The sequence below is a fragment of the Thermobia domestica genome, chromosome 9 (genome assembly GCF_964235325.1).
Source record: "Thermobia domestica chromosome 9, izTheDome1.hap1.1, whole genome shotgun sequence".
NCBI lineage: Eukaryota > Metazoa > Arthropoda > Insecta > Zygentoma > Lepismatidae > Thermobia > Thermobia domestica.
The window spans coordinates 203,255,217-204,408,649 of NC_137462.1; the positions used below are offsets into that span (position 1 = coordinate 203,255,217).

Here is a 1,153,433-nt window from a genome sequence, read left to right on the forward strand (position 1 = left end):
GTAGGGACATTTTAAAGTCACGACACAACCAGGTCTCGTCAGGATGTACATTTTCTCGGAAATCGGGTTTTGTGCCGGCAAAATTGCCAGGGGTTATAATTCTACCGAACAAAGTACTCGTATGCGGGATAATAAATGTGAAATCATTTGAAATGAAATGAAATTTTTGAGTTTTTCGTCCCATGGTTATGCTGGTTAGGCTAAAGGAGACTGTGATGATGAGAGATGAATGAAATGGTGGAATGAAAAAAGTGGGAGGAAACGGGAGGACCCCGAGAAAACCCACGCACACGGTGTTTGTCCACCACAAAGTTTACTTGGCGGGAGCAGGGTTTGAACCCGCGACCCCAAGGACGAGAGGTGAACGCTCGACCACTGAGCCACCGCGGCTCCCGTGATAACATTTGAACATTAAGGAACTATAAGAACTGTAAAAATAAAACATCTGTGGAAAATAAGCCAAAAACTAAGGGAAAAGAACAAAATAAAGATTAAGCCATAAAAAAAGATAATGTTTAATCCATAAAACTATTCAAAAAAGTGCAAAATCATGTGGATTTTCTTTCCTTTGAACTTACGAAAACATAACCTTGACTGAGCAGCCAATTCTTTTCCCGTCTTATTTTTCTTCTTCAAAGATATGAAAATAAATGAACACCTTACACTTATAAACTCAATATTATCTTTATTGATTATTTGGAATCATTATTTCGATATTTCCGTATTGGAATTTGGTCTGGTTTTATATTTGTATGAGAAAGGCAGTGACTACAAATTTCCGAGTAAACACTGTTACGTCACAACATTTTGCTCTTTTTTTTCTTTCTTCTTATACTGCTCTTCGTTTCCTCCTTCAGAACTGACGAAGAGAAAGACTACTTTAAGTCTTCAGTGGTAGTGCTCGCTGGTAGTTTAAATGTGTTTTGTTTTAGAACTCGCTGCCAAGCCGGTGGGAATATTGAAATCTCTTCTCTAAATTCTCAATCAGATCTTTTATTAAGTCCTGGAACAATGACTCTAGCTTTCAGTTTTATTCGGTTACCCTTGACTTCATGTATAAATCAAAATGTTGCTAGTATTACTGGTCGATGTAGGTATCAACTGTTGTGTGCATCGAGTTCTGTTTACGCATCTTCGAGGAGAGAGTATTCTGTGCCAAATAGAGAAGGAATTATCACTTCACCGTACCCCCCTCCAAACATTCCAAAGGAGACATTGACGCAGTACGTTTGGAAAGATTTTAACAAATACCCGGATAGACCAGCTTTGGTAAGTACTTACATTATTATAAATACCTTCTTAATTAGTTTAGTCCTTTCGCGTATACTTCAAACACATACACATAGGTCTATATATACAGGATGTCTCAAAAGTCCCCTGGCATAGGATAACTTTTATTATCAGAGTTACAACAAAATGTAAGAGAGGAGATACGATGTTTTCAATCGAAAGTGAACAAGTTTTGGTAATAGTATACAAGAGAACCCCCTGATCTGCGTTTCTTCTGTGTTCTATTACCACTTCTACATGAAATACCATAAATTTTCTACGTAGTGCAATAGTAAGAAGTATCCATGTGCACAAGACATGCGATATGCGTTAAATCTCCCCCCCCACACACACACAGTCATAGATAAAGTACAAGGGCACTATACATGCAGATATAAAGTACAGGTACGTTCTTTTTTATTTTCGTATCAGTCGATAAGTACATAAAAGTCTCTTTGTTACCCCCTTTGTAAGTTCGTACATATTCAGTGAATAATCCCTAAAAGTATGAGTGTCCTGCTCCTTCGGGAACTGATGCAGCTTTTTTTTTTTTTTTTTTTTTTTTCATTCGCTCAGACGCGTTACTGTCAGCCGGTGCCTTGAGCATTCAAAACCGGCGAAGTATCATCATTGCGAATGATTTCTCTTTTGGGTTTATTTATTTCATAATTTTGAAGAAGGAAAGGGAAGGGGAAAAGGACGTGAAACCAAAACAAAGGATTGGACAAAAAATAAAGATAAAACGAACAAAAAAAAAAAAAAAATAACTAAACTTAATGTTTGCTTAACTCTACTCTCATTTCTAGCCTTGTGAGATTTTGTGTGTTTTTTGTTTTATTGAGTTCGAGTTTGTTACGTGTGTGTTGTTTTGTATGTCGTATGTTTTGTGTTTTCGTGTTTACCTATTGGTCATCTTCTTATTTCTTCTTTTCTTCAGGTTTTCACTCTGTATGTTTGGTTTCTCTGGTTTCTGCCTGCATTTCTCTCCTGTGTGTTCTATTTCACATTTGCACTATTTACACTGGCTTTTCACCTTTATATTTTACCTCTTTTCACTATCCTGCATCAACACTACACTACACTCACTACAGATATTGACACTGACTGCTTTTGATGAAATCACTGACCTTCACTAACTAGTACTTACACTATGAAACACACACGCTACACTTACTTTTATCTAAATTTTCACATTTTCAAAACTTTTAATTTTCTGATACTTCTATATAAGCGTTTCCTGTTACTTTTGCTTTGATGCTTTAGTGTTCTCAGTTGCGTATCAATGCCAGTTTCCACCCATTTGTGCTGGCTTGAGGTCCAGGGCCCACTCAGAGCACTTAGTGCAGGCCATGGTCCGTTTTATCCCTCGGCCGGCACGCCCGGGATGGGCCGTCCTATTGGCAAGAGTTGCTGTATGTTTTATCTCTGAGACACTATCCTCGCTTCACCTCTACTCATGCACTCACGCAACATTCACTCTTGCACCGGAGTTCCTTTCCAAACCGAGAGGCTGGAGGTGCAGCACGCATTCTGGTCCTCGGCGAAAGCACGGTAATCCAGTGCTTGGATTCCAGGAGTCTTTTCTCCGGTCCGAGGACTTCTTCACACATTCTTCCACTTGCACTCATCCTTCTATTCTTCTTCTGTAAGTTTTTCGTCTTAGTTCGGAGTATTCATTTGTCAAATTTTCCAATTTTTTGCAGTCTTCCTCTACTTCTATTATTTCTTTCAGCGGTTTTTCTCTTATTTGAGTTCTTAGTTCTAAAATTTCTTCTAATAATGGACACCACATGACATGGTGCTCAGGAGTTCCTTCTTCTCCGCATTCACGTTGGGCTGGGTCTTAACTTGATTCTGTGGAGGTGTTGTTCGTATGGTCCATGGCCTGATAGATAATGAACCAATCCATATGTTGGGTTTAAGTGGTTTATTTTTAGTCTATCGACGATGCTAGGGAAAATTCTATGTAATCGTTGCGCTCCACTGTATTTCTGCCATTCTTTATCCCATAGTTGTATTATGTTGTCGTTAATTTCTTTCTCATCTTTTAGTTCCCTGTTAAAAATTTCTCTAATTTTCCTTTTCTCTTCTTTCCTTAGCCAGTAATTTGTTGCCCTTTGCAATAACACATAGTTCATTGGTTGGATACCAAGGATTATACAGAGTGCGCTATGCGAAGTAGTGTTAAAAGCTCCAGACATTCTGATTAATAGGTTTCTTTGTGGTCTATTGACTTGATTTCTGTAGGTCTTATTTCTTAATAGTCTACAATCCAAACGCTGGATGCGTACGCCATGGTAGCTGACAGAATAGTTTCTTGGTATAGTCTTAGTATTTTTAATGGTAGCCTGTATCTGTTTCTTGCAATAGTGGTCAATTTATTCGCTACACTATTTCCCCTTTTTACTATATATTTCAAATGTTCATCAAATTTTAGTCTATCATCTAGCGTTATGCCAAGGTATTTTATGCTTTGCACTCGTTCTACTCCTACTCCATTTAATTTTATAGTCGGACTTCTTTCTAGTTTTGTGCCGAAAATTAGATATTTGGTTTTCTTTGATGATATCCTTAATTTACTCTCCATACTCCATTCTTCAAGTGTTTCTGTTATCTTTTTAACTTTTTCTTCTAATTCCCTTCGGCTTTATGTATACTATATCCCAAGTTTTTTATATCGTATGAGACGTTTGTGCTGTACACTCTTTATGTGCCCCATGTTAAATGAAAATGCGTCGTTGCCATTTACCGGGATCCACAACATAAGTGAGTGAAGTTACTGTCTTTCAGTGAGAACATCATATTGAAAACATCACTTCAAATCACTTTAGATTGAAAACATCATATTTGGAGACGGTTACCCCTCTTACATTTTGTTGTAACTCTGATAATAACAGAGTTACTATATGACAGGAGACTTTTGAGACTGAGCAGGTCGTGTGAGTATAATGTTGAGCGCCACTTCCGCTGAAATTGAGTTAATAGGTTGAATGGGTTGGGATTCAACCATGGAACAGTATGTAGGTAGTTTAATTTTGGAAATAGACCTGCAGATGGCTGACTTGAAAGCATGTTTGGTATGTGTCATTGCATTGAATTGCATGAGAATGTTGAACCTTCTTTCTCAATTTACTTGAAAGAAAATGTGACATATCATTATGTTTCCCTATGCCGCTCCGCTCAGAGTTATTATGTAAGTTTTGTTTATTTACCATATGTTTAAAAGATAGAGGGAATACGTAAGTTTATCTTTCTAAAGTTTCTTGATAATCCTGATTGTCTAATATACACTATCTTTATTATAACATCCTGTAATCAAATACAAAAGTTTAAAAGAAATTAGAAACATTGTATTTTGAAGACTTTCGTGTAAGACATATTGTAAAAAAAAAAAAAAAAAAAAAAAAAAGGAAATAAAACTGAATATAAAATATAATTGATACTCATAATATACTTCTCATTTGTAAACAGCGGCGTCATTTGTAGAGAGCAGGGGAAATTGCCCCCTGAGTTAAGTATACATAAATCTTATATATTTCTTTTTTAAATTTTAGTATACATATGTTTCTTTTTTAAAATTGATCGTATGGAAGAAAGGGAGGCTTGAATATTTTTTTTTACCGATATCTAGATCTCCGAAACTATTAGACGTAGAACCTAGAAATTTTGTATATGGATATTTCCTGACGAAACTGAGGAACTCAATAAGATTTACAGGTCAAAAAGGGACTTTAAAATTTTTCCTCCACTTTTAGCAAATCTTCGGAAAGCTTGGACATGAAAAATTGTAACTTTGTACAAATATTCTCCTTGAACTTTAGACCGAGAGTAATGCAAAGTCACTCCTGCTGGGAAGACAGGGACCTTAAACTTTTCTTTCAAATTTTACCAGTTTCTTGGTACTCTTGACTATAGAACTTAATATTTTGTACAAATTTGCTCATTGAGTTTTAGGCTGAGAATAGGACAGTTTCACGAAAAGTGAACTTAAGGTAAAAAGTGAGTTTGGACTATTTTTCACTGTTTACTAGATCTCCCAAACAGTTAGATGTAGGTAATTAAAATTTGCTGAAGATGTTTACCTCACACTCTAGGCTATGGATAAGATAAAAATTTCTGAAATTCGAGATCTAAAAGGGCGGAAATGGAGATTAAGCCTATTCTTGACCAAGGAAGTTGAAATCCCCTATGACGGAGCTTTGAGTACGTAATTCTGCCTCGAAACGTACATAGGTTTATTGAAAAGTTTTACAATATTATTATTACAAATTTATTGTGAAACGTTAAGTATACAGCCATGAAATTTGTATACGGTATGTTTTGATATAAAAATATGAATGTCTCATATAAGAAGACTGGCTAATTATCAAGACTGGGAAAAGACTTTTAGAAATTTCAAGTTGAAGGATATGTACTTTGAATAACAATTTCCAGAAAACGGAGAAAATTTTCCGATTTTGTGCGTAAGAAAGTGATTTTCAACTTAACTTTGACAAAATAGGCGCCTTTAAAAATGTATAGTTCGGGATTATAGAAATTAACTAAAAATCTGCCTAATGATTTCTATGGATTTGAGTAAATTCCCTACTTCTGGTTGCGAGAAAATCACTTGATTCTGTCTTGACGTAGTGAAAAGTTATTTAGAAACAATTTAGATATATTTGTTTGCATAGTTCTAGTGAAATCAAACTTACATTGACAAGTATTTGAAACTACAAAAATGTACAGTATATAGCTTTCAAATATTTCTCGTATTTTTTTTTTTTTCCTTCTATGCGAGGAACGAGTATACTAATACAAAACATATGTCGGGAAGAGTCTTGCCTCCTTTTCTCCAAGCAAAATCTGAAATGACACTGTTGTTTAAAAATTTAAAAAGTAATAAAGAATTAAATATTAAAATTTACTAATATACGCAATTTGGGCATTCATGTTTAAACATCGAAAATTGAAGTACGTGTGAAAGGAAGTATCCTCAATCAATATACCAGAGATCGAACTAAGAATCTTATGAATATAGTTAGTTAAATTTACTAATTTGAGTCATCTATTTGTATATTAATTCTAATGTTTCATTACTGTCACTCTGTTAACAGTTGGAAGTGGAGAGCGTAGTTTATCAAAAATAAAACTTATTTAAGTCCTCCTACTGGCAGGATTCGCCATGATTTAAATTGAACATGAAACATATTTAAAAAAAAAAAAAATACTGTATTCTGGTCTTAGTTTTCATTTTGCTAGTATAAACGGAAGAAAAGTTGGCTGATACCGAATTGATTCCGAAACGGACGAATTGATTCCCGTTAGCTGACAGCGGATTTACCCCTAGCGTACAAGTTGATTCCCATACCGTGCGATTCCGATTTCGCGTACCGTACCGATTCACGTGTGCCAACCACATCTTGGCTGCTTGTGAAGTTGTAGTTAAGCAAACTATCCTAAATAATCCCAACTTTCAAGTTTTGAATAACTCACTTGATAGATGCAAGTTGCAATATAAATTTGAGAAATTGTATACAGTGAACAAACTACAGAAAAAGAAGAAAATTACTTTTGACTCACCATTTCCGCTACTTGGAAGATGCTGGAGTAAATATGTCAACTTCATTTGCATCACTAAGCACACCACTAAAATATTTTCAATCACTGAACTCAGTCATTCACTAAACACAGTCAGGAAACACAATTACTAGCAAAGATGCCGCGGACCACCTATTAAGAAACACTAGTTCACATGCATTACACATTTTTATTATTACTCTCATAACTTACGTGCTAAGTTGCAACTGTCAAGTATAAGTAATAGAATTATGTACATGGGAGAAACTTGTAGCAGATTTGCCGAAGATATTCATAACGGGTAATGGTAGACTAATCATTTGTTCTTCTATATAGTTTTGTTTGTCCCGCATTTTTTGGGAGTGGTCTTCTTCTCGCTTCTCATTTTAACATAAGTTTCAGACTGAACGTCCCTTCAATGTTTCTATCAGGTGGAAAATGTTTGGATGGGGAGAGTAAAATTGAGTGTTCAGTTTAGAGTGGAATGCTTCGCAACAATTAGTAGTACGTTCAGAACTACTATTAAAGTGGCCCACATTTTGGGTGGGAAGTCGCTGTTTGCGAGAATATAGGTGTCAAGTAAATCATAAAAAAATCATCTAGTTTTTCATGTGTAGGTTTGCGGGATATTAGATCTTCTACGAAGCAGTCTTCAATTTGATCTAGTGGGAGAAGAGGCAGTCCAAACAAGGTTTCGAGAAGTGCTCCTAGTTCAGAGTCTTTTGATTTAAAATCATTTGACAGTCCCAAGGGTTGAATTTTTCTCCACCATGACTGACCGAGATGGAATCTGCAGCCCTTTATAGTCGTTTGGGGCCAAACGTAAGCAATTGCTTGGTGGATTGCGTTGAGTTGAGTTGATTTTGGGTTTAACGTCCCGTTCAGCAGCGAGGCTATATGAGACGTGGACCTACTGATTAACGTGAAATCCGAACCACATGATTGGTGGATTGCGGTCTCAAAGTCAACGTATATAATGTTTCGATTGGTGATATTTTTAATTAAGCACAAAGTTTCCTAGTATGTCTCAGAGGTTTTGTTTTGGGAGCAAAAAAATGCCAACGGGAAATAGTTTTTCTGATTTACACCGTGAATTATAAATATTTGGTGGAACAGCTTAGGGCAGCTCTTAAAAGTCCCATTTACATATAAAGTTTTCGAATTCTTAAGAAAATTCCAAATTACTTTCACACGAGAAACCAATAATATTCTTTTCAGAGTCGTTCAGAAACAAAAAGTTTTCGCCCCTATTGTGTTGAAAACATTTTTCTCTAGGGCTTCGTGCAGTTCTTTTAAGTTATTAGGTAACTTCGGAAACTTGTGTGAGCGAGCAGCATTAATATTTTTCCTAATTCGAACTAAATCACGTGTTGTAAGTTGTCGATATCACTATTAGCTAACTCGATACGTATGAGTATGACTGGGCGCTCACACAAATTTTCTACAAAACACTTACATTTTCTTCTCGTACATTTATATCTTTCAACCCCACCCACGAGACACTTATGGAAACAAAATTTGTAACCATCTATCATCAACAGTTGCTTGCCCTTTTCACTTGGCATCACTTCAAACTCCATCGCTGGCACACAATGAACTGGTTTCTCGCAAGTGAGTAGCGACACCTGCAGGAACTGTGTGAAAGCAGCCCGGGAATCAACACCGACATGAGGGTTCGTAGTGTTGGGAATCAACTCGGCTCGTATCGTTAGACAAACTTGTCGAATATGGGAACCAATTCGTACACTACCAAAACCCCAAGGGACGCAAAACGGCAGCAGCGGAAAAGTTCCTTCTCACAAACAATATAGTAACGATCTATATCTAAAAGTAACAGTGTAGTTAATAATATGTGTTTTATAGTTCTGCATTCTCCAAGATGATGTCAACATGAGGATAAAATAGTGGTGATCTAGAAGGTGAAAAATGACGGGCCCAGCCAGAACCCAGACTATTCATAGGTTCATGAGTTTACTATAAACTTTGAAAAGTATATAAATAATACCTTAAATTATTTTTGTCATTAGCCCCCCCCCCCCGGATTTGGGCTAGATCCGCCACTAGGATGAACTAACTTTATATCTTTTTGTTTTTAATTATCAGCGTCGGTGAGAACTTGATGCACTTGGCATAGCATAATTCTTGTAAGCTTTCTGCTATTTTACTCTGTATCGAATGAATAGACTAATATGCTTAGAAAAAGGTCCATATACTTACAGTACATAATTAATAATAATAATAATGAACTGACAAAGTAACCTTTTCGCTTCACTTAATATCACTTCGTCACAAAACATAATATCAATGAGAGTGAGAATTAATCATTTCAACTAGAAGTTTTTCGGATGAATATAACACTTTCTAAATTCCCTATTTGAAACTAATATTAAGGTAAGTAAACTTGTACTGGACATGACTTACACTTGGGCTTACAGAATAAAATAATATCAATTAAGCTACAACCATCAATTGTTTAAATTTAGCTTTGAAAATTTGTGCATTACCTTTGAATTGAACCTAGAACCATGAACTGAAAGCAAGCATGTACAGCAGCACCGCCATTACTTTCTCTCTTTAATTTACCAGTTTGGTGTATGTCTACAAGCTGAAAAAAATATTTAAAATGATAAAATTAGTAGGCAAATAATGATGTTTTCTAAATGAAACTTAAACCAACGCACTATATTTTTAGTATTAGGCTGCATTTATGACTCACCATTACATTTTACATTTTCTTCAAAAAAGTAAGATGACTAAAAATGAGCATCCTTGTCATTTAATGATGAAAAGCCTCTCTGTCAATAAAATGAGGGGAAGGGGTAAAGAAAGAAAGAAGAAGAACTTCTAAAAATGGGAAAACAAGCATTTGACATTACTCTTAGATGAAATGCAAATAAATTCTTAACAGTTCTAGGTTGACGAAATCAGGAAATCTAACACTGAAAATAATATACCGTATTTACTCGCGTAATTTTCGCACTTTTTTAGACGAAAAAATTGTTTTGAAACAAGGGTGCGTAAATTATGCGGGGGAAAAATTAGCCACATCAGTGAACATCATCTAAATTTTTCCCGTCAAAATAACACGAAAATACCGGTACACATTTTCTTTGTCGCAAGAATTGACAACAAACAACTAATACTAAATTTGTAGAAAAATAACATTAAAAAATTGATTAAGTAGTGTAGTTTCTTACCTTACAACAATGGCTTTGCTGCGTTGCCAATTGTTCATTAGCTACCGTAATTGATTCCTGGAAAAATGCTGTTTCACAAAAAGTTTCCGCGTGCGCAAATTACGCGAGGAAAATAAAATATACAGAAAATGCCCTTCAAAATTGGGATGCGAAAATTACGCACGTATTTACGGTAACATCGACTTTTAAAAAGAACAGCGAAAAGAAAGGACGTTCTTTTATAAGTTTGTAATGAATAGTAGTAAATATTTTTTAAACAACTTACATACAATACCAATGCATTAACGACATTTGGTACCTATACCATCTTGATCATTTAGTCCATTAACTGTGATTTCTTTGAAATGAATTAAAATTTTAATTCTGAGATTTTGCTATCTCTTTTTTTTTTCAAATCTAATTAAGTACTTTACGCAAGGATTTTGTATTACTTTAATTACATTTAATATTACTTAAATTATTAAATATGAAAATTATATATATAACGGTATTAATTTTCAGGTGCTAACGGACATTTAAATAGATTTGAAGAAATAAATCAGTAAAGTTAAATAATTAAAATTCGAGTTCATTTTAAAGGAAACAAAAAATAATTAGATCAAAAGATCCAATATATTTCAATCAAAAATTTTATTGTAGGCCTTATATCTGGAGAACTACATATAGTGTAGCCAAATCTAAACTATCAGTTAACTCAGTATGATGTGCTTATTCCGTAGAAAATACGAAAACTCGATTTAGGGGCTGTTCAAAAATTTTGTAGCCCCTGATCCAAAAACTAATTATTGGCCAAGATCGCAATCTTTTGATCCATTTTTCATTATTCCTAAAATTCTTGTTCTTAATATAAATCAATGGGTTAAAAATCAAAGATAGTGCAAACCGTCAATAAAGTTTTGATAAATAGGCCTAATATTACTGTAACATGACATGTTGATCGTAATATTCTAGTGAAAGAAAGCCTCAGCTTTGAGAATACTTTCTAGATAAATAATTATATTTCGGGGATGTTTCTCCATCACCAGCCTCTGGAATATGAATGGACTTGTCATTCAATATTATCAACTGTCAAATACACGTCTGTATAAAAAGTGGGAAATGTAGCTCAAAGGTAAATTAGTAAATAAAACACAAATTCATTTACTATAAAGTGAAGCAGATGAGGATAAGTCATAAGGGTTTACAAGTCTGGAGTTGTCACTTAACTGTCTCGGAGATATTACTGTACCTTCGTGTTGTAGATCCAAGGACTCGTTACCAGGGCCTTATTTAGCATTTTGGCGCCCCTAGGCCCAATAATTTTTTCCGTCCCCTAGTCTGGTTAAAGTTACTTTCCTAGAAACCTTTATTAAAAAATTACAGCCAGTTCTCCCGTGTTTAAGATCAATGTTGTAACGAAGTCGATGCATAATGTTGAAAAATAGTTTAACTTTACCAACAATTATTTGTTCCAATGAACTTCAAAATCAGAATGCTTTATTAGCCTGATTTTTTAAAATCAATTAAAAAAATATGTTAAGTTATGGCTATTTATTTTTATTTCTAGATATTTTTTATTTTTTTTTTCTCTCGGCCGTGCGCCCCCTGGGAGCTTGCGCCCATAGGCCCGGGCCTACCGGGCCTATTGGGAAATCCGGCCCTGCTCGTTACATTATGAATTTCGCCACAAAACCTAGTTTCTCTTTTACAAATAGTTACCCTTCAACTTTAGTCACTAGCATTACCAAAGAAGTCATTAATCGGTAATGATAATTCAAGTATTTCTTCTAAAGTGCAAGACCATACTCTTCTTTCTGTGCTTCTTGGAGCTCGAAACTCTAGACCGGCAGAAGAATCCTCGGCTATTCTTCTAATTATCCTCTTACTATAGACAGAAAATTGAATACATCAAATTGAATACGTTTTTAGTACATTAGTTGAAAATGTAGTGAAATCTTTGAGTTTTACGTCCCACAGTTATGACGTGTCGGCTAAAGGAGACAGTGATGATGAGAGGTGAAAGAAATTGTGGAATGAAGAAAGTGGGAGGAAACGGGAGAACCCCGAGGAAACCCACGCACACAGTGTTTGTCCTCCACAAAGTTCACTTAGCGCGAGCTGGAATCGAACCAGGGACCCCAAGCACCAGAGGTGAATGCTCTACCACCGAGCCACAGCGGACCCTAGTCCATCAGTTGAGTCCGCAAGTAGGGGAAGGTCGTCTGGTATCGGACAGCGGGTGGTATCGAACAAAAGCAGTTTTAGTTATTTCCCGCTTAGGACTGCACCTAATAAGCTTACAGTGAGTTGATCGGAATGAATTAACCAAGCCCACGCCATAGTGGATTTGTCCCATGAACGGTGTGTCTCGTGCTTCAAGGTTTTTGTATTTTTGCGAGTGATCAGGTGCATGGAGATAGATTTATGTGGCTATAACTTATTACAAAATAAGTGTTTTGATATATTATTGTTATCACAACATTTATTAGGATGTATACATTATAATTTAGGAGTATAGTTGCATTCGTGTTGTTACAATCCGGTAGATAGCCATTCATACATTGCAAGTCGTTCGGCTGGTATCGGACAAAGTGGAATCGGGTGGTATCGGACATTACATTGGTAAATAAACATGACGTTTCTGGCTTTTTCAGGAAACCATTGGGAAAGTACATGGCAATTGGGATGAAGAAAATATAAGGTTGGCCATGGATAAAGTTATTTCCAAATAAATGGCACTACGTGTAGCCGGTTTTAGATCTAGTGTTCCTAAGAGTACATTAGGAGATTGTGTCAAAAAAAAAGAAAAAAACTGTTGAAAGGAAAAGAAGCCTTGCTTCTCGGATAACAAAGGCACGTTTAGTAGAACGTTTGATCGCGACCAAGAGGAAACACTATACAATCATGTAAAGGCTTTGGATAGTCAACTAATGCCACTAAGCAAACCAGAATTATTAAAACTAACTTACAAACTTGCTGAAAAACTAAACATCATAATATGTGGGAAGTCTTTTGATGAAGGTTGGATATAGTGTAACGTATATAAAGACTGGGTCCATGAACAATAATGCCAATGTTGATGACAAACTGTTTTATCATTGTGATTTGTGTTACAATAAAAAATAAGTGGAGATGAGACTCAGAAGTTTGAAATTTGTGTTTTACTTTTATTTTAGGCTGTTTCAAAGCCTAATAAAACTGTATTTTGTGTATAAGAACTCCTGTAAGTAAACAGCTAGCAATTGTAAGTTATTCTGTAAGTAATTGGTTTATTAAATTACCTAAAAAGAGCGATTATCTATAGTTTTATGTTTGTCCGATACCACCCTCCACTTTTTAAGGACGCTAATTTCTATTATCTTTGATTTTTTACAAAAATAAATATTATTAGTTTCTACCTGTCAAATCACCTTTAGCATGTTGTGTATAAGATACCAAGGTATCGTTTTGTGCATTAAGTAATTGGATATAGGTATTTTTCAGCCTGACAGACTAAAAAAAGCTAAGGTGTCCGATACCAGACGACCTTCCCCTATATTGGGTTTCAATTATTTTCAAGCCATTGCACCTAAAAGTACAAATCTTATGCCAAATCTTGTACTCATTCTAAATTTGGAAATATAGAACTTAAATAGAAATAAAATTTGAGCAAAGAAAGCACACATTGTTACTAATCTGATTACAGTTTCGGTAATATCACTGCGTTCATCAGGCACAGAATGCATTACCATATACGTATAAGAAAACTATCAGAGTGGAACACGAAAATTCTATTCGCTTCAATACAAATTTACTTAAAATTATATCAAGTTTAATACAGTACGAATTTATTAAACAATACATTTAATTATTTTATATGAAAGGCATGGTTTGCGCATATATTAATTCTAATAAAAACTGATTTAACACAATTGTTTAGTAAACTGCATAAATTGTATTGAACATGTCCCACAAACGAATAGTTTCTTTCATTATATCTGTATAGGATATTTTAAACATTGCGCAACATGTTTTCCCATTCTGGTTGTAATTTTTGGCAGTGTGATGCAACAAAATGTACATTTCAGTTGGGTATTTTTTCAATAGATTTAAAGGCTTTAAACAAGATTAAAAATGTATTTTCTTCCTGGTGAATCGATCTATTCTTGACATTTGGTTAACCACAAACTCATACGAAGATAACACAGATTTATTTCCTGAACAAGCTTGACGTTTATATACTGTAGCTATGGGAATGTTCCATAAACACGGAAATACAGTGATTATGCATGCAAGAACAAGCAGTTCTTTCCGTCTTGAACGACATTCAAAATGAGTAGATATATGCGGGATTATTCTGTCCTTTGCAACACTAAAATTCACGTTACGTGAAACTTATTTTATAAATGATTTATGCGTGTACACAATATTGAGTACCCAAATGACTAATGCGAGAAATATGCTGACTATACATAATCGATCTACAAGCTGTCTGACCGCAAAGACTCTCCTTGAGTTGTAACTTATTATACCAATGTACTTAGTATACCTGGAAACTTCAAATAATAGCTTATTATAACCACTACTCGCTACTAATTAAAAATCAATTACTTTTTCTATTTCAAAATGATTTAATCACATACTTATTCTTGTAATCACATCTCACTTATCAAAATTATCATATAAAATCTTATCAATACCTCGTGGCTATATGGTTAATTTGCGCGCCTTTGGAGCGGGAGATCGTGGTTTAATCTCCAGCGGGAGTTCATAGTTCGGATCCCACGTTAAACTGTAGTTCCACGTCTCATATAGCATCGCTGCTGAAAGAGACGCTAAATTCCAATCGAATTAATCGTTATCTTACTTCGAAAGTTGAATCTATCGAGAAATCAAAGATCCACTTTCATCCTCTTCTGAGTGTTTCATTACATTACACTACACAATTAATAGCTTTATGACAAACTTAGGTAACAATTAAGTGTCCGAACAACATTATTCATGCTGTGGATTTAGGATTAATTTCACATTCGAAAGGATATAGTTTTAATATGTTTATTGAAGTAAGCATAGCAAGTTTCTACCACTAGACTCAGCCGACATTTCTGTGTTTCCTTGTCCCTTCATCTGTCTGCCTTTTCCGCGACAACTATCATAAAATGCATTCCTTTCTCATAAAATTTGGTATCAGTGACGTCGTTATCTGTTTAGGGCACTCAGGTTGCAAAATATCGTCTAACAAGACATCAATGACGATTTCAACACACATACAGAGGCATAAGAAATTTCAGGGGACTCGGCTCCCCAAGGATTGATATTAGTGCTTGATGTATACCTTCCTTCAACCATCGTAAATAATCCTATTGGTTGGAGTTTAAATCCGTCAACATAAGGAGTAAAAGGGAATAACGTCCTACTCATATTGCAAGTTTGTTAATAATAATTTAAAAAATAGCTTTTCTATCGCTTTTACAATGAGAAGCATCACTACAGGGATGCAAATAAGCACTCGCCCGGGGCGAGTGGTTCATCGGTGCGGGCGAGTATTTAATATCATAGCGAAGGTAAGTAAATGATTTCTATTGTGAGATGTGGGCTAGTAGCTTTTTTCTTGGGCGAGTAAAATTTTGTTGCTTATTTGCATCCCTGCATCACTAGTTAATAGAACTTTCTTTAAATGAAAAAAAAAGGTTATCAAATTGTTTTATTTACTGTTATATAACAGAAAACAAACATGTTTACAATTAAAAGTGAGTATTCACTTTTAAAACAAATTGAAAGGTGTTAATCTCTATTTCACTTTTGTTATCTCTGCCCTTCGACTATGTGTAACCTAAAAAGATGGAATAGATAATATCAAAGGAGATCCTTTTATCTTAGCAAACACAGCTAAGTCATTGGAATTTTTCCCAATTAATCTGATTCAACCACAATCTTGTTGCTTAATAAATAATGACCTTTGATCCTCCGCTCCGGTAAGAAGAAAAAGATGTCAAAAGTTGATCTAGCCGACTTTTGATCCCGAACAATTAATTACCACTTGTCAAATGAGCATAAATAAGATGTGTGGGAGGGCCAACAAGTGATTGTTCCATAAATATGAAGATGAAAACGCATTCGTAGAACGTATCAGTAGCTTTATTATCAGAAGAAAATATAAATCAGGTAGCAGCGAAAAGAAATTGCTATCTTTAACACATGAACCGCTCCTATCGATATACAGTCACCTACGTAAGCATATGGATCCCCTATTGCGTAAATTGAATTAGTTGAGATAAGGGGTGGTTCACTTTTCAGAGCTCAAACGCTTGAACAGATATGCAACCAAACACACAAATAAAAGATGGTATTAGTAGTTGTTGGCACCAGAGCCCTGCAAACCCAGGCCCGAAGACGGCCCGGCCCGACCTTAATGGATCTGAATTCTGTGCCCGGCTCGACCCGACCCGGCCCGGCCCGGCCCGGCCCGAATCTCGAGCCGGGCTCTAACCGGGCCGGGCACATTTCGGGCCGAGCCGGGCCGGGCACATTTCGGGCCGAGCCGGGCCGGCCCGACTCGGCCCAAACACTGTGAAAGACGGATCGGAAACTAATGTTGGCAGCCTGTGTTAATCGTAATGTGTTTGGCATGGGCGGCGATTGGGGGGGGCAAAGGGGGGCAGTTGCCCCCGCACTTTTTTTAAGTAACCAATTAATGTATATAGTTTCATTTGGAAATGTAACGATTTTGTATGTGTTACTGATTAATAGGAAAAAATGCTGCCATATAATATTTGCTGTTGCGTGAATACGTATTGGTTGTCTTCCCGTGGAGTAAAGAAAGCTACAGTAATTGCGTTTTAATCGCCACAGAAAATAACCCCAAAAAAATAACCTATTGGAGCACAATTTCAGCATACTTTCATTTCTTCTTACAAGGGCTCGATATGTTAGTGAGCCGCTTTGAAGCTAATCGAAAGAACATTATGCAAAAAAGTAGGGCCTATTTCACAAGTTATTCTTTAATTGCACAAAAATTGACAGTTCCTAAAATGTCTTTTCTTCTTTCTAAAGTAAGGAATATCGATTAAAAAGAGCGTGATAAGAAACAACTTCTACCTTTTCCATTGTTTTGTAGTGTAATATACGAGTGAAGTGTTGTGTTTAAGGATGTACGAGTGTATATACAATAAAATTTAGTAAATTGAACATAATTCTAGGTTTTAAGTTTATTTTGTATAACTGAAGTGTGGATTGTAAGTATTGTTGTGTTTTGATGTGTTCCAAGAAAGTGAAATCTGCACCTAATGGCAACGAACATATTTCAAGAAGTTGCAAAAGCAAATATTTCTTTAAATGTCGTAGCATATGCTTGTAGTATTTACTGTCTTTCATTTTCTAAGAGTAATAACATACATTTAATAGCATGTGTGGAATTAAATATTAAGTTTTTCATTAATCCTCAGTTTCAATATAACTTTTGCAAAACAAGCATCATTATTCATTACTATGATTAATATTATCCTTTCTATTTATTTGTTTTGCAAATTTATTAAATAGTCTGACCACACAATTTTCCAGACAGAATTTTAAGATGTTCATGAGCAAGGAATCAAATCTCTTCTTACACTTTCGTTGTTTAAGAGTACAAAGGGCTAGTATCTACTTGCGTTGTTCTTCTCAATTTACTTAATAAACTATTATATACGATATACGGTATTTTAACTGAAAACATAGTATCCTATTAGTTATACAACCTTTCGTCAAACAAAATGTTAGAAACAACCAGGAAAACTAACATTTATATACAAATATTCAGATCATATCTTGCCCCCTCACTTTTAACGTCCAACCGCCGCCACTGGTGTTTGGGAAATCAACTCTTTATTCAAGACTGTAAAGTACTGTACTTCTACTACTCTTATTACTACTACTACTGCTACTGCTATTATTATTATTATTATTATTATTATTATTATTATTATTATTATTATTATTATTATTATTATTATTATTATTATTATTATTATTATTATTATTACTTCTACTACTACAACTGCTACGAGCGTCAGAGTTGACATGTCTGGTGGTACATACTTTACAATCTGAGTACAGAAAAAATCGAAGAAATACTAGTTATTATGGCCAGTCTGCGTAGTCTGGCCAGTAGAATGCATTCACATCTGGTGCTAGAGGTCGTCGGATCGATCCCTCCTCGTGTTATGTGAGCTTTGTTGTGGACAAAAATCGTGAGCGTGGGAGTTTTTGGATTAGACCGTTTTCGTCCACTGTCTTCATTCCACCAATTCATCCATCATCATTCATACGTCTTGAGCCGTAATTGCCTAAAGAACATATGAGAAAGTCAAGTCCTTGACCTACTAATTAGAATTTGTTCCGCTACATTAGACCACGGAGGCCGAAACCATGAACTGGCGTGTTCATAAGATTAGCGCAATTTGTAGTAATGTTCAATTAGCACGGCAGATTCCAAATCATATTACATGTTCCTGTATTCTTTATAATTCGATGCTACAATAATAATAACAAAAAACAATGATCAAATAAATCACCCAGACCCCAGGATCGATGAAGTGTTCCTGGAACGGTGCGTAACAAGTAAATAACAGAGCTATATGACGGAATGCGAGGCAGTAAATCAAAACAAAATCCACACATATCATTGTTGATCAAAAAATACCTCAAAAGTCCCCTGAATGAAAAATGTATAGATATCAGCTATCAAAAATGCCTCTTAACATCACATATAATAGAAGGGATAGTTGATATTAAGAAAATGAAAATATAAGGTTTCCTAAGAAACCAATAGTGCAAAATGAACATCGCTTTACTGTATGTCCTTGTACGCATCGAATAGCACGGAAACAGATTCAACAGTTTCAGGCTTTAGAGCATTTCTCCGTTCCTGAGTACTAAAATCTCTTTCAGTAGACGCACTAGAAGCAGGGATGACGAGATACTGACGCGTTAATTTACACAATTTTGGTAATGTTTGTTCTTGTTGCTTCCACCACTGCAGTATATATAGTTCTCTTACACATGATGACATGTTGAGGTAGATGTCTACTTCATCATCAAATTCACCAGAGACTGAATGTCTATCTTCCCAATCCATTAGTTTATTCTTCTTGGTAGGTGGTTCCAAGTTATGCCAACTAGCCTAAAGGAGACGATGGTGAGAAATAAATGAAATAGTGGAGTAAATAAAGTGGAAGGAAACAGGAGAACGCCGCGAACCCCCCACACGGTATTTGTCCACCACAAAGTTCACTTGGCGAGAGCTCGGATCAAACCAGAGACCCCATACACCAGAGGTGAACGCTCACCCGCTGAGCCACCGTTCCAGGAACACCTAATCGACCCTGGCGATTTGGTGATTTATTTGATCATTATATTTTGTTATATTTGTAGCATCATACTATAAACAATACATGAACATGTAACACCATTCGATATTTGCCTTGCTAATTGAACATTACTACAAATTGCACTGATCTTATGAGCACGCCAGTTTATGGTTTTGCCCTCCGTGGTCCAATGGTAGCGTACCAAATTCTACTTACTAGGTCAAGTACTTGACTTTACCATACGTTCTTTAGGTAACTACGGCTCAGGCTGAATGGATGATGATGGGATGAATTGGTGGAAAGAAAACAGTGGGAGGAAGCGGGACCACCCCAGAAACTCCCATGCACACGATGTTTGTCCACAACAAAGCTCACATAGCATGAGCAGGGATTGATCCGACGACCTCTAGTACCAGATGTGTGTGTTTTTTCTATTGAGCCACTATTCTCCCTCGTAGATCAAGCATCGGTTCACATTCTAAGTAGACCGGCCATAATAACTAGCATTTCTCAATTTTATTCTGTACTTAGAAGGTAAATTCGGTACCATCAGACATGTCAACTCTGACGCGAAGTCATAGCACTTGTAGTAGTATTAGCAGTGGTCGTAGTAGTAATAGTAGAAGTAGTAATAGTAGTAGTAGAAGTAGTAATAGTAATAGTATTACCAGTACATCACAGTCTTGAATAAAGAGTCAGTTTCCCAAACACATTACGATTAACATAGGCTGACAGTAAGACCGTACAAACACGGCAAAAATAGAGGTAGTGGAGGACATTAAAAAAACAAATAGGCTGACAACATTAGTTTCCGAACCGTCTTTCAGACTATCGGGCCGATTCGGCCTGAAATGTGCCCGGTCCAGTTTGATATTACTTGAAACGGGTCGGGCCGGGCCGGGCCGGGCACCGGGCCGAATCGGGCGCGCCCGGCCCGTGCAGGGCTCTGGTTGGCACCCTGAAATAGCTTTTGCTATAGAAGGGCAATGTATGAAACATTTCTCCATTCTAAGATGAATTCTCTATTGTTTTGAGCATGTTCTCTAATGAACACCACATATCAATTACATTATAGTTCGTTATGTGTGTATGTGTATGTATAGGGTATTATTTTATTACATACTGTACGTGAGAAGAAAGTAAAACACTGATCATACATGAGTTAGAAATTGAAAATATGAATTCTAGAACAATTGAAGAAATTTATAAATTTTGAGTCCATTCACTGACCTACCATACTTCAATTCCCCTTAATTCCCGTTATTCTAATATCTCTTTTCTTCTCTACAGCAGATGATCTTGCTTAGCACACTGCGTAAGCACTGAAATTGAAATTAAAATTGAAACCATACAGAAAATTCCAAGCAGACAAAATCCGAACGTAGTGAAACTTTAGTGCAACAAACACTTATCTACGCCAATTAGTCATTTAATTTTGCACCAAAATAATGTTAGATTAGATTACATACTAAGGCCCGTATGAAGAGACTTTCCTTAGTTTTGTTACTCATCATTTCCTTCTTTAGCTCAGAAACAAGTTACATATACAGTTGACTCACGGGTTAATCCTTTCCGTTACGCCGTTCGTAAACCGGAATGTTCGTAAATATGAAGAAGAAATTTTTGAATTCCTTGAATTGTTCCAAGACAAGCAGGCATACCTATAGGGTAAGTTACGACATATTTTAAGGTAAACTAAAAACGAAATCGTATAGCTGCTGTAACTAGCAGTTTAATTTATCTTCTTTACTTGAAGAAATTGAGGTGTAATGGTAGTGCAAGAGACTACCAAATAGTTGAGTTGAGTTGTTTTTGAGATTAACGTCCCGTTCAGCAGCGAGGCTATTTGAGACATGGACCTAATGATTAACGTGGAATCCGAACCACATGAGCTCCCACCGGGAATCGAAGGACTACCAAATAGGAGACCGGGTTCGAATCCCTTCGTGTCAATTATTCTTTTGTCAAATTTTATTGTTAAAGTGATTGTTACTGTAATTTCATAATTGCTATTATTATTATTATTATTATTATTATTATTATTATTATTATTATTATTATTATTATTATTATTATTATTATTATTATTATCGATCATTACAACCCCAATCATTTCATAGATTCAACTTGCTTCACGTAACTTAATGTAACGTAAAATACTATCATATATGACTTGTGCGAAAACTACACAGTTTCAATCACTCAAATCTCCAGGTTCAGCAGGTTTTCATATCCGGTCTCCTAACCAGCGCCATAAGTTAGATTTCTTTCTGGGGGAAGGGGGCAAGCATTAATACTTTTAGACCCCTAGAAAAGTTGTTTTTCTAGTTTTTGGGCCCTCTCATTCAATCTTTCTCTTACTCTTTAAGGACCCCCCGGAGCCTATGAGCTCTCCTGCACGGCAAGGTCTGCGGGGCCGTTAGTTACGTCCCTGGCCCGTTCCATACATGACAAATTAATTAAGGGGACAATACTGACAAATCTCAAAGCCATACGAATAAATATTATTCCTAGGGCCCCTGATAGTAGACATTTTTCACTTAAATGGGCCCACGACTTATTTTTATTTTATTGACCTTTTATGTGCTGTTTTGTTTATGTAATATAGTGAACTTGTTTGATTCTTCATTTATAATTTCATGTTCGTATTATATATGGAGTAAGAAAATTTTGTCTTAAAATGGCCCCCCCCCTCGAACGGTTGGGAGCTTCCCTGGGAGGGAGGCAGTTGCCTCTCAGAACTTACGGCCCTGCTCCTAAGAAAATATTTGCAATCGTTTGCAATCATTTGATGGACTTTACCTGTATTACGTAAGTTATTACGCCATAAGATAAATTGTGACTTACGCGAAAAATACTTTTACGCCTTGCAAGAGCAGAAACTTTCAAATATTCGCCGGAAACTCAGTTGTGTCTGATTGCAAACTTCTCCTTACTTAGTCCGGAAACGGCATTTTTAAATATTCCATTGGTAACTTTTTTCTTTTCAAATTCGAATTATAATGCTATACTTAAAAACTAACATATTAAGTATGTTCAGTGTTGTATTATTATCATCTAACAACAGATTTCTTAACGTATGGGGCAGAACCCCTAATGGGATCATAAGAGTAGTTCATGGAATGAACGCATGTGAAAATGATAAATTAATTAGGATCTAGTGCTGGAAAAGTATGTTTTTAAAGATTACTTTTAATTTCCTCCTTTGATAGACATATTTTTATGTCGATAATTATTGTCATATTCAGCAAAGATTATTAAACGAAACTTTCAACTATTAAAGAATCGTTTAAAAAGAAACTGAACTAAAAGAAGGGAAGAAAATAGAGGAAAGCTACATATTGAAATACAACAAAATACACATATCAAACTACATTTCAAAATGAAGGCTACACCCGTATACAACTGTAAGCGATTAAGAGCAAAAATCAAAAAGTTTATTACAAGCCGAAAACCACTTGTGGGGGTTGCTGACAGAAAGTTGTGATAAAAAGGGGGTCGTCATACAAAATAGCTTGAGAAAGCTTGATCTAATGTAACATAAAATCAAGCCGTAAAGTTTTCTTTATAAATAGATTATTTTTATTTGTAATTTATTATACATTTTGAAAAGGCAAAGTCATAATTTCTATGTAAAGAAATGTTAAAAATATAATTAGAAATAAAGTAAATATTACCTGTATCATGTTGATTCCCAGTGAGGGATGTTTAAAACTCTAGTACTGTTTTGGACTGAATGTTCCCTCTGTATAAGCATGATGCTGGAGAGGGACCTTAAACTTCAATAAATAATTAAAGCAATATCGTGTATATGTAGTTGGAATTAGGTAATATTTTTACTATTCAATATAGTACATACCAGATTTCTGTGGCTGCAGTGACCATTGGCATCTATGATCAGTGATGTATGCGTCCTATGACTTCTATGACTGATTTTCTTATGTCAAGATGCGCAAGGGATCTGAAATTTATCTCATTGTTGCTCAGTCCATTGGCATACTCATCAACTGAGCTAATAATTGCATGTCAAGGTATCTCTTTCTCTTTCTCTCTCTCTCTCTCTCACACACACATATATATGAAAGAATCACGTGGAATGAAACCATAAAGGTTGTCAATGGAAACAAGTGGAATATTGCAACATTCCTCACTATACATCATTTAGTTCCGTGAAACGGGATGAAGGTGGAAATCTGCACTGGATTCGTGTCTCCAAAACGGATCATAGATGTTTAATTATGTTCAGATCTGGGGATTGGACAGGCCAGGGAAATGTTCATCCCGTTGATTCTCAAATCACATTGCAAGAGTTCCCGCTGTGTGAATGGGTGCATTATCATCTTCGAATATGGCGTCATTGCTCGAAAATAACATATGGTCTACATGGTAGGCCCTACAGATGGTCCAGTAAAATAGTGATGTAATCACGGGCAATGATGTAACTGATAAGTGTCAGCACAGGACCCACTGAAAACCAGGCTATTGGGGTCCCCAGCAACACAGAGCCGTCGTATTTCTCAGTTGGGTGAAGAGACTGCGGATCATATGTTTGTGTTAAAATCCACATATAAGCATGGGCCATATTTAAAAGGTGAATTATGACTCATCACATGTTTCCACTTTCACAAGATAGTATGGTTTAGAAGTCAAAAAGGTAGCCGTTGATTTCCATTTTACCTCTCATATTAAAGCAGATATTCAAATATTCATTTGTAGCCCCACCTCCCATTTAATTGTCAAATCGCTTCTGGCAATTCTGTTAGCTGATCTCCTTTGAAGATACCATATTTAGTAAGACAAAATTAAAATGGACGGACCCTTTCCAAGGACATCTTTTGCTTACGAATCAACATAAAGTGTTTGCTGTCAGTTGAAAGGATACTTAATAGCCAGAGTAAATTGAATACGTATGTAACATGAAACATGATGTTTCACTTAGATTTAATACTCTAGCAGCATTCATTCATTCTATTATTGCAAAATGTTTCCTCTATTGTCTTTTCTCACCTCGTATCTCTCTTTAACTGCAAGTATTCAACTAGAGATGGGCATTGTTGCGCCTGAAACACTTGTTGGACGTAAAGAGCAAGATAAGGATATGATGACATGATCATCATCATGACATGATCAAGTTCATTATCTTTCATACATCATGAATAAAGCAAGTAGGTGATAATAAAGCAATACAATAATATTTTAATAAGTTTGCATAAATATTGAATTTGGCGAGAAGATTAAGTAGATAAGATTTGAAGTTCAAACCCTTGTACACATATTTGGAGTCTTATGGAAAATGTAGTCATGAATTTGGAAATACAGGATAGGAATGGCAGGAAGACATGGAGCAACAATATTTTAGCATTAGCATTTCAAATTAGCCCAGAAAATTTAGAGATACTGACAAAAAGCCCAGACAATTTAGAGATACTGACAAACACCGGGAACTCCGTTATTCTAGTAATAATTACTACTTCTCTAAGAACGACGAGTTCGAGCAACTTAAAGGTATGTTTAAGTTACCTGATTATGATAAAATTAATTATTTCCGGGTTACTTGAGATATCTAAACAAATTCTCAAGTTATGCTTGGTACATTTTTGTGTTTTAATGTACATATTAGGTTGACGTGAATGAAATGTCCGTCCAAACTGCATGATTTTCAAAGTAAAAAAAGATGAAAATTAATAATAAATCAAAATATTCACCGTCTCCAACCACACATTTTTGCCATCGCTTAGCCCATTTCCGTGGTGAAAGAAATCTGAATTCCTCCGATTTGAAAAAGTTCTGAAGTTGCGTCTACAGATCATGTTCCCTAACAGAATCTTTGTGAGTTGCTAGAAGACATGATAGTCGGTGGAAGGGACGATGGACGAGGGATTACATACTGCAACTCACGAATAATCTACAGCGTCGTTTGAGCGACGTTTTCAAGTGCATTGTCATACACCTGAGGACACTATGTCTGTTGATCATTTCTACATGCTTACGGACAAGTTTTGGGTGCATTTCATGGAACTCAGCTCTGTAACGATCTGTATTGATGGTTTCATCCCGCTTGAGAAAGGGATGATGGATCAATTCCAGTATAGGCAACAATACCAGTAACTGCACTTTCTGTGGGTGCCAGAAATCGAATTGGGCACACTTAGGCTGCCCAATCCTACGGTGTAATGCCAGGCCCTTATATTGCCGAGAAATTCCTTCCTTCCACTGGAATCGGAAATCTTTTCCCAGAAACCTGGGATCTTCACCTTTTCCCAATCACCGTCTGGTTCCCCTCAAGGCAATAAACCGACATTCTCCTCGAGGTAAGATCGTCCAAGCAATGCGGGACATCCTCTAATTATGGTAGAGATACACTACACATTACCAGAGCCAATGACTGATGTAGATCGTCTGCGAAGAAACATGCTCATTTGGGAGTGGCAATCTTCCTTGGTAATCTCTTCCAAGCAATATATAACTGTCTATCTTTTACGTATTTTGGTACTACGTACACATTGTTGCTAAGCTGCTTTCCGAACCTAATGGTACTTGTAGGGACCTCCACACCCTCCCTCAGTAGGGCCTTTCAAGCAATACAAAACGTCTTCCATTTACAGAAGAGGTACACCGTACATTATCAGACCCAATCTCCTTTTGAAAATAATTGGCATTTGGTAGCGGCGGCTAACATGGTAGCGACGTGGATCCTGCACCCTGTAAAAAATACCAAAAAGCTGTAACGAAAGATTGGTTCCATTACCTCTCTTACTCTTGAGATAAGATTGTGTGTTAGAACACAAATATCCCATTCTGGACTCAAGAGCACGCACGAAAAGCTCTTTGGGGGCTAAGCTACATCATCCTCCCGTTAGGGTGTAGATCCGCCCCCTGGGACCCAAGAGCACGACCTAGTTGCCTATTTCGGAGATTGCCAAAACCTCACCTCCACCGGTAGATTGTTGCCATTTTACTCACCACTATCTATATTGGGGCAGAAGCTACGAGTAGTGGCACAAGATAAACGTGTTTTGATGCACTTCTCGACTTCCTAATCCCCCTCTTGGTGTAACGCCAGAATGTATGTGATCCAATGAAGGAATAGAAGGGTCTCTTTCCCTTTTTGAGCACGGCTTGATATCATAGATACAATATAGTGAGTCTAAATTGGTGGCTAATTGTAGTAAACGGGTTGGAACGAAACATATAGATTTAGGAAAGGCCGGTGTCAGGAATAATGCAAATCAAGTGCCAAAATACGCGAATTCCGGCTGAAGTTAGGACGTTCTTTGTGTCTCAGGGTAAAGGTCTAGGACAGTGGTTTCCAACATAAAAGTGCTTCCCTCGGAGCGTGAGGAGCTATGACAGAAATAAAGTAACACAATTTCTAATAAGCATTTACACTTTAACTTTGGCAAAATACAAAACGCTATAATATTTGGTATTTTGTCTTCCCTAGTCCTACTCAAGATTTCTACCTTATTAGAAACTAAATAATTATCCTAATTAAATTTTCTTTACAAAATTATCAAAAATGAGTACACAATGCTATTTCACTGTATAAGATGGAGTTCAGAAACGTATCAAGTAAGAGTAAAGGAAAGTCTGAGTGTGATGGTTGACATTGATTTTCTTTCACATTTCTTGATATTTAGTGATAATTTCAACAAATCACACCTGCGATTACTTTTCACTTCCAAACGGTTGCGATACTTTGATTTTATTGTGGTTGACAACGGAAATCCTGACTCATAGAGGTGAGATGTCGAGATCTGAACAATAACTTTTTAAGGCTTCTTCTGCTACTCTTAGGTCATCAGACAGGAAACAAACCCAACATTCTTCCGAACATGTTAAATGAAACAGTTCTTTGTCACTTGAATCGCACTTCAATTAAATTGCTTCCTCCTGAATTTCATGTCTAAGTAAATCCACATGAATGGTGAAAAGTGGCCTTGCTAATTTGCACTGCAGTCTTCGTCACACAAATCAGGAAAATATTGCTTGAATTCATCATAGACTGAGTGTAGATGTGAGTTGATATTGTCTCTCCACATGGTTAAATCACACACTTTATTGTGAAGAAGTTCATTTAATCGACGAAAATATGAAAAGTTGGGTGTAGAAGCATTCAGACGGTGTTTCCATAGTAGAATCTTTTCCAAGAAAGATCTTTTCGCATCAAAAAAAGTTAGTATGTTCGTGTTTCTACCTTGGTGTTTGAGCTTGTGTTTATTTAATATTTCAAAAAAGTCAGCAAGATATGAAAGAAAAGATACACACATTTTATCAGTAAAAGAAGTGTCAAGTTCATCTTCTACACTTAGGAGAAATATTTCCAAAACTGACTTAAGCTTGTACAACCTACTTAACATATTACCTTTCGACAACCAACGAACTTCGCTATGGAAAAATAAAGTTCTATGTTCAGCACTGACGTCGGCAGATAAAGCCTCAAACAGACGAGTAATCAAAAGCACTTGACTGGAAAAAATTAGCAACTTTAATAACCAATGATAATGCCTGCTTCAAATTTAGCGCTGTCGAATTTTTGTGACATCTGCGGTTTTGAGGAAACCGGTTTTCTGAAAACCGGAAACCGCAAATGCGGTTTTCAAAACCGAAACCGTAAATACGGTTTTCAAAACGGAAACCGCAAAAGCTCTTTTCGAAAGCGTTAGCTGCCTGAAACCGTGTTTGCGTTTCAATATTAACAGACGATTTCAATATCAATATTAACAGACGAAAATAATATTCACGAAGAAATTAAATGTCGATTAAAAGCAGGTAATTCGTGTTATTATTCAATTCAAAATCTCTTGTCGTCGTGAATTCTGTCGAGGAATTTGAAGCTTAAAATATATAAAATGATAATCATGCCTGTTGTTCTGTATGGTTGCGAAACATGGTCGCTTACTCTGAGGGAAGATCATAGACTGAAAGTATTTGAGAATAAGATCCTGAGACGAATATTCGGACCCACGAGAAACGAGAATAGGGAATGGCGGAAACTTCATAACGAGGAACTACATAATTTATACGGTTTAACCAACATTGTTAAGGTCGTCAGGAGGCTTAGGTGGGCAGGTCATGTAGCTGGAATGGAAGAAAGTAGAAACGCTTTCAAAATCTTGACTGGAAGAACAATCGGAAAACGACCATTAGGTAGACCTAAGCGCAAATGGGAGGACAACATTAAGAGGGATCTCGCAGAGATTAGAATACAAAGTAGAAACTAGATCCAATTGGCTAAAGATAGAAGTCAGTGGAGAGCTTTTGTGAACGCGGCATTGAACCTCTGGGTTCCATAAGCCATAGAGTTGGTTAGTTAGTAGGGCGGAGCGAAAAATCATTTTTTTATATATCGAAAATGCAATAGTGCGGAAAAGTTGTCAATTGATATTGATAAAATACTGTAAAAATTTCGTTTCTGAAATCAAATATCTTCCGGTGGCGAATCGCCAAAAAAGATTTTGTGTCTTTGTAGAGTATGCAAACCCGCCGTACACATAACTTTTTTTGTCTTTGTACAATAAATGAACAAATTATTACCTATATTTCTTAACGTAAGCAGTCTATAAAGTTGAAGAAATAATTTCTAGATGATTTAGTCAGATTTGGAACCATAAAATAGCCCATTTTAGCAAAACAAAATATTGCATATCATATACTGTACTTGTAGTTTCTTATAAGTAGAGACCGGATGTTTAGGCACTAAAAACCTAGAAAATAGGCAGGCAAATAGGCACTAAAAATTTTAAAAATAGGCAATAAAATAGGCACTAAAATGTAGCTCGAAATAATGAAGATAAATACTCAGTACCATTAAAACATAGATTCAAGTCATAAATAATGCTCAAAGAATATAGAAACATACTTCTTTGTCAATATCTTCTTTTATTGTATATATAAAAACGAAGCTTGTTATGCATTCCATATATACTGGGTGAACCTGGAAGATGTGCACATACTTCGGGAGGTGATTCGTGACATCAAAAGAATACAAAAAGTCTTCTTGCATGTTGTGGAATTTCGCGTCGTATACGAGTGATAGAGGGGCCAACTTGGAATCGAAAATCGAACCCTGACAATTGGAGCGAGACATAAAATTGTGCACACACTTTGGGAGATGATTCGTGACATTCAAGAGGACTTTTTGTGTTCTTTTCATGTCACAAATCACCTCCCAAAGTATGTGCACATCTATCTGTTCCGTTCCAATTGTCCCCACGACACGGAATGCGACAAACTACAAGAGAACTTTTTGTCTTCTTTTGATATTAATCACCTCAGAAGTATGTGCACATCTTTGAAGCTCACCCTGTGTATATATTGTAACGTACCACGTGCTTGTGTTTACAAACACCTAATATACATATATACGTATGTATTATTTATGTTATATAAATAATATATTTTCCCAATGAAGGCTTGTTTTGAAGAAAATGCATAAAATAGGCAACATTAGGCACTAAAGCAATTATTTAGGCAGTAACGGTCGAAATAGGCAAAATAGGCAAAATAAAATTGGCTTAAATCGAAACTATAACCCCCTATATAAACTTTTAAACGTTATTTTTGATCGTATCTTTAATATTAAAGAATAGGCATTTTGCCTAACATCCGGTCTCTACTTATAAGGTTCTAGCATTAAATTAATATGCCGATAAATGTGTTCATTGTTGATTATAATTTTTCCTTCAACACTCTTTTTCCTTTTAAAAATTCTCGTACTGTTCTATAGAGTTTAACTTCCTCCCCTGAATAAGAATTCAATTTGGGCTACTCCAATTGATAGTAGCAGTATTTTAAAAAAGAAAACAACGTTGGTATTCGATAACTTTTTTCGAGTGTGGAAGAGATCTTTTCAAGGTAATTTTGGGGTGTTAACATTACTTTTTAGTGTTTACTTCGTTGTGCGTAGTTGGTACGTATATAAACAGTTTGTTTTTGTACTGTAAATTAAACTTTATGTAATGCGTGTGAGATCTGTATTTTATATCAATATTGAAACTCTAACCATGCCGAAGATAAGAACAAGATTAAGAACGTCTCACCCCGTGTTTGGACATTCAGCTGAACTTTCAGATATGTAGTTGCCCACAAAATTAGATGTAATGAAGCATTATTTTCAATTGGTAGAGCTGGAAAAGTGTGAGAAAGAGTAGAATCGATCTGTAAAGAAGTTGGCGAGAGCAATGTGTGAAATCTGTTTAGGGCAAAGCTTCCATCCCTACTTTGTCGTTAGAACGTGTAGTTCAGTTTCTGCTTGCTTTGCACGGAAAGTATACAAGAAGTTTGTTAAATCTGAGAAGGAAACGAAAGCTTCTGCTAGTTTCCAGAAAAAAAATGATATTTTAAACAAGATTACACGAAGTCTTTTGATATATGTTCCTGTAAATGTCATGAACTTTCCATGTGCTCATGTGGATTAAGAAAGAAAATACCTAGGAAGGAGTCGACATTTCTGCAAGAACAGAGAACAACACGAGTAGCCAGAAAGAGTGAGTTGACTACGAGGAGACTTTAAAACTAATCATTCGCACTAAAAGTAAATCACAAAAGACCACCCGCCAACAGTCTTCTTACACATCACAAACGAGTACTTGTAATGAACTCCAGACATCATCTTATGATAGCGATGAGTCAGGTGTTGATGATTACTTTGCAAAACAACAGAATATTAGAGAAAAAAGAAGCAAGCAGCAACGACATGTCCTTAGTTTTCTCGGTATGCTGGCAGACCGATTTCGAACATCTGATAGCAACAGCTACATTGCAATCTTTTGGAATAATTGATCCACAAAATGCTGGCTAGATGATAGACTTTCCAAAAGTCCGGCGAGAAAGGGAAAATATGGGACAAAAAGAAGTGCTAATGGCCAAAGGAAAGGATCTTAGAGGCTTGTGCTTTGATGGTCTTAAAGATCAAACTCTATGCAGGAAAGAGACTGGAGGTCGCTGGTTTTCAGCAAAGAGATACGCTACTTGTAAAGATGGAGCTAAACACTTATGGTTAATGAGAACTTCTTCAAGGTACATAACACAAAAGGAGCGGCAATTGGTTCAAGAAGTGCGTAATCCAAAATAACTGTTATTTCGCACACCCGAAAAATATATTGCTTTCTATGGTTGACGATGAAAGACTTTACGTCAGAAAAGAGGCATAGAGAAAGATAGTCAACGTAATGGGAAAAGCTAGGAATGAGAAGAGCAGATATTATGACAGTAGTATCAGTAGGAAGACGAAACGAGGAAGACCAGCTAAAGAAGACAATGAGTCACATGTAAAAAATGTATGCTACCAAAGCTCAATTTCAATGCAAACGATTACACAGACCTTATTAATTGGGAATCAATTGAAGTGAGGCATCCTCCAGCGTTGTCTTATTTTCCAACAAAGAAGTTGAAATCTACAATAATAACCGTGAACATCCAGTCATATAAAAAGCTTTAAAATATTCCTGTCACATTACGAGTACAGAACGCTGCGTGAAACTTGTAACAGAAGCATCTGCAGCAGTTTGTGACAGAGATGGTTTTATCAGACTTAAACTAAAAATACCGATTTGTAAACACAAAAGTAGAAACAAAGGCAAACTATGCTCTGCAAATAACCAAAGATCTAATTTTGAACATATGTGTATGGATGGTAGGGTGGGCATGGGAGGGACCTGCCCAACACCCACGTCCTCGTCGTGGGTCCTAGGTCGTTTCGCTGAAACAAGCAGAGAGGTGCAGAAAAAAAATGTATTTTGTATTAAGGAGATTGTTATTTTGATCAAATTGACTAGTGTGTGATCCAAAATGTGCCTAAATCATGCAGAAAACATTTCTTAAATTTTATATATTACTTAACTTAAGAATTGTAGGTTATACTTTTGTTCATTTACCGTAGAAACGCAAAAGAGTGATGTGTACGGCGGGTTTGCATATCCTATAAAGAGACAAAATCTTTTTTGTCGATTCGCCACCCGAAGATATTCGATTTCAGCGTCGAAATTTTTACAGTATTTTATCAACATCAATTGACAACTTTTCCGCACTATTGCGTTTTCGATATATAAAAAAGTGATTTTTCGCTCCGCCCTATAAATAGTTAGTTATATATGTGTTTTAACTTTTTTTATTTGCTCCAAGACTATTATGGTAATATGTGCAGCACTGTGCGAAAGGGATAGGATCAGGAAAGTGGAAGTTTCTAAACCGTAAATACTGATGTGAACTTGTGTGTTACAAATACTGACCTGGGATCCTTCTCTCCCCCTTTTTTTGTTATTTCTTTGATGACACTTCCAATGTACTTTTCGGCTGCAGAGAAGCAATCTGGATCCCACCTGATTTTCATATATTTTGTAAATTAGACCACGAGGAACACGAATCTGAAGGAATTTTGACATTTCGAATGTCGGAACTCGAGATCTTCAAACATAAAGTGACTATGGAAGCAAACTGAACCCCAACTGATTTTTACATATTTTGTAAACTAAACCACGAGGAGCACGAATCTGAAGGAATTTTGACATTCCGAATTTCGGAACTCCAGATATTCGAACATGAAGAGACTGCGGAAGCAAAAAGGATCCCATTTGATTTTTATATATTTTGTAAACTAGACCAAAATGAGCAATAGTCTGAAGGAATTTTGACATTCCGACTCCCCGAACTCGAGATATCAGAACTTATACAGTAGTTTTATATAGTATGTATAAAAGTAACGAAGAAAGTTCTGTCGCTTTTTGAACTATCATCTTAGATCATCGATATGTCACCTAAGACGTACCTGGAAGATCAAAAATAGTACCCATCACTATCAATGACCTTCTGCCAACGTTCGGGATAGGCATGGATTCCTTTGCGGTAGAACTTGGTTTGCCGTGAAGCGAAGAAGGTATCAAGTGCATATCGCACCTGTACTACAGAGTTGAACTGGAGTCCTCTAAGGTGAGTGTCCAAGGAATGGAACAAGAGATAAGCGGACGGTGCAATGTCCGGGAATGCAATAATGTTTTCCATCCAAGGCGTAGGATGATATCCCGGGTCATTCTAGCCATGTGGGGCTTAGCGTTGTCTCGTAACGGGAGAACCCTTAGCGATTGAGAAGTGCTGGCTCCAGGGTTTTGGGTTTTTCTTGAACACGCCTCAACTGCTAACAGTAGATAGTTGCATTGATGTTCTGCTCTGACCAGCCGGTAGCAGTTCCCGATGCACGATGTCGCGAGCAGTCCACCAAACACACAGGAGGACTTTCTGCTGCACTATCGGTTTCAGCTGTTTTGGAACTGGTTCATGGGATTTTAACCAATGATAACGACGCCGCGGAGCTTCTTACAGGAGCCACTTCTCATCACATGTCAACATCCTGTCCAGAAATGGCTCCTTCCTCAGACGAGACAGCAAAGAAACAAAGGTGCCTGTTCGCGTAGACTTCTGGCCCGGAGTCAAATCACGTGGGACCCATAGAACCAACTTGCAGTGCTTCCCAAGTTGATGGAGGTGCTGCTGAATGGTTTCTCCACTCACATTGAATGTTAGCCCCAGTTCCTCACATAGCAAAGATAGTATAATGCTTACCTAATCTAATCTAATGTTTCTCCATTTTAATTAAATTAATAAGGGTAGTATTAAGAGCCCCCTTACTTATTTTATCCAGTTTGAGGAAAAGGCAATTTCATGATATTTGGTGTGAAAGAAATTGTGGAAAAAGAAAAAGTCGCAAATAGAGCTCGGGAATCTATATTCACAGAGAAGTCCGAGGTAGAAATGACTTTTTATTGTCACTGAACACTTCTTTCATCCGTCTCACCATTGCAGTAACTTCCAACACCGCAAACAATGAGTAATTGCAATTTGTAATCGTGAAAAAGGAAATGCTGCAACGTTTCCCACAATCAGTTGTTTAGTGTTCGTGCTTCCACATGGAATCCACTGTTGGTTTGATTGCACTGGCGGTTAATGCAACTCAAATGAGCCTTCTGACCAGGTGTATCACATGGGCAATATGAAGAGCTACTTTGGACATACACTAGATAAAAAGTTGGGATAAATGTTAATTTCTACAAGGATAGAGATGACAATAGCTAAAACTAAATTTTATAGGTAAACATACAGCATTTTGCTTTATATTTCTATAGGAAATGTGGAGATTTTTGTATGTGCCAATCATAGCATTAAAAAAATCTTTTCAAATCGTTTGGGGATAGAAATGGATCACTTTTGCTTGAATTGTGTACAATATATACGTATTTTTAATTTATGACTGTCTTGTTAAATATGAATATCTTAACTTTTCAGACTTGTGGACTGTCAGGACGATCATATACATTTGTAGAAGCCAGGACTGTTTGTCGTAAGTTTGCCAATGCTTTAAGAAACGAAGGTCTTCAAGAAGGACAGAAATTAGGACTTGTACTTCCAAATATACCTGAGTTTCCTTTAGCAGCACACGGAGCCATAGAAGCGGGACTTATAATCACTACAGCAAATCCTATATATACATCACGTAAGTATTACCATAGTCTCTACACTAAGACTAAACAGGGTGGTACTCAATGTAATATCTTGTTCGTAAACCTGGCCAATCAGCTATCTGTAAAGAGCTGTATATTCATAATTGTACGAGCACATTGTTCTGCTTGGGCTCAAACTAAAAATTCTACTTGGGTAAAAAGATTGAAATTTATATTATTTAATTCTGTCTATGAATAAAAGCATCAGGCTTTCTAAAAGTTGGTGAATGGCCAGTGGATTTTGGACAAGATCATATTTTATATACACTATGTATATACATGTAAAGAAGGTCTACAGGTTTTATGCACCAATTTCGGTATTAATCGAGCATGAAAAGACAATAAGGGAGTTACTTGAAATTTCAACTGCTGCTAAAACAAATGGATAGAAATGTAGAATTGACCAAAATATTCGTAAATGCTGAATCATATTGTTGATAAGCTTGTACCCCGGACAAATTTCCATATTTTACTACAGCTGTCGGTTGAACCTCGTCAGAACCAGTCAGACTTGAACATATTACTCCGCTAAAAGCCTCAAGTGAAGTGAAAATGTTTCCAATATTGGTTTCCAACGGAGAAACAAAACAGTATAAAAAGTATTACCTAAATGCAATCTGATATATTTCAATCTAGCTTGTCTATTATCAAAGACTTGTTCAAGTCCAATCAAATGTGAAAAATATGAAATTAACAGTTTATCACTTTCTTAACCAACTTCTGATAGAATGACTGTCTGGAACAAACTTGAGAATTGATAATGAACATTATGTTACTCTTATGTAAAACACTGACGATATCAATCGCTAATTCATTTCCTTAAAAATTCAACTATTTTTTAAAAAACACCTTCAACAAATAATTTATTACATCTATCGGAGGCATTACTTCCTCCCGAAAATCATCCCAATTCCTAATTTTTCACCTTGATTTCAAATTTTTGCACATGGTTAAAGTCCATTACATTGAAATCACCGTAATGCTCATTCTGTAGGCTCTCCCATTTCCAAGTTCAATATCCTGAATAATAGCCATCAATTAGCGTACAATTTCTGCATACTGCCACCTGATCCAAACTTTGTAGCCATCTTATAGACATCAAATCGCATGCAGTGTCATCAAATGACGCATCTAAAATATTCTTCTTAAGGACAGACAAGATTAATTCCAAATTCTGTTTTGTTTTCTTCCTTTACCAACAGACGAGATTGGACGGCAGTTCTCCAACGCAAGTGTTGATGCAATTGTCACCATCCCCCAGTTTGTACCAACAGTTCAAGAAGCTGCAAAGAATTTGGGAGAAAATGTGAAGATAGTAGTTGTCGGTGATGCACCCAAAGGTTGTCTCAATTTTGAGCAAATGGTTAAAGAAGCACCTGACAATGAAATTAAGATCAGTGCAGACACGAACAGTATTGTATTTATTCCTTACTCCAGTGGAACTACAGGACTCCCGAAAGGTGTACTACTGACTCATAGAAATATAGTTGCCAATATGTGTCAGCAACAGCATCCAGATTTCTATGTTTTCGATGAACAAACAGGTATATTTTCTCTTAATAATTATAAATAACACTTTTACCTCTTTATAAATGCTAAAAGTTAAAAAAAAATCTAGTAAACAAACGTCTTATGGTACCTGGTAATTATATATGCTATCTAGAATAGTTTTATTTCGAGAAATATTATACTTCCTTACAATTTAAATACACTAAAATATTCTCTAATTATCATGAAAAATGTAAAATTATATTTTTTAAAAAAAGATTTTCATTCTCAAAAGAAAGTCAAGCCTTAGGAAGTTATTTCTCTATAACCAAGGTATTATGAGATGTCGTAGGAAGGTCAGCTGGACAGGGTAAACTTATGAATAACTTTGGGCACCTGTCTAAGTGTACCTTTTAGTTTATGGATGTATTTTTATGTGGAAACGTAGAGTTCATCTGAGATGTTCATTTTCAAATTAAATGTCTGTATGTAACAGACCACTTTTATAAATGTTAATATTCATACTTTGAAAAACTAATTACATGCTATTAGTTTTAAATGTCCTTTATTCAATGACATATATATTGATGTAAATCAGGTTTTGACAAAATACAGGAACAAAAGTTTATACCATATTAAATATTAATGTACTTAGAAAACTATGTCAACTATTTGTAAAAAAAAAAAAAAAAAAAAAAAAGGTTTCAAGCCCATTTAATTAACAGTTTTTTTTATTTGTTGCTTCTTTATTTCCTGCAGAAAACTATCAGGATGTAGTAATAGGCGTTTTGCCGTTCTATCATATTTATGGCTTTACGTGCGTGATGAACCAATGCCTTTGGGTTGGTGCTAATCTAGTGACACTTCCAAAATTTGAGCCTGCTTCGTTTACCAAGGCAATTAAGCAATATAAGGCAAGTTGATAGTTCAATATTATGTCTGTACGTAAAATGGTAACACCAATATATTTCTTTCTTAGCATATTTGTAGAAAGCAATTAATTGAACATTTTGTAAATTATTGTAAAATTGGACAAATTTCAATGAACTCAGATGCCAAAACTTCCAATTTGATAATATAAATCTCATAAGCGGTTAATTCTAATTGTTTTTGTAATAGTATAGAGTGTTTCAAAAGTACCACCACTGTTACAGTCAGTCATAATTGTCAAACCAGACGACTGCGGGGATCACGGTCATTTGCAAAATTTTCGTAACGCACGAAGTTCTGCTTGTCATTACTAAGTCTCAACTTGTGCTTCTTTTCTTCCATGGTAGATGACATGCAATCATGGCTATTGAAGCGGAGGGCAAGGAATTTTCAAAGGGCATTCAGTTTTTGAAAATACATGTCAAAACGTAATAACCTGCTCACTCACATACGATAGTACTTAATATGTTTTATTAAATACATAGTATTATATAGTTTATTTATTGTAATTAAAAAGGATATTTGATTTTGTTGTTTTGTATGATGTGTTATGCGTACGCGTGCATTAAAGTGAGTGTGTATTTGCAACCGTCTTGTGTGTCAATCTTTCGACCCCCTTGGAAAAATCCTGCAGGCGTCCCTACTTGCAATATTTATTTATTTATTTATTTATTTATTTATTTTTTCATGCATAAGCCAGTGCTGTTAGTGTGTACAATATCTATGATTTACCTGTCAAAGATAGCAACATTTTCGACATATTGAGTAAATGTGAATAATCGTTAACGTAGTCCTCAAAAGAAACAAAACAATAGAATGATATAAGGAAATGGAGATGGCCAGGATATGGGTAGCTATGGCCTATTCATCTTTCCAGGTATGCGAAATATCATGAGACTAAAGAAAGGTCGTCCCGTCGTAGTGAAAGATGATGACTAGCTGTAACTTCATCTATGGCATAATATACTGTTCCCTATAATGTTATCGTCCTTAAAGAAAAATGGGCTGGACACTTATTGTACTTTAGTCCACATTATATTTTCAATTTAAGGGTAATGCGAATGTGTATACAAGTGGCGTTCGGATTTTCAGAGCTCCACTTTTGCAGGTTATGACTGTTAACATGAGACACGTCCTGACACGAGAAAGTGTTTTAATTAGGAATCATATCTGTTTGTAGGCATTTACTGTCTTCAGTGACTTTGTCCAAGTGAATTCGAAACACAAATATCAATTTTCTCGACTCCAATGCTTGAATGATTTGCATTTTTTTAAAGCATAAACGTATACCTAACTACTTACACAACATTTTCGGCACCCGTAATTTCCACGAGGTATAATAAATTAATTTTTGAAGGCTACGTTGAAATGCAACTTACAAAAATCTGGATTTGGGGGAAGGGTTACATCCTCATTCGTGTTACTTTTTTTTGTGATGCCGTCACTTCTTGTTTATTAAGGTTTTAAGAAAATAAACTAAACAGTATTGGAAATTCCGGTAAGTAACATACGGATAAAACGCAAGAGTTGTCGTGTATTTTCCAACAGAATACCACGCTGTATGTCATTTGGTTCGGGAGGTGTTATTGATTATAATGGTAACGGGGCTTTTGAGTTACAGAGTATTTGCATAGAAATACCAATTCAAGGAAAAATAACGTTTTGTCAGTTAAGGCTACGTTGAAATGCAACTTACAAAAATCTGGATTTGGGGGAAGGGTTACATCCTCATTCGTGTTACTTTTTTTTGTGATGCCGTCACTTCTTGTTTATTAAGGTTTTAAGAAAATAAACTAAACAGTATTGGAAATTCCGGTAAGTAACATACGGATAAAACGCAAGAGTTGTCGTGTATTTTCCAACAGAATACCACGCTGTATGTCATTTGGTTCGGGAGGTGTTATTGATTATAATGGTAACGGGGCTTTTGAGTTACAGAGTATTTGCATAGAAATACCAATTCAAGGAAAAATAACGTTTTGTCAGTTAGTGTATAGTGCTTTTCTCACCTTCAAATTACAAGATATAATGTATTAGATAGAATAGTATGATATCACATGTTTATCTTATACATGTTTCGATTTTTCAGTCTACAGCTCTATATGTGGTACCTCCTCTACTTTCCTTCATAGCAGACAATCCCGAGATTACGAAAGAAGATCTCTCCGAAGTGAAAACTATCGTAACAGGAGCTGCCCCTGCAACGAAACCACTCATTGAAAAGTTCATGAAAAAGATCGGACGCGATAACGTTAATTTCAGGGAAGGTAAGTACTCAAGAATTTACAGGTCATAGAAAATATTAATTCAACACAAAATATGTAATTGACTTTGTGTTGAAGGAAGTAATTAGAAATACATGTCAATGACAATAAAACACAAGTAACATCACGTTTGACCCTAACAAAGTCTAGATAGCTCGATCAAAGTTCAAACAGTGAACGTATAATGAAGAACCAAGAGCTTTAGCCATGCTTTACAATCATACTACATTAGACGGAAAGCTGATGAAACTTGAATCAAAGTGAATCAACGAAAGCAATGCATCTTAATTCACTCATAATACTTAGGTAATAATGAATTGTTCAAAAAATGTCAAACACGGTGCACAATATGGAAATATACCTTCTAAGAATGTTAAACATGTTTTGTCGTAGCGTTGTAACATACGGTAATAGCAGGTACTATATACAAATGCATTATTTCATCTGAATGTGATCAATATTAACACATCTTTGTCCAAAGACAAGTTTTTGCTCACTTACTCTAACGTGACTAGGTTGGGCACTAAACCGGAAGATCAGAAGTATAGTGTCTAGTTTCTTTCCCTCTTTGTTCAAAATGGTGTAATGAAAACAGAAATACGGATTTTGAGTGAAAGGTAGCTTGAGATGTATAGGTATACGAGCTGAGTAGAAATGGCTTATTAAATAGACATTCACTTGCACTTCTGTAATATTTTTCAACTTAAGGTTCTCAGATTTCCTAAGCGTGCAGAAACAAGAACCTAGACAGAGGGAATAATTAATATACTGTAGCTACTCAACAATATGCAAAATTGTTTGAAGGAACTTTAATATTTCATAGACGTCACTGGAAACTTTAAAACCCTCGAACATCATAAAATAATTGCAGCAGATATACTTTCCTTTAACGTAAGGTCGACATTTCTGATGATCCGATCTTATCTTGTTAGATCCCATTGCACAAGTTCTGTTAATCTCTCTCTCTCTCTCTCTTTTTCAAACTCATATTCACAATATAACCAATTTCATTTTGGTCACTCTCTCTCTTTTTCTCTTGTGATTTCCACTGCCATTTTTCAGTACTTAATTGCTTGTATAATCCTCGGTTTTCTCATATTGTGACCATACCACTATAGTTTTCTCTAATGTACGAGGCGCATCCAGAAAGTAAGTTTCTCGCGCGTCAAATAGCTAGGAAACCGTATGTTGCACGAAACGACTGCGTGTACGTGAGAGAGTAAGGTCCTAACATGGAGCATGCGCCAGCAGAACTACCCTAATTCTCTCAGTAGTGTCGTGGCAGTGATTGAAGATTGGCGTTCCTATTCCAGCTCAAGCCGTGTGTGAAGTGCGAGCAGTGATAAAGTTTTTGAATGTACAGGGCATAGCACCGATTGAAATCCATTCTTTCTATTTATAGCAACTCTGCACGGGTTTGATTCATTACACAGTATTATCCTCGGACAATTACTTTCGTCATTATTATATCTACTATAATGTACGTAGTTTATACTCATTTCCTAGAGTATTCATTCCCCCCTCTATTTTGTTTCCAATACACACAACACTGATTATTACTCTTTCTAATAATCAGCTCTTGGCGAAGTAGCTAACGCGTGTGTTTTCAGAGCGCGTAGTCGGAGATTTTATTCCCAGTGGAGTATTTGCTTTGGATTCAAACCAGCGTAGTTGAAATAATCATATTTTACACAGTAGGTACCATCTTATATGGTTTCGGTCCTGAAAAGGGACTTTAAACTGAAATCAAACTTAACCAAATCTTCAGTTTTTTTCCTTTTCTGTCACATTTGCTGTTCATTTAAAGTTTCAGTTTTTGTCTGGACCAACTTTTTAGTCGAATTCGTGCGACACTCGATAACCCTAATCCATTTCTTACAAAGGTAGGCAAAGCTTTGGGCATCGCTTCCGGGGGATTCCCTAGCACAGTAATGTCCAATTGAACATAAGGTCCATAAAGTGTTCCCTAATAAAGTGGAGGGGCACGGCTTAAAGAAAATTTACAAAATGAAAGTAATAATGAATGTATTTGAAAAGTATACCTATTCCATGTGATAAATGAGATGGCCTGCAGTACTTACAAGAGCTGGGATATCCAAAACTATTTATGTTGTAAACCGCAAAAAAATAAATAAATAAATAAAAAAATAAAAAAAAATAAAAAATAAAAACAAATAAAAGTAAAAAATAAAAAAATAAAAAATAAAAAGAAGAATGTAAGAGGGGGCTACTACAGCGATTGTCATCGATCTTCGTGATGGAAACTTCACTTTCACGCAAATAAGCACTACGAAATATTGACTTAAAATTCACTATAAAATGGAGACAGCGACTCAGATACAAAGCTTAGTGATTATACTAGTTGTACCTTGTTTAATTCCAAGCAATATGAGTTTGTGATGGGTGCATCGCGTCCGTGGATTCTAGGGTTTCTGAACTTTCCTCCTTCCACGCTCTCATTACAGAAATTATTCCATAAATATTGACAACCCTTTATTATCCGCCTGTTTTAACCTAACCAAAGAAGGTTAACTTAAACGTCATTTCAAAGAATCATTTCGATCAAATTTCTCTTCTCTTCTTTTTATAGGCTATGGGTTGTCTGAGTTTTCACCTGTCGTATGTTATACGCCTCGCATTCCAGCACCTAACAAAATAGGTTCTTGTGGACAGCTTGTTCCATCAACTGAAGCAAAGATTGTTGATACGTCGACAAATCAAGTAGTGTCTGGACCACATCAAACTGGAGAACTTTGGATTCGAGGTCCTCAGGTAATATTTTTGTTACTAGTATAAAAAAGTTACTGATTAAATTTATTGCAGACGTGTGATAATTAAAGTGTGAAATATATTTGTTCATATATAACTACATAAATTTATTGGGGATTATAATTACGTAATTATTTTTTATGATGTAGGTTTCGTTAACATATTTCTTGTTTTGTTTGCATTTTTCTTCAATTTATTCTTTTTTAAGTGTTACTGTTAAGTTCTAACATGGTTGACTTTTATATTCTATTTAGTTAATCAAAAAGTATCAGGGGCGTGATTTGGGGAGGGCAGTAGACAGTGCCCCCCTAAGTTTGAGATGTGAATATACATTTACATCAATATACTAATATCACAATATAATAATATACTAATGAAAAACGTGAAACTCCTTATATCTGATAGCCTTGTTCCCTTCCCCCAATACTCCAAAGCAAAGCACGAAATGACAATAGGGACGCTGAACTGCAATTCAACCAACACAAGTTTAATCATGCTGAGACGTGGTCCAAAATTTGTTTCTGCTCTAAGTTTGAGGGCAATTGTTACAAAGAATTCAGGTAGAGTTCATTACCGTTATTAAAGATTTGATTTTAGAATTAATCTAGTATTGCTTCCTTATCTGAAAGTTAAATTAATTATTATTATGGGATATGATAAATAATCGTTTTGGCACTTATAACCGGCATTCTTTTGTACATGGTGTTGTGTTATCTAGTTTAGTCTGACTTTTGTGTTAACTAGGTTTTGTCTACCAACCTTTTAAGAGTGTAATATTTGAAATTTTTAGGTAGGTTAATTTGGAATTGCAGCTAGAACGAATGGGAATGGGCTCCGACATTACTTTATTTCAGAAGTGGATTTAGAGGATTACTCGGTTTAGCAGCAGACGCAAGGAAATGCTAGATCTTGAATTACATACATACTTGAGCCTTTTTTTCTGCTGTACATAACAATTAATGACAGTATATAAACACATTAACTAACTTCTTTAGTAATTTTCTACACATAAAAATATTTTTCATCGGTCTTACTGACCTCCCTCGAATATCGGAAACAACGACCAAAATCTGGATCACTGGTTTCTTCGTACAACATTCATCTCAGGATCATGGGGTCTCTGGTTCAATTCCAGTTCCCGCCAAACTGCCTTTCTGGTGGATAAACACCATATGCTTGGGTTTACTCGGGGTTCTCCTTTTCCTCCCACTTTCTCCATTCCCGCTACCACTTTCATTATAATCCATATCATCCTCACCGTCTCCCTTAACCTTGGTGCATAATCTTAGAACGTTAACTTAAAAAAAAAAAAAATCTGGATCAGCCAACTCGGTTTGAAAGTATTGATTTTAAACTAAAATTTACTGTATTATAGTGCATGTTTAGTCTAAATGTACACACTGTATTTTACACTGTTACACTGGATAGTGTGCTTCATTAAAATACAGTGCTGTATTATTCTTTTTTCTTTCGTAATGTAATTGTGGTTATTAGCCGTTACGAATACAAGATGTTAGTCACTTAGTATCGGAACTTGAGGACAATCGGCAACATCGAACTGATGTTCCTCCCTCGTTAAAACTAGGGATGAGTGTAATTATTAAATGAGAATAATGAGATTCCATATCATTATGGTAACATTCACCATATTTTAAATAGGAAGTCCCTCCAGTGAGAAGCCTAGACTTACCTTTTAAACTCAAAACACATCTAAAGACACTACGTTCGATTCTCGGTGTTGTTCGGATTCCATGTTAAGCCCTAGATTCATATCTCATACAGCCTTGCTGCTGAAAGGGACTCTAAACTCTAAATCAGTCATTTCTAATTCCCGAAAGTATGGCATAGGAGTATGACGCAATTACTGTTACGATCAGAGCCAGCAGAAATAGAACTGGCTGAAGTTAAAAAATAAATAAATAAATAAATAAATAAAAGAAAGGACGGGGGCCGCGGTGGCTCAGTGGTAGAGCGTTCACCTCTGGTGCTAGGGGTCTCGGGTTCAAACCCTGCTCCCGCCAAGTGAACTTTGTGGTGGACAAACACCGTGTGCGTGGGTTTTCTCGGGGTTCTCCCGTTTCCTCCCACTTTCTTCATTCCACCATTTCATTCATTACTCATTATCACCGTCTCCTTTAGCCTAACCGGCATAACCGTGGGACGTAAAACTCAAAATTTCATTTCATTTTTCATTTCAAAAGAAAGGACTTGCGGATAAAGTTGCAATGGTATAGAACATGGTTGGCAGCGTTCGGTTAGTCATGAATGCACGAGTAGTGTATTTGTGAAACCATTGCCAATACCATGTTCACCTGTCAGCACTGTCTTCTATCACCGATAGATTTGCTACCTTCTTTAGTAATCGCAAGGAGTCGTGAAGCTTGACCTAGAACTATCAATTTCAGAACCCAATAGAATGCAAGGGTATGTCCCAGTCGTCAAATCCCCGCCAGTATTGTCCCCGCTATACGGATAAAATTTCATATGAGGGTACAATGTTGTCGGATTGCCGTTATTTTCGTTTCGTTTATTGTTGTTGTCGTTGTTTTATATTTTTGCTATTATTATTGTTAGCATTTAATTCCAATAATTGTTAGTGTTCTTTAAGTGCTTTTTTCCCGCTCGTTCACCATGTCTTATCTGTCAACATTATTGATGCATTTATGCTATTTTACGTTTTCTTAAGTGCGCGTTCGGAAAGCAGTAGATCCACGAATCATACCAAATTCTTCCGATGCATCAGGCGTGTAGCAAAGCAGAGCTATGATTGCTGTAGAGCCCAAGTGTTTACGAGTCTTCGCGCTCACTATAGCTCTGTGTGAAGGGCTTACGAAAAACGTAAGTAGCCAAGTGTGACGACACGAAGTATCCAACGTCCGCTCAAATCCAATAATCCATCATCAACACTTATAAATACGGATTTTCTCTCTTTTACAATGACTATTCTCTGTTTTCTGTCACAATGTATGTATGTGTGCTCATCCAGACATACAAATTCTTCCTAGCTTAGTTTGTAATGGCCTTGAGTAATCTAATCATAAGTTGATAGTAATGTTGTATTATTATGCTTCCTTACCAAAGACATTATGTCACCATTCTTTAATTGCTAAATCGTTGCCAACTTTTTAAACAAACATTCTTTGTATAAAACTGAACATATTTCTCACAGAATATTCACTTTTCCAGTAAGTGGCGGGTTTTGAAAATCGGTGGGGGTTCTCTACTTCACAATCAATAACCAGGGTCCTCCCCTGAAAATTTCTTTCCTAAAAATGCAGTTTTATTTTCTTTTTCTTTCTTTCTTTCTTTTTTTGAATAAAAATGAATTTCTTTTTCACAGTAGAAAATATTATTGAATGAAATATGGCAGCGTAACCAGGAAGGATTCGTCATTCCATCTTCTCATCCCTGGTAATATCTTTGCTCAAACTTTATGTTCTCCCCCTCTCCACTCTATGAAAAGATCGGGCCCAACTGCCATTTAAGAAATACAGTGAAATACTAGAATTTCCTCACTATTTTCATTTTCCTTTCTTCTTTTCTTTTCTTTGTTTTCTCTTTTTCTTCCCTCTTTTTAGTGTGAGTGCTGAGCACCCTACAAAAATTTTGAGCAGCCTGGAGTAAGTGCTTCTGCACTATGTATATGTATAGGAAAAATATTGTTAAGCTATAAACACACTGACACTTATAATCACTAGATTATATTTAATCTGTTTATTTGTTCAACTGTTTTTTCTTCTCCAACGTTGATTTATTCTCGTGTTACTAAATAAAAGATTTTATGAGAGTATACATAAAATATTTTGGCCGCTATGAAGGTGAATCTTTCGACTTCCTTTTTATCTTCCTCATTGTTGATTTGAACTCCTGTCTCCTAGATATATTGTATCTGTATGTAGGTTCCTATTGTCCGTAACGAATGTGGTTGTGGTTCTGGGATCTTGAGCTTTGAAGTTTTCTTTCTTCCTTTGTAATGAGAACCACTCAGTCTATCAAAATCCAAGAACTGTTGCAATTTATTGCCATTGAATCAACACTGGATTCTCAATGTATTGGATAAATAGCAGCCCCTTTTGTTGCAAGTGAAATGAAGCCACAAGTCGACCTCCTCCTAATGCCTGCCTCAACAATACGTATATTAGTAGTTGGTTCAAGATTTGAATCTTGGACACTCTGTGCTATTGATGTTTGTTTTCACTTTATTGATTTCTAATAACTTTAAGGGAACTGAGTAGAAGTTATTTCGATGTTAGTGGAAAGAAAGGAAACACACAAAGTAGTATTAGAAAGATATGTCTCCTGGATTTTAACCAATGATCAGTAATGTGTGAATTTATTTGATCAGCGAATTATCGTTTGCATTGGAATAACACAACAAGCAGTGTGATATATATATGTATAGTCCTTTTTAGTACTGTTCCTTATAGCTACTCAAATTACTTCACTAAACTGAAATTCGGTACACAATCTCGATATTAAAAATGACCAAACATGTGCTTCAGCATTTTTGAAAATTCCGCTTCTGAAGAGGGCAAAGGGGAAATTTCTACAATTCTCACATTTCCGGTTTTATATGTATTACGTATTATTTTTTCTGCTTGAAGAAAAGATACTACCGCTAGTACATTTATATTGATTTGTATAATGCATTAGGTCTTCAAATTCATCTTAAGAAGTTGTGGATGCATACTTAATAATTTCAATACAGTCCTACTTAATTTGTTGACGAAACAAAATATTCACACTATAAATTATTTAATTTGGTAACTGTATAGCAATGATTGTAAACGTTAGTAGTAAATAAATTACATACATACATACATACATACACACACACACACACACACACATATATATATATATATATATATATATATATATATATATATATATATATATATATATATATATATATATATATATATATTCAAATTTGATTGTATCATCAAATACTAATATTATCGGTAAATACAATTTTTTGTCATTTAGTGTATAATGATCTCTGTGATACTACTCATTTGGATATAAAAGCTGAATAAATACAGTTTGCGATTTGTTTGATCTAAAACTATAATCACTAATATATATACAATTATACTAATATATACTACTATATACTATACTAATATATAGTAATATATATTAATATATATATTTTATACTATATACTATTATACTAATATATATACCATATTTTTTACAGTAAGATAAGCATGATTATAATTACTTGTCCCAAGAAAAAACATTATTTTTCTTCCTACTTTCTAATATTCAAAACCGTACTTATAAGGAAAATAATACTAAAATAAATTTTCATAAATTTTTCCAAAAAAGTTTGATAACACACATATCTGAAATATTTAATTAATAGTAAGTCTTCAACAAATTAAATATCAAATACTTGTCCAACACAATTCATAACACTTAATTCCATAAGTTCTTCGAAATTTTCATTTGACACAATATTAACGAACAGAACTGTGTGCTGTATGTAAAATATTACCTATTATTTATCGTCTACATCAGAAGTAACTGAATATCACTGAAGGTATATAATGTCATCATTTAAAGATGAATCAGTATTTGGTGTGTTCAGAGTACAAGGGAATCAAATCCAATTACCAAGGTTGGGAGAAAAAGAGGCACAAACTTGGGAAAAGTTAACTCTCTCTTACATTACAAGAAAGGCGTTCGATAAGTTTTGCGCAGATGGGTATAATACTTTTATTAGTTGCAATATGATTATGAAATTTTAGGTGAACATATTTTGATCCTTTGGCTTCAAAATGGTAGTAACGGTTGTTTTCTATTGCTCACAGATATATACCACAATGGACACTGAAGTAGACATCAGGAACCGAGAGCAGTTGGTAATGGAACTCCTGTTGAAAACCGGTGATGAACCAATCACATGAATTCATAGGAAGTTGTTTCCGATTTATGGGGATCACACATTGGACCTTACCAGTATCCAACGTTGGTTGCAGTGGCTTAAACAACCTAGATTTTCCAGATCAGATCAGAAAATTATGGCTTCCTTTTTCTGGGATCAGTGCAGTTTCATTTTGATAGACTTCTTAGAACATGGCTCCACAATTTACAAGGAGCGCTATTGTTTGTCACTTGATAAGGTACGAGGTGCTCTCCAGATGAAGAGACCGGAGCTGCAAGCTAAGGTCACCGAACTTCATCGTTACAATGCCAAGCTCCACACAGCTTTGATGACACAGCAGAAAATCATGAAAATGGGATAGGGAGTCGTCTCTCAGCCTCCCTATAGTCCAGACTTGGCTCCTCCAGATTTCATCCTGTTTGGTCATCTGAAGGCCCACCTGCATGGAAAAATATTCGACAATGACAAGGTCCTCATTTCTTGCGTGAAACAATGGTGTTAAATTAAACCACCTGAATTTTGTCAGAGGGCATTCAAGTCATGGAAAGAACGTTAGACGAGATGCATCACAGTAGGTGGAGGCTACATTTAGTGATATGGACTGGACTCGTAGTCAAAGGATCAAAGTATGTTCACCTAAAATTTCATCATGATATTGCAACTAATAATATTATCGAACGCCCCTTGTACTTACAATATCTGGACACAAATCTTTTGAGCTCTGAAAGGACCTTCATATAAAGATACTTAAGATGAAATATGTCCAAAATGACCAAAAAGAGGACTTAATTTCCTTATGCACTTGAATGTGCCGTTTGTTAAAACAACATCTGTCACTATATTACAGATTTCCATTTTTTCTACTTTCTGAAGTCTATATAAATACAGATATTACTTAGAGTTGAGCCAACATTGAAAGAACATTTACGAAAAATAAAAGCACATTGTTTTATTATTAAGTGATAATATTTGGTCTAGGAATTAATTCGTGCGGTTGGTACGCACACATTGAAGCTGTAGTACAAACACAAAATACATAAATACCTTAAGAAAAATATTGTCCATCGCTAGCCACCACTTTCGCCCATCTGCAGTGGCGAAGGGTCGTAAGAGGCCCTGAGGCCCGGCCTACCCATTTACTTTCAAAAATTATAAATCATAATTAATTTATTTTCCTTGCCCCGAATGTATGATAGTTTTCTAAGTTAAAAAAAAATGTTTGATAAAGAAATCGTGGTTAGCACCACTGCTGGGAGGCTCACCGAGCAGTGTCTCAGGCGGCAGTAGAACTACCGCCAAGCTACTCAGAAAATCCCGCGAGAGAACGTGTTGGTAATAACCTGCGAAAGAGACCGGCCTCAGCGCTTATCGACTTTCGTTTCTACATAAAGCGTTTCTCTCGAAACCTTCGATTTCGATTCGATATGTCAAACAAGTAAACAGCAAGAGACCGTAGGGCCTCATTCCGTGCCAACTTTGGTTAATTTGGAAGACTCTAACGCAACGCAAAAGCTGGATCAAACAATTTGAAAGGTGCTTCGACTATTATCGCAAACTAATTCCCCTTTATTCCCTTACGGTGGCGCAAACCCGTACGAAATCAGACTCGTTGAGCTCATTAGAATTGAGTAGAGTGTGTGTTTCTGAGATATTGTGGGTGACATTTTTTTCTTACATTTGCAAAAGTGCATGAAAGAAAATATAACTAAGTGGAGAATATGAACATGATATAATTCCTATTAAAGAATCTTCTATGTCAGTGATCTTTTGAAAATTATTGTGTTATTAAGAAACGAAGTCCAATGCCAGTGTTGAAAATAGAACAGACAGAGGGCAAGAGAGTTTTGCATGCATTGGTACAAAAAATTATTTGGGGTTGTTGACATATAAAGAGCAGCGTATGAAAAAAATATTTAAGTATGATTCTGTTTTTAAAGGGGAATTAAGTGACACACAAAATGACTTGATTGAATTCTTGTCATGTGTTTTGAACAATATTATTAAAGACGAAATTTTACAAGCAGAATTTGTTTCAGTACAAGTAGACTAAACCACATATGTTCCTTGTAAAGCGCAGATAATGTGATAATTCATTTTTCTCATCCCATAAACAATTAAATTGCATTACGACGAATTAAGATCAGCTATGAGTCTCATACGTGAATTTCATTATGAAAATTCAGATCCAGTCGAATAAGTGCTGTCGATGGACTACAATTACGTTAAATTTATGTGAATTTGTCTTCTTGTGTTTCTGTAGTAAAATATTTATATCTAATCTGTTTCATTATTATTATTATTATTATTAGTAGTAGTAGTAGTATAGTAGTAGTAGTAGTAGTAGTAGTAGTAATAGTAGTAGTATTAGTAGTAGTAGTAGTAGAACATTGGGCCTACCCTCTTCAAACTATCACCCTTCGCCACTGCCCATCTGTCAGGCAATGTACGGATTCCGTGGCGAAAGAAGTCCTCATCCTTGGAAGTGATCCAGTCAGAGACCCATGTTTCGATATCTTCTGAAGAAGTAAACCGCTGTCCAATCAAATCGTTGTTCATGCAATCGAACAAGTAGTAGTCCGAAGCAGTGTTGGGTAAGTTACTTGTAAAAATGTAACGCGTTACAAGTTACTTTACTTTCTCTTAAAATGTAACGCGTTAGTAACGCGTTACTTGCCTCCAAAAAGTAACTGTTACTTTACTTCGAAAGTAACGCGTTACTAACGCGTTACTTTTAGGTCCGAAACTTTAAAAATGTGTAAAAAATTATGACTTCAATTTTCCGTACTACTAATACTACCGCTATTCTTCTTCTTCTTCTTCTTCTTCTTCTTCTTATTATTATTATTATTATTATTATTATTATTATTATTATTATTATTATTATTATTATTATTATTATTATTGCACGTTCTGAATCGCTTTATATAAATGCAAGGACAAATTTTTACTTGATATATGAACATTTTCATATAATATAACATTGATGAAATGCCATACTGCGTTACTCATAGGGAGGACACGAGTGAGTTTTCTTTGACACTCGATTCGACTAGAAACAGACATATTTGAGCTCGACCCGAGAACTCGACTCGAATTGGGGTCAAATTTCGAGTCGACTCGAGCCAAATCCGGTGTGTAGTTTCGAGTACATTTTTCAAGTATATTACATAGACAATATAATTATTATACATGAAACTACTACTACTACTACAACTTATATTATTATTATTATTATTAATTATAACAACGTAGGCCGTTTGTATTTGAATACTAAAAAACTAGTTGATTGCCAATCTCGCTAGTCGTGAAGTCTACGAGTCAAGGACATTGTTCACGAGCTTCTGAATTTAGATTAAGGGTCTAGGTTGAGTATTCTGGGTCGAGCCAAACACTGTTAAAAGTTATAGGGCACTGGCCAAATATCTTCAAAACTGCTCGGCCCGGGTTTAGAATTGTCAACTACTCGAGAAGCTCGGCTTACAGCTCATTCACTATCGACCAGAACCGAGAAGTGAGCCGAGCCAACAGCTCACCCAACCGACTCTACTAGAGCCTCGGCTCAGTTGAGCCGAACGGAGCAAATGGCTCATCCCTACCAAGCCAGCTCGAGCCGATGGTTCACCCCAAGTGAGCCGGCTCGAGCCATCTTCTCAGTTGAGCCGAGCCAAGCCGAGCTTGTTATAAAAAATCTCTTGTGGTCTCATTATCGAGACGAGACGAGATGCAAGCAGTGTCCCCTCTCGTGAGCAACACTAAAAGTATTCTATGGCTTTCGTTTTCCAGTGTAATCAGGCCATGATTTGAAGATGATTTAAAACGAACGAGCCATTTATCAAACTCGACTGGACTCGAAATTCGACGCGAAAAACTGAATCGGCTCGGAACTCGACTCGAGGATATTACCCTTGACTTGACTAGAAACTCGACTTGAATTCGAGTCGAGTCGAGTTTTAGCTTGACTCGTATTTATCCCTATGCGTTAGAAAAAATGGTTGCTTATTATTATTCTGCTAAACTAATTATATAATAATAACAATGTTGTTATGTAAAATTAAAAATAAAGAATATAGAGAAAATTATACTACTCTATAATCAACGGGACTCTAGGATAAGCAAACTGATCTGAAAGAATTTCAATATTACATACCATCAGCAAACGATTTTCTAGTAATAAAGTAGGCCTGCTCATCAAAACACAGTTTATTCATATTAACCTCATACTGTAAATCGTTAATTATGGCACCCTAGTTGTTGATAAATATTTTCCGCCAGAGCACTTCAGACACTTTACTTCTAAATTCTGTCCACCATCACCCTGAGCTCTTAAGAAAAAAAAGTATTCTTTCAAATGATCGAACGGTAACATATTTTCGTTTCCATCTTTATAAAAACAACACCAATCAAAGTAAAATACACTACCGGTATCATTGCACTCCTAGTTCACTCACTGAATGTATTGATTTGATGCTGTCAAAATCTACGACAAAATCTTCCAGGTGCTTGCAATCAATACACGTGATTTCCCTAAGGTTGTCCTCATCTTCAAAAATCAGCAAGTGACACTACGAACTTATCTGTTTCTCTGTGTGTCTGTGACTGTCGGTCACTGACATACATAGTTCATGCTCGATTGTTTCATTCTGAGAAATTCACTTACAGGAAAGAAACATTTGTTTCCGAAAAAAAAATACATATATTGTAGTTACTCATCCGAAATGTAACGCGAAAAAAGTAACGCAAACTAGGTACGTTACTTAAAAATTTGTAACGCGTTACCGTTACAGTTACTTTGGAAAAAATGTAACGCGTTACTAGGAAACGTTACTTAAAAAGTAACGCGTTACAAGTAACGCGTTACTTGCGTTACGTTACTTCCCAACACTGGTCCGAAGGAGCAACGTCTGGTGAATACGGCGGGTGGGGTAAAACTTCCCATCCGACATTTTCTAAATAGGTTTTGACCGGTTTTGCGACATGTGGGCGAGCGTTATCATGTTGAACAATAAGTTTATCATGTCTGTTCTCCCATTCTGGTCGTGTTCTGGCCAGAGCTTGCTTCAAACGCATTAATTGTCGTCGATAACGTTCTCCATTCATAGTTTCACCCGGTTGCAGCAGCTCATAGTACACCACACCTTTCATATCCCACCATATGCACAGCATAACCTTTGCACAGTGAATATCTCGTTTTGGTTGTGATGGACCTGGTTCACCTGGTTTCACCCAGGCCTTTTTTCGTTTAGGGTTCTCGTAATGGATCCACTTCTCATCACCCGTAATAATTCGATGCAGAAACCCCTTTCTGCTCTGTCGTTGAAGCAGCAATTCGCAAATGGTTTTTCGTCTTTCAACGTCTCTGTCTTTCAATTCATGTGGAACCCAATGTGACATCTTTTGAATCATTCCCATGGCTTTCAAGCGTTTGGAGACTGTTGTTTGATCAACGCCTAATGCTGCTGCAAGTTGTTCCTGCGTTTGACACGAATCCTGCTCGAGCAATGCTGTCAATTCTTCGTCTTGAAATTTTTTTGGCTGTCCAGCTCGCTCTTGGTCTGCCAAGCCGAAATCACCACTTCTAAACCGTGCAAACCACTTCTGACACGTTCGCTCAGCTAGAGCATGGTCACCATACACTTCCACCAAAATACGATGACTTTCAGTCGCACTTTTCTGCATGTTAAAGTAATGCAGCAGGACACCCCGCAAAAACACTTTATCAGGCACAAATTGCGCCATGTTCACTTAACTACAAACTGGTGTTGTTGACGCTTTAATCCACTGCCCTATACTACGAACGATACGCGATGACAGGGGTTTGCAACACATGTGTGGATACACGGAACTGTGGGACGCTCCGTTCGTTGCGCCATCTCTTGTCCACCCGCACGAATTAATTCCTAGACCAAATAGTATTCATGCATATTCCTTAAAAACAAGGAAACATTATAATATATAAAATAGTAATTGACGTTTTAACAAATACCGATTTAAATACCGATTTATATTATCCCTTTACCCTATCTAGCTAAAATGCATTTTGGGAATCAGCCCACCTAAATTGTGTATTCGACCCTAAACCTCATATTGGTTTTGCCTGAACTTCGGCGTTCAACTAAGTAGTTCTAAATCCATCAAATGAATGAATTTATGACACTATATTTGCAATTGTATTAATTATACAGATACTTTTTTTTCTGTGATCAAAATCTAAAACGAATTGTGCTAATGATTATTGTTAACATTATAATCTTGCAGATCATGAAGGGATACTTGAACAACGAACAAGCAACGAGAGAAACGATTGACGAGGAAGGTTGGCTCCATACTGGAGATGTTGTTTACTACGATGAAGACGAGTATTTGTATGTGGTAGACAGGATCAAAGAGCTAATTAAAGTTAAAGGGAATCAGGTATTAAATGAATAGGTTTATTAAAAGTATATCTTTATAGTAAAACAACAAAATGTATTAATAATTACAGTAGATATTTATAGAACTACAAACTTACAAAGAAAAAAATATGCTGATAAAAGTCAGTTGTAATGTGAGCTACTGGTCCCTGCATGACTATCACTTTCGCGTGTTATTTCAACAACAGGAGTCCGGTATTGCAGGTAACAGAAGACTAGTGTTACCGATTTGACACAGAAATGATGTTGATCGGTGTGAAAATAACAACGTGGTTGTTACAATTAGGGGAATAAATGAAGGAACGCGGAAATAGAAACAGTGATCTTGTATGTCATACGTTACCAAATCCGCCAGTAAGCATGAGAAACGCAGACCACTAATATATTAATAACTGTATCATTGATCAGTAGTCAGCGAAAGCTGAGAGCAAAGGTATTACAGCCGCCTCCAAATCTGGAGCCTCAAGATAGATACACCTATACTGTGATTATAAGCATGCTGATTGCTTTTAATATCTTAAATACCTGGTAACTGACTTTATATTATATAATCTTACTAGCTGTACTAGCTTTTCCTTATAGCTAATAATAATAATAATAATAATAATACTAATAATAATAATAATAATAATAATAATAATACAAATGTTTAACGCTTTATGAACTATATTTGACATTAATACTAAGTAAGGAACATCGTACTGTACTTCTTGTAATCTTTCACTAAAATAATTTTGTGAGCGTATGAATTTTCTGACAGTTTTACATGACTAAAAGTGCTGTCGTCTGTTATCCCTATGTTCCTCTTCATCACTCGACTATATTTCGTTCATCGTAACCATTCATAAGTAATTTTTACCAATCCTCCAAAATATTTTGTCTGATGTACTACATATGGAAAGCTGTCTGAAGTTATCTGGACACTCGTACTCGAGATACTATACATTAGCTATAGCATTTGTTCCGTTTTTGGCTACGCAGTTATAAAAGTCGTAATGTTAGTTACAGAACAAATACTGGCCATTCATTTTATCTGTCAGTAGTGCAGCATATGAGACGAGAAAACGAGACGAGGTTCAAGACCTTTTTGAATTTGAAACGAGACGAGAAATTTCTCGAGACTCGTAGGGAACAATAGTTCATTCAAGTCTCACGTCTCAAACATTGTTCTAGTGTTCCACGATTCATAGTATAAAAACTATAAATGGATAAAGTGATTGTACGAATACAATGAAGAGCATTTAACAAATTTAAAGATACCTAAGTCATTACACAATATATATACACCAATTGTAAATATGGTTTCTATGTTGTTATTTCTCATCCTTCGTGAACCTCTCGTGACGCAGAACGATTCTGATAACTTTTAGATGTAATTAAAAATGAAATCAGGTCATAAATTTTGTACATAAATTTACAAAATGAGACGAGACAAGAAGAGGTTTTCGAGAATCGAGAAGAGACGAGACTTCTAGAAAATTTACGAGACTTTTTTTCTCGTCTCGTGTCGTCTCGGCTGCAACACTGTCTGTCGGTACGAATAATAATATTAACGTTATAACGAGAAGAAGAAAGAGGCGCCCCGAAAATAAACTGAAGAACTCCAGTATGTATTTATTCGAGAGCTAAGGATACTGCAGACCTGGACATTAAACAATTAAAGAGAATAAAATGATGTGGCAGATCTTTTATATTAAGAATGAATTCACCGTTGTCCATTTAATTGCAATAATATGAAAGAGAAAGTAATTGACCGTCGAATTTGATATACAAATATACATACGTTATCATTAGGGTAAATTTATTACACTTTCAGTTATTTAGGATGTGCAAAGGCACCACGCTTATTGAACCTAACAGTATAGAGGGCATTACCTCTTGAAGCCGAACCACCACGGGTGTAAGTACTGTACATCCTATCATGCAAATGTTTGGCAACAATAATTCAGCCTTCCAAGATGACAATGCACCAATACACACAATCAGACGTGTCCCAGCATGGCCTAATAGACATCAGAATTAACTTCAACACCTCCCTTGGCCCTCTCAATCATCCGACTTGAACGTTATTGAACATCTATTGTTGGCAACAATAATTCAGCTTCCTAAGATGACAATGCAACAACATACAGAATCAGACGTGTTCCGGCATGGTCTGATAGACACCAGAATTAACTTCAACACCTCCCTTGGCCCTCTCAATCTTCCGACTTGAACGTTATTGAACATCTATTGTTGGCAACAATAATTCAGCCTCCTAAGATGACAATGCAACAATATACACAATCAGACGTGTTCCGGCATGGTCTGATGGACATCAGAATTAACTTCAACACCTCCCTTGGCTCTCTCAATCTCCCGACTTGAACGTTATTGTACATCTATTGTCAATTTCAGAGCAGCGATTCGCATACGGGACAGAATGCTACATTGTATGAAGAAGGGTACAGTTTACTATTTCTCTATGAACGATTCATAACTCATACGAATACAATCTGTTTACAGAGTAGGATAGGTCAAACGCCTTATTAATTTATAAGTTGCATTGTATTAAGTGTTTCCATTATTTTGATAACTATGTATAGATTTGTAAGGCATAAATACTAAATGTCTCTAAAATTTATAAAGCTAGCGTAAACGTTTACACTCTAAAGAGAAAAAGACGTCTGGAAAATACATTTTTATATTGGACATACTATAGGTACTGGATATAATGCTCCCTGTAATTATCAAATGACATAAACTGAACGAACAACACAAACAGAACTGTTGCGTTTGTTGTTGGTTAGTGTTTAGCGTCCTATACAGCAGCGAGGCTGTATGAGGCGCAGACTCTACAGTTTAATCCAGGACCTAAACTACCGGGAATTGAGGCTAATCTCCCATTCTGCCAAGGCTTTGTAAAGTTTTATACAATGTGTGCTCCCGAACATGAAAAAATATTTCTTTATGAGTGTACATATGAATATCTAATCTTCTTGAGAGTCATTGGCGTTCCCTTATTCATTTATTTAGCGTTATACCCTATAGTTTCATTCTTTATGTTAAACAGAGATTGAAGCCTTGCACATTCGAAAATAGGGATATTGTTTTTGACTGCTCGTCAACTCGCAAGTATATTTATTTTATTTGAGGAATTTAGTAATCTAAATATCATGTACAGTACTTATTACAAAGTTGCTAACTAGGCTTACAATTTTTTTAATGTAAAAAAAAAAACATTTTGAATATTTTATGTAAGACTGAGATGATGTTCCTTAATTTCAGGTCGGTATACTTTGTTGTCGATTACTTTCATTCCATTTTTCTCTTTGAAACTATCCTTACGTATAATATGGCTTTTAACCTATGTTAGTTGCATTCTTTATGAAAGGAAACTTCATACCCCTCAAAATAGCATAGTTTTAAAGATAAACTGTTGCAAAATGTTAAATATTCCGTAAATTTCGTTGTTAATGTTGCTATCACTAGTATTGAAGTATAACATTAATGTATATCTATAGTTTTTTCAAGTTGTGCAGTTAACTTTCTAGTTGCGTTAAGGAAATACCTCTGTTTCGTTAAGTGTAATTATAATTAATACCTTGCAGGTGTCACCGACTGAGCTAGAAATGCTAATTAGAGAAATTCCGGATGTCGCTGATGTAGCGGTAGTAGGAATTCCTGATCAACGTAGTGGAGAAATACCGAGAGCTTATGTAGTGCGACACAAAAACTCTCAGTTACAAGAGAATGATGTAACAGAGTTCGTTAAGACTAGAGCAGCGGCTTTCAAACAACTGAAAGGGGGTGTAAAATTTTTGGACGCTATTCCAAGATCACATGCTGGAAAAGTTCTACGTAGTGAACTTAAGAAACTATGATATTTTATCTTCAGTGAAAACATAATGTTCAACTCAAGTTCGAATCTGTATAACCTGAGAGCTAATTTATAATATGCCTTTTTGCTGTACTGATGATTTAAACCATTTATGGTCAATTTATAACACACACCAAACAAAGCATACTTGCTGGACAGAGTATTATAATCATACTTGGACAATTTTCCATCCCCTGTCCTTCACTGAGGTTACAGTCCGCTGAATGTCCATAAGTCGTACTTTCCTTGTTGTATTCTGTGTACTTTGCTTCTTATTTCAGGTGTCTAAGCTAACTAGGGCCTGAGCTACGAACATTTGAACGTAACTATTCGAAATCCTCTTTTTATATTATATTTTTTAAATGGGCCCCGGTACCAATACCTACCATGTAAAATGAACTTGGTAACCAAAAGATTAAACAAGATATTTTCATACCTAAAAATCAAGACTCAATTCAGGTATATTTTGGTGGTAAACTACACTGTTCCTGTTATACATAGAGCTAAAGAAAACAGAACAAACTCGTAATTTTTTTACTTTATTATTCACAGACTGGGTAGAAAAGAAACAATGATTTTTTCATATGAATATTTTTTTTATGCAGTATACATGTATTTTTATGAAAGTTATTTGCCAATACTATCTCTTTATTATGTGAAGACAGCAATGTCAAAACATTGTAAGTTCCAATTTCAGAATTTTTCAATAAAAATATAACCATTTTTTTTATTAAAATATTCACAAAGATTATTTGGGTCAGATTTATATTATATTTTTCTTTATTCCAGCTGCTGCATCATTATCTACTCTATACTGTATAACATTAAGCATTGAAAAATTAGAAGTGTTGAAAAAAATTAGAAGTGACACAACAAAATATCCTTATCATATTATGACATTTACAATATTATAACATGTCATCTTCCTATTGTCAAATAGTATGCGTTGTTATAAATCTACTATTGTAAATATTTTAATGTAACATGTATGTACATGTATGTAACGTGTATGTAGACATTTCCCAACACATCCTCAAGTAAATTTTCATTTTCTCTCTCTCTCTCTCTATAATCGTGTGTGTGCTAACTATAATGTAATATATGTAAATAAAATTGCTTTTAAAAAGGCGCTGAACATAGTAAGCATTAATGTGTTTCTATACTATGTAATGTATTAATACATATATTCAATTTGAGAAACAATCAAACTTCCAAACTACGCTACACATAAGCGTTGGAAGTCTGGAATAAATATACCGATCTGCCTGTAGACAAGTATCAAGGAAAAAACATGGAGTCATCGAGAAGCGCTTTTTTTTTTTATCTATTCAGCGTTCGAAAAATGAGCTTCATCTCCTCAATTAACCCTGTATTCAAAGAGCAAAAAAGAAAGGTAAATTATAATTAGCCAACTAGTATTCTCTGATTCGCAAGATTTTCTTAATGAATAGAATATTTCATTTGTTTCATGTTACAAATTCTTGAAACGGCAAAATCATAACTTTTGTGGAAATGAATGAAGAAATATTTACGTTGTTACTATTATAATTACTGTGTATGATACTGATTCCTGTTGGGGGAAGATATTTGACTCGAATTTGTAACATGCTTGGCTTCTAGTAATTTCGTAAAATTGACGGAAGCCAGCACAGGTTATATAGTTAATATCGTGTGAAGTATATACGATTTGAAAATTAACAAATTTATTAACAAAAAAAATTTTGCTTTTTTTTTACACGTTGAGTAACAAATAGTGAATTCGTAACGAGTAACAACAAGTAATATATATTTTTTTGTGCAATACCAAAATAATAATTTAAATATAGGTTTCTTCAAATATTCCTTTACCATAAGGTCCTTAAATACTCAATACTAGTAACAACTTTGTAAAAAGGATAGAAGTGAGCACAAACGATTCGTATGCAAATGGCCTCGTTGCAGGTTCACAATTTAGAAGTTTTAAATCTCCAAAAATATATTTATATGAAGCCTTTTTATGCCGGGATGATACCATAAGACTTCCTTTCCCATTTACATCGATTTTAAAAGGATATGAGTTCTTACATTATATAAATTATAACCTATTATAGACGCGAGCTAAATTCCATCTCTACGTCTTACCTGCTAGATCCAAAGTGAGTCAAATTCGTAACGGCCCGGCTTAGTTCTCGACCTGGTACCGAAATTGCCCACCAGATGGTATCTCACTTCAGACATAGGCCTATCAATGCTAGACTATCTCTCCCTCTATGTCATTTTTATCTTTTGCGCTCTTACAAATGTTCTTATACAAAATGCATACAAAAATACATTTATTGGGACTATTACGTTACATAATATATCCTACCCCTCTCTCTATATATGATACTAACCTTATTACAAAAGGAATAGTCCACAATAAATGGAATATGAATTGTTGACCAAGAAATAAATTCTTTACTTACAGTTTTCCAGAATCTTATATTAAACTACTCTCTTACATATTACATCTTATTGCCACGCCTGCTTTACAAAGTATTAGGAAGATATGGTATACTTCTCTCTGGAAAGAAAAAAATAATAAACCCACAGAAAATATCTAACAATGATTACAAGGTAACATATACATATTAAGATTCATTATTGTTATCAACATAAGGTTTAATGTGATTTATGTGTCTCTTAATGATAACACTAGGTTGATCACATTTTCTTAACCATAGAGTGTTTAACGTAGGTTTATTAATGACCTCAAATGGCCCATAAAATAAGGGGGATAATTTAGGTGTATAATGTTTAAGTAATGAAGCCTTTTGAAACTTCCTAACCAATACCTTCTGACCTTCCAAATAATTACTAGGTTCTCTATTCTTATTATAACATTTCTCCTTTCTACGCCAGGCTTTATCAATGTTGATGATGACTCTCCTCAACCTTTCTTCTTTATCCGGCGCCTTAGTTAACTCGTCGAAGTCTATTTCCCACAACACGTCCAAAGGTGTATAAAGTCTTCTGCCAAGAAACAATTCAGATGGCTCGTATCCCGTACTCTCACTCTTACTGCAGTTTAAGGTGAATTGGATTCTGTCCAACAGTTCAGCCCAATTATTTTGGTGTTCGTTACAATAAACACGGAGCATGTTCTTAAGCACTCTGTTCACTCTTTCACAAAGGTTACTGCTAGGATTGTACGGAGCTGTACTCACATCCTGGATACCTAAACTAAAGAGAAATTGTTTCATGTGATGACTACAGAACACTTGAGCACGATCATGAATGATTTTCTGAGGCTGTCCAACTAACATGAACAACTTCATTAAATGTTTGCATATAACCTTGGAATTCAAGGAACGCAAAGGTTGAAGCATGACGAATCGTGATGCTGCGTCCGTAATGACGAGAATATGACGATAAGGTCCAGAATTTGGAAGCTGGCCAACAGTGTCTAAATACCAACTGTTGTTTGGCGTAGTAACTTTCCTACTGTAGTAAATTCCTTGTTTTTTTCTGTTGGTGTCCTTGCAGAGTTGACATCGCTGACATCCTTTCACGTATTCTCTGACGTCACGGTATAAGGTCTTCCAGGTACATCTTGAGGCTATTTTCGCTATCGTCTTGGAATATCCAGCGTGAAATCCGCCCATCTCATCACAGTGAAAATATTTCATGATAGGATACACCATTTCCTTAGGAATGACTATCCTCCAACCATGGTCTCTTCTGCCTCGGGTCTTCTTCATTAAGATTCCGTCCTTAAGACAGAATTCATCCGCCCTTTCACCTCGCCGCACTTCTTGGATAATATTCCGTACTTCAGGATCTTCCATTTGATGTTCTTTTAACGGTTTGCTAAACAAGGGTGAACTCCAAAAATTGGCGAAACTAAGGTTAACTGGTTTCCCTTCGAATTCTTCAATTTCATTAACTGAAGGATCATTAGTATAGAATTCCACACCATTGTTCGTGCGCGAAATAAAATCAGATAAAAGGTTCTGCTTACTGCGGAGATAAATAACCTTGAAGGAATATTTAGATAGTTTTTCAATTAGTGTACCATACTTACGTTGACGCTTATGATTCCGTAACAACCACGTGACTGATGAATTATCACAAAAAACAGTAAAGGGTTTTATAAGATACATTTCAAATTTTTCGATAGCTAAAAGAAGAGAACGTAATTCAAGTTCGTATATGCTTTTTGACCAATCTACTGATGAAATATTCTTAGAGAAAAATGATACGGGTCTAAGAAGGCCATCATCATCATATTGAGAAAGTATAGCGGAATGTTTCTTGTAAGTACTATCTACATGAATGACAAAGGATTTATTCATGTCTGGTAATTGTAATACAGCATGTTCAACAAATGCTTGCTTAATATTATTATAGGTTTCATCTTCCCTCTCACCCCAGTGAAATTTAATTTTATTGGATCTTAAACGGTGAAGAGGTTCCATGATTTCCGCATAATCTTTCACATATTTTCGGAAATAATTAAAAAACCCACAAATACGATTTACTCCTTTTTTGTTTTTAGGTTTAGGTAATTTAAGAATAGTGTCAATCCTTTCCGGATCAATTCTAGTTTCTCCTGCTTCAAATTCATAACCTAGGAATTTGATTTTAGTTTGGAAAAGTTGTGTTTTCCTTTTTGAAACTGTAATTCCCCATTTTCGAAAACGTTCAAGAATTTCCTCTAATACCCTTTTGTATGTTTCAATATCTGAAGCATGAATAAGGAAATCATCTTGAAAAATTTCAAGATTTTTACCTACTAAGTCCCCAAAGATTTTATACATGAAACTAGTAAGAACATATGGGCTCAAACGAAATCCCATTGGAAGAACTAAATGTTCTAGTAAACGGTTAGGTGTACAAAACGTAGTATATTTTCTACTACTCTCAGAGATAGAGAATTGATAGAAACTTTGCTTTATATCTAATCTTCCGAAGATGGTATCCTTTCCTAAATTCGCTATAGTAGCTTCTACATGCGGGGATGGATAACTATTAACCCTTACTTTCTTGTTGATTTCTGAATATGCTATCACAAGTCTAGGAGTACCGTCCTTATTGTGAACTAAAAAGCACGGAGACGAATAAGGAGAGAAATCGACCTCACGAACCACTCCCTTGTCAATAAGCTGATTTATATAATTATCAAGAGCTTTAAGTTTAGGGCCGGTAATTTGATATGGGGGGAGACGTACTGGAGTTTCATCCTCCATTTCTATTTCATAAGTGAACCCCTTTATTGTCCCTAGTTGTTCAGTGATGACGTCACTGAATCTCTCACAATGATTTTCAACATAACATGGTAAATCTGGGTATTGTTCTACAAGTTTAACTGAAAGAGAGGAAGTATTATCAAAATTACAATTGTCAGAATCACATTCATCATATATGTCATTAATGCTATTCGTTTTATTATGATAATAAACAAGGTATTCACTACCTGGTTTCTTTGTTGTGGCCTGGTCCTCCGGTCCACCGGAATCTGCTGCCAGAAAGGTACAGTGCTGTTTCTGCTGGGCACCTTGTTTATTTGTTTTTGGTTTCCAGTGTCCTTCCCGAACTATCCTTTGTCCATTGCGCCTCTCTCTAGAGTGACTCCGGACCGCATCGGAGACGCTGGAATGAGATATAGGACGAGTAGTTTCCATTGGAGACAAATAATCCCTCCAAAATAGAGGAACAGTAAGATTCTTCTGTTCAATTATAAATTGTTTTGCACTCAATTTGATATCAGCTTTCCATTTTAAAAGAAAGTTATTTCCTAACAACAAATCAAAATGTGGAGAGTTTATGATGTAAAATGTTTCACTGAATTCACAACCTTGAATTGAAAATTTAATTTCTGTGTTTTTATGTAGTTCAACCAAATGACCATCAACAGTGGTAGTCACTAATTCTGCTGAAGTAGGTTTTATAGGAACACGACACATAATTTGTCGTAAATATTTTCTGCTTATCAAATTGATACTAGAAGCTGTGTCCAATAAACAAGAGTTTGTGATGCCCGCAATTAGCACAATAATGAATAATATTTGTTTATCACGCTGCATATTAATTAGTGTTTTTGAAGGTGGCACTGATGTACGCATAGTTTTTCCACTAACACAGAACCGCTGAGTATGTCCATAACCAGCACATTTATAGCATCTAATAAGGTTACGTTTTTCCGTTTGTAAGCCAGAAACTTGTTTTTGAAATTTAGAATGATTTTGTGATTCTTCAAAAATGTTCGGTATATTTATAGCAGGTGGCATTGTTTTAAGTGACACATAATCTCTTTGATATTTAACAAAATGATCGTAAGTTTGCGCTATGGTCAACAATTCAGAAACTGAAGATGGTATGGCTTCCCCAAAACAATTTTGATATATTTCTGGTAAAACCAGACTGGTTACAATATTACAAAATATTTGTTCAGTGTATGTCATACCAAGAACATTGGCAACACTGATTTTCTCTTGGAAAAATGTTCCAAGTTCTTCCCCATCATTCATTAATCGGTAGAAGAATTTTCGTACATATTGTGTGCGACCTACTGTGGATATATATTTACATAACAAATTAGTACAAATTTCCTCCCAATCATTACAACGTGTAAGGAAAGAATGAAAGGTTCTGTTAAATTCACCCCTAGTTTGGGTTAAACTTGCTACCAAAATAGCTTCTAATTCTAAGTCATACCTCCTTATAAGCTCATCTAACCTAACCAGAAAGATGAAGCAAGAATGGCTATCTGTGCCATCAACTATCGGTAATGACTTAATTTGCTGTTCCAATGAACGGAAAACACTTTGTCCTAGCAATTTATCAAAATTGCATTGAATAGCAGGACGTGCCATATTTGGCTGCATTAAATTCATCTGTGCCAATGAAGACGGCATTCTACTTTCATTATTAATGTACTGTTTACACTGCTTTTCATTTTCATTCCTATAAGACACAGTTCGTTCATTTTTCATGAACTGATCCTGCCTACCCTGTACATTGGGAGTACCTTTAGTATTGTGTTTTGAAAAATAAATGTTACGCTGATGTATACCTGTGCCTTGTCCAAGATTATTTTGGCCTACAGACTGTACATTCACACCGCGTCGCATCGGAACCTTAGTCCAAGATACCTTTGATTGGTTTACATAAGGTTTACCTGCACCACTCATATTGCCACAACGTGGACATGGGTACCTAATTGTCTGTGAAAAATGTTCACTATTAAATGACTCACACGGAGCTTGTACATTTTGTTCAGAACAGTATTGTTCTCTAAATGAGTGTGCATTGAATTCTGCACCATATAACCCACTCGCTCTGTGTGCAGTTTGTTCAGTACGAAATGGCTCCCGTGAACCTCGTGCATTCAACTCAACATTAAGTGGCTCTCTAAAAACCTGGACGTTTGGGTAACCCACACCAACTTCACTTTCAGTTTCAATAGTTTGATTAAATTCACCTTTATCACTTTCATTACTCTCAATTAAATCTTCATTATCAGAGAAAGAAATTAGGTTATGTTCACTCATGTTTTACACTTAATATAATCTCTAAGGTGCTCACAACTTTCAATGATTTTTTTTTTTTCCACACGATATCTCATCAAGAAGACAGCGGTAAATTTTATGCTTGCCCACTTGATGGACTTTGGATCTAGCAGCTTTATATATTATGTAACATGCTTGGCTTCTAGTAATTTCGTAAAATTGACGGAAGCCAGCACAGGTTATATAGTTAATATCGTGTGAAGTATATACGATTTGAAAATTAACAAATTTATTAACAAAAAAAATTTTGCTTTTTTTTTTTACACGTTGAGTAACAAATAGTGAATTCGTAACGAGTAACAACAAGTAATATATATTTTTTTGTGCAATACCAAAATAATAATTTAAATATAGGTTTCTTCAAATATTCCTTTACCATAAGGTCCTTAAATACTCAATACTAGTAACAACTTTGTAAAAAGGATAGAAGTGAGCACAAACGATTCGTATGCAAATGGCCTCGTTGCAGGTTCACAATTTAGAAGTTTTAAATCTCCAAAAATATATTTATATGAAGCCTTTTTATGCCGGGATGATACCATAAGACTTCCTTTCCCATTTACATCGATTTTAAAAGGATATGAGTTCTTACATTATATAAATTATAACCTATTATAGACGCGAGCTAAATTCCATCTCTACGTCTTACCTGCTAGATCCAAAGTGAGTCAAATTCGTAACGGCCCGGCTTAGTTCTCGACCTGGTACCGAAATTGCCCACCAGATGGTAGCTCACTTCAGACATAGGCCTATCAATGCTAGACTATCTCTCCCTCTATGTCATTTTTATCTTTTGCGCTCTTACAAATGTTCTTATACAAAATGCATACAAAAATACATTTATTGGGACTATTACGTTACAAATTAAAGCTCGAATACTGTTTGACGCTGCACTTTAAAGTTAGTCCCCTCTAATATGAAAATGAAGTTGGACAGAGACAAAATTGCAATCAATCAATCAAACCAGTGACACATATGACACAGCATGTCGTAGAATAATAAGAGTATTATCGAGTAGACATAAGATAAGATTTAATAGTATCAGGTTGTCTAAAACGCATTGAGTCTCTGAAGGTCAAAATTTTGAAGACATTTATTGTTATTTGAAAACAACATTATATAAAAGCGCATGTACACCATCTTGTTTGATGACTTTCTGTAATTTTTCCGGTAAAGCCATGATCCCGTTGCTATAGACCTTCTGTTGTTTCTGGTCAAACAATTGTGACTCGTGGTTTCTCACAGTCCTCTTTTAAAATTAACTTAACTCCCCCCTTAGGGAGTTCTGGAGAGACCGAAACAAATTATATTCTGACGGTGCCATGTCCGGATTATACGGTAGCTGCATAAAAATCTCCCAGTCAAGTTCTCGCAAGATCTAATGGATCCTTAAAGATGTATGGATGTCAGCGTGGTATCCGACACTCTTTCTGTTGAACAGTTCCGGTTATATCTTTTAAATTCCTAGGCACAGGTTCGAGTTTATTGTTCTGTCTGGCAGCAGAAGTCCGTGATGGACGACATGTTTCCAATCCCACCAAACACATAGTATAGCCTTCTTGGGGATCAGTGTGGGCTTTGCTACAAGCTATGCAGTTTCTTCTTTTTCATATTTTTCATGACTCGTGAGCAATTATTTGAGAAATGGCTCAGGTTTGTTACGTGTCACCAGACATTCGCGAATAGAAAGTAAATATAGTAAATGCTTTTGAGTCAGATCATGTAGTATCCAAAAGTAGAGATCTCTTTTTCTTTTGCCAGCTTGAGCTCCTTTGTGGTTAAGCAGTTAGTGTACCCCCCTTTGGCGTGGGAGACCCAGGTTCGATTCCCGGTGGGAGCTCATGTGGTTCGTTCCACGTTAATCAGTAGGTCCCGTCTCATATAGCCTCTCTGCTAAAGGGACGTTAAATTCAAAATCAACTCTTTTGCCAGCTTTCTCCAAATGGTTTAAATTGTTCGGTGATGGATGTTTAGTCATTGGCACTATTAGGACTGGTTGCATGCCGATTTTGCTTGACTTTTTCCAGAATATCATCCGCTCTTTCTGGAATCGCCCATAGAACATTTTGGACATCTAGAACGTTAGCGACTGAACTGTTTTGACTATTCCGTTTGATAACGAATCTTACCGATAAACGGTACAAATTACAAACCGTGTCTTTATCGAAATGAAATGAAATTGTGTCTTTATCGAAATGAAATTGTAATAATGAAATGTACCGCAAAATGAAATGATATTGAGCGACTTTTGAGAAACTTCACTCATATTCTTGGCACAATACCTTGCGTATGGTACTAAGAATTGCAATAATTTTCTCATTTGTACTAGCTTCAACTGTCAGCTACCAAATAACGTTGAGCTGATCCTTTGCGACTTATATATCCGCAGATTTGGAACACTAAATCTTTCTCGTACGCAAAAGTCTCAATACTTTAAGACTACCTGAGATTTATACTACTGTATTCATTGTCGTAGACATTTGATTTGCAAATTAAAATGTCACAAATTTCAATTTCGTACTTATATCTCTAAATAGTTATTTCGTCTTGGTGGACAGATTCTGCTAGAATGTCTCCATAGTTTAACAAATACAGTTTATATTGAATAGTATTGTAAAAAAAAGGGACGCGAGTCACATTGCAGTCCTGATATCCGTAACGTCTTTGAAGTGCAAGTTCAGCCCAATTGCTGGGGCGGGAAGAGTGTAATGTAAAAATAATAGAAAACTTTCGAAAAAATGAAATGAAATCTTTAAGATTTACGTCCCACGTTTATGCTGGCTAGGCTAAAGGAGACGGAGAAAACGTTTGATATTTGTGTCTAACCCATAAGATGAATATTGAAATTGCCGATGTTGTTAAAGTCCAAATTCATCCCCCATGCGGATTCTAAAGGCAAAAAGGTGTTCAATACTTTACAGAAACATATTCTTCCCTGCCAAGAATGGGCATTACAGCAAGTAGGCTATATACGTATAATAATTCATTTTACACTGAAAAAATCTCATGCTAACATCGGAGAAACTGCTCAGTAAAGTTATTGATGATAATACGTCCCCTTGCAAACTACTTTAGAATGTAGAGTGTCTATAGTTTTTACCAGGGTTAAATTGGCTTATGTAATTAAAGATTTCGTACAAAATATAGAAACAAACAGAACAAATCATTTTCTTGAGACTCGAAGTGACGCGCTGTGGCCAGTGATGCCAACCTGAAACAATATGAAATCCCATGTCGAGAGGCAAAAATCCCATTTTACGTGTGAATTTCCCACGTTATACTAATTAAAACTATGCTATAATGTTAAAAATTAAATTTTCCTGTGTTAGTCACTTTTTACAATATCTAAATGAATAAGCCGTAAATTTCGATTTTCTCGAAAAATCGCATATATGCTGCTTATTATCCCTTTCAGAGAAAATAAGGTAAAAAAAAAAAAAACTCCCACGATATAGGATTTTTGCCACAGGTTGGCATCACTGGCTGTGGCTGGAAATGTGAATGTATGGTAGAAAGTAGGATTTGAATTCAAGGGAGTTAGCGTGGGATAGTCGGTAGTGTTACAAGCCAAATTCAAACAACGTTTCTTTACCTGGAATTAAATCCCATTCTCCTTTCTTCCTTTATTTGTTTATAAAGTAGTAGAATATCTGTAACATTTTAAAATAAATAACAACTTAAACAACATAATAAATATGAGTATTATGAATAATGAAGGCATTTGACAGTAGATTTGATAACAGATGCCATAACACAATAGACTTAATAAATCTCCCAATTAATAAACTATAACTCATTGTTGAGATTATATTAGGATTTCAAACTTCTTACCTTGTGTTTTTATATTGGAGAGAAGTGTTTTTATATTAGGAAGACTTCTGGAATAGATATCTCCTTTAACAGCTTCAAAATTCACATATCTTAAAATACCTGGCTTCAAAGAGGTAGTTAAATGATAAAGCACTGACCCTAATATACTGGTTTTAAAAATAGGCATACTCTCCTAGTGGCGGAAGTGCAAACCTGGTTAAAGTCAATCAAGAAAAATAGGAGGAGCAATTGAATATGGGGCTCAGAGCGACTAAGAATGAACAGTGATGTGAAAGAAGAGATTGAAGAAAAATGATGTGTTTAGGGCGATATAGTAGGCAATGTAGAAACTTGGGAAAAATTAAAGAGACACACTCGAAAACAACATTGGCAGGATAGAAAGAGCACAGAGAAATCAATGGATAACTGAAGTGGTGCTTAAAAAGACGGAGAAACGCAGAAGAGTTAAAACAGGGACATCAAAGAATACAGAAGGCTGAGTAATGAATTGAGAAGAAAGACAGACAAAGGCAAAGAAAAGTACATAGGGCAGATGTGTGAAGAAATAATGAAACTTCAACTATATGAGGGACGAAATAGGAAAAAGCAATTTTTGAAGTACAGTGAAATGCTTGGGAGTTTTAGATGCCTGCCTTTTTTCACGAACAAAATCGCATATAGGTTGTTCTGATGGTTTACAACAGTTGTATGATTTCTATAATCAAGATCCTTTGATCGGAGACTAGACAACAATACGGGTAGAATTAAAACTCCTTCACCAACGGTTGAGTCGACAGGACCAGTTACCAAGTAATGTGATGGAAAGTTTGTCGATTTGTGAACGTACCATCTTTCCTAATGTATTTCGTTTGCTACCACTTTTCCAGTGTTCACTGTAACGAACGAGCATTTTTTCTCTGCTATAAAGAGAATCGAAACATCTGAAAAGTACGACAACGAACATTTGCTTCTGTACAATTTGAAATGTACCTGGTGGTGACATATTCAAATTCTCGATAATATCTGAATGTACACTGCAGAAGATGACGTAAGTATTCTAATATTGTAACTTGAATTTTTGTAGGTCCTTTCGAATAAACATATCCTTTTGTGAGGAAAGAAATTTAAAAGAAAATAAGAATTAATGTTAAATATTTATAGTACTTATTTCATTATGAATTTACATTTTTACATATTTCAGACATTTTTATTACGGAATATATTTGTGTACATGTTTCAGGGGTTGATATTACATAAAAATTCGTGCTCTAGTAATAAGTATTCTTTATCATGTCTTATTATTATAAACAATAAAGCACACAATAAACAATATAATATTATTTTATTTACAAATTGATTGATAACTAATTAGATCTACTTAAAAATTGAAGCAAGAAATTACATCTTCTTCAATTCATGACGTAATACTTTTCCGGAGGCTGATTTGGGTATAGATTCCACAAATTGTACACCACCTTCCAGTCGTTTGAAGTGTGCCACGCGTGGAGCTACGTAATCACTGATGTCCTTTTCCTTGAGTGTACTGTCTTTGGCAGGAATAACAAATGCTTTGGGCACTTCACCTGATCGTTGATCGGGGATTCCCACGACAGCCACGTCATCAACTCCTTTGATTTCACGGATCAGAATCTCCAGTTCTGTTGGGGACACCTGAAGCATAGAAAACAATTATTTATTGAAATCCATATACACACTTCCATTACAAGAACCTATTATAAAATTCTTTAAAGAGTTGATTGATAATAGAGATAACTGCAACGTCTTTTCTGACTTGACTTGATTTGGAGTTTAACGTCCCGTTCAGCAGCGAGGCTATATGAGACGTGGACATACTGATTAACGTGGAATCCGAACCACATGAGCTCCCGCCGGGAAACGAACAACGTCTTTTCTGATAGAAATGTATTGTCATTAACAGTAGTAATAGAATAAAGAAAATCTTTTTCCATTTCTGAGAAATTAGTAGATTTCAAAATTATGTTCGCTATCACATTCTGTTTTGGTTTTGTATAATTTTGATAGAGGAGTGAATTCCGATTTCTTGCTTTCCTGTCATGAGCCTACTACTAAGCTACTACCAGAAGATTAGTTTTCTGTGCATGTTACAACTCTCTAGCTTGCTCAGTGCATCGGCTGTTCCTGCATCGGATTGTAACTACAGATGAAAAATGGATCTGGTATGATAATCGTAAAAGTTTGGATCGTGATCGATGTCCAAGATGGTTTACTAAACCATCTGTCAATTCACAAAAGTTGTTATTGCTGGTGTGGTGGAAGTGATTCATCGTGGCCTTCTCAGGCAAGGTGAAACTACAATGCAGATCGTTAATAATGCTAAACTCTATGTAACTTGCAAAGCAAGCATTCTGGAATAGTCAGGAGGTATTATGTCCTCGTGTTGAATGTTACTGTTCGCCCACATATTCCGCAAAAGAGGGCATAGGATCTCCATGAGTTGTAGTATGAAACTCTTGCACATCCCAATGTGTCTTTTACTTACTACCATGTTTTCCCGCATCACAGTCACTTCTTAGGAGAGATGTTCTCTGATGATCGGGAGGTGGAAGGTGCAATTGGGTATTTTTTTTTTTCGTATCATAGACTCCAGATTTCTTTTACCATGGAATCAAACGTTGGTTGAGTAATGGCAAAAGTGTGTGGTTACATACGATGACTATTTTGGTCTTTGGAAATGACGCACCTAAGGAAAAATTCCATTCGCACGAATTTAATATATAAAAACGTTGACACGATTCTTTAATGACTTTAAATGAAAAGTTTAAATACCAAATTTTATGCCTCTAAAAGTTTCGAGAGATGGACATTTTTATAATGATAATTGAAATTCCCATTGCATCTCCTTCCAGATCGAATTTGCAACAATATGTAAGTAAATCAATGAGAATGTGCACTTTTATTCTAATCGTTTATAGTATAGGTATATGGCTTTCTGCGCTCGCAAGCCGATAGATATTAATCTTTAGTTGATAAAATTTCTAACTTCAGACAAACTACATCTTGCCATATTGTTTATTTAACACATTGGGTTTGTATGTTTGTATTGTACTAATACATGCCATTTAATTTTGTGATGTCATATCAGTGTTGGAATATGTGTAAGGCTTCCAAATTTTCAGAACAAAAAACAGGACGTCCATGCAAATTTACAGCATGGTCATAGCTATAATTTTTTCCCCTCAAATATCACAAATAATTAAATAGTAGATCAACACTCACCAAAAGTTAGTGACAAAGAATACATTACAAGTACAATTTGCTCATTGTAAGAAGAAATCAAAGAACAATAGATATAACCTGCTACTAAATGGTTAATATTTTTATTATACACTACATAAATAAAGAACTATCCCAGCATAATGGAAAATATCAACATCATCAGATTAGCAACGAGTGGCATACCTTTTAACGTCATATAAAAACTGTTTATTAAATATGAATCAACTCCAAGAAAAGATCAAAAAATAATACAAGCGCTAAAAAACAGACAATACTAATATAAAAGCGTTGAAAAGCAGAAAATATTTTTTATTACTATTATTTGTAAAAAAATTGAAGTAGTGCCAAGCGGAACAAATTAATGTCTAATGTAAAATTATTTTGAAGGTAGTTTTTATAAGGAGAGATCAACAAGATGTACCTCACTCGCCTAAACCGAGCCACCAACCACAGCTTCTCCTCTATGAAACATTTTCTTCATCATTTCATGATATAGTTTCCACTCCACAAAGAGTTCGAAAGAAAAACACTCACAAATAGCATGCAGAGGTAATTACATCACCGGAATTAATCGATCGAGTACGGACGATACTTTTTAAGACCATGCTTTGCCGGAGGTCCTGGATCTTCTACTGAAAAAACCGAAAGGAGTTCAAAAAACGAAAGGAGGAAACAAAGAACATAAAGTTTATGACAATACTTGTGGATTTTTTGGTATTTTATATTACCACCCCAATTCTTCATGCTACGGTGATTGGATATTATGTATGAAATGTAAATCGTAGTTCCATCCTAGGTGCGTCGAGGTAGAGAAGAAGATGATGTGACCATTGTGTACGTCGTGGTTCGGATCAATCTTTTAGTCTCGTACCTTGCCCTTTTCTCCTTTTTATTTCCCAGCTATCTCACAACGACTATGGTCAATGCCCATGCCTACAGCTTCGTCGTGCTGGGCTGGGAGCACAGCATGCGTAGATGCAGGCAACGTAGATATATTTACTAAGCTACGAGTATGGTGAAATTAAACATTAACTTTTCAACAAATAATGAACTCGAACTTAGATAGTAAACGTATAATGTTACTCGACAAACATAAACATTACATGCACATTGATTTAAAAATATAACTGTGTTTAACAACCTTTTACTAATTATCGACGTTAAGGTGGCGTGGCTTATAGATAAAAACAACTCACATCATTCTTCGGCTAGCCCATAAAGTAGTTCCATCGATGTCCTGGGTTTAATCGCAGATGCTGCTCCTGGAGCTAATGTCCTGAGGTGGTTTTCAAAATACAATCCTTATGTATGTAGCAGCAGATTAAATGTCACTCTAATAATCCACTCGTTGTAACGTTTGTAATAATGAAACGAGCTAACTGGTTCGAATCTTCAAACTGATAGTATTCCAAAATACACTGTCGACATGAATCAACTAATAAGACATTTAAGTTGACTTCACCTTAGGACGTATTGTACGTTAGAAAAAAATAATAAGAGACACTCGCACTTTATAGTTTTAGGCAGCAATGAGTGCTGCTTTTCCGAAAGGCGCGCGATGCGCAAGCAAACGACGACACGAAGCTAGGTGTCCCGAGGGTGCAAAAGCACTGAGGCTTTGTCCAGTGGCCAGTGGGCTATTGTGTATGAGTTATTCGGGGCTGGAAGCCCCCGGTTATGACGTATAATAGTAAATTCAAGCTCTTTGGCTGAAGAGATGCGGATGCTTCAAATTAACCAACCAACAATAGACGATGACAAGACGGAGGTGTTATTGCAGCTTTTCCGTTTTTCCGGACTCGAGAAAGCGTTCACAAAGGGAGTCGTTGTTTCTGCATCGTATGTCCATATTTAGTCATGAAATCGGACTGAGGCTCACCAACACAAACGAAGAGAAATACCAAAGCGATAAGAGAAGAGTTTCTAGAATGTTTGGAAATATACGAGAGTTGGTTAATAAAGTTCAAATTAAGTCCATTTTTCCAATGTCCTTTTTAAATCCAAAAGAAATTAGCTTTAGGTCGGTGATAATGATGTTCACATGTGGGCATAGCTTGATTGCCTCTATTTCTTAAATGCAATTGTAACCTCAGACTCAATTGTAACTTCTGAGTTCCAAGTATTTTTTTAATTGTAAGCGAACAATATAACTTTATATATTATTTTGTAATGTACTGTATTCCGAGTATATCCTACTAATATTTTCGTGCTTACCGTAAATTCCGACAGGAAACTTATTCTGTTTGTTTTACAATATTGTTCTTTAATAACTCGTTATTTTATGCATACAATGTTATAATATGATATATTTTGTTTTATAATTATGTTTTTGTACTTACATAATTCATAAAAGAAAACTGTTTCCTTTTTCGAACTGTAACAGTTCAGCTTCCATCGGAACCGACCAACCTCCCTCGTCGGCCAGAACTGCCTCTCACTCCGTCAGCTTACGAAACAACTTAGGGAATCTACGTAATATAGCAAAATTGAAGTGAAACCTAGATTCTGGCCGGTATATTGTACTGGTTCACCGAAGTTTGCCCGATACTTCAAGCCAGCATAGGCAGCCATCAACACCGTTCAAACATAGATCACCTCTGTTGGCATGAATTATTCCAGTTTACCAAAAGTTGGTTGTATTTTAAATTCTTTTACAAATCGATATAATTATTCATCTTGCATTTTCTCCCAACCCATGTTTAAGTGGTTCGATTCCCGGCGGGAGCTCATGTGGTTCGGATTCCACGTTAATCAGTAGGTCCACGTCTCATATAGCCTCGCTGCTGAAAGGGACGCTAAACTAAAATCAACTCAACCCATGTTTAAGTGGATCTTCTGATTTACTTTTATTTCGGGCAACCTCTCTTGCAGTCTTAACAGTTTTTTAGCCTGAACCTAACGGCATCTCATGTGAAGTTTTATTCTACTTTTATGAAATTTCGTTTGTGTGTGTGTCTGTGTGTCGTCAATATTGATTCGTCTCACTTATCCAGTGAGAACATGTAGTTTGTTCCATTTTACATTTTACACAATTTTCGGTAATTAATAATGACTTAACTCTGATTAGTATACCGCCGCTCATCTTGTATGAATATTTGATTGAAATTACTGTTTGCAACTTGGTACATGAACGACATCGCCTTTGCTCTCATTTTCATTTTCCCTTTTATTTTTAATTCGTTTCTTTTAAATTAATTCCCCCTTTTTAGCACGCGCTAGATGGACAGGTCTTTTATTAACACTCCTCCGACACATGAATTATACTAATTGAAATATTTTGGACACAATATGAAGGTAGTTTTGAACTTTGATGTATATTCTCCCTACAATTACTTGGTTCTTGTTTATCTTTATACGTAATTATTGAATTTGTGTCCCTTATTTCAAATTAGTTGCAAATCTACATTTTTAGCCAATTTCTCATTATTTTAAATTATGCATTCCCCTAAACTTATTTATTATTGATAGTCTCCAGTATTGTATCCTGCGAACTCGGATATCAAGCACGCGATTATATAAAATTACATATGAGGTTTTCGTTACTGCGACTTATTAAAATAAGCTGAATATTGACGTGAGAATTTTAAGCATTGTAAGATTCTAATTACTAGACGAGCACTGTAGTTCGTAAAATCGTATAAGGGAAATTTGTATAGTCCATTGTGTATATATATTCCAAAAGTAGATCATAATAAAACATTCAAACGAATAATGTTGTTACTCTTTACAGAGACTTTGCCAAAACCTCGATGCCGAATAGTAGCAAATATCTGGTTTGAAACTGAGTCATACTCCAATCGGAGTAAACACTGTGAATGCTGCATACAGTTAGTTCCACTACTCTGCCTATCTCAGCTATGTAATTATCGCATTACCTAACAATTATTGCTCTACAACACAAAGCCTAGATGAATTATCTTCGGATGATATCTAGGACGTGTTTCAGGCTACGAATTACGATAGTTTCAGTCTGAGTGAAATTTCCGGCTGTATATTAATTAGGCTATCACCTTCGGGCCTATCAGGCTGGATATACTGTTTGTAGGTTTTGGCTCACCTGAGATCACTCTCTCTGCGCTCCCTGTTGGAAGACTAACCGGACAGCATCTTTAGCCTATTAGTAGAGATATCACTAGCCCATCTATTTCTAAAACACTGTCTGAATGAAGGATTACGTCTAAGGCTGTAGCCTGACATGAAGACTTAGCTGGTTATAGGAAAAGAAATTACAATCCCCAAAATCTGACCTGCAGCAATATAAATAGATGTATAGAGAGATAGATGTATAGAGAGATATACATATACATATACATAGAGATAGATATACAAACCTGATTCCCCTTCACTTTAATAAGTTCTTTATTTCTTCCTACAATATAGAAAAATTCATCTTCATCGTAATAGCCAATGTCTCCAGTGTGCAAGAATCCTTCGTCATCGATAATCTCTTTGGTTGCCTTTTCATTGTTTTTATAACCTTTCATAATCTGCAATCAAGAAAAAGTGATATACAAGCGTATTTCGTAGATATTTCCTTACAGTCCTTGCACATTTCAATCATCAGAATTAGAATGATATTTCATAATGAATAATGTTTCCGAATCAAAATATATGATACACTATGATTTAATCGTCGACTGGAAGCATAATAATTTCAAAGCGTTTTCAATGCTAAGCAAAGAGTTTCAACTTGTATTTAAATAAATATTATTAATCGACGGTACTCTGCAGCTACAACGTATCTCAAAAAACAAAACAGAAGAAAAAAGAACGTTTGAAAAAGTTGGGAGTTTAGTTGAAAGTCAGCGACTTATTTCAAACTTATTTTCTTCTCCTGTGAAGTTGTGTTTTTTTCAGATCGAGGTAGCTGCAAAGTACCGGCGATTACTTTATTGCAATTTACATTTTATTGTATTAATTGAATCAAAGTTGCTTCGTGGGGACGTAAGTTGTAAAGTTCTTATAGTGACTCAATCTTCTTTTCTGGCACAATATTATTCATTAATAATATTGTACCAAAGCAGGTTATGCTGTATCTTTGGTGTGCTTGGTAGGTCATAGTGCAACACAAGCTGCTGCTACCGGGCAAAACAATAGACTTGGATCTATACTGTCGACAATTAGTGCGAATGCACCTAGCAATTCAGAAGAAATAGCCAGAACTGGTGAACAAAAAGAATGTTGCATACTGCGTGGACAACACCAGAATGCATATATATTTAACAATACACCAAAAATTGAGAGAATTTGGCTTTAAAATTTTAACACATTTTAGAAAAGCCTGGACCTGACGCAGTCGGAAGAACTCCCCGTTTCGGTTAACTATTAAATTTAAGCATTCTCTAACATTTAAAGTAATAAATGTTGGTATTGGTTTCAAGAAATAGTTCTGTCTGAGTGAATATTTCTTTCGAAATAATTTTGAAAATCAGACTGATTTCCGACACATTCGAGACGAGACGAAGGAAAAATATCTCCAAGGGAAGAAATTCATCGAGAGGCACATAGATATATCCAGTTCGCTGGAAAAAGTTTTTTTGTGTGTTTTGTTTACAATTTCTGAAAGTTATTGAATATTGGTTCTGCGTTAACAATTCAATCACGAACAAATGCATTAATTGTTTTATAATAAGCCTCCGTTATACTCCTTGATATTTGCCATTTATTTTAAAAAATGTCTTTATTTTACAAAAGTCAAAATGTGACAATGCACCATCTGATGTTTTGCGCTATTGGATTGTTCAGTATTTTCTTTCTTCAGTGATAAATGCTCTGTTGCAATCGCAGTGGTCAATATTACAGACAGATCCTCTGAACGACCAAATAACAATTATGTTAGACTGTTTTCTATCTACTAAAATGTGATCAACTTGATTAAGTCCTTTCATCTAGTGAGGTCCAAGTATATTTATGAATGTTACGGTGTGGGATTTTTTTTCTCTTTATGATAAGCATTTTGGATGTTCCAAAGTTTACGAGTCTAACACCGTTATAATTACTTTCCTTATGCAGACTTTCGTTCCCTGTGATTAGTTTGAAAATGTTTTCTCATCCTACTTTCGCATTGAAATCTCCCAATAGAATTTTCGTATCGTATCGCAAGAGTTCGTCAAATATATTTGGTCTAGGAATTAATTCGTGCGGGTGTACAAGAGATGTCGCAACGAACGGAGCGTCCCACAGTTCCGTGTATCCACACATGTGTTGCAAACCCCTGTCATCGCGTATCGTTCGTAGTATAAAGCAGTGGATTAAAGCGTCAACAACACCAGTTTGTAGTTAAATGAACATGGCGCAATTTGTGCCTGATAAAGTGTTTTTGCGGGGTGTCCTGCTGCATTACTTTAACATGCAGAAAAGTGCGACTGAAAGTCATCGTATTTTGGTGGAAGTGTATGGTGACCATGCTCTAGCTGAGCGAACGTGTCAGAAGTGGTTTGCACGGTTTAGAAGTGGTGATTTCGGCTTGGCAGACCAAGAGCGAGCTGGACAGCCAAAAAAATTTCAAGACGAAGAATTGACAGCATTGCTCGAGCAGGATTCGTGTCAAACGCAGGAACAACTTGCAGCAGCATTAGGCGTTGATCAAATAACAGTCTCCAAACGCTTGAAAGCCATGGGAATGATTCAAAAGATGTCACATTGGGTTCCACATGAATTGAAAGACAGAGACGTTGAAAGACGAAAAACCATTTGCGAATTGCTGCTTCAACGACAGAGCAGAAAGGGGTTTCTGCATCGAATTATTACGGGTGATGAGAAGTGGATCCATTACGAGAACCCTAAATGAAAAAAGGCCTGGGTGAAACCAGGTGAACCAGGTCCATCACAACCAAAACGAGATATTCACTGTGCAAAGGTTATGCTGTGCATATGGTGGGATATGAAAGGTGTGGTGTACTATGAGCTGCTGCAACCGGGTGAAACTATGAATGGAGAACGTTATCGACGACAATTAATGCGTTTGAAGCAAGCTCTGGCCAGAACACGACCAGAATGGGAGAACAGACATGATAAACTTATTGTTCAACATGATAACGCTCGCCCACATGTCTCAAAACCGGTCAAAACCTATTTAATGTCGGATGGGAAGTTTTACCCCACCCGCCGTATTCACCAGACGTTGCTCCTTCGGACTACTACTTGTTCAATTGCATGAACAACGATTTGATTGGACAGCGGTTTACTTCTTCAGAAGATATCGAAACATGGGTCTCTGACTGGATCGCTTCCAAGGATGAGGACTTCTTTCGCCACGGAATCCGTACATTGCCTGACAGATGGGCGAAAGTGGTGGCTAGCGATGGACAATATTTTTCTTAAGGTATTTATGTATTTTGTATTTTGTGTTTGTACTACAGCTTCAATGTGTGCGTACAGACCGCACGAATTAATTCCTAGACCAAATACGTTCAATTTCTTTGTGAAAAATGTCCATTATATCGTTATTTCTGTTGAGGCATGCACGTTTAGAACAATAACATCGCACCGCAAACCCTTAAGAGTAAAAAAGAAAGTCTATTATTAGTAAATTCAACATGTATAATTGCTGATCTTGTTCTTTTGTGAACACAAAACATTGATTCTAGGTGATTTTTATGTCCCTTCCCATAATAAATAATAAAAAAAGAATAACGTAAAATTTGCTATCCTTCCCATCTAACTTCCTGAATCTCTTCCAGATCCATCCTATATTTCTGTAACTCACTCATTTCAGATTTTCTCGAGGATTCTGATAACGTTTCTGAACAAGTGTTGTTGTTTTAACAGAATGAGATTGTAATTTCACGCCAAATCTTCAAGTTGGAGAACCACACAAACTTTCAGAGCTGCATACAATGGCTCTATTGAATCTGACCAATGTTTTATTTTTGGCAATTTTTGGCAATATTATGGGGATTCACCAACGCATCTGAAAGAAAACGGATGTCCGTTGCCATAGAAACCGCCGTTTCCAGGGCAACAGATCCTACAATCTTCGGATAGCCAATTGAAAGAAAACGTTAAAAAAAAGTCGTAAACGAAGATGAGCAATGTAGAGGAGTCGCTAAAATTAATTCTCTTTGAACGAGGGCGATTACGAAACATCACCTACTAATTGAAATCCTGATTATTTTCCAATAAAGTAAATTTCAATAAACTTTCTTATTATTGTTCGTCCCTTAATGCATACTCCTCTCATGGTTAATTATCCCATATCGGACTCCCGAAGAAAACTCATCGAAACAACTTATTGACCGTGCCAATAGCGACTACTCTCAGTCATGACTCCGTTTTCTTTCATTCAGAAATAGAAAAGAAAGAGAAGAAAGTAGAAGGGTAAAAGAAGAAGGTAGGAAAAGGGGAGGAAAAGAAAGAAAAAGAAACAAATAGAGTATTTTATTAAGAAATAGATTACTGGATAATTCTGGGAATATAGCGAGAAGTCGAGAAAGTTGTTGAAAGATGAATCATTTTAAATGTTATTAACGGTTAATCAATTTTATAATGCTTCGGAATAGACACATGTTCCCTCATACCATCCAGACCTAGCTCCAGGCACTACGTTCGTGGGGTTGCCCAGATCTAGACCAGGAAACGAGAAAATGGAAATCATTTTTTTGTAATGTTATTCCAACTGGTAATTGATAACCATCCAGCATCTGAACTCTGTTCTCTAGGATCGACCACACATATGAATTAGCCAAGAAAGAAGAGAAAAAAAATCAAACTTATAAACTCAATATAAATTTATGTATCGTATCAATAAGAGTTTCAACTTCCTGGAAGAAAGATGTCGTATTTAGGCTCATCCTGCTATTTTCGTTTCACTCCTAGAGCCGATTTAAACTATTAGTAGCGGTCCTTCATGACCTAGGTTATTTACCTTAACACATATATTAAAACATGACACATATATTATAGATGTTAATACGACAAATGATATCACTAAAGTTACTTAAATTAAATCTATCATGCATTCACACGCTCACTCACTCAGGACAATGTATATATGTTCAAAGGAAACCAACTAACTACAGGGATACAAATAGTTTATTACATTCATAGTGAAAAAAAAAGAAATAATTATAAAAGAAAAATATTAAAAGCACAAGTTCTTGGTTATATATCAATAGAATACATAGGGTTATACTTTAGTAAGTCTTTATACATTTGATCATATTGACAAATGGAAAAAAAAATAATTACATGTATCATATCTTAGGCATGCTAAAGCAAAATTATGATTTGCGACATACGCAAAGGAGACACTTATTTCACTTAAAAAAAATATGGACAAAGAGGAAAGAAAAGAAAAAACTTTTAGGTGTACTAGAACTTATGAGTCTCTACCTCACATTGAGCAATAAAATATTAATAATTCTGAGCGTTCAAATCACAAATCACGCACTACTCGTAGTGTCCAAAAACATTTCGCTCTATTTAACTTAGTTTGTGTTTATATATATATATCTATATATATATATATATATATATATATATATATATATATATATGACTATTGGTTTATAAAACCATTCATCAACTATATTTAGTTTGTAACTCTTAGCAGTTTATATCTGCACTCGCACACTGCGACGTTTATACCCATCTAGGGATTTTGAAAAATCACTTTCCGCCAGAGGATGCTTCTCCTCTTAGTCAGTCCATTCACAAATTTATTAATTGGATAATTTCAAGTTACTTGTTTAACACTGGGACACGTCATGAAACCTTTCCTTAGGATCACTTTTGTATATATGTATATATGGTTCGGATTTAAAACGATCTTCCACAGGAGTAAGGAGTATGATGGTTTAAATTGAGGATTAAAAAAAACTGGTCAAGTCACAGGATACATATGCAGGTGAGAGGGATTAAAGGTACACTTTCCACAATGGTTTTAGATTGGTAGTTCAGGGATAATATTCATTATGATGTGGGTTACGTTTAGACCTGCCGTTACTTCTTAATACATGCCATTAAATAATTACATAGGTTATCATTTACATCTATTCAGAAGAAAAGGAAAATTATTTGAGTGCACGGCGGTATTCTTGACAAAAATCTATATTCTTATATTCGTCGGAAAACTTACTGGTAAACTATAGCAACCAATACACGTTTGGGGGGACAGACACGAGCGCTCTTACATATATCCATATAATACATTTAATATCATACTTTTACTTTAAAATCATATTCACATACTAAGTACATGTACATTTCGACGTATTCATTTATCTCTCTATATATATATTTATATTTAATAATCGCGCACACATTTTAAGTAATAACCCCAACAATAATTTTAGAAAAGGTTGCAAACATTGTACAAGAAAACAAATGACTTCCGACATTACATATAGAAAAGAATTGAATTTTTTATCTGATACCGCGCGTCTATAAATTTTAACTTTCATATATTCAATTAGTGCTTAAATAATTTAAAAAAAACTCTGTGAGGCAGGCACGTAACACAGAACATTCCTAAAGATATAACTAGATAACCTAAAATACAATTTCTGGGCCCAGGTTAACTACAAGATAAACGAAAACCAAAACAGAAAGGAAAGTGACCAATGGATTAAAAAAAAACTTAAAGGGACGACGGTGAAAGAACGTAATTGAAGTGTCGTCAAATATGAAGTCGTTATTCATTTTGGCAATAGGTCAAAATGTGATGGAGGACCCAATCATTATCTACTTTATCCATGAATCGTGTCTTGCAACGTCTCAGCTGGTAATTTCAGATCAGAGTTGTACGTTAAATAAATCGTAAGCGACAAGTTCAAAACCGGGGGGGAGGTTGAAATTAAAAAAAACTCTAGAGAAGAAGTAGAAGAAGTATAGGTAAAAAGAGAGGAGACAGAACACTACAACTACGAAAGATAAGTGGTCAAATTTACGTATACAACATACTATAACCAAATATTCTCTTTTATGCCAAAAAGGGTTCGGCTTACCAAATAAATAGCCGATAAAAGATCTCTGCGAAGATGAGACAAGTCTGTGTCCCCGATGGGATTTTCGGAAAGACAAAGGCTTTAGGGAAATCCCACCACTCACCGTATCCGGTCAACACCCTTGCAGATCCCGGAATCCTCCGGAAGGTTAGAGACGGCGCTAATTTAGAATTTCACAAAAGAAATTCATCCAACCTCTCGGAAAGTAAAAGAATCCAGAATAGTAATGAAACTAGAGTAATAGCTAAGATATCCCTAATTAGTGATTTGCCAAAATAATAAAAAAAATTAAATAAACTGGATTTTGGATCGGTGATTTCTATTGCCAAACTTCACCGATAGCTCCCCTTCGCAGAATGCGCTAAATTCTGAGGCATCGATTAATTTCCATCACTATCTAGTTTGAAAACTAAGAAAAGAAAACGAAAATATTCAAGGGGGGAGGGGTCGATGCCCGGGTACGGTATAATAAATTTTTAATAACTAATTATTTTGATTCTGTAACCCTGTCAGAGCTGTCGCCTTCATGAATATTGTAAGCTAGCCCGAGTAGGTAACGTGAAGAAAAAAAAATCTCACGGAGCAGGATATTCTATTTTAAAACCGACCAGAAAATATAATTCACTACAGCCCCGTTCTACAGCTACTATTGTCTTTCCATAATTTATTATTCAATATGTCTAGTCAGCGATTGTACGATGCTACCCATGCTATTAGATGATATTACTATGGTTGATCATTACTATAACACATCAAACTACAAAGTATTACCATAGTCCGACTATATATCGCCCTCCGGTCCGCGTGATATTCCGGTGCAGGGGTCAGAACCTGAGATGCTTGTAGCTATACGTATCTATTCAATATATATATATATATATCAACACGTGGCGAAGTATTCACTGGGCTACTATATATTTAACTCTATGGGTGTCCTATTATCTATATTCATCTACTACAATATTCATATACTTCATATTCATATTCATATTAATATTCATATAATATTCATATCATCATCTTTTTCATTTACTACGACGCTATATTTTACAAACACCCTGTCTCCTCTATCTACGCCCAGCCTACACACACATTTCATCATAATACTTTAAAATCTATAGTCACTACAAACATTTCCCATTCCGATCACTGCACGACAACCTCACTCGAACTCAAGACTCTTTCACCACACACACAATACTATGTAATACCTGGTAGCTTTATTAAGAACGAAAAAAAATCCTACGTATGTTCACTGAAAAATAGAATTATCTGCGATAATATTTAATGTTTATGAAATTCTGACAACAATGAAATTATTCTGCAGCCACAAAAAAAGAAATGAACATTTAATATAATTTCAAAGCGAAGAACTAGCATCATATCGCCCGACTTCTGTTAAGAAATTACGTATTGTTTATTTACTTAAATATTTCGATTTCTAGACTAAGTAGAATGTAGTAATTTTCAGAATATATTAATTTTGGGTCACTTAACCTAACTGTACATCCATATGGGCTGGGAATTATACCTTCTAGGTTTTATTTCGAAAAGAAAGGTCAATTCCATGGAAACTAAATCACTAAGAACATCGACATAAGAATGACGGTTAGTACTGACTTTTGACACTAGGGGGCTAGCGACGATATGATCAACCCTTGAACCACTGAATGTGACCTTGTACACGGAATTATTGTACTATATTACGTTCACTTTCAAATATTGTTTATAAGTTCATTTAATGACGGAATAATAATAAAAATTATCGCATAGTAAATACTACACTGTCCATATTTAATTATCTCACACACTCTTTCATCACTTAACTACCATCACTCCTACTGATACTACATTACGAACACATACATGCCACATCCATACTACACACTACATTAATACATGTTATACTAATAAATATACACAGACAACATTCAGATTTTACCATTTTAAATCGGCTCTATCGGTTTACGAAAGGAAAGGGAAAGAAAGGAACAGGGCCAATTGGCCCTTGTATTCACTAAATCACATTCTTAACTCAACCTGTTTAATCAATGCCCCGAGGGGACATATCAAAGTGTTGACTAACAATAGGACCCCTGCCCTGAAGGGGCAGGAACCCGGAACAAACTACATGTTCAACTCATCCCGCTGGAAGCCGTACCCCCAATTTGGGAGTAGACAGGAGCCCTCTTGAAACTTTACACGTGCATTATGATTACTATCCTAACTACAAAGAAATTAAATACCGCCATGTTACTAATAAATAAATACAAAAAGAAATCACATCCGCTACATACACGAACACAAACGGTAGTGGGGCAGGCCTTACGTAACTCGAAAAGGAATAGTTTTTAGGATAAGAATATTTTAAGGGAGAAAACACTACTCCTCCGAAACTGTTTGTGGATCCCTAAGAACAACTCGCAAACTGATGCACTTCACAGAACCTGTCCATCACTAACTATATCTGCACAACATGGCGTCACCGAGTTATGCTTCCTATTTTAGTTCTTCAGTCCGGTTTTTTACTATGAAAATCTAGCAAATTATGGCTCCTTAGCTTCCTGGATGGTAGTTATTCAACTATTATATTAGTTTTACCTTTTACTGCAGCTTTTCTAGCTCCTTTCTACCTTTCTGAGCTGGAAGATCCGAGTCTGGCTGTTGTCAGCAAAATTTTCAGGCATGGAATGGGAATAATCGCGCTCTAATATCATAGCGTGGGTGAATCCTCCAATCAAAACAAAGCATTTTTGGCGGTGGGGCTTTGAAACGAATAAAATTTGGTAAAATCTGGATTAAACTAGATTTCAGAAGGACCTAGGTATCTAAAAGAGAGGTGAAGGGTGGTCCTGAAAATTCTGTCAAATTTTAGATTGGTTATTTGATCTGAAAAGTTCCGTCCAATGGTGGACCTATATTTTCAGATAGCAATGACACCGTAAGAATTGTAATAATCCATTTACATATCCATATACAAGACTTATAACTAATTTAATATATAAATAAAGATATTGATTCCCAAAACTATAATTCCTAATAAATTTTACAGTTTTCCATGTTAATTTGAAATAGAATAACAAACAATATTACGAATTATATGAACAGCCAGAAATTTTTTGTTAAACGTCAAGTACAGTCGGTGCAAAAAATTTCGGGCACCCTCCTATTAAAAACATCATCACATTAGACTGTAATGGCATATTACACATCCATGCCAAAATCAAGATGATGTGCCAAGGTACCCTCTGAAAAATGATTCGTCTTCTCGCGACAAAAGGAGAGATTAACTTTTCCAGTAGACAGGTTTAAATCTTTTCCCATTATTTATTCTATCGTCTTCTTTTAAAATTTAGTTTGATCTCCTTCATTTGAGATATATAACTTACGAGATGAAGTTAAATTTCAACAGAACACGATAAAATAAATTATAATAAAATCCTTAAACTTGCCTCCTGGAAAAGTTGAAAAAAATGAGATACGCCCCTTTGTCTATAGAGGTATGGATTTTGGCAATTAGGTGCCCTTGGCTTGGACCAAAGCACGCCTGAATTTTTTGCTGACTAAGGTACTCGAAATAGGCAACGTACTACTCACTGATTGCAGAGTGCGGAACTGCTTCCTCTTTGATAATAAAGATAATTTGCAGAATTCTTCGTATTACTATATACAAACCTACTAATTTTCGACTTCGATTGAAATTGACATTCCAGAATGTTAATTACACGGAGAGTCCTTGCTCTTACGTGCATATAGCATATTAAACATGATAGCTAACCTTTAATACAGTCAGATACGACACACTTTTCTTTTAATATCTAACACTGTTTTACAAGTAACATATAAAAATAAAGCATATTTCTTACCTGTGGGCCTCTGAAGCAAAGCTCTCCTTGTTGATGTGGTGCAGTAATAAGTTCTCCTGTTTCCTTGTTTATTATTTTAGCTTCTGTGAGAGGAAGTAAACGTCCAACTGATCCATATTTGAAAGTTTTAAGGCAAGTACGACCATGACTTAACACCGTTGGTGATGTTTCCGTCAACCCATATCCTAAAAATACACGCTAAATACATACTGTAACTATTAGTTTCTCCAACACCGCAGTGAATGTTAAGAATTTTGGAAGAGTCACTTATTATTTCGATACCCTCAAATACACCATCAGGCGAGATTTTTTGGGGGGGTCAATTATGATCAATTCTTACCTAGAAATACTTACGGAAAACTGAAGATGATGCGGGAAGAACGATGAAAGCCCAAGTAAAACATGTATTCTATTCAAAATGCATGTATTCTATTCCCAATACAATGTTTGAAACTTTCAACTGCGGATATCAGACGTAAGAAAATGTGACTTTCTCAATATTCTACAATGCTTCGTTCATAAAGAACTGTATAATAATAATAAAAAAAAACTTCTGTCAGAAAAATAACATATGTGAAGGGAAAAAGCAATATCCATGAACCACAATTATGTACCAAAAAATTTTCGCCCAAGAAACAATACTTACAAAGGACAGAATACGACTAATATTATGTTCGATATCCTTTCGAAAAAATGAAGTCTTGCTACTATTCCAACGCTAATTATTTTTGTATTTTGAGTTGAAATTTAATGAAGAATCGGTAATGATATTATTTGTCTTCGATATGATATACCTACAATTTGGCCTTTTTGAAGCTCCGAGAGATCTCCTATATCCCATCACTACTGTCTGAGCGCTTTAACACATGTTTCTGTTCTACCCCACCTGAGGTGCTACGGACTGTCACCTAACACAATGCTAATAACGATCAGGCGATGCATACCCATCCTATGTGTTGAATTCGATAGCAGAAAGTGAAGTGCTCCGAAGGTTAAATGTCTTCAGAAGTGTCCTCATTCTGGGGGGAGTACATCACCGCTCTTTCCTAGATCGGATACAGCTACAGCGCAATTGTGAAACAGTGTTCATCCAAGGGTTTCATCATTTCCAAGAAGGGTATTGCCAATGTTCTCAAACGCAACAAAAATGCATATCCAGAGGAAGCGGATGTGCGCACAGTGACACGAAAACAACACCCCTGTCCCAAACGTTCAATGGATGCGGTTCGACAAGTGCAGAAGTTGGTGGCCCAGGAGATTCCACTGCCACAAAGAGACATTGCCAGGAATGTTAAAAGATCAAAATCAATTGTGCAGGGGATAATCAGCCAGGATTTACGTCTGCAAGTGAAGTATAAGCCATGTGTCCACACACTCATAGCCAAACACATCCGGGAACGCAGGGTCCATTGCAAACGGCTCTATGAACGGTGTTTAGCGAGTGACAAATGGAAATATGTGGTCACGTTAGACGAGGCCTGGATCTATTTGTCAAACTCCAAGCGGGTTCGAGCCATTTACTATCATCCAAAGGATGCCAAGGATCATACCAATTGGGTCCGCACGTGCCGCGTAAGTTTTCCCCGTGGCTTCATGGTGGTTACAGGTTATTGGCATAAAGGGAAACTTCCCCTGCATAGATTTGCACGAAATGTGAAAATTACCGCAGCATACTATCAACAATACGTTCTGGAGCCGGGCCGCGGTGGCTCAGTGGTAGAGCGTTCACCTCTGGTGCTAGGGGTCTCGGGTTCAAACCCTGCTCCCGCCCAGTGAACTTTGTGGTGGACAAACACCGTGTGCGTGGGTTTTCTCGGGGTTCTCCCGTTTCCTCCCACTTTCTTCATTCCACCATTTCATTCATTACTGATTATCACCATCTCCTTTAGCCTAACCGGCATAACCATGGGACGTAAAACTCAAAATTTCATTTCATTTCACGTTCTGGAGCCATTATACTGGCAGCATATTCCGTCGTTGTATGATGCTGAGGTGTCAAAAGTCTTCATTCATCAAGACAAAGCAGCCAGCCACACGGCTCGAACAACTGTGGCATACATGGCCCGCAAAGTGCGTGAAACTGGAATCCATGCTATCCCATATTCAAACATCCCTGTCAAATCTCCCGACGCTGCATCAATGGACTTTTGTGTTTTTGAGTGTTTGAAGCGAGCGATTTCCTTCCGTCGCCCACGCACATCGACTGGCTTGTGGAAAGTTTGCAAGGAGGAGTGGTCCAAACTTGATCAGATTTCTCTGAACAGAAGCCTACTCCAATGGAAACTTCGGAGTCCGGCTATAGTTTATAGTCAGGGAGGTCATATCGAACACAACAGCTGGTGGAAATACGGCTTTACGCCCTAGCGTAGGGGACACAAAATCGTTTCCATAAATGTGGACCAACCTTCTGTAATTTAGGCTGAATTAAACTTTAATCAAAAGACAATCGAACAAAATTGGCTTATACAATATTTTCTCAAGTCTTAATTCATTCCTTAACAGTACTAATCTCTCCGTCTTGAATTACTTGTAGTGGCCCCCATAGGGTACAAGCTAAAATGCTTTAAGATGTGATTATTCACTTTCTCAGCCTAAACCCTAAAAGAAGGCATTTTTCAACTCATGTTTATCAGAGCTGAACTAATTTTTTTCGTTTAATATAAGAATCATTTCCCAACGCTTTGTTTAGTATTGTTATATCTTATGATAAGTATCAAAAAAATTATCCTTACCTTCTTCAAAGATTGCATCAGGATGTGTGACCTTCTTCAGATACTCTTTAATGACTGGGGTTGTTGCTGGTGCACCTCCCGATCCTGTAAATCTTACACTGGACAAGTCTTCAGCCGTTAAGTCTGCACTTTTGGCAGCAAATTGTAACAAAGGCGGAACCAAAGTCAGCAACGAAGGCTATAAAAAAATGGATAACTAGATATAAGAGACAGCAAACTTGGACACTGAAAGAAGACATTCGTAAATTAATATTTTGCCAACTTAATTTTGAAACATATCGTTACCTTCTCTATAGTATACTAATACCGCTAGTAAAAGTAATAATAACAAGAATAAGGTACTTAATGAATTGATGAAGTTGATGGCTATTAATTATATTCTTTACTATTTATGTGGAAAAATTAACTAACGCGAAAAAAAATGGATGGAAAGTCTGGTTCACAAATATTTCACACATAATTCCAATCATAAATTAAGAAAGTAAAGTGATAAATTAAGATTTTAATCCCTCAATGTAAGAAAAACAAGAAGAAAAGGAAAAGAAGAATTACTATCATGCATGAGTGTTTCAGACCCTTGGTCTAGAGTACAACCGTCTTCAATGGAAATTCACATTATTTAAAATCAATTTTGACACTTCATAAGTAAGTACACGAACATTTTTTATAGTTAATATGTTTATTTACGAATAAAGGAAACATATATATTTATTTATGGTATAGTCTCTGTTACCAGCAAAAGTAATTCCTCCACGACTGGTATAACACTATTAGGTTGGCTCCAGTACTTTTGCTAGTATCAAAAATGCGTGAACAGATCCAACCTAATTTACACGTAACATTTCTGGTAGGTGACGACAGATGTTAACTTCGTGGAGCAATGAAATAGGTTTTTGCTGTGCAGTTGATCCACGAAAAATTCCTTCATTTTGAGATTTCTTTGAGCATGTTGTCCAATGAGTGCCATATATCAAAGACAGCATAAATTATTATGTGTATAATATATTATTTCATTACATTCCCACATGAGAAGAAAGAGAAACCACTAATCACGCACTAGTTAGAAAATGTTTTAAATTAATTGAAAATATCAAATCTGGAACATTTGAAGGAAATCAATTTGTAAATCTTTGTCTCCATTCATAGTCCTACTTCAATTCGCCGTCATTCTTGTCATCAAACATCTCCTTCCTTCTCCACACTGAGCATCGATTGAAATTGATGCATATTAGGAAATTCGGACCTGCTGGGATTCGAAATTGGGCCTTCTGTATGGAAATTAAAGGCAGTAACCGCTTACCAGTGCTAATCGGTTTTCAGAGGTTGCACAAAAATTATTAGCTAATAATAAAAAAAATCTTTCATTTAAGTCTTGACTACCCACTTGGGTCCTATGAAAAGATGATCATTAATTAATTCATTTTCTTAATCAAATATTACTGTTTACCTGATTGTTGTAGCAATTCTAATATTACTTTATTACTATCAACGATCATTCCAATCCCCATCATTTAACAGATTCAAGCTGTTTTAAATCATTATTGTGATGTAAAAGAAAAATGTGACTTGTCCAAAAAAAAAAAAAAAAAAAAAACTTTTATACATTGCAAGAGTGTAATTTCCAAAGATTTGCTGTAAACTCAGCCGTATCTCCTTGTAAACAAAACCAACTGCGAAACAGAAAATCACTTTACTTTAAACAGATTTGAGATGGTATAAGAAATAATCGAGCGATTTGGGTGAATAATTACTTAATAATGTGTTCAAATCCAGGAGTAGGTCAAGTTTTTCTAATGTAACTGCAGGTATATACGCCAGTGCACCTAAATACGCCAAGTGTTCAGTGTTGGGACGTTTCCAACGAAATCCGCTAGAATGCACCTCTAATATGTGTCATGGTCTTAGACAAGTCCGATTTGACGAATACTCAGGGAGACAAAGCTGAGACCGCCACGTCGTGCAGTATTGTTTGCTTCGAGAAGGTATCATGGAAGGGCGTTATTATTTCAATAGAGGTAAGAACCCGTTATTAGTAGCGTGCTAGCTCAGAACATTTCCGATTGTTTACAGCAATGCACGCCTTATTTCGTGTCCGTCTAGGAACACTTTGTTTTGAAAGTATAACTTTAGTATTTGTAATTCCATGGCTACTTAATCAATACCAAGCATGGTGCCGCGAAGTACGCCAGGGTTTGGCAGGACTAACTGCAGAAGACAAAGACGTATCATTTGTCCCACATCTTCCATGCAATATCAGTGTAGTTTTCTTTAAAGTCACAGTACAGTGACACTGTTTGTTTATCTTCTTATGAACTAAAACTTTACAGTTTGGAACTTCATTTCTAGTTTGGATATAATCGTTTTTATATTTTATCTTTTTATCTTCATCTTACACTTTGGTTATTCTATTTTTTGCTTCAGCCATGTTGTGTAGTAATATTTGAGTTCGTATAATACAGATGAAGAGAATACAATTGCAAGATTTATTACAGATTTCTGGTAGTATCCTAGATTTGGCATAATTACCTGTACGTGCTGGCAAATACGCCACTTTGTAACATTTTTCTTTTAGCTTGGGCGCAAAATAGAAGAGAGTCCCATCATTGCCACATTTTCTCACACGAGGAAAAGACTACTCTGCAACGCATATGAGTTGTTCTTTGTGTTTCATGAAAATTAAGGTCTTAAAAAATCCAACACCCTTAACATGGCGTATTTACCTACACCTACCTTAGTTTGTTTTTTTGGCGCGTGCTCACAACCTAACCAGGAGATTGACAATATTTCTTTGAATAACACTCTATCAACTTCTTTATTTTGAAATTCGATTAGGAAACAATATTATACGAATTGTGATTGTAAAATGCCATAGCCGAAAATATCGGGTATTAAGTATTTTCCCTATCAGAAGATTAAACTCGTTCTTATTACAAATGAAGGGACACATGCCCCAGGACTTTTAAAAGCTTCCGTCTTAAGGGAGGAGGGGGAGCATTTTCTGTATTCTCTTTGTTCGCATCAAAAGTGGCATTGTCTGCTTTTGTGATGGCATCACGACGGGAACAATTTAAGATGCATTTTGTAACATAGTCAGGGAACGACCTAAGTCTGAGTCACGTTACTCTGTTTAAAGGGAAGGAAAAGGGGTATAAAAATATTTTGCATACCCATTTTATTGTACAAAGAAGGGGCATTTCAACTAGTATTTCAATAAATAATTATTTTTTTACACGTAACTGCATATATTCAACTAAAAGTTAAGCATTCACACTCCTAGCAAGGGCGAATACTTCGTCTCTACAACTATATGTAGATGTCCATTTTAGTAATAAAAATACTTTATATTGAATTATTCTTTACCTTGTATTGTTTTATAATTCTTACAAAATCAGCTGTAGTGAATTTTGGCAGAGTCACGATATGTAGCCCATCTGATAGTCCTAGATTCATAACGTTAGTGAGTCCATATATGTGGAAGAATGGAATGACTCCAAGTATGATGTCTTGATGAGAATCTGTAAGGGAAAGAGGACTACATTTCTCGATTTTCAATCGTTACCATAAATTCAATTTTTGCATTTTTCAAGACTTACTATGCCTATCACCTAATTAGAACGTAATTAGTGTGACCAGAAGTTTCCTTCCTTTTTTAGAACGTTGTCTCGTGTGCAGAGAAAAATCCAAACCTGACTCAGGATGTCCATTGTTTTTCTAACAGCATTTTGTTCTGGCTCGTAGTTTCGTAGTGCCCGTAAATTACATTTTTTACCTTTTCTTAAACCTCATTGCAAAATACCTTCATATTTTTTGAAAAGGCAGCTCCGCAGTAAACTCCATGTTTCGATACTCGATAATCTTCAGTGGAAATATAATCAAACGTTACTTCTTCGTCAATGGTAGAATAACAGCATAACAATGACTTCACCTAGATAAATTGTCCAATTACGCCAGTTCTCCTTAATGTCCCTTTCTTTCCCATTTTCTATATCTGGTCACCCTAAATGTAATGAGAAAAGCCAAGCAATTTCATCATTATTTCTGTTGTTTAATGCTCTTTGAGCCAGAGAAAATAGTGTACTTTTGTGAACATGTTATACACGGTGATTTTTTTTTTTTTTTTTTTTTTAACTCACGGATTTCATTTGCGTCTAGGATTTTTAATTGAAGTCCGATTTTCATGCGGTTTATGGCAAGTGATCAAGGAAGGATGGGAGATTTATGGGACTATGTTTACTGGTTTTAATTCATCCAGTCGGTTTTAATATCGAGTGTTTGTGGTAAAATTAAGCGTTTGTGGTAACATCCATAAATCACATGTTGAATAACTATAGCCGCTTTCTTGCGACAAACGAGGGGGAGGTTTCTTGGGGACCTAAGGAATCGATAAGTGACATCCTCCACAACAGCTTCCTGCGGGATCCGATGCTTCCCTGTCTCACTCAAAAGCGATCCTGTTTCACCCAATTTATTCAATAGCGACCACATTATGTTCCTGTCTGGGCCAGAACGTGAGGCAAATTTATTTCTGAATGCCCTTTGCATATCCACAACAGATTCCATTCTCCAAAACTTTTAACGATAAACTCATGGAATAATAAATACTTCTGACCTGAGTATATACACTTATTTATTAAAAACTAAATTACAGTGTAACGGTTTCGACAACTTAACGTTGTCTTCATCAGACACTAACAGATAAACTCATGTTGTTCCAAAAAGTATACTATTCTCACTGTGCCCTGACCATACTCGCACAGTAGCACAGGACAGTACAACACTATTCCCTAGACAGCGGCCAGTTTTCTGCTTTTTTTTGACATTAGTTAGGTTCCCACCTAACGAAGAAAACATAATCTCCACATTGCACCGCACTTCATTTCAACTGTAAGGAACACTGGCGAAAATTTGCTGTTTTCCTTGACGGGTGATGATATTGCCCTGGATTAATTTAAAGCAATGAACATAGTCCCATAAATCTTCCATTCTTCGTTGATCATTTGTCAGAAACCGCATGAAAGTAGGAACTTTAGTTAGAAATTCTAGACCCAAATGAAAGTCGTGAGTTTTTAAAAAAAAAACACCCTGTATATATTACTGATATAGTGTACATACGTGAAAACAGTCTGCAAAATTTGCATTTTGAATGACACAACTTTCGAAATTACACAAAGTAAAATCTCCGTCATTCTTGTCATCGAACATCTTCCTTCTCCACACTAAGCATTTATTGAAATTGATGCATATTAGAAAATTCAGATCTGCTGGGATTCGAACCTGAGCCTTCTGTATAGAAATCAAATGCGGTAACCCGCAGAGATTAATTACTGTATATTAAGCAATATTGGAAAAATGGAGAATTAAGCATCATTCATTATTTGGTGACGTTATAAATATTGACGAAGTAATATTCTTTTTTGTCAAATGCAGGGGTAAAAGTAGATCTGAAAAGGTAGGGTGACGTATAACATCACACCGCACCCCTGTGCCTATCTTTGCCTATTTCAAGAAGTGGAGGAATGCCATAGGGATTGGTTGAAAGTAGGGAAACGGCGTCCTCTGCGTTCCCCTTCACTTTTACCCCTGGTCAAATGAATATACATGAATATATTATATACAGAAGACATTTAATTGTAAATGATAAAAAAGTTATCTCAATACAGCTGAATAAAGAGTATGTTCGTTCAAAGAAGAAACCAAATGAGTTTTCAAGGCAAAATTGCACACAAAATACAACTAGATTGTTTGTATTGAAATTTAGCGTCCCTTTTAGCAAGTGAAACTATATAAAACATGGGGTTCGAACTACATAAGTTCCCACAGAGAAAAAAATATAACTAGAGAATTATTAATTACGATTGCTGCAACATGGCATTTGAATTACATATCTCGCTACCTAATTATGAGGTTCTTAAAAATAAAGGACAGTGTTGATTATTTCAGAAGAAATTTAATAACAACTGGTAACTCCGTATGTCAAATGGAATGTTAAAAATGAGATTTTAGCAAATTCGAAATTCAATACTATAATCATACTCAATACTTCTAAAATCTTGATAAAATGCACTGACTGGTGTGCAAAATTTAACGGCAAAAGCAAGTTTCTCATGCTGTATCACTTCCAAGTGGCATAGAGTGTGAAAATTGAACCAAATACAGAAAGTAGTGCTATAATGCTTTCATATAATGATACAGAAAAAAAAAAACAGGAAGAATACATGATTAGAAGATTAAAAATTGCACTCTTACGCACAGAAAGTAAATTACACTGAAGTCATTGTGACTCATGATGGTCCTCTTAGCATTATAGAAGGAGTAAAATGGTCCTTTAAGGGGTGTCTAATCACAACAGATAACGATGCATTATATGCAACGTGCTCCTATGCTGATCACAAGGTTGATAATGAATTGTTCACTCTACTAGAGTGTTGACAACTCCTAGATGCTAATTAGTACATTTGGACGCGCTGTAAGATGTCTCCCTATAGCATCCCACACATCTTCGATGAAATTCAAGTCTAGGGAACGGACAGACAAGTCCATTCGTCAAATATTTCGTTCCAAGAGCTCCACCACCTCCTCTGTTCTATGTGCTTGCGCATTATAATTTATTAAAGTTAAGTTGGAGCCAACTGTACCTCTGAAAAGAAATACATATGGAAAGACTACATGTCACAGTAACGTTGACCGGTGAGCCAACTGGTGGCAACAATTTGGAGGTCGGTATAAACATGTAAAATTTGCCTCGCACACAAGAACAACTGGACACTAAAACTATCATGCTCAACAATGATCCTGGGTTCACTGAATGTTCCCACCTCTTGCCAGACGAGTGTACGTCGAGAATTACTACCCAGACTAAATCTGTTCTCATTCAAGAAGACCTCACTCCTCCTCGCTCCAGTCGTTGGCACCAGCCGTCAGGCAAAGAGATCACCCGCATGCAGTGGACGAGGTCTGTAAAGTGTGAGATTGGGCGATTAGTAGTTATGTTAGATGCATTTGCTATTTTACCCGCTCTTTTCTTGCTGTTTCACAATGCAGTGGCTGTCTTCTGCTGTAGTTGACGTGGTCGACTTCTACGTAAAACAGTTCTATGGGAAATTAAAAACTCTGGCCACACTTGTCACAGTTGATCCTTCTCCCAATTTCCCGCTGATTCTTTTCCGTGTGAACCCACACAATGTTGCAACAGCTCTCTGACTGACACACACGGTCTCATCTCTTTCATTCAACTGATTCGTGTTGGGGGAGCAGATCCATTTGGCGCTACCTCACGTTGACATCACGCCATTCAATGTCATGCTCCGTTTGTAAATGTTTCAAATATTTGCCAACATGCTGCCGGGATTTCATTCATTTCTATCGACAACGCAATATTTTATACTATTTTATCTCGTCCTTAAGTTTTGCACACTAATATACGTCTCCATCAGACCAATGGGCACTTTGAAAATTTGATTTTTTAAATTTCAGAATTGTAAGTTTTTCCTTTTTCTGAAAAAAAAATCAACTTGGTTTGTTTTCGTTAAATATACAATACGGAGCACATCTTTCGGTGCAAATTGATGGCGACGTGTTCATACTATTGTTTCTATTTTTGAAAACTACAGACTTTTCCAAGTTATTGTTTACACTATATTTAAGTACAAAGAGGACAATGTTAAACATTAAACTACGAGGGAAATCGATAACAGAACACATAAGAAAAGACTGCTGAATCTTATTGATAGTTTTTTGTGTGATATGAATTAAAAGTAGCAGAATAGAAAGTTACTACTATCTGTCAAATAATATGTAAAATAAATAAGCTCAGACTGATTATTTGCAGTGACTTATTTATATAATCAGTAGATATGTTGTTGTAGACAATATCAAGTAGATATGTTGTTCTTCTTTTCATGATTCGAATTCATTTAATGAAATGCTTAATAATATGATCTACTTTACCTTATCTTTTCTTTTTTCACCTTCTTACACGTTAATTGTTCTTACCCGTTGTCTCCAAACTAAATCTAACATCCGGATGACTAAGTTGGCTCATATTACTAACGAGATTCCTATGTGAAAGTTCCACTCCTTTCGGTAATCCTGTTGTTCCACTGGAATATGGAAGGACTACTGTATCTTCTACGTTTACTTTTTGTCGGACGAGTGTTCTTGGATCATGTTTAGAGTTAGAAATTATTTCTTGTAGACTAAGACAATTGTCTGAAGTTCCATCTACCACAATGATGTGCTCACAATTTGGAACAGTCTTGATGGCTTCTTTGATCTTTGGAAGGTTCTCAAGGTTCGTCACTAGCAGCTTTGCTCCAGCGTTTGTCATTTGTCTCGAAATTTCTTCTGCAAAAGAAAAACAAAAGATAACTTCTAATTATTCACAGAAGATCTTTAATGTTCTTTTGTATGCATCACACGACTGCTTTTAACTTTTTCGATAATTTAAGCACAGTAAAAATAAAGAATTTAGAATGAAAGCCAGCTAGAATCTACAATATGAAATAAAATGAGCTAAGAATTGCTTTTAGGTCTTTTGGCCAAAGATCCGGACACTTGGTTCATATCATGATATTTCTCGAATACCCAATCTCATACATTGTATGCAAGGATTTCAAAGCGTTTTGTTTCATTTAATATTATTTTTAAGCATTAAATAGTGTATTATAATGTCTTATATGAATGTGATGAAGCAAAACCAAGTAGTTCCCTCGATACAGGACGGAACATCTTAAAAACAAAAATTACCATATACATTATGGCAGGCTTTCTCAACTTATTTCATATTACGGTATCCTTTTATCACATCTTCTTTCCAGCGACTCCTTCAAATAATTTCCGGTTTGATTATTGCTGCACACCGCTTATGGGATGTCTTCACTGTGAATTGTATTTTGACATATAGTTTTTGTTGTTAGTATTTTTCTTGTACAGTATTTCAACATGCAGTTTGCACCAGTTTCGTTTCGTTTTGCTTTAGTGATATTACCTGATAATAGTTTCGGTATGAATAGGGCCAACCATTACTGCAACAAAAGGCTCTGAGGGAAGAGGGCCCCGAAGATCCAACCAGAGAACCATGTGAACCAGTGAAAATTAAAGTGTATAAGTCATTTTGCCAAAAAAAAAAAAAAAGGCAAAAAAACTGGATCTAGATAAGTCAATCTGTTATCAAAAAATGTGCAGTAAGAGCTGCATCCTGAAAGATGGCTGATTTCAACAGATAACTGAAACATGTTGATAAAAGAAACAGCTATTTGGTTTATCAGGAAAATGGTGTTGTTCAGATAAGAAAATATAACTTACACTACTTTAACTTTCACCCGTCCATACATACTGGCATAATTAATTCAATGGGGCCATTGCATGTGGTTTCTAGCAATGAGATCAAGCTACAACTATTACATCTACAATATAACTCGCTGAGTAAGGCCCCCAAATACCCTCTAGCACCGAAGCCTCAAAAAGGAAACCAGATGGGTGGAAGAAGGGTCTAATGAGTAAGCTGGACAACGTAGAGTTTCGTATTCAAGTTTGTTTAATTTTTTTCAGTCATTTGTAAGATGAATAGATTGACGTTGTCGTGAAGATGAATTGGTCCCTATCAATTGACCAATGCTGGCCATAAATTTTGGACTTTTGGGTGCATTTTGTCGATTTCCTGACAATACTTCTCTAATGTGATGGTTTCCCCAGTGTTCAAGAAGTTGTAGTGAATGATTCCACGTGCCGACAACTAAGCAGTAACCAAAGCCTTATTCTGATGTAGCCTTGATTGGAGAAGCGCATTGGAGCCTCATCGGTATCAAGCCACTGCGTGCAACGCCATTGGTTGTCATACACAATCCAAAAAAAAAAGGGTCATTTTTTATTAGCTTTTAGTTTTCGTTCAGATCGTGAGGCACCCATTTGTCTATCTTTTTTGATTTTCTCATTTGATGTAAATGTCGAAAAACTGTTGAATGATTAACATGAAATTCTGCAATATCCCAAGTTGTTTCGCGTGAATCTGTTTTCCATTAATGATCATAGATGTTATGTCCTGAATCACTAAAGGACGTTCTCCTCATTTTCAAGGTTCTCAACTTCTTGACGAAACTTTTGGAACCAACGGTCCCTCAGCGAAATGCTTGGTTGATATTGCGAACAGTCTCTACAGTTTTACATCCCAATTTGATCTCGTACAATAAAATTGCTAGAATTTGCTTTCTTCTTATAATTATTTAGACATCCTAAAATCAAATACAAAACGAAGAGTTAGAAGCAAATGAATTACAATAAATAAACCATACATTGGTGTTTAGAGTGCTATATGATTGTTGTTAAATAAAACTTTTCCCAAAATAAAGCATTAAAGTTTAAACTAATAAAAATCGAATTATTATTGCACAACTCGATGCAATTGAGATATATGTGAGGAGCCATGATTAAATCAATCAAAAAAGTCATGATAAGAGCAGTAAGTGCATTTGAAACGTCAATTAAAATCAATAAAACACAAATGAAATACCAAAAGTTTATTTTATATAATTAGAAACAAAAATAGGCTATAGTTATGTACGTTTGTTCATAAATGCGCACGAGGCTCAGCCTCACATACCTAACATGAGGATCTGCATGTACCTTGAAACACAATAATTCCCTATCACCTAATCCAATTTGGAACACTGTCTATATGTCACACTGCTTATAGATATAAATGGTCTAATTCTCAAAGTAGTCACTTGTTTAAATTTTCTAAGCTAATCTAATGGTTGTTGGAACAGTTTAGTTTGACAATAATTAGCGATTGAGAGATGTTCTTTGTTTAACTTAACGGTGTTGAATGCTTGTGTCATCTTAGTTTTATCCCAATGATTTAAATGAAAAATTACTTTCTGTTTTTTGTTTGTTTGTTTGTTTTTTTTTTTTTTTCAAAATAGAGACTTTAATGTTTTTGAAACCGATTTCTTGTTCGGATCTATTTCTTCTTCGTGAAAATTTAATTTTGTTTTACATAATTCTAACATCACATTTAATTTAAGTAATGTTAATTTTATATAAAATCAAATTCATTTTGAAAAGCCAAAGGACATTTAACAAGACTTGATGGAGAAATCAGTAATATAACATCAATAAAAGTCAAGTTCGTTTGTTTGAAAGTAACTTCCCATGTAAATGAATGAGTTGACAAATAAGGTTTTCTTATTCAACAAACTTAAGATTAAAAAAATAAATGCAGCATTTAAAAGATATAATACTAAACGATGAAAGGCGGCATAATTTTTTAATTTGAATTTAAATAAGGTTTAATCGAATGGTTAACTGGCGCAACACTCACATGGTCTCAGGTCTCGCATGATCTCAGTTTCGATTCCCGTTATACCCTACAATTTTGGGTGTCCGAGGAGAGTAGAAATAAACTTGAATATGGTCAAAATTATGGAAATTGCTGCTATGTGCTCTCAAGGCATGCCTTTATAAGAGTATGTTTATATTGGAGAATCCTGATCTCCTCACATGCTGTGATGTCCTTATGTACGTCCAGGAAAATCTGTATCTAGGCCATCACATCGTAAAAATAGTAATGAAATGTAGGTCACGTATAATTATTTTAAATTTTCGTTGCCATCATTGTGAACCGTCTGTAGTTCACGTGATCATGCTAATTTTATTTTTACAAGTATGAAAAGTTTTAAATTTTGTCTTGTCATCATTTGGAACGTTTATTCTTACACGTGTGAACATTTTTAAATTTTACCTTGCCATCATTTTCGAAGTTTACGTTAATTAAGTTTTAATTATAAAAAATATTTTCGTAAGTGTAAATATAAAAATAATATTATTTTTATATTTACACTTACGAACATGTTTTTATGGACATCTTTTGGCGTATATGGTGAGACTGTAGGTGGATAGACATCTGCTTCGTATGAGCTCTAAAATTGATAGAGAAAGAGTACCGTTAGAGGAAACGGAGTATCAAATGACGTAGTACACAGTTAGATGATGTAGTGAAAAGTTTGCAGATGATGAAAATACTTTGAAACACTCTCTTTATTTGTAGAATTGTCACCGTTAAATCACTTCGTATATATTAGTATTTTATTTGACACCGTTAATTCACCTCATGCACATGATTTTTTTCTGCACTTGGGACCGCTAAATCACCTCATGTACCTTTTTGTTTAAAATAAAACTCATTTACATAAACTTGACCTTTTTAACGGATTACTAAATATAATACACGTCATACATCAGTAAAAATGTTGTTTAAATATGAGTGTAAGGATAAGTTTGGTATACCCCTAACGTAAGATGGATTTTCTTTTGAAACTGAAATCTTAAATTTAAACAAATGCTTTGAATTTGAGGTACTTGCAAGTATAGAAGACTGGTTGAGAAATGATATATTTTATCATTCTCCCTTTAGTCTCCACATTTATTTATTTAAAACGAAATTATTGATCTGACGCAAGAAAAGACGAATTTTTCTGTGAGGATAGTATACTAAGCATATTATCTTGAGAATTAATTTAAGTAGTGCTATTCAGCCGGTTAAAATATCCAGTTCGCAGAACCGTTTGTTATACCCAGCCATAACAGTAAATTTTACCCAGTTATACCCAGGAACAGTAAATTTTAGTTCAACTATAGCTGTTTTTAGAAATTTTTTCAGCTACAGGGTTAAACATATGATCTCTCAGAACCAGGTATAAGCGTTTATTTCTTAATTTCAAATGCTCAGATATCAAGAATGAAATCTGAATCACATTAGTGTAGTGGTAAGGGTTATTTATATTTGAAATGCATACATACTATTATCAATAATTGTCGAGCCATTGCTGAATTAAGGTCTTTTCAATCCTTTTGACAACCATCTATCTTGGATAATTCATTTCCAGAATAGTAGTGCTACCTAATTTCGTCACACCACATTGTATTAGGACGCTGTGTTGGTCCCTACTTGTCACTTGGGGTATTCAGTAAAAAGATTCTTTTGTCTACCTGGTATGTTTGTTTCCTAAGAAAGACATATATATCCATCTACTCTCTCTCTCTCTCTCTCGAAAGAGAGAGAGAGAACCGGTTGTTAAAAAATTAGAATAACACCACTGATTAATTTCATTTGGTTTCACCGCCGCCCATAGTCTCCCCCTTGTTGTCGCCATCGCCTTTAATGGAGATGGAAATCCAAATTATGAGTGTAAAATTTATTATGTGTCTTTAAACTGTTTAAAAGTGTTATTGAAAACTGTATATTACAAAATATAATTTTGTGCAGATTTTCTTAAAGAAAAGCTCGAACTAGAAATAATACGATAATTATAAAATTAAAAATAACGTATAGATGTTCAAAGTTTAATTTTATTTGCCATTTCAATAATTTTATTTGCCGTTTAACATTACTAAAATGAACCTCTGAAATACATGTAATTGCTATTATTACATTCAAATATAATTGTATGAAGTGGAAATATACAAATATTATGAACCTTTCAATAATAATAATTTAAAGTTTGAAACAATGAATTGTTAAAAATAATTTAAGAATTAAATTCATTGAAGAATTATTGTTTATTGCAAGAAACAAATATTTGCAGAACGAATATCCTTGTGAAATGATCGGGTGTTCTAAAAATGGCGTCCACAGACCACAGAGCAATATTCTACACGTCAAAATAAAGCGAAAATGTTATATGGTGGTATATCCTTTGAGGCCTTCTCCAGCCGTTATGAAGAATCAAATTTTCCAATATGTGGCAACGTCACGTAGATTAACTCGGAACCAATAGCATTACTTAGCGAATAAATCAAACGGTTGCATTGATTGCTGCACTAACAAGTGATGCCAGCAGGCACGTAGCCAAGGGGTGGGTCCGGGGGGTCCGGACCCCCCCTTCGAAACCATAAATGAAAAAGATAAGGAAGGATGAAACAAAAAGAAACGAGAAAAAAAGAAGAATATAAGACTAAACCAAATGTTTGGTTACTCTTTCTTATGATGAGCTTTGTGTGGAGGAAACAGAATGATTCAAGTTAAAAATGGATATTATTGGAACGGAGCACTTCGAATTCCATCTATCTCCATTCTAATCCTAAGGACTATAAGTGGCAATCGATAAACTAGTTCGATCAGGCTGATTCTCAGGTAGAACTTAAGAAATGCCCGCAATCACCAATAATATGAGCCTAGCAACATAGATTCCAGTTACACTTGTTAAAGAAATTTTCAATTTCCCTTCAGCACTAATCCATTTTATAGGATGTCTTTACTGCCGAAAAAGATCTCGTTGCTATCCTTGACGGCCTTAAACGAAGATAAGAAAAGGCCTATGCCTTTTTCAATATTTTTTAAATATTCTTTTACTCCAGATTTCTTTATAGTTCATTATTAAAATACTTACTAACATATCTTCATTTTATTGTTCTAACAAACCAATATGGGTATGTTGCCAGTAAAATAGTTTACACTGATAAAGCCCCTGCTGTGTAACCACAATATTTCATGTCACGAGCCCCCCCCCCCTCCTTCTCTTCGCATTACGAAATCCTGGCTAAATGACCAATGTATGTTGCCAGTAAAATAGTTTAGAACGATCGAGCCCCCTGTGTGAGAACCAAAGTATTTCGTCCCAGACCCCCCCCTATTACGAAATCCTGGCTACGTGCCTGATGCTAGTATCAATCTATATCAACTTAACTTCCATCTGCAAAGAATTGATAAAATTATTTGATGGATTGGTAGATTTACTACATGTTTCTTTTATTTGCAACGTTGCCACATAGTGCAATTCGCGTCTCCAGACGAAGACTCGAAAGGGTCTTCAAGTAGTTTTTATTTTGACTTGTAGAATAGTGCTCTGTGGTCCGTTGTCGCCATTTTAGGACACCCTATATATATATATATATATATATATATATATATATATATATATATATATATATATATATATATATATATATATAATTTAGTAACCAGTTACCTTCAGTAAATAATTGTATTAATATAATCTTCATAAATAAATTTAAATGTGAAATAAGGATTGGTTAAAATAAAAATTGAATTAATAGTAAAGTTATAATGTAATTCCATATGTTGTCAAGACTATTTTCAAAAAGGAAAAATAAATAAAATTTCTCTTATTAATAATAATAATAATAGCAATTGAAATAAAAATCAGATATGTATTTGTATAATAATTTTATTAAAACGTAAAAATGTACAACAAAAATACATTTTTTCCATGACGCAGTAAAATAAAAATATAAAACTACTTGAAATAGTTTTAATTATAAAAAAAACTTAACGGTATGAAAACAATTTATGTATATTTGCATTGCTTTTAGTAATTCAAATACTTTTTAATATCTAGTAATAGTATACAGTATTATTATGATGCACAGAAAATTAAATAACGTAGGAAAAGAAAGTACCCTTGTAATTGTTTTTAATAAACATTTCCTTTACTAAATGCATGTGTACTATCCATAAGGTCAGCAGTGGTTACCAAAGTTCATATATTTGATCCAGAGATTAAATCTTAATTTTTAGAACATCCGTTAAGGAAATATTTTATTTCCTGCTACTAGCAAAAGCATCATTTTTCGCTAAGAAATTTCAATCATATATACATTATCGCTTCTTCAAGATAGGCATCAAGTTTATTTTCATATTCAATAAGATATCAATCTCCAGTTAAAGTCAATTAACTTATTTAATTTCATATTTAATAAGATCCCTATCTGCCGTTAGGCCCATTAAAACTATTTTATCTTTGTGAACAGTGCAATTTCCCTAGTTATACTACACTACACTTAACTCATTTTTAACAAATTCCCTAAGAGAAACTGTGACATTACGTTTATCAATATTTTTGTTCACTTCCGTTACAAAATACATATATCACTCAGAATATTTTTGTACTTCCGTAAAGCAAACAAGGAAATTGCATGATCTTTCTTAAAATAAACTATTACAATACTTTATTGAAGATCAAACCGTTATGACATACTTTCAGAAGTGCTCGGATCTCATTCGTCATTTGAGTCACGGGGTAAGAATTTCTTCCGTAGTATATATAAGAAATAAATATGATTAAAAGTATACACATTTCCTCCCATTTTAATAGAAAAAAAAAACACCTTCGTTAATGCATATTTTCATATATGTTCATTATAATATTTCATACGATAAATTGCCAAGAGGAAACAGGCTATTCTAATAAGTCTTTAAGTATGCAAAGAGGGATGTAAGAAGAAGGGGGATTGTTTCAATAAGTTATTGTGTCAATGACTAATATTAAATACAGGATGTGTCCAGAAGGGGTTATTGGGTGCAGTGCGTATATATACACGGCATATCCATATATATATGAGTTGATTTTGAGTTCCACGTCCCTTTCAGCAGCGAGGCTATATGAGACGGGGCCTACTGATTAACGTGGAATCCGAACCACATGAGCTCCTGCCGGAAATCGAACCCGGGTCTCCCACACCAAAGATATATATATATATATATATATATATATATATATATATATATATATATATATATATATATATCTTTGGTGTGGAATTGTTCAAAAATGGATGTATCAGAAAACATTTTTTTCGTGTGTCTAAGACTTCTATTATGTACTTACATATTCTATTTTCATCTATTGATGTGTTATATGCCTTCTACAACCTTCGAGGACATTATATAACGTTTTCCTTGACCTACATAAGGAGGTCAGATCTTCTCTAATATAGGCATACTCTTAAACAGACATACTCCGGGGACAGATAACAGTACTCTCCACCATTTTCACTATGTGCAAGTTTATTTCTAGTGAGGAGCTATACGAATTAAAAGGTCACTTACAAAGCAATACCAACAACGATCATGCCTGCATTAATTTCTAGGATGAGAAGGTTGGAACCCATTGCAGCATATTTCGCTTTCTCTCCATTCCCCATATCTTACAGAATAAATTCATTTTTTGTTATAGACTTTTTCCATACGTGTTTCTACATTGCAGAATAACTTATACTTTTTCTTTCTAAACAAAGTATAGCTCGTTCAGAATATAATGTTTTCTTCACGTATTGAAACAAAATGGAGAACAGGAACAACAGCATTTCCACATTTGGTTAGTATATATTTAATTCAAGTACTTTTTTGTGTGTAAAGAGTAGTTGTTCCAGAAGTACAGTATAGCCTAGGATGCTGGAGCGTGTTAATCCGACTGTGACTGTGATGGAGCCAATGTACTGATCATTTATCACCTAATTAACAGCCCATTGAATATACCAATTTATTGGCTATAATACCAGGGAGTGTATTACTTTTTATAATCTTTGTAACAACGTATGAATTACTTACCGGCGGTATAGACTGGGTTTGCAGTTGTTACTGTAAGCCCAGCTTCAATTGTTCCATGGAAGACAACAATAAATTCTGGCGTGTTTGGAACGATCATTCCTAGAACGTCTCCATGTTTAAAACCAATGGATTGCAGTGAAGCAGCAAATCTTCCACAAGCACGTCTTAATTCTGAATAAGTGTAACTTCTTCCAGTTACCCCACATGTCTACAAAAAATACATCTAGCTATATACATATGATACGAAAGTTTCCATTATATTAATAACAAAAGTAAAGAAATCATAAAAGAATGCAAGAAGCAATTTATTTTGGAAATTTCGCTATTCTATAATATCATTAAATTGAGAGGAACATTTAATAACCTATGAACTTATACAGGTGACACATATATATATTAAACACACACACATACTCACACAAATGAAATAATAATAAAATCAATGGATGTTTGAAGCAAAACATTGCTCTTGAATAAAATATACAAAATGCACATTTCACTAACAAATATGAAGATGGTTCTTGATCTGTATGACCAGATGGTGTGTACGTACACATGTACGAATTTCAGGGGACAATTATAGAATGTATATTTGTAACAACATAGTTGGTCTAAGAAATGAAATGTTATATATACGTATTCAATATGGTACACAATATACAAACTTCAGTGTCTTGAGAATAAAGTCCGCTAAAAATCGGCCTGCACGGATATAGGATTACTGTTGGAAATAGAGAAAGAAGACGTCCATGATACGTAGCACCTTGTCTTACTTGTATTCCACTACGTTGATGTTTTCAATCCCTCGATCATGTGAAAATGAAGAACAAAGCTCTCCTCTCAAATACTTCCAAAAGGAAATATTTCGGAGGAAGGGAAGTACAAGCCAATTTGTCAACACTAGAGATTAAACTATTGAGAAATAATTGTCGGAATAGAGCCGAGAGTATATACTGCTACGGCTTCTTGTTTGAATCAAATGGTGTTCACCAATTATTGGGCCTAAATGGCAGTATGGGGAAATTTTGCACTTGCTTTGAGTTTACACGTAGGAAAAGCGGAGTGTGAAATATGACAGGGTGGTGTCTGAACGCCAGCTGGGTTATGGGAAGAACTATTGTTCAACTATGCTACAATAGATATATAGCAAACGTGCGTTCAACTATGCTACAATAGATATATACCATACCCCAGAGCAGAAGCAAAAATAAACAGAAAAGAAACAAAATTAGAAAGTTGGAAAGTGTTTTTAAAGGAAAACATAAGTCTAGACATATGGGGCGAACCCTATAAAATAATTAGCAACAAAGTTAACAGGCCAACAACACTTTCTACCTTCAAAATGGACAATGGGGAATACACCAAGGGTTGAGAAAGTACAGTAAATTATTTAATGGCAAAGCTCTTGCCGACTGACGACCCAACAAAAGACAACGATGAACACAGACAGACAGTAAATCAGATGTAAATACCACCCAGAAATGATGAACAATTAGAAGAAACTGCGAACAAAGAGATAATAGCGTATTAAAAAATTGCTGAAAAACAAGAAAGTCGCAGGACCGGACAATGTAAAATCAGAAATATACAAGGACCAAATGAAAAAATAGGCACCATACTTATCGAGACGTGCAACTTGGTCTAAAACAGCAGAAGGTACCTAAAAACTGGAAGAAAGCCAATTTAGTCATAATCAAACCATTAGCCTCCTAAATACAATTGGCAAACTTTCCGAGAGAGTAATCGTACAAAGATTAAACAAATGCAGAATTATACAAAATGTTAGACTACAACATGGTTTTCGTAAAGGAAGAAATACTAAGACTACAATAACGGGACTATTGGAACTAATTGAAAATGATAAGATAGAAAAATATCAGGTACTAATATAGGCAGATATAAGTGTGGCCTTCGATAACCTATGGTGGCCATCACTATTCAAACAATTTAAAGAAATGGGGGTACCAATGTCCTTGTATGAATTGGTGATGGATTACCGATAGAAGCGTAATATAAACTATATAGCAAAATATAGCCTAACATATAGTAGGCACCAAATAAAAATATAACTACATACAGTACGAAAGGATGCCCACAAGGATCCATAACTGGTGCTACATTATGGGATATTTTAACAGATCCATGTCTGAAATGTTTCAATCGACTTGAAGAAACAGAAGGAGTAGTTGGATATGCTGCTGACATAGGCCTAGTGATAATGTTGTCGGCATCCTCAAGACACGAAGTAGAAAGAAATGGAAATATAATATTAGAAAAGCTATAAAAATGCTATTCAACAATAACTCTTTCTGGAACAAAAACGAAGTATACAATTTTTGGACAGGAAATTCAAAGAAGTCCTATTCTAAAGGTATCCAACAAAAGATAGACAGAGTTTAAGTACCTGGGATTAGGGATAGATGAAAAATTAAACTACGGAAAACATATAGACGAGATTACGAATAAAAGCAAAAAAAGGAACACACAAATTACTAACAATCGCAAGAAGGGACTACAAAATCCCTAAGAGTATATTGCAAACTTATAACAAAACAGTGATCATGTAGTACTTAGCTATTCTGCCAGTGTCTGGTGACAAAGACTTTTTATGAATATAAAACTAAAACAAACAATAAACCGGTCACAAAGAAGGGTACCCTGGATGTAATAAAAACCATGTCAGCAGAGGCTTTACAGGTACTGGCTCAGGAAGAACCAATACATTTAAGACTTGGACGAAAAACAAAGAAACGACCAAAATGTTAGAAATACTTCCAATTAACGATACAGAGTTAGATAAAATTATTGAAAGAAAATGCCAACAGGAATGGGAAAACTCAAGTAAAGGACAGAAACTAAAAGAATACATATCGTCGATACAAAATAAGGAAAGAAATGCCAAGCCTAAACAAGGAGACAATGGAGACACTTTCTGGCCATGGTCCTTTCAAGTCACATTTATATAGGATCACAATAGAAGAAGATGAGAAGTGTATCTGTGGAATGGCCCAGACACCCGAACATGTAACATGGACTTTGTGCACTTCATAACAAGGGAAGATCTAATAATTATAAGAAATGAACTCAAAAATGATACATGGGAAAACATCAGACAGGATAAACTAAAGTTACAAAATTCCAAGAACTGACAACGCATGTAATGGGAAATATGTGAAATAGAAGAATTGAAAAAAGAAGGACAGAACAGAACACAAACAAAGATTTTAAAAAAATATTAACGTACAGAATTTTGTTCACAAATAAAAAAAAATCCTGGAACGAAACCCGGTAGAAAGACGCTACTTTTTTGTGTTTAGTGTCAGTGCTAGTGTCATATTATTATTTGTGTGTCTTAAATGTGAATATATGGTGCGGCCTAAAGAAGTAAAAATAATAATAATATAAAATATAATAAAATACAAGAAAACTCAGAAGAAACTTGTACAAACCAATATTTGTTTCGCACTGTGTCTCTTGTCACTATTTTATTATTAATATATTCTTTTTAGTTTACTTTCAGGTGGCGGTAGAGGAAGCAGCCCAAAACAGTGCAACCGATGAAAATTTTAATGAGTGACAAATGGAAAAGAGAAATTTTATCTTATGTCTGAATTGTATTATTCCTTTACAGGGTTATCTGTTTTTGTAAATAATAATAATAATAATAATAATAATAATAATAATAATAATAATAATAATAATAATAATAATAATAATAATAATAATAATAATAATAATAATAATAATGTAATAAAATAAATAAAGAATGAAAAAAGTGTATATAAAAGGCATGGTTTAAAGTATTAGATGTCATGCTAGAAAAATATGCCTCACCTCAACCAGCTAAGGAAGAAAAGCCGAACAGAAGAGATAAATAAATTGGAATAAAAGTAAAAGAGGCAGAGGCAAAGTTTCGATTGCCTTATAAATCCAAAAGTAATTGGCAATGGCAGGGGGATGTGGAGGCCTTAAAGAACAGAGCAGCTATATGATCAACAACCTATCCGAACAGCTGTTTCTTTACCCTTTTGGGGTTATTACATAAACTATTAAGGTAAGTACTGCATGTTTCTTTCCCAACAGCCTGTACAACATAATTTAAAGTTTAACGTTCCACGTTTATGCTCTCGAGACATGTTGTTTTATAGTATTTCACAATTTCACATTTGCAGGATAACATTGAAGTGAACACTACCTTATACCAATTTCTCACTAGCTCTCTCGTGGCTATATGTTTAGCGTACGCAGCTTTGGCGCGGGAGACTCGAGTTTGATTCCCGATGTGAATGCATATGGTTCGGATCCCACGTTATGTTGTAGGTCCAAGTCTCATATAACCATGCCGCTGAAAGAGACGCTAAACTCAAATCAAACAAAACCAATTTCTCACCAAACCATGAATTACTACTGGATATTCTGGAATGCATTTCCACCTTCATATATGATGCAATGTTTTTCGGTAGAGTCTAATGAAACAGGCCGGAATTAATCCCTTCTCCTATTTATTATAGAAAATAAATCTCTACAATGATTTACAAAATTTCTTTGTAATATACAGAATGTTTTCAGAGTCCAGTGTATCCTCAGTTCACAATAGTGGCTTCGGAAATATCGGTTCAATTAGTGTTAGGTTATAATCAGTGGCGAAGCGTACTATGAAGCTCTGAGGTCGGGCCTACCCTGTTTTCTACCGTATATTTTTTTGTCTTTGATTTCTTATAAAATAAAGTCAAAGGTGAAAGGTGGTTGTAGGGTATCTCTTACGCTCACTGCACCATCCAGAGATAAGTTTTAGAGGGGATCTTCATAGTCCATTGCGGTGTTGGTAGGTCACTGTAGACTGTAAATGATTAGCTGTAAAATGATGCTCCTGTTCACTTGTAGTCCTCTTTTATGGGTGTCTTCTGATAGGGCGATACGTGAGGAGAGGGTCGTCCATCTTCGGTTACCTTCCGAACCAACTTCGTGGCTTCCTGATGTTCTACTTCCATCGTCTGGTGGTAACAATGTTTGTACACAATAGCACATGGTTGTGAATGAAGCACGTGTTTATAGAGGTTTCTTATACGCGAGGGTAGGGAACCTTATAATAAACATATATCTCTCCAAAGTTGAAATGTTATGTCAAAACCAAAAGAAGAAATAAAATGTTTAGCTCACATAGGATTTAATTGTTTGAAATATTTCCTTGCGAACACGAAGGTGATAAGAATAACAAATTTGCCACATTTAATTTCATTATGTCAAACGCAGTGGTATGTCAGTATTGGTATGTTGATTTACTGTAAACATTTCCTGTGAAGCTTTACTAAAAATTTTGGATGAAATAAGAAATTCCAGTGAAAGCACTATAAATTTTATGGTGAAATTATGTTATCCCCAACTGCCAGATGTAAGAGTAATGATGAAATGGTCTGATGGAAACAGAAAGCATAAGAGTCCGTAGGGTTCCCAAGTCAATCCAAAAGTTACTTGTTGAGCAGAAAGAGTATTACTAAAGCGTCACTGTCACAGGGGAACAGTGAAGCAACACCAATTGATTGATTGTTTGCAGTTTAACCTTTCTCAAAATTGAGACTGCATGAGACAATACCTACTGTTTAAACTAGAAACCGAACTTCTCTTCAGGTTTGTATTCAAGACAAATACCACTACCGAAAATCAAATCACACAAAGAGAAACAGCCATATACAGGAATTTATTTCGGACGAGTCCAAAGTTTTTCGGGGACCTCCAAATTAAATATAAGGATAAATTATATTTAAAACTGAAAAATCATTTCTAAAATTAGACTAAATTTACAAAAAAAAAAAAAAGTCGGGATTCTGGAAAATTCGGACCCCCAGGACCCACCCTCTGAGTACGTCCATGAAAGAAAAGCATTCGTGTTAGCACAGAGGAATTTTTTCTGTGGTGTTAGTCACTTTGGTACGAAGAGGCACAAGCGATATATTAAGTTCTAATTAGTAATTATTATTACCCAGAAACTGTTCATCGTATATATAATCTCTTTTTTCTCTTGTCTGAATATTCTACTCGAAGAGAAATTATAGCCTAACGAAAGAGCAATCAAACAAAAGCAGGATAGCCAGTTGCATTCAAGTTATTGCATCTGCATCGTAGAATCGTTTGTAAGATGAGAAAGTAGATCTTTTTGGATCTGGACGAATCCGTGAATGTCATTTATAATGTCTTCTTATCCTTGTTTCTTCTTATGTTCTTTTCTTCTACTTTTTCGTTGTAAATAGCATTTGTTCAGCCTTATCACATTTACATTAATTCATACGATAAACTAATCCAAATACTGTTGTAAAATAATTTACTCCTGTTAACCGTAAATATTTAAGTCTGTTTGCTTTAAGTTGCTAGTTTCATTGTATTAGCCTACTTAGTTTTCCTTCAGTTTTACTTAAAAATCTTAAGTGAGGGCACGGTGATTTAGTGGTAGCCAATGGCAAATGCCGAGTGGTTTCTCGTGTTTTGTTTCAGAGTGCGAGGGGGCCTTCAAGTTCCTCTGAAGAGCATAGGCGTTTCTCTCTGTCTTCGATGATTCAGTGTTAGTGCAGTGATTTCAACCTGGAAAATTATAAAATCTTATCTCTAGAGTCAAAATGTCCCATTCTGCTTTTGAGTTTCCCACTTTATAATAACTAACTAACCGTATGGCCTATGGGACCCAGAGGTTCACAAAAGCTCTCCACTGACTTCTGTCCTTAGCCAACTGGATACAGTTTCTACTTTGTATTCCTATTTCGGCGAGATCCATCTTAATATTATCTTCCCATCTGCGCCTAGGTGTTCCTAATGGTCGTTTCCCAATTGGTCTTCCATTTAAGACTTTGATTGAAAGAGTTCCTACTTTCTTGCATCCTGGCTACATGACCTGCCCACCTGAGCCTCTTAGACTTGATGACCCTAACAATGTTCGGTAAACCGTATAAATTATGTAATTCCTCGTTATGAAGTTTCCGCCGTCCCACATTCCCGTTTCTCTTGGGTCCAATATTCGCCTCAGGATCTTGTTCTCAAATACTTTCAGTCTATGTTCTTCCCTCACAGTAAGCGACCATGTTTCGCAACCATACAGAACAATAGGCATGATTATTGTTTGTATATTTTAAGATCAAAATTCCTCGACAGAATTCGCGACGACAAGAGATTTTGAACTGAATAATAACATGAATTATCTGCTTTTAGTCGACATTTAATTTCTTCGTGAATATGGTTTTGGTCTGTTAATATTGATCCTTGATATTTGAAAGTATCCACTTTATCAAAAGTATTATTTAATATTTTGACGCATCCACAATTTGCAGTGTTACGGTCCCGACGCACTTCCATGTATTTAGTTTTCTCTGCATTTACTTCTAAACCCATGTCCCTGCAAGCGTTTAATAAGGTCTCTGCATTTCTTTCGATTGTTCTCCTATCATCCCCTATTAAATTTACATCATCAGCATATGCCATAACCTGGTGAATGCCGTTCAACTCTAGGCCCTGGTTTCTATCTTTGATTTTGCTTATAGCGTATTCCAGGACAAAGTTGAATAATAATTGCGACAACGCATCTCCATGTTTCAGGCCATTCTCGACGTGAAAGCTCGTGGACAAAAATTTTCCCACGTGGACTTTACTTTTGAATTCATTTAAACATATCTTAATTAATCTAATTAGTTTTTTCGGTATTCCAAATTCTGTAAGAATGTTGTACAATGCTTCTCTCTTAACCGAGTAGTAAGCCTTTCTAAAAATCAGTAAATAGTTGATGTACCGCGGTATTGTATTCCCAAATCTTTTCGAGTATTTGTCGAATGGTAAATATTTGATCGATTTCGTCTAAATCCGCACTGATAATCTCCAAAATTTCATCTGCGTATGGGGTCAATGTTGCTAATAGAATGTTTGAGACGACTTTATAGGACGTTGACAAGAGAAATACCTCGATAATTATTACAGTCAGTTTTGTCACCTTTCTTATGAATTGGAACAATGATTGGTTCTTTCCGCTCTTGTGCCAATTCTTCGTTGTTCCAGATAAGGAGAATGAGTTTGTGTATCTTGTTCCACAATTTTTCGCCTCCAGCTAAAATTAACTCAGTTGGAATTTCGTCTACACCCGGAGATTTGTGTTTCTTTAATTTCTTTATACCGATTTGTATTTCTATTCGGTTAGGTTCTGGAATATACGGTTCTGCGCTCAGTGGTAGAGCGTTCACCTCTGGTGTTTGGGGTCCCGGGTTCGATCCCAGTCCCCGCCAAGTGAACTTTGTGGTGGACAAATACCGTGTGCGTGGGTTTTCTCGGGGTTCTCCCGTTTCCTCCCACTTTCTTCATTCCACCATTTCATTCACTTCTCATCTTCACCGTCTCCTTTAGCCTAACCGGCATAACCGTGGGACGTAAAACTCAAAGATTTCATTTCATTTTTATACGGTTCTGCGGTGTGTATTTCGCTTTCTCCATTAGTTTTTTGGCTTCGTGTTCAGCAAATCGTCAAAGAAATCTTTCTATGTATTTAAGATGCCATCTCTATCAGTGAGAACTGTTCCGTCAGCTTTCTTTAATATATAAGCACGAGGTTGATAGTCTTTCTTAAATTCATTGATCCCCTTATGTATGTCCCGAATGTTTTTATTTTTATTATTATGTTCAAGTTCCTTAATTTTAGCTTTCAAAAAAATCGCGTTTCTTTCTAAAAGTTTTGGAACTTTCCCGCCTGATGTCTACGAAATTTTGTGTAGTTATTTCATTAGGATTTTGTAACCAACGCAATTTTGCCTGTTTTCTCTTCTCTGCTAGTTTAATGCATTCCTAGTCGAACCATGGTTTGTTACTACATATTTAAGCGTATTTCATTTTTTTTTTTTTTTTTTGCTGAACTTTTAGTGCTATTTCTCATTTTAAACCAAGTATCAACACTAGTGCACTCCGATTTTTTTAAAACCGAGAATCTGTTCGAAACTTCAATCTGGTATTCCTATCTTATCTGGCTCTCTTCTAATTTCTTTAAATTAAATATATCCGCTTCCAGACATTCAATATTTGATTTATTCAACGATAATCTCTCTCTTATTATTGCTGGTACAAGATAGTGATGAGTGTCACAATCAGCCCCTCTAAACTACCGAACATCAATTGTGATAGATTGTCTTCTTCTATCTACTAATTACAAGATAATAATAATAGAACATGAAATAAAATTATTCAATCTTTTACGAATATAAAATAGCTTGTAGACAAGTATTCGTTAGTCGAAGACAAGTATTGTTTGTTGTCAGAAATTCAGTATGTCCATTATATCTTCGTGCCTTCACCTCATGCTGAGCCTAACAATACTAGAAAAATTTCGTTTTGCAAACATTTTGTGGTGAAAATTTTGGAAGTTGATTCTTTCTCCTTTGGTATGTTTCTTTCTTTCTTTAATTTGTTTCTCGTTTGATATTTTCCTTGCATTCATTCATTGATTAAATCGTTTGTTGATATTTTAGCTTAGAAGAGCACAATATTTGTTCCTTAGCGGTTGAGTTTTTACTATCTCACACTCCACAAACTATATTTCAGTAGCCTGAACTTTCAACATAAAAAAGTTCTGGTAAAATTTGAGAATTCACACTAATTCGCCTTTATAGAATTTTATTATCGTAGATTTTATATGAAAAATCAAATATATGTTGCCAATTTCGACGAAAATTCCCTTTCTCTTTCGGTAAAAAAATAATGTCAAAAAATCCCACAAAATGGGATTTATTCCACGAGTTGGCATCACTGTATTAATGTCCATTCCAAACTACTAGTAATAAAACGAGTCAGATAGTGAAAGGAAAACTAACTAAGAAATTGTTTATAAAATTAAGGGAAAAAGTAGCAAGCGATCTCTTGCTGTGATAATTGATAGTTCGGTGGAAAACATTGTAGGTGTGGGTCTTATGGAGGTTCTCCCGTTTTCTCCCAATTTTCATTACACCGACTCCTTCGTAATCACTCACTTTCATTAATCACCCACTTCCTTTAGTCTTCAAGATATAACAATACGGTAGACCTTTAAGAAAATCTGAAAGATTTCATTTTCATAACACTAGTTTCAAATTCCCTTAATGTAAAAATTTTGTAATGACTATTCTTGTTAGTATTTGCTAATAGAATAAAGTGCAACTTACCACTGCAGTCCTGTTAGACCATTTTTCAATATCTTCCCACACATACTCCGTAAGTGTTACTCTCGGAATCTCTACATCACTAAAGCGAGACTTAATAATTCCTTTACCGGTAGAAAATAATCGACGTTGTTTTGACACACTAAATAAAGGAAGTGTCACACATCTAGCGCTGTGTGAAAATCCATTTCTTTTTAACAAACTGAATAAGAATTCGTCCAATTTTACAGATTTCCTAAATAGTCGCACAGAGTTACTTCGAAACATGTTTCCGCTTATAAGCATTTTTATAGTTCTGGTGAGTTGAGAAGGGATTCGTGGTAATAGTTACGTGTAGTCTCGTTTATTATTAACGTAGAAGTAAAAAAAAAAATCTTTAACCTTCATGTAACTATGCACTTTGATCTGAGTTATGTCCCTGTAATATATCGTATAAGACAAGGTGTTAATTCTGTACAAGATAAGTTGCATAACAGCGAAAGAATACATTCATTCGCTGAATCAGATTTTCACCCAAGTTTTCTACTCCGTCTTTTCTGTTGATTATGGTTTACGGTGTGTGAGATAAACTAAGGTAAACTATTGGTAGTATGAAATCACATTGCGTTTTGTATTAAAGAGCGAATTGTTCAAAATATTCAAAATATAATGGGTTTCGGGCAGGGATGTAATTGGGCCTAACTGAGAGTATACAGTTGGTTTTCTGGTTTGTAGTTCAGCGTCCCTTTCATCAGCGATTCTGTGTGAAACGTGGAATTAAGAGCTTAACAAACTATCCGAACTTCAAGAGCTCCCACCGGGAATAGAATTCGGGTCTCCCGAGGCAGTATACGGCATATATCTACTTAAAATTTTATAACCCAGCGTATACTTACCTAAAATTTCATCAAAAAATATATATTAAAATTGTGTTCCGAAAGATTAATGTTGTATTGTACCTTATTTAAAGATTATTGATGCTTCCTCTTACAAGGTAACTATATTCCTTTTTCAAGAGCACTTTAGCATTGTAATTATGTAAATACATTCTTCTGCAGTGGCGTATTGGGCAATGTGCTATGAGTTGAGTTGAGTTGATTTTAGTTTAGCGTCCCTTTCAGCAGTGAGGATATATGAGACGTGGACCTACTGATTAACGTGGAATCCGAACCACATGAGCTCCCTCCGGGAATTGAACCCGGGTCTCCCACGCCAAAGGCGCGTACGCTAACCGCTTAGCCACGGAGGAGCTCAGGCAATGTGCTATGGTCAGTGAGGGGTGTGCTAGAAGTTAAAAGCAGTCATGGGTGGTACCCAGGGGTGGCTCAGAAGGAACATTTACCCTTTACTCACTTTCCTGTGTAGTATTACTCTGCTTTTCTCCTTGATTGTTTCCCTAACTTTTGGAATCAATTGTGGATAATCATTACCTGTAATTGTCTTTTGGCCCTGGAGTATCTCAAAAATCGTGAGTAGTACTCGCCCCACTTGATCTAACTTTGGACTTTGACCCCGACTTTTGTGACGTCATAGGTCAAAGGTCAATGACCTTGGCCCGGGGTCAATGACCTAGGGGTACATATGACCACCCCCTCTAAAATTTGGCAGGGGTACCTTGGCCCAACCCCTAAATTTTGGCAGGGGTACATAGGACCACCCCCTTAAATTTTGGAAATTGCCAAATCTAAAAATGTAATATGGTAGCCTGGGACCATAGTATGTACCTCTATCAGTATTAGGGGTCTATGTCGTTCCCTTTCATGGGTAAAAAAATTGCCAAAAATTCAAATTTCGGAGGTTTTTGACCTAATTTATCCCCTTTGATGAGATGTTATTACCTTATATAGTTATATGGGCGTATACAGGGGTCCATTACCTTTCATAAGATATGGGTATATTTGTGCACCCCTTTAAAAAATTGTGAGGGGTACCTTGGCCCACCCTTAAATTTTGGAAATTGCCAATTTAAACATTTGGTATTATAGTACTGGACCCTAATAGTATCATGATAAATTTGGCTGGTCCACCTCGTTCCCATTTAGGGGTACAAAATTGTCAAAAATATAAACGTAAGCAATACGTTGTACCACGTGTTTGGTTTGACCTAATTTATCTCCTTGGATGAGGTCCTATTATCTTATATAATTATATGGTCATGTATAGGGATCCATTCCCTATCATAAGACATAGGTACATTTGTGAACCCCTTTAAATTTTTGGGAGGGGTACCTTGACCCACCCCTTTAATTTTGGAAATTGCCCAATTTAAACATTTGGTATTATAGTATAGGACCCTAATATAGATCACTATAAATTTGGATGGTCCACCTTGTTTCCTTTTAGGGGTTCAAAATTGCCAAATTTTAGTACAACCACTTTTTTGGTTTTTGGCCCAATTTATCCCCGTTTGATGAGGTTCTATTACCTTATATGGTTATATGGCCGTATACAGGTGTCCATTCCCTTTCATAAGACATGGGTATATTGATGCACCCATTAACATTTTTGGGAAGGGTACCTTGGCCCACTCCTTAAATTGTAGAAATTGCCATATTTAAACATTTGGTATCATAGTACTGGACCCTAATATAGATCACTATAAATTTGGTTGGTCCATCTCGTTCCCTTTTAGGGGTACAAAATTGCCAAAATATAAACGTATGCAATACGTAGTACCACGTGTTTGGTTTTGACCTAAGTTATCCCCTTTGATGAGGTCCTATGATTACAGGGGGTCCATTTCCTATTTTAAGACATGGGTATATTGACACCCTTCTTAAAATTTGGGAGGGATACATTGAGCCACCCACCCTTCAATTTTGGAAATTGTTCAATTTAAGCATAGTACAGGACCTCAATATGTATCATGATAAATTTCGGTGGTCCTATTGCCAAATCTTTTAGTACAACCATGTGTTCGGTTATTGACTCATTTATCCTTTTTGATAAGGTTATAAGGTATGGACGGGTATCCCCTTTCAATTTGGTAGGACCCTTAGGGTGTCAAATGCTAATACGGTCACGTGATCGATGATTTGATTTGATGCGCGGCGGGTCCCTGGTCAATGTTCTCTAGGAATTAGGTGGAAACTTTGAAAGGAAAGACTCATGGCATTTAAAACTTTTTTCAACTTTCAAACTAAAAAAAATCAAACCAAAGTTTTCAAAACGAAAATTGAAACGAAAACTTTGAAACAAAACAAAGATCTTGAAACAAAAAAAAAATACAAACAAAAATTTGAAACGAAAAATTTTCAAACAAAAATTTGGAAACGAAAAATTTTCAAACGAAAATTTTGAAACGTAAAAAATTTTCAATCTAAAGAATTTTCAAAACAAAAAAAGTTTGAAGCAATATTTTGAAACGAAAAAAATTTTAACCTATAAATTTGAAACAAAAAAATTGTAACCAAATTTTTGAAACAAAAAATTTTCAAACAAAAATTTTAAAACAAAAATTTCAAACGAAAAATTTTCAAACAAAAATTTTAAAACAAAAATTTTCAAACTAAAAATATCAAACGAAAAAATGTCAAACTAAAGTTTCAAACAAAAATTTCAAAAACTTTTTAAATATTAAACAAAACTTAAAACTGAATGCAGCAAAGATTTGAAAATCATCAACCAATCAGAATGCACGAAAGATAGTGATCAGCCAATCAGATTGCACGAAAGATAGTGATCAACCAATCAAATTGCATCAACAATAACTTTACCAGTGTCAGATTACATCACCTTGTGACTAAATTTCAGTGTTGTAGCATATTCCCTTAAGACTATGAGTCATAAGATTCAATAAGGTTAGCTATCAGATTTCTAAAGTTCAAGGTCAAATCAATCACCACAAATGAACTTAGACTATGAGCTGTGGCTAAAGTTCAAAGTATTGTTTCAAATTTCGCGCCTTATGTTAAAGTTCTGTTTATAACAATTCCCAAATTTAAAGAATACTTCTCTCGATATATCTAAGTCTTAGAATTAATCATATCATTATATGTTCAATAAGGTCAATAATGTCCGTCAATTATTTACCTGAGTAGAACAAACTGTTTTCTACAAGTGTGTACTCAAACTTAAGAAGTACCACAACAAAGGAAATGAATCCCTGTACACTACCTCATCAAGGTCAATCACGTGGTACATCGTATTGCTTACGTTTATATTTGGTCCATAGGCTGGAATAATCAAAACCAATGACGCAATTTCATTTGACAATTCTCAAATTATCCTACAAAGTTTAAATGTACCAATGTCCTGGACTCCTAATACCATCATAAGTCAATAGCTGATCACGTGACCCCGGGCCAAGGTCATTGACCTTTGACCTATGACGTCATAAAGGTCGGGGTCAAAGTCCAAAGTTAGATCAGGTGGGGCCCTTACTATTTTGTGGCCATAAGTTTGTCAGCTGAATACGGTCCCATCACTGTATACTCTATTGCTTGCACTCTGGATGGTAATGATGTACCAAATTTCATCTATTGTCACACCCTACAAGTTACCCGGATGTTTCTTAAACAAGGGCAAATTTGTCTCTGAACAAGGGACTCGTCACGCTTTTGATCAACGGTTAACATTCGTGGTACCCATCGGGTTGATACCTTGTGATCTCAAAATGTTGGTGTAAATTTGCGTCTATTGAACAGAGTGACAAGCTAGTAACCTTAGCTAACCTCCGCACAGTAAGTAGTCCGTCAGTCATTATCAGTGTGTGAACATGGGTCAGGGCCAGCGCTAGCAGATTTGCCGCCCTGGGCGGTACTTTCACATGCCGCCCCTTTAATCCGCAAACCTTATTTTGACAGAAGACGTTCAAATGTCACGAAAAAGTAAGATGCCCATTTAAAAACATGTATGAAATGGAAAAGTAAACAAAAACTTGAACTACCTCTCTCGAATGCTAAGGAATCCATATATGACACAATATTCAGTATGCTCGATTTCGTTGTATATCTGTGATATACAGCAGCACATACAGAAAATAAAATTAAAAAGTATGCTTTAGTCACGACTAAGAATTTTCATTTTTAAGCTTATTTTGTAGCAAAAGGAGTTTCCCTAGAGTATGGAGCATGAAGATAATATAGTGAATCAGATATTACGGCAAAACTAAGTGATTATCCTAAGCCTTATAATGTACTAAAACACAGAGATTCATAAATTTAACATACCTTAATTGAAAGAAACTTTTCTTGATTTGATATGAGCAAATTCTTTTATCATATGCTCGTAGTCCAATGTTTCAGCCAATTCGTGTTCTATTGATATCATCACTAGTTCACACAAGCGTGTTTCAAACAGGAAGAACATAGATAGTTTTTAGTAAGTCTAAATTTCGAAAAACTTGTTTCTCCACTTGCCACTGTTACCGGTAAGGTTAACAAAATCCTAAGTGCAACACACATTGGGAGCAAAGTTATGTTCCTTAATTTTAAAGTCTCTTTTGGTGAACTTTTAGGCTTAATTATAGCGGATAACACTTTTAGTTTCTCATGCAGATCGCTGGGGTTAATATATTTCCATTCTTTGTGTGTTATAATGCTGGCAAGTTTAGTACACTTTTCAGACAAAAGTTCAGGTGGCATATCTTTAAGATTACTTATATCGTAAAGAAAATCGAAATACTCGCAGTGATGTTTAAGTTGCTCAGACCTTTCTCTTAGAGCTAACACAATCACGTCTAGAAATTTGTAATAAAAATCCATCTTGTATCTTGTTTGTGGATTTTCAATTGCTTTATCCTCTGTCTCGTACTGAAACTGTCTCTTCTTTCGACTTCCGAGCTTTCACTGAATTATCTATCCGTGGATCATCCATATCTAATGCTGATGACAACCCCGTTAAATCAACTAAGTAAGATTGAAATTTTGCATCATTTCTGCTCCTCTCAGATATATTTTCAAGAAACCCGACTGCATCCAACACATGAGAATCAATGCTTTGGAGACTTTTGCTTACTATGTTTATGTGGAATAATAAGTTATACCAGATAACGAGTGAGCAAAGGAAAGTAAAGTCACGCAGTTGGTTTGCTATACGCAGAGCATGGTGGGAGACCATTCTGTTTTATTGTCGTTACTTATTTGAAGTAAGGCATCATAAACCTTCCCTATTTGATATTTAAGTGGAATCTGAGCATCAATTCGGCTCTCCCACCTTGTGGTGCTTAATGGCTCTAAAGTGAGATTGCTAATATGTTCCTTTAGAATGACTCAACATTGAACTGATGCAGAGAAAATGTCAAACCTTTTTTTTAACTATACAAACAATGAAACGGTGTACTGAGATTCTGTGTCTGCATCGTTAACGACAAGGTTTAGTGGATGTCTACTGCAAGGAATATAGAAGGCTCGCTAAAACAGGAAAACCCGTAATGCACGCGCAATTGCGCAAATGATTCTAGCAGATATTTCTCAAGAAAAAATATGCTGTACAATTTCTTATATTTGAAATGAACAATTTGTAAATTGGTTAAAAACTTGCTGCTAGAACTTAAATGTCTCTAGATGCGTAGGCTAGAACGGCCTGTCTCAAGTGCATACTTGGAGTGGAGCGTTAGAACATTGCTGAATAGAAAAAAATATAAAAGACGCCTTGATAATCTTATCCGCCCTAGTTAAAAATCTTATCTACGCCGCTGCAAGGAAATATTGAACGAGATACCTGAGACTAGTAGTAGTTTACAATTGAAAATGAGAGGGAATGCTCTGAATTTCCTGAGTGAGTATTTTCCTGAATGTGAGTAAAGTTCAGTTACATTCTCGGGTGAACACAATTTTATTTTTCCATGTGGGCCTATTACGAATCATTATATTTTGATAGTATTATTTTCTTTCCAAATTTTGCCGCCTATTAGACTTGCCGCCCTGGGCGGTGGCACGGCTCGACCCCCCCCTCGCGCCGGCCCTGACATGGGTTAATGTGTTTGCTGTGCAACTGTTACGGGTAGTCTTGTACTTGATGCATATTCACAACTCTTCATGTGCACCGGAAGTCATGTGATCAGTTCTTGATGATTTGGTATGTAGGGACTAGGGATGGCCACAAAGTTCCGGATCCGGCGGAACCGGTTCCGCGAGGAACCGGTTCTCGGAAATCCGGTTTTCAGAACCGGTTCTGGAACCGGTTCCGGACCTGGATCCGAAAACCCGGTTCCAGAACCGGATCTTAGGAACCGGTTCCAGACCTGGATCCGAAAACCCGGTTCCAGAACCGGATCTTAAGAACCGGTTCCAGATCTGGATCTGAAAACCCGGTTCCAGAACCGGATCTTAGGAACCGGTTCCAGATCTGGATCTGAAAACCCGGTTCCAGAACCGGATCTTAGGGACCGGTTCCAGACCTGGATCCGAAAGCCTCCAAAGACCCGTAAAGGAGGCACAAAGTTCACCTTCAAAAATAATGCAAAGAGTACCATGCGCTTGTGCCTTCCCCGCCCAGACCCGCTTGTGCCCCCAGAAAAAAAAATTTGGTCCACCAGTGGGTGTTTAGCCAAATGAGTTGGCCAGTTTGCCTGTTTAGCCAATGAGTTTGCCAGTCACCCAGTTTATTTAGCCAAATGAAACAAGCTGCCGCCGTCTGGGAGCCTGCCTGTCGCTTCCACCATTTCATCTAGCATACTGTTCACAGCTTGCCAGCAGCTCGCGTTTAGGTAGGGATGGTAACAAAGTTTCGGTTCCAGCTGAACCGGTTCCGCGAGGAACCGGTTCTGTTTTCAGAACCGGTTCCAGACCTGGATCCGAAGAACCGGTTCCAGACCTGGATCCGAAGAACCGGTTCCAGACCTGGATCCGAAGAACCGGTTCAGACCTGGATCCGAAAAACCGGTTCCGGAACCGGATCTTCTAGAACCGGATCCGTTCAGACCCGAAAACCGGTTCCACCAAGAACCGGTTCTGGCCATCCCTAGTAGGGACACCATCACCTTTTACATTGCAATTTATGATCATAAAGAAATTGTCACTAGAAGACATTATTGTAAAAATTAAGTTTTATTTCTTCACCAATAGCAAACTCTTAGGAACTTCCTATACCTCGCCCCTCGAATATTGAAATCGAAAATTTATTATGTTGATATATCGATGTCGATATATTCGCGATATCGAATGATGATATATGTTAATATTAATATCAATGATATCGATATATCGCCATATCGCACACGGCTAGATCCAAGAAATAATACAATAATAATAATAATAATAATAATAATAATAATAATAATAATAATACGAATATATAGAGAATGCTAGAAACATTCATTAAGTCACTTTCAAAATGAATGCGAAACTTAGTGGTCAAATAAAATACTCAAATTCCAATAGAACTGTAGATCTCCGAGACACATCTACAGTACCATAATGTCAAACGTTTATCACATGCTTTGTTTCCGCGTGGTTCGGTTTCAAATTTGGCAGTGTTCATTGGACGTACTGATCCGGAATACATTCTAATAAACTGAAAAGGTAGCGTAGGTCATACCTTCAATTCCAGACTACTAATGCGAACTGAACAAAAAGAAAGAAGGAAAGGAACAAAAGAAATGAAAAAGAAAGAGAAAATGAATGAATGCTACTTTACTGCTAAATTTGTATCAGAAACACCCTATATTAAAATTCCAAACTGTATCATAATGAAAAGTTACAAATGTTCAAAAGGAAAATTGGATGTTCCTTATAGATGTAGCAGACCTTGCATGTTTCAAATTTGAAATGTGAATAAAACACATTGAATTATAGGATGGAAACAAATTTTGTGTCAAACTAATAGAAATAAAATGTTGTTTTCAAATAACCAAAGAGGGGAGCCATTTTGTAGTCATCTCCGAAGATTTATCTGTTCCGAACGATTTCATCTATTGCGGATATTCGTTATAATTCGCACAGTTTGAGCCATTATTTTATGCGAGAAAACTATATTACCTATCGGGGAATCGAACCGAAATTTTCCGCGTGGAAGTCTTGTACGATAACCACTACTCCAACGATTGCTGTACCAAAACTTTGCTTAACAAGTGGTGTGGCATTTCTTTCTGAGAACGATAACACGAAAAGTGCTGCAGATCAATGAAGTGTTCCGAACGTCCTGGTAATTTCCTTGCCCTTTCCGAACCAACATTAGTAAATCGTCTCTATCATGATATAGGTGTTTGCTTCCACATTCTTAAGGATTGCTAGTCCAGTATGAGAAAACAACTTGGGCGTGAACAGGACTCGAATCTAGGTTGAATAAGTGCACTGCTTGTAAGTCCGCTACGTTACCAATACACTATCATGCCATATGAAGCCAAAGTCCAAATATTACTAACTTCAGCTTTGGAACGAACCGGTTTCTCCCTGTAAGATTCTTTACACCAAAATGTATCGTGCCGGACGCATTTTTGCCGATCCCAAATGTTTCAGTATTCGCGCGCTGCACTGTATTATCTTCGCCCGCTACCCTAGCCAGCTGTTTTAAGCATGTAAAGTCTACAGAAAGAATATGTGCAAGTCTTTAATTTGCCTATTTGATGTCGAGAACAGAACCCAACCAACTATTACTATTACTATAGTTACTTTAAATACTATTACTACTACTTTTACTATGGATCCGTATAATAAAACTGCAAGCTTATTTTAATGAAAACAGTGTTATGAAAATTTAAAGATAATAGAAAAACAACTTTCCTTGGGCTGGGTTTGAACCCACGCCAAAAACAATTTTCATTACTATCACCTTGCGCTAGCATGAAATGCTACGAGGGCCGACAGAATTTATCGTTTATTTTTTGCTATTTTAGATCATGACTCTTGATATCCTATTTTTATCGGGCAATAAGATTAGATTATAAACGAAACGTATGGGATTCGCAAATATGCGTGCCGGACATAAGTCCTTGACCAGGTAATGGCGACTGCTTCGGAGCCAAATGCAGAGTATAAGAATTAAATCTGTCATATATGTAGATTGGTGTGGAGGAGAAACTAAATAGTGAATGAAAGGTTTAAGAACAAATGAAGTTATTAATATAAACTATGCCAAAGATTATTGACTTATAGCATTATAAAAGAAATACAAAAGTCGTTTTGAAACGAAGAAAAATAACATTGTAAGCGGAGGCAAGGATACCTCAAGTAAACTTAGTAAAGACAAATCGTTCATCGCGTAGTAATCGTGGGTTCAGTGGTCAAGGGGCCTTGCCAGTAATCTCGAGATTCGAGGTTCGGATTCATGTAAAGAAGAAGGTTTTCTTAAGTATTTTTGGTGGCGATTGAATGGCGATGCACGTTTTATTATCTTCAGATATTTGAATACTAGAATGTTTCAATACTTGAACTATCAAATCTTCGGGAATAATAATAAACTAATAATAATTATTATTATCTCGTAGAAGATTAAAAGTTAGAAGCTTATTATTACTCAGTTCACATCATTATAAACAGAAGCGTGACTTCTGACAAGAATATTTCGGTTTTGTTTAATGTTGCCAGCGAGAAGAGGAGTTGCGTTGATTTTAGTTTAGCGTCCCTTTCAGCAGCGAGGCTATATGAGACGTGAACCTACTGATTAACGTGGAATCCGAACCACATGAGCTCCCGCCGAGAATCGAACCCGGGTCTCCCACGCCAAAGGACTATGCGCCAGGGGCAGACTGGCAACCATAGGGCCCACCCTGCTAAACTGTAATGAGGGCCCACTGTATAAAAATGTAAAAAATGTACTTGGCATTCTTCATATGTATTACATATAAAAGTCCATCTTCGAACCCATAAATTGAGGCAATTTTTATTGCGTTTTCATGTAAAATAACATATTTGAAACTTTTTTTTTAAGTAACCAAATCTGCAACCACCCTACTTAACGAAGATCCGTATTTTGTCATAGCTGATCTGGGGCTCCCCTCCCTCTTGATACGTAAAAAATACCACTTACTTCAGTCGGGAGTCTGCTCGCGAATGTGCCGCAATCTCTCTGTGTACCTGTCTTTTTGGCGAGAAGAAAATGTTGTATCCCACATACACAAACTCGTCTAAATATTGCTGTATAATCTCGAGGAAGTACACTGAGAAAAATCCGTTTTCCGGACAGCGGTATATTGTACAAATATACAGAATCCTCTTGCTTACTACAGAAGTCAGTATGGAGCATACGTTATGCATATGGTACATACTCACTGTCCTTACATGTTACATCATGCCGTTGCAGGATGTCCTACATCTAACAGTCTTCCGTACATCACATGCAGATACTTATGTTACATTCCTCAGCTATATTTTATATAGGGTCTACGTCCATTTATATGTGAGATCCTGTCTGCCTATATTATTTCATACGGAAAGTACGTATAGATGGAACTCTTATGCGGAAAGTATTATAAAACATGCGTTTTCAGTTATACGTCTGTTGTACGTTAAGTCCAAAAACTACAGGAATTACGCATGTAACCTATCTTTTTAAGTATGCCACCTACAATTTTTTTTTCTCAGTGTACACCCCGCTCTTAGCAGACAACTCTTCCCCCTCAAGCGTGTCAGGTGAGACAACAGACATGTCGTCAGTGTTGGAAACTTGAAAAAGCTGTAACTTTGTGGCCTCAATGCAACACAAAGAATGCGATAGGAGGTAAATATGCGATAGATTTCGAAACGCAAGATTTTCCTTGACATAAGTAAGTCATAATATCATATCTTCATGTCGCAGAAAGATTAGATATCGTCTATCGTCTACTGTAGTCCGCCCATTCCTCGGCTGGCCCCAACTTCTCTTTTCATATGAATACCTACTTTGCATATCACAAATAATTTTTACATTTTACTACACTTTTATTTTAAATTAACTTTAAATAACTAAAGGGAAGTTAACATTTACACGATATACACACTGATTTGACTGACAGCATAAGTGTTCAGCACTTTTAGTAGTTACACCAACGCTTACTGAGCCCAGTGCCGGCAGCTAGTGCTCTCAAACGGGTCACGTCAGGCTTCATCGGGTCAGGGCTCGAGTCGAACCTCCTTGGGTCACAGGTCGGGTCAGGGCTGCTCTAGCCACGGGTCGGCTCAGGTCAACTTTCTTATGCGTCGTTTCGGCTAAAACCTATTCGGGTCATGAGTCGGGTCGGGTCGAGTTGAACGTCGACCCGACCCTCTTGACCCGAGAAGGATTTAGCCGAAACGGCGCATAAGAAAGTTGACCCGAGCCGACCCGTGACTAGAGCAGCCCTGACCCTAGCGTAGGTGATCTGACCCGACCCGTATCAAGGAGGCTTGACTCGACCCCTGACCCATGAAAGCCTGATCTGACCCGTTTGAAAGCACTACGCGGCAGCAAACAGTTCAGTTAATTTTGTGTTAAGTTGTGTAATTTCAAGTAAAAATAGCCATAAAAGATAAGCTACAATTGACTGAAATCATCCAAAGACGTGGTGTATATATTATAATTTATAAACACCTTAGACATAAAAACAAAAAAATACCTGGCAACTGTCCTGCAGTACTCGAATGAGTCACATCACGCTCATTTGTTTCTTGGGGCTTCACAGATTCAAATAGCCTACGTTGTTTTGGGTCAGATGCAGCTTTTTGTAAATCACATCTTCGTTTGTGTTCTCGCTTTTTAGCACCACTTTTATATTTTTTCTTTACAGTAATCTTACAATCACTCCTACCATCCATACTGACAGAATCACATCTGTCTTCCACGACAAACGACACGTAACTGGTGTTCCAATAATTGAATTGCTGCTATCGGATTTGCTCTTCGATGTAATATACAAATAAAACACGAGCCGAGGGCAGCAACTTCATAGTAATTGTTTGGGGTTTGTATAAAACAATCGTTGATAGTGGCGACTAATTTCTTTTCGCTTTACCGCACTGAAAAAAAAAAACAACGAAGCCTGATCCGATTTCTTTCTTCGAAACTTGGTCTGAGGAAAATGCAGTTCAAAAGCGTTCCGGCTCCACCTCTACTTTCTACAATAACAATATCTACGAAACTATTGTTTCTTTAAAACCGCCACTCGCCGGCTTGTAAAAGGACCGGAGTAGGCAATGGTATCCAAATCCAATAACAGCCTGAAATCTACTGTGTTTCTTATATTGAAAAAAAGTAGTAATTAACGTGCTCGTTTTTAACAGCTGCTGTATCACAACCTCCGCAATGTTTTAGGGCCTGATTGTCTCATAGACGGAACCTTTTCAAGTTGATAAACGTGAAGAAGAATAAGGTCTGTTCATGAAAGTTTAACTTTACATCTTTTTTATGCAAAACACAAGTTTGCAGGAGTTACCCTGCCATATTTTTGATGCTGGTAGGATTAATTGAGCACATCGTCTTAAAATTGGTCGAGGGGGCCCACCCTGCATTTGCAGGGTAGCAGGGTGACCAGTCCGCCCCTGCTATGCGCTAACCGCTTAGCCACGAAGGAGCTCAGCGAGAAGAGGAATTTCTCATCTTGTTTTTAAAGGAAAACAAGCAAAATCGGGACGAGAATTAACATTTTACATTCGAGACTGGACAAGGCTAACTCAAATTATCGTCTCGCTTTTAGATGAGAATCGAGACGAGACGAAAAGTATCGTAAACATTTCTCGTCTTATCTCGATTCTCGAAATAGTGTATGTCCATTCTTTAAGTAACAAATACTCTGTAAACAGAATCTTATACTCTATTTTGTTACTTCGTATTTCGGAGCTCATCGAATTATGGTCTGTGTAGTAATTTTTGTAGCAAAGCTTTTATAATTAATTCTGCATATTCTAAGAGTTATTTTATTATATCCCTTGCTGTTCAGTAATATTCAGTTATTTTTATTACAGTTATTTCCCTTAAAACGTACAGTAGAACACTTTCTGCATGAAACTAGTGAACGCTTTGGTTTAAAAGGTGGGTAGTTGCAGAGGTGTATCTTAGATGTACGGACCTCCCTCCCAAAAATTCCGAATTTTCTGTAAGTTTTGCCTAATTTTAGGTAAAACATTTTAACATTTTACATTATACTTTTTAATACCATTATTATTATTATTATTATTATTATTATTATTATTATTATTATTATTATTATTATTATTATTATTATTATTATTATTATTATTATTATTATCACTGACGTTTGTGAATTTAATGGTTCACCCTTTTCCAGTGGGCAATGTGTTAAACAAACGCCGTGTGAATAGGTTTTCTCGGGGTCCTGTTTCCTCCCACTTTTTTATTCCATTATTTCTTTCATTCTCATTATCGATGTTTCCTTTAGTTTAGCCGGCATAACCATGGAACGTAAAACTTAAAAACAATTTTTCTTACGGCTCTTGTGAGTTCAGTAGCCCTACTTTCTTCATGAAATTTGCCTAGAAACCTTTCGTTTAACATTTAGCTAGTTGTAGGGACGTATGCAGAGGGTATTTTCTGGTGGTCCGGACACTTCTTTGAAATTCCAACTATGTTGTAACTTTTGCCTAATGTTAGGGGTGATTTTACAGATTTTAATACAATCTGTCCTCATACGGAATTTATCTTCTGTATTATTATTATTATTATTATTATTATTATTATTATTATTATTATTATTATTATTATTATTATTATTATTATTATTATTATTATTATTATTATTAAAGATTTGAGACCTCAATATTACGTCCTATTCCGATTCCAATATTTTATTAACGATGAAAACCTCTGATTTCGACCATTTTTAAAATACTATCTTGTAGAGAATTCAAATTTAAATTAAAGAAAGACATACGAACACGTAAAGACATGAAGGAGAAGGTGGTCTTAAGAGTAATTCGAACTCTTAACTGGAACCTGGTGCCTCAAACTACTTTTTTTTCTGATTCACCGAAAGTATCTCAGTAACTTGTTTCTATTATGCTCAGTTATACTCGTTTTACATTTATTTCAACTTTGAACGACAGGGACACGAACACAGATACATGGAGGACATTTAAAATTTCAAAGGCTCTCCCACCGGGAATCGGCCCCGGAACCCCGACCACTGAAGTATCTGATGGATGGAGTACGTGGTTCGTTCCGAAGAAATAAACTTGAGATGAACAACTCGTGCTCGTGGGTTTCCTAGAGACACTCCCTTTCTCCACTTTCTCATTCCACCAATTCGTCCATCATAATTCGCTTGCTTTAATCATGGTTTTCCTCATCTAACAGCAATAATCGTGGGACATTAAACGAAAAGATTTCATTTTCAAACGGTTAACCGAAACCAAACCGAACCGAAAAAGTTGTATTTTCTCTTGCCCATTAAAGTGTTTTCACAAAAATATATGTAGAGAAAAATATGAAGTATCGTAATTCTATTTAAAAGTGAAACAGCAGATTCATAATACCTTAACTTAAAACAAAACCATTATATATCTTTCGGAACTTTTCCAAAATATGTATGGATATTCTGAAAAAAGGCAATAAAGTGTCAGTCCAAACAAAACTGAACCAAATTAGGGTTCGGTTTCTGAAATAAACCGACACATTCTTTTCAACTTTAAATCGAACCCAAATCGGTTAACCAGGTTTTAGAACACGACTAGTGACTAGACTGTAGTCGATGTTTCTATCAGCGTTGTTTTGTTTAAACCAAATTATTAAAACTTGTTTTAAACAATTGATTTTGTTTAAAGCACATTTTATATACGTTTTAAAGATTTTGTTTTAAATACGTGTATTTTTTAAGACTTGTTTTAAGCATATGTTTATTTTTGTTTTATTTTATTTTTTGTAAAAAAACAATCTGTCAGAGAAAGAAAATTGTCACAAAGTGCTTCCCATTCTGGAGACTATTTTCTTCCCATCTGAATGTTTTGCTTTCAAGTGGCCACAGCAGGTCAGTTTGGTGATCTACAATTTATGCTGTCTCTTCTTTCCCTTGTTTTTAGCATTTATTGTATTGTTTACGGTAAATGCTTCTCAGTTAACTTGGGAGAAAGTGTCGTGGTCGAAGGTTGGACTACTTGCAGAAACTGATATTAAAAAAATAAATAAAAGAACTATCATGGAAACAAGTTTATGTGTTGTACTCAGAAAACAAACAAAGGGTTCTTTGCTAAATTGCGGTTCTGAAACTAAAATATCGCAGGCATTCGTTGTTACAGTATAAGTTTTTTTTTTCTCAGTTACCGTATATACATACTTTAGAGAAAGAAAAAATCCGAAATGAAAGAAAAAAACTACGCGACAAGGTGCAATCTAGAGTTTTATATGATTGTCGCTAGAGAGGGACGTCCATTTAGAGGTCATCCGCCCTCTAGCCTGAATTTTAGATTTTCGGAGCAGTAATGCAGATTTAGAAATCTTTTGCTGAGCAAAGTCCACAGAAAAAAATATGAAGTCCTTATGGAGTTTGGTCAGTTATTCCCCATTTCTATTGCCCGTAAGGAGCTATAGACCTATTGTATATTTGCATATTTTTTGGCTCAAGGATTCCAAAGATAGCTCTACTTTCGAGTTTGCTATGGTCTGCTTAAAATTCTGATAATTGGGCCTAAGCAACTATCCAGTTTTGATCACTATTTGCTCCGTATTTATTCGGTGTAAGAACCTCAAACTTGTTCTATTGGATTTTCCTTATCAAAAGGTTTCTAAAACTGCATTGCCGCCCCCAGAATCTGAAATTCAGAATGGAGGTGGAGGCGGCTGCCCTTCTGCCTCACTGAGGTGGGGCTGTCTGTGAAACTATCCTACGCCCTTTCACGTGTTTTTATTTACATTTATGTCGGACCTTTGACTGCGGAGATATTACGTTTTGAGATAGAATCCATTTGCTGAGTAAAACTGAACCTTATTGAAAATGGACTTGGATCCATTGTGCTTTGAACGCCCCAAATATTATTTTTCATCAATAAATTATTGACTTTAAAAAACAACCAATTACATATATTACTTTTCGAAAATTTATTATTTTAAAACAACTTTATTAGCATCAGTGTTCTGAAATAGTAATCGACTTTTGCAACTAAAATCTCACCCGCCTTCATGAAACGCGAGTTTACCCTATAAGGGCATAATTAGCAAACTTTCAGAGGCAGTAACTCCGAAATGACTTGTTTTAGGACTAAAGTAACCGCACAAGCGTATTTCTGGTAAACTTCTAGCCTTACAACATGTAACATGACTCCCTTCGCGTTTAAAATTTCGAATACCAATCAAAAATAGCCGCCATGATGTTTGATAGTTCTATCTAATGTGTCAGAGCACTTCCAAATTTCATCATTCTCCCTCAACCCATTCTAAACACGCAAGAGTGGTGAGGACTTTGTTTCATCATGTATATGGATAGATTATGTGAAATTACCATAGATTTTAAAACCTAGCTAAAAAAAAGGAATATTCGAAAGAAGAAAGTACTTATGAGAGTCACGGGCACGAAGGTGTAATAAAAGGGGGTCGTGATATGAAATAAGCTGACAATTACTAATCTATATTGAAATATTCTGTACCCAACGCAATGTAGTCTTAACCAGCATAATGTAAATGAAAAGGTCGGTTGCAAGCAGTGATGCTATTCAGCCGGTTCGCTAGAACTGGTTGTTAAAATATTTCGAATTCACAGAACCTTTTTTCATACCCATACATAACAGTAAATTTTACTCAGATAAACCCAGGAACAGTAAATTTTAGTTTAACTGTCTTTGTTTTCAGAAATTCTTACAGCTAAAGGGTTAAACATATGGTTCCGCTGAACAAAGTATAAGCGGTTTATTTCTTAATCTCAAATGCTCAGATATTATGAATGAGAACTGAGATCACACCAGTGTAGCGGTGAAAGTTGAAACGCATACATATCATTATCAAAACTTATCCGTCTATTGCTGGATTAAGGTCTTTCCAATACTTTTTGACAACCATCTATCTTGAGTAATTTGTTTCCAAGATATTCACGGTAGTCACACCTGCTTGTATTAGGATTACAGTGTAGGTCTCTACTTGTCACTTGTGGTATCTAGTAAAAAATTTGCTTTTGTCTATTTGTATGGTTTGTTTCTTAAGAGAGTTATATCTATCTTTCTACCCACACATCTAGTATCCCTCCTCTCTCTCTCTCTCTCTCTCTCTCTCTCTCTATATATATATATATATATATATATATATATATATATATATATATATATTGTATACAATGATACGTATGTATATATACAGAACCGGTTCTCAAAAATTTAGAAGAACATCACTGGTTGCAACTAAAGCGCAAAAAATCTTAACAAATAAGTTATTACACGATTTTGAAATATATGTTTAAAATTATGTTTAAAACTGTTCAAAATGTTTAAAACTTTCTTTCGTGTGTGTTCCAAAACCTATTTAAAACATTTAATCATCCTTTTCATGTTTTAAATACATGTTCTGTTCTTTTTTTAAAATCTATTTTTCCAACCGGATTTCTATTGTCTAGTTGTCTAGTGAATTCAACTGCCATTATGTAGTGCAAATTTCGGATTAAAATCCCTATAGTCCCCTATTTCTGACCATATATATATATATATATATATATATATATATATATATATATATATATATATATATAATTCGTATACTTTTCGACAGCACTGGAAGAACATGAAGTTTTCACACTATTAATGTGAAATTTGGCATTCTTATTGAAAAATGTCAGAATGTTTTTAAATTTTAATAGTAAATGAGAGAAAGTCATTCTTTAGTCCCTCCTTTGGGGCGAAAGCACAAAAGGTAATTTTTCTTTGGGAGATTTAATGTTAAATTTTTGAGGCAGTCTTCCCCAATAATTATTGACAACGAATTTGGGGCACATGAGTATTATTGTTACAAATTACAATAACACTCATCCGCAATGTTACTATAGTCGTCTGGAACATTATTTTGGGTAACGCTCATCTTTTGGGGGAAAGAGGCGTAAATAGTGGTGGGCGGAGTGTTACCAAAGCCACAAATTGTAATTTGGGAACACAAGTTATACGTTATTTTTCTTCGTTTCAAAACGTCTTTCGTATTTCTTTTATGATGCTATAAGTCAACAATCATTAGGATAGTTTATATTAATAACATCAGTTGTTCTTAAATCTTTCGTTCACAATAAAGTTTCTCCTCCACACAAAACTACAGATATGACAAATTTAATTCTTATACTCTGCATTTTATTCACAAGTAGTCGTCATTACTTGATCAAGGACTTATGTCCGGCACGATACAACTAAATTTATTTATTCGACGAACTGGAGAAAAATTAGTACCACTAATAAATGAAATAACAGAATCCAAGAAAAATTACAGAAATAATAACATATTACGCAGAAATTTCGCCGTGCAAATTCAAAAGGACGAGAATAATAATAATAATAATAATAATAATAATAATAATAATAATAATAATAATAATAATAATAATAATAATTGTCCACCTTAACAGTATTGTTGTCTATTATTATTATTATTAATACGCGTATTTGAGCGCCTAGAAAAGTTTTTTTTTATAATTCTTGGGCCCCCTCTTTCTATTTTCTCTTACTCTTTATGAGCCCCCCCGGAATCTGTAAGCCCTCCCGCATGACAAAGTCAGCGGGGCCGTTTGTTATGCTTCTGGACCCGTTCCATACATAAAAAAAAAAATAATTAAGAGGACAATATTGACAAATTTCAAAGCCATACGAATAAATATTATTTCTAGGGCCAATAATAGTAGATATTTTTTTTACTGAAATGGGCTCACAACGCATTTTTGTTCTATGTATCTTTTTTGTGATGTTTTGTTTATGTAATGTAGTGAACCTGTTTGATGCTTCATTTATAATACATATGGAGTAAAAAAATGTTGTCTTAAAATGGGCTCCCCTCAAACGGCTATGAGCTTCGCTGGAGGGTAGTTGCCCCCTACCCCAACAAGTTACGCCCCTGGTTGGCAGTAGTTATCCATCTGGCATAGAATAATTTTCCAGAACTTCTTGATACAAAGTTCGGTGAAACTCACCAGTAGAGATTGCTCTGCAAATATCCCACATAGTGTAAGACTATTCATGGCTTTGGATTAATTGTTTTAACAAAAGAGACACTGACCAAAGCTTAAAACTTTACTTTATTTTAAATTATAATTTGTAACTGTTTCGGATATCTAGCATATCCTTCTTCAGACACGATCGAAATTAATGAAAATACAGACATATATATAAATGTTGTTATAACAGAGTTTAAATTCTTTAACCCACATAGTGCTAAGATTTTGTCTGTGCTAAGGTTTCTGACGTCTTTTTCCTTTAATCGCTTGAAAATTAACGAATGGTAAATCCTCACAATCACCGGCCCATATCTGTCTTCAACATTCGGGGGGACGAGTAATACCCTCCTTTTTTTAGCGATGTTCAAAATATTTATGAAGTTGAGAAACGATGCTCTGGAGGATCAGGGGAGCCGAGTTGCCTTCAACATTGGGAAGCGGGCATATTTGAGGCTTATTCTGGTGGACATCAATTTCGTGTCACTTTCTTTTGTGGCAATCGGACACCAATTATCCAATTTCTCCCCAAAAAACACATCTCAAATCATATTATTAGAGGGGACAGTCCCCCACAATTGGTTAAACGTTTTCCTATAGTTCTCTAGAATTTTTGAGGAGCCACTGTTGCGCCATCTAAATGCTCTTGAATATGCCTTAGAATATACCATAAAAATTGCAAAATTTCAGGCCCTTGCGGGGGATGAAGATGCAAATTATTTTAAAAATCATGAATGGTGTAGTCAACCTACTCATAATGCAACTTTTGTCACCTAGTTCGATTTTATTGGGAAGCTTTTAAAAAATCAGTATTTTCAAGAAAATTCAAATTTTCATCAAAATTACTAACATTTAACGCTCTTGCGGGGAATGAAGATGAAGTTCAAAAATTATGAAAAAATTCACGAATGTTACAGTAGTCAATACACAACTTTTGGCACCTAGTGCTATTTGAATACACAACTTTGATTTTTTCGCTCCACCCTACTCTAAATATTCGTATTATTATTATTATTATTATTATTATTATTATTATTATTATTATTATTATTATTAGTAGTAGTAGTAGTAGTAGTAGTAGTAGTAGTAGTAGTAGTAGTAGTATCCGCAAGTGTGGTACGCCACTGACGGAACTCATTTTGTGTTTGTCTCTCTTTCTGTTTCGTGTGGATGTTTGGTTTTGTGCTCATAGGCTTTTATATTAATTAAGCCTTTACATTATGTAAGTTTTTTTTCCGAGTTTTCTTTTGGGGGGGAAATGAAGAGAAACTGCTTTCCTCTGTTATCTTTTTCTTTCCATTCTTGTTGTTTGAACTACTTAAGCAAGATCACTTTGTAACTTTTCATGTCATCCGTTGCTCTCACGATAATAAAATCGTCATTCTTAACAATTAATTTTATTCTTATATTTGCAGTTTGCCACACTGCTATATTTGTAACAAAATTGAGGTTTGGTCCAACGCCTTTCTAATTCTCAACCACCCGTACGCCAATGTTTTTTGGGGTTGCCTACTATTGCAGGAAAGGGAGAATTGCAGGTGGTAATGCACTTTTGGAGTCGTGTATACAATTTTCTCTATTTCGCAAAATGCCTTCTATACTAAAGACAATAATTACTGAACACTCCTCGTATAACACAAATTCATTTTAAAATATCAAGGAGCGTTTAAATTAGATAGAAGAGAAATCGGTAAAATCACATTATCAAAATTCCAAATCATTTCAAAGAAAACAGAAATATTTCTCCTCTAAATCAACTGGACAAAAATTACAGAAATATGGCGTAGTTAACATCGTTAAAATGTTCAGTTAACTGCTAAAAATATGAAAAGTAGATCGTACAGTGTACAGAAAGATGTTTTCAATAATTATTTTTAAAAAAATCATTTAAATATTTATTGATAAGCATGATAAGAGAAAATGTTGGACTTGTTACGTCACCAATTCTTTGCAATGGTTTTATGCTGACTTAAGCTCACAACGAGGATACTACTTACCAGCGTTGCCAATGTGTGTGTAATTACACAAAATGTGTGCAATTTTGCCCTGTGTGTGCATTTTGTGTGTAATGCCAATCTGTGTGCATTTTGTGTGCACTTTGGTCAATTCAGAATTTTTATCATTGATGATTTGTGCGAAGTTCCATTCATTCAAATATTCATTATTTCTATTTTTTTCTGAAAATTGTTTTTCAAAAACTACGAGTGCCAACGCCTGACTCCAGGGCGGCGCAATAAAACCTATCTTGTTTCCTTGGTACCTCACTTCTCGTTTTTCAGAAGCGGGTGTCACGACCGTTAGCTCACATCCCTAAGCAAAGCTGCTTTGTTCAAGCCAAGCAATATGAATGAATGTTGAGCCTTGATGTTAACCAAATCATTAAGTGCAGGTTTTTTTTTTTTTTTTTTTTTGTATTCTCATCAATAATCAGGCAAATTCCATTTTGCAAACAGATGAACGACAGAGTGAACGAGAGGGATGGGAATCTTTGATTGAACGAAGGACAAAAATAGAAAAAAAAAAAGAGAAGTTAAATCAAAGATTCCACACTCTTTCTCTGACAATGGGCGGGAAGAATGTGACGGTTTTGCTATAATAATAATAATAATAATAATAATAATAATAATAATAATAATAATAATAATAATAATAATAATAATAATAATAATAATAATAATAATACATGGTAATCCAAAACTAGGTAGGGTACAGTAAGAACAAGTAATAAAGAAACTAAGTCTACCTGATGGATAACAATAGGAATGATATAAAAAGAAATGAGTAGATCAATACGGGGCTGTATACCTACTTTTGGACCGCCCTGTATAATAGTAAATCCAACGCTGAATCTTTCAACAATGGCTAGTTGATGTACGTATGGATATGTACATCATCAGACATAATGTGCATATACATAGGTAGTTATGTATTGTGCAATTTTGTGTGCAGCCTCTTCCAGTTTGTGTGCAAAATTGTGCAATTTGGACGGAATGTGTGTGTAATTTCGCATACCGTGTCTGGCAACACTGCTACTTACATAAGTAGTGGGAATGTCTCCTTTGTTAACAACTGATTATTTAATCAAATAATCTAATATTGAATGCTGTAGAGTTCATTAAACTGAACACAAACTGAAAAATAACTAATTTCTTTATATGTTTATGATGTATTACCTTAACGATTCTAAATAACCTAAAAGAGCAAAGTAATAATGACTAATTGAAAGCATGCTGAGAATGACTCGCAAAGTGTCAACAGTCCAAAGGTTTAAATAAGATAAAAGAAAAAAGCTTGTAAACAATGAGATCTGCAAAATTAATAAATCTCTATTCAAGGTCATAGTTTTAAAAATCCAATCAAATTATATATCTCGATATCAAGGAATGAATACTTTGAACCCTGTAATGTATGATATCAAACTCTGCTGAGTAATCACTTTCCCTAAATGATCCTTTATGATCCTTTTTGCACTAAAGAGTACGGGAATTTTCCTGTAAAGAGGTTAATGTAAGCATTCATAGTCCCTATGTTTTATCTTAAAAATAGATATAAAATGGAATTACCTTGTAAAATCTAAAAAAGCAAAAGAACTCCATGTACTAGAAGAACTCCATATACAATTTTAGAGTACTAGTACTCTCTTTAATATGCAACATTTCAAAAATCTCTGATGTATTTTACTCATCAACAACTCAAAAACGATTAACTACAGCTACTTGTAGTATTTACCTTTCATTTGTCAACTTAATGCTGCATAGATGTTTGATGTCTAGAAGAGTGGTTTTCAACCTTTCGACATTTGCGTAGTGGCAAAAGACATACAGAAGTGTTGGAGACTGGTAAAGTGGAAAGTACATACTCCATTTAGACGTTAAATTTTAATGTATATTATTATTATGAGCATCTATGTATTAAAATGCTACAATAGCAATTAAAAGTGATTTTTTTTTGTTAGGGAGGAAGAGATAATATGGGTTCACTAGGAGAGTTGAAGTCTATTATAAAACGATTTTCATCCTCCTGCCTCTCAGAGGGTTACGCCCTCTCTTTGGCATGCGATTTTTATACACAAAATAGGCGGAAGGAAAGGTAGGTGATGGGCTAGGAGATATTATTTATTAACTGCTGAAGTGGAACACCTATTAAAAGGGTTGTGAACTCATCATCATTTAATTTTATATTATCGTTTTACAGTTATTTTAATTTATGCTGAAATATATAATACATAGTGCAACAATAACTAAGATTAAATAATTATATAGTGCAAAAGGAGAAAGATGAAATAAATGCAAAGAAAGAAAAGAAAACAAACATGTTTAATCATCAGTGCAACAAAATCAAAAATATAGAGTAGGTGCAACATGTGGCCAATGAAATTATGAGAAGTGAAAATGATAAATGAGATGAAGTGCGAGCACGTCACAAACATAAATGTGTTAATCAGACAGATGAAGGGTTATATCTTCTGTCCCGGGGCGACTCGGGACTAATGAACACAGGGGGAATCCCTTGTTAATGGTGAGGATCTTCGTACAATAATGGAAAAAGATTAGGAATGTGATCGGCAATGAAATAAATGTCGTAGATTTCCCGTCCGGAATCAAGTGTGTGCTGTTGATATATAGAGATATAAATATGTTTAATGGTAAAAGTATGAACCGGTAGGTGGACTCTGTGAGAGCATCGGAGTGAAGAATGTCTAAAAAGAGCGGATGACCTGTGTGTATCCGAGAGTTGATATATTTAATACGGAGGTCTGCAAGATGTTCTGTAATTTTCGGAAACAAGGTATATTCATAGGTGAGCCATGTGGGATATGGTAGCTTAAGGCGATAAGCTAGACGAATAACATGTCTCTCCAGTATGTAGAGCTTTTCGTAATAAGATGCAGAAGCATTACACCAGGCAGTATGCCCATAAGTGAGGATAGGGCGGAGGAACGCCTTATAGGTGTGAAACAAGACATCCGCTTTTAAGCCCCAAGTTGTTCCAGTTAGTCGGCGTAGGAGATTCAATCGATTTTTAACCTTAGCTGTTAGCCTCTTCAGGTGGGCTTTCCAGGTGAGCTTAGAATCGAAGACCACACCTAAGTAGGTGACAGTGGGTGTAGGATGGATAAGATATCCATCAATAGTGACTCGTAGAAGAGTTGGGTTCCTGTGAACTCTGGAACGTCTTTTAGGTGGTAAAAACACTACTGCTTGTGTTTTTTTCTTCGTTGATAGTTAGATGCCACTTCTTGCACCAGGTGATGAAATTATTGAGTGTAGTTTGAATAGCAGTATTAAATTGATGTACAGTTTTGCCAAGAGCGAGGAAAGCCGTATCGTCTGCATATTGAAAAGTGAATACATTGTGCGGAGTTGAAGGTATGTCGGAAGCATAAAGTATATACAGTAAGGGGCTAAGTGCTGATCCCTGAGGAACTCCAGTAAACGGAAATAGAGGCCAAGAGAGCACATTACCAACAGTGACATAAGCAATACGATTTGTAAGAAGAGGGTGAATGAGCCTCAAATAGCACATGCGAAGGTTGAACGACTGAAGTTTTTGAATTAGTCCATAATGCCAAACCTTATCAAAAGCCTTTTCTAAATCCATGAGTATAAGACATGAGGGGAATGCTTTGTTATACTGGTTTGTGATGATAGTGCTAAGGCGAAGCAATTGGTCATTTATTGAGAAACGTGGTCTGAAGCCTGCTTGATGAATAGGTAGTATGTTACGTGCTTCCAGGTATGAATGAAGCCGGCACACGAGAATTTTCTCTAGTAGCTTACTGAACACTGATGTAAGTTGGATTGGTCTATAAGAGCTGACAGAATGTATAGGTTTATTTGGTTTATAAAACATGCAAACTTTTGATACTTTCCATTCCAATGGATATAGACCAGTTTGTAGGATGAAATTGTAGATTGCGACAAGGAGGACCAGCAGCGATTGTGGAGCTTCTTGAATATGACGGTAAGATACGTTATCAATTCCTGGTGCTGTATTCTTTTTTCGCTTTAGTGCGATTTGAAGTTCGGCAGTGGTGATAGGTGCTGTAAGAGGATGCTCCGGATTAATGACATGCTCTGTGGAAGGTTGCAGAGCAAGGATGTTAGATAGGTTTATCCGTTCCGAACGTGTGGAAGCGGCAGAAGGAGTAAATACCGTCTGTAACTGAGTAGCAAAGACGTTCGCTTTATCTTGATCCGAAAAGAGAGGTGTGCCATGGTCAATGAGAGGGTAGGTAGTTTTGGTGTTCTTCCCAGCAAGTTGATTGAAACGCTTCAAATATCTAGAAGGATGTGCGTCCTCAGATAAGTTATTACATGTTTTAATCCAGTTCCTACGTTTATATGCATCCAGATTTTAACTGTGCGTTGCCACTGACGGTGGCGCTGAAGAGACGCACGGTTTCCTGTTCGATAATAGTCGCGAAGATGTTGTCGTGCTTTCTGTGCAAGTGCAAGGTACGTAGGAGCTAATTTCGGTTTATAAGGATGTACTTGATCTTCCGGAATGTGATGCTGAGAGCTGCGTTGTATTGCAGTAGTGATAGTATTTATACAAGAAGCGAGGTCAGTGTCATTGGTAGGTGGTGTTACACTATGAAGTGTATCCTCAATTTCTTGTCGGAATTCAGGCCAATGAGCCTTATCATATCTCAGGAGAGAGCGAGGCGCAAGTACAGGACGAGTTGGAAGCCCATGTGTTAATGTTAGTTTTACTGGATGATGGTCACTACCAATAGAGTCGAGCACCTCAAGCTGGCATTTATTGATGAGATTCACAGATGTAATAACAACATCTGGTGTAGTTTGGCTTATAGGTCTAGTGTGCTTAGGAAGAACATGAATATAGAGCTGAAGATGGTCAGTTATATACTCTTGAAATTCATCTTTTTCTCTAGCACTCCTACTATGGATGTTAATATCTGCCATGATAACGATATTGGAAAAGGTATTCGCTATATATCGGAAATATTCTAACAGTAAAGGTTGGCGTGAGCTAATATAGATTGTACTGAAATTTATGGTTATTGATGGGAAGTATATGAAACAAAGGAGGTACTCCGGGATGTTATCGAAAGCGTGTGGGGTATTAAAAGCGCCTGAGCTCCAACCTATAACTTTAGCTTTCAAATCTTTCATTTACGGTTGTGTGATTTCACGTTTAACAGAGATAAATATTTTAAGTATTTGTACTTTAAATAGTCTAAATTAGTTAACTATATCTTTTTCATAAAGTTTATGATATAAAATTATTGTTCAAAACCTTTGTATTTTAATAACCCTTCTCTAAAATCAATGCATGTTAGTTGTGCTTCCATCTTCCGAGTTCTTTTAAACTATGGTTATATATTTGTGGCCTTCCTTTCAACAATGATATCTCGGAAACTACAGGCTCTAGAAAGATGACGTTTTCACTAATCGATTGGAAATTTTGCGTAGATTGTCCAGTTCTAATTGAATATTTAAAAATACATGGCCATTATTTCTTTATTACATTTTTTAAGGGTACGCTGGAAGCGTTGAAATTAAAAAAAAAAGCATCATATTCTGTGTGTTATATGTTCCAACACCACAATGCTGTATATTGGGGTTATATATGTCTCAGGCGTTTGTTCCATGGTCAAATAATAGTGAAAAAGAAAGGAAAACCATTTCTCGAGTCTTAAGATAATTCTTTATTTTTTGTGTGTTTTGCTCAATGAACACCATATATAACTGACATTATAATTAATTGTATATGTAATGTATTTGCTTATTACACACTGCATGCAAGAAGAAAGAAAACACTGGTCATACATGAATTAGAAATTCCAACCGGAAGTAGGCTCAAATCTTGCAAACGGTGCGAGATATTCGAAAAAATCTCCTCTTTATGATATCCCTTGCCGATTTTTTTTTATTTATCAAGACGTCTTTCACTTGTGTCTGTAAAGGGACATCTACATATGTTGTGAGAAATGAGAAGGAGATTTATGCTCATATGCGAATGATGCGCTGTGTAGAGAGCGCAGGTTCAGCTAGTGGTTTATTATTTTTTTTATTTAATATTGAAATAAGGAACATTAATATTACAACTTTTAGAACTTCATTTTACTTTTTGGGGTTTCAACTTTTACAGAATTAGTGAAATTAGCTAACTGAAAAGTTACTTTTATGGACTCAATGCGAGATTTCCTGCTGTTTGTTTGTCAAAACCCTGTTATTTCATGGATCCAATGTTAAAAGTGCATGACATAAAGCTACAGTAATGTTCAGTCAGTTCCTGCGTGTTGTCTTAATTGTAGAATAGAGAAAATTGTCTGATATAAAAACTCATAGTAGAAAGTTCGTTTCAGGTCAGGTAATGATATTCTTTACTCACAGATAATCAAAACTCATTTAGCGACTTATTTTTCAATCTGGAGATGAGAGTTACAAAAGATAATTTTCAGGAACCACTGAAGGAATCCAGATGGCCAATGAGTATGACGTAGGTGGTTTTGTGAGTATGTAGTGCAATAAGTGGCACCCTGGTGTACGGATGTGTGTGCAAGGGATGACCGAGTTTACATATTGGAAATGTAATAAAACAGCACAGTACCAGTATGTGTAATGCGTACTGTTAGAAACTGTTAACAGGATTATAGTGCAGCACAAACGGGATGGAAAGGCGTACATAAACTCAAGATCAGGTTAACTAGGTTAACTAGAGCCAACGCTACACAGATGCGAACTGCAGGGATCTAATCTAATCTACTCTAACCTAATCTAAACTATTCAGACAAGTAAATTACATTGCAGCTAACGTTGGCACATCATCACTAACTATCCACTTTTTTTTTTTTTTTTTTTTTTTTTTTTTTTTTGTACGGAGGGATATACTGTCACATCGAAAGAAACGCCTCTGAACACAGAAAGCACAAATAACAAGGAGACACAATTGAACCACTTTCATGAAGCACAAGACTTTAGGAATCATGTTGAATTATTCGATGAAAGTTGATTTGCCAGTTTTCGGTCAGTGGTCGGCGGTAGGAATGTAAGTGACTGATAGTTCACGGTTCACCACAGTTTCACCTTCATCCCTATATATTCTTCAGTAAGTTCATTCTTCTCTCTTTGATTGGAAATCTGTCTAATACATGCTGGTTGAACTCTGGTATTCTTATTGTCAGATCTTTTTTCTATGGAAAGCATAACCAATGGTGATAACCTTTCTTGGGACATTCAATTCCTTGAAAATGTCAATTCTTTTTGATGTGGAAAAAAACTTTTCGTCTTTTCCTGACGCCATAGGTACACAATTAATATTAATTTCAGAAGCTTTGTAGATTCACTAAATATTTTTTCTAGATTATTGCGAACGATTCATTCTAGCAAACTCAGTCCCTGACAGTGATCCGAATTCCCCTTCAGCGTTGACTGAAGAGAGTTCGTAGCAGAGATTAGTGTTATAAAAAATGTACATTGAACACACTTTATTCACAGTTTATTTAGAAAAATTTAAAATAAATCGAGAAAATGTATCTAGTGCAAACAACACTACTGCCATAAGATATTCTGTAAATTTAAACTGGATTTTTTTTCGAACACTCCTCTGAATTGCCCTTTGCTTGTTTTGTCTAAGCCTTAATTGCAAGTTTTTCCCCAATTGAAAGCTGGTCAATGTTTTTTGTAAGATATTTACAGAAACCATGGTATACAATTCATTCAGAATTTGTAGGTTATTTACAGAATTAAAGCACACACAATAAAATTAAATCTAATAATTAAAAACCAAAACACCTGACACAAAAGAGGTACTGGTATTTGAATTCCAAATGTCACATATTCATACATCAACACACACACATCTGCGTACAAGAAAAAAAAACTACATTCCAAATCATCCGTCTTGGTTGTTACGCAATGCTGGAAGACAATATACTTCCACATGAGGCGAAATGGTTGTTACCAATGCTGGAACACAATATACTTCCACATGAGGCGAAACAACGCTTTTCAATGTCATATGTTCTGGAGAGGAAACCTCGAAACCCGCCAGATGTAGGATCAGCATGTAACAGAAGCCAAAAATCAAAGAACATCAAAACAAACAGCATTGCCAGTGCTACACCCAGAAATGTTTGTCGTGAGGGGTCCAAAGTATTTGAGGGGGTCCAATACGTCTATGCAATATCAAACCTGTCTTATTCTGCACCCGAAAAAAACGGTAATTAATTAGTGTCACTATAATTTTAGGAAAAATGATAGAACGATTATTTTTATAAGAAAAGAAAGAGCACATGATGAGGCGTAAAATAAAATATTTAGCCTACATCAATCGTTTCTCTGTTAAACAAGTATAGTTCGTTAGGAAAGTCTGCAAATCTTAGTCAAGTTTCGAAATTTTGGGGAGATCCAGACACGGTGCCCCCCCTCGTGGCTACGCCCCTGATCATTGCTAACTAGTCCCAAATTCAATGTGGCGTTCCCCATCATACAGTTTTATGTGGAAATTATCAAGAGCATAAAATATACTTATTTTATAAAAGAAATATGTATATACTAAAATACTATCCACAGAGGGAGTCAGGATACTGACTTATTAATATTTGATTCACAAATTACTGTAGAAGAAGCCTTCATTATCAATATAAGCTAAGAATTAAGTTGTAAATGCGGGTCTACTTTCATTTGTTTTCTGCTCTACTAGATATTTTCTTTCTTATTTTCTAATTCTGCAATCACTTTTTAAAATTGTCGTTATATTGATTTGCTTCAGTATGGTCCCGTAATTTTAAAGTATGAATGCATAAAAACAAATTCCATTTGTTAATTGCTAATGAAATAAAATTCAGAAATATTATTTAGCGCGAAAAACCTTTTCGTTCACTGAAAACCGTGCTGTGTTGCAGAAGCACTGCAACGACCAGTCCCTTTAACTTCTGGGAAAGGGGAAAGGAGACTTAACATTAGCTCCAATTGCCGCGCTGAAGGAATCTGGTCGTCGTATGCTCGCTGCAACACAATATAAATTAGAGACTCTGTGACGGATTATTTTTCGCGTTTTAAAACGGATTAACGGAACGGACAGTTACAGAAGTAAAAAAAATATGTTATTTAAAGTGTATATATGCGAGTATTAGAAAGTATTTTTTTCTGTTCTTTACTACTATTGATAATTTTTTTTTTCTTGAAATACTTTGGTCGTTGCGCAACGCTACAACACTAACATTAGCCGCCACTGCTCCCACCACAATAAACAGAAAAGACGAACTGGGAAAGTTTGTTGAATGAGTGACTCAGCGAATGAATGAAGTCTTCTTCTTCTTTCTTTCGTTGTTATGCAACTTTTGCAGAATTAGCACTTTGTCTTATAGGATAAAATACCAGGAAATAATGAGACCAAAGTTCGTTATTACTCGAAGGTTATAGATCTTTCGCGTTAGTAATCAACAAGAATACCTTTAACTTAACACAATTGTAAATATGCTTGTCAGCGGAAACATGTTACGAAGTAGCTCTGTGCGATTATTTGGGAAATCTATGAAATTGGACGAATTTTTATTTCGCTTCTTAGTTAAAAATGGATTTTTACGCAGCAGTAGGAGTGTGGGACTTCCTTTATTTAGTGTATCAGAACAACGTCGATTATGTTCCACCTGTAAAGGAATTATTAAATCTCGATATAGTGATGTAGAAATTCCAAAAGTAACGCTTACGCAGTACGTGTGGCAAGATGTTGAGAAATGGTCTAACAAAACTGCAGTGGTAAGTTGTATTTAGTTCTATTAGCAAATACGGTATTAGTAAGATTAGTTATTATAGACTTTTAAATATTTTCTCTCTCTTAAATAATTTCAAGTTAGCGTTATCATTATCAAAATGAAGATGAAAATTCAATCTTTCAGCTTTACGTCGCACGTTGTGGCGCGCATGACGTTAGGGTCTGTAAGGCCTGCAATACTGGCGGGCCCGTCATAGCTTGGGGACCCGCAGACTTTCTCCTTTCCTGAATGAGGAAAGTCCTACTTTATAGGATAACCATAAGTGTTCAATAGACGAACAGAGAAATTATGTAAATATCAAATTATTCCATATTTTATTTTTGTGCAGAAGTCCATGTAGCACTTAAGAATGTTCAGTTTCATAAACAGCCCAATATCGCAGGTAGTGAATCGGTCTCTCTCGGACAGATACTGCTTTCCTTATTTTCAGTGTTGCTTGCTGTACGTACCTGACGTAAAATAAATAGAAATGAAATGAAATCTTTGAGTTTTACGTCCCACGGTTATGCCGGTTAGGCTAAAGGAGACGGTGATTATAGGGATGGTACCGAGACCGAGACTAGTCTCGGTCTCGTCTCGGTCTCGTCTCGAAATATCGAGACGAGACCGAGACCGAGACGAACTTTTACATACCGAGACGAGACCGAGACCGAGACGGACTTTTAAATACCGAGACGAGACCGAGACCGAGACAGACCTCTATAAATCGAGACGAGACCGAGACGAGACTTAGGTCAGTCTCGAAAGTCTCGGTCTCGTCTCGAATATTGATATTGATAAATACTAAAATTGCCTTCACTCAAAATTTGTTTCGTTGCTGTGTTAGATAATATGAGAACGGCTGACTGATGTACAGTGGCGTATTTAGGGGGTGGTTATCGGGCTCAAACCCCCCCGAAATAAATTTCTGATAATTTTTTTTGCATTGCATGTACAATGCAAATGTTTCTTACTCGTTCCTCAAGACTCTCCAGAAACAAAATCCACTGCTGGTGCAAATAGAATTCTCTCCCTCTCTCTCTCTCTCTCTCTCTCTCTCTATATATATATATATATATATATATATATATATATATATATATATATGGTCGCGGTGCCACCCAGGTCCGCCCTGCATGGATTCCCGGGCCCAACTTTAATTTTAAATGGAAGCAAGGGGTGAGTGGTACCTCGTTCGATAGGTCTTGAGAAACTAAAAAGCATTGTGGCAAAAGATCTTTCATATCGGGCACTGTATTCAAAATGGCCGCCAAGACATGTTGCCTCTATCAGATACAGTAAAACGTGCAGTACCACTAATATGAAAACGGTTGAACATAAATGAACCGAACAAAAACTCAAATAGAAAATGTCATGTGGCACATTGATCGATATTGTCGCGGAGACTCCCAGGGCCACCCTTCATGGGGGCCCAGGGCGCAACTTCAAAATTGTAAATGGAAACATGGGGTGAATGATACCTCGTTCGACATATCTTTAAAAACTAAAGAGTGCTGTTGCAAAAGATTGTTCATATGGGTCACCGTTTTCAAAATGAGCACCAAGACATGGTTCCTGCATCAGGTAAAACGTCCAGTATCACTAATATGGAAACACCAGAACAAATATTCGAATAGGAAACCACAGAGGGTATTTATCATTCTATAACTCGGGAATGTTGCAACAGTCGAAAAGGTGATTAGAGTGAAAGTGCCATAATGGAAAGAAAGAAATCTAACTCCTAGAAAATTATCGTTCCAACCTCACTTCGTAAGTGAATGAAGCGCGAAGGATCGGTGAAATTGCAAATGAGAGCCTTAGTTTTTGCAAATTGTATCTACGAAACAAAGTTATTTAAAATGTGTTTTTATAAGAGATAAATGTCTCTGTAATGGGTTAGAGTATGTAAAATTCTTGTTAAATGGTATCTTCCATTTTGATTGCAGGCAATGGTTTGATGCAAAAATGAATCAACTGAAATGCGAAACAAATTTGTCGAACAATGCAATTTTAGAACAATGTTTACAAACGTTGGTTTTGTTCAACAGTCGTCTGCATGATATTGGTTCGCTTCTTTTCCTTCTATGTCTTCTTGCATGTGATAGAATATGTGTTTCACTGAGATGTCCACATTTACATTCCGAATAACTTTCAACGGTAATTTCAGTTGTGATCCTTAGTAACGAAACGGTACATACTGATGCAGATATGTCCCAAAAATCTTGCACGCAATGCGTTAAATTATCAGGGCCGAAGAGGCGGGTAGAATGTTGTTAAACTTGAATTTCGCCTTATTTTTATTCACCTTATTTCACTTTGTTTTTATTCATTATAGTACCAGTCATTTGTACACACAAGTGTTTCAGACAAACCATATCTATTGCAAATAAAAAGTGAGGTTCTCATTTGAGATTTTACCATTCATTCCCGCTTCACCTACTTACGGACAGAGATCGGAAAGATCATTTTCTGTCATTTCCTCTTTTGCATCATGTCAATTATACTTTAATAATCTTTTTTTTCCGTTGCATTATATTCGAGCCGTGGAATGAGAAATACCCTCTGTGCTTTATTACACGAGTTCTATTCTGTTCATTTATCTCCAACTATTTTCATATTAGAGGGCTAGTGGTACTGGACGTTTTATCTGATACAGGCACCATGTCTTGGCGGCCATTTTGAAAACGGTGACCCATATGAAAAATCTTTTGCCACAACACTGTTTAGTGTTTCAAGATTTATCCAACGACGTATCACTTGACCCATATTTCCATTTAAAATTTTAAAGTTTGGCCCTGGTGCCCCATGAAAGGCGGCCCCGGGAGGCACCGCGACAACACCATTCGGTGTGCCGCATGGCATTTCCTATTGTGTTTTTGTTCGGTTCATTATGTTCAACCGTTTTCGAGATATCTCCGTGGAAAGATTAAAATGGACCATCCTGTATATATATATATAGCCGCGGACACAGCATATGATCAAGGGAGGGGCTAAATCATGGTTTGCCGCTTTATCCAGTGTAAAGAAAGTAGGATTGAAGCCCATTTTATCCAGTGCATACCTGAGCGTTAAGGGGGGCTATAGTCCCTATAACCCTCCCCTAGGATCTGGAACGAGGTATTACTCGCCCCATGTTTCCATTTAAAATTTTAAAGTTTGGCCCTGGTGCCCCATGAAAGGCGGCCCCGAGAGGCACCGCGACAACACCATTCGCTGTGCCGCATGGCATTTCCTATTTGTGTTTTTGTTCGGTTCATTATGTTCAACCGTTTTCGAGATATCTCCGTGGAAAGATTAAAATGGACCATCCTGTATATATATATATATATATATATATATATATATATATATATATATATATATATATAGCCGCGGACACAGCATATGATCAAGGGAGGGGCTAAATCATGGTTTGCCGCTTTATTCAGTGTAAAGGAAGTAGGATTGAAGCCCATTTTATCCAGTGCATACCTGAGCGTTAAGGGAGGCTATAGTCCCTATAACCCTCCCCTAGGATCTTGAACGAGCTATTACTCGCCCCATGTTTCCACTTAAAATTTTAAAGTTTGGTCCTGGTGCCCCATGAAAGGCGGCCCCGGGACTCACCGCGACAACACCATTCGGTGTGCCGCATGGCATTTCCTATTTGTGTTTTTGTTCGGTTCATTATGTTCAACCGTTTTCGAGATATCTCCGTGGAAAGATTAAAATGGATCATCCTGTATATATATATATATATATATATATATATATATATATATATAGCCGCGGACACAGCATATGATCAGGGGAGGGGCTAAACCATGGTTTGCCGCTTTATCCAGTGTAAAGAAAATAGGATTGAAGCCCATTTTATCCAGTGCATACCTGAGCGTTAAGGGCTCCCCTAGGATCTGCGATATATATATATATATATATATATATATATATATATATATATATATATATATATATATATATATATATATATATATATAAAATGCTGAAATTTTGTACCAAGTTGGGAAATTCTTCTTGATACTCTGCAATATCACTAGATAAACAAGCAATGTTGCTAAAGCAAAATAAAGTTGTATTTTCTCAAATTACGCTACGTAAAGTATTACATATTTCTAATTTAGTTATTTAACAAAACCACAATAGCCCGTACATTATTTATGTAGCTTGGAAATCTTTAATAACTCAAATGGCATGGACGGTGCAATACGCATCAACTGTACCTTAGCGTCAAATACTGTGATCATGGTATAATATATTTCGAATGAATGAAGGAACAAAGTTACAAGAAACGAAAAATTTAAATGTTTCTAAAGACTTTACTTCGAAAACGCGCTGACATATCACGTCTCATCATGCAGATGCTTCCAAAAGACTTAAATGCTTATAACGCCATCAGAGATGCCAAACACATTTGTAGTGATTGTTGTACTGCTTAAAATGACGCATTATCAGTTATTGGTGGTTTTAATTACAACAAGTCGCAGTTACATTATTTTAAGCAGTGTTGCCCACTTAAATAGATAGCTAAATATTATTCTAAATATGTGTAAATAACGTAGATGAACTGCAAAATATTTTAAAATTACTCGTAATTTGTTTTATGGTGCAAGAATGCTTTCAAGAGACGATGTTTTTCATAGTCTTTGGGCTACTTATAATGTTAATGTTTAAATCTTCGTTCCATCAATACATGTAAATGCAAATTGTAACTGAAATTAAATGTAACTGATACATTTTCAGTAACACTAGTTGTTCTCCCTAAGCCTTAGGCCTGGTGTACACTTTAGATTAAGACCTTGCTTAATTAAAAGTTCTAATTGCACCCTAATTACATTTCACTTGCTTTAGTTTGACCACCGACCACCGCAAACTCGATCCATACCATATAGCTATATGCAATTATTCAAGAACTTACAGTTAGTAATACACAGTGTTAACTTTTGTTTTGTTTTGTTTTAGTTTAACGTCCCACACTTATGCTAGGGCGGCTAAAGGAGACGTGCAGCTAATGATTATAGTGGAATCCGAACCACTTCGGTCGTTCAACTTTATCCCTACCGGAAATCGAACTCGGGACAACGCGAACCGAAATCAAGAGTTCTAGCCGCTAGACCAAATGGGGGTTCTTACATTGTGTTGATTTAAATCATTCAGTCAGTGTTGTCAGATTCGATGATTAAAAAGTAGCGTGTCTGTACTCCGAAAGTAGCGAATTCGAACTATTTGTAGCCCAAATATATAGAAATGAATACTGATGGTGCTAATGAAATAATTTAATATGAGCTGGAAAGTGTGCTGGACGCATTGCAAGAAGAAATTATGATCGACGGACGAAAACAATTCTAGACTTGATACCATGAGACAAAAACAGCCTAGGAAACCTCCGCATACAAGAAGGTGTGACGAAATCAAGAGCCACCGAGGAGTAACCTGGAAAAGAATTGCCCAAGTTAGATAGTTGTGGAGAAGAATTGGAAAGACCTTCATCCAGTAATGGATTGATAATGGTTGATTATGATAGTGGTGATGATTTTATTATATCTGGACCTCAGAGGTAAACTAAATCAAGTCATAATTTCGTAATTTTACAGAAGCGAAAAACCGGTTCCTCAACTAAGACTAAATATATAACTTTTACTAGGTAAAGTAGGGTAAAAATGGATCCAAAATTTAATGAAAATCATAGAGCGAAAAAAGTATTTTTGACTATTCTATCCATCATGTTACAGCAAAACTACGAAAATTAATACAAAAGAAAACTAGAAAGTTAAGAATCACTTGTTTTGGCGAGTGAGAAAAATAGATACAGATAACTCGAATTACCTATATACTTATATAATATGTATGTCCATGTTTCGCAACTAATTTTCAATCAATATAAAATTTCAACGTAATAAACGCAAAATTAGTTTTCTCGAATAAAGATTGCATGCACCGTTGAGAGCTCAAGAATAAAATTATATTACGGCACTGGATATGTGCTTATGTATTGCATTACGACTTTATGAACTTGTATAAGATACAAAATGCACTAAATATGAGACGCGAACTATGCGAAACATCGGACTTTGAATTTAACTTGTTTTGTGATCCAACTCGAGACCTCACATAGCAAAGATGAGTGTAGTATAGGGTGACCAAATCGTCAACTATAAAAAACGGGACACCTTTTATTTCTGGATAGGTTGCTCCCCTAAATATATCTCTCCGTTCTCTCTATCTCTCTCTCTCTCTCTCTTTTTTTTTTTTTTTTTTTTTTTTTTTTTTTTGTATTTCTCACAAAAAAGGGCAAATTTACACTTTTTCGTTTTAAAACCTATTGAAAAGGTTGTGGAATTAATTAGATAACAAGTAACTATCAGCAGCTAACAAAAATGAAATATTTGAAAACATTACTAAAAATATATGAACACTCAAATCTGTCACCCACATGATTTATAATTACTCTCAGCATCGGATTCCAACTCCTTTTATTTGCATTTTCTTACTTTTAAACATTATTTCACTTACAACTAGTTTTGTTTTTTACTTTCACTTTAATAGTTCTGTAGCTTTGTTCCCCTATCGTAGTGTGTTACATCTTAGTCAAATCACGAAAACACTGTACTGTACTGATGATAGCGCCTCAATCTTTCATCGCCCGAAATAGAGAGTAAAAACAGCTTAAATTTGTTCTCATAAGACTTTCACCCCTTTGCATTGTCGCCTGCGGAGTGGGGAGGACTAGGAGAGAAAACAGTGCAGCTACCACATCTAATATCGCAAACGTCGTAATGACGTTGCTCAGTAATTAAACACATTCCAATATAATCACATAGCTTAGAAAATAATCATATAAATTAGGAAATGTTAGCAATTCGAAAGGTTTTTTGTACCCAGTGTAAGTAAATACGGGACATTTTGGCGTCCCGGGAGAATTTTTCGGGACACCGGGAATGATAGTGAAAAAACGGGACAATCCCGTTTTTACGGGACGGTTGGTCACCCTAGTGTAGTAGCTCCCACCACAAGGTTCAGGACGTTCGTGTTATAAAGTGTCAATTAAACACGGAAATGTGAAACGCTAATAAAGCATTCATCAATTTCAAACAAAATACGTATATTGTAGTAATAATTTACCCTATTTGTTAAGATAAGGAACGTTATATTCTGTTTTTAAAATGACAGTCAAAGCAGAATGTATTGAATAATGAGAAATTGTAAAGTTTCAATTTTGGTACGATTAAATACATTCGTGCTGCTATGTGTTGCGTTATCCGTTAGGAGGTATTGAACAATTCTGATTCAAAGGAAGGAAATAAACTACTGTATAGTACTGGAGTTAATTTAATAGAGTTTAATTGTATAGGCAGTTCTGAGGCTATATGAGACAAAGTCTATTGCTGAAAGTGAAATATGGGTTTTATTAGGGTTTTAGGGTGATATACCCATTGAACCTAGGATACGCGCATGGAAAGCATTAGCACTAGCAAATTAGCTATGAAGAGGTACACCATACCATAATTCTAAGTCAAAATGAAAGGAAAAAATAACCGGAAACGACAGACTGTACGAGAATAATACTTTCACTATTTTAATTTCACACTATTTATTTCGAGACTTTCGAGACGAGACCGAGATTTGGTACTCGAGACCGAGACCGAGACCGAGATAAGCATCTGTTGACCGAGACGAGACCGAGACCGAGACGGTGATATTTTACTCGAGACGAGACCGAGACCGAGACCGTTATTTATCAACCGAGACGAGACCGAGACTGTACAAAGTCTCGTCTCGTCTCGTCTCGATACCATCCCTAGGTGATTATGAGAAATGAATGAAATGGTGGAATGAAGAAAGTGGGAGGAAACGGGAGAACCCCGAGAAAACCCACGCACACGGTGTTTGTCCACCACAAAGTTCACTTGGCGGGAGCAGGGTTTGAACCCGGGACCCCATGCACCAGAGGTGAACGCTCTACCACTGAGCCACCGCGGCCCCGTAAAATAAATAGAGACCAGCATGGAAAAGCAGAAGATATCTCTATTATGAGATACTGAAATGTAAATGCAGTTAAGAGTTAAACATTTACAAAAGTATAATTGACTTAGTATGAATTCGATCCCATCAAGTTAAGAAATTTAAAATTTCTCTCTGCTCAGTCTTTTCCACTGCCGTACAAATAACTTAATTTTATGACAGTGAAGGAATTACACTAGGATTTTAATAACAATCTTTCCGTGTCCAGACGTCTGCATATTAAAGCTTAATCGCTGCCTTTATTTTGTTTCCATCAAATTTCCTGTTTTAAAAAATTGTTACACGGTAACACTGAAATATAGAAGACTCAAGAAGCACCAAATGAACATTGATAATAGCAGAAATATCTAATACTTGGAATCACTGGACATGTTTTACTTCTTACCTGGAAATATGGTTTTATCAAGCATGAAAGAAAAAAATTCTCTATTCAGTCATTTCAGCATCAAATTCAGTAATTTCCCAGTTCACGGCAATTTTTATTGATTGAAAACCGACGAATCACTCTAAATATTAATATTTATTGTTTCTAAATGAGTTATTTTGAAGGGAGGAAGGCTCTTTAGACTTCATACTGTTTTTATAGTGGAATAGGAGATAAAAAATACATGTGACTTAAGATTGAATATCTGTCCTCTATATTAATACAAAAATATTAATAATTTATTTGCTAAATTATTCCCACAGATAATGATAAATAGTGTATTAACTTGAATTTTCTATGTTTCAATTATAACATAATTAATTGAAACTAACTGAATTTCTGTTGTTTTTTTAATTATTTTTTGAGAGAGCCCGAAAAATATTTTTGCAGGAGGGCCCCATAGTCAAAGTTACCCCATTGGTCTCATTGTTAGAGGAGACGAATTGCTAATGAAAGTGAATGATTTTGGTGCGATGAGGATGTGAAAAACTTTGTGAAAACCTTTGTCATGTATACTATGTGATCAAAAGTATCCGGACACCTGGCTGAAAATGATTTACAAGTTCGTAGCGAACTCCATCGGTACTGCTGGAATTCAATATGTTGGCCCACCCTTAGCCTTCATGACAGCTTCCACTCTCGCAGCCATACTTTCAATCAAATGCTGGAAGGTTTCTTGGGGAATGGCAACCCATTTTTCACGGAGTGCTGAACTGAGGAGAGATATCGATGTGGGTCGGTGAGGACTGGCACAAAGCCGGCGTTACAAAACATCCCAAAGGTGTCCTATAGAATTCAAGTCTGGACTCTGTGCAGGCCAGTCCATTACAGGGATGTTATGGTCGTGTAACCACTTCGCCACAGGCCGTGCAGTATGAACAGGTGCTCGATCGTGTTGAAAGATGCAATCGCCATCCCCGAATTGCTCTTCAACAGTGGGAAGCAAGAAGGTGCTAAAAACATCAATGTAGGCTTGGGCTGTGAAAGCGCCAGGCAAAACAACAAGGGGTGCAAGCCCCCTCCAAGAAAAACACGACCACACCGTAACACCATCACCTCCGAATTTTACTGTAGACACTACACACACTGACAGATGACGTTCACCGGGCATTCGCCATACCCACACCCTGCCATCGGATCGCCACATTGTGTACCGTGATTCGTCACTTCATACAACGTTTTTCCACTGTTCAATCGTCCAATGTTTACGCTCCTTACACCAAACGAGGCGTTGTTTGGCATTTACCTGCGTGATGTGTTGCTTATGAGCAGCCGCTCGACCATGAAACCCAAGTTTTCTCACCTCACGCCTCTGTCATAGTACTTGGAGTGGATCCTGATGCACTTTGGAATTCCTGTGTGATGGTGTGGATAGATGTTTGCCTATTACACTTTACGACCCTCTTCAACTGTCAGCGGTCTCTGTCAGTCAACAGACGAGGTCGATCTGTACGCTTTTGTGCTGTACGTGTCCCTTCAAGTTTCCACTTCACTATCACATCAGACCAGTGGACCTAGGGATGTTTAGGAGTGTGGAAATCTCGCGTACAGACTTCTGACACAAGTGACACCCAATCACTTGACCACCCAAGTGACACCCAAGTCCGTGAGCCCCATTCTGCTTTCTCACAATGTCAAATGACTACTGAGGTCGCTGATAATGAGTAGCTGGCAGTAGGTGGCAGCACAATGCACCTAATAAGAAAAACGTATGTTTTGGGGGTGTCTGAATACTTTTGATCGCATAGTGTACATGTACGAATGATTCATCGATGCAACGATAATTTTTTAGTTTAGTCTCAAGATTATATTCTTTAGGCTAAAGGAGACGGATGATTATGAAATTAATTTTTTGTACTCTCCCACCGGGAATCGACCCCGGGACCACGCGCATCAAAGGTTCACGAGCTAGCCACTAGACCATGAGGAGGGCCCTAACGATTGTTATATGCATTGTAAACCCTTTCAGTAAGATTACAAGTAATCGTTGGAAAACTATGCTATCCTTTCATCGTTCTTAAAATATGCATCATATAGAACTTAAAATACAGTTCAAAGATAAAAACCAGAATTTACTAAAGGATCGCAAGCATTTCTCATTCTGTTTCTTGCAGAAAGGTACGCAGTCTCTTCAGTAGTGATTAAAATTTCTGTCAAAATATATATTTTTAAGTTCCTTATTGTTGGTATTTTTCTGCAACAGATATTCAACAAATTTGACCTTGAAACTAGGGGCATCATCTGAGACTTCGCTTGAAGGGGAATAAGAGCATACCGACATAAGACTTTCGCGTTTTGTGTTAGTATATTAGTAGACAATCGATTAAAGTATATGTATTCCTCAAACTCTTGTGGGGGAGGGCTATTGCCCCCTCCTGCCCCTAAATGACGCCCCTGCTTGAAACATGAAGGATTATGTACTATTAATATTTTTAAGTGTCTATATCAAGGGTCAAGTCTATCTCTACGCTTAAATTTTCATTTTGTATTTCTCTATTTTTAAAATCATGAAAGACCTCAACATTAAAGTGCAAGTATCAACCTATAGACCAGCGTTTCCCAACCTTTTTTAACTTGCGGCACACTACGGGTGTAACTTGAATTCTCGCGGCACACTCATAAATATTATTATTATTATTATTATTATTATTATTATTATTATTATTATTATTATTATTATTATTATTATTATTATTATTATTATTATTATTATTTGTAAATATAAAATACAATGGTAATTTTTTCCGTGATTACTGATCTCTTTCTTGCAGAGAAGAAAGCTCGATCACTGTCTCTCTCCCATGGTAAATCAATATGTTTATTTTTCATTCTAATTTAAAAATAGAGAAGAATTGCAATAAAAATAGGACTCAGTTTTTTAAAAATGCACTTTCTTTTTCAAAATTGTATCCAATCTTTCACTAAGAAGGAATATCACTAAATAACGAACGAACAAGCAAATCTCTTGTACTTTTAAGACACAAATGTAGGTAATTTGTATGCATGTTTGCTTTGTCGAAAGGATTTTGCGGTATTTTAAAATTTCAAGTTACGAAGTAGTCTGCAAATAATGAAGCAATAATGGTCATAATAGTGGTAAATACTATTTTTAACATTAAAAATGTACAGAAAAGTAGCACAATAGGAAACTTATAATTTATTAAGATGGTTAATATACATGACAATTTTCAAATATTATATGAAGGTTATTGTTGAATAATATTAGTAATGTAACAATCTTTCAATAATATCTATTAAAGGTTACAATTGTTTAATAATAATACAATTTTAAAAAATTGTAAGACGAGTTGGTGCACGAAGCAAAATTAATGTGCAACTTGAGCTTGATGTTCTTTTATGATCTTTTTCAATTGCAGACAGATAGTTGATAAACACCCCCTTCATATCTTCCGGTTGTTACACTTAATGGTGTTCATTGCAGAAAATCTTGCTTCACTTAAGTAGGATGTAGAAAAGGGAATGAGAACTTTCACAGCCTTTGTAGAAATAGGGCTGCTGGAGAGAAATCCAGAATGATGCCCTGTCTTGCTGTGAGTGCTAGAGCCTCAAACCTCGGTCATTCCTCACATCGACCAATTCACTTTCTTCCTGAACATTTAATTCTGCTGACTGTAGGAGAGAATTCGCAAAGGGGTACCTCACCCATTCAAATGAAGTCAACTGAAGTGTAGGAAAATACTTCTCAACATTGGTACGCAACAAAGACAGTGTGTCTGAAATGACTGTTGAGAGGTTTGTGTCAATTTTACAGCACTTTGTAAGCTCAAAAATGTCACATTTGTTTTGTTTTCTAATTTTGTTCTACCAAAGTGAGAGTTTCTTCCTAAATGAACAAATTTTGAGTTGAGTTGAGTTAATTTTGTCACTTAAAGTTAGTATATTTTCGTTTTTTCCCCTGCATGCTTTGGTTTAGTGCATTCAATGTTTGGAATGTGTCGGCAAGAAAAGGTACTTTATTGCAAGAAGAATCATTACTAAGGAAATCGGCATATTCACTTTCTTCGGACAGAAAGAATAGGAGAAGTTATTCTTTGAGTGTATAAAATCTTTACAACATGCGACCACGAGACAATTACCTTACTTCTGTGTGAATAAGCAACTGACTGTATTCAAAATTCATTGCAGAACATAGACCTGAAAATAGTTTTGTTTCAAGAGGTCTTGGCTTTATGTAATTAACCATTTTTACCACTTGATTTAATACTTTTGCAAGTTCAAAAACAAGTGATTTTGAAACAAGTGCTTCTCTACAGAAAAAACAATGTGTAAATATTATCTCCGGATTCTTTTGCTTTACTAATGCCAAAAATCCCTTTACGGAACCTGTCATAGAGGGATTGCCATCTGTGCCAACACTCAAACAAGATTTCCATGACAAACCTGCTGCATCAAAATAATCACTTACTATATCAAATATATTTTATCCCTCAGTTGTTTGGGAGAGCGCTTTACAAAATGAAAACGGTATAAATTTGAAAGTTCATTTCACCTCTCTTTATGGACTTTCAATTGAAGCGTAACGTAGCAGTTAACCGTGAAAATGTGTATGGGGATCTAGCAAATAAAATTCTATTACCGAAATACTATCTTTTGCACAGTATTGTATGTATAATAATATACAACAATTACAGTAATTTTTCCATTGTAAAAGTTCATGAAATACAAATATACATTGTTTATGTGTCTTGCAATTTGATTACTATAGAATTAATAATTTTGTTTCGATTTTCTCGCGGCACAGCAGCGGCCCTTTCGCGGCACACCAGTGTGCCGCGGCACACCGGTTGGGAAACGCTGCTATAGACTATAGTGATATGATATCCAAGTTTTTTTGTTTTTTATCATGGAGAAGATTTGAAAACTAAAAAGAAGTTTACTTTTGAAGGAAAATAAAGCTTAAAGCTCAAATTGGCTTATCCTAAATATTGTAGAAAAATTCTAAATTGACAGAATATACTTAACTTTAACACAATTTAGTTACATCTATAGATTGTGTTATTTAAAATGCATTTAGTAATACCAATGGAGTAGAACCACGATCACAACAATTAAGAATGTTTGCATGGAGTTTCCACCTATCCAATTTTGAACGGAACATCAAGTATTTGAAATAACAATGTTCGGTGTTCGATTACTTGTTAAAGTATCATGTCTAATTTCGGTTTTTTATCGTACTCTCTTTAAAAGAAAGAAAATTTATGTTGAAGAAAATAAAGTGCTCCAAATAGTGCTCAAGCTATGAAGTGCTAGTGCTTCAAAATACTAGAACTAGTTCAAGCTGTGTGCTCCATGCTGGTCACTTGGGTTTAAGAGAACATTACAAAACTTTTCTAATGATGTGCAAAATATCTGCAGCAGATTCATTCTCATGACCCATTTGGTAATTACCCTGTCTATAATACCCTTCCCACGTTATAGACCACCACGGTTTTGAAGCCTTGTATTAGGGTGTCTCGATAATCATATACGACCAAAGGCGATCAGATCGGTCCATAGTGAAGTAACCACCGTCCGTTGACGAATTTGTAGTACTCTCCTGGCGTCATTTTTGATGGAAGATTCATCATATCCTGATCACATAGATGGTAGGATTTTGCGAGGGAAAGTGCTCAGATGGGATTTTGCGTAGGGAAAGTGCTCAGATGGGATTTTGCGTAGGGAAAGTGTATCATTTCATTTACACAAGTAAGGTGAGCTTCCCAATCATCTGACTTCTCATCATGAACGTACTCTTTCATCAAATTTACCCTTTTGAAAAATTGGAACCATAGTTTCGAAGTTCGTACATTTTTACTGAGTTTAGAAATTCTTGTAGGAAATCTGAGATATAAGAAAATATAGAGGAATATAAGCCACATCCTGAGCGAATTACCGGACCTTCCTGTCTCAAAAGAGCCAAAACTTTCATTGGGATAGTTCTCGCGGATCCAACAATTAGGCTCAAAAACCTGCTCGTTTGGCATCTTTTCACATTTTGATTACAATACTTATGATTCATAGAGGTGAAGTCGAGTAATGCCTTTGTCATTACATGTACTCAACACCATACGTGGCTCACTGCAATTGCACTTTTAATAAATGCAATTTTAACCCGGCATTAGTCGCGTTCAAAAGTTAGAATTCAGTATCGGATGGAATTTTATTGAACAGAATAGAGATGTAATAGAAGTGCTATGATAACTGATACTCTTCCTATTTTATTTCATAATGGATTAGAGTATTAGGTAATAAGACATTTATTATTTCCTACATATATTAATGAAATAACACGTCACATATACAAAGAAATAACTCCCATATCGAACATTAGTATCAGTTTTAATAAGACATTATGCCCAAAAATGACGAATACATATGATAGAAATAATTCTAGATTACAGATACCTGAGACGTAATAGGAGACACAAAATGTTAAAATAAACTAAAAATTTTCAAGTAGCATAAAATTTCAAGTTTCTTGATCGCGCGACATATTATGAGGAAGCAGAAGTAATTTATTATTTTGCTATTCACAGTAACCTGTATATTCTTCACTGTAGTCCTAGAACCTATACATTATCGTGTTCAGAAAGGTATTTTGAATCTTACAATATGTTATACATTTTCTTAAGCAATTCGCACGCACATTTTTGACAAAATAGTCGGTCTAGCCATCTTTCTTCCTTGCGCAGAAAACACAACGCCCAGAATACGGAACTGGAAAAAATTTTAACTGTAGAAGAATCGTTCGCTCAATTTTCGGGAAAGGTAGAAAATAAAGAATTTTCCCAGCAGTAAAGTTGCAAAAAGGTAACTTTATTTAGTCGCGCAGGGAATTTTTCTCCGCAAAAAGGCGCCACTCATAAACAAAACATAACATTCCTTTTCAGTAGTTCGAAAAAGAAAACAATTGTATTATGTTGTACAGGTATGATATGTAAAATATAAAAGGCAATTAGACAATAGTTAAAATACTTCCGCTCAAACTTAAAATTATTCATGAAAATATATTAATGTGGAACACAATTCCGCGTGCGATTTATGCTGGGTTATAGTTGTTTATTATACAACTACCTTCACCCCGGGTTTCATGGTGTAAATACACAACACAACAACATACATACAAAGAAATTAGAATTTTCTTTCGATATCTCAAGATTTATCCGAAAATTTCAAATTGCTGTAATTTTCAATCATTTAAAGATACAACATTGAGTAATAATTCATTCTGAAGGAAACGTAATCCTCTAGAATTCTTTTGCGAGGATTTTACTGTAAAACTAAATTCTTTGAGGCGCTAGAAACCAAAGTTTCTAGAAAAACGTAAGGTAAGAAAAGCTTTTTTAGAAAGTTTGTGGTTTTCTTAGGTGATATCTCGAAAACTATTGAGAACAAAAGAAAGAAATAGAAATAGTGTTGTAGGAATTTTTTTTTATCTTTCATTCTGAATATAGTAACATTTTCGCTAAATAAGTTTTTGAAATACAAGAAATAAACTGACATTCTCCATGTACTCCTGTTCTCCGCTCACGTCGTATGTCCGGGAACTTTTAGTATGTTTACCTCTTGACTAGTCCAAATAGAACCATGAAGTGAAAAATTCTGTACCCGGCCATGCCCTCTACACCTCGCTTTTTGAGCGTTGGGCTAAATATTTTTACTGGACAAATAAATATTGTATCGACATATTTTTTTAAAGCAGAGGTATTATATAATAAAGAAGAAAACAAGAATCCGCTTTCAAGTCTTGGAACATAGATACGAGGTCTATCCGGAAAGAAGCTCAAATTTGTAAATATAATGGTATTTACCATTTGTGGAAGTTATTCTATTGCCATCAAATAATTTTCTCCCGTATTAATATATTGTTCTTAGCGCGTCTTCCACTGTTGCAATGCACCTTTTGAAATAGCCTAAACCCTAACAGCACAAGATGTGCTAGGCATGTACCATTTAGGTGTCCCAGCTACTTTTTAGGTACCCGACACTTGGTACATATGGTATTCATGTGCTAAGTATGTACTTCAGCTACCTAAAGTTTTAGGTGTTTGTTACCCCTAATTGATATTTGCGACTATGTACCATTTATATTCCTGGCTCAGTTTTGCATTGTGATAGTCATTTGTTTTTATGTCTTCACTTGACATATATATCTTTCATGTTCGAGGTACTTCCTTTAGGTGCATACTTTTTCAGATACTTATGACACATAATTGATATCTGCAGCGACGCACGAATGATAGTCATCTGTTTGCATTTGCTCATGTGCAGTAACATGTAACGGTTTCTCGCGCTTTCTGCTCCACTTTCTGTCCTTCTAGTACACAATCGCTTAGAAAAAAGAAGCAACAAATGCATCATATTTGGGAGATGAATTTATAAGAAAGAAATGATATAACTGGTGAATAAAAATTAAGATGAATCTTTTATACATACGTGAACAGTTAATTATTTACGCAGTTAGGAATAAAGAATTGTATTTTTTTCAGATGCCAGCTGTCGCCGATCATTTGAAAGTGAATATGGAAGAACCATGAAATAAAGTAAAGAGGCGCGCGTCATTTGGTTATAAAATTACATGGCGAGCGGATTTTATCTGATCTCAATCGGTTATCGTCGAATATACAGAGTTACAAGAGCTCTCTGGTTAGCCAAATTAAAAAGACCCCAAGGATTTATCCCTCTACAAACGACATTTTCTTAATCTTTTCCGTGGCCGAGTTGGAAGAGCACACGCGTTGTAATCAAAGGGTTGGTGGTTCGCGCCCACCCAAGGGCACTTTCTTTTAGGTAGCTTTTAGACTCACCTTAATGTAAACAAATTACGCATAAATACAATTTAACATATTTTGGGGGAGTAATTTTCGCTTACGGTGTGGAAAAAAGATACCTAGAACATACTAGGTAACTTCCCCAGGTACATGTCAGGTATGTGCCTAGGGGCGGACATAGACTGCGACTATCACTTGCCATCCATGTGAATTCTCTCTCATAGGTACATAAGGCACATACTGGGCACATTCCCATGTACCTAAGGGAACATTATAAGCATATGCCTGCTATGTAATTGTGCTATTAGGGAAGGTCTCCTAGTATTTTTTATTATTTTTTTTTAATCTCTTCTATGGGCTGGATACGGCGATTTTTCAGAGCAGATTTCAAGTTAAGGAATTGAAAACGTCTGCAGGTTTCAAATCAGGCTACTGACGTGGTTCGGGTTTCATCAAAAATCAATAATGAGTAGCACTGATTGGTTAGGGACATCATCCATGTTCCACTTTTCCAAGTTTCTGGTGTCTTCTTCCTCACAGTCTCTCTCGAACGTCTTATCACTTCTGAGTAATACCCTTCGTTGAGGAGACATATTCGTAACGAACACCACCATTATAAAAACAGCACCAAAAAAAAAAAAAAAAATGAGTATCACTTTAACGTTTAAGCGAGCGATTTTGACGTGCTTTTTTGAGTCTCGGCTAAGATATTCGCACCTATTGGCATGACTGTACCTTTGTTTCAACGTCATAATCATAGGCCCAAGTCTCGTCACCTGTTATATCTTTTTTTTTCTTTCTTTTCTTTTTTTTAAAGAAATTATTGTTTTCGTTTGTACCATTCAGAAGATCTCACAGATTTCCACGCGTGTTTCTTTGTTCATTTGTTAACAACCGTGGAACGAAGGTTGTAGTATCACAATGCTTATTCGGTTTTTCAAATAAAATCACACGACAGAGTGATTTATTGACTTCTACATTCTAACTATTTCGCAGACAGTTTAACGTGGAATATAGTGAACTTTCTGAATGTAAACGTCATTACATGGTGTTGGTTGATGTCCATGTCTTGTATTGTCTTCGATGGATATCTTCCTGCTTTGAAGCGCTGGCATCACTCATAACACTGAGTTCCACCCATCCTGTACACTTTCTGCAACTTTTTCAGTTTCTGTAAATATCTTGCCCAATTTGAAAGAAAATTTCAATCCCATTATGCGACACTGGCAAGCAGAAAATCAAGTATAGTTTTATTTATCGTATTTTTGGAAGGTCTGTTTCTTTCTCGACAGACCTCGTATATCTTCTTTTCCTCTTATTTCGAAATTACAGGAGAGTATAATTTTAAAATATCTACGTGAACATGGTCTTGGATTAGTTGGATATATGTATTATATGATAAAGTTGAATTTTAAATATTTTGTGGTTATTAACACTGAACATCATGACTTTGGTAAATTTGACTTTGCTTAATACATACTAACTGCTAAGAACTTTGGCACTGTAATTCAGCCTTGAACTTGTCATCGTGAAAATGCAAGTTCACATCGAGGTAGCACATTGCTTAGTAACTGCAACTCAGCTATGTATCCAAGTCAAATGACAGATAAAAGGTAATTCCATATTTTAGTCAAATGATAACGACAAGGATAAATTTTAAACACCTATATTCAATGGTACATGACAAAGCGAAATGATAATAGACGTTACAAGGGTCTGCAGTTCTCATTAGCGAAGAATTTGCAAAGTGACAAGACTATAGCGCACACTGACGTGGAAGAAAAATGCTTCTCGTCTCTTCAATTTTGAAATCGAGAAATTCTCACCCCTCCTGCTACCTGTTGATTTGCTTAATGATGCTTCTAGTACAGAATTACAATTCTTAGTGGCAAAGAAACCAATCGGAAATACAGAGAACTACGTAAAGTAGTCAATGATTTCGTATTAACACAAAAACGACCATAGAGGTTATTTTCGCTCCTCAGCAAATTTCAGAGTTCTTTAACTTGAACGTTGGCGTGGGAGACCCGGGTTCGATTCCCGGCGGAAGCTCATTTGGTTCGGATTCCACGGTAATCAGTAGGTCCACGTCTCATATAGCCTCGTTGCTGAACGAGACGTTAAACTCAAAATCAACTCAACTCAACTTTAACTTGAATGTATATTATAATGTGCTCACTTGGTGGTGCTACTTTTCTTCTTTCTAATCATAATGTTTATTTTCTATACCATAAATATTAGTAATTTGCATTCGTAAATTTTCGAATGGAGTGGAGACAGTGTAGTACGCAATTTGCATTTGAATTTCCAATCGCTTTCGGTTCCAGAGGAGGCAATGCTATGATAATTCTGGCACGGTTTAGCACACGTACATATCTAGGCCAAACACGGTTCGACTTAGCACGCATTGGTCTGATTCGGCACGACTCAACTCGGATGATTTTGCCCCAACAAAAGCCTGTTGGCCCCGGTCAACCCAGGCTGGAGTCACAGTGCGAAAAGGCTTTGGTTTTCTGAGTTCCAACGTGGTCACACATTTCTCAGTGATGAATTTCGTGAAAGTCACACATCTACGTCTGTTGTTGCTGTAATATTGATACTGTGTGTGAATTGATTGAGAAAGATCGCCATGTGATATACCGTGAGATTCGGGCATCTTTGAACACTGACATGAATGAAATACATACGATTTTGCAAGGTCAGGTAAACATACGGAAACTGTCAAACCGTTGGATCCCAAATAACTTGACCAAATTTCGAAAACAGGCTCGTGTCATATAGCCTCGCTGCTGAAAGGGACGTGAAACTCAAAATCAACTCAACTCAATTGGTGTAAACAAATGCTTAAAAGATTCAACCAAGGTAAGTTGAATTTGGTGCAGTACATTGTTGCAGGAGACGAATTTTGGATATATACAGACAAACCCAAAATTAAACAGCAATCCATTGTTGAGTCTTTCAAACTGAGCCGAAACTAATAAAAGTTGTTCATTCAAGGAGTGCTAAGCAAATGAATGCTTGTGTCTTCGGTTATACTGGATATGAGGCAACCATAGGTTTAGAAGATATAAAGACTGTAAATTCTGAGAGATATATAACAATTTGTTTGCCAGAGGTCATCAATGAATTGCGTAAAACTAACGCAAATCGTCGCATCATTCGACGAATATAAAAGCGCGGTAGTATGTATGCATGTGCTTAGCTCTAGTACGATCATTCTTTGGTAATTATTGTTGAAGTTCTACCTTAGCAATTTGACTTGTTTCCACTCTGAAATTAACATTTCTGAAATATTTCCTTTTGAGGGTACTTCGGAGATAATAGTTGCTAATCTTTTGCTCACAATCTAGAGCACAATCCGTTGTGCAATACATATGATTACTCTAAATATGGTGGTAAGCACCAGTGACATCTTTTGTCGTCTCCAACAGTTTAGTCATGCGATCAGAAAATATTTTCACGAACATTAATTAACTTGAAGACACGCTAAAATTTGCATATATTGTTTACTGTATAAAAGTGTGCATGTAATTCTTCACTTCTTAGTTCAAATATATTGTTACAAGTATTCGTTGTCCTTTAATTGTCTCCTGAAATTGGTATGGGACACACAATACACAACAATCTGTAATATGAATGGAGAACCTTCTTTATGTTTATTGATGCATAATGGGTTTTACGTATTTTGCATATGAAAAATATATTACATTCAACATACTTTGATTTTAGGTTTTCTTTTCTGTATCTGTATGTTTATGTTTATTACATATTGCTCATCTGTATGAGAAATAGTTAATTATTATTAGACTGAATAAAGTAACGATTTCCTTCCAATTTAATTAACTATTTTAATATTTAGAATGGTGAATAATCTGAATAATCTTGCTTGTTACATTCCTGATTTCAAGTAGATACTTTTAAAGTTTTCACGTTTTGATTAATATGATGAGATCTTTTGTATCGTTATATATTTTGTAGACTTGTGGTGTAACTGGGAAGAGTTATACTTACTCAGAATTAAGACGTGCTTGTGGAAGGTTTGCTGCTTCACTGCAATCAATTGGTTTGAAACATGGAGACGTTTTAGGAATAATCCTTCCAAATATGCCAGAATTTCTTGTTGTCTTCCATGGTACTATTGAAGCAGGGCTTACCGTGACAACTGCTAACCCAGTCTACACTGCCGGTAAGTAATTCATATTACAACATATTAAAAAAACTTTTTAAAAAATTCCTGTCTCTACAACCAATGAATACACATTCGCTCCCATCGCTACTGGTATTGCATTTATAAACTGGAATTAACTACCTCTTAATTCACATTGCTCCTCAATTGCCTCACTATGGTAGGTCAACAACAAAATAAAACGCCACGACGGACATCGAAGCCGAAACCATGATAATCAGAGGCGCGCAAGCTAACCTTTCGATTGAACTTTATATAATATCAAATTAATGAATTATGTAGACTTTAGTCTCTTCCAAATGCATCAGTGATTTTCTTAGTAAGTTCGACTAAGAATCTTTCCCGAAAAATCACTGATTATTATTTTTAAACTAGAATTTTCCAACAGTTGTAATGATTAATTTCGAAAATATAAGCACATGAGTAAATTGGAGATAATTAGAAAAATATGTGACATGTGGACAACGTTCCATACTGGAGTAGGCAGTAAGAATTGTTTGGTTAAACATATATGTAAACCTTGGGTGAGGTGTGTAAGGCCTAGCTACATGGACATTTATATCAATAAAAATACATGAACATATTTCGTTTATGTTGCAAAAGAAATGAAATATTTAATTTAATGTCCCACATTCTGATGTCATGAATCAAGCTATCACATTTATGTTCTTTAGCCTAAAGAAGTTGGATGACTAACAAAAATGAGTGAATGCGAAACAATTTGTGAATGAAAATGTGGTAGAAATGGAAGAACCCCGAAAAATCCCATGTATATGATGCTGTATACCACGAAACTCACATCATCTGGAATTTGACAGGGCTTTCGACAATAGGTAAGCGTTCTACCACCGACCAACATTCCCTTTTATTTTTACATGCAAATCCAATTCCATACTTATAAAAATTTAAAAAAAACTCAATTTCATGAAATACGAAAACAGAATACTTTAACAAATTTGTTGGATAATTACTAATTTAAAATGTTCAATTCTGTACTAAGGTCTCACCGGTTGGCTTGTCTCATTGGAAATATTTACATAAGATATTACAATATACTATTTAATATTTACAAAATACTATTACCCTAGCAGCAGCAGGATAGCCCATATATGTTACTTTACGTGTATTAGCAAGGGAGGTCAAATTTGCCCGCGCTTTATCCGAATGATTGTTACATTATATCTATTGAATATAACTTACCGTTTAAACTAAACTATTAACACAAACAGTTTATTTGAAACAGTTCTAGTTTACAATAATCTTAAATGGTTACATGTGCGGCATTGTTTACATTATAATTGGTGAAATATCACCAAAATATTTCACCTCCGGACACCAGTGTGTAATTTTGCACAGTTGTTATGCACTCGTATACATGAATATGAATAGAAATTTGCCGGGAGACACTTCATCAGAGGTCATGAACCCCTGTGGCCATGTAATCAAAATGGCCGCAGCGTAGAAAGACATAGATCTATTTAAATGATCGCATCTACATTTGAATGATCTTAAATTAAGCTACAAAAAATACAGTAACGCGAATGGTTAAGAAGTTATAGCGACGAAAATTTGGAAGTGGGTGGTATACTAGCGAACATATCAGGAAAACACTCTCTAAAATGATTTAACGGGATTTTTTGCGACATTTGTGCAATGTGTATTACTATGGATAACAAGACCCTGCTAAACATAAATTTGAATATTTCCAAGTAAAATTTTACTTCCTTATGGCCAAAATCCCACATGGTAGCTAAAATGGGTGCCGCATGAATTTAGTTTTGAAAATAGCTACAAATACTGCCGTGTGATATATCATTCCTTAGGTTTACGGGGTCAAGGGATCCGTTTTTGACTTTCGAATTAGAACCCGAACACCGGAAGTAGCTCAAACTACCATGAAAGTCAAGAAAGTGACAAAATTCGACGAGAAATAAAAGTGGTGCATATTACAGTGTCAGGCGTCGTTTCGCTTGTTTTCGGGGTCAAATATCACACTGATGTTACTTAAATTCTCATTCGAACACCGTAAATGCTCAAAACTCAAAATTACTCCCCCAAAATGGCTTGGTTTATGGAAATACTTGCAATATAAAGGAATAACAGCACTACTTCTTTCTGAGAATGAGCTGGATACATCATTGACAGAATGGCGCATATGGTTCTCTGCTCACCCTTCTTCCCTTATAGAAGGGCCGATTTACTTTCAACCTCAATTTCCAAAAAATACGGGTTGGATCTTGTAATAGTTTCATATACCATATAAAGATCTCGAATTAAGCTACAAAGATCATCTAACATTTTTTGTCAGACTAACGGTTTAGAAGTTATTGCGGCAGGAATTTGAAAGGGAATGAAAAACAACAAACATCCTTTATATGGTTGAGTTGTAATCTTTATATTGAATCTCACCAGTTGTAGTGTATTCTACTTTAATATCTTTTAAAAAAGATTCTTTCATTTTGTGTTCTATTGGTTAATTGTTCTGGTACTATTGTATAGAACATGACGTCATGTCTGGCTCCGTGATTTGAATTCCTTCTGCCGTTTATTAGATTGACTTCAAATCGGGTGCGTATTGGTTGGATTTTTTTTTTAAGTGTAAAATTGTGCCTTGGAATTCAATGGACAGCGAGGGAAAGGATCGAAGACGGAAGTGTTCAGTTATTTAGTTCTGTAGTTTGTGATTTTTTTATTATAGTTTTTTTTCCTCCAGTGTTTTCTTTTCTTTTTTAATATATGATATTTTGTGTTGGTGAAACTTCCTGCCATCGTTCGTTCCCGAGTTGACCATTGGAAGTTGCCCTTTTCATATACAGGTAAAAGTAGTGTTAATTTAATGTATAATTAAATTCAATTATTTCTGCTAATTTGATATGAATCTATTGTTACTACCGTGTTATATATATATATAGAGAGAGAGAGGTTAATTGAAATTGAAATTTGAGAATATATACTATATATTTACATCTTGTTCCATATAAGCTTCACTTATATATATATTTGTTGGTTACTTATTCTATATGATCTCGTTAATAAATTGTTCATTGGTATACCTTTTAATTGAGGATAATGTTTTGATTTTGAAAAGCCTCTGGTTTCTACTATATCTGCCTAAGGGGGGTATCCAATCTAATAGCGTGCCGTTATGTATGTGTTGTATATGCTGCTGCTATGATGCAAGGAAATATTGCTTATTATTAAATTATCTAACTAGTGGTACGGTTCCTTCCTTGACTTCCGGTGGGGCATGTATGATACCCTACACAGTACAAAGAATAATTTAAGTCAAATTTTAAGGATCGACAAAACTAGCATCTGTCTTTGATTTGCGTGATATTAGGTCTTCTAACTTGTCGATAGTGATATCGGCGTTACCTCACCAAATAGGCTCGCAGTTATTTACTACTTTTTTCCTTCCCACTCACACAGATCCAGAGACCAAAAATTTATTTGGAGACAATTTATCCACAAAGAGCACTGGAAGATAGCTGTGTTCAGGTGATGCAGCACAATATTACATGTCAGTGGATTGTTTTCAATTGAGTTGATCTGCTGAGTAAAAAGTGCCGGTCTTGCTTCAATCACTGTTTCCAGTAAACTTGAGGAATAGTACGTTAGCACGACGAAGAGCAGCACAAGTAAGAACAATTCATGACCTTCAGAAATGTCAGAAACTCTGGAATAGCCCAAAAAACACTTTGTCTTCGTCTCGAAAACCATCATGAAGTAGCTTTAGAAATACTTGCAAAACTAGGGACTGAGTCAGCTACCATAAAGGCATGGAATGAAGGCAGAAGGCTTGATACTCCTTGTGAAAATGTGTCTTTCAACAAATGAATGGAAATATATTGAAGATATTTGTAGGATGAAAAGTAGTCGGAGATAACTGCGAGCCTCTCTGATCAGATAAAGACAAGATCGTTATGAATAAGCTTGAAGACCTAATATCATAGGTTCAATCGTTGTAGATCAGTAAAATCTGACTTAAATTGTACTTTTCTTTGTAACTGTGAGGTTCAATGTGGAGATGAAAACACAACAATTAAAGTATCATGCTTTTCTCTTCCTTTCAATTTGCTGCAGCAATAACTCCTAAATCGTTCGTTTGATATATATATATATATATATATATATATATATATATATATATATATATATAATGTTAGAGAATGAAAATGTCTTCTTTGTAGCTTTCAAGATCCTCAAATGGTGTACGAAAATATTACAATTTTCTGTCCATATACACCATTAATGATATATCCAGCCCATTTTCAGAAAGAAGCTGCCCTATGATTGCTATCAATTGTATTTTTTCTATAAATTAACTTACCTTGACTTTTTAAGCATTTTCGGTATCACGATCAGAATTAAGCAACAAAAATTAGATCCTTTACCCGAAAAATGTGGGAAACGATACATCACACTCTAATATACATTTTTACGCCTCATCGAATCTTGTCACCATCTTGCCTTTCATGATAGTTTGAGCCACTTCCAGCGGTCAGATTCTAATTCAGAAGTCACAATGGATTTCTTGACCCTGCAAACCTAGAAAATGATATATCGCACGGCAATATGTGTAGCTGTTTTCAAAAGCAAATTTATGCAACAGACATTTTTACCGCCATCTTGGATTTCGGTCATAAGGAAGGAAAATTCAACTTGGAAACATTCAGATTAATTCTTTCCAGGGTTTCATTTTCGATAAAAGTACACATTCCTCACATGCTGCAAAAAGTGTCTCGTTAAAATCGTTTCATAGAACGTTTTCCTGGAATGTTCGTTACAGTATGACTCACTTCCAAATTTTTCGCCACTATGTATAACTTTTTAACCGTTCATGTGTTAAAAGAGTGCTATTGAACCTTTTTCGTAACTTAATTCAAGATGTTTTGAATGGTGCATTGAAACATTATAATACTATAGTTAATAATAGAGATATGATCGTTTAAACAGACCTGTGTCTCTCGACACAGTAGCCATTTTGATGACAGCGTCACAAGGTTTCATGACATCTGATCAAGTGTCTCCCGGAAGTTTAATTTATTCTTTCATTTGTACACTCATGCTCATTAAATCTTGCGGATATACCGTAGTTCATTGGTTTTCGAATTTATTACATTTTTTTCATCTTTGGTTAAAGTTGTGTGATTAATAAGTAGAGATTATAGTAAGTATTACTTGTATGAAAATGTTCCCAAAAAGTTTTTTAAAAATAATAAAATTACAAACAAAATTAAGCTCGATTGAATGAATCCTGATAATCGTGCTCTCGAGAGATCCTATCAGTAATGACGGGAAATTCACAAATTTCAAATAGAGCTGAGTAAGGGTCGAAAAGAGGGAGGAAAGGGAGTAAAATGTTGAATCTAATGTTTAAACCCAGTGTCTAGATTGTCTGCCAAACATGTATATTAGCTTCTGTAAATAAGATTTCATATTCAAATATCGAAATAAACAGAAAAACCTTCTCTTGACGCTTGAAGCGACGCACTAGGGGTAGAAAAGCTCAATATATGGTATAAAGGAGGAACCTCATTCAACGGAGTATTGGTAAATAAGTGCGTAGATTGAAAGATTACAAACCGGCAAAGAATTTCGATACTGCATCGAATCCCATTCCCTTTATTTTATTTTATTTTTCTACGTATCTGCTCAGAAGCAAAGTCTGACCTATGATCCACACCTCCATTCCACTGACTAAGGAGTTTACACGTGTAATAAATCAAGGCTGTCAAATTATCACTAATCGCTGTTTGAATTTCTACGGCCAATCGCTCAAGCACTGCTCTGTTACAATTCCGTTAGATCTGAGTTTTACGATATAAAATAGTAAAGTGTTTGCCATGGGCATGTTTCAGTGAAATTCAATTTAATTATCATATATAATTATTTCCTTGTTGAATTAAAGATACTTTTCAGTGAAAAATAGAATGAAATTTGAAAGTCTCAAATCAAGGTAAAGTATTCCAACGTAAAGAAAAAAGTGTAAAATTCGACTGTCTCGAAAGCCAAGTAGTATGTCCTATATATTATATATACTATTGCCTAATAGTCCTAATACTATTGCTATTATTACAATTACAAATATCAATATTCAAAAGTGCCTGAAGTTCTTTTTTCACTTAGATATACTCATCTCAGGTAAGTAAATAGAAACAAAAGAAAATTTTTTTAAAAAATGGAGGCCTTAAATTAAAACAGATATATTCACCAGTGTTCAGAAGATGCTGTCTACAACAGAGATGTGCGACTACGCGTAAAAAACGTTAGTTTACGTTTACGTGTCAACTATGCGTAGACAATGTAAACAACGTAGAATATGTAGAATATGTCAACAACACGCAATTTAATATGGCATCGTGGACAATAAAGGAGCTTTATTTTGTCGTTACCTTGCGAAATTGCGTACAAAAAAAATGCGTAGACCAGCGAATAGTAACTTTCGAATACTTAGTTTCGTCTTGATGAACGAAAATGAAAAATATTATGCATTTTGTAAAATATGCAAGAAAAAATTGGCAAATACAGCAGATTCAAGATTGAAAGCCCACAGGTGAGAATTAGTTTTGTAAATTTCATTATAAAAGCAGTGCTCGAAGTGGAAAATCTAAGGAAGTGGTATGTGCAGAGCAGAGTAAATATACAGATTAGATAATTCCCTCTACTTTTTATATGTTAGTCGTTTCCCTAATCTTTCGCTGCACCGAAGCAAAACAACTGAATGAGGAAATATGAACAAACGAGCAACGAAATTCTTCCTTACATTTGATAGTGGTTGTCTACATAGTCTACACGGGAAAAGGTGTAATGTAGATTACGTATAGATTACAGTAGACAATCGTGTAGACGTAAAATTATAGTTTACGACACATCACTGGTCTACAAGGCACCAAGCAGAGTGGGTCGATGGATCAGAGTGAGTCATGGTGGGTTGCAGTGGGTCATATTCTGTTGACCCACGACTCACTGACCTACTCAAAACCTTGACCTACTTGACCCATGACCCACTGACCCACCCCATCTTTGCATTCAACATTATTAAAGGCGTTCTGTGAACCATAAAATGTTAATTTCCTGTGTCTCTTTTGCAGAAGAAATATCAAGACAAATGACGAACGCTGGAGCGAAGCTGCTTGTGACTGATCTTGAGAATCTTCCAAAGATCAAAGAAACCATCAAGAATGTGCCTAATTGTGAACACGTTATTGTGGTAGATGGAACTTCAGATAATTGTCTTAGTCTACAGGACATAATTTCTAATTCGAAACATGATCCAAGGACACTCGACCAACAAACCTTCGACGTAGAAAATACAGTGGTCCTTCCATATTCCAGTGGAACGACAGGTTTACCGAAAGGAGTGGAACTTTCTCATAGGAATCTCATTAGTAATATGAGTCAACTTAATCATCCTGATATTAAATCTGTTTGGGAGACGACAGGTAAGAATAATTAACTTGCAGGAAGAAACTAGAAAAGAAAAACATTCTAAAACCATACTCTTATACATTTTACTAAAAGAGTTCGAATCATGACACAAAAATGAACAGCATGTTTTGATATTTATAAATAAATCACTACAAATAATTAAGGCGCAAATACAGAATCTAGACACATACATAAATTAATTATATATTTATTCCTACTTCTTTCTTGACGAAATGTAATCTTAGTATATTTGAAAATTGTTTCCAATGGGAGAAGTTCCATTCCTGGGTGAAAATTCTCTTAAAGGGAGCTAACTGTTATTGGCATTCCTATTTTCTTTACAACTGTTTATAAAATTACTTTTGACCTGTGCTAAGTTAACTCATAAAGAAAGTCGTGTCTCGATCCCACAGTGCGTGCGTGCTCGCGGAGAGCAAGTATAGGTATCGTGCACCGAAGACACCGGCCGAAAACAGGTTGTAGTGTGGCAACGCCTTAGTCGTTGTTCGTTGTAGTTCGCCAGATATTCTGCGGGTAACGCGAAAAGTGTTATTCGTTATACTTTCTTCACTGACACTGTAAAAAGAGATAAAAATGGGTCGTTAATGATTTTGGGTTGTCGTGTACGAAATGGTTAGAAAGAATAAAAAATAAATGAAAATACATATAAAGTAGAGAACCAAGTCATGACACCGAGGAACAAGCCGCAGCACCAAGACTCAGAAAGAAGGTTGCCAACATCCATATTCCCTATTCATTGCCTTTCTTACCATTTATTTTTTTCTCTCTTTTTCAATTAACTCAAGGAAAAGATTATTAACACAAACTATTTATATACTTATTTTTAACATTCTTTAGAGAATTACAACCATTTAACTATGTATTCCCTAATACTTTTTTTCTTTTTTCTTTTTTATTACATTTTTCTCTACATTTTTGGATCCTTCTCAAACCAATGCATTTCTCCAATCAGATTTTTTTTTCTTCCAAATTCAAATCTAATTAACAAACTGACTGTTACATAAAGAATTAGAGTTTATTATAGTAAAGAATTCAAATGAAATTTCCACCATCAAAATACACGAAATTCATAAACGTACATAGACCCTACTGTTTTTGCGTTTAGTGGAAGGCAGTTTAGTGCAAGTTAGGAATGTAAACAAGGCCCGCGCTATGCTGCTGACAAGGACCGAGAATATGTTTGACAATAAAATCCTCTTATTACGTTGAAACCAAGGTACGATAGGAGATAGGAATCAATGTCTTCCATGGGGTTTGTTGTTACAATTTATCTATTCAACAGAACAGCTAAAAATTTGCAGTTTTTTTTTCTATTTTTAGAGTTACTATGGGTTTATTGATAAAAATATATATAGTATACATAATTGCTGATTGAGATACAATCTTGTTTCCTCCATAGATACTTACCAAGACGTTGTACTTGGAGTCATTCCATTCTACCATATTTATGGACTTACTCATATTATGAATCTGGGACTTTCGTATGGGATACATATCGTGACTCTGCCAAAATTTACTACAGCAGATTTCATAAGAATTATAAAACAACACAAGGTAAATATTAATTTAGTAGCTATTAATTTTAATTTATTTATATATGTATAGAGTATATACTTATAAAGACAAAAATCGCCCTCACTAGACGTTAGTGTTGCCACGAGACGAGACGAGACGAGACTTCAGGCTGTCTCGTCTCGTCTCGTGCAAAGCGTGTCCCGTCTCGTGTCTCGTCTCGAAAAAATGTGCTCGTCCCGTCTCGTGTCTCGTCTCGAGAGGTTCTGTCCCGTCCCGTCTCGTCTCGTCTCGTTTTGTCTCGCCTTGTCTCGTAAAAAATATAGCAGCATACCATGGGAACGAAAGTAAAATGTAGCAGACTGCACTATGCTAATCAAGATACAACTAAGTTACAAGTATTACCCACACCACACAAGACAAGAAATGTCACGGTAGCTACACCGTGAAACCTTCACCTCTGGTCTATGTGGTAGTCGGTTCGATCTCGGTTAGTGCCATGTCAGCTTTGTGATGGACAAACATTGAATGTGTGTGGGGACCGCGAGGGCTCAGTGGTAGAGCGTTCACCTCTGGTGCTTGGGGTCTCGGGTTCGATCCCAGCCCCGCCAAGTCAACTTTGTGGTGGACAAACACCGTGTGCGTGGGTTTTCTCGGGGTTCTTCCGTTTCCTCCCACTTTCTTCATCCCACCATTTCATTCATTACTCATCATCACTGTCTCCTTTAGCCTAACCGGCATAAGCGTGGGACGTAAAACTCAAAGATTTCATTTCATTTCATTTTTCGAATGTGTGTGTTTTCTCGAAGTTGCCTAGTATCCTACCACTTTCTTCATTCCACTAATTTCCCCATCATCATCCATTCGGCCAAAGTTGCCTAAAGGTCTTAAAAATAAATTCAAATAAGCTCACAAGGCAAGGACAAATAGTTTACAAGATAATACATCTCTGCTGTTAGTTATCTGAGGCTTCTCGATCCTGGCTTTTTTTTTTTTTTTACCATTCTGAAACATTGAAATTTGTTTCACCAGTTTCAATACACGAATATACAGCAAATTGCTCATAAGTACGTCGAAGATGAAGACACTAATGTCAAATAATGTTTACACGACAAGGAAAGTTCGATGTAAAAGTGTCACTATCCCCGACACTATCGTATACTATCAGGCCACTTGCTTTATAGTATATATATATATATATATATATATATATATTTAGAGAGAGAGAGAGAGAGAGATGGAAATATGTGTGTACACTTTGATTTCATATATTCCAGCCTTTAGGTTTCACAGTGTTAACCCATAACAATCCAAAAACTACTTTCCATTTTAGCATGTTTAGATTTGTTGCAATTATTATTTTTTTTAAAAAAAAGCTCGGAACCAAATAATTTTATTGAGTAATGGAAAGTATTTGATTGAAATTTTATATGTTACTGCACAGTAACCTCTACTTAAAGTGCCATAGTAATGGAAGCTGAACGACACATCGTACGAAACAATGCTTGGGGCCAGTCTTCACTTCCATGGTTCAAATCTGTTCCCATAACCGCGGGATGTGTGCTACTATGCGGTGGTTGCCCCGTTTGTGTAACAAACTCATGACAGTACACCCAGATTAGCTACTGGCTAAAAAAAAGTTGATTTTTGGTTAGCCATTTTGGATTAAAGTTTCTTATATTGTCGTGATCTATTCGCAATCATACAACGTACCTCTTCATACCAAGCCGAGCGGTCTGCGGCGATAGACCATAGCTTGAAGACCCCGGGTCGAGTCCTGGAAGGGTCATGTGTATGGATTTTAACAGCATTTGTTTCTTCGTATTGTGTCAGGGGGCGAAATCGTACGGGATAAAAGGATTTCAGTCTGAAAAAATTGGAGAGAATATCCGCCCCAGGATACTTTCATGGGAGTAAGGAATTAGTAAAAATATAGGATATACATTTTATAGCAGGTTTAAAAATATGGTTTGGGTATCCTATTTCTTTCTGTTAATTATGTTCTCCAATGTTCGAATTTTGATCATTCTCATGATATTTTCTGCTTTCAACGGAGTTCCATGAATATTATACCAAATGTTCTTTAAAGTTATCAAGTTCGAGAGGTTTTATATGCCTGTAAGAAACAATTTCTGAAGATAATTCAGGTCCTAATGATTATTATTCACTAGGAAAGGGAAGTATTCCCCTCCTCTCAACATGCAAGCAGAGGACAATTTCGCACTCTGGTCAGATCAAACATTTCCGCGTAACAAAACGAAGGTCTCCCTGTAAAACCTCTTCACCTCAAGTGTTATTGCTAGTATCATAAATTTGCTGAAAGCAAACAATTTGAAGGGTTCGTCGATAATATCTTTGCTTTCTTTGTCCTTCGCCTGCAAACGAAGAGGTGAATTTTACAACATGACTGCTGTATAATAAGCGAGCGATTGGTAAAATGGTAAAAGTATGTTTTATGTGTATGTGTGTGTGTGTGTGTGTGAGAGAGAGAGAGAGAGAAGACAAAATTTTAGTTGCAAGATGACATACTTCAATTGCCGTTTTCGGTTCATATAGCAAAAAGAATACCGCCACCAGAGAATAAAGACAAGTGTGGTCTGTTCTGTTATCTTCCACCATCTCAGCGAGAACTTTCAACTACAGCCTGTAATGAGTGTAGACCTTACCCAGTTTTCAAATTGAATAGATGGTGGTGGTAGTTCGGTTTCTTGACCTTGTAAAAATCTTCCTTGTCTTTGATTTTATCATCATTCCAGCCAGAAATAAAAAAAGAGAGAATTCCTCAGTTTACAGCAAGGGGAATTGGGGACAAGACATTAAGGATGATATCCCTGGAAGTTCATGTATCACGATTGTTTCATTCGATAGACAGAGGACACTTTTCTATGAAGGCTTTTCAACATGTTTTCTCACAAAGGGGATTTTCTTTTTGCAATCTATATGACCACCGGCAATTTTAATCTTGGCCATTCCCGCCAGCGTTTTCATTTTCGAGACACGAGACGAGACGAGACATTTCATGAGACGTCCCGTCTCGTTTCGTGTCTCGTCTCGTTTTCGAGACGGGACAAGTAGTCTGTCTCGTCTCGTGTCTCGTCTAAAAGGGTTCTGTCCCGTCTCGTGTCTCGTCTCGTTTACGAGACGAGACGAGACGAGACACGAGAAATGTCTCGTCTCGTGGCAACACTACTAGACGTGTAAATGTTTAATCTTTTACTTGAGAATATATGTAATGACGAGTAATTTTACTTTATATATATATATATATATATATATATATATATATATATATATATATATATATATATATATATTAGGGTGACCAGAAGTCCTCTTTTATCGGGACATGTCCTCTTTTTCAGACTTCAGAGGATATTATTGACTAAATCTCAATTAACAATGGTTACAGACGAGAATAATTGCAATATTCTGTTGTACCTGATTGTTTTAAATATGACCCCATTTTAATGTCATTATGAAATGTTCATCATATGTACAACACAGTAATAAACAAAAAAAAATACTATTTCCAATTTTAAAAATATTGTTGAATATTTCTTTGGTACATATTCAACGTCAAATAATTTTTTGGACCTTGAAATATTAGTGTCATGAAACCTTGCCAAGTGACATATTGCATGAAAGCCTATTCTAAGAGCTTTGAAATGAAACCAAATTGAACACTCTAGCTCTTATAGGAGCCGAGAAAAATGATTTCTTGTAATTATTCGAACTTTACTATTTTCGATTTTTCGACTTTATTTTACGGGATCCTACACACTCACAACACAAACCATACGAGTGACTAAGAATTATTATTATTATTATTATTATTATTATTATTATTATTATTATTATTATTATTATTATTATTATTATTATTATTATTTATCATTATTATATTATAGTCTGCTCCTTTAATTTAGATATCTTTTCTTGTTGTTAGAAAAAGGAACACAATAAAACACTGATTTCGTATGTACTGAAACGTTTCATTTATCCCGTTTGGATTGTTTCATTATGTTCTTCTTTCGCTACATCAAGAAAAATAAGCAACATGATTAGGGGTTCGCACCAAAAATACAAAAGAGCTGTTACTCTTTTGCTGTTGGTTTCTAACATGACAATCTCTCAAAACATTTTGTTTGGCAAAACGAAGCCTTTTTTCATTATTATTATTATTATTATTATTATTATTATGTAATTATACAGTGATATTTGTGTCTGTTTAATGTAATGTCGATTTAACAGTTTTAGTAAAAGGTAACTATTATAATCCAGTGCATTTAGAATTTTATAATAACAAACTGAAAATTGATAGAAAGTTCAGAATGTTATCCTAAATAACATATTCAATTCTCCCCCCCCCCCAAAAAAAAAAGATCTCGCTTGAGGAGACCGAGATATGATTTCATCAAGATGGCTACCGATATACTTTATCCCTTCAATTTTAAAAACGCCGTACCTTCTCGATGTTTCAAAATAGTAGCCTCATTGTTACTTCATTTGACAGAGAATATATTTTTATTTATAACGACCACTTGTCATCATAAACTATCACGATCTTTAAATATGGTGCCTTAAAGGAAAACTAATATGTATTCTCCATGTATGTTTTAAAATTTAATTGTGCATGACTGAAACGAATTAATATACTGGAAAATGTCCTAAAGTATTTGTTATTTGATATTTCAAGAGGTTTCCAACGAGCTCAAAACTATTGTTATAAGTATATCTAAAACTAACGGAATTAGCCAATTTTATGTAGAGCTAGCCCTAATCGACTTCCTTAAAAAAAATAGAAAAAGAAAAGAAAAGCGCGTCACAGTCACTTACGACGCTGTAAATGGTAGTGAACAATATTTGTATCGCTAGTAACAGCTACAATAATCGGAATAATTATTACCATATTTTTCCATAATTAAATGCAACACATATAGCTTGGAAAATCTCCTTAAGAGTAGTGTGTATGCCATCATCTTTTGGAAACTTAATTTGTCAATACTGGTAATATTTCTCTATTTATTTATTCAATTAAATTGACTCGGCTACATGATCCATGTTGTCTTTTCTTTTTGTTTTGTAAAAACAAGATATTTATAATAATATTGTCTATTTGATTTCGAAGTATTGAGTGAAATTCGTTAACGTTCACATGGACAATACCTCTTGAATACTGCAAACAATAATTGTGAAAATTAATTAAATTAAATTAATGTAAGATAAAACGCATTTCAGAAATACACTCATATTGTAACTCGTTCTAATTCAGGTTGAGAGAATTTACCAGATTCTGTGTGATCAGAAAACCGGATTCAATTGCCGTTGTTTCTTGATTCCTAGATGAAAGTAGATTTCCTCAATTGCCCCATGACCCTCAGTCAACGCAGAAAATTCTATACTAATTTTCAATATATCAAATAAACTTTTGTTCTCATGTAAGACGTGTACCTACAGCTTAGCGTAGTATCCTAACTACATCAGAACTCATACCAAATAAGCTTTGAGATGAAGTTAATAGTAATAATTTCTTGGTAATTATGATACCAAATTTCTCCGTTTTCGAAGATTGTCATATGATCTTTATTATCATATAGTTTTAATGTCGTACTGTGTTACGGAAATCAAAATAAATCATAATGGAAGTAACTTCTTACAGTTCCTAATTTTAGGAAGTGAACTACTTCTGCATAAACTACCACACAGAATGGATATAATGAAACTGTAATTTTTTTATCATCCTCCTTTAAAAGTCAATTTGGCAGAGTTCTAAATTAAAGCGGCCAACTTCTAGCCAGTGGCCAACCTTACTGCCTCCTATGTCTATTCTTATTCATATTTTTTTATAGCCTTCGTTACTGGTGTTAGTTCCGCCTTTATTACAATTTGTTGCCAAAAGTTCTGACATAACGGCTGAGGACTTATCCAATGTAAGAGTAACAGGATCGGGAGGTGCACCAGCAACAACACCAGTTATTCAAGAGTACCTGAAGAAAGTCACGTATCCTGACGCGATGTTCGACGAAGGTAAGAATGTGTTTTCTATTTACACTAAGATCTATATTGATAATAATGAAAGCAATGATTAAAAATATACATGCTATTGAAAAACAACACTAATATGTCTCGGGAAATAATCCTTTATGCTAAATAACTCAATAAAGCTCTAATAAATACAAGTCGAAAACCTCCTCAATTTAGGATTACAGGTTGTCGACTGTGGAAAAGAAGCAATTTCTGAAGCGTTTCAACTTGAACTCTATGGGGACTAGTTCAATTTGTTCGAGAACTTTCAGACAACTTAATACAGTAAGTTGGAAATTGAGATTCAACATCAACTATATTGTGTGCCATTCATTCGGGAAATGTCGAGTAAACCTATTCTGGTTGGTTTTCATTCCGTTAAATTTAAATTCAGCCTAAATTCTCACATACGAATGAAGTATGATCTAATTGAAGGCCCAAAATTGGCATTTTCGGGAAACAAAATATGTGAGCCATGTATTTAGAGATCATAGATAATCCCTACTGGCTCGTGTTAAGAAGTAAACTGCTTCGCACACATCCATCCAGAAATAAACAGATCCATAGGAGTTTATAGATGAATAGGTTATCAACTTTCATATGAACAAACAGTACATCCTACAGGACCCATATGAAGATATGAGAGAGATTCTATATGGAAAATATTTCCCTCCTACAAGGCATATCTGAAAATATACCTATTTCGTGACTTCGGTGTTGTCAGAAGCCTTATGTTCTGCTATTGAATGAGTTCTATAGGAATTTCCGAGGTGAAATATATATATAGATAGGAGGGCCGGGCGCGTAAATCCAAGTCTTGCTGTTAGCATTGTTGTGAACACTATACTACTACTAAAATGTAGTAAACATGCTGTTGCCCGCTAGTGGAAAAAACTGATCATGATCAACGCTTTCATTAAGTTGAAATATGTACGTACAGGTCTAAGGCCCATTCAGCTTATGGTTAATTCAACGGTCCTGGGTCATTCTTCGCTAACATATGAGGATTATAGGAACGGTTCCTCTCTTCGTGGCTTTCAGGGGATTAAAAATCCTTTAATCATTCGCTTTCTTTATATCATAATACCTGAGTGTGGCTGGCATGATAACCAGGCTCAGACTGGCCAGGGCAGGAGGGCAGGGATTCCTACCGGGGCCCTCTCTAAATATATATACATAATAATGAATATTGAATAACGTGGCAGGTAGACTCAACGTTAAAGGAAACCCAAACTAACCTCTTTCTAAATTAACAGTGCAACAATCTCTCCAGTTCTACGGAAGATTCAGAGTTCTTCTAACAGCTTTTCAACATCGATAATACTAGAGAATCATACTCCATGCTGATTAACATAAACGTTTCCAATATGTCCTGAGTCAGGAGAGAGCGCAATTTTGGTTTAATTAATTTCAGTTTTGAGAATACTTGTTCGCAGTACACTTGTGTGTTTGGTAATGTTATGGCATATTTATATGCAACATAGAGTGTATTTAATGTATATGTGTATTGTATTAAGTCAGAAAGAATAACTGCTGCACAGGACAAGCATGTGCCACAAGCCCTATCAGTTTTCATACATTCATGCCCTTCTTTGTCTTCGGAGTCTTCATCATTGAAATCTCCTTCGATGCATTCCTCTTTGGTAGTTTGTTCACTTTTCTTGAATGTTACCATACCAACAGATAAAGCTTCGTACATGTTTCGAATTATGAAAGTTCTTTCAATAGTTGAGTTTTATCGAGGTTTAACTTTTGCAAGTGCTGCAAATACGTTCTCTGGAAGCTGTTCTTTTATTTCGTTGATATATTTAGAACGTAGCAACCACAGATCCTTAAGTAAGTCAGAAAAAGTTTCAAAACTTTCATCCACACTGTTTACTGCTAAATTCAAAATCTCATAATAATGTTCCACTTTAAAGAGGTCCGATGGCCTTAAGTCTTTGCCTCCCTCATCAGATGGCTTTTCATCAGCCATTCTTTTCTTCTTCAATATCAATGTCAATATGATATTCCTTTAACTGTAGATTCGTTGCTTTGCAAAAGTCTTTCACGTTGTCATATAATTTTGCAAATTCTTCATTCTGATGTTGAAGTTTCTCGCGAAGCTGTTCACGTAATTTTGCAAATAAATTCTAAGCAGTAGTATAATTCAGAGCTTGCGACTGTAAATATTTTGATACTGGGGTTCTAAAAGCGAATAGAGCATCGTACAATATACATCATAATGGTTTGGAATTCATACCATTTATGCAGCAAGGTCTGGGCTTGAAACTTCGTTTTTGAATCAAACTGTCTGCTGATTGTAATGTCGTTCAGGAACAATAGAAAAGTCAAAATCAGTTGCTTTAGAAGTCTGTTGCACCTTGGTCTTTCCCTTGATAAATGTGGGTATCAATGATCGCATTTAAAGCTCTATGTTTACTCCACCAATAAGTAGCTCCATTTTTTGAATGGGGCTCCAGGGCGGAAGCCTGTTCTGTTTCTTTACGGTGTTGCAATAACTTGTCAAACGACTAACAGAGGGCCCCACCTGGACTTTGTAAAAGTTAGTCTCATTTCGGCATTCATGGGACCCCAATACACATTTAGACAATATGATGCTTGGGCCCCAAACAGTACTTTATAATACTGTTAGTTCATTTCAATAGTGGAACCCGAGGACTACATTCAATACTGTGGGTCACCTAACTCAGGGAACGAAACCAACTACAATCAGTAACTATGCTGCTCCTGCAACACAACAGACATGTTTTATCTTACTTGCATGTTATTCAATATTATATATATATATATATATATATATATATATATATATATATATATATATATATATATATATATATATATATATATATATATATATATATATATTTAAAGAGGGCCCCGGCAGGGACCCCTGCCCTCCTGCCCTAGCCAGTCCGAACCTGAGCCAGGCGTCTAAAATCGACATCATAAGCGAATTCTGCTAAGTTGAGGCAAGTGGCAACGACTAAAACATTTTGGAACGATTAAAGCTCCAGCCACCCTTGAGTTGTGCCAACACAACTATTTCAAACACAGATTCTGCTTTTCTGATCGATTTTTCTGCGATAATTGCATTTGCAACGGTTGCGGATATTGCAGCTAAGTTAATCTATGTACCTAGCGCTTCAAGAAAGACTTGTATTTGTGAAAAATACATTAACATTTTGTCTTAATTATTCTGGGTTGAATGTAAGGTTCATGGTCTGACCATACCTATACAACTCTGCTTTTAAGAGTTGCTGCTTCTTAAGTACGCCACCATGCCTGTAAGTGAGCATACATCCTATACGAAATATGAAATTTCACACCTAAACCTGCACGATTGCAGTTACCCTTCAGGATCGACTGAGTATTTATACACATCATTGCACTTTGGTCTACGTGTCTGTGGCTCATTACTCCTAACCCAGCTAGCCTTTCACCTAGACCAAGATCCTTATTATAAACATGACTAAAGACTTCATATTTCGACTCCTGTTTGTTTGATGTCTTGCAGCTACATCTTTGAAGTTTCTACATGTAATGTCATACTTTCAACAAATCTGATCCAATACATTGATTCCAAGGTCGTGTTCGTCAACTTTCGCTAGGTTTTCGTCGGGATGAGTTCGTGCACCACGAAACTGAAAGCCTGAAGTATGGAGTATAAATTATAGCTAGTTGGTACCATTCAAAAGATCTGTCGCTTATACTTCTATATGTATGACCGAAAATCAAAATAAAGGTAGAACACTCCAGCAAGTGTACAGTTAGGTCACCTTAAAACAGTATTACGTTGAAGAATAGTAGGAGAAAACAGAGTTCACTACGGCGTTCTTAGTTTTAAGAATTCTTTTAAAGCAAATTAAGATTTTTTTGTTAATTTCCTATTTTATGTAGTTTATTCTTTCAAGGTCGTATATTATTCTACTTTAATAAGGCAGCTCGTATATTGACAAAATGTTGGCTCTGATAAACAGATCGTTATCAAAATAGTGCAAACATTTGTAGTTTGCGGCACGGAAGATGTGCGACGTAAGTACCAATGAGGATGCATGTGCAGCGCCTGACCGTTGTTCGCGGTGTATTAAAAAAATGTCTACAGTACATTATGTGGAATAGAAAGAAAGCGTGTGTTCAAGCAGGCAGACGGTGGCGATGTGAAACGGGAAACCTCTCCAAGTTTTAAAAAACTTTAAATTGTAGGTGTGCGGTTATTTCGCGCAAGGGTATTTCATGATCAGCGTGTATGGTGTACCTCGAGGAACATCAAGTGATGACAGTCTGCAGACTTATTGAAAAACTACATCAGAGTGATAGGGATAACCGAGTACTGAAAGAAATTGCTACAAAGAACCGTAGAGTGGATGCGGCAAAAGTGACTGTGAAACTCAATCAGTACTTGAAACAGCGTATTATGTAATCATAGTGCAACAACAGGAGTTGTATAATCTAAACATTCGCTTTTCTTGCTCAGGTAATACGACGTCTGTTTTAATTCTAAACCAAGGAATATTTCGTCGATCTTATTACCAGACACTTTTATTATTGCAAAGATCAGTGAAACGATCGTCGGTTTACAATTAAAACATATAACATATTGTCCGAAAACTATAGAGAGAAATGTTGAACTCTCATCGTATAAGCCTAAAACAACGAATAAACATTTGCTGTTAAGTTTCATTGTCCAGAGCGCTCATCTACACCCATTTCAGTAGAGATATAACTTTATATTGCGAAATGATGGCTTTTACAATGATGTTCAAGCATAATATATATTAATTTCTGAAAATTAATGTCAGTTTCCGTTACAACATTCTTTCACAATTATTCTTAGCTAAAACTGTCATAATTAAGCCAACTATTCTAAAGCACTGAATTAATTAAGGGAACTATTCTCAAATAATACTTACTATACACAGATGCGTTGAAGTTGTTAATAAATGTAGTATACCTTTTCATGTTTATTTTCTAGGATATGGCTTGACGGAAACGTCACCATCATTGACAACTCATGGCCGTAAATCCTTTAAAAATTTCAAATATGGGTCTGTTGGGCGTTTACTTCCTCTCACAGAAGCTAAAATCATAAACAATGAAACGGGACAACTTATTACTGCTCCATATCAACAAGGGGAGCTCTGCTTCAGAGGCCCACAGGTAAGACATCTGTTTCATTTCTGTCTATATCAAAATATTGAAATTATTACATGAAATTTTAAAACTGGGTGTATATTTTGAAACAAAAATCTGTCATATCTGCATATGTTATATGTAGCAATATTTGGTGTGCTACGTACATATAGTAGCAGAGGTACTCCATATAATAATCATACGGCGAGGAACTCAATCGAAGTTGACTATTAATAGGGCTATTAATTATGAAAAAGTACAAATACCAATGAGGAAGGCGTTTCGCTATTACTAGGGAAAAACTGCAATCACCAGATGTGTAAGTCTGGCCGGGACAGCCAGAAAGAGGCTACCTGTACTTTCCAGTGATGCTTTCTCTTCATTGTAAAATTTTATATGTTTCACTAATTATAGGAAGGTAGACAAGGAGGACTGTTCATAAATATGCCTGCCGATACGATTAACTTTTAAAAATGCAAGAATTTAATTGACAACTCTAGCTCCAAAAAGAAATTGTGAATATACAAAAAATAAATGTATTCTAAAAGTATGGATCATTCTATAATCAAATATGTTCCTTGCTCGAATCTTAGGAATTATAAAGCTACATGCGAGATCTAAAACAGAAAATGATGTAAGACATTGGGTTAGGAACATGGAACGTAAAACCTCTGTATAAACTGTTAGCTGCACAAAAGAAAGAAACAGAAAGAATAAACTTAAATGTTCTAGCTTTTCCACATGATAGTCTTGCAATAGAATAATTCACGTGTTCTAGGAAGAAACCGACGTTCCTAGCTTAGGAACGAAATTCTCTCAATAACAACAGTATCTTAACCACATTTTGTAAGGTTGAATTTATAAACAATAGAATTTCATTCTTCACACTGAAAAGTGGAAGCATAAACGTAACTTAGTCTGAAATGAAGTGAAGACTGCATTAGCACTGCAACTATACACTGGGGTTTGCAGGACATGATTACATGTAAATTTGTACTATTAATTAATATTATGTCATTTACGAACGGGACTTAGCATAAATTCAGTTTGTAGTCTCAACTTCCGAAGGGCCGCGGTGGCTCAGTGCTAGAGCGTTCACCTCTGGTGCTAGGGGTCCCGGGTTCGATCCCAGCCCCCGCCAAGTGAACTTTGTGGTGGACAAACACCGTGTGCATGGGTTTTCTCGGGGTTCTCCCGTTTCCTCCCACTTTCTTCATTCCACCATTTCATTCATTACTCAATATCGCCGTCTCCTTTAGCCTAACCGGCATAACCGTGGACGTAAAACTTAAAGATTTCATTTCATTTTCTCAACTTCCGAAAACATTATTTATAAGATCTTTTCAAATATAGTGTAATAAGCAAGGTATCTGCTTATATTAGTCTTCTGCAATACTGCAGTGGAAGTGGTGAGTTTGGTTTCAACTATACCCTCTTTTAACAGTTCAGGTAGACATGCCGTAAAAGTCCAAAATACGTATTTGGATCACTTCCATATCCAGAATGTTAGAATAGGCCTCTGTAAATTCTATTCCATGGGCAATAAACTGCTGGTTAGATACTATAACAGGAGAAGCAACTCCACACCAATAACATCTTTCAGCAACTCTTCTTTGAGGACACTATCCCCAATACGGCTATCGAAACGATAAATGTTCATTCTGTTTCATTATTCTAAATGACTGATTTTCAGCCGGATTGCTTGGTCGAAAGGCATTACGGTGGACATCACAAGATCTGTTTGCCGCAGGTTTGACTTCAGCTAAGAGCTAAACTAAAAAAAAAAAAAAAAAAAAAAAAAAAAAAAAAAAAAAAAAAACTAACTCTATGGCCTATGGAACCCGGAGGTTCAATGCCGCGTTCACAAAAGCTCTCCACTGACTTCTATCCTTAGCTAATTGGATCCAGTTTCTACTTTGTATTCCTATCTCTGCGAGATCCATCTTAATATTATCCTCCCATCTGCGCCTAGGTCTTCCTAATGGTCGTTTTCCTATGGGTCTACCAGTCAAGACTTTGAAAGCGTTTCCACTTTCTTCAATTCTAGCTACATGACCTGCCCACCTAAGCCTCCTAGACTTGACGACCCTAACAATGTTGGGTAAACCGTATAAACTATGTAGTTCCTCGTTATGAAGCTTCCGCCATTCCCCATTCTCGTTCCTCTTGGGTCCGAATATTCTTCTCAGGATCCTGTTCTCAAATACTTTCAGTCTATGTTCTTCCCTCAGAGTAAGCGACCATGTTTCGCAACTATACAGAACAACAGGCATGATTATCACTTTATATAAATATTTTAAGCTTCAAATTCCTCGACAGAATTCGCGACGGCAAGAGATTTTGAACCGAATAGTAACACGAATTCCCTGCTTTTAGTCGACATTTAATTTCTTCGTGAATATGATTTTCGTCTGTTAATATTGATCCTAAATATTTGAAAGTATCCACTTTATCAAAAGTATTATTTAATATTTTAACGCCGCCACAATTTGCCGTATTACGGTCCCGACGCACTTCCATGTATTTAGTTTTCTCTGCATTTACTTCTAAACCCATGTCCCTGCAAGCGTTTAATAACATCTCTGCATTTATTTCTACTGTTCTCCTATCATCCCCTATTAAATTTACATCATCAGCATATGCCATAACCTTCAGCTAAGAGCATTATTGTTATATATTGTACTTTTACAAATCATTTCAAAATCATCATTCCTTATCGCCCAATAGCCTGCAGGGCAGAAGCGTTGGACTTCAATATAGAAGGAATTGATTTCCACTGTCCAGGCTCGAAGTTGCAAATAACGCTCCAGACGCTGCGTTCGATTGAACCTTGTGATGTGAGGCTTATTTGAGAAGTCTTCTGGTGTATATGAATTGGGGCATGAATGCACAAGTTTCCAGTAGAAAGTAACACCCTTTATGCTGAAATAAAACTAGTAATAAATTATGGCCATCGATTATGTTCCGTTTCTCTTTGTACAGTATTTAATGTTATAGTGTAGTGAAGTCCCTGGGAGCATTGATTTATTGAATCCGTCTAACTCTTGCTTCTGCAAAATAAATGGTCCAGACAATTATGGGGAGCTGAGGGTTAAAAATATTTTCTATTGGACAAGTCACAGAAATTAGTCTCGTTAGTAATGCTTTTACATAATTCTGTGAGCGAGAAATGTCGCTCGTTATTTTACTGTAACCGAGTATTTCTATCTCTTGCATTGGTATTGAAACATACATATCAGATGCCTCACCCAGATGCATTTATTCGCAGATTGTGAATCAGCAGATTCCAACCTGGGAGGCGTGAAGAGCGAGCAAGGGGGATGCAAGTTACTAACTAGAAGAAAATACGAGGGTTCCCAAATGACAGACCTTAAAAAAGATTACATTTTTATGTTTCATGAACACACCAACAATATTAACAATAATGCATATTTGCACACATATATAGGCTATATTACGAAGCTTGAAGTTGAAACAGTTGTCTATATACCCGAAAAACAATATTTCTTCATTTCCCCAGAAATATGACCGATTCTGTTTTACGTCACAAAAAAGAGAACAACTGATAATCTTAATTCATAATTACAAATATTACGAATATTGTAACAAATAGGCATTAAGTTAAATAATTTACGAACACAGAATAACTGTTGAGTAAGAGTCATTGTTTCATTAAGAACAAAACTGTTAAAACATAATAGACCACTACAATTGTATGCATAAGTGTTGATAGAGATACACTGAAGTGCCAAAATTCATAAAGTACCCGATGTGGAGCCTCCTCGAGCACGAGAGGCGCAGGGACGCAACAAGTCCCTAGTAGTCCGGTGAAGAGATGTGCAACCATGTAGCCTTGATTGATATGCATAATTCGCCGGTTGTTGCAGGTGGAGAATCCTGGAGACGAATGAGCCGTTCGATGGTATCCCACATCTGCTCAATAATATTTATGTCCGGCGATCTGAGGAGGACAAATCATATGTTGTAAGTGTTCAGAATATTCCTAAAACCAGTTCCGCACCATTGTGGCCTGGACACGTGGCGCAGTTATTCTGGAAAATTCAATTGTTGACAGGGTACAAGTAGTCAATAAAAGTTTGTAGATGATCACCAAGCAGCTGAACATACCGACAATCGGTCAATGTCTGGTTCAAGTGTACTAGAGGACCAAAATCATGCCATGTAAATACGCCCAAACTCTTACGGATCCACCAGTAACTTTGAGAGTGCCTTACCGACAACTTCGATCCATGGCCTCATGGAGTTTGGGAGATACCCGGACTCAACCATCAGCACGTACCAACTGAAAACGTGACTAATCTAACTACACTACATGTTTACACCAGGGGCGGATCCAGGACCGACTTCTGGGGGGGCGGTGAGTTGTCATACTGCTAGTTAGAGTTACTTCTAACAGCTTCAAACTCTGGGATGGTTTTTATTTATATATATAAAATAATAAAGTTTCCTCTTCGGGGGGGGGGCGTTCGCCGCGATCGCCCCTGGATCCGCCTCTGGATCTAAGGCTCAATCCACGTGTTTCCGAGCTCACGTAAATCGCCATTGCCGATAGTCAGATGTTAGTATTGGACACTCATGTTGGTCTGCGGCTGCAATTTCCCATGGAGGTCAAATTGCATTGTATTAACCTCTAAGACGCTTTGATGGGATGTCCTGTATTGATTCGTGCTGTCAGTTCACACATTGTTGCTTGTCTGTTTGCCCAGGCGTCGTCAGTTGCGGTCATTCAGCACACGTGGATGGCCACTGCATTGTCTCTGATGGGTCATAATGCCTCCAATGTTTACACTGTGAAGAAAGAAAAGTTTGGTGTACGGAATTGCATGCACCATTCGTCTAACACCATTATCATCGCGTCCACAAATGTCGATAATTCTCATCGAGTTTCAATAAGTACGGCACAGACATTTCACTGCACTCACAGATATCCTACTGATAGTACTAAAACTGATTCGCGTTCCACGATGTTCCATCGATGTCAATAAGTTCCCTACCATTGTTTCATGACTTTTGGCGCTTCAATGTGAATGTGAATTGGTAGAATGTGGCTTCTACAAGATAACCAAAAAAAAAATTCTTACCGTTTTTGGCGTTCCATTTGATGAAACGGCACAGAGAGGGAAGAAAGTGACTTTGCTCTCTGGAAAAGCTATGGGAACTAATGCACTGCGCCAACACTCACACAGAAATCACAACTCGTTTAGCGTCGAAAAGAAATGTAGGTATCGAAGCAGCTTGTTAAAGGTTGTTTGTTGCATGACTTTAAGGTGAACCTATCAGCAACGGCATTAAGTGGTCAAATGCCTTAAGCATTTGGAGAGGATGTCGTGAACGACCGTTAATCACTGGTTTTAAAAGTTTAGGTCGCGAGATGAACCCCGCAGTGGGCGATCCCAAGTGTTGGATAACGAGGTGCAGAAGGAAGTCCAGTCAAACATGTGGTAAACTTGTCGAACGTTTCCAAGTTTCCGAGGAAGCAGTTATACTTCACTTGTACAGTCCGCAGCAAAAAACTTGTAACATAAGAATGTAAGTTTGTTGTGAAACGACGAAGATTTTTGCTCCAAAATAAGTGTGCAGGGGAGGACGCCGAGGTTTATCCTGGCGTGATTCGTGCCACTTAGACGTTATGTTGATTCCCTGCACTATTAGGCGTAGTTTCGCAATAAACTTACATGCTCATGTTGCAGGTTTTTTGCTGCGGACTGTACCTAATAGGAAAGGCACTCAAATTGGCAAATGTTGGTAACCAACAAGGAACAATAAATAACAGCCTCTTTGTCGTTGCTGTCTTGGCACCGCAACACATCCATATTTGGTTGAGTGTTCATGAGTGACGAAAAGTGTGTCCAGTATAACACTCCCAAGCGTACCGGACATTGGTTGTCACCACATGGCCCTGTACCTCACAACGCAAGACCACCTCTGCACTCAAAAACCATTCTCTGTGTCTGATATAATAGCGTCAAGTTGTGCATTTTGATATCCTATCATCAGGCCACACTATTACTGTCGATCTCTACTGGAAGCAGTTGCAACAGACAATATGCATTGAAGCAGAATGAGCCAGTGTTGGTTACTCGATGACAATGGGAGAGCACATGTGACACGAACGATTAAGTATACTAAACAGCGAATTATCTGGGAGACATTGCATCATCCACCATATTCGGAGGACCTAGTGCCATTAGATTGGTACCTGTTGCATTCCCTGACAACCGCCTTCATAAGAAATCCTTCGGTAATGAGGCAGATCTGCGGCAAGCACTTACGGCCTTCTTTACGCCTAACACCACCAGGGTTTATCGCCAAGACATTATCAAGCTCCAGTGATGTTTGTAAAGAACGCTAGATGCTGTGGAGATTACTTGAAATCCTAACCATGACCATGCGCTATATGTCTGTCTGTTTCTGATGATCATGATAGTAAGAACTGTTTAATTAGACCTACATTGTATTATTATTATTATTATTTTTATTATTATTATTATTATTATTATTATTATTATTATTATTATTATTAAAGATTTGAGAATTGAATGATGCATTTAAAATCGCAGAAACGATCAGACAATGTATATCCAACGAGTGAGTCGGAGACGCGAAATCACTCCGTGTGAGGAGGATATGCATTGCAAGGTGTATGAAGGGAGACGCCAGGTAAACAAGGTTGAGAATTATTGTCGTACATTGTACCCGATTGACTTTTAGTAATTAGTGCATATTTCTATATCTGGAAGATGCTAGACATCCAAAAATGTTGGGAAACGTCATACTTACTTGCATCGGTAATAACAATACATTAATTTCAATATTTACAAAAATTTCTTACAGGAGCAACTTCTTTTCTTTTTTGTAGGTGATGAAACGTTATAAAAATAATGAAAAAGCTACCAAAGAAACTATTGACGACGAGGGATTTTTGCATTCAGGAGACGTTGGCTATTATGATGAAGATGAATTTTTCTATATTGTTGGAAGAAATAAAGAACTTATTAAAGTGAAGGGTAATCAGGTTCGTATTATATCTTTTCCTTAGATATTTAAAAGCTCACAATTAATTTTACCTTGCTCAAGATAATTTTAAGTCTATTAGTGTAATCGTTTCAAATTATCATAGTACAGAAAAGAAGTAGCTAAGGTATCACGTCAAAAGGGTCGGGAGAAAAAGGCAAGGACAGAAAAATCCGCATCAAAACGGCCTCACATAGTAAGAGACCAGATTTAATGGAATCAAAGCTAAAAAGATTCACGTTAAAAGGCCCGAATCAAAACGGTCTTGCATTAAAAAAACTTATTAGGAGGGCCCAAATCAAAGCATGGAGAGTGAAGAGGACTGGGTCAGGATAATTCGAGTTAAAAGAACACCGTGACTTTAAAAACATGGGATTAAAATAACTACATATTTGTGAGTAGGCCACATTGCCCTATTTTACTTATGGAGAGAGTTCTATGTTCTTGGATACGATTATGTCCTTTTTTAGCCGGTTTTCTCCAGTTCAAGTTTATTTCTTATATTTAACTTTAGCTTAAAGAAAAAAAGATGATAAACGTTTTCTTTTGAATTTAGTCTTACTTCACATTAGGTATATGAGGATTCGACTTCAACGAAAATCGGACTATGAACAAGGTGCAGCAAAGACAAAAGTAATCTAGTAAGAAGTAAATACTAGGATGAACAATGATTTATTTCATGTTTTAACCAATTCGAGTGTATCATATTGTTTCCATTACGTGGAGGGTGGAGGCACCGAGTGTAACTATGAGTTAATATGACATGCAGCCCACGCCTCATCACTGAATAGCACCACAAAGTCTGTTTCTGCATTACAGTCAAATTCAGACGATTGAATATAGAACTCCATCAAGTGGCTATTTGTATAATATTAAGACTTTATTGGCAGAATGAGATTAAAACTACGGAAGCTTAAAGAAAATCTGTGCTGTGCAAAGCAACCGAATATATGGACAGACTAAAAAAGTTACGTGATTCGGGTCAGGAGAAATAAGCGTTGAAAACAAACATCGTATCAGGAAAGCAGTTGTCATAACGGATGAAATATGGACTAACGACAGATCTACGCACAAGTACATGTCAATTGACAACATAGGTGGAATTATCTCATAACACCTTGTGTCGTCATCTTCGAAAACTGTAAATTATCTTATGCCCTACAAGCTAACACCACAACAGGCAAAAAGACATTTCGTTCTGTGGAAACAACTACTAGGTGATCCTTGCATTGGCAAATTATAGTGTTGGAAGGTTACAGGTTATACAAATTAGATCTTTTCATGACATTCCGCCCGTAGTCCTAAGAGATTACGACCAAACCAAGAGGCACTGAAACCATCCGAAAGAGGAGGTTGGAAACAAATGTACTCTTGAACAACTCACTGCCTGCTAAGTATCTGAGGATGCCAGACTGTTTCCTGGACTTGTACTGAGTGTAAGTCGTTACATGTGTTATTTTAGTAAATCCCTATATTGTATGACTAGAGTGAGTTTCCCATTAGGCATAAAATCAGACAATTCACTCGCTTTAACCTAATATTTAACTCAAAAGGGAAAAGGGGTGGATGTTGGTTAACTCTGAATTTTATGGGTTAAGAGAAATAGAGTTGTCCTTTAGACTTTTCATTTAAAATTCTAGGGTAATTTAGGTTGAACTGGCAACACTGCTATGATTCGATTATCGTTTGTCCGGAAGTGTTCCTGCAATTGTGTTAAAGTGTTCGTGTTTCCGTATTACGGTGTGTGTTGTCAGTGGAGGCTGCTGAAATGAGATGCGTCTGACATAATGCCCTTAACAATGTTTATCCGCGCTGAACAACGTATTTTCATCTGGTTTCACATAGCACGAGGCCGAAATGCACGTCAGATCCACAAAGGATTACGTGAGACGTCTGGTGACAATGCTCTGCCTCGTATCGAAAGGTTTCGAGATCGCTGCGGTATTCGAGGCGGACTGCCAGTCAGCAGACAAAAAACATGGTGGTGGCCGTATTCGAACGGCTATGGATCATCATCATGTGGGAGCACTGCGAAAATTGCCTGAAAATGATTAGAGGTGGACGTATAGGGAACTAGCTAATGAACTAAATATCTCATCTGCTCAGTGTACTACATAGTAACACATGATATCGCCATTTGTAAGATTGCACCCAGATGGGTACCGCATATCCTGACCGAGGTGCAAAATGAGAATGTTCGCGCTTTCACCTTGAAGGTTATGTGCAGAAAGATATTGATTTTCTGCATCCCATTAGTGCGATTGGCAAAACATGAAGAGATCCTACAAACTAGAATTGAAACACCAGTCCAGTGAACGGCTAAACCCTGTGTCTCCACGATCAAGAAAATCTTCAAACGTTATATTCATGATGATAATGTGCTATGACCACGAGTGCATTATTCTCTCACATCAAGTGCCACCAAAGGTTACCGTACATGCTACATACTATGCCTCGTAGCTGAGTCGCCATTTGCGGCCAGCATTGAGACGCTAACGAGTACATCTCCTGCAGCCTGGACCAGCTAACGAGTACATCTCATACCAATTCTACTTCATGACAAAGCCTGAGTTGTACTACCCATGCCGTACAGATTCTCTTACACAATGGGGTATGAAGGTACTGAAGCACCCACCATATTCCTCGGATATGAATCCTTGTGATTCGAATTTGTTCCCAAAAATGAAAGAACCACTTTGGTGATGCCATTTCCGTAACATTCCCAACATTGTTCGTGCCTTAGGACGCTCTCTCGTAACTATTTCTCAAACGAGAGCTCTCAATGGTATCCAACGTCTGCCAGATGTCTCGAATGGAAACGTGTTTACCAGGGAGGCAGGGACTACATCGAGAACACGTGGGTACCATTTCATGTTCACTTCCCAGATATGTTCTCACTTCAATCTAAATGACCCTCGTAATTAAACATGTTTTAGTTCATTTTTAAATATTTATTTAACCTACACGGGAAGAAAAAGGTATGGAATGGCTCACTACAATACAAATATCTTGAAATTCCTTAGGTTTAGAAAATTAAATTTGGTGTTTAGACTTTTTTATCTAAAATAATTAAACATGCGTTTCTGACTTTTTTGATACTCGCTATAGAAAGAGAAAGTGGTACAGAACGAATCTAGCTCGCAACGCACCGCCATCTTCAATCACTCGGCAGATATTTGTCTATAATGCACGAAGTGTGTAACAAACAGCCATACACATAAAGGTATAATTGTAGTACAGGCACTGGCGCCAATCCCGGGGGGATGAGGGGGACATGTCCCCTTGGAACTGCTGGGGACTGTCCCCCCAATAATCCGATTTAAAATGTGCTTTTTGGGGAGAAATATGATGAATTGTATCTGATTGCAACAAAGGAGAGTGAGATGAAATTGATGTCTGCCTAGAATAAGCCTCAAATCTGTCCGCCTTCCAATATTAAAGAAAACTCTGCTCCCCTGATCCTCCACAGCATTGTTTTTCAACTTCATAAATATTTTGAGCATCGCTTTAAAAGAATATGGGAACGGGCTTACCCCCCCCCCCCCCAATGTTGAAGACATTTCCGCCACTGAGTACAGGCTACTCATAAAGCCATATTCTCTCTCTGTATGAAGAACGGGGACTTCTGTTAGTTTACATACAAAAGTAACCCATTAAATTATAAATACATTTACTGTTCAAACGTATATTTTACTTGAAAATAATTGGGCGTTGCCATAATTGAAGCTGGCCAATAGCAACTAATGGACGTGATATTGAATAGCTTGGCAAATGTGTAACAGAATTAAGGAAAGTAGTCATTTAGCAGGGAGAGGTGCGTGTAAATTCTTCATTTTTTCTGAATGAGTGATAAATATGTATGAGCTGTTATTGCTTAGTGTCAGCTACGCTGGAGGCTCTGGGAAGTTACGAGTAGTAACACGTAGAAAACTAAACATGCTTCTGGTAGCTCCGGCGTAGACTCATGACAGGAAAGCAGGAAATCGGAATTAACTCCTCTATCACAATGACAGAAAATTAAAACAAAGCGTGAGATCTAATACATTTTTGAAATCTACTTATATCTCAGAAATGGAAAGTATTTCTTTTCTGTATCGAAGTACTATTATTAGTGACAATTATCAGAAAAGTTGATTGGTTAACACTCTTTGCACTGCATTGACCTCTAGTATCTACATGTTTTTTAAAGAATTTTACAATAGATACTTGTAATGAAAGTCTGTAGATGAATATCATTAAATAATATTGTTTTCTATGCTTCAGGTGTCTCCAACAGAACTGGAGATTCTGATCCGTGAAATCAAAGGAGTTGATGACGTCGCTGTAGTGGGAATCCCCAATAAACGCACAGGAGAAGTACCCAAAGCATTTGTTACTCTTGCCAAAGACAGTGCACTCACAGAAAAAGACATCAGTGATTACGTAGCTCCACGAGTGGCGCACTTCAAACGACTAGAAGGCGGTGTACAATTTGTGGAATCTATACCCAAATCAGCCTCCGGAAAAGTATTACGTCATGAGTTGAAAAAGATGTAATTTCTTGATTCAGCCTTTAAGTATGCTTAATTTGTCATCAACCAATTTGTAAAATAAAATTATTTTATTTTGTTTATTGGGTGTTTTATTGATTAAGTCTGAGATGTTGATAAGCATACTTACCACACATTCAAATCCAATTTAGGTAAATGTGTATGTAGTAAGTTGTACTGATCACTGTAGTTAAAAGAGTTACTTTAAAATTCAGTTTACGTTTTAAAATAGCCAGGTATGTATAGTAAAGATGGCGCAGAGATTAGAAATGATTTGCTATATTTACTTATATAACATATGTTTGATAAAACTACATCTTAAAAGATAAATAAAGTCAATAACCTGCTATGTGATAAAATGTATCGCTTACAATTATATTTTGGAAATTTTGAACCCATAGAAGGAAACAAGTTGGGTCAACAAAATTTATTGAGGTATATATTCGAGTACTAGAGAACATTTATGAATATTTAATTCTTGACAATATCTAAATTTAATGGTGGGCCAATGTACAACTCCGAAAATTTGAGAGAATTCCTCATGTTACCTGTATTCTACTCAAGAGAATCAGTTGCTATGTTCATCTATATGATTACAGTGTTGTAATAAAGCCTCATCAAAGAGTATAAATTAGGTTATTAACTTGCCTCGTGGTAAAAGGTATTACGAATATTTCTGGCAATTTTTACCTATAGAAGGGTACAAGTAAGACCAACCAAATTTAAGAAGTACCAGTATATATTTGAATTCTAGAGAGTATTAACGAAATTTTATATTTTGATAGATTGAATATTTAAGGGATAAACAATGCACCCCTTCTAAAATTTAAGAGGGATGCGTCGGATCCCTGTGTTAGCCCATATAACCTCATAACGTGATGAAACCTTATCTGAAAGGGTTAATTAATTACGTCAAAAATCCGAAATTTGAATTTCTTGAAATTTTTTACTCGTAGAAAAGAACGAAATGAGGCAGCTAAACTTACAGAGGCATATACCCCGACCATATTAAATTTTTAATTTTGGCAATTTCTAACATTGACCGCTATTACTTCATACCACTGGGGTCCCGGGTACGATCCCAGCCCCCGCCAAGTGAACTTTGTGGTGGACAAACACCGCGTGCTTGGGTTTTCTCGGGGTTCTCCCGTTTCCTCCCACTTTCTTCATTCCACCATTTCATTCATCTCTCATCATCACCGTCTCCTTTAGCCTAACCGGCATAATCGTGGGACGTAAAACTTAAAGATTTCATTTCATTTTTACTTCATACCACGTGATCTGGTTATGTGACGTCTCACAGCCAATCAGAGTCCAGTGCGAAGAAGTGAGGCTATACAACTGACGTCATTGTTTAACTATGGCTACCACAACTAGCAATCTACAAGAGGAAACATTCACTCACACGGTATATTATCTTATTCCTTGTATTTGACATCGAAAGGAAGGGTGTAGGCATCACGTACAAATCTATAAAATTTTTTGGGGGGGGGGGGCTGAGAACTAAAGAAATTTCTGGTTTGTTGAAGAAAATAAGTTGTCTAATAAATATCAATACTTAATTGTGTTCGTATGGATTACACTTAGAATCGCTTTTATAAACAGTGATGAAAATTTTCCGATTCATAAAAACATACTCCACTTACTCCTCCATCATTGTTTAGCCGTAAAATTTATTCGTAATAAATATTGTCTGAAAAAAGTTTCATGAAGTGAAAATCTAACGATTCTTCATTTCTCCAAAAATATTTCAAAAACTTCAATGTATTCTTTCCTCATATTTATAGAGTGCCCGGGAGAAACAGTATAAGTCAAAAAACAGGTTTTCAGGAATCGATTTTTTATTTTACCAGGCATAAATATGAACCACTTATACTAACAGTATGAAGACGCGATTGTTCAACTCACGTTTAGAATTGAATTGATTTATACCAAGTTAACCGTAGGTGGAGCATGGCACACACATCTCTAATTTTGACTTGTTTCGCTTTGGCCAAATCTTGTTTTTCTTCCGCGCAGTCGAGATTTCTACTCTACGAACTCGATTTATGTTCCCTGCACTTTACACGCAGACACACACACACGTACACAGACAGACAGAGAGAGAGAAACACTATGTAAATTTTTCCTTGCCAACTCGAAATATTAAAAAAAAAAAAAATCCGGTTCCCCAAAGCTAATTGGAAAATTATAATTTGTTGTAGCTAACTTCCCCTACAGGAATTCAAGTTTGTATATACATCAATGTGCAGTTAAGTATAATGCAAAATTTTCACCTAACACCATTATAACATAATATTCAACATTGTCTGGCTTATGAAATGTTTTTCCACTTGTTTCTACATCGTAATGAAACTTTTCCAATCCATGAAAATTCCTTTCACTTGTTCCTACAGAGCAATAAAACTTTTCGATTCATAAAAATTTGTTTTACTTTTTGATTCATTCTGATGAAAATTTTTCCGACTCATAAAATGTTTTGCAATTTTTCCATACAGGACAGAAAATTTTTCGGCTCACGAAAAATTCTTTCACTTGTTCCTACATAGTACTGGAACTTTTCTGAGCCATGAAAGTTTTTCAGATTTTTTTAAAACGATCCTTCACTTTTTAACATTCCTATACATGAATTCAATCAATTTTATGGTTAATGAGGGAGTGTTACTTAATTACTGATGTTTGTTTAGAATGGAAAATTTTTCAGAAAAATATAGCGGAAAATTTTCCGGAAACAGAAAATTTTCCACTTCACATCAGTCTTCTGCGAAATGTAAAATTAATTCCATTTTCAGACTTAGAGTTCCTTCGTGATTAAATTATTAGTTACAGAATAGAGTTCTAGCCATGGTGATAGTAAATATCATTCAAATCTATAATGTTAGTATTCAAAGACACGCTGTATTTTAAATAATTGAAAAGATTCACTCTTGAAATATTTCTTTAAAAGTCTCAAAAAATCATCCATAACTTGCAGCTGTTGCCTCACTTAATGACCTCATGGAAAGAATTAAGAAATATAAAGAAAGTAGGTCGCACGATTTGTAATTCACGAAATATTTTCTTTAAATGTGTGAGATGCATAGCAGTTAGAATAAAAATATAATATACATCTAGAAACATGACGAAAAAATGCTACAAAATACGTTGTACTTGAAAAAACATCAAGATTCTTTTCATATCGTGTTTTATGTTGATTTATCATACAAGGAGGGTATTATTTACACACACATATATAAGGAGAATCTCTTGTGTTTGCAACTTATTATGTGATTAATTTATATAACGTTGAATGATGCGACGATACACTGAACACGAACTGAAAAGTAATTCATTCATATCTCTATGATACATATTCGCCACCTGAAGGAGTGGAATATTTAGATAACACTAACAATAAGGAGCAAACTAATGATGATTATCATAAAAGTGTATTTAGGATGACTCGGAAAGTATAACAGTCTAACGTTTCGTACAAAATAAAACAACTTGTAAACAATGAGATCTGCAAAAGTAACGATCCCTGCTGAAGGTCATGTTTCTTAAGATCCCACCAAATCAGTAGCGTAGCCAGGATGTCTGTTTGGGGGGGGGGGCAAGTGCTGTTATAGGTACATATAGAAAAATTACAAACAAAAAATATATAAACATAAAAATATATAAAAAATTACAAACATCAAAATACCAAAGTACATTGTCGGACCTCTTTGGGGGGGGCCTCCGCCCCCCCCTTTACCTGCGCCACTGCACCAAATTGCTTACCTCGTCATCAAATGTGCTTGAAAAAAGCAACATGAAATTCTGCTGGTTAATAACTTTTCCTTATGCTCTTTATGCAATAAAAGAATTCGTGGATTTCCGAACTGAATACCTTCTTCTCTTCTTCAAAATCTATACATGAAAAATGAATTGAATGAATTCACCTTATACAGGGTGTTTCATAAATATGTATGTATAGAGAGGCTAGTTTATGGACAGTGTTCAATATGGATACCATTGATTGTCTTACAAAGATGAATTTGGATCCTACACTTTGTAATGACACAACCAAAGATCTCTGGAGTAATTTGATCCAGAATGTGACGATTCGTTCCCTAAAATGATCAAGTATTGAATTTCCTCAGCCTACATCATGGCTTTCAAGTATTCTCACACATAAAACTCAAGGGGGAGCACTCAACCAGACTTCGTTGATTACTCCAATGCCTAGCGAACTGCAAGTGCAGCTATAGGAATATATAGCCCTCTTCACTGTAACACATCGGTGCACCGTTCTATAGAAATCAGGTTAGGAAGTCTTCTGAGTTCAAGAGTGAAACTAAAACTTCCTCCTGTAACTTTGTCAATGTCAAGTACTTCTGTCCAAACACATTGTGACTTTAAAAAGGCCTTACAGTTCCATCCAAGGACGAATGCAGGGGGTCTGGACCTCTCCCCTCCCGAAATTTCTACTTTTGTGTAAATTAGCCTAATTTTAGGGGTAATTTTAGGAATTTTAATATAAAATACCCTCATATTGAGTTTGGACCCCAAAATAAATTCCTACGTACGCTACTGGTTCCATCATTTTACAGGCCCCGCCAGACCATCAGATAACAGTCAGTTTGAGCTTTAGATATGTGCATCCAACGGGATTTATGATTACCAACAACGTGTGTTTTGCTTACTCACTTCTCTTCTGTCGTAAAAGTTGGTTCTTCATTACAAGAAATAGGCAGAAAATAAGGATTAATTTGACATTGATCCAAAGTTCGCTTGCATAATTTCAGTTGTGGTTACCCTCACTTCATGTTTGACAAAACTGCACTTTGTGTGGATGCCATTTATAATGTATATATGATTTAAGGATTCTGATCTCCGCGGATAGAATATTTTTATGATACTGTTGCTATGATACTTATAAAGTATCACAGTGGTTTCTGTTAATGTCCTCAGTACTCTAATTTAAAGTTTATCTATCACAGATACCGTCTTATTTTTTTTTATTTTTATTCACTTGGGTGTTTACCCTCGTGATTACGACATTCAACGAACAGATGACTTGGAGTTGTCCCGCAACACTTCCTAACATCAATCGATCTACAATAATACTAAAGAAAGAAGAAACTTATGCTATATGTGTCAAGACACAGGATATTTCATATACATACTGATAAAGAAAAAAAGAAAGAAAAAAAAAGAAAAAGAAAAAGTAGGCTCCTTGAAACTCTCTCTCTTACAAAATCCTATGTAGAGCACGGTATTGAATTGGATATCGTTTCTTCTAATCAGAGTATAGCATTGTCATCACTTACATTTATGATAGAAGCATTACATTCTAGTTATCTAATTTATTGCATCGATTGTAAAAATGCGCTTCTTGATATCTTTTACAGTTTTGCTCGACGAAAACAAGTATTGAAACCGGAAGTAATCGTAGATTGGACCACTTCCGGTTTTGTTAGAGTGTTGTGGATAGTAACGATATGGTGTATTTAGACGATGAATTGTTTCCACAAAACTACTTCTCGTTTTCTCTTAGTTTTTGTCCTACGGCGATGAACGTTGAAACCGGAAATGGCTAAGTTGAACCACTTCTAGTTTGAATAGAGAGTTAACAGAGGAGATGGAACCTATTCTTGGAACATTGAAGTGATTTCAGAAAACCATTTCTCAATATCTCTTACCATTTTTACTGATACTTGTCGACTGACGGATGGACGTAAAGCCGTTCTTCCTACATTTACGCATAACATAGTTTGGAAGCCTAATAAAATAAATATTTTATTAGACTCACATGTTCCATCTTTTTGTTCGTTTATTTCGTTTTGTTTTTAACCAGCCAAATGCTCTATCAGGGAGTGAGAATTTAGGACATGTTCGTTTTCGACTCGGCTAAACCGGAATGAGTTAATCCGGGCTAAGATAATCGGGTTCTACGAGTACTTACCTCCTCTTATTCGACTGACCGTCTTGATACCAACCTTCAAGTCTGATATTTCGATTGAAAGGTTTACTATAAGTACTTACTACTTATTTCTTCTTCGTTTATCGCATTAGAAAATCACCGGAGAAATTTGATTTGCAATTTTTTAAATATGAAGTTCCATAGAAAAGTTTGAGACTGATTTTACTTATTAATATGACAAATATTTATATAAAATAAAGAATAATACCTAGATAAAAGGTAATTCCCGCACAATGTATCTACTGTGATCATAATTAATAGAGATACTGGTAAGATTAAAGTAAAGAAATAGATTTGATATTAATCTATTTTACATAGGAAGAAGATCGTGTATTGAAGAAAGTAGAATATGTGTTTGAAATGCAGTCCATTCCAGCGTCTGTTCATTCCAAAATCAATATCGACGAGACCATGTCTTATCAACAATCTCATCAAGTGAGTTCCACGGATATAAAAGAAATGTAGTTAACGTTTGTTAGAGATATTTTTTGTTTCAATTTCTGTTCCAATTATTTCCAGTGTTCAATGGGGTTGTAAGCTTAAAAATCATTTTTATCTCTTAATAAATGTTGCCAACTTCTCTTATCTTAGACAAAGATATAGAAGCATTATCAGTTCTTCACGTGCAGGTATAAAATCAGGATCAGGGTAAAAGTGAGGTGGAACGCAGGAGAATGTAATTCCCCCACTTCCAAAAAATATCTTTGGCGTCCCCCACTTTCTGAAAAATACAATGGGAAAAGATAGGCATGGGGAAGCGTCCACCTACCTTTTCAGATCCACTTTTACCTCTGATTAGGATAATTGCAAATTTAAACTGAAACTCTTTGAAGTATTCAAAAAGAAAACCCACTCATGGTTAACATTAAAAATAAGGATTTCCGAAGTACATTGATGTGCAAAATTAAGGACGGAAGTAACTTTCAATGTTATGTTACTCCACGTGGCATACATCGGTGAAAATTGAACCATACACATAGAAAGTAGGCCTTAGTATGACACAGGAAGCAACAAAAAGAAATACGCTATTAGAATAGCAAAATAGTATTTTTATACAGAGACAATAACAATGAAGGGACTGCGCCTGATGATGGTCCCCCTGACATTACAGACAGAGTGAAATGGTCCTTAGAAGAATATGTGAACACCACGGTCAGTGATGCATACTCTGCAAGGTGGTCTCATTCTCCTCAAAAAGCTGGTAATGAGTTGTTGTGGTTTAGAGTGCCAATCCTTTAACAATGCCATTGACAATTGCTGCGTGATGCTTAGGGCATTGGAACGTGCTTCAAAACGTATCTCAAAGTACCTCACACATGTTCGATTAGATTAAAGTCGGAGGAATTAACAGGCTACTCCGTTCACCGAATATTCTCTCGTTGAAAGAGTACCGCCACTCATGCTATTTGATGCGGTCGCGCATTATCATCCATAAAGATGAAGTATAGTCCGATTGAATCTCTGAAAAGACGCACGTGGGGGAGGAGCACAGTGTCAAAATAGGGTTGACTGGTGAGTCTAGTGTTCAAACATTTGGAGGTCGATATGCCCATGCAACTTTATGCCTTCCACACAAGAACAACTAGACCACCAAAACGATCATGCTCGACAATGATTCTGGGTTTACTGCGTAATCCCACTTCTCTCCAGATAAATGTACATCCAGAATCATTACTCAACCTGAATCTACTGTCATCTCCTCGGTCCAGTTCTGATGTTATTGCGAACACCAATTTACGGGTGTCAACGAAATAACCTAATAGCCGTCGGGCAAAAGTATCACCTCAATCTAATCAACGTGCTAGTGGAAGTGAAAGAATGGACGCCTTGCAGTTCTGTTAAATGTGTTTACAATTGCATCTGCTGTTTGTCATCGGTCTCCTCATGCCTATTGCACAATGTAGCCGTTGTCTGCTGCCACTCTTCTTTGCACAGTATTGACTGTGGTTCGGAAAACTTCCCATGTATCCTCGTCGCCAAAAGTGCCTTTACATCGCCGTGACGGGTATGTGACCGCGCAGTACTCCAAGAAAGGGATGGTTGCATAAGAAATTGTGAATAATTTTGAAGAGTTTTTATTTTGACTAGGGAAATAACGTATGTATAAGGAGTAAAGGAACAGATTTAAAGCATCAGTACACTGTCATCTCTGAAAAGATTCGTATTTTCAGTTTTTCAGTTTATTATCTTCTATGTTCAGTTAATAACTGCTAACAATTGCTACTAGCGCATGTCACTCTTCAGGAATTTACTACGACATGTTCTCAGGACACTTTTCTAAGTCCTAAATGTATGCGTCAATAATTTCTTTCGTCTCACTGTCCTTATTTCAGAATGGAAACTGATTACGCTGAACGTGAATATGTTTCGCTGTCGTCAAGCAACGTCCGTAACAAATGTAAATAAGGTTCTTCTTATTAAAAAAAACATGTATTTATTGTTTGTATAGCACAATATAATACAGTAACTAAGCAACATGATAATCCTTAACACCAGCAAGATTTTTCCAACAGAAGGGGGGAGCAAAAGGCCGATATAGAGTTTTTCGATTTATTGCGCTATATATATTAAGTTAAAATTCATAACATTTGTAATTGATAGCATATATCGTCTTACTTTTTAAAATCGCCACTGTAGCCTATTAGTCAGAACATTCATCTCCAGACATGATGTAGAGAGAAGAGAAAGAAAGAGATATGATCAGTAGCGTAACTAATTTTCCTGCGCCAGGGATCGATTAATAATCGATTTACTCATACCCGCCGCCTACCCCACGCATTTCAGCTGCTGCGTTATATATATGGTTCTATGTCAGAAGGGCCAGACGAAAGGGCGAGGACAGAAAGGCCGGAGTCAAAAACAGGAACGATCAAAAGGACCCGCGATATGAGCTCAAGGCAAAATGGACCCGCATCAAACGGGCCTTGTCAAAAGGACCCTACGTCAAATGGACCGGTGTCAAAACGGGCCCCGCTACAAAAGGGCCCCAGTCAAAAGAAACCTGCTCAAAAGGTCTCCGAAACAAAAGTGCCCGAGTCAAAACGGCCCCGCGTCAAATGGGCTCGGGTCAAAATGGCTCTGAGTTAAAAGAGCCCGAGTTAAAAAGGCCCTGGTAACTGCCTCCGCGACAAAACGCCCCGAGTAAAACCGGCCCCGGGTCATAAGCTCTCTGCGACAAAGGGGCCCTGTGCCAAAAGGGCCCGAGTCAATACAGCCACGCATCAAAGGAGCCGGGTCAAAAGGGCACGGGTCAAAACAACGTGTAACAAAAGGGCCCGAGTCAAAACGGACCCGAGTCTAAAGGGACTGGGTCAAAAGGTCTCCGCGACAAAAGGCGGGAGTCGAATCTACCCCACATCAGAAGTGTCCGGTTCAAAAGTGCCCTGCGTCAAAAGAACCCGTGTCAAAAGGACCCCGACTCAAAAGGGTCTTGGGTCAAAAGGATTTCGTGACAAAAAGACTCTAGTCACAAGGTTCCTGCGTCAAACGTGCCAGCGTAAAAACGCCCCCGCATTAAAAGAGCGTAGGTTAAGATGTCTGCGAGTCAACAGGGCTCGGGTAAAAGAGCCCCGAGTAAAAACAGACTGGGCCAAAAGATATCCGTGACAAAACGGCCCTGCGTCAAACGGGCCAGAGTCAAAACGGCCCCGCGTGAAAGGGTCCCGCAACAAAAGAGCCCTAGTTCAAAAAAGGCCGGGTCAAAAGGACCCGCCTCAAAAGGGCACCGATCTAAACTGCCCCGATACAAAAGAGCCCGAATGGAAAAGGTCCCGCGTCAAAAAAGCCTGGGTCAAAACTCTACGCGAAAAAAGGGCCACAGTCAAAACGACCCCGCGTCAAAAGGTTCTTAGTCCAAAGGGCTCGAGTAAAAAGGGCCCTGTGTCAAAAGAGTACGGTTCAAAACGACTCCGCCTCAAAAGGGCCCAGGTCAAAACAGTCCGGCGTGAAAAAGGCCCGAGACAAAATTATCCCGCGTCAAGAGAGCCCGGAATAAAACGACCCATCGTGAAAAAGGTTTGGGTTAAATGGGTCCTGCGAAAAAAGACGCTAGTCAAAAGGGCCTTGCGTCAAACGGGTCCAAGAAAAGGCAGCCTTACGTCAAGATAGCCCAGGTCAAAATGTCTCAGTGTCAAAAGGGCCCGGGTAAATGACCACCGCGACAAAAGGCCCCAAGTTAAAACGGCCCCGGGTCATGAGATCTCAGCGACAAAAGGGAACTGAGCCAAAAGGGCCCGAGTCAATACAGGCCCTGGTCAAAATGCCCACGACAAATTGGCCCTGGGTCAGAAAATGCCGGGTCATAGGAGCGGCCTCTACAGGGCACAAGTCAAAAGGACCCCGCAACAAAAGGGCCCGAGTCAAAAGGACCGGTTTCTAAAGGGCAAGGGTCAAAAGAGCGAAGCAACGAAAAATCCTGAGTCAAAACGGCCCAGCGTCAAAATTGTACGGGTCAAATGGATAAAGTTAAAAGGCCCTGTGTCAAAAGAGCCTGTGTCGAGAGGAACCCTCCTGAAAAGGACCCGAATCAAAACGGCCCAGCGTGAAAAAGGTCTGGGTACAAGGGTATCCGCGACAAAAGGGAACGACTCAAAACGACCCCGCGTCAAAAGGGCTCGAGTTAAAAGGGGCCTGCGTAAAAAGAGCCCCGGTCAAAAGTATCCCGCCTCAAAAGAGCCCGGGTCAAATCGGAACAGCGTGAAAAAGTTCAGGTCAAAATCGTCCTGCGACAAAGAGACCGGAGTAAAAAAACCTTGTGTTAAGAGAGCTCGAGTCAAAAGGGCTCTATGCCAAACGGAGTGTGCCAAAAGGGGCCCCACTGCAAAAATCCCCGAGTCGAAAAGGCCCGGATCTAAAGCTCTTTGCAACAGACGTTCCCGGATCAAAACGGCCCCGCGTCAAAAGAGCTCGTGTCAAAAGTGTGCTGCGACAAAAAGACCCGAGTCAAAATGGACCTGCGTCAAACAGGCTCAAGTAAAAAGGGCTCCGCGTCAAAAGAGCCCAGGTCAATAGGGCTCGGATAAAAGAACCCCCGACAAAAGGCCCGGGTTCAAAATATCTCTGCAACAAAAGGGCCCGAGTCAAAAGGACCTGTGTGAAAGGGTCTCCGCGACAGAAGGACCCGAGTCAAAATGGCCCCACGTCTAAAGGGCCCAGGTTAAATGGGCTTGAGTTAAAAGGGCCCTGCGTCAAAAAAGCCCGGGTCAAAAGGATCCTGCGAGAAAAAACCCGAGTCAAAAGGTTACTACGTCAAACGGACCCGAGAAGAAACGGCTCCACGTTAAAAGAGCGCAAGTCAAAAAGTCTGCAGGTCAAAAGGGCCTATCGACAAAAGGCCCCGAGTAGAAACGGCCCCGCGTGAAAAGGAGCCGAGTCAAAATTCCCCGCGACAAATGGTCCCTAGTTCGAAAGAGGCCGGGTCAAAAGGATGCAACTCAAAAGGGCACGGTTCAAACCAGCCCCGCTAGAAAAGAGCCCGCGTCAAAAAGGCCTTCGTCAAAAGGTCTCCGCAACAAAAGTGCCCGAGTCAAAACGATCCCGCGTCAAAGGGGCCCGGGTCAAAACAGCCCAGAGTGAAATGTCCAAGTCAAAAGTCTCCGCGAGAAAAGAGTCCAAGTCAAAATAACCACGCGTCAAAATGGCCCGGGTTGAAAAGGGTTGAGTTAAAAGTTTCCGGGATAAAACGACCGAGCGTGAAAAAGACCTGGGTCAAAATGGTCCCGCGACAAAAAGAACCGAGTCAAAAGGGCCCTGCGTCAAACGAGCTCGAGTATAAACAGCCCCGCGTCAAGAGAGCCTAGAAAAAATAAAGAAACATTCGCAATAATGTTACCTCGCCGGTTTTGAATGCTTAAGACACCGGCTGAGAGTTACGCGGCTGAGCGAATGTAAAAAAAGAGCCCACGTCAAAAGGTCTCCGGGTCAAAAGATCTCCGCAACAAAAGGGCCAGAGTCACAACGGCCCCGCTACTTTGGATACGAGTCAAAACAGCCCGCGCCAAAAGGGCTTGGTGAAAGGGCCCCGCGACAAACGGGCCCTACATTAAAGAGCCCGGGTCAAAAGGACCCGCCTCTAAAGGACACGGGTGAAAATAGCCCCGCTACTAAAAGGCCAGAGTCAAAACGGCCCCGCGTCAAAATTGCCCGGGTCAAAAGGAATCGAGTTAAAAGTGTCCTGCGTCAAAGCAGACTGGGTCGGAAGAACCCTGCCTGAAAAGGGCCCGAGTCTTACGGCCCAGCATGAAAAAGGTCTGGGCGTAAGTGCTCCGCGACAAAAATGCACGAGTCAAAATGGCCCCGCGTCAAAATTGCCCGAATCAAAAGGAATCGAGTTAAAAAAAAGTCCTGCGTCAAAGCAGAATGGGTCGAAAGAACCCTGCCTCAAAAGGGCCCGACTCTTACGGCCCAGCATGAAAAAGGTCTGGGCGTAAGTGCACCGCGACAAACATGCACGAGTCAAAATTGCCCCGCGTCAAAGTTACCCGGTAAATATGGTTTCACGTGCAAAAAGCCTGAGATCAAAGCAAGAGTGAAAATCAGGTATGCACGAGGGGATAATATCCCCTTCGTAAGTTGAAGTGATTGTGCAAAAGAAGGAGAAACATCTGTAATTATTATTAACAAATAGTAAATTTGAATGGTGATATTAATTTTGTTTTTTGTTAATTGTTCTGCAACAATCTTTATCGCTTAAATCGTTCTCCATCGAAGTTCGCTTGCACTTCCGACTTTCTGAATCAAACCTTATCTATTATTGACTTTCCCCTTAGGTCTAAAATTCCATTTCCACCCCTGGATCAAAGTATAGAATGAAAAATATTCTGTGGAAAAGATTAGTTTAATGTTGCTCTGAGAAGACATATGTGGATCTGTATACAGGGCATTGGGACAGAACAATAATATAGAGTTTTTCGATTTATTGCCCTATATATATTAAAAGTCATAGTTTATCATTGATAGCGTATATCCTCTTACTTTTTAAAATGCCACAGTAGCCTATTAGTCAGAACATACATCTCCAGATATAATGTAAAGAGAAGAAAAGGAAGGAGATATGCCCAGTGGCCTAACTAGTTTTACTGTGCCCTGGATCGATTCATTCCATTGGTGATCGATTTGCTCATCTCATACCCTCCTGCCCCACGCATTTCAGCTGCTGCGGCGGTTTGTCCGGAAAGTAATAGGACTGGGTCGATTTTTAAAAAAATATTGAGCCAATCGTTACAACTCTTTGAAAACTTTCAAACTAGGCTCCTTCTGCGTCGATGCAGCGCTGCCAGCGCGATTTCCAAGCATTGAAGGCGTCACGGAAGTCATTCTCCGGAATAGCCTTGAGAGCCGCGGTGCAAGCTGCTTGGATCCTCTCTGTCGTCTCAAAATGCTTGCCTTTCATCGGGCGTTTCAGGCGAGGAAACAAAAAGAAGTCCGGGGGCCACATCTGGGCTGTAGGGCGCCTGCGGAAGCGTTGGGTTGCCGGCCTTGGTCAGGTAGCTGTTCACAAGAAAGGCGGTGTGAGCCGGGGCGTTGTCGGGGTGCAGCTTCCAGACAGCTCCGATGTCTGGTCGGACCCGATTGACCCTTTGTTTGAGTCTCTTGAGCACTTCCACGTAAAACTTGGCGTTGACGGTTTGTCCAGGAGGGACAAATTCATATGGGACGAAGCTTTTGATGTCAAAAAAGACAATGAGCATCGTTTTCACTTTGGATTTGCTCATTCTTTCCTTTTTGGGAGAGGAGACGCCGGCGTGTGCCACTCGGAAGATTGCCTCTTTGTCTCGGGACCATACTCAAAGATCCATGATTCGTCACCTGTGATTACGTTATTCAAAAATTGGGGGCACTTTCACACATGTTCAAATTTTCTTGGCACAATTCCACACGTCGCAATTTCTGGTCGTCAGTGAGCACCTTTGGGACAATCTTCGCGCACACCTTGCGCATGTTCAAATGCTCCGTCACAATTTCATGAACCACAGTTTTTGGTAAATTTAACATCTGGGCAATTAAACGAATACTTAGTCGACGGTCTGAGTTCAAAACTTCGCGCACACGAGTCACATTGTCGGTGTTTGTCGAAGTCGAAGGTTTTCCAGCACGGTCTTCATCGGCGACCTCTTCCCGGCCCTTCAAAAAGGCCTTGTGCCACCGAAACACACCACTTCTTGCTAAAGCATCATCTGGGTAAGCCTGCTTGATCATATCAAACGTCTCTGTCGCAGATTTGCCGAGTGTAACACAGAATTTAATCGCGTACCTCTGCTCTAACGAACGCTGCATTTTCGGCTTGCACCACTCACAGAAACACGTTGCGCGAGAAAGCCTGTCCTGACTCTCCGTGTGCTCGGAGACAACTGACCAGCCGATCGTTCGTTAGCTAGGAACGCCCTCTACTGGATTCTGTCGGTGCGCGCACGCTCCGAAGTACAGTCATGGCGGAATAAAATCAGTCCTATTACTTCCCGGACAAACCCTATATATATATATATATATATATATATATATATATATATATATATATATATATATACTAACAGTATACAAAGTTAATTTTATTAAGAAATCTAAGTTTTATCTTTTTTCTAAGTTATCACTACATACTTAACTCGTAACTACTATCGTGGGGGATCAAATTTGACCTCCGCAAACACACTTCTAGCTGTGGACAATATACATACATACATACATACACACACATATATATATATATATATATATATATATATATATATATATATATATATTGTTTCACTGAGGCTTCAGTCGTCTATTCTCAGTTGACCTTGCTAGGGGGCCGCGGTGGCTCAGTGATAGAGTATTCACCTCTGGTGCATGGGGTCATGGGTTTGATTCCAGCCCGCGCAAAGTGAACCTTGTGCTGGATAAACACTGTGTGCGTGGGTTTTCTCGGGGTTCCCACTTTCTTCATTCCACCATTTCATTCATTTCTCATTATCGCCGCCTCCTTTAGCCTAGCCGGCATAATCGTGGGTCGTAAAACTTAACGGTTGCATTTTTTCAGTTGATCTTGAGATGTAGTAGCGACTTGTTGTTCGTGTCCATGCACTTTGTTGTTTCGATAGTTTCGGACCTCTGGGGTCGAAATTTTCCCCAGGATAGTACTTGCGCTATACGTTTCCTGCATTACATTTTTTCTGTGGTTTTCTTGGGGAGTGTTACAGAGATGTGAGCAGAACTCGGAACTGGCAGATTTTGCAGAAGGTGGTTTCTTGGAATTTTCTATAGAATACTGGACGTTGCATGCTTAAATAGCCTTGTTTTTTTTACCATCTTTCCAACGAACCAAGAAGACTTCAGAGACGAGACTTCATGAGGAGTATTACGATGACTCTCGCTCAAGATCACCTAAAAGTAAGGGGCGAATGCGGGATACTTTCTCGTAGGCTTCGGCAGTCATTGTTACGACTAACTGATAGGAACATCAATGAAGACTGTCCGCAAACAGATTCTCCAGCTAAAAGGAGGAGATGTGCTATTTGTCCTCGAATTGATGACATAAAACGTTCTTGGATTTATTCTATGTGCAACCGAAATGTGCATAAGGGTCAATCAAGAAAAATCACTATATGTACTGACTGTCAGTAGAAGAACTAAAGTGTCTATATTTGTTCTGTGTCTAATGAATATGTGATTAAGACACATTTAGGGGTCGTCCACATATTACGTAACGCGGCAAGGAGGGAAGGGGGTTCGGCCTTGCGTTATGAAGAGTGATAAGGGGGAGGAGGGGCTTTAGGTCTTCGTTACGTAACAGTTTTTTCTGCTGTCTTTTTTATTTTTATTCTCAGATTTATATGCAATCTTTTAAACAAATAATTTTATTGTTTTTTCTTTTTTATAAATTAGCTAGAATACCCGTTTTTCATACGGGGACAATACGTTTCATTTTGAATACAAGGGTACCAAAACTGTCACCACCAACTTCCTATGGATTCGACACAAATATCGGTCATATTCGATCACTTTTATATATCTCCCCTTCCCCAGGTTGCATGGCAAAATTTTAATTTAAACGGCATCGAAAGTGTTACTGTTCATCTCAGCGACCCCTAACACCATGGTCTCGACTCTAATATCAGTCATTTTCGAACATTTTGTATATGTCATCCTCCACTTTACCCAAGTAGCGGGGTGAATTTGGATTTAAACTGAATCGAAAGAGTCACTGTTTATCTCAGCGACCCCGAAATCTGTGTATTTGACACTAACATCGTTCATTTTCAATCATTTTTTATATATTCACCCTCCCCCAAGTTGCACCTTCAAAGTAAAATGATAAAAAACATCCCAGGTCAGAACTTCATCTATGTTGAAAATTTGAACGAGATCGGTCGGGTGGTTAAGAGTTATTAAGTTGCAAACATAGTCACTTTCATTTATATATATATATATATATATATATATATATATATATATATATATATATATATATATACTAACAGTATATAGTATAACGATCACTAACAACTAACTCCGGAAAAGCGTGTTCCCTAAATCCAATGCTGCGATAGCTACAAAACGGAGTTTTATTGTATTGTAATACATGCAGGATTCGCCACCATTCACGCTGGTGTCTAGTGCGTCTTCGAATCTCTTCTGTATGATTCAATTTATATAGGCTATAGTTCGCAACTTTCCAAAACAATAGGAATATTTATTTATCTATATCGATATATATATATACACGAGGGTTGGAACTTAAATAGTTGCAACATGCTGTGGAGACACTATGAAATGAAATGTACTAGTGGCACTGATAGCGCACGTTGTTGACATATCTACCTAACCTCCGACCAAATAGACTCGCCCGTCCCACGTCACTGGCAGGCGCACAAGCGAGGGAAGCACAAATCACTTGTGAGTAAGCGGTCTAACGTAAAGGTGTCAAATTCGCTAGTGGCCAGTGGACAGTGATCCAGGCCTGACGATTAGTGAGCTCGCCCACGAAACCGGATTAGCGCGTAAGACTGTGCTTCGCATTCTGAAGAAACGCCTGGGCATGCGCAAAACTGCATCACAATGGGTTCCGCATGAGTTGATGGAAATGCAAAAATGGATGCGTTACGACGCTGCTCAGACGCACTTGGAGCGGTATGAGCGCGAAGGCGAGGCTTTCTTACGCCGTATCGTAACACTGGATGAGACATGGGCCAGATCTTACGAGCCAATCCAAGAATGGCGTCATTATGGGTCGCCGCGAATGTCGAAAGTGCGTCAGAGCCCTAATCCGATTTCGTGGGCTAGCTCACGAATCGTCAGGCGTCGATCACTGTCCACTAACGCGGCAACAGCTTGCACTTCTTCTTCAGAGACGCTAGGACGACCTGCCTGCATTTCCGCCACAGTTTGCCGACCTTCGTTAAAGGTTTTTACCCACCGTGCCACTGTTCTGTACGGCAATGCCGATTCCCCACACGCCTCTTAAAGCCCTTGATGACACTGTCGTGCTGTACGACCTCTGGCACATTCAATCTTGATCCAACTCCATTGTTCCTGTTTCGAAAACATAGTGACACCTTTACGTTAGACCGCTCGCTCACAAGTGACTGTTTCCCTCGCCACCAGCGTGAATGGTGGCGAATCCTGTATGTATTACAATACAATAAAACTCCGTTTTGTAGCTATCGCAGCATTGGATTTAGGGAACACGCTTTTCCGGAGTTAGTTGTTAGTGATCGTAACCACCGCCTGAAAATGCCCTCATGTTCCCACTAGTATTGCTATTTCTGAGAATGTTATCTGAAACCTTTGATTTGAAACATTACTCACTCTATTCTTCTAAGGGGTTTTGCATGGGAAACAGAAGAAATTCTTTTTCGTGAAATTATATTTTCCGCGATGGAACGATCCAGGATTTGTAGATCAAAATAAGATATTAAAAAACTTAATTCGTCGGATATTATCTGACATAACGGCGAATGAGACATAAGTTTTACCTCCCTAGATTCTAAAAACTGAATTTTGATATTTACCGTGTGTGCGGACGCGTTGTCATGATGAAGCAGGATCCCACGCAATCCAGTTCTTGGACGCCGTTCCCGAAGCTTCTGGAACACTTTTGTTAGGCAAACAGTAGTGTACCATTGAGCAGTAACAGTCCTTTGTTCTTCAAGTGGAACAGTTGCAACATGGCCAGATTTGGAGAAGAAAGTTGCGACCATATTCTTCCCCACACTTCGCGGTCGTTTCACTTTTGTGGGTGGATTTTCGTCTGGAAAGATCCAAACTGTAGACTGGCGTTTATTTTCAGAGTCAAATTGATAGATCCAAGTCTCATCACCAGTAACAATGTCAGAGACGCGTCGAGAATTGCCTCCATCAAATCTTGCAAGCATTTCTTCACACCATTCCACACGCATGCGCTTCTGCTGTTCAGTCAAAGTGTGAGGCACCGAACGAGATGAAACCTTCATGAACCGAAGATGAACATGAAGAATTTTTGTTACTGCTGGCGATCCAATGTTCACTGTAGATTCAATGTCCTTGAAAGTTGTTCGAGGATATTCTCGAATCATTTGTTCCACAGCGGCAATGTTTTCATCTGACACAGCATTTGCAGGACGTCCAGCTCTCTCTCCATCTTTAAGCGATGTCCGGCCTCTTCTGAATTCACCAAACCACCGAAAAATTGTAGCACGGGAATTAGCAAGGTCCACAAATGCCCCCTGCAAACGGTCAAGGCTTTGTGTCTCGTTCAAACCACTTTTGAAATCGTAAATGATCATTGCCCGAAAAGGTTCCCTTTCGAGCTCCATTCTAGACAGCCGAATACTGCTCACATCAACAAACAAGTGAAGGCGATACGCGGTTGAAACCTTATTCGCTTCTTTGCTCTGGATACAACTACCGAACGCAATTGTTGGAATTCATATAGTGTGCCACAACAATGCGTATCTCAAAACTTTCGTAGTGACCCTCGTTGTCATCATCTGACGAAAAGGATAGGTGTGATCTCCTTGGGAAACGACAGTATGCAGTTTTGAAGAATTAGGACTGTTAATTAAGCAATCTTATGGGGTTAAAATATTATTACCATCCTACCATTTTCTAATACGTACCGGTACTTTGATTTATTAGCGAAAAATACTACAAATATATTCAGAAAAAGAGCATTTTGTAATAAAATTTCTGCTATTAAAAATAGTTTTTATTATAATAACTCCCAAAATAAGGAAAATTGGTGAGAAAACAAAAATCCAAAAGTGTTACGTAACGAACGGGGGAGGGGTTCAGCCTTGCATTACGAAGTGTGACAAGGGGGAGGGAGAGGATAAAAGTTGGTCAAAAATAGCGTTACTAATATGTGGACGGCCCCTTAAGACTAATCATTGTGTGTATTTGTAGGTAGCCAAGCAGGTAGCCGTAGCCAGCCCAAAAACATGAGGGGGCGGTAGAAGTTAGGGGGCCGATCCAATCATATTATAGTTCATCATTATAGTATAGCAGTTCATTTGCAAGCCTACCGTGAATATTTTAGGGGGCATACGCAGGGGTGGGTCCTGGAGGTCCGCCCCCCGAAATCCCGACTTTTAAAAAATGTAATCTACTTTTATGGGCAATTTTAGAAATTTTCATATAATTTAGCCTCAAATTGTATTTGGACCCCTCCAAAACGCTTTACGCCCCTCCAGAAATAAATTTCTGGGTACGTCCCTTTTAGGGAGAACAGTAAAACTTTAGGGGGGCCCGGCACCCTAGTTCCCCTGTGGATACGGGCCTGTAGCCAAGCAACTAATCAAACACAAAAGCATCAACTGTCAGCTTTTTGAATGACAAGTTACATTTTCTCAGCACTAATAATTGAATGCTTTTTTTTTTTTTTACATAAAACTAAGTTTATTTTCATACTTTATTTTCGGATAACAAAAAACTTTATTTCATTTAAGTATGTTCTTTCGCTTCGTAATAATCTATTACCAAAAGACCATTAGTCAAAAAATATTTTGAAAATATCTTTTGTCCCCAAAACTAGTTAGGTCCATTAAAGTATAGCACTAGTAAACGGTCCACAATCAACTGCCAATGGTAACACGTATTAACATATTTTAATTTCAAAACAAATAATGGTGTTAAATCTGACCCCACGATAGTACTTATGCAGTATAAAAATAAGGATATTAGTAAAGAGTTAATATGAATTATGTTAATAGGAAATTAAATTAAAAATAGTTTACTCTACATAATCTAATTTAAGAAAAATAATGATAATAATAAAATAAAATAATGCAATAATAAAAAGATGGTAATAAAAAGTTTTTTATTGTAATCCTGGATTCTCTCGTGTTGAACAACATGGCTTTCCTCAATGCTGCCTCCAGTAGGGCGATAAATACGTATTATGAAGCACTCCAGTTCACAACCAAGAAATGTCTCAAATTTATTTTTCAGACCTGCCCCCTCAAAACTTCCTGGATCTGTCCGTGATATCGGTTGTTTGCCAATTAACTGATAATAGTCATAGCGTACCTTTTGAAATGTTTTCAAACGCTCTTTGTATAAGGAACAGTTTTCCGTATTCTTTATTGTTTCCTTTCTTTTCTTTTCTTTTTTTCGCCCTTCTACTGTGCTGGAAAGGGACTCCATGAGCAGTGTTTGGCACACGACCCACTCGGGAGAGTAATGCTCCCAGAAGTACGTTTTTTTCGCGCGCTGCTCTAACCAGTTGTTTTAAGTTGGTCACAAAATTTATATAATGGAGTACAAGGGGAACAAAACTAGCTCTGTGGGGTTTCTAACCCGTTCCTACTACTACTACTACTACTTATCTACACAAAAGTAAGTAAATCACTTTTTTGAATATTATTTTCATATTATTTTAATTTAAAAAGTGTTATAAAAATATTTTAAAAATGTAAAAAAAATCCTCGAGCCGGGTTTGAACTCACTCCAAAAGGGATTTTCATTAGTAGCATATAGCGCTAGCCCACTCGGCCACGAAGACCGACAACAACATTAATTTGATTTCTGGTATTTAAATGCAACGTGGCAAGAAATTGATAACACCAACCAATCAGAATTGTGTTTCTCGTTCCTACTTCCGAGAGCATTACTCTCCTGATCTAGTCCTTTTGGCACAAGCTATGTGCGAGCAGCTCTGAAGTTGAATATTTTCAAGGCCAAGGCCGCCAACACATTTTGATAAGTACACTGTCGCGTGATTCACCCTTAGGGAGTGAGTATGCCACAGCAGTTGCATTGTGTGTTTCCGTATGATACTGAGATATTTCTTTGGCAGGAAAATAGTTTTGTAAGGAACCAAAGACGACTGAATATAAAAACATTTAAAAGGTATACTCGGCCTGCAAGACTTACATAGCGGGCTTTACTTTGATGAATAAGGACAACCACTACCACAGTGCATGTTGTGGCACAAAAGTTGTAGTCTACGTGTCTGCCATGAGTTGGTCAGCTGTGTTTGCAAACATCAGGCTTGACTTTCGTTTGTTGAGTACAGCACCTGAAATCCATTCATAATTCGATATGAAGGTTTCAACAAGTGACAGCTCTTGTGGATTGTTAATATGTTTTAGCTACTAAAGTAGTGTCTTCATTATTCGATTTAAAAGAACAAATAAAGCTTTTTACTTTGAGTTTTCTGTTTTCCAAGCCTAGAGGCATTGTAGAACATGTTATGTATGGTTTCACGCCTTTCTGCGTCAAGACATAGGAGGTGATGACGTCAAAACTTTAAAAAATATTTTGTTATTAGGCTGATATTTATTTTTATTAATTTTTTTTTTGGCGGATTTACTTTTGCAACTAGAAGATTGAAATTTTGCACAAAAATGCAGTCCACCGAACAAAATTTATCAGATTTCTTCAGATGATCTCTGCGTTAACACTGGGAGTCCTTAGGGGCAAAAAGGTAAAAAAATATTTTTCACCAAAAAAATCTCTTTTTTTGCGATTTTCACGCCTTATATACACGATGGAGACATGTGAATGGTATCGTTTGAAAGCCAGTTCTGAAGAGAATTATGTACGACCCACGATTCTAGGATAAATAGGGATGTCTCAAGGAAACTTCTACACAAGATCCTGTTTTATACGGGAATCTGGGGTAATATATATATATATATATATATATATATATATATATATATATATATATATATATATATATATATATATATGGCAGGCTTAGTTTTGCACTTAGAAGATTGAAATTTGGACAAATATTCACTCCACCGAATAGTATTTATCAGATTTCTGCGTTAAAACAGAGAGTTCCAGAGGAGCAAAATTTTAAAAGGATATTTTGATGAAAAATCTCTTTCTTCGCGATTTTCACGCTTTAGATACATGATAGAGACATGTGAATAATACCGTTTGAAAGGTAGTTCTATTCTCAAGAGAATGATGGCAAACCATGATCCTAGAATAAACATGGATGCCTCAGGAAATTTTTTACCTGCCATCAGGGTCTTTTGCGGTAGTCTGGGGCACTGTGGGGATTACTGATAAATGAAATACTTTTCCTGCCCTTACTATTCAAGATAGAAAATTGAAATTTTGTACACACATATAGTATTTTTCAGTTGATTTTAAGATGTCTACGTTTACACGGGGGTCCAAAGGGACTAAAAAATTTAAAAATCAGAAAAAAATTCTGATTTCTCTCAAAATTTCTCACTTCTGGGACACAATAGGGAAATGAAAATGGTACACTCCGATTCAAAAACATTGCGACTGCTAACGCCGTGCAGTTAGGCCACCAAATATACATCTTCTTATCACATAGTCGTGTCAGGTAAAGAGACCCCTCTCTCACCTTCTTTCTTCTCTCCCATACTAAAATTAGCTAACAACATGAGCGCAATTCTTATTTCAAACTATACATGTATTAGTATAGATAAAAATAAACAACAAAACCGAGACGAAACAAGATACACAGGTTGATGTAGGGAGAAACTGAAACACCCACAATGAAAATTTGAAACCAACGAATGTCTATTACCCAGAGATTCAGAAATGCGCAGAGAGAGAGAGAGAGAGAGAGAAGAGGAAAGGAGAGGAGAAGAAGAAAAAGTAACGGGATTACAGATAAAACTGTAGAATTCAAACGTAGTAAGAAAATAACCTAACATTATAAAGTTCCGTTTCCAGAAATCCAACACTAATATAGAAATAATGTTTGTTTTTACATAGTTTTTCAGAACTATTCGAATATATAGACGATCCTTTAAATATTTATGTTACTTTCATAATGGATAGCAAATTTGGTAGTGTTCGTTGGACGTAATGATCCAAAATACATTCTAATATACCCAGTAGACAGCGTTGGTCATATCTTCCATTTCAAACTGAACGAAAAAAAGAAACGAAAAGAAAGGAGAAAGAAAGAAAAAAGAGAAAATTGAAGAGTGCTATTTTATTGCTAAATATCTATCAGATATAACCTATATTAAAAGTCCAAACTGTATCGTAATGGAAAGCTGCAAATGTTGGAAAGGAAAAGTTCATGTTTCTCATAGATGTAGCATCTTTCAAATTTCAACGTGAATAAAACACATTGAATTATAGGACGGGAACAAATATTGTGTCGAACTAGTAAAATAAAATTTTGTTTTCAAATAACCAGAGAGGTACCATTTTGTAGTCTTTTCCGAAGAGCTATCTGTTCCGAACATCCAGCATTGATTTCATCTCTTCCGAATATAACGTAATTTGCACAGAGAGAAAGAACACGCTAAGAGCTCATACGCATCATCGTGTCAGTCGTATGATGTTGGTTAGGTTATAGACCACCACTGGATCGAGGAATTTAAATCCGTAGTGAACCGGTAATTCGACTGAGATTCGGTAACCCAGAGGATAAAAAAGAGATTTTACTTATTTCCTTGCGTTTAAACAGTATTTCTGACAGAGATGACTAGGACCGTTGATATTATCCCCAGAGCACGAAAAACACGACGCCGAAGTTAACAGTTAATTAGATTCCCCGGACCAGGCTTCTGCTCCGTTTTAACTTTGGAATATGAACTGCATGTATGTGTGAGAGGGAGAGAGCTAGAGAAGTGAAAAATGCAAAGACAGATAGGGAAGCGTCAAGAAAGAAAGAGAGAGGGACGGGACGAATATAAATATGAAGCATAATTACTTTTGCAGTGTATGATATAGAACGCACACACTATTTACTCGAAGTATCGCTAGTGATGCTTTGTAAGTTCTCCATCAGAAGATGAATCTTTGCAGCCTTTATTTTATGCGAAAAAATCATACTACCTGATGAGGAATCGAACCGAGATTTTCAAATTGGAAGTCTGACACGTTACCACTACACCACCGATTGCTTTAGCCAAACTTTGTTTAACAAATGATGTAGTGTTTCTTTCTGAGAACGACAACACGAGAAGTTCATACTGCAGATCAATGATGTCTTTGGAATGTCCTGGTAATTCCCTTGCCCTTTCCCAACCAACATTCGTAAATCGTCTCTATCATGATACAGGTGTTTGCTTTCATATTCTTACGTAATGCTTGTCCAGTATGATAAGTCGATTCTTCACAATCACATTGTAAAAATATTAACTTAGACGTGAATAAGATTTGAACCTATGTTAGATAGCTGTATTATGCATAAAGCCACTGCGTTACCCGAACACTTTCATGCCACCTGAAATTAGAAGCCAAATATTACTTACTTTAGGTGTGGTCTTTGGAACGAATCAAAGTGCACAACGAAATTGATATATTTGACGGCCTAGAGAGAAATTAGTGCCCACTAATAAATGAAGGAAATGCATACAATCCAGGAAAAATTACAGAAATAAAACATATTTTCAGTAATTTCGTCGTGCAAGTTCAAAAGTACGTGAATAACAATAACAATAACAACAATAATAATAATAATAATAAATGTGTATATTCACACTATAGTAGTCTATTATTATTATTATTATTATTATTATTATTATTATTATTATTATTATTAGCAACAATTACCCGCTTCATTGGGTTAAATTGAGAAAAAATATTAATATGTCCGTTACTCAGTCACTGTTTCGTATTACTAAAGCCCTCTTTGATATCGGTCATTTTCGTTGTGTTTTTTATATCCTCTAGCATCCCTATGTTGTGGGGCACGGCATCTGCAGTGTCATTGTTGATCTCAGCGAGCCGGAAAACAGCGAATTCGACACTGATATTGGTTATTTCGATCATTTTTATATGTCTCTCCCTCCTCCTACTAGAGGGACTGAATTTGGATTTAAACAGCATCAGATGTGTCACTATTAATCTCAGCGAACCCAAAAATTACAGATACACCACTTATACCAGTAATTTTTCTTTCTTTGTTAAATGTCGCTCCTCCTCTTCATCTCTATAGTTCCAACGTCCAAGTGATATGACAGAAACCATCTCAGGTTCGAACTTCATCTAGGTTGAAAATTTGATCGTGATGGATCATTTGTTTCGCGAGTTATCAACTTTTATTTATACTTTTTAACTTCTACCTCTCCTCAACCCTAAGCTATATCGTCAAAGTCAATAGATAAATGCTATCTTAGGCCCGAACCTGATCTGTGTTGAAAATTTAATTGAGATCGGTCGGGTGGTTCAAGAGTGATGAAGTCACAAAGACAGACACTTTCATTTTCAGTTTTTTTTTTTTTTTTTACATGTACCTTCCTCTCACCGGCCCCTACGTTGCACCGTCAAACTGAAATGACAAAAGTAGTCCCAGATCCGAACCTTATCTATGTTGAAAGCTTTATAGAGATCAGTTGGGTGGTTCAAGAGATTAGGAGCCACACACATAGTTACTTTCAATTTTATAATATAGGTTATTATTATTATTATTATTATTATTATTATTATTATTATTATTATTATTATTATTATTATTATTATTATTATTATTATTATTATTATTATTTGCTTACTTTTGAACTTGCACGGAGAAATTACTGCAAAATATGTTTTAATTTCACATTCTTTCCTCGATTGTAAGTTTTTTTTTTATCAGTGGGCACTTATTTCTCTCTAGGCCGTCGAACAAATCAATTTTGTTGTGCACTTTGTTGCAAATAACGTTACAGGAAGAGGCCGATTCGTTCCAAAGATCAGGGCTAAAGAAAGTAATATTCGGCTTGAAATTTTAGATGGCATGATAGTGTAGGGGTAACGCAATGGCCTTATGAATAATATTGCTATCTACGAGAGCCATCCAGAAAGTGTTGTGGTGGACAAACACCGTGTGCGTGGGTTTTCTCGGGGTTCTCCCGTTTCCTCCCACTTTCTTCATTCCACCATTTCATTCATTACTCATCATCACCGTCTCCTTTAGCCTAACCGGCATAACCGTGGGACGTAAAACTCAAAGATTTCATTTCCATCCAGAAAGTGATACCCGTTTGCGCCGCTTGAAGCGCTGACGACTCGGAAAGCCGCTGGGCAAGGTCATAACGCGTCAGTGGCTTATCTGCCTGCTCTGTGCGAGGTTGCGTGATGCTAGCAGTCCCTCTGTTGTGTCTGTGCTCATTTATAATGATTAAACTAATTGAGAACCCCGCCAGTTGTAAAGTGAGGGCCGTGATTAAATTTCTTAATGAACGAAACGTTCGACCTTGTGAAATTCATCCCCAATTAAAGGAGGTGTATGGAGACAATGCGATGGACGAGTCGTGTAACGTGTAACGTGTAACCAACCGCGAGTGACGTGTGCTATGTTGCTCTGGAAGAATATATCGAAAAAAGAGGTTGTAGGGGAAGCAGGCTATTATCCGCTGACCCACAAGCTCGTGAACATCAAGTGACCATTTGCGTGTAGTGAAATCTAGAGAAAAAAACATTGTTTTTAAAATATTAACAAGAACAATAACAATTTCTAAAAGTTACAGTGCAATATTGAAGACATTTTCTGTCGATAAGTCGTCAGGAAATTCCTTCCTCTAGAAAATAAAAACTGCAATCTTGCTGAAAAGAAGAGCAAAGACTTTTATCGTTCGATAAACGCAGAATCATCTTTCTTCAAGAAAACTTTTTTTTTCTTCTTTTTTAGTTTGTGTGTGAAGTGTAAATGGAAGAAAATACTACGTGTGCAGTTCATAGTACTACATAGTATCTTGTGAATGAGTGAGTAAAAACACGTGCTTTTGTATACATGCAAAAGCACGGGGTGTAATCAGTGGATCCTGAGAAACAACAGTGAGTGTTTGTGTGAGTTAAAGTTTTAGTTTTGGTGCAGTGTGGTGCAATAGTGAGTAATACCTTTAAACATATAACCCCTTTTGCTTTTATCGGGGGGAAAATTGGCGGGAAACTAGTACACATACAGGAGATGCGGCTACTACGTTCTTAGGGACACACGGGTTGCATTTTCCAAACTAACTAAACTAAATATAATCATAGTGAAACAAAGATACAAGCCAAAATTCCAATGGATAGGAGGCCAAACTTTTCGGGCAGTTCTTATGAGGATATGCTAGATAAGTACGAACAGGAACAAAGACAAACAACCAACTCTAACGCACAAGTGAACAGAACCAGATCAAACACAACTCAAAGAGAGAATCCAGAAGATAAAGGAAAGACATTTAGTGAAAAACGAAAGATAGATTCACCAGCTGAGAAGGAAAGGAGCGGGAAAGGGAAAAAAGAAGTTTCACCAACCAAACTCAATGTCAACATGAGTTTAAATGAGCAAGAGGGAAATATCTCTGGAGATGAGGTCGAAGGAGAAAAGGATCAAGAAGAAGACAACGATGTTGAAATTAGTAAGGACTACGAAACGGCCATGGATTTTGTTGACCAAGCAGTCAGAAAAAGCAAAGCCAGTTCAACAATAGCTAAAAGCATCAAGAAGCATTTAGCCAAATGGCTAATGAAACAATCAAAAACAGAAGGTGTCAACCAATACCTAAGAACCGAAATAAATAAGCTCAGAGAGGAAAATGAAAAATTAAAGATCGAAATCACCAAATTACAAAACGACAAGGGAAAAGCCACTGAAGAGAGGCCACTGTATTCCGCAATCCTTACAGGATCACAGGAACAAGTACAAACAAGTAAAAGAACTCAGGAAATTGAACAAGCACGAACGAAACAAAAGCCAACCATCTTTCTAAAAGCGAATGGGAATGAGGAAATAAAGGAGGTAAAGAGAAAATTGTTTCAAGCTGTCAATCCAGCTAAAGAGAAAATCAAAATTTCATCGGTTAAAACAATGAAAAATGCAATCATTGTAGAAACAGCCACTGAAAAAGACATGAGAAGCTTAGTAAATAACAAGAAACTAAACGAAACCGTTGTAGTAGAAAAACCGAAGAAGAAGAAACCATTATTGATTATATACAATATTCCAGCTGATTTCAAAGATGAAGAGATCGTCGAAACTTTAGTGGAGCAAAACTTTGAAGAGCAAGAAATGACAGAAGCAATCAAAGAAATTAAACCTAGATTTAGAACCGGACCAAAAAACCAAAATAAATGTCATCTAGTTATTGAAGCAACTTCCCAAATCAGAAGAAAACTTTTGAAAGAAGGACGAGTATATCTAATGTTTGAAGCTCATGGAATAAAAGACTTTATTACTGTCTCAAAATGCAATATTTGTCTTGATTATGGTCACATCAGTAAACACTGCAAAGAAGAGAAAGTTTGTTTTTTCTGTGGACAGGGGGGGCACGATAAGTCGGGATGTGTGAATAAAGATAAAGCCAAGGTTTGTATCCCATGCACCAAGAGAAAGAAAAAGTGCAATGCTAAAACCGAACAAGAGTGTGCAACATATAAAATGCTATACGAGCGCACAATCGCAAAAATCGACTTTTAAATACAGAAAAAAAAAAACAATTTTAAGATAAATTATGACAAACTCAAAAGCATTTTATGACAAATTTCTTAAATGAAGAAAAATTAACAATCATTCAAATCAACGCTATGGGAGCAAAGACGGCTATGGATGAAATTAAAGAACTAGCAAATAAAGTAGAAGCAGACATAATAGTTGTACAAGAGCCTTACACAAGAAATGACAAGTTGATTAACATGGGAGACTGTGAAACAATTATTGCGAAAAACCACACAGGAGAGATCCAGATTCCTCAAAACGTAGGTGAGAAACCAAAAGCTGCAATCATTAACAGAAATAAAAACATCAAAACATTAAATATAACACAATTTGGAAATAATTGGACTGTATGTGTGGAATTGAGAACGAATCTAGGGAACATTAAATTAATCAACTGTTATTGTCAATTTTGCATGGACATACAACCTTTTTTGGATAATATAGAAAGATTTTGTCAAATGTACAAAGAAGAGAACATCTTAATATGCATGGATTCAAATGCCAAATCAACACTATGGCACGGCAATAAAACGGACAATAGAGGGGAAAGGCTTGAAGAATTGGTCATGAATAATAACCTAATAATAATAAATGAGGAAGGGAATCCACCAACATTTAAGAACAGTCAGGGGGAATCAAACATTGATCAGACAATAGCTTCTACAAGATTGAGTAATAAAATAAAAAATTGGAAAGTACTTGATTCAGCAACAATAAGCGATCATAATATAATAATATTTGATATCGTAAAACCAACCAAACAAGAAGAAACAAATTATTTTCAATCTTCAGACGAAACATTAATATATAACCCAGAGAAGATAAATTGGACAAAGTTCTGGCAAACGATAAATCTACCACAGATAGAAGAAGAGAGCAACTTAGATGAATTAGCCCAGAAAATAGAAGATACAATAAAATTAGCAATTAAAAGCTCAACAAAAACAAAAAAGACAACTAAAGGATTACACACGAAAACAAATACCTTCTGGACCAATGAATTACAAGACCTGAAAAGAAAAACACGTAAAGCTAGGAAACTTTATCAACATACATCAGAAAATAATCTAAGACAAAACAGATTAAACAAATATAGAGAGTTAAAACAAAAATATGAAAACAAAATAATAGAATCAAAGAAAAATAGCTGGAAAACATACATTGAAACTAATTTAAATCTAGATCCCTGGGGTGAACCCTACAAAATTATAAGTAATAAAGTTAAAATACCTACCACCCTCTCAACTCTAAAAAGAACAAATGGTACATATACAAATAATTGGGAAGAAACAATAGACTATCTAATAAAATCTCTTTTACCACAGGATATACCTGAAGAAGATAATAACTCACAAAGTTTCATAAGAAGAGAAATGCAATTACCACCTTTAGAAGACAGAATAGAAGTAATAGAAAACCAAGAAATAATAAATAACATAAAACGACTTAAAAGCAAAAAAGCTCCTGGACCGGATGGAATAAAATCGGAAATTTTTAAACATAATGCTGACACATGGGCACCATACCTAGCAAAACTCTTCAACTTGTGTTTTAAAAACGGACGAATTCCAAAAAGGTGGAAACAAGCAAATTTAATCATATTCAAAAAGTCAGATGACAAGAAAAATGACGATCCAAAATCTTATCGACCTATCTGCTTATTAAATGTAATAAGTAAACTTTTCGAACAAACCATTGTGGAAAGAATAAACAAAAACAGAATTTTAAATAATGACAAATTGCAATATGGTTTCAGAAAAGGAAAAAGCACCGAAACAGCGGTAAAAAGACTAATTGACCTCATAGAAGATGGTAAACTGGAGAAGTACCAAGTTGTTATTTATGCCGACATTAGTGGTGCTTTTGACAATCTATGGTGGCCCGCACTATTTAAAGAACTCAAAAAACTAAAAATTAGCAAAGCTCTTTACAACATCATGCTGGATTACTGTACTGACAGAACGATTACATTAAAATCTCCAGGAAAAGATATAACAACAATAAGCACCAAAGGATGCCCACAGGGTTCAATATGCGGACCTACAATGTGGGACATTACTTTCCAACCATGTTTAAGAAAACTAAACAATCTAAAAGAAACATTAGGTGTAGTTGGATATGCGGACGATTTAGCAATTGTGATGACAGCATCCTCAAGAAGACAAATAGAGCAAAAAGGAAATATAATATTAGAAAATCTAGAAAGATGGTGTATAGAAAATAAATTAACTCTATCGGTTAATAAAACGAAAATTACAGTATTTGGCCAAACTCTACAGAGAGAACCCATAATCAAAATTAGGAACACTAAAATAGGAATTGTGAATGAATTCAAATATTTAGGTGTATGGCTAGACAAACGGCTAAACTACGAAAAACATATAACTGAAACAACAGAGAAGATGAAAAAAATAGCCAACAAACTCTTAACAGTGGCTATGAAAGATTTTAAAATTGACAGAAAAATTTTTAAATTGTATAACAAAGCTATTCTAATGGCTATTGCACAATATTGTGCCGGAATCTGGGGTCATAGACTGTTTCTAAACAAAAACTTAAGGCAAAAATTAATAAGAGTACAGCGATTAATGCTAATTAGAACCCATGGCATCATAAAAACTATCTCTGCAGAAACAATACAACTTTTGGCCAATGAAGAACCCATACACCTTCAGATATTAAGAAGATGCATTAAGACGTGGCTAAAGAATAATGAGAGAACGAAGATATTGGAAATTACGGGAGAATTGCCAAGCACCGAAGACGATATTAACAAACTGATTAAACGGAAGTGGGAAGATGAATGGAGGGATTCGATAAAGGGACAAAGAACAAGAACCATTATCCCAAACTTAAAAATAAGAGAAGAAATGGGAACAATAAGCAGTGAATTAATAGAATACATCTCGGGACATGGACCGTATAAATCTCATCTGAGAAGACTTAATATAATTAATGACGATAAATGTACGTGTAATGAAGTACAAACACCAGAACATGTCTTCTGGAATTGCAATAATTACATAACAAATAACAAAATAAGAGAAATAAGAGACCAATTAAAAAGGGATAATATACAAACTTTAATAAACGATAAAATGAAATTAGGAAAATTACAAATTGTTGCAAGACATGTATCAAGAAACTTGTGGAAGGAAAGAAACGATGAAAGAAGAAGAAATTAACAAGACCCACACCCTATATTGTAAATATAAAGTAATAAAGAATTAGAAGAAAGTAAACTAATCAAACAGAAAAAAAACTAAGTTCTGATGACAATTCCAGAACTTAAACCTTCACGTTCCTTATTTGTGTTAGTGTATAGTGCCTTGTTTAGTGTTTTGCTAGTGGTGGCAGGATTTTAAAATATAACAAGTGTTTTAGAAGAAGAAAGAAAATAAGAAGACTTTACAAAGCTGGTGAGAGAAATTCAGACAGACCAAAACAGTTCTGATGTTGATTTCCAGAACTAACAACTAACGAAAAATTGGAAATCTGGAAGTCCGATTTCCTTTCAAAGAATTTTCTTTTTAGTGGGAAAGACAGGTATGAATAACACCAAGAAATAAATTCATACAGGGGAGATAACTATTTAAAAAAAAAAAAAAAGATCCTGGTAATACTTGTTTAAATTGTTTACTAATTATTTCTTTTCTCTTTTCAGCTTACCTTAACATTTTATGCAAGGTGTTTCCTGCTCATGTATATGTATGTAGTATGTGTGTGTGTGTATGTGTCTTTGTGTATCTTTTCAATTTTTTAAAAAAAGGAAATAAAACAACAAGGAAAAATAAAGAAAAAATAAAGAATAGGGCATGATTTAAATTTTGTTTTAGGTATCATGCCAATAAAAGGTAAGCCTCGCCTCACCCTAACTGAGGCCAATCATAAAAAGAGGAGAGAAAACATACGAAAAAAAAAAATTAAAAAGTAGTAGAGAGAGAATTACGAGTAAGAGGCAGTAGCGTCTGCCATTTAATAAGACCATATGAAATGGCAAAGGCAGGGGAAAGTGGAGGCTTAAAAAAAAAAAAAAAAAGTCCCTCTGTTGTGTCTGTGCTCATTTATAATGATTAAACTAATTGAGAACCCCGCCAGTTGTAAAGTGAGGGCCGTGATTAAATTTCTTAATGAACGAAACGTTCGACCTTGTGAAATTCATCCCCAATTAAAGGAGGTGTATGGAGACAATGCGATGGACGAGTCGTCTGTTCGGCGCTGGTGTCGCAACTTCAACCTAGGGAGGGGGCGTACACAGGACGAGGAGCGTTCAGGGAGACCATCTGTCATTACAGACGAACTGGTGAGGTCAGTAGACGAATGAGTGAGGAACGATCGGCGCGTCACAATTGATGAACTCCGTGAACATTTTCCTAATGGCTATCGACTTTCTGGCGGGAAAAAGATTTGACAGTAATGACGAACTTAAACGAGGCGCGACTACGTATCTCAATACGCTGGTGGCGGAAGACTATGACGCGGGAATACAAAAACTCGTCACACGGTATGACAAATGCCTAAATTTGCTTGGTGATTATGTGGAGAAGTAGTGCAAAGTATGCTCTTTCCAATAAAAATGTGTATATTTGTTAATATGTACTGCTGTGTCTTTATTGCACAAACGGGTACCAATTTCCGGATGACCCTCGTAGCATACTGATTGTGAAGAATCGACTTATCATACTGGACAAGCAATACATAACAAAATGAAAGCAAACACATGTATCATGATAGAGACGATTTACGAATGTTGGATGGGAAAGAGAACAGGAATTACCAGGACATTCCAAAGACATCATTGATCTGCAGTATGCAAGTTTCGTGTTATCGTTCTCAGAAAGAAACACTACATCATTTGTTAAACAAAGTTTGGCTAAAGCAGTCGGTGATGTAGTGGTAATATACCAGATTTCCAAATGAAAAATCTTGGTTCCATACTGCATCAGGTAGTATGATTTTTTCGCATAAAATAATGGCTGCAAACAGATTCATCTTCTGATGGAGAACTTACAAGGCATCACTAGCGATACTTCGAGTAAATAGTGTGTGCGTTCTATAACATACACTGCAAAAGTAATTATGCTTCATATTTATATTCGTCCCGTCCCTCTCTCTTTCTTTCTTGACGCTTCCCTATCTGTCTTTGCATTTTTCACTTCTCTAGCTCTCTCCCTCTCACACATACATGCAGTTCATATTCCAAAGTTAAAACGGAGCAGAAGCCTGGTCCGGGGAATCTAATTAACTGTTAACTTCGGCGTCGTGTTTTTCGTGCTCTGGGGATAATATCAACGGTCCTAGTCATCTCTGTCAGAAATACTGTTTAAACGCAAGGAAATAAGTAAAATCTCTTTTTTATCCTCTGGGTTACCGAATCTCAGTCGAATTACCGGTTCACTACGGATTTAAATTCCTCGATCCAGTGGTGGTCTATAACCTAACCAACATCATACGACTGACACGATGATGCGTATGAGCTCTTAGCGTGTTCTTTCTCTCTGTGCAAATTACGTTATATTCGGAAGAGATGAAATCAATGCTGGATGTTCGGAACAGATAGCTCTTCGGAAAAGACTACAAAATGGTACCTCTCTGGTTATTTGAAAACAAAATTTTATTTTACTAGTTCGACACAATATTTGTTCCCGTCCTATAATTCAATGTGTTTTATTCACGTTGAAATTTGAAAGATGCTACATCTATGAGAAACATGAACTTTTCCTTTCCAACATTTGCAGCTTTCCATTACGATACAGTTTGGACTTTTAATATAGGTTATATCTGATAGATATTTAGCAATAAAATAGCACTCTTCAATTTTCTCTTTTTTCTTTCTTTCTCCTTTCTTTTCGTTTCTTTTTTTCGTTCAGTTTGAAATGGAAGATATGACCAACGCTGTCTACTGGGTATATTAGAATGTATTTTGGATCATTACGTCCAACGAACACTACCAAATTTGCAATCGAACCACGCGGAAACAAAGCATGTGTGTTAAACCTTTGACATTATGCTAGATGTGTCTCGGAGATCTACAGTTCTACTTGAAATTGAGTATGCTATCCATTATGAAAGTAACATAAATATTTAAAGGATCGTCTATATATTCGAATAGTTCTGAAAAACTATGTAAAAACAAACATTATTTCTATATTAGTGTTGGATTTCTGGAAACGGAACTTTATAATGTTAGGTTATTTTCTTACTACGTTTGAATTCCACAGTTTTATCTGTTCTCCCGTTACTTTTCTTCTTCACCTCTCCTTTCCTCTTCTCTCTCTCTCTCTCTCTCTCTCTCTCTCTCTCTGTCTCTCTCTGCTCATTTCTGAATCTCTGGGTAATACATTCATTGGTTTCAATTTTTCATTGTGGGTGTTTCAGTTTCTCCCTACATCAACCTATGAATCTTGTTTCGTCTCTTTTTTGTTATTTATTTTTATCTATATTAATACATGTATAGTTTGAAATAAGAATTGCGCTCATGTTGTTAGCTAATTTTAGTATGGGAGAGAAGAAAGAAGGTGAGAGAGGGGTCTCTTTACCTGACAGGACTATGTGATAAGAAGATGTATATTTGGTGGCCTAACTGCACGGCCTTATCTGTCGCAATTTTTTGATGCGGAGTTTACCATTTAAAAGGCTGCTGTATTGTGATAAAACGAGACCTGAAGTATGATCATACGATAAATAGGGATGATGCTGATGTCGCTTTACTGAATGTCTGTAATTTACTTTTAAACATCGGACACCCTGTAAAACAGAGCATAGTCTGTCTCAAACAGATGATGTGTCACAAACGAGTTCTCATTTGTAGGAATATTAAGGTATAAGGTAGTATAAAAACATAACCTTTTATATTTAATAATATTGTGTGATATGCAATATGGCGGAATTCAAGATCGGTTCGAAGGTGACCCCACTCCAAGTCAATGCAATAATGCCAATTGTAACATTTTTTTGCCTCCATCCACGTACGTCGTTATTATTGTTCCGTCCCAATACTTTTGACTAACCCTGTATACAGCTCCACATGTGTCTTCTCACTGCAAAATTAAACTAATCGCTTTCACAGAATATTTTTCATACTATACTTTGATCCAGGGCTAGAAATCGAATTTTAGAACTAAGGGGAAAATGAATAATATATAAAGTAACGAGAATAGAAACTCCGAAAGACGGGAGTGCAACCTTACTTTAATGGAGAATGACTTAAGTGATAGCATTTGTTGCAGAACAATCAACAACCAAACAAAACTTATATCACCATTCAAATTTCCTATTTGCTACTAATAACTACAGATATTTTTCCTTCTTTTGCACAAAACCATCAGCTTACCAAAGGGAAAATATACACTTGTGCATGCTCGGTTTCCACTCGTGCTTTGATCTCAGGCTTTTTAGCCGTGGAACCGGGCCCTTTTGACGCGGGGTCTTTTTCACTCGGGACTATTTTACGCGTGGCATTTTTGACTCGAATGGTATTGGTGCGGGGCCGTTTTGACTCCGGACCTTTTGACCAGGGCACTTTTGAAACAGCGCTCTTTTGACGCGGGCTCATTTGTCGCCGACTCCTTACCCGGGCTCTTTCTACCGGGGGCCGTTTTGACTTGGACTCTTTTGACTCGGTCCCTTTGGTCGCCGAGCCCTTTACACGCGGGACCGTTTTTGACTAGGGCAGTTTTGTCATGGGGCCCTTTCGCCCGGGGCTCTTTTCACTCGGGCATTTCGGTCCTCGCCCTTCTGGCATAGAATATATATTCACTAGCTGAAATGCGTTGGGCAGGGGGAAGTTATGAGTAAATAGATGATCAACGATCGAGGTCACAGTAAAAATACTTACGTAAGTGGTCATATATCTTTCTCTCTCCTAATTTCCACTCTTGATCTCAGGCTTTTTAGCCGTGGAATTGTATTTACCGGGCCTTTTTGACGCGGGACTTCTTTGACACGGCCTCTTTTAACGCGGGGCCTCTTTTGACTCGGGGCATTTTGTAGCGTAGCCCTTTCGACTCGGGAACTTTTGACATCGGACAGCCTTCACCCGTGCCCTTTTGATGCGGTGTCCTTTTTCACCGGACATTTTTAGATAGGACCCTTTTGTCGCGACGACCTTTTGACTTGGGCACTTTTGACAGCGGGGCCCTTTTGACTTGGACCCTTTTGTCGCCGGTCCCTTTTGACCGGGGTTCAGTTTACTTGGGCATTTCTGTCTTCGCCTTTTTGTCCGTGTCCTTCTGACAGAACTATATATATATATATATACATCAACTCTGCATGGGGCAGGGCAGGGGAAGGTATGATTAAATACATGATCAATGACCAGGGCGCAGTAAAATTTGTTACACCACTGATCATATCTCTTTCTTTCTCCTGATTTCCAGTCCTGATCTCAGGCTTTTTCGCCGTGAAATTATATTTGCCGGGCCCTTTTGACGCGGAGCCTTTTGAGTCGGTCCTTTTTGACGCAGGGGTCTTTTGACTCGTCCCATTTTAACGGAGGCCTTTTTGACTCGGGCTTCCTTTAACGGTGCCCTTTCGCCTGTAACCCTTTTGACCCGGGACCGTTTTGACCCGTGTCCTTTTTGAGGTGAGGTCCCTTTTGACTCGGACACTTTTCATAGGGGCTTTTTCTCGCGACGTCCTTTTGATTCCGGCCCTTTTGACAGCGGGGCTGTTTTCATTCGGATCCTTTTGTCGCAGGGCCCTTTCGACCCTTTTTATTCGGGCATTTCTATTTTTGTCCTTTGTCCGTGCCCTTCTGACATAGAAATATATATATATATATATATATATATATATATATATATATATATATATATATATATATATATATATATATACCAGCTGAAATGCGGGCGGCAGGGGGAAGGTATGAGTTGGAGGAACGATCAGGGCACAATAAAATTAGTTACGCCACTGGTCATATGTATCTTACTCCTAATTTTCACTCCGGATCTCAGGTTTTTTAGCCGTGGAATTGTATTTGCACACCCCTTTGACGCAGGGCTCTTTTGACTTGGCTCCTTTTGGCGCGGGGCCTTTTTGACTCGGGGCCTTTTGCCGCGGGGTCATTTTGACGCGGGACCGTCTTGACCTGTGCCCTTTTGAAACGGGGTCCTTTTTGACCCGGCTTTTTTGACATAAGGCCCTTTTGACTCGGCCTCTTTACTCGCAAGGATCTTTTGACCCGTGTCCTTTTGAGGCGGTGTCCACCACTTTGTCCGTTTTTTTTTAATAAGACCCTTTTGTCTCGGACTCTTCCCGCGATGATCTTTGACCCGGGCCGCTTTGACGAGGGGAACATTTTCACGCTGTGCATTTTCGACTCGGGCACTTTTGTCGCGGGGCCACTTTTGAACTTGCTCTTTTGACGCGGGCCTTTTAAAACCGAGCCCCGTTTTGACTCGGACCTTTCTATCCTAGCCCTTTTTCGGGCCCTTCTGACATGGAACCATATATATATAACGCAGCAGTTGAAATGCGTGGGACAGGGGCAGGTATGAGTAATGGATTATCCAGGGTGCAGTAAAATTACTTACGCCACTTTTCATATCTCTTTCCTTCTTTTCCCTCTACATTATATCTGGAGATGTATGTTCTGACTAATAGGTTACACTGGCGATTTATAAAGTAAGAGGATATACGCTATCAATGATAAACTATGACTTTTAATATATATAGGGCAATAAATCGAAAAACTCTATATCGGTCTTTTGCCCCCCCCCCCATTTGAAAAAATCCTGCGGGTGTTAGTGATTATCATGTTGGTTAATTACTGTATTATATTGTGCTATACATGGAATAGATACTTCTGTGTTTTATTTAATAATAAGAACCTTATTTACATTTATTACAACCCTTGCTTGACGACAGTGAAACATATTCACGTTCAGCATATTCAGTTTCCATTCTGAAATAAGGACAGTGAGACGAATGAAATAATTCACGCATACATTTAGGACTTTAGAAAAGTGTCCTGCGAACATGTCGTGTTAAATTCCTGAAGAGTGAAAAGCGCTAGTAGCAGTTGTCAGCAGTTATTAACTTAACATATAAGAGAATAAAATGAAAAACTGAGAATACGAATCTTTTCAGAGATGATAGTGTACTGATGCTTCAAATCTTTTCCTTTGCTCCCTATATCTACGTTATTTCCCTAGTCAAAATAAAAACTGTTCAAAATTAATCTCAATTTCTTATGCAACCATCCCTTCCTTGGAGTACTGCGCGGTCACATACCCGTCACGGCGATGTAAAGGCACTTTTGGCGACGAGGATACATGTAATAACGCTGTGAGCAATTCCAAACTTCTGGGCCACACTCGTCACACTTCGTCCTTATTTCAGTGTTCAGCTGATTCTTTCCCGTGTGAAGTCATTCAACTGTTGTTCCTGGACAATGTTGTTGTAAGTAACACCACCACAATGCACACTCTGACTCACACTCTCTCATCCCTTTCATTCCACTGCTTCATGTTTGGTGAGCAGACCAATTCGTTGTTACGATCTCGTTAATGTCACATCGTGCAACGGCTTTCTTCCCGTGTGCGTGTAGAAGACATTTGGCGATATGCTGCCGGGTTTTCATTCATTTTTCCAACTACTACATAACATTTTATGTGATATTATCTATGTCCTCCGTAAGTCTTGCACATCAGTGTATATAAGGTATTTCTTATTCTAATAATTTATCTCATTCATTAGATGATACGTTTGGGGTTTGAGTCTCTTCGTGGCTATATGGTAAGCGTACGAGACATGAATTCAATTCCCAGTGGGAGTTCATGAGTTGTTCGGATCCAACATTAAACTGCAGCCCACGTAATTTAGCCTCGGTGCTGAATGTGATGTTAAACACGAAATTAGTCAACCAGAATAACTTTATGGTTTGACATTATCAACAATTTATGTTACATATCTAAAATATAGCATACCACAACAAATAGAAAATACATAAGAGTGGAAAAGTTGGATGAATGACTCAGCGAATGAATGGCATCCTGTTCTACTTAGGTTGTTACATAACTTTCTACAACAGAATTACCCAATGTCTTTGACCGAAGCAAATAAGAGAATAAAATGAAGGAAAATAACAGAGATCAAAGTACACTTTTATTTGAAGGCCAAAGATGCTTATCATTCATAAACAATAATGCACTCTAACCATTAAGACAAATCTTCAGCTCACCAGAATTAGCAAAATACTTGTCAGCGGAAACATGTTTCGAAGTAGCTCTGGGCGACTATTTAGGAAATCTGTAAAATTGGACGAATTCCTATTCTGTTTGTTAACGAAACATGGATTTTCACGCTGTACTAGGTGTGTGAAACATCCTTTGTTTAGTGTGTCAGAACAACGTCGATTTTTATCTAGCCATAAAGGAATTATTAAATCTCGACTAAGTGATGTAGAAATTCCAAAAGTTACGCTTACGGAGTATGTGTGGCAAGACGTTGAAAAATGGTGTAACAAACCTGCAGTGGTAAGTAACATTTTAACTGAAAATAATATTTACACTTATTAAGAAGTTTACTTACTGTAGAATTTAAAACTATCCCATTGTTAACTTAAACATTGCGATTTTGATTTGTTTTAACACCTCTTTTCGACACCAAGGCTATATGAAATACGTATCAACAGCTTAATGTGGGTTACGATCAAGATGAACTCCAGCGGGAGTCAAACCCTTGTGCCCTACATAGAAAAAGTTACACCTTGCATCATTCACCCCACAAGGAAGCTCTTGAAACGTTAAAATTTAGAAGCGTAGATATTGATATGTCAATAGAAACAAACCAGTAATTTAATCCTAGAATATTATCGTTATTTTATTTTACTTCTAATACTAACCATTCGTAAAACTGAGGCATACATTAATATATGTATAGTATTTAAAATCTAGAAATATGGCTTAATAAAGTGTTCTATTAATGCTACACGTACTTTATTGACAGAGACCGGATATTAGGCAAAATGCCTATTGTTTAATATTAAAGATATGATCAAAAATAAAGTTTATATGGGTGGTTACAGTTCCAATTTAAGTCAATTTTATTCTGCTTATTTCGCCTATTTCGCCCCTTCCTGCCTAAATAATGGCTTTAGTGCCTAATGTTGCCAATTCTATGCATATTCTTCAAAATAAGACTTTATTGGGGAAAAATATATAACTTACTGTTTCAAGAAAGGATTCTGCCTCTTCCGAGAAAAAGTGCTGTTTGTAGTAATAAGATGCCGTAAATTTTTGGACTACTATAGGTACTGATAATGTGTTGTAAAACTTTGGATTGCTGTGTGTACAGATAAAGTGTATAAAATTCGAACTGTTATGTGTAGTGATAAAGTGCTGTATAGAATGCATTTACCAAGTATACATGGAATACATGTCAAGCTTCGTTTTTCTATATACAGTAATAAAAAAATTAACAAACAGGTATGTTTCTACTTGCAAATTATCTATGACTTGAATTAATTTGTAAATTGTATTGAGTATTTATCTTCATTATTTCGAGTTATTTTAGTGCCTATTTTACTGCCTACTTTTAAAATTTTAAGTGATTATTAGCCTGCCTATTTTCCATGTTTATAGTGCCTAAACATCCGGTCTCTATTTATCAAGTTACAAAATATTATTGTCTGTCAATTGAAAGTTTGTAATATGTTATAGAGGTACAAATCTACTTATATTTTGTTATTAATGTTAAATTTCACTCAATACTAATATCACAGTATTCTAAATGCACATACTACCCCCTCACTCACTCACAAATTTGAAATTAAAAAAGTATACCATAAGTCATAAACATGTGTAAAGATTAAACTAATAACACTACTAATAATACTAAACATACACATAGCTTACTTACAACATTTCTCTACAAATACTAACTATGCGTAAAATTGATGCATTAAGTTTTAAAAAGTTGCAGTTCCCAGGAGACACGCTGCCTCGAACAACCAACGGACACACAAACGAAAACTAATCAGTGGAAATACCGCAGAAAATACAAGGTGGCCCAAAAGTAGGTATACAGTCCCGTAGCGAACGGCTCATGGTATTTTTTGTATTATCTACTTATTTTTATCCATACAGATAATAACTTAGTTTCTTTCTTTATTTCCAAGATGGCGGCCGGAGTGAGTAACATGTGTCAGAGAAGCAGCACTTGATCCAATTTGTCTTGCATATGCTCATATTCATGTCCAGTTACACGTAAGCAAACTGAAAGCAATTTTCTTTCCGAGTGTTATAATAGTGTATGATTGAGTTGCGGATAAATGAAGGACCATAAATGTGCAAATTACCAGTATGGGCCTCTAAAATTAGTACAATACACATTAAGCCGCGAAGAACTTTGCATTTAATCAATTTTACACGAATCCAGAGGAGACACTTCGCGAATGTAATACCTTGTTAGACAATAGAAATGGTTATCCTTTGTTTTTCATTATAATTTGGCCATGAAACAAACGCCTGAAAGGTATACAACCTCGTGTCATATGATACTTTTTTTTTATTTCAACACTTCTAGTGTACCCCTAAAATATGTAATAAAGAAATAACGGCCACGTTTTATAAAGATTCAATTAGAACTGAACAATCGGAATATTCAATTAGAACTACTACCTACAAAATTTTCAATCGATTACTGAAAACGGCATCTTTTGTAGAGTCTACGATTCCCGAGAACTCACTTTCGAAAGGAATGGCCACAAACATATAAACGGGCCACAAACATAAATCTTTTCTAGCATTTTACTATGCTATAGATCGTTTAGTACATTACCTTCCGTCCAATATTTAGTCAATGTTTTTCCTATTTCCAATTTGTAATTTAATATTTTTTGTGCTTGGAACTGGAAAAGCACGTACTTCTTTAAAAAATGAAAAAAAAAGTCCTTGATCGAGAAACTCAGTGTAGTGAATGGCAAATCTTATGTTCATTATATTTTTGTTCCACTATTGTGCCATTTAGAATATAGGAGACGGTGAAAATGACTGATGAGAAAACCACTCATGCCTTGAGTGGGATTCGAACACGCAATAAACAAGTCTTGCAATCCCCAGATTAGTGCCGTCAATGTCCTGAAAGGTCTACGCCAGTACGGATCTGTCATTTTATCATATAAATTAGTTTAGGGTGACCAGATTCTGGCAAGCGGAAAGTAGGACACAGCTATAATCAGTGGCGAAATTTAAGGGGAGGGCTTCCGGGCTTAAGCCCTACCCGAAATTGAATTTACTATCTTAAAGTAAATGAAATATCTTGCAGAATTTTAACATTTCCAGGAATAAAGTTAGCAAAGCCCCTCCCAAAACAAAATCGTAAATACGCCATTGATTATAATAGTATATGATAGCTACTGCGTTGTCAATATGCATGTCTTTATTTCATTTAACGTTAATCATTTATTTTTGTTTAAAGAAATGTGCTCAACAAAAGTATTGAAGGAATTCAACAGAACTCCAAATACTTTCATAAATGATAAGTACAAGAGTGCTAAAACAATTTGATGGCGTAACATAAAGAAATCACTTTAATGAAAAAGAAAACAAGTATGTTGAAGCTTAAAATTTCTTAATGGTTATTTATCCATTACCTTAAAAACTTTTCCCATAACTGTTAACAAATTATTTTCATTAATAGGTGACATCTGTTTACCAACTAAATATCAATACAGTGCTTGGTAACATATTTTTCGTTTAAATGTAAAACCATGATTTGTTGATTATTTTCCTTTCCTAACAATAATCTTTTGAGGAGTGTTGAAAAACATAGTGTTTCATCATTCGAAAAAAAAAAAAGGGAGTACCTGTAATTCGAAATGTGAATAAAGAATGAAACACTAAAGCAGGGTAAATAAGTTAAATCAAGACATTTCGCAGGATATTTTTAAAGAAGAAGGATATTTCTTAAATTCCTAGGTGTCTTTGCAACACGTAGAACAGCTCTGAAAAAGAGTACTGTACTGCGAAAATCAGTACATCTGGTCACTCTAAATTAGTTCAAAGTCGGATCGACTTTTTTTCTCGGGTAGAGCTATTATCCACTATAAAGAAAACAATAAATTTCATTTAAATATTGAAATTATGTCTAGAATTTGCTTAAGAATGTCGGAACGGTATTACACCCATTATCCTCACTTGTCTACAGGGGCGGATGCAGGACGGACTTCTGGGGAGAGCGGTGGGTTGTAATATTGCTATAGAGCTAAGAGCTCCAAACTCTGGGATGGATTTTATTTATATATATAAAATAAGAAAGTTTCCTCTTCTAGGGGACGATAGGGGCAATCGCCTTACCCTGGATCCGCCACTGCTTGTCTATAGCTTTGGATTAGTTGGAAATATGTGTAGTATGATACAAGGACGTTACTTAGTGCTTATTAATTGTGAATATCTTGTGGTATTAACATTGAACACAATGACTTTTGGTAAATAAATAGCAACATAACTTGTGCTTACAACATATTCGTACTAAATATTTCTTAGCGTTGTAATTCAACCTTGAGCTTATCATTAAAAAGCGCATTTACATGGAGAAAGGATTTTGCTTAATAACTAACTGATACATATATCGTCTGAATCCAAGTCAAAAGAGACATAAGGAACAGTAGACAATTGTTTGCTACCACTGAGTTATATATATAGGATGCATATATGTAGGATGGATATATATATATATATATATATATATATATATATATATATATATATATATATATATATATATATATATATATATATATATAGGATGCATTTATGTAATATGGACCATTTATCTTGAAACTTAAACGTAACTTATGATCTAATTGATAAGAACCAATGAAATTTTGTAACATGTAATTGTCAACAGTAGGTCACTATTTGACAAACTCCGCAATAACAGCAGATTAACAATGTTGTCAATCCATCATAACGGGGGCCACGGTGCTTCAGTGTTAGAGCGTTCACCTCTGGTGCATGGGGTCTCTGGTTCGATCCCAGCTAGCGCCAAGTGAACTTTGTGGTGGACAAACACCGTGTGTGTGGGTTTCCTCGAGTTTCTCCCCTTTCTTCCCACTTTCTTTATTTCACCATTTCATTCACTTCTCACCATCACGGTCTCCTTTATCCTAGCCGGCATAACTATGGGACGTAAAACTCAAATATTTTATTTCATTTCAGTCCAACGTAAAGTTATATTTTAAAAGAAATAGCATACGTCAGGTTATTTCATATTTCAAATCTACCCATTAAACGAACACTTACAAACTCACATTAATTATTGAGTATTTGACTAAGGACGGTACAGTATCACAAACACTCTTAAATATCCACTTTTAGAGGCCTCTACACAGGGGCGGATCCAGGACGGACTTCTGAGGGGGACGGTGGGTTGTAATACTGCCAGTTAGAGCTACCTTTAAGAGTTCCAAGCTCTGGGATGGGTTTTGTTTATATATAAAATAAGAAAAAGCTTCCTCTTCTGGGGGGGACGATCACCCCCTAGATCCGCCCCTGCCTCTACATCACTAATAAGGCAAGTGAGACGAACATGTTAATGCACATTGGAAGTACCTTAGTGTCGAATTATATGACAATGACGAAGTCTTTTGCTCCAAAATAAGTGTGCAGGGGAGGATGCCGAGGTTTCTCCTGGCGTGATTCGTGCCACTTAGACGTTACGTTGATTCTCTGCGCTCTTAGGCATAGTTTCACAATAAACTTACATTCTCATGTTGCAGGTTTTTGGCTGCGGACTGTACCAAGCAAGAGCAGTGCTTAGATAAGTATCATAATCCGCAGAGAATTAAAAAAAAAAAGAAAGAAAGAAAGAAAAAAGAAACGTAAAGACCATAATGCAGCTTACAGCGATTTGACATCTCAACTCAAACCACTTTGAAGATATTGCATATATATTGCTATCCTGATTAAAATTACGTAATCGTGGAAAATTGTTTTAAAAAATGTTGCTTTTGTCTTCTAAGGGAAGAGCGGGCAAAGTGGTACACAATTTATAAATAGTGTATAGTCAGAACCAGTAGTGTATTTAGGATTTTGTTTCGGGGGCTCCGCACAAGGAGAAACAGGGGGGGGCAAGTCCTCATCTGAGTTAGAGAAGTAAATATATTTTAATCAATTGTCAACTAATATACTTGGATAAAACGTTAAACTCGTATGTCGGTGGAGGATCTTATTCCCTCCCCCCCCCCCCCCAAGGCATATCTGAAATGAAACTCTGCAAACTCACGTTGAATATTTGTAATCTCATTTCAATTTAACTGATTTCATTTTAGAAAAAAAAAATGGAAATATTCAGTTTTATCTGTGTACGTTTTTACGTGAAAGAAAATGCTAAGACAAGTTGAAGTTGAAATATACTGATTGCGGTTTTAATGGCAAGAATTGCAAACTGGTGAATCTTATGTGATATGATACGCATAAAAATTTAGCAGTGAATCTAACCTTTTATTCTATTCATAGAAGGGAAAGGAAGCATCCTCTTGACCTATCTAATTTCTAGGGCTACTTATTCTTCCCTCTTGATTTTCCTTAATTCAAACATTTATCTTTGTAACTAACCGATGTATATTCCTAACTAAAGTCCCGTTAAGTTGATATCCGTGCAAGTTGCTGTAGAACACCAGTTTCGCTTATTATATTATATCAGCTCCTCTTAGGTTTGGTGTTACTGACAACGGCCGACTTGAATCACAACTAGCAACGGTCGAAAGTATGATAGGAGAAACGAAAGAAAGTAACAACTAAGAAAAAGAAACAGAAGAGTAGAATGGACGAAAGAAAACACGCGGTTTTTACATGGGATGAAATTTGACAAATACAGTATTATTTCTGAACAAAAAGCATAAGAAAATGGAAAGTCAATGAAACTCTTAGAAATGGTATGAAGGATTATTGTGGTACGTGGAATGCAAAAACTAACAAATTTATTTCAGGGGGAGGAGGATTAAGGCTTATGGCCCCAAAATTCGTCACTGGTCGGAACAAAGCATAACAACGAATTTTTGACACACTTGGAAAGCTTGAATCTTCTTTCACATTATACAGAAAAACGAAAAGAAAACAATTAAACATGTTGATGATAAATAAGTTAATATCGATATGCGAAATTCAACTTTCCCCGCTTGGAAGTGCGGGCAAAATGAAACGTATCAGTAGTGTTGCCAACAGGTGCATTTCGCCAGCCCCCCACCTTGGAGTTTCCAAAAAAAACCTATGGCAATCGTTTGTGCTACGTTTGTGCCGGAATGTACCGCTAAAATTTTCGTTTCTACCACTTCCGGTACGAAGTTATAAGGGTTTTAAAGTGGGGGGGCTGGGGAAACGGCAGCCCCCCACCTTGGAATTTCGAAACGAAACCTATGGCAATCGTTTGTGCTACGTTTGTGCCGGAATGTACCGCAAAAATTTTCGTTTGTACCACTTCCGGTACGAAGTTATAAGGGTTTTAAAGTGGGGGGGCTGGGGAAACGGCAGCCCCCCCACCTTGGAATTTCGAAACGAAACCTATGGCAATCGTTTGTGCTACGTTTGTGCCGGAATGTACCGCAAAAATTTTCGTTTGTACCACTTCCGGTACGAAGTTATAAGGGTTTAAAAGTGGGGGGCTGGAGAAACGGCAGCCTCCAAACTTGGAATTTCGAAACAAAACCTATGGCAATCGTTTGTGCTACGTTTGTGCCGGATTGTACCGCAAAAATTTTCGTTTGTACCACTTCCGGTACGAAGTTATAAGGGTTTTAAAGTGGGGGGGCTGGGGAAACGGCAGCCCCCCACCTTGGAATTTCGAAACGAAACCTATGGCAATCGTTTGTGCTACGTTTGTGCCGGAATGTACCGCAAAAATTTTCGTTTGTACCACTTCCGGTACGAAGTTAAAAGGGTTTAAAAGTGGGGGGCTGGGGAAACGGCAGCCCCCCACCTTGGAATTTCGAAACGAAACCTATGGCAATCGTTTGTGCTACGTTTGTGCCGGAATGTACCGCAAAAATTTTCGTTTGTACCACTTCCGGTAGGAAGTTACAAGGGTTTTAAAGTGGGGGGCTGGGGAAACGGCAGCCCCCCCACCTTGGAATTTCGAAACGAAACCTATGGCAATCGTTTGTGTTACGTTTGTGCCGGAATGTACCGCAAAAATTTTCGTTTGTACCACTTCCGGTACGAAGTTATAAGGGTTTAAAAGTGGGGGCTGGGGAAACGGCAGCCCCCCCCACCTTGGAATTTCGAAACGAAACCTATGGCAATCGTTTGTGCTACGTTTGTGCCGGAATGTACCGCAAAAATTTTCGTTTGTACCACTTCCGGTACGAAGTTACAAGGGTTTTAAAGTGGGGGGGCTGGGGAAACGGCAGCCCCCCCACCTTGGAATTTCGAAACGAAACCTATGGCAATCGTTTGTGCTACGATTGTGCCGGAATGTACCGCAAAAATTTTCGTTTCTACCACTTCCGGTACGAAGTTATAAGGGTTTAAAAGTGGGGGGCTGGAGAAACGGCAGCCTCCAAACTTGGAATTTCGAAACAAAACCTATGGCAATCGTTTGTGCTACGTTTGTGCCGGAATGTACCGCAAAAATTTTCGTTGTACCACTTCCGGTACGAAGTTACAAGGGTTTCAAAGTGGGTGGGCTGGAGAAACGGAAGTCTCGAACCTTGGAATTTCGAAACAAAAGGTATGCCAATCGTTTGTGCTACGTTTGTGCCGGAATGTACCGCAAAAATTTTCGTTTGTACCACTTCCGGTACGAAGTTATATGGGTTTTGAAGTGGGGGGGGCTGGAGAAACGGCAGCCTCAAAACTTGGAATTTCGAAACAAAAACTATGGCATTCGTTTGTGCTACGTTTGTGCCGGAATGTACCGCAAAAATTTTCGTTTGTACCACTTCCGGTACGAAGTTATAAGGGTTTTAAAGTGGGGGGGGCTGGAGAAACGGCAGCCTCCACACTTGGAATTTCGAAACAAAACCTATGGCAATCGTTTGTGCTACGTTTGTGGCGGAATGTACCGCAAAAATTTTCGTTTGTACCACTTCCGGTACGAAGTTATATGGGTTTCAAAGTGGGGGGGCTGGAGAAACGGAAGCCTCCAACCTTGGAATTTCGAAACAAAAGGTATGCCAATCGTGTGTGCTACGTTTGTGCCGGAATGTACCGCAAAAATTTTCGTTTGTTCCACTTCCGGTACGAAGTTATATGAGTTTTCAAGAGGGGCTGTGGTAACGGCAGCCCCGCACCCAGTAATTTCGAAATGAAACCTATGCCCACTCTTTGCACTACTTTTGAACAGGAACGTTTCGCTAAACTCTTTTCTGTACCACTTCCGGTACAAAGATACGAGAGTTTCAAGCTACGGGGCTGCCGTTTTGATGCCCCCTCGGAATTTCGAAACGAGACCTATGCAAATCGTTTAACAACATTTGTGTGGGAATGTATCGCAAACATTTTTGTATGTATCACTTCCAGTACAAAAGTATGACAGTTTTAACTAGGGGGCTGCCGTTTCCAGAACCCCCCATCTTGGAATTTCGAGATAAGACTATGTCAATCGTTTGTGGTACGTTTTTCCCGGAATGTACCGCAAAAAAAATTACGTGCCTGAAGTTGGCCCCCCACCTCTCCCAAATCACACCAAACGTTGCACATCGTTAATGCATCGTTAGTGCACGTTAGTGCTTTTAGAACTAACGTTAGTGCTATCAGCGTTTACGAGATATTGAAGATTTTGGTTTGGGACCTACTTCATATGAAGTGAGCCCCCCACCCATCTTTATGCAGACAGATTTTCACTAAACTTAGCGCATCGTTAGTGCATCGTTAGTGCACTTAAACACACTAAGCACTACCGTAAGTGCTACCATATTTTGGGATTATTCAAGATTTTCGGTGGGGGGGCCAACTTCAGAAATATCAAATTCTATACAAATAGAGGTAGAAACATGGGGTTGACGGTAATCGTTAGTGCATTGTTAGTGCACTTAAACGCAATAAGCACTAACATTAGTGCTACCATATTTTGGGATTTATTCAAGATCTTTGGTGGGGGGCTAACATCAAAAATATCAAATTTTATACAAATAGAGGTAGAAACATGGAGTTAACGGCAATCGTTAGAGCGTGATTAGTGCACTTAAATGCACTAAGCACTAACGTTAGTGTTACCACATTTTGAAATTTATTCAAAATTTTTGGTGGGGGCAACTTCAGAAATATCAAATTCCATACAAAGTGTCAGTATTTTCAGGAATCAGTAACGAATGCACTAATTACTTTGTTAGTGCTTGAAGAGGGCGCAAATTCACGCTGACCACCAAAGATATTTTACTTGTAGCACCTACACTAATTAAGCACTAACGTTAGGGGTTGGTGCACGAAGAAGCACTAACGATGCACTAAGGATTGTACTGGAAATGATCATTAGTGCTTTTTAATTTGGCAGAAATTTGACACAGTGAAAAACTCCCCTTAAATTTCTTATGTGAGTTTCCTGAGATGTAACTGGCCATAACTACACTAATAGTGAAGCACTAACGAAAACAGCTCTAATTTTTTCGTTATTGGTTGAAGTGGGGCGCCAAGTTCATGAAAGCTTCCAAAGGTTTTTTTACTTGTAGGACCTACATTAATGAAGAACTAACGTTAGGTGTTAATGCACTAAGAAACACTAACGATTTCAGTAGAAGAGGTCATTAGTGCTTTTGATTTTGGCGGAAATTTGACGCAATGAAAAATTCCACATGAATCTCTTATGGGATTTTTGTGGCATATAATTGGCCATATCTACATCAATAGTTAAGCATTAACGGAACTATGAGTGTTTTGCAGAAGCGCTAACGATACATTAACGAATGGACTTATTTTTCGTTACTGCTTGAAGTGGGAACCAAGTTCACGCTGGCCCGCAAAGGTTTCTTACTTGTAGCACCTACACTAATGAAGCACGAAACTTAGGTGTTGGTGCACTAGGAAGCACTAATATTACAAGGAAAGAAAACTTTCGAATTTATCGTGAACTTAGCCCCCACTACAAGCACTAACGAAAATATTAGTGTTATACGTTAGTGCATTGTTAGTACTTCTAGAAGATACAAGTAGTTTCGTTAGTGTTTCACCATTAGTGTAGAAATGGCCAATTATAAGTCTCAAAACTCCCATAAGAAACACATAAGGAATTATTCATTGTATCAAATTCCCATCTCATTCAAAAGCACTAATTACCTCTGTTAGTGCAATTGTTAGTGCATCGTAATTGCTTCTTAGAGCACAAACACCTAACGTTAGTGCTTCATTAGTGTAGGTGTTACAAGTAAAAAAACCTATAAAGAAGTCAGCGTGAATTTCGCACCGACACTTTAAGCACTAATGGAAAAAATAGTCCAATTCGTTAGTGCTTCTATAAAGCACTAACAATTTCGTTAGTGCTTCACTATTAGTGTAGTTATGGCCAATTACATATCACGAGACTCACAAGAAATTTAGGCAAATTTTTCATTGAATCAAATTTCCGCCAAATTCAAAATCACTAATGATCTCTTCTAGAGCGATCGTTAGTGCATTGTTAGTGCTTTTTAGCGCATCTACACCTAAGGTTAGTGCTTCATTAGTAAATGTGCTACAATTAAAATACCTTTTGAGGCCAGAGTGAACTTAGTGCCCCCACTTCAAGCACTAACTAAAACTTAGTGCCATTCGTTAGTGCATTGGTAGTGCTTCTGGAAAACACTAACAATTTAGTTAGAACTTCAATATTAGTTTACTTATGGCCAATTACATGTAACGAAACACATAATAAATTTATGGGAAATTTTTCATTGCGTCAAATTTCCGTCAAATTCAAGAGTACTAATGATCTATTCTAGTGCAATCGTTAGTGCTTCTAGAAAACACTAACAGTGTCGTTTGTCCTTCAATATTAGCGTAGTTATGGACAATTACATGTCACTAAACTCCTATAAGACATTTATTGGGAATTTTTAATTGCATCAAATTTCCGCCATATTCAAAAGCACTAATGATATCTTCTAGTGCAATTGTTAGTGGTTCTTAGTGCACCAACCCCTAACGTTAGTACTTCATTAGTGTAGGTGCTACAGGTACAATATCTTTGGAGGGCACGGTGAACTTGCGTCAACTTCAAGCACTAACAAAAAATTAATGCCATTCATTAGTGTATCGTTAGTGCTTCTAGAAAGCACTAAATGTTTGTATGAAATTTGATATTTCACAAGTTGGTCCCACCAGAAATCTTGAATAAATCCCAAAATATGGTAATGCTAACCTTAATGCTTAGTGCATTTAAGTGCACTAACGATGCAATAACGATTGTCTTTAACTGCATGTTTCTACCTCTATTTGTATAGAATTTGATATTTCTGAAGTTGGCCCCCATCTAAAATCTTGAATAAATTCCAAAATATTGTAGCACTAACGTCAGTGTTTAGTATTTTAAGTGCACTAACGATGCACTAACGATTGCCGTTAACTCTATGTTCCTATCTCTATTTGTATAGAATTTGAAATTACTGAAGTTGCCCATCCCACCGAAAATCTTGAATGAATTCCAAAATATGGTAGCACCAACGACAGTGCTTAGTACGTTTAAGTGCACTAACGATGCACTAACGTTTGCCATTAACCCCATGTTTCTATCCCTATTTGTATAGAATTTGATATTTCTGAAGTTGACCACCCCACCAAATTTTTTGAATAAATCTCAAAATATAGTAGCGCTAACGTTAGTGCTTAGTGCGTTTAAGTGCACTAATGATGCACTAATGATTGCTGTTAACACTGTTTCTACCTTTATTTGTATACAATTTGATATTTCTGAAGTTGCCCCCCCCCCCAAAAAATCTTGAATAAATCCCAAAATATGATAGCACTAACGTTAGTGCTTAGTGCTTATAAGTGCATTAACGATTCCCGTTAACTCAATGTTTCTATCTCTATTTGTATTGAATTTGATGTTTCTGAAGTTTGCCCCCCACTTTAAAACTATTATAACTTCGTACCGGAAGTGGTACAAACGAAAATTTTTGCGGTACATTCCGGCACAAACGTAGTACAAGCGATTAACATAGTTTTTGTTTCGAAATTCCAAGGTTGCAGGCTTCCGTTTCTGCAGCCTCTCCACTTCAAAACCCATATAACTTCGTACCGGAAGTGGTACAAACGAAAATTTTTGCGGTACATTCCGGCACAAACGTAGCACAAACGATTGGCATAGGTTTTGTTTTGAAATTCCTAGGTTGGAGGCTGCCGTTTCAATAGCCCCCCACTTCAAAACCCTTATAACTTCGTACCGGAAGTGGTACAGACAAAAATTTTTGCGGTACATTCCGGCACAAACGTAGCACAAACGATTGCCATAGGTTTTGTTTCGAAATTCCAAGTTTTGAGGCTTCCGTTTCTCCAGCCCCCCCCACTTTAAAACCCTTTTAACTTCGTACCGGAAGTGGTACAAAAGAAAATTTTTGCGGTACATTCCGGCACAAACGTAGCACAAACGATTGGCATACCTTTTGTTTCGAAATTCCAAGTTTTGAGGCTTCCGTTTCTCCAGCCCCCCCACTTTGAAACCCTTATAACTTCGTACCGGAAGTGGTACAAACGAAAATTTTTGCGGTACATTCCGGCACAAACGTAGCACAAACGATTGCCATAGGTTTTGTTTCGAAATTCCAAGTTTGGAGGCTGCCGTTTCTCCAGCCCCCCCACTTTAAAACCCTTATAACTTCGTACCGGAAGTGGTACAAACGAAAATTTTTGCGGTACATTCCGGCACAAACGTAGCACAAACGATTGGCATAGGTTTTGTTTTAAAATTCCTAGGTGGGGGGCTGCCGTTTCCCCAGCCCCCCCACTTTAAAACCCTTATAACTTCGTACCGGAAGTGGTACAAACGAAAAATTTTGCGGTACATTCCGGCACAAACGTAGCACAAACGATTGCCATAGGTTTCGTTTCGAAATTCCAAGGTGGGGGGCTGCCGTTTCCCCAGCCCCCCACTTTAAAACTACTATAACTTCGTACCGGAAGTGGTACAAACGAAAATTTTTGCGGTACATTCCGGCACAAACGTAGCACAAACGATTGGCATAGGTTTTGTTTCGAAACTCCAAGGTGGGGGGGCTGGCGAAATGCACCTGTTGCCAACAACTTCTCAACGAAAAAGGCTAGATGGCCTTCAGAAATAAGTCTTTTAACGCAAAAATTGGCTAGATTTTGAACTGCTAACCTATAATCCACATTGTAGATTTTTAACCTCTTTTCCTGTGTTAAAATTTGAAATGTTGAATTTTACTCACTGAAGATTAACGAGTAACACTTACGTTTGAAGTATGAGTTGACAGTATGAATATTTATTTCATTCCTTCTACGCTGAAGCCAGTGGTGCCCCCCCCCCTTATGTCCATGACGCACCCCCCTCCCCCAATTGTCTATCCGTAGGTGTTCTTCCATGAAAAAATCTTTTCGATTAATTTTTACACCCCGTCAAACATATTTATACAGATTTTTACCCCCACCCAATATTTCAATGACGCACTTTGCGTCATAGCCCCCCCTTGTGGGCACCCCTGCTGAAGCTGCAATGCACAAATTTGCCAAGAAGTATCTTAAAAGGCCACCAATAGCCTTGAGATATCCATGAGAAGGGCATGGCCTTAACTTTGTGAAGCGGTAACTGCCACTGCCATACTGGCAATGTACCAGTTTACAATTCACAGTGAACATCAACACAAATAGCAAGATTAGAACTCTCAGCTTGCAGTACACACTCTCACTACTATTAGCTAGATTTGAGAGGGAGAGGGCAACGTTGTCATTGGGCAATAAATTTCTTTCAATTTTTTCATATATATAATTATACATATAAGGAACTAATATCTAACATGAGCGTCCTTTCTTCCTTGTTTTTATGCTGTTTAATTTTGACTTTTCTTAGCAACCATGAGCAAAGTGTGTCTCAATAGAGCACGTTTATTTCCAGACAAATAATCTTTCGAATATTACGAGCATTTGTTTGTGTACTGCCAGCAGGCAAAGTGGAACACTTTCGCCTTCCTCACCGCCTCTTATTCCTCTTTGCCCGAGTAGACATGATTCATATTTTACACCTTCCTCAATCAAGTTTTATATCGTTTCACAAAAACATTTCATCTATTCCTACTATGAATAATGCTGTATTCGCCTGCTTTCAGAGTAGGCGTTTGCGTTGAATACTCAGAAATTACATCTCTCTCTCTCTCTCTCTCTCTTTTTTTTTTTCTGGAGTTCTGAAAACTTGTCCTTTCATGTTATATGTTCTTTCTCTATTAGTCGTTTTCAAAGTAGCACACACACAGTTTTCCATTATGTCATAATGTCATATCAGTGGTACCAGCTATGTCTTGGTCTACTGTGTACATATCTGGAAATGGAAAATTCCACTATGTCCGTTTCACGTTGCCAGTCCTTCCTCTATATTACAGCATTAATTTTTGGTAGTTATTACAAGTTGCAGTATTTTCGTGGTTTTAAACTTTACCAATGTTTATCATACGAGGGTCACTACGAAAGTTTTGAGATGTGAAATAACTTACATACTTAAAATCAATTTAACACTTACATTTTCTCAAAGTATTCACCATTACACTGTAAAGCGAATAAAAAATCACTTTAGCCCTAATTCGCAGATATATCAAGTTATTACAATAAACATATCACTTAATAGCTACTAACCATTTTTATTTAATCCTTTGAAATCACCTGACTCGTATCCAGCTATCGTTGATTTACATCTACAGCCATCTATTTCATGTATATCATGTAGATAATAATGTTTACCATGACAACATGTCATGTCAATAATAATGTTTTTTCCTTTTAATTATATCTAAGCTATATGCTTAATTATTGCGCCTCTGATCAATGTTGATAATATAGGTACAGATTAATTATAATAGGGATATATCGCTGTAAATGTCGCCCAGAACGGGAATTCCGTAACAGTATTACAGTGAAGGAAAGAACCCTGTGTATTTTCAAAACATTCACTTTTTGAATAGCCCTCGTACTAATTATTATTACATCAATCCTCGTATTAATTATTATTATTACATCAATATAAATATTTTTCTTTTCTCTTCTTTCTCCATATATATATATCAATTCATTTATAATAACATGTTTCTTTTATTACTAATTACATATCATAAAACGTCGATTCATTACAAATATCATTTATGGATCTATTCAAAATTATAACTAATTGATGACTTACACAGAGTTACTAGTTAATTGTTCCTCTTTTACATTGAACGATAACATCCATATACAAACAACATTATTTATAATTAAGATCGTCATCTTATCAAAACAACAACAAGATCAGAAGGCAATAATTACATTTAAAAGCTTCAGTTTAAAATCAATGTCATGGATTTCAAGTTAATACAATCGAATCTCTTTTGAACATGTAAAGTAAAATAAAGGTAAACATAACACTCAAAGTTAATACAAAGATAAAATAAATTAATCACATCATAACATGTTGCTCAAATATAAAGTCCAAATGAAGTATTCATAACACAACTCATAACATCTGAGAGAATAAATTAAGAATTGTTATCCATCCGTAACTCAAATCTAAGTTACATGGCCAAAAGATTCAATCAAGCTAAACGATAAGTCACAAACGGGAATACAGCCATCTTCAACTACATCTATGCTAAGAATTTGAGCACAACTCTTAGCAAAAATAAATCCAATTCCTCCAATGGCACAACACACATCTACCAAGGAAGTTTCTTCGTCAACTTCAACCATTTCTGTGATGGAAGTATACAGCATCAAAGTATTCACTTGAAAATAATAATCTGGAGATACTCGGAAACTCATGTCACAGATAGTTTCTTTCACATATTCTTCTGCGAACAACAACTGCAGTGGTGGAGGTTTCTCACCTTTTTCCTTCTCATTGAAGATCTGGAAATAGAGCGATGTTACGTTCAAGCAGTTTCTTTCTCTGTTTTGGACATAATCTTTCAAATCATCCGTAATCTTCTCTATAGACGAATGCTTCAGAAAGTCAGCAAGTCCTTCATTCTTCTCTTTTCTTTCTTCTGCCCAATTTGTTAAATCTAAATTCCTTCTCGGCAACAAATCCATTAGTCGCGTGAGTGAAGATTTTATTTCTTCAGTATTCTTCTTCAACTGTTCTCTATAATTAACATCCCACAAAGGTATTGTAGCCTGTTTTATTCTATCTTCTACAAGTAACTCAACTTTCGCCTTTTTAGAATCCTTATAATCAGTCTTTTCCAATGTTCGCTTACGTTGATCAGTTTCGGCAACTTCGGCTGAAAGAACTCGCTGCTTCCAACTGTATCCATTCAATGTCTTCACTGCCATCTGTTGGTCTTCTTCAGTTTTGAAGATCAAATAAATCCAAGAACTCGCTCTTTTCGGCGACCTAATAGTATGGCTTCCCAACTTCAAATCGTCTGTCAACAATTTCTTCAATTCCCCTAACCTGTATAATCTCGGCAGACCTTTCACTTCAATTTTGAATACGCCTGTAGTAGTAGTGGTGGTGGTCTCCTTGGCCGGAGATGATGGTTCTTCTTTAATTGTAGCATCTTCCGCATCACCATTCACCACAGGTTCAGTTGTTTCGTTTTCATCCTGTTCTTCAATATGTTCATTTCTTCCATCGACCTTCTTCTGACCTTCTTCCGGTTGTACTTTCATATTCATACCAGTACCATACACTTTTTCAATCAATACTTGCAAGTTCTCTTTCAAATTATGCTGTAGCCGATCGAAATTTTCATGGATACCCTGAACTCTATCTGCAAGATATTTGTGTTGAGTCAATAATTGTTCGAACTTTTCATCGCTCGATTTTTGTATTTGTTCTAACTTTTCATCGCTCGATTTTTGTATTTGTTCTATCCATTTTTGCATCTGTTCCATCTTTTCATCGTTCGATTTTTGTATTTGTTGATTCGTCTTTTGCATTTGTTCCAGCTTATCAGTTAGCAGTTGGCTAATCGTACTAACAAGGTTAGCCTGGCCATATTCAGGCGTGTTTTCTACTAAAGTACTCGGTACATCCATTACGTCAGGATTCTGCATATCTCTAATCCTTTGTATTTTCTTTCCGCTTCTTAAAACGGTGAAATTCATAAAAAGGATATACGTTTGCAAATATACCTCGTCCTTACTTCTTTTCAGAACTTTGAGGTAAGGTCCCGGTTTTACGGCACCAGATAAAGCGAATAAAAAATCACTTTAGCCCTAATTCGCAGATATATCAAGTTATTACAATAAACATATCACTTAATAGCTACTAACCATTTTTATTTAATCCTTTGAAATCACCTGACTCGTATCCAGCTATCGTTGATTTACATCTACAGCCATCTATTTCATGTATATCATGTAGATAATAATGTTTACCATGACAACATGTCATGTCAATAATAATGTTTTTTCCTTTTAATTATATCTAAGCTATATGCTTAATTATTGCGCCTCTGATCAATGTTGATAATATAGGTACAGATTAATTATAATAGGGATATATCGCTGTAACTGTACACACTTTTGCATCCTCGGAAACCACTTTTGGAAGCAGTGTTGCCAGCCTTTTTCTTCAAGTGTTGAAAGTTCATTCTCGTAAGCCACTACAGCTTCTTCAGGGCTGCAAAATCTCTTCCCACGCATACGATCTTTGATCCTGGGGAACAGAAAAAATCACACAGGGCCAGATCAGGGCTATACGGCGGATGAGTCATAAGTTTGACCTCCGTAGATTCTAAAAACTGAATTATGATGTTGGCCGTGTGTGCGGACGCGTTGTCATGATGAAGCAGGATCCCACGCAATCCAGTTCTTGGACGCCGTTCCCGAAGCTTCTGGAACACTGTTGTTAGGCAAACAGTGGTGTACCACTGAGCAGTAAAATTCCTTTGTTCTTCAAGTGGAACAATTGCAATATGGCCAGATTTGGAGAAGAAAGTTGCGACTATCTTCTTCCCCACACTTCGCGGTCGCTTCACTTTCTTGGGTGGATTTTCGTCTGGAAAGATCCAAACTGTAGACTGGCGTTCATTTTCAGGGTCAAATTGATAGATCCAAGTCTCATCACCTGTAACAATGTCAAAGGCGCGTCGAGAATTGCCTCCATCAAATCTTGCAAGCATTTTTTCACACCATTTCACACGCATGCGCTTCTGCTGTTCAGTCAAAGTGTGAGGCACCCAACGAGATGGAACCTTCCTGAGCCGAAGATGATCATGAAGAATGTTTGTTACTGCTTGCGATCCAATGTTCAGTGTAGATTCAATGTCCTTGAAAGTTGTTCGAGAATTTTCTCGAATCATTTGTTCCACAGCGGCAAGGTTTTCATGTGACACAGCTGTTGCCGGACGTCCAGCTCTCTCTTCATCTTTAAGCGATGTCCGGCCTCTTCTGAATTCACCAAATCACTGAAAAATTGTAGCACAGGAAGGAGCAAGGTCCCCAAATGCCCCCTGCAAACGGTCAAGGCTTTGTGTCTTGTTCAAACCACTTTTGAAAACGTAAAGGATCATTGCCCGAAAATGTCCCCTTTCAAGCTCCATTCTAGACAGCCGAACACTGCTCACATCAACAAACAAGTGAAGGCGATACGGCCACGCCGATAAGCGATGCGAGTTGAAACTTGCTTTGCTTCTTCGCTCTGGATACCACTACCGAACGCAATTGTTGGAATTCAAATACTGCGCCACAACAATGCGTATCTCAAAACTTTCGTAGTGACCCTCGTATTTGTTGAACGGATTAAGATGTAAAATTTCTATAAATGACATTATAATCTGTTCGCCGTCTCCAAAAGTGTATTGATTCATACAATGGACACTTCGAACACCGGCTGAAGTGAAACAGCTGCATGAGGTAAGATACTACTGATTCTTTATGAGTGTGTTTTCTGTGCGGCTGTAATTTACAAACATGAAGCTTCTGTAGGCTACTGTACAAGCCACTAGTAATTGTGTTTAGAAAAATTCAACCACGTCCGTTATCATTAATTATAAGTGTAGTTTTCAGTTCGCTAGAAACAACATACCTTTTCGACAGCCATTTTGAAAACGATGCCTCATATTGCAAATGTTCATTGTTTCATTTTCCACGTATACTTATTTACCATTAATCACGTAGACCAACCTATTAAATTAATTAGTTACAGAAACCAAGCTCGTAATAACAACTCAACTTAGTTGTAGACTAGCATAATGGGAGCGTGTGTTCCTGTTTTGCAGAATCCTGTTTCGTAGAAAGGAATTCAAACTGCTTTTTCCTGCTCAGCGTTACCATATTTCGAAGAACAGAAAAATAATCCAATGCGTGTGTTCCTGTTTCGCAGAATAACAGTTTTTTTTTTACATAAGTTTGTGGAAAGACTGTATTGCACCAGAAGTACTCCGATATTTGTATTACATCGATTCCATTGTAACATTGTAATAACGTATACAAATTGTAAGTAACAAACAAATTATTTCATAAATTATTGAGAAAATCAAGATAGCTGGTATATCAGCACATCGTAAAGTGAAAGGGAATTTCTGTAAAGTGAAAGAAACGAAAATATAGTGAAGGACGGAACATTTAAAATTCTCATACGGAAAGTATAGCGGATATTTTTTCCTCTCCTCTTCTGCTTATTTCAAAGCAAAAATCAGTCATTGTACACACCCATGCTTCAGCTAATCAAGAAGAAAGCTAAAGATTGTGGCAAGAATTTATGACTGACTTAGAAAAACCGGCAAAAACGCTACAAGAGAAATATTCAAGGAAGCGATGTTACACATTTGTTTGTTTCATTTTATCCAACCTATATGGAGAAAGGTACAAGATGAGTTGGCTCAACTTTACAAGGCTAATAATAATATAAGGAAATAGGTTAGGGGAGCGGATGCACTTTCACTCATTCCACTTGAAGACATTTCTGATGCATTTCTATATACTGTAAAAGACGATGCACCCGACATCCCGGAATCACAAGTTTTCCTAGATTACCTGGCGGTAGAGGTCTGCACGGGCCGGAATTCTTAGCCGGGCCTCGACCCAGCCTGTGACTTTATAATGTAAGGCCCGACCCGAGTCCGAAATATGTTTTAGTGTTTAGGCCCGAACCCAGCCCGAAGCCATGTAATAATCAAATGAGCCCCAAATAAGCCCGAATTACGAAAACTTAATAATTAACGCAAAATTGTATTTTTGTTTATAGCTATTAGAGGTTTTATTTTGCAGTTGTGTTTTAAAAGCTCCAGAAAGAACGGCCCGATAAATATCGTTGTATGGTATACTTACAAAGTTAGGCCCGAGAAATACGGTTGTATATTTAAAAAATTTAATGCCCGAGCCAGCCCGTGTTCGAGTGATATATGCTTTGTAGGCCGATTCCGAACTGCGGGACGGGACGGGCCTAACCCTGCGGACTCGGCCCGTGCCTCTGCACTCTTCTACTTGGCGGACACCTATACTTTTTATTGGATTGTTATTTGAATCCTTACGTTGTTCTAATTGTATTTTTATTGATGTTTCAGGGCAATAAGAAACAAATTTGATAACAACAGTGAAAAAAGCACGAACAATGCCAAAGTTTAGCATTTCAAGTTTAATAGAAAGTAAACATAAATCATCCCTATATAGAGAGATTCATTTTACTTTTGAAGCAAGAACAGTCCGAGAATGAGGCTGTTGGAAGCAGGCAATTTAACTTTGCGGTGGATTGTGGAGACGTTTGGACAGTCCTACTCGTGTTCTTAAGAAAGATTTAGGTGTGGTAAAGTTGGCCTTATTCCATAGTTTAAAGTAGTATCTCATTGCATTCATTTGGATAGTTGAAATTACAATTCAATGAAAACATGATAATAATAAGATTCGCACCTGTATACTAAATTTATTACGGTTCATGCCACTATTGTCCAATGCAAATGTTTATTATTATTATTATTATTATTATTATTATTATTATTATTATTATTATTATTATTATTATTATTATTATTTATATATATGTGTGTTTGTAATTTGTTCCTGTTGAGTAAATATCGATTGTACTTGTGGGACAAAGGCTCTATTACGAGCCGTACCTCTTTAGATTTATGTTGGGTTTTGTTCCTTTCGCCAATATTTCTAACATTGAGGTACTATCAAAACTTTTCATGAGGTTCTGTGGATCCGCGGTGGCTCAGCGGTAGAACGTTCACCTCAGGTGCATGGGGTATCTGGTTTGATCCCAGCTCGTGCCAAGTGAACTTTTGGTGAACAAACACCGTGTGCGTGGTCTTTTTCTAGGTTTTCCCGTTTCCTCCCACTTTCTTTATTCCGCAATTTCATCCATTTCTCATCATCACCGTCTCCTTTACCCTAGCCGGCATATGCGTGGGACGTAAAACTCAAAGATTTCATTTTTATTTTTCATGCGATTCTGCGAAACAGGAATGAGCAAACTTGGCAGAATGCCTTGCAGACTGATTGGGGGGAAAGTTCGAAATTTCTTGCATCTAGAGCTATTTCAAGTTTTAAAATGGATACAATCTAAATCTTTTTTTTTTTCCTGATGAATCATGCATATGTATTTTTTGTAGACATGTGCTTTAACTGGGAAGAGTTATACTTACTCGGAGTTAAGACGTGCTTGTGGGAGATTCGCTGCTTCATTGCAATCCATTGGTTTTAAATATGGAGACGTTTTAGGAATGATCCTTCCAAATATGCCAGAATTTCTTGTTGTCTTTCATGGAAGCATCGAAGCAGGGCTTACCGTGACAACAGCAAACCCAGTCTTCACCGCTGGTAAGTGCATCGTTACAAAAAGTATATAAAAATCTATATTAAACCCGTGGTGTTACAGCCAATGTAGTAGTATTGTGGGATAGTTGCCTGTTAGCTAGTATAAGTGATATGTCTCTCGCTGTTAGTATTATTTTCCTAAGTCAGAGTTTTACCATATTGTTCTACACAGCAAACAATGAGGTGTTGAAACGACACAAAATGACTACCACTTTAGCGTGTTACTTGTGTGTCAATTCGACACCAAGTTTTTTTTTTTTTTTTTTTTTTTTTTTTTTACAATGCAAGAACCCGTAGAAGGGAATACCTTCTCTTGGGAGTGGAGTTATGCGTAAGGGGAACAAAGGATAAGTTGGATAGACAAAGAGGTTTAATTTCACTTATTTATTTATTGTTTTTATTCATTCATAATTGGGATTTTTATTCATCAATTGATCAGAAATCGTTATTTATTGTACGTACAACATCTATCGAAATGTATGTATGATGAGATGAAAGATGAGGTGCAAGTTAGACGCCACAACACAGTGATATTGTTAGTTAGACAGGTGAAGGGGACACCAAGGTTTTTTTTTTTTTTGTCCGTCATCCCGTTAAAGGGTTGTGCCCTTTCTTCGGGTAAGTGCTTCAATTTGATTTATTGATTTGAAGGAAATATAGGTGGTCTAAGAGGTTTCATATTTATTATTTCTTTATTCATTCATTCATTATATTAAGCATGGATTAAGTGAAGTTATTCAGAAAATGAAAAAACACGTACATGAACAGGAATATTTTAAGTGCTACAAATGAACATGTTAGCATTGTCAGGTATTACATTAACACAAAGCATGGAATAAAAGGTAAATTGGACTCAAAAAAAAAATAATAATAATAAAGGTGCAAATGGAGTTGATGAAATAGATGAAATGAAGTGCTCTAGACGTCACATCACTAGGTTATGTTAGTTTAGACGAATGAAGTTATCTTCTGTTCCTGGGGCGATTCAGGAACTGATGATTGACAGAGGAGGCCCTTGTTAATAGGTTCTTACGGTGCGTATGATGGATAGATATGAGATGAAAATTCATGCGGGCGATAAATTGCAAAGATTTCGGGGTCCAGCATATCGTTATCTAACTGTAAATGATATAGTGTCATGAAGTGCTGAAGAGGAGTATCAGCGTAATTGGGCGGTGCATCGTTATCACGGTCGTAGCGGAGGATTTCAAGCGTCAGGAGATTGGTGCTGAGCAAATCGTTTGCAGATATAACGTATACGAAGTTGTTCAAGATGATTTAGTAATGGCGGAAAGTCGATCATCTCATAAAGTAATCTCGTTGGATGCGGCAGTCTTATACGATATGCTAGGCGTATAGCATGACGCTCGAGGATAGCAAGTTTTTGGTAGAATTTTAACGGTGCAGATATCCAAGCTGTATGTCCATATGTTAACGTACTCCGCATGAATGTTTTATATGTATTGATTACGGTACTTGCTCGAAGCCCCCAGGTTGTGCCAACTAGTCGTTTCAGGAGATTAAGTCGGTTTTGTGCTTGGCCTACGAGTTTGGTAAGATGTGGAATCCATGTAAGATGAGTGTCAAAAATGACACCGAGATACGTAATAGTGGTTGACACGGGTACAGGCGTAAGATCAACCTGAAGACGAAGTAGATTCGGATTTCGATGTATTCGAGAGCGGCGTCTACGTGGCAAGAAAACTATGGCTTGTGTTTTTGAAGAGTTAATGTTCAACCTCCATATATGACACCAACGCACGAATGCGTCAATAGCTACTTGGATGGTTTTATTAAGAGATCGTACAGTACGGGCAGTTGTGAAAAATGCAGTGTCGTCCGCAAACTGAAATATTGTGGTAGTATTAGGAACGACTAGGTCCGCGACGTACAATAAGTATAATAAAGGAGACAAAGATGAGCCTTGCGGTACCCCAGATTGTAAGAAGATGGGATGAGATAACGTTCCATTGATCGAGATATAAGCTATTCGTCCTATTAAGAAGGAATGTACGAATCGGATGTAAGAGGTTGGTAGATGGTAGTTACGAAGTTTGTATAGTAAACCAGGGTGCCAAACCTTGTCGAAAGCTTTTTCTAGATCAAAGGTTACAAGGCAAGAAGGATATCCTGTATTAAACTGATTATAAATTGCTGTGGTGAGACGGAATAATTGATCGAGAGTGCTAAAATGTGGCCTAAATCCAGCTTGATGAATTGGAATAAGGTTATGTGAATTGAGATGGTCGTGCATGCGACGTACAAGGATTCGTTCCAAGATTTTGCAGAGACAACTTGTGAGGTGAATAGGACGGTACGATGTGACTTCTGATGGAGGTTTCTTTGGTTTAGGGAAAAGAAGAACTTTGGAGTACTTCCAGTCGAGCGGAAAAAATCCTGTTCGTAGAATAAAGTTATAAATGCTGCTAAGAAAGAGGAGGAAAGAATGAGACGCCTGTCTGACGAGAACATATGTAACAGAGTCAAAGCCTGGTGCAGTATTCCGTCTGCCTGTAAGTGCATTACTAATAGTTTCGGGGTGAATTTCCATGGTTAGAGGATTATTTGGTTCTAAAGTATGATCAGCAGATGGGCGAAAGGAAGCAGATGTTGCATCAGTACGTCGGTTGATAGCTGACTGTAGGCGGTCGGGTGTATACCAACCAGGTAGTGGTGTAAAAATGCCTTGAAAATAGGAAGCAAATATATTGGCCTTGTCCGTATCCGTAAGGACTGCTTGATGGTTATGAACAATGGAGTATGGTGTACGAGAAACTCTACCAGTTAGTTGATGAAATTTGCGCCAATATTTTGTAGGATGTGCTTCATTAGCAAGTGTGTTGCAAGTTTCGATCCAGTGACGTTTCTTAAACGCAACGATATAGTTATGAGTTATCCTTAAGTATTGGCGATGCAGACGAAGTGCTTCTAGGTTGCCCGTAGTTAGATATTCACGGAAAGCTCTGCGTGAGGCTGTAATAAATGGTAAGTATTACGGAGGTAGCTTAGGTTTATGTAACTGAACTTCAATTGTTGGAATTGAACGTTGTGCTGCGTCCTGAAGGGCTGTAGTTAGATCAGTTATTGTCCTATCGAGTTCGTATTGTGTGCTAGGAATAGTGAATGAAGTTACGGCAGCGTCTAAGTCGGAACGATATTGCTCCCAATTTGCCCTTTGGTAGCAGTAGACCTTCTGAGGAGAGGGCTTAGGCTGAGTATTAGGAGAACAGTGAAGTTCGACTTTGATGGGAACATGGTCGCTACCTATGGAGTCTAGCACAGATATATGGATGGATTGAGAGAGAGAAGATGAGGTTATGACTACATCAGGAGTAGTACCACTGATAGGACGTGTAGGTTTCGGTAAATTATGGAATTCAGCTCCTGTTTCATTCCGAACAAAATCTAAAAAGTTGTCCTTGTCACGTTGTGAGCGACTATGAAAATTTAGGTCGGCCATGATAATGTAATGACGAAAATTAGAATCAATGTGGCGGAAGAAATCATAATTAATAGCTCGTCCTGGACGATAGTAAATGGTGACAAGGGTAACTGTGCGGCCTCGAAAATAGACCGTCGTGATGTTGTGTTCGGGAAGATGAAGTGCAGGTGGAACCGTAACTGCACGAAAAGGAAGATTGTGCCGAATACCAATAGCTGTGCCTCCGTAGAGACGTGGGCCTGTTGGAGCGTCGTGGCGAAGTAGATGATACTTTGGTATATAACACGTTAAATATGGTGCAAGGTAAGTTTCATTTAGTGCAAATGCGGCAATTTGTTCTTCCTGAAGGAGCTGGGTGAAGAGTACGTGATGTGTCAACAGAGATCGTATGTTAAGAAAAAGTAAGTTGTAACTCATAATGATAAAGAATATAAGTGAATAGGTTGAATTATCCATATTAAACATAAACCTCAAGTGGTTGGATTTGAAAATGCACTGTTGGTCCCGAATAAGTTGCATGTAATTGTAAATTAAACAATAGTTTGGCTGCGTGCATTATTTGAGTTAGAATATGGTTGCGAAGAAATGGATGAATGTTCTGTAATGAAATAGTGAGAAAACGGAGTAAATCTTCTACAGTAACTGGATGACGTAATGAATTTGCTGGTGGAGTTGATGTATCGACCGAACGTATAGGAACTACAAGTTCAGGCTTAGCTGGATCAGGCTGAGGCTTAGCTTTACATTTATAGCTGTATGTTGGGTGACGCTCAGAACAGCGATCACAACGTGGTGGTTCTTGAAGGTTTGGGCAGCTTTTAGTAGGATGTTCGCGGGAACAATAACCACATTTGATGGTGTTTGTGCATTCTGCTGTTGGGTGTGAGTTATACTGTTGACACTTCTCGCATCGAACAGGCAGAGGTGCTGGCGTGCGAGATGGCTCGACCTTATATCGGCGTCGATATATATAGGCGCCCTTGCAGAGAAGTTGATCAATCAACTGTTGTTGATCAGTTAGCACTCGAACGAGATAGGTTGGCCCCTGGTTGTTCTTGATCCTAATACAGCGTTTTATAGGTAGCCCTTCCTGATGAAGTTCAGCAAGAATTTCGTCATCAGTAAGATCGGGTTCTACACAACGAATTACTACAGACAGCATAGGAGGTCGCCGTGGTGGAGGAGGAGTTTTGCGGGAACTCGGTTGCAAAGTAGAAATCTTTGCTTTCGTCCCAAAAATTTCATACGTTGCCTTGTTACGGACATGTGTGGCGAAATTCGGGTTACTGGATTTCAAGATAATGCCACGGCGTGTTTTAACAATTTCACGGATTTCAGGCCGAGGGACGTACTTGACTAATTGCTGGAAGACAGCACGAACAGTGTCATACTTCTGATCGTAGTCGGTTAGCAAGAAGTTGTACACGGGATCTGGCTGGTATTGCTCATGATGATTATCGGCAGAAGTGGATGCCCAATCCATACAATGGCTGTCAGTTGGGGTCTGATTAACACTGGGAGTAATGCGTTGCTTCTTTGAATCTAGCGCTTGTTCGCCATCAGAGAAAGATCGAGAACGAATTCTATGTCCTTTGGTGATGCAGTCAGCATAGGAAGGAATAGAGTTACGGTCTGAACGAGGTGTTCCCGTAACAATCCTTGGCTGCGTCTTTTGGCGACCGTTAGGCCCGATGTTAAGCGGTGGAGACTGTAATCCTACATCTTGACCGAGATTCGTAGATCCGTTAACTTTGCCAGTGTCCGTCATCGTGATCCGAGGGCCAAAGCCCAGATGAAGATGAAAAAATGAAAAAAGATGTTAGATGAGGTTCAAAAAACAAGAAACCCTCCGAAAGTGAAAACTTTCGTCAGACCCCTAAGTGCTGTAATTGTGCTATGCTCGCAAGTACGTATGCTATACTTGGTCCTCGCTGGCACAGTAACTGACACAAGAGAGGCTAGGTTGCTTGGTAAGGTATGGACACCAAGGCATCGCCTTCAGAGCATATCAAAAATGCCTTGTTACTGGCTGTGAGTATTTGCATCGTTTTTCACCGTTTGGTATGAGTAAAGCTTTGCGAAATACATTTCGCATTCCTGGTAAGAGACTAATAACATTCTATGTTTTCTGTAATTGGTCACAATAATATTGTTGTAAACCGTGAATCATCTGACAACAGTTACACAGATAGCAATGCTTCCATCTATTTTCTTTATCTGTTATTCTTGTGTCTTTGCACGTATGAACAGAAGATGGCAGAGCTGTTGCTTATGTGATTGTTTGTCATACGATTCACAGGTTTACAACAATATTATTGTGATCGATAACAGGAAACATAGAACATTATTGGTTACTTGGGAGAAGTGCTAAATATATTTCGCAAAGCTTTGCTAATATTAAACGGTAAATATCAATGCGAATTCTCTCAGGTGGTACCGAATTATTTCTGATATGCTCCGAAGGCGATGTGCTTGGTGCTACACATCTTTACTTTTGAGCAGAACCCAGCCTCTCTTATAACTGTGAATCTGTTACGCGAGGATCAGGTATAGCATACGCACTTGTGAGCATCACAGACGTGCGTTATTTAGAGGATTGACGAAAGTTGACACTTTCGAAGGGTCGTTTGTATTTTTGGAATATTATCATCATTGTCATTGTTATCATCACTTCATTTCTCACTCTTCTCATATCACACGGATAGGTTGTGCTGGTCCTTGGACCAATGCATAGAAACCTACCTCAGTTCATGGGGCCACCGGCTACTGGCTCTTCTAGAGTAGACCGTGAAAATGCGTCTCGTTCCGGTCGTATCAGGCACCTTTCATGGGGCAGTGATCCCAGTTTGCGAGCAATTAGACCCAGGGATCGTACTGATTCTGGTGACTCCAGTCATTCAAGTAAAAGACCTCGCAACAGATCTCGGTCTCCTGTAACTACTAACATGGACTCTGCAATGGACACTTCTTCTAGCTCAGGCTCAAATTTTTCCACAGCTAAAGAACCAATCTTTTTTTTTTCCTCACCGATTTTGACACCAAATATACTCATCCTAAAATGGTATTCCTACAAATAAACAAGTATCTACCAAGAGCCAGTATAAAGAATATTGTTAAAACTAGAAATGGCTTTATCATCAGCTCAAAAGACCCGAACTTTGGTATCACACTTCGGAACAAAGCGTCATACGAGATATTTGGCAAAACGGCTAAATTAATCAAACAAACTGATCGGAAGACAAAATAACCGCCTCCTCCACGAAAACCACCCCTGTTTTCCGTTGTCATACGTGGAGTAATTCCTGAAATCAGCGATGAAGAAGTTCTTGAAGAACTCAAACAAGAAGGCATTGAGGTCAACAAATGCATTCGTATTAAAAATAACAATGGTCCTACTTACATGGTATGTGTTTTGTCCCAAGATCAGACAACACTTGACTATTTATTAGCACATGGAGCTCCTATCTATAAGAAACTCCATAGAGTCGAGCCGTCCAAGACACCGGGTCCTTTGCCAATTCGGTGTGAGAAATGCCAAACTTATAACTCACACTTTACTCGCCAGTGCCCAAATCCATCTAAATGTGGCTATTGTGGTGAATCTCACGACACAAAAGCATGCAAAAATCAGCAGCAACAACCACACTGCTCTACTTCCCACGAAAATCATCCAACATACAGCTACCGCTGTAAGGAAAAACCTCAGGCACAACCGGAACGTCCAGAACTGACAGTGCCAGTACAAAGTTTTGACAAAGCCACACCACCCTCACAATCTCTTGCTCAACCTCTCACTGTTGAAGATCTTCTTTGTTATATCACCATTGTTCTACAAAATGTTTTTTTTCCTTTCCAACTGGAGCATATTCTTCGTGTAGCTATATCAACAGCCAAATCTCTGTTCAATCTTAACTTTACTGCTACATATTCAGGGTCTTTCGTTCACTTCCATATCGCACCTCTAGAGACAGAAGTCTAAAGCCAATATGGCGGTATATATTATGGCTCTTACTTTACTATTCGTTAATATCAGATCATTTCAACAACACAAAGTACTTCTAGAACCTCTTCTGTTAGAAGAAAAAATGATATCGTAGCTCTCAACGAAACAACTTTGAAACCAGCGTCTTCTGCACGACTTTCTGGTTTCCAACTTCAACACTGCGACTACCACGATGTACGAGCACGCGCTCAAGGAGGGGTGTTGATTGGCTTTTCTCCCAAACGTCCTTATAGACAATACAATCCTCCTGCATTTGCAAAACTTCCTGAACATCTCTTATTCTCTATATACTACCCTTGTCTTACTGTTAATGTAGCTACCATATATATTACGGCCTGGTCACCCAATACCTTTCACCTTTTTCGATTATATAGCGAATAACTTTAAAAACATAATCACCATGGCTGATATAAATATTCATAACAGAAGTGCAAGGGAGAAACAACAGTTTATGGACTTTGTTTCAACTACACTACAACTTCACACACAACTTCCTGGTCCTACTCGACCAGCCAGCCAAACTACCCCGGATGTAGCGATTACGTCTCTCGCACTTATAAATGACTGCGAGTTGAAGGTTCTTGATACGATTGGAAGCGATCACTGCCCAATTAAACTAACCATCAAGAGGACTCGACCATCTTTACAAAAGCTAGAACCACAATTTATCCTCCGTTATGATAAAGTTGATTGGCCTCAATTTGGCCAGACCGTAAATAACCGTGTTTCCACTTTTCAACCACCAACTTCAGAAACCGAAATGTACAACGTTGTAAATTACATCACAGATGCTTTACATACTGGTACTCAACAAGCTATTCCTGTGGAGAAAATTTACTCATCTAAGCCAAAATTGCCTCCACTATCTTTCTCTAATACAGAAATCACGCCAACAATTTCGAGAATATAAACGAACTGGCAACCAAGAATGTCTCCGTCAACACAGACAATGGCAAAGAACTGTTACAAATTATCTCATAGCATACAAACGTCGCAACTGGATCAGCACATGTAATAAACTAACCGATGAAGCCTCACCAAGCCGATATTGGAAAACCTTTCATAGACTCACAGGCAAAAGCACTAAACTATCGTACCCTCTGTTGGACAATGATGTTCCTCTTTTTACCGACCAAATAAGGCTAACGTATTTGCAACACAATTACAAACGGTCTTTACGCCTGCAATGTCATATATTTCTCATAACCGCGCAGATTTGTCTTTTATCCCAGATCTTCAACCATCACTCTTACACGTTATAGATAACAACCATCCTCTTACAGCACCAATAACTACTCAAGAACTTCAACGTGCACTTCGTTAGAAACGAAACACTGCACCAGGCATCGATCATGTTTCCTACCGGCTCCTAATAGAAGCTCCACTCACTTTACTTACACTACTTGTTGCTCTCTACAACTTCATTCTGCGCACCGGCTTTTACCCAATGGATTGGAAAGTATCCAAAATTTGCATGTTTCTTAAGCCTCATAAACCAGCGCACGCTGTGACTTCTTATCGCCCAATACAACTGACAACAGTCTTCAGTAAACTGTTTGAGAAAATTCTTGTCCATCGGCTCCATTTACATATTCAAGAGCATAACTTACTGCCCATGCACCAAGCAGGTTTACGACTAGGTTTTTCCATTAACGACCAGTTACTTCGGCTGTCTACACTAATAACAAACCAATATAACAAGGCCTTTCCATTTTGCCTTGTATTAATGGACCTTGAAAAGGTTTTCGATAAAGTGTGGCATTATGGGCTTATTCAAAAATTACAGAAACTAAACCTCCCTATCTGCTACTTACGTTTCATATATTCATTTTTAACTAATCGAATAGGATATGTATACATAGGATCTGCCATCTCATATCCCATTTTTCTGTATTGTGGTGTTCCACAGGGCTCTGCCCTCAGCCCACTTTTATATATACTGTATTCCTCTGATATACCTAAACCTATGCAAAACGTGTACTTATTTCAATATGCCGATGACACGGCCTTTCTAGCTCTTGGCAAAACTATGCATCAGATTAGTATGAGATTACAATCCACCAGTAGGGGCTCGATACCATAATCTGAGGTAGTTCTGCACAGTTTGGTTTTTGTATATTAAATTTCCCGTTTACAGCAATTAATTACAACACACGAACCAGCATAATCTTTCAGCACTCTAACCGTTATAAATGACAATTATAATTGAAATTAACAATATATATATATATATATATATATATATATATATATATATATATATATATATATATATATATAGCTTTACTGTGTAGCAAGCAAAACACTATTGTTTTGATTATTGGTTGTCAGTGGCGATTTAGGATTTTGTTTCGGGAGGAGCTATACACAGCATATGAATAAGCACTTAATTTTTCCTTTGGGATGCCTACAAGTTTTAATGAATTTCGGGTGATCTTGAGCCCGATAGCTCCCCTCTAAATACACCACTGTTGTGTGTAACAAATTTTTAAAATACATATTCATACCGTAAGAAACATACTGTTTTCAGATACCATAACAATTTCGGATTCACGTAATGTCTACAGGCAGAAATTTTATTAATACTACTGAATTATAGATATTTTATCGTTTGAAAATGAAGTCTATCCGACGTGACTTCTGCTGTACAAAATGTCCTATTACTCTTTCATTCAAGTTCGGCGTGGTGGATGTGAAATCACGTTCGATTGATAAGGCAGCCAAAGCATTGATTCTTTCCTGACATATTGTGCTTCCCAAAAATGTTTTAACTATTTTAAAATTAGAGAAGTAACGTTCTGCTTCAGCTATTGTCGTTGGGGTAGTTAGAAGAATTTCCAAAAGGTTTATGGTTTCCTTAAAATTGTCATACAAATTGTGTTTTGTTCAGAAAATTTGCACAAACTCGAACATGGAATACCATCATTTTTAAAGCGCGCAACAATTACACTGAACTCCGTTATCAAAAACAAGAGAAGGGCGCCTCATGTACATCACGTCGTGTGTCTTCGGCTTCTTCGGAAGTATTCGTGAGTTCTGAGCTGCTGGAAGTGCAGCTCTAGTAAATCCTATCTAACAAACAAGGAAAACATAATACAGTGCGGCTGGTGAAGATTTTGGTCTCAATGCTAAAGCATAGGGTAATCCGTGCACAGCTCTTGCAATATTATTAAGCTTCAGAAGATGTTTCCAGTAATTGTACGCTATGTAGCATATCCAGCAGTACAATTTCAGGACACTGTTAGACCAAATATCATCATTACATGTTATTTATTACCTTGATTAAATTAAACACAATTCAACTTAATTGAAAATACATTTATTCCACTAAAATAGCTGATAGTTCTGTAGCTCTGCAGCACTTATAGACAAGCCGCCCCTGCAATCCACTCTTAGTGAATTTATGAAATGGTGTAAAACTTGGAAACTTACTATCAATAGTGGTAAAACACAAGCGTTAGTCTTTTTACCTCCGAAACGCCGCTCCAAGGTTCACCGCAATCCGCGAAACCTCAAATTTCACGCTTAATGAATATTCTCTGCAAACAACATCTACGGCAACATTTCTCGAGATTGTATTCGACACAAAACTCAATTGGAAGGCTCATCTTGGAAAAATATCACAAAAGTGTAATAGCCGGCTCAACCTTCTACGTCGGCTAACTAGAACTACTTGGGGATTAAACGCCCCATTGCTACTAAATACATATAAAATCCTTAAGCCTTAACGTTTGGTCACATTGCTTGGTGCAATGCTCCAATAAAGTTCTACGACCGTTTATCGATATTCGAACGCCATGCCATCCGACTTGCATATCGCATAAAGTTACCATATCCGAACTTCCTGACATATGAACATATCAATTTCCCTCGCCTTATTCAACATATTGCCGACCTTCGTTTGAAATACATACTATCCTGCCTATCAGCCTCCCACCCATTACTTCTTGATACTTTATAAGCTGATGCGGAAACTGATGCCCCATATAAATATTTACATTCAGCATTAAACATTCTTCTCACGTTATATCTAAAAACCGCACATCCTACAGCTAAAGAACACGACATATTTAATATATATCATATACCCGATCATCTTCCTCATTTGTTTCCATTAAAGCACAATGTCTGACTTCAATATTAACCTTGGGCTGCTCCCTTGTGTCCATCAGTCTCGAGTCGCCCCGAGACAGAACTAACCTCCATTCATATACCTAACACTATGTTTGTGACTGTGGCGTGTATGCACTGCATTTCATTTTACATCATCATCTTTATTTCATAAATGCACAACACATTGTTTCTATACCAAAGTTTTCTTCTGTTTATACCTGCACCATTTAGATGTTTGTTGCTTTCTTGTATGAACATTTCTAGTTATTCATTTATTCAGTCATCTAATATTTTGTAATATTTTGTTTATTGTAATTTTTCATCACTGTTTATTTATAAAACTACACTTAGACCATCCTACATGATTTAATCCGTCAATGTCTTATTACTGTGCCAAAGAGAGGGCGTAACCCTCTAATGGCTAGGGTTAGGAGACATACTCCAAAAGCATTTCTTCTTTTGGAACTACAAATTGATGAATAAAGTACAACCTACCAATCCCTAACCCTATTACACTATAAAGAAAGAAAAAAAAAGCTTGGTGCTGAATTAACACACAAGTAACACGCTAAAGTGGTGGTCATTTTGTGTTGTTTCAACATCTCTTTTTTAGTGTATTATTTATACTTATTAATTATGTATCTATTATATAAAAAAGGTATTAGTGATTCTAAAGTTTACAAGCCATGCGGCCAATGACTTTTGAAAAACAGTTCAGCGTTCGATATCGGTACATCAAATTCATATTTCAACCTCAATAATCGAAATAAAGAAAACTAGTGGCTTAGGAACGACAATCTCGGGATTTGAATTTAAATAAAAACATCTCATACACAGTTTATATATTTATAGAATTTTTTAATACTTATCACTTTTCGAAACAAGCAAGATGCAGAAGATACATTGCAGTTTGAACTCGTAAAGTAGCAGTTTCCAAATTAGATTCGGTTCTTCCATCTTTCGTATACGAAACGCCAAACTTAAGTTTGCCACCTTTACAGGGGACGAATTACCAGTACACATATTAGAGTGCACTTTCGATGCCTTGAACTGCTTCGGACACGTAGAGTAGACCCTACACTCCGCAAATGATTCATATGCCAATATTCCAGAACTAACGACTCATTCTTGTATAATAATAATAATAATAATAATAATAATAATAATAATAATAATACCTTGTGATCTGTTGTAAATGATAAAAGGCCTTTTTTCTCTTTTGCAGATGAAATATCAAGACAAATGACAAACGCTGGAGCAAAGTTGCTAGTGACAAACCTTGAGAACCTTCCAAAGATTAAAGAAGCCATCAAGACTGTGCCAAATTGTGAGCATATCATTGTTGTAGATGGAACTTCAGATAATTGTCTTAGTCTACAGGAAATAATTTTTAATTCTAAACATGATCCATCCACACTCGTCCGACAAAATGTAAACGTAGAAGATACTGTGGTCCTTCCATATTCCAGTGGAACGACAGGTTTACCGAAAGGAGTGGAACTTTCTCACAGGAATCTCATCAGTAATATGAGTCAACTCAGTCACCCTAGTGTTCAACTTATATTTGAAGCGACAGGTAAAAGTATTTAGCAAATCAGAAGTAACAAATTAAAATTAATAAAATGTTTGTCCTTATGCATTTCATTAAATGAATTCAAATCGTAAAAGAGAAATTATACTGTAGAGGAGAGGAGGGCAAAGTGGATATATGAGGCAAAGCGAATAACGCAATTTACAGTCAACTGAAAACAGAGGGCAGGAAATGTTTGCCCCAGTTTATGACGTCACTAGTGAAAGAAAAGAAGGGCGTTACTGTTTTATGTGTACGTGTTGTTGTTTCGACGAGAGAGGAGAAAGAAAAAAAAAATACGCATTTTGCTAAAAAATTCAAGAGGTAAGGATTTTGAAATATTTTCTTACTATTCCGTAGAATGTTTGCGAACACACTATACATGGACAGGGTGGGATCTTACCTTTGTTATCATGTTTGAGAATTATCGTAAATACGTCGTCCATATGCTGTAGACAGTCTTTTGTCTCACGTGGTAGTGTGGGGCAAAGTGAATAATTTTAGAAGGGGCAAAGCGAATAGCGATTCACTTTGCCCCAAGCATAATACAGTACTGTTTTAGAACATCTGTTTGGCACTAAATGTGGTATTGACGGTACGTATACGTGCAACACAGCTAATTTGAATATTGAAATTCATATTAAATTTGTTCCGTTAACACTCGCCGAACAAAAACATAGCAGTAGTAATAGTAGTAGTGGTGGTAGTCGTAGTAGAGTAACATCAGTAGTTGTTGTAGTAGTAAGTTGGGTTAAGATAAGAGTTCAGTTAAATAATCGCAGCGGCTTTTAACGCAACTTATCCTATATTAAACTATGAAATTCTATACCACTGTTAAGAAACTATTAGTTTGATTTTACATCTTTTAAAATGATTTTAATTAACTTCAGATCTTTGTTTGTTTCTTCGTTTCTCTACTTTTTGCCTCGAATCAATTTACGTAAAATGTTCCATACATGTTCAGTACTAATGACTACAGTGGCGTACGGTGAAATTTTGTTCGAGGAGGGGGAAGCTTGAGGTCTCTACGTGCAGAGGAACTAACGAGTACCTCTATCAAGGAATGTTTAAAACAGAAGATTGCGAAGAAGTATAGCAAGTCTACTATGTCTACCGAACCAAGTACTGGTGCAACTTCCGTAAAGGAAGTACCAGAGAAAAGAAGGAAATCTACCATTCAAGGTTCTCCTGCAAGAAGAAATGTTTTGCTGCGGGTATAGCTCTCCCAAGTACATCTGGAATTACAAATAAAAACATTCAAAATCACCAGAAGACGGTAGTTACCAATGCAAGTTCTGTCATGAATGTTATTCAGATCCACTTAATGAAGGCTGGATTCAGTGTTCTATTTGTCTGTCATTTTTTCACGAAAACTGTACTGATTATTATAAGGAAAAAGACATATATTATTATAAGGGACACATTTGATATCTGTGTAAACCAAGCGTGTGATGTGATGTTATTTTCAGCCTTAAGCCTTATTATTGTTTTTTTTTTTTTAAATCTGTTTGCTACTACGTAAATTGTACTCATTAGAGTTACTATAGATTGAAAGATACTAGATGCCTACTTAATAAGAAAAAAGACTTCTATGGACTTGAGGTTTTTTAAACATATTTAGGGATCATGCGTATGCAAGCTTTGTCTAGACTTAATTCTATATTTAAATGTGTTAGGCTAATACTCACAAAATATTAAACATTTTAATCTTCTAGTAGGTACAGCAGTTCATTTAGGTGTCTTTTTTTATTGTCTTAGACTGTGTACACATATATTGTTCTTCTATACAATTTCTATTTTGCATATCTGTATTAAACACTGACTTTTAATGTATGAGTTTTGCTTATTCACTTTGCCCCACTATCATGATCCGCTTTGCCCTACCGGTGGGGCAAAGTGGATAAATTGCAGTAGTTCAGTAATTAAGCAATATCATTTATGTATATGAAATTCTCGTTACTATTGTATTGTTATTTGAAAGTTTAATAATCATAAAATATTTCCTCAAAACTTTGGTTTCCTGGTCTTAATTTTAGTTGCCATTTGAGGCCCTTGAAGTTAAGTGATCCGCTTTGCCCTCCTTTCCTATATTTATGACAGGTATCTACAAAAAATATTTTATTTTGATTAAAAATATTTTAAACTTCCTTTTTTATTTTAAAATACTGTTCCCTTATTCCATATTACAAATTAAATACTTGTCTCAGCAAATAAAATTCTATCACTTATTTTTAAAATTCGCATTGTTTATTTATTAGTGTTTGTACAACTGAACTTTTCCGATAATAGATTCAGTGATAAACTTACTGTATGTAAAAATCTTTATACTGAGAATGGTAATTTAACAGACTTCATAAAAATCGTTAGGCTTAGTTTCAAGGCAATATTTATCACTAAATACTTGTTATTCCTTTCATCAGATAAAACGCAAATAATTCCTGAAATTGGCAGCAAACGTTTAAAATTTGGAATATCTAAACGGCAGAGAAATTTGGCTGTAAAAGACCTAAAATAAAACCATGCTGTACTTTTTAACAGTGTGCGTCTGCAGAAAAATGATAAGTAATGTACGTGTGTAGTATACACGATATAAATCTGCCGTCAAACGAGTATAAATTATTAAAACCAGCTTTTATAATTGTCTTAGAAGTATAAATTAGGATTCCATGTAAAATTAGGTCAGAGTGGCATTTATTGAAAATTAACTTCTATGAATATGTTTTATTAACATTTGGGAAAAAATATGATCGTATACATTAATGTACAAAGATACTTTGCTCGCCCTTACTTTTTTCAGTTCAGTGTTCTTTTTCACTACAGGACTATGTAAGACTTGAACTTAGGAGTTCAATATGGAACCCAAATCAAGACCACTACTAGGTACCAAATCCGAGTCTCCTTCAATAAAGACTAACCATTTTCTCATGAAGGAGCTTTTATGTGGTATTGTGTTCTGAAGCAATGGTTCATTTCCATTGATGATAGTTGGTAAGCTTTTATACAGTATATATAAAACACAGATCAGCTGATACTTTCCTGTATGAACGATTTGACAAGCACAAAATAGAAAGCTTGCCTACTTCTCATTATGAAAACTATCGGAAGGGAAAAAATGAAAATAAAAAATAGCCACCTTTATTGAACTTCTAGTAGTATGTAGCCTGTCCCGAAACATGGAAAGTTAAATATATAGAAAACAACACTTCATTAAATATGGAAATCTAATGGTTTGTTTCTGTCTTAGATACCAATCAAGACGTCGTCCTTGGGGTCATTCCGTTCTACCATATTTACGGACTTACTGCCATTATAAACCTGGGATTATCAGATGGGGTACATATTGTGACTCTGCCCAAATTTGCTTCAACAGATTTCGTCAGAGCTATAAAACAATATCAGGTAATTAACAATTTAATATTAACATATTTTTGTTGAACAAATATGTATACTCATAAACTGTCTGAAAGAGATGATCATTAATTTTTTAAAGTGCAAGCAGCAGCTATGATTTACGGCGATATTTAATGGTAGTAAATAAACATAGATACTAAAATTCCGGCATCATTTTCAGTTGCCACACAAAAGAAACAGAAATCATTTTTAAAAAAAATTGTTTGTAATAGAAACTTGAATAATCGATTTTATAAATTTTTGCGTCCTGTACAGGACAATAACTATACCAATGCGATATTAAAGTTAGGAAGTAAAGTTTACAGAGCAGAGCATCGTATGTATCATCGCAGATTTCTTGGAACTTCCAAGTACCTTTGAATCTCTCGATTTTTATCAGTGCTTGATAAAATAGGAACTGTTATCGAAGTACCATACAGTGTTGGGAAGTAACGTAACGCAAGTAACGCGTTACATTTTTTCAAAAGTAACTGTAACGGTAACGCGTTACAAATTTTTAAGTAACGTACCTAGTTTGCGTTACTTTTTTCGCGTTACATTTCGGACGAGTAACTACAATATATATATATATATATATATATATATATATATATATATATATATATATATATATATATATATATATATTTTCGGAAACAAATGTTTCTTTCCTGTAAGTGAATTTCTCAGAATGAAACAATCGAGCATGAACTACGTATGTCAGTGACCGACAGTCACAGACACACAGAGAAACAGATAAGTTCGTAGTGCCACTTGCTGTTTTTGGAAGATGAGGACAGACTTAGGGAAATCACGTGTACTGAGACTGACTGCAAGCACCTGGAAGATTTTGTCGTAGATTTTGACAGCTCCAAATCAATACATTCAGTGAGTGAACTAGGAGTGCAGTGATACCGGTAGTCTATTTTTACTTTGATTGGTGTTGTTTTTATATAGATGGAGAACGAAAATATTTTACCGTTCGAACATTTGAAAGAATACTTTTTTTTCTTAAGAGCTGAGGATGATGGTGGACAGAATTTAAAAGTAAAGTGTCTGAAGTGTTAATATGAATAAACTGTGTTCTGATGAGCAGGCCTACTTTATTACTAGAAAATAGTTTGCTGATGGTATGTAATATTGGAGTTCTTACAGATCAGTTTGCTTATCCTAGAGTCCCGTTGAGAGTAGTATAATGTTTCTCTATACTCTTTATTTTTAATTTTACATAACAAGATTGTTATTATTATATAATTAGTTTAGCAGAATAATAATAAGCAACAATTTTTTCTAACGTATAAGGATGAGCACGAGTCAAGCTAAAACTCGACTCGACTCGAATTCAAGTCGAGTTTCGAGTCAAGTCAAGGTAATATCCTCGAGTCGAGTTCCGAGCCGATTCAGTTTTTCGCGTCGAGTTTCGAGTCCAGTCGAGTTTGATAAATGGCTCGTTCGTTTTAAGTCGTCTTGAAATCATGGCCTGATTACACTGGAAAGCGAAAGCCATGAGAAATGTAAGCTAAACAGTAATATGGAATACTTTTAGTGTTGCTCACGAGAGGGGACACGGCTCGCATCTCGTCTCGTCTCGATAGCGAGACCACAAGAGATTTTTTATAACAAGCTCAGCTCGGCTCGGCTCAACTGAGAAGATCGCTTGAGCCGGCTCACTTGGGGCGAACCATCGGCTCGAGCTGGCTTGGTGGGGATGAGCCATTTGCTCGGTTCGGCTCAACTGAGCCGAGGGCTCTAGCCGAGTCGGTTGAGTGAGCTGTTGGCTCGGCTCACTTCTCGGTTCGGGTCGATAGTGAATGAGCTGTGAGCCGAGCTGCTCGAGTCGTTGACAATTCTAAACCCGGGCCGAGCAGTTTTGAAGATATTTGGCCAGTGCCCTATAACTTTTAACAGTGTTTGGCTCGAGCCCGAATACTCAACCTAGACCCTCAACCCAAACTCAGAAGCTCGTGAACAATGTCCTTGACTCCTAGACTTCACGACTACCGAGGTTGGCAATCAACTAGTTTTTTTAGTATTCAAATACAAACCGCCTATCTTTCTTTTTATATACAGTGTTGTTATAATAATAATAATAATAATAATAATAATAATAATAATAATAATAATAATAATAATAATAATAATAATAATAATAAAGTTGTAGTAGTAGTAGTGTCATTGATGTATTCGAAACTACACAGCGGATTTGGCTCGAGTCGAATTGGAGGAAATTTTTCGAGTCGAGTTCTCGGGTCGAGCTCAAAGATGTTTGTTTCTAGTCGAATCGAGTGTCAAAGAAAACTCGCTCGTGTCCATCCCTACGAGTAACGCAGTATGGCATTTTATCAATGTTACATTATATGTAAATGTTCATATTCAAGTAAAAATTTGTCCTTGCATTTACATAAAGCGATTCAGAACGTGCAATAATAATAATAATAATAATAATAATAATAATAATAATAATAATAATAATAATAATAATAATAATAATAATAGCGGTAGTAATAGTAGTACGGAAAATTGAAGTCATAATTTTTTTCACATTTTTAACATTTCGGGCCTAAAAGTAACGCGTTAGTAACGCGTTACTTTCGAAGTAAAGTAACAGTTACTTTTGGGGGGCAAGTAACGCGTTACTAACGCGTTACATTTTAAGAGAAAGTAAAGTAACTTGTAACGCGTTACATTTTTACAAGTAACTTACCCAACACTGGTACCATACTATACTAGTATCGATGCAACTATTTGTTACTTAGTGTTAATCGAAGTACCATATTTTTTTCTCGTCAATAATAAAATATATATATATGATGTTCTAAAAGTGGAGCCCGCGGACCACAGAGCATTATTCTACAAGTCATAATAAAGCAAACAATATACATATTTGTATACCTTTCGTGTCCTTGTCTGGAGACACGAATTACACTATGTGGCAACGTCGCAAATAGAGTACATCTATTAATGTAACAAATAGTTGCATCGATTCTTTCCAGATGGTAGCTGATGTCAATTAGATTAATATTACCATCACTTATTAGTGTAGCAAGCGATTTGACTGCTCGATGTGTTTGTAGAGTGATGTTAATTTTCCTAAGTTAATCTGCGACGCTGCCACATTGTGAAATTTTCATTTCCCATAGCGCTGAAGGAGGTCACGGAGAGCAATCCATCATATAACATTTTTGCTTTATTTTGGCTTGTAAAATAGTGCTCTGTGGTCCGTGGATGTCATTTTTAGAACACCCGCTATAATACTGTAGTGTCTATTTAAAAAAAAAAAAAATCTGTATGATTCGTTTATGATTATCAACCAATTTTAATGTGGGCAAGACACTTTAAAATTTGTAAAATGAACATACGACTGGTTCGTTATTACTTTTAATGTGTGACGTGGTATTACTTCTTAGAAGATTTTTCAAAGTGACCTAGTTGATTAAATATTAATGGAAAGAGAACGCGAATGAAACTTGACATGAATTTAAGGCCGTAATTTGTATTGGGTAAAAAAAAAAATTATAAATGGAAAACTTTTAAACAATATCAGCTTCTGGCATATGCTATCCTTACTAGCTTTTGTGTCTATGAAGTTATCCATAGATTATTCCTTGTAGCCTTCGACGCTGATGTTGGTTCCGCCTTTGTTACAATTTGCTTCTACAAGCTCTGATGTAACGGTAGAGGATTTACGGAGTGTAAGAGTCACAGTTACGGGAGGAGCACCAGCAACAACGCCAGTAATTCAAGAGTACCTGAAGAAAATCACACATCCTGATGCGATATTTGAAGAAGGTTAGTCGTTTTGATCTATACATGACATATGAACGCTATCAAAATAGTTGGTATTAAATATGTAATATATCTTGTGGAAAAATTCCACTCAATTTCGGGAAATATTCTTCATATTAAACGAAATAAAATGTTCTAATAAACATAGGTCAAGTAACACCATCTTCAGCTGGCAAAGATGTAAAAATCAGTTTCTAAAGCATCCTATCTTAAAAACTGTAGAAACTAGCTCAAGTACTTTTTGGAATCACACAGAACTAGTGCAAATTCTACCTAAACAACCTGATGGTTTGCAAAGCGTTTCGTATATAGGTCTACACAAAGTTTAGAAAAAGTAAGTTGTGTAAGATCAGGAAATGTTCCAATACCTTGCTTTCTTATACTCTCTACCTAGGTAAAATGCTTCCTGTGGGTACAGTTGAAAAGTGTTATTTACAGGTGATTCCCCTACGATAGTTTAGCCTTTGTTTGCAAAATAAGTCATGGCAGCAAAGTAGCAATTCCAGAAACATTAATCATTAACTTCCTAAGAGACTGCAGCGCTTCTGCTCTCTTTGATAGCGAAGAACATATGTAAATACAACCATTATTTACTCACTGATCAGGGGTGTAAACAATGGCTCTGCAGACCTCCTAATGAGGGGATTCCTAAATCATAAAAAATTAATTCAGTTGAATAAGTTTTTTTATAAAGTATTTAATAGAAGATACCAATACCTCCTCAAGTAACATAGTAAATATTATTAACATTGCTGACATAACACATGGGCTGAAAAGTCCCGGGCCTAACAAAGAAAACAGCGTTTTTTTGGTTCAAAATTAGCTTTATTCATCAACGTAATCTCCATGAAGAGCAACGCAATCAGTCCAGCGCCGCTCTAACATTTCAATACCACTTTTGTAGAACGATTTATCTTTTGCCTCAAAATAGGCCTCAGTTGCAGCGATAACCTCTTCATTATCTTCATTCGTGCGAAATTTCTTACCGGCGAGCATTTTTTCAGGTCTGCGAACAGCCAGTAGTCGCTGGGAGCCAAATCTGGCGAATACGGTGGATGTGGGAGCAATTCGAAGTTCAATTCATGTAGTTTTGCCATTGTTTTGATTGACTTGTGACACGGTGCGTTGTCTTGATGATACAAAAGTTTTTTCTTTGCCATATGCGGTCGTTTCTTTGCAATTTCGGCCTTCAAACGCTCCAATAACGCTATATAATAGTCACTGTTAATGGTATGTCCTTTCTCAAGATAGTCGATGAATATTACACCACGCACATCCCAAAATACCGAGGCCATAACCTTGCCAGCCGATTGTTGTGCTTTCGGGCGCTTTGGACGAGGTTCACCAGTTGCTGTCCACTCAGATGCCGATCGTTTTGATTCCGGAGTGAAGTGATGGATCCATGTTTCATCCATTGTCACATATCGACGCAAAAATTCCGGTTTGTTACGTTTAAACATGGCCAAACACTGCTCAGAAGCATCAACACGTTCTTGTTTTTGGTCAACAGTGAGCAAACGCGGCACCCACTTTGAACAGAGCTTTCTCATAGTCAAATGCTCATGCAATATAAAGCCAACACGTTCTTTTGATATCTTTACGATGTCAGCTAACTCACGCACCTTCACTTTTCGATCATTCAAAACAAGTTTGTGGATTTTTTTTTATGTTTTCTGATGTTACTGCCTCATTTGGACGTCCACTGCGTTCTGCATCATCGGTGTCTCTACGACCACGTTTGAAGTCAGCAAACCAACGTTTTATTGTTGTTTCTGATGGAGCGGAGTCCCCATAACACTTTTCAAGCCATTGCTTCGCTTGAACGGTATTTTTTCCCATCAAGAAGCAGTGTAAAATTAAAACACGAAATTGTTTTTGATCCATTGTTTTGAAACTAACACAAGTAGGGTCACTCTAAGCACAATAACTCACAGACGAATGAATAGAATATCATGAAATTCTCACAGCTGTCTTGTGAAGGTTAGTATTCACTGAAAACAAGGTGACTGCAATACAACTAGCGCCATCTATGTGTTAGGCCCGGGACTTTTCAGCCCATGTGTTAGATTAGATTCTCTACATAAATTCTTTTTAAAAGAGTTTAGTAATTTATAGAAGTATTACTAGAAATTATGCAAAAGTATGCATAGCAACACTGTTTGAAAGGTACTCACCGTTGTAAACTGTGCCATTAGCACAAATGAACGTTAGCTCAGAATAATATCTGCTAAACGAGAATGTTTGAGTGGTGCTTACAAAAGAAAAAAAAAAAAAAGCTAACGAAGAAAAGTCGGAAAAGAACAGTAAAAATTGATTCCATTTTCAAGAAAACCATTGCCCTTTCTTCTTTGGAAAATCAAGGTGTCAATCAAAATGTAAAGTTCGAGGATGGTATTTCTACATCGAAACCATCATTTCCTGTATTTGAGTTGTCCAGTTCTAAACCAACTCTTGTCTATTTATAGCAAATCCAGAAACCCAAGTAAAACTAACAAGGAACGGACATGAACCTGTCATCCGGACAGAATCAAATCTAGTTCATTCAATAAGCATAACAAAGATATGTCCATGCACAAAATATTAGGTGCCATGGACAACGGGGTAAGTCCCTAGGGCCCATTAACCCTGTTATTATAAGGAAAATCGTATAGATTCCTTATAGATTCGTAGTGAAATAGTTATTGCATCAATACTATTGATTGGAAAATCGTGGTTTATAATTCATTTTCTTCAGTATGAAACAAGCTTTGCAGAGGTGCTATGTATTGACGCCCATAACGTACTTGAACATGGAAAATTGGGAGAATGTCGGGAAAATTCCCTCCAGAAATCCCTCCCATCAACTTTGAACCCCTCTGGAGTGGAGCCGAGTAAAAGCACACAATCTAAATGTATCAAGCAAAATACTATAGGGGATAAGAAATGTGTGTATCATGTTTTGTTTCGATATACAGAATATATATGAGGGAAAAGCTTGTATACCAATACACACTTCCCCCTCATACCTATATAGCCTATACAGGGAGACCCTTTATCTTCTTACGCCATTGTAACTTTTAAACTAATAAATAAAAACGCTGAAATTTTCCTCACCCTGATACAAAGATACGAAAAACGTAGTTAGAGATCGCAAAATTGCTTTAAATGACGTAGTTGTGAGAAATTGTTTAGAGAATGCTGTTTGATCTACATCTATAATATTACAGAAATAGTTTTTGTTAAAGTACTCGAAACTACATAATTGTAAGCAGTGTTGCAAACTTGACCAATTTACATCATATGTCCGGAAAGGATTGAATTATCAAATTGGTGTAAACTGGAATATGATCTTTACGTTTATTGTAAATGATCAATGTGATTGAATGTGATACAAGAAAATATCACTTAGAAACTAGTATGTGCACTATTCAAAAATACGTTTTAGAATCCTAAGGTATTCACACAACAATTTTTATACAGGCAGTTTTGCTACAGGTATATTATTTGAAGTACTCATCAACTACCTCCATAAAAATTGTTGAGAAAGTGCGGCAGAATTCTGAAACATTGGTATTTGGATAGGGCACGTACTAGTTCCTTAATAAAGTCTTGACCCGTCTACTGTAGGACTCATAGCATTGGAGGTATGGACCTTTAAAGTTTTTTTCATGTTTTCGGCAGCCTATAACTCCGAAAGGAAGCATTTATGGACTCAGTTGGTCTATACTTTTCGTCTTATCTTGATGTCAGGAATCACCTCCCAAACGTTGTCGTGTTGTTTCGAAACACCATATATATATATATATATATATATATATATATATATATATATATATATATATATATATATATATATAGGGTGTTTCGAAACAACATCGACAACGTTTGGGAGGTGATATATATCAAGAATCAGCAAATCAATGGTAGAGTGGCTGGCTCAATGGTAGAGTGCTTACGTCTGATATGTGGGGTATATGGTTCGATCTCCAGCCCACTAAGTTTATGATGGATAACGTCGTGTCTGTGAGTTTTCTCAGGGCACTCCCGTTTCCTCAAACTTTCCCATTCCACCGATTCTTCCATCATCATTCGCTTGCCTTAATCGTCGTCTCCCATAGCCTAAAGAACATAATCATGGGAGGTTAAACTAAAATATTTCATTTCATTTCATTATCAAACACGATTTTCATCTGCTAATGTCTTGAGCGCGACACCGCGCTGATGTAGAAAACTCCTCCACTCGTAGCTACAACCCTATGTTGTCTAATAGCTGCTACAAATAGTTGATTTTTTTTTTCATTTCCTAGGATATGGGTTGACGGAAACGTCACCAACAGTATCAACTCACGGTCGTAGTTCCCTTAAAAATTTCAAATATGGATCTGTTGGACGGTTACTTCCTCTTACAGAAGCTAAAATCATAAACAATGAAACAGGGCAACTTATTACTGCTCCATATCAACAAGGAGAGCTCTGCTTTAGAGGCCCACAGGTAAAAAGTTTGCTATATTCTTATTCATGTCTACATGTTAGAATTATAATGAACTTTAATATGATCAGTAGTTTTTAGTGAAAATACGAGGGCAGTGAAAAAGTTTCCAGAATGTTGTTCTAGTGTTTGCATTTGAGATGCAATCACAGTGAATCTTGTATTGTACAGTCCTTAAGTTGCCTAGTTATGAATGTGACAAGTGTGAACAGATCATAACAGTCAGTTTACGAGTAGTATAGCTAAACGAGGGAGTAGATGGTAATAAATTGGTGCAATGCCACGGTTCAAACAATCCACAAACGTCAAGTTCCTGTGCTAAATTGGCTAAATCTACTTCAGATACACACTTTGATAACCTTAAAATTAGTTTACGTTGTCAGTGCTTTATGGAAAACAGTACTAATACTCGTATTCGACATCGTAGAAGACATCGAAACCAATGCGACGGCTGAACTTCGTAAGATACCAAAAAAGGACTTTCGTCGGTGTTGGAAGAAGCGCTGGAGGAAATGTATATGTTCTGAATGTATATGCTTTGAAGGCGATTAAGTAAATATGTACTTATATTGTAGTAATAAAGAGCCATAATAAAATTCCGGGAACTTTTCGATTGACCCTCGTATAATCTAGTAATTTCCTCACACCTGGTAATTTTATCTTTTAAAAATAAGTACGTCTACACGACTCAAAAATCATTCTCATGATTTTAAAGGCTTTTTGTAAGAACATCGCAGTTGTTGGTGCACTCCCCACGAAGCAATTTTCATTTGTTCGTTCATGTTATCTTGCACAGAGGCAATTTTTCATCTCGTTCTCCTGAAAAGTTGACAAGGGGTCAGTATGACCAACAAGCAAAAAAGACGAGGATGTGGTGCATGATGTATGCAAGGCGCCAGGTAAACAAGCATGGGGGATCACTGTTCAAGTGTATTGAGGGTTTTAAGCGTACGGACACTGTCAAATTTACATCCCCGTAAACCCTTCAGGGAGGAGTAAGGCTAGTGGGCCCGAAAATGATCCGTGATTACTGAAATAATGCATTAATGGAAGGAATCTATATCATTATTCTTGCGGGAGGACCCAGGTTTTAAAAAAATAATAAAATTACAACAGTGGGTTAAGTTCCTTGAGTCAGTAAATATGTGCAATATTTCAGATGCCCTTTACCTTCTGTTTCTTCTGCATAATCCATTGGGGTGGTTAAACTTTGAAAATATCTCTGTGCTAAATAAGATATAGAGATTACGTCACATCACTGTATCAAAAATGCTTCTCGACAACTCTTGGGCCGGTTTTGCAACACAATCAGTGGTGCTATTCAGCCGGTTCGCACCGGTTGATAAAATATTTCGAGTTCGCAGACTAGTTTGTTATCCCCAGACATAACATTAAATTTTATCCAATTATAAATTTTACTTTAACTATCTTCGATTTTAGAAATTCTTACAGCTACAGGTTAAATATATGATAGGTCAGAACAAGGTAAAGCGTTTATTTCTTAATTTCAAATGTTCACATATCAAGAATCACATGCGTGTAATGGTGAAGGTTATTTATATTTGAAACGCATATTTATCATTATCAACAATTGTTGATCCATTGTTGGAATAAGGTCTTTGCATCCCTTCCATCTATCTACAACCATCTATCTTGGATAATTCGTTTCCAAGATATTTGTAATGCTAGCTAATTTTATCACACCACCTTGTATTAGGATGCTGTGTAGGTCCCTACTTGTCACTTGTGGTATCCAATAAAAAATTTGTTTTTGTGTATCTTGCATGTTACTGTATACCTATTCATCTACTCTTTCTTTCTCTCTTTCTCTCTCTCTCTCTCTCTCTCTCTCTCTCTATATATATATATATATATATATATATATATATATATATATATATATATAGATAGATAGATAGATAGATATAGATAGATAGATAGATAGATAGATAGATAGATAGATAGAGAGAGAGAGAGAGAGAGAGAGAGAGAGAGAGAGAACGAACCGGTTGATAAAGAATTAGAATAATACCACCGTACACTCACATAGAGATTACTAGAACAAATCTATCCTCTTTCGTGAAGATACGCAAGTACTTTTGGGTAATTAATAGGACAGTTCGATATATATATATTCTCTTTTTTACCTTCACTTTAAACTTACACTTACCTTGTTTTATCCTATCCTGTTTACATAATTATTTCTTTTGCCACGAAGTAGCATATTTTTGTCTGCTTTTGTAATTTTCATGATATTTTTTTTATTTATTTTCTATTAATTAATGTTTTATTTCTTTTTAGTGTATTTGCTTAGTCATCATCTTACAAACAGATTTCCTGCTGCTAAATTGTTTGTTGTAACACACATATTTTTTTAACAATAAACTAAAAGAGTTACTTCCAGTGTTCAACTAAATGTAAATACCTTCATCATTTGTATTTATGTGTAAGCCTTTATTACCTACTTCTACCTCTTTTAAAAAGAACGTTAAAAATAGGGAAATACATTTTTTGATCACATTTTCGCGGTTCTTAAAGCCATAAATGCTTAGGTTCTGAAACATTTTAGGTAATAATATACAAAGCGCGGGACACAATCAATGGCGAGTGGTCTAAGGGAATGAAACGAATGCTTTGATGCAAACGTTGCCATGTGGTGGGGAAGTGTGGCTAAGTACACGTACTACAGTGCGAGATTGAGAACGTGTCACATACATCTCATTCTCTTCTTTAACAAGGTAGACAAGACATGGCAACACCGCAGCCCTATCATTTTCTAGTACTGTGTAAAGGAAACTCGGAGCCTACTTCAAAAGCCATAAACGCTGTCCTAAGCATAGTGTGTATTTCAATAGCTGAAAGATACGTAATCTTAAAAAAAAAAAAAATGGAGATCCCCATCCTTTCTTATGGTGCCCAAATGAATGCCTAATAATTTCAACATACTATTCCTTCACAGAAATGTCTCTTAAAGAGCAACACATTTCGTCCTTCATTCGATTAAAAAAGAAGAAACCGGACTTGCTATACGTCCCGGTTTGACCGGGACAGTGCCGGTTTTGAGGGGTAGTCCCGGTGTCCGGCCGGTTTCGTATATAGTCCCGGTCAGAGAGAGAAATTTAGTTTCTAGTTGCAAAGTTGTTTAACAACTTCTAGCTCTTCTTCCATAGAGAAGTTTAATGGGAAAGTCAACAGTCAGAGGACCAATGCACTGCGAAATGAACTTTGGAATGACTTGCATTGAATTCTTTGATAAAAAATAAAGAACAATGGGTATATGTGTTTTTTTGAGAAAGGTTCATTCAAGTGAAAAGTATAAGCCTGAATAAGGTGTAGTAGTTCTTCCTTTCACTCTCGTTTTGCGGATGTTAAACTAGTTAGTTGTTAAATTTTATCTTGCTAATTTTTATATGTAAATTAAATTTCAGCAGAAACAAGTCTTGAGGGAAACTGAACTGCTTAAGAAATTAGAACACCAAATTTGACTAGTGTACAGCAAATTTTGAGCTGAAATACCTCATACTGGTTTCTGCATTATTATTATTATTATTATTATTATTATTATTATTATTATTATTATTATTATTATTATTATTATTATTATTATTATTATTATTATTATTATTCAGGGTGTCTATAGGTCACGAATGTCACGAAAAGTCACGAAATAAGAAAATAGTCATGAAAGTCACGAAATTTAGCTTTTGGGTCACGATTTTTTTTAACTGTTCAGATGTAAGTACAGGTTAAAAAATGTTATTCTATAAAACGTCAAAGTTCAACACGAAAAATGTATATGATCAGCTTTAGACGCTACCAAATCGCAAGCAAAGTACGTTTCTATCGCATGGATGAAAATTCGACCTAATTCGCACCCAAATTCGCTCTTGAAAATAGGAAATGTTATGATTTGGTAAAGAAAAGGTCACGAAAAAGTCACGAAATGTCATTTTGGGATTTTAATAGACACCCTGTTCTTCTTATTATTATTATCTGCCGCTACAAATCAAAATACTGTCGTACATACTAATATGTATGCAATGTAAATTTGTTTGAATTCTAAGTAGTGCAGAAGAATAAATCTTATATTAGAATTTGTGTAAACATGCACTATGAATTTTCAATGTGTATGTGTTTTGTTAATTGAAAATTTCTTTGATAATTTTTGATAAAAAATATTAACATTAACAATGTCCCGGTTTGGAGTTTCAGAAATCTGGCAAGTCTAGCTATACGCATATCATAACGTGTTGACCGAAATCTTTCGATTGGGGTCAAAGTTAGCATGATGGTATAACTTGACCTGTTATATAAGTATGTTGAATATCATGGTATGCAGGCTTCTGGTTTCGAAATTATGAATAATCAAAGTACCATTCTGTAGAACAATTCATTGGGCAAAATAAAAACATAACAAATACAATTTAAATAGCAATTAAAAATCATTCTTGAAAAAAAAAATAAATGAAGAACCATTCTTCACGTCTTTCACTTGTTTCAGGTTATGAAAGGTTATAAAAACAATGAAAAGGCTACCAAACAAACTATTGATGACGAGGGATTCTTGCATTCAGGAGACGTTGGCTATTACGATGAAGACGAATTTTTCTATATTGTAGGAAGAAATAAAGAACTTATTAAAGTGAAAGGGAACCAGGTTTGTACATATTTTCTCTCTAGTAGCCAGCTAAAAATAAATAGATAAATAAATACATGTTTATTTCTTGTTTATTTAATTAAGCTCAATCTGGTTTTAAGGTTATTTATATAAGAATACCAAGATACCAGTGATGTAGAGGGGGTTTCCCCTTCCCGTTAGTGATGTGATACCGAAAATGGATTCTGCTTACATTTAATGTGTTTAATTTTTGATCACTGATATACAGACGTCTACGTTATTTTTCTTAAAAAAATATTACATTTATCCCACTGAAACAAGAATGTTCAGAAAACTTATATATCATAAGCTCTATCTTTAACCCTACATAAAATTTCAGCAAATTATTAATATAATGTATTTTTGACTTCTACGAGCTTTTCTCCTTACGCTATATAGAAAAAAATTCCAATCTCTGGCTGCGAATAGAGATCATTATATAAAAAAAATAAATCCCTAAAGATATTACTAAATTCTTGGTTGGACGCTTGTTAGCTCACTCGACTTCGTTTCTGTGCTCATTGGTTCTATTCCCGGAGAGAATACTAATGTTTTCCGGTGCTGACCCAGCATCGTGAGGCAATTGTAGAACCACTTAAATTGAAAAATAACAAATTTCAATCCAAAAAGCAAGAAATAATAGCACCTGAAAGCCAATGTACTAACTACGCATCATCCAGTTGAACGTACTTCTGGCTCAAGGTCCGTCGACCCTACTGTTCCGGAACAGTAGGGTCGACGGACCTTGCTTCTGGCTGACCATAGACTTTCATCGACTGTGACGCCAAAGAATATTTATTAGTATTTTTTTTTTCATCTGTAAGCTAATTTCATCAGTATTTCAATGCCGTGCAACTAAAGAAAACTGAAAAGAACGGTATTTCCTTATTATCTGTCTCTCCTGCAATTCACCTCAGCTCTGCGAGCTGAAATGAAGTATTAAAATTTCCACAGCAAGGAACTATGAACGACCAATGGACTATTCAAGCGGTTCGCACCGGTTCGCTAGAACCGGTTGTTAAAATATTTCGAGTTCGCAGAACCGTTCGTTATATCCAGATATACTCCCCCCCCCACACACACACGCATGACGTAGTCAAGAGTGAAAGAAAGAAGGCAAGCAAATTTGTGAAAATACCTATGACTTTTCCCGCTCGTTTGCATTGTTGTGAAAACAAGCAACTTTGAATTGTTTTAATTCAATGGGCAGTCAGAAATTGAATGAGCTGATGGAAATTTGAAAATTAGTTCCGGCATACTGAGATCTGTGAATGTAATGAATGTGATAGGTGTCTAATACATATTACGTATGCTATCAACTTGTTTTTGAATGACTCTATTGTCTTCATTAGTTCTGGAGATAGAGTGTTTTCTTTTCATCAATATCTCTATCTATTGCTCGTCATGACTCATACTATCATTCCTCAAAATATAGCACTTTCATGGTGGGACACCTTATCTAGTTTGCAGAACCGGTTAAAAAATTAGAATAGTACCACTATGGACGGCTCTATCCTACAATATGGATCAAATTTCAGCTATATTGATACACACATTCATCAAAATTAAATTTTATAATATATAATTTAAATAATCACTCCTTACTTATATATAAAAGATTGTGTGTGTGTGTGTGTAATCAGATTTTCGTATAGAAAGGAGTCACCTAAAACCACCAAGTTTTATACATGGATAGAACTTTACCAGACCTAGCCCTTTTAGGATTTCCACTTTTTCAGGTAAATATACTTTTAGTCAAAGAGGAACTGCTTCCTTACTATTTATCGATCGTGGTTCCTGGTTCATACCTCGTTTCTTTTTTCTTCCAGAATAGAGCATCCTTTCCAATGGTATCACTCGCTTGTCGGTACTATACACCAGAAACGGGAAAATCGAAGAAAAACGGGAGTTCTTTCGATTTAAAAAAAAAAAATTGCGCCCCTCTGGCACGGGCCTGGGTTCACGTAGGAATCTGATTTTTAAAAAAAATACGTAGTTATGTACACAATGCGTGGGCAAAATTTCAATCTTGTATCTTGAATACTAATGGCCGATATATTTTTTTTTTGTCTCAAGGTGACGCATTTATATATGTATATACAGACATATACAGGGTGGCCCAGAAGTAGGTATACAGTTCCATACTCATCAACTCATTGCATTTTATATCATTTCTTATTGTTATCCATCAGGTAAACTTAGTTTGTTTATTGTTTGTTCTTAATGTCTTTGTACTTATAGATATCTTAAGCTCGGAACAGCCGAAGCAAATAAACCTATAAGCTAGAATGTTACACTTGATAAATGCAGGGGTCAGTGGCGTATTTACGATTTTGTTTCGGGGAGGGCTTTGCTAACTTTCGGGGGAACTTTGCCTGAAAATGTGAAAATTCTACAAAATATTCATATACTTTACTATAGTAAGTAAGATTTCGGGGGGGCTTAAGGCCGGAAGCCCCCCTAAATACGCCACTGGCAGGGGTGTATACTATAACACGCAGTCTTTATTATTTTTATTAATAAACTAGCAGCGTTCACCCCGCTTCGCTGCGGTCACCCCGGAACGCAATAAACTTTGTTACTTAGATAATTTTTACTTTTTCGCTTTCAAGTGATATGATAAAAACCATAGAAGATTGCAGTAAATGTTAACATTATATCGCCTGTCATTTATGTTAACCCGCCCCGCTTCGCTGCGGTCACCCCGGAACGCAATAAACTTTGTTACTTAGATAATTTTTACTTTTTCGCTTTCAAGTGATTGCAGTAAATGTTAACATTATAGCGCCTGTCATTTATGTTAACCCGCCGAGTGACACGGTCATGCGGGTTGCATATAAATACGTTTATTTTTACCTATGATGAATAACTAACAAAGGATTTGTACGTTATGGACACTTGAATGGTCAATTATCTCAAGACACTGGTAATTAAAAATTAAAGTGATATGATAAAAACCATCTAGGGTCCAAATCCTAATAACCCCCCAAAAATAAAAGAAATTGGTTCAGCCGTATTAGCGTGATGAGGGAACAAAGGATTTTGTACGTTCTCTTTTATATATAAGATTTTATATAGTAATATATTTAGACTTTTCCATTAATTTGCATATCAAAACGGAAATGGTTTTCTTTATTTTCATATATTATTTATATTATTAATTAACTTAGAATCATATTAATTTTTATTTCATAAGTATTGGTAATATTCAAGTTTATATCGAGGATGTAACAACAGATATTGGATTTCGTATATTGGAAGATAGACTCTAGTGAGTTAGAGATTTTTTTTAGTCAGGCTTGTAGAAGACAACTACGCTCTAAAGGTCAGTCACCTATGCTTGGTCAGCCTTGCCATTGTGAGTTGAAACTAAAAATTACTGTTTTATTTATGTTAAGCAGCTATAAGAATACTATATAGAACTGAAAAACTATAAAACACCCTGAGTTGTAACACTACCGAAAAGGCGATAGAAAGACGGATATTTGTCTATTGTCAAAATTTAACACATAGATATAAAAACAGAAGGACAAAGACGTGTGAAAACCAAGGGATAACCACCGATTGCACAAGAATTCTAGCTGGCGTAGCGAATCTATCAAAACAGGCTGTGAATTCGTTCCAGGTTTACCAGATGAAGCAGTTTGTAATATCAAATAATAATAATAATAATAATTAAAATATATAAGAATTATTGTGTTTAAGAGTCAATTATGTCTTGGAAAGCTACGCGTACCCTTATTGTTTGTTTACCTTTTCCGTCCTTCCGTATATCGTTCAGCTGCGAGAAAAAAAAAAAGTACTGTCTGGTATTGGAATGGATGGAGTTTTGGCTTTCTGCTGGGGACAGACGGAGACTGGCAATCCTTATATCCTTACCCTAATAAAGTTAATAGAGGATGACAACTCCATACTACATATATATATGGTAGCAAAGATATGTATTCTATATACTTGTAGGTAAAGTAGATGTATGTTTAATTTCATTCTATAATTAATAATTTGTAAAACTGTCACCCGGAAGCATAAAACTCCGAAGTGTTATGGTTGTCAGCGACATTTTTCTTTCCGCTAGAGGGCACCAGTGACTAGACAAATATAAGAAAAGAAAATGTCAGATGGTGAAAAACACATTAAACGACCTATTTTAAATGCTAAATTTTAAGGTTATATCAGAAGGGGACTATAACATATTTAGAAACTAATGAAAGGCCAAAGCATGCAGATTTTAGTGCTCGATTTGAAACGAAGTGACAATCTATAAGAAGTGGATTCTTTGAGTATAAAGTCAATGTAAATAAAAATAGGCATACTTCCTCCCAAAGTTCCGTTAGCAGGTAGATACACAATAGAAAAGGTTATCTCTATTGAAAAGCTAGTAGCATTGATGCGAGACACGACTCTTGTGCGTCTTATCCCTTTTACAAAACCGAAAATCTGGAGAAGAACAAGGCAGTTGGCGGTTAGATTGAGACTGTGCAGATGCTGCTCGTGTGACAATAGTTGTTTCAGCATGAACACTATATATTCACCAGAGTTAGTTGTAATTGAAGATAGGTGAATATATCTATATTCAAGTTGAGTTTAACGAAACACGAGAAGTTACACTATTAATGTTAAAAATAAGTTGGATGAGCTATTTCAATGGTCAGGACAATTTTAATTCAGACCATATGGATGTTGAGATACAAACTGACACTATTGTCAACAAAATAAAGCATCTAGCGTCTGCAGCAACAAGCAACTAAAAATATATATAAGTGCAATTAAAAGAAAGTTTCAAGTGGTTAAAAAGTAGTGGCATTAAAGTTATAATCAGACACCAAGGACTTAATCTACGTCTGAATGCTACGGAAACCGTTCTAAAAGAAAATTGTCACCAAGAAAGAAGAGACACTAAAATTGGGACTAACGCTGTGAAGTAAGTAATGGACATACCTACCTGGGAATTAAAGATGAACTGTGCAGTGGATATAAATATATGTTACTATGAACTAGTGATAAAAAATCATAAAATAATTCTTTCGGTTCAACTGTGTGCATACAGTATATCGATATAAATTAAGTGCTTTGGTTTAAGTGAATAAGTGTTGTGTTAAAAATAAAAGTGTTTCTTAAACCACATGGAGTTATCACCTTCCCCAACAGAATTTCGGCTGGTATGGTAAGTACCAGAATAATTTGTTGGTTTCTTGCAGGCTTGTTGGATTCCATGTTCTTCAATATCAGATGTTCGAATCTAGTAAGCTAATCACACACCTATTCTTTGATAAACTAAGGTGGCAGATAATTCATGCGTAAGTCCACATATTAAAGAAAGTCCGAAAGGGGCTACAGGACTTTAAATAAGGAACTCACACTTACAGCAATGGCAGTATAGAAATTATATAAAGATTTGTTTTGCCTCTACCGACTTTTACGTAAATTTCATTAATTCCTATTATTTTATTTGGCATATCATTAAATTTTCTTTAAATTTGGGTGATGCAACATTCCTGTAGGTAAAGGGGTAGTAAGAGAGAGATTTACATATGATTTCAATACAGAGATTTCTCTCTTCTTCCCCTGCACTCCACAATACCTACCTTTAAGCCACCCTGTATATAGGCCTATATATAAATATTTTTTTTTAAAATTTACTACGTCATTACTATTCGACCTAGAGTTATGATTCAAAAGCCATTTTTTTCAGTATAATGCTCCATTTCTAACGGTACCACTCACATGTCCGTATCATACACCTGAACCAGTAAATTCGAAAAAAAAAAACAGGATTTTTTCAGAAAAAATCATCCCCTCGGAATAGTTGCGCCCCTCGGGCCCGGGTTCACGAACGGATCTTTAAAAAAATTGAAAAATATTCAAAGGTGCACACAATCCGTATGCAAAATTTCAATCTGATATCTTGAAAACTAAGAAAGTGAATAATTTTTGAAATTTGCCTTAAGAAAAGGAAAAAAGTCATGCCTTTCTGGCCCCACTTGGCGCTACCAAGTTGACCATTTGGTTCCAAAACGCATCTGGGGTGTTCTTTGGTCCATGCTTGACTTGATCAATAAAAAATCCTGGCTTAAATACCTGTTATAGAACCTAAATAAGTGGTCAAAGACAACACTACGCAATGGTAGCAAAAGTTACCTAAAATCCTAAAAGGGCTAGTTGCATACATATTCGTTTTCTTTTTAATAGATTTTCGACTCGATGGGAGATTGGGGGAGGGGTTACACGTTGTGGGGGTTCAAAAATTTTGAGTATCTCAGAGAAGCCCTTCAAGTTAGACAATCCAAACTATTTTACTATGTTCCGAGTTGCATACTATTCATTCCCTGATAAGAACGAACATTTTAACTAATATTTAACAAAATTTATATAACATGCAAGTGCATTTTGGAAAAGCAAAGGACATTTAACAAGATCTGAAGAAGACTTCGATTAAACCATATACATTTTAATTAAGATTCCAGTTGATTTCAAAGAAAAGAGAAAAGACAGTTCCGCATATAGGTCAATGGGTTAGAAACAGCGCTGATTTTCAACGATATTGGTAGATCATTCACTGTTATCAGAAACAACCGAGGATTGTAATCCTAAGGAACACATAAGAGTTTCTTAACATGTTATGCGCATACTACTCGTGGTACGTAGGACTTATGACAGTATTGCTATAGTAGTATAGTAGTAGTTTTTCTGTCGGACTCGCCCAGAGATCGGTTATAATTTTGACCAGCTCCCTGATATCTATCGGTTGGCATATGTCTCATCTTCAGAAAACTTATTTTCTGTGGAACACTAATAATGTTGTAGAATTTATTAACATCTTCGGACGGACACTGGAAATCAACATGTTACAGCTTAGTTTCAAAATCTTATCTGCCACAGAATTAACGAAATTTAAAAATTTAGGATAGTTCTAATCCACCTTTAATAAGCAGATCTTATTGAGTCATGCTTTGCTGTGGTTAGAAGCTTACATAGCATCTTCCACGCTCAGCGCTAATCTGTTATTTGAAGAGGATTTTGAGTAAATGAGTAACAGTAACACACGAAGATGACTGACCATGTTTCTGCCAACGCAAGAGTAGAGTTTCAGCCAAACAAAAAAAAAAAAAAAAAAAAAAAAATGTACTTCGAGTCTTTGCCAATATTGCGGAGAATCTAATTAATATTGTGAGAATACATTGTATTTTTGTTTTGTTTTGTTTTATTTCGTGTTATAAATGGAAATGAGCTCTTCCACATTCTGCTAATATTTGGTTGATACGATCGTTAAGGTCTGACCGACGAGTGTTACTCAAAATAGTCTCCGAACGCAGATACACACTATACCATCATCCAATTGACTAGTAGATTCCATAACAAAAGAAATCTGAAGTCTTGCGATGCAAAGAAGTTGTCAACCGAACGTTGCAAAGCCATGTAATCAGGAAAGTCCTACCCTGTAAAGAAATGATCAAAATGCCGGAAGAGGTAGTAGTTGTGGAAGAGATGTTAGGAAAGTACAGTGGGTGAAGAACTAAGGGAGAACCTCAATTCCCGTAGAACCTATACTATCCTTTGGACGATATCTTAGCTTGCATTTTCGTGGAACATGAGGACAGTATTGTATTTTTGTTGGCCATTGACGAATGCTCAAGAAGAAGTTTACGGTACATTTCATGGAGTTCAGCACTATAGTGATCCGTAGTGATGGTTTCGCCTCGATGGAATAACACAAGGTGGATTACCCTACCATACACCAAATCACCAGCAACACTTTCTGTAGGTAGGCGAGTGCTTTCGCTTGAATTCAATGGAATTGATTTTGAGTTTAGCGTTCCTTTTAGCAGCAAGACTATATGAGATGTGGGCATATAGCTTAACATGGGTTCCGAACCACATGAACTCCCGCCGGGAATCGAATCCGGGTCATCCACATCATAGGTGTATTCGCTAACCACTTAGCAACGAGGGATCTCAGGGTGTTTTCGAAAACTGTTCTAGATGTTGATCACGATCCAATCACTGTCTTGAGCGTTTTGTCATAGCAAATCCATTTTTCATCATAAGTGATAATTCTATTCAGGAATCCTTCTCGGCTATTCCATATATTCAGAGAACTGCATACCTATAGACGGCGATTGCTATAATATATGTGCAACTCGTCTCATATTAAAAGAACACAAGAGTTCAATGTTCTTAAAAAGCTCATCAAAACATTTTGTTGGTTGGCAATTTCAATGTTGTGACACTGGCACGAAATTTCAGAAACCAACGGCGTACAGTACGTTTTTCACCACTCCAGGCCCAAATGCACTGACTGTGTTTTACGCGGCTAAATGTCCAGAATGTTCAAATTTGAGCTCATAAGGGAAAATCACTCGTCATTGTGTGTTCTCTATGGGTCGCTCTTATACGATCCTCTTCAACAACACACTACTTCCTGACAAACTGGGTGTCCAATTCTGTTTTCTGGACATGTACGAAATTTGTGACATCCTGTGTGTGATCTCGGTCTACACATTGGTTGAGTTATTGATGGTGGCTTCTCACAAGACATCATTATTCCACCAACCTAATGTAATTAGTGGTAAAGATGTATATATTAGAAAAGATGATTATATTGCTAATGTTTAAGTGTTCTCTAGTATCGACCTGCTCTTCAAATAATGTAGATATGAAATAATGTACATGGATTTTTATTAAATTACATGCTTTCTTTGCTTCAGGTGTCTCCAACAGAACTGGAGATTCTGATTCGTGAAATCAAAGGAGTTGATGATGTGGCAGTCGTGGGAATTCCCAATCAACGAACAGGGGAAGTGCCCAAGGCATTTGTTACTCGTGCCAAAGGCAGTGCACTCACGGAAAAGGACATCAGTGATTACGTAGCTCCACGCGTGGCACACTTCAAACGACTGGAAGGTGGTGTACAATTTGTAGAAGCCATACCTAAATCAGCTTCAGGAAAAATATTGCGTCATGAATTAAAAAAGATGTGATATTGAAGTATACTTTTTTGTAGGTGTATCAGTCAATTTTGAAAATAAAAGAGTATTTTATATTTATTATTGTGTGTTTTACTATTTAATTTATAATTTTAGTTTTACATTTTAAAACAGTACAACATGTGTACGTAAAGATGACGAAGCAAATCTTTACATGAGCTATAGGAAACCATTATATTTATATGCGCACACAACAATGTTCGAGGGAAACATTGGAGGGTCCTGCTTTTAACAACATGTTTCCAAAGGAAACAATCCATTTAAAAATACATAAGCAGAAAACCATTGGAGGGGACCTGAGCAATACAGGGACTATAGGAACCAAAACTATGGTCCCTACATAGGGACACTCATCAGGTGCCGTGGTCCTGCGTGGACACAACAACCATCAACGGTCATTCACCTCTCACATCAGTTATTCAACCTTTCCAGGAAAAAAAAAACATTATAAATCATGATATACTTTACACATGTACTACTTACTCAGACCGGTGTAACGGTCAACCACTTAACAATACATGATTTATCTAACTTGTTTCACATACCAATCAAAGTTCAATGTTGGCCACATTAAATTATAACTCCCTAAAACAGATACTTAATCGTGTCTCCACAATATACTTTTTTTCCTCTTCGTAACAGATCTGATAGTTCGTCTTGACCTGTTACTTTCAACTTCTTCTTACACTTTTTCAGCCAAAGGATTTCAAGCCCATTTTCTATCACGCTTATGCTTCGTTTACACGCTTGTGTTTCGTTTTATTCACATCAACGATCTTTAGATCCGGTCTATAATTAATACGTAATCTGTTGATTTCTCTCACTGCACTTTCCAAAGCTTTTATTTCACTCGTATCAAAATTTATTAGGTGCAGTCCGCTAAGGGACCTCACATGTGACAGTGTTACATAGGATAGTCCACACGTAAATACACTCGTTTCTATGTCTAAGACAACGCTATTCAAGCTCAGATCCTGACTCTTATGAACAGTAATGTCATGAGCAATTGAGATTGGAAATTGAGTCGAAGTAGGTATGCCTTATTAATTAACTGAAACTTAGCCTTTGTCCACTCCAAATCGTGTACTAAACCATGAGCAAATCTGATGCGAACTGACTCTACTCTTTCCTTATTATAAACATCCCAACCAACAGATTCAACTGCACCAATTGCGCCATTCACTAATCCCAGCATAAAGTCAATATTACGTCGAAGCATCACTTTCACGCATACCTTTATCACAATCGTATGTTCAAGACCGACTGTCACCGACCAGTCCTCTATTGCCTTTTCCAATGTTGCTTCTACTTTCTTTTGCAAATACCTGGTCGCCAAGTGAACTTTGTGGTGGACAAATACCGTGTGCGTGGGTTTTCTCGGGGTTCTCCCGTTTCCTCCCACTTTCTTCATTCCACCATTTCATTCATCACTCATCATCACCGTCTCCTTTAGCCTAACCGGCATAACTGTGGAACGTAAAAATCAAAGATTTCATTTCATTTTTTTTTTTTTTTTTTTTTTTTTTTGCAAATACCTGGGACATTCAATAGAGCCCTGAGCAAGGAACTTGATTTTTGGAGACGGTATATTTTCTAACATAGCCTGGTTAAGTATGCTACACATGTTTCTAGTTGGAAGCAGGTAAACAGTTTCAGGAGGAAGACTTGTAAACAGTTCCGTAATTTCTCGCAACCTACCGCCCATGCTTCTACTCCTGAAGGAGATCTTTCGAGAGTTTAGCAATTTTACATCGCATTCTTCCAGTGCGCCTACACGAATCCTTTTCAGAGCATCTGTAAATTCTGGATCGTTTTGTTGGCGCGAGTTTATCGTAAGTTCATCATATGTGAACAACTTCCTCCAAAGATTGATTACCTCCGATGTAGTTTCCAACCTATTGTCTTGAAAGCGTTTCATATGCAGGATGCCCATGCACGGGCGGCAACTGAAGCAGATCACCAAATAATATAATATGCTTCCTTCCAAACCAACCATCATGTTCGTCAGCAGTGCCAAAAATTTCTGCCATTCGCATATGAATGTAGACGAGTGTAACGTTAGAAACCATAGAAATCTCGCCAATGGCAAAAAGAACTGTATTCTGTATTTCCACGCGCACTGTCTTTAAAACATCATCGGACAAGAACCTAAATTTCGCGGCACTACCGTGTTCAACAGGTAATTGAAACAGCCGATATGTTGTGACCCCATTAACGTTAAAGGCAGAAATTCCAGTTGGAGCGCTCAGTGCTATATTTTTGCCAAGTTTTTGTATAACTAAGCTCTTATGGTATTAATAAGAAAGCTTTTACCAGTTCCTCCTGTCCCACTTACAAAGTGTCTAATGAGATTTCCTCCTCTTTCACTTTGCAAATTTCGTCCATAACGTAGTGAAAAACTCGTCTCTGATCTGCATTAAGCTGCTCTGCATCGTCTCTGCTGATTAGGCTGAAAATCCACCAGATTATTAGGTCCGTAATCTTCAATCTCATCACCAGCATCAATCTCAGCAATCTTTGTTTCTATTAATTCAAACACATGTTCAACTCTCTCGCGTAGATCATTTTGTAGTTCTTCGTATTTCAAGCTCTCCCTTAAGGTGTCTTTGCAAGCATGGAAAGCTTCGGTGTATGTGCTGAAATCACTCAAAAGATCATCCAGCTTTCGCCATGGCTTGAACATTAGCAACAAGGAGTGGAAATACAGCTCCGGATTTTGATCGGGGTTGTATTTGTAATGGTTGATTAAATACGGACGTTTTCGTTTTCTCAACCACTTGTTTTTACCAACCTCTTAAACACTATCTTCATGTACTTTTGCAGGCTTTGATATAACTACATCGAATAGCCTAGCAAAATCATACAAGCACATGACTTCGAATTCTTTCGGCCTATTCGGATAATAATCGTCAATCCAGAACTAACAGTCGATTCGGACGGGTGTTTAGATATTTCGGAACGGGACTTCACTTTTCGCTTTTTGGTCATGCTAACATCTAACCACCGAATGGCTGTATTTGAATCTGTTCCGTAAAGCAGAATACCAAGGAGAGTGTCACTTGCTTCAAGGGCACCACAGTCCCTTATGAATCAATGCCCGTAATACTATGTTGTGTAGTCTACTGCAAAGCGATTTCGTAGAATTAATTTGTTCGAAAGTATTCATTACATGACCTTTCTCGCTCTTCGTTGTGTACTTCGTCACATAGTAGTGCAAGATTACGGATATTTCTCCAACAAACTTCGAATCCATATTCCCGTTCCAAGCGGATTGTAATTGTTTATGAAAGCCTCATCTTTGCTTCTCGGAATTGCATATAGTCTACTGTTAATGGTCGGTGTCTTCCGACCAGCTATAGATTCTGTTACACTTCTAAGCACAGACTGATCACTTTCAGTCCTCGGGAAACCAAAACGACAAACCTTTTTGAAACCACTCTTCGTCTTCTTATTTCGCATGCAATAATTATTATGCCGATGCCTCTGGAAGTTTTTGACGCGCGGGAACAAAGTTGGGTTCAGATTCTTATCGAGCACTTCCCAGGTTACATATTTCAAAATAAACTCGCTTACTTCTTTCTCTGATGAAGTACTTATAATGGGTGCATCCTTTACCCATAACATCAGATGAAAGTGTTGCAGCCCACGTGACTGGTATTCTCGTCTCAAGAAATAATGTTCAATTTTTCCCAAAGGCGCAGGATCAGACAAAAGGAAATCTAACATGACCTTGAATTTATGATCTATAAATCGAGATGTGGAAACTGGATCAGTAGCCACTAACTCAGCAATCGATTTTATCGCCATCTTCGGACCATTTACACTCTTAATATAGTGGCTTAGGTCCTCCCAAAGCCATTCACTAGGACTAATAGTCAAAAACCAGGTAGCCGGACCACAATACTGTGTCATACACTGAACGTCATTTCGAGGGCGGGTCCAATATTGCTCAGTGTTACACAATCGAGAGAAAATTGCCGTCAACTCCCCATCTAGTTCTTCTTTAGAAAGCATATCCAGATACTGTGCGGCAGTCAACTTCACCTTGGTATTCAAGGTGTTAAGCTTATAAAATATCCCAGCAGTAAGTTGTTGAAGATTCGCGTCATTCAACAAATAAAAAAAGATATTGCTGGTTCAGACGGAATTGCGAGTGCTTCGACTTCAGCCTCGCCTTGATAAATTCCGAACTAGTTAACTTTATTTTCCGCATATGAAATTGTCAAAACTTTTCCTCCGGGTAAAGATCAGGAAAGCACTTCACGTCTAAAAGCTTATCGCGGGAATCCAAGGAATCGGCCTTTACCTTCAACATTTGATAAAGAGCAGTTCCCTTAATGTTTTTTTCTTCTCGTGAATAGGATATATTGTATATTGCGCATAGTAATCTTCAACGTCTCCATCCAGCGTTATGTGAGTTGCAAGAGCCGCACCTTCCCTGTCCTCTCGTATGTCATCTGCGATCTCCGGTACATCGTACTCTACTTAATCTAAGTTTTCTAACAAATGAGCAGGACATTGCGGTAAAACAATGGAGTGGTGATTGCAACCTTTCAGATACTGTAGAACTCTATAAATCTTATCCACCTAAACAAGCGACTCCCAGAAGATTTTGCTTTTAGTCGGAGCACCACGAACTATTACGAATAACTCTGTTATTATTTATGGGCTCTTCTGGTTTAAAAATTTTCGCAAGTGTGCATTCCAGGGGCAAGGGCAAGTGAAAAGTTCTGCCTTTAACCTTTTCCACCAATTGCCTGTTCGGAATGTTTTTGTTTGCAACTGGTTTCATGTTTACAACACCTTGAAAAGCTTTGGCTCTTTGAATTAGAATGTGCATTTCATCTGGAAGATCGCTTAGAAATAATCCATTTAAAATGTATGCATGAGGCTAAGCATTTTTGTGAAAAAGGCTAAGACAGTAGTTGCAAATGAAACTACTTCGCAAAATTTGTTTCTCGTCTAGATAATCTGTAAGTTTTTTTTTTTTTCACTCTGCAAATGTTAGTGGTTTTCTCATATTTTCTAGACAAATTACATCGCTACGAAAGCAAAGCTTCTGACAAGATATGCAATCGTGTATAGGCATATCTAAGGATTTCTTTGTCAGGGCCTTAAACGCTGTTTCAAATTTTCTAAATCATCCTCCCTAATACACTGCCTTCCATTAATTTCCAGCACAAATTTTCCGCATTGAGTCTTTTTACAAATCTCTCTTAAAGTCTGAGCATCGGCATTCTCCATAGCGAAGTCAATTCTGTGCAAATATTTGACGCATTCAATCAACAAATACAGTTTTCTTACCAGCGTGCGCACTTTAGGGAAATGTGGCATGATTTGTGTGAATAAACACATATCCCTGCTAAAATTCCACATTACTAACCTCGTGGGATTGCTAATACATAGCAACGTCAGGATACACCCCAGTGTCTTTAGCTGCTCAAAGGTAAAGTCACATATTAAACGCGCAGTTCGACTTAGAAATGCATTTTTTACAAATTATTTCTATTTGTAGAGTTTAAAATTCTAAAAGGAATGGTGTTTGTTTGATCGCGATACGTTCAGTCGTTAGCGAGTAACAGAGGAAAAAATATTTTGTGATGACGTCATGCGTGGGCAAGCTGCGAGAGCAGGCTTCCATATACACAGTGCCAAGCATTTCGTTTGTGAGTGATGTTGTGGCACGTTTTAAAGTGCAATTTCTGTTTCCAGAACTTATTGCATCAAATTAGAAATATCATCTGCATGTAGAAAATAATATCTGTTGGTCGGCTACACACTTTTTTTTACAATATTATAAAACGTAGTTCTTCCTACAAAGCATACGTTCGGCGGTTTACAAGAGGAACTCAAATTTTCGAAACCAATACCATTTAAATAAATGGCGGAAGAGATTGCTACAACACTTCAGTACCTTTTCTTTAATCATGGTGCCGATTCCCAAACATAAGTATGTTCATTTTCATGTCTTGTTACAATTTTTAATGATGACCCTTTAATTTTGTGCTTCAAGGTATGTACAGGAGCAAGGCATATGCATATGCGGCAAAAATAAAATAACATCTTTAAAGTTTGAAAGAATACGAAAAATACTTTACCAGTTAAATTTTATTCGCATCGCTCTCTGCGGAACAACTTTCGTCACCCATTTCATCATTGCCACTAGATGCAGAAAAATTAAACGATGAATCAATATCCTGAGAAACACTGTCATCGTTACTGATTCCTTCTACAAGCCGGTATATTTCACTCCTCAATTCACATTGTATACCAGTTGTATTTACATTTATTTCTGAAACAGTACCTTCAGAATCATGAGTGACACCGTCGTTATTAACCTCTAATGCCGTCTTGTCTACAACCGTCAATTGCGTCTTGTACAATTTTTTACTTGGTAACTGCACATACATCGGTGCTTGTTCAATAGCTCGGATTCTAAACCTTTCAATAAAATACTTGGAACAGCACTCTTTCTCAATTTGCGGGTAAGTGATTCTCCTGGAATTAGCTTTTCTTTCAGTAAGCACGATTGCTCGAAGTCGGACACTTCAAGATTTTTATTTGGAACAAAATTTTTCCTATTGATTTTCTTGAGCCATAATTTATATCGATCTGGTGAATTTTCAGAAATTAAAAAAGGGATATTTTATGTTCTTCAGCTTTAACCGAAAACACAGCACGTGTTACGTATTTTTATCTCACTTAACAGACACAGCACGCGCTGTACTAACACTTTTTTTCTACTTTGCACCAGTGTTTCTTTCAGAAAAGATGTTCCCGGGGGCACACTTAGTATTCGGAGGGGCACATATTATTTTCACACGGTACTATTCTATTTTTTATTATATTATAGACATTATTTTGGTCTTCTCCAGGGGGGACAGACATTCTCAGAGACAATGTCCCACTCAAAACCATGTATGGAAAAAAATTGCTCCGCACAACACTACGTAATCATTGCTCTCTCTCTATTTTTTATACTAATGCTGTAGGGAAAACAACTAACAAAAACGTCGCTTCAGAATTCAACACAAAACAAGATTGCTAACGAACCCAAAACAATCTACCTGTGTTTAAAATCCACTGCACTTGGTTTATCAGCTGCACACAAGTGGTTGCTGATTCACATTGAATTCCTTGCTAGCCCACCTGTGACATCAGCATCTGCGATTCATCAAAAACAAACTTCTATAGAAGCTGAACTAGAAGGCCTATCAAGATTTTGAAAAATACGTGTCTCTTATTTTTAAAAACTCTTTCTATTGCACCAAACTTGTTTTTAACTCGAACTGCTCCTTTAAGTAACTGAATTACCAAACAACCTTGTCGCCATATTTACCTTCCGCTTCAACCATTCAGGAAAAACGTTCATAGCCCGATCTCCATTATCCAAGCTGATTCGTTCAGCATTACCTGCCAAATCTCTATAACATACGTCATAGTAATGCGGTTCTTGAGAAGGTGTGTGAATGGAAGGACCGAATATCCACAGGAATTTCGAAAATATGTCTAGTTACTCGTCTGCATTCTGCATTCTTTCAACAAACACACTGACTAGTTTTTTCACACTTTCCCAAACATTCACGTATTGCCGAACAGCCTTTGATCTCTCAAGCACTTTAGCAATGCTTCTGCTTCCATGCGTTTTTCTGCAGCACTTTTTCCACTAACCTTTTTGGCCAATTTTAAAAGAACTGCCTCCAAATTCCCCTTAAATTTAAACAAAGACCTATTCCGTAACTCGTATTTTCGCTTTAGTTGTTTTAATATCCTTCAAATCTGTTATTCTTTTAGCAGTATAAGGCCTCACTTCACTTCGGTTTACTTCCGGATTACGTTTTTTTTTTTTTTTTTTTTTGCAGCATATTTCTCAACAGCCTTTCGGTTAAATTTTTTTTTCAATATATTTCTTAACCGCCTTACAGTGAACATCAGGGTCAACCGCTTTTCGGTTAACGTGTTTTTTTCGCGCATATTTCTCAGTATTACGTTTCATTAATTCAGCCCTACTAAGATAAGAATTTTTCTAGGCACCACATTTAATTTTTTTTGGTCTTATCAACAATTTTTTAGATGCACTCGATTCAACACTAATTTCTGCATCTCATGTCTTTTCTTTACAGACTGGATTCTCAGGTGACCTCTTAACAACGGACTCCATTTCACTTCTTATACTAACCTTACCTAATACGCACACGAGAAATCTTGATTCCCTTGTCTTCTGTCTGAATCGTCTAACACCTCGTACACATCAAAATGACCACTCTGTAGGTCTCCCGAAAACCTAAGCCTTTTTGGGATTCCGGACCCGAAACTGTAGATATGCTTTCCGTCCACATAGATTTCGAAACGATGACCATTAAATATTTCCGACGCCACTTGGAACTTCGCATGCAGAACCGTTAGTCGTGTGCCTCATCATTTGCATGTATTTCCTGGAAGAGGGATAGGAATTTCCAACAACGTCACATGTCTGCATTCTGTACTCCTCCCACCTTCCCACTATGTATTCAACTATCTGAATTCTTATTTCTAGGTGACATTCTTCATTACCAAACAAGAAATACGATACCGGTAGTGCGCGAAATAAACACGATCCGTTCCCCAAAATTTTTGACCAACTCGGAGCCGTCGAGTAATCTTATCATCTCCATCTCTATTCGTGCTTAAGTAGCCTAAACAAAAGAAATTCCAATATACCTAATATTTCCAGCGGAAAACCTCAAATACACAGAACACCTATTGTAAGTTACTAAGAAACAAGTACATGAACATCAATTCAAACACCTACTATAGATCAGTGCCGTGCTGGGATACTAATGAGGGCGGTGGACAACTCTACTAAAAGGGCGCCAATACAAACGGGAATATATATATATATATATATATATATATATATATATATATATATATATATAGGGGTTGGACAAAAATCTAAAACGTTTGCAAAAGTGTGAAAATCAGACCTAGTATGGTGTGGGGCCTCCTTTTGCGTCCAAAACAGCTTGGATCTGATGTCGAATGGACGTATACAGCTCCTGAATCGTGGTGTGTGGAATTTTGTACCATTGTTCCTCCAAAACATGCTCCAGTTCCTTAAGGGAAGCTGGTGGAGGGTAATGAGACCGAACACGCCTTTCTAACTCAGACTACAATGGCTCAATGATGTTCAGTTCTGGTGATTGTGGGACCCAGGGGAGGTGTAATAGTTCCTGGTCATGATCCTCAAACCATGATTTCACCGTTTTTGCAGCGTAACAGGGTGCCAAATCATCTTGGTAGATGCCATCACCATCAGGGAACAATATTTGGGCCATGGGTAGAACCTGTTCCCCTAAATGGCCTCATACGCCTTAGCATTCATCATTTCATGCAGGGCTATGATGGACCTGCAGAAGACCACGATGTCACTGCCCATACTATAACAGAACCATCCTCATGCTTTACAGTTGGGAGCAGACAGTCTGTATCATAGGCCTTCGAAGGTGCTCTCCATACGTAAACACGACCGGTTGTTGGAAACAAAGTGAAGGTCAATTCATCGGACCCATTACGTGTTTCCACTGCTCATGAGTCCATGCCTTGTGGTCCTTGCACCACTGGATACGCCTCTTCGCATTTGCTGCTATGACCAGGGGTTTGGCGATAGCAGCCCTGCCATGAATTTTTATTTTATGAAGTTCTCGTCGTACTGTTTTCGATGAAACCGGGTTCTGTAGGCCGGAATTGAGTAATTTTCATTTCAGTGGTCTTCTTTTTAGCTGCTACAATCTGTTTTAATACCCTCCGGTCCCTATTTGACAGGATTGTCTTTCGACCACTGTTGTGCTTTGCAGACGTCGTTTGCCCATGAATTGTGTATGCCCTCGTGACATTGGACACAGTGCCTTTCGATACCCCCACAATGTTCGCCACTGTTGTCACTGAAGCTCCAACCAGACGGCCACCAACGATCATGCCTCTTTGGAAGTCTGTCAGGTCGCCCATTTTACCGCACCACTTTCACACCACGACACTCACACGTAAACTGGTTCCTGCTGACGGAACAGGAAGGTCCACATGACACATTGAAAACAACAAATTATCGGCAACCGCAACACGCGTTGTACAGTGAAGGGCCAAACTTACGTGTCCTGTATGAAGTGTTTGTAGATTTTTTTGTCATCCCCTGTCATATATATACTTTGAAAGAAAGTGTGGATGCCTTTCTATATCAAAATCACTACCAAATTTGTTTTGGTATTAACGTAAATAGCTAATTTGTGGACATCTTGAATCGAAAGCCTCTTTACTAGAGAAAAACTTTTTAGTTCCTGTAATAACATTTCTGTCAAATAAATAAATAAATAAATAAAAAAGCTAAATGTATCAACAACTTAATATAGTTCTATGGCCTATGGAGACAGGAGGTTCAGTGCCGCGTTTACAAAAGCTCTCCATTGATTTCTGTCCTTAGCCTACTGCACCCAGTTTCTACTTTATATTTCAATCTCTGTGAAAACCATTTTAATATTGTCCTCCCATCTGCGCCTCGGTCTTCTTAATTTTCGTTTTCCTATTTGGATTTCCAGTTTCTAATTTCTTTGAAAGCGTTTCTAATTTCCTCCATTCTGGATACATAACTTGTCCATTTCAGCCTCCTAGACTTGATGACCCTAACAATGTTTTTGTAAACGGTATAAAGTTATGCAGTTCCTCGTTATGAAGTTTCCGCCATTCAGACCATGTTTCGCAACCATACAGCACAACAGGCATGATTATCGTTTTAAATTTTAAGCTACAAATTCCTCAACAGAATTCGCGACAACAAAAGATTTTTAACTGAATAATAACACGAAATCTCTGCTTTCAGTTGACATCAAATTTTCTAGTGATTATGGTTTTGGTCTGTTAATAATGATTCTGGATATTTGAAAGTATCCACTTTGTCAAAAGAAAATATTATTTGGTATTTTAACGCATTCATAAAATGCAGTATTACAATCCCGACAAACATCCATTTATTTAGTTTTCTCTGCATTTACTTCTAAGCCCATATCCCTGCAAGCTTAATTAAGATTTCTACATTCCTTTCTATTGTTCTATCATCCCCTATTAAATTTACCTCATCAGCATACACCATAACCTGGTAAATACAATTTAGCTCTAAGACCTGATTGCTGTCTTTGATTTTCCTTATAGTGTTCTCCAAAACAAAGTTAAATAATAATGGAAACAACGCATCTCATTGTTTCAGGTCATTCTCAACGTGAAAGCTCGTGAACAAGAATTTCTCTACTCGAACCTTACTTTTGGATTCATTTAAACACATCTTAATTAATCTATTTGGTCTAGGAATTAATTCGTGCGGTTGGTACGCACACATTGAAGCTGTAGTACAAACACAAAATACATAAATACCTTAAGAAAAATATTGTCCATCGCTAGCCACCACTTTCGCCCATCTGTCAGGCAATGTACGGATTCCGTGGCGAAAGAAGTCCTCATCCTTGGAAGCGATCCAGTCAGAGACCCATGTTTCGATATCTTCTGAAGAAGTAATACGCTGTCCAATCAAATCGTTGTTCATGCAATCGAACAAGTAGTAGTCCGAAGGAGCAACGTCTGGTGAATACGGCGGGTGGGGTAAAACTTCCCATCCGACATTTTCTAAATAGGTTTTGACCGGTTTTGCGACATGTGGGCGAGCGTTATCATGTTGAACAATAAGTTTATCATGTCTGTTCTCCCATTCTGGTCGTGTTCTGGCCAGAGCTTGCTTCAAACGCATTAATTGTCGTCGATAACGTTCTCCATTCATAGTTTCACCCGGTTGCAGCAGCTCATAGTACACCACACCTTTCATATCCCACCATATGCACAACATAACCTTTGCACAGTGAATATCTCGTTTTGGTTGTGATGGACCTGGTTCACCTGGTTTCACCCAGGCCTTTTTTCGTTTAGGGTTCTCGTAATGGATCCACTTCTCATCACCCGTAATAATTCGAGGCAGAAACCCCTTTCTGCTCTGTCGTTGAAGCAGCAATTCGCAAATGGTTTTTCGTCTTTCAACGTCTCTGTCTTTCAATTCATGTGGAACCCAATGTGACATCTTTTGAATCATTCCCATGGCTTTCAAGCGTTTGGAGACTGTTGTTTGATCAACGCCTAATGCTGCTGCAAGTTGTTCCTGCGTTTGACACGAATCCTGCTCGAGCAATGCTGTCAATTCTTCGTCTTGAAATTTTTTTGGCTGTCCAGCTCGCTCTTGGTCTGCCAAGCCGAAATCACCACTTCTAAACCGTGCAAACCACTTCTGACACGTTCGCTCAGCTAGAGCATGGTCACCATACACTTCCACCAAAATACGATGACTTTCAGTCGCACTTTTCTGCATGTTAAAGTAATGCAGCAGGACACCCCGCAAAAACACTTTATCAGGCACAAATTGCGCCATGTTCACTTAACTACAAACTGGTGTTGTTGACGCTTTAATCCACTGCCCTATACTACGAACGATACGCGATGACAGGGGTTTGCAACACATGTGTGGATACACGGAACTGTGGGACGCTCCGTTCGTTGCGCCATCTCTTGTCCACCCGCACGAATTAATTCTTAGACCAAATACCTTTTTCGGTATTCCAAATTCTGTAAGCATGTTGTACAATGTTTCCCTCCTACTCGAGTCTAGTCAGTAATTGATTTGCCAGGATATTGTATTCCCATTTCTTTTCAAGTATTGTCGAATGGTAAATATCTGGTTGATAGTTGATCAATTTTACCTACATCCGCTCTGAAATTCTCCAATAATTTCATCTCTGTATGGAGTTAATCTTGCTAATACAATATATTATTTTAAGAGGATTTATAGGATATTGACAGAAGAGAAATGCCTCAGTAATTATTAAATCAGTTTTGTTGCTTTTCTTTTGAACTGGAACAATGATTGATTTTTTTCACTCTTGTGGTAATTCCTCCTTGTTCCAAATAAGGAGAATGAGTTTGTGTATCTTGCTCTACAATTTTTCCCCTCCAGCTAAAATTAAGTCAACCAGAATTTCGTCTACACCCGGAGATGTGTGTTTCTTTATTTTTAAAATAGCGATTTCTATTTCTGTCTATTTAGGTTCTGGAATATACGGTTATGCTGTATGCATTTCACTTTCTCCATGCACATTAGTTTTTGGCTATGTGTTAAACAAATCGTCAAAGAAATCTTTCCATCTATTTAAGATGCTATCCTGATCAGTGAGAACTGTTCCTTGGGCTTTATTTAATATATAAGCACGAAATTGATAGCCTTTCTGAAGTCCGTTAATGCATTTATACATGTCCCGAATGTTTTTATTTTTACTATTATTTTCAAGTTAATTAATTTTAGCTTTCAAAAATCGCGTTTCTTTTTTCTAAAAGTTTTGGAAGTTTTCCGCCAGATGACAGTGAAATTTTATGTAGTTATTTCGTTCGGATTTTGTAGCCAACGCTGTTTCTTCTGTTTTCTCTTTTCTGCTACTTTAGTGCATTCTTGGTTGAACCATGCTTTGTTCCTAAGTATTTCTGCGTGTTCCAATATTTCTTTTGCTGAAATCTTAATGTTATCTCTAATTTCAACCAAGTATCCTGAACACTAGTGCACTCCGAACCTATTCGACACTTCAATCTGACTCCCCTCCCACCTGACTCTCCTCTAATTTCTTTAAATTAAACCGCTCCGTTTTCAGATATTGAATATTTCCCTTATTCAACGATAGTCTCTCTTATTATAATAAACTTCTCTGAACGACCGAACATTAGTTGTGCTAGACTGTTTTCTTCTATCTACTAAAACGTGATCAATTTGATTATGTGTTTTTCCGTCTGGTGAGGTCCAAGTATATTTATGAACGTCGCGATGTGGGAATTTTGTAATCATCACGATAAGGTTTCTGGATTTGCAAAGTTCACGAGTCTAACGCCGTTGTCACAACCTTCCTTATGCAGACATTTATTCCCTATAATCGGTTTGAAAATACCCTTTCGTCCTACCTTCGCATTGAAACCACCTAACAGAATTTTCATATGGTATTGCATGAGATGATCAAATACCCGTTATATTCTTTCATAAAAGCTTTTTTTATTGTCATCCTTATTTTCTGTTGGGGTATGTACATTTAAAACAATAATATTACACCACTGACCCTTAAGAGAAGTAAAAGAAAATCTATCATTAACAAATTCAACCCATGTAATTGCTGATATTACGTATTATATATTGCTGATATTTGTGAACGAAAAGCCCTGAACCTAGTTGGTAACTTTTAATTCGTTCCCCGTAAAAGAACGTAAAATTTCCTGACTTGACTCCTCCATTTCCTTCTCATCTAACTTACTGATATCCCATTAGGTCCATCTTCTATTTCTAAACTCATTCGTTACACATTTTAACGCGCCTGCTTTATAGAGACTTCTTATCTTCCATGTTCCAATTCTCATGTCGATTTTACTTTGCTGAGTTCCTGCCAAGTTATCAGCTCTGATCCGAGGATTCTGCGAATATATCTGAACAAGCCTTTTTTCTACAGGATGAGTTGTTAGCGCCACACCAAATCCCCAAGCTGGAGGATCATCCCTTGTTTTGTCTGCGATTGCTTATTCAGTATATTCGCAGCTAACCTCTATATCTAGAGGCCTTCTCCTCGATCCGCAACCTGAGAACACACCATGCCGTGGTGACAGGAAGACCACATTTCACAGAAATTAATATAGCTATATCTTAAAAATAAACACACTGCTGAACAAGACTGCACTTATTTAATATAAAAACACATTTACACGTGACGTTTCGATCTTCTAGCCAAGATCCTCATCAGACGTACACTGAGGATGAGGATCTTGGCTAGAAGATTGAAACGTCACGTGTAAATGTGTTTTTATATTAAATAAGTGCAGTCTTGTTCAGCAGTGTGTTTATTTTTCTGATTTTATTCGCAAGACGTTGACTATGATTGTGTGTCAGCTATATCTTAGAAATACAATAGGTGCTGATTATCCGAACACTGCTTTAAAACACACAGGAACAATCAGTATGTTCGGATATATGGATACATATTAAGACTGTGCAGGCTTCGATGCCGTAAAAATCGTAAATTAGAGACTAGTGTCAATGTAGTATTTCATGAGTGCTTCGTACGTTTGACTATCCGAACTATTCTTGAGGTATTACATTGTTTCGTTTTATAGCTACATAACTTTATAATATTTTTTCAAGTGATTATATTCTTTACCTGTTCTCTGCCAATAGCAACTGTATGCATTTATAATACAGAACTGGAATACAGAAAAAAAAAAAAAAAAATATATATATATATATATATATATATATATATATATATATATATATATATATATATATATATATATATATATATATATTAAATGTGATATTCCGCAAGGCATCTCATGTAAAGGGTGCCTTGTCTTCTTTACAGCTTCTTTATTAAAAATCACTATTTGAATTTATTATACAAAGCTCGTATACAAGATAACTAAAACCACATATCTATAATGTGATGTTTCGTAGGGCGCCTTATGTATAAGGCGCACTGTACCTTTCACAAATTCTTTACCAATAGTAACTGTATGTATTTATTGTACAGAACTGTGGTATACAGAAGAGTAAATAAAATATGTTCACCTTTGATGTGGACTCGCAAGGGCGCCTAATGTAAAGGGCGCACTGCACCTTTCACGGGTTCTTTACCAGTAAAATTGTAAGAATTTAATACTAAATCTTGTAGCTTTATTTATACTGTTTCGGAGGGCGCACCGGGACACGTCCTGGTGTCCCGGTGGGCCAGCACGGGCCTGCTATAGATGATACATATATATAGGCTACCTTAGAATTTACGGTAGATTTGGGAAAGATTTAAGATAACTGAAAAAGTTTGGAATGGGTGACTTCTTGGTATATTGAAGTGTAGATTCTTAATCGACTGAGACTGTGGCAAACGTTAGATTTATTTTTAATACAATTTTCCAATGAGTGCAAAAGGGAATGTCTAAACTGGAACTGTTCCAGAGTTATTCTTATTTATTATCCACAATTGAGTTTATCTATAATTTCATCAAGAGCACGTTATTAAGTTTCGTGGTAGTCTTAGCAACAGAGTCCATCAACATATAATCAAAATCAGTGGTGCCCACCCCCCCTTATGTCTATGACGCACCCCCCCCAATTGTCTATCCGTAGGTGTTCTCCCATGAAAAAATCTTTTTATCGATTAATTTTACCCCCCATCATCAACCATATTTATATAATTTTAACCCCCCCCCCAAATATTTCAATGACGCAGTTTGCGTCATAGCCCCCCCTTGTGGGCACCCCTGTCAAAATGCACTTTAAATATTTATTACTCAATAGCTTCCATACCACTTTGGGGTTAAGTTTAGAGTTACCCCTCCGCTTTTTATAAAAATCAGGAAAATTTACAAGAGAAATGAGGTAAGAAATGATAATTTGAAGTTTTTATTTGATGTTTAGGAATGTAAGTTCGGCAGGATAGTTGTTTAATACGAGAAAAGATATGTGGAAGTTAGTACTATTTGCCGGATGCGGAAGCATTCGCGGAAGGTTTCAGCAGCATGGTGCTTGTAAAATATGGCGAACAGGTGTAACGGATGCGCGAGAATAATGAAGAAAACCTTTTAAATTTTTGTGAAGCCCACGGAGTACTGAAGTCAAGTGAAATGTAAAAATTTTTAATACTTTGAGCACTGTTTTTTGTATGTTGCAAAGTCCAAGGGCACCTTCAGACTGGAGGGGCAACTCTAAACTTAAGCCCCACTTTGAATTACCACAAATAATTAGCTGTAACTAAGCCACAGATAATCCACTAAACATCATTGATTAATAGAGTCGATTATCTAACAGATACATCCAAAATTATTCCATGGATACTAATTCATGTTATTGTGCTTCCAATTTCTTTCTTTCTTCTTCACTGTTAATAGTGTTGAGATATGCCTCCGTCCTCGAAACAGTCTTCTTAGGCTATGAGTGTTGTGTTTGGTAGATAAACTCAGCTGATTTTTTTCATATGTTCCCATATATCTTCTTCAGTTGAAGGAAAATTTCGAGCAATACATTAGTCATCGTCATAAATATTATTTCTTCTATATAAAGATATCTTCTGCAACATGATTGAATACACTGAGATTTTTTTTTAAATATTCCTTCTTAAGTTCCTACCGAATTTTCTGTTTAGTTATTTTTCTCTTTTTCTTTTTTTGTTCTGCTTCCAATTCTACACACACATTATTTGCACAGTATAAACCTAGCAACTTATAATATAAACATGTGCATTGTTTCATAACATTACCAGTTCATGACATATTTCCCAACAATTAATGACCCCTCAAAAAGAAATAGAACATAAATAAATTACAAGGAATGAGATGGAAATTAGGTGATAGGCAGCCTGAATATTTATTTATGTTTATTATATTTATAGGCACCCTGAATCAGAAAAGGATGATTACTAGTATTAGGAGGGCTCCTACTAGGACTTGGACTAGGAAATACTTTAGGGCAGATTCGGCGTGTCGCTAGTTATGGTTAGAATAACATTAGTTTTATTATCATTTATTTTTCGTCTGAGACAGATTTTCGCTCATAAAATTTCCCATAGCACATTCCTTAAATTTCGGGCATCTTCCATACTCAAGTCATTATAACGTTCCTTTATGCACAGTTTCACATTTCTCTCTCATTGAGTAGTACCCTAACCCTTGAGAATAGAGAGGTTATTCTCGAGGGTTACGGTAGTACCTAACCAACGTGATAATTGAGTGAATGAAACTATTTCTGCTTAGCTAAGGACAGTTTATCGCCCACAAAAGCTTTCCCATTAGCACATTCTTTAAATTTCGAACCTTTTCCATACTCAAGTCACTATAAGGAACCTTTATGCAGAGTTTCACGTCTCCAGCTCATTGGAAAATACCTAATAAATGTGATGAGTGAGTGAATGACCGATTTCTGTTTGGCTAAGGACAAATTTTCTCCCATAAAAATTTCCCATAGCACATTCCTCACATTTCGGACTTTTTCCATACTCAAGTCATAGTCTTCCGTTCCGAGCGCTGCTATCGACTGAAGGAATTCCACTCCCTTTCGCTGAGGCTCTCTTGTTTAGCAACAGCTGAACTCTTATTGGCTCAACGCGTGAGTGTGAGTTTTAGTTCGCATTTTTGCCACGGCTCAAGACATTTTGGCAGCACTTTAGCTCATTGGGAAGTGCAAAATCAATGTGATGAGTGAGTGAATGAACCGATTTCTACTTGGCTAAGGATAAGCTTTCACCTATAAAAGATTTCCATAGCACATTCCTCATATTTCGGACATTTACCATACTCAAGTCATTACAAAGTACCTTTATGCAGAGTTTCACGTCTCTATCTTATTGGGAAGTACCTAATCAATTTGATGATTTGAGTCAGTGGAACGATTTCCGCTTAGCTAATTTACAGTTTTTCGCCCATAAAAACTTTCCCACAGCACATTAATTAAATTTCGGACATTTTCCATACTCAAATCATTATAACGTTTCTTTATGCACAGTTACACGTTTCTATCTCCTTATAAAGTACCTAATCAAAGTGATGAGTGAGTGAAAGAAACGATTTCTGCTTGGCTGAGGACAGTTTTTCGCCCATTAAATATTCTCATAGCATTTTCTTCACATTTTTCCATACCGAAGTCATTTCAAAGTACTTTTATGCAGAGTCACATCTCTATCCCATTGGGAAGTACCTAATCAATGTGATGAGTGATTGAATGATACGTTTTCTGTTTGGCTAAGGACAATTTTTCGCCCATAAAAAAGTCCATAGCACATTCCTCACATTTAGGACATTTTCCATACTGAAGTCATTACAAAGTGCCTTTATGCAGAGTTTCACGTCTCTATCTCATTGGGAAGAACATAATCAATTTGATGATTGAGTCACTGGAACGAGTCCTGTTTGGCTACGGACAATTTCTCGCCCATAAACAAATTCCCATAACATATTTCTCACATTTCGGACTTTCTCCATACTCGTCATTATAGGGTACCTTTATATATAGTTTCACGTTTCTATCTCATTGGGAAGTACCTAATCAATGTGATAATTGAGTGAATGAAATGATTTCTTCTTAGCTAAGGACAATTTTTCGCCCAGAAAAATTTTCTCATAGCACATTCCTTAAATTTCGGGCTTTTTCCATATTCAACTCATTATGACGTACCTCTATGCAGAGTTCCACATCTCTAGCTCATTGAAAAGTACCTAATCTATGTGATGAGTGAGTAAATGAATCGATTTCTGCTTGGATAAGGACAGTTTTTCGCCCATAACGCATTCCTCACATTTCGGACTTTTTCCATTATCAAGACATTATAGGGTACATTTGTGCAAAGTTTCACATCTCTAGCTCATTGGAAAGTACCTAATCAATTTGATGAGTGAGTGAATGAATCGATTTCTTGCTTGGCTAAGGACAGTTTTTCACCCATAAGAAATTTCCCATAATACATTCCTCACATTTCGGACTTTTTCCATACTCAAGTTATTATAGGGATCTTTATGCAAAGTTTCACGTTTCTATCTCATTAGGAAGTCCCTAATCAATTTGATGAGTAAGTCAGTGAATCAGTGAGCCTGAAAACTGCATATTTTGGGGGTTCAATACTTGAATATAGTTGAAGCTAGGAATGTGCCGTCATAAAATATGCAAATAGAATACAAGTTTCACACTTGTGCGTAGCATTTCTGATAATGTCTGATGGCCATACTTTTCAAGACGTAATGGACGTTATGCACAGTCGTTCCGACGCGTGATTAGTGCCATACTAGAGTTCGACTAACATGTTTCCTACAGTAGTCAGGCCTTTAGTACGACACTAATCATACGTGAAACGACACTGCGTAAGGCCCAATGAATTTATTACATATACAGAGTGCATTGCGTACAGTATAAAATTTTGATTTGACTTGGATTTAGCGTCCCTTGCAGCAGCAAAGCTATATGAAACGTGGACCTACAGCTTAATGTGGAATCCTAACCACATGAGCTCCAAATGCATGTACGCTAACTGCTTAGCCACGAGGAAGCTCCCTATAGTATAAAAATATACCATCGAGAATGACTACTGCATTTAGCGGGTACATCTACTCAACATCTGAGCCTATATTTGCTGTGCCCGCTACATCATAACCATGACTACACTGAACAGGTTGATCTCATTGGGTTCTATAGCATTTATCTAATTCAGAACGTGACGCCTAAAAACAAGACATTTGAATATGGAGGACGAAAACATACAGTACCACCCGTTCAATATATTGCATCTACTTTAGAGACAAACTTTCCGTCCGATGTGTTGTTGAATGAAAGAATGGAACTCCATCAGGTTGTGAACTCAACCTGGGAACCATATGAAATCTGTTAGGTTAGATTATGATGCAGAACTTGCTCCAATTTGAACGTGCATTATCGTCGAGAAATGCTCATATCAAGAGATAGGTAAGTATACACAAGGAGACCAACATCATTGCTACGTTTGAACTTCTCATTGAATTTCTTGAATCTATTGTACATGAGCCGCATTTCCCATTATTGTTTCCGGTTCAAAATGAAATGAAATTTTGAGTTTTACGTCCCACGGTTATGCCGGTTAGGCTAAAGGAGACGGTGATAATGAGTAATGAATGAAATGGTGGAATGAAGAAAGTGGGAGGAAACGGGAGAACCCCGAGAAAACCCACGCACACGGTGTTTGTCCACCACAAAGTTCACTTGGCGGGAGCAGGGTTTGAGCCCGAGACCCCTAGCACCAGAGGTGAACGCTCTACCACTGAGCCACCGCGGCCCCCTGTTTCCGGTTCGACTCTCATATACGAACACAGTGGCGGATCCAGGGGGGGCGCGAGCCTCCCAGAAGAGGAAACTTTCTTATTTTATATATAAATAAAACCCATCCCAGAGTTTGGAGCTCTTAAAAGTAGCTGTATTACAACCCACCGCCCCTCCCCCAGAAGTCCGTCCTGGATCCGCCCCTGTATGAACATTGAGATTAGAGTGATGAAAGGAATGAGCCTGTTACCTTTGGAGGTGTAATAACAAGCGTAATACTGTTGGTCAAGAGCAGTGAACCAAAAATATAAAATAACATGGAAACAACTGAGTTATGAACTGCAATCGTTTCTACCTAATCGACGAACATTTAACAATTTAACGAAGCAAACAAGGGCATTGAGTTCGATATTGATACTGGCGATGGCTTTATTCATGCGTATAATCCAGACCTTTATATGAAGTATGAAGTGATGGGATGAGATTCAGGTAGAATATTTGATGGAGCCAACATTAAACTCGTTGGTTACTTTATTCCGTATCTGCTTTCGCAGGTGGAAATTAGGAAACATGGAACGGTTATTGATTGTATTGGCTACCCTGGAATTACGTCTACAATCGTAGCTACATTAAAGTTCTCCAAGCCTGAGGAGGAATATTATAAGGTTGGTGGTTTGATCTAGAGGTCTGCATGGGCTCCGGCCTACAAAGCATATATTACTTCGGGCCCGGGCCGGGCTCGGACCGTAAATTTTTAAATAAAGAAACATATTTCTCGCGCCTCTAACTTTGTAAATACACTATACAACGATATTTATTGGACCATTCTTTCTGGAGAACTTTTGAAGCACAACTGAAATTAAACATCTAATTGCTGTAAATAGAAATACAATTTTGCGTTAATTATTAAGTTTCTGTAATTCGGGCTCATTTGATTATCACACGACCTCGGGCCTAAATGCTAAAATATATTTCGGACTCGGGTCGGGCCTCACATTATACGTAAATTCACGGGCCGGGCTAAAAATTCCGGCCCGTGCAGACCTCTAGTTTGATCACAACATCCAAATTGCCTTGGAAAGAAGATACAGTTATGTTTCCATTACGATTATCGTTTGGATTCTTCAGTGATGCAGAGAAATTATGTGGAAGGGAGGACTACGAGTAACAGTTACGCGAAGTACAAACAACATACTTTTCTACTGATAGTAGTCTAAACACGCTGATGGAACATTCAATAATTCGCTAGTTCATGCAGGAAAGCTTACTATTAAGAATATGGGACTTAGAAGCCAATTGTGGAGTACAAACAGAACCACGCCTTAAAATTCAAGGCAAATATTCTCAAGCTGACCTACTGAATTTCACACGTATCAATGTATACAACAGAACATAACTGGTAGTCAGTTCGATTTCAATATCACTAACCAATTTAACAGCCCAGATAGCACGAATACTTGCGGCAAATTTTTGCTTCGTTTAGTGGAGTAAACAATCTGAAAGTTTGCGAAGGCAAAATTTCTTAATATTTATTACAAGCTTTCAATATGATCTGCAAATTTTCACAGATTTGTAAAAGTAAATTCACCACTGCAATTAACTTGCATCTTTTTTGAAAATATAGCGTTGAAAGTTTGCCGTCGCAAACAGTTCGCATTTCTTTAAAAAACTTGTTTTGAAAATTTGCTGAAAGCAAATCTGTGATAATATATCCGAGTGCGCGCGTATCGAACCCAGAATTCACTTCGCTACATCAACTGTGACAAAACAAGCCGGAAGTGAAAATCGAGAAAAGCCAATACATCAGAGGACTCCAGAATAAACTCACTGGTTTCTTATCACATGTTTTTATTGACCCAGGCAGCCTGACGTTATTTTGTGAATGTGTGTGAGAGTAAGTACAGGGATATATATGATCGTTGAGTAAGTAGATAAATTGCGATATCCTTTGTCTGTGCGTTTATCGTGCGTAAGTTTCTTATCATTACCAAGTAGCTAAAGATGTTTAATGCTTGCCACTAAGAAAAGACGAATCCACATTATAAAAAATTTGATGTTTCATAAAGTTAGGTTTCACTTTATAAATTTGCAGCAAACATGATCTTGCGATCGTGAAAACACTTTCTGCAATGTTGCTGCAAACTTTTTAATATTTTCATCAAATTTATCAGCTCATTTTCGGAAATTTTGTCAAAGAAAATTTGCACAAAATATTTGCAGCAAAGTCCTGGCAAACTTTCTTGTTGTGCAGTCGCAAACATTTCGTTTGTATTGGCAGATGTTTTCATTTTCTGAGGCAACTTTGCTGCAAACTCAGCCAGCGTCAACTTCGTTATTTGCATTGAACTTTCGGCAAATTTTCTCATTTGAAAAGGCAAGCTTTTTGCAAACTTTTTAGTTTGCCTTTGCTAATTTTTAAACATTTTTAAAAAAATTTCTGTGCTATCTGGGAGTTTACAGTTTATGCCTGACTTTGTTGTTGCTTTCCAAACTGCACGATAAAACAGTGATCAATTAAAAGACGCAGTAAGTTTGACTATTGAAAGATTAAGAATATATACCTCAGAAACGGACAGTCTTTCCTAGAGGAAATTCTAACCTAAATTTCAATGAACATAACTTTCTTAAGGCATATGCGGCGTATACGTCATTCTAACGTGTTACTCAAGGAAATATATGTTCTACTCTGCAGAGGAATTTCTTGCCAACCGCCCCTATATGCATCGTCAATACAAACAAACAAAAGCAGGTAGAGATTAACAAACGAATAAATACAATCGTTGATTTTGATGAGGCCACTTCACATGGCACCATTTGCAGTGTGGTTCTTATTGCGTCCAAGAGTTCCGTATATATCACAAATTAACGTCGAACAGAACAATTTTAACTCCCAAAGCAGGAGAATATATAAAAGCCTCATGTCATATGGTGTCATTCTCCATTTGGAAGGCTTGAAGCATGATTTAATCATTACAGCGTATAAAGTGATTTGGAATATATATATATATATATATATATATATATATATATATATATATATATATATATATATGAGTTTTACGTCCCACGATTATGCCGGTTAGGCTAAAGGAAACGGTGATGATGAGTAATGAATGAAATGGTGGAATGAAGAAAGTTGGAGGAAACGGGAGAACCCCGAGAAAACCCACGCACACGGTGTTTGTCCACCACAAAGTTCACTTGGCGGGGGCTGGGATCGAACCCGGGATATAAAGTGATTTGAATTTGACATTGGCAGGGAGGCTGAGGCTGGGTGACGCCGAGATGAAGATGAGTAGTGAAGGAAATGGCGAAAATAAGAGACCTTGCGGGGACTACAGATCAATTCTAAAGTCAGATTTGCTGAAAGAGACCAAAGGAGAGCTACTTTCGGTTTGTGAGGTCAAGAGGTTGAGGTAGAATCACGTGTGTCTTGAGATAGGTTTGGCACCCTGATGGCTTGAAATGAAGTTATTTTCACGATATTTTTCACCGTTTCCGAGATATTTAGATCACTTACGGTTTGAGAGGTCAAAATTATTACAGGGGGATGAAACTTGGTATATGCATGTTTTGATGTATATTTCTGCCGTACGGGATCGATTTTGAAGTCAGATTTGCTGTATTTCTCACCGTTTACGAAATATAGCACAACTTCCTGTTTGGGAGGTCAAAGCTGTAAGATGCTGAAATAGGTATATATATATATTGTAAGGTTCCATGGCATCATGCACATCATCCACATGATTTTACTACTAGCACATGCTTTTACTACGAACACGTGTTACTACAATCAATCAATCAATAGGAGACGACGGAAGGAAACCACCAGGAAGACACGAAGAGGAATCTGAAAATCTACGAAGCTGATCTTCTCATGGTCCTTCCTCACCCTTAAAGAGTTTTCGTTACCATTTGGCTACACATTTTTTGATCTTGCCTACTGCGTTTGAAGAAAATTACTTTCAGGTATTGTTCGTTGTTTTTTTTTATGTACATACTTTACGCGATGGTAGAGCAGCTACTGCCCCCTGGTGACAACTCTGGTGAATTTTATGACGGAAGTAGTCTGTGGATATGTTGTTTTGGAAGCAGTGCCGGATGCAGACAGAAAAGGCAGTAAACCGATTTTTTTTTTTTTAATGAGTTGACAGCTGATCACTCACTTATTCAATACCTTCTTCTGGAGCCGCTATGGAGAATTCCTTTAAAACCCATCTCCTGACGCTACTATGAGCAAAGGAGATACCTTTTAATCATCTTTCTCCCGGGGCTGTTATGAGTTACGGAGAACTCCCTTAACTGTCTTTCAAGGCCGCTACGAGTAAAGGAGGCATTCTTTAATCATCCGCTCCGGAAGATGCCATGAGCGAAGGAGTTATTCCGATACCTGCCTAAGGATATTACGAGCTAAACAAACACTGAAGCTTTGTTCCGAGGCTTTGTTTCACGTGACTAAAATCAACTACTAAGAAGCGTGGGAAAATTCGTACCAAAATGTGGCGCTAAAGCATGAGTCAATCATAATAGTGTACAAAGTGATTTTGAATTTGACAGGTCCGAAAGTCATGTGATCTTCGAACCAGTTAAACAATCAGCAATTGTGTGGAAATTCATACCTTAGAACTCGGCTATGCCGTTCTTCCGTATGCGATCAATACAAAATCTTTCGACAAAAATGTGTCTTGTAAGGGTTTTTGCGATATCTTTCACACTTATGGTCTACTTCACTACTGCAGAACTCTCATTGATTCGACAGTCACTTGAATGAAAACCAACCAATCAGAAGCGTAGGAAACTTCATACCACAAAGCTGCCCAGAAGTTCCCTTTTCTATCTACCAATCATGAACTATACATCTCCACAACTGTTTTGCAATCCTATTATACACACAATTTGAAGAGTACGCATACAGAAACAGTTCCTTTTTTATATTATTATTATTATTATTATTATTATCACCACCTCCTCCTCCTCCTCCTGACGAAAACAACAAATATCCAACAATATTAAATGAGCTGTTTCTTGTATAGCCACAGGAAGACATTCTGAAAAGTAGTTAACATCCGAGATCCCCTAAATTTCTATTGCATGAAAATAAAGTAAATTTCAACTCAGGATGCGATAATATCCTCAGTTTTAATCTGTATGAAGCGTTCTTTACTTGAACTGTCATGATGGATAAATGGTGGGAATAACCTTCTCTCCTATAAACGATGCGCCCATCCACGAGATAACTGCAAACATGTCATTTCAAAGATGGAAGAATGTTATCAGGACCAAACTGTATGACTGTACACATGAGGTGGATGTAGAAAAGAGTACAGAGTGTGAAACGGACTCGTCCTTTAGAGTGACTGCAAGAACCTTATGGTACAATCCGCGGCAAAAAACCTGCAACATGAGGATGTAAGTTTATTGTGAAACTACGCCTAACAGCACAGGGAATGAACATAATGTCTAAGTGGAATAAATCACGCCAGGATAAACCTCGGCCTCCTCCCGTGCACACTTATTTTGGAGCAAAAGACTTCGTCATTTCACAATCAACTTATATGCTCATGTTGCAGGTTTTTTGCCGCGGATTGTACAATTTCGCGTATTTCGTTTCTTAAATAATGTTAACTATTATAAATAGGTCGCAACAGTGTTCATGTGCAAGAATTTTATATCAACAGTAAAATAGAAGTTCTAAAAAATACATTTATTAAACAAATTTCATCCATACGTATTCAGCCACTCCAAGAACAAACACACAACACATCTACACATACAGTTTCAGTAACAAAATTATTTTAAGTATATCAGAGGGAAAATAATAAAAGAGAAAACAACTTAAAGTAATATATAGTTCATCACCTTGTATTTTATACATACTTTGGTAACAGGAAGCACCTTCACAATTAGATGCTGTATCTATAAATTATTTTTATTTAAAAAAAATCGCAGGCGCAATGGCACATCCAACTTTCAGTCTAAAAATTTCTCTGTTTCAGTACCATCGTTACTTCATTTACTCCCAAGATATATTAAAATATAAAATAATACTGTGAATTCAGTATTCTGTGCCATATGAACGACAAAATCGAACATTATTGCGTTTTTTCCTTGTTTAGAGAAAGAAACGTAGTTTACTTGCAATATTCGAGCCTACTGATGAGCTGACTTACGACGACAAAAAAAAAACTTCAAAATATGTGCCATATTGAGGGTAGATAATCAGTCCTAGAAGTACTATCTACTCAGGCAATTGAGTTTATATTTCTACTGAAAGTAGATAATTTTGCAGCCGATTTTAAGTTTTGCCTACAAATGGTCAAGAAGTAATTGTGAACACTAATTTAGATTTCTCTATTTGTAGAGCCAACAGCGATGAAAAAGTATCTGACATCAGAATTTAAATTTTAAATGGAATGCCACTACACCAGTTCAAGCCAAGGGTTTACCTTGTTGCAGACTAGACACATCTTAGTACGACTTGTTATGACATGCCATTAAGTTAAAATTCAAACATTACTGGCAATACCTTTTAAGCTAGATAATTTCATATTAATCCAAAGAGGAAAAGAACCATATTTATACCAACTTGTGGGCCAAGGCAAAATTGGCTTAGAAAGTGCATATTTTCTATCAATAACTTCCAAATAACTACTCTATTTCAGAAGTTCTGCTTTTCCTTTGTAATTTAAAGACATTTCCTTTAAACTGATAAGAAATTATGTTCTACTCTTTAACATAATCGAAGACACCCAGATTTCTTAGAAGTTTATTTCCATCATAAAGCAGGTATAGTTTGCAACTAATATTAAGCAAAGGCTTCATTTTTGTTCCTACGAGTCGGTAATAGTTATTCCATATTTCTTTTCTCCAAAATTCTCTCAATTAACGCGAAAAACGAGAGGTATTACAATATTTACTGTAACACTCTTTTTTTTTTAATAAAATAACAAACCATTAATAAAAATATACCTACTTATGAGGAGCTCTTAATAATTTGCTTTTCTTATGTAACATAGAAACAAAGTACAATATTACAATGTCAGCTTTGTAAGAAGTGCAGTATTTGTAAAGTTCCATGAAACAAAGTGCTCAGTAACTTTAGAAGTATTAATTATTGTCGCGCAATATGACCGCTCATCTGTTATTACGTCATAGAGACTGTTAAATTACATCACAATAATCAATAGTTCAAAGCACTGACTACTTTCTTTGACAGAAGTTTCTAAATGCTACACTACTATAAAGTCCAGATTTTGATACTGATTTTTTTTTTATTCAATTAGTTTGAAAGTCGCATTATTTTACATTTTTACTTGGACTTCAATAAAATTCGTAGAGATTATTGTTGAAATGGTATACAAGTTCTGAGTAAAAATCAGTATTGCCCAGTTATTAAAAAAGTTGCCCGGATAATTTACGAAAGGAACTTGAGAAGGTAAGATAAATTGTTACTTACTGTTCATTATAAACCTATATATCAAATAATTCTGGCAAGTAGTAGGACAAAAATATCAAAGATGATGCACAAATATATTTCAAAATTAAATATTTGAACAATTTATCGGCTTATTGATTGCTTAACCGATATTATATTTGGCTAACACACAAATATGTATTTAAGGAAAATAAATGCATTAACATTAATCCCGTATATGTAAATTGGCATCGCTTAAAAGAAATATGTTATTATTTCCAAAGAAATTCAATCTTCACTTAATTATATTCAACTCATCACCACTCTACGTTAACAGTGAACTATAAAAAGCTTGCGCAAGGATGGAGCAAATCACTGAGATCTTACCACAAGCAACATACACTTTAAAATTTTCTTTTTATTTTTAATGTTAATAACCCCTCTGAGAAATAATAATTCCAAATAGTACCTTAGTATTACATATGTATCACATTATTCTGCTAATTGTTATTGCTACAGCACGTTTTTTACATTTACAGAGAAAGTACACACCCCAAAAAATTGAAATCTCATACTACTGGAATTGGAAAGTTAAAACTGAAACAAACTACAAAAAATTAATGGGAAATTTTCAATACAGAAACCTGAAAAATAAAATATTCATATTGGTATATGAGTTGCACTTAAAACGTTAACAGTGACTTCCTTGATACACTTTCGAGTACACTTTATTCCTATCACCTAAATTACATTTCTCAGAGTTAAATGGATAATCGTTTCATGTGCTTCCAGTAGTTGGAACGTTAAAATTATTGACATTATTGTGCAACTTCATTTTTTCATTTTTTATATATTTTTTCTCAGTATAATTTTTATTTATTTTTGAAAAAGTAAAATTATTAACATACACACATATATATGCATGTATTTAAACAGACTAAAATGATTTTGAGAAAATTTTGCTTTAAGAGAAGTTAACTTATAGACGAACTAAATTACAATTATGTCTAAACAACATAAAGATAATAAATGTAAAGACAAGTCTACATTTTATCAGCAAAATTTGTCTTACAAATAATTGATACTATATAAGAGATGCTTCAATCCTTTTTTGTTTAGCTTTGAAGTAATTATCCATTAATTACTGCATCATGTATTTTTATCTTAAAGAAAGGCCATTGTTACATTTGTTACTGTTTCAATGAAAATGAATAGGAAAAAAATGACATACGAAATATTCTAGCCATTCTACATTTTCTGACAGTTGCAAATATAACAAGTCTACTATAATAACATGTTGCTAGAGGCTTCATAACACAGCCATTTTTCCTTAAAATATTTTTTATTTTCCTAGAGGAATATAAAGAAATATTTATAGTTTTTATCAGTCTCAGAATAAGGCATCATGTGAAAATTAGTTACAACTGTACAAGTCAGTATAAAAGCTGTGATACTCCATTTAGGAGTTAAACAACAGTGTCCCTTCGCTCTTTAAATAAATAATAAATATTTCTACATTTTAATGAAAAATACTTCACTTGTTTTATGTATGTGTTTTGGTTTCATTCTTTTATTTTTACACATCTTTCAGTAGCTACTTCTTTCACATGCTTTATACACGTTTTCATATCCACCACATACAATCTTTTAATAATTTACGTATGAACAAAGACACAAAATGCTAATTTCATTAACACAATCAAAGATAGCTTATGTTTACACGTACACATAATATATATATATATAATCATATATATGTATAATTAACAGTCATATTGCAACAACCACACATACGAATCATATATCTATATTTACATATTAGATGTGTATGTACAACAACACGCTCACCACTCACACCCTCAACTAGTTTCTCTTCCATTTTCCCCAAGAAACATATTTTTTTTTTGGTAATCGCTTCAAATCACTAGTAATTAGCTAGATATATTGTTACCAGCAAATGAACTAGACATTTGTTCCTCAAAAACTGGAATAGAAAAAATTACTTCTTTTAAAAGATTGTCTGCAAAATGTACAGGGCAATGGAAATTATTTGAACATATATACGTGTGTGTATGTACAAGACTGTATTTGTTACCACAGGTATCACATTAAGCAAACCCTCTTTTCAATTTGTAGATATATATATACGTATGCCTACATGCAGTAACTTGGTCAGGTCCATTTCTCGAATTAACATAATGAACAAGTTATCCAATCCGAAATGCAATGACTACTATACTTCAGCTCCTAAATCTTGAACTGCACTTTCAGCAATAGGAACATACTTATCTTCTATTTTGACGAGGACAATCGTACGGTCCATGTTGGAACGTCTATTAGGATCTCTATGGCATGGAACCCATCTATGAACAACCTAAAAATAGCAACACATATTTTACACGTAAGTGAAAATAATTCAATATTTAAAAATGTTAACTGAAAAAGAGCATGAACAATACTATAATTCTGCTTGGATACTGAACTTACTAGCTTGTTCTCTAAGAACTTCGGGCTAGTTCATATAACGTTAACTGACTGCGGAAAATCACTACCAATAAATTCCTTATATCACACTAAAGGAAAGTTTTAATAAACGTTGGTCCAAAACGCCCTTTACACAGCACTGAAAGTATGAAAGTACTATCACATTCAATTACATAAGTGATTTTCAATAAGTGTAAAGATCTTAATGCAATTTGATATCTCAAACAGTCCCTAAGAAACCGGAGATATGATGAATATTTGTAATATTTACTATACCGCTTAAAATGACAAAGTTGTTGGATATTGTTAAAATGGTTTTTGCTTTCCTCTAATTTACAATACAACAACAATTTTTGGTAGCTATATTAAAAGTTCTCGCAATTACATACTACCAAGTACTGTTACAAACTACTAAACATTCATAATTTCTCTGGAAAGGTTTGACGTTACCAAACTGATGTAAACGGCATTACGATTTCGACGTCTACTCAAAATAATCTATATAATTGGACACGACACTTATCGAAGCACGTTTTCGAAATAAAACCTTAAAAAAAATCGAATTTTCAATCCTGTTTAACCTTGTTATTACTTATTAGAAATCAATCGTATAATTTTATCCTTATTTGACACTACAGCACTTCAAGCCAGAGCACTGCCATATCTGTCTCATTTGCGTTATTACTGTAATAGAGGCTTCTGAAATTTGCATGTTCATGAATTTGTAATGATGTAGCGTCCTTAGTTGGTAACACTGAATGATAAATGCGATATTGTAAGTTTTTTTGATTTTAAAAATTATAAAAGCGTTTTAAGATAAATGATCTGGACAAAAATAAAGACCAAAATCGCCATTAAAACTAATGACGATTTTAGTCGTTCATTGTTGTCCCATATATATATATATATATATATATATATATATATATATATATTAATATATTTTTATTAATATAATATATTTCTTTGGTGGATTAATCACAGTAATTTGTAACTAAAAGCAGGGGTTCCCTTTTAGTAAGAGTTCAAAAAACTGATCCCCCACCAGGGGTTGAAGAGTTGATTATAGGTCAATTCAATCCACATTTTTCTGGAGAATCTGAATCTGCAATAAAACCTAGGGGTTCCCATTTAAGATTTTAAAGTTGCCCACAGCTCTACCGCCAAGGAGTGGATAGGGTGAATATCACTCATTGGATGACCACCGTCAAATCTTCGAGACAAACAAATTTCATTCACTTTTTCTTTTTATCCGGTATGTAGCTTTTCGAGATCTGCTCGTGGGTGGATGAAAATGGCCCATCCTGTATTATATATATATATATATATATGAATTATTGTATCTAGTAATTCTATATCTTACGTCATCTAAAATAAAATTAAACATCCTTCAAAATGATGTTTGTTTTAATTTAATGTTCATTTTCAGCATCATGGAAATGTAAGACGAACTACTATTTAAAAGTGGAATCCGAATCACAACTCAGGTTTGTATCCGAGGCCAGGTACCCATACCGAGACTGAACCCTGAATCACCCATCCAGAACCTTGTGTGTCACGAAGGACTTTCACAATCATGTGCAATATAGTCTTATTATTATATTTTTAGTTTTCATTTAGGTGTTACGCTCAAGCGCTGTTATTGCACCAGTTGTAACTTTTCCTGAGCTGCTTTTTTTTTTTTTTTTTTTTTTTGTATCCTTATAAATACGCCTAATTCTACCACTATATACGAAGTATACACTTATTTACACGAACTTCTTTTAAATTTAGAATAACTGATATTCCCCCCTCGGAGAATATTTATGATTGAACTTGAAACACTCTTCGTAACTATTGATATTCAAGATAGATAAAACAGCAGGTGACTTTTTTTTTTTTTAACTTAAGCTAGGTTGCCAGCAATATTTCTCTACGTAAAAATTGTCTTGAAAGGAACATGCCACAATTTTTTCATCTTGCAAGGACTCAAACCATGTGCAACTTGCTAAGTTGTCTTGCTTGCTACCTGCTATCGCCCTCCCACTGACAAAGAAAAAAACAATTTCGTCGCTTTCGTAACGACGGATTCTTTTGGAGGAGCGGGAGCGTGCCAAAATACACGTTTCTAATGAGAAGGTTCACTATTTGTCCACTAGAGTGCAGTGCTGCATGGCTGGTGGTAACTTTCTTGCTTTCAGAAAGTTGTACTGTGTAAACAGTAAACAGAAAGGTGGGGTTGCAAGATTTTTTTAATGACAGCCACAAGATTCTTGCAGCATGGGAACCTAGCTTTACGCTAAGCATTCTTTGGTCTAATATGCGTTTGCTGAGTTTCTGTGTTTTCTGTTCTTACGCAACACAGAGGTTATGAAGGAGGAAATCTATTCCTAATGTGGAACGTTAGCAAATTTAATGACACGAACTTACTTGACCCTCCATTCCTTTTTCTGGCACCCAATCCCTCCAATGAGATCTTCCACCCCTAGCTTTCATTTTCTCATCAGGCCACACAACATCTATCCGTCTACCAAGATTTAAGGCATCATATACTTGATTTGGATCCAGTATCTGCAAAGAAACAAAATTACATTACGATTTTATTCTTTATTTATTTAACGAGTTTTAGGTACCATGGTTTTGCCTTGTAGGCTCAAGGGACAACGATAAATTAATGTATTCTACTCTTTCAATTAAAAGTAAAGATCAAATGGACATCACTATATAGAGTACTGTAGGCATGATTTTCCAACTTTATTTTTATTTGTTTGAAAAAATGTTGTCATTCGGGACACAAGTATGTCCCAAATAAATTTAAAAAAAAACATGTAACAACCTGGCTAGGATTTGCAGCCTGAGTAGAACATCATAGTCCTACACTAAAAATGATACAGGCCATGCTGATAACACGTTATAAACATGGAAATGCATTCATTCCCAAATATACAAATAAACTGCAATGGAATTTTAAGATTTCAATGTCAGTTATGCTTATAAGGGACATTTCTTTCTGGTTTGTGAATCGTCATCGCTGAACTTTCTTTTGAAACTCTGACACATTTTTTCTTTTTTAAAATCGACTTCCACAACTAGTCATGATGTGTTCCAAATCATTACACGGAACACGAGAACACGGAACACACGTAAACATGAATTAACATTGTAGTCTACAACTAGGTGTCATCAGTGTAGTCTAACCAGTTTACTATAGGCTCAATCCATGCTAAGTGATCGAGAAAAAAGGAAAATTGCCGCTCGACCTTTTCAAAAAATTCTGATTTGTTCAAAAATGTTGAGTCGATATAAGAGTACTTCAAAACAACAACTAATTATTTTTTACAACATCGCATGGCGACGCGGCGGCTGTTGCTATTTTGAGTTTTCTCGATTTCAGGCGTTTACGTGGTTTTCAATATCTTAGCATGTATTTGTCCTATCAAATTGAAAATTGCTGGACATCTCCAACTTGTACAGAGCTAAAACTTTGATCTCTTAATATTTTTGCCTAAAACCATTTGGAAGGGATGAAATTAGGGCCTACAGTAGCAACATTTTTGGACATTGGAGACATGTTTAGGAAGAGGAAGCAACTGACGTAGAGGTCTGATTTTGTGTGTGCATGTAGTCCGGGGTTGTAAATTAATTAAAAATTTGCAGACCTACAGCTGCTCCCAAAAGCCTGGGAAAACGTCGTAAAGTTGGGGAATTATGCCAATTTGACATGTTTCACTGTGCAATATCTCCAATGGGCCTGGATAAAAAATCTGAAATTTTGGGAATAATTACTCCTTTAGTATACCATAACACACAGCAAAGCGCGTTTTGTGTTTTTGAGCAAAAGGGTGTCAAAGTATTAAGGAATGATTACATACTCTAGGAGGTGTTTTTGTTCACAAATTCAACTAGAAATTCGTTGTTGTAAAGTAACAATAAAGTAAGATGAATGGTTAGCCCAGTCAAGGTTCTCAAGCTCATTTCTTTCCTCTAGTTGTGACTCACTGTCTAATCACACCCACATCAACACTGGTGAAGAATGCCGCTATCAGCAGAAGGCAAGAAAAGTCAAATCATACTCTTGACAAAAAGTCAGTAAATACTCATTACTCTTGCTGCTTACTATATCAATTATATTCAATCATGTTTATTCTTGTTTCAACTGCCACTGTTTACACTGGGACTGTTTACAGCGAGTGAGTGTTCACTGATTGGAAATGTAGATCAAACGAAAGAACAGCAGTCTCCTGCATGAGTTGACAGTAAAACAAGAATAAACATGATTGAATATCATTGATATAGTATGCAGCAAGAGTAATGAGTATTTACTGACTTTTTGTCAAGAGTACGATTTGACTTTTCTCGGCTTCTGCTGATAGCGGCATTCTTCACCAGTGTTGATGTGGGTGTGATTAGACAGTGAGTCACAACTAGAGGAAAGAAACGAGCTTGAGCACCTTGACTGCACTAACCATTCATCTTACTTTATTTTACTTCACAACAACGAATTTCTAGTTGAATTTGTGAACAAAACACCTCCTAGAGTATGACATCATTCCTTAATACTTTGACCCCTTTCTGCTCAAAAACACAAAACGCGCTTTGTTGTATGTTATGGTATACTAAAGGAGTAACTATTCCCAAAATTTCAGATTTTTTATCCAGGCCCATTGGAGATATTGGACAGTGAAATATGCCAAATTGGTATAATTCCCCAATTTTACAATATTTTTTCAGGCCTTTGGAAGCAGCTACTGATCTGCAAATTTTTGAGTATAAACTTATGACCCCGGACCACATGCACACATAAATTCAGACCTCTACGTCAGTTGCTTCGTCTTCCTAAACATGTCTTCAATGTCCAAAAATGTTGTTTCTGTAGGCCCTGACTTCACCCTTTTCAAGTGGTTTTAGGCAAAAATATTAAGAGGACAAAGTTTTAGCTCTGCACAAGTTGGAGACGCCCAGCAATTTCCATTCCGGTAGGACTAACTCAGGTGGAGATATTGAATAGTCCATAAATGCCTCAAATCGAGAAAACGCAAAATGGCGGCAGCCGCTGCGTAGCTACGAGATGTTTTAAAAATCCAATGATCGTGGTTTTGAAGCACCCTGATACAGGATAAACATTCATTAAAAAATTAAATTTTGTGGAGATGGTCGAGCGGCACATGCTTGATCACTTAGAATGGATTGACTCTGTAGTGTGCAAATTATTCGTTTTTTAAATATATATATATATATATATATATATATATATATATATATATATATATATATATATTATATTTTAAATATAATTATATGTATTTTATTTTAAATATAAATATAAATATATATATTTGGTCTAGGAATTAATTCGTGCGGTTGGTACGCACACATTGAAGCTGTAGTACAAACACAAAATACATAAATACCTTAAGAAAAATATTGTCCATCGCTAGCCACCACTTTCGCCTATCTGTCAGGCAATGTACGGATTCCGTGGCGAAAGAAGTCCTCATCCTTGGAAGCGATCCAGTCAGAGACCCATGTTTCGATATCTTCTGAAGAAGTAAACCGCTGTCCAATCAAATCGTTGTTCATGCAATCGAACAAGTAGTAGTCCGAAGGAGCAACGTCTGGTGAATACGGCGGGTGGGGTAAAACTTCCCATCCGACATTTTCTAAATAGGTTTTGACCGGTTTTGCGACATGTGGGCGAGCGTTATCATGTTGAACAATAAGTTTATCATGTCTGTTCTCCCATTCTGGTCGTGTTCTGGCCAGAGCTTGCTTCAAACGCATTAATTGTCGTCGATAACGTTCTCCATTCATAGTTTCACCCGGTTGCAGCAGCTCATAGTACACCACACCTTTCATATCCCACCATATGCACAGCATAACCTTTGCACAGTGAATATCTCGTTTTGGTTGTGATGGACCTGGTTCACCTGGTTTCACCCAGGCCTTTTTTCGTTTAGGGTTCTCGTAATGGATCCACTTCTCATCACCCGTAATAATTCGATGCAGAAACCCCTTTCTGCTCTGTCGTTGAAGCAGCAATTCGCAAATGGTTTTTCGTCTTTCAACGTCTCTGTCTTTCAATTCATGTGGAACCCAATGTGACATCTTTTGAATCATTCCCATGGCTTTCAAGCGTTTGGAGACTGTTGTTTGATCAACGCCTAATGCTGCTGCAAGTTGTTCCTGCGTTTGACACGAATCCTGCTCGAGCAATGCTGTCAATTCTTCGTCTTGAAATTTTTTTGGCTGTCCAGCTCGCTCTTGGTCTGCCAAGCCGAAATCACCACTTCTAAACCGTGCAAACCACTTCTGACACGTTCGCTCAGCTAGAGCATGGTCACCATACACTTCCACCAAAATACGATGACTTTCAGTCGCACTTTTCTGCATGTTAAAGTAATGCAGCAGGACACCCCGCAAAAACACTTTATCAGGCACAAATTGCGCCATGTTCACTTAACTACAAACTGGTGTTGTTGACGCTTTAATCCACTGCCCTATACTACGAACGATACGCGATGACAGGGGTTTGCAACACATGTGTGGATACACGGAACTGTGGGACGCTCCGTTCGTTGCGCCATCTCTTGTCCACCCGCACGAATTAATTCCTAGACCAAATATATATATATATATATTACTGTGATTATCAGTTATTGTCTGCACTCGGCTTAAACTGGTGTTATCTGTCTTCAGGTAGAGATGTCATTATTTGACTTGACAATGCATTTGTCCAGATGGTTTGATTGGTTTTGACAGGAGAGAGCCACTTCAGTTATAGTTGTGACCTTTTGTATGTGACAAGTGGATGTGAGTTTTTGCATTCTGTCAGATATGCCTTGCTTTTGCAATTAAAACTCTATATCACTCCAAAGAAGAGTGCAAAAATAATTGCTCTCAACAAGCACACCTCTCTGTACTTCTATAAAAGTGAAAGATATCACGTCTGCAGTTGGTAATAGGCAAGTTAAAGTAAGTCAATAATTCTTGCGACATTCAAAGCATTTGGATAATCGTTTTTAAAAAAAGGAAAGTTAAGCGGAAGAAAACAACTCTAGGAATCGATAAAACTCTAATCAGAAGTAGTAAAATTAATCCAACAGAAATAAGCAAATAGCTTCAAAGAGATTTATTCGCTAGTAATTACAATGTTGGTGATTCAACTGAATGCCAAGGCTTCTGCAGGAAAAAAGGATATTTCACTGCTGTCGTGACGAAAAAAAAAAAAAACTTTAGCATTGGCCAAAGATATAAATCATGTACTTATGATGACTGTAAGAAGGTGATTTTCTGTGATGCATCTCATTTTATTTGTGCCGGGATACATAGCAAACGTCGTTAGAAGAAGCAAGTGTGAACTCTTTAAGACCTGAACATATTCAATAAACTTAAAAATATTACATTAGATTGTTTCATTCTTGCAAACTTTTGGCGGGATATTTCAGTATGACTTGGCCCCATGTTAAAATTCTAAACTGGTAACGAAATTCAAGCTGGAAAATAAAATTAATGTGCTTAACTGGCTTAGAAATTCATAAGACTTAAATCCAATTGAGAACTTGAGGAATATTTGAAGAGACATTTAAATAAAATGGGATGTACAACCAAATTAAGCATGACAATGAATGATGTACAAATATCGTCCCACGATGAAGCCAAAAATATGTGCACTACATGAGTGGAGCCAATGCCAAAACGAATTCAAAAGAATTTCTGGTAAAGGACATATTTCACATCGATAGTGTATATTAATGCACAGCATGATATAAAGGCATTAGGGATTTTTTTTTTAAATTTTTTATTTTTACTTTATCCCAATTAATTTTCACAGTATAGTAACAATTAGTCATTAGTTGGAAGTAACAAGTCAATTTAAACGATAGTACAATATTTCTCAAATGATGCATAGTTATTTTTTTATTTTATTTATTTATTTTTAAACGAGATAATAAACAGCCAATAACCGCAATTTAGGACAAACTTTTTCATTATATTTCGGACTCATTATATAATCACTTAACTGTTTCTTTCTGTTACACAGAAAAAAAAATTACAACGTAATGGAACAAATGGGTACTACTTATTAACAATCACCAATTGCTTGTTGGATGCAGGATACTGGTTATGGTAAGCAACAAAGTCATTTTATGACAATAACAAGTTGGAAAGGGATATTCTTTGGACTATAATGCAACACGTACGTTTGTTTATAATTATAAATTACCCATAAAACAATTACATACATTTAATCCTCTTCCACCAGACGATGTACCTGGCATTAAAATACAAGTAATCTGTTGCTATCTCTGATAACCCTTACTATTCATATATCCAACACTTATGGTAAAAACATATACAGAAAAAGAAATCGTGTTACGTTAAAATTAAATTTTCTGATAGTTCAACATTTACACAACATTCCTTCATACCGCAAAACTTTTGCACTTCTAAAGTGTTTTTCACAGTCCTTTGCGCCTTTCAAAAATAAACCGCGTAACTTGATGTTGTATCACTTCGCGCACGACTATTTGCTGATTGGTGAAGAGGAAATTGTTTGGTCTATTTCCCGCACTATTTCTGCTGCAGCACGTGCATGAATTTCTGCTACTGCGGTGCGCATTACTCGTCTCACTCTCACACCATTGCCGTGATATAAGGCAAAATACCCAATACTATATAATCCCCCCTTCTTTAAGAGCAACTGAACATTGTTATTTTTCCCCAAACTGTAATTATAGATAAAATTACAATGAGTTATGTCAAATTATCAACTGAACGATAAAGAGATGGCGCTGGTATGTAATAGCAAGCATATTTATCACTATGGGAGATTATTTCTTTTTCATCAATTACCTAAATCATTATGCATATCCATGAAAAACAGATGGTACTTTTCCCCCTTAAGGTCAATTTATTGATGCGCTTTCTTACATTGTATAGCATGCGAATGTACAAATACTAACTTCAGTACTACAAAGTAAGTAAATAAATATTCTATGAGAACATCAAAATTAGCTATTATAGGTCTTAATTTTCTTCAAGTGAATTGAACAACGTTGATATCGTTTGATAAAGTATTTGCTTTTCTTCTGCACTTACGGGTTTGCCTTGTTTATGTTTAACAGAATAACTCGGAGCAGCAGGTAACCTGCTGGCTTCCTAGGGCGACATCTTTAAATTGTGGCGCGCACTTCGTGTGTTTTGTCATTTGTTGTAACAGTTTTCTTTTACAAATTCGATTTTGGTTCAAGATTTCGATCCCATATAGATACATACTTTGAGTCGAAACCTAAATGTTCTTACTGTGCCTTAACAATACCTTAATTACCATAATACATTGCATTTGCTGTGTACTATTTGCTCATGAAAGAATAAACTGTTAGAATAGTCTCATTTTCAATGTTGCTAACTCATAGTTATTTTCCAGTTTTTCACAAAGAATGGTTGTCAAACAGTTGTGTCATTTCATGAAAATGGGCTAAGAAAATGAAAAAGAGAAATCAAGTGAACTCGCTGTTCTTATTGAAGATAATAAGTTCCTTATAGTATTTCAGATCTTTGTTTGACCTTTCATTAGAGATGAGGAAATAGCCATTAAAAAAAAAAAAAAAAAAAAAAAAAAAAAAAAAAAAAGAGAAGGAGTGCGGGGGAATAGAGAGAAGTTAAAGAAGATAAAACCTGTTTTAGTGATTCATTACAAAGTAATATAAGGCTAATTTTTTATTTATAATTTGTATATCGCGCTTTTAAAATGCGATCAGAATAAATGACCATTTAAAAGATGCAAAAAACGAATATTCGGTGCCAGAAATGAAATAATGTACACAGGAATCTTCAACATTTAAGAATTTTTATAATATTGGATAGGAATGTTCATAACTTTTGAGTCTTATTTTTTTCTGGCTGCAGTGAAATTAAGAGGAGGTACTATGTGTATGTTAAATAATGTGTCTTTATTCCTATGTAGAATCTAAAATGTTTCTTGGAATTTGTTGAATAAGATGTCGATAGAGTCTTCATAATCTCATGACTGATATTAGTTTATGGCGTAACTTTTCTGTTAGATGTTAAATGAAAGGATAAGTCAGAAGAATTCAAAATATATTTTATAGGTATTTTATTACATATAACAAGGGAAATAAAATAATAAATTCTCTATTCAATAAATAAGTAAACTCAGTAGTTTTCAAGTTCTTGCAGAATGAACAATTGCTTGTTCCAAACACTCGCTCGCCTATAATGGAAACGTACAAGGAGCTCAATTTTGAAATGAAATGAAATGAAATTTTTCGAGTTTTACGTCCCACGATTATGCAGGCTAGGCTAAAGGAGACGGTGATGATGAAAACATAATGAAATGTTGGAATGAAGAAAGTGGGAGGAAACTGAAGGACCCAGAGGAAACCCACGCACACGGTGTTTGTCTACCACAAGGTTCACTTGGCGCGAACTGGGATCGAACCAGGAACCCCATGTGCCAGAGGTGAACGCTATACCACTGAGCCACCGCGGCCCCCCCAAGAGCTCAATTTTGAATAGAAGTCGTGAGTACAACTGCACATGTTTCTAGATCTGATAATTAACTCCTTTGTGGCTATATGATCCGCGTACTCGTCCTCGGGTGGGAGACCCGCGTTTGATTTCAGGATGAAATTCATGTAGTTCGATCACTCGTTCGGCTGTAGGTCCAAATCTTATAGAACCTTGTTGTTGAAGGGGATGATAAACTTTAATCCATCCATCCAACCATAGATCTGCTAGTAGGAACACTAAGTCATCATGTAATTGTGGCTCTGAATCCTAATATTTTAGGTAGATTCTCAGCTAGAGGAAACGTTAGGAGTGGGGATAGTAAGTTTTAGTTGTAATTTACACTGGTAGAAGAAATTCAACTTTCTCCTCTTCTTCCTCCTGAAGCGTGTCTGCGTTTACATAGTAGTTCAAAGATTCAGAAGAGCAGTGCTACGCCACTGCAAACGAGAGAAAATGGTTCCTGATTCTCTTATCACAAGCCCATGCCATTTTATTTTTAATCTCATTGTTTTTTCCCCCTTCAGTTTGTTTATTCATTTCTTAGCACAAATTTGCATATAACATTTTTTGTTTAATTAATTGGCAACATTTCTGCACTGCAGTCTGCATTGTTTACAAGGGGTGCAAAGCTTTGTGAAAATCAGATTAGTTTCTAACACAGGCATTGTTTATATATTCTCTAGTTTCTACCATGCAAATCAGCAAGAAATTTACTTCTACTTGTTGCTTTTAATCTCGATGATGCTGAGGTGTTTCACATAAAAAAAAAAGTTGTGGTGTTTCACATAAAAAAATGAACACAAGAAAACAAACATTGGATATAAATTACATACAACCAAGTACTCACATATTACTTTTTCAACTTTACATAATACTTGTACATACCCTCACTCGCTGATACACTGGCTCCTTTTCTGAGTCTCTCTCGATGTCTTTATCTCGCTCGCGGTCATTTTCTCTTTCTCTTTCCCTTTCTCTTTCTTCCTTCCGCTCTCTTGTTCCATTCGAGAACGGACTTTCCTTAGCAACTGGTCCTTCTGTTAATAATCCTGCCAAACTTGCTAGAGTAGAGCTGGACGGTTTTCCGATGGACCCACTGACTGTGGACACCAAACTTCCTCGGTTTGCTCCTAAAGAGCCTCGGCCCAGGCTTCCTCTTCCCATGCTGCCTCCTCCCCCTATTTGAGTACTTTCCATTGACTGACTGCCAGAAGTATTATGTCCACTGGACGGATGGTTGTAACCTACAATAACAATTATATCCTAACATGATTCGGAATTTGACTGACATTAACAGTAAGATAACGTAAGTTTTCTACACTCCAATTTCTGGTCATGAACAAGATCAAACTGCTTTCATTTTTAGTATATTCCTCACATTTTTGTTCACTCTCATGTTTGCTGACAAATATAAATCATAGAACACAAAATAAAGCAGTATATAACTAATAGTTTGAGCTGTTAATAATATTACACACAAACATAATCGGTGTAGCATAAATACAGCATACTTATTTAACAATTTATTGAAAGCTATTTTACTTTTTCAGTACTTTCGTTGCACATTTCATATGACACTTCTGGTCAATATATATACATTACATAATCAATATATCGAAAGATACATATTATGTCACCACGTGGTACATCGCCAATTTAATTGATTCTATTGAAATGTTGGTTTTGAATTGATTTGAAGCTACTTTGGACTGCTGCAAAATAAACAGCTTGTACAGACAGTATTTTTAGGTGCGTACCAGACAGCTTTGTGCTAAGGAGTTCATTGGCCAATTTGTTCACCCAATTTTACATCTCTGTTTCATTCAAGCATATATTTTTTTTCACGGATTATATCATACAATATTACCTATGCTTTTATTACTCTTAGGACTATTTCATTTGCTTAAAGTAAGCGCAAAGAAGGCATGTTTCATCGTCATCCATTAAATTATTACTAATAATTTCATGCTGAAACTCGTTGCAAGATTCGACGAGGTTAATTACAATATATTAGTGTGCTATAGCTTCTTAAAGAATAAATGAAGAAAAAAAAAAAGGAATGTCAGAAAACTACATTTTCGAGAAAACGGCGTTTTAATATTGAAAACCGCGTAAAAAGAATAGGGTTATTAAATCTTTAGCCTTTTTTACATGGACATTTCTATATCTAGGCATGCATGGCATATACACTCAAATAGTACCAAGAGTCACCAACAGATAGGACAAAGTACCCGAAAAAGCACATACATGGACATTCCTTGTTTTTCCCCCTTATCCTTCAAATAATAATTACGTGATCTAATTTCAAGACAGTTTCACACACATATCGGAAGAAAAATACGAGGATTCAAAGCCATAAGCAATTAAAAGTTCTACATATATTTGAAAAGATAGACCACATATCAGAAGGATCTCCAGCTGTCATTTAACTTACACTTCGAAATTTATTGTGCAGTAACGCCACAGTTCGCAAATATGGATATTTAGATAGAACTTGTGATAATTTCTACATATTGAACACTTGAGATAAGTTATATAGTTTTTAAACTAGAGTAGTTGAAACTTTTACTTTTTGAACTTTCAGCACTTTACAGCTCTGAAAGCTCTTTTTCTACCTATATTTATTAAATTCTTTCTCTTTTACTTGTTTAAGAAATCATCTCCTGAAGTTCGGTAATGTTCGCTCTTCCGCACCCTGCACCTTTCAAAACTGGTTTTAGCTTATATGCTATTACACAGCCACTTGCGTTATAGCTTAAGAATATCGACCATTCATCGCAATAGATACAAGTCCATGAATATCAAGTTTTATGTTCAAGTTATGACTTACATGCATTTACGTTCACCTGAATTCTGTCATCTTTGATATAGATAGGAGAAAATATCCATTATTTTACTAGAGTTACGACAGAGGATTACGAAGAACCCATTCGCAAGATTCAGCATTTTCAGTGAATTACAAGATTGATATTTTGTAGTAAAGAAGGTTATTTGATTTATATCCGACCGATTTTCAAAGTATTTATGCTTTGAAAAGCCCTACCGCTACCACCAATTTGTGGACTATCGCGCAACATCGCTACTTTCACTGCAGGCATAGAAACTTCCATGGTGTATTAACGCAAAAGGCTGTTATAACCCCTACTAAAGTGCTCACACACCTCGGAATTGAGATTAACTTTCTAACTAATACGATGTCAGCGCTTCCCAAATATCTCAAGATCATCAAGTCGTGTCCGTTTGAGCTTTTACCTCGCTCTCACCATGTGCGCCAAGTGTTAGCGGGGTACGTCGCCTCGGTCACCCCAGTTTCCTCATTGACTTTTCCGGTGACTCTCACTATTTTATCCCAACAACAACCGGCATTTGTAAAGGCTGCAGTAGCATCAGCTGAACCGAGAAATGCCTCCATTTGGCGGCAGGACTCCTCGCTTTCCATTCCTCCCTTTAAGTTTTCAGTAGGAAGTGAGAATTATGTTGCAGACGTCCTTTTAACAGTTCAAATGCACAGAAACCAACTGGATGAGTATCAGGGATTTTGACAGGGAAGTTCTGAAAGGGAATACCAACGATTTTCATTTCCTGTTTCATATCATTATAAAACCAAAGGTGGACTCTGTCCATATCTGTCTGACCTGATTTTGGTTCTGTACAAGCACAAACAAACAAACAAACATACATATTATATATATATATACCCGACAGGTTGGAGATTGTTTGAAGTAGGAAGCAATTTTCACGCTTTGTTCACCTTACGTATATCCTCTAACTGTGATCATATCCGGTGAAAATCACGATTCTCTGCGATGTGTCACGGTATGAAATTGCCCGAATGAATCCATTATCAGGGCTCATGTGGTCTGGTCTCTTCTAAATAGTTGAAAAGGGACCAAAAGCACAGGGAAAAGTGACCAAAAAGTAACCAAAATCTCACCAAAAACTAACTTTAAACCTTGATGCCAAACTTGGGCATAAATTGAATTTTACATTTTTTTTTTTCCATCCGAAATAGGGCCGGCTGGATCATAGCTGAAATACGTAATGTTTAACATGTTAAGATTAAAAATTATTTTACTTAAGTTTGTCAGCTAATAAAAAATTGGATTACTTATGTTTAGAGGTTCCTTATTAATTACATACTTTACATGGTTCTGTATTTCAACTTTGATCTGGATGGGGTAAAGCCAAATTTCTATATTTTCATTATGTCTAATAATACAAAATTAAAGTAATGTAATTAATATAGATTACCATTCCTGGGAATAAAATTTTGTACAATTGGTTTATTACAAATTTTGTCTTGGTACCACACGATTAGTAAACATAGGTATAGCTTCTACCAACATTCCGTATACAATAAAGAGTAAACTGTAAACAGGTAATATAGGAACATATGTCATTCTCCTTTAACAATACGATCAAAACAAATAATGTGGATTTTGTTTGCCTTTTCCATTTATTTTTATAATATTTTTCTCCGAAAACTGTCAATGCAAAACATAAATCACACAAAAAATTGACTTAAACCCCCCCCCCTCCAAAGTAACTTTTAGTGACCAACTTGAAAAAAAAAAGAAAAAAAAAGTGATGTCTTTTCTACAGTTTGCAGAAGTCTGTCTTACGTTCATACAACGATAATGTATATTTTGTATGTACTTCTAAGTATTGTTTCTATTTACAGGCAAAAGTGCTATTTAAAAGAACACAAGCGGTTAAGAAGAAGAAGAAGGAAATATATAAAAAATAATTTAAAATATTTTGTATTATATCGATATATTTCTTGTTTTCGTTGCTATGACAACTTGTTTATCTTGTTGTTAAGGTAACTAGAAAAAGATAGAACGAAGAACCATACGGTTAGAATTAAATGTATATTATTTTAATGTGACAAATACGGTATATATTGAAGAATATATATATCCAAAAGTGCATAACTGTGTTGTGTGATTCATTAGTAATCTCGTGTACCTTATAAATATTCCATATATTTGGAACCGGAAGAATTAACGTTACATTCAGGAAGGTGGAACCTAATGAGGTGGTGAAGCAGTGGACCTTGTGGCTTACAGTGAATTTCGCCAGATTTAATCCCTGGTCCATTGCACGTAAATGTGGAGGATTTTTCTGCCCTGTCAATTGACAAATTTCACGAAGCACCTCAGACAACACTTTCGCTGGTAACCTCGAATTAGCCCTTTTGTTTTCGAATGCTCTTGCATGGGTTCCATTTGTATTTGCATGGCCACGACATCTTTAGCTGTGGTCACTCCGATGGATAAACATTTTCAGATACTATTCGGTTGTACAAAAAGTGTGAATGGAAAAGAGCCATGATACACTTTATTAATAACAGTTCACTTTTGGTAGCATTTCACTAGCACCTGCAAGCTGACACAGCACGATATCGACGCCGGTTTCGTGGCTCTGACTCAGTACACAAGCGAAAGCAGTGTTGCATAATCGATAGCATACAAATCGAACAACTTTTTGCAGCATCCACAATAAAACGACCTATTGAGCTTCGAATGCACCAGATTTCTTCAATGTTCTGTTTACAGTTAGCAGCACTACTTAGCAGCAACATACACACCTGAATGTATGTTGCAAGTTGTCATTGCGTATACTCCTTCATGACCAAACCCATCGTCCTGAGGAACAGAACCACCACTAGAGCATCCTTCTCCACATCTTGTTCGGGCTCTGTGAAGAAAGAAAGAAATACATTCAGTTTATTTTATCATTTGTTCTTGTCAGAAACTGAAATGGGTTTCATGATTTTCAATACATAGAATTTTAACTCAGCTTTGTAGTATATCTTCAATTAATGGGATTATCGATGATAAGACGCAAAAATCAATGTAACTATGATTGCTTTGGTGAATGATAAGAGCTCATACTTAATGAAACTTCTGGTTAATGTATCTGTTACTTTGTTTTAAAACAGCGATTGCCACCCTCGGGTACGCGCCACATTGTTCAGAAATACGTGGAAAATTAAACGGCAAAAAGGATACCATAATCTATGTTTACTGTACAAACAATGTAGCATTATTAGAATTAGACCAAAAGTTTTAATAGTGAATGACAAATTTAAGTCTCATTGCCCACATATAGTTCCACATACCAACGTCAAAATATTTACAATATTTATTCAGAACTTTTTCTTATGGTGGAAAGGGAAGGAAGAAGACGATGTTATTGAATACTGTGCACTGTTAGACGGATCCAAGTGTACATAAAAAGCAATTGCTTCACCGTTCCTTGTTTGGAGGGAAATAAAGGCTTCACTACTATTCACCATCAACAACTGAAGTAGCGTTGCCAGGCCGAAAAGTGAAAAATCAGCAGATCTACAGTAACAATCTCTGTAAAAATCGTATTTTTATTAAATTATCCGGATAAATACTGTAATGATTATTTACATTTATTTCAGCTTTCTGATACTTCTTTAATATACGAGGTCTGCGAAACAACAAAACTATTTTATTTTGTAGAATTCGGAATCTCAAATCTGAATAACATACGCAATAATGAGTGTTTCTATCAATCCGATAGTTTAGCACTTTCTGGTCCTCTGTCGAGTGGGACGCAATGTTCATTTAAGTCCTATGACAAACCATATTCGACAGGCCTTTTGCAGTTCATTTTGTCCAATGTTGAATGTTAATTGCTTGATTTCTTTTGCTACCTCATCTAATGGATCATTTTCATGTTTTAATAGGTGGTGTTAATGTAATAGATCGTTAATTGAAAACTAATCGTAATATATTAAATGCTGTAATTTGGCCAATTCATTGCGATCTGTTCAGACAAACTCGGGAAATATAAAATGACAGCAAAGGGTTAAATCCATTAGGCTGTTTGTTATACACAATAATACAAACAAGTGAGTTTCATTTAACAGCTGTGAAACTACGTTCCATGTTGGAAACTAGTGTGCGAATTCAATACTGAAAGATCTGTAACTTCGGGGTTGCAAAAGAGGGATAGTGAAAGATCATACCTGTTAAGTAGTAATTTCTATCACTTCCGGTCTAACAGAGAAAGATAATATAGACCAAGGCCAAGAGGGTGATAACTTCTTCCCCTAGGGAACTTTTGCCACTATATTACAAATGTTTCTTAGGGTTCTTAGAATCAAAAAAATAGTTGCTGGTCAACATGTAAGTGTAACACCTAGGTCCTGGGATCCTTAACCCTTTAACACCCGTGTATAGTTACAGACATCGACAGGATCTTTTAAATGACCGTAGATCAGATCGTTAGTGCAACACTTGAAAAAGTTATACCTCGATCAATTTGTAAGAGTGTACGCTTTTCGTTTACGTAATGAACGAGACATTTCTGCGTACAAACGAAACATAATTGAGGAATATTTAAGAAAATTTCCCTAGAAAGTTCCTTCTCGCGATTCTTTTAGTTATTACGTGGCAACACTGCAAACTAGGTAAATAATATGTTCGTCTTGATCCATCAAACAGCAGCAGAGGAAGTATATATGTTATAGTCTTCACGGGGTTCATAATAATTTATTTTCATGGAAGTACGAGTATGACTTTGTGTCAATGTTCCGTTTTATTATTTTATAGAAAACAAGTGATACAAATTATTCTAGTTGATTTTCTCATTCGATAGAGTATGACAGATTCCCAGTGCCGAGATATCTCTCAGGAAGGTTTTATGGTTTGTTGGTCTAGGGTATAATAGAAAATATTTCAAAGCAATAATTTTACTATTGTGCGGTTACATTATGTTCTTTGGAAAATACTTGTTCTGGTATTCTACAATGAATACAACTTCCAACTATATCTGCTGGTATGTCAAGTTATCAAACAACAGTTCTCGAAAATTATTTCGTAAAGCATGTATTCTTATTACATGTGCACACAAATAATCACACTTAATATATTGTGTAATATATAGTTTTTAATTGCCGTAATATTAAATAATTTGATATATTCTTTGTGATTTTGTCTGTCTGTAAGTTGATAATGGTAGCACATTCGCCCTGAAATCTACGTGTTGTCAGTTATTCTGAAGAAGAATGGCAAACAAAAAGAAGCCAGTCAGACAAACGACAAATGCAACAAGAAAAGGGATTGCTGTTGTGAAAAGTCGAAAATTCTGTGTAATACACTACGTATAAAACGAAATTGACATGAAATGAAATTTTGAGTTTTACGTCCCACGGTTATGCCGGTTAGGCTAAAGGAGACGGTGATAATGAGTAATGAATGAAATGGTGGAATGAAGAAAGTGGGAGGAAACGGGAGAACCCCGAGAAAACCCACGCACACGGTGTTTGTCCACCACAAAGTTCACTTGGCGGGAGCCGAAATTGACATGAGGACGAGAAATTTCATCGAAAAAAGCTTCCATAAAAACTTTCAGGTCAAAGAACTGCGCCAAGAGAGTGAGTGACACTGCGAAACTGCACTGCTTTACATCAATTTGCATCAAAGTTCCTTCAGAATACGACACAAACAAACATGGTCTACCACTGGGACTACCCAAGTTTCACAAAATTACCAGGATTGCTAAGTCAGTCTGCTCAAGCATGTGTGGAGGAAAATTTTACACTCTTAGTGGATAATTTACCTTATTTGGAACGTACTGCTATACGACAGTGTGTAACAGACATCATGTTTAACGAGGAGCAGTGCGTATTTTGCCAGAAATAGAGCTAAAAGGGGATCACGACAAAAGGAAAAGGATGTTTCATGGGAAGCTCTAGTGACATGTGTCACTAGAACAGCTGAATGTGCCATTAAAGGAACACCTGTTCGATAGGAAGATGAATCACAGATTCAAGAAGTGGATTTCATAGCAGCCGAAATGAGGTACCACAACTTACACCAGATCGTCGAGCTGAAATTGTTCATGGAAGAAACATACCTAAAGATAAATTCTCTTGGAATGTAGCATTCCCGACGTGGGCGGCCACGAAGGAACTCTCACCTGTTGGTAATGATGAAGAATAGCTCGCAGAGAAAGAAAATCTGTTCAAATAACCGAAACACTTACTGGCATTCCTGCACTGAGTGCGCCTTCAATGAATTCATCTTTAGGTATGTTTCTTCCATGAATAATTTCAGCTCGACGATCTGGTGTAAGTTGTGGTACTTCATTCCGGCTGCTATGAGATCAACTTCTTGAATCTGTGATTCATCTTCCTATTGAACAGGTGTTCCTTTAATGGCACATTCAGCTGTTCTAGTGACACATATCACAAGAGTTTCATATGAAACATCTTTCCCTTTTGTCGTGATCCCCATTTTAGCTCTATTTCCGGCAAAATACGCACTGCTCCTCGTTAAACAGGATGTCTGTTAGATACTGTCGTATAGCAGTATGTTCCAAATATGGTGAATTATCCACTAAGAGTGTACAATTTTCCGTCACATATGACTCAGCAGACTGACTTAGCAATCCTGGTAATATTGTGAAACTTTGGTAGTCCCAGCAGTAGACCATGTTTGTTTGTGTCGTATTCTGAAGGACTTTTGATGCAAATTGATGTTAAGTGGTGCAGTTTTGCAGTGTCACTCACTCTCTTGGCGCAGTTCTTTGACCTGAAAGTTTTTATGGAAGCTTTTTTCGATGAAATTTCTCGTCCTCATGTCAGTTTCGTTTTATGCGTAGTGTATTACACAGAATTTTCGACTTTCACAACAGCAATCCCTTTTCTTGTTGCATTTGTTCTCTGTCTGACTAGCTTCTTTTTGTTTGCCATTCTTCTTCAGAATAACTGAAAACACGTGGATTTCAGAGCGAATGTGCTACTATTATTAACTTACAGACAGACAAAATCACAAAGAATATTTCAAATTGTTTAATATTACGGCAAATGAAAACTACATATGACATACTATATTAAGTGCGATTATCTGTGTGCACATGTAATAAAAATACATGCCTTACGAAATAATTTCGAGAGTTGTTTGATAACTTGATATACCAGCAGATATGCTTGGAAGTTGTATTCATTGTAGAATACCAGAACAAGTATTTTCCAAAGAACATAATGTAACCGCACAACAGTAAAATTATTGCTTTGAAATATTTTCTATTATACCATAGACCAACAAACCATAAAACCTTCCTGAGAGATATCTCGGTACTGGGAAGCTCATAATATAACGAATAAGAAAATCAACTAGAATAATTCGTATCACTTGTTTTCTATAAATAATAATAATAATAATAATAATAATAATAATAATAATAATAATAATAATAATAAATAAATAAATAAATAAATAAATAAAACAGATAAAGCGGAACATTGACACAAAGTCATACTCGTACTTCCATGAAAATCAAGTATGAGGGTCACTATGAAAGTTTTGAGATACGCATTGTTGTGGTACAGTATTTGAATTCCAACAATTGCGTTCGGTAGTGGTATCCAGAGCGAAGAAGCGAAGCAAGTTTTAACTCGCCTCGCTTATTGGCGTGGCCGTATCGCCTTCACTTGTTTGTTGATGTGAGCAGTATTCGGCTGTCTAGAATGGAGCTCGAAAGGGAACATTTCCGAGCAATGATTCTTTACGATTTCAAAAGTGGTTTGAACGAGACACAAAGCCTTGACCGTTTGCAGGGGGCATTTGGGGACCTTGCTCCTTCCTGTGCTATAATTTTTCGGTTGTTTGGTGAATTCAGAAGAGGCCGGACATCGCTTAAAGATGAAGAGAGAGCTGGACGTCCGGCAACAGCTGTGTCAGATGAAAACATTGCCGCTGTGGAACAAATGATACGAGAAAATCCTCGAACAACTTTCAAGGACATTGAATCTACACTGAACATTGGATCGCCAGCAGTAACAAAAATTCTTCATGATCATCTTCGACTCAGGAAGGTTTCATCTCGTTGGGTGCCTCACACTTTGACTGAACAGCAGAAACGCATGCGTGTGGAATGGTGTGAAGAAATGCTTGCATGATTTGATGGAGGCAATTCTCGACGCGTCTCTGACATTGTTACTGGTGATGAGACTTGGATCTATCAATTTGACCCTTAAAATAAACTCCAGTCTACAGTTTGGATCTTTCCAGACGAAAATCCACCCAAGAAAGTGAAGCGACCACGAAGTGTGGGGAAGAAGATGGTCGCATGTTCCACTTGAAGAACAAAGGACTGTTACTGCTCAGTGGTACACCACTATTTGCCTAACAAGTGTTCCAGAAGCTTCCGGAATGGCGTCCAAGAACTGGATTGCGTGGGATCCTGCTTCATCATGAACAACGCGTCCGCACACACGGCCAACATCACAATTCAGTTTTTAGAATCTACAGAGGTCAAACTTATGACTTATCCGCCGTATAGCCCTGACCTGCCCCATGTGATTCTTTTCTGTTCCCCAGGATCAAAGATCGCATGCGTGGGAAGAGATTTGGCAACCCTGAAGAAGCTGTAGTGGCTTACGAGGATGAACTTTCAACACTTGAAGAAAAAGACTGGCAACACTGCTTCCAAAGGTGGTTTTCAAGGATGCAAAAGTGTGTACAGTGTAATGGTGAATACTTTTGAAGTGTTAAATTGATTTTAAGTATGTAAGTTATTTCACATCTCAAAACTTTCGTAGTGACCCTCATATTATGAACCCTGTGAACCCATATGAAAATGTGACAAATTCCAGGCAATGCTCTGTGCATGTACAGGTACATGTGACTTTAACAGGTACTATACAGGCGCCTGTAGCTGTAAAAAGCATGTTAGTTTCCCACTGACAGGTGAATCTACCTGTGGCTATAAACATGTGATACATGTGTAGATGGTGTTCAATGTCAGAAGTTCTCAAACATGCAATGAAAAGTATCTGTACATATCAAGGAAAACATGTAATGTACATACACCAAGGTACATGCATAGTACAGGTCCATGTAATATACCTGGAACATACAAACGCAATAGGTATTTGGTCTAGGAATTAATTCGTGCGGGTGGACAAGAGATGGCGCAACGAACGGAGCGTCCCACAGTTCCGTGTATCCACACATGTGTTGCAAACCCCTGTCATCGCGTATCGTTCGTAGTATAGGGCAGTGGATTAAAGCGTCAACAACACCAGTTTGTAGTTAAGTGAACATGGCGCAATTTGTGCCTGATAAAGTGTTTTTGCGGGGTGTCCTGCTGCATTACTTTAACATGCAGAAAAGTGCGACTGAAAGTCATCGTATTTTGGTGGAAGTGTATGGTGACCATGCTCTAGCTGAGCGAACGTGTCAGAAGTGGTTTGCACGGTTTAGAAGTGGTGATTTCGGCTTGGCAGACCAAGAGCGAGCTGGACAGCCAAAAAAATTTCAAGACGAAGAATTGACAGCATTGCTCGAGCAGGATTCGTGTCAAACGCAGGAACAACTTGCAGCAGCATTAGGCGTTGATCAAACAACAGTCTTCAAACGCTTGAAAGCCATGGGAATGATTCAAAAGATGTCACATTGGGTTCCACATGAATTGAAAGACAGAGACGTTGAAAGATGAAAAACCATTTGCGAATTGCTGCTTCAACGACAGAGCAGAAAGGGGTTTCTGCATCGAATTATTACGGGTGATGAGAAGTGGATCCATTACGAGAACCCTAAACGAAAAAAGGCCTGGGTGAAACCAGGTGAACCAGGTCCATCACAACCAAAACGAGATATTCACTGTGCAAAGGTTATGCTGTGCATATGGTGGGATATGAAAGGTGTGGTGTACTATGAGCTGCTGCAACCGGGTGAAACTATGAATGGAGAACGTTATCGACGACAATTAATGCGTTTGAAGCAAGCTCTGGCCAGAACACGACCAGAATGGGAGAACAGACATGATAAACTTATTGTTCAACATGATAACGCTCGCCCACATGTCGCAAAACCGGTCAAAACCTATTTAGAAAATGTCGGATGGGAAGTTTTACCCCACCCGCCGTATTCACCAGACGTTGCTCCTTCGGACTACTACTTGTTCGATTGCATGAACAACGATTTGATTGGACAGCGGTTTACTTCTTCAGAAGATATCGAAACATGGGTCTCTGACTGGATCGCTTCCAAGGATGAGGACTTCTTTCGCCACGGAATCCGTACATTGCCTGACAGATGGGCGAAAGTGGTGGCTAGCGATGGACAATATTTTTCTTAAGGTATTTATGTATTTTGTGTTTGTACTACAGCTTCAATGTGTGCGTACCAACCGCACGAATTAATTCCTAGACCAAATATGTTTAAAAACATGATTCAAATTGATGGCATGTGCCTGTAATCTATCAGTCACATCCATGGGAAATGCTAGTTTTTCCTCTTATGCCCATGTACTTAACATGTACATGTAAAACACATGCAAAGTACCTGCAGAACGATAAAAAATGCAATGTAAATTACATGTTTATATGCGTAAGTTAGGAGTGAAAAACATGGAATGTACAATACCTGTACATATAAATGAAAACAGGTAAGGAACATGTATCCACGGAAAATGAATGTCACAGGTGCATGTGTTGTACCTAGCAGACGTAGATAAAGCGTACATGTACAGGGAATATATAAGACAGGTAAATCACTATGTATCGGAAACTACATGCCACATGCATGGGAAATGCAAGATTTTCCCCGTATGCCCAGGTACTTACCATGTACATGTAAAACACCTGGAAAGTACATGCAGATGGATAAAAGGATACGATAATGTGTACACTAGCATGCAAAAGTCGGATATTAAAAACATGCAATATACAGCACCTGTACAAATAAACGTAAACATGTAAGAAGCATGCACTTGACATAAATTATTTTGTGATCTTCGACACGCAAGTTACAGATCCGGATAGGGGAGGGGGAGGTAACGCACGGCAGTAGTCAGGCCCTGTGTTGTAAAGTAGCCTACCATTACTGTATTCACCTGGTGTAACTGGAGAACTGCAGCCAGGGTGGCCGCACGCTAGAATCGATACTAGAATCTTCTGAATGCCAAGCTAACATTCTACCAATGAGAAATACCTCTTCAGTTACATACATGCAGGTTGAAGATTTGTGATAGTAACAAGTGAGTTTCGTTTCAAAGTGTGAAACTCATGTAGACTTCCAAAATATGCAAATTCAATATTCATATCGGAAATCGTAGACGTACGTTTTTCGATTTCAATAGATGGATAAGGTCAGAGATGAGACTTACTGTTGGAACAATAAATTGATATTAAAAGGTCATGTCCAGCTATCTGTTACCATTTTTGCTCTATAGAGATTTATATCGAAATCAGAAGTAGCAAACTTTTACAATTTCCGGTGTTTATAGATACGTTTGGAGATAGTATATTTTCTTCAGATGCTGAATCAATGTCGAAATCGGAAACTTGATTTCTACACCTTCGGTTGAATACAGGATGAAGAGAAGAAAACAAAAGAAAACAAACCTATTTTTTTGGATGCTGATTGCCGTAAATTTCACCATTGATCTCACCGACCCCGAGAATTATTGATATAACTAGAATTTCGCGTTTTTTGCTGATTTAGTACTATTCTATTAATAAAATCTATATAAATCTCAACAGCACCTCCCTGTCCCCCCTAAATGACGCCCCTGTGTGACACTAATGTCGGTCATTTTAGGCTTTTTACATGTTTTGCTAAATCGCTGGTCCCCTGTGACCCCTAGTTCGAATTTGAAAAAGAAAAATCGTATATATATATATATATATATATATATATATATATATATATATATATATATATATATATATATATATATATATATATATATATATATATACAGGGTGGTTCAGTAATGTTGGACAGCCCTGAATAAATCGAAAACCAGAAGAGATATTAGCAAGAGTTTGGTGGATCCAGATACTTGTGGAAGGGGGACGTCTTTTGAGGTACCATACAATGTTACCAGGTCAACAGTGTTGCCAGCTCAGTACAAAGTTGTATTTTTTTAAATGGAACATATAGAAGTTTATGCCATCAAAAGAATTAGTACAGAATGTGAATACCAACAAGTGAAACCGCACCTGTCAGTGTTGCCAAATAAGAAAGTTATAAAGCTTCAAAGATCAAGAAATTAAAGTGTCCGTAGAGCAAAACTAGCAAAAAGGCAAGAAAAATAATACTACGGAATGAAAAGGAGTAACCGAAAGAGTAAACCAAAGAACGCACAGCATCCAGTGAGTAACAGGGTTGCCACAGTAAAGGGGGAAAAAATTGAAAATTTTGCCGTTGCTATAGGAGGAAAAGTCCCCATATGACATAATGCTGGAAACACCATAGAAAGTTCATGTAAGATTCAGGAATTCTAATAGCGTTTGTTCGAAATCAATATCTCTAACCGTTTCTGAGATACACCAAAGGTGTGCGGAGTTTGCAACACTGCATAATAATTCCCTCGCCCTCCAAACTACAGGAACGAGTAATGAAAATGATACGCCCAACAAAATGTAAGAACTACACGGGTCTAATCGGCAAATCAATTATGCAGTGTTGCAAACCCCGCACACCTTTGGTGTATCTCGAAAACGGTTAGAGATATCGCTTTCGAACAAACGCTATTAGGATTCCTGAATCTTACATAGACTTTCTATGGTGTTTCCAGCATTATGTCATATGGGCACTTTTCCTCCTATAGCAACTGCAAAATTTTCAATTTTTCCCCCTTTACTGTGGCAACCCTGTTACTCACTGGATGCTGTGCGTTCTTTGGTTTACTCTTTCGGTTACTCCTTTTCATTCCGTAGTATTATTTTTCTTACCTTTTTGCTAGTTTTGCTCTACGGACACTTTAATTTCTTGATCTTTGAAGCTTTATAACTTCCTTCTTTGGCAACACTGATAGGTGCGGTTTCGCTTGTTGGTATTCACATTCTGTACTAATTCTTTTGATGGCATAAACTTCTATATGTTCCATTTAAAAAAATACAACTTTGTACTGAGCTGGCAACACTGTTGACCTGGTAACATTGTATGGTACCTCAAAAGACGTCTCCCTTCCACAAGTATATGGATCCACCACACTCTTGCTAATATCTCTTCTGGTTTTCGATTTATTCAGGGCTGTCCAACATTACTGAACCACCCTGTATATATATATATATATATATAGGGTTATTACAAGTGATTCAACAGGTTTTAAAGTCTTATAACTTCAAATACTTAATGTCCACCTATTTGTACTAATAACCAATCGAAAGAGCATACTATAAAGTTTTGTTTATGTCATTGCAGGTTCCGTTATGACTCACGAGATGGCAGGGTGATAACAGTTTGCAAAATGGCGAATAATTAACAGAACACATGTTTCTTACATGTTACTATAGATGTTTTACATCTGCTACATGCAAGAAGCAGAGGTTTTCCACACCCGTAACATGCATGTGGCATGTACCTGTCACATGTACAATTTTTATAATTTTTTCACCTGTAACATGCATGTCACCTGTATGGTTTTTCCATACCCGCAACATGCATGTCACATGTATGGTTTTTACATGTATATATACACATTACATGCAGTTGTTACATCTGACATGCATATTTCATATATACCAGGTAAAAGCTATTTATCATACACGCCCATATAACTTGTGTTCGGCATGCATGTTACAGACATTATACATGACACGTACATCACATGTTCTATACTGGTACAGCGGCTGTACGTGCACGTCTTCTTCGTTGACAGGCACTTTACGTACATTTTTATGGTAGATCTATTAGGGTATTTCCCGTACAAACACATGTGCAGTAATACTTGTTCATGCCCTGTACATGTTTGCTCAACATGCATGTGTAGGGCGTTCAAACTGGGGTCATTTTCAGGCACCTGCATATGTGCCTGTTCCACAGGTGGATAAAGGGCCTGTGTTACATGCGCCTGTTTTTTTCATAAGGGAAGACTATAAAATAGATCTTTCCGCTGCTACTATTTGAAGGATCAAGACGAAATTTTCAGTTTTAGTTGAATATAAAACAATACACATAAATACATTTTATTATTCACCTAGTTTGCAGTGTTGCCACGTAATAACTAAAAGAATCGCGAGAACGAGCGTTTTTAAGGGAAATTTTCTTAAATATCCCTCAATTAGTTTTCCTTTGTACACAGAAATGTCCCGTTTATTACGTAAACGGAAAGTTTACACTTTTATAAATCGATCGAGGTATAACTTGTTCAAGTGTTGCACTAACGGTCTGATCTACGGTCATTTAAAAGATTCTGTCAATGTCTGTAAATATACACAGGTGTTAAAGGGTTAAGGGTCCCAGGACCCAGGTGTTACACTTATATATTGACCTGGAACTATTTTTTGATTCTAAGAACCCTAAGGAACATTTCTAATATAGTGGCAAAGTTACCTAGGGAGTGGTGAATTATCACGCCCTTGGTCTAATTAGAGAAGGGAATCTTTCCTTAAGACTCTCATTTAAAAAATCTCGCTATCTGTTGCCCTTTTTGTGCAACCGGAAATTAATGATTTCTACCTCTTCCGGTTTGAGTAGAGTATTAATGAGATTGAATCTATTCTTTAGACGCGGACTATTCCGAAAAACTACTTTTCGATGTCTTATTACCATTTTTGCTCAACGGAAATCAATACTGATTCCGGAAGTAAATTTTTACTACTTCCGATAGTAAAGTAATACGAATGATAATTGTATATTTTCTTGAGACGTTGAATAGATTCCAAAACACCGCTTAACACTATGTGCGAGGTGATATCACAAAGTTTCGAGGCTAGTTCTGTTTACAAGAAAGTACTTCATTTATCTACGTTTACACACTATTCCTTTCAAAATAGTTACCTTGTACAGTAATACAGTGTTCCAAGCGTTTCTGCCACTGCTGTAATGTATCCTGAAAGTCTTCTGTTCGAAGCGTGTCAAGCGCCTTCTGTGATTCGCGCTGGATCTCTGCAATGTTGCCCAAATGGCTACCTTTGAACTGGATCTTCAGCTTTGGGAATTTGGCGAGTCCACAGGAGCCAAATCTAGCGAGTAGGATGGGCACGGAAGAGCGATCATCTTATTTCTGGTGAGAAACTCACATGTGACGAGAGCACGGTAACAGGGTGCATTGTCGTCGTGGAACAGCCAGTTTTTTTCCTGCACTACAAGTCCGGTCGTTTTCGGCGAATATCCTTCCTCAGACGCCTTATAACCTGATAGCAGACCTTGCTACTGACGGTCTGGTCCCTGGGGAATTCTTAATGCACAATGTCGCAAATGTCCAAAAAGACAATGAGCATGCACTTTGTGGAGCTGCGGACCTGCCTCACCTTTTTCGGTCATGGAGATAATGGGTTCTTTCACTAAGAATTGTTACTTAGTCTCAGGATTGTACCCGTACACTCAAAATTCGTAATCGATAATGATCCTCGACATGAAGAACGAATCATCCACAGCACCTGATGGAGTTCTTGACAGACATCGGCGGGCACGATCAGTAGCCTCGGGACGAACTTGGCAGCAACACAGCGCATGTTCAAATCACACGTGAGAATTGTTTAGTCTGTTCCGTATTACATACCGACAATGGTAGCAATATTGTGGATTGTTCTCCGACGACCCTCATGTACAAGCTGCCAAATGGTTTTGGCTGTTCTGCTCACTGAGGGTCGTCCTAATCTCTCGTCATCTTTCAGTGATGTTCTTCCGCTATTGAAACGCGCATGTCAGTCAAACCTTCTTGAACGACCAATTGTAGCATCAACATACACTTGCCAAATCATGTCAAGCGTCTGTGACGGATTTGCCCAGTTTCACACAGAATTTTACGCTCGCTCATTGTTCTACCTTGCAGCCAATGATGAAATAGCAGATGTGGTAACACACGTGGTCAGAATGACACCAGCTGCGCAGCTCTTGATGTACTCAGGACGATGTCTCTTGGCACACTGACTTATGAAGGTCGGTGCTCCTTGTGTTTGTGCGTGCAGCCTTGCGCTGCCATGTGTTGGCCTGTAACAGAATTAGTCTCGAATTTTCTTGATACCATTTCGCATTAAAGTTTCTATGTTATGGCAATCAAGTTTGAAACTGGGAACGATTGATTTCTAGCACTTCCAGTTTTAATAGAATGTTAACTGAGGAGACAGAACCTGTTCTTGGGACTCTGAATCGGTATTTAAAAAAAAAAAAAAAAAAAAAAAAAAAAAAAAAAAAAAAAAAAAAAAAACTCTATGGAAATGAATACCGAAACCGTAAGTGCTAGTAAATTTTAATATTTTTGGTTTCGATAAATTGTTACGAGTGATTATTTTCATTTTCTTGAGACACTGAATCAATTCCAAAAGCCTCTTCTCGCTGTCTATTACCGACTTGTTCCATAACGAATAATGTTGAAACCACTTCTGCTTTGAATAGAGATTATATGAAGAGACGGGGCCTATTCTTGGGACGCTGAATCGATAGAACAAAAAACATATTTCTTACCGTTTTAGCTCTGATAACTATCGACACAGACAGCTAGCCACAGAGAGACGAACGACCTACGATATTTCCGCCACTTTATGTTTAACATAGTTTGGAAGTCTACAAAAAAATTGTAGCTCACGCCAAATATTCTTGTTTTCCGTATTGTTTTGAAAGATCTGTAGATCTACAGATAAATTTGTACACCTGGCGACGCTGAACTGAAGTGAAAGACCAAGATTGCTGATGATACTTCATAATAACGAAATACATAATTGTTCAAATTTCTTGTTAATTTATCTCCTAATGATGTAGGAAGGTAATACTTTTCATGATTTTCATGTTTGGATCTTGATATTTAGGTATATATGAAAAGCGTTATTTATTGGTTTATTATAGATCCTACAACTGAATCTATTTTCTGCAGATGCATCCTTTCAATGCTGCATTTTAGTTACTGTGGGTAAACAAATAGTAACCAACTACGTGAGTTTATTTTGATTGAGATCACTCTAATAGTGAACAAACAAGTAAGCTGTTAAAGTTTACGCTGTTTAAATAGGGCACACACTGTGAAAAGGGACTAACAAGAGATATAGAAATAGACACGACTGGACAGTGCTTTAGAAGATTCCTCTGAGTCTAAACTTCAGTTTGTTTTTTTTAAGTGTGAAGTCCTTTGACAAGAAATTGTCCATTAAAAAAGATGAAATAATATTAACTAGTGTTTTGACGCTACCCCATTATCTCCCTGAAAATTTAAGAAACTCAATCAGAATAACCATTGGGAATACTGAAATTCACTTGATTGAAATTTACATAGTCAATAATTTGATGCATTCTTAAAAAATATATATCCACTGATTTCATCAGGTGGGGATTTCAGATCTAAGGTAACTTAAAAAAAATATATATATATAAAAAAATCTTATATATCAAATACAATAAATAACATACCAAAAGTATTTTTGTCTATACACGTAAGTACAACTACATAATGAGCCATTCTAGGTCAAATCACAATTTGAGAACAAAATTTATCTTACCATCTCAGACTGTCATGAAATTTTTCTCAGGGATACGATTCATATAGACTAAGAAAAATACCGAATTTCAACTTTATATATCGAACAGTATTGAAGATAGGGCTACGTAAAGTTTAGAAAAAAATGCCCAAAATAGCATGTTCAATGTATTTTGAAATTGGAATTGCAACTTTCCTGATTGAGTTAGCGAGCTAGTTGAGGTGTCACTTTACAGCATTTTTCATGCCCTTTCCTGTGGTATACAACCGCATATAGGCTAATACAAATTTTTATTTTCAAAATCAAAATCAAAATTTTTCAAAAAGTACATATTTTAAAATTTTGAAATTAATTCCATGAATAGATAGTATTGTTGTAAAACACCTGGCAAAATATGAATTTGGGATGATAATGGGTTCATTATTTAAAAAAATTAAAACACTATAGTTTTCATTAATACCCTGTACCTAGCTGAAAAATACACGAATGCATTTATTTTTTTTAACTTGTGGGAATAAATCTGAATACTAACATGAAGAGTACAGTAATGGGCCTACAACATATACCAACTTGTAATCTGCTGGCTATACTTATTACCTCATACTGTAAAAACTAACTTAAAGCAAGTTAAAGTGCTGATACTTTTGAATTTTAAAATAATATTAATACAAATTTCACAATTAAAAATGTTACTGTAAATAAACGTGGTTTGTAAAAAGTATACATATAGCACTGGTACAATAGCAAGGATGGCTGGTTTAAACCAGGTATTTATTTATTTAAAAAAAATGGTGTAAAAAATAAACAATGCAAAAATTGCCACAAATCGTAATCACAAATGCCATGTGAATTTCACAGTGACTTTTTCACACACAACGAATCATATGTGTTAGTTGAATCTAATATTCCCCTTGTAATTAAGGAGTCTCGATGAGCCCACAAAATTTCTCCCAGGTAGAAATCGAGTAATGGTTCAGATACCGCTTCAAGTAATATGTCCAATCCTTCATAACCTCGCTGTTACATAAGGAGTTAAGCCTAAACAAACCAAACGAATTGAAGCAGCTTTAGCGGGTAGGCATAAGTTCATTGCCAAGCAACAGGGAGCCTTCCTTAACTACACAAAAGAAAATCTTTAAAAAATCAGAATTTCCTGTCATCTGTGATTTTTCTGAAAATTATAGGGCCTTGCGATGGAGTAGGCGGTTCAGTAAAGCGACCCTATGACAATCAAATTCAAACCCTAAGGCAACTTTTTAAGTGGGCAGTAGAAAACATTACCAAAGTAAATTTTGCCTACTCAACTCAAGAAGATATACTGAAGCTGAAATGTTCCTGGAAAGTCGCTTCGATCAAAAATTGACTATCAAAGGAACACAGCAATATCATGCATTAATTCCCAAAACTACATCAACATTATTGCTGAAACACTTTTCAGATGATTTGCAGGGTTGGGAAAAGGAAGTGTCACAATCTCCAAATAAACTTCAATTAGAGGACATATCAGGCTATGTCACCGCTGTCTATGAAGGAAATTGGTAGTTCGGGTATATTTTACAGAAAAATGAAGAACTTGAAGTAAAAACTAACTTTTCTTCATCCATCTGGCCATCTCCATCATTCTCATATCCAAAAAACGCTGATGTTCTGTGGATGTCTGTAGTGGACGTTCTGACAAAAGTGAATCCTTTAACTCCTGATGGAAGAAGTTCTCCTTGAAAGTGATGCATACCGAACAAATGTGGCTTTTTCAAATTTCAAGTGATAAACATATCCTATTACTTATTGAAAAAGTTTTACTATGAAATCATCTGTACTCTTTCTTCAGATCAGTGTTCATTTTTTTTTTTTTTTTTCGTAGAAATGTAAAACTTAGTATTCTTGTGTTATTACCCTACGTACATACTATTCCTGAAAAATAAGTATTAGTTTTGAATTTTTTTAACAATGAACCCATTATCATCCCAAATTCATATTTTGCCAGGTGCTTTACTATCTATTCATGGAATTAATTTCAAAATTTTAAACTATGTGCTTTTTGAAAGATTTTGATTTTGAAAATAAAAATTTGTATTAGCCTATATGCTGTTGTATATCACAGGAAAGGGCATGAAAAATGCCGTAAAATTACACCTCAATCAGCTCGCTAATTCAATTAGGAAAGCTACAATTCCAATTTCAAAATACATTGAACATGCTTTTTTGGGCATTTTTTCCAAACTTTACATAGCCCTATGTTCAATACCGTTCGATATATAAAGTTGAAATTTGGTATTTTTCTTAGTCTATCTAGAGGGCATCTATGTACCAAATTTCATTAAAATCTGAGATGGTAATGTTAAGTCACTGTGTTGAATTGATATGGAATGACTCATATGTCAATACTTTATTTAAGATTGTAGGCATGACATTGATGCACATTTATATAATTAGTACAAAATACAACAACTTACTGAGCCCAAATGCACTTCAATTGCACTAAACTGTTTCAGCAATCTTCGTTGCCATTGTCAGTAGCTCTCCTAGAAGTTTTGTTCACTTCTCAGAATTTCATTTTGCACTGTTTTCGTGTGTTCAGTTGAAAAATAATAGGTTTAAACTTTTGTTAATGTAAATACCTTGCATTAGGACAACTTTTCTTTTGAACAATCTACTATTGCAAATATTTTGTACTACAACTTTTGTAGCGATATAAACTCACCAGCCAGTACATTATGATCACCTACCTAGTTATGTCCAACTTGGCTTGTAGGACATGAAGCAATACAGTTTGTCATGGAAGCAATGAGACCTCGATACGTGACTGGGGGCATGGCACATCACATTTGCACGCAAAAAAACCTCAGAGAACGTTAGCTATCTCAATGTCACGAACGAAAGTGAGAATGAGGTCACTAAAGACTTCCAGAACTTAAGATTTCCAGGCATTCCTAAGCATTCTCTGAGATCTGAATATTCTGGGCATTGTACAAAAATGTGTCGAACATTCAATGGGCGATACAGTCTTCGCATAGTAGTGGACGGTTATCGCCACGCACTAGATAGGAATGAGTGAATGTGAATATTCAATATGCAAACATGTCAGGATCACTTCATCTCGGCGACTAGTACGAGACGCCATTTGCCAACTGCCCGAAAGAGATTTAACTGAGTAGTTTGTTTTCGTTCGCCTGGTTCCACTCTGTCTGTCAGTGACAGCGCATTCTCTGGAGAAAATAGATACTACGCTCAGAGCACGGAAGAAAGTGCTATAGAGCAACACATGCCAATGCGTCGTTCTTGGCAGCTGGGTCGGCACTCTCGTTTCCTCGGATGCCGACATCTTCCGAGGAACCGCTACCCTGCACACAAACAACACAGCCCTGTTCCTGCAGCTGATGACATTTCATCAGAATATCTTGCACGGGGAAATGTATACTAAAAACATTATGCAGGCTTATTTGTGAGTTGAGTGCTTTGTGAGTTGTAGCGAAAGCTAATGAGCAGCATAATCAGGGTCAAGCTTAACTGATGTTTCAGCAGCAAATACTGAACATAGACGATGCATACTAAATTCTGAGTTGTCTTCGTCTGTGACAAAGGTGCGGCTAACAGATTCTCACTTTCCGAACAATTTATATAAAACCATTAAAATCGGAGTACTGCTGGAGCAATACTCCAAATTCTTGCTGGAATTCCAGGGAACTTGTGTGCTGTTTGATGTGTGATGGCAACCGAAAATTGAACCTTGGTGGAGTAAACTGCAATTATGTGAGAGAGAAACACGTAGCAAACAGCCACTCAAATTCGTCAGCAATGAGATTCTCGTAAGCTCGAACTGTACGATAAACTGTGCATACACACGCTTATGGATTATTCATTATCAACGTTTGTTCAAGTCTGCTGTTAATTATCATATCACAGTTTGCGCCCTAGCCTATTTTACCAACTTCGACAGTCTACAACGTCCGACATCTTTAATGTGGATGGCTGTTCCATGTCTTGTGATTTGGTGCTAATTCCGCATTCTCGCATTTTGAAGACATTAGCCACAGCAGCTGGCGAACAGCCGACAAGTCGAGTTATTTCTGAGATGGTCATTGCCAGTGTCTGGCCATCCCCGCACATGCATTACACTGACTGATCGAATGAGATTTGTGTCATAATGTTTTGACTGATCGATGTATGTAATGAAAAAAAAAAAAAAAAAAAGAAAAAGAAAAGTGGATAATGGAATTCCAAGAAGCGAGAGGAAAAGACTTAAATGTGAGTTTCTCAGATCTACTGACGAAGACTGCTGGAACAGTTTCACTTGAATGGATTTTTTTTTTTTTTTAACAAATTTTATCAATACGTTATTTTTCTCTTAGCATTTTTTTTTGTGTTTTGGTTATTCATATTTAAATAAATCTTAGATTGTTTACACAAGGTTCTCAATAATGCGTTTTCTGACTTCCACAAACTTAACATAAATTTATATATTACCAAGATTGGAATATAATAAAGGGTGTATGAACTACTGAACTATAGATTCTATTCACATAAAGAATAAATCGCAAGAAAATTAACTTGGAAAATGCTATTACCTTGAATCAATTATCCTTCTGAAATAGAATGGATTCCTCAAGTAAGGTAGGGAGGCAGGAATCTAGGAAAGGTATGATCTTCGGATATTACAGCATCTGAAGTAAATAATTAAAAACGTGTAACAGAATAATGACCTTACTGCGCAAAGGAGTTGAATGATCATCATTTAAATATAGAGTGTATGTAGTGCATTAACAATTCTACGAAAGAAGTTTAACAAAAGAAGAGATTCATGCAATTCATCACTTACCACATGCACATACAAGATCATATCCATGCAATCATTTTATAATAGTTTTAATTGAAACAAACTGTGTGTAAAGTAGAGTAAAAGACAGTTACACAGTACCAACTATTCTAAAGGGATACATGTTAAGAGTCTACAGATTTTTAATACTAGAAAGCAGAACAAATACACACTCGAAATAGAAGTTACAGTATCTCTGCTTTTCTACTGTTTTCCCCTCTTTATACTTTGCCGATGAGCCGTTCGAGATTAGAACTGTCTTTCCTTAATAGCTTCAGACTAAATGTTTCTAAGTAGCCTGTATTTTAATTTTCACGTATCCATCCTAGAATTCCTACCTAACTAGATATTTTCGAAGAAATTTACCTCGGATTAATACACGGAAAGATCTGCTATTTGAGTAGCATGAAAAGAAGTACTAATCAAGCTACAACTATTAATTATACAATAATTACTACAAGGAGTATTATATTCAGAAACATTTTGATACTAGGGTACTGAAGAAACAATTTAGGAAGAGTGTAAAGAACTATATCAAGCAGAAATTAGAAAGACTAAAAATGCATGTTCGCAATAATTTCATTGGAACTTCAAATTGTATGTTGCTCTTTCATTGAAGCTAAAAGAAACATGTGTTTAAAAATCACGAAAATTCCTTTTAAAAAATGCTGTTCTTTTTCCTAGACAAGCCAACTTAATTATCTGTTTTTCGCACACACCTCGTACTTCCAGCAAAAATAAGAGGTATTATTTAGAGATCATACATACATCAGACACAACTAGTACATTTCCTAGTTAAAAGTTGGATTACACCTGCCAAGATAGGTAACCATAACTGTTACCCGTAATAATGTGTAAGTTCATCAAAATAAATGCGGTAGGCGGGTCGGACACTGTTACTGTATAATTTGAAGAACACTCGCTTCCCAATAACAAGCAGAATGTTCGTCTTATAAAATATAATGCTTATGTTTAAAAGTTTTCTTGACATTTCACTTTTTCTTTCTTTTCGTGAAGTAGCTTAATACTGTATTGGTCATTTTTAAAATTTCTTTGGCAAGTATTAGTTGCTCACAAATTGATTGGAAGATTACAGTAAGGCTCACACCATGCCCTGATATACGAATGTTACTATGTTGATCCATCCCTGAGATTAATTCCTTTTCAGCTAATATTTTTCTGCTTCAACGTAACGTTCTGTGTGCAGTCAGATCAGATTATTTTTTTTGATCGAGCTGAAAGTCTGATTTTTCCCCATGAAAGCTTTATAAGAGTGGATCTTTATTATAACGATACATTCAAATATCTTTCCCAATGACGGTCGCACAAGAAGCCACGCGCTAAAACACATGCATGTGCTAATGGTGTTTCTATTGCACACTGTGACGTCTGTGACTTGAATTAATCAATGATATTCCAAGGAAAGAATAATAATAGATACTTCAGAAACCAAGGGACGATGGTTTCTTTGCAAGCTATATGAATTTGAGATGAACGAACACTATCATGTACGCGGTTTTCTTTCTTTCCTCTTTCCATCAATTCTTTGATGTTCCTTCACTTGTATATATTATGAGCATGTTTTATTTAGCATATAGAGCATAATCATGGAAAGCAAACCTAAAGATTTTATTTAATTATAGTGCAAACAGAGAAGGTTTTAGAAATATGGAATAAATTGGTGTTCTGACTTGGCGTGCATGTATTTGATGGACTAACCTAATTGATCATGCAACTGTTGATATATAATGTGTCAGTGCGAAATATATATATATAGGATATGAAGAAAAAGAGAAAGAAAAGCGAAGAAAAACGTTCCGAAGATCTCACGGTAGCGGTTTGTTACATTATCTTTATTAAAATTTCTCCTTACCTTCTCCACATTCGAATTAAAGCTTTCTTCACTGTGCCCAAACTAATTGAACCTCCGACAATGCTGCATAATTGCTCGTTGGTTTCCGCGTATGAGGTTGTTAGGGGAGACACATATATTGGATATCCTATAGGCTGATCACAGGAAGAATTGATGATATTTCTCAAGGCCTATAAAGAAATACAAAGTAAGTAATGTGTACATAAATTTACTTAAGGAACATCATTTATACATTTATAGAACAGAAAATATACAACAATTAATTTTTCGTAGAATGATGCAAACATTTTAGCAAATGTAAACAGCGAAAAATACTTATTGTGTTGTATATTAAACAATCAACCAAAATTTAGTAGTTACATAATTTTTTTTCCCTAACTAATATTCAATTTTACGTTATACATTTATTTTTAGTCAGTTCCACTCACTCACTTGAAATACTTCTGACTTCAAGGTAACATTGACTGATGCGATGACGAAAAGCTGAAATAATTTGATTTCAACGAAAGACAATAGTTTTCTCCCCAGTGAAACAATGGCTCCTTCCCCCCCCCCCCCTAAAAAATTCTGCTTTGGAAGACGACTTACAAAACGCCCAACTGTTTCTTACAAGTAGCCAAAACTGGGAGTAATTACAACGACATCCAATGTTTTTCTTACGGTTTCAGGGATATGTGGTCAAAAAAGGGAGTTAACTCTAAGGCAACAGTCCTATTCAAAATCTTAGTTTGAATACAGCAAATCGTACACATATCTTGCATCTATTAAATTATTTCAGTGGCAAACCGTTCACTTCTGGTTCCTGGGGTCCCTGGTTCGATCCTAGCTCGCGCCAAGTGGGTTTTGTGTTTGACGAAAAACGTGTGTGTGAATTTATCTGTTTTTTTTTTTTTTTTCCCACTTTCTTCATTCCACCATTTCATTTTCATCGTCAGTCTCCTTTAGCCTAAACAACATAATCATGGAACGTAAAACCGAAATATTTCATTTTTCTTAAAATCTGATATTGAACTGTTTATCAACGTAAGAGAAATGACATGGAAATCACCGTAGCAAAAAAATGAGAAAAATATAATGGCGTTCATAAAACGAAATGAACTACACGTAAAAAATAACCGCAAAACATATTTTACAGCATTACTACTTTTATACAAGAATAGTATATTACGTCTCTATCCTTCTTGGTGAATAATTCAGATAGACTTTTGCTTTTACCACAACGCACTTGTCTATCATCAACATACTGCACAAGGAGTATAACCTCAAAATATTAACTTTAGTAATTGGGATGAGACCGTATGTTTTCCATTGTAAGGATGGGAAAAAAGGACAATGTAAAAAAATATAGAAAAGTAAAAACAGTTTTAATTTAATGCCGTGTCACTTTTTTTTTTTTTTTTGCTATAAATTAACCTTGAAGCGGTTTAATCAAGTTATCTAACTGCGGTACCAACGAAAGGATTAGTAAGTAACAGAAGTGAGACAAAATTACATTTCATTAAACGTCCCTATACTTTCACTTATTCTGCAAAATGAATTATTTCAAATTACCTTTTAGTACACAAATTACAATAACGAACTATTTATTATTTTAATGGAACTGTGTAAGTTAAATACATAAACCAATGAAGCTCATGGTAAACTGTCATCTGTAACTACATTAGATCCACAGAAATATTTCGAAACTAATATTCTCATCATCATTATAGGTATTCTGTCATTGGCAGGTCACCTGCTATAATTGAAAAGCTTCCACGCTCCACAGGCTTCAGCTAACTTCTTCACGTACGATTTCTCTGTTTTGATATTGTCCATCCCTTTATTCCGTCCCTAATGATACAGTTCCTTCTTAGAAAATGTCCCAACCAGTAATATATGATGATTAATATTCTCAGTCTTACCTCAAGATAACATATTTAAACATAAATAAGCAAAAATTCGTATTACACAAATATATACAGCTGACTCACCTGTTTGGCATTCTGGATACTCCCGCGTTCTGGATTACGATTCCTGAGATACACAAGCTCTTGCTGCTGACCAGCCCAAAGCCCTCGAACACATTCCCGATTAACTTTAATTACACGGAAATTAAGGTATCTTTTGTTCAGCATAATTATCTTGTACTCATCAGATCCATCATCTAGTACATGCCTAAAATTAGAACATGAAATTGTAAGTCGTAGGGTACAATAAATTTAAAGACTATCAGTCCTATCCAATGTGGCAGACTTTCCTAACGCTCTACGAAAGTAAATTTAACTACATATTTCAAGATAAAAATATTGTTATATGTTTCCACGAGTTGTTCATCTCTGTCAGATTAAGTAATTTCTGTAGTATTTTATATCCCTTTGAACAGCTAATAAAGCAACAATCCGTATAGATTTCTGTGTATTTGATTCAAATGCATACTACCTTACACGTGTAAAACTTATTTCAAGCAACTAACACTGAATTCCTCAATGCAAGTAACACACCTAAATTTGTACTCATCTTTCGATGGCTTTAATCATCCGACATGATCACCATTTGCAAGCCACGAAGTATGAAAATGTGGGTGCCAATTGTCCTCAGCAGCGATTCCTAAACTGTGGTCCACGAACCCCTTGAACTATATATAAATTTTAATTAATTTCATTTCTTTCTATTAATGAATCTGGTTTTGGCCATCTTTGTAATGTAAGCACTAAACTTGAGATTAATCCAATTTGTATTGTGATTAATGAATAGATCGTATAGATGAAAATATTTTCTTACCTTCTATGAAACAAGAGGAGGAGTCTAGCAAAATGCATATATCAAAGATTACCTAGAAATCAAGTCGTTTACCAACCACAAATTTATAGTAAGCACTTCCAATTTTTCATCACATACAGTATGCAAAAAGGGCTCTATCGATCGATTAATCGAATGATAGAATCGATTCTCTCTCTCTCTCTATGGCCTATGGAACCCATACTATGGCCTACGGAACGTTTATTGCCGCATTCACATAACCTCTCCAGGACTTCTGTCGTCAACCAATTGGATTCAGTTTCTACTTTGTATTTTTATTTCGACTAGATTCATCTTAATATTGTCCTCCCATCTGTGCATAGGTCTTTCTAATGGCCTTTTTCCGCTTAAGTTTCTAGTTAAAATTTGGAAGCGTTCGTTACATGACCTGCTGATCTGAGCATCCTAAACTTAATGACTCAAACAATGCTACGTAAACCGTATAAATTGTGCAGTTCCTCGTTATGAAGCTTTGGCCAATTCTCATCCTGTCTCTCTTGGGTTCGAATATTTGTCTCAGGATTTTATTCTCAAATACTTTTAGACTGCATTCTTCCTTCAAAGTAACCACTTTTTTTTTTTTTTTTTTTTTTTACTACTACACAGTACACGAGGCATAATTATCGTGTTATATATTTTAAGATTCAAATTTTTCGACAGAATTCGCGAAAACAATAGATTCTGGACTGAATAACAAGAATTCCCTCCTTTCAGTGGATATTTAATTTCGTTGTTTCAGTTTGTCACGATGAACTTCCATATATTTAGTTTCCTCTGAATTTACTTCTAAACCCATGACCCTGCAGACGTTTAATAGAACCTCTGTTTTTCTTTCTATTGTCCTCATATCATCCCCTATCAGGTTGACATACTCAGCATGTGCATGTTCCATAACCTGGTGAGTGCCATTCAGCTCTAGCCTCTAGTTGATATCTTCGATTTTCCTTATAGCGTATTCTAGAACAAAACTAAATAATTACGGCGACAACGCATCTCCTTGTTTCTGGCCATTTTCGACGTGAAAGCTCATAGATAAGAATTTTCCTACTCGGACTTTAATTTGGGATTCATTTAAATACATCTTAATTAACCAAACTAGCTTTTCCGGTATTCCAAATTCTGTAAGAATGTTGTACAAGGTTTTCCTCCTAACCAAGTTGTAGGCCTTCCTGAAATTAATAAATAATTGATGAACCGGAGTATTGTATTCCCATTTCTTCTCGAGTATTTGACGAATGGTAAATACCTGGCCAACAGTCAATTGATTTCGCCTAAGTCCGTACAGCTAATCTCCAATAATTTCATCTGCCTATCGAGTGAATCTTGCTAAAAGATGTTTGAGGGGATTTTATAGGAAGTTGACGCAAGAAAGAGGCCTCGAAACTTCTTTCCAATCAATATATTAATGAACAATAATTTAACATATAAAGGGGTTAACCAGTCCATGTGAGCTTTTATTATACTGTGTTATCGAAAGAGATTCATATAGAATAAGTTTAGTGGAGTCAGATTACAGAGGACATAATCTTTTCGATAAAGAAAAAAAACGAACATTGCATCTTTATACATGTTCCAAATATTTTTGCTTTTACTATTACCTTCAAGTTCAATATAGCTTTCAAATAATTCCGTTTCTTTGTTGTAAAGTTTTGGAAGTTACGTCTATGTCAATGAAATTTTGTCCTGTTTTATCGTTCGGATTTTGAAGCCAACGCAGTTTGCCTATTTTCTCTTCTCTGGTGGTTTACTGCATTATTGGTTGAACTATCGTTTATTCCTATGTATTTCCGTGTGCACCATTTTTTTTTTTTTTTTTTTTTTTTATTATTATTGTTGAAATTTTAAAACGTAACTTTAACCCAAGTACCCTTAACACTGATGGATTCCAAATCTTTTAAAACCGAGAATCTGTTTGACACTTCAAACTGGTATTTCCCTCTTACCTGACCCTCCTCTAACTCTTTTAAATCAAATTTCTCCATTTTCAGATGCTGAATATTTTGTTTTTTCAATGATAACCTCTCTCTTATATTTGCTGCTACCAGGTAGTGGTCACTGTCACAGTCAGGTCCTCCAAACGACCGATCATTAATTGTGCTAGACCATTTTCTTGTATCTATTAAAATATGATCAATTTGGTCATTTTTACATTTGATGAGGCCTTAGTATATTAATGTGTCGTGATGTGGGAATTCTCTACTCTTCGCGCTAAGGTTTCTGGATGTTGCAAAGTTCATGAGTCTAATGCCGTTGTCATTACTTTCCTTATTCTGACTTTTTTTTTTCTATAATAGGTTTGAAAATATTCTCTCGTCCTACCTTTGCATTTACATCTCGTAACAGAACTTTTATATGGTATAGCAGGACTTGTCAAATACACGTTCTACTTCTTCGTAGAACGTGTTCTTTTTATCGTCATTCTATCTTCTGTTGGGTTACATTTAGAACAAAAATATCTCACCACTGATCCTGAAGAGCAATAAAAGAAAGTATCATTAACAAATTCAACATCTTTAGTTGCTGGTATTTGTTTGTAAACGAAAAACCCTGTTCCTAGATGTTTATTTTTACTTCTTTTCCAATACTACTACTACTACCACTACTACTACTACTACTACTACTACTACTACTAATAATAATAATAATAATAATAATGTAAAATTTCCTATCTGCACTACTTTCTTTTCTTTCCATCTAAGTTCCTGAACTCCCGCCAGATACATCTTATATTCCATTCCAAATCCGTCGATTCACTCTTAACATTTCATAAAAAAAAAGCAAATGAACGCAGAACCATTATTCCCATAGATGTATTGGTTAGAGTCTAGAATAAATTACACGTTCACTCACACTACACTTAGAATCATACAATTTAGGCAATTCTTATAGATTCTTTTGTTACAAGAATTAAACAAACCACCAAAAATGAGTACAAGAATCACTATTGAGGATTCGATGGTGAAGTTTTTGCAATTCACTACAATTTATAGAGCAAATTTCAAGCACTTTCAAAATACTTATATTACTTAAAAAAAGACAATTTAGAACATAAGATTCTATAATCTCATAATCAATATATATGATTACTTACCTAAGAGCAAGAAGAGAAGGGGTTCCTGAGAGAACAGCATTCCTCCAAGCCGGATCACCTTCGTGAGAAATAACTAACTTTTCTTCATGTGACGCAATAGCATCATAGAGAGCGGAGGGTTCTTCATACTCATCCGGAGACATAAAATGATCCTTAAGAAAGACGAAAAGCACAATATTAAATAAAGCAGTTACAATTATATGAATCAAGTATCAGAACTACAAGTAAATTATGGTATTTGTAGACACCAAACAAAAATATTCTGTTTTGCATACATGAATAAAATCGGAATCAACACAAAGCCTGGCATAATAGGTTTTAATGATATTTATATTAATAACAACGTATTTACAAATAAGTGGACTGTATGTTTTAAAAGCTCTAAATGTAAAAGATGATCTTATTTACTCAACACGAGAAAGGCGAGTAGGAAAACACCACAACCTCTATCCACTCGGCAAGAACATCGCATAAACACTGCTTGGTGGGGTCGAAACAACAAAACCAAATATTTTAGGGCTGAAGAAAAACCTGCAGTCTTCTAGTGGAAGGAGCGGTACTACCACAACATATTTGCAGTCTCAGCTTCAGGATAACTGGCACAAACAATTTTACATGAACTTCCTTGTCATAAAATAAATTCTTAATTCCCCAGATCTTAAGATCTTCCTCTTTCATCGCAATCATCTGATACTTTAAAAAGAGTTCTCCACCTTTATGCGACAATTGCCTGATGTGATTCTCGCAGTTCAGAAACTTTCCTTTTTCTGTTTCACAAAATCACAAATTTCGTCATAATATGGATGCTGTCCGATCATTTTTTTCTCCAATTCTAAACTTGCATATGTAAATCATTCCTCACTGTCTTCATATTTGAATCTCTCTCTCTCTCAATGTCGTCCACTATGAACGCATATGGCTTGGGATCAAACCTTCGACTCTTGAAACCAAATTTAAGCGCTCTAGCAATGTGCAATCGTAATTCTATAGGTCTACTGCTAAAAGCAGAGTCATTTTAGATTTTGTTCTGGGACGGGGGGATGGGAAGTAGGATTCCCCGCCGACACAAGAGTTCCACTTTTTATATCGGTGTTTTACTATAAATTTCATCAAACAACATGTGTTTATCACACTCAAGGGAGGGGGAAATTATACCTCCTTGTCCTGCCCAATTGACACTTGTGGAACATTTGCTGGCAATTATTAGGAAACAAAATGAAATTAATCATTATATAATATTCATTTCTGTCAGTAGTATCTAGAGCTCTGCGCCCGCATGACACTTTGAGAAGCACAAAACCTACTGCCGTGATTGACTTTTCCATATTTTTTACAAGGAGTATCTTCCTAGCTTGATGTGATATGCAGTCTTTGAAGAAAGGAAAGAATGCAAATAAAGGCCTTTATGAAGCTTTGGGAACATTTTATAACTTTTTTTATTCAGGTTCTAAAAAGACATTTCAAAATGAAAGAGACGGTTTTAGAGCTATAAAGCTTGTAAACATAGTTCCTGTTTTTTTCGTCTGAATGGAAAGAATACATTATGTCACACAGACTGCTTTAGATAAGAAGTAGTAGTATTGGATTAAATACCAGGAGCAATAGTCGACCGAGACGTGTTTCTGAATGCATAAGCACACGGCATAAGAGTTTGTTAGTAATTTGGACTTGTAACATTTTGTAACATTTTCTATGCCGCGAACTGTACAATGTTGATTTAGTTTCTTCTTCCAGGTATCTCGCCAGATAACAACAAGTAAGTTTAATCCTCAGGTAAGTACTTGTAGTTTGGTTTGGAGGATAATTAGGTAGGTAGGTTTTTTTAGATACACAGGATAGTCAGATAAGTTGCTGGAACCAGCTTCCTTTACCAGATGAGCAGACAAGTATTTTAATATTAACGTAAGTTTGGTGCTAGATTAGGAATTTAGATTAAGTTGATTTAGGCACAGTCACTTGTTACTAACATAGATGAGTTAACAACATGGTATATTTTATTTAAAATCCACTGTAAAGATGTCCTAGCGTTTAATTAGTTGGAGTTATTTATAGTAGTATTAATAGAAACATGCTTTAGATGTTTGTTTACGGTTAGTAACATGGAGTTGGCATTTGCATCCAATACCGGTACTTTATTAACTTGAGTCTAATTTTATACTTAATTAATACTAATTCAATGTAATACTAAACTTACAATTCTCTTATTACATTATTTTTATTTATTATTGCATACTGTAATTCATTCCTACATTTCAGTAATCTTCATTTATTTAGTTAAATATAACCACTCTATTTCTTTATTTCCACGTATAAGATGAAGCAGTACTTCCATGTAGTTACTATCAGCAATATGACAGATCTTTACCGCTTTAATGTGACCTACGAAGTTAGGGTTATCACTCCCAAATATCTGAACAGCAACAGCGTAACAGTAAGTAATAAATTTCATACTTAGCCTCAATCAGGCTGACATTAGTAACTCCTGTATCTTACCCCCGAAACCTTTACACTACTATTTACTGGGAAGGAGAGTATGATAATCAACATATCCAACAAACAAAACAAAACCTGATGCATGAGTACACTTGCTAAAATTGGCATACCAGTCCATTTTGATATAATTCGGATTTCAGTTATTTCATAATATTCTTATCCTCAGGAAGATGGTTCAAGAGGGAAGATTCTCAACGAGCAAGGCTTCGCTTCTGTATTTATGCTGTCATGTTATTAGTAATCTTTTACATCTCAAAATGCAAAACAAGATTTTATATATATATATATATATACATACACTTTTTTTTTTTTTTACCTTATCTAGATTCCGATATTTACATATAGCAATTCTCCTTGATCCCCGGATAAATTAATTAATAATTTCTACAATCAGGAATCTTCAACGGCGTAATAAAACTTCAAAATATTTTCTTTGTAACTTAATATTTCATACGAAAATATCTAAACATTTAAAATTTACAATGTATTTTTAATTTCGATGCTGCGACTTTAATTTTGCGATCCCTATTGAGGTGGACCGTGGTCCCAGTTACTATAATAAAATGTGATTAAAACTGGAAAATGATAACAAATAAATTAAAAAAAATAAATAAAAAATAACAAGAACAGCGAAATAATAAACAACAGAACACATGAAGCAATTGGTAATGTGGAGCATTATAAGGAACAAGAAAATTACATTAGGATATAACTACGATGGTGGTGGTTCTATAAATTTTCATATCTTCCAATCTTATTATTGCGTTTAATGGAAAACCGATTAATTTCAAAATGATAAACAAGTAGCTTACTATCTTAAGAAATTAAATTATTTTAATTATAGTAACGCTCACTGTTTAAATAAAATCAGAGTAACACAGTACGAAGCAAAATATACGCTGTCTACAATGAACTAACACTTTAGTGCAATAATGTTTCTCATGTAACACATTTAAAAAATACAACCACTTGCATCTCTTTCTATATCCTATACAGCGATTTCCACGTACATCGTCACTTTTGATAATATTGTGAATTCTAGATTACCCATTAAGATCTCAGCAGAAACTTTCAAAATTAGAACAATAAGATTTTCATCTTCATTTAAGTAATAATTACCACTTGAATACTGAGACCACTTGAAAAAAAAAATGAGTTTACATACCTGATGCAACTTTAGAGACATTCTGACACCTGGGGCTACAACTTTCCTCAGTAATTCCATATCAGAGAAAATCCATTCATCTCTTACGGAAGTAATACGAAAATCTCCTTTAAACAAAGCATGAAGGCCATAGAGAAAAAATTCCACGCTGCAAAGTCAGAAAGGAAAACGTTATTTTCCAGTTATACAAAGGAATTTCATAACGAAGGAGTTCACTATTATCTATAATCTGACCTCCGATGTATTTCCTCAAATCTGGAAATAAGTTGTTATCCTATACAATCATTTTTTGCTCGCCTGTTTTAGTTTGATTAATTTTACTCTGATGTCCAAAAGTAGCACACTTAACACACGACTTTCTGTACACCTTGTATGGAATGGTTTAAAATCTCTTACAAATATATGTCATTAAGAAAAAAAGACTTTTATTCCCTCATTAAGAAATAATAACTCTATTTTGAATTCTAATATTTGGATTTTTTACTCCCATTTCATTTTTCAATTTTTGAAATGTTACTTCGTAACTCTCAAAAGTGTTGAGCTACTTCAATATTTGAAATAAGCTTTCTGATTCTTCGGTCACGTATCATTAACAGAAAATCTTTTAAAACTTTTTTTTGGGACCCACAACACACATAGGAATTAATTGTGTTCTACATTATGTTCCGGTGAGAGCGAAGAATTCAAAAGCTATACATTTGTCCTATGGTGTTCAAATAAATAAATAAATAAATAAATGGATGGATGGATGGATGGATGGATGGATGGATGGATGGATGGATGGATGGATGGATGGATGGATGGATGGATGGATGGATGGATGGATGGATGGATGGATGGATGGATGGATGGATGGATGGATGGATGGATGGATGGATGGATGGATGGATGGATGGATGGATGGATGGATGGATGGATGGATGGATGGATGGATGGATGGATGGATGGATGGATGGATGGATGGATGGATGGATGGATGGATGGATGGATGGATGGATGGATGGATGGATGGATGGATGGATGGATGGATGGATGGATGGATGGATGGATGGATGGATGGATGGATGGATGGATGGATGGATGGATGGATGGATGGATGGATGGATGGATGGATGGATGGATGGATGGATGGATGGATGGATGGATGGATGGATGGATGGATGGATGGATGGATGGATGGATGGATGGATGGATGGATGGATGGATGGATGGATGGATGGATGGATGGATGGATGGATGGATGGATGGATGGATGGATGGATGGATGGATGGATGGATGGATGGATGGATGGATGGATGGATGGATGGATGGATGGATGGATGGATGGATGGATGGATGGATGGATGGATGGATGGATGGATGGATGGATGGATGGATGGATGGATGGATGGATGGATGGATGGATGGATGGATGGATGGATGGATGGATGGATGGATGGATGGATGGATGGATGGATGGATGGATGGATGGATGGATGGATGGATGGATGGATGGATGGATGGATGGATGGATGGATGGATGGATGGATGGATGGATGGATGGATGGATGGATGGATGGATGGATGGATGGATGGATGGATGGATGGATGGATGGATGGATGGATGGATGGATGGATGGATGGATGGATGGATGGATGGATGGATGGATGGATGGATGGATGGATGGATGGATGGATGGATGGATGGATGGATGGATGGATGGATGGATGGATGGATGGATGGATGGATGGATGGATGGATGGATGGATGGATGGATGGATGGATGGATGGATGGATGGATGGATGGATGGATGGATGGATGGATGGATGGATGGATGGATGGATGGATGGATGGATGGATGGATGGATGGATGGATGGATGGATGGATGGATGGATGGATGGATGGATGGATGGATGGATGGATGGATGGATGGATGGATGGATGGATGGATGGATGGATGGATGGATGGATGGATGGACATACATACATACATACAGACATTACATACATTATATATATATATATATATATATATATATTTGCCGTGTTAATTACGCTCATAATTACCTCAATCTCTACAACTGTACTTACCTAATTAGGAATCAACTAGAGAAAATTTGAAAAATAACGTACATGGTAAAGATTAGGAATGAGATTTCTGGGCCATCGACATCTAAAGCCATTTAGCCCGTCACGTATATGAGGGATGACGTCCCTCGGCGAGCACACTACCCGATGAAAGGGAAGGAAGGAAGCGGCCTAGGACCATTCTGTTAGGTACCATTCCGGCATTTGCCTGGTGTGAATGAGGAAACCCAGGAAAACCTCACTCAAGCTACGTCATAATTTATAATGCAAATGTGAGCACCAAACTCACTGTAGGAGCATTAATCACAAAATGCTTTATCTACAAGAGATTTTCTCGCATTATGCACTACGACGATTTTTTTTTTAAAGAAAAAAGTGTCACTGCGAAATTAATGGCGAACTTGCCTGGCTGAGGAAATGTGGATATTTACCTATTTTGCACAAATACAAGTTGCCACACGCCAATGCACCTTCTCAATAAAAACTAATTATGCAGAACCGAGAATATTGGAATCTACTCTATGTCGGAAAAAATCGAATTAACAAAGCTGAAAAGTAGGCATTTCATATAATTCTCCATGAGGCAATCTTCTTTGTTTGTTTATTGAAGATTAGCGTCCTTTTCCAATTTGGAAGCTAACTTTACGAATATGGCATGTGTGTAGATAGTGAAGATGTTCTGTCTCATGTGTGCTAGGCAACAGAACTGAAACGCTCATGTTCATTTTGTGTTCAAACTATTAAAGTTCAGTGTTTGTGAAACATGCGTGATTTATATTTGGAATCCTGAACGCAGTTGTTACGACGCTGTTTTTGTCCAATACATTTTGCTGCTTTCTAGTGGCTGCTTTCAAATATTTCCTTTATCCTTTGCGTTAACAGTCTTGTATGTATTCAAACGGTTATTTTTGTTATGGCCGTCCACAGTTGTTCCCATTTTAAACATCACTAATCCCGAAATATATATTTAAATTTGCCTCACAATTACACTATACTTTAATTTTGGTGGGCGCCACGTCGCAGATATTAAACACCCATACAAATGAAATCGGTTAATGTTGGTGGGTTCAAACATTTAATACTTGTGTACTGACAGCATCTTATATTGTGAAGAAATACAGCAATTTCATTTCGGCCCCTTCTCTGTAAAACTGGCGACGTCCATGATTAATTTATGTATACATTTTCTTTATTTTTTTTTTTAATATAATTTCATTAAGCTAACTAGTGATGCATACCAAATTGGTAACGGCAAAGGCAGGGCAGTTGATAGATTTAGTACCCCGGCAATCGCCTGATGGGACTGAGGGCGAACATTGGCGCATTTTCTGTTCAACTCATCTTTTCTGTTTCCATTCTTCATTTAACTTCTTCTGCATTGATCGCGACAGCGACCAACGGCTCCATTCCATCAATAGCTGATTGACAGGCCATACTTCTTCTGAACTGTAGGGCCCATTATTTCTGATTTTGAACGCCTGCGAAACGAATGCTTCCACACGCTCTATTCTATTCCCCTACACTAAATTTGGTGCAATTATCTCTTGAGTGACATTGCACCCTTCCTTCGTGAGTCTCATAATGACGGTTCTCTAACTTTGATATTGTTATTTTTCCACTTAATTTCCTTCCGTGTCTAAAATATCAGGTTTGCCGCAATTCTCACTGAAAGACGGTCAGAGCTTCTTTGGTAACCATCTATGTTAAAATTAACTACGAAACCCACAAAAACTAGCAGTAAATATTTACCTACTTCACTACCGACAGAAACGAAATAACAATGTTCAAATTCCCGACAGTATAGCAAAATGCTTTCGGTATTCCACTATTGTTCAGTATTTAGCTCACATGAAAAATTTTAAATGTGTGTAAAATAATATTTATCTGATTTACCTTGATACAGTATTATGCGATGCTGCTCCAAGGGTACGTCGGCCTAACAAGCTTAAGGCAAAGCATAAGGACACAAGTGTAGAATCCCTACCGCTATCTATACTCTGAAAAGACAACAACAGTACGTAAGAAAAATAAATACTTAACATTACTATACATATTGGACATCTAAAGTCAATTTTGATGGAATGAGCTCGTAATGTTATGATAAAGGAAAGTAAATTAAAGCGTGCTCACGACTCCGAAATCGAATAATCTATTATTACAACATACCGAGACATTTTAGAAAATAATTTAATTAGAAAATAATTTAATTTTCTTAAACAATTTAGAAAATAATGACTATGTTTGCGTATTTATATATAAGAATAAATTAATTTCTTGCTCTACATCTTCATAATATCATTGTAGCATTGGGGTTTTATATTTCCCATCTAAATGTACTAAAAGTCTTTCACCTGTTAAAAAAAAACAAAAAAAAACGAACAATGTGTTAAATATAATGAATTTAACAATAAAAAAAATTGTATAATAAATTCATATCAAAATATAATGTTTCGTGGTATGTTTACTAAAATTTTGTCAATTTATCGCGCACCCCCTGTATACATATTTAGGATTTGATTTTAACGTCCATTTGAGCAACGAGGTTGTATGAGACGTGGACCTACAGCTTAACGTTGAATCCCGGCTCCAGCCGGGAATCGAACCTGGGTCTCTCATGCCAAGGGTGCGTACGCTAGCCGTTTAGCCATGAGAGAGCTCTGTACATATTTAGAAAAACATTTTGCAATATATGCTGCTTCATAACATTACAGCAATAGTTTTTGGTAGTTGTAATAACAATAAGTTCTCGCAATTACATAATTTTAAGCAATGTTGCAAACTTCAAGAATGTTTATCATATCTCCGGAACGGTATGAGATATACTACTGCAAACAGCATTATGATGTTTACATCCATTGAAAACCTTTTATGAGATTAGATATGATACTTATCTAAGCTCTTTTTTTTTTTTTTTTTCAAAATAAAACGTAAAGTCAACATTTCAATCTCGTATAACTTCGTATCTATTTATTCGAAATACTCATTATGATATTAGTATTAGACGCTAAGGTACTTTAGATGTGAATTGCTCCGTCCGCGTCATATGCGTTCGTTATTAGTGGTGTACAGGCCTCCAAAATTTGTATCTTTGCAATACTAAGCGTCCTGAGTTTGTAACATCGAATAATAAATGCGATATTGAAAGCTTTCGTTGACAAGGTAAATTCGAAATAACCTGAGAAGTGCCATTAAAAGAAAAAATGTTGGGTTGGCAACAGCGATAATCTGGTGGTGTTACATCATAAAAAATTCAGCATTCAGAGTTTAAAAGTTATAAGTACGTATCAAGATAAAAGGACCACCCTATATAAATAAACAAGTGGACTATTTATCTTGATACACCCTTATAACTTTTAAACTAATTGATACAAAACGCTGAAATTTCGTACCATGCAAATATCCGTACTGGGATATTATTTGATATACTCTGACATATCACCAGAGTAACACGTGTTGCCAATCCAACATAAAGTTGTATTTTTTCAAATGACACTAAGACAGGTTATTACAGATTTGAAATCTCTGGTAAACAAAGACTTAAAATACCAAACTTATTACGCAATGTTGCAAACTAAGGCAGCTACAGTATCACAAACATCAAAAAACAACCAACGTTCTACAACAGTAATAATGCAAGACACGGACGGGGTAACGCACATGCAAAGTACCTTGGTGTTGAATACTATGGTAATCAAATGACGTATTTCGAACATGTATAAACAAAATTACATGGACTGGAAAATTTAACCTGTTTCAAGGAACTTTATTTCGAAAACGTGTTTACGCAAGTATCACATTCAATTACGTAGGTTTTCATTTTTCAATATACCCAAAAATCATAATGCCGGTTAAAAACCATTAATTTGATATCTTAAACAATGAAAAAATGTTAAATTTTGACAGATTGCTTAAACTGGCTTTGTGGGAAATTTTTAAAATACTTTTTGATTTACTTTGTTTCTATAATATTACAATAACGTTTTGGAAGTGTAATTACAACAAATTCTCGGAATTACATGTTAAACAGTGTTGCAAACTTTACCAGCTTTTACCATATTTCCAAAACGTTTGAGATATCTGGTGATGAGTTTCAGAACAGCCTGTAAACTGTGCCATGATCTTCACTTCTATTGAAAGCCACCTACACTATCTAAGCAGTTTTTCGAAATAAAGGCTTATGAAGAAGTCAAATTTTCAATCACTTGTAATAGGCGTATTTTTCAAGTACCATTTTGATTTTTTTTTTAAATATACTATTTTTCGTAACAATTTTATTGTTTCATGAAAGCTTGTACCTTAATGTACTTTTCTATGTAGTTTCATCAATATTAAGACACTTTTCGAATCGCACAACAAGCTACTGAATGTCATCCTCATAGAAGTCTGCCACTGATTTAACTACAGCTGCAACACGGTCGTTTTGACCTCATAATCGTCGTCGTCGCGCGGCCGACAATTTCATGGAGGACACTGAAACTTATCAAATAACGACGAAATCATAAAGCGTGTGTTCTCTTTCACTTCTTCATAAATTTTCTGCATCAAGTCTTCAGTGATGACAGAAAATCACCCACCTCGTTCTTCATTATGAACATTCGTGCGGCCATTTTTAAAAGCTCTAACCCATTTCCGTATTATTCTCTCACTCATAACGTTTCCTCCATACACTTGGCTAACCTGGTGATGAATTTCAGCCGCATTCACGCCTTCAGCACTAAGAAAATGTAGCACAGCGGGTAGTTCACAGTCGGCGAAGGAATTTTAACTATTCACAAACAAACGTAAACAAGATCGTATGTTTCCGTAATGGTGTCTGTGGCTTGCCATGTGAGCCAGGTACATAGAGTGCATGTGCGGGATGCAGAACGCAGCACTGCAGCGACCAAATTTCAAAACGGTACTTACTTAAAAACCTGTCTCGTACGAGGGACAATAGGAAAGTTTTGATACATGTATCTCTGGGTATGCTGAACTTTAATACAGCCATTACATTTTTTTCAAAGTATTGTCCATGACACTCCACACAAAGTTGTCTCTCCTAGATTTTCTGGAACCCTTCTGGATGACAAACATCTCTGTTCGTTGATTTTCCACAGGAATTGTGGCTACATGTCTACTTGGTGAGAAAAATGTTGCCACCATTTTGTTTCCAACACTTCTTGACCTTTTGACTTACATGGGTGCTTCTTCACCAGGAAACAATCACACAGAGAATTGGCGCTTTGTTTCGCGATCAAGTTGATATATCCACGTTTCGTCACCAGTAATTATGTCTGACACCCTCCTAGAATTACCGGTGTTAAATTTCTGAAGCATTCAACACGAATCTGCTTCTGAGCATCTGTCAAGTGGGGCACCTAACGCGACGAAACCTTCCTCACACGCAGGTGTTTGTGTAAAATGTTTGAAACTAATACCACGGACACACTCAATGTCACTGTAGGTTACACGTGCATCTTTCCTGATCATCATCTCCACACCATCAATGTTTTCTTCCGTAACAGGTGTGGATGGGTTCCCACTGCGCCCCACTCATCGCGCGAGGACCGGCCCCGTTTGAATTCAGCATACCAGAGAAAAACTGTTGCACGTGATATTGCACTGTCCTCAAATGCAGCAGACAAACGTTCATGGCTCTGATTAATTTAAATCACTTTTTTGATCGTACAAAATCACTGCACGAAAATCTCTCCTTTCAAACTCCATGGCTGAAGTTCAACAAGTGCAGCGACTTGGCAACACTGCTCTTCCTAACGAGTGGCGTGATTATTACGAAACTGGTTGAGTTCACTTTTGCTGCGTTCCATCTGCCCACTTCTCAAAACTTTCCGTGTCCCTCGTATCTTTATTTCTATTCATTCGAAATCCGCCATATGATGATCATGGCGTTAGACACTAAGGTACTTTGAATGTGCATTGCCCCGCCCGTCTCGCTGTTGCTGCACGTTATTACTGCTATGGAGGCCACCAAAATTTGGATGTTCGTAATACTGTAGCGTCTTTAATTTGCAACACTGAATAACAAATCTGATACTGTAAGTTTTTGCTAACATGTGGATTTGAAATATACAAGTAGTACGATCTTTTTTTTAAAAAAGTACAACTATGTTGAGTTGGCAACACTGTTAGCCTGGTAGTATCATAGAGTACGTCAAACAATGTTCCTCCGTTGATATTTGCATGTACAATTTTTTTGTCTATTAGTTTTACTTTTAGAAGGGCGTATCAAGATAAATGGTCCACTCTGTGTATAACTTTTTTTTTTAAATAAATTCTTTTGAAAAATATAGAACCTTTCACTTACTTTTTCTCTCTTGCTAGCACAGAACTGGATCCAATCGAGATAAACATTACAAAAGCTGTTTCTTGTAACTCCAGAGGCTCGAAAATCGAAATCCTCGTCTATATTCATGTTAAACACTGGGTCTAAGTCTACAAAATTCTTGTCTAAAGTAGGCTGAAGAGCATCTAATATGGTCTGTGAGTTGAGCCATTCTTCTAATTTCGGAGATCGAATAGCATAATATATTATGCTCTGAAAAAGATGAAAATAAAAATTCATTTCGCATTCTCAATCACACACATTTTATGATCTATTAAAGTAAAGAAAAAGGAAAACTATTACCACAAAATAGTGAAAACATTATCACACAACACTAGAAAGGTACACTTCTAATCACAAAACAGACTGCCTTCCAAGAGTCTACATCCAAAAAATTGAACCTAGATTTCCACGTCCTTCGGATCTGCTTACAAGGGAAATCTATTCTCTCTCCATTCCGTCAGCAACATGTGTGTTCTCTAATAGAAATAGACCATCTGGATATTGTCCTCAAGTAAATATTTAAGCGGTATGTAGAAAACAATTATAAAACATTAAAAAAGTCAAAAACAGGTATACTACGTGATATCAGATGCAAAACCTGTGGAAAGTACACGGAACAGTAACAAAAACAAACGAAGAAGGCTAACAATTATGAGCTCTTGGTCTACTACAACGGTTTTCAATGTGCGCGTTAACGCTCTCTTCCAAAAAAAAATCACTGGAACAAAAAGGGGCGATACACTATTTCCGAGGAGGCCGACTAAAGGGATATAAAGGAAATATAAGGGAAAAATGATGAATACGTATATAGTAAATTATAGAAACAAAATTTCGTTTCAATTTCGCTCTTTCTGCAAATATATCTTCAAAACTTTTTTAAGTACTTAGACTACTCGTCCAAGTTTACGTTCAGCCTCGTACATGGGTGGGTTAGGTTAAAATGACGGGGGGTGCTCACGACAATTTCATTCACCTAAAAGGCCAGTAGGTGTGGAAAAGGTTCAGAGCCACTGGTCTAGTAGATAACGCAAAAGATTCTCGTACTAATACTCGTTTTAATATGGGTTCGAATACTGTCTAGAAAAGATTTCTTTTTAAAGAACCTGCATTTTACTTACAAAGAGCATTTATGATTACACGTAAGAAATGTATAAATGTATCACAGCTATGTAATATTGTATACTAGTTGAATACACCCATGCTTCGTACGGGGGCTGTATTTGGAAGTCAACGTCTGTAGGAGTATCACCATTGATCTCAGCGACCGCGAAAACTATAGATTTGATATTAATATCGGTCATTTTGGGCTATTTTTTCCATGTCTCGGTATCCCCCCATTGACTCCCGGCCCGCATACAATTGTAACTAAATTTGCAAGTCATCGCTAATGGAAGTGTCACCATTGATTTCAGCGACCGCGAAACTGGGATTTGACACTAATATCGGTCATTTTGGGTTACTTTTATGTGTCTCGGTATTTCACCCCCTCCCGGTGACCCCCGGCCAGAAGCCGAATAGCGTGAATTTAATGCGATCGGAGTTTTACCATTGATTTCAGAGACCTCGAAAACTATGGATTTGATACTAATATCGGTCATTTTGGGCTATTTTTTTACATGTCTTGGTATCCCCCCGCCGACACCCGGCGCGCATGCAATTGTAGCTGAATTTGCAAGTCATCGCTAATGGAAGTGTCACATTAATCTCGGCGACCGCGAAAACTATGGATTTGACACTAATATCGATCATTTTTGATTACTTTTACATGTCTCGGTACCCCTCCCCCGGTGACCCCCGGCCCGGAGCCGAATAGCGTGAATTTGGAAGTTAATGCGATCGGAGTTTCACTACTGATTTCAAAGACCGCGGAAACTATGAATTCGGCACTAATATCGGTCATTTTCTACTGCTTTTACATGTCTCGGGAAACGCCCCCCTAAGACTCTCCTGGTTCGAATTTTGACAAAAAAATTTATCTCTGGTCTGGAGCCTGGACCAAGGTACTCGTGACCAAAATTTGGATCTTTCGGTCAATTTGTCTGGTTCCCAAGCCGGTTCCGGTAAACGCCTTCCCCTCAGACACCCCTGTTTCGAAATTTGGAAAAAGGGCTTCGTCTTGATCTGGGGCCTGTGCCAAGGTACCCCTGTCCAAAATTTGGTAACTCTCGGTCAACTCGTCTGATCCCCAGGCCGCACATAGACAGGCAGGCAGACAGACAGACACACAAACAAACTCTTTATTTTATTTATATTAGATAGATTAGATTACAACATATATAGTTCCTCCTCCTGTATCCCGGACGTTTAACACCAGCGCGGGATGTCTGATTCTGGGCGGGAGCTCATGTGGTTCGGATTTTATGTTAAGCAGCAGGTCCAGGCCTCATATAACCTCGGTATTAAAAGGGACGCTAAGACTCCAATACAGCACAATATTTATCTCACACAAAAAAACAATATGGAAACATGTTCATTCTAGAAACTTAATTCTCTAGTATTTTTCGCAAATTGGAATTATTGTATAAGAAAATAAAGGGTTGTTAAATGATATCAATACCAACAGATGTGTTCGCTTTGCGTACAAGAAGAATAACATGTAATAAATATAAAACTGGAAATTTGAATATCAAAGAACTTGTCCTACTTTTTCTCTTTCAGATTTGGAATTATCAACAAAGCTGAATCACGTATTCTTAATAAACAGATTGTGTATTGAAGAGCGCATCTCCAACTTAAGAAATCTAACAGTGGGCACTTTCTGAACAAAGGAAGAAAAATTTCATTATTTTACAGATTTTCTTTCTTCGTTTTTTAAATTCTTCTTCCTAGGACCGAAGTTTCCGAAAATTTTAAAACATGCATTCCCTTACTTTTAATTAAAAGTTTATATACCGAATTTCACACCTCAACTTAAGCATTCTTACATTGGTCTTTTTCTGAATAGAGGGGAAATTGGATATTGAAATGATCTGATTTTCACCTTTGGGGAGGAAATTTTTAGGAACACTGAAACACATTTATTAATTTGTTATTTTAATTATTTTTAATTAAGACTTTATTTACCCAATTTCACACTTTCATCTTAAACGAATCTTCATATTTCGTGCTTTCAAAATAACATAGAAAAGAAGAAGTCTGGAAAAGTCTCTTACGACTTTTTTTTTTTTTTTTGAAACGCTGAAACATATTTCCTTACATTTAATTAAGAGCCTATATGTCTAATTCCACAATTCCAACTTAAGTGAATCATTGATTCAGCACTCTCTAAATAAAGAAATGTAAATATTATAGAAATGATATCCCTTGCTCCCTTAGGAACGAATTTTCGAAAATACTAAAATTCGTATTTCGTTGGTTTTAATACAGTCTATACGCCGATGCCGTGTTTCATCTGTCAAATTCACGTGTTCATGAGATATTACATTCTTAGCACAAAATCTATTCCCACCATTAATCCGCTGTAGAATACATATTTAAATAACTCTTATGATATCCCTTGATTTCGTGTCAAAAGAAGTATTCTGCCCAAATTTCAGCCCAAAGCACGAAGTTCAACAGCAGTCATCCGTGGAATGTTTCCGCAGCAAATTATCTTTCGTTTCGTAGACGCTGAATGGCCGCCAAGTTCGCGTGATTTATTACCATGCAATTTTCTTCCTATGGAGCTATTTTAAAGGTATGCTCTATAGCCACCAACTTCAACACTTAGGAACCACGGCGTTTTTTCTTTCTTAATAAATCATTTACAACTGTTTCCTGCAAAATTTATTCCACTGATTCAAATCACAAGGAATGAGTTGTTGCTCTATTTGAATGCTAACGGGATGGAACTTCAAATTCTCACATGAGATGCATTGAATGTTTCTAAGAGTTACACATACGGCGATTGACTGGTTACGAGTACAACGATGAGGACTACGCTGAAAACCTTGTGCCACTCTGTGTATACATCGCTAAGAGGAGCTGCTAACTGCAACTAAGTTTAACGAACATAAGAGTACGTGGAAAAATCGCCAAAATCCACACAATTTAGTAGAAAGTTAGGGGGAGTTGTCAGAATTCCTAGAAAGGTACCCACTGATATATCAATGAAAAGTTTTACTGGAACTAGTGAGTATCGTTAATATACATCAGTCTCAATTTTAGTCTACAGTAATTTGCATAGAAAAGATCCTTTCAAAAGATTAAATTACTGGTGGTATTATTATTATTATTACTATTATACCCAACACAGTGGTAAGGTCAAAACATACGTATTTTGCAAGATAACTGCATTTGTTGGGGAGGAGGTGAAGGGTAATGCGTCTTATAGCTTGTAAATTGCCTTCTGTTTGGAACACAGGGTCGATAGGTTGATAAAATGTATCTGTCACCCCTATTCAACTGTACTGTCATTCAAATAACACTTTCCTGTGTGGTCACCTTCAAATTCAACAATGATATTCGTCTCTAGTGCTGTCGAAATCGGTTTTTGAAAAAACCGAAAACCGGTTTTTGAAAAAAGTGAAATTTCATAAAACCGAAATGTCGGTTTTGAAAACCGCATTTGCGGTTTCGGTTTTGAAAACCGCATTTGCGGTTTCGGTTTTGAAAACCGCTTTTGCGGTTTTCGGTTTTCAGAAAATCGGTTTTCTGAAAAACCGAAAACCGCAAATGTCACACTAATATCAAGTAACGACGAGAAAACAGCTAAGAATCTTTCCCCACTTCGGCTCACAGTTGCCAGATGGAGGGAAATTTTCCTCGGCGTAGGGAAAAAATTATCAAAATTTGCAGAAGGAAAAGAAGTTATTTTTTCTTAAAATGTCTTAAAGTGAAGGAAAATTCTTGGTGAATATACTTGTACAATTGGCAGAATAAAAAAATAAGTTGCAATTTCTCAAAGAGGCACGGGTATCGTTATTGGGAAGTAAAAAGATACAGAATAAAATATGATCGGTGTTTCCTTCACGTATAAACTACTGCAGATGTCTGGGACTTTCGATAAGAAACCAGTCAACACATGCAAAACCACAACATTCACATTTATCGGAGTGGCAACAAATCAACAATAAAATTGTGTATTGAGATAGAGATTTTTTCTTTCTTTTCTCTTTCTTTTTTATTAAGAAAGGGAGGTGGTGCCTTTTTGTTAACAAAAGAAAGAGTGGCAGTACTATTTTTAAAAACAAGGGGAAAGAGCAATAATAATATAAAAGATGTCAGTCTAAGTGGATGATATTTCAAATTGAATATCATGAGTTGCATGTGTAGTGATCTTAAATAGGGATATACCTTATTTCTATTGAGCTTAGTGTTGGCTTATTACCCTATTTTAGCGGGTACCACCCGATTTTCAGGTTCTATATTCGTCTCCCTCTTAAACATATCTTAATCACGAAAAACCACCCGCTTTTTGGGATTGGAGAAAAATCTAAGAGGACTTAGTTGATAAAGTGTTGGTATGGTATATTCAACGTAAACCGCTACATCTCTGACAATCTCAATCGCGATTGAGTTAAATTTGGACTCGCGCTCAGGCTCAGGCTCTGGGCTATCTGAGCAGTGCACGTGTGCAGAATCATTTGCTAATAAGAGATCTGCTCTAATGCACAATGGTTTTCTTTATGTATTTCATGTGTTTTTAATGTAATGTATTGGAGGTTCTATACGAATGAATATTCGTTTGTAGATGTTGTAACAAACATACTTGAATTATTCATGCCTTCACAAGGTACAAAGAATGCCGAACGACAATTCCAAGACTCTTATAGAAGCGAATTTACGTTTCTTAGCCAGGGCAGATCAGTTTGAAGCAAAATGTACACTCTGGAAAACGGTTTCGTTTGAAACGTAGGATGCAGGGAAGCAAATTGGACCTCCCCTGATTTTTATATATTTTGTAAATTAGACCACGAGGAACAAGAATATGAAGGAAATTTGACATTCCGAGTTTCGGAACTCGAGATATTCGAACATAAAGTGACCACGGAAGTAAACCGGACTCCACCTGATTTTTATATATTTTGTAAACTAGATCACGAGGAACACGAAGCTGAAGTAGTTTTGACATTCCGACCTCCGGAACTCGAGATATTAAAACTTAAAGTTTAATATAGACGCTATCTATCTATATGAAAAAACACAATATTCTCTATACGAAACATATTATGTCCTGTGAGATATATAAAGATAACCAAGAAAGTTCTGTCGCTTTTTGTGGAGGTCTATGTTCAATTGACCCTCATACCGTGAGTTGAGTGCGAATGGAGATAAGGCGAAGGTCAGTTGTTGGTGTGGGTATATCCAACATTCTACCTGGTTGTGGCAGTTCAGTTACAACGTGAACTTGTGTAAGGACGGAGTGAATATGGAACCTCCACAGAGCATCATAAGGGCGTGTATGCTGTACGAGTTCAAACTTGGATCAAACGCCACTGCAGCGGGGCAGAAGATACCTCAGGCCTTTCGTGAGGGTGCCGAACAGTGGACAGACATGTGAGGAACTGGGGCTAACATTCAATGTTATAACAAAAGAGACACTGACCAAAGCTTAAAACTTTGCTTTATTTTAAATTATAATTTGTAACTGTTTCGGATATCTAGCATATCCTTCTTCAGACACGATCGAAATTAATGAAAATACAGACATATATATAAATGTTGTTATAACAAATTATAATTTAATTGAAATTGTAATTGAAACAGTTACAAATTATAATTTAAAATAAAGTAAAGTTTTAAGCTTTGGTCAGTGTCTCTTTTGTTAAAACAATTAATCCAAAGCCATGAATAGTCTTACTATTCAATGTTAATGGAGAAACCATTCTCCAGCACCTCCATCAATTTGGGAAGCACTACAAGTTGGGTCTATGTGTCCCAGATGATTTGTCTCCGGGCCAGAAGGCTACGCGTGCAGACACCTGTGATTCTTTGCTGTCTCGTCTGAGGAAGGAGCCATTTCTGGACAGGGTGTTGACATGTGTTGAGAAGTGGGTCCTGTACGAAGCTCCACGGCGCCGTCATCATTGGTTAAAATTCCATGAACCGGTTGCAAAACAGCTGAAATCAGCAATGCAGCAGAAAGTCCTCATGTGTGTTTGGTGGACTGCTCACGACATCGTGCATCGGGAACTGCTACCGGGTGGTCAGAGCAGAACATCAATGCAACTGCGTACTGTCAGCAGTTGAGTCGTGTTCAAGAAAAACTCAAAACCCTGGAGCCAGCACTTCTCAATCGCTAAGGGGTTCCCTCGTTACGGAACAACGCTATGCCCCACATAGCTAGAATGAGCCGGGACACTATCCTACGCTTTGGATGGGAAACACTATTGCATCCGCCATACTGTCCGGACATTGTACCGTCCTGTTATCACCTGTTCCTTTCCTTGGACACTCACTTTAAAGGACTCCAGTTCAACTCCGTAGTAGAGGTGCTAAATGCACTTGATACCTTCTTCGCTTCACGGCAAACCAAGTTCTACCGCGAAGGAATCCATGCCCAACCCGAACGTTGGCAGAAGGTCATTGATACTGATGGGTACTATTTTTGATCTTCCAGGTACGTCTTAGGTGACATATCGATGCTCTAAGTGATAGGTCAAAAAGCGACAGAACTTTCTTCGTTACTTTTATACATATTACATAAAACTACTGTATAAGTTCTAGTATCTCGAGTTCGGGAAGTCGAAATGTCAAAATTTCTTCAGATTCGCGTTCCTCGTGGCCTACTTTACAAAATATATAAAAATCAGGTGGCGTCCAGTTTGCTTCCATGGTCAACTTATGTTCGAATATCTCGAGTTCCGACATTCGAAATGTCAAAATTCCTTCAGATTTTGTTCCTTGTGGTCTAATTTACAACATATATGAAAATCAGGTGGGGTCCAGTTTGCTTCCCTGCAGCCGAAAAGTACATTGGAAGTGCCATCAAAGAAATAACTAAAAAAAAAAAAAGTACTAAGGATCGCAGGTCAGTATTTGTAACACAGAAGTTCACATCAATACTTACGGTTTAGAACCCCTCACTTTTCTGATTTTAAAATATGGCAACCCTAATTTAGCTGTCACTTGTACAACCATCGAACTATCCCTTTCGCACTGTGCTGCACATATTACAATAATAGCCTTGGAGCAAATAAAAAAAAGTTAAAACACACATATAAATCAATACATTTGTCTCGATCGATAGATGCTTTCACAATTGTTAAAAGGTGTAATTAAAAACAGCAAACATTGTTTCTGCTTTGAAAAGGACAATCCCTTATAAAACCGCAAACACGGTTTCGGGCGGCTTTCGCTTTCGAAAAGAGCTTTTGCGGTTTCAGTTTTGAAAACCGCATTTGCGGTTTCGGTTTTGAAAACCGCTTTTGCGGTTTCGGTTTTGAAAACCGCATTTGCGGTTTCGGTTTTTGAAAACCGCTTTTGCAGTTTCGGTTTTGAAAACCGCATTTGCGGTTTCGGTTTTGAAAACAGCTTTTGCGGTTTCGGTTTTGAAAACCGCTTTTGCGGTTTCGGTTTTGAAAACCGCATTTGCGGTTTCGGTTTTTGAAAACCGCTTTTGCAGTTTCGGTTTTGAAAACCGCATTTGCGGTTTCGGTTTTGAAAACCGCTTTTGCGGTTTCGGTTTTGAAAACCGCTTTTGCGGTTTCGGTTTTTGAAAACCGCTTTTGCGGTTTCGGTTTTTGAAAACCGCTTTTGCGGTTTTCGGTTTTCAGAAAACCGGTTTTCTCAAAAACCGAAAACCGCAAATGTCACAAAAATTCAACAGCACTATTCGTCTCCGAGACACTTGGTCGCGGAAATAACGTGAACGGGACTCCGAACCCAGTCGGCATCTGCTTATGCATTGTGGAAGAAAGTGTTTCAATATCTCATCGCTAGTAATTTTTAAAAAAGAATTTCATTGGATTTTAATGGCAATTGTTGGAAAATAGTGACCAAACTTCAGCAAATATTTTACGATATTCGACGATAAATGTGGCCACAATACAAACAATCGGCTAGCGACGATGTATGCAAACATTTGTTTTCTCCAGAATAAAAGCAGTCTTATTCACAGCTTTGAGTGCACGTTTTCACTATTTTTTTCAACCTATTTTGTCTCTGAATATCTTCAAATATTCCCTAGAGATTGACCAATATTTTCTCATAATCGGAATTTCAATTCGCTGGAAACTAAAAACACATGACAAGCAATGATGTATTGAAACACTGTCTTCCACAATCCATAAGCTTAGGCCGACAGGGTTCGGAATACCGCTCAGAATAGTTCCGCACCGGGCCGCTCTGGAGCTGCGCTATCTGTTTGAAGCTCCAAATACGCGCATTGACTACGAATGAAATGCTGGTGATGTAAACTGATATTCGTATTCATTATCAGTGCCAGTCTATGGTGGATAATCTATTTAGTTTAACAATAAACTGATTTTTCTTTTCCACATATGATACGCGTACTATGTTGTAGTGTGCAAAATTTTTGTTAGACAGCTGATCTGCGCAAAACAACACATTGATGACAGTGTCTTTTGAGAAAATATTGATCATCACATCGCAAGATCACATCCAGGCCCACAACTAGAGGCCCCCCCCCCCAACCTTTTCATGGCCCCTCCAGATCTCAATACAAAATGCTCTTTTTAATACAAAAATCACAATTTAGATATTTGTAAGAGAATTTTTAATGACTTGGTCGTCCTATCTTATTCATGGCCCCCCCAAACTTCTGTGTCTGGTTGCGGGCCTGATCACATCACGGGCAAGAACATCACAATGCGTAATTGTTTCATATGTAAACACGAGTCGATTGGCATAGTATCGTTATGAAATCGAAGTTAACATCCCCGAGACCTTCTTTAGTTAATCTGATTTTAACAATTTTGAATTTAGAAAATGCCCTCTCACATGTGATAGTAAGAACAAATTTGAAAGCAGTGTACAAATTACTCAACAAATCACTTTGTTGCGACAGGAAGTTGAAACAGAAGAGAAAAATAATATACAAGATAAACATTTAAAGCACTTCTGATTGTTCACATTTTCATTTTATTAACACTCAGTTTGTGTGTCGGATCCATTTTCGCTTTCAGAGGCAGGTCCATTGAACGGTGTACGTATGAAACAACAGGTGAAAGCGATAAGCGCAAGGAGCTATTACGGACTAGAGGGGGCCTTTGCTAAGTACAAAGTTTTACTGGCTCATGGGGCCGTACAGATATGAGCAAGGGGCGCCCGAGAAGACCTCTTTCGGAAAGACGAACTTAGGCTCAAGAAAGCATTTGCGATCGCGAAAATTCGACCAAGGCCTACAGGTCCTGCGCCTTGTGATCCCTGTGGGGCCTCTCGATCTTAGGCCCTTAGCGATCGCCAAGTAGCCAACGTGGCCAGTCCGGCACTGTATGAGAGAAACAAGACACGAAGTAGACTTGGAAGGGGTGGAAGAATTGGAAAGGGAAAGAAGTATTATAAGATTTTTTTTTAAATTTTGAACCAGGGGAGGGGGTCTCAGGGAGGCGTTTACCGGGACATGTAAAAGTAGAAAATGACCGATATTAATGTCGAATTCATAGTTTTCGCGGTCGCTGAGATCAATGGTGAAACTCCGATCGCATTAACTTCCAAATTCACCCCATTCGGCTACAGGCCGGGGGTCACTGGGGTGGATACAGACATTCATCCCGATCAAAGGCGTTTGATATTTACACCTGAAATATCAATAAGAAATCTAAGAGTAGTAACTACTCATCATTACTGCTGGAACATACAAGATTAATATCATTACACACTTCTCGAATACAAGTTCTATATTGAGTATGTCGTTACAAAATAAGTTCTAGTACAAGGTGTTCACAGTCGTGGACTCTTCAAACGATGAATTGTTTGAATATAAGGTATTTATATTAACAAAGAGCATATGCTTCATCATTTTTCAACTGAGCATACCAAGAGAACACAAAATAATATTCTAAGCAAGTGAAAAGACTTTCATCAGTTTTACACAGCTACTGAGGAAGGCGATACAGATGGCTGAAACAGTTTAATAGAATTAAAATACACTTGAACGCAACAAGTTATCATTATCCTTATAATCAAAATTACTAAGCTTGTACGTATTCCTATGGCGAACAATGGTCTCCTTACCTCCATTAGCAATTACAGTTTAAAAATTATACAAATATGTACACTCCGCATAAAAAAAAAGACAGCTAACGCCATGCAGTTACGCCACTCAGTATACACCTTCTTATCCCATAATCGTATCAGGTAAAGAGACCCCCCTTTCTTCTCTTTTCTTCTCTCCCATACTAAAATTAGCTAACAAAATGAGCGCAATTCTAATTTCAAACTACACAAGTATTAGTTTCGGTAAAATAAAATAACAAAACCGAGACGAAACCAAGATCCATAGGTTGATGTAGGGAGAAACTGAAACACACACAATGAAAACTTGAAAACAAATGAATGTCTATTACACAGAGATTCAGAAATGAGGCAAAGAGAGAAAGAAGAAAAAGGAAAGGGAGAACAGATAAAACTGTGGAATTCAAACGTGGTAAGAAAAGAATCTAACATTATAAAGTTCCGTTTCCACAAATCCAACAGTAATATAGAAATAACGTTTGTTTTTATATACTTTTTCATAACTATTCGAATATATAGAGGATGCTTTAAACATTCATTATGTCACTTTCATAATGGATAGCATACTCAATTTCAAGTAGAACTGTAGATCTCTGAGACACATCTAGGATAATGTCGAAAGTTTAACAGACATGCTTTGTCTCCGCGTGGTTCGATTGCAAATTCAGCAGTATTCATTGGACGTACTGATCCAAAATACATTCTAATATACCCAGTAGATGGCGTTGGTCATATCCTAAATTGCAAACTAAAAAACCCAAAAAGAAAGAAAGAAAGAGAAAATTGAAGAGTGCTATTTTACTGCTAAATTTCTATCAGAAATACCCTATATTAAAAGTCTAGACTGTATCGTAATGAAAAGTTACAAATGTTCGAAAGGAAAAGTTTATGTTCCTCATAGATGTAGCATGTTTCAAATTTCAACGTGAATAAAACACATTGAATTATAGGATGGAAACAAATTTTGTGTCGAACTAGTATAAATAAAATTTTGTTTTCAAATAACCAAAGAGGTTACCATTTTCTAGTCTTTTTCGAAGATTTATCTGTTCCGAACATCCAGCATTGATTTAATCTCTTCCGGATATAACGTAATTTGCACAGATAGAATGAACACACTAAGAGCTCAAACGGATCATCTGTCAGTCGGATGATGTTGATTAGGTTATAGACCACCACTGGGTCGAGGATTCAAACCTCTAGTGACCCGGTAATTCGATTGAGAGTCGGTAACCCTGAGAATAAAAAAAGAGATTTTACTTATTCTCTTGCGTTTAAACAGTATTTCTATAAGAGATGACCTGGACTGGAGATGTTATCCCCAGAGCACGAAAAACACGACGCCGAAGTTAAAAGTTAATTAGATTCTCCAGACCAGGTATATCGGGCTCTTGCTCCGTTTTAACTTTGGAACATGAAGTGCGTGTGTGTGTGAGAGGGAGAGAGGGGGAGAAGTGAAAGATGCAAAGACAGGACAGGAAAACGTCAAGAAAGAGAGAGAAGGGGAGACGAATATAAATATGAAACATACTTATCATTGCAGTAAATGATGTAGAAGGCACACACTGTTTACTCGAAGTATCCGCCAATGATGCCTTGTAAGTTCTCCATCAGAAGATGAATCTCTGTTTGCAGCCATTCTTTTATGCGCAAAAATCATACTACCTGATGGGGAATCGAACCAAGGGTTTCCATTTGGAAGTCTAGCACGTTACCACTACACCAACGATTGTTTTAGCCAAACTTTGTTTAACAAATGGGGTAGTGTTTCTTTCTGAGAACGATAAGACGAAAAGTGTATACTGCAGATCAATGATGTCTTTGGAATATCCTGGTAATTCCCTTGCCCTTTCCCAACTAACATTCGTAAATCGTTTCTATCATAATACAGGTGTTTGCTTCCATATTCTTATGTATTGCTTGTCCAGTATGATAAGTCGATTCTTTACAATCACTTTGTAAAAAAATTAACTTTGGCGTGAACAGGATTTGAATGTATGTTAGATAGCTGTATTATTCATAAGGTCATACACTATCATGCCACGCAAAATTAGAAGCCAAATATTACTTACTTCAGCCCTGATCTTTGGAACGAACCAAAGAGCACAACGAAATTCATTTATTAGACAGCCTACAGAGAAATTAGTGACCACTAATAAAGAAAAAACATACAATCGAGGAAAAAATAGAGAAATAAAAAATATTTTGCAGTAATTTCGCCGTGCGAGTTCAAAAGATTATTAGCTGTATGTGGGGACAAAGCCCCAAGTAGCAGATTCGTGCTTCGTTGGGTATCCGAATTCAAAGAAGGCAAAGACAGTGCTGCAAAAGAACAAAAGCACTGGGCGTCCTGCAACTGCACGCAGACCAAGCAATGCCGCACGAGTGAATGATTTGATAATGAAACACAGGAGAATCACGTTTGATGAACTAGAGAAAGAAACAGCTCTATCACGGGGTTTCCTCTACACTATCATTCATGAGGATTTGAAGCTGCACAAGGTGTGTGCAAAATGGGGGCCTCATGACCTCACCGTTGCACAGAAACAAAAGCGTGTGGAGATTTGCCAGCAGTTGATGCAACAGTACAGTGAAAATCCGACCGAGTTCTTTGAGCGTCTGGTCACCGTCGACGAAACTTAGTTCCTCTACGAGACTCCACAAAAGAAACGCCAGTCCATGGAATGGAGGCATACTGGAAGCTCTCGTCCCAAGAAGGCACGGATGGGACTATTCGTGCGAAAACAAATGGCGACCGTTTTCTGGGATCAGGAAGGGATACTGCTGGTGGAATGGCTACCTCCCAATACGTCCATCGACAGTGAGAGCTACTGCAGGTCACTGCATAGACTCCGCCGACGCATCCAACAACGCCGACAAGGAAAATGGGGCCGTGGCGTTCTTCTCCAGCACGATAATGCACGGCCACATATCAGTCGCCAGATAATTGCCACATTGCATGAACTAGGGTTTAGTGTACTGCCGCATCCCCCATATTCGCGGGATCTGGCTCCTAGCGACTATGCTTTATTCGACACAATGAAAGAGGGCATAAGAGGTAAAAAGTTGCCGGGGAATACCTCTAAAATAAAATGTAATCGTTTGTTTAATAAATGGTTCCTGTGAAAACAAATTAATTTTAATGCCAATCATTTCTGAACGCCCTAAGTAGTATGGGAGAGAAGAAAGGAGGAGAGAGAGGGGGTCTTTTTACCTGACACGATTACGGGATAAGGTGTATATTGGGTGGCCTAACTGCACGGCGTTAGCTGTCGCAATTTTTTTGATGCGGAGTGTACCAAAGAATATCGCTAAATAAAAAGTAGATCTTACCTTCACGTAGTAAGTTATCAACACCTTTCTGAAATCAAACACTTGGAGCATTGAAACGGCACTATTATCTGAGATGCTATAACCTTCTAAAACATATTTAATTGCTGTTACTTCCCACGCCAACCATCGCTGACTAAAGGCTGCATTCATACTAAGCATATGAGGTAAATGGCCTGGTTCACAGCAACAACACCCTGAAATATCACACGCAATTAAGAACAGTTTTAAACTTCACCTCAGCTAAAATTTAAGCATTGACTCAACCTCATAGCATACTCACATTTAAAAAATATATTGTAAAAAATGAACTATAATACTAAATTTTATACTTTTTGAAAAAAAAAAAAAAAAAAAAAAACACATTAATCTCATATCTAAAATGGCTATATTTCGAGCAAATTTTCATATTTTAATGATATGCTTTCAAGTCAACTACAGAGTGTTCCAAAATGATCACTCTGCGTATAAGTCTTAAATGGGAATAGAAGAAAGGTGCAGTTTGCAGCATAATGTTCATACACGGCTGAAGTTATATTCTAAAGTGTTGTATAATAGCACATCCAACAAATCTCTTTTCTCTACTTCCTTTGCAGGTGAGGTTTTTGTTTTGTCTTTGCAGGTGAGGTATTGACGAAAATGACCATCCCCAGGAGATGGCACAGTGTGTGGAATGGTGGACAGAGACCAAATCTGCCATCCAAGTCAAGCGAAACTTTCAGACGCGTTACAGATGCACACTGCCATCACGTCCGACCATCCGGCAGTGGTACACAAGGTTCAAGGAAACCGGAAGTGTCATGAAGTTCTGGACGTCAGAGTACGACTGAAGCAAATGTAGAACAAGTGCAATAAGTATTTCTCCGAAGCCCAAGTAAATCAATCCGTAAAGGGTCTCGACAGTTGGAGTCACCACCGGCCACGGTGCACCGGGTGTTACACAAGTGATTGAAATTGCATGCCTACAAGTTGTAGTAGATCCATACGCTTCAATGTAATGACACACCAAAAAGCAAAGCACGTGCAATTGAGATTCGGAATCGCATTGACGAGAATAGAAACTTTGTCGGACGAAGCGTATTTGAAAGGTGATGCTGTCGGCTGAAGCGTGCTTTCATGTATCCACGATGGTAAACTGACACAATGTGCGGATACGGGGCTCAGAGAAACCCCATATAAGGAGGGAAATAGTGTGCGACAGTACAGAGGTATACGTCTGGTGTGTTCTGCTTCATGACCGTAAAGTAGGAACGTTTTTCTTTGCAGAGGAGTCAATTACTGCGACTGTTTATCTAGATATGTTGGAACAGTTTGCATTTCCACAGGTCGAATACCTACAACCTGACATCCTGCTGCAGCAGGAAGGTGGTCCTCTTCACTAGACCGCGATCGTTAGAAGAACTTTTGAAGACACATTTCCAGGTGACTGGATCGGTCGAAGAGGATCTATTGACTAGTCCCCAAGGTCTCCGGACATATTGCCACTATTTTTTCTTTGGGGCATTGTGAAAGAAGTAATCTACAAGACCCCAGTGAGAGACCTCAGAAACTGCGAGCTCGCATCGGCACAGCACTTGAACGCGTCACGGATGACATACTAGGCTGAACGTGGGCGGAACTGAAATATCGCTTTGATATCCTGTGTGCTACAGATGACACACACATTGTACTCTGTTAAGCGGCTACTAAAACCTTAAAAATGTGTGAACATTATGCCGCAAACCGCACCTTTCCACCTATTCGCATTTCTGACTTATATGCGATCAAAGTTGGAAAGATCATTCTGGAAAACCCGTATAATGTCATAGATGTGGGGACACTGTATTTTACGGGTATAAAGATCTCTAGTAACGGACAATACCAAAACAACAGCAGTTATAGATGTTTGAATCTATTGATAAACCTGAAATGTTTTACCTATGAGACATTAAAAATATGCAGTAGGTTTGCATTCTGGCAACACCGCCAGTTTTTCGTTGATTCGTCTAGGGCAGCAAGTTCAGAACGAATACTTCACAAAATAACTTACTCAAGCGGCGGCTCATTGGTTGAGAAAAACCAAGTGGGCTCTTTCGTACACTACACAGATGGAACTCGCACCAACAAACTTCATTCGCAAACAGTTTAGTTCACGCCACTATACTGGGCTTACGGAATGGTATTTTAAAATCTTTGTTCACGTGGTGCCGCCACGCTACTCCCGCAAAACACAAGAGAAATATTCTCATGGTTTAAACTAAACCTTGAATTGCTAGGGGAAAAATGAGAAATGAATCAGCAGACAGAAACCATGTATAGTGTATATTCAATAGCATACAATATATCCAATTATTCGGCAAAATCTTGTATCTGAGAACGGTCAGGTCCCAATCTTACGGGTTTTGAAAGATCTTACTGAATTGAATATTGTATTCTAATATTTGCATACTCTTTAGTTTTACAAAAATGTATGCTGTTGGGTTGAACAGTTTCAATATGGGTACAAAAAGCTTGACGGAATCCCTACCTGAAGCCAATCTTAAGTCGTTTCTCCTTAAAACTAGTTCAGTAAGGAAAACACACATTATACGCATTTTTGTTTCCTAAAGGTACTTTTATCTCACGTAAGTTTTTATCTAAGAAATTTCTAGTTCAATGTTCTATTGTTATGTCCTTTGGGCTGAAGATGGTTGATTAATGAAAGAATTGGTAGGATGAGAACGTAGGCCCATTCTTCGGAATCAAATTTGGTTGTAACGTAATTATCGTATTCTTGTTGTGTTCAAAGTTCATTCCTTTCTTCCTTGATTGCAGATTATCAGTAAGATGTACACAAATACTGTGCAGTTCGATACAAAGAAATTAATGAAATATAGTAACTAACCATCATTCTCTTCCACGCCTTCTGAAATTGCTTCCACTTCACGCTGTTGGCAGTATGTCCCACGAAATTCCAGTCCTCTCATTTGAAAGGTTACCAATCCATTTCCCAACTCAATGATGTGCACAAGACAGTTTAGGTAATCGGATGCGAGGACAAAGCAGTCACCCTGAGTAACAGGACCCCATCGACCTGTAAAATGTATTACACTGATTAATATTTTATAAATAATTCTTTTAAAAAGCACAGATAAGTATCAATATAATGAAAACAGCATGTATTGCAACAAGCAATCTTTGTTAATAACTGTGTGCATTTGTGGACTACGACTATCTTGTGTGAATGCTATAATAACTTATACATATTGATCTTCAATTCTGAAAAGATGATTTTTTTTTTTTTTTTTTTTTTTGATAGGTTCTGTTTGTTAATTTGACTTGACTTAGAGTTTAATGTTTTTCAGCAGCAAGGCTATATGAGGCGTGATATACGGCTTAATACGGGATCCGAACTATGAGCTCACGCCAGGAATAGAAATTGGATCAGCCACGCCAAATGTGCGTACGCTAACAGCTTACCCACAAGGAAGCTCTTCATTCATATATCTATCTATAAGTCAAAAATTACATCACGAACTTCAAGCGAATTCCAATAATCTTCATTTAAACACTGATAGTGTATTTTCAACCATTTGTTAAGTAAATAATAACAATAAAGAGAGAAACAGTAAAAATAAACTGGTTGATATAGAAGTTTAATTTTTTAAGAATTAAGGATTACTCGGGGTGCATAAACTGAGAGTAATTTCGTATGTTACGACGCCAATCTTTCAAATGGGTAAAAAAAAACTGTAGCAGTGCTGATTGTCACATTTACAACATTCACACTTTTATGTCGTGCATTTTGTGCAAATAGCGAAGCCGAACCAGATCTGTAGGAGCTGCAGTTTGAATTATGAATACGTTTCCAAAGGAAAATCTAAATTTTACGTTCCACGTTTATGCTGGCTAGGCTAAAGGAGACGGTGATGATGAGAAATGAATGAAATGAAGAAATTGGGAGGAAACTGGAGAACCCCGAACAAACCCACGCACGTGGTGTTTGTCCACCACAAAGCTCACTTGGCGCGAGCTGGGATCGAACCATGGACCCCATGCAACATAGGTGAACGCTCTCCCACTGAGCCACCGCGGCCTTTGAATACGTTTCAGTTTTTACAAAGTAGTAGGAGAGTGGATTCAGATTATGCATAATTTGGATTCAGAATTTGTCACGAAGTGTACGTGTCCAGAACACTTCTTAAAATATGAAGAGAAAAACAATGAGATGTCACTGATGGTTGAGATGGTGTTGCAAGTACAGTAGAATCCCTCTAATCCGTCATCTTTGGGACTGGAAGTATGGTCGGAACGCAAAAAAGGTAGGAATTATAAGAAAATACAGAAAAATACGGATTTTCAGCACTAAACCAACGAACAATAGGCACTGTAACAGCAAGTAAATAACAATGCCGCGATGGCAGTAATCGACAATGGGCCTCGTGAGTCACCGACGAGTCGGGACAAGTTCAACTCGAGAACGGTCGGATCAACCGGAATGGCGGACCATCTGAAGGCGGACGAGAGAGGTTCTACTGTATATGGGCCTTCTCACAAATCCATCGTATCTGCTTTCACCACACGAGTCATCTTTTTTGAGTATTAATAAACAGTTGTTTCATAGATTCGCTAGACGTTATGTTACGACCAGAGATGAATTTCAAACCTTCTTGTGCAAGTGAAGATCTAACAATGACTCTAAAGGCACTTTCATTGGTTCCAGTTTTGCTGGTTGTATCACATCCGATTAGACTATGTAATCTTGAAATAACGTCACACAGACTAGATCCCAGTTTATCTGTTTCTTAATTTCTTATTTTCTTACAGCAAATATCATCACGTTATCAAATCAAGGACCTCTAAATTTGCGCTATGTGAAGAGACGAAGGATAAATATCAGTCCAACTAAGCAGGGTTGGCAAAAACCGTGGTTTTCATTGAAAAAACCAAAAAACCCTTTTTTTAAAATTTAAACCAGGTTTTTCTTGGTTTAAACCAGGTTTTTTTGGTTTAAATAATTTGCTCTATGTATTCATATCATATATGGACAGAAATAAGTTTGTTTCGCCTTGGTGTTATTATGCAACAACCGGGTTATGCTGGAAGGGTCACATAAGCTTAAAGCGGAATCCAAACTGCTTCTCAACTTACATCCGAGGGAAATTGTCCTCCATTTGAACTCGGAACCAGGACTAATTGGATACAAATGCGATACGTCCGCCGACTCACTTACAAAGGACTCCTGATAAAAATACGTTGTACTGATCTTGACATACTTGTTAATTTAATTGTCAAGAGTAATTTCAACAGGACAAAAAGATAAACAGTTGCACAAGTGAAACCATTATACAGAATTACATATGGACAATTTCAAAGTACTACAGAGTACAGAAGAACTAATTTAGTCCAAGTTAGTTAACAACGACTGTTATTAGTCCAAGTTAAAGAAATACAACGACTTAATTTGCATATCAGTAAGAAAAGTGAATAAAGATACGAATTATTTGAGTCCACTTTGGTCCAGACTCATTTATACATAAATAGATACCAAAGATACTTCTCATTTCACTAAATGCCTCTTGTAGGGTTTTATGACTCCCCCCTCCCCCCACACACAAAGTACGGCATTTTGATGTATTTTATCAATAGTAAATATTATTGAAAGGAAACAATATTTAGAATTCTTCTTTGATTGCAATTACATAACAATAATAACAAACTATAAAAAATCATAAAACAAACATTCATAAACTTATACAAAAAACAAAAATTGCTTTTGTAGTATAATCTTCTTGAGTAATGAATGGGAAATTTAGGTCTGAATATAATACGAATAATGTACGAGAGTGAAACGTGATAACCCACAAATATGTGTTCATCAAGATTTTACAAACACTTGCACTTTTACGAACATTTTTCGTTTTTTGGTTTAAACTAGTTGGTTTTTTTGAAAAAAAAAAACAGCTGGTTTAAACCAGCCAACCCTGCAACTAAGTGTAATTTTTAAAAGTGTAAACTACTGCATCAACTCTTTCTTTGTTGTCGTTAAGTACTTAATAAAATGCTATAAGATACATTGCCCAAGTTAAAATAAATGAAGAATGTTGAAATTTGTATAAAGTTTGTGATATAATGTAATCTTTTTCCTCTCCCCTTAAAAAAAAAAAAACTTTCTATCAGAATGGCGTTTAAAAAAAATTTCACTTCAAACTGAAGGTCATAAAGTTTTAAGTAAACTCTGCATCTGCAAAATTGTCATAGGGCCATTAGTTATATAGATATATGCTCATAATTATTAGCGTGAGATACACCTAGCGACAATCTTGAAATGTAGACGCCATTATGATTTTGCATTACTCTGCAAGCATAAAATCATCTTATTACATCATAAAGGCCGCAATGCCAGTACAAATAAGCAAAAAACAGCTCCAGTAGAACTTGTAAGAAACAAATTATTAGCATTGCGTAAGTGTGACCCCTATCTTGGAATATGGCCACAATCTTGGTTTTGCATGCATGAAATCATCTTATCAGTACACCCAACACAAGTCAGTACAGAACATCTCCGATAAAACTGGCAAGTGAAATGTGAACCAGGTTCCCGTATGTGTATAGATATAGTGGGACGTTAGAACAGCATTCTTTAATACCAAAGGTTGTAAAATCCCGCCGTGACTTTACAGTCTGCTCATATTACTTTTGCACTTTTATTTCATTTTCAGCATAATTATATAGCCTATATAAAGTGCACACCAGGAGTACGTGCAGTTTCGTTCTAATTTCCAAGAACAAGGGAATACAGGAAACTAACCTGTGTCTATTTCTCAATATAAAACCCAATTCCATAACGTGTAGCATGTGTCATAGTCATCTTTGGAGTCATGTTTCAGGTATTGGAAAACAGCACTTTCTGTGGATGATCTACTCGCAAAATGGCGTCCACGGAGAATCCTTGAGGTTTGGGAACAACCAGAAATCACTCGAGACTAAATCTGGTGAGAAGGGTGGATGTGACAGAAGTTCAATACCGTGGTCAGTCAAGAACGAGGTAAAAAACAGTAGCACGGTATAGTGGTGCACTGTCCATGTGCAGGATGAAACTGCCATTTGTCATAGTTTCTCAGTGAATTTTGGCAAAATTTTGTATCCAAAAGTACGAAAATACTCGCCATTAATTGTATGATCTTTCGGAACACGGTGGGACAATATTACTCCTTGAGAATCCTAGAAAATAGCGTACAAAACCTTCAATTTGATGCCACCTGACATTTGGGGGGGGATGGTGAACCTGTGCATTTCTACTCCCTCAACTGCGTTCTGTTTCTGAGTTGAATAGTGGAATTTGTAATTCATTCATTGTCTCAACATTTCCCAACAAACAGCGTCCTCTTCTGAGGCATGTTAAATTTGCAACATTTGATAGTGTCTTTGCCTCTTTTTGATCCTCATTAAGCATTCGTGGAATCCAGCGTCAAGAAACTTTCCTTAGGCCCTTCATTTGTAATTATTTGCTGTTCCTATTGTTAGTTCCAATGTATCACAAATCTTCTGCGTGGTAACACGCCCATCTTCCATGATGAAATTTTCAACACAGACAATGTCAGCTTCAGTTGATGCTCTTTTTGGACGTCCAGATATCTGCTCACATTTCACACTCGTTCGCGCTGATATGAACTCATGCACCCATTTCCTACCAGTGTTTTCTGCAAGAGCACTATCACCGCACATCCCCTTTAAGTAAAGGATAAATCCAAGTATTTCAATATAATGTATTTCTTTTGTTGCTATAATGCACAAAAGTTGCAACGTGAACGATTTTCTAGGTATTGATGATGATGCACACGAAAGGGATGATGATTTTTTATTTGATACAGATCAAATAAAAGATAAAAATCTCACCTTGACTGCAAAGTCAATATCAAAATCCTCATACATATTGTTTAGTGACGCCACAAGTAAGTATAGGTGGGATTTCTTGACTTGAGTACGTGACTGCAAAGTCAATAGTATAAGCCTCATATATATATCGTTTGGTTGACGCCAGAAATAACTGTAGGTGGAATTTCTTGACTTAAGTACACCAACCTGCCTAATAGCATGGTTTGACTCCTGCAAGTGTTTCGATTGACTAGAAGTGGGTGTATTGCTTTTGGCATTTCTAATGTTCTTAGAACTTCGTTTTAATATTTCTTTTCTTCTCGCCTATGTAATTTCACCGCAGCTATATGTTGCTCTGTTGTTGAGGAAGAATCAAGTCCCAGCTGCAGCTTTTGAAAAGAAATGATGTTTGTGTTTCTGAGAGAAACGAGAAATAATTAAAATTTCATTTTTGCACAGTCAGTTTAAGGCTACTAGATATACTCGAGTAAACTGCGGCACTTACAAACGAGTTGCTTATGTTTATTTCATATGAAGTTAGCATATGAACACATTTTCATCGGTAATAAGCCTAAACATTATAGATACTAACTAAATACCTGAGTAATTACGATTTACACCAAGACACACAAAACCTTCCATCTGGAGTGGAACCTAATACTTTTTGCTTACCAATGATTACGTTAGTATTCGAAATACACTTTTGTCCGACATACTTTAACATAGCTACCAAGATTGATTTCCGATCTGACTAATTTGTTCGACAAATTAAAATAAATTTATTTATTTTAAAAAATCAGTATCAGTTTAAAATCTAAAATCTGAACTTTCAGTCTATAACAGAAACTGTTAATTCACATACTGTACTTTCCATACTGTACATATATTGAATATGTGAAATTTAGAACAAGAAAGATTGTCCTTTATTTTCATTCTGTTAATTCACATAATAAAGAATGGAAATAAAGGACAATCTTTCTTGTTCTAAATTTCACATATTCAATATAAGTACAGTATGGAAAGTTCTTTACATACTTTATTATACTATTGTTTACTACCAAAAGAAATTATTAAGGCCAAAGTAATTACATAACATTGTAATAGTATCATTTTCTCTAATACACTGCAAATACATAACAATATGTATTACCGAGTTATCACATTATTTATCAAAAACCTAACAAGAAACTGCAAGGAACTACTTAGGATGTTAGTATAACAATTCATTAAATCACTTACCCAATATGAGATCCCCACATAATGAATGCTGAAGAGATCTTGTAAGATGCTCATAGAAGATGGAGTTTAAGTTGTTGTCATCAGCACCAAGATTTCTCTCCAAATGAGATGACAGTCGCGTATTAGAATGGTCAACTCTTTTTGTGTTGTAGTCTCTTTCCCAGAACTTGACAGGACGAACATATGATGTCAAAAAAATGGCACTTCCAAGAAAAGGATTAAGGGGCGTTGAGAGAATAGCTGATATTGCAGCCTGCAGAAACAACATTGCTGAATGTGGAACACTAAATGGTTGGGCAAACGCATGAAATGCAGAACCCCATGTGATTTGCCAAGGTGCTATGTACGTAACAATGAACTGAATTTTCAACAAAAATTCATACACTTTTTGAAAAACAATGCCCATTATAAAATAATCTATCAGGAACGTTTCAGTTGCCGAGCCATAGTCTTCGTGGAAAAAAAGGTACGTAAAGACTACGACGAGATATTGTTGAGAAGCATTTGAAAATGAACTTCTCAAGCACTTCAGCCCACATATAGTCACCACAAGTGATCCTCCAAGATAACCGAATTTTTTCACTATGTCACGAGAGTTGTCAGTTAAGGCACCTAAAAACAACGCTGGGTAAAGTATATTTCTTTCCAGAAAACAAAGAATTACGTACATCTTTTCAAACCACATCACTTTCGCAGCATCTCTTACTTCAAACTGATTGTATTCATGAGGTTTAAAAAGTGGATGTGAGAAACACAACCACGGTAACTGCTTTCGCAGCTGAGGAATGATATAGTGAATAAAGAAACCAAAAACACCTGCTATTATCCAAAGTATTTGGTTTAATTGTGGTTGTAGTGCTGTGAACACTGTACTGCAATGCACTCCAAACACGAACACTGTTATCAATGTACACAGTATTAAATCCGATTTCAACCTTGCATTAACAGTATTCTGGAGTTTTTGTGGTAATGGATCTATTAGTTCTTCCTTGTCTGTTCTAGCTTCATTTGTTTCATCTTCAGGCCATATATGATTCTTGATTATAACACATATTGCACTTGGATCACTTGCGCACCTACTTAAATGGTAAGACACCGCAACTAGAAGACCACAAAATATGGAGAACAAAATATGTTGCGATGACTTTGGCTCACTTAAAGCACCATATGCAAAACCATAAAGCAACCCCACTGCCAAAATACTCCTAATCACACAATGCAACGATGCTAATAAACTGGAAGTAGCGTTGCCCCCAAATACATGCATGTCAATTTGTTCTAGTAAGTACATTGCAAATGTATTTACTTGTGGGAAAAGACCGAGACTAAATACAACGGGAAAACACAATAAAAAAATCAGCATCACGTCTCGTGCCATTTTTACAAGTTCTTTGTTGGTAAAGTACATTCCATATAGGGTGAAAGCAGTATGATAAAATTCTTTAACTAAACAAAAATGAAGCACCAAAACGATTAAACTGCACAGGCAAAAATATACAGGTCTACTAAGTGCAACTACCTTATTAAACCCGTGGGTCGGTGAAGCAGAATCTGGTTGTACACTTTTAAGTAAAGAATATTGACAACTAGCAATCACAAAACAAAACACAAACACAAATATGTCTTGAAAAAAATTCATATATAATAGGAGAGAGCCAAACACTGCAACTAAAACTGCCAGAATTATAGCCAATACGTTTTCACCACACGTCACATTTCTGTCTAATAAAGCTATAAGTGCTAGTCTGTCAAAGCGCACCTTAATATATCCACAAGGTGACACGGAATATTTGTAATAGTGTTTTGGTTTAGGTCTCTCATCAAATTTGAATTTCCTAGATATAATATCAGTATCTGTTTCTCCTTGAGAACTAGACGGTACAATAACAGCGTGTGTTTCAGACGGTGCAGTCGATGGTTGACCTGTTGGTCGACTTCGTTCTGTAAAGGAACCTCCTATTCTATGAATAGGACTTCGTGCATTACGCGTCGCAGGTACTGGAGTTGTTTCTAAGATATAAAAACCAATATTTGGCTGAGCAGAAGGTAATAAAGAAACACTTTTAGAAGGAGGACACATCACTGCTGGACTGTCCAAAAGCACAGTTATACCAGAATTTGAAGAAATGGATGAATTACTCGACGAATCATCAACAGTTTTATGATGATCGTTTTGATTTGTAGATTTAAGTAGAGACTGCAAAAGTTTACTATTTGCAACAGGAACTACACTAGTTGCTGTACCACTACCTTTCTCATCAAAAGTATACGTGAACCAATTTCCATGTTCATCATGAAAATAATGCACTGCCCCTTCAGTCGTATCATCATGGGAGGTTGCTATATGAGTTCCCGGTCCTGTGATTGTTGTTGCTAATGCTGCTAGTGGTACTGATGAATCACTTCTTCCTCCGCTAGATGATCTCTGAGATCTTCCTGACCTTTTCAGTCTCTTATGTCTTGTACTGTTTGATCTGGAATCCCCTCTCGCACAGGCATTCTGTTGCACAATTTCAGGCGAATTAACTGCCCCAGGAAGTGCTTGATTATTCAAAGCGACAGGTAAAAGTGAGCTTAGTTCATTGTTCGAACCAGATGAAGAGGCTTCATTGTTGTTATTGGCGGAAGATGCTGTATTATTATTATTATTGTTATTATTAATACTAGAAATATTATTGTTATTGTTCACGTTCATTCTCGCATCATTTATATTGCCAGCCTGATGACGGCGTCTCTGAATTGAAAGTCTGTGCGTAGAATAAGGAACTAGGCACTCCAAGCCTTCTAAACGGACTTCTTTCGCCATCCTAGGCAATCTTCCACTAACTTCATCTGACGGCTCCGAGGGATCTGAAACGAGACAAAATGTAAGAACTACTAAATCATCTTAAACATTTATGCAACTAATTCATTGAAAATAAATTATCAGCTTAATAATTCATATATGAAGTCAAATTATGTCATACAACACATGTAACAACACATGTAAAAACAGTGTCCTTTCAAGGTCAAGTGGCTAACGCCCGTACTCTCGCGTCTGATTCTCGCTGGAGGTGTTTGGCTGAGTATTTTGTTCAGAATCCACTTTAAACAACAGGTCCCGTCTCATATAGTTTCAATACTGAAAAGGAGCACTGAACTCCATCAGTCAATATCCAACCCCTTAAGAGCACTGTTGTAAATCAATGACTTGTCTGAAGGAAGGAAAGCATTTGCTGAAGACAAAAACCAAAATTATTAATAGTTGACCGCCACTGATGTATTTCAATAGGATAGTGTCTCTTATTATGCTCTAAACGGTGAAGGATTACTGAATTATGTTTCCAAGCGGTGAACAGGACAAATAGAAATAGCCGATGAGAAGTAAAAGAATCTTACTTTTTCTTTTTATTGGGTTTGTTACATCACGTGCACACACAGCAAACGTGAGTCCCATGGAGGATTTGAAAAATTAATAATGTGCTTTATCAACCAGACTTTTGTAAAATACATTTCATACAGCTGTGGCTATGAGGAAGCTGTACTTGAATACATTTCGAAAGAAAACTGCGATGTCGCGAACACGAACAAGGTAGTTCTCATTTGTAAATGCTATAGTAACTTGAAAATAATCATATGTATTGGCTATTACACTGTTTTCATGAAAACTTTTACTTATCTTGTAGTTGTTAGTCAATGGTATTTCATAGAAAGGTATTCATTTTTGCAAGTGTAGCTAGTTCCAGTAAGACAAATTTCTTATCACGAACTCTTCATGTCTTTTGAATAACTTTCTAGTTAGGGCATAATGTTCTGTAGCATGTAGAATAACATTATCTAATACAAGAAAACTGTTTTAATTTTTTCACATGATATAATTTCAGCAACCAATACAGTTGCTTTCTTCAGTTAATTTGGGAAGAGGACTCAGTTGAATATATTAAATTTTCAAAGCTGACGTTCTTCCAGTTTAAACTGGCTGAAGAACGCAACAGAATTACCTGCTGAAATTATGCAAATAAAGGTAAACATGTTAGTGGATTGTTACCCTTAACAATACGTGACAGTTATTATGTGCATTACACTAAAATATATCCATCTATCCTAAGGTATAAGCACAAGGAAAACGTATAAAAGAATGCATTTTCTGTCCACGTATCCTTCATTCTATTCACGTCAATGAATTAGTCAATAGTTAAATATGGAACATTTTTAATAATATTAAAATAGGTCTAAACGAAAAACGGCCTTGAATTATTTCTGATTATCGAAACTTCGGCAACGAGAGTAGTAGTTAGTAAATAATAATAACAGAAAAGAGAGAGCATGAATTTTAGGAATGATCCCAAAAAAATGGATCAAAAAGGTGCGATCTTGGCCAATAATTAGATTTTGGATTGTGGTCCACAAAATTTTTGAACGGTCCTTCTTTTTTTTTTTTACGGAGTAAACACATCATACTGAGTTAAGTGATAGTTTGGGTTTGGCTATACTATATGTAGTTTTCCAGATATAAAGCCTACAAGAAACATTTTGCCTGAAATATATTGGATCTTTTGATCAAAAAAGAAAAACGAAATTCTGTGTACTTACGCTCTCTTTCACTGCAGTGTTTTCTTGATCTTCTATGGTCGGATTCATTTTTTAACAACACACCTACAACTAAATTCGGAGTTGCATGTTGACTGGACTGTGACGAATCTTCTCTTTGCCGACCTGAATCAAACAATTAATGCATCAAAATTAACAATTAAAACTACTAAGCTACTAACTAATATTTACAATAAAATTGTTCATGTATTTCAAATGTATTTTATCTTCCAGACTTAACGTTAGTTGTTTGATTTTACACAAAGCTTCGAACAATATTTTATATGTTCGTGAATTACACTAGGATTAATATAAAGAGAATAACACACTTGATACTTCTCAAATTATGCTCCTTTGCTTTTTAAAGAATATTTAATACATTAACTGCCCATATGAGTTGAATTTAACTCACGCTAGTTTTAAGTTCGCGGCCTCGTGGACCAAATATAACTTAAATCTATCACTTCGGAAGACGCGTGCTGTGCAGGCAACTCACGATAGCATACTCTAAGACTTATGTAATCGGATGGATGGTCCCCTGGATAAAATCCTGCAGTTAGATAATTCACGGACATAGGAAAGAAAAGTAGATAGGTTATTTTTGTTCTCGAAGTTCTCAGTATATTTTCGTAAGAAAATACCATGAGCCCAAAGATAGTTTTTCTAGTGTGGTGGTGAATGTATTGCTTCCTTTAGGGCTGAATCATGTTATTTTGGGGCCAGAAAACAGTGGTGAATGCATTAATGATGTACGGTGATTATAACTTATCAAGATCGTCTGTATTTTATTTAGTGCCAGTTGTTTTTTCACGTTAAATATGAAATTTTTTCAACATCTTAGTAGACTATACGTTATATCTGATGACTCTAAAGTGTCAGATAATTCTAAACTGAAGATCATTGTTTGGTTTCTCTTTCACGTTCTTTGATTCTAACATATAGGTTCTTTTTCCAACATTCTAAGGTCCTCCTACAGCAATTCGCTTAATATGCCGACGAGAGGATATATTGGGTATCAGCGGCCACTTTACTGTATATTCGTGTTGAAATTTATCATGCTTCCAGTAAATATGTGAATTTAAAAAATTGATGCTATTGCTTTTTTTTAATTATTTTTTTAAATCAAATGTTTGGGAAAACGAAATTTAGTTCCCGGAAACAAAATCGAACAAAAATCCCCATCTTTATGATAAACAGTCTCGCACTGACGGAGCGATACCTGAATTATATACTTTCATAATGGTGGCAGGGATTATCTGCGACAAGACTGTCTGTCTGTACAATGTTTTGCAACTGGTTATCAGATTAACATTTTTACTCAAGCAGCATCATAACAGTTTTGTAATCTGTTCTGTTTCGAAACCCAGAATACTGTAATTTGATAACAATATTTAGTGCATTCAATGGGAAGATTAATCGAAATAGAAGGAAATACGTCGGTTACATTTAATTACGCTAAATTATATGCATTAACCGAAGAAACTTCTAATATTTTAGAACGTGTGTATTATTATCAACTGAATATAAAAATACCTGGGAGACGGTTTGAGATACTGAAGCAAGTACTTCGAAGTATTTCGACATCTGTAGGCTGGATGGCTTCTGCCAGTTCTGATTAGCATCAATCGAACATCCTTTTTCGTGCATTTGTATCAGAATAAATATTTAGAAAACAGGAATTACTGGCGAAGGAGAGCCAATGTGGTGAAAACATATTTTCACCAAGTTACAAGTATGAAAGCTAACTGATAGGGCTTGGCTGTTACGGACTCTTGTGCCACGGATTTCATATTATTATTATTACAGTGAAACCTCTCTAAAGCGGACAGCCGTGGGGAATCAAAAATTGTCCGCTATAGAGAGGTGTCCGTCTTAGAGAGGTTTCGATATATTCTTACGTAAATTAGTAAATAAGGTGATATGTAATTACAAACTATTGAAGGTAATTTATCAAACCGTTCTATGACTGTGGGCATGTCGACATCTGCGGATTCTCCACAAATCGCTTTGAAAGAAAGTTTGTGTCTAATCCGAAACTTCTCTAACCACTCGTTCGAGACCTTGAAATCTGAAACATTCATTTCTGTTGCTACCTCCAACTTCTTAGCTTTTAGCATCGACCCTAACACAGGAATTTTTTTCATTCCGCACTTTATAAAAACATTTACTTGCACACCAACTTTGTTCAAAGCAATGAGACACTATTTTCATTGTCATTTTCACACCACAACTTTATTAACTTGTCTTGGTTTCATATTATCTCAGGTGCTTGTGTTTTACCGATACAAAAATTTTCAGCTATCCTTCGCACACCTCAGTATTCTTCGAAAATTCAATCAATTCGATTTTAACACTAACGCTTCTCGTGGCATTTCGAAAGCTCACAACAACTTACACCTTATTGCTTATTCGATGCAGAATGACTTAGAAAGATTTCCGTCTACAAATAGAGGCACTAAGACAATATGCGAATACGCGGACAAAAAATACCAAACATGTCTTCTGCTTGATTCCAGCGGAACAGTAGAATGACGTGTCATCCCAAATGGCAGGCAACTGTCAATCACTTTCGATTCTAAAACAGGTTGGGTGGGAGTGGAATGCAAGCAAAGGATATGAGGGTGTTGTTAAACAAAGACGCTTCATCTGAGTTTCTGAACAGCCAGTCGACGAGGAAAAATGTTATTACAATGCTTCCTTGGTGATACATGTATGCATTTCCGAAAATGTAATTTTTCTGTACTTTTCAACTTGTTTCTAGAGAAAGTGTCCGTAATATTGAGGTAAATAATACCTATAGAGACAGAAAAGACTGTCCGTGTCCGTACTAGAGAGTGTCCGCTTTAGAGAGGTTTGTCAACATGGTTTTTCCCTATTACAGTGTTTGGGGATTAAAAAATATGTCCGTTATGAGAGGTGTCCGCTTTACAGAGGTGTCCGTTAGTAGAGGTTTCACTGTATTATTATTATTATTATTATTATTTTTATTATTATTATTATTATATAACCAGTCATCAAGTATAAGACTTGAAAATACTTGAGATGCAAGAGACTATTTCTAGTTCTGAAAGCAAGCAAAAATTTCACTGAAGTGGTAGGAGGTGAGGTGGAAACTGAATGAATACACCGAAAGAGAGTTGAGGTTTTAGCAAAAACAAAAACGTTCCAACTCTTTCCCTGCGTTATTTATTTGTCCTTCTTGAATAAGACGAAGGGAGTAGAAATGTCCACAGTTGTGATATGGACAGGGCATAAAAATCTATTTTAAATGGCTTGCCTTTCCTTACATACTGTTAAGAGAGATAGAAACACAAACCGTGTTGTTGAAAATCTTAATATATATATATACACTTTATTAAAGACTTGACTCCATGCACATTTTTGTAACTGTGTGTTCACTGCTAACTTAAAAAATAGTAAAAAATAGTTCCAATGTTATTAGATAGGGGAAAATTCGACTCAGGGTAAGCCGAGGAAAGAGGTACTAACCCCCTTAAGTACTTAATGTTATTTAACCAAATTATTAAGAGAAAACTGAAATGGCATGCTTGAAAGAACAGTGATCAACAGCGACTATTACAACTTTACTTATGGAATTAACTTATTGTCATTATTAATTCGGAAACTAAAATTGAACATACCTCCTGGCAAATAGAGGCTATTTTGTGTGGTCCTTCGTTTTGGAATAGCTCCTTGGCTCTTATGAGGTTCTGGAAGAGGATTTTTGGCTGTTGCGCTTCCGTCTGGTAGTAACTTCACAACTTCATTCTCTATGCTGACTGTGGCTGAACTTCCAGAATCAGTGTCTTTTCCTTTAACCCCTAGAATAGAATTACGTACTGAAAGTATCACGGTGACTAATAAATTTTATATACAACAACAAAGGGAGAAATAAACATAAGGATAACTATCAGGATTAGAGAACATACTCAACACTAGTAGATTATATATCAGAAGACTAAATTTCACCTACTTCGCTGGGACTATTTATGCACAAAACAAATAAATTTAGCAGAAGTATAAGCACTTGGAGTGTAGGCCTATTGAACTTGAGGTGAAAAGCTGCAATGGCTCATCCTCCGAGCTCGAAGAGGGAGAAAAAGATAGGAAGATTAAATAGGTACAAAACATCTTATAATGTATCACTTTGTCAGAGCTGACAAATAACACAGACTGAATATCCAGAATGGACTTTTTTAAATTTTTTTTTCTAAGTTTATCTTCTATAGTCCTCATGATGAAGAAGTAGCAACATATTCAACGAACTTTCATGAAAGGCTCCCATATTAAAATACGGAGTGGCTAAAAAAAATGTACACACTGTTTAATTGTGAATTAAGTAATTGTAAATAACTCTGAAATGATTGACGAGAACATCTAATGTCTTGAGGTCGTACATGAAGTACAAAACAATTAGTGAAATGCAATGACAACGGTAGAATGACTTTAGAAATCAACTACCAACACATTGGCAGAATTTGTGATAAATTTGAGGTCGATGATTGTGTTACAGATGTGCACAAAAACCGTTCCGGACAGCCTACCACAACAGTCTGTGAGACAGTGTGCCAGTGAAACCGGTATGAATCGCGCTTGTGTTCGTCACATTTTGAGGGGGTGCAAAGTGGAAGGTCTACATTCGAAGACTGCTGCACACAATAAATAAAGACGATCCAAATCGTAGACTAGAGTACTGCAAGTGGTTTTAAACAAGGTTGACAACGTCCAAACGTTTGCATAGATGACTGTGTGGTCTGATGACACCACACTCAAACTCAATGGCACAGTAAACCGAAACAATTGTGTCTACTGGCCCGTTGTAAAACCGGAAATCCACGTGGACAAAGATGAATCTACCGGGAATCTTATAGTGATTTTATCGGATCGTTCTTCTTTGATGGCACAATTACCGGTGAAGAGTACCTGGAGACGCTAGAGACAACCATTTTATCTGCCATCAGAGCCCTGTATGGGGACTAGAGGTTTTATCTCTACAAGATTGTGCCCCACACCACTACCATCATGTCAGGCAGTTTCTGAATGAGAATTTACATTAACGATGTACAGGTTGAAGAGGGTTTGTCACGTTCCCCAGACTTCAGTTCTCTGAACTCTCCCTTATGGGGGAAATGTCAAGAACACTGTTTATGGACAAAAGCCTGGTACACTGTCTGCAAGCAGCAATCGAACGTTCCTGTGTACGCTGCGGTTGGAAATTCGTATAGCAGTTCGGCAGCATCACCAGTGTATTGATGCTAACGGACAACACTTTGAACACATAAACTAATACCAGTTCTTCATCACACATTGCAATGCAGTAACACAACATTAAAATGTAATACTAGCAAAAATGTTTAAAGTTATTCACAATTAAACCATGTATACCTTTCTTTTCGTACTCTGTACGATAAAGTTTTATTTTTTACAATAAAAAGGGACATTACATTTTATGAAAGCAGTCATGTGCTGCGATCAAACCCATGTAGCTACGCTAAATCCCCTATACAGAGAAAGTAATGCCATCGGCGTCAAGCTACAATTTATGCAGATGAAGACACTCCTTCGGCTTGGAGTAACACTAATGAGTAAAGCGAAAAATCGCTTCCTTGGAGGATAAAACACAGCACTATGACTAATTACAGAACTTGTAACTGCTTATTAAAACTTGACCCGACGTAGCTACTATTACCCAAAACGTTACTGTTAAATGCTTTATGTTATCAGAATCTTTTATGATAGTAAAATTGCGTGTACATGTCTCAAGAGTTGATAATATAACTATGTACAAGAAAATGTATTTTGTTGTATCATCACATAAAATTCCACCAAGACCACTAAATGTTCACGGAACAATTAATCAGAGCTAAATGAGTGCAATTAAACACACACTCTACACATCACGAAATATTTTACTTTAATCTCTTACTTTTTTAAAAATTAGTATTCACACATGCTTAAATTCCATATTCACCTTGAACCACAACAAATGCAAGCAATAAACATTACACATAAATTATCATACAAATAAGAAGCTAAGACGTGAAATCTAATACAGAGAAAAGCAAAGTATGAAACAGTAAGAACACAAAAAGCTTAACAACGTTATTTCAATGAATTTACTAACTTTTAATACTTCATGCCAAGACAACTGCTATATAAAACTGCGTTACTCTACCTGCTAAATTACAAACGGGATTCTGTCTTTGAACAATCAACTTACCACTATTATTACATATACTACTAATATTGTTTTAATTACCATAGAAGTGAAACGCGAATGATATTTGAAAGTGCTAATAAATTATGATTAGACATTAACATTTCGAAGTTGGCATACTATCGCCAATTAAGCTATAACACCAATAAATGCATATTATCTTGTCAATAAATTCAGAATGAATACATCTGAGCGCATCCGGAAAATGTACTCACAGTGATCCCATTATAGTTCCCAAGTTACAGAATGAAAATGTACGGGTTGAAATACATATTTACTGTTTACTGTATAAGTAACAAACCATATCTTTTCATCTCTCTAGAAGTTCTCACCATCATCGCATCAAATCATCCCTATCTTACGCTATGACCATTCGTAAACCCTGCACTGCTTTCTAAATTTACTCTCAATAACTATTTCAAATTCTGTCGTCAGCACTCATCAAATATGGATATTATTCAGCCTTAGCCATAAATGCTCTGAAGGTAAGTGATTTCAATCATGACAATTAATATTTCTGGAAATATTTCCATTGTGTAATCGATACTTTCTATTTCACACGAACTAAAAGACCTTTTCAGTATTTCCTAAATTGTTTATCGAAAACATGTCACTTTACACTAATTAAAACTGGATACATGAACCTCATTTCTCCCGCCATTTCTTCTTCGAATAACTACAAAGATGGAGTGTCGTATTTCCATATACACGTAATTTTTCTGTTTCTTGAATTACGCTATTATTTTTTTAAATTTTATTTTTTTCTTTTCTTTATTTATTTCAATAACGAAGCCTGAACTTATTTACATATATATACACACTCACCAGCAATCTTCAGTATTCCTGCAATGACCACATTCCCCATTTACCCTTAACCGAACACTTTATACGTTGTATCTTAAAACTTCCACTCCCAAGTTCTTTTACCTTCTCCCTCGAGAGAGAAAAAAAAAAATAAAATAAAATAAAAAAAAAAAATAAATAAAAATATTACAACTTTCTGTCCACAAACTGTGAACACGGATTAAGTACTTGTAAGTATCCGAATTCTCTTTCTCTCTTAATCAAACTATTTTTTGTCGGTAACTAACGATTATCTACAAGGTTAGTTTATAGGAAATAATACGAGTATTTTTCGTCCTTCATTTGATACGAATATATTTAAAATTAATTTCAAGAAAAGCATATATCGTATGCGAACTACAGAACTCATTGAATCTAGATGGAACTTGACATAACAGTAGACCATGGCTTCCTTAATAAGTAAGTGAAAAATCTTCCTGTACAAACCTTTGGATCCTGAGTTAGTGGCTATCGAATTTGGGGTCTGGACTTGGTAAAATTTTCGAAAAAACACTACAATTGCAATTTAGAACAAGAATTAGAGGGAAAATACACGGAGCAAACCTACAAAACGTTGTAAATGCTGTGAATATTCATCATAAAGATTTGCTAAAATCAGTGAATAGTAGATTTTCTTTGTAATCGTAAAATTTACTATTAGTTAATTAAATATACAATAAAGAAACTAAAGAAACCTTAATAAATACAGAACTTTCAATTAACATCGTGAAAAAATTACGAACTGTTAACGTGTGATGACCTCTTAGAAAGCAAAAACTAGTCAAAACTAGTCATTTCTCCAGCTGATCACATTAACATTCTTCTCTCATTACAATAGCCCGTTAAAGCAAAGTTGTGTGTGTATTGTAGTTACTTTTCCCGCATGCCTTTAAGAAGTACATGACTGCACTTTCGATTTTATAATGGTACTTTTAGTCTATTCAGAATCACGAGAATATGTAGTGAATTTTCTGAAAAGACAATTAGCAGATTACCAGTCAATCCAGAAATAATAATGGTGTCAGTCAATGTGCCAGATTCTCTATGGGGTACACCACGATTATTTTACTTCTACACTTACAACAGTTTTTTTTTTCTTTCTTTGTACAGAATACGTGCTTAAAGAGATCCTCTATTACAAGCTTTACGAAAAGAAAATAATTGTTCTTTATTACTTTTTGTAATTCGTTAATCACTACGTGCTATTAACTGAGGCAGTGGTTCCTCAAATTTTGGAAAGCAAAAAATGAAACAAATGGCTTTCTTTCTCAAATTTTAAAGCAAGATAAAATACATAAATAAAACGCAAATTAATTAGGAGTCATTTATTAAAGCAATTTTATTTCTATAAAATGCTTTCAAAGAGTGAGTCTGATCATGAATATTCTTCCTCGTCTAGTTAAAGCTGACTATATGAAAATCAGTATTCCCATTGAGATAATAAATCCTGAAGCTTGTAATTTCTACTTACATGCAAGTGAACCTATTATCTTACCTGAGTCAGGTTCACTGTCTGTGTGGTCGAATAACCAGTCCAAACCAATAAGACTTTGAATGCTAGGAAGATCTGAACCTTCTCCTGACATTAATGACGAGGGTCCTGATATATTTTCTGTATTATACGCTAATGGCATAACTGACGACAACTTTCTTTCCTTTGAACTGCTATTATTACTACTATTAAATTTACTAATATGGGAAATCTCAGAATCACTTCTGATTTCATTAGGAAGGCTATTAATTCTTCTAGTTTTCTCGTTAAGTACAGGGGCTGAATTTTCTGAAATAAGAAAAATTTTACTGCGATTGAAGCATACTGAATATTAATATTTAAAGTACAATATGAGCCATACTACGTTATCTACAATAATGATTTTCCTAATAGGCATTAGATAAAACTACAACCACAAAGCAATAGAAGATTAAATTATTATGCATCTCAATATTTCAATAAGTGTTAATTACAGTATACAAGAGCAGTTGCTCGGATTTGGCTAAGCTCTTAAAAAGGTTTCGTAAAAAATCTGCAAAGTCAAACACTGTAATTGCTTCTTAATGTTAAACACATCTGTCTGTATGGATGGGTGTGCAAGCTTATTAAAGTAAATGAGGAATGAACTATATCTGGACGTCAAAATGAAGGAAGTATTGATTAATCTGCTTCAAACAGACCTACGCCGGTAATTACTATATAATAATTTTAAAAATGAAATGAAATTTTTGAGTTTTACGTCCCACGGTTATGCCGGTTAGGCTAAAGGAGACGGTGAAGATGAGAGATGAATGAAATGGTGGAATGAAGAAAGTGGGAGGAAACGGGAGAACCCCGAGAAAACCCACGCACACGGTGTTTGTCCACCATAAAGTTCACTTGGCGGGAGCAGGGTTTGAACCCGAGACCCCTAGCACCAGAGGTGAACGCTCTACCACTGAGCCACCGGGGCCCCAATATAATAATTTTAGTTGTACAGATGGTGAGTACGAACTTGTATCTTATGAATACGGATTAATATTGCAGTTCCAATAAATTTTCCTAATTGTACATCATGTTGAACTTTACATATAATGGTGGCGCGTAGAATTGATTACTTTATTTTACGAATTAATTGCTATTATTTACAGTAATTTACACACAAAAAACAAGTTAAGTTACACAATAACAAACAACACATTAATTACTACGATCTATATTATAAGAAGGGGGAAATTTACTGTAAGGCCGAAACATAATGAAATTATTCTCCTTAATCTCTAGAAAATTATACAAGTCTGTATTATTAAGAGTTTTTTTGACAAAAACACGAATCACACTACCTATCCTCACATACAATCACGAGCTCACACAAAAACTTACGATTTGATTTTATTCCAGGATCAGAAAGATAAGCGAGTATCAACCTCCTGCGTGATTCTGGGTCATCTGATTGAAAAAATGGAAAAGGGTATGATTGATATCGAATAAAATCATTAACACCCTCAAATACTACATGTTGAAACATATATGTGAACAAACATATTACATGTGAATGTTAACAAGTAATAAGCAAACAATACAACATATTGTGTGTATTACAACTATCACAACCATCAGAAAAAAGTAAACGAGCTCAAAAACTGCAAAATGTTATGCATATTCTCAAAATTGTTATGAAATAAACTGGCAAGTAACAAATAACGTTTGCATTATTTGTTAAAATATTACTCTTTAAGACCTCAAAGGAAAATAATTACAATTCCACCAGAAAGTGTTGGGATATACTTAGCAGAAAGGCAAAAACAATATAGCAACAGCATTTCACGATTCTCTAGATCCGTTAGACGAAAAAGAGACTAAAATTACTTTCTGTAAACGCCACTTAATTCTAGGACGTACATTATTTCCAATTCTTTCCTACAATAGGAACATGACAAGTCAACGATGCACTTCTAATTATTACAGGTTTCAATTATGGCGGTTTCTTCTCCTGTAAAACAATAATAAGCCTATCCTAATAAAATGTCTACATCCAAACTAGTTACTAGAGTAGAATATAATTTGTACTCAAATAAATTGTACTGCAATCTGACAAGATGCACTATATGCCTATTAGAAAAAATGACTAAAATTTTACGATCGTAATAGTTCACACATAGCAAGCTCGAACGAATTTTACCTGACACAGACCAATTTTCCTTTCCTATTTTTTTCCCTCCGTTTTGCAACGAATGTTTCTAAAACAGTACATGTCACTATATATTCATATTACCAGAACATCGAAATTCATCTTTTCATTCCATAACCAATAAACTTCTTCAACTGATCTACGCATGCTTACCTACGAAAAAAATACTTTCCGCAAACAAAAAGAAAAGCAGCACTTATAAAGCGAATGCAATTTCTTGCTCCTTGACGCACATATCAAGTATATCGAGCAAATGTGACATTGAATTCGCTACAGTCAAGGATAATACGCACAAAAACTTCCTCTAACAGCAAACTAGATTCCTGGTTGCCGAAGAACGAAACGAAAACATTAGCAAGCATTTTTTTAACGTTGATCACGCACATTTTCCCACTATACATACCATATTCTACCCATCATGCAGCACGACAAGACAGACAAAACAAGACTTCTACACAAGCAGAAACAATGAAACCACACGAACGATTCAACAATGAAAGAGAACAACAATTATCTTATGAAACATTTTTGTTAGGAGAGTATTTGTAGATGAAACTGAGATTTAATAGTAAATGAACAAAGAAACCACTACAAAGGAAGAATTAAGAAGAGGATTACTGTAGACACGCACCCGGATCCTGATACCTACCTTCTTCACTTAACGCTAAAGCCAAATTTGTTGCTTCTGAAGCATTTACAAGTTTTTGTTTTGCAAACTCTTTTTCTGTGGAAGATCCTTCACCACTGGCTAAACTCCTACTAGTGGAACTACCCACATCACTGAACTCACTACATAACGAAGCTCTTCTACTACACTGGTCACTTAATTTTATATCGATCACAGGTGCATCACATTCTGCTACAGACTTAGTTGGACTTAAATTATCAATTTGATCACTAATAGATTCCCTATCAAGTAATGCATCCTTGGATGACGCACTTGTCCGATCTTTCTCACTGTGTTCACCTAGAATCACTTTATCTGCAAAATGTTTCCGAAACACCGATTGATAGGCTTTATCTAAAGAACTAGTACTAAATGACGTTGAACTTTTCCTAGTTCTAAACTTATCAACATCATCTTTGTCACCAGAAACTTTACTTTCAAAGCTTTCATGTCTTACGAGCAGCGGTGACCTACTACCTGCATTGTTGTCTTCATCACTCTCTAGCTCGTGCAAGGAAAAGCTGCTATCTTGACCATGAGTTTGGTGTTCATCACTCTGCTCTTCTATGGGATGTACTACTTCGCTGCCATAGCCCGTCAAATAAAGTTCCACACCTCGGCAGGGAAAGTTCCTACTCTTGGATTCTTGATGAGAAGTGTTACTAATTCCTTCAAGACTAACAGGATGGGAAGGCGGACATGGTGCTGTGAGCTGAGGACATGCCTCCAATGCACTTTTTATCCTCTTGAATTGCCTTGGATTCTGCTTCTTCCAGTACAACAACCCTACAATAAGCACATTATTCTCGGTAAGTAAACGTTTCTCTTAAAAATATGTTTCTTCTTATTTCAATATTTCTTTAAATTTAGTACACTATTTGTGAGCAGTTTACCAATTTAAACTTAAAGCTCTAGCACCATCATTTTTGTATACGAAATAACGAAATGCGAAAAGAAAGCTGAAATAACCTTAAATTACTATCTACGAATTTCCTTACTTTGCTCTGAAAATCGCTGCCTCCTGGATCTTCCAAATTTGAAATACAAGAGAACTGAGAACGTAGTACTAGGTATCCCAACTTTTCTTACAAAAAGTTGTTCTCTAAAACTATTTAACAATGTGTCGAATATCGACCGGATAATATCAATCAAAGCTTTTCGTCACTATTATATTGAAATCGCAAAATGTTTACTTTCAAAAAATGAAATAAAATAAAATCTTAAAAGTTTTACGTCCCACGGTTATGCTGACTAGGCTAAAGGATACGGTGATTATGGGAAATGAATGAAATGGTGGAATGAAGTAGGAGAACCCTGAGAAAAACCTATGCACACGATGTTTGTCCACCACGAAGCTCACTTGATGCGTACTGGGATCGAACCAAGGACCCCATGCACTCTACTACTGAGTCACCGCGGCCACATGTTTAATTTCAAGTGACCATGCGGGTTAACTTTTGTTTCTTAAGTGAATCTTCAACACAGTTTTCGTTAGTGAGCCACGCCTTCAACACGCTTACAGGTCAAAAACTAAACTTACGCAAGTTTAATGTGGAAGAAACTAAATATAACATACAGTTAACAGTTGGTTTTAGCAAAATTGTATAGTACTGTGGCATGAAGTATTTCAGGAACCAGTAACCGAACTCCGTTCGCTCTGTACTTAATAAACGATTCGTAAGTATTTCTTTCTGTACTGTATTTCATTTCTATTTAGTATTTCTAATATCCTCGTCCAAATTTTTACGTTCCTTTCTGTCATTCCTATATGCTTGTTCTGACATAAGAATGCTTGTTTTCTCTTCTCCATAAAGTAACGTCGTACTTAATAACAGTTCACTATTCATTGGAGGAAACTGACTTCGTTCAGGATTATATCTGCCAAGGACAAGTTCAAAACACGAAACAAAACAAAATTAATAAATAAAATAAAAGGTACAGGCCACCGCGCGAAACTTTCGTTCCAATTTAAACTACACTATGTTATTACTGAAACATTTAATTGTGAAATACGAACAATAATATAAGGATTCTTCGGAAAACTAGCTACAAAAGTAAACTACTCCTTGTGGATATTTTCATTATAATTGATTTACCCAACATTATAAGATTATTAATTGAACATTTATTTATTGAATATGAACAAAATCATCTGCGTAGTTTCTGAGAAAATCGTCCGAAAAGAAGTTTACCTCCACAAGTAAAACACTTTTTGTCGATTTTTTAATGAGAAATTATTTATCCCGGATTGCAAAAAAGTTATTAAATATTTATTTATGAAATACTCACAAAATTACAAGAATTATTTACGAGAAAATCTTTCGAAAAGAAATCACACTTCCGTTTTGAATTTTTCCCAGTGAAATGACTTCTACCACAGTATACGGTTGTTAAATAAAATATTAATATATGAAGCACAGGAATTTCTTGACGTGTTTTCGAAAAAATCCCATTTTACTTTTACTCCTCAGTAAACCCTTATTTTGGAGGACAGAAAGAAAATTAGAAAAATGCACTGGGAATCTTATAAAAATTTTAAGTTTCAAATTTGGTGCGGATACGTTGAAAGGTTAGATACATCGGTACGAACGGACAGACATTCAAAGAGAACTTTTTCAGCACGCAACCCTTCCCCCCATGAGACACGTAAATCCGTTCAAATCTCGATTATTATTATTATTATTATTATTATTATTATTATTATTATTATTTCATGATCATTATACCTACTTCTCTTCTACCATCTCTCCAAAGCAGAACAGTTTTGAATCGTTTTTAATTAAAGAGCTGACGATGAATTTGGTTACAAGTAACTTGAATAAGAACAATATAATATAGTTAGTCTTTTACAAACTAAGAATACATTTGTTGGAGGTCATGGCTAACAACCGAAAACTATGCTGAAAATTCATTACAAAATAGACATTACAGTAAGTGGTAAGAGGATAAGTTTTTTTCTTTTTTTAACTTCAGGCAACTCTCCAACTTTTAAATACACAAAAAACGCAGAAATTCTATAGAATGCGAACATAAACAGGGAGAAATCGTTTAGTATACGCTGCAATGACCACAGATGAATAATGCTGCCAACCCAACACAGTTATAGTTTTTCAAATAACAATACGTCAGATTATTATATATTTCAGCTCTACTTATTAAACGCAAACTTAAAATAACTCATTTATTGTTTAGTGTTGCAAACTAAGCACGCTACAGTATTACAAAATCCAAATTTTAGCAGCCTTTATCATAGTAATAGCAAAATAAGGAGGACAAAGTAATACTCATCCAAAGTACTTTAGTGTTAGATGTCATGATTATCATATGACGTATTTCGAATAATTAGGAACGAAGTTACAAGTTGTTGAGAAACTTCACTTCATTGAGAAGATTTTATGTAGCATGTCTAGATAATATCATATCTAAATACTCGTATGGTAGTTTGCAACACTGCTTAAAATGATGTACCGGTATTTGTGGAAAATGTTTAAAATAATTGTTTTCCTTCACCTTTATAACATTACACCAATATCTTTTAATAGTTGTAATTACAAGTTCTTACCATTACACACTTTTGAGCAGTATTGCAAACTTTATCAATGTTTTCTCATACTTCCGAAACGGGTTCGGAATGATTTGTTATTCTATTGAAAACCATCTAAGTATTAGAAGACACTTAACTAAGCTTTTTGTTTTTAACTAACCTTTCAAGAGAGTCAAATTTTCAATCACTTGTAACTTCAACTTTATTCAAAATACGTCATATCGTAATTATGGGTATTCAACATTGAAATATTTTGAATGAACATTGTCCATCCGCCTCAGTTGTGTTGTTGATTGTAACATACTGTATAGCACCCTTAGTTTGCAACACAGAATAATAATTTTAGTATTTTAAGTTTTCTTTTAACAATTAGGTTCGAAGTATGTAATTATCTGATGTGTCAATTAAAGAAGTATAACTTTATGGTGGGTAAATAACAGTATTCATCTACTGGTATTGCAGAGTATGTCGAACAATTTACCTCCCTTGATATCTACTTTGTACAAAATGTCGACGTTTAGAAGTTACACGATTGTTTAAAATTAAAAAAGCTCATATATATATATATATTATAATTATAATATGGTATTTGGAAACAATTACAAGTAACTCAAAGCCTACAATTTGTGCTCGAAATGACCACTGTCGTTTTCAATGTTTAAAAAGAAAAAAAAAAAAAAAAAAAAAAATTGAAAGAAAAAAATAGCATATATGGTGTCACAAATATTCTTGGATGACGGATTTCCATTATAACACATTCTTTTAGGTGTTCTAAATCCCGAGTTTTAATCTAATAAGCTAGGATTTTCATGATCCTCCATTTTAAAAATCTGGTGAACGAAACAGTCATTCTACTGCACAAAATCATGCCTGCCAATACTAATACAATGTATCATTGTTGAAGTGATAATAATTTCCCATTCATCATCAACGTGTACACAGATCCAAAACAATAATTACATCATAGTCTTTAACATCACATACTTCCTCACAGCCATAGCTCACACCAGCATAACCTCGAATACATAGTGTTCTTGTTCAAGTAGTTATTACATGGTCAATGAAGGTAGGTGCATCTTAAGCAATTTGTGAAAGACTAGAGATACCTCAAGCTACCACTTTAGAATAAGTAATGATCATTTTGAAAAACCTTAGTTCAGATAAGTGCTCTGTGCAAAACTAGAACCTACCCGACGACCAGTCGCTCAACTTATAGGTCATTCACCACAGGATCCCGAAGAAATAACAAGTTTCAATAGTACATACAGGTTTTAATTCATATACAGAGAAAATAGATCAGATGTATATTTCGTTACAGTCTATATGTCTTCATACAATGTAAAAATAAAATTTAATTTAGTCTTTCAATAATATTGTATTAATTACCTGGGTGAGATACCTCTCCGTCTTCCAACATATATCCCAATTCCAAAGAGCCTGTACCTTTCATGGTAACAGAAGGTGGTGTCGTACTTCCTGATAAACTACACGCTAGATTGGAAATATTAGAAAAACGTCGGCCGCCAGAGCCATGAAGAGATCCCGATACAGTCGAACTAGAAGCTGTCCCTGATTCCTGAAAATAAAAATAATAACGTAAATTGTAACATGCTTTAAAAGGGAAGAAAAAGGGTAAAGGATGCTACCAGAAAGCGAGCGGGCGAGAGATACTGAAAGATAAGAGATATGAGTGCTTCGATTGCATTTGATATGTTTTCAGCTCACCCTTAGGAGGTCGGAAGGGAGTACCTGTCCCTCTACCCCATTACAAAAAAAAAAAAAAAAAAAAAAAAGTTTATTTTCTTTCTGTTTTCCTCACCCCTTCATACTCCCAATCCTCACCTCATGCCAATGAGGGCTGATCTTGGGCATCCGGGGCCCCACGGGGTGACAAAGAAGAAGAAAAAGATGATAAATGAAGAAAGTGGGAGAGTAAGGCACAAGAGTTCGACACCAAGACATACTGAGCCTAAATCTAAGAGGGGGCTATCAAAGCAACAACTTTCGTCTTTTAATCTCCCAAATTTTAAGGATTGCATATTGAGGAGGAGGAAAGAAAGTATCAAAGGAATGGGCTGGAAGAAAGTTTTCTAAAAGAAGAAAAGGGAGAAAAACGGAAACACCTAGAATTACTCTTTTCTTCCCCATTACTGATGGAAATAGGAAGAAAGGAAAATATGGAAACCTCCTAATATTTTCTTCTCTTCTATTGGGGACGAAAAAAGGCGGATAAAAAAAAAGTAGGGGTAAGCTCTACCCACGAGTACTGCTCGCCCATTTCTTTTCGTTCTTTTTCTTTCCTGTAAAATTGAGAGAAAGTAATGAAGATGTCAAGAAACTACATGCACATATGTTTACTTCATTACAGCACTTTAATAACTTCATTATGAAATACAATGCTATAAAATCTATTATTTCGAATTTATCTAATTAAGCAATGGTGAAGATAGAAAAGAAGAAAACACGAATTATCTTGTAATTTCACCAACGTAATTGATATTATTGAATGCTCTAGATTAATAAAATGCATTTATTAATATTAGATGTACACAAGAGATACTCTAAATAAGAACAAATGTAGATAAAACTGTTATACTGGCAACTATAGCTTTGTGTTTCTCGTTTATAGAGATACTACTGGAACTGACTTGGATGTTTCCAGTATATTTCCAGACCTCTGTTAGAAAAATTTCCAGTATACTAGTGAACTGGAAAAAAAATGAATGTCATATACGACTGTATGCTGTGATACTTAACAGCTTGTAAAATATGTTGAAAAGGCAAAATCATCTTCAATATTCTAATAGAAAGAATACAAAAAAACTAGTGGGTTAAAATCGAAGGGAAAGAATAGGAGAGTGTTTTCTGAACGTTACTTTTTCCAACGCCAGTCGTAATCCACATTCATCTTTTTTCTCCAAGGAAGTCAGTTAATTTTATGCCCAGGAATGATTGATACCAAAATTAATTAAAATCTTATAAACAATATCCATTTTCTTTCTCGAACTAGCTGGTTATTTAGTGATTGGCCAGTTGGCCCTATCACAACCTACACCCAAATGATGGAGCTGCTATCTTCAAGGGTATCAAAGGGAATTTTTACATTTCTCCAGTATTACAAAATGATTTCCAGTATTTCAAATATCAGTAGATACCCTGGTTTCACTTTACTTCTCTTCTTAATCCAATTGAACTTTAAATCAAATCTTAATTTTAAAACTTAAGATTTTGTCAGTATAAATCAATATTATTTCCATCCTTTATGATGGCGGAATCACGTGAATCTATGTTTTATATTTATCTTGAAATGATTGTACGAAAAAACAGTGACAGGTAAAGAAAGGACTTTTTTTTTTTTAAGATAAGCGTATGGACTTGGGCAAGAAAAGGGCCTGATATTTAACATGAGCACCATGAATAATGTTGACAATTCACTCTGCCAACTGTGAATCTACAAGACTTTACTGCACGTTAGTAATGGAAATTGTATTTTAGATTTTAATTTACCATTCAAAGTTTTCACATCTAGGATAGGATAATTTTCATTTAGTGTTCGTGTCTCCTATCATTCAGAATTATTTTGAATTATTTTTATTATATGTTATTATTTGATAATTTATTATTCCCTCGCTCTTCTGTAATCTTACCACCCAACCGTTTCACTGGTTTTACGCATGCAAAAATAAATAAATAAACGCCATGTTTTAAAAAAAATACTTTTTAAACAACAAAAAAATGCTAGAAGACACTGCGGCTGATGTACAAGTACGTATTTCATCTTGGCTATTTCTTGACGTAGTCACCATGAACCTCCAGACATTTCTGGTAGCGTGGCACAAGCTTCCGATACTCTTGGTGTCTAAATCTGCCGCCTGAAAGTGCAGCCAATAATAAAACCATTTTCAGTTTAACGTTCCATGATAATGATTGTTCCTTTTAGCCTAAGGGAGACGAAAGATTAAGACAAGTGGACGATGATGGAATAGTTGGTGGAATAAGAATGTGGGAGGAAACGGGAGTACACGAAAAACCCACGGACACAATGCTATCCACCACAAACTTACTTAGGGATCGAACCATGGAGCCCATGCACAAGTGGTTGCAGCAAATCGAAAACTAATGTCTTTAGTACTTCACTGTCGTTGAAACCTTCGATGCAAGTCCATTTTTCAGGTGAAGAAAAAGAAAGAAATGGCTGGGGGCAAGGTCGTGACAGTAAGGGTTTGACTGAGCAGTTCCATCGAAATCTTTGAATTGTCTCAACAGTACGCGCAGTTGTGTAGGGGCGGACATTGCCTTGATCAGAGGAATTCCAAAGCGTAGCATTCCTCTCTGTTTCGATTTTGGATGGCATATCACAAATTATTCAGTGTTTAGCAATACCATATGCTGTAATTGTCCCTCTTCGTTCCAAGCATTCTACAAGAATCACATCCATATGATTCCAAAACGGTTGCGTGATTTTGTGAACTGATGGTGGCTTTTTAAATTTCTTCGCTTAAGGAGAACCAGAATGCCGCCATTGCATCGACAGCTGCTTTGACTCCCCAGTGGCGTACGATATTCAGGTTTCATCCCCCGTCACTATGTGAGAAAAGAGGTCATTCCATTCTTCTTCTAGCGGGCCAAATAAATCACGTGCAACTGGCATTCTTTGCTTTTTGTAAGCTTCTTTCAACATTTTGGTCTGTTAGTATTTTTGGCACCCACCTTGCACATAGCGTGATAACGCTACAACGATATTGTATATTTATTTTGTAAATTTCTTCTATTTTTATATCTTGGTTTTGGGCAACCGTGCTTAAATGTACACAATATGTTGAGTAGAAGAAGAATAAGAAAAGAATTTAATGTTGTTGATTCTAAATATAAAAATAAGATTTTATCTTAGTAGTTGAAAATATATGTTGATTTTATGTGTATAATTGGTACTCTTACTTACCAAAACAGCAGATAGTTGTTTGTGTAAAACGTTGCTATGACAACCGAAAAGGAAAATATAATTAATGGAGTTTTGAGAATAAAAGGTAATAGTGATTCTGTGTGGTGTGTCTGATTTTATATCATTCAATCGTGTTGACATAATTTAAAAATTTACACGAACTGTGGGCTGGAATCTAACGTGTAAAATAAGAATAAGCTATAATTGTTACATTTTAGATAGTGGTTCCCCTATATACGTTACAGCTTGTCAGTCACAATTCGATTCTCTCAGACACTTCTGGAAATTCTTTGGCAAGTTCAGTTATTGTGATTTAGCGATTGGATCACTCTCTCGTTTACGCGTTCTACCTGATCGTCCATCTGAACACTAGGCCTTCCGCTACGCTCATCGTCATGAACATTTCAACGTCCTTCCCGAAACACTCTGCTCCATTGCCTGAACTTCCATTCACTCACTACTGTCGGTCCGTAAATGGCACACAATCCTGATGGATGTCAGCTCCATTCTTTACATCAGCATTCAGAAATCGTGTGACCTATCTTACTTCAAATTTGACAGGATTTTGTATTATGACAGCCATTTACTACTTATTGCTACTCGCACGTACGCACTCTACCTGGACGATTCAATTTCTGTTGCTAGCACAGAATACTAGGGTATGTTCCTGTGTATGCTCAACTTCATCAGAGTTGCAAACCAAAGAAAAAAAATATATCGGCTCTTTTCACATGCGTCTAGTATCTTCCGCCACTAAAATCTCCCTACTTTACCTACACTGACACGTGACTACATTCCAAGATGGTGCCACCCTTCAGGACATATCACATCTACTTTTCTGCTTTTCCCTTCTTTTCTTCCCAGTTATCCCTTCTCCTACTTGTTGAAGCGTTTAATGATTTTAAGGATTAAAGCGTGTGGATGTCTCCCTTGTTTCTGATTAGTAATGAAATGAACCACTTAAGGTTGTACCTTATACTTCCAACGAACGTTCATAATTCTCATACAGCCTCACAGCTGAAAAATTAGTAAAGAAAATTCATAAAAAATGTCCGTATGTTTAAACTGTATTTCAAATTTACTGACCTAGTCGGATTAGGTTCTGTTTTACCCCTGTAGGCTTATAAACATTCTCAATACCTTCTTTATTAGTGCTAAAACCGACGGTACCATTATCCAACACACGAAGTAACATATACATTGTCCACGAACTGGATAAAACAGAATATTCTTTGATGTTTCACTGCAATGACAGTTTAAAAATATTTCCAATGATTGAACATTACAGACAACGTATGGCGTATTTTAATCTAAGAAAAATTGATTATTTCTCTTATACATGTCTTACTTATTTTGTTGTTTTTCTTTCACAAATTCACTAATTTTTTTATTTTCCCAAGAACAACTGCAATATAAGAACTACAAATTACAATGTGGAATATACATGTGACGTAAATCCAATCAAAATACATTATTCTTGTACTTCCCACTTGTGTCTTCTTCGAAAAGAAAAAGAAAAAAAAAACTCAAAGACTTATGTTCAAGGTTTTAAAGAATAAAAGAATATGAACGAAATAAAAAGGAAACTTGTATGGATTCGCCTACTTGTAAGTACTTTTTCAAAAGATCAATTCACACGAGGTCTTTGTCACGGAACAAAGTTTCTTGATGCAAATTATTTTTTTAAGTAGCTGCACGTATGGATAATTCACGTACCTTTTTCCTTTGAAAACTGTACTTCTTTTCCCCACTCTCTCTCTCTCTCTCTCTCTATCTATATATATATATATATATATATATATATATATATATGGATCCAGAGGGGGGAATCGCGCCCCCCCAAACAGGAAACCCTATATATTTATATATATATATATTTATATATAAATAAAACCTATCCCAGAGTTTGGAGTTCTTAAAATTAGGTCTAAGTATCAGTATTATAACCCACCGCCCCTCAGAAGTCCGTCCTAGATCCGCCCCTGATTTTATATATATATATATATATATATATATATATATATATATATATATATATATATATATATATAAACAGACGAGTGATACGTTCAAAGGTAGCTGTACAACTGATAACGAACACCATTCAAATGTAACTGATTAAAAATAAATTAGATTTGTTTTTTCTGTGATTTAGGCAGCTAATTTCTTGATCTTTGTACGATCTGTCCGTAACTAAGAAATACTGGGATTACGTTTAAGTATGTACTATATTTAAAAATAATTTTACGTGCTAGAAACATTAAGTTTCAACTTTTAGTTGGAAAGGGTATGTCCAATCAAGTATTCAATTAGATTCCTAGTTTCCTCATGAAGGTGAGTGCAACACTAAAAAATTCGGTAAACACTTAAAAATTCCGTGAGCCCAAAAACTCAAACGCAGTAATGAGCACTCCCGACTATTTGATATCATAGAAGTGTGAAGTATGAAATTAAACGAATTCAAAATGATGATATTAAGGCAGCAGTAATAATAATTTAAAATTTGTCACTCAATATGAATTACTTACGTTAGTAAAATTTATGTCACTCAATATGAATTACTTACGCTAGTCTTTATTTGTCGATTGATTCATGTGCCGGGTCTTCTAGTACACATACTCTTCTACAATTTCAAAGACTAAGACTTCATATTAATTACCTTTACGGTATAAGCCATACAATCTATTTCCTTTATATTTTAAATTACACTAGGCTAGTGGCAATGAAATGACTGACGTCTGGTGGAAAATTTGCGAATGGACCAAGGTAACTCGTCTAACGTCACAACTCTGTACACGTCAAGTATACAGGCTGAGGTACTCAGTCAGGAGGTACTGCATTGTTGACCATAGTAGTATGAAAGTAAACCACAGAGAGCACAATTGCGAATGATTTTTAACTGAGATATTCTGCATAGCAAAAACAGTGGATTCCCTCCTTCAAAAAAAGTGGATTTGACCCAGGAAAAACGAACTCATCATTTGCCGTTCGTTCGTTGAACTTCGTTTCGGTGACACAGCATTGCAAAATGAGCTCAGTGGGTACTGACAAATGTCATATTCGGTAGAGTTTCTTAGAAACATCATTGAAGCGGACCTTCGGGAAAGTTTTCATGCCATTGCAGACGAATTAGGCAAAGATAATACGACTGTCGTCCGAAGGCTCCGTACAATCAGGAAGGTGAAAAAGTTGAGCTCATGGTAGCCACATGAGTAGCCACCGGCTAACAAGAATCGCCGTCTTGACGTGTGCAGTTCTCTTAAGAACATATAGGAAAGTTTCCCGCATCGGGTTGTCACTTTTGATGAAGACAAATCCGCTATGGTAATCGTAAACGGTTAGGACATTGACTGGACCGTAATCAAAGTTCAGGATGGTTTCTCATAGATATTATTGATGGTAGTGTGGTATCGATAATGGGGTTGATCCATTATGTCTTCCTCCGTATAGATTAAACCACAACTCAGGACCGTTACAGTGTTGATCCCCATAAAAAGCACAGCAACTTCTCCTGCGAACTTCTAGAAATTCTGAAGATATTGTGTACTCACATGTTGCACGACAATACACATACAAACGTAGCTCGCGAAGACTGTTGGAGATTCTTAGTACCAGTATGAAACCCTTTCTCGTCCACAGTATTTTCCTAACGTTTCTCTCAGCGACTACAATCTCTTTCGACATCTGGAGTGCTTTTTGGGAAGGAAGACCTTTCCTGATGACAACATGATGCAACGTTTGTTGAGGACTTCTTTGTTTCGTAGACTCCAGACTTTTTATTATTATTGTTGTTTTAATCACGGAACTCAATCGTAGGCTGAGCGAAGCAAAAGTGTATGATTGCAAAGAGCGACTATTTTGATTAATCAGATATTGGCGTTTTCACTTTTTTTGATCTTTAGAATTTCGGGTGTATTTAGGGTAGACATTTCATTTGCACTAATTTAACACAAGCAAAACTAGAACGTAAATTGCATAAATACTAGAATTAACACATTCACATACCCATAATTTACTAGTGTTCCAAGTTGCTGTAACTACCGTGATCAAAATTCTTGCTTAAACTTTTCAATGTGCTACAAAAGAACCTTACCATTGACTGCAAAGATGGCCTTGCTTCAGCACCCTGTTTCTGATTCCTATCTTCTTCAGAATCTGATGATGCCTGAGTTGGACTAACTTTCCCTGAGCTTTTCCTTCGAACTAGTTTGTTTTCTTCGATAACTACAGCCACATTACTTTCCCGTGATCGTTGTCTTTTTGTTCGTCCTTCTAAAACAAAGAAAAGAAAAATCGAATTTTACAATAACAGTAAGCAAAAAATGTAGTTCAGCATGTGTTTTGAGGCAAAACCATGGATTTTACAAAATAAAATAAAAATCAAGGTTCAGTCTCTACTTAGTAATTTATATATTTACTTCAAATACTAAATACCTTAATGCGTTTAGGCATGGTCTAATATATATCACAAATATATATTCATACCTTAAGATTTGATAGATAGATAGAACAGGGTGTTAATGTGTACGACTGTCAACGCTTGGAAGGTGATTCTACATTGAAAATTAAGCACAAAGTTCACGTAAACGGCTTCCCATCCATGTTAACGGCGTGTGAAAACGGAGACGGAACTTTGATGTGGAATAGGTGCAAAATGAATGTGCATAGGGCGGTGTTGTCAGAGGTCATATAAACAAACATAACATGTAGTTATCAAAAAGTGCATGTGTCTCATGCGATGAACGACTGCGCAAGGAATAGGACAACAGGGATTTCCACAAATTTCATAAATGCAATTTAGGCAATAGTAAGCTACATTTTCTCCTCGTGATACATAATTCTATGAAAGATGAGAATTTCGTACACAGAAGCAACGGAAATTAATTAAAAAGAGCGTTGTTTGTGTTGCATACTACCAAGAAATTCGACGAACACTATACTTGAATGTATGTACCCAGTAGGTGAAATCCAGGGTTTCGTTCAGGCATACTTTGTCTCCTCCCCAGAGTTAAGAAAAACTGAATTGCTTTTGATCATACAAAATAATTGTCTCCTCACATTTTGATTCTTCCCTTTCCCTACGACAAAATTTTCTGGAAAAAATATAGTAGAATCATTGGAAAGGGGGATGTAAAATCCTTCTTTCGACGCTCTCGTGTGACCATGGAGCCGGAAGAAATACCGACACGAACCAAAGAGTAGATAATACTCTTGGGCATAAGAAGCAGTACGTACATAGTTCATAATTCTTCCACTAGGGGCATGACGCCTTTGGTCGCACACTACTGAACTGACGTCATTTGTTTGCCATTTAAGACTATCTCGCAAAATTGTTTTGCACTTTTATGGAATCGCGTCAAATGGCGTGACTGTGTTCCAGTAGGGACTTACGAAACTTGTGACACACGAAGTCTGAAGCTCCGGTATTAGGTGTGGAACTGCTGTGTAACAAAATAGGACGAGCTGCGTTCAATAGTAGACGATTGTGTTCAGGTGTTCACGATTATTTGCAAGTGCAGACTTTGTGTTAATTTGTATGTGCGTGAGAATTACCCTGTCTACCAGCTGGCAGATATGCACTTCACTTACTGAGTGTCAATGGTAATAGCCGAGAGAGAAGAGTTTGTATCATGACCGTTCCTTCAGAGGAAACTACCTTCTCATGTATTTTCTCAAGGCCTCCATATTAGTCTTCGAGAGAGTGGATCTCTTCAAGCTCACCGACGTGAAATTGGAGAAAACCACGCCCCGCAGACAGCTGAATTAGAAGATAACATATTGACGACTATCAGAGATCGTTCTAAAACCAACACGTGTGCAATCGATAAAGAACTGAATGCATAAGTCATGTGACTGTGTGGAACGTTCATCATGACAAAAGACTGTATCTATTTATGTTATACACAATACATGTCTTGCTACCTCAGGATTTTCCTGTCGGAGAATGTTTTGTCAATTATACCTTCGACAATGTATCGCCAACCAGGTGTTTCAAAGTGTTAGTCTGTAGATTGACGAAGCAATATTGACAAACATTTGGAACGTTCAACTCTTACAGTAGCCATGTGTGGGATGTACAAAATCCGCATTCAGCTCAAGTGCACGATCAGTAGCATATATTTGCTGTAAACATGTAGTACGATATAGTGCATGATTTTGTAATATTATCTTACTTGTTACCAACCCGCCTGTATGGCGACATGTATCTTGTAATTTTACGTGAGTCCTCCCAGAACCATTAGAACATGTGCATAAGACAGCAGATGTGCTTCCAGCATGAAAATACACCTGCATATTTTGTGTAATTTAACCATTTGTATGATCGTAAGGGGCAAAACTTACTTCACCGATGTCGTACTTGCAATGCAGTCAACGGCAGACAGTTTCAGCATCTATAAACTGCTACTCTTCACAACTGTCATGTGTACACAAACCGCAATTCACAAATTCTGTACAAGGTACATTTGAATATGTGACAGTTATTCTACTTTGTGCGAAACTGAATAAATTAGGAGTTTGCCAGTGCATGTTTGTATCGTTACGGATACGCGCAACATCCAGTTTTTCGTCTATTTCGTTGCTTCTGTGCAACGGATTCTCATCTTCCACAGAATTACGTATCACGAGAACGAAATACTCTCACGTAATCTGTACGAATTTCTGTTGTTCTGTGTGTAATCCCTTGCCCAATCATTTATCACATATGACCTTTCAACTTCTAGATACTACACGTTATGTTTCTTTACATGCCCCATGACACCGCCGTCCTATCCACATTCGTTCTGAGCCTATTCTTGATCAAGGCTCCTTTCTCCTCATTTTCACACGCCCTTAATTTGGACAGGAAATCGTTTTCGATATCATCTTACATGGCGCTGGCAACCGTGCACATTACATCCTATATATACAGTATATATATATATATATATATATATATATATATATACAATTAATCCAGAAAATAGTAACTAAACATTATCACACAATACTGCCAAAGATATATTCTATGAACTTTTTCGCTAAATGCTTCATCAGATAAGAGGAAGAGAGAGAGAATTAGAAGTCAAGTGACCAGCTGCCACGTTAAAACGCAGAATCCTTCCAATTGCAATTAGTATTCTGTATTCCAAAAATGATGCTTCAAAGCTACTTCTCTAACTTGTATTTTCTTCTCTTCCTATATGATGGAACTTTAAAGGGTTTTTTACATGCCCTCCGGTTTGATTCCCGGTGGGAGTGCAGGGAAAATTTAATTTCAAATTATTCAGTTTCATTAATCATCCGTCTCTTTTAGCTTAAGGGGCATAAAAGTGCGACATAAAGCTAAAATTTCATTTCATTCATTTTCATTTTACCTGCTTCAGGGCTACGTGGTGAGGTTTCTGCTAATTTTAGGTAGAGCAACAAGAATAAATACATATAAAATTAACTACAATTCTTAATATATTACATCTACTGTAGATAATGTAACATATACCGCTGAAACAACGGAATCTCGAAGCGGAAATTGAAAATGAACAATATAATGGTAATATAATTAAACTTTTGCTACTTAATAGATTCTAGACGGAAAACTAGTGATCAGGTAGACATAGCTGAAAAATCCGCTCTTCGCAAGGCAAGAATACGCTGAAAATACAGTAATATCTCGGTATACGTCCTGTTTGGACACGAAAAAATTTACGTGGTATACGGCCTTTGTTTAGAATACGACTCGTGTGCTAGAATCTATATGAGTAAAAATGAATCATACCATTGTGCGCTACCCTTGTTTACTTCTTTCAAACAAAGCCATGACTGCCCACTAGCGTTAGTATTATAGAGTAGAAGTGCATACACTTGGAATAACGAGACAACGTCATGCTTCCGAACATACTGAGGAGAAGGGAGAGGCGAAGTTCTTTGAACAGGTTTTTTAGCAAAAATCGAATCTGGTGAACCTCAACCAGTCCAAATAAAGAAAAGGGACAAAAGAAAGAAATAAATAAAAGAAAAAACACCAGAATTTCGAATTTCTGAAGTCTTCTTGGAAGCGGACACTCTTCTTCCAAAATAATATCATCCTTTCTCAGCACCATCCTAACAGGCACTCGAATCTTCTCAGCAGGGGTAAAGTGAGATTAAATTTTCATTTAATTGTTTTTTTTTTTCTTATGTATGTTAGTATTAATCAGTGTTTAAATGTATTTTATACAACCCAATCAGTGTGTAATATATCCCAATAACAATAGTTATTTTTCATGGAAACAGATTATCATTTTCCCTTTATTTCTCATGGGAAAAATTTTGTTTGGAATGTAAGTCCGAAGATGTGGAACGGATTAAGAACGTATAAAGAGGTTCTATATTTGAATCCCTTCTCCTTCCCTCCTTTCCTGTACTTGAATCAAAGTGAAATGAAAAATCTCAACTTGTCCCAAGCGCTACGGTGTGTTCAACGATGCATTTCAAGTGGAGTAGCGTTAATCTTTGGGAAAATTTTACACCACCCTTCCTACGGTTGCATATACATGTTAATGAAAGTAACCTAATAAATAAATAAATAAATAATAAAAAAGAGAGAGAAATTGTCCTAAGTACTATGTACTTCAAACGTATCCTCACTATGGTCATTTTATAAATACAAAATAGGCAATTAAAATATCATCGCTGCGCCTCGAAGAACCGCTATGTGTTAAAACCACAACTTTTCAGGAGAAGCAAAAAACATTCCGAACTCTTCAAATTTTGCCAAATACACACGGAAACACTTGAATTTTTTATTTATTTATTTATTTTTTTTTATCTGTGTATATTATGCATTGGACATTGTTGTAGCTTGCTTCAACAGTACTATATTACTATTTCTGTGTTTACGTAGCACCTTTTGCGCCTTTATAAGCACATAGAGGATTTGTATACATTAATCAATGCCTACGTGATGAGAACCAGAAGCCTTTAATTTCAATCTATAACTTTTCATTGTTGTGGCGAAACAACTGAATATTAACTTATGAAATAATAAGGGAAGCTGCCTGACAGCTTTGTGGTTTATTTGCAGGACATACTCATTTTCGACAAAAATGTCACACAGCGGTTCTTCGAGGCGCAGCGACGATATACAGATTGCTTTTGTTACGGAGGTTATATGCCAAGTTGCACCTGCCGAACTTGGGAGGCTCATGAGATATTATATGTCTGTCAAACATTATGAACTCCCGCTTCGCCTCTTAGGATACACATTTCAATTAAAGGAACAAGATTTTAAAACCCGGATCCAGAACAATACTGATTATGTTCTGAAATTAATTTCAAACAGTTCGGCAGTTTTTTCGTGCTGATGAGGTAGCCAACGTTAAAAATATGAAAAATGCTTCGTATACCGGCCCCGTTCCCTTAGAAGCAAAATTTTAAAAAACGCTAAGACAATTGACTTGTTATCTGTAATACGGCTTTCTATACTAAGTTTTATCTCCGTGATTTAAGATGCATTTATTTTACTTTTGGTATAATTTCAGGAACACTCCCTTCCCCTCTTCCACCTTGGAAACAGTATGTTCAAAATGACATCATATAAACCAAGTTCGAGGTAAGTACTATCAATGTTTTAAAATTCATTTTACATGGCTGTAGGTTTTTTCTTATGATAAACATACAATGTCGATTTCATTTTTATAATATATATATATATATATATATATATATATATATATATATATATATATATATATATATATATATATATATATATATATATATATATATATATATATATATATATTCCAACGAAACTGCTATTAATGTTTGTTCATATACAACTAGCCCTCAGCTAGATGAAGACTTCGCTTCAGACTCCCGCATTTGCTTGGCCTACGGCTTCGCCCTTCTTATATTCCTAACATATGTCTAATCTTAACGAATTTCGAGATATGGTCATCTTATTTTAACAATTGTAACTCCAGTATTTTTTCTTCCCTTCTCGGGCAAATACCAAAAAACGCTGAAACACGTCTCTATTTATTTTAAATGATAAGTCTAAATATCAAATTTCATGTCTCTAACAACAACAGATTCCGAGACATGGACATCTTATTACAATAACTGTAATTTCCACCTCTTTTTCCTTTTCATCCCACTTTCTTCTCTTTTAAAGTATTAAAAAAAAAAAAAAAAAGCCAAAAGACGTCTAATTATTATAAATATTAAGTCCATGTACCAAATTTCATGTCTTTAACACTCAGAAATTCCGAGATGTGGACATTTTAAGATAGTAACTGCCATACTTCTTTCCTTCTTCACTTGTCGAATTTCCAAATATTTTTCCTTAGTGGAACTCTACGTCACAAATCCTATACTCTGTCCAAATTTCAAGTTTTTAGCTTTGTTGGTTTGGCTTAGGCCTTAATCAATCAGTGAATCAGTCAGAACTTTTTCTTATATATATGTACACATCTTGACAGATGACAAGGTAAAAAATGTTTGTTTGATTTAAAATGTGCTTGAAGTGCCGCCCATCTGTGTTCAGGACATTTTGGTAGAGTAGAACAAATTACTGCACTGCTGTATGAAGCATCGCCATGGGTAGGTTAGATACCCTTGGGAAATGCTCATATTGAGATCGATATAAATAATTATTCGCTTCCTTCGATAAGCCCAGTCTTTCAGATAGTCTGAAACTTAAAAATGAAATGAAATTTCTAGTTTTACGTCCCACGATTATGCACTGAAGCTAAGGGTAATAATGAGAATGAATGAAATGGTGGAATGAAGAACGGAGGAGGACCCATGTACACAGTATCTGGAACCAACAAAGCTGTGGTTCATGACAAACAGTCGGGAGAACCAAATATTTTGAAGTAATTGGTTAACGATGCGATTCTCACACCAAATGTGTTACGGGGACTCTTGCACCTGACGATCAAGATGTAGTAAGTTTCCATCCTTGAAATACTCACGAAACGAAGCAATGATACTGTTGCTCTTCTGATACTCGATTTTATTGTCCAAACTCATGTTGACTTGCCGCCTATATTGCTTACTGGTCTTTATAATCGACAAAGCCTGATGGTATTACGCCGCAGGATTTCCCATTTTTCAAACGGAGAGCATATATCAACAGTTCCCTGTCTAGCTATCTATGTATGTATAGGTAGGATTTCCTTTACAACGATGAGCTATTATGATCTTTCAGCTATAAAGCAGACCACTTAAGCAGATGCCGAATTGATGAGGTGGTGACAAGTGTCTTGGAATATCTGCTACACTAATCGTAACAGTAAATCTCACCTTCCGTAGATCTCAGGGTAATGTTGATAAGATAGCAAATCTCCTCCCCCAACTTATATCACGAAAATTCGTTTGAGTTTGGAGATCACAGTAATACCTGAAAGTCATCATGATGTTCGTCGAACCACTCCTTGACAATCCTGCCAGTATGGCATAAAGCATCGTCCTGTTGGTAACGGATCACTCCCAGACAATAAAGTTAACTTGAATAAAAGAACTAGGTCCGCTAAGACATTCAAATATTGAACAGTTGTCAGGGATTGTTTTAATGGGATAATGTACGCCATTAAAACATCACCAACACATACAGTATCATGGCACTATCAGACTAAGTCCAAAAGTACGTCCAAGCGCCACTGCGTCACGATAACCGGCGTATACATTCTCATAATGCACCAGGGACCTGGATTAGAAGGACCAGAAGACGTTTCCCCAATCTTTCACAATCCAATGTATATTATCATGTGTTCATTTTATTCACTGTCGCCAATACGATTGTCTCTATCTACGATTACGCAGGTTAATTCGACATTATGGATGAGAACTGTCATGTCTATCTCATTTGCGTTGTTACTGTTGTCGTCTCCGAAATTTGGATGTATGTGGTACTGTTGCGTCCTTAGTCTATACTACTGAATGTCCTACTTTTTAAGTTTTCGTTTAAAATGTATATTTAAAATACGTAATAATCAATATAGTGTAATTTGAAAAAAAAAAAAACTTATGTTGGGTTTGCAACGCTGTTAATTTGGGGATATTGCAGATTATGTCGAACAATATCTTCAACGTTCTCTATTTATTACTTTTAAGAGCGTCTTAGGATAAATGGTCTACCTTAGACTACAACAAAAGGGATTAAGTTAGAGACTAAAAATAAATAGTGATAAAGAATGTCATGTATTCTACTTCACAACATACCTTGCAATTTTGTTCGGAAATTTTCTCCTTCTGCTTGAGTGCATTGTTCTGCTGTGTGTACGCTAACCTTCTCAATCACAGGCTTCAAAGTCACTTCCTCGCTACTTTCGGAACTATTCTTTCGATGAACATCTACTTTTAAATCTGGAAAATTGAGAAAAAAATATAGGAACATACGCAACCGGAAACCGAATCTTATTTACTTATTAAAATAACAACGTTTGTGAACTATCGCTATGAATTAGCTAATTTTGAAACGGTGTTAACATTATGATAGTCATAATCATTAATTCATATAATCTGCATCACATAGTACTTTCTCATAAATTTCACAACTTTTTGTTATTTGCCTATTTAGGATTCTTGACTCCAACCATCTAAAGTATATTCCGAACAATTGAGCAACTGTAGTAGTTTTTCTACAATCAGTGGTTATTAACTGGATTAACTCCATATTATACCTAAATTGTTTCTAAACTGTGTATTACTATTTTTTCTTTAATAATATCACTGAATAAAGTCGCATGTACCTATTTCATATTTCTAACAAGAAATTGAATTCTGCCAAAAAACGACTGTTTCCGCCAGAGTTATTGGAATTTTCTCCAGCCAAAAAATACCCGCTGGATATTTTTCGATAAAGGCCAGACGTTAAAAAAAATAAATAAAAAAAAAATAAAATAAAAAGTTGGACTGAAATGATAACCTTAATGTAAATGTAATTACTTTCTTCAATTGTGTTTCTAGGTACACGACAAGTTTCAGAATTGGCTTAAATTACACGTATGTATTTATTAAGAGGATATATACAGAACAAAGTATTGAAATAAAATATATTTGGAAATCATGGATAATTAATTGTGTTTGCATTCGATCAAATTCGCTGTAACAGTATTCAACTATAATATCTGGAACAAAAAGGAATGCGACTACATTCCTTTTGGTTTTGTAGTGTATGCGACTACAAACAATCAATCATATATCCTTCTCCAAGTGTCGGTTAATTACAAGTCGAAAACGCTTCACTTAAAAAAATTAAAAAAAAAAAAAAAAAAAAAAAATACTAAAATAAAAAATTACTAAGGTTATTTCATTTTCTCAAAACTGTATTTCAGTAATTACAAACATACAACCGAAATTGTTGCATTAAAAAGGAAAATAAAAAATTTCTCTAATGATAATCACAAATTAATAAATAATAATAATAATAAAAAAAAGAGTTGCATTAAAAAGATCAGGGAACTCCCGAATACTTCTTGCGTATCTGATTGGAGTATGTGACGTATAGTACAATCATCGCTTGTTACAAAGGTCCTTTAATCGTAAAAGCTTTTGTAAGAAAGCAAACTGGCAACTGGTTGTAAGATTTAAAAACAAGCTTTCCAATATTTCAATTTTTAAAAAATTAAAAACTTCAAAACAAATCCGTGCACTTATTGAACAGTTTTTTCTCTAATTCCTGATCTTCAGGTACTATCTCAGTATTTGCCTGGCGTGTTTTGAAAGAAACTAGAAGAACCTTAAGTCAGGGCGGCTGGTCCAGCGATCTGAATTCTCCGTGCAATGAGATCCTACTTTATATTACTCGTATATGGAATCCCTCTTTGTTACTCTACTAAACTGTTTACTTCCTTCTTTCTAGAAATTGAAATATAAACGGATACAATAATTCGAAGTGTATACCATAAAAGACGGAAAGGACGAATTTCCTTTGTGCCACATAAGAATTTCATAGTTCCATGTGTACAACCGAACATGGACATGGAACATGGAATGCTTAAATGGTATTTTAAGTAAGGATACGAGTTTAAACGTATGTACAAAATATAACAAAATCCAATATTGCCTACTAGAATCCAATTTTGTCCATTAAGACCCAATTTTAACAACAAAGTAAAATTACATAATTTTATAAAAGTAATTACAATTTTCATTACAAAACAAAAACGACTAGGCTGTTTTTTTTTTTTTTTTAATACTGGGTTTTTCACAACCCTGGCTTCCACATTCTTTCCTTTATTATTTTGTGCAAAATCCCTATAAGGAAGAAAAATGTAAGCAACAATAAAAAAACGTGATAAAGTAATACGAAGTATATTTTAATGGTAGCAAGACCGCCAATAAGGGAGGGCAACTCCTATAAATGTCAAGAACCCGTGAAAAATTTTTTAAGTTTTCTTCATTCAACTGTGATTTTTTTTTATTAAGTTTGAAATTCCTACCGAAAATTTGTCTGGGGGCACGAAAACATGCACGAAAGAAACTAAATTGGATATAAGAAATAAGAAGTCAATAAAATGAACTTATAAGCACCCATACATTTTAAAGCCCTCTAAATGAAGGCATAAAAACCAGAAGCAAAATTTCTTCGCGGAAATTCATCAAACATGTATCTTTATGAGTCCTGTAATTGCACTCCTCTCTGTCATATATCTCTCAGGAAGTACAGTCTCAAACGCGTCTTTGTTCGGACAAGAAGTACAGTGGAGAATTATTTGTATTTATTCCAGAATGTAGCGAAACCATCCAGACAGCATTAGACATCCAGTTCGCCAGGTCGTGGTCCTCTCAGTACGCCCAATCAAGCGATGAAGTGTTAGCAATGAATACATGCAGCTAAAGTACAGAATGCAGTGGAATAAAAGTGAAGATATTCCATTTGACAGCTGATTAACTCATCGCTATGCTAACACACAAAACCACCAGATTTAAGAAAATAAACTAACTCAACCTCTCAAACAACGTGATTTCCAGAATAGCGCTTGCAGTATACGAGCAAACCAAGGAATATCATTTTCATGCTACAACCATGTGAGGTTCTATGCAAGAACGTAGAGTATACTATTGCAAAGAGCCACCTTATTCTATGATTAAGAGTAAACACTACAATTAAATATGAAAACTTTCATTGCTTTAAATTTGTACAGTACATTTATTTACTAAATGGTGTGTACTTAAATTCCAAAATTGAATTTCGTGACTTTTTCGTGACCTTTTCTTTACCAAACCATAAAATTTCGTAACATTCTCAAGAGCGAATTTGGGTGCAAATTAGGCCGAATTTTCATGCATGCGATAGAAGCGTGGTTTGCTTGCGATTTGGTAGCGTCTAAAGCCGACCATAGATACTTTTGGTGGTGAATTTTGACGTTTTACGGAAAAAAATTTTCCAGTCTGTACTTTTATTTGTACAAATAAAAAAATCGTGACCCAGAAGCTAAATTTCGTGACTTTTTCGCGACTTTCGTGACCAATAGACACCATGTACTATAACTACTATTTTTATAAAAGGCCAGCATAGGCTTAGCACAATGTTATTAGCAGTCAACAAGTCAGGAAACACGAATATGCAAATACAAGATATGTCAGTTTAACAAAAACTGCCATATATAGTTTAAATCAGTAATTATGTACAGTAGAATAGCTACAGGTTAATTTCTTAGTTGATACTTTCATGTATTCCGTAACAGGAAGAAGTGTGGACATTTAGTTCAAACAGAAGGAAGGACGGAATAGGAACCGTTTAGTTCGCTAGAAACATTTCTACGTAATCTGAACACGCATCATGAACAAATATTACAAACTTTCACTATAGTAATCACGGAATACGATTACTTCAACAGAGACGACTGATCTCGTAACCACATAAATTTCAGAAAACATATTGAAACTAGATCCGTTAAGAATTAAAATTTGTAATTATATTATCTTCTTCAATATGTAAAACAACGATTTCAGCCATATGACATTTTAACTACAAAATGGAACATTTGAAGTTAGTTTGGTTTTGTACAATTAGTCCGTTTAATTTCTTTTCACAACACAGAATTTAATAAACAATCTGTTACAATTATGTAAAATAAAATTTTAATTGTTAATCCTTCACGGAACATCGAAGTGAATGTTCATTCTATCCATAAATAATTTTTGACATCCGTATAAAAAGAAAAAGACAAAATTATAGAGGCAGTTATTTAAATAAGGGACAAACATTTTACATACTGTTTGTGTAAATAGACAATTATTGCAAAGGGGCGAAATAATCCATTACATCTTGTGCAAAAATAAATAAATAAATAAATAAATAAATAAAAATCGTTCAAAAGCATGAGGACGTCAATATATAACTGAAAACTTGACACCAAACAAATGGGTGTAGATAAGTCTGTCAAATATTAATTGTCTCTGCTGGAAACTGAAGGTTTTCATTTATTGCTTTAAGGTTTTTGATAGCAAAAAAGACGCTTGTACTAGTAGAGTTATCCTTAACAAAAAGACAAAAATACACTTAATAGTCCTAGGACCATAATATCAAAAATTGTAAAGATTACCTATTACGCTGGTTCCCATTTTGAATGGAAGCGCTTCGTTCGGTGCTTTGTTGATATATTCGGATGAACCAATTACACTTTCAGCATCAGATGGGCCGTGATGAGCTTCTACAGATGAATTTCTCGAACTGCAGCCAACAGGAGGTGTACTAGCTGGTCGGTTACTATTTAAAACTTGAAGTTCTATGCCTTCATCTTCTCTACTGGAAATAGAGAGAGCACAAATTCGAGTTCTTAAACCAACACAAATCATTCAAATATATATATATACAGTATATATTTTCGTTTTCGATCGTCACTTACAAAAGTTATTGTATTACTATCTCTAATCTACTTTACAAGCTTGTTTTAAAAGTATTTACCACCATATATATATATATATATATATATATATATATATATATATATATATATATAAAATTTTGTGTGAAAAATTTTTTACGATGAAGCAGAGTGAATAACGCTAAGCTTCGATTTGATATGGGTCATAACACTTTTCATTATATAACTTTCATATTACTTTCACTTTTCATTATATGAATTCTTTTAGAAAAAATACCACAATAGTCCAACGTAAACAACAGATTAATATCGATGTATCTATAGATGCTTCACATGTATCATATATCATAGTTGAAATTTATTATACTAATAAATGAAAACTACATATGAAAATCGTTATTAACTGCATTAACTTATTTGTCACTTACACTGAACTATTTTGCCATTTTTCGAAGAAAGGAAAAAAAATCATACACCCGAGATATACTGTATAATGGGAAGTTTAATCTATCAATATCTACATTAATGCAGGATGTAGGTAATTAAATGTAGGTGAATATCAAAGCATCACATTTCCAATGAAGAGTCGCATTAACATGAAATTACCCGCAAAGTGGAAGTAATAATTTACAATTTAGCAATTTGTATCACCAGCATCAAGCACACAGTAGATTACAATATGGTGACAATTCTGAAGAAGATGGAGTGTTTTGTAGTTTGTTCAGTGTAAATCGTATGTTGAAGTGCGCAGCTCCACAAAGTTAAACAAAACGAACAAACAAACAAAAGAGAGAAAAGTATCAGATACAAAATGAATGTGTCTGCTATTTATTCACTTAAAAACTGGTTTAAGAACTTCAAAGAAACTCCTGTCATCTTCTTATCTCTGATTCTTGATTCTTTTCCTATCTCTGACTGTCATTCTTCATGTCGCATTGTCGTTTGCAGACTGTATGTGTATGATTTTCTTAGTGTCCAGGTTATTGATCCAAATGTCAAAGTACAAGAACACATTCACTGAAAATTTTAAGCCATCGACACTTGGCATTTAATCTTTTAATATGAAGCTGTTCCTTCCGAATGCACTTCAGCCTTGCTTAATACACTATGTGATCAAAAGTATCCGGACACCCCCAAAAATATACGTTTTTCATATTAGATGCATTGTGCTGCCACCTACTGCCAGGTACTCATTATCAGCGACCTCAGTAGTCATTAGACACCGTGAGAAAGCAGAATGGGGCGCTCCGCGAAACTCACAGACTTCGAACGTGGTCAGGTGATTGGGTGTCACTTGTGTCAGATGTCTGTACGCGAGATTTCCACACTCCTAAACATCCCTAGATCCATTGTGTCTGATGTGATAGTGAAGTGGAAACGTGAAGGGACACGTACAGCACAAAAGCGTACAGGCCGACCTCGTCTGTTGACTGACAGAGACCACCGACAGTTGAAGAGGTCGTAAAGTGTAACAGACATACATCTATCCAGACCATCACACAGGAATTCCAAATTGCATCAGGATCCACTCCAAGTACTATGGCAGTTAGGCGTGAGGTGAGAAAACTTGGATTTCATGCTCGAGCGGCTGCTCATAAGCCACACATCACGCAGGTAAATGCTAAACGACGCCTCGTTTGGTGTAAGGAGCGTAAACATTGGACGATTGAACGGTGGAAAAACGTTGTGTGGAGTGACGAATCACGGTACACAATGTGGCGATCCGATGGCAGGGTGTGGGTGTGGTGAATGCCCGGTGAACGTCATCTGTCAGCGTGTGTAGTGCCAACAGTAAAATTCGGAGGTGGTAGTGTTATGGTGTGGTCGTCTTTTTCTTGGAGGGGGCTTGCACCCCTTGTTGTTTTGCGTGGCACTCTCACAGCGCAGGCCTACATTGATGTTTTAAGCACCTTCTTGCTTCCCACTGTTGAAGAGCGATTCGGGGATGGCGACTGCATCTTTCAACACGATCGAACACCTGTTCATACTGCACGGCCTGTGGCGGAGTGGTTACACGACCATACCACCCCTGTAATGGACTAGCCTGCAGGGAGTCCTGATTTGAAACCTACAGAACACCTTTGTGATGTTTTGGAACGCTGACTTCGTGCCAGGCCTCACCCACCTACATCGATACTTCTCCTCAGTTCAGCACTCCGTGAAGAATGGGTTGCCATTCCAGCACCTGATTGAAAGTATGCCTGCGAGAGTGGAAGCTGTCATGAAGGCTAAGGATGGGCCAACACCATATTGAATTCCAGCAGTACCGATGGAGGGCGCCACGAACTTGTACGTCATTTTCAGCCAGGTGTCCGGATACTTTTGATCACATAGTGTATGTCTGTTAATTTCTTCTATTCCAGATAGACGTAGGAAATTAATACATCCATTTCTTTTAATTCCATATTTTCAGTTTCAATCGTTAGTTTCCTTGCGAAGTTATTGATCATCACCTTTTCTATATTTATTTTCGACCGGACTAACTTGCACTTCAAATTAAGGTCTATCACTCAGGCAGATCTATGTTGTTATTAGGAAATAACGATGTAATCAGCTACACGAAAGTGGGTCAGATATTTCAATTAACATACATATCCCTTTATTCTTCCAGAGATCGAAGCACATATTCCAGTACCTTTATAAGAAGCTTGGTAGAAATATCACCCTCTCGTACCCCCTTCTCTTCTCTATCACCCTGTCGTTTTCCAACTATACTTCCAGTTCTTTGCAAGCGTTCCTGGTTCCTTTTATTCTGGCTACATGACCTGCTCACCTGAGCCTGCTAGACTTGATGACCCTAACAATGTTTGGTAAATGGTATAAATTAATGCAGTTCCTCCTTATGAAGTTTCCGCCATTCCCCATTCCCGTTCCTTTTGGACCCGAATATTCGTTTCAGAATCTTGTTCTCAAATAATTTAAGTCTATGTTCTTCCCTCAGAGTAAGCGACCATGTTTCGCAACCATACAGGACAACAGGCATGATTATCGTTTTAAGACATATATTTTAAGCTTCAAATTCCTCGACAAAATTCGTGACGACAAAAGATTTTGAACTGAATAATAACATGAATTTCCTGCTTTTAGTCGACATTAAATTTCTTCGTGAACATAGTTTTGATCTGTTGATACTGGTCCTAGATATCTGATAGTATTCAATACGCTGATCCCTAAACGCTTCCCTTACTTCTGTTGGGGCATACACCAACTCTATTTTATTGATACTTTCTACGTAACCATGATGTTAATTTAATGCATTCCCAAATACTTGAAACATTCCCTTAACAAGGCTAGCGACATTAATAACGATAAACACAACTATTATACACAATATTTTTTTTCTAAAGTAACCTGTTACATGACTTACCTTTGAACTTTCTGTCCATAGTAATTAAGTTCTAAGCGTCTTCTTTCACTTTCTGGAGCATTAAAGTCTACTTCTTCCTGAATACAGTTGGAAGTGTCATACATATGATGCAGACGAAAATTTATAACTTTTATGGTAATGAAAAGAATGGCTATAGTGGTACAATAGGCGGCCCATACATAAAGAGTAGGTGGAAAATACTGCAATGAAAGAAAGAGTCCACTTAGTAAAATATAAACAACTATTAACAATATAAATTCTTATGTGTATATACGACATTAAATTCTCACGTATAACACAGATTCTTGTAGGAATGATACAAATCTCGACTTACCGACTTATTTTCAAGGCTAGTACGGTACTAACTGACTGAATGTCGTTATTACAATTTAACTTATCTAACTCACACATCCGGAAGATTCTTTCTTATAAATAGACATATATCCCTGACAACGGATACCCTCCCAACCAGTACGTATCGCTATCCTACATGATCACAAATTGACTTTTTCTGACCACCTGCTGCTCAGTAAACGAAAGTACAGATAATAATTGGTGTACCTATCAGTTGGTTAACACATCAGTCAATCTGAAATTCTTCTTTTGAATGCTTAACTCGCCAAGACTACCATATAACGCAGAAATGGTCTTTTTTAAGAACTTTCAAAAATAATGATATATGATTATTTGCTATATAATTTTAAATATCGTCGCAATCAACCATTTTTACACAGAAATCTAAGTTGTCTGATACGATATATAGAATCATGTAGTTAACATAGGTCATTGTTTATAAAGTTTTTCTGAAATCAAAAGATAGATATTTTCGTATAATTTATTCCATATATATTTCTTATCCGTCGTCTAGTGGGATTGTTCTTAACAGAGAGTTAATGATTTAGAACGGATATTCAAATCAGAGAGTAAACCTCAAATAATGGGAGCTGCAATCGAATTATGGGCTCCATTGTGTTTTTTACTTCAATTTTGTTTGAAGAATTATATCACTGAAGTGATGTAAGGGAAGGCGGCTATAATTTACATGACCATACTTTCATGAACACTGACTCTCTACATATATTCCTACCATCTAATGACTTAACCAAATCTCCTTATGCCACTTGTTATAAGGAAGGTGGAACCTTTTAAAATCAGGCTCTTACTTCTTTTCTTGAATAAAACTCTTTAAACATACTTACTCATGAAAGAGTAAAAACTGAAAGCACCTTGACAAATACTCTTAAACTTTTAACAAACTCTCGAACTCACATAATGAATGAGTTAAGTAATTTCGTCACTTCTACTGTGAACCGAAGTGCAAGGTTCCGAAAGTCACACTTTCGGTTTAAGTAAAACGACTGTTAAGTAAAGAAAGAGTAGTTCAGTATGTATTCCACTTTATTACTATGTAAGTACATTTTCTTATTTTTGATCAGTTTGTCTTTAAAATTTCCTTTTCCCGGAAACAAACAAAAAGTGTAATTCATTCTTTCATGAGAATATTTATACGCCATCGCAAAACATAATCATCGCCAAGTTCCATACGTAATTCAAGTCTTCGGGACCCATCGAAATGTAATGATGCAGAAACTATTGGCAGAAATGCGTTATGTTTGAACCATTCATACTCTATGAGCCCAAAAACTCATACTCTCTCAAAAACTAACACAATGCGTAAAATGAAGAAAACTTATGTTTGCGAAGAAGACAATCACAGCAGTAAATTCTGTTTCCGAAAGTCCTTAGACGTGGATTCCTTTCCGCTAATCTATTTCATTTCACCATAAAACAACTTATATAATTTATAAGTTATATAACTTTAATAAGAGATATTGACAAAGTAATCGAAAAGAAAATCTCTCCTTTATGGTACCTCTTGCCAATTTTTATCAAGACTTCTTTCACTTGCGTCTGTAAAGGGGCAGGTACAGATGTTGTGAGGAATGACAAGGAGATTCATGTGCATATGTGAATGATACTGTGTACAGAGCGCAGATTCAGCTAGTACATATGACAATTTCGTTGTAGATAAACAAAACAGTTACAATACAGGGGATCACGATAATTTTAAGTCGCATGATGGATTATTTACATTTTTAATCTACCAAGATCTCGGGAGTTCTCTCGTTTCCTCTTTCTTCATTCTACCATTATCATCAGTCTCATTATGATAAGTCTCCTTTAGCCTCGGTGCATAACGTGGGACGTTAAACTAAACAAAAATATTTCTCTATTTTTAAATTAGACCGAAAAGCACTATTCTAAGCTGAATTTCACGGTAATTCTGCCTTTTGCCAGCAAGAGAAATTTGAATATTTAAAATGTAAGAGTAATGCTGATGTTTAGTCATGTTAAAATAACAGTTACACATTTCATATCAATAGCATCCGACGACTGAAAGAAAGAAAAGATTCTTACAACAAGTTCCTTATTAGAATGTCAGCAGCTTACATTTATGTATATTTACATCACTTCTCACTAAAGAAAGATTCCAGCTGCATCAATGAAAACAAATGAAGCGCTTGGCGCGATATAGTCCTATGCCACACTTTGGACGAAAATGAACTAAGGGTGCCTTGTGGGTCGTCATATGGAGTGCTTTCAATTAGCAGTAAAATTTTTCAAGAAATATTAATAGCCCGCAGAACAAGCGCTACAATTCCTTTTTGCTTCACCCGTGTGGCACTAAATGGTTTCAGCAAAAACAGCCTATGCCACGTATCGAGGCAATATGGCTGAACGGAGCGAAAGTAACTCCAGAATACGTACGAGAAAAAGATCGTCATACGTGGATGTTGAAAATCATATTGATGAATTACTGCGTAGTAATGACGAATAAGGTTCCTGGACTCCAGTGACGAGGATTTGTTTCAAGAAAGCGAAGCGGGGGTAAGTATAGGATTCTTAAAATAAAATGTGGTTTTGGACTATTTTCTGAAATTCTACGTGTGCTCCCGCTTGAAGCAGACATATGTTTGAAATAGTAATAATATTAATAGTTTATTGAAATGAGAAAGTAAATTCCTGATTGGGTGATACCTTCCAAGGTTATGAAAGCTATTTGCAGCACTGTACAATGGAAAGTTAATTACTATAGACGTCATAGGTTAGTGAAAAATATGTGGGCTTAGAATTATGTTGGTGAAAGGTTTGTTTAAAACTGCACCTGCATTAGTATACACTTTTCTTCGTTTCGTCGGAAAATCGTTTCTTGCACAGAAAAGGTGGGGGACGAGGGACCTTTTGTGTATTAACGTCTCTATCAATAATATATTTCGAAGGCAAAGTACCAAAGTGGTAATTTGTTATTATAAAATCTTCTTTAACATGCTTCTTGAAATTATTGTTATGTGGCATAGTATTATTTTACACAGAGTCCATTTTTCATGAAGAAAGTCTAGCAGCAATATAGTGCTATGCCACAATTTTCAACACTAGCCTGTTTTTTTACATTTATTGTGTTACTAATTCTTAAATTGATTCAAATTAGAGTTCTGTTGGTAGAAGAAATGTTGGGCCTTCTTTTATACTATAATTTACTAACCAAAAAGAGAAACTATGATTTATGTAATTTTTTGAAAACTTAATTCTTATTTATCTCAAAATCATCCAAGTGTGGCATAGGACTATATCGCGCCAAGCGCTTCAAATAAGAAAGAAGCTCATTCCCTACAAGCTATATCCCCCTTTGTTTGAACGAACTAAGTGGTTGTATAATTTATGTAATGTACTGCCATGTAAATGTACGAACTGTCATAAATATTCCATATGTTGTCTCATGCAATTCAATTAATTTTTTAATTCTCCTTCGTGTCAATGCAACAGCAAGGTAAGATAAATATTAACACAATCTACAGCTACACAAATCGTAGTTTGGCTATTTCTTTTTTCCTACGGATATGGAGGGGTATTGGTAGTTTTCTTCTTTCTTTCTTTTTTCACTCAGGTGATATCCCTGAAAATATATAACTTCATTCCACTAAATGGAGTTTCCTACGGTCATCTAGAAAGGATCTTAAGAATCATTTAGCAATGGTTCTCTCCTCAATCTATTGTTGATGAACAACATGAGGGTTCTAAATTCTCTCCCACATTTAAGTAATAATTTATCTCCGCTGTAATATCTCGTTTATGTACCCTCATCGAGGTCTTCCTCGTCCCACCCTCCTATTTTTTATTCATACAGCATATGAATTACTAGACAAATAGTTAATATTTCTCTTTAGCATGATTATCACAATCAGCATTCTTTCACTTCCCTCTCAGAATTTCCCCACTCCATTTTGGTCCAGGATACGCAGAGCATTCAGCGCCAACACCACTCCTCACAAATTTTTTACATCTCCAACTTCTTCATGACAATATCTTCGATCTGTATAGAGTAATACTCCCAACAGAAGTCTTGATAACTTATTAATTTCAATCGAATTGTCTTCGAAAGTTAGTATACCACTCTTCCTATAAAATGCTTGGTTGGTTAATCTATTTGTTAGCACGAAATACATTTCTTGAACTTTTTCCATCTTAGATAGTCACACATTCCAAGTACGAACATGTTTGTATATCTAACTTCTTCTATAAGCATACAACGGTTATAACGAAAGTAATAAGCAACATTTTTTCATGAACCAAGTTTTGGTTTCATTAAAGAAAAATCTCAATCTACAGAGGTTCCATTACTATCTCCATTTATTTTCATGTATTTCTCCTTTCTGGAACCCCTGCGACAGAACTCTGTTCTAGCTGCTCGTACATACTGATGCACTGTTTTATGTATGTCCTTCGTTGTCTCGTAGCGTTGTCCTCATAACTGGTCCTCCATAACCGAATAGATGATAGAAGGCGAGGCAGAATTTCTCGATTTCCTTCTAGTGAACTGAGTAGAACGCAGGTGTGAATCATCGTGTTGGAATAATTTTCTGTTCATTGTGCACATATTACGGTTTACCCATGTTTAAGAAATTCAATATGGAATGGTGTCATTCTATTTCTATCGCTTTGTTTACCGTTCATAATGATGGAACCATTCAGCAAGCTCTACATACCGTGATGATTTGCTTTGATCGCATACGGTAATGGATTCTGGATTGATTTTTAATTCAATTATTCTCGGTATTCCTCTCATTAATTTTGATTATTCTCATTCATGATTTTATCTTTGTTCTTGATTCAACACAGACAAAAGCGGTAGCTTCCGATTTTACAATTTCTTTCACCTTAGTTCTAGATCGTAAAGAACTATGCAGACCAGTTTCAATGTCTTAACTTATAAGGATTCAAAGATGTTGAAGACTTGAGAAATGCTAGTTATTTAAGATATCTTACAATCATCCTTTCTCAACGCTGATGATGAGGGATTTAAATTATTCTGGAAAGCATATATTGTAGACTAATTACGCGTCCCACTTATATAAGTATAATCGATGTTTATTACAAATCACACTCACTTGTACCTAGTCTAGCCATAAATATTGTCACAAACTTTTGGCTTTGACTGTAGAACCTGTTGTTCAGGTGGCAAGGTACAATTTAGCTCAAGGTCAGCCCTGGCCAGTGTGTGTCGAACAGGGAAAAAGAACGGTTGGATCTGCTTCGCTTAAGCATGGAATGGAGTGAGTACAAAAATAGAGTTGCAGTGTTTGCCTTGCATAAGGGTGGAAATTCACCAAGTGAGATTTTCAAACTGCTGAAACTTCTGAAAATCAGCAAAAGATTTGTTTACCGCACAACCCAGCGGTTTACTGAGACCGGCAGTGTACGTGACCGGCGAAGGGATGGTCGTCCTCGCAGTGTGAGAACAGTGGTAGCTGTTAAAGCAGTGGCTGCTCGTGTGCGGCAAAATCCACTCCGGAAGCAGAAGATCATGGCACGGGAGCTCAACATGGCCCCAAGATCAATATCCAGGTTACTTTCTGAAGACCTGAAGGTCAGAGCTTATCGGCGGAGCACGGAGCATTTCTTTACATCACAGCTGAAGCAGCAGACGAAACTGAAGCAAGACAGCTCCTACAGCGGTACGCCAACAATGCACATCGGCAAATCCTCTTTGCCGACGAGAAAATCTTTACCATTGAAGAGAGCTTTAACCGCCAAAATGATAGGATATATGCAGCAAGCTCTCGAGAAGCTCGTGGGAGAGTTCCTAAGGTTCAGAGAGGTCATCACCCCTCCTCAGTCATGGTTTGGTGGGGGGTGAGCTATGACGGCCACACCATACTTCACTTTTGTGAGCAAGGTGTAAAAACAAGTGCCAGGGTATATTTGGAAACTGTTCTGGAGCCTATTGTGAAGGACTTGAGTGACACCATGTTTAACAATGATCACTGGACCTTCCAGCAGGATTCTGCGTCAGCTCATAAGGCAAGGATGACACAACAGTGGTTGGAGGCCAATGTATCAGATTTCATCTCCAGTGCTGAGTGGTCTTCTGGTAGCCCCGATTTAAACCCTCTGGACTACAAACTGTGGGCAGTGTTAGAAGACATGGTCTGCAAGAAAAGACCCTTCACTTAAAAGTTTGAAGCGTTCCTTGGTGGCAGCAGTGGAGGATTCTCCGATTGATACTCTCCGTACTGCAATAGATGACTGGCCCAAGAGACCCAAAGCCTGTGTGCGTGCCAATGGTGGACATTTTGAAGTTTGATAGGTGCCAATTGTAAAGAATATATGTGGTTATAACATATTAAAAGCAGATTAAAAAATCTAAAACCGTATTTCATATATTCACAAAAAAATGTGTGACAGAATTTAAGGCTAGACTAGGTATACACAGTATTCACTTCTAGCTTTCACTGTATTTCTTCAAAATAATCTTGTCAACAAGCAACACTCATTAGTTTTCCATACTAACACTAATCATAATATGTTATCTATTTCATGTAATCACACGCTAAAAACAGATTTATATAAATATATCAAGTAACACTAATGAAATTAACAATAACATAGAAAAATAGAGCAGAATTACAAATCAACGTAAGAAGCACATTTAAGTACACGGAAGTTTCCGTTAAACAGTTTCACACTTTTAGAAATCTTTCAGTTACAGAACCAATTAGGAAGAAAATTTGATGTAACATATGTAGTTGAATAAGTGTGTTTTTTAAAAGCTAAAATACGCAATGTAGATTCACATTTTATAATTATGCTTGTTAATACTGCCATTAAAGTTTATGAAGTAATATTATTCCCTACCTAAATTGCATTTATCTATATTTAACATGCGATTCTTTTTGTTTATCATTGTTCTTCCCTGAAAATCAATGATACTATACATCATACGAGTTCATCCGAACTCGCTCAATCTGGATCAAACTTAGACACGATGACAGACCTTGACCTGCTATCCAAGTGTATGATATGCAGTGTGCAGGCATTTCATTTGCGAGTTATGGGCCATAAGATTTTGGAGGTTGGACTTTCTTGCTGTAAAACAATTTCTCTAGTAGGGTTACCATATTCTGAAATGTCAAAATGCGAGCACACTTCAATCTAACTCATCTGTCCTTCCTCCTTAGTCTGGCTCGTATGACTAAAGCGTTTAATAAGCACAATAATAAGAAATACAATCCCTGTGTGCCCAAATTTAAACATTTAATTATAACAATACGCTCACAGAACAACGTGACAGTATGTTCAGAAAATGTACGCGGTCGGAAATTTTTCCTCTCAAAATGCGGAAATACATAGATGTTCACGTTTGGTAACCCTATCTCCACGCAATCAATGGAACTCATTCGATCTTGACCAAACTTCTTATAGTAGTAAAACTTAATAATCATATTAAATATTACGATATTTAGGAGTTTATTTCCCGAATTATGAGGTTTGATCGGAAGAGTATCCGATCTGGATCAAATTTAGCATGAAAGACCTAAAGCTACTATATAAATATGTGAAGTACTATGATATGTAGGATTTTGGTTCCCGAATTAGTTTGGTCTTAGTGAAATTTTCACAAAATAACTTTAATAAAGATACGTTTTAGAAAATCAATGACGACGAATTTTTTCCGCAATAGAGTAATCTATACTTGCCTCTCTCTCCGCTCTCTCTTAGTTCTGTAAGTGACGAAATTTCGGGTCACACACGAATACTGGATAAATATGATGATGTTGGTAGCTTATTATATTTTTATAAGTCTAGTCCAGTAGCACAGCCCTTCCTAGTCTCTGACGTTCACATTAATCTTTATAACAATATTTAGCTACCTAACAAACTTACATTTAGCCTCAAACTCCAATATGCAAATTATTGTCCACAAATAAATTTATATGACCTGGAAATGCTTTTTCTGTGTATGTTTATTGGTGATTTTTCAATTTACACTGAAATCATATCTTTTAGCTCATTTCTTTATTGTAAATGATAAACAAGGGAACAGGGATTTCTAACAGACATTTTGCATTTTTATCTTAGTAAGCTCTCCAACCTCTAACTTAAAGGTTCGTTTGGCAGCTAAATTCCACTTTTTCAACGTACAAAGCTAGCATAAACAAGGCAATTGCTCTAATTCACAAACTACACAATATCAACACAACGATAATACATTCTTTTCTAAAACGGAAAAATAGTGCACAGTCTTACTGCTTCAAGTCTTCATACGTCCAAGTAAAATAATTCAGTCAAAATGTGTTGTGTATATTGTAAGCAAATTCATATAAACACAGTTAAATTCGAGGAATAATACTTTTCCTCTTTCTAGTCATGTTTCCATATTAGACTATGCAATTTTTACTTTTAGAAGTTGTGTTCTATTAACTACTGTCCCAGTAACATATAATTTTATTTAAAGGTAACAAAATCTAAAGCCGTGGTGATTTAGTGGTACAGCGCTCACCTCTGGCGTGTAGGGTCCCTGATTCAAACCCAGTCTGCGCCAAATGGGCATTCTGATGGACAAACACTATGTGTGAGTTCTCCTGTTTCCTTCGAGTTCAGTTATTTTATCATTATCATCAATCTCATTCCCATTTCCCTTAGCCTAGGTGTATAACTGGGTGACTTAGAAGACAGAACTTAGTAAAGCAGTATTCACCTCAGCATCCGACCGGTATACAATGGTAATTTTGCTGTAGATTTTCAACGACGATATGTCGCCTTCGTCTGTACAAATCCTTAAAAATCAACGTTCACTGGAACAATGCTTCATTAACGCATCAAGTGTATTTTTGTACAATAAATACGTACATTCATAGTTAATAAAGGGAGGGGCTTGTTTTATATTGACTCTACAGTGCAGGAAAGTTAACGATAATTTAAGTCTTCAAGCAGCGTCGTTTTCTTAATAATTCGTACTGATGAAGGTGAAAAGTAACTGTTGCAATGTCTCCGGTGAAAATTACTATTGTTCACCGGTTAGTGCTGAGCTGAATATAGGCTTTATTAGTATATGAATTATATGAATTCATTAAGTAATAAAAACTGAATCACGACTTCCATTTTAAGTTCGGGCTACAGTTCTTTGTGTTTATCAAATAATAACACCTTGATCATACTACTGCTTGGAAATACTGTTATTATGAGCTGTTATATCAGTCATTCAAACCACGGTTATTGATACTCCGCTAGAGAATACAACGATACAATTTATCTATGATCATTTGAAAACAAAATGAGTTAAGTTTCAGAACATCTGTAACTGCGTTACAGAATTATAAAAATAATCACTTTGCTCAGAAATTATGCTCTGAGCTTATATGTAGCTTGTGCCGAAGTTCATGGACGTACGGCGTATATAAGAAATAACATCATCATAATACAGTGAAACCCCTACTAACGGACACCTCCCATAACGGACAGATTTTATAATCCCCAAACACTGTAATAGGAAAAAGCTTATTGGCAAATCTCTCTAAAGCGGACACACTCTAGTACGGACACGGACAGTCTTTCCTGTCTTTTACAAGTATTTTTACCTCCGTATTATGGACACTTTCTCTAGAAACATGTTGAAAAGTACAGTAAAAATATATTTTTTGTAATTCATACGTGTGTCAGCAAGGAAGTACATGAAGGTGTGACATTTTTCCTCCTCAACTGTCTGCTCTGCAACCCAGAGGAAAGGTCTCCGTTTAGCAACACCCTCATGTCCCTTGCTTGCATTTCACTCTCACCCAACCTGCTTTAGGCACAAAAGTGACTGACAGTTGCCCGCCGTTTGGGATGACAAGTCATTCTACTGTCCTGTTGGAATCTCTAACCAAGCAGAAGACAAGTTACGCATATTGTCTCAAAAAAGTCATTACTGGACTGCAATTAACTCAAATTAAAGCAATACACCGAAAACGTCGTAAGTAGCGATAACTGTAAAGTAGATAGCAGAGAATTATAATATCTTATTTCCATGTTGTGCCTCGAATATAGAGTATTGGATGGCGCAAGATAATGTAGGTACAGTAACATTTTGGCAATACTCGTATATACAAGATTCATGCATTTTTTTTCTAATTGTATAGCAGCTTGTACTAATTTACGTAAGAAGATATTGAAACCTCTCTAAGGCGGACACCTCTCTATAGCGGACAATTTTTAATTCCCCACGGCTGTCCGCTATAGAGAGGTTTCACTGTATTTGAAAAGGAAACTTGCATAGATCTATTCGACGTTGGGATCACGGCACAGAGACTTTGTCTTCTGGTTCTTCCATAGTGCTGATGTTGTATTATTACGATCGTTGTAACTGTTAAGCTTAAACAATCTGTTTTCTAGTCACTTACAATTACGACTGACGATCAATGTCGTAGTTTTTGTTGTTGTTTAACTTCCCACGAATATACATTAAGCCTAAGAGAGACGGTGATGATAATGAATGAAATGGTAAAATAATGGAAATGGGAGGAAGTAGAACCCACGTACATGGTGTCTGTTTATCATGAGGACAACTTGACGTAAGTTGGCATCGAACTGAACCAGGGAAACAATACCAGAGGTGAGCGTTCTACCACAGAGTCACCATAACTCCAGTGTCTCCAGGAAATAAGAACAGTCACCAATTTATGAATTTCGAAAAGGAGCAGCAGTAGCTCAGTGGTAGAGTGCTCACCATTGATACGTAGGATCCCTGGTTCGATCCCAGCTCATGCCAAGTGGGTTTTGTGGTGGACAAAAATAGCGTATGCGCGAGTTTTCTCGCGGTCCTCCCGTCTCTTCCCACTTCCTTCCTTCCACATTATCATCCATCTCCTTGTCAGTCTCGTTAGCCTCGGTGCATAAACATGGGACATTAAGAAAACAAAACAAAACAAAAAACAAAAACCAAAACAAAAAAAAAAAAAAAAAAAAAAAACGAAAATAATGACTGATAATTCAACTAACAATAGTATGAAACGGAAACACATCGCGAACTTCCAACTGCAATTTTATTATAATATTTGTTAATAATTATTCAATACAGTTACTTAGAAGGAACTCTCTTCCATTTGTGAAAATTGAGAGTTTTGGATATAAGCACATATTCAATAGTTTAGTGTATTCATTATATTATTATTTTTCATTAAAGTTGTTTCCACCAAAGGTTGTATTTCGTAAGAACACAGTGACTATACACCTAAAAATCAAAGTCGTATGAGCAGATAAACAGGATTATTACTTTATATTATTATTGGTATCCAAATTCTACACCCTGATAACGGTAAAATATAAGAACCCAGCCATTCATCTGTCCCTCCGAAGTGAAGTGAAATTCTTACACCTTTTCACAACATTATCTAACACAATAATCACTATGATAATTTTGGAACTGGGGCGGTTAAAACCTTCAACACACACATAGGCTACAATCTGGTACATTTTTTCAAGTCCTAAGTTAATGTGTGCAGTGCTCTCTATAATTTCAATGATTTACTGCCGATTTTAATGTTTTGTATGGAAAAAGGACTAAATTCAATAAAATGTAAAATAATAATAATAATAAAAATTGTGAAGTCAAACTCTTCATTGCTGTTTGGCTGTTGAAGGCAACAGATTGTTTGCTGATCACATCAGGAATATAACAATCCCTTTCGAATTCCCAGAGTACATTCTAGGTGAATGTTAGGGCGGTTAATACTCATAAAATGCATTCACGACCTTTCACATAGTGCATAAGTATAAGTGTCCGACAGTTTTGACTTCATGCTCTCAGAGATTTACATGCTCTACAGAACTGATTATTTTCTAATGTTAGTAGGCTTAATTTTCTACATTTTTCATACTCTTTTAACGTCTTCATATTACTGATGGAAGTTGACTGAAATGGATGAAAGCGTAGTGAAGAACCTTTGTCTTCACTCTATTCCCTGCCAGTTGAAAACCATCTGAATAAAAAAAATTTACAATGTCTATTATTATAGGCTAGAGATTTGGTTCGTGTGACATAATTGCCAGGCACTCAAATCTGAAATGAATGAAAGATTTTGAAATTTGTTCATTCAATAGCGTTTTGTAAGAATTAAATGCTTTACTTTAGAATATTTTCAATTATTATTATTATTATTATTATTTATTTATTGAGTTACAGTAAAGAGCAAAAAAGTGGAGAACAGAATATGAAAAACAAGGTCTCACTGTAAAAGCTAGCACGCAATCGGAAGCGATGTAAAGAAGCAGTATATGATGAAATGATTAACAGAAGTTGTTTAACTTCCGCAAAATTCACATGCCGAAGATCACAATGACCAAATATGGATTTCATTTAATAACACTTTGAAAGAACTCTACAACGAGTTAGAGATGAGAATGAGAACAAAAACAAATATTAATGCAAAGTACTGGATTAAAGTATTTTACAAATAAACATTTGGAAGGTTTAATCTTGATATACGTCTATACTTTAATGAACTGCTTAAATTTTCAACAGGAACTTTTATCGTACGACCTTCTATTGAAAATATCGGCAATTATTAAATAATTATGGATTACAATCTAAGTTATTATTTGTAATAATGCGTTGTTATTTTAAGGATACTTAAACGAAACACAGCATCACTTTCTCAGAAACATCTACAAACGAGAACAGGCATGAAATGCAGTTTATTTTACTGGTGTGAAGAGGAAGCTTTACAAGATTCCTACAGATTATTATAAACCATTTTCCCTGACAAAAGTTTAATTTTTCTACTTTTTCGTAACCCCAATAGTTTAGTTAGATAGTACCTAAAGTAAAGTTGAGCACAAACTTCCTATAAAATGAGTAGGCCTAAAGAACAAACGTAATCGAACATACATATACTTAAATCGGTCAACGCAATACGGAATTATACGTGAACATAAGTATGGTATTAACATTATCAGTTGTTGAGGAGTTTCGCTGTCCAACTCCAAAGACTATCATTAGATTCAAATAAAATTTACATGAAACTTGTGAGAAACCCAACAGCAGAACATGCCGCGATCTGTGATGTGATCGCAGAAAATTTTCCGCGCCTGTGCAGAAAAATTACCAAAGGAAAAAAAATAGCTAACAGAAAAATATAAAAACATGCCTGCTGTTTCTAGATGTCTTAAATGCACGGACGATTCGCATAACTTCTTCTAACTTCTTTGAGTTTGTTGGTATATTCCCATTTCAGTTTTTGATAGATATACTGTAGATCAGGATAGATTATTTTTTGAATAGAAGCTTTTCATTAAATCTATGCAGAATTTGGTAACCAGCTTAAGAAATGAGGGAAAGTTTTTGAATTGAAGACTCTCTTTAAAGTTGCAGTAACAGATTTCCCAGACAAATACTCTAAAGCTAACGAGTTTTGTTTGAGTATCCCATAGTCTGAGGCCATATGTAAAAGCTGGGGTTCATTGGTTACTAATGTGATGGAGAAAAGTCCAGCAGCAAAGGATGGACTTAGTGCTGATATTGGAACAACAGACCAGCTTACATACATTATCCTAAATGGATCCCCATCAGGATATAAAAAAACAAGAAAATTCCTTAAAGCTGCTATCATTACAAAATACGGTGTATCGTATCATAAATATTTTGAATCTGTTTCTGTTAGCTCTTTCAAAAAATGTGACTCCACAGGTTGTAACTCGAACTAGGAATACCACTGAAAACTGTTTTACCATGCTTCGTGTAACGCTGTAATAAAAACATGATAGTATCATCTTGATTTTTTTTATTTTGAAATTATTGCAGAAAATTTTTGACTTACGAAAGAAAGCTCATCGCAGAAAGACAAAGAAAATTCTGCCATCGGGGTAAGAAAGTATACTCTTTGAAACTAATAAAGGATAATCAAATTTAGTACAACTGTGTTGAAGTTATGCGTGAGCATACACACAATGAAGTCGGTTAACTACGGATATTAACACAACCATTGAGGAATTTCATGGTCTAGTTTCGATGACTATTATTTATCTATTAGATATGACTATTATCTAATGAAATTTATATGAAAGCAGTGCGAGAACAGAGAAGTAAATTAACAAAATTGGTGCACCTCTGTCGAAATAATGCGTGATCCTACACACAAATTGTGTATGAATACTGTCAGTTAACTTTCATAGTCTGGACTATGGTTAGACCCTCATGACATTTATGTGGAACAAGAGGAAAAGAGTACTCTTTCAAACAACAAAGAAGACTATTTTGAAATCGGCACACCTGTGACGAAGACTTCTGCTTGAAGATACGCACGATCTGTATTAGCTGGTCGAACTTCTTTAAGTCGGTTAAAAAGATATTATATATATATATATATATATATATATATATATATATCAGTTCAGTAGGCCAGAGATGCCATAAACTATCTATATTATAGGATTCATGATATAGTAGCTAAACTGATTTCAAAGTTAAGAATCTAACCACAAATCATCGCACAACTCACCTTAATATAACTTCACGCATCTGTAAACTTCTTATTCTATTACTGTATTCCATGATCTCTAAATTCCACATAACCTTATTACTTAAAAATTGCCTTCATTATCGAGAACAACTACTTCGTTTCCCTGACATTCCCTGATTTTCCAGGCCTGACGGAACTCTGCTTTAAGTGTATTGTACAGACGATTGTTAATGAATAATTAAGTTGTAATATTTTACATGTAAATAAAAAACTAAAAGAACTAAATACAACAATGTTATGTATATTACTCAACAGTGTACACAAACACTGAAAAAAATACACGACTGGACCAACAATCGAACCTGCATGTCTGGCTTACCGTGCTGATGCATTAACTACTACGGTAATCTTGGGGCCATGGATAAACGACTATTTTTCCTGGAGGAAGAAAAACTTTCCTTTACCCCCTGTGGCTTAGCGACCGCAAGCTTCACTGGGGTTCGCGAAGGAGTCAATGCTGCCAGATTTCTAAACTGAACTAACGAAGGTCTCACAAAAAAAGTCCTCTTACCTTCAGAATGATAAGACAAAAACTAAAAGGGTAAATATTCATTCTCAATTCCTGCAGAAGTCTTACTTTTTGTGCTACAATATACAACTTAAGGCAGGTAGTAGGGTTATTTTCTTTTTTTTCCTCTTGAGTTTTATAGTCTTCCGGATCTTGCAAACCATAATAAAATGAACCACATCCTTGTAAATTTAAACATTACTTTTTTGAAATTTATATATACAGGGAAAAAAAAAAAAGGACAGTTTGACTTAGGTCTTCATCCATGAATGAACAGTAAGACATATAAAGAAGTTCAAGTTAAAAAGTTTTATGCTGTTTCGAAAATTAAAGAAACGAATAGAAAGGAAAAAAGTCTTAGCTTAAAATGCTTTCTCAATAAACTTCGTTTCTTATAGAAAGATTCAATTTATTGTTCATAGCCAACAATAGTTGACTGGCGCAATTCCTGGAGGTATGACGCGGACTTCCCCCCAATCTTGGAACTGTGGGGACTGTTCCTTCCAATAATCCGATTTGAAATGTCTTTTTTGAGGAGAAACGTGATGATTTGGGAAGACATCCGAGACTATGAATTTCCTTATTCCAACAGAACATTACGTCATCCGTTACATAGTATGGGGTTTTCATATAAATCAGTGCCAAGAAAAAGCGCGAAATGTGAGTCCAATGAAGTTATTGCTTAGAGATACCGTTATCTCGAGGAAATTAAGGCTTACCCATCCGCGGGATACTGTGACGTATACTTGGACGAAACTTCGTACGATAGCAACACGTGCCAAATGAAAAATTTGGTCCGACGACTCTTGACAATTGCACAGTTGCAACTTCGGACAAAAAAGGGGAAAGGATGGTTATTATGCACTTTGGTGGCCGATTTGCTTTTCTGAGTAGTGCTTTATTGATAACTCACAAGAAAATGTCTGATGCTCCTTCTTTCGATTATCATGGGACAATAAACGCAGAAATTTTCGAGCATTAGTTTGAAAACTCCATACTAAAACGCTTAGCGGAGATATCAGTTATAGTTTTGGATAATGTCCCTTACCATAGCCGTGTAATTAATCCGAAGCCTAATACTTCATGGAGAAAAACTATTCTTAATTATATGCGAATCTACAATAGTGCCATATCTAGTCCGGTCCCAATAATACCTGTTCTTCAAATAATTGATGAGCAACTGCCTGTGAACGGAAAAAAGAAAAAGGTACGCAATTAGACGAACTGGCAGCATCATATGGGTTGTTTTAAGATTACCTCCATATCATTGCGTCCTTAGCCCAATTGAAATGGTGTGGTCACAATTAAAACGGAGGTTAGCATCCCAAAGGTTGAAAGGCGAACCCCTACCAAAACTGGTGTCTTTATTAAATAGTGTATTCAACAGAATTAGAGTTAATAATTGGAGAAATTACATAAGACACGTGGAGGATATTGAAGACAGTTACAGAAATCTTCAGTCAACTCCAGCAGGGTTTTAGTGGAAATAACAGATTCGTCAACAGACGATTCTGACTTAGATCAGGAGCAGTACTTTCCCAAGGAAGACAGTACTCCGTAGTTTTTAATATTCTCTTATTTTCGTAGATCATGTATCTTATAAAATTTGTGGTTGGTTACTGTTCAATTAAATTCTTTTCATGTTTAAAATATTTATATTTACGAATGGGCGAAAATATTTATATTCACGAACATATAATTGCACTTTTTTAATATATATAGAATTCCCTATTTAAAAATATTTTTTCCATTTATTTTTGCGTCAATTAAAATATTGATACATTTTATTGCAAGTTTTTATTTTGTAATATGATAACGCTTGCTCTTGTAGAAGAATTCACATACAGTTAGAGTAATACGTGGCAGTTTTATATTATTACCACTGATAATACAATATACTTATTTCTTTTATCCTTTATGATTCATTACCCGAAGATCGAAAATAACAAAGAAAAGTTATTTGATATACAACCAACAAAGAAGTGAAAATTTCAGGAGGGCTGAAAGTAGTCGAAGACGAACTAACCCTAGCTACAGATCTGATTTCGATATGAACATTGGTTAAGAAACCTGGGCGATATGTATCTTTAATTAATGCTAATTATTTAACACCTATCCCTATGAAACATTTAAATTTCTTTTTGCTAAATGTATAAATTTACCAAGACTACTTTTAAAAGTCAAGAATATAAAATTACTGAAAAAGATTAAAAAATTCTTTGAGATGAGGTGAAAAAGAATTCTTTGAGAATCGAGACAAGACTTCTTCAAACTTAACAAGACGCTTCTTCTCGTTGGCAACACTACTCAAGATCGAGTTAAATCGTTTCCGCGCATCCCAATTGGGATAATATACAATAAATCTAAACAACATTTCTTTAATATCGCCTATTTATTAGCTTCAATGATGAGAACCATAAACCCTGCCCAAGCCACTAACCTTAGGATACGTTTTCATGTAAGACATTTGCAAGCAACTGAATTATATTGATTTCAATAAAATAGTAAAATATTTACACACAAGTCATCATTTTCACAATAGCCTGTTTTAAATTTTATTTTAAGTTTAGTTAACTGACAACTTTATAAACTAAATGCTAATCAAATTGCAATTTTCTGATATGTTGCACTAACGTTTGTTTTTAATTACCTGGGACTTTTTCTTCAATAAAACTGAACTTATACGTATCAGGGTTGGTTGGTTTAAACCAATGTGGTTTAAACCAGATGGGTTTTTTTTCTTCATAAAAATCAACTGGTTTAAACCAAAAACGAAAAATGTTCGTAAAAGTGTAAGGATTCGTAAAACCTTGATGAACACACGTTTGTGGGTTATCACGTTTCACTCCCGTATATTATTCGTATTATATTCAGACCTAAAATTCCCCATTCAGTACTCAAAGAGATTATGCTACAAAAGCAACTTTAAATATTGTTTCGTTTTGATAATGTTTACTGTTGGTAAAATACATCGAAGTGCCGTACTTTGGGGGGGGGGGGGGGTGAGCACCACAACAGGCATTTACTCAGAAGTATCTTTGGCATATATTTATGTATCAATGGGTCAGAACCAAAGTGGACTCAAATAATTCGTATATTTATTCATTTTTCTTACTGATATGCAAATTAAGTCGTTGTACTTCTTTAACTTGGACTAATAAGAGTCGTAGTAAACTCACTTGGACTAAATTAATTATTCTGTACTCCGCTGTATTTTGAAATTGTCCATATGTAATTCTGCATAATGATTTCACTTGTGCAACTGTTTATCTTTCTGTCCTTCTGAAATGACTCTTGACGATTATATTAACCTGTATGTAAAGATCAGTACAACGTAATTTTAACAGGAGTCCTTCGTCAGAGAGTCGGCAGACGTATCGCCAGATAATCCCGGTTTCGAGTTCAGATGGAGGACAATTTCTCTCGGATGTAAGGCGAGAAGAGGTTTGGATTTTGCTTTAAGCTTATGTAACCCATTCCAGCATAACCCGGTTGTTGTTTAACACCAAGGCGAAACAAACTTATTTCTGTCTATATGTGATATAAACACATAGAGCAAATTACACTAGTTAACAAAGGTTTTGTTACATAAAAGGAAATACCTGTTCTTAAAGGAACTTTTTGCGCTGAATTCGAATATGCACTCGGTTTTTCTCCATCGCGTACGATTTTCCCGTAACAGAGGGATTTTCGGGAAAAGCCCTCAAAAATTTCCCCTTTTTGTTTATTTTACACCCCAAGATCTTGTCCCCTTGCATATACTAACATAGAAATTATACCTAAGTATACTTTGATTCATATTTAACTAGAGATGCAAGGGCTCGGAAAAAAAACCGGCTTTTTTGGAAAAAAAACTCGGTTTTTTCTGCTTCGCTTTTTTGCCTGGGAAATTTTGGGCTTTTTTCAAAATACTGCTTTAAATTGATAAAACAGACTTTGTATCGCTTCTCTATAACACAAAAAATCATTTAATTAGTGGTTGATGCTGATAATAATATAAAACATCGAAAATAAACTATGAATTTCGAAAAAATATTTCAAACAATTTTTCTTCAACATATTTACATTATGAATTCCACAGGATTAACCAATGTATATAATAAGAATTTTTAACCTGCTATATACAAAAGTAAGCAGAGTTGGCAAGAACCGTGGTTGTTTTTGAAAATGTCAAAAACCCGTTTTGGGGGGGATGTTTAAACCAGGCTTTTTTGATTTAGATTTTTTGCTTTATGTATATATATTACATATTCACAGAAATAAGTTTGTTTCGCCTTGATGTTATTATGAAACAGCGGGGTTATGCCGGAAGAACTCCCATAAGCTTAAAGAAGTGCGGTCAGTAAATTTCTTAAGTTGAGAATCTCCCGCCCTAGCCATTGGGAAAATCCCGTCATTACTTGAAATGTGAGACAATAACGGGAAAATCCTGTTATTGCTTTGCATGTAAAATTTAAAGGTCAACGTACCATAATCAGTACGCTAAAACTGAGGTATTAAATTACAAATTTAGTACGTAGATATCATTGAAAGTCCAATCCAAGCTAATGTTGGAAGCTATGTAGGCAATCGATAAATTTTGCCAATTTCTAACAATGTATTTAAGCAATCTTGGCTTCTTTATAAAACAACACGCATTTAGGCATGCAGAAATATACAATTTGGTTTGTTTCGTATATTTAGGCTTAACATCCTTACGAAATACCGAGGTTATCAAGGAGAAGACTTTCGCTTAAACTGACATCCGAACCGCTACTTCGGTTACGTATGAAAGAAGGTTTGTGGTTCGACCGAGAACTGAACATGGGACACCTTGATTAAAAGGTGAAAGGGAAATAAAACTATTGCAGGTTGTTTGATATCTGGAAACGTCACCATGAAGTTCACACGATTCGCATTTTTCATTCTTTTTATTTTTGTGGTTTAAACCAGTTATTAAAAAAAAAGTTGGTGTAAACCAGCCAACCCTAAAAGTAAACACTTCTTTTTAAAGAATACACAAATAACTAGCAAAATAGTATGTAGTATTTTTACTTCAAAATATTCAATACCCTCTTTTTGAAACAAAATAAAATTAAAATAAAACATATGAGAAATACTTAGATTTATATGATACACTTAAAGGCTGCACATCTAGAGCTTTTGGTTCTGTATATTCTTGAAATTCTACAGTTAAGTTTTATAGAACCACCATCACAGTTTACCCAATCCTCAAGTTTTCTGAATTTTTAACAAGAGGGATTCAACATACCATTACGGAACTCCCCCCCCCCCCTTAAAAAAAGACTACGGAATATATTTAAGTTAAGCTAAATACAACTGCACAACAAACATGACTGAGTGATTAGCTTTTGCGCTTCTATCGGGAAGTCCGGGAATCAACCAGCATTCGACCATTCTGACAAAGCTTTTCTTCATTCCGTCTGTGAATGTAGAAATAGTGCGTGTACTGTGAGTTGGGCGACTTCCTTTTTTATTGTTTTTAAATCGTTATTATTACTAATTACCAGCAGTGACGGTTTTGCGAAGGTTAGGGGGGCGGTCTTTCGGACTGAAGCCCGTTCCCCAAAGTTACGGATGTCTGCAAGAAACGAAATATCTATTATTTATGCCTTTACTCATAAACTTTAAGCTCCCGTCAAATAAAAATTACGAATGTTTAAAAAAAACTAAACATTAGTAAGAAACCCTTCCCAAAATACTTTTCTAAAACCGCCACTGATTCTCAGTATAAAATGATTTTAAAGTTGTATCCGGAAGATTATTGCTAAACATATAAACGAAACGAAATATTAGTTATGCCTGTACTCATAAACTTCAAGCACTTCCCAAATAAAATTAGGACTTTTTAGGAAACGAAACAATCAGAAAAAACCCTCCTAAAGTACTTTTCTAAATCCGCTACTGATTATTTGTATAAATTGGTATTCAAGGTTGTGTCCGGAAAATTATTGCTAAATCACTTCACAGCTACAGTATAACAGAAATGTGGAAGTACGGTTTGACGGATATATTGAAAAACGTACGCTTTGACGGATAAATAGAAAAACGGGCAAGTTTAACTTTTGCGCTAGAAACTAGAGTACTAAAAGCTCTTAGAAATGAAACACGGATGACAAACTAGAGAAGAAAAACGATGTCGATAACTAAAAAATTAAATAGCCTCTAAAATTACACTCAAATACTACATTCTTCATGTTAGCTTTAATTCGTAAAACATGTGCTCAATCCATCTTGATGGTGAATTTCAGAGCGAAATATCACATTCAGGTCATGGAATTCTTATCTAACTATAGAATATACTGTAAGAAAGCTATTTAGATAGAAAAATCATGAAGTTGAAAAAAGCCAAAATTTCCAAAATTCTCGTTGTTTTCCCAAAAAAGCCGGCTTTTTATGTGAAAAAAACCATCGATTCAAAAAAGCCGGCTTTTTTGCATCTCTATATTTAACAAACCCTCCAAGTTTTGTAATAATCGCTTTATCGCAATAGAGAAATAAATATGTTTGTATGTATACTGTGTGTACTGTTTATTGCACCTTATAGTAATGCTTTCAGATCTCTTAAGTTGAGGTAAAACGTTTTGCTTTATTACCACAAACACATATATAAAATATAATACAATATAATTTACAAGTGTGACAATTTACAATAAACAATAATACAAATGTACCAAAAGGTCATGAAAAGACAATCAAAACTATCACAATATATGAAACTTCCATTGGGTTACAAAAACGTACACTACTTCCTTCTTTTGTAAGAAATGTTGCATTCTCTAACAAGACCCCAACAATAGTCCCCCATCATTGAAGGATCCCATCGTCCCTGGTACCTTTTCTCCATTGCCATTATATCTTGGTGGAATCTTTCCCCCTGTTCGTCGCTGAGAGCACCTAGGTTAGCAGGAAACAAACTGAGGTGGGAGTGCAAAAAGTGGATTTTTAAAGACATCCTACAACCCAACTCTTTGTATTTCTGTATCATGTCCTGTACGATTTCTGTGTAACTCTCAGCTTTGTTATTGCCCAGAAAGTTGCGCACAACACACTTAAATGCTGTCCAGGCAGCTAGCTCAGCACTGTTTAACTTGCTGTCAAAGCTATCATCAAGCATTAATTTCCTAATTTGGGGACCAATAAACACTCCGCTGAAATCTTAGCATCACCCAGGTTAGGGAACTTATCTCGCAAATACTTGAAACCTTCACCAGATGTGTCCATGGCTTTGACAAAGTTTTTCATAAGTCCTAACTTGATATGAAGTGGCGGTAGTAATATCTTATTAGGATCTACCAAAGGAGCGTATTTGACGTTGCATTCTCCAGGTACGTAATTCACTCTAGGTTCCCATTCCTTCACTTCATAATGTTTGTCATCAGCTTCTTTCTTTCTTTTGCATTCTGTTACATTTGATAACAAATATTGATAACCATTTCATGAACAAAACGAAAAAACTTGGAGAATTGTATATATATGTATTAAGATATACATATACTGTACGTTTAAAAAAAATATACGTTGGTAGTACATTCTATTTTTGTACACGTTTCTAATTTACAGACAGCAATACAAGTGTGTTGTTGACTATTGTAAATATTCGTTTTTATGTCTGTGTTTGTAGTAATAAAGCAAATCGTTTTTACCCCAACTCAGGAGATCTGAAAGCATTACTATCAGGTGCAATAAACAGTGCACACAGTATACATACAAATATATTTATTTCTCTAGAAAGAACAAAGCGATTTTTACGAAACTTTTAGGGTTTATTAAATATAAATCAAGGTATACTTAGGTATAATTTCTATGTTACTATATGTAAGGGGACAGGAGCTAGGGGAATAAAATATCTGAAAATGGGAAATTTTTGAGGGAATTTCCCGAAAATCCTTCTGTTACGGGAAAACTGTACGTGATGGAGAGAAACCGAGTGCATATTCGAATTCAGCGCAAAAAGTTCCTTTAAGATCAGGTGATTTTTCTCATGTAACAAACAAAAAGTTTAAATTTGTTAACTAGTGTTATTTAAACATAAATACTATGGTTTTTGCCAACCCTGATACGTATATTATAGAAAATTACTCCATTTCCCTTTCTCAGCAACGGAATTTTTAAAATAAAATAACTGCAAGGATTCGTGAGATACTCTATTCTTAGCAAAAGCCATTTGAACCCTCTTTTACTCCCCTATAAGACATACTTCTAAACAATCTATTCTTAGTGATTTTGTGACAAAGGAACATTCTTACAAATTCATGTTTCTATCTAGAATAGTATGACTTAGTTATTGATGAGTAAGTCATTTTAATCTTTTTTATATAATAGTGTTTTTTTTTTAAAGAAAAAAGAATGATTCGCGTTGTTTTGAAATTTTCGCCCAATTTAAATTATGTTGTACGCAATGGATCATTTAACAGTTTTCTTAGATCATTTTTTATTACACAATTCACGCATCAATACGATTCTACTACGGTTTTCTCCATGGCTTTCTCTAGAACAGGACATATGGTGTCCAGACATTTTCAAGAAAAAATGTGACAACCTTGTCCGCCAGCACATGCGGAAAAGACTTCTTTGGTCACTTGTGGTTATGCTTGCGGAAGGGGCACTTTCTATGGGTAAGGGACGTTTATCGGTGGCCGCGACAATACACAGTACATTCTTCCCTGAGCACCTTATCACTGTTCGTCATCAGTCATTCAAGATACTTGGCGCTACTGTTTTACCATCCATTCTCTTTGGTGACTTGAGTCACTATACAATGATAGTAGAATTAGTAATTCTTGTGAACTCATTATGTTCGTAATTATTTATTCCACTACCTCTACTACTTTGCACATAATTTGTCCCTATCAAAATAATACTTATATATATATATATATATATATATATATATATATATATATATATAACATTTCACATCTGTTTCACCTGAACGAAAAGTAAGTAGGCCTAACTAGAAGAGTTAATATCAATCCCAAATGTTTTTAAATATTTTCTCTTGTGCTACACATTCCTATTATGAAAATTTTAGAGGAAACATGTAATGTTTTATACATGAAACTGCCTGTAAAAGCCTGTCAGGCTTTGACAGACACTACACAGGCGCCTGTTTCGGCGAAAACACATATAAAGAAAATATTACAGGCACGCTACACTGTCTTCAGGTGATATGCATGTCGAAAAAGTATTAAACTTCTGTTGGAAAATTTGCACGACGCGTTGTACAAAGCCTGTACATTAAAATGAGAACATGCAATGTACACGTGGTCACTCACATGTAAGTAAATGGAGGGAATATAAAGTACTTTGAATGAATTGTTGATAACATTCGCAATACAGTAAGAATGAAAAGTACAAGGAAGGTGCCTGTTTATCAACATGTAATATACATGTGTGACATTCGTATTACATGTAAATACTATGTATTAGCGTATAGTATGGAAAACGCATGATGTAGAATACGTTATTTTACATTTATCATTTTTGTGTATATGCGAAGTGTGTAACTCCCCTACGTGCAGTGTAGAGGTGAACGGGAACATGCAATGATCATGATTGCCAATAAATGGATTAAACAGATACGTGTGGTGAACAAGGTGGATTGGAGCTAAACATTCACGTTACAGGCATAGGAGACATGGAATATTCAGGCACAAGTCTCCAATTCGACATTCGCTATGCAAGGTCCTGACACATGTATAATACATGGGGTTACAACTTAATACATTGCCTGTATTATCTCCGTGTACATGCGAAGTGTGAACCCATTTATATGCAATGTAAGGTAATGTGCACGTAAACGGAAAATGCAATGATCATGATTGCCAATAAATGGGTTAAACAGGTGCATGCAATGAACAAGGTTGATTGGAATGAAACATTAATGTTACAGGTGTAGGAAACGTAACATTCAGGCACCACGTCTCCAGTTTGTCATACACTTATGCAAGGTCCTGACACATGTATAGTACTTAATGCGATGTACTTTACATGTATATTCCACTAACACGCCCATTAATTTGATAACACCTGTATTTCACATGTCAATTACATTTCTATCAAATGAAAAGCAGCTGTCGTCAGATCCTCATGAGGTAATGTATATGTCAACTATATGGAATATGACATTTACGCACATGTCTTTACACTCTCTACATGTTGTTTACACGCATTTATCACGTTGCAAGTTTGCAACCCTATCAACATGAAAACTACCTGTTTCCGTGAAATGAAGATGCAATGATAGTGAAAAAAAATCAATACATGTCTCATGCGTTTAAAAGTGTTCCATTTTCAGGCGCATGTAAAAATATGCCTGTTTATGCATGTTTCACAGGCGCCTGTAAACCACCTGCATTTTCTGTCTGATCATCATCATTTAGGCCCATTACATTAACAGGAAGAAGGGAGTACACCTATTTTATTACGGATATGTGGAAATTACTACCCAACCTTCAAGAAAGTGAAACACCTCCGTTCTTCATAAATTCTTATTATGAGGAACTATGTTTATACGAACTTAGAAGTGAAATTTTAAATTTATTTATTTCTCTTACGAAAAGGGTCTCTAACTTCACGGAAAAGAAAGAACTTACATGCTTAGTAGCACAGTTAATTTCATTGAAAGAGTCGTCAGAAAGCAACGAAGCAGGATGGAAAAGTTCTTTTCTCCCGAGACTCAAGGTATGTCCATTCATCTCTAAGTATAATCTAATCAATTAGCTGCCATGGGCTTCTACACTAGTAAATACGCTTCCTTTTGGAAAACACAGAACTACGAAAGACAAAGCCTGAGGCTAATTTATATCGAAAGAAATAGACATGTGGAAGTAAATGTCAATGAAGGCAGAATTACTTAGTTCTTGTATGCATGACATCCTCAATATGCAACCCACTGCACCACTCCTGCTCCTCAATCACCATGTTTGTAAGTCACAGGAAAAGTAAAAAAAGCCATCCTGTTTTACAGACTTAATGCCTAGGTAACTAGAATTGCTGTCGAGTAGACTCCGTAAGATGAGCCTATAAAGTGGTGATTCCCAACAAGTATCACGAAGAATTTAAACAAATTTTATGTCGTACAGGAGACCTGAAAGTCTACACTTTAAACGAAACATTTTATTTTTTACAGCCTTTAAGAAGTAAAAATTAACTTTGAGGCCCTTGATATATATTAACCAACGGTACAGTACCTAACCTTAACAGCTCCCATGTGGCTACATGATTAAAAAGCGGGAGATCTAGACTCAATTCCCAGTGGGACTTCATATGGCATGTTAAGCTACAGGTCTTATAGCCTCGTTGCAGTAAACATGTTACGCAATTAAGTTAAGATAATCTAGTGATTTTAGCAACATTCTCGTTCAAGCGCATACCCACCACCGCTGACGTGCCTTCCTACCTACGGACGCTCCCATTTGTTTATCCTTGTCCACCTGTTTGACTCGATCAGATAACACTCGTGCTTTTTAATGACCACCTACTTCAGGTTGATTTCCCACACTGTACTTTTATAGTGTTTCCTGACGCAATATTTACACGCAAAACGGTAAAGTTCTCCTAAGGTGAATGCACATCGCGGAATTCTTAAGAAACACTTTCTAAGGTAGTGACAATGAATTTCTTGATAAATGACAAAATTTCCACAATTTTAAGTCTGAAAATACTGGACCTAGTCTGCGATACAAGTATCCCTTTTTCATCTATACCGGAAGTACACAGGTACTTTAAAACGACTATACCCACTTTATGAAGGCATCTGTAATTAGTTTGAGTTATATCTTGCTAGGATAAACTTGACTTCTTGCTTGTAATCATCTTAACCAGCTCTACCAATTATACTTGGCTTAACTTACGTTATACTACACTGTTCTCTAAATAAACGAATGTATTTAATAAACTGCTAATCCAAGCCTTCAGTAGTATACAGTCTTTAGTAACCAAAAATGGAAATACCCCTTGTACTAAAGATATATCAACAACTACCGAAATAAATTGAATCGACCATTCATATTTATAAAGTATCCTTTTTACATTCAAATTTCAATAAGCATCTATCAATCTGCCAATCCGTATACACAATCCATAATTATACTAATTAGTAAGTTACAAAGTGAATACTTGCTTCACGAAAACCGAGTAGTTTCTTGTAAGTGATTATTGTGCAACATACAACATTATATTACGAAACTAATTCAAAATTCGTTATATGAGGAACCTATGAAGTTGATATAAATCGTGATACATCAACTTTTCCATAGTACTGGAAATACTGTCCTCAAAACTCAAACCAGGAAATAAATTGGCCAATATAAACCACGGACTTTGACCTCATTCTAAATTTACTTACAACTTTAATTTTGCAATAAAAATTGAGCATAAACCACATTTACAATAGCTTATTCAAAGAAGGAAGTTTGAAAGGATATACTTACCAGATAAATTGTAAACGGTAGGCACAAAAGAAAAAGCCAAATGTAAAGGTGAAATGTGTTACAGAAAATATCCTGATGGGGGTCGTAAAACCAACCTCCTGTAAAGGAGGCCCACACACCTTGACGTAAAATTTCAAGCGTTTGGGACCCCATAATTGTATGTCTTCATTTTCAGGAAAGTATTACATGTTTCCGCCTCTTCATAGACGAAAAACTGGTATTATTGGTTTCGTACGACGTAACAATCGATGTCTTCCAAGGCAGCCATCTTGATTTTTGTTAAGACACGTGATCGGTCCGCAGCCAATGAAAAGATTTGTCACACCCTGTTTTGATCAGAAGGTCAGAGTACTAAACATGGCGGTGGTCAGCTGCGGGGTGCGATGAGCTCTCTTCCATAACTCGAAGTTGTAAGATATATAGGAGATATATTGCCTAGTGTTATACAAAAATCAGTATTATTATACATTATACGCTATGGTGACAGCTTTAGTGTTATCAGATGGCGGTTTTAAGTGAATGTGAGACATGAAAAGTGGACTACTTCATAGGATTGTTTCTCTTGTGCCCAGAGGGAGCTCTGTGAGAAGCAAGTGTCATATTCACAACCACCTGGCTCTTAATGAAGGTATTGTGTCTGGTGTTATTGGGGAATCGTCACCGAATTTTAAATTTGTAGTGGGAGGGTCGCGAATCCATCCCAGAAGCGACGAATGCCTCCATTATTGACGTCCATGGAACACAGCAAGTCGGCTTACGGGAACAGTAATGGCCGAGACGATGCTTGCAGTAACAGCACTAGTCGTACCACCTCCCCGATACCGAATACGATTAGCACTGCACAACAAACTAGCAACAACAGTAGTCCGGTCAAAAACAAACCTAGCCCGACCAAGAAAACAGAAACCACGGCTCATAAAAATTCGTCACTTTGGGCTGCTCTCTATGATTACCAGGCTCAAGGTGAAGATGAACTTAGCCTCAGACGGGGTGAAATTGTGGAAGTCCTCTCCAAAGATTCAAAAATCTCAGGAGATGAAGGTTGGTGGACTGGAAAAATTGGGGATAAAGTGGGAATATTTCCTGCAAACTTTGTTACTCAAGATATTAATGTACCCAGTGTAATACACGATTTACAACCCATAGAAATTGATTTTAGTGAGCTTGAACTAGAAGAAGTCATTGGTGTAGGAGGGTTTGGTAAAGTGTACAAGGGTTTTTGGAGAGGACAAGAAGTAGCAGTGAAGGCTGCACGTCAAGATCCTGATGAAGATATAAACGTTACTTTGGAAAATGTTCGGCAAGAGGCAAAATTATTTTGGCTTCTCAAACATGAAAATATTGTTTCTCTTGAAGGAGTGTGTTTACAGATACCGAACCTTTGTTTGGTTATGGAATATGCACGCGGTGGTTCACTTAATCGTGTTCTAGCTGGGCGTAAAATACGCCCAGACGTGCTCGTTAACTGGGCTATTCAAATTGCTCGTGGAATGAACTATCTTCATAATGGTGCACCAATATCCCTCATTCATCGTGATCTCAAGTCATCAAATGGTAAGTTTATTTGTTGTCGTTTTATTACTTATTAAAAGCCTATTCTTCCTTTGATGATTTAGATACAATAATTAAGCATATTAGTATATAACTACCATAGTTCTGTGGCGTTTTGTTTTGATGCTTTATATTCTGTATTAGATTATCCAGAACGGGACCAGGAATATAGATAATGTTTTGTGTCAGTTTAATGTCCAAGTAAGTATATATCTTTATGTAGAAGGCTTTGAATCTCTGAGGCAAGGTTCTAGATTACTGGTCCCCCTTCCCATTGAGCAGTAATAAAGACAGAAAACAACGTGCCCTGTGGGGCTCTAACCCGCTTTCACTCGCTTACGCTCGCTCGGCAATACTGTGAAAATTAAATGCATAAACTTTAGTACGGTACAGAAAGAAATCAACCCAGCTGCTAACCTACACGGAGGACCAGTAATCTAGAACCTTTCCAATCTCTGATGTTCAAGTTCGGTACGTGGGGGAATTCCATCTGTGCAATGCCAATATTAACATTAAATCACCTTGTTGAAAAGTAATGTAGGGTTAGTTGAGACTGGGAGGTACAGTATACGCGTATTTATGTTGGATTTGTGATACTTAATAACATATAAAATTTGACACTCCCAATAGGATGTTTAGTAATTCAATATTCGAGAATTATCTTTTCTGGATTTGCTATTTAGAGTAGTGTACGATTATTAAATTACCGGTACTTAGCATCTGTTGATGAATGATATGTAGTACTAATTCGAAAGCTCCCAAGTACATGAGTCGAAGGATGTGTCCATAAACGGTAGGAATGTTATTTCTTTCAATCTTACGATCGCTGAATCGATGTTTTACTATCCATATGAAGATACGTTCGTCATTATTGTTATTTTTTTCTGCTTGCAGTATGCAAGCTGTTTTAGAGAGTTGACGAAGTTGGAAAGTTGGGATTTTTAAGATAGCTTATGTCAGCGTAGTTTTCAATGTTGTGAACAAGGAATTGCATTGTGTAGCATTTTTGCGAGTAACAAAATGTCCATTATTGCAGAATTAGTTTCACGTTTATATTTCAACTAATACCTTTCAACCGAAAGGCCTGTAACATTTATTTCTAGGTTGATTTACAATGTTCACAGGTTCTTCCTTTGCTTTGTTGAACGCAATGATTATCCTACGTCCGATATGGTAAAAATTTGTTATTCTGTTTTTCTATAATAATAGCTAGCTATAAGACAGTACAATCGTAGTTAATACTCACATTTTACGGTGTCAACGTAGGTCTTTTATTTTTGATTAACACCATTATTTGCACCCTAAGATCATCTATAAGAATAAAGGGTTACTTATGTTGATGAATAAATGTAGCATTAAAAGAAGAATCATATGTTTGGATATACGAACCTTCGTCCATAAATACTGCAGTATACATTTTTTCCCCAGTTTCAGATGGTACTGTATTTTTTGTGAGGTTGTGTTTAATTGTACAAAGTATCCATAAAACAAAGGTACTATTAAGTCTACCGGTATTTTTTTTATTTTTTCAAGTGGGATATAAATATCACAGCCCATTGTGCAGTGACTTGCCAAAATATATTTCTGTACAGTACTTTTCATTTGTCCATAACTTTCTAAAGAACTAGCCCGTTTTAACATCATTTAAAGGTAGAGAGGATGGAATTTTGTGAATTCTAGTCATTCTGAAATTTACTAATAAAGGAAAATGTTAACTCTGTAGATATGCGTAACGATTTAGAAGGATTAATAGGTACACGTTTAAAAGGCTTCAGACCCATCACATAAATTATATGTGATTGCTCTTAGTTTTCAAAAGTTTCCCAAAAATAATTTTAAGGGAAAAAGCGAGAAGAATATGTAATGTTGTGTATTTCGCCAAAAGCATTTCTCAGAGGGTACTTTTAATACTTATACTATGTGTATAATCGGAAATGTATATTTGTGGTAAATTTCATAGGAAAAGAATTAAAAGTACAAAAATTAGAATGAGTAAAACAGATTGTTGCTAAATGGAAAAGAAAGGCTTATTTTTGTTTTATTTTTCTTATTTACTGCTCTTTTGACATGAAATTTGCCACTACATGTCTTTGCCGATTATACACATACTAACATTATAAGAAATACCTGGCGAATTCGTTATCAAATTATATTCCTTCCACAACATATTTATAGACATGCGACAATAATTTTGGACATGGGTGTACATTTTCCTTGAGTGAGTATAAAAAGAAAAGTTAAATTTGCCATGGAGGAGGTTATGGCAGCTGTGAAGTTTGATACAGCAAATTGACTTTTTAAATGCTATCTGGCAATGAACTCTAGATGTGAGCGATGAAGCCCTCTGGTGTATGATGTTTGCCGACGACGATATTGTACTATAAAATACAAATAGGGAAGAAGTTAAAAGGAAAGTAGATTTGGAAGAAGTCTTTGGTAGATAGAGATCTAAAGGTTAGTAAATAGAAAAAAGTGTATTTCGAGTTCAAGAGAGAAAGAGATGGGGAAATAGGACCATAAGGAGAACAGTTAGATGAAGTGAAAAACTTCACGTATTAGAGCTCATCTGTTGCCAAGAATGGTGATGTGGACTTGGAAACGACACAGAAAGCAAATGGAATGATTTACACAACAGTTGTTAAACAAGCAGTATATACGAAGGAAAAATATGACCAATAAATGAACTCTGAAAAGTAAGATTGAATATTACCAATGAGAATGCTATGGTGGATATGTGGGATAAAAGAAGACAAAGTAAGTGATTAACTAAGGTTATAGATATATACTATATAAGGAAATCCAAGAAAGAAAACTGCAGTTGTATGGCCATTTAATGAGAACAAACGACTAAGAATTTTATTACACGAATCCTTCATAGTAAGGAAGTACTTTAGTACTAATTTAAATTTTACTCAAATTAACTCAAAATGTATATCTATGAATGCACAATGGAAGTAAAGTATATCATGTATATACAGTGAGAGAGAGACAGAAAACTATAATTATCTCTCACAGTAAAGCTGGAAACCAATCAGAGATTCTTAAATCCTACTTATTGTGAACCGTGTCAATCACTATATATCCAGGATGTTTCATGTTGATAGTTTCTTGCACCTGAGTTGGCTGGTATTTATCACGTGTAAATTAGTTTAATGGAATTCTTTTAAATCACATTTCATCACATGGTGGGTATAATGTTTTTGCATTTGGTATTAAATTAGATTAAAAAAAGTTGCAACCTAGTTTGAACGCGTGTAATTATCATTTGGCTTAGTCTGTGTGTAGGAGTCTGCAATTTTTCGTTTAATCGTCATCAAACGGGAAAGATGATACGTTGCGTACGTCAGAAAATAATTATATAATGTAAAATGATTGTCCTCCGGGCTAAAAGTGAAAGATGTTCTAGGTTTAATTTCATCCTTTATTGAAATGCGGGTTTCCGGGATTTATTGAAATAATATAATGTTATGGTTTAATATTGTGATATGTATACATGTAATACTTGTCTTCGCTGTCTTGAAGTTACTCTCTGTGTTAAGAAGTTATTTTTATATCTTTTCACGTGACTTTTTTTTTTTTCTTTTTCACGAGATGTAGAAATCGTTTAACATGGAGGCGTGAAATAAAGAAAACACCTGTCTAAAGCAGCGAGTAAGGAAAAAACAGTCAAATCGATAATAAGCATAACGTCACCAAGGTCTTTGAATATTTTCTCGTTTAAAAACATAGCACTTTTATTTATTGTACAAAAACATAGAAGGACGTTTCTATGTATAATAAATTTAAACGTGCAATAGCGGTGACGTTTAGAAATTGTTCCTAGAACACTATACTCAAGACCTTGATACACGTTACTTCCATATTATTTTGAGCTAATTTTAATTAACGACGATTTATGGATGCGAAGAAAGAAAAATTATGGATTTGGGAAGCAATATAATGGTGTCTTGTCTTGTACGTACTAACTTTTGCAAAAAGTGGTCATGTATTAGTTTTTAAATCGAGAAATGTTTGCGTCAAAACTTCTGTATGTAAATAAAGTAACACAAGTGTTGCTAGTAGTTCATCAATTATTGCTGCTTACTTAATTTTTCTCACTTTTATACATCAATGTAAATGAAATAATCCCTCGTATCTCATTTGCTTTATTTAGAAGAAGCATTTGAAAATGTTTCAGAAACATCATATTGTGCCAACACTACATTGTAGGTTTTAACTGGAGGAAACTGTAATAACAAGAAGTATGCTACTATGTATTGTAAATGCTGGACTCCGATAGGATGTGATTATTTGCCCGTAATGATGGGTATCCGTTTCCAAAAGTTACACAAATTTAGATTACTGATAACTCATGAGGGACCTGTACTCAGAATTCGAATTACTGCGAGAATCAGGGACAAATTGTACTCTGTAAAGGAGCAAAAATATCGCAGAAGGATGTGTTTGTGGATGTGTACGGCAAAATATACTGCATGTGTAGTAGTATTTTTTCACGTGTACGTTACTTCTGCTCCCCTGTAAAAATTCCTTAATTTGCATACGGATTCTACCAAAAATAAAAGTAAGGCAGTAGGAACGTGATATATTAATTAAATATTGAAAATGTAGACAGAACTAACCAATCGTGACAGTATATGAGTTACTTGGGGGAAAAGGTCTGCAGTAGTAGTCTGCCGCATACATCTGGCAGACGCTAGTTTGTTTGAAATTTGCTTGTAATTGCTGAAGATTTATTTTGACTTTGCGGTAGAGACCTGCATGGGCCGAATTTTTCGGCCCGAGTCCGGCCTGGCCCGGCCCGATACGTTTTTCAAAATTCTTGGCCCAAGCCCGGCCCGGGCCCGATAAATTTTAAAAGTTTCATTTTGTAACATTTTCCACAGGTACACTTCTTCAACGTTTGCCTGTATTCTAATTATCGTTTAACGAAAGTCAATGATTATTAAAGAATTGCAATTAATCGGCCCAAGCCCGGCCCATGCAGGTCTCTACTTTGCGGAAAGAATTTTCTGTCCTACATTCTTATAAACTGCGAAAGTTACTTTTAGTTACGAAAAGGTTGGAAGCATGAAGGGAGTGGGGGATTGTCCGTGTCCGTAAATCAGAAGGTTCTTCATAATACATCGGTAAGAAAAAAATGTCCATGTTCTGGAGGTGCCTTTTAGAGGAGGTTTCACTGCGACATTAATAAGGTCATTCGAAGAGTTATTCATTATTTGACAGAGTTTAAGAGCATTATCTGTAGTTAATGATTATTTACTTCAATTTTATTGTAGACAGTAACATTGACGGTTTCATTTTTTGCTGAGTTTAGTCTTGAAAATATAGATTTACGTAGATTAACAAACAAGTGTTGAAAGCAGTAAATAAAGGTTAACTGGTTATTTTATTTTCCTTGCTGTTGTACATTAATGTTTTTATGAAATAATCTCTCGATGCCTAATTGTTTGAAGATACTCCTGTTTTGTGAAATTCTGTTGTAGGTGTAAGCTTTTTATACTTACGATGCAGTTGCCAGCCGAAGTTTATCATGTCCTATTTTTAAGAGCTTTGGAACAATTCATATTTTCTTCTTCTTATTATTATTATTATATTGGAAGAAATTGTTTTACGTAAAATGAAACTATATTCAAATCACTTCGTTCTGTAGCTCCTGCAAAAACTAAAATGTAAGTGGGTGTTACACGGTTGTGCTATCGATAAAGATTTTTGTTTGTAGGTAGTCTGGCTTAGGTAAGCCCAATGCTGATATGATTTTTTTGAAATAAGTTATATATATAATAAAAGATTCTAACCAAGCATGTATTAAGAAATAAATAATAGCGTTACAGTTTCGGCAGATTAACTTTGTCTTCATCAGACACAACATCTATATCAGATACTTATTTATTAGTTAATATATGCTTTGGTCAGAATTTGTCTTTTATTGTATACAGGAAGTTCCAAAGCTAAAATGATTGGTATTCAAATATATATATATATATAATATTGCTTTCGTATATTCGATACTGAATTACTTTACATAGTCAGTGTTTTGTAATGAAAATGAAATGAAATGAAATATGTCAGTTTAAAGTCCCACGATTATGCCCTTTAGGTTGAAGGAGACGATGATGGAAGAATTGGTATAATGAGAATGTGGGAGAAAACAGGGGTACTCCGAGAAAACTCACGAACACGATGTTGTTCACCACAAATTTACTTAGCCGGGGATAGAACTAGAGGAACCGTCTCCCGAACCTCATCTATGTTGAAAATTTGATCGAGATAGGTCGGATGGTTCAAGCGGAGCGAAGTCACAAACATAGTGACTTTCATTTTTATATATAGGTAAAAGAAAATAGTTCTATTACCCTGCTTTGCATTGTTTGAAATAACATCAGCTAAAGTTGAAACAGTAGTTACATGAGTGCTTGTTAATACACAGAGTGGATAAATCTCATTTGAAATCCATGAATGGATTAACATTTCTTAGACAATTCATAAAAAGATTCAACAATTTCCATGGGGCGTATCTCTCGTGAGCTCATGTTGATTGGTCCATATCTAAATATATCTGGAAAATAGATTTTGAACATTATTTCCTTTATTTTCATCGTGGATTTTCCCATATAGTTTCTTTTGAACATTGAATATGGAAACTAGGATCTTTGGTCTTCACAATAGATGGGTTATTCTGAGAGAAATGTTCGAGTCTTCATCTGCTTGGTCCCAGATCCTCATTCATAATTCTAAGTGCAGCGGTTCTTGAATCATTGTGTAATTTTATCAACGAGGGTCCTTATCTGCGCTTGCCGTCTGCAGCAAGTTGAAGATATTCTTTGGTCGTTTTATTAATAGGAGATACTCAAATAAATCGCTCTTAACTGCACGATCGATCCAGATCTCCATTAAGTTATTGTTGATAATAATTAGCGAGTTCTATGTCCAAAAGTCGGTGTCTTCATGCTGAAAATTTGGCAGTAGTAATAATGGATTTGATGTAATAGTGGATCATTAGTCGCAGTGGGTGATGAAGGTTGTTACACAAATAAATAAATAAATCACATCATTTTATTTCCTGACACGTAGCATCTAGTCAGCATCATGCTAAAGTAACTGAGTTGCGAATCGATTTGTATGTCGTAGATGCATCATCGCCTCAACACTTTGGATGTGCATATAGTAGTAGTCCTAATGAGAGTTGTCAAATCCGGGGTTAGTCTTGATCGGTGTCGCCATATGTGGAGTCGGTGCTGGTAACCTTCTAAGGGATCCTGTTTCACTCAAAATTTCAGTCACAAAGACAGCAAAACGTTAAAGAGATTCGCTATAATCCTTAAACCAGCCCTTCTAGTAAGGAACTTCTGTGCGATTACAAGGGAATTTATTCCATAGTCTTCGGCTTACAATTTTATTAATGTTAAATCCATTGAAGATTGGACTGAGAATGATAGCTTGTATTCAGAGTAAGCGTTTATATACGTCGAGCATGCCCTAAAAACGATTTGACGGCTTATTGTTGACTGCGTAACTATATGAGCACGTTCCAGTAGAAATTATTGAAACTAAACAATTAAATATTGATGGTTGACAGATATACATTGTTAACTGTATATGCCGTATGCTTACCATAATTTTGAAAATAAGTACCACGAAGTTTGTCAGATGTAAGGCTAGCAGTGATACAGAGTACACAACGTGAAAATTGATTTTTTATTTATTTTTTTACTGCTCGATAATGGAAGTTCCCCTGCTGCCGTCTATTCGTAAACAACTTTAATTTTCCCTGCCTATCACTTCCACGCAAATAAAGTTTGATATGAGTGTTTTAGGTTTGGCGCTATAGACACGAACACTATAACTTGCTCTTGAACCTCCCCATACATACATACATCGCATAGACTGCCAATTTCCATGAGTGTCTTGGGTTTATTGCATTATAAAATATATACATTGAGAGTTCTATCTGAACTTGGTCACTATGGTTGTTGGTTGACTAATAACCAGAATTAGTGCCATGGGAAATTGGCCCTCGCAAATAATTATTAGGATTGATATGTTTTATTGTAATGTTGGACATCAGTAATGAATTCAGATTTTTATATTTAAAATTTACTAGTAGCGTAATATTTTCTCAAATGAAATTGGAAGTGATGGTGATTTTTCAGAACTTTTGGTTTCAGTAGAGACATTAGAGTTAGGTTAAATATATTCTTGGGATATTTACTTGCTCGCAGAAAACAATTTCTCGCTATTTATTACCGTTTTGTTACTGTACAACGATCGGCGTTAAAATAGGAAGCGATTGATTTTTGTCACTTCCTTTTGACTTGAAGGTTGAGAGAAAATATTGTGACAATACTTAGAATGCCAAATCGATTCCAGAAAGACGCTTCTCTTATCGTTTGTGTTCTATATGTGATCAATATTGAAACCGAAAGTTTTAGTGGTTTTTCCTCATTTCCGATTGTAGTAGGGCGCTGGGAATGAAATATATATTTTTGGGACGCCTAATCAACTGCAGGAAGTAGTTCTCGCAGTGTGTTACTGATTTTATAGTGATTAACGTTGAAACTGAAATGGATGATTTCTATTCTTTCCGATGCATGGATCCTATCAATGAACCCGTTTCCTAACTTTCGACTTTCTACATCCTGGTCAGAATTGATGGAGATCCATCAGGTAGTTCCTAGGATTTGTGTTCCCTGGACGGACACACAGGCAGACAGAGTAAATATGTAAAGGAGTTTTTGTTAAACCAAACTTCTTAAAATGTGCAACTTGCTAGATTATAGTGTACTATTCCGCGTGCAGTGACTCGCTCAGTTCCTTGATCGGAAATCTGCGCTGGACTCGTGTCTCCAAAACGGACCACGATCTTCCGTTATGTGCAGGTTCGGGGATTGGCGGTCCATGAGAGGTTTTCTTCATCCCAATGTTCCTCAAACCATGATGCAACAACTTCAACTGCCAGAATGGGCGCATTACCATCTTGAAATTTGGGGCCATTGTCTGGAAACAGAAATAGCAATGCACATGGTCCCTAAAATGGCGACATGATCACTGGAAATGACGCGATCGTTAAGCATAGTCTCAAGACCCATTAAAATCCAGGTTATTGACTCAGTAGCACAAAGCCGCGCCATGTTTTGTGGTTGAGACATCCGCCACACATAAACGTGGACTGTGGTTTGAAATATGGTGAACGATGACACTCATTTGACCATATCATATGTTTCCAGGCACCAGCTGTCCGTGTTACATGTTCACGGCATAATTGGTGTCGTGCTAAAACGTTATGCTCCCTTAGCAAAGGTTTTGCTCGTGCATCTCGGCCCTGATGTCATGGAACTCACGAACTCATTGTTGACACAGGCTGTGAAAGATAATGTTTTAGTTTCACTGTCACTTGCACCACAGTTGCACTATTCTGAGTAACAGTTACCTTTAGTGCTCGACTCGATTTATCACTAAGTTCCTCTTCTCCGATGTGATTTTGCCGTGAGTGCCACCAAACCCAGCACTGCTGTCGGCGCCTGACCGTTGCCAATTCAGTCAAATGTTTCCAACTAGGTATTTGGATTAAATTGATAGGTATGTGTATATCTATCTTTGTATTTCAGTTTGCTTATCGGTCTTTTTTTTTTTTTTTAATATTGCGGAAATCAAAGAATAATACTAAAATTGCTGTGCGTAATGACGTAGTGTTGAGGAAATATTCACTAGGATGGCAATTTGTGTTATTCGATATGTTTCCGTTATCAAAGAAAATTTCTTCAAGTCAGTTGGCGTCATAGGCTTAGACGACGAACAAGGCAAGAATAAAGATAATGTTAAAAAAAAAAAAATGTTTAGTCAGTACAGCTCACAGATGACGAGAAGAACCCTAGCAGAAGTAGTGTGACGTAGGTATGGGCTCGCCCACTTTTCGCACGGGAGTTTCAAATTACACCACGGAATAGCACACAGATAACTACCCGGAGTAGCAGACGACATCTAAGTTATAGACCACACCTCAAAAACCGAAAATGGACTTGACCGTGTCGTTTACCTTTCCCCGCTACTCCTGTTTTAGGGTTCTTCTTGTCATCTGTGAGCTTTACTATTTCGTACCTATGTTAGTAGAAAATCACGGAGAAAACTTGCATTGTTTTATTATCCTTTGATCTATTGAATATCTTGAACGAAGTGAAAAATTACAAACAATGTTGATGCAAGCTTTGTTTGTAACGGGTTTATTCTTATTTTATAAAAATAAATAATTTACTGTGTTGACAGTCCTATCTGTTTATAATTCCTTGTGGAAAATTGATAAATGTTTGCTTTCTAAGGCCAGAAGTTACATTTTCCCTTGAACTCATGAGACAGGCCTTGAATTCAATATCTTCCACTGAAGTTTACATGAAACACCTGAAGTAAGACTATACGCTTTCATTCTTTCTCTGTACGCCCCTTTGAACCCTTATGGAACATCGCCGTTTCACTGGAAAGGTCAAATAACAATGAACATCTTTTTTTCGTCTCTGTTAACTTCTCTTATTATTATTATTATTTTCTAGAAGTTGTTATACTCATTATGTATGGAAGTGCGTTTATTTTTGGTCCGGTTAGAATGAGAGAGAAAGCGTTCCTGATTTCCTTCAGGGATTGAAGGAAATCAAGGGGGGGGGGAGTTAATCGCCTCCATTGCTACGTATTTCCCGATCTGTTAATACCTGAGACTAGGATGTCTGATGTATTTCCTTAAATAAGAATAAAGCCGATACTGTGTTCAACAATAACATAATGTCAGTGGTATTCACGTAATTTGTGAAGCTGTTAGTACTTTTTGTTTGGGGAGCGTTTGTGACTGTAAGGAGAAAAACTAGCTCGAGACTATGTGAAGTAAAGAATGGCGTGGTTTATAATCTGAAATTCAAAACTTATTATTTCACGAGTGTGTAGAAGATCCACATTTCAGTATAATACTTTCAATAGTATACCTACTGTGCGTAATAAAGCTCATCTTTCTAGACGTAGAAAAATATCTGCATACACTGAAAGGTACTTTTATCGTGAATGTTCTTCGTAGCAGGGATTTTAGCTATTTATTATTAATTCTATAAGTAGAACCCTACGTGAATTGAATAGAATGCATGAACACAGTAATAATATATATGTGCACTTGCCATAAAAGTTTATAATAAGAAATTGTGCTTTATCGCTGTAGCTGTTTACTTTATACCAAACGAAAGTAATTCAAAATTATAGTTTAATATTATAAGTCTTGATCATTTGCTTGTAATTGCGTTGGAAATAAATGAAGAACGGTATTTTTTGAGAGAAAATTTTGGATTGGGTATGAATTTAGTTCTTTAAACAACGGAAAAGTACAAAATAAATAATCCGAAGCCAAAGCTTACAGGCTTTCAATTCTGCAAGTTAATGAAGTTTTTAGAAATGTTTATGCACCTGACAATCCTTGAACAAACCATTCTGTTGTTTTGTTTCAGTTCATGAGGCATTCGCTGTGTTCGTATTTTAGTTTGTAAATAAAAGAAAATGATTATATGATAATGTTACGTAATTTCTATTCAAGCCTTCACTCAACAAGGTTAGTAATAAACATTTTTAGTAAGTATGTAACACTGAGCATTCCTGTCCTGTTAGTTCAGTAAATAAGAGTCATTATTTGTTTTTAAAAAATTAATCAGAGTTTAATTGCATGTAACTGATGTGATTATTTTTCAAATTAGTTGATTTTTAAAGATTGCTTTCATTTTTCTGTGACCATTGGATCACTTGTTGGAAACTCATTATGTTTGTATGTATTATAGATCATAATTTTTATAATTTATGACTTTTCGTACACAAAGAAGAATATAGGAATACTATGTAAAAATTAATCTTAAGAGAGGTGTGTAACAATAATCCAGAATAGAATCCGGTGGCAATCTTTTGTGTCTGTGACGTTTATCTTTTTTCAAAACTTTGCTATAGAATACCTAATTGAACGTTTTAAGTCCAAGAAACATTTTAACGTAATTTAGTGGTGTAACGAAATGAAGAGTTTGAGTTGCGTTTAGCCAAATTAATCATGCATGATTATTTTCATTCGGAATTGTGAATAAAGTAATATATAGGTTACTCTTAACTAACTTTTATTGAAATAAGTTATATCATAATATCAATTGCTTCTGTTCATGCCAAACAAGGAACAGAGAAGAAAGTTTGAATACTGTATCTTACAATTGCTTGGATTTTGAAAGATTAATCTGCTTTTACAAAGGTTGTGGAAGGGGATGATATGACTGTCTCTTAGCACCTGCTATCACAGACTGTATTTTGAAGCAGTTGAAAGGTGAGGCTTGATTGGCCAACCATGACTTCCCAGGCTACTAGGGAGTTATTCCCGTTCTGTTTCGGTGTCTGGTTTCTTTTGTTACATTTATCATACTATAGTTAAAATTAATTGATGTTTGTTAGCAGCATGTTTGCAAGATTTGGAAATTATCTTTGTTTATTGATATAAATATGAATCAATGTTATAAAACTACATGAATATTACTGCGTGCAGGTTTCTTGTTTAAGTTGTATTGTTGTATGCAGTTTAGTTTTATTTGTAGCCTTATCCTTTGTGTGCACAGTCGTGTTACGAGAAACTGGCCTGACATCTTTTAAAATAATAAGTATTGCAATGAATATGCTAAAGTTCAAAGTATTTGCTTTGAATTCCTTTCATGGTATCTTTTCAAGTATAGGGGTAAAAGTTTTTAAGCGACAGCAGTAATTGTATTGGTATTTCCTAATTTCTATGTGTGCGTGAAGTAGAATTTGTATTTTCCGCGGTCATTTGTTTCAAAATTCCTTTTTATGGACTTGTTGTTTGTCATGAACAGAAGTAGCAATTTTAGTGCAGTTGCATATGCATATATACGAGGGTGTTGAAAAGTTCGTGACTTGGTCGAGAAAGAGTAGATCTAGACATGAAATTACACATTTATACAAGTAGAAAGAACGAGGATACTATTCCTCCTAATTATAGCACCCTTATTTGCAGGGCTTGAAAGATCCAACCGCCTGCTCGCCAATGGCGAGTACTTTTTTACATTTAGCGAGTAAAGTCCGATCAGTCAAAAATGTGAGTTCAAGAATAAATAGTAGATGCCACTTTATATATATATATATATATATATATATATATATATATATATATATATATATATATATATATATATATATATATATATATATGTGTGTGTGTGTGTGTGTGTGTGTGTGGATCGCTCCTAGGCTGAACTCCTGTTGGACTTAACGATACCACGTTCAATGCAGCAACGATATGCGATCACATTTTGCTGTAAGTTCGAATAATCGGGTTCGTAGCCAAGACCATGACTAAGGATGCTTACGGGTTTGAAGCAGTGTCCCAAGGAATGCTTTTCAGCTGCCACAATATGTTTCGGGAGAGCAGAGACAAGGTTTACAAAAAGTAAGAGACAAGATCAATTCCGTTCCGACCGATGCCTTAGTGCTAGACTGTTAGCAGAAGAGTGCAATATTCCGAAAACCTTAGTCATCGTATTCTTACAGAAGATTTAGCCATGAGATAGGTGTGTGCCAAGATGGTCCCCAGATGCTGTCTGAAGATCACAAGGCTGCTCATGTGAAAGTGGCCTCCACTTTGCAGATAGCTTTGTTACTAGTAATAAGACGGGTCTTTGAGTACTACCCGAGTCAAAGAGACAAAGTACAGAGTTGCACATGAAGGTTTCCCCGCGCTCGAAAAAAGCTAGGATGAGCAAATCCCGGGTGGAGGCAATGCTCATCGTCTTCTTCGACTCAAAAGTCGTTATCCACAAAAAGTTCGTGTCACAGGTACAAATAGTGAAGTAAGTTTATGTGGAAGTGACGAAATGCTTAGGAAAATAGTGGAAGGAGATCTTTGCCATCTGAAGGTTGCATCACGACAACGCACCATCTCACACCAACTTTCTCGTGACCGATCACTTTGCCAGGTACAAGGTTCCAGCGTTTCCCCATCCACCCTACAGCCCCGATTTGGCACCACCGGACTTATTTCTATTTCCAGGAATAAAAAAGTATCTTGAAAGATAAGCATTTCACAACGCTGAATAACGTGCGGCGACTGGCAGAGGTGCTGGCAACGATGTATCAGTGCACAAGGGAGCTGTTTTGAAGAATTTTAATACGCAATAAATTTCCTTTCTAGGACTTACTCTATTTTTGGAACAGACCCTGTATGTATTACTCCGTAATTAAATAGCATTGTGAAAATTGAACTACGGGAAGAAATATCCTTTATTATTTGCTCTGAAAAAAAATTGTGATTCTTAAATGCTGTTACCTTGGGACTATAGAGATGTTACACATAACTCACAATTAATTAATTAATTAGTAGGCCAGCTTGAAGGCCTAGTCTAAGGCGTCAGTACAGAATTTCTACCAGTGGCGGCCGGTGGATTGTGGTTTCGGGTGTTGCAGTACGAACGATAAGAGACAGAAGATATAAAGTTGACTCATTGATTAATCAGCATAACTTTTGATGCAAATGCTATCTGACATGTTAAATTAAATAAAATTCTGTTTTTAAAAAATAAAAAACGCAGAACATTTTATCCGATTAATCACCTTAATTAATTCATTCTCCTCTCTTTGATTGGAACAAATCTGTTTAATACATGCTGGTTGAACTCTGGTATTCTTATTGTCAGGTCTTTTTCGATGGAAAGCATAACCAATGGTGATGACCTTTCTTGGGACATTCAATTTCTTGAAAGTGTCAATTCTTTTTGATGTAAAAAAAACTTTTCTTCTTTTACTGACGCTATGGGTACAGTTAATATTAATTTCGGAAGCTTTATATATTCACTAAATATTTTTCTGTTTGGTCTAGGAATTAATTCGTGCGGTTGGTACGCACACATTGAAGCTGTAGTACAAACACAAAATACATAAATACCTTAAGAAAAATATTGTCCATCGCTAGCCACCACTTTCGCCCATCTGTCAGGCAATGTACGGATTCCGTGGCGAAAGAAGTCCTCATCCTTGGAAGCGATCCAGTCAGAGACCCATGTTTCGATATCTTCTGAAGAAGTAAACCGCTGTCCAATCAAATCGTTGTTCATGCAGTCGAACAAGTAGTAGTCCGAAGGAGCAACGTCTGGTGAATACGGCGGGTGGGGTAAAACTTCCCATCCGACATTTTCTAAATAGGTTTTGACCGGTTTTGCGACATGTGGGCGAGCGTTATCATGTTGAACAATAAGTTTATCATGTCTGTTCTCCCATTCTGGTCGTGTTCTGGCCAGAGCTTGCTTCAAACGCATTAATCGTCGTCGATAACGTTCTCCATTGATAGTTTCACCCGGTTGCAGCAGCTCATAGTACACCACACCTTTCATATCCCACCATATGCACAGCATAACCTTTGCACAGTGAATATCTCGTTTTGGCTGTGATGGACCTGGTTCACCTGGTTTCACCCAGGCCTTTTTTCGTTTAGGGTTCTCGTAATGGATCCACTTCTCATCACCCGTAATAATTCGATGCAGAAACCCCTTTCTGCTCTGTCGTTGAAGCAGCAATTCGCAAATGTTTTTTCGTCTTTCAACGTCTCTGTCTTTCAATTCATGTGGAACCCAATGTGACATCTTTTGAATCATTCCCATGGCTTTCAAGCGTTTGGAGACTGTTGTTTGATCAACGCCTAATGCTGCTGCAAGTTGTTCCTGCGTTTGACACGAATCCTGCTCGAGCAATGCTGTCAATTCTTCGTCTTGAAATTTTTTTGGCTGTCCAGCTCGCTCTTGGTCTGCCAAGCCGAAATCACCACTTCTAAACCGTGCAAACCACTTCTGACACGTTCGCTCAGCTAGAGCATGGTCACCATACACTTCCACCAAAATACGATGACTTTCAGTCGCACTTTTCTGCATGTTAAAGTAATGCAGCAGGACACCCCGCATAAACACTTTATCAGGCACAAATTGCGCCATGTTCACTTAACTACAAACTGGTGTTGTTGACGCTTTAATCCACTGCCCTATACTACGAACGATACGCGATGACAGGGGTTTGCAACACATGTGTGGATACACGGAACTGTGGGACGCTCCGTTCGTTGCGCCATCTCTTGTCCACCCGCACGAATTAATTCCTAGACCAAATACATTATTGTGAACAATTCATTCTAGCAAACAGTCCCTGACAGTGATCCGAATTCCTCTTCAGTCTAGACTGAAGAGAGTTCGTAGCAGAAATTAATGTTATAAAAAATGTACATTGAACACGCTTTATTCACAATTTATCTAGGAAAGTTTTAAAATAAATTGTGGAAATGTAAATTTCCTTTCAAGAAATTTTATACATTTATTAAGAGTGGAAAAGGACTTCTTAAAGCAATTTCCTACAGTTGAAGTAGAGACTATATGTTTAAAGAGTGAATTTCATTTTCCAAATCCAAAATTGTCACGTAAAGATTATTATACTTTTGTTCATCTCTTTCGATAATTTTAAAGAAATGGTAGTTACTGGTAAATACAATAAATTGATCAATGCCGATTGATCAATTTCAGTTTCTCATTTATAGCACAATGTATCTATTAAGCTTATTAGTGAATGTTCTAAGGACGTACAGAATATATGCGTTAATGCACTTTTGTTCACGATAGTACATTTCCTTTCCATGGATAAGTCCGAACAGAGGTACTTCACGCTAATACCCATATCATAGAGAATTTTGAGGAAGTGCCGGTTTTTATATTTTACAGAGTTGGCAACCCTATTCATATATCAACACACACACACATGTGCGTAAAAGAAAAAAACTACATTCCAAATCATCCGTCTTGGTTGTTACGCAATTCACGACGAACACAATATACTTCCACATGAGGCGAAACAATGTTTATAAATGTCATACGTTCTGGAAAGCAACCTTGAAACCGCGAGATATAGGAACAATATGTCACCTATATTTTTAGAAAAAATTATAGAACGATTATTTCTATAAGAAAAGAAAGAGTACATGATGAGGCGTAAAATAAAATATTTAGCGTATATTAATCATTTCTCTGTTAAACAAGTATAGTTCGTTAAGAAAGTCTACAAATGTTAGTCAAATTTCGAAATTTTTGTGAGGTCCGGACCCGGTGGACCCCGTCGTGGATACGCCCCTGAGCATTGCTAACTAGTCCCAAATTCTATCTGGCGTTCCCCATCATACAGTTTTATGTGGAAATTATCAAGAGTATAAAATATTCTTATTTTATAAAAGAAATATGTTTATACCAAAATACTATCCACAGAGGGGGGGGGGGAGCGATTCTACATACTGACTTATTAATATTTGATTCACAAATTACTGTAGAAGAAGCCTTCATTATCAATATAAGCTAAGAATTAACTTGTAAATGCGAGTGTACTTTCATTTGTTTTCTCCTCTACTAGATATTTTTTCTTTCTTATTTTGTAATTCTGCAATCACTTTTTTTAATTGTCATTATATTGATTTGCTTCAGTATGATCCCGTAATTTATAAATATGAATGCATAAAAACAAATTCCTCTTGTTAATTGCTAGTGAAATAAGATTCAGAAAGCTCATTTAGCGCGAAAAACTTTCTCATTCACTGGAAACCATACTGTGTTGCAGGAGCACTGCAACGACCAGACCCTTTAACTCCTGAGATAGGGGAAAGGAGATTTAACATTTGCTCCAATTGCCGCGCTGAAGGAATCTGGTCGTTGTATGCTCGCTGCAACACAATATAAATTAGAGACTCTGTGACGGATTATTTTTCGCTTTTTAAAACGGATTAACGGAACGGGCAGTTACAGAAGTAAAAATTATGTTATTTAAAGTGTATATATGCGAGTATTAAAAATATTTTTTCTGTTCTTTACTACTATTGATAATAATATTTTTTTCTTGAAATATTTTGGTCGTTGCGCAACGCTGCAACGCTAACATTAGCCGCCACTGATTTCTACTTGAAAAAACTATTAAATTATTTGTTTTTAGATTTTTTTATTTATTTATTTTTATGTGGAGGTAGTCTATTGACGATTTTCCTGTTGTGACCTACTGTTGACCTTCGCTTCAACAAACGATTCCTCGTAGTTCTTGGTGTGCGTGACAAGAGGTCATTGCTCGGTTTGCATAGTTAAGTGGAATGCGTTATTTTCGTTGGTTTCAAAGTGCAAAACACGTATTGAGTGAAGAAAAGGAAGAGATATTGACCGTAAAACGAATCTTTGTAATGGAATACTTTTCGTGAGAAAGCAAATCGTCGTTTATAAATAGCTCCTTTTTTCATAAAGATTGAATGCTTAGACGTCTTAAATGTCATAGAAGTATGTAATTTTGTCGTTGCAGTGTCTGGTTTACATGTACGACATTGGAATAATTTCTTGGCATTCCAGTGTCGTGATTATAACACATGCAGTGTCAACTAAATTTTTACGTACTGTTTTAGGCTATTAAAAGACGCAGAATATTTTGAAGTTGTAATAATGGAAGGAAGCGTAAACTTTGTTACAGTTACACATTATAACGTCTTTTTTAGACAATTTATCTGTCTGTGATGAGTACTAACTGGTGATACGCTTCAATTTCAATAATAACACCACGAACATTTCATGTCAGAAATATCAAAATGGAGATGGAAAGGGACATTGCTAATGTACTGAGTTTTTCCATGATGGACTAGGAGTCGGGCAGATTTGGGGAGGGGGGCGTACCATGTAGTATAAAGTTTTTTCTTTGCTTTTTATTATAAAATAGAATGTCCTTTTGTAGATTCTGATTGATGCCACCTCGGCATTCTTGGGCAATTCATATATGACGTCACTGTTTTACATTTCTAATTTACGTAGTAAAGGCTTATGGGTGAGTTAAAATCTCTGTAACACATCAACCGTACAAAGTAAAAAGACAATATTTGGCATGATACATGTAGTCAGACCTTTACACAAGTTGGAACATTTGAGCTCCTTCGTAGCTAAGTGGTTAGCGTACGTGCCTTCGGCGTGGGAGACCCGGGTTCGATTCAAGACGGGTTCGGATTCTACGTTAATCAGTAGGTCCACGTCACACATAGTGTCACTGCTGCTGAACGAGACGTTAAACTCAGTCTACTCAATTTTTAACAATTTGGTAACCATTCCTAGTATAGGAACAAAATAATGACGTCACGATTTTGGAAAAATATTCATTTAAAAAATGCGCTTTAATAATTTGCTGTGTACAAAGTATTTAAACAAATTGGACCAAATTAAAGGAAATGGCAAAGAAAACTATATACCCTGAAACATTACAGTAAAACTTTTAGAAGGGCTTGTAGCAGTAAGCTTTTTTTTTTTTTCTTTAATAAATCTCTTGCTTTTGCTTTTATATAATAACTAAAAATAAGAATTATACAAACACAGAAATTGTAAATTCCATCCAGTTTCATTTTTTACAAACGCGGGTGATTGAATATTAAATATAATATACGAACAAATTTAAACAAACATTTCAGCTCTTCAGCTAAGGGTCCATAAACTCAGAATCAATATCATATTCTGAACATGAACATTTACACTTCCAATTTTCTGAACCATGGTAAATCCGTTCAAACACTTTTCAGATGCACTACATTTACAACATGTTCTGCATGACAGTTTTCCATGTTTACAACTACAGTTACTGAATTACAGCTGACACAACTCCAAGCAACGATTTCGATGAGTTTAGTTGGAGATATGCTGTCAATGCCCGTAATCGGGCAACAAGTATTCTCACGTACATTCCAGGAAAAATTTACATCTGGCGGACTTCGTGTGTGTGCTACTTTCCAAAACATGGTTTGCAAGTGGGCTCGTTTTAAATATTCATTCAAAGATTTGTCCTTCAGAGGTAAAGTTTTCAAATTGGGGAAAGTATCTTTCTTAGATATGAATAAGTGATACCGTGGTTGGTTCATTGGAATGACTTTCTTGCCTCCATACAAAAGAAGAAACAATCGTCTACCTGTATGAATTAGTTCACTTTCATCAGTGTCGGTTTCGGTACAAACTAAAGTTTCGGATCCATGGATTTTCATGGTCACTAAATCGTCTTCAAAGAACTCAATTATATCTTGAATCACTCTCGAACGAGTAGTTCGGGACACATAAGAAGCACTATTATTGTATAATTCGTATAGTTCAATAGAAGTCCACATGTGAGTTGGATCGTTTAGCATCTTTTCATCGACAAACGATAAAGCTGAATTCGTGGACTGAGAAAATGTTTTCCGTTGCTTATTAGCACTTTCTGTTTCGTTTACTTACAAAAGCACATCAACAATTCACGTGGTATATTGCATCTAATGTGTGTGAAATCAGCTGTAGCTCCTTGTATCCCTATCCGCACTTATTCAGCCAGATCATCACCTAGTTCCTCGCATATCTTTAGTTGCTCCTCTTCCAGTGGTTTTTCTGTGATGGTAATTGTTGAATGAAATTGATAATAAGCGCGCGTTTAGGATCACGTTCTGCACACTGTTTCTGAAAGTGGAAGGATGACGTTGATGGCCTTCTTTAACTTGGTATAGGCTGTGAATTCTTTTATGATTTGTCAAGATTTGCTCTCTTTTGAGCACGTGTAATGTGATGTGCAAGTCCTATGGAATCTGATTGAAGAATTAGGATCATTTTGAAGAAGACGTTGTAATCTAGAAAGATCATCTTGCCTACGTTTACGTGCATCAGTAATAGAGAGAATCCCCGGTTGTCCAGCAGTTACCAATTGTTCATCCTTCCCACAATCGAAAAAGCAATTAGACTCCATCACTTACATGTAAAATAAAATTACAAATAAATAAATAAAATAAAATAAAAACTACACATTCCTTATACGTATATTTAAAAATATCTCAACGGCTGCAGAGATATTTACATGCTGTAAGGAAATAAATCAAGAAATATTAATTTCCCTGATATTCTAGCAGTCAATATAAGTTTCAGGAGATTATGTTTGCCCAGTAGCGTAGCCAGGATGTGTTTGGGGGGGGGGGCAAGTGCTGTTATAGGTAAATATAAAAAAAAGTACAAACATCAAAGTACTAAAGTACATTGTCGGACCTCTTTGGGGGGGCTGGCCCACCTTCCCTACGCCACTGTGTTTGCCGTACCTATCATTCTCCCCGCCCTGAAAGAGATTCGGGAGATAACATTAAAAATTGCGAATCATTAAAACAAACGGTACATAAATATTACTTTCCCCAGTAAAATTGTCAGTAGTGATGACTAGTCGGAAAGGCTTTATATGCAAAATGCATATTTATATTAACATGCAGAAACGTATGGAAAATATTTTTGTCTTTCCAACTGACTTGTAAGGATTCGTTTGAGATGCATATAAGTGCATATTTTGAGTGAATTTCGATCTGCATGCATATTTCGTAAACTTTACAGGATACTGCATATTCCCGAATTTTATTGCTGCATACTAGCATATTTCAGACTATATCACAAGAAAGTAGGTTGTATTTAAAGTGAACTGAATTACTCTGTAAACGCAGAATAAACTTTGTAGAATAAAACGTTGTGTAGAATAATAGAATAAAAATATGTTGTATCCAAGATTAGTCCACCTGACCTGTCATGCACACAGTCTTCATCGTGTAGTAGAAAAAATCAGATGCCAATATCTGGAAGTACACGCGCTTGTATCAAATATAACGAAAGTATTTATGAAAACTCCATCGCGCGTACGTATCTTTCGCGAAGTAATGGAAAATGTTCCGCTACCTCCGCAACCAGTTTTAACCCGGTGAGGGTCGTGGCTAGAAGCTATGTCGTATTATGCAGAAAATTTAAATTAAATGAAGACAGTTGTAAACTCACTAAACTCTGATGACGCAACTGCTATTTATGTATCACAAAAATGTTTCTCTGCAGGTGGGATTGAGAACAAAATTAAGTGCACACACAAGCACTTACCACAACAAAATACCTGAAATTATCAGACAGTTGGAATGCCGTACCAATGCTTTGTTGCATTCACTCTCCTTGTTGGGCGGATTATCGCAGACTTCGTCCAGTGAAACTCCCGGTGTTGCGAAAATAGCGTCAGATAAACTTAACCACGTATTAGGCAAAAATCCCGGGTACAAAACAATCTGTGACATTGCAAATATAGTTAATGGTGAAAACTTGAAATTGGAAGAGGACCTAACTCAAGAAGACATTTGATGTTTTTCACATGCACTAGTGACTTCTGCTGATGTAGAAAGTAACTTTTCAATCTGCAAAAGTGTTATTACTGATAAACGGCGATTGTTTACAGAAGAAAACCTACGGAATACCTTCATAGTTCAAGCAACAGAGGTCATTAAGATTATATATTTTTGTAAGCTATTGAAATTTTTTATATTTTTCGTGCATATTTCGGGGTTGGTTTATGCATGGAAATCCGGACTCTAGTGATGACACACTGAAAATAGCGCAGCGCTGGCAGGATAGCTTCATTCGGAATATAAAAGAAAACATTCCAGTCCATAGGAGGAGAAAAAAGAACACTGTACGTATTAGGGTAACAGAAACATCTTTAACTCACTTTTTATCTTTATACAAGTTTTACTGTAATGCTTATTCATGAGTAAGAAATATTTATTTTATGTTTTTCTTTGCTATTTCCTTTAGTTTGGTCCAATTTATTTAAATACTTTGTTTATAGCGAATTACTAAAGCGCATTTTTTAAATTAATATTTTTTCAAAGTTATGACGTCACTATATTGTTGCCATACTAGAAATGGTCACCAAAATGTTAAAAATTGAATTGAGTTGACTTTAAGTTTAACGTCCCGTTCAGCAGCAGCGAAACTATGTATGACATGGACCTACTGATTAACGTGGAATCCGAACCACATGAGCTCCCGTCTTGAATCGAACCCGGGTCTCACACGCCGAAGGCGCGTACGCTAACCACTTAGCTACGAATGAGCTCAAATGTTCCAACTTGTGTAAAGGTCCGACTACATGTATCATGCCAAATATTGTCTTTTTACTTTGTACGGTTGATGTGTTACAGAGATTTTAACTCATCCATAAGCGTTTACTATGTAAATTAGAAGTGTGAAACAGTGACGTAATATTGAAAATTGCCCAAAGATGCCGAGGTGGCATCAATCGGAATTCGAAAGAGAATATTCCATTCCATAATAAAATGCAAATAAAAAGCTTTCTACCATGTGGTACGGTATAGCGATTTTTGTCATTGCTATCTTCTCGACTATATGTACCTCCAGCGTTGAAGTGAAAGTTGATTGTATTTGGATATAATAAATTCCCCGAGTGTTGTTTCTATAAAAATATAGTAATGTGAGACTAACAAATTGCTGGAGGATGAGTGGTTGGTTGATTTGGAATTTAGCGTCCTGTTCAATACCGAGACTGTATGAAATGTGCACCCGTAGTTGAATGTGCATTCGGAACTACATGAGGTTCCACAGGAAACCGAACCCGGGTCTCCTGTGCCAAATACGCGTAAGCTAACAAAATAGCCACGAGTAGTACAATTTTGGAGGAAGAATTGCGAACAGAGTTACAAGACGATATCAGGAAAACTACGACCATATTTAACAATTACACGGAGCTTAGTATCAATATGCTTACCTTTGGCGTGTGATGTCCGTGAAATTTGATGGGCGATTATCACTTTCTGTCATTAATGACCCGTCTTCATTAGCCTTACGTCAGAGCATAATCGTGGACGTAAAATTGACATTTCACTACATTTCAATTAGCAGTAAATGGACATAAATAAATATTACCCAGCAGTCTTTGGGTTAAGAAGAGAAGACAACGACCGCCGTTAAAAGGGAATTTTCTAAAGTATGATTTCAGTATTTGTCTTTTACTTATTCTGATGCAGCAGATACTCCGACACACACACTCACACGCACATGAAATTGCACTTTCCGGCCCTAATATATACAGGGTGGCACAAAAGTAGTATACAGTACCGTACTGATCAGCTCATTGAATTTTATATCATTTCTTATTGTTATCCTTCAGGTAGACTTAGTTTCTTTATTATTTGTTTGTAATGTGTTACTTACATCTTAAGCTCGGAAGAGCCGAAGCAAATAAACTCATGAACAAGAATATTATACTTGATCAATGCAGGGGCGTATACCTACTTTTGGGCCTCTATGTAGGGACCTTCCCCTACTCTATAGCAGATTTATTTTCAAACTGTAGAAAATATTTTCTATGCTAAATACGTGTCAACTGAAAATAGTTCATGTTTGTTCTTAAGACGACTGTCGTGTCTCTAACAGAGAGTACTGTCTCGTAACAATGTATATATTTTTGCTGGAACAAAACATATGTCCGTATTTTGGAGCGGGAACTTCGCAGTAAATTGGATGCAGGTTCAACTTCAAAAGAACATGCTGCCAACGGGTGTGCACTTTTGTTGACGATCGTATTTTCCTATTCTTTGCTTTCCCATCATCATATTGTTTATGCTAAAATGGATATTAAGGTTTTATCTCAGATGTATTGTGTTTGCTAGACCGTGGGGAACATTAATACACTCCTCCTGTGAGTATGTAATAGTACCCGCAACTATTATGAACTTTTTGGCTATCCCTCGTATATATATACTGAAGGCTGTTCGCAGTATATCCGACCGTTTTCGATTTGGTGCTCCCACCTGGCATATCATCCTGGAACTATGAGTTTGCTAGTGGGAGTAGTGTTGTGTCTGACCTTGTAGTTGCGTAGGTGTTATCAAATGGCGCCGAAAATCAACCGGTATTGGTAGGGTTATGTAATGGCTCTTTTCCATGCTAAGTTTTTGAACGTACGCATTGTGAAGCAGTGTTGGAAGAATGGGTTAACACTCGAGGTGACTACTGCAAAAGCTATTGTAGCTCTTCCATACCACAGGCTCCCCTTGCGAAAGATTCACCCACGAAAACCACCAGGAGTAGGGCTGCAAGCAAACCCCGACATCCGTAGTGTTAAGGGGGATGGGTCGATTGACATGACAAGAAAATTCCCCGACTTAGTGCGATATGGGCCACGGATTCCACCTCGCACCGTTAACTGTGAACAAAACAATTCACAAGCGCCTCAGGATGAAGTGTGTACGGAAGGCTCGTGTATATCACTTGCTACAGTGTCACATTGCCGAACGTAAGACAAACTGCAAGAAACTATATGAAAAGTATATAGTGGGTTCCAAATGGAAGAAAGTTACCATTATGGATGAACCATGTCCATCTTACTGCTGATGGTCACATTTGGGCGATCACTTACCGTGGCATTGGCGGCAAGCGGCGCAGCAACTTCGTCAGTGCAGGGAAAGTTTCCCTTGTGGCTTTATGGTTGTTACTGGATGGAATGGACACGATCCAGGTGATTATCCATGTGAACAAGGCTTCGAGTAATACCGCCAGAACATCACTGTTTTTATCAGAAAATGGTAGAGTGATTAGGAATTCGTGTCATTCCGTTTCAAGACATTCCTGTGAAAAGCCCATATGCCAATCCAATGGGTTTTTGCGCACTTGGACTGTTGAAACGACGTGTTCAACACCGCCTTCCGCGCATCCTGGATAGTCTTTGGAAAGCTTGCAGAGAGGAGTGGGACAGAATTCCATGCCGTATGATAGTCCAGAATGCTGGGGGTCGAATACAACATATCGGTGGTGACCACACAGTATCTCTTAAAGAGAGTACCCGTCAAAAATGTTCCGACATAAAGCGGACAACCTTCTGTAGAAGTTGAAGGTGCAAACCGTTCAGGTAATGGTCATGTGTGGAAGGTCTTCCTTATTAATAAAAAAATGAATACACTCGTGGCACCAATGTTCACGCTTCCTATTAAATGTATTTACAAATCAGATGAGACATTCGACCCGTGTAAATATGAATATGTGAAATAGTATGCGCAAATAACATGTGAAAACTCACATCCAAGTTGTATATTTACAACAATGAAACCTACTTAAAACAGATCTTCAAGGCGGAAACTTGCTGAAAAGATGGTGATCCAGTTACAGGTAATCCTATTTGTATTTATATAATGTAGTTAAATAGTCATGTGTGCTAAGAAATCATAGTATGGCGGCAAGTCCCATTTGAAGCGGTACAGCATATTTGAAATAGTGTAGTATTTACTTGTGAGCAAAAGAATACCAATGAATTCGATATATAAGCCTTCAAAGTATTTCACCTTAATAACATATTATGTAAGTTGAAAGAATTGTTGATGCAATTCTATCCATTTTAATATGATTGATTTATTGTAGGAGAGCAGAGTCAGGTTGGCTGGCAACTTTATTCGGCTATTCGCTCTCTGCTGCTTGCTTGATTGATTCCAGTTCGATTAGAGCGAAGAATGTAATATATCATTTAAATGAAGTAATCTCCTTTTTTCCAACGCGCAGTAGATTAATATGGGTCCAGTACATAGTAAGAACGAGAAATTCTTTTGTGTGCAAATTCAACAGATTGCACTTTATAATAATAAAAATAACTATTTAAGCAAAATTCTTCGAAGAGATGAACAGGTCAGTCAAGATTGTGTCCTTGAAATTTTTGTCTGGCATAATGAATACTTTTATTAATACATGTCGAAGATACGTTATCGTATTTTGTTTTTCTTTCACCGGATGATGTAACTTATCTTTATTCCCTGTTAAGTAATTGTGGAATTAGGGCGATAAAGTGGTCCATTGTTAGATCAGTAAGAGGAACAAAGAAATATCTTATCTTCAGTGAAGCATGTTTATCTTACTTTAAGTAGTAAAATAATATATATTACATATTTGTAATTCTGCAAGAAATTTAAGTTTACTATGTTTTATCTCAAAAGTCAAAATAAATAAAAAATGCTTTAAGTATCTTCAGAGGATATAGAGTATATGTTTTACCTTCAAAATAAATACATTTTAACTATACCTGCTGATATAACACTGTAGAAACTCCCAGTAGGGATTATTTCGTCGTAACTACAAACTGAGGGATTAACATGGAATAAATGAGTTTTATTGTATAACTAATTTAAAACATAACTCAGAACTTCTGATATTTAACTCATTTCGTCATCAAGCTCCTTTTGTCGAAAAATATTTTTAGAATAAATTACACAAAGGATTAAAATAAATTACGGATTTAAATGCTTAAAATCTGAAATTAAATGATAGCATAGGTATCGTGCAAGGACCAGTGTTTCAGGCAGTCTAATGAAAAACAAAATGTAAGATCCTTTCTCCTTGTTATCTTCAACGGAAATTCCATGAAGAATGATAAACAGTACTATCCAAGTGTGGTTGAAAGTGGGCAGTAATTTTACCGTGTTTATCTTTCTGTGCTATACAGACTTTTAAATTTTAATGTTTATCACGATTCTTTACAGGTGTCTTATCGTTTTCTGTCCCTCGAGATTTCTAATTTTTTCATATTTTGTATACATTTCGGAACTCGAAAAACTTTTGTCCTGTTAAATAAAATGTTATTGAATTTATTTGGAAGTGGACTACTTACTACTGTAGTAGCCTAAATTTTATAAATATTCTTTTTCTGACTATTGAAATGCAACGGTAAAGAAATTTTAATTTGATTATATGTAATTTGAACCTAACAACAAACGTTAAATTTAGAACTTCCTGTATCAGTGAGAAATGTAACGAAACTTTTGTCATGTTTCATGGAGGCATCACGAACGAGGTTAGTAAAGGAGTTAAAGAAACCTATGATCTTAAATGGTAATCACAGAAAAGAAGGGGTACTTACTGTACGTCATGCTGATCTTTTCATGATTCTAATCTATATAAATCACAATAGGGGGGGGCGCGGTGGCTCAGTGGTAGAGCGTTCACCTCTGGTGCTTGGGGTCTCGGGTTCAAACCCTGCTCCCGCCAAGTGAACTTTGTGGTGGACAAACACCGTGTGCGTGGGTTTTCTCGGGGTGCTCCCGTTTCCTCCCACTTTCTTCATTCCACCATTTCATTCATCTCTCATCTTCACCGTCTCCTTTAGCCTAACCGGCATAACCGTGGGACGTAAAACTCAAAAATTTCATTTCATTTCATAAATCACAATAAAGAAATAAAATCTTGAACGTCCTATGATTTTGCCCATTGCTAAAGGAGACGGATGATGAGTTCTGTTTTGAGTTTAAAGTCACTTTTGAGCACCATTGCTCATATGACCATTGGTGTACTTACAACTTAACGTGAGATCCAAGCAACATTAGTTTCTACCGGGAATCGAAATTGGGTTTCCCACGTAGAAGCTCGAATCGTAACCATGTAACCATAAGGGAGGTCCTTCAGTAAAAGCGAATTATTATTAAAGAATTAGTGCAATAAGAATACGGAAGGAAACGAGAGAATGCTCACTGACAATTGTCCATCACGAATTCAAACGCCCTAGGATTGAACCATATATCCCTCACACCAGATGTCACTTCTGTTGAGCCGCTGCACACCTATTTTAAGTAAATGATACATGGTTTTCTTCTAGTAGCGTAAATAAACCGTGAATGTTTCAGCTAATAAAATGTAACATTGAAAATCAAGTGGTTTGTGTTTTCGTAGAGAGAAAAGTTAGGAAAAATTATACAGCAGAAAGCTAGGTTCTTTTGTTAGTTAATACGCCATATTGAATACAGTATGCTATTATTGCAGCATATGCTTTTAGTCATTTCTTCTTTTCTAGTTTTTCCTTGTCTCTTTTCCTTTGTTCAAAAGACAAATCTTTTATTTTCGAAAGCATCGTTTTGTTTGTAGTGCTTTCAATGTTTGTGTGTGTGTTACTAAAATAATCTTTTTTTAAAAGAAAGGAAAGGAAAAGTTTGCACATGAGAGTGACATTTTTCTTTCGGTCCTTGATAGGATTACATTTTCCCGTAGGTGCCATTATGAAAGGAAGTTGTGCAAGGTATTGTCTTTGGCTGTTTTCTTCGTAGAGTTAGTTTTCAAGTTTGAAGTGCACTATCCCAATGACACTCCTGGGAGATCTTAAGTTCATCATTCCATCAAGCGTTTGGTGTGCCTCAGACTATGAAGTCGTGTAATCTTGAAATAGGATTAAAGTATCTTATTCATTGCTTTTATACAAATTAATGAGTTTTGTTGCAGTTGAGAAGGCATTATTGTCCTAGTGATAGTTCGAAATTCTTCGAAATTTGATGAAAAGCTATTTCTGGAGGATCACTACGTAAACTGAATAATTCATAAATACTTAATTGTTTGATTCATAAATATACGTATTTTAAGAGTAAAATAAGATTTAAAATGTTTATTCTTGTACGAATAGACTGTGACTTCTTTACAGTAATAGGAAGATGAAACAAATTTCGTCATATACTACTTTTCTTTTGCTACGTTTCCCACTTCAGTTTGCTAGAGAATAAATTCACATTAATGTAGGGCAGGTTTTGTCAACCATTCCGGAAAAAATCCGGAATTCGATTTCGGAAAATAAATTTTCTGGTATCCGGATTCCGGAAAAGTTTGGCCATCCCTAATTATTATGTACTAGCTCAAAGCATCCGTCGTTTCCGGGTCAGAATTCAGAACCAAGATGGAAAGAGAAGAGGTTCCATATAGGTAATATGTTCTTAGAAGCGGCGAGAAACATGACATTTTCGTATGTATTGTAGCCTCCCCCGAGCCGAAAATGTAAATAGAAAAGCTTCGTACGCGATTAAATTTGCCAAGATCTATCTGTATACCATAGTAAGTTGCTTAAGATGACCCCTTTCTATGCGAAAAGCTGATGACACATACACATTATTATTATTACTATTAAAGATTAACCAATATTTGCTTTCTTCTATAAGTTAATGTTTAATATATTTAGCTTAGAGGTTGTCACCTCTATAATGTACTTAAAAAGAAAAGATCTCTTTAAACTTGGATTTTCTTTGTCAATTAAGAGTTTTAAATATCAAGTATCTAGAACTTATATTGAAAAGTAAGTAGAGAAACTATGTATTGTGTGAACTTCATTAGAATATATAATTGAAAACTTACTTGCATGTAATCGTCTAGCTAATTATTATTATTATTTATTTATTGATTGTTTTTCTACTGTTACACGTTTCAGTTTAAAATAGCTAACATGTTTGTTTGGAACTATTCTTATAAATAATTTTAATATATGCAGTTATAAAATCCTGTATCATTTAGTGAAATGGGTTTAGTCGAATGAGACAGACGTAATTCCTTCTACGAAGCAGCTCATAAGCTTTGATGCAGGTTTCATTGACTCAGTTTGAGAGGCTATGAGTCTGTTTTCTTCAAATGACAAATTACATTCTATTCTCTGGCGAAGGCATTTTATTTGATATGAATGTTTAGTCGTATTCATACCCGAGAAATTCTAGCTGCAGTGAATTCTAAAGAAAAATATTTTATGGACTTACATTTTTCATATGTATCAACATTCTTATCGAAACTTTGTCAGTATTATTTTTTTCTTTGATTTTTAAATATTTTGATACGTGTTTTGTAGTTCATTGCAGCAAATGTAAGAATACGCTGAATGCAGGGCGTAGTTGAGTAATATTTTTCTTTCTCTCTTGATATAGTGAATTCTGGGCATCAGAGCACTCTTTGTGAACTGAGCAAGTTCCGTTGAGAATATTTATAATATATATTGAATAGATAATACGCTGCACTTCTAGATGCAGTAGCTGTATAATTACAAACTATGTAATAAAGTATAATAGCAAAATATCAATGAGTTGAAATGTGTATTTTTCTTGTAAGTTGATTGTGTGTTATGTTCTTTCCGGAGCAGTCTCCGTAGCTGCAGAGGAAGTTGCTGTTGTTGCGCTAGATCCTCTAACGCTTTACGGGCTGAGAACTTGGCACGCTCTGCCTAGTATTGATCTGACCTTTTGCCGTGGGGACCGCTCCTCCTCAAACTTGAATGTCGCACGCGCGTGTACCCGTCCTTTTCCCCACAACATATTCCGCGACAAGACTAGTTAGGTCACGTGCCACGACCCACATGTTTCCCTTTAGAAATCGTAGTATTATTTCGTACTATAGGCTACTATACACACAGTATAGATCCAGATGTGTAGAAGTTTCGTATATTGTAAATCAGCGAACGAATTCTTCGATCTGCAAATTCTTTTTACATTTTGCTGTAGCTTAAAACGGAGTTGAAAAATTTTACCTTTTGGCAGAAATTGTACAACACTTACCAGAATTCGGTTGCAAAAAATTATCATGTAATATCTTAATAATTACATTCATGTTCAAATACTGTACATGCAAATTTTGTAGGGCCTTCAAAAATCCATTATTTACGCTGTTACGGCAATCGTACACAAATCAAGGGAATATTTGTAACACCTTTTTCTAACATAAATGTCGTTTGGGATTGTATTCCAATATTTATTAATAGATTAATATTTTTGTATTTAATACAAGAATTTTCATAATTTCATGTTAAGAAATTATTCATATTTTCCCCTTTTATTGTTTACCCTACACATCTGTGCAGTGATTTTGTTATATTTAGGATAAATTGAGGAAACAAAATGCCTTTATAAACGGATAATTTATTACTGTAGAAGATATTGTTCTGACTATAAATATGTCGCTGCTTTTGAGTCTGTATATTGATAAAATTACTGAATTATCTACCCAACATATTCTATACTCTTGGCATTGGTGTAAAAGAAATGTTTTTGGTGACATCGAAGCATTTTTGCTTATGTGTGTGTATGTATTAATTGTTGCGAGAAAGTTGCTTAGTTTCTTTAGTTTAGGGAAAGGGAGCTTTCAGTGATTCAGCTAGATAACGTGCACAGTACTGATTCTCTTAAAGTTTAAATAAATCCGGCGATAGATAACATGGAATATTCCAGTTTTCAGACGCAGTGATATATTGAAAACGTTACAAAGAGGATATTGGCAAACATATTTCATATTTCGTTGATTTCTGAACAAAATTCTGATTTATCTACAGGTGTAAACTGTAGTGAGCCTGAGCTTTTCTTGATGTAGTAGCCAAAACGAGCTTTGTTAAAATGTTGCTCCGTTCTCGATAGCTGTAAAGATGAAAAGCAAAGATGTTGAATAACAAGACTCGTAGCAGAATAGTTGACATTTTTTCTTATCGTTCATTTTAGCTAGTCTTGAACAATAGATATAAATATTAAAATGGCTTAAATGTATTATTAATGAAACTTTACAATGTCATATACTGTGGTAATTTGTAGTTTGTCTTTTTCTTGTGTGTGTGTGTGTGTAAATCATATACCAGTTTTATTATTAGGACGGAACAGACAAATTATTGAGGTGTAATCATTTTTCAGTGTAATTACGTTATACATTTGCAAATAATGCATACTGTGGTAATCTAAAGGAAAGAAACGATTTACTCAGCATTTGCGTCCCTTTTACTTCTTAACTGGATGGCACTTTCAGTAATTCCTGTCGCTTTTTCCAGTTGATGATAGTACGATGTTTCCTAGTGAAAAAGTAGCATAAGTAATTCAAATAGTTATCCAGTTTAAACTTGGAAGGTGTGCATTTGGTGAGTAAAACTTGGCCTTTATTTTGAACTAGAGCATAACTCATTTTGTCAGCTGTAGTAATGTGGTAGTTGATTACAGTTTTGATTTAAAGATATAACTAGGGATGCGCACGAGTCGAGTCGAGACAAAATATACGCACACATCAGTCAGAACATTATGACTACCTACCTAATTGTCAGTATGTCCACCTTTTGCACGGATAATAACGGGGACGCTTCTTGGCACCGACGCAGTGATCCTTGGTAGGTCGTGGAGAGAGTTGGCACCACATCTGTACAAACAGGTCACCCAATTCCCATAAATTCCGAGGAGGGAAGTGATGCGCTCTGACGTCACGTTCAATCACATCCTAGATGTGTTCTATTGGGTTCAGATCCGGCGAGTTGGGGGGCCAGCACATCATTTGGAACTCACCCCTGTGTTCTTCGAACCACTCCATCACACTCCCTGGCCTTGTGACATGACGTATCTTTTTGAAAAATGTCACTACCGTTGGGAAACATGGTCGTCTGGGAAAGCGAATAATCCAGAAGTTATGTAGCCCTATTGCGTTCATGGGAACGAAAGCACAATAATTATAACTATACTAAATTACTATAGACTGCCAATTGCTCATACAGAGAATTTATGAAGTTTACTTTATCGCAATAGTTTTATACAAACTAGATATAGGCTACGATAATAGTTTTATACAAACTAGATAATCGAATATCATTATTATTATTATTATTATTATTATTATTATTATTATTATTATTATTATTATTATTATTATTATTATTATATTGAAGTACAATCAGATATCACGACATTATTAGTTTTAATGAGTTGAAAATTATATCTTGATCTCGAAAAATTAACTATTAAGTTTATGCGTTCCGTACCTTTCTAAAGACATAAATTCCGAAATTGGTTTCAAGTCTGTTCCTGAGTGAATACTTTCTTCAAAATAATACTAAAAATTATATATTTTTTAAAAAAAACTTTTAGAGACATTCGAGTCGAGTCGAGATTTTTACGAGCAGTCTCGACTCGAATCTTGACTCGTGCGCATCCCTAAATATATAAAGGTAACACGTTGGAGTTTATTTGTTGTTCCAGTTTTACTTCTGTTAAATTGATATCTTGTTAGAGATGCATATTCTCCATAGTAATTTGATAGTTCATGGAAATGTCGATTCATTAAAACAAAATGTCGGTGTATATTGGTTGGTCCAATTTTAGTTTTGTCTTAATTAAATTTTTGTTTGCTTATTCTTAAAACTATGGGTAAATAAGTAACGCCAGCGTTAAATTTATTTCAGTTATCGTACACATATATGTTGAAGATTGAAGTGGGTGTTATAGCAGTGTATTTATAATTAACTGAAGTGTTCATTTTTTCTCCCAGTAACGTAATATTAAATGCTTGAAATATACACAAACTGAGACGTTTTCATGTTCCTTATTTCAGCATCCACAATATTAATTTTGCCACCGTCTTCATCCCATCATGCATTTTTTTTTTTTTTAATCTTTCTATCAGGTTTTGTGCCCGTTAGTCCACCGCCGTAAAGATGGAAATCGTGCTAAAAATTACTGATCTACTGTGAAAATTACTGCCAATATAATATAATTCAAAGTTGAATCATCTTCAAACTTCGGTTCACTTTTCATGCTTTTCCTCGGATTCTCAATTTGTCGGCGTAATGATAGATACTTTCAAGCTTCATACTTTCGAGCTTTTGATCCATTAACATACATGTAGAATAGTCAGAGAAACAGTTTAAATGTAAAGCAAAAAGTGCAGTCGAATAAACACTCGAGCCACTGGTGAAGTTTTCCCTTATACAGAAAGAAAAAATGAAAGTTCCACTGAAGTATCTATCTTATAATGATTTTACGTAGTTGCATTTTATATTTCTGTTCTCGTTGAAGTACGGAAAGTTTACGTAAGTAGTTCGAAACTTTTACTGTAATTGAATTTGATGGTCTCAGCTTAAGTTCCACGCAAAACGCGGAAGTTAAAAAAAAAAAAAAAAAAAAAGAAAAAGAAAAAGAAAGAAAAAACTTTATTTTCCAGTATCAAATATTTACATGCTTCTTTCAAGGATGTTGTTTTCTCACACTCTTAAGATGTTGAAGTATCTTTATTGAAGGAATATTGACCTATGCAAGTGAGTATCTGTGTAAGAAGTCATAAGTCCTTGGTTCTTTTGTATCTTAATTCTCAGTCTTTCCCTTCACTTCGGTCCGTAATTCCTGTTTTTGTGTATGAATTGAAAAGGAGAGAAGATTGGCGACTATATTTCTGGTTTATTCATTTACGTTCGACAAGTAGTTATATCAAGTTTTGAAAATATAATTGTCATTACTTTTTCTGTACTTTGCTTGTTATTATCATAATTGTTTGTGATACAGTTTTCTTCATACCGTTTCATGACTAGGTAAAACCGTAAAACAATATTATTATTATCCTTTGCTGTTATAAATTTTAGACACATTAATAAGCTAACTTAAATTTGTTTAGCTGTACGCAACGCGAAAAGCAAAATATTAAAAAAGTATGCATATAATTGTTTGATTTGTTTTTAGCACTAAATGTTAAATTCCATAATAAAACAAGTGGCAAGTAACACCGTTGAATTTTTTAAAAAATAGAAGAAATTTTATAACTTCATAATGGTCTAATATGTTAGTAGGATGTAATAAACTGAGAACTTGCAGAATTTAAAAATATTAAATGTACTATAGCACGACCAACAAGAGATGGTCTCTGACGTCTCTTACCACATGGGGTGGGACATTGCAGCCCCTACTTTGATACCAGTGTTACCAACCATGATCACTCTGTCTTATATCATTAATTAAATTGCCCCTACAGTTGCACCGAAAAAAACCTTGACACGCGAGTAGTGGCAATGTCACTGCGAGCTGTCAGAGACGTTCTCTTACTGGACGCACTATAGGAAACGTTTTCATAAACTTACATTCAGTTTTTTAAATATATTAGTCAACGACTTGGGTTCGTGACGCCGTAAGAAGTCAAGAGTTCTTATGCCGGATCATATGTGATGATTATTCAAGTGAATATTCAAATATAATTACCGGATTTTGTTCCACGGTATCCCAAATCCTTACTCTTAATTCATCTCTGAACTCAGAAGTCAGAAATCGATTCCCGGCAGGAGCTCATGTGGTTGGGATTTTACGTTAATCAGTAGCTCCACGTCTCATATAGCCTTGCTGCTGAACGGGACGTTTAACCCAAATCAAATCAGACATCAGAAACATAGTTTCCATTTTCCTTTGAGCCAAAAGGTGATGAAACTGGACATTTTACCATTACTCTGCTGGTTTTGGTAGTAGTACTAACTAGAATTGTAAATTGATTAGAACATTTCTCGATATTTCTTAAACTTTAGAATATTCTACGGATCACCATTCTCTTCTCCCTTTCGAAAGCAAACAACTAATGATCTTGCTACTAGTAAAAAATACGCACGCTTAGATAAATTTCTAATTGCGCTTGTTATGCTACTTTGAGGATGCTGAATCCAATGAAACTATTTTTAAACATATCAGGCCATGCGATCATGAGAAAGATTATCTCAAATTTGGGATACTTATTTATATTCCATGTTTGAGATTACTTTTAGGAACCCCATGGACGCGCATGTTTAAAAATAGTATCATTGAATTCAGTATCCTCAAATCTGTATAAAAGCTCAATTAGAAATGTGTTCAAGTGGGTGCCTTGTGACATTGACATAAGCGGTACTTCAAGAATCCCAACTTTGAGGTCATTTTTCTCGTGACTGCGTGGGCGGATATATTTTAAAATAGTTTTTTTTTATTATTATTATTCAGCGTCCTCAAATTAGTACAAATTGCCAATTAGAAATTTATTTATATAGGCGTGGGCACTTTCTACTAGTGGCATGATCACTAGTTTTATATGCGATATATATATATATATATAGCAGGATGGTAAAATAATATAACTAACAAAGTGGAGGAGGTAATAGTATACATGAAATTAAGAATAACGTGTAATGAACATGAACCGAAAACTACAAGTTTCACGTGAGAAGCGTTGTCAAAGCTGCGAAGGTACTGAGATAGTGCCGGATGTTATGAAATTTGCCGCAACACTCCATCAACAATAACTCGGCATTCCGGTTGCTTCCTGACCGTTGCCAACCCTACATCTGACTTGTTTGTAACTTAAGGTGTTTCCATTAAATTTATAAGTATCTGTATGTATTGTTTTGAATATATATCAATATACTCATATTTCTAAGAAAGTTAAAATTTTCTTAATTTTCTATCATTATTAAAGATTCTTAATTTTCTATCATTATTAAAGAAACAAAACATGTGTTAATTTCTGTTTAATAATTGAATGACTGTATTTGTTTCAGAATAATACATATGTACAATCTATTAGAATTTTTATAATCCATCCCTGTTCTAAATTCTGAACTATATTGTGTGTGATACGCATTTCAATTGAATTTTACTTCTTGAGTATTTTTTGAACTAATGTTCAATCTAAGAGGACAGTAAGGGTATATCTCAAGGACCACTTGTGTTCAGTAGACCACGTTGAGAACCGCTGATGCAGAACATGTCTATAGACAGGTCACTCAGATAAGACTATTTAGGTGAAACATATATAATGTTTATATGGAATGTGTTTAAATATTTGTGTTTTCGCTAGTTATTCACTGATTTTAAATCCAATGTACAACACGAAAAACTCAGATGTCTGTTTCGTATGCTGAAAAACAACAAGATTCTGGTATACATTAATGTAGGTGACTGTATCTGACATGGCATTTCATTTTAACGTGGTTTATGTTCAAAGAAAGTTTTCTAAGTTAATTAGGACGTACTTCTAACCAGTAGAAAAGTTGTGTCACATCCAGTGACGTGCCAGAGAAGTTGCTTGATTTGTGTTAGTATATTTGTTTCCTTCAGCGTTGCGTCTGAGATAAGCTCTAGCTAAATAAATTTCTGAGTAAACTCGTGTAACACGTAGGCCTATATTTTATGATTTTCCAACGGACTTCATTGATATTTTGTTCGTAGGGGTAACTAAGTTAAAAGTTCTATTGTGTTTGATAGTTCATTACAAGAGAATAGCTTTAGAATTGTCTTATTTCTCCGTATTTAGGTTTATTTGATTCTTTTCTCAGCTTTCAGGTGTTGTTGGTTTCTCAAAACTGTGAATCCCGAGTGAATAATTCCTTTGGAATAGCAATGAAAAATTATGTTGAAATAACATTGACTTTTAATGAACTTATTTATTTTGATGATCAGTTAATGGTATGACTTCAATAGTTTGTCAGTAATTCTGAAATTAGTCACGCCGATTTTCTACTAGTTGAAATATTGTATTGTTTACTAGGTATGATAAAAACCGTTAGAAGGATGTGTGTGTGTGTAATGATGAAAACGGTATTTGTAATTGTTGTAAATGTTACCAGGATAAATCAGTTCCGGAAATTAATACGTATTGTACATAATTTTCCAGGTGTTCAGTAATACGTTAAAACACTTCTTTTATTGTGTTATATGTAGTTTCAAATACAGCATGTTGGCTATTTATGTGGATATTGAAAGAAATAGTAAATTATTAGCAGACCTTCGTAGACTAGGGTTGCCAATAAGACCAAGAGTTGAGAGTTAAAAGGTGCAGGTCTCACCTCGAAAAATATGTTTCTGTTGGAGTAGAAGGATCCTACACTTAACGAGCTTTTCAATCTGGTTGAAGCAATCTAATATTAGTGTGATTCAACAAATGTAATATCCACTTTCTCTAAACCATAGGTATTATTATTATTATTTTGCACTTCCTATCTGACTTTTTGAATTATATTCTCTCGTTCGAAAATGATTTATTAAGACTGGTATGGAGCGTAGAAATCAAAGACGTGAAGATTGAGTGAAGCTAAAATATCGAAGTTGGAAGCATTTGAAATGTGGTGTTGGGGCAGAATCCTGCGCATATCATGGACTGAAAGGAAAAGGAATGAAGATATACTAAAGGAAGCTAATGAAGGACGACAGATCATGAAGATAATAGGCAAAAGAAGGAACAGCATGCTTGGCCATCTTATTCGGCACTCCGATTGAATCACCGTGTTGATAGGATAGGCAGAAGGAAAACCAGGAAGCGGAAGACCGAGCATAGAATATTTAAATGGAGTTACAAAGAAAGGATCGTATCAAAGTATAAAACAACTCTCCCAAGGAGGAAGAAGTTTTAAAATTTCCATGTTGCTTACCAACCTATGATTGAGGAAAGACAGATTATTCTTGAAAAACTTGGGATGAACTTCATTTGATCACATTAAATGTTGAAAGAAACGTAAGATTTTTCAATATGAATTAATCATCTTCAAATACAAGAGTGGTTACTAGATGTCTTGGATGTATAGATATTCTTGTGGGATGCTTGTGTTAGGCACGAGTAGATTAATGAATACAGATACGCTGGTTATAATTCCGAAATGTTGCCCTGAATAAGATTAGGTAAGGATTTCCAGAAGGAAAATGTTCTCAGTAAAATAAAAAATATATCGACTATTAAACGTAAATATCTGCAGTTAGTTAAGTATTGCATGTGGATGGGTATCTTGACATACGAGTAGTAGAAATGTACTGTTTGTCAGCTAACTTTCCGATGATATTCAGAAATTTGATATGCAAACTTGATGCATTCGTCTTAAAACAAGGCGTTTTTGTCACTTAGGTCATAATTATAGGGAAAAGTAAATTATTGTATTGCGAAAAACTTTATACTGTATTTTTAAGTAGTTTGGATAATAAAAAGTTTTTTTCATTTCCATACATAAGACTACATTTATTTCCACAAAAAGCAAGAGAGCAATGAATGCGTTTTATTCATTCGAAGGTTATTAACAAAGAGAAGTTAATCGAATTTAAGAAGCTTTTATAAGTAAGAGTACATGTAGAAAAGGTTCTCTCATTATGTTGCGCAATGATACAGCAAAGGCAAGGTAGCAAGGGTTACAAAACAATCGTGACTCTGTTGTTTCCACACTGTATGAAGAAATGCAATAGAACAATTTCAAGAGGAATAAGCAGTTGTCGGAATTAAGAACCTTTTGTAGCCTCGTTGTCTATAGCTTCTATGGATAATTTTGCACTCTGTATCTTGAAGAACGTATCACAGCTTGGAAGCAGTGTACTTCGTCCGATTTACATTCTTCGCATCCCAGTTACTTTCCATATACTTGCATCATTTTTTTTTTATAGATAAATTACTATTAAGGTCGTGCAATCCTTATTACAAAGCATAAACACACAAGTGTGTTAGAAACGCTAATGCGCAAACTTCAAAACATTGAAGCGTTACGGGTTGCATAAACATCTAGGTAAAAATATTAAGAATACATACATATTCTTAAAGTTAATATTTATATTTAAATATATAATTATATATGTAGATATTCTTAATACTTATTATAAGCACAGGGCGCATCAGTCTTTGTTATACTAATACTTGTAACTAACTGTACTGCATCTTACCTGACGCCAAAAGATGTTGCTAGCGTGCAGGCAGTTTGCAGAGAAGCCTGAGATTTAGGGGCAACAACAACTTATATTAATATGAGATTAGTTAGTTTAGTTTTGATTTCTGTTTGAATTCAGACGTAAATGAGTGATAGGTATAGTTATCTTAGAATAATAATGCCATATCGTTATATGTTCACTTTAATTTTTGCTTCTTTTGTGTTCCCATGTGAAGTTAGTTAGCTTCACATAAATGTATTTACTAAGATGTAATATTTTTTGCTTACTTTTGCCATGATTTTAGTTTTGTACTGCATTCATTTCATTTCTTCCTCATGCAGATTATCGAGTTAATGTCGACTTTCTCCGACAAAGATTTAATAATGGATCTTATTGTAACATAATAATGTATCTTTCCTTGCAAATGAGAAAATTTACATTATAGAAATTTTAGTATTGTACATATTGTGGTATTTGGGCATTATTTTACATTTTTACATTATATACTGTCATAAACATCAAAGTCTTGCGAGAAGGGTTGTATGCGTTGCATTGCTATTATTTCTTTTGAAGTACTGATGTGTCAAATACGAAAAAAAAAATGTCTGTGGGTTGTACTGTATATAAAATATAAATAAGCAGAAATGCCCATTCTTCGCACGGTTAGGATAAGGTGAAACCTTGTTTTTGAATTTAAGAATTCAAGTAAAGAATTTCGCAGCATCATCTTAAGCTGATCCTTAATTAAACATTCACTTCTGGTGCATGGGGTCCCGGGTTCAAACCCTTCTCCCGCCAAATGTTCTTTGTGGTGGACAAACACTGTGTGCGTAGGTTTTCCCGGGTTTCTCCCATTTCCTCCCAGTTTCTTTCACCATTTAATTAATTGCTCATCGTCACAGTCTCCTTTAGCGTAGCCGGCATAAACATGAGACGTAAAACTCAAAAATTGCATTCCATTTCATTTTCTGAATGAAGCGTGAAATCCTAACTATATATAAAACTACATGAGCTGACATAAATTATTGAGCACTTCCTGTAGGGCTACAATGATTACATTTGGCATGATTGTAGCTTTCCGGAACTAACCCACAGGAAAATTGTAAAAAGTGAATATTTTTAATTTTTAGGGGGTCTAAAGAGGGGATGAAAAATTTCCCCATGTTATTTAAATGGACCTTTTTTTGAACTTATAATCTCATGTTTTAGGTACTTAGAATTGGAATAGAAACTTGAAATTCGGTATGGTTACACATTTTCGTTAGCACCACCTAAGTAAATCAGTACAAGTAAAAAATTCCGACCTTAGAGTGGTTTTATAGGGAACTGAAAAATCTTTCCCATGTTATTTATATGGGACACCTTTTACACCCTCAAATTATTGAGCACTTCCTGCAGGGCTACAATGATTAAATTTGACATGATTATAGCTTTTCGGGACAAACCCACAGGAAAATTGCCAAAAGTGAATATTTTTAATTTTGGGGGGGTCTAAAGAGGAGATGAAGAATTTCCCCATGTTATTTAAATGAGACTTTTTCTGGACCTATAATCTCATGTTTTAGGTACTTAGAATTGGACTAAAAACTTCAAATTCGGTATGCTGTACGTTTTCGTTAGCTTTACCTAAGTGAATCATCAGAAATGAAAATTTCTAACCGTAAAGTGGTTTCATGGGGAACTGAAAAATCTTTCCAATGTTATTTATATGGGACGTCTTCTGAGTGACGTATTCGCTCACGGCCAACTGTACGTCGCACTTGGACGTGTCCGATCAAGGGATTCAGTTGTATTACTAGTTCAGTCTGAAAGAATAATTGAAGGAACGGCTTTTGTAAAGAATGTTGTATACCCACAACTTCTACGATAGTTCCTTTTAGTGAGTGATAGCTATGGAATTACCCAGGGAACAACACCATTGGACTTTCATTTCGGAGTATGATGTATACATGTCTGCTGCAAAAATCCCTTTTCACTTATACTTGATGGTAACATAAGAGTTTACGCAAAAAGAAATCCCTTTAAGCTTCTTTATGGAGAATGCTTGGTGCCTGTCCAAATACAAATCATATTGAACTTCATTTTGACACTATGATACGAACCTTCCCAGACACAAATACCACTTACGTTCCAGTTTTGTTAGTATACGAAAGACATGACGAAGGAAAAGCTTTCATTCAAAGGAGTATGTGTGTAGCAGGATACCACAGGGGTGGTGTGGAAATACTACAAAGTTACAAGAAAAAGAATCGACCTTTGTCTTACAAATATGCAAGAGTTATGGTCGAACAAAAATCCCAGATTTCTTTTTTGAAAATTATAAATAAGAAAAAAAAACCTCTGAAAATGAGAATCCAACATCACCATTCATTATATAATAAGTCGATAAATTGTGGTTGACAAAACAAAGGTTGCTATAAAAAAAAATAAACTGTGAGTTATTAAGCAGAGTATTAAGGAGCAAAGGATGATAAATATGAGATCTGGGGATGTTGGGCCGAGGCCGTAGGCCGTGCAAATACGGGGGTCTGGGGGCGAAGCCCCCAGCTGGCCAAAGGCTAGTTTTAATATAGAACTTGTCTCTTTTTCCTCTTAGGAGCGAATTTTCGAAATGACTGAAACAACCATTTTCTTTTTTTAGTTAAGAATTCATATGCCGTATTCGCACCTCCAACTTAAGTGGATTCTCACGTGAGAGTTTCTAATTAAATAATGGGAAATTTGAATGTTATGTAAATTACCTCTTCTGATGTGAAATTTCTAAACACAGTTTCAGTAATTTTTAATGGGAAGTTTATATGCCAAATTTCATCTTCCCAACTTCATGAATTCGTGAAATACATTACTTTTAACAAACGAATTGAACCCCTTTTACTCGACTTCCCTTAGGGTATGTATTTTCTAAAGTCCTTCCTTAACCCGTACTTTCGTGACAAAATTAGTTTTCTAACCAAATTTAAATCGTGTAGTAGTATGCGTGGACGATGAGGAGTTACTTTTACTCTTATATAATGGTATAGATAAATGATTAAATAACGGAAGAGTACTAGTTCAACTGATTAAACCCATATTATCAGTATAATTAGCCACTTTTCCAGTTGTAAAACTAGTTTCGGGAAACCGAGAAGTGAATTTAGTAGACAGAGTGGAGGTGTAATTATTTACAAAAATTTAACAGCTAGTGGCCGGAAATAGTAAGTGTATCGCTTTTCGATGATTCTAAAGATCCTGACAGCGGTGAAAGTTTTAGATAAATTCAGATATCTTAAGATTCACATAACCAAACAATGAGAAACTTCGCTAACAGTCTGAACCTGTGTTCAAAATTTTACCATTGTCTGAATTCATTACTCAAAATCTTTACTGCGTCCTGTCATTCGTGGCTACAATTTTGAATTAAAAAAAATAGTCACGTCTGAAAACGGTTTGTTAAGTCTCTCTCTTTTTCCAGACCCATTTTATTGTACCCCAGGGAAATATTCCGTGTAAACTGAGGTTACGAAACTAGTGATGGCCAGTGGGAATATTCCCGGTGGGAAGGAAAATAAAAAATGGGAATGTTTCCGGGTTTTTTTCCTAGCTTATAAATTCCCGGAAAGGAATTTATTTCCATTTCTCTATTTTCCAAAATAAGAACCATATGACTAATGACTTTATTTTCATTTATCATCATTTACTTCTAGGTTTTAAATAATTTGGAGGTTAAAAAATTTGAAATTCGTTGACTGTACTTTATATAACTAGTTAATACTATGATTTTTTAAGTTCCATTTTTATTTGCAGTAGAAAGTAGCGAAGTACTAATTTATAAATTCTGAAAAGGAACCAGTTTGTAAAGTAGAGATTCTGGGAGGTGAAGTACTATCAATACATCCCGAACCACCGTCAGTAATAGATGCCGGTCTGTCTGTTGTTTCTCCAATTTCGCTCTCTGAGAAAGAATCAGATATTGAATAAAGAAATCTTTGTAGTTGTAAATACATATACTTTTAAAGTGTAATGTTTATACTTTTAAAGTGTAATGTTTACATACCAAAATTAGGGTTGCTTCTCAGGATGCTTCATTAGTACCAGTGTTTTCGGACCTGTGTTAGTTAGAATTTCTTCCCTTTTTTTTAACGTGTGTATTCATATACCAAGCTTTGTTGGCGAATTTTTGTAACACCGTGTATATTGTTCGAAATAGCCTATCTTCTTAAATTAGAGATTTAATAGTACACAGTAAAAAAGCACAGTGTACCTCAAATCAGCATTCTGTACGTACATATATGCCATCCCATACACTGGAAACCTTGTGAATATTTCTATAGACTATGTATGTTTTCTGGCAGTTATCAACGTAATTTGTTTATAACTTTTAAAAATTTAATATGTTGATAATATTAATAGTGGGGTCAAGTTTAGAAAATTCACTTACATATAAATTTAAACTGTTTTAGCGGTGTAAAGGTATGTGGACTTTCTATACCAAATGATTTGTATTTTGTAGAGAAACTGTATAGCTTGAACTTGATTCAACACGGTGAACTTTCCCAGGGCTTCATTAGTTGAGACTCATACAATTATACGCTTACCTAATTCTTTTAATTGTTTCCTTATATGTGGAATAGCAGTCATCCTTCCTGCAACTTTTTTACTTTACATGACAAAATTCAAATAATAATCTTAATATCCTGTAAACATAATTTTATTTAATAAGTACGTAAAGAGGTGGAAAATATTATTTGTATATAATTTCTTTCGTCGAGCTTTTTAAGCGTAATGATGTCATAATTGATTTGAAGAGAAGTATGATATTGTGATCTGTAATTTTCACTAATAATATTTTGCTGCTTTCTATATTCGGTTTTTAAATATTTTGAAAAAATATTAGAACGGAAGGGAACTGGTGTACACTCATTCTTCCTCCTCATGACTTTGTAAAGTATTGTTTACGGAGATCGTTTTCCAGGAATTTTCAGTATCGATTGACACAGCAGAATGAATTTCAGTACTAACTCATTAGTTTGCTGTATTTGTTAATCGGTCTTAAATTTCGTGCGAAGTGTCTTTTTCACGAATTCAGATCAGGTTCTAGCAGTCGTTAGTGCTAAGTCTTGGTGTGACGGTTACGTAACATAACTAGTATAGGAGATAGTATCAGCTCGGCATAATTGGGCTTTGGTCTATTGATTTTTCAACTTTTGTTCGTGACGTTTCAAGTAAACATTGCCTTTTGAAGGCATAGTGGTACACGAAGGCGGACTTGATGAATAAATAAGGTAACGTGTATTTTATTGAGGTAGATAACCATAGGAAGGTCCATTATGTCTTTGAATTACTCTCAAAATAAATTAAGAACAAGGAATATTTGACAAAGAGAAACTGCTTCTCCACTTTGATATTTTTCAAGGAGTGAAAGCAGTAAATTTAATAATTATTTTTCTGAATACTGATTTTGAAGGAAGTAAACGAAGGTTGACATATTAAAAGTTCTATTTCGACAGGCACGTGGTAGAACTTACGAAAACCTTGCTCATGTTTTCGAAGGACGGAAGGACGGCGATAGTGATATTCTGAGTATATAACCTACGAGAAGGGTTCGAAAAGTTTCTATATACAACTAGTTGGGATAGTCGAGATAAGATGAGACTTACTGTGAGGATATTTCAAGGTAGGGGGAAGGCAAGTCGCGAGTTAAGCTTCTTCAGTTGTCTACTAAACATTAAAATATAAATAAATAAGTAAATAAGAAAAAGAAAACAGAGATAAGACGAAAGAGGACTCGTTGGACCATTTTACGCGTTTCTAATAATCGGAAGTCCACATTATATGATCTCAGTATTGTTTTTGTCACGCTGAACGTTGTTTGCTGTGATCATTAGTTTAGAAATTGTAACCAGCCTGCGGGTGTTCATATTATGCAATTCATGTCAGACTCTGATCATCGCATTTGCTCTGCTGTCTTGGTGACATTCCCCATCAGTGCTCGGCAATCTATGTCACTGAGGCGTATCTTGCGTTCCTATTGTTCTATGATGTCTTGCCGTAAGTTCTATATGCACAATAGCACTTTCATATACGAGGCTTGTTCAGTAAGTTTTGGCTCCAACAACGCACTTTCTAAGGAGTTTGGGGAAAAACTGTACATACATCTATACACGAAAGAATGTATCATATGATATACTGCAAGTGCATGTCTGCGATATGATATACTTACTGCAAGTGCTAAAACTCACTCTGAAGTCGCCTCAACCTGTTTACCATTACGTTCAACACATAAAAACCAACGACGAACAGTTTCATTTAAAGCACGTGCACACATTTCATGTAGATGGTCCTTTAGGTCATTAATACAACATCAACAATACACTGACATGCCAAAAACACATCTTACAAAAAATACATTTTAATAGAATACAATATTTTTCACTCCAGTGGTATGTTCATTTTGAATAACTATATATTGGGTGTTCAAAAAAATGGCGCCCACGGACCGCACGAGGAAAAGATTTCCGCCTGTTAAAATACTGTGATTGTGGTTGGTAGATATTAAATATGTGTAGTTTTTATTCGGAAGTTCTGTTTAAGTGTTTCATGTAAAAATTGAAAACATTGCACCAAACAAGTGTGCTACGCGTGAGAATGTACACATAGTAGAACAAGAAGATATGTAGCACATTGTACTATAAAATGCAAATATGAATGAAGGGAAAAATGTAAGTTTGTATTTAATCTTAGCCTTCATAGGTATATACATCTATTTCCTTCTTCCGCCATAACATAATGACAAACAGAAAGAAAATTGAAATTTAGTACTTTTTAATTGTTTCTTACGACTTGCGCATGCTTAAATAAATCTGATTTTTTGTTCAGAATTCTGTACTGAGCACAATAAACATAAAAATAACTTTCACTTTGTAATTAATTTAAAATATCTTTACTAATAATAACACATGAGAAAGACGGACATTTCTGGTTGACAGACACTATTTGCTTTTATTTACAAATGAAGATATTCTCCTTTATGTTTGCTTTGTTTATCAGTTTCCGAGAGTATTTTCACTTTCATAACGTATGCGTATATAATAGACCGTATTAAGGTATATGGCTGTAATTAAAATGGTTTATGGGCCATTTTAAATACTGTGAAGCTACAGCGTAATTTCACAAGGTATTTTCTTTAAGCTTTTTGTTCTTTTTGCTTCATTTCGTTCAAAATCAAGGATACTATACGCTGTGCGTTTTGAAATTGTCCAAATTATTATTACTATTATTAGACGCCCATGGTATGCATAAATATCGAAGTCTTCTAGAAGGGTTATATCCGCCTGTTTGTCTGTTGACAGGTATCGGAGCAAAAACGATAAGATATCGAGAAACGTTTCTTTCTTTTTTGTTTTTAATCGATCCAGCGTCTCAAGAATAGATTGGATCTCCATTAACCCTCTATTGAAACCAGAATTGGTAGAAATCGTCTCAACGTTGATCACCGTAGAACAAAACCGGTAATAGATTCCTAGGAAAAGGTTCCATCTTCTGTTTCTCTATTAAAAATTGGAGTGGCAAGAATGTTCTACGTATAGTTTAATATTAATTTCTAACAAAAATGGTAAGAGATACAGAGAAGCAATCTTTCCAAATCAATTGAGTGTTTCAAGAAAGAAGAAGAAAAAAACTTTCATTTCGACTTGTATCCTTTGTGAACCAGAAGTGGTGGAAATTACGATTTCCGGTTGCAACAGTGATCACAATAATGCAAATTGGATATAGATAGAAGCTAGCTGTTTTCTAAACGGAGTTAATACCATAAAAATTGGTTCCATCTTTGATTTTCTTTCTCTGTTGTGACCGAAAACAACTACTAGTAGCAGTAAGTACGCCAGAAATTTTTACTTGGGAGGGGAAGTGTTCAAAATAAAAAAAGTGTGCTTTCAGAATAGTGATGTACATTTTTAAACAAACTCAAAGAAAACAGTATATTTTGTTACGCAACTTTCAGCAAGAGTAAGTGGTTCCATGTTCCCCCCTTCCTCGCAGCTTTCATTAATGGAGCTCAGTCTGCAAAAAAAAAAAAAAAAAAAAAAAAAAATTAATTTCTGTACATTAGATCATTAAAATACAATACGAGGTCGCTTCGTATTTTGAAGTGAAATAAATAAATAAGAATATTGCGTTCTTTCCTAAACGCTAAACTTTCCTTAACTTGATGTAATAAATAACCTATATGATACTGATTAATACAATTGGATTCGGGGAGTATTCCTTTTCTATTCAGGGGTGTGTGTAAAGAAATTTGGGGGGGTTGGGGATGTGTAGATTACTCCCTGACTAGTAGTAAAAATAAACTACTACTTTCGGTTTCAGTATTGATAACCATAAATCAAAAAAATGTAAAATATAGTAAGTAATGGATGTAGCGTCCTAGAAATAAATTTTATCTCCACTTCTTTAACTAAAGCTAACGCTGATCACGATAGGGAAAAATAGTAATAGCGAGAAGCGTGTTTTTGATATGGATTCCGTACTACAAGCACATGTTCCCATTCCCGACTTTACCGGAAATTGCAGGAATCTACACTGTTACTTCCCGTTTTAATATTGATTTCCTTAGAATGAAAACGGTAATAGGAAGGAACAAACTATTTTTTAGTGTGAATTCAGTATTCAAAGAATTTCATCTCAACTTTAATTTCCTACTGAAACTGGAAGTCATAAGAAACAGTAGAACTTCATGTTTCAGTATTACTTCTGATATAGTAGTGATTTTAAGACATACGAAATAACTGTATTTTATATGGATTACATATCACATAAACAGGTTCTATCTCCGACACACTCCTTTCTATTACAAGCGGAAGTTACAAATCTGGTTCAATATTGAATTCGGATCGTTTGGAACTCGACCGTAGTTGCACAACTATGAAACGAAACATATTATTATTAGGTTAGATTAGGAATTATATTTCTGAGCATTACTGACATTGTTTCTTAACTAAGCCTGTCGCGTATAAGGTATGATTTCGCTCGGTGATCACACTACCTGGGGAATTGCGGAATGAAAAAAAGAATGGGGTAGGAAGGAAGAGACTAGGATTATTATAGTAGGTACCATGCCGGTATTTGCTTAGCGTGAATGAGAAAATACTTAATTCGGAATGGCTAGCCTGAATAAGCTTTTACAGCTCGACGGAGTGTTCCCACCGTTATTATTATAATTGTGATCGGTTAATTTGGAATGTAGCGTCCCTTTGGGTCACAGGGGCTTTATGAGATGTGGACCGACAACTTAACAAGCAGTCCAAACCACATGACTCCCCACCTTGAATCGAATCATATCTCTCGTTGCGAAGGCACGTACTATAACCATATAGCCATTGAGAAGCTCAATAAACAGCTATATACTGTTATAGACTAAAGTGAAAATAGTGGTTTCACATAAATTAAGTATTTAGGCAAGGATTGAATTATGATCTTAAAGATCCTTATGCACTATGTAATAATTGCAAACTTCTGCGTGCTTACCTGTGCTTGGACACCCAGTACATCTAAAATAAGCGTTCTGCGATAATGCATCGAGGCTAAGGAAGGTAATGAAGAAGGTAATGCAGTGTATAAGAATCTGGACGGGAGTATACAGCGTATACCCACCTAATATTTGTGTAGTCTAGCGTGTACGCAAATTTAGGGAAGAAGGGGGATATATGGGGTAGATATGCTGTTTTTGAAAATGGTCGAGCGTATGAATTCCAAAAATTCTGGTATTTCATCTCTAGAATAATGAAAGAAATGGCGGATTGAGGAAGTGGGAAGAAACGGGAGAACCTCGAGAAAACACACGCGCTTAGTGTTTGCCCACTACAAAACTCACTTGACGCGAACTGGGATCGAACCAGAGTGTCCAGGCTCTGCGACTGAACCTCCCCGTATGTTCTTGTCCGTACATTTTTTGTCCCACGAATTTGGATATGAACCCTACCCGAATGTCTTTACCCATCCTCAAATCGACGAATTTTCCTAATTTTATTTTGTTGGTAATTGTCCTAATGGTTTGTTGTTGGTAAGCAGAAAAGCCTTTTCTTGCCAGAGTACTTTTACAGATGATAGGTTCTGGTCCATTTACAAAGCGTAACTAGTGGAGTCACTAAATCAGGATATCAGTCACATTTCCCAGTACTTCAAAAAATTATATATACAGTATATGGAAGTTGTTATAAGAGAAACATGATTAGAAATAAGAGGATAAAATACAAAAACTGAGTAATTTCGGTTTGATACCCTGGTATTCAGTTGAGCATATCCATTAATACTCCTTCAATATGAAGCTGCTTTGACTTAAAAGCGCAGCACTGCGGTATCGACATTTGCGGTACTTCGAGTATCGACATTTGTGGTATTATTCGAAATAACTACCTATTCTCCAAGCTAAGAGAATATTTTCGGGTGTTAAGTTAGAGGATAAGCACCCAGTATCAACTGCTACACGAAGATCAAATTTTATAACGTTGGTGTAGCCAGCACGTTGTTCTAGAGAAGAATAACGTGACTTTTTGAAGGAACTCGAGTTTTTTCATACTAAAAGCAGACTAAAAATCTTTCATAATATGAAACTATTATAGCTAGCGGAGTAGAAGTATCTGCATCTGTATTCCACTTTCAATTACTGTGTCGCCTTTTTCAATTAGTTTCTGTATTTACACTCTAGGTACTCTATGTACATATTCTAAGTAATTTTGTTGAAGTAATGAATATTGTAATTACTCTAAGTACTCTCATTGAAGTACAAAGGTTCAATTGTAATTAAATTATTACGGCTTTCTTTTTACCGGTACTTTAGGTACAATTACTGACATGTAATTATGCTGTACCGGACTGTAGTTTCATTATTTTGCCTACGTAATAACGACCTACATATTTTTTGTCCATTTTTTTCTTTTATATGCGTTCCTTTGTAGAGCATGTTAAAGTGACAGGATGAATTATTTTTTGATAAAGGTTTAAATAGGAAATTGAACGAAATGGTTGGCTGTGCTTGTACTTTATGTTGATTAATTATTTTTGTGTACTTTGTAACATTTTGAATGTCTACACAGAGCTTGCCCATATGTAAAGTGATAAGTAAATGCATTTGTAATGAGGGTGTGACATTAGATGAATTGAATCGGCAGACTTTGTAGTGCTTTGAATTATAGCGAAAAATGTAAAGAAAACAACATTAGTTACTGAAAATAAATTGTTTTGGGTTTAAATGAGAAAATAATGTTAATTTAGTTCTGGGTAGGGTGGACATTTTAATATAAAGGAAGTAATAATGTAAAGAATTCACGCATGTTTCTTGAAGTGTATAATTAATGTTAACCGTTTGATTTTGAAAGACTTTTTTGAAACGGAAACGCAATCCTTTAAAGATTAATTGTTTGGGGAAACAACAGGCAAACAAAACTGCAACCCGGCAGGTTTAGGACGCGACAGGAAAATTAATTCAGAACGACAAGGGTTCTTTAAGAAAAGAGACCGCCATCTGTTTTAACATAAGTGCCCGCAGGGGAGGTTGGGCGACACAGAGGATGTAATATATGAGTTATGGAGAGTGAGGTTCTAGAATTTGGTAGAACTTTCTGGATTTATTTTTGTTGGTATACAAACTTTGATGCAAATCAAGTGGTTACATTTGAAGAAATAAAAGCACGATGCGTTTGAGTTGGTGAATTGTATTCTATAGAAGTTAACAGAGAAGAAGAATTTATCTGTAAGTACTGGCTTTGTTTTTTTCTTGTTTTATGTTTATGTTTTCTTTTTTTCGTATGAGAAGGGACATTGGAAATGAAATACACGCAAAACATTTGTAATTGTTGGGAGTATAAGGGGGACGGAAGTGTTTGTTTTTATCGGGAATTGATTGCGGATTTTCCGGCATCGAAAATCATATGACTCGATGTACTTATATGTAATTATAAATTAACTAAGGTGTAGTGTAATGTAATATGGAGGCTACAGGGATTTAATATTGGTCATTGCACTTGGATTTGAACCAGGGCCCTCCCACGTGGAAAACCGTACGCTATTTTTTTTTTTTTGTTGTTCGATGGAGTTTTTTACTTATATGGCACTAAAATTGAACACAATCTGTGACTTGCCGGGAATCGAATTATGATCTTCCGCGCCGAAAGCCAAACACAATAAACAAATAGCAAGGAATTTTGGATTGTTTGGACCTCTCCGTCAGAACGAGGCGTAGTTATTATTTTACATATTAAAAGAATAGTTGTATAGACACACAAACGGACACATTTTATAATAAATATGCGATTATTTTCTTGTTCATAGGACCATAGCATATCTTCAGAATATAAGAAGTTAGTGTTACATGAAAAGACCATTAAATGATGTGTGAAACTGATTACTTATGTAATATGGTATTAATTTTTATTATTTTGTGTGTGGTATTAACATTTACAGTAGGGGAAAGGAACTGGGTAGCCTACACCTGCTTTGAATTTTGCTTATTTTTATCTTTAGTACTATTGAACTGAACATAAGTTTGAATTTCGGTGACGAATAATATTTTTATAATTGTTAGCATATGTCAGTGGTTTCCAACCTTTTTTTCATTTTGAGGCGCATCTGGAAAAAATGTTGTTTGTAAAATGCAGGAGCTGAATAAAAGCTTGGTATGTGATACTTTTGTAATCATTTTATGAGAAAATTTAGATTTTTTTTATTGTTTCTTGATGGTACAAATAATCGTATTTGATTTGAAGTTTAGCGTCCCTTTTTTAGCACCATAGTTATGTGGGACATGGACCTACTGATTAACGTTGAATTAGAATCCTTGAGCTTCCGCAGGGAATTCAATCCCCACGCCAAAGGCGCGTACGCTATCCACGTAGCCACAAAGACCACGTAGCCACAAAGAAGATTTATTCGTGTTTGAAACAGTTACAGGAACTAAAATACGGTATATAGTTAATTTCTTTTGGTAAGTTTCGTATTTTATATTATATATTCACCTCGTGATTTACAGCGGTCCTAAACTAATAGATAGGAATTTTGTGTTGTAAATGAGAGGAGAGTATTTGAAAATGTTATTTAGCTCAAATTCGCGTCTCAGTTTCATTAATTGAATGCCGGACAAGCGCCTTTTGTAGGTATAGAGCATATGGTTTTTTACTTTAACGTTTTAGGCTTACACTTCCTTGCTATGAAAGATGGGAAACTAGTTTAAAAAAGTAAAACGATTATTATGGTTTATATGAAAAAAGCACTGTGAATCAAACTTGGACCTACGTTTACGAAAAGCGCCCTGCTAGCCATTAAATTATCGGAATATATTAGACAGTATGGAGAACAAGAATTAGTACCAAGATTGTAATTTTACGTGCGTATGTGACATACACGCTGGGACGTTTTTATACAAACATTATCAGTGAGATTATTTTGTTTCGATAGTATTATATATCCAGGTTTTAGGGTAAAGTAGACGGATAAAAGCGAATACTTATAAGTAATTTATGAAGGGAAGAAATAATAGTGGTAGAGGGAAACAGACATAATGTGTTTTAGGATGAAAGGGAGACATTTCGTATGAGACATAACCATACTATTTTATTGAGGCATTAGGTCATAGATTTTTAGATCAAGAATTTTAGATGGGGATAATGTAAAAGTAATTAGAACATGATACGGTATTAGTTAACGAAGAATCTTCTTTATTGAAATCTGTGTATGAAATTAGTACACAGTACTAATACTGCGTACTGCAGTGTGCTAAAATGAACCGAGAATAATAAGTTGTCTAATATTAATCACGTTGATTGCATGGTTTAAAGACACTTTTTAAATATAGAAAACATATTTGTTTCTCGCCGAGCGACTTTGTATGAGAAGTGACTAGTAAGAGGAGATATATATATGTAATAACAGGTAGTGTACGTTAGGGACAACTTGTAGTCATCTAAACAAGGAAAAGTATCGACACTTGTTGTTACGGAATATAAGAGATAAACGTTTATTCGGCAGTGCAGGTAACGGCATCTAATAGTGTGATTAATGTACTTATTATTGGAATTAGCCTTATATACTGATTATAGTATTTAAGTTTATGACAAGATTTATTAGCTTTGAAATTTTGTAGGTCCGCAAATTTCCTGTACACTAGCGACATGTTTGCCCTCAGATTCGAGGCAGCTCAGATAATAACAACAATTGGCTTAACCGACCTATTAGGAATTACCGTGACTGAGTTACTGAGACGCCTTGCTGTTACAATAAGGATAGTAGTTTTAATTCGGTAACAATATATACTGTATAAAAACAAGCAAATGAAAAGTGGCTTGTTTTAAGATAGCACTGGATAAAGCATACCATTTAACTGGCCTACACACCATCTGCATGATGTAACTAGCTCTATTAAGAGTTAGGATGGGTTGCATTTTAGATATAATGAAAGCTTTACGCAGTATACTTGACATTTATGCTACGTAAAAATAACGTATTTTTAAATAATGTTTCATAAGTTTCTTTTTTGGAAGTTTGTGATTTCTGTGACAAAAAATTGCATTAGGAAGTGTGCTGCAATCTATTTTGTATTTATATAATTATTACTATAATTATATTTTCTATACTTTAAACAAAATCGAGACTTAGCCCTAATAAATGACTGCTTAATATTTTTAACAAAACATATTGCATTCAAATTGTTTTGTTTGAAATATAATTGTGTTCTTATATTTGATATTGAGGAATTTCCGGCTATACTATGATCGTAAGACTTCTAAGAAGGAAGTGAAGAACAGCAAGCGAAACGAAAATGGCCCTAACTGTGTGTAAATCAGCAATTCACAACTTTTAATGCAAGTTGGCTACTAGTATGTAACTGACAGATTGTTAGATTCTTGCAGATGCTCGCTTGCTGCTAACTTAGAGATCAGATAACTTTTTAAAGTTTCGCAAGTCTAGTGCAAGTGAAGCGCAAACTTATGCTATGTAGGATGTGACATACTCTGCAATGAAGCAGAAACAGAACTGGTGGGTCACATACCTAGAACAGATAGAAGATGGACGAGAAATAACATACATTGGATTTTCTAGAGATAAGAAGCGATGTACATAGAAGACAATCGAATACAAAATGTATAGATATAACCTGCCGTTTAGCAGAAACTGTACAAATGGAAAAGATCAGCTGATGGAAACATGTAGAAGAAAATGATGGAGACCTTCGTTCAGGAGATGATTGATATCATTTGAATACATATGAAAGTTACACTTTTATATTTAAGCTGAACGTTACAATTTTTTCTACAGCGACAGGAAAATGATCTAGCAGTTGGCAACACTGAAACACTGAAAAAACGTTAGAAGCACAGACGGTGGATGATTTAAATTATTTATTTTTACGTCCTAATAGTTTTTTAGTTTCACATACATTAATTGTATTTTCGTTTCTTTATTATAAACATGAACATGCAAAGCATTTTGTTTATACAGTTAGTTTTAATTATTTGATATTGTACTGATTGGTATATTATTTCAATTACTAGAAGATAGTTGAAAAGTTTTGTGTAGCTAGACGACTATGGAAACCTTAGAGTATTGTGATATGAGCATGTTTAAAGTTACAGAAGAAGGGTGAAACAGAATCATGATGAAAAGTTGTAAAAGGAGAATGTGTAAGGAAATAAGAGATTTGTGAATTTAGAGAGACAATTGAAATCATATTTAGTTATTAAACTAAAATATTTGATAAAGATTTTAAAATTTTCTATAATTTTATTTGACATATCCAGTTAAAAATGCGCACGCTATTCACAAGTAATGTAGTTAGACACGTATTTGAAGATATTTAGTGGTATTTTGATACATTTTTAAAGATATGCCTGAATATTATTTTTAACGATATATAATTGTTTTGACTATATAGCTGAAAAGTAATCATACTGATATGTATTTTGGCTATATGTTTTGTTTTCCAAGGTCCTAATACGTGATATAAGCTATTCAGCATTTATGAACTTATTTTGTTCATCCACTACTAAATTACATCCATCAGTTGTACATTTAAATCAGTAAATTTTTTACTTATGAACCAACTAGTTATTACTGTGAAGACTACGTTACATCATAATAAATTATAATTGAGCAAATCAATTATTTCTAAGTCTTTAGCAGTGGAGGTTTAGATGTTAACTATCTCAATTGTTCAAAATTGGATTCCAATTGTAAGTGCACTTGTTATGATTACTTTTTGATATTTTAGTTTCATATTTAAGTATAAAGTTTGTTTGTTTATTATCTATATAAGTAAATGTTTGTATTCATACTATTTAAAAGTTCCTATAATACATTTTCAATGAAAGGAAAATTTTCTGCATCTTAGTTTATCCGAAGAAACAATATGTAGTGTATTCCCCTGCAAGAGAAATGTTTCTGAAATTCAGTTTAACAGAAAAAGTTGGTAAAAAAAAATATGTTAATAAAAATTTTAGTGCAAAAGTTAATGTATATTGTAACCAAAACGTTTCTACATTTTTAGTTTCTCAGAAGTTAGAAAAAAAATGTAGTGTCAATTTTCTGCAAGAAAAGTTTCTGGAATTTAGTTTAACAACAAAAAATAAAGGTTTGTAACGAAATGTTAGTAAAACATTTTTTAGTGCAAAATTTTATCTGTATAGTGTTGTAGCAATAAACATTCTGCATTTTAGTTTATCCGAAGAAACAATATGTAGCATAATTTTCTCAAGAAAAGTTTCTGAAATACAGTTTAACAGAAAAAGTTGGTAACAAGATATGTTAATAAAAATTTTTAGTGCAAAAAGTTAATGTTAACGTTGTAACAATAAACATTCTGCATTCTAGTTTATCAGAATCGTTAGAAACAATATGTGGTGTAATTGTTTGCAAGAAAAGTTTCTGAAATACATTTTAACAAAAAGTTTGTAACAAAATATGTTAGTAAAATTTTTTAGTGCAAAATTTATCTCTATAGTGTTGTAACAATAAACATTCTGCATTTTAGTTTATCCGAAGAAACAATATGTAGTGTAATTTTCTGCAAGAAAAGTTTTATGGAACTTCGTTTAACAAAAGAGTTAGTAACATAATGTTAGTAAAACACTTTTAGTGCAAAAGTTAATGTTTAATGTTCTAACAATAAACATTCTGCATTCTAGTTTATCAGTAACGTTAGAAACAATATGTGGTGTAATTGTCTGCAAGAAAAAGTTTTCTGGAACTTCGTTTAACAAAACAGTTTGTAACATAATGTTGGTAAAACACTTTAATGCAAAAATTAATGTTTAATATTGTAACAATAAAAATTCTTAATTCTAGTATATAAGACTCATGCCAGAATAAGAGTTTTCGCTTTGCTCTCAAGCCAGAGAAAGGAGAAACTCGTATCCACGAAGTGAAATTTCTCGAGTTGCTACTCGCCAAATTTCACAAGTTTCATGAATACGAGTTTCTCCTTTCTCTGGCTTGAGAGCAAATCGAAAACTCTTATTCTGGCATGAGTCTTATATACTAGAATTAAGAATTTTTATTGTTACAACATTAAACATTAATTTTTGCATTAAAGTGTTTTACCAACATTATGTTACAAACTGTTTTGTTAAACGAAGTTCCAGAAAACTTTTTCTTGCAGACAATTACACCACATATTGTTTCTAACGTTACTGATAAACTAGAATGCAGAATGTTTATTGTTAGAACATTAAACATTAACTTTTGCACTAAAAGTGTTTTACTAACATTATGTTACTAACTCTTTTGTTAAACGAAGTTCCATAAAACTTTTCTTGCAGAAAATTACACTACATATTGTTTCTTCGGATAAACTAAAATGCAGAATGTTTATTGTTACAACACTATAGAGATAAATTTTGCACTAAAAAATTTTACTAACATATTTTGTTACAAACTTTTTGTTAAAATGTATTTCAGAAACTTTTCTTGCAAACAATTACACCACATATTGTTTCTAACGATTCTGATAAACTAGAATGCAGAATGTTTATTGTTACAACGTTAACATTAACTTTTTGCACTAAAAATTTTTATTAACATATCTTGTTACCAACTTTTTCTGTTAAACTGTATTTCAGAAACTTTTCTTGAGAAAATTATGCTACATATTGTTTCTTCGGATAAACTAAAATGCAGAATGTTTATTGCTACAACACTATACAGATAAAATTTTGCACTAAAAATGTTTTACTAACATTTCGTTACAAACCTTTATTTTTTGTTGTTAAACTAAATTCCAGAAACTTTTCTTGCAGAAAATTGACACTACATTTTTTTTTCTAACTTCTGAGAAACTAAAAATGTAGAAACGTTTTGGTTACAATATACATTAACTTTTGCACTAAAATTTTTATTAACATATTTTTTTTTACCAACTTTTTCTGTTAAACTGAATTTCAGAAACATTTCTCTTGCAGAGGAATACACTACATATTGTTTCTTCGGATAAACTAAGATGCAGAAAATTTTCCTTTCATTGAAAATGTATTATAGGAACTTTTAAATAGTATGAATACAAACATTTACTTATATAGATAATAAACAAACAAACTTTATACTTAAATATGAAACTAAAATATCAAAAAGTAATCATAACAAGTGCACTTACAATTGGAATCCAATTTTGAACAATTGAGATAGTTAACATCTAAACCTCCACTGCTAAAGACTTAGAAATAATTGATTTGCTCAATTATAATTTATTATGATGTAACGTAGTCTTCACAGTAATAACTAGTTGGTTCATAAGTAAAAAATTTACTGATTTAAATGTACAACTGATGGATGTAATTTAGTAGTGGATGAACAAAATAAGTTCATAAATGCTGAATAGCTTATATCACGTATTAGGACCTTGGAAAACAAAACATATAGCCAAAATACATATCAGTATGATTACTTTTCAGCTATATAGTCAAAACAATTATATATCGTTAAAAATAATATTCAGGCATATCTTTAAAAATGTATCAAAATACCACTAAATATCTTCAAATACGTGTCTAACTACATTACTTGTGAATAGCGTGCGCATTTTTAACTGGATATGTCAAATAAAATTATAGAAAATTTTAAAAATCTTTATCAAATATTTTAGTTTAATAACTAAATATGATTTCAATTGTCTCTCTAAATTCACAAATCTCTTATTTCCTTACACATTCTCCTTTTACAACTTTTCATCATGATTCTGTTTCACCCTTCTTCTGTAACTTTAAACATGCTCATATCACAATACTCTAAGGTTTCCATAGTCGTCTAGCTACACAAAACTTTTCAACTATCTTCTAGTAATTGAAATAATATACCAATCAGTACAATATCAAATAATTAAAACTAACTGTATAAACAAAATGCTTTGCATGTTCATGTTTATAATAAAGAAACGAAAATACAATTAATGTATGTGAAACTAAAAAACTATTAGGACGTAAAAATAAATAATTTAAATCATCCACCGTCTGTGCTTCTAACGTTTTTTCAGTGTTGCCAACTGCTAGATCATTTTCCTGTCGCTGTAGAAAAAATTGTAACGTTCAGCTTAAATATAAAAGTGTAACTTTCATATGTATTCAAATGATACCAATCATCTCCTGAACGAAGGTCTCCATCATTTTCTTCTACATGTTTCCATCAGCTGATCTTTTCCATTTGTACAGTTTCTGCTAAACGGCAGGTTATATCTATACATTTTGTATTCGATTGTCTTCTATGTACATCGCTTCTTATCTCTAGAAAATCCAATGTATGTTATTTCTCGTCCATCTTCTATCTGTTCTAGGTATGTGACCCACCAGTTCTGTTTCTGCTTCATTGCAGAGTATGTCACATCCTACATAGCATAAGTTTGCGCTTCACTTGCACTAGACTTGCGAAACTTTAAAAAGTTATCTGATCTCTAAGTTAGCAGCAAGCGAGCATCTGCAAGAATCTAACAATCTGTCAGTTACATACTAGTAGCCAACTTGCATTAAAAGTTGTGAATTGCTGATTTACACACAGTTAGGGCCATTTTCGTTTCGCTTGCTGTTCTTCACTTCCTTCTTAGAAGTCTTACGATCATAGTATAGCCGGAAATTCCTCAATATCAAATATAAGAACACAATTATATTTCAAACAAAACAATTTGAATGCAATATGTTTTGTTAAAAATATTAAGCAGTCATTTATTAGGGCTAAGTCTCGATTTTGTTTAAAGTATAGAAAATATAATTATAGTAATAATTATATAAATACAAAATAGATTGCAGCACACTTCCTAATGCAATTTTTTGTCACAGAAATCACAAACTTCCAAAAAAGAAACTTATGAAACATTATTTAAAAATACGTTATTTTTACGTAGCATAAATGTCAAGTATACTGCGTAAAGCTTTCATTATATCTAAAATGCAACCCATCCTAACTCTTAATAGAGCTAGTTACATCATGCAGATGGTGTGTAGGCCAGTTAAATGGTATGCTTTATCCAGTGCTATCTTAAAACAAGCCACTTTTCATTTGCTTGTTTTTATACAGTAGATATTGTTACCGAATTAAAACTACTATCCTTATTGTAACAGCAAGGCGTCTCAGTAACTCAGTCACGGTAATTCCTAATAGGTCGGTTAAGCCAATTGTTGTTATTATCTGAGCTGCCTCGAATCTGAGGGCAAACATGTCGCTAGTGTACAGGAAATTTGCGGACCTACAAAATTTCAAAGCTAATAAATCTTGTCATAAACTTAAATACTATAATCAGTATATAAGGCTAATTCCAATAATAAGTACATTAATCACACTATTAGATGCCGTTACCTGCACTGCCGAATAAACGTTTATCTCTTATATTCCGTAACAACAAGTGTCGATACTTTTCCTTGTTTAGATGACTACAAGTTGTCCCTAACGTACACTACCTGTTATTACATATATATATCTCCTCTTACTAGTCACTTCTCATACAAAGTCGCTCGGCGAGAAACAAATATGTTTTCTATATTTAAAAAGTGTCTTTAAACCATGCAATCAACGTGATTAATATTAGACAACTTATTATTCTCGGTTCATTTTAGCACACTGCAGTACGCAGTATTAGTACTGTGTACTAATTTCATACACAGATTTCAATAAAGAAGATTCTTCGTTAACTAATACCGTATCATGTTCTAATTACTTTTACATTATCCCCATCTAAAATTCTTGATCTAAAAATCTATGACCTAATGCCTCAATAAAATAGTATGGTTATGTCTCATACGAAATGTCTCCCTTTCATCCTAAAACACATTATGTCTGTTTCCCTCTACCACTATTATTTCTTCCCTTCATAAATTACTTATAAGTATTCGCTTTTATCCGTCTACTTTACCCTAAAACCTGGATATATAATACTATCGAAACAAAATAATCTCACTGATAATGTTTGTATAAAAACGTCCCAGCGTGTATGTCACATACGCACGTAAAATTACAATCTTGGTACTAATTCTTGTTCTCCATACTGTCTAATATATTCCGATAATTTAATGGCTAGCAGGGCGCTTTTCGTAAACGTAGGTCCAAGTTTGATTCACAGTGCTTTTTTCATATAAACCATAATAATCGTTTTACTTTTTTAAACTAGTTTCCCATCTTTCATAGCAAGGAAGTGTAAGCCTAAAACGTTAAAGTAAAAAACCATATGCTCTATACCTACAAAAGGCGCTTGTCCGGCATTCAATTAATGAAACTGAGACGCGAATTTGAGCTAAATAACATTTTCAAATACTCTCCTCTCATTTACAACACAAAATTCCTATCTATTAGTTTAGGACCGCTGTAAATCACGAGGTGAATATATAATATAAAACACGAAACTTACCAAAAGAAATTAACTATACAGGGTTTGTATGATAAGTAATGAGACCAGGTCTGGAAACATTGTTTTATTGATCTGATCTGTACAGGGACTTAAAAGCTTTCGAAGTACTCTCCTCTTGCGTCGATGCACTTCTGCAATCGATGTTTCCAAGCTGCAAACGCCCCCTGGAAGTCAGCAGCCGGCATGTCCTTTAGAAATGTGGTCACGGCTGCTTGGATGGCTGTGACGTCTGCAAAACGGGTTCCTTTCAAGCGTGGCTTCAGCTTCGGGAAGAGGAAGAAGTCGGCCGGGCTCACATCTGGGCTGTAGGGTGGTTGTGGAAGGACTTCCACCCCAATCCGGGTCAAAAAGGAGGTCACTAAGAAGGCGGTGTGGGCAGGGGCATTGTCGTGATGCAACTTCCACCGGCTAGCGATCGCCGGTCTTTTCCGCTTGACGCTCCTGTGCAGTCTCTCAAGGACTTGTTTGTAGAAGGCGGCGTTGACGGCTTGTCCTTGGGGTACAAACTCCTTGTGGACCACCCCCACATTGTCAAAAAAAACAATCAACATTGTTTTCACCTTTGACTTCGACATTCTGGCCTTCTTGGGGCGCGGGGACGCAGGAGTGTGCCACTCCGCGCTTTGACGTTTCGTTTCAGGGTCGTACTGGAACACCCACGACTCGTCACCTGTTATGACGTCATCTTCAAAGTTAGGGTCACTGTTCATGAGGTTCAACAGTTCCTGACAACAATCAACACGTCGTTGCTTTTGTTCGTCAGTCAACACTCGCGGCACCAGTTTCGCACAGATTTTTCTCATTCCCAATTGTTCCGTCACAATCTTGTGCACTGTTGTGTGGTTCATATCGAGTTCATCAGCAATCAATCTCAACGATAATCGACGGTCTGAGTTCAGGAGATCCCTCACTTTTGCCACAGTTTCGTCCGTAGTCACTGTTGTCGGGCGTCCAGCCCTCTCCAGATCCTCAACGCTTTCCCGGCCGTTCCGGAACGCACTGTGCCAACGAAACACCTGGGCTTTGGATAGGGCTTCCTCTTTGTAGGCCTCCGTGATGAGAGAAAGCGTCTGAGTAGCCGTTTTCCCCAGGCGAACGCAAAATTTGATCGCATAACGCTGTTCGATGGAACCCTCCATGTTTGTTGATTTTCCGCCGTGACAAGAATGTTCACAAGGGCTTTGTCCAAGGCTTGTCCGCGCTCCACTAAGGCTCGGAGCCAACTGACGCGCGGTGCGTTGCTTTGCTCGGACCCCCCCCTACATCCTCCATCACCGACAAACCCGCTCCAGCGACACGCGCGCCGCGGCGCGGCGAGTCTCATTACTTATCATACAGACCTTGTATACCGTATTTTAGTTCCTGTAACTGTTTCAAACACGAATAAATCTTCTTTGTGGCTACGTGGTCTTTGTGGCTACGTGGATAGCGTACGCGCCTTTGGCGTGGGGATTGAATTCCCTGCGGAAGCTCAAGGATTCTAATTCAACGTTAATCAGTAGGTCCATGTCCCACATAACTATGGTGCTAAAAAAGGGACGCTAAACTTCAAATCAAATACGATTATTTGTACCATCAAGAAACAATAAAAAAAATCTAAATTTTCTCATAAAATGATTACAAAAGTATCACATACCAAGCTTTTATTCAGCTCCTGCATTTTACAAACAACATTTTTTCCAGATGCGCCTCAAAATGAAAAAAAGGTTGGAAACCACTGACATATGCTAACAATTATAAAAATATTATTCGTCACCGAAATTCAAACTTATGTTCAGTTCAATAGTACTAAAGATAAAAATAAGCAAAATTCAAAGCAGGTGTAGGCTACCCAGTTCCTTTCCCCTACTGTAAATGTTAATACCACACACAAAATAATAAAAATTAATACCATATTACATAAGTAATCAGTTTCACACATCATTTAATGGTCTTTTCATGTAACACTAACTTCTTATATTCTGAAGATATGCTATGGTCCTATGAACAAGAAAATAATCGCATATTTATTATAAAATGTGTCCGTTTGTGTGTCTATACAACTATTCTTTTAATATGTAAAATAATAACTACGCCTCGTTCTGACGGAGAGGTCCAAACAATCCAAAATTCCTTGCTATTTGTTTATTGTGTTTGGCTTTCGGCGCGGAAGATCATAATTCGATTCCCGGCAAGTCACAGATTGTGTTCAATTTTAGTGCCATATAAGTAAAAAACTCCATCGAACAAAAAAAAAAAAAAAAAAAATAGCGTACGGTTTTCCACGTGGGAGGGCCCTGGTTCAAATCCAAGTGCAATGACCAATATTAAATCCCTGTAGCCTCCATATTACATTACACTACACCTTAGTTAATTTATAATTACATATAAGTACATCGAGTCATATGATTTTCGATGCCGGAAAATCCGCAATCAATTCCCGATAAAAACAAACACTTCCGTCCCCCTTATACTCCCAACAATTACAAATGTTTTGCGTGTATTTCATTTCCAATGTCCCTTCTCATACGAAAAAAAGAAAACATAAACATAAAACAAGAAAAAAACAAAGCCAGTACTTACAGATAAATTCTTCTTCTCTGTTAACTTCTATAGAATACAATTCACCAACTCAAACGCATCGTGCTTTTATTTCTTCAAATGTAACCACTTGATTTGCATCAAAGTTTGTATACCAACAAAAATAAATCCAGAAAGTTCTACCAAATTCTAGAACCTCACTCTCCATAACTCATATATTACATCCTCTGTGTCGCCCAACCTCCCCTGCGGGCACTTATGTTAAAACAGATGGCGGTCTCTTTTCTTAAAGAACCCTTGTCGTTCTGAATTAATTTTCCTGTCGCGTCCTAAACCTGCCGGGTTGCAGTTTTGTTTGCCTGTTGTTTCCCCAAACAATTAATCTTTAAAGGATTGCGTTTCCGTTTCAAAAAAGTCTTTCAAAATCAAACGGTTAACATTAATTATACACTTCAAGAAACATGCGTGAATTCTTTACATTATTACTTCCTTTATATTAAAATGTCCACCCTACCCAGAACTAAATTAACATTATTTTCTCATTTAAACCCAAAACAATTTATTTTCAGTAACTAATGTTGTTTTCTTTACATTTTTCGCTATAATTCAAAGCACTACAAAGTCTGCCGATTCAATTCATCTAATGTCACACCCTCATTACAAATGCATTTACTTATCACTTTACATATGGGCAAGCTCTGTTTAGACATTCAAAATGTTACAAAGTACACAAAAATAATTAATCAACATAAAGTACAAGCACAGCCAACCATTTCGTTCAATTTCCTATTTAAACCTTTATCAAAAAATAATTCATCCTGTCACTTTAACATGCTCTACAAAGGAACGCATATAAAAGAAAAAAATGGACAAAAAATATGTAGGTCGTTATTACGTAGGCAAAATAATGAAACTACAGTCCGGTACAGCATAATTACATGTCAGTAATTGTACCTAAAGTACCGGTAAAAAGAAAGCCGTAATAATTTAATTACAATTGAACCTTTGTACTTCAATGAGAGTACTTAGAGTAATTACAATATTCATTACTTCAACAAAATTACTTAGAATATGTACATAGAGTACCTAGAGTGTAAATACAGAAACTAATTGAAAAAGGCGACACAGTAATTGAAAGTGGAATACAGATGCAGATACTTCTAAGTGAATATGTACAAACGTCCTTTTTTTTTGACCTTGAAAGTACTTATACTCTATGTACATACTGTCGTTGAAGTAATGAATATTGTAATTACTCTAAGTACTCTCATTGAAGTACAAAGGTTCAATTGTAATTGAATTATTACCGGTACTTTAGGTACAATTACTGACATGTAATTATGCTGTACCGGACCGTAGTCTCATTACTCCGTTGTTGCCTTTTTGCGTATGTAACATTGAAAGTACTTAGAGTAATTACAATATTCATTACTTCAACGACAGTATGTACCTAGAGTATAAGTACTTTCAAGGTCAAAAAAAAGGACGTTTGTACATATTCACTACTTAGCGGTACCGCGTTCGATTCGCGGTGGGGGCACTCGGTCGAAAAAGTGTAAAACCGCTTTTTCAGGCCAGCCACCCTGAATGAGGTTTTCCTGGGTTTTCCTCATCCACACCAGGTAAATGCCGGGGTGGTTCCTAACTTATATGTTCCAGGCCGCTTCCTTCTTTCCCCAGTCATTTTTCCTTCCCTTTCCCCGGATAATGTGCTCGCCGAAGGACGTTACCCCACAAACGTGACGGACTAAATTACCTTAGATGCCGAGAGCCCAGAAATCTAACTCCTAAAATCACCATACATACATACAAACTTCTCTCAGAAAACTAAGAACATGAAATCCAAGTATAAAGGTAAATTATACAGAAAAGTGATAACATTTACTAGAATGCATGGTAGGCATATCCAAATGCTTGTTTGTGAATGACCAAAACTGGAAAACGCAAACAAATCCTTACCTCTCATTGGTCAAACGCCTTCCATAATATTTAAAGGGAATTTCTAGAAGTATTTATATTTTTATGTTCTTTCATAGCTTTCATTAACAGTTTTCCAATAACTACAGATAAATATAATGGACAGATTGAGACAATTTACAATCACAATAATCAAAACAATAAAGAACGTAGCCTTTCTTCTGAAACAAACAAAAATTACTCCAACTTTTGAATTTGTGCCATTTTTCTCAAGAATTTCGTGACATATTTTAAGGGCACATAATCAGTTAATGCTTTTTCTATTCTTCAGTCCAGTTTTATGTACTGATGTTGTCTATGTTTCCCGTCAATGTTCAGAGTTCTTTGATACAGGTAGTCGTTGTACACAGGGTTTTTTTTTTTTTTTAGGTACTTTACCAAACGGTACACGTTAGGTGTTCACTTACCTATATTAATGATGTGAATATGTAGTTCCAACTTTAACAGCATTATCTGTTCTGTGTTTTTGATTCGAGCAGTTTCACATGGAGAAGTCAATACCGATAGGATGACTTAACCATTTTCTACAAGATAATCTGAAAACCTCTCAAGTCTTTCGTGATGTGATGCATCTTTGATAATGGAAAGCCACCAAATATCAATATCATTTATAGAGAGAAATGCTAAAGCAGAAATCATTCTGATGGAGAGCCTCACCCCTGGAATTGATTTATAGTCATTTATGAGTCCTAAACCTTCCCCTACAAGCACTGATTAAACTGGGAATTGCACCCACGAATGTGCGTTTCCTGAAACAGTGTTCTTCGAGATGTTGCTGCTTGCTCAAAATCCAATTTAATTAATTTCGGGTTCCAATCAATATTAGCCTTTCACGAAACTGAAAAATCCCTGATACGTCTTACTAGCTCTTGTTGGGAAGAGGCCGAAGATCAAAGGGACAATATTTGTTTCCTCCAAATTATGTTCCCTTTCTTTAAATTTCGATACTGTCTGTACTGAAAACCCTGATGAAAAGTTTGTTTCTTCTTAGAGGTTTGGATTGCTGTGATAGTTTCCATTAAGTGGCCCGCGTGATCTCCTCATATATATCCATAACCTACTGAAATCAGCCAATCAATATGAAATACATATATTAGGCTGTTCCATCTACATACCCACCCCTTTATTATTATATTAATTTCTAATTTCAATTAACGGGAGTGAAATGGATGCTTTTGGTGCATGTTGCACGGTGTGTACCGCAAATGTTCTGATACTCTTTGACTTATGTCAAAGTGACGTTTAATAGAGATAATGTTAACATAAGTGTTTACGTATTAATTTATAATTGTGAGAAGGGATACGAAATTGTTTTACTCTAGTTTGTAATGACAGTGTACTGAGACTACGTAGTTACGATGTACTGATGTTTCTCATTTGATCATGTTAAAATTATGTTCCTTTAAGATAAGGCAGTGCGCTTTATTTAGAAATACACTAGTTTTCAGAAGATAAATAGACCATGTGGCCAAACTGCGTACATATTTTGTAAAAAGTAATTATTTTGAATGCTAATCATTTAATGTTTCACATACATAAGTGTTTTCAGTGCTGTTAAAATTGCTGATAACCTTCCAGTTTGTTCAGCATGTAATGTGGAGGCGTTTCGAAAGGAGGTAAAGAAACATTTATGAAGATGATAACTTTGTGACGTAGGTGCATTATGATTTCAGCTCCATTTGTGATATGATTTTTCGTATGTGCTTTGGCATCACTTGAATGGTGTTACGCAAGTGATTTCTTTGTCTGTTATTAGTGTGCTGTTCGGGCAAAGAATGAATGTAACCTTATCACGCGTTCCGCCCTGTTGACAGCTTCCACGATAACACAAGAATGCAACATACGCCTACTCTTCTATTTCTCTCTAATAAAACGAATCCACTTCAAAATTTTGAGTGTAAAGAACCGTTTCATTTTTGAGACAGTACAATATAATTCTCTAAATTAACACTTAAAGACCCATGGACAACTATAGTTGCCCTCATGTTACGAGACGTTCAGTCCCGGAGGCAACTTTAGTTGCCGTGCACCCATCGAGGCCAGCTCCCGCACTTCAGCACGCAGTTGACGAAAGAAGCCAACAGCTTCATACAGCTAGTCCCTTCTGTTTACTTTTCACTAATATTTATCACCTTCATGCCTACAGGTCACGTACTGCGTAGATTTATATGAAATGCTGTGTCAAATGTATATACCCCAAAAAGATATGAGTACTCAGAAGGAAAAAAAAAAAGTAGTTATTTTTTCTCCTGTTTTATAAGCCAGTGGAAGTTTGTGTGGTTGTTTCGACATCCTTCTTGTAATTTGCTTAGGCTTCACTTCCTCTTTTTAGTTGAGCTTCTGGCGATGAATACGACTGCAACAAGTCGTGGTTCTTATGATAGTGGCGTATTTTCGCCCGGAGAAATTACGGAAATAATAGATGATAGCGACTCCGATGCTTTTGAAACGGACGATGAATCTTAATGTTTAGACATTGCTACAATATTAGAATAACTAGAATCTTCCGACAGTGACACGAAAACAACACTCGATGCTGTTCTTAGCACTAGTTCTCAACCATCGCGCCGCGCTTCTAAACGTCCTCGCACCTAACATGACACCAAAAGAGACAGGAGGGAGCGGAGTGACATATTGTGATATGTAGTGTATATTTAAACTTATTTATATTTAGTTGTATGATCGTTTGCAATTTACAGGAAATTATCGGACAATATATCTTTCGATTGGATTTCCAACATACAAAAAATATTCCTTAAAGTTTGCAACACTGTGTATTCAACGGTAACAATGCTAAGTGCATTACTGTTTTTCTGTTATATTAGTACATTTTTATTCGATTGAATCTGAAAGTTTCATTCACTTTAAAAGGGTAGTTTCTGAGTAACAAAATTTTAAAAATACATTTAAAATGGCCGGGATCCAAGCGTTTCTACATTTAAATCCCCTCCGGGTCTTTAAGTGTTAATGTTTTATTTATTTATTTTTAACTAAGTAAAAGTAAATTGACAAGATCAACGCAAGTAGGTACTAGCATTTTCTACTTTTATACAACGAAAGTGTAAGAAGAGATTTGATTCCTTGCTCATGAACATCTTAAAATTCTGTCTGGAAAATTGTGTGATCGAAGTATTTAATAACAAATTTGCAAGATAAATAAATAGAAAGGATAATATTAATCATAGTAATGAATAATGAGGCTTCTTTTGTATAAGTTATATTGAAACTGGAAGACAGCAAATACTACAAGCATACGCTACGATATCTAAAGAAATACGGAATTGCAATATTAATTGCAATTAAAACGCAATTTCTGTACCCTTCTTAACTCCACGGGAAGACAAGTAACCAATACACGTACGTGCTCAACGGCATTAATACATACAAAAAATTTACATTTCAAAATGAAGCTATATACATTGAAGATCACTTCAAGGAAGTGGGGGGCAACTGCCCCTTCTTGTCCCGCTAATCGCCGCCCCGGGTGGATTTTTATTCTTTATGGTCTTCATCATTGAGTACTCATCGGAAAAGTAGATATTTATTGCCTGTTTTTAGACCTTTTATGAGAAATAACTATGAAGTGAATGATCAGATGAGAGAGAAGTTAACAAAGAAAAAAATTATAAAAATAAATCTCCCATTCTGGTCAGAAGTAATTTAGATACAGTGTGTCACATTTTTGTTCGTACAGGCGAAAATTTTCAAATGTCAGCAAGAAATTTCACGTTAAATTTAATTATTTGTTCAAAACGACCTGTATTTTGAAAAAAAGCACATATCGATATTAACTAATAGTAAACAAAAAACAAAATATGTTATCCTTCGTGCTAATATTGTGCACTAAACAAATACTTCATCCATTTTATGTCACATTTTTGTTCGTACACTTGAGAATATAGTATCAAAAGATATAAAACTAAACCCCAACAACTGAAAATTTAATATTTTGTGGCATATCCTCTTGCTTTGATGACCATTTGACATCTTGCACGCATAGAGTTAACAAGGTCTTTACATGTTTGAGCACTGATTGCCTCCCATTCTTGCATCACTACTCTCTTAAGCTCGTCTTTCGAAGAAACCCCATGTTTACCCACATTACGCTTTAAAGTAGCCCATTCGATGTGTTCGATGGGGTTTAAGTCGGGGGACTGAGGAGGTGTTTTCAGCAACTTTGGTACATTCCATACTAACCACATTCTATTAATTTCGGCAGTATGTTTGCTGTCATTATTTTGCTGAAATATATAGTTGGCTCCCATCTGCATTTTTTGTGCACTCTGCTTTACATTTCGCTTCAAAACATTAAGGTACACGTGCTTGTCCATTATATCATCTATGAACTCTAATGTCCCTACTCCCTTGGATGACATGCACCCCCATATCATGACAGAACCACCCCCATACTTTACTGTGGTGTTGTATTCTCAACCCTATCAGCTGTGTTCACTTTTCTCCACACCCTGCTTGCCCCATCTGACCCACATACGTTCACTTTTGTTTCATCGGATCAAATCACGCTGTCCCAGAACTCTTGATCCTTGTCAAGGTGCTTTTAGCGAACTACCTTTTTGCAGCACAGTTCTTTCTGCTAACGAACGGTTTCTTACGACACATTCTACCATGAAATCCATACTTGTGCAATACTCTTCGTACAGTTTCATTCCACACACGTTTGTTACACACACTTTCAACCATTGGGCGGAGCTTTGGGACACTTAATTTCGGATTACCTCTAATCTTATTTACCACAAAGCGTTCCTCGCGTTCACTTAGTTTCCTTTCTTTCTTCCTTCTCGGCACATTCTTTGTAGACCCATTCCGCCTTATGCAGAGTCGTTTTGACGTTATGCAGAGTCGTATTAGCGTCATACTAAAAGCCTGACTACTGCAGGAAACATATGTTAGTCAAACTCTTTAGTATGCCCAGTATGTCTATGTTTCCATTTAAAATTTTGAAGTTGGACCCCGGCCCCCTTGAAAAGCGGCCCTGGGGAGAACCGCGACGGTACCATTCGATTTGCCCCATGGTATTTCCTATTTGCGTTTTTGTTCAGTTCATTTATGTTCAACCGTTGTCGAGATATTTCCGTGGAAAGATTAAAATGGGCCACCCTGTATATATAATGGTCAGGTAATTAATGCTTGTGCTGCGTATAGTTTACACCATGGAGCACCGTTGACTTTGTCCAGAATGTAATGTAACATTTTGCCAAGTCAAAATTTATTGAATTTTGTCAACTATATTATTTTCCCTCAGATTCACACACCATAGTAGTAAAATGCAGATTTTCTGAGCTCATTGGACTTAGATATGACAAAGTTAAAGCAGGCTATAAATATTTATAACTTGTATATTTCCTTATATAGAAAATTAATAACAGCAGGTTACGTCGTAATGTCGAGCACAGGAGTTTTTTTTCTGCACAATGGCGAGATAGGCAAAGATGTAATTAGAATGCTTGGACATGGCTAAAGTAATAGAAACCGAGTTCATATAAGATACGTGACTGGGCTAACTGATCCGCCTTGTGCTAAAGAGCTGCATTCTTTCAACCCTCTTCAGCTTGGCAGCAAATAGTTACCAACACATTCTTTCGCCCCACCTCTTGTCTTTGAGCGAACTCCGAACGTATAATCTGTAAATACTGTTGATTCCAGGAATTGTTTATGGTGCATCTACTACAGTTCACAAGAAGAGTTCCAGAGCATAATACATGTTAGTTGAGTTCAAAATTCAGTGTAGATGTTCTGTATATGATGCAATAATTTATTGCACAATTTGCTCATTATTTTGCAATAAAAGGACGAGGCATATTTAGCTTTCTGAAATTATTGCAGTTACGTGCTTCTATTTAGTTAACATTAAAGAAATGATAATATGTGCTTTGCTTTACATATGGACGTTTGTGATTTCTGTTTCTTTTCGATGGCTTGCAGATAATTCGAATGCGGTTCATGGATTCGAGCAGTTAATAAAGAAATCATATTAGCAAATGTCTCGCTGAAATTGAAAAAAAAAAAAAATGTAGGATATAATAAGACAACGCTGTAATAGGTATTCTACAGTATTGTTATTATTGTACTTTAACGTAAAAAAAGAAAAATGTCCGAAGATGAAACCTATAGCAATCGATAGGTCTCTTTAAGCTCAGCAAACTGATACGGGGAAGTGTGAATCATCGTGCGTTGTTTTCGAGAAAATCGAGAAAAAGTTCTTCGTAAATTTGAATCTATTCTGTGCGATAAGGACACCACATATCAAGGTGAAACTGAGACTGAAGTGTACCTTCAAGCTTTCCATTATGACACTAGCAAGACGACAGGATGCAGTATGGTTAACTTAATTTTAATGTAATTTGAGAAGAGCACAACAGGTTATGTTACTCAGTTATGGTGTTCATATCAGTTACATAGAATAGCTATAATACATTTGCGAAATCTATTCTGACTAGTACTGTGTACCGTATATCCAGAACATTTTTACGTTTATTCAGTTTGTTGTAGACTGCACCCATCCTCCACGTTAGTGACTGCTTTATTGTACACTTATGTCCAAAATTATTGTCGCATGTTTATAAATAAGTTGTTGTAGGAATACAATTTGATAACGAATTCGCCCGGTATTTCTTACAATGTTAGTATGTGTATAATTGACAAAGACATGTATGTGGCAAATTTCATGTCAAAAGTCCAGTAAACAAGAACAATAAAACAAAAATAAAACTTTATTATCCATTTAGCAACATTTTGTTCTACTCATTCTAATTGTCGTATTTGTAATTCTTTTCCTATGAAATTTACCTCAAATATACATTTCCCGATTATACATATAGTACCAGTATTAAAAGTACCCTGCAAAGTCATTATCAAATTATATTCTTAGAAGAAGACAGTTACAGATATGCGACAATCATTTTGGACATGAGTGTACATGTTCGAAATTTCTTATAATGAAAGAGATTTTTATTGCGTACACGTTTGTTTCTATTGGGTACCCTAAGCTGAAGGACAGACCAAATCCTTACTATTTGATTTGTTATTTAAAATTGTGTACAAGAAAGTCACGTCAGTTAACACTCTTCTGTGATTGCAAGACATTATGTTAAATTTTTCATTAAGTGAAGTACTATTATTTTATCTGGGGAAGATGTCTGTTCTGTTGTATACCAGAAATCATAGAAATTTATTTTGAACTCTTTCTATTCTAATTTTGATCTAACAAATGAAACATATAACTTCAGTAAAGCATTCGACTTATATTAAATTCCCTTGCCATTCTCAAAATAAATCCAAGATTCCTGTTTGCGTCATTTAGAGCTACATGAGATATAGTCCAGAATTATGATCAACTCCTAAACTTTAATTTGTATTTAATATCGTTCAAAGATAAGACTTAAATGAATCGATAGTTGATATTAAGTCGAACACAAGAATTGCTTGAATGTAATATTAAGATGCTTGAGTGTACATTCTGATTCGTAGTTTTCGAGAAAAACATTTCTGTGGCACTAAAAAGTATATCGTTCGTTATACCAATCTGGTGCAGTTGATAATTTTTATTCAGCGCACTGGCTTTTTCAAATAAATATATCCACCGTCCTTTGATTTCTCCTAACGATGACTCTCACACTCCTAACAGTGAATCTCATACTACTTGTAATAATAATAATAATAATGTTGGCATTGCATATTAACGTTCAGAATAAGTTTGTGTTTCTGGAATGGGCAATAGTAAGCTACAATTTAAAAAAAAATCATAAAAAAAAAGAAAAAAAGTGCAAGTAAATCTTAGCTGGTAGCGTATTTCCTCTCTGTATCTCCTTGTTACACCCTTGGGAAATTTAGCAGGAAACAAGATATAAATCGTGTTTGTAAAGAGAATACAGGTAATTAGTGTCGAGTTGCGTCCCAAGACACATGGTTCTTCCTATTTACGCAGCAGTTTTCTTCAGAGAAAGGAAAGAACAATCTTATAGTTCCCAGTGTTGAATTGTAAGTAAGGGAAAGAACAAAGAGTGGAGGATTAAAGCTTCCTTTAGATTCTGATTTCAAGATTTAAAATAGTTACAAGTAAAGCATTGAAAGAATGTGTTTGACCATTATTCACAAAAAGATGGACTCAAGTGCAGTGTTGTGACTTGTGACAAATCAATCGTTGCCATTATATCCTCCTACTGGAGTGAAAACAAAACTTCATGTTTAACCATTAAATAAATTATTTTAGTATTAAAGCCCAAATATTTGTACAGATTTTTATGTGCATTAATTTTATGAACGTTTTCATTAGCTACTTGAGTAAGCCTACGCACTTTTCTTAACTCGAATGGCGATTCTTCTTCCTCCTCTTAGATTTTTTTTGTATTACCCCTTAAGTACTATGGACGAAAATAATCACGTACCTACTATGGAACGGTCTGCCAGACCGCATTGTTGTTTCACATTTTCTGAATAGTAGTTTTATTGCATATTTTTTTAAAATGCTATCCTACATATTTTAGTTGCTTATAGAAAAATAAAACATAGTAATTTCACGATGTAAAAAAAAGTTTTATATTTTTAAAGCGATGAGAAAAAAGAACATAGTCAAAATTTGTAACAACGCTTTCATTGTTATTCTAAAATTGTAATTCATTTTTTTTTCTCCGTTTCTATGTAGTCAAAATAACACTAATTTGAAATACACTCTTATAGATGCACTGAGAATAAAAAAAATACAGTAAAAACGGAGAAAAAACATGAAATTTTAGCTTTTTTTAAACTTACAAGAAAGTACTGTTGTACTGTTACATTTTTTGTAGTGAAAAGGTAACGAATAAAACTTATTTTTAGTTCTTATATGATCGCAAGAGTAAAGAAAATGTGTTTTGCCGGTAAAGAAATTACCGCACTAACTTTTCTGACAGCATGCACTTTCTTCAGGTAGGCACTTATATATTTTTTATTCTAAAGTGCAAGGAAATCGGTACCCCACACCGCTGACACGAATATCTTTACTTTCCGCTTACAACTCAATGGAGAGTGGACTGTTTTCCTCTTCAACTCCTTGTGCGCAATGATGGGAAACTCACTTTCAAACTGTAAGTTAGTATGCTCTTGATTGAAAAACTCAGCTCTCATGACAGATGTCCGATGTTCTACGTTCTATGTGAGGCCTAACAAGTCCTTTTGCCAACGTTTTCATGAAATCAAGTCTTGTCATCACTGCGGACTTAGCGTAGACTTGATGCAAGACATACGCATTGACACCACACGCAACATCTACCAGCAAAAAGAAAATTGTCAATGACTGTCGTCTTGTTCAACGACTTGATGTGTAAACTGTAAATTTTTTATCTACAGTATGCACTCCGCCTTTACTCATGTTAAAAAAAAAAAAAAAATGATTATTTCAGGTTTTCCAGTCTCTGGGTCATTATATGGTGTGTGGTGCAAGACGTGCCACACGGTAAGACACAAAACTGCTAATAATCAGTAGATAACGAAAGACAACTGAACAGCAAAATACTCACGTAACTACTATAGTACGTCTGTGAGACCCTCGACCCCTCCAGCACCACGCACAAGGGATCAATTATAACACAAACTTCACAATACGTAACCATTTGCTAGACAGGAAGGTAGACGAAAAGATACACTTGTACTGTAGTACAGTAGTGAGACTGTGGAAAATATAATGATACGAAAAGTAGCAGCGGTCTGAGAGACGGTCCATAGTACTTACGGGTTAAAAGACTAAGAAATTAACTTTAAATACATTATAAATATTTAATTTACATACGTATATAATGTAGTATTATAAGAAGTAAAGCACATCCTTGAGAAATAGTGTGTCTGTTCAATATTATAACATAATGTAGTACTCTTTGCCTAAAGATATTGATCATAGTCAGAAAGTGGAAGTTGGAACTGTAGTGAATGACAGAAGCTTATGGTGCAAGATACTTCAAGGAATCCGAGTTCTCCAGAATAAATTTTGCTGCTGGTACTTGTCTCTTACTGTTAGTATATATTACATAAAATCATGGTGTTAACATCGGCGTTAAATTTATCTATTTAATTTACTCCCAGACACAGCCCGAGGACCCAATTTACAATAGAATTATTAATAAGCAAGAACAATGACAACAGCAATAGAAAACAAAGTATTAAGTTGACCAGGACCTATATCTCAAGGTACCATTCCGACGTTAGCCTGTGGAACTAAGGAGAAACCCTGGAAGTCATCGTCCAAGTTTATTAGTTATTGGGTTGGCAACTAAGTTCCCGCCGTTTTTTTAATTGGAAAACTTTGTATGACATTAAATACTTTTGGCACGAAGTTGTACATCATTCGAAAGAGAATATATTGATCTACCTAAATATATGTTTCGTTGTTACTAAGATACATTTTCTTGTTATTTACAGATCATTAACATGGAATGTCAAGTTGAGAAGAATGAGCATTTTAGACACCTCCTTCTTTTTGCCTTTAATCAAGGTTCTAAGGCCGCAGAAGCTGCTCGCAACATTTGTGCTAAGAAACTCCCCGCTTAACATTTGAAAGAGATCGAAAGAGGTGAAAATCGGAAGAGTATGGTGGGTGTGGCAGCACTTCCCAACTGAGTTTGAATGGCTTCTTTGGTCATATTGGCAATATTAGGACGGCCGTTGTCGTGCAGCAAAAGAACACCATGCTGCCAATTAGGCCTTCTCTCTTGCATAGCAGTGTTGAATCGTTCCATTTGATGCACATAGAGTGCCGCGTTGATCGTTTGGTTCCTTTCAAGCAATTCGAAATGGAGAATCCCTTCCCAGTCCCACCATATGCACAACATCGTTTTAGGCAGATGAACGTCCTGTTTCGCGCTTGGGGTCGCTTGTTTACCGGGGCTGAGCCATTCCTTACGCTGCTTCACATTCATGCAGAGGCACCATTTTTCATTGGCAGTAACGATTCGGTGAAGAAATCGTTTCTCGTGTTCATGGTTTGCACGGTGACGAGCAAGCAAACCAGCGGAGATTGTGGCTCGTTGATTTTTGTTGGTGACACTTAAAGTGTGAGGCACCCATGTTCCACACTTCTGAACTTTGCCCATCGAGTGAAGATGCTTCTCTACAGTAGTGTGGGAGCAATCCATTGTCTCTGCCAGTTTCTTTGTTGTTTGACGCGGATTTTCATGCAAAAGGTGGTTCAATCACTCTTCATCGAACTCAACTGGACGGCCAGAAAGAGGTGCGTCTTTGAGGTGAAAATGTCTTTTTTTTAACCTTGCATACCAATAACGGGCGGTTCTTTCAGCTATAGCACCCACTCCGTATAGAGCACAAATGTTGCGAGCAGCTTCTGCGGCCTTAGAACTTTGATTAAAGGCAAAAAGAAGGAGGTGTCAAAAATGCTCATTCTTCTCAACTTGACATTCCATGTTAATGATCTGTAAATAACAAGAAAATGTATCTTAGTAACAACGAAACATATATTTAGGCAGAATAATATATTCTCTTTCGAATGATGTACAGCTTCGTGCTAAAAGTATTTAAAGTCATTCAAATTTTTCCAATTTAAAAAAACGGCGGGAACTTAGTTGCCAACCCAATACTAGATTCGAACCCAGAACCTAATTATAAAGCAAAAATACTTACCACTAACCTTCAGCTAATTCAAATTTGATCGTTGTAATGGTAGTTTATTTTCTGTTTCATGAGGTGAATGTGTATCTTGGGTTCAGATTGCATATTCATCATGTTACGTTCAAGTATCATTTCCATCATATTCATCTCACTTCCTTGGTATTCAAACCAGTTTCATTGTTCTCGCACGATCGAAAAGAAGTTGTCAGATAAAGATGTTGGTCATTGTGCACGTTTCTTAGCGAACTGAAACCTTCACTTACACATACAAACATTTTTTTCATCGTCACCACCAAATTTCATGCTGTGTAGAAAATACGAATTTGCATCGTAGCCATCTCATGACAAAGAGAACGCGAATTGTAGATTATGAAGATATAAACATTTCTCATATGATTAAGTTACAATAAGTATATAAGAATACTTCTCTCTTACATTCTTTATATAAAAGAAGTCCTGACTGACCAACGTTCAGGCGAAACTGCTTAAGCTAGAATCCATCAGAGTACACAGGATTTATGACGTAAGAAGGAAGGATTTTTAGAGATTCGACAAGGAAGGGAGAATGATATGGGTGGCAGTTATTTTTGTAAAACGTTCCTACCTCCGAATCTGAAGGGCAAAGACATGACATTGAGTATATAGACATCCCATTTAAAATAATTGTACACGAGTGTCACAGTCTGGTATTAGACACCTGCACGGGCCGGGCTTGGGCAGGCCGACACTGATTTCTCTTCAGGTCGGGCCGATAATTGAAATTCTTTAATGATTATTGACTTCCGTTAAACGATAATTGGAATAAAGCCAAACGTTGAAGAAGTGTGCCCGTGAAAAATGTTACAAAGAATGCAATAGCTATTTACAGTTTGTGTTGCTTAGCGGCTTCACTTGCACTATAGAGGATTGCAGACATTGCGCGGTAAATTGAGCTCTGACCTTGACCTTCACTGAACCCAAAATATGACAAGAAGGGGTAGGACAGTTTTGCCTGTCGCTAAACAATATCGTCATCTTCACTTTATGCTAAATATCAATTAAGTTAGATTTTTGTTACAGGAAATGGAGTTTTCGTTCTTTCGATGACAGGCAAAGTTCTAGGAGGCAGTGATATTCGGAAGGCAAGCGTCAAGTTGTGAACCAGAGTTTAGAAAATGTTTCTGAGGGTTAGGTCAAGTTTAATACTAAATTTTGAGGAAGATTGGGGCTCGAACTAATTTTTTTTTTAAATTTCGGGCCGAGGTCGTGCCAAAAACTTTTAAAATTTATCGGGCTCGGGCCGCGCCAAGCATTTTAAAAAACTTAACGGGCCGAACCGGGCTCGGGCCGAAAATCTACGAAACTTTTCCGACCCGGGCTTAGGTATATTCGGGCTGGATTGGGCTCGGCCCGTGCAGATCTCTATCTTATATATATTCAAAGAAGGAAAAAAAAATGAGGTTAATAATTGTTATAACAGCATTACTATATCTCGAAATCCTTTGTTAGCGACATGAAATTTGGCATTTTGACTCTCCATTTAAAATAACTAAAGATGCGTTCCAGTTATTAAAACAAGATGGCTATATCTCGATTTCCCGTAATGTTAGACAAGAAATTTGGTATTTTAGACTTTTTTTTTTAAAAAAAATTAAGATGGCTGTATCTCGAAATCCTTTAAGGTTAGATACATGAAAATTGGTGCTTAGGCTTTTAATTTAAAACTAGCTGAACCTGCGCTATTTACACAGCGCAAGTTCTAAAATGAGCGTGAATCTCCTTCCCAGTTCTCACTATATATGTGCAAATCCCTTTACAGGCAACAAGTAAACGACAGGAAGATTTAAAAGGAGTGAATTGCTATAGACAAACATATTTATAAATGTATTTCAATATATAAAATGTTGGGGTGAGTTTGTGGCAAACTTAGATAAATGATAGATGATACAAATGCAAATATTTTTCTTATAACTCCATATCCGAGTACGCCTCATTGTGGGTTCAGAAGCCTTCGAAGTTGTCAGCTTGCAATTGATTTTGTCATTCAGATTAAAACCAAGCGCCTGAAATGTCCATCAACCCGCTATACGTAGCTTTTCTACTGGTTGCTTTTCACAAGCGTAGGAACCTTAACGTCGTAGTGGGAATATTAAACTAATAGAGTTAAAACGACGCCTAAAATGTGGAATAGAAAAATGAGAAGTTGAAAAAAAAACTGAATGAAAACTGGCAAATATACACAAAATTTGGAACCGACCAGCGAAAACGTCACATTTCTAGCACTTACGGTTTTCGAGATCTCATTGTCGAAAGGATTGGCCACAAACATATAAACTTTTCTTGGCCACAAATATATAAACCTAGCATTTTAATATATACGTAGACTAGCTGAATCTGCGCTCTCTACACAGCGCATCATTCATATATGAGCATGAATCTCCTTGGTATTCCTCACACTTGTACATGTCCCTTTACAAACACAAGTGAAAGACGTCTTCACAAAAATGGCAAGAGATACCATAAAGGGGAGATTTTTTTCGATTACTTTTTCAATATCTCATATCGTTTGCAAGATTTGAGCCTACTTCCGGTTGGTTTTTAATTAATGTATGATCAATGTTTTCTTTCTTCTTGCATGCAGCATGTAATAAGCAAAAACATTATACACACAAATAATTATAATGTCAGTTGTATAAGGTGTTGATTGGGCAAAACCTCCAAACAATAAAGATTCATCTTAGACTGGAGAAATGGTTATCCTTCCTTTCTCATTATAATTTGGACATTCGACAAACGCCTGAGAGATATGTAACTCATATACAACTATGTGGTGTTGGAATGCATAATGCGTAGGATATGATGTTTTCGTTTTTTTTTTTTTTTTTGTTTGTAAATTTCAACACTTCTAGTGTACCCGTAGAAATGTAATAAAAAATAATGGCCATGTTTTTTTTTTTTTAATCAGTTAGAACTGGACAATCTACATAAAATTTGCAATCGATCAGTGAAAACGTCATCTTTCTAGAGACTGTAGTTTCCGAGATCTCATTGTCGAAAGGATTGGCCTCAAACATATAAACGTCCACAAACGTGTAGTTTAAAAGAACTCCAAAGATGGCAGCACAATTCATCTGCCTTGATTTTGGAAAAGGCTTATTAAAATACAAAGGCTTTGAACAGTGATTTAAAAAAGATAAACTTTATGAAAAACGGGTCTATTTTAATAATTTATTTAAATTACAAATACTTCAAAATATTTGTCTTTATTAAACGTGAAATCACAAATAACCGTAAATCAAAGGTTTGAAATCCGAAGATATAGGTGTGAGCTCATACGTTTCCGTTGCTATTGCAGCATTGATAGATAATCACTGGCACATTTCAACGTTTTTTGATCTTTTCCTTAGAAGGGAACAAAATGGGGGGTTGGAATTGTTATAGTAAGATGGTTGGTAGTGATATGAAACATGGTATATGAAATTAGTGGGCACATCCCACAGCGTGTCCGGAAATTCCGCTTTTAACGAGAGAAGAGGGTCAATTTTTATTATTTTTTTTTTTTCAATACGTAAAAATTGCTTCCGAGGGTCAGTTTTGAAATGAATTTTTGAACTCAGTACTTCGTTGGGCTACATAGGTGGTTTATTATTACAGTATAATTCCTGGAAGTAGCGATGATGTGCAAACGTTTGATTAACATTGGCAAGTACCCAATATTTTTACCCTGGATGTTTGCTTCTTAAATTAGTAACCGACATGTAGAAACATTTATTTTATTCACATCGGCTTATGATTTTTGTAAAGGATACTGTGCAAATTTATGATGAGAAAATAGATTATTTTATTTTTAACGCTGGTGTTTTGAGGTCACATTTTATGTAAAAGAACCAGAGTAAGAAGTTCCTCAGCAATATAAATTTCATGTACTTTCTCTAGACCTTGATACAGGATGTCCGTAAAGTTATTCTGCACTTTGAATGCATGCTTCGATGTAAGCAATGTATGACCTATAAACCAAACTGCATTTGTTGATACCCTAAGGGCTAACGTGTAGAGGTATATGCAAACATGTTTGTACCAAATGCCCCTTTGTTTCATACTTCCGAGTTACCCAAAGGAAGTACTCACTTCGATACTGTAGCTCTCATGACTAAACGGTTAGCGTACGTGCCTTTGGCGTGGGAGATTCGGGTTTGACTCTCGGCGAAAGCTCATGTGGTTCGGACCCCACGTTAAACTGTAGGTCCACGTCTCATATAACCTTGCTGCTGAACGGGACGCTAAACTCAAAAAAATGAAATTGTTATCATTCCGTTATTGAAAGTAATTGTAATGGGTGACTATAAGTCAGGTCAGTAAGCCACATATGAATTCACATATTATTTGACAAAGTGTAAGAATAATATACACTTAATGAGTACGTTAATTTATTGTTCTCAACGTTAATTGTAAAAAATTAGGGGAAAAGATTCTTCCATATAAACTACATAGTTTCTAGTCTCTCTCTTGAGTTGAGGTTCCATCTTTAGATTACTCGTACGGAGACAATTAATGTGAATACAGGAGTTGGCTATCCCGCCCAAGGTTCATGAGCTACTCCTCCTAGATCTTTACATGTCTCTCCCCTGTTAGTTATTTTTATAGTTTGTTTAATCTCTTACTTTGTTGAATTTTTTTTTTTAAAGGAGTGTTATTTTAAAAGTTTAATGTAGATGTTGGCCATTGGTTTCCGTGACGCAATGACTGGAGTTAGGCATACTTGCTTTTGAGAATTGTAATTAACATTCTATTGTTATTAATTCACTTTTTTAAGGAGTGTTATTTTAAATGCTTAATGTACAGATGTAAGCCATTGGTCTTGCTGGAGCCGCGGTGGTTCAGTGATAGAGCATTCATCTCCGTGTTCGATCCCAGCTCGCGCGAAGTGAACTTTTGTGGTGGACAAATACGTTGTGCGTGGGTTTTCTCGAGTTCTCCCGTTTCTTTCCACTTAATTCATTCTACCATTCTTTTCATTTCTCATCGCCGTCTCCTTTAACCTAGCCGGCATAAACGTGGGACGTAAAACTGAAAGATGTCATTTCACTTCATCGTTGCTTCCATCTGTTCCACCCATCTATTTCTCATCAATATCAATAGCACATTTAGAATACCTCTATGAGGTCTTAATTTCATTTCTGTAGTCCCATGTTTCCAGTCTCTGAATGCACTTCACACAAATGTATGAATCAGTGACTCAACAAATAACTTTTCTTATACGTGAATTATTATTTTAACATTGCTATTCATGCTTCTGTTTCTCGTTCACGAATTATCTTTTCAAAGTGCAATACGATTAAGGATATATTATTATTATTATTATTGAAATATGTCCAGTTGTGTATAAAGAGCTTTTATCGCAAAAGAGGATTCTGTCAAGAAAAATGTATTCCATCCTATACAGAAAAATTCTTAAATTTCGTTTTGAGTATTGTTAGTAGCTAATCAAAATATATGACGCTTGTGAAATAACTGAAATGAAAATATCGTGGAGTTTAGATACGTCGTAGTTTGTCTTATTCGTCGCTCAGAACAGTATAAGTTAACTCGAATTTGTGCCTGATCCTTCATGTTAAGTTGCTGATCTGTTTATGAAAGACAGAATTATATGGATATGTCTTCCAGAATGTCCGTTCTCTCTCTCTCTCTCTCTCTCTCTCTCTCTCTCTCTCTCTCTCTCTCTCTATCTTTCTTTCTTTCTTTCTCTCGTTTTATTATTGTGTTCTGGGTACTTCCCCCATTCCTGCATGTCGTCGCGACCCCCTTCTCCCAAAAATATCCTATCTGCAGTTCGTGGCATTTAATCGATCGCAAAACATTCCAAGTCGAAGTAGGTCTCTGGCAACAGTTCCCAGCGAAGAGATTTTCTAGCGGAAAAGATGACATTATCAAGAACGTAACAGAAAGAAATCGGTGCAGACTGAAGCAAAGAATATTGTTAGAAAATCAGTAGAAAGGAAGGAAATGGGATAATGATAGCTAGATTCGTTTGTCTTTGAATCATTAGATTCATTTTCTGTGAGATCACGTAAGTTAATGTAATACACAGGCTCAGTTTTAGAGTCCCTAGTGGCTGTGTTTAGTGTGAGCACCTTACTCCGGAGATATGGGTTCGATTCCTGGTAGGGGGCGTGAAGCTTGATCAGACGATGGCCGTACGTCCACGTTTCATAAGCGTCAGTGCTGAAATTTGACGCTAAACTCCAAACCAACTTACCTGGTCAGGTTTAATCCAAGAAACATCCATGAACCACTAAATTCTGCAGATGATCAAGAAATAATCGATATGATTTGCGGCGGTTGATAAATTCACTGACTTCGTGAATATATCAATTATCAAATTCATACTTTTGTTTAAGTTAAATTGACTCAATATTTTATTGAATATCTTGTGCATTGATATAGAACAACGTAATAAGAGTAGCTATGTAACCCTTTGGAGTTGTAGTACCTATTTTTAGGTACGAAAGTAGTATCTTCATTATTCGATTAAAAAGAAACCAATAAAGCTTTTTACTTCGCTTTTTTAAAAATTTTTTTCAAGTCTAGAGGCATTGTAGAACATGTTACGTATGGTTTCACGCCTTCCTGGATCGAGACATATCTGATGACGTCAGAACTTTAAAATAAATGTTTTATTGTTAGGCCTATTTTGATTATTTTTTGGCGGGCTTGCTTTTGCACCTAGGAGATTGAAAGTTTTCACAAACTGAAAGTCCACTGAGTAGTATTGATCAGATTTTTTCAGATCTCTGCGTTAGCACAGAGGGATCCAGAGGGGCAAAAAGTTTTTTAAAAAAGTTATATCCTTTTTTTACCAAAAAATCCCTTTTTCGCGATTTTCCCGCCTGAGATACATAATGGAGACATGTGAATGGTACCGTTTGAAAGGCAGTTCTATTCCTAAAACAATGATGGGCGTAAAATTGTCGTAGGATAAATAGGGATGTCTCTGGAAATATTTTACCTGAGATCGGGGTCTTTTGCGGTTATCTGGGACATTGTAGGGATTATTGATAAATATTTTTCCCGTCCTTACTATTCAAGATAGAAGCTTTAAATTGTGTAGACACAGTATACCCCTTAGTAGTTCGCAATTGATTTTCAGGTCTCTGCGTTAACACAGGGGGGTTCAGAGGGGCTCAAATTTAAAAAAAAATATTTTCAGAAAAAAATCCCGATTTCCCTCAAAAGTTCCCGCCTCAGAGACATGATAGGGAAATGTGAATGGTGCCACTTGAAAGGTTGCTCTATTGTAAAAAAAAAAAAACGATGTATGAACTATGATCCTACGATAAATAGGGATGATGCTATAGCCGCTTGACTGAAAGTCTATAATTTACCTAAAAAAATGCCAGAATTCCAAAGGGGTAAATCTGGTACTTCGCGGATATGCTATTGAAGTATGTACAAAAGGTTGATAAGTTAGTACTCGGTCGAAAAGTTGTAACAGTTTTATCAAGTCATCCATCCTGAGGTTTTTTTTATTATTCACACCAGGCTAATCTCGGCATAGTACCTAACATACAGACTACAAACCGCTACCTTTTTTCCGCCCATCTCCGGATAGTGTGTTCGCCGAAGGATCTCATCCCTCATACGTAACGATCTTAAGGTCATAGATGTCAATAATACCCGCAGATATGTATATATATCTAAATAAATTCATAATTTAGTTTCGTCTACACCAGTATTCCGAAACTGAATTTCATTTAATCATCAGACTAAAGCCAAGCACAAGTAAAGGACGAACTCCATGTCACTCTAAGCTTTTTGTGATTAGTGTGAAGTTACGATCTGTGTGGCTTTTCCAACTTCTGTAGGACTCACAGGGCGCATGGGGAAGTCTGGCCGGCTCACATCAATAGGGTTTCCCATAGTGCTTGGTTGTGACGAGTATGGTAGTCAAGTCCTCCATATTATCGGTTCTCTATAAGTATGGTATAAGAAGCGTCGTTCGACATAATCCTAACACTTGAATTTCTGGTTTTATGCAATCCTGTACGTAGTAATATCGAGCATTCGATGCTTTTAGTTCTGTTCGTCTACTTAGAATCAAACCCAGGATGTTGCGCATTAAAATAATATGCACTAGCCATACAACTACACTCGATCTGGATATTCACATTATATATTCTTTACTTTAATATATCAGGTAGTTTAAAGAGTAGAGAGTCTTTTGAGTACAGAACGGCATTTAGTGTCCCAAATCTCACGGTACTTGGATTGCAACTTGTCAGCTCACGTCATTCGAAGCTAGGCCTAATAGATGTGCAAGAAAATTGAATTCTTATAATCAAACGTAAAGTATTAAGTCATAAACATGAGTGAACTATTCGCAAAACTGCGCTACAATTTACAGTTTTATTTATATAAAAGCGCACTACTGCACGTGACTGTGAAGAAATTTGTGCTGTTTATGGGCAAGATACATTATCAAAAGCAACAACCAGAAGATGGTTCAGTCGCTTTCGTTCTGAAAATCTCGATGTTTAAGATGCTGTTGCAGTGGGCAACTAATCAAAGCAAAAGTGGGTGATATTCTGCCAAAAGTCGAACAAGACAGACATGTAAGCAGTCATGATATCGGCAATAACCTAAACATCCATCACCATTCACCATTGTTGAACGGAGAAACCTGGATACAAAATAAAGCTCGACATTTGAGTTCCGTATGAACTGACTCAAACACATGTACTCGATCAAACTCCTACCTAGTCTAGCCATAAATACTGTTACAAACTTTTAAGGCACACAGTACATCCGGGAGAACGAACAGCCAGTGTGCTCACGGGAATCTTGAACCTTTGTGTGCTTGACTGTGAAAGAGGAAGCATTGAGTCACCGTGAAACCATGGAATGGGGCGACTACGAAAACTTACTGCCTGATAGCGTTACATAAAATTGGACGACCTGCAAGTGACATTTCAAAAGCTCCAAATTCAGTTATGTTTGTGTATCGTACCATTGAGAGCTTCAATGAAACTGGGACTATAAAAGATCGTCCGAGAACGGGTCGTCCACGCAGTGTCAGGACTCCAGCAGTCACGAAAGCGGCGGCGGCTCGTATGCGGAGAAATGTAAGAAAGCAGGCTATCATAGCCCGTGAAATGAACATTTCGAAACGGTCAATGCACAGAATTCTATCGGAGGACCTTGGACTATGGGCTTATCACCGAGGTACAGAGCACCTTGACCTTGACGCATACCTAAAGAAGCTGAGAATGGTAAAATGCAGACGTTTCCTGGAGCATTACGCCCATAAATCATCGGAAAATTTTCTTCACCGATTAGAAAATATTCACCATTGAACAGTCGTTCAATCGGCAAAACGATAGGGCAGCGTTTCCCATCCTTTTTCAACTTGCGGCACACTACGGGCGTAACTTGAATTCTAGCGGCACACTCGTAGATATTATTAGTAGTACTAGTAGATGGAAAATACCGTTGTATTTTTTTGTGATTACTGACCTTTTCACAAAGAAAAAAGCTCGATCACTGGTTTTCCCCCATCGTAAATCGTTATACTTATTTTTCATTCTAATTCAAAAATAGAAAACAATTCCGATGAAATATAGGACTCAGGCTTTTAAATATATACTTTCTTTTTGAAGACTGTATCCAACCTTTCACTAAGGAAGATCAGTAAATAACAAACGAACAAACAGATCTCTTGTACTTTTAAAACAGATAGAGGTAATTTGTATGAGTGTTTGCTTTGTCAAAAGGATAGAATGAGATTTTAAATTTCAAGTTACCAAATAACCTGTAACAATAAAGAAGCAATAATGGTCATAACAATGATAATAAATACTTTTTTGAACATTAAAAATGTTGCGATAGGGTGTATGCATCAACCTCTCAGGGAGCCCGTAAAAAGGTTCCAAGAGTCCAGAGGGCCCAGCATCCCTCCTCAGTGATGTTGTGGTGGGGGTGAGTTATACCGGCTACACCCAGCTGCATTTTGCGAAAATGGATTTAAAACCAGCGCCCTGGTGTATCAAATGAACATTTATTTTAGCCTGTTTTGAAGAAATTAAGTGGCACATTGCTTCACAACCAACCCAGGACCTTCCAGCAGGATTCAGCTCCCACTCACAAGGCTGTCAATCCAGGATGGCTTCAGTGTCATGTCTTTGACATCGTTTCGCCTGAAGATTGACCGAGTAGCAGTTCGGACTTGAACCCTTTGGACTACCGACTGTGGTCGGTGCTGGATGACATCGTCTGCAGGAGGAGACACCCCAACATTGACAGTTTAAAGCGTTCCTTTGTTAACAGCAGTGGCGGATTTTCCCCTGGATGTCATCAGTTTCGCCATAGACGAGTGGCCACACAGACTTGAGAGCCTGTGTCCGTGCAAAAGCGGACCATTTCAAACCGTGATTAGTGCTGTGTGCAGTGAATGCATGTAAGAACAACATACGCAGAGCAAATTAAAATTTCTCATTATAGTTGTGTTATTCATTTTTTCAGTTGTAACAGTATTTATGGCTAGACTAGATATATGCGAATCTCTGCTGAAGCGTAACAAACTTGTGTAATTTCTGATGCGGATGATCACGAGAGATGAAAAGTGTATATAACCCGCAACAATGTGCGAAAAATGTGGTGGAAACGAGAAGCTACATAATCTGTGGTAAAGCCCACATGAATGCCCAGGAAGATTATGCTGTGCGTTTGGTGGGATTGAAAGGGCATCGTGCATCACGAGCTGCTGCCAACGGGCAAAACGATAGGCTTGGACCTGTAATGATGGCATCGCGAGTGCACGTAGCAATTCGAAAGAAAACACCAGAATTGGTTAACAGAGAGGATGTCGTATACCACTCTGACACCAGACCGCGTAATCTTGAACAACCCGTTAGAAATTGAAGGAACTTGGGTAGGAAGTTTTAATGCATCCACCATGTAGACCGGACCTGGCAGGAATATCGTTGTTCCGTTCTTTGCAGAATTCCCTAAATGGTGTTAAATTGGCTTCAAGAAAGGCATGTGAAAACCACGTCTCTCATTTTTTTTTTTACTAGAACTCAGAGAAGTTCTATAGTGACGGTATGATTGTGTTGCCAGAAAAATGGCAGGTCATCGAACAAAATTGTGTATATGAGGTTTCGTAATGTTATTTTCAAATCACAATAATGGATTTTGACCTACAGAGGCTCAATACTTTTTAGACAAATTTTAATCAGATTCTGTGTTACCGTAAAATATAAGATGTTATAAATGTAAAATAGTTATAATCTTGAACAGTTTTCGTAATCTCCTTTACGGAACTTATGATTTTGAGGACTTACGAAACAACAGTGTGTGTTAGAATGAAGGCAAATATGAGTAGTACTTGGTTTCTAGCTGTCAATGCCGATTATTCATGATCGAGTAAACGTTACCAGTGTGTAAAGCATTCACTGATAACTGATACGTACATATTCGAAATGGGCAGTTATATTAATTTTCTTTAAAACTACATTGTTTAGAATTGTAGATTTTTTTTTTTATCCTAACGTATGTACGCCATATATAAAACTAATTTACAGGTCAAGCATATTTTAAACACTTGTGCAAGAATTATTTTTGGATGGACTTCAAATATACACTGTATGAAGTTTAATTACTCTTACAATATGCTTCAAGAAAATAATAATATTCTTCCATTACTCTCTTATTTATTTTTGCACGTTTAAACTATGGACTTTCAATTACTTTGACTTGTTTTCTTGTTGAAAAAATTCGTCGATAAGTAGCATGGATCAGCAACAGATGTTTGAATTAGGCTGTTGTCAGGAAGTAGTTCTTTTAAATAACGATTATAATCTTCTATTTTGTATTTCTGATTAAGCAAGTGCAGAAATAATTATGTAATCATGGCCTTCTAGAGCCAACTGTCCATTTCAGTGATTTCTTTAATAAGAAAGTAGCCTAGTTCTCGGTTTGAATGATTTTGTGACTGCTTTATACAATAGAAGTTAATTAATATAGAACATCGTATGCAAATATTGGGGCGGAAAAAGTTTTTGTTGTATGTTGTTTGGCTACGAAGATCAGTTGCACACTGCAGTTGTCTGCCAACTGAAGGACGGGTGCTGTTGAAATGTGGAGCATTTGGTTGTCTTTAACGCAATCCTGTTTCGCTGCAGGCAGACCGACTCCAAGAATGTGTAGTAGGCATATTCTCTGCGTTTCCTGCATACAAATTGTTCTTCGAAACTCTATAGTTTACTGCTAGCTAAATGAAGCACTTGCGGCACGGTTTGTCTTTTTTTTTTTTATCGGCTCTCCTCTCTCTCTCTTTTTTTTTCTTTCTTTTTTTTTTGTCATATTCTTAAGAAAGTTGTATTTTATTGTATTATTAGGAAATAAGAAGAAATATTTAGGGTAAATCTGAAGTCAGTGTGAGTGAATTTCAAACTAACTTCTAAATTTCTGATGGAATTTTTGAACTAATGGCCATACAGTTACAGAGAGAGAGAGAGAGTGTAGCTTTGAGATTAGAAAAATCAAAATAGATGATCGTCTCGTTCCTAAAATACTTATTTTTCAGTTCTTTTTCACATTTACACTCGGATAAAGTACATGTTTTACAAGTGACCAACTTACGGACCCTCATCTTTATACAGATATGAGACTAAATGAAGCACATGGTCAACGTAAGACGATTCATATTGTTGCTTGTAGTAGATTTAACTGTGATACTTGGTTGTGCTTTACACTTTTACGCAAGTTTGGTGTATTGCTCTTGTGTGTAAGTGCAGCAGCGAACCCAGCCGAGTTTGAACATGTGATCTCGTATACAGAAGGGGAGCGTTCCAGGTAGGATGGTGTGGATGAAATTTTTGTATATCTTGCCCATTCATTTAAAGTTTGAACTTATATGTTGTTCGAAGTAATTTTAATACCATATATGTTAATATTTCAATCATTTCAGATAGTATAGTTCGTATACATTGCATCCATATTGTTCCCAAGGTATGCAATTAATAAGTTACTACCTTCTGCTATTGAAGCAGAAATAAGCGACTTAATTTATTTCGTCACTGTATGCATTTTGTTCGTCTGTCTCTTCCACGGTAACTTGAGTAAAATTGATGACACTTAGCTTGTATTTTCTTTGAGACTACCTGAATTAATCATACTGCTTGAGATTGGCATCGATTAAACATAAAGACGAAAGTAACTTTTAGCCTTCCAGAGTCCTTTCGTGGGTTATTAATACAAGAAAATTTTGAAGTTGTATTTGTTAATAAGGTGAGAAAGTGCTTGAGTATCACATTACTGAAGAAAAATTTCCCTTTCATTTATTTATGAGTAAATAGGAAGAACATTATCTGCGACGCAGCGTAACAAATATAACCAAGGAAGCATAACGATGGTGATTAAAATATACAATAAAACGTACTATTTTTTGTATGACACCGCGTGTGAAACAAAGAGCAAATGTGTGTCAAACCTTGAAAAAGTCACTGACAAACATTATATGTATATTTGTAATTGTGTGAAATTAATTCTTGTGGGAAGTTGAAGATTTATTGACGATATGTGATCATATCTTCATTGTGTGAGAATTGAGAATTTATTTTACAATCATGTATACTTAAAAAAAAAAAAAAAAAAAAAAATACACATTATAACATGCAGGAACTCCACGACATGTCAAAGTAGTATTGTATGTCCCTGTAATTATGCATACTGGCTTGCTAGTAACCTGGAAAACCTGAGAAATCTGGAAATGTCAGGGAAATTGATTTGTGTTAGGGAAGTCCTGGAAAACCTGGAAATGTCAGGGAATTTTGTATACTGATGACATTAATTTTTTTTTTTTTAACTTCAAAAATTATTGAAAAATGAAACACAAAATAGTACAACTTGTACTAACCAAAGTGTAAGCGAAGGGAAGATGTATAATATTCTTCGAGGAACTCCATAACAAGAATATAGTTGTAGCTGCCGAAACTGAAAAAGTAAAACATCAGTTTTCCAAATTGTGTTTTTCAGCAATAAAAGAGAAGAAGGAATTCAAATCATTTAATGTATACACAGATAGGTTATATGTCTTTTATTGCAGCCTACTTGATAATTGTGAATTCGTTGATTTGTGGGACATAATTATAATGCTACTTGTTCTTTCCCATAAAAATACTTCCGTTGAGAAGGATTTCTCATTTAACAATGACATGGAGATGGAAAATATGCATGAAGAATCTTTTGTGAGTTTAAAAGTTGTTCATGGTACTATATATTGTGCTGAAGAGCCCCTTAGTATTTATATAGAGAAAAATGCTTCAGTACGTACGTGGATCATAAGCACGTTATGAAGAAGTCATGCAAAGGAAAAGGACGAAAACTATTGCAAACGAATTAAAGAAAAATGAAAATAGGCGCAAAGCTGATCAGATTACCTTTTAGAAAAAAAGGAAGCAAAATTTTTATTAGAGATTTCCATTGAATGCAAAATTTGAAACATGAAATTGAGACCTTGAAACCATCTCTAGAGAATTGTGGAAACTAAAGAAATATGCAGTAGTAATTTGTTTAGTGTGAAGTTCCATAACAGAAATTATTTATGTATACTGCAATCATAAGTACGGTACTTCAGTTTCATTATAATAAAAGAGATATATGAAAGATTTAAATCTTGTGAAGGGGGCAGACTACTAAATATTTTTCAAAAGCTAACAATTTTTCTTTTGCCCGTTTTTCGTAAGTGAAAAGAGATAATGAAATGTAACTTGCCACAATAATAGGTAATGTTATTCTACACTCGAAAATATGAATCTGAAGAGTTTTCAGTGTTGCCTTTCATAGAAATTACAGTGTGACCAGAATTTGAATTACCCAAATATCTAGGTTAAGGCAGCGGCTAGGAAAATGAACTCAACGGTAATTGATGACTTATGATGTTCCCTTTGTTCCTTGTTTATTACTTTTTAAATAATATTTGTATTTATTTTGTAATAACTTACTTAGTTTGTAATAATTTATGTAAGTTATAACAAAATAAATATAAATATTATTTAAAAAGTAGTTAACAAGGAACAAAGACAACTTGATAAGTCATCAATTACCGTTGAGTTCATTTTTCTAGCCGCTGCCTTAACCTAGATATTTGGGTAATTCAAATTCTGGTCCCACTGTAATTTCTATAGATGGCAACACTGAAAATTCTTTGGATTCATATTTTTGGATGTAGAATAACATTACCTATTATTGTGGTAAATTATATTTCATTATCTCTTTTCACTTACGAAAAACGGACAAAAGAAAAATTGTTAGCTTTTGAAAAATATTTAGTAGTCTGTCCCCTTAATTGCGTATTTACAAAAACAAAAAAGTGAATGGAAGGCAGTGGATGGTTATTGTGGAGAGCTTTCCATTCATTCATTCTTTGGAAGAAAGAATTATGTCTGGAAAATTATGGATCTTGTCTAGAAAACCTGGAATTGTCAAGGAAAACTTGATTTGAAAAATCACTTGCAACCCTGGCATAGCTTGTATTTAATAATGACAAAGGAAACGTATGAAATGAGACCATGAAAATGAAGAAGGTTGGTAGGTTAGTATCTTCAATAGATAGTAGATTTTGAATTTATACTTGAGTATATGTATTTAGTTTTATTGTGTGATCACTTTGCTTCTAGAATCAAAGAGTTCTATTCCGGCCGGTAGCCAGTCCAAAAATGTAGGGGGGGGGGGGGCGATCCAACCATATTATAATTCATTTGCAAACGTGCCGTGGAAATTTTAGGGGGCACCCCTAGACCCCCCGTAGATACGTGCTAGGTTCTATTCTCATATTTGAAGGGTAAGGGGAAAAAACAAGGAATGTCCATGTGCGGGCTTTTTCGGGTGCTTTGTCCTATCTGTTGGTGACTCTTGGTACTATTTGACTGTATATGCCATGCATGCGTAAATGTAGAAATATCCATGTAGAAAGGGGCAAAAAATTTGACTAACCCTATTCTTTTTACGCTGTTTTCAATATTAAAACGCCGTTTTCTCAAAAATGCAATTTTGTGACATTCCTTCTTTTTTTCCCTTACCCTTCATTTCCTATTCTCTTATTTCCTGCTACTAAAAGAAAAAAGTATTTTTATGACAGATACTTCAGGTACTTTAAAGACATTTTTGGTGAATGAACTTTTTTGAGAAAGAAATTGCGCTGCTCTTCACACGGCAATTTTCAAAACCCTCCAGAAATGTCTAGATCTTCCTCGAAGTGTCATCTGTTTAAATATAATCAGTAGTTAATTTCAATAAATATAACAATAATAATAATAACTGGGAAGTTTTTTTTAAAAAAAAATAGTACAATAACCTCATCTGACTTAAGTACTGTAGGTAATGCGTTCCGCGAACCTTCTTAACTTGAATTTTATTAAGTCTAATTTTTAGATTGCTAAGTGTAACTTCGTAAACAACTTCAGTACATGTATATTACAATTAATATGGAACTATGTTAATTAATATTTGGCATACAGCTGTAGTGATTTTTTAAAAGATATATTGCATAATAGTTAATTGACGTAAGTCGCATATCTTGCAAGCCGTGGGATTACTATAATACTTCCCACGTAAAAATGCTTTGGTAATGATTTACGAATAAAATCAACTAGTAGAAATGTTCACTGAAATTTTTGCGGAGATGTTCTTTGCCTGCCTTTTCACCATTAGTGAGTTCCGACACAAAGAATGAATTTGAGTCTAATTATAATATGTCTAAGTGCTAGAGATAATGAAGTTGTAATGAATATTTTACAGAAGAACTAATAATATACTAAAACAAAAGCCATGGGTCTACAGTAACTGAATCACTTATCTGCGGTGTGTGTCTGATTCTTCTTTCTGTATTACCTTTAAAAGGTAGAAATAATGACCCGGATATTATATCTTTGTGGTTTACAACGTAGGAGTGGTTTTGAGTAAACTTTTAGATAAGTTATCGTTGAATATAATGATGATAGTGAAAGTGACATTTCTGCTTCTTTTTTGTCAAACTTGTTTGTTCTAAATTGATTTATGTTCAGCCTATTTATATTTTTAATTATTAAACAAAGTTCTTCACATGGATTACCGGCATTTGCAATACACTAATAAATTGTTTGTTATAATCTTAGTACATGTAGTTAAGCATGATTGTTTTGAGTTTCTATATTGGTTATTAAAGTTTTTACAATATTAGCACATGCACAAAAAAGTAATTGCCGTGAATTTGTATTTCTCAATAAGTTGGTATTTAAATTATATTTTGGTAAGTTCCACTAAGTTGATGTTAATTTGTTAAAGTGTAGATTATTTATAATTCACACTAGTTTGAATCTTTCTATTTTAACTTTGCTGATTGAATTTTGATCACTTCAAAGATGATTTAGAATTGTTAATGGTCAATATTAAACAAATTTAAGGGATCTATAAAATACTTGTGTAAACAATATCTAAGAACATTCACGTTTCACATGTCAATAATGCCATTTTCTCTCAACTCGTAAGCGAAACTAATCTCTGTAATTTTCATAAACAGATATTCTTTTCGAATTGTTGCGAAAGAAATTAAATATATAAAGTAATTGGCAGTAGATTGGTTTATGAAGTATGAACAAAATGATTGCAGACATTTACGGAGAAAAATGTGCAAGAAAAACCAGTCAGCAAACGTGTAAAATACGAACAAAATAATTAACGTATTTGGTGAAATTCGTGTGATCAAAATTCACCTGCATTATTGAAACTGCCTTTCGTGGAGTTTTCTCAGAGTCATGCGTCTTCGGTGCGGAAGATTCGCCTTCAATTCCCAGCAGGGGCTCATGTGATTCAGTTCCCACGTTAAACTGTTGTTCCACATATCGTATAGCCTCGGTGCTGAAAGGAGGTGTTAGACCCTAATCCAACTCATGGATTTTTCTGGGTAATAAAACGCGCTGTATTTTCAGTAGCATGTTACTTTAAGAACTACGAACAAAACAGTTCCGTTTTCGAGAATTCATGCGAACAAAACTCCCCCTCCCCTTCCGGTGAATTATTTTTTCTTGATTTTTGTCTGAAAAACTAATAGTGCATGTTGTAGGGTCATTACCTAAATATTGATTTACAAATGAAATGAAATGACATATTTCTAAAATAATTTTTTAATGTAACGTGTCAAGATTATGCCCTTCAGGCTAAAGAAGAGAGATGGTTAATGAAAATGAATGATTCGGAGTTGAGTTGAGTTGATTTTAGTTTAGCGTCCCGTTCAGCAGCGAGGCTATATGAGACGTGGACCTACTGATTAACGTGGAATCCGAACCACATGAGCTCCCGCCGGGAATCGAACCCGGGTCTCCCACGCCATAGGCATGAATGATTCGGAAACCGTAGAGTGCAATGTGGGAGTAGAAAACCCACTGACACAAAGTTGTCCACCGTAAGTCTGGTGCGTGGGGATTGAGCAACGGACCTCTCCCACCAGAGGTGAGAGCACTGTAGTACTACCCCAACGTGTTCCCTCTTGATTTACAAAATGTGAATAAAATCAGGATAGCAGGTGTCGAAATTCGTGGGAATAACACTTACCGTCAATGAGCAGATGTTCCTTTCCCATTCTTTAAAAGGCTTTATTTCAGAGCCATACTTTGTTTTGAAGCAAAGTTCGTAAACGTTAATATTTTTGTTCTGTCCATCTAAATGAATGCAGAACTTACCAATGAGATATGAGTGACAAGGAATTTTGGACAAGACTATATAATACGGATTTGGAATCTGTAAGATAAAAGCATGTACTATAAGCACGATAATTCACAGTATCCCACTAAGTTTGTTATCTTGCCGATACTGGCTAGTCTACTGTTGTTGGTGAAATAGGAAGAAGAGTTAATGAGCTTTCTCTGGCCTTTCAGGTTGTGTGATGTCCATTTATTGAAGTCTTTGCGCCGAGATTCTGTGTTTTATGTCGTCCATTATTTCTTGTGAGGTTAGCGTGGCTACACTAAACCGTTCGTTCTTTTCTCGTGTAATTTGTAGGCGTTAGTCCTGGCTTCATTGGAAATTTGTACCACCAATATAGGTTCCATTTTGTTCCTTGTTGTTCCTAACATTAATCTTGATGTTCTTTAATTCTCTGCTTCCTTGGATTGCCTGTTTCTAGAAAGTTCACGTTCTTTCGTACAGTTTTTCTTCTGTAAATGAGATGTGGAAAAGGAACAAATTAAGTCATGTGAAACAAAGTGTGTTCTGTTCAATAAAAACTGCTTGCTTTTAAAAAAAATGATTATATGATACTGTAATGAATTAATTAAAAAGCTCTTTTCATGAATACAGTGACTTTGATTTGATTCTGATGAACTTTGACTTTAAGTTTAGCGTCCCTTTGAGCAACGAGGCTGTATGAGACTTGGACTTACAGCTTAACGTGGGATCCGAACCACATAAGCTTCGCCGGAAATCGAATTCGGGTCTCCCACGCCAAAGCCGTGTATGCTAGTGAATACAGTAACATACGTATTGGGACCAAAATTATGTATTGTGTAGGATAACATTATTTTCTAAGAAAATTCAAGGTAGTGTTGTGAACGATTGATTTGAGACATTTAAACAGCTTCCCGTTTTCTCCTTGTTTCATTCTTCAAGTACAATTGCTGAAATGACTCAGATTCTATCATTACTTGCAACATCATGGACTACTATGAATACTGTTGAAACATTTCAAACAATTTAGTATCTCGTTTGTAAAGCATAGAAGATCAGAAGGGAGCATAGTATTTTAGCCAAAAACTTGGTTCTAAAAAGGACATAGTATTCCTGCAAACAGCTTGAATTTAATCATAGAATTTTACAACAGCGATGAAGTGCCCGGAAATGCAGGATTCAGTGTGTGTCAGTAAACATATGAATTTCTCCATCAAAGAGAAAAAAGAAGAAAAATGTCAAAATTTGCCAATTATTTTTGAAAAAGGCCCACTTTCCTCAAATTTTCGAAATAATTAGCTCTAGTATTCCTGTTTATCATATAAAAAGTAGTTTTTTTATATGTTGAAGGAAAAAATTAAGTCTCATAGTATTTAATTTTCTAGTAATACGACTTGCATGGCTAAGTATGTTCCTTTACAATTTTTGATGATACTTATAAAAAAAAAAAAGTGGAGAAACTTACCTTAAATGTAATTTATAGTTATTTTAAAACAATATGTGCCTATTACACAGCGTATATAGTGCTGTTTGATTTAACAAAAGAAACACTGAACAATAGTGAACTATCGTCATATAATACACAAATAACATTTACGTGTTTGGTTGATTTTATGCAATTTGAAATATTGAGTCTAAGATCTCTTGTCGCCAATTTTAGAGAAGCCCTTCTCAATAGCTTGAATTTCTTCAGAAATGCTGTAATTTCTGCCAGTACCAGTTCAAATACTGGGTACTCCAATATTGATGAATTTTTCGTATGAAATCAAGCATGTGTCAGGTGTTTTTGGCCCAAAAAAGTCTTTGGTCCATGAGGATGAAGGAAATTCACATTTGTCACGATGTTCATATGAATTCTCAACTATTTTTTCAATCCACCGTTTCTCTTCATAAATGCACGCAATAAATTGCTCTCATGGAAGCTTAATGTCTTTCGATTCTGCTCGAGTGTTTCAAGTGAATGTTGTCTTTGAAGAAGATACACTACTGACTTCAACTTTTGACAGGCTGACATGTTTATAATGATGTCTTTCACGCGTTCCTTGCAACGCGATGGCTTTCCCGGTCTCTTTTGAAGCATTGGATAAACGTTTTCCGTCACAAAAACGTTTGACATTGGTTATAGTGTAACAAAATTCGAAGAAATCGGTAACAGTAACAATCCGATTATCCAGTGGACTTTGTAAACTAGAATGTTTTGCTAGATATTTCAACGTCCCATCTATGCCATCGCAAAATCCACTCACAAGTGAGTCCAAAATCACTCATGGAGGCATAAGTTGATACAGTTTATATAAAGTTTTTATATCGGGCTGCTGATCCATCTCTAAAATAGATAAGTTTAATCTGAGGAAAAAAACATCGTTTACGTATTTAAAAAGAATAATTTGGAAAGCATAAAATGTAACTATATGTAACTGTATGCTGCTCTCTGATCTTCTGGTCTTTACGAATGAGTTACTAGGTTGTTTGCAATGTTTCAACAGTTTTCATATTATAGTCCATGATTTTGGAACTAATGACAGAATCTGAGTAGTTTCAGCAATGGTACTTGACCTTTCAAATTTCTGGCACAACTCATTTATTAAATCACCTCAGTCTTGGCAATTGTAAACATTTTCAGCATGGAAAACTGGAAACAGTCATTGGAAATGTGTTGCAAAAAAATGCCTAAATCCGCCCTCAACTTACATTGTCATAATTTGTTTTTCTTGAACATACCGAGAAACACCCTCCTATTTTTTTATATGTTAAAGAGGAATACTAGGGCTACTTATTTTGAAAATTTGAGGTTGATGTTAGGTGGGCCTTTTTCAGAAATAATTGCCAATTTTTGACATTCTTTCTTTTTCTGATGGTGAAATTCATATTCTTAGCCCCACGTCGGAAGTTCATTACTACCATGTCTTAAATGCGACAAGTTCTAAGATTGTTTTAGTGAAAGCAATTTTCAAATAGCTTCAATATCTCCAGAGATCTAGCGGTTTCAGTACTTTAAGTCGAGGTCGGACTTCGGTGTTTTTTGCACGAAACCCTCAAATTTCGAATGGCTCCTACAGAAGTCCCCTTTGAGGTAGAGCTGTAAAAATTTTAAAAGTGCGTTATGTTTGAGTGCCATAACCCATGTCCAAAATTTGAAGAAAATTTAAAACATAGGACAGGGTGTTTATCGGTCACGAAAGTCACGAAATCAGAAAACGGTCATGAAAGTCACGAAAAAGTCACGAAATTTAGCTTTTGGATCACGATTTTTTTAACTGTACAAATGTAAGTGCAAATTGGAAAATTTCATTCTATAAAACGTCAAAATTCACCACCAAAAATGTCTATGGTCGGCTTTAGACGCTACCAAATCGCAAGCAAAGTACGTTTCTATCGCGTGGATGAAAATTCGGCCTAATTCGCACCCAAATTTGATCTTGAAAATGTTAGGATATTTTATGATTTGGTGATGAAAAGGTCACGAAATTTCATTTTGGAATTTTAGTAGAGCCACATTTCAGTTTCAAATTTGGTGACTTCATATGGAATGACCCTTTCATCTTTTTTCTCCAACTACGTTGGTAACATGAATTACATCACTTCTTTTAAACTCAGCAACCGTAGACTGGATTGATTTGACAGCACTTCTATTGTCAATATGTGGCCGGATGAGACTTTCTGCTATTGCAGTAAGAAAGTCCTTCCTGGAAGTCTTCCGATCAGGATGTAAGGTACTCCAGATGACAGACTGCAACAACGCATAAATCAAACATATTCATGAAAAAAAAAAAAGTAAGTTAGTTTAGTAAATCAGTTAAGCGTTCCCAATAATGTATTCCATTTTCACTCTAATCTTTCTACTAAAACCGGAAGTTGTGGAAATCTTCCGATTTCAGTATTTAGAAAATATCTAAATACAGAACATACTCCTTCGTGTAGTATACATGTGACACTGCTACTTTGTAATATAAAAGCCGCGGTAGCGTGCATATATTCGCGATTTGGGTGGCTCTTGTTCGATCCCCGATTGGAGCTAGAAATTGTTCTCTTTCTATCCTCGTTCGTGTGCTGCTCAGGGGTTTACCCGGTCTTTTTAAACGGGGTACCTAGACGCACACAGCCCTTGGATATTCATGGTCTGTAAATGCAGAGAATTTTAGAAAAAAAAAATTGTTTTATTGAGCCTCATATTTTATTAATTAATTATTTTTCATTTGTTTCCACTCTATTCATAAAGGTAAATATTGTGATGGAATTAAGTAAACAGCAAGAAAATTAAACTTCGGTAAACAAGCTGCAAAACTTTTACAATAAGTTAATGTTAAACATTGTGATTTAATTAGTATATATATATATATTGTTATTGTATTTAAATATGCATTTATTAAGGTTAAACAGTAAGTAATGATTTTGTTTCTGTTTTTCAGGTGAGTGTTCAATACGGAATTAAAGCGTATTGGTAAGTGAATGGCACTCATTATTAAGTAAGTAAATAAATAAGTGAAAAGTCTTTTTTTTTTTTTTCTGTGTACGCCTTCACAGTTTCAACCTAAGTATTATGCAGTATGATTTTCCGAAAATTGTAAAATAATAATATTAAGGTGCGTTCAAAGAATCGAATTTTGTTCGGCAAAAATACATGTATACAGGTAACATATAGTGACTTTACTCTTTTTAGAGTAGTCCCTTGGGGACGCACACACTTATTACAGCGATCCTGCCATTAAGGAAACACTTCTGGAATGGTGTTGGGCTCGGTTTTTGTATTCTGCATATCTTCTTTAGGGTCAAATTGGGTTTCATTCAGCGCCCTTTCAAACTTCAGGAAGATCCAGAAGTCATGGTGCCATGTCTGGGGAGTAGGGAGCATAATGAACCTCAAGAATTTTGTGTTTGACCAAGGATGTCTGAATTAGATGCGGACTGCTTGATTTATGAGATGCTCATTTTCCATAATGCCTGTAGATCTTGTGAATTGTCTCTTCTTGAATATGGAGCGCTCTCGTGGCCAAGTGATTAGTATACGTGCCCTTGTTGTGGAAAATTCGTGTTCGGTTCCCGGAGGGAGCTCATGTGGTTTGGATCCCACGTTAAGCTGTATGTCCACATCTTACATAGCCTCTCTGCTGAAAAGGACGTTAAAATCAAACCTATTTGAGTATCTGAAAGTTTCCAAACTTGATGCCCTGTGCTGCTCAGGTCGTTCTATCATTTGACATAAATTGCAAATTAGATCAGACTCACTATACCTCCACATTCAAAGCCTGGCTGCCCACCACTTACACTTCCTGTTAGGAAACAAAAATTTACACATTTACATAAATGACTACATCGACGAATAGCACCCGTACTTCGTTTGTTTCCACGGGGAAAAATAAGGGTCTGTGTTTCTGAACACACCTCGTAAATAAATTTAAAAACAAATTGGTAAACATATACCGAGGACATAAACGATTAAACAATTTAGTATTTTGGGCGGAATGTGTTTATACATGCTGCTGTGAAACTAGTGCTTCTTCAGATAATGGTACATAAGAATAATCTAATGGAGCCTCAGTTTTCAGTAGACGGCAACTTTTTTCTTCTTTTCAGAGCGACAAGACTTGCAATAATACAGGGTGCGGCACGTAAAACCGGCCCGTAAAGTGAACACATAAAATGAAATGTAATGTATTGAATATGATTAACTACAACACATAAATGAAATGTAATGTATTGAATATGACTACTCACCTTCACAGCAGGTGCTGAAAGTGTCCTCCGCCCACTTCAACACACATGTGAGCACGATTGAGGAGATTCATATATACCCTTGTCAGTTCTTGTGTTGTAATGCTATTGGTGACATCCTGGATCCTGGTCTTGAGTTCTTCAATTGTGTGTGGATTTGTTTCGTATACTCTTCCCTTTAACAGTCCCAATAAGTAAAAGTCACACGTGGACAAGTCTGGTGACCGAGGAGGCCACAAGCCTTTGCTGATTGTCCTCTCTGGTGTAAACATCTCATGCACAAGGGACAATGATGCAGCTGATGTGTGGCATGTTGCACCGTCCTGCTGAAAGTAACATAACTGACGCTCCTCTTCGGTCAAGTGTGTATAAAACTCGTCCAGGATTCCCATATACACGTCACTGTTCACTGTCGTCTCAAAGAATATGGGCCCAATAACGCGTGTGGCGGAAATGGCACACCAAACACCAATCTTCTCATCATGCAAGGGTACCTGGTGGATTGCGTGTGGATTTTCTGTCGACCAATACCGGTTGTTTTGGGAATTTACGTACCCAGACAGGTGAGAATGAACCCTTCAACAATGGCAGCACGCTCGGGTATCGAATACGGCATTATCACACACTGACACTCACCCGGCTTAACACAACGAGGCCTTTTTCTCAACTGGTTTCGACAAGTTTCACTGGCTGCGGCTGCACGTGACTGCTGCAGGTCACGTAAGTCGACCCGACCTCGACACGCCATCTCTTGGTAGGAAGGTAGATTATTTAAGTGTTGCCTAAAACACAATATACCAGAATATTACGACGGGCCGGTTTTACGTGCCGCACCCTGTACATTGAAATTCAAGATATGAAAATATCTATATATTGAAATGCTAGAAATGTGAAAACTTCTATCTATTAACATGCTACAATAGCAGTAAAAACGCCTGAACTCCAACTTCTAACTTTGGATTTCAAACCTTTGATTTACAGTTATTTGTGATTTCACGTTTAATAAAGACAAATATTTTAAAATATGTGTACTTTAAATAAATTATTTAAATACATCTTTTTTTATAAAGTTTGTTTTAAAATTATTGTTCAGAGCCTTTGTATTTTAATAAGCCTTCTCCAAAATCAATGCAAATGAATAGTGTTGTCATCTCTGGAGTTCTTTCATACTATATGTGTGTGGCCAATCTTTTCGAGAATGAGATCTCGGAAACCACAGGCTCTAGAAAGATGACGTTTTCACTGATCGATTGAAAATGTTGCATAGATATCCAGTTCTAATTGAATATTAAAACATGACCATTATTTCTTTACTACATTTTTACCGGTACACTGAAAGTGTTGAAAAAAAAACTATACTATCATATCCTACGCATTATACATTCCAACACCATATAGTTGTATATGTCCCAGGTGTTTGTTTCATGGACAAATAATAATGAAAAAGGAAGGATAACAATTTCTCTAGTCTAAGATGAATGTTTAATTTTTGGAGTGTTTTGCCCAATGAACACCATATACAACTGACATTATAATTAATTGTGTACGAACGTTTTTGCTTATTACATACTGCATGCAAGAAAATAGAAAATACTGATCGTACATGAATTAGAAACTTCAACCAGAAGTAGGCTCAAATCTTGCAAACGGTGCGACATATTGAAAACATAATCGAAAAAATCTCCCCTTTATAGTATTATCCTTTGCCGATTTTTATCACTACGTCTTTAACTTTTGTCTGTAAAGGAACATGTACAGATGTTGTGAGGAATGGCAAAGAGATTCATGCTCATATGCGAATGATGCGCTGTGTAGAGCGCACAGGTTCAGCTAGTCTATATATTAAAATGCTAGAAAAATTCATGTTTGTGGATGTGGCCAATCCTTTCGACAATGAGATATCTAAAACCACAAGTACTAGAAACGTGCCGTTTTCGCTGGTCGATTCCAAATTTTGTGTAGATTTGCCAGGTTTCATTCAAATTTTCAAAATGAACTTCCCTTAATTTTTCTGTTCCACATTTTAGGCGTCGTTTTGGCCCTACTGACCCTTGTGAAAGGCATCCAGTAAAGGGGCTACGTATAGCGGGTTGGTTGAAATTTCTGGCGCTTTGCTTTAATCTGAATGAGAAAACCCATAGCAAGTTGACAGCTCTGAAGGCTTGTGGACCCTCGATAAGGCGTACTCGAGTATGGAATTATAAGAAAAAGAATTTGCATTTGGTATCGTCTATTACTTATCCAAGTTTACCACAAATCTCCCCAGCATTCTATATATTAAAATACTGCATTTATATGTTTGTCTATAGCAATTCACTCACTTTGAGAGTCTTCCTGTCCTTTATTTGTGTTCATAAAAGGGACGTGCACAGATATAATGAGAAGTGGGAAGGAGATTAACGTTAATATTTGAACTGTGCGCTGTGTAAATAGCGCAAATTCAGCTAGTAGGTACTGAAAATTTCATCAAATATAAGTTTAATGATATTCTGTTTAGTTTATTGGGTGAATTTTATTATTGGAAAGCTCGTGGTGAAGAGTAAACGAATGTGTTCTCAGTAGTGAAAGATTTAAATAATAATAATAATAATAATAATAATAATAATAAAAATTGCAAGTAATTTCCATTTACTATTGATTCCATTTCGCTCCGAATAAAGTTGCAACACCATCTCTAAAATTTAACTGGATAATTGTTAATAGTGTCACTTCTGAAATATAAAACAAAATTAAGCACAAAGATAGGAGAAATGTTGTGCCATCTACTTAAGGATGATGATCCTTTACACTTAAATAATTTATTTATTTTTTAAAATTGAAAGTAGATGGTAGTAAATAGGTTTGAAAAATCAAAGCTATTTTCTGGAAGTTTTGTTTTAGTTTAAATACCTATGTTTTTAACTGACCCGTTCTAGTAAGTAATTCTCTTGAGGTGACAAGTTGGAGTAGAGCAGGGTTAAAATTATTTTAAAAAGCCAACAATATTTTAAAAAAATGGAAATCAACTACAACAAAAATAAAATCTACAACATTAAATGCAACCAAAGAAATTTATATGGAGGAAATTTCTTAGCATAGTGCAGGTATGGAATGTCAGTTCGATTAGCTCAGAGATTTTAAGTTTTATTAATATGTATCGGGATAAGATGCCTTTAGGAGGAAGAAAATATTATTTTGTTGGACCTTGAATAAACAGTTGAGAAGAGTCATAAAATGGTTCCGTCTGTAGTATTGTACTGTATGGGTCAGAGATATGGACATACGCAAAAATGATGAAAAATGACTGGAAGCTTTCGAAATGTGGGTGTGAAGAAGAATGGAGATAATTAGCTTGGTCGAACAGAAAACGAATGAGAGGGCCTTAGAAATGATGGGGCAGAAAAGAAAAATTTTAGACATTAAGAAGAAGAAGGAAAACTGGTTGGGATATTGGCTAAGGAGGAACTGTATCTTGAGGGTCGAGCTAGAAAGTATGGTGGTAGGAAAAGAGAGGAAAGGTAGAAGGAGACTACAATGAATGGACGATATCAAAACAGAAAAATCATATGTGAAGTCGCGGGGTGTTTGTGCAATAGCACAAACCGCTCATAATTTTTAAAAAAATGGCGTAATTTTCTCCCAAATTAAAATGTTTTTTTTTTTTTTTAATGTATTGTAAATGTTCTTTAAAAGAATTCATAATCGTAAAATTTTGTTGTTGGTGTTTACCTATAGGCCAATCCAATATTTAGCACAAATATGGAACGATATACAGTGCTGGAAATTGGTATAAAGGCAGAGGGACATTTGAAAATAGGAGGAGGCAAGAATGCCGAGGATGGATGTAAGTGATATATTTACAAAGTAATGTTGTATACTGTACAAAATCAAAGGCATATCGTTTGCTAATACTTCACTGGCACACATAATTTACACAAAAAGAGAAACGAGACGATTGTCGGGTGGAAATTGGTATAAAGGCACCCATGGTTACTTGTCGATTGGCGCCCTCTACACGTTCAGCACTACCCCTGATACGCCTTTAGGAATCAGCTGACACAGTGCGATAAGAGAAGCGCGGGTGTGAACGTCTGTGAGCTGTTGTGTGGGCCATGCCTCGTGGAAAATTGTTGTCGAGTGAGGAACAAGCATCTGTCTCTGCGTACAAGGACATGGGTCTCTCAAATCGGCAAATTGCAAAACGGTTAAATCGTTCAAGTTGTATAGTTGATAATTACGTTCGGTTGGGTGCACAATATGGAAAGAACGGGAAGTATGGTAGAACGAGAAAACTCGAGAAGTCCACGAGACAATTAATTGTACGCAAGGCAAGGGCCGGAAATATGTCATCTTCCCAAATTGTTGCTGCTTGCAAGTTACCTGTCACATCCAGAAGAGTGTGTCAAATTTTGAATCAAGACCCACATCTTACATTCAAGAAACGGAAGTGTAAACCACCCTTAAGTGCGACGCACAAGCAGGCGCGACTCCAGTTTGCGCAAACACATATGTCGTGGACATCCGATTGGAATCACGTTATGTTTACTGACGAGAAGAAGTTCAATTTAGATAGTCCGGGTGGTTTTCAATACTATTGGCATGACCTCAGGGGAAAAGAGCGAATACAAGTGAGCAGAAATTTTGGTGGAGGAAGTGTTATGATTTGGGCAGCGTTTTGAGTTAAAGGTACAACCAACATTGCATGGCTCAACACCAAGATGAATTCATCGACGTACACAGAGATGTTAGAAATAGAATTGCTGCGGATGTATGAGGAGTTTGACGATCAAAACCTGATTTTCCAGCAGGACAACGCTGCTATCCACAGGGCAGCAGCAACTCTACAGTGGTTTCAAGGCAAAGGCATTAAGGTCATGGAGTGGCCAGCGAGAAGCCCTGATCTTAACGCGATAGAAAACCTATGGGGCATCCTTGCGCGCAATATTTATCGCAATGGACGGCAATTTGGGACCATTGCTGAGTTGAAAAACGCGATACGAGAAGAGTGGTGAGCGATTCCACGGCAACAACTAACATATCTCATAAAAACACAGCCGAAGCACATATTCCAACTTATTCAGAAGAAGGGAAGGACAATCAAGTACAGAACACTCATTTTCCATTCTGCACTTTAAATTATACTTTCATTTTTGACAAAGACACTGGGTGCCTTTATACTAATTTCCACCCGAAAATCGTCTAATTTATCATTTTGTGTATACTACACGTGCCAGTGACGTATTAGCAAACGATATGCCTTTGATTTTGCACAGTATACAATGTTACTTTGTAAATAGATCATCTTTGTCCATCCTCGGCATTCATGCCTTCTTCTATTTTCAAATGTCTCTCTGCCTTTATACCAATTTCCGGCACTGTATAGAAATAGCTGTTTTAAAAAGTCAAGAACACCTTGAACTTGAAAATTCCCCTTATATTTGCAGCAAAATACATAAATCCTGTGTTTCGTTTCCTATATACATTTACCACAATGGAAGGAACAATTTAATAAAATGAAAGGAATATTTATGTTCAGCATGGTGTTATATATATATATATTAGTTTAGATTTCACCGCGAACTAGTTGTGTGAAGCTTGCTGTGTAGTCACGGACAAGAGTTAACTGACGAGGATTTTGTGGTAAAAATAATTGTATTCAACAAGACGCGCGCGCATAAACACAGCTTCCTTTCTTTCTCCTCACATTTGTGGACATAGATAATAAGTTTCGCTTTCAGAGAAACTGTTGCCCGTGGCCTTACATGTTATTAGTTTTTGTTTTTCTTTTAGAGATTTAAGTTTTCCATTTTAGAAAAAAAAGAAAAGAAACAAAGAAAGAGAAGACTTTAAATAATACCTTTTGTTGAAACTTCACAATAAAACATATTTGTTGAACACAAATTTTAAGATTTATTTACAAATGTCTAGTAGCATAGTATTTTTTTAAGATTTAAAAATAGGAATTCTTTCTTTTTTAAGTTTAACAGCATTCCATTGCACATAATATGCACATTTGTATCATCACTTATCGCTCTAAAGAACTAATCAAATATTTCTTGCTTAGATTAATACTTGGAAAATGTGATTGTGCCTTAGTAATTCTTTTCGTCTGTAGAAAGAAAAGTTGACACTACGCTGCAGGTGACAAAAGTTAAGTACTTTTTACAAGTTACAATGTTAATTCAGAGAAAATTCTCAAATATAAATTTGTCAACGGCTACTAAAGATTTTTTTTATTATTATTGGTTTTGGTTTGAAGTCCTTCTAAAAGGAAAAAGAAGCAGCTGTGACCTTAAATACAGGGTCTTTCAAAATTCTCTTACCGCCCCTCTTAAAATCCGTACGATTGTATTTATATTGAACTTCAAGTAGAAAATATACAATAAGACTAGGGGCAAACCTTTTGGATGATTGTTTGCGGACAGCCGCCATCTTGAATTTCAATTTTTAATTTCAGACGATAGGTGGGTTCTTAGGCTAGAATTTGCTCAGGATATCAGATCTGTTCCTATTGGTAGCACGCGTGGTTCTGTTCGATTCTTCGCGACGGCATGGATTTTCGGTATCGATTAGCATCGCGTGACAATAGGAACGTAGGTAGCATCTTCAAGTAGCTAACCTTATGATACGAACAAATAACTGGATGCTGACTCAGTCAGTCAGTCAATTCAAGAAACTTATTATTGCCTAACAAATTATTATTAATATTATTATTATTATTATTATTTAGGGTCGTCAAGTCTAGAAGGCTTAGGTGGGCGGGTCATGTAGCTAGAATGGAAGAAAGTAGAAACGCTTTCAAAGTCTTGACTGGAAGACCAATCGGAAAACGACCATTAGGAAGACCTAGGCGCAGATGGGAGGACAATATTAAGATGGATCTCGCAGAGATTGGAATACAGTTAGCAGTTAGCTAAGGATAGAAGTCAGTGGAGAGCATTTGTGAACGCGGCATTGAACCTCCGGGTTCCATAGGCCATAGAGTTATTATTATTATTATTATTATTATTATTATTATTATTATTATTATTATTATTATTATTATTATTGTGATGTTGGATCATCTACTTGAACGGACGCAATCTGGCTGGTTAGATTAGTAATTGGTTCCAATAGATGGCGCTAACTCATCACTGTCGACAAGTTTCCTTTCCATGAATAAATAATGTGTGGTGTCAAGTCATTTTGGCAGTAATTCTTTGTTTAACAGTTGTTTAAGCAGAAATGTTCCGAGCATAAGAAAGTGGATAAAAAATGAAATGTGTAATGTTATGCAGTTACGTATTTTATTTTTTGAAAGAAACGAAAAAATCCATGAGAGGTTTTACCTGCTTTAGGTGACTCGTCCTTCGTACGAAACTGTTCGGCTTTGGGTAAATGAAATTAAGCGTTACACAACTAGCATTGAAGATGCACTACATCCTGGAGACCGAAAATCAGTTGTGAGTGGAAACGAGTAGTTAATAAGAATGAATTGTTATGATAGAATTTGTAGAATGAGAATATGGGAAGAAACTCACAAACACTAAACAACAGTACTTAATAACAGACAACAGTTAGCAATAATAATAAGAAAATTGACTAACAAAGAATACTTCCCAACTCCCAAATATATTAGGAAATCTCAAAAGTAAATTTAGTACACCCTGCATACACAAGGTTGCCTTTTAACGAATTTTGTAGTCAGTAATGGCCATAAACATGTAAGAAAGTTACGAAGCAACATTACTTACTCATCATGAATCCAGAACTTTTAATGCCCGAATATATTCATGTAATGCGCCGCTATTATATAGCTTCATCGCAGCGCATTACACAGTATTTTGAGATATAGATGACACGTATTTTGGTCTGTACAAAGCTTAAATAAAGATTCATTTCACAACAAATAAAGACGACTACTTTTTTCAAATCGAAATTATTAAACAACGCATTGATTTTAAGAAAGTCTCAAGAAGTCTCTATGTCTGAATTAAATAAACAAAATCTAAGTTCCAACGTAATAAAACCTGTTTAAGAGTGAATTGAAGCAGAAAACGATAGATAATATCTAGATATATGTAATTGTCGCGTTTTGTGGCAGGAAGCAAGAAGTAATTAAATATGAGGCACTAATTTCACATTTTTGGTCGGGAGAACTTTCTCCCTAAACCATATGCCACCGTGAAATATGAGAATTAAAACATAAAATATAATTCTTAAATTTTTACGTTTATATCAAATCCTAAAATTCTGAATCCTAAATATGTTAGATATGCAATAAAATGACAATGAAATTTGAATAATTTTATATATATAAAACTGGATTTTTTAGATTTAAAACTGAAACTTTCGCTCTTTTGACTTTTTATGACTTGTTCATGTGCCACTTTTGTTTACTTATAGAGGATTCTGCAACTAAGAAAACTTATTTGCAACATCCAATACATGTGGGGTCGGGCTGTCTTGATTGGTTTTCAAACTGACATTGCAGCTGCTACAGCAATACAACCTCCACATCCCAAGTGTCGTTTTGGTGGCTAACTAAGTTAAACATCTTTAAATACGTGTTTTACTGGTTGAGTAAATTAAATCTGGTAGGCGAGGAAAAATACCATAAACCAAGAAACAGATACAAAAACATTTTTGTTTTGCCATAAAATCTTGCTTACATTTCGCTCTTCGTTCGGGAGCCTTTTATCTGAGCTTCAGAGAATTCCGTTTACAAAACTAAACACACAAACGGCTATTTTGCGTTTGATGTTAGTTTAACATCATTTTTACAGAGTTCCTGTTTTCTTCACTGTTACATCGTGTAAAATTTGTGAAATAAAAAGCTTCTGGATAACATTTGAAACTTTCTCCCCCTCGTATTTTAGCGGCCCCAATAAATGTTATATGCAGTTATAATAAAGATTTAGTGTATTCATAAATTTTAAATTATATTTTTTTTCAATGAAATTACTACATTTTCAGAACAGTTATTGATAACACTATTAAACTTTTTACCAAAACATTTTTGACGGTGAACATTAATTTAATATCTCTATAAACAACTCGTTAGAGATGAAAAATCACTGTCCACCGATTATCTCTTTTTCTTTCCTGATTTTTTTCTGTGATTCGTTTTTTTTAAAGGATTCTCTTTATTCAAAATGCAGTAGATAAATGTTTTTCCACATTATAATGAGAAAACAAAGGTGAAACGTACTGTTGTTTCTCCAGTAAAATTTAAATGTTTTTGGAAAGATGAAAATTTCCCAGGTAAAAAAGGCGAGGGGAAAACTCCGTTGTTTTTTTTTTTTTTGTTTGTTTGTTTGTTTGTTTTTAAAAAGGCCGTTTATTTTTTCGAGCCCTTGCATCTCTAATTCTGAGACTTATTTTAGGCAGACTTCTTGAAAAATCGATAAATTTTGACTCCTTATGTGTGCGATGTAACTAGTTTTGGTACTGTTTGTATGAATATTTAATTTTGAAATTTGCACTTTTTTTTATTCTACACTTCCCTTCTTCAACCGAAATTGTGCTCTTTTTTAAATGCACTTTCTTTTTTCAACTGAAATTTTGCCCCTAAAATGTTTTGCTCTGGATATTAGCTTGCTTAGTTCAGGTTATTTTTTAAGTTAGGATAGAACAACAAGGAACTTTAGTTCCATTTTACAGAGGTGAAATAGATCACATAGTAGTAGTATAGTCAGAGGAGAGGGCTCACGATTTGGAACAACTGGAAGTACGATTAATAATTTTGCCAAATCCATCCTTGGGTCGTGTCTTGGAAATGATTGTCAATGTGAATAAAACGTGGAATAAGGCACACCGTGTCCGAGAATTCCCAGTAAATTGTTTCGAGGATTCTGTGCTGAATGTGTGGAAGCCAGGAACATGTCCGGTAACAATGCACAGTTAAGGCAGAAAGCTGAGTAAATAAATAAATAATACTAATTACCGAACATCAGTATATACAACGTCTGGAAACATATTTTCTTCCTACAACATGAGGTTAGCACACCCTTTCTGCATCGGATTCTTATGATAAAAATAAGTTCTACGTGACAGTAGAAAGGGAACGGCACAATGGCCCAAGAAAGCATAATCACGGAAACAAATATTAAAACCCGTCGTATGCATTCAGATTTTGATCTCCATGATGTGGATTGCCAAGATTGTAGTGCGTCCTACGAAACAATTACAATTGAAGATCTGAATTGCAGAACATCCCAAGTCCACCGGAGTACTTTTGTGATTTTAGAAGAAAGACCAGATTATACTTGGTATGCTATTCTGTTTAGCTAAAATTATTTTGTATTTTGTTTAAGAAAGGTTTGGATTTGGATTTACATATTACTGCATGTGAATAGCCCTTAAAACATAGATGCTAACCTAAAAAACAAAAAACAAAAAAGCGCAAAATACGAAGAAAAAGAGTGAACTTGGGGTGTTACGCAGTTCAGGTCTTCAATTGAAGTGTATGACCGTCAGCTAAATACCCGTCGCCAGAAATGATCGCTTCTTAATTGCCGGGATGCCGTACTCCACCTGGACTGGGCTGCCCAGATGTGTGTTGGAAGCATGCAAAATAAGTAAATAACGTCTTGGGATACGAGGCACTCCCGCACCGTGTATTCTCCAGATCTCGCACCTTCCGACTTTCACGTGTTTCGTCATTGAGACCACTCCTTGAACGACAAACTGTCACGTAACTAGTAATTTTGTGATCAACGTTCTGTTATTTATTCGTGCATCGTACCATCTTTTGCTGCTGCTGCATTTTTGCTTTGGAAATACGTTGGGAACACTGCACTGGTGCCTAGGGCAGGTTTTTCAATTCAATAAAATATCGTTCTTCCGTTGTTTATGTACCTTTAAATCTAACGCTCATAATTATGACATAACGCAATATGAGTTTACATACTTGTGTAGTTCATTTTTAAGTAATTCGTGTTTTAAAGTGTTCTGTATATGATATTAACACAGCTAATTAGACTGAAATATATTTGTACTTCGTATAATTAGGTGGATGGAAATTGTGTATGTAAGATTATAAATAAGGTGTGCCTTCCATTCCACCCTCCCCGTAAGACAATAAAGTAGACTATCTGCAGTGTTATAATACGCCGATATGCATATTTGCTTTTAATTTGAGAAACATATTACATCATTCTGTGAAAAAGTGTTGGATCCCATTAGACCACATGGGCAGAAACAGCGCGTGTAGAATTTACAAGTAATGTTTTACTTCAATAGTGACACTGTATTTTATTTTCGTTGTACTGTGCAGTAGGCTTGAAGTATTCTTTCCGATAAGGATTTGAGAAAGAACGTGACCTGAATCACAGATGGGGAAAAAAAAATGTTAAGGTAGTTGATGTTATTTGGGTAGAAAATGACTATTATTCTCGATCACTATTAGCTTACTGCATACTAAATTTCCAGTATTGTTGTTCCTGACTTCTGCATAGTCATTCTACTACTCAAATAGAAAACTGTGTGTCCAGTAAGTGTCGAGAGTCGAATAAGTAAACACGTGTTAAGTCCTTAAGTTGAGTTAGCATTGCCTGTTACGTAATATGGAAGTTCAGCTTGGAAGTTTTCCTTCAAGCAATGTTATTCTGAAGTTTGTATTAACGTAGGTAGGAAGCTGTAGCTCGTGCAGAGGAGAGAAAGTTTCAAAAGGAATACGATGGCTTGCGTAGTCTCTATGTGTGTGCGTATGTTAGTGTGTGTATGTATGTGAAATGTAAAAAAAGCAATTTTCGTGTAGAGACGTGGATGGCATATGTAATTTGTCCTTGAAGCCAGCCGTTGACCCGTCAATAGCTCCATGGCTTGCATATGAAGGATCTAAAAGTATAGTCAGTCAGGGTTTGTAGCACAGGTGAAGAGGAGACATCAATCATAACCAGTGGAAGGGAGGTTGACTTTTACTTGCACGGTGAGTTTTCTACAGCACGACTTTCTTGGTGGTGGTTGTTAGTAATTAGCACTGAGTTCTTCTCTCCCTCTTTCTCTCTCTCTCTCTCCCTCTTTGTTGTGGAGGACTGCTGTCATCATGGATTTTACTGTGCACTCTGCTGTATGTTACAGTGTTTATTATTTACAAGAAATAATTGTGTTTATGGTATAAACAGTGTGCTTGTAATACCATCCCTTTTTTTAGTTTCAATGTTTGAGTACGAACATACACCATGTGGTGTTTCGAAAGTTTCAGCAAGACGCGTTGATTATGTAAGCTGTCTTTGCTCAAACAGTACTCCACGGATTGCAAAAGTGTCAAGGTAGTCAATCAGGTCCTTGATGCTTATTGAAGGAAATAAACTCATTTCACTTTTCATCCAGGACGGTGAGTGTAGCATCTGTTATACAGAATCTTCAAATAATTGTTTTTGTAGAGATCATTTATCAAGTGCAGCCATAGCTTCATAAATACCGATAATATGAATATAGAGCATGATTTAATGTTTATTTCTGTGTATGTAAGCATTCAAGTTATTGGAGGGAATGTCTGTTTCCACACACTGTACTGAAATCATATTAGGATATTCATTTCGAAAATAGAGCTCCTCCGTGGCTAAGCGGTTAGCGTACGCGCCTTTGGCGTTGGAGGCCCGGGTTCGATTCCCGGCGGGAGCTCATGGTTCGGATTCCACGTTAATTAGTAGGTCCACGTCTCTCATAGCCTCGCTGCTAAACGGGACGTTAAAATCAACTCAACTCATTTCGAAAATAATGCCTTACTGTACCTAATCAGCACGATAGTTTGATCCAGTATCGAATGATACTGTTTTCTATAGAATCACGAGAGTCTGTATGTGTCAAGTAAAGTGTGAACATACCCGCAACACATAAATCTGTCCTGTAATGGAAATTGTCAGTGAACTTTTTCAGACTCAGTTGTAATATGCAACATAATATATAGATATTGATGTTACCACTAAATACACTACCGCTCAAAGGTTTTCGAACACTCGGATTTTTGTAAGCATTCACTGTGACCCTATTTTGGCACGAGAGCTTTACCGCCTTGCATCATATGTACTCCTCCCTAAAACATAGAATTTGACGACAGTTGAATTGAGGTCTGAGAGGTATTGCGGGTTATTTTGTTTGGAAAGTGTAGAAATAGAGGGTCAATGCAGTGACAAAAATTTGAAAGAGAAAGTAGTTTTCCAAACTTTGCAGTTATTTATACTATATAGATATTCTGGCTTTAAAAAAGCTAAAAACGTCATTCTTTGAAAAATGTTTACGTGGTCAATGTACATCCTTCTTTGCTCAATTGTCGCTCAGTGGAAACGTATATATGTAATGCTCGTCGTTACTATTTCAACGAGCAACAATGAAGCGTATGAAACCATCGTAAGCGTCAAACGTTAGCATATCAGCAAGCTATAAAGAAATGCAAAATTTGGAAAGCTACTTTCTCTAATTTTTGTCACTACGTTGGCCCTCTATGTCTACACTTTCCAAACAAAACTAATATCTTGCCTCATCTTCCTTCCACACTTTCGTTTATACAATGCAATATCTATATCAAATTGTCTTTTTTGGTTTCAATTTTTAATAATTATGATTTGACATATCACCTACAGTATCTCTCAGACCTCGATTCAACTGTTGTCAAATTTGATGCTATGGGCAGGAGTACCTCTCGTGCAGGGCGTAAAGTTCTCGTGCCAAAATAATAGGATCATAGTAGATGGTTACAAAAATCCGGGGTGTTCGAAAACTTTAGAGCAGTACTGTACATCAGCATTTCTAGATGCTAGGTGAGAAACGGTTTTCTGAAGAAAAGAGAGAGGTGGTTTCCTACAAATGTAAAATTAGCTATAAATTGTAGCAACATTATAAAGGGTTAATTTATAGCTACGGAGTAGATATATTTATATTATTAAATACATATTCACCATTCTACTTAGTCAAATTTCTGAAAAAGAATGCAATAAACGTAGTTACTATGTAGCCATTTATAATAGAAATGCATAGTAGTCCATGTATCTCATTCTTCAAGAAAAAATACTAATAATTTAGAGGAAAATACAGTTCCGGTGTATATTTAAAGTCCACGTGCTAAATAGAGGGTTAAGGTAAACGATAAAGTATAATCATATTCTAGTATGATATTAAATCATATTCTAGTATGATATTGAATTTTACGTATCACCATTTGTTAATGTGACAGTAGAAAATTACGAAGGGAAAAAGAATTGGAACGGTCCAGTTCATAATCTATTAGAACGCAGTACTGTTTCTACAGACAATCTGCTTCAGTCAGAAAACTTAATTTCGTTTACACATTGTCAATATGGTATTAGCGTGTGTGTTGATTGTGTCTTGAAAATGAGACATGTGAATATTAGATGAGCCCGGTTTAACTGAAAATATTTAAGAAAAAATCCTCTATAGGCATTATTGTATGTAATGTAGAGAAAACTTTATTACTCTAGTTAACGGGATGAACAATAGTGTTAAAATAGGCAATTGTAATCGGTTATTTCTCGTTACTCCTTTCCAAAATGGTACAGCTTGTAGAGATCTATTAGATATAAAATAACAAGCATGTTGAATATTAAAGATATCAAAGACAACAGAATTTATACATACTACGTATCTGAATAGAATTTCGGTAGAAATTGTAGCTTTTACAAGCCTGGCGGTGTTGTGTAGTTCAAACTAGCGACAATGGGGTAAGATATTTAGGAATACTGTTTCTTCGTCTAGAGTAACCGTGTATTATGTCACTATGATTACTCATGCAAACCTTTATGTATAATGTTATCGTCTTGATGAAATAATATTATCAACAGGCCTTAAAATATACACATCGCATGGTTGTTTATTCAGAAAACTTGTGTGCTTTCGAACTCCTCAAGAAATTTAATTTTCATATAACATCGTGTAATAAATTTGTTGTATTCAAGGATAAAGTTTCTTTTACTGCTGGCACTATTTGGTCTAGGAATTAATTCGTGCGGTTTTACAAAAGATGACGTAACTAGCTTATTGTCCCATAGTTTCGTTGATCCAAACATGCGTTGAAAACTACTGTCATTGAGCATCTTGTTTAGTATATGTCAGTTGCTTGAAGCGGAAACAACATTTTTTCTTCAACTGAAAATGGCGCATTTTGTGCCTGATAAAGTGTTTTTGCGGGGAGTTATTCTTCATTGCTTTAACATGAAGAAAAGTGCTACCGCAAGTCATCATATTTTAGTGGAAGTGTTTGGTGACCATGCTCTAGCTGAGCGAACGTGTCAGAAGTGGTTTGCACGGTTTAAAGTGGTGATTTCAGCTTGGAAGACCAAAAGCAATTTGGACAGCCAAAAGAATTTGAAGATGAAGAATTGAGAGCATTGCTTGATCAGGATTCGTGTCAAACGCAGGACGAACTTGCAGAAGCATTTGGAGTTGAGCAAACAACAGTTTCCAAACGTCTCAAAGCCATAGGAATGATTCAAAAGATGTCTTATTGGGTTTCACATGAATTGAAAAGAAAGATGTTGAAAGAAGAAAAACCGTTTGCGAATTGCTGCTTCAAAGACAGAAAAGGAAGGGATTTTTGCATCGAATTGTAACTGGTGATGAGAAGTGGATTCATTACGAGAATCCTAAACGAAAAAAGGCCTGGGTGAAGCAAGGTGAACCAGGTCCTTCACAACCGAAACGAGATATTCATTGTGCAAAGGTTATGCTGTATATATGGTGGGATTTGAAACGTGTGGTGTACTATGAACTTCTGAAACTTGGTGAAACTATTAATGGACACCGCTATCGACAACAATTAATGCGTTTGAAGCAAGCTCTGGCCTGAAAACGACCAGAATGGAATAACAGGCATAATAAACTTATTTATCAAGATGATAACGCTCGACCACATGTCGCAAAACCGGTCAAAACCTATTTGGAAAATGTCGGATGGAAAGTGTTACTCCACCCGCCATTTTCACCAGACACTGCTCCGTCTGACTACTACTTGATCGATTGCATGAATAACGATTTGATTGGACAGCGGTTCACTTCTTCAGAAAATATCGAAAAATGGATCTTTGATTAGATTGCGTCAAAAGATGAGGAATTCTTTCGGCACGGAATCCGTAAATTGCCTGAAAGATGGGAGAAAGTAGTGGCTAGCGATGGACAATATTTTTGTTAACGTATTCATTTACTTTGTTTTTGAAATAAAGCTTCAATTTTTATTAAAAACCGCACGAATTAATTCCTAGACCAAATAGTAATTTGTGCAGTACTTTACAGATACCCTTACTCGCAAACCCAAAATTTCCCGAGTCCGAAATTGTACCCAGCGGGCTGGAACTCAATTATTAACTAATGCTCAAATACGGCGAGCGACATTTCGTCATTTTACACACACATCTGTTATTTTTCCTCGATTTTTTTTAATCGTTTGTGAACGAATTTTTAACGCTTAGGAGCCTATATATTCTAAGAATTCCCGACAAACAAATTTGTAGACAGTATAAAATTCGTGCTAAGTGCCAAAACGAAAATATTGAGTAAACAGCCCAGATGTTACTTCAAATCTGATGAAACATATAGACATGCACATTCTTGGAATTATTTAAACTACTAGATACCCAGTTTTTCACTGACAAGGCAGGGTACCTCGGTGTAACACGCCGATTTTGATAAGATTGCACAGACATACAGATCATCAAAAAAGAAGCGACACGTATTTTTTTATATCGGCCAACAAGCGTATTGAAAGGGTCAAATAGGGACATAAAAATGGGGTCAAAATGAGATTTTATGCAATATAGCGAGAACGAGAAGAGATATCGGAAAAGGTTAAATGTACGAAATACTACCCATAGTTGACGCAAGCCATTGAGGTAGAACTTACCCATGTGAAGAAAGCAGAACATCCGGAAATGGACCAATAACATGTACAACATATTCATAATGTGCTACAGAAATGAGTGAAGAGGGTGGCAAGGAGCAGGAAGAAAGAAAACACGAAAATGTAAAATACGTGTTTTTGCTTTGGGTGCATACGTTATCCATATGCGAAAGAGACGCAAATTTATCTCACTGCACGAAGATTCATCTCTACAAGCATGAAAGATCAAACGCCGTTCGTATAGGCAGCCAGTGAGACAATACTGCATAGTGGGTTGCATATATTGTGCAATGGGAGCAACGGTGAGATACATATTGGAAACGGGAATGTTTGTAGCTAGTAACACACACACACACACACAAAATGCATTGCACAGTAGAATGTAATAGCAGGTGGTCCACATGTAAGATAAAGAGCAACAGCAATATCAGTTCTACGCATGAGTATCTACATTATATCATGAAAATACGCGTACATATGTACGTACAACATAAAAGTCAGCAGAGGTGTATGCTGAAAACAAGACGCTCACTCCTGATAAGTAGCACAAAAATGATATTTCAGGAAGAAATCGTTTAAACAAAAACAGTATTTGCACCACGAACACTTGATGATGGATGGGTTCTGGCACTCTGCTTCTTCGCAGACCAATGACGTCAACTGATGAAAACAAAACTCCACTGGATTTGGAAAATAATCTGGTCGTGATGAAAGATATCCAGAACAAAACCATGCGTATTGGAATAGATGTATGTACCGTGGAGATGCAAGTTGATTATGCACAAGGGATTGAAGTTTCAGTATATTGTCTCTGCTGTATAGATTGATGTTGAGTTGCTGAAGGCGTACCGCATCAGATACTTTGCGTACGAAGTTCTTCCAAATTCTGAAACCATACACATCCAGAGGTTGTATTAACCCAGTTGTGTGTGTAGGTATCGTCATAATGTTGCACTGCTTGTCCTGTGGCATTATTGTTGCCAAGTCGGATCGATCATAACCCGTCCACGAGTCGACTAACAGTACCGTTTGCTCATTGACTTGTGGAAGGAACACTGATTGGAACCACGTCTTAACGATCTGTTTTGTCACTTTCCCAGATGATGATGCACAAATATATAAGTTTTGTGGGCGGAACATTGTTTGCTGAATCCGTGGCCCAAACGTACCATGAAGTTCTTTCAAGACTATGAGCATGGGCGACAACAATCTTCCACTGGCAGATATAACAGGCTGTATTGTGTAGCTATGTGTGATGGCAGGTAGAGATTGCATTGTTGCTGTAATACGCTTCTCGCCTCGCAAAGCCAGAGAGCGTCCAGAGTGAAATTCTAAAGCAAAGCCACTCTGATCTGTGTTATATACGTTATCCTCGCCATGAGCAGTAATGAGTGATTGTACATTTTGGACGAAGGTTTTAGCGCTTTCGTGCACTTGTGTGGCCTTCGCTGTAATGCTATGTGTTACAAATTTTGTAACTTTGCGTGAGACGATACCGTGACGTGTTTTAAAGCGCCATAACCATTTCTTCGAAGTTTTGAAATTAGCAACGGCTGTTGTTTGGTTTGCTTCTAACGCCCAGCGTTGGAAGTCTGTGTCATGGACAATTAAATGCCGCTGTGTTGCTGTCGCAAATTTTTCATACACAGTTCGGTCTATCACGTTTAGCTTTTCACGTTTGGTTCCACCTTCTGTGATCTGTTTCTCCCATCTATATAGATCTGTTCTGCATTTGACACGCTTGAAGTGTTTCTGTACAGATTTCCAGGACATCTTTCTCTTCTTCCCTCGTTTCCAAAACGATACTGCCTTCCGCTTGTATCCCATGTCCACAATATCTTTGCTCTTGACTCCAGTTGTATGTACGTTGGAGGTCGTTGGGCCATCCCACTCATCCATCTCATCTTCACTTGCCATACTTGGGATGTCTGATCTATTGCTGCATAATAGGTCTTCTTCAATCTCAACATACATGTGCCCATTCGTCTTGAAACTTTCTAGGATGTTAAAAATATAGTCCTTGAGCTCCATTTCCGTTACCGTTCGTGGTGTCCGGACATATTGTGTTGCCTGATATGCCTCCACTAGCATATCCACCACATTCAGGGGATTCACATAGACCATCTTGCGACCACAAACGTCACAAGCCCACTTACACCTCACCTGAATTTTGTTACACACGCACAAATACGCACAAGCACACACCACCAGTTACACAACAATCAAATACCACTCCAGCTACCACACTGTCCAATGTTCACCACTAGGTCTCACAAGCAGTTAAACGTCGCCTTGCTTGTCTTGTTGAGAATAGTACGTGTGAAAGACACAAATGCACATACACTTTGCTGGCTCTACACCTCGCGTTTGGCAACTTTGTATACTCAAACCAGCTCGTATTGCATACGCCGCGTCCAATACTCTCACTGTTAAAACTGATTTTGTGTACAACGTCAACTTGCTCTTTCTTTCCTTACAGTACCTGCACCTGTCATAATGTGCTACGTCATCTGACCTCGTATTCCTTCATCTATTAGTCGTTTCTACCACTCAACTTGATGTTTTGATCTTATATGCAACCCGCTGTGCAGTACTGTCTTGCTGGCTGCCTATACGAACGGCGTTTGCATCCTTCTTGCGTGTAGAGATGAATCTTCGTGCACTGAGATGAATCTGCGTCCCTTTCGCAAACGGGTGACGTATGAACTCAAAGCAAAAACACGTATTTTCCATTTTCGTGTTTTCTTTCTTCCTGCTCCTTGCCACCCTCTTCACTCATTTCTGTAGCACATTATGACAATGTTGTAAACGTGATTGGTCCATTTCCGGATGTTCTGCTTTCTTCACATGGGTAAGTTCTACCTCAATGGCTTGCGTCAACTATGGGTGGTATTTCGTACATTTAACCTTTTCCGATATCTCTTCTCGTTCTCGCTATATTGCATAAAATCTCATTTTGACCCCATTTTTATGTCCCTATTTGACCCTTTCAATACGCTTGTTGGCCGATATAAAAAAATACGTGTCGCTTCTTTTTTGATGATCTGTATGTCTGTGTAATCTTATCAAAATTGGCGTGTTACACCGAGGTACCCTGCCTTGTGAGTAGTGTTAGACACTTAGCACTGATTTTATATTCAGTCTACATTTGTATTTTTTTTTTTTTTTTTCATCGCTGGATTCGGGTGCACGATTCTTCATTCCAAACTAGCATTTGCTAGCAGGAACCGAGAAGTTTTCATTTAATATTGTCATTCCACCCCTTACACTTTCGTTTATTTTAACATTTCTAATGTTTTTACATTCTGGTTATTTTTGTATATTGTGTACGAAAAAAGAATTGGGTGGCTTTTATGCAAATATGTTATCAACAAATCAGCACGGTTTTCAAAGTAATAAAAATACGTCAAATACTATATACATGTAGATAACTTATGTGCTAAATCATGGATAATAACAGAAAATAATTTACAGTGCTCTTAGCCTTAGCCAGTGTTTGATGTCATAATACACACAGTTTTGCTATGCAAATGTAAGAAATGTAAAATACGAGGTGTAGCGTAAAGTGGTTTGGTTTATTGTCTGTTAAAACAGCAGAAAATAGACTGTCCAAATTGGAAACGTTGAAAGCAATTTTTGAACTGTAAAGTATGGAACGGTGTTAAGACCAGTTCTTTTCTGAGCTTGTATATTAACAGTCTGTGGAACCTAGGAATTGATGAGCAAATACAATCTTTTGCTTATGAGACTTTTCTCAGTATTACTGGCAAGATATGATGCACCATTCTTAAACGATAAATTAGAACTGAAAAAATAAGGACATGGTTCAAATCAGATGTCAATGCTAAATCTTGATGAAACTGGATTTGAAGTCCGTTAGACAGCCAACAATTAAATTAGTAAAAGTGCATAATAGCGAAAAATTACAGATGTTGTTGTGAAGACAATTATATTGAAGAGAAAATAAAATATTGAGGAACAAACATTGGTAGACATTTTAAATGAAATTATCATATTGAAAACCTTACTAAAATATTTAGGGAATTATAAAATTTGTCGAACTCAGAACTATTAATTTGAAAATATTGCGTATGATGTACCACGCTGTTCTACTGAGCATAACAAATTACAGTGTACTAAGTTGGGATGTTGCGAACCCTGCACTAGAGATGTATAAACTTACGAATCCGGAATTCGCGTTGTATTGGGTTGAGGCTAAATAGGAGAGCACGACCCCCTTGCAAATCGAATACATGCTCTCTCTTGCTTGTGCAAAAGAGATTACAACGACTAGAAGTTCTTGACTCTTTTTCCATCCTTTGGTCCTAAGCATACTATCGTCGGTTAGGAGTTGAGCTTTATAAATAAATGTGGGTGTTCATGTTTATAACGTGCTGGACTGTTTGTGTTGTAGTTATATGTGAAAGTTACTTCTAACATAAATTATGGCAATACTCCAAGTTATCCTGTTCGAACAATACTAAATCGTGAATTACATGAATATGCATAGTGTTCTTACTATACATGTAGGGAACTAAATAACTAATTACTTTCTAATAAGCCGATAGGTGAAGTACGGAGATATTTGTGCATTGAATTGAATAGAGAAGTTAAGTGACTACGCGTAATATTCTCAACGGTATTGAAAGCTTTAACTACCCTAACAATCTACTGATTCTGTACAGAAACTGGGCATTTGTTCTATCAGAAGAAATCAATAGAGAGTAGCGAGTAAGTATATGCATACGTTCGTTCAACCCCGTGAACGTATGCAGTCCAGCAAGGCGTTAGAGACTGGTGGGTTGCATATACAGCAAGGATATTTCCGTACTTTGTTAATTATTCACATTCTGATGAAAATCTGTAAACGCATGACTGAAATGTAATAGCCTACTTATAAACTCATCTGAATTGCGTTGAGTGGTGAGTTTCCTTGAGGTCATGCCCGTAATTCACAAAAGTAATAGAGATCTGGAATTTAATGAACTTGAAAATTAATAAACTGGGGTGGGGGAATAGACTGAAAAATTGGGATTAGAAATTTCATTGATAGAAGTAGTGTGGATTACACGGATATTAATGCGTAGTTTGTGCCCGTTATTTAATATGTAGTTTGTACAATTTTTCAAAATAATTTTGAAGTCAATATTTTCTTATTTGTAACTTAGTTTACACGTAATCCAAAAGTTCTGGCTATATCTGTGATAGATCTTTCGCTGTTCATGATTCATCCAAGAGTTCAGACAGTATTTGAAGCTATTTTAGACGTCTCCTTCAGTTGATTTTTGAAAGTAATACCACAGGTAGGAGATACGTTTGTAGCTATTTTTCTGCACTCATTTTACCTGTTAGTAAAGTTATTACGTTCAAAGAATCGATTAATAAAAATTAAGACTTGGGAACAGGGTTTCTTTCGCCAGTTGAGGATTTGATATACATATGCTTCGACGTGAAGAATCAGGAGAAAATATAATGAAAAGCAATTCATATATAAAATTCAATAAGAGGAGTTCAAATACAATAAAAAAGTATTTAAAGAGTGTATGGCATGCAACACAGGTGACCTCGCATTTGCTTGGATATTGACCGACCGCGAAGCTGGAAACGTCACCGTTTGCGTCACGGCATGGCCTCTTTCTGAAGATTTTTTTTTTTTTTTTTTAACGAAGAAAATGAACGTAGGAAAATTCAGTAGATGGTTGTAGTGGATGGAAAATTCAGTTCTTCCTTCTATTGTTGACTTTTGTTTTATGAGAAGCCTTTATACATAATCTCAAAATATTAGGACGAAAAGTTAAAAAAAAAAATTGATAGTATTGTAATATTCTTATCACTTTTCATTATTTTAAATCCTAACAGTGTAAGCTTTACTAAGAGAAGATAAAAGTGTAATAGTAGTTATTTTTCAGAACATACAAACATAATTGGATTATATATAAAAGCTTTTTAGTACTTGATGTGAAGAAAGAGAGATATGCGTATGTTGGCTTAGTTGTGAATAGCTGCATTTCTATATTAATGGATTATAGCCCATTTCGAAAACAGATGAAGAATCAGAATGCAAACTTGCACCTTCTAAAACCATAAACAGTAGTTCTATAGCATGTTGGGTTAAGTTGTAGTGCTTGTTTTTGATGAATTTTGTAATTATAAAGTTTATTTGGATTGCTTATTTCCAAGTAAAGTAAGCTCTGAAAGAAAACTTTTTTGACTTAAAATCGTGAAGGCTTATTCGTTTGAATTTTTACAGAAAGCAAGAAGTAAACTAAACACGTTTTTTAGCTGTTCCACCGGGTAGTAACTTGGTACTTGGCAGGGTTGGCTGGTTTAAACCAGCTTAAAAAAAAAACAGTTGGTTTAAACCAAAAAACGAAAAATGTTCGTAAAAGTGTGTGTTCGTAAAATCTTGACGAACATACATTTGTGGGTTATCGCGTGTCACTCCCGCATATTATTCGTATTATATTCAGACTTAAATTCCCCATTCATTACTCAATGAGATTATAGTACGAAAGCAACTTTTTTTTATGAGTTTATGAATGTTTCTTTTGTGATTTTTTTATAGTTTATTATTGTTATGCAATTGCAATCAAAGAAAAATTCTAAATATTGTTTTGTTTTAATGATGATTACTATTGATAAAATACATCGAAATACCGTACTTTGGGGGGGGGGGGGCATACAAACCCCACAAGAGACATTTACTGAAATCAGAAGTATCTTTGGTATCTTTTTATGTATAAATGGGTCAGAGCCAAAGTGGACTCAAATAATTCTTATTTTTATTCACTTTTCTTACTGATATGCAAATTAAGTCATTGTATTTCTTGGAACTAATAGAAGTCGTAGTGAACTAACTTGGACTTAATTAGTTCTTCTGTACTCTGCAGTATTTTGAAATTGTCTGTATGTAATTCTGTATAATGTATATGCAATTCTGTACAATCACTTGTGTAACTGTTTATCTTTTTGTCCTTCTCAATGACTCTTGACAATTAGACAATTATATTAAAAGTACGTAAAGATCAGTACAACGTATCAGGAGTCCTTCGTGATTGAGTCGGCAGACGTATCTCATTTGTAGCCAGTTAGTCCCGGTTTCGAGTTCAAATGGAGAACAATTTCTTTCGGATGTAAGTCGACGAACGGTTTGGACTCCGCTTTCAGGTTATGTGAGCCCTTCCAGCATAACTCGGTTGTTGCATAATAACACCAAGGTGAAACAAACTTATTTCTGTTCATATGTGATATAAATGCACAGCAAATTATTTAAACCAAAAAGAAACTTTTTTTCTCAACAAAAACATTGGTTTTTACCAACCCTGGCCCTTGGATTGTTCGGAGTTGTTTATGTGAAACAAATAGGTGGTTTGCACTTTTGCGTTCGATATTCTGTTTCGAAATTACGAAGTTAGTATTCGTGAATTTGAATCTTTATATATACCGGGTGCTGAAAACTTGCGATAACGAAGATAGTAATCGTGTAGACGACCTCGAAACAAGCAAAAAATATGAAGTAAACATAGGGCGGAAAATTTCTTCTTCCAGACTTATAAGCTGTCGAAAACGACGGAAAATAAACTTAAAACTTTGAGAACTATTTAACCTACTGTAATCGGGTCAAGGAATTACACAAGAACTAGTATACGCTCTTATCTAAATGCCATGTTTCAGAATTCTACTGTAATAGCGCACTCTACTGGCAGACTTCTAACTCTACTGGCAGACACTTGTAAGCACTAATTAAGCATAAATAACTATTCATACAGATTCCATTTAAAAATCATTTCATTTCTTTGTTAGTAATCAAACGGAGCGGAACGTTAAACGACGAAGAAGAGAAAGGAACAGAAGTTGGTTGTTGAGGTGGATCTGTGGAAGGACAGAAATAAGAATGAAGCGATCCGGGGAACAGTAAAGGTGAGACAAGTGAAAAAAAAAAAATACTGAGATGGTTTGTGTATGTAAGAGAGAGACCTACGGAATATGTAGCTCACCAAGTGGATGCTATAGAAGAAATAAGAATGCGAGGCCGGCCAAAGAAAAAGTGAGTAGATTATGTAGAACGATATGGTACAGTGTGGTGTCACAGTGGATATGACAGACGATGGAAACGGATGGAGGAGAGCGATCCGAAAATCCGATCCCAGCTACTGGGTAAAAGACAGAAGAATAAGTTATGCAACCACACACAATATATCTTCAAAGAAAAGTTTTTCGTAATGAAGTGGAATCAAATATATTTGAGGGGGTGTATTTACTAACTACTTCTTCTTTAGGAATATAAATAACCAAAATAACATAGAATTCGACATAACTTCTATCTTGAAATACGTACTTGTTTCATAAGAGATAACGATCGTAATCTACTGCAGTTAGTCGTTTAAAGGTATAAATGAATGAAAAGCCAAGCATCTCATCGTTCAATTGGCAGAGAATTGAAGCCGTATCTCTTGTTTGACTATGGTCTGTTTATCGCTTAGGTATACTTTGACTTTTTTTTTTGTTTGTTTGTTTGTTTGTTTTGTAACTTCTGCACGCTTTTACTACAAGGTAACAAGAAAAACTAAAATTTAAACATTTTTAGCACTTAAGTAGTTATAAAACACTGATAAAATAACTATTTCTAGATCTTAAAATGGAGAGGAACTGGGTCTCCCATTTTTCTGGAAGATATGTTTTCTTATTCCTTCTTTAAAACTTTGAAGATGTTTAATCTGAAATGTTTACAAAAATTGTATCGATATCCAGAATCCATCTGGTTATTTGAGATTTAGTTGTGAGATCTCTTGTTAGCTGTGCAAAGACTGATACGTGGGAGAGACGGATTCGATTCATACCAGCTATTAGAGTTTCTTACATCTCACAGCATTGTTCCATGCAGTGGCGGCTAATGTCAGTGTTGCAGCGTTACGCAATGACCAAAGTATTTCAAGAAAAAATAATATTAGCAATAGTAGTAAACAGAAAAAAAATCTAATACTCCCATATATACTTTAAATAACATTTTTTTTTTACTTCTGTAACTGTCCGTTTCGTTAATCCGTTTTAAAAAGCGAAAAATAATCCGTCACAGAGTCTCTAATTTATATTGTGTTGCAGCGAGCATATAACGACCAGATTCCTTCAGAGCGGGAATTGGAGCAAATGTTAAGTCTCCTTTCCCGTATCTCAGAAATTAAAGGGTCTGGTCGTTGCAGTGCTTCTGCAACACAGCACGGTTTCCAGTGAATGAGAAGGTTTTTCGCGCTAAATAAGCTTTCTGAATTTTATTTCACTAGCAGTTAACAAATGGAATTTGTTTTTATGCATTCATATTTTTATATTACGGTACTTATACTGAAGCAAATCAATATAATGACAATTAAAAAAAAAAAAAGTGATAGCAGAATTACAAAATAAAAAAGAAAATATATAGTAGAGCAGAAATCAAATGAAAGTAGATCCGCATTTACAAGTTAATTCTTAGCTTATATAGACAATGAAAATTTCTTCTACAGTAATTTGTGAACCAAATATTAATAAGTTAATATGCAGAATCCCTCCTCTCCCCCCTCTGTGGATAGTATTTTAGTATATACATATTTCTTTTATAAAACAAGTATATTTTATACTCTTGATAAAACTGTATGGCGGGGAACGCCACATTGAATTTGGGACTAGTTAGCAATGCTCAGAGGCGTAGCCACGAGGGGGGTCCACCGGGTCCGGACCTCCCCAAAATTTCGAAACTCGACTAGCATTTGTAGACTTTCTTAACGAACTATACTTGTTTAACAGAGAAATGATTGATGTAGGCTAAATATTTTATTTTACGCCTCGTCATGTACTCTTTCTTTTCTTATAGAAATAATCGTTCTATCATTTTTTCTAAAAATATAGGTGACAGTAATTAAGAATTACCTATCTTTTCGGGTACAGTATAAGACAGGTTCGTTATTACGTAGACGTATTGGACCTTGCTCAAATACTTTGGACCCTTCCCAGCTAACATGTTGTTCCTATATCTGGCGGGTTTCAAGGTTGCTTTCCAGAACATATGACATTGATGAACATTGTTTCCCCTCATGTGGAAGTATATTGTGTTCATCGTGCATTGCGAAACAACCAAGACGGATGATTTGGAATGTAGTTTTTTTCTTTTCTTTCACGCACATGTATATATATATATATATATATATATATATATATATATATATATATATATATATATATATATATATATATATATATGTGTGTGTGTGTGTGTGTGTGTGTGTGTGTGTGTGTGTGTGTGTGTGTGTGTGTGTGTTGATGTATGAATAGGGTTGCCAACTCTGTAAAATAAAAAAAAACGGCACTTCCTCAAAATTCTCTATGATACAGGTCTCAGCGTGAAGTATCTCTGTTCGGACCTATCCATGGAGATGAAATATACTATCGTGAACAAAAGTGCATTAACACATATATTGTATGTCCTTAGAACATTCACTAATAAGCTCAATAGATACATTGTGCTATAAATGAGAAACTGAAATTGATCAATCGGCATTGATCAATTTATTGTATTTACCAGTAACTACCATTTCTTTAAAATTATCGAAACAGATCAACAAAAGTACAATAATCTTTACGTGACAATTTTGGATTTGGAAGATGAAATTCACTCTTTAAACATATATTCTCTACTTCAACTATAGGAAATTGCTTTAAGAAGTCCTTTTCCTCTTGTAATAAATGTATAAAATTCCTTGAAAATAAATTTCAGATTTTCCCTGATGCAGTCCCTGTCATCTCTCTAAAATTTTCTAAACAGGTGAACAAAATGTATTAATCGTTGATAGATGATGAAAGGTAACAGTTTTGAGTTTACAAAATGACAGTTACTTTTCAATATCTATACTTCGAACTAGATACAAATTTAAAAAAAAAAAAACTGTTATAAAGAGGCTGGTGAGAAATTTGTACCCGTCACTGGCTTTAATCAAAATAACAGCAATTTTTCCGGCCAGTTGACAACCCTATAGTATGAATATGTGACATTCGCAATTCATATACCAGTATCTCTTTTGTATCAGCTGTTTTGGTTATTAGTTATTAGATTTAATTTTATTGTGTGCGCTTTAATTCTGTACATAACCTACAAATTCTGAATGAATTGCACACCATGACTTCTGTAAATAACTTACAAAAAAAAAATTGCCCAACTTTCAACTGAGGAAAAACTTAAAATTAAGGCTTAGACCAAATAAGAAAAGTGCAATTCAGGAGAGTGTTCGAAAAGAAAAATAAACGGTTTAAATTTGCAGGACATCTTATGGCAGTAATGTTGTATGCACTAGATACATTTCCACAATTTATTTTAAATTTTCCTAGATAAATTATAAATAAAGCGTGTTCAATGTACATTTTTATAACATTAATCTCTGCTACGAACTCACTTCAGTCTACACTGAAGAGGAATTCGGATCACTGTCAGGGACTGAGTTTGCTAGAATGAATTGTTCACAGTAGTCTAGAAAAAATATTTAGTGAATCTACAAAGCTTCTGAAATTAATATTAACTGTACCTATGGCGTCAGTAAAAGAAGAAAGTTTTCTTTTCACATCAAAAAGAATTGACACTTTCAAGAAATTGAATGTCCCAAGAAAGGTTATCACAATTGGTTATGCTTCCCATCGAAAAAGACGTGACAATAAAAATACTAGAGTTCAACCAGCATGTATTAGGCAGATTTGTTCCAATCAGAGAGAAGAATGAACTTACTAATTAAATAAGGTGATTAATCGGTTCAAATGTTCTGCATTTTTTATTTTTTAAAAACAGAATTTTATTTAACATGTCACATAGCATTTGCATCTAAATTTATGCTGATTAGTCAATGAGTCCACTGTATATCTTCTTTCTCCGATCGTTCGTACTGCAACACCCGAAACCAGAATCCACCGGCCGCCACTGGTTCCATGGGCTCGGTTTTGTGTGATAACTATGATAGTTTAATATACCAGTAGTTATTGGTACAATCGTAATCTGATTAAATAACAAAGTGAATTTTCACGTAAAATGTTCAGATCATTTCATGAGATTCCTGATGGCTCCTAATGAAGTTGATCTGTACAAACTAGGTATCACTGAGGACTAGCTCCAATTTATTAATGAATGAGCGAAAGAGAAAAAAAAACTATTGAAACATTAGTCTTGACAACGTGTGAAGAAGTTGGGGGAAATGCACCAATGAACTATCGATAAGGAAAGAAAGTCCATTTGTTTAATATTTATTTTATATGGGTATACATAATGTATTTATAAGAAAAACTTACAAAAATTAAATCAAATGCAGATATTGTTACGCCCATAGTATTGCAACTATGTGCATCCAATTCGGAATTTTAGAGTAATACAGTCGATGATAAATCAGTGTTTCACTACTTATTACTTGAAAAGTTCTGACAGTGCTGTTTTTCAGAAAACTATTTGAAGAAATATTTTGCAATATTTCATTTCAAATATAAATCGAACTTAGCATATTGTCTTCCACCGATCTAACTCAGAACGCCTTTGTAGTACGAGCGTGCATACTAGATAGAAGTGAGTCTTGTGGCTTACAAACTATATAGGAAATAGAAGAGTTTTATTTAAAATATGTATTTGTATTTTTATTATCTACTATTATTTGGTTGGCGCGAATCAAATGTCCTATTTGTGTCTGGGGAAACCCATGTCATTACAGTCAAGCAAATGGGTTGAGATGACCAATCAGGATGATGTTGATCAGGGTCGATGAAACTTCAGCATGAAGAACATCCAGTTGCGAGTTTTTTTTTTTTTTTTTTTTTCGTTACGAACTGAAGCTTAGACATTCTGCACAGCAAGCCACAAAAATATTAACAGTGCATTTGGGCCACGAATGACGAATGCATGTGCCATTCGCACTTGGTTTGTCAAATTTCATTCCGGTGATACAGCATTGCAGAATGAGTTTCTTGGTTACCAACAAACGTTATGTTCGGATAAAAACTTCAAGAATGCCGTGGATTGATTTGTTTTTCAATTTAGTTGCTCTTTCAGCAACGAGGCTACATGAAACGTGGACTTACAGCTTAATGTGGGTTGAGTTGATTTTAGTTTAGCGTGCCTTTCAGGAGCGAAGCTATATGAGACGTGGACCTTCTGATTAACATGGAATCCGAACCACATGAGCTCCAGCCAGGAATCAAACCCGAGCCTCACACGTTAAAGGCGCGTTTGCTAACCGCTTAGCCACAAGGGAGCTCTTACAGCTTAATATGGGTTCCAAACTAATGAGCTCTTATCGGGAATCTTACCCGAGTCTCCCACGCCAAAGGCCTGTACGCTAACTGCTTAGCCAGGGGAAAGCTCAGGAACGCCGTGGTGACGGACAGTGAAAACATTCGTGCTACTGTAAACGGGTTAATCCAGGGATACACAATTTGTGCTTCGTACATTCCCGCCGACCCTTCTGAGCGTATCAAGCTTTGCTTGCCTTTCTTCCCCGCCCATTCGCCAGCATGCTTTGCTTTTGCTTTTTTATGTTTGCAATAATCGTTGGCGTTGCAATATAAAGAATTTATTCTTTTTCGTGTATTTTATATTTAATTGAATGATTCATTTACATCAGACCGTCTGTCCGATGTATCAAAAATAAATTAGACTTAAAATAAAATACACATTGCTAACGTAGAAAGGAACTTACCTTGTTTGAGATGTGATAGACACTAACGACTTTACAAATTGACTTGTTAAAACTGCGTTAAGACTGAGTATAAGTTACAAAGGTTGCATGGGTTTGAAAATAAATACTGCTTTGCAAGACTATATATAATATAGTTCATACACCAAGTAGAATTTATCAAATCCTTTTGAAAATTCTGCCCATTGCTTAGCCTTTTTCTGTATTTCATACTTAGATATCGTATTCGAATGAATGTTCGAATTCTTACAAATATTGTAATAATGGATATATCGACATCTAGGAACATCGAATGTTCTTAATATTTTGCATGACACTTCGCTTTCTTTCTTTTTTTTTTTTTCATCTGTTTGGAGAATGATACGAGGAATATTCAGTTTCCGTCTTCCTAAATATTTAATAGAAAATCTCGTCTAGTTCTCCAAGTGATAACTAAATCAATCCAACTTCTGTTACTTTCTTTGACAAGGAAATTGATCAATTCGACTTCAAGTTGAATAAATATGACAACGTTTGTAAGCTAACTATCGTGTTATCTTGTTAAATAATAGAAATATTCACGTAACAATCAATTGTTTCTGTCTCATTTTTAAAGTGCTACCCACGAGGCAAGATTTATGGCTGTATCTTTCCGAAAATAGATCATGATAGTGCTGACTCGTCTTAAAGTATATTTGTTTCTTATATAGTGTCTCGTCACAAAAATTCTCTTGTATCGTGACAAAACTACATAGATTTTCTTGTCTCGTTTTGTAAATTTATGTAAAAAAATTTTACGGCCAATTTTTTTTCTTAATTTTATGTAGAATTTAATCAGGGTCCCTCCTTGTCTGGAAAAATCCGCAAAGGGTGTGATAATATTTATACCATATTTATTATATTGGAGTATATTGTGTAGTGTCTTACGTCTCCTTAAACGTTGAACATTTCCTTTATTGTGTTCATGCAGTCACTTTATCAGTCTATAATTTCCTGTTATGAATCAGGTAACACTAAAAACGGTGTTTGAGATCTAAGACTTGGTAGAACTAAACTAGTATTGCTGATGGGACTCGAGAAATTTCTTCGTCTTGTTTCGAAAACGAGACGAGAATTGTAATATGTCTCGTCTCGTATTTGAAAATATATTCTCGTCTCGTGGCATCAGTAAGCATATGTATAAAGTTTCGGGAACTATATTTCTGCGTGTCATGTTCGTATTACTTAGGACCTTGGGTAGGAGGGCACGGTGGCTCAGTGAGAGAGCGCTTACCTCTGATGTATGTGGTCCCTGGTTCGATCCCCGGCCAAGTAAATTTTGGTGGACAAAATCGTGCTCGTAGGTTTTCTCAAGGTACTTTCGTTTCCTCCCGCTCTCTCATTCCACCAGTTCTTCCATCATTCACTTGCTTGAATCATCGTCTTGCTTGAATTATCGTAATCAGGGCTTAGCCTAACAGGCATAGTCGTGAGACTTAAACTCAGATTTTTTTTTCATTTCGTATATGTCCTTGGCTTGCGAAACCACAGATCATTCTACTTCTAATATTATTACTATCGTGTTCAGTGACAGGATTCTGCTCGCCCAGTCTCATGACGCATTGATTGCTCATTGCGGCTTCGTTACACTCATCTGGTATTTTCAACAGTAAATTATTAATATTTACACCAAGTAGCAATAGGTATACTCTATTTCTAAATATTATGGGTAATGGATGACCATGAAATCTTGTTGATCTGAACTGCATTTAATCGAACATTGAGGTTATTCACTACTCGACGACACATGTTTTCATCAATTTCACTGCAAGCCAGAACAAGAAGTCGTCTGAGCTCTACCAAATTGTTGGGATGTTTCGGAAAAATCTTTTCCTTCAAATACCCCCACAGAAAGTAATCACATGGGTTAAGATCAGGACTATGAGGTGGCCAAGATTGTCCAGCATGAAACCGATCAGAAATAACGCACATGTGAAAAATTTCGTGTAAGAAATTGAAGACAACATTCGCAGTGTGCGGTTTGGCTCCATCTTGCATGAACCAGTGCGTGTTGGTGGACAAAGCAGTAGCAAGCAACTGCGGGACAAAGTTATTCCGGAGCATAATCAAGTATCGCTCACTGTTTACTGTTTCTTCGAAGAACAATGTCCCTGTCAGTCCATGGCTGGAAATTGCAATCCACACTGTAATCCTGGGAGCGTTGTGGTGGTTTTCATGAATCAACCGTGGATTTTCATTGGCCCCAAAACGCATGTTTGTTTGTTGACCACTCCGTCCGAATGGAAATGCGCCTCGTCAGAAAACCAAACGTTGTGAAGGATTCGTTGCTTACCCTCTACCCATTGCGCGAACACTAATCTCTGCTGCTTGTGATCATTTGTGAGTCGTTGCACAACGGTCATTTTGTATGGATAAAAATGGAGGTCAGTCTTCAGAATTCGTTGCACCGAACATCTTGATATGCCAAGTTGCACTACTACCTTTCTTGTCGACTTCCCGGGACTCCTCTGCATTGCAACTCTTAACAGCTTCAAAATTCTGAGGCGAACACACAGGCTTCTGTCGAGGACGCTTCGGCTCCAATATTGTTCCTTCCCTCTGAAAGTTTTCATACAGTCCGTGGATGGTTTTGTTGGAGGGAGCCCATCGGGTATTAAACTTCTCTCGAAACCGTCTTTGAGCAACAATAACACTTTTTGATTCATGGAACAAAAGCACAATTGTTGAGCGCTGCTCTGTGGTCAGTCTGCTCTTGTCACCCATCTTGAAAGCTAGCCCTCTAGCGGCGGCAGGGTGTTAGGTGTCGATTTCTTCTTCAACTGTTTCTCCAAACTGTACTACTACTGCTGTAAAAGTGTACATTGCGATTTCTTGTTCCCCTGAAACGAAAAAAAAAAAATGTGGATCATTTCGTGCGCCACTCTGTACAATCCGCGGCAAAAAACCTGCAACATGAGCATATAAGTTTATTGTGAAATGACGAAGTCTTTTGCTCCAAAACAAGTGTGCACGGGAGGAGGTCGAGGTTTATCCTGGCGTGATTCGTTCCACTTAGACGTTATGTTCATTCCTTGTGCTGTTAGGCGTAGTTTCACAATAAACTTACATCCTTATGTTGCAGGTTTTTTGCCGCGGATTGTACAAAGTACATTTGTGAAGGTATTGCATGTAAAATTGATTCAAATGCAAAATTTTCCGATGCTAAATGATTATTGTACTAATTTTAGCGGTCCATACTGGTAATTTGCATATTTATGAGCTTTCATATATCTGGAATTCAATCATAAACTACTATAACGCTCGGGCACTAAATTGCTTCTAGTTTCTTTAAATGTAACAACGTGAATGTGGGCATAGGCAAAAGAGTTTGGATTAAGTACTGCTTCTCTGACACTTTACACACCCCGACCGCCATCATTTATTCGCCATATTGGATTCAGCTTTCGTTTTTGCAGATGGGAATAGGTGCAAGTGATACGTCAAATTCATATACAATTTTCTCGGAAATTCACTGGTGTAGTGAATTTTACCGTATGTTGTACCGTTTGCAATGTATTGCATGTTAAATGCCAAGCACTTCACGAATATTGATAATCAAGTTAATAAATAAACAATAGTTAATAAACTAATTGGTGGCTCATTGACAGGAGCTTTAGTTATAAGTTCCTATAACATAATTGATTTTACGACCTATGGGAGTTAATCAAGCATATCTAAGGATACAACGATAAATTGATAATAGAATATCACTTACATTAAAATACAAATGCTGAGCAAAGCACCGTTTTATTATAAATTAATAAAATAATAAATGTGACTTTTTCATGTATCTAACATATCCTTCTTCAGACACTATCGAAAATGAAAACTTACCGGAGATTTTTATTTCCGATAGTGTCTGAAGAAAGATATATTAGATATCCGAAACTGCCACATTTATTATTTTATAATAAAATGGTGTTTTGCTAAGCATTTGTATTTTAATGTAAGTTATTGAATATAGCTAAGCTAGTATGAATCAGTTAGATAGAATGTTACGCGCTGCCGCTACCAGTTGTGTTCATGTTTCTTACCTTGAGGTATGAGCGACCAGAAATCTTAAATTTAATGGTTATTTTATTACTTTGCGCTGTATTGCATTTTGTACTTCATTGTTTCATGAGTATGATGAATATTAATTAGTGAGTGACTGGAGTAACACACGATTTTAAACTTGTAAACCCTATTTTTTACACAAATAATGTGTTTGGGATCGTGTAACATGAATTTAAAACTAATACAGAGTTTTGTCAAATATGTATTGCTTCATTTTTAAGATATAATAATCAAATTTGTGTCTCAATGTCCTTTGATTATTAGTATTAAATAATATAACGTTGCATCAGAAAAGAAAATAACATGTTTATAATCTAAGTAAATGTATTTATAGACTGAAAGCAAGACAGGTTTCTTTTACATATTAAGTTGATCCTGTAGGAGTTTTATGGGTAATACTGAGTAGTTAAATAATGATGTATGTGCAAACTGTTTCGTTTCCATTTTTAGGTATTGTTTCAAATAAAGCCTTAACTTTAGGCATTGAGTATAACTAATTTAAGGAATCCTGAAGTTTGTTAAGTTCAGGATTTTGAAAATTCGTAAATATTCCAGATACCAAATAGATCTGGAATCTTTTAGATCTGGCAGGAGCTACAAGATCTGGTCTGTTGTTTACATGAATTTTATGTTTGTAAATATTACATAAAATCAATGTGTAACTTTCTCAGTTTTCCAGCTTACTAGTCTTTTCAGACATACGTGCAAGTTGAATTACGTCTATAGGCCGTAGTTCATTGTATTATTTGTAGATGCCGTAAATACTTTACTACATTCCCTACATAATTTCTGTGCACCCAACATTAATTTTACCGTTTTCTTACTAACTACGCAAATGCAGCGTTGCCATTTTATTTCGTTTGAGTGTACGTGTGTGACGTTTTGCTGGAAGCAGTGGTTGCCCTTGAAAATATCCGTCAGCCTCTCATGTTAGGATAGGATGGAGGAAGTTACTGGGGGAATTATTACGTATCTTAACCAATTAAGTAGGATGCTTTTCTCTCGCTCTCTTGTTGTGTGTGTGTGTGGCCTTTTGCTTGATTTTATTTCCAAACATAAAAATTAAAAATTGTACTTTGAGCAGTTATTGTGTCGAGAAAGAAAAATGGTAAGGCAACATTATATTATATTAAACTTTCGTGTTAGTGTTGGATATTCATATAAAATTTTGCTTAAATGAACTGTCGGGAAGAAATTCCAGTAGATCATAAAATTAATTTGATACCTAATACTTCAAACATTGAGATTCCAGTATTTAATAAAATAGTTGTGTATTTTCGATGCACATGAAAACGCTGGAGTTGCGTTTCTTGTTTGTACTTTAAGATAATTTTATTTTGCTTATCACTGGAATTTTAGAAAAAAAAATTCTTGTGTTGAATACCGAAATGTAATGATTTTCTATTTGCCACCTAATAAAATAACATCGTAGTTAAAGTTGTCATATTTAGTGTAATATGCAGTTATCTCTATCTATATAAAAAGTCCTGGTTGACTGATTGATAAATGCTCAGGCCAAACTGTTTGTCAGGAACTTGAAATATGGACTGGGCATAGGATTTGTGATGTAAGGTGTCATTAGGGAACGATTTTTGGAAATTCGACAGGCAGAGATGAAAGAGGGGTGGCAATTATCTTAAAATGTCCATATCTTGGAATCTTTGAATGTTAAAGACGTGAAATTCGCTACTTAGAGTTCTCATTTAAAATAAGTACACATGTTTCACAGTTTTTTTTTTTTTTTATATATGTGCCGTAGAAGCGAGAAAAGGCGAGAAGAAGAAAAATGGAGTTACAGGTGTTATAATTGGATGGCTATATCTCGAAATTCGTTAAGATTAGACATACGAAATTTGGCATTGAGATTTTTCATTTAAAATAATTGAAGACATTTTTAACTGTTTCCCTTAGAAGAAATGAGAAAAGAGGGGCTAATTGTTATTACAAGATGATCATATTTCGAAATCCTTTAAGGTTCGAGATATGTTAGGGATATGAGAGGTCCTACGCAGTAGGTCGAACAAATTGGGAGGGGGGGGGTCTGGGTGCGAAGTACCCACTAGCCGAAGACTACTATATAATAATGAAATAATTCCGATATCTAACAATTCTGTCTTCGTCAGAGTGGACGTCACTTTTTGAATACAAAATCGAGAGGATGATTACATGCTACTTCATCACAGATATTAGACTCAACAACTTAAGGACTGTGCAGAAATTCCCAGTACTCAATAAGCCTGTTCAGTAGGAAAATAGTGGTAAACTTATCAAGAAATATTAAACTTATTTTCGTACAAACGTTTATAACGAAATCACCTCGCCATTTTAATTCAGAGAAGCCAGGCACTGTGTTAACACATTTCTTGCACTTTGGAAAAATTGCTGAGAAAGCTTTATAGTAGAGTATGAAAAATGAAAGATTATACTCAAATCAACTAAAGGCTAAATGGTAGATTAACCGTTACCAAACGAGAAACTCGGGTTCAGTTCTCTGCCAGTGGAACATTTTTTGTCAGACAATAGTGCTTCCTAACAACCAACTAGATTATAATCATTCGTTCTTATGAAACAGTGTATTTTCAGATAGAAAGAAGGTTCGTTTCACAGTTGAAATTACGGTCGACTTCCAAACTATCGTAAAACAATACTAAAACTTGAAGTAGTACATTTGTAATTACTGATTGCAATAGAGTAATAAAACCTGTTCCTCGAACTTGAATCCACATAAAAAAGCCATTGCTTGCTACCCGTACTGTTCTATGGGGATAAAGGTTGATACCAAAAATCATTAATTTCAACCACTTTCGGTGTGAATAGAGGGGATAGAACCTATTCTTGAGATGCTGAATAGATTACAGAAACCGTTTCTTGATATATCTTACAGTTTATACTAGGGATGGCCAATTCCGGAATTTTTACTTTCCGGAATCCGGAAAGTAAAATCGAAAAATTCCGGAATTCAGAAAAATTCCGGAATTCCGAAAAATTCCGGATTTCGGAAAAATTCCGGAATTCGGAAAAATTCCGGAATTCAGAAAAATTCCGGATTTCGGAAAAATTCCGGAATTCAGAAAAATTCCGGAATTCAGAAAAATTCCGGATTTCGGAAAAATTCCGAAATTCAGAAAAAATCCGGAATTCGGAAAAATTCCGGAATTCGGAAAAAATCCGGATTTCAGAAAAATTCCGGAATTCGGAAAAATTATTTTTTCTTTTTGTAATCCTAAGAATGTATGATGCAAGTTAAGCTGAAACTTACATTCTAAAGTATACACTACTCAATCTTCCCATGGTTAATGAGATGTAGTCCAAAAGTACGATGCACTCCTAATATTTAATTTTTGTTTTACTGTGATATTGTCCAGAGGTAATACATATATCACACTGAGATAAACAACTTGACAGAATGAAGATATCATACGTAGTTTTCCAGAAAATCGTGAGAAACGAATTTTTATGAAGTTAAAATATGCGTCGCTTGTTGCCAGTGTGATGCAATTGATAACTTTTATGCTGGAATAGTCTTATTATTATTATTATTATTATTATTATTATTATTATTATTAATCGTTTGTGTACTGTAAAAGAAAAATATGAACCGTTAAGTAGTAGATTTTATCTGTTGTTTTTTGATATCTTCTAACAGTAATAACAAACTGCTTGTAAATACGCAATGATTATCAAGGACAATGGCATATTAATGTAAGGACTACTCTGCAGACTAGCAATAAACAATAACAGATAAACAATAGTTCCAAAAAAAAAAAAAAGTAACTAACTTGGGCACGTCAGAATGTTCGCGAGAATATAGGGAACCATTGAGACTATACGTGGTGTAATTATTACTCAAAGGGCCGTACAATGGAGGCATTAACGTTAATGTTAATGGTACTAATGAACACTTACTTGCTCTAACGGTTAACCTCATTTTTGAGATGATTCTTAGAAGTGGGTGTGTTGGCATGCAGTTAGAAGACATATCCATTATTTAAAAAGCACACGTTATCTGTGGAGTGCTAACGATTTGCGTCACTATCGAACACTAACATAGCACTAGCGACGTTTAAAGTCGAAATTGGAGTCTGACATAAGTGGCTTGTCAACTTCACGGACATTATATTTCCCTTGAATGCGAGAAATTTGCGCCCTACCACAAAAATAGGAAAAAATGCGCTCGCAATATATTTGCACTGGGATGTTTGCGCCCTACCGCAAAAAGAGGGGAAAATGCGCCGGCTATATATTTGCACTGGGATGTTAGCGCCCTACAATTCAACTTATTTTTGTATTGTGTAAAGTAACTTCCACTCACACTTGAACTAGGCTTGCCTCTCATCGTCTCAGAGAGTTACTCCATCCGTTATAATATTCCGAACAAATGAAAAAAAAAAATACAATTTTAGTTCACTAAAGGGCAATCCATACAAATACAATTTTTCATTATACTACAAAATTTACAATAAAAGTATAAATGACTGATATATAATTATTTATTAATATAATCAAAGAGTATAATTTAATCTACAAAAGGCTGTTTGGCTCTACCGAGATATCTCTGTTCACAATCCTTGCGAGTTGTTTGGCTTTCTGGACACAAAATATAGAAAAGAAAATGTAAAGTGAATGTAAAATCAGTTCAGTAATATTATCAAGAAAACTATGTACAGTGTGTTTACTTGCTGGAATTACACTTTAAACACACAATTGCGTTCAGTCGTTCTTTCAGAAAAAATGTTCCGGGGGGCACACTTAGTATTCCGGAGGGGGTCACTGCTGGTACTATTCTATTTATTATTATATTATAGACGTATTATTTTGGTCTCCTCCGAGGGGGCACTTTGAGAGCTCTGGGGAGGCCAGTGTTCCCCCAAAATCATCTCTGGAAGAAGCAGTGATTGCGTTGATCCGTTGTGTTCTTTTGGCTTATATTGAAGTTATTCTCCCCTTATATAGCCACAATGAAAATAAATCACAAATGGCATGGTTGTGGGGGGAGGATTGTTTATGCTGTAATGTCAGCCCTTCCGAGCAAATGCGTAAGCTCGAATAGGTTCTTTTATTTCGCAGGGCTCAAACTTCCCGGTGGAGGTACATTGCAGGCGCAATTTTCCTTGTTCTTGAGGTAGGGCGCAAATTTCCCAGACGCAAAATTCTCGACACCGTTCGAATGACCTCGGAAGACTATATCTTTTTCAATACTTTTTTATAATTTTTTACTCGAGATATCTTCATAGCTTCTTATTAAAATACTTACTAATATATCCTCATTTTATTGTCCTAACCAATCAATATGGGTATGTTGTCAGTAAAATATTTAGATTGATCGAGCCTCTGGTGTGTAACCACAGTATTTCATATCATCCCTCCATTAGAAATCTTGGCTAAACGAACCAATATATGTTGCCAATAAAATAGTTTAGAATGATTGAGCCCCTGGTAAATAACCACAGTATTTCGTGACAGACCCCCCTTTCCTATTACCATATTCTAGCTACGTGCCTGACTCAGCTAATTCTCTACATTCTTTACCAAGCACACATTTTCTAAAGCGGAAAATGCTCTCTAAATACCTAAGCTCATTATTTTCAGCAGATGCACAAATTGGGTAACATTCTATCTACATGAATGTTATATATGTCGATTACTGGAAACCGTTTCTCGCTATCTATTACCATATTTACTATATAATGATTAACGTTAAAACCGGAAATGGTTGATTTGTACCGCTTCCGGTTTGAATATTACATTCATCATATTCGGGAACTCGATTCTTAACTATTGACTCTGTACATCGTGGCCAAAATTGATGGTAATCCATCAGATAGTACTTGAGACTGTTTGTTTCACTGACGGACAGAATGAATATATGGCTATAGAGTTTTGATAAACTAAATTCGTTAATGAGTGATGATGGAACAAATATAAGAAAGGGAACCAAGAGTAGGCCTACCACCGGAAAAATTTTCGAACACAAAATTAGCCATCGAAAACCCACATGTCCTGGGTTAGAATACCATAGATGAAAACTCTACCACTGAGTCATCAATCACCCGCTTATTAGTTTTATTAATTATTATATTAATATAAATTAATGAATGCCTGCTTATGTTAATTATTGAACAATTACATTGTATACTTCGTAAAGTCAAAAATTATAAATTTGTATTTACTGTACATACAGTGAGCGCAGAAAGTGTTCGTACACCTATGCTATTGAAACGAGAATGCCTGCGAAAAAGAAACAGAAAATTTAAGAAGTGTAATAACACACACAATATGAATAATGAAAACTAAGCTTTATGAATATATCAATAAAGAACCACGAAGACAAGTTTAATGGTCAGAAAGTAAATAAATTCCGTAGAAAGTGTATAGAGTAGACGCAAAAAGAGATCGTACACCTGACGTACGAATACGAAACAAAGATACCACAACTGGGGTTCACTAGTATTCACCTGATTATACACCTCTGTTTATAGCATGACGAATAACAGAATGAGTTTAGTTGTGAATAGGAGTGAAAAAACTGCACGGTGGGCTGTAAAAATGGGAAGCAACCGAACAGAAACAAATGAGAAGACAAGAAAAGTAATTATTAAATTGCATAAGAAGGCTAAATCTTTGAGAAAGATAGCAAACCTTGCAGACAGACCTCGTTCAACAGTACAAACAATAATTGCGATGTATAATGTTTCTATCACTGTGCGAAAAAAAAAAAAAAAAAAAAAAACTGGAAGACCAAGAGTGTTGAGTGAACAAGATAAACATTACATTATTAGGGAAAGAAAAAAGGTTCCGAAAAGTAGTGCTGTGCAATTGGCAACGGATCTGGAAACACGCGGTGTTAAAGTATCAGCCAGTACAGTGCGGAATATTTGCAGGGTATCATGGTCGGATAGCCAGGAAAATGTTATGGGTGAACAAGACAAATCGTATAAAGAGACTAAAGTTTGAAAAAGAGTATAAAGATAAGGGATCAGGCTTCTTTCTGGAATAGGGTCATATTTTCGGACGAAAGTAAATTTAATCTTATCGAATCCAATGGGAGGCGTATGGTATGACGCAAGGTGAATACAGAGATGAATCCTCAAAATCTCGTCCCTAAAGTAAGACACGGAGGAGGGTCCGTGCTCGTCTGGGGTTGTATGAGTGCCTCAGGAGTGGGTCGTCTCCACTTTATCGATGGAGTGATGATCCACAAAGTGTATATTAACATATTAAAGGAAAATCTCCATACTAGTGCGCAGAAAACAATTTATTGTTCAGCAAGGCAACAACTCCAAACATACAGTGGAAAATACTCGATTGTGGCTACTCTATAATACCTTGAAACAGCTTCGCACACCTCCCCAATCCCCAGACATGAACCCCATAGAACATCTATGGTCTGTTCTGGTGACAAGAATCAGAAGGCACAGCTTCTCTACTAAAGAAGGCCTGAGAAAAGCTATTCAAGAAGAATGGGACATAATCAGTCCCGAAGCTACTAACTAACTCTATGGCCTATGGAACCCGGAGGTTCAATGCCGCGTTCACAAAAGCTCTCCACTGACTTCTATAGTCCCGAAGCTACAGAACTACGAACTACTACAGGTGAAATCAATGCCACGAAGACTACAGACAATCATTAACGCACAGGGTAATCCCACAAAATATTAAATAACGTAATATACTTTATAAGCATTAATTCAATCATAAGTGTACGGTGACTTTTTGGGTTTACAAAAAAGGAATTCTCTCTTTTCTTCTGAGCAAAACAGTGATTGTCTTTGTTTGGCCTTTCTCTTGTATATAGAAATAAAATGTATGAATGTGTAGTCTTAATTCTGGTTATATATATATTTTCCACCTCCCGTTCTCATGCTAGCTGTTTTCAATATAAAGTATGCATGGTGTACGAGCACTTTCTGCGCTCACTGTAGGTATGTTGACAATAATCGAATGTTATTAGAATATTTGTTGAGATTTCTTTTCCTTCACTGCCTTTCGCCTAATTAAAAAGTAGTTTGCAGTGCTTTGGAGCAGCTGCAGGTGGGAACGCGATAATGTTTGAGACATACCGGCGACTTTTTTGTGTGTGAAAATAAGACCTTCTCATAAAGCAGTAAATAACTGCAGTAGCAATTGTCTACGTAAGTGATAAAGACATATCCAACTACAAGAAACTAATACAGTATATATATTCATTATTGTGTTTCTCTTTTAACAGCTACTAGCTAGGGATGGCCAATTCCAGAATTTTTACTTTCCGGAATCCGGAGAGTAAAATCGGAAAAATACCGAATTTTTTCTGAAATCCGGATTTTTTCCGAATTCCGGAATTTTTCCGAATTCCGGATTTTTTCTGAATTTCGGAATTTTTCCGAATTCCGGAATTTTTCTGAATTCCGGATTTTTCTGAAATCCGGAATTTTTCCGAATTCCGGAATTTTTCCGAAATCCGGAATTTTTCCGAATTCCGGAAAACAAAATTTCCGGAATCCGGATTCCGGAAAATTTTGGCCATCCTTAGTTTATACCCTATGAAAATCAGTATTGAACCCACAAGTACTAATAAATTTAACCACTTCGGTTTCGATAGTGTTGCGGGTTGTGTAACCTTCGAACAGTGTATGGATTGAAAAAAAAATTGTCGGGATCCATTTCCGTTTCTGTTCTACAGCGATAAATTTCGAAACCGGAAAAGATGAATTTGAACCACTTACGGTTTGAATACAGGATTAACGGAAAGGATGAAATATAATTTTGGGAAGCTGAACCGATTGAGAAAACAGCATCTCGATATACCGTTTTTGTTCTATGAAAATCAGTATAGAAACCGTACGTAGTAGTGACTTTCAACCACTTCCGGTTTCGGTAGAGTATTGCGGAATATGATATGTTCTCTTGAGACCTTGAATTGATTGCAGAAAACCATTTGTTGCTGTTACCATTTTTGCTCTATGGCGATAAATGTTGCATCTGAAAATTGCTACTTTGAACCACTTCCGATTTGAATAGAGGGTTAATGATGAAGATTGAATCTATTCCTGAGAAGATGAATCGAATGCAGAAAACCACACCTCAATATCTATTATCGATTTAGCTCTATGGAACTCGGTATTGAAACCGGAAGTAAATAGGCAATTTGAACTATTTCTGGTATTTAGTTTGGTTCGGGTTGCGATTATATGTTCTTTTGAGATCCTGAACTGATTGCAGAAAACCTTTGTCGTTATCTATTATTATTATTATTATTATTATTATTTTATGGCGATGTTAAGCTGGAAATGGTTAATTTGAACCACTTTCGGTTTGAATAGTGGGTAAACGAAGATGAAACCTGTTCTTAGGGCACTGAATCGACTAAAAAAAAAAAAAAATCTCTTACACTTTTTTCTGATATTTGGCGACAGACGGACGGACAGAAAAAGCCGTTCTATAAGATTCCCGGCATTTATACATAACAGTTTGGAAGTCTAATAATTATTGAATTCCTAAGATATTACATATTTTCATAATTTTTATTTTTAAGAGTGGTGTGGGTTATTTCACTTTTGGCTTAGCGCTTGTGGCAAAGTCAAAAAACAGTTAACCGTCTACATACAGCCACGTCTGGCAAGATAGCCCCCCACTTTAGAAAATTGAAACAATGACTAGGTCATTCGTTTGTACCATTATCCTTATAAGGTTACTTGAGAGGTCACCTGAGGGGAAGATATCTTGACGCCCCCGTACCACAGCACAAAAAGTTACCCCACGTACCCCGAAAGGGGGTGAGGATAAAGGGTTGCGTTTGGTATCATTGGATAGCTTTTTCAAAACTTTAATACGTGCTATTTTTGCTTTGCTGATCTGTTTTATTTCGCGAGATGTTGGACCGTTCCGAGACTTTTCCGCACCCTGTATAACTATGTTGGGTTGGCACAATCGTTAATCGGATGGTATGGCGGAGTATGTCAAACAATATCACCCTGTTGATCTTTGCATGTTACAAATTTCATGTATTTATTTTTATTGTTATATTTATTAATTAGAAGTTACAAGATAGTTTCAAAATAAATGGTTCACTATATGTACACTCATGTCCAAAATTATTGTCGCATGTCTATACATATATTGTTCTAGGAATATAATTTGATAATGAATTCGCCCGGTGTTTCTTATAATGTTAGTATGTGTATAATCGGCAAAGACATGTATGTGGCAAATTTCATGTCAAAAGAGCAGTAAATAAGAACAATAAAACGAAAATAGAACTTTCTTCTCCATTTAGCAACATTTTGTTTTACTCATTCTAATTTTCGTATTTATAGTTCTTTCCCTATGAAATTTACCACAAATATACTTTTCCCGATTATACACATAGTATCAGCATTAGAAGTGCCCTGCAGCATCATTATCAAATTATATTCTTACAAGAAGACAGTTAAAGATATGCGACAACCATTTTGGACATGAGTGTACGTATATGGTCATAGTCTTCGGATATACCATATGCTGTGCACTTTCTTTTGAACTGTAATTTTGTTATTTATCCTATATATGTAAATAATAATTCGAATTGAATTCTAGAATGTTATTTATTTGACTACAGAAGTGAGGCAGTTTTCTTTTCACACGCCACTACCAAACTCCTTTTTCAGTTATCAGTTTTTTTGTGCGAGTTGTATAGTAGGGTAGCTTTTAAGTTTGAAATTTGCTAAAAGAGGCCGTTCCATGTGATATGAATGCAGTTACTTTTGTTTATATTTCACTAAATTATGCATTGATTCTTCGGAAACTATATTAATGTAGTTTTTTTTTTATGTATATTTTAAGAAATGACCTTTCGTGTTCAAAGGCAGTTATGACATTAAAGCCTCCATATAAATAAAACAGCACTTTAGACACAAGCGTTCCTACATAAGCTGTGGTGCTTTAAATGAGCAGACAGTGAAGCGACTTTTAGATTGTCGCTGTTCATTGCAACAGTTGTCGGTGGTTTTCGAGCATGCTCATTCAACTGTAATTATCACGCGTGCTTTGAGCTTCATCTCGATGTTTTTGACATGCCTGCAGCGTTACTGAATAAAACTAGTAAACTAATCGTGATAGGTTATAACGATAATGACATTTCATTTCTAAAACAGTTATTATATATTTTTCATGTTAGTTATTCGTAAGTTACAATAAAACATAGGTTGGATAAAAAGTAATAGCAACACTATTCTCACGTCGGAGATTTGTGTTACAGCACTACAAAAATTCCGTAGCTCATAAGGGAATGTGAGACGATAAAGTGTCTAGAGTGGTAACATGTGTGTGTTATACAGTCAAAAGCAACAGTGATGTAAATTAGAGGAGAAAAGTGGCAACACCATAACATTGTTTCGGAAAGACGAAAAACGCATGTGTCAAGATTGACCTGGTGCGTGAGTGCAGTGTACAACAATGTTTTCAGAGACTTCGTCACGACCATTTCGGAAAAACAAAGTAACCATTTGCGTGAAAAACGGAACCCATCATTCTTGTCATAATGGCGGTCCGTGCGGGACATCGACAAACAGTGACGTGTTGATGCTGTACGACGCCTTCCACCCGTGTGAGAGAAGGTGATAGAGGTGAAAAGCGATTACATTGAAGGAGTGTAACAGGCGTCCTGTACATAAAGCCAAGTACGAAAAATAACATTGTTTACATTACTTTTTATCCAACCCTTACTATCACTTGGATTTCTTAAGCATATCAAGTGCTCACAAAGTTACGAGTTTCACATCACTATTATAATTTCCTCTTGTTGTCTTAGTGTAACTCGCCATTCTTACTTGTCCCCTCAAAATATTGAACGAAGGAGAAAAATCCGATAACATAAGTTTTTTTTTTCTTTCTGAATTTTGAAATAATGAACATAGGCAGTGAACCGGTTTCACAATTAACAGTAGAAGTCTGCTTGGGGGTCTTTTTGACCCCAACATATTTTATTATATTTCTTACACTTTTGCTTGTATTAAATATTGATGATTATATGGGTTATGCACATGGATTACTATTATACTATTATTTAAAATCTTTTAATTAACTCGAAATCAGTGAAATGAATAAATAACAAACGCAATTACTGCTAAGATAAGTGTGGGGTCTAATTTGACCCCATGCGGACTTAACGTTACAATATTCAAGGCGAACTTCTAGTGTTAATATATACTCAAGAATCAAAACCTGTAATCTCAACTAGTAATTAAAACCTTCTAAGACAATGTATTTAACTTAATTTGGTTACAATATCAGTGTATGAAGTACTTGAAACTGGGAACATTCTGCCTTAAAGTAGTATTGTTGATAAAATAGACAGACTTAATTGTAAAATTACTTATTTATTTTTTAAAAAATTGAATTATGAGCCGAGGACTTTGTGTATATGCTATTCTTTCTTATATATAGTATTCCAATTTTTGAATGCAATTCGTTCTTCTCTTTTTCTTGCTTTCCTTTCTTCTGCCCTATTGCGTGTCTGTTGCCAGGTGACTCTTGGTTTCTTAATTGTCGGAGAAACAAAATACACTTTTTTTGGTTAGAATAATAAGTAATTAGAAGGTTTTCCTCACAGTCTAATACGTCAGTGTACTATGATCTCTTCCGCAAATATAATGCCCCAATAAATTGTTCGTGTTCCAAGAACAGTTTGCTGGTTATTTTCTCTCTTGACTCTTATGAGTTGATATGTAAAGTTATTTGTTAAATTTAACGAAAAATATATATTTTTTCCTGTTGCGAAAAATCGCAGGTTCGATTCCAGCCCGTGTGAATAGTGCAACCAGTTTTTTTTTTTCTGCCTTTTAGTTCGTGATATAACTGCCTGCCGAACTGGAGGTCCGAAGTGAAGTCAAAACAAAATTTTGCCCTATTCATTATTAACAAACTGCCAATTTATTTAAATATGTCAAAGTATTTTAAAATATTTACATGTAATTTTGTACTTCTGCTAACGTAAATATTTTTAAGAAATAATAATATGATATTAATGACGACTCTTTAAAATAATTAGCGTACGTATGAACTTTTTTTTTTTTTTTAATATTTTGCTTGCCTGTGGATGAAAATTTTCCTGGCAAATTAAAATGATACGTGAATTATGAGTCATTGAGAATGAAGAAGCATCTCTGAACTGAGGCTGATGTTAAATTGGCAGCGAAGCGTGAACATGTGCCATGCATGATGCTTGCTGTAGAGCTGTCGTAATTTGATTTTCGTTCTCGTTAAGTCGTCATACCGGGAAAGCGAGAGGAGAGCGAGGGATGAAATTGGATTTGGTTATGTAGAGTGAAAATTGGAAGAGTGTCATTCTGCTGGCCACTCTTAACTACAGAGACTACCAAATGTATCCTCTAACACTCGTCGCCAGACAAGCTGGTTTGAAGTCTTGCAAACTTGTAAACTGGGAACTGGAAGATGCTGTGCTCGCTTTTACGTGTCGTATTGCACTATATTTTATTCAACATGGGTTTACATCCACACATCAAGCTAAGCTTTTAGAAAATATAAAGTAATTCGCAACGTCAATAGAGCCGCATTTGAGTAAATGGCGAACGAAATTCACATTTAACAGAAGAATTTCGGCTTAAAAGGATCATTAAAATTTTATTTCTTATCGGTCGTTCTGAAATGTATGTTACGTATTTACAGCTCGTAAAATAATTAGTTTCTTCAATTTAATATTTAGTGGAATTGTTAAATCAAAGGCTCACACAAAATAAAGATACTAGGAATTTAAATAACCCTTTTCAAAATTTGAAGTGATACAGTTGCGATAACCTTACCTGTGCTTAAATCATACTCAGTGATGTTAGCACAACGGTCAGACCCCAACGTATTGCATAAGCCAGCGGTTCTCAACCTTTTTGACTGATAGATATACTGAACGCCCACATCACGACACACTTGATTTTTTTTTAGTGTTTCAATGACGTTCTATATAGTACTGAGCTTTTTTCTCCCGCTGAAGGTGTTGACTGGTACAGTCTGCATTTATTTTAATTATTTAACTAAAATTTCATGGCACGTCCTATGGGATAGTTCGACACACCAATGTGTCGCAGCACTTCGGTTATGAACCACTAGCGCTACTAATGGGGTATATATGTACATTTCATATTTAAGTTGTAAGTAAAACTATTTAAAAAATAAATCCTCAGGCTGGTAAATTTCGTGTACCATGTTCACGCAGTTCAATGTGTTTCTCTCCTTCCCTCCGAACCACAACGCTGGGCCCAATTTCATAGGTGTTGTGTGTGTGTCGTAGAACTGTATCATATGTACGCAAATCTTCCGTACGGCCCTGCGTCTGACGGAAATATTTAGAACGAAGATCCAATGAATATCGTTACTGAAATTGCCACTAGGTAGATAATATATTGGTAGTATATCACCTCGAAAGATAATTATCGTAGTTGTTAATAACATCCACAGAAGTGCTGTTGAGTTTCAAACCACTTTAATAATTCGTTGAATTCAAACTACTTCAGAATTCAGAACTTTCCAGTGCGTTTCCTTTTCTATCTTTCCTAGATAATTGCTGTCATAATGCATTTTTTAGACTTCTTTATTTTATATTAACCCTGTCCATCCGTTCGGGAAACAAAAAATCTCAGTAACTATATGATGAATCCTCACCAAATTTGGTCAATATCTAGAGGGTCGAAGGTTAAGAATCGAATTTGTTGGATGCAATATTCAAACCGGAAGCAGTAACCAACAATTTCCAGTTCTTACGTTGATCACTATAGAGCAAAACCTGTTACGCATAGCGAGAAGCTGTTTTCTGCAAGTGATTAAGCATTCCAAGACTACATTTCGTCTGTCGTTAACTCCCTACTAAAACTGGCAGTAGTAGAAATCCACCACCACTACCAGTTTCAGAATTGAGAAATTATCACGCTATACAAACCAAACTACTACACTTTGTGTACACATGACACTGCTACTTCTTTTTAATATGGTTTCTGGAAGAGAGTCCACTGATATATTAGTAGAGTTTATTTAATACCAGCTGGAAGTACCCGCCGTTGCCGGATCTTAATTCAGCAACTCGATAAAATAAACGACTGTTTCATTCCCCGGGTATTTATCCTGTGATGTTATATAAGCCAACACAACATAGGAATAGTGGGGGTTGCATATACACAAGGCGTTCTTAAAAATAACTTTAGAAGACATGTGGATGAAGTTCACCTGCAATCCCCACCAATCTGAGGATAAAAAGTAAAAACTGCTTCGGGGCCGCGGTGGCTCAGTGGTAGAGTGTTCACCTCTGGTGCATGGGGTCCTTGGTTTGATCCCAGCTCGCGTCAATTGAGCTTTGTAGTGGACAAACACCGTGTCTGTGATTTTTTCGGGGTACTTCCGTTTTCTCCCACTTTCTTCGTTCCACCATTCCATTCATTTCTCATTATCACCGTCTCCTTTATCCTAGCTTGCCTAACCGTGGGAAATAAAACTTAAAAGATCTTTAAAAACTTCTTCCAGAGGATTAGATCTGGTTAAAATCCATCTATGTACTAAATTTGATTTCTCCTTTCTCTGCGAAAAGCTGATTATAGATACACTATTATTAGTAGTAGTAGTGGTAGTAGTAGTTGTTGCTGTTGTTGTATTGAATTATGTTGAAATATGTGTTGAAGTTCTGTACAAGCAGACATTACATTACACAAAAATATCACATTAATAAAACATCAAAAGTTATAACGTCTTGTTCGAGTATATATTTCACACATATAGAACAAGAGAAGAACCAACGCGATTACAAGTTGTAATGACTCCTTAAGAGCAGAGTTGACTGGTTTAAACAGGTGTTTTTTTTTTTTTAAGTCGGTTTAAATCAAAAAATAAAAGCAAAAATATCTTATGGTGAAATTTCGTTGTATCTTAAACCACCCAGATCTTTTGCCATACATTTACAGACGCAGGAAACAATTGTAGGCGACTAATTGAAATCAATATTTTCTGCATATGTGAATGGTTCAGAACCCGAATAAACTCAAAAGATTTGTCTTTATTCACTTCTTTTAGTGATATGCACACTGAAGTAAGCCCTAGTACGTATTCTTGACTCAGTGAACAGCTTGGATTAAATTAGATCTTCTGTACTCTGAAATCTTTCGAAATTGTCCATTTATTTTTATGTGTACAGTGAACACTTCTGCAGTTTATCTTTTTGTCCTTTCGAAGTGTCTTAAAATATTCACAAGTATACAAAATCAGTGTAACGTATTTCTGTCAGATGTCATAACGTGAATGAGTTGGTACACTCGTCGGCTCTCTAATCAAGAGAGGTGGCCCCGCGTAGTGTAGTTGCTAACGCTCTTGCCTTTGGTGCAAGCGCTCCTGGGTTCTATCCCGGTGGGGACACTCGGTCGAAAAAGTGTATAAGCTTTTTCAGGCTGGCCATTTTGAGTAAGGTTTTCCTACGTTTTTCTTATTCACACCAGGCAAAAGTCAGGATGGTACCTAACATTCAGGTTCCAGGCCGCTTCCTTCCTTTCCCAATCCTTTCTTCCTTCCTTTTCCTCGGTTAATGTGCTCGCCGAGGGACGTCATCCCTCATACGTGGCAGGCTAAATTCTCAGAGTTTTGTAACATTCATATGGTGTGTCGAAAGTCACTTTTTTTTTTGTCCCCGCCCGTGACAGACGTTTAGGACTTAGTATTTTCTACTCTAAACAGAAAAAAATACTGAAAACATCAGCTACGTATACTCCTAAGTCTGTACTGCTCATATATCATATATTAGCAGAATTTGTGTTGTACTTTTAGAAATATACAAATTTAAAGCATCAAAAATGTAGTGTAAATGTCCTGTCCGTGACGATTTAATAGCCTTATACCTAATTTTGGGTCACCCGGTATAGCTTCCACATATTAATTTTCATTGAAAACTGCCAGTTTTATTAAAATCAATTGCAAAACATAAAGCACAAGAAAGTATATTACGATTCCCAGTGGGAGATCATATGGTTCGGATTCCACATTAACCCCTTGGTCCGCGTATCGTATAATCTCGGTGCTGAAAGACTCCTTCGCTCAATCCCACCAGTCAAGCCAGGTTGCCATTTTCAAGAATCTTGTAGTTGTCATTAAAAAATCACGCAACCCGATCTTTCTACTATTTACTGTTTACGCATTACAACTTTCTGAGAGCATGAAAGATATCTCCATCTATACAGCACTGCACTCTAGTGGACAAATAGTGGACCTATTTATTAAAAACGTGTATTTTGGCGCGCTTCACTTCCTCGTCCAAAAGAATCCGTCGTTTCGGAAACGGTGAAACTGGTGTTTTCTTTGTCAGCTAGAGGTGGATAGCAGGTAGCAGGGGAGACGACCCAGAAAGTTGCATATGGTTTGACTCCTTGTACAATAAAAAAAAAAAAAAAAAAAAAAAGTATGTCCCTTTCAAAACACTGTTTACATGGAGAAATATAGTAGGGTTGCAAGATTTTTTTTTTTATGACAGCTACAAGATTCTTGTAAAATGACAACCTGGCTTTGCACAAATTTTTGTTTCCTTTTAACTGCACGTTCGAAAATACCTGCAGGACATATCGAAATTCTTAAGCATTTGGAGTTTTATTTTTATTGATAGTAGCTTCTGTTCCTAACTTCAGTATGACGGGATGAATCGAAACTGCGATATTGTCCAGACGATGTTACTAGACGGAGGCGAAAATTAATTTATCATAAGCTTGAGGTGCCAGCTAGATGGGAGATAAAAATGGAACATGTATTTTTTCACAGAACACCAACTTACATCGTTGGGTTACGTTGTTAACTGTATGTGAGAGGTCAGTTCCTGTAATTTAAAGAAGAAAACGCGTTAACAAAATTATATAAAACATTTTAAGGTGTCCTAAACTGATTTCTTTTACTTATTTTTTTTTTAAAAATGGAAGAAATCATTTTACGGGAAACATAAAAGCTTATTACGTAAAACGTACCAGAAAAACATTAAACTTACCGGAAGAACTAACCACCGATATATCAACCTGTATGGCTCGTTTGTTGTGTAAGGACGTTAACACCAAACATACGTACTTCTATCGATATGTAATTAAATAAAGAAAATTGTTTAAACAAAGAAATGGTTTAACCCAAAAAAAACTTATTAAAAAAAAAAAAACTTTTTGCAAACTATGCTTAAAAGTTACGTATTTTCATAAATTTCCCAGTAGTTACATGTAATCGTAGTGATACTTCAAAAGAGGAAGCATATTGTGTTCAGACAGTTGTACAACAATTAAATAGCGTATATTTTAGAATAAAAAGACCAGAGTTTGTGCATTTTAAAATCTGAGAAAAACTCAAAACATTCATAAGACCTTTGCAAATTTTAGATTTAGGGTAAATTTTCAATGTATCTTTGACTCCATTTTCTTTTCTTTTCATTTCTTTTTTTTTTTTTTTTTTTAACTTGAAAATGTATGTGTGCTTTGAAGGGGAAGGGATGCATAATGTTTCAAATTAACTTCGGAAATTTAGAGGCAGTGACAAATGAATTGAAATGAACTCTCAAATTCCGCTGGTTAACGCTTTGAAAATGTTTCGACTCAGTCACACCGAAAGCCAGGAGTCGAATTTTTTTTATTTATTTTTTCTTTTTTTTTTATACACCTTGTCAGTTAAATAACAATCCTCACAGTTCAATCGAAGTAATCTTTCACATTCGAATATCTGCCCCAGCGTTTTTCTGGCTCAATCCAGGACGTGAAATGTTCCGATTATATTAATACGTAGAAGGATATAAAGAGCTTTTTAGTTACAGAGAAATCAGTTTTAATATGTAGGTCTGTGTCATTAAATTAATCACATTCATGTATGATACCCTTGTTTTCAGGAGGGAAAATGTGAAGAACGAAATTCAGGTATCGGACCTTAAATAGTGTGATTGAAAATAAATACGAACAGTGTTTCAAAGCTCATTTTGTGAAAAGTGTTGTGTGAGGCAATACTATCAAGTAAGAAGATAAAAATAATAATCCGTTTTGTAACTCCCACTTAAAATTTCTTACGAGATTTCTAAAAATCTTTTGCATTATTTTGGCGGGAAACCCTCATGTCTGTTTTTGTTAGTGTGTTTATCAAAACTCTATACCGTTACGGTATTTTGAAATCAACTTGTTATACGGTAAATGGGGTTACTTAGTATCAATATCTGTAACACCAGTAAACGTAGGTTTCCGTACATCATATTACTTAGTGAAGTTAATCTAAACCTGAAACTGCAATTTCCCTGAGCAACCAGTAGGTGTGGTGTTGATAACTGTGAAGGACGCTCAAGGACGCTACGATTGGTGAGGATGTAGACATTACGTCACGCGAATAGTAACGGCTTCTCTTTCTTTTCAGGGCAGTTATGACTATTGTACCTTCCAAGAATGTACTTCAGTGAAAAATATAACTCTAATTGCATTATTTGCTGTTAAGTTCATTACTGTAGTAAAGTCACATGTATCGGATGTTGGCAGTCAACACGCGAGGAATGTTTGCGAGGAAATCGATTGTAGGAAATCCTCAGTGTTGTAAGGAAGGTAAAGTGGTGTAATTTGCAACCACAAATACCGATTTTCGGCTGCGGTGAAAACAATTGGGGTCAAAGGCCATCACCGAATAAAGGAATATTTTTGTACTTTAAAAAAAAAAAAAATGTCTGTGTAACCTTAAAGTGAACCGGAGTTAAAAGAGGAAACTGAAGATCGACAAAAGTGGAAGAAACATTTCCAGGCTTTCTTTTCTTTTCTTCTTTTCTTTTCTTTCTTAATATCATATCGATGGGTATCTGGACAAAGATGATATGTCAATTTTTCTTCGAAAATCAGGTTTTGACAGATATGGATAATGTCCGAAATGTTTCTGCATTTGTAGCACATTACATAAAAACCAAGTTTTGCATGGACCTCTGATTTATGAGATGCCTTGAATTTTGTGTCCTGAAAAAATGAAAGCATGGACATATCACCTTTGTCCAAACTAACTCACTCACTCACTCCATGGCCTGTGGAACCCGGAGCCTCAATGCCGTGTTCACAAAGGCTCTCTACTGACTTCTACCCTTAACCAACATCGATATGTTGGAAGAATTCTAAGTACAAAACTCACTTCATCACACTGCTCTTATATCATAATATAACGAATGATTTTGTTTTCGGGTTTATTCTGAGTTGTTCGTATTTCAGTTGGTGTTAACAAATTTCGTTTGTTATACATAATCGAACACTTATTCTTGCTGTAAATCCTTCCATGCAGCGCAATTTATAGATTGTATGTGGTTTAGTGAGAAAAGTGTGAGAAGTCTTTCATATAAATGCGCGTCAAGTAGCAAGGGGTTATTTCGAAGTAAAATGTACTCTTCGAGTAGTTTCCAACATGGGAAGAGCAATCGATCAATATTATAACTCCCTGGAGAGGTATTTCGTACCTATTTGGCCTGAATAATGGATCTCTAATTTATATGCATACGCAGGTAACGTATAGACATGTAGATCCTTTCGATTATATTACACGCAATGCAAAGCGATTTAATTCCCTCTCTTTCTCTCGGTTTCTCCCTAAGTTAAAACAGTCATAGCTTCATGAATTGGTAATAATTCTCTAGATATTGTAAAATCTGACAAAGTTTAAAACAGGCATACAAGGAACAAAAAGAATGAAAGCTATCACAGTGAAATATGTCTAATTTGGCCACCATGATTTGACAAAATATCCAGGTAATTGATAACTTAATAAAATTTGCGTACGGTTATATCTAGATGGTTCCATAGATAAGTGTCTAGATTTAACATATTTTGTTGTGTTAATCTTCTGTATTTGTATTTCAACATGGGATTCCTATATTTTGTTTTATTTTATTTATTAAAGGAAAGTTAATGCAAAAATAATTAATTATACCTACCATTTTCAATCTTATTCGCAGCTGATAGAAAATTATATGGAGAAAACAAAAATGAATCAGCTCCAGAATTTGAACATACACGCGAGACTACATTGTAACTTATTTTGAAAAACCTAAAATCGTAAATCTATATTCCAAATTATTCAATATAATCTCACAAAAGAGAGCCGAAAGAAGATTACAGAAAAGTAATCGAAATCATTGAGAATTGCGTTTCAAAGTTTGAAAGAAGTAAGATTTTAGATTTTTCAGCTTTGAAATATTTTTCATGTACAGTATAACAGTAGATTTTCTTTAAATATACGAAATGGATATTAATCATATGAGCCAATAATTTTGTGAACTGTAAGTTCTGTGGATTAGCAGTGGAAAAGGCATCTGTTGCAGTATGTGAATACCAGATATTTCATAAAATAAGAAAATACTGGAGAAGAAAATGTAATTTGACGATATATGTTGCTAATCGTTTGTAGACCGTAGCATTCAGTTAAAAGAAAAAGGGTTTTGTATTTACGTAGAGGGATTTGGGAATTCCCAAGGAGATTGTAATATTAATAGAGATCTGTGTTTCTGAAAGTAGTAAGGTACAGATAGGAAGAAATTACTTTTCTCCGATGATGGGGTTAGTTTGTAGTTCTTACTATTCTATTTGATCTTTAGATTACGGAATCAGCAATAGCACAAACGTTGAATGCTCTGAATAAATTGGTTTTGTACACAGACGACATAAACTTTTAAGAAGATGTGTGTGGATGTTTTAAGGTGAAGAATTCGACTTGAAAGTATCATACCAAATATGCTGACAATAGGAATGGTGTTAATCGAGGGATGACAGAAGTATTGTAATAGGTAAAATTTAGGAAATTACCAATAAAATACTTCCGTATGATTGTGAGAAATTTTGCAATAGTACTAGAGTATAACAGGAGAGGATATCCAAAAAACTAGACGTATACACATCGATACTTCTCATTAAGCTAAATAAAATAATATGGATGTGTGTGAATCCTGATGCGTAGGTTTTTTTTTTTTTTTTTAATCAACACATTAATTGTTCTAAAATGATTTTATACGAAACCCCGCCATAAAATATCAATCAGGCTTTTTATTATGGCACGAGCAAGACGACAGTACGCAGTTCAGTTAATGAGATATAGTTCACCATTATGATGTCTAAAACTTCAGTTTTTCATTAACTATATTGTGCAAAGAGGAAATACACATCAATCGATGGATACCATCGAATTAAACAACGAGAAATGCTTGAGGATAAATTCTCATAGGTTGTTTTGGAGAAGGCTAAAAGGATGTCATTCGTTGCCAATAGTAATTTATAGTTTTTTATTTAGCTTGAGCATTTATTTATTTATTTATGTACTGTATCTGTAAAAAATAAGACTGTATGTAGTATTGTTTGTGTTATAACTAACAGGGGCGCGATGGCTCAGTGGTGGAGCGTTTATCTCTGGTGTGTGTGGTCCCTGGTTCGACCCCAATTCGTGCCAAGTGGACTTTGTGATGGATAAGTACCATGTTCTTGGGTTTTATCGAGGTCCTCCCATTTCCTCCCACTTTATTCATTCCGCGCTGCATTTATTTCTCATCATCACCTCTCCTTTAGCGTAGCCAGCATATCCGTGGAACGTGAAACTGAAAGATTTCATTTTCCTAACGATGACATATACTCCCAACAGTGACAGACACACATACATTCACACTGCGTTTTAAGAACTATGTTAGCGAAGAAATTGAAAATGGGTTGGTGGTAAATACTCGTTACGGCCGGTGCAAAAACTCATCGTCACAACTGGTATCAGACTAGCTGAAATTGAATATCTACAAAAAAGCAGCATAGCATTGTGTATAGTCCGGTAGCCAAAAGCCTAAAATCAACTGAACCCAAAGTTAGCGTATTAAGTATTTTTCTTTGAATTTTCTGAATGATGGGTATGAAAGCTTCTCAAAATTGATTGATGCCACCTCGGCACCCTTGGGGAATTCGAGCGGTGACGTCATTTTTGTGTCATCATAATAGTCGTCAAGTTTAAAACGACAAGTTCCAAACAATTGACGATAGTCCCTATAATTATCTGATTTGCATTCTGTAACTTTCTTCAGATAGATAATGAATTCATTTTTCCTACAAAGTATTGCTTATTTGCGTATTTACTTCTATTGTAGTTAAAAATTGCTTTACAAAGTTAAAATTTACCAAATTTTCCCTTTAATATACAGTATGACTTCGACAATGTAAGAGTTTCCGGGCTCTTTTTCTTCCCCTATTCAACCGATCTGTCAAATTTTCTGGGGCACGACTAGATAGACATAGAGGCTTACCCTGAAAATTTGATACAGATCGGTTCAGTAGAGGCTGAGGAATATATCGGATATTGTTAGATTATGAAGGTCATACTGTACTTCCATATCCGTATATAATTATAAATGATGTTTATTTATATCATTCACTTTTATTAAATCAGGGATTCAAATAAGCAACAGAATTTTACTAGCCCAAGAAAGAAGCTGCTAGCCCACATCCCACAATAGAAATCATTTACTTACCTTTGAAATATATAATAGTGTTATTATAAACTCGCCCCCACCGATGAAACACTCGCCTCGGGCGAGTGGGCGAGTGGTTATTTGCATTCCTGTATTAAATATATATCTCATATGTTTATTTACATATCCATAAGAAACATTCACTTACAGTGCATGAAAAATGTAGGTTACCATAGTATGTATACAGGATGTTTAAAAAAAACCGACAACGATTGGGAGGTGATTCCTGACACGAAGATAAGACAAAAAGTATAGACCAACCTGGGTGCACAAAGCTTCCTTTCGGAGTTATAGGCTGCCGAAAACGTGAAAAAATTAACTTTAAAGGACCATACCTTCAAAACTATGGGGCCTACCGTAGCCGGGTCAAGACTTTACTAAGGAAATAATACGTGCTCTATCCAAAAATACGTTTCAGAATCCTGCAGTACTTCCGCCACAATTTTTATAGAGGTAGTTAGTGAGTACTTCAAATTATATGCCCGTAACCAAAGTGCCTGTATAAAAGTTGTTGCGTGAGTACTTTAGGATTGTGTCGTGACGTGTCGTGATTACGCGAACAGTGCAGCGGTGGTTTAGCAAGTTCACGGTGGTGATGGTGACGAAACACTTGAAGATGCACAACGTGCCGGAAGAAAAACACACGTACAAAACGAATATCTTAAGCAGAAATTGAGGCAAACCGTGGCCAGACACGTGAGGAACTGGAATTACAATTCAGTGTGAGTGGAGAAACCATTCGGCAGCATTTCCATCAACTTAGGAAGCACTACAAGTTGGGTCGATAGGTCTCACATGATTTGACTCCGGACCAGAAGGCAACGCGAGAAGACATCTGCGTTTCTTTGCTGTCTCGTCTGAGGAAGGAGCCATTTCTGGACAGGGTGTTGGCATGTGATCAGTAGTGGGTTCTGTAGGAAACTCCATGGCGCCGTCATCATTGGTTAGCATCCCATCAACCGGTTCCAAAACAGCCGAAACCAGCACTGCACCAGACTAAGGTCTTCTTGTGTATTTGATGACCTGCTCGTGGCATCGTGCATCGGGAACTGCTGCCAGCTGGTCAGAGCATCAGTACAACTGTGTACTGTCAGTAGTTGAGCCGTGTTGAAGAAAAACTCAAAACTCTGGAGCCAGCACTTCGGAATCGCAAAGGGGTCCCCTGTTACAGGACAAGTTTAAGCAGCACGTGGCTAGGATTACCTGGGACAGTAATGTACGCAGGATTTTATTTAGGAGGGTCCAAACGCAGTATGAGGGTATTTAATATTAAAAATCGTAAAATTGTCCCTAAAATTAGGCTAAATTTACACAGAAGTCGAAATTTCGGAGGGGCCGGACCAGTAGGACCCATCCCCTGCGTACGTCCCTGACCTGGGACACCATGCTACGCCTTGAGTGGGAAAAACAATTGTATCCGCCATATTCACCGAACATTGCACCGTCCGATTATCACCTGTTCCATTCCTTGGACAATCACCTTAGAAGACGCCAGTTCAAACCCTAGTAGAGGTGAGGTGTAAAATGCACTTGATACCTTCGCTTCACGGCCCACCAAGTTCTACCGCGATGGAATCCATCGCCTTCCCGAACGTTGGCAGAAGGTCGTCGATGCTGATGAGGACTATTTTTGTTCTTCCAGGTACGTCTTAGGTGACATATCGATGTTCGAAAGTGGTGGGTGAAAAAGCGACTGCATTTTCTTGGCTACCTTTACAGAAATGAACAAGGAAGATGAAAGCATCGGTGTCATCGGATATTACAGTCACTTGCCAGCCAGGGTTACTTCCATTGCTTGTTGCACTAAGATGTTAACATCATAATTAATACAGGCTTTATGAGAACGTCAGCTCTCAGCTTTATTGTTGACTTTCTTGGGGTAAGTTCTCCAGAACATCCAGTAATTCGTTGCCACTTTGTAAGCATTTCGACTCAAATATTATTCTCATAATTTCTTCAGCAATTATTATCATTGCGCGTACATACTGATGAATTTTCTTCCCAAGTAGCATTTTACTAACACCCGCAAATACATTCTGGATTACTTCGGTTAACCCACTGTCCACCATGAGAGTACCAACGCAACCAACAAAACTCATCAGAAGGTGCATGCCTCCGAGTCTCAGTACAACGTTCTGAAAGTGTACAGGATATGCTCACTGTATGTGTAATGCCACTCTGTAATACTGCACTCTGGTCACATGTGAATACAGTAATATCTTGCCCAATTTGTTTTGTTATTATCTGAGCCTTCGTCAAGGCTGTCATGGTAGTGTTGGGATGGGAAGAGGACATATCAATCAGAGGTAGATACAAGTGGATGGTTGTATTAAAGTTGAACTACTTTCTCTACAACTTATAAGTGTTGTAACCATGAAACTCCGTATATGTGCTGTCCATCAAAATTATGTAGTGACAAATTACATATATTTAAATATAGGATACGTTTTTATCTGAAATGCCCTTTAATGATTACAATGTGGCTTTATCTGTCCTAAATTTCCCTACAATACTATAAATGGAATAAAATTAATCTGAAAGGAAATACATGTTTTCAAGTTGATTGGCGCTCTCCCTTATAATGCCAGGGATCGTAGGCTCGATTCCCATTTGAATAATGTGGTTTGCTTTACACTGCTGACCTCATGATTTGGAATTAGGTTACATTCAAAGCTTCTAGTCAATTTGAAGCTTCTAAATAGATATACAATTAAATGGATCTAATATATGCAAATTTTCTTCGAAAGAACAGATCATATATACATTTTAAGTATTTTTTAACTGCAATGAAAATGAGTACACAATTAGTGGATAAAATTAGCAAAAGGTGAATTCATTATCTATCAGGAGAAAGTTACAGTATACAAATCGGATAAAAATTATAGGAACTATGGTCAAATATTTGAAACGTATCGTTGGGTATTCCATGATTCTTGCAATAACGCAATTGATGACGTCACTGCCCGAGTTCCCCCAAGGGTGCCAAGGTGGCATCACTCGAATTTGAAAAGCCCACGTGTCCATCATTCAGAAGATGCAAACAGAAAAACTTACGACGCTAACTTTGGGTTTAGGTCTCGGCTGCCGGACTAGTATAGTAGCATTGAGCACTAGTTCTCACCGTGAGCGTTAACGCACCCCTGGGAATATTCTCGCTGAAACAAAAGGACTGATTGGGTTTTATTTGATGATTTGATTTTGAGTTTGCGTCCTTTTCAACAGCAAGACTATATGAGACGTGGACCTACAGGTTAACGTGGGATTCAACCACTTGAGCTCCCGCCGGATATCGAATCCGGGTCTTCCACGACAGAGGAGCTGTTGGGTGGCGATAGTCCATCTGGGACGTTTTAGATTGCAGTACATGTTCTACTCTCTTCTTATTGGACGAAAGCCGTTATACATTTTACAAATGATTAAAAGTTTAGACTTACAAATAACAATAATTTTTATAATTATTATTCAATTAGCAGTTAAAGATTTGAATAGGAAAGAGCTTATTAAATTAACGTTTTTGAATAAATGAGCAGTTGGTGTTGCAGTTGCTGCATTGTGATGATAAGGGAAACAGTGTAACAATCTGTACTCACACAAAGAAATAATAGACCAACATTAGAAGGAGAAAGGACGTTTCCTTCTGAACAATCGGAGATTGGGTAGCTGGTAGAGCGGTGTACTACAAACAATAAAGCAACAGTGTTGTTGAATTTGAAGTCCTTGCAGATATATGTATATTCTTTAAGGCTGATTTTAAAAATTGAAGCTTTTTTTTTTCTAGTTCTTATACTGCTTTGTCCAAATCTTACGTCCACCCTTGTGGATCGGTGAATTGAGTTGAGATGAATAGTGACGCTCAGGATGATTGCATTCGGTTAAGGGGCACTAAGCTAGAAAAGATTGAAAACCACTGACATAGAGGAACCTCCATTCTGGTAGTACTGTGTGGATTCAAAAATTGGTTATTGACGTGATGGAATGAACACAGGCTGAGATGAGAATATTCGAAAACAAAATATGGAGGGTTTTTTAAGAGCCAAAGAGAGTGAATGAGGAAAGTTACTTAATGCGGATTTCTGCAATGCATATGCAGGAGGAAATTCGTGCGAGAAGACTGGGTAAGAGATCTTTATGCAGGTTGAGTGTAAATGACAGTGATGAGAAAATCAAATAAAATAGGCCCAAAGAAGTTCGATTTTCCAATTCTCATTGGATCGATTTCGAACAGGATAGGATCCAGTAACGTTCTTTTGCAGATCAAATAGTTGTTAATTTTGTTCATTTTCGTTATGACCGCTAATGTTTGTAGCATGGAAAATTACCAAAGAAAATTCCTCTATCACTTATGTTTTCTTTGTTAAGACCTTCGAAACAGTTATGTATGTTCATTTGTTGTGATTCCTGACGAAAATAACGAATGAGAAGGGAGGATTGTACTTTCACTGCCTAATGTGCAAACTGTATACAAGATACAAACGTAAAGTAGTATGAAAACACTTTTTTAAAAATCACGAACTTCGTGATGTGACGAACAGGAGTATTGTTCAATATGTGAGCACTGCCACCGAACCATTCGTAGTAGATTAAAGTCAAAATAATAATAAAAAGAAAGCTTTTCAGCGAAATAGGACTTGTTTCAACACTGTTGAAGTCAGTTATTTCTCAGAGATCACCCGCCAACTGTCTCAACATAACAAAAATTATATTTTAATTCTAGAATTTCTACGAAACTGTTCAACAGTAACTAAGAAGTTTGGTTTAACAACTCGTTTATACAAGGTGGCCCATTTTAATTTTTCCTCGGAAATATCTCAAAAACGGTTCAATATAAATGAACCAAACAAAAACTCGAAAAGAAAATGCCATCGAATGGTGTTGTCGCGGTGTTACCCAGGGTCGCCCGTCAGGGGGGCCCAGGGTCCAACTTTAAAATTTTAAATGGAAACATGGGGCGAGTGATACCTCGTTCGATAGATCTTTAAACACTAAAAAGTGTAGTGCCAAAAGATTTTTCATATCGGTCACGGTATTCCGCCAAGTGGCCGCCAAGACATGGTGCCTGTATCAGATAAAACGTTCAGTATCACTAACATAGAAACGGTTGAACATAAATGAACCAAACAAAAACTCAAATAGGAAAGACCATGAAGCACATCGAATGGTATCGTCGCGGTGCCCTCCAGGGCCGTCATTCATGGGAGCCCAGGGCCCAACTTTAAAATTTTAAATGGAAACATGGGGCGAGTGATAACTCGTTCGATAGATCTTTAAAAACTAAAAAGCGCTCCGGTAAAGGATTTTTCATATCGGTCACAGTATTCAAAATGGCCGATAAGACATGGTTCCAGTATCAGATAAAGCGTCCAGTACCATTAATATGATAAATGAATCGAACAGAAACTCAATAGGAAAGGTCATGGGGCACATCGAATGGTATTGTCGCACTACCCCCCGGGGGCCCCAGAGCCAAATTCAAAATTTTAACCCTTATCCGGCAAGCTATTTTTGTAACGTAGACTGCAACTGGGGCCTTACCAACTCTGTTAGCCTTACCAACTCGATATGTTCATAACTTTAACTTCGACTAAAGATATAAGAATTCAGAATTTTATGGCATCGAAATATTTATGGTTATTAAGAAATTCGAAGAAAAATATGAAGCTACTGGACCTGGAAGGCCCCGGTTGCCCGGATAAGGGTTAAATGGAAACATGGGGCGAGTAATACATCGTTCCCATTGCAGAAACTTCAATATTTGACAATTTTGTTTTGCGTTTCAATTGATTAATTTTTGCATGAATGATGATTTTTGATTTTTGAAAGGTACCATTTAACACGAATTTTACTTACTTTTTCTCATTACAGAGACGTCTGTCTCTTATAAAAACATATCTCACATAATTTTGTTGCGTAGATTCTATTTCCAAAAACTAAGGTTCTCATATACAATTTCACCATTCTTTTCCACTTGAGAGGAGGGAGGTTGCAGCGATAATTTTCTAGGAATTAGATTCCCTCCTCGAGCCGTGGAATAATAATTACCCTCTGTGATTTCCTGTACGAGTTTTATTCTGTTCATTTATCTCCAATCGTTTTCATATTAGTGGTACTGGACGTTTTATCTGATACAGGGACCATGTCTTGGCGGCCAATTTTAAAACGGTGATCCATATGAAAAATGTTTTGCCACAACGCTGTTTAGTGTTTAAAGAAATATCACTCGACCCATGTTTCCATTTAAAATTTCAAAATTGGGCCCTGGGCCCCCATGAAAGGCTGCCTTTGGGTCACCACATCATCATCATTCGACGTACCCCATACCATTTTCCTATTTCAATTTTTATTGTGTTCACTTATCTCCAACCATTTTCTCACTAATGGTACTGGACTTTTTATTTGATATAGGTACCATGTCTTGGCCACCATTTTGAATACAGTAACCGATTTTTTTTTTTTTTTTTGCCTCAGCAACTTGTAGTTTTTAAAGATCTATCAAACGAGGTATCACACGCCCCATGTTTCTATTTAAAATTTAAAGTTGGGCCCTGGGGCCTCATGAAGGTGGCTTTGGGGGTCACCACGATAACACCATTCGATGTGCCCCATGGCATTTTCTATTTGAGTTTTTGTTCGGTTCATTTATGTTGAAAAGTTTTCTAGACATTTTCGTGGAAAGATGAAAATGGGCCACCCTGTATACTATACTCCGATTACCATCAATTTTGGTCAGAATGTAGAGAGCCAAAAATTAAAACTCGAGTTGTTGATGGAGGTGATCTATCTAATTGATCCCAAGATACATGTGTAAACAGTTAAAAATCTGTTCCATGTGTATTCCTGTGGCAGTAATTAAAGGTACCATCCTTGCTTGATAGACTTACTTGCAGTGCTGTAGAGATTTCGTGGGTTAGTGTAATGCTTAGCATTCAAAATACTAATCTTTTCGTGGAATGCAACGTTAAAATGAAACTAAATGCCTTTCTACTCAACAAATCTAAAACCTTAAATATTTTCTATTTTCAAATATTCATTCACCTTAAAGTATGCTATTTAATGTAAGGTAAAATGCTATATTTACCCTAAGCTTGATCAAATTTAGTTCAATAATTCTGTTGCAGTATAAGTGCGAGTTAGATGGATATGTCTGGAACCGGTAACTAGTTTTTAAAAAAGTGTTGCTGATGATTTATTTAATCAGTTTGCTTCAGTTGAATTCCCATCCATTTTGTGTTTTGTGTATGTGTAAATAGAAATGAAGAAAATTAGTAGTGCCTTGTGTTGTAGTGTTCAGAGCATTATGAGCCATGACTAAGAGAACTAACTGTTGTGCATTACTATGTATTCGCAGCGATTAATTGACAGATGCGACAAGTAAAACAGTAGTAACTCAGAATGCGTGTTTCTTAATAAGGGAGCTGTGACTGAGGCGTGTTGTGTTGCGTCACGAAATTTTGACAAACAAGATGAACAGAGTTTTATTGTGAGTTGAAATTGACTCACTCACAACAGTGCGTAGTAGTTTTACAACATACTAGCGTCTTGTCGTTATGTCTCACGAAGTAATATAGATGAGAAACTTGATACTACGTTTTCTTACCCTGAGTTGTTCCTTCGTCTTCCTCCAGTCATTATTTCATCTTCAACACACAGATAAACACCGAAACTTCAAATAGACTGCATTTTCTTCTTTTGAAATAAAAGTAACATGTATGGAAAAGTATTTTAAAGAAAATTATGTGTATATGTTATTATTGATAGTAGATTGACAGTAATGTAGCAAAATTTAGTGTTGTGATCAGTCTTGGTGGCCCAAGAAGTTGAACAAACGAAACTACCTATGGCAGAAATTTTCACTGTGTATTGTTGTATTCGGCTATTTGGCATTATTATGGTTGACATTATGGAGCAAGCGATAATTTGGGACGAATACCTATTGCTTAAAAAAAGAAAGAAAAAAACGAAGAAACTGCAGTGCTGGTTGATTGGAGATAAGGTGCAGTTTGTTTCAAGAGATTGAATTGTTCCGATGTGAGATGTCTGAAGAAAGAAAAAAAAAACTAATTTCTCTTAATTGGTGTTTACAAGTTCTCAGATTGTCTATGTTCTTGCTAAGATTATTGTAAGTAGATCCTATAGACTTCAGTTTTCATGTATGGGAAAGCCAGGAAATGTCAACAGTGTTTTTAATGAGATAGAATCGACTAGTTTCAGAGACTGTAATTATAGCTTTGTGTGTAGCATCCCTTTGCAGTTCCGAAGCTATGTGAGACATGGATGTACAGTTTAAGGTGATATCCGAACTACTGTATTGTCTTCAGTGCTTTTCCAGTAAGAATACAGCACTGAACTCATAATCTTTTTTGTGTGTCGCTTTTTTAATGCACTTACTTCAGTAAATTAGAAAATAAACAAGTATTAAAAAGTACATACCCATCTCTAATTAACCCAATTGTAATTTAGTAATGCTACTTCGTGGCTATATGGTTAGAACATGCCACGCCCGTTCTGCGCATTTCTTTCTCGCGACACATCGGTTGAGAATCACTGGACTACATGTATAATTTTGCGACAGCTTAGTTTAGCCACATTTCCTTAAAACTATGGGATACAAGTACATGGTAGTACAAGATTAAGGGTAATTCTGGAAATTTTTCGCAAGGTATTCAAAGTTTTTCACATTTATTAATTACATACCAGGGTGGAAAAAAATCATGATTTTTTAAAAAATCATTTTCGTTGATTTTTTTTTATTTAAATCGATTTTTTTTATTTAAATCAAATCTTTCTCCTCGTATAATACAAGTCGCAAACTGAAGAAAAAGCATTAGGAATTAGTATTAAATGCTAATTTAGGTGCTAATTTTGAATTATCCCAATCGTTAACTTATAACAATCCCAAACAATGTTTCTTAACCCTTTTAAATTATGGTTCTTTTTAAAGGTAAATTATAGACTTTCAGTCAAGCAGCTCAGCATCATCCCTGTTTATCCTAGGATCATGGTGCATACATCACTCTCTTTAGAATAGAACAGCTTTTGAAACGGTAACATCCACATTTCTCTATCATGTCCCTGAAGCGGAAACTTTTGACAGTAATCTGCATTTTTTTTTTTTTTTTTACTTTTTTTAAAAGTTTGATCCCCTCTGGATTCCCCTGTGTTAACGCACAGATCTCAAAATCAACTGGGAAATACTAAGGGGTGTACTAAATGTGTTTACAAAATTTCAAGCTTCTATCTGAGTAGTAAGGGTGAGGAAACTATTTAACAATGAGCTAAGAATATTCCCACAATGCCCCAAATCTGAAAAATACTGAGGGATGCACTGAGTAAATGTGCAAAATTTCAATCTTGTAGGTGCAAAAGGAAGCCCGCGAAAAATAATATTCCCCAAATACCCCAGACTCCCGTATAAAACAGGATCTCAGGTAACGGTTTCCTGAGACATCCCTATTTATCCTAGGAGCATAGTACGTACATAATTTTCTTCAGAATAAGACAGTCCTTCAAACGGTACCATTCATATGTCTCCATCTGAGGCGGGGAAATCACGAGAAAGCTATTTTTGTTGAAAAATATCCTTTTTTAAAACATTTTTGCCCCTCTGGACCCCGCTGTTTCCAAGCAGAGATATGAAAACATCTTAAAATTATTAAGGGCTGCACTGAACGAGTGTGTAAAATTTCAGTCTTCTGAATGCAAAATGTAACCCGCCAAAAAATAATAATTAATACGCATAAAAAATAATATCTTTTTTTAAATTTATGACGTCGTCACACACTATGCCTCAACGCAGAAAGGCGTGAAAGCATATGTAACGTGTTCTAAAATGCCTCCAGTCTTGAAGAAAAGGAATTAAAAAGCCTTATTGGTACTTTTTTTAATCGAATAATGAAGATTCTACCCTATCACATAAAAATAGGTGATATAATTTAAAAGGTTAAGCATTAAGGAAAAAGTACAGCAACATTTATCAAAATAACATTTTTTTTTTTTTTTCACAAAAGTTACTGATATTTGGCAGGGGCCTATTTTAAAAAACTCAGAACTAGCTTGCGGCATGAAATACAAAAATTTCGCCTAAAGTTATAAAATTAACAAAAAAAAATCTGGAGAGGGGATAGCACCCCTCTAAATACGTCCTATTATCTGGGAACAAACAAACAGACACGCGCAAAAAAGAATTTTCGTCTTAAATGTCGATGGTGATTTCCCCGTTGGAATAGTTAACGATTTTAAAACCCAAACCCAATGTTACGAAAAGAATAAAAGCAGGATTGCTCCGTTACCTTTCAAAACGGGATTTTCCCTAATCATCCTCTCCATGACACTTTTCATACTATACTGTACATTTGAGTCTCATTGTATTATGATTACTAACTTCCATAATCGAAATAACAGAACAGAAACGGGATTTTACTTATTTTCACTTTAAATTAATTTATTTCGGAATTCGATTTAAATCAACGATTTTTATTTAAAAAATCAAGTGATTTAAATATTGATTTAAATCGTGATTTATATCAGACTGATTTAAATCAATCCACCCTGTTACATACTTTTGAGAAATTTCACAATCTCCACTTCACTAAGGTATTAAAATTACAAGGAAGTTACATTATTATTCTGTCAGTAATAATTTCATTTGGATGAGTTGGATCGATTTCTATGGAGCCAGAGGTGTCATATTCAGACTGATTTGGCGTACTAACTCACTATAGCAAAACTTCATCCTGCTTTACCAAAGGCTTATCTTATTAACACTTAAAGACCCATGGACAACTATAGTTGCCCTCTTGTTACGAGGCGTTCAGTCCCGGAGACAACTTTAGTTGCCGTGCACCCATCAAGGCCAGCTCCCGCACTTCAGCACGCAGTTGACGAAAGAAGCCAACAGCTTCATACAGCTAGTCCCTTCTGTTTTCTTTTCACTAATATTTATCACCTTCATGCCTACAGGTCACGTACTGCGTAGATTTATATGAAATGCTGTGTCAAATGTGTATACCCCAAAAAGATATGAGTACTCAGAAGGAAAAAAAAAAAAAAAAAAAAACATGTAGTTATTTTTTCTCCTGTTTTATAAGCCAGTGGAAGTGTGTGTGGTTGTTTCGACATCCTTCTTGTAATTTGCTTAGGCTTCACATCCTCTTTTTAGTTGAGCTTCTGGCGATGAATACCACCTCAACAAGTCGTGGTTCTTATGATAGTGGCGTATTTTCGCCCGGAGAAAAAACGGAACTAATAGATGATAGCGACTCCGATGCTTTTGAAACGGACGATGAATCTAATGTTTAGACATTGCTACAATATTAGAATAACTAGAATCTTCCGACAGTGACATGAAAACAACACTCGATGTTGTTCTTAGCACTAGTTCTCAACAATCGCGCCGCGCTTCTAAACGTCCTCGCACCTAACATGTCACCAAAAGGGACAGGAGGGGGCGGAGTGACATATTGTGATATGTAGTGTATATTTAAACTTATTTATATTTAGTTGTATGGTCGTTTGCAATTTACACGAAATTATCGGACAATATGTCTTTCGATTGGATTTCCAACATACAAAAAATATTCCTTAAAGTTTGCAACACTGTGTATTCAACGGTAACAATGCTAAGTGCATTACTGTTTTTCTGTTATATTAGTACATTTTTATTCGATTGAATCTGAAAGTTTCATTCACTTTAAAAGGGTAGTTTCTGAGTAACAAAATTTTAAAAATACATTTAAAATGGCCGGGATCCAAGCGTTTCTACATTTAAATCCCCTCCTGGTCTTTAAGTGTTAAAGGACCATAATAATTATTATTTGGGATTTTCGATAGGAATGCAGTTTATAGAAGAAAAATCATCGTGTGTCTCCTTTACCGATAATTAAAATAAAAATATGCAATTATCTGTGTTCTCTATGAATATTTATCAATTTCGACTAGGCTCCTAAATTTTCAACAAATAGTTCATAGCGTCTTAGTATAAAACTTAGTTCTGAAGAGATTCGGTTATCTGAGGAGTATTTTGCAGGGTAAAAGGATGAGACATCTGTCGTGGTCGTTGTAAAGAACTGAGTAGTGACTTCGCGTAAGTGCTCCGTGACGAACAGCTGAAGAGTGGGACTTCCTGAGGGATGGGTAAACAAGATGTGTATCCAAATGTTCCTTTTCTCAAGCGTACTTTTTAATGCTCTGCGCACGCGCGTGTGTAAAACAGAAGGAATAGACAGTAGAATTAGATATACACCATATGGACAGAACTTGAAAGAGAAACAAAGAAAAGCAACCACATGGGTAAAACGGCATAGATGTGAGTGAGCTTCGTTTACGTATAGAGTGCGCCGGTATTAAATTGACAGGTGAAATCAATGTTACTGTCTCAGGTTAATTTATAAAAATGATGACTTATTGGAAGGTATTTATATATTGTATCGTTGTCGTTCTTTTGTATTACTGTGAACCAATAGGCAACCTTTAATCCAAGTTAAGAATTACATACATAATAATAAGACGCGATGTGTTGATAGTATTTTACATTGAGAAAGCTTATCGAAACCGTAAAGGCGAGAAAATGTAACGGTTGTGTGAGATTTTAATATAAGTAATTATGTGATTAGACAATATATTGGAAATATTTTTTTGTTTGCCTTTGTTTTAACATTTTTAGAATTTATACAGTGCAGCAAAACATGTTTCTTATAGTCTGGCAATAATAAAATGCTATGAGTTGAAATTAACTTATTGGTCTATATTTTTTGTGCCACAGTTTTATGCGGATGTATTTTGTAAACCATGCCATGAATGTGCTTCATATTTAGTGGTATTTCAATAAATGAACAAATATCGAGGTATCAGATTCACAAATGTACCAATAATAATGTTCTGTTATGTTAATGTGCATGTTTTTCTTCCATGATCGTGTTATAATAAGGTGTACAAGCCTAACAGTAATGCGGTAAATAAATGAAAATAATAATAATAATAATATCCTGGTCAGCAAACTTGCCGAGACTGTACGAAGAGTTACTTCCATTAAAAAAAAAAAAGAAAGAAAAGAAAAGAAAAAAAAACTGCTCTCTAATGTTGTACAACATAGAGACAGAACTTAATTTTTAAAATTGGGAATTAATATAGAAAAGAAAGTTGAAAATCATTAAGTTATCAGGAAATTTGTAACTCTCCCTTGCTGGGAAATAAGGAGGAGGATTATGTTCGTTTTTTAAAGAAATGTGTATACATCTGGCAGTCGAGTCAATGTTGCTGCATAAGTCGAAGTTTTCGAAGCAGATGCGTAGATATTTTGATAAATGATCCATTCTTCACAGAGCATAGCAATTGTAGCATGGATTTTCTCTTTATATTAAGTAACCTTGAATCTTATCATATTAATTAAGAATTTCCTACGAAGATTCTAAAGTGGACTAAATTATTACGGGACCAATAAGTTCAGGTATAAAGACGTAATCTAAAGAAAAACAAATCTTTCAGTGTGCCTTACGTATTTACAAATAGCATGCTTAGTGTCGTAGGAAGGTTTACAAAAGAGTAAAGATTCTACGCTTTGTTTTGGTGCAACTCCATGTTGAGGGATATAAAACTTGAAACTTTTTTTTTTTCCTCTCGTGAAGTAAATGTTACTTCCTAAATATGTATATGTTTGTGGAATACTAATGTGCTAAAGTTGTCTTTGAAAACGGAAAGCAATGGTGTAAGTTTAGTATTTTGATTCACATAACTATGTAGGAGTGCTTGACGTGAGAAAAACTTGCCCAGTCGAAGGACGATTACTATGATAGTCGATTTATTAAGTCCCTACCACTTGTTTTGTACGTAGAACTAGTAGATGTTCTGGACATAAAAGTAGGTACGCAGTTGGCTTTTGTTTGGATCTCGTAAGTGCATCTAATATTGTCATAAAAATGAAACGACCAGTTACGTAACTAAAAAGACAGTAAACTGTACCTACTGTCAGTGGTTTATATTATTTGTCAGTCCAAGAAATTTCATTGTCATTGAATGAAACGCATCCGAAATTACGTTTATTAATTTTCGATATCTTACGTATGATTCTATTCTAAAAAGAAATTTGTAAATTATATCCGAAAGAGAATCAGATCACCGAAAGAAGATTTGAAATAAGATTATGTTAATTTAGACCGTTCAATTGCTTTCTTAAGTTCTAATTTGTTTGATATTTTCTAAAACGCAGAATTTTATTTTGAGCATAACATTGAGGTATTAGTAGTATGAAATATTGTTTGCGTTAGATCATTGTAATGGAAAAATATCTTCCATCTATTTTGTCACATCATAATTGATTAGGAAAACATTAGTGATAAGCACACGTGAAACATAACTGAAAGCTGTTTCATAGTTACTTATTTGTAATGGATTGCTCTGAAGTCAAGATTGTATTTTTTTACCCTGCTATTTGGAAATCATGAAAGAAGATGGGAACAGTTAATACCTTCTTTAATACTTGCTAGTCCATAAAATTTAGTTACTAGCATATTTCAGAAAATAGTTTAACTATGATACATACTTATATTTCAAGTTTAAAAAGCTGAGGAAGTTGACATATTCAATTTTGTCATATATGTCTATTCATTGGCCTACGAGAAACATAAATGTTAATTTTGGATAAGACCTAAGCTTAAGATATAGATAATATTCTGGATAGTTCTCCAATTCAATATAATAATACCCTAGTTGAAGACTATGTAAGTAGTTGACAACACTGCCTCTGGGATGTAGTTACGCTTGATGATACTCCGAGAACATTTGGTAGAGGGTTGATCGGTCACGTGCCATCCATTTTATGCATCATATTCAGCGCGTGGTTCACATCTCGTTCCTCTCTCTCTCTCCTTCACGCTGTGCCGTATCTCCTTTGTCCTAGAAGCACCAGCCTCATTCTCTCGTCTCTCGTTTACAGCGGTACGATATTCCAATCTTCGTTGAGTCTCTTCCTTACTCAGGTTAATGCAAAATCGATATTATGAGAGCTTCCCTCTTACAACTATCCCTACGTTTAGTTCATCCAACGCATCAGTTTTCTGCCTGGCTTTCCAACTGATTTTCTTTATTTCGTACTTAAGGTAATTTAGTAAGAGGATTAAGTTGGTAGTTCGGAGTCATAACTTCAAAATAGATATTTCTGTTCAAACTAATTTTCTTGTTGTAGAGCAGCAGGATGCAAAGAATAAGAAAGTACACGAGCAAAATTTCTGCCTTTATTGGGCAAAACGATTTAATTGAGCAGGAAGAAAGCCATAGTCATTGGAATTCGAACTAGAAGGCGGACTTAATATCCATGAACAATACTATAATATTTTCTTTTCTTTTTTTTTTTTTAAAAAAAATATTGAACGTATTTAACTGAATAGACAAGACGATGGAAGAAAGGCCAATTCAAGGTAATATGCTGGAAATAATAAATACTGTGGGCCACATAGCAGACATGCTGCGATCTGCGATGTGATCGCAGAAAATTTACCGCGCCTGTGCAGAAAAATTGTCAGAGGAAAAAAAAAAATATGCCAACAGAAAAGTGTAAAAACATGCCTGCTATGTTTAGATGTCTTCAATGCACGGACGACTCGCATAAATGTAGTTTGAACTGTTTCTTACGTCGCGTATTTTTTAACAATCACAAATGTTTCTTCTGCAGAAAATTTTTGACTTACAAAAGCTCATCGCAGAAAGACAAAGAAAATTTTGCCATCGGGACTCTGGGCTATATTGAATTAAGCAAATATCAGCTGCTCCTTATTCTTACAGATATTCGATATCCATATTTGAGTTGAGTTGATATTAGCGTCACTTTCAGCTGCGAGGCTGTATGAGACGGGACCTACTGATTAACGTGGAATCCGAACCACATGAGCTCCCACCGGGAATCGAACCCGGGTCTTCCATCCCAGATATCCTTATTTCTCACGAAAGTTGAGCCCGTTAATGGGAATATGGCTAGCATATGCACCTTTGGCGTAGAAGACACCGATTCATGGTGGAATTTCTATGTAGTTTGGATTGTACGTTAAGCTGTAACTCCACGTCTTACAAAAACTCGGTGCTGAAAGGGACGCTAAACTCCAGACTCACTCTCGATAGTTCTACATCCAAATTAGCAAAGAATTCTGAAAAATAAATTAAGGGTAAATACAACCTACTGTAGGAAAACATGTGGACAAGAGGATAGTAAAGGTCTGCTCCAGAGCTTTTAATTATTATTTGGAGCTCAGATATTAAGTTCAGTTACTTATTAAATAGTTTCCTTTAATTCCACTAATTTCACAAGTAAGCAATTCGATATTCGTGTAAATTTTAATATTAGAGAGTTAAATTACCTGCACCAATGATGGAAGTGTAGTACAGTAGAATAGATGTATAATTCTGATTAAATTAGTAGTGGATTTGAAAAATAATGTTGCGCTAGGGAAGCAAATTGACATTTTCCCGTCGTTATTGTGACCGAAGTTCGTTTAGAATTTTAGTTTCAAAATATAATATTACAAATTCTATTTAGATTCTTCGTACATGGAATGGAAGTGCGAAGATAACATGGTAATTCATGAATACATATTCTATGCAAATTGCAAAGCCATTTCGTGACTTTTTATTCGTTATTGAACTCAAAATCGATTCTATCTGTAGAATAATTTCGAAGCAGAGAGAGAAGTGGAACACGATCATGTTTTTAGTCTGAAATTCAGTGTGCTATAAAATATTGATAAAAGTCTAAAACTGTCATTCGTTGCGATTTTCACGTCTCTTCCTATCTCAGATTGTCTTTAATTCCATGAAAAGAGCAATCCGTGTCTTCTGTCAAAGCGTCTGTTCGAACGTAATAGTTTGATTGTATAACGTTACTTACAGAGAATTGCAGGCGTGAAGTATCATATAAACGTTCCGGCTGTCACATGCGTTGCGAGTGGTAAAGCCACATAGTTGTGTTAAATGAATTTGAAGAGCATGTTGTTGACATTGTATTATTGAAAATTTTCATACTCCCACTTTAAGTTAAACCTGCAATACATGTTAAGAGCATACTAAGGATATAAGGATATATATATATAGATAGATAGATAGATAGATAGATAGATAGATAGATATATAAATCTTCGGCGTTTTGGAGATTGAATTTTGAAATTTGCAGCTTTTAAAGGCTAACTTAAGAGTGCTATCTAGATCCCATATAATAGATAAAACATGTTTACGTTCATTTTGAGGAACGCCTCTCTGAAAGATTTGGCTCTTGTTCGATTCCCTGCGGGATCTCATGTGGTTCGGATTCCACGTTAATCAGTAGGTTCACGTCTCATATAGCATCGCTGCTGAACGGGACGTTAAACTTAAAATCAACTCAATTCAACAAGATTTGGCTTTTAAACTGTAAAAACTCGGTAAGTGCTTATATATCGGAGGAATATTAATTGGCGTGTACAAGTGAATGTGTGTGTAACATGGCTATAATTATAGAGGTCTTGCGTATGTAGTATTCTTAATCCTAATTCTCAATTTCTGTTTCCACTCCAACTCCTAAACGTTCTGTTTTCCGCATAAGGTGGGATTCTGAATCATAAGGGGGAGGACTAGCCACGCTGCCGCTGTTCCATTGAATTAATGTTCAGCGGGAAGGGCAATTGATCACCAGTGCTAACTCAACAAATTCTGTGACATTCCTGATTACCGACATTGACAAGTTTCACAGTATTCATGTATTATTGCCGAAAGTTTATCATATTCTAAAACAGAATATTTCGTATATGCACGCTTAGATTATTCTGGTATATGCAGAATATTTGGATCACGCTTAGCTTGTTTTTCATATTCTTGATTTGAATTGATTTATAACTTGTGATACCACACAGTTGTTTAAAATAAATGTTAGAAATCATCCCATGATGCATTTTATTTGTCTTCTAAACACACTAATGAAGGATCACACTTGATCGCAAAATACATCAGTACAAGATTTAAAAAAACAAGAATGTGAAAACTTCTCCTATGGGGCCAGTTAATAAATTAGAAGTGTGCATTTATTATCACGAATTTTAGACTCAACTGTGAGGCTGTTTTACATTGGAAAAGTAATTAATGATAGGAGGAAAGGTTTGGAAGTTTGCTTGAGCTTGTTCGTGAACGTTGCTATTCCGGGAACGCCAGTCATAATGGTCAGTTGTAGGATTTGAACGCTTCATCTTAATTTACTTTCTGCAATTGTATTATATAGTCCCTTAGAAACTGTGCTTTTAATCGACATTTTGCGTAGGCTACATTATTATTATTTTCAATTTATTTATCATGCTTAAGCGAAATGAGAGAGACGAATTTTAGGTCTGCGCGAATTGGTTGTCATTGGACCGTTCCGATTATGTTCCATGTTATGATTATTTTGTTTGAAGGGAGAATGGAAGGGCAGCAGTCAAATATGATTCATGTCACACTGAGAGACACGTAAACCTTCTGACGCAAATTCTCATTTGAAACGATTGTTGACAGTTTATTTTTATCAAGCATTTGTCAGCGTCTTCTTTTCGTGATAGTGGTATCAGCATGTATTTGCACTCGAATTACATCCGCTCAGATCTACCAAATAGTCATGGTGAAGATGTGAACTAGAAGCGTTAACCTTGTCTTAAAGTCAATAATTTGATCACTACTTACTCTTAGCAACCGCAGGGACAAAATTTTGTAATAAACCTTCATAAAAGTATCAATACTGGCATGTGATGGTTTAGAACCGAAAATGAGGCCCCAGATAACGTATAATTTATAGAAAGGGACACGGTGGATCACTGGCAGAGCGCTTACCTTTGGTGTGGAGTTCCTGGTTCGATCCCCGGTATCCGTAGTTTTTTTCGGGATACTTCAGTTTCCTCCCACGTTGTTGTTCCACTAATTCATTCTTCATTCACTTGCCTTAATCAACCGTCTCCCTTAGCCTATAGGGCATAATCGTGAGACGGTAAACTGAACCACTTCGTTTCATTTAATTTTTTCGTAATTTATATAGTCAAAACATCGAAGAGTTTTCCGTCGTTTGTTGAAATGCAAGAGGTGAATAACTGAGAAGAGGAGTAAAAATTGTAATTTTCGATAAACTTCCATATCATCATAGGTGCCAAAGGATATCAGACTGACATCAATTTAGCATAGACCTTGTGAAATATTAGAAGCGAATATTCGTTCTTTAACATCAGTAGCTATATAGTTTTGGCTTGAGTTTTTGGTAGTCCACTTAAACTCTACCCATGCAGTCGTGAAATAGATTAATGCACACTATCTCGATGGCTGTTATTAACCTCGTACCAGAGGACAAGTAACATCGATCAGCAAGAAATTACAATTAGGGATGGTCTCGTCTCGGCCAATGATTTTTTAAGAATAAAAGTAATGATTTAGAATAAAAGCTGTTAACTACAAAAGAGGAGAGCAGAAATAGAACAGGACTAGTGTTTAGAAATCTCGGGAACATTTTTAGTAAGGATTTGAAACATCAACGGGAAATAAAAGCCAAAATAGGAATCAAATGGACTCATTACGAAGGAGAAAGTTTACATTATTTTTGAGTTTGAATTTTTGTTTTTCGTTCCTTCTCTACACCAAGGTTATGAAGGACAGGATCTAGTATTAACATAGCCTCCAAACCGTGACTGGGACTTGTAAACAGAAGAAAAAAGAAGTAAGTTTGTTAAAATAGTGAGAAATCGTCTTATGGATGGGCTAAAAGGTAAAAGGGAAGAAAATAACACTAGATGGACAATATTATTAAGTCAAAACGAAGAGCTTCATTGATAACCATAGTGCATGAAAGGTGGTAAATTTTGCTATAAAGGACTTTCCTGTGATCTAGTGTACTATTAGTAAAATGTAGTATTTTACAAATTTGAATACTACGTGTGATTGTTGAAATACGTTGCTCTTAAATTTTCTAATGTTATTCAGGGTGTCTATCGGTCACGAAAAAGTCACGAAATCAGAAAACGGTCATGAAAGTCACGAAATTTAGCTTTTGGGTCACGATTTTTTTTTTTTTTTAACTGCAAATGTAAGTACAGATTGGAAAATTTTGTTCTGTAAAACGTTAAAATTTACCACCAAAAATGTTCATGGTCGACTTTAGACGCTATCAAATCGCAAGCAAAGTACGTTTCTATCGCATGGATGAAAATTCGACCTAATTCGCACCCAAATTCGCTCTTGAAAATGTTAGGAAATGTTATGAAGGTCACGAAAAAGTCACGAAATTTCATTTTAGAATTTTTGTAGACATCCTGTTATTGTATCGTAGTAGGGTCTGAAGGTCGTACAAGCCAAATTTACAAGAATTTCCCATTTATTTACTATTCCCAGTTGTTATATCTCTGAACTGCAGATGAACATAAAATATCAATTATTTCTAGATGTAAGCTCCTGAAATAGGCAGTGATAGGCTGTAGTTGGTTCAAAGAAAGAATAATATTGACTTGATTGTAATAGAGCTTGATTATCCTTGCAGTTATTTCGTGGTTATTCTTTAATATATCACTGATGTATTTCTTAGGGTAGCGGACACAATTATAAAAAAAAAAAAAAAAAAAAAAAAAAACTGGTATTCAGTATTTTGAGCAGGCAACAATAAACTATAGTTCATTCTCTCTTTCTTTTCAGTGCTCTTAAGCGAACCAATCGAAAACGATGATTTTCAATGCAAGACGCTTAAGATCACAGATTTTGGACTGGCCCGCGAAGTATATAAAACCACTCGCATGTCTGCTGCAGGAACGTATGCATGGATGGCGCCGGAAGTGATCAAAACGTCAACGTTCTCCAAAGCGTCGGATGTTTGGAGGTAAGTAGTTGTCATTTTATATCACTAAATATTGAATTAATCGGTGTGAATATAGGTAATCTTTGTTCTTTTCTGGGATCATAGAAGACTTGCTCCGAAAATTTGCTTTCCAAACTGAGTGAGATTAGTTTAAGGATAAATCACATGATACGAGGGGCTGCTGAAAGAACACATGGAATGATGAAATTTTGACAGTTATTCCACATTCCCCTTTCCCCCGAGTTCAATACATTTCCTTGCATGGTGCTGCAATTTTTGCAGACCACTCAAAAAAACAAAAAAAATCTGAAGACTGTTCCGTATCTTATCATCACTTCATCAGATCCAAAATGGCGTTTTTTCAGGTGTGTTTGAGTTTATAGAATAAGTAATAGTCTGACGGAGCTAGATATGCGGAATAATGAAGATGATCTAGACACTGAAACTCTTGATCATGCAATGTAAGTTGTGTTTGCAGTGCTCGATAAACAGAATTCCTTTTTTCAATTGTCCGTGGCGTTGCACTTTCAATTTGTCTTTCACTCCATCCATATTCCAGAGGAGTGGTGCACTTTCTCAGCCGACTTCTGTCTTTTAAACTTCTTGGGGTGAGAGGAATCTGACAAGTGAGTACCACCATTCCACTGACAGTTGTTTCGTTCAGGATCGTGATGGAACAACCATCTTTCGTCCATGGTTACTTCATGACAGAAGTTGGTCGGCATTGCGGTCAAAATGGGATATGATTTCCCTTGATGTCCTCAGCTGAAAAACTTTTGGGGATCAATTTTGCCCAGAGCTTGCGCATGCCCAAGTCATTATAAATTATGCTACCGACACATTCTATAGAAATGCCTCAATCTCTGCTACACATTTTGCTGAGATTTTGCGATTTTCAAGAATAATGTCATGAATTTCATCCATGATTTCGGAGACAGTCACTGTTTATTGTCTTCCTGCACGTGAAGCATCATCTGTTGAGAAATTGCCACTTTTAAACTGTGCCACCCACTTCTTCAACACTGCATATTATGAGTGGGAACCGGTCAAAACCCCCACATCCAAAACACCCACACTCAAGAAATGTCAAAACGCCCACACAAACGGTCATAACCCCTACACAAATGGACAAATCTCCCAAACACACGAACGGTCATAACCCCCACAGCCAAAACCCCCACACTGGTAATCGGTCATAACCTCCAACGGTCATAACTCCCACACAAATGGACAAAACAGCCACACATAGCAACGGTCACAATCCCCACATAAATGGACAAAACCCCACACAAATGGACAAAACTCCCACATGCAGAAATTGTCACAACTGCCACACAAATGGACAAAACCCCCACACAATCGGTCAAATCTCCCACACTCTGAAATGATCCTGGTTGTATGTCTTGCCCTTGTACTTTTTAATAACATTTTTTATTCCACTTAAACTGATGTTGCAACTATTCTTCTTGCACTGTTCTGTAATGACAGAAACACTAAAGTAGGCGTCGTAAAGAGCCGCAACAAAGACGTGCAATCACGATATTTTCCGAGTGTGGGGGATTTGTCCGATTGTGTGGGGTTTTGTCCATTTGTGTGGCAGTTGTGACAATTTCTGCATGTGGGAGTTTTGCCCATTTGTGTGGGGTTTTTGTCCATTTATGTGAAGATTGTGACCGTTGCTATGTGTGGGAGTTTTGACCGATCGTGTGGGCGTTTTGTCATTTCTTGAGTGTGGGGGTTTTGACCGTTCGTGCGTTTGGGGGATTTGTCCATTTGTGTGGGAGTTATGACCGATCGTGTGGGCGTTTTGACATTTCTTGAGTGTGGGGGTTTTGACCGTTCGTGCGTTTGGGGGATTTGTCCATTTGTGTGGGAGTTATGACCGATCGTGTGGGCGTTTTGACATTTCTTGAGTGTGGGGGTTTTGACCGTTCGTGCGTTTGGGGGATTTGTCCATTTGTGTGGGAGTTATGACCGATTGTGTGGGCGTTTTGACATTTCTTGAGTGTGGGGGTTTTGACCTAGACCCTTATGAGTAGAGTCCCATAGTGTTTAGTTTGGTGACTCATGAATTTGTTGACTATCTTTGGTGGAACAAAAATTTGATGACAACTTTGATCTCGATATACGCTAGTTTTGCATGTTCAGTCACTGCAGGGACACGAAAAACAATAAGAATTCCGTCATTAATACGAAAATTTGTGAATATAGAAATATGTTCTTTATAACTGTACAATCTCATTATTCTACCTGTATTCCTTCGGGTTTGGGCTACGAATTTTTCATGGCCCCTCGTATATGTGTGAAAGTAATGTGGGGCTGTGGGATGATAAGTCTTACAGAAAAATACCATCCTTGTAAAAATTAGTATATTAATACTAGAGCTAATTCAGTTTTGATGTAATTTATGAAGCTTACTAGAGACTTACAAGTCAAAAGTTTTCGATCTTGTGTCATATTGCAGTGGAAATAATATCATAATGCAATCTTCACTATACATGAGAAGCGATCCTATATCGGAGGCATTAATCCATGTTCTTGGTTAAATATACAAAACGATCGGATTATACCCAAATATAGAATTACAAACATGTTTTAACATCATTTTTTTAAAAATCGTCATTGCAATTCTACAACCAGACTATATGTAAGTATGGAGATAATGTTCTGTGAATTACATTAAATACGCAATAATATAATAATTATTCCCCCCTTTAGTAGGCGAATTTCCAAAGATCTATTAGATAAGGATATTTCCACAAACTAAGGTCTGTCGCCATTTTCTGTAATACTACATCAAAAGAATGCCAAAGGTAGTTGAGTTGTCTTCTAAACTCTTTTAGGAGTTGTTAGGTGAAATGTTTTCTACTTACGTGTCCTCATGATCTAGATAAAAAAAAAAAAAAAATGCGTAGTACAAAAATACTAGTAAACTCATATGTACGATAAATTTTCAGAATATCTTTATAGGAAGTATTTAAAACTTTAAGAATGACAACCCTGCTAAATTATCTTTTATTTTTATTTTTCATATGCATTTAATCTTGCGAGTCGTGCTTTGCTGTAAAGCGAAAAAAAAATCCTTTGTTAGAACAGTAACCGTAAAGTTAATGTATTATTACATTGTATTACTGCACGTGAAAATAATTATACGTCATAGATAGCTGTATAGCTTTCTAACAATGACCAGAATTACATTTTGTATCAAATAAAAAAGAAGAAAGAAATACATCATATGATGCACCAAAATGACTGAGTGCGTGAGAGTTATGAGAGCTGAAAAGTTTGATTCATCCTGTTAGAATAAGTGAGATCTCCCAGTTAATACTGTAGATTTCTAAGAAGTGTAAAACTCAGTACGCAACTGAGTGAATTTAAGTAGTTAGTGTAGGTTGTCGTCGTGAGAGCGTATTGCTTATGCGTGTTTCAGTTACGTGGAAAATAGAAAACGATGATCCCATCAAATCGTTGTAAAATTGTTGCAGTGCAAGGAAGCCTTTGTATTGAAGTCCTTCGTGACGTCACTCAAACTATTGACGTAATGAATGTGTGTTTGTATGGTTGAACATGTGAATCTCATTTTCGATGTTAAACCCGAGTGCAGATAGTGTTTCACCAGCTGATATTACGGAAGCAGCTCTTACGTACGTGCTTACCTCAGCTCCGTAATCAAAGCTCTATTTTAATGATGATAATGCTGGTCTCAGTGATTACGTGGTTTGATAATTCGAATATGCCGACAATAATTATTCTTTGTTTTCTGAGACGTGTAAATCTTTGAAGAATTCAAATATATATACTCTACAAAGGCAAACTCACGAAAATATTCCTTTTCCTGTATAACTGAATAGCTTCCCGTACTAAACCTTAATTCATCTGGCTCTAAGTTTGATTCCCAGTGATAAATTTGTATTTGTTTGTTGAAATTTAGCATCTCGCTTCTGCTCCGAGGCTATATGAGACATAGACCGACGGATTAAGCTGGAATCCGAACTACCGTAATGCGTTCAATGTGGTCACACCTGGAATCTAATCCAGGACAACGTGCACTAAAGATACGCGGGAGTCATTGGACCAGCGGAGACTTTTTTTTTTTTTTTTTTAAGTTGATTCACCTTAGTGAGGAACTTCTAGATGTACTTAAATCAAATACTTTGTATATATATATATATATATATATATATATAGTTGAAAATTCAGTATTAAATAAAAGGAAGTATATAACCGTAATGAGCATTTTGCAACTCCTGTAATATCACTTACCTCAGCTCCTCACAAGTTGAGAATTTACATGCGCTAGTCATTCTGAAGTGAGAATTGTCCTCTCAATATCATCCATAGATTTAATTTTTTTCCCCCTACTTCCATTTTTTTTTTTCTAATTTTGTTTCCCGTTCTGTACAGTGTTCTTGATTCCCACATGTCGAAAGTTTTAGGTCTGTTCTCGTCGGTTCTGCGTAATCCCAGTATTTTTGCATCCTGTAATAAAATACTCAACGAAATGTTCGATGTATCTAACTGATTCAAGTATGTTTTTTCTATCTACTACTTTAATTTTTTTTCTCTCTTAATACTTCAACATTTCGTTGTCAGAGTAACCACAAGGTTTATTGAAAATAGTGGTACATTTGGTAAGAAAATATGACTTTCAAGGACTAGAGAGAGAGAGAGAGAGAGAGAGAGAGAGAAACTCGCTCTCTTAACTGCCCATCTTCCATCAAATGTTATTTTCGTTAACTCGGCTCGGTGCTCCACAACAAATATCTTTCTTCGTTTAGTAAAATATGTCTTTCTGTATGTATAAAATATACAGTACTATTTTTCATCCAGGATTGTACATTCAGTCGTATTTTTCAGGTTTGTGTTTTTCTTCAGTCAGTACCATACACCGTAAATAAGTGTGTGGTAGAGACCTGCACGGGCCGAATTTTTCGACCCGAGCCCAATCCAGCTCGAATGTACCTAGGCCTGGCCCAGCCCGAGCCCGAAAAATTTTGGAGATTTTCGGCCCAAGCCCGGCCCGGCCCGATAAGTTTTTTTTTAAATACTTGGCCCAAGCCCGGCCCAGGCACGATAAATTTTAAAACTTTCATTTTGTAACATTTTTCACGGCCACACTTCTTCAATGTTTGCCTTTATTCTAATTATCGTTTAACGAAAGTCAATAATTATTAAAGAATTGCAGTTAATCGACACCAGCCCGGCCCGACCTGAAGAGAAATCAGTGTCCCAAAGAAGTAACAAGAGTTGGCCCGCCTAAGCCCGGCCCGCGGGCCGGGCTGGGCTTCGGACCTCGGGCCGAGCTCGGCCCATGCAGGTCTCTAGTGTGTGGTTTGTGTGATAGTCTAGTGTGTTTTATTCAAACAATATTTTGTTCAGCTGAGTGTAACTGGGGCAGCTTGTGCGCGAAACTTTCGATTTTGGCAACTTAAATTTATTGATTTATAATACTGTAAACTTGTTTTTAAAACTATTGTAGAGATAGTATACAGTTTAGGGGCTATGAAATGATATGTTTAGTTTTAACCGACTGTTTCATTATCCAACTATGGCCCGGTACCGTAGTGATCGGTTAACAGGAAGTCTACTACTCTCTCTCTCTCTCTCTCTCTCTCTCTCTCTCTTTATATATATATATATATATATATATATATATATATATATATATATATATATATATATATATATATATATAGATATATATAGATATAGATATAGATAGATAGATATAAAAAGAGAGAGAGATTTAAAAATAATGGAAACACCTGAAGAAACTATAACCTATCTGCTTAATACGGCCCACCGTTAGCCTGGAGAACAACTCTGATTCGTTATGGGATGGAAGAATGAATGTGTCATGAATGATTATTTTATCACTCCTCGTGAGTTGCAGCAGTCAGTTTAGTGAGGATGGAGAAGGATATCTGCTATTTATTATGTGCTCCAAAACTTAAGGTGTATAATTAATAATGCAAGGACAAGAAATCAGGTGTGCTAGGAGAGTTTTGCAGAAAGGTCAAAAGGTTGTGTTAAGAAGTAAGACATCTCGAAAAGCGTGGGTAAATTAACTTCCCAGACGGATAATAGAAAGACGACAATACTGCAAAAGTGCGGGGACAGGCGGCTCACAATGGAACAGAACACGGACTGTTCAAATATGTCAAGATCAACATGTAAACCACCCTTTGACCCATTGGGACTCTACTCTGTATAAGTCACTGAATGATATTTTGAAGATGCATAGCTTTACGATAGAAACGAAATGAAAAACGCCTCAGACTAGCAGTAGCACATATTATGTAAACAACTGCAATATTATGTAAACAATTCATTGCAAACGACTTCCTCTCATGTATGGTAATTCAAGAGCACATTCTTCCCTGTTGTAACTCTTGTCTGATGTTGCAGGCATGCAACCCCACATAGCAAATGTACACTCCTGCGCCATATTGACAATGTTGGTGATATGACATTACCGGCAACAAAACATTGCTTACTGTTCGTGTAACCCTCGAACCGTGCAACTTTAGACCCACATTTCGACAGAGAGATTCCGGGGATTCCCCACTTCCTTTGGGGGATCCCTTGCACACAAATATCACGATTTCAGCATAGGCAATTTTTGGATAGAGCAGGTTCGGTTTCTTTGACGTGACCTTGCCGCCTTAGCTCTGTCATTCAGGATAGTGGATCTATGGAGCTCTAAAATTGATTTTCCCACGCTTTCGGCGTCCTGTATGTTCCAAACTATTGATCAGCGCGCACATGTTCCAAAGACTTTTTCTCGTACAGGTGTCCGGAATCACCTGCTGAAGTTTACCCAGATAGTTACCCTGTATATAGGTGCTTCGCTTCCCGAGTGATACCTCCTATTGAAGGTCTGCACGGGCTCGGGTCGAGCTCACGGGCTGGACTCGGGCCTACAAAACATGTGAACCCGGACCACGCTTGAGCCGTAATTTTTTTAAATATACAACCATATTTATCGGGCTTTTTCGGACCTAACTTTATAAATGTATTGTATAACAATATTTATCGGATCATTCTTTCTGAAGAACATTTAAAGCACAACTACAAAATTAAACCTCGAATTGCTGTAAATGAAAATATAATTTTATGATATTATTAAGTTTCTGTAATTCGGGCATATTTCGGGCTCGTTTGATCATCACATGGACTCGGGCCTTGCTCAGGCCTCAAAACTAAATCATATTTCAGACTCGGGTCAGGCCTCACATTATAAATTTACGGCCGGGTTCGGGCTAAAAATTCCGGCACGTGCAGACTTGAGGTACACATCTGCCAACTCAGACGTATACCAGTCTACCATTCTGACTACTGTAATTTTCATATTTTACAACAGGAAATCCAGAAACGTGCGGCACTGTCACAGTTAATACGGATTCACTGGACAACTGTAGGTTTATTTTTCTCACGAACTGTCTAAAAGATATATCCACTATTAACACGTTAACATCCTTTGACGCTATCAAACCACACCGCTACAAGATGAACTTTTTGTGAAGACATAACCTTCCAGTGCACGTTTTGCTAGTACGATCGACCTACACTAAAAAACATTTCTTGTGAATATTCTGTGTATCTTCTGTACAGTGGTAAAAATAAGCGCGATCCTTATTCTTTCCTCTATTCTTTGTCTGTCCACAATCGCAAAAAGACACAACGGCTCTAAGTCAGGCCGGTAGCCAGTCCAAAAATGGGGGGGGGGCATAGTTCATCATCATATTGTAGTTCATCATCATATTGTAGTTCATTTGCAAGCCTACCGTGAAAATTTTAGGTTTGCGGCCCCCCTAGACCCCCTGGATACGGGCCTGCTGTAAGCATCGCCTTCCTCATTGGTAAATGTTAGTAAATTCGTAACACCGGTGCTCTCAATATGGTTCACTTTTTAGTTATCTTGATCCCCAAGTACGCATTGGATATTTCTAGCGCGTCGCGCATACTGCTGGAAGAACTCATGTCTGTGGGTTTTCACCGGATTCTTCAATTTCGTACTACATTCTCGTATCAACTTTTTTAATTATTCGTTAATCACCTGCTACTTTTTCTTGAAGGACATCATTGTGGGATTAAAAAAAAAAAAAAGATTGGGACAGATAAGTAACTTCAGAATATAAGTCAGGGACGTAACAAGAGGAAGTGCTAGGGGGTCCAGCTTAGTCTATCGCCACGGTAGTCCGGATGTTAGAAGAGTTCATGTTGTGTTCTTGTATGGGCCACCTGTCACCGCACTTTTACAGTATTGTCGTGTTTCCTATTATCCATGTAGGAAGTTAATTTACCCACGCTTTTGGAGACGGCTTTCTTAGCACAACTACCCCTTTTTTAACTTTTTGATACATAGTAAGTCATACTTTCATATGTCGTCGCCTCCCATGTCTTGTCAACAGTCTTTTGTCAACTGCGGAGGAAAGGAAGTACACGGTGAGTCAGTGATAGAGCGTTTACATCTAATGCAAGAGTCCTTTTTTTCATTGCGCTAATTCTGTCGAAATCATTAAATATCATGAATATATGTTTCCTTTATTCTGCAGGGTTCAGGATATGACCGTGAGACATTAAACTGAAGATTTAATATCAACGTATCAACTACAATCATGCCTTTCTGTAGTTATGAAACCACGCACAACACAACCGAAAACCTTTCGCCATCTTGGTTCTGATCAAGGTATCGATGCCTTGTCAATAAATTTCCGTTACTTGCTGGGACGTCGTTTCATATGCCAATAATAAGACCTAATAGAATATACGGGAATCTCTCACTTTCTGAGAAATCCCTTGCCTCGCCCGTACTCGTAGGTTTTCTCGGGGTTCTCCCGTTTCCTCCCACTTTATTCATTCCAACACTTCATTTCTCATCATCACCGTCTCCTTTAGCCTAACCGGCATGACCATAGGACGTAAAACTTAAAAATTTCATTTCATTTCATTTTTCCCCTGCATCGCTATTAAAAGATACTGAATCATGCATTTTTCGGATAGAGCAGATTACAAGTCTAAGATGATAACATGCCGCCTCAGCTCATGTCTAGTAGTTTTTGAAATATTGACTTCCAAAGTTCATTGTTCCACGCTTTCGGCAGCCAGCAGTTCTGAAATTAAGCGACTGCGAGGAAATGTGTACTGGAATTTTTTTTCTTGTTTCTATGAGTATATTTCAGGGTGGATTGATTTAAATCAGTCTGATTTAAATCACGATTTAAATCAGTCTGATTTAAATCACGATTTAAATCAAGATTTAAATCACTTGATTTTTTTAATAAAAATCATTGATTTAAATCGAATTCCGAAATAAATTAATTTAAAGTGAAAATAAGTAAAATCCCGTTTCTGTTTTGTTATTTCGATTATGGAAATTAATAATCATAATACAATGAGACTCAAATATACAGTATAGTATGAAAACAAATGTCATGCAGAGGATGATTAGGGAAAATCCCGTTTTGGACAGGTAACGGAGCAATCCTGCTTCCTTCTTTTCGTAACATTGGGTTTGGGTTTTAAGATCGTTAACTATTCAAACGGGGAAATCACTATCGACATTTAAGACGAAAATTCTTTTTTGTGTGTGTCTGTTTGTTCCTAGATAATAGGGTGTATTTAGAGGGGTCCTATCCTCTCTCCATTTTTGTTTTTTGTTTTATAACTTTAGGAGAAATTTATGTATTTCATACTGCAAGCTAGTTCTGTTTTTTTTTTTTTTTTTTTTTTTTTTTAAATACCCTCCTGCCAAATATAAGTAACTTTTGTGAAAAAAAGTGTCATTTTGATAAACGTTGCTGTACTTTTTCCTTAATGCTTAACCTTTTAAATTATATAATTAAATTATTATATTTAAATTATATTATATTTTTAGGTGATAGGGTAGAATCTTCATTATTCTATTAAAAAGTACCAATAAGGCTTTTTACTTCAAGACTGGAGGCATTCTAAAACACGTTACATATGCTTTCACGCCTTTCTGCGTTGAGGCATAGTGTGTGATGACGTCATGAATTTAAAAAGATGATATTTTTTGTTATGCGTATTATTATTATTATTATTTGGCGGGTTATATTTTGCATTCAGAAGACTGAAAGTTTGCACACTCGTTCAGTGCACCCCTTAATAATTTTCAGATGTTTTCAGATCTCTGTGTGGAAACAGCGGGGTCCAGAGGGGCAAAAATGATTTAAAAAAAGAATATTTTTAACAAAAACAGATTTTTTCGTGATTTTCCCGCCTCAGATGGAGACATATGAATGGTACGGTTTCAAAGGCTGTTCTATTCTGAAGAAAATGATGGGTACTATGCTCCTAGGATAAATAGGGATGTCTCAGGAAACTGTTATCTGAGATCCTGTTTTATACGGGAATCTGGGGTATTTGGGGAATATTATTTTTCGCGGGCTTACTTTTGCACCTACAAGATTGAAATTTTGCACATTTACTCAGTGCACCCCTCAGTATTTTTCAGATTTGTTTCAGATCTCTGCTTTAAAACAGGGGAGGGGTCCACAAAGGTAATTAAAAAAAAAAAAAAGATATTTGTAACAGAAAATTCCTTTTTTTCATGATTTACCCGCCCCAGATACATGATGGGGACATTTGAAGGGACCCGTTTGAAAATTTGTTTTATTCTTAAGAGAATAATGAACAAATCATGATCCTAGGATAAATAGGGATGTCTGAGAAAATTTTTATATTACATCCGGGTCATCGTGGGAATGTTCTTAGCTCATTGTTAAATAATTTCCTCACCCTTACTACTCAAGATAGAAGTTGAAACTTTGTACACACGCTTAGTACACCCCTTAGTATTTCCCAGTTGATTTTGAGATCTGTGCGTTAACACAGGGGAATCCAGAGGGGATCAAATTTTTTTAAAAAAAGTAAAAAAAAAATAAAAATAAAAAAAAGCCTATTACTCTCAAAATTTCCCGCTTCAGAGACATGATAGGGAAATATAATGTTACCGTTTCAAAAGCTGTTCCATTCTAAAGAGAGTGATGTATGTACCATGATCCTAGGATAAATAGGGATGATGCTGTAGCTGCTTGACTGAAAGTCTATAATTTACGTTTAAAAGGAGCCATAATTTAAAAGGGTTAAGAAACATTGTTTGGGATTGATATAGGTTAACGATTGGGGATAATTCAAAATTCAACCCCAATACTTTCACTTAAATGGCATAATTAGCATTTAATACTAATTCCTAATGCTTTTTCTTCAGTTCGCGACTTGCATTATACGAGGAGAAAGATTTGATTTAAATCAAAAAAATCGATTTAAATCAAAAAAATCAACAAAAATGATTTTTTTTTAAAAAATCATGATTTTTTTCCACCCTGGTATATTTACTTCCGAAACGTCAATTATGCATATTAACACCCTGTATGTATATTACTTAAATGGTACGTAGTAAATACTAGAAATAACACCCTTGCTTTTTATTACATAGTGTGCACACGTACATACGCAAACGTATTTCGCAGCATGATAAAAATGATTTTAGCAATATAGGTTAATTTTTTCTCTTCAAGTGCTCCACATTTGTAAAGGTAAACTTTTCCTCTAAAAACCCTCACAGAAAGAAAGTCCTCCAGCATAGATATGGAGATCTTAGAGGACACAAGTATTTTCGCCATTGCTACGAAAAGTAGCCAAAACCTTCAAGTCTGCTGCTCACTGGTACCGGAATTGTAACTTACTTTTCTTCCTTCCTTTTTCTCACTGAGTAAATTTGTTTGCAACCAGGGTAGTAGTGGTCGTACTGACGGAGAGAATATCACATCGCAGTGTTACTACACATCCATATTCAATAATCGCATCTTATTATCAGGAGTACGTTATCTTTCGGACTACTTTGTTGGTGTGTATATGTGTAGAATATGGATGTGTTTGTCTGTACGAGGAGTCGCCTTAAGAGCAGTAAGTAAGAGCCGTTACCGAATTTATTAGGCGTTTGCGGCAGGGTTGGTTGGTTTAAACCAGCATTTTTTTTTTTCTTTCTTCAAGAAAACCAACTGGTTTAAACCAAACGAAAAATGCTTTAAATCGTGTGAACTTAATGGTGACGTCTCCACATATGAAACCATCTGCATTACGTGTATGTACTTTTCACCTTTTAATCAAGGGGTCCAGTGTTCAATTCTCGGTCGAATCACAGCCCATCTTTCAAGTGTAAACCAAGTAGCGATTCGAGGTGTTCCTTCAAGCGAAAGTCTTCTCCGTGATAACCTTGGTATTTCATAAGGATGTTAAGCCTAAACATACAAAAAGAAACCAAATTATATATTTCTACTTGTCTGAATGCCTGTTGTTTTATAAAGAAGCCAAGGTTGCTTAAATATATTGATAGAAATTGGCAAAATTTATCAACTGCCTACGCAGTTTCCAACATCAGCTTGGATTTGACTTTGGTTTTATTTTATTGAATGATATCTACCTACCAAATTTGTAATTTAATACCTCAGTTTTAGCGTAGTGATTATGATACGTTGACCTTAAAATTTTATATACAAATACATTTAAAGTAATAATAGAATTTTCCCAATGGCTAAGGCGGGAGTTTCCCGCTTTATATATAATTGTATAATGTTTTTACTTGTGTAACTGTTTATCTTTTTGTCCTGAAATGAAGCCTATGTAAAGATCAGTACAACGTATTTTCATCAGGAGTCCTTCGTGAGTGAGTCGGCAATCGCATTTGTAACCAATTAGTCCCGGTTTCGTGTTGAAATGGACAATTTTTCTTGGATGAAGCCGAGAAGCGGTTTGAATTCCGCTTTAAGCTTATGTGATCCCTTCCAGCATAACCTTGTTGTTGCATAATAACACCAAGGCGAAACAAACTAATTTCTGTCCATATCTAATATAAATACATAGAGTAAATTATTTAAACCAAAAAACCGGGTTTAAACCAAAAAAAAACTTTTTTTTTTTGGTTTTTTTCAATAAAAAACATGGTTTTTGCCAACCCTGGTTTGCGGAATAGGGAAGTACAATTTCCAGTTACACTTAGTTCAGTATAGGGAACGAAATATCTTACTGATTGGTTGCTCAAACTGCCATGGAGGGAATATATGTCTGAGTTGTATGGAAGAGTAAAAAAAGTATTTAATAAGTTTAAAGTATAAGATAGAAAAATATTTTAATGAAAAGAAAGAGCAGTAGTGTTAAGAAGTATATATATCGTATTATAAATAACTGGTAAAATCTCTTAAAAATAAGTTGCGAGAAACAAAAATAATATTCCATGCAGGAAAAAAATTGATGACACCACAAGAAGCATTCGAGTCCTTGAAGCCAGCCTCTAAAATGAATACCTCTCTGTATCAGAGATAAACATTTTTCTTAACCAGAGACGGTTCTGTAAAGTAGTCAAAGTTGTGTGCCTTCCCAATTAATACAAAGAAAAATAATTAAAAAGAAATATAGATAGTTATCCCTGTATATAAAGAACGGCCGACCACAAAAATTTAGTTATTTTAATATAAGTATGCAATTCAGATTCGTGTCTATGAGAGATTTGCAACATTGTGTAAGTCACGATGCTTGATGTTACTCTTCGTTCATGTATGTTGGCTTTGTTCTTGCTAGCGATCGCCTACCTCACAAAACAACCCTTTAAATGCTTGTCCTTACGCACATTGTAATCACACATGATGTATAATACACTGTCCTTGATTTTTAAGGAAAAAATCAATGCAGGATAAAAATGAGGTGAGTGAAATGCTTATCTTTACTGCTAATGAGCAAAATGTTATTTTTAAGAGTTGTAAAGAAACAGACTACAGCCAAAGAACATCTGCGTTAGTTAGGTTTCATTTCGCTTTTCGAAGCCCTGAATATTAATCTCGTAGTCTCTCTTCGTGGCTTAGATAAGGACGAGCAGTGTCTAGTGGTTATGAAGTACACAACACAATATTCTGTCTCACATGTACTTCCTACTGTCAGATCTCATTGTTAGAATTGCACTGTACGCTAGAACTCATCTAACCGACTAACCTTAAAGCAGTTCGTCCTGTATACCCTCTTTCAAGTGATTATTTAGTTCCTAATTGATACCTTATGAGCAGATAATTAGAAACCCGAGCCCTAGTCATTGGGTAAGGAGAATCTCGCCTCTTGTGTTTCAGTACCACATTAATTTTCTTAATGGTAGTAATTATCTTATGACTGAAAGAGGAAGATTTTTGTTTCCTTTTCCAAAATTTGGCAAGCATCGGTGGTCACAGAGTTCCTTAAGTTGACGCTTACATTTCTTTTCCATACTCATAAGATCATCTGTATCTACGTGGAAATTATTCCGTTGGGTCTTTATTTCAGTTACGGAGTTCTTCTGTGGGAACTGCTAACTGGAGAAACACCTTACAAAGGAATTGATGCTTTGGCTGTAGCATATGGAGTAGCTGTGAATAAGTTGACACTTCCTATACCCAAAACATGCCCACACGCATGGAGAGAGCTCATGGAAGGTAAGTTAAGTAGTTCTGGTTTCTTCAAAATTATGACAGATTCATCATTTTTTTTCTTTCATTCTCAGCAGGTTCTAAAATTACAAGTCTGTAGAACTGACTAATTTAACAGCTCTTAGCTTAAAATAATAGTCAAAATATACTATGAATTCCAGTAATATAATAAGATTACTTATGTTTCTGTTATACACCTGTTAAAAGTCCATTTTGACTGTTAGTTTTACTTTTTTTATTTATTCATTAACTTTTGCGTAAAGACAATTTACATAGTTATGCAAAATACAGGGTTTGCATAAATGATTCATTCATTCTGAAAATGTTATATTTTCAAAAGTATTACACGTACACATATGAGAGAGATATATATGGAAAGAACCACAAACTCTCATCTTTTTTGCACGACACACGTTCAGACGATACTCGAGCTCATTCCGTACATTTTGTAGAATAGTCCTGCGTTGTTTGAGCTCGACTAAGGATTGCGGTAGTGAGGGTAAGTAAACAAGATCTTTAGCATGCTCCCACATGAAGAAGTCACAGGACGTAAAACAGGAGATCTGGGAGTCCAGGGAAAAAAAGTTAGATCATTCTAATGAATAGGCGCAATCCAATGATGCGAAAGTTTATCGTTTAGGTAGTTATGAACTGGGATGTGACAATAAGGGTTGTGCCCCGTCTTGTTTTAAGACAAAATCCCTGAAGTGAGCACTGACTTCAGACAAACATCTGGCATATTTAAGCACACAAAAACTTTTTTTTTCTTCTTTTCCTTCCATTTTCGACATGTACTAACCTCGTACTGTCACACTGTCGTGCCCGATCAGAAAGAAGGGACTCGTGCTGCCACCTGGAATACATAATACAAACTCGGTGAGTTTGTGGTTCTTTTCATATATTTTTCATGTGCGTATGTGTAATACTTTTGAAAATATAGCCTTTTCAAAACGAATGAATCATTTATGCTAATCCTGTATAATGTTTATGTAATTTAATTACCTTCCCTATGCAATTCTTGCAACATATTAACCAAGCAAGTGTGCTACAGAACTTAGATAGAAGATGTCCCCTTATTATTATTATTCCTCACTTCATGCACTTACAGATTTAAAGATTTATATATCATACTTCATGTGGAAATTAGGATAGGGTGCAGAAGTATAAAATTCGTTTTCAACGTGAATTATATGTGATGGAAATATTAAAATTTTAAATACAGTTTTAATTCCATGTGAATATTTTGTCTCTCCACGCTTAACATCTGTAACAACAGGAAGCTGGTTTAGCCGGTATTAAAAGGAAAGTGGGCTGTCGATTCATAGTTTTATGTACCTCCCCTCGCGCTTTCGTTTCACCTTACAAGCATAAATGTGGAATGGGTTGAATATAATAGTTTTATTTGTTTCGTTAAAAAGTTCTGATATAAACTATATTTTTATTACAATTTAATTATCCTAAATAATGCACATTAAAATATTAAATACAGAACTTATTGAAATCATTGTATTTAATAATAATTTAAGTAAAACAAGTAAACATGAAAATGAGAGGAGTGGAGACACACGCAAGCTTCTGTTTGGGCAGGAATATTAAAAATGAAGGTGAACAAGGGGAATAATAATATTTTCGAACTTGAATCAGTTGTAGAAGAGAGACTGAAATGATCAGAACTTAATCAAACGAATTTCGTCTTTTCAGACTATCGATTTTTTTTCATTGAAATATGAAATGGTTCTAATCTAAGCGAATTTATTGCGATGATTTGTCCATCAACTACTTGTATCGTCAGGATATTTTTTTGTGTGTATTTATCTAGTTGTCTCATATTTTTATCATCCACAAACATAACAAACATATACACACATTATATAGTACATGTAGGCCTATGCATGTGTGTTAGTTTATTTTTAATATGCTAATTAATAATAAGTAACCTTGAATTCAGAACTTTTATTCATTAAGAGATTACTGTAATTTCAAAAATATGCAGTAACTAAACTATATTTTGGATTTTAAATACAAATTATTAAACATATTCTACATCTCCATCGATCAATATTGGGAAATTCGCAAGGAAGGCTCCTTCTGAATTTTCATTACATTTCACAAAATATTTTTTAACGTAAGAGAATCGAAATTAAAATCCTATTTGTGTGGTCATATATAGAATAAAATTTCGAAGGTTTACAACCTACCTATTAAAATGCTACAACAGCAATAAAAACTGCTGAGCTCCAACCTCTAACTTTTGATTTCAAACCTTTGATTTACGGTTATTTGTGATTTCACGTTTTAACAAAGACAAATACTTTAAAAATGTGTACTTTAAATAAATTATTTAAATAGACCTTTTACATAAAGTTTAGTCTAAAATTGTTGTTCAAAGTCTTTGTATTTTAATAAACCTTCTCCAAAATCAATGCAAGTGAATTGTACTGCCATCTTTGGAGTTCTTTTAAACTATATGTTTGTGGCCAATCCTTCCGACAATGAGATCTCGGAAACTACAGTCTCTAGAAAGATGACGTTTTCACTGATCGATTGCAAATTTTGCGTAGATTATCCAGTTCTAATTGAATATTAAAAAAAAAAATGACCATTATTTCTTTATTACATTTCTACGGGTACACTGGAAGTGTTGAAATTTAAAAAAAAAACTAAAACATCATATCCTACGCATTATACATTCCAACACCACACAATTGTATACATGAGTTGTATATCTCTCAGGCGTTTGTCGAATGTCCAAATTATAATTTAAAAGGAAGGATAACCATTTCTCCAGTCTAAGATGAATCTTTATTGTTTAGAGGTTTTGCCCAATGAACACCATATATCACTGACATTATAATTAATTGTGTGTGTAATGTATTTGCTTATTACATACTGCATGCAAGAAGAAAGAAAACACTGATCATACATGAATTAAAAGCCCCAATCAGAAGTAGGCTCAAATCTTGCAAACCGTGCGAGATATTGGAAAAGTAATCGAGATAATGTCCTCTTTACGGTATCTCTTGCCTATTTTTATCAAGACTTCTTTCACTTATGTCTGTAAAGGAACATGTACAGACAGATGTGAGGAATAACAAGGAGATTCATGCTCATATGTGAATGATGCGCTGTGCAGAGAGCGCAGGTTCAGCTAGTTATTACTGGAAATCAATGCTTTTACCCATTTCGAACATTTTAAAAGTATTTCCCTAACTGTTCTTCAAGTGTATCTGTTTACCAATCAAAGATAGTTTTGTCAAGTTTAACAAAAAGTCCAAAACAAGCCTCTTGAAAACAGTTCTTATCTATAAAAGAATACATAATGATCGCTTTTGGCTGTTACAATTGTTTGTCCAAGTAGTTTGATAAAAATTCAGCGCAGCATAACAACAAAAACTGCTTCTGCTAAATGTAAAAGAGAGAAAAGAGAAAGAAAAGTTTGGTGAGATGAATGTAGGGGGCTCCGAATTCTACTTCGCCCCGGGTGCTGAAATCTCTAGCTGCGGCTCTGCTTATTGGCAGTATATTCCCGGAGAGCATTCTTTCCTGTACTACCTTTTCCGGAATTTTCAATTGACTTTCTCTTATCACCATATCTATAAAATTTATCGTATTCTCCTCTTTCTTCTCTAACTTAATTCCTTCATTCTCAACTCTTTCATCAAATTTCTCTAATTGCCTCCTAGAACATAAAGACGACGTTAAATTAAGAAGAGAAAACAATGCAGTGACAGTATATAAGCACGTTTAAGAAACAGGACATGAAATAAATTGTAATAGAATCAAAGGACTTGAGGGGGAAAAGAAAAATAGGTTACGAAAGTAGAAACAAGCTCAGTGGATCAAGAAACATGGGAAGGATGTGTTGATGAATTGGGCGAGCATGATTATGATTAATGAGTTGCGGAATGCAGTGCTGGACAAAATACAAAGAAAAGAACTAAAGAGTGAGCAACACTACAGATGTGCAGGTATCCAAATTCAGAACGTGTGCGAATTCTTAGGGAAAGTATTTGACAGATGCTTAATTCAAAATTTACGTTTTGTACAGATGGATATAAAAAGTGAAGGAAAAACTTGAATAGCTCTGAGAAGTATGGGCGTCACCTTTCACATTATATGTATATTTAAGTTGTTATTCTTGGATTTTTCTTTTATAACGTGTCTGATGAAGGCGATGTTACATTGCTGAAACGGTTACACAAGTTCTATTAATGTATATTTGGGCTTTGGTCACTTTTATTAATATTCTTAATATTTCCTAAGATACAATGAACAAGATATAAATTTAAAATAATCAAAATTCATGTTTCAAAAAAAAAAAAAAAAATGCATGATTTGAATACAATATCTCAAGTCGGTATAAAGGTAACTTTTAAAGTATTAGTTTCCCGACGGGTAATGTTTAATCAAAATATTTTTCTTCTTTCACAGAATTTATATTGACTCGATTCTCCTTATACTTTTAAGCGACAATAGGAGAGAAGAAAGTATGGTGATGGCGAAAAAAATTAAATTAGAGATTTCAGTGGATTTACACGTTTCGTGGTCCCTACTTGCCGAAAAACGGATATTTAGATATCCAGCGTATCGAGACTGAATTTAAAGCTTAAGGTTTTTATATGATTCCCAAAGGTTTTTGAATTCTCTTCGTACCTTCAAAAATGAAGGTAGTTTACTGAAGCATAAAAACTAAAATTTGCGACTTTCTTGAAAACACCTCTAAGGATTTTGTTCGTATTTCGTAAATCAATGTTCCTCTAACAACTCTATAATATAGTATAAATCGATTTTCTAGGAAAAAACCAGAGAGGGTAGTTTCTCCCGGACGATTTTCTGAAAAAACGACTCTCACGTGTCAGGCTACTTCGTTCATATTTCATTAATAACCCTACAACCCATTTGTCTTAAAACTTCACTACGAGAAGTTTATTCTTGGTGCTAGTTTGTTTTCTTACGATTTTCTCTAAAATTACTCAGCGATTTGTTCATGTTTTATAAGACCCTAATATATGATGACCATTTTCATTAAAAATATGATAGCCATTGTCATTAGAAAATCTACAAACGGTAGCTGACTGTTGCGGCTTAGTTTTCCTCGAACGAAAGTTTTCGGGAAACGTAATTATGTTTGTATTTCATAACTAAATACTGTAGCATAACATGATTTACTTAAGAAATTGGAACTGGAAAGTTTAGTACGTTGCTCCGTACCTTTTATTAAAGTTCGTGTATAAATCAATTCAAATTTCAATTCAAGTTTGTAGAACCTCCTTGAACTTCAACCTGTTTCACTGTAGGTTTGAATGTAAGTAATTGTACGTTTCTGCCGAATATTCCAATTTATTATTATTATTATTATTATTGTGAATGCGTTGTTGAGCATATAATTTTCTAATGCGATATAGTAGTAAAATAGTATTTTCGAAATTATTGTTGCAGTCATTATTTGTGTAAATTTAAGTGGAAAATGAGTTTTTGAGATACCACAAACGTAAAATGAACCCCTATTACTATTAAAGCAATATGGAAATATTTATTAGAGCAATTTGTAACATGTCGCGAAAGAAAATGAATATGTACATATTTCGCAGTCATAGTGAGTCAAGAAAGGAAAAAATAAGATATTAATGTTATTAATAATAATTTAACGAATCATTTGCTGTATTAAATGGGATTGCATTTAATGTATGATTATTACAACGATACTAATGATGTAAGTTATTTTTTCTCCCTTGTGCAGCATGTTGGCACTCTGATCCTCACCATCGCCCTTCGTTCGAAGATATCTTATTGGCTTTGGATGGTATTGTTAACTCCGCTTTTACCCAAACCCCACACGAGAGCTTCCATACAATGCAAGAAGACTGGAAAGCTGAAATTGAGGAAGTGCTCTTGGGACTTCGCATGAAAGAAAAGGTTAGTTCTGTATATGTAAGCTATTATTAATTTTAAAAATCCTGGATGTTATAGTTAGTAATTCACGCACTTATAGAATACACAAAGCATACGTTTGAATAATGTTAGCCAGTCCAAGCTGATAATTAAACACAATATGCTTCTCTCTTATTTTAAATTTTTCGTAAAAGGCAATAAATTAGTACCAGACTAATTTAAATGTAAATATCGTTCAATTATACATTGATAGCATAGTACAGACTTAAGTAATTGGCTTTTTAATACCCAAACCACAACAAAACACGTGTTTCACGTACTCGTGAGATTAACAAGCAAAATATTCAACGACAAACTAGTCCATATGAAGTTTAGAAATCGTCATTAATTTGCTTTGGAAGGGATTACTATTAAATCAATAGATAATAGGATTAAATAGAAATTCAGAATTTATTTTTTGATTTACAGTAGTGAGTGATGCATTAGAAAAGAAATTACTTTTTAATACCAAGACAAGTCGGTGTACAAACTAAAATGAATATGCAATAGGTTAATTTTGTAACATATGCAAGGGAAGGACAGGTTGTGTGTATATGCTACATACACCTGTTCTAAAATTGCCCTGCTTTTCAGAATACTTGCTTTACAAGTGCTAATTTTTTGTTATACTACTAGCAGATGTATTCCTTGCCTCCTAATAATGGAATATACTCTGTGCTGATGTTTTCTCGTAAAACCTTTTATTTCAGTCTCCGTCAAGATTTTTCCATTCTATCTTGCAATAAATAGGGAAAATTGATGGTTACTATTAAACGAATTTGGAAATGAATTATGTAGCTTGTTATTTTGGGTACTGTGTGCGCATGTATACGTACAATAAACAAATGCAACCTCATTACGATTTCTGTCAAACCACTTTAGTTTTACAAACCTGAATCTTGTTCAGAATTAGATATTGTAATTAGAAACTAGATAATTTAGTGTAAAATGCATATTTTGTTTCAATTAATAGTTACACTTTAAATTTATATTTGAGTTTCAATTCAAAAAGAAACGGAAAAGTAATAATAATCAATTAACATTGCCAGGTCATATAATGGGTGCAGTAACTGACAAAAAAAGAAATATATATATAAATTATAGACATCAGAAAGAAATATATATACTGTCGTATAAATTATAGACATCAGAAGTTCTTAATAATCCTAAATATTAATCTGATTTCCTGTGAACAGTTTCGTCTGTCTATGAACTATATACTAATACTACTCATATAAATCCGGAAGTTTCGAAAATGCAACGTTAGATCTGTAAAATATAGACTGAAGAGATTCAGTTAAACTTACGAATTTTTTTGTAATCCTCGTGGGAGAAAAAAGAAAGTTTTCAGATTACTGGTTGGGGCATCTATTTATTTATTTCCCCTCACCGCGTATGTAGGGACAGTAGTTCACCACTGACTTAAAAGCATTATGGTTTTATAGTAAAAATAGCCTTGTATGTATCAGAACTAGGAAATATTATCAGTTACATATTTACGTTTTCTTTAATTAATAATTTCTTGTATTCAAACAGGAATTAAAACCAGGGCCCTGTTCTTTTTTCCCAAGCAAATAATCTTCAAAAAGAAGCTAAAACAATAAATAAATAAATAAATAATGCATTAAACATCACACAGAGTAAAAAAAAAAAAAAACGTTCGGATCCATACCTTCAAGTCTGGTATTATATATGTGATATTTTGAACTTTCGTTTGGTTCCTTTTTCTAGTTAAGAAGGCAGTGTTTTATGTTCTTCTTTTCGTAATGAATGTAAGTTCTGAGGAGACTGGAATTGATAACTGTTTGTCTTAATAAAAATGCCAGACCAAACTAACTTATAGTACGCTTCTCCAAAATGTATTGATGGTCGAGTATTTAAGTTCATAGCCATTAATTTCATTCTCATCCGAAACATGCATTCATTAAAATAAATAAATAGATCATTTCTTTCTTGGTTGGGAAAAAGAACCAAAACAATGCTCCGAATTATTAAGGTAACACTGGATCGAAGGTTCGTATTCAAACAATAATTGAACCTACTACGAGGAATCTCCTTATAAATGTTTTCATTCATTTAGAAATTAAAATAATATTTTTTAAGTATATTTTTGAATTAGTTTGGGATGTGGATAAATAGGAAAGATCATTAAATAAATAAGTTTACGAACATCGTTACTGCGTCTAAATTTTAATATTTCTATACTTAATGTGATGTAATTAATTTTCATATTTTTCTTTTAATTTTGCTCATTGTATATAAGGCATGCTATATTTTAGTACCGAAATAACAAATTTGCCAGATTCTTAGTGAAATAATATTTATTTGTTGTATCTATGATATGAATGTTGGACTTCTTTCTTCTACAAGAAGTAGAGTATTATTTACTACAAAAACGGAAAGAGTATCAACATCGTAGTATTTTTTTTCTTCTGGAATGGATGTACAGTATATGTAATTTTAGAACGTGAATAAGTGATAATAAATAGTACTCCGGAAATATACTGCAAGTCTTCTTGAATGTGTAAGTTAAAAGTTATGTAAACTCTGAAAGTATTACATTTTGCATTTTCTATTTTTAATATGCTTCAGGCATGTAAGTCCCTCGAAGAGGTGAGTGGATTAGTTAATGAGTTTGCGTGTGATATTTATTTTTTCGTTTTATTTTGTATTATTATTATTAAGTGTTATTTTCGCTGTTAGTTTTGCTTAGTACTGCTACACTAATGCTTCATTAAACATTCCATTTTAATTTTTAAGTGTTACCGCACCAAAAGGAAACAAATTTGTGACGGAATTGAAGATTGTACAGCTTAAATGCCTTGCTCCAACAAAATATTGCCAATTAATTCGAGGGACTAGCACTGCATTTTTCATTGTTTCAGACAAATTTGTTTTCCTTACATTTACGAATTCTTCTTTATTTTTGGTTTATACGTAATTACTTTGCATGTTATGTGTTAACGCACAAGTAACGAACAATTTTTATGTTTTGTAAGTGAACTTTGAATAGCATTTGACTTAAAAGCAAATTGAGCAAAGGAGTGAGTGAACTCCACTATATTTAAAGGTAAATTGGTAATATCTTATTTTCTAAGTTACGCAAAGGATCAATATAATATAATGAAATCCTTAATAAGCCTTAATATGGAAGATTTTACTATCACCGTATTATTTTCATCTTTGTAGCAGCAGAGTGTAAGACAAGTCATAAATTGGATTACATTTTAACACAATATGTAACTCATGAGGAAAACAAGGAACACAAGTAAAACGATTATCAAGAAGTATAGCCATTTCATTTCTGTTGTATCATGTTGTAACTTGTATTTCTTTAGTGGCCCCGCGTAGCGTAGCCGCTAACGCTCTCGCATTCAATGCGAGCGGTCCCGGGTTCGATTTCCGGTGAGCGCACTCGGCCGAAAAAGTGTCAAAACGCCTTTTCAGGTCAGCCACCCTGAGTGAGGTTTTTTCTGGGATTTCCTCATTCACACCAGGCAAATGACGGGGTGGTACCTAACTTATAGGTCCCAGGCCGCTTCCCTTTCCCCGGATAATGTCCTCGCCGAGGGACGTCATCACTCAGACGTGACAGGCTGAATGGACATAGATGCTGAAAGCCCAGAAATCTACATCTTAAAATCCTTGAATTTGTGTAGGTATTTTAATAAGAGAATCTTTTAAGAATAATATTTATTTCACACACACACACACACACAAAAAAAAAAAAAAGTGATAGTGTCTAGAATTTGATTAGAAAAGAAGTGAGCATAAATTTTACTGATTTGGATGTTTATCGGAAACAAAAGAAAACCTTACACGGGTGTTTACAGGAGACAAAGTACTGAGTATCAGAACTTTCCTGTAAACACGCGTGTAAACTTTTCTCAATACATACGTTTTAAAACAAAATTTGTAGCAGAGCTTTAAAATTTTTGCAAAATGAAATTGAAAAGGAGTAGAAATGACTATAAGCTCGTCACTGTACAAAAAATGTCTTTGTCAGACGTAAATTCATTATTCAGGCCCAAGCATATCCAGGAAGACAAATGTTTGGGTGGATTTCCTGTATACTCACGCATTATTATTGCCTTACATAGCACAGTCTACGAAAGACTTACGAATTTGGTGGTTTGAATAAAGCAGGCAAGAATTTACCAAGCTATTTTTATTTATCCTAAGACCACATTATGGAATAACACATGTCTCAAAACCATGATTGACTACAGTGATCGCTCCTGTTCTGAATTATCTGAACACTAATGCAAGTATAACACATAAAGCAGGGTAATGAAAAGAAAGAGTAAAGTAATGAAAAGAATCCCATTTTCAAGTGAATAATTGAAATAGTCCTCACTAGAAACTACAAAGTAGCACTAAATACGGACTTAGATCATTTGGATAAGGACTAAAACGACTTCTTATTTAAAATTATACTTAAATAAGCACAATTTTAGTATTTAATATATATGCCATTGAATCAAGTAGCAATTGAGACTTTCTATGAACAGCAAGAAAAAGCATATGTGAAACATACGAAAGTTATGAGTGAAATCTCTTCGTAAATATTTGCTGGTTGTTCTTCTACTTGTGTTCCCTGTCCTGTGAGTTACACATTGATTTGATGTAATACAATCTCTTTTAAGATTTTTCTCCAGAATTTATATTATTGATAATGATGGCAGCAATGAAAACGGAAGTATTATGGTGGTAATAAAAGTGCTTCCATTTTGAGGATTTCTGAGGTTTTCGTTTTAATGTGGTAGTACTTTTATTATATATCAATAAAACCGTGTTAATATAATTGTATTACTATACTCTAAAATATTTAGATGTGAAGTTCCAAAATAATTATATAAATGTTTACAAGCATTATTTATTGTAACCTACGTAACTCATTCGAAAAAATTAAACCATAACCTGCATATCTTCTGAAATTTCTTTCCAGCCCCAAATATTTTCGACGAACATTTTATACTTTAATAGATGATTAAAGAATTAGGTTTTAATATATGTTATTCAGCTGGAAAAACCAATGGACTAATCGAATTTATGGGGCCGCGGTGGCTCAGTGGTAGAGCGTTCACCTCTGGTGCTTGGGGTCCCGGGTTCGATCCCAGCCCCCGCCAAGTGAACTTTGTGGTGGACAAACACCGTGTGCGTGGGTTTTCTCGGGGTTCTCCCGTTTCCTCCCACTTTCTTCATTCCACCATTTCATTCATCACTCATCATCACCGTCTCCTTTAGCCTAACCGGCATAACCGTGGGACGTAAAACTCAAAGATTTCATTTCATTTTTCATTTTTAATCGAATTTATTTCGAGATCGGAAGCATATACCACAATAGTGTGGGCATCGCGTCTAAACAAGTTTCCAAATAAATAGTCTACGTATGATTAGGCTCAAACCAGGTAGTAATTAGAGTAGCGAATACAATGAATCTAAAGAAACTCCACGGTGTCTGAAGTTATTCCCATTAAGAACAAGTTTTGCACTTAACCCATTATTTACCAAGCAAATATTTTTAAAAGTAGTTTCCAGTTTCTTTCAATTTTGCATCGTACAAACTGTAGGCAGAATTTTTTAGAACCAAGTTGACGAGGCACTCTCATTTGACAGCAGTGGGTTTATTCTTTCATTGATGTTTTTTGATAGAAGCCCTGCCCGCTTCGATTCCCGGTGGGGACACTCGGTCAAAAAAGTGTAACATCTTTTTCAAGCCAGCTATTCTGCATGATGTTTTCGTGAATTTTCCTTCACACCAGGCAAATGCCGGGATGGTTCCTGACATACAAGTCCTATTTGTCTCTTCCTTCCCCGGATAGTGTGCTCGTCGAGGGACGTCATCCTTCATACCTGATGGGCTTAAAGTCACAGATGCCGGCAATGCCCATAACTATGTACAAATAAATAAATACAAATAAATACTTTTTGATGAATTTCTTTATTAACAATTTTCTAACCGTGTATGTAGTTTTATAAATTTTTCTCTAACAGAATAAATAATTTGTTAGTGAGAATAAAAAGATGTATCTAAGCTTAGTGTAGTTCTATTATTATTTACGTATAGAATAATAATTATGTATACATGTATATGGAATAAGCATCTACAGTATTGCATTACAAATACACACTTAGTTTAAGTCTACAAAATTTTAATATCCTATTGAAATTTTATCTACAATAATAATATAATTTCAGGATTGCTAGAATAGTAAGCAGTTAAGCAAAGTGTACTTCCACAATACAGACAAAATTTACTTAATAACCATCTCATCTGCAGAGAGCTCAAAACTTGTAACCAAATCAAATTTGGTTTTCAATTGTGAATGGTTTGCTTATCGTGACCAAATAGCATTGCTGCTTACGCCCCAATTAAATCGTAATTCTTCATTCAATCATTTGTCAACGGTTTGAGCTTATAAAGGTCGAAATTTGGTATGATCATTTCATCCACAGAAAGATGCTTTTCGCACACATCAAACTTTTGAAAAACAGAATTAAACATATCAATTTGATTGGTCGAAATTTGAATATCCTGTCGGAATTTGTATCACCATTGCCGTTGAAATGTGGAAACGATCTCAACTTTTAAAATTGATTTCCTGGGGTAAGTGCCCACTCTGAGTCCAATATAGATTTTGTTGTGGCAACTTGTTGCAACCTGATAGGATAAGACGCTGAGGAACACTCAATTTTTACACTGAAAATATGAACTTTGTACCATTCTGATAGTAGTTCTATTTAGAATACTTACCTTTATCATATATTCTGGCATAGCAAATGTTAATTTTTTCAGAAATTTCCAGCACAGACTACAGTCGAGTACAGTATTACAGTTTCTATTCACGCGTTACAAATAATATGATTATTTCTTTCTCCTCATAGCCATTTCATGCTCAAAAAAACAGTTGTTTCTCATGAACAGAATCTCCTCTTGCTTATTACTATTCACATGTTCATCTTCCATGCACTCCAACTTGAGTTCTCCCGGGACATCCAGACTGTTCGCTTCTCCAATATCATCGTCATTTTCCGTGTTTTCATCTGTAGTAACATCTGGGGTGCTAACCGGAAGAATGGTAACTAGATCATCGGTTACGGTATTTGCCGAATTAATTCAAGTGAATTCATCTGCAACTTCGTTCACCGGAAGGTACTGTTGATAATAGTATGCTAAACTGTTTGTAGTCACAGTTACTAGACATAACAATGTTTTTACTTGCTGATTTTCTACCTCAGATGTACAAGCATTTTCTATATAAGAAAATATATGGATCACAATGATTGTTACGAGACATTAGAATACATGAGACGGAAACTGTTGTAATTGCTGTCGTTATGTCGACTATTGTTGTAGCAGTGCTGGTTAATCATGGATATTGTGCATAGTTTGGTGTTTAATTACCCATGGTTCTGTCCTTGAAAATGCTGAGCGGTGTGTTTCATAATGATATCCAAAATTTAAGTATTCGTGGTATACTCGTTTTAATATTGCCTGCGAAAATCCATGAGTACTGACCGCTTAGGTGAAATACCCCATCCTTCAGGTTTCTAGTATTGTTCTCAGTCAATCAATGATAAAACTTCATATTATGTGAAATAATTGTCGAGTAGTACGTGACTCCTAACTAGAATATAGCATACAGTAGTATTCAAATAATCAGACTGTCTAATATTTTGGCGGGTCATTTGATACTTTAGCTTGATCTTGCTGGGTAATAAGTTAATATTACACATTCGTAACAACACTATTACACATTGCCAACATTCGTTATGCTATACATGATAATGCCGGCTTGCACCACACGTGCTATATTTTCATTCAAAGCTCATGAAGGTATAGTTTGTAATTATTTTATAGTGCGAGTATGCTCTCCCTTGATGATAAAATTGATATCAATGAATTAAATTTACATTGGACAGCCTAATGATATATATGCACTTTTGTAGGAGTTGCGATGCAGAGAAGAAGAGCTGACGAGAGCACAATTGCACCAGCGAATAGTGGAAGAAAATCTTCGGCAACGAGAACAAGAGTTGGCAGCCAGAGAGATCGACCTATTGGAGCGGGAACTCCACATCATGTTTATCCAGCAACAGACACCGAAGCCAAATAAACGGAAAGGAAAATTTAAAAAATACCGTTTGAAACATCTAAAGAAAGAACCCAATCAGATTAGTTTGCCATCAGGTATATTATCATTTAAATTGTTGCCTTTTGAGTCATGTAATGCAATATATTTTAGTATTTGTAAGACAGAAAAAGAAACGGTATGTTTGTTCCGTGGAAAGTAAACGGAGCTTAAGTGTAACTCGAAAGAAAATTCATGCCATTCGACTTCTCTTTGTGTAAAAATTGAGAAAGTACAGTGAACTAGTGACAGAAGTTTGAAAAATGTACACACATGAGAAAAATTTTAGAACCAAATAAGGTGCCATGTATGATTATGACATTTTTCGCAGCGTTCGATAACTCGAGGCGCTCAACTCTGATGCTATTGGTTTTCAGTTCAATTCCAGGCTATGTGAGTTTATCGTGGAGATTCTCCCGTTCCCACATTCTTATTCCATCAATTCGTATCTGATTATATGATTATTAATTTTTATTAATCATACGTCTCCTTTAGCTTAAAGACGTAAATTACAGATTTTGTCACCGTTTGATGAATAATAATAAAAAACAGTCTAAACGTACTATTTCACATAACTTTCTAGAATTGTAGAACGCTATATTTTTTGAAGGCTGAAGTTAGTAAGACTTTATTTGAAATGACGATATACATAAACAATAGTTGTACACGGATTTCTGTGGCACCCTGTCAAGTAATGTTTAACTTTCATTAAACGCAACATGTATAATCTGAAGAATCGTTCTATGTAGATTTTAGCAATGAGTAATTCTATGGTAGATTTTATATATATATATATATATAGATAGATAGATAGATAGATAGATAGATAGATATATGAGAGAGATGAGAGAGAGAGGGGGGGAGGGAGTTAGGCTATAAATGCAAACAGAGAATATAATCAGTCAAGGGAAAATGGATTTCAAAATGCATAAGGATTTGTTGAAAATATTTGGAGAAATCGATTCTAGCCTTAGACAGAACACATAGTGTCTATAAGACCCTAACAAAGATTTACACAGACGGCGCTTAAATTAGTACGGCAGCAACTCAGAGAGAAATGAAAATTCACTAGTGTATAACGCCTTACCTCCACGAGAGCGCGTGCACTGTGTACATCTTCGTTGACTACACGTATACTGTCTATAGTTAATCTGTTTTTCAATAATACATATTAAGTAGAAAAGTTATATTCCAAAATGAATTTGAAACAAAAGTATTGCTACTTTTTTTTTTTTTTTTTTAAATTCAATTTTGAATGCTCTTTGTTGTATAAAACAAAATATTTTATTAAAGTATATATAGTTTACTTCAGATGAAAAGAGATTTAAGTAATAAACTAAAGATACAATTTAATGTGGTAAATCTTTTCTTTAAATTTGGCATATGATACTGGTCAAAACGTAGCTGAAATGAAGTATATCACACATTGAGTGGAAAAATTTCTGAATAGGCTAAAGATTCCTGGTAGCTAATATAGGTACCGATATTTTAGATACTTCAACTAGTATCAATTTGCAATAATCACATTGACTTAAGTCGTATTATTTAGTACGATCTTCCCATGTTTATACGTTTAACATCAGTGAAAATTTTTATTTATACACGAAATAAAAACTCACTATTCTATCGGGAATTTCACACTCCTATACAGCCCCCCACAAAATTTTGTTGGTATGAAAAGTGCACATATCGTATTAATGTTACTCAGTTTTATATTTTTTATTTCATCTCAGATATTTGAAAGAGTTAATTACTTCCTGAAACTCTCTTGAATGGTCCTCTACACTCATCAGACGACATCTTTGAACCAGTGCGAAAGTTCAATGTAGCCAAGTCATTTTATATAAGTGCTTTTGTAATTATTCGTAAATGACTAAAAATTACATAATGAAAATTCGGAATAATAAAGATATTGACTTAATATTATATTCTTCCCATGTTATATGTATTTACAGCAAAATTCGTACTAAGAAGAAATCTCAAAGTAATGAAGATATGTTTACGTGAATGTACTATTTGATGTGTGTGTATGAAATTCGTAATGTTATCCCAATATCTATCTAAATTTCCTTCTTCGGTGTTGAGTTTAGGGTTTTAGTCCTAATGAAGTATGGTTTGCAAACCTCCCTTTCAAATAGTTATGTTGCACTGTGTAAACTTTGATATCCTATTACACGGTATATTGAGTTAAGGTTTCTTGTAGTCTAGTACGAGGGTCACTACGAAAGTTTTGAGATACGCATTGTTGTGGCACAGTATTTGAATTCCAACAATTGCGTTCGGTAGTGGTATCCAGAGCGAAAAAGCGAAGTAAGTTTCAACTTGCCTCGCTTATCGGCATGGCCGTATCGCCTTCACTTGTTTGTTGATGTGAGCAGTATTCGGCTGTCAGAATGGAGCTCGAAAGGGAACATTTTCGGGCAATGATCCTTTACGATTTCAAAAGTGGTTTGAACGAGACACAAAGCCTTGACCGTTTGCAGGGGGCATTTGGGGACCTTGCTCCTTCCAGTGCTACAATTTTTCGGTGGTTTGGTGAATTCAGAAGAGGCCGGGCATCGCTTAAAGATGAAGAAAGAGCTGGACGTCCGGCAACAGCTGTGTCAAATGGAAACATTGCCGCTGTGGAACAAATGATTCGAGAAAATCCTCGAACAACTTTCAAGGACATTGAATCTACAGTGAACATTGGATCGCCAGCAGTAACAAAAATTGTTCATGATCATCTTCGGCTCAGGAAGGTTTCATCTCGTTGGGTGCCTCACACTTTGACTGAACAGCAGAACCGCATGCATGTGGAATGGTGTAAAGAAATGCTAACTAAATTGTTAACATAAACACGTGCAGAGGTCATTATCATAATTTTAAAACCCCCATTTGCGCAACTGCTGCGTCGAGACTTTAAACCTCAATAGCTCAGTTCCTAATTAAGCTAGGAAGATAATTTTGGTATCAATGTGTTCCTGAAGGATGAACCTTTCCGCCAATATGTTTTATGTATGTGGGGATACCACGACGAAGGTAGGAGGATAACATTCTTGTTTCAATGCATCAGGATTTTGGGGGGATATTCCCCTCCCCCTTAGGAGTACACTCAAAAAATTGATATGTGAAACAATGACGTAGTCCACTACATGGTAATTCCCTGTATGTGAATTTGTTCTTATATAGGGCGGAGGGGGAAAGTTGGTCACTTTTTTTGATGTAACTTACATTTGTTTTCAGGACGGTTCCATATAAGACAAGGTATCTTTTCACTGAATTGGTCTAGAAGCCTGTTACCTCGTTGGAATTTGTGTTCCATAAGCTTTCCAACGATGTATCAATCTTGACTTAATTAGGCGGGTCACCAAGGCTCCCAACGTTAGTGTACGATTTCGTTCAAATTCCTGGCGGGCATAGAGAGGTTAAAGTTGGTTTTCATTATGGAGATGCCAGTAAATGTGTAAGAGATCACTTGTGAATGCTCGAATAACACAAAATAACAAAAAAATCACGGAACGTAACGGAGATTCAAAGACAATGAGAACAGAGTTCAGATCTTTCAAAATATAAACATAATACTTATTTGAACACAGACAACATTAATGTAATGAACATTTAATCCAAGCCAAAACTGAAGATTAAAAAAGAAAGAAAATAAATAAATAAAATGATACAGACTTTGATAACCTAAGTGAAGTGGTGGCATTTATTAATGATTTAAAAAATAAAAATTAACAAAATTAGTATTCTAATTAACTTCTACATAGACATCTCATCTTAATCTAGGAATAGCAACATGCAGATAAATACAAGACGCTATAATAATAAGAATTGTTTTGGTGTGAAATAAATGCTGCTCTTGTCAATTGTTAATTTCCTTCTTGTCGCACTATTTACTACAGACTTCCCCATTCACCAAATAGATGAATTCAGTTAGCATTCGAAAGTTTTGTGTTTTAAAAATTTGTGTGCAGATGAAAAATGATAGGAATTTCATACTACTATTTCTTCATTTAAAATTCAAGGGATGCGTACTGTAAATTTTGTGCATGTAGAATTTTTATTTGTTTATTTATTTATTTATTTATTTACTTATTTATTTATTTATTTATTTGTAGTTACTATTAATGTGTTCAGTTTAATCTCTCTGTTTATGTTCTCTCCGTTAAATGGTGAATACCGATTCATTTCGAACAGTTCAGTCTTTTTTCAAACTTTTTTTATTATTATTATTATTATTATTATTATTATTATTATTATTATTATTATTATTATTATTATTATTATTATTATTATTATTATTATTATTATTATTATATCATCTTGAAATCTAGATATAGGAAATGTTCGTTTATTACTCTAGTGAGAAGACATCGAAAAAAAAAAAAAAAAAGCAAATCTTTATAAAAATACACAAATTCAAATTACTATATCGTATAGTTCAATTGCCTGATTAACTAAATGTCAAAATTTCTTGATATGGTTTTGTTACCAGATTCGTTATGTATCCAATAGTCCGTAATGAGGTTTTTAGATCTTTTGTCCCTTTAAGAAATCCCTGTTACAGTTAGTAATCTGCATTAACATAAAATTTTTTTCAAATAAGAACTAGGATTTGCGAGACTCAAACTTGTGAACATTTCATTAGTTTAATATGACGGTAATTCCGGTAAATTTGTAATTTAGAAAATAATACCTAATTAGAAAATATAACGTAGAGATCAATTTTAACCTTGTATTGTATTATATTTTATTTTTCAAACTTCTTGTGGAAATTCCTAATTGAAAATGAAGAAGTACTATAATACATGTCTTCATATTTCCTGTGGCGTTTTGTGTTACTTTATTTCGAAATAGTACAAGATGAATTATGGAATAAGTTTGATTTAGATCACACACAGAGTGAAAAAGTGCATGACTGGACTGAGACTCGAACCCGGGATGTTCGGCATACTGTGCCAATCCATTAACCACTAGATTACTAGTGGTATTAACATATGGTCTGAATGAAAGAACACAGGCTTCAGTAGTGAGAGGATGTATGGTTGTTCTGCGAGCGGGTTGGGTGCGTAGTAGTTAATGCATGGGCATGATACGCCGAAGATCCTGGGTTCGAGTTTCGGTCCAGCACTTCTTCACTCTGTGTATCATTGAATTTACACCTATAGAGGATTTTGTGTTAAAAATCTGTTAAAATTCCTGTTTTCATTAATAGTTTAATGTACTTTGCTTTCAGATTTCCGACACACCCTTACAGTTCAGCATACGGGGCCAATAGAAAGGAAGTCGCACAACCCTTCAAGTCCTAATAGTCCTCCAGGATCTCCTGGCATCTCACGCTTAAGAGCTATAGCCCGTGAGTACTGCAGAAGATTAAGTGTAGGGAAACGTTCTGGGTTGGTGAAGGAGACCCATACGATTGCCGATGTTTCACAAAGCAATTCTAACTGTGATTCAGTAACTACAAGATCTTTATTTTACACTCATATATGAGTTGTTTTTAAATACAAGGATATCACTTAAAAAAAAAAAAAAAAAAAAAAAAAAAAAAAAAAAAAAAATATAGATGGCTAATGGAGATTCAAAGTGAGCTACTATATCAAAATATCTCAAATAAAGTTATATTTTACTTTTACTTTATATATATTTTATTTAAAGGTAGTAACTGCAACAGTTAGGCCAAGTTCACTTAATGAAGTTTTTCATAATAGGGATTTATTTTAAAGTTAGCGCCACTGCACATTTGAGTGCATGAATAAATTATTTGACTTGAATTTTCGGTCTTCGTCTTTCCAAACTATTACTATTTAGATGGAAACAATGGAAAAAGCAAAATTTTCTTGACGCGCTTATACATTTCGGAGGAATTAAGGTGTGGGAAATTGCTTGTTTCCGGATAGGGACTTGTTTATTTTTCTCGGAGAACTTTATTTTCATAGACAGATTTAAACTGTAAATAAGGTACTATAGTAGAAGTTCTGTCGATTCTAATTTTCTATTCTCAACGAGTCGCTTGTCAGTAGATTGTAGTCTGTTTCATGTATTTGTGAATACAAAATCTCGTGGTCAGGGAGAAAGGGACACTGACATGATTCTGTACAAGAGGGCATATATACATATCACAAAGCAAAATACATAGTTGATATATCACCATATCCGTACAGATACTGATAGCAAATATGTAATACGATATTGCTTTTTTTATTTTCGTTGTTTCTCTGTCTCTTTCGGAAGCGAGGAAACTATCAACGATGATCAAAAATGTATTGTGTTAGTGTGATATATTTGCTCTTTTGTATAGAATCATAGAAATATTTTATTCTTTGTAAATAATATTCACATTTATAATATAAAATAGATAGATTTCCTTTCGTAACAGTTATGAAATATTTCTAGTGTAAATAATCAGTATGGAAATTAGTGTTTATGGAATACTCTCTCCCATTTTTTTCTTCTTTCTTTCTTCCAGATTTCTTCTTTCAAGTTTCTTTATATGTGCGTAAAAGTGTATAAGTTAGTTTTGGAGAAAAGTGTTCATAAAAAGAATTTATCTGTATACTGTTGTATAGTACACAACAAATGTTACTAACATACGAACCGTTCAAATTAACTTAACCATCTTTTCTTTTCATTTGCATTTTAAATTCATTGAGGCAAGAGTAATTTCAATTGTAAATATAGTGACAGTGTATCGATCGTAATTCCAAAATAAGATCGGTGATATGTAAAAATTTCATAACTGTTAATTTAAGTACCTTTATTTTCTTCCATGTGTTCAAACTGATGAAAGTTTGTTTCGTAGCTTGAAATATTCTATTTTTAGAATGAAGGCTTAAGTTAAAATTTTCCCGTCCAAGTTTCGCGTAGATTTATAGTTGCACATCTTTATCTTGTGAATTACCAAATTTTGAAAGCATCTCATAGTCAATTATTCACAAATTTTAAGGAGAAAATGTTAAAGGGCTTTGTTCTTTTCCATTAAGAGAACGAACGTCTTCAGGTTCGTCGAGTGCTTTTATTATTTTTTCGCTGATGTTATTCCAAACATTGAACAACAAAAATATATAAATGCATGTACATTAAAAATAGTTTAGAATATTTCCTTTGCGGAAATAAATAAATAAAAAAAAATAGTAATGCCTGTTGTGACTAAGTAGCGGCAGTAATTCGATTCTGATCATTACCTAAGGGTAAGGTCAACGTATTTTTAATTTTTAAAAGAATATAAAAGTGTAAAAATCGAGAATTCAGGAGAGACTGCAAGTTCAATTCAATTGGTGAGAAATTAAGCATATACATATTACTTGAGCATATACAATAAGGTGGTTCTTATTTTTCAACTTCAGAGTTTTTTTAAGTCTCACCCCTCCCCTAAAATGGTTCTATATCAGACCAACCCTGAGAAAAACTAACTCACTTTAATAATATTAAATGATGCCCCAAGTAACCTCAAGTTTTGAATGCATTTACAGTAATAACCTCAAGTTTTGAATGCATTTACAGTATACAATATGAAGCATAGATATCTTTTAATTATCAATTAATAAACAGGTATTATGAAGGTGATAGCTATTAAATGATAAGGGATAAGATCCAAGTAATATCAAATGTATGTTCGGGGTAAAAACCTACCCCGACCGATGCTACATGACTCCTACCTATTAAAAATTTTGATCTGAGTCCAAGATGGCCGCTATGATAGTACTCTACAGTAGTAAGTGAGGCTCGATCGCCCTTACTCCGATCCAAGAAGAAATATCATGCCTTCTAACTGTTCCAAACTTACAAGGCACATTTGCCTCATATTGTATACTGTAAATAAATTTAAAAGCTGAGTTCGCTTGGGGCACCATTTAATATTATTCAATTCAGTTTTTTTTATTTATTTTTTTATTTGTTACTTTGGCCTGATATGAAACCATCTTAAAGGGTCAAACTCAATGAAACTCGCACGTTGAAAAATAAGGACCATCCTAGAATACACATATCCAAATAATTTGTTATACTTCAAATATAAAGGAATCAATAATAAAGCGTTAAATTAGAATTTTAACGTGGAAAATGTTTCCATTTTCACGTACTTAATTATGTGGATAGCAACAAAGTATTCTAGAATTTTACATGGAAATTCAAAGTTCATTCATACCTCATGCTCGTGTCTTTGAGCGTCGTAGCATACTTAGCTTTAATATATGTCTTAAATGGCATGTAGTGTAGCAGGAATCCCAAGCCAATTTGTCTAATTGTTGACAAATTTTGCGTAACGTGAGAAAATAAACTCAGGTTTTTTGAATGTAATTTTTCTTAAGCTAATAATTGTTTCCCTTTATATTGTTGGTTACATGTGCGCAAATTACATAACAGAGTAACTGAAAAATCTTTTTATACTGTTAAAAAAGTAGCTTCTCTTTTTATAGCATTTAAAGTTTCAAAGATTGTATCTGAAAATTGTTGGGTATCTCTGATAATTTATACTGGATATTCTGATACAGAGTTTGTAGCTCTGTCTGTGTATATCCAGTCCTTTCATGTACCTTCGCTAATTATGTAGTACTTTAAATATATAGTGATTGGTTTTATAAAAATTCGCCTCTTAATTTTTGTTTTTCAAAATCTGTTGTTGTTCATAGTAATCGGTAAATTACAAGGCTTAGTTGTGATTTTAGTGGTTTATATAAATTTATTCCCCTGATTTTAGAATGGCTCTTATATATAAAATAATTTATTCTGTATATTGTAGTGTAGAAAACAAAAACCCCAAATAGAATATCATAGGAAATAAGATACTGTAAATATATAACTTGGGTAAAGTAATTTAAAGTAACTAATATATTGTTGCTGTGTGTATCACATAGTACTGCTTTAATTCTATTTTTGAATACATGGCTTAAAATTCGCATATAAATTTCCAATATTAAATTTTGGACAAATATTTCCGTATTTCAATACACCTCATTTTGAAATTGAGGAATGAGCTAAACTAGCTTTTGATCACTACGCTGCATCTGTTACTACATTATACTTTGTAACTAAAATTTTTGCTTCTTTGGTGGTGGTGAAGGGTCTACTTAATATTAAACTTACTGCAAATAACTATAATTGCAAGCTTAATGTATTTAAAATCTTAATAATTACTGTGTAAGTTGCATGTACTGAACCATTACATAATTTAAGAATATAGCAGACATTAATTGAGTGACAGAGGTATTGAAAAATAATTATGGTAGGGTCAGTGTGCTGCATGACTTGAATTTGATTGAAGTGCATATTGAATTTTACAGTATCTTGTACATAGCGATGTTGACAGTTCATTGAACACTTAAAGATCATGTTCGAAGTATTTTAATATTCACATTGTTCGAAAACCTAAAATTTGTATAGCTCATATTAAATCTGACGATAAGAGCACTAATAACAATAAAATGCCACAGAAGGTGCAGATTTTTATCAATATACCGTATAATGAGACAGTTCGTTAACAGTAAGAAGGTTAGCTATAACTACCTTTCCCCATGATGAGAGCAAAACAAAAGATATGTAAAAGGATGTCTCAAAAATATGGGATATTTTGAAAATAAAAATAGAAGATTATGATGAACATCTAAGCGAATGTGTTCATGACAATGCAATTAACTTTGAACTGGTAATCACTCACAAGATGTCCATCATGTTTTGAAGATTACGTCAAAAGATGGACACTATTTTGCGTACACATTCTTGAAGTCGTCGGGGTTATGTTCATTTCTCGATGTAGCATGTCCACAAGAATCTGGTTAATTTCCGTAGAGATTCAGAAGTCCACGAAAATCTAGCCCCACAAAAAACACCACAGACTATAAGAGAAGAAAAGTTTGGCGTTACCCGTGGTCACTCGGTATCAATTTCTTAACAATCTAAAACTTTTATGAATTAAATTTTGCTTACACTTCATCATGCACGCTTGATTTGCACACGATCTATGTACACTTGATTTGCACAGCTACAGAAACGCTGCTGACGTCAACAGAGTGTTGTGAACTTCTCTCTCTAGCAATTCGAACACTCTATGTTAGGGCATTGACAGGTCATCGTAGTGTTTCTGCTTCAGGGTTGAACCGGTTTCCTCGAATTGCCGTGCCCAACTTGCTGCTGCATGCGCAGATAAAAATTGTACATGCCATTGCAGTTGATAATATCTAAATTGTTGATGTGCGGCACTGACACTGTCGTTATCCTTGTAATACGCTTTCAGGGCGAATGCACACTGTGTACCACTCCACTGCTTTACGGTAAGTGAATGGCATAACACCTTTGTCATGTTTTATAAATTGTTTGGTTCTACATTACAGTGCTTGCAAAGTTACGATTTCAGAAAATCTCATATTTGTAGGACATCTTTTACATGGAGTAAAACAAAATATAAGAAGTTTTTGTTAATTAATTATTAAAAGATATAACATTAAAAGTGATCAAAAGGAATGGCCATCTACCAAATTTTATGTTAACGTTGATTAATGCATGTTTCAAAGCTGATGCTTTGGCTCGGTAATTTCGACGACTTCGCTTCTGTCTTCTGCTGGATGATGGTGAAGATTGCTTGTTAATTCTTGTGCCTACTGTCAGTATTGATTGAGCAGGGTTTTTTTTTTCATGTACTAAATGCTATATAATTTCATGATTATTATTTCTGGCAAGCTCCTCTTCTACGTACATTACATGCTATGAACTTCTTTTTTCTTAAGTTGCAAATTATTTATAAGTAAAATTGCGAAAACACTAACCAGGTGCTTCTACAAGTATTAGTTTGTAACTAAAAGTAGTATTTATATCGTTATAAAGAAGAGGATCTGTTTAATCAATATTAACAGTAGGTTCAAGAATTAACTAGTAATTTTCACCACTTTCCAGTAGAAGACAGCAGGCAAGTTATCTAAAGTAATGAGGTAAAAAAATCAACTTCAAAACATGCATTATTATGGTTAGTGTAAAATTTGATGTATATTCCTTGTGTTCCCTTTCAAATTAACACAAACATCTACCTTATTTTCTCACTTTTAAGTACGTAGGCTAAGGGTCACGTTGATCATGATAATAAAATCGTGGAATGGAGTGAGTGGAAGGAAACGAGAGAACTCCGAGAAAACCCTACACATGGTGTTTGTCTACCACAAAGCTTACTTGAGTGATTAATTGGAATGTTGTGAGGGTTGGCATGCGTTCCCATCACAACAAAGCCCACTTGATAACCTGGGATCGAACCAGAGACCTCACGCACCAGAGGTGAGCGTTCTACCACTGTTGCACCACGATCCTAGCAAAGATGATAGAGTAGACAAGAGATACTGTATTTAGCAATTGTACTTGATAGCCAATAATGATCATTATAAATTATTTCATCACAGAAAACTTGCTTATTCTCAGTAAGATCTTTGGTCAGTCCCGGTGTAAGATAATTCTCATTCTAAAATTGCTAAAACTGAAGCACGCTTACAAATGCCGTCCACTATCTAAGATGAATAGTATCTGCCAGTACTGGTGTGTTACTCGTCGGTAAGACTAATTGCAGTGGTCTTACATTGACTTACAGAACCTCTTCTTCTGGTGCGCATGGTCATTCAAGTCCTATGTCGTCGGATACAAACCCACATTTCTTTAATAGCAAACCCAGTGTTTCATGATCTCGTGGAAGAGATTTAAGAGAGAATCACAAACTGTAATCGCACCTTACAAAACAATTTATTGTATCAGTCCAGAGATAAAATATATCTTTCTACATTGTCATTTCCTTGTTACGAATGATATCTTTAGTACATTAGATTGTTTTTAAAAGTTTAGTTTCAAATTTTCTCATCTGTCCGAAAAGATTCCCAAGTTCGATTCCCGAATTTTCGATATTATTGGCAAACATCATTAAGCAGTTTGAAAGCTACTGGAATTAACAATTACGAAATTTCGGTTCAGAAAATGAGGAATAATGGGTATGACACGATGTGCTGGTTTCATATGCATCTCAGATCTTAGCGATAGTCCTTTATTCGCTGTATCGCCATGGAGTTTATGATAATTTTGACATATTAACCACACTTCGATGTTACTTAACTATGCGTATAGTTAACATCTTCAGGGCGTATTTCATACAATTTTGCTCTCATCGTTTTTATTGTGATTTTCATATTTTCCCCCAGTTATGCTTTAATAATTTTGTTTGGATTATGAATGACGTACAGTGCACTTTGTTTTTCATGATTGTATTTTAATTATTGCTTTATTGTTATGTAGTTTATATGCTTATTAGTTATTCAAATTCTGATTTCGTATTGTTTTATTAAATTATGTACACTAGTTTTATACATAAAAAGTAGTTATACTAGTTTTTTTTCTTTTTTTAGCAGTGCATACACGATTATAGCCATGATAATTGATAATTCATAAATGTTGAAATCAATAATTTTGTCCTTATTTTAAATACTGCATGATCTATACTAAAATGTGAAGAATTCATAAAGCAGATATCTTGTTTTTTCTTACTAATGACATGGTAATAAAAAATAAATTGTTTTCCTTTCTTTTATCTTGAGTTGAAATTATTATACTGCTTTAATATGCTTGTTTTTTTTTAAAGAGCAGTATCATGCATGCCTTTCTGTAATACGAATTTTTATTATTTAGTAACAAATTTGTGTTTTGTAGTATTTCTTCCTTTGGAAAATTTCTTGAGGTGGACTTGGTCTGATTCTTGCAGTTATATTTTCCAAATCCTTTTCCTTAATCCGATCCAAGTTAATGGTATTTACACCTATCAATGTGCTTTGTTTACGGAAGAAAAAAAAATATTATCAACATTACAAGATTTTAAACAACACTGTTGAAAAACATAACTGACTGAAAATAAAATATTTTCGTGACGCTTGCTTGGTTAACAAATAAAGCAGATCACTTCAATGCTATGTACCTTGTAACATCGATGATATAATTCAACTTCAAAACTTTATTTGTTAACGTTAGTGTTCCTGTTTGAAATCAGCCTACTCATCCAAAGCTTTTAAGATCTTACACTGCAGAAGTCAAATGTATTAACATTATTTTAAAAAGTTATTAGTAGGACAAAATTGTCAGTTTTTGAGTAAATAAACTTCAACAATTCAGTAACGAAAAAGCTAAATTCCATAAACCGTCAAATCAACGTACTATATTTTTCTTACAATTTCAACCTATAATACAGAATATAAATCTTTCGTAGTACGTTTTAGAACATTGGATGGAATCCTGCACAGGAATGGTAGTTACAAGCATTTAGTCTGGTAACTAAACAACAATAACTTAGTTATGTGCAGCCTACGTGGCTTTTCTCTTGTCAGATGACTTGTTAGGTGAGTGATACTCCAGTCAGCACATGATCACCCATAGCACTGTTCTGCCTTTCTAGACTGGAATTTGTTACATCCTAATTCTATTAACACACTTCGCGATGCCAATAGATGAAGTTCAGATCTCTCATTATCTGCAAGTTTAAATCTCAGTCGCCCCCTTGCCTCAAAAAAGTTGAAAATTCCTAATCAACACCAAAAATTGAAAATGGAAATTGAACCCGGAACGACGTATACTGAAAGCACTATCTTAATCATTTGTCACATCGAAGTAAATTAGTTTGCTTAATATATTCATTTAGAGCATAATAAAGTAATTATTCAGGATTTCAAATTTAAGTTGCAAATTTTCATTCTCCCTTTAAGCATGCATTTTTTTTTTTCAATATTTTGTTTTATTATCGCATTATTGTGTTCGATTTTCATCAGTTTGGTACTTTTTTTTCTTTCTTGAAATTATTTCATATTAAGTATTGAATAACTTAAAATTGGTGGTGGTTTCTCTTTCAATTAAACTACTAATAAAATAATAACACCAGCGTACTAAATAGCACTGAACAGATTACACGTAAAATATCTCCAGAAAATCCATCTATTAAATGTGGGGTGAAGATAATTTTGTTTAAGTTAAGTAAAAGATTAAAGTTCTACCATCAACATAAAGGAATAGACTGTATACATCATTCCTTTCGTGCAGCACATTTTTAGTGTAAATATAAACGTTACAACTGTGTTTTGTTCATTAAGTTTGACTGTCATTATACAGTACCGAAAAAAATATTATTGTAACTTGAAGCTCCCATATAGAAACGCTAAAAGAGTAGAAGATACTATTTAGAAAGAAAAAATGAAAAATTAAATATGCGCTTCTTGTTACCAACCACCAACCTTGAAAGGACAGGTGGAGTTTTTAAATAGGTAAAAGAGTTGCTAGTCTGTGGTCAAAGAGGCACTGGAAGGGGAGTATTTGCAAATACTTCATTGAAAGAAAATGTTGATATATTGTCAGTATTGGCGCATTATACATCAAATTCGGAAATAACAATTATCATGTATCAATCGCTGTCTTCCCATTACTTCATGTAGGGGAAAAGATACATACTTGAGAAAGTTATGAATGGATACATTCAGAACTAACGAATTTTAAGAATCTGCATATTGAAAACTGCATCTGTCGTGTATCAATTCTAAATCTCATCGAATGTAAAGCCTCAAATTTGTGTTTTTATTTACAGAAAGTAGTTTCTGGTAACGAATTTGATCGCTAGGTTGCAGCACACGTAAACACACCCGAGAAGGTATTGCAGGTAGCACGAAAGTATTGTTGTTGATTTGTAGAAAGGACGTCGGTTGTTTGTGTGAATGGTTATGTGGTTCGGGAAGTTCTCAACTTGCCCTTATGGTTGTTGCTGGTTTCTGCTGTAATGGCAAACTTACTATACGCAGAATGGGCAAAAAGCTAAAATTAATGCAGCTTACTACAGACGGACAGTTGGTAATTTCGATATTTCCATGACATTCCATTCTTATATTGCAGCAACAAATCTTGTTATCACTCACCAGGAAAAGGCGTCCAGTATTACTGCGAAGTCAACGATGATGTACACTCATGTCCAAAATGATTGTCGCATATCTATAACTGTCTTCTTGTAAGAATATAATTTGATAATGATTTTGCAGGGTACTTTTAATACTGATACTATCTGTATAACCGGAAAATGTATATTTGAGGTAAATTTCATAGGAAAAGAATTATAAATACGAAAATTAGAATGAGTAAAACAAAATGTTGCTAAATGGACAAGAAAATTTTATTTTCGTTTTATTCTTATTTACTGCTCTTTTGACATGAAATTTGCCATGTCTTTGCAGATTATACACATACTAACATTATAAGAAATACCAGGTGAGTTCGTTATCAAATTATATTCCTACAACAACATATTTATAGACATGCGACAATAATTTTGGTCATGAGTGTACATGCAGCGGATGGCACGTGAAATGGGAATTCATGCAATCCCCTTTACAAACATTTATGTGACATTCCCTTATGCATACCCCAAGGACTTTCGTTTTCCCGTTGTTAAAACGAGCGTTGGGTCGACGACAGCAGCGTATAATCGACTGTCTTTGCAGAGTTTGTCAAGAGGAATTGAACACACTTGATCAAACAATGGTTCAAAGCTGCCTCCTGTGAATACTGAGATGAAGAGCGATAGCTAACAAACAGGACTTGCGCATCGAGTGCAGCCGCTGGTAGCGTCACGGTACTTCTTAAGCTAGTAAGGATGGCAAATTCGTTACCATAACCCTGAAACTACCTTCTGTATTTAGTTTACAATTTCCAAATTCTGTAGATAACGATAAAAAGCTTTTTAGAAAAAAAAAAAAAAAAAAAAAAAACGGAAAAAGGTGTTCTTGATCAAATTAAAATGTAGAGAGAAAATATAAATTTTGTTCAGTGTAAATAAAAACCATATAGCGTGCACTTAATAAGACAAAAAATATTGTAATGTAACTACCACTAATAATAATGTAATGTAAAAGGATAAGCAATATAGAAAGGCGTATTACGTAAATTTCCGATACCGATTACTAAGGAACATCAACAGATTGAGGAGCAAAGACTTTCCAAGAATAATTAGTCTCTATTAGTAGAATTTGCTTTTACTGAAGTGATTGTAAGATATTGAATTTCAGTGTAGAAGTCGAGATAAAAAATAATGACGTTGAGAGCCAGTGTGCTGGTCACGCTACACAAAGTAAATAAGTTAGTAACAGGATAGGATGCATATCATTTTGTTCTTCTAATTAACACGGTTAAACGTTTCATCTGGCCTGACGTAGCCATTTGTGAGCTGAGAACATGTTGAACCACACCAGGTAAACAAGTACCGCACATTATTTATTTATTTTTTTTTAAAATTAAAGTGTGAGGTGTGATCTATTGTGTTTACAATATAACTTTATTTTCGTATTATTTGCACCAGTAATATATAACATAAATAATACAGCCCACGAGACAATGAAAATACGTGCTTTAGAATTTAATCATCTTTCAGACATTAATTCCCCATAGTGACATGCTTTCCCTAACGATAGTTCAGTATCTGCATACCCTAATTGTAGAAGCCGGCATTTTGGGTGCTAAAGAAACATTCCATTACAATAATTATATGTTCATCGTCGGAGAAACGCCTAATACGAAGCACAGGCTTCAGCTGGGAAAGTAAGCACTGAGTGCACGTTTGGGGAATATGGTGTGTGAGGAAGAAATTCATAGAACAAAAAGCTGGCAAGTGTAACTTGTTTCCTGAGCAGAATGGACATGTGCATTGTCTCCCAGGATCCGAACACCTTTCCTCAGCTTTCCAGGACGCTTCTGTATCCAAATTATTGTAGATGATAATGTGAACGAACCCGTGCCTATTATCTTTATTCATGAACTCGGTGATAGTGGTACAGTCTGCGAGCAATAGCAACTCACATTGCAGTTCGTTTTGGACTCTTTATTTCATTTAGAACGGCTGACCCATTTTACTGCTGTTTCATATGCTTGTACATTTTCTTCAGAATTTTGAGCTTCTCAACATGAATATACTTGGCGTTCTCCCCCATAAAATCGCCGTATGAAACTTTTCTTTCTGTAGAAGTGAAGCCATTGTAGATTTGTCACTAGTGGTGTCTGGTAGAACTTCATCAAATAACTTCCATCATATATGGAAACCAAAAAAAGATACAAAGTTTCAGAGATTAGGAAAGGTGAATGCTACGAACTCTATACTCGATTCGAAAGAATGATACGAACTTCATACTCTTATACAGATACATATCCGGTGATTGAAGGGAATCAGCCCTCATTTCACATTCCAGATTTCAAAAAAAAAAAAAAAAAAAAAAAAAAAAAAAAAAAAAATATATATATATATATATATATATATATATATATATATATATATATATATATATATATATATATATATATATATATATATAATATACCGGTGGTTTACACACCAGTTCCTCTATAGGTGTAAATTCAATGATACAAAAAGAATGAAAAAGTGCACAACTGGAGTGAAACTCGAACATGTGATCTTCGGCGTACCATGCCAATGCGTTAACCACTACACTAACCAGTCCGCTCCCTGAACAGGCGTACATTTCCTCCCTTGAAATATGTGTTCATTTACTCAGACTTCATAGTTGGAACCACAATTTCGAGGTCTGACATGTGAATGAACACAGTCTTCAGGAGTGAGAAAATGTATGGCTGTTAAGGGAATGGACTGGGTAACGTAGTGCTTAACACGTCGACACGGTAAGCCGAAGATCCCGGATTCGAGTCGCCATATAGTCGTGCATTTTTTCTTCTTTGTGTATCATTATAATTAGACAGTTGTCCGTCTGTTCCTTAATGCTCGTACAGAGAGAGATATATATATACAACAATAATTCACAACCGAAAAACGAAACAGGAGCCACGATATTCAAATTGAGCTGTTATAGCCTTGCTAGAATTAGTTCTTGATGTTGATGTAAATTAATACCTTTCTACCTAACGGTTCAAAACAGGCATATAATAATAGTAAGTTTTTCTCTTTTCCTTCTTCGATATGGAATTTTGAAATTGCACACAAATGAATGAGGCGCTTATATTTTAAAAATTAACTAATAGTAAAAGTTATGGAACTGGATGAGACTCTTGTATTCAATGGAACAAGATATTCCAAATACACTTCGTTCATGCAATTCAGTGGTTCAAAATAGCTTATTCTGATTATGCATATGTCATATTCAGCACATCCACACTTGTTCCATAGCTATGAGGTGTATTGCCAGTAGTCACATGGAAATGAATTTGTTCCTGTTCTGAATATCATTTATCAAAAACTCGTACAGGGGGCGCGGTGGCTCAGTGGTAGAGCGTTCACCTCTGGTGCTTGGGGTCCCGGGTTCGATCCCAGCCCCCGCCAAGTGAACTTTGTGGTGGACAAACACCGTGCTCGTGGGTTTTCTCGGGGTTCTCCCGTTTCCTCCCACTTTCTTCATTCCACCATTTCACTCATCTCTCATCATCACCGTCTCCTTTAGCCTAACCGGCATAACCGTGGGACGTAAAACTTAAAGATTTCATTTTTTTTTTTTTTTTTCAAAAACTCGTACATACCAGATTTTCTACCAGCGTGGAATGTCCATCATATTGAACTTCATTTTTGCATGAAAAAAAGTCTTTCATGTGCCAAAGATTTCATTTATACATTTCCGTCCCCAGCAATAGAAAATTGAATTAAGCGGTAGTTAAGCATATAAAATCCTTCTACGTGATTGAAAATGCCAGGACATCAGCTACCCCACAAATAGTAGTATACCTGGGCGAGGGGAAGGGGAAATTCAAGAGCATTCATATTCGACCTATTTTTAACTATTACGTAGTATTCCCCATTCCTTCGTGTGGACTTGCGTATCAGAACTGAGATTCGAACTTACGAGTACCTAATTAGAGGCTCTGAGGCATTACTTTCATGTTTATTTAATGGCAAACTTTGCTGAAAGCACAACACTTCAATAGAAAGCTGAGCAATTGTTCAGACTTCATTTAAATAGTAAGGCTCTTTCTTATGATCTCGAAATGGGATAAGAACATGAAAGCAAAATCAGAATCTCTTTTTAAGTATTGAAGTTTTCCAAAAATTTTATAAACCATTTTGAAAGAAGAGTTAATTCGTTGACGCTAGTTGCATAGACAATAGTTTGTCTAGATACAGCCTGCTCGACTGTATTTATTTTTGTATTTTTTTAATTTTATTTATTTATTTTATTTTTATTTATTTATTTATTTTATTTTTTGACAGCATGAATGATATATAACTGCTGTCGGGCATTATATAATACTCAATCGGGGCCAAAACTTCACCGATAGTAAGGACGAGAGAGTGAAACACAGTGTGCATGTTACTTATTTCGGTCGTCACCTTTGTGACATATCACACGCCCATTATCGTAATGGGTTGAAGCCGGTATACCAGTTATACTAGTGGAAGGAACTTCCGTAGCGAGTAAGAATTCGACCATAAGCGTTGGCTTCATCCGAGTGTTAAGAGGATACTTGATACAGTGGTGCCCACCCCCCCTTATGTCCATGACGCACCCCCCCCAATTGTCTATCCGTAGGTGTTCTTCCATGAAAAAATCTTCTTTTCGATTAATTTTACCCCCCCCATCAAACATATTTATATAGATTTTAACCCCCCCCCAAATATTTCAATGACGCAGTTTGCGTCATAGCCCCCCCTTGTGGGCACCCCTGCTTGATAGGCTCCACTTTTATGTAACTCATATGATTCTATCTCCATCTGTACGAGAGCAGAGTGGATATTCAGGCCAAGTGCAATTAGCGGAAGTTGATACGTGTAATTAGCGGATTAGTGTATATTCTACAAGTTAGTCATTGGTCGGAACGATTTTCGGCGTGCTCACAATTAATCTCCCACCATTCCTGGAGCAGCTGTTACGACCCTTCCAAAGAGAGAGAGAGAGAGAGAGATAAACGTATCTCGCAGTTGCCTTTACTGATGGCGTGATTTTTTTTAGTTTCCTTACCCCCAGGTACAATCAATCGTATGATTTGTTACTTCATTTCTTGTGAAGCATGGAAAAAAGGTGCCTACATAGAGCGAGCCAGTGTTATTGAGTCAGAGCATCACGTAGACCGTTACTATGTTCAACTGCATTAAATGAATTGTTTGTTATCAAAATCTTGAATTTCGCAACATACGCTGTGCATAACATCCGCATAATGCTGATCTATATGCCACACGAGAGGAAACATTTCTGCGTCTTTCATATTCCTGTGGATGTAGTTTATTTATTTATTTTTAAAGAAATGCAAGAACATCGAAGAGGTCCATCTTAACTGCTTTTGAATGGAGTCTAGGCTTTGTCAGAATCTTGCTAAAAGTAATAAGGGTGTTACCGGGCATTTCAGTCGCCCCAATTCAACACACTGAAGTGAACGTTATTGTAAACCCAGTATCAATATAGTAATTGGAAAGGAGAACACCAGAGATAATAGTAATATTTTAAACCAGACTAATTTCTTGCTGCTGACTACTGAGCTGCTAACGCGTAACGACGAGCTTACCGTTACACCAGTTGTTAATATTTGATTAATAATATAATTTAGTTACACGACAATGTGTTGAATTAAACAATACAAATGCGCATAATAGATAAACCTTAGCCCAGCAAAGGGAAAGACTGATAAGATAATAGATAGATCACGTATTAGAAGTTTGTTTCGTTCATTGAACATCAGCCACTAGAGGAAGTTCATTGCCATCTAACGGCGCGTTGTTTAAATTCTAATACCTTTGTTATTATAGATAATGGGAAATGGATAGCTACCGTTGAAGTGACTGTTGCCCGAGAAGATGTTAATGGATCGACTCAATTAATGAGCAGTTGCTTTAGCTATCCATTGCGTAAAACAGAATTCAGAAGTTCACTTTCGTTCAAGAGTTATCCTGTAGATTTGATATGATTTTGAGTTTAGCGTCTCGTTTAATAGTGAGGCTATATGAGATGTAAACCTACAGCTTAACGGAGGATCCGAACCACATGAGTTCCTACCGGGAATTGAACCCGGGTTTCCCACGCCAAAGGCACGTACTCTAACAGCTTACCACGAGGGAATTCAGTTATCGTGTAGAGTAACAGACGTACTTTGTTATAAATCCCACGTGCGTGATCCTTCCATCCTCACGTTTTTGGTAGCTGCTTATATAGCTGTTTAAAGCAAGACACGGGTAGTGATGGGTGTAAGACGAATAGGTGTTATCTTGAGGCTAAACACACCAACAACACAGAACGAAATCTACAAAGTAGGACGACCAGTTAAAGCAGGTGACAGTGAGGCGTTGGCGTGGTCATTTGATAATTCGAGCAGGGTAAAGAGGGAGATACCTAAAAGAAAAGGACGGTAGACTCCGGTTAAGAAAACCAGTTGGCGATAGGATTCAAGACGTGCTGATTGTATATCTCCCAAATTCAGGTCGCCGGTTGGTTGGCTTAAGCTCTTTTGTAACTTCTTGATAGGAAGTTTTTATTTTTATAGGAATACAAGGACAATTGATATGGCAAGTGGAATAACTAATAATTTCTGTAGTTGTCAGCCACTTTCCCTCTCACTTTAAAAGGAAGAAGGAAAAAACTCGTCAACAGTCTTGGAAATTCTTCTTGTGAAAGTTATTGTCAGTTCAAAATGTATTTTTGTGTAATTCCCCAATTCATCTTTATCATCAGTAATAACACTGAATTACACATTCATTCTCGTAGGTATAGTATTGATATTGATTTTTCAATAATTTGACTTTCTCTTCGATCGAAATCTAGCTAAGAGTTCTTTTTCAACGGTGTCGACACTTGGATTTGTCTAAACTTCTAAATATGGATTTGAATCCAGTGATCATCACAAGACGTTCAGCACTGGGAACTCGTGCTTTGAATAACCATTAAACTCATGTTAGGTATTGTATTACTTTGATGCTAAGAAAGGACGTAGCACGAAACAAACCATTTAAAATACCAGAGCTATATTTCAATTATATGTCGTTAACCTTGATTAGTAGAGAAATATTATTGCTGCTAGCATATCTTGACAAGTTTACCAGTGGGTCTCAGTCTGGGAAATTGCAAATGCTAATTAGAGATTGGTACATACTACTGAAAGACTGTGCAATATGGCTTAAAGGAGATAATTATCGGTGTGACATGCACACAAATATTAGACTAAAAAGGGGAGGTGGAATGCAGTTAACAGAGTTTACAGCGCAACTTAAAACCGATTGAAAACTTACTACGTAGATTAATATCAAACAGGTGTTTCTTCTGTGCGGAACATTTATTTACGAAAGATAAGCCCACATTTAGTTTCTTACTATCGAGTCTTTATACCTAATGATCATATTAAGGTAGTCAAGGTTTCAGTGTAAGGCTTTTCAAATATAAGTAGGAATTATAATTGACCATATAGTTATCTTTTTAATCGTGCATTAATTTAGTGAACCAATAAATATACCCAGGTACAGTGCGGATATATGAAGTTTTCTGCCCATGTAATTTCTATACATTAACCATTTCATTGAAAAGCCTGTCCACATAAGCTACACAAAACATATCACGTAAATAAAAAAAAAATGTAAAACCATAATAATGTGTCCCTCATCAAGATTTTGTGTGTGTGTGTTCTGTGCATGCAGGAATATATTCCTAAGCAAAATTGGAGTGTGTATATAAAAAGACAAGAAATTGCAGGAAATTGTTCGTAGATTACATTGATTAACATCATATAATTTAAACTAGCAATCCTGTGAGACATCAAGTATAAAGAAGAGGAATTGCTTATATTTCAGGCAGAAAGTAAGTTTTAAACAGCTTACGTAAAAATGGATTAAAAGACAGTATATTGTGTTGTGAAGATAAATGTTACCTGTCATACTTTCTGTATTAGATAAAAAATGAAAAATAATCTCAAAAAGTCACCTAAATGAAATGATTTATATAATAGAATCCATGATAGAGAATTCCAAAGTAGTTAATATGTAAATTTCTTAAGTTTATTTCTTACGCTCAATGCGTGTGATACGTAAAAGAAAGCTATTTGTTTCGGATCATTTCTGTTTATTTTGCAAAGATTATTTACTATTTGTCGCTGCACAGTGGACCAGATGCAGAGTCTGACTGGAAAAAAATGGTACTCCGCCTATACATGCAATATATTATCACTATACCAGTAAAATTATTACCCGGTGCCATAAGTGACCACAATATATTCAAAACAACTGAGAAACGATGCGTAAGAGAGAAATAATAAACTAAAAGCTAAAAGATGAAAAACGACATATAACGATAAATTAGCCAAATAGAACAATAATGTACTTTACTTGCAAAGATTGAAGAGAGAAAGCATCTAATCTTCTTTCAGAGACTAGAACTCATCATTGTAGTCTTCGTTGTCGCCATCTGCATCGTTATTATGATGATCATCATCATCGACATCATCGTCACCATCATCATAGTTATCACTATCGCGATCTTAGCTATGTCCTATTTCACCTTCCTGAGATACTGCACATTTAATAGCAGGTTCTGTAAATAACTTTCTGACATCAGGGGAGAATGAGTTTTTGTTTTGTTTCGGAAAGGAGATTGATTTGAAATGATAGGATCGGACCTGAGGACGAGCATGTACAATTCATCGCGAATGTTCTCTTTTCAAGAAAATTTTCTTGCATGAGTTGCCCTATGTGCTGTAATGTGCTTACATGTTGCTTCTTGAGCTTCCTTGGAGAACATCCTTATAGGCAAGATGGCTGATTCAATAGTTCTTCCTCCATGAATTAGAATTTTATGAACAGAAACCGGCATGAAGAACCATGGATATAAACCAAGATACAGTTTGGTTATTTCTAATGTGAACGCATCAAATCTTTCCACATTAATTGGAAAACCACATGACTTAGTTCGCAATATAATACCAAATCGCCGAATCAGTTCTTCATTAATTCCTGTAAGCTCAGCGGATTGCGATGGATCTTGGAAGAAACGCAGCGCTGTGTTTCCATCATTAGAATTTCCTACTTCTCCAGGTTTAGGCTGATTTACAATTAATTCTATTTTCGTTCGGAACTCTTGAATAATATTCTCCTTCCGTGGAGAGATTTTGACTTTGTCTTTGAGATCCCTAACCTGCCATTTGTGAATGTCCAACCGATAAGCTATATGAATTAGGCATTCGAAAAATTGCATCCAAGCATGTAAGGAGGAGATACCCAAATCCATATCGGCTACTATCTATTACTTTTGTTCATAATTCAATATTGTTCATAGTCTTAGGAGTAGATCCACATATATATATAGCACGTTTGAGAGAAAGTTTGTGTAACAGAGTTGCACATCTTCCAATCCACCATTGTGAACACAAGTTCAGAGATAACATTTACTTCCTTCTTCTGAATCAGTACATTAGTAGGCTTTAAATTACGTATCAGCATTTCCATTAAACGTACCTCCTTTCTCGACAGTTCAGTTGCCTCTTTTTGGTACAACAATTTAATGGGTCGACAAAATCTAGGCGATGATGGTCTGGGATTTTGCCACAAAATTGCTTTGTCAACCTCCCCATTTGAAAAAATGAAATCTTGCTGAGTTTTATGTCCGACGGTTATGCCGGTTAGGCTAAAGGGGACGGTGATGATGAGTAATGAATGAAATGGAATGAAGAAAGTGGGAGGAAACTGGAGAACCCCGAGGAAACCCATGCACACGGTGTTTGTCCACCACAAGATTCACTTTGTGGGGGCTGGGATCGAACCCGAGACCCCAAGCACCAGAGGTGAACACTCTACCACTGAGCCACCGCGGCCCCTCTCCCCATTTGATGTTGAACTTAAGGGAACGAAGGAAATAGCAAAAATATCTGAGTTACTATGCACACTGTTCGATTCATCTTCTGTTAGAACTTTTTGCGTATATACACTATGACAACTGCTTCCATCACAATCCTACTTACACACTAATTTGATTATGTATCCATCTCTGATACACTGTTTAATAACATCTTCCTGTAAAGTCACTATGTGCTCAATTGTCTGATCTATTATTGCTTATAAATGAACTTCGATTGACATGTCAGTTACTAAATATTTTTTTCTCTGAGATAACACTTTAATTTTACTTCCCGCACCTAGTTTCAAATCGGTATACTGTCTTTTAGATAAATTGTTATCTACAATAAATGCCACGGCTTCATCCGGAGAATAAGTGTTTGGATAGTTTTGGAGAATGATAAGCCTTCTTGTATTACGTGTCGTTTGAGTGATTTCTCCTAATACAACTGCCACATCTACTTTTCTAGCAGCTCTCAATGACCTTTGGGTAGCCAATACCAGCTCTTGCTCAAAATGGTTTGTAACGAGTGGCTTTACAAGGGTTTTCTTCGACTTCATTCCGAATCTTCGAAGGGTTTACTAGGTCTGCCTGATTTGCTTGTCGAATGCCTATGCCCTTGTCTTCGAGAGAGCGTTTTGAAAGCAGTAATAACATTTTCAGAGAACTTATTATCCTTCCAACCAATCATTATATTTAGATTTTAAAAAAAAAATCTATCAATCATTCTATTACACAGCTTCCAGTGCTTCGCGAAATCACCTTTGAAGGCACTTAAAGTCACTTTCACACTGCAAAGAACAACCGCAGAGAGGCTTTTCATTCCATATTTGTTCGTAACATAATTATAAAGTGTTCCATTTGATGGTTTAGAACGCAGTACCTCGTACAGGTCCTTGCACGTCACGACGAGCATGTCCAGCTCTCTCCACCTATCTTTGAAAATGAGATAAATATAAAAATCGGGCAAGAATGGGCAGTAGATCACAACTGTATTTCGAAATACATATATCAAACTACACCATGACGAAAAATCTCGCTACAGACATGGACGTACATTTTTAAATGTCAATTTGAATTTCCAATAGCAGTTCTTTACTACGTAATTACTTGCACTCTCTAGAAATACTTCTATAGAAAAGCAACATAAACAAATCAAACAAAACTTAAGTCAAGCAGCAAGTACATATACATACATTTAATCATAGTTTATGTCGTGAACGTTCCTTGCCTTTTCACATGTATAATTAAAGCACAAACTTTACTTTCATACCATCCCAATTCAGCACGCTACAAAGCAGATAATGAACTATCAACTTCGACGTGCTGCGACCATCACTACAGGCTGTTACCTGTGTTTATTGATATGCAGCAAGAAACTTTGATTATCACTTAACACAACTGTGCTGTTCGAATGTAGATTAGACTTAGTTGCTAAAACTATTTTTTTCAGTCAGATTCTGCTTCTGGCCCACAGTGCGCTGGAAGCAAGGAATAAAACATGTTATTGTTTTCCTGGATTGTTATGTTGGAGCAGATTTTCTGAGTATATTTAGAGCTCTCAAAAATAGAAAATAACTCGAATTATAAATATAGGTCAACACACTTTCCAGCACAGTGTTTATAAATAGAAAGCGTTTTACTATTATAACATTTTCTTAAAAGATTTGTTATACCAACATGGGGTCCTTCGTTCGATCCCAGCTTGCGCCAAGTGAACCTCGGGGTGAACAAACACTGTGTGCGTGGGTTTTCTCTCCTCCCAATTTCTTCATTCTACCATTTCATTCATTTCTCATCATCACCGTCTCCTTTAGCCTAGCCGGCATAACCGTGGGACGTAAAACAAAATATTTCATTTCATTTTTGTTATACCGAGTTTTCCTTTCCAGTTCTTAACAATTAACATTATATAGATCTACGCACCCAACCTAATGCTGGAATCAGTCTGACACAAAACCTTCATTATTGCTTAAATGAAGAAAGACCGTACGATGTTCATGAATGGTAATTTTGAGATAAATGAACTAATATATATATTGAGAAAGAAATGAATGAAGCACCATGTACCACTAGTCGAGAAAACGCCAAAGACGAAAAAAGAGTGGTACTGTATATCACATATTTATTCTAAAATAAAACATGATGATTCTCAATTGAAGAAACTCTAGTAAACCTGTATTCACTAATTACAGCCATCTATCAAGAATTAAATAAAGATATCGAATAAATTATACATGTCTTTTCCGACAGAATTCGAATGTGCAATAAAAAGTGAAGGTTTTTATTTGTGTTTTCAGCTAACCCCGCCTCATCCGCAGTGGGGTGGACTAAATTTAGCAAGAGTGAATTTCTCCCCCCATTAACGTTTTTGTTTCAAACATTTTTTCTATCCGATGCTTGTTTCTCGAAATATTTTGCAGCCGCCTCGTTTTTTTTTATTTTTTTTTATTTTTTTTTTTTACAACCCTATATATATTGTCATTTTTCGTTTTAAAAAAATCCATAAACAGTAGTTGGTTTATTTTTGGAAGTGACGGTTTTATTATATATACGCGGTATATATGATAAAACCGTGACCTCCTAAAGTAAACTAAGAACTCCTTTTGGATTTCTTTAATGAGACATTGCATGCCACATTGTAGGGTTGTTGATGAAATTTTAGTTTGTGGCACGTACAATATCGCTCGAGCTGTTGAGAAAATTGTCCGAAAAATGCTCAACACCAATAGTAAATTATTCATTGTGGGCGAACTTTTTGGAAAAATATTGACTTACAAAGTAGGTCACATTGTAGGGTGCTCACTTGATGTATGAAATATAAGCAAAACTAAGGCCATTTTCGAAGAAAAATAATTTTCGGGTAAACTGTATGTATTGTAGAGGGTAGGAAGAAAATTCGCGTCTTTTCCCTCCCCCTCCATAGAGTCTTAAAAAGTTTAATGAAATTTGATCCGGATTCGTAGAATGGTGTGGCCTATAAATATGTGTACATACATCAGGATGAATAGAGAGAGGGATATTCAAGCAAATATTTTTTCACCATGTATAGGCTATTAAACTTGTAAATCAGTTGAAATCTCGATTTTTTTCTTACACCTTTCTTTAATCCTGTGATCATTCGAAAGTGGAAATATGCTATGTTAGGAGCTTGTAGTTACAAAGACTTAATAGTTTGCGTATGATATCTGTACTGATGAGAGATTGGATCCATTGAATGCTTCATTTTTTGACTTTAAACATTTACCTTCGTTATCATCGGCAAATACTGATGTGATAGTTTATCGAAATGTCTACATTATTTCCTCCCGTTAGAAACATGTTTCTTTTCCAAAATAAATGTAAATGAAAAATCATTATGTTGCTTCAAAGAGAAAAATATTCTAGAACTCAAAAATTACTACGAAGTAGAATCATAAGGTTATCTGCAAATTGTTGTACTAAGGAATGAGTTATGCATACACTATGACATCATAACATATGATACATGTAAGTTCCATGCTGTGTTCTTTCAGTCTTGATTGTCGTTAACATTTGAATCAGTCGTTTGAGAAAGGAAAAATAACTCTTCCAGCACATCGATCATTATTTTATAAACTTTTGGTTGTTTCTTCTACTTCATGCTATAAAAGGGCTTTGTTTATGAGGAAATTTTCCAATAAATCAATTATAGATGCCTTTTTAACACTTTCAGCCCCATGTGTATCTTTTTGATACACAGTGAGGGTTTACTGATGGACCACGTGTATCAAATAGATACACATGGGCTGACAGTGTTCATAGCAAAATGTAGTCTGGTCCCGGGATGAAATTTACTCAAACAGGGTTGGGGCTGAGAGTGTTAAATAATAAATTACGTTTCTCAATTGATTGATTTAAGTACTTCGAAGAAGTAAAATGCCATAAAGTTTGATTAACGTTACTCTTCAAAGGCAAACTTCAAAGAAAAATGAAGTGCATTTATTACATCGGACATTTAGTTTAGGAATTATGGTATTAGAACTGTAAATTAAATGACTACGTCATGTGAGGAATAAATTTACCATATATGTAGTTTCCTAATGTTTAGTCTTTCATCAAAATATATTTAATGTTTCTTTTATGGACACTCGATTATGAGAATGGAACATGTAGTTCACAGTAGATTCACAGTTACTGCATTCAGTTTATTTCCATTAAAGATCGAAATCACGTACACTCAACTATGTAGACATCGTAAAGAAACTCACCTTAAAATCAATGTTGTCCTGTCTTCTATTTTAGACGATTGTTCTGACAAAATATTATTAGGATTTCGCTCATATTTATAGTATGGATATGTGCAATCATATTCAAAGAAAACTTGGACATACATACACACTTTCTAGAATTCTACTCATGGTCGTGTGTTTCATATTCTGATAAGACTGATTTCCGAAATGAAATAAATAAATTCTTCGAAGGACAAAGAATATTCACAAATACACCCAAATCGTTTTAATAAACGACACTATTTTCTACTTTCAATTCTGTAAAAATATGGTGAATAAAGGGTGTGACACATTGGCAATTTGGTAAAATTATAACATTAATAGGAATTGATGACCAATGAACACAATTAATGAGAAAAATTTTTGGTCCACTCCAGCATACGAATATGGCTGTAGAGCTTCTGAAACTCCATAACCATATATAATGAAAACCGATACCAAGATATTGGAAGTAGTAATCGCGATAATGGTCTTAATCGTCTTCGACAAAAAATAAGACACATATATATACCATTTGTTGCTTTTGAAGTTATCTTTCTCTATGAAGTGGTTGGACCGATATTCACATTCTAAGTTGCGGATAAGTAATCTTAAATGTTATCATGTGGTGAATATAAATAATACTAACTTAGTTGTGTTCAGACCCGAACTTTTGCGTGATCTACCGTGGATCAATACAAGTTTCACGTTTGTGGCCACATGAATTACATGTAAGTCGCTTTTCTATAGTTTTATATGGTAATATAATTTCCGCTGGCCTGTAAATCCAGAATTGGAAATGCATCTAATTTCACATATATAATTCAACATTGTCCGTAAAAATGTACAATTATTGCGCCTTACATGTAATTTACTCTTATACGTGTCGGCAGTCAGCGTCCTAAATTTCTAACAACAACAGATTGATCTGATAATTTCCTTAATTACGGTCAGTTTAGGAAATTCTAAATAGACAGTATATAATGAAATAATTAGCATATTCTTCAATTCTTAATATCTTAAAAATCTTGTGCATTTATTATTTTCATTTTCCATAAATTCTGTTACAAAGGTGAGTCAAAAATCATGCATTATTTCCTCAACCCAAACAGCAGGCGCATGTATACGTCATGATTGACTATAATTACAAAGTCAAATTGGTCCAAGAGGTAGTGTGGGAAGCTTACCATTTAACACCAAGGTCCCGAATCTATCTGTATCTTCAGTCAGTTTTTAGTAACAGTGACTATGAGTGCTCAATAACGTGTAACTGGGAACTGTTATTGTATGTGTTCGAACTCGTGCATAACACTGCGGCATCACCCAAAATATTGTCACGTAAAAGGGGAAAGGTGCAGTGAATCACAGCACAGCAACTCGTAAGTTCCAGAAATTTCATAGAGATTGTTAAAATCTCGACAAGGTAACAGATTCTGATATCATACGACACGCTATTGAGGGAAAGCCATCTACCAGCACACGACGATTGACAAACCAACTTGGTATGTCCCAGTTCATTGTAGTGCATCAGGTTCACGGACTCGGGAAAATAACCAAGAGCTGGCGCACCCGCGTTACATGAGTTGAGCCCAGCTCATGCCGCGAGAAGAGTTGATGTGTGTTGCTGCAAAATCCGCTTCATGCGTATTTCCTGAAACGAATTGTCATATGCGACTAACAATGGATGTTTTTCTGAAATCCGAATGTGCAAAAACCTAAACTTCTAGAACCGGTAGTCAAACAGAACAGTTTTGAGCATAAAATTATGCTCTCTCTGTATGTGGTGGAACTATGAGGTGGTAATTCACTTTGAGTTTGTTCCTAACGGTCGTATCATGAATGCCGACCTTTATTCCGAACAGTTGGAGCGGATATGTGCTGCACTACGTCAACTATCTTGCATTGATGAACCGAAAACGCGCCCTGCTGTAACAAGAAACCATACTCAGCTCCAAAAACGCAGCAAAACAATTCAGTAACTCGATGGCATCGAGCTGATGCCACATCGGACATACTGTCCTGACTTTGCGCTTTCGGATTACTATATGTTTCGGTGCACTTCTTGAAATCACGATACTTCACTAACGAGCAGGAGGTGGAAACAGCAGTGACTTTGTCTCTTATTGACATAGAATCGAGGAACTGGCAGGAAGGTGACTATAGACAGTCCGACAAGAGGAAATGTTAACATGCATTTACTGTACTGTAATAGATGCAGATATGTCCTGTAACAGAATATTGCAAAACTTATGACTTACCCTTGTAGCAATGGCGATATCAAATTTTAAACAAGGGCTGAAAGAAGTACTGTGAAAATAGTAGTAATCTTCTTGAGCACGATTGAAGATACGTCCTGGGGAGAAATTATATAGATCCGAGAGTATATCCCCGGGCCACCCTGTGAAACCTTCACTGCCTATTAACGTTATAATCTCGTGTCCTGCTAGTGTACCACACTACATGTTGAAAATCTGTATTACGTATTTTGTTACAAAGCTCTAACGTTACCCTGTAATTGATATCTGTTTTGTTTAAGTGGAACTTGCTCCTTTTAAAAATACGTAAAACTTCATTCACTATCATTTTACAGAATAAGTGAGAAATATCACTGTGGCGTATTTGAAAAACGAAGATAGATGCACTATGTAGAATGAACCACGTACTAGTCACAAAATATTGTTAGTTTTATTTATTTATTTTGAAGTACAATGATCGACGAGTATATACCAAGGATAATAATGGTGTAATGACGAAAGTGAGAGGAAACTGGAGAACTCAAGAAAATCCAATCATACGATGTTTGTCCACCACAAATCCCTAACAGTGTTTTCAGGTCTCATAAGCCAGGAAAATGGTTGGCAGTTGATCGGTACTGTATAACGGGTACTTAAATTTCGGTACTACTGTATATAAAAGATTTCGAAAGCAATAGTTAGTTTTTTGATAGCATATTCTAAGTATTAAGTGATTATTCTAAATTAAACACAATTAATTTCACGTCAATAGCAGTCTAATAAAGCAAATGAGTTGTCAAAGAAATACCTCTAATGATTGTTAATACTTGATCCTGGAATGTAGATAACACGGAAAGACCACAAATTGTGAACGAAGCAGATTGAAACGAATTATTGCATTCAATAGAGCTGACTAAATTAATCGATTTAAAATAAGAGTATTAATCAGAAAGTCTTTGAAAATATTTTGACACCTGTCAATTTATCGAAGTGTTGCTTCTTTCAACTGACTTGAGAGTCCAGTATAGATGTTTGCTACAGTTCAAGATAAACTGACGTCGCTAAAAAGTGTCCTTTCATTTCATAGCAGTTCCGGCATACATTGAATAGAAATAATTCAATACGCTTAATACATATACTACAGGTATTCGTAGTTGTCTGTCAGATCCATAACCTCTTGAACACAATCGAACAAAATACAAATTCGTGTTTATAGTATGTGGATGCTAGCTTTCCTGTTAAACTCTTGTTTTATCAGTTTCCGCTCTCGGCCAAGCATAGAAGATAGAGAGATCTGGTACGCCGATTCGCATTTACCTTCGCAATTTTCCGATAGGGCTAGGAATGGAAAACAAAACAGTTGTCCTTCAAAACCAATTGTAAGCATCCATCCAGATAAAAATTTTGTTCAGTTTGTGTTCTTTCGATTTCCTTCAAGATGTGGATTGATTATTGTGACATTGGTGATTAATATCCTGTATTCAAAATTTTTGTTTCACGACCACCTCTTCAGAAAATGCAACAAATTTCTTACAGCTTTGAAGCTGCTACTACTATTATTATTATTATTATTATTATTATTACTATTATTAATCATCATCATCATCTATTGAATGCACTAAGTAGTTCCACTCCAGTTGTCATTTCGTTTTCGTATAAGTCTACAAAACATTACTGGAGACGGTACTACCACTACAGTACAGCTCCGGTTGCGTATTCTCTAAGGTCAGTAGTTGTTAATGTTGCTATTTCTGGATTTTAAGAAAGTGGATTAGACCACTGCTGACCCTTTCATGGTAAATAATTGTTTTGTCTTAAAAATGTAAGTTCGTATGTACGTAATATGAATTTGTAGTTACAGGTACTGATTATCTAGATTATCTAATTCCTTAGGGCAGTTATTGAGACCCTCTGAAGATAAGTATTCAAGACTAATGGTTCACTGGAATCTTGCATTCAAACTGTGCATCCATTTTACATATTTCAAAATATTGCGAAAGTCGAAATAATAATAGTAATAATAATAATAATAAAACTTCCTCAGCAATTACAGGTTGCAAATCTGGCCATCGATAATCCCATTCCTTCAGCTTTCGGAGCGCATTTTCAGATTGACCACGTTGGCTCGCCATTGTTTTCTAGATATACTGTTGATGTTCTGATGCTGCTGTAGTTCTGAGGAACTATTCTCTCTAGCTGAGTTAAAATTTTGTAGAACTATTTTGTTTAGTTGTTGAACATTAAGATTTCATTTGCTTTTCATTTGATGTTTAATTTTCTTTCTTTAAAGAACTGTACAGGTACATTTTGAATGTCAAGCTATACTTAGAGAATACACTTAATATTTCTTTCACCGATATTGTTTTTTTTTATTCTGTAAGAATACATGTTCATATTCGTTATGAATACAAAGACTTAGTCTTCATTCTTTCTTAATTCCTCATATTTTTTTAAAAATACTAGTTTACAAATTCGAGTACTTTTTTGCATTTTCTAAAAAATTACGCGCAGCGATATTAATATTGGTCTTTGAATTCTGCAATATTGAAACAAGTGAGTATCGGAGCACTTTTAACTATAATTAAGGACCTAGGAAATAATACTGCAGAATATATATCTTTGAAACATCATTTACAGTCGTGAAGTATATCATGGACACAGTATATCAAATATAAGCATGATATATTTCTTAAGTTGAAAATGGCTTGCTAAAAAGTCTTTTTCTTACTATATTTACAAAAACAAAAAAGTGGTCCAACAATTTTGTTTGTTTTCATTATTCTTTTTTTTTTTCTTCCTTTCTAATGAATTTATATTATCATTAATCTCTTTCACATCTTATTTATTTATTGCCTTAGTTACAGAACTCTCTGAGTTAGAAACTTGATATTGTGAATAAAGAATTGAGGTGGACAGACTGCCAGAAATTAATCAATGTAAAAATTTGTGTTATGAGATTACATTTAAATTTATATTTCCTAATATAAATTCTTTCGAGTGCAATTTAATTCAATTTCAAAGACAGAATTTATTCTGGAACTTGTCAAAACTAGGTTGTTAAAGTGTCGACTGATTAGAAATTGTATGGTAACATGCAGTGGCGGCGATTGGACGTTAAAGGGGGGGGGGAAGACATGATCTGAATATTTGTATATCAATGTTAATTTCTGTGGTTGCTTCTAACACTTTGTTTAAAGAAACGTTGTATAACTAATAGGATACTATCATTTTCAGTCAAAATACCGTGTATCGTATTTCATATTTTATTAAGTAAATTGACAAGAGCAACGCAAGTAGGTACTAACCCTTTGTAATCTTAAACAACGAAACTGTAAGAAGAGATTTGATTCCTTACTCATGAACATCTTAAAATTCTGTCTGGAAAATTTTGTGATCAGATTATTTAATAGTAAATCTGCGAAACAAATACATAGAAAGGATAATATTAAATCATAGTAATGAATAATGGGGCCTGTTTTGTAGAAATTGTATTGAAACTGGGGATTAATGAACAACTTATATTTTTAATTACACATACCATTAAATGTATGTTATTACTCTTAGAAAATGAAAGACAGCAAATACTACAAGCATATGCTACGACACTTAAAGAAATATTTACTTTTGCAACTTCCCGAAACGTTCTCGTTGCCATTAGGTACAGTTTTCACTTTCTTGGAACGCATCAAAACACAACAATACTTAGAATCACTCCACACTCCAGTTATACAAAACAATCCCAAAACCTAGAATTATGTTGAATTCACTAAATTTAGTTGTATATACAATGGCACTCCTAAACATACCACGTCGTTCGCATATTACACTACAAAACAATGGAAAAGGTATAGGTTCTTATTACTCTCTTTTTAATTAATATTCCTTACTGAGATCTTTCGTGGCTAAGCGGTTAGTGTACGAGCCTTTGGCGTGGGAGACCCGGGTTCTATTCCGGTGGGAGCTCATGTGGTTCGGATTCCGCGTTGATCAGTATGCTCACGTCTCATATAGCTTCGCTGCTGAACGGGATGTTAAACTCAAAGAAATCAAATCAAATCAAAATATTCCTTACTATTAGAAAGAAGAAAAGACATTTTAGGAGCTCAATTATTGGGCAATTAATAACTCGTGAAAGTTTTTTTTTTCTTTCTTTCTTTCTTTCTTTCTCGAAATGTTGTATTAATAAGTTCCAAAGCGGCTAACTACAGTAACATATCGAGCCCTTGTATGAAGAAATGAAAGTACGTTGGAATTGTTGCGCTCCAATAGGTTAATTTTTGGGTCATTTTTCGTGGCGATTAAAATGCAATTCCTGTAGCTCGCTTAACTCCACGGGAAGACAGCCAATACGTACTCACGCAAAATCAAATATTATATGGTACCATTTTTTTCAATGAACCACTAATAAATACAAAAACTTTATATTTGCAAATGAAACTATATACATTAATGGGTCATTTCAAAAAAGTGGTGGGCAACTGCCCCCCTTTGCCCCTCTAATCGCCGCCCATGGAACATGTTTGTAGAAAAAAGAGAAATGACTGACTAGCTGAAAACTTCTTACAAATGAATTAAAAGAACATATCCGATGACACAGTTTCAAAAACAAAAACTCGTTGGGAACAAAAATTTTCCCTAACTTTGTTTTCTCTGATAAATGAAAATTATGATTTGATTCAACTCGTTAAATAAATAAATAAATATATATATACTAGCAGCGTTCACCCCGCTTCGCTGCGGTCACCCCGGAACGCAATAAACTTTGTTACTTAGATAATTTTTACTTTTTCGCTTTCAAGTGATATGATAAAAACCATAGAAGATTGCACTAATGTTAACATTATATCGCCTGTCATTTATGTTAACCCGCCCCGCTTCGCTGCGGTCACCCCAACCCGCCCCGCTTCGCTGCGGTCATCCCGGAACGCAATAAACTTTGTTACTTAATAATTTTTACTTTTTCGCTTTCAAGTGATTTATAGCGCCTGTCAGTTATGTTAACCCGCCGAGTCACAGGGTCATGCGGGTTGCATATAAATACGTTTATTTTTATACCTATGATGAACTAATAACAAAGGATTTGTACGTATGGACACCTGAATGGTCAATTATCTCAAGACACTGGTAATTGAAAATTAAAGTGATATGATAAAAAACATCTAGGGTCCACATCCTAACAACCCCCCAAAAATGAAAGAAATCGGTTCAGCCGTATTAGCGTGATGAGCGGACAAAGGATTTTTTGTACGTATGGACACCTGATTGGTCAATTATCTCAAGACACTGTTAATTGAAAATTAAAGTGATATGATAAAAACCATCTAGGGTCCAAATCCTAACAACCCCCCAAAAATGAAAGAAATCGGTTCAGCCGTATTAGCGTGATGAGCGGACAAAGGATTTTGTGCGTTCTCTTTTATATATATAGATAATGTCTGATGAAGAGGACGTTAGGTCCTTGAAACTGTAACACATTGTAAGTATAGTTTTTAATATATTTCATTCTGCTCTGGTCAGAACTGTGTTTTATTTGTTACTCTACTTATCCAGAGCCATGGAGTTTGTTCAAATAAATATATACTTATATGCGAGAAATTCTTTAGTAGTTAAATGTACAGTTTCTGAGGTGGTTGTATAATCATGATGTAAAAAATTTCAGGCAACAACAGAAGTTAGTCTTCACTAATTGACTATTATTTTTAATACAGCATGTTGCCCCCATAAAACTGGAAAATAAAATCGAGTCTGACAGTGCTATGTAGTTTCTTAACTCTCTTACTCTTCACGGAAAGGTCAGATAGTCCTGGGTACAGTTCTGATTTGTAAATTGGCTATAATGAAAATTTGTAAGCCTTAAAACTTTCAAGTGAACATTCAGAAATTCTGTAAGAAAAAAAATTGCGTATGTTGAGGCATCAACTTACCAGGCACCTTATATACTATGACAGTACCAAATTACTGTAAAACACATGTGTTGGTTTGTGCATGTGTGAAATATTCGGGAAGAAACAATGTTCACACGTGTGTAGCATACAGCGTCCGGACTTAGTCGAAATAATTTTTCTGTGCAAAAACGCTACTCTGACATTGGTCTACTGGTATTATAATTCCGTACGAGATTTGTGCTGTGGAACATCATTATAATAAACACTCCCTGTGCTTTTGAGGCAACCTACTGGAAGGAAGCGATCTAATTGTAGTCGGTTGACGAAAGGTCAGTGCAGATACAGGAGGTCTAGTGTTAGTATGAGAGGTCGGGACTCATGTCTGTTGACGAATATTGGTTCTTACCGAAGCAGCTTTGCCTTCACTTGCTGCAGTTTAGTATAATACGAGGTTTGATTCAAAGAAGATCGGATGGGTATCAAGAAAACAGCATTGTCACAAATATATCTTATTCAAGTTTGTCCCCTTCGAAATACTGTTCTCGATTAGTAAGCCAACGCTTCTTTACTCCTGGAACACTTAATTGGGTATTTTATGTAGCTGTTGTATTTAATTGATCTCATCAAATGTGGTGTAACGGCGTCCTTTCCAGGTAGACTTAAATTTGGGAAAAGGAAGAAGTCCACCGGAGTTAAATCAGAAGAAGGTGGTTGAGGTACAACGATTCTTTGATTATCTCCAAAGAATTGTGTGATGAATGAATTGGCGTGTTGTTGTTGTTGTTGTTGTTGTGCAACAACCAACTCTGGTTTGATCACAGATGAGGTCTCTTCTTGTGAACGGGTTCCGCAAACGCTTCATAGCTTTTACGTAATAGTTAGTGCTGGTTCACTGACCACGTGGAGTGTACTCATGGTAAATTATGCCTTGATAGCCAAAGAAAACCACGAAGGGTAGCTTCAGACTTCATCGCTAATCAGAGTTTTCTTCGACAGACAAATCTTTCCCAACTTACTGTCATAACTAAGCCTTGGTTTCGATATCGAACCATAAACCAAGATTTCATCTCCTGTTACAACGCTTTTCAGAGAGTTTTCATATCCACTGGCATTCTAAAGAGTTCGTTACTGATTTTCACTCTGTTCTCATTCTGCTTCGTGGTTAACACGTGGCACGAACTGAGCTGCATTGCGATGCACGTTCAGTTTTTCTGCCAAAATTGCTTGACACGATCTAAAGCCGATGTCTACATTTTCAGCATTCTCTCTGATAGTCAAACGCCGATTTTGGCGAACCAAATACCGAATGTCATCATATGAATTGTATACTGATGTGCAACGCCGTCCGCTTGGGAGATTTTCATCTATCGATTTTCTTCGTGTCATGAACAGACTATACCACTCGAAATACTATGAGTAACTAACTCATGGCTTCATCGCCGAAACCTTGCTGTAGCATTACCCTATTCAAATAAGAGATAACAAAAAGTATTTTAAAGCCTGGAGCCTTTCGTACTCTCTATTTCAATATCGAAGTAAAAACTGTAAGTATTACAGAGAAATAGTTTTTAAAGTTCATTCAGCGTTCCAGGAAAGATTTCATCTCCGCCCTTACACGTCTGTTAAAATCGGAAGTGATAGGTTTAACAACTACTGTTTTCATATTGTCTTTTCCTGTAGCAAAAACATTCAACCACTTCCGTTTTCAGGGTGTCTATCGGTCACGAATGTCACGAAAAAGTCACGAAATCAGAAAACGGTCATGAAAGTCACGAAATTTAGCTTTTGGGTCACGATTTTTTTAACTGTGCAAATGTAAGTACAGATTGGAAAATTTTGTTCTATAAAACATCAGAATTCAACACAAAAAATGTCTATGGTCAGCTTTAGACGCTACCAAATCGCAAGCAAGGTACGTTTGTATCGCATGGATGAAAATTCGGCCTAATTCGCACCCAAATTCTCTTGAAAATGCTAGGAAGTTAGGAAATTTTATGACTTGGTAAAGAAAAGGTCACGAAAAAGGCACAAAATTTCATTGTGGAATTTTAGTAAACACCCTGGTTTTTAATATGGAATCCCTGTAGAATAAAACCAGATTGATAGCAAATAGAGAAAAATATGTATTATTTGAACTAGACCCAGTGTTCCAAGAGTAAATTCCGTATTCCTCTGTTGAAATCTCAAATAGTTTTTACTATTTCCCGTTGCAGTAATACCAGAATGCAATAATGGATCCCCAAAAAGCAAAAATGATAAGAGATAGCGAGAAATAGATATTTTGATATGGATTCATCGTCCCCGTGTCCGTCTGTTTAAACTGGAAGTTGCAAATTATCACTTTCGATTATAATACTGGACCTCTCTATTTTCGATTCGAAGTCTTACCATAGTTTTACAGTGTTTTCTCGGGGTTGTTCCGTTTTCTCCACTTTGTTTCGTTTTCTGCTATTTCAGTCATTACCATAATCACCGTCTGCCTTTGCCTCAGTGCGTAACTATGGTACTTTTTTTAAATCACAGCCTGAAACGAAACTCACCTTTCAGTATGTAAGGAATATGAAGCTTGTAGATCTTTCGAAACCGTAAATGTGATTTGTTTATGTAATTACGGGACACATTACGTCATAGACAGTTACAGTTACAGTAAATTAGAAATGTTAGTTGAAATTAAAATGAAACCACTGCTCTATTACCATGACTTGCCATTTTGACAATTTCTGGCTATCGCTACCTGTTGTTTATACAGTTCCCGTATTTTCCGGCTAGACGTCATTTGTGACACATTATTTTTATGTGAATGTAAGATTCACTTTGAATGAGAGAACCTCATACAAAGTATATAAACATTACTCAGTGGTGTCACTAGAAATTTGAAAATAAATATTTATTGCTTTAGTATAAAGAAGAGATTTAATAATACATATTTTATGTCCTCTTACCTAAGTAAATAAAAAAAAAGTCCATATTATTTATTTGGGACAAAATGTTGCAACAAGAAACATTCTGCGATTCTCAATTCAGAGATGTATAAATCAAGACAAACTTACTTACTGTGACAATGAATTAACACTTCGACATTAAATTTCTCGTAGTTTGTGTTTACAATGCGTAGTTCAAGAAATATTATAGAGTTCACTTTTATCGGAAAACTTAAAATCTTTTTGCGGAACTTAAGCCTTCACTTAAAAAGATACCTGGTTATCGTTATCTTATTAGTACTTAAGGAGTATGTCGAAATATTTCATAAACAGCAAAATGTATTAAATATAGGTTAACCTAAATCAATAAGTCACTCGCCTGAGTCAACGGTAGTGGTTGGAGAATTAAATTGAATTGGGGAGCATTCAAAATTATTTCTACATTCATTTGGTATGCTTGTAAAACAGAGAGGTACAGAGGTGTTAATCATATTATGAGAATAATCTCTGGATTATTTTTAGATAGTTTGTCTCTAGTACCACAGAAGGTAAATGAACATAATTACAGATGTTTTTTTGCAGTTGATGGTGCGTGATTGGTTGATATTTTAATAGAATGTCAGCCAATTAACTAATAATGCAAATTTCATGTAATTCTATTGATATTTTAATAGATAAAGCCTGGAAATGCTGAATATCTGTGTTTAAAAAACAGAAGTTGCTTTCCATGTGGTGCATGGTTTGTAAGAACGATTTTATGAGAGCTTAACACTTTTTATTATTATTTTTAAGTGAAATTAGCGTTGGTTCTAGACCATTTGGATCTGCATATCGAACATTATAACGTTTAGCTCGTTCACTTCTTCACTACCTCAAATTATGAAAGTTATGATTTGAAACTAGTTTATTACAAGTTAAATACGCACAATTACATAAATCAATCGAAGAAAGAAGAAAGAGCAAGCAAAATAAATGATACATACAGTATCTCTTAAACTCGTCAATTCGAAGAAGATATTTTTATAATCAATAACACATTCTGGTTGATATCAAGAAAGGATATTTTCAATCAGTTTCTTCGAAAATGTTATTTAGTTATTTGTATTGTAAACATTAACTATCAAAAAATGATAAAATGAATTGATAACGGCAAGAACTCCAATGCAGTTGTTTCGCTTAACATGTTGTCGAGCATATATATATATTTAACTTTTGGAAAAATAAATTAAAAATTTATCTTGACTTTGCTTGATGTTGCCCTGAGCGTAATGTTATTGTAATGTCTGATATACAGAAAATAACTTTTCCATTGTATGCACTATATATAACAAAAAAATTGTCATTACTCATATTTGCAGTCTATATTGCAAGGCTTAACTTTGAGTATGAAGAAGCAAGTAACGAGCAATACTTTGCAAAGAATATTACTCGTTAATTAATTAACTCTATGGTTTGTGGAACCTGCAGGCTCAATGCCGCATTCACTAAAGCTCTACATTGACTTTTGTCCTTAACCAACTGAATCTAGTTTCTACTTTTTATTCCTATTTCTGTGAGATTCATCTTAATGTTGTCCTCCCATCTGTGCCTAGGACTTCTAATGGTCATTTTCCAATTGGATTTCCAGTTAAAATTTTGAAAGTGTTCCTGATTTCTTCCATTCTGGCTACATTACCTCCCCACCTGAGCCTCCTAGACTTGATGATCCTAATAAAATTTGATAAACTGGTTAAATAATGCATTTCTTTATTATGAAGTTTTCGCCATTCCCCTTTCCCATTCCTCTTTGGTTTGAATATTCGCCTCAGTATTTTATTCTCAAATACTTTGTGTTCTTCCCTCAGAGTAAGGACCATGTTTCGGAATCATACAGCACGACAGGCATAAAAGCTTCGTATTGCTCGTCAGAATTCCGTGCTTTCAGTCGACATTTAATTTCTTTGGGATATGATTTTCGACTGTTAATATTGTTCCTAGATATTTGAAAGTATCCACTTTGTCGAAATTATTATTTGATATTTTAATGTATCCCTAATTCGCAGTATTATGATTCCAGCGAATTTCCATGTATTTAGTTTTTTTTTTTTTTTTTCTGTATTTCCTTTTAAACCCATGCTCCTACAAGCATTTAATAAATCCTCTGCATTTCTTTTTATTGGAGAGAAACACTTTATTATTATTATTATTATTCCTCTCATGATCCTTCCTAATTATGCATAATGATGCATAAAAAGTTATCTTTTGTATTTGTGCAGCCGTGACTATCGAAGGATTTTTCTGCAAAAACAAGTTGCATATACGTTCCACTTATATTTATAGAGGCACAGGAGTCGTAGTCTCTATAGAATATTGACTACGGAAATCAAATGCAATATCAAAGACAGGCTTGCTGCGTCTCGTAACTCTTTATTATTCACTTTCTGACAAACAGTTTAATAGCAGGTCTGTTATATCCCTAAACATTTACGTGGATAAAATTAACTACTTCACTATTTAAGAATAAACACTCTATCGTTTTCCAAAATTCTCTATCGTTGAACTTTACTCATAACAACCTGTATTTTGCACAAAGTATCTGAACCCAATTTCTCAACAGAATGTGCCTCCTCTAAATAATTTCCTGGCAACATTCTGTTTCCTTTACCAAATAGAAATTACACACATGAACGATTGTAAACAAATAAGTGTACTTTTATTATTATTATTATTATTATTATTATTATTATTAATAATAATAATAATAATAATAATAATAATAATTCAGTTACTACCTTTCTTGATCTTCCATCAGTAAACCGAATTGCTTTTTCAATTTTTGATGTTCCGTAACCAGAGTAGCCAATATGATATCTCTCTTACCCATTGGCCACACTTCCTAGAAAAAGGGAATTTTACATTTCATGTAATCATAACAGGAAAGTAAATTTAATTTCTCAATCCTGTGGGCAAAGAAATCTAGAAAAGTTTATGAACATAATTAAATGACATTTGTAAGCAAATTACTAGTGTAAGTTACGTAGTAGAATATATAAGTAGATTATTTGTAGAGATTATAAGAACTCACTTTGTAAAAATATATTTATTACCTATGCACTCGTTACGCTAAATAAGATAGTATAAAACATTACTGTTGTAAAACAATAGTTAATTTATATAGCATGGTGTTTTTAGCATGAAAATGTAGATTTCCATTTTATACTTCCAAGACATTTTTTATGCTTACTGAATGCTTGTGCTGAATATGTAATGCTTTTTTCACAATTTTCTTTTTTAGTTTTGAAATTTTGTTTTTTTGTTCCCGAAATATGTTCACTTTCATCTTTCTCTGCTCTGTAACTCAGTCTTTTTTTTAACGCATAAAGAAAACAACGTAGCTGTAATTGAAAATGTAATATTTAATTATTAATTGAACTTCGAATAAAATTACTTATTATTAAAGAAAAAATTACAAATTCTTTGATCCAAGTGATAAGTATACGTGTCGTCTGAAGACTGATGCCGTGCTTGCTTGTGCACTAACAGAGCACTCATATCAATCAAGTGCTGAGTAAGAGTGAAAGTGAAACACAGTTTTATTTTTCACTCTTTAGTTCTTCACAGCCCTCAGGCTAGTGGTCCTAACCAATCACCATTTTTTTACTAGTCCCAGCCGATGGGGTGAAAGGAAAGACTTGGGGTCCAAGTACATTGCATCAACGAGAACGAGGGCAAATCATTACTCGTGTAGTTGACGGTCAGAAGAGATGGAGCAAAAGTGCCCCTAACCTTGAGAAGCACATTCGCAATGTACCCATGAGTGGATTGGCTAAGATTGGAACTCTGCAGGAAATAGGTATGAAGAATTGTTGACTAACCATATTTATGTAATAAGAAAGACTCAATTTAATGCACAAAACTTGACTTCTTTCTTAACTACTTGTTTTTGCAATCGTCATAATAAAAATAATTTTGTAATTTCCAGTGCACCTACCATGTAACTAATATTGACTGTACTCAGTCTCTAACATAAAAGGTGCAGTTTGACTTCTTTTCTTAATAACAGCTAAATTTTAATTAAATGCAAGGAAGAACAAAATTCCTTTCGCAAAAGGAAACTTCTTAATTTAAAAAAAAATCTCCATCAGCACCTTATCTCTTTCGCTTGTTTTGTTTTATCAAGTAGTCACATAAATAAACTTTTACAGTTTCTTAGATTATATGCTTTATGGCTTCATACTATAAATTGTTTTTAGGTTATTTTTTAAATACATATATATTATGTGTAAGTATGTGTGTGTGTGTGTGTGTGCACTTTAACACAGACGTTCTCACTTTCGTCCAGGCTACTCTGAGGAGAACCTGCACTTTCGATGTAAGTTGCATAGCTAAGTTCTAAGTAATGTAGTGTTTGTTTATATATATTTTGATTTATTGCACCTTATTGCATGACATTTCAGTTAGATTTTTTTTATTTATTTCATATTTTATCTTTGATCGAAGAGGACATTAGTAATTTATATATAAAATATATAAATACATATAGAGATTATAGAAGTTTTAGAGTGAATGTATTTCATTCATTAGCGCCATCTATCAAATGGATTGGAAATTTTATTCAGTAGTAAATCATTAGCATCAACAAAGTTGGATTATGTATGTTTCTAATGTTACTCGTAGTCATAGTAGATTAGTAGACAGATAGGTGTGAAATATGTCTATTATTGATATGTGATGTCATTGTGTAACTTATTTGTGGATTTTCGTTACAAGAAGCTCATTTCATAACGTTCAAATGTGTAACCGCTCTGTTCCAGATTATACAGAGGTAGATTGGCCAGAATACTCAATGGGACCAAAACCAATTGTACCGGTACCTATTCCTACCCTTTACAATGGAACAACTGCTGACTCCAAGAAGCCGAAACTCACGATAATCGAATTAGTTCTCTATAATATGGCAGCAATGTTAGCAGGTGTGGCAGCAGGCTACGACGTGAGGTTATCCAATGTTTCAGCAATTCATCCTCGCCTCCATCCTGACAGGTATGTTAAGCAAACAAAATCGAGAGAAACTGAGTATTCAGATTTTCGTTCATTAAAGGTGAAGTTTTAGATAAAATGATGTGAACATGATTAAGACAGTATCAGTTCTGATTTTGTACACGTAAAAGGACCTAACATTAGCTTTACTAGGTTTTTTTTTTTAGTAAGAACGTCTAGATGACTTGATCCTGGAATATATTATCTGATGAATATTTAACAGTGAGATCTGCATTTATTGTGTAAAACACCTGATAATTACACGCATTCGATTGGTGCTCCTTAAACGTTAGCGGACAAAGTCTAATTTCATTGCCATAGAGACACTGATCTCTACATTCATAGCATACATAGTTATTTTCCAGTGCTGAGGTCATACATAAATAGCTGTAGACATATTAAAGGAAGACCCTTATACCTAGAATGAAATAGATTCAGAATATGTATTTGTTTACGCGTGTTTGGTAGACTTCTGTCCTTAGGGACAAAATAATAATAACATGAAGATATGCCAATTGCAAAAAAAAAATTGTGATACAAAAACTGGTAATAAATTTGTGATACAAAAACTAGAAACCAATGGATTGGTGCATCCGTATTCCTGTTCTTCCTATTATACAAGGATTGATCAAGTAAAAAGTTCTACGAAAAAGTACGAACTCTGTAAAACATGCTTTGAGCAGGATATGAGTCAGTTGAATGCACTTATCACCGATAATCTATAGGAAATGCATGTAGGCATATTATGTGCCTGACATTACTTGGACATGAAAGAGGAAGCTGGATGACAGAACAGAGTTAGTTAATTGTCCAGTGAAACATTGTCAGTTGTCTAGGAAGCTCTTCTCAAGCTCGAGAATTCTTACGACAAATAATCTCTGACAGCAGAAAGCACCATGCCTGTCGATATTTATCAGAGATTAGTCATTCCCGGCCAAACAGGTTTCAGAAAACACTCGTTCTATGATTCAGACTTAACATCCTGTTATTTATTTGGACGCTTCAAGAAACACCTTGAGGATTGATGTTTTGGATCACACACCAAGCTTAGAGACCCATGGAATGGACTGATTTCTCTCACGACCCAAAATCTTCCTTGCAACTTTGCATGCATAATCTGTTACAGCAGTGAGATCTCTACCTTGAGGCTTATAGTGCATACTTCTCAACTTGAAGAAAGAATTGAATTTTTCCTGGCGATGTGATTTTCGAAAGTGTTCTCGGGCTTTCAGCAAGCTGAAGATATTGACATTATAAGATATGGATGTCAATATCTTCACCAGGTTGATAGTCCGAGAACACTCACTAAAAACTTATGAATTTGTGAGTATAGTGACAGTTGGGATTTTTCGTCGCCTTGTCATTTGTCCAATCCATGTATTACTTTATAAGGAAGTTAAAGAATGCCTTTCGTTTCGTGGATTTATTTCCATTTCCTTATGTATTTCACCCACCTTCTATTCAGTAAGCACCATTGGAGGACCGAAATTCCTTGAGATGAATTTGAGTTTCTACTTCTTTTGCGTGCCGATCGTGTAATTTCTACACAGGAAGTACATATTTACTTTATATTGAATTTAAAATTGTGTAGCATATAAATTTGGTGTCAAAAATCCTTTAAAAATATTATTAAATCCCTTTTATCAATGATCAGTGTGTATCTATGTTAATATCTGTTTATTCTAATGTTATCAGCTACCAAAATTTCTGTATGAGTAAAGCTTAAGAATTTTGGTGCCTGGTAATATTAAGAATAAACAGATGCGAAACTAGAAGCACATTGTCCATGTGTTAATAGTGATAATTTAGTAATATTTTTTCCCATGGTTTTCACAACAATTTTATATCCTACACAATTTTAGACCCAATATGAAATAAAGACGTAGGTACTTGTATAGAAATTAAAATATCAGCACGCAAGAAGAGTGGAACTGAAATTTTATCCTAAGAAATTTCGGTTCTCGTAGTGCCCTCTGCATGAAAGGGGGCAAAATATACAAGAAGAAGAAAATAAATCCACATAGCAAGAAAGATAAAAAAAAAAAAAAAAAAAAATCACTGCGTATACAAATAGGCCAACCCCCATAATATTCAACCAAAATTTGGTACCACCTAAACCACTCCTTCCTTTTTTTTTTAGCTAGTTATAATATTCTTTCTATGTATTATATCTATCTATCTATCTATCTATCTATCTATCTATATATATATATATATATATATATATATATATATTGGTAGATAATATTTCTTTTTATATTTTCACATGAATGTAATAAATATTTAAGTGTAAGACAAGGCAAAATGCCTTAATTTAGCAATTTAAGATAAGAGTTAAGTAAATGTTCAAAATATTAATGCAATAAATGGCGAAGAGAATTCGTAAATTGGTCAGACTAATATTTTGCAATAATACATATGGTTATCAGAATAATAAAAACACCTGGGAAAAAGTGTAACTTACCAGATTAATATGGCGTAGGACTACCTTTCGCTTTCAAAACAGCTCTGATCCAACGTGGAATGGAGCCATAGAGGTAGTGAACGACAGGAAGGGGATACTATGGCATTGCACGTGCAATGCATTACTCAGTTATATGAGAGAGAGAATAGACGCGGAACTCTGCGCCGGATTCATGTCACCAAAACGGACCACAGGTGTTCAGTTAGGCAGGTTCGTGGATTGGCCGAGTTATGGAAAGGATGAAGAGTTGCATGAATAGGCACACTATCATCCTTGAATATGACGTCATTGCACCGAAACAATATCTGCACCATAGGATTCACATTGTCCCCTAAAATGGTGACATAATCACGGGCAAAGAAGCGACTGGGTCGCGTCAGCACCAGTGAAAACCATGTTATTGTGTCTCACAACATTCCAGGTAATGCTGTGTTTCATGGTAGGGCAAAGACATTCCGGATCATAAGCTTCTTCAGGCGTCTGCCATACAGGAATATGTTCCATGGTTTGAAATAAGATGGACAATGACCCATCCGACCATAGTACATTTCCAATCGTCATCCGCCATGTTGCGTGTTCGCGACACCGTTGGTGTCGTACTAAAGCATGATGGCTCCTTATCAACGGTTTCGCCGGTTTAACCAACCCTTGATCCATGTCATGATTTCGTGGTGGACTGTGATTGTCGACATAGATTGTGGGAAGTTCTACTTGAGTTCTTCCGTCAGTTGCATCGCATTTGCACGACGACAGTTGTGACGGACAATCCGCTATAACGCTCGGCGGAACTTGTCACTGACGGTTTTCTTCTGACTACTATTCCCTTTCGCCATTTTAATTTTGTTGTTGTCACCTTGGACACTGTCCTTGCAACCCATCTAACATACTTACCATTTTCATAACCGAGCGCCAACTATTTGCCCTTATTAGGAATTCGAAATTTTGCTTATTTTATACTGTCACCGTCTGTTCAGTTCACTGCACACTGCCGTTCTCTGCTCCTGACCTGATAACACCACCAACAAAAATCCAGCGCAGGTCGCCGCCTGACCATTGCCAACCGAAACATCTGACGTGTTTCCATTATTCTGATAATTATCAGTAGACCAATTAGTTATCAAGTTAATTTTGACCTACTTATTTATTTAGCTACAAAAATATATCTATCCCAACAGAAATCTAGAAAAGAAAATAATGGGTCTTATTTTATTTTATCTCTTCTGTTAGGTCACAAGAGGAAATGGAGGAAAGAAGATTCTGGTATGCTGATGGAAGTAATAGAAATTCCTACCTAGGGAACGATTACGACTTATCTACGTCGTCTGGGTATCATTACAACACGTACCATGGTCCTACTCGACATTATCGGCCGCAGTTAAATATGGACCCTAAACCCCTTCGTTTCACTGACTCACCACAGCACTATGCTGTGACTGCTCAGGGCACCCCAGCACCATCACCACGGCGAAAATCTTCCAGCACAAGCAATGAGGGAAGTGAGGTACGTTGTTTCTTTCTTCAGATAAGGGTTAAAATATGGTTTAAAAGCTTACGTTGACAATATATAGCTATTATAAGGAATGAAGGAAGAATCAGTTGCTTTAAACTTCCTGTTTCTGTATTATTGGAGCCAATGTTTTCTTTCATTTAAATTAATTGGTTGCAGTTTTACGTCTCTTTTCAGTATCAAGGCTATATGAAACTGGACATGCTGCTTAACGCAGATTTGAAACAGGCACCCTCACAAGGAATAGAATGTGGGGGCTTCGTTTAGAGAACACAAATACGTCAGCCACGCCGCTAAGTAATACCTTATATGTGTTCAAATCTACGCGTTCCTTTTTGATATTACTTAGAGCCTAAATTATCAAAATAAATTAATATTCCCTAACTGTGTGCATTATTTCTATAATAAAGTATAATAATATTGATTATTAATTAGTAATTATTAGGCAGAAACATAAATATTGCAACAAAAACAAATGTTGATAAACTTAAAATTAATATAATCATTCTGCTAAGTATTGCAAATAAATAAATACGATATATTAGGTTGCAAAATAGTATTGAGCCTTTACGGATACGTTTATTGTGATTTACAAGTAACATTATGAAATCACATACAAACCATTTTGTTCGATAATCTTCCATTTTTTCGGCAGTGTCATTATCCCGTCGCTATAAAACTTTTGTGGTTTCTGATCATAAAACGGACACGTCTTTTTTCCCAAACCTCTTTTAAAACTAAATTAACACCATTTAGGGAGTTTTGTAGAGACAGAAACAAATGATAATTTGACGATGCCAAGTTCGGACTATACGGTAGATGCATTAGAACCTCCCAGTCAAGTTTTCTCCATTTCTGACAGGTCATTAAAGATGTATTCGGTCTGTTGTTAGCATGGTACTGTTTGTTGACCAGTTTCTCTTGAATTTCTAGGTGCATTTGCGCTAATTGTCCATAGTACAGGTATGAGTTCACCGTTCTGCCCGGCGGCAGCAGTTCGTGATGCATGATGCCCTTTCAGTCTCACCAAACGCATAGCTTAAGCCTCTTGAGCGTCAGTGTGACTTTTGCACAGGCTGAAGACCTTCTTGCTTCGACCACTATCTTTTCCGCACATTATTGTTGTAAGTTATCCACTTTTCATCACTCGTGATAAATCGCTTCAAAAATGGCCAGAGTTCGTTACGTTTCAGTAGAGATTCATTGAAAGAAATTCGATCGAATAAATATTTTTGAGTCAAATCATGTGGCACCAAAACGTCGAGTTTTTTTTTTTTTTTTTTAGCCAGCTTTCTCTAAATCAGCGTTTCTCAACCTTTTTCAACTTGCGGCACACTACGGGTGTTACTTAGATTCTTGCGGCACACTTACAGATATTAATTGTAAATATAAAACACAGTGGTATTTTTTTCTGTGATTATTGATCTCCTTCTCACAGAAAAGAAAGCTCGAACACTGGTTTCTCCTCGTGGTAAATCATTATGCTTATTTTTCATTCTAATTTAAAAATAGAAAACAACTGCAATGAAATATTGGACTCAGGTTTCTAAAAGTACGCTTTCTTTTTAAAAACTGTATCCAACCTTTTACTAAGAAGGAAGATCACTAAATAACGAACGAACAAACAAATCTCTTTTACTTTTAAAACACAAATGTAGGTAATTTGTCGAAAGGATTGAATGATATTTTGAATTTTCAAGTTGCGAAATAGTCTGCAACAATAAAGAAGCAATAATGGTCATCACAATGACAACAAATACTTTTTTTTTTTTCAACATTAGAAATGTACAGAACAGTAACATAGTATGAAACTTAAAATTGTAGATTCATTGTAGAGGTTCATAGTAATGTGAAATACAAATATACATTTTTCCCTACGTTTTTCAATTTGATTGCTATAAAATTAATAATTTTGTTTCGATTCCTCGCAGCACACCGGCGGTTCATTCACGGCACACCAGTGTGCCGCGGCACACCGGTTGGGAAACACTGCTCTAAATGATTTAACAGTTGGATGATGGATGTTTAGGTCATTGTAGTCATGATTCTTAGATGCCAGTCTTGCTCAACTTCACCCGGAATATCATCCACTTTTACTGTGATTGGTCTCGCAGTGCGAGGAACGTCCTGGACACCGAAAGTTCCAGAACGATAGCGACTAAACCATCTTTTAGCTGTTGCTTTTGTTAACATATCTTGCCCATAAAGATCACAAATTTCTTCACGGATGTGCACAGCATTTGCGTCTTTATCAAAATAAAATTATAAAATGTACCTCAGTTTTGCCGAAAGTTCACACATTTTCACGGGATGATAGCTTACATCTAAATATAAAAACTACAACACTTTTTTTTTCATATACTAGCTTCAGCTGTCAAATGATGTTAGACCTGACCTGTTGCAGCTTACACCCTACGCTGTGGTACAATAACAGCACCTCGTATACAAAAGGCTCAATAAATATATATATATATATATATATACAAATTAAAGTTTTAAAAACAAAATGATAGCTAAGTATGAAAGTTAGGTGGAAACAACTAAATAGACAACATGTGAGTTTTAGATTTGAAGTCTTGTATTAATTAATTTATGTTAGGTATATAATGTATAGATACATAAAACTAAAATATGGGATTAAAAGTTTCGTATAGTACTGAGAAATACAAACATAACAAATCCCAAAGCTTCTTTGCGTTTGTGTAACATTACAATTAAACTAAGTCAATATAATTCTTAAAAGTTAACATCACAATTCAGGAACGACAGCACTGGCCAAATTTACAGTAAATTCCTCAATGGTAGTTTTTATTTATTTATTTATTTATTTATTTATTGTTGCTCTGACAAGGGGGTAGTCCAGTAGTAAAAGGTGCGATGTGGTGGATCATTCCACCAGTATTTTTATTACTTACCCGCCTTCATAGGCTAAAGAGCATAATCATGAGGCGACAAATTAAAGATTTTTCAGGTAAGAACAGGAGCCAATAACATTTATAATAATAAAAGTTTATTGTAATAATTAAAATGAGCAGAAAGAAGGGATCGTCCATTTCAGCTACAGTGCGGTAGATGTGTAGCGTTGTGGAGGGTGTGTAAATGATTAGAGTTTCAAAGATCGGGAACGTCGCAAATGGTCATCAGAAGGTAATAATGTCAGCAGTAAGCAGGGTTTGCCCAAGTGGGCCCAGCCCGAAAAAGCCCAATGGGTTTTTCGGGTTGGACCCACCTGAAAAACCCCGCCTTAAAACCCACCTGCGTTTTTGAGCTTTTTGTTAGCTTATTATTGGTACAACTAAGGTGATCACATTGAAAGTTATTTTTATCAGATTTTGAACTTTCTTTGGGCGAATTAGATGCTCTCATTTTAAGGTAGACAATAGAGATGCAAGGGCTCGGAAAAAAACCGGCTTTTTTGGAAAAAAACTCGGTTTTTTCTGCTTTGCTTTTTTGCTTGGGAAATTTTGGGCTTTTTTCAAAATTCTGCTTTAAATCAATAAAGCAGACTTTGTTTCGCTTCTCTATAACACAGAAAGTCATTTAATTAGTGGTTGATGCCGATAATAATATAAAACCTCGAAAGTAAACCATGAATTTCGAAAAGATATTTTAAACAATTTTACTTTAACATTTTTACATGATGAATTCCAAAGGATTAACCAATGTATATAATAAACACATTTTAACCTCCTATATACAAAAGTAAGCAGAGTTGGCAAGAACCAAGGTTGTTTCTGAAAATGCCAAAAACCCGTTTTGGGGGGGCAGTTTAAACCAGGCTTTTCTGGGGTTTAAACCTGGTTTTTTGATTTTGATATTTTGCTTTATGTATTTGTATTACATATTCACAGAAATAAGTTTGTTTCGCCTTGGTGTTATTATTCAACAACGGGGTTATGCTGGAAGAGGTCCCATAAGCTTAAAGAAGTCCGGTCAGTAAATTTCTTAAATTCAGAAACCCCCGCCCTAGCCATCGGGAAAATCCCGTCATTCTTTTAAATGTAAAACAATAACGGGAAAATCCTGTAAAATTTAATCTATTATATAAAAGAGAACGCACAAATCCTTTGTTAGCTCATCACGCTAATACGGCTGAACCAATTTCTTTCATTTTTGGGGGGTTATTAGGATTTGGACCCTAGATGGTTTTTATCATATCACTTTAATTTTTAATTACCAGTGTCTTGAGATAATTGACCATTCAAGTGTCCATAACGTACAAATCCTTTGTTAGTTCATCATAGGTATAAAAATAAACGTATTTATATGCAACCCGCATGACCGTGTCACTCGGCGGGTTAACATAAATGACAGGCGATATAATGTTAACATTTACTGGAATCTACTATGGTTTTTATCATATCACTTGAAAGCGAAAAAGTAAAAATTATCTAAGTAACAAAGTTTATTGCGTTCCGGGGTGACCGCAGCGAAGCGGGGCGGGTTAACATAAATGACAGGCGATATAATGTTAACATTTACTGCAATCTTCTATGGTTTTTATCATATCACTTGAAAGCGAAAAAGTAAAAATTATCTAAGTAACAAAGTTTATTGCGTTCCGGGGTGACCGCAGCGAAGCGGGGTGAACGCTGCTAGTTTGCATATAAAATTTAAAGGTCAACGTATTATAATCAGTACGCTAAAACTGAGTGACACACAATCATAGTCAACGTCTTGCGAATAAAATCAGAAAAATAAACACACTGCTGAACAAGACTGCACTTATTTAATATAAAAACATATTTACACGTGACGTTTCGATCTTCTATCCAAGATCCTCATCAGACGTGAGTGTACTGAGGTATTAAATTACAAATTTAGTATGTAGGTATCATTGAAAGTCCAATCCAAGCTAATGTTGGAAGCTAAGTAGGCAATCGATAAATTTTACCAATTTTAATCAATATATTTAAGCAACCTTCGCTTCTTTATAAAACAACAGGCATGCAGAAATATATAATTTGGTTTCGTTTTGTATGTTTAGGCTTAACATCCTTACGTAATACCGAGGTTATCAAGGAGAAGACTTTCGCTTAAAGTGACATCCGAAAGAGTACTTGGTTTACACATGAAAGAAGGGTTGTGGTTCGACCGACAATTGAACATGGGACACCTTGATTAAAAGGTGAAAAGGAAATAAGACTAATGCAGATGGTTTGACATGTGAAACGTCACTATGAAGTTCACACGATTCGCATTTTTGTTCTTTTAATTTTTTTAGTTTAAACCAGTTATTTTAAAAAAACAGCTGGTGTAAACGAGCCAACCCTAAGAGTAAAAACTTCTTTCAAAAAATACACAAATAACTAGCAAAATTGTATGTAGTATTTTTACTTCAAAATATTCCATACCCTCTTTTTGAAACAAAATAAAATTAAAATAAAACATAAGAGAAATACTTAGATTTGTATGATACAATTAAAGGCTGCACATGGTTCTGTATATTCTTGAAATTCTACAGTCAAGTTTTTTATAACCACCATCAAGGGCGCCCATCAGGGGGGTTAAGGGGGCGCTTGCCCCCCTAGAGGAAAATGTACTTCAGAATATTGAAAATCCAATAGGTTTTTTACATTAGTTACAGCAAAATTTGAAACTATTTTTGAAACGTCGCTTATACTTCCCCTCCTTGGAAACCATAACATGGGCGCCCTTGACCACCATCACGGTTTACCCAGTCCTCAAGTTTTCTGAATTTTTAACAAGAGGGATTCAACATATCATTACGGAAAAAAAAAAGACTACGGAATATATTTAAGTTAAGCTAAATACAACTGCACAACAAACGTGACTGAGTGGTTGGCTTTTGCGCTTCTATCGGGAAGTCCGGGATTCAACCCAGCATTCGACCATTCTGACAAAGCCTTCCTTCATTCCATCTGAGAATGTAGAAATAGTGCGTGTACTGGCCGACTAGGAGTTTAGGAGTTGGCCGACTTCCTTTCTTATTGTTTTTAAATCGTTATTATTACTAATTACCAGCAGTGACGGTTTTGCGAAGGTTAGAGGATCGGTCTTTCGGACTGAAGCCTGTTCTCCAAAGTTCTGAAGCCTGTGGAATGTCTAAAACGAACGAAATATCTATTAGTTATGCCTTTACTCATAAACTTTAAGCTCCCGTCAAATAAAAATTACGAATGTTTAGAAAAACTAAACATTAGTAGTAAGAAAACCCCTCCCAAAACACTTTTTTAAATTCGCCACTGATTCTCAGTATAAAATGATCTTCAAGGTTGTATCCGGAAGATTATTGCTAAACATATAAACGAAACGAAATATTAGTTATGCCTGTACTCATAAACTTCAAGCATCTCCCAAATAAAATTAGGACTTTTTAGAAAACGAAACAATCAGAGAAACCCGTCCCAAAGTACTTTTCTAAATCCGCTATTGATTATTTGTATAAATTGGTATTCAAGGTTGTATCTGGAAAATTATTGCTAAATCATTGCACAACTACAGTATAACAGAAATGTGCAAATACGGTTTGACGGACATATTGAAAAACGTATGCTTTGACAGATATATAGAAAAACGTATGTTTAACTTTCGTGCTAGAAGCTGGAGTACTAAGCTCTTAGAAATGAAACACGGATGACAAACTAAAATGATCTAGAGAAGGAAAAAAATGTCGATAACTCAAAAGTTAAAATAAAGTTAAATAACCTGTAAAATTGCATTCAAATACTACATTCTTCATGTTAGCTTTAATTCGTAAAATATGTGCTCCATCCATCTTGATGGTGAATTACAGAGCTAAATATGGCATTCAGGTCGTGGAAATCTTATCTAACTATAGAATATACTATAAGAAAGCTATTTGGATAGAAAAATCATGAAAATGAAAAAAGCCAAAATTTCCAAAATTCTCGGTTTTTTTCCAAAAAAGCCGGCTTTTTATGTGAAAAAAACCATCGATTCAAAAAAGCCGGCTTTTTTGCATCTCTAGTAGACAACAACATTCAACATAAGACCTTAATAAAGTTCTGAATAAACTGAATGAATGAATAATAAAAAAAAAACTCCCCTTAGCTTGAGATAATTATAGAACAAATTAATTGTGGATTATGCTTATAGCCTATTTGAAGTAAAATAAGCAATTCTATATTTTAGAAAAATACTTTCCGTGAATAGTGTGCTTGCTGACTCGGCGCCGCCGAGAGACGTTATCCCTCATACGTTGACGGGTTTAAGGTCATAGGTGCCGGTACGAACAGTAAAAATGTAAATACATTAGTAAAACTATTAGTATTATTCCTTACCTTTGGTGGTAACAAAAGTATTCAGTAAAATTTGGTTTTCCAACAACAACAATTTGGTTTTCCAACAATAACAATTTGGTTTTCCAACAACAGTCATTTGTTGCTACCCTTCAAATAAGCATTCTGTAGAATCAACACCAGCAATAGCATAGATTTCTTGTCAAAATTAAGAAACTTAATGCTCGGAGCTCCCAAGACTACGTAACTGTTACTATTTCAAGTGCTGAATTCAAACTTCAGTATTAATTGAAGTTTCGATGTACAGTAAAGCAAGCTTCATTTTCAGGGAAAACTTGTCGTGAAAGCAGTGTTCGGGAAATTCCCGCAATGGAATGCACAAAGCATCGAAAGTGAATACTTCAACAATAAAGCTATTTATTTTACGCTGGAAGATATTTAATTTCGTTTATTACATTTTGAAACATTTACTTTATAAATTATGAATTATAGGCCTATATTTGTTAATTGTTTTAAATTAATTTTCGGAAAAGAATAGGGTTGGTTTTTCACCGACCTGGCCGGAAATATTGCTGTTATTTTGATTAAAGCCGGTGACCGGTGCAAACTTCGTACCAGCCCATTTATGACCAGTTTTTTCAAACGTGTATCTAGTTCAAAGTATAGATTTAAAACGTAACTTTCATTCTGCAAATCCAAAACTCACCTTTCACCATCTATCAACGATTAATATATTTTGTTCATCTGCTTACATAATTTTGAATAGTTGACAGGGACTGTATCACGGAAAACTTGAAATTTATTTGTAAGGAACTTTATGCATTTATTGAGGGAAAAAAAAAAGGACTTCTTAAAGAAATTCCTGTAGTTGATGTGTAAGTTGAAAGAATAAATTTCATTTTCCAAATACAAAATTGTCACGTAAGGATTAATTTATTCATTTGTTTCGATAATTTTAAAGAAGTGGTGATAAATACAAAAAAAAAAAAAAAAAAAAAAAAAAAAATATATATATATATATATATATATATATATATATATATATATATATATATATATCAATGTCGATTTCAGTTTCTCATTTATAGTAAGGATGGCCAATTCTGGAATTCGGAAAAATTTCTGAATTCTGGAATTTTCCGAAATCCGGAAAGTGAAATTTCCGGAATCCGGAAAATTTTGGCCATTCCTAATTTATAGCATTAAGCTTATTATTGAATGTACTAAGGATATGCAGAATACAGGTGCTAATGCACTTTTGTTCACGATAGTATTTTCCTTCCCACGGAGGAAGGGTCCGAACAGAGATACGTTACACTTAGACCTATATCATAGGGAATTTTGCGGGGGTGCGGTTTTTCTATTTTCCATAGTTAGCAAACACTAGAAAAGAACAGTCTTACAACAAGTGCTCGGGAAATTCCCGTAATTGAATGCAAAAGCATCGAAAGTGAACTTCAACAATAAAACCATTTATTTTACGTTGAAAAATATTTATTTCATATAAGACATTTTGATGAATTATGTCTTTGTTTCAAAATAATATAGCTATTTGGTATTCGTATTTGCCGAACGTCACTCAGGCTCCTGGGATGATCTACATTTGTTGATTTGTCTGCCTGTACTACACAGTGTTCAACTTTCTGTCTTTTAAATTTTCAGAATACAAACTGGAGACACTCTAAATTTTCTGCATAGATTTTGGCGGCATACGAACGTAAAATTACAAAATGGCTCTTTAAAAAAATATAGCGGATATCCACGCTACAAAGGGCAGTTTTCGGTCTTTCAAGTTGAAATTTTCAGAGTAAAAGAACGAGAGACTAAATTAGCTGTATATATTTTGGCGGCATAAAATTTCAAAATGGCGGCCATTATTCAAAATAGCGTGTATCCATGCTACAGGGTACAATTTTCGGACTTTTTAAGTTCAAATTTTGAGGGTAGAAGCACGAGACATTCTAAATTTGCTGTATAGATATTTTCGGCTATCCAATAAAAAATTTCAAAATGGCGGCCATTTTTTCAAAACAGCAGAGAATAGAAAAATGTTGCAAGTTGTGACAATGACAATCTTGAAATGTAAATCATATTTTAACATTTTTACCCCAAAGACATTGAAATATTTCGAAAAAACCCAATTAAACCCGATAAAACCCAATTAAACCCGAAAATACCCGAAAAAACCCACATGGGCCCAGGTGGGTTGGGCTTTTTCAAAAATACCCGGGTTTTTTCAAACCCTGGCAGTAAGGAATTCAGCTCTGGTCGTGTCAGTGAGTTATGAAGTGTGAGAAAATAACACAGTGTAGGAAGGTGAAGAAATACACATAATGCCCGGTCCCGCCGCATTAGACAGTAATACCTGCATTTGACGGCGTTTCAAAGGGTCCACATTATAAAATTGCACGATATCGGCTGGGCGTTTCGAGCGATTCTCAAACATGAGAGATATTCTGATGTTACCATGGCCCGATGTTTGGCCGGTGGATACATGAAGGCACCAAAGAACGGCGTGAATGTTTCAGTCAACCTCTACGGACCACTCCTGTAACGTCCGCCTGTCATCTGTACATCCTGTACCATCCCGCACCTTCTCTTGACTGGTATCAGTTGGATTGTAGGTGCACTGTCCCCTGCATAGATTGTAATTAACACCAGTGCATAAACGGGAGCGTATGGAGTGATGTCGCACTCGTACAGCATGAAATCGTCATGAATGACAACGGATCGTGTTCAGTGATGAGTCTCGATTCTGCATTACAACAGATGACCATCTTGTAAATGTGTGAGGCGCCCGGGGAAGAGATCACACCCGCCAATATTGTGAAACGTCACACGGGTATTACTCCTGGCATCATTATATAGGGAGTCATCGTGTATGACTTTGGCCCACCTCTCGTATTAATTCATGACATCTTGATATCACATCGATACGTGAAGTAAGTTTCTGCATTCCCATGTGTTACTCCTCTTGTGAGATCACGCTGGTACGATCTTTCAACAAGATAATGAGGGGACGCGGTGGCTCTGTGGTAGAGCGTTCACCTCCGGTGCTTGGAGTCCCTGGTTCGATCCCAGCTCGCACCGTGTGGACTTTATGGTGGACAAACACCGTGCTCGTGGGTTTTCTTGGGGTTCTCCCGTTTCCTCCCACTTTCTTAATTCCGCCATTTCACTCATCTCTCATCATCACCGTCTCCTTTAGCCTAACCGGCATAACAGTGGGACGTAAAACTTAAAGACTTTTCAACAAGATAATGCTTGGCCACATACGGTACATGTGGGTATAAACTGTCTACGTCATTAAGGTTAAGGTTCTTCCTGAAATGAAATGAAATTTTTGAGTTTTACGTCCCACGATTATGCCGGTTAGACTAAAGGAGACGGTGATGATGAGTAATGAATGAAATGGTGAAATGAAGAAAGTGGGAGGAAACGGGAGAATCCCGAGAAAACCCACGCACACGGTGTTTGTCCACCACAAAGTTCACTTGGCGGGGGCTGGGATCGAACCCGGGACCCCAAGCACCAGAGGTGAACGCTCTACCACTGAGCCACCGCGGCCTTACTAACAAGGTCACACCCGGTGGATGTTTTAGACCAGCTTGGACGCCAATTCGGTCCTACTGCAAATCTGCAAGATCTCAAGGTGCACTTAACAGCTACGGATGAACTTGCTTCAGGCAACAATACGACGGTTCTACGACTTACTTGCAATCCCAATCCACGCATGCAAGATATTTTCCGGAAACATTGTAATATGTATATGGAAGGAATGGAAAAGAAAAATAGTAAATTAAAGCCAAAAATAATATTTAGTCACATTAGTATTATCCTTGAACAATATGGAGAACTACTTTAGTGGACCATAAACTCCTTCTCTTCCCAATTTCAGAAGTTTTTTTTTTTTTTTGTTTGTTTTTTTCTTTTCTTATCTCCATCATAAGAGTCTTGTCACTCCGCTGGGCCACTTTCTTGGAGATTTGGGTCCAAATGTTTAAAAGAAGTTAAATTTGTGGCTGGTTCTGGTCTTCCTCGGTACTCAGCTTTGCAGAGGGCCCAATATTTTTCAATCGGCCTCGCTTGGGGAACGTTAGGGGCGTTGTCTCTGTTTTGAACGAAGTCGATGTTTTTTGCTTTCAGGTAGTCGGTGACTATAGTAGCGTAGTGACATGTTGCCATGTCCGGCCAGGATAGGATATTGCGACCGTTAATAAAATGAAGCAATCTCTTCTCAATACATTCATCGGTCATTTTGTCTGTGGTATAAATGTCTGCGGTCATTGTGGTCGTCGAAATGTAAGGTGCCGAAACCCTTTCCTCAGCATCCATTGCTTGCCATATCAGGTATTGCTTCGGAAACTTCGCTCTGGCCTTGAATTTGAATTTTTCCCTAACCTATGTTTTATCTCAACATGAATAGTATTTACGTCCCACAACATCATCAGGATCGACAGAACAGTACGTCTCGTCATCAGTCACCAGTATTTTCAATGACGTTGAATCTTTTTTTTTTTTTTCAGCAATTTTGCGGCAGTTTCTTTGTGCACTTTTCTTTTATTCTTCCGTATACTTTGGAGCCACTTTTGCTTTATATGTTTTGAAGATCAATTTTTCTTTTTTGATTCTGCGTAGGGTAGTAGGCGGTAACTTGTTTTCGGACCAATTCGCGGAGACACACTGGGATTCTTCAAAAGTTCCAAGTCAACTTTCTTCATTACTTGTTGGTTCATCACCCGCGCCCGACAGCCTGGTGGCTTCTTGTATTTGGCACTGCCGATGTCCTCAAGCCTTCATAGAATACGATAAATAGTATTCCGGGCAACCTCTTCACTGATGAAATGGCTATACTTCAGTTTTCGATCTTTGCTACACACATTTTGAAAGAAATGGCAGATTCTTTCTGCGTCCTTCTACCCACTTCGCTTACCCATTACCATACCTTAAGCATTACACAAACACAACTTCATACTCTGTAAACGAGATTCAATCTGCCGTCTATATGCACACTCAAACTGGTTTCACTTAGGTTTGTCACGTGTCACGCGTTTAGTCCAATCATGCTACAATGTTTCCGGAACAGACCTTATGTGTGCCCGAGGGGTGCTACACTCGCAACACGTATTACGCTCGTACAGCAGATTGATCCGAGATTGTAATAATTACAGTAAAATTGTATAGCCCTGCAACCCATGAAGTACGATTTCATTCAGAGTGCGTATTCAGAAGAGGATGAGGAGGGTGTAGATATTGATTGTCACCTTTCTTAAGCCTTGTGTACGTAAGCTCCATATTAACTCCAAGATGTAAAATACATATTTTAGAATTTCATAAGTGGCAACAGGGGTCCTGCTCTTTCTCTGTGTACGAAGTTTAGTTCAGGAGTGTTTTAACGTATCAAAATTTTCACGTTTTGATTCCCATATGAGTTCACATGTTTTGCTTATATATGGTGCAAATTGAGAACACACCTGTATTGTAGTGCAACTATGTAATATGGTTCCGTAACATCACTGGCAACTGAAGAAAATTTTCCCATATTGCAGTTAACAGACCCTTAGTTCTTGAAAGCTAGATTTCATTTAATTCTTTTAAATATTGATACAGTTTAAATATTGAAACTTATAAATACAGGTTTACTTTGTTTATATTAAAAGTTAGACGTGTTTAACTGAACTCTTGTTAACGTAATGCCTTTGCATCTGTTTCCTTTTCGAACATCTCTTTACGGACATAATTTTGGTGTGTGTGTGTAGGTTGAATGTCTTTTTATGTGAATGCAACTCTCTTAGGTTAGATTAGATAGCTTAAGGTAGGTTTACGGTATTACTTTATGTTTTAATGTATGTGTTCTTAATTTTTGTATATGCTATGTTTTAATATGTATAATGTTGTCTAATGCTATTGAGGCAGGTCACCAAAGAGGCAGTAAACTCTGCAACTAGACAATAATGAGGCCATGGGTCTTAAGAGGCACATCAGTATTTAACACTGCTGTATGCGTGTTGTTTTAAGTTACCCACCAAAATTATTTTATGTTTTAAAATGATAATTTACTTGTAAAGTTAAGACTGTCAAAAAATGTTGATATTAATCGAATATTTGCATGTTGCCTGTTCGCAATTAAAACTCAAACTGTTATTTGAGGAGTTTTAATAAGAATTCATATTGCTTAAGTTTTAAGGAATATGAATATGAATTAAGGAATATGAATTCTGAGAAGTATGATTTTTTCCCCAAAACTTGTAAATTTTGTATAACCTACAGTTATGTGTCCGAATAAAATAGGTAGACATTTTAAATATTTTGTTTCTTTAAACAATTGAGAATCTAGTGTTGCCCATATAATTTTCTTTATTTAGTCTTATTCACAGGATCTAAGATATCTATATGTGTACAGTGGTACAGTGCATGAAAGAGCAGATCGTTGTATAGCATATATGATCTTACTGACGAATTCAAAAGTGCCACTACAGGGTTTAAGCTTGTTTTCTTAATGTGACCGAGGATAGATATAACTGAGCAATTTTCCCGAATTTTAAATGCAGATATGATTTCATGTTTTTGTTTGTTTTATTTTCTTTGCGCTATCTTTGTCAGAATTTACTTCGTCGAGTTTTAGTCTTCGATTTTTTTTTCTTTCTTTTTTTCAATTGGGTTGGCTTCTATATATTCGGTGATCATCAGTTCCGTTTCAACTTAGAAGTCAATATCTTGTACTGGTAGTCTGGTGTTCGCAACCCTCTCCGCAGAAGGTTACAGATAACAGACCCTTGATGTTCGAGTCAGAGTTGTTATGAAAGATGTCCTCGAAACTTCCTTCAGCTAGAATTTGAGTTCTGTTCTTCCAGAGACATATGAGTGCACAAACCTATTGCTGATTGTTAGATGCACATCTGCTCTTGCCTGTTAGACTGTGTAGAAACCAATCAGTAATATGTTTGAGGAACTCATGGTCTAAGGGAAAGCGAACATCATGAATCCATTAATGAATCGTTAATTAGAAGTTTTATTTTATTTTATTTTACACATCTTTTATTTATTTATTTATTAACCAAAAAAAAAACGTTTACGAAACGATTATAGCATATCACATCAAGAAAATATCAGTCAGTGGTTGTAGCTCTTTTGTAAAGAAATATTAAGTGCTTTAGTTGTACATAGGAGCAAAAAGCAAATAATGAGAGCGAATGTTACTAAATTAGTTTTATTGGTGTTAATTAATAATTAAAGAATTATAATTGTTTATAAATAATGTATACATATTAACAATTAAAAGTGAGATAAAAAATCTGCATTTTTTATATTCAAAGTTTATTGATTATCAGTTATTGACGATTGGTAATGGATAATCAATAGGTGATGAGTTAGTCGATATGGACCGAATATTCATATCCATTTACAATATGTTAGGCATTTATATTTGGTATTGTTGGTTATTAAAAAAAAATGAAAGTAATGCTGTGAATTCTTCTATTAGTAACCAGTTTTGTTAATTATCTGTTTTCAGGTAACGTACGGCCCACAGATTCCAAGCTCTTCAGGTCTTCCCTCATCTGCATTAGAACGTTCAATGTATGTGCCAGTAGACTATGTACAAAATGAAAGTTGTGTATTAGATAGACCTCATTATGTGAGTCAGTATTGCCCAAGGCCAGAATTGTATAGGACTGATTCATACCCGTATAGTGATTATAAACAGGTTTTAGATCATAGTGGACAATCTCATTATATGGAAAGAATGTATCCTTCGGATTATTCTAGTGGTATTCATTACGTGGAACATATACATCCAGAGTATGTACAGCATCCGGATGGATATCATGCTTATGATAATCCCAGCAGCAGTGTGAGTAGCAGCAGCACAAATCCACGGACACCCTCAAGGCTGTTTGGCCACCGACGAACTCCTTCGAATGTTTCCAATGCCTCTACTAATACTAACAGCAGTAACGTGAACCCGAGTTTTCGTTTAGAGGATGAAGGAGATTCCCAATACAATACCCCTACACACCGAGGAACTCCGTTTGATTATGACTATCGTGCCGGTCCTCATGGTGCATTGGTTTCCTATTATTCTCGACAGAATTCCCACGAAATGGAACGACCAGGAACATTAGAACTTCCTCGGATGAGATCCAGTCTACGCAAATACAACTATAGTCCTGGTGGTATAGGCAGAAGTTCTCCCAAACCGAACTGGTCGGGATCAGGAGCTGGTACTCCAACGAACCCCACGCCGCCAGACAGCATGACGAGTGAAGATAGTAGTTACGTGTCTGCCAAGGATAGTTCATACTCAAATATGTCATCAACACGGGTACGTTTCTCCCCAATCACAATGACTGAAAAGGAGGAGACTACTTTGTTAGACATTCCTGTGCATGGTCAAACTCAGGACAATACAGTGCCATTACAAGCCGTGAGACATTTGCGGATGAGTTCAGATTCTAGGTCGCAGAAGCCTACAATCACTGAACTAGAACGTGAATTCCTTTCTTAGCATGAAGTTAGCCTCGAGCGAAGAGTTTATTGTGTGATGAAGTATGTGCCAGACTATCGCAGAAGCCCAGTGAAGAAACATAAAAGATGGTATTAAACAACTAAACAACATAAAATATACTCGAGTAAAATAAATTTATTTGCTTTCTCCTCTTTTTTCCGATAGAAAAAGCTTGTTTTATATTATATGTAAAAGGTTCACATAAAATCAGTTTTATAAAAGAGGAGAAAGTTCACCATCATAGTGCCTGATGAAAATTTACTTCCACTTTGAAACAAGAATAAAGAATGTGCCATTGTTTTGGTAGATTTTTTTTTATTATTATATATTTTCAGCACTCACTCGTGTTCCGTTTCATCTGTGCATATACTCTTGTCACTCAAATTCCACCTGTTTTTAGTACTCGTAAAATGATAACATTTAAAAATGGATAATTGTGATAAGTGCAATACTGAAAAGAAAATATGTTTATTCAAGAAGTGCAAAATAATTCAATAATATAGATTCTGCATTTTTCACTTGATTTCGTAAAGAAAAAGAGAGAGAAAAAGATAAAAGGCTATTATTGTAAAGAGAAAAAAAATGAAATCGATTTAAGGTAGCTCATACTTGAGCCATGTATTATTATCTCATTTGCATGCAGAATATGTAAATTGTGATAAAAAGCTGGTTTATGTCCAGGCGAAACAAAATTTATGAATGATAATTACTATTACTATTATATTATGTAATTGCCATATCAAAGTGTGAGTTAAAAATATGTTTTGAAAATAATAAAACGTTGTAAATATGGGTTACGTAGCTTCCTGGGGAGGCAGTGATGAACATTCCAAAATTAACTATTAATTCAGTATATAATTATAAACATATACATTGGTTATTATACCAATTATTTCCTGATTTGGGAAAGAACAAGGCCGTACATACCTCATATTTTCCATTCAAATAAACTTGAAGCATTCCACGCAGCTGGAATATGTAGAAATAACACTGTTTTGGTGCTAGAGTAATTTCGTATTGAATTTTTTTTTAAAGGTGTTTTTAATTATTTTTATTTTGCTCAAAGTACGTGCTTACTAGCACTGATTGTGGAACAATTGGAGCAAGTATGCAACATTATTATATTATTATGATTATTATTATTACTATTATATAACACTTTGGCAGAAAAAGTGTCAAGAAAAATATATATATCAGGCAGTAATCTGTTCATTCATAAACGATGGTCACAAGCTTTTGTGATAATTATCCTATAAAATAAAAGTTAAAAAAAAAAAAAAAGTGAAAATGAAATCAATTCTAAAGATACAGGTGTTGTGTTTATTACGTTACTTAACTTCAAAATAGCAGGCAGCACAATAAGGCATTAGCCTTGTGTTGCACAGTGTGTCTGATATTTATAATCTATGCTAGTCTGTATACATATTTAATAATGCTCAGTCCTTCTCAGATACATTCTTTATTCTCTTTGCTTAACATAAATTTAATATAAGTTTTCTTCTTTGGAAAAAAGAAAACAATCATACTAAAATCACGTGACCATAATACGAATTCAAATAAATATCACCCTCCTACTGGGTCGGTAATTTAGTGAAACAGTCAGCAATAATACCGTTATATTAATATTTTCGAGATTTGTTGCTATTAAAAAGGAGATTTTGACTTCATCAAATCATCAGCGTATAAACAGAGATATTGCCTGAAACTAAAGGTTTTTCCAGTTCTTTTATGTGTTAAGACTTAATTCCGTATCATCAGGTGATAAATTGCATTCCATTTTCTCTTTTTCTGGAAACCTTTTTATTATATTCGTAATGCTGTACATACAGTTTTTTGTATGTATATTTTTTAGGTTGTGTTCTGCGTTGTGTAATAAAAAAAAATCTTGTTCATCACATGACGTATGTGAGATAATGTGATTGCGCGCGTATTATATATATATATGTGTGTGTGTACGAAAGAGAGAACGTTATGTACATAATTGCTTTTGTTGTGCTGTCTGCTGATCTTCTGTAAATATACTTTTGTTTAAAACATAGCGTTGTATTATATTTCTAAATACCTTAATATTGTTTGCCAACCGTTTCCAGTATGGGCTCTACCTCGATAGATATACTTCACAGGAACAAGTAAGATACCTTTATACTCCTGCTATTGAATGTGGTTCCATTTTCTTTTATAAACCGAGAAACTTGGGCTCAATGGAATTAAGTCGTAGTTCTGAAAATTCATTAAACCTCTTCCTGTAGCAGGTTTTTGATTGAATCTAAAAACATTTTGTTTCAGTTATGGTCATGAAATCGTAAGGTGTTAGCTATATTTTCATCCAATCGTATAATGAAGAGTGACACAAGCTATATAACGCTTCATCCGAAATTCAGGAATTGATGCCTTAATGATAGCTTCCAAAATAATTATGTAACAGTTCAGTTTGACAAGAATATTGCGACCCACCGATATTGCCTCAGGGCGCATCAGTGGGTTGCTACCAATAGGTTGAGAATCGCTGTCTTAATGTCATTAAAAAAAGGAGAAGGAAGGACAAAAATACATATAAGCTTCAACATAAGAAAAAGTATAGGCTAAGTTGAAGTTTATTTATATTGAACGTAAAATTTTGTAATAATCAGTTTATACATATGCCAAATTTGGTACCTTTATAAATAATGTAAGTAAAAGGCTAATAGTCACCGCAAGAAACAAACCTCATCACTAGGAAGTACTTTTGAAGAACATTACTTCCACTTTGGTTCTTCGAAAGTACTTCCTAGTGATGAGGTTTGTTTCTTGCTGTGACTATTAGCCTTTTACTTACATTATTTCTAATCATTATCACGCAATATAATGATAATTTGTTCAACGGTTCGATGTTAATAAATTTGCTTGCAATTTCCTTGCTTTGTCTCCTCAACTACGCAGAATGAAAATGTAGTAAGAGTTAAATTTCTTCCGTGCTTCACCTCCATTAGAATGGAATTTAGTAAATCCTGGGACATTAATACAGTAGTTCTACTTACCTATATGCTGCAGATTGTGGTTGAACACCATCACCATATGTCTGCTGCTGCAGCATATACGTATAAATACATATATATACGAAACCCTGTCAACGAAGACTGATTTTTATTTATTTATTTTTATTGTGCACAACGAAGAAACATTGTTAAAACAATGTTATATGATAAAAACGTATGCTGCAAGTTCGCTCGCGGATGTGTCTGTACACAATCCGCGTAGGATAGATAGATATAAGATGGATAGGTAGGTAGATCGATATAACTCTCTTAGGAAACAAGCCATATAAGGTAGACAAAAGCGAATTTTTTACTGGATACTACAAGTGACAAGTAGAGATCTACACAGCATCATAATACGAAGTGGTATGACGAAATTAGGTAGTACTGCGAATATCTTGGAAACGAATTATCCAAAATAGGTGCTTGTCAAAACGTATTGGAAAGACTTTAATCCAGCAAAGGATCGACAACTTTTGATAATGGTATATATGCGTTTCAAATATATATATATTTATATATATATATATTTTAAAAAAAAAAAAACCCTCACTACTACACTTATGTGAGCCCAGTTGTCATTCTTGATATTTGAGCATTTGAGATTGAGAAATAAACGCTTATATCTTGTTCTGAGAGATCATAAGCTTAACCCTGTAGCTATAAGAAATTCTAAAACCAAAGACAGTTAAACTAAAATTAACTGTTCTTGGGTATAACGGGGTAAAATTTACTGTTATGTCTGGGTATAACAAACTGTTCTGCGAACTCGAAATACAAGTATTTTAACAACCGGTTCTAGCGAATCGGCTGAATAGCACCACTTCTAGTAGAGTTCATTAATTTTGAACACTGTTTTAGTTCGCGTATTTTCCGTCGATCAAGTCATCTGTGGCGGTCTAAAAGAAATATCAAAATTCTATAATCAACAAAGCAAGGTAAGTGTAGTGCCGTAACTGTCATATAAAGGTGCGTATGCTAACCGCTTAGCCACGAGGAAGTTCTGGTAGGAGGTCAAGTTCATGCTAGACCCTCGACTTGAAGCACTAACGAAAAAAAAAAAAATAGTGTTCGTTTGTGCACGAAATGCCATTACAGAGTTACAAGCAAAAAAACTGGTAGTGGGGCCAGGTTCACGCTGGTCCACGATTTCAAGCGCAAACGATGAAAATAGTGTCGTTCGTTAGTGCATCGTATGTGCTCATTTGTGCGTGAAACCCTTTTCGTTTGTGCTTCAGTAATTACTGAGATATGAGCCAAAAACTGAAAGCATAGTTGGAAATTGGATATAAGTAAGTTATTGTTATATTTTTCATTTTTTTTTTTTTCCTCAATAGGGTAATAAGGTTTTTGCTACGAGAGAAATCTTCCGAAAAATACTTCTGTGTGAAACAGGCCTTAAACCTGATAGTATTGAGAGAGTATTTTAGGAAGACCCAACCTTACAAACCTATCAAGGAGGTTGTACGGTGTACACCTACCTAATATTTTTATAGTTCAGCATATATTTGTAAACACCAACACGTCTCTCTTATTTGTAAATAAAACAACATGCTCTCTTACTACAACAAGCAAGCAGACGACAGGCATCATCATCATCATCAGATCATATGACAAGAGGAATATTAGCACTATCGCTTTCCAGAAGAGGGTATAAAACAAGCTGTAAAACCTTCATCGGCATCTGTTTCGGCTGGTCATCCCTGCTCTCTTAGCTTGCCTGGAACTCCTGTCCACTTAACTTGCCTCGAGGTCTGTGGGAACTCAACTGCTTTCTTTTCTTGCCTGGAGCTCTTTGCTTTCCTTATCCATTTAGCTTGCCTGGCGTTCTGCAGGATCTCAACTTCTCTTTGCATGCCTGGAGCACTGAGAGTTCCTAAATCATTACCACTTACCTTCCCTTGGCCGCCTCGGCTTTGGACCACAACTATAATGACTTTGTGTGTTATATTTGTATATAACCAGAATTTTATGATAAAAGGTTTGTGGGAGAAAACTGAATCCCATGTGTTCATTGCTCTACCTGCTACCTTATCAAAGTAATCTAACAATATTGATTTTAATTCAAGGATGCAATAGAGGTGTAAGAGGAGGGGGCGGTTAAGCAATATTTTTGAAAACGGTCGACCATATACCTACCAAAATTCTAGTAATACATAGTTATAATGCCATTACAGGTATAAAAATATACATTCTGGATTTAAACCTAGAAAAAGCATCTACAGATTTGTTCTGTTACGAAAAGAAGAGATGGAAATCAATATCACTCCTTACCCAAGTAGTAAGTTTGTTTCACTATTACTTACCTAAACCAATCTAATCTTCTTTATCTAAAATCACTAATGTATGATAAAATGGTCTACTTAGCGTGATTCAATCTGGTGGTGCTTTAAAAAGACAATCTTTGCCATATTTCTTTGATTGTGAAAATAGCTAATTGCTAAAGCCTTTGTTTTCTAAAATAGTGTCACAGGGACACACGTTCAAGTCTTGATCCATTCTCTCTCTCTCTCTCTTAATCAATAAGACAATAGTAACTACTCTTCATGAAATAACAAAACATAGAATTTGGAAACAAGCAACCAAATTGTCTTACATATGTTTTCAAACTGGCATGACCTTGGAAAAGCTTCTAAAAACACATTCAAAGTTGTAAAGAAACATTCATTGAAGTACGTAATGATACAGTGTTTCGAAACTACGCATAGGTTGAGCATGTCTTGGTTATGACACCTACGTTTCCATACGTAAAAGAACCCTTTCAATGAAAGGAAAGACAGCGAACACATTTTTCGCATCCATAGTAGAATAAAAAAGAGAAAGGGTTAAAAAAAAAACAGCATTTGCAATGGATATGAATGTCATTATATATTGGAAATTCAGTATTTCTTTAGGAGCTCAGCAGGTGTGTTCATGTTCGTTTAGTGGTAAAGTGCGGCTCTAAATTCAATTCTCGTTTGGGACAAACTATTTGGTTTGTAATGATATATTCCTCAATGCATGAATGATTATATAAAATAATTACATTAAAATAAATAAGTTGTATGTATATTCATACAGTCATTTCAGGACATAAGTAATAATTATGTTTCATATATAACATATGAGATGATGTGCGTTTATTATATGTGAATGCTAAATACAATTAAGTAAATCGTGTGATAGCAATAAATAAGTGCGCAGTATATCTGTATGCAACTATTTGTCATGCGGGGGGTACTTTTCAATATTCTCATTATAGCATGGGATTTATGTTCTTGAAATATAGTGAGAAGCGTAAAAAAAAACATTGCAGGTATATTCGAAACCAGAACATGATTCAAGGCAGCATGTTCACTATCCCCAAAACCAGGTCCAGAGCAAGTTTATGATTCCAACATGCCACTTCAAGAAAGTAAATTGTGCTTTAGTAAAGAAGACAAATTTTTCCCACAAGTTTTCAATTCAATACTCTGAAATGCTTTTTTATATGGAAGTCGTTAGTCTTCCTCTCTCCTATCTGTATTTATGTATATATATATATATATATATATATATATATATATATATATATATATATATATATATATATACAGGGGTAACAAAAAGGTACAGCAAAATTTCAGGGGTGGATTCCTTATGGGTAGACAAGCCAAAAAAAAAGTTCATGTGACCATATGTCGGAAAGTGCATCGTTAGAGAGTTACGGCCATTGAGACGCCTGACGGTGTGAAATAGTCACATTCTGGTCGATCCTTAATGTGACTGGATTTAAATTTCAATAACTCAGCCTATAATTAAGCTAAGATAATAATTTTGGTAGCAATGTGTTCCTGAAGGATGAAGTTTTCCGCCGATATGCATTTTATGAGTGTACCCCCAGGGGGGGAAGGAATGACAGATTTACATACGCTGTTTTTGCCCTTGCGCAGTTTTTGTCCAGGCTGTATTTGCATGCGCGGTTTTTGTCCACGCTGTATTTACACGCGCTCTTTTCGCTCAACGCTGTTATTGTTTGCGCGGTTTTGACCTAGAACCTTGTCAATACAGCAACCTCGTTAGGTCATTGTTTATGTAGGCCTATTGAATATAGCACACTGATATTTAAAGTTTATATTTTGTACATATAATAGAGTGAAAACGTGCTAAAATAGCAGTTAGTTGTTTTCTATTACGGGAGGACGTTGTCATTCCCTACATTGTTCGCCGATATGAGATCGTTGTCAAGCTGTTAAGACAATTGTGGTAGTCCAGTCACTTGAAGGGCTTGAGGGGCTAGGAGAATCATCATAGCAAGGAATGGAATTCATTGCAGTCTTCGATAATCAGCAATCACTCTACGCCAGTGACGACTTAAGTTATACTCTGTCCCGCTTGTGAAGTAAATATCAATGTATTTAAATGATTCGAACTGTGAGAATACTAGTGAAAGGGCATAATAATACCAATAAAATTTTAAGTGTTTCAATCATTAATTATCTTAATATCGCGCTTAATGTGTGCAAGTGTTCATGTTGTACTCTCATATATATTTTCTCGAGATACACAATATTCAGTATCCAGGTAATGTATTCGGATTTCTTTTAGATGATTGTTGACATTACATCAACCTCCTACATCGTTGAATGTACGACATTTATTAGTTCAGGAGAGAAAAGAATTTTAACTTCTCCATGTTTAAGACTTAAAGGACACCGCTTAGAGCTTATGGAAATTCGGTTTCCGTTAAATTGGCCGGTATTGTAGTATGTTGTGTATTTTGGTACCCCGATGAAAAGTCTCAATGGGCACGAATCCCTAAAAACCTCACGTTTTTGAGATATCCGCTAATTATTATCGTCACTTAAAGACACACCCACTCCCTCGTAAACTGAAAATAATAATTAGGTCTACATGTTATCTATGAAGTATAAACGAGTCTCACTAGAGTATACTAGGATTTTGGGGGCTGCTGATTCCGAATCCGAGGTCGGTTAACCTCCATTACGTCAGGTTCAAGGTCATTTGAAGGTCAAATCGATGGAACGCTGCAAATATCTGAACAAGAAGTACATAAATGTTTTTTGAATCTCTGGATCCGACTGTAATTTTCTTGACACGACAAAATAATTTCAAGGTCATTGCAGGGTCATTATAAGGTCAAACTTGAAAACCCGTCAGAAAAATCTAAAAAAATTCATAGATATGTTTTAATTTTCATCAGGGGACCAAACTACACAACGTACTACAATATCAACCAATTTAACGGAAACCGGATATCCATAAGCTCTGAGCGTGGTCCTTTAAATTTTTCCTGGGATTACGGGTATACAAAATGTCGAATTCTCCGACACTCAGGGTATTTTTTTTATTTCTTTTTCTTTCCTTTGAACATGATGAATTCCCGAACAGAGATTACCTTGACCAAGGCATGTAATAATTACTAGTCTTCCAGCCCAGATCACAATTTTAAGGTTATCAGAAGTGAATGAGTTTGACGCTTATTCAGCATTCTTTTTCGAAGGCCTGGGAACTAGTAAACGATTACAACACATTCCAGTTAATTTGTATTTAACATTCACATATAATATAATGGCGTTCTGTTAACACGCACCACATCTAAAGCGCACCACCACATTTTAAACATGTAATTACTTGTCTTGAAATCATTGTATGAATATATATACACACAACTGATTTATTTTAATGTAGTGTTTTTATATAATTGTTCATGTATTGAGATATATAAAATTATATACCAAATAGTGTGTCCCAAACGAATATCGAAGTCAGGACTTTACGATTAGCAGTCCCGTGCTTTATCACTGAGCTAACATTAACAACCTTGCTGAGTTTCTATTGTCTACCTAGCAAATGCTGCTGTTTTTCTCCTTTTGTCTTTTTCATTGTACTATGGATGAAAGAACTATGTTCGCTATTGGAAATGTTCTTTCACGTATAAAAACATAGGGGACAAAATCAACATGTAATATACATAGTTTCAAAGAATGTTACTGTTTTCTACACTTAATAACATTTCAACACCTCATATTACATTTAAAAGAAGAAAAACACATCTGCACGATTTTTCCCGATCGTGAAGGTTGGTTTGGGGATTCGAACGTGGCATCTTTGGTTTATTGTTTCCGAAGATAGCCGAAGTTGGATTTGAAAAATGTTCAGCTCAAAACAACCATAATCAATGTCGTCACCTTTTCGGAATAGGATATATATAGTGCAATGAAACTATCATATGAATGAAAAAAAAAAAAGAAAGAAGTTAGCTCAATGGTTAAAAAAAAGAATATATCAAAAAAGATTTTTTTGTCATTAATTTCTAGTGATAAAATGTATGTGTACTTAAGTTAGATAACAAAAGAATTTTGGAATAAACAGTCACACTTATTGTGGACTAATGAGGTTCTCCGGCAGTCACGTAGCGTAAGAAGTAATTAAGTGAACAAACAGGCTGTTACGGAGAACCTCAGGGTCTGGCTGACGAAACTAATACAATATAAAAAGGTAAGGGAGAGGTCCAAGGATCATCTCGGAACAACCAACGGATCTCTCAGCAACCAACCAGGATCTGCTATAACATGGGTGGTTCACCAGCATACTTAATGTAAGTTGTATTTTTCATTTTCATAACTTGCTGTCATTCATATAAGGCTCTAAGCTGGACGAATGGTCTCCTGCGAGAGAACATAATCTAAATTTGTAATTGTAACCTCTAATTCATGTAAAATAAAGTCTTGCTTGTTGAAAAGGAAATTAGTAATCTGTTAACTGTCATCTGACAGGCAAGAGATCACTAACTACCGCATTATTTTAACAATAGGACTTTTCGTTCCGTTTGGTTAGGAATATTGTGAATAGGAGTAAATTTGTAAAATATGTTTATAGAAAGATTACGCACCGACACATACGTACGTTGATAATTCGTAACCCAAGAAATTTAATGAAGTATTGTCAAGTGTTCTTACACTAGAAAGTTGCTTACGCCTTTTCGTTATAGTCTTTTAACATCAGTATTTCACTTTCCTGTCTGGTTTAGAATGGTATGATTTTGGTTCATATATATGCTAGTCTTTCGAAGTACTTGTATTCCAAGCACCTAAACTTACAGAATTTATTTACTAAAAATTTATTTTCCACCTCGTAGCCAAACTTGTGGAAATGATCGCACTCCTAGCTAGGTACGCTCTCACAAAGAATATATGTATATTTTTACATTCTGAAAAGTTCAAAAGCTAAGCTACAATAATTTGCTATCAGCTGATTTAATAACGACAACCTTTCCTATTTCATGTAAGGTAGTATAATTGCAACGCGTCTGTGCCTCACTTTCTCTCTTCTCTGTTTACCTGAGTTCGAAATGGATCTGTCTGCTGTGTTACGAAGGGGAAGGGGTGAGAGAAACAAGTATACCAGAGCTATTACCGACAGTACTCTGCTTCTGAGTCGATACGCACATTAAAGGATATAACTTAAAGTTATTTTGTTATTATGTTCTTTCAGTTCTTATGAATATGAAGATTTAGAAGAAATCTACTACTACTATTTTACAAGAAATTAAATAAATAAACAAATAAAATAAAATAAATAAAGAAGAGAATGATATTCAATCCAGTATCAAAATGCTTTGCGAGTCTGTCTTCTTTCACTCAACTCACTCACCCACGGGGACTCTATTGAAAGAGCTTCCTATTTTATACCATACATTGATATTTTTTATCCGTAGCGCGTCGCTTCAATTGTAAAATTAGTATTCGGTTGTTTCTATATTTGCATACAAAATCTAGATTACGAAGCTAATGTGTTTTTGAGACAATCTAGACGCTAGATTTAAACCAATAGATTAATTTTACTCCCTTTTGTCCCTACCCAGCTCTTTTAATGGGAATTCTGAATTTCCTTTCGCTACTACAAAAATCCCTCGAAAACATGATTACCAGGATTCATTCAATCGAACTTTCTTTTCTGCCTATAATTTTATTATTTTAAACATATTTTTTGGAGCATAATCATACAAGGAATGCTTTCTATCATGACCACTTATTAATCATTCAACTTTAACCAAAAGTGGGAGGAAAAGTGGGAATAATACGAAAAATCGTGAACTACAGTATACGCGCAAGATTAAATGTGCATGGGTGTACATAAAACTGGTTGTCATATATTAACAAGGTATCTTTAGAAAAATCAATAGTATTAGGTAAATTCATTCATTTCTCCGAACACTTTATTACCACATCAATATTGGGCATATCTTCCATTATTTTATCCTTCTTAGCTTCAAGTTCGTTCAGAATGATCTTTATTTTCCTGTCTTCGGCCTATTTTTGTTTCTTTTCCTCTTTCTTTCGTCGTTGATTTGTTGCTTCTTCTAAACGAATACGAGCATTTCATGTATAATGAATTCATAGATTTTCTTACGGATAATTTCTCAACCTTACCACAAGAAGTTACTATACCGTACACAAGTTTACGTGCTACTGAAGTTTGTACTTTTAATAGTCTACTCACATTGTGCATTGATTGAAAACACTCTTTCTGGATTTGAATTTCTATGAGAGAAATCAAGATTATTTTAACATCTCTTAAATCATTGCACTCTGAAATATCAAAATTATTTACCCAAAAGTCTTCGAAATGCTGACTAGTTCTACGAGTAGAATACTGGCTCATAGTGGTTTCACAATTGGATTTCAATTAAATTTTTTGAACTGCCTCACAACTGCATCCATTCTGCCCTAATGCCATCTAACTAATTATTTTCAACTAATTCAGCTAAAAGGAGACTTCATACGATTCATTCCAACATCAAAATCTGGACAAATATTGAGATCCAAACACGTAATATCTCTAATCAATTTATAATTTAAAGGTGCCGTCAAATGGGGTGAATAGAAACATGGGGGTGAATAGAAACAAAACTCCCAGATTAGTTTTGGATTTATCTGGACGATAAATTAATCAAGAAAACTGAAATTTCTTAACATAGTCTTATACGGCTAAAGTGTCCAGGGCAGAGACAAAATGTTTTACTGAGTTGGGAACACTGAGGTAGACGGCAGTAGCATTAATGTGTTACTGAAATCTTACACGGTATTTTAGCGCTCCTTAAACTTTCTTGGTAAGTATGACATTTTCATATTTGTTGCATTTGAACATATGCCTATTTTGTAGTTTGTTGTTTCATTTACTGACGTTCATAGTAAAAGTTTTCCTTTTGTAAATTATTTTTAATCAAAATTTAACTTTACTGGGTTATTGTTATGATTTTTAATTAGTGGGGTGAATAGAAACACTTCTTGGGAAATTCTTGAAATTCCTCAAGGAGTGGAAAATTCTTGAGGAGCAGAAAAAAGGACCTGATAGGAATGTATCAACCATCTCTAAGAACAAATTTCCAAGTCTTCTGAAAAAAAAGTGTGAAACTGAAGGAGGAAAATATCAGGGCTGGATTTGAAAAGTGTGGAATTTTTCCCCTTTGTCGAGACCAAATACTGAAGATGTTGCCACAAAAAAAAAAAAAAAAAAAAAAAAAAAACAATGAACGAGAAGAAACAGAACAGCAAAAGTCATCTCAGACTGTAAACCGTTCCCTTATGGATCTCCTCAGGAGCATGAAAGAAGATGAAAAAATTAAATAAGGGAAGAAGAGAGTACGAATAGATGTTTCTGGTAAGAGTTTTGGTTTGTTTTCTGAAAATGATACATTTTCATCAAATCACAACGAAACTCAACCTAGATTTGTATTGTCGGAAGAGGAGAAAGACAACACCCCAGAAGACAACATTCCAGACGATCACGAACTAGATGATGGTTTTCTAAAGCTGGTGATTTTGCTGTGGTAAAATGAGAAGCTAAAACTCGATGAGACTATTCAGCACCCAAGTGCGAAAATGGGAACATGATGCATATGTGGGAGTGTTTTATAAGAGAGCACATAAACAATGAAATTTTCAGAACGAAACTGTTGGGTTTTATTAGGAGTTCGTCAGCACGCTTTAAGTATATGATAACTTTCGGGCCCCTTCGTGGCTAAGCGGTTAGCGTACGCGCCTTTGGCGTGGGAGACCCGAGTTCGATTCCCGGCGGGAGCTCATGTAGTTCTGATTCTACGTTCATCAGTAGGTCCACGTCTCATATAGCCTCGCTGCTGAACGGGACGCAAACCTCAAAATCAACTCAACTCATGATAAGTTTCCCTGATGATTTCAGTGGTTTAAATCTTATTCAAATATCATCAAAACTATATGGTCGTTTATACCTATATTGTGCATTGTATTGTTTTATAAGTTTGTAACTTATGTAATACTGGTCCTATTGAACTAATATCTTGCAGGTATCAAATAAATAGTTCGTTTCAACAAATACGCTGTTTCTTTTTTACCTTTCCAATAGTATAAAAGAAACAACAATGAAAATAAAGTAATTGTTTCTATTCACCCCATGGGTAGGGGTGAATAGAAACATTAAGAAAAATCAAGGTGAAGAAAAGTGGAGTTGATAAATTAATATGACGTTTACTGAAATTCATTAGCATATTAAGACCTTTCTTTTGGAATAATCTGATACGCGAAATCTTTAACAATACCAGACTTATATTCTCATATAGCCAAAAATGTGTTTCTATTCACCCCATTTGACGGTGACTTACCAAAAAAAAAAAAAAAAAAAAAAAAAAGCAAATTTCTGTGAAAATTTTCTGCAATTTTGGCAAAAATCAGTTACTGGTTGGCATTTCTTAAGGGCAGTATGTGTATTAGAAACCAATGTCCAAGTTTTTTTACACGAATATTTTCTTCATTTTCCATGTTAATTCGAATACATGAACTCGAACAACTAAAAGCTACTGATTTTACAAACTTTTGCATAACACTTTTTATCACACGCGATAAAGTATTTTAAAGAAATGAACTGAGAGAAGTGTCAATCTGAAATTCAGTAAGGAAAGGTTCTCTTCCTGAAGCAAGTGCTTTTAACAAAAGTAAGTTTAGAAATAAGCATTTTATCTTCTTCCAATATACCTTACACGAACTGCCAGCTTTAAGAACTGGGAACTTTTTTTATCCTTCTTAACACTTTGAATATATAGCAGAATATAGCGATAAGTGTCAATGGCTTGCTAAGTAATAACCAAACCAACACAGAATAAAAACTTCACTCAAAAATTTTCTGAGTCTCTATAAGTATACTTGGCACAGTATGCCGAAACATCCTTAAATAAGTTATGCAGAGCTCTTAGAAGTTCAACGATTCTCTAGTTCGTTATCGAGAAGGGGAGGGGGACACGGTGCTTCAGTAGTAGAGGACTTACCTCTGGTGCATGGAGTCCTTGGTTCACTCCCTGGCCAAGTAAGTTCGCGGTGGACATCATGTCCGTGGATTTTCTCGGGGTACTCTCGTTTCCTAATACATTCTCATTCCACCATTTATTCCATCATTCACTTGTCTTAATCCGTCTCTCTTAGCTTAAAAGGTTTAATCGTGAATCGTTATACTGAAAGATTTCATTGTTTTCGTTTTCCAGTTCGTTACCTCAATTGAGCGTTAAATGCTCCATGCAAAGCAAGTAACCCACAGCTTCCTATACAAAGCGTTACAGAGACATTTGGTGACGCCTTGATATTCTGATTTGAAGGTATACATACAAAACTCGTTTAATGTTTACATTGGGATCATCCATTCAAATTTGAATCATTTGAAGTTCAACTGTGAATGAGTCTCTTTGAAAGCAACTAAAAGGTCGGAAGTTGTAGAATTCCCTAAAAACGCCTATGTCAAACAACGTGTACACACTTGTCCTTTTACGGTATTCCACAACTGCGCATTTACTACTTCTTTAACACATGAATTAGTCACTTCTGAAGTTTCGTGGTGATAATCCAGTATGCTATACTTTCACGTTGAAGCTTCGTTTTCGTGACAATCTCACTGTCTGGGAACATAAGTTCGAATAGTATACTAAAGTAATTCTGCTTTTGTAATGCTATTTTTCACTAAGAATCTTTGTAAGAATTCTTGTCAATACTGTTCCAACGTATTTTGTACGAAGCAAAAATCTTTAAAATAATTCTTACCAAACTAAAGAGAAGAATATTCAAACTTTGTTCAAAAACAAGTTGAATCAAAATTAGAGAATAATCTGTACAGCTTATATACAGGGTGTATCTAAAGTCCGGCGATATAGGCCAACTCCGTGATGAGTCAAGATAGAGAAGGTAGTTGTTGGAAATACGTGATTTTCAGTTAGTAGCCGTTTTCCAATCGCATCAGCCGTTTGGGCTCCACACTGATAGGGTATTCTGTTGAATGAAAAAACCAAGTTTCCAGTTCCTTGATCCTTGTTGACACTACTTAATTTTATTCTTTACTGAAACTCTCTTCAATATAATTAAAATTAATTTTGAATATTGTTGCTTCTTACAAAATACATAGGAGATAAGGGGAACGTGCTGCCATCTATTTATTATTAGCGCTCCTTTAAAGTTACCTTAAGAGCCTGACTTATTAAAAATAATACAAAATTTACCATTTTTCTATTCCTTGTTTTTCATAAGAGAAAGGAGATAATGAAATGTAACTTACCTCAATCATAGATGATGTTATTCTACAACAGAAAATGAACCTGAAGAATTTTCAGTGTTGCCAGAATAACAACTCCCCAAAAATCTAAGTTAAGGCAGCAACTACAGGAGCGAACTCAACTACATTTGATTATGTATCATGTTGATTGGTATTTTGTGAACTACTTTTCAAATAACATTTAATTTTAATAACTGTATGTTAAAACTATTTGATTACAAACTAAATACAACTATTATTTAAAAAGTAGTTCACAGGATACTAAGACAACATTATATGTAATCAAATGCAGTTGAGTTCGCCCCTCTAGTTGCTGCCTTAACTTAAGATTTTTGGGGAGTTGTTATTCTGGCAACACTGAAAATTCTTCAGGTTCATTTTCTGTTGTAGAATAACATCATCTATGATTCAGGTAAGTTGTATTTCATTATCTCCTTCCTCTGTGAACGGTAACATTCAGTCGATTTGTATACTTTATAGATTTCTCTGAACTTTATTAAAGATCATTGGTACTACCCTGATTAAGAAAGAAAGAAAAAAAAAGTTATACTGTTTCAGATGTAAAAATAACAGTGATGAATCGAATGAGCATTACTTTTATATAGTGGTATGTATTCCTGGTTTTACTCCTTTTTTCTCCTTTCCGTTTTAATCCTTTTTACCTTGCCACTGAGGAAGGAACCAGCTGAGAGTTCCGAAACGTTAAAATCTTTAAATTTTTCAAGGGAGGATTCATTGGTAAGTAGCCAATTTTTTGTTAATTTTAAAATAGAATAAGGTACTTGAAGAAAGAAATTTCCCTGGCTTGTATCAATACAATTTATTTATTGATTATTCACAAACACTGTATTGTCTGATTACAAGAATTTTTTCTTCTAAAATCAAATCTTTATAACCCATACAGCTAATACCACATTTTTTACATTGTATGGCTTGGATAACTACATTCTACATCTACATATATATATAATATATATATATATATATATATATCTTTTATCATCAGAACTCACGTATTGACATACACATCACATTATATGGATCAAAATAATTAAATAATGATAATATTGAAAGCACAAATGAAGAATGTTACAATGATTAGATGTTCCAAAGATAACATAGCTAATTGTGATTCTCTTTCTTTAAAAAATGGACTAGACAAAATTTTCACAAGTTTCTGTTATCTTTGAACCATCAAGTGCACATAATTCTTTCATTTTCAGCTTCAATAAGTTGAAAAATATTATTAAGTTCATTGTATTCCCCTATTTACTTAGTTATCGTTTATTAAACAGGCGCAAGGTTTAGTTTAGTATCTACTACTTAGAACAAAAAATAAACAAGCTGGCAGTGTAAAGGCTACGAGTTTTTGTCTTGATGTGTCACTTTTTTCTTCTTCCTTTGAACAAAAAACAAGCAATGCTCAACATCACAAAACTGTAATATACTTTATATTGCAGCCTGTGTATACAATTCCATCTGTGAGTAAACTGTACCTGTGAAATTATCGTGTTGTATCTTTGTCAATGCAGTCTGGAAGACAATCTTGCAGAAACATCTATATTTTGTTTCGTGTATATATATATATATGACAATTTATACCAGCAGAACCAATATTGAGGTAATATTATTAGAAAGAAATGGAATTTATGGAGCTGAAAGTGTCATCAAGCTATTAGAACTGTACAGTGCCAAACCCAGGCCTCAATTTCTCTTTGTGTCCCCTTCCCCCAACATTTTCCTCTGGCTTTTTCCCTCCCTTTCTAAAAACCATTTACTTGATGTTTCCCCATACTTGCAAGGACAAACAAAATCCGCTGTTCACATTGCCATGTTCTTCTCTATCAAACCATTTAACGTAACGAAAAAATATCTATTTTTATTTGTATGTCTGTATTAAAAAAATACTTGTAATCAGACAGAGGAAAGGTGAGAAGAAACAAGCTTTTCTGTGTGAATTGTCGCTTATGAAATAACTTAAATCAGGAACTTTACATAAAATACACACAATTTATATATATATAATTTTCTCAGTTTCTGCAGAGAAAGTGTCCAGTTTTCCCCACTGATTATTCTTTGTTTATTTATGTTTTTTCTTTTTAATCTTCCCTGTAGTTTTTTTCGTTTTGTAACGTTGGCACCTAACTGAGTGTTTACAAATTATTTTTTCTTTGCCCTTCCAAATGTGGGGCAGATTGTAGTGATAATAAGTGAGGCACTGGGATTTTAGTTTACAAGTCAGATTCACCATACAGTGCAGTGGAGAAGGACATGTAATCCAGTGCTCCAGGAACAGCATTTGGCCCCTTGTACGGTGGCATGCGCTGTATACAATATTCGGCCTGGTCAGGTGGTAATTCTCGGCGGAGTTCATCCGGCAAGATGTAAGGCTGTGGACATAAAACATACGAATTAGATATTAATAACTTACAATTTCAATGAATTTTTAAAATAAAGTAAATAAATAAATAATAATAATAATACTGTGTTATGATGTGCAACACCTCGGTCATTCGAACAAGTATTTCGGTTCTTATGTCTCCTACCTTTCGTAGTTTAATCGACATAATGAAGAAGTATTCATGAAATGTTATGAATCGATTCCCAATAAACAGAAAAATGGATCCATGTTCACTGTTTTAGTCAATTTAAAAACTGCTCGATCTACCATCAAATTCAATCTTTTGCTCAATACAAAAGTTCTACAAGCTACTACTGGGTTACTGCCGAGTCATCCATTGTCGTATTTATGTAGGAAATTTCATAATTAGTTTCCTTCGTGTGACTAACATATACAACACTGTTGATGTAAGTGTGTTAATGATTATCTGAAGTAAAGTTGAGTTTAAAACTGTCATAATGGGGCGTTAAACGCTGCAGAAAGAACATCTAAGTTAAGCAGAGCCTACAACTTCACATGTGTGCTTTCTGAGTTCGACGATTGGTTGAGCGCTATTTAGACAGTGCAAAATTAAAGCATCTATGCAACTACTCTCAGGATGAGAAAAGTAAATAAACATACTCCAAACCCCTGAATCTGGAAATGAATTGATGTCAAAGGCTGCCGTTACACGAAACTAATATCTAAACCAAATGTGATTCTAATGTAAAACTAATAATATTCACGTGAATTGATTGATGTTTAAATGAAAAGGGCTCTACTGTTTGAAGTAAGATTGGAACATTACTTGGGAAGATCGAATCCGAGATCACACGCATTAGCTACTTGGCTAAATATTTCCGTGAATCTAATTGGCATTTGTTTCTGTTTTTGAAAACAACAGTTGTTTAAGAACACGTGCATGTATATTTAAATGCTCCTAACAAAAGGCGGAGTATGAGATCGTCTCTGCCAATATGAAGAAGTATTAGCAAAATACGAAATTCAAATTTGGCGGAGTTAGCAGATGGGAAGAACCTTAAAGAAGATGGTATCTATCAAAAATTCCCATGTTCTAGAAATGAATTGACAACCCTCCGCAACAGAGGTTAGCGCTCTATCACTGAGAAATCGTGCTCTCACACATATATTTGAGGAGTGTTACAGATGCAATACAGCCACGGGATGCATTTTCTAAACGATTCTCTGTTCACAAGTATCAAACCTAAGCGGATATATATTTGGCAAACGTCAATCTCGTGATATACTGCCTACTAGAATTTCTGCTATTATTAAAACTTAATTCATAAGTACTCGAGATTTTGGATCTCACACATTAAAATCTGAGACATTGTTTTTAGGCTAGGATCTTTCAGAACGATTATTTAAATTTCACATTTTAGGATTTTCCTTTATTTTTAAAGGAATTTTAGAAATCTTCAAAATAAAATCTGAATATAATTTTCCAACTTTGAAGTTTATAATCTCCCAAAACAGTTATCATGGGATTTTAGAATGAAACGATTAACAAAGTTACTAAAAATAAAAGACCCACGATTGGGCATTATTTAGGTACCCAACTAAAGGATGAATAGTACAAATATATTGTTGTATATTACGCTAATATCTTCCATTTATTCTGGGCTTTTCTTACCTTATCTCCTGCCAAGATACGGAAGGAGTCAATAACTTGCTCCGCAGTATCCACATCTGTTGATTCGCGTGTCATGAAGTCCAAGAAAGCATCGAAGTGCACATAGCCGGTATTGTTGGGATCCACAACTGCCAAGATGCGTTGGAAGTCAATCTCGCCCTGAAATAAAATGAAAAAATAACAGCTCTTGTGCATATTTTTGTACATTTCTTGAATTATGTATCAAAAAATAGACCGTATCATACTAGCTGATGATGAATTGGAACAATAAATATCAACAAGAAGTAGATAATTTAATTTTAAAAACCCGAACAGTTTCTTAAGGTACACCAAGATAGAGGGTGGCCCAAACTTCTTGGTATACAATACTAAAATAAATTATGATATTGTAATTTTGCGTTTTTATACTACATTTTATATTCTCTCTTTTGATGACACATTAATATTACTACATCACCGAAAGTTTGCTTCTCGGAAGTTAGAAATTTCTATGCACTACTAACTTAATTTTGATGTCAGAATTGACTTCCTTAATATCGACCACTAATTGTAATGTTCTTCCGCTCCCTTTCTTGTCTTCTACTCTAGCCCTAATAACACAATTCCTCTTGTAATGCCTTAATCATATACTCCATGTAATTATCATATATTTCACATAATTCAGGTGTTTATAATTATGTAAACAGAACTGTTAATATTCGATTCATGTTTTATTTTGTTTGAACTGACATTTCAAACGCAATTGACTGCCCTTACCACCAGAGTTAAAGAACTGTTGTACAATTGTTTTTGGTATAATTTTGTTACATTTTTCAGATTAATTCAAATTTATAATACAGGGCAAAAATTAATAAGATGAAGATCATCTACAAGAAGCAATATGTCATCTAAAACAGATTTTTCAACGAAATGCCTACCATGAAAGATATGACAATAAGGTAATAAATAAAAGCCAAAAATACAACGAAGTAGAGAATTCAGAAAGGATCTTGGGTGAAGAGAAAAAAGTTACCACTGATATCCTTCAAATGGAATAAAAACAATACACACGCCATCTTTAAATATCACGCAAATGCTACGCTTTGTAAAAGATTAAGAACGATTATACACCCTCAGGTATTTATTTAATCCCATATGAATGTGGCCTTACAATACATTGGACAAATGGGATGTACAATTAAAACCAAATTGGTCAAATGGGATGTGAGGACCATATACATATATGATTAAACCTAACAGAGAAGTCAGCATTAGTACAGCATGCACTAGAAGAAAATCATGAAAGTTTGTTTGAGAACATGTCAGTTGCTAGCAGAATTATGGATGAATATCAAAGATTATTAAGAGAACCAATAGAATTACTATTATCAGGTTGTCTAAAAAGTATTGAGCCTTTGGAGGCCAACATAGAGAATACATTTTTTGTGATCTGAAAGTAACATTATGAAACCGCATATGCACATCTTCAACGACCTTCTGCCATTCTTCTGGCAAACACCACAATGTCGTCGTTTTGAAACTTCTGTAGCTTCTGGTCAAAAAATTGTGACGCGTGGTTTTCACAGGTCTTTTTTTGAAACTACCTTCGCACAATTCCAAAGTCCTGCAGAGATTGAAGCAAATGATAGTCTGACGGTCCCAGGTCCGAGCTATTTGGTGGATGAATTTTAAAACCTCCAAGCAAAGTTCTCTCAATATCGGACGAGTTGTTAAAGATGTATGTGATATGGCGTTATCACTGAAGTATATGATAGAAGACAACCTTTCGGTTGGCCAGTTACAACTGTCTTTTTCTCGAATTGCTACGTGCACTCGCACGAATTGGCAGAACTGTCAACAGTGCAGTTCAAGTCTATCGTTGTATCAAGTGGCAGCAGCTCGTAATGCACGATGCCCTTTCAATCCAATCAAACGTAGGGCATAACCTTCCTGGGCGTCAGTGTGGGATATATCACAGATTTTTCACTGGAATTTGTGAGAGCTTCCCGCTTCGACCACGATTTTTTGGCACATTGTTGTCATAGGTTATCCAATTTTCATCTCTCATGATCACCCGCTTTAGAAATGGCTCGAGTTCGTTACGTTTCAGTAGAGATTCGCAGATAGAAATTTGATCAAGTAAACGTGTCTGAGTCAAAATCATGTGGTACTCAAACGTCGAGCTTCTGTTTGCATTTTTGCAGAGGGTTTACTACTGTTTGCTGATGGATGTTTAGTTTATTTGCGATGTCATGATTGATTTACATGCCAGTCTTGCTCTACTTCTGCCAGAATATCATCCACTTTTGCTGTGATTGGTGGCCTACTGTGATAAGCATCTTGGGCATTGGAATTTCCAGAATGAAAGCGACTGAACCTTCTTTTGGCTGTTGCTCCTGGTAAAGTATCTTGCCCATAAACAGCACAAATTTCTTCACGAGCCTGCGCAGCATTTGAACACTTTTAGCATCTAAACTAGCTTCAACTTCACGTATCAAAGGGCATTAGACCCGACAAGTTGCGACGTATATACTCTGAGGTTTGGGGCACCAACATCTTGGGCCACTGTGTTCAAATGTGCCACTTCTTTCAAAAATCATGGATAAGGAAAAGTACTGCATGTTTGCTAAAGAAAGTCTATTATTTCTTTTCAGATCAACTGTGACCCTAGTACATGCATATAATCAATATATATGGATATAAAGCCGCCTACAAAATATCTTCCTTAGAAAAGAGCTTCCAGAAATTGGGATATCTACACACTTTTACACAGCAGACAACATTACAAAAATGAAATGAAATTTTTGAGTTTTACGTCCCACGGTTATGCCGGTTAGGCTAAAGGAGACGGTGAAGATGAGAGATGAATGAAATGGTGGAATGAAGAAAGTGTGAGGAAACGGGAGAACCCCGAGAAAACCCACGCACACGGTGTTTGTCCACCACAAAGTTCACTTCGCGGGAGCAGGGTTTGAACCCGAGACCCCTAGCACCAGAGGTGAACGCTCTACCACTGAGCCACCGCGGCCCTCACAACATTACAGTATTGTCTCTTAAAACAAGAATTCAGTAAAATTCAAGAGTACTTTAATCTCTCTGCACCATGCATGACTGATGCATATTTGTTTTTTAAATTATGTATTACACTGATCATATGTTTCGTTCACTACTAACGTATGACAATTTCTGTTCACCTTTACCGTGCAGGAAGTTGATGGTGTTTAAATGAACAGAATTTCTTACTTTTAGTATCCTGTTCAACGAAATATTATTAAATATTCTATTAATTTATTCAATATGTAGTCTATAGCATCCATAAGTAAATAATGATATTGTTTCCTTTATATTTAATATATGTCTTAATATAAAGTATATAACGTACCTGACGATCTTTTCCGATGCTGTAACCTAAGCTTACTAGGCAGGACTTGAACTCTTCTGGGGTTAGGCGACCAATGCGATTCTTATCAAAGTGGTTGAAACTGCTTCGGAATTCATTCAATTGTTCCTACAGAAAGTATAAAGCATTAACATAAAAGTATACCTTCTAAAAAAAAGGTAACTGTATGAATTAAGTAAACGAAGGGACTTGCTTATTTGCTTTGAATTCACTAAAAAGGTAACTTTCATATACTATTTAAAATTTAAGAAAAATATTTGGAAGAAATTTCACATATTTCTACAGGAACAAACCTTAATCTTACTACATATCTTATTTTTATCACAATCAATAAGAAAAACATACAATCTAGTTTCTCTTTTATATACAATTTCATTATATAAAATATATAATAAAATAAAAATAAATAATAAAGATAACAGATGAAGGTAATAGACAGTACTCTTTAAACAATCGGCTATCACTTTATATTTTCTTCCCTCCCTCTATGAATGAACATACAAGATTTGACAATACAATTCCAGGACTGATGCTGGTACTCTGTAACTGCTAATGACAGAAAATCGTGTATCATATAAGGGTTTAAAAAAGACATGTAAAGAATTGAGACACCCGTATTCCCATTGTCAAAAATTCTTATATGGAACAAAGGATGAATAAGTTAGGGAATCAGCAACGGAGACTTTCGAGGCGATCAGAACTGTTTACTGCAAGAAACATTTCGTGGTCGTGTGTTTGAATGGTACTCCTGATTTCGTCATGGACGTGAAGACGTTGGTAAAACGCATCCTCCATTACGTGGACGGTTTTACAACGATAACCTACATTTACGTTGTTTACTTCATTTAATGTGTAGGGCAAAAGTGCTTTAATGTATGCACTCGCTATACAATAGAAGAATGATATGTCATGAATAATCTTATTTGTAGATGTTTTATTTTCAGTCGATAGATATGAATGTTTGTTGTTAAGGACAATAGTATGGTTACTATGATAACAGTTCCGTCCAGATTGTTTATCTTGCTTGTTAAAAATATAATGCAAGAGGACACCATATTATATAGAAGTGTAGTGAATCGCTGTGAAACAAATAAGTATTCTGAAATATAGTGTATTTAAATGATTGCAAATAGTGTGTACTCAACATAGACTTATCGTAGTAAGTAGCCGTCATATTTTTATATATGAGTTATACTACGAACGTAAAACCGAACTGAGGCAATATGACGTTATCATTATAGTCTTGCGACACAAGACGTCACAGTCTAACTACAGGTCATGAAGACACTTCACATTATTCCCTAAACGACTGATCGAGGTACGTCTACTTCTGGGGTCATTAGCAGTGTCTTTACGTCCCTCATAACCACAACAGTTCTGATCTCGGTTGTTGATATCCCTAACCTACAACAAAACTTTATGTTCGCCTTTTGTTCCACGTAAGAATCCATGACAATAAGAACCAGAATGTCTTTGATGAACAATGTTTAGAAGGACATAGATGATCTCTTATTTAATCTTTACATGTCATGCAAAAGAATACCTTAGCAATACTCTCACATAATGAACAATCTTTTGTTATTAGGAGTTACACAATAGCAATATCAATCCTGAAACTTTGTACTTTTTCTTCTTAATGCTCCGGACATCGTCCTACACATAATTTTAAAAATGAAAATACTAAACTTGTACTAACAGCTATTTAAGTTTTATTTGATTCTTCAGTAGCATCGATTTACATTTAAAATTTATATATATATATATATAACATTCGTATGTTAAATAATGTTATAATGACGAGAACAACCATAACTATAAGCATTTGAGATATGTTCAATGCAATAAGACTGAAAGGAGAGAAACGTATAAACTTTACATATAGTAAGAATTAGTTCGTACGATTTTAGCTAGAAAGTTCAGATTAGCTTTTACAACAAACACTGATGGTGTCATTAATAATTTTAGGAACGTAGTATTGTAATTCAAAACAAGATTAACTCAGAAGTTGAAGTTGATAACATAATAACATGAAAAGCCAGAAAAACTTTAAGGTACGTGTCTAAGCACTATTTTCGTAAGACTTCATGAACAGAGAGCAAAGTGGTACAAAACTTAAACTGGTTCTGTTGGTAAGGTATTGGATCTGAAAAATCATCGGTATTGCAAGTATTCTATCAGTGGCAGATTACTTTCCGCAAAACAACGAGTCTCCATCCACGAAGTTTCTCTACTAATATCCTTATTTTGATGAACGAATTGCTTCTTCAGGAGTCTTCGCTACGTCCACCTCATTTGTTTTTTCAATTTTAGTGAATAAATTGCTTCTTCAGGAATCTTCGCTACGTCCACCTCATTTGTTTTTTCAATGTTAGTGAATAAATTAACGATAATGAATATCAAGATATGGTAAAGTGATAAATAAGACAGATAGTATCTGTAAAAGGTTAATAAATAAACTCACAGTTGTTCCTAGATCTTTTCTTATAGGTCAGAAATCTGGATGCGCAGTTTACGGAATCACAACTATCAGGTACCCAAATATCTACAGAAACATTTTTCACTTTTTTTTTTCAAGTAGGATCACTTTTATTAGTCAGAATATACTAAAGACTACTCTATTCTTGTTCCTTTCGAAAGGAAACTTAACATTCTTTATATACATATACATACATATTATATATATATATATATATATATATATATATATATATATATATATATATATATATATATATATAAAGAAGTCCAGAGCATGTGAAAATGGAATAAAAGGAACTTCAATTTAGAATAGGCGGAAAGCAGACGTGACTGACAGCCGGTGGTATCAGGCGGTTTGTAAATAAACGTAACATGTAGTATCCAAAAGTGCAAAGGTCATATGTGATGGTGAAGGATTTCCCATGGGACTACAGGGATTTCCATCAGTTACGTGAATTTTGTGTTCTGTGGGGAATTCCTAGCGCACTCATTCGTCACATCTGACCTTTGCACTTTTGAATACTACACATTATGTTTCTTTACATGCCGCCTAACACTGTCGTTTTATGCCTATTCCGGATCAAAGTTCGTATTTCCCCATGTTCATATGTTCTTCACTTGAACAGAAAGCGTTTCCAACATTTTGTCATATGGACTTTTGTGACTGGATTTGTGAAATGTGGGAAATGTGAAATCGCTTTCCAGCATTCGCAACCGTACATAGTAACACCCTGTGTACATATATAGCTATTAGATTTCGTGTAATCTTTATGAAATTGTACATCTGTTGTCTGTATAATCTATACCTATTTGAGATTGTTTAGTATAGTGTGCGATACACAATTCACTTGAATTTTAATTTTAATTATCTTTTTGGATTAATGTTAGATCTAAGAGGACTACATAGACAGACCTCGTTGACCACTTATGGACCGCAGATCATAGTTTGACAAATAATGTTCTATACTGTGTTGAAAACAAAGATTTTATGAAAAAAAAAAGGAATAAATGGATATGCTAATCTGCAAAAAAAAAAAAAAAAAAAAAAAGTTTGTTATAAGAAAAAAACCTTAAAAAGTAATCAAAGAGGAACCATTAATATGGTTTTCCTTTTTAAAATAACTTGTCCTAAGGGACAACGGTGATAGAAACTAATGAAACTTTTTAATTGCAAAAAAATCATAAGTTTAGCATTTAATTAAAAATTAAAAACTTATAAATTTTGGAATAGAATGGGATTCAGGCTGGCAGAAGGGAGAGTGAAAACGCAGGCAACAGAAACTTTTTTTTTTTTTTTTTTTTTTTTTTTTTTTTTTTTTTGTAAAAGTTAGCTAAAAAAGAGTCTGAGCTTTCTAGTTTTGGTTTCTTAGCATAAATAGTTTTTATAACAAGTAACTCAGATATGCAAATAGCATCATTAATATCATCTTGTATATGTTAAAATTCTCTTTGTGTAAATAAAATTGTAATTGAGCATTTCGAGGTAAAACAGGTTCTTTTACTTAACTTCTACAAAGAAAAGATTAGAACCTACCTCTTATGCACAAATACGACAGCGTGGGATACTGTTGGCCAGTAAATAATATCAATAGCATTTTGCAAAAATTATTTCGCTCGTTTCCAAATTTTTGATGTTCTTCATTGTCTTTAAAGTAATTCACTAAAATTCAAATATGTACGGGTAAGCGTAGGTAAGTTTCTTAATATCGGCCATCAATTGCAATTTTCTTCTTTTTCATCTCTTCCTTATTTTAACTTCTACTATACTTTCTATTATATATAATTTCCTGAATCATGTCCTGACAAGTATCTTCTTTTTTACTTTTAATTATCTCCAGTAGTGCCTCCCTCCCTCCCCTCTCTCTCTCTCTCTCTCTCTCTCTCTCTCTCTCTCTCTCTCTCTCTCTCTCTCTCCCCAATAATTTTCATTGTAATTTTTCTTTTCACTCACATCACTGTCTTTATTTCTTTTCTATACCCGCTTTAAAATATAATTACTGTTTCCCTTCATTAGGAATCAGGTAGCTTACTGTTAACCGAACCTACCTGAGTAATGCCCTTCGAATCTCTGGTCAGGATCTGGTTCTCAACTTCGTTGATGTTTCGGTTGATTGAGGTGAGAAGTTGCTCCCAGCCAACACGCAGTGTTTCCATTGTATATTGAGTGTACCTGAAAAACAAAATAGGAACATTACACCATGCAATACAATGTGCATACCATCATAATACAAAATATACAATATTGATAACATAACTTATTAAACTTCAATTAAATACCAGAAATCTCGAACGGAAACTAATAGGTCAAGAAATATATCCTCTTTTATAATGTCAACCTGGGTTGTTACTCCTTTAAAATTTAATTTGGAATATAGCATTTTAACTTAGCACTTTCAGTAGACCCGGTTTTGGTAGCATTAGCTCAAGGTACATCTTATAATTTATTACCCATATTGCTAATGTTAAATGAACGCACCTATAATGTGGTATGAGGTACTTTGAGGATCTCCACCACTGTTTTGAGTCGGCAAAACAGAACCGTGAGTGTAAATGATAAACAATTTAAAGTAATAGTTAACATGTATTTTATATCATTCCTGATGTGTCGAAGTGTGTGTGTGTGTAGCGAATGTTGGCTATGTAACTTTAAAGTGTATGACAAATCTCAGACAATAAGAGGATAGGTTAACTGGATCATACCTGACGTAGATGATATTGACCCACATCCAGAATTCCACTTGCTATTTGTAAAATGCTACGTTGCAGGTTGACAATAATGAAAAGAATTATCAAACAGAAAACCAAATACCTCTAAAGAAAGTACGTGAAGCAGGTGAATTGGTCATTATCCACACTACATCACTCTCATGAAAGAAAATTGAACTGAACTAAACTCAAGTAGTGAAACAAGATCACTGGACAAGTGTAAGAGGTCGTATATGAATTTGAATTGGGGAATTCTGATTCATGGCAAGAAAATATTTTGATTCTCTGAAAAAAGTAAGTACAATGTGCTAAAATTTCAGTGAAGATTCGAAGTATAAACATCTAAGCCAAAAGTTTACTCCCGTATAAATTTCCATATAATTAAAAAATACAATTGAATCTTTTAATAGCGACTAATAATGAGACAAATTAGGAAATTACTATAACAGAACCAAAAAACATGAATTCATTACGTTGACCTACAGTAAAAGACAATTACGCGAACGCTACCAAAATCTTTCACATGCGAAGAAAAATGTGATAAAGAATTATCTCATGTAAGTTGATTCAATCAATATTTTCGAAAGTGCACACATTTTACCTACGCATTATGACAAAATCACACTGTCTAATTATATTAGATTCATGCCACATTTAGTTTCGACTAAATATGAAACATCAATTGTTACATTACGTTAAAACATTTCGTGCCATTGGTTCCACTTGGAAACGCTCGGTAATATTCGGTGGATGCAGGCAATTTCATAATGGCAGTGAACGTATTGTAAAGGCATGCATACATATGAATTTTATACATAGTATAAACCGAAATAAATCGAATTTTATATATAAACCAAAATGATATTGTACATGTAGATCACAAGCGATGATACAGAAAATGAATGACAATGTAACGGTGATGAGCCACGAGATAGCATACACTGTATGGAATCAAATACTGTATGTTCACCAAAGATGAGCACTCTACCCTGTTCTGTATGCACATCCAGTCCAATACGACTTCTAAATGTAAGTATAAGCTGAAACAAGTTTATAATTCCACAACCAATGTTCTTACCTATTCTCGAAGATCATGCCCTCTTGTACAGCCTGGTGGATCTTTTCCAATTCATCAAGATGTGGTTTGTATGCGTACACAGCTTGTTCGTATTCTTTAAGCCGATTGAGTTGGTCTTCAAGTGATCCCTAATACAAAAGACAATAATATGTATTTTTGAATTATTTTGACACTTACATCATAATATTTAACAATTACGATACATACAGTACTTGGACGAGGTTCAACAACCAAAAACCATTTAGCTATCTGCGCATCACGCAATCCAAATTGAAAGCGATGAAGACATATTGTAGATATTGCTCTTAGCTAAACAAAACAGTTCAAGGCAACATCATGACTGCACTGTATTGTACCATTTTTAATAGCATTAACATATTAAATAATAACAACAGACGATCGATTAAATATATAACCCTTCAATCTTGTTAACCCTAATCTATTGTGCTGGAGTTCCCCTATGTGGACAGAAATAAGTTGTATGACGAAAGTCCTTAGTATCTCTTTTCCAATATAAAATACTGTGGGTATAAATTCAAACGCTCTCGCTTTTCTTACGTTTTGGAACATCTGAAGCGGTTAGAATCTAGATACTTCTTACGTTTGTTGTTCATTTCTACATAATATTTACGCTCAATACTGATAACGTATAAAGTGTGTAAAGCCCAAAGGAGAAACGTGAATATAAATAAAAATGAGAATTATAAAAATGAATGTACTTAATTTTGCCATACAGCAACACCAAACAGTATATCATAAAACAATATTATATTCATATTTACATTTGTGTACGTTTCAGATGGTTTATACTCTTGCCAGCATTCTAGATTTGAACAAGTAACATTATGAAATTCAAGGTGTACAGAAATGTTTAACTCGACTGGGAATCTAACAGGGTCTCTGGTTTAACATGCAAGTGTACTAACCACTACGCTACCCAGTCTGTTCCTTGAGCAGCCACTGATCTTCAAGGTAGAGTGGTTAGTGCATCAACATAATAAGTTAGAAAACCGAGTTCGATTCTCAGAAGTCCTTTAGTATTAGAGAGTTTAGTATTTTTTAATCTCTCAATTTCTCGCGCCTATAGAGTATATGGGGTGGCAAAAAATTATTCCCCCATTTAATCTGTATAATTAAAATTTTTATCTTTTAATATGCTAATTCCTCCTACTGCATCTTTTTAAAATACTTCAGAAGCCATCGCTTTCAGTTCACACAAATTAATAAACTCAATTATGTATTTTGGAAAATACATTACGGTATTCTGCAAAACCTTAATCACGTTCTTATAAAATTCACAGTGGAAGTTTCTAAATCTCGATTATGTTAGGCTTACCTGAAGACCCATTCCAATCGCTGTGACAGCATCCATCTGCCTCTCAATCCAAGGTCCGACTTGGTTGGCTTTTTCGGCGAATTGACGACGCACCATCTCATTATCTAGATTACGAGTTAAGGAACACACGAGATTCTGCATTTATAATTAAAATTACTCTAAGTTAACAAGAATGTTCTGAGTGTCAAGCATGCACATCATATGTAATGAATTCGCAGAATATAGTTACAACATGATCTCTTCTCTCACACATACACACACTACAAAAAGTGTTGTATCAGTGTTTTTGTTACATGCGTCATCAGGAAAAGACGGGAAGAAAAAACACACTGGCATCCAACTCGATGCTTTACAGCTACCTCTCTTCTTTTACTTTCCTCCCTATCTGATAAAGCGTTTAGTGAAAGAGCTATAATGTATTGGTCTATTTATATGCATCAAGAATTACATTTGCTTCTGCAATGTCTAGATTTCCCATTGATCCGTACCCGAAAGTAATTATACGAAGCATTATTATTCCAACCACTGACTGAATGATAGTGCCACTACATTGATTAAATTTTAATTACGTTTTCCACCACCACCACCACCACCACCACCACCACCACCACCACCACCACCACCACCACCACCACCACCACCACCATCATCATCATCATCATCATCATCATCATCATCATCATCATCATCATCATCATCATCATCATCATCATCATCATCATCATCATCATCATCATCATCATCATCATCATCATCATCATCATCATCATCATCATCATCATCATCATCATCATCATCATCATCATCATCATCATCATCATCATCATCATCATCATCATCATCATCATCATCATCATCATCATCATCATCATCATCATCATCATCATCATCATCATCATCATCATCATCATCATCATCATCATCATCATCATCATCATCATCATCATCATCATCATCATCATCATCATCATCATCATCATCATCATCATCATCATCATCATCATCATCATCATCATCATCATCATCATCATCATCATCATTATTATTATTATTATTATTATTATTATTATTATTATTATTATTATTATTTTCGGAATACACCGTTCGGAAGAGGTGGAAATACACCGTGAGTCTCATTTAGACAACCTATAATATTTTTCCTTACATTAAATTTCGAGTATTTTCTGAGTTCTTCAAATATTTCGGAACACAAAAGTTAGCTTCAGCCGAAGTTGGCCAAAGAAGTATGAAGATCACGAGCTAATATCTTTGGCGTGAACAAACTAACTTGGATGGGGTGCAAGTTTCTGTCATTTAAAAAGAAAAGTTTTTAACACAGAGAACACTATTTTGAAATAAATAACTTCGATCACATTACACTAAACTAATACAAACTTTTTTTAAAAATATTTTTTTTAATACAGTGAATACTATTCTGAAATAGATAACTTCAATTAGATTACATTAATATAAGGTATACTTTCTCAAGAGAAAGATTAACTGAACAACTGGAAACAAATCTTTCGTTTTGTCACTAACTAGTAAGAATTACAGTTCTTATGGTTTCGCTCATCTTTCTCCTAATCACTTCGATGGCAATACGAGACCATCATAATATATGTCAAATACATCCTCTCGTTACTATGAGAACCCATTTTTGTTATTATTTCTTTGTGATGTGATTTAGTGTATTGTGTTGAATAATCAGTATTGTTTTTCTAATAGTACGCACTACCGGCATTTTTTCCCCCTAAAAATCTAAAAATTAGAAAGAAAAAATACGACTTCTCTTTCTTGGAGGAGGGGGAAACGGAGGTCACATTCGCCTGAAAGATGGTGTTGGAAAGTGCTATTTAAATGGCACTGTACTGATTTGTCTCATATGCTAGAAGTTTAGATTCCACGTACTTGCAAGGAAATCTTGGATTGACATTTGGTGAAGTCGTTCTGCAACCAAGTTCTACTTAAATGGAAGATAATCAGTTTGGTTCATGTGAGTATCTTCAAGAAAATAAAGTTTGCACATGCTCCATCCTGTAGATCACACTTTGGGCTAAACTACAATATCTTCCAGCAAATGTGAAGGGACTATCAAATGAATATAACAGTAATTTTATCTAGGTCATTTCTGCTTGCATTTTAATCTCTGCACTGTTGTTCACCAAGATAATAAGACGCTTCTCACACAATCTAACACTAGCAAATATGTGGAATCGTGGCTGCTCCGAGATCGTTGTTTTGCTGCTGATACCAAATGAAAGAAGAGATCTAGAGTTGATGAACTCATATCAGAGATTACATTAGAAATGTCCAAGTTGCTATAAGAACACCGCTGCTGAGTATCAGCACATTTTTCTACAGAAAAAGCACTATATACAACTATTATCTTTTTATCATCCTTCATATAATCCTCACTTTTCCTTCATTTATTCACCAGAAATGTCTTCAATGCGCTTCTTCTCATGTAAGAATTACAGTATTGACCATCTTTTTATCCATCCATACATTTTTTTTTTTTTTTTTTTTCTATTTTAGGACGTATGTTGTTAATCACAAACATTAAAAATCGAAACAGGGAGTAGCAGATCTGTAACTTCCGGCTGTATTAGAGAGACACAGTCAGAGATGAAGCCTGTTCTTCGGACACTGAATCCATATCATAAACAACTGATTGCTATCTCTTATAAATTATTACTATATATGAAATAATATTGAAACCGGAGGTTGTACTAGTTTTTACTACAGAAGAAGAATTACAGCTGACATAAAATTATTCTTGAGGTCCAGAATCCACATCATAAAACAGTTTGTTGTGCTTCCTATTACTATTTTCGCTCCATTGAAATTAATATTGGAATCGAAACTGATAATAGATGTCAAACATTTCCGGTTACAATATAGGAATAGGGTCGGAAATGTAATCTAATTTTACAATACTAAATCCACACCACAAAAATTTGCTTCTCGCTATGTTATCATTTTTCCAACTATATCGATCAATGTTGAAACCGGAAATTGGCTATTTCCATTACTTCTGGGTTGCATACAGGGTTAAAGGAGAAGATAGAACCTATTTATGCGATGCTGAATGGATTCCAGAAAACCCGTACAGTCACTCTTTTATTGTTTTTGATCCGATACCTGTCAACAGACTGATCTGTAAGACTTTCCATGGTTATGCATAGTATAGTTTGCAAATCTAATAAGTAAACAATGAATGGAAGTTGAAGAAAGGAACTGAATCCTAAAATCATACTTTAATGAATGTCTTTGGGAACACAATTTACTAAATAAATGAAAAACAATAAAGCATTCAATACTACTTCTAAACTCGCTATTTCCATTCTTCGATTCAACTATTATTTTCCTATTCTTAAATATTTAGAACAGATATATTCAATCATCTATTACTTTGAAAGGATACTCTGTTGTTTCCTGAGCTCTGCCTGCAACGTTCCATCTCGTTGTGGAACCAATTGTCGTACTTCACCCCACTTCTTAGTGAGATCCTGTGAATAAACATAAATACAGTAATATGCCATACTCATACATAACATCATTTGTTTATAAATCAATATCGGAAATAAGTTCGACATTAATCATACACAGGTAGTAAATAAAATAGCACGTTATTAAGCAAGCAACATAACATACTATTGCGACAATTATTTCATAATCTGCCGTAAAAATAACTGAACAAATTTTCTCCTAATAACTCAAGCATCTTTATATCTTTCAAAGCATTATTTATAGAAACTGAAATGACCAGCTTGTAACCCGAGTACTACTTTGTGAACTTACTTTAACTTATTCTAACTTTGTGCTCCTATTTTAAAATAGTCCTCCTTTTTTTTGTAAATCATAGTAAATAATAGATTATTCATTAATAAGGAGTATTTTACTAACAGATTAAAACTAACTTTCTTCAAATCTTGAAAATATATATTTATCCTGTAGAGAAACTCTTTCAAGGACGAAATACGTATTTGAAAGTAAAGAGATCAGAAGTGCGTGGAAGAATATACGGTAAATTCTATCCGAATATTATGCAAACATATAGTAATTTAATATTTATACGTCATATTTATTGAATCCAACACTGTTGGAGGAAGCGTATATCCATAATACAAGTACTGGAAGAGTTTTACTTTACTATTATTATTATTGTTATTGATGAGAACCTGAACGTATAATTTTATCGTTAACAATATTAACTGAATCTATTTCTTTATTGGTACAGTCTATATTTCGAAAAAGAATCCTTAGCTTTCAACTAAAACTACTGAGCGGAAGCGATACTAACAACATTATTGTAGCTTATGCCTACTAATATGCCTACTACTACTTTGAAGTGTCTAAAGACTGCCACCTATTTAAATTTATCTACGGCTATTAGCTAGATAATAGATTTTGAGTATATTAAGCTTAATTGCAACTATTTCACTTATTTAACTTTCGAAACAACTATGAAACAAACCCAACACTAAAATTTAGAGAATTTAGTATTTATGTTGATGTTTACAATTGAGAAATGCGTCATGAAAAATAGTACAACAACGTATGTGCGAATGGGATATATCTCGATCGTAATTACTTCAGAAACTCTTAATCAGTTTATTTCGTTGTTCTTTCTAAATTCAAGAACACTATATTATGCACAGCCCTTTCTCCTGATCTAGATGCTAGCGCACACATCTTTGGTGTACGTGGTTCAGGATTCGATTCCTAGCAGGAGAGCACTGAATGTATTACAGTGGTTCGTAATCCACCTTAAACTGTAGGTCTATGTCTAATATAGCCTCAGTACTGAAAAGGGACACTAAACGTCAAACAAACCAACTATATAATGCAAATTCTTATTTTTGTTTTTGTTTTCGTTTTGCGTACAGCTCCGTTATGATTAAATAATTAGCATCTTGCCTTCTCTGAGTGAGACCTGGGATTGATATCCGGTGGGAATTCAAGTAGCTCGAATTCTTCGTTAAGCTACAGATTCATGTCTCATAGAACTTCGCCGACATTCAATTCCAAATAACTAACTAGTCTTCTTGTTTTACTGTTTAAAAAACACTCCGATTTTCACTTCAATAAACTTTCAGCGAGAAAATACAGTATAACCAGCGCACACCATAATAAGTAAGAATTAAATAATGTACAGAAGTTTCTATTATTATTATTATTATTATTATTTTTAAAAAAAAAAAAAAAAAAAAAACCTTTTAACCTAAACTGGAAAGTGCTTTTGATTGCAATAGTATCAATATAACAAGGCTAACAAAACAAAAAGAAAAAAACACCAGTAACATATTACTATATATAGGTATAATAAAAGCGTGCATATATACGGAACATAATCTACAGATATTCAAGATGATTTTGCTAGTAAAAAGAGAATGTCTATTCTACAAATCTTTTACTCATATCTAAATTTTCTAAAGTACTCTATATAATTCCTATTTCGTGCTTCAACGAACCATCTAACTCATTCCTACCTGGAATTTACTGTCCAGTTCTTCCTTGCAAGCAAGAAATATTAAAACCAGCACATAAACAAATGCAATGTTTTACGAAAAAACTTTATAAGCAATTTGTACAAGGCATGATAAAAATTATAGTGCAATTGTATGGCAACTCTACAAATGGCACAGAATATATTAAATTAATTCTATACGCTCCAGAGTAGAGAGAATGCTAGAATGATTTTACTAAGGATGACCCATCCAAGCAGGATCAAACCGTAAGTCCCATTTTTGCTGCATTCATTGGGATTATTATTATTATTAAGAAAGTAAGTCCATATCGAAGTATTATTTGAAAAGTGCTTCTGGCTCTACAGAAGTTCGTTTGGTAACAATAACTATATGAATAACAGTTCCTACTAAATTCTAATAGCACAATTACGAGGGTTATTCGGCATATATGGGCTTGGGGTTTTAGCGCGTATTTCAGCAGCGACGCTGTATGACGCGTCATCTTAATGTGAGGACCGAAACACATAAACTCCCGCCAAGAACAGAACACGGATCTCAAGCGCCGAAAACGCGTACACTAACCATATAGTCACGAGGAAAGTCAGCATACACTGAAAAAATCAAATCTTTGAGGTTAACGTCCCACGATTATACCTGTTAGGCTAAGGGAGACAATGATTAAAGCAAGCAAATGAAGATGGAAAAATTGATGAAATGAGAAAGTGGGAGAAAACGGAAGTACCCCGAGAAAACTCACGAGCACGATGTTGCCCACCACAAACTTACTTGGCCGGGGATCGAATCAGGGACTCCACGCACTAGAGATGAGCGCTCTACCGTTGAGCCACCGTGCCCTAGCAGCATATATTGGAAACAAAAAACTTAAGAATGCATTTACTTTTCATTTGGTATTCTCTGATATAGCTATCCTACACATTCAGGAATTTATAATACAAGTATTTGCGACTCCTCGTTATTCATCTTTGCCAACAATAAGAATTTTACTCCTTGTTCCTTCAGCTCTCTCCTTGACTCGCAAAATGCTTTCGTAATAATCTTTGCACTTCATAAAGAAGTATGTCATTAAAAACTAGGTCTGAGTACAATGTGAATCATCCATAACATCAAGAAAATTTGTTTATATATACACACATTTCTCGGCATTACCGGTATCTAAGGCCTTACGCTCTCACATCTGAGAGATGACGTCCCTCGGTGATCGCACTATCCGATGAAGGGGGGGAGGGGGGAGGAAATCGGCCTGGGACCTGAATGTCAGGTACCATCCCGACATTTGCCTGGTATGAATTAAGGAAATCCAGAAAAACCTCACTTATGATGGTTGGCCAGAAAAAGCTGTTAACACTATTCGACCGAGTGTCTTCAGCAGAGATCGAACCCGGGATCGTTCGCACTGAAAACTAACATCAAGAAAAGAAACATCAGCACGGAAGCTATAAGCCATTCATCCTATAAGGCTTAATTATGATTTTCACCTATTTTTAGTTATTTCTGAATGAACGCAGGAGAGGGCAGTTGCAAGTACCGCAAACAGCCAGTACGTTTCAGACTCTGAGCTGTCAATTGAGATATATGGTGAGAGATTTAATTAAGGTATGATACGTAATTTCAGTATAATTATGTGGGAAAATAGACTAAGGTAAGAAAAAATACAATTAAATACACGTCATGGTTCTAGACAACAAGAATTCCTTCCGAATGACCTTCACAGTAATCAGGAAATTCAATATTCTTTACAAACGACGATATATCGTTAAGCCTTCATTAAATATAATGTTAATGCTCTTTCATTATTGCAATTTTCCTTTCTTTCGTTGCACACAATTAAAAACAGTATCACCTCTTATAATCATACAAAAATGGGCACCACAAAACTGTTTTCACCATTCCTCAAAAAATTAGATCATTTTACTTTACTTCAATAGGACTTTTGGCATTCTATTACGTAACTTTTCATACGAATCAAAAGTAAAGTTTAGCGTTCACTGCTGATGGGAGATGCTACCTATTGCAAAAGTTATTTTGAAAAGATTTTAGAAACACGGAACACACCACGTGTTACTTATTGACTAATTATCGCAATACCTTCTGCGAAGCACCGAAATTAAGAATATATATTAATGTACCGAAATTAAATGACAAATTCTGGCAAATGAATATAATAATATTTTTTTAAAAAGGCTAGATTTTACGAGAAACTATTGAGACTGACAACTAGAATCACAAGTTGTTTTCTATATTTTTACACATGCCTTGTATAAATGCTCGAAAACAAATAAGAATTTTTCTACATTATTTTAACAAGTGTGCATATTTTTGACAAATGTGCATTTGTAACTATTTTTCTGATAATTTATACATAAAAATAAAATATGCATTGGAAATGAAAAATTCAAACAAAAGTTTAAACATACGACTCAATTCGTATGAACATTCTCAACCGCAACAAGCACTTATTAAGAGTTTTATTTTTAAAAAAAAAGTTTAAAAACAATGTGTCTATAGCATGTCTATTGATGGATATCAAAACTAAATGAAGATTAATAACTTCTAAAACTACCATATGAGAACTTACGTTGGCAGTGAGAGTTGTGTATGGATTTTCGAGTCCTCCAGGCACTTGGTATTTCTGCACAATAGCTTCTACCTCACGTACAAGAGATACAATGGCGTTGTATTCTTTGTCTGCCTCACCTAAAGTGGCTTTGAACTGATTGTGGGCATCAATCAAGCCCTGGATCTCCTCCATGGTGTGTACAATGAACATATCCACCAAGTCCTCCCTGGTCCCATCAAGCCAATTGTTGAATGGCTGTAAGAAATTGATATAACTGATGTAAAACCATTACTACACATAACAGCTGAACAACACTTACTAACTTTTCTGATAAGCCTTCTTGGTTTCTACACAATCTAAGGAATCGTAAGAAGAATAAAAACCTCACTTAAGACAGACGTTTAGACAGGGATCTTATCTCTTCGAGTACCGCGTTAATGAATTTGTATGTAATGATGTTATTTCTATTCAAAAGAAATTTCTTCGCTACCTATACTGAATCTAATTTCACTGAAACATATTTACTGTTCACTTGATAAGTGATATAAATTACAAGAAAAAGAATATTTTTAAACATTACTTCAAAAACTTATTTAACTATTTAACCTGTCACACAATAACTCGATCATTACTGTTTATTCATCCTCTACAAAATTTAAATCTAATCTTCATAAACACAGTTCTTCAAAATAAAGAATATACTTGTAATACAAATAGAAAATGACAAGAACTGCCACATATGAGGTCAAATTGTAAAATTAGAGTAAGAAAATCCACTTCCTTAATACAGAAGGAAATACTGACACACAGAGCTATCTTATAAAAGACATAGATATATGAGCTCCTATAAAAGGTAGCTCTGTATGTGTGTCAGCGCTTCCTCCTGCATTAACGAAATGGAATCTACTATTAAACAAACTACTATAAAATTTTACGATTTGATCTCATATGTGACAGTTATTATTTTCTATTTGCTTGACAAATTGCCACTAACATATGTAAAATTTATGATGGAACAAACTTACAGCAGCCCTCTTTGCGAACTCCAAGTGAAGCTGGTCGATTTTCTCCAAAATCCGCTCAGTTTCGTCTAACGCATTTCTTCTCTGTGTAGTCAAGGTTCCTAACCTATCCCACTGGTCGCAAATGCGTTGGCAACGAGCATTCACGGATGCACTATCATGGTAGTCCAAAGCACTACAAATTAAAAATTAATACTCATTATTAAATACTCATTATTATATGAGTATTTATCCTTTCGAGCAATAATGTTTTACATGTAAATTATAATTTCAAGAACATAAATCATAAATCTTTTTTCTCTTCCATATCTCACAAAATATTTAATTCAGCTATCTTAGGCGTTCATTAATATAGAGAGCAGGCTGTAGAAACAATTGTAGTCGTACTACCTGGCTCAGTGGTAGAGCGTTCACTTCCGGTGCTTGGGGTCCCTGGTTCGATTCCAGCTCGCGCCGTGTGGACTTTGTGGTGGACAAACACCGTGTGAGTGGGTTTTCTCGGGGTTCTCCCGTTTCCTCCCACTTTCTTCATTCTACCATTTCACTCATCTCTCATCATCACCGTCTCCTTTAGTCTACCGGCATAACCGTGGGACGTAAAACTTAAAGATAAGATTTCATTTCATTTCATTTCAACAATTTGTTCCAGCAGAATGAAATTTATTCATTATTATTACTAACGAATAACATACTTCTTAGCACCATAAAAAGTTGTTTTTATTAATCTTGAAAAAAAAATAGCTTTTTATCAATTTTCCTGAAGACTATGCGTGAAAATTTACCATCAAATATTTCATTTTGTTCAACTTAAAGTGATCTATCGATTAATGTGTATTTCCTTTTCGCACAATATCACAATCAAACTAAAATTGATAAACGTCTTGCTAGTTTTCATAATGAAAAGAAAATCTTACGTCCCACGGTTATGCCGGTTAGGCTAAAGAAGACGGTGATGATGAGTAATGAATGAAAATGGTGGAATGAAGAAAGTGGGAGGAAACAGGAGAACCCCGAGAAAACCCACGCACACGGTGTTTGTCCACCACAAAGTTCACTTGGCGGGGGCTGGGATCGAACCCGGGACCCCAATCATAATGAAAAGAATGACTGCGTATTTCAGTGACAGTTTCATCTTAATAGATAAGAGTGTATTTATCACAGCACCAATTTTTAGGTTTTTAAAAAAATAAGTTTTATCATTCTATTTTCTCAAAAACTACTCATGAGGTTCACACTCACCTATATCATTTTTCAACTAAATTAAATCTTTCTATCTTTATATATTTGTTTCTCCATTATGTGCTAATGAACTTGTAGAATTTATGTAAGTTTTCTTCGTTACCTTTCTTAATAGTGTGTGTAAAAGAAAAATGATTCAAACTTACGAACTGCCAACAAACCAGACAGTTTCTTCTATTCGCACATTACGGTAAGTTTTCCTTACGTATCTTTGCCAATCTTACCGTTTTTCGAGAATTCCATAATTCTTCATGACAGTGTATATCAGATTTTCTTTCTCTTTTCAAATTAAAAAATGAAGTTTTATGTTTACGTCCTACAGTTATGCTGGCTAGGCTAAAGCAAGGTGATGATGAGAAATTAAGGAAATGATGGAATGAAGAAAGCGAGAAGAAATGGGAGAACCCTGAGGAAACTCATACACACGGTGTTTGTGCACCACAAAATTCACTTCGCGTGAGCTGGGATCCCATGCACCAGAAGTGAACGAATAGGACTAGGAAGACTGATAACGAACTAAACCACACTACATAAACAATAAATATTTACACTAATGTATATTTTATGTGATCGTTACTTTTTAGAAATTATATTGGTTCGGAAAATACCTTTCCTCGAATTCTGTGGAAAGAGTGTCTTGATTGTTTCTAAACAATATTTAATATATTACATATATAGATAGATAGATAGATAGATAGATATACATATATAGATATATGCATGCGCGCGCCTGTGTGTGTATGTTAGTATAAAGATGATTTCAAACAATTGTTTTTCTGTTGAAGAGGATTTTTAAAATAGGTTTAGTAACTACGATGATGACGTTTCAATTATTAAACAATGATCTTTGGAGATTTTGTATCATCATTATATACATATCTTGTTTGGAGACCATTTCTCGGTCATTTATAAATTGCTCTGATTCTCTGTGTGACGCAACATGGATAAGTATATAGAAAATTAGTGTTATGCTCATGCTTGTATTAGTAACTATTAAAGAAAGCATTTCCGAATGTTTCTCTGTTAATACAGCTTTTATTCGAAGTTCCGGAAATCACTAAAGGGAAATTCTAACCGAAAATTGAAAGCTCTGTAAAACTGAAGTTAATTTTATCAGAGAAGAAGAAATAAATATCATTACTTATTTTTATGACGAAAATAGATAAGGTGTCAACGAAGTCTGAGAATGTGATGTCATGATGTGGTTGATTTGACTGAAGAAAGTACTTGTTCGGATGATCGCTGATACCTACTTGAGCTCTTGAGCAATAGCAGCGATTTGTTCCACTCTATCCTGGTGGGCAGCCAGATCGCTTTCAAAGGCTTCATGTTTCTTCTTGAGAGCTTTGAGTTCATTCAATTTACACTGACGGAACTCTTGGCTACGCAGCATCTCTTCTTTGCCACGAGTCCAATCCTCATGGATGTCAGCCTTGTGTTTGAACTTCTGTGCTAAGTGTTCAAGACGTTCTAACCTATAGAAATAAATAATAAAAAAATCAGTGAAAAATTTATACATAATACACAAGTCATAATTTTTTTGAAATTACTACTTACTTTAAACATAAATTAAAGATGAAAACACAATTGCTCACTTACGTAGAAAATTAAAGTGACGTGAGCAGCTCAGGTCTAGTGTAAGCGATCGTTAAACCTTAAAACAGAAGTTAAAAATCATTCAATGGAAACTTTTTGTATTATACTTTTTATATTTAATTTACGGAAATTTAGTTGGTAATAAAGTAGCGTTCTATTCGTAAAAATAAGCTTCTACAACTCAAGCATTATGTAATATTTCTAAGTCTTGCAATATTTACACAACCCAAACAACAGGCGTGTGTATACGCCGTGATCGACCGTTATGTGCAAGATCAAACTGCCCCAAGAGAGAACGTGGTAAACGGACGACTTAACATGGAAGCCACTACTCCATCAGTATCTTTAGTTAGCTTTTGGTGGCGGTGACGATGAATGCTCAACAGCATCTGACACGTGAGCTGTTATTGTATAAGTTCGAACTCAGGCATAAGGCTGTGGTATCGGCCAAAAACATTTCTCATTCCAAAGGGGAAAATACAGTGAAACACAGCATAGCGACTCATAGGATCCAGAAATTTCGTGCAGGTTATAAAAATGTCGATCAGCCACGGTCCGGCTGCCCAGAGTAACAGATTCTGATGTCATACGACACGCTATTGAGGAAAATTCATCTACTATAGATACACCTCATTGACTTGATCTCTAGTCTTCCGTTGCAAGCGCTGCTATCGGCTGAAGGAATTCCACTCGCTTTCTCTCACTTAGCAACACCTGAACCATTATTTGCTCAACGTGTGGGTGTGTGAGGGTGTGAGTTTTAGTTCGCATTTTTGCCACAGCTCAAGACATTTTGGCAGCACAATAGCACACGACGTTTTCAAACCAACTCGGCATGTCCTAGTCCACTGTAGTGCATCGCCTTCACTAGTTCGGGGAAACCACCAGGAGCTGTCGCATTGTGCTACATGAATTAATCCCAGCTCAGTTCCAGAAGAGAGGGGATGTGTGCTGACAACTGCTGCAAAATCTGCGTGATGGTTTTCCTGAAATGGCTTTTCACATGAGACGAAAAGTGGATATTTTTTTCTAAATCCGAATGTCCAAAAACAAGTTGACTAAGGACCAACCTTCAGAACATGTCGTCAAACAGGGCCGTTTCGATCATAGAAGTCATGTTCTGTACATAGTGGAACTCTGTGGGAGTAATTCACTTACACTTAAGAGTTCATTCCTAGCGGTGATACTATCAATGCCGATCTTTATTCCGAACAGGTGGAGCGGATGTATGCTGCAATATGTCAAATATATCCTGCATTAGTGAGCCAAAAGCGCACCTTGCAGCAAAAGAATCATGTAAAACCACACTCGGGTCGAAAAACCCAACAAAATAAGGCAGGAACTTGACTGCATCGACCTGGCATATAGTCCTGACCTTGCTCTTCTGGATTACTACCTATTTCGGTCTATGACGCACTTTCTGAAATCATGACGCTTGACCACCAATCAGCAGAAAGTGGAAACAGTAGTGACTGCCTCTAAGGACAAGACGTGGTATCGAGGAACTAACAGGAAGGTGGCTGCAGATAGTCAAACACCAGGGGCTAACTTGAGGAATGTTAACCTGCTTTCATTCTATTGTCATAAATACAGATATGTTGTGTACCAGAAGATTGCAACATTTATGACACTTCTGCACTAAATAAATAAAAAAGAAAATATCAAAAGAAACGAACTGAATTTTGATAGCTACTAGACATTATATAATATATGTACCAAAAGAACCAAAAAGAACGTATCACAAGTAACCAAAATAACTTTAGATAGTTATTAGGACATTATGTTTTGTACAAAACGAACCTATCAAAAGTAACGAAATTTGTCTAATCTTGTTCTTAATTATGAATATATATATTTGTTATATCTGCATCTGCATAGGCATACCAAACATGCTTAACGTCATATAAATTTACGTACGAAAATATTCATTATAATGGTTTCACCTAAAATATAAAGGAACTAATACATTCTAATTATATATAATAGATAGAAGGATAACAAATTAGTTACTCACATATGCAATCATATAAAGAATTGGAAGAGAATTGCCTAGATGAAGATCGAACAGTACACCAAGGGGCTTTGCACATGAGGAAAATTTGATGGAAACAGATATTTGTGCCTGTCTGCGAACTATAAACCGAAAAGTACAAAAACATTTCTGATTTTTTTTCAAGTGCTCTCTTTCGGTTTGAAATGTATATGTTACAGAACACAAAGAACTTGGTTGGTAAAATTGGATTCTGTTTGCTACTAATTAAGGGTTATTAGCGTGAAGATTAATACTGCGTCTGCTAACTGAATGTTACCTAAAATATTTTTTACAATTACAGACCTCATCATTTCAGACAACAGCCACTCTTCAAATGCTTTTTCCGCGACTTCAAGTCCTTTCCAAGCATTGGCAATGTCCTTGAAAAGAAGAGCAAAATACAAGTCAATGTTCGATTACGAAATTTGTAAACCCTGAGCTTAAACATAATATTACAAGAAAACCAGAACATTTAAACACGAATGCACTATACTGACACAATTGTTGTGTTACTCTATTACATGTTTCAATATTATAATTGTGAGTCTTAAATCTGAACAAACTATTTCCGATAAATTATCCTGTGTTAATGCAAAGTTTTTGAAATTTTACTTATTTTCCTACTATTTAAGAAAATTACATCGAAACGTGAAAGGTACATGTTAAAACTAATATAAATTATTGTGTGATCTTTAAAATTTCTAGTAATCCTTGCGTAACATAACCAATACTTACAGACACCATTTTTCCTTCGGTGGGCATATACGCAGGCCTATTAGATAGACGAAGCTTAGTTTGCAATGTATTGAAGTTAGTTTCCAATTTTGCCTTCTGCTCAACACGTGGGGGTTTGTGCTTGCGACGGTAAGTTCGGTATTCCTCCAGCTTCTTCTGAACACCAGCTAAGGAGTTGTCAGTCTGCCTACTTTCCAACCAAGGCATAGTTCGTCGAATCCATTCCAACAACTGTTGATACATTGAAAAATCAAAGTTAGAAAATGCCAGAAACATTTAGATCTCTAACTGTATATTATAACTGTTGGCAAGGAAATAATTTACGAATGCTACCAAGTCAGGTTTAATATCTAGAACACCAAACAACTCAGGAAAACTAATTCATTATATCTCATATGATTCGATATTTCTTGACAGCACAAGAATATGACTGCAAAACAAAAACGTTCTCAAAATGCTATCAATATTTGACATGCATATTTTAACTATTGTACATCTCAAACGATATTGTACTCAGGAAATAAACTAACAGGTAACAAAGAATAATGTTTCAGCCAATCTATTAACTGATAAAAAATTTAAATATCTCTGATATCGCTTCTCTTATAATCAATTCACACATGTGTCCCAGAAAGGAAAATATCCTAAAGAATAAAAGTACTTTCGACATTATATACAGAAAATAAATCAGTACAGAAATGTACCATAGATCGTTAAATCTTTTGATAATGTACAACCCTAGACTTCGAAATATGAGAAAAAAATCTTTAAATTTTCTGCGACATTTAATTCCTAGAGATTGGATATATATATATATATATATATATATATATATATATATATATATATATATATATATATATATATATATATATATATATATATATATATTTTTATTAGAGTAAGCCAGTTTATTATAGTTTCGTCTCATCATATTCTCACGTTATCGGAGTCTGATATATCCTTCCAGTTTTTCTAAGCCATTTCCTTGACTTTTATCTTAACAGAAAGTATAATAAATGTCGTAACTTTTTTCCTTGGAAGTATGTCTAAGATTCAAGATAGAAAGGTATTCACGTTTGAAAGATTTAGGTACAGAGGCAAAAAAGTATCTTTTGCCAGTTTAAATAAAAAACGCTCATGTTTAGAAGGTTTTATAGAAACGTGTCAAAGTTTTAGTTTATTATGAGACGTTTTGCCTTCAGGAGAACCAAAGATGGCCGAACAGGTAAGTCTAGAGCCTTTTACTCACATCCACCGAAGAAAGGAAAAAAGAAGTGCTACTTCTGACATACCAACGTTTCCAGATGACAATCTTATTTATCGTCTCTCATAGTCCTTGATGTCCTTTTTTATGGTTGGAAGGTTAGTTCTGGTTTGTTTAATTTCACTCGTTGCAAGATATTTAGTTTTACCGTCATTACTGCCTTTCTCTCGTTTCGATGGCATTCAAAGTTTTCTTCTTCCCTACCTCGGCTCCTTATGGTCCATAGCAGCTTAATATTTGGTGATCTCCATTTATTTTCATGCTCAATCAGATGCCGCATATTCGCATTGGATTTCCGTGACAACTATATAGATCTTTACTTGTAAGTCTTAATTCCAGAGTCATATGTCATAGTCTTACGTTTATAGTATCTACTAGCCCATAAGTAAGTTTTCAAATACAAATAATATTGACTTAGCAACATACGGTTTCTTCTCTTCTCTATGCAAATGGGCCAGAGTAACGTACAACCGGTGCGTAGTCTACTGTAGTACTCTTTTATTTTTATACGCTTTTCTTATGCCAAAAAGGCAGAATATGCATTCTTTTTACATGGGTAAAAATTATTTAACAGAAATACTTACGTCACTGGCCAATCGTTCGTATTCTTCCATCAGTCTTTCATTCTCTTGGTTCACCTTCAACACTTTGCAAATTCGATTGGCAGCAGTTTCAGCCTGAAATAAAGGGAAACAATATAAGAATTCTGGAACTTCTTATCAAAGAAGAAAATAAAGCAATAATTCCACGTGAAAATTCAAAATCATTAATTCTAATTATAAATGTAAGAATTTAAATACTTTCCCACCATCTATTGTGAAAATCTACTATAAAGAATTTCAATGTAATTACATCTATAACGTGATGTGACATAGTACATCGCTAATTTGTCATGTATTTCTTTTTCAATTACAGAAGAGAGAACTCTCACTGAATTCCGTATCTTACACGATAAAAACTTTTTTTTAAGTTTTAAAGTAAGTTCTCTCAAAGTTTTTTCAGACGTTTTGTGAACAACAATCGAAGGTAACGTAAAACACACTTATGATAGAAGAAAAAAAATAATTCTTTCCATGCCCTTTACCAGAATGACCCATAAATTCGTTCGTTTCTTGTTGTGACACACTAATACTATGTAAAAAGAGAGAGAGGTTTATTTTATTGTGCAAGTCGAATTCACTTTGCTTAACGATCCTCTGCCGACATTCCACCAACAATTGTTTCAAGGAATTTACGGCGAAGACACGGTACTCTGCGATGACCTGTATGTGTTGTCAACTGATATGTAATTGTACGTGGGTTGGTCATTACAGTCTGCTTTAGGAGATTCCTATTCACGATGGCAGGTGGTCTCGTGGTTCGAGATTATCCTTAACGATCGTGTCGCCTGACTTCAATCGCATAAAATATTTCAGGACTGTCCGAATATGTTATATGATTGATGTAGAAACAGGCGTTGTGGCGCTCTCTACGTGACAACTGGCACGCTCCATGGTTACGTTCTTTGCTTCCAAGTACACTCAGATGGGTTCAGAAATGAACGAACTTTTGACTTCTCCTGCTATATGCTAGCTCCAAACTACATTTAAGACAAAACTGTTACATATTGAGTGTAGATATCATAAAAATTAAAACCCTTGTATACGAGAAATCTGAATCACATTGTCAATACGATTATGTACATTGCCATTATGTACAGTGTCCTTTAATCCTGCAATCTACGATTACGCACATTCTGTAATCCGGTGCCGATCGAACTGCTCGCGTATTCCTCGAATGATACTGGTGATTGTTAACCTTGAACACCAGATCGCGCCACTACGCTGCCCGCGTATTTACTTCGCTCAATGTTTATCGTGGCTGACACTTTATTTCAGTACAGTATACCCTGTTTTATACTAGTTGTATGTCATGTTTGCGCAGTATTATAACTATGTACATACAACGTACTGCACTGTAAAATGTTCTCTAAGTCCAGCATTGAGCTTAAGCATGTGACTTTCACTATACAGTAAAAACTAAGATAATTAATCGTCTCGAAAAAGGTAAAAACAGGAACTTTATAATGCGTGATTTCTACATTGGTTTCTGACAATTTATGGTAGAAAAATGACGAATACTTTGTACAGTAGGATACTTCTATCGTCTACACAAGTTCAGAATCTGTGCGCAAACACTTAATATACATGTTTTATTCATTTGCATATTTATCTAGAATGATTCATCTTTGGCATTCCCGCTAAAACTAAATAGTCGTTCGATAATCTGATAAAATCGTTAATCCGGTACGGTCGTGGTTCTGAACGCGTCAGATTAAAGACCCTGTACTATAAATACGAAACTATTACTTTCAAGAACGTTCCATTCGACCAGACTTCTCTCTCCTACTCCGAAGAGCCTTGAAAGCTAAATGTCTTCAATTAGTAACTTTATTGCTTATGTATTCTAAACAATAATGTGAAAGCATTTTATTGAAATTTGACTTTTATTTTTAATATGGTCCTGTCATTAATAAGAGATTTATCTAATCACATGAAACACATTTCCAACGTCATTATTTTTGGTTTTCTTGACCCGCAATTTGTTACTTGTTTCACTGAATTAGTTCCTCACATGTTCTAATGATTCTGGGTCAATCATATATATATATATATATATATATATATATATATATATATATATCGATCCCTTACAGAACATCAAACACGACACTACACGCAATAATTGAACACATACTGGTCGCAAGAAAGCTATTTATGTTATTTAAAAATATTTCATAAAAATTATACTGCAAGAAACAGCTAATATATTAACTAATGTTCTTACACTTTACAAAGAATAATTAAATTGAAAATGAAAGTAGCGGTACCAATATGAATGAAAAAACTAAAACGAAAACATTGACTAAGACTGATTAGAACGGTGTCTGAATATAGAAGATGGAGCCCGCTAATCTATCATCATTAACCATTTCGTGCCCGTAATAATATCAGTGAAATACGTTCTTTAGCTAAAACTCGCCAATGTTCTCAAACAACATTTCAATACAATTGTGATTTTCCTACATTATTCAACAATACTTTATTATTAATACAAATACAACACACTGTCTTTAGTCATTCACTGATTAACATCCGTACTTACTACTGCACATTAACAATGTACTTGACAGGTAACTTAAAAGTTAACGTCACAATCAAGAACACGTACCCACCTTTTGGGCACCAGAGAAACAGTGATAATATGAAGACACATATGTCATTATGGCTCGTTCATCAGGCATGGCAGTATTGACCAAATCTGAAAAGCAGCACATGCGAAATACACATTCAGGTTAGTACTGTTTCTTTCAATAAGTTTTCCATAACACTGGAAAGAAAGTATTCCACTCAGATGTTAGTCATAAACAATCCACTAAACGGTTATCGAACTCCAATATTATTTACATATTCTGCAAATGTGGCAGTTTAGTGCTTTCATTTCAAGGGGTAAAAATGCAAAAATAACTAAGGACTATCACAACAGCACTTCATGCTAGCAAAATTAGTTCGCACCTCTAAAATTGACAAATTGAATAAATAAAAATAAAAGTAATGAAAATAAAAAATAAACATAAAGCAACACGCTTTACCGTAGCATTGCACTGCAGTAAACCAGTTTTTAAGTTTGTGAAATAAAATATTAAATAATTATACAGTAAGTCAAGAAGTTCATGTACGGAGAAAACAACAGGATCGTGAAATAAAATAAAATCGTAAAATAATGCTTTGGTTACAGAATTTCAAGACTGTCTAACTTCATAGCAGATAAACTGATTAAAATTCTGAGCTGGGTTACTAGAAACAAAATGACTGTGTACAAAAGCTGACCAAATTTCTTTCCATCAACAATCTTTCTTTCAGAGTTAACGAAGTCTGCTTCATATCTATATAACCTTTTCTAATTCATTAAAGTTAATTTTAAAATCATGAAGTAATGGTAATAAGTTTTTTGAAGACCACGAGGTTCTTGAACAAGAACTTGAATTTCCCGTAATTTCTAATGAGTCATTTATTTCGTTGTAATGAGCCACCTCTTTCGGAAGATACGTGGTAAAGTTCACAAGCAGAAGTAATATATTTATCAATCGTAATCAGTACACGCAAACTCGAGAAATGAACGAAAAGAAACTAAAAATGCGACCCATTTTATCCTTCTCAACATTAGAAGTCAAATTTTCACTCAAATATATTTTCAAAAAACAATGTTAAGTTACAACTATATGCTGTTAGAGATGAGAAAATATACGTCAGTCCCAATGCTATGACGAATATACTGTAAAAAATAAAGGACTAAACGAAAGTTTTTAAATAGTTACTTAATTTTTTAAAAAAATAAATGAAAAAAAAAATGAGACGCCGATATTTATGATCTTTAGGTGCTAAATTCTGTTCACGATGAACTTGAAGTGTGTTAGAACAACTACCTAAAAACTGAATCCGGTATTTAAAATACGGTACTTGTTTGGTTAGTTAATACCACTTTTTCACTTAGAAATTCACAACATTCGAAATGAAAGGAAATGAAATATTTGAGTTTTAAGTCCCACGGTTATGCCGGTTAGGCTAAAGGAGATGGTTGGTGATGATGAGTAATGAATGAAATGGTGGAATGAAGAAAGTGGGACGAAACGGGAGAACCCCAAGGAAACCCACGTACACGGTGTTTGTCCACCACAAAGTTCACTTGGCGGGGGCTGGGATCGAACCCGGGACCCCAAGCATCAGAGGTGAACGCTCTATCACTGAGCCACCGCGGCCCAACAACATTCGAAAAGGGTGATCTTAAGGGAATACTTTATAAAGCGCAAGAACAAATGATTTACTAAAATCAGTAAAAAACAGAAACCAAGCTCAGCAACTTGCACGTAGGATACACCATAACACTACCGAAAATCGAAATTCTCCATGAACTTCTTCATAAGAACATATTATAGGGGATAACACAGGAAATATATTTCAGATTACGCGTTTACCATAACTTAACTGGAAGTGCTGTTAATACCGAAAATGCAACATGAAAACAAAATATGCGTTACTCTAAGCCTAATGCATTATACACCATGTATTATTTACAATTTTCAAAGACAGAATGAAATTATGTGCAGTTAAAGTAATTCATTCTGGTTTCCTCATGTCTCACACTGAATACATTTTCCTTTTACCTGTTGTGCACCCTGGAAAGCATGGTAGTAGCATGACACATAGGTCATGATGGCACGTTCATCAGGCTTTGGAGTGTTAATCAGATCTGAAATTGTAAGTCATAGTACTATCTTGCTCCTTAAAGTTCTACCACACATACAAAATATAAACATCGTATTAGATTACAACGTCCATAATACAAAGCGTTTCGACTATAGACGTGAGGTAGACTTCATTACCATATACTTATACTGAAGACAGGAAAGAATCGTCTTAATATCTTATTCTTAATTTTATGATTAAATAAAAAGTATTTAACCTAGCATCTCTCCAGACAAGTGGAAAGAGATTATAATTGTAGTTTCAGACTTCTTTCAATTCTCTTACAAATCTTCTGTTCAAATTTAAAAACTATCAAGGTATCCAACAATCTGAGGATTATGTTTTTAACTTGATTAAGGGAAAGAAAGAACTTCACTCCCCTCCTATACACATATAAGAGGAGCACTCAAAAAGTTCCCAGAATTCTCTTGTAGCTTTTTATTGCCACAACACACACACCTGCTCCACCGCTGGAAAAAACGACGATATTCCTCTTTTGGTATCATTTAAAGTTCAGCCACCGCTTTGGTTTTGATCTCTTCTAAGGTGGCGAAATGGGTACCTTTAAGGCCCATTTTTAACTTTGGGATGAGCCAAAAATTCGATGCTGCTAAACTGTTTTAAAGCTGTCAAAATCTTTGAAGCAAATTTCTCAAATTTGCACATGAACGTGATGTTTGTGCGTTGCTCGAACTGCGACATTAAGCCAATTTATCACCACACATTCACTCCTCCGTTCAGCTACACTACTCGTAAATTGCCTATTATGATACGTTCAGTTGTCAAATTCATAATTAGGCAACCTACGGACTGTACTATACAAGAATTATTGTGATTGGATCACAATTGCCAAAACTACAACATTCCGGGAACTTGTTGACTGCCCCATGTATATATGAAATTTGACAGTACCAACGGTAATAGTAGTTAAGACATGTAAAGTTAGATATTCAATGTAACCTTCTTAAAATGTCTCGTAAACTAGTAACAATGATGCTGCACTTAACAAACTAGAAATCATTATTTTATCATTAGACAATAACCTTACCATCAACTACTGGACATCCCCGAGCCAGCTAGACTCGTTCTAGCGTTACAAATATCTATCGTGTGGCGATGAAACGGCGAAGTGTCATCGGAAGAGGGCTATATAAGCGCTTGTCGTTGAAATTATAGCTGAAAGGGGCATGATCATTGGAGACCATTGCTTCGGTCATTTCAATACATGACATTTTCAGTAAGTTTCAAATTTCACCTGCTACAGGGTGGCCCTTAACTCAATCTTACTGAACATCTTTGAAGTAAATTGGAACGTCGGTTGAGGGTCAAACCACAACGCCTCAAAATCACCGCCACTGTTCATCATATTGCAGGAAGAATGGAGAACAATACCTGCCGGAGTCCAATGTAAACTTTTGGAAAATCTTCCTAGAAGATTCGAGTTTGTTCCCACGACAAATGATGAATATACGGCATACTAACTCCTTATCAGCGCACGATGAACAAACTCTTGTCCGGTAATTAATGGGAATGTAGTGTATACAGTACATACATAATTATCTACAGACACAATGAAGTCACGTTTGAATTCTCTCATTATGTACTAATTAATCTGAAAGGGCGAATTTCTTTCTTGTTTTTTATATTACAAGACATGGACGGAAAATAAATATTAAAAAGAAAAAAAAATGATAGTGGAAGAGAAGTGTTTCAACAAGAGAGATGCGAGGTGACTATGGTTTTCGATTCTTAGTATTATTACTGAATATATTATGTGTGAAGGAAAAATAAAAATCAAAGCTACGCAAGAATCGTTTCTAAAAGCGATTGTGGATTGATGAACGGATTTAAATATTCCGTCGACAAATTATCGCATAGTACTGATCTTTTGCCAAGTGAATACGAAACCGAATACTAGACAATTAGTGTTACTCTTTTTCTGAAAGTGTTCCTTCATTGAAAAATGGCTAATGTATGTCCTTTCTGTTCATATAGCTTCAGATTCGATACCCGCTGGGGTTAATACTCGACTGACAGTTCGGATATGCTACTTTAAACAGTCGCTCCAAACTCATATAGCCTCGGTGGTAAAACGGTGATGTTAAACTCTAATCAATGAATATTTGAATCCAACCACATATAGCTGTGAAAAATAGGAATGAAAATACTCGTAATGGTAAGAAATCGAAAACAATGTTGACTGAGAAGAAAAGACCCACATCAGTTACAGAAGTTGAAGGGAAAAACAGCGCAGGTTACCTGTTATTACATTTAGACAAAGATTTGATAATATATAAAGCATGAATTTGAATTAAAAAGAAAAAGGAAAAGAAAAAGCGAAAGCAGGCATCGAAAGAAAAAGTTAGTTCATAATTGAAGAATTAAGAAAAACATTACAGATTGTTTGCTCATTTGGAACTTCACATTCCTTCAGAAGCTATAAATGAGACAAGGATATACAATTTAATGTAACATCACAACCACAGCGCTACTATGCACATGTGAGAACGGGTTCCTCGTATCAAAGTATAGAAGTATGAGGGGATAACACAAATGAGTATCCAAAATACAGATATGAAGAAAGTACGCTGAGTGGAACTATAAAATAATGTGTATGTATGTGTTATAGAGCGCGGGAGAGAGAGCAAAATATGAGATAAATAAATAAAAGCATTTTACTTCCCTTAAATGATCAAGTTTGATCATCTCAACGACACGTCGGTACCACCGCAAAACAGAGGTGCTGCGCATCAGTCCGAAGGCCTCACTAGATCATTCAATCGAGAGTTGTGCACAAAGGACAGGGGCATAATTAACGCAAGCTTACAACTTGCGCTTATTGGGAACTCCTCGTTTATGGGACATAGTTCCAAGTCCCAATCCCTAGCTCGAAGGAGGTTCAGTGGATTATACGAACCTCGGTAACGGTCGAAAGGTCGGGATAACCAGCTGAAGTAACAAATTTGGGATAGAACATGTAATGGAAGAAAAATTACTAACATGCAAAAGACTGAAATTGCTGAACGTATAAAGAACAAATATTTAGTTACAACTGCATTAGCGGGATAACACAGCGTATGCAGAGACAATAGTTACGTTACGATTCTATCAGCAGGATACCAGAGTGTACGCGAAGTCCTTTGCAAATAATAATGACGAAAGATGACCACATTAGGTGTATTCTTACCAAACAATTTAATTTATTAAACATCAATAACGTAGCTTTCAAATGTACACCTGTCCGAACTTAAGAACTGATGTTCGTATTTAAGACAAACAGAATGAATACTTTAAGTATAATTTATACTAAAATATGTTTTAATAGCATGCATATAATCTAACACTTTACTCTGAATTCATTACTCAAATAACGAAATCCACTTCCAGTTTTAACTTAAAAGCATGTTTTGATCAGAGAACATTACCTTATACATTACTCTCACACACAAGAAAGTAAGTTTATACATAATAAGATCTTTAAGTTTGAATCAACTCAAACATTTGAATAAAAGGAAATGAAAATAAAATTACCATCTGGATCCAACATTCGTGGGATATCCAAATACTTCTCTGCCACATCAAAAGCAGTGTTGAGATTTTCAAGAGGATTATCCTACCAAAAGAGAGAAAGGCAATTATACAGATACCAGTTTAGTACAACTACGAAATAATAAATTTTACTGAGCTACACTGATTTTCTCAGCTTCAATGAACTAATATTACTTCAAGATTAAAATGTGAAACTGTTAAGGCAAATCATATCTACCATAGAAGGTACACACATTTTCTTAAAAAACAATCGCTGAATAAATTATATCTAAAAAAACATATTATATATTCTGCAATCTATTCAATGCTTCAACATGGCATTCTCTTTACATGTTACGTAAGGTATGTCTTTGTTTAAATTGGCCTTTAAGTATGCTACCTATTCATGTAAATAAATATAATATTTCTAATTTAATGGATTTCTGGATAGTTAAAACTGGAAATTTTACATATAAGGTAATTTGCTCACAATGGAACTTGAATCAGATGCAAATGTTGTCTCAGGTGAAAATCTTTCTTGTTCTAACAAAATAATAACGAACTATAAATTTTTCCAATATTGAGTGTAATTTTGGGTGTGTTAAGTGTAACCTTCCCTTGCTCACGTCTTATACCGTATAAGATTTGCCTGATATGAATTCATTCTAATCTAGAATTTAATATCCCATCTTCTAGAGAAAAGGACCAGCATTGACAGTACGCTACACTATAATTCGTTCAGTTGAATGGATTGATTTACGGTAACTATTCCATTTAAATAAGAATGTTCTTTGTTCATAATAATATAATGAAATTTAAAATAAAGAACAAGTTAATTTAATTTGCGTTTCTGAAGTACTATGGCGCTAAGACCACAAATATGAAAATTTACTTCAATTTTCACACTGTCCGAGAAATAATAATAGTCTTCTAAAGTAGCAGTATAGTATTTAGAAAGATTAATACTTAGAAATGTTTTAGAAATCTTGTATTCAGATTTGTAAATTTAATAAAATATCACAAAATAGCATTACTACGTATCTAATTTATTTTAAGCCTATATTTCAAAACCGTAATATACACATACTGAGAGAATGTGTCATGTTGGCATTCTTCTAATGTTACAAAGGAGAGTTCTTCTAATATTACTATAGCCAGGACAAGCTATTTTTGAACTTAGAAGTCAAACTCATTTGGCGTAACTATATAGTCTTACATGCTAACAGATCTGGCTATACAACAATTACAACTTTCTGGGTAACCACTTAAGCCCAGTGGCAGCTCAAGAGTTTTACAACAAGGGATTCACATCGACAATGGAGGTGAAACTACCTATGCAATCCCCCTCTCCACGTGTTGTAAAATCATCCCCTGGTTCTAAGACTTCCAGTGATGTTCTACTTTGAAGGTATTCTTTAAATTTTGATATTAAGTCCATACATTGCAGGAAAAATATACCATTGTATAATCATATATCCAAAATATTTATATGTCTTACATTCCGAATTATTTAACTTTACACACTTTATTGAACACAAAGAATTCAAATTATTCACAAAGTAAAAAACAACTGATGTTGCCAAATCTCTCACAGACATCAATCCCGTAATAATTTTTCGTGATTATTATTTTGTACTAATTGGGAAGGCAAGTGACTTTGTAATTACATTGCATAGCCGTCCCTGCTTAAACCTATGATTTCTGTAAACTTATACGACGTGATGTAAACTGAAGTTTTCATATTGTCTCTATCCGATCTAAAAGCAAATAATACTATACCGTAAGATAGTGCAGAATAAAAACTCAATAAATAAATAAATAAATAAATAAATAGTTAACCTTTTTAACTTACCTTAGACAGCTTATGGTAGTCGATAAGGTCGGGACGGTGCCGGTGAATCAAAGCGCAGAAGGCCAAACCGTCCTTAAAGCTGTAAGTGAATACAATAGTGTCAGTATCGAGCTTAACTACATATTATCACAGCATAGCTTTTTCAATGTCTTACTGGAAATATTTTCCTTATAAAAATATGCCCTAGATTTATTTACGAGACGCTACTTTAACTACTTTAATAGACTCACCATATTTATGAGTAAATTTGATTCAAAAGAAATTATTCCATTTCGTAGATACGTATGTCTACATAAGCTAAAATCGTACTCCAACATAAACTAATTCAACAGATGAGACGAATATTAAAGTAACAATAATTGCAATAACATTATAATGAGTTGTAAGAACACTTAAACCTATCTTAGCAAATAATATCTATTATCATGACGCTATATGTTCGATTCAAAACACACTGATCCTGTAATATATTTTCTCTTGATAATATAAATAAAAATTAATTTAGCAATTAGAATTTAGTGTTCTGTTCAAAAAATAAGTCCTAAACTGTAAAAATCTTCTACTTGTGAAACTGTAGAAACTATGGCAAATTATATTAGATAAATTATGTTATACAAACACGATTCGATAAGATATCCAACGACTCATTGTTGAAAATTCTTCACATCGTAAGAAACAGAAATAGTATGTCCCAAATTCCCATGAAAACCCCTGAAAGGGATTTCAATAACATTTAATACCATGATAAGAACTTGATGAAATAAATAATAAAGTGATAGTTATTTTTAAAAAAAGGTCAGAAGAAAGAGAGAATCCATGTCGAAATGCAATGTATTAATATGAGAAGGCATGTATTTTTACAATTTCACAATCAGAAGCAGCGATTACGACATATGTTTGTATATTATGTAAAACTAGATCTGATGGTCTGTCAAATCAAACAGTTCTAGGAAATTTCAAATCATAAAATCAGTTTCAAGTACTGGTTTTATTCATCACTTATATAAATTTTAGTCCGTTTTCCTGTGGCTGCAAAGGTTTCTCAAAATTATGGTGGAGATAATCGAAAGATTATAATCAAAAGTACAGTAGTTTCTTTTGCAACTTTCTTTGAAGTATCTCATTTTAAGTTTTATTTGCAACGGGAGGGAGGGAGGAAGACAAGGCTCTCAGATACAAGTATATTTTATGTTTCTCATTGCACATTATACTAGTACTGAATAAACTATATACAGTGTAGTCTTAAACTCTGTTCCTAATAACGAAATAATGAATAAACTGGATATTCCTTGTTTCCGGTCATACTCTTCGACAATACATTTCAATGAAATCGCTTTTAGTCTTTATATGAAAAGAAGACGTTCTCTGTTTATATGTGTAAGTTATGAAATTAGAGTCATGAGGACCAGCAAGAATAGTGACAACAACATTTAGCTGGTAAATGTGATTAATGCATGATATATTGAAGAAGGAAGTCGTGGGAAATTTCATTAAAAGGCCACATCCTCAGTCCTCGGGAAACGTAATAAAGATGCATATATAGGAATATGTGTATATACTGTATAGGAATAGATCTTGAAAGAAAGTTCGAAATTGAAAAAAAGGCTTTAGTAACGGAGGATGCATCCACCTGCAAGGCTTATTGGTTATCCAGTGGAACAACACAGAAAACAAGGCTCTCAAGTTCAATCATTCCAACCAAGTAAGTTACCTCCTTATTTTATAAATGTTAACACTACCGACAAACAAGCATTTACAAAAAATAACAATGGCAACTGAGTATTTTAGTTAACATTTTAACCTTGAGATTATTATTCGCCTTTTCCTTATTGACAATTTTCTTCACGTAAAAATAACTAAATATTTAAAAAGAAGTTTAAGAGTTTAAAACAACATTTTTTTAATAACATGGCAACTATCTCGGATAATTCGGATGATAAGCACCTGTAAACTACGTTCCTCATAGACAATCATTCAGTATCAAAATATATAATGAATTACAATACCAATCTTACTGGATGAAATTAAGAAACTATTAGCAATCTTATTTTCAACTATTATTTCAAAATTCAGATTTGTCTATTAAGTTTTATTTTTTTATCCACCGCCAACCGCATCCTTTTATTCTGCTCATCCGAGAATAGTTTCCAAACTCAATAACAAGGTTTAGTCGAATAACGAACTATTTAATTCAAAGATACGAGAAACCTGGAAGTTCATCAACGAAGAAGTAAAATCTGTTAGTGCTCCTCCTACTGTACCAATCCAATCTGGGTTGTTTACGCAAGACACCTTTCAAAAGCTTTATTATGTAAATGAAATGTCCTACTGGTCCTTAACCTTTCGATCTTATTACCAGTACGATATTCAGCGTCACGTAATTATCTTGCAGTTCCTAGTTTTCAACCAAAGACTTAATATTCCCTGATTAAAGGCAAGGGAATTGTTATTTTTTTCCAGACAGATTTTCAATGACAACAATTATTTCCAACTGGAGGCTCTGTAACGTCACAGTTTGCTGCTCCTCTTCTCAGTAAACTAGGAGGTGAGAAGAAGAATACAGGTAACGTGGCGTCGGGAAAGAACAGTAGTAATAAGCAAGACGGTGAGTCCATGATCTTGTGGACATACTATTCATGCACTGGCAACACTTATTTCTCATTCCCCTACCTCGTATCCTACCCTCTTCTGTTGTGTGTGTTCTCTCTCTCCCTTTCTCTCCTTCCTCCAACTGTAAACGTGTGCTCCTACGTTGTACATTGGTCAGTTGCAAATGACTTAATTAAGAACTTTACAATGTGTGAAAAAATAAATTTTTAAAAGTCAGAGAAAAGTACAGCGCATACCTGAGATGGAAGTTCTGGACGTTGACGTTTTTGTAAGGAGCAGTCTTCCGCTGACACCAAAGCAACAGACCTTCTTTCGCTGTCATCTCCTCAACCGAGATATCTTGGATGGCAAACCTTAAGATAATAGTCCAAATCATACCCAGAGTCATCTTCAGATTTCCATCAACGATTTCTGAAACATATCGAATATGTACATGATTGAAGTAGAATGTGATGAGAAAAAGCAACTTAGAATTTTACTATGATACACAACATGGGAACAAAAGGACATGCAAAAGTAAAACAAGAATATCAATTAATATCTTGAAATGATTAATACAAAATTTCCACAGTACTTTAAATATGATAAACATTTAACTTATTAACCTCCTTTCAACAGTTAAATTCCCTTATTTCCTCACATAAATACACACAAATATATTATTGATAGAAAGATACTTAAGAATATCAATAATACATAGTCTGATTCAAAAGAAATTCACAAAACAAAATGTGTGTCTATAGAGGGCATATTGTTATTAATTTGACGTTGAACAACACGAAGTTCTATGTGAAAATGTGTTTGCATGTGAATGTTGTATGGCCATCAGTCTGTGTTTGCAATGCTAAGATGACGCTAGCGAATGAATACTGTGTAATTAAATAACTTCAGGTGAGGTGGTATGGAAGGGCTGCGAGAGGCTGGGTGGTCATTCCACAGAAATGCTGCTTGTGTGGATACTGACGTGCCCTCCATGCATTCCTATGACGCTCTGGGAAGTACCTGGACAGAAAGATCGTTTAGGTCACCCTAACTGTCAGAACGGCGATAACCAATGCAATTAGAGCGACCGGAGACCCTATATAAGCGCAGGAACACTTAACACTTCACTGTTGAAGGTAGATCTTATGCTCTCGAGTTCCTCTCGCACAATTACGCTCACAACTGTCACCGGCGAGGGCGTCTTCTTTGGTTTTGCGAAAGACTGAAATAGAGACGCGAATGGAGGGTAATGGTATTCAGCGATGAAAGTCTTTTCCCTCTCGGTCATGTGTGTATTCGCAGATACACAGGTGAACAGGAATATCCCGCGTGTGTTTGTAATCACCATACAGGATCCCACATGGTACTCTGGTATGTGGGCTTAAGTTATACATCCCATTTGTGTCAGGTCTTCGAAGGGAGCATTACTAGTACCTAGTTACACGTTCATGGCGTCGTCAACCTCGTCTTTCAACTTTTACCTGGGTACTTTGTATAACTCCATCTTCCAGCAGAATAACGTGCATCCCCAATCACTGTCAACTCAGTATCTTCGGGGTACTTTTTTCTATTCTGGTCTGCTAGGTCTCCGGACTTAAACTCTTTACAGTACCATATGGAACACGGTGAGACGACTACTAACTGGTCTCTGGCAAAGACGATCACCAGCTACATCAAAACCTATAGCAAAAGTGGTATACCATTCTCCAGATAGACATTGAACATATGTACGATAGGTTACCTGACTGAACAATTGTTCGTGTGACCACTTGAATGGCTACTTAAGCCATTAAGGCAAGTATAAACGGTCTACACACTGCATATATACCAGTATACCCAAAGTGTATCAAAAGTCGCTTACCACTCTTTTAAAAATCTACACGGATATAGTTTCATTGACTGTGAGATGGGTGATACACATTAGGTTCAGGGGGATATGTCACACGGACGGACGCTATCTTCGAAATTTTTATTATGAATGTGGGTAGTATGATATACGACCATCCGATAGAATTTTCTCAGGATGTCAAATATGCAATCAGATTTCATGTAACTTAATGTGGTGAAAAGTTATTGGCAACTGAGTTACGTCTATCTATTTCTTGCAGGTGTGGAACCATGCCGTTAACATGTGAGAAATGCATCCAAATAATTAACTTATGGGGGTGGAAGGGGCCCATGCAGTGGTTGTTGATTTCAACCAGCGTCATTCACAACGTGACCCTGTGTCACATGTTGCAGTGTCACATTTATTAATAAAATCTGAGGAAACGGGCAAAGTTATGGACAGACCTCGTAGTCAACGACCGCGTACAGCCACAAACGAAGCAACAGCTACGGCAGTGCCGGCCTCTTTCTCGACATCACCCTAGCGAAGCACATGTCGTTTATCAATGTAATGTAGGGTCAATCACAGTTCAGTGCACAGGTTTAAGTGGCATCCATATAAGGTACAAATGCAGTTTTGGAGTAGACTATAGAGCAATTACAGCTAGACCCTAACTTGACTATGCGGATACTCCATTCGGATGGAGCTCACTACGTAAATGGGAAGGTTAACAGGCAGAACATACGCTATTGGTTATCTGAAACCCCCCGTGGACAAATCCTTCCAGTGACAGTGCAGAGATGATGGTGTGGATAGGCATATGAAGAACACGAATAATCGGTCTTTTTTTTTTTTTTTTTTTTTTTTTATTCCAGGAACTTCAACTGTGGAACGATACCTCGCGTTGTTACAGGAACAGGTAATGCCAGTTGCGATGTCTCAAGAGCGTACATTCACCAGTTTTTTCAACACGATGGCGCCCCCCCCCCTACTATGGCGTCGTGGTGCGTCACTACTTGGATGAACAATTCCTTGGGACATGGATTAGTCGACGTAGGCCAGTTGAATGACCTGCCGATCACCAGACCTAACGCCACTTCATTTCCACCTTTGGGGACATATAAGGCTATGGTTTACGCAATGAAAATTCGTAATCTTTGTTATCTGGGAACAACGTTATCATCGCTGCCTGTACACAAATTTACCCGATACCCTGGTTCGTGTCCACAGCAACTAGGAGAAGCGTCTGAAAACATTCATTGTTCAGCACGGACAACATATGGAACACATTGTGTAAGGACAACATATGGAATACATTGTGTAACAGGCAAATATAACTTTTAGCTGCCAATAACTTTTCACCAAATTTAATCATATGAAATCTGATTGCATATTTGACGTCCTGAGAAAATTCTATTCCAAGGTCATATGTCACATTATCCACTTATCTATCTATCTATATATATAAAAGAGAACGCACAAATCCTTTGTTCCCTCATCACGCTAATACGGCTGAACCAATTTCTTTCATTTTTGGGGGGTTATTAGGATTTGGACCCTAGATGGTTTTTATCATATCACTTTAATTTTTAATTACCAGTGTCTTGAGATAATTGACCATTCAAGTGTCCATAACGTACAAATCCTTTGTTAGTTCATCATAGGTAAAAATAAACGTATTTATATGCAACCCGCATGACCGTGTCACTCGGCGGGTTAACATAAATGACAGGCGATATAATGTTAACATTTACTGCAATCTACTATGGTTTTTATCATATCACTTGAAAGCGAAAAAGTAAAAATTATCTAAGTAACAACGTTTATTGCGTTCCGGGGTGACCGCAGCGAAGCGGGGTGAACGCTGCTAGTCGTTCATAATAAACATTTCGGAAACAAGATGTCCGCCGACCACGATATATTTCCAAAAGTGTCCTTTTGGGTCTAATGTATATCGCCCATCTCACATTCAATTAAACTTCTTATGTGCGGATTTAAAACGGGTGGAAGGGACTTTTGAAACATTCTGTATATATATTACTCAAACTCTTGTGCCCTGGGTCAGGCTATTTAAAAGAAACGTTCGGTAACAGAGATACCTTCTTGGTGAGTGAATTAAAAATAATAATAATAATAATAATAATAATGTTATTATCAAAATCTCCCGTTACATATCATCACTACGAAAAAAAAACTAACTTTACAGCGAAATGGTTTTTGTTTAGGCTTCCTAAGAATCTTCGAAATAAATGTCTAAGAAAGCTTCAACTCTATAAATGAGAAACAATTATAACTTTCAAGCCCTTCAAAGATTCAAATTCTTTAAAAATGTTTTTTTTAAGTCCATAACGGAGGATTTTAATACTGTATATTGTGAATATAGGAAAATTAATGAAGCCTTAAAAATGTAAAAAGTGGAAGAATTTAAATGGGAGGTAACACACTATACATTCTCATATCCTAGGCAATTTAAGTGATGATTTTGAGTTTAACGTCTTTCAGCAGTGAGGCTATATGAGACAGGACCTACTGATTAACGTGGAATCCGAACCACATGAGCACCCGACGGGATTCGAACCCGGGTCTCCCACGCCAAAGGCACGTACGCTAACCGCTTATTCACGAAGGAGCTCCTTAGGCAATTTAAGTGAATAGGAAATAAATACTCGAAACAGTTTAATTTGCTTAGGTCACAAATAAATAAATAAAATACTCTTGCCGATCCTGGAATTTGAAAATTAAATATCAATTATTTACATAACATTAGATTATTCACTTCTACCACGTGTCAAAATTTAATAAAAAAGAAACCAAAAACGAAAGTATCACCGAAACGAGCAGATTTCTGTGTCATCATCAACTATATTAACTTCGTATATCGAAACAGTACATAGCCTAGTTCATCCAAATAACCTGAGGCAATGCTGACTGGCCTGATCAACTATTTCATATACATATACGTTCTACATTTATTAATTACAATAGAACGAAATCAGATTACACTCTCTTTATAAGCTGCATAAGACAGAAGCAGAGGAAAGCTAATTTACAGCATTACACTATTATTTTCACAAAGCCTCTTACCAATTAAATTTTGAAACCTCAGCTATTAGAAGACCAAACAACACACAACTGGTTTATTTGGGTAAACTCTTCAAGCATACTAATATTCCGGTTTATATTATGGAAGTTTTAAATATAAGCTTATAATTATTTTGTGTGTTATTGTAAACCCACCAGCATAAATGGGAATATACGTTTTACAAGATCTTTCGTCCGATAATTCCGAATGAACTGACAATTAAAGACAATTTTTAGGATTGTTCTAGACAACTAACTGCTTTTTATGTCAAAGAAAATTGAACTCAAATTGGCCGGCACGCTCAAGCTATTAGCAAAAGAACACGAGGGATTTGTAGTGACTATACATTTATCAGCTGAACATTCTCATTTAGAATACGACTAACACTATAAAACAGCAACAAAATATTTGAGTATTTTGGCTGTCCTAATATTTACTTTCAAAACTTAATCAGGTGTAATTCTATCACGTTTTATACGTCACGTGTATTGGAATTACATTTTATCATTAAACTGTCACTAAAAGTCACATAAAAATAAAGGTTATTTGTATATTATAATGAAAATCTCGACTTTGTATATGCATGTTTATGGGGTTGTCATACATGAAGAGTTTACAAAAAAAGCTTGTTCATTCAAAATACCTACTGAGGCATTACCACCAATGTCAGATCTCATAAAAAGTTACCGATTTTATAGATCCCTATTTGTATTTCATCGCGTACAGTCTTATTAAAATGAAATGTGTTAAATTACAAACATGTATAGTGAAGAAATTTGAAATATATTAAATTACGGACTTGTACAGTAAAGAAATTTACTAAGTAACTTTTCCTTTTCCAAAGTTTAGCTTTCGAGATTTCTACCATTTCCTCGTGAAATTTTCATATTTTTACTTCGTTTAAGACTAATGTTAGTAGACATTTTTTGTGATGAAGTGTTAATTGAATTACATTACCTTCGGCACCAATGGAAACAAGCTTGACTCCTTTGCTCGCGATGAAATCTAAAGCCTTGTTAACGTTGGCAATTTTATGGAAGCGCATCTTGCCTCGATCAGGTTTGGGGAGGGTCTCGCCCGAGATGACTTCCAGGAGCAGCATCAACTTGAGGCCATTCCTGAAGTCGTCCTCGATGTTCTCGATGGAGGTACCAGCTTTTCGGAGGTGAGAGTTGCACCATGCTGTGAATGTCTGAAACAGAAAGCATAAATAAGTAAATCTCAATTTTTAAGAAGAAAGTTAATATATGTTTTTTTTTTTTTTTTTTTTTTTAATTTATATGTATTCCAATTTCTACATGTATGTGAGACTAAGATATTACAAGTCAATTTCCTAAGCTGTACTTTAAATTTTTAATGTCATATACAGAAGGTCGTTCCACTCTTGGTACTGAACTGTATCTGCCTTCCCTAAGTTATAAAACCAATTTTCCACACCGTTCATATTTAATATGATGGTCCTGGCGATGAATAATTGCACATCGGAGCTTCAATTGAAAGAGGGTTCTATTCACCACAGTCACGTCTAATTTAACTCTGCGTTCTTTTCAGAGTAAATCAATTATTGCGACTCGACGTTTTATGGTGTTCCGTTTTATATATTGTAGACCAAAGCCTTAAGTTCATGGGTAATGCATCTGGGATTTAACAAGGATGTATCTAGATGGTATAGCCTCTCCTGTTCCATGTCATGTACGCCACTGTTGTTTTTGCGGTGTAATATCTGGCACTGTCTTGATGGATGTGAACTTTGAAGGTCTCATTGCTAAAGCAGGGACATGTTGGCGGTATGTGGGATTAAGACGTGCTGTATATAGTAAGCAGCATTTATATTCACATTAAATGCCACTCTATGTATAGGAAGCTTCCTCTTAGTACAGAAACCCGCCACTATCCAAAGTCCTTGGAGGAAACTTACTTTGCACGTGCAAATCCACTGTGCGCGTTCTTTCCCATCAGTAGGGCAGCAGTAAATCCCACGCACTTGCTTTGATCTGGTCAGAGGTCCACGTCTCATCTAAGGGTGATTCTGATCACATAACTATTTAACACCCATTAGGCAGCGCTCATACAACGTTTGCATGCCTCTCTCCGTTGGCTAATGTGCGTTAGTGTTAGAAAAGGACTGCGTGTTTTGCGTAGTTTTCAGAACTAATTCCTATTGGAAGATTCGACCGGATTGCCACCACACAGTCGACGCGTGCTGTTATTTTACGTTGCGACAATGGATTCACTTTGGTCATATATTGCTATACTTTACTAATGACATGTCGAGTGCGTTTCGGAGCTGGATTCTTCTGCCGCTTTTGACCAGATCCTGCGGATTGTCCTTCGAGAATGCATGAACATAAAGATGGACTGCTGCATGCATCACTTATCAGACACTGAAACCTTAGCATTTACATCGTTTTTATTTATTTATTTGTCTATAACTATGTTACGATGTAACCCTCCCAAAAACGGGTGTATTTTTAGAAGCGTGATGGATCGCAAAGACACTTACTTTCTCGTAACTTGTAGATGACTTATCTGTTTCACGTGTGATATGTACGCTATAGTACTAGGACAAATGCAGCACCTCTGGCGCCCTGCAATTCACTACCATGAGGATGAAAGTATCTTCTGTACAATTAAAACAGAAGGAATACCATAGCAAAGAATTATCACTCATGACTCATGCCAATGGTAAATGTGTCCAGGTTTGGATAAATTTCCAATTGCACTTTTAAAAACTAATTAGAGGACGCGGAATGAAACTACTTTCAAACATATTCGTCTATTAAGTCACGAGAGAAATTACCTCAAAGTTAGGTTAGCTATTTATATTTATTTATATCCCAACTGATCTCGTAACCCAATAGACAGACATTTTTAAATAGTTTCGCTGTATTCCGCGTTCTCAAACTAATATAAAAGGCAAAATTAGAAATCTACCCTAGCGTGGGCACTTTTACCATTGGTATGAGCGGTAGATCTTTATGATAATAAACTGGAACCGACAAAAGGAGCAGCCTGCCACTATAAAACAGCAATTTTATCAGTAGTACTGATCACAGTTCCTATCTACTGCTTCACGAAAATTACAGTAACATCAATTTTATCTTCACAGACATTCCAGTGAAGTCACTTGATGTCTCATTGTGATAGATTATTGCGCCTTTGGCCCACTGAAGCGAGCTTTGTCTCTACAGGAGGCCCCGCACTATTCAAGGATTTGAGAAAGCCTGCAGGAGTAATTACGAATAAACATGTCTATCTTTTGTGCCGGTCTTCTACAGTGGACACTTTGCTATCGGGCTATTGCCAAAATGCAGGCCCACTCAATAAAGTACCATCGATGGTGATGACATGACTTCTCTTAAGGTAGATGCTGTTTGAAATCGTGGCCATAGATCGGAAACTACCTCTGAATTTGCTCTCGCATAATTATGCTCTTCAAAAACGACTTCAATAATATTCTCAATTTCTAGAAAAGTTAGATCAATATTAATTTATTTCAAGTCTTATTTACTTCCCAGGTGTGACTGTTAAAATATATTAACTAGACAACTAAGTCTAAACATTAAAACTAGATAATTAAAGAGAGTTTAATGTCATGAAATACATATAAAGCGTAACGATATTTCTCAAAAGGAACTTCAATTATTACACTTGGCAACGTGACTAATTGCTTTAGCTAGTTGAGAAAACATTGGTGTTTTATACTCCATGATGTGGCAGGCACAATGATATTTTAATGAAGTGGTTCTATTTTCACACCAAGACCGGTCCTTTGACTCAATCTATTTTTAAACTTCCTTAGTTTATTCGAGGTGCAACGTGGTTACTTGAACAGGTGAAAATAGCTACCAGAAATCGCCCACATGCTAGAAGACATCTCTCCTCGCAACTTTGATACTATAAATAGTGTACTTCATTCCACTAGTAGTCATGCTCTCTTTCACAGTTTCATCTGCATAAACATCACTGACATTCTGAGTCAATAAGCAAGTATCTTTCACTTGGGATTGAGGAATTTTGTGGAATATTTTCAATTATTTGAGTGCACACATTTTAGAAATGTGCAACTGATGATGATAAAAAGTTTATTATGCATAATAGACGGAAGAATACCTCTTTTACATTCTATTCTATATTTCATCATAATGATTTTAGATAGGCAAATTGCCTGCACAGTTAACACAGATAGCTCAGGCAGCGACATCTATTAGCATCAGGCAGGCAAGAGAAAGCGCAGGAAGTGTCATCTATTAGCGTTACTTTAATATTAGCGTGCCACACAGACGGAGACGTTTGCCGTTTATTAAGATATACACAGGATATTTCAAAAGGTCATGGCAAACGTCTAAGACGTGATCCCTCACGACATATTGAAGATTTTGGGATAGGCAATTTAGGATTGGTGAAACCAAGATAAGGTTCCTCAGGCCTAGATCAGATCATTCAACTGGAAAACTACGAATACTGGTGTGCACGGATACAAAGTGGCATCCACATCATCTCGATCCGCATCCGCAAATAAGGAGAATAGCAAATGTATAAAACTTGACTCTTCTATGACAACCACGATTTCAAAAGTAGTTCCCTCTCCTACTATATTTTTTTAAAAATATTTCCGTTCTTATTTCGTGAATCCTATGATGTAATATCAATAAAATTCAACTATAATTTTCTGTTGTAAGTCAACTACACTAAATAAAATGTAAACAGAAATATGAAATTAATGAAAAACATTCCTATTTACTTAAGATCCTCTCAAATCCAAATTTTTATCAAGAAAATTGTCAAACTGGTAAGTCCATATCCCTATCAATCAATTTTCGAGCAAATCCTTTCTTTCTTTTTTTCTAACTCATAAGACGTGTGTGTTTGCTCAAAAAGCAAAGGTAAAATTGAAATAAAAGACCTGTTCCAAAATTAAGAACATTCCCCCTTACATGAATTGCAAAAAAATCAGAACAGTATTTCATATTTACTGCAGAGTTTTAACGCAGACAAAAACATATATATATATATATATATATATATATATATATATATATATATATATATATATATATATATATATATATATATATATATATATATATATATATATATATATTCTGGTAGTTACCTGTCCCGAAAGGGTACTCACACTTTATTAGAATGTATAAAATAATTAACAGTGTTTAAAAGAACAAAATCGACAGACAATATTACGATTATCAATTTTCATTCATCAGTATGTATCATTGTCTGTCAGGGTGAAAAGAAGGAAGGAATAATAAGAAAAAACTAACAATTACCTAAAAGGCCTAAGTGTAGAACTTGATTCTGGACCGTTGAATGATATTCCATCAGGTTTTTACATAAACCGACTGAACTCTCAACCTCGACCTCTATTTTTCTTTTACTCCTCAAGTCTGTCACTAAGCAAATAAGCTGTTGTAAGCAGATACATTAATGAACCCCAAAACAATTGTAAGTATTAAAAATAAGAGGACAACTAATTAATTTGGTTAATTGGATGCTTTGGGTTTTAGCGTCCATACAGCTTAACGTGGAATACAAACTCCAGACAGGAACTGGACCCAGATCTTTCACGCCAAAGGAAGAACTCAACAATTTAGCCAAGGAAGCCCCATTGATAATTTACTGTACGCGTGGAGAAAGTACAGTAATTTTTAAACGATACTGAAATTTACAGGAAAGCATACAATCTCTGCAATTGAGCAAACGAAATTCGGCCGTTTATATCATAGTCTGAAAAAAAAAAAAAAAAAAAAAATCACAACTAACGAACTGTCGAAAAAGGCTACAATCAACTACAGAAGTTATTCTAGCTACCAGTATTTCTTCTAATTATTGTAGTTTTGTTGCATGTGTCCTGAATCTACTATTTATTGTTAGAAAACACCAATTAGCGTTAATATAAAATATATTCATAAAGAATTGAATTCCAAAATTCAAATTTAAGTACTTGAAAACTGGATTTAGGATAGCCTTCATCTGGTCTTTTTCGAAGATTTAGCTATTAATGGCCGAAAATAACAAAGTTACGGTCAATAAACGTTTCAGAACCATGAGTATAAACAATGGTAACATTTGTTAGATACACTCAAATGTTCTTAAACACACGTGAACAATTGATTAACAAGTTTGGGAAGAATACTGTATAGTTCAGTAATAAGTGAATTACGAATCGAGGGCCAGATGTGGTCCCCAAAAGGTTCAATCCTGCTCATGACATAATTCCTAATTTAGAAAAGAATATGGTTATTTCGATTTTTTTCAAAGAAAAAGACATACATGAGAATTTAGTTTCACTCATTACAAAAACTGTGAAACAAAAATTGTGTATTACAAGAATGTATCATTGTTATTTTTAATATAAATTACTGTGTAATTTACTTAAAGAAATTCTGAAATTACATATAAATATATAACACTATATTATGTAATATTCCAAACAGATGTAACATTACATGTCTATAGCCACATATACATAATAAGCATATGGCACATCCCGATATTATTAATATATCCATTTCAGAGTATCTTGTTTTGGAAAGCTAGTTGGAAATTATATTTGAACGCCTACAGTTTTTTCTTTCTTTGTCTTTCTCCTACAAATATTTGCCCATCACTGGTGTAATCTATTTATAATTTTTATCACGGAAGTTATAATTATTACGAGTGTTACCAAATCTGTAGAAACTTGGAAAATTTTCAAATGACCAAGTTATTACATATTTAGATTTACTACATTATTTTAAACCAACGATGAAAATTTGTACGATGCAAATATCTATAGAAGGAAATTATTTTATATACTCTGCAGTATCACCAGATTACCAACCATGTCAATCTTGCATAAAATGACACTACGTCAGATTATTACGTATTTCAAATCTACATATTAAATAAAAATGTACACAATATTTCTTATTCAGTGTTAGGTACTGAGGACACTACAGTATCGCAAACATCCTTGTACAACAGTAGTAACACAAGTGAAAGGGATAGTGCAACGATGATCATTGCATGACGAATTACGAATGAATAGGAACGAAAAAACAAGGAAATGAAAATTGTTTTTTTTTTCTAATCACATCCAATCACGTCCCAATAGGGATTTTCGGCACAAAAGACGGCAATGCTAACTTTTTGTCCACGAGGGGAGCTCATTTGAGGAAGTGTGCTGAGAATGGTGGAAGACATGTGAAGCACATATTATGCCTTAAGGCAATGTGCTATTCATTGCCTACTTCCCCACTTTCGAGTAGGGATTTACCAGATTACCCGTTTATCTCATTACAGCAAAATGCTAGTTTCTCTTCAACTCGAAGAAATACTGCGTTTCTATTCTCCTTCTCCCTTCCAAACATTGCCTGGCATAATGGTAAGAGGTCAGTGAGTTACTGAACATCTGACTTAATCGGCAATCTTCTGCTTGCTAATGAACATCTCTTCAGTTTCACAATACGCCATAAATCGTTACATATACTTCATTACATAAACATTTAAGAGAAGTACGAGTAACTTGAATGTTGACACTGACAGATAGATATCAATATGTTTGAATAGCATGAAATCAGTAACAAGTATCATATTTAAGACAGTTTTCCTGAAGAAAAATACAGGTAGCAATGCAACACTGAAAGGTAGTACGACATAAATATAATCTGGTCAAAATTCCTCCTATTTGTTAAATTTAAAACTATGACAATCCTGCTTTAAAGTCACATTGCAAACACACTAATGAACACAAAAGCGCTTGTAGTATTACCAAGCCGGAAACAAACAAACAAAAACAATTACGTCTATAATTTCTTGTACGAATAGAGAAAATTATGTAATTCTCCTACTAACAGTGTCATTTTCCTAATAAACTTTTTTTTTTTTTTTTTTTTTTTTTTGACAAACTACAAATTTCCGCTTGTATAGTGTATTTTGTTCTATCACTGGCGAAAGAAAAAAAAGGATAACAGGAAGTTAGAACTGAAGATTATTTTGATCAATTATCATTACTGACAACATCCTACCGTATTGTCTACACGGAATATCACAGTAACACCACAATTTTCTGTTATAAGGAAGCATCCTTTTCATTATTAACCTTTGTTTGTAACACGTTAACCGGAACACGAAACACTTAATTGATCTAACTCTTTCATCAATGATCCCTCCCTCACACATTAAGTTTCTTATATGAGCCTAACACACGCAACCAGAACTTGTGCAGAAGCACTAATAAAAATAATAAGCAAGTAGAATACGTGGTCTTAATACAAATGGTTATTCTCAGATTTCTTGATTCCTTCATTGTCGGTGCCGTTAAAATGCGGTCTCAGCTACTTTCAAAAAACAGCACGCAAGCAGCTATTTACAATGAAGTCTTTTTACAGCTAATTTACCAATAGCTCTCGGCAATACCTGCGCAACTGCATATTGCTTATACACTGGAATTACTGGAAATACAGAAACTATATTGCACTGATGTCAGTCAGTATTAGCTTGTATAATACATCATATAAACTGTCAACCCTCCGAAAACAGAAATTACTGATTTGAGATGTGAAAAAATAGAGATTCATTAATGAAGCTTTTTTCCAATTATTCAATCTTCCTTAGAGTAGCCAAATACTTAAAGCCGGGAGCACTTCAAATATCCTTTTATACAGTCTTTCATGTTATAAAAATATACGAAACTGATCTCTAGAATTAGTTATATTGCTTTCTCCTTTATCTTTTAACCCTTTCAAATTGGCAATAAATACGATTCAGATGTCTCTCTCTTCAGGAAGGGCGGAACTTTCCAACGATGTGCGTTTCACCTACATTGGGGGTCTCGCAGCGGCAGGGTAAGGGGAAATTTGGATGATTTTAGTTCCCTCTCACCCTCAGTAAACGTTTCTGAATTTTCTTTTCGTTACATTGTTCACACGTGTATCAACTCAGAAGTTCATCGCCACAGAAAAGAAAAACACTAATAGATCCTATTCTGTGACTAGTTGATACGTGCTGCTTCCGAAAGGTATGTTTTATCTTCCTATATACGCTTACACAGACGTCCCCAAAAATTTTCCAACTCAAATACTGTACACCCCGCACGACTTCCCATACAAGCGACACCTCCTTCCCATTCCTATAGGATCTAACAACTTGCATAATATGAGGTGACGTGTACAGCGTATATTGTGAAGTTCCGCGCTGTGTAATTGTGCCTATTCACCCACTGAACCCCCACTTGGTTCCAAAAATTCTGAAGACGCTGTTTTCGAATACTCTAAACTTAAGCTCATCCCGTCATTTTAATGACAAACATTCGTATCCATAAAGGACTATGAGCAATCCTGTGTCCTTACTGATTGTCAAATTTAACCTCTCCCATATCAATTGCAACGAGTTATTATTAAGCAATAGCGTGTAATACTCGCCTTAACACAGATTTAATTTCTTTGCCAGCATAATTCTTACTTGTAACACCTACTACTAAATCTGTTCGTTTCCTTTATTCTAATACCATTCCCAAAATTTCGCACTATACATAAAATAAAACTCACCTCTATGGTGTTACAGTTAGTGTTGCCCACGAAACGAGATGAGAAATTAGGTTTTCTAGTGTTGTCTCGGAAAATTTCTCGTCTCGTTTTGTAAATCTTTGTTCAAAATTTATACAGCTGATTTTTCTTCATCTAGAACAGTAGTTCCCAACTTTGTTTACCTGGTGCCTCCCTTCATGAGCTCTACGTGCCTCGCGCTCTCTTCGTAAATTCTACATGCTTAATGCTCCGTTTCATAAGCCGTATATACTTCATGCCCATCCCTTACTACTCGTTGACCATACGTGCTTTTTCTCTTACTCCTGCAGGAGCACGGTGGCTCTGTGGCAGAGCGCTTACCTCTAGTGCGTGGAGTTTCTGGTTAGATCCCCAGCCACATCATGTCCGTGGGTTTTCTCGACGTACACCCACATTCTCATTCCACTAATTTTTCCAACATCATTCACTTGCCTTAATCATCCGTCTTCCTTAGCCTAAAAGGCATAATGTGAGAGTTATGCTGGAAGATTTCATTTTATTTTCTTACTCCTGCAATTTTGAAGGCAGCATTAAGTATAATAATAATAATAATAATAATAATAATAATAATAATAATAATAATAATAATAATAATCATATTCTCGCTGTTTATATTTACTTGCATTAGGACTTCCACATACCATTGTAGTACAAGTGCATAATATTATTATTATTATTTACCAGCTTGGTCTTCATGAAATCATAGTAGTTACTCAACAGTTATTTTGTTTTTATACGGTATTTAATTTAATACCTCTTAGTTACAAAATTCGTAATATTTGTAACCACGGATTTCAGTTTATTTCTAGTGAATTCACTCCTGTCAGTAGTCTGTGTATTGTTCATTTTTTTTTTTTTTTTGTATGTGTGTGTGTGTGTGTGTGATATTGTAAGGATAGAGTGGAGTCAGGAACAGAACCGTATAGCTGTGATTGCATTACACAAGTGTGGTCACAAGGCATCGAAGATGTTCAAACTCTCTAACCTCTGAAAATCACACTATCGGACCCCAGCAAGGATCTCTTGAGATTTCCTCTGTACGTGACCGCCAAAGACCAAGGCGACCGCGGAGTAGCAGAACACTACAAGCCATTCACGTTGTCAGGCAGAGAATTCGTCGAAATCCCCTTCGGAAGAAAGAAAAAAAAATTACATCTGTGGATCTGCTGTCTTCTTTACATTAGGATTGCTCCTTCATGTGACAGTATTTACGACAAGACTAGATAAACGTCATCACAATCACGTCCACGAAGGAGGTAACATAACATTTAAACCAAATTTATTATCAGAGGCCGATCTAGAAGGTAAAAATGGGGGTGGGCACCCAGACTGTTAGGCACATGATGAGTTTATTATAAACTTTCAAAAATATATAAATTATAGCTTAAATTATTTTTGTCACCCAAAAAACTTGGGGGGCTAGGCACCCCGGCCTCGGCCTAGATCCCCCACTGTTTATTATTACTGAAGTATATTATGTAATCACTTGCGCTTCTTTAAACGTTAATAAATGCTCTTCATTGTATTCCTACAATCATTTTTATCAATGTGCAGTTTTTATACTATGAATCATGCAACACTATAACAGTGTTTGAAAACTAAGACTTGGGTGAATCTCACGAGACTAGTCTCGTCTCGTAGGCAACACAAGTTAAAGCCCAAGAAAAGTTATGGCCGCATTCAGGTATCTTTTACTTGAAATGTGTGAGATGGGCTCCCATTGCTCGTCGTTTCTAGCCTTCTGGACCAGACTACAATATCTCTTAAAACTTCTGTATTGGACGCACCGTAAGGAATGCAGTGATTTGAATTTCAGAAGAAAGTTTGGAGTAAAGTTTGTAATTTACCTCGCATGAATGTAAGTAAATTTGTGGCGGCCTCGAATCCACTGATTTCACTGTACTTTCCGTACGTATCAATAATAATAACAATAATAATAATAATAATAATAATAATAATAATAATAATAATAATAATAATAATAATAATAATAATAATAATAATAATAATAATAAATTAGCCTAATTTAAACTGCTTACGTTCCTATTTTCTGCACAGTGAAGCATGAATAAAATTACAATAGGTTTCGATTTCCTATATAGGGTTGCAGTTCATAGAGGATTTTCGAGGGATGCTCTGCCGGGGAATCAAATTCAGAGCCACTTTCTTTTCTGTGCATCATTATTATTTCGTTCTGCGGAAACGTTCTTTTTTTATTCATTCAGAACGGTGTCAGGAACTCATTCTGGGGTCTTCTTTTGTTCAACGATGTCCGGCAACTTAATTAACAATAGCACATTCGCACACACCTTTCACAGAAATGCAGCGGCTTTTTATGGTAAGCTAGTTATCACAGAATTCTTGTGTTGTTACACAGCTTTTGATACCATCATGCACCATTAACATTCAAAGCAACTATTATGTCCTTTTAAAAAGTATCACCTGTGCGTCACAACAAACTGGTTATTGGCTCTTCATCTCAATTTAGGTTCCGACTAATTCACTGAACTCAAAATTTCATCAAATAATAACACCTACAAAAACAAAGAATTTAGTCCCATTCACACATAAACGTATTTCGGAGAAAACATTAATGTATAAATTCAATGTTAAGTTCCGAACGGCTTACGCGTGTTCCCTGGGTTCGATTCTCACTTCAGTAGGTTTCGTCTCATAGTCTCAGTGCCGAAAAAGAACGTTAAAATCAAACTACCCACATATCAATTGAGTGGAGGAGTAAGTCCTTGCCATTTCTGTGATCCCTTAAATCTTTAAATAAGAACATAATCAATGCTATTTGCACTGCCTATTTTGTAAACTAAATTATCGTGTGTTCACTCTTCTCGAACACAGCAAACATGAGTACCCTGCCACTATATTTACCGTGATTTTTTTAAAACATTGTTAAAGAGTGATAAACTAAAACAGCGGCGATACGTAATGCTAAAGTTTAAGAAGAAAGGAAACTACTGATGCGGATTAAAGAAAGAGAAAGAAAGACAATTCGACCAAGGAGAGCCTTGAACAATTAGTTCCAAGAATGAAAACGGAAAAAATTACCACGTAAATGACGCTAGACTATAGTAAAACAGAAGCAAAGATTTGGTACCAAATACGAGTAGGAAAAGCGCTTGCAAAACTCAAATACAGTAAGCAAAAATTAGGAAGGGTCATTAAAAAAATGTTGGTCCAGAAATCTGGAGGAAATTAAGGGAATACTTGAACTCTGGTCGAGAAAATTAGGGGCGTCGCAAGGGCTGCCAATGTCAGGGTAGACGATAGTCCATCGAAAAGTATACAGGATGGTTCACGTAGGTACGATGTTCCGAATTTTTTTCTCCGTTGTTATACGCCTTTTATTTTTGTATACAATGGTAACCAATGTCTTTTTTTTTTTTTTTTTTTTTTTGCGTACAACAAATAATAGTGTTGCCACAGTTCCACAAACTTCTAAGACATTTATTTTTTTCCATTTTTTGATTTTCTTTTTCTTTTACGGGTTGAGCACAAGGGACACACAAGTTACCTCGTTGGAATCTGCATCCTATAATAATTCCAACGAAGTGTGGCTTTATCTCTGTGATAATTAGGGCTGCCAACATCAGGGTAGACCAAAATATATTTCGAAAAATATGTACAGGGTGATTCTCGTAGGAAACATATTCAGAACTTGGTATTGAACTTTCGCCCTTCATTTTTTCGTTACATGATTGTACCCAATGTTTGACGTACGCGTATAAACATTTTTCCTGCGTGCGACAAGTAACAGTGTTGTCAGTCTCTCACAAATTCCCCAAAACAGAAAATTTCTCATTAAAAATTTACGGGTTTGCCACGGGAAACACAAAAGTTACCTCGTTAAAATCTGTGTTCCATAAGCTTTACAACGAAGTGTCTTCTTGTTCCAGTGACAATTAGGAGTACTTGGGCCGCCAACGTAAAAGTCTACGATTTTCTTGAAATGCCTGTCCGTCTGAAAAGGTTAAGTCAATACCAGCAATCAAACTTCAGAATACCCAAACTGAGACCTACTATCTTGAAAATCACAGGTTGATCTAGTTTGCCCCAGTCAGCTCAATTAGTACAAGTTGCAGCTATTTTTTTAAAATCCTAATTAGAGTATTTTTACTATACACATTTTCATCAATGCTAAATCAGCTTGTACTAATTATATTCCTGAAATGGAGGAAATATGTTTTATAGTGGCACAGCCTACTGTGTTCATTTCAACACTTGTCGCAATACACTGCGTCATTCCAGAGCATGTGTATTTTTCTTCATAATACAATAACTGTATAAACATGCACATATGTCCTTCAACGCCACCACAAACGTGACAATATTCTATATTGGATATAACAGTTATATATTTTCCTCCACTCACCGCATATCCTAATATTTCGAAACACTAGCAGCAGTTTGAATCAAAATAGAGAAATTCTAAAACAAAAAGGCTTTATATTATAAGAAATATTACGAAATTTGTTTACTAAGGAATACATTTTTAGATTGTTTCTGGTCTGTCTAAATCTATTGATATTCAAGCACGGATAACAAATAGCTCACGAAGAATACAACGTTAAAGTAAATTATTTCCAATTAATATGTTGTTTCGGCATCTAATTTGTGTACTTCTAGACCACGGAAAATATCTGTTGGTTGGCAGATTTCATGAGGATATAACCTCACTTTACTTTTATGCTAGACTTCTAAGATGGCCAAGCCGATTGGGTTAACAAATAGGTTAAACGAGGGTTCATAAATAGGAAACTTGAACATTTGGGCAACTCAAAAAAAGTTTACGTATAAACGTATCTACTTAAAAGTGAAAAATAAATTATGCATAATGGTAATAATTGTGTGTACATGTTCTGGTTTTGCGTAAGCAGGAAATGTAAAAATTTCACCAGACTAAATTCCCCAATACTAAGCCTTAAACCATTTTCATTTTCTTCTGATTTTACTTTTCAATCTGAAACCAGTATCATTCCAGCATGGAGGTTGAAAACTACTATTCCACACCTATCCCTAATTAAACTGCGTAGCGTTAAATAGTAATGCAATTTGTGTATTCTGAACATAAAGGAGGAAAAAGCATTAACTACTATCGCCAAATATGTTATAATAATTTCAATGCGTGTTATATCTTTCGATAATATTGTGTTTCACAATAAAGATAAGTAGATATGATATACCGTAGTGAATTTTAAAAAGAATAAAAATGACACATTTTTTAGACTGAATGTAGGGCAAATACCACATTGGACACATTTATGTCTGCAATGCATACTTTTCGTGCGAGTACGGGAGTTGTAGCTAAGGGCAAAATATTTGGCAAACGTCGCGAACAAAATACTTGCGGTTGATGCACGAGATCCTGTTTCACGCTCCATGATCGGAACGTAATCCAATAAAATGGTATGGCCGGCAATCCATTTAACAGCTTCTTGTTTACCTAGAAGAATGGCTGCTAAAAACGGAAGACTGAATCCGACATTAACTTGATTTGGATATATTTTCATACATTCTTCCAATAGATATACGTTAATATGTCATGTCAAAATTAGTGACTCAAAGATGCTTTACTGTTTAACAGTTACAAATACTCATGTAAAGAAATAATATTGCCAAAAATTATGGTAATGCATTTTCAGATTGGAATTCTGACAGGGCGCAGAACTTAATCTGAAAGTCGAAACAATTTAATCTGTCGCACTCAAGTACAAGCCAATTTTACCTCTAGGATATTATTTCCTCAAACGGAGGCTTGAGCGACCCAGCTCAATTGAGCAAAAGCAGGATACGGTAAAAGCAACATGCTTTGATTTTCATACAAGTTCATTTATCGATGACAGGCGTGAAACGAGACAAATTACGAATCTTGAGTTTTAGTAAGCACGTTAAATGAATAATTTAAGAATGATTCTAGAACTGTTCCAAAATTTACATACTATGTATTACTACCCAAAATGAGAGACAATCACACGGTTAAGCCACAGAAACCAGACATTTCTGGTGTCCAGCAGAGAAGATAGATCTAGCAACGTTGTAGCTAAAGTTTCTGCTGACCGTGAAAAATGACACACTGATTTTGTAGAATGGTGACGCAATGGCATCTGTATAATAAGGGCAAATGTTTATGTTCTATTTTTGTGAATTCCATAAATATCTTCCTGTCTGGGATATTGAAATGGGCCGTCTGAATACGTAAAATTAAATGTAGGTGGTATACCTTGGTATCCAAAACGAACATCACGAAGTAACTAACCTTTTGATTTTATATTCGAACACTTTGTTAATGTGAACTTTACATATCGAACACGATTTTATAGTCTTTATACCAAATATTTTTTACAACTATAATTATTTTAGGGTTAAGTACTTAGGCGTGGAAGTAGTTTCATTTTCAATACATGGTATAGAATTTTTTAAAAAAAGTCAAAACAGGATCTTTATTTTTGACTTTTTTTTTTTTTCGTTTCTCGCATTCACAAAACCTACGAGCATACCAAGTTTTGAGTTTCTATTCCAATTAGAGATATCTAAACTTTCAGGTTTTACATTGAAAATAACCTTATTTTTATAATAGGTGTGCAGGGAAATTTTCTTCTCCCCCCTAAGACCCAATACAAACTAAAAATATTTTCGACATTTTTTCTGTGGGTTAGTTCCCGGAGGCTACAATCACGCCAAATTTCATCATTATAGTCCTACCGGAAGTATCTAGTAATTATGGAGTGTAGAAGGTGTCCCATTTAAACAACATAGAGAAGATTTTTTAGTTCTCCACAAAATACCACGAAAGATGGAATTTTTATTTTTGGTGATTTACTTAGGTAACGATATCAAAAAACTACAATCATACCGGATTTCAAATTTTTTGCTTAAAACATGAGATTTTATGTAAAAAAAAAAAACGCCCATTTAAATAATCTCTTTTTTTACCTTCTGAAAATGTACAAAATACACTTTAAACAATTTTTCTGTTGGTTTCTCTTCTAAAGATATAAACATGCCTAATTTCAAATTTTCACATCGACTAAAAGTACTTGTGATACCGTAAGACAGGGTTACTTTGCACAAAATATGAAAAGAGTTTCACGGTCCTCTATCGGCAAAACCATGAACAGAAAAGAGGAAGTTTCAATTGGCACCGTAAGATAGAACATCTAACTGTATTTTGACTATAATGTTGGCGGTTAACATCAGTTTTAATTACCGGGAGGGTTCATTGTTGTAGAGGTATGGAAAGCAGTCACTGTAAAGGCCGCCAAAATTTGAAAGATATTACGTACAAGATATTCCATCAAAGTTAAGTCAGTTTCGTAGAATACTACTGTGTATAATGGAACTTTGATGCAATAGTTGAAATTGAAATGTGAAACGTTTTAAAGTCATAAAAAAAAGTAAAACTAGAAGAAGGCGGTTTCAGCCTCTATAATACTCGGGGTTACTTTGCACCGGTCCAAAATACCGCTTAGATAGGAAATTATTACTACTGGAACCTACTGCATTCTAAATTTAGGTAAATTTCCTATTTAGGAAGATGCCGGAATGAATTTCTTGTTGGAAAATAAATTATGAACAGTGGAAGATCCAGAAAAGTAGTTTGAAAGAGGCTTCACTCACAGACTTTTTTCTTTTTTGTTAAAGAAATCAGACTTTTTTGGGCGGGGGGGGGGGGGCTTGAAGCTTATATGCATAGGAATGACTAACATTAGATTTTCTAAAAAAGAAATCATACAATGGGTGGGTTTCAGCCTGAAAGTCCCAAATCCTGTAAATCTTCCACTAATTACGGTTGGGATAATATTCTTTGACATAAGGAATAACCAAGGCAAATCAGTTCACGGGGATTTTTTTTTCTGTTCCTGAGTTGGCATTTTTCTGGGTTCCTGTGCGGTACCAGAAAATACATAATTTTCTTTACAAATATCGATAATTCAAACTAAGTATTGATACCGGTACCATCATTCTAATATCAATATTTGTAGACTGCATGCAGTTTTGTGTAGAAAGTAAAATGTATAAATACTGAAGGGAAAACTTTGCACAGAAACGTTATATTCGTATCTTGAACATTCTTTTTTGTGTGTTGTGCAAAGTAACCTCAGCTATGGGGTTACTTTGCACCACAGTTTATATTTCAATAACTATGGTTATACTGAATATTTACTAATGAACTTGCACGAATGTTTTCCTTATATATCTAGCTATTATATGTTTAAAATACAGTTTTCTACATTATTACGTTTGTAAGTTACATGCGATTTTCTTTAAAATGGCTTAAATCTTGTGCAAAGTAACCCCGTCTTACGGTATTATGTCAGTTCATGTAGCTTTTAGAGATTTGTCATTCATATAATTTCATTAGGACATAATACTGTACAATGTTAAGTAAAATCTAAGTTATTTAATTTTCAACTAAAAGCAAAATATTCAAGATAATAGACTGAGTTTATAAATATAATTTGTGTTTTTCTTTCTACTGCTATTTTTTCCACTGAATTTAACTCTGATTTGAAGCACACTTTCACACACTAGATCTGCCAATTTCCCTTCTGCTTCAAGTTCTCCCATCAGCTTCTAAATTTATCTTTACTTTCGTACCTTCACGGTTGATTCTAAGCTAAGAGCTATACTGCTCCTGCCAAAATCGATTTACTACTTCTGTTTCGAGGTCAAAGCTGTTATACCTCACAGTGCCAGGTGAAGTAACCTTCACTGTTTATTGTAAAAGGAAAATCGATTTGATTATTTTAAATAGTATACAAAAACTATTAATAAAGCAGACCAAAAGTATAATATTTTATTCATTTTCTTTTCTTTCTACCATAATAGCCATCACACATTACAAAACTTCTCATTTCAGTATCATCTTCTTCAGGGAGAGAAAAGGCGTAAGATAAAAATACGAAGTGCAAAGTGTCTCGTAATCATGTCCCAAATTAATCTGGTATTCACTATTTATTACAGAATTAATGACATAATGACGAACTTGTTTACGTTAGAGCAAATAATTCAGGTTATTACTCGAGTATATAGATTTGTGTAATTCAGTGCATGTATTATTGTGCTTTTCCTTGGTACGTGTGGCTTAATCTATTTACACGTAAATGTATGTTTGTTTGTGGTACTGTTTCACGCAGATAATATGGCCCCTTAAAGGTAAAGTCAGCAAATTATATTGTTGGATAATTCGACCTTTTTTCGTGTCCCGTGTCTTTCGAATTAAAAAGACTCCAATGTATTTAAAATATGTAGATTCATGACATGAAGACGGACAAATATCAATGAAAATTCTCGTAGCCACCACAAAAGAGCTTGATGGCCACGTTTCCTTTTTGAATTCATAAAAGTGTAATTTCCCTGATATGCAAAGATAAATTATTATACCGTTCGTAATATTCTATAAATAAAAGTCTAGAAGCAAATACGGTAAAGCTAAAAACTAACAAGACTTTTAATAAGGCTTGAACGAACATTTAACATTTTAACAATACTTATTATTTACTCCGCTACCATTTTAAACAAATATTCCAACAGTAGAAATAACAGATATTTCATAAAATACCATAAAATTATATTGAAGAATATTACTGTATTGCCTTAAAAGCAGAGTAAGACACATGGAAAATAACGGCATTGACAACAGGAAGAGACTTGTTATTTCTAAGGAATTGTAAGAAGAAGAACACATTATGATCTTAGTTATCTACAGAATACTGACTAGCAGCTCAGTACTTTTTCCTTCCGTTTTCTCACAGTTTCAATACTAAGAGATAAAAAAAAGTTCAATTTCTCCATTGTTCATTTAATGAGTTTTTCGTGCCAGGAGCCAAATTATCTCTTGGTTATTCAAGTGCAATAATACAACCTAATGTTTTGTCTTGAAAGTTACATTAAAACATGAATATAGAAGAGCCCTGTGAATTATGACTCTTTACACAGTTCATTTATAGTACTTCCAACCTTAATTGCATATAGAAAAAGAGTGACAAATCCAATGGACATATTCACAGTACTAACCGTCAACCTTTCACCATCTGTCTCTAACGTTCTCTGGTAATGTTCCCAGAACTAGCTTTTTCAGTACTTCGTGCATTAATATTATTACTATTATTATTTAAGAAAGACAATACCTATTAGTTTAAAACTAAATACTTTGTTGGAAATCAGTATTAACAAATAAATATCTAGCATTAGATCTAAAGCATATAAGCGTATATTTCGTTTAGTTTAAACAAAACTTTTTTTTTTTCGAAAATTTTGCATGCAAATAGACACTGAGTATAAAACACAAATTAATTATTTATTGATGAAATAACACAAGTAATTTTCATTGAAGGGTTGCTCAGCTGGTTCGGAGATGTCGCTATCGAACCTGACAATGTGGGTCGAGACTGACACAGCATAAAATACTAGGTAACTCATTAGATCTAAGCCTCAATGAAGGCAGAAAGAACACACTTCACTATGATTAAATTTTAACGTATGCCTGTACATAACTGTACCGCGTTAATTAACCTCATTACACAAGAAAATATACTATATGATTTAAAATAATAGTACCTAATAATAATGTAAATATATCGCTATATATAGTTCGAAATTTCCAAGTCAATGCTATAATATGCAGCTTCAATTGTGTTTAAATTACCGAAAAAGTATTTGTAACTTTTTCTTGAAATTCGTTTTTCTACATGTTAAAATGAAAGATTTTTAGTTTACCATTTCGAAGGAATAATTAACTTGAAAAAAACTTAGCAGGAACAATGTGACTATTTCAAATATTTATAAATATTCTTTGGGGCTTGAACCATTTTTTTCTATATGATGCATAGAATAACATATCTGTGACTACTGGTACATAATCCAACTACTCTCTCCTGAGTTACAATGTTTAAACTTGAAGACAATATTTGATGCTAAAACTCTTGGTCGTAAATTACTGTACTCACAAAGATAAGCAAAAGCAAAGCAATAAAACTACCGCTGCTAAAATTCTGTTGTTTGTTTCAGGAGGAACACGAAGAGAACATGGCTTATTTCAACAATACAAACGAGCAATAAATAATTCACACAAAGCTAGTATTCACAACTATAAAGAGCACATACTATTGTACAATCACCCACTGAAAGGAAAGTACAAATCTATATGTTTTATGACACCTTTGGCCCAGAAAACATACGAATGGCCCATTGGAATACACTCAAAAGAAAAATTGGTTTAAAGTTTGTCTACTATTTTGAAGCTGGAAAAATATAAAGGATACGCACACCTTCACCTATTTTTGTTGCTGATCATGTGAAAATTTGAGCGCAGAAATAACGTGAACAACATATACCTTGCTACAAATTTACCAGTACTGCCTCTATTGTGCATCTTAAATATATAATTATCCATCTCTTTCGTCGAAGATGATATCCCTTTAGTTAGTTCCTTTTAATAATTTTCCAATTCTATGTACACTTTTATCAATTAATGAAGATATTTTACTCTATATTCCATCCACATACCGTATTTTATAGCAAAGGTATGTCAGATAATCTCAGTAACAGAATGTCCTCTCACAATATACTTATCAAAATCTTACTTATTAAAATAAATATGTGACAATTCTCGCACACACTAAAACACATTTAGCTTTTATGTAAAATACTGAAATGTCAACATGCGAGCACATCTTAATTTAATACAGGGTAAAATAATCGGGTATGATAAAATTAACTACTTTTGTTTGTTTTCTACGTAGAAAACGTGTTTTGTTTGTTTCTTTATCTCTTCCTATGAAGCCATATTTACTAGAAATAATTCTTCCTATGCTGGTACAGACAAGCAGGAAAGAGTACTTCCCATTTATATATTCCGGTCAATAGTTTCAGAGATAAAGTTGAGGTTTCGGTTTCAATATAATTGTTTACATAAACGTATTTTCTTATTAAACATTCTTAGTGACTAATTATACTTCAACCATGTTACTGACGATACGCATAAAAAATATTCTCCAAATTTTACTCTCCCATCTTCTCTTACTTTAAAATTCTTCACAAAATGCAATTTTGATATAGAACAACTTTCGTACACATACTTCTCGTACTGTAAACTATCAGATTAGGCTGATTCAATAGTTCGTGCCGTTTGGAACCAATAGAAACATTTCTTGTCTGAGGGTTGAGCTAATACGGCAATGGATCACTGATGCATACCCCCGAATTGTTTACAATCTGTTCTCAACGTTCAGGCAGTTACTGGATGCCTTTACCAAAAAACTCTGAGGATTGGATGCATAGATATCATCAATGAAATTCTGCAACTTCTCATCCTCCTCGAAGGATGTGCAACGGAATAAATTCAACAGGGACCGGAAAAGATGGCAATCTGTATAAGTCACATATGAGGAATACGCCGGATGAAGAAGAACCTCTCACTGAAGCTGCAGAATACCAAAATCAGCAAACATTATGTGTACAGCATATGTCTAGTGTTGTTCATGTAATGTGGTTGACATCATGTCGTTTATTCGACCTTTTTCTTCTTGAAGTACGGCATAAACACGTTGGAGTTGAACATTATATGCAGTAGCAGTCATGATGTGTGTGCAACATCCCTTCCATATTCCACATTGTTTTCTTGGGATGCAATTTAGTCGAGCAGATTTGGTGAACAACCGTAACACGCGGTATGAAGCTTTTTTATTGCTTCTTCTTATGAAATGAAATATCCCTTTCAGATTCCGAGTGATGCCCCCTTAGCATCAATGGACAATTTTCAGTGTCATGTATGACGTCACTGCTTCATTTATCTAATCTACGTATTCAGCAGTGATGGATCAGTTAAAATCTCTATATAAACTCAGCAACCAAACATAGTAGGAAGATAATTTTTGATAAGTTACATGTGATCGAACCTTTCCACAATTTGGAATGTTTTGGTGGAACATTGCCGATATGGGGACGATATAGTGACGTAACAATTCTGAAAAATGTTTATTTAAAAATGAACATAAATAATTCGCTATGAACAAAGTATTTAATCAAATTGGACGAAACTAAAAGAACTAAGTACGAGATATATGTATTTTCCCGGTAGTCCCGTCTAAATATCACAAGGATGATTCTTTGGAGACAGACCAGTAAACACCTCAACGGGTGCAGTGTGAAAACAGCAATTAACCGACTTCAATATGTCTATATTCACATGTAACTTCGACATAGGTGCACCCATGTTTCTTTATTTAAAAGAGTATGCCTTCCCCGTGGTGTCACGCAAGTTTCATTAGGATGTAATGAGAGTTTTCATCAGAGCTAACTTACGAAACATTTCAATGGATGTAATGTGGAAACCGTAATTAACCTACTTCAATATGTGTATCTTCACGTACAAATTCAAAATATTTAACCAATTTAGACCGAACTGAAGGAAAGGCAAGGCAAAGAATATATGCAAATACAAACGTTCTGAGTCTGTGCCAAACCAAAGTAATTAATGCCTCATAAAATTACCATTCAAACTAATTTTATATTAGACATTAATTTGCTTGGATTGCACAGAGTTCAATTTTTTTTTATAGATAGTAGTAATGAATTATTTTCTGGACTAATTGCACTCTCTAGAAAGTTTGAGCCACGCTACCAGAAATATCTGGAGGTTCATGTTGACAACGTAGAAAAATAGCCCAGACATGTGTTTGTGTTTCGTTTAGAATAAATTTCTTCTATCATTTTCTTGTATATATACTAGCTGAACCTACGCTCTCTACACAGCGCATCATTCGCATATGAGCATAAATCTCCTTCTCATTCCTCACAACATATGACATGTCCCTTTACAGACACAAGTGAAAGACGTATTGATATTTAAAAAAAAAAAAAAATGGCAAGGGGTATCATAAAGGGGAGATTTCTTCGATTATTTTTTCTCAATATCTCGCACCGTTTCCAAGATTTGAGCCTACTTCCGGTTGGAGTTTCTAATTCATGTATGAGCAGTGTTTTCTTTCTTCTTACATGCAGTATGTATAAGCAAATACATTACATATACAATTAATTATAATGTCAGTTATATAGGGTGTTCATTGGGCAAAACACTCAAAAAATAAAGATTTATCTTAGGCTCGAGAAATGGTTATCCTTCCTTTTTCATTATTATTTGGCCATGAAACAAACGCCTGAGACATATACAACAATGTGCTGTTGGAATGTATAAGGCCTAGGATATGATGATTTTTTTTTTTATTTCAATGCTTCTAACCCTAAAAAAATGTAATAAAGAAATAATGGCCATTTTTTTTTTTTAATATTCAATTAGAACTGGACAATCTACGCAAAATTTCTAATCGATCAGTGAAAACATAATCTTTCTAAAGCCTGTGTAGTTTCCGAGATCTCATTGTCGAAAGGACTGACCACAAACATATAAACGTCCTCAACATATAGTTCAAAAGAACTCGTAAGATGGAAGCACAATTCACATGCATTGATTTTAGAGAAGGCTTATTAAAATACAAAGGCTTTGAACAATAATTTTATATCATACTTTATGAAAAAGATATAGTTAACTAATTTAGACTATGTCTCTGTTAAACGTGAAATCACACATAACCGTAAATGGAAGATTTGAAAGCTAAAGTTATAGGTTGGAGCTCAGGCGCTTTTAATTGCTATTGTAGCATTTTAATATATATATATATATATATATATTGACATGCGCCTTACAACTATCTAACCATCTCTCTATTTCCGAAAACGCGAACATTTGCTGACAGACGATCACTGAAATCATCATCATCATAGGTATTCTGCCTTTATTGGCAGGTCACTTGCCGCAGCTGAGAAGCTTCAATGCTCCACGGTCCTCCGCTAACCTCTTCGTCTTCGCGTATGATCTTTCTGTTTTTATATCATCCATTAATTGTAGTCTCCTTCGCCCCCTCCCTCTCTTTCCCGACACCATACCCTCTAGGACATCCCTCATGATACAATCTCTTCTTAGGCAATGTCCCAACCAGTTTCTCTTCCTCTTCCTAATAATATCTAAAAGTGTTCTTTTCTCACCCACTTTTCACTGAAAAGCAGACAAAAATTCCACAAAGTTGGCCGTGGTGGGTCAGTCGTAGAGTATTCACCTCCAGTATGTGAGGTCCCCGGTTACATTCCCGCTCATGTCAAGTAAGTTTTGTGGGGGAAAGTACCGTGTGCGTGGGTTTTCTCGATGCTCTCTCGTTTCCTCCAAGTTTCTTCATTCTACTGTTTCATTCATTGTCATCATCACCGTCCTCTTTAAGCCTACACGGAATATCTGCGGGACGTGAAACAACAAGGTTTATTTATTTATTCATTTCATTTCAAAAATTCCACAAAGTTTTTAACACATTTTCTCCATCAATAACCGCACGATTATATATACAAGAAACAAAAATTCGTTTTAGGTTATAATGATTCATCTAATGTATTGTATCAACGAACAGAAGGTAAACTTTACCTATCTATCTATTAAAATGCTATAATAGCAACAAAAGCGCCTCACCTCCAACCTATAACTTTGAATTTCAACTTTTGATTTACGGTTATTTGTGATTTCATGTTCAAGAAAGACAAATATTTTAAAGTATTTGTACTTTAAATAAATGATTTAAAAATAGACCTTTTTCATAAAGTTTATTTTTTAAAAATTATTGTTCAAAGCCCTTGTATTTTAATAAGCATTTCCCAAAATCAATGTAAATGAATTGTGCTGCCATCTTTGGAGTTCTTTTAAACTATACGCTTGTGGACGTTTATATGTTTGTGGCCAATCTTTTCGACAATGAGATCTTGGAAACTACAGGCTCTAGAAAGATGATGTTTTCATCTGATCGATTGCAAATTTTATATAGATTGTCCAGTTCTAATTGAATATTTAGAAAAACATGGCAATTATTTCTTTATTAGATTTTTACGGGTACACTGGAAGTGTTGAAATTAAAAAAAAAAAAAATACCAAAGCATCATATCCTACGCATTATACATTCCAGACTCACATAATTGTACACAGGAGTTGCATATCTATCAGGCGTTTGCTGAATGGCCAAATTATAATGAAAAATTATGGATAACAATTTCTCCGGTTTAAGCTGAATCTTTATTGTTAGGAGCTTTTGCCCAATGAACACCATATATCACTGACATTATAATTATTTGTGTGTGTAATGTATTTGCTTACTACATACTGCATACAATAAGATAGAGAACACAGATCATACATGAATTAAAAACTGCAACCGGAAGAAGGCTCAAATCTTCCAAACGGTACGAGATATTGAAAAAGGAATCGAAAAAATGTCCTCTTTACAATATCTCTTGCCGATTTTTACCAAGACTTCTTTCACTTGTGTCTGCAAAGGGAGATGTACAGATTAGTGCTGTTGAATTTTTGTGACATTTGCGGTTTTCGGTTTTTGAGAAAACCGATTTTCTGAAAACCGAAAACCGCAAATGCGGTTTTCAAAACCGAAACCGCAAGTGCGGTTTTCAAAACCGAAACCGCAAGTGCGGTTTTCAAAACCGAAACCGCAGATGCGGTTTTCGAAACCGAAACCGCAAATGCGGTTTTCAAAACCGAAACCGCAAATGCGGTTTTCAAAACCGAAACCGCAAGTGCGGTTTTCAAAACCGAAACCGCAGATGCGGTTTTCGAAACCGAAACCGCAGATGCGGTTTTCGAAACCGAAACCGAAACCGCAAATGCGGTTTTCAAAACCGAAACCGCAAATGCGGTTTTCAAAACCGAAACCGCAAATGCGGTTTTCAAAACCGAAACCGCAAAAGCGGTTTTCGAAACCGAAACCGCAGATGCGGTTTTCAAAACCGAAACCGCAAATGCGGTTTTCCAAACTGAAACCGAAAAAGCTCTTTTCGAAAGCGAAAGCCGCCCGAAACCGTGTTTGCGGTTTTATAAGGGATTGTCCTTTTCAAAGTAGAAACAATGTTTGCTGTTTTTAATTACACCTTTTAACAATTGTGAAAGCATCTATCGATCGAGACAAATGTATTGATTTATATGTGTGTTTTAACTTTTTTTATTTGCTCCAAGACTATTATGGTAATATGTGCAGCACAGTGCGAAAGGGATAATTCGATGGTTGTACAAGTCACAGCTAAATTAGGGTGACAAATACTGACGTTCGATCCTTAGCTTTTTTTTTTTTTTTTTTAGTTATTTCTTTGACGACTATTCAATGTACTTTTCGGCTGCAGGGAAGCAAACTGGACCCCACATGATTTTCATATATGTTGTAAATTAGACCACCAGGAACACGAATCTGAAGGAATTTTGACATTTCGAATGTCGGAACTCGAGATATTCGAACATAAATTGACCATGGAAGCAAACTGGACCCCACCTGATTTTTATATATTTTGTAAAGTAGACCACAAGGAACACGTATCTGAAGGAATTTTGACATTCCGAATTTCGGAACTCGAGATATTCGAACAACAAGTGAAAACAGAAGCAAACTAGACCCCAACTGATTTTTATATATTTTGTAAACTAAACCACGAGAAACACGAATCTGAAGGAATTTTGACATTCCGAATTTCGGAACTCGAGATATTCGAACATTAAGTGAAAACGGAAGCAAACTAGACCCCAACTGATTTTTATATATTTTGTAAACTAAACCACGAGAAACACGAATCTGAAGGAATTTTGACATTCCGAATTTCGGAACTCGAGATATTCGAATATAAAGTAACCAGGAAGCAAAAAGGACACTATTTGATTTTTATATATTTTGTAAACTGGACCAAAATTAGCAATTATCTGAACGAATTTTGACATTCCGATTTCCCGATCTCGAGATACTAGAACTTAGACAGTAGTTTTATGTAATATGTATAAAAGTAACGAAGAAAGTTCTGTCGCTTTTTGACCTATCACTTAGAGCATAGATATGTCACCAAAGACGTACCTGGAAGATCAAAAATAGTACCCATCAGTATCAACGACCTTCTGCCAACGTTCGGGATGGGCATGGATTCCTTCGCGGTAGAACTTGGTTTGCCGTGAAGCGAAGAAGGTACCAAGTGCATTTAGCACCTCTACTACGGAGTTGAACTGGAGTCCTCTAAAATGAGTGTCCAAGGAAAGGAACAGGTGATAACCGGACGGTATAATGTCCGGACAGTATGGCGGATGCAATAGTGTTTCCCATTCAAGGTGTAGGATGGTGTTCCGGCTCATTCTAGCTATGTGGGGCATAGCGTTGTCCCGTAATGGGGGAACCCCTTAGCGATTGAGAAGTGTTGGCTCCAGGGTATTGAGTTTTTCTTGAACACGGCTCAACTGCTGACAGTAGACAGTTGCATTGATGTTCTTCTCTGACCGCCCGGTAGCAGTTCCCGATGCACGATGTCGTGAGCAGTCCACCAAACACACAGGAGGACTTTCTGGCCCGGAAACAAATCATCTGGGACACATAGACCCAACTTGTAGTGCTTCCCAAATTGATGGAGGTGCTGGCGAATGGTTTCTCGACTAACATTGAATGTTAGCACCAGTTCCTCACATGTCTGTTCGGCTCAATTGCTACCTGAAGATCCTCATTTTGTACATGTGTTGGTCTTCCGGCACGTGTGGTGCGTCTTTCGTGAGTGTTTCGTCACCGTTCTTAAACTTGCTAAACCACCCTTGCACTGTCTGCGTAATCACGACACCCTCACCAAAGGCCTGAGGTATCTTCCGCCCCGCTACAGTGGCGTTTGATCCAAGTTGGAACTCGTACAGCATACACGCCCCTATGACGCTCTGTGGAGGTTCCATATTCACTCCGTCCTTACATACGTTTACGTTGTAACTGAACTTCCACAACCAGGTAGAATGTCGGATATACCCACACCAACAACTGACCTTCGCCTTATCTCCATTCGCATTAAACTCACGGTATGAGGGTCAATTTTACACAGAATTCCACAAAAAGTGACAGAACTTTCTTGGTTACCTTTATATATCTCTCAGGACATAATATGTTTCGTATAGAGAATATTGTGTTTTTTTCATATAGCGTCTATATTAAACTTTAAGTTTTAATATCTCGAGTTCCGGAGGTCGGAATGTCAAAACGCCTTCAGATTCGTATTCCTCGTGATCTAGTTTACAAAATATATAAAAATCAGGGGAGGTTCAATTTGCTTCCCTGCATCCTACTTTTCAAACGAAACAGTTTTCCAGATTGTACATTTTGGTTCAAACTGAGTTCTGCCCTGGCTAAGAAACGTAAATTCGCTTCTATAAGAGTCTTTAAAGTTACACTTGAAATTGTCGTTCCGCATTCTTGTAGCTTGTGAAGGTATGAATAATTCAAGTATGTTTGTTACAACATCTACACCGGTGTACAAACGAATATTCATTCGTATAGAACCTCCAATACATTACATAGAAAACACATGAACTATACAAAGAAAACCATTGTGCATTAGAGCAGATCTCTTATTAGCAAATGATTCTGCACACGCGCACTGCTCAGATAGCCCAGAGCTTGAGCCTGAGCGCGAGTCCAAATTTAACTCAATCGCGATTGAGATTGTCAAAGGTGTACCGGTTTACGGGGAATATATCATACCAACACTTTATCAACTAAGTTTTCTTAGATTTTCTCCAATCCCAAAAAGCGGGTGGTTTTTCGTGATTAAGATATGTTTAAGCGAGGGACGAATATATAACCTGAAAATCGGGTGGTACCCGCTAAAATAGGGTAATAAGCCAACACTCAATAGAAATAAGGTATATCCCTATTTAAGATCACTACACATGCAACTCATGAAATTCAATTTGAAATATCATCCACTTAAACTGACATCTTTTATATTATTATTACTCTCTCCCCATATTTTTAAAAATAGTACTGCCACTCTTTCTTTTGTTAACAAAAAGGCACCACCTCCCTTTCTTAATATAAAGAAAGAGAAAAGAAAGAAAGAAAATCTCTATCGCAATACACAATTTTATTGTTGATTTGTTGCCACTCCGATAAATGTGAATGTTGTGGTTTTGCATGTGTCGACTGGCTTCTTATCGCAAGTCCCAGACACCTGCAATAGTTTATACTAGACGGAAACACCGATCATATTTTATTCTGTATCTTTTTACTTCCCAATAACGATAGCCGTGCCTCTTTGAGAAATTGCAGCTTATTTTTTTTTTTTTTTTTATTCTGCCAATTGTAAAAGTATAGAATTTCCCTACACTTTAGGACATTTTAAGAAAAAATACCTTCTTTTCCTTCTACAAATTTTGATCATTTTTCCCTAAGCCGCCGAGGGAAATTTCCCTCCATCTGGCAACTGAGAGCCGGTGTGGGGAAAGATTCTTTGCTGTTTTCTCGTCGTTACTTGATATTAGTGCTGTAGAATTTTTGTGACATTTGCGGTTTTTCAGAAAACCGATTTTCTGAAAACCGAAAACCGCAAATGCGGTTTTCAAAACCGAAACCGCAAATGCGGTTTTCAAAACCGAAACCGCAAATGCGGTTTTCAAAACCGAAACCGCAAGTGCGGTTTTCAAAACCGAAACCGCAAAAGCGGTTTTCGAAACCGAAACCGCAGAAGCGGTTTTCAAAACCGAAACCGCAAATGCGGTTTTCAAAACCGAAACCGCAAATGCGGTTTTCAAAACCGAAACCGCAAAAGCGGTTTTCAAAACCGACATTTCGGTTTTATGAAATTTCACTTTTTTCAAAAACCGGTTTTCGGTTTTTTCAAAAACCGATTTCGACAGCACTAGTACAGATGTGAGGAATAACAAGGAGATTCATGCTCATATGTGAATGATGCGCTGTGTAGAGAGCGCAGGTTCAGCTAGTCTATATATTAAAATGCTAGGTTTATAGGTTTGTCTCCAATCCTTTCGACAATGAGATCTCGAAAACCACAAGTGCTAGAAACATGCCCTTTTCACTGGTCGATTCCAAATTTTGTGTAGATTATCCAGTTCTCATTTAAATTTTCAAAAACTGTGTCATTATTGTTTTATTCAACATTTTAGAGGCCGTTTCGAGCCCATAAGATTAACATTGTTGCAGATCTAAAGAACGGTTAGGCAACCAGTAAAGAAGTTACGTATGGTGGGTTGACGGACATTGTAGGCGCCAAGGTAATTGAAATCTTTCCTGTAGTAACGTGATTACCGATATCGTACAGAACTTCCCCTTAACCCTCTAATTCAGCAATATCTAATTTACAGTCCGCGAACAATAGGTCATGAGGATCGCCACAATTTATTCACCATTAGAACCCCGTCAAATAAACCAGAAACTATTGACACTACATGAGCCAAGGTTATACAGATTTCAATTGTTACTACTTACTCTTCTGGTCACAATATTCTACCACAATAAATAGCAATTATCTATCTATTAAAATGCTACAAGAGGGACTGAGCTCCAACCTATAACTTTTGATTTCAAACCTTTGATTTACGGTTATTTGTGATTTCACGTTTGTAACAAAGACAAATATTTTTAAAAAGTGTACTTCAAATAAATTACTTAAAGAGATCTTTTTCACAAAGTTTATCCTTTTAAATTATTGTTCGAAGCCTTTGCATTTTAATAAGCCTTCTGCGAAATAAATGCAAATGAATCGTGCTGCCATCTCTGGAGTTTTTTAAACTATACGTTTGTGGACGTTTATATGTTTGTGGCCAATCCTTTCGACAGTGAGATCTCGGAAACTACAGGCTCTAGAAAGATGACGTTTTCACTGATCGATTGCAAATTTTGCGTAGATTGTCCAGTTCTAACTCAATATTTAAAAAAAAAAACATGGCCATTATTTATTTATTACATTTTTACGGGTAAACTGGGAGTGTTGATATTAAAAAACAAAAAACTAAAGCATCATATCCTACCTTTTATACATTCCAAAACCTTAAATTCTAAGCATACAAATTCTAAATTAAAAATAATAAAACATATTCTTGTTACAACGTAATAAATATACACAAATTAATGATAGAATAAACAAATTATCATATAATCAAAATACATAGAAAATATTCGGTTTGCAAGTAATACGCAAAGATATAAAAAGAAGATTACAGAATAAAAATGAATTTGTGAATACAGGATATCCAGGGGGGTATTCCTGTCACTGCAGGTTCGTGCGCTGTATAATGATATAACTAGAAAGATATTTACTCAAATTACCGTTTAAAATTATTTGCCATTGACAAATTATGTTACGATCAATTTCTATGTTCATTACACCAAAATTTAGTATGTCAACATCACTGAGTGTTTAAAAAGAAAATCTCTGGTAATAATAAATTTTACTAGTACCAATGTTTTAAGTATTCCAGTGAACTGCAAAGGGTGTTTTCACAATCTCATAACGCACAGTGCAATAGACAACTGCTAGTATTTAAATATATTCCAATTAGCATTTCAAAAATAAAATATGCATAACTTCCAGGTATTATAATGAGACCACGCACACCTAATACTAAAGCAATATGAAATACGTATGTCGTATACATGATTGAGATCACAAACTTCATACACAATATTAAGCATAAATATGAGAAAAGATTTAATAATAATAATAATAATAATAATAATAATAATAATAATAATAACCATCAAGAAGATAATCAAAGCTTCATAAAAGGAAAAAATATATATAGAAATAGTAATATTATCTATTATCAACATTTTAAATGAAGTTATACTACGATTTAAAAATAAATATAAAACAATACCTGGTAATAATAATAAAACGACGTTAATTGAACATAAGAAGAATTTAAAAGGTGCTATGTTATATTATACAAGTTTCACCATATGGTGAACTCCCTATTCTCAATCTGTAGTAACAAATTTACCTCTTGCAATAATAATGTTCACCTTCTACTTATGCGCAGCTTTTGCGTATGAGATATGATGGTAGTTGATCTAATTCCATTGCTGAATAAGTTCATGTGCTCACTTTTAGTAAACCATTATTCATTGTCTTTTCATGAATTTAACTATTTTACTGCATGATTTTTGTTTTCCTTTGATCTAGTCTTATTCTGATATCACATGATAACTTAATGTATGGAAAAGCTAATTTTGTCATATTTAATACGTATAATGTGATTGCCAATTACTATGTACGTAACTGTCATTTATTGAACACGAATTTTCAATGCATTTCAATATGTGCGTTTCTATTAGTCTTAGATTACGGATCGAGATGAAGGTCCCTAGATACAAAGGTTAGCTGGGAATATACTGAATAAACAGTTGCGGACGGATGAAAAGGGTTGGTCCTCCGGTTTAGAGGTTTAGTGTGAGGCTAACAACCTCACCTTGTATTAAAAGAGGGGGGTGTACTTGCTTACAAACATTCAGAGAAGCCTCGTACCAGTTGGCACGACCCCAGCAAGTAAAACGAACAAGAGATTTGGAACATGCAATGTAAGAAGCCTATACGGCATTAAAATTTTAACAAGTGAGCTAGAGAAATTTAGGATGGAACTAGTGGGAGCTCAGAAAGTTAGATGAGAAGGAAAGGTAGCAGTAAAATTCGGAAATTTTACGTTCTCTTATGGGGAAAGAATAAATATCACCAACCAGGAACACGGATTTTCGTTCAGAAACGAAATATCAGTAATTGGACGTATTAAATTTGTTGACAGAACTTTCTTTTTTAGACAAGGATGAGACGTAAAGAATAGATTTTACGAAGAAGAACGTGTACTTGATCAACTCCCGCGATGTCATATCAAAATGCTATTAGGGAATTTCAATGCGAAGGTAGGACGAGAAGATATTTTCTAACCGACTATAGGGAACAAAGCCTGCATAAGGACAGAATGATAACGGCATTAGGCTTGTGAACTTCGCAACATTTATAAATATACTTGGACCTCACCACATGAAAACCATATAATCACATTTATCAGCATTTGTAGATACAATTTATGAGACACGCGATAGGGTGTATGGTGGCAGGAAAGAGACGGAGGGGCGAAGCAGGCTGCAACTGATGGATGATATCAAAATAGAAAAATTGTACGTGAAGACGAAGAAATTAGCGGAAGTCTGTGGAGCATGGAAGCTTCTCAGTTGCGGCACGTGACCTGCTAATAATAATAATGATGAGTAGATACAAGGAGACAGTCTAGTAGAATTGTTCAGTCGTTTAAAGAAACTATGATCACCACCTGGTATCCGTGACGGTAAAAGAGATATCAACGAAAAAAGGAAATATTTAGGTGAAATCGATCAACTATTGACCAGATATTTACTATTCGTCAAACAACCGAAAAGAAAGGGAAATGCAATACCCTGGTACATTATTTATTGATTTTAGAAAATCCTAAGACTCAGTTAGGAGGTTAACATTATACAACATTCTCACTCAATTTGGTAAACCGAAGTAGTTAGTTAGATAAATTAAGATATGTTTAAACGAGTTCCACAGTAAAGTTCGAGTGTGAAAGTATTTTTTCACGAGTTTTCACGTCGAGAATGGCCTAAACAATGAGATGCATTGTGATCATTATTATTTAATTTTGTTCTGAAATACATTATAAGGAAAATATGGCAATCAGGGCCTAGAGCTGAATGGTACTCACCAGATTATAGCGTATGTTGATGATGTGAATCTGATAGATGATGATATGAGGACAACAGAAAGAAACGCAGAGGTTTTATTAAATGCCTGTAGGGATATAGGTTTAGAAATAATTGCAGAGAAAACTTAATACATGGAAATTCGCCGTGACCGTAATACTGCAAATTATGAATTAATATGAAAGGCGGCAACTAATTCACTCTCCTGTTTTCTTTCCCGCATAGCATTTGTTCTAACAGTGACGGTATTCATGCACCATGCTACATTACATTGGATAGTACATTTGTTCATAATAATAAATTGCTTGGAAGTTAAAGTATCTTTTTAAGATAAAAAAATACTTTACCTTAAATACAACTACTTTTTAAATATATAAGTACTTGTGTTATCTCTTATCCGTTTAGCAACTGTAGAATAGATTGCTGTATATTTAGAATAGTTACCAGAGCCGTAGCTCGGGTAAGGGGCGAGCAGGTTTAGCGTACGCGCCGAAGGCGCAGGAGACCCCGGTAGGAGTTTATATAGTTCGGATCCCACATTAATAATAAAACGTACAAGTATACGTCCTTCCGGAAGGCTCTTTCGGAAGGACTTTCGTACAGAGCCGCCGTCCTGCTAGTCATACCAACATGATTTTTTCTGCGTTAACACTCGAGTTCCTGAGAACTTTCTGTCCTGCTGAAGTACACAACCGGAAGGACGTTGCACGTTCTATCATTAAGCTGCAAGTCCACGTTCATATAGCTTCGGTGCTGAATGGGACGCTAAACTTCAAATGAACCAACCAATCTTTGATCTACTTATTATGATTTCGTTTTAAAATAATATTATTAATAATAACTATGGGGCATAGGAACAGCCTTACCCTACTTTTTTAGTGAATTTGATAAGAGCTATGGAAGCTGTACACCGATAGTGTGAGTATTAAAAATTTGCCACAACAGAAACAAACAAAACTCTCATCTAATGATTTTAACTTAGCCTAACTTTTAATGCATAAATTCAAATATTTTACGATCTGCGAATGGGTGTTTATCTCCCTGAAATGCATTTTCATATTTTGAAAGAAAAAAAAAAGCTACAAATACATTAAGACCATAAAAAAAAAAAACACACAGAGAAAGAACGTTTAAGATGCGTGAGGAATTTTCTGACTACTCACGTAAGATCGTTAATAATAGACCCTAACTACACGTTAACATTCGTTTTATGAAAAAAAAAGAGCAACGCCTCTTTTGGCAACAAATCAGTGAAGTCACTCAAGTTATCTCAGAATCGTGAGTGTCCGAGTCCCAATGAGAGAACCATGTGTAGCTTCAGTTGCCAAGCTTGGCACTGTGACCACGACCTCTTTTTATCCTGTCATTGAAAATGAGCATTTTCATTTGTGTACGATAGTTGAGCACTGACAGGATCTTTCGTTCAAAAGCAGTAGCTTAAGATAGTCGCCTGACATCCAACTCTTGGAGACAATCGATTACCAACCGATTGGAACCGAAAGTAAACAAATTCGTTTCACTCCCTCTTTTTTTTTTTTTTTTCATTTATTTTCGCTTGGCATGAACCTCCTAAAGCTAAATTTGTTATTTATACTCGCTGCTCAACTTCTCTCTGTATTGTTCTCCACCCAAAATGGAGTCAGTCTCTCCTTTGGTAGATAGAAAAATTTCCCATGCCTCTGTTCTCGGATTCACCTATTAGCCAAGTAACAACTACTGGCAACACTTTTGTATCGCTAGAGCTTTTAGGCTGAGCCAATTGGGAGTTAATGATTTCCACATTCACATATTAGGGATCAGCTAGGATGCGGTCAAGTCTTCTCACGCTATCTGGCAATGAGGCAGACAAAGTTCTTGAAGTCAATAGCCAACGAACAAGAATCCTTCAGAAATGAAGAAGCATAAAGTTTTAACATTTACTTTTCACTGAAGGCTCAGTTACTAAAGAGCACAATCCATGTTCAATTTAATTGACTTTCGAGCTAAACAACGAAATATTATTACAAGTCTCCTACAATCACCCTTTCCGAGTATAATGTATCGCCAGTTCTGTTCTGTTTTTTTCTTTCTTTTTCATTTTAATAATGGTCCCTCTCAAAAGTTTCGGGGATTGTACGCATTTGCGGAAACAAAATTTTGTAACCTACCAGAAACAAATTTCCATTTCTTATTGTATTTAAATTTTAACTTGCTAAATTCTTTTTACTGTGTACTTCACACATTACTATCATCTCACCATCGTGGGAGAATATTCACATAAATAAATAAATAAAAATAATGAAATGTAGTTCTCATAAACATGTTATATAACTCCAGCTTTCTTACATGGATATACAAAAGTGACAAGCAGTTCCCATACTAATCGATTTGCGACGTAGATATATGAAGTTCACTTCCAGTGAAACAGACTACATAAAGGAAATTTATAGTTTTACGTCCTACGGATAATGTCTACAGGCTAAAGGAGACGGATGATCGATAAAAGTAAATAGCCATGAAAGAATTGATGGAATTAGAATGTGAGAGAAAACGCGAAAACTCCGAAAAAACCCACCGACACAATGTTCTCCATTACAAACTCACATGACCTCAGATCGAACCAGGGATCGCTCGCACGAGAGGTGAGTTCTCTACCATTAAGCCACCGTGTTCTTCACGAACATACTACAGGTGGATCAAATAAGTTAACTTTACTGTGCTTGGTGTTGTCCACGAGACGAAACGAGAAATAAAATTGTATCTTATAAATTTCTGTGGAAGTCTTGTCTCGTTTCGATTCTTGACAAGCTTTCTTTCCTCTCGTCTCGTCCCGTAAATGTATATAAAGTAGTGGTGGGCACAAAAACAGGTTTCTCGGTTTTTAGGAAAACCGTAACCAGTTTCTGAAATTTTTTTAAAAAAGTTTTTTCACTTAAACCGGTTTCGGTTTTCTCCAAAACCCGGTTTTCACCGAAACCGGTTTTGGTTTTTCACAGGATCTGGTTTCGGTTTTCTTCAAAACCGGTCCTTTTTTTTTTTTTTAATTGGTTCTATTTCTGACTAGAATAGTGTTTCGTTGTTCTCCGGAAACCGATTCCTTTTCTACAGAAACTGGTTTTGCCCATCCCTAATATTAAGTAGACTCACGACTATCTGGTCTAATGTGGCGGAAGGGCATGCCGAATAGTCCAGAGTTCTACAATTACTTACTCCTTATCCCAAACTAAATCTTGTACGGCAACCAATATATTCTATCAATGTTTGGATGAAGTCATACATGACCAGTCGACCTTCATGTACGGTCACCACGAAAAACAGGAGACTTTTGAATAAATTATCTTTGTGACATAATTTTCGCAATCTTTAAATTTCGTTTCGGTCTTAGATACGATACTACCATAGTAATCTGTATATGTTACTGAACATTTAACTCAATTATACAAGCATTTTTGAATCTGTATTTACAGTTCAGGTAGTTATATCCAATGTTCGAAAAATAAAATCTGACTAGGTACTAGTTCTGAAAAACCACAGGTCATAATATTACACACCTAATTTTATAATCATTATTATTATTTAAATCATTGCGTACCTGTACTTTCTTATTTGCTATTCTGATTTTGTTATCGGTGACAGACAAGTACCACTTTTTACATAACAAGCGAGTAGTCTCTAATACGCTGCCAAGATTCGTCAACTACCACCGCCACACATCCGCCGAATTAGACAACAGTGTTGATTTCTGTCTTGAGGCTTTGCCAACGTAATCCTACACGAGGGACCGGATGAGTAATCATTTCAAAAGGTGACTGCTCTCTGGCTATCTATAAAGAACAACACGCTTCTGTGTAGTATAAGTAAGATCTTTCACGATCGCTTCATCCGCTGCACTGCAATTCTTTTTAACCAATTCTTACATCACTTCTTACACACTGACGAGCGTCATTCTTCAAAGAAAAACACGTAATGGCAGTGACGGAAGTTCAACTTCAACCTCTACAGAAAATCTATAAATTTTCTTCTCAATACTATCCCCCCTCCCCCCACGATCTCAGGGTTTCCAATAAGATCATTTTCCTCAAGGGTTTCGTTAAAAAGCTTTCTTTTTTCTACTGACTATAAATAACACGACGAACGCAACTAACTGCTTCGCATAGCACTATAACGCCTAAGCATACGAAATAGTTGCAAGGAAATCAAAATACGTAAGGTCAGTAAGACTACTTTATATCAAAATGATCATCATTAATCTTGAAGGAAACAATCTACTAATGACAATGTATGTTAATATGATTTTACATTTTTTTTTTTTTTTTTTTTTTTTTGTATTTCAGGAACACTTCATATAAAATTAAATCCCTATTACCAAAAAGAGAAGTGTTTATACATATTTTATTTTTTCCCTTGTTTTCAAATTTTGCTTTTGCATCCAACGATGCAGTAAAGGAGTCCTAAATCTTTGTTGGTGCCCATTATTTTACAATCTTACAAATCTCAGTAAGTTTTATTCAAATAATTAAAAACGTCAGGATTATTACGGCTGTTTGTTGAATTTAACAGTATATTTTCGCATTCTTTTGAACACTGCAATTATAATTTAACAAGAGTGCAATTTTTGAGAATTTTCTCCATATTGAAATGAAATGAAATATTTCAGTTTTACGTCCTATGCTTATACCGGCTAGGTTAAAGGAGACGGTGAAGATGAGAAATGAATACAATGGTGGAATAATGTGGGAGGAAACGGGAAAATCCCGAGAAAACCAACGAACACGGTGTTTGTCCACCACAAAGCCCATTTCGCGCGAGCTGGGATCGAACCAGGGACCCCTCATGCGCTTGATAAGACTGATATTTAATTTGATGCATGGATAAAAGGGTCTTAATTTAGGAATTTTCATTAAATGGGTTTCGTTTGATAGCAATATTAACCTGACTTCACCTTTGTGATCCTAATCATACGAATGTGAACACCCAATATTATATATATACATACCCTGGCGAGATTTCAGGTAGGCTAACTGATGAAAGAAACTAGAATTTGATTCCGGTCGGAATACATGTAGTTCGAATTCCAAACGTAATAGTTTCACGTCTTATACAGCCCTTAATACTTCAAAATAACTTTGAACAACTCAAGTACTTCCTTTAAATGTATAAAATTCACAGTTCAATAACTCATTAAATTGAACAGCATTTAAAAATTCATCTTTTCATTATTTCCTTCACCTACATAAATCACTGCCGAAATGATTATGTAGCAATGATCATTAATGAGTAAGTTGAAGAAAGGATGCTAAAGCCACTTTTCAAAATAGCCGTACATTCCACCAACAGTTATGTTATCCAATCTTCCCATCAGGTAACCCAACCCTTTCTTTCCTCTCGCTTGCTTCCTTCTGCAATTCAAGGTTACATTGCAGTCGCAGAGACAAAGCAACTCTCTCAAATGCTCCCTCGTCCGTCACTCTCCATTTTCCCATACGATAAAACAGAAAGTAATGCCTTTTTTCAGCTCTCACGAGACTTTGTACGTGACTTACGTTCTATGCTATCGGAATTATTCTATTCAACAATTTTCTACAATGATCTATTCTGAGATAAATTTTCGAACCACCCTTTGAACTTAAAATAATAAGAATTTATAAACATAACACCTTACCTATATTTATTTCCTTAAATAAAGTTTTTCCAAGCTTACGGTAGATAATCTACTAGAAACTTTTAAACTAGTATTTGAAAATAATATTTTTTTAAAAAAAATCTACAAATACAATTGATGCCTTAATTATAATAAGTTTATTTACGGGTGTTCTAAAAATGGCGCCCACGGACCACAGAGCACTATTCTACACGCCAAAATAAAACGAAAATGTTATGTGATGGTATGCCCTCCGGGGCCGCTATGGGGAATCAAAAGTTCACAATGTGGCAACGTCTCAGATCAACTTGGAACCATTAGCATTATTGTACGAATACAACAAGCAGTTAAGCAGTTAAATCGATTGCAACACTAACAAGTGATGCTAGTGCCAATATGGACTGTAGCTGCTATCTGGCAAGAATAATGCTCTGTGGTCCGTGGGTGCAATTTTTAGAACACCCGATATATATTCTGAATTCTAGTTGGTTATATACCGTAGGTTTGGAGAAAAACAAACACAAACACACACACACACGCCCATATTATATATATATATATATATATATATATATATATATATATATATATATATATATATATATATATATATGTGTGTGTGTGTGTGTGTGTGTGTGTGTGTTTCTCCAAACCTACGGTATATAACCAACTAGAATTCAGGTATTAGGATAATTAAGAAAATTATTTATGCAAATAGCATTTGCCAGAGATTATGAGTTAACAATTCAGGACGAAGCCAGAATGAAATAAAACTCTAAAGCGTGTATGGGAAGGAAGAACGAAATATGTCTGCTATACATGCGGAAGTATTTATCAGTCTAGAACAGAATATACTTACGTTAAAATAAATTCATTATAAAATTTCTACGCTTGAATTTAAAAAAAATAAATAAAAGTTACAGCATGTATTACTATACCAAACCTTTAATGTTGAAAATTAAATTCCGCCTCCTTTAGCCTAGCCGATATAACCATCGAGTGTGAATCTTAAAAGATTTCCCTTCATTTTTCTTTCTTAAATTAAATTATCTGTGCACAAGTCTGTGTATTTCAACAATTGTCTGAAGAAGTTATGCTAACATGAGTGGTGTAATCTCGCAAAAGTTTGTAATATTTGTTGCAAGACACATGTGATGTTACCTATTGCTTGGTGGTATGTCGTACTTATTCACTTTGATTAACCTAACCAAATATTACGAGATGCGCGAGAGAACATGTGCTGCAATGTGTGTTTCTCGCGTATAAGCGTCGAATATATATTATGGGTTCTTTCGAACACGAGGAACTGTCGTGCTCGCGTCCTTGTATGTCCCAGATGTATGTACAAAATATGTAAAATATAGGTCATCACTTTGTTTTCGAACTGTTTGCCGAGAAGTGTTTTAAATATGTCATACTAGGTAGTTTTCAGAGAATGAACGCTTTTGGACACGCGAAGCACACTTTATAAACACACACTTGATATATTTCCCCATCAACATCTATACTAAAAGTATTTAAATGCTGTTTTATTTTTCACATTGTAAAATTTCGGACTTCCTGCCGATGCATTACGTGTTCACTGCTGTCAACAAGGGTTACCTTTGAATACATTAGATTGGATTTACCTTTACGTCTGCGCATATCTGAGAATTCTGCTGGGAGCGTATTTGGGAATTATGCCATGTAGGGAATCCTTTCCGCATCCACTGTACATGGGTGAAGTATGAATTTTTGGACAACGTGTGCGTGAGTTCCTTTACGACGATATGGACCGGCACTCCACAGTTTTTTGTGTTGTTTCACACGCCTTTGCACGGCCTTAGCTCTGAAAATATTCACTTTTCCCCACAGCTCCATATGAAATTTATCCGCGACTTGTGGACTACCATCTATTGCTCTTGCTGCTGCGAGTGCATTATTATAATAATATACAAACATGATATATAATAAGAGAGGCGTCTCATCTTTCGTAGTTATAAATAGTTCTTTTTCTTCGTTTAAGGTAATTTCTAATTTTTCTCCTGCACCCCCTAGCCTCTTATGGGCACGTGGCCAGTGTACTCATTTATAAAAACGGGCCTGTATGGAGTAATCTTGCTATTTTGCTTCAATCTTCTTCGTCTTCTTGTTCGTATGTTCTTGGGGAATACCTTGAGTTCAGTTGATTTTGAGTTTAACGTCCCGTTCAGCAGCGAGGCTATATGAGACGTGGACCTACTGATTAACGTGGAATCCGAACCACATGAGCTCCCGCCTCGTTGGGGAATACCTATCACAGAAACTCTACACTAGGCAAAGTACAATGGAAACTGTGCTGGATAACTCGCAACACCACCTACCAGACTAAACATGAAACGTTTGCCTCTTCTGTAATTTGTAAGTAAGTAAATAATTCTTAATAATTTTGCTTCTCCAAATTGCAGATAATGACACAACAAACAGTGCAAACTGATCGGTCGTGAGTTTTGAGTACACTTACATAGTCGTTCGTAAACAACACCAAAAACTTTCGGAAGGTAATTTCTAATACCAAAATAAAACAAAAAGTAATGTATAGATGCTTCACTTCGTACTATAACTGACTACAAATTTAACAAAAAAAAAAAAAAAAAAAATGTGAAAACAGTCTTAACTAGAGAATGAAATGTCGGATAACAGTCATTATTTTTGTCGCAGATTTATTAATGCACAATTGGAATTAGGAACTGATTTCTGGGCTTTCAGCATCTATAGCCATGTTAGCCCGTCACGTATGAGGGATGACGTCCCTCGGCGATCACACTATCCGAGGAAAGGGAAGGAAGCGGCCTGGGATCTGTATATTGATCCCAGCATTTGCCTGGAATGAATGAGGAAATCCCAGGAAACCTCAGTCAGGATGGCTGGCATAAAAAAACTTTTTTTGGGGTGGGAGATCCGGGTTCGAGTCCCGGCGGGAGCTCATGTGGTTCGGATTCCACGTTAATCAGTAGGTCCACGTCTCATATAGCCTCGTTGCTGAACGGGACGTTAAACTCAACTCACTTATAAAAAAGCTTTTTTTCGTTCGAGTGCTCCACCGAAAATCGAACTCGGGACCGCTCGCACCAAAGGCGAGAGCGTAATGCACCTTTGGGTATGGTTCAGGGGCAGCGTATGGGTACCTCCCAAATTAGGTAATTCCTTGGTATTTTACCAAATGTAAAGGCAAATAATAATAAGCGCCAGTGGTAGAACATATGAGGCCCAAGTGCTGGGTGGAAATAAGTATCCACACTTCCTACATTTCAGCTTATACGGAAGGGTACATTAGTCTGCACCAAGCTCATGCCACATTTATCCTTAGGTTTCGTCAGACTCATTTTACAGAGACTAGGTGAACCCTGATAAGTTTATTTTTTGTCTTATTTTGATGTCGAAACCATCATTCGAAAACTTTTGCTGTTGTTTCCGAACATCCTATACATAAATCAAGCAATGATCCATTATATTAAAAAAAAAAAAAAAAATTTCATGGCCACTAGGACAGACATCACATACATGAAATAATACACTCAAAGAAGCGCCGAGAAGGGACGGGAATAACTAGAAGTTTCAATAGAACCTTGACCTTAAATAAAATTTAACTGAAATTATAATTCAATGTCATTACTTCTTTCCAACCATACTGTTACACCTTTTATATTTTAATATACGCAGAGATTCCATGAACATTAAATGCTCACGCACGCAAGCACTTAGTGCCAAGAGGTCAGAATGTGATTGCCTCAACCCAGTTCACACAAGCACTTGCCATTTCCCTCGAGGGCTGCAAACTTCCTGTTTCCTACTCTCATTCCAACATCATTCACCACTAATTATTACACACACACGCGCCACATTCAAGAATCTCTCGGTTCCCGCCATTGTGTTTTTATTTCATGAGATTTATTTAATCACCATATGTGGATCTGGAACTCCTATCTCTTCTCTTTCATACGCTAAATCGTATTGCATTCTTCTATCATTACAGTTTAACGTCTTTAAAAACTTGCTAGGATTTATTTGTTCTGATAAGTTTGAGAATCTATGATTTAAGAGGACAAACAATAACTGAGTTAAATTTTAGATGCGTTTCTTCTACATTAATACGCAACCATGTATCAGTCAACTATTTCAGTAAAATCTGCGAATTTGTGTAATTTTAGATGCGCTAACATTTTCTTGGTAACATAACACTGTTTGCAACTTCAATTTTAAGTGCTTCTCAGTCGTGGATAATTTCAAGTAATAATACGGATATGCCACAGTGCGTAGCTCTACCACTTGAAGTAAATTCAGCAGCATTAAACGAACTATTGTTCACATTCAGTTGATATGCAGAAATGTTAATATTGAACAAAGAAAAGTTTATATAAATGGTAAAGACAGAAAAGTATTTTTTTTTTTAAATAATTTTTACTTATTTAATTTTGGGTTTTGAGTCGCAAATGCTAAACATATCTAAACTTGCGTATCAATTTGTAAGTTTTGTACCGCATTTTCAGCAATATCGGAAAATAATATTTTCCTGCTTTATGTGAATAGGAAGTAAATGAATAATATTTTTTGTATATTACAAGCAATAATAATAACAACAACGAAAGGCAACGCAAAGAAAAAGTAGTCAGTTATTACTATTCTATAATTTTATAGTGCTAACTTTGTCCTATAGATTATCTGCTGGAAGCTGGTTTTGAATGTGTCCATACTGAGTTTACTATTTACTGCGGAATCTATAAGACGGGAAATTAGAATTATTTAGTCTATGAAGTGTACGTTTCATTTTTTGTGATGGAGACACAAGTTAATTTCACACAAATATTCATTTCTTAACTGATATTGTAGCCAAATGCTACACGAATACAACTCATTTCTCCACTTTTCTGAAAGTTCTAACCAAACACTGCTTTTCTTTCTCCATTTCCAGTGGAAACCAAAAGGAATTAGCAGAAAGAATATTTCAAGACAATTCTATGCAACAAGTTGCGTCATTTATGAACTTTTTCCAGAACTTAAAACAAGTATGCACATACAGAAGGTACTGTGTTAAAATCCCATGCTTTTGCTTATGATCTTGCTTCCAAAACAACAAATGAAGTATTGCATCTCGAAATTTCATTAAGGTGGTTAGTTCCAAATGCAATATAATGTTGAAGTACACAAAGGTATTTCTGTCGTCAATTCTATCACCAGTCTCCAGTAATGAGGTGTGTAGTCCGTAGTAGATTACTTTGTTTTGAGAATTAAATACACCTAAAGGGGAAAGCTTGTTTGATTGATTGATTGATTTTTAGTTTAGCGTCCCTTTCAGCAACGAGGCTATATGAGACGTGGACCTACTGATTAACGTGGAATCCGAACCACATGAGCTCCCGCCGGGAAGGAAAAGGTTGGGTTTTCAAGCTCCGATATATTTATTAACATTTATTAGTAGGCTATATGTTACATCAAAAGAGAATCATTCTGTCTTGATTATATATATATATATATATATATATATATATATATATATATATATATATATATATATATATATATATATATATATATATATATATATATTTGGTCTAGGAATTAATTCGTGCGGGTGGACAAGAGATGGCGCAACGAACGGAGCGTCCCACAGTTCCGTGTATCCACACATGTGTTGCAAACCCCTGTCATCGCGTATCGTTCGTAGTATAGGGCAGTGGATTAAAGCGTCAACAACACCAGTTTGTAGTTAAGTGAACATGGCGCAATTTGTGCCTGATAAAGTGTTTTTGCGGGGTGTCCTGCTGCATTACTTTAACATGCAGAAAAGTGCGACTGAAAGTCATCGTATTTTGGTGGAAGTGTATGGTGACCATGCTCTAGTGAGCGAACGTGTCAGAAGTGGTTTGCACGGTTTAGAAGTGGTGATTTCGGCTTGGCAGACCAAGAGCGAGCTGGACAGCCAAAAAAATTTCAAGACGAAGAATTGACAGCATTGCTCGAGCAGGATTCGTGTCAAACGCAGGAACAACTTGCAGCAGCATTAGGCGTTGATCAAACAACAGTCTCCAAACGCTTGAAAGCCATGGGAATGATTCAAAAGATGTCACATTGGGTTCCACATGAATTGAAAGACGGAGACGTTGAAAGACGAAAAACCATTTGCGAATTGCTGCTTCAACGACAGAGCAGAAAGGGGTTTCTGCATCGAATTATTACGGGTGATGAGAAGTGGATCCATTACGAGAACCCTAAACGAAAAAAAGGCCTGGGTGAAACCAGATGAACCAGGTCCATCACAACCAAAACGAGATATTCACTGTGCAAAGGTTATGCTGTGCATATGGTGGGATATGAAAGGTGTGGTGTACTATGAGCTGCTGCAACCGGGTGAAACTATGAATGGAGAACGTTATCGACGACAATTAATGCGTTTGAAGCAAGCTCTGGCCAGAACACGACCAGAATGGGAGAACAGACATGATAAACTTATTGTTCAACATGATAACGCTCGCCCACATGTCGCAAAACCGGTCAAAACCTATTTAGAAAATGTCGGATGGGAAGTTTTACCCCACCCGCCGTATTCACCAGACGTTGCTCCTTCGGACTACTACTTGTTCGATTGCATGAACAACGATTTGATTGGACAGCGGTTTACTTCTTCAGAAGATATCGAAACATGGGTCTCTGACTGGATCGCTTCCAAGGATGAGGACTTCTTTCGCCACGGAATCCGTACATTGCCTGACAGATGGGCGAAAGTGGTGGCTAGCGATGGACAATATTTTTCTTAAGGTATTTATGTATTTTGTGTTTGTACTACAGCTTCAATGTGTGCGTACCAACCGCACGAATTAATTCCTAGACCAAATATATATACTATTTTTGTTGCAAAAGTAGATCACTTCGTTAATAACAGTTCAAATGAAGTTTTATCGGACTGTAAATAAGTTTCATACAACATAATTTTTTTTCGATAAATTTATATTCGTAACGCCAAAGCAAGAAGCTCTGAAAACAAATATTTTGAACCATTAGCGCCGATCTTAGGGGGAGAAGCCTCTGGACCCACCAAAGTTATCTTTGATCACTCATATTTGTACTAAAATTTCCATTGATTTGATGTAGATTAAATCTGACCGTGTAGCTTGGGCCTCCCCAAAGTTATACAGAAATCGGCGCCACTGCTGCGAACGTACCATTTGAATTATTTATATTTTCTACAATAAAAATAACATAATACTAAGCACATGTTTCGTTTTAATTTGGGAACAGCACGTATAATGTACATCAATTAGTAAATACTCTCCTCTCACTATTAATAAGAATTCGTGCCATGAATGTCTTCAATGTTGTTAATTCCTCGGCCACAACTTATTGTTAATTACTAACTACTGAATACTATTATTCAGTATTGAGTACATTTATGACAGATAATGATGGAGCAACCATGTTTTGTTCCTCTCCTAACCTCTTTTCTACTATCACGAAGTGCGGTACAGAGGCTATGATTTCATGCATATTTTCTACTTCCTCGTAATATTTGAAGTTTCCAGTTTTAATGGGGTCAACTCTCAAGCAAGCGTTTGTTTCTTCTCTCTAGTTTCAGAATGAGTGCCAAAAATTCCGCCGCGGTCCCGTCATCCAGCCAGATTTAGCTTCACGTTAACAGGACAGTTTAACCATCATTCTCTTGTGTGCATGTGATTCCATATTGCTAGCGGAACAACACTCCCTCACAACAGATCAGCTTTCCCTCCATTATTCACTCGAACAAGGAAAATGATTAATTGACTTTGTGGACGATTCCGTTCTTAAATTTTCATTAAAAAAAAAAATACAGTATTCTTAAAATAAATTTTGAAAAATGACTTGACATGTATTCCTGGAGCTTTCCGCATATGATTAAATGGTTTGTTGATTGCTTATAAAAGAATGTTAAAAACTAACTCAGTACAGTCATAATTACCGCCCATGTCCTTAACTAACATTGTTCGTTCAAAAATATATTTATTTATTAAAATATTATCTCTTCTTCGCCAGAGCCATGCTTCTATAGGAGCACTACATATAAATGCTTACTATTTACTATCAGCTGGAGGATAGTTAATGGTCTCAATAAATATATCAATTGGAGTATAGTTAAAAATTCCTGAGTTTAGAAGTATAATTCCTGAGCTCGCAGGCATAATGGTGCTTTAAAAAAATTTTAATGTTAATGTTCTGAATAATAATGTTTACAATATTTTCATTATACTTCGATAGAGAATAAATTATTCTTGCACTAAATAATGCTACCGAATCTTTATATCTTGCAGTTCTAGTTAATTCTCGATTTGTAAACAACGTATTTCCTTATTTGTACGCGAAAGTTATGAACTTCAAACGGGTACCTGAACTTTACATTTTCAATAATTGGTATCTCCAACTTTAACTCAAGGTTCGAGTTTAATTAAGGGGACACTATTAAGAATTCTGTAGATTATAAAAATACAAACCAGAGATGGTAGGGAACATATGGTAACGGAATGAAACGTTCTGAGTGTTATCCGATCGAGTTTTGACTAAATTTATCATTGGTATATCAAAAGTACAAATGGTAACTAGTTTTTCAATATTAATATTCATGTATTAAGTTATCGTGTAATCATTTGTGGAGTATTACTGATTTGAAGTGTAAAACGACAATTTATTTCTAAACGCTTTCGCGATATACTGTCCAATAGTTGATATTCCTGAAAATGTCTTAATTTGGAAGAAATATGGAAAATTAAATAACTACAACATTCGATATAACTGTAGAATGAAATCGAAATTGGGAGTAGTTCTGACTAAGCCATAAAGAGCTCTAATTCTTCCTATCCTTTCTAGTAAGTCGTATTGTTGACAGGACACTTACCGCAAATTGAGGAGCTTCTATGTAGTACGATCCTAAGCTAATTTTGTTTGGTCTTGACGTAAGAGTAACTCACTGAAGTATGAACTATGAATTATAATCTTTCGTCTCCTTCCTCGTTTTCCTTCTAATATACTTTTTACCATGCTCCTTATAATATAACTTTTTCAACCATGTCCTAACCAGTTTCCTTTACCCTTCTTGATTACGTCAATAATATTCTTTTAATTTGCTTTTATTCCTTACACTTCCTCATTAGTTATTAGTTCGTCCTAAGTAATTTTTCCGTTCTTCTATCATCTATATTTTGAAAAGCTAACCATTCTTCTTCCCTATCCGTAAGGTTTACTTACGTCTTTGCTCTACATAGCTCAATACTACATACGAAACATTTGATAAGCCTTTTCCCCAACTTTCATTCAGAAGAAAACACACTTTTCTTCCTCAAGATTCCTTTGGCCATTCCTAACTATTATTATTATTATTATTATTATTATTATTATTATTATTATTATTATTATTATTATTATTATTATTATTATTATTATCCTATTTACATTTCGTATCTTCATTAATACTACTTCTTTGATACCGAAATCTGACCACTTGTTCTGCCACATAATTTCCCTTGGTTCTATCATTACTGCTTTCGTCCTTTCAGTATTTTTCTTAATCCCAGGTATGAAAGATATGTTGTACTGAGACCTATTCGCAGTATTATCAATCAATAAGAAATAACTTCCAGCAACTGCGTTTTCTACTTGATAATCTAAGGATTTGTTATAATATTTGTATCTTTGATTCCAAGTTCTGCCAGCGACTAAGTAGTCATGAAAAGATTAATATCATTTATTTTAATTTTACATTTGCTCAGGCTTACTTTTCTCAAAAAGAACTGCGATAGCTCGATCTCGCCCCAATTGTCCTCATTCGGCTGCGCTCACTAAGGGTTTGGGCTAGCTATCTTGCTTTTTCTTATTTTATTTATTTATTTAAGTTTAACGTCCTATGATTATGTAGAGAGGCTAAGGGGAACGGTGATGGTAATGATGAAATGAAGCAAGTGAGAACAAACAGGACAACCCCGAGGAAAATTAAGCATACGGTGTTTGTCCACCATAAAGCTCTCTTGGCGGGAGCTTAGACTGAACCAGCTCCAACACTCTACCACCCTCGCTATCTTCCCCGATGCTTTTACTTTATCGTGCTCACGCTCACTCGGACTCAGGCTCTAGTTCGCTATCCACGTACTGGACTAGTGCTCACATGGGGTTTCGTTCATTTATTGAGCTCAAGCCAGGCTCACAAGTTTGAGTATCTCTGTTTACTACGTAGATAATGAAACCAATTTGGATGGGAGGAGGACGACAGGTATGTATTGAAATGACATGAAATCTTTACGTCCCACGATTTTGCCGGTTAGATTAAAGGAGACGGTGATGATGAGAAATGAATGAAATGGTGGAATGAAGAAAGTGGAAGGAAACGGGAGAACCCCGATAAAACTCATGCACACAGTGTTTGTCCACCACAAAGCTCACTTGGCGCGAGCAGAGATCGAACCAAGGATCCCACACACCAGAGGTGAGCGCTCTACCACTGAGCCATCGCAGCCCTAGGCATGTATTGTTTCACGTTCTTTGCATAAATTTCGATAAGATTTTTAAAGTTTTCAATGAAAAGACAAATTCTTTCTTTACTCCACCAAACTGACTGCTCTCGCTCTTTTATGTAATCCACCTTTTTGGTTACTTTAAAAGCAAATTCAGTAGCAACTACGAACATTAAATGGAATTTTATAAGAATACGATTATTATCCATTATCCATTTAATTACCTTAACCTCCTTACTAAACTATAATACACAAATTTATCTGCTAACTCATCTGTTAATAGCCCGACCTACCCATGGAACCCATCAGAGTAAACTACGCAATATCATATCACTCTCTCCCTTGGGTTCAATGCAGGACTTATTTGGATAACTAGACCATAAACTTAACGTTATCTCATCTCAAGGACAGTTGTTCACGAAAACTGACGTCAGAAGAGCAAGACTCACAAGTCAGTTCATTCTTCTCATACAATTTAGAGCACCAAAAACTAAGCATGCAACAGGTATTATTTTCATTAAATGTAATATTTCACGAAACCCAGCTCTTCTATAAAAACGAAAAGCATGTATATGCATGGTAACAATGCTGCTCACTGCTATGTTCCCTTTCAACGAAAGTGTCAAACTGCTACCGTGTCTATCTATCCGTCAGTGAAGATGCTCTTGCTATTGCATAATTTAGTTCAAATAATTTTCTAGTCATTGTCAGGAATGAATTCAGGGAAAACCTGGCAATTTCACCACCACCCCGGAGGAAATAAATCCTTAAACACTTTCTGAATATCTGGATTACATGAAACAGAAGAAAGAAAATTTACAAGAAAAATCACCCTTCCCTCCGAAGGGTTCATATTTCCCCTGAATAAGGATTATGAATTCATATAATCGGATTTTTATCTGGAATCCCTTTTCAATGCATTCTACACATCATTAAGTATGTCTACACACACACACACACACACACACACCTATAAAGTGTTTAACACATGATACGCATAAACAGGACGAGCAAACTGATTATGAAAGATATAAAACAACAGTGGCTATCTGTATATATGTATATATATATATATGTATATATATATATATATATATATATATATATATATATATATAGAAATGAGTCATCTAGAGCCATCACGAAATTTCGTATACCAATAATCTTCAACAGATCTAATCGTGTACGAAGTTTTGTCAATATTCAACTAAAAAATGAAGTGAAATCTTTGTGTGCCGTAGCACGATTATGCCCTTTAGACTAAGGGGATAATTAAAACAAGTGAATGATGGAGAATTTGGTGGAATGAGAATGTGGGAGGAAATCGCTGTACCCAAGAAAACCCACGAACCTATGTCTACCAGAAATTTCCTGCGGATGGAACCAGGTACCCCACGCACCAGAGATAACCGCTATAGATATTCAGCCCAAGAAGAAATTGGACGAGGCCACTGTGGTACGCAGCGCTACCATCAACCACTTATATTAGACTATCTTTGGAAGTTTTTATCAGGCATTTCGGAAAGTGGCAGCAAAGAATATCGGAGCATATTTTAGCACGGAAGAGGGTGCGGACTCTTTCTCTATTGACCACCGCATACAAGAACCAAAAAGGAGAAAGAAATCAACCCATGAGAGCACACTACTTTTCCAGTGGACGAAATGCATCGACTGTACTACTGAATGACTGAGTAACATTGTCAATTATGGACATTGTGCATTATACAATGTCATTGTGGCTGAAGAGGACAATGAACCATCGCGGATTAATGTGTGGCTGAAGAACTGAGAAAAGTAATAGAAAAAATAATAATACCATTCAAAAATTGTACCTACCGGTATCTGTAAAGTCTGTACGAGATCATCCTTTGTTACTAATCAATTTTAACATATGTTACAAGCTAACACTTTTGACTTGCCTTTTCTTTTGAAACCATTTTAGTGACACAATGCGCCACATGTGTTATCGTAGCTACAGTACGTCCATCCTCACATTTGTTTTTGGGCAAATGCGACGGTGACATCACACGTACTGAAGGCTCAGAAAGTAGAGAGGATCTCAGAAGCCCATTGTGTCAGATAACTCATTATCGTGTTGTATATTATTTGGTCCGTGCAAAGAATGGACACTTCTACTACTATACCATAAACACACATTTCTGAAGTTAACATATTCCCCCCCCCCCAAAAAAAAAAAAACAAATCCTTCAAATGAGGATAAGCTTGTATACAACAGTAAATTCTGTCTGCTTTACATCATTGTACATATTAAAACAAGGGTTGTTATAACCTAGTACACATTTTTCAAACATAAATCTTATCAAAATTTCTTTATAGATCCAAAAATACTACATACCGTTTGTCAAAACTCCCATGAGCACATTTCTATCAATATTTTACTATGGTAGTTTTCTGCTGACTCTTACCTGTAAAAGAAATGGAAACCAATGTCATTCACTTTGTAATCGCAACTCAGGAAAAAGTAAACAAACTTTACACATGTCACGAAATGCAAAGAACTAATTATTTGTTACGGTCTACCAATGCACACAAAACTGAATAAGGAATGATGCAACACACTGTTTCATTCAGTTCTTATAATAAATTCAAGAACACGAGTGATGCTTACTGGAAAACATAGAACACGTAACAGTAAACAGTCTTAAAAATAACATAATAACAACAACAAAAATCAAACGATATGGATGCAAACAACTTTTTAAAAATTACCATCTTGTTTTCTTACAATACAACACAATAATGCGATAACCAATAGCAGGTTTTATTTAGGCTACTTGAGTTTCTCACTGCGATATAGACTCACTCTTAAGGTTAAGAATAAGCCTGCAATGAGAAGTAAACTTTTTCAGTTTAGCGTATCTTTTAGCAGCGAGGCTATATAAGACGTAGACCTACAGCTTAAGGTGGGATCCGAACCACATGAGCTCCCGCGACAAGTTCATAGAGTATTGTAAACTAAACAGAATACAACGAACTAGTTTAGTTCCTTTGTAATCGCTAGAAGAGCTTATGCGCATCGAAGAAAAAATATAAGTTCTGTATTCTTAAGGTAACATGTCAACGCCGTATCAGATGGAATTAGTTACGCAAATACGTGAGGGTGGTTAATTCAATCACAGATTATGAATCTTATATCCACAGAAAGATACAAGAAACACAACCCTCAAAATTTTCAAACACACAATGAAAGAAACATTTGATAAGATACATTTCATGTGTTTGCAACAATTCGAGTTAAGAAGGGACTGATGTGGAAAAATAATTAAGCATGAAAGAAACATTATAAATGATTCCGCTTCTATGGCAGAGTAGAGGACACCTTTCATTATCACAACAGCAACTGTAATTTTATCTCTAGATATACGACATTTATTGCAGAAACGAATGTCTAAAAGTTAAGACAATACCAATGCAAAATAACTTCAACGATATATATATATATATATAATTCTGAATTTTTTATCAGCGTTTAATATCCATATCATTTAGTATTTGTAATGTGACTTCTGGGCAATTTCTATGTTTTACGTACTTATTACATTAAGTATATACTACTCTCAAATATGAATGTATTTCAGAGTTCATTTTTAGTAAAATTTTGGTCAAGTTCTATAAACGAGCCAATATAGACCTATATTCCATTTCACGAGGAATGGTGCAATACTGCTCTGTAAACCATTCATATGCTTCAATTCTACGACGAAAAACACTTCTTTTTGCTGCCTGATGATGGCCCCCGCCGTATTAAGATGCGAGTTGTATTTTCTACAGGTGTTTCTATATTCTGATAATCATCTATATGCTTTTTATTTTTTATTTTAAGGATAAATAGTTTTAGAACAAGCAATTTCAAAACTTCATCATCAGAAATCTCTGTCAACTGTATTTTTTTTAATCAGTATAAAAAACGGAACAAGTTGGAGTAAAAGTAGCGTTGTCTAAGCGTTGCGTGTTATCTAAAGCAACTGTCACTGAACTGAATGTGACTGTGTTTTTGTGTCTACCAGAAGCTTTACAATGATGTCGCATAAGCGAAAGTAACAGCATGTAAATAAATAATTCTTTATTATTTATCGACAACTTCAATTGAAAAAGTTGTAGCTCAAGAAACTCACTAAATGAATACACAAAAGAACAGAAGTTAATACGTGCATACCTTTTTCCTTCATATTTACCGATTTACTAAAATAAATCTACATATTTTACATAAGTAAGCATATGGGAACAATTTTCCAAGAAGTTTTATATTAATCTCTCCCTTTCTCTTTACGCATTCCTTTGTAGTTGCGTGAACGTTACCGTTTTAGCACACATTTTCATGGTTGCAAATTGTATCCGTACTCTGTATGTGAATCTTGTACTAATTTTATCTTCCGTTCAGACTTCTGGACCTGAGCCACAATACATGAAATATGTGAACGTATTTCAAAATAACTCAGAAATACATAGGCACAAAGGGTATTCAGAGTAAACAAATTTCTACAGTATGCGGCAAAACAAACAATACTAAAATCATATAGTTGACATTTATTTATTTATTTTTTGTATAACGTAATGAAACATAAGAAATGTCAAAGGGATGTCAACTAAATGTTACTCAACACAAATTGTAAATTTGAGAGGAATCGAGCCTGTACATCATGTGTTCAAAACGTTGACCATTACGTCTAACATTCTTCATAGCCGTTCTGTAGATCGATGAACATGTTAGTGAATACGGCTTGGTGGAACAACAAAACAAATGACCGAATCTTCTCTCTTAACTCCAGTATAGTGGTAGGGTATTATCTATTCGGAAAATTGCTTCCTTTAGTGTACCCCGCATGGAGGCATCTCCACTCATCTTCTGAAGTGAGATGCTGGCCCACACCGTATGAGTGGAAATAGTGCTCTAAAATAAACACCTTCTCCTCTGTTGTAAGTAACATTATCTTCGCTCCAAGTGCATACCCCGCTAGTCCACACACAGCTAAGCATACAATGTGGCGCTCACAGCTCATACTACAACTGTACATTGTATATTTGTAATTTTGGGCCATAAAATATTCTAAATTTGTACTAGATTGGCTGATTTTAATATCAGAAGAAGATAAGGAAATTGGTATATAAAGTTAATGTTAATATATAAAGATATTCAAATGTTTAAAAATAATAAGACTTTAGAACGTCATTGTCAGGTCAATAAATGGAATCAAAAAAGGACGGTGTGTGTGTTTTTTAATGGCTCAAATTTATATAAAAAGGAACCAGTGATTTAATCGTTGTAATACTACATTGCGCCCGCGCGCCATTTGCACGCGAATTTCAGTACTGTTTATTTTGCCGCACACTGTACTTTCATAATAGTAGCCATAAGAAAGATTTAATCAAAATTAAATCGAATAGTCCTTTTTCTGTGTGACTTCAACATATGTTCAAGAATATTTTAGAGTATAGTTCTAAACACTGCAATACTTTTACTGATACTTCAAATTTAATACCACTATTCTCGGGAAAAGGAAGGGGGAGGTTGTGTGGAGCGATTATAGCATTGTACGTCGAAAACACAAGGACACTATGAAAAAGCTGTGAAAGGGCGACTATACGACTGAAATATAATTATGTCAAAGAAATACTGAAAATAAGCCGATTTAACATGTCATCTGAAGAGAAACACAAAATAAAACCATCGAAAAAATAGTGAAATTTAATTTTAATATTGGATGACAAATTACTTTAAAGTAATAATGAATTTTACATACGAATTGTATATACACATATTCTTTTGTCGTCGATTGGTCAAGCAATAACGAAAGCACCGCCCAGTGTAAAAAAAAGTCATATAACAACGCACAACAGTGCTTTTATATGACGTTACTACAAAGTATAGTATCTGATCGTCATCTTTGTGTCTTAAATGCAATTCCCACTATAAGCGAGTGACTCGCTACAGTACCTAACAAGAACCTGCTCTGTATTTGAGGGTAAGCTGAGTGGGAGCTGTGAGGGAAGTTAATCTGCATCCACACAAATTTAGCTTAATGAATGCGAACAATATTACTTAGGAGGCTCTACCTACAGCATTAACTCCTGGCTACATCGCTGGCCCCCCACTTCTGTCTTTATGGTCAAGTTCTCAAAGGTATTGTATATACAATATGATTAGATAGTTAAAGAAATGATAATCTGAGAGTAAATGAGAGTATCCCATCACAAATTACATGTGGCACAACTTGTGATAATCACTCTCATGCGGTCCCGCACATCAGAAATAACTTACTTTGGAAACTTTACCTTTTATTGTTTTAAATTAATCTTTATTATAGTTCACACTACACTTACAACATAGCTAATCAAACATCCCATCGTACACTTCCTTACGCTTCAAATTAACATTTAATAAGTTTGTCCCTTGTATTTTTGTTATACAAGGGACAATAAGATAATATTAAGAGTATTAATATAAGAGAAGCGCAATATAAGAATATTTTGAGACAATATGACTGCATCTAAAAGCCGAACTTCGATGATCCGTAACTCGAGGACAAAAGACCTGCACACAGCATTTCATAACCTTGCATATATGGTCAAGGTCGGTCACCATGCCAGATTTGATTCAAAAATGAAATGAAATCTTTAAGTTTTACGTCCCACGGTTATACCGCGTAGGCTAAAGGAGACGGTAATGATGAGAGGTGAGTGAAATGGTGGAATGAAGAAAGTGGGAGGGAAGGGGAGAATCCCGAGAAAATCCACGAGCACGATGTTTGTCCACATGGCGCGAGCTGGAATCGAACCAGGGACCCCAAGCACCGGAGGTGAACGCTCTACCACTGAGCCACCGCGCCCCCAGGTTTGATTCAAATATGAGGGTGCGGTTCAACTCTATGATATACTGTGTTATTATTATTATTATTATTATTATTATTATTATTATTATTATTATTATTATTATTATTACCTGACCAGCGAACGAGTGCGGGCGGCCGGTTTTGGAACTAAAATGCAAGCAGCAGTGTTTCTAACCGGATTACTTGTAATCAATCTATCACAGTTCTTTTTGTCCTGTTCGTAATAAACCATTTCATGCATATGCTCAAATCAGGGGCAGATCCAGGAGGCGGGGCGATTGCCCCCCCCCCCAGAATAGCATATCTTTTATTTTAAAAATAAAACCTAAGAATTTTCACCTTTGTATTATAAACGTAAAATAAAACCTAAAATAGGTAGGCCTTACTTTTTTTTTTGTTTTACGTTGCAGAAGTCAAATAAAGCAATAAATTGCAAGAAATTAATTACATTGACGTTCTTGGTAAAAAAAAAAATAAAAAAAAGTAAATTGTGCTATGTTGTTCTTAAATTGGTAATTTCCATTCATATATCACTATTCACAATACATCTGCATTACTGCAGGAATGGTTCACTACAACCACAAAACTTACGGGGTTCTTTATTAAGAAGAAAGAAATTAGGCTATGCATAACATCCAAATTACAACTTTTAAAAACCGTTGGATACATTGTAGAGTGAAACTCTCCGCTCCCCTGTCCCACCGCGCTTACCAAGAAACTAATGTAAACACAACAGCAGCGCCATCCTCCCAAAACCGCACTGCTATCCTGGTCAGGTAATACCAAACGAAGAGGGGAAAAAAAAAAAAAAAAACGAGCAGCTGAGATACACTGATTATATGGACTGATTATATGAAATATAATCCAGAATTCATTAATTCCCAGAACGAGTTAAATGTAAGCAAATAAACAAATGAATGTAGTTCACTAACCCAAGGATGTTATAAATAGAAAAATCCTTGCACTAACCTGACAACATCATTACACTGTGTCGTCAATCTTTCAACTGTGACATATTATCTAACGAGAATCTATTTTGAATATGTTAAAAAATTTTGAACTACAATTTGAATTTAAAGAAATAAATTCCAACTATCATGCACTAAATTCCTGTATGCATGTAAAAATATGTTGCTATTCGAGTTCTTATACTACGCTTAGAAACTGAGCTAAGGACCATGCGCAGCTGGGAAAACATTTGCAGTATCCATTTCGGCACATCAAATTCTTAGAAATTGTTAATGTTTCATGTGTTCTAACACTAGATTACTTCCACACTTAATATTGGAAGATTATATTTAATGTAACATTTACACATGAAAGCTTTTACAGAGCAATTGGAATTAAATAATTACTTAAAAGAAACCACCCAAATTTACACTGTAAAATTTTGCTTTCCTTTAAGGAGTGACAGCAGAGTTTCACCTGAGACTTTTGGTTTTGGTACACTGCACTAATTTTTCCGAAACAAATTAAAAATACCAATGTCGTTAGCGACGCATTCGTTTATAAGACATGAACAAATTCAATAAGAGGTGTTCTGAGGACGTAGGCACTAATTTTTCATAAACTACCTTATTTCAGAGAGCAAGGATAAAATTTTCAAACTGTATGGAACCTCTAAAAATTGTTCAGGGCTAAATTTGGCTCTAAAAATTTGGCCAGGGCTATGCATACACCGCCGAACTTAGCTTTTTTTCTATAATAGTGGACGACGAACTCAGTGATGAAGTTCCTACTGAAAAACATTCTAGTTCGAACCTAGGCCTAAATCACATGCGTTTATGGTAGACAACATATTGTCCGAACATCTACTGGACTTTCTTTGATCTCTTCTCAGTTCTCTTCATTCATTCACTTCTTCCATCCCCATTCACTTTTATTTGTCATCCCACCCGTCTCTTTTAGCCAATAAAGAAACAAGATTTTATCTAATTTTATTTTAATTTTCTTTTCATTAATGCTGAAATAATATTTACAACTTGTAACTTAGCACGGATAGAATAAAAGTAGGTGAAAAGTATTTCGAAAAGAGAGACTGAACTCAAACAATGTTTATATTAGTTTGTTTATCGGTTACTACATCGGGGTTTATTTAGTTTTCTAAAAAGTTTCAAATGTTATATTTTAGGTTATATTTGTCGTGGTGTAGGAGTCTTAATAAGTTTAATATACATTCGCAATCAATATATGTGTACAGAGTATACTACATACGTTTGTGATTTGAATTAAGTATATTAAGAACTTTCTAATGTATCTCTTACGACGACATATTTATAGTAATTATAAATATTTATGGTAACTGTATGTGTGGATTAACACTGAATCTATAGGTTGCTTGCGAAGTAAGGAAGAAAACACTTCCACATTTAAATCACACAATATAAACTGGAACTATATTCTATTCTATTCTATTCTATAGTCTCGTATGCCTATTTCCGAAAATAATTCTTTCAGTTGTTTCCTAATAATGCCTCAAATTTCTACTACCTACAGCAAAAAGTTCTCTTCCAATTACCAACTAATTGTCAAAAAAAAAAAAAAAAAAAAATGAAATACTGATCCACTCATGACGATAAAAGTTGATCATCATCTGAATTTACACTGTAGCATACAAATTATGCAAGTAAAAGACCTTCGATACTTCGCCTACTGAAACGCTAATAATTCAGTATGCTACTTGTGTAAATCTATATATATAAAAGAGAACGTACAAATCCTTTGTCCGCTCATCACGCTAATACGGCTGAACCAATTTCTTTTATTTTTGGGGGGTTATTAGGATTTGGACCCTAGATGGTTTTTATCATATCACTTTAATTTTCAATTACCAGTGTCTTGAGATAATTGACCATTCAGGTGTCCATTACGTACAAATCCTTTGTTAGTTCATCGTAGGTATAAAAATAAACGTATTTATATGCAAACCGCATGAGCGTGTCACTCGGCGGGTTAACATAAATGACAGGCGTTATAATGTTAACATTTACTGCAATTTGAAAGCGAAAAAGTAAAAATTATCTAAGTAACAAAGTTTATTGCGTTCGGGGGTGACCGCAGCGAAGCGGGGTGAACGCTGCTAGTAATTTATAGAAGGAAATACTAAAACTGCGTATTCCCTGAAAGGGATCACGATACGGAGTTAGGTATTTTAAAAAAAATAAATTCGAGAATATAAAGCACGAGAAGAGTAAGAGTAAGGGACCCTGCACTGCCTTCTCATTAACTTTTCGTCTTTCCATCGCGGATAAAATCTCGATATGATTTTACTGTGAATTTTATCATCATCAAAATGACAGAAGTTTCCGAATTGCCGGTAACACTGCAGCTTGGCCGCTCAGAATCTACTATCATTCATCACAGCAAAATTCCCAAAGGAAACTTCTTCCTGATAATCTAAAGCGATTAAATTACATGCGAATATACTACACAGTTCGCTCAGTTGTTGACCTGTAAAGCAGCAACAAAAAGGCAACGTGGATCGCTAGCTAGTTGCTTGTTACGAATACTTGGACACAAAGAATTCTCTGTTCTGTAAGTATCCTCCATTCGGCAATAACTGCTCCTCAAGCACGCTTGTTTCAAAATGTCTCAATCACCATCTTTATAATATACCATACGCTGTTCCAGGTTTATAACTTCGACCTTTCCTGCCCTTCAACTACACGCGTTCTTTACAACAGATCATATAATAAAGGATCTGAAAGATGAAGCGAGAAGGCAGATTCTGCTAGGGAGATGTTCCATTACCTTTTCAATTTTAATAACAACAGCCGTAAAAATTTATTTACTGCCTCATTCCATCTTCAAGAATTGGCATTTGGTCAAAAACGAGATTCAAAGTTCATAACTGTCACTAGTGGTATACACTTATTTGGATTAATAATAATAATAATAATAATAATAAAGAATCTCTGTCTTCAAACGGTTTATGCATACACGCATGAAAATTATCTTATTCACACAATATTCTTATGCAAGGATACTATTAAATCTAGAAGTAAACATCTTCGGGATGCTATGTAAAAGTATCCATATTTACACATGCAACTTTGTTCTCGTTCTTATTTTCCGTAAAGTTAGTGATTTTTAAATTGTAAAGTTAATTATAACTACATACACAAAAGAAAGAATGCCATGAAGTCGTAGAACTGGCTGGCGTATACAAACAAAAAATATCCCATGGTCCACACAGGATTGGTGATAATAGGATTAGTAACTATTGAATTCACTAAGGAACTAGAAGTGCATTTATATAATCGATTGCTCATGAGAAGGGATTTGTTTACATCCTTGAGTATAACAGAAGTTATCTTAACATGTGTCTGGTCAAACCCACCGAAAAAATGAAATCTTTAAGTTTTACGTCCCACGGTTATGCCGGTTAGGCTAAAGGAGACGGTAATGATGAGAGATGAGTGAAATGGTGGAATGAAGAAAGTGGGAGGAAACGGGAGAACCCCGATAAAAGCACGGTGTTTGTCCACCACAAAGTCCACACGGCGCGAGCTGGGATCGAACCAGGGACCCCAAGCACCGGAGGTGAACGCTCTACCACTGAGCCACCGCGCCCCCTCAAACCTACCGAGCTCCACTAGCTAAGAGGATTTGATTTGCGATTTTAGACGCTTGTCAAAAATAAAGTTAATTTTTAGAAGATGAAAGTGGGAGCAGTCAACAGGAAAATATGACACTGATCTCCTCCGAACATTTTTTCTCTTTTTCGAGGTTTCTCTGTGGGCTATATAAACCCACAAAGGCCGAATATATAGCCACATGAAGTAACACTGCTGTTAACCGAAATTCTGCTGTTGATTGCAATGGATCTTCTGGTTCGGAAAAGAAGTTCGAATAAAAGATATTTTGTAGACAAAAACTTTCAACTCCTGCAATTAAATGTTTTTTCACAAATATTGAGTTGAACAATCGCTTTTCAAAGTATCTGAGAATATGATTGTCTAGATTTTCATTAGTGTTGCACACGAGATATGATTTAAGATAGCCTCGTACCGTAAATTTTGTAGAATGCCTCGTTTTGAAAATTTATGTAGCTGACTTTTAGAAGTAGTCTTGGTAGAACTTTGAAGTTAGTAATAGGAAATTCAGATGCTATATACAGATAATTGTTGAATAAATAGTATAGCGTCACGTTTAGCAGCGAGGCTATATGACACGTGAACCTACAGTTTATCGGAGAATCCGAACCTCTTGAAGTCCCACCGGGAATCGAACCGGGGTCTCTCATGCCCTTGGCGCAAAAGCTATACTAACTGCTTTCAACAAAGGAAACTTTCGGAGTATACTGGAAGTGCAAAAATATTGACCAATTGATATCCCTTAGACGTAAGTACTGCTGCCCACAAGACTCGTAAGGCTTTTTTTGCGTCTCAAATTTGAATGTACTTCTTGCCTCGTAGGCAACTCTAGCTTTAATCAACTCGAACACATCAGTAAACAGAAGACAGAGACCCGCTGAATTTCATGCAAATCTCTGGTTTCAATTTTGGCATTTGATAGACTCTTGTAACCCCGCCATTTTCTCTTCGGAACTCCAATAAAATATTTGCGAAACAAATTCTGATCAGTCTGTATGTCGCGTAAGAAACCAAATTACAGTAAGAGAGTGGACATTTTTCGGGAAGCGCTCAATTTTGGTGCTTGGGTTTTTATATTTGAAGGCATCAATCAAGACTATGGAATTCAGAAGAACAATGCTCCAATCTCCAAATCGGTAAGACTTCATGATTGTGACGCAGAATGCTAACGCATACCGCACCGTCTCTCTATTTGTTAGTTACGAAATATCTGGCATTCTAAAAATACTTCAGCACTACTAATCTGGTTGGCAAGTTGGTAAGTTCTACTATCGCAAATAAACATTTCACGTACGCTAAATTGCTTAACTCTTACGTATTTTTCTCGGTCGGGCTTTACTAATTCATATTTCTCTCATTGCTTTATAACATTTCGATCGATGAATTTGTCCAGTACCCACATCTAGCCATCGAACAATATCAAGTTGAAGAAATCCATGCATGCCATAATTTTTACGTCTCTTATAAAATCCGCAAAAGAATTTTAAATAGCGTTTCTCCATTCTACTTGCGAATAATTACTCATATGAAGGAAAATCAACATAACTCTCCACGATGATTGTAAGACTACCGAAACAAATAAATGTGATTTGTTACTGAACAAATGCGAAATGCGATAATCCTCGTTGGCTTGAAATTTAAATTTAGTATTCAATGCTTAGTAGGAAGTTTGTTACTCTAATTTGCACCGAATAGTTTGTAGACTGACTCCATGTGTACACAGTAATATAAATAAAAATAAATTATATTTTCTACTTATGAAATCTTTTAACCATCCAAGTGGATCCGACATTAACTAATGTCAATGCATCTAAATCATGCAGAGTGAAGTTTTTACAGGATAAGAGCCTCAACGAGGTATTTATGGTTTTGCCTTATCACTTCACTTCAAGGCAAGTTGAAAAACTAAAATGCATAGAAGTCTTGACAATTTTTGTACTGTGTATTCATCGCAGAAAGTGGTTTATGAATTCAAACTGATTACTTAAGAATATCATACCGGACTATAATTAGTTGTCATACTAAAGAAATATCTAACTTTTCTATAATTACTTTAGATTAATTCACAGAAAAGCACTGATCAGTAATCGTTTTTTTTTGGGGGGGAGGGAGGAGAGTGACACTGTGGCTCAGTTATAGAGTGCTCACCTCTGATACTAGGAGTCCCTAGTTTGACCCCAAGTCAAATGAGTTTGTGGTGAGCAGCATCCTGTCCGTAGGTTTTCTCAGGGTTCTCCCGTTTCCTCCACATTATCATTCCACCAACTGTTTTATAATAATCGTTCACTTTCATTGAACATTTGTCTCCTTAAGCCTAAAGTACATAAAAGCGTAAGATGTTAGAAGATTTCATTTCATTTTTTCAATAGTTTTTTTCTCCTAGACTAAAATACTTACACTATTTTGTACTAATTCAGGGACCAGCTAAATAAACGCGAATGCAAAAGTCATTGCTCTATTTGAAACAGTTCTAAAGAAGAAAATTACTAAAAATGGAAGATCAGAATGTCTGTGGGAGGCTATTTTTTCTAAGACATCTCTTGTTAAATAACAGAAACAAGAAACTGACACAGCAAATGAAATCTCACTGCTACTGTTTTGACAAAATTGTAGTAGTTTTATAATTAGTGAAAGTGAAATTACCGATTCGGGAATCCGGATAATTCTGGCCATCTATAACATATTATCAAACGTAATATTCCATAAAAAAAAAAAAACGCATTAAGGAAATGAAAATGAACTAGTATTTTTTTTTAAGCAATTTATTAAACAAAGAATGAAGTTTAAGTTCATGGTTGATCGGTCAATATAATACGTTTGTTTTGCTTATCTTGATTATGACGATAACAATATATTTTTCGTAATCAGGAAAATTTTTCCTATCATTTAACTTCGAAAGCTATTGACTATTCTTCTCGTAGTAGTTCAACATATCAACGAAAAGTGCTGCAAAACGATATAAAATTTCGCGTTGTGATGTCCAAGGGACTTCAAAATAAGTTTTCATGAAATTTATACGTACGTACACACCTGCTCCGGTGATTTAATAATTACAATATACCTACCTAACTCTTTTATTCGCTTGAGCTACAAAGGAGAAAATTAAGAACTTCTATCAGCCCACTGCATCATAACATATATCTTTCTTTTTTAACTACCCTGATAAAGCTGTTGGAGCGAGATACATTGTGAACAAAAAGTCTTTATCATGTCACGCTACGTATGTGTATAACAGTGGTCAGTCACGGAATGTATATTAGTAGACACTATGACATGACAGATTCAATTTGATTCTAAGCTTTCGATGTTGGTGTACAAATTATATCGTTAAAATGTAACAATAATTAATTATAGCTTTTAAGCGGTTATAAGAATGATAGCACCATACTATTTACACTTACAACCCATAGTTACTTAGTAATTTATTTGAAGTGCCTGTCAATCATTTGATGCATGCAAGTAAACATTAAATCCAAATAAAACAACTGGAAGTAAACGCGCCGTTCAACATTACGCTTTTATTTTATACGGAAACAAGCTAGTACGTTCATTTTCTATGTTAAAACACAAACTTATTACAATGATAATGTATCTATAATGTACATGAATGTCTCACATAGGTAGGTTCTAGATCGTTTACCGTAATAAAGCTAGACGAGGCCACTAAACCAGTAGAACAGTTAGGATAACAAGCTCCTTTCCCCTGTGTTTACAGAAGGGTTATGTAAGCTGGAAACTTAAGGCATGGAGTAAATGGATAGGTTGAGAATTAGAATTACAGGTTCCATATATTCAAAAATTATGGCCTAATTACACTTGTGTACGTATAATATTCCCCCGACTTAAAGCGCTCTGCTTGTAGGATCAAGGAACCAGATCACATAAATAAAAGTCCTCATGTAATACGCTGTCTGAACCACAAATACTACAGTTTAGTCAATATTTATTCATTTAAGAAAATATGACAATAATTATTTTGTATCAACTTAAATTTTAAAAATCTTACTACCTACTTACCACTATCAACTTTCACGACAGACAACTTCAGTTCAGCCTACCCAAACGTTAACACTTTAATGGTTGATTTTTAGAACATTACAACTTGTCACCTATTGGCAAATAATGTTTTGTCAGTTTGGTTGCTGAAGAAAATTAGTTTTTATAGTCTAGCACAACCACATGAATCAGGAACTAAAATGGGATTCCGAGAGTCGGCGTTTCAATCAATGGCGTACGAAGAAAAGTCTGAGTTTTAATTCCCTTTGAGTAAAATATGCAAATAATAATAATAATAACAAACCATATTAAAAATGCATACAACCTCCTGGGATAATATGAGCTTAGAAACTTGAAACCCCCTTCCTTGATGAGATTCTGTGTACGCCACAACTTGCAACATTCGCTTAGCACTCGGGAAGGCTCTCATCAACACGTTAATCTCATCAATACAAAAAAACTGGATATTGAAAAACGTAATATAAAGTACTGTGAAAAGAAAAACAAGGATGGCCGAAAGACAATATAATTCAAGGACATTTAGTTTTGCATATATATACACTTTTTCGCTACATACTAGTGCTGGTAAAATTATTTGAACATAAGGTAATCGAATAATTTTTCTACTGTATTTTACGTATTTGAATATCCAAATACTCGTTCTTAAACTTCGAAAGTTGTTCGAATAATGAATATTCACAGAATGCAGTATTCGAATTTTAACAGCACTTATAGGATACAATACACACTGGGGTCTGGCAGCTCCTGGAGTAGCTGGGTGTTCTTGCAAAGATTTTGAAAGCAGTAAATAAAATTAAGTAGGCCTATCATTGGTGCTAGATTCCAAATAAACGCAATTGTACTGCAGAAGACATATGTAACCAGACACGCCGTTCATATACACATCTCTTTATATAAAAGAAGTCGTGAGTGACTAATGATCAAAGTCCAGACCAAGCCATTTAAGATAGAAAGTTGCAATTTTGACAGCCCATACGATTTGTGACGTAAGGTACCAATAAGAAAATACTTTTGGAAACTGAAGTGGAAGGGGAAAGTAGGAGCGGCAATTCTTACCGTAAAATTTTAGTATTTTCGAATCTCTGAAGGGTAGAAACATGAAATTTGATATATCTTACTTAAAATAATTAAACAAGTGTTTCCTCGTTTTTCTTATATTTCCTACAGGGGAAGAAAAAAAGAGTGACATTACAATTGTTATAACAGGATGACCCTATCTCGAAATTCTTCAAGGTTAGACATAAAATTTGGTATTTAGATTAAAAAAAAAGTTTGACATGTTTCAGGGCTTTTTAATATATTATATATATATATATATATATATATATATATATATATATATATATATATGTGTGTGTGTGTGTGTGTGTGTGTGTGTGTGTACAGTATTTCCCATAAAAGGTAAGGAACAGAGGAAGGGGGCTGGAATGGTTAAAATAAGATGCCCATATCTCGAAATCCCATGAAGTTAGAGACATATATAGTATTTACACCTTTCATTTAAAATAATTAAAGACGTGTTTCAACGCACTTCTGATCCAAAACAAATGGCCATGTGTCACAGCCCCACAGCGTTTCCGAAAATTGTCCTTTTAACGAGGGAAGAGGCAATTTCTATTTTCTTTCTCAATATATAAAAATTGCATCGAAGCTGTCAGTCTCATCTTCAACGGAAAACTGGTGAACCATTTGAAATGATTTTCTGAACACGATTAACACTTGGGCCGATATGGGTTTTTATCATTTTACTTGGCTTGAAACGCGTATTCTAAGGGAGAAATGAATTTGATTTTTTAATTTTTTTAAAAAAAGAATAACGCCATAAACATATTCTTTCCATGCGAAGAAGGAAGCAAACGACGAGCATATGCGGGTGTCTGGGGATTAGGTAACTAGCTAGCCGAGGGCTAGTTATGAATAATGTTTTGAAAGCTAAGAATGGGAACTGAATTTACATTAAGCCTCGTTCATAAGTCTGGTAAAAATTAATGTACACTATGAATTTATAGTGTGATCGAAATCCTAGTAGTTGCACGGAAACTTCTCAGGTACGGCAAGTGACCTCCCACTAGACAGAACGCGTATCATAATGACAATGTCGATTGAAATGAAATAAAATGAAATTTGAGTTTTACGTCCCACGTTTATGCCGGCTAGGTTAAGGAGATGGTGATAATGAGAAATGAATGAAATGGTGGAATGAAGAAAGTGGTAGGAAACGGGAGAACCCCGAGGAAACCCACGCACACGGTGTTTGTCTACCACAAAGTTCACTTGGCGGGAGCAGGGTTCGAACCCGGGACCCCATGCACCAGAATTACACGCTCTACCACTAAGTCACCGCAGCCCCGACAATGTCGATTGATTATATATATACACTAGCCTTTGGCTAGCTGGGGGCTCTGCCCCCAGACACCCGAGTCTGCTCGGCCTACGGCCTTGCACTTCTTATCTATCGGCCTTTGAATCAACAGCGAATTTCGTGAACTTGCTCTTCATATTTCCTGAACCTGACCATCCGGGGGCTTCGCCCCCACACACTATCTTTGCTCGGCCTACGGCCTCTCACCTCTTGAACCCACAATTCTATCGTTTCTTTTCCTATTTCAACTATCTAAAAGATAAGATTTTGTATCCCAAGAAAACACCCATTTAAATAGCATGGGAATTTCTTCATCCCCCTTTAGACCCCTAAAAAATTAAAAATATTCACTTTTGTCAATTTTCCTGTGGGTTTGTCCCGAAATGCTACAATCATGTCAAATTTAATCATTGTAGCCCTACAAGAAGTGCTCAATAATTTGGGGGTGTAAAAGGTGTCCCATATAAATAACATGGGAAAGATTTTTCAGTTCCCTATAAAACCACTATAAAGTTTGAACTTTTTATTTTTACTGATTTACTTAGGTAGTGCTAACGAAAAAGTACAATCATACCGAATTTCAAGTTTTTATTCCAATTCTAAGTACCTACAACATGAGATTATAGGTTTAAAAAAAAAAAGCCCATTTAAATAACATGGGGAAATTCTTCATCCTCTCTTTAGACCCCTAAAAATTAAAAATATTCACTTTTGGCAATTTTCCTGTCGGTTGGTTCCGGAAAGCTATAATCATGCCGAATTTAATCACTATAGCCCGAATATATATATACCAAAACACCCGCAATCACCAGCAAAATCGTGCATGTCATTCATTGATTTCAATTAATAATTATACATTCGGAAAACATCTGTCATCATGTCATCATCTCTGATTACCACTGCTTACGCACTGATGATTCTTGGATTCGCGAACGAGATATGACGAGGTCAATACGAATTGCAGAACAATATTTAAGAAATAATCACTTTTAAATATTATGTCAAAATATGCGAAGATTTTCGTGATCCATTTTCATCTATGAATCAGGAAGGTAGCAACGTCTGGCCTGCTTCTAATATATAAAAAAAGAACTGAAGTTATGCAAACCTGCTTTTTATTAAGCTATCTATTTTTAGAAACTGAAAGTTATTTACGGATGACAGACTACTAACGCTGAAGTTGCACGCGAAGAGAAACCCTTCAGTAATATGTATCAGTCTTGTCTTTTTGAATTCAGGAAAAGTATATATATATATATATATATATATATATATATATATATATATATATATATATATATATATATAATTTCGTGTTCCTACTCTTCTCAATATTTTCTCATTGCTTGTCTGTTCTACCCAGGTAATTTATTCTTTGCACGAAAGTATGTTGATTTTTTACAAGATTCAAACCGATTTTATCATCTATAAATGTTCCTTGATAGATGCAATATTTATAGAAAGAACATTTACAGATGCTAAAATCGACTTGAATCTTTTAAAAATTCAACACAGCAAAGAATAAATTACTTGAGTAAAACAGACAAACAATGAGAAAATACTGAGAAAAGTACGAACACGAAAGAATAATACTGAGGATAAGTAACAAGATGGTCAAAATTTGAAAAAAACTGATTGGGGAATTGTTTAAGAAAAAATTTAATTGTGACTGACGTGGGAAAGATCTGCAAAGATGATGATGAAGGGAAAGTTAATATTATGGAATATCTAAGTCTTACGTCAGGACTACGGATGGCCAAATCCGAATTTCAATGAAAATTCGGAAATCAGAGGAAATCCGGATATATGTCTCACACACACACAAATAATTAGAATTAAGGTTAGTACATATGTTAAAGTATATAAAAAAATTCATTATATTCTAATAAATTGTACGAAAAATTGTGATACTCGGATATTCTAATACGCATTAAAAGTACTAGTCTCATCATTCAAACATGTAAAAACTCCAACAAGAAACTAAAACGGTCACGCAACCCTTGGCACAAATATTTATTTTATGGCAGGTGACGTGACAGGTAGTGATAATTGAGGCAAGCGACTTGCAATACAGAACCACAGCAACATGATGTTCAAACTGGAGGAAAGGTTTGCATTCTTGAAGCGTACATGAGGAGTTTGAGCGACGAAACCACCGCGACAAGTTATGCAAAGGCACATTCTGGGAAGTCACTCTGAATAGGTCAAACCACTAAACTTTTTTCACGGTAATAATAATAATAATAATAATAATAATAATAATAATAATAATAATAATAATAATAATAATAATAATAATAGCGGGAGCTCATGTGGTTCGGATTCCACGTTAATCAGTAGGTCCACGTCTCATATAGCCTCGCTGCTGAAAGGGGCGCTAAACTAAAATCAACTCAACTCAATAATAATAATAATAATAATAATAATAATAATAATGATATAGATGATTGGTGTTGCTCAGACAAGGCTTCGTTTCACCTCAAGAGATACATGAATTCACATAATTCGCGTTTATGGTCGCCTGACAAAATGCATGTACAGATGTGTCTCCTCCCTCCCCCCCTTCGCCCAAAAGATCCACATATGATCTGCCATGTCTCCACAAGAGAGCCATACGGCAACTAACAGTGAACGTTTATCAGGCAATTTCTTCTTACTCAAACTGATGAGAAGGCATGGTTAAAGCAGTACAAAGCAATCTCCATACTACTTATTTGACCATAGCGTGTTTGGAATTGGCGTAATTATGGCACATCGTTTCCAAGCCACTGGTCACCCCGGCCTCCCGACCTCATTCCAGACTTTTTCTTACGGCAATATCTGAAGTCAGCAGCTTATACAATCCATCGGCATACTTTGGAAGAACAGCAGACCAACATTCAACGAATGGTAGACTATATAACGGTTCCTACTCAAACAAAACAATCGAATTCGCGGCTTTCTAGGATCCAAAATATTTCAATTTAAGACTCGGAAAGTTATTGAAAATTACATTTTTAGACCGCGCAACGACAATAAAAACAGTCAGGTGGGGGTCCCAAGACGCACCCCACCCTTCCCCGTTCTCTAGTTTTTAAATTTGAAATAGTTCCAAAACAGTTAATATTTTATGTCCAATATTCCAAAGCGTACTCAAGAACACAAGAAACGTACACATGTATGAAGGAGTAAAGATGGTCATTTTCAACGTTTTTTGTAGTACCTCAATGGATTGAGTAACTTCTTGATCACTATGTATGTGAATCTATGGGAAGAGTATTTCCAATTCGTAAATGTTGCTTTTACCTTCAGAACACTTAAACAGCACTTCTGTATTTAGATGTTTCCACCATATCAATCAACAGCAGCTTCAGAATCGAACCTGTTGAACTGGAAACAAATTACGATAAATATGCATAATAACAGTCTTACAAATACATCGTTTAACATTTGCAAAATGTACTTTGCATAATTACATATTGGATTCCTGCTCATCTTTTTCTAAAAAGTTTTTTTTTTTCTTATGGCGTGGGACGGCACCTTTAAGGGTCTTCACTATAGCGAAATTAAACTACCGCTAATTTTAGAGGTTTTCTGTAATATCTTCAAAACAAATAAAAATTTTCGAAAAGGAGAAACGTAGTGAACTAGACAATACGATTTTTCACCTGATACCGTTATTACAACTCATCTATCTACTTTCGATTTGCAACTGTAGATAGATTTAGCATTTTTTGCGGGTTTTGTAAATAGAGGCATACCAAAAGTAGATAAGCGAATTGAGGTAAAGGTATCACATGTAAAATAGTATTGTCTAGTTCACTACGTTTCTGTATTTCGAAAATTTTTATTTGTTTTGAAGATATTACAGAAAAACTCTAAAATTAGCGGTAGTTTAATTTCGCAGTAGTGAAGACCCTTAACAACAATCTGAATTTTCTAAAACTACGCATGTATTTTATCGATTAGCAAAGGTAGTGTGTCTACAATGAAACACAATCTATAAAAACCAAGAGAAATAAATACAGAGATTCGACAAACGAATTGAAGAATTATCAATAAAGTGAAAGAAATTATGCCCGCGATTATGTATTGTATGCTTAAAAAATAAATTTCTATAAATGATGATGGAACCTTAAGTAAGCTCAAATTGTACGAGAAAACTTGGGGAAGAACACAATTCCACATGACCTATGATCGCATCAGGAACTTTTACCACTGTCAAGGCCCCTAGAAGTATTTTAGAACCGTTTAAACAATAACCTACTGTAATTCTAGGGACATTGTGGTTCCTTTTGCTACCAATGAGTCAGCACTGAAATGTTGATGACCTTCCGCTAGAGTGCTACTTAAAACGCTCTGGAAGTGTGTTAAGATAATTCTTAGTGGATCCGCCCAAAAGGCGCCATCTCTGCAGCTACTGAATCATGTTACGTGATGAAGTATAATTTACTTCCTTTTACGACACATTTCACCTCAATTGCCACATGATAAAAATAATTTTGATCTCAGAAAATGCAATTCCGTACAAATGTCAATGAACTTAACCAGAAAAGTATGTCTCTTATCATTCTACGATATTTAATTAAAAATGTACTTATTTATTCCTGGCACAGGGACAAAATCAAGCTGGGAATTCTTACTAAATCAAAATATTCTTGAAGAATATACACGCCAATAAGGATATTCCTCCGGAATATATTGAAGATAATTTGAATTATTACAATACTTCATAATTTACAGTACAATATCTTTAATTTGAGCTACTTACTACAATTTACTGGAGCCGCAATGTCTTCGTGCGCTTATCTTGAGTTCGAGGGTTTATGGTTTGACCTCACCTCCGTTAAATAGGATTCTGTAGTGGACAAACACCACATGCGTGGATTTTTATCGGGATTCTCCCGTTCCCTCTCACTTTCTGCATTCTACCAATACCATTCAACTCATTATCGTCGTCTCAATTGGGACATAAACATGGGATGTTGAACTTAAAGAAAAATACCACCACTGTCATCTACAGTGATGCACTTTCGAACTATAGTGGCGACCATTTTCTGTAAGAACTGGAATTTACATGATAAACTTTACGTAGTACATAACGGCGTAAATTCGATAGTATACGTAAAATGTAAGGTAACAAGAGCTCTCATGGTCACTTTATTCGACATGAAAATTTACACTGTACTAAGGCACTGGTGCACATTACTTTTCAGTGGGTCCAAAGGCTGATTCGTTGATTCCAACAGTATACAAATGTATTGAAGAAGAATACGCGTTAATTCTCTTAAGTCCCATGAGCAAGGCTTGCTTAACTTTCATATCGATTTACAATCACCTACCATCCTGCTTCTTCAGTGATCAGACAAGATTAAATTCACAGGGTGCCAGGTCGGAGTTGTACGGAGATGGTGCAGCGTCTTCCACTTGCACATTTGCCTACAGTTATCGAACTCAGAACACAAAATTCATTTATTTCCGTGAGTGCCTGGACGATTTTTCGCAAGCGGGAGCAAAATTTGTAGTCTTGCTTTATATATGTATGGTGTCATAACAGCGTAGTTTTCAACAAGGCATGCTTTTAAATTTTGCTGACCACTTAGTAATACATATATTTTTACAACAGAAGTTAAGAACACATACATTTTTACAACACAAGTTAAGAACTTCAAGAAATAAAGAAAATACTAGACAATTTAACTTAGATAATACTACTTGAGTCCGAAAACAACTGAAATTATTGATTCACTTGAATTCCAAGAAGGAGCCACGCCCCCTTTTGCCCCTCCCACCCCACTGTAGTCGTCCATACTGGTTTCCGTGACATCTGCACTATCACACTTAAACAAGTTAGCGATGAATTTATGCTGGTGAGTGCTCTTCAGACGCAAAAAAAAAAAAAAATCTTAATACAATACCCTTTTACGTTTGACCAAGTTTCCGTGATCTTGCAACTAATATTGCGAGAGTGTCATCCAAGAAACGCGCCATCTAAAGGCTGTGCGAAAGAGCAATGACCAGTACTATGAGCTATCGGGAACTTCGAAGAGGAAGAATGACAACTGTGAGAGCGTTACATTACTTTTTGAACAAACCTCATATGCTTTTATTAATGACGATTTAAGATGAATAAGAATTTTTAACTTCAACATCAACTTTCAGTATAACTTATACAAAACTGAACTGAATCTTCTGTTCAATGTCTTTAGTGACATTTCAGACTAAGCGCATGAAAGGCTTAGTTTCATTCCTTCCAAGCCGAAGACTAGTTTCCATATAAAAAAAGGATCAAATCAGTTTTTCTTCCGGGTTTCAGTGGCACGCTGATATATATTACAATTGAGGATACGATAACGAAATATGGCTAGACTGTGGGAAGCGCCAGGGAGGTACTAACAAATGTACAAAATACTATATAATTTTGTACTTTGTGAACCGTATAATCGAAGTTTTTTTTTTTTTTTTTTTTACTACTTATCAGTTATTATCTTTTAAGAACTTGATTTGACTAACTAGGACATCTTTTAACATACTCTTAAAACAATTTATTTTGAAAACAACCTTTACTTAGAAAAACTTATGCTGTGTCTTTGCATATCTACGTCACCTTTTAGAATAATACTTTAAGTGTTACAAATAAAATAAAAGCTCATATAAATACTTCAAGGTCACATGTAAGAAGAACAGAAAATTACTGTCAAGCAAGAAAATGTCACGCACGAAGTTGTCATGACAAAACTGCTGATGTCTAAGAAAAAAAGCGAACACTATTCATCCCATATAAGCAACAACATTGATAGGGCAAGAGAAAGATGAAGTGAAGAAACAGCAACTGCAACACAATCTGCGATGTCAGTTATATACCTTCTCATTGATATTTGTATCAAGTGCCATAAACTATGTACAAAAGATAAACTATATGTGTATACTTTCATCAAATTTCTATATTAACTTTAATGTTGCCCAGTTGCCTATGAGACGAGACAGTCCCTTATTACGTCTCGTAAGCAACACTATGTATATAAATTACTGATACGCACAAGACAAGGCTTAAGGCTGTCTCGACTCGAAACTAGGTAATGAGAGTGTGATCTCATCTCGAATCTCGTCCCGAAAATGATATCTTATCTCGTCTTGCGTGCAACCCTAATATAAGTACAATACCATCCCTATGGCATTTTCTTTGTAAACTGATGAAATTTTAATTTCTCCCTATTAGTAACTATCTGATTACATTCAAAATAGCTTCAAACCTTAAGAGAAGCTTGATTGGATGTGTCCCTTTCAGTAGCGAGGTTATACGAGACGTGGCCAATAGCTTAACCAGGTGAACTCCCACAGGAAATCTAACCCACGTCTCCAGCAACGCCAAAGGCACGTGCGCTAGCTATATAGGAACGAGGGAGCCACTTTATAAGAAACTGTCATACCACAGATTAAAATGTAACGGAAGAACAAGCAAATAGGTCTAAAGATCTTGTAAGGATCTTAAACTAGTCATCCTACAGCTAAACATATATCTAGGGTGCCCAGATATCTTTTTGGAGGTCCTGTCCCGTGTCCGGCTTAGTAGTCGAGCCTGATGCCCATTTGTCCTGCTTTTCAGTTGTCTCATTATAAGCGTTTAACTTATTCTGATGACTGAATGGCTCCAGTGTCAGACATTTCAGAATTTGCACATTATTATAACTACATTTTTCGTAAGTTGTAAAGTAAGGAAAGTTTACATTTCCAAAATTTGGAAAAAAAAACATTAGATTGGCAACTCTGGCCAGGCCAGGGGGGTCGGAAACGGGGGGCAAGGGGGCAGCTGCCCCCTTGAAATTTTCATGGAGGGCAATATACTCGTTTTGCCCCTCCACTTTCACACTAAAAACATGACACAAGAGTGATTATATGAACTACTTTTTTTTATGATAATGTAAAAAAAAAAAAAAATCTATTCCAGATTCATCTTTCTTCTTGAGACATGAAACTGGGCGCTTTTTCTGACCCCATGTTACAAAGAAAGATTTAGGAAAAAGAATTGAAAATTTACTTTATTTCCATTGGTGTACATTCTCAAAACACTGTAAAATCTTTAAGAATTGTTGTTTAAGTAACCGTACGTCTGCAATACGAAACGAGTCGTTGAGCGAGATTTTTAAAGTTTAAAAACGATAATAGTTTAAATGCGTAACAGGACATTTAAATATATTTTCTATAGATTTAAATTATTCTTACAAACAATATTCAGAATGCAGTAAGTTTCACGGAGAGGAGGAAAAATATATCCCTTGTGAGAACTAACGAATGACAGTATTTAGGACGTTCTTGATTGAACAGGATATAGGGTGGGGACACGTTTACAAACGTCAGCAAAGATACTTCTGGCAGGGATGTATGCGGGGGTAGGTCCTGTTTGGACCTCTCCCGAAATTCTGACTTTTCTGTATAATTTATCATTGTGTTGGGTTTTGACCCTCGAAAAATTTGGCCCCCTTCCGAAATAAATTCCTGCGTACGTGCGTAACTTCTGAAGAGAATTTACAGCGAAAAAGCTTGATTTCGTGAAAAGGGGTGGGCGAGCTTTCGTGTGTTCCAAGTCCCGATCTTCTGGTGTTAAAACATCAACATTATGTCAACATCGTAATATTGGTAATGATGTTTCCTGAATAATTATTCAACATTTATATTAAAAGTGCAAGCATGAGATGAAACTTAGGCCTATGATATATGACTTTTGGACAAAGAAAGGGTAAAATAAAAATACAGAACTGGATGTAATTATTTTCAGAAAAATGAGTAACCTATATTCATTCTTAGGAAAGTAGCAACAGTCTATTGTAGCGTTTGTGCAAAAGACTGTATTTAAGCACTAATTGTTATCTCTATGACCTAATTATGTACGAGTAGTATGTAAAAATATTAGAATCATTATTTTTCATTATCATTGGGTAACGCTAATGGAATAATTACAATAATCATACCAGAGTTCGAGAGTACTATTTTTTTTTTTTTTAAAGTAAAACTCTATAGCATTCTTAAACAAAAATAAACAAGAGGGTGGTAATCCGTCATTCACATTGCATAAATATATCTGATATAGTAAAAAGTAATTCATTATTTTGCTAATAGCTGGCTTCAGTGATCTGTGTCTCGAGTTGTGTCAGTCCGATCGGGTTCAACAAGATGGCGTTCAAACGATGAGATTGCGTACTACAAACACTGCTTAGATAGTTGTGATGAGTTGACTTAGTGTTGTGTAAGCGCGAGTCAAAATGGACACTAGCAAAGAGAAAATACGCTATATTTTACAGTTTTTCTTCGATAAAGGTGAAAACGAAAGCCAGGCGGCTGCAAATGTGAATAGTGTATATGGTCCTGATACTGTAACAGCCAATCACGCGCAATTTTGGTTTCGTCGATTCCGTTCCGGTAATTTTGACGTCAAAATGCACCACGCACTGGAACGCCAAGTGTCGAAAATGTCGATAAAATCATGGACATTGTCGCGTCCGACCGTCATGTAAGCATTGTGTCGATTGCCCAAGAGCTAAACATTGCATAGAAAACCGTGTGGAACCATTTGCATAAGGCTGGGTGCAAAAAGAAGCTTGATGTATGGGTGCCACACGAGTTAACGCAAAAAAACCTCATGGACCGAATTTCCATCTGGAATCGCTGTTGAATCGCAACCACATCGACGCATTTCTGAAGCGGTTGGTGACTGGAGATGAAAAGTGGATCACTTACAACAACGTCACGCGAAACCGGTCGTGGTCGAAGCGCGGTGGGCCGGCGCAAACGGTGCCCAAGCCAGGATTGACGGCCAAGAAGATTTTACTGTGTGTTTGGTGGGATTGGCAGGGAATTATCTACTGAGCTGCTCCCCTACGGCCAAACCCTTAACTCGGAACTGTACTGTCAACAATTGGACAGTCTGAAGGCAGCAATCGCCAAGAAGCGGCCAGCTTTGGTCAATAGGAGGGGCATTGTGTTCCACCAGGACAACGCCAGGCCACACAAATCGATAGTGACTCGCCAGTAGCTCCGGGAGCTTGGTGGGGAGGTTGTTATGCATCCACCTTATAGTCCGGACCTGACACCGATTGATTACCATCTGTTCCTGTCCATGGCGAACATGTTTGCTGGTGAAAAAGTCGCTTCAAGAGAGGCTTGTGAAAATCGACTGTCTCAATTTTTTGCCACTAGGGAAAAGGGCTTCTATGAGAGAGGTATCATGATATTACCTTCCAAATGGCAACACGTTATCGAACAAAACGGCGCACAAGTGACCTAAATCGGATCATTCTAACTATGGTAAGTCAAGCCTTCAACGTCGACAAAATAATGGATTACTTTTTACTACACCAGATATAGAGTACAAATGTTTTTTAAAGAATATCGTAACATTTAGAAATTATATAGGGCCTAGTATACTTGTTCGTAGTTGAGTTAGTGCACCAACCGCGTTGGTGTAATAATGCTGTTTGTTTTGGTGTTTCTCTTTTAAGAATTTACTTTTTCCTCATGTTTGTGTGCCTATTTATGCAAATACGGTATAATATTTTGAGGCACAGATTGTCGTATATCTAACAATAAATTTGTTTTCTTCATATTACCGAAGATACGTTAAATCAATATTTTTTTTTTTTTTTTTAACAGATGCGACAGCTCTTCTAAATTTTAGAGCAGGGTAGAAACATTTTCTTTATGTTTAATTTCTTGGATTAAAAATCAAAATATAGGTATTTCTCTAATTAATTGTCTGTTTGCTGTGAACTTAATGATTTGTAATTACATAATATTGCAAGCGTTATTATTATTAGTTTATCTGCCCTACAAAGTCGATAACGAGCAACCGAGACGCAGTGGTACGGCTCCGTATTAGGGAGATCCGGGGTTCGATTCCCGAGGCCAGCCATCGGGACTGAGGTTATGTCACGGTTTCCCTCAGGTAAATGCTGAGGTGGTACGTTCTTTAGGGGCCGTGACTTCCTCTTCTAATTACTTCTTCCTTTCCTTCCTCTGTTCCTTTCCCGGGTTGTGTGTTCGCCGAGGGACGTCATCCCTGTCACGTGAAGGGCCGATATAGCGAAAGTTGCTGAAGGGCCCATAACAATTCAAGTCCTATCCATCCACAAAGTCGATGATCTAATTACTAGTTGGCGAACCTTAGCAACATTTTTTCAGCGCACAATTATTATTCACCTAGTTGAAATTTTGGTACACGTGATATTTGTGTTTGAGTTCTTTTATCGTTGCTTTACCAACACAACAGAAAGCAAAGTGAACACTGATTAAATTCTCGGAAGGAGCACTCAATTTACGCATTAACGATCGCCTGAACCCCCTAACTACCCAAATCACATAACGTTCACTTATGCCTTGTAGGAAAGAATGCTGAAACCTATAAATCAGTTTGACATTGAAATAAAAGAGTTATCTTTGCGTTACTAAATCGTTTGCTGTTTATGTAGGGATGGAAGGAAATGCATGTGTAACACTAATGTTCCATATTTTATACCTTATTTCATGTCGGACCGAAAAAGAACCCTTCTCGACACATGGTTATCATCATCAACAAAGAAAGTTTCGAAAAATACAAGTCTTCCCTGGTCAGTCCCTGGTTACATTATGATACAGTCAGAGATTATGTTTTGGGTTTTGATTGTATAAGGCATATTATTTGACAAGTAAAATGTTGATGCAAGGTCCGGAATTGACTTTTCTCGTTATAGGGTTTAAGAACTGGAAAAAGCCCACAGATAAATTCAGAGCGCACTATAAAAGTCAACTTCATTGTCCGAATAATATCCGTGTGGGCATTCCCAATAGTTAAAAAAATATGTATATAAAATGGTAAACATTTTAGTTACAAACCAATTTTTTTGTAAGTAGTACATTTTTTTTTTACTATTTTATATGTTTTTAACTGTGATTTAAGTGGTTAGAAATTTCGGCATGGATCATTTTATTGTATTTACCAGTAACTGCCACTGTTTTAAAATTATCGAAACAGATGAACAAAAGTATATTAATCCTTAAGTGACAATTTCGGATTTGGAAAAGGAAATTTATGCTTTAAACTTATACTTCAACTACAGGAAATTGCCCTTTTTCACTCTCAATAAATGTATAAAATTCCTTACAAGTAAATTTCAAATTTTCCCTGATACAGTCCCTGTCATCTGCTTAAAATTATCTAAACAGATGAACGAAATATATCAATCGTCCATAGATGGTGAAAGGTAACAGTTTTGGACTTACAGAATGAAAGTTACTTTCTAAATCTATACTTCGAACTAGATACAAATTTGAAAAAACTGGTCACAAAGAAGCTGGTAAGAAGTTTGTACCGGTTTCCGGCTTTAATCAAAATAACAGTATTTCCGGCCAGGCCAGTGAAAAGCCGGCCGTTGGCAACCCTGCTCTCCAGTAGGCTTCCGACAATTGCCGCGCATTGTATATCTTTGTTGCACATAATTAATTCAAATCTCAGAAACGAATCTCTTATAGCTTCATCATTCGTTACGGTATCTTTTCTTGAATCCACCGTTGGTCTGCGAGAAAAAGCATGTCGAAGCACTTGTCATGTCATCTACCCATGTGGAACGATATGGAAGAAGTAGTAATTTGTATGAATCTCTTTTATGTTAACTATTAACGTTAGAGTTTTTGTGTACGTACAATGTACGTTCTTGGTTACAATTATTTAAAAAGAGAACCCCCAACAACCTCCAAATGTTAACCCAGTCGATAAGATTCCTGTATGTGAGATACGGTTAAGGCTGACTTGCATAAATCTGCAGCCGAATAAACAGTGGAATAGAAAACTTTTATCCGGGACCAAAGTTACATGTCAACTCCGAGTAGAAAATACGCCAACTTGACTTTTCCATGTACTGAGAGGAAAACTTGTTTAGAATCATATTTCTCTTAATCTTACACCATGAAAGCTGAGTTTTCAGTAATATGGGTAACATTTTACTGTGTAATGACAGCTTCAATTTTACACTATGTAGATTTAACATTCAAGATTTCCTAGTTTTTTTTTTTTTAAATTTGTTTTCTATAGTTACTAAAATTTAACGTTTCAGAAGCTGGCTTACAAGATTCTCGATGTTTATTGAAAACTAATAAGGTACTTGCGGACGCACTAATGATTCGTCTACTAGAAAGCCACTAATTATATTTTTACGCTCCACATGTCTCAAATCCTATGCAATGAAAGGCATAACTACGGTATGTACTACCCAGATCTCTTTACTTAAATACGATACATTTCATATGCACAACGTGCATCAAAATCATGGTTTGGACTATGATCACGTTATCTACTTCTGCTTTTTATCATACAGTATCGTAATTCCTAAAGATCAGAAAGCGCCTCACCACCATAATCGTAGGAGTACCACGACCATGCCAATTTGGCAAAGCGCCCCTTCCTGTAAATCACAGACTGTATATGCTGCAAAATGCAGCCTACTTTACTTTATGCATCATGAATAGAACGTGTGGGATGTCGGCACCAGATGTTACATGGTGAGGCACAAGCCGCAAAAATTATTTATTACAACACCTACAAAGTTTGTGCAATGCTTAATCATGTGTTTACTGAATCAACGAAGTGCAAACACTTGTCAGTTAGAATTTTACTCTCCTTGGAAATTGTAATTTACTATTCCTTTGCACAAGATACACACATATATTTACATAGCATAGCATAATTTATTAGAACACAACGTACTAGTAAAAGTTATTATTAAAAATTTGAAATTAACTTTGCGATCCTTCAAAACAGAACAATACTCCTTGTTACTATGTCTTTAGACTCACGAGGTTATTAAGTAATGAAATTGAGTATAAGGGAAACTGATTACGAATTGTTACAATAACCCCAGACATTGTTATTTCTAGAAAGAGTTGTTTATTAAAACTAGCTTAACCTGTGCTATTTGCACAGCGCACAGTTCTAATATGAGCGTTAAATAGTACCTTTACGGACACAAGTAAAGGACAAGAAGACTCTCAAAGGGAGTGAATTGCTATAAACATACAAATGTAGTATTTCAATATATAGAATGTTGGGCTGAGTTTGTGGCAAACTTGGGTAAGTGATAGATAATACAAAATGCAAATATTTTTTTCTTATAACTCCATATTCGGAATACGCCTCATTGTGGATCCATAAGCCTTCAAAGTTGCCAACTTGCAATAGGTTTTGTCACTCAGATTAAAGCAAAGCGCCTGAAATGTCCATCAACCCGCTATACATAGCTCCTCTACTTACGGCCTAGTGGAAATATTCAACTAATAGGGTCGAAACGACACCTAAAATGTGGAGTAGAAAAATAAAGACAAGTCTTTTTGAAAATTTGAATGAGACTGGCAAATCTAAACAAAATTTGGAATCGACCAACGAAAACGGCACGTTCCTAGCATTTATAGTCTTCGAGATCGCATTGCCAAAAGGATTGGCCACAACATTTGAACATTTCTTGACTACAAACATTATAAACCTAGCATTTTAATATACAGACAGTTAGCCTATGTATTTATGCCTAGTGCAGAATTCTTCGAACAATTACAACTTCACGTTTTGCTCATTTAAATTTTAGTATGGGACATTTATATTGTTTTACACTGGTACTATTAGAAGAAAATTAGTTTTCTTTCCTTGGCTAACTGAAAGCTATCATGAATGTCTTAAAAATCTAATAGAATTTGTATAATCATCATCTTATTAAATTGTATAACCTATTATTTGATTGAATTTTATTTTTCTACTTTTTTGACTAATGTTCAATTTAAGAGAAACAAGAGTAAACCTCAAGACCACAGTTTGAAGAACGCTGCCTTGCACAATACAAAGCATTTGTATTCCTTTTGTTATTTATTATTTTATCAATCTTACTATCAGATCAAAACATTATCAATCAACTTGCACTAACAATAGAAACAGAATCCCGATGATAAATATAAATATTAATGATCAGAAATCTCAATCACGACTCTGAGATAAAGCTTTTGTACTTGGAATTAACATTTTTCACTAAAAGATAGTAATCTTTGCGTGTAAAAAAAAAAAAAAAAAAAAAAAAAAAAAGTTGAGGATGCTTCAAGAGCACTGCCAGAACAAACTTGAAAAGAAATTTGGCCGGTTAGGCTAAAGGAGACGGTTATGAGCAATGAATGAAATGGTGGAATGAACAAAGCGGGAGGAAACGAGAGAACCCCGAGGAAAACGACGCACACGGTGTTTGTCCACCACAAAGTTCACTTGGCAGGAGCAGGGTTTGAACCAGGGACCTCATGCACCAGAGGTGAACGTTTTTGGAATTTATATGAAATTATATATTATACAGGGTGTCCGAGAAGTCCTTCCCTGATTACAGAAATTGATAACTCAGGCTAGAAATAAGATAGAAATATGAAACTGGTGTTGAATCGTTTACAAACTATAAAAGTTTTTGTCTGTGTTAGGTTTGTTCTGTTTTACCAAGTCTCAATTTTTTTTTGTTTTAGGTTTGTAGTACGTAAGTAAGAAGCCCAAGAAGCCATGCCAACCAACCAGGAGAAGGCACAGTGTGTCCTATGGTACCATGAGACACGATCACCAACCACGGTGCAGAGACAGTTCCAGACAACATTTGGGAGGACTCCACCTGATGTCAAGAGCATTAAAGCCTGGTATGAGAAGTTCAAGAACACAGGGTCGGTTCCGAGATCTGGTCGACCAAGAACCTCAGCAGACACGGTGGAGGCTGTGCGGCAGTCTTTTCTGATAAGTCCTAAGAAATCGGTGCGCAGGGCCTCACGTGAATTACAGATGCCAAAAAGCTCTATCCATGACATTTTACACAAACGTTTATTGTTTCGTGCTTACAAAGTGCAACTCGTTCAGGCCTTGTTGCCCGACGACGGTACACGTCGATATGACTTTGCGGTCGAAATGCTATCACGTATTGAGGACGATAATGGTTATCTCAGACGAATTGCCTTTTCCGACGAAGCGACATTCTTTGTCAGTGGAGTAGTGAATCGCCATAATGTACGCATTTGGGGTTCAGAACCCCCCAGGGAGGTCAGGGAGGTCACCAGAGGCAGTCCAAAGGTGAATGTTTGGTGCGCGTTATTGCACGATCGAATTATCGGGCCATTCTTCTTCGCTGAGGATACCATCACATCTGCAGTGTACCTGGATATGTTGCAGCTGTATGCTGTTCCTCAGCTGCTTCAGTATCGCCCCGATGTTTTTCAGCAAGACGGTGCACCACCTCATTGGGGTTTGGACGTCCGTGCCTATCTCGATAGGACATTTCCTGGGCGATGGATTGGTCGTGATGGACCAACAGCTTGGCCTCCACGCTCTCCTGACATAACCCCATTAGACTTCTTTTTATGGGGTTATGTCAAGGATGAGGTCTACCGAACACGTGTACCAGATCTTGAAACCCTGCAGCAACGAATAACCACAGTCGTTGCATCGATCCCTCCAGTGATGTTGGCTAATGTGTGGATGGAAATTGAATATCGCCTAGATGTGCTACGTGCTACCAAGGGTGCTCATGTGGAAGTGTACTGATGTGTAAAAGTTACAAAACTTTTTATAGTTTGTAAACAATTCAACACCAGTTTCATATTTCTATCTTATTTCTAGCCTGAGTTATCAATTTCTGTAATCAGGGAAGGACTTCTCGGACACCCTGTATTTATTTGATTAAATTCAATAAGACAATACACTTACATATTTGGAACCTGAGTATTAAGGGATCTATTGAATTAGCTATAATGAGCGATCACTTTTTATCACCATACATATACTGAAAATGCAGATATAACCAGTGGCTTCCGGTTACTATTTGGTACCAAAATGTTCACCATCCTCTTAAGTGTTGATCAACACCAATATCTCTCTATGACACTGTTCCCGAGATATGGCTCCTTAAATCTCCCGAAAACGGAACTTTCTTGCCCAATATCTTGAGAACGGTAAGAGTGACCCGAAAAATCCCACCACTTGTTTCAGATAGTTTTTTATGCTCTATCGAATGGGGGGCTCAAAATTAACATATTCGCAAATAACCGACAGACACAAACACACACAATACATAGTGTTCAGTTACGAACTTTAAAGTTCATTGAAAATAAGGTTGCCAATGCACAGAAATAATAATATTTTAAAGGCATTTTTGGTAATTACTGCCATATCATAACTTGACTACTTTCGAGAAAATGGAAATACTCTTACACTTCCTCAGGTCATAAAATTGAATAAAACCCAGAAATAACTGCAATACATCTAAGTGAATAATAGTGTCTAGTAAATACGTCTAAGTGAATACTGATCAACCAATTTTATACTTGTAAGATGAAGCTGCCTCGTGTCTATGTAAATAGCGTAAACACCTTTGGCGTGGAAGACCCGTGTTCGATTCCCGGCGGGAGCTCATGTAAGTTGGATTTCAAGTTAAGTGATATATTACGAAACATTCAATGCATAATATCTTAACTTTACTCAGACCAATGTCTCACTAGTTCAGAAATTCTGTGTGCAAGATTTGTCGAGTTAATCGACAAATTACACAAACACATCATAGGTGCCTTCAGTACAAGTTCCAAGAAACTGCTTTTAATTATATGGTTCATATTTTTTATTAAGTGTGTTGGTTATTTTATTTCAAAAATATACAATACTGAAATTTAACAACTTAAACTTTCAGTAGTTACAAAATTCTATAACCTAAAAAAAATAGTATTATTAAGTAGTAGTTTTTGCAATGCCATACAATTATAAGCTCTACTCAAAGCATTAAATCACGTGATACTGCAGTTCATCAATGAGAAATTTTCGGCTCGCGCCAAGTGGGTTTAGAGGTGTACGAACATTGTACACAATCCAAGCTGTTAGAGAAATCTTCCCCTTATGTAAAATTCAAGGTTGCAACTTCCATTTTAACCAGTATCTATGGAGAAAAGTGCAAGAGCAAGGAATGACGAATATGTACAAAGACAAGGACGAGTAAGACACTACATCAGAAAGGTAGCAGGATTAGTCCTTATACCGCCAGAATATGTAAGTGATGGTTGGATAAAAATAATGGAAACATGCACAATGATAGATTGCATTCAGTCCTTCAATGATTATTCTGTAGAATGATGGTTTGAAAACGAGGTCTGCAAAGATATCTGGACTTGCTATGGACAACGCCACAGAACAATTAATGCAGCTGAAGGGCGGCATTATCTTCTAAATCAAATACTTGGAAAATCTCACACCAAGACTCATAATTATTAAGAATCCGAAGAAGCACTCTTATCCGATTCCCCTACTCCCCCACCCCTTTTAGAATCACACTTAAGAATTAGTAGAACTCCATATTAGCGTCAGCCTGGGGTACATGGGGAATATTTATACATAATTTCAAGGTACTACACTTAATAGTTTTAGAGATACAATAAATAATGAGTCATTAGATTTACTGTACCATATACACGTACATACCTATCTTTATAATAATTATATACAGGGTTTTCATAAAGTCTGGACGGATTTAATTTGCTTATAATTTTCATAAAAATGCTCATAATGAAATCAAATAAAGTGCAAACGGTAGCGGAAGGATTAAATTTTTAGTTGGCAACACTGTTAGATAAGCGGCAACTCTGAACACGTTCAGAGAGGGAGAGGGAGGGCAAGGGTCAGTTTCTTACCAAATTCCATCCATTGTTGTTTTCATTGTTGTTTCAATGTTGACTGTTAAAAGTAAGTTGTAAGCTGTATTGCTGTGTGTGTCTTTTAAAGAAATAAATAAATGAAAAACTCCTCTGAGAAGACTTTTTTTACCGTATCAAAGATGGCGTCGGTGAAAGAGAAAGCGCAATGTGTTCTGTGGTACGCAGAGCTAAAATCACCAATTCTGGTGTGTCGAAAGTTCACCAAAGAGTTCAAAAAGCCGGCACCGACTGGGGTCATGTGAAAACGGAAGTTTATGCAAAGAAGCCAAGTAGTTTGGAGAACTTAAAGGACAAAATCAGGGCGTCTGTGGCTGGCATTTCGGATCAAACACGGCGGAACGCTGTGGGTGGATTCCAGCGCCGCCTACGCGAATGTGTGGACGTAAATGGCGCCCAGTTGGAGGTGGCGGTGAATGAACTGAGCTGGTGCAGATTACATGTAAAAATTTAATCCTTCCGCTACCGTTTGCACTTTATTTGATTTCATTATGAGCATTTTTATGAAAATTATAAGCAAATTAAATCCGTCCAGACTTTATGAAAACCCTGTATATTCCTGAAGGTGAATAATTAGTATTTGTGAGTGTCATTTCGAGGAATATTCCAATACACAAAATGATAGTACAGTAAAATTTCCCTTACGAGAAAACCTCCATAATACGACAAACTATTTAATCCTAACAATATCCAGGGGCGTCATTTCAGACTTCGCTTGGGGGGGGGGCAAGAGTACCACCGACATAAGACTTTCACGTTTTGTACTAGTATATTAGTAGCCAATCGATTAAAGAATATGTATTCCTCAAACTCTTGGGGGGGGGGGCAATTGCCTCCTCCTGCCCTCCCTAAATGACGCCCCTGGCAATATCGTAAACAATACTTCGTTTTTTGGATACTCTCCACTTTGGTCACGGACAATTTTCTTTTATCCCCAACGTTTTAGAAACAGCTTCATAATGGGCGTGGTTACTCTCAGATCATGCATATTTAGAAAATAAATATTTAATTCATTCCTTCACCTGATCCAGCAGTTACCAGGAAATTGACCAGAAACTGTGCCCGCAGGATTACAAAGCAGACAACTACTGCAGACTTTTCTTTAAGAAAGTAAAAGACCTCATATTCGTTAGTTCTGTATATATTTTCAGTATTTAATAATAATGTTGCATGCTCTTATTGTTACTTTTAACACAGTAAGCGAATTAAGAGAATTTTATGAAGGTATGTATAACTTGTATTTCAGAAAAAGAAAAAATACATTTTGCAGTACACGTTCATATAAACACATCCCTCACTTCTGAACAGAAAATATTGACTATAAACACAATACTTCTGTTACTTGACAGCGAGATTTCCTCCTCATTTTCCCACTAATTCTAAGTACAGTATTTCGATATCAGACTATCTACTTTTATAACTTATATATTTATTATATACTGTATGAGTTGTGAGTGTTCTAAATTTGCGTAACCTCTCTGTAATGGGCACTTCTAATTCATTATGTCTCATCGGTGCCCATTGAGAAGTTTCACTCTGTAATAATAATGCCGAGATTTTCATTTCAGATTTAATTTACGCGAAAATCACGATCCTACTGAGCATGTCATGCATTACGGAACTATTCCAGGAAGCTGTCTTCGGAAATACGAACACTATAAGCGTTTATTTTTTAAAAAAAAAAATAGTATTTTTTATATGTAATGCACTTTCAATCTACTGTAAAAACAGAAAGCAAGTTTAAATCAAAACCCTGCAAAATGAGAACTCCCCATCATTCTTAATATTGGTACTTTTATTCCTCCTTCCAAAATTCTCACCACATACGGGGAAAAATACAAGATAATATATTGATTTTGTTGAATGACATGAAATATGACCAACGCAACTACACATATATAGTCTAGTTTATGCCATACATTTCACACAGTACCAAGCCCGACAAATATAGCCAAAGGCAGACGGACTTCTTGGAGGTAAGAAAGCACTTGAAACTATTTATCAGTTTATTTAACAGCGTTTTATAGGCGTGTGATAGTTTACTTTCTAAGTTCTTATATGCTCAACTATGTTTACATTAACTTGTCTGATGGAATTTTGAGAAACATGATGGAAATATCAAATTAGTCAATCTTGCAAATGCTCTACCCTACAAGATTGAAACTTATTTTCATTTGAACTATAGATATCCAGTAATAGCATCCTAACGATAGGAACGCTTTAGTGCTCTTCCTCACTTTAACACGGAGAAGTAAGTAAGGTCCTCGCTTCCTGACCTAATGAAACTGTCCTTAATTGTGCGTCTCAACAACATTCTTTAGAATTCATATCAACTAAACATACGAAGAGAAGACGCTCTCAGATAGAAGCCACAATGAGAAAGGAAAAAGAATGTGCCAAGAAAAATAAATCTCAAAAGTATACTTTAAAAAAAAAAATGAGAAGAGACACTCAAATTACGAGAACTTTTTCCTTCCTCTTAAGTTTTCTTCGATTATTACACAACCAAAAAGACGGAAGTTAACGAGCCAACTCCCACACATAGCCCCGCCCGCCTTAATGCCTTCGTCCTACGAAGCACACAGCCTGTCTGTTATGCTCGAGTGGCAACGCGCCGAGAACCAACTCCAGGGCCGCCGTCGCACCCGGCTCTGGGAATAGCAGCGCTCGGAATACTCCGATTCCTATATATTTAGCTGCCAGGTTAAGCAATGCCAAGCATCCGTCCGACATCTGAAAACCCACACAGATGACCCAGCTAAGCCACATTTGAGACTTCTTGCAAACATGTTGTCTACTACTGTTTTGTTCTGATATCAGACTCTTATTATTACTTTTCCTCGGTATTTCTCTTTTCCAATACATAACGCTATAAATAAACAATTCACGGATATAGAAGCAAAACCTGCTAAATCCATTTTTCAATTTTATCAGGAGACGAAACAGAAGTGATTCCCTTATATTTCAGAATTGTTGCCTTTTTCTCTTTTTTTTTCTTTTTTCTTTCTTGTCAACTTAATACAGATTAGTGAAATCTACACTAAAGAAAAACAATTGTTCAACAATTCTGAAACGGAAAGGAGTCACTTTTGTTTCGTTTCCTGACAAAATTGAAAAATGGATTTAGCAGGTTTTGTTTCTATACCACTGAATTCTTCCTTGCATTTTAAGGAGACCAAATACTTTCGAGCTATATTAATTAAGTTCTATCCAACACAATACCGTTATCAGGAAAACTGAATATACACCTATACAATATATCTGATCACAAACTGAGCTCCCTCACGGTATTGCTGCTTCTGCTCTATGGCGATCAATGAAATGTTGAAACTGAAAATGATTAATTTCTACAACTATCGGTTTGAATGGGTTACAGATGAGACAGAATCTATTTTGGGAGGCTGAATCGAATTTTAGAAAAGCTTCCTCTTACAGTTTTAGTTCTATTAAGATCAGAAATCCAAGCAGCAGTGATGATATTAGTAGAGATATGTCGGTGAAGACAGTATATCTTTATGAGAAGCTGAATCAATTCCAAAAACCCGCTTTTCGCTATCTCTTACAGTTTTGCTTTATGGAGTAATGGTAAAGTAATGAAACTGGAAGTAGTGGTAAATTTCTACCACTTTAGTTTTAGTAGAGACATGCAAGTACAAACAGGATCTTTACTGAGTGGGAGAAAACGGGAGATCTTCCAGAAAATCTACAGGTACGTATTTTCCAATACAAACTTGGAATCGAAGTTGGGATTTCTACCTTTTGAAGTTTCATGCCCTACTACTGGCAACAGCGTGTCCCCCACACCATAATATAATTAACTGTTGTGAAACAACTTCATAAAAAGAAATCTTTTACAAACAAAAGGAAAAAGTGAACGTGTATATGGAAGGGCGTGGGGTTTTAACTCCCGCCTAAGCAAGATATGGAAAACCAAACATTTTCTCTATTATTATTATTATTATTATTATTATTATTATTATTACCACTACTACTACTACTACTAATAATAATAATAATAATAATAATAATACAAAAATGACGCGTTCGTGAAAGGATATTAGATTGAGTGCTTGAACCCCATATTGATGAAATTCTGCCTACGCCACGGATAAAATGTAACCTCACAAGCCGTTGTAGTTAATTACTTTTTTCTTCTTCTTCTTAGCAAGATTTGTAGTTAGTTGCTTTTTAGGATTCATCCTCAATATATTGATAAGAGTTTCCTCATAATGATTCACCTACATTCTCCAACAAACATCCAACTTTCAAGGACAACTTAGTAGACAATGAAGTACAATATTTCCTCTTTTAGATTTAGACATTTTCGATCGCTTTTCTGGAACATCAAGGAACTGGGAAAACATTTTCTCGTGTAAAGAGATAAGAAAATATTTTATCCGTAACAGTAACCGTTAAGGTATTTTCCTGTCAGACCTTTCAGTTCCTTGGAAAGGCTCAGACTCATGTTTGTCACTATTTCCTCAACGTACAACGGTACACTCATATGGGGCAATGCAAAAACTCAAATGACAAGAGTACCAACACAAGTAAAGCATATAACGAAAATATATAATAACTATTGTTTTCAATTAAGCCATAAGATAACATATTAATGACGTAAAGTTTTTTTTTTTTTTTTTTTTTTTTTTACCCTATACGCAGTAGAAGTTCTATTAATATAACACACAATAACACCTACTAAACTGAAGGAAGTGCCGATCAACTCCTTATTTCTACAAAAACAATCGTATGATTCTGAATCACAGCAAGTTGTACGAGTTTACTTACCGAGATAAAGATCCGCTACTTGTTTTTAATTAAGTGAAAATTAATAATACTTATTACGTATTGTGTGTTCAACAATTCAATTGACATCAGAGATAAAAATGACATTAGAAACGAACAAAATTCTTTAAAGCTGAGGAAAAAATTATATAGCCTATTTAAAAAAAAATCAAATTGAGGGTTGTCAAAAAATTGATACCACACACAGGGACGGGGCCAGAAACGCTTGATGGGGTGGGCGGAAAGAGGCGGACCTAGTTGCTGGGTGGGTGGACAATGAAAATGAGAATTGGACAATACAGACATTATTTTGACAATAATTTTCAATTTTTATACTCTTTAGTTAGCTAAGGCTCAGACCGAAATAGGGGAGGAACAAGGATGTGGAAAACAGCTGTCTTGGCCTTACAGAAGGTGCAATTCCGACATTCGCCTGGTGGGACTGAAGAAATGCAGGATTTAAGATGGGCTGCGGGAGTTCATGGCTATACGCTCGACCTACCGAATTTCGCATGGCAGATACACTACCTCTACTTCCAGTATTTTTTAACAGTAATAACGGTGTGTGTAGTGTGTAGTAGGATGGATATATATATATATATATATATATATATATATATAGCAAGAAACAACAAAAACATTCAAAAATTTCTTTGCCATATATCACTGGACTATTATTATTATTATTATTATTATTATTATTATTATTATTATTATTATTAATAATAATAATAATAATAATAATAATAATAATAATAACTCCCTAGCACGAAGGGAGAAGGGTGAGTAAAGAAGCTCTGGTCACTGACAGACGGCACCATGTATTCCCTATCTTCCCAATGTATTTTGCATGAAGCAAATATTCATAACAATTTAATGAACTTCCAGAGATCAATATTCGAACTTTGCCCAAAGACAAATTGAACCAATATTTAGAGAATAATCCGTGATATTTTCTAATCTTGTGATATTTGTTGAGAATGTTATTGCTGCAGGCATGCTACAGAGTCAAGTTAAGTGCTCTGTACAATGAATAAAACAAAATAACCGAAAAGTACACGGATTGTTCTGTTCAATCCTTGCCTTGGGACAAAGTTTGAATATTTATCTCTGAAGGTTGAATGATTTTTTGTGAATGCTCTCGCTCCCTACAAAATACATTAGAAAGATTACGGATACGCGCTTCCATATATTGGCAATAGTACAGTCGCGAAAGAAAGTATTCTTCAGTTGACAAAATTCTTTTCTTAATAACTCAACAATAAATTAACCTATTATAGTATCGATTTTGGCAAGTTATCAAATTATAACTATCCTATGAATAACAACAAAAATATTCAAATTAATTCATTTGTTCCCGAGTTATTGGCAAAAGAAAATTTGTCAACTGTCAAATACTTTCTCTTCCATGTGTACAACCTTTACACTCACCTTAGCCGACAAGTAGAAATTGGAAATGTGTGGTCAGCACATTGGTAGCTCAGAACTAACAGTGATAATTTGTGCACAAAGACACCAACTTTTTTTTCTTTAAGGTAAAGATTTATCACCTGTGGACAATAGCGGTAGCTGATCGTTTGTAATGGTAGCAGCATTTGACACATTGACAGTTCGCGCGTGGCCATATTCCCTTTTGACAGTTTTATTGCTGATCAGAACACTTAGTCTGTAATCACACTGTAAAACACTCCTTATAAGAGTGCTCTTGTATTATAGTGCGTAAAATGAAAATTATGAGGAAATAAGAAAACAAGCAAGGGGACATAACGAATGAAAACTGTATAAATTAAGGTTGCACATACAGTTATTTTATCTTATAAATTAGGCGTGGTTACCCATACACATCCGAATAATAATCAGGACAATTATTATGAAATGGACTGCAACTGTTAAATCAAACGAACGTCTGTAACTTAGCGTCTAGGACTTCCCAGATTAGTCACAACAGTCATCAAGAATGAGAGGAAGTATATTATGCGTTCCGCCACTTTGAAGTTACGTGAAAAAAAGAAAGCAAGAAATGGCATAAGATATTTCCGTTGCAAAAAACTAAGCACGCGCCAGTCTTTGCACTTTTGCACGTGAGAAAAACAGCAAACACACGTGTCACGTCGACTCATCCGGTCGCGGCTATACTGTAAAAACAGGATAACTTGGCATTTGTGCTTCAAACTTCTAAGTAGTTCTCAAACTGAGTCATCGTGCACTCCTTTCCTTACTTTTACTCGACTTGTGAGTTTAGATGGATAAAACAATGAACGTTACATAGTCAAGTAATGCATGGAGAATATACATATTCATCTACTGTTAGTTTACATTCTTTTCCTGACTTGTTTATTGCCAGGTGATACTTCTGCAACCGCTCAAACATATGAATGAGTGAGTTGAAAAAGGTACACATTCCAGAAAATAGGCAAGCCAAACTAGGATGGTTATATTCATTTTATATGTACCTACACCGCTTGAGAGGAACAAGGAACGCATTCATTAATTTTATGTCCTCTATACTGAAGTCTTCGGGAACGTATGAGTGGAAAATCGAACATATTTCTGGAATGTGTTCATGTTTTCATCCAGTATTAGAAAGTTGAGGTATTTGGAATGTGTTCCTTTTTCAACTCACCCATTCATATGTTGTTGGTCTTCTCAACCACCTTCATGGTTTCCACAAGAATGAAGCCTACAGCCAAACCGAAATGGAAATGAAGTTTCTAGTTTTACGTCTTACGTATAAGCTAAAGGGGACGAATGGTTAATAAAAGTGATTACGACACATTGGTGGAATGAAAAACCCACAGACATGATGTTGTCTATCAGAAATTCTTGTGGCTGGGATCGGATCAGGATTCCTTCGCACCACAGGTGAGCGGTTTACAAAGCCCCTCCCCCATCAAAAAAAAACCTTAATAAAGTACTTTAACCATACAATGTTGCATGATGTAGATCATAATAATTAAAAGAATAAAACACTATTAATTCATGTTTAAACGCTTATTCAAAAGTTAAAAAAAAAAAAAAAAAAACATCGGAAATTCCAGATATACAGGAGTGTATATATACCAAAGGAAAGATAAACAAAGTAACACATATTACTTACTGTTTCCAAATAAATCCAAATTTCCTTGATTTACATTGTTTATCATCCTTGTCTAAAGCAAATCGGAGTTCGAGATTTCCTATACTGTTCAATATACCCGGTAGCCCAAGTATGATACGGCATCGGATTTCCAAAATTCCCATCTTTCGGTTCTGGCCAATTTAACTCTCAATATTAATTCAAATATTTGTATTTGAGTTTTGAGATATATGCTCACATAACCAGATGCTTGTGTGTGAGTCAATTTCTTTAAGTCAGCTGATTAATGCACAAACTTAAGGGCGATTCTCAGCGTTACGCACGGGACATTCGTACACAAAAACTGTTTTTTTAAACAAAAATGCATTTTCAAATAAAATAAAAAGTATGTCAAAATTAGGGGAAAAATTATTAGTTCATAGTTAAATAAAACGAAACACACAAAACAATTGCAAATTTGAGTTATAAGCCAAAATTAAGCGTTACTCACGGGACTCAAACAAAAAGCTCATTTGACAATCTCAATTTCATTGGACATTCTCTGCGATTTATGGCAGCATTTTCATTTTATATGCCATCACTTATGTTCTACATTCATTCTCCTTACTGTGCATTATATTTTTTAAATTGAAAAATAGAATTTAATTAGCTTCACACTATGTTTTCTTTTTTGACTCACCGTTACGCACGGGACAGAAAAGTAACCATGCAATTGTTTGGTTATTCTAAGACTGTTATTATGCAGTATCCTTACTAAAGAGATTGATATTTTAAGATAAACATTTGGACATTAACAAGCACAAAAATTTTGCATCCATAATTTAATTTAAATGAATTAAATTACATTCCAAAGTATCAAAGTCGAACTTTGCTAGGCAACTCGCTTAGTGTTACCATATATTTAGGGTATTTGTCTGAGTGTTGATTGGTGGCGTTCAAACCACATAATGTTGTACACCTGTTGAGCTGTTCGATCCTCTGTGCTACCTACCAAACGTTGAGTCGTTCGAACGCTGTCATTGCCAGGTGAAATGCGGGAAAGTGAATTGAAGAGAAACAGTTGTTTTTTGGTTATTTGGTATGATTGTTTTTTTACTTCACCACAGTCAAGATTTGCTTTAGTGTGAGTTTTTAAGTAAATAATATGGGTTCACAGGCAAGTAACTTCGTTCCAAGTAATATTGTCAGTGGTGAACTGAATCGATCAACAAAAGCAATGAGTGGCGCTGAAAGGGCTAGAAAATTTAGACATAAACATAGGAACAAGGCGAGAGTGAAAAATAAAGTGAGGATGTAGCGTTATAGGCAAGATAAAAGATTAATTCTTTTCCTCTCACGTTCTTTTTGCGAAATTCATTCCTCATTGTTTCGTTGTTGACCATTTAGAAGAGGAAAAACACTCTAAAATGTGAAGAAGAACAAGGTAATTCAAGTTAGATTGGATCAAGGAAAACGAAAAGAGTGCCAGTGTACAGAATGATATATTCACCAAGTGATGAGAGCGACATTAATTCAGAATACAAGTTTGAAGACGATGTTCATAATGATATTCCAACCCTTCAACTGTCGGACTCAGAATGGACAATATTAGAGCACGTGTATTTCTCCTAGTGAAATTTGATTGTGGTTCTTCCAGAAATAGGATTAAATATCGTATGTATGTGTGTCTGAAAGTGATGTAGAAGAAGATGGGGACATTAGAGTAACAAATCTGAAATGCATGGACAACAGTTGTACAAAGTTTTGTTTTGATGAAAAGAACAGATCTTATGTCTCATTTGATCAAGTTTTAAATATACTTCAAGCGCCTAATTTTCTGATAAAGGGTGAAAGAATATAGTAAAAAGTTGCGAATCCATTTGCCCCCTACAAGACTGTCAAACAAACTTAGATACCTACCTTTCTAATGAAAAGAAAAAAGTGCGATTTATCATGATAATTTGTTTTTAAACCTCGTGATAAATTTTTCTATGTAATTTAACGTAAACGTTTTTGGTAGTTATGTTTAGTTATATTTAATTTAGTTTCAGCAAATTCATGTTTCTTTGAATTAATATAAAAGTTTATTCTTCATTGTTTAATGTCAATAACAAACACGTATTGAAATCTTAATAACTTAATTTTATTCACTTCCTTGGATAAAACTGTAAATGTCCCGTGTGTAACGTTACGCACGGGACAACATTTCTGTACCTCATGAAATACATGAGGAGGATAATAAACAAAACTAATAAGTACCACTAAGAGGCTAATAATAATTCTACTTTGGAGCAAAAGTTTCAATACTTTATCCTCTGCAATTACAAAGGAAAGACAAAAAATACATGTTTTCCGTTACGCACGGGACAGCGAAACATGACATGAGGAAACTACGATTTTTGCCTACCAGAATATAACATTAATTAAAACAAAATTGTCAAATTTTTGCCAAAGGTCCACTTCATATTTTTTGCTATTGTTCATATAATTACAGATTTAAAATTTAGTTTGAAAATTGGGATATGTGAACAGTATTGAGCATGGTCTAGAACAGATAAAGTTTATGTGGTCAAAACCTAGTAAATATATTTTGCAAAAAGATTTTGAATATCTCAGTATATACTTACACTATTTCTTAATAGAAAAACATAAACATCATAGTTTCAAATTAATTTTGAAAATTTACTGACAATGGACCACTTGCCAGAGAATCGCCCTTAAGTTGGAAGTTTTTCCTGTAATAGGTATACTGTTTCAATTTGTTAATTTGTCATACTTTCTACCCATTGTGAAAGTAAGTTTGTAGATTTTCATATTGCTCTCGTTTCTTTATTCGAATCAGTAATTTATAGTAAATTTTTGCTGCTATACAATGAGTCTGATAGTGTTACAGATCTAGTTGTCCTTATCAGTGACGCAAATCCCGTGGGGGATGAGAGAGACATCCCCTCCGATCTTGGAACTGGGTGAACTGTCCCCCATTAATCTGATTTGAAATTATTATTATTATTATTATTATTATTATTATTATTATTATTATTATTATTTTTTTTTTTTATTTTATTTTATTATTTTTTTTTTTTTTGAGAAATATGATAATTTTGTGTCCGACTGCCACAAAGGAAAATGAGATGAAATTGATGTTCCTCACAATAAGCCTCAAATTTGCCCGCCTCCCAGTGTTGAAGACAACTCTGCTCCCCTAATCCTCTACAGTATTGTTTCTCAACTTCATAAATATTTTAAACGTAACTTAAAAAAAAAAAATAATAATAATAAGTTTTACCAGGCTTTCCAATGTTAATGGAAAAAAATATAGGAAATCATGGCACGAGGTTTCGTGAAGCTGTGAAAAAGGAAATTTCAATTATCCAATAGGTAGGAATAATAATATTCATCACATGGAAATTACGCTAATTCTTATACGAGTTTCTTATTGTTTTCGTACGTAGCTCACCAGTACTAAGCAACGAGCATACGGAAAGTGTAAAAAGAATCTGCATCAGAAAATCGGTGTTTGTACGTATGCGTCTCCAAGATGTGAATAATTTCATCATTTGCAAGATAATAGGCCTATCATTTCTATGTTAATTCCTTTTATTTTTCAAATAATATACGTAAGTTGTAAAAATCAATACAAAATCCACTTAAAAAATTCACAAAAAACATGATACAAAGAGTTTGTTAAGTATCTAAACACTGTGATATCTAAATATGCATTTGCACACAGAACTTAGTGCATCTAAGGAAATATATACTACAGTAAAAGTATCAGTTATAGGGATGGGCACGAGTCGAGCTAAAACTCGACTCGCCTCAAAACTTGAAGCGAATTCGAGTCGAGTCAAAGGTAATTTTCTCGAGTCGAGTTCCGAGTCGAGTCACTGTTTTGAGGTCGAGTTTCGTGGCTCACTCGTTTTAACTCGTTTTGAAACCATTGCCTGATTAGACTGAAAAGCGAAAGCTATGAGAAATGTAAGCAGTAATGTAGAATATTTTTAGTGTTGCTCACGAGGTAAGACTGCTCGCATCTCGCCTCGTCTCGATTAACAAGACGACAATTGATTTTTATAACGAGACAGCTCAAATGTCGTGAGCACGAACATAAGTATATATTGTAGTTCTTACCACCAAGGCTGAGACCTGCACGGTTGAAAGTTTTGAGCCGGAGCAGAAGCCCAACCTGTGTAGGGATGTTAACCGGCTGGTTGCAGGAACTTTGCACCCGGGAAATTTGCGCCCTATCCCAAAAAGCGGGGAAAATGCGCCCGCTATATATTTACATCAGGATGTTTGCGCCCTACAATTCGTTTTATATCATGTAAAGTAGCTTTCCCTCACACATGAACCAGACTTGGGTCTATCACAAAAATGAAAGAAACCTGTTGTTCCTTTTTCTGGCGTGTTTGCATGCTAAAGCAGAAAACTCTTTCCTTTGTCATTTCTTTATTATTATTATGCCTTGATAACATTATGCAGAGACCCCTTCCCCTTGTCATTTTTTATTGTACCTTAATAAAATTATGTAGGGAACTCTGTGCTTTATCATTGTTTGTTATTCTTTATCCAATTATTTCCCTTTTCATCCTTGTTACTGTGTGTTTATATTGCTTCCTCGTTTTTACTCCAATTCTTTGGATGTAGGATAGACTTCTCAGACATTGAACAATATCTTTGTGCGAACTTGTTTTATATCAGTGCATTTTTTATCAACTTTGTTGTCTAGTTGTACATATACCTTTTTCCCTTCCCCCCTTCCAAACCGAGAAAAATCCTATCATATAGATCAGTGGCGTATTTACGATTTTGTTTCGGGGTGGGGGGCTTTGCTAACTTTAGTCCTGGAAATGTGAAAATTCTGCAAGATATTTCATTCACTTTAATACAGTAAACAACATTTCGGGGGGTTAAGCCCAGAAGCCACCCCTTAAATATGCCACTGATATAAATTAATATACGTATATCAATATAATTAACTAAACTAACTATATGAGTGTAATTTAATCTACACAAGGCTGTTTGGCACTTCCCAGATATCTGTCCACAATCCTTGCGAGTTGTTTGGCTTTTTAGGACACAAAATATAGAAAAGTAAATGTAAAGTGAATGTAAAATTATGTCAAGAAAATCGACCTATATACAATGTGTTTACTTGCTGGAGTTATTCACTTCAAACACATTGGATTTATAATTGAGGTTTATTCTCCTCTTATATAATCCCAAGCTAACACAATCAGCCAATGAAAATACATCACAGGTGGCACGGCTGTGGAGGAGGATTCTTTACTCTGTAATGTCCGCCCCTCCGGGCATTGCGTGAACTCGAACAGGTTCTTTCATCTCGTGGGGCGCAAACTTCCCGGTGCAGGTATATCGCGGGCGCATTTTTCCTCTTTTTAGGGTAGGGCGCAAATTTCCCGGGCGCAAAATTCTCGACACCAACCGGCTTAGCTCGGTTCGGGTGAGCCATCAGCTCGGGTTTGTTTCGGCTCGTGTCGGTTTTGGTGGGTGAGCTGTTGACTCGACTCGATAGGGAATGAGCTGTGAGCCGAGCCGCTTGAGCCGTTGAGAACCCTAAACCCGGACCAAGCAGTTTTGAACATCTGTGACCGGCGCCTTCTTAACTTTTAACGATTTTTGGATCGAGCCCAGATACTTGCTCCTCCGGAACTCAAACCCAGAACCTTGTGAACGATATCATTGCCTCCAAGTCTTCACGACTACCGAAGTCAGTAGTCAACTAGTTTTTAGTAATAATAACAATAATAATAATAATAATAATAATAATATGTTATAGTAGTAGTAGTATCATTGATAGTAATTATATTGTCTATGTAGGATACTTGAAGAAAGTACTTGAAACTATACACAGCATTTGGTTTGATTCGGCTTGTTTTAGCTAGACTCGACTCGAAACTTGAGTCAAATTCGAGTCGAGTTGGGGGAAATTTTTCGAGCCAAGTTCTCGAGTCGAGCTCAAAGATGTCTGTTTCGAGTCGAGTAGAGTTTTAATGAAAACTCGCTCGAACTCACTCGTGCCCATCCCTAATCAGTTACACTTTCATTTTCTTCAGTGCCTGAATATGCTTATTTGCCATCTTCCGATTCTCTTTGTTCTGCTCATCTTCAATTTTCTGTAGTTAATTCATGTTCACGAATCCGGTCTAAATCATTGCACGATGTCCCCCTCCTTATAGTTGCTTAATGCAAAGTTTCGCTTTTCTCTCTCTTTTGGCTTCTCTGTTATCACGTATGTTCCAGATAAACTGTCCACCCTGTGTATACAATCATCCACACATACCCGTGTGTGCTAGGTGTGTGACCTTATGACGACTCAGGTTCAGGGGCGCACTGGTTCTGGACCCCAATTAAAAAAAAAAAAAACTGATTTACATCTATACTTTCTTATTATAACTATACTTGATTAGCAGAGAAATGATTGATGTAGCCTACAGATTTGATTTTACACCTTATCTATACTAGGGATAGCCACAAAGATCCGGTTCTCGGAGATCCGGTTTTCAGAAGCGGTTCTGGAACCGGTTCCGAACCTGGACCCGAAAGCCCCCAAAGACCCGTAAAGGAGGCACAAAGTTCATATTCAAAACACTGCAAAGAGGACCATGCGCTTGTGTCTCCAGAAAAAATTTGGTCCACTAGTGGGTGTTTAGCCAAATGAGTTGCCCAGTTTGCCTGTTTAGCCAATGAGTTTGCCAGTTACCCAGTTTATTTAGCCAAATGAGACAAGCGGCCGCCGCCTGGACGCCTGCCTGTCGCTTCCACCATTTCATCTAGCACACTGTTCACAGTCTGCCAGCAGCTCGGGTTTAGCGTAGGGATGGTCACAAAGTTTCGGTTGAAGATCCAGTTTTCAGAACCGGTTCCAGAACTGGATCCGTTCAGACCCGAAAACCGGTTCCACCAGGAACCGGTTCTGGCCATCCCTAATCTATACTCTTTTCTCTTATTTAAAAAAACGTAAAAAAAGAAACGTTCTTTTTTTAAGAATAGGTATAGACAGCAGTGCCTAGCAATTACTTAGTATTTTCGGATGCAGAATAACACAGGGGTGGGTCCTGGGGGTCCAGACCCCCTCGCCCGAAATTTCCACTCTTCTGTAAATTTAGCCAAATTTTAGGGGTAATTTTAGGAATTTTAAAATCAAATACCCTCATATTGAGTTTGGACCCCTCCCGAAATAAATTCCTACGTACGCTACTGCCCCTCCCCCAAAAAATGGACGTCTCCCGACAAAAATTTCTGAATACGCGCCTGATCAGGTTGAATATATTAACTAATTCTTGTTATCTTCCTTCTCGTGAAGCAGAGTGGATCTGTACTGTCTACGCTCGTGGTTATAGATTCGATCACCGATGAACTTCATATATGGAATTAATAACCTGTTAAACTGAGAATTTACGCATATAACCTTGTGTAAAAAGTACGTTTAATTTATTTATTTATTTATTTTTATTTTTATTTAATGTTGACGACTGACTGACACGTGTTTTTGCTCCATGAATGAACGTTATTTTTGGAACTTAAAATAAAATTCCACAACCTATCATAATTTATTTTAAGGTCATGGTAATTTTCATTCCTTCCAATGACAAAGTTTAGGATTAATTTACATTTCTTTCATATCTTTGCTACTGAACTCGTATACGTAACAGCGTACACACACGTCAAAGAACTCGCAAGCTTTGAAGAAAAACCAGTTTATCATCGTCTACATCAAAACTTTTGTCAAATATTTGTCTAAATTATCGTAAGGGTTATTTTCACACACAGACTGCAGAAGTAAACAGTAATTCATGTTTCTATATCTTCCTGGCCTGACCCTTGGCCTACATACGCTACAGGACATGAAAAAGAAGTCTTCTTTCGTGTCTTCTGTGATTTGGATCTGGGGCAAGCGGGCTGAGTAAACCACCTGGTCACCGACACCTGGCGGCATTCCAGAGAAATAAACTGCATAGTAAGATCTCGGTTCTGAAGGCAGGTCTCATCGCCACCAATGCACCTGCCTTCATCATCCCAGAAGAGCCTCTGGAACGTCCACATACCACGTGATTGTCTGTTACCTGCAACATCCTCTCCTGGAACCCTACGCCTCTTCCTCGTTTCTATACTATTGGGGTTGTAACGCAGAAAACACGCATTTGTTGCTTGTTCTTGTAAGTAGAACACCACACATTACATTTCCATGGGTGTAGCAAGGTCTTTGCGCAAGGCGTTGACGCCCATGCCACTAAAGCTTTCAATGACGAGTGTCGTCCGATAGAAACCATTTACCGACGATCTAAAAGAATTTAGGCTATTACAAATGGAATTCGTGAAAGTGTGAAGACTAAATGGACTACATCAGTTATGTAATATGTGATTACAAAGAAATATGCAATTGATTTGTTTACCATAGTCCTGGATTTCATGATACTACAAAATTATACAAAAACTCTAGTGCACTACAATACTTGAAGGGGGGGGGGGGGTCACAGGGATTCAGAGTACAGCTCACATTTGGTGCTAGAGGGTTCCAAGATAGAGTTCACTCTGAGTCTGTGGTGGAAAACATCGCGGCGGTTAAGATATTTGTGAAGATTTTCATTTTTTCGCACATTTTCATTCCACCATTTTTCCATTATCATTCATGTTCATTAGCCTGAAGGCATAGTCGGGGACGTAAAACTAGAATTTTCATTTCAATTAGAATACTTGTAGAGAAAATACAAGTCTCTACAATACTTTTCTCTGAATACTTGTAGAGAAAATGTACTGATTCACCAAAATTCCTGTTTTCAACCACCAATTTTACATCCTTACTATAGCTGAAATGCCTGCTCTCCGCACGAGAAGAACACATTTGTAGAAAGTAAAACTCAACCAGCTTTCTCTACCCTCCTTTGGATACGCATTTTTCAATGAAACTGTAATGATAAAAACACATGGTATATATTCTACTTTGGGCATTAATTTTGAATACCTAACCCTCTTAGGATACGTCCTTTAATCAAAGGGAGATTATGAAAACCCAGCTTGAGGAAGGTACTATTTTTTCAAAAGTAATTTTAAAAAGATCAGCAGTTTTTCGATCCCGAAAACCAGGGTTGGCTGGTTTAAACCAAAAAACGAAAAATGTTCGTAAAAGTGTAAGTGTTCGTAAGATCTTGATGAGCACACATTTGTGGGTTATCATGTTTTACTCCCGTATATTATTCGTATTATATTCAGACCTAAATTCTCCCAGAGATTATACTACAAAAGCAACTTTTGCTTTTTATGAATGTTTCTTTTGTGATTTTTTATAGTTTATTATTGTTATGCAATTGCAATCAAGGAAAAATTCTAAATATTGTTTCGTTTTAATAATGATTAATATTGATAAAATACATCGAAATGCCGTACTTCCTTGGGGATCATACAAACCCCATGAGAGGCATTTATTGAAATCAGAAGTATCTTTGGCATCTATTTATGTATAAATGGGTAAGAGCTAAAGTGGGCTCAAATCATTCGTATCTTTATTCACTTTTCTTACTGATATGCAAATTAAGTCGTCGTATTTCTTTAACTTGGACTAATAAAAATCTTAGTGAATTAACTTGGACTAAATTAGTTCTACTCTAGTCTGCAGTATTTTGAAATTGTTCATATGTAATTCTACATAATGGCTTCACTTGCGCAACTGTTTATCTTTTTGTCCTTCTCAAATGACTCTAGACAATTATATTAACAAGTACATAAAGATCAGTATAACATTTTCTTTTTTTTTTTTTTTTTTTTTTAATCAGGAGTCCTTCGTGAATGAGTCGGCAGATGTATCGCATTTGTGACCAATTAGTCCCGGTTTCGAATTCAAATGAAGGGCAATTTCTCTCGGATGTAAGCTGAGAAGCGGTTTGGATTCCGCTTTAAGCTTATGTGATCCTTGCAGCATAACCCGGTTGTTGCATAAGACTAAGGCAAAACAAACTTATTTCTGGCCAGGTGTAATATAAATACATAGAGCAAATTATTTAAACAAACAAACAAAACTGGTTTAAACCAAAAACCGGGTTTTTTGTTTTTTTCAATAAAAACCATGGTTTTTGCCAACCCTACCGAAAACTATAGATTCGAGACTAGTATCGGTCATTTTGGATTATTTTTACATGTTCCCCTTCTCATTCACCTATCCTTACCAGCACAGTATTTTTTCCAGTTTTTAACTATGTGTACCAAGTTTGGTTCAATTTACTTTATGCGTTCCAGAGCTAAGGTGAAACATATACATTTTTGGGTATATGTAGATGCCCCCATAAAACGGGAATTTTCAAAAACGCTAAGACACGGGTCCAATTATTTTAGAAGAATTTCTGTATCAAGTTTCATGTTCCTAAGATGACAGAATAGTAAGATGGCTAAATTTTGACCCCTTGCTCCCCTCTTAGGATACGCATTTTAATTACAATAACATGATAAAAACCTAAGCTACACCATGGTCCATTCATGTACCAAAATCTCGGTGAAGCGGTCTAAGAGTTTGTGCTCAAACAACGTTACATTCATTTTTCAGGAATTTGGTTTAGCAAAACTTCTATATATTTACCGTTCGTCCGTCCGTCCGGAAAACAAAAATCAATAAATTAATGAATCACCACCAAATTTGGAAACAATATAGAGGGTCAAAAATTAGGAATCGAGTTCGTTGATAGAGGCAATACCGAATCTGAAAGTGGTAGAAATAAGACATTTTTGATTTTTACATCGATCACTATAGAGCAATGGTTCTCAACCTAATTCCTATCACGACCCCCATTTTATCCTATCCTCTTGCCAGCGACCCCCTTATAATTTCTCGTTTGTAATTAATAAGCTTGTATGAGAATTTTAGTATACCTATTGCGGAGATCTCACGATATCCATCTATTTCTATAATAGTAGAATACATTTCTTGTATATAGTGGATAAAGTAACTTCCCTAAAAGCGAATGGATTAAAGCCAAATTTGTCAGTTCATTCATCTTCCGCTTATCTTCGCGACCCCCAGGTTGAGAAGCCCTACTATACAGAAAAACTAAGAGAGCGAGAGAGGTTTTCTGTAATTTATTAAGCGTCCCAAGAATATATATCATATTCATTCTAATATTTCGATTAAAACAAGAAGTAACAAAAATCAACCATTTCCGGTTTTAACGGTGATCAATAAATGAGAAATGTCTATTACAGAGAGATTACACAATGTTAGATTTCTAACAGTTCATGTAGTGATTGTGTACAGTATGCAATAAGGACATTAGTGATAAATATCAGTAGGCCTATAGCCTAAAATAGAAATACTCTACTCAGGGGAAATGAACGGGAAACTTCCATCTGTAATAAAGCAAAAGTATCCCTGGAGTTTACACGACGTGCGTATACTGCAAAATTCTAGTAATAATTTTCAAGTACACTCATACCTCTATAAAAGTCCATTAACGTTCACTGACTATATTAACAACAATGCAACAAGAGCACATAACACTATTATTATATACTAACAAATGTTAACAAGAATTAACCAAATTTGTCTGTAATTGCTGGTTGAGTTGAAAGGATCAATTGAAGATTTATTTTCAGATTGTACAAGGTATTTGCTGTATTAAGTAGGTATTAGCTAAGAATAGTTCCCGTCCGCTATGAAGTGGTTCCTAAAACGTTCGGGGTACAGGAAGATTATCCGTGTCCGTAAAAGAGGATGTTCCCTTCCATAATAATATGTAAATTTTTGTCGAAAAAAAAAAAAAAACTTGTCCATATTATGGTGTCCACTACGGGAGGTATCATTATGCAGAGCTTCCCCGTGGCAATATAGCTTGCTTACGAGCCCTTGGCGCGAGAAATCCGGGTTCGATTCCCAGGAGAAGCTCATACAGTTCGGATCGCACGTTAAGCTGTAGGTCCATGTCTCATATAGCTTCTCTACTGAAAGGGACACTAAACTCAAATCAAACCAAAATATACTACAAATGAATAATTTATTATTGCTGTATTTGTACCTGTTAACATAAACGTTTACTGACTAGAAAAATGTAGTATTTTATATCTATCTTATATATATGAAAAATGAAAAATTCAAGGAAGGTCAATGTGGAAAGAGTTTAACAATTACGTTCTCCTTTCCCCGACAAATAATTACAAAACAAAAGCACTGAATATGTACACTCATGTCCAAAATGATTATCGCATATCTGTAACTGTCTTCTTGTGTGATTTTGCAGGGTACTTTTAATACTATGTGTATAATCGGGAAATGTTTATGGTAAATTTCACAGGATAAGAATTATAAATACGAAAATTAGAATGAGTAAAACATAATGTTGTTAAATGGACAAGAACGTTTTATTGTTCTTATTTACTGCTCTTTTGACATGAAATTTGCCACTACATGTCTTTGCCGATTATACACATACTAACAGTGTAAGGTTGCTAAGAAATACCGGGCGAATTCGTTATCAAATTATATTGCTACAACATATTTATAGAAATGCGACAATAGTTTTGGACATAAGTATACATGGGATAGTTAAACCCACTTCCTTCTTATTGGCATCCTTTCTTTCCTACTGACATTTGTATTTAATGACAATAATTGTTTTACCCAAGAACATAAACTAAAAAGGTACGTATACTTTATAATTTTATGCCTGGATTATTTTACACTTTTTGTCGTAAGTTACAAGAAGAATTATAGTTTCTGCAGCGTAATTGCGAGCTTTCGGGCTCGCATCCTGCCACTATTTTTCTAGGTTTATCGTCAACCAAATATGTACGATAGTGCCTTAGCTAATTACCTCTCAAAACTCCTTGCCATATTTCATTGTCTTAAATACTAAATAACTTTAGAGTTGTAATTCGGATTTTTAATGAATAAACAAACGCTAAATTGTTTAATATGACATTTCCCCTGGAATATTGCATATTTGAAAAACTATAGGAATGTCGTTCACCCTCTGATAAAGGCAATGATAAATTGCTGAAACTGTAACGCTATTATTTATTAAACCAGGATTTCCCGCGCCAACGACTCATACGCTAGTCATTATTTATTAAAAGTGATTTGCTTTGGTAAGTTTTAAATAAGAATAGTAATTTTAGTTTTAATCAAGAAAGGTCACCAATCGTTAGTATGTTATTCAATGAACTCTGGGCATGAATAAAAACAAAATTAAATTTTTTTTAAGCAAATAACAGGGCACGAGTAAACTTCAGTTTGTTCATACATAAAGTAAACTACGACAAAAATTCGTGGAATGAGAAAGTACGAAGAAATGGGATAATTATATATATATATCCTCATACCAACTGAAATCACTATACTACTCAACCACCGACATATTTTGTTCAAAAACAGAAATTAAACTTAAGATATTCTTTTAATTTAAAAGAACTTGATTTTTCATATGCATTGGAACACACTTCGCACGCTTACATGAAAAAGCTTAAGAACCGACATGAAAAAAGGGAGGAGGGGACATATCAACATAGTTCAAATACTGTACAAATTGCTCAATAGACAGAAAAACTCTCGTTTGGATTTTCCTTTAGGGTCAACAACTAGCACAAGCGGAAATGTGCGTCATGAAGGTGTCGTCACTATCTTGGTCACGTACAAAGCGGCAGTAGCAATAGCAGGAGCTGAGGAACCAAATATCGTGGAATGGAAGCTGCAAGTTCATTCTCTGTTCTACAAAAATGTCTTCGGTCTATTTCCAGAAGCGATGACTCAACTGATTCAAGGCTGTCCCATGTCAAATACTCAGATGTAATAACATGAAGACAAGAAGAAAGAGAGATCTTCCAGGAGCATACTATTCACCGTAAGTTATAAGCTATGGTGTACAAAAAGTTTTCGATTATCTAAATAGAATTGAATGCTTATTGGATACTGAATTTGCACTGTCTATGTGCAAAAATCATCCAATTCTATTCAAGTACAGTAATCGAAAGTAACACAAAGAAGTGGTTCAGTGTGATGCGTAATTCTAATTAAATAACGTGATTATACAGCAAACTGCTTCTACATATGATGCATGAAAAAAAAAAAAAAACCTGAAAGTAGACAAGAAACTTCTATTTTCCAAAAGGATTCAATTATTACGTTTTTATGCATAACGTTTTTTTTATTTTTTATTCTTTTAATGAACATGTTCAAAAGGTATTACGTCTCTTGAAAAGACGCGTTTCTGAAATTACCCTTATCTCCTGTAATTATTATTTTTTAAATACACAAAACTATTAACCATATGATATGCTCTCACGCTTTTTTCTCTTCAATACTTCAACTATTTACTCACTATATAAGAATTGCAATTACTGATACAAGCAACAATAGTTCATCACAGTCAGAGCCGGATTAACGGGGCTTAGGGAGGCTCTAGCCCAGGGGCCTCTACTCGGATCAAAAGCTCAACTAGCTATCTAAAAACAATCATAAAGATACAATCATCATCATACAATAAAATTTGACCAAAGATATGAAACATATTCTCTTAACTTTCCTACTGAATTTTCACAGAAGTGTATTAGGCGAAATCAACAGGGGTCACATAATTTTTCTAGCCCCGGACCTCCAGTAGGGTTAATCCGGTCCTGATCATAGTACTTGAATATATACATATATATAGTTGTGTGTATGTGTGCAGCGGCGTAGGGAACGGGAGGCCCAGAGGGGCCGGGCCCCCCAAAGAGGTCCGACAATGTACTTTGGTACTTTGATGTTTGCAATTTTTTATATATTTTTATGTTTATATATATTTTTGTTTGTAATTTTTCTATATGTACCTATAACAGCGCTTGTCCCCCTTCCCAAACACGCATCCTGGCTACGCTACTGTGTGTGTGTGTGTGTGTGACCCACAAACTTAACGTCTTCTAGCTCTCTACTTACACATTGAATTTATATTACATTTAACGCAAAACACAACTAAAAAGAATGGTTTATCCCTACAAGAAAAAGAAATCTGTGACTATTCATATAGGCTAGTCTTTTTTTCCTGCCCTTTCCCACTTACAGTATGTGCAGTCCACGCTTCTAATCAGGGGCGGATCCAGGACCGACTTCTGGGGGGGGGGTTGTCATACTGCTACTTTTAAGGGCTCCAAACTTTGGGATGGGTTTTTTCCTCTTCTGGGGGGGTGATCGCCCCCCTGGATCCGCCCACAACAGTGTAATGATAAACTACAACTTTTAATCTAGTTATGAGATGAAAAATATATGGAATCTTGGATAGTGCTGGACACTTCTCTCTTTTTTAGTACGCTTGTAACCCTCCATGGTCACTCTTATTTTTTTGTGACACGGAAGTCACACTGAGTTCCAATAGACTTTTTTTTTTTTTTTTTTTTTACTGTTCTGTGATAGAAGCGGCGTACCAGCCATAACAACAGGCAGGGTTACCAATTGAATTTACATGGATGAGAAAGTTTCAAAAAAAAAATCAAACTAAAAGTAATTTCTCTGGGGTCTGTCAGACTCCAGTCTGACCGCGGAGGGTTAAACAAATTAGTATTACATTGAATGTTCTTGTTAAATATATATATATAAATATTCACTTTTAACTGGTCCTGGCACGAGAGTTGGTAGTTAGCGCACAAATTTTCACCTTACAGAACCTAAGGTAAGAGCAGAACAATACAGTTACATTTTACTTCATGGTGACCACGTGCTTCCAAAATACACTGAAATACAGCAATCAATGAATCAATAAATTTACCACATCAATCTATAGTGTCATAGGATCATGAACATTTTTCTAGCTATAATAACAGTATACAGCAGAATTACAGAACAAACTTAAAAGAGACAATTTGCTTCTACAGGAAAGCGTCCGATATTTCTCAGCAACTTTCTTGTGTTATGCATACATGCACGAAACGACACACAATACTGAAGAATAAAAACAATACAAATTATCAATGGGTGTGTGTTGTACATGGAAAAACCCATTACCAGACATCCACGTAGAAAATTGTTTGTTTTTGATACATGACACTTTCCTTTCGGCTACTGTTACAGAAAGAAAGTAAAATACTGAAACATACAAAAAGAACCTAGAGGAAACTTCAATATTAGAATCTTGCAACATTATGTTAAATAGACTACAAAATGCATCCAACAGGCATTGTAAGACCAATACGTGCTATGACGTATTAACTGGATAAAAATGAACCTGGTTCTCTTTCAGTTGTGACTCCTGCAGAAGATTATACCTACTATGTTTAAATGCAATCGATCAAACGAACTCTTATTTCTCATAAAGAAACAGTACACTATCATTTAACACATGTGCTTTAATAATGCTTTTTTTATTTCTCAAATGTCTCGTACACAAAATTACAAGTCAGAAAAAATATATTATGTATTTTGTATGGATCCAAGACCCCGCAAAACTGTCAAGAGAATTGTGTATGCGACCTCTTGATTAATATTGCCCATGAGGTATGATCTTGCGCTTTCACGTCTCGAAAATATGTGTTGAAAGTAGTCTCGTCTCGTTCCGTGAGCAACCAACACGTCTTGGTGCCTTAATTGATTAAAGTTTAAATACTGATTAAATAAAGTTTAAATAAGTAATACGCGCTCGCCCAAATCTATTTTCATAGCAATAAAATGGGCAAAGGCAAAGCAGTTCGGTTTCAATAAAATGGGCAAAGGGAAAGCAGTTCAGTTATACAAGTTACAATCACCTTATGTCAAGGTGACCAGACGTCCCGTTTTAGCCGGGACATCCCTTTTTTCCAACCGTTGTTCCGTTTTTTTCTGATTCTCGAACGGGACGCCTAAATGTTCCGTAATTATTATTCAAAATATAAATCGCCAATGCAAATTCTACCAACACTCATTGGGAAGGTTCAGCCGTGTCTAGAACTTCTAGATCGGCGTTTCCCAACCTTTCTCAACTTGCGGCACACTACAGGCGTAACTAGAATTCTTGCGGCACACTCATGTAGAGATTATTATTATTATTTGTAAATATAAAATACCGTGGTAATTTATTTCTGTCATTACTGATCTCCTCAAGAGAAGAAAGCTCGATGACTGGTTTTCGGTTAATTATTATGCTTATTTTTCATTCTAATTTAAAAACAGAAAACAATTGCAATGAGATATAAGACTCAGGGTTTTAAAAATGCACTTTCTTTTTCGAAAACTGTATCCAACATTTCACTCGAACAAACAAATCTGTTTTACTTTTAAAGCACATTTGTATGCATGTTTGCTTTGTCGAAAAGATTGAATGATATTACGGAACAGTCTGCAACAATAAAGAAGCAATAATGGTCATAACAATGATAACAAATACTTTTTCAAAATTAAAAAATGTACAGAAAAGTAACCGAGTATGAAAATTAAAATTGTAGATTCATAGTAGAGGTTCATAAAAATGTGAAATACAAATACACATTTTCCCCTATGCTTTGCAATTTGATTGCCATGAATTAATAATTTTATTTCGATTTCCTCGCGGTACACCAGCGGACCATTCGCGGCAATAGGTTGGGAAACGCTGTTCTACATTTTCAAATGGGAATTGAGTGTTCGTGGTTCAAGTGGGAATTGAGTGGGAATTCTGAGTGTTCAACTAGTTAAAAGAATTGTTTGGTAGAACTTGCAATCGGGAACCATTATTTGTTGTGTGGTACACGTAAAGTTAGAAACGGTGTGTTATCACTCTTACTTGTGTATTTTGTAAATTGAGAACACTGCTGAGTCCCAAAATGCTACCTGGAAGTCAGATACCCCCCCCCCCCGTTGCCGAGTTGTATGCATCCCGTTTTCGCAAGTGAAAATTCTGGTCACCTTGCCTTATGTCATACTTTATATTTACGTAGAGAGAGAACCTGTGTGGCGTATCAGAGTAAATATGCAAATCGTTACCAACACTGTCATAGATTACTCTTGGAAATGATTCGCTTTTTCTGCCAAATATATACATATCACACCCTCGTGGAGTCAATGTTAGCAAGTACGGTCGAAGGACTTAATCGACAGTCCTACCTCTAGGGATGTCGCCTCATAGGTGCCCAGGAAAGTCTTTCGGTACATACTTTAGTTCATGTAAAAATAACGTGCACTGTTTAGTTAAATATTACAATATGTGAATGAAATATGTATTAGGTTCTTAATATTATATTAGTTCTATTCCTTTCGTCATAATTAACGCGGCATCTTCACGAAAGGTTTAATACCATCAATATCTGTCACACAAGATTTTCAAATCAACCAACAATTTTGTTTTCGATCAGGTAATACAAAGCCATCACAATAGTAGCTGCACTTGACATTAGGAAAAATAGAATTTAAAAACTACCCAATGGTAATTCAGCTTAATACTTCAGAATCTACAAACACACTGTATATTTAATCACACTGAAATAAACATACGCTTCACAAATATGTACATCCACTATATAGGAACTAAGCGACGTATTGTTTAACATAAAAAATTCCTCAGCAAATCTTAATAACAATACTACCTACAGCATTTTCATTCTATTCCATCAATCTTATTTTAAGTTCCATAGTGACTCACAACGCCGCTCCTCATTCCATCTATTAATTTCCTACATATTTACAAAATGAATGCAAATGATCTTTAAGAACACTACAACGAGATTAAATTAAAGTTTTATATTATACATGTACAATTCACTTCTGTTCGCAATAAATAGTGCTGTGCTTAGAAATACAGTATTCAAAGAATGTATAGAAGTTAAATTAATATGTAATCCGTATCGCTCATTTTAAAATTCAAATACAGTGTTTCCTGACTTATAAAAGTATATGAAAGGAATGTAGACTCTCATGTCTTTTGCAATTCTAAACGTTAGTAGTTTGATTTTCTTTATTGGTCCCAGTAAAATTTCACTTTCTATTAAGAAAAAGTTGAATAAAAAATACTTCAATAAAAATTCATTTATAATACTCTTCGTTCATTTCTCTCTCTCTCTCTCTCTCTCTTTTTTTTTTTTTTTTTTTTAATGGAAATTTAGCTTTTGGATGCAGAGTTTATTATTTAGACTATTTAAATTAACAAGATTAGTGCTCGAATTTAATGCACTTTAATGAAATGGTACATTTATAAAACAAGCAATAAGAACGTTGAATAAAAGTACCGGTTAGGTTCGGTTCCGGTTCGCGATGGGTTGAGTTGACGAGTTGATTTTGGGTTTAACGTCCCGTTCAGCAGCGAGGCTATATGAGACGTGGACCTACTGATTAACGTGGAATCCGAACCACATGAGCTCCCGCCAGGAATCGAACCCGGGTCTCCCACGCTAAAGGGCGCGTACGCTAACAGCTTAGCCACGGAGGAGCTGCGGTTCGCGATGGGAACACTCAGTCGAAAAAATGTAAGAGTTCTTTCAGGCATGCCATTCTGAGTGAGGTTCCCCTCAATCACATCAAGCAAATGCTGGAATGGTGCTTAATACAATGATCCCAGACCACTCCGTTCCTTTCCCATTCCTTTCTTCCTCCCAGTTCGTCGGGAAGTGTGATTGCCGAGGAATGTCATCCCTCATATGTAACGGGTAACACGGCCTTAGCTGCAGAAAGCCAAGAAACCTAATTCCTAATCCAAACAAGCGAGACCAAATAGTATCTATGGCGTATGACTAATGTTTATTTTTACTTTGGTCATTTCTTTTGCAAAATTTCTCAAATCCCCACATTATACTGGTAAAGTCCAATTCAGTCCTATTGTCCTAACAGATATTAAAAAATAAAACGCCAATGACAAACTTGGTTGAAAATCCTATAGCTATATCTCGCACATCTAGATGGCAGCTACGAAAAGCATCCAACTGGACAAAGTAACACTAGTCTGAAAAAGTAGGGACGGTTTCTGAAGTAGGCTCACAAAGCAAGTGATGATACTGTATCTTAAAGAGTGTTAAGCCATATTCTTCAACTCCTTCTCAAGGAATGTATAATCACCTCTCGATCAACAATACACTTTTTTTTTCCTTTGTCCAAATCAAAGTTGTACCCAACCGAAAAACAACAATTTCGTATCTTGTATCCGTCAATTAGGTACCTCCACTGAAAAGGCAAGTCTCTAACGAATGAACGACGCCAGTATTAGTTCAAAATACTGTAAATGAATTAAAAACCTCTCTAAACAATTTAACACTACTTGGCAAAATCTAGAATGTGTGAACATAAAGTAGACTAGTTATTATTGAAAAATGAGGCGAACCAAAACTAACGATCGCTTTATAAGGAGAAAAAGTATGGTAGGTAAACTGTAATTAGTGCAACGAGTAACTGATTTATCTGTAACTCTCGCTTATTTTGCTCTAAAGGCACAACTGAAAATTCTTAAGATTAACACACTTTCACAGCTAATTCTCATTTTCATTCTTAGATTTGTCCCTGAACGTTTAAAACCCACTACAACATTAGTTCCAGCGCTTGAATAATTCATTACAACACGTATGACTTCAAGTCAAATTTCGTTCTAGGAACCCTGCTTATATTTTACGACTTCTCCCTCTTGAATTACTCAAGCAAATGCATGTAATTTGGCTGGAACTCGATATAATAAGACCAGAAAATAACTTCAAACCAGCAAATATTATAAAAAACAAATGACTGAATACTGAAAGCACACTTTCTATAAGAACAGCAAATCTTAAGGACATTCTATTCATTTCTATTTCCTTTTACGAGTTTTCAGTTAGATGAAAGGAAGAAATTCAAGATCTTCCATGGAAGACTTACGCAACGCATTCCACGTATTCTTAAATCTACACATAAAATTGTCATAAACACTACGAGTATGTAATGTAGAACCAACTGCTATCGAACGTAATTACGTACATAATACTACGACACCTCCTTACATGTGTGTGCGTACGGAACTAACATGAAGATATTTCTAACAAATAATGTCTTATTACAACAATAATTTAGGATGGGTCACTACCTAGAAACTAAAAACAAATAATGCGTCAGTGTACTTACATCAGATCTTAGTAATGAAACATCACTTATTAAATTAAAAAAAAAAAAAAAATTTACTCATGTCCCAGTACACATACAAAATAGCATGATTTTATAAATACCAGGAGTGAACTATAATGATTTACATTCCTTTTCTCGTTTCAGGTACGATGGAAAGGCAGTCACAAGCACCTAGGACCTTGTCAACTGAGAGCGCCATTGACAACGAGGAGGGCAGTAGTGCCCTGTGCATTCCCTTCTTATGACACAGTTGAGGTGAACGCTCAACCATTGAGCCACCGCGACCCCACAGTACAGGACGAATAGCAACTGATGTTAACATGTGAATATCGATAATGAAGCAACTGAGTTCTTGAACCTTGCACTCCTAATCCTAATATTCAATTTATCCATTCATTTCAGTAATCTCGCTTCCAATTTTCACATATTCTTTACGCATCACAGGAAAAATGAACTGGTCACCTTTCTCCTGTTCTGTAAGTTCAGTGGGTTTCTCTAGCAAATTTAGTTAAAGGAACCAGAATCTATATTTAGAAAAAAAAAAACATTTAGACAAACTTATGATGCACGAATATTCAACTCCAAAGGATATGAGACTAACTCCAGTAGGTCTCGTAAAAGTAATGCATGTTCTCATTATAACACATGCCATTTCCTTATTATTTCATACGGCAGATGTTCGTGCTACAAACATAGCATAACATAATTATACCTTACCAGCACAACAGTAAATACAATGGGCGTACAGACAGGGAAACTTTTTTTTTTTAATCCAGCACAACCTCTAAAAAAGTTACTCGTTAGCAAACTATGGGACGATTTTTTTTATTTACTTTGAATCGAAAAATTTAATATATACCCCATAATATAATCACAATGGAAGTAAAATACTTCAAGATCATGCGAATACTTCACAATATATTCTGTAAAACGAAAGGTCAATGGTATTGCGTGGTCTCAACGCCTCGCGACCTCTACCGGTTTCAGGCTTATGTGACGTAACTATAAAAATCAATTAGATCTTCCAGCGAATGAAGCATTATTTCACCCAGGATTCTAGTTTATCCTTTAAAATATAGTTTGTGGATAGACGTAAATCTAGAAATAAAAAGTAACATCACATTTTCAGTAAAGACACTTTTTACCCCTCTGTCAGATGAAACAGATGGTGAAAGAGGGGAGGGGAATAACCAACACAACAGTATGTGTTGTATTGATTTCAATGGAAGGGGGCTGTTTTCCCCCACATCCATGTAAAACCTAGGGTGCACGAACAAAAGCGCTTCGAGCACACGAAAGAACTTTAGCCACTACGAAACAAAATTACAAATGGAAGTCTTATACATAATATACAGCTCAAGTATTAGCAGCATAGCAAACCTTTATTTTCCAGTGGCTTGGCCGGGATATATAGCAAGCAAATTACTAGTGAAGAGTTTAAATGTCAATCACTATTAAATACCACAAAATACATCGAAGCATCGAACAAAATACATCGCAGTCAAAGTGATACTGCGAAATTTCTTACATCTCGCACCTATTTTTGTTACAACTAATAACAAAATCAAACCAATGATTGGAATTAAAACACGTCGTCTAATATTTTAGGTCCATGTATAAGGTAAAAAGCATTTGCATGTGAGTAATAGGGAAAAAAGCTGGAATAATAGAAAAGGAACATAGGGGCGCGATGTTATGTAACAAATGAAGTGAGATCAAATCTGAGAAACATAGCACAAAAGGTGCCCGCTCTTCATAGCCAGGTTGCCCATAATTGACTGTCGATACAATATAATAACAACTGACCTTCGATACTGTATAATACAGCCAATTAAGTTGAATAATTCCCGTGTTACGTTGTTAAATTATTCAAGATTGGAGTCTACTTAAAAGAAACAAACAAGATAAGAATATCAATCTTAAAATTTCGTATGTTTCAACTAAATGTTGTTAACGTTATCACTTAAAATAATTGGTTAGATCTCAAAATTTTATTGTTTAATACAGTTGGCCTAAATTTATAAATTCACAGGAAATTACATTTCCAGCATAGAGGAACTAAAATTGTACAATTTCTTATACAGTGATTTGATACTTTCAAACCACTGTTACGTAAACAGTATTCATTCATACATACTCCACTATTTTTTGAATGGTTCCCAAAATTATTGCGGAGACTTATGCTCGGAAGATAAGGAAGGCCACGGACGTCGTACTGTTGTTGGCGACTACGAATTAAAGATGATCACCGCAGAAAACAACAGAGCGCTGATCCTTTCACCTAAAACGGCATCTAGAAAATCTAAAAATAAAAAATATGACCAAATGGATGCCACACAATGGTTGGAATCCGCTTCCGTTTCTACAATACTCCCTAAGCCGAAGTTACACGCAAAGAAGTTTCTGGTGACTGAGGTGCTTTGTATCTGCAGTGTTCTATACTCGTTTACTGAATTCACGCAAACCCATCTCAGTTAAGAGTTCAGCAAATGCATTAAAACTGCACCGTATATATTAAAAATGGTCAAGAAGAAAGATTTAAGTATGATACACGACAAGGAAGTGAATAAATGATGCTGCAAAAGCTATATGCATTACAATACGAAACCTTCCGTATACACCATGCTCACCATCCTTGCCTAACGACTTCGACTTTTTCCAGTCTGGAACCCACCTCGATCCTTACGAAACTCATACTATGACAAAAATACCTATGATATTCTAGAAATAAAACATGTTTACACTCAGTAAATGAATGAAACTTCTTTTTTTTCGGACGGTTGTACTCATTAATGACAATTAACTTAATCATTAACCCTTAAAACATGCGACTAACTTCTCCCTATACTTCGTTCTCATTTGAATCCAAGACCATCATCTTGTTTCACCCGACTATACAGTGAATGACAAGAGCTTAATGCCACATACGGAACTTCAGAATATTAATTCCTTACTCTCCAAAAAGAAAACTATTAACTGTGTGTAAAATTTAGTTTGAAATACAAGAATTTTGCGACACCTAAGTTTACTCAGGACTCACCAATCGGTCACGATCCACAGGGTGAGAATGACTTAACAAGTGTTACGAGTGAACATCCGAGTTAGTGTAAGGTAATGACGTGCCTGTCAGCATTACATTCAAAATTAACTTTAAAATTACATATATTTGCCTTCTACTCATATCAAATGATGTCGCTACTAACAAGTACGTGACCAAAAGCTAGCGTTTTTCTAACATTCCTTAAATAGCGCTCAATGAATGTGTGAAAATGGTAACATTCAACAAGACCTCTATTTAAGAGAATTTATTATGGTGTCAAGTCTACTTGTCGGAACGGACGGAACACAAAATAGCCCGAATTGCTAAATTTACGGATAAAAGACAAATTTCACTGGCAACTGTTATACAGGAATGGCTAGAATTAGACTGGAAACGCAGATGTTTTAATTGAGATGTACCCGAAGTGTAGAAGCCTTCATATGATGATATCCAAACTACAGAATGGTAAAACTTACGAAATTGAAAAAATGAACTTTCTAGTACTGGGTGTCCTACTCGTAAGAGGCCCCGGGAAAAGTGTTATAAAAATCTTAAAAAAAAGAGGGTATGATATCAAATCTGAATATGACATACCTTTATGGCTAAGAAATGAAGATCCATTACAGGAGATGCTGGAAGTTACTTTCTCCCACCTGTATACAACACGGCGCTGCATGTTCGTGAATGTTGCTACCAAAGTATTGGGTATGAATGCCTGGATTTCACGGCGATTGTTCTCACATAACTCGTCGTTGGTGCGTGGTTTGTTCTTGTACACATTACTTTTAAAGTGACTCTAACCTTAGGGGTCATGGAAATCATTCTGTCAGGGAAAAATGATAGCACCGCTACCACACCTGGTTTAGACGTGTGGCATGTTGCCCCATCTTGCTGGTGCCAGCCAAGTGTCAGTTTCTTTTGTCATCCAACTGGTTCACAAATTCATGGAACAATACCTGGTACACTTCACCAGTGACAGTACAGTAGTGTCAAAAAAAATCCTGATGATGCACTACTGTGATAATGCACGGAACACGCCTACCTTCTGCGAATGAAGGATTTCTCAACGACTGCATACTGGTTGTTACTACTCCATAAACGTATGTTTTTGAGTTCAAATTTTCTCACATGCCAATTATTCAATACTGCTTCACAAGAAAAACGCGCTCTTCCACAGAATATCAATACAGGAACAGTACGTCAAGCTACACTGAAATACGAAACATACACACAGCTCGCAAAATCTCATTGTTGTCACATTTCATAGATTTACAATGCTGCCACGTCGACGAGTTATGTGAGAACATCCGCTATGAAATCTAGGTAGTCACGCCCATATATAAATTTGGTTTCATACCCACTTTTATCAAGATTTTTATAATACGTTACCCGGAGTCTCTTACGAGTGGGACACCCTGTATAATGTCCTACAATTATGCACCGAAGCTAAGGATCACGGTGAGATAAAGAATGCAAAGGCGAAAGGAAGAAAGTAGGAGGACGCATCCTCACTTCCCATTTCTAAACCTTGCATTAACTTCTGAAACGAATTGCTATCGCCCACCGGGAAGAAACTAATTCATCTTTGGGAACTGGTGAAGTAATATGAATGATTTTAACATGGAAATGGTTGATTTTATGTAACAAGTATTCGACAGCGAACGAATGGCCGCAGAAGAACAGAAAAATATCACATGTCCTCAGATTCATAACATTTTAGGGACTACATATAAAGTAACTTCGTCCAGACAATCGAGTGAAAGGAAAACCGTTACCGGAAAAAATGCTCACATCAGGATACTTAGGCCATCTTATCTTCCTCCTCCCATTCGAGCGAATAAAAAAGCGGAAACAGAAAGGTAGTATCACACATACACACAAATATGTGAAACAGTCCATTCTAACGATGAATAAACATTGGAATCTACTGTAAACAACGTTAACTATAATAACATTGCGAGTATATGAGGTTTTTTTCTTCCTCTGTCGCAAACATCTAAATAAGTCAGAAAGGAAAGGCGTGTTTACAAAAAGTAAACACCGGATATTGCGTCAAATTTACAGAAAAGTCCTCAGTATGCATAAGTCCGGCTTATATCCTGAAGCTGAACTATCTCAAGTATCTTGCAAAGAGAGCAAAGTGGGCGGGAAAAAAAGATGCTAATTATTCGTTTCCAACTTGAAATCGCTAATTACAAGAAATCAATCAGTCATAACATTATGTGCAGTGTAATATATATATACTGTATATAGTGCGTCCGGTGGGAAAGTACAGATATTTTGGGAGGTGCTAGGGGAGGCCATACAAAGCCAAAAAATTTGTATGAATATATGGTCTAATCCTCCTTGTTTCCGATATAGCGAGTGGTCCCTTTTCGGCCCCTGAAACCTGCTGAGTTTCAGCTAATTGCGTATAGCACACACTCTAGTTGGTTTAAAGACAAAAATTACATCTCATTCGAAAGTTAATGAAATAAGCAATCCGAGGGTGTGTAGATTATTGCAAGTATGGCTAAAGGAGAGAAGTAACAGAGGGAATATTTAAAAATGACATTAAAATTTCCTTTTTCCCTAATAATCTCCTTTTATTGAGTGGAAACAATATCACTTGGACATCAAAAAAAAAAAAAAAAAAAAAAAAAAAAAATGATGGATACTACACTCTATGCCAAGGATAATGTTCAAGATTCACGGTATTGGCATGAACTGTAGTCGAGAAAAATATCATGATGTAACTGTACGCCGGTAAAGGCAATGTTACTCGGGTCTTGCGCCTGTTTATTTCAATAATTTATAATTCAATAATAATTTATTTAACCGCAATAATAAATAATTTACAATAATAGTGTAACCAAAATATCATTACAGATACATACGAACATTAAAATACACAAAACAATCTAAAATACTTGTCCTAAAAACTCTCGATAGGTGTACACAATCATGAGTTACGTTTGTGAACAACTATGGCAGTAAAATAAAAAAAAAAATCAGTCAAATACACCACAGAACGGACTACACCGAATCACTCATCATAATACATTGGCAAAATTTATAAAATAATTTCTATTTGAACTATACACAAACACTTTAATATATCTTAACGTATCCTGACGTGAAATGGTACAAATCTTGTTTGTTTGTTACAACAAAATATGTATTACATTCTTAATTTAAACATGATGTGCAGTACAAATACCTATGAGGTCCTTTTAAAAGCCACGGATGACACAGAAAAAGCTTCCACTCCAAAACTGAATTTGGGAAGGATGAGAAAATAGACGATACGAAGACTATCTCAGACGTGGCCAAAACTTGGATATGCATATATGATTACTCTTCTACCCAGGGGTATAGATAGCAACAATTAACTAAAAAATTGCAGCAAAGAAGTCACTTTTCTATTCATGAAAGGGTACACAAAAGTTTTGCTTTTGATATGAACTTAACAAATCCTGTCTAAGTCCTTCAACAGCTGCTGGATTAAACTTCATGTCAAGTACATAAATTAGTGGCTCCTCTTTCTGAAACAGCTCTAAAAACTTCTCTACTGGTATGACACATCTACTACAAAAATGCTACTGCTTACGAGTTCTCAAAGCAGAATCTTATACACATTCCAGTATCGATTTACATCAGTCTTTGGTCCTAACTTTTGGTCTTGTTTGGGAAGCTTTGAAATGTAATATTTTGTTATTACTGTTCACTGAGTTACAGCTCTTTCAGCAACTGGGATTAGCAACCAATGTATTTGAACAAAAGTATAGTGTAAACTCCATGAAGATATTACCTGCTTACATTTCTGATTGAATAGTAGGAAAAGTAGAACTTATTTTAAAAACTAAGTATGACTTTTCCTACTAGATACATAAAGGGGAAAGTGGAACAATATGAAACTTTGTGGTACTTTCTCTTAGTTCCTCCAGCAAATTCCTCAGCTAGTTTTCAAATGTACTTAAAGTTTAAATCAAATACAGAGAATGTAATATTAAACTACATACACATCAAAGCCATTATTTACTTTTATACTGGACATGTTCCATTCGTCCGCCACTGAACAGACGAAGCTGCCCTATAAGAGCAGATCATTTGATTCAGCTGTGGTCGATTGATTGTTAGCATAACAGCAGAGATGCGTCATCCACCCTTCACGTAAAAGACTTTTTAGACGCACACATGGAAATCAATAAACCACCGGGCACAACATGTCAAACTGCATAATGATTAATACGCTTTTCAAGTCTTTCTTAATATTTGCGGACCCATAAAAGCAATGAAAGATATACTCTCCAAATCAGTAAACTTGATAAAAGATCCACGCCACTTACTTCTTTTAATCTCCAACAGCATGATTAGATAAGGACTGATTGATTACTAACCTAACCATACAGAATCCTAGAGGTATGTGCAAGCTACTGCTTCTCTATATGCAGAAAGAGGGATCAAATATCAGTGACAACTGACTAAGAAACTTCAACATAGGCAGGGGAACGAAGATGAACCAAAGAATTCTGCATTGAGAGCCAGTTACTTACTTGCACAACAAAAAGAATAAGCGTAAATGATTTGTATAAGGTTAAAATTCTTTCAATCTATTGGGCGGTCGCAACCAATCGAGTGCTCATGGTGTCGACACTGTGAAGGACACTTACTTTATAGCTGATAAAATTATTGTCAAAATTTAAGATAACAGAATGCCTAATCAAATAGTGCGGTAAACTTGACAGGATTTTTTTTTTATGCGGGCAAACTTTTTTACTAAAAACCATGAACTGCAACGTCATTTGTAACCTACCAATCTAATATCCCTAGATTGTATGCAAAAAAAAAAAAAAATAATAAATAAAATAAAATAAAATAAAATAAAATAAAAATAAATAAATAAATAAATAAATAAAATAAAATCCACGCACAGGAAATTCAAGTTTGAAACACACGTGTTCAATGAAGCGGCAGCGTGAATGGCGTAGAATCTAACTCTTCTTGTCATGCAACATGACATTCTTATAGTATCTCATTATATATATATATATATATATATATATATATATATGCCACTGCAGTATAATAATTTATGTTACAATTCTTTCACAGGACTATATACAGTTAGTCCGCAAATGGCCGTATTTTTACTAAGCGATCCATGTCAACGCTCCAACATCCCAATTATTTCTGATTATCCTAATATTTAGCCAAGAATCTCAAAGGGGTTGAGCATGCACTGAAAGTGTAACGCAGTTTGACTTTTGATTGTTGTTGGGAACATATAGTAGACAGAAAAAATTGATGTTTCCTTCCCAGCACGTGCACTACTTAAGGGGAGGGGGAAGTCATCGGTAGGGGCTGTTTACTAAACCACTTCTATCTGTGAAACGGTTAGAGATAGAAAGGTGATTGCAACGGTATTAAATTTTTAAAATTACGTAGTAAATAATTTTTCAGTAGGTTCAATGCCGTATCTTTCACTCAAATCGAGTAATTGTATTTTTATCCGTAAAAATGTATTTTTAATGGCGTTTTCTTTTTTTATATTGCGTACTAAACAGTCATGTTTAATATGTATAAAACATTGTTATCTAATAAAACAATGATTGTCTTTTGTTATTTAGTTCTCAAGATCTGTGAAGTAACAACTCTCTTCAAGGGCTCGCTGAAAAAAGGGTATTTGTGCGTGGGTGTATCTATTCAGTGAGTTATCTGGAAGTTCTAATAGCTGAAGTAGTAATAGCATTCATATATCTATACCTATATACAGTGGCGTATTTACGATTTTGTTTCGGAAGGGGCTTTGCTAACTTTCGGGGGGGCTTTGCCTGGAAATGTGAAAATTCTGCAAGATATTTCATTTACTTTACTAAGTAAGATTTCAGGGAGGGGGGCTTAAGCCCGGAAGCCACACCCCTAAATACGCCACTGCCTATATATAAGGTGTATCAAAAGTCTGGAGCCATAGGCCAATTCCGTTATGAGGAAATACGAAAATATGAAAAGATAGGAAAACTGTTGGAGATAGGCAGATTTTAATCTAAAATGGTGGAATTTTTCCACACTGGTAAGGCACCCTATGTAAAATAAACAAGCAATGTTGCCAGTTAAGCCCTCTATACGAACTGTACACAACCGTACACAAAAACGATACGGGGAGTATGCACATTGGTGCACGAGAGAATCTAAGAACATTTCGAATCAGTTACCCAACGATGCTGTTTTGTAGGTACGATGAGGGCCGAAGGGAACAGCCTAGTGGATCAAAGCAAGTTTTCTATTAATCTGAAATACTGTATTGTAGTTATCCTATACTTTCAGACTGAATAACATGGTAATTTCAGTAATATGAATTTCAAACAGCTGGTGCAGGCTCCTTCGTCCGCTGGCTTCGATGCGTTAGCTCGCACCGCCGACTGTTCCAGCTCTGCTCAAAATATACCTCCCACTCTTAAGACATCCCAAGTTCTACACACAGAAAAGGATTTCAAAATATTTCTTATCCCAATATTTATCTTTCTATTCCTTCGGATAGTTCTATCAACTTCTGCAGAACTTTCTTGCTTATATATATATATATATATATAAAAAAAAAAAAAAAAAACTGCCCTGTCCCACCAGAGGGCACGGTGCCTTAAATGACGAGTGACTGGTTTGATCAAGGGTCATATATGTTTGTAAGACAACATGTCCGTGTATTTTCTTTTACCATCTTTCTCTTCAACGTCTAAATGGCAAATTCGCATGACGTTAAATTAGAGGTTCCTTATATTAGAGGTTAGATTATATAGGCCCTATATTAAAATGCCACAAAAGATTGTATGTTTGTGGACAATCCTTTCGATAGTGAGTTCCTGGGAACCATAGGCTCTAGAAAGATGCCGTTTCCACTGATTGATTGCAAATTTTGTGTAGATTGTTCAGTTCGAGTGGCGAATTCTTAAAAAAAAAAATGGACGTTATTTCTTTATTGCAATTTTAGGAGTACATTAGAAGTGTTGAAATTAAAAAAAAAAAAAAAAAAGTGAAGCATCATATTCTACGAGTTATATATCCCAACTTGGACATGGGGTTAGTATATCTCTCAGACGTTTGTTTCATGGCCAAATGATAATGAGAAACGAAGGATAAGCATTTCTCCGGTCCAAGATGAATCTTTATTGTTTGGAGTGTTCTGCCCACTGAACCCCACATACTACTGACATTATAATTAATTATGCAAGAAGAAAACACTGATCATACATGAATTAGAAACTCCAACAGGAAGTAGGCTCAAATCTTGCAAACAGTGCGAGACATTGACAAAATAATGGAAAAAATCTCCCCTTTATGGTACCCCTTGCCGATTTTTGTATCAAGATGTCTTTCATTTAGGTCTGTAAAGGGACATGTAAAGATGTGAGGAATGACAAGAAGATGCATGCTCCTACGTGAATGATGCGCTCTGTAGAGAACGCAGGCTCAGCTAATTTATTCTACAATGTAATAGAAAACAGAATACCGAATGTAAATTCTGCGTTTTCGGTCATGCCTAGTGCAAATATGACAAATAATTCTGCTCCACTTCTCCATGGTTAAGGAAATGGTCATCTAACGTAGTTTAGCGCCTCTTTTCAGCATCGACGACTTATAAGGTGTAAGGTAAGGTATAGTTAAAGGTGGAACCTAAACCACCACAATGTTTAATACACTTCCACTAAGAACCGAACCCAGGACCCGAACAAAAGCCACCAGACTCCGGAGAAGGTTAATACGAGCGTTCCTAGCCAAACTTGTACTAATGAAATATACTGCACGAAAAGAATGTTCCAGAGAAAATGGAGCACGAATACCGGAAGAAAGTTAAAAGGAACTAACAGATGGCAAACGGCTTCAAATGGGAGCTGTTACCGCTTTGGCCGTTAAACGAACCGAAGAATTGGTCGAACCCAACGTAAAAATAAGGAATGTCGTGGCTATTTTGCGCGCATAACAGCATGACACATCCATTACTTTAAACTAAAGTGAAGGTAAATTCGCCACAGGCCACTAAGGCTCGAAGCCTCTTGACATCAGCAGTCAGCACTACCCGTCGGCCCCCTTTCCTTCTCCGGAGGTAATCGCAGGCATTTTAGACAGACAGAGCTGCACTGGAACAAGGGTAAAAATTATAAAAATCACCAACCCCACCGAGGATCGAATGTGTTACACGATTGGAAGTTGCATACCTTCATCAACTACTTTACGTGGTACTTGCGACAAATTCTTTATATGACAATCAGCTTTTATCCCGTCAAGGGTAATAATTCTCAATATTTAATTAACAATACTCCCTACATGTACTTAACCTATCGTGATAATATATAACACGTTGATTGGGATTTACTACAACAGTAATTTACTCAAAATACAACAGTAATTTACTCAAAATCTCCCTAGAGCTGCATAAAATGCCTTTTAACAGATATAACCATCCATAAGCCTACTACTAGTAATTTCATTCAACTTTACAAGAATAACTGAATAATTACCGCACTACTCAACAGCCTGCCTCGATCCAACTATTCTTAAGAATTGATTCAAATTCAATCAAGCATTCCTGTTACGTTAATCAGTACTAAACCTAGAACAAATATAAGAAAGAAAAAAGCTACTGTAGCACCACGTCTCACTAGAAATCAATAGCCAAAATTGAAACAGTCTCCTTTTGTGCTTATATGACCTACAAGTAGTAAGAACATGATATTTACCATTTATTTTTAATATGACAGACTCATTAACAGAAGAGGCAAATGAAGACGACTAGTTTTAGTCTCCAAATGAACTAAGAAACCGCCCCCATGGATTGAAGAAAGAAAAAAAAAATACTGAAGCGGCGAGCATCTCCCTACACCGGCAGGGATCACTTCGTGTTGCTGCCAGCAAGCCAACTAACTAACCCCTTTGGCCCACGCTGCCATTTTTGGTCATTGGTTGGGGGTAACCTTATCCACAGCTGAACGTTCTTGCCTGACACGACTGATGCGCGCGCTGAACGATCTACGTGCGAAGGTCCAAGCGTACGAAAAATAAAAGAAAGTGTAAGTTCCAACTATACTCTCACAACAACGCTGACATGGTTTCCAACTCACTAAAAGTTATGCACCCTGGAAATACAAGCCAATTGACTCTAAACAACACATGATTATACTAACGAGAAAGCAATAGAATGGAAGACTGAAACCGAACAGCGGAGGTTCGATAACTATCTTTTGTAAGTTATCATAATATGAACATAACACGTTTGTGTTTTGACACAAATATAATTAATACAATTGTTGATTTTTAGGCTCCAATAAAATCTTACGCTGTTTGAATTCAATGCTACTATTAATTAATAATAAAATACTAACTGAGAAGTGTTCGCGTAAAATACGAAATATGGAAATCAATTAAAACTTTAGGTCATTGATGTAAGATAGGCAATTTAAGTGGTTCCATCAATACTACTCAGATACTTCCGATATTCTGCAAAGATCTATGTACTGTGAATCAATATTACCTTTGAATACTACATTAAGCAACCATCAGTACTAAAAGATACATCTAATACTTATATAGCCTATAAATTTGAATGCGGGTAGGTAATAAATATTTACTAGCCGCAACAGTATATATGTATAAACTATTAAGCAAAATTCTTCCATTTATATCCTATCTTCCTATTAACTTATTTTTGGAACAAACTAATATCCTACGTGCTGATGCAAACTGGCAGTTTATCGTTGGCAACATTGCAAACGCAGACGAATTCGGTGTTACGTACGCATGCCTAGTTAAATGCGTGATGCGGTTACGAGGAGTGCCCAAAAATAGGTAGTGTGCGAAGGCGGCGGTATACACTACACGTCAAGACGAGACGACTCTCGATATCCCAAAGGTGGCTCTTTTTACGGCTAGTGTGCGATTAAATTCATCCAGCTTACGGATACGTCACTTGCATGAAGTTAACCGACCACGCATGTGAAGTTCTACTGCGATTGTCACGACTTCCTTTAGGATAGCCAATTACTTAGGGACAAGTAGGGTACAGAATGAGTATCAATTAAGGAAGTGAAACACTAACATAAAATCCCCAGAAATGAGGCATGGCAAGGGATGAAATGAGGAACAAATAGATCTTCCATGGTCATGCTCTTCAAGCTTAAATAGTAGTATAATTAACGAAAGAGAATTATTATGAAAGAACCGACGGAATGAGAATGTAGGAGGAAACGGGAGAACCCCGAAAAGCTCACGTATACGACGTTATCCATCACAAACTCTAATGGCCTAGGATTGAACACGGTCTACACGCACTAGAGTAGTTCATGTATAATATAACAACTGCGGTGTGAAAAATGCACACAAGCTCCTTATGTATTATATTAATGCACTAACCTTAAATACTATCTGTCCTATATCTTTTAGTGTCTAATCTGCAATCTTAGTTGTTGTTATATTATAATGTGTTTCTTACCCTCAACAATTATATCGCGTATAATGCAGTCTGTAATTGAGGGTTCTTTTCTTTCTTTCTTTCTTTCTTAAAAAGAAAAAACTTAGCAACTCCGAGGTTATGAAGAACGAACATAACAATGAGGCTCCGAGCCACGGTGCAGTGGGCTTACTAACTGCACACACTACACACCACTACGCAAGATCAACCCTTATAGTATACGCCGTTTCTCACTACATCACCCTCCTCTTAGAGGTGGATTATATGACCATCTCTTAATCGAACCAAAAGCACCTAGTACGAAAAAGAAAAAAAAAAAAAGGAGGGAGACGTATTCTCAATTCCCAACATACTATTTTATGTTGATTTTAAAAGATGCATATCGTTCGGAGTTGGTTAGTAGTGCTAACCACCGATAACTTGGTAAAACGTTCAATAACAAAGTGCTAAGCCAATATATCATAGAGGTAATGGATAGATGGCAAATTTGTAGTAGTCCGATAAAAAGAAACTGAAACCATTTCCTGAATCCAGGCGTCAAACACAACCATCCCCTGGATATCTTCAGCAAGCGAATAACGATGAAAAAGACAAAAACGAACGCTCAGAAAATTGAAAATGTGCCAGACACACATTATTAACACGTCGTCTCACTAAACAAAACCTAGAAACATCACACCGAAGTTGGAAAAACTATAAATGGCCACAGAATAAATTATTAAAATATATTACGAAATAATATTAAACTCTGTAAAATTCGAACAGAATACTGATAAAATTCATTTAAAAATCACAGCTTCCTTTCACCATAACGCACGAAAATCTACGGCCAAATGTCGTGTGGTGTCAGGATACTGAATCTCCAAAAATTTAACCATAACCAAAGGGATGAAAGCTACTTATCCCGTATCTAAATATAGAATTAAAACATTCATTTCCAATTACGAAGATCTGAACATATAAATTTCGCCCAGCTGCAGTGCAGATACATTTCTTGACGACTTCGAGTGCATCATAGTATAAATGCTCAAAGTCGACAGTTTAGAGCCAACTGTCCGGAATCCTAATTTAGGAAACGATAACGCTCAAAAGAGTTATAATTAAAATGTTACACCGACCTATGGCAAGATATTACACAGAACGAAACCATAACCAAGTAAACAAGCCTGGTCAGCAGAAGAAAATAAAAGAGAACTGACCTTTAGTAAGCATACATGCAGGGGTGTTATTTAGGAAGGATACGGAGGGGCAATTCCCCCCCCCCCCCCAAGATGTTGAGGAATGCATATATTTTAATCAATTGTCTACTGATATACTAGCACAAAACGTGAAAGTCTTACGTTGGTGGTGCTCCTGCCCCTCAAGCAAAGTCTGAAATGACGCCCCTGCATACCTGTGTTTGAATGTTGTAAAGAACACTATACTGTATGAATATAAGCTACCTGTGTCATACATTAAATTACAAAAAACTGAATACTTCACTGAATCCCATTCATGTTGGAAAATACACTGGGAATAAACACAAGAAAAAGTGCAGATTAAAAATACAAAACGCCCAATTACCGAACTTCCAGTTAACCGAATCGCTATAACAAAATCAATACATAAAAACTTTCGAAAAGCACAAATTTTGTTTTAAACACCAACAACAAGTGCAATATTTGTTTTAGTGAAACAGTTATTTATCACAGAGTTAAGCTCACTGTTACGATGCATTTGGCTGCACTCACACACTGCCTCATCTACATCTATTTGTAGCACATATGCTGTAATAGTCAAGAGACACCAGATAGTTGAGATTCTTATTTAAATATACAGTACCGTAGGCCTATATCAAAAAAGACTCATTCCGGTTTAACCGAATTTTCGTTCATCCGAAACACCACCGGTCTCAAGAAATTTAAACAAACAGGACTTACTGAAAAGACCATCTTCTGAACACTTAGAATACAAACTATTTTAACAACTATTTTCTAAGTGTCAGTATCTATAAATGCAACTGATACCATAGAAGCGCAAATTAAAATTACTACAGCCACAAAACTGAAATTTAATCAAGACGCAAAGAAAAATATAAATAATAATAATAATAATAATAATAATAATAATAATAGAAAATAATGTATGCTGACAAAGAAATCAGCACACAAACATCAGTTAAACTTAGCATCACGTAAGCAAATCTAATTAATAGAAACTAAACGAATATTATCGTTAACAAGTGGCTGGCTATAAGCAAAAATTTGTGTATTCAAGCGACTTTTTCTGAGCACAATAATTCAACACTTTGTACACTCATGTCCAAAATGATTGTCGCATATCTATAACTGTCTTCTTGTAAGAATATAATCTGATGATGATTTTGCAAGGTATTTTTTATATACTGATACTATGTGTATAATCGGGAAATGCATATTTGTGGTAAATTTCATAGGAAAAGAATTACAAATACGAAAATTAGAATGAATAAAACAAAATGTTGATAAATGGACAAGAAAGTTATTTTCGTTTCATTGTTCTTATTTACTGCTCTTTTGACATGACATTTGCCACATACATGTCTTTGCCGATTACACACAAACTAACATTATAAGAAATACCGGGCAAATTCGTTATCAAATTATATTCCTACAACATATTTATAGACATGCGACAATAATTTTGGACATGAGTGCACCTAAAAATATTTCTGTCAATTATCAGGACACGGAGATTTACTGAATATGTAAGAAAAAAGCTCCCTTCGATAATAATACTGGTAATAATAAACGTCACCGTGAATCCTAAACGATGGTACAGCGGGGGACACTTCTAAATGGTACAGCCATATGGAGATTTACGGCTAAGGTGTACCACTTAGAAGTGTCCACCGCTGTACAAGCGAAGCAACTGAAATAATTTCCTTTGAATAAGAAGAAACGTAACATATGAACACAAAGAGATGTTAATATCTGCTTCCTGACAGATACAGAAACTTACGGGACTATATTTACATTAAAAATACTGTAATGCGGTCCTCCTCAATATCGCTGTAAACTTACAGATTTAGCACCCAACTTGGGCCTTCGACACCCCAACCCTTCGTCCTACCATCACGCCTCCGATCGCTCTGATGATAATGCAAGCATAAAAATGTAAATTTGCTAAGAGAACCGGCTCTTAAAGTTTAGCAGACGTGCAGACACAAAAATTACTCACTGATTGCACAATAGTCAAAAATAAAAAAAAAGATATAAAATTAAGCAGGAGAAAAGATGCCCGGAATTGAATATGGCACCTCAATCAAAAAGGACCAATTACTTGAAGAATTCTGTGATGTAACTCTAATTAGCTCTCTTAAAAACGATAATTAGCCCCTTTCAGAAGAAGAAATCGCCAGGCGATAACTATGAAAACGGAGTCTTTTAAGTTTCACGTCCCACGATTATGCCGGTTAAGCTAAAGGAGACGGTTGTGATGACAAATGAATGAAAATGGCGGAATGAAAAAAGTGGAACGAAACAGGAGAACCCCGAGAAAACCCACAAGCACGATGTTTGTTCACCAAAAAGCCCACACGGCGCCAGGCACCCCAAACATCGGGGGTGAACGCTCTACCACTGAGCCACCGCGCCCTCTGGCGATAACCGTTTAGCAAATAAATTTTAAAAAACTCGGAAGAAACTAATTACAACTATCACCTTCTGCAAATCGAACACAAAATGTACACATCTGGGAAGCTTACCTGTTATAACAAACATAGCTTGCTGTGTGAATTATGAAACCAACTTAACATAATATCTCAAGTTGCAAACAATATGAATGTATCCCACCCCCGGTCGCAAAATATAACTAGGCCTATACTCTCAAAAATCACTTTGACCAGAAGAATTACAGGTGCCTCACCACGCTCCCCATCACTTTTCTTTTCTTTTGAATTAAGTTAACATCAAACGATGTGATCAATTTCTAAAGTAGCTCAGTTTATAGTTACAGTGTGTCCCTAACTGAACCAAAATTTGATTTCAAGAACGTCGATAATAAGCATAATTTTAAAGTGGGCAACAATTATGTCACAACTGTACCCAACCTCTGGAATATAAGAACATACGAACGAGTTCATAGCTTCTGGTAACGTATACTGTCCTTTACTAATTTAACGAAATTCGAAAAAGCGACTGGAAGAGTAAGAAAACCCTTATCAATGTTTGTCATACATTCTACGAGTATTAATATTTTTTAATATGAAATTATTTTTTTTAATTTAACGTCCAATGGTTATGCCCGTTAGCAAGGACGTATGCAGGAGGTGGGTCTTGGCGGTCCGGACCCCCCCCCCTTCTCCACGAAATCTCGACTTTTACGTAAATCTAATCTAATTTTATTGGCAATTTTAGGAACTATAATATAAAATACCCTCATACTGAGTTTGCACCCGTCCCGAAATGAATTCCTGCGTACTCTACTGCCCGTTAAGGTAAAGGAGACGGACGACTGATGAAAGTGAATTACTCCTACCGGGAATCTAACCCGGAAACCCGTGCACCAAAGGCGCAGGTGCTCATGTGCTAGCAACTAGGAGCGGGCTATTAACCAATAATAATGATAATAATGTCTGGCTGTCTAGGGTTACTAAGTCTAGATTTTGTCAGAACAGACAGACATCCGGACGTGAATATGGCGGGATTGTTCTCATCTCAAAGCACCTCTCTGATTAAAGCAGATCCCCAGCCATTCCGATTTCTCAGACACGACAATGAAATATAACAAGGAACAAGACAAAACTATTCATTTATTTATTACTTACAGATTCTATAAGGAGTTGTGAATCCCTTTCCCTTACATCCTTGACTGCTTATTTTATAATTAGACATTTATCTAAAGAAATAAATAAAAAAGTTAGTGTTATTAAAGGGGGTTACACGGGTAATAAGCATCGAGCTGGCTATCTCCTAGCTAAGGGCCTGATCTAACCTCTACAGTTTATTGATAACTATTCGAAATTAACGTTCTGGACATTGATGCAAACATTCCTTGCAAGTGCATCTGATAAAATACGAGTTGATCTTCACTAGAAAAGATTTATATTACGTAAAAGGACAGCTGGAACTATCTGAATGAAGTTTCATTATTTTTCTAGAGAAGGTGGCAATCCTATGCCTGTCGTCGAACTGATAATAGTTTCAAAAATAATCGTGAGAGCTATGCTTTTTACTACTGCACATGCCGCCACTAAGTAACCACCCAATACTTAATGCAACACAAGTATCAAAGCTAAACGCTTTACTGTCGGGGACGAGAAAGAATTTCACGGTAGAATTTCATAGAACTCACTGAACAGGGCGACAGCATTCCTTCAAAAAGAAATTAGACAAGATTTTGCTCGAGCTGTCGGTAATATGAATGCTACAGAGAACTGGGAATCCCCTTTTTTAAAAATAATCTGAACACAACTCATATATAGTGTCAATTTTAAAGGGATTTCTCAGTAATATCGTTCAAAATAAACTTCCACGCCGCTTGTTCAAAACTAATCACAAATGTAATTGTGCTGTCTCCGACAGACGTTCAGTACGTTGATCGCTTCCCTGATTGATCGCACAAATCAAAAAGAAAACATGACTCACTAACAGACAATGGGCGACTGAACCATCGAAAGCTTACGCTACATCGTACGAACTCAAACGAAACAAATACAAGAACATACTATTGCCACCATTATCCTAATTAACAATTATAACATGTAGATCTTTGTTTATGAAAATGACATACCTTCTTCTGCTGTTTTTCCCAAGCCGGGTCGAGCAATCCTTCCCTCTCCCACTCCTCCTCTGGCTCCATATACCCATCTCCGTAGGGGTCAACACTATTATACGTCTCGGTCATCGTTTCTTAATTAATAGTAGACTGATGCTACTATTCGAAAAGGTTCCTACCACTTCAGAAAATCGAGGCAAGGGCGTGACACCTCCTCACTCACACGCACACCGTACAAACCCACTTCCAGCTCTGTTACTTGCTCGAAACAAACTTTCTTGAGCAGTGATGCCAGAGACCTCTGTCTCTCTCTCACTAAATCGTTTTAAAATATTACTAATCGAAAATCACACAGTAATGTATTCCCATTTTATATTATAAAACTCCCAAACATACTAAAAGATGTTCAACAAACACAATAATATTAACTATTTATGTGAATTTTAAGCTATTAATATCTAGCACACATAGAAAGTGTGAAACACAAAATTAAAGTTTTACTAATTCTTAAAAGTTTATTTTGACAACAATGAATATTTTTGAAACATACATTAGATGAAATATACAAAATTATTCTGTTGTTACTAGAACCAACTGTAAAGTTTGTTAGCTTCACGTAACCCTTATTGAATATTGAAGTAGTTTTCAGAGTTCGAGCAAAAATATTTCTTTACTGGCAGCACTGAAAGAAAAATGACAATCGAATCATAGTATATTAATTATTAGCATTTTCATTCATTATTTCATTTTGATGATTACAAAATATCTTTGAATTGTAACTATCATAGTATTGTTGTCTTTATATAAATAACCTGTTGAGTAATTTCCATGAATTAATTTAAAGTGAAATGTGCTTAGATATTACTTTTTGAGAAAAATATTTTAACATCTTTATCTTAAATTTCATCTTAAATACAGACTGTTATATTTAGAACTGTGAAAACATAACATATGAGAAGAAATGGCGTCGGATGAGCCGAGTGGGACAGCTACAAGTAAGATATTTTCGTATTTTACAATGAAACATTCATTCTCTTTCGGCTGCTACCTATAAAACTCGGTTTTTAGTTACGAACGCAGTGACTGGAGTTACTTTAAGTAGCGTAGTTTGTCTTTTCTTTTAATAATGTAGAGGTGATCATGGGAGTGTCACAAATAAGTTAAAATGATTTTGGGATTATTTGATTGCGAACTAAGGACTTCTTATTGTGATATTTCTCTTATTCCAATGAGAAATTTATGATAATTCTTAGTGAAAATCGTATATCTAACGCGTTACTGAAAGTTTTATACGAGCTAACCTTTTGCTGATGCATTCCCAGTTGACATCTACATGAGACTGTTTTCTACCTGGTATTATTAATATAACTTAGGTACACACTCCTGGTTCTTTTCCATCCTTCACTCTTAACTATTAATCACAAATTTCGTGCAGTTTTACTATACGGATCCATAGTATAAGTAGTAGGAGGAGTAGGGGTAGCAGTAGGAGTAGGAACGGGTTAGAAGTCCCGCAGGGGTTCGTTGGGTTCTGTTCTCGACATAAGATGGGCAAATTAAAGAATTCCCCACATTTCCCCGTGCATTTTACAATCTATGGCTCCGTATAGTAAAACTGCACCACAAATTTAATGTATTTCTTTGCTCTTCTAATTACATATTGAACTATATTGTATAGCGCAAAATTATTTCCTTTACATTCTTAAAATACGCATTATTGACAAGTAACGAAAACAGTGAATTCTTACTGTCTCCGGCTATTATTTAGCTATGGGGGGAGCTTTTTCACCTACTTTTTTGCGATATTCCGATTCGGTCGTTTTTTGGTTTCATACGTTAAATTAGGTTACCAATATTTAATTCAGACAGTATTGCCGAGCGAGCGTTAGCGAATGAAGGCGGGTTAGAGCCCCGCAGGGCACGTTGTTTTGTGATCTCGTTACGAGCAGTTCACTTTCTTTTCTCACAGAAATCTCTTCACTTACCTGTACGATTTGCACAGGTCCTCAACTGCCTTCAAAAATTTATGTACGATGTTTTCTTAAGTACTTGAGCCCCATTATCAACTCACTTCTGCAAATCATCCTTTTCTTTTGCCAGTCCCCCCCCCCTCTTACTAAACAGTTACCCCGTCTCCTACGATGGAAAATATAGCTTCGAAACTGTTGCTAATAATTCGTTTTCTTTGTTTGTTTGTTTTTCGTGTTTGAATTGATATTCTGCTAAATATCCAGTCTTACTGTCTTGAAAAGTGTTTCTTAAAGAAGTTGCATTAATAGGTGCAGTCAATTTAGAAGACTGAATATAAATACGTTTGGATAGTGCATAAAAACTACAATGCATAAAACACGAACCAATGTAATACCACAAATCAGTTTGTGCTAGATGGCTACTAAAAGTCACGAGCTGTCTGACCGAGTCAGGATAGGAGCGTCCATAAAAAGTAGGCGTGTAAACGACGATCAGTATGCATATAAACGAGAATAGTGCATAAATACTTCATATGGCCTGCCTTGCATATGGGGAGAATTTTTTTTTTTTTTGCTTCTTCTTTTTTTCCCCAAGAATAATGAAACGATGACTTTTCGAAATAAAAATAATATGCAACTTCAGGCACATCATGCCGAATTCGTGAAGTAAATTCAATGAAGGTGCAACTTGGATTTCATTTCTTTCCACTGTACGCTTTTGTTTTTTGCACCAGTATTGAACGTAGACGTCCTAAAGTAGTTACTAAGACAGTGGGTTTGAAACACTGACGTATTACAATCTAGTTCCTGTTTACCTCATATCGCATCAACACACGAATTTTTATACACCGTAATTTAACTTCGATTTTCGTTTAACGTCGTTTTTCCCTATAGTGATGACGTTAACTACTTTTTTTTTTTAACGTTTTATCTGATTTCGTTTCACCACTAACTTTTTATTTCGTATCGGCAGTAGTTAATCCTTTATATATATGCACTCTCCAAGCAAATGGGATCTTAAGGGGACACGCTTTTCCTTCAATTGTTTTATATTACGAGGAAGTATTGTTTCAGAACTATCTAAAGGAAGTGTTACTTCGAGTGGATTTTTACAATGCCCGCTCCAGTTGGTATCCTTACGCAGACCCAAGAAATTACACACAATTAATTTTAACAAAACATGTGCAAATGTCGCTAATGGTAAGCTAACCTGACCCTCCTCTACTCTACTCTACCCTTTTAAAGCTGTTCTGCTTATAAATGCACAGCTGGAGCGTGTCTTGTAAGAGCTTACAGATTTCCATCATTTCAATTTTAACAAACCTTGTTCAGAATGCCTGATAGAATATAATGTTACTAGTCTCCTTTGTATTGTGATACATAATTAAAATTACGGTAGTTTGGATTCCACCGTAAACTGCACGCCCATGTCTCATGTGAAAAAGAAATTTCCATATAATGAAAACCGCTTACACGGCAACCTTGTTGAGACCCTTTGGCACACCTGACATCTCAAAATATTGTGCACAAAAATTTTCTGGGTGAAACAACTACTTTGAATTCCTTCTTCCGTGGAGAAGGTACATGCTTTCATTCCATTGATATCCACGTCTTTGATAAAGTGAACAGATACAGTATTGTTTCCTCACCAGTGATTACATGATGAAGAAAGTTGTTGACCTTCGGCTGCGTAACGCTACATAATATTTTGCGACGTCTCGAGTCTGGTTATCTTAACGGTTCTCGGATAGTACCCATGACACTAATTTCACGCACACTTTTCTATACTTAAAGACATTAACCTAACCACAATGTTCTGCACAACACCATGTGGCAGTCCGAGGTCAGCTCATATTGAGCATAATATACTTCTTCTGCCCACACGATCACAGTTGACGGCAGTGGGGGGGGGGGGGTATTGGATCGATTGCTGTGTCCAGGGTTGTCATTAACAATACTGGTCTGTCTTTCTTTGAAGACATGACACCACTTCATTGTATGCTGAGCCCTCCCCATATCCACCACAGTCTGCATATGCATGCCAGTAGACTCACAGAAACCGTATCACTGACCTCACTTCTACTCTTGACGATTTTCCAGATGAGTCACCCTTTTTCTGTCCGCTTCTCGTGTGTACATGATCAGAATCCGATATCGTCGAACCTGCAACAAGACGTACATGTTATTAATATACAAATGAAGTGAATTTTCGTTAAGTTATAGTGAATAACTTAAAAATTACATGTTTTGTAAGCTTTTTTGATCATTTTTCGTGTTTAAGAAAGCTAATGAATGTAATGCATTCTAACTACTGGTAGATGAAACTGTTGACATTGCAGGAAAGCAACAGTTTCCTTTAGGTGTGCGATACGTTGAAAACCGAAACGAAATGCGTAAAATCAAAGAAGACTAGCTTGGATTTATAAAACTGCAACAGGATTATGCAATTTCAATATCAAATGTCATTCACCTGGAAAATTGGGTTAGACATGACTAAACTAGTAGGAACAAGATATAATCTATTTATCTGTGACTGGCCAACGCAACGGAGTACAACACCAGTTAAGAATAGAGTTTCCTAAAACAATCCTTTCATTGCTCTTACATAAACTAAAATTTGTGGTTAGAACCTTTTTAATTGATCTGTGCCCCTTCTGGCGCTGCAATCGGTGTGCGCTTTCCCGTACCTCCCTCAAAAGAGGAGAGAGAAGTTGTTGCGGCCGAGATCTTTCAATTGTTAGATGCGGAAGCGTTGCCAAAATGAATTATTTCATGGACTTTGCTGTCCTCTATCTTGTTAGCCATTCTAAGTAGCCTACAATCTTCACTCGTCAAGACCAAACGATTGACTGACAAATTGGCAATACAGCTGAGGTCATTCACTTCTTTTCCATAAGCAAAGGGAGAATTTCCTCCGTCAGAGGGTGGCGGGGATGGGGCCGAAGTATATAGTTCGCATACTTTCCGACGGCATAGATGAGATAGACAGGTCCTAATGTTGTTAGTGATGTTCCTTAGATAAAAAAAAAAAAAAAAAAAAATGCAATTGGAATTATTAAAGACGTTATTAAGTTCGTTCGTTACATTTGCACAAAACCAAGTCCAAATATTCCTATACTATGCGAAGCTAAATGATCCGAAAAATACAAACTTGATACGTACATTCGGGGAGAATTTTATGAAAAATAAGTGATTCTTCAAAAGATTAATTCCTCAAAAATAATTATGGAGCTCTGGAGTATCCTTCCCTGAGTTGCTTGGGCCTTCGGTCCATCTGCTTACTAACAAAATCGTTATAGAACATTGTTTTCGTCTTCCGACCACAGTTATAGTAATTCGTGCTATATTTGTATGTAACAGGATTTTTGATAATAAAAGGTTATGGAAAAAAGTCCAAAAATTTCGTATACTACTTGCTCCACTTGCTACCGTAGCAGGATATTTTTACAATATGCACAGTCGAAAGGTCCTTCGCACAAATAGACCTATATGTGAAATAATCTTGTCCATAGTCAGTGTCCAGAACAAAGATAAAGTCAATGGATCTGTGCAAGAAAATAATTGAGAAGTCTGAGGAAGAAAAAACAGATCTACGACTTGCTGTTCAAAGAAAACTGAAAATAATTTTTTTAACAATGTGGAAAACGAAAGGCAGTTACGTTATCTGTTGATTTTCTTAAATTATATTTATATTTTTGCTAGTGATATAAGGCGGAAACTTATTCTCTGTTCTTTAATGAAAGATACAAGCTCCCACACCTAATTAATTCTTGTAATCCTGAAGAATAATTTTTATTTTAGTATTTAATTAAAATAAAGGGTTTGATTGTACGTCCTTAATCATTTCAAGTGTAACAAAATAAAATGCTTTTTATTCATTGGATTTCTTCACAGAATTTCCCTACAAATAGACCACTTGGATGTCAAGTAGTTCAACTACAAAATGAAAATTTTTGAGGAGAGAACTTTGAAGTTCAATATTTTAGGGATGTACTGATACTATCTTTTCACCGATACTGAAGACGCCGATATTGCTGATACCGATACATTTTGGCACGTTTCTTATATATTATTAGGAATATTCTGAATAATGAAATGATCAACATTATAATAGCGTATATTAGATATAAGGCCAAAATTTGACATACAAAGAGAAAAAAACAGAATTTCATATTTGATTCCACAAAAAATTATATATATGTATTTCCTCGAAACTTAATCCAGCTTACATGAAATAAACTAAAAAGCAGCATATACTTATATAGTATAAACTTACCGTAATTCTAAGAGTCAGTGATTGATATATATATATATATATATATATATATATATTGATAATGTACTTTGATAGTTACATTGTATTTACTAGTCAGTCGCTATTACATACATATAATGCAGACGGGTACTACCGTTACGAATTTTTATTGATTATAAAATTAGTCTTTTCTAATATGTAAGTAGGAGAAAATAATTAAAAAGTGAGCGTCTTGTGAGTTTCTTCCATAGCATTTTCTTCTGAATCGAAACCTCGGCTTCGTTGGGGATCCAAATGACGTGTCTGCTATTCTGACTGAGGACCTTTGGCTTTTCTTCACCACTATTTTGGCATGGTGGGACTAAAAATATAAGTTGAGTACGAATAGTGCAAATCAAAGGCGTACACATGCATAAAGAAATCGATTGTACAATTGATAGTAATATAGGTTTACTTTAAGTCTAAAATGATGAATATTAATTAAACTAATTGAAATTAGTTCGGAAAATATACTGGTAAATATTGTGTCCATTTGCTGATATCGATACCGATGTATCGGCACATCCCTATCATATTTAATGAAAAATTTATATTTATTCTATGGTTGCAAAGTTTATTTCCTAATACTGATAGTGAGTAACATTATCTTCATGCGATTTACGTGAGACTTTGAAGTTTAGAGTTTTCTCCTCAAAATTTTCAGTTTTTGAACTACACCATTGGACCTCCATTGTGATTAAGTGGTTAGTGTACGCGCCTTTAACGTGGGAGATCCGAGTTCAATTCCCGGCGGGAACTCCGGATTCCACGTTAAGCTATAGATACACGTCTCATATAGCCTCGCTACTGAAAAGGACGCTAAACTAAAATCAAATCAAAACACTACGCAACACTAATTTTGTCCTTGTCATATAATAATGATTTCCTATATCGTTACCTTGAAAGTAACTAGAAAAGGTGTATTTTTCCATGAATCTTCGCTTATGTAAGTAGCAGATCGAAAATCTGTCCTATACTAATGAATTTATATGTGCATGTTAAAACGTTTGCTACGTTACGTTGCAGTTAAATTTGATTGAAGAACCTGCTATCGTGATAGATTCGTGATAGAAGCAACATGTGTCACACAGGGCAGAGTGTTTCAAGCCTATATGTAAGGATTTGAAAATTTGTGTATGTATATTTATAACCCTAGGATATCGTGTTATACTGAAATTGTGTCACAGCGTGCCTTTCTTAATAGACATTGCAGATATGAACTATGAAGATATGTTTAATAGACAACCGTACTAACCTAACCAAACAGATTTGAATGGTCTTATTCGAGATCTAAGTCTGAGTAAAGATGATTTCTAAAACAATGGAACATAGTTGATAAATCAGTAAATGCAACAGCTCAAAGGAAACGGCACGAACAGTTTTCCAGACTCTTTTCCATGAAAGGTGGATTGTGTTTCTGCCAAGTTATAAGTGGTTTGTTTAATGTTTCACAGATACCCTGCATTATGAAACAGTGGCGTTTGTTTATAGACAGCTCGTCTAGAAGTTTCAAAGCTGTGCTTCTGCACAATGTGAATAGGCACCTGTCTATTCCTGTGACTCATTCCGTCTCTATGAAGATTGACTTTAACAGCTTGAAGGCCTTATTGGACAATTCAGAGTATACAAAATATGGGTGGCAAGTAATAGGGGACTTCGAAATTATTCCCTTACTCTTGGGTTTGCAGAGCGGTTTCACCAAATTCCCGTGTTGTCTTCGTTTATGAGACAGTAGGGACATCGAGAACAGGTAACGTAAATAAAAGCTACTTGTGGACCCTAAAATGGTATTGTTACCACCCCTACATATTAAACTTGGCATTATCAAGCAATTTGTGAAAGCTTTGGATAAGTATTCAGACGTATTGAAGTTTTTACATGTTTCCGCAGCTATCTCGTGCTAAGATGGAGGCTGGAGTGTTTGTTTATAGGACTGCAAGTGATGAAGATGATCCAGTCCACTGAGTTCTCTACGCTGCTAATGGAAATTGAAAAAGAAGCCTGGAGCAGCTGTGTGGCAGTCATTCATTGTTTCTTAGGAAATTACAAAACTAAAAATTATGTGGAGCTTATAAATAACATGGTGACAAACTATGGCAAAATAGGTTGTAGGATGTCACTTAAGTTACATGTTCTTGCCTCTCATCTGGACACTTTAAAGGAAAATACGGATGCATATTCAGAGGAGCACAGTGAGCGCTTTAACCAAGACATTATGATTTTCGAAAGCAGTTATCAAGAACAGCATAATGAGAACATGATGGGGACTACATCTGGGGGCTAATTCGTGAAAATGATGATACGCATCAACGAAAATGTAGGAAAAGGACACATTTTTAAGGTATGCATAGGTACACATATAATACATTTCATATCGTTATTTGTTTTTGCAAACAAATCAATTTTAAATTTACATAAAATGAAGTTTCATGAGAATTATGCACATTTTCTTAAAGTGTTCAATGAATACAATTAAGGAACTAACAATAGTAACTGAAGGACAAATATTTTTTTTTAAAAAGTGTTGCATAGTGAAATCATTTGACCAAGCTGTCCAAATAAGAGAAAGATTTTGTAAAATAATAATAATTCGAGACTGTCAAATTTCGTATATGACAATAGATAATATTATATGAGATTCTTCCTAATGCACGTCATAGGATGCATATTCTAAATTAAAATTGAATAAGTATCCAGTAACTTTCCTTACGCTGTTGTGTTTATATTTATTTGATAACCCACACGAAGTACTTTCTTGAACCACCAAAATTATGAAAATGAAGAAAAAATCTTAAATTTCACTATGGTTTGTAGAACTTACGTCTTCACTTTAATGGCTCTGTTCTTGAAATCGTAAAACTTTCCACAAAGCATGCTGCTATTGACGGTAGAATATTGTTGCACTGTTAAAGCACATATTCTTCGCACGAAAACTTCATTCAAATATTTACATAAACATTTTTCGTAAATAATCAATTCAACATAACTAAGATAATTGAGATACAGAGTTCACACTAGTAATTACCGTGGGATGTATAGATAGTGGGTTAATAAGCTTCGTGGAGAAAGACGAAAGGTGGAAAGAGATTGATAATGAATTAGGGACTAAAATTTTATAATTAAAAATACAGGGTGGAGCAGAGGAAATGTATTGTTTTAAAATTGCTAGTACTCTGCGACAAGCAGGGGTATTGATTTTGAGCACCGTTGGCAGACAGATCAGACCATGCAGTTTAAGTCGCTATGGAGCGTTGGAGTGTCGAGTATCGTGTGTTCGCGGTCGTGCAGTTCTTTAGAAACAATGATTCTGTCGCAACGGTTCAACATCTTTTCCGTCTAAAGTTTAATGTTGAACGTCGAGGTGCAGTCCTTGATCGAAACAGTATACTCCGATGGGTTGCAGCGTTCAGATGTACTGGACCTGTAATGAAAAATAAACCATCTGGTCTTCCCGTTCAGTTCGATAGAATGAAAAGGGCAGTTCTTCCTAGTCCGAAACGATCTGTTAGGGACAGGCTATATCACTCAGTATATCACGTCGTTTGCTTCATCCCATCTTACATGATGATCTCAGATTTTCTTTTTCATCACAGATCCGGTACTTCTGAACGCTGCAATCCATCGGAGTATAGTGTTTCGATCTGGAATTGTACTTCGACGTTCGACATTAAACTTCGACAGAAAAGACATTGAACCGTGACCACAAAATCATTGTTTCTGGCAATGTGTTATAGTTTCGGCAGTTTCATTATCTTCATCAGACACATTATCGGGCGTGTTAATGTGTCTGACGAATGCGGTGGTATATTGCCGAAATTGTAAGACAAATTATTAATAATAAATGACTGTTGCTTTGGTCAGATTGTATTTTTATTTAAGTTCTACATAGTACGGCGGAAATGTTGGTGCACAAATAAAATTGGTATGCGAATACTTCAGTGTAGGGACGTATTGGTGCATATAATAAAAAGTATTTCTAGGTGTAAAATCGCTTCTTCAAATCACATTCAATATTTTGAAACTAAAATTATATATTTGTAATAAAACATGAATAGTTGCTACGGTAAGGGCATCCACAGTATTGGTTTTTGTAGCAATCAAGTTGTATGCGACGAAAAGATTGTTTACAAGAAATAAGGGAGTAGGTGCTATTCTGTATAAAGTAATCTAGCTTCCAGTAGTCTTGTATCATAATTTCCAGTAGCGGAGTCATGATCATTATACAAAATAATAATTGTAATAATTGAAAATTGTCACAATGTGTAGCTCGATTAAATTTAGCGTGGAAGGAAAATAGAGTTTGATTGATTTAAGAAGATAGGCGAAGTAATTACAAAGAATAGGCTTAGAGTTCACAATGTATCAGATCAGAATCGAGTTATAATAACTAGAACACTGAAGATTTAAAAAAAATAAATTCAAAATCAATTCTGAATTTTTAAGAAAATACTGAACCTTTCGACGGAAATGAATTCATTAAAGATATTTTTCGTAAAAACTGTAACCTTATTGAATTAAAGCACTCCTTGTAGTATGTATTTCAGTACTCGTTTTAGATTAAGTACTCAGTACTTAGTCGTTTTAGTAAAGTCTAAAAACATCCTCCGTGGTTAACAGGGAAGGACGCCTGGAACTAAGAGTTATTGTTGAGTAAGCAATTCAGGATAGATTCTAGACCGGTTTTTAAGGTGTTGTCATAGCATTCCAGAGGATCAGCATCCCGCCAAGAAGGAGCACAGCGAAGAAAGTATAGCAGCCTTGGCATGGACAATGAGGCGCGTAGTAGGTAAAAGGCAGAGTGTGCTGAAATCAAGGAAAGACGTGTAAAGAAGAATTCTAATTTAGAAATTTTGTCTTTTAATATTGCTCCTAGTAAGCTGGCATTATCTGTCGAAATTCTTTGAATCCCAGGCGCAGCTTCGTCAAACGGCTTGAAGAGGTTATTAGCCTGCTCATTGGAGACTCCGAGAAAGCTGACCTCACATTTGCAGAAATTAATTTGCAATCCGATCTCCTTAGCCTGTCTACGGATCATTTCTAATGTCTCTAAGTACTGTATCCTTGTCTCCAGCTACAGTCCCATCATCCAAATACCATATGTTCAGTTCCGTATTGATACTGTTAATGATGGATTGTAAAGTTAGTGCGAAGAGACCATGGCCAAGAGGGTCGCCTTGTTGTACACCACGCTGAGAGAGGATTATTTCGTCTCCTGAGTATAAGTTGCTCGGTTGCGAGTAACACTGATGGACGTATCGATAAATTGACGGGAAACTTTTTTTTTTTTTTTTTTTTTTTTTTTTTTTTTTTTTTTTTTTTACCTGTATGACCATCGAATCACGATTCAACTCGTTAAATGCGTTTCTAAAGTCTATCTTCAGAAGCACTTTCTCCTAATGGTGTGAAAAAGAGTAGTACATACAAACAGCGTGGAATGCTGCTTCTGCTCCATTTGGGACACAAACTCCACGTTGGTGTGGGGATAGAAAATGTGTTAGAAGTTCTCTAATTCTATGGCAAATGATTTTGGCTGACAATCTCCTCCAGACATTGCCTACTGCGATGGGACGAATGCCGCCACTTTTCTTCCTCAAAGCTATTAGTGATGCTCCAAAGAAAATAGGTCTAATTTCCGTGGGCACATCATCCGAAATAATCAGGTGGAGAAATTACAGATAGCGTTAGTCAAGTGGTCTTTAGCTTTGCAGTCTTGGGATAGTAGGAGACCCTTTAATATGAAGGACGGAGACTGTCCATACCTCCTGATGACCCGGAGGGAAAGGTTTTAAGCACCTTCGTAAACTCGTCAGCTGATACTCTAGACGCTACAATACTAGGCTCAATGAGATCGGGAGGTTCAAAAGGATGGCTGTGAGCCGGATGTTTCTCTTTTAATGCTTCTAATACAGTTCCATTCGGAGAAGCTATAGTATCTTCTGAGATGAGAAGCCGTACTGCGCTGCGGACATCACCTTCTACTAATTTGTGCTCGACACTCTTGATGTTAAAAGTTGAGTTTGCTGGTCGTCGAGCTTTGAAGGATTTTTTACTGTGATTAGGAAGGGCTTCGCAGCGAGAATCAGACCAACATTGCACTCTTTGTTTAACCCATGATGCTAAATTATTCACTTTGTCAGTTTTTGATGGAACGCACAGTGTTACGTAAGGAAAAGAAGAGATCCATCCAAGCTTCTGAGTCGTTTGTATGTACTATCTGTTGCAATACCTCGCACAGAGAGCCTGTCACTGTAGTTCTAGCCCCTCGAGGTACCCTGCGTAACATTGGGGTAGAAGACATTAATCTTGCTATAAGCTTATTGCATTTGGAGATCATCTTTCTTGGGTAATCGACATTATCAATGGATGATTGTGACTTCCGTGAAAGCGAGCATGGTTTGGTTTTATTGATTTCAGAATAAATGCTGAATTGCTAGGCCTTTTAAACTAACACACAATTTATTACAAAGCTTACAGGTAGTCTCGTTAGGCCTGTTCGAAAATTCAATGCTCTTGTTTAAAGCGGTATCATTTTGGGTTCGATTTTTTTGGCTGAATTTTGATCCTGATGCATTGCTTACATGGGAGATATCAGCGTTTATGGACCTGCAGTCTTTATTGATGGCTTCACTAATAACAGGTAAAGTATTATTGATATCGTTAGAAGAATCATGATCATCATAGTTATAAAATTTTAAATTTAAATTTAAATTACACCCAACTACATTGTTGGAAGTTTAATATTGTTTGAAAATTAACGACCATCAATTAAAAATAGCGAATTTTCAGTCATTCATCTGAACTACTGAAGCGATTCGAAAACGGATTTCACCAAAAGTCCAATCAAAACTTTAACCACACTTCACCTCGGTCCAAAGAGCACACTACTTCATTTCACCAACACTAATTGAAGAGAATTGCGCAGAACACGAAGACACGTCTGCTTCTTTACAACAATTAGAAATATTGTATTTAGAATTATTTTCTTCAGCTTGTTCGTTCAGGGCTTTACGAGATCTGATGAAATTGCCAGACATAAATTACATGGAACCATTTCTTTTTCTGACTGACGCATTGATCAGCGGGAATGAGACTAATGTTGGCGTAGTATATATATATATAACATTCTGTCAGAGATAGCCACTCACAAGCAATCTTTTCTATCAAATTTCAATGTTTAATTGCAATATCTAACTTCTTCGTAAGTTTTCTTCAAAATCTAACCACATCAAATAAATATTGAAGGTTAGAAAATTGTTGAAGGTTTGGTTTGCGTCTAGGGTATATGAGACGTAGACCTACAATTTAAGGTGGACTCCAAACCACTGTAATGCGTTCAAATTTTACTGCTCTTCTACCGAGAATCGAACTCGGAACCACGTGCACCTATTAAATATTAATCTTCATAGTAATATAATGTTTATATAGAACGCTTTTCAGTAAATGAATTTCAGACAGATCATGAGTGACAATTTCTGACTATTGTTCATTTAGGTCTTGTGTGCTTTTCCCATCTTCCGCCAGTCATCCTAAGTGAAGTTTTCCTGGGTATTCCTCATTGACACTAGGCAAATATTGGGATGTTAACCTTACATACAGGCAGCTTCTTTCCTTCCCTTTCCAATTCCTCTGGCAATGTGATCGCCAAGGGACGTCATCCCTCATACGGATGGGCTAACATGTCCATACATGCCCAGAAGTCTAATCCTAATCATCTTCTACCGTTGTTTCCAGCATCAAATGGTTTTACCAGTATATATCTGGAACTCTGTTAATACACAAATAAGTAAATAATAGTACATTTTGAAACATCATAAATTTTACTTTTAATATGAATAGAATGTAGCCTTATACATCAAAGTATTTTATAAATAGTGCAATGTAATTCAAGTGTTCGTTCCCATGTAAATGTCGATAGAGAAACGATCTCGTCAAGAAATACGTATATTTCTATTGAGTTAGTCATGAGGGAATAGAACGTTCACTTTTATTTGTGTTTTTATGTATTTATTCTTTTCTTTTTCAGGCCAATGGCTTCAGTTCTTCAAGGAAGCTGGAATCCCTCCCAGCATTGCAGTGACTTATGCTTTGACCTTTTCTGACAATAGGATTCGAATGGATATGCTTCTAGATCTGAATAAGGAGTACTTAAGGGACATGGGAATTACGATGATGGGAGATGTTATTGCGATTTTGAAACATGCTAAAACTGTACATGAACAGGTATATTATTATTTTACGCATTATGTTCATTTCATGATTTAATTTGTATACAAATACTTGCTTTGTTGATTTGGGCATTACAAGTGTACAGTTTCTAATGTATTATCCTCTCTCCTGAGTTATTTTATTCGCCATCACAAAATAGAACATGGAGTATTTGAATAATAATACGACTTTTAAATAGAAATGTGGATTAAAATTACTTTAATCTGTAGTGCTCTTTTTATGTTAACTATTATATCAGCAGCTGAATTCTGATGAAATTGGAGGGTTTAACCATTATTAGTTCATTATTTGTTTATTTTATCGTAAAATGAGAAAGAAATTTCATTTATTAATTAAATTATTGTTAATGTCTTTCGTGACTACGAGCGTTGAAGATCTCGTGGAGTGAAGTATTTTTATTTGATATACGCCAAGTCAAGTGTTCTGATATTAAAATTATTACTAGTTTCTGTGAATCATGTATGGATCTCTCAATGAAATACGTAAAAATCTACCACCATTTTTTATTTTTTATGCATTACGATTGTTTGCGTAAAAGGCGCTGCATACCGTTAAATTTATTCCCCATATGGTATTGCTATTTTAATTATATTTGGTTATAATATTTGTACCTTGTGAGTCCAGTTAAATTAATTATTTATTTAAAGTAAGAATATTATATTCAATGTGCATCTAGAGTATCCATAAGTATATATTTAGTTTGTATTTATGTTTACTTTAGGAAATAGCGTGCCTCGTGCTGTTTACTGTCTGTCCTATCCCTCGTATTGAAGACAATAAAAATTGCGTTATCCTCATATTAATGAGCAGAACGGTATATTAGGAGAAATTAGCAACTCACCGTTTTCGTTTTAGAAAAAATCCCCAAGCCCTTTCATTTGTTATGCATTAAAGGAGCAGTTCGACTTAGAAATGCATTTTTTTTTTTTTAAATTATTTCCATTTATAGAGTCAAAAATCCGAAAAGGAATTGTGTTTGTTTGATTGCGATACGTTCAGTCGTTAGCGAGTAACAGAGGAAAAAAGATTTTGTGATGACGTCGTACATGGGCAAGCTGCAAAATTAGGCTTCCATACACAGCGCCAAGCATTTCGTTTGTGTGTGGTGCGGTGGCACGTTCTAAAATGCGATTTCCTTTTCCAGAACTGATTGCAAAAACTTAGAAATGTCATCAGCATGTAGAAAATAATAATATCTGATGGTGAGTTACACAAAAGTTTTTATGCTATTATAAAACGTAGTTTTTCCTACAAAGCATAAGTTCGGCATTTTACAAAAGGAACTAAAAGTTTCGAAACCAATACCATTTAAATAGATGGAAGACGAGACTATTACAACACCTAAGTACCTTTTCTTTAATCATGATTCCGATTCCCAAATATAAGTATGTTCATTTTCATGTTTTGTTGCAATTTTTTAATGATGAACCTATAATTTTGAGCTTCAAGGTAGGTACAGAAGCGGAAAATTATATATATATATATATATATATATATATATATATATATATATATATGAGTGGCATATATATATGCGGCAAAAATGAAATAACATCTTTAAAGTTTGAACGAATACGAGTTGAGTTGAGTTGATTTTGAGTTTGACGTCCCTTTCAGCAGCGTTGAACGAATATTAAAAATACTTTACCGGTTAAATTTGTTTTATTCGCATTGCATTCTGCGGAACAACTCTCGTCACCCGTTTCATCGTCATCGTCACTCGATACAGAAGAATTAATCGATGAATCAATGTCCTGAGGAACACTGTCATCGTCATTGATTCCTTCTACAAGCCGGTATATTTCACTCCCCAATTCATATTGTATAGCAATTGTATTAACATTTAGGCCTATTTCTAAAATAGTACCTTTAGAATCATGAGTGATACCGTCGCTATTAACCTCTAATGCCCTGTCTTGACTGCAACCGTCAATTGCGTCTTGTACAATCTTTTACGTAGGTAACTGGACATACATCGGCGCTTGTTTAATGGGTCGGATTCTAAACCTTTCAATAATATACTTGGAATAGCATTCTTTCTCAGTTTGCGGGTAAGTGATTCTCCTGGCATTGGTTTTTCTTTCAGTAAACATGACTGCTCGAAGTCGGACTCTTCAAGATGTTTGGAACAAACACGAGTGTTCCTATTTAGCACAATTTTTTTTCCTATTGATTTTCTTGAGCCATAATTTATGTCGATCTGGTGATTTCTCACGACTTGAAAACGTAAAGAAAGATACTTCATGTCCCTCAGCTTTAACCACACGAGAATTACAACCGAAAACACAGCACGCGTTAGGCATTTTTATTTACTTCACAGACACAGCACGTGCCGTACTAACACATGTTTTCTATTTCGCACCAGTGTTTCTTTCAGAAAAAAATGTTCCCGGCGGCACACACAGTATTCGAAGAGGCACACATTATTTTCACAAGGTACTATTCTATTTATTATTATATTATAGGGGTATTATTTTGGTTTCCTCCGGGGAGGGGGTACTCTCAGAGCTCCAGGAGATAGTGCCCCACCCGAAAACATGTATGGAAGAAACACTGCTTCGCACAACACTACGTAATCACGGTTTTTTTTTTTTTTTAATCCGAATGTTGTATGGAAAACAAGTAACAAAAACGTCCCTCAAGAATTCAACATAAACCAAGACTGCTAACAAACCCAAAACAATCTATTTAAAATCCACTGCACTAGGTTTATCAGCTGCGCAGAAGTGAGTGGTTGCTGACTCACATTGAATTCGTGCTAGTCCACGTGTGACGTTAGCATTTGTGATTCATCAAAAATCAAATGCCTATAGAAACTGAACGAGCTGGCCTATCAAGATTTTTAAAAAATACATATCTCTTTTTTTAAACTCTTTCTATTGCACCAAACTTGTTTTTAACTCGAACTGCTCCCTTAAAAACGAAAGAAATTTGAACTAAATACATAAAATAAAATTTCACATCCAAGATTTTAGTCAGTCTTCTTCTGTTTTCAACTTTTTTCTAAACAGATTTCAGAAATCAGACACTACATTAATAATGTTAATGGTTTACACATGAAAATACGACTGGAAAGAAATACTTTCGTATCATGTTTCACCAGGACTAAGTACAGCATTAAACACAGGTCAAAGCGATTTAAGTTACACGTCGTTTTGAATAATGGATAATTTTATTTGCCAATATGATATTTTTCGAAACCTCTAAATAGATATAGAAACTGAAAACTTCTTAATATTGTCACGTACTTCTACGCATTTCTGTAGCACAACTTTAGTTATTGTTCCTTCGTGGCTAATGGGAGTGTAGGCGTTTTCGGCGCAGGAAACCTGGATTCAGTTCCCAGTAAGAGCTTATGTGCTTCGGATTCCACGTTATGCTCTTAATCCACTTCTCATGTAGCTTCGATCTTGACAAGGAGTGTTAAACTTAAGGCAAGATAGACTTTTAAAGATAAATATCAGTTGTAACTATTTCTGTTGTTTCATCTCATGTAGCCGAAATTCTTTTATTTATATTTCGAGACGAATTGAGTCATTGATATTGTATACGAAAAAAATTTTTAAGTTTTGACATATCCATAAGGGAAAAGTTTCTAATTTTACTTAGTCCCTTTCTATGAAATTAAAAATAGAAGCGGCTGAAGAAACAAAGTAAGAAGAGCGCAATGAAACAAATATGAATAAAATAAGTATGCACTGAAACAGATGAAATTTTGCTTACGCCATCGGGCGAGAGACGAGGAACACTCCCTTCTATCACCCTCTCTCATCTTCAACAACATAATTGATAGCTACGAGAGGTATTACAAAAGTTCAAAGTTTTAACATAATCTCGTCACAATTCAAAGCACTTTGCTCATCAATATTTAAGCGCGTTTAGGCTGCTGTAAAAACTGTTTTGTCGGAGCCTTCCAGAATGTCACCTGCACCACGCATGACATCTTCAACGGTGTCAAAATGAATGTCAGCCAACTTCTTATTGAGGTTTGGGAATAGTTAAAGTCAGAAGGTGGCAGATCAGGCGAATGAGATGCCTGGGGAACAACTTGAAGTTGCAATTATTCTACCATGGTGACGACCAGTGGTGGCTCTTTATCAATTTTCCACTATGTTTGTACCGAATATGATCACGCAGCGTCCATGATGGCCTGCATTATAATCCCCTCTATTTCTGTGTACCCATTTAGAAAATAAGTGCTGCCTTGGCCTTTGAAAGTGGGAATGAAAGTGTTTATATTACTTGGAACATTATTTTGACTCGGGTTCTAATGATGGATCCACTTCTCATCAACTAAGATGGATTGAGTCAGAGAGGAATTTGGACTTTCCCCGGAAAAGCTGAAGATTATCCCTTGGGTTGCTGCACCTGGTTATCTTTTGCCAGGTGTTAAAGGTTTGTGTACCGGTTTCGTTGAAACTGTTCTCATTCGTAGATGCTGAATCTCAGAAATCTGCCTGATGATCAATCGAAGATCTTTTATGATAATTTGAAAGACTTCATTAATGTTTTCTGGGTTAGTGCATCAACAGATCGTTTTCAATGCTAGTTAAAGATAATTTCTAAATTTAGCTGCACATTTCTTCTCCGACCGACGCCTAATGCACTAAGCATTTTATATTGTGTCCCTCAGCGTTAAACTCTTTATGGATATATTCAGTAAAAGTTTTAGTCTGTTGTTTCTCCATTTAGTCAGAAGTCGCTCACTTCAATATCTTTCTTTAAAAACTGCAAAAACACAGAAAAAGTAGATATTAACTCCGATTTTGATATGTCTTCCTATGAAATTTCAATAAATATGTCTTAGAAGGGTTTTACGTGTATAGTTATAATATTTCTTAGGTTAAGAACTTTCGTAGACCGTAGTCTTCAGTAGACACTTCCGAAGTGAGATAGGGTTTTCCCTTCTTGTTCAAGAAGTTAACCTGGGTTGGTGAGGGTACTAAGTGTCAGATAAAATCGCGAATAATTTGACCCCTTCGATCACACTTCTATTACCGTACTTGTACAATCCGTGGCAAAAAACCTGCAACATGAGGATGTAAGTTTAGTGTGAAACTACGCCTAACAGCGCAGGGAATGAACATAACGTCTAGTGGAACGAATCACGCCAGGATAAACCTCGGCCTCCTCTTGTGCACACTTATTTTGGAGCAAAAGACTTCGTCATTTCACAATAAACTTATATGCTCATGTTGCAGGTTTTTTGCCGCGAATTGTACAACCTGCACACAACAAAAGTCACTGGGCTGTATGAAATTTTCACAAAGTCTGTAACAAGTCCATGATATCTTATATTATTAGACTATCTTTCCGCAGAAACGAGATTTTCGTCCTTTTCTGTGATAGTCATATTTCGTGATGACACGTCAGCACAAGAGCACTTCACGTGTTCGTACCTTCGTGGTACCGATTCGCGGGAAGATATAAATAGCATAAAGTAACTAGTTAGGTACCACAGTCACCTTTTTCTAAACGAGAAAAATGTTCCATTTATAGAGTCAGTCTTGTACTTACTGGCCTACGTAAATAGTACATCATTTTGATTAACAAACAATGAACATACTGTCGCCTGACTACTTATAACACATATAGAAATATAGAAAATCAGGTTGTGTTTGATAGGTGTGAGTTCACGATGGTAAGAGAGCAGGAAATACCCTGTCAATAACATTAAGTATAAAAATAGTTGGGTGAAAATCCTAAATTTTAAACAACAGAAATATATTTCTTAAATTAATATGGTACGCAAGGAACATATTTTTACTGTAGATAGATACTAACTTTGTTTTGTATTGTGTTAAGTAGAAATACAGCGTCAGGCAAGAATGCAGACTCATCATCATAGGTATTCTGTCCTTATTGGCATGTCCTTAGCGCAGCTGAGAAGTTTTCATGCTTCACGGCCCTCCGCTAACCTTTTTGTCTTCACTATGATCTCTTTGCATTTATATCGTCCATTAATTGTAGCCTCCTTCCTCTCTTTCCTGCCACCATATCGTCTAGCACGGTCCTCATGATACAGTTTCTTCTTAAGTAATGGCTCAACCAGTTTCTCTTCCTCTTCTTAATAATATCTAAAAGTGTTCTTTTTTCTCCCACCATTTCTAACACCCTTTCATTCGTTTTCTTTTCGACCCAACTAATTCTTTCCATTCTTCATCACCCTCACATTTCGAAAGCTTCCAGTCGTTTTTCATCACTTTTGCGTATATCCATGTTTCCGCCCCATACAGTACAACACTCAACACGAAACATTTTATGGGTCTTTTTCTCAACTCTTTATTCAAGGTTCCACAAAACAGACCTTTCTTCCTTTTAACGGCTTCTTTCGCCGTGCTTTTATTTCATAGAAAATTATTCACTTGTTCTATTTTCTCCTCTCCCTCTTTTATATTTGACCTTTGGACTTTTTGGTTCCAATCACCATGGCTTTTGTCTTTCTCACATTTATTTTCATCCCATATTCTTCAAAGCCCTTTTTTAAGTTTTCTAACATCCTCATAGTTCAATTCAGAACTTATATATGGGAAGGCAATAGGTTTGTCTAATGTTGATCTTTGTACTTGTTTTGATCAATATTGTTTCTGTAAACATAATACACTTTTTTATCGTAAAACTAAAAATTGACAAGTTACTTTGTTAATTCAAATCCGTTGTTCGTTGTTCATAAGCGTATTAAGATCGTAGTGAATATTATATAAATTTGACCAGGAGCAAACATCTGGAAAGAACGTGTGTGGAATAAATATACATACATATATATTGGGAATAAACACGTTTCTGACTTCTTTGGCATTCACTGAGATACAGGTATGAAATAAATCATACTTAATAAATAATTTGCGTTTCATTAATCAAAAATAACGTAGAGAGGTATTTAAAAATTCGTATCTGTTAAGAGCGAGAACCAAACAGTACAAGTCACCTTTAAAAATTTGAAAACAAGTAGAGAACACCTTTGATCTTACTGTCTCACCTTGTCTGTATGTTTCGATGATCCTCATTCTGAGAGAAATGCAAGAAATTTTCATATATTGTGTATTTAATGTTTTGAAAAGATACAAAGTAAGACCATTCTTATTATTTCATGCATCGGAGGTCTATGGAAGGTCTAGAATTTTATGTGTTAAGAATGATTATATTTTTTATTATTTACTTATTTTTTCAGACAGTACGCGAGAGAGTGTTAGGAGTAACTGTAACTCCTCCAGCCTCAACATCAAAGAGATCAACACGTAAGTTTTTTTTTTTTCTTTCTTTCTTTTTTTATATTGTATAAATTGATAGTAAGTGATATTAGTATTTCATTTTGCAAGACACTTTGCTGTAAAATAACCTCGTCTTTATATTAATACGAAAAAGAATGTAATCTGCTGTTACTGTTCATTATGTTTTGGATGTTTGAACATGTCTTCTGGTGCTACCAAGTTCTGAATATCTTTTATTACTTATCGCATATCTTTCGTTTATCTTTTCATTTATAATGTTTCTCGTAGGGGAAAAAAATAAAAGAACTTTGGTTGTCAGTTCTACGTGTCATATTGTTTAGATGTTTCTGCAGGGTATAGCTTGTGGCAGAACCCTGTATAGAATGTGCTTAACTACAGTAAATGGCTACCTTGCGATCGGCTATCAATAGAATCAGTAGAACACACACACACTATCATGTTCCAAAAGAAATAGAACACATCGTTAATATAATAAATTTTACATACCCATGAGACTACAAAGATTATCAAAGTTGTTTTTCTTCTTTTGCGTACAGAGCTTGATAGCATATTTAGAATTTGTCTGTTTAGTATGGAGTGTACTGAGAAGAAAATTACACTACAGCACATATATAAAGGAAAATCATTATCACACTCTGACCAATTGGTAGTAGAAAGAACCATATGAATGCAGATTTCCTGTTTTCATTTTATTAATTTCATCAATTGTTCTCGCCGTTTATATGTACTTGTTATCATAGGTTCCCGTAGTTTCATAGTTAATGGATATTCTCAAGTTCAAATCTCATTTCTACTCACAAGAACGATCCTCGAATAAAGACTTGAGTAGTAATTCGGGCCTTACTATAATAGGTATTTCGTCCTTTATAACTTTCATAAGTACGTGAAGCAGATTAATCAATTCAGCAGTTTTCATCTCGAATACTGCTGTAATGCAGAAGAGTAAAATAAATCTTGTCAATGATTCATATATAATATTGCTCTGTAGAGTTTTTTCGAAGAGTTGTTCGAACTATAAGTTTGTATAAAACTTTTTTGTAAACTGTAAATGCTTTGTTTTAGGAATACGTTGAGAGCCATGTGTATGACCCTGCCGGAAAAATATTGGTTAGGCCTGAGTATAGTACAAGTTGTACATATCTCACAGTCGAAAAGTTCAGGATTCGAATCCCGAGCTCAGTTTAATTATTAAGCTAATGCCGGAATGATATCTTTAATATAAGCCCTGATGGACTTCCTTCTACTTTATAATAATAATATTACTGGTGATTGTTAGTAATTCCAGTGCAAATTGTCCCCCGATGAACTGTGTCGGAAAATTCGTTAAATAAATAACTAAAATCAATTGTTTTCCTGTATTTGGTGTGCAAAACCAGGTTCTATTTCCAGTGGTAGTTTATGTAATTCTGATCCCTATGGTAAGCTGTAGGTCTACATATCTTAAGCTCAATACTGAAAAGTATTACAAACTACAAAGGAAAGAAAAGATTCATATATTAAAATAACCCGAAATAACATTTGCAATGGTTTAAAATGTTGTCTTTTCTTGAATTCGAAGATGCAGTATTTAGCTACTGATTCTTTTGGAAAAATAAATTTCAAGAAATCAGTAATACGTTATGTAGTTGATTTGATCAGCTAATGTGAACACTGCGAAGAAAAGAAAGAATCTGTAAATAAAAGAAGAAGTCCTGACTGACTGATTGATTGATCAATACCCGGAAAAAACCGCTTAAGCTAATATAGACAGGCCAAAGCTTTTGTGATGTAAGACTCCACTAGGGGAACGGGAGGAAAGAGGGCTGGCAATTATTATAATAAAATGACCATATCTCGGAATTTCTGAAAGTTACAGACATAAAATTTGGTATATGGACTTCTCATTTAAAGTAATCAGACACGTGTTTCAGCGTCTTTTGATATTTGACCTAGAATACAAGAAATGAGGGTGAGAAGCAACAAGGAGTGGAAACTAAAATATTATATAAGATATCCATATCTCGGAATCTCATAAGATTAGATACATGATATTCGGTATTTGAACTTTTCGTTTAAAATAGTTAAAAATATGTTTCACCGTTTTTGATATTTGCCCTAGAAGGGAAGAAAAAGACTGGAGTTACAATGTCATAATTGGATGGGTATATTTCGAAACTCGTTAAGGATGTAGAGACATGAAATTTGATATGAATATTTTTCATTTAAAATAATAAAAAGCACGTTTCAGCCGTTTTTGATATTTTCCAACAACGGAAGAAAATATGCGGATAATACTCGTATTGAAGAATGGGGGTTGCAATTGTTAAAATAAGATAACCATATCTCGAAATCCGGTAAAGTTAAGAAACATGAAATTTGGTATTTAGACTTTTCATTTAAAATAATTAAAAACGTGTTTCAGTTTTCGTGATATTTCTCCTGCAAGGAAAGGAAAAAGATAGGAGTTTCAATTGTTACAATTAGATACCCATATCTTGAAATCCTTTAAGATTATAGACATGGTAATTGATATTTAGGTTTTTAATTTAAAATAATAAAGACGTGTCTCAGCGTTTTTCCGCATTTCCGTTAGAAGGGAAGAAAAACGGTGAGGACTACAGTTATCAAAATAAAATAGCCATATCTCGAAATCTCTTAAAATTAAAGATATTTTAGGATATATGAGGGGCAAGGTTGTAGCCCGAGCAAGTACAGGGATCTGGGGGCCGAAGGCTAGTATTTTAGTATTAACTACTATATAAATATATGATGAACATTTGAGACATATTTTTTATGTTCTAGATTCTTATATCCAAGTCAATACTATGTTCATGTTTTCCTTAGCCCTACTGGGGAAAATGTTGGAAAGGTTCAATACGAAGATTATATTAGACGTGGACCTACAGCTTAACGTGGGATCCGAACCACATGAATTCTCAAAAGAATGGAAGGAATCAACCTTTTTTTCTCTCACCATAATTTCCATATGCTCAAATTCAATGAAAACTCGAAGAATTATATTACTTAGGATATACTGGGGAAAAATCAGCTGACCCGTTTATTTCTCATATATTATTAAATTCAGCCGTCATGGATGTTTCTTAATATAGACATTGAGCTGTTCAGTCGCAACAAAAGTTGTACAATCTATGTCATTAGTTGGAGTTTTTGCGTCTTTTTTCAGTTAAAAGGTTACATAAGATATGATTCTACACTTAAGATAAAATTCGAACTACCATGAAGCTCTCAAACTTGTTACTTCCCTCGAGAAATCGAACTCGGAACACTGAGCACCAAAGGCGCGCTAGTCTCCAGACCAGCAGAAAGAGCCACAATTCTTACCGTCTGAATGCCTGAGCACCGACCTTAAGATTGAAGAGAGAGTAGCTGGGAGAGAATGGTGGGTAGTTGGCTCACCGGCACGGTAAATCGGAGGCTCCAGTTTGGTTCCAGGCATAGTCATACTTTTCATGCCTGTATTTTCGTCAGAAATATACCTTTATTGAAAACATGAATATTTTCGTATTTCAAGACAGAGCGGGAGAGCACAAAGTTCATGAGTACGTATGTTTACGTTTGTCGTCGTTTCAGATGGTATATTTTTACAGCATACATTTTAAAATAGAAAACAAGAGAGTATGAAAACTGCTTTTTTTTTTTTTTTTTTTTTTTTTTTTTTTTTTTTTTAATCAAAGTAGGAAACAAGTCTTTTGTAAGTTTAGAGAAGTGATAGAATAAGAAGCAACAGAGAAATATTTTTATTAAAATGTGTTTCAAATTAATCAAATTGTGTAGAAGGATAGATAACTGCCGATAGCTCAAAAAATTAAATGTGTTCTAAACGAAAATAATAATACGAATCAGGTGTTAAATTTTCTTCCACAGCAAGATATAAAGAAACTAATCTTAAATAGCATTGCGTGAAATTTGGAAGGAAGTTAGTATACAAATCTCTGTCTATATAAAAGCAGTCCTGACTGGTTGATCAATGCTCAGGTCAAAGCGCTTGATCAGGTTAAAATTTGGACAAGGTATAGAATTTGTGATGTAAAGTCCTGCTAATGAAGGAATTTTGAATATTCGACGGAGAAGGAGGCGAACGAGGGGTGGCTGTTATAATCTCAAAATGTACATATCTGGGAATTTGAAGGTTAGAGACATTACATTTAGTATATGGACTTCTTACTTAAAATAATTAGGCACGTCTTTAAGTTTATTAATATTTGACCTAAAAGAGTAAAGACGAAAAAAGGATTGGGTTACAGTTGTTATAATTGGAATATTATATCTCGAAATTCATTAAGGCTAGAGTCATGAAATTTGATATTTCCTCTACAAGGGAGGAAATCAGGGGGAGAGGAGGGTTGTAGTTGTTGAAATAAGATGCCCATATCTCGAAATTCATTTAAAGGTTAGAGACAAGAAATATGGTATTTAGACTTTTCATTTAAAACAAGTAAAGACATGTTTCAGCGTTTCTTGATATTTCCCCTACAAGGGAAGAAAGAAAGAGGCGGGGTTACAGTTGTTGCAGTAAGTTGACTTTAGCTCAAAATCCCTTAAGGTCAGTTTTTTAACGTTAACTTTAGAAGGAAGGAAAAAAGAGTGGGATTTGCAATTGTTAAAAAGGTGGAAAATAAAAAAAAAATACAGGTTGCAGTGGATAGTAATATTGCCATATCTTAAAATCTCTTAAAATTAGAGATATGAGAGGTGCGAGGCCGTAGGGCGAGTAAATGTGGGGGTTTGAGGGCGAAGTCTAGTTGATATATAAAAGTGCATGAACATGCTAGTATAAGGGTTGTTTGATAAATGAGTGAACTTTATTGACTGTAAAGTCAAATTGTTTTTATTTGTCATATTCTCTGCGATTGCAGAGCTACTGGCACCACAGAATTGCTCGCTTGCCAATTCCTTTTCTGCAGCACTTTTCGGACTGCCTCTGAAACAATCAAAAAAGTCATTTTGCTCTTCGACGTTCAACGCAAAGTATTTTCCTTTGTAGCCCACCTTCGTTGGACCGAACACGTGAAAATCACAGAGTAATAAGCCGCGACGTTATGGAGAGTTGGATAGCAAATCCAGCCGAGGAGTCAGGATTTTTCTCTAGGTATTAGCTACTGTATATGGCCTTTCATACAAAAAAAAAAAAAAAAAAAAAAAAAAAGCTTTGAGGCATCATTCCAGGTCTCTTTTCCGTAATCTTCCTCCTCAAACGACCTAGGAGCGTTCCATGTGATGCTTTCCGCAACCAATCGATGAGGATAGCTCCATAATAAGCAAAGGAAAGGGTTAACGTAACCTTTTCGGTATAAAAACAGACGGCAGTTTTACTTGGTTGTATCTAAGTTTCTTTGACAATATGATGAGCGTTCCGTAGTTAGTGCCATTCGCCTCTTGAGTGAACCACACAGTTGACGATTTCGGAACCATGTTGTTCATTTTCACATATTCTTCTTCATTCACCTCCTAAATGTGACAGATCTGCTACACTGCTTCTCCCTTCTCGGAATTCTCACCAATTAAACACAGTAATACGCTGCAGAGCTTCGTCCTTGTACACCGCATTTAATTAGTGATAATCTTTACTGTCTGCACATTTCCAACACGCGGGAACTGGGTCACATACCGCTACACATATTTGGGGAGATGCATCACGTTTCAGGGTCGAACATCTACCTGCACATAAAGCAAATGACTAACCATGTACACGTGCGCAGTAGACAAGTTTATCAGTAAACAAAATTATTTTTTCCTGCTTTTGCGTACACCGGAATCATAATCCCAGATCATTTATTTATCAGACAATCCTTATACATTTCTGCAATGTTTATTTATTTATCTGTTTAAATTTTTCACATACTATTTAACCGAAAAATGTAAATATACACTTATGATGTTTATATGCTTTTGTTTCTTACAGCAGCTTCAAGAATAATTGAACACTACGTTAAGAAAGATGATGATTCTCCAACAAGGTCCAAAATTTCTGAGAGTTTAGCTCAGAGGTTAGGGCCAGTATCAGGTACGTATAGATCAGTAACGGTTAAAAGCATACAAGATGCTTAATATATGACCAGAACTCTAACCATGAGTCTTAACCTTATATAAAAGTCAATACAAAAAGTATGAAGCAAGTTTAAAATTATTTTTTAAAATTGTATGTGTTAATTAAAAAATGTGATATTTCGTTCATGGTTTTTGAGTTTGCTGTGGGATACGAAGATAAATCTACAAAATAGATTGAACGAATATCAAACTACATGAAGTCCCTGTACGTGGTTTGTTGGGTAAGAATTCTCAAGATTACTCGCTATAGATATGAGCTCAACATTGGATTCCAGTCTGTTTCAAGCTAATGTAGTCAGAATTGTTACCTTTCTCTTCTCACTCCTGTTGCACATAATTTTGCCCACATTTTTTTCGCCAAACCCGAGAGGCTTTTAAATGAAACTCTACTTCCCACCGAATGACGTGTCCCACTCACCTTAAATATCTCTTTCTTACTATCCACATGACATTCGGTGATTACATCGTCTAACGTTCTTCATTCATCCCTTTGTTATATAATTCTCCATCCTGGTCTAGTGACTAGCGCACATGTGCCGTTAGTGTAGGGGGTCCCGAGTTCAATTCCCCGTGGGAGAGTCTCGAAATTTAAAACAGTGATGATGGTTCGCATTTTACCTTAAATTGTAGGTCCACGTCTCATATAGCTTTGGTGCTAAAGTGGGACGCTAAATTTCAAGCAACCAACCGACCAATTTGTTAACGTGTTTTGCATAATTTGCATACTTTTAATTGCAGCTGCTTTCAAGTTGATAATATAATTATTTTCGCTTTAGGAAGTCATCACTTCTGATCCTGTTAATAAAAAGCAGAAAACTCCGTGAAATGAAATGTTACCGTAGACATTAACTTCACTACATGTGATAGGAGTTTATACGTATAAATAATAATAGTAATAATAATTGGATGTTTGTTCCCTTGGTGATTGTAAGATAAAGTGTCATATATTCTAATATACGGAAATACGAGAGGCGATAAGAAAGTAAGGTTACGAAGCCTGTAGTGAAACGTGTATATAATATTTCATACTACCAATACAGCCAACAAATAGTACATACATTAGGTTATTTTTCGATATAGTCTCCACATCGGTTGAGGCACTTGTTGCATTGTGGGATGAATTTGAATATTCCCTCCTGGTAAAAGTCATGTCCTTGCGTGTTCAGCCACATTGTCACGAAGTGTTTCACCTCCTCGTCTGAAACGAAGCGACGCCTTCCTAGGTGCTCCTTCAAGTGCGAGAACAGGTGAAAGTCGCTTAAAGCGAGGTCGGAGCTGTAGGGAGGGTGCTGGATCAATCACTGCGCTCCTCGTAGTTGACGTTTTCTCTACCAGGCGCAAATTTTCGACACTATTCTGCAACATGCTGACGAGACAGTGTCTCCGTAAACTTCCACCAGCTGCCGGTAAATTTCGGTCGCGGTTACTCCACAGAAATCGAATAACTTAGCGGACGTCTTCACGAGACCAGTTTTCCAAACGAGTTACCATTTGTGTTGACTTTCTACTAGCGCTGTAGGTGGCGGATGGCTGAAATTGCACAGTTGCCAACTCCATGTATTAAAATTATCGCACAATCTTTATTCCTCTATAACAGACGAAACTCCAGAATTGGTGCGAGCGGTCCCGGATTCGATTCCCGGTGGGGGCACTCGGTCGAAAAAGTGCAACAGCTTTTTCAGGCCAGCCACCTTGAATAAAGTTTTCCTGGGTTTTTCCCATTCACACCAAGCAAATGCCGGGGTGGTACCTAACTTATAGGTCCCAGGCCGCTTCCTTCCTTCCCTTTCCCCGGGTAGTGTGCTCGCCGAGGGACGTCATCCCTCAAACGTGACGGGCTGAATGGCCATGAGATGCCGAAAGCCCAGAAATCTAAATCCTAAATCCTAGAATCTCCAGAAATATCGGCCTTGTAACCTTAGTTTCTGATCCTTCCTCGTATAAAGTGTTGATAACTCTGCCTTCAAGAAATAAGAAAGAAAGAAAGAAAAAAAAAGAATCTTACGGATTTTCTTACATCATTGTCTCCAAATGCTCTACCTTTTTAAATACTGCGGGAATTCTGTACTTTGACCATCGTAATTCTCTGAATTCACAAGATCAGGTAACTTATATCACAAGATGAAATAATTTCAGTGCGAGAGAGTGCACTAATTCATTGAAAAAATAACGTTCCGTTCGGTATTACACTATGAAAATACTGGCAACCATTATAATAACAGGTAATAGAGTAAGGAATTTCTAAGAATGAGATTTTATAAACATTTAAGATGAAAATTCAAAGATTATTTTAGATGCGGTTGAGTGTTTGTTTGTTTTTTTAATTGCCAACTCCAAACGTAGAAACTTACCTGTTTTCCCCTAATGATGTGTAACAAACTTATGTTCGGCAGTTGTGCGCATTATGTTTTACTTTCGCGTGTGCAATGGAATATCATATTGATGAAACATCCCAAAATGAATCAAAATGGTAAATTAATTTTCGATAATTCAAAATTTTTCCCGTTTTAGTTTCCACTAATATCGAAGTTTCCTGTTCTGCATAAGTGAAGGTAGCTAATCAAGCAAATGTAAGACGACTGGAAAATCTTTGGGGAAGTGAACAGTACAGACTCCGACCCACTTCAAAAAGAGAGAGACACACACACACACACACACACACACACACACACACATATATATATATATATATATATATATATATATCCTCTTGGCATAAAACATGTCTCCTAAAAGTGAATCCCGATAAGAGTAGATCCACAACATTTTCTATAAAGAAAAATGTTATATACCCACCTCATACAAAAATAAATAGGATGCCCATTACGAGAGTTAATAGTTGCTTTTGACACAAAACTAACCTTTACAGAACATATAAACACTATTACTAACAAGGGACATGATAGCTAGATATTTAAGAAAATTGGCACCGTGACTAATTGTGGATCGCTAATCATCGTGGTGATAGTCACTCGGTGCGGAAATGCTTTGTTTACCCGCTACGTATAATATATATACCAACAGTGACCGGGTGAGACTGTGCCGAATTATACCCCAAAAACGCCAGAAAAATTTAGAAAATAAAAAAATGTATTCAGGTAAGCTGATATCTACGGGAGCAAGACGCGTGACCAAGAACACGGCAGTAGTGTCACAAACAGTATTGCCATCCCAATACAAATTTATAGTTTATCAGATAGAACGTGGACCATTTTAGGCTTTAAAACAATTGGCATAAAACGTGAAAGAAAATAAGCAAAAGGTGGGTTATCTTTGTTGCTAAATAAGGGAGATATGATGCTCCGAAGTTGAGAAATTATGGGGCCCGTACAGAGAAGTGAACAATGTATAACAAAAAGACTGCAGAAGAATCAAATATACAATAGAGTACAAAACCTCTCTTCCTTAGCAACGTTGTACAATTCAGTAATTTCTCCTAAAATGGAATGTTGTTTACCTATCTGAACAGTGGCAACGCCTGCAAAACTCCCTGCTAAACTCAGTCCTAAATATTTTCCTGACAATAGTACGTTTCAGAGTACCTCGCACCCTTGCGATGACAAATCACGAACTTTTACGAACACTAAGTATTCAACTACCTGATACTTGCCATAAAATCAATAATCTCTGTACAAATTCACACATGGCCAACTCAGGTCCGAAACGATACTCTCAGAATTGTATTTCCGAATTTCATTCAGACAAACACATAACAGACATCTTTTTTATATAGTACGATCTAGACTGTCAGTAGTTCAACGCTCCTTGTTCTACAGACTCCGTAAGTTACACAACGAAATATCACATGCATATAACTCTTCACTACGACTTCATTTTGATGGATAAATTCTAGTCAGTTGTAGTCAACCTTTCTTGTTATTACTTCGATGTTTATTATTATTATGATTATTGCCCTACGTTATCTCTTAGATTTGTTAGATATTCCAGTGTAAACTGGCGTTCAACTGTATCTGTGCAACTGTTTGAAAAAAAAAAAAAAAAAAAAAAACTAAATAAATAAAAGAAGAAATGATATTGGAATATGATTACTCGTATTTCAGCTTCTGTATTTCCATTGTAATGTTTTACAATTCGCTAAGACGTTTGTTTCGGAAGTGCTTATGAGTGTAAAGAATCTTCTAATAAAGTTGTACATCAGCCTGTGCATTAAGGTCAAAACCCAATGAATAGCCGGACTAATTTCATCAGACTCTTGATCTTTAAATATGGGATACGTCTAAAGATATCAAATCGTAATTTCTACGGTACTATGTGCTTATAATGAAATATTTATTTATTATTATACATTTATAGCTATATATTTAATCATTTCCATCAATAGTTATATTTTTGTAATGATATATTAATGATGATGCGTCTCATAAGTTCTACAAATTATATTGTTTATTCTCATTTTAAAATTATTCTGACATCAAAAATAATTCAACAATTTAGGAACAAAATTTGCGGTACATGAATTCAAATAAAACTTCATTTTCTATCTTCTTTAATCATTCTTTGAGCCAAATTTTTGTATACTTTCCAATGCCAGTACGAAATGTTCAGAGTATTATATATATATATATATATATATATATATATATATATATATATATATATATATATATTCTTTCAGAAAAGACGTGAAAATTTTGTAATTGGAATATAGTGTTTGAGAGAGGTGCAGGGGGATGGAGGGTGTGCCACAGGTACAATCTGGCGAGCACTCTTCTCTAGGAGTACATAACGAAGACTGGATTTCTTTATTTAGCAGTTGGAAGTGAAATGAAAGGAAAGGTGATGATTAGAATTTGCGATTCAAATTATCGTAAAATAATATTCATTTATTTCGAGTACACTGTGGTAGTAACGCAGTTTTATGATGTGAAATTCTATTTTCAACAGTGACATCTTCACATCTACTATAAGGAAAAAAATTTAAATAGAATCTCGATCTTGTTCATATGTTGCTGTTTTATATCTTGTTTTTCTCCAAAATCCTTGGGTTTTGGAACTAGGAAAGCAAAACAGGTTGGTTCTTTCTGACGTTCATTTTCACGTGGTACATTGAATGAAGGAAACTGATCCAAAGGATCGAGCATGTGTCAGATGTAATGCGAATTTAAAATATTCTGCATGATGATACCAATTCTAATACAAATTTGGTGTTATAGTCGGTAGAACATTCACTTCTGGCGCCAAATTTCCTGCGGTCAAAACATGGGTTCGCGATATCGTTTTTTATTTATTTATTTATTTATTAATAAACACCGAGTGGCGGGAAGAGAGGTTTCTCTCGTTTTCTGCCCTATTCGCTCTCCTTTTATTCTTACATCATGAACTCAATAACTACTATCTCGTTTGTGCGACGTTAGATTAATGATTTAATATGAAATATAAATGTTAAACAAAGAGGTTTCGTCTGTTAGTAATCATAAGACGCCTTCGAGAATTGATCCGTCGTTAATACAAAGTAATAAAGACATTATTACAACAAATTCCAAATGAAGAAATAGTAACCTGAGAATACGTGTATGCGCTTTTTTATAGTGTATTAATAGCGCGATCGTATTTCATTGTTTATGTGTTTTTATGTGTTTTAGTTCATTTTCGTTTCTTATCTTAGAAACTTAACAATGCATAAATGCCTAAACTAAACACACAAACTGGCTGTGTCTCAAAAAGGAAAGGAAGTAGCAATGCTGGTAGTTAATTTTACAACAGGTTTTTCTTCACGATAGCATATTGTTTTATAGAAATGCAATCTACAAGCGGTAGGAGGGGGGAAGGCGTTGTAACAGCTTTGTGTCGGTTTATCATAGTCGTTCAAGTTGCAGAGGCAAGATCGAAAGTGAAGAGGTGTTGTAGTTGTGATAGTCAGTATTCGTTGTATTCAGTGTTCCTGTGCAGGTAACAAATATGTCAGTTTCCAAGTATTCCAAGACCACATTCAATTCGTCCTGATTGTTAGATAGTTTTTTGTCATGAATTCAAAAAGAAAAAAAAAATACCAGATGACTAATTTTCTACTCGCTACATTTGCCGGAGCGCCTTTTCGGTGAGTAACATCAGACAGAAAGCAGTAACTGTTAAATCCTTATAGTCACAAATGTGTTTCGGAGTCTGTCGTATTACGAACTATACTCAACCTGTAAACTATTTCTATAATTAGTACCGCTAGCCCTCACAGCTCCAGTTTATCATAACACACTCTATCTTATACGCTTTTATTCTGTGCCTCTCTTGTACAATTTGTCACAAAATTTGTTCAGCCACCGTAGGCCCTTAAAATTTCACAATTAACACCTTCTCATGATACCAGCTACAGTATTTATCTGTAAAAATTTAATGGCAATAAACAAATTTTCAAATGTGTTTATATCTAAAACTTTTAAATGTCATTATAAGCCGGCCTTTTTTTGTGACCGTCATATGGCACCAATTAATAGCCACTAACAATCATCCTACAGTAATAAGCCACATGAACTGCAGAAAGCATATTGTAATGTACCACGTGCTTGTGTTTATAAACATTACACTTGCTCCTGTTTGTAAACAATAACCACATGTATTTACGATGGAGTACTACACTTCACGTTGGATTACTACAGAAGCAGACGGACCACCAGCAGCACCTACGGTCACATGATGACAAGCGAGCAGCAGCGCCATCGCGCCCGGAGCGCCTATATAACGAAGAGGATTAAAAGGACAGTCACCAGTTGGCGATTGGTCACCTCCTCTAGCTTGCGTGGAGCTCTAGGAGAAACCCAATCTAAAAGCCTCTAGTTTGCTGTTGAACTCTAGTCTTCCCTTTCTCTCGCCTTAGTAGTTTGCATAGAGCTCTGTCGGGATCCCAACCTCAGCTACTTCGGGGCTTTGTGACTTTTTTTTTTTTATCCCATTCACTACCTACTTCGGAGCATTGAAGTTTCCTACTTCTGCTCGGATCTCTGTAGAGATCCTGCCCTAAGGCCGCACGTTATTCGACACCCTATTCTGTGTCTTACAAAGAGAAAGTTATATTACAATATTTCTGTAAACACAGTTGTATTTTATTCGTTTTTTGTAATAAAAACAGGTAGTGGGAGTCGATTCCGAACTCTAATTTACTCTACATAGCTCTATCTACCTCTACGAAGGGAATATCTTTACAATGTGCAGATAGTAGCGACCATCTCAATATTAGAAACAATTAGTGCCTTGGTGAATCAAGAAGATAAGCCAGTACTTACTTCCTTCGAGTGTCATTCTATTTGTGCCTCATGTGTACAAGGATTTTTTTAATGTTGCGTGATCAAATATAGATTGTAGGATGCAGGTGAATATCAGTTCGAGGAAGAAACAAAGTAGTTTTAATAATAATAATAATAATAATAATAATAATAATAATAATAATAATAATAATAATAATAGCTTAACAAAAGCAGAATTGCTATGGTGTATTCAAAGTGTAATGACATGTATCAGTGCTCGCTGCTGCTAAAATATGTCAAAGTATTGAAACTTAAGTTCCTAGGCTGTAAGATTGGCAGAAAAATGCAACTTTAACGTAACAAAATATAATACACGTTCGTTTAAAGTGGATCACTAGGTGTTCTCGGTGCTATGCTAAACGCTGCTTGAATAGTGCGGTGTTGCCAGGTACTGTCGAGTGTTTACTGGTGCCAGATAGTAAAGGAATTAATCAGAAATTCTGCTGGGATATTTACTGGAGAAATTAGTTTTCAGCCCTTACCGCAATTCACAGCTAAGTTCCGCTTCTCGAACTGCGACGCTAAAATCCAGGAATCAAACGTACAAATTTGGCAACAACGCATTATGGCGTACTGCGCAAGTTTCTTCTCAAAATCTACTTCCTTAAATGTAAGTTAATATTTAAATAAAATGTGAAACATAACACGAAAAACGATCAAACAATAGATCATTCCTTTAAAGTAGTTAACACATTCAAATAAACACTTCAAAAAATTGAGCATTTCTAGTAAAATCTAACAGCAAGTGCCATCTTGTGTGCTTATTGTAAAATTAATCAAATATTTTCTTTTATTTGTTACTTTTTTCGGTATCAGAAGACACAACCAAATGTATCAGTGCCTTGTGTTGTAGCTGAAACATAACTTTATCTTATAGTACAATATTTATAATATGTAACGTTTTATTGCGCAGTAGTTAAGGAAGTGAGCTAAAATATGTACTGACTTCCGGGTGGTGATCCACCGTAAGGATTATTATCACCATACTTTAGAAGTGAACTTAGTTGTTGAAGGAGATATAAATGTCTGATCTTGAAGTACCATGAAAGTGCAAGTGTCCACGTTATTTGACATCGACGTTTTTAGGAAATTCTATAGCTTCAGATCATTTAATAGCTTTCAAATAGACGCATTCACTGTTTAAACTTAAGATAATTCAAATTTCAATGGATAGCCCCAGTATAAACTTTACATTTCTACAAACCTTCAAGTCAAGATATCAAGACGTTGCCAAATGATCCTGTAATACTTGATATAGGAAGTTGTGGGCTACTTACCTTGTTTGAGTATTTAAGGTAACGAACTGGAGAATTTTGAATTTCCAAGAGCTCTGTATGACTTATTTAAGGATGTTCTAGTGTTCTAGCAGCCGTGCCGAGTGCAACTACAGAGGTTCAGAAAATTTTCCAGGAAGTTTTGTTCTTTGCTGGCTTGAAATGCCCAGCGAGCCATTTACAGTTATTCCTGTCTTCTGTTGTATATTCCAGGTGTTAAGAAAGATAAGAAAATTTCCATCTCTTCGAAGTTAGATGGTTCAGAAAGTTTTGTTCGAATCCAAATTGTAAAGCAATTATCAGTCAATATTCTAGAATTGGTTAGTGTTGGATGACTTTCGGCTAAATAATTTGGATATTTTGGAGTGCAGTAACTTAAAAAATGCTGTTAAAATGGCATTGATTTCTCTAATGAAAATTCAAATCAAAAAGAAGTGTTTTCAATCAATGCGCAATATGTAACGATTATTTTAAAGAAAAGAATTTAGTAGCTATGAAAATGATGAAAACTATGAAAATTAATGATTCTTCATGCACAAAATGCTCGTATTTCGTTGTGCAGAAGGAACAAATCAACGTCGAGAGGCAAAGGAAATTGACGACAGGAAAATAAAGATATTCTGAACAAGCTTGAAACTAGGAAGATTAAAATAATGGAAATATATGCACTGTATTGATGAGGAAATAAAGCATTTGGAAAAGTGAAATGAATTGCGTAATACTATTGATATTTTTGTCTAAAGATATGTTGTTATATAGAACAGCCAGTTTTATATACGTACATCGATTCTTTTTCGGTGTTTCTTACGGTGACTTTTTCCTTTCATATGTGACGAATCTTCCATCGGGGCAGGAAATATGTCTAATTTCTTCTTTGTGCAGGAATTTGTATTAAGAAGGTGTTCTGTAATTTGATAATAAAATATGTTGTATTTGTTTTTATATTATTTATTGTTCTAGTTGATTAGAAAGAAAATATATTACTTGTGTATCATTGTTGTGTTTTCTTTCTTTTTTTCTTTCAAGAACATGGGAAAGTCTGTGTGGCTTATCAGGAAAAACTGGAACGAATGTTCTGTAAAACCTGGGAAAGTCAGGGAATTCTTTCCCGTAAATTTTGTCTCAACCTTGAATAAACATTTCTTCGCTCTGAAATGTAACATATTTCATTTTTACCCAAATTTTACTGAATGAAAATTCCACGCAAATCAAAGATTTAAAAGTGATTCTAGAAGTAATAGTACAACAAAATTTATTTCTTACCTTGGTTTTACGAAGTCAATCAACCTCATGCAAACTAAACATATTGCTTTGCTATTATCAGTGTTGATAATATAGTAGATGAAATATATTTATTAAAAAGAATGATTTACACATTTTTATTTAAATTGAAAAAAAAAAAAAAAAAAAAACTATGTATTGAGAACTTCTTAGATTGTGTCACAAAAAATGTTTTCGTGTTCCATTCCGATAGTTCTTGCTGTCTTTGCCAGTAGAATTCAGTCACATGAACTCCTTCATTCGTTTCTTATAATAAAATAAATAACATAAAAAAAAAAAATCCTGCACTTTTTGAAGTGCAAAACTAGATAAGTTGAATTTAAAAATCTAGACAAAACGTCTTTTCCTTTGTGTTACCTGCAGTGAGCACTTCAAACAACACACCACTTCTAAAATTAACTATAACTTCCTTGTAATTTCGTCACATTTGTATGCTCATGAAAAATTTCTTTAAATATCATTATATATATATATATATCCTAACTATATATAAAACTACATGAGCTGACATAAATTATTGAGCACTTCCTGTAGGGCTACAATGATTAAATGTGGCATGATTGTAGCTTTCCGGAACTAACCCACAGGAAAATTGTCAAAAGTGAATATTTTTAATTTTAGGGGGTCTAAAGAGGGGATGAAAAATTTCCCCATGTTATTTAAATGGACCTTTTTTTGAACTTATAATCTCATGTTTTAGGTACTTAGAATTGGAATAGAAACTTGAAATTCGGTATGGTTACACATTTTCGTTAGCACTACCTAAGTAAGTCAGTACAAGTAAAAAATTCCGACCTTAGAGTGGTTTTATAGGGAACTGAAAAATCTTTCCCATGTTATTTATATGGGACACCTTTTACACCCTCAAATTATTGAGCACTTCCTGCAGGGTTACAATGATTAAATTTGACATGATTATAGCTTTTCGGGATAAACCCACAGGAAAATTGCCAAAAAAGAATATTTTTAATTTTTAGAGGGTGTAAAGAGGGGATGAAGAATTTCCCCATGTTATTTAAATGAAACATTTTCTCGAACTATAATCTCATGTTTTAGGTACTTAGAATTGGAATAAAAGCTTCAAATTCGGTATGCTTGTACGTTTTCTTTAGCTTTACCGAAGTGAATCATCAGAAATGAAAATTTCTAACCGTAAAGTGGTTTTATGGGGAACTGAAAAATCTTTCCAATGTTATTTATATGGGACGTTTTCTATACCCCAAAATGTTTAGGCACTTCCGGCAAGATTAGAATGATGAAATTTGGCATGATTGTAGCCTTCCAGGACTAACCGACAGAAAAATTGCCAAAAATAAAAAATTCCAACTTTAGAGTGGTTTTATAGGGAACTGAAAAATATTTCCAATGTTATTTATATGGGACACCTTTTACACCCTCAAATTATTGACCACTTCCTGCACGGTTACAATGATTAAATTTGACATGATTATAGCTTTTCGGGACAAACCCACAGGAAAATTGCCAAAAGTGAATATTTTTTTAATTTTTGGGAGGTCTAAAGAGGGGATGAAGAATTTCCCCATGTTATTTAAATGAGACTTTTCTGGACCTATAATCTCATGTTTTAGGTACTTAGAATTGGAATAAAAACTTCAAATTCGGTATGCTTGTACGTTTTCTTTAGCTTTACCTAAGTAAATCATCACAAATAAAAATTTCTAACCGTAAAGTGGTTTTATGGGGAACTGAAAAATCTTTTCAATGTTATTTATATGGGACTTCTTCTATACCCCAAAATGTTTAGGCACTTCCGGCAAGATTAGAATGATGAAATTTGGCATGATTGTAGCCTTCCAGGACTAACCGACAGAAAAATTGCCAAAAGTAAAAAATTCCAACTTTAGAGTGGTTTTATAGGGAACTGAAAAATATTTCCAATGTTATTTATATGGGACACCTTTTACACCCTCAAATTATTGAGCACTTCCTGCAGGGCTACAATGATTAAATTTGACATGATTATAGCTTTTCGGGACAAACCCACAGGAAAATTGCCAAAAGTGAATATTTTTATTTTTGGGGGGGTCTAAAGAGGGGATGAAGAATTTCCCCATGTTATTTAAATGAGACTTTTTCTGGACCTATAATCTCATGTTTTAGGTACTTAGAATTGGAATAAAAACTTCAAATTCGGTATGCTTGTACGTTTTCTTTAGCTTTACCGAAGTGAATCATCAGAAATGAAAATTTCTAACCGTAAAGTGGTTTTATGGGGAACTGAAAAATCTTTCCAATGTTATTTATATGGGACGTCTTCTGAGTGACGTATTCGCTCACGGCCAATTGTACGTCGCACTTGGACATGTCCGATCAAGGGATTCAGTTGTATTACTGGTTCAGTCTGAAAGAATAATTGAAGGAACCGCTTTTGTAAAGAATGTTGTATACCCACAACTTCTATGATAGTTCCTTTTAGTGAGTGATAGCTATGGAATTACCCAGGGAACAACACCATTGGACTTTCATTTCGGAGTATGATACATGTCTGCTGCAAAAATTCCTTTTCACTTATACTTGATGGTAACATAAGAGTCTACGCAAAAAAGAAATCCCTTTAAGCTTCTTTATGGAGAATGCTTGGTGCCTGTCCAAATACAAATCATATTGAACTTCATTTTGACACTATGATACGAACCTTCCCAGACACAAGTACCACTTACGTTCCAGTTTTTTTAGTATACGAAAGACATGACGAAGCAAAAGCTTTCATTCAAAGGAGTATGCGTGTAGCAGGATACCACAGGGGTGGTGTGGAAATACTACAAAGTTACAAGAAAAAGAATCGACCTTTGTCTTACAAATATGCAAGAGTTATGGTCGAACAAAAATCCCAGATTTGTTTTTTGAAAATTATAAATAAGAAAAAAAAAAAAAAAAACTCTGAAAATGAGAATCCAACATCACCATTCATTATATAATAAGTCGATAAATTGTGGTTGACAAAACAAATGTTGCTATAAAAAAAATAAACTGTGAGTTATTAAGCAGAGTATTAAGGAGCAGAGGATGATAAATATGAGATCTGGGGATGCTGGGCCGATTTAAGGAAACATTAAGAATAAATGCACGAAAATATGACATGCGAGGCCGTAGGCCGAGCAAATACGGGGGTCTGGGGGCAAAGCCCCCAGCTGGCCAAAGGCTAGTATATATATATATATATATATATATATGAATACACAAATGTTGAACCTTCTCCTTTCCAAGGAATCTTTCACTTCTCAATATATTTAATCGCCGTACTTGCACAACAGTGCACTAATTGTTGCATGCCATCTGTGAAGAATGAGGCCGCGCTTGCTGACGACACCAAGAGCGCACACTTTAAAAATCTTAATGTCAGATGTGAAACGCTGGCCTTTCAGGTATTCCTTTTGCTTTAGGAACAGTGAAAAGTCATAGGGCCAAGTCACGGTTATAAGGTGGGTGCGGCTAAACATCCCCGAATTGGAACTTTTTCAGTGCGGCTGCGGTCTTCCGATTTGTGTGCGGCCTTACGTATTCGTGTTGAAGGATGATATTTTTGTGAGAACTAACTCTGCACAGTATGCCATGGGGTGTGATTAAACCAGCCATGTGCGTTTGTGTTAAAATAATAATAATAAGCCGCTGACAGTGGTGGAGGTTTCCATTAATAAATATTTATACACATTCCTTTTTCTTGCTCACGATTTTGTCAGGGTCTACTAAATTTAATCTTAAAATGTGAGACATTATTTATACCAGTTTTTTTTATTTATCTTTATGAACGGTTCCTAGCGTGAGAAAAAGTACATTGCTTTCTAGACAGTATAATAGAAAATTCCTAAAGTATGTAGATTATATCTTTCTTTGAATGCTGATATTTTAACAGTGCCACAAGCTACTTTGAAATAAATGTTGTATTTCAGAATGGAGAAAGGAAAGCTCTAAAAGGGATGCAGAAGCGGAGGAAGAAGTGCCTGTCAAGAAAGTTCGTCGTGTTCTTCCCGAACATGAAGGCAAATATAAAATCTCAATGCCCAAGGGCAATACGCCACGTTCAAGGAAAATACTTTCCGAGGAAGGTGAGTGAGCACATTTTTACTGTCAAATCACATGTATTTTCATTCATGGAGAATAATTTTTCGAAGTCACCTACTAATATTAAATAAAATAAAAAGGGTGGCCATTCAATGCAATTTTTTTCTGTGCGGATTTGAATTGGTGGAGCATCATCACAATTTATTTTCTACATTGTGGAAACTAAAAGTTTGTAGTGGACTGTAATTCTGAAAGGGATAAAGTTGTGTTTGATCGTGTACATATTCTTTCTTGTAAGTATTATTAATTGTTACTACGAATGTTACAGAGATCCGGCCTTGCAAACAGAATTCCAAGGTTCGAGTCTCGATAGAGCGATCTGGTATATCTAACGATGATTATTATTATTATACTCTAATATTGTGTGAAATCGAAACAACGTAAAATCTGCGTCTACTGCTCATAAAAAAAGGACAATATTAAAAATGCTCATATCATAATAGATTACTTCTGCGAAATGATTGCAGAAACGCTTCGTTAGTTGAGACTCGAGAAATAATTGCCTTCTTACTGAATAATAGAAGCATTTCATTTTTGTGCAAATAGCCTCTTGAACTACAAATATGTTATTCTATAAAAAGAAATGCATGCGATCCCATCAGTTGCCTCACCTCCATTTGGGAGTTCGACTGATAAACAATGTGATCCCACAAGAAAAATTCGCAGATGAAGAAACCAAGAGACCTTGCAAATGCAAGGAAAGATAGTTGTACACACCAAGTTGTTTTATTATTATTATTTTGAGTATCTGCGGAACGAATCGACCAGTTGTGATCCGTTATCCTTGGTATAGAGACAGGGATAGCATAGTAATTAGAGGTTACAGATTCAATGATACGCAAGGAGTAAAAAAGTGCATGATTTGTCACTTTCGAGTTCCATTGAATCCGCACCTATAGAGATGTTGGTGTGTTAAATATCGCTTTCCTTCTCCTTTCATTAACATAATGAAAATAAAAGAAATGGGTGGATTAATATCTTCCAGATGACGTCCAGTAGTTAAAATAACTACTAAATTCATGCACAAGATTTTCTATAGTCGTTGAGGGACATCCTCTTTACCTCAGCGTAACAAGTTGGCGATTTCGTCATGAATTCTTTCTTCAATTGTGAATAGATCGAATATAGTACACCGTATTCCTGAAGTAATCTCAAGAAAAAATCGCAGATTATTTCCAGATCTTGCAGCCTCCTGGTAACATCCCTTTATGAGATGTTACGGAAGCGGGAAATTACTCTGTATTCAGACAACGATCGCAGAGCTGATATCGTATTATATACATTTTGAGATGTTGTTCTGTTGTGTAGAAAACTAGGCATTGTTACGAATATGCAGAAAGCAATTTAGTTCCCGCACAACAAATGTGTTCAACATAGTAACAAATGAACAGCCGTTACGGTAACTGCGAATCCATCATCTTCATAAAAATAAAAACGTGTGACGGTAGAGTGCACTACACGGTGACTTTGTTGGTATGTAAATGAGCTTCGTATAATTAACGTGAATTTTGGTAGACTTAATAAGAAAATCTTTTGTTATTGATCAGGCTATTGAAGCGGCAGGGGCGGCTTTAGGATTTTGAATAGGCCCGCTCCCTCGCTTATATATACATATACACATTTGATTGAGTAATGACAGTAGGAATTAGTTTTACAGTAATGGTTGATGTTGTTTGTTAAATAATTATCTACCATTAATATAAATAGTGGAAAATATATTTACTCTGTATTGTATCTTTTACGTTTGTATATTTTTCAAACGTTTTGGGTAGACCCGTGCTTACGCGGCCTACCCGCTAAAGCCGCCGCCGTGAAGTGGAGGTAGCCTTCGTTCAACATATGAAATGGTCGTCCTCATTCACCTTTTCCATTAGTAACTTACAAGTCGTCTGATAAGTAAATGACTACTGTTTCTCTCTCAGTTTTGCAGGTCTACTGCACCCCCTGCCTCACAGTGTTATTCCACTGTACAAAATTTCTTTTATTTATATATATATTCTTTATTTTGTCGCTCTTTTTTTTAATATTAATGTCAATAGAGAATATTGCTAAAAGCTACCTATGTAAATTAATATATACTCAAACATATTTAACCGTATTTCAAGTCGTTAATTTTCTCATCTTTTTCAGCATCGAAGAAAACTGTGTTCGATCGCTTGGGTGACGGCGTTTCAAGCACCACGGATAGTGTTGAACAGCCAAGAATTACAATAACTGGATTAGAAAATGATATAATTAAAAATTATAAGGTATGGATTTCAATTGTTTCTTGATTCTGTTGGATATGTCTTTCGCTAAATTCTTCATCAGATAAAGAAAGCAGTAAATTGAAACAAAATATGTATTAAAGAAAGATATAGCAGCTAGGAAGCGCCTATTGGTTGTGATGCCAGGCTGAAAAGTGAAGAAAATTTAGCGAAAAAAGAATGATACTAACGGGAGGGATGGTCATTAATGGTACAGGGAAAGGGATATTTAATAAAGGAAGAAAAACGTAATGATATTAATAATAGGAAAGATTGAAATAAAAACAAAAGAAATGGTAATAAATAATGAATAATAGAAAGTATGAGTAATAATAATTCATAAGTAAAACTGTTTACGAAATTATTTAGAAATTAAAAACAGTATGATAAAAAAAAATTAAAATAGAAAATTCAGAAAGAGTTTAGTGGAGAGGAATTTTAGTAGACTGTTGAAACTGTGAGGATAGGATAGTAATGTAAATGTCTTCGAGAAGGATTTTGAAAATACTTATAAAGACGGTATGATCGAATGTACTTTTGCAATGGACTGTGTGTTTTGGAATAGGTGAAAAGGAATAATATTAAAGTAACAATAATATTGGTGATTGTTGATTAGATCAATAGAAGTGTTAAGAGTTACAACGACGTAAAAAGCAGGACAGTTGAATGTGTTTATGGATGGATATAAGATTGCAAGATTCGAAAACTCCAACATGATGGAGTACCTATTATCTTTGTTGTGGAATGTTCGAAAGTCAAACTAATGTTGATTACAAGACAGTTCTGTAACTGGATTTATTGTATTTGTTCGATGAAGATGCGGAGTGTTTGAAGGGGCCAATTCTCATAACTAGGGTTTGAAGGTAACGATATCTTCAGTACGCGATGTAGGAGCGCGGTGAAATGGTGAGAATGAAATGAACAGTTTCATGAGTTTATATTGAAAATGTAATCAGGAGTGATAGTGTTTAGTTAGGAAATTATTTTTTGTTTGTTGTGGGAGTGGACAATTAAGGTATTCGTGGATACGATTGAGAGATATAGATGTACAAGATTTTGAATACTTGTTCAGAGGAGTAGGTGGAACAGTTACTCCCGTAATTTCCCGAATGACTGTGGCATAGGGTAGGGAAGATTTGATATGGTAAAAGTAAGAGCTTTTAAAGTGGAAATACTGCACAATGGTAATGGTTTTGGTGTGCACATTAGTTTCGAAACCCCGTCATAAGCTTTAACGTCCACACCAAGGAAAGTGTTTGGAGAGGAACCAGGGGAACTTCACAGAATACTTACTATAAAAGACTTAAAATCCAGTCATAAATTCTGACAGTTTATTTTGGGAGCTGTATAAGAAGGAAATGATGAACAACGAAATTGTTTAAGGAAATAGGAGGTAACGTAGACATTACGCCACGGGTACAAGAAATATTCCTGCTAGAAAATACATCGTAAGGAGTTCCATAAGAAAGTTAGCCTAAGACTTACGCTGCAACTATGAAATTCATATATCCCGGAAAACAAGGGATCTTGGGGAATATTAAGAGTTAGCTCGGGAGTTCGAAGTTAGAAAGAAAATGTAAAAGTGGATGAACTCAAAATCCATCGTAGCAGATACAACTAACAGTACATTACATTATATTTACAATGTTGGGTTAGCTATAATGGTTAAAATCTTGGGCCAATCAAGTAGACTTTGTTACACACAGTTACTGGAGTCGTATTAGGCTGCGGTGAGATATCAAAGCATCTCAAATAAGTCTAGAATAGTCACGTCATTTCTAATCACCAAAAATTATCTGATGATAACTCTCGAGTTGCTATATTTAACATTGTTACAAATTTCAGACGAGCTGCACTCTACCCTTAGATGCACATTGACTTAAGTCAATTCAAACTGAAATTTGTAGCACACGTTAGTATTTCTGGAGTTATGAAATTATTCATGATTAGATGTCTAAACTAGTTGATTTAGGAATTGTGTGGTGGGCTTGTGAGATTCAGAACATGTATTTAGGAATTCTTCAAGGTTGCTGAGGCTATGGGTGAAGTAGAATACTTGTATAAGATTCACACTGATCTTAAAAGTCAGGGAAATCCGGTATATTTCACAGAGGAGTAAGGAATTTTTTAAAACTCCCCACAGAAGATGTAAAGAACATCTCACAGGATCAAGACAGATTCTAAAAGAAAATAAGAAGGAGACTGAAAGTAGAAAATTATCTTTAGAAATAAGGAAACTTGAATGGCGCCGAAAGGTGTTAAAACTTCGAGCTTTGAGAGAAAACAAACTTAAAACACAGCATTGCTACTGGAATACGAACGCCCCAGAACTCGAACAACTAGAAATACTAACGAAAATTTCGATAAAATTCTGCCTCAAAATACTTTGGAACTCAAGGTAATGTTAATGTAATCAGTTGTTTCCTCTTTCATTAATATCTATATGAAATCACAACCGTCATAGTTGCTCAATATATGGACACAGTGATTGTCCAATCACAGCAGGGGGCTGTGGTGCAACCCACGTGGTCTGAGTGGAGAGCACCGACATCGAGAGTGAGAGATTGAGTGGCTGTTCTGGGAGGCGGACTGCGTGGCGTAGTGGTTAACGCATCGGCACGGTATGTCGGAGGTCCTGGGTTCGAGTCTATGTCTAGTCGGTCACTTTTGCACTCTTTGTGCGTTTATTGAATTCACGTCTATAGAGGATATTGTGTGTGAATATAATCGGTTGTTTCCTCTTTCATTAATATCCATAGTTATTTCCAGTTTCGACGTTTATCGCCATAAAACAAAAACGGTAACAGATAGCAAAAAGCGGTTTCCTGCAAACGATTCAGCGTCCCAAGGCAATGTACCATGACTATCCCAAATACTCTACCAAAATCATAAGTGATTCAAATATTACTTCCGGTTTCAATACTGTTTCCACAGAGCAAAAACGGTAAGAGATGTCGAGATGTTCAGGAATAGGTTCCGTCTTCTCCATCAACCCTCTATTCAAACTATAAAATGGTTCAAATTTACCATTTCCTGTTTCAACACTTATCGCTATAGAACAAAAATGGTAACGTATAGCGACAAGTGGTTTTCTGCAGTTGATTCGGTGTGCCAAAAGAATATATCTTCACTACCAGCAACACTACCAAAACCAAAAGTGGTTAAAAATACTACTTCAGGTTTTCGATATTGATTTCCATAGAGCTAAAACAGTAAGAGGTATCGAGATGCAGTTTTTTTGCAATCCATTCAGCTTCCAAAGAGTAGGTTTTATATCCTTGTGCATAGCGTTTTAAACATTTTACCTCGTACATTTTAGCGGGCTCAGTAAATGTTATATATAGTTATAATGAAGTTTTAGTTCATTCGTAAATTTTAAATTATAATTTTTTCCTTGAAATTTGATATATTTTTAGAAGTTATTGCTAACACTAAAACTTTGTACTAAAACATTTTTTGGTTGAACGTTAATCTAATAGCTTTATAAACAATTCATAGGAACTGGAAAAGTCACTGCATCCACCGATCTGCATTTTTTCCTGTCCTATCGAATACCATTTTCCTTTGATTCTTGAATTTTTCGGAACTTATTCTTCAGAATGCAGTTATTAAATGTTTTTCCGTGTTATAATGGGAAAACAAAGATTAGACACATTGTTCTCTTTCCACTACAATTGAAATATTTGTAAAAAGCTCAGAATTTCTCAGGGAAAAAAGCCGAGGGAAAATTTCCCTTTTTATCTTTTTTTTTTTTTTTTTTTTTTCGAGCTCTTGTATATCTAGTTCAAGTGCATTTGTTATATTTTTATAAATTATTATTGAGCATGTTATATGTAGTATAAGCATTTAGTACGGATACACAAGAAGTATTTCTTACAAAGATGCAGATTATTTTAAGTTACATTTCTTTGATTGCTTTGTTATGTATTCTTGTGAATATTATAGGGTGTCCAATATACAATGCAACCCGAAGTTTGGGATAGTAGAACTTTTGAACCTGAAGCGATACACAAATAATGATTATACCAAAATGAAACTTTGTTCATGCATATATTTTTAAACTAGGAAGCAAAGACTAGAAGTGCACTAGAAACCACACAGTGTTGCCAGATGTAACCGAAGGTGTGAGTAAATTTTTTGCAAAACATGTAAATTGACTCATAACTCATACGTATGGATGTTCTGTCGTTAATTTTCAGTTTGTTTAGTTGGAGTAGCTTAGAAAATATGGAGCAGAGAAAAGAATTTTTCATTTCCACCTATAACTAATCCTATAACGTCTCTGTAAGGAAAACGTAGTTTTCATAAATTAACACTCTGAATTGGCAACACTGCTGATGTTTCAGTGCATCAAAAGGTGTGTTAAGGATCTGTCTACATTATGCAATTCCTGAAAACAACGAAGAAGAAACTTTGGAATTATCATGATAAAACTTTTACTTACATGTACCCGGCAACACTGGTATTCATTTCTGTGGAGCTACTTAAAGCAAGAGTTATACAAGAACAATCCTCGAACTACGTAAGATTTGGAAACAAAAGTCTCAGTGCCATTGAGAACATTAGCAATTGTACTCTTTGTAAAGTTGCTGCCAACATGATGGAACGCCTTTTGATGCACTGAAACATCAAGCAGTGTTGCCAATTCAGAGTATTAATTTATAAAAAACTACGATTTCCGTAGTTACCCCTTACAGAGACGTTATCCGATTAGTTATCGGTGGAAATGAAAATTTTTTTCTGCTCCATAGTTTCTAAGCTACTCCAACTAAACAAACTAAAAATTAACGACAGAACATCCACACGTATGAATTATGAGTCAATTTACGTGTTTTGCAAAAAAGTTGATTTACACCTTCGGTTACATCTGGCAACACTGTGTGGTTTCTAGTACACTTCAATCGTTGCTTCCTAGTTTAAAAATATATACATGATTTTGGTATAACCATTATTTGTGTATCGCTTCAGGTTCAAAAGTTCTACTATCCCAAACTCCGGGTTGCATTGTATATTGGATACCCTGTACATTGTATTTTGTTTGTGTGATACTAGTAACTGGGAATATATTCTCTGGTTATTTTTCTCTCTCGCATAGCAAAGTTCGGTTTTCTCACGGCTAGGTGATAAGTCATCGGTTTCATCGTCCGGGGTTAATGATAACGGTGAGGAGGATGTAGAGGAGGACTTGCAGGAAGTGGATGACGAACCTCTTCCGTATGCTGGCATTTTGAAACAGTCGACAGTGAAAAGGAAAATCGTCACTTCATCAAAGAGTAAGGCTTTTCAGCTTTAAAATTGCTTTATCAACTTTATATTGTTATTCTGATGTCTTAGTTTCTAAAAATAGTGTTTAGGTAAGTTTTGCTAGAAGAAATAATAGCATGACATTGAACACCATTAAGTGGAATATTTCAGTAGAACTTTGTGTTCGTTATCGGGATATTCTAAACATGAAATACAACTGCTTCTACTCTTTCCAGTTTTCACTTTGTATCTGTCTGTCAAACAACCGAGTTCTTGTTAATAATTTAGTTCCTTCAAATAGATTTTGTTTTTTACACGTTGGCAGTGTATATGGAACGAAATTGAGAAAAGTCTCTTTCAATAATATGGTACATTATTATTCAAAATATGTGTCGATTCTTCAGAGTAGTAATTTCTAAACTCCTTTGCACAAAATATTCTTTATATTCTAAAGTTGCGTATTGTTTTATACTCATCAAGAAATGTATGTTATGAGTTTCAGATACTCCCAACACATAGTTGATTCGTAAAACCTAAGCAGTGGTTTATCTCATAGATACTAAAAGAATAACCACTGACATTCAAGTCTACAGCACCCCACTTGAAAGTGCCGTTTATAATAAAAATAACGAGTGATTGATCTCCAGTACGTCGGACTGCATAATGTGATAACATCTGTAAAGAAGTGTGAGCAATTATCATCTCAGTCAAATAGGATTGATTGTAAATAGTATTCGAATTACATTGACTGAGGTCGAATCCTTAAAAGGTTAGAATTGGATTCGATGCAGGTATTAAGTAATCTATGAGTTTGAGTGGACAAAAGTGTGGTGGATTGGTTACGACATCGCTTTCGGGACGATTCTGCTATTAGTGGACTTCGGGAAGCAGGCCACTCGATGCTACATTGGCAGCAGAGGAGGGCTATTTGCCACACTGTCGGCCCGACGTAACCAACAACAGTTGTTCTCTTAAGTGGCAAACGAACTTCATTTACCTAAGTAACGCGTGTAACCCGTGAAACAGTTCGCAGATAGCTGAACAAAAGGGAACTGTATGCCAGGAAACCAGTGATATGCATGAATGTAACTGCGCACTACAAATGGGTGCGCTTTAGATCGTATAATGAATATGTGCAATGGAACTGAAACCACGCCGATGAATAATATTCTCAATTGAATCTCGTTAAGCATCTCGTAAGATGTTGCACATAAATTTGTTAGATTAGACTTAGGAACATATATATCCAAATGGCAGGATCATAATAATATAAATTTAATCAAAATATCTAACTTCTTAATGTATTAATGAATTTTTGACAATATACTTTATTTAATCATTTTATATCGTACTGGAGACTTGAGAAGAAAGCTTGAAACCATTTAACATTCAATACTTACAATTTTTAGTTCAGAATTTTACATATCGTGGTAATACATATGTATTACCGTATTGAACCTTCAATTACCTTTTTACCGTAATTGAAACATTTACATATATATAACAGGCCGAACACTTTGAAATGAGTTTTTGAACACAGTACCTACTTTAAGCCACGTTTCTGTTATATCTCGTTCAATATAATGCATATCCTAAGGGGGAAAGTGGATTTAAAATTTATGCCAAAAATTAGAGGGCCTCTGAGGGTAGAAATATGAAATTTGGTATATTATAAACATTAAAAATAATTTGACACGTATTCCAGTGCTTTCGAAAATTCGCTTCTAAGGGGAGAAGAGGTAAATTTTATACTTTTTTTCCACATTCAAATCGACATTGTCTGTTTCGTCATCAGAAGTAAACGGTTGAACCGTTTGAAATAAATTTTTGAACCTATTACTTGGCTCAACCCGGGATGTTATCATGTCACTTCTATAAATACATATCCGAATAGAAGAGGAGTTTTAAAATGTATGTCAAAATAGCTCCTCATGAGCTCCTCACGTTCGGGAGATAAAACTTCATATATAAACTCTTTATGAGAAATAAGTAAACACATGGTGAGTGGTTTAGAAAATTTCGTTTTTCTTAAGGAAGGGGGAGGCGATTCTGTAATATTTTTTCCCAGTATATTAAAATAATATCGCCGTGCTCTCTCATCATCATAGGAAATCTGGGGAATTGTTCGAAATGAATTTTTGAATGTAGTTAGCATCTGACTTGAACCGGGCTTTTGCCATGACATTTTCATGCATATCATAAGCGGGGAAGGGGAATTAAACAGGTACGCCAAAAGTTGTTTATCTTATGATCCTCTCATGTAAGAAAGACGGAACCCGTTGTATAGATTCCTCATTGAAAGTAAGTTGACATGTACGCCGAAAGTGGTTGAACGTTTAAAATGAATTTTTAAACATAGTTAGCGTTTGGGTTGGGTCGAGTTGGGTTTGTATTATTTCATTTCCATTCAAATACGCATCCTGAGGGGGAAAAGAGTGTTCAAATGTACCTTTCAAATATTTTCCATAAACTTATTCTTCCCGTGCTACAGCCAGTTGTTAAGAAATAGAAAGAAAAATGAAGAATATTAAAAAAGAAGTCATTCTTGATTAGAAACACTTACCACTAAATTATCTTACATATTGTGCTATTATGTGTGTCATTCTGAATGCAGATAACTTGAAATCAAATATTTATATTCATGTACGATTCGTGCTTATATCAAAGTTTATCTTTGAATAGTTTTACAATTTTCAAGCAAAAGATGCTGATACTCATGATGAGATTATGAAAGCAGCATAAAAAAGTATTCAATTTATAAATAAAACACTGAGAAAGCTATATAGTATTTGTGTATGTAATGCTTTTTTTTTCTGCAAGATGCAGGTTTTAAATTTTTACCTGCATATTTTACTTTGGTTATGACTAAGATGCTTGAAAGAAAAATTAAGATTACAAAGACATTCCTCATTTTGAGAAAAAAAAAAAAAAAAAAGTATATAGTAAACAGATCACCTCCAAGTATCAAAGACTATATAGAAGAGTGAAATCATTTTAAAATAGAAGTGACAACATGTTTTGTTTGTAACGCGGATGGTTTTAGAAAAGTGAAAACGAAAATCATTTCACAAACAATCCTAGTTTCAACTTTCAGTTCCGCGAAAAGTAGAAATGAAAGTGCAAGGAAACTACTACATAAACCTTAGACAATTTAGTTAAATCGTTCAAAAATCTATCAACCACACGCCTCCTAGTGACTACTCGCGCTTACTCGAGACGGGATCAGTGACTTCGGAAAAGTGCTGTGCAGATTCTGGTTGCAATGGACACCATAATATTGTAAGTATGCTCACAAGAACTCTGTTGGTATACTTGGTGAAATTACATAAGAGAGTCTTAACGTGAAAGCGAGAATGTGAACATCTTAAGAAATCATGATGCTTTTATTCATTTTATAGGCACCTTGGTGATGATTAAATTTATATTCACTTTGTTATGCATAATTATAATAAATTAGTTTTCTTTATATCATGCCTATGAAGCTAAGTTACTAGCTCTATACTACCTGCCCCGTCTCACTCAATCTCAATCATATTTTTTTAATTATTTCTAATTACCATACATTATCTTTCTTTAGTCGAATCATTATGAATTGAATTCGTAAGATCACAGTGATCGCGGCCGCTCTTAGATGTTGGGTGAACAATATTATACTGCTACTGAATAACTGGTACGTGTAGGAAACACCTTGCAGAAAACAGTAAATATCGGAAAGTTCATGGCGTCACTTTTATTCTAACATAAAGCGACCGGAAAACTCCGTTGTTTATCATAGTTAAGAAACGGAACATCATTTCTTTTTTTTCTTTTTTTTTTCTTTTTTCTCTTTTTTTTTTTTTTAATCAAGTACAAGTGATTTAAATCTAAAATGATCGATTTAAATTTAAAAAATAAACAATCTTTCTTCATTTTTAATCGTGATTTTTCTCAGTCTGCATACAATTAAAGTTAAGTGAACGAATGTTCTCTAGAAAATCCGATGTTTCCCTTCGGATAGGTGTGTGTTAATTTATTTTGAACATATCTACTACAGACTACGAACCATATTACTGTAAAATTGACAACAAAGAGACCATATAGACTTCAACATTTTAATCCATACACCGTGTGCGTGGGTTTTCTCGGGCTACTCCCGTTTCCTCCCACTTTCTTCATTCCACCATTTCATTCATTACTCATCATCACCGTCTCCTTTAGCCTAACCGGCATAACCGTGGGACGTAAAACTCAAAAATTTCATTTCATTTCAATTTTAATCCATCTATAAATAAGCACCTCAAAAGGCTTTTGTAACATATGACCCCGGCTTACTTTTCGAAAAATAAATCAGTAGCAAAATTACGGGATTTCAGTACTCTCTCAGTTGCTCTTCTAACTTCTGTAGTTGTTTCATGGCACTGGCTCAGGCATTGCTTTGAATTCAAATGGCAGAAGTAAGACAAATGTTCAGTTTAAAACGTTTAAAAATACGGAAAAACTAATTTAATTTGATTGCATTTTACTACAGTATGTCAAGAAATGGGCATTTATGTAAAATTAAATTATTTTGTTTTTGTCATGAAACTGATGCTTCACTTCTTGACGGCATTACACACAGACTTATTGACGAATTAGCACATAAAGATTTTAAAAAACTCCATAAGAATAGGGTTTGTATATGTACAGTATTTCACGGGATGTTCTTATTACGAGGATGTGTCCTATCGTCTCGATAAAACTTGTGGGAACGCAGAATTATCCTGTAATTTGTATTTTAACATCCTCTATCTTAAATTAAAACAATAAATCGATAGCTTTCGTCATAAAAATCTCATACTAATTGGCAGTATTATTGTTTCGAAAATAGTGCCTCTAATGGACGCGGTAACAGCTAAGTACGACTTACTGGATGCGGTACTATCTACTATGAAGCGAAATTACGTGCCTTCAAACTGCCGAAGAAGTTGATTGATTTGAAGCTGAGCATTCCGTTCAGCACCGAGGCTATATAAGACGAAGACCTATAGCTTAAGACAACCACATGAGCCTCCATCGGATATCAAACCAATGTCAGCCGAAGGTGCCTACGCTACGAAGGTGCCTACGAGATAGGCACGAGGGAGTTCAATGCCTAAGAGAAAGTATCTTCTAACAGAAAAGCTAAGAACTGTGAATACCGTTTTATTATAACGTATAATTGTGATGGAAAAATAAAATGTATACTGTGTAATGCAGTATTCAACACACATTCAAAACCAGCTTCCAGCTTAGACAATGTGCACAAGGTAGAAGTTGCTAAGTTTTTAAAAAATATTATTGCCTTTACTTTTTCTCTACTTTGCCTTATTATTCTTGTCTGTGATACACAGAAATTTATTTTTGTTATTCCTTGTCTAGGTAAAAGAATGAAAGAGACAATAATTCCTTTTGCTTACCGAAAATGCGGCACGAAACTTTCAAATTGGTATACAAATTTAAATTTGTTTTACAGTTTGCTGGATAAAAAGCCTCCCTCAGAGGCTATCAATCTTGATGTGCACTAATGTTATGTGGAATGAGAAAACGGATCTCTACACGATTGACAGAGGAAAATTGAAAGCACGACAGTGTCATGATGGTAGCCTCTAGTTTCCATGTAGTATTTGATCAGGAGTTCTTTTATATATATATAATTGCACGACTCCACCACGCTCGAACGTTGTGTGAATTTGTGGAGATAGAAGAAATTACTTCTATTAAAGTTCTTGTTTGTTTAGTAGATGCCAATAGCGATGAAATTTCGACATAAAAAAAATAAAATAAAATCCTGATTGACTTAATAATCAACGCCTAGGCCAAACTGCTTAAGTTAGAAACTTGAAATTTGGATAGTACATAAGATTTATGATGTTAGGTACCACTAAGGAAGAATTTATGGAAATTCTACGAAGAACTGGGAGAAATGAGAATTGCAATTATTATAATATGTCCATATCTCGGAATCCTTTGAAAGTTAGACACACATTTAAAATTAAACATATTTTTCAGCTTGTTTATTATTATTATTATTATTATTATTATTATTATTATTATTATTATTATTATTATTATTATTATTATTATTATTATATTTTACCTAGAAACGAAGAAAAGAGATAGGAGGTGAAAGGAATGGGATTCGTAATTATTATAATTAAGTCTCCATATCGTGGAATCTCTTAAGTTTAGAAACAAGAAATTTGATATTTACACTTTTCATTTAAAATAATCAAATACGTATTTCAGCATTTTTTGGTATTTGACTTAGAAGGGAAGAAAATGGGGTGGAAATGTTCTACTAAGATGCTTATACAAGATGTTCGAATTTCGAGCAGGACTTCTAGTTTAGAAGAATTCTATATGAACAGCACAGAATAAGTAACGCAAAATATTGCTGTAGTATAACATATGGGGGAATTTCGAGATAGAACATGCTTGTCTTTCACGAGACCTGATCATCCATGGTTTGGAAAATAGGATGAAGTTCAGCACATTTTGTTGCCCTCCCAGTTTCCCAAAGTCCGATCTCTTTCTTTCATAAGTTCCTTGTCTCGGAAGGGGGAGGGGGGCAATGAAGAAATGAAAAAGAAAAGGAAAAAAGCAAAACTGACTTCAATTTAATATTTCTGTACCACACTTGACAATAAAAGAAAAGAAGACATAATTAGTATTTTTGGCTTTAAAAATCGTACTCGGAACCTTTCGAGATAGTAAATGCTGCCATATTCCACTTCAATGGATGAATTTCTTTGGAAACATTCATTCTCCCAGTACTTCTTGCTCCTAGAGCGTGTTTTGCGTTTGTTACGTAAAATTACTAATAAAAGTGTGTTTATGTAGTGTGTTTGTAACTTTGTAGTAGGGGTTATGTAGTGCCTTTTTTCTCGATTCTGTCCATAGTATAGTACTATTGTATAGTACACAGAGTATAGTACTGTTGGTAACAGCATGTGTGTATTTGTAGTATTTCATACTTTATAATTAATCTGATGATATGAATCTAACAATCGAAATATCTGATCTACTGTTGCACAGTAGTAAGTTTACATCCATCTGTTACTTGATTTCTAATCCAGGAGCGTAAATAATAGTAAAATATGATTCAAGAAAATCCATAATGTCATCATCAACCAGGTAATAGTTTCAAACTATTGATATATGAATTTCTTTTTTCCATATTGTATTACCTTCGAGTAGGATCAAAGGAAAAAGTAGCAACACTGGGTTCTAGAAATACAAAAAATACTTTTAGTAAATTCAAAAAATCCGTGAATAGTGTCGTCATTATTCTATAGATTGAAGCTAAAGCTTCTAGAATAATAATAACTTAAAAAAGATTAAGTACAGTATTTACTTTTGTTGTTGTTGTGTGGTGCTATATTTCTGTATTTCTTCTATATTTCGCTCCCCCTATCTTTCGTGAGCATAATCAGAGAAGTTGAGCTTTCTCTCCTGTGTGCTACTTTTTCATATATATATATATGTATAGTGGCGGTTCCAGGATATGATCAAGGGAGGGGATAACCCATAATTTGCCGCTTTATCCAGTGTAAAGCAGGATTGAAGCCCATTGTATCCAGTGTATACCTGAGCGTCAAGGGGGAGCTATAGCCCTCCTTGGATCCGCCATTATATATATATATATATATAGTCAGGCCGGTAACCAGCCCAAAAATGTAGGGGGGGCGGTAGAAGTTAGGGGGGGCGATCCAACCATGCTAAAGTTCATCAACATGTTATAGTTTATTTGCAAGCCTACCGTGACAATTTTAGGGGGGCGGACCCTTTGACCTATCATGGATACGGGCCTGTGTACAGTTATATACAAATATTTTTTTGTTTTCCTCTAAATTTGTGTAAAACAATATTTCTTGATTAAATCACTTAAAAAAAATAATAATAATACTTATGCACCACTACCAACTACCATGAATAATGTGCTTCTCGTTTAATATTTCTGAATTAGTCATCAATTTATTATACAATCTCACTGTTCATCTAGACTACTTGTGTCTAGGTTTAATATTGGTTTCTTCATTCTAATCTGGGTAAAGATATTCTAGATAAACAATCGAACTTGAAGTAATTGAGATAATTGGCAATGTCGAAATAACAAATATTAAAACAGGAAGCATGTTTACTAAGGAAAGGAGAAAATAACTTTATTTTTTTTTAACACACCAAATCCTCTATGGGTGCGAATTCTAACGCAATTCACTCTTTGCGTTAGAATTTATACCTATAGAAACTTTGGTGTGTAAAATAAAATATTAGTTTTCTCCTTTCATTAGTATATATGAAATCACAACCGTCATATAGGTGCTCGTTATATGGACACAGGATTGTTCAATCATAGCAGGGGGCTGTGGTACAACCCACGTGGTGCGAGATGAGATCATCAACTTCGAGAGTGGGTGGCTGTTCCGGGAAGCGGACTGGGTGGCGTACTGGTTAACGGATCGACCCCGTATGCCAGAGGTCCCGGGTTCGATTCTCGGTCCAATCAGTTACCTTTTTACTCTTTGCGTCAGGAAGCATATAGTTTATAGCAGTTGGTAGTGGTGCATATGTATTTTTTTTCTTCGGTGATTTCATCAAGAAAATTATTCTACATAACTCCACGAGTAAAACAAAGTATTAGTACTAAACTGTATATGTAAAAGGTGAAAAAAAACTAGCATGCGGGAGAAGAGGACGCTAAAGATTTACCTCAAGGAATCTTTTCTCTGAAAGACAGGTCAGCGAAATATAGAAGAAAATAATCCAGCACACAACAACAAATTTAAGTACTTCATTTAATCATAGTTGCATAAGATGTAATCTTTAACTTGAAAAACAAATTTTACATCTTATTTTATATGTGCTGGAGTTATTTTGTAATGCCGTCGTTCAAAAATTATATATGGTTAGAACAAAAGAATTCTAAAGCAGGAGTGGAACATGAATAATACTCGTATAAAAGAAAGTAATGTGAATTAATCACATGTTAAAGGAAGTAATACTATAAGCGCTATCGCTGAATGCCTCAACAGATAAGGAAGGGGAAACGTAGGAAGAAAAGAAAGAAAAATTAACTGAGAAGTACCTGTGAGGCGTTCAGATGGGAGGCACAATCTTAAAATGCAGGGCAAAAGTTGAAGAGGCGAATAAAAGTTAAGGCAACAGTGAAATAAAAATTAACGAAAATATACCATGCAAGTGGTGATCGAGGTGAGATACTAAATAAACAAATAAATAATAAACGAATAACGAAAAAGAAAATTAGCATACTAAAAGTAAAATTGATTAATAATGAAAACACTCAGTGAAAAAGAAAATACAGGAATACAAAAGATAGGTAAGTAATAGGTTTTACGGGTACGCGGCCCGCGTGTGAAACAAAGGAATCCCGACACGGATGAAACAAGTATTCGATATGAAGTCGATATTAAAAGAAAAATGTGTCATTGTATGCTATGAATGTAAAATCTTCTCAAGCTTCTGTCAATGTAAAAGCTTCTCATAAAATAAAATAAATAAAAATAAAAAAAATACTTCTTTAATGATAGAAACTTTTTTACGGAAGAATATATGGACTTATTTCTGCCTCCTGTTTTTAGTAGTATTTATCTAATAATAGATCAAGGTAAGTGGGTAAACTATTTTCTCAACAAATACGTGCAGAACTGATTATATATGGTAACCAAGAAAGTTCTGTCACTTTTCACCCACCATTTTCGAATATCGATATGTTACCTAAGACGTACCTGGAAGATCAAAAATAGTCCCCATCAACATCAACGATCTTCTGCCAACGTTCTGGAAGGCCATGGATTCCATCGCGGTAGAACTTGCTCGGCCGTGAAACGAAGAAGGTATCAAGTGCATTTTGCACCGCTACTAGGGATTTGAACTGGCGTCCTCTAAGGTGATTGCCCAAAGAATGGAACAGGTGATAAGCGGGCAGTGCAACGTCCGGGGAGTATGCGGATGCGTAGCGTTTCCCACCAAGGTGTAGAATGGTGTCGCGGGTCATCCTAGCCTCGTGGAGCTTAGCATTGTGCTGTAAGCCCTTTTGCGATTCAAAGTGCTGGCTCCAGAGTTTTGAGTTCTTGAAGACTGCTCAACTGCTGGTAGTATACAGTTGCATTGATGCTCTGACCAGCTGATAGCAGTTCCAGATGCACAATGCCGCGAGCACTGCACCAAACACACAGGAGGACCTTCTTTTGATCCAGTGCTGGTTTCGGCTGTTTTGAAATCGGTTCATGGGATGCCAACCAATGATGACGGCGCCGTGGAGCTTTGTACAGGACCCACTTCTCATCACATGTCAACACCCTGTCCAAAAATGGCTCCTTCCTCAGATGAGACAGCAAAGAAACACAGGTGTCTGCTCGCGTTGCCTTCTGGCCGGGAATCAAGTCATGGGATTTTATGTCTGGCCCGACCCAACTTGTAGTGTTTCCCAAGTTGATGGGGGTGCTGCCGAATGGTTTCTCCACTCACACTGAATTATAGTCCCAGTTCCTTACATGTCTGGCCATGCCTGAAGATCTTCATTTTGTACATGTGTTGGTCTTCCGACACGTGGGGCGTCTTGGGTGTTTCGCTACCGTCCTTAAACTTGTCAAACCACCACTGCACTGTCCGCGTAGTCTCAACACCCTCACGAGAGGCCTAACATATCTTCCACCCCGCTGCAGCGGCGTTTGACCACAGTTTAAACTCGTACAGTATATATGCCCTTATGACGCTCTGTGCAAGTCCCATGTTCACTCTGTCCTTACGCAAGTTCAGGGTGTAACTGAAGTGCCACAACCAGGTACTATGTTGGATATACCCACACCAACAACTGACCTTCGCCTTATCTCCATTCGCATTAAACTCACTGTGTGAGAACCAATTGAACACAGACCTCCGCAAACAGCAACAGAACTTTCTTGGTTACCTTATATTTTTCCTTATATTTAAATCCCTTAAGAATGGACGTAGCAAGTTCTCTTAAATGTAAAATGTGCTTTTTTTTAAATGAGAGCAACAACCCTGTATTGGGCCTTCCATAATAATATGTATTTACATGCGTGTGTTTGTTGTGCACCATATTTTGTAATGTGTTTGTTATTCATACTTTGTGTTTTAGTAGATAAGTGGTGCTTGATTTTGATGCATGGTTTGTTTTTGTTTGTAATCAGAGGCGGTTAGCGGAACGCTACAAGCAGATAAAGAACCCGTGAAAAAAAGTGTAAAGGCTGGAAGGTTAGGCATTGCAAGCAAACATACATCGACTTCGTCAGCTTTACGTGCGATTTCTGCTGGAACTAAGATTACTCGAATATATAAAACTACAGGACCTGATGGCAAAGTGAGGAAAATAATTAAAGTGCAGAAACCTAAAATAGAATCACAAGGTATCTTAGGTAAGTGTCCTTATCGAGGAGGATATAAAAGTTTTTTAAAGCCAGGTTTGTATGTTTCAGAACTTGATATGGATCTTACTGTATATTAGAACACTGCCTACACTACAAGAAACTCAATTTTCTTATTACCTAAATGTATTAGGTAACATGATTGCCTGTTTGATCATCATGGATTTGTGTGTGTGTGGGGGGGGGGGTAATACTACCTTACAAATATTAGAATGTTACTTTACCGAAAACGTTAGGCAAAACGGCATTAGTTTGAGAAAAAGTATATTTTTCAAACTGCATGAATGTAATAATGAGTGACTTCAAAAGCGCAAAGCATGTGTTACGAAATTCCAGTCTGCACTTCAGATATGCAATAGAATCAGCTTTGACCTGTATTTCACCGAGCATCTTATTATGAATGAAAATGAAGTATTGGTAACGTAAGTAAGAAAAGAAAGAAAAAAAAAACAGTCTGTACTTTGAAATGATTTTAAATAAAGTTTTTCTTTCTTAAAATTTACGAAATTATGTGTAGTGCAAGAATAAGTTTGATGATTTAGTGCAGTGGTTCTCAACCTAATTCCTGTCACAACCCCATTTTATCACATCCTCTTGCTAGCGACCCCCCTTATAATTTCTAGTTTGTAATAAGCGCGTGTGGAATTTTTAATATACCTGTTGCGGAGATCTCACAATATCCATCTATTTCTATAATAGTAGAATCCATTTCGTGTATATAGTGGATACAGTAGCTTCCCTAAAAGAGAATGGATTAAAACCAAATGTGATCAGTTCATTTACATAATAAATATATAACCCAATCCGTTATATTGTTTCAAATGGAGACCGTTTGAAAATTTTAAAACTTCATAACACCCTTCATTTTGGGTCATATGATAAAAAAGAAAATAATAATAATAAAGTGATTTCTAATCTTGGTTAAAAAAAAAAAAAAAAAAAAAACTAGTTAAAACTTGTTAAAAACAGTTCTTGAGTATTTTACATGACTCAGTAATATGTGTCACGAAGATTGAACCGGACATTGCCACACTAGTGAAATCACACCATTCTCAGGTATCTCATTAGCTTTCAGTTGTAATTGTATTTTAATATGCAAGTTTTGTTGTATTTTCATTTTTCTGGTCTTTCAGTATGCAGTTCTCATTAGTTTCATATCGTACCTCTTTCATTTAAATTGATCTCTGCACCTGTTAGAAGTGTTCAGTAGTTTTTTTTTTTTTTTTTTTTTTTCGTAACAGTGTGTATAAAAATAAAAATATATCTATTAGAGTAAAATTCAAAATAATATTTAAACATATTTTCTGGTATTAGATTCTTCTCTCCAAAGTGCTCAGTTCTCCCTATTGTTTCAGCCACCAAGTCTCTCTCTTTCACCTCGCGCTTCACCAAGTTAGACCCAATAGATTCATCACTAGTTTAAACAATAATTTTTGTCAGGCGGTATTTGAATAGTGCTATGTAGTGACTTTTTTGCTCTTCTTATCGTGGTATCTCTATTTCTAGTTCTGATAAAAAGCATCTCCTCGAAAGCAGAGATAGCAAAATACCCATCTTTGTTACGTGGATCTGAGGTCGTTATCGTTAATTGTCACACGTTGAAAACTTCTAATAGAGGAAGTTCGGGTAATGTGAATCCTTATTTTTATTTTCCAGGACGAATGCTTACCTGTAGAATTCTATTGAACATTTCTATAACAAAATAATTTGTTTATTCGTCCATATTTGAACACAATGACTTTGCTTACATTTTATTTATTGTTTAGATATTCTTTATTAATCGGAAGTGTGAAAACTTGCTGATTCTGAAAATGATCGATCTCCAATTTTTACTATCATAAAAAGTAAAACACTGACTACCCAAAACATTATGACCACTCACTACGTTTTGAACGAAGTCGTTGGATGACGTAATACGCACGAGCACAACACAAACACTTGCCAGACAGTGATAGGATCTCACTCGATTAGTCAGTGTGATGCTTATGCATAGAATGGGCAAGGCCGGCGACGTATTGCAACTAGCCAGTATGAACTTTAATTCCTAATTGTAATATCGTGTATCGATAGGAAAGGACACAAAAAGGAAAACATTACTATACGTAATTTCATGTCAGAAAATTCATTGTAGAATGCTAATAATTATTACATATCTCACCTGTAAATTTGCTCTATGTGCTGAAGAAAGATTAATTTATATAATGAGCTTCTCATTATGTAAAGCTTGCATAGACAGATTTCTCGGTCAAGCTCTTAGGAACAGGTGCATATAGGTCCTAACCACGGGCACTTAGGGTAACAATCTCAGCGAAAGTCCAAGTATAAAACCTTATGACATTTCCGGGATTGGCAGTGAGTGACTAGAATTTCTGGTGGTAATCGTTTGCGTATCTCTGGAGTATAGTAGAGATTTTTAAAAATAAAGCAGGCGTAGGTGAAAAAGCCAAATTTCAATTAGTGATTCATCTTCAGTGACTTTAAATTATGTTGTGCTTTTGTGTCTGTGATGTATGTTGCGGTGAAACGCATGGATTAGACAGATCTCTGTAACACACTTGCCTGATATTTTCAAATCGGCTGAGATCTGGTCAGTTAGAGTACAAGCTCAATTCGAGTTCCAACAGATGGCGAGTTAGTCGAAGTTGACAGAGGTGTCTTCACTTTGAAATATTTCAACGAAATTTCAGCTTCATAAAACGATCACCGATCTAGTTTTTGTAGTGATGATAAACTTTGATTTTAAGTATAGATGTAATTCCGGTCTCGGTCTTAGAGTGGCATGGAGACGATGACCAATGCAAAATCTAGTCTCTCATTGCCGTCCCGTAAATATCATAAGTTCTACGGCATGCTTGAACTTTTGCTGAGGTAAATACCCTAAGTGCCCGTGGTTATGACTATATCCATATACTTCTAAGAGCTCGACCCCAAAATCCGGGTTCATGTACAAGTTGGAATTTGGCTGGACGATAAACATCTGTCTGTGCCAACTTTACATAATGAAGAAGCTTGTTATGTATGTTAATCTGTCTTCAGCACATAGAACCAATTCCAAGGAGAAATTATGTAACAGTTATTTACATTCTACAATGAAGTTTCTGATATGAAATTATGTATAGTAATCTTGTTCCTATTTGTTTCCTTTCCTATTGAGACCCGGGTTCGATTCCTGGCGGGAGCTCATGTTCGGATTCCACGTTAATCAGTAGGTCCACGTCTCATATAGCCTCGCTGCTGAACGGGACGTAAAACTCAAAATCACCTCACCTCCTTTCCCATTGAAAAACTATATTAAAATTGAGAATTTAAGTACAGCATGAATATAAAGTTTAGATTGCCCGTTACAACATTAGTTTGATTGGGACCAGATTGTGATGGCCAAGATTGGAAATCAACATTTCGGAAACCACACAACTTGTCGGGTGTTGGCGAGCTTCTGTGGTTAGTGTCTTCCAAAGATGGGAAAAGGACGGTGGAAACAGTACCAACTATAAGAAGTGGGACGGCTACACCTCAATAAAAATGTCTGGACGTCGTTGGCTTTCGAGGTTGGTGCAACAGAATTGGGCGCAAACTTTCAATGTACATTGTTTGTTTCCCTTTATACGTAACTATTATATATATATACAGGGAGTGAACAAAAAATTCTAAAAACACTTCATTCAGAACACGTAAGTTTGGCATTCCACTATACAACACGTTTTGCGGTTGCCGATCTTTTTTTGTTTTCAGTGTGTTATGTGGACCTACCTCTTTCGTCAGCAGTAACCAGTTTACCTGTGAGTATCGTGGTGTGAAAGTGGTGCGGTAAAATGGGCGGCCTGACAGACTTCCAAAGAGACATGATCATTGATGCCCGTCTGGTTGGAGCTTCAGTGGCAACAGTGGCGAACATTGTGGGGGTATCGAAAGGCACTGTCCATTGTCACGAGGGCATACACAATTCATGGGCAAACGACGTCTGCAAAGCACAACAATGGTCAAAAGACATTCCTGTCAGATAGGGACCGGAGGGCATTAAAACGGATTGTAGCTGCTAAAAAGACCACTGCAATAAAAATTACGTCTGAACGTAATTCCTGCCTACAGAACCCGGTTTCATTGAAAACAGTGCGACGGGAACTTCATAAATTGAAAATTCATGGCAGGGCCGCTATCGTCAACCCCGTGGTCACAGCAGTAAATGTGAAGAGGCGTATCCAGTGGTGCAAGGACCACAAGGCGTAGACTCATGAGCAGTGGAAACACGTAATGGGGTCCGATGAATCGACCTTCACCTTGTTTCCAACAACCGGTCGTGTTTACGTATGGAGAACACCGTCGCAGGCCTATAATACAGACTGTCTGCTCCCAACTGTAAAGCATGGGGGTGGTTCTGTTACAGTATGGGCAGTGATATCGTGGTTTTCTGCAGGTTCCATCATAGCCCTGCATGGAATGATAAATGCTAAGGCGTATGAGGCCATTTTGGGGGACCAGGTTCTACCCATGGCCCCTACCAAGATGATTTAGCACCCTGCCACGCTGCAAAAACGGTGAAATCATGGCTTGAGGATCACACCTCCCCTGGGTCCCACAATCACCAGATCTGAACATCATTGATCCATTGTGGTCTGAGTTAGAAAGACGTGTTCGGTCTCATTATCCTCCACCAGCATTCCTTACGAAACTGGAGCATGTTTTGGAGGAACATTGATACAAAATTCCACACACCACGATTCAGGAGCTGTATACGCCCATTCCATGTCCGATCCAAGCTGTTTTGGATGCAAAAGGAGGCCTCACACCATACTAGGTATGATTTTCACACTTTTGCAAACGTTTTAGATTTTTTTGTCCAACCCCTGTATATATATATTATAAGGTAGCCATCATGAAACATAATACAGTAAAATAATAATAATGTATCATTCCATCTTTCCAACCAACTTTTCACCACCTGTAATATTCGTTTAATTTTATGCCTCTAAGGATAAAAGAAGCATTGTTATTTTCTGGTTGATCCTGATTTGTTTCATTGGAACTAGTGTTCGCTTTTACTTGCATTGAATTGAATTCCAAAATGTAAGCGACGATATGATTTCAAAGCTTGTCTTGATGTTGCTGCAACTTGTCGGAAAGAGTTTCATATCATCACAAGACTCGAAGACCTCTATATCACTGACACACCCGCAACATGCTGAGGATTGAAGACATGGAAGTAGCAAGATTTGGAAAGGAGAGATTTGAAATCAGAATTCTGATGGAAATAAATGGTTTAATGTCGCATCAGAATCACACGATCTGCACTGAAACACGTCAATTCCCTGTGTCGTCTTCTCCGTTAGCAAACTCTGGGTCCGAAAAACTCCTTTTTAACGAGTCCTGTGGCACGAAAGCCCCTGATTACTATTGTCCTGTCTGTGACTTTAAATATACCTTGCCAAAGAGTCCGGCAAAACCTGTAGCTCTGAAGTAAGTACTTCACTGTAGTAACTTTTCTTATCTCCAATGAACATTTTGTCCAGTGGCTACAGTTTGTGGCTAGAATGAAGTAGCAAACTTATCACCGCAACGTGATTTTCTCGAGCTTTGTCGATTTGCTAGAAATTTTTGTTATAAGTAGAGTGTCCAACTAAAATTAGTATGACTGAGTCACTTTCAGTGGGTTTTACAAAGATGATGAAATGATCGACCAGTAGTCAGTCATCCATCCAGATGGTTAGCAGACAGATATAATCGTAGGAGAAGTGCATTTTGCAATGAGGTGAAGTTTATTATTATTATTATTATTATTATTATTATTATTTTAAATGAAAAGTCTGTACTATAAATTGACTTTATGAACTTTTAGTTACGACAAGTCAGAAGCATTGCTAAAAGATCTGGCAAACTAAGTCCTAGTTCATGATACAACAGAGCTTACCTTTGTGCCCATGGTCGTCTCCTTTTAGTGTATGTTAATATTTTGACTCGCTCGAAAATCATGTTCACAATCATTTGTTATCTTTTTGCAAGCCAGAAATCCTGTAGTACCATCCTTGTCTGCCAGAAATCCTGTAATACCATCAAGTCCTATAAAAAGTTATTCCTTTTTATTTTCGTTATTTTATGGGACTTCCATGAGCAGACAACGATGGTATTATGGGAGTTTCAGCCTGCAAAAAGGTAACAAATGGTTTCAAACATGGCTTCCTAGCGAGTCAAAATATTAACATAAATTAAAAGAAGAGGACCACGGGCGGAAAGGTAAGCTCTGTTATTTTATTAATTTAAGATCCACTGCCCTAACATCTATCAGTAAATCTAATCCACTTTTGCCGCTATTCAGAGGTCTACTTTAGCTGCAGTCAGTGATTATACATTTTTCTTTGATAATTTATATGACGTGGATTGTAAAATACATCAAAACAATATAACATACAGCAACACACTCTTATTGATACAGGATATTGTACATAATTCTGCATACAGCAAGTACAGGAAGGAAACTGCAAACAAACTTATCTTTTAAAATCTTTAGAACGTGAATTTGCGTGTTCTGACTTGCATTCATTGACCTCCTTACTTAAAGTTTTCACATGTAATTGCATATGCAACTCCCACTCTCTGATAATGTTCCCAAGTCATTGCAATCACATCCACCAGAAAAAAAAAAATGCGGGGTCCACTTTACCCTAACTTTTCCACTATACCCGAACGTTCACTACTAGGCCTACTGGATACTAAATTACGGACTTCTTTCAAAATTAAACGCATCCTCCTTGAAAGGACCACATTTTATTATATTTTCAGCTTACATATTATATTACATTATTTTTCATGCCTTTCCAGACAAATAATTACAATATGCATCAGAATATGTAAAGTGTAGGCTTTATGAGGCTTTTTTTTTCTGCAGACAGACTTTAAGTTTCCTAACAAATATCACTTTACTAAACGAAGACAAAGAATGGAAATTATTTCTAATGGTAGAGTAAAAGTGTTAATACATTGTCAGAGAATAATTTTATCTATTCTAGTGTTTATGTACCAATTTCTGACTTAAGAGTTATAACGTAAGTTTATAACTTTGATAACAAATATCAGTGTTTTAACTTAATATGTGTATTATAAAGGCGATTTCTTGTGTTTACCATCCATAGGAAGGTTAATATTTTGTTTTTCATTGTTCAGTAACAGTAATAATAATAAAATACTAGAGAAAGAATAAATCAAATCATTATCTCTCGTATATGTATAAACCAAAAATATAATCTCACATAACTAGACACTTGTAGTCAATTGTAACTCCCTTCCTCTCTCAAAAGTTTAATTCATGGCAAGGCTACTGAAGTCATATTATGGTGTCGTACAATAGTAAAATAAGAATAATGGAACAAATAGTTACTGTAAATTTTACAATTTAGTATATAAAGATTATCAAACGTGATTCTGAATTTTAAAGAAAATGCTTCTCCACCCATGAACATCTATTCTCTTTCCACATTTCTTAAATAGATATATCATTTACCTACATTTGTTGATTTTTACTGTAAAAATCTTAAAATTCAAATTTTCTTACATAAACATTTAACATTAAGTATTTAAAAAGGCATCTTAGTTTGAGACTTAATTGGCATTCGGTTCAAATGGAGGCGCGTACTTGTGTAATCAAAGTGTGAATCATCAACATTAGACTATTAAATTAACTATATTTAAGTTTTACAATAAAAATTGTTAAGTAACATATCAATCTTGTATTGTCAGTAAATAATTATATTATGATAAATTAGATATACGGAATAAGTGGCTGGAAATTTTTGAGCCTCAAGGCAGGTCGGTAGCCAGTCCAAAAATGTAAGGGGGGGGGGGCGATCCAACCATATTATAGGTCATTTGCAAGCCTACCGTGAAAATTTTAGGGGGGCCCGGCCCCCTAGACCCCCCTGGATACGGGCCTGCCTCAAGGTATCCATAAAAGATAAAGGTTTTTTCAGAGCTGTTGTTTTTTCAACATAATCCTTTTTAAGTGCGACGTATTTGCTTTTATCCCTTGAAAACAACTCTTCAGTTGTGACCCTTAAGACCCCATGGCTTTTATAACGTGATTGTTATCGGAACAGTGTTGGCCAACTAGATCTTTTTTCAAGTTGAGAAAGAACTAGAAGTCATGGAGGACTAGGTCTAGTAAATTCATGGATTGTTGCCATTGCATCCGTTGAGATGTAGTGGGAGCGTTGTTTTGGTGGAAGGGAACTCTTCTGGTCAGTACTCCTCGCCTGTTCCTCTTCTTCTTTTTCTGTGTGAATCGTTTCGGAAGTTCTGAACAGCAGTCTCCGTTGATGGTTTTGACCGCTTTAAGTCATTCAATCAACTCAATAACTCGAGAATCTAGGAAATACTAACGACAATTTTTCGAAAATCCTGGACCTTCTTTGAAGTCTGATGCCTTCTTGCATTGCTTTATCCTGTTGTTTAATGCTGACAGTGGGTCCAGCACTTTATCCACGGTAAAGAATCAAGGAAGAAAATTGACTTCAAACAGGTCCAGATTCTTCAATGATATGGTATATCCGACGCCTTTCTGTACAGGAGTGCGAAAATATGGAACTCGTCGAGAACAAACTTTCGAGAAGCCAAGCACTTTCGTGATAAATTACTTGTTTTCTGCTGTGAAATGACCAAGATTATGCTTAGAACATCATCTTTTTCTGTGATTGTTGGTTGTTTTGGAGTTTTGCGTCCTTTTTCATTGCCGATGTTGATCCACAAAATATCAGACTTTTTGAGGCGTGGACCTACAAAGCAACGTGGAATCTGAACCACGTATGTTCCAATTGGGAACCGAACGTGGGTGGTGAGAGTTCCCTGACCTTGATTTATCTTCAACACTCTTCCTGCCATGCTTCAGTTCTTGTACTCAAGTGTTTGATTGTCTTGTAAACAGGGACATTGTCATGTAAAGTATGGACCTTATCTCGGTGTATTTCAGATGTGGCATCTCTTTCATTTGAAGATAACTTGATCTCAGCATGACATCCCCAGTTTCTCCATCGTCAGTATCACAAAGACTTGAAGGACCTACCAGAAATAATACAAAAATATGAACATGGTTGATAATAATTATACTAAAAGGCATTACGTTATTTGAAAAAGGTTCACTTTCCTGACTACCTTTTATGCAGACACAAAACTTACGATTAAAAAGAAATAAATTAAGTTACCTATTTATGAACATTGAGTATATTTTTCTCTCTTTCTTTTATCTAAATGCGTTTTATAACTGAATAATTTTATTCTCTTATAGCAAATCCAACAAACGCTGTCAAAGTTAGTGTAAAAGAAAGGCTTGGAAATGTTTCTCCTGATACTGCTGGTACGAAACCTAAAGTTAAAAAGGTAAGTTCTATATGTCTTCGAACCATTTCACTTAGTGATTAGTTGTCTGTGCTGTTAAACTTACATACATATAGAATATTGTTATCGTGTTTCTTAGTTATATTGTATCAAAACCAGTGTTAATAATCCACTTTTTACTTAATGTGACCTAAGGGCATTACAAACTCTCTTTCCAAAGGTTGCAACTGCAGAACACCATAAATAACCATAATTGCTTCTGAATACTAATGGAAATAAATAAATAAAAGAGGGGGAGTTGGAATTGTTTTCCTGTTCTATATTTTCTCAACCAAAATTAACACTTTACTTTCAGGAAACTTCTGAATATTTTTAACGTTAAATTCATGTACAGTTTTCAAAAAACTAAATAAATAAAATAAAAATAAGAAAGAAGTAGAAACGAAATTGTAATTTAAGCGTAAAGTAAGTTAGAAATTATGTTAAATACATGTCTGTTAACCTAGCAGGCTTCATTCTTGTAATTGCAATTTATAATTTTGTGTACTTGTATTGTGGCCCTATGCAGAGCATATAAGTAAGAATTTTGTAGGGAATTGAGGGACTATGATCTAATACGTAAGGAAGAAGGCTTCTATCTTATTTAAAAATATTTTCTAAATTTGAACTTCAACACCAACAGCTCTTACTACAATTACCGTTTCATTTTGATAATTAAATTATCAGTATTGTTGGGGGACGGTGGCTCAGTGAAAGAGCGTTCATCTCTGATGCGTGGGATCCCTGGTTCGATCCCCGGCCACGCGAGTTTATGGTGGACAATATCCTGTCAGTGTGTTCCCGTGAGGTTCTTCCATTACCTCCCACATCTTCATTCAACTAATTATTCATGTTTTTTCACTTTTCATTAATCCATCCGTTTCCTTTGAGTGTAGAGGACATAACAGTGGCACTTAAAACGAGATTTTCCAATTCACTATTGATAATTTAGTGTTCAAGTTTAAATTTTAAAAGAGATTTTAAGCTTAAATATAGGAGCCTCTTTACTTATTTATTACATCATATGTAGTCCCTAAATTACCCAGCGCATCCTTGTTAAATGCCCTGTAGAAATTTTATCATTTGTTTTTGCAACATTTCGGAAAGAGTGGAAAAGTGCAGACAGAACTGATGAGCAGTAGGTAGGACTTAAATGTATCATGAGAGTGTTTAAACCAAGTTCGCTGGAGAAGCGTTTCGGAGGTATAAATAATATATGCACGGTCGCCATACTGCTTTAAAAATCTGTATGTGTGATATATTGAAAATCCATTTTGCGATAATACTACATTAATCAACAGCAATAGTCCATAACATACTTAATGATGTCACAGTTTACAAGGTCACAGTCAGTGACAATTAAAAGAAAGCGGTGATGTTTCACTTTAAATATTTAATACTAATCTGTTGTTTAACAGGCTTTCAATTTATGCACATTTTTGTATACTTGGAACAGCATGAAGTGTTAGATGAGTTTAATCTACGTTACATTTAGTAAAGTTAATTGAAACGTTCTGTATATCAATATTTGATCTCTTATAACATGGATACTAATTACTAGGTACATTTTGACATGTGCTTCTCTACAAGGGTGCTCACAGGCGAATTATAGAACTCAAGTTGCCCCATAAGTGTTTTCGAAGAACTTTTTGTTTTCTGTTATTGAAAATGACACAATGGAATTTTAATTATACCATAATGATGCCTTTAAGAAAGCTAACTAAAGGAAAATTTAACATGAATAACATTTCAAAATAATTAATTGTCATAGCAAAGAATGCATTCTCTTTTGATTGAAATGACAAAATCATGGCGGAGCCGTAAGTGAATATAGACTGATTATGTTGTAAAAGAAGGAGGCACAATCTACCACTACTTTTTCCGAAGGAAGATAGTGTTAAATTCGAGAAGATTGCGAAGCACTTGGGAAGAGATGGGCAGTGCTGTCCTATGTTATCTTCACGTGAATTCTTATTGTTGGAAAAACACCTGTAATCAAATGTGTGTATTAATGTAGAGGTCTTAGTTTGCAACTCCGAATTACAGTAATAGTTCTTCAAATCAGCGTTATTATTACGATTATTATTATTATTATTATTATTATTATTATTATTATTATTATTATTATTATTATTATTATTATTATTATTATTATTATTATTTTCAGTTTTTTGCACACTAACTGATTTTAATCCTACGGAATACCATAAATTTGTAACTTTTTTTTTCGTAGCTAATACCAAGGTGCTATTTATCTTTCATCATAAAGAAATATTGCAATGTAAGAAATAAATTCACTTCAGTAATAGTAAATCATTACAGATGATGTAATAAATACCTTATTATTTCAAGAAATGAAAAATAATACAATATTACTATTGTTTTCTATAAAGCGTGCATTATGTTCCGTATTGAAGATCTGCATCATTAATTTCAGTCTCCTACCAGTGTTCCGTCACAGTACATCCTTTGTAAATAGCTGGTTTAAATTATCGTTGTGTGTATGTGTGTGTATGTAGATTTAAAGTGATACTGCTAACGCAGTGTCATTAAAAAAAATACTGCTTAATGTTAGATTGACATGTTTTCTGCATCCCTAAATTTAAAATGTACACATCTTGATCTGTTTTCTCTATAGTTTTGCCAGTTACAAACATGCACACGATAAATTAAATATCCGGTATACTCAATTTTATTAAATGTAGTTGTATAACATTGTTCCGGCAGGAGCTCATGTGGTTCGGATTCCACGTTAATTAGTAGGTCCTGTCTCATATACCCACGCTGCTAAAGGCACGTTAAACTCAAAATCAATTAAAATCAATCAACCAATTATTTCATTGTTATACTGTTATATAGTGCCAATAAATAAATCAGGGTTCCTACAACCTGAAAATGAGGGACATTTTTGGTATTCAGGGAAATGGGTCCTCAATCATGAAAAAGTTCGGGAAATCGAGCAACTGTAAAGAAAGAAAAAAAAAAGGAAAAAACCTGAAAAAATATTTTTGCTTGATTGTTGTACGATTCCCTTTAAATCATAGAAGTGAACCTGATTAGAAATTTTCTTTAGAAAATGTACATTTACATATTTGGATTCGCAGTTGATTCTAGCGTTCACATGTGATGGATCACAAGATTTTCTTGTGAGCCTTCGTTCTTTAAACCACAGCAAGTGGTTGGTAGATGTTTAAACTCTCTAAGTAAGATTGAGAGCCCTTCTGTGTCTGTTCTATTCTTTCTATGTTTATTTTTCTTTATTTAGTCTTGTAGTATACACCTATGTTCCTAAAAAAAATTAGGAAGATCATATTGATTAACCATTTCTTAAACATGTTCTATAAATATTTCTGCTGATGGTAAGAAATACGATTAATCTAATAAACCAGAGAATGTCGAGATCTCAAGGAAGTTGTTGGGTTATGTTTTAAATGTACAGAGACTCTATCGGGAATATCTGGACTAGAGAAAGGTAGAAAGGAATGAACAAAAACAGAAGAAAGCTGCAAAAAGGACACTGATGCAAGGCTTAAGGAATTAGAAGAAAGTAAACGTGTACGTCAAGTGAATGAGAAAAAACAGTGTATAATTGATATAGAAATTAAGAACTGAAGAAGAAAAAACTTCAGTGTATTGAAAACAATGGTACTGATTAAAATTTTGTCAAAATGCTAGGGACGATTGTGTTAAGCATTTATTCTTTCTTGCATAGATATGGTATTGTGATACTTGTTTCCTTCCTTATTATAATCAAAATTTAATTAATATGGAATGTGTAATGAATATGTATAACAATTATGTTGAATATCTAATGAATATGTATAACAATACTAAACAATCATCATATCAAAAGAAAATTACCACGTTTGTGAGGAACGGTTGGCTGTAGGAAGAGGAGAACGACTGTATAGAAACTTCCTATAGTCAGGGAATTTCTGTGGAGAGTCATGGAAAGTTAATAAATCATATTACTCAAAACCTGTAGGCACCCTGTTGGAAACATTCGAAAAAAGTATAAAGTAAAATGTATTTCAAAATTTGATTCAAAATACACGTTATTCCATATGTTATTTGTAGTTTCTTTCTAAAAATATTATCGTTTATTCTTGCAGGCAATTGGATTCGAAAAACAGCCTCAATTGAAAACTGGAACAAACGAAAGAAATCGTTTAAATCTGCAGCAAAAGGTAGTGTTTGGAAAGAGCACCAATATCAAGAAGTCTGTCGCAAGTAAAGTAGAAAAACCTAACATATCAAGCAGTGTATCTGTTTGTTCCGATGGTACTTCGACTGGGTCTGTAACACTCAGGAGTGGAGTTTTCAGTCGATTAGGAAGGAACATTTTCAACTAGATTGTGTATGTAGTGTGGAAGATCCATTTCGCGCGTTAAAAATGTGTGTTTATACACAGTACTTAACTGTGTGTGAAGAGTGCTTTTTTTCTTTGTTTATTTCTTCATTGATACTTTAAGAACGATCGTGTTAGAAAATGACAATATTCTTTTAAAAAGTATACTGATGTCTTGGATAAGCAAATTACTGGGATACTCAGACTGCAGGAACGTCCGTAAGAAGACAGAAAAATTAAACCTTTGGTTGACACAGAAGTACTGAATGGAGTAAAGATATGCTTGTTAAAAAAATGTTACTAATCAAATTTATTGCAAATGTAAACATGAAAGAAAGAATAAATTACTTTTTTTTTTCCAAACTATTTGTACAAAGTATTACAATATAAACTGTTTGACACAAATTGACAAAATATATTTATTGAAAAGGAAGAAATTCACTTCTGATTTTAGTTAGAAAAACCGGCCAACATAACGCAAGTTGGTCTTAATGTCTGTAGAGGTCATGCTGCTACTAGGTTGAAGGTTCCCGGATAACTACAAATATAACGCTAAGTTTCCAACACTTACTATACTTCAAATTTACTATGAATGTAGTTGGGTGTAGACCATAGTCTATGTGTAGATCGACCATACCAACGCCAAAACGAAACTAGAAAAGACCAATTGCTCAATAAAATGTCTTCTAAAGTAGTGGCCATTCTGCTGAATTGTTGCTCGCGTAGGTTGTAACATGTCAGTGGTTCATTGGTGGTGCATATGATGAGAGGTAGAGGGTTTCCACAGCAGGCATATCCCAATGACACACAAGGATGTTCCTGGTAGGAAGGATCATTCGGTCCTCTTTAACTGTAAAATCGGCAACTGCCAGTCCAGAGCCTATCTACCGTCCATATGAAAGCATGAACACACTACAATCAATGTACGTTAACCTCGCACGATTTCCTCTAACATCTCCTTATCGCCAAGAACTTCTTTGGAGAGCAGAGCGGCCTTAGCTTTTGCGGGGCCTGGGGCTAGGGATCCCCGCAGATATTATGTCGATTGCATGGCATAATATCAAAAGTAAAAGTATCAACGACAGAATACCATCAAGAAAATGTATAATTATTCTCGATTTCAACAGTTTCTTTGTTTACAAATCGCAATATTTCAGAGAGCTGCTTAACGTAAGCAGTATCTCGTTTAAAATAATGAATAATCGAGTAGTACTTGTTCGGTTACAATTTTTCTTAATTTTTCGCTTTTGATTGCCATAAGGTTATTAAGTCTATTTTGGATATTTATTCGAGGTTACTTTGAATGCTAAATTGTATGATCCTAGAAACTGTATAGTGATTAATAAATACTCTCTTTAAATATATATTTTCTGTACCGTGGTTCTGCTCAGATTTGAATCTAGGATATACAATCGATAGTTGTTCCCCGTTTCAGTCCTTTTTCGAGATCAAACCAACGTTCTTTATTACGCATGTTGGTTAACATGTGCGTGTAGGGATCTCTTTTTCATTTCCTCCCACAATAGCTTTTCTAGGAGGTCATAGTTAAATGGTAGAGTATTCACCTAGTAGTCATAAGGGGAAGTATCCGCAACCTAACCTTTGGACTTTGCTGACAGCGTTTTTTGTAACCATCGCCTTTTACAGGTATTTTGGCTGCTATAGTATTAGAGGGGTTATTTTGGCGAGTCATGTGACATAGCATCACTAAGTGAAATGTGCCATGATGTTGGAGGACTTAAAATGCTTTTGGGTGTATCTGACCCGCTTAGCTGAGTGTTCATGCTTTTCTAGGGTTTCCGTATTGAATTTGGGAAGAATAGACCCTTTTTGGCCCACTACGTATGTCAGTCGATATGATAAGAGGAAGTAATGTTAATTTTTGCCAGTCCTTGATTGCTGTGTTGGTCAGATAAAGCCCTTTGATTTTGGGAAGGATCGCGCTCTTTTTAGCCAACCACATACCTCTTTTGACATGAAGAAGTATGATCAAGTTTTTTTTCTTTTTTTAATCACTGACCACATGTCATGAGCTGGAGCCCCCTCTCTTGCCCTTGTTCCACTTTTTATGTGCGTCTAACCCCATATGCAGATATGACGTTGTGAGAGACAGGTGGAATTTATTTTGTGTAATAGTAAAGGATCATTAAGCTTGAAATGTTTGAAGGGAATGAACATGAAATTTTAAGTCTCTGAATTGAAGCCGAAAGACATGTTTGTTTGTTGCGAAGTCACAAGGTAGGTTCATCATATATTCATATGCACGTATTGTGTTCACGTAAGATGTGGGTTTGATCCCAGTGGAAGCGCAATTGATAGTGAAATATTCTAGACAAGAGCTGATGTGATTCGCATTGTACATTGAAGTCCAAATCTACATCTCACATCGCTTCGCTGGTGAAAAGAAAAGTAGAAGTCAGAATACAACCATTCCCCTGTGATTCAGATCTTTCGTTCAGTTGTAAACAGTGTCGCTGATTTCTAAATAACTTTGAGAGGCGTTTGGGTTTGTGAGTTTCGTTGCCATCCTAGCAAAGATCCAAGAAAAAAATATCCAGATCCTAAGGGAACCTAAACAAACTTCGGGTTTGGGTTCCCACTGTCCCTTTTTCCCTGGATCGGCGCCTATAATTATAAGTGCATGTCTAATATAACCTTAGTGCTAAAAGGGACGCTCAACCAAAATACAATCATTGTGTAGTTTAGTTCCTCTGTGTGGCTCATGTGATTTGGATCCCAAATGTACGCGAGAGTGTACGTTGATTCCCGGTGGGAGTTCATGTAGTTTGGATTTCACGTTAAGTTGTATATGCACTCTCATATAGCTTTAGTGCTGAATGAGGACGCTAGACTGAAATCCGATTAAATAAATTATGTCGAACTCCTTAGTGAACACAAATCTCCTTTTGAGGTTTATAAGCTTGAACTTCTATGAACAGTAGTCACCGTGAATAAAAAAATAAATAAAAATAATCCTTGGTAAGTTAATATGTTTGTGTGTTCGTACAACTGAAGAGTGTCTAATGTGTTTGTTAGCTAACTAGGACAAAGGAAGTTTAAAAAAAAAAATTATTATTAACATGTGCTGAGTGTCCTTAGTACATATTCTCACGACTACTAAACTATTTTGAACCTCCCCGGCTGACTCTCGGCCCGCATGCAGTGGTAGCTGAATTTGCAAATCATCGCTAGTGGAAGTGTCACCATTGATCTCAGTGACTGCGAAAACTATGGATTTGATACTAACATCAGTCATTTTGGATTACTTTTACATGTCTCGGTACCCCTCCTCTGACTCCCGGCCCACGCCCAATTGTAGCTGAGTTTGCAAGTCATCGCTATTGGAAGTGTCACCATTGATCTCAGCGACTGCGAAAACTATGGATTTGACACTAATATCGGTAATTTTGTATTACTATTACATGTCTCTGTATCCCCCTCCCTCTGACTCCAGGCTCACATCCAATTGTAGTTGAATTTGCAAGTCATCGCTAATGGAAGTGTAACCATCGATCTTAGCGACCGCGAAAACTATGGATTTGACACTAATATCGGTCATTTTGGATTACTTTTACATGTCTCGGTATCCCCCCCGGCCCGAATAGGGTGAATTTGGATGTTAATGCGATCAGAGTTTCGCCATTGATTTCAGCGACCGCGAAAACTATAAATTCGACAGTAATATCGGCCATTTTCTACCACTTTTACATGTCCCCGTAAACGCCCCCCTGAGACCCCTCTGGTTCGAAATTTAAAAAATACGCTACGTCTTGATCTGGGGCCTGGGCTAAGGTACCCCTGACCAAAATTTGGTAAGTCTTGGTCCACTCGTCTGGTTTCCAGGCCGCACACAGACAGACAAACACACAAACTCTTAATTTTATTTATATTAGATAGATAGATTCTTGCAAATTATGCCAGATTTTCATATTATCTTTCCGAACTAATTTTAAAGATCCGCTCCTACTTATACACCGTGTATATATACTTATATACTTATGTATATAACAAAGGCAGGAATTACCCCCTAAATAACACTCCTGTAGGAGCCCTTTCTCACAAAATTTGTTTTGTTAACAGCCCGGGGAAACACTTGTAGAAACTTCGATTTTCGTGACGGACGATTACAGAGACCTGGTGAACCAAAAAAAAAAAAAAAAAAAAACTCCTTTAGCGGTTGAATTTAAAAAGTAGTTAGCCTCAGGTTAGTATTCACTGAGAATATTTTTATAAAATTTAAATTTGATGGGTAAATCAGCAGACTTTGAGTACATCCACATCGTATCCACTGAGTTGCGAAATTGTGTACGCCCAGACATGGGCGGACGAAGAAAATTTTGTAGGAGGGGGGCATCTTAAATGTTTGCTATATTAGTCTGGCATTTAATGTGCATGGTTTACTATATTAGGTATATATTTCCGTGAGCCAGGGAGGTTCATTCTTATCAAACACGGAGATTATGAAGGGGGAGTAGATCTACTGTACAAAATATAATAAAAACATTTCTTTCGGATTTCTATCATCTCGCAGTCCAACCCCGAGACGGAAACATAAGATATAGGCTTTTTTGTTTTTAAACAAGATAACGTGCCTAGCGAAGACTTTACATTGTGAAGATTATATTAGTGAAAATTAAACGAATATAATTTTACAACTTAATACACATATCACTAAATGTTGAGCTCCTCGTTGCTATGTGGGTAGCGTATGCGCCTTTCTCGAACAAGGTTTGATTCATGGTAGGAGCTCATGTGTTTCAAATCCGACGTTAAACTGTAGGTTCACGTCTTGTAGAGCTTTGCACCTGAAAGCGACGCTAAACTATAATCTAATTTAATATTACTAAATATTAAAAAATAATGACTTACCAAGATGACGTCAATTTGGCAGTCATCAAATCCATTTTATACTTTCACTTAATCCAGTGGATATTAATATAACAATTACAAGACACACGCACATATAAATACTCAGAAACAAGCACATACACACGTACACATACACAAATATGAACACTTCAAATCTATTTACATGTGGTGGACTGCAGTGCATCAAGCACTGTTACCTTCATCATCATCATCTCATGTATCTGCATTATTTGACTCATCCACAGATTTGTTATTTGTACGCATCATTCATTTTAGCATTTTTGGGAGGGTTCAGGGTTCTTTCTTCATTTAAAGAGTCGGTTCTCTGTATTGGAAAGAGAATCAGAGGAGGAAGGAGGAATTTATATTTTATGAATGGATAACATTTTAAGAAATATATACAAAACATGCCGCTTCCGATGCAGCACTAGAGCATTTCTTTTAGCGGTGTATTACTAGTGGTTCCCTGACGATCATACCCCCTCCCCTCTCAAGTTGTAAAGTGAGAAGGGACAGAAACATCCCAGACACTCAGGGTTCAGTTGACAATAATAAAACTATGGGTAAGTAAACATCTTGTGCAGAGTCACGTTTTGCTAATTTTTGAACATTTCTGTGAATTCAACAATACAACAGCGGAAATACTAACTGGTTTTATTACTCCAACTAGCGCTTCAACTACGGTCAGTGAGCCATCTAAATTTTCGTTCTTTTTCTGTTCTCAGAGGGAAGAATGAAATAATGGTAGATTTTGCCAAGATGCTAAAGTCAAGATGCTAGATGCTAAATGGGAGTGAATTATTTTAGATCTAGCACCAAGATGCTAGATATGGCTTCACTGGCGAGCTTCGGTATCTACAGAAGTTTCTGCCAAAGCATACAAAGAAACTGTAGCACAATAGTTTCGATAACATCTGTGTGGTCCTTCGGTAGGCTACACATCCAGTAAGAAGCTCAATCCTAATTGTAAAATTGGTAGGAGGAAAGGGTTCGTGGCCAAAACAAAAGACTCGTAGCCGGCTTGTATAGATAATTGAATTCAAATTTTCAAGAATCCATGTACTGAATGCCCATATCGCGTATGCATGGCGTTTGGCCACGAAACAAACGCCTGACAGATATACAACCACTGTATACAACTATGTGATGTTGGAATATATAACTCGTAGGGTATGATGCTTTACTTTTTCAAAAATTTCAGTACTTCTAGTGCACTCCTAAAAATGTAATAAAGAACTAATGGCCATGTTTTTTTAAATGTTCAATTAGAACTGGACAATTTCCACAAAATTTGGAATCGACAAATGAAAACTTCACGTTTCTAGCACTTGTGGGTTCGAGATCTCATTGTTGAAAGGATTGGAGACAAACATATGAACTTTGCAGTGAGGAGAAACATATACGCGTAAATCTAGTATTTTAATATATAGATAATAATTGGAATAGTTTTATTTTCGAGTGCTATTTTTTAATATTCGCAATATCGAAATTTTTGAACTTACATTTTTACGTGTTTGAAAAAAATATATATATCATTATTAGTAAAATTAACCTAATACAAACATTTTTATTTTTACCAATTTTTCCGGAAAGAAATCGAAAAAAGCGGTTTTTTAAAAACAGGTTCAAAATTTCTGGAAATTTGACAACACTAGTTCAGACACACTTGTACTTTGCCCAGCAGCTGATCTTAGTTCCGACGCAGTTCGTTGCGTGTCCTGTTTTACCAGTCTGCCCAGCCTACGACGTCCGACATCTGTAATGAGATGGGGGCGCCCAACCCCTTGACATTTCGACGTCTTTTCCCCTTGGTTTCGCCACTTGTTGAAGACAATCACCACAGCACTCCTCGAACACCTGACAATTCCTGCAGTTTCCGAAATTCTCGTGCCTGGTGTTTCTGAGTGAGTACTTTCTTCAAAATGATTAGGGATGCGCACGAGTCGAGATTTAAGCCTGTCTTGTCTCGAGAAAATGTTGTCTCGTCTCGAAAATATGTTTCTGTCTCGACTCGAATTCGAGTCGAGACAAAATATAAGACTTAAAATATACGCACACATCAGCCAGATCATTATGGCTACCTGCCTAATTATCAGTAAGTCGACCTTTAAAACGGATAACAACGGCGACGTGTCTTGGCATGGACGCAATGATCCTTGGTAGGTCGCCAGAGAGAGTTGACACCACATATGCACACACAGGTCACCTAATTCTCGGAAATTCCCGGGAAGGGGCAATGCGCCGTGCCGTCACGTTCAATCACATTCCGGATGTGTTCAATTGTGTTCAGATCCGGCGAGTCGGGGGCCAGAAAATCACTTGGAACTCGTTCCTGTGTTCCTAGAACCACTCCATCACATTCCTGGCATTGTGATATGGTTCATTATCTTGTCGAAAAGTCCTACTACCGTTGGGAAATATGATCGTCATGAAAGGGTGCCCGTAGTCTGCAAGCAGTGTGCGATACGCCTCGGCCGTCATAATGCCTTGCTCGAGCTCCACTAGGCACATGGATGCTCACGTGAAACTTCCCCAGATAATAATTAAGCCGCAGCCCGCTTGTCTCCGTCTTGCAGTACAAGTGTCAAGGAGCTGTTCCCTTGGAATACGACGGATTCGCACCCTCCCATCGTCATGATGAAGAAGGTATCGGGATTCATCAGATAATGCAACGCTCTGCCACTGTACCAAGGTCAAGTGGCGATGGTCACGTGTTCATTTCAGTCGTAGTTGCCGATGTCTTGGTGTTAACATTCGCACATGAATGGCTCATCGACTGCAGAGGTCCATCATTAGGAGTGTTAGGTTCAATGTGTGTTCAGACTAGTGTTGTGAAGGCCTGGGAAAAAACGGAAATTTTGGATTTAAAAGTAACTTTTTTACGGTTCTCCCGAGCTTGGAAAAAAAAAACGAAAAATTTGGGCAAAATTGAAATTTTCGAATATATTATTATATTATGCTTTCAAAATTAAAAGTGTTTTATATTTACTAGTTTAGAATTAAGAAAATTGAGTACTTATGTTTCTTGTATTAGAATAGGGAAATTTTGTACACAACTCATCCAAACACTTCAAAGTTCGCACCGTGATAGAATGGAGCTATGGCTACAAAAGAAACTAAAATATAATCCTATTTAGCTTAATTAGTATAGACGCATTAAAATTATCTTGAGCAATATTATGAAGTTCCCCCTTCAGGGATGTGTTAAAATAACGGGGCCAGAATCATTTTAGTTAATATGTTAAATCAAACATATATTTTATAGAGATATCTTCCTTGTTCTTTGTAAAATTTCCTGAAATTTTGAATCCATTATAAAAAAAAATTGTTCGGAATTATTGGCAAAAACAGGAAAGTATAGTTTAAAACTATTTTTGGCCTGATGCTAGAAATCTTACTTGCTGTAATATGTCTGCAGCATATACAGCAGTCGGAAGTCGAAAATCCGAACTAATTCGGACCACAGGTAGTTCGAATTTTCTACAATGACAAAAAAAATACTTTAGGCTTACATATACTGTACGGTATGTTCTTCAATTGATATAGTGGTTATTCAGTACATACAGTAATTACAATACCGAACGTAGGGCTACTTGCATTTAATGTTTCTGAAGAACCACTAAATTACACTGATCTTGTAAGTCACACTTAAATCTTATAGGCCTAAGAGAAAATAAAAATAAAAATATGTATGACAAACAATTACATATGAATGAACTTTTGTAAAAATACTGACTTCACACAACGTCGACGGACACACTATTGTTTGTTTATAGCTAGCGTTAAGACACAATGTAAAAAACATCTAGGGACCGGGTTCGGATTTTTGACGTTTCGGATTTTTTGACGTTTGGATTATCGACGTCCTACTGTATATACAATGTATTTTGCTAACGGAAAAATACTTAAAGCAACACGTTTTAATTCTACTTTTTAGTTTTCTGATTTCTGGTAAAATCTCTCTTTATTCTTTCTATATTTTTCGAAAAACTCAAAAAGAGAGAGGATTTTATTTACGCCCCAAAACTATGAATTCGACATTAATACCGGTAATTTTCAATTATCTTTACATGTCACCATCCCCCTTAGATTACTAATGGCACTGAATTTCGATTTAAACGGCCGGAAGAGTCACTGTGCATCTCAGCGACCCCGAAAACTATGGATTCGACAGTAATATCAGTCATTTTCCCCTCTCCAACTTCCCTAAAGTTGCACCTACGAAGTGAAATGATAAAAATCATCCCGAACCTCATCTATGTTGAAAATTTTATCAAGGTCAGTCTGATGATTCAGGAGTTATTAAGTTAGAAACATAGTCACTTTCATTTTGATTGTAATAGAAAATCTGTCGCACTAGAAAACATGTTTGTTTACATACAGGATTTTGTACATAAAGTTTATATAAGTGTCTATATTAAAATATTAAATAATAGTAATTATGGGCCATATGCAGAGTCATTCTGAAGTGTGATTAGTACCATACTAAAGCGTTTGACTTACATTTGCTTCCTGCAGAAGTCGGGCGTTTAGCATGATGCTAATCATTTGCCAAAACGACTCTGCATAAGGCGGTATATGTTTTAGTGCATGAGTATTAGTGAAGTTTGCCTACTGCTCTTTGTCTTAAGAAGTGATTTGGTTAAAATTAACAAAACTTCGCTAGATCAAAGAGCAAATTAAGAACTTAGTTTCATTCAAGAGACCTATTTGTTGCAACAGAAACACTTCATGTTAGTAGGCTTGTATGTAACTGTAAAAGTTCTGTAATTAATGCACATAGAGGAATAAATGACATTGTAGAAATAAGTGCAGACTATTAATTTTCAGCTAGCTGAACCTGTGCTCTCTACAAAGCGCATCATTCACATATGAGCATGAATCTCCTTGTCATTCCTCACAACATCTGTACATGTCTCTTTACATATACAAGTGAAGGACGCCTTCATAAAAATCGGCAAGGGGTGTCATAAACGGGATATAGACAAAATCTCGCGGCCGAAACATCGCCGCCCAAAACCTCGCGGGACAAAATCTCGCCGGGCCAAAACCTCGCCGCCCAAAACCTCGCGGGACAAAATCTCGCCGGGCTAAAACCTCGCGGGACAAAATCTCGCCGGGCCAAAACCTCGCCGCCCAAAATCTCGCTGGGCCAAAACCTCGCCACCCAAAACATCGCGTGGCCAAAACCTCGCCGTGAATGAAACTTTTCTTTAAAATTTACCCAATGAATTTCTTAATATGCAATTCCACATTACAAATAATAATAATAATAATAATAAGAAGAAGAAGAAGAAGAAGAAGAAGAAGATACAAAACATCGTGTGCGTGGGCTTTCTCGGGTTATTCCCGTTTCCTCCCACTTTCTTTATTCGATCATTTCCTTCATCCTGGTCATCTACGTCTCCTTTAACCTACAGGAGATAATCAAGGGACGTCGTAAAAACTCATATATTATTTCATACTTTCATAAATATTATTAGATTTTTGTTAAAATTTTAAGTTTTTGGATGTTCCAAAGTTCACGAAACTAACCCCGTTAGTTTTCATTACTTTCCTTATGCAGACTTTCTTTCCCTATAACAAGTTTAAAAACATCCTGTCGCCCTACCTTCACATTGAAATCCTCTAATACAGAAATAGAATTTTCATATGGTATCGCGGGACTTCGTCAAATACCCGTGATACTTCTTCTGAAACAGCGTCTTTTATACCGTCATCCTTATCATCTGTTGGAACATTTACATTTACATGGCGAGGTTTTGGCCCGGCGAGATTTTGGACCGCGAGGTTTTGGGTGGCGAGGTTTTGGCCCCGCGAGATTTTGGGCGGCGAGGTTTTGGTCAGGCGAGGTTTTGGGCGCGGCAAGGTTTTGGCCAGGCGAAGTTTCGGCCCGGCGATATTTTGGGCCGCGAGGTTTTGTGCCCAAACCGTCATAAACGGGATTTTTTTTCGATTATATTTTTTTCAATATTTCGCACCGTTTGCAAGATATGAGCCCACTTACAGTTGGAATTTCTAATTCATATATGACCAGTGTTTCTTTTCTTCTTGCATGCGTTATGTAATAAGTAAATAAATTACAAACACAATTAATATGTCAGAGATATACAGAGTTCATTGTGAAAAAAAGAAACTCCCCAAAGAATGAAGATTCATCTTAGACTGGAGAAATGGTTATCCCTCGTTTTCTTATAATTTGGCCACGAAATAAACGTCTGAGGGATATACAACCCCAATATACAACTATGCGATGTAACTCATAGGGTATGATGCTTTACTTTTTCAAAAATTTCAGTACTTCCACTGTACCCCTAAAAAAGTAATAAAGAACTAATGGTCATGTTTTTTTTAAAAAAAACATTCAATTAGAACTGGACAATTTACACAAAATTTGGAATCGACCAATGAAAACGGCACGTTTCTAGCACTTGTAGGTTCAAGATCTCATTGTCGAAAGGACTGGAGACAAACATATAAACTTTTCTGTGGGGACAAACATATACGCGTAAATCTAGTATTTTATAAATATAAATAATGAGACTGGAATAGTTTTATTTTCGAGTGCTATTTTTTAATATTCGCAATATTGAAATTTTTAAACATATATTTTTCACGCGTTTGAATAAAAAAGATATGATTACTAGTAAAATTAACCTAATACAAATATTTTTATTCTTTCAATTTTTCAAATTTTTCAAGAAAGAAATCGAAAAAAAAAAGTTTTTACCAATATGTTCAAAATTTCCGGAAATTTTACAACACTAGTTCAGACACACTTGTACTTTGCCCAGCATTAAACTCTGGTGTTGGTTCCGACGCAATTCGCTGCCAGTCCTGTTTTACCAGTCTGCCTAGCCTACGACGTCGGACAAATGTAACGAGGTGGGGGGCGCCCAACTCCTCGACGTTTGGACGTCGTTTCCCCTTAGTTTCGCCACTTGTTGAAGACACTCACCACAATATTTCTCGAACACCTGACAATTTCTGCAGTTACCGAAATTCTCGTGTCGAGTGTTTCTGAATGAGTATTTTCTTTAAAATAATATTAAGTTATAGAAAGATTTTCGAGACATTCGAGTCGAGTCGAGATTTTTAGGAGCTGTCTAGACTCGACTCGAAATTCGAGTCGAGAAATACGTTTCTCTCGACTTGTGCGCATCCCTAAAAATAATATTAAAAATTATAGAAAAATTTTCGAGACATTCGAGTTGAGTCGAGATTTTTACCAGCTGTCTCGACTCGACTCGAAAATTCGAGTCGAGAAATACGTTTGTCTCGAATTTTACAAAATGTGTCTCGACTCGAATTCGAGTCGAGATTCGAGACATGTCTCGGCTCGTGCGCATCCCTAGTGTGGTGGAACACCAATTTCGCTTATCAACTCTTAGTTTTAGTGTAACTGATGACGGCCGACTTGAATCACAACTGACAACGGTCGATAAAGTACGATAGGCGAAATGAAAGGAAGTAACGTCAAAGTATATATAGGGAACGTCAAGAAAAATAAACAGAAAAGTAGAAAGGACGAAAGAAATAAAAAAAAGGACGTAGTTCATACATGGAATGAAATTTGACAAATACAGTATTATTTCTGAACAAAGAGCATAGAAAATGGAGAGTCAATGACATTCTTAGAAATGGTAAGAAGGATTGTTGTTGTACGTGGAATGCGGAAAACTAACAAATTTATTTCGGGGGAGCTTGAGCCCGATAGCCTCCTAAATATGCCACTGAAGACAATTCTGCTCCCCTGATCCTTCACAGCATTGTACAGGATCTTCTCAACTTCATAAATAGTTTGAACATTGCTTATATATATATATATATATATATATATATATATATATATGGTCTTACCCGTCTCCCCCAAAGTTGAAGACAGATTTGCGCCGGTGGTAATGGGGACTAAAATTTGGATTTAAATGACATCGGAAGTGTCATTGTTCATATCAGCCATCCCAAAAACTATGGATTCGACATTAATATTGGTAATTTTCGATCATTTTTACATATCTTCCCCTTCTCTTCAAAGTGCACCTTCAAAGTGAAGCGATAAAATCCATCCCAGGCCCAAAACTCATCTATGTTGAAAATTTGATCGTGATCGGTCGGGTGGTTCAAGAGTTAACTTACAAATGTAGTCACTTTCATTATATATATATATATATATATATATATATATATATATATATATATATATATATATATATATATATATATATATATATATATGGATATATTTTTCCATTATTTTGGAAAGTTGTGAACTATCTATATATATAAAAGAGAACGCACAAATCCTTTGTTACCTCATCACGCTAATACGGCTGAACCAATTTCTTTTATTTTTGGGGGGTTATTAGGATTTGGACCCTAGATGGTTTTTATCATATCACTTTAATTTTTAATTACCAGTGTCTTGAGATAATTGACCATTCAGGTGTCCACAAATCCTTTGTTAGTTCATCATAGGTAAAAATAAACGTATTTATATGCAACCCGCATGACCGTGTCACTCGGCGGGTTAACATAAATGACAGGCGATATAATGTTAACATTTACTGCAATCTACTATGGTTTTTATCATATCACTTGAAAGCGAAAACTTCCGGGGTGACCGCAGCGAAGCGGGGCGGGTTAACATAAATGACAGGCGATATAATGTTAACATTTAATGCAATCTTCTATGATTTTTATCATATCACTTGAAAGCGAAAAAGTAAAAATTATCTAAGTAACAAAGTTTATTGCGTTCCGGGGTGACCGCAGCGAAGCGGGGTGAACGCTGCTAGTAGCCTATATAAATTGAATCATACAGTAGGGATTCCAAGATGCACTAGACACCAGCATGACTGGTGAGGAACTCTGTGTGTATTGCAATACAATAAAACTCCGTTTTGTGGCTATCGCAGCATTGCATTTACGACACACGCTTTTCTGGAATTAGTTGTTAGTGATAGTAACCACCGCTTTAAAATTCCTTCGCGTTCCCACTCGTATTGCTATTTTTGAGAATTATATTTAAAACTTTTGATTCGAATCGTTACCCACTCTTTTCTTCTCAGAGGTTTCGCATGTGGAACAGAAGAAACTCTTTTTCGTGATATATCTTCCGCGACAGAACAATCCACGATTTGCAGACCAAAATATATTAAAAACCGAAAGATATTATAATTCGTCAGATATTAATGTCGTACTATTATTATTATTATTATTATTATTATTATTATTATTAATTTTTGGATTTGAATATTTCTGAAGAAATCGAATTTATTCGCATTCTCGCACTGTTTTAGGACAAGAATAATTTGTAAAGTGGTAAACTGAAGTCCAAAGTCCAAAGAAGATGCTCGAGAAATTGTTCACAAACGTGATGTCTCTGCTCCTTCACGTGTGCAGCTACTTCTAATCTGTGGGTCGACGAGGAACAGAACTTTGCGTCATTGACACTGGCGAACTTCAAATGCACGAAGCATCCTGGATCTCGGAAGAAGAGGTCGTTGTTATTTCTTTAGATCCTGTTTTAACTGCATCTTCCGCAGTACTTTCTCCTTGCCAATCACCAGTGACCTAAAATGATGGGTGCGATTTCCTTAGGGAAACTACAGTAGTTTTGAAGAATTAGGATTGGTTAATTAAACAACTTTATGGGGTTAATATATTATTACGGGTCTACCATTTTTTAATATTTTGATTTGTTGGCAAAAAACGCTACAAATATATTCACAATAATATAAGCATTTTCTAATAAAAAGTTCTACCATTAAAAATAGCTTTTTATTGTAATAACCACCAAAATAATCAAAATCGGTGAAAAAACAAAAATCAAAAAGTGTTACGTAACAAAGTTGAAGAAGTTCAGCCTTGCGTTACGAAGTGACAATGAGGAGAAGGGGGTAAAAATTGGTCAAAAATGGCGTTACGAAATATGTGGAGTGCCCCTGAAACAGTAAATGAGATATAGCTTTTAATAAAATTATGTTTTTTTTTAGTGACGAATAATAAATAAATTTTTTTTCACGAAATTTTAAAGAAATTAAGTGAAATTTTAAAGAAAATCAGTCTTATGAAGATACAAGGGCTTAAACTAAAGTAGTTATGCAGAAAGGTATACCGTTTGGCGGGGACAGACAGTAGTTATTGGTTAAACATAAAAACTACCTGGAATATAATTTATGAAGAAAAAACGAATAATAATAATAATAATAATAATAATAATAATAATAATAATAATAATAATAATAATAATAATAATAATAATAATAATAATAAGCTAAAAAACAGCTTATTAGTTTTCCGGAAGGAAACTAAAATTTTCCGTTTTTTCCAGGCCTCAAGAGCACTAGCTGCAACACAATTTCTTTGGCTTTGTACATTGTAGCTGCCCCTCCCCTAAAAAACTACGGGCCCCTCCTGCTTAAAACTGCTGGCTACACCCCTGCTACCGCAACTCCGTAAAGTGGCGCCATCACATGATTGATATCAAGGATGTTATATCATATAAAAAGCAAAATAATTATAATGCAAATAAAAATAATAATTGCTTACTTTCGAGCTAGCGTAAATATCAGTTTTCTTATTTTCTTTTTTAATCCATCAGTTTGAGTAGATCTACTGAAAACTTAGTAGAGTTTGCAACACAGGTTCTATATTCAATTCGACAAAAGAAGAATTATTTTGTTTCTGACAATTGCGAAATAGCTGAACATCACAATGCGTCAAGCATGTGTAAATGGTTTACGTTATGGAGTTTAAGATTTTAGAGAAGTTTATTTACTGCAATATTTACTATCTACATAAAACTAAAATTAGTGACAGGACCTGCCAGTGAAAACACCTGTTATTTATGTGATCCAACTTAAAAAATATTGCAGACAGTCTTTGTGTTTGAATTTTATCGTGAAATACGATTTTAATAAAATGAAGTAAGAAATCATAGTTAATAGTTAATAACTCAAAGCAAATTTTTTGTACGGGTCCATACATAAATTCTTGCATGTATATATTTATTTTGGGTAAACTTTACAAGACACGCTCCAGCTGCGCATCGATAAGTAGGGCCCTTTTAAAAAGTATAGTAGAGTAGGGTAGGGTAGAGTAGAGTAAGATATAAATAAGTAGGGGAGGGGTTAGGAACGGGTTAGCTTAAGGTTAAGTAAGTTTTGATCCATTTTCATAAAATTATTATTGTGTAATTTCTCGTTTCTGAGTGAGTATACCTCAAAAACAATCTCCGGGACCGCGGTGGCTGAGTAGTAGAGCGTTCACCTCTGGTGCATGGGGTCGTTGGTTCGATCCCAGCTCGCGCCAAGTGATCTTTCTGGTGGACAAACACCGTGTGCATGGGTTTTGTCGGGTTTCTCATGTTTCCTCCTACTTCATTCATTCCACCATTTCATTCATTTCTCATCATCACCGTCTCCTTTAGGCTAGCCGGCGTAAGTGTTGGATGTAAAACTTAAAAGATTTCATCTTCATTTTATTTTCAAAACAATTGCTGTAGGGGGGCTTAAGTTTATAGGTACCCCTCCCGTTTCAAACCTACAAAAAAGCAGTTAGAACATTAAAAATTATTGGGTTATGCTAGGCTATTTTAGGTAAGGTTATTCTACCCGTTAAGACTTTAGTTAAAGTAGAACAGTGACTAGGCCCGGTTCTCATAGAAGCTTCAATTATCAGCTAAATTCAGTAATCCGTACTTCCCATAAAACTTTAATAGACTTTCATCATTATTCTTATATAATTATAAAAACTCAATGCGGAAGTATCACATTCAATGCAGCGATTCGCCATCCTATACGACTACCATGTTGCTGAATAATCGAAACCTTCCGCATCTTGCTAATAGTACCCACTTCTACGTATCTTTTCTCGTATTAAACATAACTTTACTGCCACCTAAACATCACATAAGCACTCCAAATCGTAATTTCTTCCCTCATTTATCCTGTAAATGTTCCTAATTTTTAATACAAAACGGAACCGCGTTTTTTATAACATTAGTTAGCATTACGTCACTTTGGGGATTGGACTTGCATTCCTCGGTGCAGATTTCCTGAAGCAGGGCTTCTGTGTACGTAGGTCATAAAACCTATCGTGCGAAATGTCCCATGTTTAATTGAGGAGGGAGCTTCTTCTCGAATCAAAAAAAATTTACACTTTCACTAATTTCTGTTAATATTAGGCTAGGTAAGGATTTGTTTGGTATTTTCAATTAGCAGTTACCCTTATCTAAACATAAACCACCAACTTATGTTAGGTGGCCAATAACATGAACAAATGCTACCTGGGACAGAGCGGGAGCACAGCAGGGACACCCCCGCGGGAGTATGTCCGTAGGGAGTAGATTTGTCGGTGATGGTAAGTATACAGATAAACTAAGATACAGCCAGTGGCGTAATGCTAGAATTTTTGGTAGGTATACGCTCAATCGTTTTCGAAAGTATAGCGTATACTCAAGACTACTTGGCGTACACGCATCCCAATACGCTTATTCTTTCATAAATTTAAGGTGAATATACGCTGGAATATAAGAATTTTTGTTGGGTATACGCTGTATACGCCCCATTTCATCCCTGGAAAGAGCAAAATTTAGTGTATGGCATGAAGACTCCTTACGTTTTGGATTATATATTTTCCGTTATTATGAACGTTAGAGGTATATCCCGTTCCCGATATGTTTTCATTGCTTACATATTTAGTGTTCTAAGCTTACAAAAAACATTAAATGTTAAGTTACTAAATTTCGTAAATATATGGGTCTTTAACTCTGGAACACCTCTCTGGTTGAACATCATGGTAAACGCACTATATTCAGATACTTAATCTCACTTTACTTCTCTTTGTATAATGTGGTTAATGGCGGAATCTGTACTTAAAAGTTTAGACTTTCATAAATTTATTTCTACATTCATCTATTTCTACACATCTCACAATTAACACCACAACGTATTTTGATATTATTATAAGTATGTTCTGTAAATTTTACAAATATGTGGATCCTTACAATGAATCTACACCAAAAACTCATATCAATATTTTATTAAGCTAGCTATTTTAGTTACGTACCTAAGATGATGATCCGCTGGGGGAAGGTTCTAGATTACTGGTCCCCCATGTACATTAGTAGCTAGGTAGGTTTCTTTCTGTACTAAAGTTTATGCATTTAACTTCTACAGTATTGCCGAGCGAGCGTTAGTGAGTGAAAGCGGGGCTCTAACGCTGTTTTCTGTCTTTATTAGTGCTCAATGGGAAGGGGGACCAGTAATCTAGAACCTTGCCGTCTGCTGGAGTTAGTAAAATACGATGCAAAACATTTTTCGTGAAGGAATGAGATTGTGAATAAGTAATTACTGTCAGTGCACAGCATATTGGAATGTAAATGTGGTCTTCCATGATGCTCGTGTATACGCATACCCATCAGCGCCTACGCGCCTGCTCCCTACGGACGCACCCTCCCCTTCTTCCACTCGATCCTCGTGCTGCGCTCGTGCCTTGACTCGATTAGATAGCATTCATGCTTTTTAGTGGCCTAGTACAAGTTGGTTCGTGTTTTATACATTGTAGTTTTTATGCCATACGTCCAGTCTGTATTTATTCTGAGCCTTCCTGAAATCAATCTGCCAGTAGTAATAGAGCTTCTCATTTAGTGCACGCTCTGATAAAAGAAATATAAAGGTCTAACCTAACTTGAAAATGTAAGAAAGATGTCAAAATTTGGTAGAACCGTCTGCTGGAGTAATGCCGTCTGTTGATATGACTGAAAAATCTTAACTGAATAAACTTGCTTTGCTTGTGGCCCTATGTTTACAACTGAAAGGAGATATAGTTGTAGTAAAACATAGGTTAATTGTAGGATTTCAGAAATATTTATAATACAGCTCCTCAGTATATGTTTAATTTTGACGGGCTACTTCAGAAATATTTTTGAAAAAACTATTTTTGCATTTCTTCGATGTTTAATTTTGAAGAGCATTATGACTGAATAAGTTCATTCAGGGCGAAAGTCAAGATATTGTCCTATTTTAGGGGTGAATAATTTGTAAAATTAAAGGAAGAAACATAAAATGTTATTTTACAAGAGCAGGGAATCAACATTTTTCTTTTTTAATCTAGCCTTTGACATCCATATTAATATTCTAAATGTTAATGTGGCCTGACTGTTAGGTTCACTTCTTGCTTTTAATGGGACACATGCCACCTTCCCTAATGCACCTGCTCACTGTAAACGCTCCTCGTTTTACTGCGCTGCCCCACCAGCTTCGTCCTGCCCTAATTAGGTTTGATACAGTTTTTGAGACGCAAGTGTAGAATATTCGTTAAAAAAGTTCTTTCACTTTTATTGCTTCAAGTGATCTTTTAAGACGTTCCCAACGGTTATTAGCACAATACCCAAATTATTGCGTACAGATTGATCATATGAGTGTAAACTGATGTGTTTCCCTTGCAAGTGTAAATATGCGTCCTGATTTACACCGTAAAGATGACTTGGCAAAATAAACATAAATCAGCTTTTGCTAGGTTGCCACTAAAAGCGAGAATGCTATCTAATCGACTAAGGGTAGGAACACAGGAGAGATCCCCCTGCTGGGGTGCGTCAGTAGTGAGCAGGTCTGTCAGTGACGGAAGGTGTCTGCATAAACGAGGATACCGCAAAAATATCCAACTTCCGTTAGGGGATTACTAAAAACGAGGATGCTATCTAACCGAATTAGGGCAGAAGAAGAGCAAAGGGGAAAGGAGCACAGGGATAACATTTATAGGAAGCAAGGGCGTCAGCGACGGAATGGTTTCACACTAATAAATCTATACTTGTAAACAAATCCAGATTTCCTAAATCGTGTAAAAATATTCCGCCGATCGAAATGAGTATGTTATACAGTCGGCTTTGATAGGTGCACACTCATTTTAACCCTAGTATAGCCCTTGTAATGGTTTGATAGTAGTAGTATTACACTTATAAACATAAAATACTGGTTTTGTAAAGAAATGCCACGACAGTAGAAATTAGTATTCTAGACAATCCTCTTTCATACTCACCCACTCATGTTAACCATAAAGTTACCATTTCTTTGACGGACTATTCTGCATCAGTACTTTCTTTCTTTCTTTTATTGGCTACCTAACACAGGTTGCCTGGTGTCTCTTGCACTGTAGTTTTGATGTCATATGTCCACACTCGGTATTTTAATTTGTAGGTAACGCAGTTGGAGTCAAGTTAGTGATGAATGAAATCCAGAAATAAGAAAGTTATGTAAGCACCCTAAAATGGACAATACGAAAGTCAATCCGAATCGTGTATACATGCATTAAGCTTCTTCGTGCAGTGGACCGTCGTGTTGGAGCTGAACAGCAGCTTTATTTATCATTAACATAACCACCTTGATCTGCATGTTCTTTGCCTCCCCTCTTAATTTCGAATACCGCTACCGGACTAGCAGGTAGTTGGCGGAAGACTTTTCAGGACAAACAGTAGGTGTTTTCCTCAGACAAAGATGAAAGTTGGTAATAAGGATAGTATACCCATGTCCCCTGACGAACTTAACACATTCTTTATTAAATCGGTTGAGGAAATACGTAAAAATCCAAATGTAGGGGTCTCTGACATAACTGAACCGCCTTCTAATAAATGGGTACAGAATAATTTAGTTTTTACCTGGGTAAGAACCGCAGTGGTTTTAGATATTGTTGAAAGAATGAAGTCCTCGGATAGTGTTGATATTTATGATTTATCAACAACTCTAATTCAAAAAGTAATTGATTGCATTGTAAGTCCACTTACATATTGCATAAATAGATGTATAGATGAAGGTACTTTCCCTGACGTACTAAAGCTGTCTAGGGTTGTTCCAATTTATAAAATGAGAGACAAACATTGTACAGCTAGTTATCGCCCTCTTTCGCTGGTCCCTATCTTTTCAAAAATTATCGAATACATTATAAAAATGCAGTTATGTGATCATTTGGAACAACTTAATATAATTAGTGATTCACAGTTTGGATTTAGGGCCGAAAGGTATACGGTTGATGCTATAGACTCATTAGTGACCTGAGCAAGGCTTTCAACTGTATTGACCATAATCTATTATTAAATAAACTGGCGTATTATGGTGTAGGAAATACTGGTCTAAATTTATTCAGGACTTACCTTAAGGATCGTAGGCAAGTGGTATGTGTGGGAAGAGAAAAGTCACAAGTTGCACAGGTTGTATATGGTGTACCGCAAGGCTCAGAACTTGGGCCTTTGCTTTTTACTATAACGGTTAATGATTTACCAAATTGTGTAACTAGTCACTCTATTTTATATGCAGATGACACAACATTTCTCAGTGTTAGCCACGACTTAGAAAAATTAGAAGAAATCACAGAAAGAACATTATCTGAAGCTGGATCGTGGTTTAAGACGAATGTTTTTTTCCCTAATGAAGGTAAAACGAAACATTTAAAGTTCAGTTTAAGAGGTATGGCAACCGAGAACAATTTGGACAGTGTAAAATTTTTGGGCATTATTATTGATAACAAATTATCATGGGACTCTCATATTCAATATATTACAGGAAGACTTTGAAGAGTTATATATTTGATAAAAAATTTGAGGAATCAGGTACCACAAAACTATGTAAGATCCGCATATTTTGCGTTTTTATAAAGTATCTTACTATATGGTATACTGTTATGGGGAAATGGTAGCCATGTGAATGACGTTCTGTTGTTACAAAAAAAAGTTGAGAATAATGATGAATGCATAGAATACGTGCCATTGTAAACCATTATTCATAACATTAAAAATAATGACGGTAATCAATTTATATATATACACAATGTGTTGATGTACATAAAGGGCAAAACGTCAGAAATACGCTATAGGCATGACATACACTCATACAACACTAGAAATAATAGACGTGTCAACGTACCATATTTGAGATTAACAAAATCACAAAATAGCTATAAAGCCATGAGTGTGAGGTTGTATAATAAATTACCTATAGAACTGATACAACTACCTATGGGTAGCTTCAAAAATAGATAATATTCTTGGTTAGTAAAAACACCATTTTATTCAATAGATGAGTTTTTTGAATACGATAATATTTAATTTTTGTTAGGTAATAATATTTAAGATATGTTATTGTGGTGAACTTTAGTACTTTAGCACTTATTGTAGATAATGAACAATCACTATTGCTGTATATTATTGTAGTAAGTTATAATTTGACGTTGTCTATGGCTATGTAGCTGATTCGACAATAAAATTTATTATTACAATATGCATCATTCCCTCCTAGTTTGTGTGTAAGACAAGTGTTTTAATTTTTTGTCTAACATTATTAAAAACTATACATTATATTTCAAGAAATTCGCATTTTTGTATTAGTTACTTGTTTTGGGTTTCTGAGTGTTGTGCTTAGTTAATTCAGATCTTTCTTTCTTGATACCTTTATCTTTATCTTTTTTATTTTTGCGGGACCATGTGTTTTATCGCCAGAAATGGTGGTACGATGCATCTTTCATTCTCTTTAACCTAGTGGCTCCATGCTGATTTTTCAGTGAAGTCGTGCCTGCGGGATTGCTAGGGAAGTAGCGAACATACTGATATGGTGTTGCAGTAACCACCGTGATTTTCATTTATAAATGTTAAAACACTTTTATGGATAAAAAGTCATTAATTTGGAGTCAGGGCTCATCTTTTCGGCAAAATCTCCAAATCTAATGTGAGCGAGGCCGAAACTCAATCCTATGTAGAGTATGTGGGAAAGACATATGTTTGCGATTATTGTAGGTCGGCAACTTATAATTAAAGAAAAGACTGCTGAAAATATGAATGCTGTATCTAACCGTTCGACTAGTATTAAGGACTAGTATTGAAAACATTGGAAAATGCGAAATTGCTTTATTAGTCGCTATCCAATTTCTTAAGTAGCTTCGCAACAAACTGAAGCTACTTAAGAAATTGAATAACGTTGGACCGGTACCCATATCAGTGGAACCTCATCGTCTAGTGATTTTCTGACGGGGAGTGATTTCATGTTAGAATCTCCTACCGCCACTGAAAAGGAGATAACATGTAGTTGGATGACCAACGTAGAGCAGGCGTACCTCGCATTAAATGTAAGTAGTCAGGTAAATTGGCGTTAGTCAGGCTTTGATCTTGATTTTCAATTTGCCTACCCTTTCGAAATTCATGAAAATCTGATATTTTTGGAGTACATCCCTACATTATTGGTTATCTTTACTGCTCGAAATGCCAGCATTTTGGGCACACCAGCACGTTGTATTATGCGACTGCTGCTCTTTGACGTAGTTATGGCCAGAAAAGTCATAGCGCAGAGCCCTTTGTAGTGACTAATCGCTATTGCGTGAATCCTGGATGAGAGTAGGATGCTCGTCATTAATGACAATAGTCCTATTCACATTTGTACTGAATCCGGTATCGTGTCCGTGTATTGATCTCATCCTATGTAGTTGCGACTTCCTTCGTATGGAGAGTGCATTCATATCTCTGTGGCGACCATTTTCCAGTGACCACAGAGGGTCTACCTACTGTGTCATCTTCCACGCTATAAGTTGAAGCGTGCTGATTGACTAACGTTTAGTCAACTCGTTGAGTTTTATTCTCATGATGATTCCTCTGTATGTGCTGCTCTAGAGCTGCTTGGCGCTGTCTATTGTTCCATCTCAGAATACGAAGACGGCGGCCAATGACAACGAGTTCCATAGTCGTGTACAGAAATCTGTGAAGCTATTCTAGCTTGCCAGTCTGCTCTTGGCGGCATCCAACTGCTGAGAATCTTCAACAATTTCACACACGTTCTCAGTAATTGAATTCCTGTGAATAGTGTTTGGCGTTGAGTTCGCTCCATAAATGGCTACCGTTCTACTGCTAGTGTCTGTGCTCTTATCAGCAGACAGATTTCTTGGAACTAACCCTGCAGAGATAGTCACTCTTTTCTTCTTTTCGGACTCGGCACATTATAGGGCCAATTTAATCGCTTTCGTGTTCTTACCGAGAGGAATTCCTTAAATTTTTCGTAGCACCGGCTCGGATGATTATAACATTCCACTCATGGTTCTAGAGTTTGACTCTGTGTTATGTGAGTTATCCAATTCCATGCGTTTCAGGAATTACAGAAATCTGTAAGTAGAATGATAATTAGAATTCCTGAGTGTGGTTTTGCATTGTCAAAACGTTTTTTTAGTGTAACGTTCCACAATTATGCACTAAGGCTGAAGGAGACGGTAATGATGATAAATGATAGTGGTATAGTTACAAAAATGGTAGGAAACGTAAGAACCCCGAGAAAACCCACACACATGGTATTTGCTCATCGCAAAGCCCACTTGGCAGTAGCTGGGACCTTATGTTAGTGTTGTATTAAGAATTTGACGTACATAGGTCAAATTTTGCTTTCCGTTGATATAGACAGAGACTTAGACTACCCAACATCATATGGAAGTAAATACTGGTTCCACAGACCTCAAAAACAATCTGGAAAAATTCGTTTGGTCCATTGTGCTTCGCTTATAGAGCATTGCATCTACATGACATTCGTTCTTATTGGGATTATATTGCTGATACAAGTCTTTTTCGTCTTTTTCGTAGACTCGACGTTGATGGACTTCCGGTTTATTTTCCATATGAATACATCTATCCAGAGCAGTATGCATACATGCTAGAACTCAAGAGAGCTTTGGATGCAAAGGTAAATTCGTAATTTTTTCTTCAATAAGAACCTTGTTTAATGTGAAATTCTTAAATGTTGGGACCAAATTAAGTTTGTAACAAACCGTATGTTGAGTTACAATAATAAAATAATATACATGTCAAAGCATTATAACATGTTATTACTGGAGTTGCACTGAAAGTTTCATAAATTTAGTATTGGAGAACTTGCGATATGTTGAAAATTGTAATATTTGTGAAGTATATGTGTTCAGTATACACCGTGTTTCAAAAAGAATGATCTGATTTTCGACGGTAATAATTACGGAACATGGGACGTGCCGGCAAGGAAATGAGTGTTGTTTGAATGGGCGTGACCTAGAGTTTCAGCAAATCGCCGTTAATGTCAGTCAATTCGTCTTCTCAGTTTGCAGTCAGTCAGAAGTAAGATGGCGTCCGCTCAAGAAGGCGTTTTGTGTGCCGCAGTTTGCTAAGGCCCAGTCAGTGATTTCGGTCCAGCGTGCTTTTCGTCGGCGTTTTGGCATTGATCTGCCTGTACCTAAAAACATTCGTCGTTGGTGTCGCCAATTTGAAGAGATAGGATGCTTGTGCAAAGATAAGAGTCCAGGTCAACCTCGCTGACCTAAGTTTATGACGAATTTAGTTATCGTGTAGATGTTGTTCGTGCTGCTTCTGGTGGACACATAGAGCATTTGTAATAGCATAGCTAAAACTTGACGATTTTGCAATTTATCCCATTTTTGTATAATGTTTTTATCAATACATATGGACTTTTAAATTCAGGTCATTCTTTTTGTAACACCCTGTACAATTAACCTCCCAATTAACAATTAATTGCATTGTGTTTTATAGAAGCAGTATGTAGCAGAGTTGAAAAAGAAAATCACAATTGAAAAGAAAAAGATATAATTGGGGGACTTTTTTATTTGTATTATCTATACTTTTTATTTTTTTTAACAGAATACAATTTAAATTATATTCCTTTTTAATTGTTAAATTATGGGGATTTGAGATTTGTCTTAGGAAGGTTGTGGTTTTGTTCTTGGTGGTCACACTAATCCTCAGAATTTACTTCACAACAATTGGACGAAATAAAATAATTATGATAACCTTAGTATGTATTTCTTTCTAAGCATCTTAAATAGTAAAGGACCAAAGTAAAATATGCACATGTGGAATATGCAACTGTTTTGCAAACTGCAACAATTTGCATTGTGTTGTACAGCGTTGATTACAATCTCTTAATATTCCCTTCATCATAACTTTCTCATAATAGATATCAATATCTTTTGCTTTAAAATTGTGAAATTATTCAAAGTAAACTTTTATATCAGCATTGATTTTGATTTGATTTCCAGTTTAGCGTTCCTTTCAGTAGTGAGGCTCTATGAGACGTGGACCTATAGTTTAACGTGGGATCCAGACAACATGAGCTCTCGCCGTTAATCGAACCCGGTTCTCCACGGCAAAGGTATATATCGACATGAATTGTGTATGAATATAAATATTTGATTTGAAGTTATCTGCATTCAGTGTCAGAAATAATACCACAATATGTAAGAGCTTTTTAGTAGTAAGCTGTTTCTAATTAAGGATGGCTTTTTCTTGTCAAATATATTTTTCTTTTTTTCTCTCTATTTACAGTATTAACAACTAGCTGAAATGCCCGTTCTTAACGAGGAAGATAGGTTTATGGTAAATATATGAAAGATGTATTTCAACCCCTTTTCCACTCCCTTAGAATGCGTATTTGAATCAAGAGAAAAATATGGAAACCCAATTCGACCTAAGTGTTATCTTTAAAAAATCCTTTCAAACGGTGCGGTCGTTATTGTGTACGAAAATCTACCCTCCCCCCCTCACGTGCAGAGGTAATGATAAATACACAGATCAACCCAAGTAAATTTAAAAATTCGTTTTAGACAGTTCAACAGTGTCTTCGCTTTGCCCATTTTATAAATACAAAAAGGGAAATTAAAATACTACAGAAGTGTTCCTCCTTTAGAGGCAGAATTTTTCAAAAGCAGTGGGGTAAATGTCAACCTATTTCAATAAGGATTTTATATATCAAGTTTCATCTTCCTAACGTGAAGGGCTCGTTATACACACATTTTTTTCATAAGTTTTGAACCCCTAGGTCCTTTCTATCTTAAGATATACATTATGGTGAAAGTGACAAGATAAAAACTCGGCTCGAGTCAAGTGCTAACTCTCTCTCTCTCTCTCTCTCTCTCTCTCTCTCTCTCTCTCTCTCTCTCTCTCTCTCTCTCTCTCTCTCTCTCTCTCTCTCTCTCTCTATGGCCTATGGAACCCGGAGGTTCAGTGCCGCGTTCACAAAAGCTCTCCACTGACTTCTATCCTTAGCTAATTGCATCCAGTTTCTACTTTGTATTCCTATCTCTGCGAGATCCATCTTAATATTGTCCTCCCATCTGCGCCTAGGTCTTCCTAATGGTCGTTTTCCTATGGGTCTACCAGTCAAGACTTTGAAAGCGTTTCTACTTTCTTCCATTCTAGCTACATGACCTGCCCACCTAAGCCTCCTAGACTTGACGACCCTAACAATGTTGGGTAAACCGTATAAACTATGTAGTTCCTCGTTATGAAGCTTCCGCCATTCCCCATTTTCGTTCCTCTTGGGTCCGAATATTCTTCTCAGGATCCTGTTCTCAAATACTTTCAGTCTATGTTCTTCCCTCAAAGTAAGCGACCATGTTTCACATCCATACAGAACAACAGGCATGATTATCGTTTTATATATTTTAAGCTTCGAATTCCTCGACCGAATTCGCGACGACAAGAGATTTTGAACCGAATAGTAACACGAATTCCCTGCTTTTAGTCGACATTTAATTTCTTCGTGAATATGATTTTCGTCTGTTAATATTGATCCTAAATATTTGAAAGTATCCACTTTATCAAAAGCATTATTTAATATTTTAACGCCTCCACAATTTGCCGTATTACGGTCCCGACGCACTTCCATGTATTTAGTTTTCTCTGCATTTACTTCTAAACCCATGTCCCTGCAAGCGTTTAATAAGATCTCTGCATTTCTTTCTATTGTTCTCCTATCATCCCCTATTAAATTTACATCATCAGCATATGCCATAACCTGGTGAATGCCGTTCAACTCTAGGCCCTGGTTGCTATCTTTGATTTTCCTTATGGCGTATTCCAGCACAAAGTTAAATAATAATGTCGACAACGCATCTCCTTGTTTCAGGCCATTTTCGACGTGGAAGCTCGTGGACAAAAATTTTCCTACCCGGACTTTACTTTGGGATTCACTTAAACATATCTTAATTAATCTAATTAGCTTTCTCGGTATTCCAAGTTCTGTAAGAACGTTGTATAATGTTTCTCTCCTAACCGAGTCGTAAGCCTTTCTAAAATCAATAAATAGTTGATGTACCGGGGTATTGTATTCCCACTTCTTTTCGAGTATTTGGCGAATGGTAAATATTTGGTCGATAGTTGATCGATTTCGTCTAAATCCGCACTGATAATCTCCAATAATTTCATCTGCGTATGGGGTCAATCTTGCTAACAGAATATTTGAAAGGATTTTATAGGATGTTGACAGAAGAGAAATGCCTCGATAATTATTACAGTCAGTTTTGTCGCCTTTCTTGTGAATTGGAACAATGATTGATTCTTTCCACTCTTGTGGCAATTCTTCCTTGTTCCAGATAAGGAGAATGAGTTTGTGTATCTTGTTCCACAATTTTTCGCCTCCAGCTAAAATTAACTCAGCCGGAATTTCATCTACACCCGGAGATTTGTGTTTCTTCAATTTCTTTATAGCGGCTTCCACTTCTATTCGATTGGGTTCTGGAATATACGGTTCTGCGGTGTGTATCTCTCTTTCTCCACGCACATTAGTTTTTGGCTGCTAACTACGCTCAAAAATTTATTCCAAACTGTTCACCTGTGTCCCGGTGATGATGAAACACAACGTCGATGTTATTTTTATATGTTGAGACTAACATAGAAATTACCCCTCTCCACCCTTAGAAGCAGAATTGATTATTTTAGACACTGAAGTACATAACCAGTTAATTTTGATAAGGACTTATATTTAAAATTTTATCTTCCGAACACAAGGAACTCGTGAGATACTCTACTTTGGGAATAAATTTTTATTCCCCTTTTCCATCTTCTTTAGGATACGCATTTTAATGAGAATGATATAAAAATTGACTCGACGCAAGTGCTATGTTCAAAAATTCATTTCAAGCTATTCAGCCATTTTCATGCGATGATAAGGACAACATTGATTTTATTATGGAGGGACAACATTGACATTTCCCATTCTCCGTTAGAAGCGAAATTTTGAAAACTCAAAACACATATCCAGTTATTTTTAATGAGGAGTTTATGTGCTAAGTTTCTAATTTGAGAGGGTTCTGAGAGACGATATATTTTTGGCATAAATTTGATATCCCTTTTTATACGCATTTATGTCAAAGTAACATGGTAAAAACCAAGTGTAAGGTATGTACCAACTAGGCCTGTAATCAAAAATTCATATCGAATCCGTTAGGTATAAGTAAACATTCCAGTTAGGACAAAAGGGCTATGATATGTATTAGCACGATATGTACATTTCTAAGCTAAAAGTTGTGAGTAATGTATTATTATTATTATTATTATTAAAGTTACAATTATGCGCCTAAGCTTAGGAGAATGGTATTGATGAGATGGATGATAATGGTTGAATGACGAAAGTGAAAAGAAACTTTAGAAAACTTAAGCACACGGTGTTTTATTTACCACAAAACCCATTTGGTGAAGCTGGAATCGAACCAGAGACCCCGCACGTCACTGTGGCCCCATGTTGAATGTTCAATGAATTCAAGCTGTCTCCTCAAATCTCCTGTACAATATGAAACGACTAACACAATACGTTGTCAAAATTCTTGGCCCATTAACTATAATCTAAAAAGCTATATACTTCTTTTAAACTTTCATTAGATCCTACCACCATACGGATGAAGATGCGAATTGCAGACTTACGTTCGATTAGTATCCCAAAAGGGACAGAAATATCGCATTTTATTTCTGTTCTGAGCAAAATTTATTTGATTTAAATCATAATTTAAAAAAATCATTCGATTTAAATCAGTCAGTCGTAGTTTGAAGTGGAGAAATCGTTGAAAAGAATGGATTTGACGAGAAAGCATTTTCATGTAGTAATTTGATGACTTTCGTCATGGTTTTACACAATAAATAATGTGTCAATCGAATGAGTGCTACGTTTGATAATGAAACTCCCTTCTGAAACAACTATTTATCGGTGGTTTGAGGAGTGTAAGTTTAGCCGCGACAGCGTCAGTGACAAAGTTCGTGAAGGTCCCGCAGCGACAGCAATAGTGCAAGAGAACAAACATTGTGCGTAAGTCAGTTGCATATGATCGACATGTGAAATTCAGGCACATTTAGGTATTGACGTGAATCAAGTACAAACAATTCTTTATGATCATTTATGTGTGAAAAAGTTGTGCTCTCGTTGGATCTCCCACAATTTTAATTCAAGAGCAAAAAGACGCCCGTATGATTGATGCAAAGTTAAGCTCAAACTGTTCGAAACAGGAGCATCAAATTCCGTGTACATCATTACAGGTGACGAAACGTAGATCTGTTCATATGATCACGAAACTAAACGACAATCATCATATCTAAGTGAACGTAAGCACCCAGTTGTCTGTAAAGAATTTAATTCAGACAAGTAGTTTGCGTTATCAGAAGTTCTACAGGGCTCCAACCTGGGACCTTTACTATTTCTATTATTCATCAACGATCTTCCAGATCATATAGTCAATACTGAAAACTTGTTGTTCGCTGATAATCGTAAAATATACGCCCAGATAAAATCCGTACGTGATTGTCTTGATTCATAACACGACTGAGAGAGTATTGCGAACTAATGTGTAGTCAATAAACTTGGAGTAAACATAAAGAAATGTAACGTATTATCGTTCAGCAGAAACAAAAGTATCCTTAAATATGATTATAAGTTTAGTAATTCTTCTATCAGCAAACCTAATACAGTTAAATATGTAGATATTACATGAAATTAATGTTCAATTATCACATCGAAAATGTTACTCGTGATGCTTTTAAATTATTAGGATTCATAATTAGAAATGGTAAGCACTTCGGCAATATTGCAACACTCTTGAAAATGTATTAGTCATATATACGCACCAAGTTGGAATATGCTGTTGTAATATGGAACATCTCGCAACGAAAGTACCATCAACAAATTGAAAATGTTCAATCAAAATTCCGTAGGTATTTGATATACATAGTAACTGGAATTTATCCCTCACTTGAAAACTGTAGCACAGTGGTAAATAATCGTAATATTTACTCATTAGAACAAAGGGGTAATATCGCCGATCTGGTATTCCTCCAAAAAATAGTTCAAAATGAATTCAATTGCTCAAACTTTATATCAACATTACGCTTCGAAGTTCCTTCAGTTAGAACTAATAGTACAGGTCTCTTCTATTGCAAAAAGGCTAGGACCAACATAATGCTGAAGTCACCAATCTGGAGAATATGTTGTGTCTAGAACAAATTATATCAAAAATATGATAAAATCGATATATGTACAACGTCTTGTAAAGCACTAAAAAACTTGTAAAAATGTGTTGTAATATTTCAACACTAATTGGGTATTTGCCTGTTGTGTTGATAAATAAATAAACCTGCTTTATGGGTGTTCCAAAATGAGTTAAAACCACAAAAGTCGATCTTTCACATAACACAAATGGTTGCTTCGTTCTTCAGAAAATCTGGATTAATCTCTATATTGCCTTGGAGAATCGCAGAACAGTTAATACTGAGTGATATTTGTTGCAGAAGTAGTCAATAGAATTAGATCCAGAACTTCAAACATCGCATCATTTTGCATCATGAAAATGCAAGGTCTCATACAGCAGCTCGAACATGGGAGTTTCTGAATAATGAAAGTGTTTAACTCGTCTCATCTTGCTTATTCAGGAGAGCTAATCCCCAGAGTTTTTTTTTTTTTCTTTCTTTCTTGTTTCCAACTATCAAAAATAAAAGGCGTGGATAGCAATTTCTAAGCTTAAGACAGACAATATAAGCATGCAGAATAAATTTCTGAGATATCTACTGCTGAGTAGCATAGCAGCTTCAACAATTTATTTATTCGAATGAACAAATGTATTGCCGTTAAGGGCGAATACTTCGAAATGCGGGGCGCGGTGGCTGAGTGGTAGAGCGTTCACCTCCGGTGCTTGGGGTCCCTAGTTCGATCCCAGCTCGCGCCGTGTGGACTTTGTGGGGGACATACACCGTGCTCGTGGGTTTTCTCGGGGTTCTCCCGTTCCTTCCCACTTTTTTATTCCACCATTTCACTCATTTGTCATTATCACCGTCTCCTTTAGCCTAACCGACATAACCGTGGGACGTTAAACAAAGATTTCATTTCATTTTACTTCGAAATGTATGAGGAAAAAATGCATTTTGGCTATCATCTTTCTGTCAGTTTCCCGAAACTTTCAGTGCAGCTCTCGTAATTTTGCTCACTACGATCACAGTGCGCCAGGAACCCCGAAAACCTGGACAAAACCCCAAAAAATGAAAGTTCATGTAAGGGTCTATCACATAACACATATTATCCAGGAAGGTCCCAAACGTATACTGCTATGACTGTTACTGACATATGTTCTCTGTTTTGGTCAGGAGTTAAAGCCAAAACGAAATTTTGTAAATGTAATGTATTCGTGTATTTTCTATATTAGAAAAGGCTGAGTTTGCGATATTTTTTGCTGATATTAGCGTCATATCCACGAGTGGGTAACTTTATTGTTTATTTCATCTATGTATATTATAATTCAATGATAGACATTAGTTACGACATTATATGTAATTTATCAACTCTATGGATGCTTATGGAGAAGTAGACTGTAAATCACAAAGAAAATCACATTTTTATGGTTTCGTAGGTTTTTAATCCGGGAAAAGCGGATACAAGACGAGGTTTTCTGCTAATGTAGTACTTGAATTATTTGTTTCTGGAACAGTGAACCAATTTTGTCCGTTTTTGCCCGTTTAGATTGTAAATGAATATGTACTGTGGATGGTGTGTGAAATTTTCTAACTAAAATACACCGTATTAATAGGAAGTTTGTTCTTTTTTCAAAGCAATGCCACATAAAATAACTAAAAGAATGCTATTTGAGTTTCTGAAGAATGCAGAAGGAAACAGAGAAGCAAAAAAGCAGCAGCTCCTGCGCTTCGTGGAAGATTACATATCATGTGGAGAGATGTTATGTAGTGCTGACCAAGAAACAGTAGTCCCATTTTTCTGTTAGATGTTCCAGAAGCTCGACAAAATGTAATCGCAAATACGGTAAAGTAGAGGGAAAGTATGCGAACTGCCCGAGTACTGATATTAATTTGAGTGATAGTGAACCATAGTCATCGACCTCGGCGAAAGTCGGACTCCCAAAGGCAGACTTAGTAGAAAGCAGTGAAAGATCAAAGAACGGAAAAACTGAGGCAAGTCAGTCAGTCGAGCGTGAAACCACTCCTGCTTACGCAGCCGCGATGAAATACAGAGAGCAAAGAGAACTTGAACTTGACAAGTCAAAAGTACTACAAGAAACCGAGTCAAGTCCAACTAGAGAGACCAAGATTAGGAAGTCCTGCACACAATCCGAAAGACATACTGCAACGTCAAACGATTCAGTTAAGGCTCTGGCATTGTTTTGGAAACGAATCTAACTAAACATCAGTATCAGCATCTTAGGAGTGAAGCGAAGAAACTAGGCCATGATATTTATCTTGCTTATAATCACGTACGGTACGCAACACAGCCTCCATTTGACGATGGTAGACTGCAAAGTCTGCTACGCTATTATGCATACAAGTCTGCACAAAACTGTTAGATATGTGGCACAAAACTAAAGATATGAGCAGTTACAAGAAGACCTCCATCAGTAAGCCTGAAAATCCCAAGTCCTTCAGATTTGGTCTTTCTACATTACATGCATGGATTACGTTCGTGAAGTGGCTGCTTCATGTAGCCTGCAGACTAGACAAAGAAATGACAAGTCCGAAGAGAAGACCAGTCAGCCGTGAAGAAAAGGAAGAAAGATATCCAAAGGAAATTGAAAGCCGAGCTAGGTATCATTTTTGGTGACCCAAGGCCGGGCGGCATCGGAGCATAAAATGAAGGCAACATGACTAGTTTTTTTCAGAATGCGGAAACTGTAGCCACGATAACGGGCCTTCACACGAAACTCATAGAGAAGTGCTCTGTGTCGGCATTATCCTCAGGGTTGGACATCGACACAGACAGATTTGAAGAGTGGGCAAATAATACCCAGTAACTGCATATTGTGAATTATTCGTGATTGTACATGCCGGCAGCAGTTAATAAGGTTGTTACTCATGGCTAGGCCATCATCGCCCATTGCTTACTTCCGATAGGACAAATGTATAAAGAGGCCTAGGAGGTCAAAAATAAGCACATTAAGCTGTATCGAGAGCATCACTGATGGAAGTACTCCAGAGAGAAGACAATGTTATGCTCCGTCTCTTAGTGGCATTTGATTCCCTTTTTTCGACCTTTCGCCAGCCCATGTCTCAACAAAACAAGAAAGACACTATGTTGGAACAGACTGTTTTGTGATATAGATCGTATAAAAAGTGGCTGTGATCTTTCGAGACATAATAATGTATGACAAATATGATCTTGTTTGTTCCTGTTTTCACATCCGATTGTTCTGTAATATCTATTACACTTATATACATATCTTTACAATTTGTGTCTGCCATATTGGATGCGCCATTTTGAATTTTCCCCTTTTGGTATGAAATTTGTAGTAAGCGACCTTCTAAATCTATGTTTGCCAAGTTTCATAAAAAGTAAAACACAATTTCTTATTTTGGCCAGGTTTTTGGGGTTCTGGCACACTGCGATGTTTCGTTTCATTTCTACCTTGCTGGAAACACCTTCACGTAGTATATTCAGAATAAGATCCTGTCAATATCTATATTGTACAAAATTTTCCTTGTAAAGTCATTGAAGGTCGTTTCAAGATAAATATTAAAAACTTATGTTCATTTGTTTATAAATATTCCTGACGACAGGCTTAGAAGAGTAAATCGCACGGAAGAGATTAGGCAATGAAAAACAGGGTGGCAAGAATCAGAGGAGAAGAAACTGCAGAGGAGCAGTGACAGCATTAATATAGTTTCACAGTTACACCTTAATTGAAATATATATATCCTACGGGAGTTAGGGAGGTTTAGGCTTTTCACAAAGAATAGTGGCTGCACCGTTTGAAATGGATTCTCGAGTATTTGAGTCAAGCTGGGTTTTCACCATTCCATTTCGATTAAAATACACATTCTAGGCAAATACACCTTTCAAATATTTCCCATAAACCCATTTCCCTCGTGCGAAAAACGGATGCTCAGCTAGTAGCTATATTAAACTGATATTGTCAGAATTGCGCTGAAGATTTTTACAAACAAATAGAAGTTCGCTGCACTACTTTTACTTAACCAGAGTTCACGTTTATATAATCATAACTTTACTTTTTTTCAGGGTCATTGTTTGTTAGAAATGCCATCAGGAACAGGCAAAACAGTCTCTCTGCTATCACTTATTGTTGCGTACATGATAGAGAATCCACTAGATGTATCCAAATTAATATACTGTTCTCGAACAGTGCCTGAAATCGAAAAGGTTATAGAAGAGTTGAAAAAATTAATGGCATATTATGAAAAGGAAACTGGAGAGAAACTTAAGATGATTGGCATGGTTCTTAGCTCCAGGAAGAATATGTGTATACATCCTCAGGTAAGTGCTGAACTATTTTTGCATCCTCTTTGTTGCTTTTGTTCTGTATTTATGTACGTATTTATTTATTTTGTTTATTGGGGCTTTGGTAACCGCGTAATGCGCAAGTGGCTCATGCTACCATGCTGTAACTTTTATGTAATCTGATGGGTGACTCCCTGGGGATAACCCTGCAGTTGTACGTGCAAATCTTAATTATTCATGTTTTTATTGTTGCAATAAATGTTGGCAGTTTAATTATAAAATCCTGGATCGATTGTAACTGTCAAACACTTTAGCAGCACGTAAATTAAAAGAACTTTAGTTGCTCGCAAGGATGCATTGGATGCATATTTCAATAGTTTAAAACTGACGTATAAGCATCCTATTATTTCAACGAACTACCATTGACTTCGTTAGTGTAGATTAAAAATTAAAAAACTTGGTATTATGATACTAAGGAAAAAAGTGTGTGGGCAATCTGCATTTTCTGTATTGCAGTAAACAAACAGAAAACTACATATTGATCCATTCCTGGCAATGATGTTTATTTAAGGACGACCGGCACCTGAAGTTCCAGTTCAAACTTAAAATTTCCCTACACTTTGTACAGTATTCAACATTAGACATAATGAATTCAGTTTCCCCACAACTTATTTATTTCTCTTGAAAATTACTAATCTATGCTTTTTTTTGTACTGCAGCGATTTACCCAACTACAGCAAACAAAAGTGCTGAAGTGTTTGTATGTATTTGGTATCTTCGGGTGTAATTTGGCCAATTGTAACTGCAGAGACTACAGTTCATGCTATTCTGTTTAACTAACACGAAAGTTAGAGCGACCATACGTACTGGTGCCAATGCAAAAACATAGGAAAATCCGTGCAGAACACATGCATCGTTATAAGACTTCCAAGTAAGGGTAGTTTTAATAAAAATGTCAGAATTAGGTGAGGTTGTGATTATCATGTTTCGAAAAAATTAAAAACATTATAATTATTGTAAAATAATATTTGCTGTAAAATATGTGTGGGCTGTGCCCGCTCCTGGCACTAAGCAATAACGATGAAAATAGAAAAGTTTAGAAGAAAATTAAAAGGGCCTGCTTATATGAAAGAGGAAGGAACGACAAGAAGAGACATAAATAAGTAAATCTCTGTTCATAACCTTGATGTAAAGATGCCAAAGAAATGTCATATTCATTTAGAAAAACCTTCAGTCTTTCACCACAAATTAACTACTCTTTTGTCAAATCTTTGAGTAGCAATAGAAAAGGCTAGAATGTGTATTAACGGATAAGATATTGTATGTATATGAGGATTGGAGCTACGGTCTCACCATAAAGAAATGAGAAGGTAAGATGATTCAAACGGGTTGTAATTCCCTTAGATCTCTGTGCATTTTGCAGCTTTCTTATTTCTGTCGAATTGAAACTTTCTTTGTACGTCTGCAAATAATGACTTGTCATCTGAGGCGAATTTGTAGTTATTTTACCGTCGTATGTATTATTCTTAAGTTGTCGCCATGTTCAGTTTTTTTTCTCTCTCTCTCTAATTTACCTGAATAATAAAACACCATGAATAAAATCAAGAATTAGAAAGTGAGCCTGATAGTATTTAGAAAATTAATTAAAAAATTCTCAGTTTGGTTAATGTTTTATCACAGGTTAGCAAGGAACGAGAGGGAAAAATAGTTGATGGTCGATGCCACAGTTTAACTGCATCCTATGTGAGAGAAAGACATCAAAGAAATGACAACATTCCCATCTGCACGTTTTATGAAACATTTGATGCACAAGGGCGTGAAGTCCCTATGCAGCCAGGCATCTATAATTTGGATGATTTAAAAGACTATGGAAGAGAAATGAATTGGTGTCCCTATTTCCTTGCAAGATACACAGTAAGTATAAAAATAGAATAAGTTTTGTTATATTATATCTTTGAATTGTCTAGTTGGTTCTCATTTATAAACCAGCAGCAAAACATCAATTATAGTCTCTTCCAAATTTCTGGGCCAAACTCTTTATTCATAATATGAAACGATATATATGTATATATATATAATAAAATTACCTTGTTAAGATAGTAGGTAGTGCAGCTTTGCTCACGGGATTTGATTGTTTTAATAATTTCTTTATTATTTTTTTATATATAGTATAACGGAAATATACTATAAGTGTGGTCTTAAGACTAATACAAAGTTGAGTATGCAGTTTGGGTAAAAGATAGGTGCTTTTAGGCCCAGACAGTTAAAGGAAAGACTTTTACCCAGATCTAGACAAGTGAACTGGAAGTGTTTAGGAATTTTTAGTGTTTTAGGCAAGCAAAGGGAGGTTGTGTTCCGCAGAGCTTTAAGGCAAGCTATGTGGTTACGATTAGGATTTTTTAGAGCTCCATTCAAGCTATAAAAGTGGTTGTTTTTATAAAGCTTCAGGCAAGCTAGGTAGGCAAAAGACCTTAAAGCTTTAGGCAAGCTAAAGTGCTTGGATTAAATAAAAAAAATTAAAGCCTCAGACAAGCTAAGAGAAAAAAATTAAGTAGATAAAACTAATGTTAATTGAGATATTACATGGTGTTTTATATCCTTTCTAACAGCGGTGATGCTAGTGGTTTTTTTTTTTTTGTTTGTTTTTTTGTCTCATGACCTAATAATGATAGATTTTTATTGTTTTGCTTTTCGTAGTAGTTATAATAAAAAAGCACGTGGTTTTGTTTATAAATAAAAAAAACACGTGTTGATATTTACAAATATAATAAACTACGTGTAAAATATTACAGTACATATTTATAAAGGGTGTTTTTTAGGGCAGAAAACTTTATGTTGCAATAAAACATAGAAAAACGTTTTTAAAAATGAAATAAAATCTTTGAGTTTTACGTCCCACGCTTATGCCGGTTAGGCTAAAGGAGAGACTGTGATGATGAGTAATGAATGAAATGGAGGAATGAAGAAAGTGGGAGGAAACGGGAGAACCCCGAGGAAACCCACGCACACGGTGTTTGTCCACCACAAAGTTCACTTGGCGGGGGCTGGGATCGAACCCGGGGCCCCAAGCACCAGAGGTGAACGCTCTACCACTGAGCCACCGCGACCCAAAAATGTTTTTAATATCATGAAATTGGCTTTATTTGACAGTCATTTTTATGGCATTAATGTTTAAATATGATTTCGGACGTGTTGTCACCGCGGCTAGTGCGTACATGGCGTAATCTGAAGGTCCAATTTTCACTCTTCGCAGTAAATCAGGCTGTATTTCTGCAATAACACGTGAATGTTGGCTTCCAAGTGCTCAATTGTTTCTGGTTTCTCGGCGTAGATAATCGACTTTACATATCCCCAGAGATGGCGTCTATATCGCACAAACCAGGTGGCCAGTTAACAGGTCCATTATGAGCACCGTAAAATGCACTTAATGCCCGACGAGTTTGTCGAATTGAACCATGGTTTTCAAAATAAATTTGCACAATTTGAAAATGTTGCTCTGACATGAGTCTATTCATAATGAATTGCCAAACTAAACTAACCTCGAAACAACTGGGAACTGAAATATCAGCTGTCATAGAAAACAGTGTTGCCAGTTTTAGAGTTCTTCGCCTCTAAAAAAATCCCCCCTAAATATATATATATATATATATATACGTGTGTGGGTATGCAACGCACTCAATTTTGAACTAGGAAGTAACAAATGCGGCTACGTAAATGTCTGTAAAGTAATGCAAAAATAAATAAATAAATAAAATAAAACTTAAATAGCAACATGTAAGATCGGTGGTAGTCATTATATCTACTAATACTTCTCCCATTCTGTATCAGTTTATCATTTCACTCGTAACCTATCATTTATTTCTCATTTGCATTAACTTGTAATGAGAAAGACTGGAACGTTCTTACTAAGATTATATTTTTGTGTTGTTTCTTCTAGTTGCTTCATGCCAATATAGTCGTTTACAGTTATCATTATCTGTTGGATCCAAAAATTGCGGATGTAGTATCGAAGGAACTTTCCAAGTCTTCTGTGGTAATATTTGATGAAGCTCACAATATAGGCAAGTAGATATTTTACTTTTTAGCTGTTCTATCCTGTTAGATATTTATTATAATGTAAACAGCTTGAGCAACAATCTTGTTAGTAGATTGTTCAAAAAATTAAATAACAAATTTTCAAAACAATCTTTAATAGTCTGGAGGAGCAAAAATTGACTGTTTGATATTGTTGACCTTTTAGATGACTGTTTGATATTATTTACTTTTTTCTTATTATTTCTTTCTTAATAGTTAGATTATTTAATGTGGAGAGAAATTTAATGTTAAACAAAGCCTTTACTTATTTTGACTTCTGTAGTAATAATTATTTCAGTGTATAAATATTCGATGCTAATCATTTCTCGGCTTAACATTATTTAAATGCTCTCGAATTATTTAAACGTTAAATATTAGTTACAAGTTACTTAGAATTTTATATTATTGTTTATTCAGGGTATCTAGCAGTCGGGAAAGTCGGGAATTCGTCTTAAATTTTAAAAAATGGTCGGGAAATCGGGAATTTGTCGGGAATTCGCGAAAAAAATCGGGAAATTTGAATTTACATTTTTGACAATTATTGTGCTTATTTGCTTGATGTGAACACTTTATGTCACCGCACTTAGATTTGAAAATTCCAATATAATCATTCACAAAATCGCATTTTGCCATTCTTTTATTAAGAACGCAACTCGTCAGTCATTTGTTTGTAGTATACGTTAGATTGAAAATGGTTGTGTCTATAATGTAGGAGGCAGATAAGTTTGTTTTATTAAACATAATTTCCATTCGTAAAATATAACATCTGTCTATAATAATCTCAGGATTCGAGTGTTTTTGTTTTTTTTAAGAAAAAGAATAAAAATACTTTTGAAAATCTGGCGGATAACTGTTAAAACCTTGCAGCAACTCAACAAGACTTTTGCAATGACATATCATTTCCCAACAAAACCTAAAGAAAGTTCAGTTGTTCCTATAGCAGCATCACACACAGACGTACCTGGCACCAGCACTGATCCTCTTACATGCTCTTCCACTAGTACTTCGACCCTGGACAAATATAAAGTGAAGGATAATGTTACACAGGCAGAGATTTTGTGGTGTATAAACGCGGTGATGAATCACAACTTTTTACGCAGTGCTGAAAATAGTGTTCTTTTTTACTAGGATGTTTCCAGACAGTGCAATTGCTAATGGCATGAAATTGCACAAGGACAAAATGTCATATATCATCGTGTGTGGATTGTGTCCATATTTTCAACATGAACTTAAATCCTTGTTGCAAGAATGCGAACATTATGTCATTGGATTTGATGAAAGTTTAAATCCTGTTGCGCAAAGTACTCAAATGGATGTGAGTGTATACTTCTGGGACGACAGCAACAACAGAGTCAGAACATTGTATTTAAATTCTGTTTTTATGGACTATAGTGCAGCTACAGACGTACTATATGGTTTGCAGAAAGTATTGCAGTTGCTTATGCCATCTAAGCTTCTGCAAATTTCAAGGATGGGCCAAACATAAACTTGGCACTTTTAAGGCTAATTAAAGAGAAACGTTGTGCCACTCTTGTACAGATGCTTCACGACTTCTTGAACTTGGTTCGTGTAGTCTTCACGTTGTTCACGGTGGTTTTAAGACTGACATACAAAAAAACTGGATGGATTTGATTTCTTTTGTTAGAGCCTTGTATAACTTGTTTGAAATGGTACCAGCAGGGCGTGCTCAGTATTCTGAAGTAACAGGTTCGTCATTATTTCCTCTTCCATTTTGCCACATTCGGTGAATAGAAAATGCTAAAGTAGCAAAGGAAGCCAAGAAATATAACCGGATGTGAGAAAGTATATTGAAACCGTTAAAGGAACAGACAAAGAACTCAACTGTAGCAGCTTCAGAATAGTAGCTGAAAGTTTGAACGAAAAGTTGCTCCTTGCAAAATTAGCTTTCTTTCAATTCCTAGCTGAGGACTCTGGTATTTCTTGACCGCATATCAGTCAGACACCTCTATGACTCCATTTGCACATGGCATCCTCACTCAGTTATTAAAATTATTGGTGCCACGCTTCGTTACAAAAGAAACGATGGACAGGGTGAGATTGATGTTATGGAGAAAAATGAAAACATCTATGTTAATTTAGTACGGAAAGGAAATGTACAGAGGTTAGTGAAAAGAAAATACTGTGTTTTTGTAAACAAGTTCGTGAATGCTATCAGCTTTTTGTTTCCAAATTACAGCAGAAGTCTCTGCTAAAGTACTCCCTTACAAAGGCACTGACGTTTTTTAATCCCTTCCTCGTTGCTATTCACAGGAAGAAGCTGTTGAACAAATGAGAGCAACGTTCGAAATTTTGGTGCAGAGTATATTGTCTCAGCATTCGACGCAGAAAAGGCAGACAGAGAATGCAAGGCTCTAGTAGGTCAGATACATGTGCGATAGAAAATGGAGTCTTAAAAAAGAAGTGAACGCTGACTTGATGACTTTTGAATGAGTGTCTTATCACCAAATGATGTATATCTCTGCAAGGTTGTAAAGATGTGCCGAATTCTTTCCCATGGCAATGCAGCCTTAGAAAGGAGTTTTTCCGTAAACAAGAAAATAATATAAAATTTGTCAGAGGATTCTTTAGTGGCGCAGCGTGTAGTGTGTGTGCTGTTAATGTAGCTGGTTCCTACCTATCCCAAACCAGATGATACTATCAATGAGAAATGCATACGTGAGATTCAAGGAAGCCGAAGAACATCGTAGGAAAGTGATGGCAGAAAAAAAAATCGCAGGGTCGCTGAAAAAAAAAAGAAAAAAAAAAGCACAACAGAGATTAAAGTAACTTGAAGCAAAGAAACAGAAAATCGTGAATCAGTTGTCAGAAGAAGTCGCTACTATAGAAGAAAAGAAGAAGTTGCGTGATTAAATTACATCATTGTATACATGAATAAGGAGAAAGTATTTGATTGGGTATGATTTTGCACACTTTTTCATTACATTTTAACCTTTCTTAACTTTACGATTTTTTCTTAGGTCGGAAAAAATATGGAAATGGTCGGGAAAAGTCGGGAAAATGTCAGGAAATTGCTGAGAGAAATTTGCTAGACACCCTGTTTATTGAGAAACTTGAAAGCTCGTTTTGCATTTTCCACCCATTCCACACAGCTAGATTATATAATCTACCTTTGAAAAGTGCTTTCGAAAAGCGTTATATTGATGAATTTGTTTCTAATGTGTGAAATCTCATGATGTTAACCTTTTAAAACTTAACAAACCGCAGAGTCTGAGGCAATGAGGGTGCTACGACTGGTCTTTTGAAACACTTTTGCTTTCATAGGAGTGATGCATATCCATGGAGCAATGGGAGCTACGAAGTTAGGACCTCAAAGTTTGTGGTTGACAGTTGAAGAATACCGTTTTACTAAACAGCGATATCACGTTATAGATTCCGAGATATATTATGATATTCTTAATATTTGATTGATTTGAAGTCCACATAGTCAGAAAGACAGCAAACTGATAAATTTACCCATGTATCGGCGATGTGGAATCATTTCATTTCATTATAGTCAAATTTGCTACATTCCTGGTGGGTAGCATTTGTAACTCGTCCACTACGCTTTCAAAAGAGAGCTAGAGAACGGCTCCTTGACTGTAGTGTTATATTTTACGACCATAAAGTTCCATAATCTACTACAGTTTTTAGTAGACTCTATTACGTGAAAGTAGTGAAGAGGCTAGAAGACTTCATTTGCCATCGGAGATGTGCCTATCCGGTTAGCATCTTCATCACGACAAGAAATCTCATATCGTTTCTCAGTTTTTGGCCAAGTAAAGTTTCAGATGTATGCCCAACTCCTATGGGCCAGACCTTTCTCCGTGCGATTCCCCCCCCCCCTCTCGCTTGATTTTTTGGAACCAAGATGTAAACCATGTGACTCCTCGAGAGCTGTTTTAAAAAAGTTTGAGACGGTCAAAGGATATATCCCAGCAAATTTTTCCGAATTAACAACCGTTGAGCACCTTCACTCAACACGATAAGGACTACTTTGAAAACTATTTGGTTTCTTGGACCCTGCGTAATGATTTGGAGATTAATAAATTCGTTCTTATTCTTTAATAACTAAACTTCGTATATCTGTATCGTACGTCAAGAATATTTACGTTTTCAGTGTTCCGTTCATGAGTTAATTGAGGCTCCATTTCCTGTCAGTACATACATATTTTAAATATTATAGCCAAGTTGAAAAGAAATCGGATATGGCCTCCCGGCATTTACCTAATTAAAAAAAAAAATGCTCAATCATGATGCACAGTTAACCTTTATCACATTTCTAGTCAGACTGTTTTCATGTTCATGAATGAAGTACATTTGGTTTTAAATTTCTATTTGTATTTTATTCACAGATAACGTGTGTATTGACTCAATGAGTGTAAAAATAAACAGAAGGATAATTGAAAAATGTAATAATAATATTCAAGTACTCGAGAACACAATAAAAGAGTAAGTATATATGTTCTGACACTTCCGATATTTATCTCAATATAATTTTTCACATGTTCGTATTTTATCAATATTGTACTTGATGTTGTTCTTGATGATAGAAAGCAGCAAATAAAACAAATATTTCTAAAAGAAAACAAAAAATGGAACAAATAATTTATCTGCGTGACATTGTTTTTAGAAATGTGGTGTTATTTTAAAAATAGTAATTCTCATCTTTCTGTACATTTAGTTTTACATGAAATTATAAAAGTATGTTCCTCCAGTGTTACAGAGAAGAGTGTTCTGATCACCTTCTTCTCCATACTAAAGTAGTGCAGGATAATGGGATATTCATAGTCTGTCTAAAAAATAATTTCGCGATTCTGAAGAACCATGTAAAAATCGAAGTGTTTTTCCTTTCTCTAGCCCATCGGAGCAGAATTTTGCAAATGAACGGGATATTTAAAAGGCTTTATATTTTAAATTTCGTACCGTTATATCTAATAGTTCAGAAAAGCTTCCACTAATTGTAGGTGTTGTGGTGTAGGAGAATATGTTAATTTCCCCTACTTTACTATATAAGCATTTTGTAATTATTATCATTAAATTTTACTTGGAACGACAAGAATGTGAGCGCACGCATCTGAACAATAAGAGCTCCCGCGAGCTATATGGGTAGTGTACGCGTCTTCGGCGCTGGAGACCCGGATTCGATTCCCGGCGGGAGCTCATGTGCTTCGGATCCTACGTTAAGCTGTGGGTCTATGTCTTATGTAGCCTCGTTGCTGAAATCGACGCTTAATTCCAATTCAATCCAACAGAATAAAATAATAGAGAAAAAAACAATCGTACTTCTGTAATCAATACTAGTAAAGTGTTTAGCAGAATTAAATTTATTTTCTCCTTTTGCTAAAATACTATCGAAATATTGAACACCAGTCCAGTATATTACTGAAATCTAATTCCAATGTGCAGGATGAAGGAAGATGATGCTCAAAAGTTGAAAGAAGAATATCAGAGGTTAGTCCAAGGTCTCAGAGATGCAAGTGTACAGAGGGAGACAGATGTCATTTTATCAAATCCCGTTCTTCCGGAGGAAATACTACAGGGTAAGCTATAATGCTATTAAATTGCCTTTTCTATTTATTTATTTCGTCCACCAACTTGCAGTTACACAAATAATGATCAAATCTAAATATCCCTTGTCTTAATAATAAATCAATAAAGCACGTTTATGTTCATCATTATCACTATCCATTTTCAAATAAGTAAATTGAAATAATACAGTTAAGGTTGCAATTAAACCATCATAATATATTGCTGTAGAAATAGGGCCGCGATGGCTCAGTAGTACAGCGTTCACCTCTGTTGTATGGGGTCCTTGGTTCGATCCCAGCTCACGCCAAGTGAACTGTGTGGTGGACAAACACCGAGTGCATGGGTTTTCTCGGGATTCTCCCGTTTCCTCCAACTTTCTTCATTCCACTATTTCATTCATTACTCATCATTACCGTCTCCTTTAGCCTAGCCAGCATAACCGTAGGACGTAAAAGATTTTTTACTGTAGAAATACACAAATATCAATGCTTGAATCTAAATATGGCTATGTCCTTTTCAAAAATAATTAAATTTAAGAAAATGTAATTTTTAAGTCGCAATTAAATCTTCACAATAGTTTTAAATTTGTAAAATGCGTATATGCTAGCGGCAGGCATTGCAGCTAGCGACAGCTATTAGCATGACTGTTAACTATTAGAAATTCCCATGACGCACTGACATGTTTGAGTTTATAAATAAGATAGAATTGTTTGGTAAACTTTATGAGCAAGTTTTGTAGTCTTATTGTATCACTTATTCTTGTAGAACCTTCCACTATCTATCTTCTGGCTCTCCAGTGAACTAGGAAAAACAATTGAATTATCAAGGACTTTTAAAATATATAAATAAAATACAATTTAAAAAAATAAGGAAATTAAATAAATAAAATAATTTTAAAAAATCCTCGACGGGGCAGAGCAGTGCAAGAACACCATGTCTGTAGTTCTACATGAATTATAACAGGAATTAAGGAAGATGACTGACAAAATTACTGACCATGTCTACTTTCCAATTTGAATCTTATTTTTATTAACTAGCTGAAGTGCCCGACTTCGCACGGGAAGAATTATGTTTATGCGCAACGTTTGAAAAAAACAATAGTGTAAAAAACGGCGAAGAACGCCTTCCGCGTTACCCCTATCAATTCCCGGGTCAATTAATACCCACTTTCTTAGCTAAACTTGGGCTTAAATGTTATCGGAACTGTCACAAATCAATTTAGTGATCCCGAAAACTATGGATTTGATACTAGTTTCGATCATTTTGAACATTTTATTTTTCATCCCTTCTCACCCCCCATGCAGATGGGGGCTGAACTTGGACTTAAACGACATCGGAAGTATTACTATTAACATAAACTATCCTGAAAACTGTGGATTCGACACTAATATTGGTCGTTCGTTTTTGAGTATTTGGAGTGTCATATCCTCATAGTATTCTTTCCAGATTATAAGTAATATGTGTATGTCAACTTATTCTTAAAAATTTGTTTACATACCGCATTTCATTTTTTTTTTAACATGAAGAGCTAGTGAGATGTTCTATTTTTGGCATAAATTCTAAATCATCTCTTCCTTTCTGAATCCCCCGCGCCCCCCAGAATACAGATGAAAAAATTATATATAATTAGCCTACGGTTTCTTCGTTACAGTTAGGTAGAGGTATCCTAAGCTAATGGTGTGGATTTGTATACCGAACAAACACATACAAACACACATACATATAGACATTCATTTTTATATATAAGATACTAGTAGAGGTGCCCGGCTTCGCACGGGAAGAATAATGCTTATGCATAATAGTGAAAAATAAAGAACTGGGTAAGGTAACGACGGGCAAAGCCTTCGATGTTACCCCTATTAAAAACAACAACAAAAGTAGAATAAATAACGTCGAGCACTATCGATTCCCGGATCCTCTGACATGCACGTTGTTGACTATATTTGGGCTTAAATATCAGCGGGAGTGTGACCAATCAGCTTAGCTATCCAGAGAACTATGAATTTGACAGTAATGTCGGTCATTTTCATTTTTTCTCATTTCCTTCTCCCGTAACGATAAGGGCTGAACTTAGATAGAGGCTGAGGTCCTGAATAAAATTTTTGTTTATAAATCCGTGCCTATACGTCCGAGTGCAAGTCAACTTACGCCAGTCGAACATTTGTCCTTACTGAACAAACGCGGGTACAGATCGTTACAATAGGGTAATTAGGGGGCGCACGAAAAATTCGCATTTAGGTTCTAACTCTTGATTTTTCTAGTTTTTCCCTACTTTTCTGTTTTCCGTAATATATTCTTGGTAATTAGAAACTTGATACCTTAAATATTGCCATGATACTCGTAGGATTTATTAGTGGTGTACCAAAGGTTAATTTAAGATAGTTTGCGTCTGTCTGGTAGCAGTGCTGCTAGCTACAAAAAAATAATTCCAGATTTTAGGGGGAAATTTTGGGGAAATTATCCGTTTTGTCTCTATTATTTCCCTCTTGTTGGCTACAGCGGAACAAACGTACCAGTATCTGAAAGTCTCGTCCTTGCCCTACACAACGCACTATAGAAAGTTTCAATAGGATAATTAGGGCAGTACAGTTGAGGTTTATAATAAACCATGTTCTGTAAATGGAAAGAAAATGGTGAATTTCTGAGGTAGAATGAGAGATTTTTTAAAAATTTCATGCTTATTTTGTTAGATATCGCCATAATACTCGTAGGATATATTCTTGGGGTACCAGGGTTTATTTTCAGATAGTTTTCGTTTGTCTGATAACAGTGTATCCAGCCAAAACAATTAATTCCCGATTTTAGGTGAAAAATTCGGAAAATTTTCCTTTTGCCCCTATCATTTCCCTCTTGCTGGCTACATTGAAACAAACGTACCACTACCTGAAAGCTTTCCCTTTGGCCTACAGAACGCACCATAAAAGGTTTCAATAGGATAATTAGAGAAGCTGTAGCCTCGGCATACCTATTGATTTTTGCTTCTGAGGCGTAAAAAGTGTCAAAATTTCATGTGCATGATGACAGATATTTTTTTCTTTCTCTCTTTGAATAGAAGCCAACAACTTCAGGATTTCACTGTTCCTTGTCAACACACCAAATAAATTTTTAGGTGACTTAAACCCATATGGCAGCAGTGGTGATAGATACAAAAAATTTTGAAATTCGGTTAGGAATTTTTTTTGTAAATTTTCACCCCTACATTTCCCTCAATAATTTCCCACCTGTTGGCAACACTGATATGTAACATACACCAAAAAATAGCCACATCCCTTTTCTAAAAAACAAGGCCTTATCTATATCAGTCGAATAAATGGTTTTTGAGCAATAAGTCACTAACTGAAAATGTAGTTAAAGCCAAAAATGACCTGAGTCCGAAAGGGATAATCACACAATTTTGCTCGTATAGGTACAAAGAAACAAACGATTTGTAAGTCACGAGGGCTTCGACTCAAGCTCTGTTGATTATTTCAACAATCTTCAACATAAATCAATAAATAATAGTTGCTAGAAAAAAAAGAGACTTGAAAAAAAACATGAACAAAAACAGTTTTTTATTGGAAAAAAAACTTTTTTTTTTTTTTTTACATCACTAACCATACCCCATACGGTCTCTTTCATGTTATTAGTCGTTTATTAAGCTTCATGCTGTTTTCAACCAATCGAAACAAAGCTTATTAAAAGCAGTAGACTTTAAACAACAGATTCAGTCAGTAGGTATTGTGAATCTAATGAATATGAATATACTGTTACAATTTTTGTGTTGTGATGCACAGAATTCTCCAATTTTTTGCGAAATGTCTTAAGAGTTGTGAGTTTTTCAAAAAATTGTAGGAAATTCATCTAGTGTCCTAGAAATTAGAAACTTAATTTCCTGATAAGAAAGAAAAAACTCGATATTTCCGTTATAATGCTATCTTAACTGCCAGAACCTCAAAACACTACAAATAAATGCAATAGCCATTAGTGGATCGGAATATTCCGTGAGTAACCAGTTATGACCGGTAGGTGGGATAAGTGGTTTCATACTTATTACTATTTATGGTCACCTTTTGCAATTGTGATAGTAATTTCTTTATTAATAAAAATCACAAAAACTGTATTTTATTGACATTACAACACATTTTTTAGGCCTGAATAGGTAAATTCACTCATAGTCCTAAATATTAAAGTTTTTCAACTTTAAATTACAAAATAAAACATATTTTGACGTAACAAAAAGGAAAAAATAAAATCTCTTAATCCTACCTAATAATATAATGGGACAAAACACAACAGTCCTAGCCTACTACACTCGGTATAAAATGCTATGTTAGCCTATATGTAAACTCAATGAAATCTCTCCGTGTGACAGAGTACAAATATATTGGCGTAATATTGAACAAAATATCAAATTTTGAGTATGCTATTCAATGTTTCAAATGTGCGGACTCAAAGAGTTAATTGAGTTGATTTTAAGTTTAGCGTCCCTTTTAATAGTGAGGCTATGTTAGACGTGGACCTACTGATTAAAGTGGAATCCGAACCACATGAGCTTCCGGCGGGAATCGAACCCGGGTCTCCCACGCCAAAGGCGTGTACGCTAACCGCTCAGTCACGAAGGAGTTCGTGTGGACTCAAGGAAAGCACCGTTTGTAATCATTGAGAATGACATATCACAAGAAAATATTTTGAACATTATTAGTAAATTGCCAGAATCGAGCCTTAAAGAACGGGATGGAATAGTGGTAAATGTATTTCCTGGGGCTGTAAAAACACTTAGAAAATACTACAACATTAATATTGTTCTATGGTAGACTAGTTTTGACCTATTTGTTCTATTGTTATTCTATTAGGCAACTTCTTGTTATGGATAAAGTTGCAAACTATATATAAAATGTACATGTCTAAATGCTAAAGATAAATACATTTTGTGACGTAGCCTTTACATAACTTTAGCATTCAGACATAAGTAGGCAAGAGGTTAATTGCATGTATAAGTAAATGATCTTTGATTTACTTAATTTTGAAGTTGGTTTTTATATTTATTTTGAGTGGCCATAAATGGAAAAAGAGGTGACAACAAGCAGAAACAGAATGGCCAAAAGTGGTGAAATGTGCATTATTTTTTAAAATTCTATTTTACCAACTTTCAAAAACAGTACATAATGATTTAATACGAAAACTGTGTTCACAAAAGTTCAGATTAGAAGTATACACTTTGAAATCATAAATGGTGGCAATATCTTTTACAAAAAAAAGATAACGAAAATGAAAAAGTCCTTAAAGTGACCATAACTGGTACCTCCACCCATTGCTTAAAATGGCGTATTTTTGGGAACTTGAAAAACAGTTCTTGATTTACTTTGCTTCTGTAACATTATAACAATACTGTTTGGTATTTGTAATTACAACAAGTTCTCGGAAAATTACATAATTTTAAGCAGTGTTGCAAACTTTACCAATATTTACCATATCTTCAGTACGGTTTTTGAGATACCGTATCAAGTTTCTGTAAGTGGCATTATACAGTAATCTTGATATCTATTGAAACCGTCTATGTAGTCGGATGAGGTACTTAACTAAATAAACAGTTGTTCGAAATAAAGGCTTTCAAAAAGTCAAATTTTTAAACCTTTGTCTCTGTGTTCTTATTTAATCGAAATCTCTCATATCATGATCAGAATATTAGATGCTAATTTACTTTGGATGTGCAATACCAAGTCCGTCTCACTTGCGTGTAGAGAACATGTGAAACACTATTCATTGAAAAGTGATTCAGCACTATTCGTTGAACGGTATTAGCATCGATCGGAATCTGTTAAAATACTTAAGGACACTAACACATATAAGGTACAACAATGTATCAATATCCAATCAAGTACTCAAAAAATGTGTAGGGGAGTTGACTTGTGCCTTCAAGCTAAGATAAACCATTTTCAGCATTTACTGTAGTGGAGTGTTTCCCATAACCCAGTGCGGAGCGCATATTTTAAATATGAACACTACTTGTATTATATTTGCTTATTGCCTTGCCAATTTGATTGCTGAGTTTGTTGCAAGTAATGTTACATTACTTAGACTGTACTAATTGCCTAATTGAAATTAATTGTAAATTAGTGATTTTCAATTATTACTTACTTCTCCAGAGGTTGTACCTGGAAATATACGATTAGCAGAACATTTTGTTGGATTTCTGAAGCGATTTGTAGAATATTTGAAAACTCGACTTCGAGTTCAGCACGTTGTTCAAGAGAGTCCAGCAGGCTTTTTAAAGGATGTTGCCCAGAAAGTTTGTATTGAACGAAAGCCATTAAGGTAAGTAAATTGTGGTGCTTTTTCACCCCCATTTATTAAAAGGTATCCTCTTTGGTGCTCAATTGTAGACAATATGTTAATAAGCTCAGGAATTTTAACATTCATTTTACTTGTAATTCCTTCAAAACCTTTTGTATTTCCTAGCTTTCGGCTCTTGCCTAGAACCTTGTTCACGGAGGATAAAAACAGGAAAAAACAATAAAAAGATTGGGAAAATACAAAGGAACGAACTCACTGGGCCAGAGCAGTGCAAGTGACACTTTGTCTTGGGTGGTAGTCACATATCGAATGATGGTGCAGCATACTGTGGAATGGCGAGCTCAATTGTGTGCATTATTTTGTTCATGTAGGGAAGATTGCCAACTCATGTTTGCACTGGTGGTTCTCTTCGTGTGCAAATTTAAGCACATTGTTATATGTTAAAATGTACCCTTTTAGCATCTATTAGTAAGTCTACCAGGAGAGACTATCTCATTGTCTTAATGAGATTTATAATATCCAAAGTTCACAAAAAAGTAACAATGTTAACAGTATTCTTACCTTGAATAGACAGGCTTGTTCATAAAAATGAAATTTTGTTTTTAGTATATGAAAAAGAGTTATTTAGAAATTTTTCAGTTATTTTTTTCTTCCTTTAAGTATAAGGCTAAAATTAGTAGCTTGAATACAAGAAAAGTTACAGCTTTTAATATAAATACTGTGAAAAAAGAGATTTTTTGCCCTTCTCCAGTGATAGTTACCAATGTGTCTCAAGGTTTGATGAATAAAAGTCAAAGCACACTATTTTTCTTGTCAATTATAGGAGGAATGCCTGTATAAATTTACATAAATAATAAATAAATACGATCTATTTGTTGGTTTAAAATGGAATCGCTCCAAATTGTATGGAAACTTCTGACAAACCTCCAATGAATTAAATCACAATTTTATACATGAGTCATAAATAATGCACTTTTTTACAAATGTGTTCTTGTCTATTCCAGGTTCTGCGCTGAACGTTTGGCATCATTACTTCGTACGCTAGAGATAGCGGACATGACAGATTTCTCACCTCTGGTATTGGTTACACATTTAGCTACGTTAGTTGCAACGTACACAAAGGGATTTACCATCATTGTTGAACCATACGATGAAAAGACTCCTACAGTTTCGAACCCCATTTTGCACTTTAGGTAAGTAGGAACTGTTTCTTTGGCTTGAATATTTTCAATGAAAGAGTTAACCTCACGAATTCTTAGTAAATACTAATTGTGCGAATTGAATATTTTTCCCAGAGGAGAATGTGTGTGTGAATTTTGCCTATATACACACCGAGCCATCACACACATATATAATTTTTTCTTATTGCTAGTATTGCAAAACATTATTATGATTTTCTTCATGTAATAAATATGTGTATTTTTCAAGATGAAACGAGATATCGCCTGTTTGAGTGAATGTTGTGGGACACACGTCATACAAGGATGTTTTTCCAGGACTTGGAGACCTAAATATTTGATGATCTTTCCACCCCCTTCAAATCTTTTTTTCTTGCTCCTGGCAAAATAATTTCTTTACCACATAAATAAATATTTCAGTTTCAAGAAACTACAAAGAGGTTTAAAAGCGAGATGTTTCGTAAATTGTTTAAAAATCAAATAAAAGTTCTTTTCTAGTTTGGTTACACAGAATAAAAATTATTCCCCGTTTCTGTCTTCATCATCACTCGAAAGAATACTCGAGGGGAAAAAGTTACCCTGTCAGGATGAAAATTTTCTTATCCAAGGGGAGGAGGGTACGCAAACTTTTGTCGAGGAAAATCTCAGGCTTCCCCTCATTATTCGCATTATGTTCGTGTGTAGCACCAATCACGCAACAATTTTTATAGAGGTAGTTGGTGAGTAATTCAAATTATATGCCCTAGTCAAACTCCTCGTTGAGTACCTTAGGATTCTGAAACGTGTATTTTTGGAAAGCTCACATATTAGTTCCTAAGTGAAGTCTTGATCCAACTATGGTAGGTCCCATAGTTTTGGAGTTATGGACCTTTGAAATTCATTTTTTCATGTTCTCGGCAGCCTGTAACTCTGTAAGGAAGCATTTGTGCAGCCACGTTGGCCTATACTTTTTGTCTTATGTTGATGTCAGGAATCACCTCCCAAACGTTGTCGGCGTTGTTTCGAAGCACCCTGTATAATACAAATTCATATTGAAGAAACAGGGGACATTTAACTAAACTTAAATAAAAACTGTAAGTTTCTTCCAGTCTCGGTGCTGAAAAGGGTTTGTATTTGTATTAAGATATGCTGGAAAGATATTAACATAAATCTACCGGGTTTGCATTTATTTTCACCATTAAAAAACGTTCATTTATATGAAAGATGTTCAAAAAGTTATTTTTCAATTTCTTGTTACGGATGAGCGCAATTCCACATTGTTAGATGGATGTTCCGCAATGCTATATATTACTCTTACATCTCCGGATATTAACTCTCCCTTTCCTCCTCATCTTGTCTCAAAACTACTGAGAATTAATAATCAACTTCAGGATTCGAAAGAACCGAAGCTGCACTACCAGACTTACCTACGCAGATGTATACAACTGAGCTTAACATTAAGAATGTATAAGTTTTAGATAAAACATCGTCTCTTACCGAAGTCTCATTATTTGACAGTCTCATTTAGAACAACTAAGAATCTGATTTTAAAGTTCGACAAAGGGAATTTAGAAAAGGAATGGAATGTTGTGTTTAAAGTATATTTACAAATATCAACATACTTAATTACATTGATTTTCTCTCCATAGTATTCTACAAAATTAATACATTTTCCCTTAGACAGTTGATGTTTGTGACCGTAATCGATTTATATCCGTTTGAATTTGCAGCTACTAAGAATAGGGGGAAAAATAAAAGTTGACATTTGTCATTACGACATTATCCAGGACTCATAGTGGTCTGTCTCTTGTAAATAGTTGAAAAGTGACCAAAAGTACACGAAAAAGTGACCAAAAAGTGACCCAAAGCACACGAAAAAGTGACCAAAAACTCATCATGCCCCTTTTTTCCTTTGTCAATTTCTCTATCACGTCTCTCTTTGTTGTTTTGTTTCATCTTTTCTTCTTTACTTCTTGTTTTAGCTTCCTCCTTTCTTAGGTTTTCTAAGTATGGTTTGTAGTTATGGTAAGCATACTTAGCAGATGTAAGAAGCTTCTAAGTAAGTAGAACCAGTTCTGGCCTATTTCCGAATTTCTTGATCCCAGACATTATGTTTAACTTAGAATTGAGAGTTCTCAAAACCATGAAATATTCAAATTCATCACCTACTCTTAAGAAGAACATGCAAGAAGCATAACACAAGACGAACATGATGAACCACACAAACATACACACACACAACGTTGAGCGGAGCGCTAACTATTAACTAACTAACTAACTAACTCTATGGCCTATGGAACCCGGAGGTTCAGTGCCGCGTTCACAAAAGCTCTCCACTGACTTCTATCCTTAGCTAATTGGATCCAGTTTCTACTTTGTATTCCTATCTCTGCGAGATCCATCTTAATATTATCCTCCCATCTGCGCCTAGGTCTTCCTAATGGTCGTTTTCCTATGGGTCTACCAGTCAAGACTTTGAAAGCGTTTCTACTTTCTTCCATTCTAGCTACATGACCTGCCCACCTAAGCCTCCTAGACTTGACGACCCTAACAATGTTGGGTAAACCGTATAAACTATGTAGTTCCTCGTTATGAAGCTGGAGCGCTAACTATTACGAGAGAAAACTAAAACACTATTATGATAGAAGAAAGAATAGACATAGAAGGGTTCTCAACCCCACCTTGAGAGCTTAAGCATCTACCAACCATCCACTGTGCTTTAGAAAGAGTAAAAGCTGAAGTGAAAATAAAGCTCACTGTTTCACGTGTGGCAGCAAGTACTGAAGCTCTCAAAAGAGTAATGAGTGACATCTTCCAGCCCTTTTCCATTTATTTTTATATTTTTCTTAAAAAACTGCCAATGCAAAACATAAATCACACGAAAAAGTCACTTTACTTCCCCAAAAAGTAACTTTTAGTGACAAATTTGTAAAAAAAGTAACTTTTAGTGACCAACGTGAAAAAAAAAGTAACTTTTAGTTAAAAAAGTGACTCGCTATGAGCCCTGCATTATCTCAAATCCTATGGATGTTTAAGGGGGCACGGTGGCTCAGCGAAAGAGCGCTTATCTCTAGTGCACGGGGTCCCTGGTTCGATCACCGGCCAAGTAAGTTTGTGGTGCAACATCGTGTCCGTGGGTTTTCTCGGTGTACTCCCGTTTCCTCCCGTACTCATTTCACCAATTGTCCCATCATCATTCACTTGCCCTAATTATCATCTCCCTTAGCCTGAAGGGCATAATCGTGGGATCTTAAATTAAAATATTTCATTTCATTTCCTATGGAAGTTTACATAGTTTTCTCTCGATATATATATATATATATAGACTTGTTATTTTGTACATATTTGGTGCCATTATATCTGTATATAGTTTCTGGAATTCAAAATATGCAGTGCTTTAGGATACTTTTGAGTGTTAAGAATTTTAGGAGCGCAGCTGCTTCATGAACTGAAGTAGAAATATTCACGTCGACATGTTAATGAACAACTATTAGATGATCTTTTAATGGCCAATATTGTACACATGTGTATTTCTCATTAAATAGACCTTTAATTCATTGAAGAAACCGGTATATTATGAACTTGGTTTGAGACTCGTGGGCAATTGTGCAGCTTCATCACAGGAACAAAATTTTCCCGAAGTATGACTATAAGATTTCTGGATCAAAATGAAATGAAATCTGAGTTTTACGTCCCACGATTATGCCGGTTAGGCTATAGGAGACGGTGATGATGAGTAATGAATGAAATGGTGGAATGAAGAAAGTGGGAGGAAACGGGAGAACCCCGAGAAAACCCACGCACACGGTGTTTGTCCACCACAAAGTCCACTTGGCGGGGGCTGGGATCGAATCCGGGAGATTTCTGGATCGTTTAGACACTTATCATGTTTGTAATTCTCTTTAATTTAGATTGTATATGAATTTATTACTTTATTTCCTTTTAAATAAAACGGTTCAAATGGTCTTTGTAATTTGAATTAAAAATGTTTTCTTTCCAGTTGTTTGGATTCATCCATTGCTATAAAGCCAGTATTTGACAGATTTCAGACTGTCGTTATTACCTCAGGGACTCTTTCACCGATGGATATGTATCCAAAGATTTTAGATTTTCATCCGGTGATAATGTCATCCTTTACGATGACTCTTGCTCGACCGTGCTTGTTACCTATGGTAAGTCACATTGTTTTTAGTGCGGAAGTACATTCTTACACTTCGTGAAAGAAAATAATTGTACTGAACGTAGTATCTCATATGTTTTTAATTATGTAACAAGTGAAAATTAATGAACAGATTAAGTAATTTTTTAAATTCCTCCAGTTATAGAGGAGCAATAGGACAAGAAAATCAATGCTGTCCTTTTCTCTCTCTTCATATATAAAAATCAAAATAATTGATACTTAATTAAGTATGTACCGAAACTCGTATCATTCAAGTATTTACAGAAACTCATAACACTGAAAGCACTCAAACTTTCAAGCTACATTGCGATTTCTTCAGAGTGTAAAGAGGAGAGAAGTAAAGAGTAAAAGAAGAGAAACAGAAAATCGCACAAAACTTACGGTCCTGTGCCAGTTATCAGCTATATTGTACAGTTGACGGTAATAAATTTATGTTTTCTTCTATGCAACACGTTTGTTATTTTGCGTAATTGAAAGTTGGTATTAAAAAAAAAAAAAAAAAAAAAAATCGGGCTGCGCAGTGGTAGCTTCTCTTGCCTTGATATTTAGGACTTAATTCTGTATGTGCCATTTTTTGATCGTGTGAGTAGATCGTACTGTTTAAACATTGTAGTTGATCAGCTGAGGTTTTACGTTTTATATTTATTGAGTTTAGTTCAACAATTATTATAGTATCCTATTATTGTGAATCTTTGTGCGTTGCGGAAAAAATTAATATTTTAGCTTACTAAAGTTGAGGCATATGCAGTAAGCATACATATGTTTAAAATGCTTACCTTTGATGAGTCTTGCTCGTGTTTGATTATTAACGGAATCCAGATTTAAGTAATTTATGTAGTATAACAGTGGGACTAACACTAAATTGCCTAATTAATTAGATTTTCTTGGATTGTTAGTTCCCAATTGGAATTGCAAAATAACTGCTAGCTCCAAATTCGCAATGTAAGAGCTGTCTGTTACAAGTTCGAATTCAGTATTACGCATCAGTATTATGTATTGTTCTTAATTGTCATAACCGGTCTGAAGCCCATGTAGAGAAAGGAGAGGCTCCCTTGAACCTGTAGACTACTTGATATGCTTGGGGTAGAATGTACTTTGTAAGGACAAATATGAAACTTCCCAACCAGTTTCATCTTCTCTTCCTGATAGGAAAGATAATACAAGGGAAGTACTTCCTACCGGGGGGGAGGAGTGTGTTTCTCCTAAAAAAAAAAAGCAAGTAGTACGTACTCATGATTCCGGGAGTGCACAGGTATCTCAGCGTGTAAAATTGAGGTAGGGAGGGTTTTGAGAAATGAGTTGACTCTGCCGATCCTGCCGAAAGAGGAAAAGTTTGATTCATCTCCCAAATGAGTGACTAACATGTTCGTGGTACCTCAACACGTAAAACTGATTTATGCAAGGCTCTGAGAAATTGGTTGTACCTTGTCGGTCCTAACGGAATAAAACAGACCTATGCTATCTCTCAAATAGACAGTAACATGTGTCATTGGGTTCAATAGTGTGAGTGGTATTTCAGCAAGGAATTTTGAATGTAAGTGAGATAGTAGGGCTCGGATTCATCGCTCCCTCTTGTTTCCAGGAATTCTCAAAAGATGGGCTGGACTCTTATCAGATTGTGGTCATATCGTAGAATTCGTATGTGGCATTGTTTTGGCACCAAGAGAGATATGTGCTCACCTTAACGCTCTGGCACAGACACTGAGATGCGGGTAGAGGAATTCCTACTCTCTAGAGAAGTTCCCTCTACCAATAGGTATAACTGGGATATAAGCGTAATTCTACCGCGAAATGAGCTATCCCATGCCCTACTGGTATGTTTCGTGGCATGCGATGAGTAATCACTGCAAAGCCTGACCGCATACTACTGTATTTAAACGTATGAGATATTGAACTTGAACGAGAGTGACCACCAATCCCGAGACGGGAGAAGTGTTACAGTAGACACTACCTCAAACATTTCGTTTAGAAACTAGTACTGACTATGAGAGAGAATTGCAACTTGTCACTTAACTTCATCTTTCAGAACAGCTCTTCTTCTTGCCACCGGGTGAAAAATTTATGTATTTCTGTTGTTGGCGTTCAGTCTGTTATGTTGTTACTGTTGTTAACTTTGTTTTCTGCTTGTGTATATTATAAGGTCGGAAGTATTGCATATGTATCTGCTGAAACTGATAAGTTTGGAATTAATGGTACATTATAACATTTAAATTGACCAAGAATAGCTTGAAGCTGATGAATCTCATAGAGCTGTTTGTTCCGTGAGAAATCAGTGGTTGCCAGTAGAATACAAAAAGAGTGATAGATGACATGAATTAATGTATATTAATGTATATATGAATCCAGATGGAATTTGGTAATTTTCAGTTTAATATCACATGAAGTGAGATTAACTTACTTCTAGAGAAATATTAGCCTATTAAAATGATGCTCTACCTCCAAAATGTTGACTATATTTGTGATTATCTATTATATTAGAGGATCTATTTTATGTTGCAGATTGTGTCGAAGGGCAACGATCAGGTAGCTATATCGTCGAGATTCGAAACTCGTGAAGACGTTGCTGTGATTCGTAATTACGGGCAGCTTTTAGTAGAAATAGCAGCTGCTGTTCCAGATGGAGTCGTCTGTTTCTTCACATCGTATCTGTACCTAGAGAGCGTGGTTGCGAGTTGGTATGATCAGGGAGTTGTCGACAATCTTCAGAAACACAAATTACTTTTCATTGAAACTCAGGATGCGGCAGAAACCAGCTTAGCTCTTCTTAATTACATGAAGGTACATGGATAAAATTGTAAATTGAATTAGCATGATAGGCAATATAAATAATTCTAAAGACAATTGGGCTGTTGTAACTTTTTAGAGTTAAAGAAATTTTCATTAATATAAAATTATTCAAGAGTCAGTTTCTGTAAAGTTTTCAAACTGCTTTAAATTTCTCATTTGTTTTACTGTTGTTGTGTAAATTAATTTTTACATCAATGTCCAAATTTACATACAATAGTAGCGTTTACAAGTATTTATTAATAACGTTTTGTTTGGTGCACTGCTCTTCAATACCGAAGCTATTTGAGACGTGGATATACAGTTTAAGGTGGAACTGAACCACTTTAATGCATTCAATTTTTTAATGCTCTCTCCGAGAATCGAGCCCGGGACCAAGTGCACCGAAGGCACACTCAGGAGCCCCTAGAGTAGCGGGGAGGGCTTTAGTAAGAATGGTATCAAATATTAATTATTGAAGATACAAAAGAAGTTGTAACTTTTTGATAAACCAAAATGTATTCTTGCATAATAGAAAGAAAAAAAGTACTATTTTCTGGAAAAATACAGTACATTGGAGCAGAATTAAGTCTAACAGTGAGCCAACCATGGTTAGATTAATATGGATGTCTTTTCCCAGATATACACCAAAATAACACATATATTTAATGGATAAATTAACAAAAAAGACTCCGCATATTCTATCTGGATTCTATGATGATGTATGCAAACTACTTACGAACAAGCTACAAACAACCAATAATGGACTTGTAAACTGGACATATAATGATTTTTGAGCTTATTACCTTAATAATTTGTGTTTTCAAACAAATGTCAAATATGTGCAGAAGTAACAGGATAAATTTTCAATTGCTACATTCTGCAGTCTCCTTAGCTAATACTTCGTCTTTGAGTAAATACAGTTGTAATATCAACACATTACGAAAATGGTTACGTATCTTGGTTACTTCCAAACTGTAATCTCAAAAACTAGAAGAAAAAGGCACATTGACAGAAATCAAACAATTCCGAAAAATCCATAGATTACGTAAATTAAAATATAATTTAAAATTGATGTTTACAGAGAAATTGTTAATAGATTACAGAAATTTTCTATGCGTTTAACTTTTATATGTAGTTTATAAAATGTGCACGCAAAATCGGGATTTTCATGAATTAGAATGTAAAAACACATAAGGTTTCACAGAGTTAAATATTAATAAGAAAATTTTAAGCTACAGATGGGGTGATTTTTTTAAAGCACCTAGGGAAATCATCATGTTATACAAGGTAACAAAAAAGTTCCATTTTTGACGTCCCATTAATCATCTGCTCACAGGGAGGAAACGGAATGATGCACGTGTCGGCCAAGCGATCGGGAAAAGAAGAAATTAATTGTAATCTGTCAGCTTGATATATTTTTCTCGGGCAATTACTTTGTCAAATGAGCCTCAAGCGTGTAAAATAAGTCATGAATCCACGCCCTGTCATCCCAATTCGTAAAATTATCATCTTATGTAATTGCCTTAGTCTTTTTCAGCCCAGACAGAAAATGCAGGTGGTTTACAGGCGCCTGTACATGCGCCTGAACATGGAACACTTTTAAACGCATGAGACAGGTATCGATTTTTTTCACGATTATTGCATGTTCATTTTTCGGAAACAGTTAGTTTTCATGTTGATAGGGTAGCAACCTTGCAACATGAAAAATGCGTGTAAACATGTAGAGTGGAAAGACATGTATGTAACCGGCATATTCCATGTAGTTGACATATACGTTACCTCATAAGGATCTGACGACAACTGCTTTTCATTTGATAAAAATGTAATTGACATGTTAAATACAGTACATGTGAAATACGGGTGTTAGCGAATTAGTGGGCGTGCTAGCGGAATATACATGTAAAGTAAATCGCATTAAGTGCTATAAATGTCTGAGGACCTTGCATATGTGCATGACAAACTGGAGACTTGGTGCCTGAATATTACATGTTTCCTACACCTGTAACATTTATGATTCACTACAATCAACCTTGTTCATTGCATGCACCTGTTTAACCCATTTATTGGCAATCATGATCATTGCATTTTCAGTTTACCTGTATATTGCATATAGGTGGGTTCACACTTCGCATGTACACGGAGATAATGCAGGCAATGTATTCAGTTGTAATCCCACGTATTATACATGTGTCAGAATCTTGCATAGCGAATGTCGAATTAGAGACTTGTGCCTGAATATTGAATGTCTCCTGTGCCTATAACGTGAATGTTTAGCTCCAATCCACCTTGTTTACCACACATATCTGTTTAATCCATTTATTGGCAATCATGATCATTGCATGTTCCCGTTCACCTATACATTGCCTATACACTGCACGTAGGGGTGTTACACACTTCGCATGTACACGAAAATGATAAATGTAAAATGACATATTCTACATCATGCATTTTCCATGCTGTACGCTAATACGTAGTATTTACATGTAATGCGAATGTCACACATGTACATTACATGTTGATAAACAGTACATTACATGTACTTTTCATTCTTACTGTATTGCGAGTGTTATCAACAATCCATTCAAGGTACTTTACATACACATATTCCCTCCAGTTACTTGCATGTGAGTGACTACGTGTACATTGCATGTTCTCATTTTAATGTACAGGCTCTGTACTACGCTTGTTTCCGTGCAAAATTTCCAACAGAAGTTTAATATTTTTTCGACATGCATATCACCTGAAGACAATGTGCCTGAAATATTATCTTTACATGTGTTTTCGCCGAAACAGGCGCCTGTACAATGCCTGTCAAAATCTGACAGGCTTTTATAGGCAGTTCCATGTACAAAACATTGCATGTTTCCTAAAAAAGTTTCATAATAGAGAGCCTTTGGCTCCCAATTATCACACTGAGGAAGTCTAAACCAATTTCTCTTCACTGTCTTTCTCACAGTTTGTGTAGTAGATTATTCTCGTGGTTTAATTTAGTGTAATTTTCAGGAACTACAATTACTATATAGAATAAAGACATGCAAATCAATAATATTTGAATTCAATTTAATAATTAAATTCGGCACCCCCTGGTATACGCATATCATACGCTACCCGTGTATTCAGTTCTATTTCGACACGAATTGGCTTGTTCTGGAAAATAAAACACAACTAACAAGTGAAGGGGGGGGGGGGTAATGATGTGAAGCCTGACTATGTAGTCTTGATGTATCAATTTTTGTTTCATAGACGGAAACAAGGATTGGTCGCTTAAGAGAAGGTATACATACTTTGCTTCACCGCACAGTAATTGAGGTGATGTGTGGTCATTCAATAAGGGTTCAAAAGACATTATTCTTACGATGTTTCCCACTGGTTCTTGCAGCAAATGATAAAGAGAGGTGGTCACTGAAAGAAGTTTTAACTATATTTATAATTTTTTATAGGCATGTGAAAGTGGTCGTGGTGCAGTATTATTATCCGTTGCTCGAGGTAAAGTATCAGAAGGTGTCGATTTTGACCACCATCTTGGTCGTGCTGTTTTGATGTTTGGAGTTCCTTACGTGTACACGCAATCACGTATTCTGCGTGCGCGTCTGGAGTATTTAAGAGATCAATTTCAGGTACGTATGTATATTTGCAGATTGATACTCCTTCAGTTCAAGAATGTGAATATAGTTCTGGCTAATGACTTGTATCTTTGGTTAAAAGTACTATTGAACGCGTATTATGTAGTTAAAGTCTTACTTATAAGCGTTCTAAAAATTTGTACATAACTACAAACGGTTTCGTGGGACCACTTTCGATTACTTCAGTGTTAATCGATAACTTAAACTGCTTAATCCGTCACATTGCATAGTTGTCTCCAACCAAGAGGTGATTGAATAATACACACAAATGGAATGGGTGAAGTTTTGGTGCGCAATATACGAAAATATATATATATATATATTAACTTGTGTTTTAGGCTAAAAATGTAACATTTAAAAAAAAAATATGTTCAAACTTGCATTCTACAAATTTTTAGAATGCTGCGAAATTAGTTTTAGCTGTGGCTTGTATGTATTGTTTGTTTTGAAAAGATTTCCTGAACAATCCAAAAATAAGTTGGTAACTAACAAGTGCTTTTTTTTTTTTTTTTTTTTTTTTTTTTATGTGCTGTAGTGTTTTCTTTGAAAAGGACTAGGGTAAATAATATCTGATAATCTTTGTGAATGCCACGTTTTTCAATTAGTGTTATTAAATTAGGTGACGAACATTCTAGTAAAATAATCATTCGATAAAGATTCCCAGGACATAAAAAGAGTTAGTGATTATTCCTTTTAACCAAAGTTTTCCAGGCTTTATCTGTGGTAAAGTAAAATCAAATGCTACATTGATGATGTCATTTTGTTTAAGCCTAAATGATGACCAGTGGACACAAATTTTAGAGTACTAGTCCGTTCACAATAAAGTAGGAGATTATTAAGTTAACTTATATTCCAAACTTTCTATTTTAAACTTTCAATGAGAGGTGGAATATGTGTTCTGTAAATCTTTACTAATAAGCAAATACTTACTTTTCTCTCAAAAGTTTTTGAGTTCCATTAATAAATGTTCTATTTTCACGAGCGTAAACAAAGCAGACACACTCCTTGAATTTTCTTAAGGAATGTATAACTACAAAACTACATAAACTATGCAGTTCATGTTACCTTAATTGCAAAAATTTCTTTTCTTTAGTTTCTTTGTAAGAATGTTTGTCAATTCTTTATACATTTTTTCATGTTTCTCAAAAATTAGGAAATTGAAAGATTCATCTTATGATCTCTGTGTGATTTTTTAAATACTATCGAAATACTGTTAATTGAAGATTCCTAAAATTTAAATAAATACTGTTATTGAGGTGATTCCTATTATCAAGAAATATGCACATCTTCAATTATGGCGTCATATGCTTTTGTGATGAACTGTTCAATAATAAACAATATGTTGCAAATACTGTCTGTTTCACTAAGTTGGGCTGTGTAAGCACTGAAATAATTAAATAAACGAGCATCCATTTATAATAGTAAGTATTGATGGTGTGCGGTGCGTGCACTTCTTGAACCATAGTTGTTGATTTATTCCTGAAACATGAAATTTTCAAGCTACTTAACGTACGCCAGTGAAGGGGGGAACGAAATAATTGTTTCTACATAAAAAAACTTCCTCATAGCTAAATGTTAGCGTTCTCAATTTTGATGCTGAAGGCTCGGATTCAATTTTTTAGTTGGAGATACACATGGTTCAGATTCTACTTTTATCTGTAGGTCCGTCTCCTTATTAATACAATCTTGATGCTGAAAAGAAATTATGAACTCCGAACAGACAAACATTAATTTCTGTATCGTATTTTGTACATTTAAGAGATTTAGATGTCGGCGTAGATCTACTTTAGAAACACAGATAACGCAGTGTCGTCCATTTCATTTCTGTTAATAACTTAATAATATTTATTTATGGATTCTTCGATGACATGTTACAAGGAACAAGGTGTAAAGGTTTTGAATTCTCAATGTTAGAATATTGTAATATGCGATACTCTTTTCAGGGAATAGTCTTAGTAATTTTTAAGTGTATATTATAAAAAATTAGTTTGTTAGTGTAAGCAAATCGATAAATGGTAAAATTAAACACTTGCATTATGGATCTTATATAATATAGTTTTCTGTATACTGTTTTTTAGATTCGTGAAAATGACTTCTTAACTTTCGATGCAATGCGTCATGCAGCACAGTGTGTCGGCAGAGCTCTACGAGGGAAAACAGATTACGGTATTATGATCTTCGCTGACAAAGTGAGTAAACTTGTTCGAATATATATAATTGAAACAACCTATATAGTTAACCTGTTTCATACAAAGTTTGACAATGAAGTTCCAGGACTGATGCTGGTACTCTGTAACTGTTAATGACAGAATCGTTTATCATGTAAAATTAATTCTTCTTTTGCAGGAGATGTGAAGATTCGGTAAAAAGAGCACCTGTGTCCTAAACGTTGGTCATCGAAGATACGATGGTTCCTATTGTCACGGATTCTTATATATGGAACAAATGACGAATATCAAGTTTTGCTGTAAGTTAGAAATGTCAGCGATCGAGACTTAGCAGATGGTCAGAATTATTATGGTCATGATGGACGTGAAGGCTTTCTGATGACCCCAGAAGTGGACTACGTCAACCAATCGTTTAGAGAATAATGTGAATTGTCTTCGTGACGTATTACAATCACTCTCGCATGACCGTCCGCGTAATGAAGGATGTACTCCTTCAACATCTTCACGTCCATTACGAAATTGGGAGTACAATTCAAGCACATGACTACAAGATATGACGTTCTTGTGGCAAACACTTCTGATCATCTCCTAAGTTTGTGTTGCTGATTTCCCTAACTTAACATTAAAACTTGATGTTTGCCTTTTCTTCCATGTGAGAGTCCATGACAATGAGAATCAGTGTGTTTTTGGCGGCCGGGACACAGATACTTTAAAAATATGTGATAATGGGAACCAGAATGTCATGGATGACTGATATTTAAAAGGCCAGAAATGATGTCTCTTTATCAAATCATATGTTCTGTAAGAGAATATCATAGCATTAATTTCACATTATAAACAATTTTTGGTCATCAACAGTTGCAAAGTACTAGCATAGGCTCTGAAACTTTATTGTGAAATTTTTATATTCATACTTCATAATTACCGTATTTACCTTATTGTAAGCCAGCTTCTTAAATTTTGTTTTCTTGTTTTAAAAATCCCTCTTGGCTTAGAATCGGTGTCGTTAACACGGTCGAAAAAGTAGATGATACTCTTTTTATTAACATAGCAAGTAGCCAGGAACCGCTACAAGTAACTTTTTGCCAGTGTGTAGGGTTAGTGTTACCAAGTCAGTTAATTTTGATTATCCTCAAGAAAGAAACGTACATTTGATATTACTTATGTTTGGATTTAGAAGATATTTTTTAAGTATTCACACACACACACACACACACAGTTTACATCAGAAAACACATTGATTTAGCAGGATGAATTAGCATTTAGCAAGAAAATTTATTCGTTATGGTTTGTATACTTTATATTTTTTTCTTCCCCCTCCCCATCTTTTTTCCCCTAGGATAGTCGGCTTACGTTATACGAGACAATTATTCGCATGTGTGAAATATTGGATTATACTGCACATAGGCTAGTAAAATAACAGTAGTATACCATTTAAATAACGTTTTATGAATGTATCTAGCTCACACCTAATTTATTTATAACTATGCAATCTTAATCTTAACAATCATCTACTTGAGAAGAGTAAAAAGGTGTATTTTTTTTTGGAGTGGAAGTGGGAGTATTGAAAACTACAGGGAAATGGCGTGTGTGTATATGGAAGTCTCAATAGACTGTAGCAATATCTCTAGGTGGTGCATATTCTTTAAGAAGGGTCGTGTGAACCTTCCGGATTTGCCACGTGCCAGGCATGCAGTAACAGCATAAAGCGAACAGAATATCAAGGCCATTAAAGAGAGAGTTCGTATCGTAAAGACCTTCAAATCCATTCTCGAACATTGTCAAAGATATTCAACATTTCGTACAGTACATTGTGTGAGTGGTGCATGAAAAATGACATTTCGTAAAGTGGGTGTTTGATGATTGCCAAAAATAAAGACAGCAATTGACATGCCTGGACCACTTGGCACGTTTCGCTGAAGAAGAACATGCTTTTGTGGGAGGTGCCGATACAGATGGAGAGTCCTGGACGTATCCCTAAACACGTGAAACATAGTGGACATTTGAAATGGAAACATACCGATTCTCCACCAAAAAGATATTTAAGGTGAGTCAATGTGTGAAAAAGGTGCTAGTGTCAGGATTTTGAGATATCAATGATACCTCCCAACATGGAGTTATCATGTTGAAAATTTTCGAACGCCCTGTATAATAATGTAAAATAATATATAATATATGATATGTAAGGATGTAATGTTGTTATTTCATTTTCTCGTAATATTAAAAGGTAGGATTGAGTTAGGACGTGCATTAAAATAGGTTTAGGATTTTTTATTTCGTATTTAATGTCTATGTTTTGTTTATTTCTATCTTAATTTCCTATATTTCTTTAATAATATTCTGCTTATTTCTTTTATTTTTATCTGTAGAACGTTTTTCTTATCTCCAATCATTCTGAAAACTCTGTCAAAATTTTCTTTAAAATTTTTATTCAAAAATTATTCTTCATAAAATTCTTTAGATTTTCAGCCATTTTGATAGAAAATCGTCAAGATTCACTTGGCTTTGGTACATCATCTTCAATCTTGTCTTGTGTGACGTCAGCAGCACAGATTTACAGAATTATTTATAATTGGTCGCTTTCCTTTGAACTCTATGATAATTAGCTCATCTTCAATCTTCAGACTGTTACGTCACATTGTTGTCGTACTGTAATGGCGTCAGCCTAAGAAAGCAATCCTCAGTTATCGCCCGTCAGATATTATCGGCATAAAGTGATAAAGAAAGCCGCTCCAGAACAGATTTTTACTACTAAAAGATTTAAAAAGGTTCGATTGCAAAATTTGCGATAATTTTTGTGCTATTTATTGAACGGAACGGAGCGAGTAGCGAGGGGAATTAGTGAAGCGAAGCAGCCCAATGTTGTAAGTTGTCTGTCTGCATTATGGACGAGGTCTGATTTCTGTATGATTGGATCCTGAATTTTTTGGAAGAACCGTGATAGTTAATGGCCTGTTAATGGTTCAAAATGGACTGTATGTTGTGGAGGATGTGAGTGATAGTTGTTTATTCTGGAACTATGAAATCCATCACAAAATAAATAAGAAAGGTAAACATGAACGGGTGCTTGTAAGGACGACACTGGATTCTGCTTGTATACAAACTCATCGGAACTGTAAGTAAGTTTTCTTTATTTCTAAAAGTGGTTTCAAGCGAAGTAACTTGGTAGCCTGGATTCATGGATATTTTTCTTTTAACCTCAAAATTCACCAAGTTATCACGTTGGAATATGGTGTTTAGTGAAACATAATAATATAACTATGTCTTCGTAAATTCCTTTCCCGTAGGATCTACACAATTACTGAGACAATATGTGACGGCTTAGGCTTATCTATAAAGGGGGGGGGGGGAAATAACAGGCAGAGCAAATACTGACGGAATATACATGCAAGTGTAAAATTTTCATTTAGAGTGACCATCGAAATTCCTGTTATTCGAAGAAAGCAAAAATCTTGTGAAAGGCTATATGCAGTATTCTTTATTATTGTTGTGATTTTTTTTTTATTTGGCTATGCATCATTTGGCTGGACATTAGAACAACGCTAACCAACTAGGATAGGAATGACATTCTCCAGTGTAGAACATATATTCAATATATTTTATTCTTTTAAAACGTTTTTTTTAACCTTAACGTATCCGTGAAGTATGAGAAAGAAACCGAAGCTGTACTTTGATAAAAGAAGCATGATGGGTCGTTTTGTCATAAATTTCCGATAGGGGCAATTGGTTTTCTACACCGTGCGAACATTCATATAACTTTTTTTTTTTTTTTGTAACAGAATCTCATTAAAGGAAATGTGGCCTGGAGTGCCAACCAAAGCGTTTTTACGTGATAAAATAATTTTGTTGGTGTGAGTGTGTAGTGTGAATGTGTCTTAGGTTAGTGTAGGTTAAGGATTTAGTGATTTCATGTGTATTTTGTTGTAAAATGTGTAGGCAAGAAATGAATAAATATAAGAAAAAGGGTGCCTAGTAATTGTAGCTGCTGTGAACAGCTAAAACGTAAGATTTTTTTTTTAAATGAAAGATATGAATGCCAATGAGAGGCACTTTCCTGAAGATAGTCGAGAATGAGTAACTATTTAATAAAAGTAATAAATATTGGGAATATGTGAAATAAAATTTGAAAGTCATGAGAGTAGGTGTGCATGTGATATTGTAAATGGTTGGTCACGAATTGTGACACGCACGGTAAAAATGATTCTGTAAAGTGTAATGCGATGTATTGTTGTGCCCCTAAACTCAATGTAAACCGTCTGTATAAAGCTTCGGTAAAACAAGTAAAGCTTCAGGTGGACAATTATGTTTTATTCCATATAACAGAGATACAGTAGAGTAGATTTTTTTTTTTAAATAGTAAAACATGATTTAGTCGAGATCAATAGTGCGTCTTCCTGTCAATCCGATAATGAATCATCGAGGGGAAAATGATATGAGTGAAACGTTACGGGGAACCCATCAGTGAATGTCACGAATCCTGAGATTTATTTTTTTATTTACTTTCCAAATTTTCGAGTTTATTTATATTTTTTTTTTCCGTTGCGCAAACTTCATTTAGATAATACACTTGTAGGGCAGGTCTTCTGAGTTCGATCCTTTCTCCCATGACTATGGAACGAGTGAGTGCATCCCCGGTTGCGAGCTACTTTTCTGTGATGGCCACATAGACTTGTAGCTGGTTAAACTGGTGATATACTCAAACGCACCTTGGTCCCGAGAAAGCGAACATCTGAGAACAACAGTAGACACGAATACATACACACATAAACAAATTAAAGCAATAAAATTTATTATTTACTAACAAATTTGGCTACGCCAGCCAGGATGATATCCGGTGATGGAACTTGTAATGTTTCGATTATATCATTCTCAAGGAAGGATGGTCACAAAAAAAAAAAAAAAAAAAAAAAGCGAGTTCGAAGAAAGTGGTAAATCTTTATAGATGAGCAGGAATAGTTGCATATTGTCTGAGTAATTGGTAGATCCGGGGAATTTTATGAAAGTTTGTAAAAAGGAAGAGAAAATATGTCGTGTAAAAAGTTAAGTGAGACCAATCAGTCTGTGGACAAGTATAGTTGTTGTGACGAGCTAATAGAAGGAGTAAGCGTCTTTTGTGACGATTGTCAATTGTGGATTCATTCCCAATGCCAGGGATTGTCGGAAACGGAAGTCACCGAACTGCAACAAAGTGTGGAACCGTGGTATTGCAAATATTGTACTGTAAAACGTGCGGCACAGGTAGACTTGCCGGCGTCCAATGGAGAAAATGACACAGAGAGGGGTTCACTGGTAGTTCTTCCGCAGGTGACCGAGGTAGAGAATGATACTGTAGTGCAGGAATCGGTAGAGTCACAGTCCACGTCTAACTTAGCTGAACTTTTACAGCAATTTACTCAAACATTAAGTCTAAAATTTGATCAAAAATTTGGAAATGTTAGTACTCAGTTAGAACAAGTCAATGCTAATATGAACACTCAGTTAGAACAAGTTAATGCTAATGTAAACACTAGATTTGAAAATGTAAACTTTGCGTTAGGGCAGATAAATGACAGATTTTCTAAAGTAACTGATAGCATTCAAGATCTCAATAACCGGTTTGAACAGTTTAAGGTAGAGACAAATACCACTATCACAAAGAAGTTCGAGCGTGTAAGTAAAGACGTGGAGGAGGTACGTCAAGACGTCCAGGACCTTCAGTCCACTTTCACCAATTATCGCGAAACATTGGATGAGCGCATAACGGATGTGGGAAAGGAGTTGCGTCTGTCGGAATGCACCGTGAATCGTAGGTGTGACTCTCTAGCTAAGGAAATATCACGTCTCGAATCACAACAAAAAGACGACTATCGGCAACTTGAGATCAAAGTACAGACCCTTACGAACCGCGTCATGAATAGAGTACCTAAGGGAAATAGGAAACGTTTGTATACTGGATCCGTTGATTCAGATGGCTCAGATTCTGATGCTGTAGTGGAGGTTCCAGTATCTTCGGTTGGGGAAACTGCAACCATCACTACAGTGACGGTGTCAGGGTGCCTGTCAACGGCCAGAGATGCAATTTGTGGAAATGTCACCCAACTCCCCAGTCACATGCCAAATGAGGAGGTGAGACGGATGAATGAAAGAATTGATGGAAAGAGAAATGAAGGGGTAATTAGGCGCGTTCCTTTGACAAGTGTGACCTGTCTGCCTCATCAGTGTTGCCAACTCACGCATGTTCCACTAATGTCAGCTCAGGTTGTTCCGAGTGGGGTGCGTACGAGCGTTGGAGTTCTGGAGGAAGGGCGCAATCATGCGGGGACTACCATCTCCGAGAAATCTTCATTAGGTCAAAATTTAAATAACCTTGTAACTTTTGGACAAAAGTCACCGACGGAAAGGGGCCCCGTATTAGAGTGTGGCACTCCTCAGAACACCAATGGACGTGCGGACACAGCAAACGGCAACAAACATATCAGCATCCGATTGTCAGAAATTCGGAATTTACCCATGTTTACAGGAGAATTCGGACAAGCTAGTCTATTCCTTGAAAACTTGGAACAAACTTTTCAATTATTAGAGGCTTCTGACCGAGAAAAATTATTACTATTGCCACGTTGTTTGACAGAGGGGGCTAGAGCTTGGTATAAAACGGTCGAAGAACAAATACGAACCTTCGATGATTTTGTTCGATTATTCAGAGACAGTTTTCTTTCTTTACGGATGGAGCGCCTACAGAAGAAATTTGTACAAAACATGCGCTATGACCGGACGAAATACCCTCGTTTGAGAGACTTCGCTTGGAAGGTGATAGCGGAATATTATGCGGTCGTGCATCATCCGGATGAAGGGGAGCTAATCGAAATCCTGCTTGACTGTTTGCCTCCGAATGAGTCTAAGATATTAAGAGCTGTGGAACCCAAGTCCACACAACAGTTAATTTTAAAATTAACCGAATTAGAGGGTTACCCAGAACACACTGGAGCCGTGACTGAGAGAAAATGGAGGAAACCTTTCGTACGACAAGTAGTGGTCCAAAAGAGGTTTGGAAAAGGAGGGAAACAAACCAAGGAGTCGTCCTCACAAACCGAAGAGACTAAGGAAAAAACTCTGATGAGTAATTCACGAGATTCCTCCAGTACGGAAGATCGGAAATCACGATATCCTTACAGGAATCGATGGAGGAATGGAAATTCCTATAACCGAAACATGAGAGGTCGTGGCCCGGGAAGACCGCGGTATGACCCATACCGAGAGGGACCAGGAGTAGCCTATGGCTATGGAAATAGTGGAGAATACGGGAATTATCCAAGTGGATCCCAGGTTTTCCCAAATGGAAATGGAACTTCTGGTGGGATGCGTGCCAGTCCGCCATATGCATCGGGTGTACCACCACCTGGAGGGGGTAGTGTACCCCATACAACACCTTCCCCAGGGGTGAACATGGCGACTGTGGCGGGATCGTACCCATCTCACCCGACGTTCGCACCAACGTCAGTCGGAAGTCAAATGAATGAAAACTGGACGGGAAATGCATATCGCAGTTCTCAGTAGGGGAGATTGCGAACTGCGAGATGGATTTCCTGATTCAAGAAGAAGAAAGGAAAAGATGAGATAAAAGAAGGTTCTCTGGTAATGTTAAAGACCCATTACTTATCATCGGTACCAAAGAAGGTATTCTCAAAATTCATGTTCACATATCTCGGACCATATTTGGTAACTAAACTTTTTAGGAATTCAGCTCAACTTCAAACATTATCAGGAGAGAATATTGGAGTGCAAAGCTACGACAACCTAAAACTTTTTCGATGTTCAGATCTCAAGCGACGACAACTTCTTGGCGAGGCAGAGAATCCATAAAAGCTCGAAGGCGAAAATAAAACATTTTAGGATTTTAATTAGGTTAAGAGATTTAGATTAATATAAATGTCGTTTATTTTCTTTTAGTGTAGATAAATGCTGTTAGTGTATTCATGATGTAAGAAAAAAATTTTTTTTCAAGGACCGCGGAAGATGATACCTCCCAACATGGAGTTATCATGTTGAAAATTTTCGAACGCCCTGTATAATAATGTAAAATAATATATAATATATGATATGTAAGGATGTAATGTTGTTATTTCATTTTCTCGTAATATTAAAAGGTAGGATTGAGTTAGGACGTGCATTAAAATAGGTTTAGGATTTTTTATTTCGTATTTAATGTCTATGTTTTGTTTATTTCTATCTTAATTTCCTATATTTCTTTAATAATATTCTGCTTATTTCTTTTATTTTTATCTGTAGAACGTTTTTCCTATCTCCAATCATTCTGAAAACTCTGTCAAAATTTTCTTTAAAATTTTTATTCAAAAATTATTCTTCATAAAATTCTTTAGATTTTCAGCCATTTTGATAGAAAATCGTCAAGATTCACTTGGCTTTGGTACATCATCTTCAATCTTGTCTTGTGTGACGTCAGCAGCACAGATTTACAGAATTATTTATAATTGGTCGCTTTCCTTTGAACTCTATGATAATTAGCTCATCTTCAATCTTCAGACTGTTACGTCACATTGTTGTCGTACTGTAATGGCGTCAGCCTAAGAAAGCAATCCTCAGTTATCGCCCGTCAGATATTATCGGCATAAAGTGATAAAGAAAGCCGCTCCAGAACAGATTTTTACTACTAAAAGATTTAAAAAGGTTCGATTGCAAAATTTGCGATAATTTTTGTGCTATTTATTGAACGGAACGGAGCGAGTAGCGAGGGGAATTAGTGAAGCGAAGCAGCCCAATGTTGTAAGTTGTCTGTCTGCATTATGGACGAGGTCTGATTTCTGTATGATTGGATCCTGAATTTTTTGGAAGAACCGTGATAGTTAATGGCCTGTTAATGGTTCAAAATGGACTGTATGTTGTGGAGGATGTGAGTGATAGTTGTTTATTCTGGAACTATGAAATCCATCACAAAATAAATAAGAAAGGTAAACATGAACGGGTGCTTGTAAGGACGACACTGGATTCTGCTTGTATACAAACTCATCGGAACTGTAAGTAAGTTTTCTTTATTTCTAAAAGTGGTTTCAAGCGAAGTAACTTGGTAGCCTGGATTCATGGATATTTTTCTTTTAACCTCAAAATTCACCAAGTTATCACGTTGGAATATGGTGTTTAGTGAAACATAATAATATAACTATGTCTTCGTAAATTCCTTTCCCGTAGGATCTACACAATTACTGAGACAATATGTGACGGCTTAGGCTTATCTATAAAGGGGGGGGGGGAAATAACAGGCAGAGCAAATACTGACGGAATATACATGCAAGTGTAAAATTTTCATTTAGAGTGACCATCGAAATTCCTGTTATTCGAAGAAAGCAAAAATCTTGTGAAAGGCTATATGCAGTATTCTTTATTATTGTTGTGATTTTTTTTTTATTTGGCTATGCATCATTTGCCTGGACATTAGAACAACGCTAACCAACTAGGATAGGAATGACATTCTCCAGTGTAGAACATATATTCAATATATTTTATTCTTTTAAAACGTTTTTTTTTAATCTTAACGTATCCGTGAAGTATGAGAAAGAAACCGAAGCTGTACTTTGATAAAAGAAGCATGATGGGTCGTTTTGTCATAAATTTCCGATAGGGGCAATTGGTTTTCTACACCGTGCGAACATTCATATAACTTTTTTTTTTTTTTTGTAACAGAATCTCATTAAAGGAAATGTGGCCTGGACTGCCAACCAAAGCGTTTTTACGTGATAAAATAATTTTGTTGGTGTGAGTGTGTAGTGTGAATGTGTCTTAGGTTAGTGTAGGTTAAGGATTTAGTGTTTTCATGTGTATTTTGTTGTAAAATGTGTAGGCAAGAAATGAATAAATATAAGAAAAAGGGTGCCTAGTAATTGTAGCTGCTGTGAACAGCTAAAACGTAAGATTTTTTTTAAAATGAAAGATATGAATGCCAATGAGAGGCACTTTCCTGAAGATAGTCGAGAATGAGTAACTATTTAATAAAAGTAATAAATATTGGGAATATGTGAAATAAAATTTGAAAGTCATGAGAGTAGGTGTGCATGTGATATTGTAAATGGTTGGTCACGAATTGTGACACGCACGGTAAAAATGATTCTGTAAAGTGTAATGCGATGTATTGTTGTGCCCCTAAACTCAATGTAAACCGTCTGTATAAAGCTTCGGTAAAACAAGTAAAGCTTCAGGTGGACAATTATGTTTTATTCCATATAACAGAGATACAGTAGAGTAGATTTTTTTTTTTAAATAGTAAAACATGATTTAGTCGAGATCAATAGTGCGTCTTCCTGTCAATCCGATAATGAATCATCGAGGGGAAAATGATATGAGTGAAACGTTACGGGGAACCCATCAGTGAATGTCACGAATCCTGAGATTTATTTTTTTATTTACTTTCCAAATTTTCGAGTTTATTTATATTTTTTTTTTCCGTTGCGCAAACTTCATTTAGATAATACACTTGTAGGGCAGGTCTTCTGAGTTCGATCCTTTCTCCCATGACTATGGAACGAGTGAGTGCATCCCCGGTTGCGAGCTACTTTTCTGTGATGGCCACATAGACTTGTAGCTGGTTAAACTGGTGATATACTCAAACGCACCTTGGTCCCGAGAAAGCGAACATCTGAGAACAACAGTAGACACGAATACATACACACATAAACAAATTAAAGCAATAAAATTTATTATTTACTAACAAATTTGGCTACGCCAGCCAGGATGATATCCGGTGATGGAACTTGTAATGTTTCGATTATATCATTCTCAAGGAAGGATGGTCACAAAAAAAAAAAAAAAAAGCGAGTTCGAAGAAAGTGGTAAATCTTTATAGATGAGCAGGAATAGTTGCATATTGTCTGAGTAATTGGTAGATCCGGGGAATTTTATGAAAGTTTGTAAAAAGGAAGAGAAAATATGTCGTGTAAAAAGTTAAGTGAGACCAATCAGTCTGTGGACAAGTATAGTTGTTGTGACGAGCTAATAGAAGGAGTAAGCGTCTTTTGTGACGATTGTCAATTGTGGATTCATTCCCAATGCCAGGGATTGTCGGAAACGGAAGTCACCGAACTGCAACAAAGTGTGGAACCGTGGTATTGCAAATATTGTACTGTAAAACGTGCGGCACAGGTAGACTTGCCGGCGTCCAATGGAGAAAATGACACAGAGAGGGGTTCACTGGTAGTTCTTCCGCAGGTGACCGAGGTAGAGAATGATACTGTAGTGCAGGAATCGGTAGAGTCACAGTCCACGTCTAACTTAGCTGAACTTTTACAGCAATTTACTCAAACATTAAGTCTAAAATTTGATCAAAAATTTGGAAATGTTAGTACTCAGTTAGAACAAGTCAATGCTAATATGAACACTCAGTTAGAACAAGTTAATGCTAATGTAAACACTAGATTTGAAAATGTAAACTTTGCGTTAGGGCAGATAAATGACAGATTTTCTAAAGTAACTGATAGCATTCAAGATCTCAATAACCGGTTTGAACAGTTTAAGGTAGAGACAAATACCACTATCACAGAGAAGTTCGAGCGTGTAAGTAAAGACGTGGAGGAGGTACGTCAAGACGTCCAGGACCTTCAGTCCACTTTCACCAATTATCGCGAAACATTGGATGAGCGCATAACGGATGTGGGAAAGGAGTTGCGTCTGTCGGAATGCACCGTGAATCGTAGGTGTGACTCTCTAGCTAAGGAAATATCACGTCTCGAATCACAACAAAAAGACGACTATCGGCAACTTGAGATCAAAGTACAGACCCTTACGAACCGCGTCATGAATAGAGTACCTAAGGGAAATAGGAAACGTTTGTATACTGGATCCGTTGATTCAGATGGCTCAGATTCTGATGCTGTAGTGGAGGTTCCAGTATCTTCGGTTGGGGAAACTGCAACCATCACTACAGTGACGGTGTCAGGGTGCCTGTCAACGGCCAGAGATGCAATTTGTGGAAATGTCACCCAACTCCCCAGTCACATGCCAAATGAGGAGGTGAGACGGATGAATGAAAGAATTGATGGAAAGAGAAATGAAGGGGTAATTAGGCGCGTTCCTTTGACAAGTGTGACCTGTCTGCCTCATCAGTGTTGCCAACTCACGCATGTTCCACTAATGTCAGCTCAGGTTGTTCCGAGTGGGGTGCGTACGAGCGTTGGAGTTCTGGAGGAAGGGCGCAATCATGCGGGGACTACCATCTCCGAGAAATCTTCATTAGGTCAAAATTTAAATAACCTTGTAACTTTTGGACAAAAGTCACCGACGGAAAGGGGCCCCGTATTAGAGTGTGGCACTCCTCAGAACACCAATGGACGTGCGGACACAGCAAACGGCAACAAACATATCAGCATCCGATTGTCAGAAATTCGGAATTTACCCATGTTTACAGGAGAATTCGGACAAGCTAGTCTATTCCTTGAAAACTTGGAACAAACTTTTCAATTATTAGAGGCTTCTGACCGAGAAAAATTATTACTATTGCCACGTTGTTTGACAGAGGGGGCTAGAGCTTGGTATAAAACGGTCGAAGAACAAATACGAACCTTCGATGATTTTGTTCGATTATTCAGAGACAGTTTTCTTTCTTTACGGATGGAGCGCCTACAGAAGAAATTTGTACAAAACATGCGCTATGACCGGACGAAATACCCTCGTTTGAGAGACTTCGCTTGGAAGGTGATAGCGGAATATTATGCGGTCGTGCATCATCCGGATGAAGGGGAGCTAATCGAAATCCTGCTTGACTGTTTGCCTCCGAATGAGTCTAAGATATTAAGAGCTGTGGAACCCAAGTCCACACAACAGTTAATTTTAAAATTAACCGAATTAGAGGGTTACCCAGAACACACTGGAGCCGTGACTGAGAGAAAATGGAGGAAACCTTTCGTACGACAAGTAGTGGTCCAAAAGAGGTTTGGAAAAGGAGGGAAACAAACCAAGGAGTCGTCCTCACAAACCGAAGAGACTAAGGAAAAAACTCTGATGAGTAATTCACGAGATTCCTCCAGTACGGAAGATCGGAAATCACGATATCCTTACAGGAATCGATGGAGGAATGGAAATTCCTATAACCGAAACATGAGAGGTCGTGGCCCGGGAAGACCGCGGTATGACCCATACCGAGAGGGACCAGGAGTAGCCTATGGCTATGGAAATAGTGGAGAATACGGGAATTATCCAAGTGGATCCCAGGTTTTCCCAAATGGAAATGGAACTTCTGGTGGGATGCGTGCCAGTCCGCCATATGCATCGGGTGTACCACCACCTGGAGGGGGTAGTGTACCCCATACAACACCTTCCCCAGGGGTGAACATGGCGACTGTGGCGGGATCGTACCCATCTCACCCGACGTTCGCACCAACGTCAGTCGGAAGTCAAATGAATGAAAACTGGACGGGAAATGCATATCGCAGTTCTCAGTAGGGGAGATTGCGAACTGCGAGATGGATTTCCTGATTCAAGAAGAAGAAAGGAAAAGATGAGATAAAAGAAGGTTCTCTGGTAATGTTAAAGACCCATTACTTATCATCGGTACCAAAGAAGGTATTCTCAAAATTCATGTTCACATATCTCGGACCATATTTGGTAACTAAACTTTTTAGGAATTCAGCTCAACTTCAAACATTATCAGGAGAGAATATTGGAGTGCAAAGCTACGACAACCTAAAACTTTTTCGATGTTCAGATCTCAAGCGACGACAACTTCTTGGCGAGGCAGAGAATCCATAAAAGCTCGAAGGCGAAAATAAAACATTTTAGGATTTTAATTAGGTTAAGAGATTTAGATTAATATAAATGTCGTTTATTTTCTTTTAGTGTAGATAAATGCTGTTAGTGTATTCATGATGTAAGAAAAAAATTTTTTTTCAAGGACCGCGGAAGATGATACCTCCCAACATGGAGTTATCATGTTGAAAATTTTCGAACGCCCTGTATAATAATGTAAAATAATATATAATATATATGATATGTAAGGATGTAATGTTGTTATTTCATTTTCTCGTAATATTAAAAGGTAGGATTGAGTTAGGACGTGCATTAAAATAGGTTTAGGATTTTTTATTTCGTATTTAATGTCTATGTTTTGTTTATTTCTATCTTAATTTCCTATATTTCTTTAATAATATTCTGCTTATTTCTTTTATTTTTATCTGTAGAACGTTTTTCCTATCTCCAATCATTCTGAAAACTCTGTCAAAATTTTCTTTAAAATTTTTATTCAAAAATTATTCTTCATAAAATTCTTTAGATTTTCAGCCATTTTGATAGAAAATCGTCAAGATTCACTTGGCTTTGGTACATCATCTTCAATCTTGTCTTGTGTGACGTCAGCAGCACAGATTTACAGAATTATTTATAATTGGTCGCTTTCCTTTGAACTCTATGATAATTAGCTCATCTTCAATCTTCAGACTGTTACGTCACATTGTTGTCGTACTGTAATGGCGTCAGCCTAAGAAAGCAATCCTCAGTTATCGCCCGTCAGATATTATCGGCATAAAGTGATAAAGAAAGCCGCTCCAGAACAGATTTTTACTACTAAAAGATTTAAAAAGGTTCGATTGCAAAATTTGCGATAATTTTTGTGCTATTTATTGAACGGAACGGAGCGAGTAGCGAGGGGAATTAGTGAAGCGAAGCAGCCCAATGTTGTAAGTTGTCTGTCTGCATTATGGACGAGGTCTGATTTCTGTATGATTGGATCCTGAATTTTTTGGAAGAACCGTGATAGTTAATGGCCTGTTAATGGTTCAAAATGGACTGTATGTTGTGGAGGATGTGAGTGATAGTTGTTTATTCTGGAACTATGAAATCCATCACAAAATAAATAAGAAAGGTAAACATGAACGGGTGCTTGTAAGGACGACACTGGATTCTGCTTGTATACAAACTCATCGGAACTGTAAGTAAGTTTTCTTTATTTCTAAAAGTGGTTTCAAGCGAAGTAACTTGGTAGCCTGGATTCATGGATATTTTTCTTTTAACCTCAAAATTCACCAAGTTATCACGTTGGAATATGGTGTTTAGTGAAACATAATAATATAACTATGTCTTCGTAAATTCCTTTCCCGTAGGATCTACACAATTACTGAGACAATATGTGACGGCTTAGGCTTATCTATAAAGGGGGGGGGGAAATAACAGGCAGAGCAAATACTGACGGAATATACATGCAAGTGTAAAATTTTCATTTAGAGTGACCATCGAAATTCCTGTTATTCGAAGAAAGCAAAAATCTTGTGAAAGGCTATATGCAGTATTCTTTATTATTGTTGTGATTTTTTTTTTATTTGGCTATGCATCATTTGGCTGGACATTAGAACAACGCTAACCAACTAGGATAGGAATGACATTCTCCAGTGTAGAACATATATTCAATATATTTTATTCTTTTAAAACGTTTTTTTTTTAACCTTAACGTATCCGTGAAGTATGAGAAAGAAACCGAAGCTGTACTTTGATAAAAGAAGCATGATGGGTCGTTTTGTCATAAATTTCCGATAGGGGCAATTGGTTTTCTACACCGTGCGAACATTCATATAACTTTTTTTTTTTTTTGTAACAGAATCTCATTAAAGGAAATGTGGCCTGGACTGCCAACCAAAGCGTTTTTACGTGATAAAATAATTTTGTTGGTGTGAGTGTGTAGTGTGAATGTGTCTTAGGTTAGTGTAGGTTAAGGATTTAGTGATTTCATGTGTATTTTGTTGTAAAATGTGTAGGCAAGAAATGAATAAATATAAGAAAAAGGGTGCCTAGTAATTGTAGCTGCTGTGAACAGCTAAAACGTAAGATTTTTTTTTAAATGAAAGATATGAATGCCAATGAGAGGCACTTTCCTGAAGATAGTCGAGAATGAGTAACTATTTAATAAAAGTAATAAATATTGGGAATATGTGAAATAAAATTTGAAAGTCATGAGAGTAGGTGTGCATGTGATATTGTAAATGGTTGGTCACGAATTGTGACACGCACGGTAAAAATGATTCTGTAAAGTGTAATGCGATGTATTGTTGTGCCCCTAAACTCAATGTAAACCGTCTGTATAAAGCTTCGGTAAAACAAGTAAAGCTTCAGGTGGACAATTATGTTTTATTCCATATAACAGAGATACAGTAGAGTAGATTTTTTTTTAAATAGTAAAACATGATTTAGTCGAGATCAATAGTGCGTCTTCCTGTCAATCCGATAATGAATCATCGAGGGGAAAATGATATGAGTGAAACGTTACGGGGAACCCATCAGTGAATGTCACGAATCCTGAGATTTATTTTTTTATTTACTTTCCAAATTTTCGAGTTTATTTATATTTTTTTTTTTTTCCGTTGCGCAAACTTCATTTAGATAATACACTTGTAGGGCAGGTCTTCTGAGTTCGATCCTTTCTCCCATGACTATGGAACGAGTGAGTGCATCCCCGGTTGCGAGCTACTTTTCTGTGATGGCCACATAGACTTGTAGCTGGTTAAACTGGTGATATACTCAAACGCACCTTGGTCCCGAGAAAGCGAACATCTGAGAACAACAGTAGACACGAATACATACACACATAAACAAATTAAAGCAATAAAATTTATTATTTTCTAACATCAAGGAGTTCTACGCGGTGCTGCCGTGAATGCTCCATCGTATGAAACAGAATTGACGAAGTTGCGATCGTGCGTTTTGTGACAGACTCGCTAACATTAATGTTGAAAATGTCAAACTCTTTTCATGATAACTCAAGCTCTGTGTTCCTGCTTCTGTTCTAGAAGTTTGGCTGGAAGTGCGCGAGCACGCGCCGCAAGGGTGCCCATCTCTCCGAGGGATTGGGCGAAACCCGACAAATTTACCATTGTTGTTTGGTTTTCCATTTTCAATGAAAAGTCCTCTTCCCCACACTTAGGCGCAATCTGCACCTCAAAACTCGCTTGTGGGCACTCCTGACTCACCATACAGTCCTGATCTGGCACCTTCTCGGCTCGATTAATAAATTCTTGGCCGACTTACATTTCAGTTCCAATGATAAAGTTAAATCGCTTGTGCGCAGATGGTCGTGCTCACAAAAGAACTTCTTTGTACAGGGTATTTGGAAACTTGCACACAATGAGAGAAATGTGTGGAGAGACTTGGTGGCTGCGTTGTCAAGAAGCTTTAATATGAGCCTTTACTTTGTATATATGTTCTCTATGTATTACCTATTACACTTTCTTCTACAAATATTGGTGTGCTTTACTTATTGGTCTTTCCCAGTATATATATATATATATATATATATATATATAAATGTGAAGACCAGACCGAGACTGCATACAATGTATCGAATCACAGATATGCGTCGTGGTGTCATCTCGAGTTGAAAATATAATTAAATGAGGGAAAGCGAATTCAGGTTTAAGACGTGAGTGACAATACAAAAATGGTATAATGGCATAATGTATCCATAGCCGAGTGCAACAGATAGCGTTGTGTTGTTTGAAATTGTATTCCTGCGAATGATTTAGTAAATATAATCAAAGATGTAGATATTATTTTGAATGTAGGTTTATATGTGCAAAACAGATGTAATGTTTTTTGATTTGAACTTACTGGTCGTACTTTATTTTGGAATGTGCTTCACCATGGCAAGAACTTTGAACTTCAGAAAAGTTCATTGCGGTTGTTCTGTTACTGTGCTTCACTATATATCTCATGAGTGTTAGTTTTTCATTCACAGAGATTTGCCAGAGCAGACAAACGGTCGAAATTGCCGAAATGGATACAAGAGCATCTGAAGGACTCTATGTGTAATTTATCGACGGAAGAAGCTGTTCAGGTATATTTATTAATTTTGCTACCTCAAAAATCCTGGCCACTTCCTTGTCTTTAAAATGTCTGTTCTTATCCATAGGTACAAGTAAAATCAAATAAATATAAATTTTGTGTAACCGTTCAAGCCAAACTACTAAATTGTCCGGAGTAAAGGTGAGAGAATACAGCCAGCTTATTAAAGAAATAAGTGGGTTGTAAGTTTTTATAAATATATATGTAAAACTTCTCTGATATAAAAGAATAATAGCTAAAGTGACACTATATCACAATGTTTTTATAAGTAAAGTCAAATGATGGTCCGGGTGTCTTTTCCCTTCACCAAGTTTTATTACAAAATATAATAAATACAAGTGTTTCTAATTCAGTGTCTCTTCCTCAGTGACCAAGTGAAGGAATATTAAATGTTTTGCCGGGTGCCCCTTCCACTCATGGTAGTTTTCAGAACACTGACCAGGTTGTAGGTTAGATTAGGATTATAAGTTTAAGATGGGATCCCTAATCTAGTACGACATAGGGTAAGGAAGAGTTACTCTTAGTCCACAGCGACACAGGAAGGTAAAGGTTAGGCGATCACTGGTCGACTGATGCTGGGTCCCTCGGTGGTCCGGCTTTTATCTGTCCTCCGGGTCCTTCCGTGAGGTCCGTCTTCTTTCGGTGTTCCTCGGTGCCTTTCGTGTCGGCTTCTTGTCTGCTAGGCTGTTGACAATCAATAGCATGTGTTGTGTTGACATGTGCTCTTGTCGTGATGTGGGAATCCTTACACCCCCACACTGGAAAAAAATAATCTGGAAGATTATTTTGGAGAAAAACACACAATTGTTATTAGTGAAAGGTAACTGCACCATAACACTGACACACTTGGAGATATGTTTTAGACACTAGAAAACACTTATGAACACTATAAAATACTGAAAAAATCACAATAAGAACACTTGTTGCGAAATATACATATAATGACAATAACACTTTTAGTTCCATCCCAGCTAAGCAGGATCAAAGCAGATCATTTCCCTCAAAGTGGGCAGAAGTGATATCACTGTGATTAATAAATATATACAAGTTCACTAATTGTGGGTATTGTGTGATGATGCTTGTTATTGGTAACAGTATGTAGGTTGTCGTCACATCCGATACCCATAATCTGTATTGGTTGAATCTCACAGTTCACAGTAGTCTATATCGGTTAAGTCTCACTTCAGTAGGAGTAGGCGCTGACTGGTTAAGTGTTGTTTTGTAACGGGATTTACGAAAGATGAGGCACAAATAATTATTGTTGTGAGAATGAAAGAAAGGAGAATAATCGGTTTTGGAATTTGGAAATTTTTCTTTTAAAAAAGAAAAAATAGAAAATGTGAATTTCTGGTCACTCTGTATAATGTTGTCAAGAGCCTGATTTTATGAACATCCTGTATAAGGAGAAAAAATGACGTAATAAGCATTCATGTACTTCGTATTGAAGAAGCGATGTTGGAAACAAGAAAGCATTGTATTTCGACCTTGCAAGGATTAATGACTTTTGAGACTAAAAAAGAAAGAAAAAATGATCTTGCAGTTTGCGAGTAGAACGGAAATACTAATGTAGCGAAGTTAAATAACAGAATGAGATAGAGCTTATAATTGAAATAATAAAGAAGTGCAATTTTATGTTAGTGCATCTTTCGTTTTTTTTTTGTTTTTTTTGTTGTTTTTTTTCGTTTCTTTTGTTGTTGGCCCTTCTTCTGTTCGCGGTGAGTATTTGGACTTTTGTTATATTCTTGTTTTTATATTTGTGCCTCTTTCTTCTTAAGTTTGTGTTTCCTCAGTTTGGTCCGTGTAGAATGGCCTCAAACGGCCGATCGCAATTTCTTGAATTCTGTGCTTGAATTTAGATGGTAATTCGACTCGATATAAGTTTGAATTAAGCTTCTCCAAGATTCGTGCCGGGCCTTCGTAGTGAACGGTAAAATGTTCAGGTAAACCAATCTTTCTTGTGGGATAATATACCAAAACAAGGTTTCCTGGATTATAAGTTGTCTGTCTATGGCGCTTATCGTAAAACTGCTTTTGTTTGTTATATGCCTGCTCCAGGTTACTTCGTACTTTCTTCCTGATGGCCGCTAGTTTATCTCTGTCAATTTGTATATGTTGTCTTGATGCGAGTGTACATTCTGTCGGGATCCTAGGTTCGTAATCAAATAGAAGCTTGCTGAATATTTGGTCCCTCCTTGTACGTAAGTATTGATGCCAAAAATAACATGCTGTACCCATCTGTTCCAGTCCGTATGGTGTTCTTGTACAAAAAACTTAAGACAATTCTGTATGATTTTATTGGTCTGTTTTACTAATCCATTGGAACCATGATTATATGCGGGTGAGACTTATAGACGAAATCGTACTTCTGCGCTAAATTTTGTAAACGAGTTGCTCCATGTACTGGATGCTGATCCCAATACAACGTTGTAAATGCTCCAAATTTGAGGATAATATCATGTTCCAAAAATTTCTCTATATTTTCCGCGTTTATGGCGTGTACTGTTTTTGCGAGCACATATCGTGTGGCTAGTTCCGTGGCTACTAGTATGTATTTATTTCTTCCTTCTCTACTTGGGAAAGGTCCGAGTTCGTCATAGATCCATGTTGCTATCTCTCCTACCGGGTGATGTAGTAATTCGGCCTGCTTCTTTTGCGATAGTTACTTTAAACGTTGGTAATCCTCGCACGTACGTATTTTGTGAGCAAGATAGTTTTTGAGATACGACATATAAAATTTCTTGATGGCGGTTTTGTACGATTTTGAAAACCCAAAATGCGGGTTGGTCGCCTGGCGGTGGAAGGTTGTGAACCACAAATTGGCTAGCGACTTCGGTATACATAAGAGATATAGTAAGCCATAATCAGGATGGTTTTGTTTCCTATATAAGATGCCTTTTTGGAGACAAAAAAAAAAAAAAAAAAATCTTGCTGATCTAACCGTGGAGATCTTGTCCGGCTCCTTCCCCTCTAAAACAGAAATGATGTCTTTGTAAGTGTCATTACGCTGTTCTCTTGCGATGTTTGGTAAAAGCTCGTTATCTCCTGCTTCTACAATATTGACTTGAAGACCATTCAATTTAAAACATGGTAGTCTTCACCCATTTCATCGCCATTTTCTTCTTTTCCCTCTTCTTTCCTAATATCTTGGGTTTGTTCGAGCCTACTGATGATGTCCGCTGGATGTTTGGACCCCGGTAAATACTGTATATCAAAATCGTAATCAGCTAAGAATAGCTTATATCATGTGTATTTTCCGACTTTGTCAGGTTGTGTGTTCATCGTCGCTATTCACTTTGCCTCTACGTATAAATTGAATTTTCTGTTTAGTAAAAAGTAGGGAAATTTGCGCAATGTGTATATGAGTGCGTACAACTCTTTTTGCCATATGCTAGCTTTCTCTTCCGTTTTTGTCAGTCTTCAACAACAATAAGCAACAACCTTCTCAGTGTCGGTTTTTGGGTCATGGCAAGCGAGTACTGAGTTTGACTACTATCACTATAGACGCGGATTTCTAGCGAGTCGTCAAAATGAGCGAGTCATGGGGCGTTTAATATGTCGTCTTTCAATTGTTCAAAAAGAACATCGTGCTTCTCTGTCCATTTAAATTTAGATGTAGATGTTACTAATTGCTGGAAAGGCTCAATTTTTATTGTAAAGTCTTTGATGTGCGCCCTAAGGTATGAACATAGGCCGATAAAGCTTTTGAGAATTCGCTTTGTAGTCTTAAAATTTCGTATCTTCTTAGCTCTTTGGAGATATTTTAATGGATTCCCCACTAACAAGGTGTCCTTATACGTTAAGCTCCTGGTAGCCAATGTGTGTCTTCTTGGGTGATGCCCGAAAATCGTGTTTCCTAAGCTTCTGAAATAATAAATCTAAATCCTGCAGGTGTTGTGGAAAATTATATGAGCTGCTGACAAGGTCGTCTGCAAAATTTGTAATTCTATCGGGTAGTCCTTCCAAAATCATACTCGTGGCAAGGAACAAGCTCTTACTTGATGTACAATGGCCCATCGTACACCTCAAAAATTCGTATGATTGATCTCGAAGGTCATGTATTTGCGGCTCTTAGGATGACACAAAATTTGGAAGTATGAATTCAAGAGATCGACAGTTATGAAGGTTTTGTCCTTTACAGAGTTTAGAACCTCCTCTGTGATTGAAATGGCACCGATAAAATACTTGGTATAACTGTTACATTTCTGTAGATTGAGAACTATCTGAAATTCTTTCGTATTAGGCTTTTTGAGCACCAGAAGTGGAGAACAAAATTCATTATTGTCTGTAGGCCTGACTATTTTTGCCTTGATAAGGTCTTGAATCTGTTTATCTACCTGACTTCTGATGTGTGAATGGAATTGGTGGGGAACGGTTGTGGAATACGGCAGATTTAAAAATCCTAATTTTATAAACGTATCCCCTAAAATGTACGATGTCGTCAGGAGCATACGTAAAAACGTCTCTATATTTAAACAATAAGTCATAAACTGCTTGTTTTTGCTCTTTGTCCAGGTCGGGGTTAACGTCAAAGAGCTCTTTACTAAAAAGTGTTTTCGTGTATTTTAGGCGTTCTTCCGTTTCCTCTTCTGTCTTAAACTGATACGCTTTTTCTAAAATAAAAAAAAAAAAAAATGGTTCTTCTAGGGCGTTGAGAGAGACTTCGTGCCCTTCCTCAAGAACCACCACTGGTATATTCTTTTTTAAAGTGACACTATTGCCATTGGGATTTGAAATTAAAATTGTCATTTTGTTTACTTCTATCTTCTGGTCGAGAGTATTTAACCTGTGTTTTTCGCGTATTCCAGGAAGTAATGTTATATACAACAATTCCTTGTCTTTCCTATTTTTTCTTTCCTGCCACTTGTGTGAATGTATGAGAACGAGGAGGTAATGTTACTTGCTTTTCCCTTCAAGTTTTATTACAAAATATAATAAATACAATTGTTTCTAATTCAATGTCTCTTCCTCAATGACCAAGTGAAGGAATATTAAATGTTTTGCTGGGTGCCCCTTCCACTCATGGCAGTTTTCAGAACACTTACCAGGTTGTAGGTTAGATTAGGATTATAAGTTTAAGATGGGATCCCTAATCCAGTGCGACATAGGGTAAGGAAGAGGTGCTCCTAATCCACAGCGACATAGGAAGGTAAAGGTTAAGCGATCAGTTGGTCGACTGATGCTGGGTCCCTCGGTGGTCCGGTTTTTATCTGTCCTCTTCGGGTCCTTCCATGAGGTCCGTCTTCTTTCGGCGTTCTTCGGTGCTTTTCGTGTCGGCTTCTTGTCTGCTAGGCTGTTGACAATCAATAGCACGTGCTGTGTTGATATGTGCTCTTGTCGTGATGTGGGGATCCTTACATTTTTTTATTCATAGTTTATAGTTCAGATAAAAGATTGTGTGTCCACAATTTTTAAAATCGGAGATTTTTATTAGTTTATATGTAATTTTACGGGTTCTTTCAGTATCATGAAACGTAAAGGCTGTATCGTGTAATATAAATACACACACAAAATACTGCAAAAATAATATGTCTGAAGGGTACATGAAAGTTATAACAAAACACACTTCGTAATCTACACAAACGATACATGTATGCTGAACACAACTTAAACAGGTCTGGCTATTTGGTAAACCTTCTTTCCGAAACCTCAGCGTCAGTAAAGGTCCTGGCAACTCTGTTCCAGTCTGAACGAAACTGCATCTCTGAAATAGCAGGACGAACACTTTTTCGCAGTTTGGCTTTCATTAAAGCCCGGAATTGTGTTATGAGACGCAACTCTGGGCAATTTGGTGGATTCATCTTTCTGCTCACAACATTAACATCGTGGTTCCGATACCATTGCATTGCTAATGTTCATAATGACACGTCGTTAAGTCAGGCCAAAATAATGTTTTAACACTTTGTTTACGCGGTATTGGTAAAAGTCGCTTATTTAGGCACTCGCGGACATGCAGATCGCCTGTCATTGTTTGGTTTATAAAAAATGCACATGATTTAATTCCACATTCGCACATTGCTTGCCAGACCAAAACCTTTTTGGCAAATTTTGCAGTCGCAATTGATTTGTCAGCTTTGTTGACAATTAAACCTTTACGAATAGTGTAATATTGGGGACCAGGCAGTGGTCTACAGTCCAATTTGACCTACGTTTCGTCATCCATAATCTCACACACATTTGTTTTGGATAGAATAGAGTTGTACAAATTTCTTACGCGTGTTTTAACGGCTACTTCCTGTCCTGCACTACTTTTAGGTGTTTTTTGCTTTTTTGTAAGTTATTAGGTTATGTCTCCGTTTGACACGCTGCACCATTCCGGTAGATGTTGCGAACTTTTGGGCAACATCTCGCACAGAGAGTTCATTTTTGGAGGCAAACGCCTTCAATAGCTTCTTTTTTTTTTTTAATTTCATGTTCACTGGGCCTGGTTTTCGTCCAGGTCGGAATTTGTCGTTGAAAGTATACTCCTCACCATATTTTCTAATTTCCGTTTGCACTGTACCAACATTTTTACCCCTTCCAGTTTTGCCAATTGTATATAGATTAGTCCTTTAGTGGTATACCATCCGTCCACGATGGATTTTTCTCTTCTCTGCGGAAAGGTCCCGCATTTTCTTTCGTATTCAAACTTTCAACACAAAAACTACACCAACTGCTTTACTACCTTCACACGATTCAATACTATGCTGTGGCAACTATATGCACACTCCCGCCACCTATTTTGGGGAGGGGAAGTTGTATTTATATTAAACGATACAGTCTTTAAAATATGAAACCTTACAGTTATGTAGATAACAAATGATAAAAAGGTCAGATACCCTGATGCAGAATTATGTTTTTCCTTCTGTAACTTTTAATAAATGTGACAGCGAAGAACCGGAGTGAAGTTTGCCCTTTGCGTTTTTAAAGCTATTTTTAAAGCTTTTACTTCATATATATGCAAGTCAGTGTTATGGTATTGTTATTACAGTACTGCATTATCTTGGCTAAGATAATTTCATGGCAGAAAAAGACTGTTAAAATGTTAATATAAGATGATCCGAAAATTATATAAATGCTGTATTGTTATAGGAAACAAAAGCATAGACACATATTACTTCAGGTTTAGTGTACAAATCTTACGTATATGTATTGTCTTATGTTTCTTTTTCCTCATTCAATATAATGCTATTTATGTAAATCTTTTTTAAAACATAGATTTACTTATGGAAGTTAGTGGATGATATTTAATATTACAAAAAAATTGCTTCCTGAATTTTGAGAATGAATAGCATAATATTTCAGGTCATTTTTGTACCCTGTTTCAGTACATCTTTTATTGCTACACCACTCACTAAAATATGGTATATGTTGTATTCATCCAGAAAATCCCATGATTCAATATGAAAACTTTGTAGAGAGCAAAAAGTTAGTTCAATCCAAACTTCATGAAAATTATTTTGATTGATGATGTAAACACTGAATCATGTAGGAGGTAATTATAAGCCAGAAATGTGTTTCACATCTGAAAGCAGGTAGTCTCTGCTGTAGTTGCGATAATTGTAAAGTGTCAGGTAGAATGTGTTGTCACTAATAACAATTATAAAGATCCATTGAAAAAGATCCAAATATAGCCTGAAACAGTATGCTGTTATGATGCTCTAATCTGGGATTCAAGATAGGAGCAGAGCTCCTTCTTGGCTAAGCGGTTAGCGTACGCGCCTTTGGCATGGGGGACCCGGGTTCGATTCCCAGCGGGAGCTCATGCGGTTCAGATTCCACGTTAATCAGTAGATCCCGTCTCATATATCCCCGCTGTTGCAAGGGATTTTAAACTCAAAATTTAGTTTAGTATAGTCAAGATAGAATCAGTTTTCTTTTAAGATTTTTAAACAATTCGTGGTAGATGATGATAAGTAATTTCATACATGAATAATTACCCAAATTTTTAACATTTGTTTAAAATGTAATTTTAGATTGCCAAAAGATGGCTGCGTCAGATGGCTCAACCATTTACTCGAGAGGACCAGCTGGGAATTTCTCTGCTTACATTGGAACAGTTGCAGAGTGAAGAAATGCAAAAAATACAGCAACGAGCACAACAGGCTTAAAGTGCAGTGTGATTTATTGTAAGGTTTTGAATTATACGAAAATACTTTTTTTCTGTGTATGGCTGAAAGTACAAATCATTGCTACAGAACAGTTTCCAAAATTAGTACGTTTGTAATCAAGTGAAGAATATTATCATGTGAAGACCAAATGTTCTTGATATACTCGAGAAAAGTTGGATTTTAAACCTAATAACCAAAGGTTTTAGTGTACGTGTATATCGTTCTTCGGTAGTGTATTTGATTGCGTCATGTTAAAACTAAAATACGTGCTACCACCAGTCTTGTAAAAGTGGTATGGAGTGAGATTTACTTATACATTGTTTAAAAAAAAAAAAAAAAAATGTAAATAGATCTGTGATGTTTCTATGTTTTTTTATTTATTAATGTAGCTATAGGTTTTGTACATAAGCTCATATTTTTCTGTTTAACCAATAACTACAATACAATAAACAAGAAAAAGTTTCTTTCTCCGTATATTTTTGTTTTCGTTCTACTTAGTTTCCTTATATAAAACAGTTACACCTAAATAACAGTAAAAGGGGCTAACAAGATGGAGAAAATAAATGAACATTGAATCTTCTATTTCTGATGTAGTTTTACAGAGAACAGAAAAGTTCTTCTTTTTCTCTCTGTATTTGCTTGTAATTAGACATTTCATAAATGTTGTAAACACATTCAGGTTTCATATAGATAGTCATCGTTGATAGAAATGTATTCGAAGCTCTCTACGTAAGGACTGAAAATCGAAAGTTGAGTTTGGAAAAAAAAAAAAAAAAATGTGATTTGGGTGTCAGGAAAAAATTCTTAAGGTTTTACTTCTTCATAAATTACTACAAAATGAAAGAAAAGAAAACTAACCATACTAAAAAATTGTCAGTATGTAGAATCTTCTCACAAGTAGTTAGAAGCTCTGTTCAAATAAATATCTAATTGTTTTGACATGGCCGAAAATGTGGTGTGCTAATATAAATTTTTTATGCTTTCATTTGGTACACAAGTGTTGATTTTCCTTGTTAAATTTAAATCATTTTAAATTTGGAACTAGAAAATTTACGTAAATTTTGTTTCCGTAGCTTGAAGCGATAAAATTATATTTCTTTTTACCGAAGCGACTTCCCTTACAAGTCTCCACTGGTTTATTTTAGTTGTTATATTTGTGTTCTATAAGAAACTTTAATTGTTGGTGCACCGATGCTCAGGTATTTTTATAATCTATGAAAAATTAATTACATATGGAATTATTAACCAATTGATGTTTTATCATCTCTACAAAACTTTTGCGTCCTTTAATTTGTAGTGAAGTATTTTTCTTCAATATGTAGAGAGGATATTTAACAGTAAATTTTGTATCCCCCTATGGCCCGGATAATGACGAATAGATTTTGTTCGAAATACAAGCAGATTAATTTCTTTCTCTTCTTCGAAACATCTCTGTAAATACTGAATTTATTTCATAACTGTTATATTCGAAAATTTAGTAGTGTACTTATATATATATATATATATATATACAGTGAAACCTCTACTAACGGACACCTCTATAAAGCGGACACCTCCCTTAACGGACATATTTTGTAATCCCCAAACACTGTAATAGGAAAAAACATATTGGCAAACCTCTCTAAAGCGGACACTCTCTAGTACGGACACGGACAGTCTTTTCTGTCTTTTATAGGTATTATTTACCTCCGTATTACGGACACGTTCTCTAAAAAAATAAGTTGAAAAGTGTAGTAAACATGCATTTTTAGTAATTCATACATGTGTCACCAAGGAAGCATTGTGAAAACATTTTGCCTCCTCAACTGTCTGCGCAACAACCCAGATGAAGCCTCTCTGTTTAACAATACTCTTATGTCCTTTGCTTGCATTCCGCTCCCACCCAAGCTATTTTAGACACAAAAGTGATTGACAGTTGCCCGCCGTTAGGGATGACACGTTATGCTACTGTCCCGTTGGAATCTCTAACCAACCAGAAGACAAGTTTAGTATTTTTTGCCCTCAGGTATATATATTGTCTCAAAAAGGACACTTCAGGACTGCAATTACCCCACAAATTAAAGCGCCATACTGAAAACGAAGGAAGTACTGATAAGTGTAAAGTGCAGAGAACAATAACATGTTATTTCCATGTTGTGCCTCGAACATAGAGTATTGGATGACAAAGGATTGTCCTGCCCCTCTTTTCTTCGCGTCGTCCACAGCAGATCGCGCAAAATAAGACAGGGGATCTGCAGCTTCCTCTATCCCACTTTCACGAAATACGGGACTTCACGTCGTCGGAAAGGTAGATACAAATCATTTTATGCGCAACTTGATTTTTTTTTTTTATTTCCATAAATTCAGTTCCTCATAGTATAGCATGAGATATCCCACGAAGAACTAGACTTAGCCCAGTATTTAGTCGCCACCCTCTTCTGGGGAAAATTATGGTTATCTGATTCCAAATTCTTTGATGGAATGTAGTGCAGATCATGGTACTACTTTCTAACAACGTTTGGTAAAAATTAAAAACCAAAACGTAACTTACACCGTACAAAACAGCATGCAGATAAACACACATACTACGACTACAAGTAAGAAATAATCACAGGTTTCAAGGCAAAGTCACAAAGAATTAGATATATTGTTAATATCAAGCTGAATACATGAACAAGGTCAGAAACACAAGGTCAATACATGCAATCGATCCTATATTCTTCGTCTGCAATTTATGGATAGTATTAGTATTGCTATCGTAATTAGTAGTAGTAATAGTAGTGGTAGTAGTAGTGTTATTATTATTAGTAGTAGTAGTAGAGATGGATATATATATATATGCCATTCTATATGTTACTAGTAGAAGCGACCAGTTCTTTAGTAACATGAATTATGTTGTTCGAATAATAATAGTGTTTTATTTGTTAGTCCTCTATAAAAGCAAGTATCCGTGTTCATATTCTTACATCTGCAACGTCTCACTTCAATAGTAATAGTATTAATAAGCCTCGTTTCACGTATACATATTATAATTACTCGTATAACTTACAGAAACATTTATACATGCGTCAAACACCGGACGCAATTGCCTACCATTACATTAATATATTATTGTATTCTAGATGCAATTTAACATATTATCACTTCACGGTACAGTTCAGCACTATTTCTGAAGGTTGAGGACTGTGTAAGCATTTAACGTGAAAACTGGTAATGTCGAGCACTCCTGTATTGACGTATGAAATATCCTCTCTACATTTATCAGTAATAAAGTTTACTAAAATTTAGTTAAATCCCAACTGTCTACATTATTTTGAATATCGGAGGATTATAACAAGAAACGGGGAAGCAAATCCCCGAAGCGTAGCTTATTACTCTTCCGTCATGTTTTTTGTATTTACCATCTTTATCGATATTTTAAATACACAACAGGAAGATTACCTTAAATTATTTAGTTGAAAAACTGACCTATGATCTTCTTCAGCGTCTCATTTATATATTTTTTGAAACAGATAAATTCTCCAACAATTGAAAATTTATTCATATATTGTACCTTTTTTTTCTTTTCCAATGATGCTTCAAAGAAGTGTTAATTTAGGAGATGAAATGGTAAACTGAAATGAACTTTTAGAATTTTTAAGTACAGATTTATAATACGGTTGCATCTTGAAAATAACTTTAAACTTATAAAATAGAGAAATAATTGAAAAACTTAATTATTAAAACATCTGTGCAACTACCTGAAAGGTAGAGCAGTACAGTTCTCCCCCTGTTTTAAAAATTTTAAAATTCATTTTAAAATTTTATGTAATTTCCGGTATTTCCTGCCCTTGATATTTGTTTATCAATTTATATTTTTCTTCATCTGTACAGTTATAGATTTTCAAATTTCGAAAATTTTGTGTTCCCACTTTTTTTTTCATCTAAAGTCCTCAACATAGCACTATTTCGGAGTAACTTTTCCACTAGATAGGGTCCTATACTATGCAACTTGAACCTGAGTCGAACCAAACTTAGAGGTCGGCTCAGTAACTAAGTCGGCAGTCGTCGTTTCCACATTGCACATGGAGACATTTCCTCTCCGAGGATATGACTCATTCTGTTGAAATTGATTTCGAGTAAGTCTTGCATCACGTTTCCAGCGTTGATTTCTCCAGTTCTGATTTCCCTCACACCTATTTTCATTTTTATTTCTGGGAGATATCGTCATCTGGTTCGACGATTTGTTAAAATCTGTCTCTGTTTGCATACCTGTTTCGGTTTTACATCGCTTCACATAATTTATTCTAGGTGGACGAGAGTGTTTATTATTCTCTCTAGATTCCCAACAATTCTTATTAGGATTATTGTCCTCCATGTTTGTCAAGCGCATTAGCATATCATCATGACTTTCGCTTGGAGTCGCTCGTAATATTTTGGCCTCATGTTCGGGAATAGCGTCGAGAATCAATTCCATTAATTCGTCTTCATCGACGATTTCTACAATATTTCGATAACGGTTCACTAATTTCCACGCGAAATCTACTACTGATGTATATTTAGTACGGTCATATCGCATGTATGCTAATTGTCGTTTTTGGGCTCTCTCGATCCTCGGAGAAAGATATTTCTGCTTAAATTGTAACACAAAATCGTCATAAGTTTTGACTTTGTGTGAGATACCTCCGAACCACATTCCTGCAGCCTTTGTCAGACACATCTGTGTTACTACTAATTTTTCTTTGTCTTGCAATTTAAATAGTTCTAGAGCTTTTGTCAATTCTTCCAAGAATGATTTTGCATATCCGGAGTTTATTTGTCCATCAAATTTAGGGAAATCACGTAAATCTCTGTAACTGATATGAGATGTCCAGGCCCTATTTGCTTCCATCGACAACATATGTTCTTGTTTAGAAGAAGCCTCATTATGCCCATGATCTCCTTGCTTAACTTTTTCACTCGCTTCCATCATTTCAGACCTAGATGTCGTTGTGGTTTCTATTTCAATGTTATTATTTTCATTTCCTAACACCAAACATGTTCTATTCTCAGGCTTTCCATCATTTATACTCAATGCATTTAGCCTTTCTTCAATACGCTTCACTTTGTGAGTTAAGTCATCTTCTACTTTAGTTATATAAATTGTGTTGGTATCCATATTTCTTTTGCAAGTAGAACATTCGGTTTTTAAGACTTCAATGTTGACAGCATTTGTTTCACATATTTCCTTAGTTCTAATCATCTCACTTTCCACTTTGACTATACGGCTTTCTTGTTGCTTCACTTCTTCTCTTACTTCTTGTATTTGTCCCGTCATTCGATCAAAGGATTCTTTAAGTTCCTTTTGACAGCTCAGCTTAACGTCTTTTATTTCCTGCCTAAGTTGTTTCATACCAATCTCCAATTTCTCGTCAAGTTTTAACAAAGTTTCCTCTTTAGTTTCTGTCATCTTATTTGATAATTCATCCATTTTCTGTAACAATAATTGCAGAAGTCCTTCTGGAGGTTCCGATATACTTTTGGCCACAGTAGTTACATTCATATCATTAATATTTTCCTTTTGTTTCTCTTCGTCAACAGCTATGAACTCCTTCATAACTCTGATTTCGTCAGAATTAGAATTTTCTCCCTTTTGACTCTTATTTCTGTCATTTTCAACATTTGACATCAACTCCTTCGGGATTTCTTCTTTTTCCTTATCTTCATGCTCTTCCTCTTCTTCCTCAGACACTACTTTATCTTCTTCTGCAATAGTCTTTCTCATCGTTTTTTGCGTTTTCTCTTCCTTTTTTTCTTCCTTTGCGATACACTTCGCACAACTCCATTTTACATTTTTCTTACTCAAATGTTGATATTGCTCGTTTGGAATGTCCATGCAACGAAAGTGAAACCAAAGCTTACACTTATCGCACAACACTGAATTTTCAATTTCGGCACTATCACTGTCCATCGACACTATCAGATCGACACAGCACCCATACACTTTATCATTGTCCTCATGCATAGTAGCTTTCTTGCTTACTTTTGGCATTTCTTTAAAATTCGCTTCTTGGGGATTTTCTTCTTGTCACTTGTTTTCCTCCGATTACATAAACCAATTTTTTTTTATCACATCTAAAATTTCTACATTCCCATGTCTACACATACCAATTCCATTCTTGCAATTTCTTGCAAAATTTACTCTTATATGAATCTTCTTCCTCAAGAATGACACATCAGAATTTTCGACTTGCGATGATCTCAAGTCAGTTCATATCAGACAATTGGTTTTCTTAACACTTTATCAAATAAATCCTGGCTGTGGTCTAGCCATTTTGTCCTGCCCCTCTTTTCTTCGCGTCGTCCACAGCAGATCGCGCAAAATAAGACAGGGGATCTGCAGCTTCCTCTATCCCACTTTCACGAAATACGGGACTTCACGTCGTCGGAAAGGTAGATACAAATCATTTTATGCGCAACTTGATTTTTTTTTATTTCCATAAATTCAGTTCCTCATAGTATAGCATGAGATATCCCACGAAGAACTAGACTTAGCCCAGTATTTAGTCGCCACCCTCTTCTGGGGAAAATTATGGTTATCTGATTCCAAATTCTTTGATGGAATGTAGTGCAGATCATGGTACTACTTTCTAACAACGTTTGGTAAAAATTAAAAACCAAAACGTAACTTACACCGTACAAAACAGCATGCAGATAAACACACATACTACGACTACAAGTAAGAAATAATCACAGGTTTCAAGGCAAAGTCACAAAGAATTAGATATATTGTTAATATCAAGCTGAATACATGAACAAGGTCAGAAACACAAGGTCAATACATGCAATAGATCCTATATTCTTCGTCTGCAATTTATGGATAGTATTAGTATTGCTATCGTAATTAGTAGTAGTAATAGTAGTGGTAGTAGTAGTGTTATTATTATTAGTAGTAGTAGTAGAGATGGATATATATATATGCCATTCTATATGTTACTAGTAGAAGCGACCAGTTCTTTAGTAACATGAATTATGTTGTTCGAATAATAATAGTGTTTTATTTGTTAGTCCTCTATAAAAGCAAGTATCCGTGTTCATATTCTTACATCTGCAACGTCTCACTTCAATAGTAATAGTATTAATAAGCCTCGTTTCACGTATACATATTATAATTACTCGTATAACTTACAGAAACATTTATACATGCGTCAAACACCGGACGCAATTGCCTACCATTATGTAACCGTTGACTTAGCATTTACAAATCATTGTGTCACTTGCAAAAGAAATACTCAGGTGGAGAACCTATCGATGCCGTAACAGCAAATATTTAATAATAATATAAATAATTAAAATAGGAAAAGAAAATAAATAAATGTAAATAAAGAATAAAGAATATATCTCCCAAATGATAGACTACATTTCATATGACTATGGAAAAGAATTATGATTTGTAATCTATCCGGTTTTTACGTTTCATTATCGATGGTTGTTGCTATGGCCCTCAAATATAAGTAAAAGTTCCTTCGACGAGTATAAATGAATATTCTTCCCTGGACCACTACCCTTTTTCCAATGTGGGCTCAAGATGTATGTACTAGTTATCAAGATGAATGTCACAAAGTGATAATATCGAAATAATTTAAAATTTCGGACTAATTAGAATTTCGAATGAGTAATAGTATAGCCGGAATCTACTCATGGCTGAGAAAATACGCATGGGCGCCAACCATGTATCAGCTTTCCTTTTATGCTGATTCTCTACGTGTAAATTACATATGCATATTTGTCACACACTGAAGAAGCGTAGTAGTCCATAAGACTGGGGAAGAAAGAAAGTAAGTAGCTAACGAACACAACACTGAATCACCCAATAACTAAACATGATCAACTGTAAAGAAGTGTCACGCAACGGAATTCTCGCTTGATTTTCATAGGAACACAATATGGAAATAAGTTCTTCCAGGTTCTTGCCAAGGACAGCATTCCCCCATCCCATGGAGACTTCAATCCATTTATACTGATTTAATCTATACCCATTTATCGTAGCATCATAAGACCTAAATATAAAGTTTACTGTATTTTAATATTATGATTTAAATTCGTATAGCTTATAGTAAACAACAACAACAATAATAATACCGAGTTCAGAGTAGGATTATTTTAATGGTCGTAGATTGTCGTGATATAATTTAACATATGCTTACATAGAACGTCATATGTCCACGCAACAAACCTGAACATAGTTTTCCAATGTTTTCTCAAAACTTCCTTGGATTTTCTTTTTAGGTACAACTTTTTGTATATACATTTTCAGTAGCATTCGTAATAAATATCAAGCACAGTTTCATTGTTTACAGTTAGTTAATATTTACTTTGATCTATATTTAAATCACAAGATTACACACACTGTACATGCAACTAACACATATCCATGCAAGTTATAAATATTTAACCTAAGAAAAAATAGTAATTGGTGCCTATGAGGAGTTTCAATTACAACTACATATAAGAAATAGCTAATTATTTTTTTTCATTTCTCTTTTTTTTTTTTAAATTGTAAATAGCTCGTGGACTCCCTAGGGTCCCTCCGTGAGCTACAGATATATACTGGAATACACCTGTTTGCAATATGCTTATTCTGGTATACCTGTATGTATAAACAATCTAATATATTATTTAACTTATGACAGGTGCATTAATTCCCAGTTTAGCCAGCTAGTATCAGTTCCTGAAGGGAACATTATATCAGGCTACACTTACATTCAAACCGAACAAACGTTATGATGATGTACATGACGATGAAATACATTTATGGACATGATAACATACTAAATTACTATTAAAACACAAGAAACCAGAAACTCCCTATATGCACCAATCACCAACATGCACACATTCACTCACTCAGATATACATGCACAATCAATTGCAGAAATTTAAACTAACCTACTAAGTGTTGGCATGCCAATGTACTAGAATAATAATTCGGAAACTGTGCTGAAACTAGGTCAATCTATACCATGATATTTAATATTTTTGCTTGTTGCCCAATGCTTACTTGAATCTTCAAATTTCAATTTTGAATTAGCAGCCGAAGCTTGTGAGGGGAGACAGGGAGACATAAAATTCTCAAATTACTGAAATTTAAAGGCTACATCATGGTTAATAACGCTGAATTTAATTGCACATAATATTAGGGAGTAAATCTACGCAATGCCCAAACTAATGGCTAAGCTGCCCATGGCAGTGTAATCAAAGTTTAGCTACGAGCCATACTTTGCTTTCTGTTTCACTTTCGAAATTATACAAGCACCCGGATTAGTCAGTACTTATTACGGTTCAGTAACACTTATTATTCTAGTTGTTACCTTATATCAGTTGTATCTGGAAAGTAAATCTTGATTTTTACCCAAATTGTTAACTGGCTTATAAATAAAGGACACGCCCCCTTCATTCAAACTTCATCCAAGTACCTCGAATACATCCGCGTTCTCCTGAGCAACACATGATGACTATTTTCATGTCAAAATAGTCCCATGGTCCACTCAAGATTTTTCAATGGTTTCTATTTGCAAAAAGGTATTAAATTACGTAACAATTAATTTAGAAGATTTACACAAATTTTTGTAGATATTAGCCCAAAACAATTTTATTCTGTTTCATATGCATGCAAACAAATTTTTACCTACGCTGTAATCTTTATGACGCTTCAACCTTGGCATTACATTTTAAAGCAACCAACAGATGCCGACACACGCACGATTTAAACAGAATAGTTGCGATATTTGCTGCATATCAATAAATGATTAAATGCTTACACTAGATTTAATGAAAATTTTGTAACAATCGATCAGTTATTCCTCCAAAAATAATATTTAATCTGCACTTTGTCCTATTCCTGTTAATAATCTCACAAAACGAGTACCTAATATTGTTTGATTTCTTTAAAATTTAACAAAATACAAATGTGTTTGTCTTCATTCTTTTCGAACTCTTATTTTCTGTTGTTGAGATTGCAGCCCCGTGAATATTATTTATGAATTTATCATTATGTCATTAATTTGCCCCCTGTCCATTTTAAATTCTAAATATACTCTTTCATAATAATTCTAATGTGCAGCTTCATGTAGAGTATGGTAATTTAGTTATTATTGGCCTAAATATATATTAAACGCATTATATTTTCATAACCGCAATTGAAAATACTAATTACAATGGTTACCTGAATGGCATAATCTACTTTTGAAAGGTACCATTTAACACAGACTGGTACAAGTATAGAATGAACGCTCCACTTAAATGCATTTGAAACTGTAATTTGAAATTACTGTTTCAATTTCCCCCCAGCTGGTAAAAAAAATATTTCGACAGAATATTTTTTTTATTTAGCCTTTTTATGTTTTTTAACAGATTTTAAGTTCCTTCGCTTCACATGACTTTCCCTTACTCCTTGATCAACCCTCATAGTTTAAAATTAATTTAAATTTTCACAAGATTTAAAGAATCATTCTGTACCGTTTAGTTGCTGTTGTTCTTGTTCCACTTAGTGCCAAATTGAACTTTATGTTATTTTTGTTAATCATATTTCTAATGGAATTTGTTATTTATTCATTTTTCTTTTATTATAGCAGGAGTTAGCACAACAGTGATTATGTTTTATGAATGATGAATACACATATATATAAATATTCAATACAATGACAAAAAAATCAACTAGCTTGAGCAAGCATGCTCATTAAACCACTGCAGGATCCTATCAACTGCAGGCTAAAGTGAAATTTCTAAGAATACCCGCGAAAGTTAGGAAATTAATATTCTAACTTCACTTATTCACTTATTAATTAATAATTATTACACTAGTAATGAAAAATTGGTAAGAATGAAATAATCACTGCGCACTTCTATTATGAAGCAAAATGAACAGCAACTATTAAATACCGTATACAATGTTACAGACAATAATATAGTCCAGAAAGTTATTTGTATCTCACACTCTATGTATATATTTTAAAATTAAATAACGGAAGACAATAAGCATTGTTGAATACACTTTAACAAAAGTTACTCAAATTGCAAGGGAAAGCAACGAAGCAATGCAAGAAAGGAACCAAAATTTAACACATTTGTTATTCTTCCTCTTCCGGATAATCTTTTAAAAGAGCCTTTCTTTTCTTTTCACTGCAATTGAACAGTTTAATATTTGAGAAATTTTGTGCTCGAACCTCTCTCCCTATTAAGTCTTTTAATTCTACGTTATTTTTATTAATCTTTGTGATAATATACGGGCCGAGGTATGTCAACATATACTTGTGCGTTAAGCGTTTGGAAGCGTCCGACAATGGATGCGTTTTTACCATAACTAAATTTCCACGTTCCAAAACAATCTCTGATGGGGACTTGCCTTGTGCCTTTCTGTTATTTCTGTTTCCTAATTTGGGGACAACCTCGATATAACGTTTGTCGTTTTTAATATCTCTTAGTTCATCTGGCCACGGGAAGTTATCTTTGTGTTGCTCTGCAGCGGAATAAGAGATGAAAAGCTCTGCAGGTGTTTTCCCAAGTGCACTATGGTAACTATAATTTAAAAGATCTTGCGTTGGTTTCACCACATCCTTCCATTTAGCGTGGTTGTTATTGCAACATAACCTTATAATTCTATTCAATTCTCGGTGAGTTCTCTCCAATATCCCATTCGCTTTTGGGTTGTAGGGCGTTGTAGTGACGTGTATTATTTTATGTGCCTCACAGTATTTACACCAGAGACTAGACAAAAATTGGGGACCTTTGTCCGAGAGTATAAATTTCGGGTACGGGAACGTATAAAAATAATTCTTTTCCAGTACGCGAATTATTTCTTTCGTAGCTGACGTTCGAAGCGGGAAGTAACATACAAAACGACTATATACGTCTATTACTGACAAAATGAAATAAAATCCATAGCTGCATGGCAGCTTACCCACAATATCCACACAAATCTTTTGGTGTGGCTTGTCAGCTTCTATTTTATAGGTTTCCCGTTTTACAATCCGATTTGAATATTTTGTCTTTGCACAAATTTCACAATCGCTTATAAAATCTTTGAAGCTTTTTCTCTGGTTCTTCCAATAAAATAATTGTTTGGCAAATTTCACACATTTGTCCACCCCGAAATGCCCTTTATTGTGTATGATAGTTACAAACTTTTGTACCAAAGTTTGAGGCAACACCAAAACCCAACGTTCATCCTGAGAGTTCCGGACGAATAGAATGTCATCAACTACTTTAATATTATTACCTGCATTATTCGCTAATTTCTGTTTTAGCTGATTGCAGAGTTCATCATTACCTTGCTCTCTCAGTGTTTCTTCTCTATCTAACGGGAAATCATCTGCACTGGTTACAAAATAAATACATTTTTCACCAGCGTCACTGGTATCATTAGGAACATTACGACTTAATATGTCGGCAATACTATTGTCAGTTCCTTTAATGTGGACAAATGTTATGTCAAATCTTTGCAGCTTCAATAACAATCTGGTTGTCCTCGGATCCAAATTCTGTAACGTGAACGCATAGGTAACAGCGTTATTATCACAGTGAACAACTATTTTTCGCCCTAAGATGTAGTAGTCAAAATATTCACACAAATAAACTACCGCCAACAACTCCATTTGGAAAATGGAGTACGAAAATTCGTAGGGTTTTAGACGCCTACCGGCATATCCTATCACACGGATCTCTTCCGGAGTATCCCCGTACTGCGCTAAATATCCTGCTATAGCCCCAACCGACATAGCAGCGTCTGAGAAGATATGGAAGTCTTTTTTGAAGTCCGACTGGCTTAATGCCGGTGGACTGCTGAGCATTTCTTTCAATTGATGGAAAAGCTCAATGTGTTGATGTTCCATTTTGAATTTACGATCCTTCTTCAGGAGGTCATAGAGAGGACCTGTCAGGCTGGAGAAGTGAGGGATGAACTTTTTCCTCCACGCTAAAATTCCTAAGAAGGAACGAAGTCTCTTCTTAGTTGTTGGAATTGGGAATTGTCGGATAGCTTGGTTATGCTTGGGGTTAGCTTTAATCTCTAATCCATTGACAATATGCCCAAGAAATAAAATTTCAGATTGCACAAACTGGCACTTCTTGAAATTTAAGGAAAAGTTGGCACTCTGAAATATTTTGAAGACTGTTTCTAAATGCTGAAAATGATCCTCGATTGAGTTACTAAAACACATAAGATCATCTAGGTATACTATTACGAAATTCCTAGTATTGAGCCCAAAATATGAATTCATAACATTCTGAAATACTGCCGGAGATGATTTTAATCCCATCGGGAGTTTTAATAGCACATATTGGCGTCCTAAATAAACAAAACTTGTGCATGATACTGAATCTTCATGCAACTTTACACCGTAATATCCCATAGTTGCATCAACTGAAGAAAATACTTTACTATGAGATATGCGGGTTAAGATTTCATTTATAGGTTCTACTTGAATACGGGGAGTGATGACCTTTTGGTTCAACAACCGTAGGTCGATTACTGGACGTACCCCTCCCGAAGCTTTTCTAACACAATGGATTGGATTTCTATAAGGGCTTGGTTGTTCTCTTGCAATTCCCAGTTTGATCCACTTGTCAATTTCTTTTTCAAACTCAGCTTGCATCGATTGAGGGATGGGATATAATTTCCCTACTACCGGATTATTATCAGTGAGTTGGATCTTATATGGTTCACACTTTATTTCACGAGGATATTCACAAAAGAGATGCCGGTACTTTAACAGGAGTTTCAACAGTTGATCACTAATATTACTATCTAAGTCATTCCTGTCTTCAATATAATTTCTAATCTCTTCTTCGGAGATAGGATTATAATCACTTGTCTCCAGATCTTCTATTGATTTTTTATATTCACCGGAAACTTCATCTTTGATTTGGATTAACAAAACACTTGGATAATTAATATCTAGGGAAACCTTGTCACCGTAATTATTCCTCAAATAGAGTTTTCTATTTTCACCATCAAGGTGAACTCCAAATTTAGCGAAAAATGGTGAACCTAAAAGAAAATCTGATTTCATATCTTTGATTACGAATACTGGAACATCAAATAGGTTTCCCTGTATATTAATCGTCAGTGTTTGCATTCCCTTAATGACAAACCTATCTTGACCTGCAAAAGCACTTAGACTCAAATTAGGAACAGGCTTCAATTTTGCCGAGGGATGATAGTCTTGTATTCGCTTCCAAACGTTATAATTTAGCAAAGAAATTTCTGCTCCCGTGTCCAAGATTACACGAATGGGAATTCCACCCACCTCACAAACAACTGATGGTGAGGGATAGGATTCAAAATTTCTATCTTCGTATTCGGGATCCTCTTTTAGCACGAAATATGTACGGAATTTCAAAGGGTATTCCAAATTAGAGTTGACCGAAATAAATTCTTTAACTACTGTTTCCGAATCGTTTTCATCTATTTCTTGTGGGGAGAGAGGTTCACCGGTGCAATCGTCGATATCCCCACTTACGGACGACTGCCCCGCGAGTTTTCCGAACCCTGGCTCTGATTTGCTTCTGTGCTAGCAGAACCCTGACTAGGGCCAGTAGAACTAGCTACCACAGGAGAAGGGTTATTAGTAGAAGAAGAATAACTCTGGCTGGTTTGATTATGCCATGGAGGCATACCAGGGTAACCGTAGCTGAAATACGGTAAAGGCATACCGAATCTCGGGTACATAGGAGGAATAGGTAACCCATTATACAGGGGCATAGGCATCCTAAAATCATTGTTATTTGCACTATTCTTAGCCGAATTAAAATTTTGATTATTTGCCACATTGGAATTTTGCCTAAATCTATTTCCATTTCGGTTATTATTAAATCTCTTATTACCATTATTGTTACCGTTGCGGCTGTTAAAATATTTACGGTTATTTCCCCTACAAATATCGCTACTATTTTGAGTGTTATTTACGCTACTATTATTTCGCGTAGTTTTAGTCTCTTCATATTTTCGTTTCTCCTGATTGTCCCTATTCTTGAAAAAATTCGGTGGAACTACATTATTAGTTTTACTCTGCGTAATTTGTTCTGCTTTTGCCTGACGGATAGCGAGTTTTCTGTTACTACCATTTCGATTGCTAGATGTTTCTAACCGATCACCAGGCTTGCAATCAACCTTGGCGAGTCTCAGCGTGAGATCTCTGACGGTAGTGATCGGTCCTAGTTTAAGTATGCGGCTTTCCTCCGCTGGTAGACATTCCATTATAAGATCTACGAGCTCCTGCTCACATGGGTTAGAAACTGTGGAATGGTATTTTTCGGTAACAAACCAGGCAAAGTCTACCAGAGACGGAAATCTCGATTTATCGTATTTCAAACCATACAATGCTCTTTTCTGAACTTCTTCAAGATGAGAGGATATGTATTGGCGCCTGAAACGACGAACAAATTCATTGAAAGTTTTAACCTTATGTGAAATATTACGGTACCACGATCTAGCGGATCCATCGAGACACCGTCTTGCTATATAAAGCCTATCTCGCTCGTTTAGATCATATAACTCCATTGTCTCAGTGAGGTCCTCCAGAAATATCCGTGCTGTCCCCTGGGACAGAACGCCACTGAAACGGGGAAAATCACGCAGATCGCGGAAGTACGAACCCCGACGATGCTTTCTATGATCGAACGAGACTGACTTTTTCCCATGCCACTTCCTATCTTGGTGTGAGGTATCAGACTCCTCACTGCACGAGCTACTCGAAGTCGCGGTAACCGTACTACTGCCATTTGCACTTGTTTCATTGCGGGCAAACTTAAGTCTCTTTCTCCCGTGGTGTACTCTATTGCCCTTCTCTTCATCCGAAAATCTCAATCTTTTCCGCCGACTGACTGGGGTTGAGTGCCTAACACCCTCATTTGTACGCCTGTTACTATGGTGAGAGTGGGTATGGGCTTTACTACTTGTTTCTGAATCATTACCTCGATCGGAATCATCCCAGTTCTTAGTTACACTCTGATCAATTGCACTTGTGGTTGGAGTATTCTCGCAAGCAATTGCTTGCGTCAATCCTTCAACAACAGCATGCATTTGATTTACGTTTTCCCAAATGTAGGCAATATTTCTTGCCTCGGTATTGCAGATTTCCTGCACACCAGTAAGCTTTTGTGCGAATTCTTCAGTGTTCTTCGAAACTACATCTCCCTGTTTGTCTAATCTCACACTGAGAGAATCGCACTTCTGTGTAATATCTTGTAGTTTTCTTTCTAAATCTGTATCAGTTTCCTTCAGTTTCCGAATTTCACCTTCCAATTGACCCATTACTTTACTAGTCTCTCCGTTTACATAAATCTTAACCGTGTCTACATCAACAGATAAATTTTCCATTCCCTCATTTATCTTAGCAATGTCCTTAGCAAACTTATCATCAAGGTTATCTACTTTTTCGTTAACCTCACCTAGCCCATGTTCACATCTCTGTTCTACACTAACCAATTTTTCAGTCAATATGTTAATATCTGATTTCAACTTGTCTTGCAATTCATTAATATTAACTATAACGTAACGTTCAATCTTTTCTACCTTGTCACATTGTTTTTGCAATCTGATTGAGAAATCATTTTTCAACGTTTCTACGTCTTGCCGAATATTTGTTTCTAACTGTCCTAATTTACTGTCTTGTTCTGTAAACTTAACATTTAACTTATATTCTATGTTATCTGAATTTTCCTTAAGTTTTTCTTCTAACTGTTCGGAAAACTTAGCATTTAACTTATGTTCTAAATTTTCTGAATTTTCTTTAAGTTTTTCTTCCAATTTACACTCTAGGTGACAACTAACAGTATTCGAAAATTTTTCCCATGCTTCTTGCTGTTTGGCCATCATATCAGCCATTAGCTTTATGAGTGCCTCATTCCCCGTCGATAACTCTTCTTGCGCAACAGGCACAGTTACCATTGCACTCCCGGCACCTGTTGCCGCAGATGTCGTGGCAGTCAAGTCAACACTGTCACCCATTCTTGTACTATCAAGGGTTACCAAAGGTGAACTACCAATATTATTACTACTTGCAGCACCAAACTGAAAATTCGCTGCACCCCTATTCTCACTATTTTCCAAACTGTCACCGCCATTGAACTTGTGTTTGCAATCAGGACAGCTCCATGGCTGTGTATCCTGTCTTAATACTCTTATTTGTGTGCGAGTTAGATTCAAACAGCTCACATGATACCATCGAGAGCAGGAACCACAGTTCACTGACTCGGCATGCTGTTCGTCACATTTCACTTCACAACATGCGTGAATCTCAGCTTCACGTCCACTTTCTTTTATAAAGTTAACCAGCATATTCGACTTTTTAACCACTGACTTATACATACACTACCATGTACAGCCAGCCATCAGCCAGACACGCAGACTTCTCCCCTACAACTATTCACATAAAACAGTATGATGTTTACTTATGTAGCCATTAAATTATTAATAGTCTCCCTTCTCCATTATTTCAGTAATCAAATTATTGTCTCCATGTGATAGGCGAAGTACTGTACCAAGACATCATAAGAGAAAATAAACGATAAATAAACAAATGCAAGAAAAGAAACTAAACAAATAATATACAACTTTTTTTTTCTTTTTTTTTTAAAGTTAGGCAAATGAAACAACAATCAGAAGATTCATTAAATTAAAGAAATCCTGTGACTGAGTCGCCATTGTAACCGTTGACTTAGCATTTACAAATCATTGTGTCACTTGCAAAAGAAATACTCAGGTGGAGAACCTATCGATGCCGTAACAGCAAATATTTAATAATAATATAAATAATTAAAATAGGAAAAGAAAATAAATAAATGTAAATAAAGAATAAAGAATATATCTCCCAAATGATAGACTACATTTCATATGACTATGGAAAAGAATTATGATTTGTAATCTATCCGGTTTTTACGTTTCATTATCGATGGTTGTTGCTATGGCCCTCAAATATAAGTAAAAGTTCCTTCGACGAGTATAAATGAATATTCTTCCCTGGACCACTACCCTTTTTCCAATGTGGGCTCAAGATGTATGTACTAGTTATCAAGATGAATGTCACAAAGTGATAATATCGAAATAATTTAAAATTTCGGACTAATTAGAATTTCGAATGAGTAATAGTATAGCCGGAATCTACTCATGGCTGAGAAAATACGCATGGGCGCCAACCATGTATCAGCTTTCCTTTTATGCTGATTCTCTACGTGTAAATTACATATGCATATTTGTCACACACTGAAGAAGCGTAGTAGTCCATAAGACTGGGGAAGAAAGAAAGTAAGTAGCTAACGAACACAACACTGAATCACCCAATAACTAAACATGATCAACTGTAAAGAAGTGTCACGCAACGGAATTCTCGCTTGATTTTCATAGGAACACAATATGGAAATAAGTTCTTCCAGGTTCTTGCCAAGGACAGCATTCCCCCATCCCATGGAGACTTCAATCCATTTATACTGATTTAATCTATACCCATTTATCGTAGCATCATAAGACCTAAATATAAAGTTTACTGTATTTTAATATTATGATTTAAATTCGTATAGCTTATAGTAAACAACAACAACAATAATAATACCGAGTTCAGAGTAGGATTATTTTAATGGTCGTAGATTGTCGTGATATAATTTAACATATGCTTACATAGAACGTCATATGTCCACGCAACAAACCTGAACATAGTTTTCCAATGTTTTCTCAAAACTTCCTTGGATTTTCTTTTTAGGTACAACTTTTTGTATATACATTTTCAGTAGCATTCGTAATAAATATCAAGCACAGTTTCATTGTTTACAGTTAGTTAATATTTACTTTGATCTATATTTAAATCACAAGATTACACACACTGTACATGCAACTAACACATATCCATGCAAGTTATAAATATTTAACCTAAGAAAAAATAGTAATTGGTGCCTATGAGGAGTTTCAATTACAACTACATATAAGAAATAGCTAATTATTTTTTTTCATTTCTCTTTTTTTTTTTTAAATTGTAAATAGCTCGTGGACTCCCTAGGGTCCCTCCGTGAGCTACAGATATATACTGGAATACACCTGTTTGCAATATGCTTATTCTGGTATACCTGTATGTATAAACAATCTAATATATTATTTAACTTATGACAGGTGCATTAATTCCCAGTTTAGCCAGCTAGTATCAGTTCCTGAAGGGAACATTATATCAGGCTACACTTACATTCAAACCGAACAAACGTTATGATGATGTACATGACGATGAAATACATTTATGGACATGATAACATACTAAATTACTATTAAAACACAAGAAACCAGAAACTCCCTATATGCACCAATCACCAACATGCACACATTCACTCACTCAGATATACATGCACAATCAATTGCAGAAATTTAAACTAACCTACTAAGTGTTGGCATGCCAATGTACTAGAATAATAATTCGGAAACTGTGCTGAAACTAGGTCAATCTATACCATGATATTTAATATTTTTGCTTGTTGCCCAATGCTTACTTGAATCTTCAAATTTCAATTTTGAATTAGCAGCCGAAGCTTGTGAGGGGAGACAGGGAGACATAAAATTCTCAAATTACTGAAATTTAAAGGCTACATCATGGTTAATAACGCTGAATTTAATTGCACATAATATTAGGGAGTAAATCTACGCAATGCCCAAACTAATGGCTAAGCTGCCCATGGCAGTGTAATCAAAGTTTAGCTACGAGCCATACTTTGCTTTCTGTTTCACTTTCGAAATTATACAAGCACCCGGATTAGTCAGTACTTATTACGGTTCAGTAACACTTATTATTCTAGTTGTTACCTTATATCAGTTGTATCTGGAAAGTAAATCTTGATTTTTACCCAAATTGTTAACTGGCTTATAAATAAAGGACACGCCCCCTTCATTCAAACTTCATCCAAGTACCTCGAATACATCCGCGTTCTCCTGAGCAACACATGATGACTATTTTCATGTCAAAATAGTCCCATGGTCCACTCAAGATTTTTCAATGGTTTCTATTTGCAAAAAGGTATTAAATTACGTAACAATTAATTTAGAAGATTTACACAAATTTTTGTAGATATTAGCCCAAAACAATTTTATTCTGTTTCATATGCATGCAAACAAATTTTTACCTACGCTGTAATCTTTATGACGCTTCAACCTTGGCATTACATTTTAAAGCAACCAACAGATGCCGACACACGCACGATTTAAACAGAATAGTTGCGATATTTGCTGCATATCAATAAATGATTAAATGCTTACACTAGATTTAATGAAAATTTTGTAACAATCGATCAGTTATTCCTCCAAAAATAATATTTAATCTGCACTTTGTCCTATTCCTGTTAATAATCTCACAAAACGAGTACCTAATATTGTTTGATTTCTTTAAAATTTAACAAAATACAAATGTGTTTGTCTTCATTCTTTTCGAACTCTTATTTTCTGTTGTTGAGATTGCAGCCCCGTGAATATTATTTATGAATTTATCATTATGTCATTAATTTGCCCCCTGTCCATTTTAAATTCTAAATATACTCTTTCATAATAATTCTAATGTGCAGCTTCATGTAGAGTATGGTAATTTAGTTATTATTGGCCTAAATATATATTAAACGCATTATATTTTCATAACCGCAATTGAAAATACTAATTACAATGGTTACCTGAATGGCATAATCTACTTTTGAAAGGTACCATTTAACACAGACTGGTACAAGTATAGAATGAACGCTCCACTTAAATGCATTTGAAACTGTAATTTGAAATTACTGTTTCAATTACATTAATATATTATTGTATTCTAGATGCAATTTAACATATTATCACTTCACGGTACAGTTCAGCACTATTTCTGAAGATTGAGGACTGTGTAAGCATTTAACGTGAAAACTGGTAATGTCGAGCACTCCTGTATTGACGTATGAAATATCCTCTCTACATTTATCAGTAATAAAGTTTACTAAAATTTAGTTAAATCCCAACTGTCTACATTATTTTGAATATCGGAGGATTATAACAAGAAACGGGGAAGCAAATCCCCGAAGCGTAGCTTATTACTCTTCCGTCATGTTTTTTGTATTTACCATCTTTATCGATATTTTAAATACACAACAGGAAGATTACCTTAAATTATTTAGTTGAAAAACTGACCTATGATCTTCTTCAGCGTCTCATTTATATATTTTTTGAAACAGATAAATTCTCCAACAATTGAAAATTTATTCATATATTGTACCTTTTTTTCTTTTCCAATGATGCTTCAAAGAAGTGTTAATTTAGGAGATGAAATGGTAAACTGAAATGAACTTTTAGAATTTTTAAGTACAGATTTATAATACGGTTGCATCTTGAAAATAACTTTAAACTTATAAAATAGAGAAATAATTGAAAAACTTAATTATTAAAACATCTGTGCAACTACCTGAAAGGTAGAGCAGTACAGGATAATGCATGTAATATTCGTAAATACGTGATTAATGCAAAAATATTTTTTTTCTAATTGTATATTGCCTTGTTCACTAATTTACATAACAAAATACTGAAACCTCTTGAAGGCGGACACCTCTCTATAGCGGACAATTTTTGATTCCCCACGGCTGTCCGCTTTAGAGAGATTTCACTGTATATATATATATATATATATATATATATATACAGCCTGTCCATAAAAATACTATCGTACTTTAAAGTAGTATTACGTTGCTTTGAATAATCGTATTTAAATGAAATTTGTCACATTTGAAAAAAAAATCCCAAATATTTTTTACTATCCTCATAGATATTTAATGTGGGCCCCACGAATGGCGATGCAGGCATCAATCCCAGACATATTCCCATTCACGCCACACATCTCCAATATATCTGATGAAATGCACTGGATGGCAGCACTGATACGAACTTGCACTTCCAGGTTTTCAGGCAATAAGTGTACAGAGACATAATCCTTTACGTAACCCCATAAAAAGAAGTCTCAGACCGACAAGTCAGGCGACTTCGGCGGCCACTTGTAGATTACATTATCATCATTTCCGGTACGTCCAATCCATCTTCCTGGAAGCCGCTCATGCCTGAGGAGGTGTTCCAGCTTGTTGGATAACAAAGTTATTGCTTTCTTCTTCTTCCAATTGTGGAAATAACCAATTAGTGAGCATGTCAAGATAAGTTGGACCTGTGCCAGTGGCCTCTCGAAAGAAATGTGGGCCATAGATTTGACGTTTCGATACGGCACAAAAGACATTCGATTTAGGGTAGTCTCTTTCAATTTCCAAAATGGCGTGTGAATTCTCGTTAGCACATTAAAGCATAATAGTACAGAAACTAAAAGCTTCCCAAGTGACCTCCAGCAGAAACAGCAACTACCTGCTAAATATCCAACAATGAGCCCATGTCGACTAACCACAAAGTAAACATGAGTGACTTTACTTTTTCTGTGTTTGATCCTATCCATTAGTGACATTGTTGTCCATTGTTGACATGCACAAAAACATTTGAGTTTTTTCTTTCAAATGTGACCAATTTCATTTAAATGCAGAAGTGTACGATTATTCAAAGCGAAGTAATATCACTTTGTAATAGTATTTTTATAGACACACTGTGTATCAAATATGTGTATGTGCGTGCAGTGATATAGGCAAGTAGTATCGTTGTACACTGCAGGCCAAGAAACAATACAAATTACTGATATTACTTCTTTATTTGCGAAGATGTAACGTATTGTAGATAGTGAAGATTACAATAAAAGCCATAATCATAACTGTAGGATTATAACACACTTTAATAGAAGGTTAGAAATACCATAGAACCAGAACACTTCAATAGAAGGTTAAAAACTAATTCTTTTCTACTGCCTTAAAGACCTTTTTAAATTCTTCAGGAGATGATCCAATGTATTGCGCTAGCTTTTTCCTGTCTTTCAGAAATACAATTGTCGGCATGTATATACCACCAAACATAGCCGCAACATCAGGAACGTGCTTACATTCTACTCTGAGATACACGTATCCTGTATACTTCGTCATTAAATCTAACAAAGTGGGATATACCTTAGCACAGGGTGCGCAACCTACAGTATAAAAGAAAACTACCACAATTTTCGATCCAGCTTCGTCCAATTTTTCATCAAAATCATCCATATCTTTTACCATGTAAGGGAACTGTATATACTTTTGGGTTTGAATACGTGCTGATGGAACGTAACTAGGTGGAGCTTTGCTAGGGTCGGAAGCCATCTCTTAAATTTCTAGTTCATGACTTAACAAAATAACACATTTTAACCAGTCGGCGGCATCATTCACAAACATATATAAATATATACTTTTTTCAGTAACATTAAGTTATGCTCCTCATATTTAACTGCTACAATAATTTCGTAGAACTTGCAGCTATATAAATAAAAATATAATAAATTTACGTCATTATCTGGACTGTCTGTTGATATGATATGTTCAACAGATAGATATTGATAATTATATTCATTGTTGGTATTCATAAGATACACTTTTGCCATGTTTAATTTAGATTATATTATTCCATCATATCCCTCGAATATTTTCAAAAACAACTCAAAGCATATCATTCAATTAATTTGATTTCTCATGGGGGCCGCGGTGGTTCACTGGTAGAACATTCATCTCTGGTGCGTGGAGTCCCGGGTTCGATCCCAGCTCCCGCCAAATGAACTTTGTGGTGGACAAACACGTGTGCGTGAGTTTTCTCGGGGTCCTCCCGTTTTCTCACTACTTCATTCCACCATTTCATTCATTTCTCACCACCGTCTCCTTTAGCCTAGCCGACATAACCGAGAGACGTAAAACTTCAAGATTTCATTTCATTATTTTGATTTCTCATGTCGAGCTCCAATTCCAGCTTAACTTTCAAATACCGAGTGTATCGAAAGATCGGGTCCATAGACTAACTCCGTTATGAGCGAAAATACGAAAAAATGGTAAGAAAGAAAAGTTGTTGGAAATAGGTGGTTTTCGATCTAAGATCTTTTTCCAGTCGCAGAAGTCGTTTGGGCTCCACACTGGTAAGGCGCCTTATGTTAAAGGAAAAAGCAACATTGTCAGTTCAATACCCTGTTCGAACAGAACTTAAGCTCACCCAAAATTGTCAGGGGAACATGATATTGTTGCGTGAGGTAACTAAGAACAACTCGAACCCGTTTTCCAACAATATTGTATTGTTGGGATGGTGAGGCCTCAAGGAAATTAAAAACTTTGCTGTTTCATTTAACAGAGAACGCCTTACCAGTATGGAGCCAAATCGGCTGGTGCAATTGGAAATATTCCACCATTTTAGATTGAAAACCACCTGTTTTTAACAAATTTCCGTTTTTTCGTTTCTTTACTCATAATGGAGCCATTCTACTGTATGACCCCGGACTTTTGATGCACCAAATATATCCATTCCGTACCTCTTTGATTCGAGTATCGAGTAGTATTTACAATTCGGCAAGCATTACAGCATATTAATAATAATAATAATAACAATATAATAATAATCACAAAATAGTGTGTGTACTTGCTCCGATTCCTGTAGCGTTCTTACGAGTTAGGCACTATAAAATGGAATGAATTCTCTACTTGTAAATTACTAAGTTTCAAAATCTTGCACAGAAGGTTAAAGATGTATACTTTTTATTCATGTTATGGTACACTAGCATAAAATTCAATGAGGACTGTGACCTTACTGCTAAATCTGCATGTTCTCTAGGTATTCTAATATCCTTCAAAGTCCATATAGGAATTACTTTCCTTTAATAAATACGTTAACTCAAAAAAAAAAAAAAAACTGATCAAAGCAAACTCTTTTAATCTGTGGTACTATTTCGGCAATATATCATTGCTTTCATCAGACACGAGAAGACGAAAGAAGACAGACAGAGATTCCATAGATTATTAGTTGAAAATGAATACAGTAAAGTGAAAGATAATTGAGAAGGAAAAAGATATGATTAGGGAGAGAAAACATAAGTCCTCAAGAACTGATGACAGAAGAGGAGTAAGAACATACAGAAAAGGAGAATATTGCATTTAGAGAAAGAAAGAGGAGAAAAGTGGTATACAATAAAGTGAGGAAGGGTTAATGTAAAGAATATTATATTGGAAGGATTCCCACCTTTCAGTGCGCATTATTTCATCGAGTACATGTTATATGTATAAAACACGTAACCATCAATTCAAGCGCACAACACACGGAATAAACAGCAAGACACGAAGCTTGTACGACGGAACCCGACGAGGAACAAACCACCCAGAAGTCTCCTATAAAAGAAGACCAGATAATGTCCAAATTATCAATTGACCACTGATCGCATAACCCACAACACCTGCTCCTGAGGTCGCCCTGGACGGAGTATTACCTTACCTAAATCCCTGGAGGCTGCCATGAGATAAGGGGATTCGTAATTACAACCTAAACCTCTGGAGGCTGTCATGAGGTAAGGAGGTTATCAATAATACCATATCCTATAGTCGCTACAGACGCCCTGGGGGCTGCCACGAGCTAAGGGGTTTCCGTGCAAAAGTATTTCCTTCTCTCACCTTTATTTGTGATTAAGATAGTCACTGAGTTATTCTCTTTGTACTTTAAATAATAATAATAATAATATTTTATAAATAAATTCGGTGAAGTTCTAAATCCTGGACTATTATAGTCTCTACTTAAAATACATTTCAATGTAAATTACGTAGGAAAATGAGAGTAGAAGTTAGAAGAAAGGATTAAATTATGTAAAAAGATGTAAGATTAAAGAGGGAAAACAACGCAGTTGATAAAAATGTGAGAGAAGCAAATATAAAATAGACTGGGAATGTGTAGAATGACTAGAAAGAGAAAGAAGAAATATGAGAAAGTAGAATGAAGCACAATGACCAAGAAGAGGAGAGAAAAAGAGAAATTAATGAATTGGACAAGTAGACTAATTATTATCCGTGATTTGTCGAACAAGATATTCGATCAGATAGAAAAGAAAGAAGACAGAAAAGATACAACATGCAGTGAAGTATAAGATATGATAACAATCTAATTGCATAATTAAAAGTTAAGATTTTAAAAATTGAGGGCGGTATTGAGAGAGAATTCGTTAAATAAGGGTTGATCACGCGATTAGTTACTGTCGTATTAGCTCTGTACAGGGTAGAGACCTGCACGGGCCGGGCTTGGGCGGGCCGACTCTGCTATTTCTTTGGGCCGGGCAGGGCTTGGGCTGGCCGACACTGATTTCTCTTCAGGTCGGGCCGGGTTGGGGCCGATCAATTGCAATTCTTTAATAATTATTGAGTTTCGTTAAACGATAATTGGAATAAAGCCAAACGTTGAAGAAGTGTGTCCGTGAAAAATGTTACAAAGAATGCAATAGCAATCTACAGTTTGTGTTGCTTAGCGGCTCCACTTTCACTGTAGAGGATTGCAGGCATTATGCGGTAAATTGAGCTCTGACCTTGACCTTCACTGAACTCAAAATATAACAAGAAGGGGTGGGAATGTTTTGCCTGTCGCTAAACCATATTGCCATCTTCACTT

At 35.8% G+C, this 1,153,433-nt stretch overlaps 9 protein-coding genes, 1 long non-coding RNA gene and 1 pseudogene across 33 annotated transcripts; 6 read left to right on the forward strand and 5 right to left on the reverse strand.

Annotated features, from left to right (window-relative positions):
* Positions 1-868: 868 nt before the first annotated feature.
* LOC145660540 (uncharacterized) lies at positions 869-59,542 on the forward strand. Its single transcript, XM_081725733.1, has 8 exons — positions 869-1,269; positions 34,610-34,817; positions 36,027-36,368; positions 37,072-37,226; positions 39,332-39,509; positions 42,097-42,278; positions 54,424-54,579; positions 58,169-59,542. The coding sequence occupies exons 1-8, from the start codon at positions 1,012-1,014 to the stop codon at positions 58,439-58,441; spliced, it is 1,752 nt and encodes a 583-aa protein (XP_081581859.1). The 5' UTR covers positions 869-1,011; the 3' UTR covers positions 58,442-59,542.
* Positions 59,543-71,099: 11,557 nt separating this feature from the next.
* LOC145660544 (putative 4-coumarate--CoA ligase 1) lies at positions 71,100-141,711 on the reverse strand. Of its 2 annotated transcripts, none has more exons than XM_081725737.1 (8): positions 141,573-141,711; positions 107,923-108,130; positions 98,571-98,921; positions 93,939-94,093; positions 90,579-90,756; positions 87,847-88,031; positions 77,366-77,521; positions 71,100-71,447 (listed from the first exon to the last, which is right to left on the reverse strand). In XM_081725737.1, the coding sequence occupies exons 1-8, from the start codon at positions 141,603-141,605 to the stop codon at positions 71,175-71,177; spliced, it is 1,539 nt and encodes a 512-aa protein (XP_081581863.1). In that variant the 5' UTR covers positions 141,606-141,711; the 3' UTR covers positions 71,100-71,174. The 2 variants fall into 2 exon arrangements, with proteins under 2 accessions (XP_081581863.1, XP_081581862.1); XM_081725736.1 differs by lacking the exon at positions 141,573-141,711 and adding an exon at positions 118,080-118,418.
* A 7,686-nt stretch (positions 141,712-149,397) lies between these two features.
* LOC145660545 (uncharacterized) lies at positions 149,398-202,908 on the forward strand. Its single transcript, XM_081725738.1, has 8 exons — positions 149,398-149,741; positions 170,930-171,137; positions 178,232-178,582; positions 179,989-180,143; positions 185,951-186,128; positions 191,104-191,288; positions 198,142-198,297; positions 202,560-202,908. The coding sequence occupies exons 1-8, from the start codon at positions 149,460-149,462 to the stop codon at positions 202,830-202,832; spliced, it is 1,788 nt and encodes a 595-aa protein (XP_081581864.1). The 5' UTR covers positions 149,398-149,459; the 3' UTR covers positions 202,833-202,908.
* Positions 202,909-242,720: 39,812 nt separating this feature from the next.
* On the forward strand, positions 242,721-303,876 carry LOC145660546 (uncharacterized). Its single transcript, XM_081725740.1, has 8 exons — positions 242,721-243,059; positions 265,199-265,406; positions 278,187-278,537; positions 281,776-281,930; positions 285,533-285,710; positions 289,994-290,178; positions 294,677-294,832; positions 303,538-303,876. Exons 1-8 carry the CDS (start codon positions 242,796-242,798, stop codon positions 303,808-303,810), a joined length of 1,770 nt encoding a protein of 589 aa, XP_081581866.1. The 5' UTR covers positions 242,721-242,795; the 3' UTR covers positions 303,811-303,876.
* Positions 303,877-330,361: 26,485 nt separating this feature from the next.
* pcx (pecanex) lies at positions 330,362-486,343 on the reverse strand. 9 transcript variants are annotated; one of them, XM_081725742.1, is made up of 24 exons: positions 486,015-486,343; positions 458,236-458,435; positions 454,587-454,789; positions 450,256-450,399; positions 442,166-442,341; positions 434,517-434,706; positions 429,569-430,372; positions 428,112-428,177; positions 426,753-427,037; positions 421,839-422,018; positions 418,201-418,323; positions 413,629-416,478; positions 407,417-407,605; positions 404,557-404,750; positions 390,085-390,315; positions 385,674-385,777; positions 381,710-381,857; positions 378,052-378,203; positions 374,153-374,336; positions 372,183-372,352; positions 350,677-350,786; positions 345,972-346,330; positions 336,984-337,124; positions 330,362-334,464 (listed from the first exon to the last, which is right to left on the reverse strand). In XM_081725742.1, the coding sequence occupies exons 1-24, from the start codon at positions 486,165-486,167 to the stop codon at positions 334,324-334,326; spliced, it is 7,497 nt and encodes a 2,498-aa protein (XP_081581868.1). In that variant the 5' UTR covers positions 486,168-486,343; the 3' UTR covers positions 330,362-334,323. The 9 variants fall into 9 exon arrangements, 8 of the variants coding, with proteins under 8 accessions (XP_081581868.1, XP_081581872.1, XP_081581867.1 ...); XM_081725746.1 differs by having other exon boundaries at positions 430,064-430,372; positions 442,166-442,344; XM_081725741.1 differs by having other exon boundaries at positions 442,166-442,344.
* Positions 486,344-486,361: 18 nt separating this feature from the next.
* LOC145660548 (mitogen-activated protein kinase kinase kinase 10-like) lies at positions 486,362-764,162 on the forward strand. Of its 9 annotated transcripts, none has more exons than XM_081725750.1 (11): positions 486,362-487,568; positions 668,652-668,832; positions 683,146-683,294; positions 689,029-689,204; positions 697,173-697,413; positions 702,576-702,695; positions 741,049-741,237; positions 741,727-741,756; positions 742,199-742,427; positions 746,116-746,389; positions 761,132-764,162. In XM_081725750.1, the coding sequence occupies exons 1-11, from the start codon at positions 486,728-486,730 to the stop codon at positions 762,122-762,124; spliced, it is 3,423 nt and encodes a 1,140-aa protein (XP_081581876.1). In that variant the 5' UTR covers positions 486,362-486,727; the 3' UTR covers positions 762,125-764,162. The 9 variants fall into 9 exon arrangements, with proteins under 9 accessions (XP_081581876.1, XP_081581877.1, XP_081581878.1 ...); XM_081725754.1 differs by lacking the exon at positions 486,362-487,568 and adding an exon at positions 601,552-601,853; XM_081725753.1 differs by lacking the exon at positions 486,362-487,568 and adding an exon at positions 602,106-602,261.
* A 14,333-nt stretch (positions 764,163-778,495) lies between these two features.
* On the reverse strand, positions 778,496-961,926 carry Actn (alpha actinin). 5 transcript variants are annotated; one of them, XM_081725759.1, is made up of 20 exons: positions 961,666-961,926; positions 827,766-828,000; positions 822,153-822,327; positions 819,307-819,385; positions 817,458-817,539; positions 811,856-811,941; positions 809,226-809,318; positions 807,375-807,605; positions 806,943-807,019; positions 804,265-804,486; positions 801,776-801,947; positions 800,769-801,005; positions 798,194-798,217; positions 796,126-796,210; positions 792,702-792,805; positions 791,366-791,493; positions 789,628-789,751; positions 785,086-785,211; positions 781,725-781,883; positions 778,496-780,080 (listed from the first exon to the last, which is right to left on the reverse strand). In XM_081725759.1, the coding sequence occupies exons 1-20, from the start codon at positions 961,777-961,779 to the stop codon at positions 779,922-779,924; spliced, it is 2,712 nt and encodes a 903-aa protein (XP_081581885.1). In that variant the 5' UTR covers positions 961,780-961,926; the 3' UTR covers positions 778,496-779,921. The 5 variants fall into 5 exon arrangements, with proteins under 5 accessions (XP_081581885.1, XP_081581886.1, XP_081581890.1 ...); XM_081725760.1 differs by lacking the exon at positions 811,856-811,941 and adding an exon at positions 813,845-813,930; XM_081725764.1 differs by lacking the exon at positions 798,194-798,217 and adding an exon at positions 813,832-813,930.
* LOC145694223 (uncharacterized) lies at positions 832,103-898,655 on the reverse strand. Its single transcript, XR_014132967.1, has 3 exons — positions 898,191-898,655; positions 879,437-879,506; positions 832,103-832,553 (listed from the first exon to the last, which is right to left on the reverse strand). It is a non-coding gene; the product is annotated as an uncharacterized LOC145694223 (long non-coding RNA).
* A 499-nt stretch (positions 961,927-962,425) lies between the features above and the next one.
* LOC145660551 (uncharacterized) lies at positions 962,426-1,036,277 on the forward strand. Of its 2 annotated transcripts, none has more exons than XM_081725766.1 (10): positions 962,426-962,645; positions 975,938-976,134; positions 983,312-983,378; positions 989,278-989,376; positions 1,003,143-1,003,298; positions 1,005,445-1,005,563; positions 1,010,656-1,010,833; positions 1,021,976-1,022,200; positions 1,031,478-1,031,569; positions 1,035,679-1,036,277. In XM_081725766.1, the coding sequence occupies exons 1-10, from the start codon at positions 962,612-962,614 to the stop codon at positions 1,035,916-1,035,918; spliced, it is 1,407 nt and encodes a 468-aa protein (XP_081581892.1). In that variant the 5' UTR covers positions 962,426-962,611; the 3' UTR covers positions 1,035,919-1,036,277. The 2 variants fall into 2 exon arrangements, with proteins under 2 accessions (XP_081581892.1, XP_081581891.1); XM_081725765.1 differs by having other exon boundaries at positions 962,429-962,645; positions 989,275-989,376.
* Positions 1,036,278-1,051,468: 15,191 nt separating this feature from the next.
* Positions 1,051,469-1,127,424, forward strand: Xpd (general transcription and DNA repair factor IIH helicase subunit Xpd). 2 transcript variants are annotated; one of them, XM_081725768.1, is made up of 15 exons: positions 1,051,469-1,051,711; positions 1,060,390-1,060,489; positions 1,071,065-1,071,319; positions 1,072,964-1,073,197; positions 1,075,221-1,075,344; positions 1,079,710-1,079,806; positions 1,080,764-1,080,897; positions 1,087,012-1,087,180; positions 1,088,164-1,088,352; positions 1,092,317-1,092,488; positions 1,094,996-1,095,274; positions 1,098,703-1,098,879; positions 1,100,964-1,101,074; positions 1,118,735-1,118,847; positions 1,126,808-1,126,945. In XM_081725768.1, the coding sequence occupies exons 1-14, from the start codon at positions 1,051,707-1,051,709 to the stop codon at positions 1,118,804-1,118,806; spliced, it is 2,118 nt and encodes a 705-aa protein (XP_081581894.1). In that variant the 5' UTR covers positions 1,051,469-1,051,706; the 3' UTR covers positions 1,118,807-1,118,847; positions 1,126,808-1,126,945. The 2 variants fall into 2 exon arrangements, with proteins under 2 accessions (XP_081581894.1, XP_081581893.1); XM_081725767.1 differs by having other exon boundaries at positions 1,051,471-1,051,711; positions 1,118,749-1,118,847; positions 1,126,808-1,127,424.
* Positions 1,127,425-1,149,736: 22,312 nt separating this feature from the next.
* Positions 1,149,737-1,150,135, reverse strand: LOC145661131 (thioredoxin-2 pseudogene; annotated as a pseudogene).
* Between the last annotated feature and the right edge of the window lie 3,298 nt (positions 1,150,136-1,153,433).

Bases quoted from the DNA above. Each gene is read 5' to 3' on its own strand.
- LOC145660540 (XM_081725733.1), top strand. From the start codon at position 1,012: ATGACTCTAGCTTTCAGTTTTATTCGGTTACCCTTGACTTCATGTATA. The intron at 36,369-37,071 runs GTATATTTTCTC...TATTTCCTGCAG, and splicing joins TGTTTTCGATGAACAAACAG to AAAACTATCAGGATGTAGTA. The intron at 39,510-42,096 runs GTAAGTACTCAA...TTCTTTTTATAG, and splicing joins TAACGTTAATTTCAGGGAAG to GCTATGGGTTGTCTGAGTTT.
- LOC145660544 (XM_081725736.1), bottom strand. From the start codon at position 118,361: ATGCTTATAAGCGGAAACATGTTTCGAAGTAACTCTGTGCGACTATTT. The intron at 94,094-98,570 runs GTAAGAACAATT...TTTCCCTTACAG, and splicing joins ATTTAGTTTGGAGACAACGG to ATTCTCATCAAGACATCATA. The intron at 71,448-77,365 runs GTTTGTATATCT...TCTATGCTTCAG, and splicing joins TTAAAGTGAAGGGGAATCAG to GTGTCCCCAACAGAACTGGA.
- LOC145660545 (XM_081725738.1), top strand. From the start codon at position 149,460: ATGCTTGTCAGCGGAAACATGTTACGAAGTAGCTCTGTGCGATTATTT. The intron at 178,583-179,988 runs GTAAGAATAATT...TTTCCTCCATAG, and splicing joins ATCTGTTTGGGAGACGACAG to ATACTTACCAAGACGTTGTA. The intron at 191,289-198,141 runs GTAAGACATCTG...TCTTTTTTGTAG, and splicing joins TCTGCTTCAGAGGCCCACAG to GTGATGAAACGTTATAAAAA.
- LOC145660546 (XM_081725740.1), top strand. From the start codon at position 242,796: ATGTTTCGAAGTAGCTCTGGGCGACTATTTAGGAAATCTGTAAAATTG. The intron at 281,931-285,532 runs GTAATTAACAAT...TATTCCTTGTAG, and splicing joins GAGCTATAAAACAATATCAG to CCTTCGACGCTGATGTTGGT. The intron at 285,711-289,993 runs GTTAGTCGTTTT...TTCATTTCCTAG, and splicing joins TGATGCGATATTTGAAGAAG to GATATGGGTTGACGGAAACG.
- pcx (XM_081725741.1), bottom strand. From the start codon at position 486,167: ATGGGGTCCCAAACGCTTGAAATTTTACGTCAAGGTGTGTGGGCCTCC. The intron at 428,178-429,568 runs GTAGGTATCAGG...TTTTTCAATCAG, and splicing joins TTTAGCGTTAAGTGAAGAAG to ATGACCCAGAATCACGCAGG. The intron at 416,479-418,200 runs GTAAGTACACAG...GTCTCGTTTCAG, and splicing joins ACACTGCAGTGAAAGAGAGC to ATCCCTCGGAGCCGTCAGAT.
- LOC145660548 (XM_081725750.1), top strand. From the start codon at position 486,728: ATGCCTCCATTATTGACGTCCATGGAACACAGCAAGTCGGCTTACGGG. The intron at 683,295-689,028 runs GTAAGTTAAGTA...TCCCTTGTGCAG, and splicing joins ATGGAGAGAGCTCATGGAAG to CATGTTGGCACTCTGATCCT. The intron at 741,757-742,198 runs GTAAGTTGCATA...GCTCTGTTCCAG, and splicing joins GGAGAACCTGCACTTTCGAT to ATTATACAGAGGTAGATTGG.
- Actn (XM_081725764.1), bottom strand. From the start codon at position 961,779: ATGACCGAGACGTATAATAGTGTTGACCCCTACGGAGATGGGTATATG. The intron at 809,319-811,855 runs GTGGGTACGTGT...CCTTTATTTCAG, and splicing joins GTTTCTCTGGTGCCCAAAAG to GCTGAAACTGCTGCCAATCG. The intron at 807,020-807,374 runs GTAAGTATTGGT...CTTCTTTTCAAG, and splicing joins CCGAAGGAAAAATGGTGTCT to GACATTGCCAATGCTTGGAA.
- LOC145660551 (XM_081725765.1), top strand. From the start codon at position 962,612: ATGGCGTCGGATGAGCCGAGTGGGACAGCTACAA. The intron at 962,646-975,937 runs GTAAGATATTTT...TTTCTTTTTCAG, and splicing joins GCCGAGTGGGACAGCTACAA to GCCAATGGCTTCAGTTCTTC. The intron at 983,379-989,274 runs GTAAGTTTTTTT...TGTTTCTTACAG, and splicing joins AACATCAAAGAGATCAACAC to CAGCTTCAAGAATAATTGAA.
- Xpd (XM_081725767.1), top strand. The intron at 1,060,490-1,071,064 runs GTAAATTCGTAA...ACTTTTTTTCAG, and splicing joins AGAGAGCTTTGGATGCAAAG to GGTCATTGTTTGTTAGAAAT. The intron at 1,071,320-1,072,963 runs GTAAGTGCTGAA...GTTTTATCACAG, and splicing joins ATATGTGTATACATCCTCAG to GTTAGCAAGGAACGAGAGGG.